The sequence below is a fragment of the Meles meles genome, chromosome 5 (assembly GCF_922984935.1).
Source record: "Meles meles chromosome 5, mMelMel3.1 paternal haplotype, whole genome shotgun sequence".
Lineage (NCBI taxonomy): Eukaryota > Metazoa > Chordata > Mammalia > Carnivora > Mustelidae > Meles > Meles meles.
Window position 1 is genome coordinate 86,361,738 of NC_060070.1, and position 1,021,654 is coordinate 87,383,391.

Sequence of the window (1,021,654 nt, forward strand, 5' to 3'; positions counted from 1 at the left end):
TGAAAAGAGGAGAGATCTTCCCCCTCCCTCCAGGTCCTCCCCTGGCTGCAGAAGACAGCCCACCAGCTTCCCACTGGGTGGGGAGGGGGAAGGGTGATTGTCCACACACTCACCTTAGCTGGAGGGAGGCCCCCTTAAAATTGTGAGAGGGAGGGCAACAGCAGCACTGCACAGGGTTGCTGGTGACACAGGTGTCCCAAAGAGAGCATGCACAGACACACACATGGTCAAGCCCCCACGCAGGGGACAGGCGTCGCTCACATGTGCATCAGGGTCAGGGGTCGGCCATATTTCTTTCCAACGCTAGTATTTGTGGCCGGGTTATTCTCCCTGGGCTCTTTTTTCTTCACAGTTTGGCTTTCCAGCTCCACCTCTTCATCCTTGGTCAACACAAACCAATTGTTCTCCTTCTCCCAATTGTCCGAGTATTTTTATTTGAATAAATCAGCAGGCAGAGATTTCAAGGCCTAAGTTCAAAGCCCTTTCCCCATCTCTGTGATATATGGTTGTACAAATAAGGCCAAGAACAGAAAATGACCTTTATTTCTAATCCATAGTCCTTGATGGGCTTCTGGCTTTTCTTTTCTCAAGAAAATATTTTTTTCCTAGTTATTAAAAATCATACATGTTCATGCAAAAACAATCAGACAAGTCTAAATCAGAAAAGTCTACAAATGTGAGTCAAGAACATGTGCAATTTCATCACTCAGGTAACTACAGATAATCTACTGACCATTCTTCTGGTCTCAAATGTGCGCACTTATACACGCAGATATTTTTGTATAAAGAAGTGAAATGGTGCCAGGCATCCTTTTTTTCTTATCTGCTCTTCTGTCTCAGCAATATATTACGGACCTCTCTAAATGGCAGCAGAGACACCCACTGCGTGGACATTTGGCACTCTCGGCCTCTCTGACTCATGTTTCACTCTACTTCTCACTGCCTCGCAGAAGAGAGTTGATTGGTGGGTGGTTCTGGGGGGTGGGGGCCCCTCCCGAGAGCAGGATGCTTCTTAGGGCAGCGTGTGGAGATGGAATGAGGCCTTGCAAAGTGCTGAGTCCACTCGGCTGAGCTTTGGCTGGTCTCATGGGGCCTGAGGGAAATGAAAGGCTAAAGACCAAAACGGCTAAAGAGACAGGGTGATGGATTCAGTGGTAGGATTTGCATTTGGGGGGCCTGCCAAGCTGACCTCAGAGCAGGGAGACACGCTGGGTGCTGACAGGACCGCATACCCGGGAGAGATGAATTTAGGAGCAGCAGGATTGGGAAGCAAAATGGAGAGGCTTCCACTCGGGGTTGGGGTGACTTCAAGGAGAAGAGTTTCGACTTTTTTCTTGAATTTATTTATACCCAACCAACCTCTTTCTAAAAAGGTGTTATAGTAGCTTTCCACAAAGGACATATGCAAAAAGGTCAGGCAGCTAGAAATAGAAAATCGGGACCAGGAACAATTTCCATCTGAAGTGGAGGGCTGCATGGAAAGGGCCCCGCTTCTCCCAGCCCCTGGGGATGAGCTGGTGAGAAAAGCAGAATGGCCCCAAAGGGGAGGAAGGAGAGGAGGGGATCTGGTTGACGTAAATGGGCAGAGTCTTGATTCATCTCCAGGTTCTTCTCCTTCCTAATTTTAGGAACTTGAGTAATCACAGCACCTTTCTGGGCCTCAGCTTCCTTGTCTATAAACGTGAAAATAAGTCTGCATGATCCTGAGTTTAATACGAGACACTGTTCTGTAAGTTAGCCGACCTACCTGTATAGTTTACACTGGGACTTGCCCTTGGTTAGGGGTCCCGTTCATGGTGTAAACACTGCACAGCTTGCCCCCTGGGAACAGATGGTCATTAGAGGAGGGATGAAGGAGGGGGGGAACGAAGGAGATACATTCAAGGTGCCTGCCAACCGCTGCCCCTCCAAAGTGGGCCCACTCACAGACTTTTGAGAAGCAGCAGGCCATGTTTTCTATGCCTGACCCCATCCTCCTCCCCAGCTGGATCAGAGTGATCCCTGACCCAACGGTGGCCTGTCAACAGAATTGTCCAATGACGTGTATATGATTGGGCCCAAAATGGCGGGCCAGTCCAAAGGGCCCTTTCTCTAGAGAGGCTGAGTCAGTGAATGGGAGTGAATGGGAGCCGCCATTGGATGGTCATGAGGGAGAGTTAGAGCCAGGAAAGGAGCAGACACCATGAGTCAGGAGAGGAACTGTGTGGGCGAAGAGAGACGTGAAAAAGGGAAAGTGGCTGAATCACTCCAGGGGCTTACCTACTGTTGTTGTAGCAAACTATCCCCAACCTCAGGGGCTTTAAATAATAATTATTTTATTATATCCCTTGATTTTGTGAGTAAGGAATTTGGGCAAAGCTTGACTGGGCGATTCTGCTATTCCATGTGGCATTTGGCAAAGGTATTGAGTCAGTAGATGGCTGATCTGGATGGCCCAAGGCAGCTCTACTCCCATATCTAGCGCTTTGGGGAAGGGGTTGGAAGTCTGAGCTCAGCTGGGGCAGTCCACTGGAACCCTTCCCACGGCCTATCCAGAATGACAGGCTCAGGGGAGTTGGACATCCTACACAGCCGTTCAGGGCTCCCAGAGAGAATGTCCCAAGGGACCTTAGCTGAAGCTTCAAGGCATTTTCATGTCAGAGTGTCATCTTCTACTGGCCAAATAAGTCACTAAGGTTAATCTAGATACAGGGAGAAAGGAATTAGACTTCTTCTCTATAGGTAGGATAACAAAGAATTTGCAACAATTGTTACATGTGAGGCATAATCTCCTAGAGCTACCTTAAATCCAAAATGCCATCTGGCTGGAGAATCCCATCCCTGTTACACCTCTCGTGTTGGGGTTTCTGAGAGTGGCTGTCCCCTCACTACAACATCCTTGTGATGATGCTCCTGTACTTGAATGAGTGAGCTTGAGTGGATCTCTCTTCCTTGTACACAATGAGCCAACCTAGAGAAGTGGTGATCCTAAGCTCTTGGAAGAAGAATCCCAAGTATGGTAGCAAAAAGTTACCCAAGCTGTGAACTGATTAAGCTGAGGGCGGGAACCCCTAGTCTTGTCGCCTTTTAGAGCCTCAGCTTATCCATTGGGACCATGAGAATGAAATTATCTGCTGAACTTAATCTGAGTCATTGTAACCAAGTAATGTGAGACTCTTCTTGTCACTTGTTTGATCTCATCCTAGTTCATATTATGAAACCCATGCCTTTGGTCTGGGGTCATGGAACAAATGTGCACAGGGGAGTGAGTTTTCCCCATTACTGCCTGCCTCCGTGACCTTGGCAAGCTATTTCTCCTAAGGAATACAGTAGTAGATGGATGAAATAGGTGATGTTTAAGAACCTTGCAGCTCTGAAATTCTAGGACTCTGGGAGGGTCTGGGAAAAAGGAAAATGGTACAAAAAGATTTGGGGGCACGAGGGCAGCTCATTGGTGGTGAATGATGGAGGCAGCTCAAAGTTGGGGTGCATAGTGCAGTTTATGGGGCCAGGAAGGAACCCAGACCCTGTGAGGGGAGTCAGGGGAGTGGAGGTGGCATGGGGGACTAGGGGGCTGAGAATGGAAAGCCAAGTTGGTATAGTGGTTGACCAGCCTTATTCCTCCTTCTTCATCTTTCTCTCTTTTCCTTGAGCCTTCTGTGGTTTTTCATCTCTCTGGGCTTTTTAATGTTCTATTCTGTCTTGGAAGACTCCCTCTGCCCTAGTAGGCTAACCCCAATCAGTCTTTAGGTCTTTCCTAAATGCTGCTTCTTTATTATGTTAAGTTAGCCACCATATAGTATATCATTAGTTTTTGATGTAGTGTTCAATGATTCATTAGTTGCATATAACACCCAGCGCTCATCACAACATGTGCCCTCCTTAATACCCATCACCTACCTGCCCTATCCCCCCATGCCCCTCCCTTCTGAAACCCTCAGTTTGTTTCCTCGATTCCAGAGTCTTTTATGGTTTTTCTCCATTTCTGATTTCTACCCTTTCTCCCCTTCAGTTTTCCCTTCCTTCCCCTTTTATCCTCTGTGCTATTCTTTATGTTTCACATCTGAGTGAAACCATATGATAATTGTCTTTCTCTGCTTGACTTATTTCACTCAGCATAATTCCCTCCAGTTCCATCCATGTCAATGCAAATGATGGATATTCATCCTTTCTGATGGCTGTGTAATATTCCATTGTATATATGGACCACATCTTCTTTATCCATTCAACTGTTGAAGGACATCTCAGCTCCTTCCACAGTTTGGCTATTGTGGACATTGCTGCTATGAACTCTGGGGAGCACATGCCTCTTCTTTTCATATCGTAGTAGTAGTAGTATAATTGCTGGGTCATAGGGTATAGCTCTATTCTTAACATCTTGAGAACCTCCATATTGTCTTCCAGAGTGGCTGTACCAGCTTGCATTCCCACCAACAGTGTAAGAGGGTTCCCCTTTCTCCACATCCTCACCAACACTGTTGTTTCCTGCCTTATTAATTTTTGCCATTCTAACTGGTATATGGTGGTATCTCAGTATGGTTTTGATTTGTATTTCCCTGATGGCTAGTGATGTTGAACATTTTTTCATGTGTCTGTTAGCCATTTGTATGTCTTCTTTGGAGAAGTGTCTGTTCATGTCTTCTGCCCATTTTTTGACTTGATTATTTGCAATATTTGTTTTTTGGGTGCTGATTTTGAAAACTTCTTTATAGATCTTGGATGCAAGCCCTTTATCCATAATGTCTTTTGAAATATCTTTTCCCATTCTGTAGGTTGTCTCTTAGTTTTGTTGACTATTTCCTTTGCTGTGCAGAAGCTTTTGATCTTGATGAAGTTCCAAAAGTTCATTTTTGCTTTTCTTTCCTTTGCCTTTGGAGACATGTCTTTTTTTTTTTTTTAAAGATTTATTTATTTATTTATTTGACAGAGATCACAAGTAGAGAGAGAGGCAGGCAGAGAGAGAGAGAGAGGGAAGCAGGCTCGCTGCTGAGCAGAGAGCCCGACGCGGGACTCGATCCCAGGACCCTGAGATCATGACCTGAGCCTAAGGCAGCGGCTTAACCCACTGAGCCACCCAGGCGCCCTGGAGACATGTCTTGAAAGAAGTTTCTGTGGCCGATGTCGAAGAGGTTACTGCCTATGTTCTCTAGAATTTTGATGGATTCCTGCCTCACACTGTGGTCTTTCTTCCTAAATGCCTCTTCCTTGGAGAAGTTATCCCTGAATCTCTAACCCAGATAAGAACCTGCTCTTACAGTCCAAATTGTATTCATAATGATGTGTTTCCTGATATAATTATGAACTTTGTGTCCATCTCCCTCACTAAGGCAGGAGCTTCCACAAAGGCAGAATTTGGCTAGTATTTCTTGAAGGAATAAATGAAGACACTGGGTTCATTGGGCTGGAGACCAGAATGTAGGTCCTCACTGTCCAGGGGGCAGAGCCAGGACCCATGATGACAGGTGCCAAAGAGAAGGGCTCCCCCCAGAGGTCTGAAAAGAGCCCCCCGGCTGTTCACTGGTCCGCCTCCTGGCCCATCTCTCACCCACACACACAGCCGAACCCCGAGCACTAGAACACTGCAGCTTTATTGATTGAAACAACCGCGTCCGCAACTAGAGGTTACATTTGGGGGGTCTGGGGATGAAAGAGGGACAAAAGAGGACAGAGGCTGGGGTGGAGACAGAGAGCAAGGCAAAGGGGTGAGGATGGGGTCGTGTAACTAAAACAACCCCAATACCTTTCACCCATAAATGAGGGTCTCCTGTTGTGCTTTTACCTTGGTGGTGGGGTGGACCTGGGCATGGAGGGGTTGGCTTTTCTCTCAAGTCTGGGAGGCCTCAGGGCTGAAGCAGTCCTCTCCTTCCCCTGCCCCTTCTCCTGGGTTGGGGAGAGCAGCCTTGGTGAGCTCCCATCTGGGGCAGGAATGATGCTTGGAGACCGCTGGGGCAGAGGGACCAGCAGAGTTGAGCTGCGAAGGTGATTATGGAGGCAGCCAGGAGGGGGTAGGGAGGTGCAGGGAGGGAGGGCACTTCTAGTGGGGCCTCTGGGAAATGGATGCAGGTGACAGGAGGGAGGGGTGATGGTGGGCAAGTGACATGTCTCTGACCTCAGCTTTCTCACCTGTACCATGGGGGCACTGGATTAGATGGTCTCTAAGGTTCCTTCCAGCTCTCGGGGTCAAGGGCTCCCTAGGAAGGAGTGGTCCTTCTACCCCAGTATACACCCTCACACATATGCATAACACACACACACACACACACACACACACACACACACACCTCACCCTCACAGACACACACTCTCACACAGCACTGATTAACAGAGAAGGTCATGCTATCTTGCCTTTGGAAGTACAGAGGGCTCCCCAGAGCCCAGAACCTCAACCCGTGGACCTACAGGGACTCCCTGGAGAAGGTTCAGCCTTGGAAGCCAAGCCAGACCTTGGAAATGCCATCAAGCCCCCTGAGTCCAGGAAGAGGAAAACACAAGACTTTGTACCTTCTCACCCCAGCCCTCATGGTCCGTAGGGGGAAGCCTACAGGATGAGGACACCAGGACATCAGAGTCCAGGCTCATGTGAAGACAGAGGGCTGGGGAGGGGAAACAGTCTATCTGGGAACCTAGGCAGTCGCTAAAGCCAGTGGAGGCACAGGGAGGCAGAGTCCACATGGCACTCAGGTCCGATCTGGGGTGGGAGAAGTGGCCTAGGCTGAGAGGCCAGAAAGGGCTCCTAGAGCGGCTGCCCAGCAACATCTGTAACGTCTGTACTTGTGCCCAGAGACAGGGCAGCTGGGCCAAACTTCCCTGGTGCCAGACTGGAGGCACTGGCCCACGGTGTGACCGCCCCAGGGTGGGAGCACCTGGCTTGCAAAGCTGGCTCCACCCTAAGGGGCTGTGTGTGATCTTGGGCCAACCCCCGCCCCTGCACCTTTCTCATTTACACAAGGAGGGGTTTGGCCTCAGGCAGTGAGAGCCTGAGCCCCCGGCTTCTGCCAAGCACTGGGAGAAAGAAGAATGAATGGAAAGAGAGTGCGGAGTATCCCAGAGAAGGCCCAGAGAAGGCTAGGTGGGAGGAGCATCCCGAGAAGTGGGGGCGTGGTCTGAAGGCTTAGCTGGGCACCCCAGGCGCCTGCCTGTGGTCCCAGGAGCAGCAAAGCCCAGCTGAGACTCCCCCACTTCTGCCTGTACAGCACCTGCCCCACGGGTCTCCCCAGACATCAAACAGGGGGCAACAGGGGTGAATAAACCCTAACACCTTGAGAGCTGACCCTGGACTCCCTGTTTTAAGGCCACAAAATGCCTCAGCCACCCTGACCCTGAGGGCAGGACTGCCTCGGGGGAGATGTGCTGGATCCAGCCAGCCTGGTCTCCCCTGGGCTGGGGGTCTTCACGGGCCACCTACAGGCACACGCACACAGATGCCACCACCCACGGCACAGCCGACACTGACACAGAGGTGCTGACTCACAGGCAGACACAGACACACCAACGGTGGGACACGCCACTGTCAGAGAGAGAGAGAAGACTCTCTTCCTTGCAGACCCCATCCTCCCACACACAGACCGGCACATCCCAGGAGTTCCCATCGCACACTGGTAGTGTTAGTACACACACAGACACCCACAGTCCCTTCAGACCTGTGCGCACACACACACAAACACAAACAGGCACCAACCTCGCTGGTCCACACACGAGGACCAAGGACCTTGGTGCCCCAAGGAGGAGGTCCCTGGTGCCATCCCTCTCTGGATCTCCATACCCACCCCAGCAAGGGCACAGAGGAAGCCCCTGGCAGGTGATGGGCCAGTGGTTCACATTCCTGGCTTCTTCCGAGGAGCTTTTAAACATTTCTGATACCACGCTGCATACCAGTCCAATTAAATTAAAACCGCTGGGGGTAGGACCAAGCATCCGTGCTTTCTAAAAGACCCTCTGGAGGTTTGATTCTACAGGTAGGGCTGGAAATCACTGATTTATAGAATCCATTCCGCTGGACAAAGCCCGCTCTGATTTCCCTAACAGGCCCGCTTGTGCTGGGCATGAGGTTGGGATGGGCTGGGCGAGAAGGTTGGAAGGCTCAGAGGAGGAGCTCACAGTCTAGTTGGGGCAACAGACCCTGCACAGATGGGACAATTAAGGAACAATACTCAGCAGACGGGATGCAAGTGTGTTCTGGGAACCTGGAGCCACTCATTTTGGAGAGCGGCCTCAGATGGGCCAGCAAGACAGCCAGGTTGGTCTGGGATCAGAAGGCCCCGCTCCAGGCCTGGCCCAGCCACCCCCCCAGCTGTTGGTGGTGATGATAGCACAGGCCTGGCAGGGCAATGAGATGGGCAGCCTTTGCGCTGGTTCCCTGCCTGCTTCTTGGCACTGCCCGGCTCTCTCTGCTTGGCAGCTGTCCCCTCCGAAGGCTCCAGGCGAAGCCCTGTAACACGGGCCACCAAAGGTGCTTGCATTTCAGTAGGGTCGTCTGTAAGCTCTTTGTCATCCTTAGGGGATGAAAGGTAGAAATTGGGGCAGTGGCAGGCAGCTTGAGGCTACAGAGTAGGCTACTCCTACTCTGCAGTAGGCTACAGAGTGCTATAGCACTCACAGGCATGCGTGTCACTCGTGAAGGGGGCCATGCATGCTGACATCCACAGGCACGCACCGAGCCAGGGGTTATGCCCAGCCTCACAAACAGATATGTGTAATTGCACGTGCAGACTCACATTGGCACCCACTCCTGCCCAGAGATGTACCCACAGTGCTACACAGACAGGCACACTCACGCGCGCACACACATGCACGCACACAGCCCCATGGACACATGCATAAAGACTCATCCTGGAAGGGGCTGGGCCTCCTTTCTCCCATGGATGGCGGGGTGGGATCTCAGGGGTGACATTGAGAAGGAGAGGGCTAGATTCCACTGTGCCCATCTAGGCTCCCAACCCAGAACCCGCGGACTGAGAGCCTTTTCACAGTTCTGGGCATGAGCTTATCTCCAGGCAGCACGGAGGCCAGCCACTGCCCTGCTCCCTGCCCCAGTTCTCCAAACCCCTCCTTCACTGCCCCTGGGGGGGAAGGGCCAGTGCCTTGCAGTGGAGGAGGAAAAGGGTACCTCCTTTACACACATCCTCCTATCCAGCATACCCCTTCATGCCAAGTATAGAAGAAATGAAGGCTCCACTCTACTCCCAAATGCCATGAGAGCACAAACTTGCAAAAACAGGCCTTCTTCTCTACTCCTCTCAAAGTGAAGCCTCACCTGGGGAATGGCTGGCCACCACCGCCCCCCACCCCCACCTCTTTGAGAGGCAGGTGGGTGCTAAGGTTAGGCCTGCTGACCAAGGTGGGGATTGTGCTCTCAGGAATCCACCTCCTTATGGGTGGGGTGGGGTTAGATGGGGCAGGAGGAAGGTGTCAGTCTTCAGACTGCCCAGGCCCAAGACCCTGTGCTGGGTCCCTTCAAAGGGGTGCAGTGCGGGGAGGATATGACATCCAAGAACAGGTCAAGGGATAAAGGTGACCTGGGGTCTCCACCTTCCAGCTCTTGCCCTGAAAACAGAGGGCATGCAGCAGGTGTCTGGCCTCCCTTGCACTGCCCGCAGGGGGACATTCACGGAGCTCACCAGGTACTCCCTGGCCTCCTGTGACCCTGGCATCTCCCATCCCGGGAGTCCCAGAGTCCAGCCAAGGGTGGGCTCCTGAGTTGGCTCCCCTTCTGGCTCCCTTCTGGTAAAGCCAATGGTCTGAGGAACGAGGGAAGGTCAGAAACACACCACAGGTGCAGCCAGGACAAGGCCCACGTGGCGCCGAGGTCCCTGGGGGTGGTGGACGCCATTCTGGCGAGTCCCTTGTCTCTGCAGAAAAGAAGGTGCTGGCAGGTCAGATAGAAACTTGTGCTTTAATAGATCTCTGTGTGTGTGTGTGTGAGTGAGTGTGTGTGTGTGTCGAACGACTGTCTCCAGGGCCTCAGAGCTGGGCCTCTGTCCTTGTTCTCTGCTCATCCTCGCAGCCAGTGCAGGCCCCCTCCCTGGCAGGCCGGCCCTGCCCCTGGGCACCCCGGCTGGCGGGGGTCAGTCTTTGGTACGATGTGGACACTTTGGTGTGCCGGGGGCGGGGTAGGGGGGCCACGCAGCTCTCATCATCTCTGCAATGCCAAGAGGAAGATGACCATGGGCCCCCAGAGCTGTGGGTGGGGCTGGCGGGGGGCTCCACTGCCCGGCATCACCACCACTGTGACAAGAGAAAGAAGGGACATAGGACAGGGCTCCGGTCAGCTCGGCAGGCCAGGGACTAGCAAGCTGCCCCCCCTTTCTGGGAGACCTAAAGGGGGACACTGCCCTCACTGCACACAGACACGTTCGTAAGCACAGATGTGAGGTTGGGTGGTGTGGGGGTTAACTTAAACCTTCCAGGACCTAAATCCTAGCTCTTCAGCTCACTAAGTCACGGAGCAATTCGCCTGACCTCCGTGGGCCTGTTTCCTCCTCTATAAAATGAGTCTAACCATCAGTGCCACTCCAGGGGCTCTTGTCCTCATCACCTGAGATTACACATATATGGGGTTTTGCACCCTGCCTGGTGCATGGTAATCACTCAATAAATTCCAGCTGTTATGACGGCAAACACCTGGCACTGGGGGGTGGGGCACACGTTTACATCTGGACACCCCCGCCCCCACGCACACATACACAGACATACCCCGACGCAGGCACAGGAGGCATCTAGGTACTATGATAACTTGGTAAGTTCACAGGAAGGCACAGTTTAGTCTTCTCATTGCCCTACAAATGCCCTGTAACCTGAGCCAAATGTCCCACCCAAACACACCAGCATCTGTTCAGGCAGTCACGGACACATGCGTCCCATCACCCAGTAGCTCTGAACCCCCATTCAGCCTTGACACGGACAGGTGCCTACCCACAGAGCCCGCCCTCCCAGACTTGGCTCTTCCCTCCCTCCCCATCTCGCACCTTTATTGGGATCCATCTGCTTCCGGGGACACTCTCCCTTCTTCAGTGTGACATCATCTATGGCGATATCCCCCAGGTAGCCAGAGCCTCGAACCCCCTCAAAAATAATCTGGGGTGGGGTCAGAGAGCAGAGAGCAGGGATTAGGGGGTTCTGCCAGAGAGAACCCCCAACCCCTTCCCCATAGTCCACTGGAAGCCCCCATACCCCCTGAGTTTCTCGCCAGCTCCTGGGAGGAAGCCCGAGTCTTCCTCAGTGTTCCCTGGCCAGAGCACCGGCCTGAGGGCTGGGAGAGCCTCACCTGGAAGGGCCCACTGGGGTTGATGGGCACGTGCGCCTGCTGCCACACGTTGCCCTTATTGCCACTGAGAGACCAGGCGTGTGTGTCCAGGGCCCCTTTGTTCCGGGACCGCACCAAGAGGTTGAGGGAGCCTGTGGTGGAGATGAAGAGAAGGGAAGAGTGAGGATCTGGATGAGGCCCCCCTCCCCCGCCACTGCTCGCAACACTAGCCCAGAATGGTTCACATCCCATTAAGCCACGGCTCACAACACAGGACAGAGAGGATGGCAGAGGGCTTCAATTCATCAGGACGCCTTGCAAATTTTCCTTCATTCCTTCCTTTCCTTTCTATTCAGCTAATCCCCCCACCCCAAACACACACACACACACACACACACACACACACACACACACACACACACACACACAATCCTTCTTCCTCTGGAGTGGAGCTGTCCCACACAGTGGGGCCCACTACTGAGCACAGAGCAGGATTCCCAAAGCACACAAGGCACACCCCAGGCATGGGATGATTTTTTTCTAGAGGCACAGGAATGGAGTTTAAAAATTTTGATACTTAGAGGTATGTTTTGAGAAATGAATAAAGCAAGTCCTTCAAACTCATGATTTCTTTAATATTCACGCTTTGGACAAAGCCAAGAAAACGAGAGGGAGTTGCTTTTAAAGAGAGATGTTTTTATCTGTGCTACGCAGCCACAGTAAAAACAGAGGAAGTGAAACATTGAGGGCATTTGCCTGTGGGTGCTGAGCTCGTGTGCCCACAGCCACAGGGGCCTGGAATTCTGGAGGTGCTGGGGACCTTGGAAAAGGGGGAGGGGATCGTGACTTGGCAAAGAGCACCCAGGCAATGTCATGCCCCTTCCCAGCATTTCCAGCCTACCTCTAGTCCCCAGTGATGGGAAGGATCTGGCTCAGAGGGAAGGGGAATCAATCTTAGCGCCCGGTGGCTGGCATTTCCATGGCACTGCCCGGAGACAAAGCCACACCATCTGTGACACCAGATAGACAGACCCCCGCTAGGGAAGAGCCACCAAATGTTACCTGCCTGAGATGAAAGGAGTTGGCCAGAAAGACACAAGGTCTGGGGACAGCTGGTGCTGTCCAGCTGCCAGGTGGGCTAGGAGGGGAGGGAGGAGGAGGGAACGGGACAACAAGGAACGCAGAATTTCCCAGAGGCAGAGTAGGCCTGGGTGGGGTCCCTCGCCAGCAGATGGGCCCATCAGAGGACTGCAGCCAGCCAGAGTGGGCCAGGAGGTACCACACAGACTTCAACAGGCCCAAGCCCCAATACCTTTCAGGCTCCTCACCGAAAGACCCTTCTCTCTTCCCCCTCCTGGAGCTCTTCCCCTTTCCTATCCCCCTCAATTCCCATATCTTTTCTGCCTCCTCCACCATCCTGCCCCAAGGCCACTAACGGGGAACCTCTCATTTCACTGCTTGAACAGAAATTGAATTCCCTGGGGCGCCTGGGTGGCTCAGTGGGTTAAGCCTCTGCCTTCAGCTCAGGTCATGATCTCAGGGTCCTGGGATCGAGCCCCGCATGGGGCTCTCTGCTCAGCTTAGTGGGGAGCCTGCTTCCTCCTCCTCTCTCTCTCTCTCTCCTGTCTGCCTCTCTGCCTACTTGTGATCTCTCTGTCAAATAAATAAATTTTTTTAAAAATCTAAAAAAAAAATTTTGAATTCCCACCCCCTTTCCTGAGGAGTCCATCAGCTTTAGGGTCTCCTCCGTTCAGGGGATTCCTGACCACCTTTCACAGCGTCAGCCAGGGCCCAAGACATGCAGCCTCCCTTAAGGGTGGGTGTGCTCACTACTGTCTTCCCTACCTCCCTTGCCATCTGCAAAGCCAGAGGAAACTCCATGCTGGAGTCTGGACAGATAGACTGTAGCTCTCCCACCTCTGGGCTTTTGCTCAGCCTCTTCCCACTGCTGGAGACTCCCTCCCCTACCACATTGCCCTGGCCAAATCCTTCCTGTGACTCGAGGCCTCTCTGAAATGCCACCCCCCCACCCCAAGAAGTCTTCCTAGGCTTGAGTTGGGAGTCCTCTGTGCTTCCCTGGGAAACCTGAGTCCTTCTACTTGTGCTCCAGGCCCAGACCACTGTCTGCTCTGTGTGACAGAGGCATCCACATCTTCTCCTCCCATTGGGCTCTTTGAGGGAAGGTCTGCAGGAAATTGCTACAGGTTCTCAATAATTAAATGCTGAATAAAGAATTGTTTATGATGGTCCTCACAACTGAAAGAGGACTTTCAGAGAACCTCATGGTTAGAACCTTAGACCTCCCTATCATTCATTTGTTCAACTAGCTGAGCCCCACTATGTGCCAGGCACTGTTCTAGACATAAGAGATATGTCAGTGAATAAGGCGAGGACCCCTGCCCTGCTGGAGCTTACCTTCTACTGGTGATAAGCATTATAAAGCCAATAATGCAGGGAAAGGAATAAAGAGGTATTGAGGTGGGGAGGTCAAGGGACTTTAGAGAGGACCCTTGAATGAGGGGAGGGGAAGAATGTTCCAGGCCAAGGAACATTATGAGCAAATTCCTCTTTGGCAGGAACCCGCCTCAAGTATTTCAAGGAAAGCAAGGAGACCAGTGTTCTCATGAGCTGAGTGGGAGCCAAGGGAAAGGTGGCAGAAGATGAGGCCAGAGGAGGAGGAAGGGGCCAGATCAGATCTTGGAGGCCTAGAGGAGATGGTGATGAAAGGGGCAGAGCAGAGGAGTCACATGACATGGGACAGGGGCCCCCTCCACAGCATCCCTACTAGAAAGCCCTCCTATCCAGATCTGATGCTTATGGGGTCTTCCTTGGGTTGAATTCAAATCTTCCGCTGGCTTCTATATACATAAAAAGTTTCTGGAATCCTGTCCCCAAATCTAGTGCATTGGTGGCCTTTAGAGAAGGGCTCTTGGTAGCAGGAGGACTGGGATGGGAAGGGGACTCTCATTATAAGCCCTTTGGACATTTTAACCCATACAGAATACATGGCCTCTCCCGTAAAGAAGTAAACAAACAAATAAATGAAAATTTTAAAAGCTTGTCACTTCCTCAGCAGAGTTGTCCATAACCAAGCCTCCAGCGTTGGTCTCTGTTACCAGCTGTTTGGCCCCTGTCCTGCTGTGGGCATGTGTCACAATGGCCACTCAGTCTTATCTGGTTTAATTAGACATCTGTCTCCCACTTGACCATAGGTGCCAGGAGCACGGGAAAGTCCTCTCCCTGTTTGTTGCCATCACCTGATGCCTGGCATAGAACAGGAGCTCAAGAAGGGACAGCTGAATGATGACTTCATTGATTAACGTGACTTCCCAGAGGGCAAATGCCCACCCAGCCTTAGGAAGAGGGACTGGCCCTCACCGATTACAGAGTGGCACCCTCCCAACCTTGAGCTTAGGGCTCGGGGGAGTCAGACAACTCGGGTTGCTGTGTGATCCCGGGGAAAATGCTGAACCTCTCTGATTTACATAGTAACACCTCCCTCACCTGGTGTTTGTGAGAGGTAATGGGACTACAGATGCAGAGCCCCCAGGATATCACCGGGCACCTGACAGGTGCTCAATACCAGCACCATATTAGTTGTTTTTGCCCACTCCTCCAAGGCTTCCATCTTGTCCTGCTGGAACCATTTTGTTTGCAGACTCAGGAAAACCTCGAATGAGTGGCCTCTGACTTCCTCCCTTGCCCGGATTCTGCCTATACCACCTCCAAGGATTTGTGATTCAGCCATGCTGAGGAAGCCCAGGCCTCATATGGGCCAGTGCCAGCCTCCCGTGGATTCCGTCTCTCCTTCCCGCCCCAGCAACCCTTGGGCAGACAACCTGATCCCCCGACTCACCGATGTGCTTCCCGTACATGTGGTAGAAAAAGGAGACGCAGTAGAACTTAGCACTGGCATTGTACAAGGGACTCACCAAACGGGCTCGGTCCCCCAGCTCCCGGGGCCTTGATGTCTCGATGAACATGTAGTAGCCTGTTGGGGAGGGGGGGATGCACCAACAGCCTCCTCCTCACCCCACATAGCCGCTTCCCATCTGATCCCTTCACTGCCTGAACTTCCTCTGACCCCAGGTGCCTCACCCATCCACCATGTCCTCCCTGCCTCACCGCACAGCATAGGAGTCTAGGCCAGGAGTTCCGAACCCTATTGCAGTTTCTCTTCTTCTGGGTCCCCATGAAGACAGAGTTGTGTCTCCCCATCAAATTAAGCTCTCTAAGAGCAGGGCTGTGGCTCCCTTCAGACTGGGGCTCTCTGAGGGCAGGGCTGTGTCTCCTCCCTCAGACTGGGGCTTCCTGAGGCAGGGTTGTGTCTTCCCGCTCAGAATGGGGCTCCCTGAGGGCAAGGCTATGTCTCCCCCTCAGACTGGGGCTCCCTGAGGACAGGGTTGTGTCCCCGCCTTTGGACTGGGATTCTCTGGTGCTACACACATACACACACCCCCAAAAACTGTCCTACAGCAGTTCATGTTCTCACCCTCAGGGGTGCCACTGATGTCAGTGGGGGGGCCAGTGTTGGGGGAGCGCTTGGGATTCTGGGTGAGGGCATTCTGCCGTGTCCAGTCAAAGTTGTCTGTCAGGTCCTGGGTGTAGCCACAGATCTTCTCATCTTCAAAGTGGCAGGTGTTGTCTGCATTGGGCCAAGGGTGGGGAGGAGACAAAGAAGGTCAGGCTCCTCAGGCCACCTGGCCCAGCTTCACCCTCCCTGGCCACCCTGAGGCAGGTGTTGTGCACCCAAGCCATAGGCCTAGGATCTCAGGGCTTGAGAAACCAGGCAATGGGGTCCCTGACAAATTTGTTCCCAGACAGGACTTCCTAACCTTTGTATACCACAGACCTCTGCTATCTAGTGATGTATAAGGATTCCATCTCAGAATAATAATTTTAGATGCACACAATGAAACACAGAGGGTCACAAAGGAAATCACTTATATTGAGATACAGCTGTCAAAATATTTTAAAAAACACATTTGTGATATGATAATAAGTGGGCTTCTTTTTTATCTAATTAAGTAACAAGATCTAGCATTAGCTCTAATAACTGCGGTGGTTTCAAAGTCCTGATGGATGTAAATGATATTCATAAACGGCCACAACAACTTTAAGGTGCCGTGCAAACCTCGGCTTTGTCCTGATGACAGGGTCAAGGTAGTGATTACACTACCCTGGTTTGTTGTCCGCATTCATCACTAAAGATGTTAAACTTCTGCCAGAAGTTAAGGGAAGATAAAGAAGTAACTATATGCCCTTCCACGTTCCAGGTTCATGGACGCCCTGAGTTCTATACACAGATCCTGTGGGTGGGGTGGGGGGCTTCATGGATCTGGGATTGAGGACCCCTGCTGCAGAGAACAGGGGATAGGATTAGTCTGGTCTCTCTGTTTTCCTTCTAGGGACAGTGATCCTAGGGATAGGATCAGGATGCTGATTGAGGAAGAGAGACCCTGAGTTACAGATGTCCCCCACCTCTGCCCCCCACCTTTAAGCCCCAGAATGAATCCTGGATGCACTTGTCTCCAAGCCCAGCCCCGTTCCCTTTGGCTTCTCCTTCCAGCTGCTGGCCTCCACCCCCCATTTTCTCTCTGGGTATCTGCCAGGGTCCTCTCCACCCACCAAGGGAGTCTTTGTGCCCCCAAAGGGAAGGGGAAGTGGGAGGGAGGTGTCTCACCTGACAGGTTGGGAGAGTTGATGGCTGGGAAAGCAAGCAGGAAAACCAAGTCAGAACTGAGATATGGGACTGTATAGAGGGTGCCCAGGCTTGGGACCAGGGGACAGGGTTCCCGAAATCAGGACTGGAGGCCAGAGGGGCCTACCCTGCCGTGACAAAGTAAGACACTGCACATTGGGGAGCTCCAAAGCTCTGGAAGCATGTGCGGAGGCTGGAAGGGGTTCCCCTGGGGAGGAGAGGAGCCCACCCTTCCCACCCCACCCCCACCCCCACCACCTACGCTCTGTGTAGTGAATGATGCGGGAGGCCATGTCCCCAGCCCCGAAGGTGGTATAGGGCGTGAGGCGGACCTCGTAGCTGTGGGGCACACGGAGGTCAGTCAGGATGTACTCCAGCAGCTGCCCCTTCTCCACGCGCCGTACTGGGATGGCCTTCACCATGGCGTTGTGCTGATTCAGCTGCAGATACAGGGTGTTTCCAGATGCCCAGATGGCCACACCCTCCACCAGAGCACCGGCCCAGGCCCTGGTGTGACTTGGAGGGTGGGGTGGGGGGCAGGGGCAGGGAGCATAAAGAATAAAGGACGAGGAAACCAGACCCTCAGTTTCCCCCGGCGGTGAGAGAGAGCAATCACTCCTACCGCGCCTCCCTCAGCCCATCTGAATAACACGGGATAGCAACTCGTATTGAACAATAAATGCATGCTGGGCGCTGTTCAAGGTGATTTGCCACTAGTAACCCACTTAATCCTCAAAATTCCAGTCTTCTGAGGCAGAACGTTATAATGACTCCCATTTTACAGATAAAGAAACTGAGGTCAAACAGATGTGGTTTGCCCTAGCTCACACGGAGCTGGATTCTAGCCTAGGCTGTCCGCCCCAGAGCCACACTTTTACCCACAACACCTACTGCCCCTTGGGCGGAAGAACCCATGGAATTAAACCTGACACAAGAACAGCATAGCCCCGGCCTTGCATTCCAGAGACCCTGTGAATGAAACTGCCTCCCTCCCCCACCCTAAGCTCCTGACTCACCAGTAGATTCTGTGTTTTGTGAGCAGAGCTAGCTCTGCCCTCTTTCTCCTGTACGAACCCAGCAGACCCAGCCCAGTTTTCAAGGTAGGGCCCAGAGCATGGGGCCAGAGAGGGTCCCTAAAACCTTCCAGCTTCTGCTGCTGTGTCCAGAAAACTTTCTCTCTGGCTCTGAAGTGTGGTCTGTAAGGGGGTCAGATGTGTCCAAGCACCGCCTCCAACCGCTTCTCATGGCTTGATGGACATTCCCAGGGTCAGCCTGCCCCTCCTCACTCCCCCCGCCCCAGCCCTGTCCCCCTTGGCCCACCTGGCGGACACTGAGTCTGTAGTTGAGCAGGGGGTCCACAGCATCGGGCTCCCTCTGGGTCCACTGCAGCACATAGGAGTAGTTCTTGGACAGCTTGTGGCTGCGGGTGGGGTTGGGGGTGTCGAAGTAAAACTCCGGGCTGTAGGCTTTGGCTGAGAGGGCGGGGAGGGGGGCATGGGGCCGTGAAGGGTGGGGGATGGGGAGAGACACAGAGAGAGGAGGCATGGGAGAGGGAGACAAGAGGAAGATGGCAAGAAACAGGGACAAGGGTATATGGAGACAAAGAGAAAGGGAACATAGTGAAGAGAGGAGATGGTGGGAGAGAAGGATATTGGGGGAGCGAGGGTGGAGTAGGAGGGAAGGTGGGAAGTGGAGAAAAAGGGGATTGGGAATTCCAAGATGTGGTATTGGTGAGAACAGAGAGGAAAGGCCAAGGAAAAACCAGAGAAAAGAGAAATTTGGGAAGACACAGAGGAGGGATATTAGGGAGGGAAAGAGGATGGGGGAAAAGACGCAAAGAAGGGTCAAGGATATTGAGGTGGAAGGAAGAGAGGAGAAGGACAAAGAGAGGAAAAAGATGGGGAGACAGGGCAAGTGTGGGAGAACAGGGGAGAGGGGAAGGAGGTGGGAAATGTCATAGGGGCCTCTGGCTGGCAGGGCTGGGGGGGAGTGAGAGGGGCTGGGGAATGACCTGTGGTCCTGGCCCCCTGTTTTTGACTGAAGAGATCCAAACAAGACCTAAAGGGGCACCCGGTTAGTTGGGGGCTGCTGGGAGAGCTGGGGATGCAGAAGGGGACAGGCACACCTGGGGTTCTCCTCCAGGGGCGCTGCCACCAGCTCTGAGAAGGAACCAGCTCTCCCTCAATGAAGAGAAAGGGGGTCAGAAACTCCTTTGGCCTCTATGCGTTCCCCTCAGCCCTCACCATGACCTCTGACACTTTCTGACTCACCTATGCCTGCCTGCAGCCCCAAACAGCCCACCCAGGAATGACTTGAGATATGGGCTGAGAGGGATTTCTGGGCACCAAGGAGCCTGAACTTCGGGGGTGACAGCTCAGGAAATGTGTGCTGGCTGGCCCAGAAGCACCCACGACGTCCCAGAGAAGCTGTTGAGTCGTCTTCTCTCCTCTGAGCTACAACTCAGGCCCCTCACATTGGGCCTGCAGTTAGGAAAAAAGGGGGTCCTCCATCCGCAGCCTCTGCGGCCAAGGACTAAGGAGGAAGGGCTTGAAATGTGAGGTCTGGGATGGGGCGATGCCGGGCTTGAGTGGGCAGGTTTTTAAACCTGGTGTGGGCGGGGCTGGACCGCACCTGCCCCCAAGAAAGAAGGAAACGGAAAGCTGGGGTTGGACGAGGCTCGAAAGGAGCCTATGCCTCGCAGCTTGGGCCCAGGCCCGGCGGGGATGGGTCTTTAAAGGGAAGGGCCCAGACCTGGTGCTCGCGGGTCTAGAGGAGCGAAGCCTAACCCGGGGGGAAGTAGGGGTTTGAAAGAGGCAGGGCCGTCCGAGGCCAAGGGGAAGGAGGCTGAGCTAAAACGGGCGGGGTTTAGGGCATGTATAAGTGGCCCTTGAGAAGAAGTGGTCCTATACCTGGAGGGGCTGTTAGTGAATTGCTTAGCCTGTCTAGAGGGGACCTAAAACACGTCAGTTTGGTGCGGGCGGCATGGGCGGGTTTAGACCTGGCGTGGGCGGGTCTTGGAAAGGCAGAGGTATAAACCCCGAGAAGGCAGGCTGGAAAGGGGCGGGGCCCAGGCCGGGCGTGGGCGGGCTGTAGTTGGGGCGGAGCCTAGCGCCAGGTGGGCGCCATTGGGTGGGGCGGGACCCACGGGACGCTCACCCGAGACCTGAAAGAGGCAGGTAGCAGAGCCCACGTCGTTCGAGATGCTGCATTCGTAGCTGCCGCTGCTGTCGCGGGTGACGGCGTCGAGGCGCAGCTCAGAGTGGTCGGGGGCCTCGGCGGCGACGGGGACAGCGGGCGGCGGAGGCAGCAGCTGCCCTTTGAAGCGCCACACGGCCGAGGCGATACGCTGGGGGCTGCCCCGCAGCAGCGAGCAGCGCAGCAGCACCGGCCGGCCCAGCGCTTGGCGCACATCCTGGGAGCTGGGCTCCACCTCCGGCGGGACTGGGGGCGGGGGCTGCGGTCAGCCGAGCCGGGTGGGACTTGAGGAGCGGCCCGATCGGAGGCAACGCACTGGACCCTGCTCCCGCACCCCCCCAGCCTGGAGGGATCTCAGAGCGATACACATTCGTAACATAGACAGTAGCCGTGCTCCTACCTCCCTGACCTGCCCATACCCACCCGCTCCCCGCCAGTTCCTCCAACCATGCTTCCCAGACTGGGCCTCTAGTCTTGCCTCAAATCGTTCCCTCACACTCCTCTCCCCGCCCCTCCCCCTCGTAGTGAAAAGCTGCATAACGTCAGGGTTTAGAGCAAGATCCCCGGAGCCAGATAGTTGCCTTAGGTTCAAATCCCAGCCCAACTTCAAACTAGCTGGTAGGGCCTTAGGCAAATTACTTATCCTGTGACTCGGTTTCTCTATTTGTAAAAATAAGGGAACAAGTCTACTTATAGGGCTGTGACGGGTTAAATGAGTTTATGCTCTTAAAATGCTCTTAGAACAGTGCTTGGCAAGAGCTGAATGAGGTTTGTTAACTCTCATCCTTACACTATCAGACACAATGTGCTCCCTTGAAGGTCTTTCAAACTCCCATTTCTACCTGTCAAAATCAGTTACTTCTTTGCCCACTGGGTCCCTAGGAACGAAGATGGGGGCGGGGCATTTGAAAGTGGAAACGTGACAAGGGCCACAGACCTCCCATATTAGAACACGGGGTGGGGGGGGGGGCGGCGGCAGGGTTTTAGGCATATCAGCAGTATGTGAAGGGGATTGGTTGGACTGGAGGGTATAAAGGGGTGAAGAAGGGGCAGGTCAGGCCGTGAACCGGGAGGGACAGCTCAGAAAGTAGTCCAGGTGGGGCAATGAGACTCACACTGCACGTTCAGCTGCACCTGGGCCTCGCGGGGGCGCACGTTGAAGCCATTATACCGAGCCGTCTGGCAGCGGTAGGTCCCACTCATGTCGCGGCTCACATGCTCCAGCCGCAGCTTCCCGTCCGGGGTCTCCTCCAGGGGCAGCCCCGAGGGCAGCAGCGCAGCCTCCTTGTCCACGCGGGACCAGAGCACCGGTGGCCGCGGCTTGCCTCGAACCTCGCACTGCAGCTCAGCGGGCGAGCCCTCCCGCACTGTGACCACGGCCCGGCCCTTGGGCACGCTGATGGTGGGAGGCACTGCGGTGGGGAGGCCGGCAGGAGCAGGGTTAGAGCTCCCGCTAGCCTCTGCTTTGGGGCTTCTGCTTTCCTCCCCCTAGGTCTGAGCCTCCCTTCCCCATCCCAGATGTCCCAAAGATCCCTCAGTATCTCCAAAACACAACTCACCGCCCCCAGTTCTCTCCACCTCAGGTTCTTCCAACTCGGAAAGAGATTCTGAAGCCTATTCCTTCTTTCCCTTTAGCCCAACAAAAGGGGGTTCCACCTTTTAAACAGTTTTACCCATTGACCTCTTCCTTCAACCCCCTCTCCTGCCCACTGGCCCCGATCTAGTTAGAGCTTCCATTTGTCTTCTGGCGTGTTATCACAGATGCCTAGTCTGTCCCCCAACATGCTTACCCTTTCTTCCAAAGTGAGAGAATATCTGCAGTTTGGCAGGAGGCCCAGCCAGAATAACCATTAACCTCCCAGCCTGTCTTAGGTCTAGCTGTGGCCACATGACTAAATTCTGGCCAATGGGATGTGACAGAAAATAAGGGTCCTTAAAAGGACAGGCTGTGCCCCTCTTCTCCTCCTGCCTAGGGGCTGGAATGCAGATTGATGGCTGCGGCTGGACCTGCCATTGTGGACAAGGGGGCCCACACTAGGGATAAGGGAATAGTGAGACAAGATGGAGCCTGGGGCCCTGAGGACTCCGAGCAGCCGAGCCATTATTCCAGCCTGGACTGCTCACTTTTATGAGAAAACGAAATACATATCCAGTTCATTTAAGCCACTAGTAGTATTTCGGGATTTTCTGCTACACACAGCCAAACCCAATCCAACCCAACACATTGCCCAACTGGAGGGTCTTTTAAAGACTTCCATGGGTCCCATCCTACATCCCATCAAACAAAATGTCCTACACCAAATATAAATTGTAAATAACTCTGCAAGGCAAGCTGAGGTCCGGCTCTCTAGTTAGGATCATTCATACTCTTGTAAACATTTATACGTGTATTGACTTTAATTGTACAGTTTTCTCTTTGTATTTTAGAGACAATTAATTTGTTTTTCCAGGTCTAAATTATTTCCACAGGCCCTTAAATAGCTTCCATGCTCCAGGCATCAGGCTAATGAACCAAATGGAGGAAATGGCCCTGCACCCATGGATTTCCCTTTTTCTAAAACGTCCCAGCTCCCAACCCTTCTGTGCCCCCATAGGCTAAAGGGCTGTCTCCTTCCTTTGAGGCTGCACTGCCCTCAGCTTAAAGCTCCAGATCCTTGGCTCTATAAACAAGACCCTTGTGCGCCAGCCTCTGCCGCTCCCCAGCCTCAACTTCCCCCTCCCATCCTGTATCCCAGCTATGGGATCCACTGGTAAGGGACACACTCCCTGGATGTGAGGTCTTTTCCCTGTGCAAGAGTCAGGATGGAAGGGGTCTCCGAGGCCATCAGGTTCACTATCTCACAGAGGGGAAACTGAGGCCCAGAGAGTTAAAGAGGCTTAGCCAAAATCAGCCAGCATCTTGGTGTAAAGGGCTAGGGACTGGAGATGAGATTCTAGAGACTCTCTCCAAAATCATCTGCTCCAAACTCCTGTCATTCTGTAAACCATTCAGGGGTGGCTCTAAAGTCAAACTGTCTGGATTCGAATCCCAGCTCCACTACTTATTGTTTGTTAACTTAGATGAGTTTCTTAAACTCCCTGAGCCTCTAAAAAACTAAAAACTGATGATGAACTACCCCCATAAGGTAAACCATGAAGGTGAATGAGATAAATATGAAATCATCAGAACACAGAGTAAACACTCAATAAATATTAGTCATTATTTCATTGTTGTTATTTATTATTTTTGGAATAAAGACCCAAATCCCTGCATTATGTGGTACCTGCTGACCCGTCCACTCTCTTCCATTTCATGCCATTCTCCCAGCTGCACTTTCCTCCCTTCAAAAGTGCTCCAAATGGTCCCCACACTTACCTCCCTCAGGGCCTTTGCACATGCTGCTTCTGTGGCCTCCCTTTTTCTTTCACCCTCCCTTGTTCTCTTTTGCCTAGCAAAGTCCTACCCCTCCCTCAGATCTTGGATCAAACATTCTATCTTAGGAAACTCTTTCCTGACTTGTGTATCACACAATATAATATATCATTATTTATTCAATATATATTTATTCAATATATATTTATTTATTCAATATATATTATTATATATAATATAACATTTTTCCATATTTATTTGTGAGGCTGTTGGAAAAATGTTTGCCTTCCTGCTTCATTCAATGCCAACAGAGCTCATTTTGCCCACCAGTCTACCCCAGAGCCTAGGACAATGCCTGGCATACAACAGGTGCTTAATAAATGTGTGCAGAACACAGAGTCAACACAATCATGTTCCCCTCACTCTGATCTCCTTTCTCCAAACTACTGTGCCCACCTTCCCTCTGTGGGCCTCTCCAGCTCCCTCTCTCCCCCCTCCCACACACACCCATGCCGTCTCTGCTGCCCACCTGTCTCAGAGGAGATGTTGACCTCGACGCTGAGGTCAGGCACGGGTGCCCCTGGGAAGGAAGCCACGCACAGGTAGGTGCCATAGTCGCTGAAGTGCAGGTCAATGAGCTCTAGGCTGCTCGTGACTGCAGGCAACTCGGGGTCATTTCGGGTCACCAGCAGCCTCTTGGACATGCGTGCCGGCTTGCCGTTCTTGAACCACTGGTAGGTCACCTTCTCCTGGGGTACCGCATCCACGTGGCATGACAGCTTCAGGTCCTGGCCCAGCTGTATGTTCTCACTCTCTTTGATCACATCTGGGGTGATCTGGAATGTAGCGTTCTTCATGGCTATGGGCAGAAGAGGAAGGAGAGGTGGCTGGGGCTGGCCCAGAGCCAAGGGTCTATGTCCCACCCCCAGGTCTGAATGACCTGGCTTCTCTCCGTGAACTGCCAGAGTTTGGAGGCTCCAACCCCACACCACCACCAACACCACCCCCAAGAGAAATCACCGCTTTGCTTGGAAATGGTCCTGCTTGCTCAGATGCATTTTTAAAAATTCAAAACAGCTGGCTGTAGAAAAGTGGTTTTATTAATTGTCATAGTTGCTCTTGACTGAACATGAGAGGCACTGTTCCAAGCCCTTGACATGGGTTTACTCATCTCACCCATCCCACAGTCTTGCGGTGAGGCACTTTGCTGTCCCCATTTTACGAAGGAGAGAACTGAGACTCAGAATTAAGTCACTTGCCCAAAGAAATAGCCAACCTTGAATTCGGACTCGGCCCGCGCTCTTAAAAGCTGCACTGCTTTATTTTTATTCTTGTTTTAAACCTTGAATATGCAAAGTACAAATTTTGGAAAGAGGTACCAGAATGTAATAGCATTTCTATCTAGAGAGTGGGGCTGAGGGGAAATTTTAATTTGCACATTTTATCCTTTTGTACTGTTTGCTTCTGCAGCAACAAGTGTGTGCAATTTTTATAATAAAAGCCTAGTACAATCACTTTACATGAAATTACATAAAACACAGAGTTTAGGGGAAAAGGGTCTAGTCTCTTTGAAAAATCTAAATACCGTCTGACGTAGCCAAGAGTTAGAATTCTTCTCCTTCTTTTTAAGTAGGCTCCACATCCAACGTTGAGTCCAAAGCAGGGCTTGAACTCATGACCCTGAGATTAAGACCTGAGCTGAGATCAAGAGTTGGACACTTAATTGACTGAGCCTCCCCAGCCGGCTCTAGACAGAATTCTCAGTAGTGGGTGCTAATTCAACAGGTCCCAACAGGTACAATAGCCATGAACTAGGACTGGGCTGGGCAAAGAAGGCTGTGTGTCATCCTAAGAGGGGACCAAAGTATGTGATATAAACTGCAATCTCCAGGTTTTAAAGGCCAAATGGAATTAGGTGGTAAAGAATATCTGACCGGAAAAGAAGGATCAAAGAAAAAAGTAGCTATCAGCAACAATCTGTCTACTGTCTTTCTTGCTCTGATTAAGTAAAAAGCCACCCAGAGCTAGCTTCTTCTTGTGAGAAGAGTCAGAAAAGAGAATAGATGGAGGGGGAAGAACAAAAAGGAGAGACCATTTCAGCAGAAGACTCTCCACTGGATTTGACAGAAGCTATACTTTATTTGTCAAGGGTTAAAGAGCGGCAAACAAGCCCGGATCTTTAAAATTTTCAAATAAATAAGCAACAAACAACAACCTAACGTTACTTCAAAGTCAGAAAAATTTAAAGTTTTCTCTTTAGGGGCCCCTGACTGGCTCAGTCAGTACAGTATGTGACTCTTCGTCTCAGGGTTGTGAGTTTGAGCCCCATGTTGGGTGCAAAGATTAAATAAATAAAACTTTAAAAAAAAATAAAAAAACTTTAAAAAAAAACTTAAAAAAAAAAAAAAGCTTTCTCCTTCAAGCCCAGTAGCAAAATCAAGATCATACTGAGAAGCAAATGAGGCTGAGGTTTAATAAGGAGGGTGTTTATACTTTTTTAATTGTGCCCCCAAGTTTTGTATCATTTTTACATTTAGTAATTACCTTCAGACTCACTGACACGCTTTGCCAATAAAGATTTGCATATGGTGTACGTGCAAATTATGTTATTTTCATTTTAATTCTGTGTAAAATGTAGAGACCATTGTATGGGAAGAGTCAGGAAATTTCTCTTAAAGACTGGAATGTCCACATTTAGCTTTTGGCAGCCTCTGTTTCCCAATCTAAGAAAAATGTAGGCAATCAGGATGCCTGGGTGGCTCAGTCAGTTAAGCATCTGCCTTTGGCTCAGGTCATGATCCCAGGGTCCTGGGATCAAGTCCTGCACTGGGCTCCCTGCTGCGTGGGGAGCCTGCTTCTTCTTCCTCTGCCTCTCTCTCTCTCTCTCATGAATAAATAAAAGTCTTTTTTAAAAAAATGTAAATAATCATGGGGCACCTGGGTGGCTCAGTGGGTTAAACCTCTGCCTTCGGCTCAGATCATGATCCCAGGGTCCTGGGATCGAGCCCCGCATTGGGCTCTCTGCTCAGCAGGGAGCCTGCTTCCTCCTCTCTCTCTCTGCCTGCCTCTCTCCCTACTTGTGATCTCTATCTGTCAAATAAATAAATAAAATCTTTAAAAAAAATGTAAATAATCAATGCCAGACCTTCCCACTTCTTCCATTGTTGAGATGACATTTGGAAATGTACATCCCAAATAAAACTTTATACAAATTGTAGTTCCGCTGCCAGCAGACAGACATCAGAATTGCAGGGAAATCAAAGTGCCTGGAACATGGCCCCTCAGCAAATCTCATCTACCAAAAGGAAGCAGACAAGCCCCTTTCCCAGTTCCCCAGTGGTTTCTGGAGGGCAGCCCCCCACCCCCATCTGCCTCCCGAGTCCCCTCCCGCCCCTCCAGACCCACGTACATCGCACCAGCAGGTTGACCGTCTTCTTGGCAGGGTTGCCCACATTGTTGGTGGCTGTGCAGTTGTAGTAGCCAGAGTCCCGGGCCTGCACTGAAGGGATGCTGAGGGTGCCACTCTGGGCCAGAGCGCCCAGGGGCAGCGGGCCCGGCCCATGGGACCACTGCAGCTGGGGTAAGGGATCACCGCCTGTCAGCAGACACTGTACGGTCACATTCTCCCCCGGGTTTACCACCAGAGTTTCATTCACAGACAGCTTCAGGGCTGGTGGTGCTATGAGGACAAGGAGGTGGGGTCTTAGGGGACTGTGAGGCAGCGCTGAGGGAGCTGAGGGGGAGGAGAAGCCATGGGCTTGGGGAAGGCCTGAAGGAAGACTGGGGAGGAGCAGGGAGCAGGCAGAGGGGAGGAATGGAGGTGCTCATGGTGTGGTGCCTAGAGTCCTGTGTGGGGCGGGGCACCGTGTCCTAGCTGGGGAGTCAGCCTGGGTGGGCGAGGGGGTCGGGCAGGGAAGTCCTGTACCCGTGGTGTTGGTGAGCCGGAAGGTGATGGCCTTGTCCGGGATGCCACACACATTGCGTACAGACACCTGGCAGGTGTAGCTGGCGTAGTCCTGGGGCCGCAGGTTCTTCAGCTTCAGGACCTTGGTCTCCCCCTAGGTAGCAGCAGTGCACTGGGGTGAGGGGCCTGCTTGGGTGCCAGGGATCCCATACACATTCACCCAGCACCATAGGCGGAAGCAAATTCCTCCTTTAATTCCCATCTTTCCAACCTCCACAGTTTATCCTTGGGGAGCCGCAGCCTGGGGTGGATGCTGCCCTCTCCGCACCTTGAGCTTCTCTGCATCTGATGCTGTCCTGGGACACACCAGCCAGGACCAAGGCCTCAGTTTTCCCTCTCTAGGAAATGGGGGGTAAGGAAGGACTCCTGTTCTGTCTTACAAACTATGCAAACATGGGGCTGGCCCCTAGGCCATGTCCACACATAGAGCCTTGCCACCTGGGATAGCCGCCTCAGAAAGCCTCCCCTGGTAGGACAGCTTCCTCACCACCTCCCAGGACTGTAGGGGTCCCGTGGGAAGTGCAGTCTTCTCTCTGCCCCCCGCTACCACTGCACCTGCCCGAGTTCCCAATACTTTGCCAGCCAGAAGACTGAGGTATCACGTGCCTGCTCCTGGGGCAGGGGGTCCTTTCCTAACTAGCCATGACCCTGGAGGACATGTTGCCTGGGGGACTCTCCCGTCCTCCCTGACCTTTCTGCCCTGATTCATTTGGCTCAGGATGTCTGAAGCCCAATCAGAATGCATGCCTCTGACATCAGAACAGAATAACTGGAGTCAGGGCAGTCCCTGGAACTCAGGATCATGAGACCTCGGTCTTCGTGTCCCCCTCCCCTGTGGGGTGCAGAAGGAAGAGTGTGGGGAGAGCCATGAGGAGACCAGGCCGGCTGCTATCTGACCTGGGTGTAGAGGGGCTCATAGATGTCGACCCCATTGTCCTGGCTGTGAGACAGGGTGTCAGAGCCCCGCTTCCAGATGAAGCGGGCAGGCGGGTTGGAGTTGACAGTACAGCGCAGGAACACCGTCTTCTCCTGGTAGAAGTTGCCTCGAACATCGCTCACCGTCTGGTGCACCGTCAGCACGGGCTCATCCAGGTCTGCAAAGATACCACCCCGGGGAGAGTCAGGGATGGCTGACCCCAAGGTGGGGGGCTGGGTTTTCTGACAGCCCCCGAGGAAAACTAAGCTACTCTCAAGGGAAGCTTCCAGAGAGCCAGATGGTCTCCCAGCCTGCAAGACAGACCAACCCATTAGAGGCAGGGGAATAGACTTAACAGCTTCCCAGCTGTCCCTGCCCCCGGCCCTGCATGGGGGTGTCTTTCTTCACCTTCCCGTCATGGGATAGAGGAAGCAGCTGCAGACTGGAAATAGGACACTGGTTCAGATCCCGGGTTAGCTGCGAATTTGCAGTGTGACCTGCCTAAGTCCCTTCTCTCTCTGGGCTTGTTTCCTCACCGGTAAATTGGACTAGGTTGTGGTTCTCACTTTTGTTTGCATGATAGAATCACATGGATACTTTTCTTTTCAATACCACTGCCTGGCATAGCTCACTGATGGTGTCAGAAGTCAGAAGAATGATTGCCTCTAAGGAGATTATTGACTGGGAGGGAGCATGAGGGAATTTTCTGGGGTCCTGGAAGTGCTCTTGAACTGGATGGTGTTTACACATGCATAGACATAAAAACTCATTGAACTGTACATTTAAGGTTAGTGTACTCTATTGGATGTAGGTTAATCCTCAATTTTAAAAAAAGAGTTTAAGGAAAGATCCCAATGTCTGGGACCCACACCCAATTACATCAGAATCTCTGGAAGTAAAAAAAAAAAAAAAAAGAATCTCTGGAAGTGGAACCAAGGCATCAGTAGTTTCTTATAAAGACCCCAGACATTCTAATGGACAGCCAGCATTGTGAACCAAAGCTACCCACATTACACAGCCTAACGTCCTATGACAAGTGTCCCATCATTCTGTCCTCACACAGCCCACTTGGACAGAAGTCATAACAAAGGCCAGGGGTGGAGGTAGGGCACTGATGACATCCAGGCCATGCCTGCCAGCCCCTTCCAGCACCAATAAATTAAGAAATGACCCTTACTCTTACAAACCCTGGGAGTTTGGCCGGACTTTGCATGACTGATGGGAGACAGAAGGATCCAAGATTCCATTGCTCACCACTTGGGGGATCTCACTTTGGAGGGGAGGGGCACAGGGCATATCTAATGGGTAGGTTCATTGTAGACATTAAGATAGCACAAGACAGGTCCCTTCGCTTGCCCCTGGGGCTTCTGGGTAACTAGCGTCAGCCTGGGCCAGCACAGAGGCAGGTGGCAAGCAGTGAAATAGCCTCTTGGGGTTAAGGGGGTATCTCTATGGCAGGCAAGTAGGGACTAGGGGCTTCCCTTTCAACCAGCAGTCAGGACTAAGGGGTGCTTGGTCCTGTAAGTGGTGGCGGTAGGGAAGTTTCAGAGCTGCCCCTGGGGCCAAAGCAGAGACATGAGGTGCTGTGGGAAGAGCACCAGAGCAGAGTCAAGAGAACCTTTGCGGGTCAACACGTCACAACTCCCTCCCCCACAATAACCTCAATTTCATCTGTGAAAGTCATCTAATCCAATCTGTCCCACCCTCCCTGAACACTTGAGAGGGCTGCTGCAGGGTTCGTATGGATTATGGGGGGACGCGTGTTAAGGGTATAGGGTGAGACACACCTTAGGAACAGCAGGTAATGCCCCTTTAGGCCGGGAGAGATGAAGTCTCTACTGTGCTCTTCCACGAGGGATCACTTCGCCAGCCTCGTTTCCACCCCCCTCCTCCGGCCCAGCCTGAGCACCCTGGGGGCGCCGCCGGCCCCAACTCACACTGCACATCCACACGGATAGATTTGATGGCAGGCACGCCCACGCCATTCTCCGCCTTGCAGTAGTAGCGGCCGCCCTGCGTGCGCGCGATGCGCTCGATGCGCAGCGTCTCATTGAACACCGATGTCTCCTGGAACTTGTCCGAGGCACTGCCAGCCGTCTTGGTCCAGCGCACCTGGGTCCACGGGGAAGGGCAGATTAGCCACGGCAGTGTGGGATTGGGCATTGTTTTTCCTGAGTACCCATGGGGCACCCCACCCACAGATGGGGTAGGATGCCTTGAGAAAGAATCTGGGGAATCTGGGGTCAGAGGGAGGGGGCTTTAAAGAAGGAAGTATAGCGCAGTGGTTAAGAGGCAAGTTGGATCCGCCAAGTTACCCCCCTTTCCTGCCTTCCTTTCCTCATTGGAAAAATGGAGAATATTACTCCCACCTAGGGTTCCTGAAAGGATTAAGTGTGCCTTATTGTCTGTAAGACTAAGAATTTTCTAAAATTTCTAGTGGCCCTGGGTAGGTTACTCTTCTCTCGACTTAAGATTTTTCATCTGCAGGAGAGGCCTATGGGGTAGCCAGCCTCCAAGATGGTGGCCAGTGATCCCGGTCTCTAGTTCTTTTTTCTGGGGTGCTCTCCCACTTTGTACCAGGGATGGGCTGTGTGACCCATATAACACAGTTGGCCTGGTGGTATGTCACTGCCAAGATCAGGTTATGAAGGACTGTGATTTCCATCTTGAGGGAAGCCATCTGGCTTGTCCTGAGCAGCCCTCTGGAGGGAGGGGTCCACCGGGGAAGAAGGGAAACATCAGGTCAACAGCCACAAGAAGTAGACTACAAGTGGGTCCTCTCACCCCAGTCAGTTCTCAAATGGCTGCAACTTCCTCAGAGACCATGAGCCAGAACCAGCCAGCTAAGCTGCTCCTGGATTCTGGTCCCATAGGAATGGTGAAACAACAAGCATTTGTTGTTCTGAGTCCCTGAGTTTGAGAGCATTTGTTACACAGCAGTAGATAACTATAACTATTACATAGCATAATTTACACTTTGCAGAGGTTTAGAAACAAGCATAAAGCACCTAAGTGTAGCCCCCGGTATATATTTGTCACTCAATGAATTTCCCTTATTATCAACATTGCTGTAGATTGTGGGGAACTAGCAAGGATCACACAAGACACTGGAGCAACTACTCAGAGTAGCAGGGGTTTAAGAAAAATTGATCAATTCCAGGTCATTCAATCTTAAGAATTGGAGAGTAGTATAAGGAAGCTTCCAACTTAAAGTTGGGGAGGATTTCTTATTACTGAGACAGGGCAAATCCCCTGATCGCAGTGAGGAGGGCAGGCCATAGGCCATAAAAACAATAAGGCTGGGGAGAAGCAGGTGAAGGGCAACTTTCTCATGCAGGATATGGCCACTGCAGGGTTTATACTTTTCTTCAATTCTACAAAATTCTCAGCCTTTATCTCTTTAGATGTTGCCTTCTCACAGTTTTCTCTAGTCTGTCCTAAGTTTATGTTGTACCTTGTCATTCTAGCCTCTGTGTCTCCCAGCTTCCTTTTCACATTTTCCTTCTCTTTGTCTTCTCCAGACAGCACTGTAGTTGATTTCCTCAGATTTACTCATCCAATTCACTAATTTTCTCTTTAGCTGTCTCTATGGTATTGAGGCCAAATTTTTCAAAATACCATATTATTTTTATTTCTAGGATTTCTACTTGGTTTTCCCCCTCATATCTAACTAATCAGGTTGTATAATCTTTCATTATCTCTTTAAATACTTTAAACATGTTTATTTTCAAGATCCTTTCAGATGGCTCTGTTTTGTCTGTTTCCTCAGATGTGAATTGTTCAATTCTTTGAGTCTCTGGACTGGCCCTGCTGGCGCTGTATTTCTAAATAATTGTTTTAAAATTTTACTCCACAGGCTTGTCTTCCATGGGAGTTTTCTTCCACAGAAGTTCCATGTGGGCCCTCACAGGCCTGTGTGTGGTGTTGCTTTATGGTTGCCTATGCCCAAGACCCATGGGTTCACAGGTTCCAACTAGTTTTTATATTAGTTTCTTAGCTTTGGTGTCCTCACCACTTGGACAGTGGACACAGACAGCCCAAGGGGTGTGCTCCTGTACGGACAACATTTTGTACACAGGCCCAGAAGCATACTCTGCTCTCTTCTGTGACTCTGGGCTGTGGGACAGAGAACTTCTGGGCCCCATTCACAGGGGGTGCCCTTGTCAAGCTTCCTGCTTTAGGTAGAGAGTCTATGTGTAGCTTCCAACCACAGATGAACCTGTGGCCTCATCTCATACTGCCTGTGCATCTATTCATGCTACTATCCCTGAGGTTGATATGTAGTTCAAGCCCCTCCAAGGACATATTCTTCACGTTCTGCTCACTGCCATTGCTACAGATTCTTTCTTCATTTTGGCCCTCAAGATCCCTACTCTCTTGTTATTTGTTTGGAGTGGGGAATTCCATATCCACTCCTTCCCCCAGCCTGACCTCAGAGTGGGCTATGAGATGCTCCTTCCCTGTTCCCCTGCTAGATTGGATGCTCCATGACAACGGGAACTGTAACTGCATCTTCAGGGCCTATCACAGCACTGGGCACATAGCAGGTGCTCAGTAAATACGTCTTTAATGAAATGAGGAAACAAGGAGGTAGACAGCACTTCAGGAGAGGTGAACAGCAGTGGCTAATGCAGGAATGAACAGGGTTTGCTTGGGCAAGTGTGACTGGAGCACAGTATGAGTATGAGGAGGATGGCAGTGGGGCCAAATTGTGTGTGTGTGGAGGGGGTTCCTTCACTTCCATCCCTAGGAGCCTGAACTGGGTCTGGTAGGTAATAGGTAAACTATGGAAGGTCTCTGAGCAGAGGAGTAATATTCCATCTTATTACAGCAGGTTTGAGGATGACAATTCTGGCAGCAGGGTACAGAAGTGAATTGGAGGGGAAGATGTGGGAACATGGCGGCGGGGGGAGGGGCAGTTTGCCTACTGCAATTGTCCAAGGGCTAGGATTGCAGGTCTGACCTTCAGAGGTAATGAGGAATAGAAACAGAAGGCCCATGCAAGAGACATAAAAACAGAAGCCTCAGAGGCTGGCTAGATGTGGGGAATGAGATGGCACACAGTCATATTGTAGCCTAAGCGTTTGAGCCTAGGTAGCAGGAAGAAGAATGACATCGTGGATGGAAGTAGAAAAAAGAATGTGTGGGCACACACACTGAGCCCCAGCCACAAACCACTCACAAAGGTAATGCACAAGGGAACACACACAGGTGGCCAGTGCAGCTTTAGGGAGAGATGGCCCAGTGGCCTCCCCGGTGTTCAGGGGGACCATACTGACATCGCGCCTGACGCAAACAGCAACTGAAGAACGGCAGCATCACTATCACTTCAAAACAAAACTTAGAGAAGAAGCTAGAGGTGTTGATGGTTTCAGGTTGAGTCCTTCGCAGTTTCCTTGTCCTTTTATTAGTCTCCAGGCCAAACCTATCAAAGTCATCCCTGTGCCCCCAAATTATCAAAAAAATGCTTCTGCATTTCATTGTCCTCTCCAGGACCCAATGAAGAATCTTCTGCTGCTCTTAAATATCACGGCCCTTCACCAGCAAATTCCAACCATCCCTCCAGCCCACCTCCTGCCTCTTCCCATCAGCTTTAGTGATAACTGGCCAACCGTTCTGACTAAACCACATACTTGGTCTGAGACAAAATATACCTGGCATTTCCAGATACTTCTCTTCCATTGCTTTCTATTGCTTTCAGTCTTTTAAGCTCAGAGTGTGGGGCTTGCCTACCTGAAGCTTCCCAAAGAGAAGAGTGCATCCTATGTGGTTGGTAACATCCAGAGCCCCCAACCCAAAGATGGACACGCTGTGGGGAAGTGTGCTAAGCTACAGAGAACACGGGTTCTGGATTCAGGTTCTGCTTCCACCCTTCCTTCCAGGAGCTGTGTGATCTTGGGAGTTCACTCAGCCTCCCCAGGCTTTGATTTCCTCAGCTGTGTAACAGAAGCCCTCATGTCTCCCCCACAGCCAGATCGTGAGGCGCCGAAGAGAAGACATTGGGGAAGCTCCTAGTACAGTGTCAGCACATGAGGGCTGCCCTCACATGGAGGCAGAATATGCCTCTGAGGAAGTGTCTGCCCCACAGATACAACAGGAATGAAGTGGAATTGAACAACTGCCATTTAATTTTTCCCCTCAGTCGTCAATGTTTTCAGGTGAATAAGCTCAAGGCCTCCAGCCCTTCCCCACGGGGTTCATTTTCTAGCTCTTTCCCAGACCAAGTCTTTTGTCTTGTGTTGGCTTGCCAACTTCGTCTGCCTCTTGTCCCCAGCTCCCACCACCTCTTCTGTGGCTCTGATCACAGGGTGGACCGGGGACTGAGGAGGCGAGGCCAGGGGGGGCGCTTACCTGGGGCCGAGGGTGCCCGGTGACAAGGCACTGCAGCACGAGGGTGTCCCCCTCCCGGATGGTGTAGACACGCTCACTGATGTTGTCCTCCTTCACCACACACGCCTGGCCTGCGTGGACAATTTGAGCCTGGGCAGGAGCTGGAGGTGGGGAAAGGGGACAGGTTTAGGCAAGAGGCACCAAGGCCAGAGGGGGGTCTAAGGCTCCTCCTCCAAGTATGTTAGCGGGACAGGGCAGTCCTGACTTCCCCAGGCCATTCCTCAGAGGCCTGACTTGTTGAGCTCTAGAAAGGACACTCCCAAGGCCCCAGGCTAGAACCAGAAAGGTCAAGGACTCAGGAAGAGGCCAGTTCCTCCTCAGCCCTCTCTCCTTGCAAGAGATCTGGGCTGTCAGTGAGCTGATGAGTATGAGGGGCTCAGTATCTGTATAAAATTGGTTGTCACTCGATGAGCATCGACGTCTTAGCAGCCCGTCATAGAAGATGCTGGCGCTCCCCACACCTGGTGGGGGCGTCCACGCCCCAGCTTCTGGAAGTATTAGGTGCATGGAGCTCACCTTCCCCTGGGAATTGTCCTTCACCAGAAATGCCCAGGAGATCACCCCCTTCCCAAATACACACACACAGCGTCCAAGGACTGATAGCTTCCCCACCGTCTGCTGTCTGCCGGTGGGATGACTATGTGCCACTTACACTCCACAGTCCCCTGGGAACGGGCTGAGGCTAAAACAACTGAACCACATTCTTTCCTGGCTGCTCCCCCTTCCAGTGTCTGCTGAGAGCACTTTCTCAGTAAATCACGTGCCTGACCTGCACCCCCTCAACCATCCCAGGCTTTACTTTTAGAGAGCTTGATCAAGATATCTCCCGGTCCCACAGACTGCCCATTCCCCTTACCCAAAGGCCTGTTACTCTTCCCTCATTGCTCCCTGAGCCTGGGCCAACCTCCTCAAGGGATGGAAGCTCTCTGGGGGCCTGGAAGCTCTCGAAAGAGTGAATCCTCCCTGGCCTTTCTCACAGGGACCAGGGCCAGGGGACCACAGCTAGGATGTGGTTACAACACCCAAAAGGAAGATGACTGACTGGGAGAAGTACACAGCCCCTCCCTAAGTGTCCAGCCCCCGCCCAGCAATGTTTAGGCTCTGAAAAGGAGGGCAAGGCCCCCGAATTCATACATGTCTGCTCACAGCTGTGGGATGAAGAAAGTGGAGGTGGGCACCAGGGGCACAAAGGGGTGAAAACAGAGTCCTTGCCCTAAAGAGGGGCACAAAGGTGAGGTAAAGCCTGTACATAAAATGTGTAACTTCCTCCAGGAAGCCTCCCCTGACTGACCGGTGCCCACCCTCCTTCTGTACCCATCACTCTCCCAGTGTGACAAAAGAGCATCGATCTGCCTGTCTGCCAGATCCAGGGTTCTACCCTTTCCATCTACCAAACCATGAGTTCGACCATATTATTCCCACCACAAGGCCTTGAATATAGGGGGCACTCAGTGAACGCTGAATGGGTGAATTTACAAGAATATCCCATGGTGATGTTGCTAAGCATCATAAAAGAGGCACAGAAGGCCTTTGGAGGTCAGAGGAGAGAGAGAAAGAGAGAGAGAGAGAGAGAGCTCTGTCTGTTAGAGGAAGAATCCAAAAGGCTCTGGGAGGAAGCAACTTTCTCACCAGGTCTCAGAGAAGCTTTGTGCTGGCTGACAGGGCAGAGTCCTATATAATATATACTACCTGGAGTAAACCATGAGTGATCTCTGGACCTTTATTTTCTCATCTCTAAAACAGAGAGAATGTTGCCAGCCCTGACAACTCATGAGGGTGGGTATGACGAGACGTGCTTAATAAACCCTGATGTGTCCTGTAGTTACCCCAAGTAGCACCTTACCAGAGTCTGTCCAACCAACACGGATGGGACAGTCATGAACTATTACAGAGGTGGGTACACACCTCTCTGTAATGTGGGTCGGTCAAAAAGCTTGTGGGGTAGCAACTGGGGGCAACACAGGCCATGTTGAACCATTAGAGTCTCTGCAAACAGTAGCAGGTTCTGCAAACAGTAGCAGCTGCCGGCAGCCAAGAGCCTGAGCATCCAGACCACTGTCCTGCCTGCCTGGCTGCCACAGAGGAAGAAATCAAGGCTAGTTGTCAGGAGACAAGCTCTGCAACCTTGGGCCAGCCAGAACTCAAGGGCCTCAGTTTCCTCTCCTATGGCAGAGGAGCAGATTAGATGACCTCTGAGATCCTTCTCAACTCACACTTTCTATAAATTTTGTAATCGGTGCATAGTCCATATATAAGATGCACCCTGAAATCCAGGGAATGGGTCTGAAACTGTCACCCTTTGTGACGAAAATGCATGAACATCACCATTCCGTGGAAGAGAGGGCCATCTCTGGCCAAGGTCCCCAGGAAATCTCATCAGGAAACAACCCCCCCATACATGATGTGCATGCCAGTTGCTGATAAGACCAGAAGGTTGTGTGGATGTCTACAAGAGGCCTGGGGTGCCTCTCCACAAGCAAGACATTGATTTAACAGGTTCCAGTGGAAGATAAGCTATAATCTTGGACACTGTGGCTTGCCGGTAGCCAAGCAGTGTTGTAACAACAGAAGGTTCGGTGACTGATAAGGAATACTGAAAAGGAGCTGGAGAGCCGGACTTTCTCAGGGTCTGGCCAGCACAAGGTCCTGTCAGCAGACACAAGGCCTCTGGCCACCGGCCACGTTTCCTCACTGGAGAAGGGGCATCATGGATCATTACTAAGATGACCTAACTCCCTTTGATGACATTAACTCTTAAGAGGATCAAACTCTAAAATGATAGAACCACTGTGCAAGAGATTTTGGCAGTACCTCCACGAGCTAGACAAGGGTACCCATGACACAGCAACTCCATTCCTGGGTAGTGCCCAGTGCAAATGAGTGCTTACAACAACCAAACAATAGGTCCAAGAATATCCATAGCAGCTGTATTCATTAGAGCTAAAAATGAGAAACCACCCATAGGTCCATCAAGACTAGCATGGGTAAATACATTCTGGTACAATCATACACTGGAATATTACACAAAAATAAAATTTAAAAAATAAAATAAAATAAAACAAAACAAAATAACGCCTGATAGACACAATGGCACTGTTGAATCTCACCTGGACAATCTGGGTAGAAGAACTCAGACACAAAGGAGTAAATGTATATGACTTCATGTGTCTGAAATCCAAAACTGGAAAACCAATTTTAAAGTAACAGTGGTTGCCCTTGGGTGAGGATAGGGGTTATTTGCTGGGAAGGGCACACCAGAAGTTTCCAGGGAGAAAGTGGGATCCCATTGGGTCTGATGGAGATGTCTACATCTGAATTTGAGTGGTGGTTATGTGAGCGGATGTACATGTAAAAATGCATCAGGTTATTTGCTTAAGATTTGGCTGTTCCGGGGCACCTGGGTGGCTCAGTCGTTGGGCGTCTGCCTTCAGCTCGGGTCACGATCCCAGGGTCCTGGGATCGAGCCCCACATCGGGCTCCCTGCCCAGCAGTAGTCCTGCTTCTCCCTCTCCCACTCCCCCTGCTTGTGTTCCCTCTCTGGCTGTATCTCTCTCTGTCAAATAAATAAATAAATCTTAAAAAAAAAAAAAAAGATTTGGCTGTTCCTAAGTACACTTCAATTTTTAAAAATTGCCAGTTGAGGTTATCTGGCTTCCTTGGTTGACACCAACCATCACAACTACCCACTCCCTTTACTCTGATTCCTATTTGATGAGCTGCTTCCCATGGCTGACTTGTTCAGGTGTAGATCTTCCCTCTGGAGCAAGGGGTGCCCAGGCGCCCCTGGCCTTGGCATTTCAATTTGCCCATGGCCTCCCACTGAGCTTTGTTAACATGAACCAGTCTCCCCCACTCTGCTTACCCCTGGAATGGCTAGAACTGTGTTTTGGACACCGAACCAACAGAGTTCCCACCAAGTCCCAGGCCCCCAAAGGCTCTGCCCCACTTAACCTCAGCCTCCTGCTCCACACGCCCTAGGAAGGCAATGCTAGTGGCAGCAGCTTCTATTCCAAAGGCAACCAGGCCAGGACCTGTGTCAAGAGGCACCATGACATCATAATCCCTTCATTCAGTCTATCAAACAACAAATGCTTCCAGCCGGCCGCTGCTGGCTGCGTGGGTGCCGGAGAAACTATCAGGAAAAGCAAACAGTGACGGAGCAGTGTTGGGCAGATGGATAGCAAACAAGGGAACAGAAATGAACAGAATGGCTTCAGAGTTCTGTAAGTGCTAGGACTACTCTCAAGCAGGGGATGCGTCGAGAAACAGCGAGCAGAGGAGAGAGATCCTTTAGAGAAATGGGAAAAGCAGACAATCTGGGACTAATGCCTGTCTCTGCTACCCACCCACTGGGTGACGTTAGGCAAGTTACTTAACCTCTCTGAGCCTAAGCCTCTCCCTTCGTAAAATGGGAACAATAATACCTTCTTCCAGGGCTGGCGTGAGGGTTTAAGGCAAGATCTGTAAAACATCTGGCCAAACAGTTATGTGCTCTCTCAATAAATGACGGTTCCTGAGATGACGAAGTAGGAGCAAGAGATTGGGGCAGGAGAGCGCCCTCTGGAGGCAGGAGGGCAAACCCTCAAAATCCCAGAGTAGAGACGCCCAAAGCGGTCATGAAGCCAGTAGAGAGAATTCACCGATATGTTAAAAATCATGTTGAGGGTGGTGCAAGGCCTCGGAGGAGCTGGGAACAGGGCGGAGGGATGAGGCCCCTTCTGAGCACCCCTCTCAGCTTCCCAACACACTCAGCTCTCAGCAAGTTACTTCGTGACTTCAGCAAGTTACTTAAGCTTTCATTTTCTCACTTGTAAAACGGGCTTGTTATGAGGGATACATAAGTAAACTCACATCAAGGGCCGAAAACAGGGCTTGGTACAGTAAGCCATCTAAACATAGTAGCTAGCATCATTATTCTAGAAATGATCCCGCACTCCTCTCAAGAACCCACCTCCCCCGGGGGTGGGGGAGGGGGGCTGCAAGCCCTTTCCATGAAAGGACCCGCCTTAATGTTACAGACAGTGACAAGTGATACCTTCCTGGGGTCTGCTGTATATATTTCCAAGCTCCTCGCCTCGTTCTAAGAGGCAGAAAGAGTAAGTTTTATTTAGCCTCTTTTGGCAGAGAAGACAGCAGAGGTCCAGAAAAGGAAATGCCCTCTCCTCATCACTCACAGACACAGGACAGGAGCAGAGTGGGGACATGAACCCAGGTCTTTCACCTGCTAGCTTGGAACTCCGTTCACTGTCCCGTCCTCCACAGACTCCCCTACCCCTCCTGTGTCACTGGGGAGCCTGCTGCCATGCCGACTCCAAGGCCGTCAGAGTTTGTATTTGTAACAAGCTCGTTGGGAATTTTGGAGGCTGGATTTGATCATCTCTGCTTGACACCACATTGGTGGATAGAAGATAGGACAGGAGTTTAGAACCACGTATGTTTCCCTGACTCTGGTCTATGAGACCTTTCCGATTTCACTCTCCTGAGATGTCTCAACGAAGCCCCACGGAAAAGGAAAATGGGATCTCCCAACCCATGTGCCATAAAGTGTTCATTGATAGTCCCCTGCCAAACCAGCATGCTGATGCTGCGCCTTCTCTCTCCTCCCAGAGCATCTCTGCACCCAAGTGTAGATTTTTAAAGGCTCTGAAAAGTCCCTCAGTAAACATACCTATGTAACTTAGTTTAAGCCAGTGCTTTCCAAATGTATTTGATCCTTCTTCACAGAGGATCTCCTAGCATCTTGAGAGAGAGAAGTGCTGTGGAAAACGAGTGGAGAAACGCTGATCCCAAGCTCAATATAAAACGAATGTCTGTCAAGTCAAGTCAAGTACGATGGCCCTCCCCCCAAACCCTGTGGCTGGGCATGACCAAACAGCATGAGAGATGTCACGCACAGGGCAGCATAGTAAGGAGGACAGCTGAGGCAGAAGTAGTGGGTCCCTAGTAGAAGGCTTCTGGCCTATTGGCTCACTCCTTTTTCCTCCAGAAAGCATACACCCCAAATTATAGGTGGGGGTCAGGACAGCGAGCACCCAGCACCCCAGTGAGGAAGCCCCAAACTCTCAAGGATTCATGTTTAAGACAAGTTCAACTTGCCCACTGGGCTTCGGAAGAGAATTCTCACTGGAGCCTGGAGGGGAAATTTCCTCAGAGACCCCCATCCCTCATGAGAGAATCTCCTCCCTGGCACTAGTCAAGGTGTGGGAGGTGCTGTTAACCATGCAAGGAGCTGCCAGTAAGATGTAGAGCCAAAGAAGGCAGGCGGGCAGTGAAATGAATGGAAACCCTTCATTTAAAGCTCCAGCAGCTTTCCTTCACGTCTCCTCCCCACGCAGCACTTCAAAAGGTTAATCATCGTCAGATGGGGGCTGTGGTCCTGCTTCCTGCTCCTGACTCTTTCTGGAAAGGTGTGTGTGGCTGCAGGCCCTGGAAACTTTCAGAGGAGGCGGGTTTGGGGGAGGAGAAGAGAAGGGAGCTGCAGACTTTCCCACCTGGCATCGGTTCTTTCTGCCCCATTAGCAGATGGCAGGGCGAGGGCCACCATCCTCACAGCCTCCCCTAAGCATCCCTGAGTGTTCTGGGCCAGGCAGTACGGAATCAGGATCTGCGTTCCGGTCCTGACTCCACCAGTCAGCACATCCTTATGAGCATGAGGGGCTGAGCTTGGTGCTGGGGAGAGTCCAGGGAAGTGTGCAGTCCTGGAAAAGCTGGGATAAAGACAATGCCTATAAAGGCCTGCTGAGCAGCAGAAAGGAGGCAGGGAGGGATCAGCTGTGAGCTGGAGTTAAGGCTCCAGTGTCCCCCAACCCAGCCCCCTAACTTAACAATAATGTCACGATATATACACACAAATAGCAAGTTACTCTGTGCAGAGTAATGTGCAGCCTTGTCACAAGTGTTTCATGTCATTATCTCATGCATTACTCATAACAAGCCTTTTGTTCCCATTTGTCAGATCAGGAAGCTGAGGCTCAGCAAGGTTAAGTACATTGTCCAAGGACGCCCTGCTGATTTAGTCTGACTCTCTGACTTTTATGCTAAGCCCTGTGCGTTTCCAGCTCCTGAGGGCCTGGCACAGTGCTGGGGGCTCAGGATGCAGGACGTAGTCTCCAAGTCGCTAGTTTAGTCCCAGGCAGCATCCTTAGAAGCCATCTTTCTGTGCTCCTCCCAGCTCCTGGTTTGCACATGTTTATCGATCCTTTTATGCACGTAATGCAAATGGACACTTAATAATTTAGCAGAGTTAACAGTGCTGAAATATTAACAGGCTTTTCTCTTTTAATTAGCTGCTCAGAGAATGGCAGCCAGGGTCTGGGAGGAAGCTCGTGGGGCAGGCCCCTGACCAACTCCGCCTGGGCACCTTTCTTCCAGGGATGATGTTAGGGCATACCTCTCCAACAAACCACAGGACATCAAACGTGGACCTCTTGGGAAAATTAACCCTTCTGTGCTCTCCGCAGCAGGGCTTTGCTCTGCTTCCCCCTTGCCCTGGCTGTCTGTGGCGCTGGCTAACACCTGTCCTCTGTTCACCACCCAGGATGGACCAGGGGACTTCTCCAAACCTAGGGGAGGCTCCAATTCAATACTGGGAAAAAACAGTCTGAAACAGTCTCCCTCAAACCACGCCATCTCCTCTGACCTCACCTTAATGCTGGTCATCTTGAGGGACACCTGGCCTGGCTTGGTCAGTTGAAGCATCCAACTCTTGGTTTTGGTTCAGGTCGTGATCTCAGGGTGGCAGGATGGAGCCCTGCACTGGGCTCTGCTCAGCAGGGAATCTGTTTGGGATTCTCTGTCTATTCTCTGTCTACCCCCCCCCCCCCCGCCCCTTGCACTCTCGCTCTCTGTCATTCTCTCTCAAATAAATATATCTTAAAAAAAAAAAAATGCCAGTCATCTTGAAGGGAAGCCCCATCACACTCTGCCCTACACTGCTCTGGACATTCTCTTAGGTCATTAGACCTCAGTGCACACTGATTCCCTCTCCATCCTCCCTCTCGCTCCTGGCCTCCCAGCCTTTCAAAGGACACACACAATTGCCTGTTTATTTGCCACTGAGTCATCGATTTGTTCTGCAGTATTTCCTAAGCACCTGTTGTGTGACCTGTCCTGCCCTCAGCACTGGGACGCATGACAAAATAACGCAGAGCCACCCTCGGTGAAGAACCTCTGTCCTCACTTTGCTGCGGATCCCACTAGTGTTTGCTCTCTACCCCGGAGTCCTTTTCTTGTTCATCACAACCAAAGCTGTAGTCAGCCAATCTCCTCTTTGGCCACAGAAATCTCCCCAACCCCAGCACGGATATCTCTGACCTCCAAGTACAAGGTGCTATCCCTGAATATGAGAGCAGCCACAGCAGAAGGGTTGAGTGTTCGGGCTGCCACCCTATCACCACGACTGAACATAAAAGCAGGCAGGGCCTGCTACTGGCTGCAGAGCCTGCTCCTATTTGCAGGAGCAGATACTGTTTTCAAAGCCTAGTACTGTTTGCAGAGCCTAGTACAGTTTGCAGAGCCCAACATTTTGGGCAGAGCCTGACCCTCTTGACAAGCTTTCTCTGCCAGCAGTAGTGGCCAGTCCATTGCCCCAGGCCCAGGGAATGCCCAGCACCCTCGCACCTACATCTGACCTCATCGGAAGGCACACAGTGTTTGAGAGTGCCAGGTGATATTCACAGACTCTTCCTTGTCTATGGATTAGTAGAAATCTAATGGGCATCCCACTAATGGAACGCTGGATGTTGGGATAGACCACCAGGAAAGTCCCCTACATGGGGACTCTGAGGTGCCCTGGGAGAAGCTATAAAGGGCTTTCTCCCTCGATCACAGAAGACCAGGATCAAAACTCTCAACGGTGAGGGCAGCTCTAACTAGTGCAGGCGGGACACTCAGGGAAGACCGAGGAGAGGCACACACCCTAAATCCGGCACTGCTTGACCCGAAGCTGTATGTGAAAGCCTGACGGGCAGCCCAGATGGTGTGGGACGAGGCGCAGGGAATAGGACTCTACTGCTCATTTCCCTACTCTTGGGCTAGTCATTCAGCCTCCTGAAGCCTCAGTTTCCTCAATCGGCAAATGGAGAAAAGACATCTCGGGCAGTAGTGGAAATAAATTGTGGGTTATGAGAATTAAATGAGATAGCTCACATCAGGTACATAACACAAGGACTGGTATCTCAGTAGGTACTTGGTAAATTCGAGTCCCTTTTCCATTTGATAATATAGCCCGGGACCCTGTGGGAACCTGTTCAAAGAGCCTGCAAGAAGAAAATGTAACACTGGATGCGGAGGTCTACTTTGGGGGGGGAACGCCACGAGCCGTAATCTTGAGAGACCAGAACAGAAGGTGGGCTATAGGATAATCGCAGGAAGGAAAGGTCTTCCCAAGGGAACATACAGGATGATGGTGGGAGAGAGAGAGGCTATCCCCATCATGGCAGAGAATGGCTTCTAGAAGGCAGGACCTGAGCCTGCCTGGCTAAGGGATATGAGGCCCACGGATATGGGGTCGCTCATGTAGATTTTCCTGCTTGGGTCCCAGCTACCCAGCCCTGCCAAGCTCTACCGGTCCTGGGGACCCCATCACTGCCATTCCCTTGGCCTTGAACCCTAGCAGCAGCCCCAGACACTGATATGATCAAACCTGCCCACACTAAAGCGTAACTATGGACCCAAAGCCATGGGAGGCGTGGGTCTGGTGTAGACACAGCCTGGGCCTGGGGTTCTCATGCAGGAAGTTGCAGCAATTGCTCTGTGGCCTGGGGCAAGTCTTTTAACTCTCTGGGTCTAGAGCCTCAGTTTCCTGACTATAAAATGGGCATAAATGCGCTTCCTATTTTGAGAGTTAAACATAGAATCCACCAAACACAAGTGCCCACTGCCTAGGAGATAGTATGGTTCAAAGGGAGCAGAATAAAACCAGCTAGGTCTAGGCCCCCCAGAATGTAGAGCTTGGGCCAGTCCTAGGCCAGGGAATGGAAAGCATCATGGCTTTGCTGAAGCAAAGAGCCCCCAAAGCCCCACCTGACCCCCCAAACCCAGTGGCTTCCTCCAAGCCCTATACAGATGAGACCCAACCTGGAAGCAGAGGCCACTGGCGGGGACCAGGCCACTGGCGGGGACCTGGCCCCAGCTGGCTGTGGGTGCTGAGGAGAGATGACAGGACTAAGGACACTGAACTGGGGCTCAGGTGGGGCTTTGGGGGTTCTTTGTGGGTCCTTCTGTGGGGACCCTGGGCCCACAGACAGAATGGGACAGTGGCAGGTGGGCGGGAATCCTTTCTAACCAAACCCGTAAGAACTGGTTGGAGGCCTCACTTCAGCACTTAACATGACCAAACTCCCATTCTGCCATATAAAATAGAGGCCAATGATATGACGCTCAGAGTGCCTCACTGAGAGGACATATCAGAAAGCTCCACATAAAACTGTAAAGTTCTGCCCAGATCAGGTGCTTATTAGGCACCAAGAGACTCAAATGTGGTTTCAGGAGGCAAACACTAGAATTTAAGAAACAAGCCATAACACACCTATTAAACCCAGGGAAATAAATTCAGAGGATAAAATCCACTGTGGCTGGGCTATGTGCAAAGCCAGCTCCAACTTTTTGTAACACGACCCGGCAGGCAGAAATGAGACCATAAAACTGTTTCTATCCTATGACCTATTAGGCAATCTCACTTTGGGGAATAGGCCCCAAGGAAATAATTTAAAAGGAAAAAGGAATTCACATAAGGATATTCACAGTCGAGCTATTTAGAAGCTGGAGAAACTGGCATCTGCCCAGACTGTCCACATCAGAGAAATGGTGACCAAACCCCAGTGGGTCGACGCAGGGGGTGCCCTGCAGCCATTTAAGTGACAGGGCTGAGGGCTCAGTCAATACCTCGAGACGTGTGCAGGAGATAAAGTCAGCGGACAGCGTAGAACTGACGACTGTTTACCGCTATGTAAAAATGTATTGACAGGTATGAGCAGGGAATTTAGAATGAACAGTTAATGTTTGATGCTCATTGGGTTCCTTTTTTTTTCTTATGAGGTTGTTTAAGTGGGTAATAGTAACAACCCTGAAAGCAAAATCAATCCTGTGGCTTGACAGCGGGTGGGGCATTAGACCCCCGGACTGAAGAGTGGGGAGGGGAGGACAGAGTTTCTAGAGAGCCCCCCTAGGGCCCCACCCCCAAGGCGGGTGTGGGTTTTGGGGCCTCATCCCACCCAGCTGTGGGGTGGAATTAGAGGTACCACAACCTGACTGCATGAAATACCTCGAAGCTACCTCCCCACAGTTCCCCCAGACCGGCTTTCACCCCCACTCAGCTCAGGAGGCAACAGGAGGATGAGCTCTGAGGTTTAAAAAAATCAGGGAGCTGAGGGCCTGATTCGCTCTACACCTCTCTCCACATCCAGTGACCTCAGGAGGACAGCAGTCACCACACCATCACCCCCCGCAGCACCCCACGGTCCAAGAGCCATTCCTCACCCCACCTTCATTAGTGAAGACACGCTATCCCCTGCCGTCAGCCGGGAACAGCCCTCTCTGGCTTCTCTCCTTCTCCCACACCCCACACCCAAGCCACCAGCAAGCCCTCTCAGCTGCCTTCAAAACCAATCCCCAATCCGACCCCTGTAATACAACCCCACTTTTAGCCATCACCATCTTCTGCCTGGATTTCTACAGCAGCCTCCTGGGAGGACCACCCTGCTTCCTCCCTTGCCCAGTACAGTCTTTTCTCCACCAGAAACCAGATAAATCCCTTTACAACACTTAATCAGGCCCTGCCCTTCCTCTGCTCAAAACCCTACTGTGTCTCCCATCTCAAGTAGAATCAAAGCCAATACTTTTTTTTTTTTAAGATTTTATTTATTTATTTGATAGGCAGAGATCACAAGTAGGCAGAGAGGCAGGCAGAGAGAGAGAGGAGGAAGCAGGCTGTCCGCAGAGCAGAGAGCCCAATGCGGGGCTCGATCCCAGGACCCTGGGATCATGACCTGAGCCGAAGGCAGAGGCTTTAACCCACTGAGCCACCCAGGCGCCCCAAAGCCAATACTTTTTTAATAGGCTGTCACACCCCCTGTCATTTGCTCCCATTCTCACCTTATGTTCTGTTCTACTGTCCCCAGCACTGTGGTCACACTGCTCTCTCTGTTGTTCTTCAAGCAGGCCAAGCCCACTCCTACCTCAGGGCCTTTGCACTTGCAGCCCCTGCTGCCGCATTATTCTGCCCCAGATTTCCAGAACTCACTCCCTTCAGCTGCGTTTTGGGGGAGGCCTTCCCGGACCACCCTATTTCAGACAGCACGCCTGCCCCACTTCCACCACTTTCAATCCTTCCCCTGCTTTGTGGGTTCTTCATAACACTCATCAACACCCTGCCTATTAAATAGTCACTTATTCATTCTTTTTCTGTGTCCCTTTCAAAAGGCAAACACCTCTGGGAGGGAAAGCATGTTAAATCCCTGAAAAAGATGGACAGTCTTTTCTTTCCAAGAGTCAGTGCAGGAAGCATCAAGCCGGGGAACATCTTTTCTTTAGCACTGGGTACATTTATAAATCAAGAAATGCAATACCTGCCCTCCTGTTAAGTATCCTCATTATTTTTTTTTCCCTCTATCACTGAAGGGTTTCACTCCTTTTTTTGGCTAAAACTTTGGAAATCACATAAGCAGCATGCACTGGGGGACCTGATTATAAGCTGAACCTCCCCCGAACAACTTGTAAATGATTTGGAATCCAGTAGGTCAAGGAGAAAGGTGAAGGACTTGGGGAGGGAGGAAGCCAATAGGACCAGAGTTCAATCACAGCCAGAGACAGAAAAGTCATTGCCCTTAGGAAGCTCCTGGGGGCTGAGGAGGTGTGGGTGGGGGGCTGCCTCTTAGGAGGAAAATGAGGTCTGGGAGAGGCAGTGGTACAGCAAAGGCCTGTGCAAAACACACCTGTCTCCCGACCAGCAAAGTGGCTCACAGGGAATGTTCTGGCTATAAATTTCCCCAGGAGGAAGATGGCAGGAGGGCTGGGATTCTGCCACCCTTTCTCCTGGGCCAGGGTCTTGGTCTTACTCCCTCTTTCCCCTAATAAGGTGTCACATGCCCAAGTGCTGCTTCCTTGGTGGCAGCCTGTGACTCACTAGCTCCCCCTGCCAGGCCCAAGCCCAGGTATCACTCACTTAGCTGGGCGGCCTCTGAACACTGACTCCCCGTGTGCCAGGCCCCGGGCTAAGAATGGCTTTCCACGCACTCCCACTGCCTCTTCACCACAGCCCCCTCAGGAAGACGCTGAGACCGCCATCTTGTGCCCGGAGGGGAAGCTTGTGGTGAGGCAGGTAGCCTAACCTGCCCGTGATCACACAGCCAGGGAGTGGCTAAGGCAGAACCTGAACCCAGATCTGTGTCAGAAGCCTCTGCTCCTTCACGCCATATACTCCCACCTGGGAGAGATGATTATTCATCCACTTTGATATATTTAGTTGCTGGCTTCTGAAATTAGACCTTGGTGGTGTCATGGAGCCCGGCAAATCATATGCAACAGCTGACCTCAGAGCTGCTAGTCACTGACACCTGGGTGTGAAGAGCATCTCTGGTTACTCCCCTCCCTGCGGGCACCAGTGCAAAAAAGAAGGAAACGGGAGTGGGGGTGGGTCGCTGTAGGACCATCTGGCTGACCCTTCCCAGAATCCTCCTCTCCCGTTGCCATGGAGTCACCTCTGCAGAGGCCTGCACTCTGGAGGTGAGGGTGAGGTGGGGCCAAAGGAAGCTACCTGGGAAAAAGGGAGCTAGCCTGTTCACGGGGTCCCTCTGGAAAAGATGCAGAGGCGTCAGTCCTGAGACCCTCTGTCACCAGGGCCACCCTCAGGTGGAAGGGAGAAGTGATTCTCAGGAGGAAGTGAGAAAGATAGAGCAGAGCGGGGCGAGGGAGGTGGCAGAAGGATCTGGAGGTGTGGGGAAACCGAGGCACCCAAGGAAGCCTGGACCCTGCAAGGACTGGATCCTTTATAGCACGAGCCCAGTGCCCAGCAAATAATAAGTCCTTAATGAAGGTCAGTCAGGGCTGTTATTATTGTAAGTGCTCAGAGAGTTCGGAGCATGGTAGGTCAGAGAATGGTTGAGTCCCCCGTTTGCTCAGACCAGGAACGGAGCCTGAGCACAGTACCAGGAAGATGCACTTGGGGCTCCTGGGATGAGGGGCTCGTCAACCCGGCACAGCAGCTTTTCCAAAGTGTCAGCTCCCCTGAGCCTGAGCAGCTCTCCTTCTGCAAGGCCGGCTGGGGAGGGCTTCAGGGGAAGAATAGACCCTCCTGCCACTCAGCCCAGCTGGGGCCACTGTCCGTGGGCCCAGCCCAGCCCAGCCCCCATCCTGGCACGGGCGCAGTGGGTGAGCGCACGCCTGGCACAGGCCCCAGTGCCCGGGGAGAGGCTCCGAGCAGACGGCTTTGTATTTTGTGAAAACCAAATCCACAACTGAGCTCTCTAGCCAAGCCGGGCCTGCTGGGAAGGCTGGCGGGCCTCTCTTCCCGTCCCCCTGCTGGGGCCCACCCCCCCCTCCTCAGCCCCCACCCCAGGAACCATGGGGAGCACCAGCTGCCACCCCGGCTGGCATGGGGGGCCAAGGGAGACGGGCCTGGGCCCAACTCTGGTGAGCCAGGGTTCACCCCCCCCCACCCTGACCCCCTTCCTGCCTAGAATAAATTGGAATACAAATCAGAGAGAAACGCTTTCCTCTGTTTGAACAAATTGCTATGGATTCCTCCCTGTCTCAGGTCAGGGCTCGCAATGGGGGATATTTTCACTCGCCGACTGCTAATAGACTCAGGAGAAGCTGCTGGATCGATGGAGGCCGGGGAAAATTAGCCAGGAGCTCCAGGCCAGCCTCAGCCTGCCCCTGGCCCCCACTTCAGGTCTCCTAGAAGTGGGGGTTGGGGGACGCAGCCATAACCCAGGCTGGACATAAGCACTGGGCTGACGGCCCAGGGTGCTGGATACCCATTTCTGTCCCCCGCCTGGGAACCAAGGGCTGCCCGGAGTGGAAGGGGGATAAAGGTGGACCCAGAGAAGGTCCCCCAAAGAGGTCTGCAGTCTCCCCACAGGTAACACACTTGGCTCCCTGTGCAGACGAGGGCACGTTCTTGGATACATAACCATGCATTCACACAACTTCAGCATGGGTAAACCCTCATATATTTATGGGTATGCAAAAAAATACAAATGGAGTACATATGCACAGGATAGAGAGAATGGGGAGTATGTGTTCCAGCTCCTATCGAGGTACCCAAAGGGAGCAGCTTATCACATTGTCAATGGTCCTACACACACACACACACTCTGATCACCAGAACTCCCACCCCATCACCTCCTTTTGCCTCTCAGTCTGACTCTCTAGAGCCACACCTGACACCTGCCCCGGCTCCCCCAGAAGGAGGGGGAGGAGACTGGGAGGGAAGCAGCCCACCCAGGCCCTGGACAGCCTCCCAGCCCCTGCTCCTTCAGCCCCTGAGAAAGTAAGGAAGTGAGTCAGACAGGAGTGTGGAAGTTTTAGACACACTCAGCACAGAACCCTCCTGGAACCCAAGGCCACTGTGACAGCGGGCAATGCCAGGGGGCCATGTCTGTCTGGGGTAACTAGGCAAGAGGGGAGGGGAGAGCCCATTCAGCCTCTGAATGCCCCCAGAAGGAGGTGGGATGGCTTGATCACGAGAAAGCCACTCATGTCTCCGGCTGGCTGCCCTAGCCCACATGAAGCCAGCCAGCCAGCCAGCCAGCCAGACAGACAGACACACACACACACACACACACACACACACACACACACACACACGTGCCCACACTCCCCTCAGTAAATCAGAGCCCAGATCTTCCTTGGGAGAGACGTAGGAAAGAAGGATGCATTCACTGGCAAACAAGAGTAATGCTAGTAGCTTGGTGTGTCCCTGCTTCTGGCCACTGGTTTCTGCCTCTGAAAACTGACCAGTTAGGGACAGTTGACCTCTTAGCTCATTATCTCTGACCTTCCATGATTCTAAGCAGGGCTCCCTATTTGCCGTGTGGCCTGAGGACTTCTCTTGCCCCTTCTCGGCCTCAGGTTTCTCTCCCAACAAATGATTAGATCTGCCCTAAGATGCCTGCTTGCTGGCTCTGACTCTAGGAGCCGGTAATTCTAGATCATCTCTTTGTCTCACTCTCTGCTGTATCCTCAGCACCTAGAACAGCGTCTGGCACATAGGAAGCACTCAATAAATATTTGATGGATTAATTCATCTCAGGTGGATAATGAACCGACACAAAATTTCACAACAGACTGAGGTGCTTTGATGTGGATCTATATGGCCCAGGGACATTCAAGGGTGCAGGCTAGCCTGGTCATTGCCCATGGGAGGAGGTTTGGTTCCTGGAGAAGGAAGTGAGCAGAATGCCATCAACCCCATTACAACCACGTGGAATTCTGCCTGTAGAGAGCTAGTCTCAGATGTTGTCCCCATCTCTTTCTTAGCTTTGAATTCAGCAGGTGGGGAGCTAAAGATCAGGTCTGTCATAGCAATGCCTGAAAGACCCATAGACTCTGAGTCTGTCCTCAGTGATGCCCCAACCCTGCCCTTCCCAAGGCTGAGGCCCCCTCCATCCTTCAGGGAGAGCGTGGGTTCTATCGGGAAGGTCTTGGGGAAGTTGATGTGCTGGGGTTCCAGTCACAGAATCCAAAGAAGTAAATGAGCAGTACACAGATCTGATGGCCGCAGGGAGACTTTGCAGCCTGGAGTCAGGGCTTATACAGAAGACAAGACCTTAGAACAAAGAGCTCAGCCAAACAGGCTGGATCTGGAAAAGCAAGGCGGATGGCTTAGGCAGGATGTAGCCCAAGCTGTCGGTGGTGCCTGCCACCCCCGTGTCCCCCCACCCCCAACCACTTGATTGCACACTGGCCAGAAGCTGCTTCTCTCTGCGTGAGGCTATCTTCAGCCACTAGAGCTTATACGGCATGTAGACTAGGCTGTAAGTACCAGGAAATTAATACCCCCAGAATAGCCCTCAGCGGACGATAGGAGCTGACGTATATATGCCCCAGCTCCCTCACCACAGTGGGAGAACTCCAGGGTGTTTATGGTGTCCCAGGTGTCCACAATGGGACATGGTGGTGACTGGCTTGACCACGCACCTTTTCAGGGTTCCCTTTGCTTCCCTGTCTTACATCTCCATTTCCCCACCAGAGTTTTCCAGGCTCACCTGTCAAATAAACTGCCTTACTGGGCTTCTCATCCCAAGGTCTGCTTCTGAGGAACCCAAACAAAGACTGTGAGTCCAAGCCCGTTCTGATCATCATGATGTCCACTATTAGACTCTCACATGGCCATGATCCAGAGCCCTCATGCTGCTTAACAATCACACCTACAAACATCCCATAACTGACCATGGCCCCCAGCCACAACCCGTTACTTCCTTGGAAACGTCCTTGCCTGAGTAACAACACTTTGAGATCCAACTCATCTCATCAACCGACCTAGGCCACTGGCAAAAGGCCTGAGGGCTGCCAGGTATTCCCAGAGTGACCTTCTGGTAACAGTGTCCATGTTTCTGCTGGCTCACTCGTTAATAACTCTAAGGTGGGCCTTGGGCAGTATGACAGAGATGTGGGACCTGGTGGGTCCAACAGTTCACACTGCCAGCTCACACTTCCAGTTCACACTGCCAAGCCAGCTGCCTCCTCTACCCACAAGGGGGGGCCTCCTTGAGATTTCCATTTAGGGCTTCCAACATCTAAGCGGGAGTCCTGAGCCCAGCTCAAGCCCTGGATCCTATGGTTCAGATACAAAAAGGCCTGGGAATAGACATAGGATTCAGAGGGGAGTGGGGGGGGCGGGATTATAAAGGTGTGGCTATCGAAGAGCTTATAAATGCCATGTGGACATGTCCTGGCTTCTCCTGAACCTAGAAAGGTGATACTAAAGAATGAGCAAGACCTAGCTATGGAGGGGCACCTGGGTGGCTCAGTGGGTTAAAGCCTCTGCCTTCAGCTCAGGTCATGATCTCAGGGTCCTGGGATCGAGCCCCACATCGGGCTCTCTGCTCAGCGGGGAGCCTGCTTCCTCCTCTCTCTCTGCCTACTTGTGATCTCTGTCTGTCAAATAAATAAATAAAATCCTAAAAAAAAAAAAAGATCTAACTATAGAATCCCTTGGCATGGCTTTTAACTTCAGCCTTGGCACCTAATTGCTGTGTGACCTCAACAAGCCCCTTACCCTCACTGGTCTCAGTTTCTTCCTGCACTGAATCTCAAAGATATGCTTCTGGGTCACTTAAGGCCACTGGCTAGAAGCGGAGCTCACACCTTGCTGTGTACCCATCTCATGGCCTTCCCTCTGTCTACCCTGTGGCCTTATTCCAGAAAGGACAGGGAAGTCAGGCCTTGCCACCTCCAGCATGCCTTGTGAGCCTATGTGTTTTACTGGGAATTAAACTGACTTCCCCAAGGTATCCCCACATTTCACTGAAACCCTAGAACCAAACACAGGTACATGAGGCCACCAGAATCCAGCTCCCTACCTCTACCCTCCTGATGTCTTAAGAATCACATACGGGAAAAATCTCAGAGCCAAACAGATGTTCAAGATCAGCTCAGAGGCCTCAGCTCCTGAATCTTTCTGTTAGAGATTATGTTATGGTAAGTTGAAACAAGGTCAGACAATGAGAAGTTCCCAGAAACAAGGACCAGGAGACACTGAGCAAACAGCAGTGTGTAGACTGGTCTCCGGTGGGTGTGGGTCTGACAGGAAGATGAGCTAGATTGTCGTTTCTATAGTACAGTCCCCAGCTTCCAGTATGGACCCTCAGTTTCAGGTCTAAAAATCAGAAAGATCCTCAGAGCTCTTCCGTGGCTATGACTCAAAGAAGCCACCTGCTAGTGGAAAGGGGTACCAAGCAACAGAAATGAACAACCTCGGGCAAGCCAGAGTGGTGGGGGGAGGGGGAGGGAACAAGTGCAGATGGGAAGCGGGACCCCTCATGAATGTCTGTCTCTTTCCTGTGCCTCTCGGTCTTCTCTGAGGATCTTTCTGGGCAACCTCAGAGCAGCCAGAGCCGCCCACCCCACCCGAGCTAGGCTGGCAGGGAGGGGTGAGAGCAGCGTTCACATCCGTCTAAATCCTTTCTCATTTCAAGAAATGCCAACTGGCCCTGAGGTGGGGATTTGTGGTAAAGACTATTCATTACCTACCCAATATCCATTCTCCCCTTCTAACCAAACCTCATGTTTTCTTAGGCGAGAATGTGCCCTTCTAAAAGACTACATTTCTCAGCCTCCCTTGCAGCTGAGACTATCCAATGAGATGTATGCAGAAGTCATTGGGAGGGGGCTCCTGGAAAAGTTATTTAACAAAAGCTGACTCACCAGGTAGGTCCACCCTTTTAAATATTTCTCCCTTCCTCCTGCCTGGAATGTGTCATGATGGCTAAGCCCCAGCAGCCATTTGGCAATAATGAGGCAAAAAACGCTCTATGGCTGGAGTCCTTTTGGCTCAGTGGGTTAAAGCCTCTGCCTTCGGCTCAGGTCATGATCCCAGGGTTCTGGGATCGAGCCCCGCATCGGGCTCTATGCTCTGTGGACAGCCTGCTTCCTCCTCTCTCTCTCTGCCTGCCTCTCTGCCTACTTGTGATCTCTGTCTGTCGGATAAATAAATAAAATCTTTAAAAAAAAATACATTTATATGCTGATGCCTGGTTCTCACTCCCAGACATTCTGATTTAATTGGTATGAGGTATGACATAGGCATTGGGATTTTTAAACACTCACCGGATAATTCTAACATGTGGCAGAGTTTGAGAAGTACGACTCTTAAGAAGGAGAGCAGAGGAATAAGATGGGAGGAGTCTGGATCTCTAGTGACCAAGGAGTCACCATAGCAGTCATGGAGAGCCTACCTCTTGACTTAAGAAGGTCAACTTTCATTTGTTGGAGGCTCTGTAGTTGGATCTTGTTTCTGGCAACAGAACGTGATGTTTATCTGATATAGGACCGAAGGTCCTCATGCTGTTCCCATCAGCCAACCCATCTTCCACAACACAGACTAGGGAACAAAAAAATGACCAGATACTGCCCTCAGGAACCTCACATGTGGGAAAGCAGGATGACACTAGGCTTGGCATGAGGCAGGCTTGAGTTCAAATCCTTACTCCACTACCTACTAACTGTATGGCCTTGGGCAAGTCACTCAAGCTTCTGCACCTAGAAAATGAGGGCTTTGGAAAAGACTACATTCTCCCGTCTCCCTGTGAGCTCCTTGGAGGCAGGTGCCCTTCACCTCTGCAGCCTCAGCACCCACCTCCCGTCCAGACACCTAGCAGATACTCTAATATTAAATATTTGCTTGGTTTACACTGAATGGCCGTGATGTGGTCCAGCTTTGAAATTTTCATTTTCTCTAAACCAAAAAGAGAACAGGATAAACAACAGGGCAACATTTCAAAATGGTAACAGAATTTACCTACTGAAAATCAATGAAAACAGTTTCTGGGGCAGTATCTTTCTGCCTCTCGAGGCTCAGGACTGGAAATCCCCCAGTTTTAAGCAGGGGGAGGGGCCAGTCTCCCAAGCCCCTGACCTGAACTTGCCAGTTAGAACTATTAAACTAGAAAGCTTCCCTACTCATCATTTACAAAGTAACAAGCACGGATGGTGGTGATTGCTTTTGTTGTTGTTTTTAAAGACCCCATGGTCCAGATGAGCTTGGCTAAAACAAAGCTTGGGCGGTGACCTGAAGAACCCAGAAATGCCCTCAGAAAGCCCAAGGGAAGACGACATCTGTTTGGGCCTGACACATTCGGATGCCTGGTCTACACCAGCTGTGCCCAAGAATCAAACGGAGAGCTCTTTACAAGCGCAGCTGCCTTGATGCCACCTGCAGAGTCTCTGATTCTGGAGGTCTGGGGGTGGAGCCAGGCATCTGTCGTTGGAAAAGCTCTCCAGGTGGTTCTGACATGCCCCTGGGGTTGAGAACCACCTCTCTACACAACTTTCAACCCTCCAGATAATCAACGTCTATTTCAGCTGACTTTCTGGTGCTGGAAAGGAACCAACAAGAGCCTGGGGTGGAATTTGCAAAGCTGGCCAAGCAGCACCCTTCTGCTTGCCCAAGTCGCTGCCCACCGATGGGACTCACCGGCCCCTGCAGCCCCAGCTTCCCACAGGCAGAAGGCCAGGTCTGGGGAGCAGGCACTGCTGTGCAGGCCCTCCCTAGCCTGCCACGTTTCTCAAAAGCGCAGCCTGCACCTCCCGTTTCCACACGCCACCCACTCCTGGGGCTCCCCTACCATCTGCCTGCCACCCACTCTGCTCTCGGGAAACAGAGTCCCAGAGTTCGCCTGAGAGCTAACAGAAGGTTATTACTGTCGGGCTACTCTGTAATCCCAAGAGGTGGGCATGCCCGAACCAGCCTTCCAGAGAGGGAAACTGAGGCTCAGAGGCGAAGCTCCTGGGCCAGAGCCCCATCCAGACAGCATGTTACCTACTTGGCCCTCCAACCCAAGCCATTTGAGTCCAGAGTCTCTCCTGGGTGCCTTTGGTATTCAAAGAGCAACGTGGACCAGTGGCGTGGGCAGCATGCAGGAGCTGGTTAGACACACAGACTCTCCGCCTAGCCCCGGACTCACTGAATCAGCATCTGCGTTTTCATAAAGTCCCCAGAGGAGTCCTGCTGGATCTCAGGGGGCCCTGCTCACGGCCGCAGCTGCCTAGCTGCCAAACCCCTAGTCCCCAGACGGCCCTTGCTCTCTCTCCTCCTCCACCTCGGGTCCCATCGACGCCACCCCCTCTCACTTTCCTGTCCCTGACCCCTCTTGGGTCTCCTCCTACCTCCCTGATGCTACCCACTCTGTTTCTTCTCAGGCCTGCCACACCCCAGGGTGCTGGGCTCAGCCCAGTGCCCCTCACTCTGCTCTCTCCTCCCTGGCGGTTTCAGTCCATTCACGATTTCAGCCCACATGGTTCTGTGCACAGAAAACCAGACGTGCAAACCTCCCTCTCACCTGAGCATGAACACTGAGGTCTATTTACCCCGCCAGCATCTCTCCCAGACATCCCACACCGGGATCCCATGAAGTTCAAACCGCACTGGCACTGTCGTTAAAAGAAAACGATGCACTGGGTCTGGCTGAGAGCCGAGCACGGCTCTCGGGGCCTCCCAGGCTGTCTCACTGCCTGCTTGTCACAAACCCACGCAGTGGGTTCAGCTGTCTCTATCCGACAAGCAGAAAAGCCATGCCTTAGACATCTGAGGTAACTTCTCGGGCTCTCGAGGCCGGTGCAGGGCAGAGCTGGGGTTCCCACCTGGTTTCTTACCCAGAAGCCCCAGCTCTTAACTACGTCACCCCATTGCCACAGACTCGCCTGACTCCCACGGCCTTTGCTGTACCTCACCGCCACGGTGTGAGGCCATCTTCAGCCCCAGATCTTGCCTACGCTCTTCCAGAAGCACTTGTGGAAGTTAATTGTATCAATTCATTTCTTGCCTTTTTCAACAATCTCTAAGTGGATCCCTTCCCCCACGGCCAACCCCCTACATCTATCTCTCCAGGGCAGCCAAAGGGATTCTAAAATGTGTCAGTTCATATCCCTCTCCTGCTCAAAACCCTCCCATGGCTCCCCTCATCTCTCAGAACATCCTTGCATAGCCTTCAAGACTGCCGACAATCTGGCCCCACTATCCCCCTAACTCTGTCCTTCTGGTCTCCCCATCGCTCACTGGGCTCCAGCCATACAGGACGCCTCCTTGCTGCTAAACAGGCCAGGCATGCTTCTACTCCACAGTCTTCGCCCTGACTCTTCCCCTCCTGGAATATACGTCCTGCAGACACCCACTGGGCCTCCTCCTTCCCCAGCATCTTCAGGTGTCTGTTCAGGAGGCCTCCCAGCCACTGTATTTCAACTTAAACCGCAGTTGACCACTTCTTGTCCCCTTGACTCCTTTACCCTTTTCCACCCAGCCCATCACTACACGATGCATTATAGACTTATTCCTTGTTTACTGCCTGTCTCTCCTCGGTTTGAATGCAAACACTCAGAGACTAAGAGCTTGCTTCTCCCGCCGTACATCTCAAATGTTCCTTCCAGAGCCTTCAATCACATGATTGTTGAATGACCACAGTCCTTGTACCCACTCCCTCCTGCCCATCCTCCCAGCCATCACCCGGGATCAAGTTCTCCCTATGGCTTTCCCGGACAACTGCAGAACCTCCTGCCCAGTTGCCCTCCTCCTGGTCATATCCTCTTTAAAACACACACAGCTAGCTGCACCACGGCCTGAGGGATGGCTCACGTCAGCCCATTTCTCTGCTCAAGACCTTCCTGGCAGCTTCTCCCACACACCCAGGATCCCAGCCTACTCCACCCAAGCACAGGCTCTGAATTCAGCTCTGGGTTTGAGCCCAGCTCTGTCACTTGGACCAGCGGCTTCATCTTCCTGAGTCCTCAGTTTACTTTTTGGTAAAAGGGGCTGACGATGACTCACTCACGGGGCGGTGGTGAGGATTAAAGACAATACACATTTGTGATCTCAGCCTGGGCAGGAAACATGAGCGGTTGTTATTATCATTCCTTCGCTGTTCCAGCTCTAACTGCCCATTCCTTTTCAGTCTCTGCTCTCCAGCCCGAAGGAGTGACTCACTACTCCCCACACACACCAGGGTCTTTATCCTCCATATGCCTTTGCCACAACGAGCCCTCCGCCTGCAGTGCCCTTCTCAGCCCTTACTTCTGTTTGCCAAGCCAGTTCAAATGCCCCCTTCATGAGGCCTTGCGAGCAACTTCCTTCCCCTTTGAACTCCCAGTTCTTTATCTGCCCTTAGCCAAGATCATCAGGAACCATCTTGTATGTAACTCCCTCCCCTTCTCCTTGAGGGCAGAACCTCCCTTCTTCCTATCACCAAATCAGAGGGTCCCCTGGGATGGAGTCTCAGAGCCACTTCTTACCAGCTGGCTAACCTTGAGCAGGTCACTTAAAGTCTTGGAGCCTCCATTTCCTCTTCTCTTAAATGGGAACAAGAGGACCTGCTGTGCAGACCTCTCAGAACTTTACGGAAATCAAAGGAGGCAGCGGCATGGAAACAGTGAGGAAGCCAGACGGCATTTACATGCCTATAAGGGACTGATTGTTGTTAAAACCTAGTCTCGAGCCTTTGCACAAAAGGCTGCCTGGAAGAACCATCACCAAATGCACAGCGGGGCTTCGAGTTTTACTTACTTCCTTATAATTGTATATATTCTCTGATTGTTACGTGTTACTCTTTGACTTGGGGAAAAGAGATTTCATTGTTTAAAAAGGATTCCTCTGTGTTAAGCATTGCTCTCGCCTCCCGTATCAGCAATGAAATGCGATCGGGCCCTTCATACCCAGCTCCCGCCACGGGCAGATGTGTGTCTGCAAAGCAGAGTCTTCAGCGAAGGGGAGGAAGACGAAGAACACGGGCCACACCCCAGGTTCACAAAGAGGCAGCTCTGCAGGGACAACGGTCCCTGCTCAGCACAAAGCCCCACCTGGGCAGGGTCCCACCGAGCTGAGCCCCTCCACAGAGCTCTCCTGTGGCAGAGGGTGCAGAAAGTGTGGCTTTGGCCACAGCCAAGTGCCGTGAGACACTGGGTGGAGGTGGAGGTGTAGGGGGTCCAGAGCTTCAGAAGGCCCTAGGGACCCCCCATGGACCCCAAGCTGAGGAATCCGGACTCTCATCCCACTGGGAGGCTTGAGGCCCAGGGAGCCCCAGAAAGGCAATGTGGTGGCCAAGCCCTCCCCCTGCTGGCCACATCTGGAGTGGCAGTGCCAGCCGCAGAGGGCAGCGTCCCCAGGCTGCTGCACAAACTCCCCGGGGCGAGTCAGGCTCAGATGCCCAGGGGACGGTAGGGGGCAGGGCAAGGTTCTGCCGGGACTGAGAGACCTGAGGTCTTATCTCCCAGGCCCTCTGTGTTGCAGGGGCATCTACTGACCCTCTACTGGAGATGCAAGGCGGGTGGTGGGTGGGCTGGGGTGGGGGGTGGTGTGGGATGTAGAGTAGTCATGAGTGGGGGGGGGCAGGGAGATAGTCAAGAGGGGTCCTCCACACTTCAACCTGTCCCACTCCTCCCAGGCCCACCCATGCCTCCCGGGCAGCTGGAGAAGCCGGGGCTGCTACCACTGCCCGGATTTCCACTCCCACCCCCAGATATTGATTTCCTGCATCATTCATTTGCTGGGCCTTGGCGGCTGTGATTAGCTCCCTCCATTCTCCCTCCGGAGCACCCCCTCACCCCACCCCGCCTGTTCCTCCCTGTTCTAGCAAAGCAGAGCTCATACCAGGCTCCAAATGAGGCTTTCCCACCCTGCCCCAGCAACTCACAGCCAAGCCTGGCCAATTACAGGTGGGCCCTTGGCATGGCCCCAGCATACCCTCTCAGGGGTGGTTTCCTGGGTAATAACGTCCTCTCTAACCACCTCCTCACCAGAGCGCCCACCACACCAGGAAACACAGGTTCCCAGCCTGCAGGGTGGAATGGGACACCATGCCGATCTTGACCTGAAGTGGGGCCCTCCAGCCTGCTCCTGGGGAGCCCTCAGGCTGGCTCAGCAGGCAGCATCGACTTCAGCGGGGGAGGGGGGAGGTGGGGGGGGGGCAGGGAGACAGTGCTAGCAAGGCAAACAAACCAGCCCCCTTTGCGGGCACAAGGCCCCCGTCTCTCCCTCATGCAATTTCTATAACTGGGAAGGAAGAAGGAACAGAGGTGTGAACCTTCTTGAGGACATTTAGAAAACTCCAAGCTTTCTGTTAGCCCTAACAGAATCTTCCAATGCCATGCCTTCTCCAGGGGGAGAGTTAGATACGGACAGACAGTCTCAAGGCACGTGGCAGAAACTCTAGTAAAAAAAATCCCGAGTGCCCACACCCAGATCAACACCCAAAAGACGGCACTGGGAGACCCACTTCCTGAAATTCCTTCTGTGCACCCCTCAGAAGAGGGGGAAAAACCTGACTTGGTGATAATTCTGTAAGCTATGTTGCTCTTGTCAAATTATTCAACATCTGTCTTCATGTTCCCACAAAAATTAGCATAGGATAGTAGTTTCTGATGACACCTTTGGTGAAATATTTTGACTTCCACCAGTAAGTTGCAAACAACCTGTCTTAAGGATAATGTCAATTCCTACTCCTGAATATTAAATAATCCAGGGGTTTGTTGTGTTTCTGTAAGGGAAAGGAATCCCACCGACCTGCCCTGGTTGGAAGTCCGGCAGCTAGATGAGGAAAGGAAGCCGGGATGGAGGAGAGGGTGATTTCTGATGCTATCCACATGCAGGGGACTCCTCCTCCATCACCTGGTGACTGACTCTGCCCCAGAAGTAGGCCTCTGGGGCCAGCCCACCCCCCTCACGAGCCAGAAAACAAATTACAGGATCCACCATGGAGCCAGGAGATTGGGAGGCAGGGAGGGAAGAGGGGATCAGCTCCAAATGGACCATCTGGTCCAGTACGTGGCTGCTAGAGCATCTGCGCCCCAAAGAAGAAGGGAAGCCACCTGGCCAGACTAAGCACACCTCCCCAGCCCAACAACAGAGCTCAGGGCCAGCAAGAGGACCCTCAGCAGGAAGCAGAGTATAGGGCTCTGGGTACTGGCCTCCTGCCAGCCTCAACAGAGACCCACAGCCCAGGCTAGATCCTGCCGGCTTTGCCCTGGACATCCTCCTGTTCTTCCTCCTGCTCCTCAGTTTAGCTGTTCAGCTTCCCTGTTAATCTGGCCCTCCTTCAGCCACACGGGTCCTCCCCAGGACACACTGCATTCTTTTGTGCCTTTTCTTTTGCTCCCAGCTATCAGCTTCTTTTCTCTTCTCCCTGAGGCCCCCTGGGCTGCCAGCCTAGGGCTCTGGGACTCTTCCTAAGCAGAGACCCCTCAGAATGTGTCCCACTACCCTGCTGGAAAACATCCTAGACTGACTTCTTGGGGGGAAAGAATTTCAAAAAGCATTTCCTCAACCTCCCCCAAACCACGGCCCTTCATTCCTGCAGCAAATGTTTACCCAGCTTCTCCGTGTGCCCGGTGCCATGCTGGATGCCAGGATACAATGATGGACACAAGTGATCACTCCTCCCTCCAACACTCTACTCTTCCTCGAGTTGCTTCATCTGCTTTGGACAGAGAGGGAAATTGGGGGGCAGAAGAACTACAGGCCTACAATATTTCCCCCTTCTGCGGAGTCTGGCCAAAGCTTCTAGCATCGCAAAGAACTCAGCAGCCTCTTGCCAGCTTCCTTCTCACACTAGATCCTCACCTCTCTCCATCGACCTCAACGAAGACAGAGCTCGGCTCTACAATTCCCCTGAGACCCCAGGCTTCTCCGGAGCCAACGCCCTAAAGGTGCTGTCACCCCAGGGCCCAGGGCTGGCCCCAGTACACCCAGCTCACCTTGATTTGTTCCGAGTGGACAGCAACTAAAAGGGAGACTCAGGCACATGAGGGAGGAGAAACTACAGAAAATAGGGGGCAGATAAACCAAAGGCTAAATCCTCACCCCAGGGCCTCTGAAATCAGGGCCCGCAGACACCACTAACCCTATGCCTCCCATCCCTTCCCCCTCCCCGCCCTCATTGCTAGGGTTTCCAGGCTAGGCTCACAGGAGCTTCCTCAACACTGGCCTTGTGCAGCCCTGGAGAAGGCTGGACTCTGAGGGCATGGAGGAGAGGGATGGTCAGGAGATAGGTTGGCCGGATCGCCCAAGGGCACTTGGAAGGAGGAGCAGGGTAGAGGATAAAAAGCAGGGAATAGTGGTCTCTGTCACTCTCAGAGCCCCCGGGGTGTGGGGAGCAGGAGGCAAAGGCCTCAGTGACATCTCTCCTTAGGCCAACTCTTGAGGCAATGAGGCTATGAGGAACCCTTGGGGAAAAAGAAGATAGAGGACTCCTGCCCACCCCCCAAGCCCCAGATGTCTTCCTCTGCCTTGGGGAGGCCTCTGGCGCCAGCTCAGTGGCCTCCTCCCTATAATCACCCCTCCCAGTCCCCACTACACTCCTCCTCCCCCTTCCCTCTTCTGGCCTCTGTAAAGGGCCAGGCAGTAAGAGACACACAAACTAATTAAGAAGCAGAATTTGGCCAGATGCCTGGGCCTGCCTCCCCAGGGAATTAAGCCCAAGCCAGCTAACTGTGTAGGGCAGGAAGCATGTCACCTCCCAGTCACCCCTCAGGACACCCCTGCCTCTCGGGAGGCACAGGGTTTCGGCCAGGCACCCCCAGAAGGGAGCATTTAGCATCCGCCTCTGAGGCTGGCATCTGTGTGCCGGTCCCCATGGTGGGGGTCAGCTGGGGGGGGGGACAATGCCTCTGCCTCCACGCCCACAGAACAGGTCAAACTCTCCCCTGATCTAAAGATGAACAATCGGGCCCTGGGGAAAGAGGAACAGGGACCTCTCCCCACCCCCGCTACACAGGATTACAAAGTGATCCACATGGACACCCTGCAGTCAGGAGAAGGCAAAGTAAGGGCCACTGAGTCCCGAGGCGGACTTTTTTTGTGTATAAGATCAAGGTACTGAAGTCTGCTAGAACTCAGAGGGAAGGGTCCCTGAGTGGGGAGAGCTCTGGGCCATCATGAACAGATGATGCCCGCTCTCGGGACCTTTCCCCAGGGAACACTCTCTGGAGAGACAGGAGAAGGGACACCCAGCCGGAGTCCCCTAAGCGCCGGACAACAGGGGCGTAGGGACGCAGGAGCAGAGCTGCGTGGCAGGAGGCAGAGTTTGAACACGTAGCCGGATCGGTGCGTGCCGTGTTTGCGTTTCCCGGGGACGGTGGCTGAATGTGTCCGTGTGTGCGCTTGGGAGAAGGAAGGTGGGGCTGGGGTTTTGTAGCTGGGAACCGGGGACGGGAAGAACTGGCTCAGGCTAGATTTGAAAACGGATGCCGGGGTTTTAGGCGCCCAATCCAGGGGATGCTGGCATCCGCTCCCGCCGTCAAGAAGGGAGTGAAAAGAAGCGAAGCCTCAGCGAGAGCGGGGAAGGCTAGCCCGCCGCCCGGCCGCGGTGCCGGCAGCCGTTCACACGCCAGCCGCGCACAACTCCGGATCGTGCATCGCTTGGCTTCTACTCCGGAGGCCGAGCCAGGGTAGGACTAGGATTTCCGTGCAAGTCGCTGCCCCAGGCCCGGGTTTGGGGTCTGTTGGGATCTCCCGAGCCGATTGGGTGCTCTCAAGGGTTTCAAGTCACTCCTACCCCTGGCAAGGTTTGGGGAAGTGGCCACCTCCCCCTGGCATCCCCGGCTTCACGCCAGACCCAACGACCCGTCTCCGTGCTCCGAAACAGCTAGCTCGATCTCACGCCCAGAGAAGGGCGGGGACCCGGGCATCCACTCCAGAGTCCGAGCCGGGGTCCCCACCAAACCCCGGCAGCGCGCACTTTGCGCCTCTTGCAAAGTTTCCGCGCGGTGCTAAGCCAGCTTAGAGCGGGACGCGAGCTCTTACCGTAGACTCCTTGTCCCCGGCAGTGGAAGGGGATCAGCGCCAGAAGTAGAAGGCAGGTCACCTCCATCTTCACGGCCGGTGCTTCATCCCCGCGAGGCGGCGCAGCCCGAGAGGTGGCGGGGGGCGCATCCGCCGGGGCCCCGCGATGCCCCCTGCGTCCCCCCTTCCCCCGAGAGGCGACGGAGGGGGCGGCGGCGGCGACGACGGAGACCAGGAGACTGAGGAGGCGGCGGTGGCGGCGGCGGCGACCCGGGTTTCTCCTCTGGCGGGGCCGCTGCCCGCGTGGGGACGCAGGGGGCGCTGGCCCGGCCCCGGGTGCCTTGGCGCGCCCGGCTCAGCAGCCAGCGCCCCGGCCAGAGGAGCCCGGCGGCCGATCCGCCCCGGGTCCCCAGGGCTGTCTTCTCCGTGTGCTGGGCGCCAGGAACCCCTCTGCGGCGGCGAGGACTCTTCGATCCAACAGGCCACCGACGACTGACAAACTTGTCGTTTCCCCGCCCAGGGGACGCCCCTCCGCGGAGCGGGGACGGGAAGGCCCGGGCTTTGCTCGGGGTTAATCCGCTGGCTCCAGTCCTGCGGCGGGTGCTGGGGTCTCAGAAGCCCGACCTAGGGGGGCCAGGTTGGGCGCCCTCCCGGAGGCGAAGGAGCCCCGGCCCCGGCCCTCCTGAGCGGGGGAGCAGCGCTGGCTGGGTTCTGCCGAGGGGCGAGAGCCACGGGTCCCCAGGTCCGGGAAGTTAACCGAGCCACCGAGGAAGCCCGGGGAGGAATCGCACCTCCGCGCCCCGCGGGAATCAGGAGAGCAATTCCAGCCAAGAGAGACCCCAGAAAGCGGGGAAAGGAGGAAAGTTTGAGTCGTTTGAAAAATATTCGCGCTCTCCGCGAGGCCGGGGCTGCGGCGCGGGCGCAGCTCGCCGCCTCCGCTCGCCGCGCTTAGCTCCCGCGGTCTGGCCGCGGCCGTGGCGCTCCCGGGCTCGATGCTCTCCGGAGAGCGGGGCTGCGCCGCGCCCCAAGTTGGTAGTCCCCGCCCCCGCCCGGCGGCCTCGGCCAGCGGGGGCCCCGAGCGGGCGGGGCCGGGCCGGGCTCCCGGGCGCCGCGGCCGCTGGGCTCCGGGCCGCGGGAGCGCTCCTTTCGCTCGGCAACTTAGGCTTCGCTGTGCTGCTTTTTCCCCCCTCCGAGCTTTTCATTCCGCGCTCCCCCCGCCTCCCTCCCTCCCTCCTCCCTCCTCCTCGCGTCTCCTCGTTCGGTCTCTCGCTCTCCCACCCTTTGTCGCTCGCTCTCCTGTTTGATTCCCCTCCAGTTAAAAAAGGGAGCCAATTAAAGGCAGCCCAGCTCGCCGGGCCCAGCCTCTGTCCAATTTCCTCGCCTCCCCCAGGACCAATTAGAGAAAACAAAACAGGGCTGGGGGAAGCAGACTGCCTGCTTGCTTCTTTCTCCCTCTCTCTCTCTCTCTGCCCCTCCCCCTTCTCTCCCTCTCTCCGGCCCCCCCCCCGGCAGGAAAATGTCAGAAAGCAGAAATGGATCCATCTATCCCGAGGACAGTGGTGGAGGGACGTGGGTTTCGGCGCGGGCTCTGCAGACGCGCGCTCGCACGCTCGCTCTTCGCCCGCCCTTGCACACCCAGATTGGCTGCTGAGCCGGGTGCACGGATTCCAGTATGCTCGCGGGGCAAGCACGGCCGTTCGCCCCGGGGACCGAAGCCTGCGGGGCACTGCACACTTTGTAAATGTTTTGCACTTTTGGTGGTCGGAACTGAAGCGGGGATCGGAGGGAAAGGCCACGGGCCCGCGTCTTCTGGGGTCCTGCAGGCGCGTGAGCCGGCCGCCTGCTGTCGGTCTGCAGGGCTGTCTGCGCGGCCCCGGAGTCCCTCCGCCGCCGGCCGAGCCCCCGCCCCTTTCCAGGCAGCCTCAGCCTCTCCCAGCGTAGGGCGTGGGGGCCACCCGCACAGCAGCTGGCGGAGCCGGGGGCGGAGAGCCTGAGCTTACAGCGCCTGCCCTTGCCTCGGCCCACAGGTTGCAAACAGGTTTGTCCTCAGGACCCCGCTGCCGGATCTCCCCCCTAGGCCATCCACATTCTCCCCGGCTCGCCCCTCTCTCTGCCCCCCGATCCTGCCTGTCCTTAGGACCTCAGGCGCCCCCAAGCGCCCCAGGGGCTCACTCTCTTCCAGCAGCCAAGCCCGCGGCGGGTTCCAGCAGTAAGGGTCAGGCGCTCCGGAACTCCGCTACCTCACCCCGGCTCCCGGAGCAGGTTTGGGAGGGCGCTCCTCCCAAAGGCCAGCGGGGAGGGGGCGTAGGCTGGGAAGCCAGGCGGGCGGCCTCCCCTGCGCCTCCGATCGTGTCCCCCCACCCCGGTCCTGCTAATCTCACCTGCTCCACCTGTCGCTGTTATTTATCTCGGCTTGTGCGCAAGGACTGTATTAGGGCGGCCCGTGGGATCGCGGGCAACCGCTGCGGCTAACAAGCGAGGAGATTATTAACCATCCTTCCCCCACTCCCCCGGAACTGTTCAGTATCTGGGCTGTGATGGTGGTTCCACGACTCTATGCGTTTGCCAAAACTCAAAGAACTTACACCAAAAAATATTTCATTTTCAACATGTAAATTAAAAGAAATTTTAAAAAAATAATAAACCCACCCCATCCCAGGCCCATTTCCTGCTCGGTGCCTCCTCCCAGGCAGCAGTGGGAGGTGTTGGGAGAAATGCCAGGCCTTCGTGGTGGGGGGGGGGTGCCATCCGTTGATACCTTCTCGGTTCCCTTTCTGTCCATCCTGGGAAGTCCGAAAACAGCTGAAGAATCTTATTCACCAGCCCACCTCCAACTGATTGCTCCTTCTTCATCCCCTCCCCCCCTTTTCTCCTTCCTTTCCTGTGGATTCAAGGCTGAATCTGATTTAGTGCCGGGCACCCAACAGATGCTAGTTGGAGATTTGTTAAATAAATGGATGAATGATGCCCATCATAGGCCAGATACCACAGACCCAGGATACCCTCAGTGCAGCCAGCCTTTCTACTCCCCACCCCACAACCATTACCTCGAGGAGAAAAATCCATTTTCTGCTCCACCGGGCTACAGAGCTTTAAGGCCACTTCCCACCTACCTCCCCCACCCATTCTAAAAAGGAAATGGCACCAATGGAGGGTATGGTGATGACTATTTTCTTTTATTGTTATCTTCTTCCCACAGTTCAAAAATTCCTAGAAACCGTCACCACCTCCAGGAAGCTCTCAGGGAGTGATCACAATGATTCCTGCTCTCCTTGGCTTTGCCCATTCTGAACTGAAGGAGCAAGAGGTCCAAGCCAGAGGACACTCTCTTCCTGTTTTCCAGTCAGCTGGTCCAGCCCCCCAAACAGCAGTTAATCACTCCTCTTTGGCTTTGGGTTGTTTTACTGAGGGACAGGGAACCCCACTGACTCAGCTGATATACTCTGGAGTTTGAACACATACACTGGCTTGAAGGAGAGAGAAGGCTCATGGTCAGGGAGAGAACAGGAGGAGGGGGGAGCCAGGCTGCGATTGAACATTTGCTGTAGAAAATTCACTTGTGACTACTCTGCAGCTAACTGTATGCAATTTAAGTACCTTGACAGCCTGTTTGTGTTGCCTGTAAATTCAGCCATCTCCTACCCCAAGTGTGCCCGGCCTGTTGCCTCTGACACAGCCCTGGGTCTGACAAGGAGAGGCAACCAGGGAGAAAGAAAAAAGCACTAGACTTGGAAGCCATCAGTGCTATGTTCCACTCGTAATCTTTCTAGGCCTGTTTCCCCAGCTGTAAAGTGAGTAGGATCCCTATCCCACAGAGTGGTTGTGAGACGTGAGTAATAATAACAGCTGATCCCACAGGCCAGGTACTGTTCTAAGCCCTTCGTGTGAATAACTTATCCTCATAACAACTATGGGAGATGGGACTGTTATTCTCATAGGATAACATAGAAGAATTTAGTGACTTACATAGTTCCTAAGTGGCTTTGACCTAGGTAGCTTGTCTCCTTGACCTTGTTTTTTCCCACTATTTTATCCTGAGGAAACGTAAGGACCTGGGTGCCTGTAAATGTTTTCACAAGGAGTGTTTCCTATTCTTTTCACACACAGAGAACAATTCACTGACACTCAAACTGAGCTGTTTTGGGGGGGGGGTGACACATGAGCTCTAGACCCCTAAACCTGAAGCTGACTGAGGCTGGGCTGCCTGGAGACTCGGTGATCAGCAGCTGATTGCCAGCTCCTGGCTTCCACCCAAGATACTCTTGGGCTCCAGGAAGTTTCAGGAACTAATTGCTGGGGGGGGGCGGGGGTTGTGATACGCCAGGGAACCAGGAGCCCCAGACCTTGGCTAGGCAGGGCAGCTGAGGGCTTTTGTTGTGAGAGCTCCTTATAAGAAAGCTTCCCCCATCTCCTGCCTGAGGGAGAAGAGAAGAGAGGGAGAGAGAGGGAGAGTAAGTAAGTCTGCGGGAGTGGTATCGTGGCTTGCTAGGGAAATTATCTCTGAAAAATCGTACAGTGGCAGGTATCGATTCAATTCTGGTCAGGTGGGGTGAAGGCTGACTGGGGTAGGAGGGGATGAAGGCCCAGGAAAGTTATGACCCCGCCGAAAGACTAGTTTATTAATTCAGGCTCTAACAAATAGCCAATTAATGGTTCCAGCTGCTAGTTAGTGAGCAGTTAACTCCTGTTAAAAAACGTCTTCTCAGGACTGGCGACAATGCAATCCTGCAGTGACAGCCTTGGAGAGGAGGGATCCCGGAGACTTGTGACCCCCAGATTCTGTAGCTGCCCCCACTCTGGCAGACCCTCTGCTCTGGAATGCAGGCTTCCTGAGAACAGGAACCCTGTCTGTTCACCATTTGTTCACGTAACAAGTATCTCCTACTATGTGCCAGCCGCTACTCCTGGCACTGCAGATTCCCTGAACAAAACTGACCAGAACCTCTGCCCTCAGGGAGCTTATGTTCTAGTGAAGGGACAGACAAGAGACTACGAAAGTAAGGAAAACAGATCGTATTTAGACAGTAAGTACTGTAGCTACCGTAGCTACAGCTAGAAGAGAAGTAGGAGTGACAGGGCATCTGGACAAGATTCCACTGACACAGAGTCATGACCTATAGAAGAGAGGGCTCCACCTGTGCCAATCTCTGCAGCGAAGAGGGGCAGCAAGTGCAAAGACCCCGGGGTGGTGAGCAGGATTTGGTGCAGCTGAACAGGTGACGGGAGAGCAGTAGGAGCTGAGATCGAAGAGGGTAAGAAGACAGGTCCTTTGGGCCTTGAGGTCACTACAGGAGGTCAGGTTTCCCCAAGTAAATGGGAGCTATGGCAGGGTTTTGATCAGAAGAGGGAGAGGATCTGACTTTAACTTAGCAGGCTCACTCTGGCTCTGTATAAGGAACCAATTGAAGGGGGTGCCACGGTATCTCTAGCCAGGCACTTAGGGGGTGCCCGATAAATGCTGATGGTATGAATTGGTACCTAAAAATTGATGGGACAGGGAAACATGATCACTTTTGAAAGTCCAATTTAAATGGGTCCTCTTGTAAATTATTTTACAACCACCAAGGGTACCCTCACATTTGACCTCCCCAAGGAATTCCACACCTGCAACCCTACTTGGTCCTTCAAATGTCCCTGTGAGTTAAGACAACTTCTCCATTTTACAGTTGTGAAGAGTGAGCCAAAGAGACATTCGCTGACTGGCTTAACAATTCGTTTTAGAAAATACCAGTCCCAGACGATGGCGATGGGGATTCAAAAGAGACAAGAGTCCCTCCCGTCTGGCCACCTTTCCACTAATGTGCCAGGTCTCTCTGGGTGATCTTTCCTCTCCGGGCTCCAGATTCTGATTTTTCACAATAAGCCGATGTGCCTAGCCTGACTCTGAGATGGTTTCCTGCTCAGATTCCAAAGGCTTATGAGCTGTGTCTATGGCCTGTTATCTGCATGCCACCATTTCTCCAGCGAGGGTCACCTCAGCTGTCCCAAGCTCCCTTTGTCCACACTATGTTGGAACAGGGGAGGTTTTGTTTAACTTTTTTGAGCTGATGGTTCATTGGATCAAAAGTAGTTTGGTTTTAACACCAGCTTGGAAAACACATGGTCTTCCCACTCTGAGTGGGTGTAAAGAGCCCTGATTTACCCAGCTCTACTTCCCCACTGGGAGGGTCTGGGAAGGGGATGAATGGGCTGAAAAAGTCGGGTTCTTCCGGCTATTTATTAATTCAACAAATATTTACTGAGCCGGGCATTGTGCCATCATCCTACTGGGTTTTCTGCTAAAGACTTCCAACAAGTAAAGACAACACCGTGCCCTCAGGGAACCCCAGTCTGAGGGGTGAAACACAGTCCTGCCCTCAGGGAGCCCCAGTCTGAGGGGGGAGAAACAGCCCTGTCTCAGGGAGCCCCAGTGTAAGGGGAAGGCTCAGCCTGCCCTCAGGAACCCCAGTCCGAGGGGGGAGAAACAGCCCTCCCCTCAGGGAGCCCCAGTCTTAGGGGAGGACCAGCCCTGCCCTCAGGGAGCCCCAGTCTGAGGAGAGACACCCCTGCCACCAGGGAGGCCCAGTCTGAAGGAGGAGACTATTACCATACAGTTATAGATCCTGGTATAAAAATGGAGTCAGGCTAGAGACCTAGGAGCAGACACACTGTAACAGTGATAAAGTGATCATTATGAGGGTAAGCACTAAGGAGATGGGGAACAAGGAAGACATCCTCTGGTTACTCTGACTTCCTGGCTCTTACTGCAAGATCGTTTCCTACTTTAACCCTGGTTGCCTGCAGCCTTCCAAATTTCAACCAAGCCAAAGGGAAGCAGTCTGGTGTTTTATTTGGGTATTTTCTCCTAATGCAAATGTCTCTCTGGGCTCCTGGGAACCAGGCCTGTTTGAAGGCAAGACTGTGAGGCTGGCATGTAGCAGTCAGCACCGGGAGGGAAGAAAACCCACTCTCTCTGGGGGCCAGGCCCCAGCCCAGCAACAAACTCTATCCCCACCGCAGTCCACTAGCCTCCCTAGGGACACACCTGGCCGAGGGGATTGCAGAACCCATGGAGATCAGCAACTCTCCCAGGGCTCCAGCCGGTCTTGTGGATGTCACCCCCGCCCCCAGGTTGAGAGTTGTATCTGTGCAGTGTGCTCTGTTCCCATTGGTGCTGTGAGCCCTAGGACAGGTGGCTGTCACCTGCCGGGTCACTCACAGCTCTCAGCATGGGGCTGAGCCCATGGCACCACTTGATGTCTACTCATTCAAATGAACTGATTTGGACCACGCAAACTCACACAAAAACAGGCTCGAGGCAAGACCTGAATCACCAGGATAAGGGAAGCCCAAATTAGCCAGACAATATGTAGATGAGGGACAGATATAAATAATAAATATATAAGAAGAAATATTTGTGTTCAGTATAAGTTGCGAGAAAGCAAATTCACAGGGGAGGGAAGTAGGCAAGCGATATCCCACAAGGTTTTAGGAAAGGCTGTGTAAACAAGGGACTGGGGAAGTGACCCGCCCCCCCCACTTCTGCCTCATTCTGAGATGCTTCCTAAGAGGTGGGGGGGGTGCCTCTGCCAGGCTGAAGGGGGCTCTGTCCTCTGGCCCCTGCCCCCCAGGGCCCCAGCAGCCCCAAAGGAAGGTATCAAGTTTTGCTGAGCTGATCTTTCTCCCCTTCTCCAGGGCAGTTTCTGGGAGGCAAGATCAAATGTTCTTCAGCTTGAAGAGTGAGGCTGGGATCTGTGGGGAAAGGAGAAAAGGGCAGGAGGGAGGTACAGTTAAAATCACAGGAGGGGACGGGACCAGGGCTGAGCTCAGGGACAAGGCAGGTGTTCCTTCTTGTTTCCTTTCTGCTTAACTCCCCCAGCAAATGCTTGTTCCTTTTGTTATCACCTCTTTTTGGTCCATGTAAAGGGGTGAGAGGCAGGAAATTTGGAGTGGGATAATCATACACACACACACACACACACACACACACACACACACACACACAGAGGGACAGGACAGCTGCAAGCCATACACTCCAGGGGGCGCCATTTACATAGAATACAACAGGAATGGCGCCCACCTCCCTCCCCAGTGTGCAAAGGGGCGGCCTTGCCACAGCTCCCTCTCCTCAGAGCCAACCCCAGGACAAGCTGGTGTCATCCCACCCTGTACCTCATCCCCCCCTTTACTTCCCAACCCACCCCCCAACACACACCCCCCCAACACACCCCCTCTGGCCCCTCATCCTGAAGGTCACATCAGGCCTAAATGTCCCACCCCCACAGGACCCTGTGGGGGAAGAAGAGGTCCCCAGGCCACTTGGCAGCCTCATTGTTCCTCACACACAACAAGCCCTGGAGACTCGCTGCCTTTTTGATGAACTCTGCTCGTTATCTGGCTCTCCCTGCTCTCCCCAGGGATGTGCCAAGTCCACCATCTGGGGCTTTTGGGAGCCACATCTGGCCCCAGGCAAGATGTCCCTCAGGCCCTTGGGCCCCCCCTCTTAGTGCTATGAGGACAGTCTAGCTCCCCTTCTCACGATTTCACTCCTCTAACCCAGGGCTTATCTGCAGGAGTAGAGTACCATCAAATAACCGTAAAATGCCCTCGCGACCATCAGAGGAGGTAGGAAGCTTTATCGTCTTCCTTTTAGAGATGGAGGAAACTGAGGAACAGAGAGGTTCAGTCACTCCCTCAAGGTCACACAGCTAAGAAGTGGCAAAACTGATTATCAAACCGGATAATCTGGCTCCAGAGACTGCAGAGTCCATACCCTTCACTTCTGACCTGGAAGAGGGGCCTACAGTGGATACCCTAGAGTTATGCTGGCTGACACCCAGCCACGAGCTACCAGGGGCTGTTTGAGTTTAAATAAAGCAAAATTTCAAAGTCAGTCGCGCTGGCCACTTTTCAAGTGCTTGATAGTCACAGATGACCAAGCAGTGCTCAGGAGTCTGTCATTTTAAGCCCAGCTCTGCTGCTTACTAGCTGAGCAACTGTGGGCCAATTGTTTAACTTCTCTGTGTCCGTTTCGTTGTGGGTGAAAGGGTGGTAAGAATAGTGCTGATCCCACTGAGCCAGGAGGGGAATGAAATGAGAAAATGCATACGAAGGGCTTAGTCCAGTGCCTGGTACATAGTAAGTGTTCTAAAAATTCTCAGTTTTCCTTTTAGGAGGCATAGTCTGGTCCTTCTTTTAACTAAGCTGGGTAGCTAAGACCAAAGAAAGTAAGGGACTGGCTCAAAGCCACATGGTTCATAAGCTGGAGCTCTGAATTCCTTTGACTCCCCCCACATGGCCTAGTGATACCACCACAGGTGATGAAGGTCTTTCACATTTGACCCTCTCCAAGATGCAGGGAAGCAGTTAAATGGGGTTTTATCAACCCTCCATTTTAAAGATTAGGAAACTGAGACAGAGAAGGGTCATGGTGCCATTGAGTAGCAGGAGAGGGACACGTTAGTGATGTTCACTGTTCTTTCCCCTGCTCTCCACTGTCTGTGAAAATTAAGGGCGCCTGGGTGGCTCAGTGGGTTAAGCCGCTGCCTTCGGCTCAGGTCATGATCTCGGGGTCCTGGGATCGAGTCCCGCATCGGGCTCTCTGCTCAGCGGGGAGCCTGCTTCCCTCTCTCTCTCTCTGCCTGCCTCTCTGTCTACTTGTGATCTCTCTCTGTCAAATAAATAAATAAAATCTAAAAAAAAAAAAAAAAGAAAATTAACACGTGGCTATTTGTGGGGGAGGGTTTTGGTGCATGTTTTTCATTTCTTCACTGTGCAGAGTTCAGGGACCTGCTGTCCAGTATAGATGGAATATAAATTATATACATAATATTAATAAGGTCTCAATTATGTAGAAAGCTGTATACAGAATAAAGATGAGACGATAGATAATGCCATTTTAATGATTATCGTGGGCGATGGGATTATGGGTGATTTGCCTTTCTGTCTTCATGTGTTTCTATTTTTTCCCCAATTTCCTACAAGCAGTATGTATTATTTTTACAAGCAGAAATAAACAAATGTGATTTTCAAATACTTTTTTTTTTTTTAAATTAAATTCCTCCGGTGTTTCCCCTGTGATCTCCTCACCCCCTTAAACACTCAGGAGGCCTGCTGGGGGTTTGGCTTTGCCTGGCCAGGCCTGCCCCCACACAGGAGGTCTGTGTGTGCCTCTCATCCAGAGGCCCTCAGGTCCCTTTGCACTGAAGTGGGTTTGAATTTACTCAGCAACATCCACATGCAATAAATGTCATACTGTTTTATTTTTTCAAGTCAAATAAATTCTGATCCCAAGTCTCCAATTGCCAGAGTGCTGAGAAATCAGCCTTAGTTATGTTTAGGGAGGGAAGTCTCGGGTCACAGAAGAATCTGGAACCCAGGAGAAGGGGCCTGAGGCCTATGGTTGCCATGTTAATTGGCTCCTGTCACCTTGGCTCCTGAACCCTGGGCCAGGCCTCTCTCAGGCTCAGACGCCCTGGACAGGCTCTGAGGTCTCCACAGTAGCCCTCTCAGTGACCACAAGTGGGACCTGGAGCCCCTTTGGGCCTCAGCACTTATCACTCAGCCTCCATCTGGCACCACAGGCCAGAGAGACACAAGGCCCCAAACAAAAGCCCCCAAATCTCTGTCCTTCCCGAGCTGAGAGGTCAGTCTCCCTTCTGCCTCCTAGTTGGACCACTTTCCTCATTCCTTCTCCAGTTCTCTCAGGAGACCTTCACTCTCCAAATCTAACTGAGGGAGAGAGGGGGCAGGAATCCCTGCTGCTTTGACAACAAAACCCAAAGCTCTTTGAGGCAAAAAAGCCTGGCCTTAGACACTGACATTGGTTCCTTTCTTGGGATGGAGGAGGGGAAAATGTCTGTCACTATTCCAAACGAAGTGGGAAAAACACCAAATAACATCTCAGTATAGATCGTGGCTACACAACTCATGCCTTGAGTGATGGCTTCTCAAACTTCTCCTTGTGAGGCTAGACTGAGGCCCTGGAGCATTTGTGCTCCAAGGAATATGAAATGGAGTCACCAAAGTCCCACCTCCCTCTTCCTAGGACCCAGGCAGGGGAAGGGAATTCCTAAGGGGAAGCCCAGAAGTTGGAGTCAGAGAGACAGAAGTGTTGGGCCCAAAACAGATGTTCAGTAATACTTCTGTCATGCATGAGTCTAATTCTGGGTTCAGTCCTTCACATCTTTGAGCCTCACCATCTTTATCCATTCATTCGACAGCTACGTTATGATTTCCACACACTGTTTCAGGCACAGAGGATATACCAGGGAACATGACAAAGTCTCTCTCTTTAAGTTAATGGTTGAGACAGACAATAACATGGTCATATCATCTCAGGTCTAGTAGATGCTGTCTGTGGTGCTCAGCCCACATCTTCCCAGAATAACTAACCCTCTGGCTGACTTCTAATTGCTAGCACCCCATTAGAGGGTGCCTTTGCTTGGGCCTTCTTTGCCGACAATTGTAGCAGCCAGAGGTGCCAGGGTCTCCCAGCTCCCTGGGCACAGCCCTCAGCCAGTGACTCACAGAGCTGGTGCATAAATACCCCGGTTCCCTCGCTCCCCAGGCAGGATGTCTCTGAGGCGCGTGTCCCATACTAGCTCCCAGAGTTCCCCAGCAGAACTGGGCTCCAGTTCCCCACAGTAACTGGGTAAAAAAGATGCTTGTCATTGGCTGCCTTCCCTTCCCTGTATGACTTCCCCCTTCTCCTGTAGGTGTTTCCTGGAGTCACCAAATATTACTTGCCCTCGAATATTTGTCTTGGGTTCGCTCTTGGGAAATCCAACCCAAGACATGAGACTGTTTATTTGGTGCTATGGGAACAAAATTAAAATAGGACAAGGGGGTGGAGATCGAGGCATGGTGTCACTTTAGACAGGGTTGTTGGGGAAGTCCCTATGAGGAGACGTTCAGTTCAATCAAGCACCTGAGTGAAGTCAGGAAGGGAGACAAGGAGATACCTGGTGGCAAGGGGGTTCCAGGCAGAGGCCCTGAGGTGGAAAGAGCTGAGAGCCACGGGATGATACAGGAATGCTATTCCCCCCAGGAATGACACCAGCCCAACCAGCTGGTGAGAAGGATTGCTTGAGGTAGTCTCTGGGAACTGGAAAGCCCTGGACACATAGGAGCTATTAGGGCTTTTTAAATGCTATCTCTAGAGCACGCAGGCGGTCCTGGGGAATGGCTCCACTTCCTGCCCTGCCTGGGCTGCGGGGCTCTGCGCCTCCCCCTCTCTGCTCACCCACCTCTCTGGCCTGGAGCACGGCTTGGTTTTTCCAATAACTCATTAGTGCAGCTTTTGTCATGATTGAAGAAACAAAAGACCCAACAAGAAAACTGCATTCAGCGGCATTATAGGTTATTTATGAGAAAATGCAAAGCAGCCTCAGCACCCGAGGAATCCCCAGCGGGGAGGCAGGAAGGTCCTCTGGGCGGGGGACTGGGATTCCTTGGATAGGCCTGATGCTGGCGGCCCATGCTCCTGCCCGGCCCAGACGCACCGCTTCTCTCTCCCCCAACCCCTGCCAAAGTCAGCCATGAGTCACCACGGCTGCAGTCACTTGATTTAATTTCACCCACTCATCCATGCCTTCAGCCATTCTTTCACTTATGTATTCACTGATTCATTTATCCCTTCAGACAGGTAGCGAGGGCCTACTATGTGCCAGGCACTAGCCGATGTCAACATTTAGGGAGCATAGACACAAATCAGCAATGGTATCCTAGAACCAGCTCACAGCAGCCCACAGAGCTGATGGGACATGCTTCTTTTTTTTTTTTTTTTAAGATTTTATTTATTTATTTGACAGAAAGAGAACACAAGTAGACAGAGAGGCAGGCAGAGAGAGAGAGAGGGAAGCAGGCTCCCTGCTGAGCAGAGAGCCCGATTCGGCGCTCGATCCCAGGACCCCGGGATCATGACCTGAGCCGAAGACAGCGGCTTAACCCACTGAGCCACCCAGGCGCCCCTGGGACATGCTTCTTCCCAAACCCCCCCTGCAGCAGTGTGATGTAGGGAGCTTTAACATGCTGGCAGTATTCATACCATAGAATGCAAGTGGTCCAAATCAGGGCCTTTTCCCCAGAGATCTAGCCGTGAAACAAGACACCACGGTACCAGGCCTTGGTGTCTCTGGCCACACAGACCTGAACCCCAAGAACTATGGTCTAAATCAGAACAGGACATTGACCACGTTTTTGTTTTGTTTTGTTTTGTTTTGTTTCTAAGGATTTATTTGAGAGAGGGAGCAGAGGGAGGAGCAGAGGGAAAGGAAGAGAGAATCAAAGGAGCCCCAACTCCCCACCGAACGAACACGGAGTCGGAGCCGGAAGCAGAACCATCTCACAGCCCTGAGATCATGACCCCAGCCGTAATCAAGTGGGATGCTTAACCAACTGAGCCACCCAGGTGCCCGGACACTGACCAGGTTGGTTTTTTTTTCTTTTTAGGATTTTATTTATTTATTTGAGAGACAGAGGACGCATGACAGAGAGAGAGAGAGAGCACGTGTGGACAGGGGGTGTCGGGGAGGGTAGAGGGAGAGGGAGAAGCAGACTCCCCACTGAGCCAGAAGTGGGTCTCAATTCCAGGACCCTGGAATCTTGACCTGAGCGGATGTTGAGCTGACCTCAGCTGACCTGAGCAGACTTTAACCAACTGAGCCACCCAGGCGCCCCGACCAAGCTTGTAATTAATGTAACAAAACTATTAGAAACTACTATATAGCTGTCTTTGTAACCATGAGTTCCAAGGACAGAGCATTTAATTCTCCTGTGTGAAACTTAGGAAGGCCTGATTAACAGGGTGCATTTCAGCTGAGCCTTTAGGGGTCCGTGAGATGTCAGTCTGAACGGAGGGCATTCTGGGAAGGGGAACAGTTTGAGCAAACCTCTAGAGGACATCCGGGAGGAGTGCGTTCACTCCACCCAGATCAAAATGCCGCAGCAGGAGGTCGCTCCTACCCATTACCTTCCCAATCACACAGCAAAAATGCACTGCTTTCTGGAGGGAAGAATTGTTATTGGAAGAGCTGGATTGTCCAGGAGAGACTGCTGCTTGGACAGTGGGTCCTGAGAGGTAAGGATGCATCTCCTCTCTTCCCCTCCTCCCAACTTTCTTCTCATCACTCTTCTCAAGGAAAGGCCTGACATACAGGGAAAATGTCTACAGGCAAGAGGCCACCATCAACCCACCCTCTGCACCACCAACATTGTTACCCCCCAGCGGGAGCCAGAGGCAGCCCACGCCTGGCCCACATCCTCACAGCTGCCTGCCAACCTCACCCCCCTGTGTCTGACAGGAACAGAGAGCTGACCACCAGTCCAAGGCAGCCTCCTGGCTCACTTCCGCCAGATTGTCACCAGTCACCACTAGGGCGGGGAGATAGAGCATGACAGTGCACTGCATGTGTAGGACACTTCTCAGTCCTCAAAACACAGACCTGGGCGCCCTCACTCCATCCTGGGATCCCTGTGGGGTGGGGTTAGTGTCGCCAGTCTGCAGATGAGGAAACAGGCTCTAAGGGCAGCTAGAACCAGAACCAAGGTGCTCTGATCCAGACCTCTATTCCACAGCTCTTCATTACATCCTAGATGCTGGGCCAAACCCCAGAGGGTCAACCCGGAGCACCAATAGCAATGACGCTAAGTGTCAATAATAATAATGACTCCGCTTTATGGAGGACATGCGCAACATATCTCGACCTTCGCCACAAGCCCCCAAGAGGTACCACATTTATCCCCACCTTTCAGCCCAGGACACGCAGCATCCCACCTGTGCTGAAAGAGTTCACTGTGAGCTAAGGGTCTCTCTCAAGGTTGGCCCAGGACCTCGACTTTTCCAGAACGACTGAAGCAGAGGTTCTTGGGTGGGTGACAGGAATATAATGGGAACATACTGTTTAGAAAACACTGCAGGGGTGAGCAGTGCGTACATTAGCGCACAGGCGCTGGCGGGGACTGGAGACAGTCGGCTGAAGGTCTTTGGAGACAGCTTTATCAGTTTTCCCCGGGCCTCAGTTCTCAGCCCCTGCTTTTGTCCTTTTCATGGCCTCCTTGGGTGAGCTCCTCTGCGCCACAGCTCTGATCACCATCCACAGGCTCTGAGCACCATCCACACTCTGTGACCCGCAGATGGCAAGGTGTGAGGTCGAGGGCACTGGCCTAGAGTCAGACAGATGCTTCTCGCCTATGTGACCTGGGCAAGCTACCTCCCCTCTCTTGTAGGGCCCCATCTCTTTGTAAATCAATGCTAGTCACAGTGCTGATAACAGCAAATTCTTCCAGGGTGCTCATTTTGAGAGGCACTGTTCTTAACACCTTACATGTATTAACTCATTTCATCTTTTCCACATCCCTGTGAGGCTGGCTTTCCGGGCAGGGCCTCATGCGCTGTATGTGCTTAGTAATTGCTAGCTGTTATTAGGAGCCTCGTTGGCCCCGGGCTCCCTGAGGCTGCCCACTTCTGTGCTTAAAATTTCAAAGCTCCTTCTTCCTCCTGTGTTTATCTTCGTGGATGATTCGCCAATTCCCCCATGACCCAAGCAGCCACCTGGGACTGAATCCTGAGCTCTAACCCTCCTCTTAGAATCCATGTGCCCAACCATTCTGTCTGTTTCTGCTCATTTCCCACCTGGATTATGCAAAGGCCTCCTAGAGCTCCCTGCCTCCAGCCCACACACCCTGCAAACCATCTTCCTGCTGTGCCAGAGATTTCTGAATCACAAATCCACTGCAAATCCCTTTGTTGCTCTCCATATAGCTTCCAGGATCAAGTTCAGATTCTTCAGCTTAGCACCTGGCACTCTGAGGGATTTGGGCCCCGACTTCCTTCCCCTCACTCCCCTCCACACACAGAAATATGGCCACTGCCGTCATGCCAGTTCATTCCTCTGGGCCTTTGCACATGCGGTTCCCAGTCTGGAGTGCCCTGCCCATCCCTCTTTTATCAGGCCAGTTCCCTGCATCCCTCAGGATTCGGCTCAGGCTAGATCTTTTCCCAGGAGTCTTCCTGGATCTCCACTAATTGCTTTTCCTCCTCGATCCTGGAGTCATACCCTGAACATGTTGAGATTATAACGACATCATCTGTGTGTTTTCCCACCAAACACCGATGTCACCTGGAGGCAGGTGGTTAAAAGCACAGTCACTGCAGTCAGACGGCACCGGGTCCACCATTTACTCATGAATTTCAGCTCTGCCATTTATTAGCTGTGTCACCTTGGACAAGTTACTTAATCTCTCTGAGTCTGTTTCCTTTGAGGCTACTTAGAGTACCAACCACATGAAATACTTGTAAGGATTGAGATGGAGCAGGAAGAGTGCTTAGCACAGTGTCTAGCGCAATCCAAGAGCTCAAAAAATGGTTGCTATGAAGTTAGATACCTGGGGCAAGGCATCATCCTTCCCAGCATTTCTCAGAAATTCTCTTTCTCGAATTCAAAATCCCAAGAAGAGTTAGTCCAGAAAACTGAAAAATGGGGAAAAAAAAGTATTATAATTCCCCTGCAAGTATCAAAGGTTCATAATCAACATAGAGATGTCATTGGTTTGTAGGGTCAACTGATGTCAAGTTGAAACCAAAGCTAGAAGCAGCCCTTGTCCGTGGAGCTGAAGGTTAATGTCAACATCTCTGGGAACTGGAGCAGGAGCTCATAGGTGAGAAGCAGTCTTGCCTGTAGCTATTGCCACTATATCAATGTGTGTGGCCCTCTGTGCTGTCATGGAAAGATAGTCTTACAAATAAAATAAATATTAAGAGGTTTATATGCATATTATACTTTATATTAATTCTATTAGCAATATTCCAAGAAGCAAAATAAGCCCTTAAATTGTCAATTTTAATATGTGACATGCTGTTAACCTTGCTAGGATCTGAATATTACAATCTTCAAATGCAGTCCAGGCATGGTTACTGGCATTTGCCAGGGCTTAGGTATTTACTATGGAAGAAAGATAAAGAGAAGAAAATGGGAACGTTGTGGAATTCTCAGACATGAAATCAGAAACTGGTCTAAAATCTGAACTAGCAAAAACAATATCGATTTCAACAGCAAAAAAAAAAAAAATCAAGGCAAGCACACAAAGAATTTTCATTGTTTAAAAAAAAGGGGGGGTGCCTGGGTGGTGCCGTTGGTTAAGCGACCCACTTGGCTTCAGCTCAGATGGTGATCTCAGGGTCATGAGATCGAGCTCCACTTCAGGCTCTGTGCTCATGCAGAATCTGCTTAAGATTCTCTCTCTCCCTCTGTCCCCTTCCCCACTACTCTCTCTCTCTCTAAAATAAATAAATAAATCTTTAAAAAAAAAAAGAGGGCTTATATGAGCCACATGTGCTCTAACACACAAACTGAAGACACTTTTGAACATTTGCTTGATGATTCAAACAATGTCAACACAAAAGGGTTTTTTTTTCCTGTATCTGGAATATTTGTTGTAAAACAAAGATTGAGATTGTCAGATCAATTAATGTTTTGTGTGTTTTAAAATTTTCATGTAATATTTAATGAAAACATTTTAATAGTAAATATTTCTATTATCTTTCAACTTTTAGTGATTTTTATTTTTCATTAATTTTGTGTCCATGTTTCTTTATTTGACATTTTTTCTTATCAAATGTCTATTTCAAGTAGGGAGCAATTTTACATGTTATCGAAATGTATAATCTTGTCAAACATATTGGTTCATAGCAATAATAAACCACACATTTAACATTATATCTTTTTTTAAACAAAAGGCCCCTAAAACTTTTAGCATAATGCTGTTACAGAAAAATGATTCACTGTTATTTACTGTCATTCATTTAAAACCTGTAAATACAGTGTTATGGAAAATACAGAATAACTTATGATTTCAGAAATTTCCAAGAATTCTCAGGATTCCAATTTCTCATTCCCAAATACCTGCAAATTCATAGCTGTCAGAAATTTGGAAACACTATGCAGACCTGTGGTATCGCCCCTGGTCAGAATCCCTGGGTTTATCTAGCTGCAGGGTTGCTGGAAATAGGATGGAGAGGGCAATTTTGCCCCCACACCAGTCCCAAGTAACTTCCATTATATTACAGGCTTTCGGTGAATTCTTTCTTAACTCTCTTCGTCCTTCCTCTTCACGTTAATTCGTGTCGCTCTCCACCATACTCCCAGGTTTGACAACACTCATTTAATAAGAATCCATTTCTTTCTTTCCTTCCTTTTTTTTTTATTTGAGAGCAAGAGAGCACACTTGAGAGAGAGAGAGAGCAGAAGGGGCAGCAAAAAGGGAGAGGGAGAAGCAGATTCCTCGCGGAGCAGAGAGCCCGACCCCAGGACCCTGACATTAGGGCCTGAACCAAAGGTAGACACCCAACCGACTGAGTCACCCAGGTGCCCCATAATTTCTTTGGTTCCCCAAAACTCTTAAGCTCCATAGTACCATCTAACAACTATAATACTACTGCCCTTCTGGAGAGGAGGCGTCTCCCTGCTGGAGCCATAGGATCTAAGGCTGACACACTTAGCCTCCCTGCCCCAATCTCAAAACCTTCATCTTGATTACCTCCTCAGGCTGGAAAGGGGTGATATTAGCAAATGCCTGCTCCAATCCTCTGGCACCTCTGGGCACAACGTCATGATAGCTGTGATCAGTGTTGCTGTCCCTGATGGTCTGTTGCTTCGGCGGCCCCCCAGGAATAATTACACCCCTATGCACCATGGCCTTGGGCACCCCCTCCGCAACTGATTCTGCACTCACCTGAGACGTGCCTTAACCGATGGAATACGGCAGGAGGGAGGTTGGCTCAGTTCCTGGTTAAAATTCCTTAAGAAAGCCTGTAGTCCTGGTTTGGGAAGCTTACAAGAGCCGATTGTTAAATTTTTTTTTTTTTAAGATTTTATTTATTTGACAGATAGAGATCATAAGTAGGGAGAGATGCAAGCAGAGAGAGAGAGAGAGGAGGAAGCAGGCTCCCTGCCAAGCAGAGAGCCCGACGTGGGGCTCGATCCCAGGACCCTGGGATCATGACCTGAGCGAAAGGCAGAGGCTTTAACCCACTGAGCCACCCAGGCACCCCTGATTGTTAAATTTTAAGGAGTTTTCTGAGTTGATCAACATCAAGTTGGTAGCTTGAAATTAGTCTTGGTGAAAGTAGGTATACCACAGAAATTGGCAAATACTACAGATCAAGGACCTTCCCTCCTTCCTTTCCCCTCTTCCTTCTTTTTTCTGTTTTTCTTCCTTTTTTTTTTTTTTTCCTGTAAAGCCAGTTACCAGTACACCACTGCTTAACAGCTTCCACTTTTGAACTCTGTGAGCCCTGAGCCACACATAAGTTCAGCCACCTTTCCAGAAAGACTACCAGGTGGAAAAGCGCCAAGGGGAGGGAGAGACCCTAAGACTCCATGGAAGAGAGCCAAGGAAGTCAGATAAATGAGACTGTCAAGCTCTTCCAACCAGCCCCCAAATTTTCGAGCCCTCCTAGCAGAGGTGTCCCCCCTGTGGATGAAGAAGCCATAGACATTCAGCCCAAGGAGACATGACACAGATCGGGGATGCACAGCCCCAGGCATAAGCTATTGGAATTTCTGACCCACAGAACTGTGATCAAATAAAAGGTTTAAACCATTAAGTTTTGGGGTACTCTAGGATGAATCCATAGAAAGAACCACCATCAATCCTGAGGCAAAGGGCCAGATGGACCTGTGTCCCCTGCCCCTGTCTCTTCATTAGTTGGCTTCTTATTGTCTTCCACATTTCCCAGCTCCAGGAAGCCCCCCAGCTATCTACACCCCGATGGAGAGGGGCCTCATTTGCTGCTAAGTCACTCCATCCTCCAGGGATCCCAGAGGACATCCCCACTCACAGCCCTCCCCCATCCCCCTTAAGGAGACACACGACATGGAGAGAGATGTTCTAGGGAGACCTCTATGGAGCTGAGAGAGGAACGGAGACCCCTCCCTTCCCTGTTGACATTTGAAAAGGACAAAATTAGGAGGAAGGTAAATGTTACTCTTCTTTTCTCCCAGGACCAGGGAAGAGGGAGGCCGACCCAGGTCTCTGACTGTTTCAAGTTTGGCGAGGGTGCTGGCTGGACGTGAGGTCACTTTAGGATGGGGAGGGGGCATTGCTGGTGTGCTTAGCGTCCTGCTCTATCCATAACAGCACAGCCATGGAGCCCTTGCCACATGCCAGGGACCCGGATAAGACATTTACATATGCACCTTGTCTCATTTAACCCTACAGTCCCTGCAGAGATGTTCACGGTAACCCCTGGTTTCCCCATGAAGAGACGGGCTCAGAGAAGTCACTTGGTATGTTAAGTCTGCTCAGACTGCTGTGGCCTAGACAGCAGACATTTGTGTTCTCTGAGTCCTGGAGTCTGGAAGTCCAGACTCGAGGTGCAAGTGGGGTTGGTTCCGTGGGATCTCTCTCCTTGGTTTATATCACACCTTCTGTGTCTTCACCCGACCTTTCCTCTGTGTGCACATGGAGAGAGAGAGAAAGAATGAGGAGAGAGACCTGGGGTCTCTTCCTATTCTTATAAGGACACCAGTCCTATCAGATTAGGACCCCCTTTAACCTTAATTTTAACCTTAATCACCTCCTTAAATGTCGTGTCTCCGAAGAATCCGTGGCACCAAGTTAAGAAGTGTGTTCAAAAGCGCGTAAGAGGGGCGCCTGGGTGGCTCAGTGGGTTAAAGCCTCTGCCTTTGGCTCAGGTCATGATCCCAGAGTCCTGGGATCAAGCCCCGCATCGGGCTCTCTGCTCCGCGGGGAGCCTGCTTCTCCCTCTCTCTCTGCCCGCCTCTCTGCCCACTTGTGATCTCTGTCTGTCAAATAAAAAAAAAAAAAAAAAATCTTCAAAAGGGCGTAAGAAGCCATGTTCAGCAGGCCAGGGTGATCTAGACAAGGCAATACTGGCAGAGAGAAGGCCCAGGACCAGTGTCAATGACATCTGGGGGACAGATGGTGACACGGGGACCTATTTCTTGTCCTCAAGGCTGGTGTTGCGCCCCCCCACCCCCACCCCCATACTCCAGATCCACATCAAGGACCGGGAAGCTGACCCGGACAAAGGATTTTGCCCCATCGGCACCCGTGAGGAAGTGGGAAGGACTGATTCCCAAGGCGAGCCAGTGTACCCTGAATCCCTCTGACTGCGGTCTTGGCCTTCAGGCTGCCTCTCCACCCCACTTTCCCCGCCACGTGTGGGCAGGCTGGGCATCGTCGGGAGCCAGGTGCCTGCTGCACCGAGAGGCAATTTATGAACTGTGGGTATTTTGTCTGTTTACTTGAAAGCACAAAAATTTGTCACTTGTGTGGGTAATTTGCTGCTAATTACGAGCTTACAATCTGCGGATAGGAAAATCAGGGCCAACGTGTGCTTCTTGAGGAAGAGGAAAATTACCCCAAGTACTGTGTAATTATACACTTAGCGGGCACAACTCTCCCAGCCCTCACCCTTCTCACGGAGGGCTGACAGTGCAGGGGGAGTTTGCACACATACACACTGAGACTCCCCCCGCACCCGCCCGAGGGACAGGGGAGCCTGCCTGCCGCCAAAGAAGCCCTTGGCCTCATCCCTTCCCTCCTCTGCTGAACCAAGAGCAAAGGTGAGGAAAAAGTCTGGGGTCCCTCCCTCAGGGGGCATCCGGTCTGTTGGAGAAGACACAGTTTCTGTCCAGAGAGGCCCCACACTGACTGGGGGTACAGGACGCCAGCCCTCCAGGAACCCCTGATCTGACATTGGGACAGATATCAGCATGCCCACGCTGTGGGGAAGCCCCGGGTCTGTCATAGAGGCACAGGCTCTGCCCTCAAGCGCCCCCAAGTCCGATGGGGAGGGAGTGCTCGTGCCTTCAGGGAGCTCTCTGATGAGAATGGCACGGCCCCTTGGGAGACCCCAGTTTTATGGGGCAAGACACAGCCTCTGCCTCCAAGGGCTTCTTCTTCTTCTTTTTTTTTTTTTTTTTTAAGTAGGCTCCATGCCCAGTGTGGAGCCCAAAGAGGAGCTAGAACTCACAACCCTGAGATCAAGGCCTGAGCCAAGATCAGGAGTCAGATAACCAACCAACTGAGCCACCCCAGGCACCACACAAGGGCTCCACTTCTGAGGGAGGAGAAACATCTGCCGCCCTCAGGAAGTGCTTGGTCTGATGGGAGAGGCAAGCTCTTGCCTTCAGGAGTCCCTGGTGGAGACAAGTGCCCACACTCAGAGTATAGTTTGATGGGCGAGATAGAGACCCTGATTTATAGTTGTCTCTGAGCTTCTTTCAGTCCATCTCCATGAAAAAGGATCAGCGTGACCGTGAGACTCAGGTTAGCATGTTAATCAGCCCACCCTGCTTGACCCCCAAAGCCTCGCTATAGGTACGCCTAGCACCCTCCCCACCAAGACCCCCACACCCTTCGGATCCCTTCCAGCTGTCCCTGGACGATGAGGTAGGGACCCTAGAAAATCCCTTTCCCTTCTTCTCTTCTTGGTCCCTTTTATTTGCTGAACTAAATCATTCATGATTTTCAATAAAGACCTCCATGGTCCCCTCCCCACCCCACGCAGAAAATATTATTTAACAGAAAGGTGACAGTTATGTAATTTAGTCTCGGTCTCCATTATTGATGAACTTGACCATGAAATATTTAGGCTCCTCCATGTTCTGCCTTTCAGGGTGTGATAGTAACAGTGTCACATTCCAGTTTATCCTCATGGAGAGTGTGTCAATCAGGAACGCCCTGCCTCACTCATTGGAAGCTACAGCCCCCTGCTCAGCACAAACCCCAGCTCCCCCACCTTCAGGGCTCCACCCGAGGGGCCCTTACAGATAGTCAGGGTTATTTTGTCCCCCAGAGATCCAGTCTTACTTCCCCACTAGCAAAGTGGCCAGAGCCCATGGAGGAGCCTGTGGATTCAAGACAGTATAAGATAGTAGAGGAAGAGGGGGCAGGTGGGAGGAAGGCATCATGTCTTCAGTATCTGTAAGTGCTGGCACGGGTTTAACTCGTTTAATTATCCTACCAGCTCCATTAGTAGGTATTATAATCTATTATGGGGCAAGACACAGGCTCTGTGTCTCTCTGATTTCTATCAGAGAAGTTGAGACATTTTCCTAGGCCACCCAGCTAGCCTGTGGTAGAGCTGAAATGGGACAGTGATCGAGCTTGCAAGCCTCTGTTGTTTCTACACCATGGTCTGAACGGATTCTGCCAGATGACACAGCTTGGTCAACATAACGCACTCATCCAGGAACTCCCAGTCCAGTGCTCTTTCTGTTCTGGATCACAGCTCTTCGCCAGGAATTCCAGGGGCAGTGAGAAGGAGACAGGAGAGGAAAGAGAAGACAGGGTACTTGTTCTCAAAGAGAATAAGGGTTTCCAGCCTGCTGGAGGAGACAGTATCTTTTGGCAGTTGACGTTACTGTTGGCCCAACTGGTGATAGAGCTGCTGCTGGCGATACTGAGTCCAGATCATCACCCTGCCCTGGATGCTGGAGGGAAGGACTTTGGGACTCTTAAAACAGCACAACCCTTCCAGCTGCTCTGTAACCCCTAGTTGGTACTGTGCTCCTGAAAGTCACCGAGAAGATCTCCTTCCTCCTAGCTCTGCCAGTCCACCGTCTGTCTGTCTGTCCCTGGCTGCAGATGACTGATAAGCAGCTGGGGTGTCATGTTAAAATATACATTAGGCTAATTGCATGCTAATTAAACAGACGAGGCCATTACAGCCGCTCAGGGGCCCATCTGTGCTCTGGGCCTCCCAGGGTGGCAGGCTGGGCTGGGGGTTCAAGATACCAAGGACCCAGGCTGACTGGGGGATGGGCAAGGTGACCCTCAGAGGGAGCTGAAATGTTGTTAGGCTGAAGGGAACTACCAAATGGAGTTTGCAGGCATTTGAAGACGTCAAAGAGCTTTCTAGCTATGAGTCACCAGCTGTTGAATGAGGGTAATGAGCTCCCCATTGCTGGAGCTAAGCAAGCAGATAAATGAGGATCCTTTCAGCATTTTGTGGAGCAAAGGGTGAATGAGTTATGTGATTGCTTCCCTCGCCAAGACTATGGGTTCCTATGATAGAGGACTAGCCGCTCTCAGTTCCCCTGCTGCCCCCCTCAGTCATCTCCTGTCCACACAGGGAACAGGGAGGAGTCCGGAGATCTGCTTTTCCCCACCAAACAAGGACATGGACATGGATGGGATGCGCCCTGTGGGCCCCAGAGAGCTAGGAGGAGAGATGGGAACCCATGAAGATGCCCCTGCTTCTTAGCCCCCTTCTTGTCCCCACAGGAGAGAGGTTTCTACCAGGGTCTGGGGACGGGCTCGTTTCATTTCACCGTCTGGCGCCTTGTGTGTAAATATTTCATATCCCCATTGAATATTTTGGGATGATTATGAATTCTTGATGTGATAAGAACCTTGGTATGTATGAGATGCAGTCAGCTGCCAGGAGGGGAGGCGCAGGGGAGGGCAAATCAGATCAATCATTACACACCGTAAGCACAGAGCCAACCAACCAGCACCCACACACCTCACACCTTGGTCACCGCGGACATGCCAGCCGCATGTGCCCCCCCATCTCCCACCCACACATCACAGACACGCCAGCCACACACCAGCATTCAGCTAACGACATGTCGCCACACCCCAGCCACGCACCAACCGCATGTCTGCTTCGTGTCGCCCCTGCTCCAAGCACACAAGCCGTGCGCTGACCCTCTGGTCCCAGCAGTCATCACTGCTGTCATCGCTGCTGGCCATCCACGTGGTGTGCGATCCGGCCCAGAGGACCCCCAGGCCAGAAGGACAGGAGCAAGGTCACAGCAGTCCAGAGTGGGAAACCACTATCCCCAGGCCACACAGAACCCCAACAATTCTTAGGCAGGAAGTTTGCACTTGCTTGTGTCACAAAAGCAAATTAGCGTTTGACAATTAAAATGCCAAGTCCATGAAGGGGAAGGGAAGAGAGCAGGAGTGTGAATGAGACCAGCCTGGCTGTGTGTGGGTAATACCAAAGCTGAGCAAGGGTGCATGGGAGCCCATCAGAGTGTTCTCCTTACTTGGCGGTGTGTTTGACATTATCCACAACAAAGCTTGCGTGTTTGTTTAAGTCTGGTCGAGGCTCGGGGCAGGAAAGGTCTTCCTTGCCTGATTCGGTCATGTGCTCTAGTAAGTACACGTGTCCCAGGGCTTGACATGTGTGCAGAGCTGTGTCTTCCTCTGCTGGGAACCCACTGCTGGGCTTCCTCACCTGTCCTCGTTCCCTGACAGGGCGGTGGCACTCTCCAGCTGTCATTTCATCTGTCCCCTCTTCTGGGGCATCTGTCATTCCACCCCTTGGAAAACAATGTAAGGCAATCCCAGTTGGACCCCCGAGGCTCCATGGGAAATTCTCAGCATCTTCAGCCCCTACAAACACTGACCATCTACCATCAAAGCAGATAGACAGGTGCAGCCCCTGATCCTTCATGTTTCCCAGGCACAGTTCCTAAACCCAGTCACCATATCCCACCCTCCACATATGGGAGATGAGGCTCAGTTCTCCAATAGCTCGTCCCTCCTAACCACCGACACTCTCAGCCTCCCCACCTCTCAGATGGCCTGGAGGTGAACAGTCAGCAGTGAGCCAGCTCTTGGCCGCCTCCTTTGTAGGTCCTGCTGGGGTGGACTTGCATAATTTGGAAGTGAGCTAGTTGACACCTAGTAACTTGGGGTCTCAACTGAGACAGAAACTTTGCCACTTAACTCGGTATTTCCCTACGATTACTGAGCAGAAAGGGACTCATAACATTGGACAGAGACAAGAATCTCTCTAAGAGATCAAAGGAGGGAGATGGGTCTTCCCTACTTCCCTACTTGAAGTGTGAGTCGTGCTTTGATGGGTGTGGATGAGGGAAGCAGTGAAGGGAGGCCCAGGAGGAAGAAGAGCATGGGAAAGGCTCAGAGGTGGGAAACAGGAACATATGCGTGGCTCAGTATGCAGTTCGGGGATCTGCTATGCTTTGCATCAGCATAGCACAAGGGAAGGGGGAAGAGGGGTCAAGGTGGAAACATGGGTGCTCTGGGTCTAATCATGGAGGGCCTTGAATGCCAGGTGAAGGAGTGTGGATTTTACTAAGGAATGCCATTGCTCTACCAAGGCTCATCTTAGGTGGGCCCCCTGAGAGCAGAGCCTGGGAGAGGTACTCCATGATGTGATCACTGAGGGAAAACTCTCAGGAAAAGGCAAGGAACTGGTTGGGCAGGGAAAGGGGCTAAGCAAGGATATGGTCTCTACCCAGCGTCTGGCTTTAGCCTGATCCCTCCAAAAGCTCTGGAGAATGGATTGATTACACCACAGACTTAACTCTGCTTTGAGGCAAAGGGATTGGCCTTTTGTACCCACGAATCAGTCAGTCAATGGCTGTGGGCTGCCCTTGGTAGGGAGGATGTAACCTCCTAGAAAAGACGGCACGCGTTGGCCCAGGGCAATTCTCCAAAGAAGGAGCGATTGTGAGTTATTACGAGCCAAGGCTTACAGCAGCTGGAGGACAAACGCATATGCCAAATAAAGGGGATTTGCTGGGCCTTCAGCAGGGTCCCCTACAAAGGAGGTTTGTTTGGGTTTCTGGCTGGCGGGGGGTGTCACATGATAGCTGTACGATGGAGTAGTAATCATCCAATCCTGTGTGAGGTGGCTTGGAGGCAGGGGACATGAGATCCAGAATGAGGTCTAAACTAAGAAGGTGGGGAGGGGCACCTGGGTGGCTCAGTCGGTTGATCGTCAGACTCTTGATTTCGGCTCAGGTCATGATATCGGGGTTGTGGGATCGAGCCCTGTGTCGGGCTCTGTGCTCAGCGTGAGTCTGCTTGTCCTTCTCCCTCTGCTTCTCCCCCTCCCTCCCTCTCTAATAAATAAACAAAATCTTTAAAAAATTAAGACGGTTGTGGGTGAGAGGGAGGGGAGGGACAGAGGAGCAGGGCAAGAAACTAGACGTTGGTACCGATTTGCCATGGAATGGATGCGAATGGAGCTCAGACTTGAAGCCTGGGTGAAGGGCACCTCAAGCCAGGGGCACAGGTTTGAGAAAGAAGGTGATCGTCTCTGCAATGTGTTGAGTCTGAGGTACGGGCAGACCATTGGATCGGTTTCCTGGGGCCACTGTAACAAATTAACAGGAGCGTGGATGACCAAAACAGCAGAAACATATTCTCTCACAGTTCTGGAGGCTAGAAGTCCAAAATCAAGGTGTAGCAGGGCCGTGTTCCCTCCGTAGGCTCTGAGAAAGAAACCCCCCTTGCCTCTTCCTAAATTCTCATGTATCCCAGCCATCTGTGGTGTTCCTTGACTTGTCGACCGATCACTCCAACCTCTGCCATTTTTGACGCATGGCATTCTTCCTGCGTCTGTGGCCAAATTTCTCTTCCTAGAAGGACACATCTGTCATTGGATTTAGGGCCTCTCTTAATCTAGTACTGATTATACCTGCCTAAGATGTGATTTCCAAACAAGATTATATTCATAGGTACCCTCAATATATCTTTTTAGATGACACAGTTCAACCCATAATGACCATCCAGGAGGAGATGCTTAGTGAGCCTTTGAGAATATGGGCTTGGGGCTTGAAAACAACATCTTCAGAGGCACCTGGGTGACTCAGTCTGTTAAGCAGCCAACTCTTGGTTTTGGCTCTGGTCATGATTATGAATTCGAGTCCTGCATCAGGCTCCCCACTCAGTGGGGTGTCTGCTTAAGATTCTCTCTCTTCCTCTGCCCCCTCCCACCCTATACTCTCTCTCTAAATAAATAAATCTTTAAAAAAGAAAGAAAAGAAAGGAACATCTTCAGATTAAACAGCTCTGAGGCTAATTCCAGGTTGGGGCCAAAAGATAGGGAGGGTCTAACACCCTCCCTCTGGCCTTTTAATCTCCCACATGGGGCTCCACAGGATATTTTGAAGGGGGAATGAAAGGGAAGGGAGAGATTCTGAGAAAGCCATCCAACTGGAGAAATTCCTTTTTTTTTTTATTAGACTTTTAAAAATTTATTTATTTGAGAGAGAGAAAGAAAGCATGATGGGAGGAGGGTCAGAGGGAGAAACAGATTCCCCGCTGAGCAGAGATCCCAATGTGGGGGCTTGATCCCAGGACCCCGAGATCATGACCGGAACCGAAGGCAGACACTTAACTGACTGAGCCACCCAGATGCCCCAACAATACACATTCCTTACCTCATAGTTTCTGTGGACCCAGAGTCCAGGCATGGCTTCTCTCTGTCCTCTACTCACAGTCCCACGAGGCTATATCAGGGCATCATTCTTGGCAGAGGCTTGACTGGAGAAAGATCTTCCAAACCCTGTCAAACTGCATTAATTTCCATGTAGAGGTGGGACTCCAGGTGACTTGCTTCTTTGGGTCCAGCAGAAAAGTCTCTGACTTCAAGAAGTTTCCTAGTCCCTTTTTTAGGGGCTTTAACCTGATTAAACCTAGAATAATCTCCTTTTTTTCCTTTTTAACTCCAAATCAATTGACTGGGGAGGGACTGTGAAACCCTGTAGCCCCTGACATAGTCTATTGATTAGAAACAAATCAAAAATCCCACCCACACTCAAGGGATGTAACTCAGGGAGAAGTCATCCTAGGGTGTGTCTGCCACAGTGAGCATTAAAAGAGTTACAAGGGTGATGGTTGTTACAAAAGGAAAGGTGCCAGGTGCTATGAGATGTAGAACTCAGTCTGAGTGGGGTAGGGACAGCCTCATGAGGCAGTCAGGTTTGCGCTGAGATGTGAAGGTCAAACAGGAATTAGATAGGCCATAGGTGGAGGAAAAATGCACCAGGAAGATAAAATGGCTTGTGCAAAGGTCTTGGGGCCAGAGAAAGCTGGGTGAGTTAAAAGAACTTAAAGACTAGTGGGCGGGTGGTACCTGGGTGGCTCAGTGGGTTAAAGTCTCTGCCTTCAGCTCAGGTCATGATCTCAGGGTCCTGGGATCAAGCCCTGCATTGGGCTCTCTGCTCAGCGGGAAGCCTGATTCCTCCTCTCTTTCTGCCTGCTTGTGATCTCTGTCAAATAAATAAATAAAATCTTAAAAAAAAAAAAAAAGTCTAGTGGGATAAGCACTTACAGAGATGGGAGAAGACTTGGAGCAGAGACACAAGTGTTTCCCAACCCTGGCTCCTACTTTCTTTACAACCACCAAGCAGCCAGGGTTTGCTGAAGTTAATATAAGCATCAGTAAAACCATAGCCACCCAAGTAACCTGAACAGCAGTTACCTCTGCAAGGTCTACAACTAGGGAGGAGCACAATGGTGACTTCAGAGGTGCTAGAAATGTTCTATTTCTTGCTCTGAGTGGTGGTTACATGAGCGTACACATTTGACAGAAGTCACTGATTTAGCCTTAAGATTAGGGCACTTGAAGGTTTATCAATTATATCTCAGCAAAGGGCCATTATGTAAAAGGAAACAAACCTTTGTGGGAAACAAACCCACAGGGTAGGTCCACCGGGGCACCAGCTCCAGGCGGTGATCCTGACAATGACGCACCTCTGAAACCAGGCCATTGGTCCCCAGGGCGGGGGGACCGAGATGCTGGAGGGCTCCCTCTGCTCAACACGCACTCCCCAACATGCACTCCCTTCTCTGCTGCAGAAGACACTTTCCCTGCCTCTAGGGGCTCACAGTCTAAGAGGGGAGACCAACTCCAGAACGGACAGCAATAGACAGCAGAGAGAATTTGTGGTAACTACTGTAGGCAAAGGCTCAGGATGAAGTGGTTCATTCCATCTGGGGGCTCTGAGAAAGCACTTGAAGGGAGAAGCATTTAAATGGGTCTCTGTCTGGGGTCCCTGGGTGGCCCAGTCAGTTAAGTGTCTGACTCTTGATCTCGGTTCCAGTCATGATCTCAGGGTTGTGAGATTAAGCCCTATATTGGGCTCTGTGCTGGACATGGAGTTGGCTTAAGATTCTCTCTCGCCCCCCACCTCCCACTTTCTCTCTCTCTCTCTTTCTCTAAAAATAGATAAATAAATGGGTTGCTGTCAGATGTTTCAGATACTTCTAAATGTTCCCCAATATCCTCTCTCTCTGTGTCAAATAAATAAAACATTTAAAAAAGAAAGAAAAACAATGTGGTACCTCTGGTAGCCTTCCTTTAAAGCAGCCACACGTGCCCTTTGCAGAGGCCACTTTTAGGCGACAGGTTTGAGCAATGGAAACCTGAGTAAGGAAGAAAGTCCACAGCAACCACTGACCACCGAGCTGAATCCAAACAGGTTAATGAAGCGACCCACCTTGAAAGCCATAGGCCCTAAACTGACCAATGGGCTATTTACAACCAGGCACAGTTACCAAAAAAGGACAAATTCCATATGGGCCCCATAGTCCCTCCCTCCACCTGTAACTGGGCCCCCCACCACCACCACCGCCCAGAGCAGGCAGTCTCTCCGTTGCAGTCCTACCCACTGCTCCCCTGTGGAGTATTCAATAAACTTCTCTTTTGTTCTGCATTGGGTGAAATTATTTCACCACCTGTGCTGCTGACCCCCACCCAATCAGGTCCCTCCACACCCTTTGCCCAGTTTGCAGCATCACAGAGTTGATGGCTGGACCTCTAGCTGTTGTCTTGGATCATGAGGTTGGGAACCCCACTCTAGGAATGACAAACCAGTAAATCACAAAGAATCTGGGTCCCTGAGGACTTTATGAAGCAGAGCTCCACCCTGATTTCTACATAAAAGATAAATAACATATATCTTTCATCACTATCATTTGGGGTCTCTGTGATTTACAGCTGGACCTGATGCTAACTAATAAAATGAGTAGGAATGGGATAGGTAGAAATTGGGGATAGGACAAGGAAGGGTGAAGGACAAAAATATGCAAGTGCCTGATGTGCTCTGGGAAAATTGCCACAGCAAGGATGCCTGGGCAGAGGGTTCAGGGTGAGAGAAATGAATGCAGGACTCAGTGGAAGGAGTTGGTTGGGACCAATCACAGGGAGCTCACAGATGCCTCCCTGATTTAGGGTGTGAAGGTTGGATGGGAGACAGAACAAAATGAGAGGCAAAGAGTCCCTGTGAGAGGGCCAGGGGTGGCCGGTGGGAATGGCAAGAAGGAGGGAGAAAGAAGAGAGATTCAGGATGGAAGCCCTTGGACCCACACGGTTATAGTGGGGGCTGGATGTGACTCCCTAGTTTCGGGATAAAAGGACTGAAAGGGCGGTGGTGCCAGTTGAAGGTTTAGGGATTACAGGAGGCTAATCTGATTTGTAGAAGAAGATTATGACAAATTGATAAAGACAAATTGAATTTGAGGTTCCGGCAGGAGAGCCTAGTTGAACTGTTCAATACACACAAGGGGAACTGCCGGCTGGCGTCCTTGGAGAAAGATCAGGACCAGGAGCAGGGATTTATTTGGGAGTCTTGCTTGGTGGCAATTCAGGAGTTGAAGACAAGAGAATCAAAGAGATCACACAAGGGGGGCAGGTGGTGCCAAAATTGAACTCTGCTGGGGATGGAGTCTCAGAGGGGCTGCCTGCATGTAAGGGGAAGGACACAGGGAAGAGTGAGTGAAGGAGAAGGAGGAGCCACCAAAGATTTAGAAGTGAGAGAGTTCAGTATCAGCAAAATGGAGGGAGTGAGAGTTTCAAGAAGGAAGGCAATGGATACAAAACATCAAAGTCCTGCAAAGGCAGGAGGTGGAGCCTGCTCTGAGGTAGGGCAGGGGAAAGGGCCACAGCCTCCCCTTCAGAAATACAGGCACCCGCTCCCATGCCTTACCCATGAAGCTAATTCACCTGCATTCTCCACGAACTGGCCATTGGCAGTAGTCCAAGCATGGCAAACGGCTTGATTCTGTAAACACGAAGTCCATTTAAAAAAACTTTTGTGGAGTTGTTGGTTTTTTTTTTTCCTCCAATGCAGCTAGTCACACGGTCTCACCTACTTGACAGCGTAACGTTTCTGTATTCACTTATTTCTCACCCTGACGGAACCTTTTCGGTGACAGGTGTTTCTTAACAATGTCACGCACACGCGCATGCACGCACATGCGTGGACTTCCTTGACAGTGTGTGCACGGGACGGTGCATTTGCAAGTCAGGAGTGCGAGTCCGAGCGTGCGCACACGCATGCACGCACGTGACCTTCCACACGTTCAGCATCAGTGCCCCCTGCGGGCCAGGCCTGGGCACCGATCAGGACAGTCACACCCCACCCTGTGATAGTTGTGTGTCCCGCAGATTATTGCTTATCTCAGTGTGTTCCAACAGGTCGTGGCCTTCCACCACCTCTTCCCCGAATCCCTCATGACCCAGTGGTGCACCTGGGAGCAAATGGAACAACACAGCACCCCCAATCCTCCGGCAGGTAGAGATACTCAAGGGACTGCCCCGATTTCTCCAGATTGGATGCCATGATACCTTCTTCTGAGACAATGAGGACCAGTCCTCCAGTGCCTCTCACTGCGCACCTGCCCCTTTCCCTCAGCTCTGCAAACTGCTAGTGGAGACCTGGAGAGAGGGGCTTGCACCTCGTGGTGCCAAAGGGACCCCAGGGACCATCGTTCAGCTGCAAGACCACAGCATCCCCTGTGATCACTAGCTTGGTTGCCATTTGCAGCGCCATAGGTGACTCAAGTGCACAGGAAATGTTGGCAACAATCACGCCAGCCTCTCCTGCCCCAAACCCCAAAACCTGTCTAAGTAACCCCTGCACAGGCCATGGAAACTCTCACACCCCTGGCCCTGTCTGTTGCTTCTCCTCTAGACCTTACAGATTTAGATAAGATTTTAACACTCTCGCTTCTACATAATAATAACCAATATCTGTGGGGTGCATATGTGTCCTGAGCCCTGCACCTGCCTGATCTCATTAAATCCTTCAACAACCTTGTGAGGACTATGCTCTTCCTACCTGCATCTCATTTTACAGGTGAAATGATGTGTCTCTGCACTGGCTTTAAAATATTCAAACAAGTACAAGAATGGAGGGTGGGAGAGATGAGATGAGATTAGAAAAACATTAATAAATTGTAGAAACTGGGTGATGAGTACATAGGAGTTCATTATGACAATTGTCTCTGTGTATACTTGAAATTGTCCATAATTAAAAATGAAACTACAAAAAGAAAGCAGCAGCACTGGCACATAGTGTGTCCTCATTAAGTGTTTATTATTCGCTCATGAGGTTTAAATGAGATAATATGTCTGTGAAGAACGTAGTACAATTCCCGTACTCCATAAAAGGTCGGGTAGTTGCCCTTCATTACCGTTGTTCTTATTGTTGTTGTTATTATTATTACTACCACGCAGAGCAGGGCCCTCCTGCCCTCCGCCCTGCTCCTTTGTCAAAGGTCTCCCTCCTCTCCCACCAGCCTCTGGTACTGGGCTCCACCAGTGAGCTCCCTCCCAGAAGGCGCCGCAGCCCCTCCTACCCTACCCGCCCCGCCCGCCCTTGAGATGACCGTGTGGCTGCAAGGTGTGAGTGAGTACGGATGCCCTGTCTCGCCCCGTTCTCCGAAGCCCCATGCAGCAGGCGTGTCGGGGCCGGGTGGAGCATCTCTCCTCCATTCTGAAAACATTTTTGCAGCCAGAAGCCGTGGGAACCTTGGTTCTCGCCAGCTCCGGAGGGCGGGCGTCCCTACCCCCCACCCTGCGCTGCCTGGGATGCTGCTGAACCCAGTGCTAACTGGAGACTGGGAGCCTGGAAAGCAGCCAGGAGGACCTTGACCTCTCAGGGCCGGGGGAGTCCAGAGACTGATGGTGGGACTGTCCACCCGGGTGTGCTTGCCCCGCTCTCCCCCAGACCACAGGCAACCACAGGCAGACCACAGGCAGTGGGATGGGGGCTCCCCTGCCCGGCCCCTCCCAACGTCCCAGACGCCCACAGCAGAGTGCGGCCTCCCCAGACTCTAATTTTAACCCCAAGGAAGGTGCCAATCGTTCATTTTCAAAGCTGTTTCAAAGTGACTCTGATAAGCAAATTGCTGGCAGCCCTGGCGGGTGATTATTCCTGCATTAATCAGGAGGAAATTATGCCAGTTACTGATTAACTAATTACAGCAATCAGATCGGCTGGGAGAACAGGGCAGGAGGAGGAGGCCGAGGTAAACACAACCTGGGAAAGGTGAAGGAGGCAATTTGGGGTGGGGACAGAGGGCAGAGACAGGAGGTCTCTTCCTGGCTCTTCGTTCCCAGACCACCCACCCCAGCTGGGTGCCCTGGAGGCCAGAGCTGGATGCCCAGGCTGATGGCGGGAGGCAAGGTCTTCCCTCTGGAGTTACTACCTGCTGCGTTGGGAGGACTCATCCTCTATCTGCAGGAGGGAACAGGCTCTGGCCTTCAGGAGCTCCCTTTCTGGTAAAGGAGGCTGAGGTTTCTACACCTACCCCACCACCACCTGGCTGAGGGAAGGTCAGGACACGGCCATTAAGACACAGTCTCAGAAAGGGAAAGCAAGTGACAAAGGAGGGTGAGGCCTGGCAGCCCAGGCTTCAGAACAGAGAACCCAGAAGTCACCTGGTCAGCCTGGTAAAAGGTCATCTGCCTCTGGCCACTGGCTCATCTCCTCCACCCAGAGAGGAGAATGAACCTCAGATTGCCCTCCCAGCACTCACCTACAGAGCCCACTGTCCCCCTGGGGAAGGGGGCTTGTGGCAGATCCTTCTAGAATCCTCTGTGCCCACTACCTGACCTCCTGCCTCCCAAATGCTTCTACTCATGTTTGTGCGTGTGTGACCAAAGTTAGGGCCAGGAAGGAAGATTTCTCCCAGGAGATGACTTTTGAGGGCAAAGTGGTAAGGATGAAACAAGGAGCAGGAAGGGCATTTTAGGAAGAGAAACCAGAATATACAAAGTCACACAGGTGGGGCATTCACAGGAAAAGGTGGATGGTTCACAGCAAAAACGTGTGGTCATAGCAAGGTTCACAGGAAAGGGAAGAAGTGCAGAATGTGGCCCAGGCCAATTTGAGAGGGCTTTGAATGCCATGCTAAAAGATTTAGTGTTTATACTAGAATAAACAGAGTGATCAGAGCGTTTTTTTAAATTAACATATAATGTATTATTTGTTTCAGGGGTACAGGTCTGTGATTCATCAGTCTTACACAATTCACAGCACTCACCATAGCACATACCCTCCCCAATGTCCATCCCCCAGCCACCCCATCCCTCCCACCCCTCTACCTCTCCACCCCTCCAGCAACCCTCAGTTTGTTTCCTGAGATTAAGAATCTCTTATGATTTGTCTCCCTCTCTGGTTTCATTTTTTTCATTTTTCTCTCCCTTCCCCTATGATCCTCTGTCTTGTTTCTCAGATTTGTCATATCAGTGAAATCATATGATGATTGTCTTTCTCTGACTTATTTCGCTTAGCAAAATACCCTCTAGTTCCCATGTTGTTGCAAATGGCAAGATTTCAGGTTTTTGATGGCTGCATAATATTCCATTATATATATAGATGTATATATGCCACATCTTCTTTATCCATTCATCTGTCAATGGACATCTGGGTTCTTTCCATAGTTTGGCTATTGTAGACATTGCTGCTATAAACATTGGAGTGCAGGTGCCCCTTTGGATCACTACATTTGTATCTGTGGGGTAAACACCCAGTAATGTAATTGCTGGGTCATAGGATAGCTCTATTTTCAACTTTTTGAGGAAACTCCATACTGCTTTCCAGAGTGGCTGCACCAGCTTGCATTCCCACCAACAGTATAGGAGGGTTCCCCTTTCTCCACATCCTTGCCAACGCCTGTTGTTTCTGACTGGTTAATTGTAGCCATGATCAGTGGGGTTTTTAAGAAATATGTTATTGGAGGGGTGTCTGGGTGGCTCCGTGGGTTAAGCTTCTGCTTTCAGCTCAGGTCATGATCCCAGGGTCCTGGGATCGAGCCCCACATCGGGCTCTGTGCTCGGCGGGGAGCCTGCTTCCTCCTCTCTCTCTCTCTGTGATCTCTGTCAAATAAATAAACTTTAAAAATATTTTTTAAATAAAGAAATATGTTATTGGGTTTTTATTACAAAAGTAGCAAAGTAATATATTTTTTAAAGATTTTATTTATTTTAGAGAGAAAGAGAGAGCATGAGGAGGAGTAGAGAGAGAGGGACAAGATCTGCGCTGAGCACAGAGCCCAACATGGGGCTCGCTCTCACAACCCTAAGCTCATGACCTGAGCCAAAATTAGGAGTCAGACACGTAACCAACTGAACCACCCAGGTGCCCCAATAAATTTTAAATGATAATTCAGAAAGGTCAGTATAGGCTATTAAAAAATTAATATTTGACTAGTTTCCATGTCCCTCCCCAAACCTGTTCCTTAAAGTGATTAATATGAAGTATCCTTCTCCTGGACAAAGGCAACTAGTTGTCGCCTATATCTATACTCTTTTTCCTAAAAGACTTTCAGCGGGGCAGAGAGCCACTGGGGATGAAGGCTACATTTCCCAGCCTCCACTGTAACTAGTTATGGCTCTGGGACTAGGTTCTGGTGAATGAGATGTAACCAAAATTAGTATTTGTGACTCTGAAGAAGTGACTTTTTTTTTTTAAGATTTTATTTATTTATTTGACATAGAGAGATCACAAGTAGGCAGAGAGGCAGGCAGAGAGAGAGAGAGAGAGAAGCAGGCTCCCTGCCAAGCAGAGAGCCCGACGCGGGACTCGATCCCAGGACCCTGAGATCATGACCCGAGCCGAAGGCAGTGGCTTAACCCACTGAGCCACCCAGGCGCCCAAGAAGTGACTTTTTAAGCGAAGAAGCCTTGCTACTCTTAATGCCTTCCTTCTTGTTGTTGATTAGAATGTTGAAGTGATGGCTGGAGCTAAAGTAAACATATTGGGCCATGAGATGACTTTCGAAATGGAAGCCACTCATAGAAGATACATGGAAGTAGATAGAAGATACCTGGAGGACTTCATGGAGTAGAATTACCACACCAGGCCTGAACCACTTACTTCCAGAACTTTCAGTGAGAGAGAAGTAAACTTTATCCTTAAAAAAAAAAAGGGGAAAACGCGATTATTATTTTGTGGCCCTTTTTTCTGTTTTTCATAGCTGAACCTGATCCTAATCTGACCCCTCCAAGTGCTTTTACTACCTAAGCCCCAAATACAAACGTAAACAAAATTTTTAAAATGAAATCCAAAGACACATTTTATCCTTCAACTTGATTTTCTCACATGTGACTTTCCAATTAGGTCTCCCTGCTTTTTAATAGTTGCATGATACTCCAAAACTGGACCATGATTTAGTCAACCATTCTATTAATTCCAGAAAAATTTCATTTTTCCAGTTTTGTTTTGTTTTGTTTTTGTTTTTGTTTTGCTATCACCAGCAACAATAGATATCATATATGAGAGTCTTATGAGCTCTGTTTTTTCTGTTGGATAAATTCTGCAACAGTAGGCTGGGTGTGCCAAAAGCAGACCTGCTCTGGGTCCTGAGCCTCAAAAGCAGAATAGGAGCCCTTATTTGGGAACACTCACAGTCTAGGAAGGATCTCTTCTCCAACCCCCCCACCCCCCGTTCCTCCTGCTCTTCCTCCTCTCCCCTGGATGTTCTCCTCTGATCAAGATACAAGTGACTATAGCCCACGGGCAGAGAGAAGACTTGACCAGGAGATAGCCACTCAGAAGCACTGAGAGTCAGAAGCTCCTGGGAGCAGGTCACTTGCCCAGAGCAAATCCTGAGATTGAAGGGGCCCTGGGGGCAAAGAAGCCTCAAGACATATGACAAGGATTTCAGAAAGGGATACTCAGGGATCCACAGATAAAACCTTGTGCAGAACCCCAGAAGACCAAAGCTCAAGGTTCCCAGAGCCTCCCATCATAACATGCTGTGCAGTCTCAGGCTAGCCTTCCTCTTCTCTCAGCCTCTGTGTCCTCAGCTGCAAATGCGGAGAGCTTTTGCTGGATCTTTTGCTCCGGGAGGGCCTGGTACAGGTCTTCCTAAAGCAAGGATCTCTCCCATGCCACCCCCAGCTCCCCCCCACCCCCGACCTTGTTCTCCTACTGTCTCCTCTTTCACATGGCCCAGAAGAGGGGGAGTGGTGCCCCCAGCCTCAGTTTCCCCAAATTCAGGTTTGAGGGGTCACCTTTGTTCCCTGGGCAGGTGGCAGAGATACCCGGCTCCTCCAGAAAAATAGCTGTGTGTACAGTGGAAGGAGCCCCCGGTAGAGCTTCAGTGCGCTGTCAGGGGGCAATTTAGGACGATTGCTTTCTGCCCCGTACATTGTTTCACTGCAGCAAATATTTCCTCAGTGTTGCTACAAGACGTCCATTTGGCAAACCACAGCGGGCCTGCAGGCCCAGCTCTCGGCCCGTAAAGAGGCGGGCAGGCACTGCTGATGACCGGAGTAAATCTGAGCTCACAATTAAAATCTCTTTAGAGATTGCAGCCAAGTGACTGATGGATAGGACCCCAGGTCCCATCCGTCCCCCTCTGCGCTCCTCCGCCAAGACAGATATCGACAGGGCATCATAAATAGCTTTGAATATCCAGGGCCTCAGAGGCTGGCAGGAAGCTTGGCAGAACAACTCAAGGAAAGGGCGGAATTGGGCTCTGTTCTGCGGGGTCCGAGGTGGGGAGTTGGTGCAAATCATCTTGGATGGGTAGGGAAGATATTTTTGTTCCCCTCTATAAATGAGGACACTGAGGTCCAGGCCACACCAGGCCAGACTTTTCTGGCATTAACTCTTATTCACAATGACCTCCCAACTAGTGTGCCCTTCCCCTCCCCCAACTCCTATAGCAGCAGATAACCTTGGTGCCCCACATGGGCCACTGTCCTCATCGCTTCACAACAGCCTGACCCCTGACTCCCAGAACCTGCCTCCTTTCCTGGAAGGCTCTCTCTGACCACCAGAGCCCAGTTTGCTGCTGTTCAACAGGCCAGGAGTGTGGAGGAAATCATACTTCCCAGGGCGGCCCTCACCGGTGACTCTTGGGAGGTGACGGGAGTATAAATACTCCAGCTCCCTCGCCACTCAGTTGAGCTCACGCTGAGACGTGCTCTACACGGTCTCCCAGAATGGGAGACCACAGTGGTAACCGGTTCACTGAGGGCCCCTGTATCGACTCCTCCCTTCCTTCCAGGTCTCTCTTCCTCACTCCCCTACCCACACAGCCTGGTAACCTCCCCAATTAACTACCTTTCCTCTTTCCTTTGTCTTTGGGTCTGCTTCTGGGAGAGCCCAAATCAAGACATCTGCTCCTCTTTGAATTCTCAGCCCACATCCAATGCTCTATCACACTGACATGGCACCCCTCACATTTTCTGGCACATGTCACTGTCCAAGCAAGTTTCCCCAGCTAGAGAGGAGGCCCATGTGGGCAAGAACACGGCTTTGTATTACCTGGATGGCCCTAGGTCCCTCCCTCGGAGCTCGGTACACAGATGGGGCTCAATAGCTGTTTAATGAGTAATTAACTGAATGAATAAGCCGGTGAGTGAATTAAGTGTTCTTGTCAATTAAGGGAATGGGGATGAGGAAGCTTTTCTTCCTGCGAAGAAAGAAATAAGCAAGGAAGAGTCACATGAACAAAGAGGAACTTAACTTAGTTCTGTTTTGTTTTAAGCAAGGACCATAAAGCATTTTATCGATCTGCCTTTTAAATTAAGAACAGGAAACATACAGCCATTCAATAAATAAAACATAATAAAAACACTTCAGTTCCAAAGTAGGGCTAATTAAGGGAGACAAATGGAGAGAACAAAGAGGGACCGAGAAGGAGAAATGAAAGACAGGCCCCAGAGGCCAGGACGGGGTCAGAGACAGTGAGACAGAAACAACGAGACAGTGCAAAATTGCCATGAGGGTGAGTCCCAGCCATGTGGTAAGGAGCCTGCAGCTGGAGGTCTGTCCGCAGCTGGGACCACTCCGGAGGCTGGACTGCAGGGGAGAAGCAGGGGCAGAAGAAGGACAATTCTCTGCGACGTTTGGGGCCATGAGCAAAGGGCTGCAGCAAAGAGATGCCCCCATTCAGACCTGGAAGGACAGTGCTCTCTCATTTGAGCCCTTGAAAGAAGAACTGTTAGGGCTGGTCAACACCAACCGGGATGTGAGAGTCTTCATGGTTAGAGATGAGGCCAAGCTGGAAAGCAAAAAGTGAGTCATGGGGGGCTGGACAGTTCATGAGTTACTATAATAACTAAGGCAGATTAAGCACCTTCTGCCTGCCAGGCTACATGGGCTAAGTGCTTTATGTGCCTAAGTGTATTTAAACACTGTAACAACGCTTATGGAACAGATACTATTATTATCCCCATTTCACGGATTGGAAAACTGAGGCTCAGAGATGTTAAATAACTTGCCCAACACATCAGATGTTGACGTGGAGACGAAGTGATAGAGCAGCCAGACTCTAACGCCATGTCATCTGACTCCAGAACCTGTGCCTGAACCCCTCACATTGGGGGAGGGGCAGGCACCACAGGGTAGGGGGACAGCAGTTGTAGAGGGCACATGAAGGGCGAGAGCTCTTACATATCTCGGAGACATCCAGCCCTGCCTCCACTTCTTTCTCTATGCCCACTCTGTATTTTTTTTCTAACCTGTAATAAGTATAATTTGCATCCTGGGCCATAGAAGATGTAAAAAGTCAAGACCAGTGAGGGAGGGGAGGTTTACATTTGGCTCTAAAGCTTGACACTGCCAGTTTGAGGCCTTTGGGAGGAATGTGGGCAGGGATTCTAGAAAAATAGGGCAGCATCCTCTACGGGGGCCGTGATTCTGTGTCATTCCCTGCCAATTCATCCATAGGATCAGGATGCTTATACCTGCCTGGGACAAAGTCAACGAGAGCCCCCCAGAGCCTTGGACTTGCTTTTTAGGAGCTCATGCTCTCCCCCAGCATCACTCACCCACATATGACTATTCTCAACTCTTCAGATCCTGCTCTGGGTCCTTTGGGGTGTACAGGCTGGAGTATCCCCATCTCCTCTCCTTCTCCTTCTTCTGTCCAACCCAGAACTAGTTGGTCTCATGCTTAGGAGATCAGGGCCCGGGGCAGAAGGCCAAGAGCTCAAGACACTGCTGTTCTCTCAGAAAGGGAGTCTGGGGGAGGGAGGGGCACCTCGGTGGCTCAGTAAGATGAGCATCTGCCTTCAGCTCAGGTCCTGATCCCAGGGTCATAGGATCAAGTCCTGCATCGGCCTCCTTGCTCACCAGGGAACCTGCTTCTCCCTCTGCCTGTGTCTCCCCATGCTTGTGCTCGCTCTCTCTCCCTCTGACAAATAAATAAAATCTTTAAAAAAAAAAAAAAAGAAGAGGAGGAATTTGGGGAGGGAAGGACCATCCTATATCTAGCGACACCCCCCCACCATGGACCTCATATATTCCAATCTAAAAAGAACACTTCTGAGTTGAGGAGGGGAATTCAAGAAGTTGGAAAAGATTTTGTGATTATGCATCTTAATTCCCAACCCCAAACGGACATCAGCCAGAACTGCAAAACCCCTTACCAGTGCCTGCTTTGGCCCACCCCACCTCACATGTGTTCCAACCTCAGCCTTCACCCAAGCTTGGTCCTACTGCTCATGCCTGGCCCAGACCAAGCCAAGCTTCTGTCACACCCAGGAACCTCCCTGACTTCCCCAGTGAATTTTAATTGCCTGACAAAAGTAATACCAATATTTATAAGGAAACAAACACAGATACCATAAATAAATACATTACTGACTCATTGAATTAATTAGTGTTTAATTACTTGAAATTACCATCAGTTACTACCAATTACTTGAACAACAAATGCATTCTTCCTTCATTACAGATGGCAGTTCCTGGGGTGAAGCCCAGGGATCTCAGGCCCCATTTGATCTCACCTGCCCCCCCACCCCACGGCCTCCCTCTTTCTCATGCACTCCCTTCTTCATCACATATTTATTGAACCTTTACAATATGCCAGGCTCTGTTCTAGGCATTGGGGATACACCAGAGGGGAAAAACAGACAAAAATCCCTGTCCTCGTGGAACTTACAATCTAACGGGAAAGACAAACAAAAATTACACGGTGTTTTAGAAGGTGAGAAATGCAATACAGAAAAAAGAAGAGGGCAGAGGGACAGAGTGTGGGAAGTGACACTGAAGTAGCACAGTCTTGAGTGATGACCGGACCATCTTCCCTTTGCCTCTCCAGACTCACTCGTTACCCTGCTCTACCTTCCAGCCTGTTCTGTGCCCAAGGAGCCTGACCCCCCACGTGGACTGTATCACCCTGCTGTCTGGCTTCTAGTAAGTGTGGCCAGTGGGGAGCCTCACAGGAGATCAGAAGGAAAGGGGAGAGTTCATAGGCTGGCTGTATCCCTCCAACTCAAATGCCCCAACCGGTCATCTGGCCTTGGGATGGTCGCAGCTCCTCACTGTGAACAGCCTAGGGCCCCGCACCATCCCTGTGGTTTCCAGACCCACTGCCCACATCTCTGTAAACCCTGCTCAAAGGATCTGAATTTGAGCATGCCATCTGTTTTCTGCAGGGACCTGACAGATAGAGATGGCTTCACTGATGAGGTGACATTTGAGCAGAGGTCTGAAGGAGATGACGGAACAAGCCATGGGGATGTCTGGGAGGAAGTTTTCCCAGGCACAGCAAGCGTGAAAGCTGGAGACAGGACTGGGCTTGGCGTCTTTGTGGCTGGAGCAGAACAAGTGAGGGGAGAATAATAGGGACAAGGTTAGAAAGAAGGCAGGAAGTCAGGCCAGCTAGGAGAGGCACCTAAGACTGACTTTTACTCTGAGTGAAACGGGGACCCACTGCAGCTTTCTGAGCGGGGAAATGAGTTGGTCAGCTACACATTTAGAAGGGTTGCTTTGGTGGCTGTGTTGAGAATAGAGTATAGAGGAAGGGGACGCCCACAGGGGACTATGACAGTCAGCTAGGCAAGAGACCGTGGTGGCTTGGACCAGAGCTGGGAGTAGAAGAAATGGTGAGAACAACGACATTCTCAACATATTTTGAGTAGAGCTACCAAGATTCACTAATGGATTGGAGTGGGTTTCTGGCCTGAGCAACTGGAGGGGTTTACAGGGATGGAGAAGGCATGGGGAGAAGTGGGTTTGTGGGGGAAGATCCAGAGCTCAAGCTGGGACATGTTCAGGAAGAGCTCAGCCTAGAATGTGGGAACACAGAGTCCCAAGTGCTGGGAAGCAGCTTGCCACCCCCGACCCCAAACACAGGCAGCTCCTCTCTCAGTCCCGGGGCTGGCCAAAAACATCCCCATGTCCCCTATCCTGTCCCCTCCTCCCCCTTCCCTGTTGCAGGGTTTCCTTTCCTTCTGACTGACATTCCAAAGCTGTCCGGACTCCCTTCTCTCCCTGGCCCAGCCCCTCCTGCTCTCCATTCAGTGGTAGAGTGCCCAGGCGTGGCTTGCATTCTGGAGCTGAGACAGAACGAATGAGGGAACCCAGGAGAAGATTACTGCCTGGTACAGAGGAGGAGGGAGGGAGCTTGTTTTCCTCTCCCCGCACCTTAGGAAGCTTATGCCAAAAAATAAATGTGGATTGAGAGTAACCCCAATCTCAGTTGGGTCAGAGCAATCAAAATGTAATTGGGTTTGTGAATAACTAATGTTTACACTGATGTTGTCCTAATAGGACGATGAGACCTGGAGATGTGACTGCTGTCTCTGCTCAGTGAGAACCTTGGGTTTTCACAAAAACTGGGTCAGGCAGGGGGAGGTGGAGAGGGAAGCCACTGTCCTGCGCTGGGTGGCCATGATGGGGAGGTCCAGGAGATGCTCTGGGCAGACACAAGGGGCCCGCCATTTGGGGAACTGGGTGGCTGGGAGAGCAGTTTCACCCTGGAATAATAATTTTGATAACCATTTCATGCACTGTCTCAGGAGCACCTACAGCGGAGAGAACAGCCACTTTGTTATCCCTACAGTATCTCTGCAGTTCTCCCCTCCAGTGAGGTGAATTTCACTGCCCCCTCTTTGCACATAAGGTTACTGAGGCACTGGAAAGCATCTTGCTGGCTCTGGGCCTCTCAGTTGGTCAGCGACACTGACGAGTTCAAGGTCAAGTCGGTCTAGAGCTAAGCTCCTTTCATGACCCCACCTGTCATGGGAAGCCAGACAAGGACTAATTCTTCCAGGAACCACAGAGGTCCCTGATGGCAGCCAAAGTCAGGAGCCGAGGTAGAAAGAGCCATAGGAGTTCTGATTACCTTGTTTCTCAGTTCTAAGCTTAAGTGGGTAATGAAGCCAGGCTGGTAATTCCCTTCCTGCTGGTGATGATGGCGGCAACGGTGGCACTAGTGATACTGTCTGTGGCAGGATGAGGATGAGGTCACCAGAGATGATGTTGGCCTTTCCTTACAGTGGAAAGGAAATGCAGTGCCCGGGGCAGTGGGAGGGGTGATACCATGAGTGGGTGTCGGGGTGCTCAGTGATCCTGTGCATGCCGGCTTAGCTGTGGCAGAGCAAGTGCTGTCCATCATTGTGGTCTTGGAGCTGCGGCTGGAGCCCTCCCCGGAAGTTGGACTCAGGTTGGCATTGTTGCTAGCATCTTGCCCCACCCCCCACCAGGACAGCCCCGCAGCCCTCTCCCGCCCTCAATGAAGGGGACAGGGCTCAGGGCCTCCTGTAGATCTAGCTTTATTGCATTCCCTGTTCTGGACAGTGTAAGCAATGTCCCTGCCTCTCCAGAGGGACAAATGTGATAAATAACCAGGGAGGACAAGTGGGAGGAGGCGGCCCAGCCACCAGAAGTCATAAGTCTCTGTCCAGCCATGTGGCAGGCTCATTACAGAAAGCTCTGGGGCTATCCCCACTGCCTGGCCTGGGGCTCAGAAAAGCCCCCATTGCGGACTCCCAGCCCTCATGGCTCTGCAGCAGAGTGCTCCTGAACTCAACAACCTCCCCCTCTCCGCCCCTCCCTGCACACCAGGCCTTGCACGATCAATCCACGCTATGACCACATCCAGAGACTCAGACCCCTATTTCCCCAACCCCAAAAATCCAGGGAGGCATTTGACAAGGGTTTTCTAAATGTCTTTGGGAATAAGATGGACAAGTACAAGCTGGGTGGCAGTCGAGTTAGATGCATTGGATTGCAACATTCCCGTAAACGCCTGGGTTCAAATCCCGGAGCTGGTACTTACAGGGCATGTGACTTTGGTAATTCACTTAACCTCTCCTCATCTGGGACTTAACTCTCCTCATCTATAAAACAGCGATGATAATGCACACCTGGCTTTTATAGGATGAAAACACAGGAAGACATATGTAAACTCCTGCTTATAATAGTAATAACTAATATTTATGAGCCTTCTTTGAGCCTCGTACCAGTCTTTACCTAAATCATATCATTTAACTAACACATTGATGCTATGTGGCTAGGTACTACCCCATCCCTCTTTTATAAATAAGGAAACTAAAGCACAAAGATGCTAATTAACTTGTGTACTGGCACATTGCCAGTGAGTGGTGGAACCGCCATTTGAACCCAAGTAGTCTGATGTCAGCACCTTTTTGCCACCAGTTTGCCAACTTGGTATACATCAGGCACTCAACAACGCATATTTATTGAGCAGCTCCTATATTGAGCCAGACTCATGGGGTCCTCCCAACTCCAAGATGTACATGACATTTGCATGTAATATTACGTTTGACTGTATGCAAGTCATACAGTCTTTCTGTATTTCTCTCTTTCTATTAAAGAGAATCATCAGCCCCTCCTTGGTGGTGTGGCTTCTTGGGTTGCCTAAAGGCACGAGCGTTCCCTCCCAGTTGTCTCCGAGGATCAAATATACTCATTTGCAAAACTAATTGGCTGAAGTTAAGAGCAGAGTCAGTGCACATCCAGAATATAAAAAAGAAACTACTACGAATCAATCAAGAAAAAGGCAGACAACCCAATAGGAAAATGAGCAAAATATTTATAGAGACACTTCACCAAAGAGGCCATCCAAATGGCCAATAAGCACAAGAGAAAGTGTTCCACACCATCAGGCATCGGGGAAATGCAAATTTGGTGAGATATCCCATCACTCCCACAGAGGGGATAAAATTAAAAAGATTGACAAACCAAATGTTGGTGAGGATGTTCATATATTTCTGGTGGGAGTATGAAATGATACAACCACTTTCCCAAACTGTTTGGCAAAATCTATAAAATGCATACATCATGACCCAGAGATTCCACGCCTAGAGATAGACTCAAACTACGAGCGCATATGTGCACTAAATTATAAATAACAGGATGTTCATTGCCGTGCTTTTCAGAATCGCCTCAACCGGAAGCCAGTCTAACCATCAGCAGTAGGACAGAGAAGTAAATGGTGCTGACTTTGTGAGAGGGAACATGACGCATCTGTGAGAAGGAGCATCTACAACTACATACAGTATGGGCGAGTCTGACGGGCAACAGCGGGCAAAAGAAACCAGACACAGACGCGTACATCCTGTCTAATTCATTTACACAAAGTTCACAATGGGAGAAGCTAATCTGAGATGTGAGAAGTTACGAGAGGGTTACTCCTGGCAGGGGACAGTTGCTAGGAGAAATGAGGGGGCTTCAAGGGGCCAGCGTTGTTCTGCGTCTTCAACTGGGTGTTGTCCATTTATGACTTGGGGCCATTCTGAATGCATGCTTCAGTAAAAAGTTTGTTGTTGTTTTGTTTTGTTTTTTTAAAGTGTGCTATCTGTGGCTGGAGGACAGAATCCACTCTTCTTTTCTTGACAGGGTTGCAAGACTGACAGAAAAGAAACTGTGTCAGACGTTGCGTCTGGACTTCACTGAGGAATGTGACAAGATGTCTTCTGATGTCCTTGTGAACAAGATGGACAAATACGGCTGGGTGATCGTGTAATTAGGTGAATTGAACCACTGTCCCCAAAGGGTGCTGATTAAGGAGTATGTGTCCACCTGGAGGGAAACTTCTCTTGCCTCTGGGCTCTGTCCTTGTCTCAGGCAGTTGAACGCCGTTATCCCGGACTGCAATGAAGACATAACAGACAGGCTTATCACATTTGTGGACGACCCAAAGCCAGGAGGGAGAGAGGACAGGGCATGACAGAAGCAAGATCCAAAATGATTTTGGCAGAATGGCCAAGTGAAGCAAATCTAATAAGATGAAATTGAGTAAAAAAAAAAAAAAGAAAGATGGGGCGCCTGGGTGGTTCAGTGGGTTAAAGCCTCTGCCTTCGGCTCAGGTCATGGTCCCAGGGTCCTGGGATCGAGCCCCACATCGGGCTCTCTGCTCAGCAGGGAGCCTGCTTCCTCCTCTCTCTCTGCCTGCCTCTCTGCCTACTTGTGATCTCTCTCTGTCAAATAGATAAATAAAATCTTTAAAAAAAAAAAAAGAAGGAGAAGAAGAAGAAATTGAGTCAAGGATCTGCAGAAGGCCCTGTGACCGGGGCTAAAAGCTCACTCCATGGGAACAAGATGGGGTGGGAGTTGTCACTTTACAGCACAGCTCTGTGATTTGAGGGTGTAAACGCCCCTAGAACAGGGACCTCCTCTTGTGTCTCTGGATCCCCAGGCCCACCTCGGGGCCTGGCACAGACACAGCACTCAGAAATAGTTGCTAAAGAAATACTTCACTGGAGGATGGAGCAGGGCCCGGTTGGGACACCCTGGCCCCAAGGCATTGTGAGGGAACCATTGGGGGTACAGACCTGGATACCCCACTCTGGCAGGTGACATCAGCAGCCTGCCTCTCAGTTCTGGATCCTTCTAAAGGGATGGGGACAAACTGACACCAGGTCAGAGAAGAACCTGGGACCCATCTTTGAGGAACCATGGAAGGCACTGGCCATATTGAACCAGCAAAAGTGAAGCCTAGATGTGGCAAGAAGTGGGAAGGTTGGTCAGGGTCCTCAAAATCCTGCCAGCTCTGGGGAGCTCACGAACACAGATGGATTCACCATGGAGCTAATACAGCTTCTGTTCCAGGGCCCTCACTGAAATAGGCCCTTCGAGGATTCTCAGAGGGGAGCTGGCAAAAAATGTTCCCACAGTCATACAGCTTTGTAAAACCAGCAAACATAGACCTTTTAATCCAGTCAAGATCCCTTCTCTTTCTACTGTGACTTTCCCTTCATCACACTCTCTCTGGGCACCAGCTCAGGGGAAACTAGATGAGGGAACCATTTGGGTTATGTTTAGCGGATATGTTTATCTGATTCACAGTCACTCCTATGCTATAGCTGCAGGTGTGTTTGTTTTGTTTCGCTTTGTTCAGATTTTATTTACTTCTTAGAGAAAGAGCGCACAAGCAGGGGGAGCAACAGAGGGGGAAGGAGAAGCAGACTCCCCGCTGAGCAGGGAAACCCCCTCCCCAATACAGGGCTCAATCCCAGGATTCCGGGATTATGACCTGAGCCACTCAGGTGCCCTATTGCTGCATTATTGCCAGCTACTCTGGTGCAGGAATGACATTCAGGATTACTCCTTCCATCCATTCAGCAATGGGACAAAACGGGGCAGAGTCAGAGGGCCAGAGTCCATGTGAGGGTGCGCTCTACACCTGCCATTGGAAATATGTGGGTAGTGGGGAAGAAATCAAGTATGACGTGCATGGAACCAAAACTGAAACATGAAACAAAGGGTTGTCCTGTGCAAGATGTCACTCATTCTCCATGGCCCTAAAGCCTAGAACAGGAACCAAAGGACAGGGATGTGGGCCGCATACAACTAGACAGTTTCTACGCAAGGAAGAACACACCTTCTACTCTGTGCACGTCCATATCTTCTTGGGATCCAGCATTATGTGGCACGACCGTGGGTGGAGTGAGCGCCTTGTCACCAGAGATGTTTAGGCACTGGCTGGAAATCCAGGATGTTGTCAGAGAGAGTTCAAGAACCGGATGGGAAGGTTTGCCTTCTCTGACCTCAAGCATCCAAAGCTCTAGCCAGTTCGTTCAGGGGGCTAGTCCCTGATTGGTACTTTCAAAGGACAAGCACGGACCGTGCACGGCCTCCTCCTGCCACGGAACACCTCAAAGCAAAATTTTGAGAGATTTATTTTTTAATCTTTTTTCAATTGTGGTAAAACACACATAACAGAAAACTGACCATCTTAACCCCTTTTAAGTGTACAGTTCAAGAGTGTTAGGTATATTCACATTATTGCGCAAACAACCTCTAGAACTTCGTCTCGCATAATGGAAACTCAACAACACCCCCCCTTCCCTCTGCCAACCACTGTTTACTTTCTGTCGCTAGGAGTTTGACCACTCCTGATATCTCATGTAAGTGAGGTCATATAGTATTTTCATTTTTTTAGTGACTGTTGAGGGCTTTTGTTTTTACATAATTTAAAGTGAGGTATAATGTACAAACTGTAAACTGCATAAATCTTAAGCGTAAAGCTCAGGGACTTTTTACCTAGGTATACATAGGTGTTACCACCACCCAAATCAAGATATGGCCCTTCCAGTGCCACAGAAGACCCCCTGGGTACCCCCTCCCACCTCTGCTCAAGGCAACCATTCTTCTGATTTCTGCCAATGTTGTTTATAACAGAATCCACGTTCAGCTTGGAACAGAGATGTCAACGTTCTCACCCTTTGATTAACAAGTTATTCTGAACCATGGTTCCCTCAGCTGTAAAATGGGGATGCTAATATCTACAACACAGGATGCTATAGGAAGGGATCAAATAAAATAGCTTATGAGAGCGAGCCCAGAAGAGACTCGGTATGTGCTGGTTGACTACGAGTGGCCTCTCCTTATAGTAGCCCCATGGTGGGAAGGTGCAGGAAGGGCACTGTTCCTTGGGCATAATGAGGGGGGATCCTTGGTCATAGAGGACTCTGAGGCCAAAGGTCTAAGGGGGAAGGTGGGGAGTAGCACCACAGCCAGGAAGCTGGTCAAACCAGCTGAGCCACCAGCCACAGATCTGGGCCTACAAAACCACAAACAGACTCACATGTGCCCGGCTGGTCTACATGCTGGACTCTGTCTCATGAACAATGGGATAGTGACGGCATTGCTCACCACGGACCCCATAGTTCAGTAGCAAAGTAAGCAGGCATCAGATTTACCAAGAGGCTGATGGAAACAGAGCCTGCTGGGCTCCATCCCCAGAGTTTCTGATTTAGGGTCTCTAGAATCAGGCTTGACGATGTTGGTGCTGACACTGTTGGTCTAGAGACCACACTGTGAGAACCACTGATATGGTAGACTCTGCAGATTCCTTGCCCAGATCCCCTGCCCTAAGGCAGGCACACGGTCTCTCAGTGGCTGGGATGTTGGCTGCTAAGGACTCTCGGCTGCCCCTTTGTTGGAGTATCTCCCTCTGCTGATGGAAAGCACCTTGTCCTGGAGGTCAACTGTCCCCTATAGTCGGTCATCAATCCACGGCCAGTGACGAATTGACAGAGGGGCAGTAAAAGGGCTGGCCCTCCTCTCAAAAAGGGAGACAACTCTGTGGCGCCATCTGTGCCCCAGAGCCTCCTGCAGATCAGGCCAAGATAAGACATTAGCAGAGACCACATCCTTGCTCAGCTCCTTCTACAGACTAAATATCTGTGTGCGCTCTCCCCAAATTCTTATGTTGAAGCCCTAATTCCCAATGTGATGGTATTTGGAAGTGGAACTTTGGAGAGATAACTAGGTTTGAATTTGTTCATGAGAATGGGACCTTCATGATAGGATTTGTGCCTTTATAAGAAGAGGAAGAGAGACATTTCTCTCTCTAGGAGCATGCACAGAAGCAAGACCATGTAAATACACAGTGAGAAGGCGGACATCTGCAAGCCAAGAAGACGGTTCCAATCAGATACCAAATCAGTCAACATCTTCGTCTTGGACTTCTCAGCCTCCAGAAGTCTGTGAAATAAACGTCTGCTGTTTCAGCCACCCAGGCTTGTGGTATTCTGTTAGAGCAGCTGGAGCAGACTAAGACAGCTCCTTCCTCTACAAGGGGTTCCTGAAAAGCAAGCACCCTTTAATGAACCACGTATGTCTGAATCCTTGGCTCAGGCTCTGCTTTCAAACCTGAGACACAGAGCAGGCGCTTAACAGTGTTGGTTGAATCAGTGAACAAGTATGAGACACACCAGCTCTCCAACATGACCCCCACCCCTGTCCCTCTCCGACTGCAGCCATCCAGGGTCCATGTGGCTGAGGTTGGCATGGCCTCCCAGGCTTTAGCCCAGTTGGAGTTGCTGCAGTCTCTGCCTGGGAGATACTGCCGACACCTGCCTTGGGCTTCTGGATGGATTAATTAATTACCGCCTGCACCAGCTAGAGAAAGCAGCCTGCCTGACAGCTCTGGGCTGCTGGTAGGGCCTGCGGGGTCCCTCCCAGCCCCGCTTGGCAGGTGAGGTCTTCATTTCCCAGTACTTGGCAGAGTGAGGCCAGGGAATGGATAGGACTGAACGAGATGAGGGGTGTAGTCAGGAGAGAGAGGCTGTAAGAGGAAACAAAGGCCTGGGGCGTGGGCACGGTCTAGAAAGACACAGAGATTTGCCTAGGGTCACAGGAGCTGGGGGGGAGGCCCTCTGCCTCCCAACCTGATTTTGGGCCAGCTTTGGAGTATGCATGGTAAGGGAGGGAGGCAGGATTTCTGGTAACTTCTCTCCCTTTTCTCCTCCCTGCTATAAACCTTCTTTATCAGCAGGTGCCTTCCCAGCCTGAGAAAGACCAGGAAAAGGAGAGTTGCAAGTCCTGAGGAGTCTCCTGTGTATAACCCAGGAAGGGCCCAGAATGCTAAGGTGCCCCATGTCCGGCTCTGAGTTTCTCTGCGGCTTCCCACCCTCCATCCCATCATCCCCTTCCCTGTGGCCGAGATCCAAGCTAGTGGTTGTGGGGCTGAGAGGAACGACAGCTGCGACGTAATCAACCCTTATCACTGCTCAGGGAGGAGAGGGGAACAGGGAGAGGGGGGCAGGGAGAGCCGAACTGGGGGGGTGGGGGCATTACTCTTCAGCTAAGTGGGAGGGCCTGGGAGGACCCTCACAGCCAGCTCTAGGTGGGATGTTTCCAGGGTGGGCCTCCCCTTCTGGGGATTGCTTCGTTGCCCTGCACACAGCTCTGCTATGGTAACAAGCCTGGCATTGGTGTTCATAAGGCAACTGGTGGGGCTGTCCCCACCCTGAAGGGGAAGGGAAATTTCCCCTCTCTGTGTCTCAGTTTTCCCATCTCTAAATTGGGAACAGCGAGGACTCTGCCCTCAGCCATGGCTGGGATGGCCTAGTGTGCTACCACACGCCGAGCAGTTAGAACAGTGCTTGACAACATAGGAAGTACTGTAAGTGTCGCTATTACCAGATTTCCTCAGATCTAAGCTGTCATGGTTTGGAGGCACTGTGACTTCATGTACCACTAAGAAAAATAAAACACTGCTGAAAATAACTAAAATTCACTGCTTGAAAGACTTATCCTGATTTCAGAAATGTTAAAATCGTGGGGAAAATGTTTCTCAGAAAGACAAAGTAGGGCATTATAGTCGTTCTTATTACTCCCTAACCAAAGCACTTAGCCCCCCACCAGCTGCACGACAGGTGCTGAAGAAACATCTGTTGAGTAGATGAGTGACAGGTCAGGAGCACAAGTGTGAGGAAGGCAAGGGCGCCCAGCGCCTCTCTCAGAAAGCCCCACTCCCCATCTTTTCCCCCCACTGGCTCCCAACCCTTTCTGCTATGGCGTCGGCCAGGCCCAAGGCCCTTTCAGTCCCTGCTTGTCCCCCTTTGTCCAAATCAGATGACCAAATGCCTTGGTCTGGCATGGCTCCCAACAAGTTAATTGGCTAGATTGGCTAAGTGTCCCTCACCTGACACCCAACCAGCCGTGGGTGACAGATGTGCTCTGCTGCCCCGGCCCAAATAAAGCACACCTCTCTGGGGGACCCTCAAGGGTGACCATTCCCAGGACAGGGCAAGGATTAGAAGGATTTCCTCCTCCTGAGTCACAGTCAGACTGCAGAGAAATGCAGGGGAGAGGAGTGGGGTAGGGGGAACGGATGGAGGAATAGGGAGCAGTGTACGTGTATCTCTCTCCCCCTTTTCTCTTCCCCAACCCTCTAAAAGAAAACTCAAATCCCAGCTGGCATTAGCCACATGACCTTGGTCATGTTACTGAACTGCTCCAAGGCTCAGTTTTCCTATCTGTAAAATGGGGGATAACAGTAGTAATTCCTCGCTACACTTGGTGAGAAGGCCAAAGAAAACAATGCATGGGGTGTCTACCCAAGTGCCCCCTTCCCTTTTTCTTCACTTCTCCCCTACTCCTTGACTCCCTCACCTGCTCCTTTCTCTCTCCTCTTACCCCACTCTAGCCCTGCCCTAAGACCAACTCAGTGCCAAGACTGAGTAGTTTTCCTTCAGCCCCTAAGATGCACTTTAAATCCCGCGGGGGGGTGGGGCAGGGCTGGTGGAAGCCCAGGGCTGGGGGCAGCCCTAGCAGGGAGGGGGCGTCCTCACACTGGGAATCTGCACTCTGCCTATTCCCACAAAGATTTAATTTGTGTCTTAATGGGCCGCAGCCTCCTCATAAAAGCCCTAAAGTGCCTTTTTATTTAAGAAAAAAATAGAAGTTGCTGATTGTGTCTGGTGCTTCCTGGGGCATGGCAAGGGAAAGGCAGGAGCAGAGGAGAGGGGAAGAGAAGAGAAGAGGTGGCCAGCATTTGGGGCTGCCAGATTTTGCTTTTCCCCTTGGCTCCCCTTGCCCAGGACGAACATCATGGTCCTGGTGGGTGGTGAGGATGTGGCTGCCTCTGGCGTGCTGGAGAGAGCACTTATGGCCTGAAATACTGTACCCCATTTCCCCGGATTCAATGGTCCTGAGAAGACAGACATGGTTGGGACCCTGTCGTTCAATTCAATCCAACCAACGGCCCCCACTGATCAGAACTCCTCCACTGTGTCCCCTGGGGCTTTAGGGAGCAGGAGAGGGATGGGAGGAGGAGAAGAGGCTGAACACTGGGGTGCCTGGGTGGCTCAGTGGGTTAAGCCGCTGCCTTCGGCTCAGGTCATGATCTCAGGGTCCTGGGATCGAGTCCCGCATCGGGCTCTCTGCTCAGCAGGGAGCCTGCTTCCCTCTCACTCTTTCTGCCTGCCTCTCTGCCTACTTGTGATCTCTCTCTGTCAAAAAATAAATAAATAAATAAAATCTTTAAAAAAAAAAAAAAGAAGAGGCTGAACAGTTCACCAATGCTTAGTCGAGAGCGTTACTGGAGAACTGCAGGCCCTTCCGCTTCCTGCTCCCCTCCCCCAACATGGCACCTGCTCAGCATACCCTTCAAAGCGCACCACAGAGCCCTGAACTAAGAAATTGGCCTCAACCACCACTGCATCTCTAGCTACTCCCAGAATTCCTCTTCCTGCTCTTTGTGTCCTCCTGGCCGAAAGATCCCTACAGCCCTCCATACTGATGAGGGAACTGCTGAGGAACACAGTGTAGGTTGTTTTGGTCTCTCAGCTGAGAAACACCAATCTCCAGGACTCACAGACTGTGACTTAGTATCAAGAGCTCTCCCTCCTTCCAACAGACAATATTCTGGGGCCAAGGTGGCCCAGGTGGGGAGAGCAATCTCTTCAATGAAGATCAAGAGAACTTGTCACACTACAAATTAGCAAAGTTCCCAGTTCTCCTTCTGTTGAAGGTTTTTATGTCTTATTTCCCCATGCCAACCTGACTCCACAGGGTATAGATGACTTGGACTATTGGGCAAATGGGGAAACTGAGGTAGGGGCTATAAAACAGAAACCAGTAAGTTATACACCCCGGGAATTAGATATTCAACCAAGCCAAGGTGAGCCATCCTTAAGTTCCTCCTCACCCCAACCTTCTAAGTATAATTTTTTTTTATGTCTCCAGTCCAATTTTAGGATCTTTTAAGTAGGGGGAATTAGAAATTGTCTTGCTAAATATCCATCCCCCCTCCTTCACTGTGGTTCTCTGGAGGTATACTTGAACCAATGATAACAAACGTAGATGTCTACAGGGGGAAGCCAGGTGGGAAACATAAGTGTGCAAATCAGACCAGGTGTACTACTGTAGGGAGTAGTGAGGCCTGCAGCAAACTAGAGAGCACGTGGCCTTCCTTCTAGCAGTCAAACACAAATAATTAAAATAAAGAATATGAATCTTCTGATGAAACAAAGTAATTGAGTGTACGCATTTATCTCTGCTGCTTTCTGAAATGTTGCTAAATGAAAGTTCAGAATCTTCTTTTAAAAAAGATTCATTTATGTATTTATTTTACAGGAAGAGAGAGTGCAAGCAGGGGGAGGGGCAAAGGGAGAGGGAGAGAATCTCAAGCAGCTTCCCCACTGAGCATAGAGCCCCGCTCAGGTAGATCCCATGACCCTGAGATCATGACTGAGATGAAATCAAGAGTCAGATTCTAAACCGACTGAGCCACCCTGGCCCCCTTAAAGATCTCTTTAAAGGAAAAAAAAAAATCACAAAAAGAAGGTGGAAGAAGAATTGATAGCAGAGGAGAGGTATCACTGAAATTTTGGGAAGTCGGAAAGCTGATGACTGGGTGACGATAGATTTTTACTGTGAAAAGCAGCATTAATACCTACATGCATGCATTTTTACTATAAGAATCTCCACAAGCTGGAGGGACTATGCCAACAAGAGGCCAGACAATTCACATCACCGGAGGCTTGAGCACCGAGTGCTACTGAAGCAGGGAGTGAAGGGTGAAAACTGGAAGGCTCTCATCTAGAAGCCTCCAGTAGGAACAGTTAGGCCCTTGGGTCTCCTCTCAGACCTATCAGTTACCCTGTCCCCAGCTCAGCAGAAGCCTGGAGGTTTATTCCCAGGAGAGGTTGAACGAAAGGGCCCCTCATCTCAGAGATAACAGGCCAACTGGAAGCAAGGTGCTGTGTAAGTTTCCTAGGGCTGCCATACCAAATTATTACAAATGGGTGGCTTGAAGTCTTCTAGAGGTCTGAAGCATGAAATCCAGGTGTCAGCAGGGCTGTGCTCCCTCCAGATGCTCAAGGGCAGAACCTTCTTGGCCCTTCCTAACTTCGAGTGGCTCCAGGTGTTCCTTGTGACTACGTAACCCCAAACTCTGCTTCTGTCTTCACATGGGTGTCTCCTCTTCTTTGTGCGTCTTTTCTCTGCATCTTACTTACAGGACACCTGTCCTTGGAGGTAGAGCCCACCTTGATACTCCAGGATGACCTCCTCTCAAGATCCTTAGCTTAATGACATCTACAAAGAGCCTCTTTCCAAGTAAGTTCACATGGACAGGTTCAAGGAATGACAACATGGACACCATTTAGGGGGCCAAACAATGCACTGTAGGGGTTTTACTGGGAGAGATGATAAGTGAAAGTCTGCACCCTGAATAGTAGGACTTCAGCTCTGTTCCCTTACTCAGTCCTAAGCCTCTGCTTGAGATTCTTTCCCTCTGCCCCTCCCCCTGCTCATGTGTTCTCCCTCTTGTTCTCTCAAGCTCTAAAAATAAATAAATCTTTAAAAATATATATTTTCAGGGCTCCTGGGTGGCTCAGTCGGTTAAGCGTCTGCCTTCGACTCAGGTCATGATCCCAGGGTCTTGGGATAGAGCCCCACATCGGGCTCCCAGCTCAGGAGGAAGTCTGTTTCTCCCTCTCCCACTCCCCCTGCTTGTGTTCCCTCTCTCGCTGGGTCTCTCTCTGTCAAATAAATAAATGCAATCTTTAAAAAAATAAAAATAAAAAATAAATAAAATATCCATATCTGGTTCTTTATTGAATTAGTTTCTTTTTTTTTTAAGATTTTATTTATTTGGCAGACAAAGATCACAAGTAGGCAGAAAGGCAGGCAGAGAGAGAGGGCTCGATCCCAGGACCCTGAGATCATGACCTGAGCCGAAGGCAGAGGCTTAAACCACTGAGCCACCCAGGCACCCCTTGAATTAGTTTCCTATTGGTGTATCAAATTACAGCAAACATGGTGGTTCAAGACAATACGAACTTATTCTTTTTTTTTTAATCTTTTTTTTTTTAATATTTTATTTATTTGACAGAGAGAAATCACAACTAGGCAGAGAGGCAGGCAGAGAGAGAGAGGAGGAAGCAGGCTCCCTGAGGAGCAGAGAGCCCGATGCGGGGCTCGATCCCAGGACCCGGGATCATGACCTGAGTCGAAGGCAGAGGCTTAAACCACTGAGCCACCCAGGCGCCCCTTGAATTAGTTTCCTATTGGTGTATCAAATTACAGCAAACATGGTGGTTCAAGACAATACGAACTTATTCTTTTCCATTTCTGTAAGGACAGAGTCTGACATCGATCTCACCGAGTAAAAACCCAGGTATCAGCAGGACTTCCTTCACTTCTGGAAGCACAAGGAGAAATCAACATTCTTGTTTTTCCCAGCTTTTACAGGCTGCCTGCATTCCGTGGCTCATAGCCCTGTTCCATCATCAAAGCCAGCAGAGTCATCATCATTTCACAACACGTCACTCTGACTCTGCTCCTGTCACTGTATTCTCTTCCCTGATTCAGGCTCTTCTGCTTTTTTCTTCCACTTTTGAGGACCCTTGGGATGACAGTGGTCCCACCTGGACACCCCACGCTCATCTCCCTAACTTAAGGTCAGCTAATTCATAGCAAGAATTCCATCTGCAGCCCTAATTCCTCTTTGCCATATAACTTAACATATTCACAGGTTATGGGGGATTAGGACACAGACTTTGGGGGTGGGGTGCATTCTTCTTGCAACAATCATGGATTTTGTTTTGCATTCATTTTAATTTTTTTAAAATATTTTATTTATTCATTTGACAGAGAGAGACCACAAGTAGGCAGAGCAACAGACAGAGAGGAGAGAGAGGGGGAAGCAGGCTCTCCGCCGAGCAGAGAGCCTGATGCAGGGCTCGATCCCAGGACCCCGGGATCATGACCCGAGCCGAAGGCTTTAACCCACTGAGCCACCCAGGCACCCCTCATTTTAATTTTTCTAAATAGTGCATGAAAATATTATCCCTCTTGATTACTGGAGTTTTTCTGTTTGGGTTTGGGTTTTCTGGGTTTTTTTGTTTGTTTGTTTTTGGGTTTTGTTTTTTTTTTGTTTGTTTGTTTTGTTTTGTTTTGGGGGTTTTGTTTTGCTGGGGTTTTTTTGTTTGTTTGTTTTTGGTGCTCCTTAAATTTGATCCCTAGTTGAGTGTCCTAACCCAGGCTCTATCTATTTTTCCTTCTTTGCCCAGTCCTTCCAGCCTCAGGCCCAGCCCAAGGAAGCATCCTGGGCCTCAGGCTGCCCAGAATCCAGATACATTTCTCTACTCCAGATACATTTCTCTGCTCCAGTTTGTGAGATGGGGGCTCAGGTTGCCAAGTTGGAGAAGGGCAAAGAAGCTGTTCAATTCCTCTCAGGCCCCAGGGAAGAGCCAGGCCCCCACTTCAACACACCCGATCCCCCCTCGGGGCTGCAGAGAGAGCCAGCCTTACAGCCTGGTAGCAAGCAGGGCAGCTGGAGGTAGGGGGAGTTCCTAGGAGAGATGAAAGAGGATCCTGACACTGCCTGAAGGTCAGGAGCACTGCAGGGGTGTGGGGGGTGGAAGGGGCGGGAGGGTGTTGGAAAACTGATGCTGCTCATACACTGGAGAGGCCCCTAGGAGACAGGGGTCTGATCTCAACCATCCTAGCAATGTCACAAAGGACATGGCTGGGTGGGGGTTTGGACTGGGAGGGGAGGAAAAGACTGGGAAATGGGGGTCTCCATCCCAGAGATTGTGGGGAAGGGGAGTGGTCACCAGTGAAGACAGGTGTAAGAGTTCTCAGAATGCAGAGTCTAGGGTTAGAAGGTGAGGATTAACAAGCACACTGTGATTTCTCCATTTCCATGAGTCTGCAAAGCAATCTTCATGAGAGGCTATGCACTTAAGACCTCAGCTTTGTATAGCTTTTTAAAGTCCCCAGAGCCTGTAAACCTTCCCATCTGGTTCTCAGCGCAACCCAGGAGGCAAGCAGAAAAATTCCCGTTTTGCAGATGAGAGAACTCCAGGTGGGAACTCTGAACTGTCCTCCAGGCTCCGAGCCCCAGACCTCCCAGTTCCCACCTCTTTATCTCCTCGGTTTCCAGGATGGGAAGGGAGAGTGATGAAGGAGACTGGGAGAAGGCAGGGGTCAGGGGCTAGAGAAAGGACAAACACCACCACAGCCACCCCCAACCCCATGTCTGGCTCCAAGTGTTCCCATGTAGGACAACGCCAAGCTCAGTTTCCCTTCCTGGAGTCTGCCCCACAAAGGAACAGGAGGAGGAGCAGAGAGGTGGAGCCAGCATGGGGATGTTGGCAGGTCCACTCCCTGCTATCTGCTCTCCTTTGTTACCCACATCCACCACCACAGAGGGTCAGACCTTGGGGTCAATTGTCAGGGGTCTTAGGCCCCACACCCCCTCTCCCGGAGTGAAGGTGGAGCTGGTTGCCTCCTCTCCCCATCCTGCTCCAGGACCTCTCACCTTCCCAGAGACAGGTTCATAGGTGAAGCTCCCTAATTCCAGGAAGAATTTTCCCCCTCAAATAGGCACTGGGGGCAGGCTGGGGTGTTCAGAAAGCCATGCCACCTTTCTGGGTCCTGCCAACATGAAAAGGCCTCTCTGTATGTCCAACACGGCCTGGGGAGGCAGGGAGAGGGACAAGGTGCCCTCTTGGGGTGTCCCCCATGCTGCACTCAGAGGCCGGTATGACTGGCAGCAGTGGGTTTTCTAGATGGAGCGTGATGATGGAGCAGGTCCTAGTCCCCATCCAACCACCACCACCAGGGCTGGCTGGGCCCTCTGAACCCACCATATGAGAACTCAGTGCAAACTGAGGGGCTGAGTCACGAGTATTGAAGTTGGTAAGTTTTCCACCAAAGAACACTGAGGGAAGGTCACGGATAAGGGCAGGTAGAGGGCGGCAGGCAGGAGGTAGGGATAGCCAGGGGATAAGGCAGAGAAAGGAGACAGAGACTGAAGGGCTGGAGGGGCAAGGGCAGGGTGTGGGAGGGAGGAAGGGGAATTCACACCCTATGAAAGTGGGGGGAGGGGTAGTCAGAGCCTGGGTGGCCCCCTAGGCTAGGGACTGCCCTGGGCTCTGGAGTGGGTAGAGAGGTTTACAACTTGAACAGGGATTTCTCTGAGCCTCTGGCTGCCTGAACCCCTTGCTTTGGGGGCGGGAGTGGTGGAGGGAAGGGGGGGCCGGCTGGGAGGGTGCCAGGAGGGCTGGCAGGCTGAGGGGTCAAAAGTCCTGGTCTGGGCCACCAGAGGTCACAATGCCTGAGCCTCCCCTGGGCCTAATCAGAGGCTTTGAGCACAGAACTGTCAACTTATTACTCAAATGACCCAAGCTGTTGACCCACAGCTAATCACTAATGGTCTGCATATTTTGCATATCATTTGCATTCTTCTGGGGGTCTCTCCAAACCTCTCCGATGGCTCCCTAGAGGCCCCTGCCCCTGTTATACAGGTCTCCATCCCCCATTCCTCTGTTCCCCCCAAGTCCCCGAGGCCCATTTCCCCACTCGGCTGCCTCATCTGAGATCAGAAAGGGCAGGTCATGGGTGGGGGCATCGCTAAACGATGCGGGCACAGCGGGGGGCCACGGGGCCAGCTGAGAGCAGTTGGGGCACCTTGAAAGGGGGTGACCAAGACCTGCCTGGTGATTAATCCTCCCGCTAATGGAGGCTTCACTGCCACTGGGCTTTTAAGGAAACTCAGGGAAGCCCTTCAGCGCCATCAGAGCTGTCTCTGAGGTCCTCAGCAGGCTCATTAGCGACCCTCCACCTTGCAATTAGCAGCCCCTGCTCTGAACGGCTGCGCTGCGGGAGGGAAGAAGGCTTCTTGGGCCTTTAAGGCCCAAGGCCCTGAGCCGAGGGGCAGCAACCTCCCCACCCCACTCCCCACCGGGGCACCTAAGTCCCGGAAATGGAGCCAAGCTGCCCCTACCTTGCTTCCAAAGCATACCTTGCCGCTGGGAAGAATTTGTGTTCATCCAGACCTGTCCTAGACAAGGAAAGCAGGGGCCAGAGAGGCCACCAGAGGCCACTTAGGCAGAGGGGGAAGCCGCATCAGAATCAGGTATCCCAGCACAGTCCCCACTGCATTCCCAGCCTCCTGTCTCCTCGGCTTCCTCCCCCAGCAGTTTGGGAAGGTGGTCCCTTTTCTAAGGGCTTTAGAGGACAGGCAGGCCACTGAGCTGGTTAGGACCTATCCCGGGCCAGAGGCAAGATGTGACAATCCCTGGGAGTCTCCTATCAGCCTGGGATGTTGGGGTCCTCCCATAGTTGAGGCAAGAGCAAATGAGGTGACCCAGTTCAATTTCAGAAGTGTCCGTAAAGCTCCCCATTGCTTGTTGCATGCGGTAGCAAGGGAGGCCTCTCTAGGAGGACAATCATGTGCAGAGAGTAACAGTCAGAATTCCCTTATAAAGGCTGCCCGGAAGGAAGGATTGGCACAGGAGAGACTTTGTTTTCTATTTATTCCACAAATAGGAGCCTCCACCCTGAGCCAGACCCTCTGCTGGATACGAGAAGGCACAGAAGTAAAAGAGACATATCTGGACTCGCAGGCCAAATGAATGAATAATTTGGGGCAAAACTTTTAAGTTGTTCCGACTCAGTTTCCCCAGCTGTAAAACGAAAGTCATTGCTGATGCTCTAGGAAGCCTGAAAGGCCACAGAGAGCTGGGTCTTAGGGAGCAGTTATAAATGAATTTTTTAAAAAATATTTTATTTATTTGACAGAGAGAAATCACAACCAGGCGGAGAGGCAGGAAGAGAGAGAGGAGGAAGCAGGCTCCCTGCTGAGCAGAGAGCCAGACGTGGGGCTCGATCCCAAGACCTTGGGATCATGACCTGAGGCGAAGGTAGAGGCTTTAACCTACTGAGCCACCCAGGCGCCCCTCAGGGAGCAGTTATAGATGACGGTAGAAATGACAGCAAAATTCTAGAGCATTGCCTCGACCACGTGAGTGTTCAGTAAACGGTCATCGATGTTGTTATGATTATTTTGTTGTGGTGGTGGTTGCTATTGCGATAGCTTTCTGACCTAGTAATCCTGGCTGGACATTATATACTGCAACCCTCTTTCCCAGCTCCCAACAGATTACAGATAGAGGAAATGGCATTTATTAAGCACTTACTGTATATCAGGTGCGGTGCTGGTCACTTTGTGTGTGTTACCGCATTTAATCTTCATGATCACCGAACAGGACAGTCAACATTTGACATCTCTCTCTCTCATTTCAGAGATGAGGAAACTGGGGCTCAGAGAAGCTGGGTACCTTGCTAAAAGATTCTGTACCCACAATTCTAGTGTATGGGTAGAATGGTGGTGGGTTCCTTACACACCACCAAGCTGTTCTCCATAACACCAGCTGAGTATCCTATAATTCAACTCAATTCTGACACTGTCTACCTACCCAAAGTGTCGAGATTCTGTCCCACAAGACTGCCCCCCACCCCCACCAACCCCCCAATCAGATGCCAATCACAAGCCAAGGTTATTACCTGTGCTTTTAGCCAGTTGGCTACAGACTGGAGGTTTCCACAACCCCCTCTTTGTGTTTGATTAATTTGGTAGAGTGGCTCACAGTATTCAGGAAACCTGCTTAAATCTCTCAATTACCTGTTTATTACAAAGAATATTAAAGGATACAAATTAACAGTCTGATGAAGAGATACATAGGAACGAAGGAACTTCTGTCCTTGTGGAGTTTGGGGCCCAGCATGGTGGCATGCGGAAGGTCTCTGGACCCCTCTTTTTCAGTTTATATGGAGGCTCCATTATATAGGCACTATTGATTAAATCATTGGTCATTGACTACTGGTTCAGCTTCTAGCCCTTCTCCCCGCTTCCCTAGGGAAATCAGGGGGTGGAACTGAAAGTTTAGACCTTCTAGTCAAGGTTGGCCTCCCTGACAACCAGTCCCCATCCTTAGAAGATTTCCAAAAGTCACCCCATTAAAACCAACACAGATGTGGTAGAAAGGGTCTTGTTATGAATAACAAGACACCCACATCACCTTTATGGCTCTGAAGCCATTTTAGAAACCAAGGACAAGAGACTAATATTATGATAAAAGATGTTCCTAATTCTCTTATTACTCAAGGAAGTCCAGTGTTGTGGGAGCTGTGAGACAAAAACCATGAGCAAGAACCAAACATATTTCTTATAAACCACAATATCTCGCTGGCCTGAGGTTACACTGCTTTTAATGTGCAGAGCACAACAGGTACAAGAATGTTCATGGAGCTTTATTCATAATAGCCAAAAACTGAAACTACCCATTTATCTATCAAGAGAAGAATGGCTGACAGGTGGCTGGTAGCACAGTCAGTTAAGCATCTGACCCTTGGTTTTGGCTCAGGTCGTGATCTCGGGGTCGTGAGTTTGAGCCCCACAGTCTCCCTCCTCTCAGCGGGGAGTCTCCTTAAGATTCTCTCTCTCCCGGGGTACCTGGGTGGCTCAGTGGGTTAAGCCTCTGCCTTCGGCTCAAGTCATGATCTCAGGGTCCTGGGATCGAGCCCCACATCGGGCTCTCTGCTCGGCAAGGAGCCTGCTTCCTCCTCTCTCTCTCTGCCTGCCTCTGGGCCTACTTGTGATCTCTGCCTGTCAAATAAATAAATAAAATCTTTAAAAAAAAATTCTCTCTCTCCCTCTTCCCTTTCCACTTGTGTTGTCTCTCTCTCTAAAATAAATAAATAAATCTTAAAAAAAGAGAGAGAGAGAAGGATGATTGAATGAACTATTGTACAATGGAGTGCTAGATAGCAATGAAAAAGAGAGAGTTAACTGCTACAAACAGTAACAGAGACAAATCTCACAGATAGATCGCTGAGCAAAAGAAGCCAGATACAAGTGTATGTACTGCATGGTTTTATTTATACAAAGTTCACTAACAAGCAAACCTAATCTGTGGTGACAGAGATCAGAGCAATAGTTATCTCGAGGTGGCAGGGGTTGAGGTGGGCATAGACCGGGACTGTGGCACAAAGGGGTCTCTGAGGTGTTGGGACTGTTTTTTATTTTTTATTTTTTATTTTTTTAAGATTTTACTTAATTGAGAGAGAGGGAGCAAGAGGACAAGCCGGGGGAAGGGGCAAGGGCAGAGAGAGCGGGAAAAGCAGACTCCCCACTGAGAGTGGAGCGTGATGCGGGACACGATCTCAGGACCCCAGGATCATGACCTGAGCTGAAGGCAGATGCTTAACCAACTGAGCCACCCCGGCGCCGCTGGAACTGTCTTCTATGGAGATCTAAGTGACTGAAGGTTACTAGGGTACAAGTATTCGTATATTAAACTCTTCGAGGGGCGCCTGGGTGGCTCAGTGGGTTAAGCCGCTGCCTTCAGCTCAGGTCATGATCTCAGGGTCCTGGGATCGAGTCCCACATCGGGCTCTCTGCTCAGCGGAGAGCCTGCTTCCCTTCCTCTCTGCCTGCCTCTCTTGTGATTTCTCTCTGTCAAATAAATAAATAAAATCTTTAAAAAATAATAATAATAAAATAAACTCTTCGAGCTCCACCCTAAAGGTTTTTCTCCACACACACAAAAAAAGGCAGGAAATGAATAAATAAGTAAAGAAATGTGTAATATGTATCATTTTAAAAGAGGCAGGGCTAAAATTGGATAAACCAGAAAAACTCTGGCTTTGCATCCTAGCAAGAAGTGGGGATGGAGAGGCAGACCCTGACCCACTGTCCCTGACTTTGGAGGGAGAGGTCCTGAGTCTCCATAGAGAGGGAGGGGTGTTAGCACCCTGCCTCCCCAACACCTCCCCCAGGGGAAGGCGCTTACCAGGCCAGTTCCCCCTCCATCCCACAGGGGAGGGGGAAGTGAGAGGGAAGAAGAAAGGGGAAGGAAGAAGAACAGGGAGGGGATTGGGGCACAGGAGGGGCGGATAGGGGCACATGTCCTCAAAGCCTCCAGCTGTTCTGACGTGGGTGGGATAAGCTCAGAGATAGTCTCTCAGGGAGGAGGCATGGTGCTGGCAGGAGCCTGGGAGGCTGGGGAAGACAGAGACATTTCTGTACATTCTGATAGGTCATGAAAGAGCATTCACCCTGAGTGCTAGATGATATGCCACAGCATGTCCCAGATGGGGAGGACAGGGAGGCTGGCTCCCAGGCAGATCTCCTGGAGGAGCCCCACGGTCCCCACAGATGCAGGGAGCAGAGGGAGCGCCCACACCCCAGCCTCTGGGCTGGCCCTCAAGCCTGGAGCCCAGCACAGCCTGCTTTCCCTCTGGCTTCTTTCCATCCAACCACTGGCTTCTTTGTTTCTGACCTCCTGTATATACCTCTCTTCCTGCTTCCCTGTTCCTGTCTCTCCATCTCCATCTCCCACCTCTCCCCGCAGCACCCTTCTTTCTCCCCCCCCAATTCCCCAAGCGTGTGGCTCCTCTCTAGCCCAATATAAATAATAGAAATTAATTTGTCAGCCAGCACACGCAGCCCAGCTGGCGCAGCAGCGAGCTGAGAAAGAAAGCTGGTTGAAATAATTATTCTTGACTTAAGAAATCGTTCTTTTTATTCCTGAAGGCTAATGGAGTGAAAGCAGTGCCTGGCCAGGCTATGCTAATGGTGGACAGCGTGGGCCCAGGGAAAGGGAGCAGCCTCTCCAGCCCCCCTGTAATGAGCTGATCCCACACACACCCCAGCCTGCTCTTTGGAAGGCAAAGCATTGAGAGGCACTCTCAAAAGCTAACTGAGTCACTCCTGTGGTTTGGGGACAGAATTTTGATCAGGAGCTCTCCCTTCAGCCCCTGATTCTCTCCTGGGCCCAGACATCCCTCAAAGGGAATGCTCTGCCCCAGGTCGGGAGTAAGCAGGTTTGGAGAGGAAACCACTGCCTGCGGGGAAAGAACCTAACATTCACCAAAATTTTACAGTACACCAGGCACTCTGCTGGACATGACTCTTGGGCACACGCTGAAACTTCACAGCCATCCTAGAAATGAAGTCTGATGATTATTCTCATTTGTCCAGAAACCTGAGAGCATAAGCAGCTTGTCCAGTTTCCAAGAGAAGAATGGCTGGTGCCCAAGGGCAGACATGCAAACTTCCTCACCCCAGCAGGAGGATGGAGGGACATGATGGGTGGGGGAGCTTGGGGAGGGCACCCATCAGTCCTGGCAGGAAACACGGGGTATACTCAAAGGTTTAACTGAAGGCATAAATGAAGGAACAATTTACAGAGGTCTGGGCAGCTCTAAAGAAATGAGTAAGAGATGATGAAGCACCCAGGGCTGAGGGAGGAAAGGGAGGGGGGACGGGAAGGAGCAGGGGAGGGGCCTGGCAGGAGCTGTAGCTGTGGGAGCCGACAGACAGCCCACCCAACAGAAGCTGCAGCCTAGCAAAGGGAGGGTGTAGGGCCCTAAGCACCCTGGCCTTTCTCTCCTGCTGCTCTCAGATCGACCGTTTGCGCCTCCTCCGTCCTGCCAGTGCACCCAGACCCAGAGAGAAGAGACCAAAAGATGAGGTCAGCTTCCTGGGGTACAAAGCAAAGTGGAGAAGGGCAGAAAGTGGATCTGGAAGGAAGCAAATAATGAGTCCATGGGAAGTCCTGGGGGGGTGGGGGTCACTTGCTGAGAATGGACCAACTGGATCCATAGAGAATAAGGGTTCTAGAGAGGAGAGGAAGGGAGCACCCCCAAATGAGAGGAGGTACTAAGTTGGGGCAAACTTGGCCTTAGACATCCATCAGGGAACCAGAGAAACCCGCATAGAACAGGGACCCCAAGAAATGGCTGACTAACCGGCCAAGAGAGAGTGAGTGGTTCCCTGGAGAATAGGAGTCTGCCCGCAAATATGGAGGAGGGAGAGGGAGTAGAAGCTGCTGAGCCATTTCCAGGCTCCAAGCACTGACATGCTTGCCAAAGGATGAGGGATGGCAGAGTTGGGGGACTGAAAGGGCACCTGGTCCTGCATCAAAGTATCCAGGTAGGAAAAGGTGTGGAGAGGGGAGGAGGGTGTCCTCTAAGCCACTGGCCATCCCTGCCTTCTAGAGGTGAGGGAATGTGGCCGCAAAAGGCTGTGACTGTCCCAATCCACATGGTGCTGGGGTGGGGGCGGCTCGTGCTGAGACAGTGAGCATGTGAGACCTCAGACTTGGAAGATGGAGTACCCAGCTGGCCTCCCTGCAGCTCCTGCGGTCCCACGTGCCATTCAGCCTCCCTCCACACCACAGCCACCGGGATCTTTCCAAAACGCTGAAGCGATCACGTCAGTCCCGCCTGAATCCCTTCCATGCTCCCTACAGCAGAGGTCAAAACCAAAGTCCTTTTTTCTTTTTCTTTTAAGATCCTACTTATTTATTTGCGCGCACGCAAGAGAGAGAAAGAGAGAGAGAGAGAACACAAGTCCACAGGTCGGGTGAGGGGCAGAGAGAGAAGCAAGCTTCCCACCAAGCAGGGAGCCTGATGTGGGGCTCAAGCCCAAGACTCTGGGATCATGACCTGAGCTGAAGGCAGACACTTAACTGACTGAGCCACCCAGGTGCCCCCAGGTCCAAAGTCCTTTGTTCCTCCATGGCTGACAAGGCAAGCCCCCTCTCTGACTTCACCAGTGTCTTTCCCAGCCCACCCCCAAATGGAATCACGAAGTGCCCAGAATGTCTTCCCCCATACACACATTGTCCCCTCAGCTTAAAATTGTCTTCGTTCCCTACTTGATCCCATCTGGCTATTGCCCACTTTAACTTACTATGGACATGGCTTCCTTCTGCAGCCTTTTCTGCCATGCCCTTGGCTTTCTATTTCAAAACACAGTCCCCCACCACCCCCTTTACAAAACTTCTTACACAACAAGGTACTTGCCTATGTCCTTATCTTCAACTTAACTGTAAACCCCATGAGGGCAGGAAACTTTTGATTGACTTACTCACTATTAGAAGGCACCGCCTAGGGGTTCCTGGGTGGCTCAGTTGGTTAAGCATCTACCTTCCAATCAGATCATGATCTCAGGGTCCTGGGATTGAGCCCCGCATCGGGCTCTCTGCTCAGCAGAGAGTCTACTTCTCCCTCTTACTCAGATCCTCCTCCCCACTTGTGCTTGTTCTCTCTCTGTCTCAAATTAAAAAAGAAGAAGAAGGGGCGCCTGGGTGGCTCAGTGGATTAAGCCGCTGCCTTCGGCTTGGGTCATGATCTCAGGATCCTGGGATCGAGCCCCGCGTCAGGCTCTCTGCTCCGCGGGGAGCCTGCTTCCTCCTCTCTCTCTGCCTGCCTCTCTGCCTACTTATGATCTCTCTCTCTGTCAAATAAATAAATAAAATCTTTAAAAAAAAAAAAAAAGAAGAAGAAGAAGAAGAAGAAATAGAAGGAGAAGAAGAACAGGAAGAAGAAGGTGGTACTGTCTAGTGTGGTACCCAGTGCTAAGTGGGTGTTTTGGATACATGTTATAATTTGTACAAGGGAATACTATGCAGCTGTATAAACATGAGGAAAATGTGATAGGTATTCATGTGGAAACACCTCCACGGTACTGTTATAAGCTCAAGACAGTGTATGTTTGTGTAAAGCATAGGAAAAGAGACCATATGTGTATTTATGGGTCTATATATATCTTAGAAGGTAACTCCAGAAACAGATGAAGTGGTTTGTCTCTGAGAACTAAGTGGTGGGGGTTAGGAGTGGAACGTGTTTGTGGCTTTGGGACTTGGGGACCTAGTCATTAAAAATAAGATTAAAACTAACTGGGAAATACGCGATAATTAAATGGATGGCCCAGAAGCCCTGGAGTGTGGGATGTGTGGGTTTGGTGGCAGCAACTTGCCACTGCCAGCAATGCCTCCTGGGATGCCTGGACCCAGGGCCTGCATCTCAGTCATCTGGGGCCATCTCAGACCCAGAGGGGTTGAAGCGGAGAGCTAGCAGGTGGGTCTTCCCTAGGCAAGGGAGGGTCTAGGAGAAATTTCCAGGAGCTCAGGGAGCAGGCAAGGAGGTGGGGTTTGGAGGGAGTGTCTCTTTGCTCCCTGACTTCCTCTGGGCTCTCCATTTCCTCTGAAGATAGAAGGAAAGGGTGGAGAATAAACTCTAATAGGAAGGATAGAAGTTAGACAGGAGAGAACTTTCTAGAAGGAAAGGCTGAGCTGTTTTTCTGTCCTTCTGGGCTGGCTGGAGGGCAGGTTTTGTGTCTATTCACCCTTTTCCCCATGCAGCAGATGAACCATAGGTGTTGTTTCTCCATGAATGGGATCAGCCAGCCACCACTTCCTGGCACAACAGCCAAAGGTGTGAGCAGCCCCACCCTCCCAGGCCCTCTTCTCTGCACAGGGCTGCCTCCAGGCCTGGTCTCTCTTGCCCTAGCTTCCAATCTCAGCCCTCTCAACAGGCAAATGCTCTGAAAGCAAAAACTGTATCACAAATTGAAGTGAAAGGGTTCAGAACTAGCAGTGGTAGCAGGCAGAGGCCTAGGAGGACGGCTGCAGGGAAGGGGAAGGGGGAGTCACCAACACAGAAAAGCAGGAAAGCTTCCAGCTCTTTTCTCCCTTGCGGTGGGCTGAAAGGAAAGTCAGAGCTGTCCAAGGACTCCTCCACACCAGCCCAGTCACCACACACTCCTCCTTCTCACATACAGTTCCCTCGATGAAGGGTCATGCCCACCTTGCCCCGAGAGACCCCCTGGAGCAAGTCCTACTTGCTGGAGCATCCTACTCTGGCCATTGGGCATCCTACTGGCACGGAAGATGCTGGGCTTTGAGCCAACTCCCTGCTAACTCAACAGAAGACCTTCCACAAGCTGCTTGATTCTCGGGGCTTCTTCCCTTAGCAGTAGAATCCAATAAACCCTGGAGATTTGGACAAGGTAAAGCGCCTGCGAGGGCTTTTCTTTCTCTTCTTAAACAGAATATGGCTGATCTTTATTGGAATCTGCCAACTGTTGATGCTGTTTGCTTTGCACAGAGCGTCAGGAAAGAGCCCCAGGGTACAATCCCAATGTTATTCCTTGGAGGGATAACATTCCTCCAAGGTGCTTTAGGGGGATGGCTAAGGGAAGGAGGCACCCACCCGCTCCTAGAGCAACAGACAGGAAACTGAGAACTGTCGGGGCCTGTCCTACCCTCTCCTCTGGGAGAGCCCTGGATTCTTGCCACCTGCTTAGGCACCCCCCTCTGTCTAACCAACCCTCTGTTAGGCAAAGCTTCCATGTATCCATTCTGCTTCAGGTGGCCTTCAGGAGCGGCGCGTGCAGAGGCAATTTGGTGGAGTGATGGGTAAACATTAAAATTATTGTTTTATTTATTTTTTTAAAGATTTTATTTATTTATTTGACAGACAGAGATCACAAGTAGGCAGAGAGGCAGGCAGAGAGAGAGAGAAGGGGAAGCAGGCTCCCTGCTGAGCAGAGAGCCTGATGTGGGGCTCGATCCCAGAACTCTGGGATCATGACCTGAGCCGAAGGCAGAGGCTTTAACCCACTGAGCCACCCAGGCGCCCTTAAAATTATTGTTTTAAATTGAGATATAACATATACGCAGCAAAGGGCATGAATCTTAAGCACATAGCTTGATGAATCTTTACATACATCTACACTCATGTAACCACCACCTACATCAGAACACAGACTATTCCCACATTTCCAGCCCCTCAAGGAGTGTATGCCCCCTCCCAGACAACACCCCTCCAAATGTAACCGCTACTGTAATTCCCACTGCCATAAGTTAATTTTGCCTCTTATTGAACTTTATATAAGTTGAATCACACAGTATGTGATGCTTTTGCTGCCTGGCTTCTCGCACTCAACATTGTGCCTGTGAGATACATCCCTGTTGTTGCATGTGGCTATAGGAATTCTTTTTCAGTCCTGAGTAGTATTTTGTTATATACACGAAAATATACATAAGATAAATGTAATCATGATTTATTCAACTTCACACTGGTGGATATTTATGTTGTTTTCAGTCGTGGGCTATTATGAATGAAGCTGCTTCCAACACTCTTGTGCTTGTCTGTTGATGAATCCATTAACGTGATTTTGAGACACACACTTGACTTTTAAAATAAGCAACAACATACCACTTTCCACTTCTTCCCACTGAGCTGTGCCCGGCCGGGATGAGATTATTGGAGCTCGGCACTGTGGATGTGTCTGAGGAGAGGGCAGCCTCAGGACCCCCTGGGCAGACCCCATAAGCCCCTAGCTATAGCCGTGAGTCTTCATGCCGTCCCTGGCACAGCGGAGACCCTGGCCGAGGTCTGTACCCATTACCTAGCGGCAAGAAAAGCAGAAAAGATTCTTAAAACCTGCTTGGGTATGTCTCGCATAGATTTTTTTTGGCACAGATGCTATTTCACAGATGAGGAGACAGAGATCTGGGGAGGCTAAGTGACCTGGGTTCAAAAGTCGACTCTGCTAACAGCTAACTGTGTGGTCTTAGACAACTTTATTTAAGTTCTCTGAGCCTCCATTTTCTTGCCTGGAAAAATAGAAATAATAATATTTATCTCAGAGGCTTGTCAGGTGAATTAAATAACAGATGTAAATCACCTAGCATAGTACTTGGCATTTATAATAATGATTTTTTTTTCTTGTTTACCTTCTGCTCAAGGTCACACAGCTTGTAAGCAGAAAAAAAAATTAGAATCAGAGCTCTTAAAGGGAAGGGAGAAGAGTGGAAAGGAACATTTTTGTGAATGCCAAATTAGGGACCTTGGGTCATGATTTATGTCTCTGTATTCTCAGGATCCAGCATAATACCTAGCATACTCTTGGCACTCAATAAATGCTTATAGAATGACTGAATGGAGGAGCAAACAAATAGGCCCAGGCACTTACATGAAAATTGCTTTTAAGCCTTGTTTTAGACTAGCTGCCAGTGGGATTTATTGGAATGGAGAAACTGGCTGGGTAGGACCACGAGGTTGGTGGGTGTCCCTGGCAGGCTCTCCCCTTAGCCAGGAAGAAGTTCTTGGCCCAGCAGATAATAAGGTTGGGTTAGAGAGTACATGTCAGGAAGCCTGAAGAAGGGGGCTATGGAGAAGAGGAAAAGGCATTGGGATCAGGGGAACCAACCATATGGGCAATGGATGGAGCTCTCACAGAGACATGTTAAATATGGGGGGTTGGGGGGGCTTGGCATACAGTTAGCTGGGTCAAGAGGTCAGCTGGGGGCACCTGGGAGATAAAACTGCCAGCTCTGTCCCTCTATAACCCCGGGTCCCTGCACGAAAATTTGCCAAGAATGTGCAGCAAGGCAGGGAAGCCAGTCAGGGATTCCTGCCCCCACGTCGGGGAGGTGGGGAATGTTCTCTTGCTCATTCATCCTTTGGGATGACTCAGGGCTGAGCTGTCAGGAGCGCAGAGGGTTCTAGGGAGGAGGGCTGCTGCCTCGCCCATCTGTGCTCAGGCAGTCTTGGCAGCCTCGCAACAAGAGTGTTCCCAGGCTGGCCACAGGGGGGCGAGGGGGAGCCAGGCATGAGGATCTGGCCATCTGGGCGATTCCAGCGCCAGCACGAGCACTGGACTGGGAGTCAGGGGCCTGGGTGCTAGTCTTTACCGGGCCTCCTACATACTGGCCACCCTGGGCAAGTGACTTCCTCCCTCTGTGCCTTAGCTAACTCCCCAATGGACAGGATGGTATCCCTCCTGCCTAAAACCAGGATGTCTCATTTGTTACAAGGGTTTATGCCTCAGGTTGCGTAAGTCAGGGAAGTCTTCCTTGTTGATTTATGTAGTTAATCATAGTCCCAGTCTTGATCCCCAGAAGGACTCTGGGAAACTGCGTTCCTTGAGGTTATGTCTCACGGATCCATTGGGGTGCACATAGGGAATGAGAGAACATGATAGTGCCGGGCAGAATGTGCGAAATGCTTTGCTCTTAGCGTCTTTGTGAATCCTCACAACTATCCTGTAGGCTACACTTGAGGACGAAGGACATCTTTTCTGATCCTTTACTTTTTCTTTTCTCTGATCCTTTACTTTTATTTATTTATTTGTTTTTTTAAAGATTTTATTTATTTGACAGAGAGAGATCACAAGTAGATAGGGAGGCAGGCAGAGAGAGAGAGAGGGAAGCAGGCTCCCTGCTGAGCAGAGAGCCGGATGCGGGACTCGATCCCAGGACCCCGAGATCATGACCTGAGCCGAAGGCAGCAGCTTAACCCACTGCTCCACCCAGGTGCCCTGATCCTTTACTTTTATACTGAGCTACCGCTTATATGCAATAAAGTGCCGTAACCTTAAGTGCACAAACAGCCTGATGAATCTCTAAGTCTTCTCCTGTGTAACCACCCAGATCGAGATACAGAGCATTCTTCTCGTGCTCCAGAAGGCTCCCTCATGCTCCATCCCTGTCAATACGCACCGTAGATAACCTTTATTCTGACCTCAAAATACTATTTTTGTCCATTACACAGATGAGGATACTGAGGCTCAGCAGTATGAAGTGACTTGCCCTAGCTATTCATGGCTAAAATAGTACTATCAGTGTTTTTGGAGGAATAGGGTGTTCAGAGAACTTGAACGAGGTCGCAATTTCTGAAGCCCAGTGGCACCATCCAGCGGCTCTCCAGCGAGCTCCCACTCTCCCCATGGCTGCCTGTGTAGGCAGGGAACACCCTGGCTTCCACTGGCTGAAGCCCTGTCCTCCCCCCACCCCTCCTGCTCATCCCTGCTGGTGCTCCAGGGCCTCACCTTCCCTGGAGGGTCCCCCCTGGGAGAACAGAACAAAATCCAATCCCAGAGGGCTTTAGCCTGCAAACCTTTACTAAGTAAGGGAAGTGATTCAGACTTCAAAGTAGGAGTGAAATCCAGCAATTTCCTATCAGTAGCCGGTACTCTCTCTCCATGACCCAGCACTAGGCCACCTGGAGCTGCTTAAGACTGTTGTGAGGACGGGGCGCCTGGGTGGCTCAGTGGGTTAAGCCTCTGCCTTCGGTTCAGGTCATGATCTCAGGGTCCTGGGATCGAGTCCCGCATTGGGCTCTCTGCTCAGCCAGGAGCCTGCTTCCCTCTCTCTCTCTCTCTCTCTCTGCCTGCCTCTCTGCCTACTTGTGATCTCTGTCTGTCAAATAAATAAATAAAATCTTAAAAAAAAAAGACTGTTGTGAGGAAATCTTGCCTCTCCTGGGTCCTCCCTGGCACCCAGACTGGGCTCTGGCTAGAAGACTCTGGCCCTTGGAACTATCACTAGGGAAGTAACACCTCCCCACCCCGCCCGCCACAGTCTTTTCAGGAACCTTGGCTCAACCTCCTTCTCTGAGAGGTCACTCTGGCCAGTGGCATCACAGGTATTTGCCAGCCCCTCCATAGAGGTTGTCCATCCCTGGGAGGATGACCCAGAATTATGTTTTTTGTTTTTTGTTTTTTTAAGATTTTATTTATTATTTGACAGAAGGAGAGAGATCACAAGTAGGCAGAGAGAGGGTGGGGGAAGCAGGCTCCCCCCACTGAGCAGAGAGACCGACGTGGGGCTCAATCCCAGGACCCTGAGATCATGACCTGAGCTGAAGGCAGAGGCCTAACCCACTGAGCCACCAAGGCACCCCAAGAATTGTGTTTTAATGCACATTTGTATTGATATTGACCTCAGAATTCTTTTTTATAATATTATTTATTCATTTGTCAGAGAGAGAGAGAGTGTATACACAAGCAGGGGAGCAGCAGACAGAGGCAGAAGGAGAAGCAGACTCCCACTGAGCAAGAAGCCTGATGTGGGACTTGATCCCGGGACCGTGGGATCATGACCTGACGTGAAGGCAGACGCTTAACCAACTGAGCCATCCAGCATCCCAGATCGCAGAACTCGGCTTATCACCACCAACTCCTACCATGCTTCATTCCTCTAAAATTTTGCAAACACCTTGCCCTGTGCTCCTGGTTATAGGAAACAGCATGACCTTCCAAGGGGAATACTGGCTCCGGTGTTTATGGAGATGAGCTCGAATTTCAGCTCTGGCAGTTTCTTTACTGTGCAACATTGGGTGGAGTACTTAACCTTCCTGCTTCAAAGACTGCTAGTGCTGCCTCTCTTCTCCTGCAGTAATAGAACCTCCAAATTCTAGCTCAGCACATGGCCACCCAGAAGACATTTCCCAGTCTCCCTTTTACCTAAATGGCCATGTGACCACGTTCTTCTAGATATAAGCAGAAATGTCATGTGGCAGCCTGGGGAAGTTTCCTTCAAAATCAAGCATCCTTTGCCCTCTTCTTCATTCTCCTTTCATCCATCTTCTACCTGAAACAAAGATGTGATGGCTAGAGCTCTATCCACCATCTTGGGCCATGACAACAAGGGCTACACTCCAGGAAAGGCAGAGCAGTAAGCCCTGAGGATGTGATGCAGCAGAGCTGCCCTACCAGCCTGGACAGCTCACTTCTGGACTTCCTTGTAAGTAAGAAGTAAACCCTCCTAAGGGTCTTTCTTACTCACAATAGAGCATATTCCTAACTAATATACCCTCTAAGCCTCAGTTCCCTCATCTGTAAAATGGACATAATGATGCATGCCTTGAAGGCTGCTCTGAGAAAAATTAAGGAGGGTGACATACAAAAAGAGCCTAGCATGCATAGTAAACACTCATAGAATCTGCCCACATACCCCACCCCAAAGTCTACATTCAGGCCAGTCCTGAGCATCCCCTTCACTTAGCCCTGGCAATTTAGAAATAGAAGAAGCAGTCACTATCCTCAAGGACTCTCCCAGTCCATGGAAGTCAGAAAGGTAAACAGACACGGTTGCCAGCGCTCACTTGGTGGAATTATCATCAAAGCACGGAAGAGGAGTGCCAGATAGAAGAGGAGGCAGCGTGCAGACTGGTGGAAGGGATAGGACCAGGGGAGGCTTTGTGGAGGAAACGGTGCTGGAGCTGAATCTCAAAATGGAGGAGAAGTCAGGCAGAAGGGAAGGCATCCTGCTAGAGGACACCAAATGTGTAAAAGGCATGGGGGCATGGTTGCGTGAGCTGTATTTATGGAACTTCCGGAAGCCATTAGGACTGGAGCTCAAATGGGAGGAAGCAGCTGCAAGAGATGAAGGCCTTGCCTGCCATAAGCTGTCTCTTTTTTGGCCACAGGGGCCAGAGTACCTGCCTGACCTTGATCAGTGCCGGGTGACTGAAAGGGGAGAGTGTATGTGGGGGGAGGGCAACATATACACAGTACTCCCACACACAGAGAATAAGACTATATACATATGTAAGACTGTGTTTGTAGTACTCTGGTTGCAAGCAACAAAAACTAATCTAAGGGAGAAAAGAGTGTCTTGTGAAATCTGAGGTACCATCACAGCTGGGCCCCCACATGCAAGGTCTGTGCCCCAAATGAGCTTAGATCATAGGGCCGGCCTCAAGTCAGGTCTGACTCAGAGGCTCTGGAACTCTCTCTCCCCTAATTTCTTTTCTTTTCCTTTTTTTTTTTCCTTCTTTTTTTAAGGATTTATTTATTAGAGAGAGAAAGAGAAAGAATGTGTGTGTGTATGCACAAGCCAGTGCTAGAACAGGGGTGGGGGGGGGCAGAATTCCTGAGAGAGGGGTGCTGGGGTGGCTCAGTCGGTCAAGCAGCTCTCTTGGGCTCAGGTCATGATCCCAGGGTCCTGGGATGGAGCAGCGAATCCAGCGACTTGCTCAGCAGGGAGCCTGCTTCTCCCCTGCCTGCTGCTCCCCCTGCTTGTGCTTGCTCTCTCCCTCTTTTTCTCTTTGTGTCAAATTAAAAATCTTAGAAGGAAAGAAAAGAAAGCAAGCCTGAGAGAGAATCCCCAAGCTGACTCCCCACTGAGTGGGAGCCAGGGGCTCCATCCCAGGACCCTGAGATCATGACCTGAGCTGAAATCTCGAATCAGCTGCTTAATGGGCTGAGCCACCCAGGTGTCCTCTCTCAGAGTCCAAGAGGTGATCAAGGTGCCCACTGAATTCTCAATTCAGTGTCTTGTAACTAAAAATAATGGTGTGATACTACTAAAAATAAGCAAATAATAATGCTATAATATGAATCATGTCATACCGAGGACTTATTCTATATTTGGGTACTATTCTAAACATTTTAAGTGTAGAAACTCTTTTATGTATGTATGTATTTATATTTTTTGGGAGTGAGAGCTCGCACATGGGTGAGCAGGGGGTGGGGGACAGGGGGATGCAGAGGAAGAGAGAATCTTAAGCAGACTCTACATCCAGCACGGAGTCCGTTGTGGGGTTGCATTTCACGGCCCTGAGATCATGATCTGAGCGAAAACCAAGTGTCAGAAGTTCAACTGACTGAGCCACCCAGGTGCCCCTTAACTCATTTATTCTTCAAAACAGCCCCAGGGTAGGGATGATCATCACACCCACTTTGCAGATGAGGACACTGAGGCTCATAGTGCTTTATTCACTCAGTCAGTTACACTCAGTTACAAATCCGGAAGCCAGGAGTTGAATCCAGGCAGCACTGGGTCAGATTATGCCTTTGTAACCGTGGGCCTTTATCTTCTCACCCCGACAATGCTATGGAGATTCTACTCTGTGTCTGGCCTTGTGCATTTGACCCTTGGCGCACATGCTTATGCACACACGCCCACACACACAGCATGACTTGGGTGTGTACGATTCTGTTTGGCTCCCAGCCCAGGCTCAATTACAGAAAAGAGTCTGGCCTGACTGCTGGGAGTCTGTATCAGTTCTCAAATCAGCGCCCATTGTCCCTAGGCCAAATTGTCCCAAACCTTTATGCCTTCTCTTTTCTTCTCTGCTATCAAACCTGAATTATTTGAAACTCATCTTCATGAACATGCAAATGATGGAAAAGAACTTAAGATTCTACCTTGTCCTTCACAGTCCTTTAAAAGCCAATCCCATGCTCTTTCTCTAACTTCATCCATGGTTCCCCATTTGTTTCAGAACGTAACTCTAGCCTAGCATTCAAGTCCCTCCAGCACTGAATCTGAACCATCTGTTCAGCCTTATCTCCTACTTCATACAATCGATGTTGTATAAAACATCCAGGCTCCATTCTAAGCACTTAGGTATATTCTTTCGCTGGATCCTCACAATAACACCATAAGGTAGCCATACTATTATTGCTCCCATTTTATGGATGATGAAACTAAAGCACAGGGCTCCACTGGATCAACTCATGGTTTCTGTTGGCCCCATTTTGATTCTCCTCCCCTTCCAACTCCTCTTTGTCTTTGTTTCTTGGTCAACTTTTCTTATTTGGGCCTCCCCTTCCGCCTCCTGGTCCTGACCTGTATTTCTGCATCTGCCTGCCTTCCCCCCCCACCCCCCATCTACTTAGTACACACCCTCGTGCACACACACTTCTCACTCCAATCGCGCATCATCTATCAAAGTCGAGAAGGGGAACTGGCATTGTGAACCAAGTGTTGTGCCATCGGGAAAGGGCTAATGCCTCCTTCTGGAGGCAGCTGTTGGAGAGGAGGCTGGGGGACCTGGACGCCTGGGGTTGGAGGAGACAGGGTCCAGGGCAGTGTTCTGGTGGGCAGAATCTCCCTTAATCCTCTGAGTACTGAATGGGCTTTGGAGGGAAAAGAGGCATGGATTTAGCCTCAGATCTCCAGGAAGGATCTAGAAAGTGATCTGGATTCCTTGCAGTCCACCTCTATTTCCAGCCACGTCTTAGAACTTGATAGAAAGACACAGGTGAGGTTCCCAAGTATGCCAGTCCCAGCCCCTGGTCCCCAGAGATGAGGCTCTATCCAGAGCTGGGATTCAGGGACAGCCCAAGGAGGCTGTAGCCAGAAGGAGCACATAGTCAGAGGCCCAAGGGAGCCATGAGTCTGATCCAAAGAGGAACTCCATAGGGGAGCTGGAGGAGCCAGAATGTCCCTAGTCCTTCTCACTGCACTGTAAACCCATCACTTTCTACCTGTCCTCAAGAGGACGGTGCCCAGTATCTACCAGGATGGAGAGATCGAGGTGGCTCTTCTGTGCACCTAGAGAGGCCAGAGCCTATATATGGAAGTTACTGCCATGCTGATGGACCAGTGCAAAGACGAACGAGGGGCTCACCCTCTGTCTGGTCAATGGATTCTTTATCCTCAGCATTAGGGTCTCCTCACATGGCAGAATTAGCAGGAAAAAAAAATCAAATAAACCCAAAGACTTAGCACAAATGCATTTGGGTCCAGATCAGCACATTTTGATAACTTAGTGACCTAACAGCCTCAAGTCAAATAAACATCCTATGAACATAAAGCTGGATGATGGACATTCTCCAGATTACGAATGCACTTTAGGACTATAGAAATCAGAAATAAATTCAGCCAGGAACAGACTTTGGCAAGAGATAGAGATACAGCAGGCTCATGTACAGAAATCAGATTATGATGAAATCCAAGGATGGGAGGTGGGATCTCAATTCTTTTTATGATAATGAATCTAGTAGGGAAGCGGGGAGCTTCTCAGGCTCTTGGACTTCTGGGCTCAGTCTTTGTCCTGCGATTATAAATTATTTTCTCTGTTTTTTTTTTTTTTTTTTTTTTTTTTTTTTTTCTGTGTAAGCTGGAATGCTCTGGCGAGATCTTCTTCAGGACCACAGAAAAGCTTTAAGAGATTTATGAGTAGAGTTAAAATCCCAGATTGTTTCCCCACAGTTTGGTTCTGTGAATTGAAATAGCTTAAGGGAGGGGTGGAAGGCGGGATTGGAGGGGGGAACTGCCCCCTCTCCCAGAGCAAATTCATTACTATTGCCTCTGCTATCAGAACTTCCGAATGCTCAGAGATAAAGCTCACCTCCTTTGTGCGCTTTCTCTTGACTCCAGCCCAGGGGACAGTGCCCTGGGAGGGCCCTGACCCAGTCCCCACCCTACCTGGGGGCTATGGCCATTGAGTACTAGGAAGATAATAAAGAATTCCGATAGCCCACTCTGTAAAAAGTGCTGGGGGCCTAGTTCTATTGGAAAATTACCATTTATTTGGAATTTCCATCTTTGGGGAATCTTTTCTAGGCAAGAAACTTGTTGCTCCTAAGAGAATCCCAATCTATTGCCCACGCCTTCACTTGGGGGCATCTCTACAAAAAGAGAAATCCTTAAGGAAAACCTCTTTATTGGTTTCTGGCTGGGCTGGGTAAACTGGGGGACTGGAGTGGGAGAGGGTGGAGGGAGACTTACAGATAAAAGAGGTAAGGGTTCCTGGTGTTTAATGCAAATGTTGGATGGTTATTCATTATTCATGTTAGAACAATGTTAATATGTTTTAAGAAACTATATTGGGGTGGGGGCACCTGGGTGGCCTAGTTGGGTAAGGGGCTGCCTTCAGCTCTGGTCGTGATCCCAGGGTCCTGCTCAGCGGGGAGCCTGCTTCTCCCACTCCTTCCTCCATTCCCCCTGCTTGTGCTCTCTTGCTCTCCCTCTCTCACAAATAAATAAATAAAATCTTAAAAAAAAAAAAAAGACACTATATTGGGAAGTAGAGTAGGTGAGATTGGCAGAGACTGACAGACACATGTGTCAGGGGACTTAGCAGTCCACTCCTCCCTCAGACTTCCCCCTTTCTCTGGTCGCCCACTCCCCTCCTCTGGAGCAGAGCTTCCCAACTGCAGGTGATCTCCCTCTAACTGGGAACATTTGAGGACATCTGGTGACATTCCTGGTTAACACAACTGGGGTCGTGGATGCTACTACCATCTGGTGGGGGACACTGGGTTTGCCATTAAACACCCTACAGGGGCACCTGGGTGACTCAGTCATTAAGTGTCTGCCTTTGGCTGGGGTCATGATCCCAGGGTCCTGGGATCGAGCCCCGCATGGAGCTCCCTGCTCAGCGGGAAGCCTGCTTCTCCCTCCCCCACAACCCCCCTACTTGTATTCCCTCTCTTGCTCTGTCTCTCTCTATCAAATAAATAAATAAAATATTTTTAAAAATTATTATTCCAAATAAGAGGCAATTTTCCAATAGAACTAGTCCCCCACAATAAAGAATTATCCGGCCCAGAATGATAATAATGTTGAGGTTGAGAAATCCTGCTCTGGGACAATGGAGTCCTTTCTGTGGAAGAGTGAGTGGACCCAGGGATCGAGTCCTAGTGAGGGAGCCATTTGTGGCCCTTGACTTGGTGAGCAAAGAAAAAGCCATTCTGCCCTGTTCTGCAGCTCCCAAAATTTGAGAGTGATGGGGGCAGTAGAAATGGGGCCTTCTATGGACAGCAATTAGGTGGTCCAGGTTGGCTTGGTCTGAGGTGGAAGAATAAAGAGTAGAAGTGACATCCATGATTCTCCACCCCACCCCATGTAGATGAAATCTGGACAGTGCAGCCTGTCCTTCCAGAGCAGGAGATGGGGGGCGCGGGGGAGGGGGGGCCCAAGGCTGGCCATTCTGCTATTGTCTGGGCTTCTCTCTCTACAACTGATCTCAAGGGCAGGATTACTGCAGCCCATTATGGCCCTAACCAGAGACAAATACAGTAGCATTAATTTAATTTTATTTACATTTCAGAGTCATTGAGAGGGAATAAATTGAACCAAAGTTGATTGAAAGTGTCCTCCAGTATAGGCCCTGAGCTTCCTCAGACTACCAGGCCTTGATGAATGATGGCAGTGGCTTTTGCCTAGGAGCACCAGTCTCCCTGGAAGGCTGGGCAGGAAGCAAGAAGCCGCCGAGACACGGGAAGCCTTGAGGGGGCAGCTCACTCCTGGAAGCAGGGAAGCAAGGGGAGGGGCCCCAGCCGCTTCTGACTTCACTGCTCTCCACCAACTCCTTTAAACAATTTGTCCTTTCTAGGCATGTGGGTGGCTCAGCTGTTAAGCGTCAGCCTTCCACTCAGGTCAGGATCCTGGTGTCCTGGGATCGAGCCTTGGCGTCAGGCTCCCAGCTCAGCAGGAATCCTCCTACTCCCTCGCCCACTCGCCCTGCTTGTGTTCCCTCTCTAGCCGTGTCTCTCTCTAATACATAAATACAATCTTAAAAAAAAAGAAAAGAAGAATTTGTCTTTTCTCCTCTCCAGTTTCTCTCACAGGCCTAGGATGCCTTCCTTCTGCAAACCCCTCCTTTAATTCAACTCAACTACAGCATGCATTAACTGAGCCCCAATGGTTTCCAAGTTCTGGGGATATGGAAATGGACAAGCCAGCTTCGTGGACTTTGGAGTCTGGGTCGACGTCCAGTTTCACTCCTTAAGCCTTGTTTTTGTTTTTGTTTTTAAAAGATTTTATTTATTTGGGCGCCTGGGTGGCTCAGTGGGTTAAGCCGCTGCCTTCGGCTCAGGTCATGATCTCAGGGTCCTGGGATCGAGTCCCACATCGGGCTCTCTGCTCAGCGGTGAGCCTGCTTCCCTCTCTCTCTCTCTGCCTGCCTCTCTGTCTACTTGTGATCTCTCTCTGTCAAATGAATAAATAAAATCTTTAAAAAAAAAAAGATTTTATTTATTTTTTTTGACAGACAGAGATCACCCGCTTTACCATGTATGTGACTTCCCGGTCCCAGGGAGGGTTTGGGGCTTGGGATCTTTTCTGGGAACAGGGGGGCAGGCAGTCTCATGGTGGACGGGGACCCAGGAAGGAACTACCCGATGCCCGAGAATGGTCAGTATCAATTCCAGAGCTTGTGATGCCCTCCCAAAGAGCTTTAGGTTATTTTCTGCCCCGAGTTGTCATGACTCTGAACTGACTCACAATCTTCCGTAAAAATCAACACTGTCATGGTATGTTAGCGGCACTTGGAGGGGGATGAAGAAACAGGGGTGGTATCTGAGTGGGGTGGAGGGTTGAAATAAGACTGTGAGGGCAGGGGCGCCTGGGTGGCTCAGCGGGTTAAAGCCTCTGCCTTCAGCTCAGGTCATGATCCCAGGGTCCTGGGATCCAGCCCCGCATCAGGCTCTCTGCTTGGCTGGGAGCCTGCTTCCTCCTCTCTCTCTCTCTGCCTGCCTCTCTGCCTACTTGTGATCTCTGTCTGTCAAATAAATCTTAAAAAAAAAAAAAAAAAAAAAGACTGTGAGGGCAAACAGTAAGAGCCCGGTGAGGACAGAAAATGGTGTGAGACCCCCCACCAAGGGCCTGCTCTACACTAAGGACCCGTTTCGTTGCTCAGTGATAGAAGTCAGAATGGTGGCCACTTTTGTGGGGCACTGGTTAGGAAGGGCCTTCCGGGGTGCCAGAGATGTTCTCGATCTTGATCTGAGTGGTGCTGACGCAGGTGTGTGTGTGTGTGCGTGTGTTAATTAGACTGTACAGGTGAGGTCTACACACTTTCTTTGGGTGTATGTAATAGCTCTGTAAAAACACACAAAAGGTAGGGAACAACAGGAGTAACACAATAAAGTTACAGAACAGTATGACCCTCACCACAAGCTCTGTGCCCACCCACCCTTAGTCTCATCCTGCCCCCACCCCCCGCAACCATGACTCTGCTTTCTGCCTCTATGGATTATTTTTCTTCTATGAATGTAGTCATAGAATGTATGGACTTTTGCATCTTTCACTGGGCATGATGTTTTTGAAGTTCATTCATGTTGGAGCAGGTAAACAGTGTTTCTTTCCTCTTATGGATGAATAGAATTCTCATGTGTGGGTATACAGTTCGTTAGTTAATGAATATTTGGGATGTTTCCACTTTTGGGCTATTACGAATAATGTTGCTGTGAGCATTTTTCTACAAGTCTCTCTGCAGACATACAAATATTTTCATTTCTCGTGGTGGGTAGAACACCTAGATGTGGAATTGCTGGGTTGTACAGTAAACTTGCTCTGAGTCTAAATCACTTTCCACTTGTAATCTCTGTCTGTCAAATAATCAAATAAATAAATAAATTCTTTAAAAATAATAATAATAAATAAATAAATCACTTTCCAGAGTGGCATCGCCATTTTACATTCCTGCCAGCCATGCGTATGGGGCTGGTTTTCCCACATCCTCACCGAGACCTTTATTGTCTGTCTTTTTGGTGATAGTCTTTGTGTATATGAAGTGGTGTCTTATTGTGGTTTTGATTTACATTTCCCTAATGATGATTCAGATATCTTCTTTGGTGTAATGTGTATTTCAAATCTTTTGTCCATTTTCAAACTGCAGGTTGTTTGTCTTTTTGCTATTTTTTATTCTTTTTTATTTTTTTAAAGATTTTGTTTATTTGACACAGAGAGAGAGAGCACAAGTGGGCAGAGCGGCAGGCAGAGGCAGAGGGAGAAGCAGGCTCCGTTCTGAGCAGAGAGCGCTGATGTGGGGCTGGATCCCAGAATCCTGGGATCACAACCTGAGCAGAAGGCAAACACTTAACTGACTGAGCCACCCAGGAGCCCCTGTCTTTTTATTATTGCATTTCAGGAGTTATTCCTATATTTGGGATACTAATCCTTTGTTAAATGCATGATTTGCAAATATTTTCAATCAGTCTGTGGCTTGTCTTTTCACTTCTTTCTTTCCTTTTTTTTTTTTTTAAAGATTTTACTTATTTATTTGACAAACAGAGATCACAAGTAGGCAGAGAGGCAGGCAGAGAGAGAAAGGAGGAAGCAGGCTCCCTGCTGAGCAGAGAGCCTGATGTGGGGCTGGATCCCAGAGTCCTGAGCCAAAGGCAGAGGCTTTAACCCACTGAGCCACCCAGGCGCCCCACATTTCTTTTTTTTTTTATTTTAAAGATTTTATTTATTTATTCGAGAGAGAGCACAAGCAGTGGGGAGGGGCGGAGGGAAAGGGAGAAGCAGACTCCCCAGTCAGCAGGGAGCCCCACAAGGGACTTAATCCCAGGATCCCGGTATCATGACCTGAGCCAAAGGCTGACGCTTAACTGACTGAGCCACCCAGGTGCCCCTTGTCTTTTCATTTCTTTTTTAAGATTTTTTTTTTAATTTATTTATTTGATAGACAGAGATCACAAGTAGGCAGAGAGGCAGACAGAGAGAGAGAAGGGAAAGCAGGCTCCCCGCCGAGCAAGGAGCCCGATGCGGGACTCCATCCAAGGACCCGTGATCATGACCTGAGCCAAAGGCAGAGGCTGAACCCACTGAGCCACCCAGGCACCCCCTCATTGTTTTGATGGTACCCTTTGAAGCACACATTTTTATGGACTTCTATTAAATGGAACTGAAATAAACTGCTATTGTGGTTAGGCCACCGTCATTTGGATTTTAGGTTACAAACAGAAAAATAACTGATACAAGGCTCTTTCCCTTCTCCAGGCAGGATGTCCCATGGGCCATGCATGCTACAGGAGCATGAAAGGGAAAGTACAGAATTCTCAGTGGGACACTGGGGAAATAAGCTTCTTGGAGTAGTCAGCAGTCAAATTGGGAGACAGACAGTTCTTCCTTTGGAATCTCATCTGTCAGCTGTGTCTTTAGAGGGCTGATGCTCTCTCAGTCTGGCCAAACTTGGTCCCTTCACCGGTTTTTAGGACAAAATCTATCAGTCTCTGTTTTTTGGGCAAAAACGTCAGGGGTACACTCCAAATGTTTTCCTAGGGGAAGAACTCCCACTCATAGCACTCAGCTTCATGAGTCCTCCGTTGAATAGACTATTGTCCCCAAAAGTTGCTCTCTGGCTGGGCTGCTGACCTGGAAACCTCTCCCTGCTGCCCTAAAGCCTGGCTCCTTTTTTTGGTGGGGGAGCCCTTTCTGGGATCTCTCCCACTGGGGCTTTGATTGCTGAGCCCACAGTCAGCCCCAGGTGCCAGCACTGACTACTCCTTCCCACCCATTATGTCCAGGTCTTACTGCGTGGATAATAAAGCACTTTGTTCTGGCCACAGATACCCAGAATGAGTGTGAGGCATTTTCCACCTGCCAGCCCTTCTGATATTTGAAGGAGATTCTCGGATTCCTGAGTATCTTTTCTTCTACCTTCCAAAGAGACAGACCTTTACTGAATGCCGACCATGTATCATACCCTGGGCCAACTCCATCAGGCCATTTAATCCTCATAGTAGTCTTTGATATCAGTGGGATGGAGAGGGGAGGGATCCAAGACTCTGAGAGGATAAATAGCTGTTTAGGTCCCACAGGTGGCCGAGAATGAAGCCAGGTCAACTCAGGTCTGTCAGGCTTCAAAGGTCACCATCTTCTCTTGGCCACTGTAAGGACCTATTTAGCCAGAGCGACTCCATCTTGGGTAAATAGCCATTTTGTTGTTTGTGCAGTAAACTTAAATTAACTCCCCCCGGCCCCCGAGAGAAACTTACTTAGAAGCAAGTCCAGAAAACCAGTGAAATGTAGTGGACTAGTTCCTGATAACAGAGCCCCGAATACAAGGACAAGTCAGGCCAGATGGAGACATCTAATCAGTACCAAGTACTGTTTGAAACAGTGAGAAGGTCTTGCCCAAACCAAAATGACTCCAACTTGGGAAGGACGACAATCTTATTATTTACACTAAATACGTTAACTGACTAAGCCTTCCCCAAAAGTACTGTTTGTAACAGTTCCTGGTATGGGGTAATCTTAAATAACAAGTCACCAGACCAGATAGAACTAGCCAATCAGCAAGAGACACACAAACCCAGTGGGTTGAGATACCAAGATATGGGTTGCCGTTTTACCCAATAAAAGGTAGCCTGTAAGATTGGGAGGGGTCGCTTTCTTCGGAGAAGGCCCTGGCCGGTCAGTCTGACTTCTTTTTTTTTTTTTTTTTTAAGATTTTATTTATTTATTTGAGAGACAAAGATCACAAGTAGGCAGAGAGGCAGGCAGAGAGAGAGGAGGAAACAGGCTCCCTGCCAAGCAGAGAGCCCGATGTGGGGCTCGATCCCAGGACCCCGGGATCATGATCCGAGTCGAAGGCAGAGGCCTTAACCCACTGAGCCACCCAGGCACCCCATGGTCAGTCTGACTTCTAATGCTTGGCATAGAATAGAGCTTTGCATAACTTTAACTTTGTTTCAGTCTCATTCCCCTGGCTGATCAGTCTGATTTCTAATACTTGGCATAAAATAAAGCTTTAAATAACTTTCACTTTGTCTCAGTCTCATTTCGTTTAATAATGGACCTAACAGCCACTACCCATTGACCACCTCTGGAGGATTCTCTCTTGTCTTGGTCTTGAGACTCAGTCCCATTGGTAACTCCCCCAGGCTCCTAGCACTCCTCTTTGCCAGCCCCCCCTGGAGCATTTAGCTTGAAGTCCACTGACTACTCCTTCCCACCCATTATGTCCAGGTCTTACTGCGTAGATAATAAAGCACTTTGTTCTGGCCACAGATACCCAGAATGAGTGTGAGGCATTTTCCACCTGCCAGCCCTTCTGATATTTGAAGGAGATTCTCGGATTCCTGAGTATCTTTTCTTCTACCTTCCAAAGAGACAGACCTTTACTGAATGCCGACCATGTATCATACCCTGGGCCAACTCCATCAGGCCATTTAATCCTCATAGTAGTCTTTGATATCAGTGGGATGGAGAGGGGAGGGATCCAAGACTCTGAGAGGATAAATAGCTGTTTATATATAGCTCAGTACTATTCCATAGCCTGGAAGCTTCCTGAGACTGAGACTGAGACACTGTCCCTTGATTAGAACAGGACACCACCCCCCACCCCGACCACCGACCACAGCCAAAGGGAAGTTTTGTGATGCTTCCTTCCTCTGAATGCCTCACAACCCCTGACAAACTTTTTTTGAACTTCTTTTTTGAGGTGAAACATTCATGTGGAGAAGGACACAAATTGCACATTTGCAGTTAATAAATTCACACAAACCGAATGCATCTGTATAGCCAGCACCAAAATCAAGAAATAGTACTGGGACACCTGGGTGGTTCAGTCGGTTAGGTGTCTGCCTTTGGCTCAGGTCATGATCCCAGGATCCTGGGATCGAGCCCTGCATCTGGCTCCCTGCTCATGGGGAAGCCTGGTTCTCCCTCACCCGCCCTCCCACTGCTTGTGTTCTCTCTCTCGCTGTCGTCTCTGTCAAATAAGTAAAAATCTTAAAAAAGAAAGAAAGAAAGAATATAGTACCTTTCACTGTTCCCCAGGGAGTCCCTCCAGGGAACCCTTCCAGTCACTCCCTCTGCCCTGCGACGGTAACCTCTCTCCTCTCAACAGCAGAGGTTAGTTATGTCTATTTCTGAATTTGATATAAATGGACTCACATAGTGGTATCTGTGTCTGACTTCTTTTGCTCAATATTAGTTTTATGTGAATCATTCCTATTGTTGAGTGTAGGAGTAGCTGGTTCAGTCTCATTCTGAGAAAACTTGGGAGGAGATGGAAATTAAATATCATGCACTTTGGAATTAGAGACATGGTCTTGAATCCTTGACTCTACGACTTAAAAATAAGTCCTTGGGCAGCTCATTTAGCTGTGAGAGCTTTGGTTTCTTCCTCTGCAGGATGAGGAATATATTTCTTTTTTTTTTTTAATATTTTATTTATTTATTTGACAGAGAGAGATCACAAGTAGATAGAGAGGCAGGCAGAGAGAGAGAGAGGGAAGCAGGCTCCCCGCTGAGCAGAGAGCCCAATGCGGGACTCGATCCCAGGACCCTGAGATCATGACCTGAGCCGAAGGCAGCGGCTTAACCCACTGAGCCACCCAGGCGCCCGAGGAATATATTTCTCTTGCATGGTAGCTGTTAGATTTATATTAACTACAATAACCAAGGTGTCTAAAGCACCTACCACAGCTACTGGCATATGGAAGGTACTCGAGAACAGTAGCATCGTTATTTTTTAATGGCTTACGTGCTAAATGATCTCTGAGAAGGGAATAGAACCACGGTAGTTTCGAACTCCCAGTGTTCACACCCACCCCCCGGCGTGCACGTGGTGTGCACATACAGAGTTCCACACCTGTGTGTACGTTCTTGGACCTGTGTGTATGTGCAGATACTCCCACCGGCATGAGCAGTGTGCAGATTTTTCCTTCCAGCAGCTTTTCCAAGAAAGACACACCAGATGGGACTGGGTCTGCTACATGACTGAGCAAGCCTCCACATCGGAAAGTCCTAATCACTGAATCCATCATGTGGCACAGCCCTGGCGAGGGCATGGCTCCTCGTCCTGCCCAATGGGCCATGGAGGAATGCGTCCTCTTCCAGAGCAGGGAACAGACATGGGACGGCAGTTACCAAGCAGTGGAGCCAAGAGAACAGATGGCAGCTGCACAGCCTCCTCCTAGCCCCGCTCCCTGGCTGCTGGGGAAGAAGCCCAGGTGGCCAGGATCCTGTGGATACCTCCGTCCCTCCCCCAGGCTAGCCTGAGCTCTGCCTCTTAATGGGCTCTGCAATAACAGACCAGGCTTCGGGGCGCTTGGGTGGCTCAGTGGGTTAAAGCCTCTGCCTTCTGCTCTGGTCATGATCCCACGGTCCTGGGATCGAGCCCCACATCGGGCTCTCTGCTCCGCAGGGAGTCTGCTTCCTCCTCTCTCTCTGCCTACTTGTGATCTCTGTCAAATAAATAAATAAAATCTTTAAAAAAACAAAATAAACAAACAAAAAAACAGACCAAGCTTCAGTCCTGTCCCCTGCTTACTACCTATTTGCTGTGTAACATCAGGCAGGATGAGTAGCCTCTCTGAGCGCCCTGAACAGAACCGTCACCTTTTCTTCTTTTTTTTAAAAGATTATTTATTTATTTATTTAACAGAGAGATTACAAGTAGGCAGAGAGGCAGGCAGAGAGAGGAAGAGAAGCAGGATCCCCACCGAGCAGAGAGCCCGATGTAGGGCTGGATCCCAGGACCCTGAGATCATGACCTGAGCCGAAGGCAGAGGCTTAACCTACTGAGCCACCCAGGCATCCCAGAACCCTCACCTTCTAATCCCAATTGTAACCTTCTCTCTGCTCCCTAGTTCCTAATCAGAAAGCATCTAGCCTTCCTTGATTAATCACAGCCTTCAGAAGAAATCTCTGCATCATTTTACCAAATATCCTATCATATACCCCACCCAAACCATCCCTAGCTATGGCAGACTCTGTAGGCGTCTCCTCTGTATCCCCTGGGCCTTAATACTTCAGAGTGATCGCACTAATTTCCAAGGGTCAGTCCGTGCACCTCTTTGCCTGTGGGCTTTCTCAGAAACCGGGGAAGGCTGCTCTGCCAGAAAAATGCAGGGTGAAGTGCAGTGAGCAGCCATCAGCTATGAACAGAAGTGGGTATATAAATACTCAGTCCCCTGAGCCCTCAGCTGGGAGAACTTAAGGTGTGATTTTGCACAGTACTCCTAGGAGCTCTAGTCATTCCCAGCCAGAGCTGGCATGACGACACACCCTTTATTAGCCACTTTGTCATCCCTAGAAGTATTCTCTGCCTCCTGATCTCTGTCTCAGGGTCAGCTTTTGGAGAAGGCTCCAGACTAAGACACCAGCCTTAGCCTTTCAGCTCCATCCCGGACAGCTATGTCTCTTTCCCCAATCCTACGTCTTTTTCCCTGAGCCACCAATTCTGCTTCCTCTGACTCCCTAGCCCCATTCCTCCAACTCTGTCTCCCTCCCCAATGTCATCCTAAATAGGAATTCTAATCCTTTTTTCCTAACCACTCGCCCTTCCTCAAATATCCTGGGTTTTCTCACTTGGTCAGTTCTCAGAGCCCAGTCTGCCCCTGTGCAGTAACATTCACTCCTGGAAATTACCTCTGCAAACTTGCACAAGTGACTTGATGAGAAGTTCAGGCCAGTCCCTGGGGGCTGACAGAACTACAGGGCCACAGCGTCTGGCTGCTTTTCTACCTCTAGACAGAAAATCGGGAAGGCTGAGACATATGTCCTGGATGATTCATCCCAGGGAGCTCAGGGCTGGCTCAGGGGCCAGCATCATGGCTGAGCCTACCTGAGATGAGGTGGGGATGGGGTTCTCACTGCTTGCCCCCCATCTTCTGTGATTTCCTGTCGTTTCCACTTTAATTCTTTCTTTACCTTCTTCTTTTTTTAACCTGTGAGTAGCAACTAGAGGCTTTAAGAAAAAAGTGCCAGGGGCGCCTGGGTGGCTCAGTGGTTTAAGCCTCTGCCTTCGGCTCAGGTCATGATCTCCGGATCCTGGGATCGAGCCCCTCATTGGGCTCTCTGCTTAGCAGGCAGCCTGCTTCCCTTCCTCTCTCTGCCTGCCTCTCTGCCTACTTGTGATCTCTGTCTGTCAAATAAATAAATAAAATCTTAAAAAAAAATAAATAGAAAATAAAAAATTATTTGAGACCCTGAAAGGATAAACAAGCAAATGCTGACTGTAAAGTTTTTAATAAATGTGGGGGGATCCTGGATGGCTCAGTCAGTTAAGCGTCTGCCCTTGGCTCAGGTTATGATCTCAATGATCTCAGGGTCCTGGGATCAGCACCGCACCCCCCTCACGCCCCCCACAGTTGGGCTCCCTGCCCAGCAAGGAGTCTGCTTTTCCCTCTCCTTCTGCCCTTCCCTAATCCCCCGTGAGCCCTCTCTCTCTCAAATAAATAAATAAATAATCTTTAAAAATTTTATTAAAAAACGTGGAAAGCTGGCCATTACTGTCCTTTAAGACAGTCAGAAGAACTTTTAAAAAATTATTTATTTGAGAGAGAGAGAGAGAGAAAGAGTGTGCAAGCAAGGGGAGGAGCAGAGGTAGGGAGACAAGCAGACTTCACGTGGGGCTCAATCTCATGACCCTGAGATCATGACCAGAGCTGAAACCAAGAGTCAGAGGCCCCCGAGGACTGAGCCAGCCAGGTACCCCTCAGAAAAACTTTTTAATTGCTTGCCTCCACCACTAGAGGATAAGCACCACTAGAGAACGGAATCTTATGTCTCACTCACCACTATATCCTCACTCACTAGACTAAATTATGTCTAACATAGTATGTGCTCAAAAAATATCTGCGGAATAGGGGCGCCTGGGTGGCTCAGTGGGTTAAAGCCTCTGCCTTCGGCTCAGGTCATGATCTCAGGGTCTTGGGATCGAGCCCACATGGGGCTCTCTGCTCAGCAGGGAGCCTGCTTCCCCCTCTCTCTCTGCATGCTTCTCTGCATACTTGTGATCTCTCTCTCTGTCAAATAAATAAATAAAAATCTTAAAAAAAAATCTGCGGAATGAATAAATGAATGAATGATAGGGTAGATGAATCAAAAGGAGATACACTAAAAGGTTTATCCATACGGTAGAGTAGTCACCAGCCATTAAAATAAATGAGTGATAGTAACAGTGAATGTTTATTGAGTTTGCACTATATGCTACATACTGTGTTAAAATTTTCTTCGTGGATTATATAATTTAACCCTCACAGTAAACTTATGACAGAGGTAGACACTACTATGCAAAGTCTGGACTTTTCTCGCTGAACCATACTGAAACTTAACCCAAATTAGCTTAGGCCAAAAAAAAAAGGGGAGGGGGGATTTATTGGTCCATGTAATTGAAAAGCCCGGACAGTTGTTCGGCTTCAGTCTTGGATTCAAGGACTCAAATAAAGTCCTGATAACTTAGTCTTTCTTTCCCATCTCTCTTCTTTCTTTCTACTCTGTTGGCTTGATTCTCAGCCTGGCTCCACATGGCCACATGGTGAGTCCCTCAGTAGTTTTGGGCTTACATATTCCTAAGGGCATTTGATCTCAGAAGGCGAAGCTGGAGAGTCAATTCACGTAGGGCTCTGGCTCTCCCAAAGCCAATCAGAATTCCTATGGCCAGAAGGATAGGGCTCTCTGACTAAACCTATTATGTGTACATCTCTGAGAAGGCCTGGGAGCAGAAGTAGAACCACCAAAGAGAAACTGGGCAGATGAAAAGCATAGACTGTTACAGATGACTCCTGTAATAGGTGAGAAAACTGAGGCATTGGCAGGCTAAGTAACTTCCCTACAGTCTCAGAGCAGGTAGGTGGTAGAAGCCAGATTCAAACACAGGCATCTTGACTTTGGAGCCCATGATTTTATTTTATTTTATTTTTTTAAAGATTTCATTTATTTATCTGGCACAGAGAGATCACAAGTAGGCAGAGAGGCAGGCAGAGAGAGAGAGGAGGAAGCAGGGTCCCCGCGGAGCAGAGAGCCCGATGCGGGGCTCGATCCCAGGACCCCGAGATCACGACCTGAGCCGAAGGCAGCGGCCTAATCCACTGAGCCACCCAGGCGCCCCGGAGCCCATGATTTTAGTGTGATGGGTTAATATTCTGTGTCAACTTGAGTGGGCCATGGAGTGCCCAGCTATGCAATTAAACATCTAGGTGTGTCTGTGAGTTTTTTTCTGGATGAAATTAACATTTGAATCGGTGGCCTAAGTAAAGCAGATTTCCCTCCCCAGTGTGGGCTGGCTCCATCCAACTTGTTAAATGCCAGAGTAGATCAAAAGGCTGAGGAAGAAAAGAATTTGCTCTCTGCCTGATGGTTTTTAGCTGAACCTCAGTCTTCTCTTATCTTCAGACTCAGACTGGAACTACTACCATTGACTCTCCTGCTTCTCCGGCCTCTACACTGGATCTTGGGACTTCTCAGCCATAATTGCATGAGCCAATTCCTTAAAATAACTCTCATATATACGTGTGTGTGTGTGTCTGTATACATACACACACATATATATGTGTGTATATATGTACATATATATAAGGTTGTTTTTTTTTTTTTTTTTAAGATTTATTTATTTATTTTGACAGACAGAGATTACAAGTAGGCAGAGAGGCAGGCAGAGAGGGAGAAAGGAGGAAGCAGGCTCTCTGCCGAGCAGAAAGCCCGATGCGGGGCTCGATCCCAGGACCCTGAGATCATGACCTGAGCCGAAGGCAGAGGCTTTAACCCACTGAGCCACCCAGGCGCCCCTATATGTACATATATATAAAAGAATAATATAAATAAATGAAAATAAACTTCATATGTACGTTTATGCAGTTGTCCCTTGAACAATGCAGGGGCATTTATGAATGCTGACCCCTCCCTACTGAATCAAAAATTTGCATATAACTTTTGACTCCCCTGAAACTTAACTACTCGTAGCTTACTATTGATTTACCAATAACATAAACAGTTGATTAACACATATTTTTTGTGTTATATGTATTATGCGCTGTATTCTTACAATAAAGTAAGCTAGAGGGACACCTGAGTGGTTCAGTCAGTTAAGTGCCTTCGGCTCAGGTTATGATCCCAGGGTTCTGGGATGGAGTCTGCAAGGGCTCCTTGCTCAGCAGGGAGTCTGCTTCTCCCTCTGCCTGCTGCTGCCCCTGCTTATCTGCTCTCTCTCTCTGACAAAGAAATAACATCTTAAAAAAAAAAGTAAGCTAGAGAAAAAAAATGCTGTTAAGAAAATCAGAAAGAGAAAATACATTTACAGTATAGTACTATATTAAAAAAAGTCTTCATATAAATGGACCCACATAGTTCAAACCTGTGTCAACTGTACTTTATAAAATATATATATTTATATAATATAAATGTTTATATAATATATAAATTATATAATAAATAATATATAATAAATATAAATATATTACATATAAATATTTATATCATATATAAAATTTAATATATAATATAAATATATATTTATACATTTATATTATATATAAATATTTATATATAAGATATGAAATATGAAACCAGGTGCCCCTAGTTTCATATACATCTTTTTAAAAATTAATTAATGAATTAATTTAAAAAATTAACATATATTTGGGGCACCTGGGTTGCTCAGTTGGTTGAGCGACTGCCTTCATCTTCGGTCATGATCCTGGGGTCCTGGAATCGAGCCACGCGTTGGCTCCCGCCGAGCAGGGAGCCGCTTCTCCCTCTCCCATTCGCCTGCTTGTGTTCCCTCTCGCTCTCTCTGTCAAAAAATAAATAAAATCTTAAAAAAAATTAACATATATTATTGGTTTCAGAAGTATAGGTCTGTGATTCATCAGTCTTATACAATACCCAGTGCTCTTTACATCACATGTCCTCCTTAATGTCCATCACCGAGTTACCCTCTCCCTCCACCCCCTCCCATCCAGCAATCCTCAGTTTGTATTTTTTTTTTTTAAATGTAGGCTCCATACCCAGTATGGAGCCCAACACAGGGCTTGAACTCACGACCCTGAGATCAAAACCTGAGCTGAGATCAAGAGCCAGACACTTAACAAACTGAGTCCAATAGAATACATATTTATCCTATATATCTCCAGAGAACCCTAATAATTTAGCTATGGACACTATTGCAAAGCTACATGCATGGATGTGGAAGATGTCCATGACATATTTCTCACTTAAAAATAATCAGTGAGAGTATACTCTGTGTTCCATGACCCCATTTATCTAACAGCATAAAAACGAAAAGCCTAGAAGGCTATACAACAAACTGTTAACAAAGAGTCTCTATAGAGAGTGGTATTAAGGAAGACTTTTGCTTTCTCATTATTTGAAATTTTTCCCCCACAAAGGTCAAGTATTTCTGGGAAAAACAGTATTTCCATTCTTGAAAAGAAATTTAAAAGTCAGTAAAATCAAATTTCACACCAAGATGGGTGTGAGCAGCAGGGAAATCAGCAATTGCTTCGTGAACATGGGAAAACGAAACGTGAAATGGCAGCATTCTCTCCTCCCTGCCCCTCTCTTTTCCATTGAACTCTTCATTTTATTTAATTTATTTTTAGTTTCCTGAGAAGGGCTGGAGATGGTATGCTTGGTTGCTCTTCTTTTCCCTTGGCTCTGAGAGTTTATCCATGCCAAGTAGACCGTAAGTGACTAAAAAAAATCAACTGCACATCAGAAAACTCAAGGGCCAGAAGGAAGCTTAGGGACAGTCTAGTTCAGTGACTTTAAAAAAAAAAAAAGTTTTTTTCCCCCTTTGAAAAACCAAACTCAACCGTGGGAGGAGAGCAGAAACCAGAATTCTTGCTCTCTGAGACCGTGGTTTGAAAGATACTCATCTAATCAAACCCTATCATTTTGCAGAAAGGTCTCAGACTTTCTGCTCTTGGCCAGCTATATCACACATTCCTAAGCCTACACAGGTGACTTGGATTGCATCTTTTCTGGACTTTCAGAGGCTGAGCACTTCCTGAATTAGGCAAACAGTACAAGTTGCAACTGGGGAAGGTCGCTGCCTCCTATGCAGGTGAGAGATGCCACATTTTCTGTTTCCTAGCAGCCCAAGGCCCTTTTCTTTTTTAGGATTATTAAAACTGGCCCCCCATTCTCCCTAGGGTCCAGAGTGTTATAGGAGTCTCTGCTCCCAGGAGTGGGTCTGGGACAAGGAACATAAATAAGAAAGAGGAAGTGAGGAAAAGAACTCAATGGCAAGGCAAGGAGCCTTTGTTAAACTCACAGAATTAGGGCTGGGATTAGGTCTGAAATCTAGGATTAACTTTTACAGATAATGTTAAGATTAGAATGAAGATGGGGGCTAGATTTTGGATTGGGCATTGGGACTAATACCAGGGTAGAGTGAATTATAATGTAGAAGGGTATGAACTGGGAGTTAGAGCTGTGGGTTAAGAATTAGAATCTGAGTTGGAAGACCATCTGCTCCCTCTCAAGTCTCTACAGGTGTTTCCATTTTGGCCATCTCTTGCAGGGATAGGGTCTTTGAACATTTTTTTTTTAAAGATTTTATTTATTTATTTGACAGACAGAGATCACAAGTAGGAAGAGAGGTAGGCAGAGAGAGAGGAAGGGAAGCTGGCTCCCCGTTGAGCAGAGAGCCCGATGTGGGGCTCGATGCGGGGCTCAATGTGGGGTTCGATGCGGGGCTCGATGTGGGGTTCGATGCGGGGCTTGATCCCAGGACCCTGGGATCATGACCTGAGCCGAAGGCAGAGGCTGTAACCTAGTGAGCCACCCAGGCGCCCCAAGGGTCTTCGGACTCAGTAGTACCAAGAAAGCAGCCCTTGTGAGCCCCTGCCCTTGAGTCACACCTGGCTATTTTCCACACAACCTCAGTTGCTACTTCAAGAGCTCTGGCTGCCGAAGCATTAATATTATCCTTTATTAGACCCTATTGAGCACGTAGATGGTTACTTTTAGGCCAACGGTGATTGCAAACTACCCCCAAGAGTCACATCACAGGTTCATCTGGAACATAATCTACACTAGGAAATCATCAAGACAATTATGACAAAAGCACTTCTGCCAATTACCCCCACACTTTGGTCCCCTAATTTGATGATGCCCTGAAATTTTATGTCCTCTCTGAGCTTTCAGCCAACTAAGTGGGTATGTTATAGGACCTGGTTCATTGGCTCTTCTGGTAGAAATCTTGGGAACAAAGAGTGAAAAGTTTGTTGGCTAGGAACATCCTAAGAGAAAGCAGATGAACACTGGGCTCATTTGGTACAGCTCAGTGAAAAGGCTCACAGTGAGTTTCAGTGTCTTCTAGGGAAGGTGAGTGTGATAGACTATTCCCCAGGATACTCTCAATAGTGTGCCAATTCATATATGGGAAATTATTTTCATTTAACAAATATTTATTGTTTACCAAATGTGTCCTGGGCATTATATGTGGGCATTGTTTGTGGTGAGCAAAACAGATGTGATCTTTGGAGAGAAAACACACAAATAAGTATTTAATTATAAACTGTGATAGGTTCTACAAAGGAAGATAAAACGGGGCAACATAATATTAATTGGGCCTAGGGATCACTGAAAGCTTTTTTGAGGGAATGCCATTTAATTTTAGGTGTGAAATAGTTTAAGTAGGAATTAGTTTGTTGGAAAATTCTTGAACATTTCCACTGTTCTTTATGCTTTTTGATTTTTAGGTTGCAATTGATTTCTTCATTGGTCTCTGGTAGATACCTTTTGGAATCTTTGCCAAGAACATTCCTGACCTTCTTTGAGAGCCACAGGCTACAAGGATGGTCCTCTGGCAGTCCTGTATGTATTACAAAACAAAGAACCTTCACAGGCTCAAAGCAACTTTATGAATAGGCAACCTGACATAAATTTGACCAGGCAGGTTCTTTCCCCTGAAAACTGGGATTCATAGATAGCTGATTAAATTCTGCTGGTTCTTGAAGTGAGGCAAGGCAAGTGTGGACAGTCATGTTCCACTGTGTTCTCAGAGAAGCAGTGAAAGCAGGTCTGCAGAGTAAGATGGAAGAACATGGGACCAGAGAGAAAGAGATAATGAGGGACTAGCTACTTGGTTTCTGTTAGTCTTGTAGACCCCTCTTCCAGTCTTTCATGAGATTTTTTTGCTCTCTGTGTCCTTGGGTTCTTTAAGATTATTTTCTTCCATAAATTATTAATTAATTCATTAATTTTGGTGTGAAGTTTCAGTGGTTTCTGTTTCTTGCAGGTGAAAGAGGCTTGACTCAGAGGGCTTCTTATCAGATGAGCTCTTCCATGCAGCAAACATGGATTGAGTTAGCTTCAGTCTCAGAGACTGGTGGATCCCACAGGTACACAGATAATGAAAAAATATAGTGGCATATATGGAAATAAAATAGCATTCGGTAATAAAATTAATCTAGGTACTACCCTCTGAAGGGTCTTATATTCCCACTGGGTCAAGGGTATTCAGCAGCTCTTTCTAAGAGCCAAACCTTTTGGAGCTAGGTTTTGTGACAAGAGACAAGCATGTATATTTCTTGGTCTATAATGGAGATTATGTGGGCGAAGGAAGGAAGGAAGGAAGGAAGGAAGGAAGGACCAATTCTGCCTTGTCAGAGTATGGAAGGCACTGAAGAGATACCATATGCCTGAACGGGCAGTAGGAGTGTCCTAGGCAAGAGAGCAGTGGGAAAGAGGGGAATAGGAGGGACATGGTCTTAGAAAATTTTGTGCACATACTGGGTACTTGGTAAACTCTTGTTAAAAATGAATAACTGGGAAACAGACAGGTAGGCAAGCAGTTTGTAAGATGACAAACAGTCACAGTTTATCCTAAATTTTCCTTTTGGTTTTAGGGTTTCCTTTTCCATATATAAAAGATCATCAAGACGCCAATAGAGAGAGTCCCACTTAATCTTGGTCTGTTACACTCAAAGACTGTAAGTCTTTCATGAATGTGACAATTTCATGTCCGCTGAAGTGAAGATTTAAAGGGCAATGTGAGTCCAGTGAAAGCTAGGTGTGCTGTATGGTCTCATCTATTCTATGGACTTTTGACAGAAATATTTATTGAAGGCTTTGAAAGTCCACAAAGTTGAAACTCAGTAGTACGAAAACCAGCACTCTCATTTGGGAGTGCGTTAGTTGTAAATGACTTGACTTTTGCAATCACTGTTTTTATGAACAGCATCTTTAAGAGGATGCTAAGCAAAATGTGCTCTTTGCTCTTTAGAAGCCAAAAGAATGTCATAAATGTTAACAAATCCACCGATCAAGCACAAATATAATGGTGGATACAGAAATAAAACAGTAACATTTGGTAATAATATTAATCTAGGTAATACCCTCTGAAGGTCTCATATTCCCACCAAGCTGAGGGTACACAGCAGCTTTTTCTAAGGGCCAGGGTCTTCCTGCAAGTAGCAGGGACCTAGAATTTCGCCCACAGGGTCTCAGCTGTGGGTCACCTCTTCAGAAGATACAGTGCAAGTTTCCTCCGCTGTGACATTTGTCACCAACAATCGCACTCCGCTCACGACTGGCTGGAACTCAGAATGAGTTCAAGATAAAAAACATGGAGTGTTAAAGGCTTATTTAGTGGCTCAAACTTCTTTGGTTACATCAATTTTCATCACTGATTCGGCCATAGCTCCCTTTCAAAAACCAAACATGTCCACTCTAGAAAAACAGAGGTTTTCCTAGCCGAGTAATAGGGAGCGCACTTGCGTCTGAGGCTGGGGGCACCTATGAGGGAGGAGGGGCGTGGAACTTGACTGAGACACTACCCTCCCTCCCTTCCCGGTGCGGGGGTGGAGAGGGAAATTTCCCATAAGTTCGTTTCTGCCAAGGGGAGAGCTGTTCTCCGGGTGGAACTTGAAGGCTGGGTCGGGTGTGGGGGGACTGGGAAGAGATAGTTCACGGGGATTGGCAGTTAGTGGAGAAATGGCCTCGGGCATCGCCCAGAACCCGCAGCAGCCGGTTCCAGAACCTCCCCGCAGACGAAAACCCCCCTCAGCCCCGGGTAAAGCGAGACCCACTTCCGGGTTTGGAAGCACTCCCTCCTGGCCCCTCCCAGTACCCGGTTACGGGGTCTCCGGGCGCATGCGCAGCACTCATCCGCCGCTCTGGGACTGGCCCGACTTACCCTAAACAACTATTCTGCTCCTCCCCCTCCCACTTGGGGCGTACCATTCGCGTTTGGGGGGAGGTAACGCGCCCCAGAGGACTCAGAAGCCTGCTCCCCTTCTTCAGACGGCGGAAGGTAAGTTTGCCTCAGATTTCAAAAGTTCCAAGAATACGACAGCCTCAGAGGCCTGTCGCTGAGTGATAACCCAACGCTCTCGGCTCTGCCCACTGTCCAGTACTCTTCCTTTGAGGCGCTGAACAAAGTGGCACGCCCGGATCCCAGCTGATCAGCTGCTGGGCTTTGGCGGCGGCTCCCCCGGGCGAGACCATTGTGACTGCTCAGAAGGGGTGTCTGAGGAGGGGAGGGGGCGGAGCGGCCATTGTCCGGTCAGCTCAGCCTCCGGGGGAGGGGAGAGTGACGGAGCAAGCAGAGCCCGGGGCTTCACAGCGGCTGCTGCTACGCCGGAGCAGGCGGGGGCCTCAGGTCCGTCCCAGCGCCGCCGCACGGGACATCGCTCTGGCTGCGAGCGGCGGTGAGAGCTCCCGAGGGCTCCGGGTCTTCCCTCCTCCCCCGCGGTCCTCGGTTCACCCGTACGCCCCTCCTCCTCAGCTCCCCTCCCTCTCCTCTCCGCGCCTCCCCCGGCCCCCCCGTCTCTGCAGGCTGAGTGGTGCGGCCCGCCTCCAGCTGACCGGCCTGGAATCCCGGCTCCGAGCCCCGGACTCGCGCCCGCCCGCGCTCCCGCTCCCTCCCCCTCCCCCCGCCCCGAGCCCCCCGACGCCGCCGTCGTCGCCGCCGCCGCCTCCTTCGAGCGGGGCCCAGGCCCAGCCGCCGCCACCGCAGACGCCGCGGAGCTCCGCCGCCGCCGAGCACCATGGGAGACGCCGGGAGTGAGCGCAGCAAAGCGCCCAGCCTGCCGCCTCGCTGTCCCTGCGGCTTCTGGGGGTAAGTGTCCGGCCGGGTGGGGGCGGGGGCGGGGGCCCGGGGCGCGGGCGCGGGGTCGCCCGGACAGGCCTCGGGGCCGCGGGAGGCCGGAACCCTGGGGGCTGGGCCCTAGCCGGGCCTACTGGGAGCGGGCAGGGGCCGCGTCTCGGGGAGGGGCGCTGGGTGGGAAGCTGGAGGTGGGCAGAGAAGGCCCTGCCCGGGGTGCACTGCCACCCTCTGGGACTCTCCTGCCTGAGGTTTGGGCCAACAGGGACCAACCTGGCTACGGGTGAGGGGGGCAGGGCAGCAGGGAGGGATGAGGGGGTGGTGTTGGCACCCCCGGGTGGAGCTGGGGTGTCCCTTTCCCTTGGCAGTGGAGGCCAGCCAGCCCTCCCTGGCTTGGTATGAGTTGGTGCCCAGGCACTAGAAGGGTATTTCCTCTGACTTTTTAACCCCCCCCCCCCCCAACCCCGTCCCCCAGAGACTTGCATCATCACTTCCTAAATTATATCCCAGTGCCCTATTTGCTTTTAGGAAGCTGTTCACACGTCACCCATTTTTAAAATCCAGCCCGAATCCAGGCTGGGGTAAAGTTATAAGACTGTGGAGGTCTCACCTTTACTTAAAACACGTTTCAGAAGATCTGTAACATTTTTTTGACTAAAAAAAAGATAAAACTCAAGTCAGCCTGGCTTGGGAACGTGAGGGCCAGTTTGCTCAATTGGTTCAAATTCCTTTCTCTCCCCCCTCCTTTTTTTAAATGATAAAAATATTCACATTGGCCAGCCTGCATTATTATTTGGCCATCCTGTATATTATTTGGCCATCCTGTGTTAGAGTAAAAAAATATGAGGTGGGAAATCAACTTTTCCACATATACTTAGATTTTAAATTCTCCTTGTAACGCTCCGAGTTTGGTGAATTACCACCCCTCTTACCTAACAGGTGCCTCCGTCCTACCTTATGATTCGAATTGTATTTTAAGGAAACTGGAGACTGAAGGATTTTTGTGATTGAGCCCTTTTTTCTTTTCCTAGGATCTAGTGTATTTCAAGGTGTATAGAGGCAGTAAGGAAATGTTTATATTTCTGGTGAGAACGTCTTGGGAAGATGTATTTAAGTTAATTTTTCTACCTCCCAGATGTTAGGAATGGTTGAGGTACAGATTACTTCTGATTTTGGGGAGTGCAGAGAAAGATTAGAAAGTGGATCTTAATGTAGTTTTCTTTGGAATTTGTCAGATTCAAAGTTTGCAACAGAGATTCTCATCTTTGCCTTTTCTTAAAAAATTCCTGGTTGAAAGATGTTAGTCAAAGATAAGTTATATTACCAAAAGTTCTGAAGATGTGAAAATATTTTAGGTTTTATAGTCTTCCAAATAATTGGATTGTCTGCTAAGGGCTTTCATAGGCCATCTAATTCCCAGAAATCTTAGGAGGTAGAGCCATTATCTCTTTATAGATGCGGAAGTTGAGACTTAAGAGGGTGGATAACTTGCCCCTTGCTTATAGGGAGTTTAGGGTGGAGCTGGAGAGCTCTTGAGAATGCTTACTACCATCACCTTTATGACATCAGTCTGCTGCCTTGGAAAAATCTGGTGTCACAAGTCTCTGATTGTAACTCATAAGACATTGGCTCAAAGAAAGTAGCTGCCAATGGCAACTAATGCCCAGGATGTATCAGAGGCTTGTTTCCTGGCAACATGTTTATGTCCTTGGTACCATTATCATGAGTGGAACCCTTATTGAAAGACTCAAAGCAAGATGTAGAAACTAAGGAAATGGAATATCCTTTTACTTTTAGCCAGCAGAGTTCTGAATAATGCCAAGAAAGTTTGATAGTTGCAGGGAGGAATGGTTCAACTGATACCATATCTGACCTATAAGCAATCAGGCCTGCTTTTTTGATACTTTCAGTTTGGCCTTTTTTATGAACTGCAGTTTGCCTAACAGCAGTTGTGAGCACAAAACTAATATTTTTATGTTGAAAAGCGTTCTTTTTTAATGTGTAATGAATGTTTTAAACCTTTCTGAAGGAGTTTGTAGGTTGCTGTGTAGTTACATTTGATACCAAAGTGTAATGATATTGGTGCCTAGTTTCATCACAACTGGCTTTGAACAAACATGTGTCCTTTGTTGTATGGGTCACATTCATACTATGTTCATTAAACCTGATTACATTCAACAGATAATTGAGTATCTCTGATGTAATGGTGGACAAGGGGGCACTGGGGGCAGAGGGCATACTGAAGTAAAGGGGGATAGAATAAAGTATGTTAGGATTGGTATAGGTGGCGATGGGAGGGGTACTTACCCTTCTTTTTTTTTTTTTTTTTTTTTTTTAAGATTTTATTTATTTATTTGACAGAGAGAGAGATCACAAGTAGGCAGAGAGGCAGGCAGAGAGAGAGGAGGAAGCAGGCTCCCTGCAGAGCAGAGAGCCTGATGCGGGGCTCGATCCCAGGACCCTGAGATCATGACCTGAGCCAAAGGCAGCGGCTTAATCCACTGAGCCACCCAGGCGCCCCGGTACTTACCCTTCTTAAGGTGGAGATAGTGGAAGGTAGCCTGAAGGGAGTGACACCGCCTAGGCCTGTAGGAAAGGGTAAGAGCAGGGAGATAGAGGAGTTTATTTCAGGTGCAGGGAATAGCATGGGAGAAGGCCTGGATGTGAGGGAGAACACTCCACATTTGAGGAACCGAAAGTTCATTGGGGTTGATTGGTAGATTGTGAGGGGGGATCCACTAGAGATGGTGAGAGTAATTGGTGATACAGGACTGTATAGATAATGCCTAGGTCTTTGGACTTTTATCTTGAGTTCATTAAGGAACTGTGGAAGAACCTTGAGTGACATGATTTTCTTTAATGTGAAAGATTGGATGATGTTGAGAGTGGCCTGGGTGTGTGGGTATGATTGTGTGTATGAATGTGATGTATTTTTGTTTGCGGGATGTTGCCAGAGGTACAGAAGTCTTGGCAGGAGGAGTAACCCAGAGTAGGCATGATTGTGTGTGGTAGCCAGGGAGAATGGAGAGAAGTAGGTAGCTGCGGAAGCCATTCAGGAGGTATCTTTTGCCTTTTCCTTTGATGAAAATGAAGGTGAGTGTGTTATCTGCATAGTTCAGTCAGCATTGCATTCTGTGGAAGCCATAGGTTTATGAAGTCAGCTAGCTATGGCCCTCACCCAGTTCTTTGCAGAGGAGCCTCTCAGAATGTTCCAGTGCCAGTAGACTACAGGCAGTTCCTTAGGATTGCTCTTCTCTCTCTCTCTCTTTTTTTTTAAAGATTTTATTTATTTACTTGACAGACAGAGATCACAAGTAGGCAGAGAAGCAGGCAGAGAGAGAGGGGGAAGCAGGCTCCCTGTGGAGTAGAGAGCCCGATGCGGGGCTTGATCCCAGAACCCTGGATCATGACCTGAGCTGAAGGCAGAGTCTTTAACCCACTGAGCCATCTAGGCGCCCCAGGATTGCTCTTTTCTGTAGTGAACTAGGCGGCTGGACTTAACTGTTCAGTTGGGGCACCAGTCAGTAGGGCTTGTTTAGATGGGAGAACTGTGAGGTCTTACTTATGGGAATGCAATTAGAAAGTGGAATGACAGGGGCACCTGGGTGGCTCAGTGGGTTAAAGCCTCTGCCTTCGGCTCAGGTCGTGATCCCAGGGTGCTGGGATAGAGCCCCACATTGGGCTCTCTGCTCAGCAGGGAGACTGCTCCCCCTCCGCCACCCCCGCCCTTGCGCCCCACCCCCTTGCCTCCCTGCCTGCCTCTCTGCCTATTTGTGATCTTTGCATGTCAAATAAATAAATAAAATCTTAAAAAAAAAAAAGTGGAATGACAGGCAAGTGTGTTGAGTGCTTGAACAAGTAAAGTTTCTACTTTTCCTCCTCTTGGTTTATATTGTGTAATTGTGTGCAGGTAATTCGGTTATTTTTTTTTTTTTAAAGATTTTACTTATTAATTTGACAGAGAGATCATAAGTAGGCACAGAGAGAGAGGGGAAAGCAGGCTCCCTGCTGAGCAGAGAGCCCGATGCGGGGCTCTATCCCACGACCCTGAGATCATGACCTGAGCCGAAGGCAGAGGCTTAAACCACTGAGCCACCCAGGCGCCCCAGTAATTTAGTATTTTATAGAGACCATCTCTCCACTGGGAGAGGTTTCCAAGCTGCCTTGGAAATTGTTGAAGATTTACCTCTTTATAAAAGTTGGAAGGTGGGGGCGCCTGGGTGGCTCAGTGGGTTAAGCTGCTGCCTTCAGCTCAGGTCATGATCTCAGGGTCCTGGGATCGAGTCCCGCATCTGGCTCTCTGCTCAGCGGAGAGCCTGCTTCCCTTCCTCTCTCTCTGCCTGCTTCTCTTGTGATTTCTCTCTGTCAAATAAATAAATAAAATCTTTAAAAAAAAAAAAGTTGGAAGGTGTTTGCATGGTGTATACAGTGCTTTTAGAGTTAATGATCGTAGTTTTTTCTCTGAGATATGTACTTAAAACTTTTAGTGAAATGTGAGTATGTTCTTGACTCATTTTTAGGCATTTTGTAGTCATGCAAAAAACATGTTTGTATTTAGTCAACTCTGAAGTGAAATATATATATATTTTTAGTTGGAATGTACTCATACACAAAAGCGCTGTGAAACTATACAGATATAAGTGTTACTAGTGGAAGCTACATTTTAAATTGTTTAGACTTTTAAAATGTACTGACACATGTAAATTCATAGGTTATTTTCAAAAGTTGTTAAAAGAGCAGACAATATTCTAAAAAAGAGGAAGAAGATTAAGACACTAATATATTAAGTATATTGCAGGGTAATAAAAAAGGATAATAAGGACAGGGAAGGATGGACTTTTTTCCCCCCTATTTTTTACATATTAAGTATAAAAATCCAGTTGTTGATATTTTGCTTTTACAATTGGAGACAATGTATTCTAATGTAATATGGAAAATTTGGGGAGTACTATGTCTTTCATAAATAATTTTGAAGTACAGTATACATAAATGTTCAGTCTCATTTAGGGAATAATGGAGTATTTAAGTATGGAACTTATTTGGTAAACCACTCATTGTGGTTTTCCCCCATTCATTGTTTTTGATAAAAAATAAGCTCTTGGGGCGCCTGGGTGGCTCAGTGGGTTAAGGCCTCTGCCTTCGGCTCAAGTCATGATCCCAGAGTCCTGGGATCAAGCCCCGCATCGGGCTCTCTGCTCTGCAGGGAGCCTGCTTCCTCCTCTCTCTCTGCCTGCCTCTCTGCCTGCTTGTGATCTTTGTCTGTCAAATAAATAAAATAATTAAAAAAAAAATAAGCTCTTAATCTTGTCATAAAATAAATATTAGATGGATACATTTTCTTTAGGGAAATATCAGTGTTTTTTGTGATCTATTCTGTTGATGTGGTTTATTCACCAGATCTGCTAGATAATGTATTTTAAATAAAATGGGGTTATGCAGAGATCAAGAGTTATCTCACAAACTGTATTCCATTCCTGAAGAGGTTACTAAGAGACAGTTGATTGAAAATATAAGATGATTTGTTTAATTCCATTTTACTTTTGGGAATCACAAGGTATTAACTAGTTAGCTTGGGGCGCCTGGGTGGCTCAGTGGGTTAAGGCCTCTGCTTTCAGCTTCGGTCATGATCTCGGGGTCCTGGAATCGAGCCCCGCATTGGCCTCTGCTCAGTGGGGAGCCTGCTTCTTACTCTCTCTCTCTCTGCCTGCCTTTCTGCCTGCTGGTGATTTCTGTCAAATAAATTAATAAAATAAAAAAAAACCAACAATTATTTAACTAGTTAGCTTATATAGAATCTCTGTTTTTTTTCCCCCCCTTCATTTTTCTTCCTCTGAGCCCATGCCTTGGGAGTTGATATAGAATTCTGTTTCTGTCACTCTGTGAGTCATCTGGCTAGTGTGTGTTTAGCTCAGAACAATGTGTGGCCCTGGATTCTTCAGTCTCAGCCTCCCAATTAGAACATGTTGCCACACTTCAGCCAGCTTAACCTGGGCTTTCAAGTTCAAGTGAACACAGCATGAATTACTAGTTAATCAGTAGAATGTTTATTTCTGTGATGTCACTAATTATCCCTTCATTATAAAGTCCCCTTAAACATTCTCTTAAAAAGAAAACAGCTCATTTGTGCAGTTTTACTTTGCATCCTTGAGTATTGTACACACCTGAAGATGTGACATGATGTAATGAAGTATTCACGGTTGGCAGGTTTATCTACTTACCCTGTTTTCCGATTACATTTGATTTTATGAAAACAAAATTCGTCCCTTTGATGTGATGGAACACAGATAATTTTTTTTTTTAAATTTTAAAGAAAACATGGCCTCTGTTTACACTGTTTTGAGGCAACAGCTGTTTAGAGTTAGATCCTGTTAACTCAGGACATAGAGGTCTTTTAGTATTATCCTTTCCTCCCATATACTGTCGTCCTTTCTAAAAAAGAGAACTCAGTACTTTAAGTCATACTGAAAAGTTTTGGCTAAAAATCTCTTTTTAATCCTTAATGGTATTAGAGTTAACAATAGTTCTCATAGACTAACCTTTTTCTAGGTGGAAAAATCAGAGGATTAAGAACATTTTTTTAAAAAGATATATTTAGGAAGAGAGAGAGAGCATGCTAGAGTGAGTACATGCGTGCTGGGGTGAGCACATGCACAAGAGCTGGAGCAGAAGCATGAGTGGGAGGGTAGAGGGAGAGGGAGAAAATTTCAAGCAGACTATGCTCAGAGTGGAGTCTGACACAGGGCCCGGTCTCCTGACTCTGACATCCTAGACTGGAGCTGAAACCAAGAGTAGGACACTTGCTTAATTGACTGCAATACCTAGGTGCTCCAGGCTAAGAATCTTTTTTTTTTTTTTTTAAATATTTTATTTATTTGACAGAAATCACAACTAGGCAGAGAGGCAGGCAGAGAGAGAGGAGGAAGCAGGCTCCCTGCAGAGCAGAGAGCCCGATGCGGGGCTCCATCCCAGGACCCTGAGATCATGACCTGAGCGGAAGGCAGAGGCTTTAACCCACTGAGCCACCCAGGTGCCCTCAGGCTAAGAATCTTTTGAAATGAATAAAATCCTTAAAAAAAGAACCCAGCATGTTAAATATTATTTACTGATAACAGAGTACTAAGACTGTGAGAACTAATAATTTGGATTTTTATTAGATCATAAAGAGGTTGTGTATTTGCAGACTGATAAAAAATTTCGGAATTCGGTGTGCCTGGGTGGCTCAGTGGGTTAAAGCCTCTGCCTTCTGCTCAGGTCATGATCCCAGAGTCCTAGGATCGAGCCCTACATCGGGTTCTCTGCTCCGCAGGGAGCCTGCTTCGCCCTCTCTCTGCATGTCTCTCTGCCTAGTTGTGATCTCTGTCAAATAAATAAATAAAATCTTGAAAAAAAAATTTTCAGAATCCTATAATCATCATAAAGATTGAGGTTAAAAATTCTTTTTTTTCTTTTTGAAGAAATCTCAACAAAGCCATATAGGAAGTGACTGGTCACAACCCAGCACTTGTATAATTTTAATAAGCCACTTGAAAAATCGTCCAGATTCAGGCTTGTTGGGTGTGTGGAACTTGTATTAGAGGAGTTTGTAAAAGAGGGACTTCATTCCATTTGGATGGATGACACAGTTGTTACTCAGTTCTGCTAGGGGCTTTGAGAAACAGGCTGATCCTGCTCTGGACTAGGGCCCTATATCACCAGATTAGGTTGCTGAATGACGTATTTCGGACATAGAAAAGAAATTTACTGTATGTGTTAAATGCAGAAGAGAGTTTAAGCAACTTTGTTTCAAAAACCAGAATCTAAGAACATATTCTAGAATTGTTCTAGGCATTATGGTAGCCTCTAGCTACATATAGCAACTTCAAATTCATAGTAATTAAAGTTAAGTAAAATACAAAATTCAGTTCTTCAGTTATACTAGCTGTATTTAAAGTATTCACTAGCTCAGTAGCTACTCTGTTGGGGAACACTGGTATAGAAGACTTCATCCTTCCAGAAAGTTCTTTTGGACAGTGCTGTTCTAGAACATTGACCTGATAGACAACCAGGATTTACAAGCCTTTTTTTTTTTCTCTCTTCAGTTTTGTTGAGATGTAATTGACATGCAAGCCTATTTTTTTGTGAGTTCTTCAGACCCCCATTTTCTTGTCTTTTGAAAATGAGGGACTTGCTAATTTAGCTCTAAGTTTCTTTCCAGTTCTAACATTTTATTTCCATTGGGGGAAGAAATGCTACTGTTAATTCAGATTACTGGTAAGTGTTCCTTTAATCAGTTTTGGGAATTAAAATGTTAGTACAAGTTTGTCCATAATTTGAACCTTTTTTTTTTTCTTGTTAGCTCTTAAGTCAATCATCTTTGCTCTTTTCTTAGTGCTCTTAAGCTGGCAACCTTAGAGGCCTATACAGGGAGGTATTGGACTAACTTTCTTTAGAGTGAGAGAATTTTTGAAGGTTTTCACCTTTGGACTTTGACTTTTATGGAGGAATAATACTTGTTTTTACAGTTGTAAATCTGATATCCTAGCTTTTGATACGTGATTGGAGTAAGTGCATCGGATTTTCTGGTAAATTCAAATTCCCAGGTACAGTAGAAGGTGGAATGTCTTGAAATATCCAGTGGGCAGAAGCACTGTGATGCTTCTGGATGCTGAGGGAATGATACAAGTTGTATGAAAATGTCATGTCATCCTTGAGGCCAGGGGACATAGCTGCAAACAGTGCTGGACATCTGGAGTTGTGGTTGCAGCTGTTGACCAGAGGATGGAAGACTGCAGTAGGAAGAAGGTGCAGTACTAGTCTATTGCATCTGTTCATTCAGCTGTACCAGATGTCCTGTATTGTAGGCAGGTGTGATTAGAGCAGAAGAATGTCCTGGCAGCTTGCTATCACCCTGGCTGTGGATGGTTGGAGGGTGAGATGGGAGCAGACCACACTACAGCATTTGGTGTTTCTGATTTGCAGACAGGCTCTATTTAGCCTCAGTGCTGTCACATTAATGACCTGGCAAAGACTGAGGGTAGTGATGTACTTGGAACCTTTTGGGGAGTGCCTTTTCTCATTTCTTTCTGCTGAAGTGGAATGGTGTGGAGTAACAGCTGTTGATGTCTTATCTGTTTCTTGGACTTTTATGCAGTGGTAAGTTGAAGTGCATTTATATAAAATAATCTGATTCTCAGCTACACTTCTGGGAGGAGAAGTATTCTGACCATTCAAAAGTATCACAGATAGGCTTCCCACAGTCAGTTTCTTGTGCCAGGCATTTTATTTTCTCTTGCATCCTTATGTTGGTAGAATTTCTGAACACAGTGTGAGGTTCTATAATTATGGTACCTAGCTGGAAGAGTGGGTGCAGGAATTTGGAGAACGTAGATTGGGTGGAGGGCTTTTCTGAGCATGTCTGTGCTTTCAAAGTCTGCCTGTTTCAGGTCATTGTTTTTCAATTTTCAACCTTTTCTAGGGTGCTGTATGTGAGTAGATGTGGTGGCAAGTTACTGCCAGGAAAGAATTTTTTTTAATGTAATGAATGAGATACAAAATAGATTAATAAAATGATTTTGAAACTGTCCAGAAGTATATTAATCAGCAAAATATAATAAAAAATAATTAATATTAAGTATATTAATCAGCAAAATATAAAAAAATAAACTGGAGGTGGGAGAAGGTATGATATATTTCAGTGTGAGTTGTTCTAGATTTGTGATTTCTAGGTTTTTGTGCTTGGGGATACATGGATGGTATTGTTTTCTTTTTCAGTTGCCAATGAAATCCAGAAAACCAGGTTTTTCAAGTCTCTGTGTGTTTGCATATGAAACTTTGCATGTGTACATAAAATCTTCACAGTATATGACTTTAGATGGTTTTATGTAGTTTGTCTTTCTCTTAATATAACATTGCTGTGCTACTCACCTTTAAAAATAAAGGAGTGTTCTTGGGGCGCCTGGGTGGCTCAGTGGGTTAAAGCCTCTGCCTTTGACTCAGGTCATGATCCCAGGGTCCTAGGATCGAGCCCCGCATAGGGCTCTCTGCTCGGCGGGGAGCCTGCTTCCTTCTCTCTCTCTTACTGCCTCTCTGCCTACTTGTGATCTATCTGTCAGATAAATAAATAAAAAATATTTAAAAAAAAATAAAGGAGTGTTCTTGATGTTGATCTATAGAAATGTTTGCTTAGGGGAACTTTTGTTTCATTTGTTGCTTGGGGGCTCTCTCCCTGTCATCCATGTCACACTCCCACTCCCCCCACTGCCAGTGAGAGGTCCTCAAACTATGCATTTTATTTGTAAGGCTAATCTTTCAGTGCATATTGGGTACAATCTAATCAAGGAACAGTTGCTGTGACTTAAATAATAAAAGATAAATCTTGAGTAAAAGTATGGAGATTGTATGGTGTATACTTGGGTGTCTCTACAGGTTTTATAATCTCAGTATCAGTGTGGATTAGTTTAGAACATGTTAGCCACTGTAAAACCTGTTCTGTGGAAGTGTATGTCCCTAAACACTCCATTTTGTTACCCTTGGTTTTAAACTGTCTAGTGACTAGGTAGGTATTGTGATTTCTTAGTTGAAAGCACCCTGGGTTTACCTGAATAGTTTTCACAACTTATATTTGATTGGAGTTAGGGACTAGGAAGAATGGGCTGTGTTGGTTTTGTGTTTAAATGTGGGATGCAATCAAAGTCACGGGACAGGTCTGTATCACCTAGATCTGAGGGTGAGTTGGAAGAGGAAGGGCACAGAAGGTGGTCAAGGAGAAGACTGGGTTGTGCGAGGGATGAAGATAGGAAAATGTGGATTGAAGTGGAGCCGTGGTAATTAGGAATGAAGATGCTTTGTGGTCACCGCTTTCTAATCAAAATATGAGAGGTGGCTACATTTGTAAGGGCTAGCGAAACTAATGTGAACAGGTGGTGGGTGGGATTAAAGAAAACATGCTGTCTTCCCTTGAAGTGCAGGGTGTGAGCCCCCTGGGGTCTTGCAGGGAAGTGCTAAAGATCATAGAATAGGAGCTGTGGTGCACATTCCAAGCTAAAGTTTAGTGGAAATGCAGCAGCTTTCAGCAAATTAGTGTCCTATCTGTTACAACCCTATGGGTTCTTTCTTTTTCTAAGCTCAAAAACACCTTTTCAGCCAGGTAAAGGATGGTGCTTCATGGTGTCTCTTTGTAGCAGGCTGTGGATGGAGACTTATCTATCTTCTTTCTTTTATTGGTATTGCCACAACCAACTCCATTCTGTGAGATGGATTTTTCTTTTTCCTTTTCAGTCCCTGAGTCTGGTGGGGAGTTCAGCGAAATTTCACCCATTTTTACTTGCTGTTCACTAGCTTTACTTGCTGTTCTTGGAAAGACAACTCTCATAAGCCTTTCTCTCTTTTTTTTTTTTAATTTTTTTTTTTTAAGATTTTACTTATTTATTTGACAGAGAGAAATCACAAGAGAGGCAGGCAGAGAGAGAGGAAGGGAAGCAGGCTCTCCGCTGAGCAGAGAGCCCGATGTGGGACTCGATCCCAGGATCCTGAGATCATGACCTGAGCTGAAGGCAGCGGCTTAACCCATTGAGCCACCCAGGCGCCCAGCCTTTCTCTTTTGAAAGAATTTGCAACTAGTACAGGGGAGGTTACATTAAATGTTAAAGAATTTAACAGTCGTGCTGCTTGGGGAATACGCCCTTTCTCATTTGCTGAGGGGCTAATGAAAAGTCCCCTTTCATCCAATCCAGGCTCTTCCCAAGGGCGTGCTGACCTCTTAGCCACAGAAAACCAGCTGAGTTCAGTGTCTAGGCATGGGCTTTGGAATTGGAATCCTGAGTTTAAAAACTTACTTTGAAACTTTGTGCTTGACTTTGGGTAGTTTACCTCTCTGCATCTTTATCTTTAAAATAATAAAATAGAATATCTTAGAATTCCTTTGAGGTTTAGTGACCTCTAATGCCTGTCAAGCCTTTGGTTCAGTGCCTGACCATGGTAGTTACATTTATTTATTTTTTATTTTTTATTTAAAAAATTTTTTTTTAAATTTTTTAAATTTTTAAAAAATTTTTTTTAGGTAGTTACATTTATTAAAGGCCAACTTACCAGCCTTGAATAAGGAACATTGGTTGTAGATTAATAGATGCAGAACTGTCTTACCTCAGCTGGGCAATTTGCACTAATGGTAGTCTCCAGATCAGTGCAACCTGGTTAGTTGACAAGGTTTCTGACCAGCCTTTGTCCAGTTTGGCTTTTTCCAAAGACAGTATCTTGTTCAATAAGCATTTGTTAAGTACTCTCTTGTGGTCTTGAGCTCTGCTAGGCATGATATACCCTGGCTTCTGCCTTAGGAAAGCTTACAGTCTAGAAGGGGAGGCAGACCAGTAAACTGACCAAACACCAGGAGGAAAGTGCTTTGGGGGGGATCATCACAGAATATGTCAGCACAGACAGACATCCTACTGAGAGATTGGGAGTGGAGGATGGCCAAGAAGGCTTCTCTGAGGAGACAGTGCTCTTGAGCTTGTGCAGAGGCAGAGAGGAGTGAGAAGGCATGGCGAATTTGGAGAATTGCAGATACAGCTCAGTGTATTAGCAGCAGTGTAGGGGCAAGATGAAGCTGAGGAGATGAGCAGGGTCAGTTATAAACAACTTGATAGCCATGCTGTTGGGTTTAGATTTTATCCTGGAAGCATTTGGGACCATTTAAGGATTTTAAAGATGGATGACAGATGGTATATGTTTCAAAAAATAACTGGCAGCAGTGTGGAGGAGAATTGCTGAGTTATAAGCATGGAAGCAGAGTCCGGTTAGATCATTTAAACCTTTTCAAGCCATGGATCCGTGTGACAGTTTGAAGACCATGGACCACTTCTCAGGAATAATGCATAAAATAAAACAATGATTATGAAGGAAACCATTTATATACTTCTGCCTGTAGACTGTGGGGTTTTTGGACTCAAGGTGAAGAAACTGAGTGAATGCTCTAGTAGGAAAGCTAAGAATGAATATAGGCTGAAATCTGGGTATTCTAGTCCATTTAGGCTGTTATAACAAAATACCACAGATTGGGTGGCTTATAAACAGCAAAAATTTCTTTTTTTTTTTTATAAAGATTTTACTTATTTATTTGACAGAGAGAGACACAGTGAGAGAGGGAACACAAGTGGGGAGGGGGGTGGGAGACAGAGAAGCAGGCTTCCTGCAGAGCAGGGAGCCCGATGCGGGGCTCGATCCCAGAACCCTGGGATGATGACCTGAGCTGAAGGCAGACGCTTCAGTGACTGAGCTGCCCAGGCACCCCAAAAATTTATCCTAGATAAAGGCACTGGCGGAATCCGTGAGTCTGGTGAGAGTCTGCTTCCTCAGTGATGATGCTATGTTCTCACTGTAACCTCACGTGGTGGAAGGGATATGGGATCTCTCCAGCCTCTTTTAGAAGGGCACTAATCCCATTGATGAGGGCAGTGCCCTCATCGTCTAATCACTTCCCAAAGGTCTCAACTCCAAACACTATTACATTGGGCATTAAGATTCAGCATGTGAATTTTGGGGGGACACAAACATTTCAGTCCTTTGATAGCACTGAGTCAGTGAGGTCTGAAGAGGGCTTGACTGTAAGAGCAGAGACAGATTGGATGAGGGATGGGGGATGGGAAGGTGGGAAGGAGAAGAGAGGCAGCAAGATTTCTGACATGTGCCAACTGGGTGAAAGATGGTGTCAGTCATATATGGTGGCTATAGAAGTTCTACTTAGAATCTGGCTAGGATTTGAAAGGTGGTTTGTGAATACATTTATTCCTAAATTGAAAGTGAAAGAGTAGATGCAATGATTAATGCCATTTGTCAGTGATGTGCAGAGTTTTATTTGTTATGAAAAAGTTTATACTTTGGAATTTCATAAGTTGAAGTGATTCTGTCTGGAAGATGAGTGACTTGTGGGGAAGAGATTATTTTTATTTATTTTTATTTTTTAAAGATCTTACTTATTTTGACAGACAGAGATCACAAGTAGGCCCAGAGGTAGACAAAGGGGGGGGGGAAGCAGGCTCCCTGCTGAGCAGAGAGCCTGATGTGGGGCTCGATCCCAGGACCCACTGAGCCACCCAGGCGCCCCGAGAAGATTAGTTTTAGAACATATTTTTTGGTGAATCAGATGGCATGTCAATGTACTTTTATTATACCTTTTTTATTTTTTTTAATTTATTTTTATTTTTTTATTTTATTTATTTAAAAAAATTTTTTTTAAATATTTTATTTATTTATTTGACAGACAGAGATTTCAAGTAGGCAGAGAGGCAGGCAGAGAGAGAGAGGAGGAAGCAGGCTCCCTGCTGAGCAGAGAGCCCGATGTGGGGCTCGATCCCAGGACCCTGGGATCATGACCTGAGCTGAAGGCAGAGGCTTTAACCCACTGAGCCACCCAGGCGCCCCTATTTTTATTTTTTTTAAATATTTTATTTATTTATTTGAAAGACAGAGATCACAAGTATGCAGAGAGGCAGGCAGAGAGATAGGAAGGGAAGCAGGCTCCCTGCTGAGCAGAGAGCCCGATGTGGGGCTCGATCCCAGGATCCCGGGATCATGACCTGAGCTGAAGGCAGCGACTTAACCCACTGAGCCACCCAGGCGCCCCTATTATACCCTTTTTAAATGTAAACTTTTAATTCAAGTATAATATGTATAGTGAAAATGCATACATCTAAAGTATATGGTGAAATGAATTTTCACAAAGTGAATAAACCTACAGGTAACCAGCACCTATATCAAGAAATAGCATTCTTATCCCCCAAGAGGCTCCCCTTGTATCTTCTCCAGTCACTGGCTCCTTCTGCTCAAGGGTAATCGCTATCCTGACTTCTAATGCCACAGATTACCTTAAATTTTCTTCTTTTTCCTCTTCTTTAAAAAAAAAAAATTATTTATTTATTTGTCAGAGAGCATGCACAAGTAGGGGGAGCAGCAGGCATAGGGAGAGCGAGAAGCAAGGTGGGATCCCTGCTGAGCAGGGAGCCAGATGAGGGGCTTGATCCCAGGACTCTGGGATCATGGCCTGAGCCGAAGGTATCTCATATTTTTTTCTTCTGAAATCTTTTTGTTTTTTTATTGAATCAGTTTAGTTTATTGCACTCAAGTGTGTACTTTGATGAGTTAAAAATACTTCTTAGAGCAATTTTAGATTCAGAGCAAAAGTGAACAGGAGGTACAGAGAGTTCCCCTAAATCCTGTCACCCCCCCTTTGTCCCCCTTACTGTCAGCATCCCCCATGAGAAAGGTACTTTGAATTGTCCGTGAACCCTCATTGATACCCAGGAAGTCCATAGTTTACATTAGCGTTCACTCCTGTGCATGTTGTGAGTTTTGACAAATGTATGATGACATATTTATCATTATAGTATCATACAGAATGGTTTCACTGTCCTAAAAATTCTCTGTGCTGTGCCTATTCATATCCCCACCCCTGAGCAATCACCGATATTTTTACTGTCTTCATAGTTTTGCCTTTTCCAGAATGTCATATGGTTGGAGTCCTACAGTATGTAGCCTTTTCAGATTGGCTTCTTTCACTTAGTAATGTACATTTCAGTTTACTCCATGACTTCATGGCATGATAGTTCACTTCTTTATAGCAACAAATAATATTCCATTATTTGGCTGTGCCACAGTTTGTTTATTCATTCACCTACTGAAGGTTATCTTGATTGCTTCCAAAATTTGGCAATCACGAATAAAGCTTCTCTTAACTTTGTATTCAGGTATTTGTGTGGACGTGGTTTTCAGCTTGGTAAATACCAAGGAATGTGATTGCTAGATTAATGATGAGAGTGTGTTTAGTTTTGTAAGAAACCGCTGAAGTGTTTTCCAAAGTGATTGTACCATTTTGTGTTCCCACCAGCAACAGTGAATGAGTGTTTCTGTTCTTCCAAATGCATACCAGCCTTTGGTGTCATCAATGTTTTGAATTTTGGCCATTCTAATATATATGTAGTGGTATTTCATTTTAATTTGCAATTCCTTAGTGATACATGGTGTTGAGCATCTTTTCAGATGATTATCTGCCATCTGTACATCTTTGGTGAGGTGTCTGTACAGGTCTTTTGGCTGTTTTTTTTTTTTTAAGATTTTATTTATTTATTTGACAGAGAGAGATATCAAGTAGGCAGAGAGGCAGGCAGAGAGAGAGGGGGGGAAGCAGGCTCCCCGCTGAGCAGAGATCCGGATGCAGGGCTGGATCCTAGGACCCTGAGATCATGACCTGAGCAGAAGGCAGAGGCTTAACCCACTGAGCCACACAGGCGCCCCCTTTTGGCTGTTTTTTTTTTATTTTTAAGATTTTTTTTTTTTTTTAAGATTTTATTTATTTATTTGACAGAGAGAGATCACAAGTAAGCAGAGAGGCAGGCAGAGAGAGTGAGAGGGAAGCAGGCTCCCTGCCGAGCAGAGAGCCCGACACGGGACTCGATCCCAGGACCCTGAGATCATGACCTGAGCCGAAGGCAGCGGCTTAAACCACTGAGCCACCCAGGCGCCCCTTTATTTTTAAGATTTTTATTTATTTGACAGAGAGAAATCACAAGAGAGGCAGGCAGAAAGAGAGGAAGGGAAGCAGGCTCTCCGCTGGGCAGAGAGCCGGATGCGGGACTCGATCCCAGGACCCTGAGATCATGACCTGAGCCGAAGGCAGCGGCTTAACCCACTGAGCCACCCAGGCGCCCCCTTTTGGCTGTTTTTTAATTGGGTTTGTATTCTTACTGTGTTTTAAGAGTTCTTTATGTATATTGGATAACAGTCTTATCATCAGATATGCCCTTTGGAGAAATGTTCTCCCAGTCTTTGACTTGTATTCCCATTCTCTTATTTTTATGAATTTTGTATTTTGTATTTTTATGAATTTTGTACAATTTTGTGTACAAAATTTTGATGGTTCTTTTCACGTGTATGTAAGTATATAACCACCACCTACCCAGATTGACCAATAGTACGTATCCAGCATCCCAGCAGGAGTCTCCTTATTTCCTATCCCAGGTGATACCCCAACCTTTTCTTTTCCTTATTTAAGATTTTGTTTATTTATTTAACAGACAGAGATCACAAGTAGGCAGAGAGGCAGACAGAGAGAGACGGATGCGGGGCTCTGTCCCAGCACCTGGGATTTTGACCTGAGCGGAAGGCAGAGGCTCAACCCATTGAGCCACCCAGGTGCCCCACCCCCAACCTTTTCTGACCTTTATCACCATACATCAGTTTGCCTGCTTTTTAATTTTATGTAATGGGAATTACAGAGTAGTTCTCTTTTTTTTTTTTTTTTTAAGATTTTATTTATTTATTTGACAGAGAGAGATCACAAGTAGGCAGAGAGGCAGGCAGAGAGAGTGAGAGGGAAGCAGGCTCCCTTCAGAGCAGAGAGCCGGACATGGGACTCGATCCCAGGACCCTGAGATCATGACCCGAGCCGAAGGCAGTGGCTTAAACACACTGAGCCACCCAGGCGCCCCCGGAGTAGTTCTCTTTTATTTATTTTTTATTATTTATTTATTTATTTATTTATTTAATTTATTTTTTTAAAAGATTTTATTTATTTATTTGACAGAGAGAAATCACAAGAGAGGCAGGCAGAGAGAGAGGAAGGGAAGCAGGCTCTCCGCTGAGCAGAGAGCCAGATGCGAGACTCGATCCCAGGACCCTGAGATCATGACCTGAGCTGAAGGCCGTGGCTTAACCCACTGAGCCACCCAGGCGCCCCTATTTTTTTATTTTTTTAAAGATTTTATTTATTTACTTGACAGAAAGAGATCACAAGTAGGCAGAGAGGCAGGCAGAGAGAGGAGGGGAAGCAGGCTCCCCGCCAAGCAGAGAGCCCAACGCGGGACTCGATCCCAGGACCCTGAGATCATGACCCGAGCCAAAGGCAGCAGCTTAGCCACCCAGGCGCCCAGTAGTTCTCTTTTATATGTGACTTTTCCTCCTCAGCATTATGGCTATGAGATTCATCTACATAGGTGAATGTAGATTTCATCTGTATAGAGTGAGATTCTCTACATAGAGAGGTAATAATTTTTCATTGGTCTTTGGTATTCCATTATATGATAGCGTAATTTATCCATTCTACTTTTTGGAGCTTTTTGGTTTGGGGATATTATGAATAATGTGGCTATGAACATTTTTGCATGTGTCTTTTGGTGGACATAAGCACTCAATTTCTCTTTGGGTAGATACCCAGTGGTAGAATTGTTGAGTTACAAAGAGAGTGTGTGTGTGTGTGTGTGTGTAGTATATGTGTTTAGATTTAGTAGTTTTGGCAGTGTCTAGAGTGGTTTTATCAGTTTACGCTCCTACCCAGTATATGAGTTCTGGTTATTCCACATCTTTGTCAGTACTTGATACTGTCTTTCATTTTAGTTGTGTGTGCATTGTGGTTTTAATTTGCATTTCCTTGATGACTAATGAAGTTGAGCAACTTTCTTTGTTGGCAGTTTGGCTAAACTTTGTTGTGAGGTTTTAATTCAAACCTTTTGCTTTTTTTCCTGTTGTCTTTTTTTTTTTTTTTAATTCATTTGTAGGAGTTCTTTATATATTCTGGATACAAGTCCTTTTGCAGATAGCATACGAATTTTCCTGTATAGTTTGCAGTGTCTTTTAATTGTTTTTTTTAAATTACAAAAGGAATATGTTCATATGATGGAAAATCCAAACAACATGGTGAAAGTGCTGTCTCCCTTCTACACCATACCCAGAGTTCATCTGAGTATCATGACTAAGTTTCTTGAGTACACTTCCAGAAGTTTCCTGTGCATATACCGCATTTATTGTTTTTTCTAACACAGTATAGCACATTACACTGTATTTTGTACCTTGGTTTTTTTTTTTAACTTAACTGTATTTTAGAGTTCTTGTCAAGTTAACGTATATATATTTCTACTTTCTATTTTATTTAAATTCAGTTTAATTAACATACAGTGTATTATTAGTTCCAGAGGTAGATTTTAGTGATTCATCAATTGCATATAACACCCAGTGCTCATTCCATCAAGTGCCCTCCTTACTGTTCATCCCCCACTCATCCCATCTCCCGCATCTGCCCTCCAGCATCCCTTAGTTTATTTCCTAGCTTTCCTAAGAGTCTCTTATGGTTTGTTTCCCTCTCAGTTTTCATCTTATTTTTCCTTCTCTTCCTGTGTTCATTCATTTTGGTTCCTAAATTACATGTATGAGTGGAATCATATGATGTTTGCTTTTCTCTGACTTATTTTGCTTAGCATAATACTCTCTAGTTCCATCTGTGTTGTTGCAAATGGCAAGATTTCATTCTTTTTGATGGCCGAGTAATATCCCATTAGTTTATCACATCTTTTTTAAAAAAATTTTATTTATTTGATAAGCAAGAGATCACAAGTAGGCAGAGAGGCTGGCGAAGAGAGAGGAAGCTCCCTGCTTCTCAGAGAGCCCGATGTGGGGCTCGATCCCAGGACCCTGGGACCATGACCTGAGCCGAAGGCAGAAGCTTTAACCCACTGAGCCACCCAGGTGCCCTAATATACTACATCTTTATCCATTCATCTGTTGCTGGACATCTGGGTTCTTTCCATATTTTGGCTATTGTTGCTATAAACATTGGGGTGTGTGTACCCCTTCAAATCACGTGTGTGTATCCTTTGGGTAAATACCTAGTAGTGCAATTGCTGGATTGTAGGGTAGTTTGATTTTTAACTTTTTCTTTTCGATTTTTAACCTTTTAAGGAACCTCCATACTGTCTTCCAGAGTGGCTGCACTCTGTCTTCTTTTTTTAAATGGCAGCACAGTAGTCCAGTATGTACATATACTAAATTCAGTTTTATCAGGTTTTCTAGTCACTTCTTGATAGTTGTGGTTGTTGTTATTACAGTGCTATACAAATGGTGTCAGGTATGTTGAATTGTAGGGCTTATGGATCATCTAACTGTAGAGTAACTTAGGTGTCTGAAGGTTAGCAGGGAGGGTAAACCATAGCTACACCATTTAGGTGTAGGGTGACATAGGTGCATAGATTATAGCTGAAGCCAGTGGAGCAGGTAGGATCTCATAGAAAGTGCGGTTAGACCAGTGGTTCCCTCTGGTGTGGAGATGGAGTTGTCAGAATCACTCTGGTAACCTTTTCTAAAAAACACATCAGTGCTGCTTCCCCCAGCTCCAATTTAGTGTATCCAGGGTGTCATCTGGGCAATTTATTCTTGCTTTTTTTTTCCTTTGTCCCTTGGCTAACTACCCATATGTGTAACTTTCATTTTGAGATCCAGTTGTATGAGTGAGAAGATAGCTGAAGATGGAACCCTGATAAACACAGAATAAGAGGAGTTTGAGATGGAGATGGATGGACAGAGATAAGAGAAATTAGGTAAGGGTAGGGTCACCAAAACCAAGAGGGGGTAGGTTAGTGAGGAAGTCACAAGTAGGGTCATGCTGCAAAGAATGGTCAAGTAAGATAATGATTAGGATTTCTCTGCTGCTTAAAAGTGCTATAAGAATTTATTCATTTGTAAAAGATTTTCTTTATTTATTTGACAGAAAGAGGGAGGGAGAGAACACAAGCGGGAACAGCAGAGGGAGAGGGAGAAGCAGGCTCCTTGCTGAGCAGGGAGCACAACGTGGTGGTTGATTCCAGGATTCTGGGATCATGACCTGAGCCAAAGGCAGACACTTAACCCACTGAGCCACGCAGGTGCCCCAGGAGAATTTAAATAATGCTTTTTTAGACATGTACTTGTCAGCAATGTTCTGGCTCAGCATGGTACTAAAATACCTTTTGTGAAAAATCACCATAATTACATTTCATGAGTATGAGAAATTAACTTCTGTTAATGATCCAAGGATCCAGTAATCAGGAATTCAGAAACTTTTCTTGAATCTATTTATAATTTTGGTTTCTGTTGATTCTTTTCCAGTACTTATTTAAGATTTTGTATTAGACTTAAAACTACCAATTTAAGTTTGAAGAGCTATGTTGTTTTTAGAGTCTGTAGGTTCTGGTGCAGAGGATTCCACTTACCTGATTTGTCTTGGTATTTTACTTAATATTATAAATTTAATCATCTTGTGTAAGCTTTTGTATTTCTATGAAGATAAATCCCTTTATTTAGTCTGGACTTTTCATCCCTGTAAATACTCAGATATCTTTTCCAAAGTTTTTCCAGTTGAGTGTGGTGTTTTTTTGACGTATGTCTGTGTCACTGCAAAGACACTAAATATTCTTCCTCCTTTCCTCCCCTACTCTTTTTTTCAAGGAGATATAGTTTAGGATGGAGTAAAAGGGAAACAGTCAAATGGGAGGTAGTTGGATCATTTGAATTTATAGATGAGCTCTTATTAAAGTACAGTTGTGTACACCATTGTGTTAATGGTAAATATGTTAATGTTGAATATGTGTTAATAAATATATACAAATACACATTTTAAACTTGTTTAAGATATATCAGTACAGTTTAATAGTCCTAAGTATACTGGCAGCTTGATATTGATTCATTTTAGAATATCCCAGACCAAAAGGGTGAGGTTGATGCTGTTTTGACTCCTTGGTGCTTTACAGCATGGAGACCCATAGGAAGGCCCGGGGCTGCAATGTGCACAGTGACTGCATCCGTGAACAAGGACAGCTTGCTGTTTTTTAATCCAGAAAGATTAGAAAGTTGGTACCTGGATTCCTGGCTCAGAATTAGGTGCATTTTTCAGTGGTACTGTTGTTTGTTTAGCTGAAACCTTGGGATTGAAAATTTTTGGATATGGCCTTAACTACAACATTGTTAAATGAAGAAAGTAAGTTTCAGTTGCTTTGTTCCTCAGTTTTTTTTTTTTGTTTGTTTGTTTTTTAAAAAATTGTGACACAGTTCACACACCATAAAATTCATTCTTTTAAAATTTACAGTTTAGTGATTTTTTAGTATACTCAGAAAATTGTGCAACTCTCACTACCATCTAAATCTGCGGTTTCACTTCAAAAAGAAATCTTGTACCCATTAGCAGTCACTTTACATTTCTCTTGCCCCCTGGCAACCACAGATCTACTTTGTTTTTATTGATTTGCCAATTCTGAACATTTCACATGAATAGAATTACCAAATATATGGCCTTTATGTCTTTTCTTTCACTTAGTATAATGTTTTCAAGGTTCATCCATGGTGTTAAATATATTAGTATTTCATTTCTTTTTATGGCTGGATAATATTCCATTGCATGGTTATATCATATTTTGTTTATCCGTTCATCAGTTGATGCACATTTGGGTTGTTTCCACTTTTTGGCTATTATGAATAATACTGAACATATGTGTACAAATTTTTGTTTGCATACATGTTTTCAGTTCTCTTGGGTAGGAGGGGGATTGCTGGGTCATGTGTTTAACTTTTTGAGTAACTACCAGAGCAGCTACACCATTTTACATTTCCACCAGGAATGTTTGAGGGTTCCAGTTTCTTGGCATCCTTGCCCAGCATTTGTTATTACTCATCTTTTTGATTATAGCCATCCTAGTGGGTGTGAAATAGTATCGCATGGTGGTTTTGATTTGCATTTGCTGATATTGATGATGTTGAGCATTTTTTCATGTGCCTGTTGGTCATTTGGCATATTCTTTGGAAGAATGACTATTCAAATCATTTGTCAATTTTAAAGTTAGGTTAAATGTCCTCTTATGGTTGAGTTGTAAAAGTTTTTTGTATGTATGTATTCTGGGTATTTATTAGTCCCTTCTTAGATGATTCTCAAGTACTTTTTCCGATTCCGTAGGTTTTTTTCATGTTTTTTGGAATAGTGTCCTTTGAAGTACAAAAGTTTTTAATTTTTATGAAGTCCACTTTGTTTTGGTTGCTTATGCTTTTTGGTGTCATAGCTAAGAAATTGTTGTCTAATCCAAGATCATGAAGATTTATACCTGTTTTTTTCCTTAATGGCCTTATAGTTTTAGCTCTTAACTTAATATTTAAATTGTTGATTCATTTTGAGTTAATTTTGTATATGGTGTGAGATGGGTTTCCAACTCATTCTTTTGCCTTTGGATATTTAGTTTTCTCCCCACCATTTGTTGAAAAAAACTATTCTTTCCCCCAATGAATTATCTAGGCATCCTTGTTGAAAAATCAGTTAAGCGTAAATATGTTTATTTCTGGACTCCTAAATTTTATTCTGTTGATCTATAATGCCTGTCTTTATGCCATGCATATGAGGACTCATCTTGTAGTAAGTATTGAAATTAGAAAGTGTGAGTCTTCCAATTTAGTTCTTCTTCATCAAGATTGTTTTGGCTATTTTGTGTCCTTTACATTTCAATATGACTTTTAAGGTCAGCTTGTCAGTTTCTGCAAAGAAGCCTGCTAGGAGGTTGATACGGGATTGCATTGCATCTGTAGGTTAATTGTGGAGTGTTGCCCTGTTTAACATTTAGTCTTTTCATCCTTAAACATTGGCATATCTTCCAATTTATCTATGCCTTCAGTTTTTTTCAAAAGTGTGTTACAGTATTCTTGTACAAGTCTGGTACTTGTGTTGTCTACAACTATTTTGTTTCGATGCTATTTTAAGTGTAATTCTTTTTTTATTATTATTATTATTATTATTATTATTATTATTATTATTTTAGGATTTATTTATAAGAGAGCATGCTCCCCTGAGTGAGCATGCACATGCTATATAAGTGGGTGTGGGGAGGTGGGCAGAAAGGGGAGAGGGTCCAGCAGACACATCCCATAACCTGAGATCTCAACCTGAGCCGATACCAAGTCAGATGCCCAACTGACTGAGCCACACAGGTCCGACAAATGTAATTATTTTCTTAATTTCATTTTTGGATTGGTCATTAACAGTGTATAGAAACACGGTTGATTTTTGTATATTGATCTTATATCCTGATCTTACATCCTGAACTTACTAGCTCCAGTAGTTTTTTTTTTTTTTTTAAGATTTTATTTATTTGACAGACAGAGATCACAAGTAGGCAGAGAAGCAGGCAGAGAGAGAGGAGGAAGTAGGCTCCCCGCTGAGCAGAGAGCTTGATGGGGGAGGGGGGGGCCCTCAATCCCAGGATCAGGATCTGAGCTGAAGGCAGAGGCTTTAACCCACTGAGCCACCCCAGGCGCGCAGAGCTCCAGTAGTTTTTCAGTGAATTCCTTAGAATTTTTCTACATACAAGATCATGTTATTTGTAAATAGAGATAGTTTTACTTCTTTTCTACTTTAGATGCCTTTTATTTATTTAGTTTTATTTCTTGCTTAATTTTGATTACTTCTGGAGGCTGGAACCTCCAAGTGAATAGAAATGATAAAAGCAGACATCCTGGTCTTGTTCCAGATCTTAGGGGGAAAGCTTTTCCATTTTTCCTTATTAAGTGATGATGTTAATTGTAGTAATGATGTTAGTTTTTGTAGATATATTTTTAAAAAATAGGATAATCTTTTTTAAAAGATTTTATTTATTTGAGAGCAAGAGAGTGAGAGTGAACACAAGCAGCTGCAGCTGGAGGGGCTTAGTGGGAGGGAGAAACAGACTCACTGCTGAGTAGGGAGCCCAGTGCCGGGCTCCATCCCAGTACCCTGGGATCAGAATCTGAGCCTAAGGTAGAAGCTTAACCCACTTACTGACCCAGGCGCCTCAGTTTTTGTGAATATTTTTATCAGGTTGAGCAAGTTTGTTTCTATTCTTAGGCTGTTGAGTTTTTTGTTTTCATGAAAGAGAGTGTTGGATTTGGTTAAATGCCTTTTCTGTGTTGAGATGATCATGTGGTTTTTGTGTTTTAATTTATCCGTATATGATCTGTTGCTTTGATTTTTCAGATGCTAAACCAATCTTGCATTGGTCTTATATTTTTAAATTTTTATTTATTTTTAAAGATTTTATTTTTATTTATTTGACAGACAGAGATCACAAGTAGGCAGAGAGGCAGGCAGAGAGAGAGGAGGAAGCAGGCTCCCCGCTGAGCAGAGAGCCGGATGCGGGGCTCAATCCCAGGACCCTGAGATCATGACCTGAGCCAAAGGCAGAGGTTTTAACCACTGAGCCACCCAGGCGCCCCATATTTTTAAAGATTTTTAAAATTATTTTTTTTTATTTTTAAAGATTTTATTTATGTATTTATTTGACACAGAGAGAGTGAGCACAAGCAGGGGGAGCGGCAGACAGAGGGAGAAGCAGGCTCCCTGCTGAGCCTGCTGAGCAGGGAGCCCAGTGCAGGGCTCAGTCTCAGTATCCTGGAATTATGACCTGAGCTGAAGGCAGATGCTTAACTGACCCGAGCCACCCAGGCACCCCAGATGCCACTTGGTTTTGGTGTATAATGGTATTTTATTTTATTTTTTTAAAGATTTTATTTATTTGACAGAGATCACAAGTAGGCAGAGAGAGAGGGGAGGCAGGCTCCCTGCTGAGCAGAGAGCCCGATGCAGGGCTCCATCCCAGGATCCTGAGATCATGACCTGAGCGGAAGGCAGAGGCTTTAACCCACTGAGCCACCCAGGCGCCCCATGTTTTTTATTTTTTTTTATTTTAAAGATTTTTATGTATTTATTTGACACAGAGAGATCAAAAGTAGGCAGAGAGGCAGGTAGAGAGAGAGGGGGAAGCGAGGCGCCCTGCTGAGCAGAGAACCCAATGAGGGGACTCGATCCCAGGACCTTGAGATCATGGGCTGAGCAGAAGGCAGAGTATAATGATTTTTGTTTGTTACTGGAGGTTTGCTAGGATTTTATTAAGGATTTTTGTGTAGGAGATCTTGGTCTCTAGTTTTCTTTTGTTGTGATGTCTTTGGTTTTGGTATCATTGTAATACTGACCTTGTAGATTGAGTTAGGATGTGTTCCCTCCATTTTGGAGGAAGAGTTTATGAAGAATTGGAATTAATTCTTTCAGTATTTGATTGTATTCATCAATGAAACCATCTCTATCCGGGCTTTTTTTGTGGAAAGTATTTCAGTTACCAATTTTCTATTTCTCTAATATTTTTCTTTATATCATTGCTTTCTGTTTAAATCTTCTTTCTGTTTGCTTTAGGTTTAGTTTGCAATTTTTCTCATGTTTTAAGGTAGACTGATTTGAGATTTTTTTCTTTCTTAACATAGGCATTTATATGTATAAATTTTCCTCTTAAGCACTGGTTTAACTGGATCCTGTAGGGTTTGGTATGTTTTCATCTCAGAGTATTTTGTGATTTCTCCTTAACCCCCCCCCCCCCCGCTTTTTTTTTAAAGTATTAGCTCAAATATGCACTAGTACTGAAAGCAGTAATAGTTGTTACCATTTACTAGATGCCACTCTTTTAATATGTATTATTTTCCCAAGGCTAGTAGGAGTTGTGTGGTTGGTGAAAGAATGGTTTCCTGTTTCACCGGTGAGAAAACAGGCTTAGTTTTCCAGTGTTTCACAAAGCAAGTCAGTGACTTAACTCGTTTTTTGAACTTGTATTCCTCCTACTATGCTACAGTTTCACTCTAATTGGAAATCATGGTGATTCCTTTAAATAGAAGATTAAATATATTTTCATAATATGCACATAGTAGGAGGGGGCTGGATTTCATTTAATACTTGGCAGTATTCTATTAACTCATGGAATGCCATGCTTTCTTCCATTTAAACATTTGAAATTTAGATTCTCCCCACCCCCAGATGTTACAAGACCTTGGCTGTGCTTGGCTTTTTTTTTTTTTTAAAGATTTTTTTTTTTTTTTTTAATTTATTTGACAGATAGAGATCACAAGTAGGCAGAGAGGCAGGCAGAGAGAGAGGAGGAAGCAGGCTTCCCGCTGAGCAGAGAGCCCTATGTGGGGCTCCATCCCAGGACTCTGGGATCATGACCTGAGCTGAAGGCAGAGGCTTTAACCCACTGAGCCACCCAGGTGCCCCTGTGCTTGGCTTTTAAATGTGTGTTTTGTGGGAGTCCTACAGAATCAAGAAGCAGCTTTAGATGGTGTTTTATATTCAGATTCTGATATGAAAGATAACTGTGTTCACACAAAGTTTAACATATTGTTAAATCTTGTCTGAGATGGGTCATTGCTATGTTGAAGAGCAAGTGTTTTAAATATATTCATGTTTTTTATTTTTCTGTATAATTGAATTGCTTTTGGAACAAAGAAGAGCCTCTGTTGACCCTTTGAAAAATTGGCCAAAGGATTAGCATGCATTTCATACTTCGTACCAGATTCCTGTTAAAGTTTGTACAAAGGATACATTTTTGTTAAAGTTTTGCTGAATCTGTTGAGTAGCTATAGGGATTGAGGAGATAATGTATTTATTTTGAAAACCAGAATGAGTTTTTGATATAAACCCTTAGGTGCTGATGATGGTTTTCGTGGGAATCTAATAAAGGACAAGATAATAAACTTGATGGTAACTGTTTCAATTAGGGTTTTTGAATTGCTTAGTAGTGTTACAAACCATGGGTTTGCAAGAGCTATTTAGTAGTACTCCCACAAGTATGCTACTAAGACATTGTGTTATGCTCAGCAGTGTCTGTCTCCCTTATGTACTCTGTGTACTGGGATATGGATGAGACAAAAAGTCCTTTTGGATAAATTGGGAGTTACAGTACTTTACTCACACAGATGTCCATGTCAGTCAGCACTAATCATTGTGGCTGAGGGGTTTATACTGGAAAGTTCTGTTAAGTGACTTTATAACTTTATGGTAGTAATCCATTTCAGTAATTCTTCCCTTATTTGTCCAGTAACACAGGTGGTTTCAAGAAGTCATTAGTAATGTCGTGGAATCATAATATACTACATTGGTGTAGGACTTTATTTTCTTTCTTTCTCTTTTAGTTTAAATTTTACTTAGTTAACATACAGTGCAGTATTGGTTTCTGGAGTAGAATTCAGTGATTCATCACTTATGTACAATACCCAGTGCTCATCACAACAAGTGCCCTTTTTAATCATCACCCATCTAGCCTGTCCCCCACCCCCACCCTCTATCAACCCTGCTTGTTCTATGTCCTTAAGTTTCTTACGTTTTGTTTCCCTCTCCTCTCTCCACCCCTTCGTATATGTTCATCTGTTTTCTTAAATTTTACACGAGTGAGATCATATTTCTCTGACTGACTTATTTCATTTAATGTAATACATTCGAGCTCTGTCCACATTGTTGCAAATGGCAAGATTTCATTCTTTTTGATGGTTAATATTCTGCTGACATGTGTGCACGCGCGTGCACGTGTGTGTGTGTGTGTGTGTGTGTATGTGTATTATATATATGCCAAATCTTCTTTATCCAGTCATCTGTCATGAACATTTGGGCTCTCTCCATAATTTGGCTATTGTTGTTAATAGGACTTTATATTTAAAATGCTTTTATGTATGTTTATCTCATTTAACCTCACAAGCCTGTTGTGGGTAGGACAGATGTTATTCGAATTTTACAGATGATAAAACCAGCTGGTTGCTTGCTTCAGACATGTCTGCCTTTTCAGGTTTGGTGTTTTTGATGTTGTTTGTTGAGACATTGCTGACCAGAGTATGGTCCTTCGTTTCCAAACCAGAAACTCTTTTATTGAAGATTTCCTCAGATTTTTGGGGAGATGATTATGCCAACCAAAGTCACCATTGATTAGAAAAACCAGAGATAAAAGGAAGAGTAATTATATTAAAAAAGCATAGAACCAATTGATTGAAAACTTTTTAGGTGATACTTTGTGACTGTAATGCTTTTATACATTTGCCTGACTGCACAATATCCCTTTTGCAATTTCAAGATATTTGAGAAACAATCAGAAGTTTGTTGGATGGTAGACGACAATTCAGCACAGAGGAAATTGGATGATCTTGAGTAAATCTTTTATTCCAGTAATGGAAGAGGGTAATGATAGTCCCTATTCTAAAGTGGAGGATCCAGATTAGCCTAATTCTTTGAGTAATAGTTTTGTAGAAAGAGACTATTTCTCTAATATCTAATTTTCTTTTTTTCTCCTAACATTTTGTGATGTTCATTTGTCATGAAAAACAGAAAAAATGGGAAGAGTTATGTGGATTGTATACCATTTACCTCCACCTTTATTCTGCAACATTTTGCTTTGTTTTCTATCCCTCTGTCCATCTATTAATCCATCTTATTTTTTTATTTTCTAAGTAAATTGTAGACATCGGTATATTTTACCTTCAAACACTTTGGTATGCATAGTATTAACTGGAGTTTAATGTTTCTTTTTTGTTTTGAAGTACAGTATACATACAGTGAAAAACACAAATCTTAAGTATACGAATATGAATTTTGACAAATGAATATACCTGTGTAACCCAAACCTGTCAGAATATATACTGTATTATAAGTGTAGTATGTATATGTTACTCAGACTTTAGAAAGTTCTGTTGTGTTTCTTCCCAGTCAGTCTGTTCCCCCAGCTCTTGTTTTCTCTTTCCCTCCCCAGGCAGCCACTGTTCTAATTTTTTCCCCACTGGAGTAGTTTTGCTTGTTTTTCAGGTCACATATGTGGAGTCATATGACATGTGCTGTTTCTGCTAAGGTTTCTTTGACTCAGTGTAGTGTTTTTGGTATTTATCAGTGTTGTATGTGTGCAGTAGTTTATTCCTTTTTATTATTGTGATTCTTTAGTATTCCATTGTGTGATTATGCTACCATTTTGTCCTGTTTATAGACACCTAATTTGCTTTTTAAACGATAATAATACAAAAATCAATTACCTGCGAACATGACATCAGGAAATAGATGAGAGTAGACTAATTTTCTTGGATAACTTTATATTCCAGCCTTGCTTTTTCTAGTTCCCTTGATTTGATTTTAGGTATGGTTTTGGAGCTGTCCCATGAGCACCCCAGTTCCAAACCATCTCATACATTATGTATGGATTTCTACTAGGGGATGATTTTAAAAATCTTAATGCATTTAGGTCACTATGCTCTATTAAGGTTAAAAAAAAAAAAATTTTTTTTTTTTTTTTTTTAGACTAAAGCATTCCTGTTCTTTCTTGTGATCCAGTTTCATAAAATCATGCCCGGGGCGCCTGGGTGGCTCAGTGGGTTAAAGCCTCTGTCTTCGGCTCAGGTCATGATCCCAGGGTTCTGGGATCTAGCCCTGCATTGGGCTCTCCGCTCAGCAGGGAGCCTGCTTCCTCCTCTTTCTCTCTGTGCATGCTTGTGATCTATGTCTGTCAAATAAATAAATAAAATCTTAAAAAAAAAATTGTGCCCTTCTTCCTAAAGCTGAAGGCAGTACTGAGAACTAGTATGAGAGCTTTTTGTTTAGGGAACTTTGTGACCCACTGTATTCCTGTTCAGAGACCAGTGTTAACTTCATGACTTGACGAATGAGCTTATTTAGCCTATTTTTGCAATTAATCAGCATTTTCCTTGTTAAACACCTTTACTGTTGGCATAATCATTGGTAAGTGAGACTTTTACTGTTCTTTCTGAATCAGCCACAGATTCAGTCTTACGTTCCTTTAACATTTCCAAATATCTGATAGTTTTTCTATCATCAGTGTTTTATCCCTCTTCTCTCACTGCAAAAGTGGTTGGAATATACGCTAAAAAAATTTTTTTTTTTTTTTTAAAGATTTTATTTATATATTTGTCAGAGAGAGAGCACAGGCAGGGGGAGAAGCAGGCTCCCTGCTGAGCAAGGGGCCCGATGCCTGCTGGAACTTGTTCCCAGGACTCTGGGATCATGACATGAGCGGAAGGCAGGTGCTTAACTGACTGAACCACCCAGGTGTCCCATGGAACATATACTAAAAGTTAAAAGATATCTTTTAACTAACTCACACTTTATATAATAAGATTATTTCTTAATTTTGTATGTATTATACTCCTTTAAAAAGAATTGCCTCTTCTCCATCTCCAGCTCTTCAAGTTGCTCTCTATTATTGATGTATTCAGCATGCGACACAAAGGGTGATCCTTTGGTCATTTTTCACCAATCTGTTTCATATGTCATTTCTAAATTTACTAATCTGTACTTCTGTTTTTTCTATATCTAGTTTTTGTGGAACTCTTATTTTTACCAGTTCATTTTGTATCTCAGTTTGTATATCTGTATTTTTCTATGAGGGGTGGAAGCTAAATTGGAGTATTAGTGTTTCGTAAAGAGAAAAACTTGAATCTGAGATCATAAGACTCTAGTAAATGATGTTTTGGAATAAACACTAGCTGAACATTTCTGTCCTTTTAGGAAGTTTGTTCATAAACTGAAGGTTGGGAAGGACTCGTGGATGTGCTTGTAGGTAACACTGATTTCTCAACATAAAACCTAAATGGAAACCCTGTGATAATTGCAGAATCTTGTAGCTCTCCTTGTGGTGATTTCCTTTTACAGTTTGACATTTTACTTGATGTTGATTACTAGAAGCAGAATGAAGTATTCTGAATTTCATCTTTTCCTTCTCTGTCTCTTGATGGAATTTCTTAGGAGGAAGGAATTGGTCTAGAGAGAAGAGATCAGAGATATGGATAGTTCATGAAAACTTAAAGATATTCAAGAGAGGAATTCTTTTCTTTCTTTTCTGCCCTTCATCTTTGTAATTTGATTTACTTCCACTCTTTTTTAAAAGATTTTATTTATTTATTTGTCAGAGAGAGTGCCTTTGTGAGCACAAGGTGTGAGGGGATTGGGGAGGGAGAAGCAGCAGTCTCCCCGCTAAGCAAAGAGCCTGATGTGGGACTCGATCCCAGGACCCTGGGGTCATGACCAGAGCTGAAGGCAGACGCTTAACCAACTGAGCCACCCAGGTGCCATACTCCCACTCTTTTTCATATACATCTGATCGTTGTGCTCATTTTCAAAGGCAGAGAGAACAAACACCTTGGGAGATGGTGTGCAAGAAGTTTTGCACAGGATTGCTGGAGGTGTGGGGGGAAGTTCTGAAACTGTTTTCCTCTTACCTTCTACTCTTCAGAGGTTAAAAGAGGGAAGTCAAAGTAATTTCACAGCCCTCCACCCCTTTGGAGGTGTGCTCCACTCCTTTGGCACTGTGCTAACTAGAAGTGCCACCATATGCAGGTGTGAGGCTAGTGGGATGGGAAAGAGATACAAGGTAGAGGGAATGTAGGCCGAACTCATTGTTAGAAATAGGTGCACATTTAGGGGCTGACACTGTCCTTCATTCTCTGAGAGCACAGCTAAGAATGGCATTTGCTTTCATTCTTAATTTATCTAAAAGGCATTTAAAATTATGAATACAGTGGTTTGCGGGGTTTTTCCCCCCCAAAGGAAATATCCTTTTAAAATTTAAAAAATACTACATGCTTATTTTCAGCAGTTCAGAATTGTATAAAGCATAGAATTGTCTGTTCTCTTCCTCCTCCACAAGTACTACTATCAGGATGACTACTACTTGGTAGGTAACCTTCTAGAGCAGAGGGTTTTCTTTGGTGTAAAGAATAAATGCATTATTTTGGTATACTCAAGGGGTTTTCTTCTTACAACGTTTCCTTAAGGAACCTGACTGACATTATGTTTTGGGAATTTGCATCTCTAGGAGGAGTTTGGACGCTGTAGTCTTCTTTTTTATGTTCTGAGAATTGACAGCACATTCTGTGCCCCCAAATTTAACTGCTTTAAGTTTTTATTTCTGTTTACGTTTTGGCTGCGAGTGTGGTTAAAGCCCTAAAAGCTGGAACTGTGATCTGGTGGCTGTTCTGGTTACCTGTTGCTTCTTCTTTTTTTTTTTTTTTTTAAATTTTTTTTTTTTAAAGGTTTTATTTATTTGAGAGAGAGACAGTGAGAGAGAGCATGAGAGGGGAGAAAGTCAGAGGGAGAAGCAGACTCTCCAAGGAGCAGGGAGCCTGATGTGGGACTCGATCCCAGGACTCTGGGATCATGACCTGAGCCGAAGGCAGTCGCCCAACCAACTGAGCCAGCCAGGCGCCCTTCCTGTTGCTTCTTAATGAACCACTCCAGAACCTAGAGTCTTTTTTTTTTTTTAAGATTTTATTTATTTATTTGACAGAGATCACAAGTAGGCAGAGAGACAGAGGGGGAAGCAGGCTCCCTGCTGAGCAGAGACCCTGATGTGGGGCTTGATCCCAGGTTGCTGGGATCATGACCTGAGCTGAAGGCAGAGGCCCCACTGAGCCACCCAGGCGCCCCCAGAACCTAGAGTCTTAAAAAGAGTTTAGTATCATTTTTCACAGTTGATAGGAATGGCTGGAAACTGGCATAGCATATTCTGCCATATTCTATTGGTCACAGCAGTTACAGAACCTGCCCAAATTCAAGGGGAGGGAAATTGGACTCCATCTGTCAATGAGAGGAGAAGCAGTTTGGGGCCATCTTTAATCTTTCCCATGGTGCAGTGGCAATCTTGGGAGGGAAAGGTAACTGAATTACAGAACACCTTTCTTACTTTCTTCTGGGTTAAAACTTTGCCCACGCAAAGTTCCAAGGTAAACATACTTTATTATTTGCAGAGGGGTAAACATGAGTGAAATTTGGGTATGGAAAAGGTTTTTAATGATGTAGACAAAATAAACTCTAGAAGAAGAATAACAGGTTTCCTATTCCCTCTCCTCCCAAGGAAGCATACATAGTTTATTCTTTTAAGAACTGGCTTGTTATATTGCTTTTTTCTTACTGAGGACTGTGATAACTTGCAGATTTAGGGAATTGGTTTTTGGAGTAGGTTGATGAATTGCATGTGTCATCAGGAGGGCTGAGTGTATCAGTGTCTGTTCCTTGAGAGGCTTGCTAGGCCCAGCTTGTCCCTTCCCTGTAATGCAGTTCCCTCTAAATATACCTTTTAGATAATGTCAGTGAAGTGTTTTGGGAAGTGATGAAATGGGTTGAAACCAGCATGGTTTATGATTTTCCCAAATTTTTAGCTTAAAATGGGCCCCTGCTTATCTTTTAAGATGCTTACTTTTCAGAAGTTAAAGATTAGCGGTAAGGTTTTTCTCTCCCTGGTTAGATTTTAAAACTGAAATGCTCCTTTTGGGAATTTGTTTTAGAGCTTGAACTGTCCTGCATTCTGGGTTGTGTGGAGTGTTCTCTCACCTTTCGTAAATCTCTCTCCAATAGGATGTCTCTCATTACATACTCAGACCCTTATTAAATATTACTTCTGAAACTTTTTCTACTTCACAGTTCCTTCATGTTGGTTGTCAGTTGTTTCTCTTTCAGCACTGACCTCATGTGTACATGTTTCAGTTCTTTGTAAGCTGTCTGAGTGCTGAGCCCCTCTCAGTCATCTTCATTTTTTCCACAGTGCCTCACCTTGTGCTTTGCTTCAGTTAAACGGAATATATTCCTAGGTGCACTATCTTCCATTTGGCAGTTACTAAAAAGTGGAAGATGATAACATGAAGAAAACTTATCAAGCACTTAATAATGGCACCTGCTGTTTCCTTAGCCCTGTATTCTCTGTACACTCTTTCACCTGAGCTTGCTTGTATACTTCTGATTATTGTTGAAGGGTTGCACATATTTCCTCTCCTAAACAGGTGGTTAAGAGTCTGGAACTTGCTCAGGCACACTCACCTAGAAAGAGGTAGAGCCGGAGCTCAAATCTGGTATGTGAGTGTCTGAGGCAATCCTGTAATTTATATTTGTGATTTTTATTCTGGTAGGTTTTGCTTTCAAAAGAAACAACATCTGAAGATACAAAATATATTGAAAGATGATAATTGAATTCTTTTTTTTTTAAATATTTATTTATGTGACAGACAGAGATCACAAGTAGGCAGAGAAGCAGGCAGAGAGAGAGAGAGAAAGGAGGAAGCAGGCTCCCCGCTGAGCAGAGAGCCCGACAAGGAGCTCAATCCCAGGACCCTGGGATCATGACCTGAGCCGAAGGCAGAGGCTTTAACCCACTGAGCCACCCAGGCGCCCCAATGATAATTGAATTCTTGACTTTACTGTTTCTGGTGAGATATTAACCAGAGATTTAATTTGAAGCACCTTGATTTGCAACATCTATTGGCAATATATTGGACGTGAAAGTTCCTTTTTATATTTTTTAATATTTAATATTTTTAAATTTCGGAACTTAAAAATAGCTTGTGTAGCTTCTTGTGTAAGTTAACAAGTGCTAATAAAATCTCACCAGTTATCTTCATGCTAGACAGTACTTTGTTAGAGTATTGTAGACACACAAAATGATTTGAGTGACTGTTTTCTCAAGTTTCTGTAGTACAATACGTAATTAGTACCATTCTGGATGCATAAGAGAGAAGTGAGTCTGTTAATACAAGGGGTGCCTTAAGGGAATAGGTCTGCAAACTTGTGCCCAGAACCAGATCTAGCCAAGGAACTTAAGTTTGTTTGTTTTTAAATAAGAACAGTTTTATGTTTTTAAATCATTGAGTAAAGATTATTTCTGTGAAAATGATATGAAATTCAAATTTCAGTGTCCTTAAATAGTTTCATTTCAACACAGCCACTCTGATTCACTTACTTAGCTGTTGACACCTGCTTTGGAGCTCCAGTGACAGAATCAAGAAGTTGTGACAGAGACCACGTGGTCTGAAAAGTCTGGGAAATATTAACAGAAAAGTTTTGCCAACTTCTGCCTTAGGGCATTAGTGTTTAATTCTCTCCCATGGAACCCTGATTGAGAAAGGCTAAAACTTCACAAAAGACATCTGTTAGACCGCCACAGCCGGCATTGTCTGTGTTTTGAGGGGACTGTGTGTATCACAACGGTTTTAAGAATTTGCTCCTTTCTTTCCTCTGGAATGATGTTCTTTGTCACTTGGCTTTGACAGCTGAAGTCAGAATTGGGCACCCAGGTTTTATTTTGTACTAATGTGCTGAGTTTGACTAATCCATGGTATTTGACACTTTGAAAAGTACATTTTTTAATGGCTTACATTGAGATTTGCTTTTGAGAAGCTACTAATTGCCCAAACTGGACAGATTGAGGGCAGGTAAAGCCTGTAGGTTCCTGTCAGGCAGCAGTGAAGTTTAGAATCATTTACTGTCAACACCAGGGAGTTTTATTATCATTTTTATATTTGAATTGATGAAGAATCATTGGATTCCTGGAGCTGCAGCTCTGGAAGGGGAGACTGGATAGTCTGCCTATGTAGAATATTCCCTTTGTCTCTGTGGCCTCATCCTAAATTACTCTCTGCTAACCTCCTTTTGGCTTTCATTAAAAATCCTTTCTATGCTAAGTTTTTAATTAGGAAATGCAGAAATAGAACTTCTTGAGTTGTCATAAAACTAGCCACAGAACTTTTAAACTGGAGAGGGAGCTGTGTAGCTTAGAAAGTACAGTTTGTCCAAGAAGACTTATGTTAGAAAACAGGGGAAGGGTGTGTTTTCTGCCTTAATGCTAATAGTTTTGTGTTATATGAAGCTGAAGACAATTATAGGTAGGAAGAAGAGAACTATTGAGGAGAAAGCTGCCAACTTCCTTTAAATTTGTATTTTGTTTGGAGCTTTATAACTTTGATCTAGTTATGAAACAAATGAGATTCTTCAACATCATGTTTTCCTGTAGAAGTCTGTCTTTATAAAAATCAGCTCCAAGCTTTGACAGAGGTCTTAAGGCATATCAACCAATAGTGTTGTTGTAATTATTCAGATAATTAAAATAAACTGCCTTGGGACACCTGGGTGGCTCAGTCGGTTAAGCATCTGCCTTTGGCTCTGGTCATGATCCCAGGATCCTGGGATCAAGTCGGCATAGGCTCCTTACTCAGCAGGGAGCCTGCTTTGCTTCTCTCTTTGCCTGCCGCTCCCCCTGCTTGTGCTCTCTCTTTCTCTCTGACAAATAAATAGAATCTTTAAAAAAATAAAATAAACTGCCTTCCAAGTTGAGATGAATTAGCTCAGGTTCCAAATTCCTGCTGTCCTTCAGCAGTAGCAGCAGATGGCCAGAAAGTTGTGAAGATAAGAGGAAGGGGGAAGATTGGGGGAAGGTGGACTATATCCTAGAGCCACAGTGCTCGCGTGCGCGCTTGCTCGCGCTCTCTCTCTCTCTCTCTCTCAAGTTTAAGTAATCTCTACGCTCAGCACGGGGCTTGAACTCACAGCCTGGAGATCAAGAGCCTTGTGCTCTTCCAACTGAGCCAGTCAGGTGCCCCCGCAGGGCTGTGCTTTTTAGAGTTGCTTTGCGCTATTTCTTTCTTCTTTTTGTCTTCTACCTCCCCCGAGTCTTTTCTGGGGGAGTGGGGTGATAAGTAATTTATAAAAACCGATTTTCCCAGATGATTTGCCTCATTTAATGGTTTGTGCTTGTGCCATTACTGTTTGGACTTTTGTGTAAAATTTACTGTTTTAGATGAAATAGAGTTGTGATAATAAAAGGAGAATGTCCTGAAGGATAGTTAGGGACTTAAAACTTAATTTTTAAGTGCTTTGTGGGAGGTTTTACAGTGGTCCTGAGTGAGGAAAAGAATGAGTGAGGCTTTGTGGGTTTGCCTCCCCTCTTTCCTCCTTTTCTATACTCTTATCTAGCTGGTCTCTTTCTTGGTCATATCCCTTCCTCCCTGCTCTCTTCTGCTCTTGCTTGGTGCTGCTACTTTTGCTTGCTAAGGTACCTGTAAAATGGCTATGTTGTGTCTAAATCAAGTTTGAGCAGTGGGTCATTACCACATCGCATTCACCCTGGGCACAACTCCAGTTAGGTTTTACTAACTCAGTGGGAGCTTGTTTCTATCCTGTGAGTAATCTATCTAAAAGGGAAGATAGTTAAGAATGAAACAGATGACTGAAACATAAAATCAGTGATAGTTGTACATATAAGTGTTAACAGAAGCAAGATGGTTTTCTTTCAGTTGAAGCTGTTTGGAGCCAGTCAGGAGAGGCTTTTTTGGAAGAGGTGAGGTTTTCAGTCTGGGGAAGGATAGACTGAGATTAATAAAGAGATTATTTTAAACTGGGTTGGGGGGGCGGCCTGGGTGGCTCAGTTGGTTAAGTGTCCGAATCTTGATCTCAGCTCAGGTCTTGATGTCAGGGGTTGTGAGTTCAAGTCCTGTGTTGGGCTCCATGCAGGACATGGAGCCTACTTCAAACAAACAAACAAGCAAGCAAAATATCCTGGGACTGGCTATGGGAGTGGGAGCCAATCAGTCAACAAATACTCTACTGTTTACTTTGTGCCTGACATGGTTCTGGGTACTGGGGATACAATAACCAAGTCCCTGCCCTCATGTAGCCTAGTGAGAGTGACACTTAATGCAGCAGAGGGCATAGTAGGTGGGGGTATAGTGGGAAATAGTCCAAGAAGTGGAATAATGTCCACCTTAAAAAAAAGGCCATGTTGAGTACTTTATGATTTATGAGATCACTGAAGGGCTGCAATATTGTTATTACATTACTTGAAAACGGAGAATCTTTCTGTGACATACAGAGAATTGGAATTAGGAGACTTGACAATAGAGGCAGCCCACCCTCCCAAAGTTTTCATTTGTTATTGTTTTATCCTTCTACCTTTCGGGGAATAAATTTCCTATGTCAATATTCAGTATCAAGGGACAGGGATGACAGTAGAATTCTGCTTTTAAGAGGTCTCTGAACTTCGTCTGGCTGCTCTTAATTTTGAAGGTTTGTCTGCTACAGCAGAGTTGAAAGGCACAAATTATTTCCATGGTGTGATGGAATCTTAAGGTATAAATTACATATAGATAGGTAAATCATTAGGTACATAGACTTACCACTCCTCATTGAGGCACAGAGGTCAGTGTCCTTATTAACTTCTTAGGTCCTTGAGAAAGCATGGTGTTTTTCTGCTTTCGCCTCAGAGCCTGTACAAGGTCAAACCATAGTTCCTTAACACTGCAATTTCCATTACCCTGTTGTTAAATTCTCAGTTTTGCCGCCTGAAATTCCTTCTTCTTTTATTTATTTTTTGAAAAAATTTTAAATTTTAAAAATTAATATATAATGTATTATTTGCCCCAGGGGTACAGGTCTGTGAATCACCAGGTTTACACTTCACAGCACTCACCATAGCACACCCTCCCCAATGTCCGTAACCCAAACACCCTCTCCTCCCTCCCTCCCCCTGGCAACCCTCAGTTTGTTTTGTGAGATTAGGAGTCTCTTAAGGTTTGTCTCTTTCCCAATCCCATCTTGTTTCATTTATTCCTTTCCTATCCCCCAGACCTCCTACATTGCCTCTCAACTTCCTCGTATCATATGATACGATAATTGTCTTTCTCTGATTGACTTATTTCGCTCAGCATAATACCCTTCATGTTCCATCCGTGTCATCGCAAATGGCAAGATTTCATTTCTTTTGATGGCTGCATAGTATACCATTGTATATGTATACCACATCCTCTTTATTCATTTATCTGTTGATGGACATATAGGTTCTTTCCGTAGTTTGGTTATTGTGGACATTGCTGCTATAAACATTTGGGTGCACATGCCCCTTCAGATTACTACATTTGTATCTTTTTTTTTTTTTTTTAAGATTTTACTTATTTATTTAACAGACAGAGATCACAAGTAGGTAGAGAGGCAGGCAGAGAGAGAGGGGAAAGCAGGCTCCCTGCCCAGCAGAGAGCCCGATGCGAGGCTCGATCCCAGGACCCTGGGATCATGACCTGAGCTGAAGGCAGCGGCTTAACCCACTGAGCCACCCAGGCGCCCCACTACGTTTGTATCTTTAGGGTAAATACCCAGTAGCGTGATTGCTGGGTTGTAGGGTAGCTCTATTTTCTTTTTTTAATTTTTTTTAATTTTTTTTTAAAGATTTTATTTATTTATTTGACAGAGAGAGATCACAAGTAGACAGAGAGGTAGGCAGAGAGAGGGAGAGGGAAGGAGGCTCCCTGCTGAGCAGAGAGCCGGATGCGGGACTCGATCCCAGGACCCTGAGATCATGACCTGAGCCGAAGGCAGCGGCTTAACCCACTGAGCCACCCAGGCGCCCCTCTATTTTCAACTTTTTGAGGAACCTCCATGCTGTTTTCGAGAGTGGCCGCACCCACTTGCATGCCCACCAACAGTGTTGGAGGGTTCCCCTTTCTCCCCATCCTCATCAGCATCTGTCATTCCCTGACTTGTTAATTTTAGCCATTCTGACTGGTGTGAGGTGGCAGCTCATTGTGGTTTTGATTTGTATTTCTCTGATGCTGAGTGATGTGGAGCACTTTTTCATGTGTCTGTTGGCCATCTGGATGTTGTCTTTGCAGAAATGTCTGTTCATGTCTTCTGCCCATTTCGTGATTGGATTATTTATTCTTTGGGTGTTGAGTTTGATAAGTTCTTCATAGATCTTGGATACTAGCCCTTTATCTGATATGTTGTTTGCAGATATCTTCTCCCATTCTGTCAGTTGTCTTTTGGTTTTGTTAACTGTTTCCTTTGCTGTACAAAAGCTTTTGATCTTGATGAAATCCCAATAGTTCATTTTTGCCCTTGTTTCCATTGCCTTTGGCGATGTTCCTAGGAAGAAGTTGCTGCCTTTGAGGTGGAAGAGGTTGCTGCCTGTGTTCTCCTGAAGGATTTTGATGGATTCCTTTCTCATATTGAGGTCCTTCATCCATTTTGAGTCTATTTTTGTGTGTGGTGTAAGGAAATGGTCCAGTTTCATTTTTCTGCATGTGGCTGTCCAATTTTCCCAACACCATTTGTTGAAGAGACTGTCTTCTTTCCATGGGACATTCTTTCCTGCTTTGTCAAAGATTAGTTGACCATAGAGTTGAGGGTCTATTTCTGGGCCCTCTGTTCTGTTGCATTGATCTATTTGTCTGTTTTTGTGCCAGTACCATACTGTCTTGATGATGACAGCTTTGTAATAGAGCTTGAAGTCTGGAATTGTGATGCCACTAACTTTTGGCTTTCTTTTTCAAAATTCCTTTGGCTTATCGAGGTCTTTTGTGGTTCCATATAAATTTTAGGATTATTTGTTCCATTTCTTTGAAAAAAGTTGATGGTATTTTGATAGGTATTGCATTAAACGTATAGATTGCTTTAGGTAGTATAGACATTTTCACAATATTTCACAATATTTGTTCTACCAGTCCATGAGTATGGAACATTTTTCCATATCTTTGTGTCTTCCTCAATTTCTTTCATGAGTACTTTATAGTTTTCTGAGTACAGATTCTTTGCCTCTTTGTTTAGGTTTATTCCTAGGTATCTTATGGTTTTGGGTGCAATTGTAAATGGGATTGACTCCTTAATTTCTCTTTCTTCTGTCTTCTTGTTGGTGTATAGAAATGCAACTGATTTCTGTGCATTGATTTTATATCCTCACACTTTACTGAATTCCTGTACAAGTTCTAGCAGATTTGGAGTGGAGTCTTTTGGGTTTTCCACAGAAAGTATATCATCTGCAAAGAGTGATAGTTTGACTACTTCTTTACCAATTTGGATGCCTTTAATTTCTTTTTGTTGTCTGATTGCTGAGGCTAGGACGTCTAGTACTATGTTGAACAGCAGTGGTGATAATGGACATCCCTGCCGTGGAAAAGTTAGCGGAAAAGTTCTCAGTTTTTCTCCATTAAGAATCATATTTGCTGTGGGTTTTTCATAGATGGCTTTGATGATATTAGGGTATGTACCCTCTATCCCTATACTTTGAAGAGTTTTGATCAAGAAAGGATGCTGCACTTTGTCAAATGCCTTTTCAGCATCTATTGAGAGTATCATGTGGTTTTTGTTCTTTCTTTTATTAATGTATTATATCACATTGATTGATTTGTGGATGTTGAACCAGTCTTGCAGCCCTGGAATAAATCCCACTTGGTTGTGGTGAATAATCCTTTTAATATACTATTGAAGCCTATTGGCTAGTATTTTGGTGAGAATTTTCGCATCTGTGTTCATCAAGGATATTGGTCTGTAATTCTCCTTTTTGATGGGATCTTGTCGGGTTTTGGAATCAAGGTAATGCTGGCCTCATAAAATGAGTTTGGAAATTTTCCTTCCATTTCTACTTTTTGGAACAGTTTCAGGAGAATAGGAATTAATTCTTTAAATGTTTGGTAGAATTCCCCTGGGAAGCCATCTGGCCCTGGGCTCTTGTTTGCTGGGAGATTTTTGATGACTTCTTCAATCTCCTTACTGGTTACAGGTCTGTTCAGGTTTTCTGTTTCTTCCTGGTTCAGTTGTGGTCGTTTATATGTCTCTAGGAATGCATCCATTTCTTCCGGATTGTCAAATTTGCTGGTGTATAGTTGCTCATAATATGTTCTTATAATCGTTTGTATTTCTTTGGTGTTGGTTGTGATCTCTCTTCTTTCATTCATGATTTTATTTATTTGGGTCCTTTCTCTTTTCTTTTTGATAAGTCTGGCCAGGAGTTTATCAATCTTATTAATTCTTTCAAAGAACCAGCTCTTTGCTCCTAGTTTCGTTGATTTGTTCTACTGTTTTTCTTTGGTTTCTCTTTCAGTGATTTCTCCTCTGATCTTTATTATTTCTTTCCTCCTGCTGGGTTTAGGCTTTCTCTGTTGTTCCTTCTTCAGCTCCTTTTGGTGTAGAGTTAGGTTGTGTATTTGAGATCTTCCTTGTTTCTTGAGAAAGGCTTGTATCGCTATATGTTTTCCTTTCAGGACTGCCTTTGCTGTGTCCCACAGATTTTGAACCATTGTGTTTTCATTATCATTTGTTTCCGTGAATTTTTTCAATTCTTTTTTAATTTTGTGGTTGACCCATTCATTCTTTATAAGGATGCTCTTCAGCCTCCATGTATTTGGGTTCTTTCCAAATTTCCTCCTGTGATTGAGTTCTAGCTTCAGAGCATTGTGGTCTGAACATATTCAGGGAACGATCCCAAGCTTTTGGTACTGGTCGAGACCTGATTTGTGACCCAGAATGTGATCTATTCTGACGAATGTTGCACGTGCACTAGAGAAGAATGTGTATTCTGTTGCTTTGGGATGGAATGTTCTGAATATATCTGTGATGGCCATCTGGTCCATTGTATCATTTAAGGCCTTTATTTCCTTGTTGATCTTTTGCTTGGATGATCTGTCCATTTCAGTGAGGGGAGTGTTAAAGTCCCCTACTATTATTGTATTATTGTCGATTTCTTTGAAGAAATTGAAGAAATTTCTTCTTTTTTTTTTTTTTTTTTTTAAAGATTTTATTTATTTATTTGACAGAGAGAGATCACAAGTAGGCAGAGAGAGTGAGAGGGAAGCAGGCTCCCTGCCGAGCAGAGAGCCCGATGTGGGACTCGATCCCAGGACCCTGAGATCATGACCTGAGCCGAAGGCAGCGGCTTAAACCACTGAGCCACCCAGGCGCCCAAGAAATTTCTTCTTTTGAAGAAACAAAATTTCTTTGATTTTGTTTTTAATTGATTTGTATAGTTGGCTGCTCCCATGTTAGGGGCATAGATACTTAAAATTGTTAGATCTTCTTGTTGGACAGACCCTTTGAGTATGATACAGTGTCCTTCCTCATCTCTTAGTATAGTCTTTGGCTTAAAATCTAATTAAAATCAATTTATATGATTGCCATCCCAGCTTTCTTTTGATGTCCATTTGCATGGTAAATTGTTTTCCACCCCCTCATTTTAAATCTGGAAGCATCTTTAGGTCTAAGATGAGTTTCTTGTAGACAGCATATTGATGGGTTTTGTTTTTTTATTCCTTCTGATACCCTGTGTCTTTTGATTGGGGCATTTAGCCCATTTACATTCAGGGTAACTATTGAGAGATAGGAATTTAGTGTCATTGTATTGCCTGTAAGGTGAGTGTTACTGTATATTGTCTCTGTACCTTTCTGGTCTACTACCTTTAGTCTCTCTCTTTGCTTAGAGGACCTCTTTCAATATTTCCTGTAGAGCTGGTTTGGTGTTTAGAAATTCTTTTAGTTTTTGTCCTGGAAGCTTTTTATCTCCCCTTCTATTTTCAATGATAGCCTAGCTGGATATAGTATTCTTGGCTGCATGTTTTTCTCATTTAGTACTCTGAATATATCATGCCAGTTCTTTCTGGCCTGCCAGGTCTCTGTGGATAAGTCTGCTGCCAATCTAATATTTTTACCATTGTATGTTAGAGACTTCTTGTCCTGGGCTGCTTTCAGGATTTTCTCTTTGTCACTAAGACTTGTAAGTTTTACTATTAGATGATGGGGTGTGGACCTATTCTTAGTGATTTTGAGGGGGGTTCTCTGCATCTCCTGGATTTTGATGCTTGTTCCTTTTGCCATATAAGTGAAATTCTCTATAATAATTCTCTCCAATATACCTTCTGCTCCCCTCTTTCTTCTTTTGGAATCCCAATTATTCTAATGTTGTTTCATCTTACGGTATCACTTTTGTCTCGAATTCTCCCCTCGTAGTTTAGTAGTTGTGTCTCTTTTGCTCAGCTTTATTCTCTGTCATTTGGTCTTCTGTATCACTAATTCTCTCTTCTGCCTCATTTATCCTAGCAGTAAGAGCCTCCATTCTTGATTGCACCTCATTAATAGCTTTTTTGATGTCAGATTGGTTAGATTTTAATTCTTCATTTCTCCAGAAAGGGCTTCTATTTCTCCAGATAGGGTTTTTCTAATATCTTCCATGTCTTTTTTGAGCCCAGCTAGCACCTTGAGAATCGTCATTCTGAACTCTAGATCTGACATATTACCAGTGTCCGTATTGATTAGGTCTCTAGTCTTCGGAACTGCCTCTTTTTTTTTTTTGTGGTGAGTTTTTATGCCTTGTCATTTTATCCAGATAAGAATATATGAAGAGAGAATAAAATACTAAAAGGGTGGCAAGGACCCCAGAAAAATGTGTGTTAACCAAATCAGAAGAGACCCGAAATCAGTGGGGGAAGAAAGGGGGTAAAAATAAGTTAAAAAAAAAAAATTAAAACAAAATTAAAAAAAAGAGAAAAAGTATATATTAGACTGGTGAATAGAAGAGAGCCACCCACTTAATTTTGGGAGTACTTTGGTCTTTTAGAAGAAACTATCTCCCAAAATTTTAAAGAAAGAAAAACGTATATATTTATATATACAAAAATAAGGGTAAACACGATAAGGGATGGAATGACTGTAAAGATGAAAATTTTTAAAAAAGTCTACAAGAGTTGATAAGTTGGTTGGGAAAAGAAAGAAAAAAAAAGTGGAGAGAATTTGCTCAGGCTGGAGATTAGAACAAAACCCTATGCTAGATTTAGGGAATATTTTGATCTGTAAGAAGAAGTTGTATCCCAGATTTTTTTAGAAGAAAAAATCCTATGTGTATACAAATAATAAAGTTAGATACAATGAAGGATTAAAATATGACTATAATAATGAAGGTTCAAAAAGATTTTTTAATGAAAATATTAAGATAAACTAGTTAAAAAACGTTATAAGAGGAAAGGGTAAAAGTTAAAAAAATTAGAACAAGAAAAAAATAAAATTAAAAAAATTAATTAACTTCGGAAGACTAAAGAATCATGGGGAGAAAGCCATGAATTCCATGCTTTTGCTTTCTCCTCCTCTGGAATTCTGCTGTTCTCCTTGCTAAGTGAGCTTGGTCTGGGCTGGATTTCTTGCTTATCTTCTGGGGGAGGGGCCTATTCTAGTGATTCTCCTGTGTCTTTGCTCCAGGCGGAATTGTACCACCCTTGCCAAGGGCTGGGCTAAGTAATCTCAGTTTTGCTCTCAAGGGCGCTTTTGTTCCCTGAACGCTTTTGGTAGAGTTCTGGAGGACAGGAATGAAAATGGCGGCCTCCTAATCTCGTGGCGGAGGAGCGGAGAGCTCAGGGCCCCACTCCTCAGTGCGCCCTTAAAGAAAGGCGCTCAATCACTCCTGTCTCCCTGGCCTCCAGCCGTGCTCTGAGCTCACTCAGCCTGTGACCAAGGGTTTCTGTCTCTGGTACACATCCCCGCCTGGAGTCTCCAACCCCAGCAGATTACTGCGGCGCTTCCAGGGAGGTCTCCCTGGATCTGCCACTTGTGGGGTCCCTGCTCAAAGAACAGTGGTCTGACTGTGCCACAGCAGTGGTCTGACTGTGCCAACTGAGGATCACAGTTCAAGGTAACCCTGAGTTGAGAGCTCATGCCTCAGCTCTGTCTCTGTAGCCCGCTACCCTGCTCTAATACCTGCAAGCTCTGGGACACTCAGACACCTCCATCCTTCGGTGACCCCGCGGGATCTGAGACCATGCTGTCCCCTTGAGGGCTCCACCCCCGCTTAGCCTATGGAGCTATGTCCCTCAGTGGAGCAGACTTTTAAAAGTTCAGATTTTGTGCTCCGTTGCTGCACCCCTTGCTGGGAGCCGGCCCCTTCCCCCGCTGTCTGTCTTTGCGTTGCTTTGGATTCACTTCTCCTCAGGTCCTACCTTTCAGAAAGTGGTCAATTTTCTGTTTCTAGAATTGCTGCTCTCTTCTCTTTGATACCCTGTTGGATTTGTAGGTGTTTGGAATGGTTTGATAAACTATCTAGCTGATCTCCTGCTACCTGATGTCATTTCAGCCTGCTACTCCTCCACCATCTTGACTCCTCCCCTCCTTTTTTTTTAAAAACAGGGTATATTTCTTACCTGTTTTCCCCAAACAAAGTCCCAGCTCTCTCTTAGGCCCCATGGACTACCTCCAAATGACTCTATCTTGTATGGTCTCCACAAACTCACTAAGATGTCTTTGATTATAAGAAACAGTTCCATTAAAACTAGTAAGGAAGAATTTTTTTTTTTTTTGGAAGAATTTTATTTAATGATTATTTACTCATTCTTTCAGCAGACGTTTATTGTGTTAGGCACTCTGTGTCAGGTGCTATTCTAGGAGTTCAAGAATACAAGGAAATCTCATTAATCCGAGAGCAAGATCCATGGTATATCTAATAAAACCTGTTTTTAGGGGGGTTTCTGAGGACCTTAATAATGGCCAAATGTTTACCCCTTAGTGGTTCTCAAAATTTAGAGTATACTTGGAACTTCAATCACCTGGAAGGCTTCTTAAATGCGGGGCCCCACTCATAGAATAATTTGCACGTCTAACAAGTTCCCCAGTAATTTATTTAATTGATTCACTTTTGAGCTACGTGTGGATGTTTTATAACTTCCTTCTGCCGCCAGGGATGTCCATCAAGGGATGTTTGAGTCCATCTTTTTTTTTTTTTTTTTTAACGATTTCATTTATTTATTTGACAGAGAGAGAGAGATTACAAGTAGAGAGGTAAGCGGAGAGAGAGAGGGGGAAGCAGGCTCATCACTGGGCAGAGAGCCTGAAGCAGGACTCAATCCCAGGACCCTGAGATCATGACCATAGCTGAAGGGAGAGGCTTAACCCACTGAGTCATCCAGGTAACCCTGAGTCCATCTTTCATTTAGAGAACACGTTTTTGGGGCACCTGGGTGGCTGAGTCAGTTAAGCATCTGATCCTTGGTTGCAGCTCAGGTTGTGATCTCATGGGTGTGAGACCCACATCAGGCTCCCTGCTCAGCGGGAATCTGCTTGAAGAGTCTCTCCCTCTGTGCCTCCCCCTACTTGTGTGCACTCTCTCACCACCCCCATCTCAAATAAATAAATCTTAAAAAAAGTAAAGAGCACGTTTTCTGGGGGGCAGTTAGTCTTGAAGGGCATAAAGGTAGATTCAGGCTCTGAAACATGCTCAATAAAACATATAACCAGCATGCCTGGGTGGCTCAGTTGGTTAAAGTGTCTGTCTTGGGCTCAGGTCATGATCCCAGGGTCCTGGATCAAGTCTTTGCATTGGGCTCCTTGCTTAGTGGGGAGCCTGCTTCTGCCTGCCACTCTGCCTACTTGTGGTCTTTGTCTCTGTCAAATAAGTTCAAAGAAAACATAACATGTAACTCACTGTGGTCAGTTGTGTGTTGTAACCATTTATTTTTCTATAGTTTCTCTTCCTTTTTCCCCCCACTCAGGCTTTCTTACTCTTTGTGAAACTCCTGATTTTTTTCTTTTTTTTTTTTTTCTTTTAAATGTTTTATTTATTTATTTGACAGAGAGAGACACAGCGAGAGAGGGACTGCAAGCAGGGGGAATGGAAGAGGGACAAGCAGACTCCCTGCTGAACAGGGACCCCAATGTGGGGCTCCATCCCAGGACCTTGGGATCATGACCTGAACAGAAGGCAGATGCTCAATGACTGAGCCACGTAGGCACCCCTGTGAAACTCCTGAAAACTTCTTTACAAAGTGAAGTTTTGTGAAACTTCTTTATAATGTATGAATGTATTTTGGAAAGGGGGAGGTACTGTGTTCTCACTTTCTTTTTTTTTTTTTTTTTTTAAGGTTATTTATTTATTTATTTGACAGAGATCACAAGTAGGCAGAGAGGCAGAGAGAGAGTGGGAAGCAGGCTCCCTGCTGAGCAGAAAGACCGATGTGGGGCTTGATCCCAGGACCCTGAGATCATGACCTGAGCCGAAGGCAGAGGCTTTAACGCACTGAACACCCAGGCACCCCGTATTCTCACTTTCTACAACTGTTTTCTTGAAGTTTACCCAAAGAATACACATTCACCTCAGCGATTCTCTACTTTAATTTGGATTAGTCAGACCTTTGCAGCCAATAGAATTTTTTTGGTGGAGAAGGAGTAGGATGAATTTTTTATTTTAACCTTGGGGAAAATGTTGGAAGCTGTGAGACTTGAAGTAGTGCACATTTGAAGTGGGGCAGGGTAGTAACAAATAGAATAGATACCATTGAGTAAAAAAAACCTGTAAAGATAAAAAATGTTTTAATGGAAAAAAAACTTTCAGAATTAATTTCCAGTTTTCCTGAAACAGATGTTGTGTAGAATGTCAGGGCAGAGGTAAAACACAGTGGTGAAATAAAAGAAAACAAAATAAAACAGGACAGTAGACCAGAAATGGCCAGGAAGAAGCCATTGGTGGCTTTTGTGTGAATTCTTCAGGGTGATGATTAGAAAGATTTGTGATAAGTAGAGCTACCCAGTGAAGACTGTACTTAGTAGTAGTTTTGCCAGGAATAAATAAAAAAAAAGGAATATTTATTCCTTATTCTGGGCTGGTTCTTTCCAAAGTGCTTTTATTCTCTTAATCTTTGCAAACAAATTGGATAGGTGTTCTTTCTCACCATTTCGCTGAGGATGAAATTTGGTAGACATTTGACTTGATAAGTAAAGCCTAGGTTATTGAGGTCATGAGGCTACGTCTTAAAATCCAAATCTAGTTCCTTATGGTTTTCCTTGGAAATGAGGTTCTCTTACTGTTTTCCAGTATTAGTTTTATTTACCTAGCCAGAAGCCTGTGTCATCTTTGGCTCTGCATCATTGTTTCCTACCTTTTGTTTATCAGATTGGTCTTTTAGCTGTTTTATCAGATTGGTCTTTTAGCTGCTTTCTTGTATTTTCTCTGTCCCTCTTTGCCATCATAGCCACTGTAGTTCAGGCAGCCTCTGCCTCTTGCTTGGCCTGTTACCTGTAAATGGAGTTTATTGCCAGATTCTACCTTTTCCCTCCTCCATTCTGTACATTTGTGATCTTTGGAAAACTGACCTGTTCATGTCATTTACCCACCTGATTCACACTCCTTGGTCTGGCGCCATATATTTCTTCAGATCTTCCACTTTTTCCCCATATATACTCTCCTTGAACCACATAAAACTAAATGTTATTCCCTACTTATAATCTCTGAACATTTCCAAGTATTACAGTACCATTGTGAATGGATTTCCTGATGACCCTGAATCTTAAATTAGAGTTTAAATTGTCTTTGATATTCTTGCTTTAGAGGGCAAAGCAGTAAATTCAAATGCAGTTATCTGTCCAAGAATTAAAATTGGGGAGGGTGTGGAAACTGTTATTTACAAGGACAGATTTTAAGCTATTACAAAGATTGCCTTTATAGAACACTCAAGTGCTCAGAGATCTGACCAGCTAATGTTTTAGTGTAGTTGTACATTTTTTGCTGTGTTCCATTGGTAGCGTAATATATTTTTTATTTTGTTTGGATTTATTTTTGGTTAATGATTGATTCTTTAAAGCAGTACAGAAACAATAGATATTATACAGTATATGCTGCAGGTAAAGTGTCCAGTTTAGGCATCAAAATTAAGTTTGTGACAACTTTAAAGAATCATTAGAAGCCATTCTAAACATAATTTAGGAAGATCAGGAAGCCCAGTGTAACACACTTCTTGTTGGCTTGTATTCTAGCTTTGGGTGAACCAAACCTGGGCTGTGTGACGTTAGCAAGTTATGTGACTCCCCTGGGACTCAGTTTCTTTATCTCATAAAGGGAGTTGGAGTAGATAAGTGGGTGTGGGAAGGTTGAATTTGTTCCCTTGAGAATATATGGCAGTGTCTGGAAATATTTTTAGTTGTCACACTTTATAGAAAGAGGTGCTAATGTCATTAAGTTGGTAGAGGCCAAGGTACTGCTGAACATCCTACAATGGAAAGTACAAGAATTACCTGGCAGAGGCTCATTTTTTTGTCTGCTCAAATCTAAACTGTACCTGTTTATTTGAAGACTTTTCTCTGCTTGGTCCCATATCCTTCTCGATTAAAACCATGCCTCTTGGGGCGCCTGGGTGGCTCAGTGGGTTAGGCCTCTGCCTTCAGCTCGGGTCATGATCTCAGGGTCCTGGGATCGAGCCCCGCATCGGGCTCTCTGCTCAGCGGGAGCCTGCTTCCTCCTCTCTCTCTCTGCCTCTCTGCCTGCTTGTGATCTCTGTCTGTCAAGTGGATAAATAAAATCTTTAAAAAAAAAAACAAACAAACAAAAAAAAAACCATGCCTCTTTTATCCCTGTGTGGTGTCTGTATCCCCTCATGCACATATCTTGCTTTCTCCAGACTCCTTGCCTTCTCTCCATTTCTCTTTTTGGAATGCCTTCTACCTTCCTTCTCATGTAATTATAATGTCTTTTTTTTTTCTTTTTAACATTTTTATTTATTTATTTGTCAGAGGGAGAGAGAGCTCACAAGCTAGGGGCGTGGTAGGCAGAGGGAGAAGCAGGCTCCCTGCTGAACAAAGAGCCTGATGTCACTCCATCCCAGGACCCTTGGGATCATGACCTGAGCCGAAGGCAGATGCTTGCTTAACTGACTGAGCCACCCAGGCACCCCTGTAATGTCTCTTAAGACATAATTTTTGTGTTCCCTGAGCATTTGGTGGTAATTTAAACCAAATAATCATAGTTCTTTAATTTCACAAGTTCTTATGTTTATTTCCTTAACTTTTAAGTTTCTCAGAGGGTGTCTACTTTCTGTAAGCTTTTTCGGTGTAAATATCATTGAGTGTTTTGGTGCTTTTCAAAACCTAGTGCTTAGAAAAGACTTGTGAGAAGCCAGTTGTGATAGGTGCCCTTCTGGGTCAGTAGTATCTATTTTGACATGGCCTGAAGATTTCAGTTTATTTATATGACTTATATTTACTTTTATTTATATGACCAGAAATGTTCCAGGTTAGAATTAAGGGGTTCAGTAAGAGTTGGTTCATTCATTGATTCTGTATTTAATACTTAAATGTGATCAGTTACACTGGTGGGATGGGTGGGAAAAGAGGACTGGGTAAGATTGTTTCATGGGACATCAGATTTGTGTGGGATTTCATAGCAGGTGGAAACAAGGGACAGCCTGAGAGCTCAGGGGCACAAACTAGAGGGCATTCGAAAGATACCAAGGCAGCAGCTTTTTCTACCCATGCGTCCTGTCCCTGTGCTTAGTAAAACCACCTTTGCACCAAACAAAACAAAAAAACCAAGACAAGCTGCATGTTACAGAAAATTTTGCAAAGGTCTGTTCTGAGCTGGGCTTTTCAAACTTCCAAATTTTACTTTTGTATGGCTTGACTCTGGATTTTAGAACCTAGTTCAGTAACTCTCTTATGACTAGAATTCAGTAATAGTATGACTAATCTTTTCGGGTTAATGTAGGAACTTTAACCATGCTTACAACATTAAGGGAAAATGAGGCCCGAGTTCCAAACAGTTTAATTACAAACAGATTGTATTCTAAAAGGGAATTGCTGGTATATAAAATATACTTACATGGTTTAGTAAATTTGTTGTTTCCAAGTCTTAGCTCGTGAGCACTGTAATAGCGGTAAGAATTAAGGAAGAAAATACTGAAACCTTTAAAAAAAAAGTCTATCTAAATATTATAATATAAAATCTAAATAATATAAAAATCTAAAATATGTTATTAGGCATTTGAAAAAAATAAGTAGATTGCGTAAGAATTCCTGACTGCCAAAATAAATTACTGAGCGGAAAGACTAATCTTATAGTATCTGTTGCATTTTCTGAGTACAGAAGTAGCTCCATGGTCAGGACAGAAAACTCAGAACCATAAAATAAGGCTTTTGCCTTATGTTTTAGCAGGCTAGCCCACTGTAAGTCCACCAGGCAGAGAGAAAACAGATAAAATACTTTCCTGAATATGCCGTCTTTAGGCAGGTATGAATTCAGGTAAGAAGCATATTGTTGATTTAATTTCAAAATGTAGGGAAGGGCATATAGGACATGGGTATAAAACCTCAGGTTTCTCTACTTTTTGGAGGTCCTTGGAGGAGGTAATGGAGGTCCCTAGGTTATGATAATGGATTTTCAAGTTTAGAGAAACATTAAAAGTGATTAAAACTTTCACTAAACTTTTTGTGTTTGGTCAGCCCTATTCAAGTGGTATTACATGCCATTGTCTCCTTTCAGCCTTAACAGCTCCATGAGATAGGTTTTATAACATCTATATTTTATATGTGAGGAAACAGTCTCCGATTTAAATTATTTGTCCAAGATCAGACAGTTAAGGTTGTACCAGGTGTGTTTGATTCCAGAACTCTCTGAATTATATATTTTCTTATTAGGGATACACCTGCTTCAAGAGTTAAAATTTGAAGAGAGGAGATTAAAAAAAAAATTTATTTATTTATTTGAGAGAGATCACAAGTAGGCAGAGGGGCAGGCAGAGAGAGAGAGAGAGAGAGAGAGAGAGAGAGAAACGGGGGAAACAGGCTTATGCTGAGCAGAGAGCCGGAAGTGGGACTCAGTCCCAGGACCCTGAGATCATGACCCAAGCCAAAGGCAGAGGTTAACCCAATGAGCCACCCAGGCGCCTGAGAGGAGATTTAGTTAGTCAGATGAAAAGCAACACCTTTTCTTGCACTTTTGGGTGGATGCAGTGACTTAATGTAAAGTTTGAGTTGCATTTCGAGATGAGACAGCATATGTAAATCTTTATGTAATATCAATATACACAGTGAGTATTTTTTGTAATTATTGCTGCCTCACTCTGTGAGGGAGAGGGAGAAGCAGGCTTCCTGTGAAGTAGGGAGCCTGATGTGGGGCTGGATCCCAGAACCCTGGGATCATGACCTGAGCTGAAGGCAGACGCTTACTGACTGAGCACCCAGCGCCCCTGGATAGAAACTTTGTAAAATAATGACATTGTTCATATTCAGGGTTAATACTGCATTTTACTCTTCTGAACTCTTGAAATTGCACACAGGGTGATCCATAACCCTTTGTCTTTTCCTTTCTTCCTCTTTTAGACCTAGTCCTTTCTTGTGTAAAACCTTGGTATTTGTTCCCTTTTCTTTCTTTTTCTTTTTTTTTTCCTGTTTTTTTCCCCTGTTGGCTCCTTTGAATGGCTCCATGTAGACGCATTCTTTTGGATCTATGTTACTTTTCCCTTCTCTGTACCTGATAGTCCATTTCTAGCTATGCTAGATATCTGCTTCTTCAAAATTTAGCATATTTAGTTTAGTTAGTCCACCTGGTCAGTGAAGCAAACACTACTTGCTTTCACTTTCCTTTATCTCTCTGTCCTTTTAGTCAGGGACATCCTTCACTCCCACATGCATATTGTTTGTTCTTAGGTTGTCTGTTCTGAATTTCTTAGGGCACAATCTGATTTTGTTCTTTTGACAGTTGTGCATTATGTTCACTGCCTAATGTCTTTGTACTTTGCCAATAATGAAATAAATATTTTAATTTGTTTATATGTAATAATTTTGTGAGGATATATTTAATATTAATTAATATGGAGAATACTGTATCTAAAATGCAATCCATGGTCCTTTTCATTATGTTTGGACCAACTTTATTAGAAAATCCAGAATAGTGGAGTAATAAAAATAGTCCATTTTAAGTTCCTTCATAATAATTTGACTAAGATAAAATTGTTTATTAACAAAACTGCTCAGCTGGGTTTTGTGAAAACATGTAATAGAATAGTCATGATAAAAACTTTAGTTCTTGTATTGGGGAGACATATAACTTTTACAAGTATATCTAAAGAACACTAGAAATAGTGTAAATAAATATTCAAACCGTGTGGGAATAAAGGTCTTTAGGAAAAAAAATAGCCCAGCAAATTTCAAATAATATTTTTTTTAAAAGATTTTATTTATTTATTTGACAGAGAGAGATCATAAGTAGGCAGAGAGGCAGACAGAGAGAGTGAGAGGGAAGCAGGCTCCCTGCTGAGCAGAGAGCCTGATGTGGGGCTCGATCCCAGGACCCTGAGATCATGACCTGAGCCGAAGGCAGCAGCCTAAACCACTGAGCCACCCAGGCGCCCCAAATTTCAAATAATATTGAGCATGAAGTGAATTCTGTGTTACTATAGGTTGGACTGAATCTCAAAAGTTCGCTGAAATGATGTGTGATTTATAGAACAAACTAAATATATTGAGGGGTCATGGAGTGATTTAATGTCATTTGTATCAGTTCGAGAATCCTCTTGAAGGATAGGGGTGGTCAGACAGCTTAGAAGTATTATAGGTTATTGTGTGAGAGAGAATTTTAGGTAATGGGAAGGGTCTCTCTTCCACCTTACCTGTCCCTGCTACCAGAGGAGTGTAGTGTAGTGTTGGTGGGGCTGTCTAGTGACCAAAAGTCCCTGGGTGTGATGAGTGACTGTGTTGGAGTGTCCAGAGAGTAGATTGATTGTGTTAGATAGACTTTTTTTTTAGGTTCCTGGAGAAAAGAGATAGCTTCAGGCAGGGGACTTTAGTAGAAGACACAGGCGGTTGTACAGGGTATTTTTGCTTAGGGTTCATTAACTTGGGAACTTAGTACACAGGCTAGAGGGAGGATATGAAGTAGTTTTCATGGAGAGCGTAGAATCACTTGGAGTACTGCCTAAGCTCTGGTGGTCCACCCACCTTTGTGCCCTGGTATATATAGGAGGGTCTGTTTGGATAGATTTGTCACCATTCCGTGTGCATTTACCCCTGTCAGGCCAGGTTTGACCCTAGGTGTCTACTTAGTTCATGGCTGCCTTAGGCTGGAACACCCATTCCTGATTTAGCCTCACACAACTGGAATTGCAGGGTCATCTGCACTGATTGACATGGGCAACTTTAAGCTGGAAGAACCTCGTGGGGCACTTTTCCTTGGGGAAAGATGGTAAGTTGTAGATCCTGAGGGCTTCTCTTAGGAGTGCCAGAATGTGATGGGAAGAGTTAGATTTGAAGTGTGCAAAGGTTTGAATAAGATTGGAAACAAAACAAAGCTCCATTTGAACAGATAGTGGAGTGTTACTGCTTTGAAATCTGTTCTTCTGGCTCATGAAAGAGGAGGGTAGTTTTTTCTTAGAAAACTTTAATTTGCAAAAGCCTACGTTTTGGGCACCTGGGTGGCTCAGTGGGTCAAGCCTCTGCCTTTGGCTCAGGTCATGGTCTCAGGGTCCTGGGTTCGAGTCCTGCATGGGGCTCTGCTCAGCGCGGAGCCTACTCCCCCCCCCCCCCCCGCCCTTTGCCTGCCTCTCTGCCTACTTGTGATCTTTCTCTGTCAAATAAATAAATAAAATCTTACTAAAAAAAAAGCCTACATTACCATCTGGATGGCTGAAAAGTGGGGCATTGATTATAAAATACATCCTGTTTTATATTTATATTTGTTGATTTGAACTTTAATGTTATGTATTGCTGTCCAACTTTTCGAACATTGTGCATATTTAATATTTGCTGGGTATGAAACCTCTTTGTTAAACGGGTAAAGAAAAAATACAAAAGGTTAAGCTGTTTTTTTTTTAAATATACAAATTTATTTATTTATTTATTAATATTTTATTTATTTGACAGAGAGAAATCACAAGTAGGCAGAGAGGCAGGCAGAGAGAGAGGAGGAAGCAGGCTCCCTGCGGAGCACAGAGCCCAATGTGGGGCTCGATCCCAGGACCCTGGGATCATGACCTGAGCTGAAGGCAGAGGCTTTAACCCACTGAGCCACCCAGGCGCCTCAAGCTGTTGTTTTATAACAGTCCTTTGTGTAGGTGCTTTGAAGACCAATGTGTTTACTCCTTGAAGAGCTATTAATGCATAATTCACTCTTTTGTATTTATAGTGCTTCACTACAAATATAATTTTCAAGTTTGGCAGTGATTGCACTGTCATTTCTTTGGACTGGAAGAGGTAAAAAGAACAGATGTGCTACCAGGGTCAGCATTGGGCATGTCTCACTGACTTCTACAGTCATGAAGATGTTGTATCTCTTTACCAACCTCTCCCCATGCACCCTCCCCACCAAGCCCCTGGCAACCATTCTCTGCTTCTATGAGTTTTTGTTTTGTTTTTAAGATTCTACGTATAAGTGATACCATGCAGCTTTTGCCATTTTCTGGCTTATTTCACTTAGCAGAATGCCTTTGGGGTCCATCCATGTTGTTGCAAATGACAGAAGTAATTTCCTTTTCTGAAGGCTGAATAATAATCCATTGTACATATATGCCGTATCTTCTTTATCCATTTGCCCACTCGTGGACATTTAGATTGTTTCTGTGTTTTGACTGTTGTGAATAATGCCACAGTGAAGGAGTGCAGGTATAATCCTATTTTCATTTCATTTGGATATATACACTTGATAATCCTGTTTTCATAATCCTTTGATAATCCCATTTTCATTTCATTTGGATATATATCCAAAAATGGGATTGCTGGGTCATAAGGTAGTTTTGTTTTTAGTTTTTTTGAGGAACCACCGTACTACTGTCAATAATGGCTTCACCAATTTACATTCCCTTCAGTAGTGCACAAGGGTTCTGTTTTCTTCACATCCTGGCCAGAACTTTTCATCTTTTGTCTTTTTGGCGATAGTCAGATAGTGCATTCTGCCAGTTGTGAGGTGATATCTTATTGTGGTTTTGATTTGCATTTGGAATGCAAAGTTTGCAATTTTGATTTGCAAATATTTTCAAGTTGTGGGTTGCCTTTTCATTTTGTTGGTTGTTTTCTTTGCTGTGCAGGAGCTTTTGTTTGTTTGATATCCTTCTCTGGTGTCCAACTTGTTGGAATATAATTGTTTTTGTACCTATTGATAAAGAATTTCATGCTTTTGGGAGCAGGTGGGCCACATTTCCAGTGCAAAGAGCTTTTTGACTTTGGAGCCAGAAAGCTCAAGTTAACATCTTGTTCCTATCACTCATTAGCTATGTTACTTTGAGTAAGACAACCTTCTGCATTTGAGTTTCCTTAACTTTGAAATGAGCATGTTACCAGCTTTTCAGAAGGGTTGTTGTAAGGATCAAATATAGTACTGTATACAGAAGTACTTTTTTTTTTTTTTTTTTTAAAGATTTATTAATTTTGACAGAGAGAGATCACAAGTAGGCAGAGAGGCAGGCAGAGAGAGTGAGAGGGAAGCAGGCTCCCTTCAGTGCAGAGAGCCCGACGTGGGACTCGATCCCAGGATCCTGAGATCATGACCTGAGCTGAAGGCAGCGGCTTAAACCACTGAGCCACCCAGGCGCCCCAGAAGTACTTTTTTTTTCTTTTTTTTTAGATTTTATTTATTTATTTGACAGAGATCACAAGCACGCAGAGAGGCAGACTGAGAGAGAGAGAGGAGGAAGCAGGCTCCCCACTGAGCAGAGAGCCCGATGTGGGGCTCGATCCCAGAACCCTAGGACCATGACCCCAGCCGAAGGCAGAGGCCTTACCCACTGAGCCATGCAGGTGCCCCCAGAAGTACTTTTTTTTTTTTTTTTTTAAAGATTTTATTTATTTATTTGACAGAGATCACAAGTAGGCAGAGAGGCAGGCAGAGAGAGAGAGAGGGAAGCAGGCTCCCTGCTGAGCAGAGAGCCTGATGCGGGACTCGATCCCAGGACCCTGAGATCATGACCTGAGCCGAAGGCAGCGGCTTAACCCACTGAGCCACCCAGGTGCCCCCAGAAGTACTTTTTAAGCAGAGCAGAGAAACGTTGGGTATTACATTTCGGTTCTCTCCATTAGTTCCTTTTATTAAAAACTGACAATCATGACTCACTTTTGGTTAGAGTAATTTTATCTGAGTATTCTGTGTTTGGCAATTAGAATTTTCTGTTGCATATCCCCTTGTTATACCCCCCTTCCTTCATACCATTTGTAGCTATGCTTATCTGTAGTTATCAATAGAGAATACTGCTTCTTAAATTGTGCCTCAGAAATGTATATAATTTCCAGGGCCTTAACTACTTTCTGATAAATGTTATGGTTACAGATTAAAAAGAAGGTTTGCTTACTGGGGAGGGTCATGATAGCAATAGCCTAGAGATGAGCAGTTGTGGCTTTGGGATGAACAATAGATGAAGACTGAATTGATGAGTGGGTGCTTGTTACTTGTTACTTGTTTGGGTAACAGTTTACTTCAGTTTTTTTTTTTTTTAATTTTTAAAAAGATTTTTATTTATTTATTTGACAGACAGAGATCACAAGTAGGCAGAGAGGCAGGCGGAGAGAGAGAGGGGGAAGCAGGCTCCCCGCCGAGCAGAGAGCCCGATAAGGGATGTGATCCCAGGATCCTGGGATCATGACCCAAGCCGAAGGCAGAGGCTTTAACCCACTGAGCCACCCAGGCGCTCCTGCTTCAGTTTTGATAACAGTTTGGAAAGCAACAGCTTTTCTCCATTGTCACTTGCATTTTGATCAGTATTGATTTCTTTTCCTCTCTGTAAAAAGGATGTATGTTTAATTTTTTGGAAGGTATATTACAAAAGACCTCAAGTGATAGTTTTATGGAATATTTGTATAATACGGAAATATTATAAATTTACAAATATGATATTCTCTGTAATAGTTTATATTCTCTGTAGATGTAGCTGTCAGAAGAGGTGTCATTTTGAGTAAGGAATTGATTGCATTATGCCTTTCCTTGTTTGTAACTTGTTTGCAGTGGTATTTAAACATTATTCATTTATAAACATTATTATAAAATTTATAAACATATGGGATCCACTAACTTTTTATGGTTAATATTCAGGAGTTTAATTAAAAAAGAAATTGCAGAATTTCAAAATTTTGTTAGCCTTGAATAGTTTGTGATTTAGTGTGAGTTTGAACTCCCCCTGCTGGTTCACTCTTTAGAAATATAGCAAATTAGAGAAAAGAACCCTAATTTTGAGCTGATATTATCTGTCAGTGTTCATATTCTCTGTAGAAGTGGCTAAGGTTGGAGGAGGTGTCATTTTGAATAAGGAATTGATTCTATTGTGCCTTTCCTTGTTTGTAACTTGTTTGCAGTGATATTTAATGCACAGAGGATATTCATTTAGTTTTTGTTTTTGTTTATTAAAGGTAAACTAGATTTTAGTTACATCTTGTGTCATACATTTACTTTTCTGAGTTCTCAGGAGCCACCTCATGAGCTACCTTTTTCACCGAGTCTTTTTCCATACAGAACAGCTTGTTATTTCTGTGCCTTTATTTGATCATTCACTCATATGACATTTATTTACTGAATGTTGTTTTAGTTTCTGTACAGCACGGATAGGTGTTGAAGTAGATACGGAAGGAAGAGATGATACTCAGTGAAGGTTTTGAGCGTCCCCGTTTCTTGATATTGGTACTAAATGCCAGTGCAGTATTAGGTAAACTCAGAGCAATATCTTGCTAAAATAGCATGGTGAATGTTACGGGTAGTGAACAGTTCGATATTAAAGTTACCGAAGTGGGATGCCTGAGTGGCTCAGTCAGTTAAGTGTCTACCTTTGGCTTGGGCGGGGATCCCAGCATCCTGGGATTAAGTCCTGCAGGGGGCTGACTGCTCAGCAGGGAGCCTGCTTCTGAACTCTGCCTGCCTCTTCCCTTACTTGTGCTTGTGTGCATGCTCTCTTTCTGACAAATAAATAAGTAAAATCTTTAAAAAAATTTTATAAAGTTGATGAAGTGTGTTACATATAAGGCAGGAGGCATCAAGAGTGACTTGAAAAAAACTGAAGAATGGAAGTGGTTTCCACAGGCAGAAGGGGAGAGGAGAAGGACAGGTATTCTAGGCAGAGGGGGCATCGTGACAAAAGGCATGAGTGGATATTCTTGTCATTTATTTAGGGTACAGTGAAAAGCACTGTGTCAGGAGCTTCACATACTTATTTGATTTAATCCTTGTGTTAATCTTCTGGTGTGGTGTGACTCTCTACATTTCAGAGATGAAGTAAGTAAGATTTATAGCGGTTAAAACTGTTATTAACATTTCCATTCACAAGTTATGGAAGTTCTAGGATTTTTATCTTGTGTATAAATAAAGGGTGCAGATGAAGTCTGTGCTTCTCTGGCTATAACTAAGGATCTCTTAGTGAGAAGGCCATGGAGCATAGGTATTATACTGTGTGATTTTTAGCCTCCAACGTTTATTTAGAAATATTTCTTAATAGGCATTAGGTATGGGTAACTGGAGCTTTATTTTAGTATTTTTCTGTTTTTTTTTAAAAAAGATTTTATTTAGAGGCACCTGGGTGGCTTAGTGGGTTAAGCCTCTGCCTTTGGCTCAGGTCATGATCCCAGGAGGATTGAGCCCTGCATCAGGCTCTGTGCTCAGCAGGGAGGCTGCTTCTCCCTCTCTCTATCTCTGCCTGCATCTCTGCCTACTTGTGATCTCTGTCTGTCAAATAAATAAAATCTTAAAAAAAAAAAGATTTTATTTATTTACTTGACAGAGAGATCACAAGCAGGCAGAGTATGAGGAAGAAACAGGATCCCCCCTGAGCAGAGAGCCCGAAGCGGGGGCTCGTCAGGACCCTGAGATCATGACCTGAGCTGAAGGCAGAGGCTTAACCCACTGAGCCACCCAGGTGTCCCTGTTTTAGACTTTGTTAAAGCTTTATTGAAATATTGGTAGTAGGGATAGAAAACATACTGTATGTGTTCTGCTTCTGTACACCCCCTCTCCCCACCAGTGTCACTGGTGGAAATGGGAAAATTGATCCATGGCACTATTTCACAGATTTTTCCATCAAGTTTAGCCAAAATTATTTCTCAGACATATTTTCAAATGGTTAAGCAGTCACAGCTTTGATTATAATAACTGCCTAGCTAGTGCTAGGCATTCATCCAACAGTCCATTACATTGAGGACATAAACTAAACTTATTGAGAGCAGGAGATTCTCTAGATTACTGAGGACCAGGAGAGGGTCTTATATTTTCCCAGTTCATTAAAGATAAATGCTTATTAGGTTTATGAAGTTGATGAAGCATACTTTGATCAATTTTAAGATTAGGAACAACTTAAAAGTTCTTTTGAATTTAAATAAAAAAATTATATAGGGTTTTGGTGATTTCTTTTTGCATTTATATATATATATATATAGACATTTGCCCTTAATATTCTTACCAGACAACATTTTCCATAGCAGTACACTTTTCTGGGCATCTAAGATAAGCAGAATGATGGTTTCTTAATATGAGAACTGTTCAGTAGTTACCATAATTCTACATGAGAAGGATTATAGATTTTCTTGCAAGATTCTTCCTTATGGGACATGATGAGGAATGATTAGGAGAGGAGATCTAGTAGATTGTCAAGTATATCATGTCTCTGTTGGAACAGCCCTTTAAAAAATTTAATTGAAATATAATTGACATATAACACTGTATTTGTTTTAGATGTGACATAATGATTTGATAAATGTTTACACTGTGAAATGATTATCACAATAAGTTTACCATTTATCACCACACTTAGTTTTTTTTTCTTGTGATGACATTTTTTTTTTTTTTTTAAAGATTTTATTTATTTATTTGACAGAGAGAGATCACAAGTAGGCAGAGAGGCAGGCAGAGAGAGAGAGGAGGAAGCAGGCTCCCCGCGGAGCAGAGAGCCTGATGCAGGGCTCGATCCCAGGACCCTGGGATCATGACCTGAGCCGAAGGCAGAGGCTTTAACCCACTGAGCCACCCAGGCACCCTTGTGATGACAACTTTTAAGATCTATTTTCTTAGCAGCTTTTCACATACACAATACACTGTTACCTCTAGTTACCATGCTGTACATTACATCCCGGGGACTTAGTGTTCTTAAACTGGAGTTTGTACCTTTTGTTCCCCTTCATCTGTTTTGCCCATCTTCTCTTCCTACCATTTCTGGCAACCACCAGTCTGTTCTCTGTATTTATGAATTGGGTTTCTTTTCTTCTTTAGATTCCACATGTAAGTGAGATCACATATAGTATTGTCTTTCTCTGTGTGGCTTATTTCACTTAGCATACTGCCTTCAGTGTCCATCTGTGTTGTCTCCAATGGCAGGATTTCCCTCTTTCTTATGACTGAATAATAGTAAATGCATATATATAACACATTTTCTGTATCTGTTCATCCAGTGATAGACACTTAGGTCGTTTCCATGTCTTCGCCATTGTAAGTAACGCTGCAGTGAACTTTGGGGTGCTTCTTTCTTTTCAAGATGTGGAGTTGCTGATCATATGGTAGTTTTATTTTTAATGTTCTGAGGAACCTGTGTACTGTTTTTCAGAGTGGCTGCGCTAATTTACATTTCTTCCTACAATGCACAAAGGTTGAACAGCCTTTTTTGTATGAAGACCAAGTCAAAAAAATTATACATACATGTATATATAGATATAAAATAAGGCTCATCAACATTTCACATATTCATAATTTTTCTGTTGAAGTTACGCTTTTTACTTTTTGTTTTCAAATTATTATTTTTTAAAGATTTTATTTATTTGACAGAGAGATCACAAGTAGGCAGAGAGGCAGGCAGAGAGAAGGGGGGAAGCAGGCTCCCCACTGAGCAGACCATGACCTGAGCCAAAGGCAGAGGTTTAACCCACTGAGCCACCCAGGGGCCCCTTCAAATTATTTTTATTATTATTTTTTTTAGGTGGTGGGGGGAGAGCGAGCGAGGGAGAGGGAGAGAATCTTAAGCAGGCTTCACACCTGGTGTGGAGCCCAGTGTAGGCGTGGGGGCCAGTCTCACAACCCTGAGATCATGACCTAAGCGGAAATTAAGAGTCAGACACTTAACGGACGGCAGCCTGAAAGTATGCTTTTTAAACTCAGATAAAACAATACATGTAATTGCAATTAAGCATTCTCTTAGCCTTGTTTTAACCAAAGAATTTCCCCTTTTGCTGAAAATTAGAAACTGCATCTTTCACATGCATTGTAATATTTGTAATGCTATATCTTGAACAGATTTTATGTGAAGTGTGAGTATGGGTTGGGGAGGTGGTTTGAGCAGTTGGAGTGGGGAAAATAAATTGGCCTCAGAGTTCAGCTGCAGCTAGAGACACAAAAGGACAATTTCTTAGGGCTTCATAGTGCTGAGGAAGCAGGAGGAAAGGGTGTTGCCACTGGGAATGCAGAGCTGGTTTGAATAGGACTGGGTCACAGAGAATGTGGTCGGTAGGCAGGTTTGGGATATGAATAGTGGGTGCAGAAGTTTCTTCTTTGCTTGGGTTTTGAAACTGGGGATGAGGCTTTCACCTTTCAGTGTTCCTGAGTCTCTGGCTGATTTACTTAATTTCTGTTCTGTGTGCCTCAGTGTCACATCTCTTGTGGCAACTTCTGTCTGTTTTAAGGTGGCAGCTCCTAACTTTATCCTTGAGATAGCAGCAGTTGTGCCAGCCCCAGGCTGATGATGAGATGGTTGGTTGGAATAATTCAGCTAGAGGCAAGCTTTACCAAAAAGAGTGTGTCAGAAAGTGGTTAAGCTTATATTCTTTGAACATTTAAAAATTCTTCTTGTAATTAGACTTGAGGGTGATGCTGTGAAGTTAGAAATTTTGGTCTGTTGTTCGCTTACCCGTTGTACATGATGTGGTACTTGAGGGAATTCTGAATTACCTTGTTAACTCTCTCCCTTTTTTTGCTTGGGTGATTAATAAGGAAAGAATTAAATTTAAAAAGGACTTTTTATTTTTAAAGATATTCTCTAAACACTTTTGAATTCTTGGAATTAAAGAGAAGTTTGAAGTTTTACACTATTGGCGTATCCATAAAATTCTCAGGAGAAAGCTGTTTATCTGAGATGCAGGTGCACTGTCCTTGGTAGTGTATTATCCAATGAACTTTGAGTTTTCTGTGTCACTTGAAGAAAAGAGGTCCTTATTTTTACTTCAGTCACTGTAAATGTCAGTGAGAGATACCTTTGTGGTCACTGACTTTCAACAGTACTAAGGTCAGATTAAAAAATTCACCAAGCCTTTTAGGAGCATGTGTATAAAGGGCACTGTGTTATCATGAAACATGGGGGTTCCTGTATAAGAACCTGGGATGCTCACACTGAAGACAACTGCATTTATGGAGAAGGCTTACTTTGTCTTAATTGTGTGATGTTTTGTCCTTGATAAATGATGACTCAGAGTCGAATGTTTACCTTTAGGGAACACAAAAACATGAGAGAGGATAGAGATTGGCCTATGGGTAGCCTGTTGGCAAAGTTACTTTAAAGAAAAGTTTGTTTGTTTGTTTTTAAGAGAGTTGGATTTCCCTGTGTGCTTTGAAATGCAGTGCATGGTGTGCAGTTAAGGCAAGTCCAGCCTCATTGTGGAACTTGCTGGCTGCAGGTGTATCACAGATGGAAAAGTGTTAAGACAGCATTCATATTTTCCTGCATGAGCGAGTCATATATGAATCAGAAACTCAGAAATGTCCATGTGACTCTGGTTTCTCTAAATTGCTCAGTTAAGGAAGTGGCAGGTAGTGGATTGAAGATACAAATTTAAATAAGGACTTGAATTATCTGTTTATGTTCTGCATTTTATTTTATTTTTTTTAAAGATTTATTTATTTATTTATTTGACAGAGATCACAAGTAGGCAGAGAGAGAGGCAAAGAGAGGGGCAGAGAAAGGGGAGGAAGCCGGCTCCCTGCCGAGCAGAGCGCCCGATGTGGGGCTAGATCCCAGGACCTCGGGATCATGACCCAAGCCGAAGGCAGAGGCTTTTACCCAGTGAGCCACCCAGGTGCACCTCTCCTGCATTTTAGACCTATAAAGGGAAAGATCACAGACCATTGGTTGTGCTCTGTACTCTGTCACAGCCATTCTGAATAAGGGGGATTTGAGGTTCTTTTTAATGGGAGTTTTAAAGTTATTTATTCCATGTTAGTGTTACTTATCCTGTTTTATTAACTAATGAAATATAATCATTGTTTGAGTATCTTACTATTTGCTATAATTATCTAAAACAGTGGTATTGCTAGAAAACTTAAGAATTGCCAGACCAGGGACTTAACCAAAGTATGGTTTGTGGTAGAGACTAATTGTTTATTGTGAAATAAGGTTGATGATAAGAGACCGCGTACTCTAGTGGAAGAGTACTTTAGGTCAAAGAATAGATTCTAGTACTGGCTTTCTTAATTAGATATATGATTTAATATTTCTGACCCAGAGTTGGTCTTAGATCAATTGGAACAATACAATGATGGCTCCATAATTTTTTTTTTTTTTTTAATAAGGCTGTTGTGAAGACCAGTGAGAGGTAAATAAGCACATACAAATGCTGAATATTGTTACTGAGGTTAATGCTACTTGGAAGTCAAATATGTTAGCTGTAGATTTTTTCTTAGATGACTTTATTAGCTTGAAGAAATTTATTTTAATTCTTAATTTGCTGAGAGTTTTTTTCTTCACAAATGTATATTGACTTTTGACAAATGAGTTTTCTGCATCTGTTGAAATGATGTAAGTGCACCAGTATATCAGATAAATAGCTTTTTTTTATTCTATTCATATGGTAAAAAGATCTGATCCCTGTCCTGTAGGAGTGATAGTTGGAAAGAGAGAAAAACCAAGAAATAATGGTAATATATGTTATATTGAGGGTTACAAACGATGCAGTGGGAATGTAGAGAGAGGAGTAGTAAAATCAACCTGACCAAGTCAGGAAGACTTTCAGAGGAACTCAGCTCAGGTGGAAATTTGGAAATTGTGGAAGGAAGGGAGGGAGGGACGGGCATATCTTAGGCACAGGGTGTAGCCATTGTAGCAGGTTTATGGGTTACATATTGGAAATTGGTAGTCAGAGAAGATTCTTACATGCCATATTAAGGTTTCTGTCTCTTACATAGGTATGGGGAGCCATCAGAGAATTTGAGAAAATGAAGGGCATTATTAGATTTTTGTAATGTAATTTTTGTAATTTTGTAAATTTTGTAATTTTGTAACGAAGAGATCTTTTATGCAGTGATGTAGTTTGGATGATGATGAGTTATTTGTTTAATGTTAAAACAACCTTATATTCCTGGGATAAACCTTGTTTGGTCATGACATATAACATTATGATAACTCATTTGGCATTAGTTACTCATTACGTATATTGAGGGAATTAGCTAGTGAAACCAACCATCTTGGCCTGTAGTTTTCTTTGTGAGAATTAATTTGATGGGGATTTCAATTTTTTTAGTGGAGTTAGGGTTATTAGGATATTTTAGTCTAAGTTATGTGAGTTGTATTTCTCACTGAATTTGTCCCTGTTATCAAGTTGAATTTATTGGCATAAAGTCGTACTTTATATTCATTTAACACATGGAGGGTCTGTAGTGTTTTTGTCTGTTTCTGATATTGCTAATAGGTATTTGTCAGTTTTGTTAATCTTTAAAAAAAAAACAAACAGTTTTTCCTTTATTCATTTTCTCTTTTTCTTACACTGATTATTGTTTCTGTTTTTATTTAAAAAATTTTTTTTTAATTTTTTAAAGATTTATTTATTTATTTATTTGACACACAGAGAGAGATCACAAGTAGGCAGAGAGGCAGGCAGAGGGAGGGGGGAAGCAGGCTTCCTGCTGAACAGAGAGCTTTTTTCAGGGCTGGATTCCAGGACCCTGAGACCTGACCTGAGCTGAAGGCAGAGGCTTAACCACTGAGCCACCCAAGCGCCCCTAAAAAATTTTTTTAAAGTAGTTTCTCTGCCCAACGTGGTGGCTTGAACTTATGACCCTATGATCAAGAGTCACATGTTCCACCTGATTGAACCAGCCAGGTGCCCCTGCTCCTATTTTTATTTCCTTTCTAATCCAGGTTTTGTGGTTTTTTGTTTTTTTTTTTTTTTTAGTTTGTTTTGTTTTTGTTTTTTCTAACTTCTTGGGGTAGACTCTTGGGACATTAGATACTTTCTTTTCAAATATTGTCATTTAGCATACATTTTTCTTTTCAGTACTTCCTTAGCTGTATTCCACAAATTTGGGTATATTGTATTTTTATTTCTCAAAGCCTTTTCTAATCTCATTTGTGATCTTGTAAATCCCAAGAAATCCGCTGATACTATTACAACTAATTCTGCAAGGTCATAGGACAAAATTAACATCAAATAAATGTGCAGTTGATCCTCAGACAACGTGGAGGTAGGATGCAGTCAAAAATCCACATGTGGGGCGTCTGGGTGGCTCAGTGGGTTAGGCCGCTGCCTTCGGCTCAGGTCATGATCTCAGGGTCCTGGGATCGAGTCCCACATCGGGCTCTCTGCTCAGCAGCGAGCCTGCTTCCCTCTCTCTCTCTCTGCCTGCCTCTCTGTCTACTTGTGATCTCTCTCTGTCAAATAAATAAATAAAATCTTAAAAAAAAAAAAACCACATGTGACTTTTGACTTCCAAAAACTTAACTACTAATTGCCTACTGCTGACTGAAAGCCTTACTGATAACACTATAGTCATTTAACATATATTTTGTGTTTGCTTTATATAGTGTACTTTAATATAAATAAAATGATAAACTCACAAGAAAATACATTTATAGTACTATACTGTATTTATTGAAAAAAATCTACATTTAAGTGGACCCATGTATTTCTTTTTTTTTTTTTTAAAGATTTTATTTATTTATTTGACAGAGAGAAATCACAACAAGGCAGAGAGGCAGGCAGAGAGAGAGAGAGAGGGAAGCAGGCTCCCCGCTGAGCAGAGAGCCCGATGCGGGACTCGATCCCAGGACCCTGAGATCATGACCTGAGCCGAAGGCAGTGGCTTAACCCACTGAGCCACCCAGGCGCCCCGGACCCATGTATTTCAAACCCATTTGGTTCAAGGGTCAACTATTTTTCTACACACTAGTAATAAACAAAATGAAATTTGAACATAATTCCATTTATAACATCAGGATAAATGAAACGTTTGAGTATAAATTTAACAAAAGAAGTGCTAAGACTTGTACAGTGAAACTATATAATATCACGAAGAGAAATTATAAAACCAAATTAGTGAAATTGGAAGACAGGATTCCTAAAAAGGCAAAACTCTCCAAACTGTTTTATCTTACCAATATCTGACTGGCTTTTTGAAGAAATTGACAAGCAGGTGCTAAAACTCATTTAAGATTCAGGGGACCCAGACGGCCAAAACAGTCTTGAAAAAAATAATAATAGTAACAAACTGGATGACTCCACACCTCATGATTTCAAAATATTCTATAAAGCTATAATGATTAAGACAGTAGGGTAGTAGCAAATACGTATATCATCAGTGGAATTCAGAATCCAAAACTAAACCGGCTCATTTATGTTCAGTTGTCTTTGACTAGAGTGCCAGGACAATTCAGGGGGAATGAATAGTCAACAAATGGCATGGGTATGATTATTTTGGGCCTACCCAGATAATCTGCTCATCTCAAGATCCTTTATTTATTTATTTTTAAAGATTTTATTTGACACAGAGAAGGAATACAAGCAGCAGGAGTAGAAGAGGAAGAAACAGACTTTCCGCTGAGCAGGGAGCCCTATTTAGGGCTCGATCCCAGGATACTGGAATCGTGAACTGAACCAAAGGTGCCTAACTCAGGCGCCCCTCATCTCAAGATCCTTAATCATATCTGCAAATTTCCTTTTGCCATGTGAAGTAACATGTTAACTGTTTCTGGGGATTATGATTTGAATATTTTTGGGTAATCGTTATTTATTCTCCCACAGTTCCTGACCTGAGGGGTAAAGTATTTAGTATTTTAACACTAAATGTTATGTTAACTCTGGGTTTTTCATAGATGCCCCTTGTCAGATTGAGGAAGTGCCCTTCTGCGTTTTCTTTGTTGAGTTTTTAATCATGAAAGAGTGTTGGATTTTGTTCGAAACTTTTCCTTCGTTGATTTTATATGGTTTTTGTCCTTTAGTCTATTAATATGGTGTATTTAAATGAATTAATTTTTAGGTGTTAAATGTTGCTGTCCTGAGACGAATTCCACAGTGTCATAGTCTAAAATGCTTTTTTGGTGGATTTGATTTGCCAGTATTTCATTGCAGATCTTTGTATTTGTGGTCATAGGGATATTAGCTGTACTTTTCTTTCATTTTGATGTCTTCACTTAGTTTCAGGCTTAGGGTAATATTGTCTTCATAGCATGATTTGGGATGTGTTCCCTTCTCTTCTGTTTTTTTGGGGGGAAAAGCTTATGAAGAACTGGTAAAATTTTTAAAATGTTGGGTAGAATTCACCAGTGAAGCCATTTGGGCCTGGCTTTTCTCTGGGAAAGAATTTGGTCTTTGTACTTACAATCTGTTTTAGATTAAAAAAAAATTATTTATTTTGACAGAGAGAGAGAGATCACAAGTAGGCAGAGAGGCAGGCAGGAAACAGGCTCCCCGCTAAACAGAGAGCCTGATGTGGGGCCCGATCCAAGGACCCGAGATGATTACCTGAGTTGAAGGCAGAGTCTTTAACCCACTGAGCCACCCAGGCGCCCCGAGATTTTTTTTTTCCTTGTGCTGTTTTGGGTAGTTAGTGTCTTTCTAGGAATTGGTCCATTTCATTTAGATGACCTAACTTGTTGGCATAGTTTTTCTAAATTAGTATTTCTTTATAATCCATTTTATTATCTGTAAGGTGGGTAGTGATGTCCCTCTTTCATTCCTGATTTTAGTAATTTGATTATTCTCTCTCCTTTGTCATTTAGCTAAAGGTTTGACATTAAAATATATATATATTTTTTCAAGGAGCCACTTTTTGATTTTTGTTGATTTTCTCTATTGTTTTTCTTTTCTCTACTGCATTGGTTTTACTCTAATCATATTTCCTTCCTTCTCTTTATTTTGGGTTTAGTTTCATTTGTGCTTTTTTGTGTCTTAAGGTGAAATATTAGGTTTTATATATATGATTGGAGATCGTTCCTTTTTTTTTTTTCTTTTTGAACCTTTTCCTTTTTTAGTATAGTCATTTACAGTTATTCTTTTTCCTTTGAGAATTGATCTGGCTGTATCTTAGAACTTCTAGTATGTTAGGTTTTCATTTTCATTCATCTCAAAGTATTTTAAATTTTTTGTGAATTCTTTTTTGACCTATTGGTTGTTAGGAGTATGCTGTTTTAAAAAGTCATGAATGTTTTAAGAAACTAAGAATATGTGAGTAAATATAAAACTTTATATTTTCCTACATACTTAACATTTTCTGTTTTTCATTTTTCATTTTTTTTGTTTTGAAGATCAGCATTTCCATCTTGTATCATTTGCCTTCTGCTAAGTAAACTCCATGTAGTATTTTTGTGTTTTTTTAAACTATTTATTTGAGAGAGAGAGAGAGATAGAACTCTGGTACTTGGGGGGAAGGAGGGACAGAGGGAGAGGGAAAGAGAATCCCAACCAGATTATCCCCTGAGTGGCTTGAGATCATGACCTGAGCGGAAATCGAGAGTCAGATACTCAGCCAACTGAGCCATCCAGGTGTTGTCCCTCCTTTAGTATTTCTTACAGTGTAGGTTTGCTGGTGATGAATTCTCTTAGCTTTTATTTTGCTGAAAATATTTTTAATTTTGTCTTCATTCATAAAGGATATTTTTGCTGAGTGTAGAATTCCGGTTCAAGAGTTTTTTTCTTTTAGCACTTAAAAAATGTCCTCCTGTCTTTCGGATTCCATTATTTTTTCTGAGAAGTCACCAATATTTTTTAATTTTTTTTATTTTTCCTTAATCACTTGAAAATGTAAAAACTATTGGTCTGCTAGGGCTACTGTAAGAAAGTACTACAATCTGAGTGGCTTAAATAACAAATTTATTGCATTACAGTTTTCTAGGCTAGAAGTCAGAAATCAAGGTATTGGCAGGGTTGGTTGCTGCTTAGTAAGAGAAGGATCTGTTCCACCATTTCTTATGGCCATTTTTCTGTCTTTGCATTGTCTTCTCTGGGTACATGTCTGTCTTTGTGTACAGATTTCCTACTCTTACTGGATTAGTGCCCACTGTCACTAACTCATTTTAACTTGATTACCTCTGTAAAGACCCTGTATCCAAATTAGGTCGCATTCCGAGAAATTGTGAGTTAGGAATTCAAACTTCAAAATATTTTTTTGTTTGGAGGCAGGGGGCACAGTTCAATCCATAACATCATTCTTACTTGGATCATTAAAAATCAGGTGGGATAGCCTGGACTGGGCCAGCTGGCTGCATTTTGTTGCATTTGACTTATGTGATTGGCACAGAGATGATGTCTGCAGGTCTTACCAGCTCCCCGAACTTGCTAGGTGTATCTTTAGTTGAGATGGCTGATCTTTTTTTTTTTTTTTTTTTAATTTTTTTAAAATTTATTTGACAGAGATCACAAGTAGGCAAGAGGCAGTGAGAAAGAGAGTGGGAAAAAGGCTCCCCGCTGAGCAGAGAGTCCCACGCGGGGCTCTATCCCAGGGCCCTGAGATCATGACCTGAGCCGAAGGCAGAGGCTTAACCCACTGAGCCACCCAGGCGCCCTGAGATGGCTGATCTTGTGGACTCTCTAGGTTCATTGCAAGAACAGTCATTAGTTTCATCTTTGAATATATGAGGGACAACAGTTTATACTGATTTACCAGATATTTTTATATTTCAGGTTCAAATAACCAATTATTCTGTTTTTAATTTTAGAAAGAATAGGTATCCCTCCCTCTACCCCAGCCTAATTGGAGATGTTCCTGGGAGGTGGGTTAGACTTATAATATTATAATGTAGTAAGAGCTGGCTTAGAATAGTGCTTTGAAATAGTTGCTCTGTGTTGTGTGGGGGTGCTTTTAAGGCTCTCATAAATATTTATTAAAAATTTTATTTTGGGGGTGCCTGGGTGGCTCAGAGGGTTAAGCCTCTGCCTTCGGCTCAGGTCATGATCTCAGGGTCCTGGGATCGAGCCCCGCGTGGGGCTCTCTGCTCAGCGGGGAGCCTTTTTCCCACTCTCTTTCTCACTGCCTCTTGCCTACTTGTGATCTCTCTCTCTGTCAAATAAATAAAATCTTAAAAAAAAAAAAAGAATTTTATTTTGGGGGTTCCTGGGTGGCTCAGTGGCTCAGTTGTTAAGCTTCTTGCCTTCAGCTCAGTTCTTGGGATTGAGCCCCGCATTGGGCTCCCTGCTTCATGGGAATCCTGCTTTTCCCTCTCCCACTCCCCTTGCTTGTGTTCCCTCTCTCACTGTGTCTCTCTCGTCAAATAAATAAATAAAAACTCATAGATTTTTTTTTTTTTCATTTTGGGGTACCTGCGTGACTCAGTTAAATGTTTGCCTTTGGCTTGGGTCATGATCCCAGAGTCCTGGATCAAGCCTCCTGCCCCCTACCAGGCTCCCTGCTCAGTGGGGGAGCCTGCTGCTTCCTCTCCCTCTGTGTCCTCCCCCCCACCCCTATTTGTGCTCTCTCTCTATCTCAAATAAATAAATAATCTTTAAAAAAATTATTTTAGGGGCGCCTGGGTGCCTCAGTGGGTTAAGCCTCTGCCTTTAGCTCTGGTCATGGTCTTAGGGTCCTGGGATCCAGTGCCGCATCGGGCTCTCTGCTCAGCAGGGAGCCTGCTTCCCCCTCTCTGTCTCTGCCTGCCTCTCTGTCTATTTGTGATCTCTGTCAAATAAATAAATAAATCTTTTTAAAAAAAAATTATTTTAGGGGTGCCTGGCTGGCTCATTCAGAGGAACTTAAGACTCTTGATCTCAGGATTGAGAGTTTGAGCCCTACTTTGGATGTAGAGATTATTTAGAAAATCTTTAAAAGAATTTTATTTTAAAAGTAAACTCAGTTTTAATATATTAGCAACTACTAATATGTAGTTGCTATTACCGTAAGTAATTTTTGTGCAGATCTCAAAATTTGTTTTTTTCTTTTTGCCATCGGTTTAAAGAGCATCCCAGAGCTCTGAGGTAACCCGTTTAAGATAAAAGTCAGTTTGTTACTGTTAGCAATGTATATGTGTGAATCAGGATTTTCTTGGATTTCCATCTATATGTCAGTTCCTGTTAGTATAGTATTTACTTTGCATATATGATTCTTATTCATAACCCTTTATTTCAGTATATGTTAATTAAATTAACCTTGTATTTTTGTAGGTGACTTTATAACATGTGTAAGGCTTTACATTTGAACTCTGAAAATATATTTACTGTAGAACACCTTTTTTCAATTTTATATTCATGTTGTCTGTAAGGAAGTTTTTTACTACTTGAAAATTTGGGAAATTGCTCATTTTGCATATGTAACTAATAGGAAAAGGTGAGGAAGGAGATAAAGGATATTGGTTTTTAATTTTTTTATTACTTATTTTTATTAACATAAAATGTATTATTTGCCCCAGAGGTGCAGGTCTATGAATCGTCAGGCTTATACATTTCACAGCGCTCACCATATCACATAACCTCCCCAGTGTCCACAACCCAGCGACCCTCTCCATTCCCCCTCTCCCCCCAGCAAGGATATTGGTTTTTTAAAATTGCGTTAATATACTGATGGGGAATGCATAGCAGAAATGAAATCAGTTCAGGTTACTAATTATCTCAGGTGTTTTTTTTTTTTAATTGTTAACGTTTAGAATCTTACGGGTGCTTTGTTTCTACCTTCAGCTTCAGTAGATATACTATTCAGTAGATATAGATATTCAGTAGATATATTATTTCTTGGTAATGAACTAAATAGAGTTACTAGTAGCTCCTGAATAGGTGAAAGAACTTTTTGTTTGTGTTACTGGTAAGAGAAGGCATCTCTGTCAGCATTATAGGAAAACAATCTAGAAAGTGTTTAAAATAGACACTCTTTGACAGTGCAGATAATGTATAAAAAGGAAGGGTCCTGTCCCTATTGTATATTAAAAGCTGTATTTTTGGGGGGCGCCTGGGTGGCTCAGTGGGTTAAAGCCTCTGCCTTCAGCTCAGGTCATGATCCCAGAGTCCTGGGATCGAGCCCCACATCGGGCCCTCTGCTCTGCAGGGAGCCTGCTTCCTCCTCTCTCTCTGCCTGCCTCTCTGCCTAGTTGTGATTTCTCTCTGTCAAATAAATAAAAAATATTAAAAAAAAAAAAGCTGTATTTTTGGAAAGTATTCTCTGTGCCTCAGTTCTTATGTTTGTTCATGTAGTTGAAATGATCTGTGGTTCTTTTGAGGAGGTAATGAGATAGTTTTAATTCTCGTCAGTCATACCAACCCCCAAACATCCTGTAAAGAACAACGGTACAGCAATCAGTTATGGTGTTTGTCTTAACGTTGTTTAATGTAGAGGCAGAGGGTATTTTGGAGTGTGGTAGAAAGAGCAGTGAGCCTCTTAAGCACATCATGATGTGAGGAGATTATGTGTAGAGCTGTGTGTGCCTTTTGGCTTGGATGGGATGGTCATTACATCTTTTTGTCTTGTTTCTGAGCTTAAAATATCCTACATATAAATTGGCTTATTGAAATTCGTTATTTTAGATGTCTAGTTATTTTTTATGCATATTTATTAAATTCTTTGCTTTGAAAGTATTCCTGCTCCATTGTGGAAACTCTAGAAAAGTATTAATTCTGTGCCTGCAGCAGTCATTTTCTTGAGTGACACATGGATCCTGGGTTTTTTTTTTTTTTTTTAAGATTTTTATTTTTTATTTATTTGACAGAGAGAGATCACAAGTAGAGAGACAGGCAGAGAGAGAGAGAGAGGGAAGCAGGCTCCCTGCTGAGCAGAGAGCCCGATGTGGGACTCGATCCCAGGACCCCGAGATCATGACCTGAGCCGAAGGCAGCGGCTTAACCCACTGAGCCACCCAGGCGCCCCTGGATCCTGGGTTTTAATGTTTGTATATTTATGCAAGCACTTTATGTATGCACATAAAAGAGGAGTGGAGAATTTTGTATAAGTGCTTAATAATATATTTTAAAGACAGTTTTTAAAAAGTTTAATTTTAAATTTAGTAATTTCTATGCCCAACGTGGAGCTTGAACTCACGACCTTGAGTTCGAGTCCCTTGTACTACTACTAGTACTACTACTACTTCTTTTTTTTTTTTTCCTAAGATTTTATTTATTTATTTGGCAGACAGAGATCACAAGTAGGCAGAGAAGCAGGCAGAGAGAGAGGGGGAAGCAGGCTCCCTGCCGAGCAGAGAGCCCAACAAGGGGCTCGATCCCAGGACCCCGGGATCATGACCCGAGGCGAAGGCAGAGGCTTTAACCCACTGAGCTACCCAGGTACCCCGAGTCCTTTGTACTTCTGACTGAGCCAGCCAGGTGCCCCTTAAGACATTCTTGATAATATGTCATTATTTCTTCAGTGGGAATAAAGTGGTGATTTTATTGTTTATGCTGAGGATGGGCAAATCATACCACTTCTCATTTGGAAGCATTATTTCCTTTGGTGTATTCCTTATGTTTGTGAGAGGAAAATTTCTCAGTTTAGCATTCTGCATTGTTGTTCTGCAGATATTTAATACAAATCTCAGATTACCGTGGAAATTCATTATATCCTTGGTACTTGGTTGTGTAGATCTACTTTGAAACTGGAGAAATAAGAGAAAGGAAGCAACTTCAGGCTATTAGGCTGGGAGTTAGTTTACTTTCTGAAAAGCATTTTTACCAATTGATTAGGTTTCTCAGAGTTGCAAGGAAGAAATACTTGATAATCACAGAGATGGAATGAGAGGTATAAAGGGAAATTTGCTTCATGCACTGCACAGGTAATAATCTCCAGTTTTCCTGATGATCTTTTTTTTTTTTTTTAAAGATTTTATTTATTTATTTATTTATTTGACAGAGATCACAAGTAGGCAGAGAGAGAGGGGGGAAGCAGGCTTCCTGCTGAGCAGAGAGCCCGATGCAGGGCTCAATCCCAGAATCCTGAGATCATGACCTGAGCTGAAGCCCCCGGCCCCCATGAAGTCCTTAAATAGCTAGGAAAATGTCTCATTTTTTGCTTCAGGAGCACTAACTGCTCCAGATTACCCTTTCTCAGGTCTTTGAACTAATTCTACAGACACGACTTGATTGATTTAGCATTTTTGCTAAACCAACAGGCCTCCTTGTTGGTTCCAGTTGGCAGTTAGGAACTTCAGAAGGAATCCCATCATGCCCAGCCAATGTGTGGTTGACTTTCAGCCTGAAGAACTTTTCTTCATTCAAACCCCTGTCCCTTTGAGTTCCTAACAAAGTACACCTTGGCAGAATTACAGGGTGGCAGGGGAGGGGGGTTAGGGAGTGGGATAATATGGCAAAGAGAGAATAGGTTGGGGCAAGTTTGCTCAAAATTATCTTTGTGTTGTGTAGGATGTTTCATAGGTCTTTGATGGAGCAGAAACAGGCTTCTGTTCTCCCTCTAATTTTCATTTCAAATACAGAAGAGATTTTTTGGGGGGAGATGCAGGTGGTGGGATTGATTGTAGAAAGCGGGAGGATTGAATGGAACCACCTTTATTATCTTTGGTACCCTCATGGATTTGCATGTTAGGGGTGATGATTTCTTATGGCACTTAAAAGGAATTTTTTTTCTGTGTGTAACTAACAAATATGTAGGTATATCACTGTACCAGAACCCAACTAAATGAATTAACTGCATAAACAACGATACTGAAGTGTGTGGGTCCGAAGCTTTGTTTTGCCTGTTTTTAATGAATGTTTTAAGAGTGTTCAAATAACTAAATGAAGTAGATGAATGAACGTGCTTTTTATCTTAATATGGATGATAGTAAATTCATTATTGGTAGAACACATTTATATAGATATGTATGGATCCTTTAAGAACGTGAGTTTGGGTATGAAAACTAAAGATCACATATAACCAGATATCTTTGATATTTAATTCTTTTCACCTAAAAATTTTATTATTTTTAGGATAGCTAAAAGGTGTCAGTTTAGAACTTTTTGAGAGGATTGTGTAGTAGTCTATGCATGGGGACACACCATTAGTGCTAGCTGCCTGGCTGTATTTTAAGGATTAAAAGTAAAATCTTTGCATGTGATGTTTTGTATATTGGACTTAAAAAAATCCACAAACTTTTAGAAGTTGTGAAGATATGGGTCATTTTTGTTCAGATAAGAGTTAGGTCAATAAAGCATTTACTAACATGAAATGTTTTTCTTTTCCTCTTTCTTGGCATTACAAGAAAGGTGAATGGACGAAATAGCCATTAAAGGATTTAATTTTTAAAAATGTAGCAACAAAAACCACACACTCTGGCTGTCCATGTTACTTTAAGCTTCATATTTCAAAACTATATTCACAGCTTTAGAAATAAACTCTCCAGTAGCTGAATGGTATTAACCAGTGCTTTTCTTCTTTGCTTTATCCTATTGTGTCAGCAGGGATGCTGCAGCAATTCTTTTTGATCTAAAAACTACTTTGTTGTGGAACAGAAAAAGAAAAATGTTCTAATCTCCTGCTAAAATTTTACCTGACAGTGAGGTCAGTCAGACAATGGAATAACTTGCTAAGGGAGTTCAGTGAGATTCTTTTCACTAGAGATGTTCTGGAGTTGACTTGAATAAGTTACTTGGAATTGAAGATCAAGCTGGAAAAATTCTCTAGGATGAGATAGGCTCGTATGAACTAAAAATTTTAAAAGGAATTAAAATGTCTGTATTACAAGTTTTGAGAAAATATTGCCTAAAACAATTGATTCAGAGTTTAGTTTTTCAGGTATGTTTTGTTCTTTATAAACATCTTGCATGAAGTATCTATTTAATGAGTTTTTTTTTTTTAAAGCTGTGTAGTTTTAGATCATAAATTACTGTTCCCTCATATGTGATTTGAAAAGTTCGTTATTAGATACCCCACTGTTGTATGTTAGTGCATCATAGAGGAGTCTGTAAGGGAGGGCTGGGATTATGATGGCTTTTAAATTGAAGAGCTGTGAGTGGTTGGCCAGACTGTCAGGGTCATTGTTAATGTCCTGTAAAGTCATGCCAGAGATCTAGATTTGATTGCCTGTCTACGTTTCTGTTTAGGCCAGGGAGAGGTAGGATTATTGGTAGCAGGAGGCTGTTAGTTCTGGGGCAGGGCTGAATCTTTATCCCTCCACAAGTTCCCCTTTCAATAATTAGGAAAAGAAGACAGCTGTGCTGCTTGGGCTTTGTTGTTTTCAGATCTCCTTAGCTAAAAGGTACCTGCTATACAGGGTTTTGAACATAGGCAATAGACCATTAAGTGGTAAAAACCACTTTAAGTCTCTGGAACCTTATAGAGATTGTTTGTTCCTGGGTGCTTAGGGTGTGAATAAAAGATAGTTGTTGAGAGGGCAAGGACTGCAGGGATGAGGGCTGAGGCAGGAGTGGAGTTGAAGACTGTATTTAGAATTTCAACACATGTGTTTAAAAAAAAACTCATTCCTCTGGGTGATAGTATATGGTTAAAAAGCACAAGAAGTTCAAAAAGATCCCCATATAATACATGAAGACTATAGGTCACTGGGGTACAGGGCTTAGCAAGTGGTCTGCATCAGGACAGTTTTGTTCTTTTTACTTCCTAATAGCCAATTTAATTTCACTGGTGTTGCAGCAGAATGTCCCCAGTGTTGAATTTCCAGTTTCTCTAAAAGCATGGTTGGTGTGGAGGTAGCTGTGACATTGGGGCGCTTTTCAGTGACAGGGCAGTTGTGTGATTAGGGCTCTTGGCTGTGGGGCAGGTGGGAGGGGATTTTACTTTAGGGCCGATGTTAACAAAAATATTATTCTTTGTGTCTGTCATTAAAGTAATCCAGTTGCTTCTGAAATAGGAAGGACCAACAATGTCCTTGGGTTTAATAATGCTGGATTAAGTAAAAATGTTTAAAGTTGTTCAGACTAGCAGTGGTTTCTTGTTTCTTACGGTATAGAGTGGCCTACCTTAGGTTCTTCAGGTTCTGTTGATTGGTGAGGTGGGAGGGGTGGGGGTTGGTGTGCAGTGATCACACCAGAAGCATAATAGCCTTTCCCTTTGCCCAAGGATGGGATACTTAAAAGGTCAGGGCTCTCAGGCCCTGGGTTACTCTGATGCCTGAATGAAACATTGCATTCTAATGTACGTTTTGTAGTCCTTAGGAGTCAGTCCCTGCTGCTATACTTGTCCACGGGAGGAGGAATGCAGAAATTAGTGTAACTCCTATGTAATCCAGAGACCCCTAACCTCACTGGTCTGTGCATCAGTCCCATCCTCATTTGTTTGACATTGAGAGTTTATTTTTACCCTCCTTTTGGACATTAGAAATGAGGGGTAGGACTAGATCAGCACAGTTCTTGGGCTGGACTTTATATAAAGATGAAGATCAGGAGGAGAGCCTGGCAGGCTTAGTTGGTGGAGCATGCAACTTTTTTTTTTTTTTTTTAAGATTTTATTTATTATTTGACAGAGATCACAAGTAGGCAGAGAGGCAGGCAGAGAGAGAGAGAGGAAGAAGCAGTCTCCCCGCTGAGCAGAGAGCCTGATGGTGGGGCTCCATCCCAGGACCCTGGAATCATGACCTGAGCTGAAGGCAGAGGCTTTAACCCACTGAGCTACCCAGGCGCTGGGAGCATGCAACTTTTGATCCTGGGGTTGTGAGCTTGAGCCCCATGTTGGGTGTAGAGATAGTTAAAAATAATAAAATCTTACAAAAAAATAAAAGTATTGTCACTTAAAATAGGAAGAACAAGGAGTGGTTAGTCAGTTCTTTTGGGATTTCTTAGCAGAAATCCCCTGTGTCTTTTTATATTTGTTCATTGTAGGGCTCTGGGAAGTTTATTCCCCCCATAAACATTTACTTCTGTTCAGGACATTTCAGTGGTGTTTTTTTTTTTAATTTAAATTTTATTTTTTAAAAGATTTTATTTATTCGACAGAATGAGAGCACAAACGGGGAGCAGGAGAGGGAGAAGTAGGCTCCCTGCTCATCAGGGAGCCCGATGTAGCGCTTACTCCCAGGACCCAGGGATCATGACCCTAGCTGAAGGCAGACACATAACGAACTGAGCCATCCAAGTGCCTCTTTGTTGTTGTTTTTTTTTTTTTAAGAGATTTTGTTTATTTATTTGACAGACAGAGATCACAAGTAGGCAGAGAGGCAGGCAGAGAGAGAGAGAGGAGGAAGCAGGCTCCCTGCTGAGCAGAGAGCCTAATGTGGGGCTCAATCCCAGGACCCTGAGATCATGACTTGAGCAGAAGGCAGAGGCTTAACCCACTGAGCCACCCAGGCGCCCCTTAAATTGTATTTCTTGGAAGACAGAATCTTATCTGCGGCATATTTCAAGTCTAAGGCAATTTAAATATAAAATTGTTTTTCAGTTTTGCTTCTATTTAGGTTGGAGAACTTTATTTGGTGGAAGATGCAGATTTCATTAAGTATACCATACATACTTTTTTTTTTGCCAAGAAATAGGGTTTGCTTAAGTTGTTAAGTATACTCTAACTATAGCTCTTTTAGCTGCGGATTATAGAATGTGGATTATTCCTGGAGAAAACCAATGTGTATAGCCTTTTGAAAAACAAATGGGCTTTGCAAGCACATTTGTAGAGTCATGCTAATCTCAAGTGCAGTTGGGTTTTTCATTGTGTTGATTTCTAGTTGTATGTTCTCATCTATCGTTTTTGACTGTCCTAAGAAGGCATTCATAGACTCTTTTTCCCTATGCACTTTCCTAATTTACTAAATAGGAAAAAAACCCTTTCAGTTAAGGTCTTTGTTTCTGTTACATCTTCCTGGTAAGTACTTTTCTAAGTCTACAGCTCTAAATTTTTTATATGTCTTTCAGCTTCTTTGTATCAGAGTATGATTCAAGTTACTGGATATTGTGTTTAGAAAAAGTTTTTTTTTTTTTTTTTTAAGATTTTATTTATTTATTTGACAGACAGATTACAAGTAGGCAGAGAGGCAGGCATAGAGAGAGGAGGAAGCAGGCTCTCCATGGAGCAGAGAGCCCGATGCGGGGCTCCATCCCAGGACCCTGGGATCATGATCTGAGCTGAAGGCAGAGGCTTTAACCCACTGAGCCACCCAGGCACCCCTAGAAAAAGTTTTAATAGATGGGCTAAAAAACATTTTTGCATTATGCATTATTTAGCTTTATTTAAAGCCAGCCTGGCAAGTTTGAATGTCATGTAATTCAGTCTGTTACTGTAATGGATCAGCTCAGCTGAGCTCTGAGCTAGTTTAATGAAGTTAGATAATATATTCTAAAGAGAATTAATGTCTGAAATGTAGTTGTATCATTATGGTATCAGTAAGAATGTGTAATGATTGAATCATCTCTGCTTTATTCTTTTGGAGCTTAATTTTTTCATGTCGTTTGGGTTGTATACGCATTGAATTTTCTTATACATCTTCCTTTTTTCCATAGTGTTCTAGGATCCTTAGAAATTGGGAGGGAGACAAACCATAAATGACTCTTAATCTCACAAAACAAACTGGGGGTTGCTGGGGGGAGGTGGGATTGGGAGAGGGGGAGCGGGCTATGGACATTGGGGAGGGGAGGCGAACCATAAGAGACTATGGACTCTGAAAAACAACCTGAGGGTTTTGAAGGGTCAGGGGTGGGAGGTTGGGGGAACAGGTGGTGGGTGATGGGGAGGGCACGTTTTGCATGGAGCACTGGGTGTTGTGCAAAAAGAATGAATACTGTTACGCTGAAAAAATAAATAAAAAGGGAAAAAAAAAAAAAAGAAATCAGTGATTACATGAGAAACCAGAATGTTATTCTTCAAGTGATACTCATGTCTATTTTTGTTTAATTTCACCTGGCATGTTATTTGCAGAAAGGTTACTCTCAAAATGGGTGAGGCTATAAGAGGACTTAAACACACTACCTTCTCTTGAATGTTGCTGAGTCCCTGGATGGTTTTGGCTGCAGGTAACTTAATACCCAACTAAAAGTGACTAGGCAAATGCTTTTTCACAGTGTGGTGAAGGACCAGTTTTTTGTTTTGTTTTTAAGTTTCAATTCATTGCAGAGTTTTATTTTGTAAAATACAGTAAAAAATGTGTGATTATAAAATTGCTGTAAAGTTTTGAAATGCCTGCTCTCAGGTATTACTGTTGTGGACTAATAATACATGTCACAGACTAGCAGCAGTCCATGGGCCACCCTTTGAGTAGCTTGAGCTTAAACTGCACAGACATTTATTATTTCACTTAACAAGTCTGGAATCTCTGGTTCCAGGGTGGGTTTCATAGCTCCTCAGTTCCGTTCCTGATCCTAGAGCACTACGGAAAAAAGGAAGATTTATTTTGGTTATAAAATAGCAACAGCAGCTCCAAGTGTGCCCCTTCATATGAGGACATCTGAAGCAGGGAGGAAGGAGAAGGAGAAAAACGTAACCTCTTTTTCTGCTCTGTCTTCTATATTATTAGGGAATAAAACTTTTCCCGGTAACTCTTCTGCCACCTTGTATCTCTAGAAACCTCCCTTCATATTTCATTTGCCAGAACTGAATCACATGGCCATATTTGTGTTACTTGTTGGCAGAGAGGAACAATGGATCCCATACTGGTAGACCAATCTTGATTTTGCTCCTGGTGCTATGCCCGGGATCACTAAAAGAAAATGGGGATTTTGTGAGTGAAAAGGGCCTGAAGTGAGTAAAGATTGGGTATGTAACCAACAGTATTTGCCACATCAAGAAGAGAGGTCAGTCTGAGAATCTCAGCTCAGGAATTGAACTTAACTTCTTTCTTGTGTTACAGTTAAGAAAGGCCTAGGAAGGTGAGGTGAAAAGAAACGAATGCCTTGGGGTGCCTGGGTGGCTCAGTGGGTTAAGCTGCTGCCTTCGGCTCAGGTCATAATCCCAGAGTCCTGGGATCGAGTCCTGCATCGGGCTCTCTGCTCAGCGGGGAGTCTGCTTCTCCCCCTCCCCCTCTCTCTCTGCCTGCCTTTCTGCCTACTTGTGATCTCTGTCTGTCAAATAAATAAACAAAATCTTTTAAAAAGAAAAAAAGGAAACGAATGCCTTTGAGATCCAGCGTCCTTGATATTGGACTATGGGTTCCCTCTTGGTGAATCTGGAATTTACCACAGGGCATTACTGCTATATAAATAATACTTGGGGCGCCTGGGTGGCTCAGTGGATTAAGCCTCTGCCTTTGGCTCAGGTCATGATCACTGGGTCCTGGGATCAAGCCCGGCAGGCATCGTGCTCTCTGCTTAGGGAGCCTGCTTCCCTTCCTTTCTCTCTGCCTGCCTCTCTGCCTACTTGTGATCTCTCTCTGTCAAATAAATAAATAAAACCTTAAAAAAAAAAACAACAAACACTTGACTGCTGGCCAGAGTATATTTGATTTGAACTATCATTCAATAACCTGCTGGACTTGGAAAAAAATTAAAAAAATGTATTTTTGCTTGTTGATATAACCTTTATTGTATAATATATATATATATATTTACTATTTTCAAACCTGTGCTTCATTTTTAGAAGATTTGCCGTATATTTTAAGCAGTGATTTGGGGTTTTTTTTTTTTTTTCTGGTTACTTTTGGAGCTTTGTTAGAAAAGTGAAATGATTTGGCAGGTTAAGATGTGTTCTGTTCATCATCTTAGGGTACCTCTCATGATACTTCATTTGAACAGCTAAGCCTTGTAGTGTGTTATGTTACTGCTTACATTTGGCACTCACTTCTTAGTTTTAGATAGGATAAAGCAGGAATTTAAAAAGTACATGAAGCTGTGCATAATAGCAAGAATGATTTTAGTTCCTTTTGTATTCAGATCCCAGCTGACAACATATACAAGTACTGCTTTGCTGGAATCAGTATGGAATTAGTAATTTTGAATAAGAATGTACAGTTGGGCATTTATAAATCCTGTCCCTGTTAACAGCTTATGACTATGTGTTTTTGCTTTTTGTTTTAAAATAAACAACACCTCAGTTTGAGTTCCTTACAGTGTTAACTGTTACTGAACTTGAGATATTTAAATGAGTAATCTCTGATTGCTCATGTTTGGCCTTTTGGCATCCATAGAGGAGGGGTGTGGGTTGAATGGAAGAGCATAAGCTTCCATTGGCTCTCTTTCTGACTCTGTTATTGGCTGCTCGTGTTGGTGTAAAGAGGCATGCCCTTCTGAGACTCACTTGCCTTTTTTGTAATACCTATTCTGTCATTCTGTCACATTGGGTTGTTGTATGGAATGAATTAGATTATTAATGCTTTAAAATATTTCACAAATATAGTCGACATGTGTTATTATCATTAATAGTAAGTTTCAGGAAGTACTCTGATAGTGAAAGGTATCTAAAATACAAGTAGTATGGCTAAATTAATACTTTGAGATTAGTTTAATTTTTGCTGATTTACAAGGAGACATTGTTTTATCAGTTTACTTCCTCTTAAGGTAAGTATAGTCCTGGTATTCTGGAGTTCTTGTTGACCTGAGAATTTGAGCATCAACATGTAGAATAGCAGAGGTTTTTCTAAGTTCACTTTTTATTTTGAAACAGCTTAAACTTTATTGATAGTTCCTTCCAGCTTAATATCTTAAAAGTAGACCCAGGAGTGACTTCAGCCTAACTGATGGAGCAGGCAATGCTAAACACTTGTCCCTTCCCAGAAACATTGAAAAACAAGCAAAAAATTGTCAGAATTCTGGAAAACCGTCAGAGTGTTACAGCAACCAAGCAAATGTTTGCATCACCACAAATAGAGCTCTGTATGCTTTAGTTCTCATTCCCTACCAACTCATCTTCTTCCCTCCCCTACAGTCCTCGGCAGCTACAAATCTGCTGTCTTTACAGATTTCTCTCTTCTGGAAATTCATTAAAAAGATTCATAGAAATGAATCATAGTATCTGCTCTTTTTGTGACTGGCATCTTTAACTTGATACACTGTTTATAAAAGGTTCCTCTGTGTTGTAGTGTGCATGATGCTTGCTTCCATTTTATGGCCAGATATTCTTCTGTGTGGAGATACACATTTTGTTTATCCATTCATCAGTTTTTGGTTGTTTCTGTTATTTCCACATAATAGAGTACTAAAATACATGAAGCAAAACTGATGGAAGGAAGGGAGATATAGATAGTTCAACAGTACTAATTGGAAAACTTCAAAACCTCATCTTCAGTGAGGTTTAGAACAACTAGACAGAAGGTAAACCAGGAAATAGAAGGCTTGAACAACACTATACACCAATTAGAGCTACCAGACATCTATAGAATACGTCATCAAATAGCAGAGTATACATTATTCTCAAGTGCACATGGGTTTCTCCAGGATAAACCTTATGCTAGGTGCTAAAACAAACCCTAGTAAGTTTAAGTTTGTATTTCCCTACCATATGGAATGACATTAGAAATCAGTGGCAGGAAGAAATTTGGGAAATACACCAGTATGTGGAAATTAAACAACACATTCCTAAATAACCAGTATGTCAAAGAGGAAATCAAAAGAGAAATTAGAAAGTACTTTGAGATGAATGAAAATGAAGATACAACATACCACAGTGTGTGGGGTGCAGCTGAAGTAGTGCTAAGAGGGAAATTGATAGCTATAAATGTCTGTACTAAGAGAGAACAGAACTCTCAAGTCAGTACTCTAGTCTTCCCACTTGAGACAGTGGAAAAAGAAGGGCAAACTAAACCTAAAGCAAAGGGAAAGAAGGAAACAAGAAAGATTAGATTAGAAATTGGAGCGGGGCGGTGGGGGGGAAGGGTGGGGAGGTGCTCAGTCGGTTAAGCGCCTGCCTTCAACTCAGGTCTTGATCCCATGGTCTTGGGATTGAACCCTGCATTGGCCTCCTTCATCAGTGGGGAATTTGCTTCTTCCTTTACCTCTGTCTGCCCCTCTGCCTAACTTGTGCTAAGTGAATAAAATCTTTATTAAAAAAAAAAAAAAGATTCGAGTAGAAGTTAATGAAATAGATAATAGGAAATCAATGAAACCAAAAGCTGGTTTTTAGAAAGGATCAACAAACTTTCTCAACATTTATCTAAAGAAGAATTAAAGAAAGGTTAAATGATTAATACCAGTTCTTTACAAATCCTTAGGGGGAAAAAAGAAAAGGAAGGAACACTTCCCAATTCTTTTTTGTGAGGCCAGTATTACCTAGATATCAAAACCAAAAATATGCAAGAAAACCAAATAGTTCTATTTCTTTGGATTGTGGATGTAAAAATCAATACGTAAAAAGAACCATATAACATGAAAAAATTATATAACATGATTATGTCAGGAGTGTAATACTGTTTTAACATCCGAAAATAATGTATCAGTAGACTAAACAATCACATGATTGTTACATGACTCAGTAGAGTCAGAAAAAGTGTTTGATAAAATCCAACACCCTTTGATCATAAAAGTGCTCAATAAGTTAGAAGAGGGAGACTTTCTCAACCTGATAAAAGGCAGCCAGGTATAACTTTTAATTGTTATTTTAGTGGTTATTTTAATCTTAAGGTAGTCTGCCTTAAAGTGATAATAGAAAATTCATGTATGGTGTAAGCACCTTCTTTTGTTCATCTCTTGAACTTGAGTTATTGTTACAATGTACTTTTACTTCTTCATATGTTATAAAATCTATAGTATGTTCATTGTGCTTTAAAATTTTTTGAGAGGTATGAATAATTTAAAAAAGTTTATTTAAAGAAAAGTTTATTCACATAGTTGTTGTTCCATGCTCTTTATTCTTTTGTGTAGGTCTGTATTTCCATTTGATGTCATTTTCTTACTCCTTGAAACGCTTACTTTAACTTTTTAAAAAACGTTTATTTGGGTGCAGGTCTTCCAGTATGAAATTCCTGCATTTTTTTGTATGTATGAAAAGGTCTATTTCTCCTTCATTTGGAAATAAATTTTTGTTGAGTATTGAATTCTAGATTGTCAGTTTTTCTTTTAGTACTGTAGAGATACTGCTTCACTGCCTTTTAGCTTGTGTTGTTTCTGTGAGAAATCCGTTTTTATTTTTCTCCTGGGTCTTTTTTTTCTGATTACTTGTAAGATTTGTTTTTTTTTAAGCAGTTTTGCTACTCTGTATCTTGGTGTTCTTTTCTTTATATTTTTTGAGTTTGGTTCTTTGAACTTCTTAGATCAACAGGTTTATAGTTTTAATAAAATTTTATTTTATTTTTTAAAGATTTTATTATCTTATGGAGAGTGAGGGAGAGAGAGACACAGCTGGAGAGGGAACGAAAGCAGGGAGAGTGGGCAGGAGAGCCTGAGCAGGGAGCTTGATGTGGAGCTTGATCCCAGGACCCTGGGATCATGGCCTGAGCTGAAGGCAGACGCTTAATGACTGAGCTTAATGACCTAATAAAATTTTAAAATGTTCCTGCTCTTATTTCCTCAGATATATTTGTTTCCCTCCTATCCTTTCATAGACTCCAGATACACATTTATTAAGCTTTTTGAAATTTTTTACATCTATCTTGTTCTTTTTTCTTTCTTCATTTCCCCCCTCTTTCTTTGTATTTACTTTTGTTAGGTCTTCAGGATTATTCATCTTTTCTTCTGCAGCATCTGCTCTGCTGTAATTTTACCCATGTATTTTTCCGACCCCGAACAGTGTAGTTTATATCACTAGGAGTTCAGTTCAGTTCATCTTTATATATTTTTTTAGTATATGTGCTGCCGAAGCGAGCACTCAGTTCATCTTTTTATTTTCCAAGCCCCTACCTAACTTTTTGAGCAAAACAATACAAGTTGTAATAATTGTTTTAATTTTTTTTTTTTAACATGATGTGGGGTTTGAACTCATGACCAGGATCAAGAGTTGGATGCTCAACTGACTGAGCCACCCAGCTTCCCGTAGAATGCAGTTGTATTGTGTTGTTTTCAGCTGCTGATTCTATCATCTGCATCAATTCTGGATTGGTTTTGAATGTTTTAATTTTTGCTCTTTCTTGACCATATTTTTCTGTTCTTGGCATTTCTGTTCTTTGCTTATTGTAATTTTTGAATATATACCACGCATTATTAATTTTATCTGGTTGGATGATGGATATTTTATATTCTTTTTTTTTTTTTTTTTTTTTTTTTTTAAAGATTTATTTATTTGACAGATAGAGATTACAAGTAGGCAGAGAGGCAGGCAGAGAGAGAGAGAGGAGGAAGCAGGCTCCCAGCCAAGCAGAGAGCCCGATGCGGGGCTCGATCCCAGGACCCTGGGATCATGACCCGAGCTGAAGGCAGAGGCTTTAACCCGCTGAGCCACCCAGGCGCCCCGATATTTTATATTCTTATAAATATTCTTGAGCTTTGCTTTGAGTGCAGTTCAGTTTCTTTGAGTTTGATCATTTCACATCTTTTAAGCTGTTTTTAGGTTATACTAGATCAACATTTAACTTAAGGTTCACTAACACCACCACTGATTCAAAATCTTTCTAAGCACTATCCTATGAATTTTGAGGGTTCCATTCTGACTGCTGGGAGCAGACACTGTTCTAGGCCTGTATGAGCAATAGCTGTTGTTCCCTCTAATTGTTTCTTGATTCTTGTCTCTTCCTCACATAAAGGCACTGATAAGTTCTCAGCTAAATATTCAAAGAGGACCCTCTGCAGATCTTCAGAGTTCTCTGTGTTGCTGTCTCCTTTCTTGTTACTGCTCTGAAAAAATGGAGAAATGAGAAGCTCGTTTTTTTTCTGGTCTTTGTGATCTGGGACCTTCATATTCTGATGTGACTTTTCATTTCTGATGATCTTTATTTTCCTGAGAACCTTTGTTTCATGTGTTTTTGTTTGTTTGTTGTTGTTTGAGGTGGGAGGGTAAATTTGGTTCTTGTAACTCTGTCTTGGTCAAAAGTGAAAGTCTTTTTTTTTTTCTTTTTTTTTGTGAAATTAAATATATATAGCATATATACAGAAAATTGTACACCATTGATGTGTACATGTCAGTGAACTGTCACAAATTGAATTCCTGTGTCACTCCTGCCCAGAACATAAAATAGATCATTGGCTGTATCCCTGAAGCCCATTTTGTACCCTCTCTCAAGTCTGATTTCTTTTAATCAACATTTGAAGATATATCTACATTGTTGGATGTAGTTTGTTTCATTCATTTTCATTCCGTATACTATTCCATTGTAGGAACATGTCAGTGTATTTATCCATCCTAGTGTTGAGGGATATTTGGGTTGTTTAGTATGAACATTTGTGTACATATCTTGTATTGTACCTGAGTGTGTGTTTCTCTTGGGCATATTAACTAGGAGTGCTAAGACCTGTGCCAAGATAGAGGCAAGATATTGTCTGTCCATTTGAATAGATGATGACAAATGACTTTTCAAAATTATACCATATGGGTTCTAGTTGTTTCACATTCTTGTTGACACTTGGTATTTGGTTCTTTTTGATATCATTCTCTTGATAGGGTCATATTATCTTACTATGGTTTTAATTTATATTTCCCTGATTACTGCATTATTTTTCAAAATTAAAAATACTTTTTTGAAGCATAAAAAAAAACTTTAAAAAAAGGCTTTAGCCCCTTTTTCTTTTGGTCTGTCTTTTCCTAATTGATTTTTAGGAGTTCTTATACATTTCTGTATTTTAAGTTATGTGTGCTACAGTTTTTCTTTCTTTCTCTCTTTTTTTTAAATTCAAATCGTCTTTCTTAATCTGTAGTTTGCTTTTTTTACTCTGCTGTGTTTGTCAATGAAGAGATAGTCTTAAGAATGAAAAGATAATTTTAGTGTATTCCACTGTAGTAATTCTTTATGATTAGTGCTTCTGACTTCTGAGAAATCTTTCTCTATTTAGAGGACACGAGGGCATTTTTCTTCTGTTACCCGATTTTTGAGCTCTTTTGTTTTGTCTTTCACAGTTATATCTGTAATGCACCTGGAACTAATTTATTTGTATGATACGAGGTAGGCATCAAGTTTCATTTTATTCCATATAGATATTTAATGGGTCAACCCCATCTATTTATTGGGGAAAAAAAATCCTCTTTCCCTGACTGCTACGCAGTAACACCTTCCTTATAAATCAGATGCCCATGCATGTGGTCTTGTTCTGGATTTTTTGTTTAATATATTAGTTTCTTTGTCTATACTTGTTCTAAAACCCAACTGTTGTTACTGTAGTTTTACAGTTTACAGAGAGTTTTGCTCTCTGATAGAGTAAGTCATCCAGCTTTTTTTTTTTAATTCACGATTGATTGGGCTGTTTTTGGTTATTTGAATTTCCGTATAGATTTTAGAATCAGTTAATTTTCTTATAAAAATTGATTGGAATTTTGGGGGTGCCTGGGTGGCTCATTGGGTTAAGTCTCTGCCTTTATGGATTTCAGGATAGTTTTTTTTTTTTTAAAGATTTTATTTGTTTATTTGAGAGAGAATGAGTGGTGGGGAGGGGCGGGGCAGGGCAGATTCCCTGCTGAGCAGGAACCCAGAGGCCGGGCTAAATCTAGGACCCAGAAGTCATGACCTGAGCTGAAGGCAGATGCTTAACCTACTGAACCACCCAGGTGCCCCTCAGAATAGTTTCTAGCACATATTTTCTACTTATATAATCATTTACTCTGTGAATTAGTTTCTTTCTGTCTTTTAAATTCTTGTACCTTCTACTTGTTTCACTTTTTTAATTGTACTGACTGGGCTATCTTGTATATACTTGAACAGATTTATGAATGTTGTAATAACAGTTTTACTTGTTTTATTTTGTTCTCAAACAGAAAGCTTTCAGTTTTTCACCATTGTTTGATGTTCCCTGTTGGCTCTATCTGAAGAATTTTCTTTATAGTACCCTGTTTCTGATTAATGAAGTTCACTTATGTTCTTTTTTTTTTTTTTTAAGATTTTATTTATTTATTTGACAGAGAGAGATCACAGGTAGATAGAGAGGCAGGCAGAGAGAGAGAGAGGGAAGCAGGCTCCCTGCCGAGCAGAGAGCCCGATGCGGGACTCGATCCCATGACCTGAGCCGAAGGCAGCAGCTTAACCCACTGAGCCACCCAGGCGCCCGAAGTTCACTTATGTTCTTAAATGAATTTTGAAAAATCATGGATACAGGGGTTCCTGGGTGGCTTAGTTGGTTAAACGTCTGTCTTCAGGTCATGATCCCAGGGTCCTGGGATGGAGCCCGCTACTGGCTCCCTGCTGGGTGGGAAACCTGCTTCTCCCTCTCCCACTCCCCCTGCTTGTGTTCCCTCTCTCCCTGTGTCTCTATCAAATAAATAAAATCTTTAAAAAAAGATCATGGATACATGTAAATTTTTATCTAATTTTTTCCATTTGTTGAGATGTTTTTCGGTTTTTCTCCTTTATTTTCTTTCTTTCTTTTTTTTAAAGATTTTATTTATTTGTCAGAGAGAGAGAGAGCATGCACAAGCAGGCAGAGCGGCAGGCAGAGGCAGAGAAAGAAGCAGGCTCCCCACTGAGCAAGGAGCCGGATGTGGGACTTGATCCCAGGGCCCTAGGATTACAACCCGAGCCGAAGGCAGACGCTTAAACCAACCGAGCCATCCAGGTGTCCCCCTCCTTTATTTTCTTAATGTGGTATTTTATATTGATGTTTGGGAATTAAACCAGCCTGAGATTCCCAGAATAAACCCACTTTATTGTGCTGTGGTGTTCTTTTGTTGCTTATTTTGGTTTGCTAAATTTTGCTTATATTTACTGCATCTATGTTCATGAATGCAGCTGGTCTCTATAAATTTTATTTCTATTTTTGTTTTATTTACTTACTTACTGATTGATTGATTGCTGGTAATGTATTTGTTGGGTTTTGGCATTAAGGTTATGGTAGCATCATCAAACAGAGAAGTGTATTTCTCTCTCCATTCTCTGCTGAGTGTTTATTACTGACTTTTTCTTAATTCGGCATAGGTTGCCAGTAAGGCCATCTTGTGTGAAGCTTTCTTTATTGGAAAAATTTAAATTATGGATTTATCTTCTTTATTAGTTATAGGATTTGGTTACATTTTCTAGTTATTCTCAGTTTTGGTAAGTTTTTCCCCTAGAAATTTATCTCCATTTCATATTTATTGCCATAATACTGTTTGTAATATATCCTCTTTTAAAATTTAGGTATAACTTATCTGTAGTAAGGTATGTGATATTAAATTTATAACTCAGTGAATTTTCACAGCTCTATATTTGTATCTGTATCTGAAATCACCATCTAGATTCATTCAGATAACATTTCTAGGGCCTCTGTAAGCTCCTCCTTGCAAACGTGCTTCTATAGGTAACCACTATTTTAATTTCTATCACCAACTGAGTTTTACCTGTTTCATATATCATGTAAGTAGAATAGTTTCTTTTTTGTGTATAGTTTCTTTTCCTCAGAATTATGTCTGAAAGTTCTGACTTTGTGGTTGCTTATGGTAGCAGTTCTCATTCCATTCTGTGAATATAGAAGTCTATGTATTTGTTCTCCTGTGGGTGGAGTCTTTGTTATGAATTATGCTGTTACGAACATTGCTTCACATGTCTCTTGTTAGATTCCAGCTTAATTCTCATGGGTATATACACAGAAAGGAATTGGTAAATCATAGGTTATGTGTGCTTAGCTCTTTCCATGGTGACTATACCAGTTTACCAGCAACAGTATTAGAATTCCAGTGTTCTACACCTGTGTGAACATTTGGATATTCTCAGGCATTTTTTTTTTTTTTCAAAAAAATATTTATTTCTTTATTTAGGACATTCTCAGTCTTTTTGATTTTAGCCTTTCTCTTGGTATTACATTGTGATTTTATTTTATTTTATTTTTTATTTGACAGAGAGAGATCACAAGTAGTCAGAGAGGCAGGCACAGAGAGAGGGGGAAGCAGGCTTCTGGCTGAGCAGAGAGCATGATGTGGGGCTCCATCCCCAGGACCCTGGGATCATGGCTCTGACTGAAGGCAGAGGCTTAACCCACTGCCACCCAGGCACCCTATATTGTGATTTTAATTTGCATTCTCTGTTGTCTAACGTTGAGCAGTTCTACATTTGCTTATTGACCACATAGGTATCTACATTTTTAAAGTGTCTGTTCAGGTGTTTTGTCCATTTTAAACTTGGAAGTCAGTTGTCTTACTGATTTATAGGAATTCTTTATATATAGGATAGTATATATCATGTGCATACATGTGGACATACACACCACTTAAATAGATGAACTACAGCTATCTTCTCCCAGTCTCTGGTTTGCTTTTCATTCTCTTAGTGTTTCAGTGGACAGAAGTTCTAATTTTAATGAATTATTGTTCTTTGTGATCAGTGCTATTGTGTTTTAAGAAATTTTTGCCTACTCCAGTTTCTGTGTTTTCGGATGTCTGGCTGGCTCAGTTGGAAGAGCTTGGGACTCTTGATCTCCAAGTTTTGAGTTTGAGTCCCACACTGCATGTAGAGATTACTAAAAAAAATAAATAAATTACTAAAAATAGTTTATGAAAATAAAGATACTCTGTTTTGTCTTTCTTGCTTTATTCTTTTACATTTCACATTTGAGTCTCCTGTGCACATTTCGATATGATGTGAGGTAAAGGTCAAAGCTCATTTTTCCCATATGGATATCAAGTTGACCTAACACTACTTATTGAAAAGATGATTTCCCTCCAGTAGTTTGTTCTGGTATCTTTTTGTGTTAAATCAGGTGACCAAGTATGTGTAGGTCTGTTTCTGGATTCTTTTGCTCTTTCTCAGCACCAATGACACACTGTCTTTATTGCTGTAACTTTTGGATAAGTCTCAGTATTTGGTAGTATTTATTTATTTGAGAGGGAGAGAATGAGAGAGAGCGAGCGAGAGAGTGAGTGAGCATGAGACGGGGGAGGCTCAGAGGGAGAAGCAGACTCCCTGCTCAGCAGGGAACCCGATGTGGGACTCAATCCTGGGACTCCAGGATCATGACCTGAGTCAAAGGCAGTCACTTAACTAACTGAGCCACCCAGGCGCCCCAAACTTTGTTGTTTTATAAGACTGTCTTAGCTGTTCTGCATTCTTTGCAATTCCATATAAATTTTAGAATATAAATGTTAGATTTAAAAAGTCTGCTGGGGTTTTGAATGAAATTCTTTTGACTCTATAGATAAGTTCGGGGAGAGATGTCACTTTGTCATATTGAGCCTTCCAAACATGAGCATAGTGTATACCTCCATTTATGTAAATCTTCTTTAATTTCTCTTACTAGTGTTTTATAATCTTTAGCGTAGCGGCCCTGTACATCTTTTAGATTTTTCTTTTTTTTTGGTGGTGGTGGTGGTGTTTTTTTTTTTGTTTTTTTTGACAGAGAGAGATACAAGTAGGCAGAGAGGCAGGCAGAGAGAGAGAGAGGGAAGCAGGCTCCCTGCCGAGCAGAGAGCCCGATGCGGGACTCGATCCCAGGACCCTGAGATCATGACCTGAGCCGAAGGCAGCGGCTTAAACCACTGAGCCACCCAGGCGCCCATGGTGGTGGTTTTTATTTTTTTGGTGCTATAGTAAATACTCCTGATTTAACTTTTTTTTTTTTTTAAGATTTTGTTTATTTAGTTGACAGAGATCACAAGTAGGCAGAGAGGCAGGCAGAGAGAGAGGAGGAAGCAGACTCTCCACAGAGCAGAGAGCCGGATGCGGGCTCAATCCCAGGACCCTGGAATCATGACCTGAGCCAAAGGCAGAGGCTTTAACCCACTGAGCCACCCAGGCGCCCAATTTTTTTTCTTTTTTAAAGATTTTATTTACTTATTTGACAGACAGATATTACAAGTAGGCAGAGAGGCAGGCAAAGAGAGTGGAAGGGAAGCCGGCTCCCTGCTCAGCAGAGAGCCCGATGTGGGGCTCGATCCCAGGGTGCTGGGATCATGACCTGAGCTGAAGGCAGAGGCCTCAATCCACGGAGCCACCTAGGCGCCCCTTAACATTTTAAAAAAAGATTTTATTTAAATTTATTTTTGTGAGAGAGAGAGCTTGCATATGCATGAGCACGAGTCAGGGGAGGGGCAGATGGAGAAGCCAACTCCCCGCTGAGCAGGGAGTCTGATGCAGGACCCTGGGATCGTGACCTGAGCTGAAGACAGCCACTTAACCTACTGAGGCACCCAGACACACCTCCTGATTTAAATTTTATTATTTGCCTGATTGTTGCTTCAGATATAGAAATAAAGTTTTAGAATTTGATCTTATAGTCAGAGACCTTGCCAGATTCACTTGCTGATGTTAATATTTATAGATACCTTTGGATGTTTTTAATGTATCCAGTCAAGTCATGTATAAATAATGACAGATTTATTTTTTTTATTTCTAATCTCTAGAACTTTTATTTTGCTTTTCTTGCTTAATTTCATTTGTTAGAATTTCCAGTATAATGCTGAGTAGGTGTGAATAGTATATATCCTTGCCTTTTTCCTGACTTGGGGAAAATACGTACAATACTTCACCATTAAGGTGATGTTAGCTTGTAATTGTTGTTTTAATGAAGGTTAGAAAATATGTCACTGTGTTGCTCTTTATTTTGGTGATTTTTCTGAGGTGGCATGAATCCTTTCATTATCCAAAAGTATTTATTTCATCTGTCCAATTTAGATGTATATTTGAATTTAAATTGTATATGTAAGTTAATAGTTGAAATAAGAGATTTATGATATTGATCTAACTTTGGCCCTTATGCCTAACAGAGATCAGAAATGCCCATTATCTTGCCATATTTCAAGTAAAATTTCTTCTCAAATTTATTCTGTAATTTCCCCCTCTATTTTGAAAAAATAATAATCATATGGTAAAAATTCAAGCAGTTCCAAATGATTTACAGTGGAAAGTAAATCTTCTTACATGGTGCTATTACCCTGCAGCAGTCTCTTAGCAGACTGCTGTTTTTTGGGGGGGGGGTATCCTTCCATATTATATTGTTCTTAACAGTTAATCTTTCTTTCGTTCATCAGTCAATCAATCAATCAGTCTCCACACCCAGGTAGGGCTCAAACATAGAATCCTGAGATTGAGAGTCTGATGTTTGGGGCACCTGGGTGGCTCAGTCCTTAGGCATCTGCGGCATCTGCTTTCAGTTCAGGTCATGATCCCAGGGTCCTGGGATGGAGCCTTATATCTGGCTCCCTGCTCAACGGGAAGCCTGCTTCTCCCTCTCCCATTCCCCCTGCTTGTACTCCCTCTCTTGCCATCTCTCTCTCTGTCAAAGAAATAGATAAAATCTTTTAAAAAATGGACACAAGCTTTGGGATTTGTTACTATTAAAAAAAAAGTCTCATGCTCTCACCCAGCCAGCCAGGCACTCCAAATTTTAATTTTTTAATTGAGTTATAGTTGACACACAATGTTACATTAGTTTTGGGTATACAGCTAGTGATTTGACGACTCTATACTTTATGCTCTAAACACTGTTAAGTGTAGCTACCAGCTGTCACCATACAATGCTGTTATAGTACCATAGAGTATATTCCCTATGCTATACCTTTCATCTCTGTGATTTAGTCATTCCATAAACAGATACTTAAATAATACACATTTGGTTATGTATTATACATACTGTTCAGCTTCTTGTGATCTGTATCTTCTAGATTGTTCCATAATAGCATGTTTAGAATTATATCATTCTTTTGGATAGCTTAATATTGTAGTTGATATAACGTATTTTGTAGTCTTTAAGATGGATATTCATGTTTTTGCCAATCTTGTTTTAACTATTATTTAGTTTTTTAACTATTTGAAACAGTGTTGTACAAAAACTATAATACATGTCTTTCTGCATATATGTCAAGATTTCTACCCATATTTTTTCCTTTTTTTAAAGATTTTATTTTAGAGAGCCCATGGGAGCATGTGAGCATGTGCACACATAACGGTAATGGGGGGAGGAGTAGAGAGGGAGGAAGCTGAAGAGAGAAAGACTCTCAAGCCTACTCCTGCCTGAGCAGAGCCCATAATGGGGTTCAGTTTCACAACCCTGAGATCATGACCTGAGCCAAAACCTGGAGTCTGACGCCCAACCAACCTAGCCACCCAGGTGCCTCTCTTCCCATACTTACTCTTTTTTTTTTTTTTTTTTTTTAAAGATTTTATTTATCTATTCAACAGAGAGAGAGAGAGATCACAAGTAGGCAGAGAGAGGGGGAAGCAGGCTCCCCGCCGAGCAGAGAGCCCAATGCGGGGCTTGATCCCAGGATCCTGAGATCATGACCTGAGCTGAAGGCAGAGGCTTAACCTTAACACTGAGCCACCCAGGTGCCCCCCCCCCATACTTATTCTTAATGGTTTTATTTATGATGATAATATTTGTACTTTATTTTGAAAAAATTATGTAACTACCTTTTCAGTGTTCAGTATTCCTGAAAATTGCACATTACCATTTAAAATTTTACTCCCTTAGATTCACCGAAGATATCTTTGACATCTTTCAAAAAGATCTCAAGGGAAGGTAATTGTAAAAGTGGTGTTTAAGTAGACTTCCTTTTATGTAGAAAGCCAGTGTAAAATTTATGATCATAAATAATGGGCATTATTGAGTGATTGCAATTTTATTTATTTTTATTTTTTTTATTATTTATTTATTTATTTATTTTTTTGGTGATTGCAATTTTAGATACTCCTAAGCTGACTTAGCTCCCTAAGCAGAGTGCACTGTTTCTGTAATTTTTTTTTTTGGAAAACCATCAGTATATATATTTTTAAAGATTTTATTTATTTATTTGACAGATAGAGATCACAAGTAGGCAAAGAGGTAGGCAGAGAGAGGAGGAAGCAGGCTCCCCGCTGAACAGTGAGCCCGATGTGGGGCTCAATCCTGGGACCCTGGGGTCACGACCCAAGCTGAAGGCAGAGGTTTCAACCCACTGAGCCACCCAGGCGCCCCAGCATCAGTATTTTTTAAAGAACAGATAACTTCTTGTGACTAGTTTTGGAATGATGAGTTTATTAACTCATTCAACAAATACTTATCACTGTTCCATTATATTCCACCCATTCATTGTTCAATGCTCTAGGAATATAGCTTTTATTCTTGTTGTAGGGTAAGAGTGGGGCAAGAATAAAGTAAGTATATAATAGTAAATAATAATGTTAGAAAAATAAAGCATGTAGTCAGGCTAAGGAGTGCTGAGGTTTGGAGGATGATAGGAGATGTATTTTAAAATCAGATGTATCTCAGGAAAGAATCTACAAGACCCTGGTAATAGTGGCTGCTTCAGATAGGGGAATCTGGGCATCTGGCAGGCAGGGGTGGAATTGAGACATACTTTCACTAAGACTATTTATTTAGTGCCTTTTGAATTTTCTACCGTGTGATACATTTTAAGAATAAATTGTATTGAAAGAGGTTGCAATGTTATTAGAGATGAGGGAGTAGGGAGCTACCCTACTTTCTGTAGTCCATTCTGTTCCTTTATCTGTGGTCAGGGGCTTTGTATTAAAAAGTGATATATGGTTCTTTAATTGTAATTCCTACTAATTGGATATTAAGGAAAAGGACTTCCTGAGAAAGCAAGGGAGTTTTGAGTGGAAAATGGGTAGGAGATGAAAGATTATTATCAAATTTGGTAAAACTCATTGCTGTTATTTTTCTTATTTATACTTATTTTACTTTATATTTATTTATAATTACAGGTGTACAGCATAGTGATTTGACATTTGTATGTTGTGAAATGTTCACCACAATAAGTCTAGTACCATCTCTCACCTTAAAAAGTTAATGTAATCTTATTTTCTATATCCCTTAGGTACATTACATTCTCTTGACTTATTTATTTTATACCTGGAAGTTTGTGCTTCTTAAGTTTCTTCCTTCATTTCATTACCCACTTCCTTCATTTCAACTACTAATTTGTTCTCTGTATCTATGAATCTGGGCTCTGTTTTGTTTTGATTTTGTTTTTTTAGATTCCACAAATAAATGAAGTCATGCCATTTTTGTCTTTCTCTGTTTGACTTAATTCATTTAGCATAATACCCTAAAGGTCCATTTATTTGTGTTGTCACAAATGCTAAGATTTCTTTTTTTCCCTTTCCTCCCTTCCTTTCTTCCTCCCTTCCTAGTATTCCATTGTACATATATACATATTCTTTCTCCATTCGTCCATCAGTGGATGTTTATGTTCTTTCCATGTCTTGGCTATTGTTAGTTATGCTGTATTGAACATAAGGGGTGCATTTATCTTTTTAGATTTGTCTTTTTGTTTTGTTTGGATGGATACCCAGTAGTGGAATTGCTGGATTGTATGGTAGTTCCATTTTTGAATTTTTGAGGAACCTCCATACAGTGTTTTCCATAGTTGCTCTGCCAGTTTACAGTTCTGCCATCAGTGTACAGGGGTTTCCTTTCCTCCACATCCTCACCAACACTTGTGATCTTTTGTCTTTTTTTTTTTTTAAAGATTTTATTTATTTATTTGACAGAGATCACAAGTAGGCAGAGAGGCAGGCAGAGAGAGAGAGAGAGAGAGGGAAGCAGGCTCCCTGCTGAGCAGAGAGCCCGATGCGGGACTCGATCCCAGGACCCTGAGATCATGACCTGAGCCTAAGGCAGCGGCTTAACCCACTGAGCCACCCAGGTGCCCCGATCTTTTGTCTTTTTGATAATATCCATTGTGACAGGTGTGAGGTGATATCTTGTGATTTTTTTTTTTAAGATTTTATTTATTTATTTCACAGAGAGATAGATCTCAAGTAGGCAGAGAGGCAGGCAGAGAGAGGTGGGGGAAGCAGGCTCCCCGCTGAGCAGAGAGCCTGACGTGGAGCTCGATTCCAGGACCCTGAGATCATAACCTGAGCTGAAGGCAGAGGCTTAACCCACTGAGCCACCCAGGTGCACCAATATCTTTTGATCTTGATTTGTATTTCCCTGATTATTAGTGATATTGAGTATCTTTTCATCTGCCTCTTGGCCATCTGTATGTTTCCTTTGAAAAAATGTTTATTCAGATTCTTTTAAAAATTGGACTGTTTTTTGTCATTGTATGAGATATTTATATATTTTATATATTATCCCCTTTTCAAAGATATGATTTGGAAATATTTCCCCCCAGTCAGTAGGTTGTCTTTTCGTTTTGTTGATGATTTGCTTTGCTGTGTGAAGCTTTAGTTTAATGTAATCATCTTTGTTTATTTTTGCTTTTGTTTCCCTTACTTTTGGAATCAGATTAAAAAAAAATGCTGGTACTGGGGCGCCTGGGTGGCTCAGTGGGTTAAAGCCTCTGCCTTCGGCTCAGGTCATGATCCCAGGGTCCTGGGATCGAGCCGCACATCGGGCTCTCTGCTCCGCGGGGAGCCTGCTTCCTCCTCTCTCTCTGCCTGCCTCTCTGCCTAGTTGTGATCTCTCTCTGTCAAATAAATAAAATATTAAAAAAAAAATGCTGGTACTGATGTCATGGAGCTTATGGTCATTTTAAATTTACAGCAAAGAAGGCAAGAATAAACAATGGGGAAAGAATAGTCCCTTCAATATATGGTATTGGGAGAAGTGAACATCTGCATGTAAAAGAATGAACTAAACCACTGTCTTAGACTATATAAAAATTTACTCAAAATGGATTAAAGACTTTTGAATGTAAGACCTAAAACCATAAAACTCCTAGAGAGAATGTAAGTGATCAAGCTCCTTTGCTATTCTTTAAAATCCTGCTTAATAAGGCTATGTTTATCTTTTTTTTTTTTTTTTTTTTTTTTTTTTTTTAGATTTTATTTGACACACGGGAGAGAGAAATCACAAGTAGGTAGAGAGGCAGGCAGAGAGGGGGGGGGATGCAGGCTCTGACAAGCAGAGAGCCCGATCCGGGACTCCATCCCAGAACCCTGGGATGATGACCTGAGCTGAAGGCAGAGGCCTTAACCCACTGAGCCACCCAGGCAGAAATAAAACCATCAACTAACTGCTGGTGTTTCAGTTAAGCCTTTTAGAGAGCTTCAGCTCCTGAATAAAAGCAGTGAGGCTGGGTGAAGAAGGTGTGATGACTAGCACCATATGCTGGGTTGCTGCCTCTGCATTACTACATCTGAATCACCACTGCAGGCTTTCTTGAGGTCGCTCTTAAAAAACCCAAAAGAATTCTCAGGGCCTTGGGTTAAGTACTGGAAGGACCTTATAACTGGGGCCACTAACAATATGGCAAAAGATAGAAGTAACTTGGTTTTTTACCTAGGTGTTGGATTCCATATGCCAATCCAGTTAACTTGTAACACTGTTGCTATTGGGGGTTAATCTTCAGTATTCTGCTGTTTTGTTCTTGGTAAATAACTTTTTTTTTTGGCTTTAGCTTTTGACAAATATGACTAATATGATTAATGCCTGGCAGAAGTAGAGGTAGGATCAGTTTGGATTCTGCATATGACATGTTATGAAAAGAATAAAACATCAGTAAAAATCATGAAACAAAATTTTGTATCTTTTTTGGGAAGACTTTATTTATTTGTTTGACACAAACACAGCGAGAGAGGGAACATGAGCAGGGGAAGTGGGAGAGGGAAAGGCAGGCTTCCCGTGGAGCAGGGAGCCCAATATTCCAGGATCCTGGAATCATGATCTGAGCCGAAGGCAGACGCTTGATGGCTGAGCCACCCAGGCGCCCCTGTCTGTGTCTTTTAATGTTTTTTAGACCCTTCTAGTATGGGTCTGATGCATTCATGTCCATATTTTCATTAACTGTAATCATGAATTGGATCTCGTTTATGTGCCATTTTACAAACATTATTTTGTGTGGAAATGGTTTCATAGATGGTTTTAAATATTAATAATTTGAGATTATGGTTTTCTTCAGAGTAATAGAAAGTTGGAAAGTTGGCAAAATATATTAAGCTGTATCAGTAATATAGAATGAATCTTTACACTTAAAAGTATTCATTTTTAAAAGGTTGTTTTGATCACTGATCTCCAGTGTTTTACAGGTTTTTTTTTTTTGTACGTAATAAGAATTTTTAAGCTTGTATCTCCTTTATTCATTGGGTAGAGTTGTGTCAGAATTATAATTAGCCGTATAATTGAAAGCCCTTGTAATTTAAAGTGTAAATAATGAGCTTTCAAGTTAGATTCAATAATAGGAAACCAAAATACTGAAATAGTTGATACCTTCTTTGTTTGAAACATGAAATATTCTGGCAAGCTTTTAGACTAATAGAACAGGTTCCAGAGAGTGAATAAAATTGTATATCACTAATGTACCAATCTTCTAGATTACCACAGTTCTTTTCTCTGTACTTTGCTATTCAGGGGCTGATCATCATTTTCTGAATTTTCTAAATTACCTTCAAAGTTTCTCTGTCTACTGTATAAACCTTTCCTGCTGTATAGCTTTTACTTAACAGCACTTACTCCCTTTAACTAGTAGGGCAAGAGGGGATTGAGAGTATGTAAAATTCGCATTAGGTCACTAGTAGCTCTGGTTCTTGGAACTATAAAAGGAGGTTTAACAATAGATCGGAATTTTAAAGTCATTCATTGATTTTAGTATCAATGGTAATATACTCTGATAGTGTGAGTAATTTAAGTAGGTAGAACTGATGAAAAAGTTTTTAAACTTGCAATTTGTTCATCAAAAATATGCTTGCTTTTTAAAAATGTTTTCCATAAATAAGTTGGAATCTGTGTGCTTTGTACCTTCAAGTTGCTAGCTGCTATTACCAAACAATAGTCCCTTTGTGAGGTGTGAGGTTTTTGTTCTGTGGATATTCCCAAAGGGCTATATGAGGAAATTCTGAAATAAAGGGATAGATTAACTTTAAAAAAACAAACTGCTTGGCCTACTTGGAATAAACAACTACGGGCTACAGTTTTTGCTTCTCTGGAATGCCAAATTTCAGCTCAGAGCAAATTCTTCAGCAGAGCAATAAACCTTTGAAAATTGCTTTATAATGGAAATGCTGACAGACCATTAACTATAGTGGTGCAAATGCACTGCTCTGACATACATAAGGTTTTCCCAAGTTGCTAAATACAATAAACCATGTTGGGCAGTGTACATCCTGTAGAAGCCCATATGAGTGTATACAGTTTGTCGTGTTATACCACCTAATTATAAATGGAGAAGTTCAAAGGTAACACCTTTTGACATGCAGGAAAAGTACCATTTTAGAACGAAAGAGTGGTTTAGGCTCTGCTGATGCTGATAGCTCATTTTGTGTTTGCCACACTGGAAAAGGCCCAGGGTAAATTTAACATGATGCATTTAATCACCATTCCAATTACAGTGCTACTGAAGCAGATCAATGTTTTCTTACTACCAATTCATTGGAACTTCTAGGTCATAAAGTATCATTATTAGGCATATTGGAAAGTCTCAGCCCAATGGAAATGGGGATTCTGGGATTTTTCCAATTGCTTTGAAATAGTAACGGAGGCTGCTTGGATGTACATTTTCCCCATGTAAAATGAAAATTGGAATTTAAAGGGATTGATATGACAAAGTGAGAATCCTATAATGCCCCAGGGAAGGATGAAGCAGAATGTTCATATCTAAAAGTAAAATGAGGAAAATGATGAAAAGGGGTGGATACTTCCATAGCAGCATGCTTGATGACCAGTATCCCTGCTAATAATAAGTGTTGTGAGAGTATGTCTTGTCCCTGGCTTGTTCACAGACCTAGCACAGTGCCTGGCACATAATGTGGATGTCAGTTTTATTTGAATTTATTTGTGCTTATGTATTTGAAAACGTTTTGAGGCTGGATTGTCAGATGCCATGCTAAATGTTGTGTAAGCTTACTAATAAAATATGTGTGTTTGTGTGTGTATGTGTATAGACATATATAATAATACATGTATGTACATAGGCAGCATTTATAAAAGATTTTTAAAGGCTTTATTAGGTGTAATTTGATATGTTGAATATCATGAGTTAATGCGAAGATTCTAATGTATTTTGGGTAGAATCATGTTCTTTGAAATGAAAATACATAGTGAAAAGATCTGGCATCATTACTAGATCGTAATAAGTCTGTTAACCCTATACTCTAAAATATAAAATCAATACTAAGTGAACCAGGCTTATCTGTTCTGTTTGACTAAAAAGAAATTTCTTTTCCCACTTGACTATGGCAACCTAAACTTTTCTGTTCACCTGAACTTTTAAGAAAACATAAAGAATTCCTGGGCATTAGCCAAGATTTGATTGATTAAGTCTAGGGTGGAGACTGGGAGTCTATTTATTTTTTTAAAATTTCCTTTCCTTGGGTGTTTATGTACAGACACTCCCCCTGCCCCACTTCATTAAGTAATGTCTTGGAAGGAAAGAGATGACTAGCATATGTCATATTGAAGATGTTTTAGGACTAGTGTTGACCTTCTATCCTTATTTCACCAGAAGTCCACTGTCAGGAAAGTTTGAGGAAAGATACGACTTTCTTTCTTTTTTTTTTTTTTTCTCCTCCCCTGTGGCATATTCACAGAGTTGTATTATTGGAAGGTGCCTTAGAAATTATTTGGTTTATTCCCTTCCTCTTATATTTGAGTTAATCTTAAAAATGTTTGTGTTTGAATCCTGGTTTTACCTCTTACTTGTTGCTGCCTCATTTCTCTGAGCCTTGTTTTCCTATACATAAATTGGGGACAGGGGCACCTGCGTAGCTGAGTTGGTTGAGCACCTCTTTTTGGCTCAGGTCATGATCCCAGCACCCTGGGATCAAGCCCTGTGTCAGGCTCCCCCTCTGTTGTTCCTCCTGCTTGTGCTCTCGCTCTGTAAAATAAATAAATAAAACCCTTGGGGGGAAAATCTACTGTAAAATAGTATATAAAATCTATCTACTATACAGGTTTTGAAGGATTAAAGTGCACAAAAAAATGCCTAGCATATATCTTGCATGTAGTATGTTCTCAATAATGTTAGATTTTAAGGCATATCTGTTACACGAACTATTGTATACATAAAAGCCAAAAGAAGTAGGAAAATTATAATAAATTCAACTTAAATATCCTGTGTGTATACCCACAGGCAGTTTTTGTAAATTATGGTAAAATACATATAACATAAAACCCACCATTTTAACAATTTTGAATGTACAGTTCATTTAGTACATTCACATTGTTGTGCAGTCATTATTGTCTAGTTTCAGAACATTTTCATCACCCCCCCCCCAAAAAACCTGTACCCATTAAACAGTCCCTATTCTCTCTACCCCTTCCCAGACCGTGGCAATCACTGATACTTCTGCCTTTGCGAATATGCGTGTTTTGTGTACGTGTGAATGGAATCATACAACCCTCTGTGTCAGGTTTCTTTCACTTTGTATGTTTTAAAGGTCTCTCTGTGGTCTAGCATGTGTCAGTACTTCATTCCTTTTTATGGCTGGATAGTATCCATTGTATGGATATACACTGTAATTTGTTTATGCATTTATCAGTTGATGAACATTTGAGTTCTTTCCACCCTTTGGCTATTGTGAATAGTGCTGCCACCAACGGGTATGTACAGATTTTTGTTGGAACACTCATTTTCAGTTCTTTGATTTATATAGTAATTCTGTATTTAACGTATTGAGGGAACCACCATAGTGTTTTCCATGGTGAATGTGCCATCTTAATCTCATCAGCAATGTATAAGGGTTCTCATTTTTCCGCATCCTGGCCAACACTTTTTTTTCCTATTATAGTTATCTAATTAGGTGAGAAGTATATCTCATTATGGTTTTGGGTTGCATTTTGCAAATAACTAAGACATTAGGCATCTTTTCAGTGGACTCATTGGCCATTTGTGTATCTTCTTTGGAGAAATGTCTTTTTAAGTCCTTTGCCCATTTTTCTATTTTTTTTTTTTTTTGTCTTTTGTTGAAGGCAGAATCTTTTAATTATAAAATTACTTGATGCATCATCTTTAGGGGGCTTGTTTGGGAATATAAAATATATTTGGGACTATAACAGTAAAGGATTGGAGTTCTTTACTTTTGAAATAACATTGGACTGAATGTTTTATTTTTATTATTTTTTATAGAAATGTAACTACCTTTAATTATATAGTTTAGTCTTATGTCTTATTCTCTGCCTCCAGTCTGCACTAGCAGATAGCTACATTTATTCCTTCTGGATTATCATTGTTTTACATTGATATTTTTTTCAGTTCATAAAATGTTCTTTCTCAACTTTTTTAACTTTCTTGAAGTATAATTTATATACCATAAAATTTCACTCATTTGTAACTGTACAGTTTGATGATTTTTAGTAAATTTACGGCGTTTTGCCACCATTACCAAATTCAGTTTTAGAACATTTATAGCACCTTGAAGTTTCCATAGCACTGTTGGTGGTAAATTTCTGTGTCCACCTCCAGGTAACCACTGAAATGCTTTCTGTTTCTTTCTTTCTTTTCTTTCCTTTTTTTTACCCCCCCCCCCAAGATTTTATTTATTTATTTGAAAGACAGAGATCACAAGCAGGCAGAGAGACAGGCAGAGGGAGAGGAAGGGAAGCAGGCTCCCTGCTGAGCAGAGAGCCTGATGCTGGGCTCGATCCCAGGATCCTGGGACCATGACCTGAGCCAGAGGCAGAGGCTTTAACCCAGTGAGCCACCCTGGCACCCCTTCTTTCTGTTTCCATTCTATAGATTTGTCTTTTCTTGATATTCTTTACATAAATGTAATCATAATATGTAGAAAGAATATGTTTTCAAGGTTCATCATCCTCGTTGTAGCATGTATCCATAGTGTGTTCCTTTTTATTGCTTACTGTATGGATTATATCACATTTTACGTAACCATTCACCAGCTGATGGGCATTTGAATTGTTTCTAGTTTTTGGCTATTGTGAATAATGAATGTTCATGTACAAGTCTTTGTGTGTCCATTCTTCCACAGCTTTTTTTTTTTTTTAATTTTAAAAGATTTTAGTTATTTATTTGATAGCACAAGCAAGGGGGAGCAGCAGGCAGAGGGAGAGAGAGAAGCAGGCTCCCTGCTCAGCAGGGAGCCTGAGGTGAGACTCAGTGCCAGGGCTCTGGGATCATGACCTGAGCCAAAGGCAGTTTCTTAATCAGACTGAGCCACCCAGGTGCCCCTATCTTTTTACTTTGAGAAAAGTTTTAAGTCTACAGAAAGGTTGAGATAATATAGTGTGTGTGTGTGTTTATGTATACATATATGTAAAATGAACGTCTGTATATGCCTCACCTAGATTAACTGATTGTTAACATGTGCTACCCATGCTTTACCTCTTTTCATGAATACACCTTTTGCAGAGTTGTTTACAGATTATCATGATAGTTTATTAAGTATTCCACTATGAATCTTTAAGCAGACATACATTGTCATACAGATCAACAGTATCATAATCAGACTTAAAACTTAGCAATAATTTCATATCAGCTATTCGTATACATAATGAAATTTCCCCAGTTCCAAAAGTTTCTTCTAGAAACCTTTCTTCTAATCCAGGATCCAAAAATGATTTATAGTTTCCATTTAGTTATTTCTCTTAGTCTCTCTTTTTTTAAAGATTTGGTTTATTTGATAAAGAGGGAGGGTGAGCTAGAGAGCACAAGCAGGAGTGGCAGAGAGAGAGGGAGAAGCACGCCCCCTGCTGAGCAGGATCCTAGGATCATGACCTTAGCCAGAGAGAAGTTTAATGGACTGAGCCACTCAGGTGCCCCTCTCTTAATCTGCCTCTTTTGTTTTTACTGTCACTGAGGTTTAAGAGTATAACGGACTCTGAAAAACAACCTGAGGGTTTTGAAGGGTCAGGGGTGGGAGGTTGGGGGAACAGGTGGTGGGTAATGGGGAGGGCACGTTTTGCATGGAGCACTGGGTGTTGTGCAAAAAGAATGAATACTGTTACGCTGAAAAAATAAATAAAATGGATAAAATGGAAAAAAAAAAGAGTATAACGGCACTTAATCCCAAATTTTAGATTTGTCTCTTTGCTCTCTCATGATGTAAATTTAACATTTTGACAAGGATATGTTAAGCGTGTGTCCTTTTTTTCATAAAACAGTGATTAAATGAAAAAAGTGAGTTAAAGTGTGGAATCGTAAAAAATACCTTAAATAATTTAAAACATTGAATTAGCACACACGGAATGTTTCCTTACTTGTGTAGCTGAATGGTATCACTTAGTTAAGGTATTGATTGCCCAGTTGTAAAGGTATGACTTTTTATATTTAGCAGGTAATTTGTAGGAGGAAGCTTTGAGATCATATGCTGTCTTGTTTTTAGTAACCTTTTAACTAATGGCTTTAGTATCATTGTTTGGAGTGGTTACTACACCGAGGGGGTGTATGGAATTAGTTGTGCAGTTGAAAAGGCATTTTGTATTATCTTCCTTACGTTTCTGTGCTTGAATAAATATGTTCTAAATGTCTCCTTGGCTTATTATATTGTACTTAGAGTATCAGAGAGAAATTTATTAGTAGCATGTAAGGTGTGGAGGTAGATTTTACATTTTTAGAAGTTGCTTTTTTTTTTTTTAAGATTTTATTTATTTATTTGACTGACGAGGTCCCAAGTAGGCCCAGAAGCAGGCAGAGAGAGGAGGAAGCAGGCTCCCTGCTGAGCAGAGAGCCTGATGTGGCCTCGATCCTAGAGCCCTGACATGACCTGAGCCAAAGGCAGAGGCTTTAACCCACTGAGCCACCCCCCTAGAAGTTGCTTTTGATATTTGATTGCAGTTTCTTAGTCAGCTGAGCAAGATAGTAGAGAAATTAATGGGATCTTGTAAGAAGCAACACTTTCTGTGTAGTAAGTAAACATATATCAACTACTTTGGGAAAAAACCCCAGATTTGTTTTTGAATGTTAAGAGTTTCATACATATTTTACTTTTTCTCTGCATTTTTGTTTTTTAAACCTTTTGGTAGAGTGGCTAGTATTGTCCTCTTGCATTCTGAATTTGCTTACTTATGATGCTGATTAATCATGGGTAGATTCTCAGAATGTTACAGTTAAACCTGTGAATAGTTTTCTTTCTTTTCCTGGGCAAAGAGAATATGGTATGTTAATAATCTCTGTAATATTAATGTGGTTTGTGACCGGCTTGCTCCACAAAATGGGACATGTATATTGGATGTCTCTTACTCTCGTAAGACTGATAGGTAAGTGAAGAATATGTGTTAAAGCATGGAATGCTAAAAAAATAATTCAGATGCTTTAGGTTAATTTAAATCACAAATGTATATAAACTGTAAGGCTTAAGACCTTATCTTTGCATATTAATCAACAGTGATTTGAGAGGCATCCAAATGGGATGTATAAGCCACATAAATAATATATCATTTGTGATGGTTAAGCATATTAGGAGTATGATTTCTGGGACTAGGCTCTCTGGGCTAGAACCCTCATCTGCCTCTTACTAAAATGTGAACTTAGGCAAGTTACTTACAGTTTCTGTGTACCTCAGTTTTCCTATGTGCAAAATGCTGATAATTGCTGTGTGTTAGGAATTGTAAAGCAGATGCTAGCTTAAAGTGGTTAACTCATTTAATCTTGCTGGTAACTGGCACATAAGTGCCTAAGTAAGTGTTTGTTAATGTCCGGATTTGTTCTCATTAAGTGGAGTGAGACTATAAAGATATTTGCAAAAACCTGAGGGCACTTTAGGTTTTTATGATTTGTTCCTTAATATTTAAAGTTGTCTTGCCCATGCTTAATATGACAGCATTCTTTTTAACATAGCAACATGACTTTTAGCTATTCAAAAGATTCAATGTAGATTTCATAGAAATAATGCTCTCTTTTTGCACTTACAGGTTTAGGTAGTCAACTGTGGATCAGAGCAACAAGTAAACTATTCAGAGTTATTAGGCATAGACAGATTTGGGAACAAAAAACAACTACTTAACTGACAGGAGTGGAAATAAGCCTCTGTATTGAGAAAAAGCTCTGCTGGGTGGGAGAGCACCTGACAAGCTGTGGGCATGTCATTCTGTTTTATGGAGAGTCTCGAGCACAAGTTAATATAGACAGCTGAGTGAAATCTTGAAAGGAAACTACTGCTTACTCTTTTGAAGAAGATGCTGTTGCAGACTTAACCATCTTAAGGTGCCTAGTATAGTTATCTGTTTTGGGTCTGTCTGCTGCTAGATTATATCCTTTTATCCTGTTCTTGTAATGGTTAAGGTACCTTATGTTTGTGAAAAGGAGCAAGTTCTATGGCCCAGAAGGTAGATGGATCCATGATTAGTAGGCACTTCTTAGAACTGTTTGCCAGGACCCAGACCGGTCCTCAGCCCTAGAGAGGGGAGCATACACTTTCAGTTGAATTCTGAGAGATGGGTCCTGAGCTTTTTAAGATTTCCACCAGAATCTTAGATGGTGGCACATAGAATATGGTCATTAAGTTTGTGAATGACATCAAGTTTGGGTGGGATAGATGATTCAGTAGGCAACTGGATTAAAATTCAAAATACCTGAGGTTTAGAAAAGTTGGTGGATATATATATATATATATATATATATATATATATATATATATATATATAGCAAGTATATGCATGTATTCAGCAGGGTCAAGGCAAGATAATTTTCTTTTCTTTTCTTTTTTTTTAAAGATTTTATTTATTTATTTATTTATTTGACAGAGAGAGAGAGAGAGAGAGAGAGAGAGATCACAAGTAGACAGAGAGGCAGGCAGAGAGAGAGAGAGGGAAGCAGGCTCCATGCTGAGCAGAGAGCCCGATGTGGGACTCGATCCCAGGACCCTGAGATCATGACCTGAGCCAAAGGCAGCGGCTTAACCCACTGAGCCACCCAGGCACCCTCTTTTTTTTTTTTTTTTTTTTTTAAAGATTTTATTTATTTATTTGACAGAGAGAGAGAGAGATCACAAGTAGGCATAGCAGCAGGCAGAGAGAGAGAGGGGGAAGCAGGCTCACCGCTGAGCAGAGAGCCTGATGCAGGGCTCCATCGATCCCAGGACCCTGAGATCATGACCTGAGCCCAAGGCAGAGGCTTAACCCACTGAGCCACCCAGGTGCCTCGGCAAGATAATTTTCTTAAGGAAAGTAACTGTAGAAATTTAGTATAGGCGTAGGATTGGGTTGGTACCAGTGGTAGTACAAAGAATTCCAAGGTGATAAGAAAACCAGTTAAATAGGAGTCTGTGATGCTTTTTGCATTTGAAACCATTGATAATAAGTCCTGTAATTGGAGTGATGCTAAAGAAATCGCATCCCTTTACGATACTTATTAGACTTTCACAGGGTATGCATTCAATGAAGATTTCAGGAAAATGTTTCAGAGTGAGTAAACTAGAAAGTTAGGAAATAGTGTCTCTCAGAAGGCTTTAGTAGGTAGTTAACCTAGAAATAATGGAGAGTTTAGTAGTTCTCTTAGTAGATCATGTTTAATTATATTATTGTATGGTCATAGACTCACAGAATGTCACTGGTCAAAGTAACCCACCCACTTTATTTTAACAGGTACATATATAACATTTTCTTACCCTTTGTAAGTAATGTGTAAGTAATGTAAAGTAAGAAAATGTGAGGTTAGAGACTTAAAAAAAGATTTTATTTATTTTTTTGACAGAAATTACAAGTAGGCAGAGTGGCAGGCAGAGAAGAGAGGGGGAGGCAGGCTCCCCGCTGAGCAGAGAGCCGATGTGGGACTCGATCCCAGGACCCTGAGATCATGATCTGAGCTGAAGGCAGAGGCTTTAACCCACTGAGCCACCCAGGTGTCCTATTATTTTATTTTTAAAGATTGGATTTATTTGTGAGGGAGAGTGAGATAGAGCATGAGCGGGAAATGAGCAGGCCTCTCCTTGCAAGCCTGAATTATCTTAGTAATAAGAGTAGATAAATGCACACTTCACCAGAATGAAGCAGAAGTATTTGTCACTTGATAGAACAGGTACATATATAATTCCTCAGTTTTTATGTAATGATAGTTGCAACTATGAAGGAAAATGCAAAGCTCAGTATCTTGCCTTAGAAGAAGTGTTTCTTGAGTTTAATTATTAACCCACTGCAGAAGTTTCATAGCCATTTAATTATGTTGACCACTGTTCAGTAGAAAACACTCTGACCTCCATAAATGTAGTGTCCCCTTCCCCTACCCATTTAGGGCAGCAGAGTGGCTAGCCAGGAGAAAAATAAGGGCAGGGAATACCTCAGTGTATCTCTCTTTGGTTTTTTGCTCTAGTTTAGTTCTCAGATTTTTGCTTCTATACTAAATGGTTGAGAAATAAGATCTCACTGTACTGTTTTCAGAGCAACATGAAGAATGCCTTTTATAATGGACTAGTAGTAGTACCTGATGTAGTATAGAATTAAAAAAAATTTTTTTGTACGAATAATACTTTATTGAGCTATGATTTATATATAGTAAAGTGCACAGTCTTAAATGTATTACATAATTTTGTCAAATGTATACCATGTATACATGTAGTCATCTGTCAGATAAAATTTTCATCACTCAGGAAGTGCCTTCCATTTCTACAGAATTTTAAAAAACTATTTTTACTAAGTGGATAGGAGTAGTTTAAGTGAGAAATGGAATAATCAGTGTGTATATAATTTCTTTTGGTAGCTGGAGAACAGTGAACTTATCTAAAAAATTTTTTTTAATAGTCTTTTTTTAAAAAATATTTTATTTATTTGACAGAAATCACAACTAGGCAGAGAGGCAGGCAGAGAGAGAGGAGGAAGCAGGCTCCCTGCGGAGCAGAGAGCCTGATGTGGGCTCGATCCCAGGACCCTGGGATGATGACCTGAGCCGAAGGCAGAGGCTTTAACCCACTGAGCCACCCAGGCGCCCCATAGTCTTTTTTTTTTTTAAGATTTTATTTGGGGTGCCTGGGTGGCTCAGTTGGTTAAGCATCTGTCTTTGGCTCAGGTGGTGATCCCAGGGTCCTGGGATCAAGCCCCATATCTGGTTCCCTGATCAGAAAGGAGTCTGCTTTTCCTCCCCCCTCTGCCGCTCCTCCTGCTTATGCTCGTGTGTGTATGCATGCGCGCACGCGCGCTCTCTCTCTCTCTCTCTGTGTCAAATAAATTCTTTAAAAATTTTTTTCATTTTTTTATTTGTCAGGGAAAGAGAGAGAGAGAGAGAGAAAGAGAAGGAGAAGTAGAGCAAGTACAAGCAGGGGGAGTGGCAGGCAACCTGAGCAGGGAGCCTGAAGTGGGGCTCCATCCCAGGAACCTGAGATCACGACCTGAGCCAAAGGCAGACACTTGACCAGCTGAGCCACCTGGGCATCCCTTAGTCTTTTTACTTTTTAAGACTTTTTTCTCTACCATAAAAGTGAATTTAGCTAAGCATTAGTTTTGTTCTAAAACAGAATTTGAATTTCTTAAAATATACATTTGGAAATGAAGAGACTGGGATAGAAGGCAGTCCTCTATTTTCTAAGTAAGAAAAAGAAGTGTTTGGTCAATGTGAATGCAAACTTTAGAGTGTAAGTGAAATAATTAAATGTCTAATTAAAGTGCTAATTATACATATATATTTTAAAACTCTTTATCTTTTTATTTTGAGATAATTGTTTTATATGCAGTTTAAAAAATAACATAAAGGGGCGCCTGGGTGGCTCAGTGGGTTAAGCCGCTGCCTTCGGCTCAGGTCATGATCTCGGGGTCCTGGGATCGAGTCCCTCATCAGGCTCTCTGCTCAGCAGGGAGCCTGCTTCCCTCTCTCTCTCTGCCTGCCTCTCTATCTACTTGTGATCTCTCTCTGTCAAATAAATAAGTAAAATCTTTTAAAAAAAATAACATAAAGAGATCATCTATATTTATTCATTCTACTCCTATGGTAACTTCACATGCATGTTTAAGATCACAGGTTATATAAAATAATGCATTTGTATATGTTCCTAATAAAAATTTTAAAGTACTAGTTTTCCACCCTCTTTTTTTTTTTTTTTAAATATTTTATTTATTTGACAGAGAAATCACAAATAGGCAGAGAGGCAGGCAGAGAGAGAGGAGGAAGCAGGCTCCCCGCGGAGCAGAGAGCCTGAGGTGTGGAGCTCAATCCCAGGACCCTGGGATCATGACCTGAGCTGAAGGCAGAGGCTTTAACCCACTGAGCCATCCAGGCGCCCCTTTCCACCCTCTTTATGAAAGCAATTTACTCGAACTTTCCACATCTTCACAGATATCAGTGTCTTTAATGTTTACTAAAATCATACCAGTTTTTCAGTTATGCACTTCCTTAGCAAGTTATTTGAGATAGAGCACTTTAAAAATCTGTAAATGTTACAATTGGAAATTTTATCCGAAGCCACAAGAATCCACTCCTATTTCACTAGGAAAAATGCCATCATTTTAATGCTATTTGTGATCTTCCTAACATTCGAAGGGTTTTATTGAATTGCTTTATAAGTGCTCTTCAAAAGCCTTTTTCAGTGGCAGCTACCTCTTGTAATTCTGAGATCACACTTAATACTTAAGTATTAAAAACTGTATCGGGGCACCTGGGTGGCTCAGTGGGTTAAAGCCTCTGCCTTCGGCGCAGGTCATGATCCCAGGGTCCTGGGATCGAGCCCCCACATCGGGTTCTCTGCTCCGCGGGGAACCTGCTTCCTCCTCTCTCTCTGCCTGCCTCTCTGCCTAGTTGTGATTTCTCTCTGTCAAATAAATAAAATATTAAAAAAAAAAATAACTGTATCTTACTCCCTTTAAAATTTGTTTGTTGTAATAACCTTGACAAAGCATCCAACACTAATGTTGCCTCACATCCTTCCAAACTTAAGTGTTTCTGCCTGGTGATGAGAACTTCACTCTCTTTCCCCTTTCATAGACTCTGACTGGCTAGATGCCCCTGGAAGTTTAATTCCATTGATATGGCCTTCCTCTTTTGAAATCCCACATGCCCTTACTCTGGGCATGATGGCATGCTTGAGTTTTTCACTTTGAGGTTTCTTGGGGAGCTTTTTCCTTTTCTTCCTGTTGGTATTTAGTCTAAAATTATTGGTGCCAGCCTCAGAAGTAAGGATTTAATTGTAAAGCAATTCCTTTTTTTTGGGGGGGGGACAGATAATTTTAAGGAGGAAATCCTTGTATTTGGGTATATATGCCAAGACAGCTGCAGCCACTGTTTACCATTGTGTGTGAGAGTTGGTAGTGTCATTAGTTCTCTTATTTGGGTAATTTTTTGGTATTTTTATTTAGTTCTTTGTATTTTGTTCCCTCCTTTCCTGTAGAGCTTTTACGTGTTTTAATTTTTGTCTTCCTTTTTTACTAGTTTACTGGTGACCATGGCTCGTCTTGTTTTAATTGTTAGATAGTGCTAGACTAAGCTCTTAGTAATGTGTACAGGACCACTGATGATAAAGTGACTTGTTTAACATCTGTATATCTTTTAGTGTAGGAATTTGAAACACATAAAACTAGATGTGTATGTTGTGTCCTTGCTGTCCTTGAATTTTGTATAAAATGTTAAGACCCTGTTCATTACAGTACCTCAACTGGAATCTTAAGTTGTTAAATTGAAATTGTCTTTTAAAATAGTTTGACCCATATTGCTACATTCTAGAAACTAATTTCCCTTATTAACAACTCCGTCTTTTCCTTTGTAATATTCCCTTAGAAAGAAAACTTTGCAGACATTGTCTGAATGATTTAGAGTGATGTATAACAGTTCAGACAGGCGGGATGCACAGTTGAAAGCCTCCTTTGTCATTGCCAGCTAGGATGTCATCTGTTTGAACTGGCCTTTTTCTTGTTTGCCTGGGGTGAGCAAAGAGTGATGATTTAGCAGATTTAGTAGAGTTGTTTCTTGTTACCTAGCTGTTGTAGGAAGTTAGACTTTCTGGCTATAAGTGTACAAGGTGGCATACAGATTGTTACTGGTTTTTAATCATCTAATCTTCTAGGCAACTGGAATGATTTTTAGAGTGGAGGAGGCATTGTAATTTTTTAAATTAACATATAATGTATTATTTGCTTCAGGGGTACAGGTCTGTGAATCATCAGTCTTAGATAGTCTCAGTGGATTAAGCTGCTGCCTTCGGCTCAGGTCATGATCTCAGGGTCCTGGGATCGAGCCCCGCATCGGGCTCTCTGCTCCGCAGGGAGCCTGCTTCCTCCTCTCTCTCTGCCTGCCTCTCTGCCTACTTGTGATCTCTCTCTGTCAAATAAGTAAATAAATGAAAAAAAACTTAAAAAAAAAAAAAGATTTTAGATAGTTCACAGCACTCACCATAGCACATACCCTCCCCAGTGTCCATCACCCAGTCACCCCATCGCTCCCCCACCCCCCAGCAACCCTCAGTTTGTTTCCTGAGGTTAAGAGTCTCTTATGGTGTGTCTCCCTCCTGATCCCATCTTGTTTCATTTTTTCCCCTCCCTGCCCCCCACAACCCCCCACGCTGCCTCTCAAATTCCTCATATCAGAGAGATCATATGATAATTGTCTTTCTCTGATTGACTTACTTTGCTTAACATAATACCCTTTAGTTCCATCCATGTCGTTGCAAATGGCAAGATTTTGTTTGTTTTTTTTTTGATGGCTGCATAGTATTCCATTGTATATATACCACGTCTTCTTTATCCATTCATCTATTGATAGACATCTAGGTTCTTTCCATAGTTTGGCTATTGTGGACATTGCTGCTATAAATATTTGGGTGTATGTGAGATGTTGTGATTGGATTTTTCCTTCTCTTCCTTCTCCTTCCCTTGCCCCTCAACCTCTCCCCATCTCTACCTTCTTCCCTTTCCCTCTACTTCTCGCCTTCCTTTAGATTATTAAAGAAGATTGAGTTAGGATAAGAGATAGTAGTGTTTATGGGTGTAAAGAAAATATTTTAAGTAAAATGTTTCTAGAATTTTCAGAAATCAGAAATATTATTTTAATTCCCCAAGATGAGTTACTTGGAAGTTAATTTATCCTTCATTAGAAAATTAATATCCTTCAAAATTGGGAAATTTTTGATTTCAGAAGTCAACAAATGATTAAAGTAACATAACCATTTCTCGCATCAAGCAAAGATTTGAAAGTAATAATACTTAATGTTGGTAAGAATTTATTGAAAAAAGTATTTTCAGATCCTTTTGATGACAGTGTAAATTCATAGAACTTATCTGATAAGTAATTTGGCCATACTTACCCAAATCATAGTTTTTCATCTAGTAATTCTCCTCAGAGTCAGTTTTAATGAAACTTTATTCAAAGATTTATGACCAGAGATTTATGTCTTCAAATGCTCATTATAGAAATATTTATAATAGAAAAAAATCTGGGACAGAGATTGAACATCCAACAGTAAGCAAGGGACTAAATAAATTATAGTATGTACTAGACTATTACAGAGCTAGAAATGGATTTTGAAGAATACTTAATGGCATGGGAAATATTAACTAAATCTAAAATGAAAATGAAATTTACATATTTTTATTACATTTTAAAAAATGAAATACGTGATCCGTGCAAAAGAAAATATGTATATATGTCATAAAGCATAATAAAATGCAAACTTGTGAACATACTACACAACTTTACCAATACTGTTAAATATAATAAATTCTTAATTATGTGTATTTATTCATAGGATAAGAAGGAATTATTTCAGAGTATTAACTGTTTTCATTTTGGGGGTTTGGATTATCAGTGATCTTTGGTTTTCACTTAAATGCTATGTTTTCTAAATTCTGTACAAGGGTCATGTGTTCTCAGAACTAGAAAATAGCATTAAACATTCATTGAAAGGAGAGAAAAATTTAAGGTGGTTTCTTTCCAACTCCATTTCATTGGAAAGAAACTTCTGAAAGTGTCTGCCACCTGTTATCTCCTGAGTGACAAATCATGACTGGATACACAGGGTGGCATTATCTACTAGTTGTAGGTACTATAGTATGATAGTGCTCCTGACAGGCTGGCAGTTACAGGAATTGTGGATGCCCTTTATTCCAGATGGTGTTTGAATGACCTTTACAAAACACACTTTTGAAATCTACTTAGGTTTTTATGTTTCATGCCTTTAGGAAAAGGGGATTCATTTCTTCATTTAACAAATATTGGGTTCCTATTAAGTACCAAAAAAGAGTAACCAGGAGGGTAATTTGCTAAAAGAAAACAGGAAGAGGGATTGATTTAAATTGGGTGGTCAGGTGACCCAGGTTAGGGGGTTTCAGCCAGGACTTGAGTGATAAGAAAGAGCTATTCTACTGTGATTTAAGGGTAGAGGAAACAGCATGGGCAAGAGCTCTATAGCACAGTCTAGGAAAAGAAAAAAGGCCAGTGTGGTTGGAATGTGGTAAATGAGGGGAGAAAAACTGTAAGAAATAAAGAGAGGAGGTAGGGGAAAGTAGGCAGAGTGAGACCATGAGGGAACATTGTGGTTTTGGAAAGATGTTTGAATTTTATATTAAATGCCATAGGAAATTGTTGAATGGCATTAAGCAAGAAATAAAAATAATTTTTCTTTTCTTCCTTTTTTTTTTTTTTTAAAGACAGAGTGAGAGAGAGTGTGAGCATGAGCAGGGGGAAAGGGCAGCAAGAGAGGGAGAAGCAGGGTCCCCTGAGCAGGGAACCCGGCTGGGCAGGGAACCCAGATGCAGGGTTTGATCTCAGGATCATGACCCAAGCAGAAGGCGCAGATGCTTAACTGACTGAGCCACCCAGTCCCCCAGCATGATTTAATTTAGTTTTAAAAGATTCCTCATTGCTTTGTGGAAAATCATTTTAAGTGGTTAAGAGTGGGAATGGGGAGACCAATTAAAAAGTCATTTTCAGTGGCCCAGGTGTGAGGTAATGATGGCCAGAGTGGAAGCATTGAGAAAGGAGAGAAGTATAGTTTTGAGGTCTATTTGGAGATTGACACAATGGATTTTGCTGAGTACTGTGTATGAGAGACTATAGGAGAGAGGGAAATCAAAGCTGGTTTCTAGGATTTTGACTTGAGCAACTGGAAAGAAGATGTTGGCATTTACAAAGGTGGACAAAATGCATCAGGCAAGTTTGGGAGTATTGGAAGTTCTAGTTTGAAATGTTGACTTTGAACTGCATGTTGAGATGTCAAATAGGCAGTTAAATATATGAGTTTGGAGCAAGTTGAAGAGGTTTGGGATGATGGTGAATACTTCTGAGTCTTTAGTGTATAGATACAATATTTAAAGCCATGGGAGAAGTGGAGGTAATGAGGACTGAGCCCTGGGATTTCCAGGTAAAGATCTTGACTGTGGAGGAGGAGCCAGCAAAGGTGACCATAAGAGAGCAGTTAGGTGAGGAAAACTAGGGTTGGGTAGTGAATTTGATCTAGAATCTGAACAAGAAGCTGAAAGTAAAGGGAATTTTGAGAGGGGTACATCTGGATGAATGGTATTGAGTGAGGGAGGGAGTGAGAGGAGATTGCAGACCTAATTGTGTATTTGTTTTGTGAGGCTGCTGTAACAAATTACTACAAATTGGATGACTTAAAACAACAGAGATTTATTCTCTTAAAGTTCTGGAGGCTGAAAGGCCAAAATCTGGCAGGGTTACCTTCTCTCTGTGAGGTTCTAGGGGAGAATCCATTCCTTGCCTCTTCCTGCTTCAGCTAGCTGTCCCAGCATTCCTGGGTTTGTGACCATACTCCTACGATCCCTGCCTCCATCTTGATATCTCCTTCTCTCCTGTGCATCTCTCCAAACTCCCTTTGCCCTTTCTCAGAAACACTTGTGGTATCATTTAGGCTCCACTTGGATAATACAGAGTAAACTCAGAATCTTTAATTCGTTTGCAAAAACCTTTTTTTTTTTTCCCAGATAAATTAATTCCAGGGATTAGGATTTAATCTCTTTGGGTGGCCAGTATTCAAGCTACTAATCCTTGGTTTTAGAAGCATGGTAGCCTTTGGAGATCTCTATAAGAGGAGTTTCTTTGGAGCAGTGGGACATAAGAGAATCCTATTTACCTTTCATGTTTGCTGTTCTTTCATGTTTGCTGTCACATAGAGAACTCTGTTGTCTGTTTCAAGATGGCAGGTTGATCACATTGCCTTTCTATGGGCCATCAGTAGTTGTATGCCTGTGGTTAACTTCAAGTTTTACATGTTGAATATGAGAAAGGAGAAAAGGTCTCAGAAGCCTCTGGCAATTCTTTCAAGTTCTGTGTTGCTGAACTATGTGATCCAAGTTGGCATTACTAGTGGCCATTATTTCTATATCCAAAGGCTGGCTTATTTTAAATTTCATATATCTCTGTTTTGGTTAATAATATCAGTAGCTGTATTATTTCTTTCATAACCTGATTGATAAGAACGTTGCTGGGAAATTCCCATTCAGAAAGTGGAATGGATGTCACTTAGTCAGATTTAGGTATAGTGGATATTTTAAATAAATTCTCTGAAGGGAGGGAAGGATGGTGGCCCGGTTGGTTGAGTGTCTGCCTTTGGCCCAGGTCATGATCCCAGAGTCCTGGGATCCAGCCCCACATTGGTCTCCTTGCTCAGCAGGGGGTCTGCTTCTCTCCTCCCTCTGCCACTCCCCCTTCTTATGCTCTCTTCTCTCCCAAATAAATAAATAAAATCTTAAAAAAAAAATTCTCTGGGGCACTTGGGTGGCTCAGTCATTGGGCGTCTGCTTTCTGCTTGGGTTGTGGTCCCGGAGTCCTGGGATTGAGCCTCACATCGGGCTCCCTGCCTGTTGGGAAGCCTGCTTCTCCCTTCCCACCCCCCACCCCCCCACTCCTGCCGCCTGTCCCACCCCCTCCCTGCCTGTGTTCCCTCTCTCTCTGCCAAACAAATAAAATCTTTAAAAAAATAAAAAAAAATTCTCTGAAGGGAGAGAAGGGCATGCAGAGAAAAATGCAATTTTGCCCTTTTTTTTTTTTTCCTTACCAGCTTTGTGAAACAGATGATAAAACTGTTGTTGTGCTGAGCTGCCCTCATTGGTTCTCTGCACACTTTCCATGATTCCTATAGGATAATGGGAAACATCAGAAGTGCTAAACAAGTTATCTCTTGCTCTCTGTGCTACTGCATGGACAAAAGATAGGGACTACATCTGGAAGAGGCTTGCTTTCCTGGGATTTCTAGTAAACAAAGAAATTCCTTCATCCTCAGGTTTCTTTCAGTTGGAACTGAAATAATTGGCAGTCTAAGGTTGCTTCCTTATGTATGTGTATATTTGGAGGAGAGGGCAGGGATTGAGCTTCCTCCTGATGAGAGCCTTTGCTTTCTCAGGGAGCTTACTTGATCAGTGTACATTAAATCTTTGCTTGTGGGACCATATTCCTAAATTACCACAGTGCTGACTCAGGATTTATGTGTACCCTTCAGCTTCTGTATTGGGGGCAGAGGCCCTAGTTTGTCATGGTGAAAAGAAGACAGGCTTTGGAGTTGACAGACTAGGTTCATCCACATACTTTTTCTGTAATCTTTGGCAAATTATATACCCTCTGGAAGCCTCTTTTTCCTCATTTGTTAAAATGGAGTTGAAGGTATCTGGTGTGCTTACCACATAGTAGCCATGTAATAAAGAAATTTTTACCAATATAATAACATCTTTTCATCTTAATACTCAGAATTTCCTTATTGCCTTTGTATTAAGCAGAGTCCTAAAGAAAGATTCACTTGTTAACATAGCATCTCTTTTGGGGAAGGAGAAACAGTGGACCCCCACCCCCTACCCACCTCCCCAATTTTGTCTCTGTGACAATTACTTGCCATTAGGTCTTGGATTCCAGCACATTAGAAAACCACCATAGCCATCAGGGAATACTTTTTTTTTTTTTAAATTTTATTCATTTGACACAGAGAGAGGCAGGCAGAGAGAGAGCGGGAAGCAGACTCACTGCTGAGCAGAGAGCCCGATGCGGGGCTCGATCCCAGGACCCTGAGATCGAGCCCGATGCGGGGCTCGATCCCAGGACCCTGAGATCGAGCCCGATGCGGGGCTCGATCCCAGGACCCTGAGATCGAGCCCGATGCGGGGCTCGATCCCAGGACCCTGAGATCGAGCCCGATGCGGGGCTCGATCCCAGGACCCTGAGATCGAGCCCGATGCGGGGCTCGATCCCAGGACCCTGAGATCATGACGTGAGCCGAAGGCAGAGGCTTAACCCACTGAGCCACCCAAGCGCCCCTCAGGGAATACTTTTGAGGGAGGCTTTCATTAATTGTAGAATTTACTAGGGAGGGCAGAAGAAAGTTGGCTTACTGTGTATAGGAGCATCTCTGGGCAAAGACCGAGATACTGGGAAGGGAGTTGCTGAGGAATGAAGCTGTAACTAGGTCAGTTTATCCAATATAGAGTATTCTAGGTTTGGGGAAGAAAACTGTAGGAATATGTCCACTTGGATCAGGATCAAGAAGGGAAACAGCAACGAGAAGAACTAATAGACAAGTTATTGATTGCCCACCGTGTTGTGCCTGTGCTGCTTTGTAGTGCCAGGTGCTGTGTTATGCTATGAACAAAGGATGGCGTTTGGCCAAGGTCATGTATTTCCTCTGTAGTTCCCCAGCTCTGTGATCTTGGGCAAGCTGCTTGCCTGTCAAATGGAGATAAGACTGTCCTCTGTTTCCTGAGATCCCTCAATTTAATAACACCTGGGAGGAGGTGGTAGGAACATTTACTCATTAATTTAGTCATCACTTGTAACCAATCATATGATGTTTCCTGGTTGTAGAAATTTTAATGTGATTTTTTAAAAAAGTGCATTTATTTATTTATTTATTTTTAAAAGATTTAATTTATTTAGTTGACAGACGGAGATCACAAGTAGGCAGAGAGAGAGGGGGAAGCAGGCTCCCCGCTGAGCAGAGAGCCCAATGTGATCCCAGGACCTCGAGATCATGACCCGAGCCGAAGGCAGAGGCCTAACCCACTGAGCCACCCAGGCACCCTAAAAAGTGCATTTTAGAAGCAAAGCAGTATCGTAATACCCATCTCATGGATGGCAGAAAGATTAATAAGATAATGTACGTTAAGTGCCTATCAGAGTTAGTATTCAGTGAATTGTAGCTATTATGAACAGATCAAAGGACAAGAAAAATAATTTGATTGGGAACCTCTGAAGAAAGAATTTTAAACAACAGGGTCAAAATGTGACCAGGATCTGAAATAGGACTAGAATGAAGGGAAAGAAGATGAGATAAAAATTCAAATAATGTTAGGGACATAAATGAGGGTGTATCTGAGTAGAAAGTTTTACTCCTTTACAGACAAAATATTCCTTGTTTGTAGTGATCACTTCACTTGTGGTATATGTTCATTGTGAACAGAGGGAATGTGGTAATCTTGTGGGACAAAATGACTCCTGTGTCATCTGGGCATGTTAGAGTAATTCTGATCTCGATGCTATGCAATTTCTGAATTTTGCTCATCACAAAAAATAAAGCATTGTTTGATGCACTGATAACAAAGTGTGTGTTAGTTTTTGTTGTTCTGTTTGTTTTCCTTTTCTTGTGGGAGTGGGTGGCTGGTTAGGGACTTAATTAGCATTAGTTTTTAGCTAATCCCCTGACCAGGAGATTTCTTGCTTAATTTCAGACATCTTTATGTTTTCATTAGAGTAATACTGAATTTTTAGCTCTTCTTTCTTTTTTTTCTTTTTTTTTTGCCCCAGGTCCAGCAAGACTATGAATCTCTGTTCCAAATGCTTTGCTGGTAAGTGCAGAAAAAGGGTTTTTTATTTGTTTTAGTTTTTCTTTTAATTGTTTTTAAGACGATCTAAATTATTTGGCCTTCCTTTGTGTTTATGCATGGGGTTTTGTTTTCTTTGTATATATGTGAAAGTAGTTCTCTTTACCAAGATACTTCATATATTTCCCTAGGACAGTTGAAACAGCGTTCCCTGAGTGAAATAAAATTGTCTGTGTACTTGCACCCAACAGACTTTAATAATGTACAGTGGTGGGCATATAGTGAAACTATAAAATGTGTTGTAGTAGGATAACAACATGTTCATCTCTGATCTTGACTTGAAATATTAGTAGTGAATATTGCTTTTACCAATGAGAATACAAGAGAGGATATTTTCATGTTGGAGTCTGGAAGAGAATCATGTTGAATCCAGTCCCTTGTTGAAATCACGTTGGGTAAATCACTTAATCTTTTTGGACCTTAGAGTCATCATTTGTAACATGAAGGGTTTTTTGGGCTTGATGTTTGTCAAGAGCCTTTTCCACCCCCCAAATGTTGATTGGTCGACTCCCTAAACTATGACTCCTTCATGAACTTAACTTCATTTTTTTTTTTTAACCTTCATTTTTTAAAAAGAATTTTATATCTAATGATCTCATATGTCTTTAATGAGATATGTTTAATCTTCCTTTTCTAGTCATTTTGTCAAAGATAAAGCTGGACGCAGGACAGATTTTGATCAGGAATGTATAGCAAAGGGACAGAGTTCAATTTGAACTGAACACAACTTGTTTGTGCAGAGGTACCTGGGCATTTTAAATGGAGAATGAGGGAGGAGGCTAGCTAGTTGCTAGCTTGGCTCAGTAGAGTCAGGGAAATAAAGAATTATAAAGGGTTTGTCAGTGTAAGTGATGACTAGGTTGGTTGTGTCTACTAGCTGATGTCCTGGAAATTTAGATTCTATGCTACTGAGACTGAGAGACTGAGCCCTACCATTCTTTATTTTTTTTTTAAATAATTTTTTTTTTATAAACATAGGCCCTACCATTCTTGATGGTGAGATTTTAAAGGAATGGCTTTCATGTCCTTGAGACAGGGATTCCTGAGATTTAGGAGTTGCATGTGCATCTCAAAGGGACAGAGGAAGGATTCACAGTTGCAAGTAGTAAATGGTCTAAGATAGTGTGGTCAGAGGCTTGTGGACAGGTGTTACAGCTGGAAAAACCTTAATTCTTTGGTAGCCTTGAGCTTTCTCAGGCAGGCACTTTAAGAGGGGCTAAGGTCATTCTGGGGATGTGGCCTTGAGTTGTTAGAAAATGTGTTGGTGTTTGTTTAAATATTTAATGTTTGGGGGAGGCCTAGATGAAACCATTTGTGTTGAGTCTGTAGTTTTTATAGTTTTTATAGGTCAAGGTTGAGTCCTAGTTGAGAAGAGGGCTCAGAAGAGCTTATAGCTAGAGATTGGTTAAGGAGAGACTCTTTGTTAGATTTCACCTTCTTTTCATTATGCTATTTGGGCAAGAAAATAATCATAGTTAGGCTTTAGTCCTTTACATTTATGCTTAAATTAGGAGATAGTTGGGAGGGAATTGGGGGAGTTAGGAAAGGTGGCAGTTTGTATCTGTTAAAAGTTTGGAATTTGTTAAACACTTTGGGTCTTTAGAAGGAAAAAAATATTGGTAAGTTTGGTTTTTATCCAACTTTAACAGTATGTCTGCCATTAAGTGAGCATATTTTACTTTTTGACTCTGCATGTCTACAATTACATATATATGAAGAAATGCTTCCTTACAGGTTAGAGTTTAAGTTTTATAGTAAAGATGAAAATAGCAATGAGACAAAATGTGTATTAGATTGATGACTATCTCCATAGAGAGCTAGCTTCCCCTTATAATTCAGTGAAGTGTGGCTTTGGGACAACGCCAGGCACCTTAGAGTAAAGGGGCTCACATCAAATACTCAAAGAACCATCTTGTGTCTCTGACTAAATACAAAATTTTAAAAATTACCAGTGAAGGCAGTTCAGCTATGTTCTTTGCATTTCGTTGTACTTGTAGTTTGATTTTTTATAGTAATAATTATTTATTGTTTCTGTGGTGATTTTTGTCCATTTACTCTTTATATAGCTTTGTCATTTTTGCTTTTGCTTTCAAAAATATTAAGAGGGTATTTTCAAGCTTGTAAAGAAAATACTTCTTTTTCCCCCTCTTTATCTTCATCCCCATATTCTTTTTTTTTTTAAGATTTTAAGATTTTACTTATTTATTTGACAGATCACAAGTAGGCAGAGAGGCAGGCAGAGAGAGCTAGATGGGGAAGCAAGCTCTGTGCCGAGCAGAGAGCCTGATGCAGGGCTTGATCCCAGCAGCCTGGGCTCAATTCCAGGACCCTTGGGATCATGACCTGAGCTGAAGACAGAGGCGCTTTAACCCACTGAGCCAGCCAGGCGCCCCCATCCCCATATTCTTAATTTCCTTAGCATCATTTGAAAGGAATGACTGGTAACATTTTGCTTGTGGAAGTAGCATTTAGTGTTCTTTTTTGAAGTACAGAAGAAAAGTCATGGAACTAACGTTACAGATATATTTGTGGATTTTGTTCCTGTTTGGAAATAGAGCACAGAAATACATTACTGCAGCATAGATATTAGATGTGTAGGACAACATCAAGATTTTTTTAGGCCAAAGCCACTGTGATTTTAAATACTCTTTTTTAAAATTTACCGTAAAGGGTACAGTGTGCTTTTAAAAGATGGAAAAATCACTTTAGAAACAGCTGCTGTTTCCCATTAGGTTAGTTATTTTTCAAGATTGTTTTTCAGAATAAATCTTTGTGGTGAAAAAGTGAGTTTGTTGTAACTTGTCTGCATAAAATTGAAATGAGTAATAAAAAACATGTTTAAAATCTTTGAGATAGTAGAGTACTAGGTGAGGAACTGTAGGTCCTAGTTTATAGCTAACTTTGATAACTGTTTGCCTCTGATGAAATATTTTGTCAAATTGTGAGCATATGCCCCAATACCTACTGTCACTTCAGATTATATTTCCTTTTCTTTATAAAAGATTCCTGGGGTATTTGAAGTTAGAAACAGGGAATAAGAAGGGAATGGGAAATGAAAGTTACAGAAAAAAACCATTGAATCGTTAATTTTGCCAGTAAATTGTATATCAAATAATAGTGTTTCTCCATATTGTTACAATAAGAAATGTCTGTATCAGCCATTTGTATGTATGTATAAGAGTACCAGTTGGATTTGCTGTTCCTAATAGCTTGCAGCTTAACCAGAATTTCTCTCATTGAAATGGGGGAGGATATTGTATCCATTTTTATTTTTTGGCATCTTGAATCCTGGTTTGGCCTGGCTGAAATCATTTTAGGCCATTTGGAGGTGTCCCCCTCCCCCCCCAACCCCCCCCATGCAGTATGCTACTTTTTAACCTTTAAGTGCCTTTGACCTAAAGACCCTTAACATCCAAGATTTTCTTGTGCCAGAATCACAAGGATGGACACCTCCCCCCCCCAACCCCCCCCCATGCAGTATGCTACTTTTTAACCTTTAAGTGCCTTTGACCTAAAGACCCTTAACATCCAAGATTTTCTTGTGCCAGAATCACAAGGATGTTTAAAGGAGGTATTCTCATAATGTTGAATTTAAGAAACAAAACAGAGGATCAAAGGGAAGAGAGAAAAAAATAAAACAAGATGAAATCACAGAGGGAGAAAAATCATAAGAGGCTCTTAATCATAGGAAACAAACTGAGGGAGGGTTGCTGGTGGGGAAGGGAGATGGGGTAACTGGGTAATGATGGACATTAAGGAGGGCACGTGATATAATGAGCACTGGGTATTATATAAAACTGATGAATCACTGACCTCTCTACTTCTGAAACTGATAATACATTATGTGTTAATTGAATTTAAATTAAAAAAGTCAAAAAAAAATTAAAGCGAGTATTCTGGGAAGCCACCAAGAAAAGATTGATTCTAATGTTATGAATTGAGGTGCAATGGGTTGAAAATGGTCTTCTGAATTCTCTTTATCTGAGGTTATTATGTAGTCTTAAAAAAACTAGGAAAGTTATTTTTATTATAGTATATATTTTTTTTACATTCTCATAAGTGTTTGCTTTTTTCCTACTTAATTGTCAATGCCCCTTATGCATGTTTACTATTTTCTTTCCTCAGATCACAATTTTCTAGGAAACATTGGTATAGTTTTCTTAAGACTGAGACTATCTGTGAGCAGAAGCCAGAAGTACTTGCAGTCTGGATAAGGAATTCTCCCACCTTTGAGTTGATATATTATCCTTCCCAATTGAGAGTGTTAACTATTTTTATATTACCTCTAAAGAAAGGATAAAAAGTTACTTAGCAGATTTGCAATTTATTTGAGGTTATGCAAAGAATGTCTAAAGTATTGAAAAGGATGATATTTAAGCATCCTTGAAAGTAAGTTATCAATTCATCTTGCCACAAATCTTTCTAGTTCTTAAAGCTATTTGGTCATCATTTTTGGTTCACTTTTAGCTTTCCTCCCCCTTGATAGTATTCTAAAATAATATTCTTTCATGCTTTTTCTTTTATTAAATATTTTTATATTGTTTGTGTAAGAATCAGTAAATGTCTATACTAGAAAGCCTCAAAATTTCACAACACGGTATTTATAGTTATGGTAAATAAACTTATTTTGGGGGGCATCTTTTTAAAAGGTTTTTTTCTTTTCAAATAGAGTTTTTTTCTTTTTTTTAAATGATGGTGGGGAAGGGCAGAGGGAGTGAGTCCTAAACAGTCTCGCCAGTGAGTGTAGAGCCAGGCATGAGGCCTGATTTTACGACCTGTGAGATCATGAACTGAGCCGAAACCAAGAGTCAGATGCTCAACCCACTGAGCCACCCAGGTGCCCCGAACCAGTACTTTTTTTTTTTAAATTTTATTTATTTGACAGACAGAGATCACAAGTAGGCAGAGAGGCAGACAGAGAGAAAGGAAGGGAAGCAGGCTGGGATCATGACCTGAGCCGAAGGCAGAGGCTTTAACCCACTGAGCCACCCAGGCGCCCCTGAACCAGTACTTTTTTTTTTTTCCTTTTTTTAATTAATTTATTTTTTTCAGTGTAACAGTATTCATTGTTTTTGAACCAGTACTTTTTTTTTTTAAATTTTTTTTTTTTTTAAGATTTTATTTATTCATTTGACAGACAAAGATCACAAGTAGGCAGAGAGACAGGCAGAGAGACAGGCAGAGAGAGAGGAGGAGGAATCAGGCTCCCTGACAAGCAGAGAGCCCGATGCGGGGCTCGATCCCAGGACCCTGAGATCATGACCTGAGCTGAAGGCAGAGGCTTTAACCCACTGAGCCACCCAGGTGCCCCAGAACCAGTACTTTTTAATGAAGTTCTTAAAATTGGATGTTGTGGTCCATTAGTGGTTAAAGAAATCAATCTAATGGGTCACAATTGCATTTAATTAATCAATTAAGATAGATTTACTTATTTTAGTGGGAAGGGGCAGAGCGAGAGAATCTTTAAGCAGACTCCCCGCTGAGTGCCAAGCCAAACCTGGGGCTCTGTCTCATGACACATGAGATCACGACCTCTGATGAAACCAAGAGACAGATGCTCAACGGTCTGAGGTACCCAGATGCACCATGATTGCATTTTAAAAAACTGAGTGGGGGGGCGCCTGGGTGGCTCAGCGGTTTAGGCCTCTGCCTTCGGCTCAGGTCATGATCTCAGGGTCCTGGGATCGAGCCCCGCATCGGGCTCTCTGCTCAGTGGGGAGCCTGTTTCTCCCTCTCTCTCTGCCTGCCTCTCTGCCTGCTTGTGATCTCTCTCTCTGTCAAATAAATAAAATATTAAAAAAAAAAAAACTGAGTGGGATAGAAAATAATCAGTGCACTGCAGACATTAAGGGCAAATACTGTTTTTGTGAAACCTGTGTTTGAGTTACATGCATAAATGAAAAGAACTTATTACGGGGTTTATAATTTAAAACCACTGTGATTTGAAAACTGCAGAATTGCAGAAATTTACTGGGAAGTCATTGAGTTTTTTGGGATCCCATTTTCTTTGGAAAATAGACATATTTCTTTTCTGTCTTTAGGCAAAGGATTAACCAGTTGATTTTTTGTGACTTGTCTATTCTGAACTCTTGAATAGTTTGAATTATATGATTTTCTGTATGAAAGCATGAATTAATAAACCTGATTGCTGCAGTGTTAAAATATATACGAAAAGTCAAGCATAGCCTCTAGTCTTACCTCTTACAAAGGTAGCAGTGATACTGGCTATTTTCTGTTTGAGTGCAAACCCAATTTAGATACTAACTATTAGTCTTTGATATTTTGGGACATTTAGTCCCTCATTCACAAAGCCCTCTTGTATTACCATATTAGCAGTGTTTTTCACAGAATGGTTTTGCTAAATAAAAGTATGGTTGAGAGAAACACCAAATGGGATGGTCACAAGTGGGGAAAGCAGAAGTTTTTTTTTTTTTTTCTACTATTTTATTTATTTGAGAGAGAGAAATCACAACTAGGCAGAGAGGCAGGCAGAGAGAGAGGAGGAAGCAGGCTCTCCGCGGAGCAGAGAGCCCGATGCGGGGTTCGATCCCAGCACCCTGGGATCATGACCTGCGCCGAAGGCAGAAGCTTTAACCCACTGAGCCACCTGGGCGCCCCGGGAAAGCAGAAGTTTTTAAAGAACTGACAGGAGTAACTCCTTTAGTAATGTGGCATTATCTCTACCACCCTTGGAGGACATGCTTACTGTAGGGGAGTGTGGTGACTGGGAAGTTGTTATTATGTATATGCTGTTTTCTACTTTATAAGGGAGTGAGTCTGAAGATCTGTCCCAGGGCAGAAGGTTCTCTGAGTAGCACTGATGATAGATGCTTATCAAAAGACAAACTTAGAATGTGCTCAGTGTAAAAAGAACCAGTTGATCCTGTATGTATTTAATGTGTAAATAATTTTCAGTATGTTCCTTTAAAAACTGACACTAAAATGTTTATTATTTATAGACTGACAAAAGTGTTCATTGAGAAATCAAAGTAAGCAATTTATTTATACTGTAGACATGAACTGAATATATTGTTCCATTTAAGATATATGCTAGTTTATGATTCATACAAGATGGGATAAATATGGAGAGATAATTACTTGCAGTACAAGAAGCTTTTTTTTTTTTAAAAGCATTACAGACTAGTTCTCTTAAAAGGGAGTACTTTTAATAAAAAGCAGAAACAGGGCGCCTGGGTGGCTCACTGGGTTAAGCCGCTGCCTTTGGCTCAGATCATGATCTCGGGGTCCTGGGATCGAGTCCCACATCGGGCTCTCTGCTCAGCGGGGAGCCTGCTCCCCTCCCTCTCTATCTGCTTGTGATCTCTCTCTGTCAAATAAATAAATAAAATCCTTTAAAAAAATAAAAAATAAAAAGCAGAAACATACTGGGGCTCCTGGGTGGCTCAGTGGGTTAAACCTCTGCCTTCGGCTCAGGTCATGATCTCAGGGTCCTGGGATCGAGCCCCGCATCGGGCTCTCTGCTCAGCAGGGAGCCTGCTTCCCCCTCTCTCTCTCTGCCTGCCTCTCTGCCTGCTTGTGATCTCTCTCTGCAAATAAATAAATAAAATCTTTAAAAAAAAAAAAAAGCAGAAACATACAATTACAGAGAACAAACTGGTGGTTGCTCGAGGGGAGGCAGTAAGGTTACAGGCAAAATGGGTAAAGGGGAGTGGGAGGTACAGGCTTCCACGTATGAAATGAGTAACTCGTGAGGATGAAAGGTACTGCATAGGGAATGTAGTCAGTGATACTGTAATAGCATTGTATGGTGATGGTAGCTACACTTGTGGTGAGCGCAGTATAACATACAGACTTGACTAATTCCTTTGTTTTACACCTGAAACTAATGTAACATTGTGTGTCCACTAGACTTCAGTTAAAAAAAAAAAGGAATACTTTTTTTTTTTAATATTTATTTACCTATTTTTGAGAGACTGTGAAGTGGGGAGGGAGGGGCAGAGGGAGAGAGAGAGAGAATCTTTTTTTTTTTTTAAGATTTTATTTATTTATTTGATACAGAGAGATCACAAGTAGGCAGAGAGGCAGGCAGAGAGGAGGGAAGCAGGCTCCCTGCTGAGCAGAGAGCCCGATGCGGGGCTCGATCCCAGGACCCTGAGACCATGACCTGAGCCGAAGGCAGAGGCTTAACCCACTGAGCCACCCAGGCGCCCCAGGAATACATCAATATACAGAAAGGGACAAAAATAGAGGAACTAAAGTATAAGAGATCTCTTGTCAGTTGAAGGTTAATTAAAAATACAGATAAACATTTCTTAAATTATAAGCTACTGGCGTAGTTATTTAATTTTCTGAAAATTATTATTATTATTTTTTAAAGAGTATTTATTTGAGAGAGTAAATGAGCAAGCGAGCGAGAGAGAGAACACAACAGCAGGGGGAGCAGCAGAGGCAGAGGGAGAAGCAGGCTCCGGGCTGAGCAGGGAGCCCAGTGTGGACCCAGGGCTGGTCCTGGGATTATGGCCTGAGCAGAAGGCACCTCTGAAAATTATTTGAATGTAACTTTTAAAATATATGTATTTGTTGGAAGATAGTTAAGTTTATTTTTGTTACGTGGTTACTTGTGCTTGTGTATCATTATTGATAAAGAATATTACAATAAATAAAATGATACATGTCACATAAACACATTCTAACATGACTGAAGAGCTCGGTGATACTTAGTTTTGTAAGATTTTCAAAAGAGTCAATTTAGATGCTGGTTTCTGATACTTTGGAGAGAAAATAAAACTTTTTTTTTTTTTTTTTTTAAGATTTTATTTATTTGGCAGAGAGACAGATGGAGAGAGGGAACACAAGGAGGGGGAGTGGGAGAGGGAGAAGCAGGCTTCCCGCTGAGCAGGGAGCCCAGTGCAGGGCTCAATCCCAGAACCCTGGGATCATGACCAGAGCTGAAGGCAGAGGCTTAACCCTCTGAGCCACCCAGGCGTCCCTCATGTTTACTTCTGTTATTTCTCAGTATTGTCATATATTTATTGTTTTTAGTTCAAAATGAACTTTGGAGAGGCTTTAAGTGTTTGAAATGGCCAGTAGTCAAGGAGGATTTCATTTTCCTTATTGCTGTGTACTTTGTATCCAGTTTGAAAATTATCAGTCCTGTTCATTGCGGCCAAATTTTCTACCTAAATCAGAAATTATTACTGAATAATAGAGTTTCCTAATTTATGCTCTTAACATGCCATTAGTTTGTTTGGGATCTTTGTTTTCCCTTTCAAAAATAATATAAGGATATCAGCTAAATGCTGATTGACAAGATTACAGAGCAGTATGTGTGGTATCTTGTTTTTAATTAGACTATACATAATTTATTTTTATTTTTGTTGAAGTATAGTTGACACACAATGTTACATTAGTTTCAGGTGTGCAGCAGAGTAATTCGACAAGTCTGTATGTTATACTGTGCTCATAAGTATAACTGTCATCTGTCACCATACAGTATCTTTGTCAATATTACAGTATCATTGACTGCATTCCCTCTGCAGTACCTTCCATCTCTGACTTATTTCATACCTGGAAGCCTATATGTCCCACTTTCCTTTAATTAGTTTGCTCATACATCTCTCTTTCCTCTGGTAACCACTAGTGTGTTCTGTGTGTTTATGGCTCTGTTTCTGCTTTTCTGTTTTTTTTTTTTTTTTTGCTTTTTAGATTCCACATAATAAGTGAAATCATTCAGTACTTTTTTAAAGAACATGTACAAAGTTATATATTTATATAAAATAATATGGCATATCTATGTACATGGCTGGCACAGTTGAGGAAACTATACAAGGATGTTCCACATTTCCTTCTTCCCACATGGACTTTAGATTAAGGAAGACAGCATGAGGAAATGGAGCAAGAAACAGAAAAATTATATGCAAGTGACAGTGAAGGAATCTGGGGGCCAGGGAATCCAGGAATTCTGCTGTTTGCATTCCTTCCTCACCAACTTTTCTTCCATCCAATCTGAGTGATAGCCTGACAAGTGAATGACCAATCAGGAAAAAAAGGACAGACACCTGCCGTCACCCTACATATGCATCAGCAAGTTCATGGTCGTTCTCATTTGGCCAAATGTTTGGCGTATCAGAATTTGTGAGATGAGAGAGCAAAAGAGGATTACAGAATCTTGCCCTTGGCCTGTTCTACTCTGGTCCTCTTCTGTCCTAATTAGTGGTGGGATTCAGGCCAAGCTAATGATAAGTACACTGAAGGTGCTGGCCACCAACACTCCTTTCCTCCACCTGCTCACAGATTTATTATTGCTGCTTCTCCTCCTCATCTCATTGGACTGGCGTTACTGAGCTGTAGGAAAGCAGAGATTTCTTAATGCTCTTTTCTCTCTCCCTGACCACTTCTCTACCCCCACCAAAGGTGAATCATTGCCTAAGAAAGAAACTTTTACTTCAGCCCTGCCTTAGTACCAAGGCCTGGAGGTTGGCTCTGTTTGTCCTTTTACTTCTGGTCTCCTTAACAATATATCTGGCATCTGGTTATATCTGAGATGTGGGATTTTACTACATGAGTGTGACAGGCGCACAGCTTTTTAGCAGCAAAGGCCAGGAAAGTAGGTGGGGGCAAGATGTTTCCATAGAAGCTAGCTTCTGAAGCTTTTTTCTTGACCCTTAAGACCTGATACTTGTGAGGCCCTCTTGCCTGAGTTTATAACCCCCAAATCTCAGCTTCATTTCGCTCCATGTATTTGTAAAATGGTTCCCATCTGTAGGCTCACCCATTGGCCTTCCTTCTTAGTTTTACAATGAATACCAGAGATTTTTTTTTCCAGCTGGCAGTTATATGATTATTAAATTAGAATCAGTCTTACCTATATGCAGCTCTTTTACAGATGAGGAAATAGCCATAGAGGTTAAAAAGGCTTGACCAAGGTTACACGTCAGTTCTACTGAGATAGAGTGCAACCAGAACCCAGATATCTTGACTCCAAATCCAGTGCTCTTTCCACTATCCCGTGATACTTGGAAAAGCAACACGCTGGAAGAGAAAGAGAAAGTGTCCGTTTTGTGTAAATAATGTTCTCCAGTCTTTATGTTATTTAAGAGCCAGGGTAACTTGTCAAGAGATACTCACTGAGGAAGGGAGGTTAAGTGGGCATTTAGTTTTAGGCAAGCAAATCAGTTTTTCTTTTTGAGGATTTTCTAAACCTGCCATAATGGAAACACGAAGCAATAGCAGCCTAAGGGAGAAAAACACTTAGAAGCACAGAAATCAGATCTCATTCGATCTGTTTGCCTTATCCCAAGTATGTCAGGTTAGCCTCCAGATGTAAATCTACCATATTATTCCCAAGGTTTAGCTTAACCAGTTTTGGGATACTCTCCTCCAAAAGGAGAAATCACATCTATCCTTTTGCAAACAAAAGAATGTTTGCAACATTATCCAATCATAGTCTCTTATTTCTGACCCTTACCTGGGCTATAGTGAGGGTGTAGAAGTCTCAGTTTAACCAAAGAAATGAACTCAGCCTTTTTTCAACGCACATCCCTTTTCAGCAGCAAACAGCAGAATTGCAGTCATTTCTGGCTAGCAAGGTGAGAAGATCTAATGAGACATTCATTTCATCCTTCCCTTTGATAAATAAAAGTCCAGTGGGTGAGGAAAACGAGAGAAGGGGGGCCCAGCTTACCCCACAGTTTGCTGGTGACAGATTCTGTGGGATGGGGATGTGATCACCAGTTACCAGCTTCTTGTCTGGTCCTGTACTTGGGATCGCTTATTCTTCATCTTGTCTTTGGCCGTGTTGTAGCCTCTTGAGTCAAAGTATGTTTGCCTTTTCTGGAATCTGCATGAGGAAGTCAGAACCTCCAGGCTTTTGTCTTAGGCTTGGATATTTGGCCTTTAGCTTTGCCTCCTTGGCTCTCTCAGTAAGAATAGCTTCTTTCTCCTCTGTGTCCTGCATCTCTTCACCAGCCTCCTCTGCAGGATTCTCCTCTTCTTGTTTCTGGGACTTCGTGGGACCAGGCCTGTGGAGGTAGGAGGCTTGGGAAGTCAACCAGAGAAGGGAATTCGGAAACGGGGACAACCACAGCTTTGGCTGTTGTCACTAGGGTTGCTCAGTCAAAATGGTGGCCCTTGCCTCACTTCTTTCTTCCTTCCTTCCTTAAAATTTAATTTAATTAATTAATTTATTTATTTGAGAGCCGGGGAGAGAGAGAAAAGCAGGCTCCCCACTGATCAGGGATCCTGCCCTGGGCGGAAGGCAGATACTTAACTGACTGAGCCACCCAGGCACTCTGCCTCTGACTTAATTTCACTTAGCACAATATCCTTTAGGTCTGCCCATATTGTTGCAGATGGATCTTGTTCTTTTTCTATGGCTGAGTAATAGTCCATTGTGTATGTATACCACATCTTATTTATCCATTCATCTATTGCCAGACACTTAGGTTGCTACCATATCTTGACATTGTAAATAATGCTGCAGTAAAGATAGGGGTGCATATATCTTTTTGAATTAGTATTTTAGTTTTGTTTGTGTAAGTAACCATTACTAACATATATAACATGATTTATATATATATATATATATATATGGTTGTATGGGATAAAGCTGAAAGAGAAGGTACATGAAAAATTTAATTTTGGCGGTTGGGGAGATTGGGGGGATTTTTAATTAATTTTGTTTATATCTGTGTTAAACTTTTATTAATGTAATTGTAAATAATAATATAGATATTTTAAAAGATAAGTATGTTCTTATGTCAGACAGCTTCCATAAGTTGTTAATTTCTTTTTGAAATGAGCAAACGAGAATTGGCCATATGTTACAGCATTGGGAATCTAAATGTGGACATCCAAGTTCAGTGATAAAACAATGCAGGGTATGGGGTGGAATGGTAGATAAACCAAGATGCAAACCTTTCTCTTCATGGCGACTTGTTTTTCACGGTAATTTCCAGAACAGGGTAACAAATTCCTGTTTCATAGGAAATAAATTAAAACATTTCCTTATGAACCTATAGCTCTTACTGTTTGGAGTTGCATTCTGATCTCTTTTCTGCTTCCATTCCATATTAGAAGTTCAGAGTATAAATGGCCTGATATACCAGTCCCTTTTTGAAGTGAATAAGAGTTGTAGGGTACAGCTGAGTTTTGAGGTTCTGCAGTAAGAGGAACAGAGTGAATCTGAAAATTTTAAGACTTCTTGTTATGCATGTTTTCTTCTAGAAGTTGTGGGAACTCTGTACCCATCACTAAAACAGTATAAAACAAACTACCGTCTCTAGTGTTTCATTTTATAACATGGTGAGGTTGGGGCAAGATACTAGAATTTATATGCTTGTCTTAACCTTGATTTTTCAAATTACCTTTTCCAGAAGAAAGGTGGCTGCTGATCTTAAAATGAAGCATGTGAATAGGGTGTTTCTGTCTTTGTAATTTTGTTGACTTGCTTACTGTCCTATATGCTGATTTCTTAAAAACAAAATCTAAAAAAGATTTCTCAAGTATAACATATACATTGATCCTGCATTGGTTAATAAGAGGCAGTTCAGCTTATTGAATTCTCTCAGCCAGTGTGTGTCCATTGGTGGGTATCTGGTGTGGGTGTCTGAAATTCAGGATGTTACAGAAAATAATATAAACATCCACAAGCCAAACCAGAATTGACAAATACTAACATTTTTTGTTCTTTTTGTTTTTTTTTGTTTTTTTTATAACATTTTATCTATCTATTTATTTAAATTTTATCTAGTTATTTGAGAGAGAGACAGTGAGAATATGAGCAAGGAGAAGGTCAGGGGATGAAGCAGACTCCCTGTGGAACTGGGAGCCTGATGTGGGACTCGATCCCTGGACTCTGGGATCATGAACCATGCTGAAGGCAGCTGCTTAACCAACTGAGCCACCCAGGTGACCCTATTTTCTAAAAAATGTTATTTATTTATTTGTCAGAGAGAGAGAGAAATAGGACAAATGGGGAGCAGCAGGCAGAGGGAGAGGGAGAAGCGGGCTCCCTGTGGAGTAAGGAGCCTGATTTGAGACTCATGACCTGAGCCGAAGGCAGATGCTTAACCAACTGAGCCACCCAGGTGTCCCCATATTTTATTATTTTTTTAAAGATTTATTTATTTTTAGAGAGAGTGTGTATGAGTCGGGGGAGGGCATATGGGGAGAGAGAATCTCAAGCAGACTCCCTGTTGAGTGGGGAGCCTGATGTGGGGCTCCATCTCACAACCTTGAATTCATGACCTGAGCCAAACCAAGAGTTGGATGCTGAACCCACTGAGCCACCTAAGTGCCCTATTTTATAACATATTTTAAAAGGGAACTAAATCTCTTAGTTTTCTTCTACCCCAGTTATTTTTTCCAACTCACAAAGAATCACTCTTTTTAGTTTTGCATTTATACTTTTTAATATGAATGAGTGTTTATATAAACAGTATATGATTCTGTTTTAAAAAATGTATGTCGTATGTTCCCCTAGTCATGCTACAACTTTTTTTTTAAAACATATTTTATTTATTTATTTGACAGACAGAGATCACAAGTAGGCAGAGAGGCAGGCAGAGAGAGAGAGAGAGAGAGAGAGAGAGAGAGAGGGAAGCAGGCTCCCTGCTGAGCAGAGAGCCCAATATGGGGCTTGATGCCAGGACCCTGGGATCATGACCTGAGCTGAAGGCAGAGGCTTTAACCCAGACGCCCCTAACTTGTATTTTTTTTTTTTTTAATATTTTATTTATTTGACAGAGAGAGAGATCACAAGTAGAGCAGCAGGCAGAGAGAGAGGGGGAAGCAGGCTCCCCGCAGAGCAGAGAGCCGGATGTGGGGCTCGATCCCAGGACCCTGAGACCATGACCTGAGCCGAAGGCAGAGGCTTAACCCACTGAGCCACCCAGGCGCCCCTAACTTGTATTTTTTTAATAATGCTTTTAGAAACCTGTCATGTTGATGTATCGTTCATTTATAATATTCTCTTAAAATCAGTATCCCGATTTACCCTGAATGGTCTCAGTTTAGAGTGTGTATGAGAGTGAAACTAATAACACCTCTTTGTATCCTTCAAAATGTTTGGTTGATAAATTACTTGGTTTATCAGGGCGCCTGGGTGGCTCAGTGGTTTAAGCCGCTGCCTTCGGCTCAGGTCATGATCTCAGGGTCCTGGGATCGAGTCCCGCATCGGGCTCTCTGCTCGGCAGGGAGCCTGCTTCCCTCTCACTCTCTCTGCCTGCCTCTCTGCCTACTTGTATCTCTCTCTGTCGGATAAATAAATAAAATCTTTAAAAAAAAAATTATTTGGTTTATCAACCAGAACATTTGGTTGATAAATTATTGGTCACCTTCATTATACCATGCTCCAGTTGATCTAGTCCCCTCTTGATGGACATAGAAGTTTCTTTCAATCATTTTTTTTTTTTTAAATTTTATTTGATAGATATTTGACAGAAAGAGACACAGCAAGAGAGGGAACAGAAGCAGAGGAGTGGGAGAGGGAGAAGCAGGCTTCCTGCTGAGCTGGGGCGCCCAATTCGGGGCTTAATCCCAGGACCCCGGAATCATGACCTGAGCCAAAGGCAGACGCTTAAGGACTGAGCCACCCAGGCACCCCTCAATCATTCTTTTTATACCACAGTTGCAATCCCAAGTTTTCTCTCTTTTTTTTTTAAACTTGTTTGAATATGTTAAGACTGTTTCTTTGTTAGCAACCCTATTCTCCGTGGTTTGGCTTCCTTGCTCTCAAATGAAAGCAAGACAAAGGGCAGCAGGTCCTAAACTGATTAGCAAAGCTGAACTCTGGCAGCCATTTCTGACCTCTTAAGTCTATAGCAGTTTGCTGTCTCGCTAATAAGCATTCTTAAATTGTGTGGTTAATTATTATGCAAGTCAAGATAAATGAAGCAGCGTGTTAAAGATGATGTCATGGAAATTATGTCAAAAATTGTAGAATTTGTGATGGAACACACAATGCTCAGTGCTCTAAGTAGCAGACAGGTAGCTTCTTAGGCCTTGAGTCGAACAATTGTCACTGTGTGTCAGTATTTTAGGAGAAATGGAAGAATTTAATAGTTATTGGGTTTTTTGGCTTTTTTTTTTTTTTTAAAGATTTTATTTATTTATTTGACAGAGAATACAAGCACGGGGAACAGCAGAGGGAGAGAGAGAAGCAGACTCCCCACCAAGCAGGAAGCCCACTTTGGGGCTCCATCCCAAGACCCTGGGATCATAACCTGAGCCAAAAGCAGATGGTTAACTGATTGAGCCACCCAGGTGCCCCAGTTAATTGGATTTTTAAGATAGTTTGGCTCTGTCATTTGACTTTATTTCTGTCCATGTCCTGGTCTAAAGCTGTGCTCTTCATATGGTGCATAGGATTATCCATTGCATAGAGAGAATATATTAGGATTTCTGCCTATATACTTGTATCGTCCTATATATATATTTGTGATTTTTGTAATGTATATATAATCTTGTTGGTGTTAGGTTCCTAGGGCTGCCATTAACAAATTACCCCAGACTGGGTGGGTTAAGACAACAGAAGTTTATTCTCACACTTCTGAAGGGCAGAAGTTTGGAATCAAGGTGTCAGCAGTCAGGCTTGGTTTCTTTTGGAGGCTTTATGAAGAAATCCTTTCTGTGCTTTTTGCTTCTGGTTCCTGCCAGCAATTCTTGGCATTTCTTGGCTTGTACACACATTACTCCAGTGTCTGCATTCATCTCCACATGGCTTTCTCTCCCATATATCCGTCTTTTGGATTTAGTGCCCCCACTTTTGAAGGATGATTTTATTTTGAAACTCATAATTGCATTTGCAGAGGTGTTCTTAACAAATAAGATTACATTCACAGGTTTTAGAGAGCTACATAATATATATATATATTTTTGGTGAGGCATCTGGGGAGGGGCCACACCATCCAGTCTGCTGCAGGAATATGTAACTATTTTTAAAACAAATAGACATGTAAGAGATGTGTGCTCAGATTTTTTTTTTTTATTATTCAGGGTTTTTTTTTTTTTTAAGATTTTTATTCATTTATTTGACAGACAGAGACTAGTAGGCAGAGAGGCAGAGAGAGAGGGGGAAGCAGGCTCCCTGCTGAGCAGAGAGCCCGATGCGGGGCTCGATCTCAGGACCCTGAGATCATGACCTGAGCCGAAGGCAGAGGCTTAACCCACTGAGCCACCCAGGTGCCCCGTGTGCTCAGATTTTATACTGATGGTATACCTCTATCAAAAGAAGCTTGGAGAGACTCCTGGTTCTGATATCTGCTTGGGTTAGATGTGCTTGACCCCTTCATGTACTAAGACAGTAAGCCTTGATGATATACAAAGCTTCATAAGAGTTCACTGTTCATATTGGTAGACTATGCAAATGAGATGATGGGTGGGTTTATGGACTTCTTTTAGGTTTGGCAGGAACATTGATGACTATCAGATAGACTCAGGAAAGCAACATAAGACTGTTTTTGTGCTTCACTGATCTTGATTCCACTATGCTACAGATACAGTAATTCTTAATCTGACTCTTCGAGTGAGAGGGTTATGGTGAGGCTGATTTTTGATACTTTCTGGTTATAACCTCCATGCCCTTAAACTTAGTCCACAGTAGCAGTGGTGGTAAAATGATATAGGGCATTATTTGCAGGCCATTAATGTATACCTAAAGTATGATTTTTTAAAATAAGATTTTATTTATTTGGCAGAGAGAGAGAGAGAACAAGAGCACACAAGGAAGGGAAGCTGCAGGTAGAGGGAACGGGCCAAGCCTGCTGAGCAGGGAGCCCGGCCCAGGACTTCATCCCAGGACCCTGGGATCATGACCTGAGCCAAAGGCATATGCTTAACCAACTGAGCCACCCAGGTGCACTACATAAAATATGGTTTTTAACAATACAAAATACTATATCATTTAGAAGCCCCACTGCTCAGCTGGTTCTTAGTGTGTGAAGTAGAACTTACTGTGTGTTAACAATTTTAATATTACCAAAGGTTTGTTTTAAATTTCTTAAATTTACTCTTAGACTAAGTACTGGGTAGAGTGAAGAAAAAGATACTTTAACTCAGTGCTTCTGGTTTGAAGAAAAATAACAAGGGTACATATTAAAAGGGGAATGCTTAAAAAAAAAGGAAACTTAGAATAGCACAAGGATTACTGCTGGTGAAATAGGATGGTGAAAGGGCACAGACAATTATATTTATGTTTTTAAAAAGGCAATAAAATCTTGAGATGAAGTAATTGCAATAGTAAGATTTCTGTATTCCTTTTATCTAATAAAGCCATTTTGCACAATATTATGTGATTTGATCCTCACAACTTTGGTGATTTTGTATCTCCATATTACAAATAAGGAAACTGCTGTTCAAATGGATTAAATAATTTTCCCAAGTGGTTTTTTTTTTTTTAAAGATTTTATTTATTTATTTGACAGAGATCACAAGTAGGCAGAGAGGCAGGCAGAGAGAGAGGAGGAAGCAGGCTCCCTGCGGAACAGAGAGCCCGATGCGGGGCTCGATCCCAAGACCCTGAGATCATGACCTGAGCGGAAGGCAGCGGCCCAATCCACTGAGCCACCCAGGCGCCCCTTTAAAGATTATATTTATTTTTTTGAGAGAGAGAGCACGAGCCAAGGGCAGAGGGTGAGGGAGAAGCGGACTCCCTGCTAAGCAGCGCAGGCATGGTCACAGGACCCGGGATCATGACCTGAGCCGAAGGCTGACATTTAACCAACTGAGCGACCCGGCGCCCCACCGAGATTAAATAAATCTTAAAGCAAGGAACTGAGATTGGATTTATGTATTTAGATGCTCATTTTAATCTTTGCTGGCTGTTAAATTTTGTTAGGAGTGGAGGTAGGACGTTTAGATGGGATCCTACTGTAAATGACCCTGTGAGGAGGTAGCAGCAGTATTTTTTGCATTTGTGTGTAGGTTAAGGGCATAGACTTTTCCTGTTCTCTTCTAGTTCAGTTGTAGTCTGTCTCTAGATCTCTGGGGAAAATCAGAGAAACAGTGCTGGAAGCTTCACAGAGTATCTAATTTGGGAAAAGGTGTGCATGTGTGGTGGGAAAGGAGGGGTTGTCTAATGCATTCTCTATTTTGGTGGTGAGATCTTCATTTGTAACATCTTACTTGGTCTTGTTCATATAACTTAGCTCATTAACCTTGCTCTCTGTGCTGCATAGTGAAGCACCATTTCTAATTTAGTCTCCTGTGTTTAGCTTCTCAGAAGATTTTAAAAAAAAATGTTTGGAGGTGTAATTTAATTGCAAGGGCTGTTACCACATTGTCAGTGTGAAAGCAAAGATGAGTTTCATATTTAGATAGTGCAGCCTGCAGGTTTCATTTTTTAAACCTTCTTGGTAATCCCATTCTCTCATACATGTGTGCATAATAGTGTTGAAAAAAAGTCTGGTTTTGTTGTATCCATACTTAGCAATTTGGTTGAGTTATGGAAAAGCCTGTCCTCTGCCTTGTGTATTTGCTCATTTGGAAACCTTGTTTAGTTTATAGAGACACTAGTGATTTGTTCCCCAGCCTCCCTATGGGTTTTGTTCCATATTACAATGTAATTCCACCTCCCTGTCCCATACTCCTGGGCTGTTAATTTGTACATTTCAATGCAGTTTGTTTCATCCTGTGTTTTTGTAATCCAAACTGAATGTAACGAGCTGTGTGCTTTAGGGACCTGGCTTTGCCTTGCCAATTAGAAGAAAGTGGTTACTGAGAAAGAGTATGTTTTAAATAAAACATGGCACCTCTGAGTAGGACTGACACTCATTTGGGAGTAAAAGAGATGGTTTTAACTCTTTGACTAACAAAGAAGACTCATCACTAAAGATCAGCACTTTTTGGGGAAAGAAGGGTAAAGATTTACCTCCATAAAATAATGGTTCTGGACATTTCCTCATAGACCAAATAAAATTTAAAAGTTTGTCATTTCATATCCACTTTTTTCTTCATGATCAAGACATGTGTTAGTAAAATTCTCTGAATTCCTGAATTTTGAACTGTTCATGTTTAGGAAGGTGAAGGTGTGTAAAACTGTAACTATGTTAGCCTATTTATTTTTCTAATATGTGAAACCAAGTTTTCAGTGTAGTAGAGAGCTCCGAAACAATACTTGAAAATGATGAGGAAAAGTATAATATTTTCCCAAAGTGTGTGAATGTTATTTTTTCTGATGACAGTAGAATTTTGAGTCATCGATGACTTAAAACTGTTTTGAATTTTAGTAGCACTTTCATCCAGATTTAAAGGACAGATCCATTTGTATAGATCTTCATAAGCTATTTACTTGTTTACTCCATAGGGAGACATCCTTCCTAAGAGGGTTCTAGTATTATCTTTGTATCTGTACTATAGATAACAGACTTCTGTTTTTAGCTGATACATCTAATAAACTCTAGAACTGAACACTGATACAAGGAAATCATGAAGTTGCTTATGTTTTCTTGTTTTCTGTAAGACTTATTTTGAAGGAGAAAATAGGACTTTTTCAAAAGCTTTGAAATAAAGACACCAAGAAGAAAGTTATATAAAGACTTGGTAATGGCTTTAGAAACATTATAACATTTATTAACCTATGTAAGCAAGAGAGAACACATTTCTATGAAACAATTAAAAAGTATGTAGATGTGTCCTGTTGCAGAAAAGCTGTTCTGTAGAGAGAAATGAGCTCTGTACTAGAGGAAGCTAGTTTAATTAGACAAGTTAAACTTAACCTAACACTTTTCTGTCACTGTCCTATAAAAGTCTTGCAAGCTGTATCTATGGTTTGAAGAGATGGTCATAACAATATTATTAGATGTCCCATGCCTCATTTTTGAAGACTAACACCCATACTGATAATATTTGAAGCTCAAAACAATTTTCTGAGTAAAGATAATTAAGGCTTAGATTTGCTGCTACCTTCTCCTTAACAGTAATGTGACCTGTTGCTAAACAGGCCAAGACAAATAACTTTGAAAATACTCAACATCTTCAGAAATCATTGAATTTGCCAGCTTGCCATAAAATTGACTCCTATGGCTTAAGATCCAGTAGCTATTAATTTCCATACTTGAATCAAAAATTAATATCAGGAAGACTCTTTCAAAAAATTTTTAAACACAAGCCTTAGACTTCTAATGGCAGTCAAAAGCTAAATTAGATTGTGCATTTCTTCTGTGTTCATTCAGTTACTCAGTGTACATCATAAATCTTATATAACATTGTTTTTAGAAAGTGTTGAAATGTTAAATTCCATTAATCATGTGATACTAAAAAATATGACCGTTGAATACCTGATTGGAAGGAATTTTAGACCCCTTTTAAAAAAAAGATTATTTATGAGAGAGAGAGAGAGAGCGAGAAAGAGAGAGAGAGAGCGCGAGCACATGAGAGGGGCAGATCAGAGGGAGAAACAAACTCCCCACTGAGCAGGGAGCCAGATGTGGGACTTGATCCTGGGACTCCAGGATCATGACTTGAACCAAGGACGGTTGCCTAAACAACTGAGCCATCCAGGCGCCCTAGAGCCTTTTTTATCCAAAACACTGGTGCTTATTCCAAATGTCTGCAGGATTAGTGAGTTTTAAAATAAAGTAATGCGGTTGGGGTAAAGTGGCTTGTTTTTTCACTTTTTACTATCTTTCAACTTCAGTTCCCTTTCTCCTTCTAGTGTAACTGTGCTGTTTTAGTAATCTTAAAGATGGGACTAGAAAAGCAATCTATAACAACATGGCAGTAGTGCTTTTATTTGTGGGTACTTCTAAGACATTATATATGTTTTTATGTTACTATCTGTTAATTCATTTGCTGATTAAATTTTGCAAAGTTAAGTTTATTCATTGTTCAGTAGAGTTGACAACCTTGTGCACACATTTCTTTTTAGATGTATTGATTATAAACTTTTATTCTAAAAATTTTCTCAAATAAGAGGCTTGGATAATAATGAGATTTTATTCCTATATAGCAATTAAAGGAACACTAAATGTCTTTTTTTCCCCTTAAGATTTTATTAATTTATTTGACAGAGAGACAGCGAGAGCAGGAACACCATTAGGGGTAGTAGGAGAGGGAAAGCAGCCTCCCCCCCCCCCAAGCAGGGAGCCGGATGCCTGGCTTGATCCCAGGATGCTGGGATGGAGCCGGATGCCTGGCTTGATCCCAGGATGCTGGGATCATGACCTGAACCAAAGGCAGATGCTTAATGACTGGGCTACCCAGGCACCCCTAAATGTCTTAAAATGTTTTTGTTTTTGTTTTTTTAAAAGATTTTATTTATTTATTTGACAGAGAGAGAGATCACAAGGAGGCAGAGAGGCAGGCAGAGAGAGGAAGGGAAGCAGGCTCCCTGCTGAGCAGAGAGCCCTATGGGGGACTCCATTGCAGGACCCTGAGGTCATGACCTGAGCCGAAGGCAGCGGCTTAACCCATTGAGCCACCCAGGTGCCCTTAAAATGTTTTTTACATCATTGGTGTCTTACCGAAATCCCCTTAATGTGACAAAAAGTCTATTGTAGCCTTTTTTTGGTAAACCCAAGATAAAGTGTTTCATTTACCAAGATAAATTCTATTTGGAAATGGACCTTTTTTATGGTGTCCTTCTAACGAGTAGTCTGGTTGTATAAGATACCACAACCCAGACAAAATTCTCTCAAAATCCTTGAAAGGCCTTGAGGGAGGAGGGACCTAAAAAAGAGGAGAGAAGAAACTTTGTATGCTTCCCTCAGGTCAGAATTTGTCTTTACTGAGGGGAAAGTCAAAAGCGATAAATTCATTTTTTAAAAAAGATTTTATTTATTTATATGTCAGAGAGAATGAGAGCACAAGCAGGCAGAGTGGCAGGCAGAGGGAGAAGCAGGCTCCTTGTTGAGCAGGGAGCCAGATGCGGGAGTTGATCCCAGGACTCTGGGATCACGACCTGAGCCAAAGGCAGATGCTTAACCAACTGAGCCACCCAGGTGTCCCTAAATTCAGTTTTCTTTGGGGGGATGACTGAGGTCTTACATTTTGACCTAGATGATGCCACTTATAGCTTATGTAGCATTTTAAAAACTTAGGTAATGGTAGTACTAGATACTTAATATTTTTGTCTATTGAGAGGCTTCATGAAACCACATAGCATCTAGAAAAATAGTGAAACATAATTTTGGACAGTGGGAAATTTTGCGTTGAAATATTGACATACTCTTATTAGCAGTGGTAATCACTTACTCTTGGACATTGCAAACGGTATAATCTTTATAAAACAAAAATGTCTTGCCTAAAATACTTCTTTTAAAATTTTATTTATTTATTTATTTATTTATTTTTAAAAATATTTTATGTGACAGAGAGAGACAGTGAGAGAGGGAACACAAGCAGAGTAGTGAGAGAGAGAGAAGCAGGTTCCCCACTGAGCTGGGAGCCCAATGCGGGGCTCGATCCCAGAACCGTGCGATCATGACCTAAGCCGAAGGCAGCCGCTTAACCGACTGAGCCACCCAGGCGCCCCTAAAACACTTCTTTTTTTCTAATACAGTTTTCACATGAAATACCTAACTTTGTTTTAAGCAGCCTTTTTTCCTTTTTCAGTGTTAATATTCTGAGCCTATGAAAAGCACAGCTCTTGGTTAAGTACTTTCTGGCACCTGGACACTTGAGGCACTACTGGTTATCAGCCCTTATTAAAATGTTGTGGGTGACTGTAGTTGGATCATAAATCAGAATTCAGATGACCAGCTTTACCCTATCAGAATGATATTTTGGTATCTCAAAGGTCTGGTTTGCTCTGTCCGTTTAGTGACTCCATTGAAAGACGGGGGCCTTTGTATAAGTTTTAGATGGAAATAAATGCAGGTGCTCAGGGCAGAAATTCAGGGTGAGAGAATGGAGGGGAGTATAAAGGTACACAACAAGCTTGTTTTTAAAAACTGCAACCAAGAGAACCTTTTCAAAGTATATTGTAAAGGTCAAGTTTCATGTATTTCCTATTGGAGCTCCGTGTGACTGAATGGAGGCTATTTTGCTTCTGATTTATAAGATATTTACCATGACTCAGTATTTTGTGAATACCTAACATTGTTAGTGCTTTTGTCTTTGTATGACCCTGCCCTTAAGACAAAGAAAACAAAGACCCAGTCTGTGTTTACAGAAGCCTTTTCTTGTAGACCTGTGCTGTACAACACAAAAGATCACCAACCTTAGAGGAAAAGTAATTGGATTTTTCAAAACCAAAACTAGGGTTTTTTTCCTCCTTTTCCCCTTCCTTTGTGTACATTTACACATTCCATGGTGTGCATTATAAAGTACTAAGATATCCTTTTTCAAATAGTTTAAAATGTGACTTAATTATTTTTTGTGCCCTGAACATGGTTAAGGGAGAGTGAGACAATTTTTCTTAAATAGTATCTCTTAAGTTCACTAGTGCTTTAATTTCTCACAACATTATAATGGAATTAGTTTTCACTGCTTTTGGAAATGAGTTTTAAAAAGTTTTGCTACAACATGGATGCACTTTGAGGACTGTAGCATAATTGCGAAATGAAATAAGCCAGTAACAAAAGGGGAATTAACTATTGTACCACCTATTTGGAGGCCCTAGGATGGTCAGATTCATAAAGACCAAAAGTAGAATGGTGGTTACCTGGTGCTGGTGGGAAACGAGAGTGGGAAGTTCTAGAAATGGATGGTGGTAATATTTGCACGAAGGTGTGAATATATATAATGCCACTGAACTGTTACTTTAAAATGGTTGAGATGGTAAATGTGTATTTTACCACAATGAAAAGTAATGATTAAGAGTACAGGTTTTTTTTTTTTTTTTTAAGATTTTATTTATTTATTGACCAAGATAGACACAGTGATAGAGGGAACACAAGCAAGAGAAGTGAGAGAAGAAGAAGCAGGCTTCCCACAGAGCAGGGACCCTGATGCGGAGCTTGATCCCTGGACCCTGGGATCATGACCCAAGCCAAAGGCAGACACTTAATGACTGAGCCACCCAGCATGCCTCAAGAGTACAGGTCTTAAAGAAGTGTTTAATCTTGGATTTTGAACAGTTTTGTCTTCCACATTTGCCAAGAATCAGCCTCTGTTCAGATTTCTTTAAAAAATCTGTTACTAACAGAAGGCTAAGTGTGAATATTTCTTCTTGTTCTGTGCAGCCTACTCATTTTCAGTAGAGGAGAATAAAAACTAAAAAATATGTATAGAAATAAATAAAAATGAGAACTGAAAATAATTTGTTCTTTTTCCTTTTGTTTATTCTTTGTTTAAATGGTGGCATGACAAGTATTGTATATATAATTATCAAAGAAGGTTGTAGTGGTTTTGACTTTGAGCAAGCTGTGTAACCTGGAATATCAGTTAACTAACTCATCTGTCTAATGGGAGTCATTATACCTCCCTCACTAGAGTCAAATGAGATGATACAGAAGAAATGATTTTTAAAAGTTTTTCTTTATCCAAGTGTGCTATGTATATATAGTTTAGACAATATATTACCAAAATGGTCCACTTCTCCTTACTCCCTCCAATTTTCCCCAGAAGTAGCTACTTTGAATTCTTTCTGTGGTTTCTTCTAAATTTATACTCTCCATATTTATACTCCTTTTTGATTTGTCATTTTTATGCATTTTTAAACTTTTTCTTATGACATATAAAATGTTTGCTTTCTTATACTATCCTTACTGTCCTCCTCCCCAAATATATTTATAGTGTAATTTTCAGTTAAATAATTCTTGAACATTTACATTATTATGAGTATATAAATATTATGACCCGTGAGGCATCTTAGTATACAAATGTATTTCATATTTCCTTTTCTTTTTCCCTTTGGGTATTTTCCAGAGATATTTCTGTTATTTCTACTTTAATTTTATTGTATCGAGACATAATATTTTGTATGATTTCAGTCCTTTTTACTTAATGAGACTTGTTTTGTGGCCCAAAATATTATCTGTCTTTGTAAATGTTTTGTTTGCACCTGAAAAGAATGTGCATTGACTGCTGATGCCTGGTGTGTTCTGTAAATGTCAATTAGGTCAAGTTGGTTGATAGTGTTGTTCAAGTTTATGTCTTTGCTCATTTTGGGTCTATTTGTTCTATTGGTTACTGAGAGAAGGTTATTGAAATATCTCACTATAAATGCAGATTTTTCTGTTGTTTTTCTTACAGTTTTGTCATGTTTTGCTTTATGGATTTTGAAGCTCTGTTACTTAAATGTAACATTTATAAATGTTTAGGATTTTTCATATTTATGAATTGATCCTTTATTATTATGAAATGACTATTTGTATTCTAGGTATAGTATTTGTTCTGAAATCTATGATACTAATTTAACCACTTTCTTTAGGTTAGTGTTAACATGGTATATCTTTTTCCATTTGTTACTTTTAACCTATTTGTCTTTTTATATTTTAAACACTTTCTTTGTAGGAAATATATAGTTGGGTTTGTCTTTTTAAAAAAAAAATCAATTCACACAGTCTCTACCTTTTAATTTGGAGTGTTTAGACCATTTATATTTAATGTGATTATTTGTATGTTAAGGTTTAAATCTATCATATTTAATCTAAGAATTAAATATTTTGATAAATGTTTCCTATTTATCCCATCTGTTCTTCTTTTCCTGCATTCTTTTGGATTAATTGAACATTTTTATGATACCATTATATCTTTTTTGTTGACTTATTTTTTGTTATTTTAGTGCATATCTTAGTGTGTGTCATACACTTTTTTTTTTAAAAAAAGATTTTAGTTATTTGAGAGAGAGAAACAGAAAGGCAGTTTCCCCACTGAGCAGAGAGCCCCATATGGGACTCCATCCCAGGACCCTGAGGTCATGACCAGAGCCAAAGGCAGACACGTAACTGACGAAGTCACCCTGGCAGCCCTATCATACACATTTTAACTTCTCACAGTTTCTGTTCATGTGGTAGAGTACATTGCTTAGTGTGTATTATAAAAACCTTGTCAGAGTGGGCTTTCATTTTGTACTTCCCTATCTTTGTGCTATTGTCATACGCTTTACTTTTGCATGTTTTTATAGTATTTTCACTGCATTATTACTGTTTTTACTTCAGTAGTCAGTTGTTTTTTAAACATTTAATTAAGAAAAGTCTTACATGTTTACCAGTGTGATAACTTAACCACTTGTTACCTTTGACATTGTTTTATATGGGTCCATGTTTCTAAATCTTTTTTTTTTTTTTAAGGTTTTATTTAAATATTTGACAGAGAGGGAGGGAGATCACAAGTAGGTAGAGAAGCAGGCAGAGGGGTATGGGGAAGCTGGCTCCCTGCTGAGCAGAGAGCAGACATGGGGTTCGATCCTGGGACCCTGAGATCATGAACTGAACCAAAGGCAGAGGCTTAACCCACTGAGCCACCCAGGCGCCCTGGTCCATATTTCTGTATGGTATCATTTTCGTTCTGTCCAAAGGAGGTACTTTAACATTTCTTACTGTGATGAATTTTTTTTTTTTTTTCAGTTTTTGGAACATTGAAAAGGTCTTTATTTAGTCTTTGCTCTAAAAATATTTTTACTGAGTATATAATTCTAAGTTGGTTTTTTTTAAAGTTTTTATTCTACTATTTTGTTACTTGAATTGTTTATGATAAAAAACCTGTGTTGACCCTTGAACATATTTGAACCGCATGTCGACTTTTTACAGTGTAGTGTGGTAAATGTATTTTCTCTTCCTTATGATATTTTTTAACATTTTCTTTTCTCTAGCTTACCTCATTGTAAGAATATAGTATATAGTACAAATAATGGACAAAATGTGTTAGTATACTTTATGCTGTGTTAAGTTTTCTGGTTAACAGTAAGCTATTAGTAAGGTTTTTGAGTAAAGAATTAGGCATGGATTTTTGACTGTGTGTGGGGTCAGTGTTCCTAACACCCATGTTGTTAAGGGTCAACTGTATAGCTTATAAGTGAGAATTTAAATTCTAGGGGGAAGTTACCAGTTAGACATGTGCAGCGAGTATGGTAAAATCCCAGATCTCAGTGGTACCATGGGAATAGAGAGCAAGGGATAAATTCTGAATTATGTTGTGATAAAAGAATGTATGAGTTCTTATTGAGATACATATGTAGAAAAAAAGGATGAAATAAATGTGAATATATAAATGCACTGAACAGAATAGGAAAATTTTGTGTTTTGTAAGTGTATATGGAGGGAGGAGTGTTGATGAATTTGGTTTTGGACTAAATTGAGGTAATGCATGGAGACTGCATATGTTCTGTGAGCAACTCAGAAATTGGGAACGTGTGAAAGATTTAAAATCAGTTCTGAGAAGCTGTCATATTAAGATGAAGTTTTGTTTTGTTTTGTTTTAGATTTTATTTATTCAGTTGAGAGAGAGCAACAGAGAGAGCACAAACACGAGACAGGCAGAGGGAGAGGGAGAGGGAGAGGCAGACTCCTGGCTAAGCTGGGAGCCCAACATGGGGCTGGATCTCAGGACCTGGAGATCATGGCCTGAGCCGAAGGCAGATACTTAACCATCTGAGCCACCCAGGCGCCCTTAAGATGAAGTTCTTGTATATAGTTAATGCTCACTAAATATTTGAAAGACAAAATAATAGAATTGGAAGGTTAATGTGTTTTGAGCATGCACTTGGAGGGGACTTCATTGACTTGGAGGGAGTCATTTGCATATCTGACAAATTACCAGGTTTTGTCATTGTTCCTATTGGTGTGGAGGTAACACTTTGACAACCAGTAATTTAGGGGAGTGAATATAGAAAGCACAAAGGAGAGCTTTCATTCTTAGGGGAGGAAGATGAAAAGGAGATGAATCACAGAGGTCACAGCAGTAGTGACCACCAGGCAGTCGCTAGATGACACTAGTGATATAGATTATAGAAAGGAAAGATGTATTTTAGGATGTTAGATTTGGATGATAAGTGGCATTATTGAGGTAGAGAGAGAAAAATGAATAACTGAGTAATAACTATCAAATGGAATGAATAGTGTTGCTATTTGTGACCTCAGAGAGCCTATGTTTATTCTTTTGGAATCACAAACATTTAGAAAATGTGATGGAAACTGTGGATTCTTCTCTCAGACAAAGGTATGTCTGCATGTATGTTTGCAACATTTTTTAGCAGGTTCATAAATTTTAATTGAGACAACCAACATCGAAGTGAAGAATTCATATTTAGAGTAGTCTCATTAAGAGTGATAAGTGTGGAAGCCAGATTTTAAGACTGGAAGAGTAGGGAGGTAGGAGGTAGTTATTGTGGATACAGGCAGTCCTTTATGATTGTGAACATTGTTGGGAGTGGACTGATGATTGTGGAACTTCCCTTCATAGAAGTCCTTAAAATAAACCTGTGGCAGTTTGCACAACTTTCTGAGTTTTAGGGATACTATGAAAGAAAATGTAATAATTTCAAGAAGATGAAATGGCCCGTGGTTTTCATGACTTCCTTTCCTGGCCACTTGTTCCTTTGCTGCTTTTCTACTTTGGAGGGGTTGGAACAATTGACTGTGTTTGGGATGATTCAGTTGTAACAGTCTTTCTGTCACATATTAAGCAAGTTTCCCCTCTTTTAGGGAAAATGCAAATTACGTTTTTTCCCCTGAAAGAATATGAATTTTCCTATCAATTAACAGTTCTAGTAGAAACAGTTCATTGTTCTTATATCCTTGATCAGATGCTCTGAACTTGGGGCTCCTGGGTGTCTCAGTTGATTAAGAATCTGCCTTTGGCTTGGGTCAAGGTCCCAGAGTCCTTGGCAGGGAGTTTGCTTCTCCCTCTCCCTTTGCCTATTGCTCCCCCTCCCTCTGCCTGCTGCTCTTCCTGCCTGTGCTTGTGTTTTCCTGTGCACTCGAGTATGCACGCTTGTGCTTGTGCGCTCGCGCTCTCTCTGTCAAGTGACTAAAATCCTTAAAAAAAAAAAAAAAAAAAGATCTGGACTTGGCATCAAATGCTTTTTCATTGAGAAATGCCTGGCTGGCTGATTTGGTTAAGCATCTAACTCTTGATTTGGCTCAGGTCATAATCTCCAGATTGTGAGATTTGTGAGATCAAGCCCTGCATGGGCTCTGTGCTGGGCATGGGCCCTGTTTGAGATTCTCCTTCCCTCCCTCCCTCTCTTTCTTTCTTTCTTTTTAAAAGATTTTATTTGTTTATTTGACAGACAGAGGTCACAAGTAGGGAGCAAGGCAGGCGGCAGGGGTGGGGAGCAGGCTCCCTGCTGAGCAGAGAGCCTGATGCGGGGCTCCTTCGAGCCCAGGACCCTGAGATCATGACCTGAGCCGAAGGCAGAGGCTTAACCCACTGAGCCACCCAGGCGCCTTGAGATTCTCCCTTTCTATCCACACTGCGGCCACCAACCCCCGCCCCGCCATGCACCCATTCACATTCTCCCTCAAAAAAAAGTTTTTTCATTGATTTCTAACTCCTAACTTAAAAATGAACAGTTTTGTTCATTGTGTGACCTTGAACAAATGACTTCAATTTCTTTGAGTTTCACTTTGGCTCCTTTGTTTGGTGAGGATGGTGATAACCTGCCTTACAGGGATTTTTAAGGATCAAATAAATTTGCAGGGTACTTAGTAAACTGTAAACCTTTATACATGTAACTTTGTTATTGGACACAGTAATAATAAAACATTGATAAGGAACGCTATGTGGTTTGGATTTGTTTTTATTCAAGCAGAAAATGTGACTTAAGTATCTTTTTTTTGTGACTTAAGTATCTTGAAACAAGGTGGTATGAAGAATTGTTGCATAGATTTAAAATAAATAAGAATCAACTGTAAGACATTGATAAAAGAAGTAGAAGACATGTAACTGAATACTTTCATTAATTGGAAGAATTAATTTGTAAAATGCTCATATTCTCCAAGGTAGTCTACAGACTCAGTGCAATCCCTATCAAAATTCGAATGGCATTTTTCATGTTAAAAAAAAAAATCTGTATGGACTTATATAAAATATGTATGGAACCTCAAAAGACCCCAAGTAACCAAAGCAATCTTGAGAAAGAACAAAGCTGGAGGCACAATACTTCCTGATTTCACACTGCATTACAAAGCTCTAATAATCAAAACAGTATTGTATTAGCATAAAAATAGCCTCATAGACTAATGGAAATGAATAGTGTACCTAGAAATAAGCTCATGCATGTACAGTCAACTAATCTTTGCAGACGTGCCAAGAATATACAATGAGGAATGGATGGTCTCTTCAGTAAATGGTGGTGTGAAAATTGGAGAGGGGCACCTGGGTGACTTAGTTGGTTAAGCATCTGCCTTTGGCTAAGGTTATCATCCCAGATCCTGGGATCAAGCCCCATGTCAGACTGTTCTCCCTTTCCCTGCCACTTCTCCTGCTTGTACCCTCTGTCAAAAAAAAAAAAAAAGTAAAGTAAAAGAAATCAAATAAATAATAATAATAAATAATAATAATAAAATAAATAAGATAAAATTGGAGAGCTACACGAAAATTTTATACCATTCACAATAATTAACTCAAAATAGATCATAGACTTAACTGTAAGACCTGAAACTTTAAAACTCCTGGAAGAAAACATAGGGAGCAAGTTTCTTTTCTTTTTTAAAAGATTTTATTTATTTATTTGACAGACAGAGATCACAAGTAGGCAGAGAGAGAGAGGAGGAAGCAGGCTCCCTGCTGAGCAGAGAGCCCGATACGGGGCTGGATCCCAGGACCCTGAGATCATGACCTGAGCCAAAGGCAGAGGCTTAACCCACTGAGCCACCCAGGTGCCCCGGGAGCAAGTTTCTTGATGCTGGTCTTGGCAGTGGATTTTTGGACATGACACCAAAAGCACAGGCAAAGAAAACAAAAATAAACAAGTTGGGACTATGTTAAACTAAAATGCTCTGCATATTGAAAGAAACCAGTAAAATGGCAGTCTATAGAATGGAAGAAAATATTTGCAAATCATGTTATCTATAAGGTGCCAATGTCCAAAATATGTAAGGAACTCTTATAACTCAGTAGTAAAAAAATCCAGATTTAAAAATGGGCAAACATTTTTCCAAAGAAAATATACAAATGACCAACAGATATATGAAAAGGTACTCAGTATCACTAATAATCAGGTCAGTGCTAATCAAAATCAAAATCACAATGAGATACCACTTTGTATCTGTCAGATTGGCTATTATCAAAAAGACAAAATATAGCAAGTGTTGGCGAAGATGTGGAGGAAAGGGAACCCTTGTACCATATTGTTGGGAATGTAAATTTGTACAGTCATGATGGAAAGTATTCAAAAAGTTCCTTAAAAGATTTGAAGTAGAACTACCACATGATCTAGCAGTTCCACTACTGTGCATGTATCCAAAGGACATAAATCAGTATCTGAGGTGCCTGCATTCCCATGTTCATCATAGTATTATTCATTGTGGCTAAGATATGGAAGCAACCTAAGGGTCTGTCAATGGATGAACAGACAAGGAAAATCTCTGTCTCTGTCTCTCTCTCTCTCTCTCACACACACAGAATATTGCTCAGTCATAAAAAAGGAGACTTGCCATTTGTGACAACATGGAGAATCTGAAGGACATTATGCTAAGTTAAATAAGCCAGACAGAGAAATGCAGATACTGCATGATCTCACTTACTTGTAGAGTATAAAAAGACAAACATACAGAAGGGGTTTTGGGAGGTGGGGGAGATAGGAGGTATAGGTCAAACGGTACAAACTTTCAGTTATAAGAAGAAGAAATTCTGGGGTTCTAGTGTACAACGTGGTGTCTACAGTTAATACTGTATTGTAGGGGCGCCTGGGTGGCTCAGTGGATTAAGCCGCTGCCTTTGGCTCAGGTCATGATCTCGGGGTCCTGGGATCGAGCCCCGCATCGGGCTCTCTGCTCCGCAGGGAGCCTGCTTCCTCCTCTCTCTCTGCCTGCCTCTCTGTCTACTTGTGATCTTTCTCTCTGTCAAATAAATAAATAAAATCTTTAAAAAAAATACTGTATTGTATACTTGAAATTTGTTAAGAGAGATCTTTTTTTTTTAAAAGATTTTATTTATTTATTTGACAGAGATCACAAGTAGGCAGAGAGGCAGGCCGAGAGAGATGGGGGGAAGCAGGCTCCCCACGGAGCAGAGAGCCCGATGTGGGGCTCGATCCCAGGACTCTGGGATCATGACCTGAGCTGAAGACAGAGGCTTTAACCCACTGAGCTACCCAGGCGCCCCAAGAGAGTAGATCTTAAATGCTCTTAGCACATACAATAATGGCAACTATGTGAGGTGATGTGTTGTTAATTAGTTTGATTGTGGTAATCATTTCACAGTGTATGCATATATCAGACCATCACATTATAACATCCTATGTACATTTTTTGTCAATTAGACTTTAATAAAGTTGAAAAAAGAAAATAAATATAATGAAAAAAGAGTTGTTGTTTCTGCCTTAAGTAATATGGTAGAATTCTACCTTTAGTTGTTGTCAAGGAAATCTGATTTATTGAAGGAAACTTGTTTTTGCTCTTATATGTTAGCTGTATTGCAGCCCTACACTGAAATTATGAGAAAAGGCAGCACAAGTTCTGGTAAATATTCCTAGCGGAATAATTTATTTGAATGCCTTTGGAGAAAACTCACACATGCTATATATGTGACGTATAAGGTGTTTACAGTCTACAGTTTACTTCACTTTATTTGGTCCAGAAATCTTGTACATAAATCAAGTTAGGGAGATTGGACTAGATCAGTATGATAGAAAGCAGAATTAAATTTTGATTTTTTTTTCCCCCTGGAGGGAAGAATTTATAATATTCCTGTGGACAGAAAATTAGCCATAAAATACTATTTTGTTGTCTTTATTCTTTGTTTATACCTCTTTGGATCTGTACATTTTAGGGATAAAAATAAGATTAAAAAAATAGCTTTAGATCTGCTCTAAGTCATTATATGTAAATGAGATTATTTTTATAATGCTATACCACTGTCTTCACTCTAATCCTGGAAGCTAATTAAGTACTTGATCCAAGATACTGAACACTTGATTTGATATTTGTTTATTTATTTAAAAACACAATTATTTTAGAGAGAGAGAGAATGCACTTGAGTGGTTGAGGGGAGGGTGGGTCAGAGGGAGAGACTGTATATGCAGACTCCCCAGTGAGTATGGAGCCCAACTTGGGGCTCATCTAAAGGACCCTGAAATCACAACCTGAGTCAAAACCAAGAGTTGGATGCTTAACCAACTGAGCCACCCAAGTGCTTCAGATTTTTATTTAGGAAAAAATATGACATGGTTCTAACAATAAAATTTTGGATAAATGTACATCAGTTCTTTTTCCACAGACTTTTGAAAAGCCTTGCCTTGCTTTTCAAGGTGGCCCCCGGTAGGCAAATGTATCTTACATTTATATTGCTTATATTTTGCAAAGATAAGTTTCAGCAGAGGTAGTTATGAATTAGGCTAAAATTTCTCTCCTGTTTGCTTCATGTCTTTTTCAAGCTTTAAGGTGATTAGCTTTTATTAATTTTATATGCAAAGTGAGGCCTGCGTCTTAGCTTAACTTATAAAAATGGTTAAAGGGCTAAAAGAGTCCAGACCTGCTACAGGTTTTAGCACTGGTTGTCTTCAGGTTCAGTATGCATGTGTAGTATTGAACATATTACTTGCCGAAGAACTTAAGAGCTAAGTCTATGGTGATAGAAATGGGATAGTTAGTGCTGAGGTGTGATGTTCTTGGCAGCCCATTTCACTTTTGGAATTCTCCTGGATGCAGGGCTTTGCTTCATGCTGCAGTTTTAACCAAAATAATGCAACATATAACCTTAACACAGTTTAGTGATCCATAAATCAGGTTTCAGTCTACCTATGTGGCATTAATGTGCAGCAACAGAAAATGTTTCAAAGTTATTAGTGTAGTTTCTCCACAGTAGTGATGGTTTCCTACAAATGCATATAGCTTGACTTCATCAAGATGAAAATGTTAAGATCGAAATGCAACAGATGGCTTCAGATCTGAATTTGGCCCTGCTGTGGTTATGTGCACAATGTTAAAAACAGGTTTTTTGGTTTTTTTTTTTTAAATAGGTTTTAAGCAGTTAACAGAACGTGTATTTCCTGTTGGTTGTGGTGGTATTTCATCTGTGTTGTTTTACCATGTCTGTTTCAGTAATATGGATGCACATTATATATAGAAATGGCAGTGATTTCACAGAAATTGTGAAATATGTAAATAGTTGAATATGTAAAAATTTTTTTTTAATAAAGATTTTATTTATTTATTTGACAGAGAGAGATCACAAGTAGACAGAGAGGCAGGCAGAGAGAGAGAGGGAAGCAGGCTCGCTGCTGAGCAGAGAGCCTGATGCGGGACTCGATCCCAGGACCCTGAGATCATGACCTGAGCCGAAGGCAGCGGCTTAACCCACTGAGCCACCCAGGCACCCGAATATGTAAGAATTTGATGTGAATGCTCTTGGACCCTACCAAAAAGACCATATCCTTGTGGTTCTTGCTTTATATAAATGAGCATTTTCTGGAACTGCTTCCTGGTTTTATCTGTAGTTTGAAAATCTTTCTACTAAATTGGGATAAATTTTACTTTGCAGACCCAGAATTAAATTGAGATCAAATATAGAGGTAAGTTCTTTAGGCTTCTAATTTAAACTGCCTCCTTCTAAGGAGGAATTGTTAAACTTTGTCCTTCTGAGAACACTTAAAACCTGGACCTCTTGAAACTTGAAAAGAAGTGCTATATGGAAATAAATTACATTTATTCACAAGATAATTTTCTTGAGTCTCTGCTGTGTTTATGGCTTTGTATTAAGCATTGTAGGGAGGAATATATATGTAGTCCTGACTCTCAAAAGTCTATCGGGGAGATCAGGCATAAATGTTGAAATAGTAGAATAGTAGACTCTTGAAGCTTGTGGGAGATAATGTTCTGAAACTTTCATGATACCAGTGTAGCATATCTTTTTCTTAGCTATAGAATGTGGGTGATAATTCCCTACCTTCCCAAATTGTGAGGATTATTTGAGACCCTGTGTTAAATATTGTTAAACCACACTGAACTGATCTGCTTGGGCTTACTGATTAACCAAGTAGCTCATGCCTGCATAGCTGTCCTGCAGCACAGTTCAAATTCATACTTAGCAAAATAATTGGTAACATGTAGTGAATCTTGAAACCCCAAGTGTTACATCCTTGCATGCCAGATGTTTAGTGTGACAAACATTTCAGGTCTCTGTTGACAGTATGCATTCATTTATGCTCTCCACTCTCAGTAGAGTGATGGGAAGGGCCATCGGGACATTTGCCTGAGCATCGCAGTTATGTCCTCTGTGTGTACCACACTGCTGATACTCAGACAACCATCCCAGAACATTGTAGCTACCTTCTGATATGTGTACGTTCTCAGTATTAAGAAGTTTAGAAAAAGGCTGCCATGTTCACTTACTTGTTGATTCATTTTAGCTGCAGAGACTACTCTTAACTGAAATTTATACTGATTTCTATGTTAAATGACCATTATCTGTCCTGAGAGCCCCCTCCCCCTCTCTTTATAAAAATTAAGGTCATGGCTGCTTTCTAGTTTTTAGGTTTCCTACCTGTTTCACCAGCAATAACAAAAGCCTCTTCTGTGAAGGTTTCTAGTCTGGTACTGAGTGTTCTTTTTTTGACTTTCTGTTTATTTCCCTCTGAACCCAGAACTTAATGTTCTATTAATTTAGAGGTCAAACCTTTCTATCCAGGATTTCTTTGTTGGTTATAGTACTCTTATCATACTGCAGTAGGATTACCCAGTTACTGTAAGGTACATCAGGTGGATACATATGTGCATATGTATCTGTACATATGCTGTACAGCTATTCCTGTACTGTTTTTAGGATCTCAATTATGAAGTCTGTTATCTTACCAATTCTGCTTTTGTTGAAGAACTGTTAACTATTTTTTTTAAAGATTTTATTTATTTGTGAAAGAGAGCACAAGCAGGGGTTCAGCAGGCAGAGGGAGAAGGGGGAGAAGTGGGGAGCCCGATATGCGGGACTCCATCCCAGGACCGTGGGATCATAAACTGAGCCAAAGGCAGATGGCTTAACCGACTGAGCCACCTAGTCTCCCTACATCTTACTTTTTTCTGTTGTAATTCTGTTTTTTCCTTCTGTTTGGTTCTCCCTCCCCTTTAAAATTTTTTTTTTTACTTATTTATTTGACAGAGAAATAGAGATCACAAGTAGGTAGAGAGGCAGGCAGAGGGAGGAGGAGAAGCAGGCTCCCTGTTGAGCATGGAGCCCGGTGGATGGCGGGCTTGATCCTGATGTGGGGCTTGATCCTGATGCGGGGCTTGATCCTGATGCGGGGCTTGATGGGATCATGACCTGAGCCAAAGGCAGCCGCTCAACTGACTGAGCCACCCAGGCACCCCTTCTTTTTCTTTTTTAGCAGCTTTTAGAAAATCCTTTTCTCTCTAATCTTGCAAAATGAAGCAATCCCTGTGTCCAAATCTTTCCTCAGATCTTATAGACTGTTACCATCTTTTCAAAGATCAGGTAATAGATACAGTAGAAGAAATAATGGACTTCATAGTTGTATCTTCACCCTTAGCTATTTTAAATGGATTCGCCCAGGTTCTGTGCCCTTTGACCTCCAGGTGGAGCTGCTGGACTGGAAGGGGTGCCTGATTCATGAGGTAGCCAGTCCTTAGCCACCTCTGACCTGTGTGACTCACGGGAGAAAGGTGAACTTCTGGGAAATTTTTTTTAAAGATTTTATTTATTTGATGGAGAGAGACAAAGAGAGAGGGAATACAAGCAGGAGGAGTGGGAGAGGGAGAAGTAGGCCCTCCTGCTGAGCATGGAGCCCTGTGGGCAGGGCCTAATCCTAGAACCCTGGGATCATGACCTGAGCCGAAGGCAGACGCGTAAAGACTGAGCCACCCACGTGCCCCTGCAAAGGGAAATTTTAAGCTGGAGATGGTCAGGTAAATTTGGATTGGATCATCATCTTTGGTTGTGTGCAGGTTGAAGCAGAGTAGATTCTGACAGAAGAAAGCGGAAGCATGTATAATATCAGTGACTTTACAGCCCCTGAGAGAGATAGTATCCAGCTTTCATTTCTGACAGTGACTCATATCTTTCTGTTGATTCCCTGTTTTATGTGTGTGTGCTTGCGGCCACCCACTGTGTTTACTTGGGGCAGGTAAAGTGCGTTACTTTCTCTCTTACACATAATGGAGTCCAAGCCAAAGTACTTAATGGCTTAGGAGTTAAAAACTTAAGTTCAGAAGGTAGACATAAGTACTCTGGTATTTTAGCAAATTGTACCAAGTTGTACTCAGCATTTTAATTTTCTCTTCTGGAAAATGAGAGTAACAGTAGAACTTAGCTTCCAGTGAGGATTTAGTAAAGTTTTGTGTGTAAGGGAAATAGTACCTGCTATATAGGAGGTAAATGTATATAAACTTAGGATATAAAAATCTCAGTGGAGGGGCGCCTGGGTGGCTCAGTGGATTAAGCCGCTGCCTTCGGCTCAGGTCATGATCTCAGGGTCCTGGGATCGAGCCCCGCATCGGGTTCTCTGCTCCGCGGGGAGCCTGCTTCCTCCTCTCTCTCTGCCTGCCTCTCTGCCTACTTGTGATCTCTCTCTCTGTCAAATAAATAAATAAAAAAAATCTTTAAAAAAAAAAAAAAAATCTCAGTGGATATAAAAATCCAGACTGCCTGTGGTGAGAAACCCGTTATTTTCCTCAACCTGTCACAATCCAGTATTTTTGTAAAATACAATAAAAATGAATTACTAGATTAGAAAAATCGTAAAGATTTTTTTACGTAATCGTAAAGACTTATTTTAAAATAAGTCTTATTTTTTAAAAAAGGTTTATTTTTTATTGAGGGAGAGGGGCGAAGGGAAAAGGAGAGAGAAAATCTGAAGCAGACTCCATGCTGAGTGCAGAGCTTCCATATCACAACCCTGAGATTATGACCTGAGTCGAAATCAGGAGTTGGATGCTTAACCGACTAAGCCACCCAGCTGTCCCTAAAATGTTCTTAATTCTAACCCTTAATATTCCTGTTGCTCTCATTGTAGGCCATTAATACTTTGCAGGGGGTCACTATTCCATGGACTGTACTTTGCGTAGCACTCTTAGTGTGTATAGACAGTCTCATAGAAAGCAGAATATGTGTGCACAAGGTATAGGTGGGGAACAAAATAAAACCATTCTTATAACATTTAGTAGCTAGCAGTTCATACCCATTTCTTGACCTGGACAGTGTATAAGGGATGTCTGAAGCCTCTGGAATGCCTTCCTTATCTGATTGTTATCCCACCCTTTCCCAGGTGTTAGAGTTGTTGCTCTTTTCCCTTCAGCTATGGAGTTTTCTAGTTGTTAACCTTAGAAGTAAGAGAACTTTGTTCTTAGAAAGCCAGATAAGCATGCACTGTCTTGGACAAATCAGCGCTGCTAAGTGGGTAAGAGTACGATGCTGAGTAATACTACCTTATTGGCTGAGGTGGAACCGTCACTGGCAGTGACCTAAGGATCCCTTAAAGTACAGCCTTAAACGAGATTGTGTGCTTGTGCACGAATGGGGAACCATACATAGAGGAGCTTGTCATTTGTGTTTCCCTTCTATGAAAAAGCAGTGACAGATCCTGTATTTGTGATACAGAATTGCAAACAGTAGGTTTTACAAATAGCAACTGTGGGGGTGCCTGGGTGGCTCAGTGGGTTAAAGCCTCTGCCTTCGGCTTGGGGGCGCCTGGGTGGCTCAGTGGGTTAAAGCCTCTGCCTTCGGCTTGGGTCGTGATCCCAGGGTCCTGGGCTCGAGCCCCGCATCAGGCTCTCCGCTCCGCGGGGAGCCTGCTTCCTCCCCTCTCCCTACCTGCCTCTCTGCCTAGTTGTAATTTCTCTTTGTCAAATAAATAAAATATTTAAAAAACAACAACAAAAAACAAATAGCAACTGTGGTTGATAACCAAAATTCTGCAAAATGTTAGATGCAGCCAGGATTGGGAGTCTCTTCCAAGTATTGTATTGTATTGTATTTTAATTTTTTAAAAAGATTTTATTCATTTATTTGACAGACAGAGATCACAAGTAGGCGAGAGGCAGGCATAGAGAAAGAGGGGCTCCCTGCTGAGTAGAGAGAGAGCTCGATGCGGGACTGGATCCCAGGACCCTGAGATCTTGACCTGAGCTGAAGGCAGAGACTTAGCCCACTGAGCTACCCAGGCGCCCCTCTTCCAAGTATTTTAGGGGGAACCAAGCATTATCAGATTTTGTCTTCCAAGAAAGTATAAATTGTCAGTGAGCACATGCTAAGTGCCAGGCATTATGCTCAGGTGGTTTTTTTTTTTTTTTTTTAAGATTTTTATTTTTTTATTTGACAGAGATCACAAGTAGGCAGAGAGGCAGGCAGAGAGAGAGGAAGGGAAGCAGACTCCCTACTGAGTAGAGAGCCCGATTCGGGGCTTGATCCCAGGACCCTGGGATCATGACCTGAGCTGAAGGCAGAGGCTTTAACCCACTGAGCCACCCAGGCACCCCTATGCTCAGGTTTTTTATAAACATATCTCACTTAATTCTTACCACAGATTATGAGATTGATCTCCATTTATTAAATGAGTAGACAAGGTTTACAGAGGGCAAGCAACTTGTATAAAGCCATTTAGTTTGCAAGTGGCTGAACCTGATTTTGAAACTGGATTTGGCAGACTCCTAAGTAAGTCTTTCTTTTTTCCCCTTAGGAGAAAATTTCAAAACTTTTTTTTTTTTTCCCTAGAAACATCTGAGGCTAAACTGCTAACTTGAGGCTCCATCACATCCAAATATTTTAGTATTTGTTTTCTAAAAACAAGAACATTTTCATAACATTGCTGTTATCTAGTCCTCAGACCACATTTAAGTTTGGCAGTTATCCCAATGATGGCTTGTGTAGCATATATCCTTATAATTCTGTTTATTTTGTTGTGGAACAGTTCCTCAGTCTTCTTTGGACTTTTGTGAACTTGGTACTTTTTGGAGATTATAAGGCAATTGTTTTGTATAATGTCTATTGATTTGGTTTTATCTATTATTTCCTCTTGATTTAGGTTATGTACTTCTTCTGGAGGAATATCACAGAAGTGTGTTCTTCTCATTGGACCCTGTCACATGTTATACAGTTTCAGTTTGACCCATTATTAATGATGACCATTTTGACTGCTTTATTGAGGTGTTGTCTCTTGGGCTTCATTACTATAAAGTACTCTTCTCACTTTTGTAATTAATAAATGGTTTGTGGAAAGGTGTGTTACAACTATGGAAATATTTCATCTCTGTGGCACTGTTTATTTACTTATTCATTAAATTTGTACTCGTATGGGCATATAGTTCCTACTTTACTCACTTGGTTATAATCTGTTATTACCTTTGCATATTTTGATGTCCAGATTGTCTCAGATTTGGCCAGTGAGAGCCCCTTCAGTTGATTTCTGTGTCTTAATGACACATCCCTTGACAAAATACCCTTGAGATTTTTCTTGCTTTCTGGTATGAGGTCTTCCACAGTCATTTTGCACCTTCCTGGCTCCAGTCTTGGAATTAGTCATTTCTTCAAGGGATTTTCATTCTTTTTAGGGCGAAATGAATAGTATGCAGAAGACAAGATCTGGGTCATTAGTGTACATATTTCTGTTGGAATGTTCTTTTGCCTAGGTTGTCTTAGTGGGTACATACACATTTATCTCTACATTTATTTATATCTTTACGTTGAAAATCATGAATTCATATAACTTCAGTTCCAATCTAATGTGAAAAGGGATCATTCTAGGGGTGCCTCGGTGGCTCAGTGGGTTAAGCCTCTGCCTTCAGCTCAGGTCATGATCTCAGGGTCCTGGGATCGAGCCCCGCAGCCGGGAGCCTGCTCTCCCCTCTCTCTCTGTCTGTCTCTCTGCCTACTCGTGATCTCTCTCGCTGTGTCAAATAAAATCTTAAAAAAAAAAAAAAGAAAGGAGTCATTCTAATTTTCTAATCTCCTTCTCTTAGTATGAGAAACCTGGCTTCCGTTGTTCTTAATACATAATACATAAATATTAACTGACCAACTGTCTGTATCTTACCAGTCTTCCATCTCTGTCAGTACATTGACACATGAATGGATGCCCTGCTTTTCCTTCTTGGGCTCTGACTCCCCGTTCCAGACAGTTCCCCATTTTCCCTTTCCCAGTGTAGGATACTGTTCTTCAATTTGGGCTCCCAAGTGAATTTTCTTTTTTTTTTTTTTTTTTTTTTTATATTTTATTTATTTGACAGAGAGAAATCACAACTAGGCAGAGAGGCAGGCAGAGAGAGAGGAGGAAGCAGGCTCCCCGCGGTGCAGAGAGCCCGATGTGGGGCTCGATCCCAGGACCCTGAGATCATGACCTGAGCCGAAGGCAGAGGCTTTAACCCACTGAGCCACCCAGGCGCCCCCCAAGTGAATTTTCTTAATGACCATATTATACTCTCTCAATCCTCTTATTTTGGTGGTTTTGCTACTATATATAAACTACAGCATTAATTCTCATAAACAGTTGTCCTATCGGCAGGAGAACACCAACTAAAGTATCTGAGTGGGAGAAACTGAACATTAGAGCTGAAAAATAACTTTTCCTGTTGTCAGCCTGGGTTAGTAATTTGTATTCTGCAAATTATCACAGAACTAGAATTGTTCCCTTGACGAAAAGTTGGGGCTTAATGGGGCTGTCTCTAGAATTCTCATTAGAGGTTAAAAAGAAAAACAAATTTTACTATTATGCAAGGGATATAGAATGAGGTAGGTTTCTGGGTGGGCAAGAGGGTTTAGAAAGGATGGAAGAAAAAAGTTCTTTGAGGGGGTTAATTGGACTAGGCCTAACCATTGGCAGGATAGTCTGTATTCACCAAGCCAGACAGAATGGGGTGGGACAGGCTAGATGCAGAGACTCCTCCTTTGGAAGGGTGAAGGCAGACTGTCTGGCTGAGGATCAGTAGGAGCACGAAGCTAGGCATTAATGTGGGCATGGGGTAACAGTTACATTTGGTCTGTGCTGTTCCATGGGAATAGTAAGCAGGAAGGACAGCTAACGGTTACTGAGAGGGAGGTTTTAAATCTTTTAACAGTGAGTGAGCAACATGGCATACTACCCTGGAGTACTCTCATTCCCAGTACTGTGTATTGTCGTATATTTTCTTATCAGATTAAAGTGATGAGAAAATTTATTCTAGCCCTGTTTTTGAAACACACCAGAGAGTATCTGGTAATTTGGGGGATATTGTGAAATCCTGCCCCTAAAATTCTTAAAGATGTATTTCAGTGCAGTTAAACAAACTGTATGGTATTTGGAGTTTTGTTTTTTTGTTTTTGTTTTTTAAAGCAAGAGAAAGGTATATTAGTGAATCAAATATAGTGTAGTCAGAGTAATGACTAATGTGCTCAGAATAACTTAAGATGTGGGGGAAAATTAGTTTAGTAGTTACTGAAATTTGCTCTAATTCGTAAATTTTTTTTTTTGTCTCTTTCATACTTGAATTCAGTGATTTGGAAGTTACTCCCTGAATATCTGAGGAAAACTGTTTGTTTGTTGAGAACCTTGCTTAGTAAGTTCCTGCTCAGTGTTTACCTTTAGGAAGCAAATTCCCTTGTGATTATTGAATTGATATAGTATGATTAAAGTGAGAGAATTCCATTTCCAGAAGGAAAAAACATATAGGTCAGAATTTTTTTTAAAAACTGTGTCAAATTTTCCATGTTAAGGAAATATGAACATTTATGGATCTGAGTAAAATGTATGTGTCAGTTCCTTATGCCATTCTTACAGTTTTTGAAAGTTTGAAATTATGTTAAATTTAAAAGTCACAAAAACCTTTTTTTTCTGCCAAGGTTCCAGCCAGTTTCTTCTGGTGTACGGAAAGGCCAGAGGAGCCCATGCCAGTGTTTAGTATTGAAAGAATTTGGTTTTGTGGCGAGTATTACCTAGTACCCCAGCACTGAGGACGAATGATGTAGGCAGGCCATGTTTGAGGACACAGAAGGGGTCCCACAGAGCCAGCCAAGAGGGTCCCTGGCTCTGCACAGGATGGAAATCAAATGTGTGAGAGCAGAGTGTAGGAAATAGGGAGCAGATACAGACGGAGTGTTTAGGTAACTCAGAAAGGAAATGGAAGATGAATCTCCTCTTTGCTTGGGGTCTGGGGTTTTTATTGAGGACAGGTGGTTTGCTGTATGTGTTCCCTCATGCATCTAGGATTTGGTCAAAACAAAGGTGAGTGCTCAGGTGTCTGCCAGAAGCCACTTACGCCCTGGAGCCAGGGGTCTTGACACAAGGTGTCTTGAGTCAGTGGTCTTGAAAAACGTTCATGATGACCTTACATGGGCCATTCCTTACATGTTATCTGTTATGCTGGAAGACTCCAAAGAAATCATTAGCTCCTTGACCTTTACAAGTTGGACATACATTAAGGCATATGTAAAGTGGAGGTGCAGGTCCTAGTAAGAATAGAAGCAGGGAAAGAAGCAAAGGGAAAAAGGAGCTTTTTCTTCTATGGGGTCCCTTCAGTTTCCCTTGTCTCATAGGACCCAGAAGGTTCAGGATCTTGATTCAAATAACAGCATATTTGGAATGGAAATGTCCAGAGAGTTAAAAAAACAAAACCAAACCACTAAATATGCTTTGGTCTAGGACTCTTATTCATTCCTCCTCAGTCTTTCTCTGATAATCTGCATTGAAAATTTGGATTGGTGATGTGGTTTGTGATTTTGATAAAGGTGTTTTGTTAACAGAGATCTGAGTGGTAATGCCTAGCCTGCATCAGGAATGTCTTTCAGCTTTCGTTTGAGTATAATAACTTTTAGTCTCTACTCCTCTCACTATCAAATACTTTACATAAAACAGTACTTTTGGCGGTCTTCGTTAGTTGAATCCATGATGTAGGCCTTAGGTTATGTGACTTTTTCTAAGCCTAGCCCGTAGTCATTGTAGTTTATCTACAGCCCCCTGTTGTATATGCTCAAGTACATTTGTAAATGAATGAGGTGCTGTTCCGTGTATCTGTGTGAGGGAATGAGTTCTGGGTTGGCCAAGTGTCACACTAATTGAATTGAAATTAAATTTTTGCTTTTGATACTTGTATATTTGGCTGCCTTCTGAGTAACATTATAAACATATTCTAAATTTGTTGCTGATGGCTGGGTGAAAAGTTTTTGGGAAGACTTCCTCATGTTGCCAAGCTCTTCTAAAATGGCTAAATCTTCTGATTTCATTCTATCTAGTCAGCAGCCTAACACTTATTTCTAAGATTTACTTAAGGTTTCCTCCTTAACGAACATTTGCTTTCCATATTTCTATTATTTTTCCTTCTTACATAATAGCAGAAATGAGGGGTTTGTATTGCATTTCTATCAGATTCCTCTAGCTGATATTTCTTATCCTTATTAAATAGTGGCTTTCCCAAATAATTTTTTGGTGCATGGTGGGGAAAGGAGAAAATGAAGACCGAAGTTTTGTCAGTTCAGTTTTTCTTATGCTTGTTTCCTCTAGGTTAAACAACTTCTCTTTAGTTTCTTAACCTGTTAGCAATTTGCTAGGTTTGATAGTAGCTCTGTTAAACCTCCCTCAGTGTAGCACCGCTTTCTTTTCTCTTCTCTTCTCTTTCCTTCCCTTCCCTTCCCTTCCTTTTTTTTTTTTTTAATAGTACTGAGGAAGCACATAAAGCCCACTCTTAGAGCTTCATCAGACCAATCTTTCGTCAGCCAGAGTCTATACTTGCCTCTGTAAGTCTTCAGAAATAATCGATGATTTTTCTGCTAATGAAAATTTACATCCCTAGGTGTTTGATGCACATTAAGTATGTTGTTGGAATAACAAATGTGGCTGCCTACAGTTTTTTGGACCCTTGCAGGTATATGGATGGAATCATGAGGATGTTAATTTCAAAGATCCATAAAGCGTCAGGACTTAGGAAATATGATTTGAAGCATCAGGGAATAACTGTTAGTGTCACAGTAGCTGTTACTTTATTTGAATGGGATGACAGTATTAGTGGATGGGTGGTTGGTGCTGTCCTTTATGCCATTCCTTCACATTGTAAGATTTTTGGCTTTGTTAAATTATATATGATTTTTGGGCAAGATTTTATTTTGGCGGATGGGACTTAAGTAAAAGAGGTAAGTGGGTGATAGGTGATATTCATCTGCACTGACTGGGATTAGAGTAGTTTTGTAGCATTCAGCTGGAAGACAGGTGCTGTGAAGTCAATAATGTATGGTTTCACTGATGATTCCACCTAAATAAAAATGGACCTGAATTATTCATGAAATTTACAAGTATTAATATCTGTTAATCTGTTTTGCAAAAAAACTTTGCACTTACTGAGTTTTGTTGGCACCTCACTCCCCTGAGTTCATCTGTCAAAGTCATTAGGTCTTCTATCACTGTATACATGGCTTTTAATTGTTTTGACTACTTTTTCTCAGTTCCTAAGTTGCTGATTTGGTAAAGCTGTCATGATTTTCTTCCCTGTTGGCCTTCAAATGTTCCAAAGGAGGCAGAACAACTCTTGAATGCTATGGATTATTGATGGCACTTTGCAAATGGTTAAATATACCCAAGGTAAAGGAAACTATAGGATTAAAAAAAAAATCTGTGCTCCATTTTAGGTGAATGGTGTCTAAAACTAATTTCACTCTTTGGGTGGCTTTAATATCTGGACTTAAAAAACTGCAGAGTCATAAAATTGTATTTTTTTAGTGAAAATACCATTTTTGTAAAAATGAACCTCATTTATTAGTAAAGGACTAAAGAACTTAAGAAAGAGAGCCATCACCTTATTCTAAATTTGGTCACTCTGGAGTAGCACACTGTTCAATAAAAATTTTTGTGATGGTCGAAATGTTCATTACCTGTGTTGCCCAGTGTGAAAGCCACTTGTGGTTATTGAGCACTTGAAATGTACGTAGTGTGACCCAAAACTGCATTTTCCGTTTTATTAAATTTAAGTAGCCACATGTGACAGCACAGTTATTTGCTGATATACCTTGTGTTAGCACAGTTCTGGAACATTATATAGGGTGCCTAAGCAGAGGTTCTGAAAGAAAGTGATCCCATGGGGATTTTCTTGAAGCTGAAGAACTGAATACTGCCTGAAGTCACTCTTCTTGATTTTTCCATGACATAAATTAAGAATTGCCTTCACTATTCCCAACTTTTACATTGGGGACGCTCTGAAATGTTCTTTCTCATCCACTTAATAAAGTATTTACTATAATCTTAAATGAGTAGTGCTGGAGTCAGTTTATTTATTTTTTTAAAAGATTTTATTTACTTATTTGACAGATCACAAATGGGCAGAGAGGCAGGCAGATAGAGAGTGAGCGGGAAGCAGGTTCCCTGCTGAGCAGAGAGCCCGATGCAGGGCTCGATCCCAGGGCCCGATCCCAGGGCCCTGAGATCATGACCTGAGCTGAAGGCAGAAGCTTAACCCACTGAACCACCCAGGTGCCCCCAGGAGTCAGTTTATTATGTTATAGGTTAGATGAGTTTTCTATCTCAAGAGACAGTTGTAGTTTAGTAAACCGAGAGTTTATTACCTACTATCTGTAGGAAAATAATCAACTTTGGTTTTACGCAAAACTGCTGGACTTAGAATTAGCAGCTTTTGCCTTTTCATAACAAATAATTTTTCTTTTGTCTGCTTCTCATATCTTCACCTTTACCTTTGTTACCTTTTTTTTTTTTTTGAAAAATTTTCCACCTGCAAGTATTCTTTGCTTTAAAAATGATTATATGTAGGTAAACCTGGGAGTGGGTGAGTACATTACATAAGTATTCTTGCTTTTCAAGGTAGTCTTTATAGGTTCATCTAAGTAGCCCCTCTCAAGTTTATCATTTGACCTTAAGTTATTCAGGTCATCAGTTGAAGGTCAGTTGTAAGTAAAACTATGTTACTCAATGGGAAAATAGATTAAGTGTATAAAAAATTAGTAATTTTTGATTATTTGTTAGATGAAATAAAGCATACTTGCCTCAGGAACCTAGCCAGTTAGCCATGAACTGGTGACTTATCTCCTCACATTTCCATCTACTTCGTTATAAGCTGCCTCAGTTTCCCTGCTTGTACTATAGCAACATGTAATCTATTTTTGTGAATATTAAATAATGGGAAGAAGTAACTGCTTCTCTGGGTGTTGTATGTAAGTGGTGAACCATTAAATTCTACACCTGAAACTAGTATTATGCTGTATGTTAACTAACTGGAATTTAAAATAAAAACTTGAAAAAAAAAAAAAAAAGGTTTCTCTGAAGTTCTCTCTCTCTCAGTCAGAAAAGTGGTTCTTCACAAGCACTGGGAAGGCTAATTTGGCCTTTTCATAAATAGAGTTTCACCAAAAGCAGCCTTACTCTAAGCATACCCCACGTGAATCCACTGCTGATAAATAGGCTGTAGGAAGAGGAGACTGCTGGAAGGACTCACTAAAAACATTTCATTAACTCTAAAAGCACTCCTACTTGTAATGCAGAAAGTAGAAGGAAATTTTGAGGGACATTATTCTAGTTTGAGAAGTGCTTTTGCTAGTAGTATGATAAATGCTGAAATAAAAAAAGAAAGTGTGATTAGTGGAGAGAGAATAGTGGTCTGAATTAGCTTATGTAGCTTATATTTGTTTATTGTGCATTTAAAAACAAGTTTATTGTGCATTTAAAAAAACTAGATTGAGCTATGTTTGACATATGTATATACCTGTGAAACATCACCACAATTTAGATAGTGAACATACTTTGTCACCCACAAGTAAGTTCTCTCTTGCCCGTTTAGGAATCTCTTCCTCTCATCCCTACCTCATCTCAGGCAACCACTGATCTGCTTTCTGTCACAATCGATTAGTTTGCATAAATGGAATTACATGATATATACTCTTGGGGAGGGAGTCTGGCTTCTTTCAGCATAATTATTTTGAGATTTATCTGTAGTGTTGCCTGTATCAATGGTTCTTTCCTTCCAGATTGCTGAATAGTATTTTATTGTATGGATATGTTATAAGTTACTTATCCATTTATCTGTTGATGGGCATTTTGGTTTTTAGGTTTGACTATTACAAATGAAGCTGCTGTAAACAGTCAGTACAAGTCTTTATAGGGACATTTATTCCATATATGCCTTTTCTTTTGGGCAAATTCCTAGGAGTGGGTTGGATCGATCATATATAGGTATATGTTTAACTTTCTAAGAAACTGCCAGTCTTTTCAAGTGGGATTGTACCATTTAATACTGTCAGCAGCAGCATGGGGGTACTAGTTCTTTTATATGCTCCTCACTACTTAATATGGTCCATCTTTAGTATTAACCATTCTAATAGGTGTATTTTGGTATCTCATTGTGGTTATAATTTCCATTGCTCTCGTGACATTGCATATCTTTTCATATGTTTATTTGCTACCCATGTATCTTCTTTGGTGAACTAAAATTTTTGCCTGTTTTATGATTGGATTGTTCAGGGATGCCTGGGTGGCTCAGTTAGTTAGGCATCTGCCCCTTCAGCTTAGGGTATGATCCCAGGGTCCCTGCTCCCACGGAGTCTGCTTCTCCCTTTGTCTCTGTCTGCCACTCTGCCTGCTTGTGCTCTCTCTCTCTGACAAATAAATCTTAAAAAAAAAGTTTAATAAAACATTTTTAAAAAGTTTAAATTGTATTCATTTTATTGTTAGTTTTGGGAATACTTTATATATTCTGGATAAAATGCCTTTTTCTGTCTGCTTTGTAAAGATTTTCTCCTGTGTGGTTTGTATTTTCATTTTTTTTTTTTTTTGTATTTTCATTCTTTTAAGGTGACTTTTGAAGAGCAAAAGTTGGGAATTTCAGTTTAGTTCTGTTATAGATGGTGCTTTTAAAGATTTTTTTCTGTATTCAGGAAGTTCTATAGCTTTAGGTTTTATATTTAGATCTATGATTTATTTTGTATTAATACTTAACATGTGGTATGAGATACAGATCCAAATTTTTCTCTGTGTGCCCCCCCTCCCCCCTTTACTAATACTTGGAAAGCTTTCCTTTTTCTACTGCATTGCCTTTGGGCCTTTGTCAAAAATCAGTTGTTTATTAATATATGTGGAGCATATGTTTTTGTTTGTTTTTGAACTCTGTATTCTGTTGCACTGATCTATCTTTATGCCAGTACCACTCTTGGGAAGAATTGACACTAACATCTTTAGTCTTTTTATTCATATTTAGTCTTTTTATTTATCATCAAGCTGTCCCTCTCATTCATTGAAGTCTTTAATTTCTTTTAGTAATACAGTTCTTACTGTATAGTTCTTCCACATCTCTTATCAGCTTTATCCTTAAGCAGTTATATTTTTTATTTTTTATTTTTTCTTAAAGATTTAAAAAAAATATTTATTTGAGAGAGAGACAGTGAGAGAGAGTATGAGCGAGGAGAAGGTCAGAGAGAGAAGCAGACTCCCCATGAAGCTGGGAGCCCGATGCGGGACTCGATCCCAGGACTCCAGAATCATGACCCGAGCCGAAGGCAGTCGCTTAACCAACTGAGCCACCCAGGTGCCATATTTTTTATATTACTACAAATAGTATTTGAAGATTTTCTATTTCTTTTTTTTTTAATTTTTTTAATGTTTTATTTATTTGACAGAGAGAAATCACAACTAGGCAGAGAGAGAGGAGGAAGCAGGCTCCCCGCGGAGCAGAGAGCCCGATGCGGGGCTTGATCCCAGGACCCTGGGATCATGACCTGAGCCGAAGGCAGAGGCTTTAACCCACTGAGCCACCCAGGCGCCCCAAGATTTTCTATTTCTGATTGTACATTGATTTTGTATCCTCTCAGCCTCATAAACTATTTAACATATTAGTTCTAGTAGCTTTATTGTTGATTGCATTGTGTTTTCTACATAAACTTAATCATGTTTTCTGTGAATAAGGGGAGTTTACTTTTTCTCCATTCTGTATGCCTTTCATTTCTTTTTCATGCCTGATTGCACTGGCTAGACTTCCCAGTACAATGTTGAAGTGGCAGGAGCAGATCTGAGCTAAGAGGAAGAGTCCTCAGTCTTTTACCATTTATGTATGAGGTTAGCTGTAGGGTTTGTTTGTTTTAAGTTTTCAATTTTTTTTATTTGCAGGGTTTTTTTAAATGTATTTTTTTTTAAAATATTTTATTTATTTGACAGAGAGAAATCACAACTAGGCAGAGATGCAGGCAGAGAGAGAGGAGAAAGCAGGCTCCCCGCGGAGCAGAGAGCCCCATGCGGGGCTCGATCCCAGGACCCTGGGACCATGACCCGAGCCGAAGGCAGAGGCTTTAACCCACTGAGCCACCCAGGCGCCCCTAAAATGTATTTTTTAAAATTTTATTTATTCATTTGAGGGAGGGAGGGAGAGCACGAGAACAAGCATGAGCAGGGAGAAGCATACTCCCCACTGAGCCAGGACCGGCCAGACATGGGACTCTAGGACCCTGACCTGAGCCAAAGGCTGATGCTGAACTGACTGAGCCACCCAGGTGCCCCAGCTGTAGGTTTTTAATAGATGCTCTTGATTAGGTTGAGCAACCTCCCCCGTCCCACCCCAACCCCTTGGTTTTTAGTTTGCTGAGAGTTTTTGTCAAGAATGAATGTTGGGGAAAAAAAAAAAAAAAAAAAGGAATGAATGTTGAATTTTGTGAAATGACTTTTCTGTGTCTTTTGAGATGATCATATGGTTTTTCAGTTTAGTTTTATATGGGGTTAATCTAGTGAATTAATTACACAGTTTGGTTTTGAAATCTAGTCCTGCATTTTTGAGATAAGTCCTGCTTCATGATGTATTATCCTTTTAGTGTATAATGTGGATTCATTTTGATAAAATCTTACTTCAGATTTTTACATCTGTATTCATTATGGGTATCGTCTGTAGTTTTCCTATCTTGTAATGCCCTTGTTTGGTTTTGTTATTAGAGCAAATTCTGATCTCAAAGGCTGAGTTGGAAAATATCCCTTTCACTTCTGTTGTCTCTAAGTTTGTTTAGAATTGGTATTATTTCTTTCTTAAATGTTTGGTATTCATCATTGGAGCCACCTATGCCCAGAATGATCTCCGTGTGAGGGTTTTTAACTACAAATACAGTTACTTTTAATAAAGATACAGGGCTATTCATATTATCTATTTCTACTTGAGTGAACTCATAGGTTTTTCTTTCAGTGGTTTTTGTCCATTGTATGCAACTTACATTCATGGTATAAAGTTGTTTATCATATTCTGTTGTATTTTTAGTATCTGTATGATTGACGATGCTTCTCATTTTTGATACTGCTTATTGGTGTCTTCTCTCTCTCCTAGTCAGTTTCTGGTTAGAGGTTTATCAGTTTATTGATTGTCTCCAAAGACCAGATTTTGGTTTCATTTGTGTTCTCTCTTGTTTTCTGTTTTCTATTTTATTTTTACTTTTATCTTTATTATTTCCTTTTTTCTGCATACTGAGTTTAATTTTCTTCTTCATTTTCTAGTGTTATAAGATAGAAGCTGAGTTTATTGATTTAAGAACTTCGTTTCTAATAGATTTTTCAGTGCTATAAATTTTCACCTAATTATTGCTTCAGCAGCAGCAATAATACAGACTCTGCTCTGTTTTAATGTTCTTACCTACTAATTTTAAACATCTGTGTTGGTTTTGGTTGGTTGATGGCTGAGTCCATTCAGGCTGCTGTAACAAAATACCACAGACTGGGGTGATTTATAAATGAGAGAGATTTATTCCTCACAGTTCTGAAGGCTGGAAGTCTAAGGTCAGGGTGCCAGTTTGGGCAAATGAGGGCTCTCTTCTGGATCGGAAATATCTCATTGTACCCTCACGTGATGGAAGGGGCTAGTTAGCTCTGTGGTCATCTCTTATAAGAGCACTATTCTCATTCATTAGAGTCCTGCTTCATGACATCATTGCCTCCCAAAGGCCTTTCCTACTAATACCATCACCTTTTGGGGTTCGGATTTCAGCCTGTGCATGATTGTTCTTTTCTTTTTTATGGGTGATGTTTTCCTGCTTCTTTGTGTACCTGGTAATCCTCAGATGTCAGATACTCTGCATTTTACTGTGTTGGATGCTGTACATTTTTGTCTACCTATAAATCTTCTTGAGCTTTGTTCTGGGATGCAGTTAACTTACTTGGAAATAATTTGATCTTTTGAAGTTGAGCTTTTTGTTTTTGTTTTTGTTTTTTTTGTATGGATCTGAGGTGGTGCTCACTCTAGGGTTAATTGTTCTCCACTTGCAAGGCAAGATCTTGAGTACTTTACCCATTGCCCTACATTACAAGTTTTCTTGGTCTGACCTTTCGGAACGGGCACTGTTACTGGCCTTGTGTGTGTGACAGATACTATTCCTCCTAATCCTTTTGGATGAACCTTTCCCTGGTCTTGGTTAGTGTTTTTAAATATACATGTACTGATCTGTATGCCGTTATTCTGTTCTATGAACTTTAGCTTCATTGGTCTCTGCTGACTCTTCAGCTAATTTGCTCAGTTCAGAATTGCTGCCGGACAGGACCAGCTATACAATTTTCAGGCCCAGTGTAAAATGAAAATGTGGGCTCTTGGTTCAGGAATTTTTTTCAATTTCAAAATGGCAGCAGCAGGGCATAAAACCACATATAGGTCCTTCTGAGCTGCAAGTGCACAGGTTGCAAAACTCTTGAAGCTAGTGCTACTGAGGGGTTTCATCTCACTTTCCTGTCCCTGTCCGTGGCCTGGAAACTCGTCAGAAGCAGCAGGCTGAAGCAGTCATAGGGCTTTTCTACTTTGTTTCCTATCCCTCAGGAATCATTGTTGTCCTTTTTTGTTAGATGTTTAATTTTGGAAACTGTTGTCTCATGTGTTTTTCTGTTTTTGGGGTTTTTTGTTGTTGTTGTTGTTGTTTCAGGGAAGAGGATAAGTTCATTTCCTGTTAGTCCATTTTGGCTCTGCAAGTGGAAGTTATATTTGGTGTAAAGATCTCATTGCTGACTTTTGTTTGTTTGCTAATTCATTTAAGGACCTGGTAGCTTATTTTTTTGTTACACTAGGTTTCCCATATTTGGTCTGTTGGCTTGGCATCTTGTTTAGATAGCTGTTTTGGGTAAAATCCATCTTGTGTGATTTGCTGATCTTTTTTCCACTCTTTAATTCCTTGGCTAGAGGGTCTTGAAGTGGAAGCAAATTTCCTGGTAACCATCAAATCATTTTCTGAATTGTACCAGTTGATTTCAAGCAAATATTAGCTTCCTGCTTGAAATCACTCTGTCCTTAGTTTTTTTCTATGTTGTATTTAAATGCAAGCTGCAAATGGGTGAGGATAGTTCTCTTTTCTCCCCTCTCCCACAGAACTCATCCCCTTGCAGTGCAATGTGATCGGCATTTGTGCAGTAAGGTATTAACAACCTTTCAGATATGCCCTGCCCTATTAGCAAGAATATACAGTGATACAAAAATGAATTTGTCAAGAGTTTTATGGCTCCATGATCTATCGTACAATATTAATCCTGCTGCAGTGTTATTAAGTCATTTTTCATCTCCCCTCAAATTAATGTTGACGTTCTATTACTGGATTTGTTCTTGTCCCAGATTAAAACATAAAGGAAAAAAATCTTCCCTGCTACAATATTAAAATTAATTGTAGGGTAAGCAGTATCTTGCTTGGTGAAGTAGAATCCTTCTGGAAAAATTATAACATGAATTTATTTCTGTGCTTTCTACTTGTTCTTGTACACAAAACTCAATTGGAATATACTTTTAAGGGTAGAAGGAGAACACAGGAAGGGAAGAGGGTAAATTTAAAGTACATGAGGTTTTCCAAAAAGAAAAATAACAGAAACAAGGGGTGAGTCTGGGGGAACCACATCTAGAGAGTGCTTACATCCTAGAAGCTGGTAGAAACACTGGTGGTATTACATGTGAAGTAGAAAAATTTGGGCTGACTTAGAATCCTTTTGTATTATGTTCATAGGAATAACAGGTTTCTTCTATTCTGAGAAATTAGGGGTACTTAAAAATCATATGATGGTATCAACACTTACAAAGGGTAGTGCTATAATCAGCAGTTAGGAATAAGAAGGGAGCTGTTATTACTTAAAAATTAAAACTAAATGATGTTTTCTTGCGAGTGTGTGTGTGTGTGTGTGTGTGTGTTTAAATCATTCTTGTCCGTAGGGGAGCAAATGTAAGTCTCATGTCTCTGATCTCTGTAATGAGACCTCAAGGTATTTTGGTGACTTGTGGTTATGGTTAGGTAGGTGATTTGGAATGCTCATTGTTACAGGAGGAATCCACTTAAATCAAGGGGTAAACTTTAATTTACCTTAAGGTGCTTATTTATATTTTTGAATGAAAGAAGCAAACTGAAATACAGTTACAGTATTTTAGTTTTGTGAAATAAGTATATATTTATATATAAGACATATATAACATATACAGTATAAGTTATATATAGCATATATTTAAATACAATACACACTAACATGAATAATTTTTTTCTTTGTAGAAAGTCTACATGAGTTATATAATAAAGATTTAGCCAGTTATACATTTCTGTATTTATAAATGATGTAAGCAGTATAGCAACCTTTAAGAGAGTGAGTACAGGGAGTACGAAGAGGAAATTTGTTACTGAATCTCTGTTAGGTTTGAAAAATAATCACTTTATCATTTGGGTATAGTGAATATTCATATTTTTATATTAAATGACTTGTGAAAAAATATAAGAAAAAGTGAAAAGCTTTTAGGAATTTTATTTAGAATTTAAATGTTGCATACTTCTTTGTATCTAGTAAACTTAGCCAGGTAAACATCCTAAAAGATGAAAGAATACGGTCAGATGTACTTTTAGCAGAATGGGGTGGTCTGTATTCTTGTTGCAAAATAGCCATGTGACAAAGTCTTTCCTAATAAGTGACTAACTAGATGGGAATACCATATTTACTTTTTAGCATTAGAAATACATTCTTAGAGCCTAGAGTGTCTAGATGTTTGCATTCATCTGACTTGTCTAATAATTTGGAACCATCTTCCTCTGTTAATTTTCTTGGCCCTTGTGGACAAAAAATGAAAAATTCTGATTTCTTAGCTATATTCATTAGAAGGTAAAAGCAGGCTACAATGATGGTGTCTCCAAGTCTTATTTTTTTTATTTTTAATTTTTTTCCAAGTCTTTTATTTATTTATTTTTTTTAAAAGATTTTATTTATTTATTTGACAGAGAGAGATCACAAGTAGGCAGAGAGGCAGGCAGAGAGAGAGAGGAGGAAGTAGGCTCTCTGCTTAGCGGGGATTAATTAGCTTAATGCTAATTAATTAATTAATTAATTAGCTTAATTAATTAGCTTGATGCGTGGCTCGATCACAGGACCCTGGGACCATGACCTGAGCCGAAGGCAGAGGCTTTAACCCACTGAGCCAGCCAGGCACCCCTCAAGTCTTTTATTCTTGAAAGAGGATGCAAATACTTGTACAGTGCAGTGTAAAAATGGAAGGAAATGATTTAAAGAATAGAGGTCAGTAAATACCAGTCCTTACAATTAGTTAGAACTATTGAAAAGAGACTGGAAACTAAATTGGATCTGATGAGCTGAGTATTGTATTATAAGGGAAAACTCAATATAGAGATTGTCTGTGGATATGTTCAGTTTGGCCTTCAGTGTTTTAAAACTAGGGGAGCTTTTTTTCCTTTTTAAAAAGATTTTATTTATTTATTTGATAGCACAAGCAGAAGGAGAAAGAGAAGCAGGCTCCCCACTGAGCAGAAAGCCTGACCTAGGGCTTGATCCTAGGACCCTGGGATCATGACCTGAGCCACCTAGGTGCCCCAAAACTAGAGGAGCTTTTACATAAATTTTGAATATTTGACTTCTCTTTACAAAGTGTATTTTTCTTTTCTCTCTTTAATTTCTGTGTGGCTGCAGTCTTCTTGAGTTGAGTAGATGTTGCCCCTTTAGACTGATGGCCATTCCTAAGTTTACAGTTTCCTATTGTTCTGCACCTAGCTGACTTTACTCATTTATGTTACCTGCCCAGTTGCTGTAGACATTTGAGTTTGTAACCTGTGCCCTTAAATGACAGAACTTTGATGGGATTCATCATCTGTTACTATGAGGATGTAAACACATTTGAGGGTGGTGGCATTGGTTGAATGTCATTATAGGATAGACACCAAAATATGCTTAGTAAGTTGCTGCTAGTACCACCTGTGCATAAGAAGTGCCTTCTTTGGGAGGAAGTGAAGAGATAACTACCAATTTCTTTAAATGACATATAATGGCTAGCCTTCTGTTGCAGGTATTTTAACCTTAGTTTAGTGGATAAAAATGCGTGTTTTGAGTTAGTGAAAACCCCTGAGTGTTCTGTCCAACTTTACATTGTCCCAACTTTTTTTTTTTTTAAAGTGTTTTGGCAAGCCATTTATTTTTATGTTTTTAAATTATTATTTTTAAAGACAGGCTAGTCATTATAGCAACTGATGAGTCTTTTTGAAGAAAGCAGAAATGTTATATTTAATCATCAATACTTCCCTAGAAAGGAGGATATTTTCCCCTTATTTATTTCTTTATTATATGGTTAAAGACAAACTTTATTTCATACTCACCATGTTATTAAGAAGTCTAAGTCATAGCTTTGTCAGTAAAAAAAAGTTTTCAGAATGTTTACTAAATGTTCCAAGCATGGGGAATATAAAGATAATCTCATTCAGATAGGCTCTGACTTACCAGTTTTGAAACTTACTCCTGAATGTAGGCCAGTGATTTATCTTGGAGATCAGTGACCTTGGAAAAACTTCGGAAACATAGGAATTTACTTTGAATCAGATTATGGTACCTGCTGACAATGTTTGAAATTTAACCCCAGTTCTGGGAGATAATGTAAATACTCAAAACACAGATGGGGAGTCGAAATGAGGTAGGCAGCATATTTTCAAGTGTGAGAGGAATTAATTTCTGTGATATGAGGTGCTAGAGGTTACAGATGATGAGGTCCAGTGAGATTAGTTTCTAGGTTTTGAGAAAATGGTTTAGAGTTTTGAATTTGTTCTAGAAGTCCTCCCAGTAACTGTTTCTAGCATTCTTTTAATTGGTAACACTATTGCCAAGAAGTTTACAATCAAATAGGAAATTAGGAGGAAAACCAGAATGCACTTGTATATAGATTTAAAATATTCTGAAATACCTTATTCTGAGAAAAATGAGGATATTTGTATTTGTGTGTGGTATTGGGACTACAAAGCTAAACCTATAAAAACCTAAAAAAATTTTAAGCATTCTCAGTGCAGTAATTGTTTGCTCTCAACTGGTAATTCAGTCACCTGCATGATTTTTGTAAACTCTAAATACCTTGGGCCTGCCTCAGACTAACTGAATCAGCTCAACCCCTGCATAAACACTACTGTCCTAATGCTGAACTTCTGAAACCATTTGTTTGTACTTTGTTAAATCAGGGTTGGGTTAGCAGAGGAGAGAGAAGCAAGATCCAGATAGGTTAGGTGACCTGATTTCACCTCTTCTCCCTGGAAACTGGTATGGATCTAGTGACCCTTGGTTATGATTTATTTCCTTGGTCTTAACTGCTATTTATTTCAAAGGAAGTATTACTACTGATGGACATGCTTCAAAATGAAACTTCCTCTTTAATATCTTTTAATAGATTTAGTATTTTCTGCGAAGAAATGCTGAGTTTCTCAGGCAGGTCTTAGAACTGTTCTGATGACTTGCATATTCTTGCCCTTACAGGACATGTTTTGAAAACTATTAATTGTTAGGGTTATTGGAGACAATACTGTATAAGTTAAATTTTTTTTTTTGGTAGCATTTTTAATGCTGCATTAGAGGTAAAATGCTAATTTTGCCAATAAGTTGGAGAAAAAGAAGTGAAGTTCCCATAGTAACGTTATCTTTACCCTCACACAGCTGTCTTACTACCCCATTGGACTGTGTGATTAATGCTTTTTCTTGATAACTCTAGAAGCATGTAGGATTCTTGCTGTATCACTGTGTTGTATGAACTTTAATGCTGCTTTCCCAGTAAGCTGTGTAAATATGTGTTCTCAATATGTATCTCCAGTTTGACCTTTATACTTTGTATTCCTGCCAAACTTTGTCCTTGCAGTGGTATCTTGCCACATCTGTTGCAAACTCTTTCCCATTCCCACCCGCTACCGGAAATGTCACTGCTCTGAAATTTGTTTATTTTGTCGTCTTGTCTCTCTATTCCTGATATTCTGTATTATTTGCTCCAGTGTAATTGAAGATGTTGATACTATCTCAGTACAGTGTCTCACTGTAAGCTTACTGGGTTTTTTTTGTTTTGTTTTGTTTTATAAAAGTAAAATACACTATTTCTTAAAATGCTTAGCTTCATGTCTCCATTGAAGCCAGCTGTTATTTGGGTAAAGCAAGTTTTGACATTGATTTGTTTTCATATTTCTTCTAACAACCTCTCTTGTTCTTCTTGCTCATTTAAGGATGTGGCCTTAATGTACATTGTTAGTTAGCTCTTCCTTCCTCCCCTTGCTTGCTTCAGCATTTACTGAGTATGCTCTGTGTCAAGGACTTTCTCAGGCTCCAGAAATAGATCAATGAGAAACTTTTAAAGTGTCTAGCTTTTATTTGTTCCAAAGTATTTAACTGAACACTTAATGTGTACTTAACCTAGCCCTGGAACGTACCAGAAAGTGAAACTGGCAAAGTCTCTACATTCAGGGACCTTATATTCTTGTGGGAAGGGAAACAAATACATATGTAGTATTTCAGATGGTGATGAGTGCTGTGGAAATAAAGAATAATTAAGGACAGGGTGGATAGTAGGGCAAGGTATACAAGAATGTATATATTTCCATTTTCTGTAGGGGAATTAAATAATTAAGGACAAAATTGTGTGGTTATCTGGGCATGGGTTATCCAGGCAGTGGTGGTGCCAGCAGATACAAAGCCTCTGAGGCTGGAATGTTCAAGATGTGTTCTAGGAGCAGCACAATGCCACTGTTGGCTGGTGCAGAGTGAAAGACTAAGAGACTGGTAAAAGAGGGATCAGAAGTAATAAAGAGACTTGAGTCATCGAGACATTGAGGACCCCCCCGCCCCCCCCGCCATAGGCTTTAGTAAGAACGTTAACTCTAACTCTGGATGAGATGGGAAGCCAGTGCAGTGTAGGTAGAGTAGGGTTTGATCAAATCCAAGCAATGATGTGATCGGACAGTGTTCCTTAGGTTAACTTATGGGGGTAGAGGAGAATACAGAAAGTTCTCTTAGGAGATTTTTACATAGCTCAGGTTTGAGTTCCTGTTGGGTGTGGACCAGGACTGTGAGTCAGAAGGAACTGTTAGCATTTTGGATATACTTTGAAGGTAGATCTGACAGGATTTTTTGATAGTCAAAGATGACTCTTAAGATATTTGGTCTAAGCAACTGAAACAGTGGAATTACTTTTTACTGAGATGAGGTAGGCAGAGAAGCAATTTTAATGGGAAAATGAGTTGGGTTTTGGGCATACTAAGTTTGAAATGCTTTTAGACTGGAAAAAGGCACTTAAATTATATTGATAATCATGGTTCTTTGGATCTAGGTACATGCTTGGTTAAAAAACAAGTAAATAAGGTAAATAAAAATAAAGATACATTTAGACGTAACCATGAGCTTAACTCAGTTGTGTGCTTACAGTTCTTTATTCTATTTCATATCTTCCTACTGTTGATGATCACCTTTTTTTGCTGGAGAACATGCTTTGTTCTCAGAAGTATCAGAAGTATCTATGTGACAAATGTGTCACATTTGTGATAGTGTCATAGATACTATGTGATATTGTTACCAGAAGTATCTATGTGACAAATTTGAGAGCCATGTTGGAAAATGTTAGTGTTTTGCTCTTTTGGTGTGAATACTGTATGCATGGGTAGAAAGGCCTAAATTCAGTGGTTTTTCCCTCAGAAACTTTGTCTAACAGGAGTTCCAGAAAGAAAAAAAAGGAAAAATGGGAGGAGAATCCAAATAGTAATGAAAGTTTCCAGTGTTAAAGACTAAAATCTTCAAGATCAATGGACCTACACCAAATAGTAGCAAGATCACAACCTGATAAGATTTTATAACTCAACAGATTAAAAAATAATGCTTCTAAAAAAAACTTCATACCACATTCCCTACTTAAGGAGAATCCGATTGCCAGACTTTATTAGCACCATTGGATGTTACGAATCAAAGAAGGATTGCCTTCAAAGCAGTATGTGAGATAATCAGGATTGGAGAGTCAAATTTTAGATACAGTGATTAGAGAATGTCTCCGTAAAAAATCTGAAGGATATGAGGGAGCTAGTCATGTAGACACTCAGAAGATGAGCATCCCAGGCAAAGGAACACACAAGTGCAGAGATTCAGAGGCAGAAGTTTGCTTAATGTTTAAGAACAGCAGGAGAACCAGTATGACTGCAGCAGAGAAAACAAAGGGTGAGTAGTAGGAGATAAAGTTAAGAGGTCAGGGGCTCAGATCATGTAAGGGCTTGTGTTTCATGGTAAACACTTTAGCTTCTACTGATTGAGATGAAAATCCATTGGAGGGTTTTGAGCAGAGTGATGATATAATCTGATGTGCTTTTAGTAGCTAGAGCTATTCTTTTGTGTTAAGAAATGACCGGGGGACAAGAGCAAGGGCAGTTAAGAGGTTACTATAATAATCCAGGAGGAGTTCACAATATTTTGGATCAGTGATGACAGGAAGGGTGATGAAAAATAGTTGAATTTGTAATCTTTGTTGAAGGTGGAGTTGGCGGAACTACTGGCAGGTCAGATGTGGGGGCAGGAGGAAAGAGGGAGAAAGAAGAGACAGCAGTCAAATCAAGTGTGATATTAAGATTTTTGACCTGAGAAATTCCTGAATGGAACCATACACTGATTATCAAAAGGTATGGGGAGGGGGAAGCAAGACTATCAGAAGTTTACCTTCAGACATGTTTTCAGACCCTTTGATCTTTGCCAGTCTGGAAAATGAAAAAAAAAAAAAAAAAAAAGTCACATTTTAATTTGTATTTCTCTTATTTTGAGTGAACTGGATCATTTGCATTTCCTTTATTGTGACCCATTTATTTTAATTAGTTAATTTGGAGAGGCATTTTCCTCTTGGGTGGTTCTTTTTCTTTTTATGTGTAGGGATCCTTTTTATAAATTAATAATTAGCTCTTTGTGATATTTTTTTTTTTTTTTAAAGATTTTATTTATTTATTTGACAGAGAGATCACAAGTAGGCAGAGAGGCAGGCAGAGAGAGAGGGAAGCAGTCTCCCTGCCGAGCAGAGAGCCCGATGCGGGACTCGATCCCAGGACCCTGAGATCATGACCTGAGCCAAAGGCAGCGGCTTAACCCACTGAGCCACCCAGGCACCCTCTTTGTGATATTTGTTGTAAAAATCACCCTGGCTCAGTTGTTGTTGTTTTTTAAGTTCTTTTTATTTTTAAACCTGTTGGTGGTGTTTTTTGTACAATTCAGGATCTTTTAAATATTACTGGATCCATCAGTTTTTTATTTTTATTTTTTTAACACTGTCAGGGTTTGATTCATACTTAAGTCTTTACCCTAACATTATTAAAAAAACTGTATTTTTTGCAAGTACTTTTGTGATTTAATTTGTGTTTTAATCTTAAATCCATCTAGATCTCAAATGAAATGCTGCCCTAGAGGATGGTCTTGTTGAAGGGATGCTTTGGAAAGTCAGGATGCAGTTGCAGAGCCTCAGTGCTTACCAGATAGAGCAGGTGAAGGGCTCCACCAAAGTTCCTAATAATAGGAACTAGCTTTTCCTCAGACTTCTTAAGTTACACACTTCTGAGAGGATTTGATTGGCTCTTACCTATATAACTCAGGGAAATGGTTCTCTGAATTTTTGGCTGAATCAGTTCAGCATCATCTGGAGGACTTGTTAAAATACAAAGTGTTAAACCCTGCCTCCATAGTTTGATTCTGTGGTTATGGCGTGTAGTCTGAGAATATCTACTTGTAGCAAGTTCTCAGGTAATGATGATAGTCTTGGGACCACACTTTGAGAACTATTTACCTGGGATCTGGGGCTTAAACTCTGGATCAGAAGGTGTTGAGTTCATATCCCTTTTCTGGTATTTATTAGCTCTGTGATTTGGTGCAGACTTTTTCTTTGTTGGTTTGTTTCTTGTTTCTCCTCCCACCCCCTCAAACTGTGTTTTCCCTTTCCTGAACCATGGTTTATATTTCTTAAAGCTGTTGTAAGGAATAAAAGAAATACTGTATTCAGAATAGCACATACCAGAATAGGCTCAGTGGGTTAAAACATCTGCCTTCAGCTCAGGTCATGATCACAGGGTCCTGGGATCGAGCCCCACCTCGGGCTCTCTGCTCAGCAGGAGGCCTGCTTCCTCCTCTCTCTCTGCCTGCCTCTCTGCCTGCTTTTGATCTCTGTCTGTCAAATAAATAAATAAATGTTAAAAAAAAATAAAAAAAGAATAGCACATACTTGAAACATGAAAACACCCTTAATTTTTTTTTTAAAGATTTTATTTATTTATTTGATAGAGGAGAAAGCAGGCTCCCTGCTGAGCAGAGAGCCTGATGCGGGGCTCAATCCCAGGACACTGAGATCATGACCTGCACCAAAGGCAGAGGCTTTAACCCACTGAGCCACCCAGGTGCCCCGGAAACACCCTTAATAAATAAGTTGCTGCTTCGTTTAACAAGCTCTTTTTATTCATAGTGTCAGTGCTGTTTAAAAAGACTAAATGAGGGGCACCTAGGTGGCTCAGTCATTAAGCATCTGTCATCGGTTCAGGTCATGATCCCAGGGTCCTGGTATCGAGCCCTGCATTCAGGTTCCCTGCTTGTCAGGAAGCCTGTTTCTTCCTCTCCTACTCCCTCTGCTTGAGTTCCCTCTCTTGCTGTATCTCTGTGTGTCAAATAAATAAATAAAATCTGTTAAAAAAAAAAAACCAAAACATTGAAAGTCTAAATGAGCAGCATCTAATTTAAAAATTTCTACTAGCCACATTAAAAAAATAAAGGAAACAGAATTAGAAAGGTGATTAACTTCAACCAATTTTTAACCCAAATAAATGAAATGCTATTTTAATATATAATCAATATAAAATTATTATAAGGTATTTGACATTCTTTTTTTCATAATAAGTTTTTAAAATTTGGCATGTATTTTATATTTAACATACCTTAATTCAGACTAATCAGATTTCAAGTGAGTAATAACTTCATGCAACCAGTGACAACTGTTTTAGACAGTACCAGTCTAAGCTCTTCACCCTACCTTTTTGGTCACTTCTGTTATGTCTAGCTTTGCTTCAGGTACTGATAACGTGGTCTAGTTAGTTATGGAAATGTAAGTGAAAATTTTTTACTTATGCAGAAAGAATGACCATGGGCATAGCAGGTATCCTTGAGCTGCATAATAAGCTTTTCTGTCTCTTAAGAGATCAGTCAGGGACAAGGAGTTGGTATTCCTAGTAGTCAGTTTCTACCAAGAATATGGTGCCATGTTGGAACCCCATGTCATCTGAAAGGTCTCTAAAGTTCTGCAGGCTTGAGTATTTCTCTTGGAAGAGTGGCTCTGGAAACCTCCTGAAGTTTTAAACAATAGCTCTGATTCTTAAAAACATGTATTCTTGGTTTCTAGAACTTTAGCCTCTTGACTCATGGGAGAGGGACTTAAGTTCTGTGTGTCTGTGGAGGAAGGAAGATCCCCTTAGGACTTGTGATAGTTTTTCATAGAAAAAAGTGCCACTGTATTTTTTTTTTTTTTTGGATAAGTGTATACTATATATATCCGATAATTGCAATGCCACAATCTTAATTAGGGAAAATTTTTTTCACATGCCCCTGTTTTGCTGGATGGTAGCATATTTTAAAGGCATTTGATCTTTTGTCTTCTCTAAGTATTCATTGAGCAAATATTTGCATACCCACTGTGTGTGGGGCAGTTTTCTTATTCATTACAGATCCTCTTATGGAGTTTCATACTGTTCAGAGTTTGTTCACAGTCTGTTCACTTTTACATATAGTGAGCAATGTACTGAAATCCTGCTAGGAAAAAAGATTTCTGGTTATTAAACTTTTCATATTTGTTCAGCATTCTTTTCACACTTAACCCATTTGAAGATAAACAGATGAAATGTTAAGATTTTCTTGCCCATGATGATAAATCATGTTTGATAAAACCTTTAAATTTATAAATGGGCTATATGATTTGCATTTTTAAAAAATATTTTACTACTCCTGCTGACTAGCTTTCCTTAAATTGGGGCTTTTCTTTTACCTTATGTAATAGGGTTTGGGAACTGTGTTGTTTCCTAGACGAGACTTTTTTAAATTCATTGACCCTTGAAGGGCTCTCTTCTGGATTTGTTTTTCTAGGCAGCTTTTACTGTGCTTGGAAAAAGAAAGAATTTTATATCTGTGCTGCCCATCATGCAGGAACATTTAATTTATCATCTTTTGCTGCTGAGAGAAAAGTAGTGATGATTTGGGCATTGTTGGGAGATAAAGACAAAAAGCATAGTACTGAAGGTTTATGAAAACATTGATGCCTTCACACCCATTCTTCCCCACTGCCAACTTTATAGTTCAAAAATGTTCAGAACTACAGGAGAGTTAAATAACTAGAACAATGAGTAGCTGTGTATCCTTCACTTAGACTAAGCAGTTATTAATATTTTTTAATATTTGTTTTCCTTTTCTCCTTTCCCACTATTTCTTTGCTGCTTTGCTGCCTGTAGGCTGCAGACATCCTGACATTTCACCCCTAAATTCTTTAGCATGCATTTCCTAAGAATAAGAATATTCTTCTATATTACCACAATATCATTATCATTCCTAAGAAAAATCCAGCAATTCCATAATAATTCCACTTAATACACAGCTCCTGTTCACATTTCCCGAATTGTCCCCAAAATGGTTTTTTATAGCAGTTACTAAAATTTTGTCTTTAATTCAGGACCCTGTCAATATTTAAGCATTTGATTATGTCTATTTTATTTTAATATATAGTAGTTTCTATATCATTTTTTGTTTTCTTGTCTTTCCTGGCTTTTTTTTTTTTTAAAGAACTGAAGCCTTGCTCAAAGTTTTTGTTTGTTTGTTTTAAGATTTATTTATATTTATTTGTCAGAGAGAGAGAGAGAGAGAGCACGCAGGGGGAGCATCAGGCAGAGGGAGAAATAGACTCCCCACTGAGCAAGGAGCCCAATGTGGGACTTGATCCCAGGACCCTGAGATTGTGACCTAAGCTGGAGGCAGATGCTTAACCAACTGAGCCATCTAGGCAGTCCCATAGTTTTAAAGTTTATACCATGTCCAACACTCCAAATTTATCTCATTGGTCTCCTCATGATTAAATTAAGCTTACACATTTGGGAGGGGGCAAGAGTGCTTTATAGATGATATGATGTACTTATTACATACATATTAGTTCCAAGGAGTACTAGTAATAGTACTGTTGGTACTAGTAGCTGCCAAGTTTGATCACTTGGTGACTACTGGATTGCTTTATTATATATATGTGTGTTTCACTCCCTAATTAATAAGTTATCTGTAGAATCCAAACTCACTTTTGGAGTAATTACTATATGGGCAAGAAATGTCCCCCCCCCCAAACAAAAACCAATAAAAAACCAACCCCAAAACCTGAATACTTACTAGCCCAAGACACACTTTGTTTGGTCTCATTTATGTAATTCTAAGCATAATTGAAATCATACAAATACAGCCTTTGCTAATTTCTGTTAGTCTTTTAAAAATGATTATATTTTTAAGGAGACTTTGTTTATCTGAATTATTGGTAACATGACCTGTTTATTGTTACTAGTTACAATGAAGTGTCAATGTAGATCTATCCATTTTCTTTAAAATTTCAGGAATTTTAAATTAAAAGTTTTCTGGGGACACCTGGGTGGCTCAGTGGGTTAAAGCCTCTGCCTTTGGCTCAGGTCATGATCTCAGGGTCCTGGGATTGAGCCCCACATTGGGCTCTCTCCTCAGCGGGGAACCTGCCCCCCTCCCCGCCCCCGCCGCCTGTCTCTCTGCCTACTTGTGATCTCTGCCTGTCAAATAAATAAATATAATCTAAAAAAAAAAAAAAAAAAAAAGTTTTCTGAAATATTCAATAGCTTACTTTCAAACCTAACCAAATTAAAATGGTCATGCAGTAATGATTAGTTTAGCCATGTTTATATTAAAGAGCACAATATAATAGTGTTCTGTTTTATTTACCGTGTAATTCTGAACTCTTTTGGGGTCAATTGTGATATTTTCATTTTTTACAAAGGTATGGAAATCCTCTTTTAAAGAATTAATGTCACCAGTAAAGATAAGCCATTATTGAACTATCACTTAAACAGGGTATGCTACAGAACCAGTGAGAGGATTTGATTGCAACTTTTTTGCACTTGTACATATACTTATTACAGTTGTGTATTTTGTGCCTGGGTGGCTTAGTCATTTGAGCATCAGGCATCTTGATTTCGACACAGGTCCTGATCTCCCAGAGTCTTGGCATCAGGCTCAGCAGGGAGTGTGTTTGGGATTCTCTCTCTCCCTCTCTGCTTTCCCTTGCTCACGTGTCTCTCTAAATAAATAAATAGACCCTAAAAAAAAAATGTGTGTGTGTTTGTAGTTCAAAGAACAAGTATATAGGGTTGGGCGTGTGTGTTGGCTTCTGTTAGAAAAAAATGAAAATTATGTAACAGTTATAATGTTATGATCCTAAAGGTGGAGCAAAGAGGTCATTAACATAAGTGGGAGGAAATATCCTAATGTATCCTTAGAGGACAGGCAGCTTATTTCCTGTAGTGGACCAGGGAAATGGGAAAACACTTATTCTTTCTTTTATTTATTTTTCTTACATTGCCTTCTACTTAGAGTCAGTTAGATTAGGTAGACCACCTGGTGTCTGTCTCTGAGTGAGTGGGAATATTTATGAGAAGGCTGAAGCAGTTCTTAAGTGTCCACTACTTCGATAGGGAGACTGCTTATTCCAAGCTCAGACATTACTTTTCTCACAGAAATTGCTTGCCATCACCTCCCTAGCAGTAGAATGACTAATTATGAGCTGGAGTCTTAACATTCATTGTTTTGACATTGTGTGCTTGGCAGGGTGTAAGGTACTTCTTCTTGGTGTCTATATTTATCAAATACAATGTAGATGTCTTTATAATATTAAATATGTGATTTGTAACTCTTACCTTCCAATTTCCATCAGTAAGGCATAGCTGCTTAGTTACAAATCAGGCTGGATTAAACAGTTGGTTATACCTTGTGGTTTACTAGGGTGATTTGAAACAAAGATTTACCAAGAGTGTAGGGCCAAATTTTTGCAGGTGCTTTTCCATGCCTTGTTAGCTTTCATTTTTAGTGGCCACACTTTCGGCAGATTCCCCAAGTAGAGTGGTATATAGTAGTGGCCAGCCCTGAAGTTTCCTATCTCAGGAAGTAGTGGGATGATGATCCTAATGAATAGTGTTCTAGATTGCTGTATCTGGCTGATCCAGAGGTTCTGTCTTTGCTGCTGGCAGTGGTATAGCAGTTGAAAAACTCCTTTGAATGTGACAGTAAATGAATGAGAGAGTAAAAGGCAAGGGTAGAAATGGAACAGTAATGTAATACTGGAGACATCCCATGGATATTAGTTCTAGTGATGTAGTGTGCTGTGTCAAGGACAGAAAGGTAGCTGTTGACTCCTGGCAGATCTTATTAACCATATTTTTTCCTCCTTTTTCAGGGATTTATTAAAATTGATTTCTCTCAGCTTTCTAAAGGCAAGGTAAACTTACATCTTGGGTGTCAGTCTCTTGGCAATCATAGGGGCAAGCATTTTAGAACTTACTATCTCCAAGCATTGAATTCTCATTCTGAATTGCCTTAAGCAACCCAAGGTATGTACTAATGCAGTGAATGCTAAATAGCCACATTCTGTTGGTTTCCTGTTCACATTATTTCTGGGTTTCTTTTAATGGGTAAAGTTCTAGCATAAAATAGGAATTCCCACTTTAAAAAATTGCATTAGGAATGCACAATGATAACTGTTTCTTAGCCAGATTGTTGCATAATTTAATTATGCAGTGGTGAAAAAAATTTTTTAAAGAATTCAGTTACTGAGTGTTGATTATATATGTTGTGTATTCTACCTGGTGCTGGGGAAATACAAAGATGAATAAAGCAGAGTCTTCTTCTTGAATCAAAATTTATTTGTTAAGGGGCACCCTGGTGGCTCAGTCAGTTACGTTAAGGGTCCACCTTTTGATTTTGGCTTAGGTCATCATCTCAGGGTCATGGGATCAAGGCAACCCCCGCCCCCAGGGCTCTGTGCTTAGCACTGAGTCGGCTTGGGATTCTCTCTCTCGCCCTCTCCACCTATCCCCACTCATGCATGTACTTTCTGTCTCTCAAATAAATAAATAAAATCTAAAAAAAAATTACTTGTTAAAAAAACCTTGTAATGAGTACAAAAAGTAAAACAAATAAGTAAAATGAGTAAAAATGTGTTTGAAATATCAGTAAGTCAGTAGGTAATTTTTAAAAGAAGATACCATCAAATTATTCTAAGTAAAAAAAAAATTTAAGCAGTAGGACTTTTACAGAAAAAAAAATTTTTTTTTTAAAGATTTTATTTATTTATTTGACAGAGAGATCACAAGTAGGCAGAGAGGCAGGCAGAGAGAGAGGAGGAAGAAGGCTCCCTGTAGAGCAGAGAGCCGGATGCGGGGCTCGATCCCAGGACCCTGAGATCATGACCTGAGCCGAAGGCAGCGGCCTAATCCACTGAGCCACTCAGGTGCCCAAATTTTAAGAGATTTTCAGAAGTTGCAGTCTCACCAACACCAGATAATCAACACAGAATATGTACTTCTTTAAGATAATATTGATAGTTTTCACAGTATTTCTCTTCAACACTGTTATCTGATCAACACATATATGAATGGAATATTAAACACATATTTATCATATACTTGTTATATACTTACTATTCTCTTTCTCTCCCTCCCTCCCTTCCTTGTCCTTTCATCACATAACGTCATGATTCAATTTTATAAGGGGACTTTTTGAGATTAGTAACTGCCCCACAGTTACGGAGTTAATGGCTGGCAGAGCCTGGATTTAAATCCGGCAGTCAGATGTTTTAGCTCCTTTTATTTCTTGGGCTTAATTAATCCCCTTACCTCCCACCCCCCCTCCCCCCTTTTTAGTTTGATTTGGAAGAACCTGCAAAACCCAATGTAAACTAGGGAAATGCACTAAAGTTTTTCTTCAAACTTATATTGTAAAAAATTTTAAGGGAAAGTGTGGCTCATTTCATCAAATCATTTTCTATATATTTTCTGTCAGTTTCTCCATATAGACATATTTTTTGCAATGTGTAAATATATTTATGATGTTATATTTTGCTATTTGTCACTCTCTTGGACATTTCACATACGTCTGTTTTTTTCCAGATTATTTTGAATTTGTTACATCTTACGCCATTGACCTAATTTATTCACATTTTGTTCTGGTTTTCCGGTTTTTATTATCATACCTGATGTAGTAATGAACACTTTTCTGCATAGAATATTTTTCTTCCATTGAATTATTTTTGTAGGATAAATTCTCAGAAGTGGGTCAGATACACTCTTGAACCTCTTATGTTAGTGTGTGCCTAATGATATCTTTATGATGTTAATTAGGGAGGGATAGATTTGCAGATCAAATGTATTATATTATTTATAAAGTCATTTTGCATTATCCAGTCACTGCATATAAGTAATAGAAAGAAGTTGAGTTATTTATATTATTTTTTTCCATTGGGAAACGTAAGAATTGCAGAGCTATAGACAGTATTAAATTAGAAGTGTTAAAGCCATTTCAGTTTTATCATTCCTGGCATGGTCTTTTCATTTTTACCTTTTCAGGAATGTAACTGATACATAATTCCAAGCTCTGTCAGGAAAATAGGGATGGGGAGAAAAATGGTAATGCATTGTTGGAAGAAGGTTTAGGAATGCCTGTTGACTATGGTGACACTGAGTTTATGTCATACCTTCAAGACAGCTAGGAATTTAGCCAGCTTAGATGCACAGTTGCAGAAGAGAAGAGGCTCAAATTAAAATATGCAGGCAGTTCATATACCTAGAGGGCCCCAAGGTAGCTCCTGTTTGAGGTTGAGACAGCTACTGTGGGGAGAGGTAGCTGCTGGGGCAAGCTTGGGTGCCATATGAAGCATTTGTGGTGTTTCATGCTCTAGGTGAAATGCTTTACTTCTCTCATTGAGGGCCAAGAACACTGTTTCATCCTTCAAATTTTAGGAAGTGCCTGGCACATGGTAGGCCCTTAGTGAAGGTATACTCAACTGAATTAAATTCATGGGTGAGCTTTGAAAAGAGTGGCTAGCAGATAAGAAGTGAAAATTTTACTAGATAACTTCATACTGTTTGGGCAGGTGCACCAAGTTGGTAGGAAGAGATTTTGGTGGATAGGTAACAGAATTGGAAGATTACTTAGGAAGAAGAGTTGATGTTAACTTCTATAGCTTCTTCTGTTGTTGTTTTAATTTAATTTTTTCTTTTTATCTTTTGACCCCCTTCACCTATTTCTCCTAAGCCCTACCAGCTCTGTCTCTGGCAGTTATCCAGTCTGTTCTTTGTATCTGTGAGCTTGCTTTGTGTTTGTTTTTAGTTTGCATATGTAAGAGAGATATACAATGTTGTCTTCCTCTGTCTCACTTATTTCACATAGCATAATGCCCTCAGGGTCTATCCATGCTGTCACAAATGGCAAGATTTCATTTCTTTTTTATGGCTGAATAATACTCCATCGCGTGTGTGTGTGTACACACACACACCCCACCCACCCATATCTTCTTTAACCATTCATCTATTGATGGACACAGTTGTTTCCGTATCTTGGCTATTATATACAAATATATAATGCTGCAGTGAACATGGGGGGATAGTTAATCTTTTCAAGTTAATGTTTTCATTTTCTTCAGATAAATACCCAGAAGTGGAATTGTTGGTTCATATGGTAGTTTTATTTTTAATATTTTGAGGAGCCTCCATGCTGATTTCCACAGTGGCTGCAGCTTATTACATTCCCACTAACAGTACAAAAGGCTTCCTTTTTTTCACGTACTTGCCAGCACTTACTTTTTCTTGATTTTTTAATGATAGTCATTTTAACAAATATGAGGTAATAATCTCACTGTGGTTTTGATTTTGCATTTTCCTGGTGATTAGTGATACTGAGCATCTTTTCATGTTCCCGTTGGCCATCTATATGTCTTATTTGAAAAAATGTCTATTCAGATCTTCTACCCATTTTTTAATCAGGTTTTTTTTTTTTGCCTTTGAGTGATAGGAATTCTTCATTATTTTGGATGTTAGGCCTTACCTGATAGATGTATCATTTGCAGTTATTCTCTTCCATTCAGGTAGGTTGCTTTTCATTTTGTTGATGGTTTCCTTTGCTATGCAAAAGCTTTTAATTTTTATTTTATTTTTTAAAATATTTTTTATTTGTCAGAGGGAGAGAGTGAGAGCAAGTACAAGTAGGGGGAACAGCAGCAGAGGAAGAAGCAGGCTCCCTCTTGAGCAAGAAGCCCAGCGTGGGCCTTGATCCCAGGGCCCTTGGATCACGAATTGAGCCAAAGGCAGACACTTAACCAACTGAGCCACCCAGGCACCCCTTTGCAGAAGCCTTTTAGTGTGATGTAGTCTTACTTGTTTATTTTTACTTCTGTTGTTTTCCCCTTTTGTTGTTGTGACTATCACATTTGGTGTCAGACTTAGAAATCATCGCCAAGACCTCTGTGTTCTAGTAGTTTTATGTCTTTAGGTCTTAGGTTTTTAAGTCTTTAATCCATTTTGAGTTAAGTTGTTGCAGCATGGTGTAAGATGTCAAGATTCATTTTGCATATGGCTCTCCAGTTTTCTCTGTACTGTTTGTTGAAGAGACATTCCTGTCCCTCTTGTTTATTTTTTATTCTTTTATAATTAATTGAGCATTTATGTTCGGGTTTATTTCTGGGCTCTGTTTTATTCTGTTGATATATGTGTCTGCCTTTTATGCCAATACCATATGCTGTTTTGATTACTACAACTTTGTAATGTAGTTTAAAGATTTTCATTTATTTATTTGACAGACAGAGATCACAGGTAGGCAGAGAGCCCGATATGGGGCTCGATCCCAGGTCCCTGGGATCATGACCTGAGCCGAAGGCATAGGCTTTAACCCACTGAGCCACCCAGGCGCCCCACAACTTTGTAATGTAGTTTGAAATCAGTGAGTGTGATACCTCCAGCTTTTTTCCTTCTCAAGACTGAATTTCCTTCTCAGGGTTTTTGTGGTTTTATGCAAATTTTAGAATTATATCTTTTATAACTTTGAAAAATGCCATTGGTGTTTAGATTGCTTTGGGTAGTAAGGACATTTTAACAATAATGATGCTTCCAGTCCATGAACACAGAATATATTTCCATTGATTTGTGCCATCTTAAACTCCTTTCATTAATATCTTGTAGTTGTCACCTACAAGGAGGTCATTTGGCTCTTTGTTTAAATTTATTCATAGAAATTGTATTTGTTTTGATGAAATTGTTAATTGTATTTTCTTCATTTCTCCTTGTGATGGTTTGTTATTAGAGTATAGAAATGCAGTTGATTTTTTGTGCATTGATTTTATATCCTGCAACTTAACTGAATTTATTTATTTTAATGGTTTTTGGTTCTTCAGGGTTTTCTATATAAAATGTCATGTCATCTATAGATAGTGACAGTTTTATTTCTTCCATCCCAGTTAGGCTGATTTTGTTTCTTTTTCTTGCCTGATTGCCCTGAGCAGGAATTCCAGTACTGTTTTGAACAACAGTGATGAATATGGGCCTGCTTGTCTAATTCCTGATCTTAGAGAAAGGGCTTTTTACCATTGAGTATAGTATTAGCTATGGCTTGTCATAAATGGCCTTTATCGTGTTGAGGTATGTTTCCTCAATGCCCACTTTGTTGAGAATTTCTGTCATCAAAAAACCTTGGAAAACTTAAAACCATACAAAACCCTGCATATGAATGTTAATAGCAGCTTTATCATAATCTTCAAACACTGGAATTAGCCAAGATATTTTTCAATAGATGAATGAAAAGATAATCCATGGTACATTTATACAGTGGAATATTACTCAGTGATAAAGAAGAAATTAGCTCTCAAACCATAAGAAAACATGGGTAAATCTTAAATGCCTCTTGCTCAAAGAACTGTTTCTGAAAAGGCTGCACTTTGTTGTGGAAAATGGAAAATGAGAGTGGGGGTACAGAGGTTGGTAGTTGCTGGGGTTTGGGAAGAGAGGAGGAGGATTGACTCAGTGAAGCATATGGGAAGTTCAGGGCAGTGAAGTTATTCTGTATGATACCAGAATGGTGGGTGCATGGCCTGTGCATTTGTCCAAACACACAGAACTTTATGGCACAGAGAGTAAACTTTAATATATGCAAATTTAGAAAATCATTTAGGGAGTTGGGAGAACCCAGAGTGGAAGATAAATGTAAGAAACAATTTCATTGAAGAGGGTAGGAGAGAAAGGTGCTGACTTAAGTAATTCTGGAATTAAGTGGAGCCTGTAAGACCAAAAGCAGAAGATGTTCACATCAGTACTACACTCCAGTTGATAAAGTTTTTTTCCCATGGGGTACAGGTTAACAATTCTGATAACTGTCCTATACACATATACTGAAATTGAACAATAAAATAAATGGGTGGGTACTGGTTGAAGCCAGATTTCTTCTCACTGTTGGAGTTTGCAGATCTGTGAGGTGGTGGTGGTGGTGGTTAGAATGATCTGTGTGCTGATGGATTAGATTTGGAGACAGCTCGTATAGCTTATTATAGGCGGTTACATATAGAAATGTTATATATATGTGTACACACAGGTTCACATACACACTTAACATTTCTTGCTCTGTCAGCTGAGAGGTCCTTAGAAGTAATGACGTGCCAGTAGTGACAAGCATACGTAGCTCCCAGATCTTGGTTTTTAATAGCATTCCCCAGTAAGGGCTTTTGGAGAAACAGGAGTTCCAGAACAGGGCAGGAAACATGCAAGATGAGCATGGAGTGTATTGTAATGCCAGAAAGTAAAGGAAGTACTTAAAAAATAACCTCCCAAACCCAGAGCGATGGGACCCTATCAAAGGAATGGAGGAGCTGACTGAAAGAGCTCCCAGTAGCTAAAGCTGGAGCTATTTGAGCAACAGAATTAGTAAGTAGTAATGGATTATAATGCAAAGTATAAAACTCCATTAGTCTATACTGATACAGTTAGTAGTTGATTAAATAAAGTGGCAAAAGAGAAGTTCATTGTACATAAGAATTCAAAATTATTTATGGGAGATCTTACTCCTTCAAGGAAGGTGAGCCTAAGTCTCCACCCCGTAAGTGCAGGCTGTGAGTAATGACTTCCAAACAGTACAATATGTAAAGAGGGTAGGGGAGTAGCTTTAAAATGGAGAAACTTTATAAATATACCCTCAGCCAGGTGATCAAGATTAACATTAACAGTGATAATTGATACTGATCGCATGTACCCTTGATATGATGTAATGACAATGACGGCTTACATCTATGGTCTTTGGCCCCTAAGCCCATAATCCCAGTTTGACTGAGAAAAACATCATACAAACCCAAACTGATGGACTTACTCCAAAATACCTGATAAGTACTCTTCTATCAAGGTTATAAAAAACAACTTTCATTCTTAAGAGGACCCTAAGGAGACATGACAACTAAATATAATGTGATTAAATGTAATATGGTGTCCTGGATGGGATCCTAGAACAGAAAAAGAAATTAGTAAGAGTTAAGGAAATACGTGAGTGAAGTGTGGACTTAAATTAATCCTGTATCAACACTGGTTCACTAATTTTAACAGATAACCAAATTAGCGTTAAGATGTTAATGATAGGTGAAATTCAGTTCCAAGTGTATAGGAACTCTCTATATGTCTTAACTTTTCTATAAATCCAGAAATGTTCTAAAAATCCTATTAAAAAGTACTTGAGTGGCACACAGCTAGAATTGCTTAGACTTATCCCCTGATGGAATTTAAAATTTTTATTAAAAACAAAAGCAAATTCAGATAACAAACCAACCAAAAAGTTCCTGTGATGATCCTAGAGGTTCCAGTATGAGAAATGCCTTGATTCTCATATTTATTGCTTATAATACCCAAGCAGCTTCTTTTAATTAATTATAAATTCCTTTAATCTAATTCTGAAATTGATAAGTAGAAACTGGTTTTCATAGACCCTGACTCTAGTTCTTGTTCTGCTACATTGTACTTAATAATTCTTTATTTTTATATATCAGTGGAGTGCTCATAAATGAAAAATTGTAGACACCGAATCTTCCTTTGATACACTGAATAAAGCTCAAAGTTTGCTCTAATTACACTTGAAATAGAACATGAAGAACGCAGGGTAATTTAGAAATGCAAGAATGCATGTATATCTTTTGGCAAGGGAGAATTTTTAATCTCCAAAATAAACTCTGAGCCTTTGTGTGGAAAGCATTCTGATGCATCTTTATTCATTCTGCTTAAATATATCATACTCTCTTGACTTAGAGAGGATGGTGCCAACTTCCAGTTTGAATATTCTCCTTAATCCTCTAGAATCAAAGCTCAGCTACTTCTGAAAGTAGTTCAGCTGTTTCCCTCTTCACAAGTCCCATTTCTATAACTTCTGACCTTGTAGAAGGTAGCGTGCCCCCTGAAACTGTAGCTAGGTCTGAGAACTAAAAAGGTTGATGCAAATGCATCTGGTGAGACAGTCTGTTGTTATAAATGATCTCCATCCTGGTGTTCTTTCTCGCTCAGTTTATTTTGTGTTTCTGAGAGCTTTCCACAGAGCAGAGCAACATAAGCTATATTGGAATCTTATCTTTTAGTGGGCTTTTGGCCCTTTGTGCTGAACTCAAGATTATAGAGAGTATATAAAGTTACTTCCTATGCCATAAAGTTACATGCTTGATACTGGCACTTTTTTTTTTTTTAGCCATTAATTCATCCCATGGTCATAGGTAAATATCCTAAAATTTTATGATGTAATACAGTTGGTGTAGTGAGATATCTGATTTGTCTGGTTCTGGAAAACCTTTTTTTTTGAGCATGGATAAACATGTATTTGTACATTTCCATAGCTCCCAATAATCTCTGCAGAGGAAGAGGAATAAAAGTAGAAGGTAATGGGGTACCTGGGTGGCACAATTAGTTAAGTGTCCAACTCTTGGTTTTGGCTCAGGTTGTGATCATGGTTGTGAGAGCGAACCCTGCATCAGGCTCCTCACTTGGCATGGAGTCTTCTTGAGGTTTTCTCTCCCTTTCCCTCTGCTACTCTCTTACCCTTTCCTTTTCTTTCTCTCTCTTTAAAATAAATAAACAATTTTTTAAAAAAAGTGAAAGTAACTTATTTGTCCCTGGGAATAAAAATTAGTTGCACACAAAAGAAATGAATAGTGGCTATTGGCTTGAGTTCTTCTCATCCCTTTTCTTTTAGTCTGAATATTGGTATAGCATATGAATGTAGAGTTTAACAATCATGTGCTACTTTCATGCTTGATTCTTTGGGTATTGTTTATGGTTCCCAAACTCACTGAAACTTTAGAGCTTTAAGATTTTCGATTTGATTTAAAGTGGCTTAAATTCTACTGGGCTTTTGATATTTCTGTTTCTCTTGTGAAATAGTTGTTTACTGGGCCTGGGTAGCTCAGTGGTTTAAGGCCTCTGCCTTAGGCTTAGGTCATGATCCCAGCGTCCTGGGATCAAGCCCGGCATCCGGCTCCCAGTGGAGCTTCCTCCTCTCTCTCTATGACTGCCTCTTTGCCTACTTGTGATCTCTGTCAAATAAGTTTAAAAATAAATAAATAAATATAAATATTTAATAAATAAATAGTTGACATACTAAAGGGAAGACAAGACAAGACTAATTCAGATCAAATTGCTCAATGATAGTTTGGTTATTTTTGACATTAGCTAGATTTTAATATCCTCGAGGGTAACAGGTTGTAATATCTGACCAAATGCTTAACAAGTAATATAGTGGTTTTTCAGGAAAATGTACCCTTTCCTCTCTTATGACCAAGACCTTTGCTCTCTTAGAGCGAAAATTTAGCCAGTTTATTGTATTACCCAGTGGGTGTCATGCAGAATCTGGACATTTCTGTTTATATCTCTTTTCCTTCTGCCTTCAGGATCATCCCTCAGTCACTCTTTATTACTGTGGTTCTCTGTAACCCAGCCATCATCTTCTGTATTCTGAATGAAAACACTCTTAATTTAGTTTTCCTTTGGGACTCTAATATTAAGTGCCACCTAACTTTCTCTTTCTCTGAGTTTTCCTTTAAATTTGTTATATTAGACCATAGAATGACTAAGGCTCATCATTCAGCTTTCCAGGGGCAGGTTTTATAGTGGTCCCTTGGAGGAATTTTTTAGTATTATATTTTTTAAAAAGAGGGTAACATGTTGGGTGTAGAATATGGAAGGAAGCTATGGCAGAAGCTTCAAATTAATATCCTAGAACTTGAATAATACTCAGTTTGGGATCTTGTGGTTATGTAAAGCTTGTGTATTATGAAGTTGATTACTGATAGCAGATATTTGGTAGAATCTTAGCAAAGGAAGAATCTAATTTCCAACATATCAGCTCGTAATAGCTTTAGAGATGTGATCTATGTTCTTTCTCTGGGATTTCTTTTTCCTTTCCTTTCTCTTTCCTTTTATTTGTTTGTTTGTTTTGGGCATTATTTGTTGGGTTGTTTTAGGATAGCAGCAGTATCCTGATAATATCAAGGTAACATACTATTGTAGATCCAAGTCTTCATCTGTTTTTGACAATAGGAGCTGCTCATTCAGATGGAAGTGAACAATATTAAATATAACAAATTTCTCATTTGTAATTTTGATCCTTTAATTTTGAAATTTTGAATATTTGAATGTGCACATACAAATTCATAACATATAAGGTTGGCTTTTTAGCCCAACACATGATGTTACTATAGTATAGGAATGGTATGGAAAAAGAAGATCCAAGGATAATTCCCAGTCTTTGCTTTTAACCATTTAAAGTTAAAACTTTGGTCCCTTCCATTAAACGTGTAGCTGTAAAATGGTTTAACATTATGTGGTATGCCAGATTGGAATACACAGTGACAGTTCTTTGGGTGGCTCAGTCGATAATCAGGTAGGGCTTACCTACTAAAGTCTGTAAAGTACAGGTCTCAAACTAGAAAATCACTGTAATCCCTTCTAACTCTGAAAGTTGGCTATTTTCCTGGCGTCACAAATTAGTGGCAGTATATGTGGATAGTGAAATGCTCAGCTTTTCACAAGAAGAAGTGGATAATCTTCACCAAGGTAACCAACTTTTGGAAGAGCATTGGCTTTCAAGTTTTTATATGAGCAAGATTGGAAATGAGAGTCTGCTCAGCAGATTTCTTTAGTGGCATTTGAAACCCCAGGAGCTCCACATAGGATAGTTTTATTTGGGGTTCTGTTATGGGTATTCTATGTATCTACTCTCACTGGATAGATCTGTCTAAGCATTTTTTTTGAAAAAGTACTGCAGTCTTAAAGATGGTGTTTAATATCTTTACCAAAAGATGGCAGACATTGACAGATGGTTTCTAAGGATAATTCCTTGCAATCAAACTTTAATTTCTTTATAGTGCCAGTATATAAAGTAAGTATAGGTATGTATTATTACATTGCCAATAAGGAGTAACAGTTGACTGCCAAAAATAGACTTAAAAAGCACCCAACTTTTCTAGATCAGAATCCTGTAGCGTAATAGAAGGAGTTCTTAAACAAGATTGACAGGTCTCCATCCTTCTCTCAGTTTTAAGCTCTTGGACAATTCATTTAACTGCTCTGAGAGACAGTTTACTTTTTTGTATGTATGTATGTATGTATGTATGTATGTAGGTAGTATGATAATACTACCTATTCTGTTTATCATAGAATTGTTGTGAGAATAAAATATAATAGATATTAAAACACTTTGAAAATAGTATTTAAAGTATTTAAAGAATTCATGGTCATGACACTGTTAACAAGCCTATATTATGATTGGGAAGGGGAAGAAAATCCAGTAGTTTAAAATTATTTATGAAATCAGTTTCTGCACTCTTTTATTTTAGAATTAAGGAAACTGGGATCTGGCTCACATAGCTCGTAAGTTGCCAGTTCCCAGGACTATAACTTAATGTCTGCCAAACAATTCAGTTTTTTTCTATACACCATATTCTTTTTCTTTTTCTTTCCCTTTAGACTCAAAATTAGACTTGTGCTTCTTACTGTATTTCTCTTAGAGAGAGAGAAATGGAAAGGAAGGGTTAAAAACTGATTTTGCATCCTTATATTCTTTTTAAACAAAAGCATTTGATTTAAGATAGATTCTGGAAGGATAATTGTTACTAAGTTGCTGAAGTCAAAGGTGTATTCTAGATTTTAATAGGCAAGTACCAATATGATTAAATCCGATCCCCTTTGGAACCCTGCTTGCTGATGATGTATGTTTCTTAAAGGCCAGGATCATTTTAGGGACCAGTATAGAATCTAGTAAGAACTATGTGATATTTTTACTTGGTTTTAAGTAAGCCATGATCATGTGTATTTTTTTAGTACATGTGGTAGAATCATTTATTGTAAGAAATAGAAAACACTGGTGACAGAATCTACCTTTCTCAAAACACCATTGAAATCAGAGTAATTCTGTTTCCTTTGCCAGTTAGACAAATAGCTTTCCATTTATAGAATGTCATACAAGAATCTAAACACATTAAATCAAATAATCACTTTGCTTATAATGATGGATTTTTAAAAATCTTTTTAATTATTACACAGTTATTATATTCTACATTGTTAATAATGTGTGATTTGCCAAGAAGAGAATATTACAGCTGAAAAAGTCTTAATATAATCAGGTCTTTACAACACTAAAAAAATAGGATTCAAAATATTACTGTGGTTTTATAGTTCTTTGCTATGTATGAGGTAGACACCTTGAGTGTTATGAAGCTGCACGAAACTGAACATACATTTCGGGGGACATGAATTCATACATGAACATTTGGCACATGTATTAAAGTCCATAATTCTGGTCCTTTGAAATCCCTTTAAAAAGTTACTAATTAGGGACACCTGGGTGGCTCAGTGGGCTGAGTCTCTGCCTTCGGCTTGGGTCATGATGCCAGTGTCCTGGGATCAAGCCCCGCGTCAGGCGCTCTGCTCAGTAGGGTCCTTCTTCCCCCCTCTCTCTGCCTGCCTCTCTGCCTACTTGTGATATCTCTCTCTCTGTCAAATAAATAAATATTTTTTTAAAAAGTTATTAATTAGGTAATCACAGATCATTGAACCAGTAAAGTCTTCTCAGTGGTGTGCTAAATGAACTGAGATGAAGGCAGAGCCAGCTAGCTTCAGAAGCTCTCCCTGCTGGTGTAGCTCTGTGGCTCACATTGAGGATATCTGGTACAGGTTACTGTTACTCAGTTTCCTGTAGTGTCAGCTTCAGAATGCATCAGATGCCCAGTGTGACACACAGTATATAGTTTTTATATCTGTATAGTCTTTTGTGGGGGAAATAGTTGGGAGAGAAAGTGAGTTTAATGATCTTGAGGTAATGTTTAATACACAGAAAATGTAAGTTAAGTTGACCAGCTGTTTTGTGTCTCTACATTTAATGTAAAAGAATGTGGGATGGTGAGAAATTTCACACCAATTTTATTTCACACTAAATAATTCTAATTGTTTCTTTTTTATACAGAACATGTGAAATTTGCCTAATTACGAGGCGGTCTTTTCTAAATTAAATATAAATTAGGCTTTCTTCATAAACTATGCTGCTCTGAGTGCTTTGTTCTCATTCAGTGTTATTAATGCAAAATAGTCTGCTTGCACCTAGCTAAAACATAGCTTCTTTGCTTTATGAATAGCACAGAACTCATCCACATACTTGTCTTCAGGAGAAAACAAAACTTTTGCATAATACTGACATATGCTCAGCCTACAGAGCAGAAGATGAGATTTTTTTTTACTGATTTTTTTTTTAAAGATTTTATTTATTTATGTTAGAGAGAGAACGTGACCAGGTGGGAGGGACAGAGGGAGAGGGAGAAACAAATTCCCTACTAAGCAGAGAGCCTGATGAGGGGCTTGATCCCAAGACTCTGGATCATGACCTGAGCTGAAGGCAGACATTCAACTGACTGAGCCACCCAGGTGCCCCAGGGGAGCATTTTTTAAGCAGTAAGAAATTTATGTCACAATTTTTGGACTATATCATAATAAGCAGTGGAATTTTGAAATAAATATGAAAACAAAGTTGGACACAGCCGTAGAAGTTATCTATTCCACTTACTACCCCTCCAGCCCCACCAGTTTAGGACTCTGTTCACAGTGAGCATTGTGAACATGAGGATTCCTCTCTGTTTGGACATGAGTAGCAATGGGGAGATCCTCCCTCCATTCCATGCCCCCATCCCCACTCTCCCTCTACTCTACTCCCATCCCAGATAGTTAGCTTAAGTTTAAGCTTCTTGAGGGCAGTACTGAACTTCTTGAGGACTTTGTTTAGTGTTACTTCTAACACAGGGACTGCTATTCACTTGTGAAGGCTAGTTGAAGGGCATAGGATTTTAGATCTGCTGAGTGTGATGTGATCTGTAAGAATTACACCGTGGAATTTTTTGTAGTAGATATTTAAATATATAACCATCCCTTTTATGCTTGTATGTGGGGTTCAGAGTTTTTAGTATCCTGTAATTAAGAATTCATTTGAGGATGCTTACCTGCAAACATATTATTCAAAGATGGGCTGTCTTACTCCTGCACTAGAATTGGTTAAGCAGTTAAGTACCTGAATTGCCTTCTGTGGAGGAACTGAATGATTAAAGAACCTGAGCAGAGGGAGTCTTCATTGTGTATCTTCTTGTTTTCTTTTTGAATTTTAAGCCTTATGAATATATTAATCAAATAAATAGTTAAATAACATTTAAATTTTTAAAGAAAAAAATTTCTTCTTTTTTGGTACTTTAAAAAATTATTTTTAATAACATATAATGTATTATTTGCCCCAGGGGTACAGGTCTGTGAATCGTCAGGCTTACACACTTCACAGTACTCACCATAGCACATACCCTCCCCAATGTCCATAACTCAGCCACCCTCTCCATACCTCTCCTCCCCCTGGCAGTCCTCAGTTTGTTTTGTGAGATTGAGTCTCTTATGATTTATCTCCCTCCCGATCCCATCTTGTTTCATTTTTTCCTTCACTACCCGCCAAACACCCACCCTGCCTTTCACATTCCTCTTATCAGGGAGATCATACGATAATTGTCTTTAAAGAAAAAAAATTTCTAAACTTCACTAAGATTGTGTGATTTCTGAAGCTAGCCACTTTTTTTCTGGAAGGGGAGAAAATACAAGGTTTGGATGCATCTTGACATGGATAAATGCTTTTGCCTGCCTTCCCACTAACACCCTACACTTCTGGTGGTGGATTTCTTCTTTTTCTCCCACAGTGGCAAGTAACTTCCAAAACACTGCTGGATATCAGGTTATCAGAGAGCCAGTGTTTTTTTCCCACCCTGCAGTCTTCAGTGTAAATATCCCAGAATGGTTATACTGGGAGAGACAAGGCCATCTTCCAAATCTCTCTTATAACATCTGTTAGTCTGCAAGAGCCTGCCAGAACTGTGTTCAGAACTCTGTAGGACCCTGCCATAACCTATATAATATATAGCCACCATCCAGATTTTGTTTTGGAAAAGGGTTGGTTTAGTTACCTTTGGAAGGGTTTTTCCAAGAAATTCCTGGGCCAGTTTAGGTCTCCTCTTTCCAATTGTATTACACACCTCTCTTTGCTTTATTTGGACACATTTTAAAGGAGCAGATACTATGATGTAGCTACCCCCCCCTTTTTAAAAGATTTAATTTATCTATTTAACAGAGAGATCACAAGTAGGCAGAGAGGCAGGCAGAGAGAGAGAGAGAGGGGGAAGCAGGCTCCCTGCTGAGCAGAAAGCCTGATGCGGGGCTAGATCCCAGGACCCTGAGATCATGACCTGAGCCGAAGGCAGAGGCTTATCCTACTGAGCCACCCAGGTACCCCTAGTTATCCCTTTTTTAAGTTATACGGGGTGTGTGTAATCAGTCACCAGAATAAGTTACAGTTACATTACCGTCTGGGAAATGTAACTTTGTATCTTCAATCTTAAATTTTCTGGTCTTCTGATGAAATTAGAATTTTGGTTGGGGTGGGGGTGTGTGTGGAGAAAAAGTGTTTACTTTGTTCTGTTTCTGTCAGATAACTGACCAGAAGAAAGGATACAGGCTGTTTTGGAGCCCAAAGCTTCGGCACAGGACTTTAACTGGATTTTGAAAGTTTATATATAATAGCATCATTTTGATTAGATTAATTCAGGTTCAGTGGTATGCCTTTTACTTTCATCTGCAGCTGTTAGTCTTTTCATGCCTTTGTTAGAGCTTCAGTGGGAAGGGAGTAATGACAGATTGTGAAAAGCTCTAAGTTTTCTGTTTTAGTTGTTAATTTAGCTGAACTTTTTTCTAAATACTTTGTATGCAGAATATGAAAGATAGTTGGCGAATGCTTAATTGCAAGGTCGCATTTGAAGATAGATATGTTCCCATAGGGCTATGCCTTCAATATCTAATAGTTTGTGATTGTCTCAGCACCCTGAAGAGAATATGAACATACAATTTATTGCTGTATTCTCGTAAAATCTGCAACTTGATGGGGAAGCCTTCTTTTACCAATTGAATTGAGAGTAAGTTATAACCCGAGTGTATTGGGTATGCCTGTGATTGTATTTGGCTATTTTATGGTTCTTTTGGGGTGGATTAAAAAACATTTTCTATACGTTTAAGGGATTTTATACATATGTACATGATTACACGATTTTAAGAAATAACACCCTTTGTAAAATTCTAAGATAGGTAATGTATGATAGTATGTAAAATCACTACTGGATTAGAAATCTTTTCTAGTCGTTACTCCATTTTTAGCTGATAACCTTGGGCAAACCACTTTTTCTGTGCATTAATTTTCTCTTCTGTAAAAGTAGGCATGTAGCAATATGTTACTTAAGGTCTCTTAATATTCTGTGATTACTCATCTATTTATATAGTTCAGGGAAGTTTTATAGATGAAGTAAATTGGCTAAGATGATTTAGTGTGTGATTAAAAAAAACAAAACACCAAAGCAGATAATCATGAGGGCTGAAAAGAGGAGAAGAAAAATAACAACACTAATGTTAGTAATAATTTGTAGAAAAGCAACAGATTTATATTAAGGACAATAGATGTTTGGGACCAGCCCTGGAGAGCCTGAAGTTTCCTTCCCCAGGCTCAGTGTCCTGACCCTGAGCCAGTGCTTGCTTTCTCCTTTCTGCTCTTCCATGTTCCTCTCCCAGTAGTCACTCTGACACCTGTCTTTTTCCCATGCATTAACTCATGCCTACATGCTGCATTAAAAATTTTGTGATTCCAGTGTTGAGTTCTAAACTAACATGATTAAACTATGTTGATTTTTTTTTTAAAAGCAGCTTTATTGAGATGTAATTCACATTCCATAAACTTTACCCATTTAAAGTTTACAATTCAGTAGTTTTTAGTATATTCACACAGTTGTGTAGTCATTACCACAATCTGATTTTGGAGTATTTTCATCTTCCTGAAAAGAAATTTTGTACCCATAGATTACATTCATTTGATTCTACTTAATGTGGATGTGGATTTCTTTTTTTTTTTTTTTTAAGATTTTATTTATTTATATGACAGAGAGATCACAAGTAGGCAGAGAGACAGGCAGAGAGAGGGGGAAGCAAGCTCCCCGCTGAGCAGAGAGCCCAACGTGGGCTCGATCCCAGGACCCTGAGATCATGACCTGAGCCGAAGGCAGAGGCTTAACCCACTAAGCCACCCAGGCACCCCTTAATGTGGATTTCTTTTTTTTTTTTAAATATTTATTTGACAGAGAGAAATCACAACTAGGCAGAGAGGCAGGCACCCCCCTTACTGTGGATTTCTTAACCACCCAGGCGCCCCCCCTTAATGTGGATTTCTTAACCACATATTTTGTACTATGGTTGTGGACCTCCTAGACACTGTTTTATAACTGAGAGAGTGACTCCAGTGGCAGAAGTTTTAGACACAGTGATAAGGATGTATGAAACAGGTTGTTTTGGTGCTTGCCTTGCTTTGCTTCTCTGCCTAGTAATTAGGGCAGGACCTAGAGGTGGAATGAATGGATTATGTCACTCATATTTTGTTAAGGATTAGGGTGCAGATTATTTGAGAAAGTTGGGCTTATTTCTTGAAGTTCTGTGGCAGGCCACAGAACCAGTGTTATTGGTGTTCGTGGTGTGTGTAAAATAATCACCCCCTGTACATATGCATGTTTTTCATATATAGATCTCTACATGTAGGAACCTGTTCTTTAAAAATCCAAAGGAGAATTATTTCTCTATATGAATGTCTTCATTTTGGCCATCTCCTTTCATTTTTCTTTTGATTCTTTTCTTTTGATTTAAAATCTTGACCTACTGTTAAGTGTTAGAATCAGTTTATTTTGTTGAGCAGGGGAGGGGCAAAGAAGGAGGGAGGGAGAATCTCAAGCAGACTCCATGCTCAGCATGGAGCTGGTTGTAGGGCTTGATCTCATCGCCCTGAGATTATGACCTGAGCTGAAATCCAGAGTCAGACACTCAACCAAGTCACCCAGTCACCTAGAAAACCCCTGTTTTCTAGGGTTTTAAATGAAAATTTAAATCATGTTTTCTGCATGGATTCTGCAGAATAAAACCTAATGTAAATCTTCAAAATCTTTTCTCCACAGTTAATGAAAGGCTGTATACAATTGTATTTCAGAAATCTTTTTTGTGTGTGTGTGTGTGAAACTATAGTATGAAAAATTTAAATATAAAAGATACACTTAAATCTTGACATTTGGTAGTTAGGATATATATATGTGTATATATATATATATAAATAAAAGCACTATATATGATATAAATCATGTTTTTGAGATACATTTTTTAAGTAAAATTCATTGATTTGAGTTTTGATATTTTATATTTACATTTATATTTATATTTATGTAACTATATGTAACTATAACCCCACAATCATGATATGTGGAGCATTTCCATCACCCCAGAGTTTCCTCATACCTTTTTAAAGTCATCTTCCTTTACCCCTGATCCCTGACAATCACGGGTCTGCCTTCTGTAACTATCATTTTGTTTTTTCATAAAAATTGGTATTAGTAGATGTGTATTTAGTCTTTTGTGTCTGCCTTCTTTCACTTAGTGCAGTGCCTTTGGGACTCATTTATGTTGTTGCTTATTTTAGTAGTTTGTTCCTTTTCATTGCTTTCGATTTGTTGAGTTGATGGACATTTAGGTTGCTTCCAGTTTTGGACTCTTCTGAGTTAAATTTCTATGAGCATTTGAATATAGGTCTTTGTATTGACATAGGCTTTTATTTGCATGATTTTACAAAAAGTGGCATTTCTGGATTTTATGTATGATAAAGTATAGCAAGTGTATGTGTATCTGTATAAGGAACTGCCAAGTTGATTTCCAAGTTGGCTATACTGTTTTGCATTCCCACCAGTAATGTGAGAGTTCTAGTTGCTCCATGTTCTTGTCAACACTTGATATTGTCGATCTTTTCTGATTGTAGCCATTTCAGTGAGTGGGTAGTGATACCTCATTATGGTTTTAATTTGCATTTCCTTAAGGTTTGTTTTTAATGGATGTGAATGTGTGCTTTGTTTTGTGGGGTGGTTTTTTTCCCCCTCAAATTCTGTTACTATTCTGCTTAGTAAACTTCATATTCTGAGGACATAAATTTGATTATCTACAATTAGTGGCAAATTAATTTATATTAATTGGCTTTCTCGTTGTCTAGAAATCAGTTATACTTAAAATGTGATCATTCAAGTAAATATATTCTGTGTTTCCATATTGTAAATGATTGTCATTAGGGTAATTCTTTGTGATCGTACCTTATCAGTTAGGATTCTGCAGAATAAAACCTAATGTAAATCTTCTAAATCTTTTCTCCACAGTTAATGAAAGGCTGTATACAATTGTATTTCAGAAATCTTTTTTTTTTGTGTGTGTGTGAAACTATAGTATGAAAAATTTAAATATAAAAGATACACTTAAATCTTGACATTTGGTAGTTAGGATATATATATATATGTGTATATATATATAATATAAATAAAAGCACTATATATGGATATAGTACGTCAAGGCAAATTCTATAGAAGTATTCAGAATTGAGAATTTTAGTGTAATATGCTTCAGTACATCAGATGGTGGGGGTTTGGGGAGGTAGGAAATGTAACTCTGCTGCATGCTGTATAATGTAAATATCCCCAACCATGTTGGAGAACTTGCATCTTGTTCCCAAGAAGTATAGACAGAGACATTTGATAAAAATACCTGAGCAACCAAATTTGGTATCCTGTTAACACTTAATTGCCCTGAACGAGTCTCTCTTTTCTGTTTGAGACAAGTTTTTAATCTGTATGTAACAACTGTTAGGTCCAGAAATCTTAGATTGAATGTCAGTTAAGGGCCTTTGAGAAAGTATGGAAGTTGATGGATACATCAGACTTGGCCACCCTCTAGTGGTTGCTGTGGTCCTACTGCAGCTTTAACTGATTCTCTTTTAGTGTACATCAGGAAGGACAGTGGCTGAGGGGCTTGTTGTTTCTATAAAATTCTTCTTTGTATTACATGGGAAAGTATCTGGACTGACAACTTTAATAAGGAGTTATTTAAAATAATCAACACTGGTTATCTGGGTAGTATGATTGTGGATGACTTAATTTTTATAATTATACTTTCTTGTATTTTCTGAATTTTATTCACGTAATTTTTTTGTTTAAATGAATAAACAAAATAAAGGAGACTCAGAGACAAGGAAGTTTCCCTTACTGATTACCTCTGTGTGCCATATGCTCTTAAATACATCATCCCAAATTATTAACATACAGATTTGGTTTACCTTGATTCCTGTATGCTAGGTTTGTATACTGTGGCCTATATTTCACTCAACCCCGTTTGGGGTTTTAATGGAACAGGGATCATTCTCTAACATTTTTGTGAAAATGTTCTTATTGATGCTGTTTCTCAAAATGTTTGTTCACTCTACTTCAGTCTTGCTGAGTAAAGCTCTATTCATCCTTTAATGGCTATCTCAAGTGTAACTTTTCTTTCTGTATCACTCACCATTCCTGTGAGCCATCCAAGTAAATAATATTCTGTGTTCCTAGTAGTCTTAAGAAATTTTAAATATAGTACTTATTACTTCCTGCTGTAGTTATGTGTGTTACCTACTTCCTGTCTTTGCCTTTTTATATCCTACAGTGTCCCAGAAAAGCACATAGAAAGCACACCATGAGTAGTTGCCTAAAAAAACCTTATGTTGAGAGCTTCTGCCTGCCTCAGTTTGCACTTTGATTGTATTTACTTGTTTATTGTGAGCAGTTGCTTTGGACTATATTTTCCTAGAACCAGTCTTCCAAATGGTGTGTAGGTACCTAGTCCCTAAGAGTGCCTTCAAAACTTGGGGGGGCACATTTTAGAACTCTTGGGAGTTTTAAAAATCCCGGTGCCTATGGGGTGCCTGGGTGGCTCAGTGGGTTAAAGCCTCTGCCTTCCGCTCAAGTCATGATCCCAGCATCCTGGGATCAAGCCCCAAATTGGGCTCTCTGCTCAGCGGGGAGCCTGCTTCCTCCTCTCTGTCTGTCTCTCTGCCTACTTGTGATCTCTATCTGTCAGATTAATTAAAAAAAAAAAAAAATCTTTAACAAAAAAATCCCAGTTCCTAGATCACACCTAATACCAGTTAAAGTATTTGGGATGGGATCTAGGCATCAAAAGATTCCCACATGATATTAACCTTAAGTAAAGTTTATGATCCACTGCCCTATTTAATCTATATAATACATAGGTGCTAAAGATAAAATTCTTGCCATTTTAAAACTTTGCTTTTTAATGGGAAAATATATTTCCCAAGTCAGGTGAAAAGGTTTTTGATGGTTTAAGACCTATAAATAACATGTGTAATATCCAGATATCTACTGCAAAAGGAGGTATTCAGTTTATTCTCAAGTGTCTCCAAAAAATATTCAGGGAAAATGAATGATAAAGCAAAATAAATTGGACAAAGGTAAATAATTGATGAATCTTGTAAAGGATATAAGGGAGTTCCTTGTATTAGTCTTGTAACTTTTCTGTAAAAGTTTATAAAACTTTATAAAACTAAGCCCTGTAAAAAACAGATGTTTTTCTCAGATCACTAATTGGTAAAATATTTAGGGAGAATTTTGTTTTTCATTTTAAAAAACACTGGGACAGACATAGTGCATCTGGCTTCAGTTATTTCTTTCATTCATGTTGTCATTTATCTGAAATTTTCTTCTTCCTGGGGCCTTATTTTCTAAAGGGAAAAGGCATTTCCTTTTATTCTCTAGGATATGGAGAAGATGGCATCTAGTTAAGCATCAACCCACTTCTCTTTCTGTTTCTTTTTTCTGTTTCATAGGCACAAAATTCTGTTTCTCTAAGGTGCCTAAGGACGATGCAGGTGCAATTCTGAAAGTTCAGGAAGTAATTATCAGGGTAAACCCAAACATTTGTTGGTTACTGTGTGTGTCTTTGATTCATTCATTCGTCTGTCCATTCATTTATTCATACATGAGATTGTATGATTTTCACACAATAGGGTTTGACTGAATTTTAAATTACATTTTTATTTGGAAGAGACTTTTTATTGTTTAACCTGCTTTTTGCCAGTAAAGGACTAGACTGATAGTTGAAAACTATACTTTTATTTAAGACTCTGCCTGCCACTCTATCCCTCTCTCCTTCTCTCTCTCTCTCTGACAAATAAAAAATAAAATCTTAAAAAAAAAAAAAAGACCTCAGGGGGAGAGGAGTATATATTTTACTTTTTCCTCTTATTATCTAGAACCCAACTTTGAATATTTACCTTTAGGAAAAACTTTTATATCCATCTTATATTACATTTGTACCCTCTTGGAACTTGAGTATTTGTGCAATTGTCCTTTCTTTAAAAAAATGTGGCTAGTAATTATGCAAACATGCTCAATCTCATTACTAATCAGGGAAATACAAATTAAAACAAAACGAAAATAATTTCACACCCATGATATTGGTAAAAATGTAAGTGTCTGGCAAATACCAAGTGTTGGTGAGGATGTGTGGGTTCTGCTTTTGGTAGGAGTATGAACTGATTACTACTTTCATGAGCAACTTGGCAATATTTAGTAAAGGTAGCATTCCTCTTAGCCTGGCATTTCTACTTCTATGTCTTTCCCTAGGAAATGCTGTAATGCTTGTGCAAAGGAGACAGGTACAGTAAGTGTTTGTATTAGTGGATAAAAGAAAAACAAGAACTGTCCAGCATTAGGTGAATAGATTGCAGTTTGTTCATACACTAGACCACTATTCATCTGTCTGTATGGAATATACCAAAAACATGATTGAGGAGAAAAACAGGTTTCTAAATGGTGCTTATGTATGACACCATTACATAGAGCTTGAAAATGAAATTTCCAGAGTTGAAAAAGCATGCCTTTTATGGATCCTTGTTTGTAGAAATAGTATAAAAACAAGGCTTGGAATGCAAAACTTAAATTTAGGATAGTGGTTATGGTTATCTCTGAGAAAGAGAAGGGAATGAGAGTGATTGGGGAAGGAGTACACAGAGACCTTCAACCTGACCTGCAATGTTTAGTTCCTTTTTTCAGACTGTAGAGCAAATATAGTGAAATGTTAAGATTAGACGAAACTAGATAGTTCATCATGTTATTTTCTATAACTTTCTGTATATTTATAAGATCTGTGATTAGATACATTCGGGGCAGTAGTAGTTCAGTCATCAGTAGTAACGTAGAGCAGTAGACCACCCCTTGCAGGTAATCGTGAGCTGGTTAAAAGCAGTAGTCCAGAATTTAGGTTTTGGAGTCAAGTATATCTGGGTTAGTCCCAGTTTACCACTTAGCTATTTCACTTTGGGCGTTAGTATGATCATCTGTGAAGTATAACAACGAAATTTCCCTCCTTTGGAGGGATTGTGAGATTGAAAATAGAAAAAAATACATATATTGGAAGTGTAGTAACCATTACTCAGTATCTGATAGTTACAAATTAGCCTTTAGCCACCTGCATTAAACAAATCTAATTTCAAGGAGCCATCCTTCCATACAGAGTCATGGTGATGTGGGGAAAATATGTTACATACACAGCATTGCTTGTTTTCTGTATGACTGGTGTTAATTAAAAGCTTCTAGAGGCTCCTGGGTGGATCAGTTGGTTAGGTGTCTTCCTTCAGCTCAGGTCATGATCCCAGGGTCCTGGGTCCCATATCAGGCTCTGTGCTCGGTTGGAAGTCTGCTTCTCCCACCCCTCTGTCCCTCAGTGCCCCACCCCCCATGCTCATATGTGCACTCTTTTTCCAATAAATAAATAAAACTTAAAAACATTAAACGTTTCTAGAGTGCAAAATTCATGCCAAAACCTGGAAACCACATTAGAGTTCTGTATCTGTCCTGAGTTCCACCTACAAACTTAATTATGATTATTGAGGTTAACTTTATTACTGTGCTTTCCTCTTGGGGTAACCTTGCTTTTTAAAAGGAGAAAGTTCCTTAAAAATAGGTCAGTTACTTGTAATTTTTCAACAACTGAAATTTCCATCCTTAATGAATTTGTTTAGTGAAAATTACGAATACAAAAAAACTAGGCATGATTATATTAAGAACAGATATAGGTACAACAGGTACAATATGTATTTAATGGATTGAAAAAAGTCCTTTTTGTGAAGATGATATTGTTGGTGTTTAAAAATAGAAATTTAGGGGCGCCTGAGTGGTGTAGTCAGTTAAGTGTCTAACTCTTGGTTTTGGCTCAGGTTAAGAGAGCAAGCCCTGCATCCGGCTCTGCACTCAGCATAGAGTCTGTTCTCTCTGTCCCTCCTGCTCGTGCTCTCTCTTTCAAATAAATAAATAGATAAGTCTTAATTTAAAAACAAAAATACAGGATTACTGTTATCATTTTTTAAAATGGTCTTTTGAGAACTAGCTTTAGGGATCTTTACAAACATTGTATTCATAAGCCCACTCAGATATCTAGTGGGAAGGGGGTGGGACATTCTTCACTGTGTGTAGAAGAGAGAAGGTGGTAAACCTGGAACCTGGATTTTTGTTTTGAACTGTCCGAAACTTTGCTAACCTGGTGTTGCTTGCCTTCAAATTTGTCAAATTGAGAGGCAGGTGGGGGGCACATTGATCACTGAGATTTCATTTTTAAAAGACCGTCCAGTGCCAGGATTATAGGCATTACGGAGTTGCAGGTGTATGGCAGATGCCAAAAGCCAAGGGGAACAGGAGGAATGGCTTTTTGAGCCCAACCATATGGTGGAAATGGGTCAATTTCCTTACCCAGCTTCTCCCAGTGGGTTGATTACTTCTAGAAACATTTTCCCGAAAGGTAACTCATAATTCAGAGAGAGGCAGGAAGCTTTAGGGTAAGCACCTAAGAATCCCTATGGGGAGCTGTGGATAGGGACTGCTTGGCATTCAGTTAGAAGCACTGTGTTTGCATTCCACAGTGACTTCAGCTGGATTTGAAGTTAGTTATTAGTGTGTCCAGTGAGCCGTAGATTCCTGAGGTAGCTCAGTGTTTCTGAAATAAAGTCTGAAAGCTTGATCTGCTTAGTTACACTAAAGTACTGTTCATATTTTTTCAGAAGGCGCTTTAGCAGAGCCTTACTAAACTGCAAAGTAAATGATGCTGGCAAAGTGTATATACGTTTTAGAATTTCTGTATTTGATACTTGAAAAGTTGGGGGGGGAACCATGGTATTATTTGTGCCTCACCGAAGAGGGATACCCTTATACTCATAAAATGAAACCATACGTTTCTAGATGTATGTTTCTGTCTGACTTCCAAGGAACTTCCTTCATCTTTTACTTTTCTAGCCAAAGATATGATGGGCCTGTTCCCCCCGCCCCCAATCTATGCTGTTTCTCCATGGAAATAGGTGTTAACTGAGTATATTTCCTTAAATGACAGAAAGTAACATTCATGTCATCATTCTTGGGTCCCTCATTTTGAGTTTTGTTGTCCCCCTTACTCCTTGTCTCTATCCCTTTGTTCTCAAAAGTGTGTTTTCCCTTGTTTCCTAGAAAACTATTTATAATTACTTATCTTCACTACCCATCCCCATCTTTCATAGAATTTTTTTTTTTTTAAATTCTTGGTGTGAACTATCATACCTGAAGAGCCAGTTATGTGGCTTTCAAAATAAGATAGCTTAGGTAATGTCATTTATATCCTAATTAATTAAAGAGTAATGTGTAAGGTGGTTCTTAGCCTTGTCATCTGTAATCTTCATTGTAAAAGACATCATGTAGTCCTTTAATATCTCCTCCTGAGTAAATGAAGAAAATATTTTAGTTGTTTGCATTTTGAAATACAATACGAAAATTTTAAGATGTTACATCTTGCTAAGTGAAATAAAAGATGTAGGGGGCACCTGGGTGGCTCAGTGGGTTAAAGCCTCTGCCTTCAGCTCAGGTCATGATCCCAAGGTCCTGGGATTGAGCCCCACTTCGGGCTCTCTGCTCTGCAGGGAGCCTGTTTCCACCTCTCTCTCTGCCTATTTGTGATCTCTGTCAAATAAGTAAATAAAATCTTAAAAAAGAAAAAAGATCTAGTGTATGATATCACTTGTATGTGGACTCTATTAAAAACCAGACTCAGAGACACAGAATAGGGTGGTGGTTACTAGAAACTAGAAAGTGTGGGGAAATAGGGAGATAACTGGTCAAAGTGTACAAACTTCTACTTGTAAGATTAACAAGTGCTGGAGGTCTGATATACAGCATGATGATTAAGTCTCATAATACTATGTTATATACTTAAATGTTACTAAGAAGAACCTCTTAAAAATTTTTGCCACAGAAAGGAAATGTTAATTATGTGACAAGTTGCAGATGTTAGCTAATGCTTTGGTGGTAATCATTTTGCAGTACATAAGTGTATCAAACAAGTAAGTTGGACATCTTAAACTTACACAGTGTTATATGTCAGTTATATCTCAGTAAAGCTGGAAATAAAATACTGCATATTGTAGCATATCATACATTAAGTTGTCTCAAGTAATTTATTTTAACTTTTTCACTATATTTTCAAAGTATATGCTTATTTTTTAAATGTGAACACTGATTTATTTTTTGAACAGGAAGTATAGACATGTTCTGCAAAAATTTCAAAAGGTACAAAGGGGTATATCACAAAAGAAAATCTTCTCTGGTCCCCATCCACAGTTTGCCTCCCCTTTGTGTATACTTATTTTGGTTTTCATATTTACACATTCTGCTGAACCTTGTTCTTTCCATTCATTATGTTCTAGAAGTCATTTCAAATCAGTACAAATAGAGTTGAAGTTGACTCATTTTTTTTTTACAGTAGCATAGTTTTATATTATACTATAATTTATTTAACCAGTTTCTTACTGTTGGATACTTAACCCCCCCCCCCCCAGCCCCCGGCGCTTTTACTAAAACAATATTGCAGTTACTATCAGTGTACATTGGGCACTTTGTACATGCGAGATTATCGCTGTAAAATGAACTCCTAGTAGAATTGGTTGTTCCAAGGGTATGTGCACTTTTAATTTTGATATTGCCAAATTGCTCTCCATAGAAGTACTGCCACCAGCAGTGTTTGAGTATCATTTGGTCCATTCTTCTGGCAGCAGAGAATAAACTTTCTGATCTTTGCCAATCTAAGAGTTTTTTTTTAAATGGTGACTTTAATTTTAGTTCATGTTTTCTGAGGTTGAACATTTTCTGTATGTTTGAAGAGTGATTCAGATTTCTTTTCTGTAAATTACGTATTTATATCCTTTTCCATTTTTCTTTTAGGTTGTCATTTTCTTTTTTATTTGTGGAATCCTCTTAAGGAAAAGAGTCCTTTTTCTGTACTGTGTGCAGTTTTTTTTTGGGGGGGAGTCATTTGGTCATTTATGGCATTTGTTGAAATTACAGAAAGTTTTTATCCTATGTAGTCAAATTTCATCAATTTTTACTTTTATGGCGTCTGAGTTTTGTGTTAGACTGAAAGGCTGTCTCTTCTCTGAAATTAAGGATAAAATTATTGTTTTCTTTTAATATTTTCATGGTTTGGCTTTTTATGTTTAAATACAAGGCTTATTCTTGTCAGTAAAAGATGTCTTAAACATTAATACTGAAATAACTGTCTTTGGTTTTCTCATCATAGCTTTTGCTGTTTAATTGTAGGAGGGCCTATATGGCATAGACTATATAGATCCAGAGAGACTTATGGTCAGATCGTAGCTCCATTACCAAACTGTTCTTTGAAGTGAGCAGATCAATGTATCTAAGTCTCTGTGTTCTCATATATAAAATAAGGATAATTGTATCTACCTCTGGGGTAATTATGAAAACTGGAAGATAATGTATAATATCCTTAGAGCAGGGTGCCACAATTTATAATCTGACATGGCTAGATTTCTTCCCATTTTGACCTGAATGTCATAGTGCTGGGGGAAAAATTTAAAAGGTGAAATCCGTTGATGATGGATAACATCCTCAGATTATCTCATAAAATACTGTGCTTAGTAACACTTTGATATTAACAAACAAATCTCTGATCTGTTCTGTACATTGCATCATTTATAATTAGTAGCATTTCCTTTCCAGAAAGGGAGTAATTTCAGGCTTATATGTTAAAGTGAGAAAGCAACAAAGTAGCATGTGAAAAAAAATTTTTTTATGCTTCTTTCATAAGAAGAGTTCAGAAAACACATCCTCTTCCTTTACCCGTTTCCCCATTACACAGTCTGATACTGTTCAGATTGCTGTGGGTCTTCTCACCAAATGAGTTTTGTATCTCTAAGTTAATTTTCTGCCAGAATCACTTCAGGCTGATAACTGTGGTGTTTGTGTATCCATTAAGCACACTGCCAGGATACGTCCACTACTTTCCACCTCTCCCATTAAACAGCTGTCAGCGAGTTTACAGAGCTACTCCCTTGTTCTGCATTAATTGTAGGGAGCTACAGGGTGCTATGTAGAAGGGTCCACAAAGGAGTTACATAGAGCTGCCTGAAGTATCACAGAACTTACACACAGATCATCGGTTTGGTCCAATTTATTAGTGTTTAATACTTAATGAACAAAAAAGATTAGAAAATGAGTTTTAGTTTTTAAATTCTGTTTCTTGGTTAACCTTTCCCTTGCTTCATTCAACAACCTATACCATAAAATTCAACAGTTCTGAACAAGCACATATTGGAGGAATCTTGGGTAAGAAGCTCTCATTAAAGTTGTATATAGCACCCCACTGAGCTTTACAATTGGTTTTGAAATGAAAATCTGTTAGATTAGAGCAAACATTATCCTAGCTGTGGTGGTGAGTAATGTGGAGAAGATTAATGATCTGTCTGTGAAAATCAGTGGGCATTAAGTCAGCTTCTGTGCCCTTATTTAAAAGGTGGAGGTGAGAGAAGTGACAGGGAAGAGGGAGGGACCATGCTTTTTATAGTTATTATGCATGTTTATCTTTATATGAATTGGTGGTTCCCTAGCTCTTTCTCCCTTGGTAAAACCGAGGAAGCTTTAAACTTCAAGTGCAGCCACAAGGACTAGAATTTTTCATTGACTGCAGAAAGTAAGGTAGAACCTAGAAAAAGGATGAGTTAGAAGAAACACTTTTCCTTATATAAATTGTAAGTTCTCACTTGGGTCTTGCTATTGGTGATGCAGTTTTCCCTGGATAAGTCGTGGTGTTGTGAATTCTCTTGGGGGCAGAGGTCTAAAGGTGAGTAGGTGAAAAATGGGTGGTGGTAGAGGTGTAATACCTTTCCTCTTTACCCATGCATGCATCATTAAAAGTAAAATTGAGTTACAACTTTAGATTCTGTTCTTCCTTCAGTGGCAGTTGCCTCTGTTTTCTGAGATGTTCAGTGTGAGGCGGAGAGAGTGGTACCAGGATCATTTTGAGTAGTATGTACCCTGGCAGAGAAAGACTGGCTTAGATGAGTGTTCAAGAAACTATCAGTACTTGACTACTAGTACAGATCTATAGATCATAGCAAACATATACTGGTGTCAACACCATTTAGTCTTGTGATTTAAATCTGTACCAAAGTTAGGTTTGCTGTTGTTGTTTTTTGAATGTGGTATCCTGTAAACCCTTGGTATTCAAAGTATGATCTCCAGACTAGTAGCTTCCTCATTATCTAGAAGCTTACTAGAATGTAGAATATCAGGCCCTGCCCTGGACCTACCACACACTGAATCAGAATCGGCCTTTTAACAAAGATCTCCAAGTTATTTGAATGTTTATTAACCTTTGAGAAGCTCTGCTATAAACCGCAGCCTGTTTTTCTAAAACCAGCATCTACTATGCTTTTCCATTTGTTCATAGTAGGCAAGAAGGTTTGAAAAGAGAAAGAAAGAAATGCCTTTTACTTTATCAGCAGTCATTGTGGTGCCATGTTGTTTGGTGCTGTTTCTGCATTTTCCTGGAGATGCTATTTATGAGTGGAGTTATTTCCACCTGATCTCTAGGAATAAGTCAGCTCTTTGTTTTGCAGCTCTTTTAGTAACAACAGCAACCATTTATTAAGAGTTTGCTGTGTTCTAGGCACTATACTAAGTTTATGAAGTTCTCTGACAATCTTTACAATAAAACATACTCCCTTTCTTTTTTAATTTTTTTTTAAAGATTTTATTTATTTATTTGACAGAGAGAGAGATCACAAGTAGGCAGAGAGGCAGGCAGAGAGAGAGGAGGAAGCAGGCTCCCTGCGGAGCAGAGAGCCCGACGCGGGGCTTGATTCCAGGACCCCGAGATATGACCTGAGCCGAAGGCAGCGGCTTAATCCACTGAGCCACCCAGGCGCGCCCCGCTTTTTTAATTTTTTAAATGAGGGTATGAGCCCAGAGAATTCTAATGTGTCTTGGTCAGGTCACACATTTCTTAAATATGAAGACTGAGGTTCAGAGCGAAATTTGTCAGAGCCCTTAGCCACTTAGCCAGTGTGCTTTTCTGTCCCTCTGCCATTTAGTTAGAAATTATCTAAGAACAAATAGGTGAATTGTATAATTTTTACTGATTCAGAATATTTGGCGAGGGGCATCATTCTTTTGATCTTACAAGGCACAATACAAGTTATGTTGGAACAGCCAAAGACTGGAATTCAGGAGATCAGGATTCTAGTATACTCCTGCCACTAAATAAATCAGTGACTCTTTGTTGGCCTTGTTTATTTCCTTGTAAACTTAGGGAGCAGATATATGTGGAGGGGGCTAGCTTTAAAGACAAAGAATCCGCATATCCCTTGAAAGTAAGTAAAATGAAATTTGCTGCGAATGTATTATACTTCTTCAGTTTTTCAATTTGTAATTTACTAGGGGAAAAAGTGTTTGGGTAATACCTTTCTAACAAGTCTATAAGGCTAGAAGGGTTTTTTCAGAGGTGAGCTAGCCAAATAGATTGAATTGAGGAAGATTTCATCTTTCTGATAGTTTGTATTCAGAAAACCTCTCCAGAGAAGGAGCTAAACATGTGTGCGTAAAATGTGTTTTAAGGTAGACAGTATCCTTTTCATTAACATTAGTTTGTATGATTGAGGTATTATTGCTAACAATTAAAACATTTTTAATAATAATGGGGTGGAAGTTTTTGTATGGGCGCCTGGGTGGCTCAGTGGATTGGGCCGCTGCCTTCGGCTCGGGTCATGATCTCGGGGTCCTGGGATCGAGTCCCGCATCGGGCTCTCTGTTTGGCGGGGGGCCTGCTTCCCTCTCTCTCTCTCTGCCTGCCTCTCTATCTACTTGTGATCTCTCTGTCAAATAAATAAATAAAATATTAAAAAAAAAATCAAAAGTTAACTGTTCTGAAAAAGACTCCAGAGTGTTCTGTCTCTAAGCCGCCTAGAATCTGACTTTTTGGCATAGGCAAGGAGGAAGCATTTCATTTTGGCAAGAGGAAAATATCCAAATGTAAGAGCAGTTTCATATACCCATAAGAAAAATGTCATTACTTGTCTGGAAAAATCAGAAATGATTCAAGGAAAGAACAGCTTTTAAAAAAAAATTTCAAGTAATTTAAGTGGTATTTCTACTTGCTTATTCAGTTTGGTCTCTAATACTTTCTATCAGCGTTTAAAGTGTAAAAAAACAATGCAGCCATTATTAGGAAATAATCAGATTATGATATTGGCCAATCTCAGTTGGCCAGTTGAGAATTGCTAGCAATTCTACTACTAGCTATATACACCCCAGAGACTGAAAACAGGTATTCAGACAAGTACACATACATTTCATCTTCATAGCAGCACTATTCACAATAGGCAAAAGGTAGAAACTGCCCACTTTTTTTACCGTTAGATGAGTGGATAAACTGTGGTACATCCATACAGTGACTCAGATTGGTGGTTACCAGGGAAGGTGGGGAGGGCAATTAGGGGGCAACAACTTCATAGGACATGATGAAAATGGTTTGTAACTGAGTAGAGGTGGTAGTCACACAACATAATATACTACATGCTACTGAATTGTTCACTTTAAAATGGTTTTATGTCAGTTTCACCTCACTAAAAAAATTACATGTATTATTCACTATTTCCTCTTTGGTTTAATGTATCAGGTGTTTGTTCACGTGTCACAGAATTGAGAGATCCTCTTCTCAGATTTCAAAATTTAGTACATTTTAATATCAGATCCACATACTACATTCTTTTGCTATAAAAATAAATTTCATTTTCTAACTCAGGGGTGTTAATTAAGTTGCCAGAAACATGACTCTTAAAAAACGTTTTTCCCTCCCCAAAATTTATAAATCACATACCTTTAGGAGTAGACATTACTAAGGAGAAGTAGAGGTCTTCCTTTGGTCATATCAATGCATTTTTCATTATTTAGGATGCTTTCACTTCATAATTAGAAGTGGTGATTTATTTTCATTCCCTTTTTAGTAGGCAAAATGTCCAAGTCAAAGAAGAAAAAGGGCATTTCATGTACATCAAATGAGGGAGAGAACTTCTCTGAGTATTTTAAAAATTTTAAACTTTAATATTGCAGTCAGATTATTAAAAGATTTATATGCAAATACCATTGTATCATTATTGTGTACCCATAGTTTTTTGTCTATTTTGTTCTTACAAAATATTTAATTATGCTGAATTTGTGATATTCATGAGTATACAACATTAGCCTTGAAAGAGAAGAGGAGTCTGATGGGTACCTGGGTGGCTCAGTCAGTTAAGTGTCTGACTCTTAATTTCAGTTCAGGTCATGAGCTCTCAGGGTCATGTGATCAAGCCCCACATTGAGCTCAAGGCTGGACTTGGAGCCTACATAAGATTCTCTTTCTCCCTCTCCCCCTTGCCCCCAATTTGTGCATGCACGTGTGCTGTCTCTCTCTCTCTCTCTCTCTCTCTCTCATAGAAAGAGAGGCGTCTGACAAGTTGCTTATTCATCTTTTAGCCAGTCTCACCCCTACAAAGAATATTTATTCAGCTGTAAAAAGAGGCGCCTGGGTGGCTCGGTGGATTGAGCTGCTGCCTTCGGCTCAGGTCATGATCTCGGGGCCCTGGGATCGAGCCCCGCGTCGGGTTCTCTGCTCCGCGGGGAGCCTGCTTCCTCCTCTCTCTCTGCCTGCCTCTCTGCCTACTTGTGATCTCTCTCTCTGTCAAATAAATAAATAAAATCTTTAAAAAAAAAAAAATGAAGTCCAGATTCACGCTATGATGTTAATGAACTTTGAAAACATGATGGTTCATGAAAGACGTTAGTCACAGTAGACCATATATTATATGATTCCATTTTTCTTTAATGTCTAGAATAGGCAAATCTACAGAAATATAAAAGAGATCGGTGGTTTCCCAGAAAGGTTGGAGAGAAATGGCGGGGGGTGGGGGGTGCTACTGCTAATTGGCACACAGTTTCTTTTTGGGGCGAAAATGTTTGAAATTGATGTGATGGTTGCATGTCTGTGAATATACTTTGAGCCATTGAATTGTATACTTTAATAAATTGTGTAGTATGTGAATTTTATCTCAGTAAAGCTATTACAGAAGAAACAAACTGTTATTTAAATTATAAGTTATTGTCAAATCCTTTTCTAGATCCCCACTTCAAAATCTTAAGGAAATTTCTTCCCCTTAAACATTTATATATCCAATTTATAGTGGATCATTTAATACACGATACATTGTTTTATTTTTTTATTTTTATTTTTTTTTAAGATTTATTTATTTATTTGACATCACAAGTAGGCAGAGAGGCAGGCAGAGAGAGGAAGGGAAGTAGACTCCCCGCTGAGCAGAGAGCCAGATGTGGGGCTTGATTCCAGAAACCTGGGATCACGACCTGAGCTGAAGGCAAAGGCTTTAACCCACTGAGCCACCGAGGTGCCCCGATACATTGTTTTAATAACTTTTCTTTATGAATCCTACTTCTCCAGTCCCATATCGTATAATAGGTTCTTTTGCACCCTGTTTTAACCCTGTGATCAGGGCTTTGTTACCCACAGGTGGCATTAGGAAATGCTTCATGACAATATATGGACTCAGAGTGCTTCCTCAGCTATGAAGTTCTGCACCACATTTTGAATTGTGTAAGCATTTATTGTTTGCATGATTTTTAGCATCTCTTTAGATGAGCTTAAAGTGCTTTTAAAATCTGACAGTGAACATCTTTCTACCATGTGTCGTAGATATTATGGCTTTTTATAATTTCATAAAATCTCATTATTTAGATAAATTGTGTGTGTGTAGTATAAAATGAGATACTGCTTTCAAGGTGTAGGTGTTGTATTTGGAAAGCAACTTTAGTTTGTTTTGCTTGCATAATAGCCAGTTTTCTCTCTTCTGGATGAAATTCCAGGTCCAGGTTTTTGTATTGATTAATGTTTACTAAATAAGGAATTGATTTAGCAACTTCCTACCTTTGCAACTGAGTGAATTCCTATCCCATTGTCTACATACTTCGTTTAGTCCCCAGTCCAAGAAGAGAGACCTTTAAGAGCCTACAGAGCTCTGAGGACATGGCACTAGTTATGAGTAATGAATAGTAAGTGCAATCAAAATGGTGTTATGTGGATATAAACATTTGTTAATTTCTCAAAATAAGTGATGGTTAAGAGAGTTGATTATAGTGATGTTCTTCCATGGACTTTTACCTCCTGCTTTTAAAGTATTTCTCCTAAATATAAATTCAGCAAGCCTTTTAAATGCTTCATTGTTTACAAATAGTCTGTGCTTCTTCAGTCCTTATTCAGAAACCTCATGCTGAATTTTCATGGAATCTTTAAGGTTCTTTTCAAAAGAACCAAGGAGCTTTGAATAGCAGTAGAGATACCTTTTTTCAAGGTTAACTTTTCCTTTTATAAGTATATTTTAGGCAGTAGCTTGCCCTTCTAAAGGCACCTCTTTTTTAATAGAGAATTTTTAATAGAATATATTGTTTAGCTGCCTTGGAATTAAGTCTATAAAATATTAATGAATGTACTAAGGCTTGAAAAACCCAACGGTGTGTGTGTGTGTAATTTTATCTAGCTTTCAGTAGCTCAGAGAGAGTAGTAAGGAATCAAAGCAGAATTTTGAAGAAAAACTGTTCTTCACGGCTGGCTACCTTGGTAGATATGAAATATTAATATCTGTACAAAAGGCTGATATTCTTAGCAGAGACTTTGAAACCAATCTGGCTATCTTAGGAGGGTAGAAGATGTAGGGTGAGTAGGGGACTGACTCAGCAGAACATCTCAGGGAGCCTAGTCCTCAGCCATAGGCCCGGATAGGAGGAGCTGATATTTTCAGTGCTGTGCTGGCCAGTGGAGCCCTGCTTTTGTTTTCTTCGTAATTCATGCAGGCCTCTCCTTGTAGGGATTGGGAAATGCTCTTCGGACTTAAAGGTAGTTAAGGAACATTCCCCAGGTCATTGTTTGCTTTCCCTAAGTTGTCACACCATTTAGGAGGGCACATTTGCTACCTGAGTGGAAATTGTCTTAAGGTCCTTATTTTGTAGAGGTCTGTAAAGGCTCCTTTTAGCCACTGTCCTAGATATACCATTAAGCCCAGGAACAGGCTGAATCTTTCTTTCCTTTTCTCTGTTCTGTAGTTTGTGCCTCTTAGTAAATATTATCAAATAATATTTAGCATACTTTAGCCTTATAACAATATGTGTGAATAAGAAAACGTAGGTCTGTAGCCTCCATAATAAATTTTGGATAGAGTTTGTAGAATTTGAATGTCTGGTATAGTATTAAGAGAGCTTTAGGTAAATATTATACCAGATTTTCTGTACTTTTTAGAATTTTTTAAAAAATCCTTTCTTCTACTTTATGTTAAAAAAAAAACAAACAAACCACCTCATCTCTGGGTAGCCTTAATAAAGTACAATTTGAATGTACAGTGGTCTGTATACCATGCTTGCATTTATTGTCTGGTCAAGATGTCCTTTTTCCAAATTAATTTCTTCCCACAACTGCAGATCTGCTTGATGAAGTTTAGAAGTTGATGTCCCATTGCAGGTAAAGCTTGTCTGACCTAAGGTGCTATGGTAATGAAGAATCCACTTACCTCTCCTCAACAGTATGGCAGCAAAATAAAAATAAGGTCAAAGTTAATGTACTGGTGAGTAAATTCCAAGTTGTAGCTTTTTACCTTGCCTTAGAGTGATGCTGTGGGATCTTGGCCCAACGTCTTGGTTTATCATGGATAGACTTATACAACATAACTAGGTGACTTGGCTTTTTCCTTTTCTCTATGAAGAAAGGATGAACCCTAAATCAAGCTTCTGTTTTCTGCTAGTAAGAAATTGTTTTAATGACCTTTGATTAGGTGTGTTTTCGGTGAGGTTGACCTTTACTCTCATCACAGACACATCTATTACTCTTGACCATCTTGATGATGAAGCCTTACTTAATAGCCAGTGGAGGAATTGGGAGGTTAGTAGGATCCAGATCTTCCATCTTGGGCCTGCCTAGCTGTTTCAGTTTTATCTTAATTCCTTCCTTAAGAAAATTAGGGTTTATAAAAGAAGCCAGTAAGGTTCTATTAGGCCTTTTTAACTCATCTTCTTTAAACAGTACAGGTTTGTTTGTTTTTGTTTGTTTGTTTGTTTGTTTTTTTAAGATTTATTTGAGAGAGAAAGAGTGTGTGAATGGAGGGGGGGGGCGGATCTCAAATAGACCCTCCACTGAGTGTAGAGCTTGATGAAGGGGTCAGTTTCAGGACCCTGAGATCATGACCTGAGCCAAAATCAAGAGTTGGATGCTTAACTGTGATGCTTAACTATGAGCCACCCAGGTGCTCATAAGCAGTACAGTTTTTAAAACTATTTTTTTGTAATGTTTCCATGAAGATATATCCATAAACTATTGCGGGTGGATGGCCCTCTTTATGACTCCTGACCTAAGGTTTTCTAGCCTGACAACCATCCTGTAAACAGTACAGATTTTAAGCCTCTGGATCTCAGGAAAGGTAGGACTTCTGACTTTACCACTTGCTTTTATTTCTACTTTAACCAGTTTCTTTGTTACTAAATATCAACAAGTAAAACACTTTAAATATGGGACTGTAGTAAAATGTCTTCCTTGTGATTCTTACCTTATTTTTAAAGTACTCATTTGAGTCTAATACCTCTGAAATAGCACAGCACTGTGTTATTGTTGGTAGTAATCTTTCCAGCAGTGACTAAAGTATGGACTCATATCTTTCCGTAAAGAATATCCACATACTACTTGGGGTGCCTGAGTTGGTCATTTGGTTAAGCATCTGACTTTGGTCAGGTCATGATCTTGGGGTCCTGTGATCAAGCCCCATGTTGGGCTCTGTGCTCAGCCCACTCTGCTTGTCCCTCAGCTCCTCCCCCAGCTCATGCTTGCACGCACGTGCTCTCTCTCTCTCTCTCTCTCTCAAATAAATAAAATCTTAACCACCCCCCGCCCCCAGAATACAACCTTGTAGGTAAAGAGGCAAAACCCTGGGCACTTTACAAAAGGGGATGTTCAATTAATAAACATATATGAAACATAATTTCAAATCACCAAGGAAGTATGAAGAAAGTGTGAAGTGTTGGTGAGGGTATAGAGCTGACAGGAATCTACACATTTCCAGTAGAGGATGAATTACCGTATCTTTTACTTGTACATAGGCTATAAAGACATAATACTTTGCTACTGTTTTTGCTTTAAGCAGTCACCTATCTATTAGAAAAAAATATAAATAAGGAAAATATTAAGATTGTATTTACCTTAAAATCTGTATTTAGTGTTCATCATTCCTATGGGTAGATTCAAGTTTCTAGCTGGTATCAAATTCTTTCTGCCTTCAGAGCTTGCTTTAACATTTCTTGTCATAAGGTCTACTGACAGTAAGTCTCTCACTGTGTGTGTGTGTGTGTGTGTGTGTATGAGAAGGTCTTTGTTCATTCTTAAATTTTAAAATATATTTAAATACTTTGAATTATATGTATTTTATTTATTTATTTAAAAAAGATTTTTATTTATCCATTTGACAGACAGAGATCACAAGTATGCAGAGAGAGAGAGAGAGAGAAAGAGGGGAAGCAGGCTCCTCGCCGAGCAGAGAGCCCGATGCGGGGCTCGATCCCAGGACTCTGAGATCATGACCTGAGCCGAAGGCAGAGGCTTTAACCCACTGAGCCACCCAGGCGCCCCGAATTATATGTATTTTAAAAATATATTTTACATATAAGATATCTGTACCCCCATGTTTATTGCAGCATTTTTTCTTTTTTTAAAGATTTTATTTATTTATTTGACAGACAGAGATCACAAGTAGGCAGAGAGGCAGGCAGAGAGAGAGGAGAAAGCAGGCTCCCTGAGGAGCAGAGAGCCCGACGTAGGGCTCGATCCCAGGACTCTGGGATCATGACCAGGGCTGAAGGCAGAGGCTTTAACCCACTGAGCTAACCAGGTGCCCCTATTGCAGCATTTTTTTTTTAAAAAAGATAATACTTATTTGACAGAGAGAGAGGGAACACAAGCAGGGGGAGTGAGAGAGGGAGAAGCAGGCTCCCTGCTCAGCAGGGAGCCCTTTGTGGAACTCACTCCCAAGGACCCTGGGATCATGACCTGAACTGAAGGCTGACTCTTAATGACTGAGCCACCCAGGCATCCCTGTTGCAGCATTACTTAGAATATCCAAGATAAGGAAACAACCTAAGTGTTCATCAGTAGATGAAGAAAATGTGGTTTATGTGTATATATAGTGAAATAGTCTATACAATGGGATATTATTCAGCTATAGAAAAGAATGAATGTCTCCATTTGTGACAACATAAATGGACCTTGATGGTGTTATGCTAACTGAAATAAGTCAGATAGAGAAGGTCAAGTATCATATGATCTTAAATGTAGAATCTTTAAAACAAACAAGACAAGGCCACAGATACAGTAAACAGATTGGTGGTTGTCAGAGGCAGGGGTGAGGGTTAGATGAAATGAGTGAACAAGGTCAAAAGAGGTGCAGACTCCAGTTATAAATAAGTTACAGGGATATAATATATAGCATGATGACAGTAGTTAATACTGTATTGCATATTTGAAAGTTGCTAAGAGAGTAGGTCTTAGAAATCCTCATCACAAGGAAATAATTTTTTTGTAACTATGTATGGTGACATGTTAATTGGACTTATTCTGGTGATCATTTCACAATATGTACACATATTGAGTCTTTATGTTGTACAACTGAAACTAATATAATGTTGTAAGTCAGTTTATACCTCATTTTTTTAAAAGAGGAAAATGTAAGGAACTAATTTTCTAACCTTCCATAAGAAAAACTTCTAAATTCAATACCAAAAAAAGAAACTAATACTGAAGAATTTGACAGCATAAACTTTTGGGAATGCTTGAAGAGAAACTCATACCATAAAAATATTTGAAGAGTTGGGGCGCCTGGGTGGCTCAGTAGGTTAAAGCCTCTGCCTTCGGCTCAGGTCATGATCCCAGGGTCCTGGGATTGAGCCCCACATCAGGCTCTCTGCTCTGCAGGGAGCCTGCTTCCTCTTCTCTCTCTGCCTGCCTCTCTGCCTAGTTGTGATTTCTCTCTGTCAAATAAATAAAATATTTAAAAAAAAAGAAAAAAAATATTCGAAGAGTAAATGTTTTATTGGAAATATTAGCAACATATGTGTAAGGGTTTACTCTTGTTAATATATAATTAGCTTTCTGTAATTAAAATAAGTTGAAAGTTCAACAGAAAACCTGGGTAGAACTATAAATACAAAACTTAAAAAATGTGCAATTTACATAATATAAGAAAAAAATGCAGTATCCCTAATAAAGAAATTAGGTAACATTAATCACTGTTAAATTGGTAGGTTTGATTTTGTAATGATGTAGTATTTATAAGAATTTGTGCTTCTATATCACCCTTGAAAGTATAACATTCTTTCTAAGAAGTGATGGTTATCAAAATCATTAAAAAATATAGCTGTTTACCTAGTAATTCCTTCTAAGTAATATACTGTGAAAAAGTAATCAGATTTTTATACAGATTTTAATTTAAGGTCATTCATTATAGCTTTATATATAAAATTGGGGTGGGGGAAGCCAAAATATTTTTCCTGTGGGTATAAAATTCTGGGTTGACCATTTGTTTTCTCTCTTTAGCACTTTTTGTTGCTCTGTTTTCTCCTGGCTTTCAAAATTTCAGATGTGAAGGTCTGCTGTGATTCTTATCTCACACTTCAGCAGGTCTTTTTTCCTTTAACTGTCTTTAAGATTTTATCTTTATTCTAGGTTTTCAGCACCTGGAATAGGGTATGTTGTCATAGTGGTGATAGTGGATTATCTTCATATTTTCAGAGGTTCTTCTACTGGAATTTGATGTTAGTCATTTTGGAAAATTTTTAACCATGAGTTTTTCAAATATTTTTGCCTCATTTTCTCTCTCTTATTCTTCTAGTATTAGAATTATACATAGACTGTTTATTCAACTGCCTTGGGTACTCTGTTCTTTATTTTTTGTGCTTTGTTTTCAGTTGTATTCCAATTTTTATAATTTCTGTTTAGCTCTATTGTGGATACATTGAATACAGAGACACCACCAGTGCCTATCATAGTAAAACTGATTTTGTGCAGCATGGAGATTGGGTGACAAACGCAGTAAAACTGCTAAAAACCAAAGTATTCAGGGAAAAGGACACATTTCATTAAAATTTTTGAAGCAATATGAAGACCAACAGAAATAATGAAGTTTAGAAAGCAATGGGATGGAATTTTTAAAGAGTTTGTAAGAAAATAGTTGTCAAGTTATAATTCAAACACAGGGAAAATATCCTTCAAAAATAAAAATGAGAACACATTTTTGTGAAAACCAAAAACAAACCAAGGGATTCTTGTCACCCACATACCTGCATTAAAAGAAATATTTAGAGAAAAGAGTAAAGAAAACCTTCAGGCAAGAGGGGGGACAACACAGGATGTGAATAGCAGGGGATGAAATAAAGTTGATTTAATTTAAATGAATAGTGACTGTGAAAACAATTTCAGTGTCATCTGTAGTTTAAAATAGATGTTGAAGTAAAATGGATAACTAACAAGATAAAGGAAGAAGGGCAATAAATGGGATAAAAAACTTGCTGAGGTTCTTATAGTATCTGAGATAAAGTAAAAATAATAATTCGAATAACAGTGCGATCGATTAAGAATACAACCAAAGAAGAAAGCTGTCTCCCTTAAGGATATACAGCCAGGCTAGAACCCAGGCCTTTCTGTATCCAAGTTGCTGGTTTTTTCTCTATGTAATGTTCTTGTTTCTTCTCGGATCTTGGTGCTACCACCTGTTCGATTACTTGTTTGTGCCCTGTCTTTTCCCTTAATATGACACACAGTTACTCTGTAATCCTATACTTGGACTTTACTGCAACTTTTATTCACTGCCTGACTGGCTACCTCAGTACTTCCTAGTTTTAGGTTCATCTTCCTTAAGTACTATTCTTCTGCTCGTCCGTGGATCTGTGTTTTATGCCTCAAACCTAATTAATATTTAGTGTTCCCACTATGCTCAGCCCTACCTTTTCTTACTTTCCTTTCTGGAAATGACAGGCTCCTCTTAGCATGTTCAGTGCTGTTCTTATTTCAAGGGTTAATTGCAGACCTTCCTCAGTTCTGACATTTTTCCTTGGTGTATAGAGGAAGTGCTCAGATTTTGGAGTCTGATAGACATGATGAGTACTTGTACCTCAACTTTGCCACTTTCTAGCTCTGTCACTGAGCACATTTTCTAACCTCTATGAGCCTTGGTTTCTCTAACTGTAAATGAAGCTGATTTTAACTACCCCAAAAAGTTGTTGGTTAATTCATCTAACAGTTAATTGCCCAACAGTTTCTCCCTAGACATTTTAATATATTCTAATGTATCTTCTCTGTTACATAATTTTTTTTTTTTTTACAAAACTGGAATTCTCTTTATTTTTGTATAGTGCATTTTTAGTAATGACCTATCATGAGCATTTATCCATGTTAATATGATAATGTTAGTAATTCTGCTGTGGATCATACTATAATTTATTCAACATATTATGGTATATCAATATGAAAAGAAAATAATCTTCGGAAATGTTCTTGATGGTGGTCTAATAATACAGGCTATATGGACATGCTATACTTTAATCATTTTTTTCAGTGAGTGTATTAACTATTTGAGAGTTTCACCAGTGGAAATAACCTTGTAGAGAACATGTTTGCCAAAATCATTTGAGACAGTTAATGTCATTTGGGACTATGCTCCATGGTCACAGAGGTATGATACGAAGGGCCGTAAGTGACAGAGAAAGTTATAGGGAGACATGGACCTCAAAAGAGAACAAAACTCTGAGCATCCATCTTCTTTAACCCACTGAGCCACCCAGGCGCCCCGAGCATCTGTCGTCTTTAAAATGTACTGAGAAATTACTGGGGAAGGCAGAAGTCTGGATTGTCTTCAGAAGGTGTTTGATAAATACCCTGAATCTTTTTTAAAAGCTGGAATTAAAGGTGACTGAAGAGAACTTATCTAATAACTCTTGAGGAGAATGGTGATGAGGAGGACTTTCTTCAGCTCAAGTGTACTTGCAAAGTGGGAGCTATGTTTTATCTTACTTAGAGCCTTGCAAACTTTGTTGCTTATAACCAGCATTTGATTTGTGTGTGAAGGTGTGTTCTGAATTGTTTTATTATTATTTATTCAAATCTGGGAACTAGAAAGATCAGATCTGGTTTTGAGACTAAATTTACTACTCAGATGTCATGTTATTACTCTATGTGAGACCCAGGCCTTGGTTGTCTTCTCAAAATGGGAATACAAAACCTGTTTGTAGTTACTTTGTTGGCAAAAACATATATCCTTTTGGTATAAAGCTAATGAGAAACTTCTTGAAAAGACCTGGAAACCTGCTACCTGAAAACTTTAAACAAAGTTAGCCTTAACCAAAATGGCTGCAAGTAAACCCTTATCCAAGTTTGAAACAACTTACTTAGTTCTAATATGAGAAGTTAGGTAAGGACCTAACTTGGCTTTAGTTTACTCTTTATAGAAACTATAGTTCATATAGTACACACTCTCTGGTGAGAAAAGGGACATAGTTCAGGTCAGAAAATACCAATCCAGGGTGCACCTTGGCACAGTTGGTGAAGCATCTAACTCTTGATTTTGGCCCACATCCTGATCTCAGGGTCCTGAGATAGAGCCCTTTATCAAGCTCTGTGTTCAGGGCCTAGTCTTCTTGAGATTCTCGCTCTCCTTTTGCCCCTCGCCCCCATGCTCGAGTGTGCGTTCTCTCTCCTTCTCAAATAAATGATAAATCTTTTTTTTTTTTTTTTTAAGAGAAGGAAACATCAGTCCAACCTTGCCAGTCTTCATATTGCATGTTTTTTTAAGGTGGAAACTTTGCCTTTTTGAGTGTAAATCAAGTTGAAATGTTTTTCTAGCTGGAGCTGATGTCATTGCACCAGCTGCTTGTTTGATCTAGTTAATGGAACTTGTATTTATTGCAGTGTTCCCCTCCTTACCTCATTGTGAGACTAAGCTTGTCATTTGTAGGAGGCTCAGGGGAATGGTATGCAGGCTGCTTTAACCCGGTAATTAGAACAGCATGTGGGTGACAGCCAGTAGTTTAAAGCAGTAATTCAACTCTGTCTGGAAGGATTATTTACCGCTACATTTACTCACGTTTCTCTGCTTGTACTGAATTTTACATGCCAATCCACAGTTTTCTGTGATAATGTACTATACTTATTACACAATTAGCAACTGTGCCTTGAGTTGCAAGTGCTTTCATCTTGTGTTTTAGAGATAGTCAAGAAGCAGGTAAATTTTCATGTTATCCCTAGAAGCCTTTTCAGGATCTCTCAGTCCATAGGGCATCTCTGTAACCGTTCTCATGACATTGATCTAATGATACTTGGCAAAACAATTAAAATGAATAGCCTTAGATATTTTAGCAGGCAGAGTTAAAAGCTTTTGTTTAAACACCTTACTTGTACATACTATTTAAAAATAAATTTTATTTCACAAATGACTGGAAACTCTAGGAATTAAATAATAAAACCTAATGGAAGAATATTTTCTAGACAGTGCATTGGTTTTCTTTTTTTTTTTTTAATATATATTTATTTTTATTTGTTTATTTACAGCATAACAGTGTTCATTGTTTTGGCATCACACCCAGTGCTCCATGCAGTACGTGCCCTCCCTATTACCCACCACCTGGTTCCTCAACCTCCCACCCCCCCCACCCCCCTGCTGCCTCTTCATAACCCTCTGGTTGTTTTTCAGAGTCCATAGTCTCTCATGGTTCATCTCCCCTTCCAGTTTCCCTCAACTCCCTCTCCTCTCCATCTCCCCATGTCCTCCATGTTATTTGTTATGCTCCACAAATAAGTGAGACCATATGATACTTGACTCTCTCTGCTTGACTTATTTCGCTCAGCATAATTTCTTCCAGTCCCGTCCATGTTGCTACAAAAGTTGGGTATTCGTCCTTTCTGATGGAGGCATAATACTCCATTGTGTATATGGACCACATCTTCCTTATCCATTCATCCGTTGAAGGGCATCTTGGTTCTTTCCACAGTTTGGCGACCGTAGCCATGTGCATTGGTTTTCTAACCTTCATCCGCTTTGGGATCTGAGAAAGCATTAATACAATATTGTTCTTTTTACTGAAACTGGTTTCCTCAGCTTTTTAAAATAGATTTGAGTTTACTGGTTACATTTTACATTTATTTTCAGCTTTGTGTGAACTCAGATGTGCCAAACTGCATGCTGCAATGTGTTCGTTTTTTTGTTTTTTGTTTTTTCTTGAGTGTGTATGAAGTAAACTAGTCCCTCCCCCATCTCCTTATATGAAGTTTTACCTTCCCCACCTCTACACCAGCCGTTGTGGGAAATAAAGATGTTAAAATATAAGAAAATAATCCAGATTAAAGAAGGGGAAAGTCCATTGAGATTGGCACAGACTTTGCTAAATCTACTTTGATGAAAGGCCACCCCATACCTTGTAATGGGATATGCCACCCTTTTCTAGTTATTTTATTAGAAAAAAAGTATTTTGCATTTCTACTTCAAGAAGCCAGCAGAGGGAGCATATCCTGTGTCTGCTGAGTTACTTTGAAAAAACATGCAGTGTCTATTTGAAGATCATTGACCAAAATGATTAAAAATAAACAAGATCATCTTTTCAGTGTGGGGTCATAATTCACATTATTTAATTCATGTTAAATAAAACCAGAAGGAAAAGCTTAAGAGATTCTCTGTTAAAAGCTGATAATGGGTTTTCTCTCCAGAGACTTAAGGTAAATGGAAAACTATCAGTTCTAAAGAATGGTTCTCAAAATAGGATAAAATTAATAAGTACTTAAAAAAGACAGCCTTTAAAAAGAAGAATTAAATTGAATAACCAATGATAAATGTCCTTTGTTTACTGAGTGATATTTATTTTATTGATAAAACATGTAATTTTATAAATACAGTTGTTTTAATACTACTCCCTAAAAAGAATTTTTTTAAAAATATGCTATAAGGAACTGTGTTGACCTTGTGGGTTTAATATTCAAACAGTATCAAGTGTAAAGATCAAATTAACAAGGCTGATTATAATTTAAAATCTTGGATTCCTCAAGGAAAATAACTGCAGGAGTAAAACTTCATATTTATTTCTAGACTGACTTAAAATCAAGTCTTGTATGTTAAGCATGCCAGGGACTGATAGGTTTACTTCTCTTCACCAGTATTTTTTTTTTTTTAAGATTTTGTTTATTTATTTGACAAACAGAGATCACAAGTAGGCAGAGAGGCAGGCAGAGCAGGGCAGGGGACACAGGCTCCCTGCTGGGCAGAGAGCCCGATGTGGGGCTTGATGTGGGGCTCAATCCCAGGACCCTGGGGTCATGACCTGAGCCGAAGGCAGAGGCTTTAACCCACGGAGCCACCCAGGCACCCCTTCTCTTCACCAGTATTAGTTACCAAGCCAGTTTTTCACATAAGGAATTTTACCTCGTTGGGGACCATATGAATGCTTTAAGGAAATCACTTTACAATATTATATTTTCTGGATGTGTGTCCTGTTTGTTTCTACCCCATATTAGCTGTATGACTGAAGACAAGTTACTTAATCTCTATGAGCCTCAGTTCCTCATCTCTGTGAGCCCCTACTCTCTTAAAACAGGGTAAAGTCACTAGCCACAGTGTCTGACCCCCAATAAGCAATTGCTTGTCAACAGGTCATGGTTTTGAGTTGTTAATCCTTGTAGTGTAGGCATTACTTCCTCTGATGCTGTTGTTACTGTGTGTACCTCTTCTTGAGCTTAAATCAAGCAAAAATGTGTATCTTGAGAATCTTTTTCTTTTTTTTTTAAACCTCTGGACCATATTTTTTAGAGAAGTTTTAGTTTCACAGGAATATTGAATGGAAAGTACAGAGATTTCCCATATATCCTTTGCCCCTGCGCATGCTCAGCCTCCCCTTAACAATATTCACCAGCAGAGTGGTATATTTGTTTCACTTGCCAAACCTACATTGATAAATTATCCTTACCTAAAGTCTGCAAGGTTCACTCTTAGTACTGTATAGTCTCTGGACTTTGACAAATGTATAGTAATACATACCCAGCAGAATCATAGCTCTGCTGTCCTAAAAGTCCACTGTGCTCTGCCTATTCATTCCTTCCTCCCTGTAACCGCTGGCTACCACTGATCTTTTTTTATAGTCACCATAGTTTGGCCTTTGGCAGAATGCCATATAGTTGAAATCATACAGTGTGTAGCCTTTTCAAAAATTTTTTTAACTTAGTATTATACATTTCAGTTTACTCCATGTCTTACCATGGTTTGACAGTGCTCTCTCTCTTCTAAGCACTGAATAATATTCCATTGATTGTCTGGATATACCACAGTTTATCCGTCCACTTATTGCCAGACATTTTGGTTGTTTTGTCAGTTACGAATAAAGCTCCTATACAATTTATACATCTGTGTACAGGTTTTTGTGTGGACATAAGTTTTCGGCTCCTTTGAGTTAAGTACCTGTTGGGAGCATGATTTCTGAATCATGTGGTAAGAGTATGTTTAGTTTTTGTAAGAAACCACCAAACTGTCTCCCAAAGTGGCTGTACTATTGAGTAAGTGTTCGTGTTGCTCTGTATCTTCACCAGCATTTGACATTTTCAGGGTTGTGAATTTGGCCATTCTAATAGGTGTGTAATGGTATCTTATTTTTAATTTACATTTCTCTGATGACATATGATGTGGAACATCTTTTCATAAGCTTGTCATCTGTATATCTTATTTTGTGAGATGTCTCGTAAAGCCTTGGTCTTTTTTTTTTTTTTTTTTTAAATTGGATTGTGTTCTTACTATTGAGTTTTCAGAGTTGAGAGTACAAAGGGTTCTTTGTATATTCTGGATGACAGTCCTTTATAAGATGAGTCTTGGAAATATTTCCTCCCAGTCTGCAGCTTGTCTTCTCATTCTCTTCACAGTGTCTTTGCAGAGCATAGATTTTTAATTTTAATGATGTTCAATTTATCAGTCCTTCATGGGTTGTACTTTTGCTGTTAACATCTACAAAGGCATTGGAAAATCTGAAGTCATCTAGATTATCTGTTTTGAGAATCTTGAATGAGAAAGGGAAAAGAGCCAATGTTTATGGGGTTAAAGGTGAAAAGAGCTTTTTTGTTTGGTTTTTAATTTTATTTTTAAAAAAGATTTTATTTATTTTAGAGAGCATGCATGTCTGTGAATGGGAAGGAGCTGAGGTAGAGGAAGAGAATATCAAGCATACTCTGAGCTGAGCATGGAGCCTGATGCAGGGCTTGATCTAATGACCCTGAGATCATGACTTGAGCTGAAACCAAGAGTTAGGTGCTTAACTGACTGAATCATCCAGGCACCCATATTTGTTTCCCATTTATTTGCTGATGGTTCGGAACTAGCGCACAGGAGGAGTTGGGTGGGGAGGAGGCTGGATGGCTCAAAGTAGCCCTAGTCTACCCAATTGCATAAATCTTTATAGCAGAATTTGGCAGTCTAGATTAGGAGCAGATTGTGGGACTGATTCAGGGTTGGGGGCTTGTTTGCGGGGCCTGTAGAACACATGACAGGGTTTCAAGGGAGTTAAGGATTGGTGACAGGAGTCCAAATAATGGGCCTAAGAAATTTGGGTTGGGTTGGGTTGGGTAAGGATGTAAGTTTGTCAAGAAACTGATCATTTAGGGGCACCTGGGTGGCTCAGTCGGTTAAGCATCTGCCTTTGGCTCAGGTCATGATCTCAGGGTCCTGGGATCGAGCCCCACATCAGGCTCTCTGTTTAGCAAGGAGCCTGCTTTCCTCTCTCTCTCTCTCTCTCTCTCTCTCACTCTCTGCCTGGTGCTCTGCCTACTTGTGATCTCTCTCTTAGTCAAATAAATAAATAAAATCTTAAAAAAAAAAGAAACATCATTTAAAACTGGGAAGAACAGTAGGAATAAAGGAAAGGAGTACAGACTGTGGAAGGAAAGGAGATCGTGGTGAGAGTATGTGATGGCAAGTTTTAGATTTTCTGAAATGGGCCATTTGGGGTCATGAGGGTTGGTCTACTGCCTTGGGAATGGTTAACTGAAGTCGAATGGTGGAGATAAATGTCATTAGAAATGGGGTGAAGGCCCTTGGTCCTCTGTTGGGGAGTTTGTAGGATAAGGATTGAGGATAGCAGTTTCTATTTATTGGGATTATAAAGTACTGTTCTGTGTGCCTGACATGTATTAACAAAGTCAGATTGGAGCCTAAATAAAACTTCTCTAGCCCTAGAATTAGACTGAATAGGAAATAGTCCATTTCTCAGGAATTTCATACTGTTCATCTTGTGTTTTAAGAAATCATGAAGAACTAGTAAATGAAAATCAGGTTGTATGCAGACAAGAAGTCTACAATTCACCTCTGCTGACTTTTGATCTCTGTACAGCTAGGAAAATGAGCACCATTTGCAAATTGTGTAAGTCAGCCGAGATTGGTAGTTCACAAATGAACCATAAAAGTCCGTAAGAGAGACTCTGCCCAAGAATTACAGAAATTTATATGATGTTTCATATTGGTTTCTAGAGTAATTTTCCTATCCACTATAAGAAATGTGCATTATTGGCAACTTTAAAAACTTTCAAAAGTCCTTCCAAAAACAATAGACTAGAATAGAACATTCTTTGCTTGCCTGAGAAATTATTGCTTTAGCCACGTGCCCTTTCAATTCATTATATTTTTATTTATTTATTTATATTTTATTATGCTTTGTTTCAGAGGAAGTTGAGTATGAAAATTCAGACACGTGTATCTTCTGAGAGGCTAATGATTTAGAGTGAATACTAACAATTAGAATTTAAATTCATTAAAGATCACTTTTTGTTTATATATAGCCAAATTAAAAATTGTGATGGATATTTCATAGATAATATAAAGCAGAACCAATCTAAGTAAATGTTTCCTATATGTGATCAGAAGCACTACATTCTTTGCAGGTTTTCTTTTGTCGTTTTAATATCGTCAAATTTTTAATTGCCTGTTAAATGCATAGGAGTTGTTGATGAGTTGCCTTACATCTGATTCATGCTATTCAATAGCCAGAATTGAGTGGAAATTAAATTTTTACACCTCCTGAGCCTGGTGTAAAGTTGATTTCACATTGACCTTTGGGGTTCATAAATATAGGTCAGTTTTTCTTTCTTGGTGGTTTTTTGACACTTTGATGCATGGGGTTATGGAAATTTTGTACATGCATTAAAACTATTCTTTTTCCTTGGTGAAGTACAACTGAGTTGGAAGTATGTAACTCAAGAGTAGTAAGAACTAAGGTGCTTTGGAGAAGACATTTTACATGCAACATCCTAAAACTCCCATTATGTTTGTTTACCTTGCAGTTTCATTTTCAGAATACATAAACATAGCCAAAGCGTTTTCCCTGAACCTCTTTTTAAAACAAAGGGTTCTTTCTCTCTGCTGTTCTAATTTTGTTTGTTCAGTTTGTGCCTCATGGTTTCTAAGCAACCAAGATGATACATGGCTGGGCATATATGTCCACATTTAAGTGATGGTGTATTTTATCTTTGAAACCCTTAAATATAAGCCTCAAAAAGGGGGAAGGTGGTACATTCCTGATGTACCCACATTCTGAGTTTTCAATAATATTTATAATTAGGCACAGACAGAATAAACTTACATTGTTTAATTAATATATGAAAGTTCCTCATTAACATAATTCTAACTATAAAGATTTCGCATTTTCCTTTTCTGTAATATAAACTGTTATATATAAACAGTGTTGAATTATTCAGGAACAGAACAGATATCACTAACTTAGGAAAGGTGAAGATTCTGTCATCTCCTCTCCATATTTTAATTTCCTAGAAATAGTTTAGGCTGGAAATTTCTGGAATGGCTGTATAAGAATGTTGGTGGACAGTCTCCCCAGTGTAACAGTCATCTAGCGAAAATTATTTTTTTTTTAATTAATTTTCTGAAAGTTGTCCTAAGGGTGCACGGTAAATGGAGAAACACTCAACAGTCAGCTAAATCTTAATAAGAATAGCAAAAGCCTGTGGCATCTGAGTCCAGCCTGCTTCTGTCCACTATACCTTTCATAGCTCCCTGTTACAGAAGTGGATCTACTCCAGGCAGGTATGGCCAAGGAAGGTACAGAGTCTTTCTTTCTCCAACTGCAAGTCTAGAGATACAGTTTTGCTCTGAGGGATAGACAGCTAGCATCTTTTATGTGCTTCCAGCCTTATATCGCAGAAGCAGTGTTGTGGGCAAGGGTGGCTAAGAGGACTGGGGCTTCCTTCTCTAACCTTGGTCCTATTCACAGGGCAAGGACTCTGCCTCAGATGTAACAAGACAGAGCTGCTGGACCTCTGATTGTTCTTGCCCCACCTTACTTACAGGGCAGAGTTTCTATACTAAGGGTTAGTCAAGATGAACCACCGTGTCACTTTGGGAAAAGTGAACTTCTCAGCCTCAGCATCTGTGTAGTGGTAGAGGTTCTGTATATGGGAGGTGGGTGGCGGCAGTTACTGACTTTGGCACAAAGCCTAGGAAAGTTCATATCTGAGGGCATGGTTGGAAACAATGGCATAATTAAGAGGGTAAAGGTAACTGTGATACTATTAGCAATGAACAAAAAGGCAAACCAGCCAGAAATTTAACAGGAGCAAGGAAGAAGGCAAAAGAGCCCTCCTAGGATCTCATCCATTTCTTGGGTTCTGAAAGGCTGTGCACATACACTAGGCTGTTTCCACTTAGGAGCAATTTGAGCAGGGTGTGGGATGGACCTGAAAGCATTCCCCAAGTCATACATAGATCCATCAGTGAAATGTGGAGTCTTCCTGGTTTAGGGGGAGTTAAGCATAATCTGTGAACAAACTTTGACTGAACAATAACTTAATCTGATCCAGAGGGGATGCCTAGAAAGCCACTTAAAAACGGAACCAATATTCCACATGTAGAAGGCTGGACATGCCTCAAGTGCCCAGCCTAAAGGCACCCCCTTAGTGGTGACCAGAGAAAGGAACCCCCACCCCCCAAGCTACTAGTCCCTGGCAGAATGTAGGACAAAATCATAAATTCCTTGAAAAGTGAAAGCATTCTCAAGGTCACACATATATTCAACAATAAAGGGTGAAAAACTAACTGGCTAAGGAGGCATCAGCATGTTTTCACCAGTAAGGGATATCTATGGGCACCCAGGGGTGATCCCTAGGAATGTAGGCTAAAAGATATAAATGAGGGAAAGTCTGAACAGGGTCATGGAGAATATACCCTGCAGGGTAAATGGATTTCACAGATTTAGTCCACCTAGACCACTAAACAAATAGCAACCCAACCAAACAATAAGCCCTTCAAAAATGGGGGGAGTAAGTAACCAGAGTTGGTACAATATATAATTTAAAACACCCAGTTAAAAGAAATTTCCTTTTATTAAAAAAGTCAACTTTTTGGCAAGAAGTTTATAAAACATGCAGAGAAGGGGAGTGCCTGGGTGGCTCAGTTGGTTAAGAGTCTAACTCTTGGGTTAAAGCCTCTGCCTCCGGCTCAGGTCGTGATCCCAGGGTCCTGGGATCGAGCCCCGTATCGGGCTCTCTGCTTGGTGGAGAGCCTGCTTCCCTTCCTCTCTCTGCCTGCCTCTCTGCCTGCTTGTTATCTCTGTCAAAAAAATAAATAAAAAATCTTAAAAAAAAAAAAAAAGTCCAACTCTTGTTTTTTTTCTCAGATCATGATCTTAGGGTTGTGAGGTCAAGCCGCAGGTTGGGCTCCTTGCTGGATGTGGAGCCTGCTTGAGATTCTCTCCCTCCCTCCGCACCCTACCGTTCAAACCTCACTCAACCCCATTCACACACATTCCCTCTTTTAAAAAAAAAAAAAATGTAGAGAAAATGGGAGGTGTGACATTATACAAGAAAAAGAAGCAGACAATAGAAACTGCCTTTCATGGAGGCCCAGATGTTGGACTCAAAACAAAGACTTCAAGTTATATTTTTAAGTTACGTAATTATAAATATGTTTAAAGGAAGGTGTAATTACAGTGATTCATCATATTGAGAACAGATCAAAATTATAAAAGTGAACCAAATAGAAATAAAGACTTCAGAAGCTAAGTTGCTAAGCAAACTTTAATGGGTAATAATAAATTTATGAGTGTCTTAAAAGGTAAACTCTCTGATGGGATTTCCAGAAACTATAAAATCAGAGTTCATTTTCTATATAATGTGTACTTTTCTCACTTAAACAATTTTTTCATTAAATTCTACTTGTTTCATAACATACTAAGTTGCTTCAGAATTTGTCTAGAACACAGTGTAGTTTTTGCCTAAGGAGTAGGATCTCAATTCTAGTCATATGATATCCTGCTAACCTATGCTTTTCCTTTGAGCTACTCAGTCTTTTAGGGAACAGAGAAGAGATAGCTATCTACCGATGGCCATTTCTAGCTTAGAACCTCTTAAAGGGTTGCAGAATGTAGTGGGGTAAGCACACGTAACATAAAATGTCAAGAAATGAGTAGAAAATGTTTTTAGTGTTATCTGAATTATACCTAAGCCTTGGTGTGGTCTTCCTGATCTTGGACACAGTGGGTCATCTCCGGTTCAGCAGAATAGAATTTCTTCTCTTTTCTTCTTTCTTTCTTTCTTTTTAAGATTTTATTTACTTGTTTGACAGAGATCACAAGTAGGCAGAGAGGCAGGCAGAGAGAGAGGGCGTGGGGGAAGCAGGCTCCCTGCTGAGCAGAGAGTCTGATGCAGTGCTGGATCCTAGGACCCTAAGATCATGACTTGAGCTGAAGGCAGAGACTTAACCCACTGAGCCACCCAGGTGCCCCCCAACAGAATAGAATTTCTGTCATGGGTAGCTGAGTGGACTTCACTATCAGGATATCAGTAAATACTGTTTCTAGCTATATTCTCATCTCAGATTTTTCAAATAATGAAATATAAACTGCTCAGGATAGGCATGATTGGAGTACTCTGGCTAGGCATATCCATAATGCAGGAATTTGTTGTAAGTAAGAGTTGAAAATCTTTTCCCCCCTCTGTGTCCTGGTGTGTCAGACATTAAATAAATATAATAACTTACATTTTCCAATAAGCTGACCCAGTATTCACTTATCTCCAAGAACAACTTAGATTATATCATGCTTCAAACTTTGTTATCAGAGAAGAGTGATAGTGCTTGTTTAACAAGCATTGTAACTGCCAACTGATCACCATCTTAGAGGTAAATGCTTCAATAACACTAATAAAAAGTTTTCTACCATCCAGGTTGCCTGTGCACTTAGTTGATGATGACAATATAATTAATTGAAAGGTATATGCTTTAATGTAGACAAAAGAAACAACCTATTCACACTCAGAGATAGGGGATCAGTAGCACTTATCTTGGGGAGGAGCCACGCAAGGGCCCCAGTCACTGTCACTGTTCCTTAATCAGAAGGAAGACTCTATAGGTCCCTCAAGCTCACCTCCTTCTCCTGAGGGGTGGGTGTAAAGGTTGTGCTCTCTTGTCCCCTCCTGTCTATTCTGGAAACCAGCCAAGTTTCTTCCTGTTGACCAAATATAAGTAATTGATAACAAAACCAGCGTATTCCTGATTGTGTACTGCGAAATTGGGTGAATCAAAGATTAATTTCCCAGACTGCACATTCTTAATCTTTTCTTGTAGGGAGTGACTTTCCTTCACGTGATCTTAATACACAGGGGTGTTGTGCGGAAGGGTGAGCTAATTAATATAAGTGCCAAAGAACAGAGGGAGATAGAGTTAAAAAGCAGAGTGAAGGGCCGTACTCTGCTCCTTTTGGTATTCTACATTTGGAGAAGGGGGCTTTCTATGGCTGCTCTGTAGCCTAGCCAAACAGGCTTCCAAGGATTAATCAGTGGGTTGAAAGTCTCTGGTTGCCTTTTTCTCTGCCATTGCTGCATTGAGGACCCTAAGCGTAGAAGTAGCTCTGCTAACAAAACTTTTAGTCTTTGGCCTGTTGATAAAACATTTTACTTTCTCCTGTATGGGAAAATGTAGGAGTGATACTTGTACTATAGCTCTTCACTTGTAATCAAAATCGGAGGTTCTGCTTAGCATGTTGGTCTGTTAGCTCTTCATGAAAGGGCTCATGACTTTTTATTTCATACAGGTATTTTTAAATGTGTGAACTTAAAATGAATCTTACCAACTAAAACTCAAGCAAATGTAGCATTTTAATTGGATTTGGGAAGGATGTACAGGAGAAATTATTTATAAAATGGGTATATTAAAAATGGCAAGGTTCATCCTAGGCCTCCAGGAAGCATTCTGAGGCAGAGTCTCCAAAGGTGTTTATATAGGAAAAGTCAGCTGAAGATCATTTCTTCCTACCTGTACTTCAGGTTTTTTATAAGAGGGGAAATAAAGTGTTTCTGGTGTAGTATAGAAGATTCAGAATTGTCATCTGTACCTTTTCAGTGTCAGTAGACCTTAACAATCATTTATCTTTGCAAAATAACATTAGTCTCAGATGTTTAGATGTCATTCAAGAAGCAGGGGTTTGAAAGCGAGGCACACCAGAAAGGAGCTGAATCTATACCATATAATCAGCTTTTGGGGCATCACTGTCTCTCAAAACTGTTGGCTTATACCCTGAAATGTGCTTGGTTTGAAGCTCCTGCTAACTGGGATCTGGTTGTTTTGGGGTTTTGAGGTAAAATAAATGAACAGGTTTGGGGTTTTTGTTTTACTTTTAACAAAAAATTGAAGATAAAAACCTAGATCAGATTTTTTTAGTCTGGGATCAATAGTCTGTATTGTCTATGTTCCAAAATTTCATAAGTTTGAGAAACCCTTCCCTAAAGGAGTTTACTAGTTGTCTCTTTGTCCAAGAGTTTTCTTGCATTTTGTTAGTAAAATTAAAAAGGTGTGGGGTCTTGTTTCTACAAGTTAGTAACTTATCCTCAAAATTTTCTTCCTTACCCAAAGAGAATCAATTTTCTAAGACTCGAGATTATTTGGGAAGAATGAGAAGATCTAAAGGTATAGAGAATCTCAGAGTTTTGCCTCTAAAGTCAATGATTTAGCAACTTGAAGGTTAAAATTGTCCATAATTAGCTTTCAAACATATATGGAAGAGCCTGATTGTCCACTGTTCCCTCTTTAACCTTTTCCATATATGTTTTCATTCTAGCTTTGTTAAGGATTTGTAGAGTTTTCTGAGGACTTGTTTCAGAAGTGGTGAGGAGGAGAGTATATTCATAAGATGGAGTAGTATTCAGAAGTTAAAATGAAAAACTTAGATACATATGTGTCATCATGGATATATGCCGAACTAACATTGAGGAAGAGCTAGTGATAGTATGAAACATGCAGTATGATACCATTTATGTAAATTTACTTTTCCCTTTTTTTAGAGGGGCAGGTAGGGGCATAGGGAAAGGAGAGAGAGAATCTCAAGCAGGCTCCACGCTCAGTGCAGAGTCTGATATGGGGCTTGATCTCATGACCGTGAGATCATGACCTGAGCTGAAACCAAGAATCAGACAATTAACCGACTGAGCCACCCAGGGACCCCACTATTTATGTAAATTTTTAAAACCAATACTATATACTGCTTGGATAATGTAAGTAAATACATGATTTAAAAGGAGGCCTTCCAAATCCATGGTAATGGTTGGAGCTGAACAGCACTAGGATAGGGAACACTTTACCAGTAATACTTTTTAAAAAAGTATACACACACACGGCAAATACAACAAAGATTAAAATTACTTAATTCTAGGTGGTGAGAATGTAGATATTTGTCATGTTTTCTGTTTTAAATATTTTCAAAATATTTTAATATTTTTCAAAATACTAAATATTTTTAATATTTTTAAAAAATAATGTAGTTACTTTTAAATTTTAAGAAGCCAGTTATGGGACGCCTGGGTGGCTCAGTCGGTTAAGCCGCTGCCTCCAGCTCTGGTCGTAATTCCAGGATCCTGTAATGGAGTCCCGCATTGGGCTCCTTGCTCAGTGGGGAGCCTGTTTCTCACTCTGCCTCTGCTTGCCGCTCTGCCTGCTTGTGCTTGCTCTCTCTGACCAAATAAATAAATAAATAAATAACTTAAAAAAAAAAAACTTTTTAAAAAAGCCAATTATAACATAATTATAGAAAATAATATCTCCTCAATTCTACCACTTGGATATTACTACTGCTAAACTTACGGTGCATCTCTATTTGACTTCTTGGGGATAAATGGATAAAAGAGCTAAAAAAAGAATTACAAATTTTAATTATTACATACAGATAGTATATTAAACATACTGTTTTATAAACTCAGATTTTTCACCCCCCACCCTTTGTCTATAAGATACAGATCTGCCTCATCTCTTCTTAAAGGACATCTTGGTGGTTAACACTGTTGGCAGAGAAGACTGTAGTGACTATTATATACATCTCTTTTTTTTTTTTTTTTTAAAGATTTTATTTATTTATTTGACAGAGAGATCACAAGCAGACAGAGAGGCAGGCAGAGAGAGAGAGAGGGAAGCAGGCTCGCTGCCGAGCAGAGAGCCCGATGTGGAACTCGATCCCAGGACCCTGAGATCATGACCTGAGCCGAAGGCAGCGGCTTAACCCACTGAGCCACCCAGGCACCCCGATATACATCTCTTTAAAAATCCATTACTTTTAGAATTTTTACATTGTAACATTCATATACCATAAAACTTCATTTTAACCATTTTTAAGTTTACAGTTCAGTAATGTTAAGTATATTCATACTGTTGTTGTGCAACCAATCTCCAGAACTCTCTTCACCTTGCAAAATGGAAATTCGATACTTATCAACTAACAGCTGCCCATTTCCTCCTCCAACCACCATTCTACCATCTGTCTCTGAGTTTGACTATTCTACATACCTCATATACATGGAATCCTACAGTATTTTTCTTTTCCTGACTGGCTGGTTTCACTTAACATAATGTCAGAGTTCATCCACGTTGAATATGACAGAATTCCCTTCCTTCTTAATGCTGAATAATATTCTACCATATGTGTATACCACATTTCGCTTATCCATTCACTCATCAGTCACACTTGGGCTGTTTCCTGTTACACACCTTTTAAAAACTTTTAATTTTGATACAATTTCATATTTCCTTTGTGTAGAGTTATTATTTGTTTACATTCTCCATTTATTTTATCATTCTGTATAAGTATGTATTGGGACACACACATGCACACAGCTTTTTTGAACCATCTGAGGATAAACTGGAGAGACATTGTGCCTTTTTATCCTTAACATCAATGTGTATTTCCTTAGGAACAATGATATACTCTTATATAACCATCATTATCAAAATCAGGAAATCTAATATTGATACTGTTTTATCATGTCATCCATAGCCTATATTCGTATTTCATCAGTTTCAGTAATACTTTTTAATCGATAGTCTATAGTCACATTTCATCAGTTGTTTCGGTAATACACTTCATAGAAAATTTTTCCCCTGGATCAGAGTCTAATTCATTGAATTTAGTTGTCATGTCTCTTCTTGCCTCCTTTAGTCTGGAATTGCCTCTCAGCCTATTTTTGTTTGTTCTTCTTGACTTTGAAATTAGTGAGGAAGACAAGTCAGTTATTTTGTAGAATGTCCCTCCGTTTGTATTTTTCTGATCCTTTTTCATGATTAGAGTAGAATTATGCATTTTTGATAGAGATCTCCCAGAAGTGATTGCTGTATCTTCATTGCATCCTGTCCTGAGGTATGTGATTAAGGTGGTGTCCCCAGATCTCTCTACTATAAAATTACTATTTCCTTTCTAATTAATAAGGAATTTGTGGGGAGATGCTTTGAGACTGTATAAATATCCTGTTCCTCCAAAATTTCACCTACTAGTTTCACCCATTGATTTTTATTAACCATATTATTTCTTCTATATTTATTAGTTTTCTTCCTTCTATAACAAAGAGCTTTCCCTTGTCCATTTTTAATTACATCAACAGGAACCCATGAATTTCAATTTTATTCAGTAAGATAAAATTCATTACTATCCTCTTTTATTTTTAATGCTCAAATTGTCCCAGTTTGGCCACTGTGAATACCTCCAGGTTGATTTTTGTGTTCTTTTTGTTATGTCACCGTTATTTCCTTAATACATACATATTTTTTGCTCTTGTTTTTGTTTTCCTTAAAACAATTTTCTTACAGTGGAATTGCTGGATTGAAAAGTATGCACATTTCAAATAATAAATGGACTGAGGATATTATACTTATGGCCAGTTTGAGGTTGGGGAAAGTACACTCATTTAAACCTTTGGTATGTTTTTTGAGCTGCTTTTTTAGAAACGTAAGGAGTACTTGGGGGAAAAAAAGTGTAAGAAGTTTTTGTCGTTACTGTTTTCAGCTAAAAAAAATATCTGCAGGAAAGGGAGAGACAAGAGTTTATCTTTCAGTGCCAATCAGGACAACTTTCTGAATGGCTGAACCAGAGTTTTAGGGTGTTCAGTTTTAGGCTGAACCAGAGTTTTGGAGTAGATGATTGACAATATATAACTTACAGCAAGTGACAAAGCCTACATGGGAAAGTTACGGATTAGCGTCCACAGTGGCAGGTGCATTTCTCCCAGAACACTATGATTTCTTCTCTGTGCCTCAGTTTCCTCATATATAAAATGAAGGTCTATAAAATGAAGATCATTGGTTTTGTAACTGTTTTTACTGTATCTTACAATAAAAAGTACATTTTATGTTGTGATCCAGTATACACATATGGACATGTATAATACATATACGTGTGTGTGTGTATGTGTAAGTCAAAAGTTTTATAAAGTGGGACGCCTGGGTGCCTCAGTCGGTTAAGTGTCTGTCTGCCTTTGACTCAGGTCATGATCTCCTGGTACTGGGATCAAGCCCTGAATTGGGCTCTCCTCTCCACTCGGTGGGGAGTCTGCTTCTCCCTCTCCCTTTGCCCCTCCCTACTATTTGTGCTCTGTCTCACTCTCTCTCTCACTCAAATAAATAAATAAAATCTTACAAGTTTTATAAAGCAAAATTTAACGTTACTATCTGCAGTGCACACTATTTCTCTTGTTTCTTTAAAATGCTGGTGGTACCTTTGAAATTGTTTTTAGATTGAAAACCTTGTAGTAGATTATTTCTAAAAGCTCTTCAGCTCCAAAATCACATGAGTATATTCTGTGAAATTATTTTAAAGTGACAAGGTGAAAAATACAGATTTTTTTCGGGGCAAAGTCTGTCATGAGAGTAGTCACAAGGAACGGTTTCTCTTGTATAGATAGTTGTAGTCGATTCAACAAAAACCAGTCCAATAGAAATCTAATCCAGAGTCTTTACTCTGTCTCTCCAGTTATAATCACTGCAAGTATAAGCCAGTTTTGCTCCCCGACTTCCCACATTAAACTGAGCCTCTTCTACCCTTTTCTTTACTTTTGCATCCATAGCAATATACTACCAATAACCTTTGAACAGTGTGAGTATTGGGATGCCATCCCCCCCACAGTCAGAATTCTGCATGTAATTTTTGATTCCCCCTATTATTGACTGAAGTCTTACCAGTAACATAAATGGTTGATTAACACATATTTTGTCATTTGTGTTATATAGTGTATTCTTATGATAAAGTAAACAAAGGAATAGAAAATGTTATTAAAATAATAAGGAAGGGGCACCTGGGTGGCTCAGTGGGTTAAGCCTCTGCCTTCAGCTCAGGTCATGATCTCAGGGTCCTGGGATCGAGCCCCACATCGGGCTCTCTGCTCCGTGGGGAGCCTGCTTCCTCCTCTCTCTCTGCCTGCCTCTCTGCTTACTCGTGATCTCTCTTTGTCAAATAAATAAATCTTTTAAAAAAAATCATAAGGAAGAGAAAATACATTGACTATACTGTCCTATATTTATGGAAAACCATCTTTGTGTATGTGGGCCTGTGCAGTTGAAACTCATGTTATTCAAGGGTCAGCTGTAGTTACGGCCAGTGTTGCATTTATTTCTTCCCGGGACTTAAATGTTTAATGGAAGAGATTAAAAAATAACAACAACAAACTTATTGCTGGATTTGCATTTGATTGAAAGTAAGGCCAGTGCTCTTAGTTTTTAAAAGATTTGTGGATAAACATTGTTATCTATGCAAATAAGTTGATAACTGTAATGTTTTCCCCATCTGAGATAAATAAAGTGGAAACAGAGTCTCATCCTTTAGCTGTCTTACAGAAGAATTTGAACTCCTGAACTGGAGTCACAGTTTACTCTTTGAGTAGGCATGCCAGCATCTCTGAAGCCTTAGCAAGAACTTGGCTATAGAGAATGTAATTTTCCTTGTCACTCTCCGTTTTAGTTTTTAGGAAAAGAGATGAATGGAGTTTAACATCGATCAAATTGATAAGCACGATATTAAAAGAGAAATTGGGAGTGTGCTGCAGTCTTCCTTGACAGGCTAGCCTTTCCCCTTGAGTTTGCTCTACAGTGTTACTTACACAGAGAGCCAAGTGAAATGGTAAATCACTCTCATGAAATGGGAGCTTTGGGGCTGGTTGTGGTGGGGAAATGCTTTTGCTCTTGATAAAGTACATTTGAAGATGCAAAAGTAATTATTCTTTTCAGAGCATATCTTTTTAGGTTTGTATGATTTGTACTGAGACAATTGAAGTGTAAACTGCAAGGGAAATTGTTGTACTGCTTTGGCAATGTTGTACCTGGCCTCCTAAACATCCTTTGTTCATTTTTGTTAGTCCAGTACTTTTCAGCATCTTGCAGTCTTAGATCTATTACTTAGACTTGGCATGGCTTGCCTTAAAACCTGTTCAGTTCTATTTAGTTCATATTCCTCTGCATGCATTCTTTGCCCTGAACGGTAAAATGGACCAAAAAAAAAAAAAAAAAAAACTAAAACTGTGGTCTACTCCTAATAGAAATTCTAATGTAATTCCTGTAGAATTTTATTCCCAATACTCACATATTTTCTAGTAAACTTCTTCTCTTTTAGCTTTATTAGTAGCCTGCACTTAAATATACAGACAAAAATATGTATTATTTATAAGTGGTTATCTTTATGAAATACCCACATAAAATGAGATTGTGAGATTTAGTTTTATTATACAGCTGCTGCTTTTTAAAAAAATGATAGTTTAGTAAAAAATACAGAGTACAGTAAGCTTTTCTTTTTTAATGAAGGAATCAGAACAAAGGGAGTATTTACATTGATTAGTAAGATGAAGACAAGAGGAATTTGTACACAGATTCATACCATTAACATCCATACAACTGTTAAAGACAGAATGCAGATTGAGATCTGAGCTTCCTGGGAGTCAGAGCAGAAATGGAAATGTATACAGTTCAAAGGTCACCATCCTATGAGCTCTAAAGCGGATCATGAGAACAGTAGTGAACATTGTTCTGAATAGCAGCCCTTCAAAAAATAATGTGTTTTACACAATTCTTTCTTATAGCATCCCTCGTAAGAAGCCAAGGGTATTATCTCTGAAAGGGGAGTACCAGCAGTGACAGTTAAAATATATCTTGTTTTCCTTTTTCTCATTGGTCAGAATTAATGGTAAACACAGTCTTTCACAGTAATGGAAGATCTAAGCCCAGTTCATTGCCTCAGAAGAACTTACAAAAGGTTTGATTTTCAAGGACTCTTGGGGTACCTATAAGAATAAGGAACAGTTAGAGTCCTATCTGTATAGAGGATCATCACTTAATTTGTTTAGTAGTAATAAAATCTTAAAAGAAAGACCTTGCCTATATTAATGCTGTTAAATGTCTGAAAAATAATTTTAGAATAAGCTGTTCCTCTTCCTCATCCCATTCAAAACACATTTCCCCACACTTGCAAGTGAAATAAAAAAAAACCTATTCCCAAATGAAAAATATATTTTTAAATGAGTTAGTTATACCAAACTTCACTTATCTTTTTGTTTTTTGTTTTTTTTTTTAAATAAGATTTATTTATTTATTTGACAGAAAGATACAGAACACAAGTAGGCAGAGCAGAGGGAGAGGGAGAAGCAGGCTCTCCATCGAGCAGGGAGCCCGATGTGGGGCCCAACCCCAAGACCCTGGGATCATGACCTGAGCCAAAGGTAGCCGCTCAACCAACTGAGGCACCCAGGCACCCCTCACCTATCTTTTTAGAAAAAAAAAAAAAAAAAAAAAAAAAAAAAAAAAAAATTTTTTTTTTTACTTATTTATTTGAGAGAGAAAGCACACGGGTGGGGTGAGGGGCAGAGAGAGAAGCAGATTAACTCCCCACCGAGCAGGGAGCCTGATGTGGGGCTCAATTCCAAAACTCCCATACCATGTCCTGAGTTGAAGGCAAGATACCCAACCAACTGAGCCACCCAGGGACCTCCATATTTCACCTGTCTTAAGTGAATTTTGGAGAAAATCAGACTGGATTATTTGGTTAGTGTAAGGCAGTTGGTTCCTAAGAAAGACTTTCTAATAATTTGCTTTTTCTGTTTGATAGGGAGCTGTAAATATTTCAGTTCACTGACTTAGTAGCCTTTGCCCCTTTGAAAGTCAGGAAGTGAACCTGAGTTGGAAAAAATACAATAAACATAGCATGAACTTGTTAACTCAAAACACACAAAATTTTGAATTAGGCCCCCACTGTCTTGTATTTCATAAGGGGTTTTAATTTGCCTGGAAATCACAGTTTTTTCAGGTAAGACTTTATTTTCAGTAAACCAGTATCAGTGTGTTACAGTTTTACTGTGATTCATAATCTCAGATTTTCGTTAGGCAATACTAGAATTTAATACTGCCTGGGAGAAAGTTTACATTATTTCCCTAGCACACACTGTCCAGTAGCCAGCAGTGGAGAAAATCAGAGTTAGGACTAGTATACTGATCTATTATAAAATCAGTAGTAATGGTTATTATGTTTCAGACCTGACTTTTCAAACCCAGTCTTGATTTATTTTAGGCCATTTTGGCTTGTACTTTTCAGAACATAGTATGTATGCTCCGTTTGCTGAGGGCAATAATGGGTCTGTATGCATACACAATAATGCATATAATTTCAGAAGATTAACCCAGAGTTAAATGCAAAATTTTCTGGGCACACATATTGTAAACTCTGTATTATCATTTCTTTGTATTTACTGCTCCTTCTGGTAGGAGGATTGTACTTCCCTGTCCTCATCATCAAGCTTGGCCATGTGATAAAGGGGCGCCTGGGTGGCTCAGTGGATTGGGCCGCTGCCTTCGGCTCGGGTCATGATCTCGGGGTCCTGGGATCGAGCCCCGCGTCGGGCTCTCTGCTCCGCGGGGAGCCTGCTTCCTCCTCTCTCTCTGTCTGCCTCTCTGCCTACTTGTGATCTCTCTCTCTGTCAAATAAATAAATAAAATCTTTAAAAAAAAAAAAAAAAAGTTCATATGCCTCTTGTGAACAGAAATTTGTCAGGTTGTAGTTGCATCTCTCTCTTCTCTCTGCCAGAAGACCAGAACTGTTCCAGTTAGAGCCACTCTTTCATTCTGGATTCCTGGAACGATGACACAATTGAACAAAACCAACAAGCTATTTTTGATGTAAAGCCTCTAGATTTTAGGGTCATTTGTTACCACAGCCTAAATTAGCCTAAACTGACTCACCATAAAAAAACCCCATGTTAAGAATTTCTACTGTAGGTGAATGTTTTTACATTCGTTTGTTACTCATTTAAAAATTTATTCAGCACCTGTTTAATGAAGGATCAGATGAGGAAATAAGTATGAACTTTCTTACGGACACAGCTTCTAAGTAGCTTAGCCAGAGTTCAAACACAGGTCTGTCAGATTCTGTTATATCTGTTGTATCTCTTGTACTTTCCTATTTGTCTTTGTATCGATTTAGCGTGTATTGAATGAATCATTTCTTTATATGTGGAATGAATAATGCAGCTTATAAAAGCGTTATATAATAAATATTTATCTCTGTTTAAAGCAGGAGTCTTAAACTGTTGTCTTGCAGGGCACAGATATGTTGTATTTGAAGGTTTTTATTTTTGTTTTTACGTTTGAAATCACATGCCCTTAGGTGAGGCTTATATTTGCCAATTAGCCACAGTAACCACACCACTCCATATTGGTTTAGGCCAGTTGACTTTGTACATTTATAACTAATGGGTCCCTGAAAACTTCTTTGTAACCTCTAAGATTGATGTATTTTAGTGTACATTGTCAATGAAACTGACTTAGGTATAATTCCTCCTGGTCACTTATTGGCATCAGAGAAGTTATTTTTCATCGCCGGTCTCATACTGGCAAGTTCCTAAATTGTGTGCATGGGGCAGAAAGGAATAATAAAAATTATAGTTAATTTGAGACTTCAGATGTGCCAGGCATTGATTAAAGACTTTAACATGTATTTTCTAACATAATCTACATAGTAACCTTATGAAGTAGACACAGTTACTATTTTCATTTTATAGAAGAAAACTGAAGCAAGAGAACTTAAGTGCCTTGCCCGAGGTCACAGGGCAATTAAGAGGCTGAGCCAGAAGGCACCTGGGTGGATCAGTCAGTTGAGTGTTCCACTCATGATTTTGGTTCAGGTCATGATCTCATGAGATGGGGCCCTAATCATGTTGGGCTCTGCAGTCAATGGGGAGTTTGCTTGGGGTTCTCTCCCTTCCTCTCTCTGTCCCCCAACTTGTGCACGTCCCAGTGTGCATTCTTTCAAATAAATACATCTTAAAAAAAGAGGCTGAGCCAGGATTTGAGCTGTCTGATTCCACACTCCTAAACACCATACTGTGAAGGGGGATATAGATAACTTCATGAGCACTTTTCTTATGAGTGGAGAAATCTCTCAGATCTTTTGCTGATAGCTTTTATGTAAAGGACAAGATTTTTCTTATATTCTGCAGCTTTTTCACAACCAGCCATAGTGTTCTTCAGAAAGAACTTTTATTCTTTCTGCTAGTAGACAGATGACTCTGAATCATACAAACATCATCCATTGTTTTGCTACCTTGGGTTGGGTTCATTGGATAAAAATTAGTCAGTTAGCCCTGATCTTTGGATCATGTGAAAATCATGATCTTTTCTGAGCATCCCCTGATACGTTTTAACAGGTGTAGTGAGAAAATATTTAGTAATCCTATCACTTCATCCTTTAAAAAGTGTTGTGGTTTTGTTTTGTTGTTGTTGTTTTTGTTTTGGGGTGTTTTTTTTTTAGCAGTTTAAAAAGTGTGTAGTCTGTTTCTCTTTGAGAAAGAGATTGACATTCTTAAAATACACCATAGTGCATTGTTTGAAAAATAATTATTCATACTGAACATTCTGCATATTTTATCTTAAGGGAAAGTGTTTCTCAAAAGTTACCACCACCACCTTGGTTGAATTTCCTGAAGCAAATGAAGTGGTCAGGTTGGTACTAGGATTAAAGTGCAGGAGGTTGGTGGTATTGGACCTGGTATGAGATGGTGAGCCTGGGGACTGAGTGGAAATGAAGTATCAGGGTAGGACTAGCTCACTAAAGGTAACAGCTGCTCTCCTGGGTGGAGGGAGGCAAGGACTAGAGGACCAAGTTCTAGAGGTATCAGTGGCTCAAGCATGAACACTGTTCCCCTCCCACTTTGCAAAAAGGAGCATGCCATGGGAAGTGTTTTGTCTTTCCTCCTATTCTGCATGGTGAAATGAAGGGTTGATATTATGAAAACTGTGGGTAAAATTATAAAAGCAGTCAGGAATCTTTTAAAAGGGGGGTAACCTGACTTTTTTGGTAATTTATTCCCAAATGCTCTTAAATTTTTTTTTATTTATTTGAAAGAGATAGAGATGAGCGAGCACAAGCTGGGGAGGGGAGTGTGGACAGAGCCAGAGGGAGAAACACACTGCCCTGAGCAGGGAGCCTGTTGTAGAACTGAGATCATGACCTGAGCTGAAGGCAGACACTTAACTGACTGAGCCACCCAAGTGTGTCTCCCCAACCCCCAAAATGCTTTTCTAATTTGTCTCAGTATTGTTGAGTCTTACGGACATTTTAAACCTTAGGTCTGAGCTGAGAAAAAATCTGGACTCCACCGTCTCCAGCAGTTATGCTCATTCCACTATTGCTCTCGGAGTGATTCATGAAGGACAGTAGGAACTACTGGCCTGAGGAGAGGTCTTTAACTGGGATCAAAGATCGCTATAAACAGATAGGTCACAGGTTTTTGTTTTGTTTTTAGGTTCTAATTTGCCAATTTTATTTTGTCAGCTTTTCTTAATATTTCCACGATTTGCCCAGCCCTATCAGTACTTTTGATGGTTGAGATGTATGTGTAGGATGCATATATATGCACACATATCGTCCAGTGCTCATTTTGTTGAAAGTAGATTAATGTCACAATGTTTAGAAAACTTCTCCCAGTGTTTTCGGTTTTTTAAAAAAATTGACACATTTTGTGGTTAGACCGAAATGAAATAAATATGTCTCTGGTGCATGTTACTGAAGTACTAATGGATTTTTAGATATTTTCTGTAATGTTAACATGTTAATTTATGCCCTGTAAATGAATAGGAGACACTATTACTGGGAAAACTGTAGAGTCTGTACGATAAATGCTGTATAAGAAGCAACCTTCTTCCAAATGACTTTTTTGCTAGTTCACACTTCTGAGCAGTAGGCTCTATAGGTGTGAAGAATATAGGGACTGTATAATTTGTGATAAACCAGATTATAAAATAAGCTTAATTACTGATAAGAGTTTTGTTTGTGAGCTTTGTTAACTTCATGTATTCTCTTGTTGACTATTTTTGCAAGAAGCATTTGAAGACATACTTTTGGGAGCCAGTGCAATGTTATTTCTGTACTCAAATAAAGGCTTAAAGCTCTGTGGTCTTGGTCTAAGCAAATACGACTTGAGAGACCTTGATGAGTCCAATCAGAACTAGTTACCTGTGGTGAGTAGTAAGGAGGAGAATTTTATATATGTAGTGTTAATTTCTAAAATTTAAATATCTGCTTACTGAAAGGGTATTTAATATTTTTGCTGTATATAGAAATGTTCACTTTCTATAAATATATTTTATAGCAATTTGAAGTCCATTAAGGTCTGGGAGAACTAATATTTTTAAACTTTGTATGTTCGCCAGATCAAATAAGTTAATACTCAACAAATCCGTCTTGGGTATTATGTGGCAGACATAATATTTTTTTGCTAGGAGCTAGGGTATACAGTGAATAAGACATGCATTATTTTTCACCCAAGAAATGAGTATTGAGTGCCTCTGTGGATATACTCTTAAGGGCTTCCCTGAGGAAATAGTGCTTATGGTAAGGTTCAGGGGTGAGTGGGAGTTACCAAGCAGATAGCAAGATGAAGAAAAATAGTCACATCCCATGAGTAGGATACTCCAGGTTAAGAAAAAGCATGGGGATGGTTGAAAAACAAAAAGGACCCCAGAATGGTTGAAGTAGGAGGAGGGAGAGGAGAAGCAGTGACTTAAGATGAGACTGAAGAGATAGCCAGAAGCCAGTTCTTAAAGAGACTTCTAACTTCAAAACCGTGTTTATGGGCGCCTGGGTGGCTCAGTGGTTTAAGCCTCTGCCTTCGGCTCAGGTCAAGATCCCAGGGTCCTGGGATCGAGCCCTACATCAGCTCTCTGCTCGGCAGGGAGCCTGCTTCCCCCTCTCTCTCTGCCTGCCTCTCTGCCTACTTATGATCTCTGTCTGTCAAATAAATAAAATCTTTAAAAAAGAAAAACCGTGTTTATGATTTTGGATCTGATTATAAAGGCAGTGTGAGGCCATTCAAGAGTTTAGGGAGGAAAATGACCTTACCAGAATCTAGTGTTTACAACATCACTCTGATTCACTCAGATTGCTTTGTGGTGAATGTGTTAAGAGTGGACCAAGAGCAGATAGGATGCGAAGAAATCAGATACTGTTGAAGGAAACTGACAGATGATGATGACTGAAGATTAGTGTGGTAGGGTTCCAGAGGTATTTGGAGTCATAAATAACTAAATGTGGTGATGTTTTGAGATACAAAATTAAGATCAGGAGAATGTAGAGTCTGAGATGATTCCCAGGCTTCCACTTCCAGGAGAAGTCCTGGCTTCAGCTTTCAGGAGAATGTCGGTGCCATCCCCTGAGATGGGGGAAAGGCCAGAATACAGGGTCTACTTTAATTTCTGAGATGTACCTCAAAGTGGAGAGAGTCATAGGGCACACAGGATTGGGGTCATTTACCATCAATAGGATATATGTGGTGGGTGGGGATGTATAATGTATATATTTTAAACTTGTCTGAAAATACCAATTATCATCAAAGCAATATCAGTCAGTCTTTCTGAGATTAGTGAAGACAGTCTTGAGTTTTTAAGAGAAGGAATCATTATGAGAATGTAGGTGAGAATATGGAAAAGTTTTTTGTTATTTTCTAAGAAGTTAAAGAGATTACTCATGAAGTTTAAGACTTTTTTTTTTTTTAAATTTTATTTATTTGACAGAGAGAGAGAGAGGGAAGCAGGCTCCCCGCCGAGCAGAGAACCCGATGCGGGACTCGATCCCAGGACCCTGAGATCATGACCTGAGCCGAAGGCAGCGGCCCAACCCACTGAGCCACCCAGGCGCCCCAAGACTTTTTTTTTAAGACTTTTTTTTTTTTTAAAGGTTTTACTTAGTCATTTGACAGAGAGAGATCACAAGTAAGCAGAGAGGCAGGCAGAGAGAGAGGAGGAAGCAGGCGCTCTGCTGAGCAGAGAGCCTGACACGAGGCTCGATCCCACCATCCTGAGATCATGACCTGAGTCGAAGACAGAGGCTTTAATCCACTGAGCCACCCAGGCGCCCCATGAAAGGAAGTTTAAATGAACCTAGCCACATTGAGTAGATCACAATTTTCCCTGTAAGACAGGCTCCAAAGAGAGAGCATTTTAAGGTTTTTTAAAAATTGTAATCAGCCCTTGGTTCGTGGTAATTTTTGTTCAGACCAGTTTGTTTTTGCTGAGGCTTTTAACCCAGGTTAACATCCAACTAGTAGAATTTTTATTAATATTTTAATCAGAAAGCTAAAACTGGTCTGTAAATTGGCTGACTACTGCTAATGGCTTTGTAGCTTTTAAAAAATAAGGTATCTAAGGTTTATGATTGGGGAGGGGGTAGGAACGTGCAGCTTTGAAAACCTGGAAATGTATTTGTTAATGGAGGCTCTAGCCTATTTAGGACATCACTTGGGGGAAGGGATGAAGAGGAGGAAAAAGAAACCCTGTTCTTTAAAGGAGGCCTTCATACAATGCCTTACATGAACTCAACTTATAATCAGATCGAGTTTTTATTTGCAGCATTTCCATTTTACTTTAATTGGCTGCTTGAGACACAGCATTTAATGGTGTGAAATGCTAAAATAAAACTTCCATTGGGACATGGCATTGTAATCTGTGATGTAGAGTCAGGTCGAATTGGTGACTGGAATGGGAATGTGGGAACTGGAAAAGTAACCCCTACAGCCTGCAAGTTGTTGCATTTTGATAAGCTAAGCAGTGCTTGCTTCAGTGATGCATGCTGTAGTGGGCAGAGTGTGGACATCAGAGTTATGCAAGCCTGGGTCTCAAAACCCTAGCTCCAGCACTTGTTGCCATGCTCCACTGTCTGCTGAAGTGTGGGGTTGGCATCTGCTGCCGACTTTGTTTTGAGGATTAAATGAGAAAATGATCATAACGCCTCCGGCAGAGTGCCTTGCTCATAGTAGGCACTTAAATCTTAGTTCTTCTTTCACCTCCAGTTTTATTTTCTTTATACCCAGCTTTAGTGTCTATAATAATGATGTAGAAGCCTTATTAGTGGCCATATAAACTTAGTGAGTTAGAACAAATACAGTTCACTTTCTCATTTCTACTAATTAATTATGAAAATAGAAATTCACAGGTATTGAGCACTTCATCTTTTGGAAATGCTAATGCAGGTGATGCTAAGTGTGTCCTTGAAGGCACACAAGATAGTTTGAGAAAGGTTTAAAATGACAGTGGGTAAATAATTTTAAACATAATCCAGTGATGGGCTTTCTACAGGAAAACGTTTGGCCACTTATTCATTCAGTTAACATTTATTGAGCAACGTTTTTATATTGTGGGAGACTTGACAAGTGGTTAGTTGATTCTTACATGCCATAGTTGTTGTGCTGTGGAAAAATCACAGGGTATTGTGCCAAGAGAATAAGACAGTATGACCAAATGCTTTAAAAATGTGCATTGGTGACACCTGGGTGGCTCAGTTAAGCGTCTGCCTTCGGCTCAGGTCCTGATCCCAGGGTCCTGGGATTGAGTTGCGCATTGGGCTCCTTGCTCAGTGGGGAGCTTGCTTCTCCCTCTGCCTGCCACTGTCCCTGCTTGTGTGCTGTCCCTCCCTGCTGAGCAGGGAGCCTGATGCGGGACTTGATCCCAGGACCCTGGGATCATGACCTGAGCCGAAGGCAAGATGCTCAACCAGCTGAGCCACCCAGGTGTGCCTGAAGAGGGTTTTGGAAAAGGAATTTATTTTCAAAGAAGGTAAGTTTAGTGAAACCCTTTCCAAATCAAGTTTTGTGTATTCTCTGCCTTGAAGAAATCATTACCAAAAACATAGTTATTGTCACATTCTAGAAGTGGGATGGGAGTTAAATGAGCTAAGCATCTTGCCAAACCTGTGTAGTACATCTGAGAGATAGAAGTTGGTATATACAAACCAAAGGTAAGTTTTGAGTAATGACTACCTAAGGGATAGTCCCAGTGAGACTGCTCAGGTCAATGGGCTTGTCAGCAGAGCAGGACGAGGTGGTTTTTCAATGCTTTCAGTGTTTTTGAGGTACACTTTATAGTAAGATTGACTTGTGAGAAAAACCATTCTGAAAACAATGGAGAAAAATATGTCTGGTGAGTTGAGTGTGTGGGCAGCTAGCCGCAGGGACTTCACGGTCATTTTGGCTCAGCTGGTACCATTAGGTCATTTTCTCTGTCTTGTGGAAATATCCCATTTCTAGATACTTAAGGTTCCAAGAATACCTTTTGTTGAGAAACTGTTTTTCCCCATAGTTGATAATGAGTTAAACTGCCAAGATGGCTTTTCTTAACTTTTGCACAGAGATCCCATTAATATAATTCAAAGGTTTTTACGCAGGTTTTACAAATAACTGTTTTGGAAGACTTACTTACATTTACCAGGTGTACACCTTTAGATAAACAATTAGCTCTCCCAATTTACAGTAATAAATAATTCCTATTTTTTTCTTATAAAGGTTGATAAGCTTGGAGATTTCTAATTTTCGCATTTATATGAGAACTATACAGCAAGTGGAACAAGACTTTACTGTGGCTGCATCAAATGAAGTGACTATTTCTGCCCCTTTCCCTTACTGCTTTCCAAAGGAGAGTGATGAGAGGCATTCTCTCTACCTTTTTCGTTGTTCACTTTTTTTTTTAAGATTTTATTTATTTATTTGACAGAGATCACAAGTAGGCAGAGAGAGAGAGAGAGAGGAGGAGGAAGCAGGCTCCCTGCTGAGCAGAGAGCCCGATGTGGGGCTCGATCCCAGGACTCTGGGACCATGACCCGAGCCGAAGGCAGAGGCTTTAACCCACTGAGCCACCCAGGCGCCTCCGTTGTTCACTTTTTTACATGTGATGTAAATCTGCTCCCCCGACCTTGGAAAACTTCTGGGACTTTGTGTTTTTTTCTTCTTTTTTCTTTTTCTTTTCCTTTCTTTTCATTTTTTTTTCCCCTCCCTTGTTTCTTTTCTTTTTCTTTTTCTTTTTTTCTTTCTTTTTCTTGAATTGTCAGCAGTTGAATACCAAATGATTCAGAAAGTGAGGAGCAAGAGAGTAGGAATTATGATGCAAATATCAGGGCAAAAATGAAGAGATAATTCGTGGCCCTTTCTGTTAACTAGGAAAATACCTTTTATTTTTAATGGCTATCATTTGTTGAGTACCCATGTGCCGAATAAGTACATTATCTTATTTAATTCACATTATTGTGAGAGGTAGAAATAATTCCCTCCTTTTGTTTTACAGGCAAGGCCCCAAAAGATTAAATAGTCTGCTTTTAGCCCTATGTCTAGTAAATAGCAAAGTTAGGGTTTAAATTCAGGTCCAACTTTGAAGCTCTTTGTAGTGTATAGGTTACTTATGTTGGCCTAAGAGTTCAAAAAAAAAAAAAAAAAAAAAAACCACAACAAACTATATTAGGATTAACTCCATGAATTTCTGGTGACTTGCATTAACTTTCTTGTCTCTTGTTTTCTTTATCTGTATGATGAGAGGATTGCGCTGGATCTTTAAAATTAGTTCTGACTAAAAGTTCTGTGCTTTTTATTGAATTCATGCAGAAGAAAACATACAGAGCTTCTAGTTTTTGTGCGTGCAGCCAGTTTGGTTTGTAATGAATACTGTTTGATGATTAGTTTGATGATTTTTTTTTCACTTGTTCATCCTGTGGAGGTGCAGAAAAGTAATCATGGGAGAATAGGTTAAAAGAAGGTATGTTGTGGGCGCCTGGGTGGCTCAGTGGGTTAAGCCGCTGCCTTTGGCTCAGGTCATGATCCCAGGGTGCTGGGATCGAGTCCCACATCGGGCTCTCTGCTCAGCAGGGAGCCTGCTTCCTTCTCTCTCTCTCTCTCTCTCTCTCTCTCTCTCTGCCTGCCTCTCTATCTACTTGTGATCTCTGTCAAATAAATAAATAAAATCTTTAAAAAAAAAAAAAGAAGGTATGTTCTTCCAACTGAAGATTCACAAGAGAAAACAACTAAAAATACTTCAGCATGAAGGAGCATGGCAGGCATGGGCTGGAGATTGGGTGGGTGGGACCTTGTTATTGTCTGTAGACATCAATGTCATTTGTAGACATCAATGTCATTTACCCATAAGTATTATTGTGCCTGATCAAGTGAGTTTGTGTATCTGTCTCTAGGCATTGGGGATTGTGCTAGATGGTATCACGATGACTCAGTTGTAGTTCTTTTAGGGTCTTGTAACATTTCCAGTTAAATGGTGGAGATGGTTATAGGAGGGATACGATGATATTGACCTAAGAGCTAATGAGGTGACATGATATAAAACAGAAGTGTCATTTTTACATTATTATAGTACTTTTATTCCATTTATGTAGTACCATTTTCTCTAAAGTTGCTGCACAAATAACATCGAGATAATAAGCCATTTTAAAAATGTCAAAACACCAAAGAATGAGAAAGCTATGAGTAGTAAATACACCGAAAAGAAGCAGTAGATGCTTTAGATCGCTGATCAGCACGAAAGTTACTGATTCTTTGGCTAAATCCATTGCACTTACCATTTGTTCTGTAAATTAGTGGGAGCTTGACATGGAGGCCTTTTCCTTGAGCCAAATTAGTGCTCACCATTTTACATCCTGTGGTTCTGATTGAAGATCATGGATTTTGGTGTCAGATGGACTTGCATTTAAATACTGATCTTGCTACGTACTAACTAGCTGTTAACTTGGAACAAATTACCTAAACTTTCTCAGCCTCAGTTTCTTCATCAGTGAAGTGGTATATGACTGCGTAATTACACTTCCCTCATTAGGATTGTCTTGAGGATTGAAGTGAATGAGTATTACACATAAAACATTCAGTTCAGTGCCTGGCACATGGTAGGTGAAACATAAATAATAACTCAGTATTTGTTAAAACAGTGATTCTGGGGGCACCTGGGTGGCTCCATCAGTCAAGCATCTGCCTTCAGCTCAGTTCATGATCTCAGGGTCATGAGATAGAGCCCTCCTTTAGGTTCCCTGCTGAGCAGGGAGTCTGATTCTCCCTCTCCCTCTGCCTCTCCCCTACTTGTGGTCTCTGTCTCGCTCTCAAATAAATAAATAAATCTTAAAAGAAAAAAAAAACCCACAGACAGTGATTCTGATTAGGCGATAGAGCATAACACTTTCTCTGATTTAGAAGGTAAGGCAATGTGGAGTTGTCAGATTCTCCTTTGAATTGAAACAGTATAATCTGTGCTTTATAGACTAGCATTAGACTTTTATATGAACAGAGACTATACCTAATAATTTTAAGTTATATACCCACTGCCACCTTTAAGAAATGAAAAAATATAATTGAAGATCTCTGTTCTCCCTGTCTTTCCCCCCAGTATAACCATTGTCCTCAATTTGGTGTATCATTTCCACATGTCATTATATTATAATTAAAGTATATGTATATATCTTTCCATAGCTTTTCTCACTCAACATTGCATTTAAGATGTTTCTGTTGTATATGTAGCATTCATTAATTTTAACTGCTATAGAGCATTCCCTTACATGAATGAATTTTAATTTATTTTAATCTATCTTGTCAATGGACATTACCTATAATTTTTAATATTCCTGTGTACCTCTTACCTTCATATCCCCCTCTTCAACCTAAGAGGCAACCACTATCCTGAATTATGTTAATTATTTTTTAATAGTTTAAACATACATATTCCTAAGTAGTATATTGAGTTTTGCCTCTTTTTAAGGTTTATGTAAATACAATCTTACTATGTTTTATAGTGACTTTTTCAGTGTTATTATTTTGAGATTCATTCATAGCAATTTCACAGTTTCATTTTCACAGTATACATTATTCCATTATATGAATATAGTGCGATTTATGGACCTTGAGGTTGTTTCTGACTTTTTTTATTTTTATTTTTACTTTTAAAAAAGATTTTATTTATTTATTCGACAGAGAGAGAGATAGAGAGTGAGCTCGTGCGCACGCGCACACAAGTAGGTAGAGAGGCAGGCAAAGAGGGGGAAGCAGGCTCCCCACTGAGCAGAGAGCCTGATGGGGGCTTAATCCCAGGATCCTGAGATCATGACCTGAGCCAAAGGCAGAGGCTTAACGTACTGAGCCACCCAGGCGCCCGTTTCTGACTTTTTAGTATTGCAAACAATGTATAATTAACGTTTTTGTCATGTGTGTTGAGATTCAGCTATATACCTATGTGAAATGACTGAGGTGTAGATAATGTTACTTGCATCTTCATCTTTACTGGACATTGATAAGTAGTAATTCATTATCATTTATTTATTTTCTAATTTCTGATTTGACCCATGAACTTAAATTTTTTAAATTTTTAAAATACTTTTTAAGTTTCCAAAATTATATAGAATTTTTTGTTATCAATATTTAATTTACTTGCTCTGTGGTGAGCTAATACTGTTTTTGTCTACTAATTATTTGGCATCTGTTAAGACTTTTGCTTTTTTATCCATCGTTTTGTCAGTTTTTATAAACATTCCTCATGTTTGAAAATAATTTACTAACTTACTGTTGGGTATATGAGTGTAAACTTACTAATCTTATCTAATTTTACTAATTATTTTGGCTGAGACAGGTGTAGTAAAATCTTCCCACTATGATAGTAAATTCGTCAGTTTCCTGTAAATCTTTTTTGCTTTTTATATTTTGAGGCATTGTTATTAGGTACATACAAGTTTAAAATTGTTTTATCCTCCTGGTAAAGTCTTTGTTTTCAGGTAGGGCTGTGTGTGTGTGTGTGTGTGATTTTTTTTTTTTTCTTACTATAATATAATGATTCTCTTTTTTTCCTCGAATAGTGCCTTTTGCCTCAGTCTCCATCTCCTCATGCTACTGTAGCTATTACTGGCTTTTTTCCCCCTAAGATTTAATTATTTGGGAGGGAGGGAGAGAGATATGGGGAGCAGGGGCAGAGGGAGAGAAGGATTCTCAAGCAGCCTCCCTGCTGAGCATGGAGCCTAAAGTGGGGCTCAGTCCCACAATCCTGAGATTGTAACTTGAGCTGAAATCAGGAGTCAGACACTTAACTGACTAAGCCAACCAGATGCCTCACTGTTACTGGCTTTTTTTTTTTTTTGTAATATTTTATTTATTTGACAGAGAGAAATCACAAATAGGCAGAGAGGCAGGCAGAGAGAGAGGAGGAAGCAGGCTCCCCGTGGAGCAGAGAGCCTGACGCGGGGCTCGATCCCAGGAGCCCAGGATCATGACCTGAGCCGAAGGCAGAGGCTTTAACTCACTGAGCCACCCAGGTGCCCCTGTTACTGGCTTTTAATCGTGCATCTTTGCTGGTACTTTATAAAAATATACTTTAAAATTTTCTTTATCCTAATGTTCATGTTTTTAGTATGTTGCTTGTAAACTTATAAAATAGGGCCTAATTTATTCAATTTGAACATTCTCTTTTAATTACTGTTTAGTCAGTTTACAATTATTACCATTATTAACATATTTGTACTTATTTCTACAGTCTTATTATGTGTTTTCCATTTATCCTGCTTTTTTCTGTGCTCTTTTTTTTCTTTCCTCTGTTGGTTTGAATAACTTCTTTATTCTTTTTTCCTTCTGCTGACTACCCCTAACATTTTACTTGTATTTGGCTTTGTAAAATCTTACGTTAAACTGGTATATCTAAACATAGTGATTCCAAGGGACACATGCACCCCAATCTTCATTAGCAGTAGGGTCCACAATATCCAAAGTACGGAAAGGGCGCAGATATCCATTGACAGATGAATGGATAAAGAAGATGTGCTGTATATATACAATGGAATATTACTCAGCCATCCAAAAGAATGAAATCTTGCCATTTGTAAAAACATGGATAGAACTAGAGGGTATTATGCTAAGTGAAATAAGTCAGTCAGAGAAAGGCAAATATATGATTTCACTCTTATGTGTAATTTAAGAAACAAAACAGATGAACATGGAGAATGGAAGGAAAATAAGATGAAAACATAGAGGGAGACAAACCGTAAGAGACCCTTAACTCTAGGAAACAAACAGGATTGCTCAGGGGGGTGGGTCAGTAAGGGGATGGGCTAACAGTGATGGGCATTAAGGAAGGCACTTGATATAATGAGCACTGGGTGTTCTGTGCAGCTAATGGCTTACTAAATTTTACCTCTGAAACTAATAATATATGTTAATTAAATTGAATTTAAATAAAAAATTGGTATGTCTGCCATATTTCTGAACAATATAGGGACCATGGAAAGCTTTTATTTCAATTACGCTCCACCAATGGAAAGTATGTATGGTATATGTTTTAACCAGTATTTTACTCCTTTTTTCATTCAGAGTAGTCTTTATTATTGCTCCTATTACATTGAATTTTTATTTTTGTACTTTTTTTGTTTTCTAATTCCCAAGGAAATTATGAATTCCTTCTTTAAACTGGTTATTATCACTCTTTCTCTTCAGATTTTCAAAAGAAACAACCAGACGATGATTCCGCTCCAAGTACAAGTGACAGCCAATCAGATTTGTTTTCTGAAGAGACCACCAGTGACAACAACAATACCTCTATAACCACGCCAACTCTTAGTCCCAGCCAGCAGCCGCTTCCGACAGAATTGAATGTAACTTCACCAAGTAAAGAGGAGTGTAAGTGCCCACATCTTTGCAGTGTTAGACAAAGCAGCCCAAGAGTCGTATCATGAGCTTCTTAGTAATGCTTTGTCTCAGAAAAAAGGATAGCAGTTCTTCTAAATCAAGATTAAGTGTTGATGTTTAGGTCCAAGTCAGTCAGTTAGGGAATAAATTTTAGCTATTCCTTAGAGCTTAAGTTCCTTTTAAAAGATAGCTTTTTTTTGTTAACTGTCAAGGTGTGAGGTTTTGAACCAGTTTAGGGCAGCGGTTCTCAGTACTGGCTGCAAAATAGAAGATTTTTTTTTAAAAAACAATTACAGTCTTTGGCTCCATTCTCTCAGTCTAATTTTATTGACCTGCAGGGAGGTCCAGGGATTTTTCTTTTTAACTGTAGAGGATCCTAATCTGCGCTAATTGATGAGAACCACTGGTCTAGAGAACTTACTCCTAATTTAGGAACCTTGGATTGAAACCTTACTTCTGTTGCTCTTTGGACCTTGTATGTTTTTAGGCAATTAATGGAGATAATAACACTGTGTACTTCATAGAACATTGGGTATTTGCAGAGAGGAGAAAATTGTTTTTCTTATTCTTCTGTAGGTTCTCAGTGATAGAATGTTACTGTTATATATGTGATATGGAAGTCCATTGTCCACCTAACTTTTTTGCTGGTGTAGCCAACTTCTTTACTGCACGACTATAACTAACAGTGTCTCTTGAAAATTTTAGGCACGTTTCGACATACCAGTTTTTGCCTTTTAAAAAGCTTTAAATTAACAGGTTGAAATTTGATGTTTCAGATTTTATGAACATCTAGAAATCCTTGGAATATGGTAGGTTGGAATGTTCTGCCTACTAACTTTGGAACGATTACCAGAGGACAAATTATTTATCATAAATTTGTGCACTGGGTGATGCTGAAGAAGGCCAAAGTCCATGTCCTCAAAGAATTTACTTGTTATCAGGGGACATTAAATATATTTGTTACAGTATGTCAGTAGTTCTCAACCAGGAGTGATTTTTGTCCCCCACCCCCATGCTCTAAACTTCTACACTGCGTAGGATAGGCCTCCACAACAAGGAATTATCCAGCCTAAAATGTCAGTAGTGCCAAGGTTGCAAAACCCTGATACATGGTTATATGAGCTCATTTTAATGATTCTTAAATAATAAAGACTGTGATTGTTGAGGAAGGGTGTTGGTTTACTGGAGAAAATTGTGCTGAAGACAGATACGAGGTGGTGAAAAGACATTCTAGAAGACAGAGTAGAATGAGCTTTGAGGAAAGCTACATGGAGTTCTGCAGTGGCAAATGACCCCTTTAGGGCCTTTTATAGAGGACAAGGCTGGAAGGGCAGACAATAATCAAGTCAGAGAGGTTTAAATGCTCAGCTAAGATATTTAGGTGTTAGACAATAGTCATGTTTTTGAGCAAAGAAAGTAATATTATTACAGTTTGGAGAAGTAACCTGGCAGTAATGAAAATGGGAAGGATTATACTAGAATAACATTGTAGAGGAAGGATTTTTAAAATACTGTAACCTCTTGAATAGAGGCTCAGAAGAAGGTATAGAACTCCTTTAAGAGGAGGGAAGAAGAAAAGATTAAAATGGTAGTAATATGGGGCACCTGGGTGGCTCAGTCATTAAGTGTCTGCCTTCAGCTCAGGTCATGATCCCAGAGTCCTGGGATCAAGGCCTGCGTCGTAGGTCTGCCTGCTCAGCAGGAAGTCTGCTTCTCCCTTTCCCACTCCCCCTGCTTGTGTTCCCTCTCTTGCTTTCTCTCTCTCTGTCAAATCAATAAGTAAATAAGTCTTAACCAAAAAGAAATTGGTAGTGATAATGTTGGGGTAATGGGTTTTGTTTTGTTTTGTTTTAAAAAATCTATTTGGGATCATGTACTCATTGAGAAACAGATAAAAGATGGCCCCTTGGGGCACCTGGGTGGCTCAGCGGGTTAAAGCCTCTGCCTTCGGCTCAGGTCATGATCCCAGGGTCCTGGGATCGAGCCCCGCATCGGGCTCTCTGCTTGGCTGGGAGCCTGCTTCCTCCTCTCTCTCTCTCTGCCTGCCTTTCTGCCTACTTGCCTACTTGTAATCTCTATCTGTCAAATAAATAAATCTTAAAAAAAAAAAAAAAAAAAAGATGGCCCCTTGTCTCAGAAAAACACACACTATCCATTTATACCCAGTTTTGAATAAAATGTTTTTAAGTTCACTTTGGCCTTTAGGTGAAGGACTCCTTGTTTAAGGGAAAGTTTGGACTGGTCAGGACCTCATCTGATTGGATTCATATATACCAGGTTCAGGCCACAGCAAACCAACCTGAATAGCCTAGTTGTGTGTGAGACTGAGATAACAATAGCTATCATTTATTGAGCACGGTGTTTGTAAGACATTGTTCTGTATGTTTTGGACATTTTCTCTTAGATGTCTCAAGATAACCCAGTGCAGCAGATATTATCATTTATCCCCATTTTAGAACTCAGGAAACAGGCACAAAGAGATCAAGTAATGTGTCTGTGGTCACAAACAACTGGGTACCAGAACCAGGATTCAAATTCAGGCATTTGACTTCAGAAACTCTCCTTTTAATCTGTTAATTCACCATGGGAAATTTAATTGTCACAGAGAATAGAAATTTTCACATTGCCAAAATCAACACTTCCTCTCTGTAATTAAGGTATGTGGACACTCAAATCATAACCAGAAGTTAATTTTATTAATTCATCATGAAAAATCCTGTAACAGGGATTGGAAATAAAAGTTTATACGTAGAACTAAAACATTTTTCTGGAGACAGACCTTTCTGGGAAGCCAACCCATACAAGCATTTATATAGCAAATGGTAAAGTGTGGACTCACCAAGTGAAATTAGAATGAAGTGAATTTTTAATTGAGTCAGGCTGATTATGAGGTGTACCCTAAGTCCATATAACGAAGGTCTTGCGTTCAATGCAAGATTCCATCTTCATGCCCTTTTCTCCCTCCTCTGCCTGGTCTTAGACCTGCTCTGAGCTTTGGGGCCTCTGGAACACAATACTTCCTGTATTTCCGTAACTTGCCAATCTAGGCCATTGTACACTGCCATGTTTTTTCTCTTGATAAATAAATACCTTCAGTTTGAGTAAAGATGTCTGCTAGTTCTAGTAGCTTCAGATGTATTCTCTCTGATGACATCACTGCTTTAAACCGTTGTGTGTTTATGTTAAGTTAAATTTACTGAAACTAATCTTATTTCCTAATGCTTGTAAGGCTCATTGTAATCCTCAGGTTTTCATAGATCTGAGGAATTGAGGAGATTCGCTAATCTGAGATATAATGATGACTTTCATGTTTAAGTGGGCGGGTTGAGTTGGAGCCTAGAAGAGGGAAGTCACAGTTAGCTTCATGCAGTTGGGAGATGATCATTGAAACCTTACTGGTTAAATGAGATTGTAAGGATGAAAGCAAGAAAAAGCAGTGAGAACAGAACCTTGAGAGTGAAATCAAAAAAGAGAAGGCAACTGAAGAAGTTGAGGAGGAGAATGATAATGGGCAAGTTCACAGAGGCCAGGGAACAAATTGCAGCTTATGGTGTGCTCTTTCATAGTAATAATGAAGATGTAAGCTCACATTTATGAAGTGTTTGCTATTTTCTTAGCACTTTCCTAATCTCTTTACATGTACTAACATTTAATTTTCACAGGGTCTTATAAGGTAGGTGCTTTTATTATCCTCTTTTATAGATGAGGAAGATAAAGGATAGGCAGGTTCATGACTTCAGTCCAAAATTCCAGAGCTTCTCCTTCTCAGTATAGTTCATGTTCAGCCCACTAATTTGGCTCCAAAGTCTGTGCTTGCAGCCACTATAGAATATTACCTCATCGTTAAAATGCTGCTGCTGTAAACAGATGAGAGATTTGGATTTGATGATCATGAGACTGATTACCTAGATGTAAGCTATTTAATAATCCATTGCGGATTTTTTGGTATGTTCATTTAGGGTCTTTGCTGAGAGCCTCCTAGTTAGGCACTAGTTTAAGCTCTGGGTACAGAAATGAGTAACATTAGTTCTCTACCCCCAAGGAGGTCACCTTTTCAAATATATATGCCTCTCCCTGAAATTCTGGCTTGTTCTCCGACATGGGTACAGAGGAATTTGGGGGTATAATGGAGGAGGCAGCAGGAGCAGTGGTCAGTCAGCATGTCATTTGCAAAAGCTTTCTCACTGAGGTTGAAACTGTGTGCCTCATTTGTGGGTAGGGTATATAGGGATGAGGTACATCACCTGTGATGTATCTTGTAGAAGCATCGTGGAGGAAGTGGAGGCAGGAGATTACTTACACAGATCTTTAGTGTCCTTGGGACTGGAATTTCATCTGTTGGTCCTTCATACCTTTCCTTGTATAGAGGTGTGGAGATATAGGAAATGGGTTTTGGGATTGCAGATCCAAGTACCACATAATTTGTTAACTATACAGTAGTTATGAATCTGTTGTTAGTATTGTAGGACTGGAGTGCTGTGAATTCTTTAGGACTTGTGAAAAGGTTTTACATTTTCTCTAATAAGAGAATGAGTATTGTTTATATCTGGTCTTCTCACTGTCAAATCAATATACAAAAAGAAAAGTGGTGACATTAATGCTGTTTAGAAAAGATTGCAGGTAGAGTTCATAACTACAACAAGAGTGTATAAAGCAAAGAAACAGTACAGATTTTTATTCAAAAGCATTTCTTAAAACACCTGATTGAAGGCCAAATAAAACAGATACCAAAAGCTCTAAATAACATATTTTTTGTCCACCCCCCCCCCCCACATACACACTTTTTCCTCTACATTGTGTATGTATACAGAAAGTCTGTGGAAGTTTAGTCATTAGAAACTTTAAAAAAAGAAAAAAACAGTCAGTGTAAACAAAACTCAAATAGTGATCAAAGGACTTGTCATAGCATTTAAATGCTTTAATAAGGGTAACAGTTAACACTAGAGTACTCATCAAGTACCAGGTACTATTCGAAATACTTTATCTGTATTGACCTACTTTATTGTCACAATTACCCTTGTATGGTGGGCACTGTAGCCATATCTGTTTCACAGATGTGGAGATGGAGATACAGATGATTCATTGTCTTGCCGCAAGCTCACAGAGCAGCCTGAACTTCTGGCATCACACCAGAGCTTCCTATCTCTGTAGTGATTTATAGTGTAAAGGACATTGCATGCAAATGTAAGCTATGGAGGAAGAACAACAAAATAACAACAACAACAACAACAAAAACCTAACTTTTTTTCTCCTTTTGCTGTTACTCATTGTTCTCCCAATTTCCAGGGCTTTCATAGAGGTGATAAACTGTGATCTGTATCATGACCCAACTTTTAAAGAGAGAAAGGATAATGTTAGATTGTAGCTAGAACACTGGAAATAGTTGTTTTATTGTTAAATTAGTGACATGCTGACTAGTCACCTTAAGTCAGAGTCTTATCAGATTGGACCTAAAGGTGAAGAAAATGCCCTCTCTCCTGTAAATCAGCTTTCTTGTCACCCTGGGTGTCTCTGCTTATGACATATTTCGGAGATTTCTGATGTGCATTCCTACGTAGGTTTTGAGTTTTGTTTTTTTCCTAGTCCCACTACATATTGGATAGAAATTGAGGTGTTGCGGGAGAGTTGGCTGGTCTGTTTATTTCTAGGCAGGAGAGGAAGAGAACTAATAGCCAGACAGAGTTGATATCCATACCTGATACAGGGGAAGAGTAATGGCAAGAAATGGGCTTGTATTCAAGTATTCTGACATTCTAATCTAGTAGTTAGAGAGGGCCCACCTCATACACAGTACTTTGCTAGCTCTGTCGAGGCACATAGTAAGAAATAAACAGTAGCCAACACATTTATAAAACTATAGTTTACAAGAGGAATTGGCAAAATACAGCCCATGGGCCGCATCCAGACCATCAGTTGTTTTTGTGTGGTCTGAGAGCTAAAAAATGATTTTAAATGGTTGAAAAAAAGCCAAACAATGTTTTGTGACTTTTAAAAATTACATGAAATTTAAATTTCAGTGTTCATAAAGTTTTACTGGAACACAGCCAAGCTCATTATTTATGTATGGTGTCTGTGGCTGCTTCTGCAGTACAACAGCAGAATTGGGTAGTTACTACAGAGACCCAGTGGTTCTTTACAGAAAAGGTGTGCTAACCACTATTTAACAAAGCACTTTAACAGACATTTTCCTGGGATCATCCTGACAGTGTGCAACATAGGCATGCGTACTCTCCTTCCTGTTCCACAAATGAGAAAACAGTTTGCATGGTACTTTCCTTTGAGTCACATGTCAGGACTGGCACTCACCTCTGGGCCTTTTTCATCCATAATACTCAAGATTTTTCATACTCTTCTCTACTGCATCTATCCAGGAGATGCTTTTGTTATAGCCAAAAGAAAACATACAGAAAAGGTGAGAACCATACTAACAGGCATGTTAATGAAGATTGTTAATGATGAAAGCTTCATTTCTAAGTGCTGGCCGGATTTTCTTTTAAATATGACAGTGATTCCCAAAATAGAAATTTGAGAACATTCTTTATCTGTGGTTAAATTAATTTGGTTGAATAGGGAGATTTCCATGTTTCCTTGGAAACTGGTTCTTGGTGGTACCCCAGCTCCCTCAGGCATTTAGAAAGTAAAATAAAATAGTACTGCATTTTAACAGATGTCCTTGCCAGACTGCCCTTGGGTCTTTTTTGCACATGCATTGGGTGGGCTTCACTGGCTACTAGTCTTCAGTCCTGTCTGATAATCCCTTGTCTGTCCCCTGGAAAATTAACATCACAGCCACCAAGTAGGTAGACTGTTTGTTTTTACCAATTAAGTTTCTAATAATCTTTCAGTGAAACTAGTTTTCCCTTTTTTGGACCATGCTGACTTCAGAAGACCAGATAGATATTGGGCATAACAGGCTAGCTTATTCTAGGAAAATATTTAGAAAATATTACCTATTAAAAAAATACTTTATGACTTCCTAGTGGGCTGGTTTTAAATGAAATATGGTTGGGAGATTTATTTACAGTTCTCTCTGTATGTGTCTTTCTTTTCCCTTTTCTCTAATGAAGCTTGAAGCATCAGGCCGTTTATCAGAGATAATTATACAACAGATGGAGCTTTTCTGATATATAATAGTCTCAAAGTGGAAGATTTCTTTCCCATAATGAAGAATGCCCAAACTTTAAATGTCTCTCTTGATTTTAATTTAAAGGTTTTGTTTTTTTTTTCAGTGCATTTATTTATCCTGGAGCTGATTTTATAAAGCGTGCTGCTTTTATTATAGCTGTCTACTAAAAAGATTGATACTTTGCAGTACAGTATGATAACATATAGTTACATGCTGTATTGAATCATATGGCTGTAATTTACCAGGAATCAATGTATGGGATCATTAAATCAATCCCTGTCAAAAAGAAGAAGGACTTGAGCAGTTTAGCAGTATTTTTTAATCAAAATTATTTCTGTTCCGTAATGTTAGCTGGGTTGAAACTTGTTGAGGCACTTAAACTATCGTCCGACCTTCAACTTGTAGTCAAAATAAAGGCCAAATTAAAATAGAACCATGAGTTTTAAATTACTCATTTGCTGGCTTTTTGTTCCTTGAGAGTATTAATTGTATTTTTAAAGTATACAAGTAAAACAGAGACATACAGGTTTATATAGAATAGAAGGTGAAAATACTCTTTTCACACCTCTGTCCCCAGTCTGCCACTAAATTCCCATTCTTTCCAAAGATAATCACTGTTTATTCATTTTGGGTTACATATTCTTTTTTAGTGCAGCTATATATACGTTTGCATACATAAAGATTTTCTTCATTTTTATACAGATGAGAACATACTGTATATTGTGGTTTGCTTTTTTAATTTAACAGTATATATTTTTTAATGATTTATTTATCTTAGAGAAGAGAGCTTGAGCTTGAGTGCACAGAGGGGAGGGGCAAAGTCGAGAGAGAGAGAATTTCAAGTGGACTCCATGCTCCGTGTGGAGCTAAATGAGCCTGGCTTGATTTCACAACCCTGAAATCGCAACCTGAGCTGAAACTGAGTCAGATGCTTAACTAACTGACCCCCCAGGTTCCCCAATGGCATATTTTAGAGATCTTTCCAGATTAACTATAAAGGTTTGTGTAATTCTTTTTAAATTGCTTCAAAGTATTTAGTATTTTTATTATTATTTTCTCTTTTCAGGCATTTCTAATATTCCTCTACTATAAACCATGTGAAGTAGACATTTTTGTACATGACTAATAGTGCATGTGTCATTTTTTCATGATAAATACATGGAGGAGGAAACAGGAAGTCAGAGAATATGTATATTTTAACTTTTGATATACATGGGCAAATTCATTTCCAAAATGACATTACTGTTTTATAGTATGTGTTTTAAGAATAGTGTTTGAGAGTGGTTCCCATGCTTTTACCAGTGTTAGGTGTTCTAGGGGGAGGGAGGCAGTACATAAAAGAATAGTTTATTGCATTCCCCTGACATCTCCTGGTAGTGAGATTGAGCACTGCTGCATATGTTTCTTGACTGTTTATGTCTCCAGTGATCTGCCTATCTGTATTCTTACTTATTTTTTAATTAACTGTCTTTTTCTTACTCATTTGTAGGAACTCGTAAGTCTTTGTCGCTTATCTTGCAAATGTTTTCTTCTGGTGTGTCACTTGTCTCTTAATTTAATTTGGGTGTCTTGTGTTTCATTAGAAAATTTACAGATGTTTTTCAAAGTCAAGTCTTTGGTCTTTTGTCTTCTACATTTGTGTCTTTTTTAAAAAAATGTACATGTAGTGTATTGTTTGTTTCAGGGGTATAGGTCTGTGATATATCAGTCTTACACAATTCACAGAGCTCACCATACCATGTACCCTTCCCCCAGCCATCCCATCCTTCCCATCCCCCTCCCCTCCCCTTCAGCAACCCTCTGTTTCCTGAGATTAAGAGTCTCTTACAGTTTGTCTCCCTCTCTGGTTTCATTTTTCCCTCCCTTCCCCTATGATCCTCTGTCTTGTTTCTCAGATTCCTCATATCAGTGAGATCATATGGTAATTGTCTTTCTCTGATTAACTTATTTCACTTAGCATAATAACCTCTAGTTCCATCCAAGTTGTTGCAAATGACAAGATTTTGGTTTTTTGATGGCTGCATAATATTCCATTTTATATATGTACCACATCTTCTTTATCCGTTCATCTGTTGATGGGCATCTAGGTTCTTTCCGTAGTTTGGCTACTGGGGACATTGCTGCTATAAATACTGTACTGCACATGCCCCTTCAGATCACTAACTTTCTGTCTTTAGGGTAAATACCCAGTAGTGCGATTGCTGGGTTGTAGGGTAGCTCTATTTTCAACTTTTTGAGGAACTTCCATACTGTTCTCCATAGTGGCTACACCAGCTTGCTTTCCCCCAATAGTGTAGGAAGGTTCCCCTTTCTCCGCATCCTCGCCAGCACCTGTCGTTTCCTGACTGGTTAATCAGCCATTCTGACTGGTGTGAGGTGGTATCTCACTGTGGTTTTGATTTGTATTTCCCTGATGCTGAGTGATGTTTCATGTGTCTGTTGGCCATTTGGATGTTGTCTTTGCAGAAATGTCTGTCCATGTTTTCTGCCCATTTCCTGATTGGATTATTTGTTCTTTGGGTGTTGAGTTTGTTAAGTCCTTTATAGATTTTGGCTACTATGCCTTTATCTGATACATCATTTGCAAATATCTTCTCCCATTCTGTCCATTGTCTTTTGGTTTTACTGTTTCCTTCTTTGTGCAAAAGCTTTTGATCTTGATGAAGTCCCAAGAGTTCATTTTCACGCTTGCTTCCATTGCCTTTGGCAATGTGTCTTGGAAGAAGTTGCTGCTGCTGAGGTCAGAGAGGTTGCTGTCTGTGTTCTCTTCAAGGATTTTGATGAATTCCTGTCTTACATTGAGGTCTTTCATCCATTTTAAGTCTGTTTTTATGTGTGCTGCAAGGAAATGGTCCAGTTTCATTCTTCTGCATGTGGCTGTCCAATTTTCCCAACATGATTTGTTGAAGAAATTATCTTTTTTCCATTGGACATTCTTTCCTGCTTTGTTGAAGATTAGTTGACCATAGAGTTTAGGTCCATTTTTTTGGGCTCTCTCTTCTGTTGCATTAATCTATGTGTCTGTTTTTGTGTCAGTACCATACTGTCTTGATGATTATAGCTTTGTAATAGAGTTTGAAGTCTGGAATTTTGATGCCGCCAACTTTGGTTTTCTTTTTCTATATTTTTTAGCTATTTGGGCTCTTTTGTGGTTCCATATAAATTTTAGGATTATTTTGTTCCATTTCTTTGAAAAAAGTTGATGGTGTTTTGATAGGAATTGCATTAAATGTATAAGTTGCTCTAGGTAGCATAGACATTTCAACACTATTTATTCTTCCAATCCATGAGCACAGAATGTTTTTCCATTTCTTTGTGTCTTCTTCAGTTTCTTTCATGAGTACTTTATAGTTTTCTGAGTATAGATATTTTGCCTCTTTGGTTAGGTTTATTCCTAGGTATCATATGGTTTTGAGTGCAGTTGTAAATGGGATAGACTCCTTAATTTCTCTTTCTTCTGTCTTGCTGTTGGTGTATAGAAATGCATTTGATTTCTGTGCATTCATTTTATATCCTGACACTTTACTGAATTCCTGTATGAGTTCTAGCAGTTTGGGAGTGGAGTCTTTTGGGTTTTCCACAGAGTATCATGTCATCTGCAGAGAGTGATAGTTTGACTTCTTCTTTGCTGATTCAGATGCCTTTAATTTCTTTTTTTTGTCTGATTGCTGGGGCTGGACTTCTAGTACTGTGTTGAATAGCAGCAGTCGTAGTGGACAACCCTGCTGTGTTTCTGACCTTTGGGGAAAAGTTCTCACTTTTTCCCCATTGAGAATATTCGCTGTGGGATTTTCATAGATGGCTCTTATGACATTGAGATATGTACCCTCTATCGCTACATTGTGAAGAGTTTTGATCAAGAAAGGATGCTGTACTTTATCAAATGTTTCTTCTGCATCTATTGTGAGAGTATCATATGATTCTTACTCTTTCTCTTGTTAATGTATTGTATCACCAGATTGATTTGCAAAGGTCGAATGAGCCTTGCAGCCCAGGAATAAATCCCATTTGGTCGTGGTGAATCATCCTTTTAATGTACTGTTGGATGTTATTGGCTGGTATTTTGGCGAGAATTTTTGCACCCGTGTTCATCAAGGATATTGGTCTGTAATTCCCCTTTTTGATGGGGTCTTTGTCTGGTTTTGGGATCAAGGTAATGCTGTCTTCATAAAATGAATTTGGAAGTCTTCCTTCCATTTCTATTTTTTGGAACAGTTTCAGGAGAATAGGTATTAATTCTTCTTTAAATGTTTGGTAGAATTCCCCTGGGAAGTCACCTGGCTCTGGGCTCTTGTTTGTTCGGAGATTTTTGATGACTGCTTCAATCTCCTTACTGGTTATGGGTCTCTTCAGGTTTTCTATTTCTTCCTGGATTAGTTTTGGTAGTTCATGTCTCTCTAGGAGTGCATCTATTTCTTCCAGATTGTCTAATTTGCTGGCGTCTAGTTGCTCATAATATGTTCTTATGATTGTTTTTATTTCTTTGGTGTTGGTTGTTATCTCTCCTCTTTCATTCATGATTTTATTAATTGGGGTCCTTCTCTTTTCTTTTTGATTAGTCTGGCTAGGGGTTTCTCAATCTTAATAATTCTTTCAAAGAATCCGCTCCTAGTTTCGTTGATTTGTTCTACTGTTTTTTTGGTTTCTAGTTCATTGATTTCTGCTCTGATCTTTATTACTTCTCTTCTCTTGCTTTAGGCTTCTGCTTCTGCGTTTAGGGTTTCTTTGCTGTTCTTTCTCCAGCCCCTTTAGGTGTAGGGTTAGGTTGTGTTCTTGAGACTGTTCTTGTTTCTTGAGAAAGGCTTGGATTGCTATATTCTTTCCTCTTAGGACCACCTTTGCTGTGTCCCCAAGATTTTGGACAGTTGTATTGTTTTTGTTTTGTTTTTTTTTTTAAGATTTTATTTCTTTATTTGAGAGAGGGACAATGAGAGAGAGCATGAGAGGGAAGAAGGTTAGAACGAGAAGCAGACTTCCCATGGAGCTGGGAGCCTGAATGCAGAACTTCATCCCGGGACTCTGGAATCATGACTTGAGCTGAGCTTAATCAACTGAGCCACCCGGGTGCCTGACAGTTGTGTTTTCATTTTCATTTGTTTCCATGAATTTTTTAAATTCTCCTTTAATTTCCTGGTTGACACATTCTTTCTTTAGTAGGATGCTCTTTGGCCTCCATGTATTTGAGTTCTTTCCAACTTTCCTCTGTTGATTGAATTCTGGTTTCAAATGCTTTGTGGTCTGATAATATGCAGGGAATGATCTCAATCTTTGGTACCAGTTGAGACCTGATTTGTGACCCAGGATGTACCTATTCTGATGAATGTTGCACATGCACTAGAGAAGAATGTGTATTCTCTTGCTTTGGGATGGAGTGTTTTGAATATATCTGTGATGTCCATCTGGTCCAGTATGTCTTTTAAAGCCTTTATTTCCTTGTTGATCTTCTGCTTAGATGATCTGTCCATTTCAGCGAGGGAGGTATTAAAGTCCCCTACTGTTATTGTATTATTGTCCATGTGTTTCTTTGATTTTGTTATTAAGTGGTTTATATAATTTGCTGCTCCCATGTTGGCATAGATATTTAAAATTGTTAGATCTTCAAGTTGTAGAGACCCTTTAAGTATGACATACTATCCTTCCTCATCTCTTATTATAGTTTTTTCTTAAAATATAATTTATCCGATATAAGGATTGCCACCCCAGCTTTCTTCTGATGTCCATTGGCATGGTAAATTGTTTTCAACCCCCTCACTTTAAATATGGAGGTGTCTTTGGGTCTGAAATGAGCTTCTTGCAGACAGTATATTGATGGGTTTTGTTTTTTTTAATCCATTCTTATATGCTGTGTCTTCTGATTGGGGCATTTAGCCCATTTATATTCAGGGTAACTATGAAAGATACGAATTTAGTCCCATTGTATTGCCTGTGAGGTGACTGTTACTATATATTGGCTCCTTTCCCTTCTGGTCTATCTTACTCTTTTAGGCACTCTTTTGCTTGGAGGACCCCTTTTAATATTTCCTGTTGGGCTTGTTTGATGTTTGCAAATTCTTTTAGTTTTCGTTTTTCCTGGAAGCTTTTTATCTGTCCTCCTATTTTCAATGACAGCCTTGCTGGATATAGTGTTTTTGGCTGCATGTTTGTCTTGTTTAGTGCTCTGAATATATCATGCCAGTCCTTTCTGGCCTGCCAAGTCTCCATGGATAGGTCTGCTGCCAATATACTATTTCTACCGTTGTAGGTTACAAACCTCTTGTCCCAAGCTGCTATCAGGACTTTTTTTCTTTGTCTCTGAGACTTGTAAGTTTTACTATTAGATGTTGGGGTGTTGACCCTTTTTTATTGATTTTGAGGGTGGTTTTCTGTGCCTCCTGGATTTTGATGTTTGTTTCCTTCCCCAAATTAGGTAAGTTCTCTGCTATAATTTGCTCAGTATACCTTCTGCCTCTCTCTCTCCTCTTCTGGGATTCCAATTGCTATACTGTTTCATCTGTGGTATCATTTATCTCTCAAATTCTCCCCTTATGATCAGTCATTGTTTATCTCTCATTTCCTCAGCTTTTTTCTTCTTCATTGTTTGGTCTTCTCTATCACTAATTCTATCTTCTGCCTCATTTATCCTAGCAGTAAGAGCCTCCATTTTTTTTATTGTACCTCATTAATAGCTTTTTTGGTTTCAACTTGGTTAGATTTTAATTGTTTTATTTCTCCAGGAAGGGATTCTCTTGTATCTTCTGTGGTTTTTTTTTTTTTTTTCAAGCGCAGCTAGTATCTTTGTAATCATCATTCTGAACTCTGGTTCCAGCATTTTACTAATGTCTATATTGATTAGGTCCTTTGCAGTCAGTACTGCCTCTTGTTCTTTTTTTGAGGTGAGTTTTTCTGCTTTGTCGTTTTGTCCAGAGAAGAATAGATGAATGAGAGAACAAAATGCTGAAAAAGTAACAGTGACCCCAGAAAAATATACACTAAAATCAGAAGAGACCCAAAACTAGGGGGGAAAGAAGGGGGGAGACAAAAATGATCAGGCTGGTGAATAGAACAGAGCCAGACACTTGATTTTGGGTGTATTTTGGTCTGTTAGAAGAAACTGCCTCCGAAAATTTTAAAGAAAGAAAAACTTACATATATACAAATAAGGGTAAATTTGGTGAAGGGATGGAATATAATTGTAAAGATGAAAATTTAAAAAGATTTTAAAAAAGTAATTGATAAGTTGGTTGAAAAAACAAAGAAAAATATTAAAAAAGAAAAGGAGAGAATGTGTTCAGGCGGGAGAATAGAACAAAGCCATACACTAAATTTAGGGTATATTTTGGTCTGTTAGAACAACTGTGTTCCAAAATTTTAAAGAAAGAAAAAGCTTAAATTTATACAAAATGTAAGGTTAAGTACAATGAAGGGATAGAGAGAGAATATGTCTGTAAAAATGAAAGTTAAAAAGGATTTTAAGAAAGGTATTGATAAGATATTGGTTAAAATAGGAAAGAGGAGAATTTTTTAAAAATTAGAAAAAGAAAGAAAATTTTTAAAATTTGACTTTGAAAGACTAACGAATCATGGAAAAAAAGCCAAGAAATCTGTGTGTTGTATTCCCCTAGTGCTGGAGTTTTGCAGTTCTCATTGATTGGTAAACTTGGTCTTGCCTGGATGTTCTTGCTGATCTTGTGGGGGAGGGGACTATTCCAGTAATTCTCAAAAGTCTTGCTCTTTTGTATGCTACATTTATTACTTTCTTAGAAGGCTTTCTGTACCATCAGTTAAAAAAATGTTCTTTATGTATTTTGATACTTTCATAGTTCATCTTTTTCTATATTTAGCTCTTGAATACATCTGGATTTATTTTGCATATGATATGAGGTATAGCAGTTTACCTTTATAATTTTTGCTAATGGAGAATCAGTTATCTCAAAACCATTTTTTTAAAAAGATTTTATTTATTTGACAGCGAGAGAGAGCGATCACAAGTAGGCAGAGAGGCAGGCAGAGAGAGAGAGAGAGGAGGAAGCAGGCTCCCTGCCGAGCAGAGAGCCTGATATGGGACTCGATCCCAGGACCCTGAGATCCTGACCCGAGCCAAAGGCAGCGGCTTATCCCACTGAGCCACCCAGGCGCCCTTAAAACCATTTTTAAAGAGACCTGGCTTGAGGGATGCCCGGGTGGCGCAGTTGGTTAAGCATCAGACTCTTGGTTTTGGTTCAGGTCATCATCTCAAGGTTATGAGATCAAGCCCTACATTGGGCTCCGCTTTGAACTTGGAGTCTGCTTGAGATTCTTTACCTCTCCCTCTTCCTCCCCTTCTGTTCTTCCCTTTGCTCTCATGCATTGTCTCTAAATAAATAAAGTTTTTAAATAGGCCTGATTTGAAATGCCATTATCGTTATATAAACATATGTGTGTTTTGGGGATCTTTCATTTTGTTCTGTTGGTCTACTTGTTTATTCCTAAGACTGGAATATAGCTTTGTGGTGTGTATTGCTATCTGATAGAGTCAGTCCCCTTAGATTACTTTTTTCTAAATTTTGTTGGCTATTCTTTTGTATTTTCTCTTCTTGATGAATTTATACTTTGTTTATCAAGCTGTATTAACAGTACAGTGTGATTTTGATTGGGATTATATTGAATCCATAGATGGATTTCGGAATAATTGACATTTTAATAGACTCTAGGGTCTTCTCATATAGGAATCTTATTTGTTTTCATTTATTCAAACCTTGTTTTTTTTAGCTTTATTTATTCTTTTTTTCATTTCTAAGTAATAGGACTACTTCTAGTAGTATTTCACCAATATAGTATTTGCTGTAGGGTTTTCTTTTGTAGATCTTACTAGTTTAAGGAAATTCTTCTGTTTATGGTTTGTTAACTTTTTTTTAATCTGAAAAGAGTGTCGAATTTTCTAAAGTGTTGAATTTTCTTTTTAGCATCTGTGGAGTTGATCATTTGGAGTTCTCCTTATTAATGTAATCTCTTAATTTAATGGACTTCCAGGGTTAAACCATTTTTGCATTCCTTGAATTAAACCCTACTAGTTCTTTTAGTGTACTGCTGGCTTCAGATGCTAATTTTATTTTAAGTTTTACACGTTTCTAATAAATGAGTTAATTTTGTATATGGTGGACATGCTATGCCTGTCTAGTTTTGGTATCAGTTACTTTAATCTTACAGAAGGCTTTTCACCTTTTCCTGTTCTGTAACAGAAATTTTTGTCCTATGTTCTCATTTTATATAGTGTATCTATTATTTGAAGACTTGAAGAACTTACTCATAAAACTGATAGGCCTGATACCTGATATTGGACTCTAGTCATAGTTTGTTCCTCATTTGAAGTCAATTTTGATAATACTATTAATAAAAATGTCAGTTTCATCTAGATATCTAAATTTATTGGAATACATAACTTTCATTTATTAACTCTAAAGTATACCAAGTCCATAAACTAAATGTTTTTCTTACTCTGATATTGGTTCTGTTTCCTAAGTTGTCTTTGTTATGATCCTCTAGTTAACTCAGTGGAGAAATATTAAAGGTCGGGAAGTTATCACTGTCACCATTGTGTTTTGTAGCATTACAGCCATATCTTGCTTCTAATCTTGTCCTAGTCCAGATGAGTTTCCTATTGATAACATATTAAACAAGAAGGGAAATTGTTCAATTGATTTATCATCATCTGTCTGGTCATTCAGATTCAAGCATTCCCCCCTGGATTCTGGACCCTCATTGTATCTGATCTGTCTACCCATTTCAGCAGTGATGCTCAGCTCTGAGCCAAGGTAGTCCCTTTTGTCCTCAGAAGACATCCTGGCACTTGTCTTAGCATTTTTATTCATGCTATTAGAAGCCATCTCAAAACCATTTTACCCACACTATTTGCTTCCTTCAAGGAATTCCTGTATTTTTTACCTGTAACATCTAATCCCATATTATTTTGGTTGCTCTTAGGCCTGATAATGTCATCTCCTTGTACCAGCTTATAGGGTAAACCCAGAATTATCAGAGACTTCATTGTATGTTGCTTTGCTCTTTCCCAGCACCCAGCACAGTGCTTGACAAGGTAATGCTCAGTAAATGGTTAATGATTTAAACACTTTAAAAAGTTTTCTAAATCTTCTTACTTTACAAAACCTACTTCATGTGTTTTGGTACATTAAAGAGAGGTTTGTTATTGCCTGAACCTGATTTGGAACAACTTACTTAATATTCTTTTATTATTTTCTGTGACTGTGCTATTCAGTATCCCCAAGATGAAGCAACTCAGAAAGGCAGTTTCCCTTCCAAAGTTTGAAATTTGGTTGCCATGTTGTGGTTCATCTCTTTTAACCCCCAGAGCTTTTGGAGTAATAGAAGACTGTCTTTTTGTCTCTTCTTCCTCCCTCCTTCCCTTCCTTCCTTTCTTCCTTCCTTCTTTCATTGTACAAATAGCTACTTGCTTGTTGTGACGTAACAGTTTTTGCTTGTAGTATTTCTTTTGCCACCTGAACTACCCCTTCAGGAATCCCCTTTGCCAGACAGAAGACTGGCAGACTTTAAACACTCATGTTTAAGGGTCCCTTAAGAAGTCTGCAAATCTGAAAGACTAGTTTCCCATAAAGATTTCATTAGGCGGGGCGCCTGGGTGGCTCAGTGGATTAAGCCGCTGCCTTCGGCTCAGGTCATGATCTCAGGGTCCTGGGATCGAGCCCCGCATCGGGCTCTCTGCTCCGCAGGGAGCCTGCTTCCTCCTCTCTCTCTGTCTGCCTCTCTGCCTACTTGTAATCTCTCTCTCTGTCAAATAAATAAATAAAATCTTACAAAAAAAAAAAAAAAGATTTCATTAGGCACCTAGGAGATTATACAGTTACTGATACTCAGATTAGGTTTTGAAGCAACATTATCACTGCCCCCCTCTCTGCAAATGCAGATTTTTGTTTTATGTTTTTATTAAATGAAGTGCTCTGTACTTTGCTATGAAAGTAAAGGTCACTGTGAACAGCTACATTTCACACAGCTTTAGCCCTTTGTGGTTGTCATATTTTTCTTTCGTGTAGGTGCAGGTAGTGGGTGAAACTGTGCTGAATCTAAACTAAATGTAAGCTTTATTATGACAGAAGTGTTTGGGTGAAAAAACTCATTATAATAGGGGCATCTTTTGGGTGTGTTAGAAGTAGTTATTTTAACCTTATATTTTAATTGTGTTTGTGAACTTATAAAATTCTTAGCTGCCAATGCCAAAAATGACTACATATAACTTCATTTTCTGTTCACATGCTGTATGATTTCATTAACGATTTCACTTTTTGATCTATCAAAAGGACATTTTTTTAGATTTAATAAAAGCAATAGATGCCATCTTTGTAAGGACATTTTTAAATTCCAAAATATGAACAGTATGAACTCAGTATAAACACTTTTCTACATACATACAACTTTTCTACACTACATAAACCGTATAAACACTTCTCTACATGATTCAAATCATGGCATTTTCAACTATTATTTTTGCAAAGGGAGGTCCCTTTAGCAAGACCTGTTAGCAGTCATTTCTGTAAAACAAGAAGGTTGGATACAAGGACCCTCCATTCAGTGTCACTGTGGGCGCTTTGCCTGCCATGGTATGGTGACCCATAGGGGAGACTCAGCCAAGGTCCAAGGAGAAGGGCCCTGTATTCAAAATTCTTTTTAAATGTCATAGGGCAATACCTGTGGGATAAATAGAAGTCTTTTTTCATTTTCTCTGAAGCTTCTTTTGAAGAATATGTACAAGTCACCTCCCTTTCCGAGGAAGGCATTGCAGCCTTGCAGTTGCTGATGTGGGCCAAGATTATGAGAATGTTCTTGGTAGCTGAACTATGTCAAAAATAAAAGTTCTTCTATTGCTGAGTGGTTTCTCCATTAATGTTGTTATGAGATTCATGCTCATGTTAATGGTAAAATGCAAATACAGAAATCTGTTTTGGGTGTTAGTTATACCTGTAAATAGTCAGAACTGAAGCCTAAATTGAAGAAGTGACAGCTCCTGATTCCATATCCATATTAAATATGCTTTATCACAGAGAGAAACAAGTATCTAAAAGTAGAATATTAGCCAGGTGATATTTTTGACTTCGCAAAAAAGGGTTCTAGTTTTGATCCCTAAGATGGTGGTGTCTTAGAGTTTCAGTGTTAATTGCTATTGGACTTTATCACATTTTGGAATTTTGATATCAGGTGGTTTCAGTTATATATTGGAAGCTCTGTTTTAGTTATAAACGTTCTGGGTGGGAGATCACATCTGAAAAGCTGAAATCAAACATTTTAATGGCTCAGAATTTTTTTAATTCCTTGAATCATGTTTTTACTCTGTATATAAGTAGTAGAAATGGAATATCCTGGGTTGATATTATGACTGTAGAGTTTTCCACTACCTGTTGCCTTTGTTTCCTCAAATAGTTAACATTTTGTTGAGAAGAGGCTAGACATTTTACTGTTATTAATGCTGGTGCATCCAGTTGGTTTCTCTAAGACCAGAATAAACCAATTGGCATGTGAGGAAAGTATGGAGAAAGTGGACAATGTATTAAACTTTAGGTTCATTGTTTTGTTCTATATCAGTGGTTCCCAAAGGGGACTTGTAGAGGTCCCTAAGACCCATTCAGGAGTCCATTGGGTCCTTCCTTTTCCAACTACGTATCTGTGGAAGGGTGGATTTTCTTGATAGCCCTAATTTAAAATTGAATGCACAAGTGGATGTGAAAAGTCAGATGTCTTACTTTAAGATGGGCAGCTCTCACAATTTTCTTAAAAATTGTATAATTTCTTTTTATAACAGTATGTTTTTATGTTGACATGTTATTTTTGTGAATTTTAAATGAAGTTATATTACTAAAATTTTTTCAGTTTTAATTTCAGATCAGGTACATATCAATAGGTATAGCCTACATAAACAGAAACTTGCTAGTATCTTTAATTATTTTTAAGTATAAAAACATCGCAAGGGGACACCTCAGCGGTTCAGTTGATTGAGCATTTGACTCTTGATTTTGGCTAAGGTCATGATCTCAGGTTTCCGTAATTGAGCCCCACATGTAGCTCTGCACTGAACACAGAGTCTGCTTGTCCCTGTTCCTCTGCTTCTCCCCTAGTTCTGTGCTCTCTCCCTCCCTCTCTCTCTTGTCTCTCTAGAAAAAATTAAATTTTTTTTTTGTTGGGGGAAAGGTCCCAAGACCAAAATGTTTGAGAACTGCTGTGCTAGATCAACATGTAACTGTGGTGATAATCAACTACATATATATAACAGTTCCATTTTCCTTTTGAATAGTTTTGTATGTTCAGTAATTGCTTTTGGCCTGGATCATTTTCATTCAGCAGTGAAAAATATATTTTTGAGCACTTAACGTGCTAGGTTACAAAAATGAATAAGACTTTGCTCTTGCCCTTGAGGCTCATTCCATTTAAGGTCATTGCTGGGTCAAAAGAGAATATTTCTTCCAAAGCACATCCCCTGGCCCCTTCAGGAATGTCCACTTTAACTCCTCTAAAAGAGTCCCATCAGTACTAGGCAAGTAGAAAGCATTCCTGATTTCATTTTTTTTTTTTTTTTAAGTGCTCTTCCCTGGGGGGAAAGTGGTGTGGGAGAGTTTTTAATTTTATTTCTTTTGAGAAATAGGTTAATAAGCATACTCACACACAAACATACGCTAACATTTGCAGAGCTGCCCAGCACTATAATTTGTTTAGGGTGGCAGGGGTAGAATGGTAATGAAATTTTGTTGAGAAGCCCTTTATGAGCAAAACAGATAGCTACCAGTAGCAACTTCTGACCCACTTTGAAAATCTCCTTCTCATGAGTCCCTAATTTAGATCTAAATGGTATGAGAGATCATGCAATAAGTCAGGATTAGAACTTCTAACTGAGAAAGTAACACTGGGATTCTGTAGCAAGCTTTGTAAATGGTTTAATTTGGTAGTTTCATTTGGAGAAATGGGAGGGCTATTATCTGTGCTGAAGATTTTCTGTAAACTTAGATTCCCACTCATTATATCTTTATGTATTCTTGTTTTTAATCGATGGTACTTTTCAAACTCAATTATGTAGAAAGATTAGGTGTGTTCTTTCTTATTAAAACAGTTCATGAATTGCACATTTAAGATGAGGTTGGAGGATCACCTTTTCTTTTCTGAAGGTGATAACTTATTTTCTTGTGCATTTTGATCTGTTCCTGATACTCATTTCTTACTGTTTATTACCATTTACTATTTTATGTCTCCATGTATGTATTGAAGGCTTTTAAAGAAGGAATCTTTTGCTACTGAAGAAATACAGATTTTTTTTTAAAGATTTTATTGATTTACTTGAGAGAGAGTGAACAAGAGAGAAAGTACACAAGCTCTGTGGGGGAGGTAGAGGGAGAAGCAAACTCCCAGCTAAGTGGGGAGCATGACGCAGGGCTCCATTTCAGGACCCTGGAATCATGACCTGAGCCAAAGGCAAATGCCTAACTAACTGAGCCACCTAGGTGCCCTGAAATACAGGTTCTTCGAATATTTTTAAAAGATTTATGGTGCCTGGGTGGCTCAATCATTAAACATCTGCCTTCAGCTCAAGTCATGATCCCAGGGTCCTGTGATTGAGCCCCACCTCAGGCTCCCCACTCAGTGGAAAGCCTGCTTCTCCCTCTCCCACTCCCCCTGCTTGTGTTTACTCTATCACTATCTCTGTCTCTGTCAAATAAATAAATAAAACCTTAAAAAAAAAAAGATAGCTTTACATTCTTAATATAGCCATATCAGGAGACAGTGTAGAGTTTATTTTACTGTCTCTGTCACATAGGGTTTTTTTTTTGTTGTTGTTGTTGTTTTTGTTTGTTTGTTTTGTTTTTTTTTTTTTGGCTTGGGTTTCTGTTGTTGTTTACTTTTTTTTTTTTTTTAAGATTTTATTTATTTATTTGGCAGAGAGAGAGGGAGAAGCTGGCTCCCCGCTGAGCAGAGAGCCTGATGAGGGCACAATCCCAGGACCCTGAGATCATGACCTGAGCCGAAGGCAGAGGTTTAACCCACTGAGCCACGCAGGCACCCCTATTTTGTTTTGGTTTTAAGTTGCTTCATCAAAAAACTCTTGATAAGATTTTGTAAATCTCTTGAGAGGGAGGAGAATTTTATCTCTTGAATCTTGTGTCAGAAAACACCTTTTGAACACTGAGCCTAGAGAAGTGAGATGCTGCGTGGTAAACAGTGTGCAGATTATGAGAGAGTGGAATTGAAGCTGGTTAAAAAGGATGATGCATTTCTAATTAGCCCATAGTGCCTTTAGTTGGAAATTAATTAGATACTGTTATGTAAATGTCATGTTAATTAAGCAAGAATAGTGAAGTGTTATAAATCTGCAAAGGAATGGCTATTTTTGTGTATTAATGTTTTCCAGTTACCATGAAAGAGCTGATAGTAGAATATTTGTTTGATTATTGAGCTTCTGGCAGTTTTTAGCTGACTGACTCCTTGACAGTCCATTTTTCCTAATTGCTATGCTTTAACACGTGGTATAACTGCAGCCAATGAAAGCTATGGATCTAGGAACCAAAAATAACCAGTCATCACAGCTGTTTTAAGAAAACCTTTCTGGGTAGATTGTTGATCTCTATTATTTTCAAGGTTAAGGAGAAATACTGTTTTTCTGTATTTACTTAGCCTTAGATTTGGAGTGCCTAAGATGATTGCCATCCTAAACACAGCTGCTTCCAGGACTGTGTTCTCTGCTTCTTCCTTGAGTCGTAGTCTTCAGTCTGTGGGACTGACTACTACATGGGTAGGCTCCGAGGTTTTTTTGACCAGTAACTCCATAAGAGGCTGACAGAAAATTTGAGAATTCTGCCACTTCAGCTTGAAATATGAGCATTCGGTAGTTAATGGATACCTTTATTCAGTCCTTCTGGATTTGCAGGTTATAGTGAAGTTAGTATGCAGATTTGACCCCTGTCTTCAACTGTACAGGCCTGAAATTCGTACTGTTTCTTCAAGAAAATCCACTACGCTTTTAGAAATGCTATAAAGATTTGTTGTTGGGAATACAGCTGAAGAATTATATTTCATGCCTCTCATGTGGAATTGCAAATGCAATCCATAGTGCTACATTATGTATGACACCTTTAATACAAGAATAGAAACATCCCTAGAAGACAGAATAGCGTATTGTGACTTCTGGTCACAAACCACAAACTACCACAGACATTATTTACTTGAAAATTTCAGACTCTAAATTGTTGAAACTAGGGAAAAAGTCCTTGAATATAACATCAAATGCAAAATGATAATCTGTCATTAAATATCTGTCGATAATGAAGAAATTTGAAAAAAAGATATTTAATATACTATAGCAAAAGAAAACAAAGAGAACTCATAGTAATTGCATAAAAAAGTTAGTTTTGTTTGGTTAATCTTAATATCATTTGGTTCAGAATCCCCAGAGAGCCTTTCATTAAACAAGGAATTTTAATTGTGGGTGTTTTTTTTTTTTTAATACTTAAAAACCCAGAACTTATTTTCCAAACTCACTTGCCACTACCATACACTACAGGGTAATGGTGTAAGTAATTCTGTGCTTAGAAATCTATTTCTTTTCTGAACTGTGATCACACTGAACACATAAAACACATGCACATACACATTCATCACATTCATTTATAGAATGCAGTTATGAAGAGGCTTCCTCACCTTGCTTTTCAGCTATTAGCTCTGTCTACCCTCCTGTTTGCAAAGAGGAAGAAGGGCCAAAATTAGAGCAGGGTTTACAATGACTTATTGGACCATTTGCTACCCTCAGGCATTAGAAAGCTCAGGAAAGAAAAGCCAAGTCCATTCCTTGATAGAGCAAGTGCCCTGACTTTGACTCTTATATTAACTCTCAAAATTATTTTGTTTGCTATACCCACATGGCACCCATGTTGTATTTTTATTGTTGTAGACAAAAACTTGAAAAGTTTCCCCTTGAGTGGTCCTTAATTTTCTGTTTTCATTTTAACAGAATTGATTTGGAATTATAGATGATCCCTGACCTAACAGTGGTTCATTTTAAGATTTTTAGACTTTAGGATGGTGTGAAAGCCATATGCATTCAGTAGAAACCATATTTGAACTTTGAATTTGGATCTTTTCTTGGGCGAACTTTGGATTTGGATCTTTCCCCAGGCTTACGGGAACAGCTCCCAGTTAGCTTCACCTTCACAAGGGTGAACAGCCATACACTTAGAACCATTCTGTACCCACACAACCATTCTGTTTTTCACCTTCAATACATTATTCAATAAATAACATGAGGTATTCAAGACTTTAGGCTTTGTGTTAGATGATTTTGCCCAACTGTAGGTTAATGGAGGTGTTCTGAGCACACTTAAGATAAGCTATGCTAACTATAATATTTAGTAGGTTAGGTGTATTAAATGCATTTCCACCTTACAATTTTCAACTTATGATGGCTTTATTGGGACATAACCCCATTGTAAGTTGAGAAAGATCTATAATTGTGTAGAAGTAGATATAATCTCCTGTGATGACTATTTTTATTTGGGAGCATAGGAATTTCATATGACAGCACAATTAGTGTAGAATATATGTGTAGTGCTCCTATGCATCCGTTCTGGATTTTAAAGAGTTTCATAGGTTGTAGTCTTCCAGACCAAACTTAATTCCAAGCTTTCTGTTTATAATATTGTCTGGTTATCAAAGCTAGGATATATTATCACTGCTAGTTACTCATGCTGTCAATTTGTTGTGGCTCAACTGTGGTTCCATTTGTACTTTTCTATAATGTTGTGAATACATTGGATTGGGTTGTTAGTTTAACAAGCTCTCTGGAGAACACTTTCATGATGATGCATGTTGAGATGTGCAAGGTAGCCTTAAAGTTATTTGCGTATTTGCCAAAACTTACAGAAATTCATTCATTAGGAATTTTAAAAACGATCAACTCTGAAGCCACAGATTGAGGTAAAGATTACATTTGTAAATACGGTAGTGTTAATTCATGAGTCCCAGCTAAATTTCTTTAGGGGCTTTGATTTGACCAGTTTGTCCCTCCTTTCATAATTTTACTGGATGAATTATTTTAAGTCTTTCTAAAAATGTATTCTGATAGTTATGGAATCTTGTGCTCCTTGCAGCTGACAATGTTGTGGGTACTCAGTGATCTTGGCCAGATACTGAGCTTGGAGTTAAAGAAAATGTTATCAGAAATTGGAACTGATTGGGCTGTTAATATTTACATTGTGTTCAGATGTTTTTAAAATGTGCGCTAATAAAATCAGTTCTTTGCCCACCCCCACCTATTGCATCAAAATTTCCAGAGTCTGGGTCTGGGAATCTCTAGTTTGAAACGTCCCTTTGACCTTTCTAGATTCTGGAGATGTTCTAATATTTTTATCTGATGGTTGTTACACAAATACATATACGTTAAAACCCTTCACTGTATCTGTTTAAGATTTGTGCACTTCATTGTAGTATTTCATGCTTTCTGTAATACCTCTTGAACTTTTTTTTTTAAATCAACTCATGAACCCAAGATCAAGAGTTACATGCTCTACCAACTGAGCCAGCCAGGCACCCCTTGTAATACCTCAATTTAAAAAAATGATTTTTTTAAAAAGACACATTACTCTCCTGATTTCATCAAGCAGCTTGTAGTGGTTACTAAATAAACACTATTAATTACCCACTGTTCACATAGTCATAACCCAAGAATAGATGACAAGGTGGGTCTTGGCTCCTGGGAACATAAAATCTGGTGATAAAGTGTTACATAATATAAAGATTTATACTTGAGGAAGTCTTTCTGTACAGATGATCTCATCAACACTGTGGCTTATAGGCAATTTACTATCCCTACTATTTTGTTAAACTTACCCGGATTACTCAGCAAGTAGGAGGTAGTTGCACGACTTTAACTTAAGTCTTTGTAACAGCCTGTAATTCCCCAGAAATAAGAATGCCTCAGTTAACAACAACAAAAACCCAAATCACAAACCTCACATGGAAGCAAAAGCCAAAGTGTTTTTATGTAGCTGTAGAAGCCATTATCCAGAGAGTTCTTTTTTTTTTTTTTTTTTTTAGAGAGTTCTTAATAGATATGGAATTTGTGTCAGATTTTCCTACAGTTCATTGTCACTTCATGTTGCCTATTTTTAATGTCACATTTGTCCATTTAGACTCTGGAATTTCAGTATGTTAAGCTTTCTCTAGTGACTGTGATGTTTGTGGAAAAATTTTTCAACTGAAACACCTTTCTCTCTGTGGCCTTCCTAACTTTCCGTTTATTCTTGCCTCAAGAAAATTCTTGCCTCATTTTCAAATTTTTGAGAAGTATTTCCAGGAGATGCTGGACAACATTGAATATTGTTCTTCCTGATTACATTTAGCATTTATTGTGTGTTCCATATTCTTTTGCACTTAGTCATTTCACATCTAACTCTTTATTACTGTCATGTATTGTTCTTTATTTATGTACACAAATCTTGCCTTCCTAAAAGGATTTTAAGCTCCCTGAGCATGAGACTATCCCATGTGTTGGCACACGGTAGGATTTTCTAAGTACTTTTTGACAGTAACAATACACTTGCTTGGTTTTTCCTTTTTCCCTTCTGTGTCTTAAACTCACTAAAGTTAGCTGCTGTTAGAGCCTTGGTATAGGATAAAGTGGACTAATGATGAACTTCTTAGGTGGGATCTCCCAAAATCCATGGATGTTGATGGCATAAACTCTAAGAATAAGGCTCAGAGCTCTCCTTTTTTCTTTTTAATGGGTAACTTCTGTGATAAGAAGTCTTGTCAGAGTTGGCATACAAGTATGCCAAGAAATCGTGTTTCCCTTTGCCAGTCATCATCACCTGAGGAACCTTTTCAAAATACTATAACATTTGCTTGTGTGTTTTATTCCTTTATGATCATCATCACTGGCCCTCATAGGGCATGTTGAGAAACACTGGTATTCATGTTTATACAGTAACTTCCTATTTCAGAAGGTAGGGCATGGTCCCCAACATGGGACTATTGGACTATATATCAGTATCAACTTAAGAATTTGTTGGTGGTCCTGATTCTGGAGACTGCTTTTCAAGCCCTCACCCAGTAACTTGACTATATCTCTTGCACACTCTTTTTTTTTTTTTTTTTTAAGTGTAATGTGTTTTTTTTTTATTTGTTTATTTACAGCATAACAGTGTTCATTGTTTTGGCATCACACCCAGTGCTCCATGCAGTACGGGCCCTCCCTGTTATCCACCACCTGGTTCCTCAACCTCCCACCCCCCCCGCCCCTTCAAAACCCTCTGGTTGTTTTTCAGAGTCCGTAGTCTCTCATGGTTCATCTCCCCTTCCAGTTTCCCTCAACTCCCTCTCCTCTCCATCTCCCCATGTCCTCCATGTTATTTGTTATGCTCCACAAATAAGTGAGACCATATGATACTTGACTCTCTCTGCTTGACTTATTTCGCTCAGCATAATCTCTTCCAGTCCCATCCATGTTGCTACAAAAGTTGGGTATTCATCCTTTCTGATGGAGGCATACAGCAATTCAGTAACATGGCAGGATACAAAGTCAATGTACAGAAATCAGTGGCTTTCTTATACACTAACAATGAAAATACAGAAAGGGAAATTAGAGAATCGATTCCATTTACTATAGCACCAAGAACCATAAGATACCTGGGAATAAACCTAACCAAAGAGGTAAAGGACCTGTACTCAAGGAACTACAGAACACTCATGAAAGAAATTGAAGAAGACACAAAAAGATTGAAGACTGTTCCATGCTCTTGGATTGGAAGAATAAACATTGTTAAAATGTCTATACTGCCTAGAGCAATCTATACTTTTAATGCCATTCCGATCAAAATTCCACCGGTATTTTTCAAAGAGCTGGAGCAAATAATCCTAAAATTTGTATGGAATTAGAAGAGGCCCCGAATTGCTAAGGAAATGTTGAAAAACAAAAACAAAACTGACGGCATCACGTTACCCGATTTCAAGCTTTACTACAAAGCTGTGATCACCAAGACAGCGTGGTACTGGCATAAAAACAGACACATAGACCAGTGGAACAGAGTGGAGAGCCCAGATATGGACCCTCAACTCTATGGTCAAATAATCTTCGACAAAACAGGAAAAAATATTCAATGGAAGAAAGACAGTTTCTTCAATAAATGGTGCTGGGAAAACTGGACAGCGATATGTAGAAGAATGAAACTCGACCATTCTCTTACACCGTACACAAAGATAATCTCTTGCATACTCTTGATTTATGCTTATCTACCAGATATCTGGGCTCACAAAGATTCCATAAAAGGCCCCTCTTCCTATCATATTCTTATAATTAAGCTAGATATTCTTCCTTGTTCAGTAATTCTCTTTATATTTAAAATGATCCTTAGTTTTTTATAAAACAGTGTTTTGTTCCTTAGGGAGTTTCCCCTCTTTAAATAAGGCTAGTTTTGCAATAAATTCAAAGGTGGGATGACCACTGAGATCAACTTCAGAGGGAGTGCTCCTGCTTTTGCTCTGTGGAAAAACTCATCTCCCCAAACTTACTTGGTAGTTTCCTCTCATGTGGATTGGAATTCTAATTAAAATTTTATCCTCAACTTCTGAACATTATGAAACTCCATTGTTTTTTATGAAAAGCATGTTATGATATAGAAAGAATATGGACCTATGGTCTAAATAGCTGAACTAAAATAGGGTCCTTAGAATTAACCTTCCACTACCACCACCACCAGCCACCTCCATCTTTCCCACTGCTCCTCTTCATTCATATTTTCAGGTTGATCCCTGCTTGTGGTTTTCAGTTTCTCTTTATCCAAGATAGCAACTTTGGACATGTAGAAGATATGTCCTGACTGACGTGCCTGCCTTTCTGTTTCTAGGTGGGCCATGCACAGACACAGCTCATGTCTCGTTAATCACACCAACCAAAAGATCCTGTGGTACAGGTACGTACATCATTCTTATCTGGATTCATTCTTATCTGGATTCCTCATAGAAATTAACTACTGGTTTTAACAGGTGTCTTTGCCAGGATACTCTAATTTCTTCCATCAGTTGTCAAGTGGTGTATTACGTGCTAAGTATTGGGAGTGAGGTGGAGTGAACAGGGGTCAGAGTTGTGCTCTTGAGGTCAAGTTGAGTTAATGCTGGCAGCTAGAACCAAGAAGATGGACGTTAAAATTTATCTACTTCTTAATGTTTGAAGAATATTGTTAAGACATGAAACATACAGATAATTGCCTAGTTTCTGGCCTGTGTGTAATTTGTCTAAGTCTTGGACCTACTACAAAAACATTATTTAAATAGTGGAGCTGGAGGGTGAAAAATTTTATAGTACAGATACTGTTTTAACTTGACAATTATAGTATCCTAATAGTTTTAGAAAATTATTTTCTCCCATTCATCTTAAAGCTGTGGGGTATGCTGAAATCATTCTTTTTAGGCGCATGGAATCCCAAACACACCTCTGTGCATCTGTGATATTTTTATTAAACATGAAGTCATGAATATTGTAGCTTTCTAAAGAGCAGTTGTAATGCCCATTGCTCCCTTAGTCTCTAGCTTAATTTATTTTAAACACTATTTGCCTTTTCTAGTAATGCTGCCTGCTATTTAAAATATCTTAAAAATTTTATTTGGAAGAGTCAAAGTAATTATGTTGTTTTTGTCAGAGGTCACAGTTAGAGTCTTTTCCATAACTTAAAAAGTCCTTTTAGTTCCCCAGCAGAAATAACACAAACTGTTTCTGTGTACGAAGTTAAATTGAAGCCTCAGTCCCTTTAAATGCTCCTAGTTTTTATGTTAAACCTGAAACAGGGCCTATCCTTGCATGGTTTCAGAGTAACGTCCAGGCATTGAACTCTAAGGAATTTAATTTTACTCTTCTCTACCAATTTTGAGGCAGGGCGGGGAATATGTGAGATTGTACTAGTATGCTCTCATCCTTCCTGTGCCCAGTACCTGAGCTCTCCTGGGTAGTTCTGGTTGAGATAGAAGAAAGCTGTGCCCTTGGGTAAGGCCATCCTGACTGATCAGTGGGAAGGTAGAGAGCCAGCTTCCTGCACCCACTCCAGCCAGAAGCTTGAAAACACTCAGAGCCCTTTGATTTCAGGCCCAACACTTGACATGCACCAGTGTACTTTAGTCTTTCTTCATTCTTTTCTTCCAGTCTTGGTTCTCAGAGTAGAGTTTACCATTGGCACTACTAACATGTTGAGGTAGTCAAGGAATGGGCCTCAAGTACATTGGGTCATCAGAGAGATTTAGAAAGGAGACTCATGTGCTCAGCATAGACATTGATATTAGTAGGAACCCTTCCTGAATATCATGTGCTTTTTTCCTTCATTTTCTAGGCAGATCTCTTTCCTCTCTCTGATCCCATACAATTTTGTTTATCTAAAAATAATTAACAGCATTTACTGCATGCTTACTAAATTACCAGGCACCATTCAGTATGTTTTATATACATGTTCCCTTAATCTTCAGAACGGTTCTGCAAGATAATTATTCCTCTTTTATAGATGACAGAAATGGGCACTCAAAAAGTTAAGTATAGTGCTCGCTTCGGCAGCACATATACTAAAAAAAAAAAGTTAAGTATATTTTTCTCGGTGGTAATATTGCTAGTAAGTAATAGTCAGGACTTGAACACTGATCTTATATTCTTTTATTAAGTTTCTAAATTTAGTTTCCAGTATAGCTAACATACAGTGTTATATTTGTTTCAGGTGCACAGTATAGCAATTCAGCATTTCTCTGCATTACTCAGTGCTCATCCTGCTAAGTATTATCTTAATCCTCATCACCTATTTCACCCATACCACCACCCACCTTCCCTCTGGTCACCATCACTTTGTTGGACACAGATCTCTCAGATGCTAAAGCCTGTGTTGTTTCCCACCACATAACGGACACAGATCTCTCAGATGCTAAAGCCTGTGTTGTTTCCCACCACATTTTACTGTAATTATACTCCCAGCTAGACAGTGGAAAAACATATCATTGGTGCAATATGGAGAAAGAGAAACAGGATTTTGAAGCACTGCATATTGTAAAGTAGTTCTAAAAATGTTGAGTTCTAGAAACAGATCTGATGTCAGATCCTAGCCTAGCCACTTAATAAAATGTGATTTTGGGTAAGTAAGTTAACATCTCAAAATGTGTTCTTCATCTGAAAAATGGGATGAAAACTCTTTCTCATAGGTTTGATTTGAGAAATAATAGACAATAAAGCTCACATAATCTTCAATAATGGGAGCTGCTGCCATACTATAATCACTAAAGATTCTGTGTGGTGTTGATGGTGTTGGTATCACATTAATATGTATTTTAGGCAGAAAGAAGAGTAGAATAGAAGTTACTTTTAACAGAATGGATTGCCGTATCTAGTTTCATTAATTGACACTGTTGATCACATTTTTTGTTGCATGTCAGTACTATATCAGGAACTGAGGGTAGAATGCACTTGATGAGGGAGGCATTGAGTTCTCAATCACACATTCCCAGACCTCCTTTTAGGTGAATATAATACCTCTTTTTTTTTTTTTAATTTCTTTTCAGCGTAACAGTGTTCATTGTTTTTGCACCACACCCAGTGCTCCATGCAATACGTGCCCTCCCTATTACCCACCACCTTGTTCCCCCAACCTCCATCCCCTGCCCCTTCAAGACCCTCAGGTTGTTTTTCAGAGTCCATAGTCTCTCATGGTTCATCTCCCCTTTCAATTTCCCTCAACTCCCTTCTCCTCTCCATCTCCCCATGTCCTCCATGTTATTTGTTAAGCTCCACAAATAAGTGAAACCATATGATAATATAATACCTCTTAACTAAAAAGAGATTGAGACTTTCTGGCTTGGAAGGAAATTAATGCACTGTGCAGGTCACTCCCAAAAAGCCTGAAGGAAAGTTGAGATTTCCTAGTGTGGTACTTCTTTTCGAAAGCTTGCCTGTGTCCCCTCAGGCTTGTTAAACTAACCAAATGGCTTCTGCCTTACACAGAAGTGTCCTGACTTCAGAGGACAGAACTTCATCACTTTCAGAGATAAATTAAGTGATTTGCTTTGAGAATCACAGGTTGACTGTCTTTGTTTCCATCTTTCTGTCCTGGAATGAGAAGGTTGCCCATTGTGGGAATTCTGGGCATTTTTTTGGTGGGTGGGGGGGAATCACCACCAGTTACTTATTGTTGTGTTTGTGGAGTATCTTATATTCTTTTCTTTATGTCTAGTCTTCAAGAGTAGGACGCAATGCCTCTAACACATGCCCTGTGGTGCTTCTGCCATAGTGGGTACCGCAACTAAAGAATATCTTTAGTTCTCCTAAAGATCTCTCAGACACGGGCTTGAGGCGTAGGTGATCAGTAAATAATTGCCTTACAAGCACATGTTATTTCTTATGAGCTGTAGAGTGAGACCCTCTTTATTAGACTATACCAACTCTTCCCAGCCAATCTATCCATGCAAGTTTGGACCTAAAGCAGCTCCTAGTAGGGTCACCTGGGTGATGGTTCAGTTGGTTAAGTGTCTGATTCTTGATTTTGGTTATGATCCCAGGGTGGTGAGATCAAGGCCCATGTTGGGCTCCATGCTGGATGTGAAGCCTGCTTAAGAGTCACTCTCTCCCTTTCCCACTCCTCTGCTCCCCCTATGACCTCCATCTCTAAAGATAATAATAATGATGATGATGATGTTATATTAGAAAAGGGATACTTGGGCTAGAATCAAGTGGTTGTTTTTTTAAGATTTTTATTTATTTATTTGACAGATAGAGATCACAAGTAGGCAGAGAATCAGGCAGAGAGAGAGAGAGAAAGAAGCAGGCTCCCCGCTGAACAGAGAGCCAAATGCGGAACTCAATCTCAGGACCTTGGGACCATGACCCGAGCCGAAGGCAGAGGCTTCTTTAACCCACTGAGCCACCCAGGTGCCCCTCAAGTGGTTCTTAAATGAGTGATCTCTGAAGAGGGCATATAATATATAGTCTCTGAGGTATGGGGAGAAAATAATAAAAGCTCTTCATCTCAACCAGCAAGTACACAGAGAATTATATATAATACTAAAGGTATGTAGTCAAGTATTTTAGAAATGCATGTACACTCAGAAAATTGACCTCGAATGGTCATTTCTTTGTACTTTAGTACAAAGTACTTAGTACTTTGACAATTAGATATGAAGATTAGCATTAGACACATTATTACATGGCCATTACACAGTAAGGCCTGAATGGTTGATTATGTCTCTATTTATTTTTCAAGCCACTACTTTTTGATTAGAGGGTGTTATAATTTAGAGAGGTGGACAGCGCTTTAGAGTAGTTGGTCTATAACCATCAAAATGAGAGTGGGAACTCTTTTTAAGAAACTGCTTTGTGAGAACTTTGAGTCTAATAAGCAGATTGCAGAAAGGAGCAGTAATGGCAAATGAAAGATCAGTTTGTATTTGTGAGCCAGGTGAGAAAGGCTTTTCTTTAGATGCTGGCTTTTAGCCACATAGCACTATTAACATTTAAACTCTTTGTAATCTTTAGATGGGGGGGGGGGGGAGAAAAAAAAAGAACACACTGTGATCATTGTGGTATTTAAGCAGAGAAAAATGAAGTGAAGCTGTGTGTGGCTTTGTTGAGCTTCAAGTTATCTACCGTCAACATAGAGTTGAGAAGTGCTGCCAAGTCTCAGGTTGCTTTTGGTTAGAATGTGAGAGTTAAAGCATTTCATACCTTCAGATTACTAGAGAGAGGTTAGGTTTCTTCCAAAAGCTCAGAATGTTTTGTACATGTTCCCTTGTTAACTCTCCCAACATTCCTGCCAAGAATGAGTATATTGGGAAAGAGTTCACTTTCCTTGGCAACAGACCACCAGAAGATTCCCTTTTGTCCTTCATCTTTTTTATCAAGTTACTCCTTAAGCCAGAATGTAGTCCGAGCTATGGTCATCTCCATCAGATAACTGTATTTTGAAGATATTTGGATGTTTAGGTGAATATATAAGGTCCTATTTTTGTGTTTAAAGTGGCTTGTGGGACAGGAAGGAAGTTTGTTCCATTTTCATAGGATTTCTTGTTTAAAGACCTAACTTTTTCTTCATAAGACTTTTTTTTTTTTTTTTACAGAGAGTTACAGCAAAAGAAATAAGTTGTTTTGTGTTTCATTTGTTGGCACTTGCTGTTGATGAACCTTAAATTGTAAGCTGTAATTGACAGAACCATGTCTTGTCTGAAATGTTTTTGGAGAAAGATCTGTTTCCACTAGGATCCTTGAACAGTGACTAACTCAAGGACCCTACTTCTTCAAAGAGGAGCTTTAAACAATTCTTTGCTCTAGGCCCTACCTTGAATATATGAAGACTTTTTAGCATAGTAAAAAAGGAAATTGTGCCTTTCCTAGTTCATCACTCTTATGTGCCTTTATTTTTTTTTCATTTTAATAGTCCCTTTAAAAAAAAGATTGTATTTATTTATTTGCGAGAGAACACAGGCAGGGGAAGAGGGAGAAGCAGACTCCCTGATGAGTAGGGAGCCTGATTCATGGCTCCATTCCAGAACCTAGGAATCACGACCTGAGCCGGTCACTGCTGAACCAGCTAAACCACCCAGGCACTCCTGTAGTTAGTCCCTTTATTTCAGAAGTTAAAATAAGGAAAAAGACATAAGCAAGTTTATAGACTTGATGATACTGTCAATAACCTTTTGGTTTACCATATCTATATCTACTTTTACTCTTTTTCCAGCAAGTATGTTGTGTAAATAATATTTTCTCTGATATGATTGAAAAATTATGGTTTTAAAATGCTGTGTGTATGTTAAAAATAGTGATTATAATTAGTAAAATGCAAGTAAAATAACCATTTGTGGGGCCATAAGGGAGCTGTAGTATTGCCTGAGATGAAAGCAGATGGGACTAGAAACTGTCCCATTAAACATCAAGCAGGTTTTTCCAGAAAGCATTATCAGTTCCACTCTAAGAAGGATGTTAATTCCTTTTAACTGTATATCCCTTGCTTCAAAAACTTAGTCTTTTTATATTTTTTTCCCTTTCTATTCTTTTTCCTTTTCTTTTTCTTTCAAAAACTCATATTAATCCTTTGGAGTTATCTGTTTTTCTTTTAGTATGATGAATATTGGCATGAACTAGATACATTTGTATTGTTCATTGTCGCCCCCCCCCCACCCCGCCCCGCCAACATTTTCTTGACTCTCTTCTTTCAGACAAGCTGCTTATGTTATTGGCTGTTCTTACAAAGACAAGGGAAGAAACCCCCTTTCACCTGGGAGTTAGGAGAAGATTGATGTACTGAACACTTTCCAAATCCATGTTCAGAAGCCAGTTAAAGGGAAATGTTTCATGGTTGCTTATATTATCAGGAGGTTTATATAAGATCTTTTAAATTGATTCAGAAGCAAAAGGGTGGTAGTGTTAAATCAGAGGTGGCCCTGTACATCTGAGAAATACTTACAGTTGTGTGTTTTATCTCCTGGTAGAGTCAATCAACATTCATGGAAACTTCTCAACCAGCTGTATGGGTCAATATTGCATACTGTTACATGACCCTTCTGTAAGGGATGCTTTGGTGCTTTAAAGAGACAACTTTGGGTATGAGTTCAAGTGTAATTCAGTTCTCTGTTTCATTCTTTCTCCTTGGTCCTTCAGGTATAGCTTTTCCCTCAGGTCTGCAGTATCAGCATTTAAGACAGAAAATTAGAAATTTGACCTACTTATGTAATATGCAAGTTCCCATCAAGAGACTATTAGGGAAGATATAAACCTTTCATTTTTTATTAGCATTTAATGTAACCATTGAAGAAAGATCAAAACAGTAAATCTGTCATGGTGAAGAAAAAAGGATTAAAAAAATGTTTTACCTCGTGCACTCATCTTGGGTCCTAAAAGAAGTCATTGGATTCCTGGGGCAGGGGACAAAATGGATAACAAATATTTGGCAAGATTGCAAACATTTCTATAATCTAAATGGTCTGCCTTCCTGTGTTTTACTGTAGAAAACAAGCCACAGGTTACCATGGTATGCCTTTAATGGCTGTTTACTGATACTGTATGGTTTTTGGCAAGTAGGTGGGCGACTGGAGAAAGGAAATAATCTGCTAAATGCTTTTTCTTGTGTTGGCTTTTATTTCTGTAAAGACGTTCACCTGCCTGTCTTGTTGCTTATATTAAGGAATAGAATGAGGTAATGAGGCACTGTATAAATAGATGCTTTGATGTGATTTGATAGCCAATATGTAGATAATAGATGATTTTCAGAAGCACCTCACATGATGTCTAGATTTCAGAAAGGATTGGGGAGAGCTTACCTGCAAATGAGAGTTTGGTCCCATTGCCACCAATTGATGTGTTTGCAATATAGGCCAGCTAGACATGTAATGTGTATGTTTGCTGGACTTGAAGCCAGAGGCTTGTTTTAGAGGATTTGTTTGAGTCTTGTTCATAAGAAGCAGTATCTCCTCTGAAAAAAAGGCTGATCTAAGTGACGATCAAGCCAGGGTGCCAGTCTTGTCAGGAGGCATTTTTGCACTCGATGGATAAAAATACTCTCCAGTATTAAAAGGAAAAGGAAGTGTGATGAGGCCCGCTGCTGTTTTGGATGTGCATACATGAGGAGGATAGGTTTTGATGCTGAGCCGCTCGTTGTGCACATGCTTTGTGCAGACTTAGTTTGCTTACATCCTTGAATGCAGTTATAGGTAGTGTGTGTGTTGGGGGGCAGGTTGTGGGTTGGTTTGTTTTTGCATTTGTGGTCATTTATTTTATTTTATCATAGCTTGTGCTCTTACCAAGGAGAAAAACCTTGAACTTATATTAGCTGTTCTCTTGCTCCACTGGGGCAAAATGCCTGAGCCAACACTATTTGAAAAGGATATTGAGGGAATTTAATTACCCCTCTCCATCTTTAGAACTTCTGGATTTGGGGGTGTTTCAGGTGCTGCTCCATAGCACATAGGTAGGTGCCTGTCAGAGGGCAGCATGTTAGAAACATAGCTTTCCTGAAGCAGTCTTACCAGAAGGAGCGTGATAGAGCAGCCACAGAGCTGCATTATAAATCAGCCGAGCCTTGCAATGATACTGCCCATTAAGGAGACTTTTTTTTGCCCTACTCAGTTCCTGGCTGTACTAATAGAACAGCGCATCAAGCAAGGCTGTAAATAAAAGTTATTACCTAATAGGTGGGTACCGAAGTGGAACGGACGGAGCTGAGGCATGGAGGCCTTATTACTGCTCATCAGCAATTATAAACAGGATAAAGTGTCTGGGACTTGCGCTGATGCAGCGAGGCTAATAGAGGCTGGGAATGACACTAGCCATGATAGGATGATGTATGCTGATGGGTTTTTACTGCCTCATAGTGCTGCTTGCTTCCAAGACAAGTCATGTTATCCGTTTTCCTGCTTGGTCATCTATCTAAAGAGACAGTCTCCTATTGCCTGTTCTGCCACCAGGTGGGCTGGCATTTATTCCTTATATCTGTGTCTGCTTCTGAGGCACTCCCCGTGTGCAGAGTCTTAAATATTTCATAATCATGGCCGATTAAAGCTGGAATCTTACTGTATTGCCTGCTGTCATGGATATAGATCACACCTTCAGAAGTGGTTGCTTATGTGTAATATAGGACCAGCTGAGAAACTAGTCAGTCAGCCAGGCCGGTACTTTATTAAAAGACCACTGTGACATAGTCCTGTAGTAAATTCTGTAGGAACATGCTAAAGAACTGATAAGCATGTGTCTCGCCCCTGGCAGCTCATGGCATAAGAAGTCCAGAAACATAAATATAACTAATTCTATAATATTCTAAAATATTACTAAAGCTTTAGAGAGCAAGAAACATAGCTAATGTTTATTTTTTTAAGTGAAGACAGGGAGGATAAATTATGCTAATTATTTTTTAAAAGATTTTATTATTTATTTGACAGATCACAAGTAGGCAGAGAGGCAGCTCCCCGCTGAGCAGAGAGCCTGATGTGGGGCTTGATCCCAGGACCCTGAGATCATGACCTGAGCTGAAGGCAGAGGTTTAACCCACTGAGTCACTCAGGTGCCCCAACTCTGTAAAATGTCTTGTCATTGTGTTAAAATGGGTATGTTTTTCTTTTTGCATGTAAAGTAGTGATTTGACTTACCAATTCCTGCTTATCCCTTTTTTTCAGAGAGAAAGTTTTGTGTGTAGTGGCCAGTGGAATGGAGGAAGCGAGATAAATCGGAGAAAAATGTTTTAAAATAATAGTAGGATTTAATAGTTGATTAGAGTTGGCTGAAGAAAGAATGCAAAGTTGAAAAACTGGGGAACTGAGGGAAGAAAGGTATGGCTGATGACAAGAAAAGAGTGGGAAGAAAAACTGAAACTATTTTCAGTTTCTGATGAGCTAAATTTTAGGTTTATTATAGATAGTCCTATAGAAAATTATAAATCGGTCTAGTTTGGAATCATTAATCTAGAAGCGGTGATGAAGGGCCTGAAAGTGGATAAGGGAATGAACACAGAAGAACTAGGGGTTGCTAAGGGCTGTAATTGGGGTTGTGGGAAAGAGAAGAAGAATCCAGTGAGTTAAGAAACTTAAAGAAAGGAGAAAGCTGCATACAGGGTCTGAAAGAGGTAAGGGAATAGGAGCCAGGAGGTATGAGATGAGGACTGAGGAAATTGTTGCCTATGGCTATCAGAACATCATCAGGAAACCTGGAAGAAGTTAGTGTGCCATGGTGTGAAACCAAAGTCTATGGCAGGTCATTAAAGAGGGACTTAACAACCAGGAAACAAGGGCAAGAGACAGAAGTCATTCAGGTAAGGATTTAGGGGAGACATTAAAAACCAGTAAGTAGTGGTGATTAGAAGAGAAATGGAGTTAGGAATTTCTTGACATGGAGTTGTTTAAGATACCCAGGAGGGAGACAAATGATAAGAAACTCTTAATCTCAGGAAACAAACTGAGGGTTGCTGGAGGGGGTGGGGGGTTGCAGGGATAGGGTAACTGGGTGATTGGACATTGGGGAGGGTATGTGCTATCGTGAGTGCTGTGTATTGTATAGGACTGATGATTCACAGACCTGTGCCCCTGAAGCAAATAATATATGTCAATTTAAAAAAAATAGGGAAATATTTTGCCCTTGTTAAAATACAAAGGAAAGGATGACCCAGGTGTTGCACCACTGGTTATTTACCCAAAGAATGCAAGGACACTAATTCAAAGGGATACATGCATCCCTATGTTTATTGCAGCATTATTTACAGTAGGCAGATTATGGAACCAACCAGTGTGCCCATTGATTGATGAATGGATAAAGAATGTGGTGTGTGTGTGTATATATACACATATATAATGAAATATTATTCAGCCATAAAAAAGAATGAAATCTTGCCATTTGCAATGACATGAGTGGAGCTAGAAAGTATAATGCTAACATCAGTCTAAGAGAATCACATACCATATGATTTCATTTGTACGTCGAGTTTAAGAAACAAAATGACCAAGCAAAGAGGAAAAAATGAGAGAAAGAGAGAGACAAAAGACAAATCAAGAAACAGACTCAACTCTAGAGAACAAACTGAAGGTTACGTGAAGGGAGAGTGCCATGATTGGGATTAAGGAGTGTATTTGTTGTGGTGAACCCAGGGTGGTGTATGGAACCGTTAAATCACTGTATTTTACACCTGAAACTAATATTACACTGTGTGTTAACTCACTGGAATTAAATAAAAACTTTAAAAAAATGTACGAATGAAAGGTACATGGACAGAGAAATAAATAGAAACTATTACCAGAGAAATAGAAGAGATACACAAGCAAGATTACTTAGAGGCAAAAACCCAGGGGTATTAGTTGTCTCCAAGAGTATAAGGAAAGAGATACAGATATAGATAAAGCGATTTTATTTTTTAATGTATAGATAGCTTGGGTATACTCTCATCCTGTGGATTTCCTAAGAACCACGTCTTTCTATTTGAAGCTACCCTTTCCTTTTGTATTCCACTGGTGACTAAATCATAAATCATAGTCCTGACTTAGTTTCAGATAACTTGTAGTTTGAGAGGACTAAACATTTTTCCTTTTGACCCCTTCCCAGACCCAACTGAAATAAAAGCACAAAAATAATCTGGAGACTGAACCACATAATAAATAAAATTGTGTGTTTAACATAATCAGCACTATATATAAATTATAACAATATTATAATACTATTGTATGTGTTTAACATAATCAACAAAGGATTTCTAAAAATGTTTTCAACAAAAGATTTTTAATTTCTAGACATTGTAGTGGGAATGGGTTGAGGCTGAAACTTGATGACTGCAGTGGTGGCAGCCACTGCATGCAAAGGAAGTGAGAAACAGAGCAGAAAATGGGGGTCCACTGAAGGTAGAACAAGGAAAGAAGGATAGAGATTGGTGGTTGAGAATGGTGGGCTCTGGAGGCAAACTGTATGGGTTCCCCTTCCAGTTTCCCAACCATGAAAGAGGAAAAACTGTTGGGCCTCTCTGAGAGCCTTGATTTTCTCTTCTGTAAAATGACAGATCTAACTGAAAAGTTGTTTTGAGAGAAATGAGATCCTGCATTTAAAGCACCTGACATAGTGCCTGATATATGTTCAGTAGGTACTAGAGATGTGAACAGAAGGTATCTGATGATGAAGGAGTGTAGAGGAAAGTGAGAAAGAACTCCAAGCTCCAATAGTCTGGTTAGAAAAAGTCTGGGAATCAGAATCAGAAACTGTGGTGATGAGGCCCCCAAGGCCAAGCAGATTACAGAGTGGAGATCAGGTAAGTCGAGGCAAATGGGGAGAGCTATTAGCAGTCCTTGTTTGATACATCAGGGTAGTGAAAGACAGGAAGCCCAGAACTCTTAAGAAAACTGGACATCATAACTGGGAAAATCAAACTTCTTTTTTGTTCTGTTTTGTTTCTGGGACCAGTTTTCTTTCTTTCTTTTTTAAAGTTTATTTATTTATTTATTTGACAGACAGAGATCACAAGTAAGCAGAGAGGCAGTCAGAGAGAGAGGAGGGGAAGCAGGACTCCCTACTGAGCAGAGAGCTCGATGTGGGGCTTGATCCCAGGACCCTGAGCCGAAGGCAGAGGCTTTAATCCACTGAGCCACCCAGGCACCCCTGGGACTAGTTTTCAAAGTAAAAATTTTACTTGTGTATTGGTAGAGAGAGATTTCACAAGCTTGACTTCTTAAAAAAACAAAACAAAAGCAAAATACAACAAACCTTATATCGTGAACTCTTCTCTAAGCTTCTATTATAACTGAGAACTTTTCTTTCTGGGGCAGTTCATTGGAATTGGAACCATTGAAGGTTGATAGTTTTCTTGTGGTTAAAATTTTGATAAAAAGTCTGGCTATTACGTTCAAACCAACAACATGAAAGAACTTTAACCAATAAATTCAGTTCTTTATGATTAAAAAACAGACAGTTTAACCTTGGAAACATTTTTGTCACAGGGGCCTTCATGTTGTGATTAGTTATCTGAACAACCAAGAGCTTCTGTGGGCTCAGTTAACTAGCCTCCCACTACGTATGTATAGTTATTTTTAGTGCATACATACACTGCTGTAAAAGCTTATTTGGCCTTATGCTCCCAGCTGTTCTGAATTCTCTGTTTCATTACTAGTATCCACCCACAGAGCTTCGGAAAGCCATTCCCAAATAGCAGAACCACAACTCGGAATTTTAAATAAACCACATCTCTATTAGCCCAGTGGACAGGGGAATTAGTTACATGCTATGCATTGCCCACATCCATCCACCCCATCAAATCTTATTAAAAATGTATACATATATAAGCAAGAAAATGGGACATTTAATTCAGACTGTGTTAATTTTTCTGTTACTTTAGCAAGGAGTAAAGAAAGAATACAGCAGACAGCCTTTTAAGATTTTTACCTTGAATGTGGGCCAGTATTTACTTGAAAAAAATATATTGGGCACTGTTTTTTTGTTTTTTTGGGTTTTTTTTTGTAAGAGAATGTTGAACAACTCTTTTCTGAAGATGTTGTTATTATTACAGCTTGAAGTATATGTACAAATATGTAGGGTGGCTTTTAAAAGAAAGCTGGGCTGGGGAGGGAATTTGAGTAGTACTGATTTGAATGGGAGGGGTATTAGCTGCTACACAGTGTTTTCCAGCTTGGCATTAACTGATAGTTCCTGTAACTGACAAGGATTCGGATCTACTTTTTCTTTGGGCTCCTGTTGATAAATCCATTTCTAGAAGATTAAGATCACATCTTGAGGTCTTGGTCGTCATCCTTCCTGGAACAGCAGTTGCAGTAATTGATGCAATTAAAAATGGGTCCTTACTGGGATTGGAAGAAGTATAGACTAAGAGAGTGACATGTAAAAAGGTCTCTGACTAATCATTAAAGTGTACTTACAGGTAAGTGTTGACTTCCATACAAACCTGGAGAAAGCATGAGCATTGACCTTACTGTTGATTACTTGCTACCACCATCTTGTCATGCACTTTCCCATCCGACTTAAGTAATATCAGCATTTCTGGGAAAGAATTCAACAGGCACTCTGGCTAGTTATCTGCAAGTACCACTACCCTGGAATATAATTTTTTAGACATAATTTAGATTTACAGAAAAGTTGCAAGAAAATTACATCAAATTCTCACTTTTACCCCACCCACCCACCTTTTACTCCCCCCCCCAACATTGACCTTGTGTGTATTTGTATGTGTTTGTTGAATCCAGATCCCTATTTCAGTAAGTTGCCTTTGTTATACTAAAAATTTCAGTATGTAATTCTTAAAATCAAGCCACAGTACAGTTTGCAAGGTTGCGAAGTAGACATTGGTATTATAATATATACATGATTTCCTGGTATGGTGGTGCACAGCATGGATGTTATCATAAATACTAATTCTTTTAATGAATAGTGCTGGTGAGCAAAGCCATTGAGTTGAGGTTAAAATGTTAGACACTTGCTCCTCTCATGTCTCAAATATGGGCTAAAGAGAGTTTTCATAATAACTTTATGTAGAATTCTTTGCCTTTAATTTTCCAGCTTGTTTTACAAATGGGATTATTTCTCTTAACTTTGCAAGCCATTTTCTTCAAGGCAGCCCTCTTCAGCTCTCTGTATACTTGGTAGTACCTGCATCAGCCCTGAATAAGGAATACCTAATGTATTCATTCAGGAAAATCAATAAATAGGTATAAAGACAGACAAAGCTTTCTCTGGGCAAGCTTTATCATCATATGTTAAGTTCTAACTTTAGGTCCATTTAGCCTCGCTTGAGGAAGAGTAACAATGCGGCACAGAAGTCTTTATTCATAAACTGGAGGATTTACCCTAGGAATAATGAGTCAAAAGACTAGATCTTGGGTGGAAGAAACGAAGCAATAGGTAGAGACAGGAGCTGAATTAAGCTGATGCTAAATTAGAAAAAAAAAAAAAAAGATTAAAAACAAATCAGCTATTTAATTTTAGCATCTACTTAGTTATGCATTCAAGCAGATTTTTTAAAATAGCAAAATATGAATGTTCAGACATTTTTTTCCTTACATTAAACTTGGACCACAGCCCACAAGATGACAGTCTCTCATTGCAAGATCACCATCATTAAGGACTTATTCCCTGTGACAGAGATGATACTTCTTGTTGTTGAGCACCAGTGGAGTACTAAATACAGTACATTTTGCCCCTGCCCCTGGAGGCTTGTGTTATTAGCCAGACAGGCAGAACAGTTGAATGGTAAGAACACTCACAGGGAGAGTAGTTAAGCTTTATAGGAGTGAGATGATGGACATAGGAATATTTGACTTTTTGTATTCATGTTTTTAACAAAAAGCCAAAAAATTGAATTAGTGTCTCGCTGTCCTTTACCCATTTTCCCACCTTACCCCCATACTCAGTGTTCTCCCATAAAGAACAGGTATTTTCATTGGGAGGGAGATACACCATAAGAGACTCAATCTTACAAAACAAACTGAGGGTTGCTACGTAGGGATGGAGAGGGTAGTTGGGTTATGGACATTGGGGAGGGTATGTACTATGGTGAGTGCTGTGAAGTGTATAAGCCTGATGATTCACAGACCTGTACCCCTGGGGGAAATAATACATTATATGTTAATAAAAATAATTAATAAAATAAGTGATGATGTCATCTTAAAAAAAAGCAAACAGGTATTTTCAGTCTTCCTTGCAAGAGCCTCCTGACCAGGTTTAACCCTTAGGGAAGTCCTACATGCTTTGGAGACCCAAGTTTGGGGTTGGGGGTGTCCCATTATTATTTGAAGACTTGGGACTGTTCCTTCTTCCAGGCCTTTTCAGATATTACAAATGGTAGAATGATTATAGTCACATGTAATGTTCGGTTGCTCAGGACAGTTGTATACAGTTGAACCTTAAAAAACATGGGTCAGGGGCACTACCCTACCCCCAGGTGAAAATCTGAATGTAACTTTTGAATTCCCCAAAACTTTACTAATAGCCTGTGTTGACCAGAAGAAGCCTTAATGATAAGATAAACGTTTGACTGATAACATATTTTGTATGTTGCATGTATTATACATAATTCTTATAATAAAGCAAGCCAGAGAGAAAAAAATTCTTTCTGAGAAAAATCATAAGGCAGAAAAAGTACATTAAGTACATTAACAGTGCTGTGTATCTGCCCCCCCCCCCCCCCAAAATCTGTGTATTAGTAAACCCTCTTTAAAGCAGTTTAAACTTGTGTTAAGGGTCAACTGTAGTTTTATAAGGTATGATTTGAAAATCTCTGGGCTTCATTTAACTGCAGAGTAGGTAGAAGACTTAATCCATATTTTTAGGCAGTTTAATTTCTTAATGAGTGTTCTAAGAAATGAATGAAAACAGTATGCCTGTCTTACACATAATTATAGACAAATATAGATCATTCATGGATTCTTTTAAATTTCCCCCTCTTTGGATAAATGAAAATGAACTGTGGCTAATCTTAGTTTTTTTGGAAATACTGGAAAAGATAGACGTTCAAGACCAGTCTTAGCACTCTGAGAGTCTTAAAACCCTCGTGCTCATGGACTGAAGTTTGTGGTCAAGAAACAGAAATTAGAGGGCTTGGGCATGTGACTTTGAGAAGTATTCTCTTTCTCTTGGTTTTCTTAATCTTGCTTCTCTCTCTTTCTCACCTTAATAGTGTTACCTTATTCTATACTGATGTTATAAATGTAATATTTTAAAAAAAATCAATGCATTATAATGTTATTAAACTCTAAAATACCCAAACAGGTTATAAAAATGAAAGATTATCTTTTGAGGGTAATTTGTCAGTTACAATGAGTAACTGAAATATCTGTGGGGAGACGTAATGTGGTTTAATTGGGTAGGCAAGAGAGGTCTCGCTGATGGAGAAACTAAAATAAGGAAGTGGTACCAGGCAATGACCAGCTACAAAAGAAGACTGCTGTGTTGTTGGTGTGGCAGGTTTTGTTGACCAAGTGGCACCTCTGTAGGATGGAGCTCCTGGTGATACTCTTTAACTAAATAGTGCAGTAGGAAAGGCATTAAATGAGGATAGGGCTGCAATTTTTCAGATGAACGAGTGGTTTATGGACTATCCACCTTCATCTGCCTTTTCTTAAAAATTAAATTAAAAAAAATTTTTATAAACATATAATGTATTTTTATCCCCAAGGGTACAGGTCTATGAATCACCAGGTTTACACACTTCACAGCACTCACCATAGCACATACTCTCCCCAATGTCCATAACCCCACCACCCTCTCCGGACCCCCCCTCCCCCCAGCAACCCTCAGTTTGTTTTGTGAAATTAAGAGTCTTTTTTTTTTTTTAAATAAACATATAATGTATTTTTATCCCCAGGGGTACAGGTCTGTGAATCACCAGGTTTACACACTTCACAGCACTCGCGATAGCACATACCCTCCCCAATGTCCATAACTCCCTCCCCCTCTCCCAACCCCACCTCCCCCCAGCAGCCCCCAGTTTGTTTTGTGAGATTAAGAGTCATTTATGGTTTGTCTCCCTCCCAATCCCATCTTGTTTCATTTATTCTTTTCCTCCCCCCAAGCCCCCCACATTTCATTTCCTCCTCCTCATATCAGGGAGATCATATGATAGTTGTCTTTCTCCACTTGACTTATTTCGCTAAGCATGATACCCTCTAATTCCATCCACGTCGTCACAAATGGCAAGATTTCATTTCTTTTGATGGCTGCATAGTATTCCATTGTATATATATATATATATATATATATATATATATACCACATCTTCTTTATCCATTCATCTGTTGATGGACATCTAGATTCTTTCCATAGTTTGGCTATTGTGGACATTGCTGCCATAAACATTTGGGTGCACGTGCCCCTTCGGATCACTACGTTTGTATCTTTAGGGTAAATACCCAGTAGTGCAGTTGCTGGGTCATAGGGTAGCTCTATTTTCAACTTTTTGAGGAACCTCCATGCTGTTTTCCAGAGTGGCTACCCCAGCTTGCATTCCCACCACCAGTGTAGGAGGGTTCTCCTTTCCCCACATCCTTGCCAGCATCTGTCATTTCCTGACTTGTTAATTTTAGCCATTCTGACTGGTGTGAGGTGGTATCTCATTGTGGGTTTCATCTGCCTTTTTAAAGAGACCTGATATATTACCTGTAGGGAGCATCAAGGTACTTGAAAAGAGAAAGCTTTGACTTTTCTGTATGGTTCATAAAAAGGCAAGAATGCATGTTTTACCATTTTCTGACCATTAAATACAATTTCAAATGAAAATAACTGCCTTTCCTTTTGCTAGTAGGGGGAAAATACTTTTTTACGTCATCCTGTAGTAGCAAAGGAACTTTTTGACAGATTTCTAAAAATAACAAAATTAAAAATAAAGTTGATTTTTATAAATTAAATACTATGAGTACAGTCCACAGAAATTCAGAGTTTGCACGAATGGGAAGAAAATGGTAGAAGGGTAAGTCTTTCATATTCTAAGAGCAGAGGACAAGTAGGATGATTATCAAAAGAGATATATCTAGAGAAATTGCACCACTTTATTTAGATAAGATCTGCTCGTGTTCCTCCACCCCTCTCTCTCCCCAAGGCAGCTGGGTCTTTGTGTACATAGGAGGTATTAGAAATTAGTCTTAGTGGTTAGGTACTTCCATGGAAGGACACAAGCAGAGTGTTGAAGTGTAATAACCACTGGAGATAGGATAGCAAAGTGGTTTAGAACAAGGACTCTAGGCCGTATACCCTGGGTTCACAAGAGTAACTCTTATTAGTTTTGTGTGATCTTTGGCAGTTCACTTAACCTGTGCCTCAGGTTCCTCATCTGAAAAGATGGGTAATAATAGTACCCACCTCATACCCTTGTTACAAAAGCTGAAAGAGTTAATATATGTACAGTAGTCTGCCCGTGGCCACCTTTCCACTGGTTCCCTTTCCACAGTTTCGGTTACTGGTAGTTAGCTGCGATCCAGAAGCAGATGATTCTATTTCTGATGGATCAGTGGAAAGTTAGTAGTAGCCTGAATCTACATCTTAACGCCTACATCATTCATTTCACTTCATCTCATTATGTAGGCATTTTCCATGTATAATTTTGAGAGAGCGAAGCCACATTCACATAACGTCTCATATTATAATTGTCCTATTATTGTTGTTGTTAATCTCTTATTTGTACCTAATTTATAAATTGAACTTTATCATAGGTATGTATATATAGGGAAAAATATCATATATATAGGGTTTGGTACTATCTGGTTTCAGGCATTCCCTGGGGGTCTTAGAGTGTGTCCCCTGCAGATAAGAAGGAACTACCATAAAAGCGTTTAGAAGATGCTGGTACAAAGTAGGTGCTTTATGTTAGTACTTATTATTGAAGTTATAGCTGAAGCTTAACTTAAGGAATCTCTTTTATCATGTGCACCTCCTGTGATGGTTGCCTTAAAAATGAACTTGGACAAAAGGTTACTATGTAATTCTATTTGTCCATATATATGACATTCTTGAGGTGACAAAATTGTAGAAATGGACAGCAGATTAGTGTTTGCCTAGGGTTGCCAGGGAGCAAGGGGGGAAAGAGGGTGGTAGCTCTGGCTATAAAAGGGCACCTTGAGGGGCCCTTGTGGTGATGGATATAGTTGACTGTATCCATATGCTATATATAGCTTGGCTGTATCAATATCAGTGTCCTGCTGGTGACAGTGTACTAGAGTTTTACAGGATGTTACCATTGGAGAAAACTGGGTGAAAGATACATGAGATTTATTTGCATTAATTTTATAACTACACGTGAACCTATAATTAATTATCTCAAAATAAAACAATTAATGATAAAAGGAAAATAGGCTTGAAGGATTCCTGATAGAGAAAAGTTGGCAGTTAAAGTCATGTATGTGTATGAGCAGACAGAGACCAGTACTAAGGTTAATAAACATGATGGAAGGAAAAATTGGAACCAGTGGGATCGAAGAGAGGGTAAAGATAAACAACAGTTTTATTTTCCTAAAAACCCACCACTGATGTTCTTCAAGTACCTTTGCTCCTGAGACTGTGAGAGGGTCTACTGGTTGATATGAGTTTTAGTGAAGAGAAGAAGGTAGACAAGTTAAATGCAAAAGGTATTGTGAAAAAGAGGCTCCACGGAAAAGAATTTGAAGATGACAGAAGTAAGCAAATACCATCTGTCTACATATATACAATATGGCTAAGTTCAAGAAATAATTTTCTGACCTTTCTCTCCCCTGTTTCTTAATCACCCACCCAACAGAATTTTTCACTTCCACATTTTGTGTTCATAGCATTCTGTTCATATATTAATATGCCACTTAATCTGCTATAGATTTATTTGCATTTATGTCTTTCCGTTTGGATTGTGGCTTCCTCAAGGGAAGAGATCTATTTGCATATGCAGATTTCATTTGCCAGTTCAAAGCCCAGTGCCTGGCACACACACTGGGCACTAGAGAAATAATTAATTAAGTATTGGCTGTTTTCATGGCTCTGAACAGAGTGGTCATTAATCTTAAGGCCTAAATAGAGGAGATCGGATAAACTGTGAAAATATTATTGTACTTAATGAGATTGTGAATGTTTTTGTAAATGAATTTTCCTGGACTTTTGTTTGATGGTTTTTAGTCTGGTGAAATTTTTCCTTATGTGTAAAATAAGGAAGAGTTTTAATAAGTTGAGTGATTTAGCAGTGAAGAGATGTCTTGTAGTAGTAATTAGCAACAGTATAGTCAGTTAGGAAAAGAAGGGCAATCAGAAAAAGGCCAAGAAGCTGTTGGAAAGAAAATAATTGGAGGAATGACTTGTGACCTCTCGTCCCAACTTTAGTCACAAGGAATGCCCTCTGACCATAAGAAATCGTTGGCTAAAACACTTGGAGCTAGCTCATCTCCTAATGTTTGCCTAACAGCCATTCCTTGCCCTGGCATAGATGAACTATGTTCTGATGTCCAGTATGTGGCAGGGGTGCTGTAGGAAAAGAGGAAGAGCATACCTCCCCTCTCTGCCAAAGTGCAGTACAAACTGGGCTGATTAATTACACAGTACTTGCCCCTTTTTTTTAACCTGCCCTCATTTGTGCCAACCCTGTAGCCATTTGGATCTGTCAGATGCCTGCTGGAAGTTTTTAATTTCTGGTCCTGAATATGTAAGAGAGGAGATACACAATGAAAAAAAATCTCCTTTCTTCTAAGTTAAATTATACCATTCAAAACAGATAAATGGATAAAGAATCTAGAATATGGTATATTCCACAGGAAAACTAACCAGGACTGTTCAAAAGTCTAGGACATTTGAAGGCAGGAAGGAGCAGTGAAAGAAAACACACACTTTGAAGGGCATACTGTCTTAAATTAAAAGGGACTTAGGCATAAGATCCAAATGTAACACATGATACTTGATTGGACATGCCTTTGAGAACAATGGAGATAATTTGGATATGGATTGAATATTAGATGACATTGGGGAATTATTATTGATTTTCTTAAGTGTGATATTTTGGTCATGGCAGGAAATGTCCTTATATTAGATGTATGTATTAAGTATTTTGATATGTGCAAATTATTTTCAGATGGTTTTGTGGGGAGCATAAATATGGAGAGGAGAGAGAAAACAGTGTGGATGGGTTATTAACAGTTGTTGAACCTGAATGGAATGTGCACAGGTGTTTACTGTACCTTTTGAATTTTTCTGTGTGTTTGAAATTTTTCAAAATGAAAAGCTGTGAGCTGAATATTTTCCTCCTGAAGTTGGAAACAAGGCAAGCATGTCCTTTTCAACACTCCTATTTAGCATTATGCTAGAAAGCCTAGCCAGCACAATAGGCAAGAAAAAGAAATAAAAGGCATACAGAGTAGAAAGAACAGTTGAGGGAGAACTGCTTCCTTTGGAACTGTTGGTCTCTGGTGCCATGGTTTTATTTGATTGATTTATGTACTGGAGAGCTGCTCTCCTCACAGTGCATTAGCTTTTTCTAGTTGATCCATTTATGATCCATAATCACTTTTTTCTGGTATCAAGATGAGCCACCAAAATCAGCTTCCAGCTTCCTGTCCAGCGGGAATCAGGTGAAGATGGGCTTTGGGGAAGTGAGAAAACTGATTCCCGTCTTTAAAACATGCCTTTGGAACTTGTGGGTAATCCTCTCCCACATGGGTACAAATTATCATGACTTATGACTTCGATGTGTTTTGCTGCTCTTTAAGCTATCTTCTAACCAAAAAGTCCCTGCAGAAGCAGCTTTTGCATTGCTGTCATGACAACCGAAATCAGACCATTAGATGATAGTTACCGTCAAGAAGCTTTCTGATGCCATGTATCTATTAGCAGATTGAGGACAGAGAACCCAAAAGTCCAGGTGCACTCCCACCATAGTGTCAGCTCTACCCATCAGCTACCTCAGGTCTCCCCTTCTTGTGTTCCCAGCAGGGAGGAAGAGTCAGAGGTCGGTTTCCTGTCTTGAGGTTGTGATGGTGAGGGAGACCAACCTCAGGTATCTCTAATAGCAAAAGAGAGAGCCAGAGAAAATAACAGGGGGATGGGAGTGGAGCTGAATGGAGAATAGAGGGATTAATGCTTAAGAATAGTACTTCCTGGCAGTCTGAGAACAACTGACCTTTAAAATGGTCATGATAGAAGGCAGCATTGCTGGTGTATTTCAAGCTGCATTCATCTCCATGTCATGTATCAAGTATGTATGAAGGCATTCCCCACAAAAGTTTAATCATCAACCCTTTCTGAACACTTGAACTTCTTTTTGGCCATGTTTTAATGTTCGTGTATTTAAAGATTTTATTTATTTTTATTTGAGAGAGAGAGAGTGAGAACATGAGAGAAGGTCAGAGGGAGGAGCAGCCCAATGCGGGACTCAATCCTGGGACTCATGATCTGAGCCAAAAGCAGTGCCTTAACCAACTGAGCCACCCACGTGCCCCGATGTCCATGTATTTTTAACAGATGTGTCATTCCAGAATTGTTTTACGGCCATTAGAAAAATAAGAAAGAAGGGAGAAATGCCAGTTGAACAAAGTGGGGAAACAGTGTATAGTGGGTAATGATGAGTTGTTTTTTTTTTTCCTCCTGAAGTCTCAGGAGAGGATGAATTTAATCCCTGCACACACTGAAAACAAAGCATGAGAAACAGAAAGTACCTATAAAACAGATTTTTTTGGTCTCTATTATCAATTTTTCCAGTGAGAGGGTGGTGTTTTTCATGGACAGAGGTTTTAGCAGCTTGAGCTCCTTTTTTTTTTTTTTTTTTTTTTTTTTAAGATTTTATTTATTTATTTGACAGAGAGAGATCACAAGTAGGCAGAGAGGCAGGCAGAGAGAGGGGAAGGAAGCAGGCTCCTTGCTGAGCAGAGAGCCGGATATGGGGCTCGATCCCAGGACCCTGGGATCATGACCTGAGCCGAAGGCAGAGGCTTTAGCCCACTGAGCCACCCAGGCGCCCCTTGAGCTCCTTTTAAATGGTCAAAGGAGAGGCAGCAGTGTGATGTGTGAGGGTTCATTAATTATTGCTCTTACTGATGTTTGCACAGACTGTTGGGATCATAAATGTCAATCTGTCAAGAGACTGTGATAGGTTCTAAAAAAACTGATTGAGTGCCTCAAAAGCTGTCATACAGCCTGAGATTAAACAGATTCATCTTTCTTTTGTACAGGTGAGGGAAGGTGTGGGGGAAGCGAATGAGAAAGGCTTCCCTCTCTTTGTTGCCACTTTGCTTCTCCCATTCTCCTATTCTAAATTGTGAGTGTGGGGTTGTCCAGAAGGCTGAGAACCTACCTGAGATGTCAGAAGGCCACAGTCATGGTTAGCAGCCCTGCGTGTGTGCCTCCTGCCAGCTGCACAGTGATGGGAGATTAAGAGAGATTGGGATTCAACTCTGACAGGCCTGACACAATTTATTTCGAAATTTTCAGGAAAGAACATGAGTAATAAAGACAAGAACAGTGACAGTAAGGAACAAATGTGAATTTCTGTCAGAGACAAAACAGAATTTTAAAAGAAGTAGCTCTGTTTGTTGTCTCCAGTCAAGCTTTCCAGTTAAACTGTGTTCCTAAATTGAGAGTCTTACCACTGCTTTTTGCGATTGGCTAGCAAAGTACAATTAGAAGAGTTTCCCTCCTCAGAAGATGGGTGTTTTTAAAATCTCTGTACTTGTTTCTCTGTCACAAATTAAGCAGTGGTTACCTTGAAACCTAAGGAGCTAGTAGGTAAAGTACCTTATCTTAAGATTTTCCTTTCTCGTGATCACATTATGATTCTTGATCAAACTTTTCTTAGACTTAGAAGATCTTTGATGTGATATCTCTCTCATTCTATTAAACATAGGCAGAGGAAATGGGCAGCTGGTGAGTACCAAGAACTATGAACCCAGCATGGGAGTGTGGCAGCTCTTGTGTGGGTATATGCAGACTAGATTTATGCCCTCAAGAAAGAGCATACTGGGAAAAAATGCTTTGTTGGCCGTTTATGAAGGACCTTAATTAGAAGTCACTGTTAACTCCTGGGGTGGAAACAGTTTCTAGCTTGCCACTCCAGCTCCTCCTGCTGCTAATGAGCATGCTCCTTGCAAGGACGGGTTTCTTCTGACAGTTGAAGCTGCATGTAAGAGTTATTTCTGTTCACCTTTCTCTCCGTGTTTAACCCTTACTGCCCAAGTGCAGATTAAGCAAGTAGACTGTTGGGGGTTTTCCATCATTATTGAGGAAGTTGACAATGCATCACGGTGACAGGAGTGACGTTTGTGGGCAAAAAGTGAATAATCAAAGTTTAATTTATTCAATTATGGACAGTAAATGAGGATTCCTTTAGTGTTGACCATGTTTGGATCTTTTCTTTGTGGTAGTCTTTTTTTTTTTTTAATTCACATAGAATTTATAATTGAATAGTTGAATTATTTAGTTCATTATTAAGCAATTAGAATCCCTGCCCTGGACATCTGTTTCTCTTATTTAGGGAGCTCACCACATGGCATAAAGTTGCATTAGGTAATTAGCACAGGAGATGTAAATTTCTTATGCAGACATGATGGTGATCCTGTAGACCACTATTTATTTCATTAGCTACTAATTAAAACACTAAGTTGACTTGTGAAAAAATGTCAAGAACGGTTTGCTTCTCCAAGAAGTTATATATAACACAGTCATCTTCCTGGATAGTAGCATGTGGAGGGTGGTGAACAGTTTAGGGAGCTTCCCCCCCACACACAAGAAAAATGTGGGAGGGAGCATTAGAAGGCACAGGGATTCCTTTCGATTTAATAGACCATTGACTGAGTGAAGATGAAGTGGGCATATTCCAGAATGTAAAAGTCATAGCTCTCTTAATGTCTAGGAACAATTCCTTGATTCTAAAAAAATAACACATTCTGATACACTTTTCATCTGTTTTGGTTTAGAATCATTGAGGACTGCTTCTCATGGTTCAGTCTTTCTATACATGGATGCCTTTGGTCTTAGACTTGTCCAGATGCCTAGACATTGACTCTTAGAGAACTGGCTAGGGCTCAGTGGTCTTTTAGGATGACCAAGGCAGTGCACCCAGAAGCTGTTAGCAGCAACAGAAAACACCCTTAGGACCCATAACTTCTGGAATGTCATATACCTCCTGACTACCAGAAGAAATAACTCAAGAGTCTTTATATAAAATGTGGGATGAGGAAAGGGAAATTTCAGCACGAGATTAGAGTAGGAAATTAGAAATGGAAAACACAGGCCCTCTCTAACATTTGGGTTTCCCATCAGGTGGCTTGTTTGATAATGACCATTGATGATTACAATTAATGACGAGTGATATTTATGATTACATAAATACGAATTCTGTTTCCCAATCTTAGGAATCCTACGTTAAACAATATTTTCTTACATATCCCTCCAATGCTCATTTGAAAATAATTAGCTCTGGATAGTATTGCCATGCTAAAAGGAACATGTTCTCCTTAGCAAAAGTTTGCTTTAAAAATGGGGATAGATAGCGCGTTTGACAGTTCGGGACAGAGTCATATGGAAAACAGCTTTGAATGTGAACTCTCTATTTCCAGACACATGCTCTGTTCTATCAGATCGTGTTGTGAATGAAAGGGTTAGGATCTGAGTGGTCCTCTTTTACATTAGAGGCATGCTGGCATCATGTCAAAAGCCGTGTGGATTTTAACAGTATTAATAATGCAGCAGTTTCAACAGCCTCCCCTTCTTGTGTGGACTCCTCTCTCTCTCTCTTCCCCCACCCCATGCCCCAGGGTTGGGAGATAATTTCTCTTACGGATGCTCCACATTTAGGACCTTGTCTCATAACAGAGACTATTTTTTTTTGTTATGGCTCTTACTCTAGAATTTTCTCTTCTTTTTTTTTTTTTTAAGTGTGTCTAAATAGAGTTATTAATACAAATTATGCTGTTGCTGGTTTGTGAAAAAAGACCTCCCCCAGAGAGCACTGTGGCTCATACAAGCTGAATTCCTTTGGCTGGCTGTTTTGTAATGATTTACATTTAGATTGTTGCTTGTTGCTGTTGTAAGGGAAGGGGCCCTGTCTGTGGCTGCCTCAGTCATCACACCGATTGGGTTTGGACAGCTTCGCTCAGCAGAGCTGGGAAATAGGCTGAACTTGCTTTCAGTTGTTTTCATCAAAGGCCTTGTTTAGTTGGTACGTATTGGGGGAAAATGTCATGTAGGACTGGAAGAACTAAATGAGATGAAAAATGAAGTTTACAATTGGTAAGAATGGTGTGTGCCTTCCGTAAGTCAGTGCACAGTGTGCTGGGCTGAGGGGGGCAGGGCTGTTTGTATCTTCACTGTCAGGGCAGTGAGTGCTTCCTAGTGACCTGCAGCGTCTTCACACGGTGGGGGCTGGGGAAGAGGTACAAAGCCTCCACTGAAATACATCCAAAAGTGTGCTGCTTCTCACGAGGGCCACTTTAAATAGAAAAATCAGAACTGCCTAGGAGAAGATTCATTTATCTGAGAAATATTTATTGAGTTGTAGGCATTGTAGGCAGATTATGAACAAAGCAGGTGAAACTTCCTGCCCTGCAGGATTTTATATCCTCCTTGAGGATAATGTTAAAAGGTATAGTGCTGTGGAGGAATAAAAGGCAGGAGTTGGGAGGAGGGTACGTGCTAGGGGAAGGGAACATGAATAGTCTAGATAGGGTGAGCAGAGAAAAGGATGTTGAAAATGTGACTTCAGAAGACTTAAAAAAGATAAGATCCATGTAGACCTGGGTAACAAGTCCTAGACAATTGGAACAGAAGGTGCAAAGGCCCTGAGGTAGGAGACAATCAGGAGGCTAGTGTGAATGAAGTAGAGGGAAAGAACAGCAGGAGAGGTAAGGGAGCAGAGAGGAGGGCAAATCATGCAGGGCCTTGTGAGTGCTATAGGAGATATTTGAACTTTTACTCTGGAAAGGAGAGCTATAAAAGGGTTTTGAACAGGGAAGTGAGGTGATTCTAACTTGATTTTTAACAGGATCACTTGGTTCATCAGTTAAAAGGCTATTATATTAGGCTGGATGTGAGATGGTGATAACTTGGACCAGGATGGTAGTGGTGGAGGGATGAAAGGTGGTGGGATCTGGATCTATCCGTTTTGAAAAAATCATTTAGGAGACTCCCTTCCAGAGAGGGTTTAGCACAAACCCCTTTGGAACCTTGGCAAGAGGTACATCTCAAGTTTACCACAGTGGCAGCAAGTCCAAGAATACGGAGTACCCTGTGCCGTTCTTCTTCTTTTTTACCCCCTTGACGGCAGGAGTTATTTACAGCCTGGCTATGTCAGGAATTTTATTGCGTTTTAGTTACTTTATTAAGGTTCTACACAACACAAGTTGTCACATGTTACCCCTCCCTCTACATGCCAATTTGGCACCAGCCAGGGTGGTTGTGCAGAGCGCTGCTTCTGCAGCATCCCACAGTGGAGGCCACGGGACGGACAGCTTACTTGTGAATAAGCAAGGATGCTCCTTTGCTCTGAATAAAATTGAAATAATTTGCAACACCAGAACCTGATTTCTTAGGTGTTGTTTTGTTACATTTAAGAGTAGAAACATGAGTATTTTTACTAGAAAAGATTTTAGGTCACCCGTCAAATACTGCATTGGGTACAGAATTGTGCTAATAAGCATGGCGATGAAAAGAAATATTAGGCTTAATCCCTCTTCTAAACAATTACAGTCTACTTGAGGACAAGCAGATCTCTAAGAAGCAGTAAATAACCAATGCAAGCAGTAAGCTGCCAGGGCCCGAAAAAGGAATACAGGCAAGAAGAGGATCCCAGTTCCAGCTTGAATGGTCTCCTCAAAGAAACAGCTGTTTTTAAAAACAACAGCATAGTACTGATTTTTGTTGAGTCAGCCCACCTTCTCTCTAGCTCAGACCTCGCTTGTTAGAAGTCTGCCCTACCGGTATGTGCTTGTCACAGTTTGTGCAGCATAAACCAGGCCAGGCAGGACTGGCTGTTGCTCACACAAGTCCAGTTCCTGGAAGAGGACAGTAGAGTGGCTTGCAGTATATTATTAATTAGCTGTACTTGCCAGGCCAACCACTAACCCTGACCCCCAAATGTGTTGTTTTGGTTAGATTCACAGTCTGAGAATGAGGCTTCACCAGTGAAACGGGCACGACTACTGGAGAATACCGAACGACCTGAGGAAACCAGCCGATCTAAACAGAAGAGTCGACGTCGGTGCTTCCAGTGCCAAACCAAACTGGAGCTGGTGCAGCAGGAATTGGGATCCTGCCGCTGCGGTAAGCATCGCCTCCGGTGGTGTGACAGGGATTTGTGTCCTTGACACCCTGCTCTAGCTGTGGAAATTCTTCTCAAGAGGCTGAAGTCCTTCATTCTTCTGAGTGCCTCCCTCAAGCCATGGGGCTGGAGCTTACAAAAGCAGGAGTGAGGGAGTCTTCCTTCTAAATGCCCTTTATTTCCTCTCACACCCACCAAAAAAAAAAAAAAGCCAAAAACATTCCCACTTCTCTTACACTTACTACTTTAGAGTGGCACGTCACTGGTTACTGCTTTCAGCTTCTCCCTACCGTGTATTACTCTGGTTCCTGCTCATTGATGACTTATTTAGAAATTAACAAAACCAGTGAAATTCTCAGATACGTACCATAAAATTCAGATACTAAATTTATTTTGAATGAGCATCTTAGTATGTAGAATAAATGGAAACTCTTTCCCCCTGATACCTTTTTAAGTGAAAGTTTGATTGGAAAATTATTTCTTTGAACCATAATTCATTGTCATTTAACCCCTTGAAATAGCTTTAAAGTAACACTCCTTCTGTGTTATCCAGTGTAATACTGGCTCTCAGAATTGCTGCCCAGGGATGTGTTTTAAAACTTTATGCCTGCGCACAGCAGAACAAAACTTAGTCCAGATCTTTCTCTCCCTTTGAACACATACATCATGTCCCATAGAAGCAAAATTGTGTAGCTGCATTATTTAGGCTGACTTAGTTTTCCTGTTTTTATTCCCTGATTTAACGCTTAGTATTATAAAATTGTTCTGTGGGACAGAGCTGTCATCAGGCAGATCTGGAGACCTGGCTCTCACACTGAGAATCTTATGTCATTTGTCTTTAGGAGTAAGATTTAGAAGCCTCCTTTTTCCCCTAGGACAGCCATAGACACCCTGCAGGTATTGATGCTGACAGGCAGGACTGGATGGCTCTCTCAGCAGCTGGAAAATCAGTAACTCAAAATCTCTCATCTCCTGAAGAGGCGGCCATTGCTTCTCCCGTGCCTCAGTTATTTACCCTGTTGGAAATGAGAAGGAAAGGAGGATGTCCCAGCTTCTCAGGGAAGCAAAGTTGGAACCCCTGTTTCTGTCAAGACAGCAATCTGTTTGTTGTAGCACGCGAAGTCCCCTGGACCAGTTTTTACTGTTTTAGCTTGGCATTTAGTTATCTTGTTAATTGCTTGTGTGGAAGTGTAAAGGAGAGAAGTAGGATAAAAGGTGGGAGGAGAGGCTCTCAGCAGCTTTGGTTGTGTTCATGGATGTGGCATGGCCCAAGAGAGCCCAGAACCTTATTCTTCAACTACATCCTGATCAACCCTGCCAGATAATCTTAAATACTCGGTGAGATAGGGAAGGAATGCTGTGGTCAGCTGAGCAAACTCTGGGGCATGGTGGCTAACCAGCTTTGCCCATATTAAAGGGTTTGTCTCATCTATTATAGTCTGCAAGTTCTTGCACAAACCATTGGAGGGGGCTGGTTTCAGTGGTCAGTCTGTTATCAGTGTTGTAAAGCCCACCTGACCATTTTGCTGGTCGCTTTTATAATACATGCCCTTGGTTGTTCCCAAATTAGAATCATGGGATTTTCCTGTACTTTACATTCTTGTTTCATTCTTGAAAGCAATGGAATCCTGGGTATTACACAGGATTTGCCCTAGTGGATCAAGCAGTTGATCCATTAAGTGTGTCGTTTGCCTCTGGCAGTGGCTGATGCCCTCCTGTCCTTGTCAGGCATGGAGTGAGGACTCACAGTTTAGCACTGAGAGATGCAGGCGTGGTGTAACTGGGTGTGCCAGTTTACACTTCAGCTTTGATGCAAACTGCCAAAGTGCCTATGGTCTTAAGCACCCAGCGGAAAAAAACCTAGAAATACATGTTAGAAATATGATTTCACGTGCTCCTAAGTGAAACCCAGTTGACTGTCGCTGGTAAATTCAGATTATTCTACTGTGTTCTTCACCTCTTGGGCAGGAGGCTGGATTTCTAAAGTATCTGTTGGGTTTATCACAGACATGCATTTTTTTAAATGATCTAACACATAATCCCTTGGCTTACGCCCAATTCTTAGGGTCTACTTACAGAGAGATTTGATTCTAATGCTCTTCCCAGCATTAAAATCAAATCTCTCTGTAAGTAGACCCTAAGAAAGCCCTGAGCTTTCTGCAGTCCCTCCAGATGTAGCCTTCCTAGAGAGAGCTGGGAGTTCAGTTTGGCCCACCGAGAGTGTTACACTTATGTGCCCAGAAAAATGACAGAGTCTGGTGCCACATTTTAAAAGATGAAGGACAGCAATGGGAACTTACACCTCTGGGACTGTCTTTGACAAATAGCTCTTATGTTCCTCCTGCCTGTCTGCTCGGATCTCTCTAGGAAATGGGGAGTTGTGTCATTATTTCCTTGAGGATGCATGGAGTGTTGAAGAGACGTTGAACTGCCCTAAACGATTTGGGACTGGGGTGGGGGGTGTGGTAGAGGAGCATGGTAACTACAGGAAGTAAAGACTCAGGAAGGTAGTTTGAACTCAGAACACTTCTCCACTGCAGAAAATCTTTTTCTTAATATATATTCACAATCTTTTTTCCATTCCCCTTCCAGTCTGTACAGGTTATTAACTGCTGACAAGAAATTCACATCTCATAAATAATGCTTAAGAGCCATTGCTATATAAATTGAATGTGTTATGAATTGTGATGGGCCTTTTTGTAGCATTCGATGCCTAGAGCAGGAAGAACAGAGGATGTCATTTTCATTAATTTCTAATGAGGTGCCAATTAAAGACAGGGAAGATGCACCAAAGGGAAGAGTGGCCAAGCTCCCCTGAATCCTCCGCCCCAGGGCTGTCATCCAAACACTGCTAGCAAGCCTTCTCTAAAAATTCCATTAAATTACAGTCTCATCGAGAGCACACACAGACACATTCAGCTTGCCTTTGATCTTCAAAAGAGCAATTTGTAAGGCGAGTTTGAGCCTTCTCACATAGGGAACAGCTAGAGGTGATAGGAATTGTTAATTGCCAAGATACTCCATGGGCTTTCAATAAGGAGGTGAATTTTGAAGATGAATTCTCCTCTGCCTTGCTGTGACTAGATAACCTTTAAATCAACAATACCAAAGTAACACCCTTTTCCTGTGAAATCTTTCAGGGTGCCAATTAGAAAAGGCGTGTGGTGAGGCTGGGCTGATAGCCTGCATCGCAGAGTATCTTCAACAGTTTAACTTCTCAGGATAGAAAACAGTTGCATAAAAATGGATTTATTTGTTTCATTTTCTACTCAGTAGGCAAATTGATCAGCTCATTCTCATTACAGGAGTCTTATCTCTGAAAATGCCACCTAGAGGATGTTCTGAAATCTGGCCATCCCCATCAGATCTGGGCTGCATTACAGCCATGTGAATGCTGTGTTCTCCAGGCCGATTTTGCATGAAACACGCAGCATGGCTTCATAATCGCTGTGCCGTGCTATCCAGAACCACAGAATTAATTTTTAAATACCAGTCTAAGAGCTTGCATAAGTTACCACCTGTTTTTAGTTGACTGTGTCTTAAACTGTAAGCTGATATGCTCCCTTTTGGGACAGCAGTGCTTTTACTAACAACCTAAGTAATCTGGCTTCCTTTTCGTGCTTTCAAAATAAATTTTATGTTCACTTTAGAAACTCAGGAGAGATGCTTTCGCCCTTCCGAGTAGTTTCTCATCTCCAGGTGCCTTGGTGGTCATTTTTTGCATTCTCATTCATTGTTGAACTGAATTCTTCAAGCATTTATTGAGATGGGACTATGCATGAAGCATTTTGCTAGGTTTTGTGGGGAATGTAGGATCTAGAAATATAGAATGTAGGAACTCATAGTCTAGGTCAATGGTTTCAAATTGGAGTGGGCATCAGAACCGTATGGAAGGTGTGGCAAAACAGATTTCTGCCCACCTGCCTCCCAGTAGGCCAGTGCATGTTTAACAAGTTTCTGAGTGGTGCTGATGCTGCTAGTGTGAGGAACCACACTTTGAGAACCGCTGGTCTGGACAGTTCTCCATCCTGCAAAGCTTTTAAAAACAGAATGCCCAGGCCTCAGAAAAGGTCACCAGCTATTGTTTTAGCTTTTTATTTGGAAATTTAAAGTGTTTTCTCAGACCATTTGAAAGTAAGTTGCAAACATCACATCTCTTTTCTATGACTTAAGGATATTATTTTATAACCGTAGCACAGTTATCAACTTTAGTAAATTGATACTGATTCAGTACTTTTACTAAAAGTCTGCCACCCATATTCCAGTTTGTCAGTTCATCTAAAAAATGTCTTTTATAAAAGCATTTTCCCCTTCCAGGACAGAATCCAGTCCTGGAATAGGTGGTGGTGTTCAGTTGTCATGTCCCTTTAGACTCTTTGAACCTGAAACATTTTTATGGCCTTGTTTTTTTTTTTTTTTTTTTTAATTTTTTTTAAAGATTTTTATTTATTTATTTGACAGAGAGAGAGATCACAAGTAGGCAGAGAGGCAGGCAGAGAGAGAGGAGGAGGAGCAGAGAGCCTGATGCGGGGCTCGATCCCGGGACCCTGAGATCATGACCTGAGCCGAAGGCAGCGGCTTAATCCACTGAGCCACCCAGGCGCCCCTATGGCCTTGTTTTTATTGATGATGACATTTTTTAAGACTACGCCCACTACACCCTTTTAAAAATAGAATGCTCCTTATTTTGTGTTTGTGTTTGTCTGGTGTTTCTTCATGATTAGATTCAGATTATTTATCCCCAGCCAGACTACTACAAAGTGATGTGCCCTTCTCAGGGCATCCCCTCATTGTAGATGTTAATTCTGATTCACTCACCCAAATCAGAGTGTTGTCCATTTTCTCCATTCTGTAGTTACTGTTTTGATCGTGTAGCTAGTGAGCATTCTTTGGGAAAACAGTTTATGACCACGTCACAATCCTGCTCATCATCAAACATGTCTCCTAGATTTAGGATCCATTGATGATTCTTGCCAGAACCAGTCTTTACTCTGATGACTGCAGAATGATGATCTTTCTAACTCCAGCCCTCTTACTACATTTCTCGTTTGGCACTCAGTGTTCTTTTGTGAGGACCCTTCTCCCCCATTTATTTATTATTATTATGGGCTCATGGGCTTTTTATATTTTCAGTGGTTTGTAATTCATTACTGTACTTAATTATTTTGGTAGTCAAATTGTTCCCAGAGTGTATAATAAGATATGTTATGGGGGCACCTGGGTGGCACAGTCAGTTAAGCATCTGACTCTTGGTTTTGGCTTAGGTTATGATCTCTGAGGGTCCTGAGACTGAGCCCCGAGTCGGGCTCTATGCTCAGTGCAGAGTCTGCTTAAGACTCTGTTTCCCTCTGCCCCTCCCTCCCCCTCTGTTTCTCTCTCTCTCTCTCTCCCCCTCTCTCTCAAAAAACTCAGTCTTTTAAAAAAAAAAAAATGTGTTCTGAATACATCTGGTACTTAACCTATGGCCAGGCCTGCAATCAGCCATTTTTCTAGGGATCTCTGAGGTGACTTTAATATGCATTCCAAGAGGGATTTGCTGGGCCTATGAAGAAGGTATATACATGGCATGAAACAGCTGGCATTCAGGGCAGCCTACCATAAGAGTTTTAACTGAGGTATAAGCCATGTGTTATAGGCCTACGGGGAGCAAGAAATTAATTTCAACTATAGAAGACTCTGGGTAGGCTGCAGTAATTGGGGCTTTAAAGGAAGAGTGGGATTTAGATGTGTGGAAAGAGGGACTACCTGTGCAAAGATGGTTTTCTGAAGGTAACCCCTGTGCAGCTGGATTAGGGTTGAGTGAAGAGAGACTACTAACAAGGGACGGTAAGAATTCAGACTCCAGGCTGTAGGGTTTGGATGTTGGTTTGCAGTGAGGAGCTGTCAGTGGTTTTGAATATGGTCAACAGGATCTAATATGACTTTTTTTTTTCCTTCCTTAATTAAGCACAGAGAAAGCCCAGGAGGCTAATGAATCTTTTTTAGAGGAATGGTCTAGGACAAATGTGAACTAAGTAAGTGAAAAGGAAATGGGCCTGTTCCACAGCCATCCCTGCCACTACAGAGGACTGCACAGTGAGTGAATAGTGATACCCTAAGGTTCCAGAGTGGGGCAAGGGGCAAGTGAGGTGTGTTGGTGACAAGAAATTACCAGGCTGGTCCATTTCACCAGCACCAGAGATCACCTGAGATTAGTCCATGTGTCTGTGCCTTTGCTTAAACTCTCATCCACATGTGGCTTGAACCTGTCAGAAGATTTGGCATTCTACCCTTTGTCTCTAAAAGAATATTTGGCGGTGTTTTTTTAAAGGCTTTATTCCATTACCGAGTTCTAGCCTGGATCCATCAGGAAACCTTGCTATCCAGGGAAACACTTGAGATCCTTTATCATAACCAGATTGGTTTGGTTGGTTCATTATTATCATTACTGCCATTGAGTGGTGAGTCCATGCTCTGCCATGTGTTATAGAGAGAGTGTGTGGTTACCAAGACCCCAGCCCTTGAGGATCCTGTTCTGTGCTGAATCTGGCAATGAAAAGCTAAAGTTTTTCCATTACTTGTAAGACTGCAACAGAGTATGTGTTATCTATGGCTTAAGAGAAGGAGGTGTCCTGTCCATTTTCCCAATAGCAAACAACAACAACAATAACAAAAAACCTTTGATGGGAATTATTGTATATGTGAGAGCTAAGGATAGTTGGAAATCTTGGGAAATATTCTGAGAAAATTTTCTACCTTCCCTACTCTCTTACTTTTCATTCTCCTATACTTTTACCTAAATAAGAGTATGCTATCTGTATTCCCCCATTTAATCTTTAATGTATAAAAGTTCTAGTCTAAAACCAAACAGATTAGTCCCTCTGCTGCTCCTCTATAAATTGCACATTGAGATGTTAGAGCAAAACAAATCAAGCCTTTTACTGAACACTGACTCCATGTATTTAGCCCATTAGTTCAGCACCGTCTCAGAGATCCAGCTTACCATATGTCCGTTGACAAGGCTATGGAGAGAAGTCAGAAACGTGAAGAGCTCCCCTCCCCAGCAAAGAAGCATCAAAGACTTAGCTTTTAAAAGACAAAATATGCAGAGCATATCTGCTGAAGCCTGTGTCACATTCTTATCCTACTGGAAGGTGAGCCAGGAGACCCTTGTCCCACAGAGTGAAATATTTTCTGTCTGGATAGCAAATTTCCAGCTATCTGTCTGTAGTCTAATCTTAGCAGCAGTTAACAGCACAATAATTTTATCAAAGCTGTTTGGATAAGTTACCCTGCTAAAATACTTCTTTATGGGGGAAAAAAAAAGGATCATCGTGAAAGGAAATGAATTATTGATGTCTTTTGTTTTAGTTCCAGGAATAAATAGTTTTAGTTAATTCTTCGTCCAGTAAAGTGTGCATGGTGTTTTTTTTTAAACAGATTTTTTGGGATAGAATTTGTATATCATATTTACCTGTTTTAGAGTTCAGTGAGTTTTGGTAAATTTAAATTATACAGCCCTCACTAAAATCAGAGTTTAGAATGTTTTAAATCACCTCTAAATCTTCCCTTGTGTTCCTTTCTAGTCAGTCCCTACAGTCCCCTTACCCAGCCTCAAGGCAACCACTGACTGATCTGCTGTTGGTATAATTTTGCCTTTTCTAGAATTTTAATATTATGGATTCATACAGTACACACACACACACACACACACACACACACACACACACACGGTCTTGTCTGTATACATAGCATGTTGTTTCTGAGATTGATCCACATTGTTACATATTAGTAGTTCATTCCTCTTTAATGTTGGGTAGTATTTCATTGTGTGGGTAATATCATATTAGTTTATCCATTTGCCAGTGGACATACATTTAGATTGTTGCCATTTGGGGGATATTTTGAATAAAGCTGCTGTAAATATTCATACCCAGGTTTTTGTGTGGATATATGTTGTAATTCCTCTTAAGTAGATATAGAAGTGAAACTGCCAGGTTGAATGACCAGTGTACATTCTGCATTTTAAGAAAATTCTATTAGCAGTATATTAGGGTTCTAGTTTACCCATAATTTGTCAGTATTTAATATTGTCATTTATTTTAACTTTATCTATTGTAGTGGGTATGTGGTGTCACCTCACTGTGGTGTATTAATTTCCCATCAAGGCATTTCCCAGATGACTGGTGATGTTAAGTGTCTTTTTCATAAGTTTTTTTAGTCATTCATATCTTACTTCATCAAGAGTCCATACTTAAATATTCATTGTTTGTTAAATTTATTCCCAAGTATTTTAATTTTTTGATGCTGTTGTGAACAGAAGTTTTTATATTTACTTGCAAATTGTTCTTTTCTATCTCTTCAAAACACAGTTTTTGCGTATGATTTTTTTATTCTGCAACTTTGCTAATTAACTTATTAGCTCTAGGTTCCTTAGGATTATCTACATCCATGATCATGTCATTGCATATAAAGACAATTTAGTGCCTTTTCAGTCTTTTTGCCTATCATTTCTTTATCTTGAATCATTGCACTGGCTACGACCTCTACCATAACGTTGAATAGAAGTGTTGAGAATGGATCTCCTTGCCTCTTTCCTGATCTTAGGTAAAATTTCATCTTTTACAACTAAGTATGATTTAGCTGTATGTTTTTAAAGTTTTATTTCTTTGTTTTTGGTAATCTCTACACCCAGTGTGGGGCTCAGACTGAGAGAATTGCATGTTCTTCCACCTAAGCCATCCAGGCATCCCATCTGCTCTAGTTTTTTTTGTTTTTGTTTTTAAGAGCTGTTTCCCACCTCTGCCCCTTAACCTTGACAAATCTTAATGGTTGTGGCTATTGAGTGCATTCTGGGAAAACAGTAAATGTTCAAATACATTCCCTCAAAACAGATGATATAGCCCAGAGTGAGCTACATATGGCCTAAAAAAGATCAGCAAAACTATGTTTTAAAAGTTTTACCATCTCTTGAATTCATTTCTGTTTACAGTTGAAGCATATTCCCTTTGCTCACGGTTCTCTGTAACATGTCTGTCCATCTTTAATGGGGAAAGCCTGCGACCTGAGAGTATTTTTCTTTTCATTAAGCTGATGTCGTAACAGACACCCAAGATGCTATAGGTTACTCTCACCTGAGGTAGTAAAAGCAAACCACTCTTGAGAGATGCTTGGAAATGCTTTGCTTGAATTAAATGTTTTTACCAACAAGGCACAGTCACAAAAATTTGTGTGTAAGTAGATACTGGCAGCACATACCACCAGGATTAAGAGCCTTAGCAGTAATTTCATCCAACCCCACTTTTTTTCAATAAATGAGGAAATGGAGATCAGAAAGGTTGCCACTGGCCTCACATTATACCTGTGATAATGCAAACATTATACCTGTTTGCAAAATCCTGGTATTTCAGGATTGCAGCATTTGATAGAAAGCTCCCGTCACGAGGTCTTGGGCCTTCCTAACTACAGCTTTTCATCACGCATCCTGGATGTCTGCTTGTCCCCACTGAATCTCACTTATGCCTTCTGAAGTACCCAGAAGATTTCTTGGTCTTTCTGAGTTAATACCCCTGACTGTTTTGCTTTCTCTTAGTTTGGCCTCCAAAATCTTGCTCAGGACTCAGGACTCTAAAGCGGAATGTCACCAAATTAGACTATTGGTGTAGTAGAGATAAATAAAGTAGTACTTATTTATTTTTAAAGATTTTATTTATTTGAGAAAGAGAGAGAGCATGTGCACAAATGAGCAGGGTGGGAGGAGCCCAGGGAGAAGGAGAAGCAGATTCCCAGCTGAGCAGGGAGCCCCATGCAGGGTTCAAGCCCAGGACCTTGGAATCATGAGCTGAGCTGAAGGCAGATGCTTAACCGACTGAGCCACCCAGGTGCCCTTGAAGTAGTATTTAGTCAAAATAAGAGGATTTAAAATGTTTTTCCTTCAGATCAATGACAAATTGTTCACAAAGTTTTGCCAAAGAAATGCCCTTTCCAAGGCCTTTAATGTACATAGTTAAACTCATTTGTGTTCAGTACATTGTATGCAGATATATACTCGTAGACGCCTCCTGTCTTCTGAGTAGATTCTTACTAAGATTCCCTCATGAGCAGGGCTTCTTGATAAATGTGGGCCTCAGACCAGCATTTCTCAATCCCTGGATAGAAGGGGATGCTTCTTTAGAAAGTAGAAGTGCAGTTGCTCAGGTAACTGTAATATACCCCAGTGTTTGATACACTGTCTGTATACCTAATAGCTCATTTTCCTCCCATAGGAAATGGAAAGGTAATTTAAGACCAAATATAATTACTGTACATATCAAGTAAGGTGATCCACATCATAGAGTCTTTATATCATATCTAGTTAGCTCCATGCTCTTTTTCTTTCTTTCACATGCCTTCCTCCAGTGATCTCCTTTCTCCTGCTAGATTCTAAAATCCTCAAAGGTTGGGACTATGTGTTATTCTGTAGTTTCCCACTGTCCTTAATAGAGTGTGTGGCCTATGGTGGTGCCCAGACAGTGCTAACTAATAATACACAAGAAAAAGTGGAAGTCACAGAAATGTGCTCTGGTGAGCCTACTGGTTATCTTTAGGGTAAAGCCCTTTTGTAGTAGTATTTGAAGGCAGGCCCAAGTGGGTGAATGGGAGAATGCCTGGGCCAGTCTCCATGTATATTTGTAAAGCCAGGGTACATGTGCAACCTGAGGATTTCCCAATGGGATACTTGGCCGAAGGAATAAGTTGTAGGTAGGAAACCTTAGCATTATTTATTGTTATATACTTTTATCTGCCTTGAATTTTTATTGATATGGGGTGGAAAGCAGACAAGACATATATACTATCAGATAGGGTAGTGTTGCCTACTTGGTCTAATTAAAAATATTTGATAAGCATATGGTTTAATTAAATACTCAACTTTGGGGATGAATGTGTTTGTATGAATAAAACCTGTGCTTCATCTTGCACATGAATGAGATAAGCCCTTTGGAGGTCACAGAGATACAGACGCCCTGTAGAGAACTACACCAGTGTCTCATTCCTGCCTAACCTGTCACTCTGGCATAGAATCCAAGTACTTAAGTGACTTAGAAGTTATCCATCTGGTGGCACTCCAGCCCCCACCCCCCAAACTGACACAGACACAGACACCACATAGGCAGGTAATCCAGCTGCCACGCACATCTTCAGCCCAGAGGGAGTGTGGTGTGTCTTACTGCCAGGCAGCTTCGATTGCCTAGCGCTTCATCTGCTGACCTAAAACCAGCCTCCTCATAGAACATGCCTTATTCCTCCTCACTCTGCCCTTCAGAGTCATGTGTCACAAATCATCTTTGAGAAAGCCTGCTCTTCAGATACTTGAATTACGGGGTGTTGGCTTTCCAGCACCCTGTTCCTCCAGTAGCAAGTCTGTCCATAGGGACTAAAGAACTACTGTGGGACATTGGGGATTAGAGAGGGTATAGGAATACCAGAGTGGGCTCAGGGTCTCCACGGTCTGCCTTATGGGAGCCCTCACAAAATCTGGGTATCTTTTTAAACAAAAACCTTTCTTTACCTATTGATCTTCCAAGACTGCTAAAAAGTCTCTCTTATGAAGTCCATGGTTGACCTCTGATGTTGTACTTTGCAGAACATGCTGAAACTGTCTGTCCTTCTAGACCATAAGTACTGGAAGACAGGGGCCATATAGTGTTTGGTGGCTCCTACCATAGTAGAAGTGCAGTCATGTCTAGTAAACGTTTGAGTTGAATGAGTGAACTCTGCAGTTGTGATCCACTGGGTGAAGGGACAAGAAGAGCTTTTTCTTTTTCAAAAAAGATGTGAGAGAAGGTGAGCACGAGGCGGGGAGAGGTGTGCAGAGGCAGAGGGAGAAGACTGTCCACTGAGCAGGGAACCTGACATGAGGCTCCATCCCAGGACCCTGAGATCATGACCTGAGCTAAAGGCAGATACTTAACTGACTGAGCCACCCAGACACCCCAGAAAAAGGACAGCTTTATTGAGTACCTGCTATATACTGAATGCCTGCTCCTATGTTAAATCAGTTGACCCTGATAAAAGCTTTGTTGTAAAATGGTACTACATTTTTACAGCAAGAGAAAACAAGCTTTGAGGTTGAGTAACTCAGAAATACTAAGGGAGCACCTGGCATGCAAGCCCAGATTTGTTGACCTCCCAGAATCCTGAACTGTTCGTGTCCCCCTGCTGGCCCGGGTGTTCCTGAGCAGTGAGGAAGTAGCAGCCTGAGTTACCTTTATTTTCAGCCATACAGATCTTAGCCCATCTGTTAAGCACTCCCCCAATTCAGAGATGAACAATGGGGATGGTACAAACGTAGGCAGCCTACTATGTGAGAACCTCTTGAGATGGTGTTAATGAGTCATCCCAGTGCACTGTTTTTCAGTGGTGTTCCATGGACTACTTGTCCCTCCGTCTAGATAAGATGCTTCTGGAGGACAGGGTCCATAGTGTTGCCACCTTTTTGTCTCCCACTGTGCCTGCGTAATTATGAGACACGGTGGCACTTAATTCTTATTGATGTGGATGTTCCATTTTCTCCTGAGTGCTAATTCATGTCCTCATTTTCTTTGAAAACTTCCCTCCTCCAGGATACCTTATGCAGTTGACCTCTCCTCAGTGCCCCCGATTTATTGCACATAGCTGGGTTGTATTGATTTTATTTGCAGTTGATTTCTTGCTTTGCTTCTTGTGTCCTTCAGCTGTTTTCCTCTCTGTGCATCTCCAGCTATCTTTCAAGGCAGGAACTTGTGACTTCCTCCTTTTCTTTTTCCTCCACCCAGCCCCTAGAATAGAGCTCTGTAAACAGTGCACAAATGGCCAATAAATACTTTTGACTCCTTGAGTCTGATAGCTTCTTTTCCTTGCTGGATTGACAGCCTAACACTAGAGCCTGAATCCTTTATTTATTAGATGAAATTTCTATAGCACCTTTCCTCTGAAGAGATCAATATCAGTGAAGTTTGTTTCTGCTTCTGGAAAGTGCTTTTACCTAAGCAGACCAAGGCTTTGATAAGATAGTCCTTATTCCTCAGTTTGTAGGCCCTGGAGATAGAGACTCTAAGAAAAGCCTTACTACTTCAAGTTTTGCTATCGTGTTGCCGGCAATGTGAATAAGACTGACAAATAGCCACACAAGCTCTGTGGCATTGGTTGATACTGTAGCCACTGTTCTCAAAAGAAAGTCTGCATTTGGGGGGCATTATCATCAACTGAAAGGCAGATACGGAGAAGGCCACCTTAGCACTCAGTGCATCTGCCCACTAACCAGAGTCCCATCACAGTGTTTGTGGGTTGTAAGCTCTCAGACAGTGCGTGGTGTCACCAGAACTGTTCGGTCTCTGAAACTCAGTGCCATGAGGGAGAGTGTCCCTGGGACAGGGCCCATGAAGTGCATGAGACCCAGAGACTCCATACACACAAGTGCTAGATAGGCAGAGAGTAAGTGCTGAGAGAAGGCGCTGTCAAGCTGATGGGAAGAAGAGCTATCACACTGCAGATGGGAGTAGTCTAGACTCACTGTGAAGTGTTGGAACAGAGTTCAGTGACCAGAGACTGAAAAGGGTGGATGAGTCAGCCCTATAATTCATTGGAGAAGTGCCTAAAATAATTGGGTCAGCTGGCTCTCCAGGAAATAGCTAACCTTTCCACAGACATTATTCCCATCCCTGTACAGAGTTAGGCAGAATCGAGTAGGAGATGAAGTCCTCTCCCGCGTGCTTTGCAGACTGATGAGAGGCGCGCATGTGGAAGCTGCTCGGTGTGGATACTCACCACCATCACCAAGCGTGGCCTGCCTTTAAGCCTGCAGGCTAGAAAACACCTTCTGCTGTCAGAGTAGGTGTTAGGGCAGCCACAGCTACTGAGGCACCCCGAGAAACAGAAGAGCTGGGGAAAGGTGTTGGAGAGAGAGTGGAAGGAAACAAAGTAGAAAAGGACTAGAGGGCAGAAATCGAGGTGTGATGGGTGCAGGAAGTCGGCCGGCATTTACTCAAGGGGTAGTGTGAGCTTGGGAGGGTGCCCCTGCTTCCTTCTTTCTTCCTGAGATTTGAAGGATGTTCTCCTTCTGTGTTGTCACCTGTGGAGTTGAGAGATAGAGCCACCCGTCTGTCTAGTTGATTCTCAGCCCACAACACAGTGCCTGGAACATTGTTGGAAGGAGGAGATGACAAGGAGTGTCCCTCTTTGCTCTGGGTAACTCCTAGTCCATGATCATGGGGCCTCACCAGCTCTTGTACCTGCTAAAATATGCAGCTGGCACTGGCCTGTGTGGCTCTCTTATGAGGCATACTGCCAGGCCTGTGGGTAATGGCGGCCTTGTCTTCTGGCAGCCTGCTTGTGCCTTGAGGCACTGAGCAGGTCTCTTCCCCACGGGATTATGCTGTCTAGCAGCAGGCCACTCCACACACTCACATGCTCCTCTTCTTGAGCCATGTTTGCCCCAAGGCCGCTGGGAGATGGGAGCTCTGCGTTAGCACACCACAGGGTCTGTGCATCCTTGGATTAAGACATGGGATGATGTGTGCTCTCTAGAGCGGCACACTGCAGTGTTACAGGTGTGCCTGGGAAGGGAAGGTTTCCAGATTTACAGATTAAAGGGCCAGGTTTGTGTTAATGCTCTTGTATCAGTTAAACTGCTCTTCCTTTGAACTGGATTATTAGCTCAGGATTAATTTTCCACGGAATCTGGAGTAGTTGACCAAAATGCCAGGGTGGAGTAGGAAATGAATATCAGTGGGAATTTGGAAGATGATGTTCAGTTCTTCATTATCTGTACTCAGCTCATTTGTGCTTATGAGTTACAGCAAAGTTTTAACTCCAGGAGAGCGTCTCATGGCATCTTGGACATTTCTGGGTTGCCTCTCACAGTGAGCTCAGGGAGTATAGGCTGATATTAATAATGGCAAAAAAAAAAAAAAAGCATAATTAGGAAAGTAAACCTGTTACTGCAGAACAACAGAATATCCAAAGCCAGACAATAATAGTTTCAGATTGTGCTCACTGTGCTTCTGTTCACCCGAGTAATTGGAGACAGAATGTGTGGTGGTGTTCCTCTCCAGGAGTGGTAGGGAGGGGCAAAGTTACCAGCATTAACATTCTTTTATTGCTAGAAGCAATTTTCTTCTGTTTTTAATGAGTCAGATGTTGACTCAAATTATTTATTTAATTCAGTTTACTTACATGAGTTCTAGAGGAAAAGCAGGGAATAAAACTGACAAAGCCCCTGACCTCATGGTGCTTTTATTCTTTGGGGGAGAGTTGCAGTAAACAAGGGACCAGATAAATGAGATACTTCCTGATGGTAGTAAATGCTCTGGTGTAACAGGATGGCAGAATGAGAAGGGCAAGTGCGGGGGTTGGGAGGCTGGCATCTGGAGGAGGTGAAAGCTGAGGTGATATGGAAAAACGCTAGGAGAACTATTCAGAGAACTAGGAGGAAAGTGCCCCAGATCAAGAGAAAAACAGCAAAATGGTCTGAGGCAGGAACAACTGGGCAGATTGGGACCAGAAAGGTGGCCCCTGTGGTTGAAGCACAGTGCGTGAGGAGAAGCAGTCAGGACTAGAAGGGGGGACAAGTAGACCTTTGTAAGGACTTAGAATTTTACTTTAAAAGTAGTGGGAAGGCATTGAAGGGTTTTAGGCAAAGGAGTGGTGTGATCTGATTTACATTTTATATTACATTTCTGTCCCTCTGGGAGATAAACATAATGCTTCTGCATAGACTATCAAGAATACATAAGAACTGGTAGTAGTGGTAGCTTTGCCTCTGGGGAGGGTAACTAAGAGAATGGGATGGAGACTAACTTTTTGCTGAATATTATTTCATGCAAATTGAATTTCTGTTATATTCATGTATTACCTATTCAAACAGGAATTAATTAACAAATATTAAAAAAGTACATCTCAAGTCAGTTACCAAGAAAGAAAAGAAATCCCTTTAACTGCTCTGAAAGAGAAGGCTTGGAGGGCAGCAAAGAAAGAAGAGGGCAGCTCGTTGTGGGCTCTTGCTAACCATGGTAGAGGCTTGGTCTCACTCCATCCCAGCCCTGCTGGCCTTTGTTCTCTTCCGTCAGCATGCTGTACTCATTCTTCCCACAGGACCTTTGCCGTGAGCTGATGGAGAAAAGCAGAGCAGATTCAGAACATCATTTAGAGATAAATCCAACGAGACTACTAGAAGTTGGTGTGAGGAGTAAGGGAATGAGGAATCAAGGAGTCCTGATAGAGTAGCTGTGTGGATATGGCATCATTCACAGATGCAGGGAAGATTAGGAGATCAGCCAATAACGGAGTCAAGAGAATTAAAAGTTTTGTTTTGAACATGTTGATATTCCTGTTAACCAGTCTAGTTGAGTATGTTTTTCAAGGAGTACGTTGGATATAGGAGTTTAGAGGAAGAATTTGTGGATGAAATCTAAGTTCCAGATGTGTCAGTATTTAGACTGTACTTGAAGATTTGGATCTGGATGAGATTTACTTAAAAGGAGGAATATAGGGGTGCCTGGGTGGCTCAGTGGGTTAAAACCTCTGCCTTCAGCTCAGGTCATGATCCCGGGGTCCTGGGATTGAGCCCCGCATCAGGCTCTCTGTTCCGTGGGGAGCCTGCTTCCTCCTCTCTCTCTGCCTGCCTCTCTGCCTAGTTGTGATTTCCCTCTCTGTCAAATAAATAAAATATTTTTTAAAAAAGGAGGAATATATGAAAGCATAAGTGTACTACTTTCTCTGGTGGTTTCAGAAGGGAGGCCAGTAAAGGATTCCAGGGAGCTGCAACCGGCAAGGTGGAAGGAAGATCAGGAATATCCCAGAATACTGCAGAAGCTGAGGGGAAGATCCTGTAAGAGAGGGAGAGGAGACACATGCTATTGAGAGGTGAGGGTGAGCAGATGGGATTTGGCCACTTGACCTCTTGACAGACTTTTACTTATCCCCAGAGGTACCGAAAACAGCCTGTCTGAAACTAACCTCTCCTTCATCATTCAGTCGAAATATTCTGAGTGAACCACCCACTGTTCAAGGCATTAAATTATAGAAGTATGGTCCTTGCTTTCATGAATCCTAGACAGGAAAATAAGTTAAATGGAAATTACACACAAATGATACCTACAATTATAGTTATGACCAGTGCTTCAAGGAAAAGTCCAGGATGCCATGAACAGCGGATAATAGGGCCCTAGACTAGTCTGAAGGTCTAGGGTGGTCTTCCTGAGGAAAAGCCATTGAAGCTGAAGAAGCCAGAATTTGGTTAGGGCAGTATATCTAGAACATAGAGTACAGGGGGCAGGGCTGAAAGGCATGAGAGTGAGTGAAGGTGGTGAAATTGATTTTCCTTCTTGGGAAACCATTAAAGGGTTTAAATAAGTGTGATTATCAGAGACGGGGTGTGTGGAATCACTGTGGCTCCTGTGAGCAGGATGGATTTGAGGTCGTCAGCCACCCAGAGAAGGCTATTATAGTAGCCCTGGTGAGGGATACTGGTGGCTTTGACGGGGTGGCAGTGATAGAGATGGAAGGAAGAGAAGGAATTTGATTTTTGGAAATAGGATCCACAGGACTTGGTAGTTGAAGAATGAGGAAGATATCAGTGATGACCTAGGCTTCTGTCATGAATGACTGGCAGCAGGGTGAGCCCATTCTTTTATTAGAGTGGGGGACACTGAAAGAGAAGCAAATTGCTGAAGAAGTAGCAAATTTGGATGCCTTAAGTCTAAGGTATCCAAGGTATCCAGTAGATAAGGGGATCCAGAGGCATAGAGCTCCAAAGAGAGAGGTCTGGAGCAGAGAGAAAAATTTCAAAGTTGTTGGCATGTATGGTTAGGGCTTTAAACCCTGGGGCAAGTATGGGGGAGACAAAAAGAGAGTCCAGCACTGAGTAATTCTAACACTAGTGCGTGCAGGAGATCAAAAACAGGGAAGTAGCCTGTGCCCATGGGAGTAGTCACAGAGTCCTCGGGAATAGTTAACTGTTTCAGACACTATCAAGGAGAACTGAAAAGGGCCCATTGGATTTAGCAATGAGCAGGCTTCATTCATGGAGCTTGTTACATAGTCAGACTGTAACCTTATCTGAGCCCCCTCCCAACCCACTCTCCAAGTGAAAGGGAATTGGGCTGTGAGGTCAGCTTCTGCCACCCAGCCATGTAAGAAGTCTCTAGAATCCTGGGGTGGGCTGTCCATTCATTGGGGGTTTAACTGTATGTAGTCTATAGTCTGTTTTCAAGCCTGAACTCCTGTCTACAGCTGAAACATTCTTCTGCCACTGAATAAGCCTCTTGCCTCCAGGAGAGGCTGTGTTCAAACTAACTAACCTTAAAAATGGAGAATCAAGAAATCAGCTTCTCTGCCCTCCCTTCTGCACATGCTTTGAACAGCAGATGTCTGTTGTGGGACTTGTGACTTTAAGGCTTACATTTTGTGAAAATAGAAAAGAGCATGCTTATACTCTTGAGCTCCTCAGAATGACCTGTTTGAGTTAATGTGAAAATAAGAGGTATGTAGAGAGACTTCTCATTCTTAAAAGAAGTACAAAACAAGTGCACGGGACACTGGCGCAGTTTGGATAAAAGCATAATTGTTCTCTGAGTGTCTAGAGTCTGTTCCTTTCTCTCATTCCTCCTTTCACTGCAGCTCCCGGCCCACCAGCCTCAGGGAGATAGACACGGCCTCTTCAGCGCACAGTCAGTACATGATCAAACTGGGAAACACACATGCGCTGCCTCTGATTGTGACAGGGGCTTGCAGAATTCGCGTCCATAGCTGTGGAGAAGCCCCCACAGGAGCAGAGGAGCTGCTTTCCACTGTTCTTGGAAAGTTTCCAGGTCCCTTTCATGGTGTCCCTAACCAGTGAGTGCTTTCTCGGCTGCCCTGTGTAGTTTTCATATATTTAAATCAAGTTTCTCTAACATTTGCATATCTTCAACAGAAGGCTTTACTGAGCTTGTCACTTAACTGTGCCTGTGTAGTCGGTACAGAGATGTTTGTGCAGGGGGCAGAGGAGACTGCATCGCATGTCCAGAGGAAGATTTCATGTTCATTCTCCTATGTCAGTAGCAGCTTTGCTTAGGAGAAGGAAACCAGGGAGCAGACTGAGAGGTGAAGGGGAGGAGGAGGAGGAGGAAGGAATAGGCCAAGGGGCTCCCAGCCTTGTAGTCCCAGTGTGTTAGTTTTATTGTGTAAGGTGAGGGGGTAACAAAAGTCGGAAGAGCCATCCCAGTAGTAGCCAACCTGCCTTGCACTGGCTGCTTTCATGTCTGTAACCCCATTTTATGAGAGACACAACTGAGGCTCTAAAAGATTGAATATCAGAGCTATGCAGCTAGAACTTGAGTCCAGTACTTTGGCTCCAAAGCACAAGCTTCTCACTGGGTTATCCAGAAAGAGACCTTGAGATTACCCTGTTTGTGGGACTTGCCCTAGCAGCAAGGGTGGGACTAAGCCATTGATCTCTCCCAACTCCAATCTGTCATCTTTGTACTCTCCCATGACCTCACCACATGAAGTGGAAGACCAACAGAAAAATGGGAGAAGTATTCCTTTCTTTTCCAAGTGTTATTCTGGAGAGACACACATAGCATTTATAGTCCGAGCACCACTGATATTCTGTGACTTGCCTGGGTAGTCTTCAGCGCTGGCTACACAGGCCACAGTTCTCTGGCAGGCCTGGTAGCAGAGTTGCTCCTGTGCGCCCAGACCGTGCCCTCAGTGGCTCTTGGGTGGGATGCGCGGGCCCCTTTTCTTTTCTCCATCGCAGCTTTGGAGCCAGTTTTCTAGGAGAGTGCTCAATTTAAGAAGGCAATCTTTTAAAGGACAAGGTAATGCTGAAAGAGAAAGGCAAACAAATTTCAAGTCTGCTGAGAGGAGGATAAGGTCACCTGAGAAATAGAAGTTTCCTGTCAGTATGTTACTATTCTCATGAGGCCCTGAGAGGCTGGTGGTATGGGGGGAGGGAATGGAGAGGAGGCCAGAGTAGCGGTACCTCCTAGGGTTTTCCGGATCCTTAAAACTGCCCAAGGTACCAAGAGGCTAATATTGCCTGCTCTCGGCTACTGAAATGTAATGGTGTTTGAAAGAGCAAGTCGTTATTTCTGTGGCAAAAACCATCTAGAGCCATTTTCTCTTAGTTTTTAAATATATGTTCGTCTGTAGGTAAAACAGCCTAGCAGCCAGCCTCCTTCTCTTGGTGAGCTGAGGTGTTATAGGGCTTGCTTGGAGGGGGGTTTGCACAAGTCAGAGTTGATGGCCCAGGATCCTTTTTGGTGCAGGTGCCCTGCCCCCACTTCCCACCCCCGGTGCTAAAAATAGGACTAGGTTTTCCTGGGTGGGGGAGACATGAACCAAGGGGGCAGGACTTGTTCTCTGATGGTCAAGCAAAGGGAGGCCTCCTGAGCTGGGTGACAGGAGACATTACTGGGACAGGGCACACATTCCCCCCAGAGGAGAGGAAAGAGATCATTCAAGTTTTTGCAAGAATGGAGCCGTCTAGAGAGCAATAAAGGATACCCAGAGTGGTGAATTTTTTATACTTTTAAAATAACGTGTGTGCAGACTGCATCGGGAGCTTCATCACGCTGGACCAGGACATTTTTCTCTCCGCTGCTGCTAACTGTTCTTTCAGAGCCATAGACTGAGTGTGCATAGCCGCCTGAGGAGCTCGTTGCACAGAGGCCCGTCTTCTGCCTTCTGTCACACTGCCTCTTATGCTAGCATTTAGCTTGTGTCTAACAGGTATTTTAATTGGTTTGGGGGAAAACAGATGATCGTTTCTGTTTTAGAATTGTTTTGGTATGTTTTAGTATGTTTTAGTGGTTTTTGTTAAATTGTCGAGTAGAATAGTCTCTTCGAAATTGCAAATTCTCCTTACCTCTGAAGAACAGACAGACTGATGCCCATCCACCCGTTCTCTCCCCAAGTCCAGCTAAGCACTGTGCCTGCCAGCTTCTGAGCCAGGATATCCAGGGCTGCTTCTTGGAGTCTGATGCTTTTCCCTCCACCATGCAGAGCCAGAGGTGGAGGAGAATGTAAAGCGGACCCTATTCCATTCCTGAAACACCTGCAGCTGCTTTGCCCGTACCATGGGTCTGATGAAATAAAATGCATTAAGATCCTTTAATACATTTCTGTGCTGCAAATTCTGCCTTGGGCGTTGGGTCAGTGGATGTGGTATAATCCAGGGTTGCTGCTGGTGGGAGTATAAATGGCTAATGCTTTCCAGCAAGCTTTCCTGTAGCTGCCTGCTGCTCCCAGCACACACTTACAATGAACTATGAGGTCAGCTTGCTGTCCTGAGCTTTAAGAAACTTCTACCTTGCTGGAAAAAAATGTGATTCTTTTTTCTAACGAGCTTGCCTGGTCATTTCAGACACATGGATCAGGAATATTTGTCACCTGTTCTTTAAATAGGCACGTGGATCGCAGGTGGTTTCTGTTGATGCGTTGGGAGTGTCCATTACCAGGTTTCTCAGGAAGCTCTGGGAGGTCTCTGGTAGGTTCTGTTTGCTGGAGCCCATGGTCCTGTGTAGGAGCGGTCTCTGATTTTCTTCCTGCCTGGGCCTCATGACCACTCCGCGGCCAGCACAGCCTCCAGAGCTGGTGGGCAGGCACGCTGCGACGGATGTGTGCGCGCAGATGGCTGCGCACCAGTGGGTCATGTCATAGACCTCCAACCCCAAGGCTTGTCAGTAGTTTTAGTTTCTTCTTGAACCTTTGGCAATTTGAAATTCAAATGAGCAAGAAAGTGTAAAATATTTCTTGTAAGTGACGTAAAAAGTGAGCTGAGGCTTGCTTGCCCTGGTCTCTGGCTTTACTAAAACTGCCACTGTGGGTGAGCCTTCAAGGTGGGGGTGTGGGATCTGCAAGAAAACAAATGTTTAACTGAAGTCCAGGAGTATCCAGGGCTGCCCAGTTTTGCCAACTTTAAATAGTGCTGCTTGGGGGTGCCTAGCTGGCCCAGTGGGTGAAGTGTCTGCCTTCAGCTCAGGTCATGATTCCAGAGTCCCCAGGATCCAGCCCTGTTTCAGGCTCCCTGCTCAGTGGGGAGTTTGTTTCTCCCTTTTGACTCTGCCCCTCCTCACCGCTTGTGCTTTCTCTCTTCTCTCTCATAAATAAAATCTTTTTTAAAAAAAATAAAATAAATAGTCCAAGATAAAACCGATAAGCAGCATTTCTGTCTGACAGGGATTGAATAAAAATATGAAGGACTCAGACTTTGAATGTGGATTTTAGCATTGCTTTATCTCCCTTTGGAAATTCCATGAAAAAAGTTTCAACCCCTGCTTAATTCTTAGTTTGGAGGGAAGTGCTTGGCGGCGGGGGTGGGGCTGGGGGGTGTTGGTGAGACACGGCCTCAGCCAAGGGTGGGCACTGCTTGCAGGATATAAGGTTGTCTCCCTCCCTCTGCCCCCAGCTCCTGCACCCACCTTCCCCACTCCCCAGTACTTGGCTATTTCCCTGGGCTTGTGGGTGGGGGGCCGTGGAAGGGCAGAGCTGGCCACTGAGGCGGTTGTTATCTGGTTCAGCTGCCCTCAGGGCCCTGCCTACCGCAGTAGTGAGAGGTAAAGGACAGAGGGTCTGGGACAAGCTTTCCCAGTGTTTCTCTTGGGTAGTGATTGTTGTGGATTTTTGTAAACAAGTCAGTAAACAGGAACCAGTGTTATAGCTTTCATAGCACTTAGAGCAAGGTGTTGGCTGTCATCTTCAATGACGGCATTTGTGCAAATTGTTCTGGGTCCTGTATGTTGAGTCTCAAGATACCCAAACCCCTCTCTGTGTAAGCAGATGTGAGGTTTTAACTGTGGATGAGGACACCAAGATGAACAGTATGACTTCTAGATGTTAGCTTTAAAAGCTGAAGGGTCAGGTCAAGTTTGGTTCCCACCGAATGAAAGCTGCCCTTCAGATCTTTGTGAGTCTTGGAGAAATGAACCTCAGTTCTGTTTTGCGTTGAATGTGTTTTCAGGGCCATTGGGTGCTTGGCATCTTCAGGCTGATGTGGCATATGGCTCTTGGCTGCCACAGGCCCCAGGTCCACATCAGGAGCGCTTTGTATTTTTCATGCCGTGTGAGGGATAAACCCTTTCTGGACAGAGGGTTAGATAGCCCTCAAATTATGTTTTCTTGCTGTCTGCTATAATCCTGTGCCTGTGATAGTGACAGAGGGAAGTTTCTGGTATCCTCCCATCTCTCGCTGTCCACAGCCAGAGTTGGGCAGCCCGGGATAAGCCCAGGTAGGTCAGCCTCTGGGGCCATCTAGGCAGGCAGCCTCTTCTCTCCTGATGCTGGCTGCTTATTTCAAGAAGATTTTTTCAGACTGAGGGCCTAGCTGCTGGAGACCTTCCAGCTCAGCTGCTAGGGAGGGGCTGACTGGTATCACCTGTAGTTGGCCTGCTGTCCCTCCTTCTACATACAGGATGGCCTGTCAGAAGCCAGGGAGTGGCCATGGGAGGAAGGTGGGCTATAGAACAAAATGCTCAGAGAGCCCTCTTCACCCTCCCTTTTTAATTAAGGGATCGTCCCAAATTGTTCTTCAGTGCCAGCAAACAAAGAAAACGCCCACACAGATTCTTGAGTGTTTTGTGCAGGTTTATTGAAAACAACTCTGGTGGCCTTACAGGAGCTCTGCAGCTGCCTCCCAGGCCAGTATGCCATGGAAAACCAGTAATCTGTGACTGTAAGGAGCAGGGCAGCCAGGCGCATGAGATGCAAGGAAAGGGCTGAAGTTAAAGCACATTTAGCAGGCAGATCATATTTTCAAAAGCTTTGCCTTGGGTGTTTTCCTTCTGTTTTGGGGATCAGTGTCCTTTTAATCATATTCTCCACCCCCTGATCCCTCCTCATCCCTCTAAAGTACTATGTGGTATATAGTTATTGTAGGGAAAAGTATATTGAAATTATTTTTCAAACCACGTGTCACTGAACTTTGGGGCCATAAGGAGGATATGAATTGTTACATATGCACACGAGTGAGTGATTTCAATTTAGATACATAGTTTTTTAAATCAGGGAAAAAAGAACTGTATGGTATCCTGGGAGATGATACCAAACCCATATTGCATCTCAGCTGACCAGTTCACTGTCCTCTGTGCTTTCATCCCTTCAGACACTGCCTTGGTTGACCCTCTCTGGAAAGGCCCCAATTGGTTGCTAATGAACAAACAGTGTAGAGAATCATCTGGTGCAGATAGAGGCTGTAAATCCCCTTGTGCTTTAAAATGGTGTTCTTCATTGAAATGAAGAACAGTCACCTTCCCCAGCAGCCTGAAATCATTTCTCCATATCCAGCTTGGTCTAAAGAATCCAATCAGAGAGTAACTGAGAGTTCGTGACACTTGCAGAGGTTTCTGGTAACAGACTTGTGGGTACCAAGAAAAGGACAGAGATTCGTCCCACCCACCAGTCATTCCTGCCCTCCCCTGTATCCAGAGCGGCCCACTCCCCAGCACTGACATAGACATGTGTTTAGCCATGCGTTTAGCCGACTGGCTGCTGTTAATGGATAATGTCCACTCAGCATTTGGGACAAGTTCCAGCATGTAACTTCCCTTTTGGAGAATGACCCTGACAGAAGAGGGGATTGAGCTTAATTTATGTCAGCTAATAACCTCAGTGCAGCAACTTGGACAGCTAGCCTTCCGGAATTTCCCAAGACTTTTCCGTAGTGAATGACAGTGCCATATATTCTAATTGTTACCCATGCCACTCCCAGGTATAGCTGCTGTGTAGTGGTTTTCACCTTGTAGAAATCAAAGCCAGGTGTCAAGTTGTGTCTAACAGAGGTACACAGAACTCGAATGGAGAAATGAGATGTTTCTGGCTGGCTGGAGAATCCTCACGCTGGAAGAGAGTGTATCAGGCAGCTGCTGTGGTTGTCACGGCCTGCTTCCTTTTCCAGATGGAGCCTGGGGTTCTCTGATCCCCTGAGGTGGCAGCTCTCTAGCCAGCGGAAGGCAAGCGCTAAGCAAGGTTGTGGGGGTGCGTGGTAAGCCTCTCCCCTCCACCCCAGTCTGCCTTTGACTAATGAGGTGTTAGGCTGAGCCAGGGCTGAGTTAATTTCAGAAGTAATCCATTTCCTGCTACTTTGATTCAGCCAGCACCGTTTGTCAGAAGTAGAGAAGAGCACCTGGGACCTTCTCCTGCATCATCCCAGTATCTTCAAAAAAAAAAAAAGGGGAAGGGGCAGCAGGGGTTCTCCCACCCCTTATTGTAGGTGCTGAGGTTATAGAAGTGTGTCAGGACTTGGTAACGCAACTGTCCTCACACACATCATGCCACCATACTGTGGTACCCCGCCCTAGGCCCCAACCTTTGCAGCAGGTTCTCCCCCGCCAGATGGGCTTTGCTCCCAAAAGACAGTTGGGCTTGTTAGATGGAGGATGCGTATTGAGGCCATCTGTGCTTAGGTTGGGAAGTCCTTTAGGACAAAGACAACTGCTATCCAATATCTACGAGTAATGAACTTATTAGTAAATATAACACATGAGCTCATTAATCTTAACTTTGCTTTTGGACCAAGAGGGAGCTTAGCTTGGCTTCTCGGGAGACAAAAATTTCATCTGTGTTCTTTCTTTTCCTTAAACCCAGTCCGAATTTAGAGCCAAACATATTGCCCTGCTGTCCCTGGGAAGCAGTTAATAATGCGTTTTTTTTCTCACAGTGGATGGTTCAGGCTCAGCCTGGTCACTCAGGCCCCCGGGCCATGTGCATGTGTTCTGTACACAGTGTGAGCTCAAGGCATCTGAGCAGGGTTCTATCAGCTGAAGAATGTTCTCTAGAGGAAGTGAATCTTAACAGCTGTTGCCTGTCCTGGCCACTCGTCTTTGCTTCAACTAATGCTGTTCTTCTAAAATCACTGCCTCCACCCTTCAGCTCTGAAAAGGAAAGAAATTGAGGATGTAGACATGGAGATGCACCGTGCTTTACAAGGGGTGGCTGCTCATTCACTCTGGGCAGTGAGATCTAGGCATAAAAGAAGTCTCGGGGGGGGAAAAAAAGTCGTCCCTGGGAAGAGATGTTGTTTGTGAAGAGAGCATTGGCCTGGAAGGGCTGCTATGGGATGCCTGCCCAGGTGCCCAGGGAGAGGCAGTTTAGGGAGGGATCACCTACAGGTCGGTCCTGTGGACCTGGTGTAGGTGTGTGGGGCCTGGAAGTGTGGCCACATAGGACTGACGGGGTGAGAGGGACGGGGGGGGGGGGGGGGGCAGCCAGCCCAGGCAGGTGTCTTCCCAGCCTGGATCTCCCCCTCCCTGAGAGAGGGGGCCAGACAGACATAGGTGACATCAGCTGTCTGTCTCCCCACCCCCACCCCCCAAACACACATCCATACACCCATCAGCAGTTTGAAATTGAGCAGAATGGAAAGGGAAAGGGCCAGACCCTTGGCAGCTCTGTGTTGCCTTTGTCCTCTGAGCTTCCCGCTGACTCCCTGAGGGCCTCGTCTTGCTCTTTCCTCCCAGAGAGACTTCACCTGTACCATTTCCTTTCTCTGTGGGCCTCTCCTGGGTCCTTTGTTCTGCTCATCTCATCAGTGTCTCCCTTGACTTCTCCGCTCCAGAAAGAGGAGCAGCCCTGCAGCCTCCTGACCTACCAGGTGGAGTTAGAAGCATCAGGTTCTTTTGAGGTGGCTGGCGGTTAGAGGGCAACATTTCTGTTCTTCCCCCTATTTATACGTATACCTTTTCCAGCGCTTGAAATAATCCATTTTCTTCTGAGAGCCTCCACTCCCTTGTAGGCTATGGTTTGATCATACCCACCATCTCCCTAAGCCCTCACTATACAGGAGGTAGAATGTAGTTTAAGCCATAATCATTTCTGCTCCCTCCCTGCCTCCTAGAAGTGGTGGGTGTCCTGTGGTGAATGTTACAGTTTGCCCAATCTGGGAAAGTGCTGAGCTGGTCACTCTCTGCTTTCTCGCCTGTTTGGTAGGGAAGGAGGGGGCTCAGAACCCACTCATCTCCTGGGGAAGGGGGTGTGTCTCACTGTAGCAGTCATCTTTGGGGTTCCACTTTCAGGATTCAGGCAGGAGCAGTGTTGAATGCAGAGTCAGTGTCTGAGCAGCCATGCTTGGACATCGAGAGGCTCCCGGACTGACTGGAGGAGGAGCTGGGAGACGGGAAGGAGCAGGCCCCTTTCCTTACTGGTGGCGGCTGCCCTCCCGCCCTCCAGCCCAGAATGAGCCCTGGGCTTTGTGCTTTCTGAGGCAACCCTAACTGTGTGTCTTTTCTGCTTCTCCCACTGTTGCAGGTTATGTGTTCTGTATGTTACATCGCCTCCCCGAGCAGCATGACTGTACGTTCGACCACATGGGCCGCGGCCGAGAGGAAGCCATCATGAAAATGGTGAAACTGGACCGGAAAGTGGGGCGCTCCTGCCAGCGCATTGGGGAGGGGTGCTCCTGAAGGCCAGGCACGGCCGCCACATGACGCTGTTCTTAGTTCACTAATGTTAGCCTTATTTAGGACAAAGTCAGCCAGACACCTTGTACTGGGCACGCGTCAGACTACAGCCAGTCCGTTTCCTTTCTTTAGCCAGCCGTCCTGGTACTGTAGTTTAGGGGTTGATGGTGGTTGAAATTGATTTCTGGCTGGTTACTAAGGTGCCTGCTAGCCATTGTATAAAATTAAAACATGAAGAATATTTTTTTTTGAGCATGGCTAGTGGATTTAAAACAACACATACCTGTCACTGCTGGAGTCAAACTTATAAAAAGCCTTAAGCGGAAAGTGTTCCAGATGGAGACTCTGAGTTAATAGAGGAGTAGAAGCTGGTGTTAAAGTTCCCATGACGCACATGGCTTTGCCAGAAACTCTGGTTAATGTTCGGCCTTTCACCTCTTCACTTATCCTTAGTCCCAGTAGCCAGGATACCTGATGGCCACGCGTGCCTTGGCCACAGGAGGCTGTTGAGACTGGCCACGTGGCTGGGCTGGGTGGTGGCTTCGCTCTCCCACAGAGCTGGAAATGGGGGTGGGGGGGTAGGTTCTTAGGAAATTTTTTTACCTGACTTGCTATGAAAAAAACTCTCTCAGCACACGAGAAGAGAAACAATAACCTCACTTTGAAAATTAGCTCCACTCAAGACTAGTCCATATACGAGACCCATCTTTTCTATACAGGACCCACGGTCATGAGAAGCTCCAGGGGCGCACCCTGACTGGCTCTGGTTTGCCATTTGCCAAGTGCAGGGATCTGGCAATTGATCAAATAAGGCTAATTACAGCACAGCAGCTGCGGCTAGGATCTACGGACTGGCCTCTGCAGCTAGATTTCTATATTGGGAGTTTTTACAAAGACATTTCATAGCCAACGGGAATCAGTAGAAGGGCTGGGGAGCATGTGGGATGCTGCCACCCACAGCCTCTGCCCCCTCCAGTGGCCGCCTGCCCAGCCCTCTCTGGGCCAAGAAGACGATGCCATGACCCAGCCCCTTGCGTCTGTGCAGCTCCGTAGTCCAGGGGACGACCTCTACCACATAGCAAGTTTAGGAAGGGGAGGCAGCCTGCATGACAGGGGCAGCGGAGTGATCTGTCTAGAACAGTGGTTCGTGGCCATGGCCCAGCTCTGAGTGAGACATTTGCTCCGCACTGGGGGTGGGAGGCCATGTTTCTCAGCCCGTGCCTCTTCCTGTGGGCAGAGAGGAGTTGATAGCTGTGGTAGCTCAGGCCAGGTGGGGAGGGTGGATATGGGCCTGTTTGCCCGAGTTAGGGAATCATCACCGATCGGTGGGGGCGGGGAGGGGAGACAGGATTAAGATTCTCTGGAAGGCCTGAACAGGGTTGAATGGGCTAGAGACCCTGTCTGGTCCAGGCTGGTAAGAGTCCCAGGCTCCTGCAGAGGTGGCTTGGATCTGCCTGCACACAGGCTCCTGGAATAGCTTAACCCAGCAAACTTTCCCTCTTATACCACGACCAACAACAGTTCGACTCTGCAGTTCACAGCCAAACACTTGAAACTACAAATGTTTTTTGATCCGGAATACTGAAATAGGAAATCATGCTCTTCCCAACCTCTTCCTCCCATCCCACCCCCACCAGAGTGGAATCCGCAGCAAAATCTCCAGCCTTATTCTTGCTTCAGGACCCAGACCGGTATCTTGCTCTAGGGCAGCCCAGGGCAGAGGGGCCGGGTCTGCCTGCGTTTACCACTGTTGTTAAGCCACGGCCCTCTGGCCAGTACATGGCCCTCCTCAGTGAGGCGGCCCGCCTAGGCCCCCGCCAAGCTCTGATCCCGAAGAGCCCCCCCCCAACCCCCCGCGCCCTTCCGGCCCTCCTCAGGCCCCACCGCTGCTGCTTCGAGGCAGGGATGGGAGCAGGCTCTCCAGGGAGCCCAGTGGCACACAGGGCTTGCAGCCCATGTTCACTTCCTGATGGTAGAGCTGGGGGTGGGGGGAGGGCTTGTTCCCCTGCAGTATCTGTTCTGTGAAGTTTGTTAAATGTAAGGAAAGCTTAAATTCTTGTATCTTTAAAAGAGAAGATCTTATTTAACCCTTTTGTGTTTTAGATTTACTTACACACATAGCCTAGAGCTCAGTTTTAGTTTTAACATTGTGAAAATATTAAAAGAATCTTGTAACTTTATTCTTTTTTCTCCTGCTGAAAAAAAAAAATTAAACCAATCGTATGAAAGTTTGGATTTCTCTGTTTTGCCAGTTCTCCTAAGTGCTACCTGTATAGCTAGAAAAATGGTGACATGTCTCTCTGGCTAGAGCATGGATGAGGTGTGGCGGGGAAGCAGGTGGCTCTTGTGTGCAGAGAGCGCCTCTCCATTGTCTGGGCTCCCCTCCAGGCTCCACAGCAGCTCCCCTTGTTTCTGGGAGTGCTTGTGCCTTCGGAGGCCACAGGGCCTGCGGGGTGGTGTGTCTGCTGGGCCAGGCCTTTGCTGGCAGCAGGGCGGTTACATAGGTGGGGGAGATGAGAAGAAACGGGCACCAGCCCTGACGGCCCCTCTGTGGTGTGTGGGTTGGGCGTGCTTGGGGCCTGGGAGGGGCAGAGTCCTGGGACCCCGACCCCTCGCAAGGGAGGAGCAGCATGGTGTATGTGCTGTGTGAGCACTGGTGTAGAGAAGGCACTTGCTATATTCATCGTAAGGAGTCTAAAAACGGGGGGGTGGGGTGTGGCGGGGAAGCGGTAGCATCCCTTCTCACCGCCTTGAAGGCAGAGTATTGACCGCACACTTGTCATTGGAGACGATGAGCAATTCTCGAACTCAGGAGTGCGTGTGGAGGCGAACAGGTAGATGGGGAGAGCACAGGAGTCTGGTGGCCTTGGAAAACGCTACGCATAGCAGTGCAACCCCTTGTCCCTGCTGCTGATCTGGGAGGCTTTGTTCATGCCAGCAGGAGCCTATGGCAAGAAGACCCGTGGTGGAGGAAAGCGGCAGTGAGGAACAGGAAGCCCACTGTGAGGAGGGGGTGTGGGAGGAGCTGGTCGAGGCAAACCGAGAACCTGCTTGCTCCAAAGGGGCTTACCGAGAGAGAGCACCCCAAGCAGGTGGCAGAGTGAGAGAGCCCCCAGGAGAAGTCTGCAGTGGCCTCAAAATCCCCCTCCTTTGCACCCATTCTCAAAGCTGCCCGAAGGAGGGCTCCAGGAAAAGAGGAATAAGCAGAGACAAATGTGGAGGCTGGGAGACACTGGAGAGTGCTGGGAAATGACTGCACTGGGCAGCTAGGGATGAGGTCTGCCTGCTGGAAGGCACCACACTTGATCCAAGCTTCTGTCCCAGGGATCGGGCAGGAGTCCGACAGAGAAAGTTAAGCAAGTAAAAATACACCGTTTATTAATGCCACAGAAATACTAAGGAAGAGGAACCATAGGCCTTACATGACTCTGCTGTGATTACATAGGAATAATGAACATAAAGATGATGCATGTTGTCTGGCAAAAACTGACAACAGAACTCTCCTAAGGGGACCGGGAACGTATGTGCAGAGCATGGTGGGGCGAAGTTCTCGTTGTCCATAGTAGGAAGCTAGCAGATAATGCGTAAAACTGAAAATTCAAGAGCTCAGTAGAAGCACATTACCTAGAAATGTGGAGGGAAATGCAGAGGACAAAGCTGAGTTCAGTGGTTTTCTCTGGGGATGGAGGACGGGAATGTGGTGAGCCGTGTATTTACCACTCCTACAACTACATGCATGTGTAGCGATTTTTTTAAGTTTTAAACATGATGAAAAGGGACCAGCTCTCCAGACTGTCAGGACTTCGAGAGGCTCAGGAGCCCTGGTGATGCACAGTGGAGTATGGGTTTCTTGGCCAGAGACGCTGTGGAAGATGCAGGTGCTGGTGCATTGTGGCATGTGACATAGGGCCTTTTTTTTTTTTTTTTTTTTAACCACGGGGCCTTTTCATCACCACCACACCCTGGCATATGTTACCCCACTTCATTGAGCACCTCCTGTGTGCTGGGCACTTGAGGAAAACTCGGGGAGTAATTCTGGCCAGGCCAGCCGGGAGCTTCTGGTGTGGACCTCTCTCATGTGCCGTCCCAGTGATGCGTAACCCAGAACACCCAGCAGATTCATTTCCCTTGACCTGTATCCTGTTCCTGGGTTTACCTATAAAGGTGTTCCCGATCAGTGACTGGATTGCAAGCCAGGAGCAAAGGGGGTGGGGACACGGGTGGGCTTTACCAAACGGGACAAAATAAAACTGATAGCTTTCCGCAGGACATGCAGGACAGGGCTAGGCTGGAAAGGGGCACGTGGCACCTGGGCTTACATGTGGCCTCTGGGCTATGGGGGGCTGGCCCCACGGGTTTGAGCGATTAAACTGTTTGCAAGTGAGAGGCTCCCCAGGACTCGGAGTTTCACTCACGTGGGTAGTGGGTTCATGCGTGACACCTTGTTGGGTCCACAGACTTGGGAGGCCAAGCTGGGCCTTTTGTTCCTAGCGCTCCTTTCCCACCCCAGCTTCGTCAGGTAGCCCTGTACTGTTCTCCTCCCTGGGCTAGTAAGAGCCTGAGCTGTTGCAGGGAGGAGTGTGGGTTTGATGGGCCAGGGCTGTGTAAGGCTTTGGGAGCAGGGAGGTCACAGGGTCAGATGTGCAAATGAACTGACCCCCATGGTAGGGGGAACTGTGGTCTTTGGAGTCCACAGGCCCAGGCCTACTGGACAGCAGGAAGAGGTGAGGGGCAGGGGATCTATATGGGGATCTATTCTGTGTGACACATTGCCCAAAGGAAAGGGCAAGTCACCATGACACGGTTCCCAAAGGCAGAAGCTCTTGGTGCACACCTTATATGTCGGGGGCCCTTCCAGCCCAGAGCCCTGGCTGTGGGGGCTCTCACTGAACAGCTGGAACATGCTTGGCCGCCAATCCATGTGCTAGGGATACAGTCAGGACCAAAAATACTGTCTGTTGTGGTGGGCGAGGGGACGAAAGCAGGGAATAAATGTGTGATACAAAATGGGTGAGGGAGGTGGTTAAGTAGTGCAGGGCCTGGGCGCTTTTATCTGAGATGGGGACCATCCAGGACTGAAGGTGTGGGTTGTAAAGGAGAACAGCCTGCAAGGGAGGCGGCAGGAGGCCCAGGAGGCTACTTGATAATCCAGGCGGTAGATGATGGTGGCGCAGAGCGCTCAGGGCACCAGACGGGCCGAGAAGTCAGATTCTGGACTCGGGCTGAAGGTAGCGACCCTAGGAGTTGCTGACAGATGGGCTGTGGGTGAGCTAGAGGGGCTGTAGGTGACTTCATTGCTTTGGCCTGACAGAAGCATGGTGGTGCCATCCATGCTGGACGAGGGTGGGAACACGCTGTGGGGCGCAGGGCGGTTGTTGGTCACACAACAGACTAAGCTGAGGTGTGGACTACACACTGTCCTCCGCGCTGATCACCCTGTGTTCTGACTTGAATGATGGGAGTCACAGAGGAGAGACAAGATTTGAAACATGTGGAGCCAGAAGCTAGTGTGCAGAATATTCTTCCAGTTGTTGGATGTATAAACTCAAAACAGGAAGATACGCTTCTCACCCATGCCTGCTCAAGGTGGAAGTTTGCTCCTGTTGGAGGAATACACTGGGCCAGGCAGCCATGTCCAGCTATAAATGCGCTGTTCCTTGTTTGCAGAAGCAGGTTAAAGATTAGTCTGGGAATTCTTGACATGTCCTGGAATCCTATAGCTCACACAGCTGCTCAGGAAACCCAATCACGGTTGCCCCACATTTGACAACAGTTCTGAAAACTTAACGTCTGTGCTCGCGTGAGCTGTGAGCATGTGAAGATGAAAGAAACTCTTCTAAAGTATCAGTAATTCCAAGTTTGGTCAACCACGCTGGAGAAAAGATTGAGGAGTCATTCTGTTCTTACACAGGGTCAGGAGCTTGTTCTCCTGCGAAGGGCGATCAGGGAGTGCACAACCCAACAGCGCAGGGCCAGGCGTCACAGACGCATGCCACGGTCGCTGAACAGCTGTGTTGGTTTTCCAGCATTTTTGATGTCTGGGTATGTATCAGCTTTGAGATTTGCTGTGATTTCTAATTCTTTATCCTTGAGCCTAATTTTGTAGTCCTGTTTTTACTTTTTCCTTGGTGAGAGTTGAAACTGGGCAGGAAACAGTAACCCAGCATGACCCGGAGGCTTACAGGCCCTTCCCTTTGTCACGGGCTGAGATGGGCTGGAGTCTGCATGTGAGTTGGCTCCGCAGCAGGCCCCACTTGGCTCCACCCGTAGACTCTCTCGATGATGGAGCGGCGTGCTGGTCTGTGTTCCTGGGGCCTCTGAGTGAGAAAATCATGAAGATCTTGTGACTTAAAACTGGCCCCTAAATTCTTTGACACTCCTCCCATTAAAGACTGGAGGCCTTTCCCTCAAAAGGTGTGGGCTTTGGCCGCTGGCTCTTCCAACGATGAGCACACGGCAGGCGCGATGGTTCGGCTCCAAGCTAGATCTGAAAGGCACAAGAGAAGAGCTCTGGCGGCTCGCTCCCACCGTGTACCTCGGGAGCCCAGGGCTGACATGTGATGATCCAAAACTGGAAAGTAAGTGTTGGCAAGCATATGGAAACCATTTGGACCTCCGTGCATCGCTCGGGGGAATGTGCAGTGATGTGTCCAGTGTAGAAAGCAGTTTGGGGCCCCCCAAAAGGTTACCTGGAGTTACCATACGCTGGCAGTTCCACTGCTTGGAATCCACCCAAAGACTTGAAAGCAGCCACTCGTGTGTGCACACATGTTCACAGCCGCTCCGTTCACAGCAGCCCAAAGGTGGGAGCTGCCCAGGCATCCACCAGGGGATGGAACCATAAACAAAATGGGGTGTAGCCCTAGAATTCGGCCACGAAAAGAAATCAAATACACATGCTGCAGTATAGACAAACCTCAAAAACATGAGGCTGAGTCCAACAAGCCAGTCACAGGTCACACAGGATAGCATTCCATTGAAGGGAAATGTCAGAATGGGCAGAGCCACAGAGACGGAAAGCAGATGGGTGATCACGAGGGGTAATGGGAAGAGGACAGTGGGGACTCACTGCTTCTTGGGTGTGGGTTTCCTTTTTGGGTGACAAAAATGTTCTAGATGCAGACAGAGGTGCTCTTTGCACATCGCCGATGTCCTAAACGCCACTGAGTGTTCGTTTAAGATGGTGGATTTTATGTTCTCATTTCAATTAAAAAAAAAAAAAAAGTCTGGCTACCCAGAAGCCTCACATTGGCGAGACCATGTGGAGAGTCCAGAATGAGAGAAGCCCAGCAGCCCAGCTGCCTGGGTCCGCAAGGTACTCACCAAGCCCACTGGGAGTGAGTGAGTCTTCAGGTGGCCTGGCCTGACCTCCTGGCTGACCTGGACAACACCAAGTAGAGCAGAGATGGACAGTCTCCACAGAGCCCTGACTAAACTATGGAGCTGTGAACAAAATAACTTGTTTTAGGCCAGTAGGTCCAGGGACGGTGGGCCTGCAATGATGTGATGCGAACAGGTGACATCTGGCAGGGAGCACTCAGCCCCCCTGGGCATCGTGACTGCAAGTGGGTTGAGCCATCCAGGTTCTGGGAGGGTGCGAGTTCCCAGAAGTCGCCATGCCAGGCAAGGACAGTAGAGGACAGTGGGCAGGCAGCAGTTGGGGGGGGGTAGGTTGGGGGTAACGGCACCCACCCTGACGGACTCAGGCAGGTGCTGATGAAGCAGGGGATTCCGGCACCTTCGCTGAGATCCTCAGCAGTGACCTGACCCGGTCCTTCTGGCACCCTCCACCTCGTCAGCCCCAGCAGCAGGGGATGGCAGCCCTGGCCTGGAGGCAGGACACCATTCTTGTCCAGCTGGGCCTCTCCCAAGTGTGTCTCTGCCAAGGGACCTACTCACTGGCCTGGGCCTTCGCTGAGGAAGGTGGAAAATTTTACCATCGCAAACACTCACCCAGTGGCTCTCAGGCTTTCAGGTGTTGGCTAGCAGCCCCTAGCTGGGGTGGGCCCTTTGATGGAAACAGAAGAACACATCTGAATCAGTAATGCTCCAGCTGTCAACCCGGCCCTGGAGACAGCACTTCCTGGTCATGTGCCCCAGAGCCTGTGGCGTGGGGATGACAGAGACTTGGGAGGGACGTGGTGGCATGGCCACTCCTGACTGCTGGGCTTATGAGAGCCAGGTGACATACGTGGTGAGGTGTCGACTTATTTCTGCTGCTCCTGAGGATACCTCAAGGCCACTGGCACAGACCCCAGTCACCCCGGCCTCGCTCCTGGGCAGCAGGTCACTGCTGTGGATGGAGATGCGGGATGTAGGACAAGGGTTGCCCTTCCGGGGGCGGGGGGGGGGGGAGGGTCTGACCAGGTGGAAGATCCAAATGTGGAGGAACCAGGGCCTCGGGACAGAGAAACTTGCCATCTTAGAGCCCGTTGTGGTCAGGACAGTTCTGGCTGGTGGGCATTCACCAAGGATTAGAGCCAACCAGCATTCAAAAAAGGGAGAGAAGAGTGACTCCAGGGCCAGGGAGTATTACTGGGTAAAGAGGTTACCAAGGATGGGACATCACATTCTGTAGGAACTGATTAAGGAGAGAAGAGCCAAGGCCTCTGCAGATCCGTGCTGTCTCCAGGTCTGGAGCTGCCGAGTGTCTCCTGTTGCCACTCCAGGGTCCACCTGGCTAGGGCCTGTTCCCCAGTCCCCGAAACCCTGTTGTCCCCATTGGGTGCACCTGCTGGGGTTTCCCCACAGCTGCACAAGGTCAGCGATTTGCCCCAGGGCTTGCCCATCCCCCAAAGCACCACACCCCTGAATTGGATGTGCTCACGGGCGGCAGCTTGAGATGCTCTGAAGAGCTCACGTGTCCAAAGGGCACTGAGGGGCATCGCAGGGAGGCCAAGGAGGCCGTGGACAGAGGAGCCGGGGCCCAGGGGAAAGTGCTGAGGGTGACATAGGGCTTAGGACACTTCCTGGAGCAAGGGAAGTGCAGACAGAAAGGGCCCCTGCTTTAGGCCAGTGGAATCACACGCCTACCACGTGCCCACTGCTGTCCCAAGAGCCTTGTGGCCCACGGGCTTGTTTCATCCTCGTCCTCTGGAGGGGCACCATCTGCTGTTCTGGGTGCTGGGTGCGCCCCAAATAAGGCCCCCGAAGAGCGCCCCCCCTCGCCTCTGCTACGTATAGGATGCACCAGCAGAGACGCAACCACCTTACGAACTGGCATGTGGGTGCTCCATCTGCCCTGCGCCATGTTCTTTGTGTCAGTGTCAAAGCAAGCTCTCTGTGGTTGGAGGCAGTCCCTCTGTTGCTTATCTTTCACCATTTCCTGAGTTTCTGGCATCACCACCTTATTTTTCCACTCTGGTCATTTTTATTTGCAAACTCTCCCTCTTTTTGGTCATTGCTTATGATTTAGAGAGAGGGAGAGGAAGGCAGTGTTTGCTCATTTTGTCTTACTGGACGTGTTACATTTCAGTCAAGGTACCTCCAAACTAGCTATGCGCTATCTTGAATTTAGAGTCCAAGGTTTTCAAAATTTAAATAGGTGAAACAAGTTGAATATACTGGAAATTTGGTAGTCCCAGACAGACATGTGAAGGGACTGAAAATGTGTAGCCACTTTGGAAGGGTTGATCCTTCCAAGTCCTGGGCAAGTGTATCCTGGGTACAGGTATTATAAGATAACCATTGGTTGCTGGTGGAAAATATCTTGCCAACGGAAGAAAAGCTAAGACCCTCAGAGGCAGGCAAATGCTGTCCTTGAAGTCTGGTAAAATGGAAGTAGTGTGTGTTAGGAGGATTGGAAACACTGAGAAAGGAAAGTGGGGATCCCAGGTGCCCACACGAGTTCACAGCCAGCCTCAGGTACTGCCTCAGAGGTGGTCAATTCCAGAAAACCAGATTCACCCGAATCAGGCACCCCCTAAGTCCCATGTGTCCTCAGCCTTCTTCTCTTCTTGAACCATTGGGGCATGGGCCCCACTGATCTGCCCTCCTTGTAGGTTGTGCCCACCAGGTGTTCAGGCACAGGGTCTCCTGGTCCCTCAGCCACTTTGCGCTCACGTCCCCAGGCTCTGCCTGCTGGGGCTCTGGGGCTCAGCCCAGCACCAGTCTCTGCCCTGCTGGTGATTGTGTCCCAGCTACATAACACTGTGGGGACCTTGGACTCTAGGCAGCCCTCAGCCCCGGGCTGGGGTCCCAGCTGCTCGCACCTCTAGGTCCGTGTTCCTGCAGGCCCGGGTGCGTTGTCAGGGCCAAAGCTGTGGGGCGCCTGATAATGCAGATCCCTGGGCCATCCCGGCGGGAGTCAGGATCTGTGGGCGCGGGTGGAGGCCTGGCATTCCATCACGTTCCAGGGGATTGTTACACACTGTGGTCTGTGGACTGCTTCCAGGACCCCTCTCAAACTCGTAGAAGAAAAACCTGGTACAACCATGACAGACTTTCCACACCACGCTCAGAAAAAGAACCCAGAAACCCAGGCAGTTTTTCCCCTGAGCTAAGCTGAAATGAACATGGCTGTCCTGACGTGTCCTGGTTCCCATAATAATACAATCCTGAGTATTCCCTGCAAACCAATACTCCTTGCGGTAAAGCAGTTCAACCCCTAACTTTTGCTGAGCTGTTGTACCAGAATAAGTCATCACCTTTAGGGCTAGGATAAGTGAGAGATAGCTGCTTCTCTATCACAGACTGACCAGTAGGAACTGGGCCACCTTGTACACTCTATATTGTTTCTCTTAAGAACTTGTTAGGGTTTGTGTTTGTGTTCGTCGAGCTTCCTTGCCTTCTCTCTGGACCAATACCGTGTGTCCCCAGCTGCCTGCCCCATCCCTAGTTCTGGGAAGGCGACCCCGTTTGGAGTTGACCTTGACCCTGCCACTTCTCTCATGGCACCGACCCCCACATCCTGAGGGCCGTGCAGGCAGCTCGTCTGGTCCGGGCAGCACCACCTCTCCCCGGATTTCTGCAACAGCCCTCGCCCCTCCTGCTCTCACCCCTTCTCCCAGCAAGAAATCCCCAGTCAGGGCGGCCGGGGAGCCCAACAGTGTGAGAATCCTGGGATTCTCCCCTGCCCCCCAGGCCCGTCACCCTGGGCCTTGCTCCCTCCCCTGCCCCACCAGGCTACACCACACCAGCCCCCAGCAAAGGCAGGGCCCTCCTTTCCGCTCTCCCTGCTCCTGGAAAGGTCTCCCAAGAGGGCCTCAGTCTCTCTCTTATCCCTAGGGCTTTGCCCGGCTAGCCCCTTCCTGGTTTCAGTCTGAGCGTCCGCTTCTAGTCCTCTCCTTCCCATGAGCACATGGGCATGAGCCACACACAGACTCATGGATATTGTCTGTCGTCCGTCGTCCTCAGCCAGTTAAAGGCCATGAAGGCAGGACACGGGCCTGTTCTGTGCTCGTTGGTCATTGCTACGTCCCCAGTGTGGAGAAAAGGGCCCGGGCTGGGTGGTGGTCACAGACTGAGGGGACTCAGGAGCAGCTGCGTGGTGAAGCCCAGCCTCTCTGGATTTAGTTTTTGTCTTGTTCAGCACATCCAGGAATCATTGGAAATGCAGTCTGTTCTAGAGGAGCAAAACTAGGAGGGTTCACTCACACGACCGTGCCTAAATCCAGTTTCAAAACAGCCTTGACAGCGCTCCGCTACCACCACCAGATGGACATCCACAAAGAGAAATGCCGAGTCCTGAGTGCAGGTTCAGAAAAGAAAACATGCCTACCCACCCCAGGCTGTTCTAGGCAACGAGCTCAGTGTGAGGCCAAGGTCTGAGGTGGCCAAATGCAGTCACGTGTGGTCGTGGCCTGGGGTTCACATGCACTCGCCAGCGTCATGCCATGTGGGGCCCCCGGCAAAGACAGGGCACTGAGAGCGAGAGAACAGCACAGCCCAGAAACCCTGGAGGCTGGTGTTCTCTGGTAAATTCAGGGTACACACAAGTTTGGCAAGAGTGGCTCGTGGGTCAAGGCACACAGCAACCCTGAGGCACTCCTGTTACACTCTCCACAAAACCCTCTGGAGGCTGAGCCTGAGGCCCACCTCCCCTCCAGCTTTTCCAGGAGCTGGGGTTGGGGTGGCCTCAGGACCTTAGTTATTAACAGGGAGATTTCTGGGTGTTCTTCAGAGTGGCCGCTGCCTCTCAGAAGGGAGCTCTGAGGACTGAGCTGTCCTGTGGGGGGGACAAGGCAGGGAGAGGCTGGGCCCCAAGGACCTTGGGTACTCGGCCCAGTGCTTGTTCCTCCAGGCCACAGCAGGCCTGGCCCAGGGCCCCTGCTCATCTCGCCTGCCAGCTTCTCCCAATTGACTGGAGGTGCCTGGCCCTGTGGATGGCGAAACCCCACAGCCTGGGGCAGGTCTTAGAGGGAACAACTGTTACAAAAGCTGGGACCGGGGCCCTGGGGGACGGAGATGTGGGTGAGGAGTGACCTGGAACATGGGGGCTGGAAGCAGCCATGGGAGGAACAGCCGGCCCCCGCACCCGTCTTGGGCCACAAACCCTGGGGCTCACGTGACAGGATGTGAATATTTGGTGACGGATGGGTGGACGGAAGTAGTGACACTCGTGTTCCCGGGGCACCCACAGAAACCCAAGCCCCAGAACCCAGATCCCCTCCCTAGAAGTCTCTCAGACCCTCGCCCATCTTTCCTCTGCTCAGAGTAGCGCTAGCTGTTCTGTGCAGAGCTGGTGCCTCTCAGCTCTAGGCGTGATGGAGCCCCCTGCGCTGGCTCTTGGAGGTGGCATTCCTCAGCTGTCCCAGCTGCAAGGACAGCCGAGCAGAAGACAGTGGTGGAGGCAGGTGGAGGCCTTCTCCTCCTCCTCCCACCGCTCCCGGCTCAGGGCTATAAATACTCAGGATGCAAATGGTAAATGCTCGAGACACTTACCATAAATTATAGGTGAATGATTGTGAATCTTCAGGCCATGAGGCCCCTTGGGTAATATTTCAGTTCTTTAAAAAAAAAAAAAACTAACCTGATGGGGTGGGAGGGCCCCTTTCACAGTCTGGCTTTTGTCTGGGAGGGGCCGGGTGCTGGGAAGGAGGACTGAGGGGCAGGGGGGTAAGGGGGCACTATCACCCCTCGCAAGGAGTCGATCACAGAGGAAATGACCTGGCCCAGGTCAAGGCTGACTCAGAGCCAGATGAGAATGAGGGCATCTTTGTCTCTTCTGCTAGGTTGGAATACTACCCCAAGAGCATTACTACTTTACTATATTTTCTAACAAGTAATTTAAGAGACCGGGATATTCAAAGTGTGTGTGGGAAGCTGGTCTGTGCACCTGCTCCACACCACACCCCTGCGATGGAGGTAGGTCCCAGGCCACATTCCAGCGGGAAGTCCTGCCTGAAGGGACCTGGGTGGGGGTGGGGGTCCCATGGAGGAGCTCGCAGTCGTCTGCGCAGCTCCCACGTCTGCAGAGGGAGGAGGCACACGGCCCCCCCAGCCCGTCTGATGGAAATCAGCAGAGTCACCACATCCAGTTTCCTCCCCACGACACTGCACAGGGCTAGCCAGGGCTGAGGCAAATGGGAAGTGGGTCCATCCTCCAACCAAACCCTTCTCACCACCCTGCCCACGCATTCTCTCATCCCGTTCTGTAATTAGGCTGGCTGGTCCACTCCGAGGAGGAGAAACAGAGCGTCCTAGTTGCCCTCCATGCCGTCTAAACCATTCCCTTCCCCTTTTTCAGAAACTCCTGAGCAAACACCAGGCACTCAGATGACTTCTAATTTAATATCATAATAAAAACCATAGTGGTACAGTACCATGAGCCGCATTTTAAATTCCTCGGGCCACTAATGAGCACTGAACTCCTGCTGGAGCCCTTGTCAGGACAAACACACAGAATCGATGGCTGGAGCGGCGGAAACAGGGAGCCTGGCCCTCGCCCGCTGCGCCCGCACGGACAGTGGCCGCCCGGCCCGGCGCCTCCCGGCCCTCGGCCTCCCGAGGACCCGGTCACCTGCGCAGGAGGCGGGGTTGACACGGGCACACCAAAGAGCCAGCGCAAATGAGGATAAACTCCTGGAAGGAGACACATTTCATTTTCTTTCCCTCTTTTGGCACCATTCTAACTGGTCCAAAGGAAGGTTCTTAATGGAAGCCCACAATGGGGTTCGCTCCCTCTTTTTTCCCAAGTGGCCCTCGGCACACAGGATGCTCTGCTTCCTGTTGCAGATTATACCTTCTTTTTCTTCTGAGTCTCTAGAAATAATAAGTGATTACAATTTTGTTATCTTCTAAAAAAAAAAAGGTGAAGTTGCCAGGGTGGGAGCCATCTGCACAGCAATTTGACAACTGGGGCAGCAGCGCAACTACTGAGCAATTTTGCACAATTCAAAAAAGATTTTTGGGCCAAGGAATCAGTCTAACAAACACATCCCACTCTTGCTGAAAATAATTTCTTTTCCTAACTCTTCTAGGAATAAAACACTTTTAATGTATTTGTCAGGAATCGACACTTCATTTAATAAGATTAAAAAAGTGACAATTTAAAGAGCAGTTGAGAAGAGTCCCACATCCATCACAGGCTCGTGGTTCTAATGAAAGTCGGAAGTGAAACAGGAAAAAGCACTGAGAATATGGGAAAACAAGTGTGTGCGTGTGGGCGCGCCTGTCATACTATTACCCTGCTTCAGATCGGCGGTGCTAGATCTGACGAGCCGGCCGCCAGCCCCGTGGGCACACGGACAGTGGACGCAGGCCCCACCTGCGGTGCCCAGTGTCACTCCAGCCGGCCCTCCCAGCAGCTTCCAGGAGGCGAAGGCTATCCCCCAAAGCCCCAATGCAGTGGATTCTTACTCTCCCCAATATCATGGCCTAAAGGCAAGGGCAGGGGGGGTCTGGCCGTGTTCTGTTTCCTGACCTGTACGGTGGTTGCGAGGGTGTTGTTTCACAGTAACTGAGAAGCATTACAGTAATGGGCCAGAGGTCACCAGCACCCAGCTATCGCTCCCCACGGAGGGCCAGGCTTCGCCTGACCTCTCCTCAGACCATGCAGTCTGCACCCACATAGGGCAGGAGCCCTCATGTGCCCCAGCCCCGCGAGACTCGGCTGTGACTCCTTCCTCGCACCTCACAGGGGAACAGCATCCACCCTCCGCCGGGTCAAGGACCCTGCAGGCATCTGGGATCCCTCCCGGCTGTGGGCCAGCCTGTCTTACCTGCACTCTGTTGGTCTCTTCAAGTGTGGGGGCCATTTTGGTCTAGCTGGCAGCAGGGAGGAGTCCTCCACAGGACCAGCCAGGGTTCTGGAAAGCCGTGTCTGTCTGGGGCCCCACAGCTTGACCGGGGTCTGCAGAAAGAGGCCCCCACCTCCCCTGCTTCCCAAATCAAAAGGCCCATCACGGAAGGCAGAGCCCACTGGCCTGGTAACAGGAGGTAGACCAGAGCAGCTTCTCGGAGCTTCCTTGGTGTCTGCCTGGGATCTAGAGCGGGCCTCCATGCAAGCGAGGTTTCCCGCCAGGCCCAGGAGATGCGAGTGCGGGGACCTGATGGCCACAGCTGCGGGGGTGGGAAGGTGGCCTTGTCCCTGTCCTCCCTGCTGCCGCAGGTCAGTGCCACCACCTCATCTTCCCCTTCCTTTCCTTATCTGACAAACTCCCATCTCCTGAGACAGCCCTCAGGGCGAGTATGTGCAAGGAGGGCCGAGGAAAGGGATCCGCAGGGGAGAGGAAGAGACGGGTCTGGTGCAGAAGCTTCTCCGCCTGTAGGCCTCTTCGATGTGACACGGAGCTGCTAGACCTGGCCTGGTGGCGTGTGCGGTGGGCCTGTGGCACCAACGGTCTGGAGGTAGAGGCCTGGAACTTTCCAGATCCTCACCAGCCCACTCACCTCTTCCCAGGTCAGCGGTGCCAGCCAAGCCCAGGGACTCATCTCCGGACAGGTGACCTCAAAGTTTAAAAAGAAACCCTTGAATGGAGACTTTCCAGACGTCTGAACTCTGCGCTCGCTGGCTTCTCGGCTCCTTCTGTTCCCTGCCGGGTAATGACTGCGCTGTGTAAGGAGGTGCCGAGTGGACAGGAATTCTTCCTGCTAATTGGTGACCGCGTCCTGGATGTGGACAACGGCAGTGGCCAAGTCATGCAGCGCGGCCACCCACGGCGAGCAAGCGGCACTGCAATCTGTCATGGGAGCCTCCCGTCTCCTGTGAGATGCCTGCCACCCCTCAGGGGTTCCAATTGCCCCACACAGTGGGGAAGGAGTCAGACGAGTGAGCTGAGCTGATGGGCTCCTCTCCCCACACCTCCCTCCCCCACTGTCTCCTTCTGCTCCTGTTCAAACAGAAAGCCCACCTTCAGGCTTAATCCTATGGTTTGATGCCCTGCTGCTGTTCCCATAGTGAGAGATCACTCAAGACCAAGCTACACTGGGGAGAGCATTTACTTGGTGGGCCCAGGGGCTCTGTGTCCACCTGTAACCAGTGTGACTAAGACCCCAAAAGGAACCCCCTGTAAGCCCACCCTCCTCCAAGTGGCGGTCACAAGGTGTGCCGAGGACCTGGGCCTGTGTCTTGGGGGCCAGGGGACCGCGGTGCTCAGCCTGACCGGGCTCCGGAGGTGAGCGAACCCCAGACAGCAGGCTGAGCACGTTACAAAGGGTAGTTAGCGCCGGGCTGGAAAGCACTAAGGAAGGAGAGGGAGCGCAGCCACATCAGGCCGGGGCAGTCAGAGATCGGCTCGATGAGGATGAGGAGAAAAGCTTCTTAGAACTTTTTCTTCTCAACCCTGGCTGAGTAGTCGGGTCTGGGGATGAAACACAGCGAAGACCGAACCACCATGACCACCCTGCACAGCCCCAGGAGTGTGCTGCTGACACTCGCCGGCACAAGGGACCACCATCCCCACCGCCCGGCTAACCGGTGGTGATTCGGAGCAGGCTCAGCCCTACAGGAAGCTGCTGCGGACTTACAGATACATTTACAGACTCAGGAACAGGAAATTAGCAGGTGGCAAAAATAACCATTTCCTTGTCAGCCTCCCAAGCTTAAAGGCTGGGTACGGTTCAGGAATGACAGGTTAATAACTCAGGAATTCGAGTGATTATTAACTCCAGTGTCCTCGGATTGATTCGCTCATTGTGTATTTTTTTGAACTTCCTCAGAGGATTTTCCTTGTCAGCCCCGGTGCCGTGACGAGCTGCATCTGTGCCTCATTCAGGAGCTGCGCACAGCCTTTCTCCACTCCACCCCCGGCCTAACCGTTCAAAACTAAGGAAGGAAAATTACAGCGTCAAAAGGGAATAAAACAAGTGATTTGCTGTTTGAGCATTTCAAACAGATCTGGAACACCTATGATTCAGCAAATGGACAATAGCTAAAAGAAAAAAATCATTTAGTTGCCAGGGCAATGTGTTCCAGAAAAGTAAACACTCTACGGAAACCCACTTCCTAAAGGGTGCCTGGAGGTGATAAAGGCCTGATGGGTCCCCCGAGCTCGGTGCCGTCGCAGCATTCCGACGCCGGCCCGTCCACCGCGGCCTCTTTGCCCGGGTTAGATTAGAGAGGTAGGGTGTTAATGGTGGACTTGATGAAGATTGAAGACCCATTTTCTCCCCCTGGAGACCAGCCTGATTTGAACAAATTGAGAGGAGAACAAAGTGGCCCCTTTCTGTCCTTGAGAGAAAGCCTGTCCTGTGTCCATTTTGCCAGCGCCGTCTGCTCCTCCCAGGAGGGGAGAGGGGCTGTCGACAGCGATCCCTCCCAGGAGGATGCCAGTCCTGGCCCCTGCCCTCGGGGCCCACCGCATGCCTCCATGTCCGCGCCCCCTTTACTGGTGCTGCCGGTTGGGCGAGCGGGAGGCAGAGCCAGGGCTGGAAGGCAGGGAGCTGCCCCCAGGGGCCTGCAGGGCGTGGGGGTCGAGCTGCGGACCCGCCAGGCTGGGCTCCCCAGGCCCTGACTCCTCGTTGCTTTCCTCCTTCTGGCTGCTCTGCTGCTCCGGACACTCAAAGTGGACGCAGTGGAACACCTGGCAGGAGAGAGCAAAGGCCTATCGTGAGCACGGGGGGTGTCGCACCCAGGAGGCGTCCATGGGGAGCAACGAGGAGGTGGGACACTGCTCTCGGTCGGTTGGGACAGAAGTAAAAGGCTGATGGGCTATAGTCACAGGCAGTATGGCATGGCTTCCCGTACAGTGTCCTCACTGGTGGGGAAGCCTGGGGGCTCAGTCGGTGAAGCGTCTGACTTTGGCTCAGGTCACGATCCCAGAGTCCTGGGATCGAGCCCCCCTCTGCCTGCCGCTTTGCCTACTTGTGCACGCTCTCCGTCAAGTAAATAAATAAAATCTTTTTTTAAAATGTTCTCACTGGATGATTCCATTCCGGGCTACTCTCGTCCCACAAGCTCTTCCTTTTGAATGAGTGGATGAAGCCTGCTTTTGGCAGCTGGGTTGACAGCCAACAGGGTGGCCACGGGGCGGCGGCACAGCTCCGCCGAAACCCTGCGCCGCCCTCCCCGTGGGTGAGCCGCGCGGTACGTGACTGACGGGTCAATAAAGCTGGTATTAAAAAATAAGCAGCCAGCACGGCGTCACCCCAGGGGAGGACCAGGCTTGTCTCCAAGGGTCCAGGTGGGTCCCTCCCTCTCTGCCCCAACGGGGCCCTCGGGAAGGGAACGCCGCACCCTGACGTGTGCGGGGCGGGTCGGGGACACACCGCTGGCGCGGGACAGCCAGCCGCCCGCCGGAGCCGTGGCCGCGGGTCCCTGGGCCACCCCCTGGGCTCGTCGCTCAGGGCTGGGCGGGCGCCGGTGTGGCGGGGCACAGCTTGGCCGCTAGGGCAGGCACCATGTGAGTGTGTGTGGGTGTCAGCCTGACACGCCCGGCGGTGTGCAGGTCTCCACTGGCGTCAAGGGACAGCCAGACGCTCGGCCAGAGCTGGGCCTTTAGGGAAGTGGGCCTGCCCTCCCGGGCACACAGGGAATTCCTTTCTCCACCAACACCCAGACCCTTCTGGGGGTGCAGCTCCGCAGGGCCTGCCCCGACCCTCCTCGGCAGCGGTAGTCTTTGGTGCGGGTCTGGCCAAGCCACTGTCTGAGGAGCACAGTGGCAGTTTTAGGGGAATCCATTTCCAGATCCTCAGGGCGGGCACGTGCTCAGACTGCCTGAGAACGTGACTGAATTCACAACCGCCTGCTGCCCTCACTGGAGGGAAGCTGGGCCCTGAGCTGCCTCAGCATCGGGCCCCGTGAGGGCGCAGCTCTGCCCAGGGAGATGTTCCGAATTCAGAAGGAGGTATACTCATGACTCATGTGATTTTTTAAACATAATTGAGATTTTTTCCAGAATTAAAACATCTTCAAGATACGCTGGCTAAAACCCATGAGTGAAGGTTTTGCATGATGACTTTCAGATTTGGTATGCCTTATTCAATAAGTGGGTTAAAATCTATTTTAGTGAATCATGTCATCAAATATTTATTCCTAATAATTTGTTCCTCATCTTCCATCTTATAAAAATGTGTATTTTTACCTCATATTTATAAAAATAATTGTATTTCAACTTCATATTTTATTTTTCAACCTTAAATATTCAGTGGTTACTTATACTTTTCTTCCCAAGTTCTTCCAGGGGAGAAGCAAACAAAATGTTTGAAGGCCATGGCTGCTGCCCTTGGGAGACTCTGAGCCCTCAAGGGAGTGCTTTTTAAAGTTAATAGGCATGGCTTGGAGGAAAAGAGGGGCATTTTCGGGTTAGAAGTGTTCCAGGCAAGGGGAGTAACTCGGATGAAGACTTTACGAGGAAAGGGCCAGTGGTGTCTGAGGGAAAGATCCGACTCCACGGGGCTGGCGAGGTCTCTGCTGAGGAACATCCCAGAACCTGCTCATCACGCGAACACAGACTGGGCACTTCCCACGGGGCTGGGCCTATACGTCAGCTCCAATAACAAAGACTCTGGCCTCAAAAGTGCACATGCCGCTGACGGGTTATGGGATGTGTGATTCATGCGGGCAGGGAGGCCCCCAGATGGAGGGCGGTGTGGTCAGCTCCAGGCCAACCGTACTGTCCTCAACGATGGGGGAGAGCTTTGGGCAGGAGATCACAGAGGCCAAGGGGAGGAGCTATAGTCCATGGGGTGACTCAGGAGAAACATATATCAACCTTGACTACTTGTTAGAGGTGAAGTTCAGCAAAGTGGGACAACTCTGGGATGAGCTGGCCCAAGAGCTGGAGCCCAGGTAGCTGAGGGGAGGGGGTTGGGGTGCAGGAAGGGCCGCACAGACTCACTGGGAAAGTGAGGGCTGTGAGGAGGGGCCTAGCAGTGGTGGATCCCAGCAAGAGGCAGGGGCAGTGATCGGGAGGCTGGAAGCCTCAGCTGGAAGGGGGTTTAGGGGTGAATTGCACTTCCCAAGGGGCCTGATGGTGCCAGAGAGTCTTAAACGAACTGGTGTGCTGGGCTGCTGATGGGACAGTGGCGGGGGGACCGTCGGGGCAGAAACGGACAGCTGATAGGGCGCTGGCTCTCCGAACGGCACTACCTGATCCCAGGCTTTCTCCCTTTTGTCTCCAGGCTTCTGCTAAACAAGTGAGACGGGGAAAGTGGTAGCGCTCTCTGTGAACTTGGTTTGTAGTGGTATCTGCAGAGGCTGGTGGGTCCCTGGAGCCTGCACGTACAGGCCATGTGGCCTAGGGGCATGGCACCTTCTGGCCGGTGAGGGTGGGACACACCAGCTAGGGGCGCCCAGCACTTCCAGGAAAACGGCCACCCCCTGCCTGGCTCCCTTATTCTGGGGGCCTGCTGTCCGGTCAGCTTTGGATCTGCCCGCGTGCGGTGAGTCTGCTCCTGGCTAAGGGCCTGTCTGTAGCGCAAAAGGCCCTGGTAGCCCGGGAGTGGGCAGAACGCAGGGCAGGGCTGGTGGGCACCTGCTCCTCTCCCTGAGGGAGGCGGCGCAGCTGGAGCAGGGGTCGGGGTGGGGGGCACAAAGAATTGTCCCCCCTTCGTCCCAGGGGCTCTGTGGCCTCCGCAGCTCGAGCATGCGCACCACGCCCCCCCCACGTGTGCGCACACACACAACCTTCTACTGTAGAATCACGCTCACAGAGAAGACAAGTGTGATGGCAGCTGTGAGACTGTAGTTAAAATACAAAGTCTGTGCTTACCTTCCCACATCACTATTTCCCCCCATTCCTACTTCATTTTTCTACCGCTGTTTCAAATGGCACATCTCAAACTCTAATATGAAGACTAACGGAGGCCATGGGTCCTCAGGTCTGTCCTGTGCATTTTGGCAGAGCCGGGTTCTTTTAGAGGGAGCGGATTTCTCTCCTTGAAGCTTAGGCCAGCCCTGTCCTCGCCACAGTGCTTCCTGGGGTCCTCAAGGTGCCAAGTCACCCCCGTCCTCCTTCCTTTTCCTTTCTTCCCCTCCTCTCTGTTGGAGCACATCTCCCGTTTGGGCCCGTCTGCAAGTGCTCACCTGGCAAGAGCCCGATGAGAGGGCCTTTTGTGATTCTGAACTGTCCAGACCATCAGCTGTGACCTGTGCCACGAAGGGCAAACCTGACCATCTTCTGAGTGGCAGCTATTAACCTCTTCTTCTCCAAGTTTAACATTCTTTGAGCTTTTCAAGTGACAAGAGCATCCTTTGGCAGGTTAGTGATGATCTCTTTTGCCTTAGGAGCACTCCTCTAAGTGTGGGCGGGGCACACTGGGCCCCCCCTCCAGAACACACCTCCACTGCCTGGCATCCCACCCACACGTTCTCTCAAGCCTCTCCCTGGAGCTTCTCCTACATAAGCCAACTGACATCCTGTTCTCTCTCAGTCCAGTCCGGGCACACTCTGTCCCCAGAGCCCACGTCTCACCTTCTGGAAGGGAAATGTGTGCACGCTACACTTCCTGCATCTTCCCCCTTTCTGACCCTGAGTCCTTACCCTGCACCGTCACGCCCTCTAACCTGTAGCCCGCGCTCTTGGCCCAAAGCTCTCCAGAGGCTATTCCTCACGCCTGATGCTGATCCATGCACTGACTGATGACCTTCCTCCGCATGGAAGGGGTTTTCCCTCCCTGTGTGCCTGCGAGCTTTTCAGTGCCCTGAATTTCCGGGCAAGATCTTGCCTCACAGGCCCTGTGAGGCTTCAGGCCTTCCGCCCCAGAGCCTGGCCCGCTCCTGCCTCTGTCCTTCCATCTCGGCAACCCTGGGGCTCAAGGACCAAGGCATGGTTGTCCTTTCTCCCACACAGGCCTTGCACAGGAATAAACACATCCGTGTTTCAATTCTAGATTGAAAAATGAACTTAGCCTCTCTGTGGGGCCACACACTATTGTCTGGCCACTCAGAGTATGCCTCTCATCTTAGAAAGGGTCCCATCAGCGTCCCTGGCCTGAGGGACAGGGGCTCTTCTCCACATGGTCCTGGGAGAGCCCACGGGCACCTAAGAAATGCTCGCTGGTCTGCCTCCTGCTGCCCTCCTGCTGCTGCCATTTCTACTTCCAGCCTGCACATCTCTCTTCTCTAACTTGGGTGATGTGAACTGCACAACCATCTTTAGCCCATTTAACCAACCGGTTTTCTAAAGTAATAGTGCAAATGGCTATTATCCCCCACATGCCTAGTAACAGTGACAGCAATTTCCACGGGCCATTTTCATGTTCTGCCATGGCTATTCCTTCTCCAGAGACCCTAGCCACTGCTCCCCTGCCACCAGTGGCCGGCCCTTCCAACCAAGTTAGGGCAGACAGGAGGCCATGGACGTCCAGCTGCCGGCTGCCTGGCCACGTCCCCCTGCAGCCCCGGGATGGGTGTGCATGGGACCAGACTGGAAGGACAGGGTCACCTCCATGCTAAGCTTCACTCTGGGACCCAAGGGTGCCCCTGAAGGACCAATGAACTTCAGTGTGGGTTCCCTAAGCATCTCCAAGAGCCAAGCAGGCTCTGCCAGATTCAAAGGCAACATGCCCGAAACAGTTAATTTTAGTAAGTCACAAACTGTGTGCTGACGGTTCTAAGAGAAAAAGGGTGTGTTACAAATGGGAAGACGGGTCAGGGCTGGAGTCAACGAAGAGGTCAAATGTGCAGTGGGAGTTAGAATGAGCAGGCAGAGGGCAGGCGGAAGTCGGGATAAGAGGGGTGCCTCTGGGTACCAGGCACAGAGGGCAAAGCGGGTCCTACATGTATGGTAGGAGTGGCTGAAGGAAGCGGGTGACTGGGGTGTGGAGGTTAGGAGGTCTGAGCACATTCATGCATTCACTCCACAACATGTACGAGGCACCTCCTGCATGCCCACCACATGGCTCCTGGTTCCTCAGAGGGGCACCATCCAGTAGGGACAGCAGAGACATTGTGGATGAGCAAGGGGCTCTGGGCCTATAAGGAGCCCTGAGGGCACAGAGGAGTGCCCAGCCAGCTGGGGGTGTGTAGTGGGGGGGGGGAGGTTGGGAATGAATGCTTCCTGGGGGAGGAGATGCCTGAGCTGAGTAGGGAAGCTTGAGGCAGCCAAGCAGGAAAGGCCAGAGGAGGGAGCCCTAGACGCAGCAGGAGAGGGGGAGGCCCTTGGAGCTCTCCAGCTGAGGGTGATGAGGGAGAGAGCAGGAGGGTATGAGTGGGGGGCATGGCTCGGGGCAGCACTCTGAGGGGCTGGCAAGACCTGGGCAGGGGGCTAGAGGCTCCAGACAGAGGCAGCTCTTTAAAAACGACTCAATTAAAACTATTACAAAAGGAATACAAACAATAAAAACTGCTTAAAAGGGGGGAAAGTGTCTAAAAGAAGAAGATAGGGACAAGAAACCCTGAATCCTAAAACCCCCTGAGGTAGACTTCAGAGATTTGGGATAAACAGGAAAGAGTCATTTTTAAAGGGAGAATAACCCAACTTGAGAAGAAACATGGTGAGACGGACACAGGAGAGAAAAGGGTCAGAAGTGACTGGAAAGATTCTCTGGAAGGACAGATGGCAGCCAGCCATGCTACAGAAGGGGGCAGCCTCTGAGGGCCTGTCCCTGCCTTCAGATCCTTTCCCTGGTTTTTGTTTTTTAAACTTCAAGCGCCCCACAGAGCAGAAACAGTGACCAGGCACTGAGCAGGGGAGATGGGGCGCACGGGCGCCCCTGCTGGTATGAGTTTACTTCTCTGCAGAGGAGGCAAGGGCAGTGTGCCCAAGGTCCCGGGAGTGAGCGGTGGGATTCAACTTCAAGGGCCGAGCAGCTCCTAAGCCTGCTCCCCTTTCTGGAGGACAGTGTGCTGGCCCTGAACCCAACACAGCACAAGGCCAACGGCCAGCCAGGCCCCGGGCCTGGATGCCTCACCACCACCACCTCGCACAGGCCTGGGAACCTGGGCACCCAGAGAGGGGCCCGACTCTTCTTGGGAGCAGGGGTGGAGAGTGAGCCTGTTGTGGGGAAACTGGCTTCTTCTCTGGTGCGGCCTCGCACCCTCTGCTGAAGTGCCCAAGGCAAGAGAGGCTGCAGGGCCTCTGCTCTGTTCACAGGGACACCAGGGGAGACTGGGGAGACCAGGGAAGACTGGGGGAGACTGGGGGTCCGGGCTGCCCTCCGGAGTGGACCCCCTGCAGGCCGCGCCCTCTAGCTCCTCTGCCTCCCTCTAGGGGGAACAGCCAGGTCCTGGGTTTCTCTTTGCTCAGAAGCTCCTGTCATTCCATTGCTTTCCCAAGAACCTTCCCAAGATTGCAAGACCCCTGGGAAAGGATGTGACCAAAAGTGAACGAGGCATACAGGGCAGAGTCGCACTACTGATTTATGCAAAACCATTACCGCGGCCACCACATCATTTTCCCGGCCCCTTTTCGGCAATCATGTATCCCATTAGCCTGTTTGATTGCCGCTGCTCACAAAGGGGCACCTTCGCTGAACCAGCTTCAACGGCCGCTGGATCTATCCCCCGAGAGGAGCTGGCTAATTTGGAAGGTAGTCGTGTGTCTGAGTCCGACCCAGCCTGAGTCACTATCCGGGTGTCCTTTTTTGTAGCTGCTGTTTATTATCACTTTGCCTTTCCTCTCCGGGAGCCATAATTCTCGACACGTTTGAGAGAGTCTGGGGCATTCTTGTCTCCGGGAGCCACCTGGAAAGGATGCACACAGACGCGCAGGCCTCGGCTCGGGGCTCGGGCTAGCGGCTCAGCCGGCTACAGGCCATGCCTTCTTTCATTACTGGGCCTCCCCAGGCACGGTGTGCGCCACAGAGCTTCGAGGCCCTCAGACGCACAGAAGCCCCGGCTCGTTTTCCCAGGCTGTGCCGAGTCCACCGTGAACTGTAGCAAAAATGGGGAAAATTTAATAAATGTTGATCCATGGCTCTACCTTGCTTTTCTGGTTTCTCCTGAGTAATTTTCCCCGACTGCTTTCATGCCAGCCGATACAAATAGGATTCCTGACCCAAGCTTTCGACTTAGATTTCCAAGGTGACATATCTTGGTAAAATAGATAACCACCTCTCAGGGATATCGGCCAGTAATTCAGGCTCAAAGACGAGGCTTCTGGGCGATACCACTCCGGAGCCCGCCCGCTTCCTGGTGTCTGTGGCGGCGGCACCTGCACCCACGCCACAGTCAGCAAGTGCTCACAGATCCCGATGCCGGTGACAATGAACATCTTTCTTACACCCACCGCGGGAGCACTGCATAGACGTCTCTCTTGCAGGGACGTTTCACTTTTTGTTCCTCTGAAACTGAAGTCCAAGTTTCTCCAACAAAACACCCCTTTTTATAAGCAAAAGCTCTATGTTCATCTGAACAGCCCAAAACCCGGTTTTCACTTAAGAAAACTTTTGTTAATGGGAGACATTTCCAGATTGTGAACAATACCTTTTCAGTATTGCTTAGGGGTGATACGATGCCCAAACTGTTTTGCACAACTATCTAATCCTAAAAGGTACAGGAATATGATTCCTGGTGACATTGCTTAGGTATGGCAAGTTCTTAAACTTTCCAATTCTACTTTCCCATATTCGCATAGGCCAGGGCTCCCAAAGATCCCTGGAAATTTATGGCTTGGAAGGTTCTAGAAAAAGAGCCTTTCTAATACATTATCGTTCCAGGTAGCCCTGAAATCCCTGGTTACCATATTTTTCTGTGTGCACACTCCAGAGTTCCAGGGAGAACAATTGACTCTCTCATCATCATTATTCTGGCCCTGCCGTGTTAGAGGTAACTTTTTTATTTTTGGGGGTGGGGAGACTCAGAAACAAAAAAGGGAAAATGTTCCAGTTCCCAGGCATAACCTGGTAGGTGTGGCCTTGCCAAGGACCCCTTCCTGCTGGATGGGGCATCAAGGAGCCTGCTTGTGCCCCCTCAGGTTGGAAGGCCAGCACATGGAGCCCCAGCTGCCCATGCCCCAGACTTGCCCACAGCTATGGGCCGGCCGTTCTCCAGCGTCATGGGGACTACAGCCTGGTGCAATCTTCCACTCTCCCGCATTCCTCAGATGCAGGTTGTCATAGGGGGTTCCTGAGAACTTATTTCCCTCAGAACCCTGCACTAAAGCTCTGGCCCTTGGTCTGATTTATGGAAGGGCTACGTTGTGGGGGACAGGGCTGGGTGCAGGGACACGAAGATACCAGGACACCATCTCCATCCTCAAGAAGTGCCATGTAGTGAGGGACCTGGGCAAAGGCTCCGCAAACTCATAGGTGCCAGCCAGGCTGACCTGTCCGTGCCAACGCCCTACTGTTCCTGTGCTTGTCTTGTCTCTGGCCCACACCCAATCCTGCCCTCTGCCTTGCATACACCCCACAGGGCATCGGGGTGTCGTCGGAAGCCTGGTTTGCACTGGTTAATTTCTCCTCTGAGCACGTTTGATTTCGGAACCTCCCCTCCCCATCACTGCTATGTGACATCCCCTGGAGGGCCAGGGTCCCCCTCCCTGGCAGAAGTGGCAGCTTGAGGTCAGGAGCTCTCTGAGGGAGAGCTCACCGGCCCATTTGCTGTCATCTCTTGGACTCTCTGCCTCTGGATGTTTCCTTCAGGCCTGGTGCTGACTGCGCACGAATTCGGGCCTGGAGAGCCAGCCTATGGCTGCGTTGGGGGCCCCCTGCCTTTGGGGGCTTAGAGCACAGCCTCTAGAGGATGCTGCAAGGGGAAGACCCCGGGGCAGCCAGGGAGGGTGCGATCAGACCTGGTGGGGGTGTCTGGAAAATACTTACCACCAGGCCAGGAAGGAGTTCTTTTTTTGTTTAAAACAACAACAAAAAGAGTCCTTTTCCTTGTTTTTGTGTTTTTTTCCTTCACTTGAGCCACATGTTGCTATGGGAACGAGGATGGCACTGGGACCCACAGCCACTCACTGGCCTGACAGATGCCTGTAAATAAATTCTGCCTCACTCTGGGTTCTGCGCTGAGTGGTCCTGGAGGGCAGCTCAAGCAGCCACTTGCAGACTCTCTGTCCTGCTGCTGCAGGCTTGTGCAGACCCTCCGGTGGCCAGCCCACGCACCGCACGTCCCCTGCACGGGTGCGGAGGAGCCTGCCGCCGCCCCCCATCTCGTCCATGTCTCTCCAGTCCCAAGGGTCAGGCTCCTGTGATCCATTTTATAGATGAGGAAGCCTTCTCCTAAGGCCCGGCCCCTGCATTGGTCTGCATCCACTGGGCTGTTGGGCTCTAGTTTGGATGGCTTGCTCTTCACCTGGCTGACGACCACTGGCCCTAAGCCGGGCCCTGCCTTCGTTTTTCTCCCAGATCTGGCGTGGGCTGGTGCCTGAAGTGTGCCCACAGGAGCCATGTGCTTACTATGTCTGACTGTGCTGAGCAGAGCTGGGCTCATTTCTGGGGCTTTACTATTACTTAGTGTGTCCTTTTGGGAGACAGTGCAGTCTGGATATTTTCAGAGTCCGACTGCCGGGATTCAAATCCTGACTGGCACTCGCCAGCAGGGTGACCTTGGGCAAAATACTTAACATCACTCAGCTCTAGCTTCCTCATCAAATTTTCCTTTTTGCTTAGGACATTTTTACTGGGGAAACCATGCCCTAAAGAATGCAAGAAATGTAAATGCGCAGCTTGCTGAATAATCACAGGGTGAACGCCAGGTAGACTCCACCAGAGGCAACAACCCAGGAACACTGCCGGTGTCCCTCGCTCCCTCCACGAGGACGGCCCTTCCTGACCCGAGCCTCCCCACCCCGAGGAAACCACAGTTCTGGCTTTAATAATAATTATTCCTTCGCTTTTTTTTTTTTTTAAAGAAAAGTTTCACCACCCGTGTCCACATCCTTGTGTATGACAGCTTACTTTCGCCTGTTTTTGACGTTATATGAATATAATCCTATATATATATAATATAATCTCTGCATTCTTCTGTGCCTGGCTTCTTTGCTTCGACATGCTGATTGGATGACAGCGTGGATGACGGCTCGGCAATGCCTGGCTTATCCGTTCTCTCCGGACAGATGACTGGGAGTGTCCTGCTTGGGTCTTGTAGGAACAGTGCTGCTGGGAGCATCTTCACTCTTGTACCCCAGAGCACGTGTGAGAGCTTCTTTAGAGAATACCCAAAGGTGTCAGATGCTTCGTCTTAGGGTAGGCACGCACATGTCTGACCTTAGATCTTACCAAACTCCTCTCTTCAGCGACAACTGCAGTTTATACTGCCGTGGTGCTAGAGGCGAAGGGCTGTCCATCATCCTTAAAAAGTGGATGAAAGTAGATTCTCCTTCACATCTGCCGAGTGGACAGTGTAATTAGCCTCAGTACTGAGCACAGTAACTGCTCGGTAAATACGAGCTGCCACTATAATTTGCAGTAAGAACAGTCGTCACAATGAGGGTCTTCAACTGGAACCTGCGGAGGCATGTGGCATATGTGTCCTTCCACTTGCGAAAGTGTCTGCTTTTAGCAGCTCTTCAGGGTGGCTGCAGGACGTCTACCTCTGGAGTGACACAGGCTCTTGACGGGGAAAAGCGGGAGCACTAAGTCCTTGCCTTTGGTGGCTGAGGATGCACGAGCGAGGGATAGACAGACTGAACGGTTCCTTCACTCCCTCCCTGACAGGCTCTCCATGCATATGCACACGGGGCCCACACAAGGTGTGTGGACACACAGTTAATACGATACAGCTTCTGTCCTTGGCTACACACACCCAGTAAGTAGAAAGGAACCCTGAGAGCAGCCCAGACAGCCTGGCCATTCCCTCTACAGCTTTGCTTACTGACTTGGCAGAGGCTCTCACGTTCCGCAGTCCCCGGCTCTTGCGAACGGGACCCCAGTCTTTCTAGATTGTAGATAGCTCGTTTTCCCATAGTCCTTTTGTTCCCTCCAGGGGCTGTATGTGTCCCTGAGCTCTGCCTACTGAAAATTCATTCCAGAACTTGCTCTCAAACCCAGGCATCCAGGAAAGCCATTAAAAAACAACAACAACAACAAAACAGGTGTAACTTCTGTTCCTTTAATGCACGGACTGCTTTTCAGAGGTCCCTGGACGGATCCTGTTTGGACCCATCTGATCTCCGGGGATGGCGGTGTGAGGCTCTGCTATTATCATTACTGAAATGGAAACAAAGGGGCCTGTTCGGGGTGCGCATCCCAGCTGGCACGGCAGCTTCGGGTTGGTCAAGACGTGTGAGGCACTGTCCATGGGCCCTGGTTCTACCCTTTGTCAGACAAGAGAGGCTTGGAGAGAGGAGCACCGTCTGCCTCCGGGGCACTCAGAGCTGATGAGCAGTTGAGGCCGATGGGCTACCGCACTGGCATGAGCACGCCATCGCCAGCCTGGCATGAGCACGCCATCGCTAGCCTGGCACCGGAACCAGCGTAATGTGCCCAAGGAAGCAGCCGAGGAGGGCCTTGCTGGCTGCCGGCCCCGGGGACAGTCGGACAATTGGAAGCGACAAAGGGGAGCAGGACGAGAGGGCGGCTGTGCTGAAAGACACGTGTCTGCCATCTAGTGCTAAGCGTGACAGGGAGACAAAGGAGACCCTGCGAGTGCACAGAAGACATGCAAGAGAGGCGTCCGAGGGTAAAGGAGAGGAGCCCGAGCCGCGTGAGAAGCACGCCTGGCACAGGGGAGACTGCAGAGCGGAGGATGACAAAGCACACGCTGTGGGGAACGAAAGGAAAATGTTCTCGGGAGCGGAGATAAATGGCAAGGGTGATGCCAAGTACACAAGGGCAGGAGGTCACTGAAGGAAGTGGAGGAGGCTGTGAGGTAAGCATTAGGGAAATTTATTGACAGGAGTCGTAAATGTAGCTAAAAAATTAAATGAATTCCTCGCTGCGGCGCTCACAAAGGAAGATGAGAGACAGATGCCAGCAGCAGACAGACACTTCCCAGAGGACAGGGATGAAATGCTGCAGGAAATCAGAAGCGTGCCCAAACAGGTGATCAAGAAATCTGAAACTCCACAGTGGCTGACGCTGCTGTCACCCGAGAGCCCCACGGCAGGGAGGCCTGGAGACCAGCACGTGGCTGACCGCAGGTGGGCCTCGCACGCAGGAAGGCCTGGCCGCAGGGGCAGGACACACACGTCTACACTGGGCAAGGAATCCCGGGCTGGTTTAGCTTGGGGGGAGTTGGGGTTCTGCTAGTCCAGCAGCAGGAGGGATGTGGATGTGGGGGCGGTTTCCAGCCCCATAGCCGCACAGCAGCCGGAAGGCCCCCTCCCAGGGACACACTACGCTGGCACTTTCCATGCTCTGCCCAAACGGCCCAACCACCACCCCCTGGAATGCTCCTCACGTCACAGGCACCTCTGAGCGACGCTCCCCCTGCCATCCCCTGCCTGACTTCCTCTCTGGAAGGGGCAGCAGCTGCAGAAAACAATCTTCTGGGGGGGGGGGTGGGGCAAAGGTATTCACCCACATTTCTCTTTCCACTATCCACACATGCTAAAAACCAGTCCCAGCTGCCCTTCTTGACATTTCTGAAAGCCTCTGGTAACACTCAGTCTCTAAAGGTCCTGGCTCTGACTAAAGGGAGGCCATGGACATCACTTGGCAAACAAGCAGTGACAGGCTGAGGAAACCCCGCCTCTCCCTCTACCACCCTCACCTGTGAGAAAGCAGCACCCTAACTCTAATATTCTGATTGACGGCGGGGTTCTGGCTTCTGTGGGACTAGGGATGGGGCTTGTCCGGACCCCCGGCCATTTTCATTTCCTGCCTGTGCCCCCAGCCTCCTTTCCCTGACTGTCTGGGCCATCTGAGCTCTCCCCTGGGGATGCCTTCCCCAGGAGTCTTGCTGGACCAACCTCAGTCACCCCTCTTCCCCTAGTGCAGCCTGCTCTCTCTCACCTCTGAACGTCACCACACTGACGTACACACATTCCCACTGTTCTCTAAGACGGGTGATACTGTGTCCGAAACAATGCCCCAGAAAGTGGCACACCGGAGAAGAGAATGCTGTCTTTGAGAGTCTGCTGCACTTTTGTGCCTTCTTATGTGCTCTGAGAAAGACAGTATGTGGGTCCTGCCTTTTGATACCGTTTATTTTATGACTTAAGAGGTTCCCCAGTTGGCAATACCACACTGAGGATCATGAGCCAAATGCAACAGATCACCGATTAATTAGCAGCCTACTAGTCAACCCATTCAAACGGGCTGGTCAGTGGGGTTGGAGCTCCCCACACAGACAGTTCAGGAAACTCATCTGGGGAGAGACGATCCTGTACTCTAACTTCAGGGTTCTGTAATGGAAAACTGCTCTTTATACGGTCACTGAGGGGATACGGTTGGGGCTAAACTCTGGGAGACACTCATCAGACTCACCCCACTCACTCCTTGGTCTTCTCTGACCTAGAATTCCTTCTGCTGGAATACCTAACTGCAGAATCCCACAGAGGAATTAAAGACAGAACTGCTTGGTTTTTTTGGATGTATTACATAAGAAATAAGTGACTGCAAATGAAAAATATTCAATTTTACGTTGATTTAGTATTATGGAAGGATAAATTGTTTTCCGATTGGTACATAATAAGCATGTTAACTTAATATAAGTTTAAGTGGTAAGAAAAATTGGGATTTCTAGGCAAAATTTTAAAAATACGCTGAGTAACGTATGGAATTGTTGAATCACTATTTTATACCCCTAAAACTAATATAAAACTTTATGTTAACTATATGGGAATTAAACCTTTTTAAAAAGAAAAAAATATTTAAAAATATGATGATATTTGGTTTGGGGCTCAAATATATATTAAAATACAGATCCAAATATACTTTTATTGCCTCATCAAAGAAAAGGGTGCTTTTTATGACCTGATGTACAGAGTTCTTTAATTTTGTGCTTTAAGAAAAATCTCAATTTGTTTACTCTTTTAATTTTCAGATTTGTGAAATGAAGAGGTAAGAGAGAAAGTTTCAGGCTTCTGTTTATCAGCTCTTCTCTACAAGAAACACATTGTAGCATGTATCATTTTTGTTCTAAACAAATAAAAAGGCAAAATGAATACAAATTATCACAATATTTTCACTTCTTAAAATGCGTTCTTAAGTACCAGAAACACCTTGACGTGCTCTGGAGAATTCTGATTTGACAAACACAACCGGGCCAGCTATGTGATATGCAGGGCTCAGCACAAAGTGAGAATGTAGAGCCTCTTATTCAAAAAGCAGGAAAAAAGCTTTTTCTTTCCTCCCACAGTTTCTCTCCTGACCTGACAGAGGCTTTTCCTTTGTTACTTCCTGTTGCAATCCCTCGGCCAGGGGAACTCCTGAGGCCAGGGCAGACCCTCACAGGCGTCCGGGGCCCTATCCTATGATGCAGGTGAGATTCACACCAGACGTGGACCCTCCCTGCAAACGTGCTCGGCCCCCACGGAGAGTGGAGGGTGGGTGGCTGAGAACCTGTCCTGGGAAGGCCAGAGGGGCCTGTGTGTGAGCAGAGGCTCCCAGCCCCAGGTGAATGCTCCATCGTCCCATGCAGCTGCCCTTACAAAACAAAGTGATAGGTCAAATTGTGAAGCACTCGAGATGGTACTGGTGAGCATTCAACCCCAAGCACAGAGCCCTCTTCTGGGTGTGGAGCCCCATGCAACCGCTCTGGTCCCACGCCCAGGAAGCCAGCCCCGGACAGATCTGAGAAAGAGTAGCTTAAGGGGAAGCTGCAGAGCGGTTACCATTTTGTTGCCTTTCATTTCCCATTTCAGGCTTACGGTTCCTTATGATTCCTGTCTTTAACCAGCAGTCCTTCAGAGGTTCACACTAAACACACACGAGCATAAAAAGCAAAGGCGTGATAAGCAGATGAAGTCAACACCGTGGACATACACTAGACACCACCGTCCAGCGTCCAGTGCTCATTCAACACCCACTCAAAGCACAGAAAAGGTAAGCATTGACCTTACTGTGTTGACTAACACTGGTCTCACCTTAAATGGTGTGCATGAATGCCCAGGTGCCTCCGTGAGCACACCGGGAGCCACGCTGTAGAGGGGAGGGCAGTCCAGGTGCGTCTGGCTCAGTCCTGGTTTACACTGGCTGTCCTGGTATAATTGGTCATAGAGGCCTCCATCACACTCAGGTGTCCTGGTTTCTCTATTCACCAAGGGCACTGTCTTCTCCTTTCTTTTTTTTCCTTCATTTATTTTTTATATTTTAAAAAGACTTTATTTATTTATTTATTTATTAGAGAGAGAGCACGTGTGAGTGTAAGCAGGGAGAGGGGCTGAGGGAGAGGGAGAGAGAGAATCTCAAGCAGGCTCTACGCCCAGTGTGCAGCCTCACATGGGGCTCAATCCCACAACCCTGAGATCATGACCAGAGCTGAAATCAAGAGTCAGATGCTTCAACTGAACCACCCAGGCAGCCCCTGTCCTCTGTTTTCTGATCCAGAGGAACCCAGTGCACTTCTCTGGGGCATTTACATTCCAGAGAAAACAGCATGGCAATGTTTGAGGCTCAGGCCTTTAACTTGACTGCTACCCCGACTGTGGGTGCTCAAAACAGGAGAAAACAACCAGCCACTCTTCCCTCATGAAATCCCAAAGTGAAGGAACACCTACAAACGGCATGGTCCCCTGGGACAATCTGAGCCTGGGTGCCAGGGGAGGAACAGGCCCGTTTCTGTGCAGCCTGGCATAGGACAGAACAGACAGAAAGCCAGCAACTGTCTGCCATGGTGGCCCCTGTGGGGCTGAGGTTCCTTAAACACCATGTTCAGAGGGCCAAGGGACCTCTGGAATAGCTGTCGTCTGGGAAAACAGACAACTCTGAGGACAGGGCGTGTGACCTCTCAAGGTCTCTGTGGTGGCCGATTCCACAAGGAGGCTGGTGGGAGTAAGCAAAGCCACAGGAGTTGGCTTTCATTTCCTAGTGAAGAGACATCTAGAAATGATAATGATATCCCCACTGTGCAAGAGCAGGACTTTCTTTTGTACCAGGCTCTTGAACAACAGCCCATTAGCGGGGAGAACAAACAGTTCTACGTAGCTAGGGATGTAGCATTTACCTGTACGTCAGGAAACAGCACAGCGTCGCTCATGAACGGAGACCCTTACCTCATTTGCTGTGTTGTGTGTTCCCACGATTCGGATGAAGGAGGCGGGCTGTCTCTCAAAAGTTACAGACTGCCAGGACCTGTGAGAGGAAGCACAACCGTGTGCCTGGTTAGACAGTACCGTTAACCCGGCCAACACTGCCAGTGGGGGGGGTTAGATGCTGAGGGCTCCTGCCCTCCATCCTCAGGAGGCCTGCAACGTAGGACAGTTGGGGGAATGGAACGGGGTGCCACCTCATGTGTGTCTGAGAGAGGCAGTCAGTACCTAGCATCCCCACTCAGAGCATTCCTACCTTCTGTGAAGGCAACTGGGATTCCCACAAAGCTTGCCATCAACAGGCACAGAGTACAGTCCAAGTCCACACTAAGACATGAATGTGGCCAAAGAGAAAAGTGATCAAAGTCGGTGGGGTTCATCCAATACATTCCCTCATCTGTGAAATGGGCCCACATCAGGGGCCGTTGGCTGAGAGCACGCGCCTCTAAGAGGTGTGGGGGGTTCTGGGAGGAGTTTTGAATCAGGGCAGGAAGTGGACGGGGCAGGGCAGGAAAGGGGAGGGAGAAGTAGGGGTACTCAGTGCTGTGTGAAACCCAAGGCTTTTCTGTCTGAACACTGCCCCATGCAGATGATGGCACCTGGGGAAGAAGAGGCTGTTTCTCCACAGGCCTCCCTCACCTCCCCTTTGCTGCTTCCAAATGTACCCTCCCCCACCCCTCACCCCCACCCAGACTGGGTGGGCTCAAAAACCAGCTCATTTAAAGCCCGGTAAGCAGGCCTTAAAGAGCCTCGGAGAGGAGGAGCTCTGCTCTTGGTTTAATGCTCACAGCTCATCAGAATGCACTGGAGGAGAGCACGGCACCCACGACTGTAAACTCCAATAATATTTTCTGTAATAAATGTGAGGAGTTCACAGTTGTTGCCATCCCTCCTCCGCTCACACAGTGGAAATGCCAGCTGCTGGGAAGCTGTTTCCTGTAATTGTCTAATTACCAAGTACCGCTACCAAAGAAAATATATGTATTTGTGGTTTGTTTTTTCCCCCTTTGGTTTCAGGTGTTCCATCTTCTCTCTCACTATGAGCCTCCCACTGAGATTGATTCACTGCTGCCTGGACACCCAGGCCCCTTAAGGTCATTAAAAAGTCATTACTGTCCTGTGTGCAAAGTCTGTGCCTCTGAAAGCAGTTTTCTGGAAACAGCACAAGAAAAATCACTCTCTTTGTAAAAATGCTATTATTCATACATGAAGGTGATGCCTTCTGACCAGCCCCAGAGCCTGCACTCTTGGCCCATTTTCTCGGTGGGGGATTGTCTTGCTCCCAGGACCACACAGCTCCTTGGGGCATATAGCAGGGTGGGTTGCAGCCTGTGGGTGGGGCCAGGCCTACAAGGGCTGCCCTGTGGTGCCTCAGCCCTGGGCCTTTGCTCCCATAGGCCTGTCACTTCTGAGCCAAGCTGTGTGGCTGACAGACGGGCATCCTTCCTCTGGCAGGTCAAAGGAAGTGAGGGGTCCACGCTGCGTGGGGCAGCAGACACCCATCCCCACTCCTACGGGAAGTGACGGCACACACCAGGGCTGGGCCACCGCCTGCATCTCGGACCAGCCCTCTAGGAAAGGGAGGCATAGCCAGGACAAGTGACAGCAGCTCCCGACAACTATCATGGTCAAGTCAGCTTCACAAAAAGGACTGGGGTGCAGAGGGGCTGGGCGCGGAAGAGGTAAAGACTGTGTTCTTAAGATTTCTAGATGCATGCCTGTCCAGAAAATCTTCAACTGCTTCTGGATGTGGAGGTAGAACTTGGCACTTGTAAGCTCATGATCCTCAACAACATGCTCCTGGCTCTGAGAGCGCAGGCAGATCCAAATTACGCCTCCTGAGGTCCAGCCCCTGCTCCCCCTACACCACGGTGGGAAACCCAAGGCAATGAAGGAAGAGAGGTCTGGCCGGGAGTGGCCTTGGGCAGAGCCAGGCTCCCGCTGCGGGCTCGGGGATCGAGCACCTCAGCCCCTCGCCTGGGCCCGGGGAAGGGGGCTGGCAGGGCAGCAGCCTGAGCAGGAGGGAGCGTTTGTGGAGTAATAGGATCAGAAGGCCTCAATTTAATACCAATCCTCCATTACACGGCATTAATATCTAATCACATTAGAGTTCATTTTCACTAACACAGCCTGAGAGTTGAAAGATGATTTCATTTTCAGCAAAACCGGATACCAACCCTAAAACAAAGTATCAGTAGGAAGGGACATTGGTTAGGATGAGGTAATGGGCATCTCTCCCTCCCCAAATATCAGATCCCATTTGCCCTCAACTTCTTCCAAACAACTTTAAAGTGCTGCTCAACGGGGAAATGATGAGGTGGCACTCAAGTCCACGTTGGGGCCACAGACGCAATCACTGTGTGACTCGAAGCTCTCAGGGCGCCAGGAAACCACTGCCACTGTTTGGTCTCCGTGAGGCTCCAATGACATTTTTATTGCGTTTTCCTGAGAACTGCATCCCTCCTTGCCAAGTACCCTGAGTCCCTTCCTTAGTAGGTAACAAGCCCAGGAAGACAAAGGAGCCTCAAGGGTCACACCAACCTGGCTCACGGCCAAGACTGGGTGATGCGAGGAAGGAACAGGAGCAACGGGTGTCAACAATGCGTGTGGCCTCTGCTTTGAGCACTTGGGACAAAAGAGAAAGGCCCACCCTGGACTGAAGTCCCAAGGCTGGCCCTGGAGGCTGGGCTCACCTCTCCTGAGCTCCAGTCTCTTCCGTCCAATGCTGGTCACCAAAGAGCAGCTTGAGGGAGGTCCCATGTGTGGGAGATTGTAAATATGTATCTGTACACAGATGTGTTCAGAGAGGGTTATCTATAGGCATGTTTGCCAAGATATTGATCAAGACTTTAGCTTGGGATGAAAGAATTTCCAGAGCTGTCTACTGGACTTTTGTACCTTTCTGTGCTGTCTGCATTTGGTAGAATGTATATGTAAGCATTTTTAAAAAGCACCTATCTTGCCTACTGCTCAAGGCTTTAATATAGATCACGAATGTGTTTGGCACATTGGTTGATACCACAGGCTCTGGGTTAGAATCTCCATTTTGCCCCTTTCCCAGCTCTGTGACCTTAGGCAAGCTGTTTAACCTCTCTGGGCTTCAGTCTCCTCATCTGTAAAATGAAGATAATAAAAATATCTAACTCTTTTTTTTGGCGACAATTAGATACGTGAACAAATATAAAACATCTAGAACAAGGTGCTAAGTTGTTCATTGATGGTATTGTTATTACAAGTACCATTAAGCCAAATGAGTCTGGATAAGACACACTGCTTCCCGGGCCTCATCTGTGCGGCAAGTTTGCTAGTATGTGATTTACTGACTACAGTAGGGGTTCCCAGGGGCGCCCAAGACACTCCCATCAGCACCCATTTCTTGGAGGCAGACAAGGCAGCTGGGCTTTGGAGGAATTAAGCAAGCATTTATTCAATATACTCCTGGGCCTGGCACGCCGGTGTTATGGGGAATCCGTGTAGGACACAGTGCTTGCCCTTTAAGGCTCACAGTCCCTCTGGGGAGAACAGCTATCCGTCCACGATCTGAGTACAGAACAGTGTCAACAGTACCTTGCTTGTGTTCCAAAGCTTCCCTGTGACTGGTTGGTTGAAACTTGGAAGCAATTTTTCTGGAGAAAAAAGTTATAAATTTTGATTGGGTTGCCACTCATAAAACTCAATTTAACCCATAATGAGGCTGAAACACTACACACACACACACACACACACACACACACCCCACACACACACACATAAACTTTATATATATATAAAGTTTAAAAAAAAAGGAAATGATGTTGTTGCCATAGCGGTAATTAAACAAGCCAGGAAAACAAGAGCTTACTTACGAACAATCTCTCTAAAGGGGCTGCTGCAGGAATGAGGATTAAGTACTGTCATGCGCACAAAATCGGGGGCTTGTGCCTGGAATAGGGTAGGTGGTCTGTTAAGGAGTGAAAAAGTGGGCTGGGAGCCCTCCTAACAGCGTCTTCCATCTGCAGACCACTGTGGGGCTTACAAAGTGCTTCCCAGTCATGATCTATCAGGCTAGGTTCCCAGCAATCTGTCAGGTAGCTGGGCAGCCTGCTGAAATCCCATTTCTGAGGGGAGACATTGAGGCAGAAAGAGAAACCATCTGCCCACATTCCAGCACTGCCCAGTGTCAAGATTTCATGACTGTTGGTGTTCTTTGCACCCAAGGGCACAGGGAGGACTTTCCGATGGACAGGCTGGGACACCCCGCCTGGGTCCCAGGGTTTTACACCACCTCACTTCCATGCTGGCATCATGACACCGGGCAGGAGTGACACACATGAGCGGATCACAAGCTGACCCCTGGCACACCAGCCCCTGCAGCCTCAGGTCCCTGTGTGCAAGGGGGTTGAAGTGGTTGTGGGGATTCAATGAGCAAACCGTGCTTGCTGTGGGGTAAACTGCACGCTGGCTATAGTTCTGTCTTTACAGTCACATGTATGCAAAAGTGGAGAAGAGGCTCAGCAGGTGTTCCCTCTCTCCAAACACGCAGCTTAGAGAGATGGAAAACACATAAGGTTGTATTAAAAAAGCAAATTAGGGGGCGCCTGGGTGGCTCGGTGGGTTAAAGCCTCTGCCTTCAGCTCAGGTCATGATCCCAGAGTCCTGGGATCGAGCCCCACGTCGGGCCCTCTGCTCAGCAGGGAGCCGTTTCCTCCTCTCTCTCTGCCTGCCTCTCTGCCTACTTGTGATCTCTGCCTGTCAAATAAATAAATAAAATCTTTAAAAAAAAAAAGCAAATTAGGGGACAACACGTGCAATGTGGAGACACACACCCACACCCACACACACACAGCCACACGTTACTCATGAAAACACGCATGCTCACAAAATGTGTTTAAATATTCTGGAAGATGTGCTGAACTCATGACAGTGGTTGTCTCTGAGGAGAGGGTGAGGAATGGGTTTGCTGATGGAGAACAAAGGAGGCTTCAACATTAACCGGAATGTTTTATTTCTTTGATTAAAAAAAAAAGACAAAGTGTACGTGGAAAATATTAACTACAGTCAATTCTGGGGATGAGTATGTGAGTGAATGTTAGAACACATCTTATTCTTTCCTGCATTTTAAACAGATCTTGACATAAATTAAAAAAGAGGGAGAAGAAAGGCATTAAAACGGTGTCCGTGTTTATGTGAGAAAGAATGTGCCAGGGGTGGAATTAACCAAACCGCCCATGTGGAAGTTAGGGGGCTAGGTGGAGTCAGCCCCTCGATGGGCACGTGGATTTGCCAGGTGGCACCGCCAGCTCGGGACCAGTGCATCTCTGAAGAAGCGAGCAGAGGACAGGGGACCTGCTGGCTGGGGAGGGGTGCAGCCACCCCTCTGCAGGGCTTGGGTAGAGTGGCCCTGGTGACAAGGAGTCCCGGAGGAAGGCAGGCAGCGGGGCTCGGCTGAGATTGGCTTTCCCTCCTAAGCTTCGTCCTGCCTTCTCTGGGGATCCTGTAGATCCTGCACCAATAGTGCCCAAGCTTTTTGGTTCTGGAAAATCATGGGACTCTGCTGCTGATGTTATACAGAGAATGCCAGTGTCAGAGTTTTTCTGGAGCAAACCTAGTGAACACTGGGGAGATGGCCAAAGCCAGACTGGCAGTTAAATGGGGCAAACTGAACGCATGGGTTAAATCTTTGCTCCTTCCACTAAAAGGAAATCTAATATATGCTTCATATCAAATATATGTGTTCTAATACACACACAGACACACACCCCAAGCAGATTCACACCATGCGACCCTCGAAAGGCTCATAACCTTCAGTCACCAGTCACCTTTGAAGGTCAGGGTGTACGAGGGCTGAACTATGAGGACTGGTTGAAAGCAGGTGAAAAGAGCAGATGAACCCCCCACATATCTCCTCTCTTTCTTCCAACACATTGGGAATAAGCTCTCTCCTATCTCAACAGGAGACAGGGATTTCACTTGGGAATCCTGGAACAGAGAGGGTCTACTCTGGGGGCACCAGGCACAGCAGAGGGTGGGAACATGTTGGGGCTGAGAGCATAGAATTATACAGAAGTGAGTATCACGGATGGTGAGATTTCCAGTTCCTAGCCCTCCCTTGGCTTTCAGGCCACTGTGATCCAGGCTTAATCCCCAGGCAGAAGACTGGATGATCCCTCTGAGGACTCTGACCAGCCTACCAGGAAAGACCTGATCCACCTTCTTGCTCTTTGTCCCTCCAGTCTGGGTTCCATAAATATTTATCCAGTGCTTACTGTGGAGTGCGCCCTGCTTTAGGCTCTGCCCTCAAGCAGCTTACATTCCAGTGGGAGAGAGGGACAAAAAATATAGGGCTAAGTAGAAAAACACGGCAGTGTAAGGAGATTGAGACAGGCACACTGCTTCTAGATACCACATTTCAGGAAGCTCTCCCTCAACTGAGCTAAAATCGGCATCAATGGAGGAAATGGCCATGCCGATCTAGAAGAATGTTCCAGGAAAAGAAACCAAAGGCAGCTAGTGTGCTGGGTCTTAATGAGCAGGCAGAGGTCTCCCAGTTAAATGCCCAAATCCCAGTCTGAAACCTTGAAGGAAGCCCATAAACCCACCCTCCTACACAAAGCTTCCAACCAGCTTTCTCAGAGCCTAACATTTGAAGGTGAACAGCCAGTCAAGGGACACCAAGGACCCAGACATAAAAAATGGAGACCAAAAGCAAATAGAAAAGAAAAATAATTCAGAGGGTGGAGTTATAATTCAGCAGAAAGAATAAAACCTCAGGAAAAAAACCCTTATACTACTGTCAGAAAGATGAAAGAATTATTACACCCTTGAAATAAGAATAAAATGATATGAAAAAGGGATATTCAGAACAAGAAATTGCTCTTGTCAATTAAAACTATGAATTGAAATCAATAATTCAACACAATAGAAGCTTAAGTTGAGGAAATTTTGTAGAACATCAAACAATATGGCAAAGGTAGAAAATACAAGAAAAAGGATAAGAAAATGAGAGGCCTGAACTAAGACATCCACTACCCAATTAGTAGATGTCCCAGGAAAAAAGAGCAGAGAAGGTATGAGCTATAAAACTAAGTAAAAAGATACTTTCCCAGATATGAAGGACTTAAGTTCCTAAATTATAGAGGCTGAGTGGCCACTATGGTAAGTAAGACAACAAAACATATTATTATTGAGAAACTTTAGAAGATCTAAATGTTTCTGGATGGGGCAAAAGCAAGTCAACATAAAGACGAGGGAACCGAAACTGCTTGAGATTTTTCAAGTACGACACTGGGAGTTAGGAGATAAAAGAGCCCTCCTTTCTAAATGCTGAGGGAAAAGTTGGTCCCAGCCAGACGACTATTCCCAGCCCAGTCGATACTGGATAGAATAAAAAAAACTTCAGGCACAGATCTGAAGAAATTTATCTTCAGTGCATTCACTAGAAACTTCCAGAAAATATGCTCCACCAATTACAAAGGAATAAACTACTGCAAAGAAAGTTATGGGATCCAGAAAAGAGAGCATCTGACAGGAAGAGATGTTGAGGGGAATTTCCAGGAGGATGGGCAGGGAGAGTGGAGGACGGGAGCCAAGTGAAGCCCAGGACAAGCAGCCCTGCTCTGGAGAGAAGGCAAGGCTCCAAGGGGAAAAACAAAGGATTTCCCAGAGGTCTTAGACCAGCCTGCGGGGATTTGTGTGGGTCTGACAAAAATAGGTGATATGTGTCTAGAAAATTAATGAATGACATATATGGAAAAGTAAGTAATGTTTAACTCCAGGAAAAACAAATGATACTAAAAGGAATGGTGATCTTATTAGCAAACTACATGCTTAGCTCTGAACAACAGTTATGCAGTCATGCTAATGGTAACAATAAGTGATAAAACTGTGCTTGAACTAGAGGGTGGGGAGAGACGTACACTCACCGGAGGGGGAAGGGTCACCAAGCTAAATCCTTATCTTTCGAAGTAGGGAGTAGATAATTTCCCTAACAGGACTAAAAGACAGAGTAATAAGCTATCATTTAGAAATCTGAAGGCACTGACCAAAAGAAAGGTCTATAAGGCAGGAACGTTTACCTTAAAATCTAAAAGTCTGATCATGTGTTATGTTAGACAGTGGGGAGACACGGGCTTTCACACACGGCTGGAGGAAGTGTAAACTGACTAGCCAACTACCAATATTTTAAGTGTACACACCCGGAGCCTAGAGCTAGCAATTCCTCTCACATCAGGGGAGCTCGTGACACACTCACAGCAGGGACAAGCACCCTGTGAAGACCAAGAGAAGCTGGACAACCTAAGGGACTGGTTAAGTAAACATGATTCATCTCAAGCCCTGTGAGGAAGGACTATGCAGCTGGAGAGAGCTAGGGAGAGGGACAGAGGGAGGGAGAAGTTCTAGAGATCTCCAAGGTATAGAGAAATCAGTATTAAGAGAATGGGGAGAAACCACATACTCATTTCATGTATAAGCTTATCTCTGGAGGAAGAGATGGTGGGTGAGAGACATTTCCCTGTCCTTAGTTTTTAATTTTTAAACCATATTAAACGTATTTCCTCCAAACATTCTAACTTCTGCAAATACTACAAAATTGTTAAAGAGAAGGAGGGAAGCAGTTGCCTCTGGGGAGTGGGCCTTGGGGGAGGGAAGAAAGAAGTAGGGAGTCCTGCTTTTTATTAATGACCCCTGTGGTTCTACTTGGCTTTTAAAACGATGTCCATGTATAACTTTGATGACAACTGAAAAATTCAGAAGGTGAAAAATAAAAGCAGAGCCAGAGGAGGAGATAGGCCACTGGTGACGAGAAATGGAAAGGCTATGTTGGGGGAGCAGATTTATTATAACCTTGGGGAGCAGGGCTGGGAGGCAGGCAGACAGGAGTCTTTGGAAAAGATTCTTGCAGAGGATGGGAATGTTAAAGGCGATCCTCTACCAACTGCACTCTTGTGGTTACAGCGGCACCCTCTCGCAGCTGTGTGGCGTGGAGACGTGACAGGTACTAGAGGCCTGGAGTGAGCCTCCAGATTCGCCTGAAGATCCCTCTGACAGTTCTTTATGAGCGTGACCCCACAACGGCCCACCCACCGTCCCTCTGAGAGCGCTGTCCTGTCTGCCTCGCAGCTGTGCCGGGCCAAGGATCCCACAGTCACCTGTTTCATCCTAACACTTAGCCCCAGGTGGGCTGTGTGGGCCAGGGCATTGCCCAGGGCACTGGGTCAGGCGGGAATTCCAGAGTTGTAGTAGGCGCTAAATGGGGCCCTGAATGTCCTTCCCCAGCTGATCCCAACCTGGCACACCCTGGGCCTATCTCCCTTGTCCCAGGGACAGAGTGTCCTACACAGCAGAGAGGCGGGGTCAGCCCAGATCCTAAGTCCTTCCAAAGAGATCCCTGGTCCCCAGATCTCTGACCCTGGGCTGAAGGAAAGGCCCAGTGAGGGGCAGGTCGAATCTGGCACACTGGGAGGAAGTTCTTTTGTCTTGCAGGACACTTAACTGGATTTTGTAGCTGTCTCGCTGCCCCAACTTACAGGAAATTCTGGGCTCGCTCCATTTATCCTGCCTCTCTCTCTATCCAACGACTATTTACAGACAGCCCTCTACATGCCAGGCTGAGGAAAAACACTACCAAGTTAGTGGGACCTGACTGTGGGTCCTACTGAGGTGGCTAGAGAACAGACTGTGAGGAGCCCCTGGGAGTTAGTGACCATTTAGTCACATGCGGCTCAGCCAAATGCTTCCTGAGATCAAAGGTCACACAGAGGAGGCTCAGAAGACATATTTTTGCTAGTTTACTGAGTAATTTTAAAAATTTGAGTTAGATCCTACTTAAAAAAATCAGGAGATTTCACATGAAAAGACAAACAGGTTTGTACAAATTAGGTTTCTCTTACAAACTTGAAGGTCTGGGATCCTTGAGTCCTTTTCTATAGAGACAGCACTGTCTACAGCTGAGGTGAATGAAACAGACCCAGACCATCAAGCTTCTGGTGGTCTGCATCTCCCTGGAGCCTACCCTGGCCTGCTTTGCTCGCTCACACCACCCTCCTGACTCAAGGAGTTGTCCAGGTTTCTTTCCCAGCCTTAGGCAGTGCTAAATGGAACAAATGAACTCTTGTACAGGAATCATACCACCTCAAAATTCTTTGGGAACCTAGAATAGGTCACACAAATATAGAAAACATAGAATTATGGAATATTTCTATAAAATATATATTAATATATATAAATAATATATAATATATTAACATATAGAAAATAGAGAAAAAATAGAATAGGATACACAAATTATGTTTCTCTAACAACAACAACAAAAATCTCGGGTGCCTGCCTGGCTCAAGTTGGTGGAGCTTGCAACTCCTGATCTTGGGGTTTGAGTTGGAGCCTCAGCTTGGGTACAGAGATTACTTAGAAATAAAATCTTAAAAAAAAAAAAGTAATTTGCTTGCCCTCCCCTTGGCTGCAGTTGGTAGAAGGTTATTCTGTGGAGCTTCTAAACATTTCCACTCCCAGGCCATGCCCCAGGCCAATTAAACTCAGAATCTCTGGGGGCTGGGTCTTGCATGTGTCCCATTTAAACTCCACAAGGGATTTCAGTGTGCAGCAGCAGGGGAGCCCTTCCCCTGGCTCAGGGTGGTGGGGGTGGGGGGTTGCCTGCTGGGACAGACATTTCAGGTCAACAGTCCCCTAGGTTCCTCCTGCCTCAGATTTCTGGACCTATGTGGGCATGTTCCGCTTTCTGGGTCATGCTGGTGAACGCACTTGCATTTGCTGCTCTAACATGAGCTGGGCTTGGTTCTACCTTCCTGCTCATAGCATAATTTTCCCCTTTAGAGGACTTTCCTCTCAAAGGGAAGGTCAGGACCCTCCTGCCAGCTCCTCGTAAGAGCTGAGCTGAAAGCTTCCAACCCTGTGGCAGCCACGGGAAAGTTCGTTCCTGGGGACATTCTAGAGCGTTCAGATGAGTCTGTGCGGGAGCAGAGGGGAGAGGGGCAGCTTTAATACCCTGAATCCTCACTCAGCTCCCCATCCCCAAGTCCCCCGCTCCCACTCTGGTGCCATCCACCCCCTGCCACTGAGCACTCCTTGATTCCCCAAGGGGATGCAGTAATTGATGATTAGCATTCCAAAGCTTGGCTTACATCCTGCTAGCCCCGTCATATTTAATTACATTTTAACTATATTCGTCTTCGATAATAGCACGAACATAATTTAGATAATTATCTCTCTCTCTCTCATTCTCTGACTCTGTCTGTCTCACTTAGAGCTCCTTGCAACAAAAATCGCTTTCTCGGCTCAAACACATAAACAGACTCTGGGGCCAAGTGCTTTTCTCTCTTGCAGCAGCTGTGCTAGAAACCCAATGAATTTGAGTATCATGCAGGAAAAAAAAAAAGAGAAAATTCATGTTTCTTCCTGCCTCTGTATTTATGTTTGTACACAACTGGTGGTGGGTGTTGGGGTACATGTGTGCGTGTGTGCATGCGCTCACACGTTTGCATCTGGGCAAGAGCTTTCGTGTGGTATAGCAACAGGGGAGGCCTGGTCAATCAAATTAGTGTCTATAAAGCACCCTCTTGGTCTGGCATTTCTTTCTTCCGAGGTTTAATGGTTTCCCTCGCAAATTTAAACTTGGTTGAAACAGTTCTAAATGTCTGGGAAGTCTTTTGAAGAGATGTGTTCTTTCTAATAGGGTTTCTGTCACACTTGGATCTTACAATTAACGACCTTCTACCCTTGCCCATTATCTGCTTCCTCCAAGAGCCCATCAGGTAGGAGAGGGAAATGTGGGGCTCCTCCAAGGGAAACTGTGTCTCAAGCCTCCTGCGGCAGTGTCTGGAGTCTCTACACCATACACCAGCTGGGTCACTTGCCACCCAAATCCCTGCCTCCAAAACTCTCCTCCCCTCCCCACTGGTAGCACAACATATTCTTCGGGACCTTTGTTAGTTCTTCTGAAGATATAGCTGAGCATTTTACGTAAGGAAGATTTTATGTTACAAAGTTCACACCACGAAGATTTCTGAACACAAGGGAATAAGAGATGGGTTCAGAAATAGCTACTATCCGAGATAATCCTGCTCAAAGTTGAGAGATCCAGAGCCTGCAAGAACTTCAACAAACCAATTCCCAAGACACAGCATGGAGATGGGAAGTCCTTAACGTGCAAGCACTCCAGGTTCTGTCCATGTCCTTGGAATTCTCAAAGGCTCCGATAAATATAAGATTTTGTATAAAAAATTCACCTTGTTTGATAGCGAAGGATTAGCCATTAGCTGAAGGTTGGTTATTCACCATCTTTGGATAAATTCAGTATTCGTATGGTTTTAGGTCCACATCAGAAACAAAAATCTGTTTTTCCCCTTTGAAGAATAAATACCAAGTAGTCCCCGCACTGGTGAGGGGCAGGCAGGAAGAGGCTGAACAGAGGAGTGCTTGTGTAGTTAACACATAGAAGGACTCTTGCAGCCACCTGTTTGGGAGACCAAAATTCCTAGTTCACTCTGGAAGTAAAGACTCAGACCAGACATCAGGAACCCGGCAGAGTGGTCTAGACCAACACTTCGCTATCACGGTGCTGAGTCCACCCAGTGACCCTTCTGATGTGACTGGGCCCATTACTGGTCCACGTGCAGAAGGGCTCTCAGCAACAAGCTGATTCTGGCAACTGAATAGTAACTCTTGGCCCTCCAGAGAAACCAGAAACATCGACGTGGTGACTCAGAGAGGCTGCGGGGTCCTGTCCTGGGTGACGTTACAGAGGAGGACGAAAGTGGTCCTCCCTCAGAGGTGAGGAGGGTGGACAGGCTCTCCATCTGTGGCTTAGGTTCTGGGCCATTCACCTCTCTCAGTTAGGGCAGCTGGGGAGAACGATCTGCCTGGGGCTGAGGTTTCCTGTGCTGTGAAGATCCTGTCCAGAACAGACTGGACTACTTTAGGCCAAGCCTGCGGTGGGAGTAAAGGGACACACTTCTTCTCCCTCACAGCCCTGCACGGGCTCCAAATACCCTGACAGGCTCCATATTGTTCGTCAGGGATGTTCCTACTTGATTGCTTGGTGCCCAGCTCAGGTGCCGGGGACTCTGCTGAAATGTGCCTGGAGCACAACCACCACCTGGTCTAGGCCTCCGCTGGATGGCTGGAGGGGCGGGGCTCGGCCACACGCTCTGCCGGCAGGCAGCTCTAGAGGCTGGTGGGGGCCAGGACACATTCAGTTTGCTCCTCCCTAGAGGATTCCCTGTCCCCGGCAAGTACAATGCGCCACAGAATTATTGATTTAGTGACGCGAGTGGCTCCTTTCAGCCTGTAAGGAGAGCAGGCCTGCTCTGAAAAGGCCATTGCCTCTGAGGAGAACGCTGCTCCTCCTTGGCGCTACGTGACTCTCCGGTGCCTGTCACCTCGTCTCTCCCTCTGGAGCACACTCCCTCTGAGACACGAGCTGGAAATGCGAGGACCACGCCTGGGCAGGAGCCAATTTTCAAATGCTAAGAATTTGGCAATGTCATTTCCTAGTGTCTAAAATACGGAAAGGATTTCGAACACAATGAGGACAAAATGGCCCTGAATTTCAGGTTTTAAAAAGGCTTTTATGGAAATTCGCACCAAATGCCTGTGCAGAATATAACTCCCTCCCCTACCTCAGAAACCCACCACAGTACACACACCTAAGCAAGCCCGTGGCCCTCTGGAAGGGCTGCCAGACGTTCTCTGAATCAAATCTGACCAATTTCATAACTAAAAATTACACTAAGCTCCTGCGGGTATTCCAGATCTGATGACATGCCAAATTCGTTCAGCACCTAACACAGGGGAGATATTCAGTGAAGACTTAAAAATAGACTCTCCCTTTCCAGCCATTAAGGGCCTGATATTCGCAGCTGAACAGGTAAGAAATTGGGGGCACTGGGGAGAGCTTTAAGAATCTCCAGAGTACGAAAAAATGTTTCTCTGTGATGAAAACAATTGCTCTTTGCATGGAGCCGCCAAGATTAGCCTCGAGCCACTGAACAGGCAGGAACTTCTGATAGGAGTTCTACAATAAAAAGGTGACAAGTGTCTCTGGCAGGCCCCATAAAGACCCCTTCTCAAATTTGCATAAATTGCCGCATTCAACACAATTAAAGCTGATGTAAGGCAGCCTGGTACACGTAACAATCTTTCTTCTGGGACATTTTCTGTTAATAAAAAAGTAGAACTTCAAAAACCTAATTTCTCTGTCTTTTCCAACACTTTCTTGATTAAAAAGTCACAACCCCCCACCTGCAACTTGGGGTCAACGAATTTCTGGGTGCGTGCTCTGTTGCAGGCAGGCCCTTGGCTCTCCTGGTTCTAAGTCACTGTCTGATGGCATCCCCGGGCTCATGTCCATGTGCTGGCTGGCGAGAACTCCCCTGGGTGACCCTGCTCTGCTCGTCTCGGTGCCTGCAGCCCGGCCGCCAGCGGGCCGCTCCCTCTGAGCTCACAAAGCACGGTGGCCAACCCAACAGGACAGCAGACACCAGGGCATGTGTTAAGTACATAATTAGGTTAGATAATTTAGATAATATATGACACAAAATTCAGATGCCACGATGGGTAGGGGAATTTAGCTGGGCAAACAGAGCACTTGGAGGTCTGGCAGGCCAGGAGGTCTGGTCAGATCATTTTAATTCGCCGCAGGAGCCAAGTCAGGATCAAAATGATAGGAGCAAAACGCATGGGAGGCATCTCGTTCCCTGTGATGAATCCAGATTTCCCTCAGGCCAGCAGCCTCGGAGACTCCCTCCCCGTGTTTTGTAAACCTAGGCTTCGCCTGTACACAGGTGTATGTGTGCGTGTGTGCACCCGTTCCCAAGATGTGAAGCAGTGCATTTCCTAACACCTGCTTTGAATTTTATTCATGCCCCAAGGCTAAGACATCAAACAATGACTTCTTTACTACTTCGTAGTAAACAAGAAGCCATGAGACATGCACAAAAATATGGCTTCCTTTCAGGTTGTGTTTCAATCTACCCCTAGTTACTCGCTGTGCTAGTCCCCTGCCCTGAGGGCTTTGCAGAGTTGAAGAAAGACGCCAAGAAGTCAGATTGCATTCAACAAGGTTAAAAGTTATCCTTGGCACATGGAAATCTCCTACAATAAAATACTGTAAGACTGTTGCTAAAGCTAAATCAGCTTATTTTTCTGCATTATTTCTTGGGGAGGAAGGCTGCTGGGTGAAGGGGATGGGTGAGAAAACTGACCAGTAACTCTTTCTGATTCCATTGTCAGCCTTTAAGATCAGATAGATCAGCTATTAATCTCAGAAAGCCAGCAGTGAATGTGTGCAATAAATTTGTCATCATTTTATGAATAAGCTCTCGGTCATGAGGGCTTACGGTCTGGCAATTCACCTTTTCCATGATACTTTCTATCAGCTGTATTTTGGAGCAGCTGAGAAAGAATATTATTTGTGTTCCTGGAGATCGGAACATAAAACACCCTCGGCGTGATGGAGACATACAGGCGGGCTTCATGTCTGCCCCCGGGCTCACTAAGCAAACAGTTTACCGAGGCTTGAGTGAACACCACTAGGGGACAGGAATCACTCTTCTGGGTCCAGGAGAGCACTCATCTCCTCAACAGCCACTAATGAAAGCCTTGTTAGCACGAGATGACATTGCACGTGCCCACTGGCTTTCTGTCAACGACTGTCAAATAGAGCTGTTGGTAATCACAGCTGGCAAGTTGTTTAGTCAATATTTTTGAAAAGTTCAACCAAGTGTATGAAAGCACAAAGTACATTTTCCTAAAGTTATGAGATGCTTTACACATCTCCCTGTGCGATGATGGTTCTGTCCCCTTTGGGATCACACTGGTGTCCTGCTGGACAGTCCTGAAGGGCTGTGGGCTGGGAGGTACAGAAATGGATGAAATTTCAGTTGTTCTGTCATTCAGCTGTTTTTTTCCATCAAGTCAGTGCAACTCTAAACCTGGGACTCGGTACTGAGGAGACATTACGCTGGAGATGAACACGACAACAACAAAATCCTAATACCACGGCCACTAGGAATGATTCCAGCCCTAGCTTAGAAAATGCCCCAGAGAGGAGGGCCCTCAACGTCAGTTGTAAAGCTGTGGGGAGGATATCAGTATTTCTGCCCTTCCCTCCTTATGAAGGATCGTTGCTCTATTCTATGATTAAAGATGGCAAGTGTCCTTTTGGAGCCATCTCTCCTGGATATGACAACACATCATGGAAGGGAACCACACAAAATTAAGAATGCATCTCCGACACCATGCAGTTTGAGGACTCAGAGCACATGACTGGACAATAGCTGGACCTCAGGGATATCCATCTTTATTTTTACGATTTTCATTTTCTTCATTTTTTATAATCTTTCTGGGAATGATCATGACTTCCAGCTTTGAGTCAAAATGTCCTGTTAGCAAGTAGACGGGGGGACCAGTGCTCTGGTAGAACACTTCTGAGAGTTCTAGTCTCAGCCTTCTTTTTATGGCGACTGACTCCAGTTAGATGCCCTACAATGCATTCCACAGAAATGAAGCATTTGGGAAACACAGATTTTCTCTGAAGACCCTCGATGTTGGCACTCCCAAGTCAGGGTCCCTGCATGTACGGTAGCTGGCTCAGGCCCCATCTTCTTCAACTTCTCCCCCCAGCACAGGGATGCTTAGCAGCTGGTGACGGCATCTGAAGAGTTTGCCGTGGCAGTGAAATTCTCACTGGTTCTCAAGACAGAACCAACGTACAATGACCTGTATGACAGCTGCCACTAACAGCTTCAGTCAGTGTAGAACACGACAACCACCTTCTGGAGAGAACATGGACATGCCCTAGTGCAGGGCTTCCCACAGGGAGGGAGGAGGTATGGTCCATGAGTGATTCTGACACAGTGTTGCAGGGGGTCTCAAATTCAACAGCAGTCCCCGGAGGGTGTGTGGAACCAGACCGCCAGTCCCCATTCCTAGAGTTTCTGATTCAGTAGGTCTGGGGTGGGGCCTGAGAATTTGCATTTCTTAATGGTTCCAGGTGATGCTGATGGACTGGCGCTCACACTTTCGCAGCCACTGTTCTATTTTGCAATAAAGAGGACAAGGCTGTGTTACACCAAGTAGAAGGCAGCAAGCTGGAAAAAATCATAGGCAGTTTTAGAATAAGAGGACCAGGAAGACCTAAGAGGACAATTTTAGTGGTAGTGAGGATGGGGGTCTGGTAGGGAGGGGATGCTGTGGGTAGGAAGGTTTCAAATCCAGCTTTCCAAGCACTCCACAGGTATCCTGGTCAGGTGAAGAGGTTTGCTGGCCAAGGATCACTGTTCAGGGACAGGAGCTGTGTCGGAGCGGAAGTCCACCAGCCAGAAGTCACAATATCGAGGTTTAGGCCCAGGTTCTGCCACTCACTAGCTTTATGGCCCTGCGTAAATCACCAGATCTCTGGAGTCTTTGCTGTCACACCTAGAAGATGCCTATCCCGCAGGTAGTGCTGGGAGAGACTCTGTAAACTGTCACTATAAAGGTCAGGAGTCCCTCTTCTGCCAGACTCCCTGTGCTGCTGGCCTCGGGACACACCTGACTCTCCCTTCCCTGCAGCCCCTCCCAGAGCCCAGCTCCATCCTACCCCCAGCCAGAGGGGATGCAGGAAATTAGCAGTAAGGTGAGCCCTGCTCTTGATCCTCTTCTCAAGTACTTGGGTCCTGGGAACTGGCTCTCACCTCATTCCCCATCATTCAACAAGCACGTCACACCATGGTTCCACCAATTATTCTGTACTTAAGTCCAGCCTACCCCCAGGGTCAGCAAACTTCTACTCTAAATGGCCAGACACTAAGTATTTTAGGCCACAGAGCTCCTGTCATATATTCTTATTATTTTTTTTAAACAACCCTTTAAAAATATAAAAACTGTTCTCAGGGGGCGCCTGGGTGGCTCAGTGGATTAAGCCGCTGCCTTCGGCTCGGGTCATGATCTCAGGGTCCTGGGATCGAGCCCCGCATCGGGCTCTCTGCTCCGCGGGGAGCCTGCTTCCTCCTCTCTCTCTGCCTGACTCTCTGCCTACTTGTGATCTCTCTCTCTGTCAAATAAATAAATAAAATCTTTAAAAAAAAACAAAAAAAAACTGTTCTCAGTTTACAGGCTGTATAAAAACAGGCTATGGGCCAAATAAGGCCCTGACCCTGCTGAATTCCCTTCATTCCCTAAAGTCCTAAGGTCCTTCTGTAACCCTTCCAGCCCAACAGTCTACTTCTGAATCCCAACATCCAAGGCTGTGACACGCCCACAGTGCTTCTAGGCTGTGCTATTTCTAGAACAAGCCCCTGGACCTGCCAGACTTCCCCTGTGGTTGCTTATCTTGACTTTTACCCTTTTCTATTGCAGAGATGTTCCCAAATTTTCTCTTCTACCCCAGGAGGAGGTTGAGCCCATGACCAGGTTCTGACTTTCCTGATCTGGAATGTCTACCACCGATTGCCTGGGTTTTAACCTGTAGGCTGAGTGTGAGTGGGGCACAGACAGAAACTTATAAAGAGAGCCATATGAAGCCATGACAGGGCCACCGCACAAAGGAAACACTGGTTGTCTTAATTTTCTTAGTCTCCAATCCCAATAATCAACAGATTGTATATTTCTTGGGCACAGAGATTGAATGATTAGTTATATATGACATTTAATTTCTATACATATGAAATTTAATTTCTAGCAATGCATGACATTTTATCTGATAGGGGAGAAACAATCCAACTCCAAACAATATATGGAGTGTGTGACTTTCTAGATAGATCCCTCTCTCCCGTACTGGTTTTGTGAGTGCCCGCCCAGAGTGTGCACCAGGCTCGTTAATGCTCCCAATGACCGACCAGCTCTTTGTGCAGGGCTTAGTTTCGCTGAGCGGAAGCCATGCACACTCCAGTGCCGCTCAGTCTGTTCCTTTGGAAGGAACATGAGGACTTTATCACGTACTTCCTTAAACTAAATAGTCTCTCCTTACTAAATTAGGCACCTAAGTCCAGCTTCTCAGCTTTCATCTTTCTGATTAATTCTCTGACTTGAAGAAATGGCTCCAGTTTTGTCCGTCCGTCTAGGAGAGTGTCCAGCATCTCACACGCGGCCTGACTGTGGAACAACACAGCTGACAAGTAAGGCCAGGTGGTCGTGAGATGGGTGTGTGTTCTTACAGTTAAACGAACTCAGCAGTCACTAGAAGATGAAAAAGCAGATAATGTTGGCCGTTTTTGCCACATGAGCTACCAATGGACATTGGTTTCACCTCTCCACAGACACGGTGACCTAAAATATACACGCAAATAATTTCAAACACTGCGGAAGACATTTGGCCACCCCTGTCACCTCACAGCGGTGACAATCAGACCCTCTTTGGAAATTTATCTTAATTATGGTAGATCGTTGGTATTTAATATGGTAGTATGGTGCATCAGATTGGTGATTCCTGAGTTGACCTGGCTGTCTGTGGTTAAAACACTCAACGTGGAGTGAGCGTGTTTAACATCGCGATAAAGGAAAAGCAGTCCACTTCTTCGGCTGCAGTGTTTGCCTGGCTGGGCTGCTGAAGGCGGAGGTGGGGTGAGCGAGCACGAGCCCAGAGTGGGTCATGGGTGGTGCGTATGGTGAGGACGGTGCCCTCGTGTGAGCATGTGCCTTCAGGGCAGGCTCCACCGGCCTCAGCGCTGCGGTTCTGGGTTACTGACCTTTACCAGCCCCACCGAAGAGCAAGCTGTGTTCTCACGGCGCCAAGCTGAGGAGAAAGATCCTTTGAATGGGAATTTACTCTTGGCTTTCTTTGAATAAGCTTCTTTGGCAGTGAGAAAAGCTTCTTACCTCCCCAAAGTAGCTTGTACTTGAAATATACTGCTTCTGAGAAAGGGGTGTAACCCTATCAGTGTTTTCACTGGGATTTGAAGCTATCCTTTCTGCACGGTTTGACAATATACACTTGTACTGGCCAACAAGGGATCTTTTACTCAACTCCCATAAAGTTTTACAGTGTATGATTCATTTCAGAAATGAGACCTGATAATGCAGATTTATCACAACGAGAAGCCTGCCTTTAAAATGTGATTTAATGATGCCTATACTTATTCACTGACATCTTTATAAAACTGTTAGCGTGGAAATATATTTGTCTTTTTGAAAATAAGTCTTCCTTTTACAAGTATCGTGCAATACGAGAGCCATACATTAAAAACGCAGCAGCAAGAGTAGCAGTGGTCTCATTTGCGAAGGCAACACTGCACTGAGCGCCTCCTTCTCTCGATTCTGACTACCCCAGCAGTCATGGAGAGCATCTCCTTCCTTCCAGCAACCTCTACTCATGCGTGTGAGTCCCTAGCTCAGGGCTGCTACTGTAACTAGAGGGCAGAGAGAGGCTCTCCAAGGTCACCCAGATGCAATAATGCTGTAAATAAACAAGCTACTGATTATGATTTAATGCTGCTTTTCTTCCTACCTTAACTTGGTTTATGAGCAGATCTTGATGATTTAACCTTTCAGCCAATTAGAACAGAAGGTTTGATTGACAGCAAATGAATAAATAACATTTTAGTGCAGGAGATAGAATCATTCTCCCCTATTAATCAGTCCCTCTGCCCGTGTGCAGGTAACACGATATTTATCACGCCACGCTGTTACAGTCCCTTGGGGTGTCATTTCATGGCCTACCAGTAAAAACTTCACATTTACAGCAACTGCCCCTCTATTACTGTCGATAACATCTAATTGATATGTCAAACCTCCAAGGAGTGCAGTAAATTGAAACACTGCCTCCCCCAAAGAAAATAAACTGGCAAACAGGTAAATCAGCACCTGCCTTCTTATAATCACCCAGACGCTTCCCAATCAAAATCCACCCCCCCACGAACCCACTGCCACCCTCTTCACTTCGGGCTTAGACAGCCAACACCCCACTGTAGCACGGACACACAGGCTAAGAGCCCACCACCGAATTTCTGTCCACTGAATGTCAGGGAACCCTGAGCACCGCTCACGACAAACCACTGCATTCAAATCACTTTGCCAGCAGAAGCCCAGCTAGACTGTGGGCGCCACAAGCATTATGTGGTGTGCGGTTTGGAAGACAGCAGTTACCAGCCCAATAACGATACTGCAGATTTCCCCTAAAGACCAGGCAAGGCTGTCGGAGATGTGATATCATTTACCTACAGCATGGAGGAGGAGCTGGAATAATTATTCATTGTTCAGAAGAAATAAAACCGAGAGGAACAAGAGACTGGTCTAAGCGCTTATCATGAATTGGACACATTTGACACCAAAATAGAAGATTTATCTTAGGGTACCTGCGTGGCTCAGTTGGTAAAGTGTCTGACTTCGGCTCAGGTAATGATCCCAGGGTTCTGAGATCAAGTCCCTGTTGGGCTCGCTGCTCTGCAAGGAGTCTGCTTCTCCCTCTGCCCCTCCTCCCACTCGTTCTCTCAATCTCTCTCTTTCAAACAAATAAATCTAAAAAAAAAAAAAAAAGATTTGTCTTAAAAAACTGGGCTTGTAGCCTCTCAAATATAGCATTTAATTAATAAAAGTGCTTAAAAACACACTGATGAAGAGAGAAAGGACTAACTTGGCGTTGATAATTCAATCATTTTATTTACTTAACAAAAAAACCTTGACTTTAATAATGGACAAAATGAGATTCAGAATATAATCCCATGAAGGCACCATGAACTGAAAAGGTTCTAGCTGAAGAATATATAAAACTCATACCTGTCTCTCAAAAATAGGAACACCCACATATATCAAAAGTAAATCATCAATCAGAGAAAGACAACTATCATATGATCTCACTCGTATGTGGAATTTAAGAAACAAACAAACAAACAACAACAACAACAAAAGAAACAAAACAGAGGTTTATAGGGGAAGAGAAGAAAAAATAAAACGAGATGAAATCAGAGAGCGAGACAAACCATAAGGGACTCTTTTTTCTTTTTTTTTTTAAGATTTTATTTGTTCATTTGAGAGAGAGAGAGAGCACAAGCAGGGGGAGAGGCAGAGGGAGAAGCAGACACCCCCCTGAGCCCAGAGCCTCATGCGGGGCTCAATCCCTGGACCTGGGGATCATGACTGGAGCCAAAGACAGACATTCAATCATCTCAGGCACGCAGGCACCCCAGGGACTCTTTATTATAGGAAACAAACTGAGGGTTGTTGGAGGGGAGGGGGTAGGGGCATGGGGTAACAGAATGATGTAATAAGCACTGGGTATTATATTCGACTGATGAATCACTGACCTGTACCTCTGAAACCAATAATACATTACATGTTAATTAATTGAGTTTAAATTAAAATAACAACAGTAAGTTAGACATACATATACAATACTGACTTATTACTAGATGTGTGACACACAGGTAAACAGGGGTGTGGCCACATGTGTTCTTTCTGGCTACCCATTCTAGTTCTTCCCACTCCTTTCTTTACTGATTCTGTATCTTCAAAAAATATTTTAAAAATAGATCTGATGTGAGGCAAACCAGCAGAAATGAAGTTATGATTCTGAGTTTGGGGGAACATTTGTAGATTATCACAATAAATAATTTAAAAAGAATTCTATTAAAAAGAATTCTAACAGCTGATCCCACTGAACTACAGTTCCGAATAGCCAGTCTTCCAAATACAGGAAGTTTTCCCTGCACAGGAATTTGGAATTTAGATATTCAGTTAGCTTTCTTCCTACCCAGTTCCTCACCCACCTGCAGGTCTGCCCTGACCCTGTCCGCGGCTCCTCCCCAATGGGGTCATTTTAGCCAAACCTTTTATTTCTTTTTTGTTCTGTTCCTTTCCTTTTTTTTAATGGGCTCTCCCCCCCAACCACACCACCCCCAATCTTCCCCAAACGTTCCCAATTTCTCATCTTGCTTTGGAATCCCTGTCTTGGTCTTACTTCTTCCTATGGTCTTTCGGAGTGGCTGGGAATTCTTCATAATTCTGAAGTATGGATAATTCAGTAGTAAGATATATTTGAGTCTTTTGTCCTGCACAACCTCTTTTTCTATGTTGTCATTCCTCTTCTTGGATTTATCTGTCTGCCTGGCTCAGTTGGTAAGCCCCTGGCCTTCTGAGCAATATTCCTAATGTTGGCTAAGGTCTTGAGCATACTTCTGGGTAAGGGCCATCTCATAATGATGAGAGAGAAAAGGATGTCGAAATCTAGTGTCACTGTTTAGGGGAGGATGATCCGTGGGGCAAAACCAATGTTGGATGAAAAATACTCAAAAACCTTGCACAAACGCTTCTAGAGATTACCAGCCAAAGTACACACAATGTACAAAGAGCAGAAATGGAGAGGCTCTGTCTGCTGGAAGGGCTGAACATGGGTAAAGACATGCCATGAAAGAAAGGTAAAAATGTAAGAAAAAATGCTTGGGTAAGAGCAAGATCTGCAGGAGAAAGAATGATCCATTACTGAGCCAAACACTGGTATGTAGCTAATCCAAATAAAGAGCTTTCTTCCCATTTCTAATTTTCATGATTTATATGTTTAATCAGAGTTATCCAAATATCACCCATTATAAACTCAGCTTAATGTGGGGCTTGTTTCAGAGTATGTATGTCAGGTAGCACTCACACTGCTTATAAGACTTGGCCATTCAGAATGGAAGTATAATTTCAAGGTAATAATGAAGTGTAGTGCAGCAATTCCATAATCTAATTTGGGTAAACCCAAAAATGTGACTCAGAAAGGCATGTGTAGCTGAAGGTAAGTAACTTCAGATGGAATTCTTGCTGGTAGATGGTGAATGCATGTCTCAAGGAGCTCCCTGTGAGATGGGGACATAGAGTTAACATGGACAGGAAGATACGAAAGAGTATGCTTTACCCATGGGTGCTCCCCAGGGCAGCCTCTGCATCTGTCTCTGCAAGCTTCATCAAAAGTCCACCCACCCACCTCTGTGCCTCTGGAGCCTCAAAGCCATCCATCCCTTCATTGCCCACAACACCGTGGACAAACAGAAGAACAAAGGCGTTAAGGAAGTAGCCTCCTCTTGCCCAATGATGTGCCCTAGAGGCTTTGAGATCCACTTGAATCAAGCCACTAGCAGTCAACTTCAGAGGTCATGGGAAGAGGCAGGATGCTCCAGGGTACATGAGGAAGGTAGTCCAGCAAAACTGGTGAAGGTCAAGGACCTCCCTAGATGGTGAGATCTAGGAGAACAGAGACATTCTCTGCTCTGAAGTTGTTAATGTCCTTCTGGGAAACCCCTCCTTTAGTAACTCAAAAATATTCATGTGTGCCAGGCATTATATGGGTATTGGGAATGTAGATATGAACAATGAAAGGGGAAAGGGTCCCTACTTTCCTGGAACTTAAAATCTATTGCCATGACAGAAATTAGCAAGCAAATTAAAAAATAACATAAAATCATAAATCGTGACAGGTGTTTTCGAGGAGAAGAACACAGAACTATGGGAGACACTAACAGAGGAGGTCAACTCCATTTTGGCTGGAAATGGTCATTTAACCAGCTTATCTCAATGGTCATTTGGGTAGCCAGGCAAAGAGCAGAGATTAAGGACTACCTATGAAAATGCAAAGAAGTGTCAGAAGTAACCCTGGACTTAAAGAAGTTATGACCTAACTGAAGAGATCTAGTGATGTCTTCCTTTTGCATAGGGTTTTATCACTTAGAGATTACTTCCATGTACACTGAATCATTTGAGGCAGGTATGACACACACATCCAAAGAGACTAACAATACTTGTTCTCAATGAGTGAGCACAGTCCCTTTGCTAGGATGGAACATAAGGTTCCAGGCCAGAGGCAGACTGGCTTCTTAGTCCCCAGGCATCCCAAATCCTAGAGCACATCAGCCTGCTTTGCCTGGAGGTACTAACCTATCCCAGTCCCTGCCTGTTCTCTAACCTGCCGTAACCTTCTCCACCCACAGGAATGTTAATTAGTCTCATTCAGGTTCCTAGAAATAGGTCACCTCAGGTTTTAGAAGGGATCGGAGTGTGAAACCCTCTCTTTTGGAAAACCAGTAAGACACAGAACCCTACCAAGGCAGCTGGATTGCGTAATTCAAAGTGTAGTGATTTAGGGAAGCCACTGTCTCCCGGATGAATGAGGCCATTGCAATGGGGGAAGGTGGGTGTTTGTCCTCCTACAGATACCGGGGACAGGAAGTCAAAATGGAAGCTACCCTCCAAGAAGACGACAGGCACCCTAGAGACCGAACACCGTCCCTCCTGCAACCACGAGAAGTTTTGTGAGGAGAAAATAGACTGTGTCTGCAACACCAGAGTCATCTCCTATACCATGTGCCTAGAGAAGTCCCACACCGGTCCCGTACCTGTGCGAACCGGTGGATGTGTACAGTGATTGGACAGACAGACGTCCATGAGGGAGCCAATCAGTGACAAGGCAGAGGACTGACCCTCTGGGCAGTCCCACCAGCTATGGAGCCCACCGGCCCCCTTCCAGCCCTCTGTATGGAGCGGGTATGGGTGTGGTTGGGGTGTGTGTGGCCATGCAGGTGTGCTTGGGGGCATGGCATGGACTTGAAGAGGGGTTGCCGGGACCCCAGGGGCCCACACCACTTCACTTGGTTCTGAAAGTCTTTGACCTGCTGGCCCCTTCGCCCTGGTGTCCTGTCATCCAGAGCAAGAGCTCTCCGGGACTCTCCAGGCTCCTCCTCATGGGCTTCACCAGCACTCTGCCCACTAGAACTGGACTGCCTGCCTGTTCCCTCCTTTCCTGCCTTCCAAGGCATGTGGCCTGAGGTAAGAGCCACAGTCCATAGGCCCTTCGCTGGGCCCTGGCAGAAGAGCCCCTCTGCATATTAAGTCATGCTTTTGTAGAGGAGGAAGGGGCTGGGTGGGGGGCAGCTGTCAGGCATGAGCCCTTAAATGAAGCAGCCAGGAAAATAGACAAAACACAGCAAGCCAGAGTGATAGACAGGCACTTGGAAGCTTTCACAGATTTGGGGAGGGGGAGCCCTCGTGATCATTGCACCCCTGTGAGAGGAAAGTCCATAAATGCGGACCCGATGGCACAGGGCAGCCAGCAAGATGGGCAGAGTTCATAGCGGATCTGGGGGTGTGGGTGAGCCATGACCAGGATGAGCCTGGCTGGACAGCTCCAACAGGCCCAAGAACCGCACACACAACAAGAGAGTCCGAGAGAAGAAAGGCTAAGATCTAGGGGTGAGGTCAAGATTTCTGACCTGGGGAAAACAAGTATTAAAACTCTCAAAGCTGAGATGTGGGTCAAGAACACGTAAATCTCATGGTGCTTGTTCAGGTGTGAGGTCACGTGTATACACACGCAGGCATGCACACGCACAATCACAGAGTTCCCTCCCCTGACATAAGGGTCTTCTGAAGCCATTTGTGGTACCGCAGGGATCCAATTAACCACCATCTCTCACAAACATTAAAACACTAGTTAGACATGAAAAACACTGCTGTGGCCCATCAAAGGCAAGCTACAGCTGACAGAACAGCCCTGAATAAAACAAAGACCTAAAGACGGCAGGGCTGCTCTGGAAGCAATCGACTTTATAACCACAATTTGACCCAGGATTTTACGGCTGAGATGAGCAGAGGTTTGGGCAGTGTGAGGCTGACAACTTAACAAGTGTGTCCTGGAGTGGCTTTCTTGTCCAGCGTGTACCTCAAGTGTCCCCTGTGCCAAGTCACTTAACAGGAAACCAAACGCTCTACTGCAAGGAGACGCAGAACACGGCCCTGAGAGGCGGGTCAGGGAGTCCCTTTCTTCACGTTCTCAAAGAAGGCTGGCATTCTGATTTCTCTCCAAAGGAGACCTCTTTGGGGGTCTGTGCTTTGAAGTCCTGGCTAGAGGCACGAGCGCTGCCGCTTACTGTTGTTTTAAGGGCACGTATTTATTACATAGTTCCCAGCTTCTGTTCTTCCACTCCCGGCTTCAAATTCCTCAGATTTCTAATCCAGAGGTTCTCCAAGGACTTAACAATGAGCCTCTCGAAAATGGCTGGAGAACAAAGGGCCCTGTGGTATGCTCCAGAGCCCTAGACACACACGTCAGCGACTGTCCTCGTCCCTGCTGGGGCAGGAGGAAAGGAAGGGGATGGACGTCATGAGGTGGACGAGAGAGCAGGGCTGGCTGGCCACAGTGGCAGCCGGACTTAGCTGGCTGAGGAACTGGTTCAAGAGTGCTTCAGAAGAGACCAGAAAGTCCTCTGCCGAAGGTCACAAGTCCCTGTCTAGGAAGCAAACAGGGGACAGGGGACCACTTTCCTCCGTACCTGCAGCTCCTGCTGACAGAGGAGAGCGTCCTCAGAGTGTCCTGCTCTGCGAGGGAGGGCGTGATAGAGAGGGCTGGCAGGCTTTCCATGCCGAGAACCCAGGCACCTTGAGACTGATTAGTGGACAGACTTGAGAAAGTGTTTCTGTTGCAATTTGGCACTTCTGGAACCATATGTATGTGGTACTTTGCTCAGAAGGAGCCCTTCTGCCTTGACTGTTGGGCCCGTGGCTGTCCAGCTTGCTGCCCCAGGGCACTAGAGCATAGAGTTAGAGTTTCTCTTGCCCTCCCTAAAGCCCCCCGCTGCTCCCCCACCTCAGCTTCTCACCTGATATACGGCTATCGCTCCCGGGTAGACTCTCGTTAACCCTCATCTCTAACTGCTGCTTTTCTTGTCTCCAGTCTCTCTTACTGCTAATTCATGGTCGGTCTGTCCTAGGTACAATCGCCCCAAAAGGCACACCCTTAGCAGCCTTCTCTTCTGCCTGAGAAGAGAATAAGGTTAAACTCCCCAGCATGGCGTCCAGGGTCTTCCACAATCTGGTCCCAGTTTGTCCCTCCAGCCCTCTTTCCAGCTCGTTCCTGTGGACATGTCATACTTCAGGGGCAGCCCAGGGCACACTATTGGACAAATCCTCCTCATTCCTGAAGCAAGAATGGGCAGTCCTGGGCCTCCCAGCCCACAATTCGGTTAGGCCAAACCAGGTCTAGTTATCTGAATGCGCCAAGCTGTGTCACATCTCACATATTTGCACATGCTGCTCCTTTTGCCTCTTGTGCCTCCCAGTGCCCTTGTCCACCCCAGACGATGCCCCAGCTGGCATCCGGTTATCTTTCAGGATTCAGTGTCAGTGGTATTTCCCCCAGGAGAACTTTCTCAACCGTTCTCAGGTGGCATGACCCTGCCTCCACTGTGTCCCCACTGTACTTGATGAGTACCTCCACGTGGCATCTGCAATATTGCACTTACTGACTTCTGTATCTGTCTCTGGACCAAAATGAGCACCGTACACTTAGGAGCTTAAAAGTGGCACAGAGTAGATGCTCACTAAATGTGTGTTAAAGGTATGAACAGAACATGTGAATACCAACCTCTGGGGTTCACAGAATTAGAGTCTCTTTTCCATAAGACAGCTTTGCATACATTTAAAGATCATCAGGGGCACCTGGTTGGCTGGCTCAGTTGGTAGAGGATGCGACTCTTGATCTGGGGGTCATGAGTTCAAGCCCCATGTTGGGCACAGAGTTTACTTAAAAAAAATTAAATAAAGATCATTATCATCACCTCACAACTCTCTTGGTCTCGTCTTACCTGGGCCTTGTTTTATCCCAGGTTCCTTCAATGGACCACCCCTCACACCACCTTCCCTGACTCTCATCACCTGGTCATTTGCAACGTCCTTCTTTAAGCACGAACACATGTGTCCTGCCCAACACAGCACAACAGGAAGGTCGCATGGGCATATAGACATGGGGCAGCCAGTGCAGACTAGGACTGCCCAAAGTTTAGAGCAGCCTCCTCCTAACTATTAGCTAGTATTGAGTTTGTGGCCAACTAAAACCACAGCTTTTTTTCCACATAAACATCTCTCAAGCTTGTCTGCCCCCCTACTGTACTTGTACAATTGATTTTCTGAACCTAAATGGAGGGCATCACATTTATTCCCATTAACTCCCATCCTGTTGGTTTGGTCCCACATTAGAGGCTGGAGAGGTCATTTTGAATGTCATGTCTGCCCTCTGTCTTCTGTCAAGGCATTGATTAAAACAGTGAAATGTATAAATGCCCAGGACTGAGGACAGAGTCAGAAGGTACATATCAAGAGCTCTATCTCTCCTCTCTCCTGTCCCCACATGGGCTCCCAGTCCAGTCCGTCAGCAATCTGTTTTACACAGCCAACCACTCCCCACCAATCCCCCCGTCACCACTCTAGTCCAAGACCCTGTCTTCTCTGGGTTATAGCAACAGCCTCCTTATTCATCTCTCAGTTCCATATTTATCTCCCTCCAATTCATGTCCCACACAGCCACGAGAGTGATCTTTAAAAAGCAGAAATCAGCTCACAGCACTCTCTTGCCTAAGACCCTACATAACTCCCCTCTGCTCTTAGAATGAAACCCACACTCCTTATCAAGACCTGAGGGTCATATACAATCTGAGAGGCACTGGCCTCTCCATCCCACCTTACACTGTCCGAGTTCTTCCCCAGGCTTCAGCAGCACACACACCAAGTTCATTTCTCCTTGATGGTCTTAAAGTTCTCGGATACTCTCTTTCCCCAAGCCTTTGTAAGGCTGTCTTCTATATCACTAAGCTCAAATGTCACTTTGTCAGAGTGGCCTTTATCTGAGCTCAAGTAGCTGCTTTTTGCCTACAAGAGTCCCATTACTATCTATTTATTCTCCTGTTTGATTTTCTTCATAGCATTTATCAGTAGTTGAAAGTTCCTTATTTATCTGGTATTGCCCATTTCCTCCCTGCGAAGATGTAACCTTGATGAAAGTAGGTATCTTGTCTGCCTTGTTCAGTGCCTATCACTCAGTGGATGCTCAGTTTATTGGTTAAGTGGATGAATAATAGTCAGAATTATGAAACCAGGAGAAATATGAAATACATTTGTTATATGTATTAATAAAAATCGTGCTTGGCTCCATTCTTACTACTGTTATTATCAACTTTGGTTTGTTATCAATATTTTATGATGCTGTCAAAGAATCAAATAGAATTACCAGCACGGAGTTAGGCCAGACAATAATTGGTAATAAAAATGCATTATGTGGGATAACACAGGCATGCTACTTTAAAACCATGCACTCTGAGAGACCTCTAAGATGCTGGTGCAGAATTAACATGTCACATGTAGCTCTGTGGTTACTGGATTAGATTGTTTTTATATCAGAAGGGCCATTTTTGAGGGCCATTGCTCAATCAGGTCAAATTCATGTAAATACCTCTAATCCCTGCATTTATATATACTTATTCTAGTGTAACATTAGGGGCAAGGATCATTCTGATTTCAAAATCTGAATTTTATTGACTTAGAATCCCATTCACAATGGCGGTGTAAGACTCATACTGTTGACCTAGTAGCCAGCACGTTGAGTGGGCTATCAGTGGGGCTGGAAGGACTTATCAGGAGCCTAGCAGCTCACCCACCCCAGTGCCATTAAGCCAACTCTCCTGAAGGCTCCACCCGCCCCCAGGGGTAAGCTATGGCCCAGCCACAGGTGAGGAAAATAGGACCATTCTTTTTACTGTGTCAGCAAGACCTTCCTCTCACCCCAAAGGCCCAGAATGGATTCATACTCGTAAATTAAAAATGTATTAGGGGCACCTGGGTGGTTCAGTCAGTTAAGCGTCAGACTCCTGATTTCGGCTCAGGTCAGGCTTGCTCCTCTAGCACTCTCCTCAGCCTGGACAGAGAGACTGCCTTCGCCTCTGGTGTTGAATTGGTGCTGATGGCTCCGAGACTGTTTTCTGAATGCTTCTAGCTGAAGCTATTTATATACCACTAATCATCGGAAGGTATAAAAGGGGCTCCTCTCAACAAATATTTGAGCATGAGGGGATATGCACTCCACATGGAACAGACCTCTTGCCTAAGCTGAATCCCTTTAGCAGAAAAGGAAGGTGTGGAAACTAGAGGAGACTGGCCCAGACAAGTTTTTACCACATCCCCTCAGAAACCTGAGATAAATAAAGATTCTTAAACAGAAAGAGATAAAAGATACAAGAGAGATGTAATGTAGCATAGAGCTATTCCCAGAAGGTCCCCCTTCCCGCTCTGTCACTGGGCTTTGAGCTGCAGTTCATTTAAGGAGGCCTTTTTCAATGAGTCTCTCTGGATCACGGATATTACTATCACATAAAGAGGTCAGGCTTCCTCCTAACGCTGAGCCTGAGTCCCGCCCACTCCAGCAGGCTCTTCCCAGCGGATGGCTGGCTCACTCCAGGGAAGCATGAATCCACCCACTGAGGAGCCCCGCCAAAGGGGTTCTTAATTCAAAATCTAGGCAGGGTGGTCACACTTCCTTGGATGGGAGACCTCTTCTCTCCAGACCTGTAGGAGGGCTCAAGTTTTTGGTCTTCAAGATAGCAAGAATTTGGTTTGGATTAGTTGAAATCTCATTTTCTACTCTTCCCTAGTGATAACCTGTATCTAATTCACTGTAAGTCTGAAAAATCCACGTTTGTTCCGTTCAAGAAAACTGCCCCCAAAATATAACCACTCATTCATTCATTCATAGGTTCATTCATTCATTTGCTCATGAATCATTTCTAGGCTTCTCCCACATGTCAGCCTCTGTGCTGAGTTTTGATGATTCAAAAATAGATAAGGCACAGTCCCTGACCCTTGAGCGGTAATCCAACAGACCTGTAAATATATCACAGACGGTCTTTGGGGTAGAGAATTAATAGCTATAACCAAAGCCTCAACACCAGGAGTGGGGTATTCCGAGAAAAGCATGGAACCCCCTTAACCCCATTCTGTGACATCTGCCACAGGGCTATGCAGAGACCAAGGGCTCAATTAAAAGTGTCCTACAGTTTAAACACGGCTACCGTGCCATTCACGTGGCTTCACTGTGTCTGCCCTGTACCTGCCAAAGCCTTTCAATTCTTACCTTTTGGCAGACAGAGCCTAACACGAAGCAACGGCCCTGCTCCTAAATGACAGAAGAGCACACTCGGAGGGTGGATGACCTTTGTATTCACTTAAACAACTCAACCTTTCTCAACCAGAACAGTCATCCGCCTCCACTTGCTTGCGAACCTGAATTCGCCTGCCATATTTGCATGCATAATGTGCCGAGAAGTCTTCTTTATAATGTTTACTTCTATGTTTCTTCCCAATGAAATCACTGAAGGGCAAATTTGATTTTCAAATCAGTTTTAAAACATCTGCCTTTGAAAAAAAGTGAGAGTGAAGAGATAAGGCTTTTAGATTACAGGCAAGGGCTAATTATTTTAACTGATACCCCTGTGTCTGGGCTAAAAATACAAATGTTAAAATATTTTTAATGCATAGTCACCATCTAATGGATGTTAATATTTCATTAGGGAAAGGCTTCCAGTCAGGAGGTGTGTACTCAGTGATTGCTGAAGAAAAGGCCTAACTCCTGACCCTTCTTTCAACACGAATTCATCCAACCTTGTGCTTGAGCACTTCTGTTCGTTGTCTTGCATGAGTACGTTTCTTTCAAATATAACTTAAGTATATATCTTACGACTTTCAAGATCTTTAGGAAGCTCAAGGTATTTAGTATATTTCAGGGTTCTTATGTATTTTTTTTTTCACTTCCAAACAAGGATATCTGAGCTTGCAAGCTTATCTCTAGATGAGGCGCTCTTTGCTGTTTGGCCCAGGTACGCCACAATTAATGATGCTTTCCAGGGGCTGGTACTTGACAATGACAGCTTCCAGGGGCTGGGGAGATGAGAGAGAAGCACCTGTGGGGTTTGGTTCTACCTCCTATGGAAGAGTTTATTAAAGTGTCCATATGTATCTTATATGTGTAGCATATATGTCTGTCACTGTCTGTGTATCTGTCCAGCCGACACATAATCTTAGGACTTTAGAACTGTGGTATGTCAACTTCAGAAGGAGCCTTAGAGAGAAATCCATTGTATCTTATCTTTTACATAAGTACTTCACATTTTTGTTGGTAAGATAACAATACACTGGACTATTTTAATAACTAGAGCTCTCAGATCCTGTAAATAAGCCCTGTTTTAGGGATGGTGTTTTATAGATGTGGACACAGAGGTGCAGGCGGAGTAAGGACTTGGCCAAGAATACTGGGTCCATTATTGGCAGAACTCGGGCTGAGAGTCAGACCTCCTCATTTCTAGTCCAGGTCTTTTTATTTTGTATTTTCCTTCGTTCGTGTGCAGTTAATGTTGCCATACTACCCACTTTTCTTTCTGGTGGCAAGGTCAGGGTGAATACTTCAAGAAAAAAACCGCTAGTGTAAAGGCTGAGATTAAAGTTACTTTATATTAAGCACAATTCCAACATAGATTTTCACTTCTATCTGTCTGCACGTTATTTCATCCCCTAGCCTGTACCTTCCTTGGGGGCCAGGCTCCGACCTCTCCCCCACCCCAGGGCCTGGGATGCAGCTGAGGAACAGGAAACTGCTCCCCCACAGGCTGCCTGCACTTTGCGCTTTTGGTTGTCCTCTGGGGCAGCCAAAATGCAAGCATTCAGCTCGCTCCCTCCAGCCCCTGACTTTTGTGGTCAGGCGGATTCCTGCCTGGCATAGTTCCCACCTCCCAGTAGGCACTTCAGAAAAATGGGCTGCATGAATTGATAAAGGTCTGCACGAGCTTCCTATTCAAAACAAGCGAGTCCTGAAAGAGGGCGGCGGGCAGGCCTGAAGCGTGAGAAGAACATTCCCTAATGTGAAGCCAAGGGCTGGCTACTCTTCCCCAGCCCTAATCTTTTAGGAAAAAACCTTCAGGCCTGACGCACAAATGCAGCTGCAAAGGCAGAAATGATTCTGAAATCTGAGCGGCGGAGCACTCCGTTTCGGCGTGAACTTCATTTGGCTCTCAGCACTCCTGGCTGAAGCCTAACAGCTGAGGTCACTGATCTCAAGGTTTAAGATAGAGACACGCAGGGGCGCCTGGGTGGCTCAGTGGGTTAAAGCCTCTGCCTTTAGCTCAGGTCATGATCCCAGAGTCCTGGGATTGACCCCTGCATCAGGCTCTCTGCTCAGCAGGGATCCTGCTTTCCCCTCCCTCTCTGCCTGCCTCTCTGCCTACTTGTGATCTCTGTCTTTCAAACAAATAAATCTAAAAAAAAAAAAGAGACGCCCAGCAAGTGGTCCCAGACCTAAGGTGCATGCCAGATGGAAAGGTCCCTGGAGAACAACTGGAGAGCAGGTAAAAAAATAACATGATAACCAAGATGTCTGTAACCAACACTTGCTATTTGTATGGAAATGTCTGCTTTCTCTAAAGGTTTACATATGTGAGTATTCCGTTGACCCTTAGATCTTCCCCTTTTGTGCCATGGCTCTCTCTGGCAGTCTGGTGAGGCCTCTGAACCTCTTCCCAGAATGTTTTCAAATGCATAAAACCAAACGTGCAGGGAAACCAACGGTACAGAAATACGATGCTGTCCACAGACCCTTTGGGCAAAATGACATGGAAAGGCCCCTGGCTGGAGGCAAAAAGGACTGTCTCCTCACTAGCCATAATTGTGTGACACAGCACAAGACTTCAGAACCTGGATGGAGCCTGAGACTCTACCAGGATCCTCATTTCTCAAGAAAACCTAAGTTAGATGTTCTTACTGAAAAGAAAGGAAAGTGTCATTTAAGAAATAATGATGACAACGGGTTTTATATTGCTTCCCTATGTCCTCACCCCCAGACCCCCCTTTGGGATTTGCTTTTCCTCCTCAGCCCTCCTTTCTAAACCAAATGGGTACCAGGGATTGGCAACACTGGTACAAATTTTAGGTCCTCTCTTTGAAAATACAACTTTGATTTTTCCATAGCCCCTCCCCTTTACTTTTCAGTGTAGTAAAATTAACAAGTCATCTGACCTTTTTAAAAGATTTTATTTACTTATGAGAGAGAGAGCAAGAGCAAGAACACGAGCAAGGGGAAGGACAGAGGGAGCAGGAGAAGCAGACTCCCCCTGAGAAGGGAACCCGACGTGGGACTTGTTCCCAGGACCCTGCATGATCTGAGCCAAAGGCAGACACTTATCTGACTGAGTCACCCAGGTGTCCCTGACCTATACATTTCTAAAGGAGAACACTTGGTTTGTAACATCGTTTCAAACAACTTCGAAAGCCACCCTCAACCTGAAATCTAAATATCCATCATCCTCAAGGCAGCTAAGCAGTAACATTCAAGTCAAATGTAGGGCAAACCACTTCAGCTCTGAAGGAAAGACCTTCACTTCCGTCATGTCTGCCAACATACGATGTTCCGTCTGTAGGGGGGTTCTCCATGCAGACTTCCTACGTAAGAGGATGACTGGAACTATAAATCCTAATTTAATTAAATCAATCTTAGTAAACCCCAAAGACAAATGCTAGGCTAGAAATCAAATCCCGGTAAACAACTAGAAAATGGGCACCAAATAATATTAGGACTCCAGAGATTTTGGCAGAAAATGGGTTATTCTATTGGTTCTTGATTAAAACTCTGCTTCCACCTGGGTCAGTGCATTTCATGGGCACACTCAATTCAGTTCCACATGGAGAGAGTCAATGGGAGGCCCTGTGGGAGGAAGCAAACAACAGTTCCCCAGACCCCACAGTCACTGCAGTGAGTGTATCTGGATTCAGATCAGAGAAACAAAGAGCTACGAGAGTATGGCCCTGCGAAACGGATCAGAAGCACTTTCTCTGAACACAACTCTAAACACCGGGGTCTGCAGGAGGCCTGGTCTCTGCCCAAGCACACACTTCTCCCAACACCCCACTGATCAGCAGTCTAACTCTGTAAACGTGCGACTTGCTTGCTTTTTAGTGCTAATAAATTGTCTTTATAAGCCACACGCTAGCTCTTCTGTGATTTGGATGAATTTTCAAGCAGACACAAGAAGCAGACAATCGTCTGACTTCAGATTGGGGCCGAGGGCACACTTGGAAAGAGTCAGCTGATAGGAGAGTCTCTTTTGACGTGCATGTTGTTTTTGAGGCAGACGCCCGGCAAGGGGTCTATCTTCTTTCTTCTTCAGCACCCCACACGGTGCTCTGTGCACTGAGGATCAATCTATCATTCTGATGAGAAAATGCAACTTTCTGTGCCAAAAACCAATCATCTTTTAAATGGGAGGTCAGCTCAGGCAACTTCTGCATCTTAGTCGCCACGGTTTACCGATATCCTGGTGCTAGCAGGTCAGACACACTGAAGTGCCAGGCAAGAAATGGAAGGCCAGCTCTGTGACAGATAAATGGCAGTGCCCAACGATCATGGAAGTACCAAGGAGCCCATCAACATGATTCATAAGACTTCCCCTATAGCAAAGAGTCAACAGCTGCTGGTCTTGCTTAAGCCATCTGATGGGGCTAAGTGGTTACCAAGAGGCCTACAGAAATGGACGAATGAATACATAACGTAAGCAGTACCTCAGAAGGGGAGAAGCCTGTCTAACGAAAATGCAATCTTAATTTATTATAGGAAAACACTGAATTTTATGGTGTTCTGAGCATCTAGGGAAAGTCAGGAGATGACTTTCAATAGAGGTTGGGAGGACTTCATTGCAAAGCTCGAGTCCATGGCTCTTCCCAGTGTTTCCCAGTGATTAAAAAAAAAAAAAATCATGGCCAGAACGCCATCCAATCTTGACAGCATGTGGCTCGAAAGGAAAGTACACGGCATAATAGCCCTCTTCCTCTTTCAGGGAGGAGCACCGAGTCATCTAGGATGAATTCAGTTTATACCTAAGATGTAATCTCTTATAGGAAATTTAAAACAATAACTTGAGACTTGGCAGTTTTATCATCTAAGCTATTGGGCTAAGCTTCAAGCTACTAATCCCCCGAGGAAAAGCATAGCCAGGAGACAGCTAAAATGAGCTTAGGAATGTATATAGTCATTTTATTATAAATGACTACTTCAGAATCATTCTGTGTTTGATTTTGACTCGTTCAAGGCAAGATTAGCCAATATACATTTCGGACACACTTGGAAAACAACCTGTCAATCTTTCTGTGAGAAGAAAGATGCCTCTGAAAATTCATCATATTGGTGAGGGAAGAAAAGGAAATCACCCACATTTTGGCTATTGCTAAAAGCCGAGCAGAAACCTCCTGTTATCAAGGATAAGTGGTAAATTACTGCTTATTATAGGGTATTACACAGTTTACAGAAACTGCAAGTGCTCATTACAAACGGCACATCACACTTATCTTATCGTCAGAGAGGGCGGCCAGAGCATGGGCACAGGCGTGCGACAAAACACGCTCCGTTTGCCAAGACTCCCTGTGGTTGAGGTTATTGTTGCCGATACAAAGGTGACAAAGAAGTGGACGGGCTGAGTGTACAGGCCATCTTCCTGCCGCCTCCGGGAAGATCTGTGCTCAGAGGTGCACTTGAACTTCCTTCCGACAGGCTGAAGGAAGAAGGGGTGACTTTTATTTATCCACCAAGGCCAAGTCCACTCCCTTCTACGGAGAAGGTGGGTCCAGATTTAGCATGCGGCTTTGCTCCCATAAATGTTATCCCTCCTGATTCACTCAGAGAAGATTTGGTCTAGCTGAGTGGGTCAGAGTCCACACATGCCTCTGTTTACATTTGGATCAAGGCCTTTCCGGGACTATGGTCCTGAGCTGATTGAAAAAGCTTAATTAAGGAGCCCATGGGAGGAAGAAAGTGCCCACCCAGCGCCCCGCCTGACCTAGAGCAGCGGCTCAAAGTATGTCCGCTAAGCAAATGCACTGATAAACAGCAAAGGTGGAGTGAACACAGGCCCTCGCCCCCCAGACTGGGGGCTTTAGCAGGGCAGTGATTCAGCACTAGCGAAAGATAATCTTCGTTAAGGAAGTGACAAAAGGAGAAAACAGTGTATCTGAGAGTATCAGTTCTTCCATCCACAAATATGAATGGTTTGGAAGACTGTGTGCCCTACGTTCTCCCTTCTCATCTCCTCAGAAATTTATAAAGTTAATTAATATTAATGTAAGAATATGATATTAATGCACCGTGAAGGTATAAATTGAGGACAGACTAGAAATCCAAAACCAAACGTATCTGTAACTGTAGATGACAGCACATCCCACGTCTTCCTAAACACTGATTACTACTTAACATTACTGGGGCTCTCTGTCCCCGCAGGGCACGATAACCCCATCTCTGTGCATTGGAGGCCTTCCCTTGAAACAGGCCGCGGCTGTGATAGGAGGGTCTCGACGGGGCTATGAGAACACCAACTTTAGAATTGTATCCTCTTGTTAGTTTGAGCCTGTGATCCAGCATTACATTGCAGTAGGTCTGGATTTTTATTTGAGTTAAGAAAAATGAATCGAGAAGATTCGGAAATGCCACACAAACAAACAAGCTTCCATGAGCCCCTCCTTCCCCCGCCCCTAGCAGACCCCAGGGAAAAGACTATACATTTCAAAGCTCCAGCAGTCAGAATTTCTATTAAGCCTATATATCCACTGCCAAGTCCTATAGAGAATTCAGCGACTCCCTGGAGAATTAGGAAGGAAAGAAGAACAACAGAAACAAGTTACTTTCCTCTAATATCAGTGGCACTAAAGCCAGCTGCCCTCCTTTGCCGGAGCATCACCCCCACGGAAAACACTTACATTAAAGGTTCTGAGAAGCACAGATAGGGAAGGAAGGGGTATTATCCAGATTTTTTCACCAAAGGAAAATCACTACTTCTCTGGTACAAGTTTAATGTGCAACAGCCTGGAGAGAGAAGGACCAATAAGATGATGACTTCACTCACCCGTCCCATGTCAAGTCCGCGAAGCTACGTCACTAGGAGTGCAAACACTCTTTTGCTCTGTTTCGCTTTACTACAAGTTCTGGGTACTGCTGTATAAATTTGGATAAAGAGGTGGAAAGTGTATGAGCGGGAAGCACTCAGTAACTCCCCCCAAAGCAGCTGGTAAATGTGTGCAATTCCAGATGATCACCACTCTGAAACTACACTTTAAAACTTTGTAAGAAATGTTTATTACTGATACTCAGTACAGAATTTACAGCACCATGGTGAAATTCTCTTCCATTCCATTTCAAGGGCTTGTGAAAAGAAAATGTCAACTGTGGGGGAAATATGCTTTATGGATCTTGGCTTAAAACCGAGGAAAAACACACATGCAAGTCTCTTTTGGTAGAAGAAAATAGTCTAATAAATGGCCTAATGAACAGTGTAATGTTTTTTTTTTTAAGTAGGCAATAGGAAGGAAAAGGGAAGAAAAACAGAAGCTAGTAGACTCCAAACCTAGATAACGAAGCCCTAGGTGATTTGATATGGAGACTATGCTTTAAAACCAGTTTTTAAAACATGAATTATGATATAGCTAATGGGCTGGATAAATTACTATTCTGTGGAAGAAGCTACAGTGAGAGCAAAATAGAAGATCATATGAAAATGTAAGTGGATTTATAATCTATAGTCTTCATCATGCCTTCTGAAAGGTGAATTGACTTCTGACTTGTACCTTTGTGTGATTTTTAAGTCTGAAGTTCATAGCTTCCTTTGGTCAGGAAGTCTCCAGTGCTTGCAGTCACAATGCGGGCCAGCAGTAAGCTGGGATCCAAAAGCTAGGATCCAAATGCATCTTTTCAGAAACACGTCCCTAATTTCATACTATATTCTGATTATGTCTACACTCTCATAGCCCTTACAGGACTGCTTCTCACTACGGTCTCATAGGCCATGCAACATTCTGGGAACAAGGGATTCAGAACCAGGATATCTGGATTGGAATCTGGACCTTTCCATTAGACGAGAACTTGCGGAGGCATCTGTCCTCTCTACCTGTCTCAGAGTCTCGTCCGTAAAATGATAGGCTTAGACTATAACTTCCAGGGTACTTTCAGCTAAACCGATTTTATGACTACAGGATCCTCTTTTGTATTTTATACTTTGTGTGTGTGTGTGTGTGTTGATGGTGTCTGAATGTTCAGAAGTTGCAGACAACCTGTAAGTTCCTTTGGAGAACTATCTTTCTGCCTCCTACTATTCTCTCTCACAATGCAGCCTTTACCTACTCGGGTCACTCAATAAATATTAGACTAAATCACAGTGGGCTGGGCTATGCATTTTATTATAGACCTAGTAACTAGAGGCTACTCTGAGAAAATCTGGCCTCTACTTCTAAGCGGTAGATCCCAGTGCATGTTGAAAAATGGCCAGCTTTTTAAGAAGCAAACTTCCTCCCAGCCTAGTCCCTTATTTCCTCCCTCCTCTGAGACAGACCCAAGAAAAAGGGAATGCTGTCAGGCTACATGGAAACAAAATACAGTGGGACATTCAGCAAATGAAGCAGTTGTCGGTATTTGGGAAGAGAAAGATCAAGAACTCGCAGGGCATTTCTGGCTGGGTCTTGGAGGGAACAGGGATGGGTTAGAGATCTGAAGACCATCCAGTGGAAATAAAGATAATTAGCTCATCTAAAGCATGGACTCATTTGACAACAGCAATTGGGCCAGACTGAAAGGGAAGAATGATACCAATAAGGAGAGAGTTAAAGAAATAAAGGTAAGAAAGTTAGGTGAGAGTCAGATAAGTATGGTAGTTAAATATTTGAAATCTGAACGTGAAGTCTAACAGTAGGGCAGGCTATTTGAAAATGAGATGTTTGGGAAAAGCTGGTCGTGTAGACAGAGAAGGCAACTTGGGCAAAGATGTGAGATTTTTCTCAGTCGGCCACTGAGGCACCTGTTCAGGGAAGCAAGGCCAGATCAATCCTATCTGGCAACACTATACCAGATTCCAAAACAGCAAAGATGCAGACAGAGTACAGATTGAGGGAAATCACTATAATAGTCTAACGGAGAGGCACAAAGGTCTCAGCTAAGATGGAGGCAACAGGAACAGAATAAAGGAAGAAAGAGTATAAAAGAAAAGACATCGTTCCTGACTGATTGTGAAGGGACAGGGAGGAGGCAAGAGTCAAAGGGGTGAGGTATGCCCAGGAGGAGGGGCTTACCACCAACATAAGCAGGACCTTCGAAGGAGAGGAGCTGCTTTATGGGGAAAGAGGACAATGAGCTTAGTTTTGGACAAGGTGAGTCTGTGAAGCCATTGCAGAAGGCCAACATTTAATGAAAAATATGAATGAAAGAGACAGCTGAAGCCAAGAGAATAAATCAGATAGTCAAAGACGAGTGCCCTTTTAGCTCTAAAAATTGGTTCTATGAAATCCTGGATCCCTGAATTCACAGGAACACAGTTTTTCCTTTTCCTCCCCCCTCCCTTTTTAAAAAAATTAACAGATAATGTATATTTGCTTCAGGGGTACAGGTCTGTGAATCATCAGTCTTACACAAATCACAGCAGTCACCGTAGCACATACCCTCCCCAATGTCTGTCACCTAGCTGCCCTGTCCCTCCCTCCTCATCCCCCAGCAACCCTCAGTTTGTTTCCTGAGATTAAGAGATTCTTAGGTTTGTCTCCCTGTCAGATCCCATCTTGTTTCATTTTTCCTTTTCCTTTTTTAAAAAAGATTTTAATTAATTTATTGATTTAGATCACGAGTCGGGGGGCAGAGGGAGAAGGGAAGAAGAGGGAGAGCGAGTCCCAAGAGATTCCACGCCAAGCTCACAGCCTGATGCGGATCTCAATCCCAGGACCCCAAGATCATGACCTGAGGCAAAATCAAGAATCAGATGCCTAACTGACTGAGCCACCCAGGGGCCCCTTTTTCTTTTTTTAACCCAGGAAAAAAAAATCTGAGACCCTTAGCACTCTGGGATAGAGGTGAGTTAGCACTAATCATGGTGAGATTACCAAGATAGCTCTCCTCACTTGGACCCAGAGACAAACTGATGCAGGCCACTTTAAGAAGATATGATCAAAACTATGTTGACTTTCCTTCCTGCTGCTTTTGTTTACTAATAGATGGGCTCTGCTTTCCTTGTTTTGCAGTTGGGCATGCTGACTATTCATTTTTATAAACGGATTTCTCTGATGACTGTTATTCCAGTGTCTGTGTGTCGACTTGCTTGTCTTCATTTAGGGTTATGTGATTCTGACCTTATGGGCCCATTAAGGGGCTACCTGCATTGCTTTCTTGGCAATGCTTCTCCCAGGGAAGGGGTTAATCAAGGCTTGGTCAGGGTAAGAGGTGCCTCTGAGGCGTCACTCTGGACAGTGCTGGGACAGGACCCTCTGCAGCCATCCGGAAACCACGGGAGAAATCCAGAGCTTCAAGACTCCAGACTTAGGTCTGTTCTGCTGGACAAACTCTACCCACCCTGCTGCGAGAGATGCCTGTACTACCTGGGTAAGTGGTTTAGAGTTCCTCTCCAGAGAAGGAGGCCAGTTTTGTTCTATTTTGTTTTTTAACCTTTTACTCTAAAAATCCAGAGAAGCAATTGAGACAAATTAATCTGACAAACTGGGGATTTTGAATCAAATCGATTTCTGAAGTGAAAGGGGCACAGCTGGCAAACAGGTTTAAAGCACTTGGCCCCTCCATAAAGGAAAACTTCACTCTTTTGAAGAGTGGTTAAAAATAAAGGTAATGGACTTCCAGCCAGTAAGCAATCTCAAGTGATAAACTGTTACCAGGGGATCCAAGTCATTAACTTGAGGGGCAAGGGTAGATGTGGAGCCCAGAGAAGATGGGGCCTCTGGCGATGACTGAAATTGTGGAGGAAGGCTGTGAATGAATCAGCGAAGACAGATCAATAATGGATTAATAAAGAGAAGTTGGGGAGACACATTCCTGGGCTATAAGGACTACATTATCAGGGTCAACGAGCAACTTTTATGCTCTCCCTCAAACTCTTTCTTGCTCCACGGGATAGCCTCTGAACAGGGATGGACAGACTTCCTGAGTGAGCCCTGTGAAGACAACAGCTCTGGACAGCAGCAGGACACATGGAACCGACATATACCATGACTGGGGACAGAGTGGTAGCACCTGCCTGTCCATTCACTCAGACAATAGTACAAGAGCTAAGTCCTTGCTAGGCTACCATGGGTAAGAATAAAATGGACCACATCCCTGCTCTGATGGAACTTACTTACCTTCTAACAGGGAAGAACAGCAGTAATCCAATACTATGCTAAGAAGTGGGCCATTGCAAAATGCACTATCAGCTGTGAAGGACAACAGCTCAGTACTGAGAGAGAGAATAACAAAGCGCTCTGATTGAGATGAGTGATCAGGGCGGACTTCCCTGAGAATGTGGCCCTCCAGCTGAGGATCATGGGAGTTAACCAGTCAAAGCACAGAGCGTGGGCTCCAGACAGAGGCCATGGCAGGTGCAAAGGCCCTGTGGGAAGGCAGAGCATGATGCACGGTGGATCATGAGAGGAACCAGGCTGACATGAACACAGACAGCACAGAAAATGTCTGCAGAGGCAGGAGGAGGCCAGACTGTGCAGGCACTCTAGGCCATGTGAAGATTTGGGTCTTTATTGAGAGAGCAATAGGAAGCCAGCTGAGGGTTCAAGCAGGTATAAAGTCAGAACTGTCCTTAAAATGTGCCACTCTGGCTATAGTTAGTAAACTTCAGGGAGGGTACTGAGAGAACATGGTGGGAGCAATTAGCAGAGTGGAGGAGACAAAAGGGATGATGGTAGTCAGACTGGTGTGATCCTTATTGATTTTTGTCGTTTGGAATGTAATAGTAGTAGGAAAGTTATTCCATAATAAAAGAAAAATCTTTCTGACCATGCACATTTTAAGTGTGTTCACACAGCTCACTGAGAAAGTTTTACTGTAAGTCTGTTCATTTTTTTAATAACAGGCATGGAAAAAAATGATCTTCACAGACTAGGGAAAAGAGCTCTCAGCTTCTCCCTTCTCATCATTTGCTATCTGAGGGGACCACATGTCCTTCCTGCTCCTTCACCTGTCAAATGTTGTGGGTGGGGAGAGGTCTCCCCACTGGTGGTCCACAGAACCTGTTGAGAGCTCTAAATTTAGAACTTGGTTCACCTACTTAGCATCAAAATCTACTTCCCACAACATATGGGTAAAGTATTGAATAAAATTTTTCTGTAGAACAAAAGATAAATGCCTTCTCTGGATGGGTAAGTATGAGTCACTGACTCCTTATTGATGTTTTCTACTCCAAAATATTCATCTATTTCTGGTACTTCATAACCGCATATTTGATTAACACATGTCTCCAAGTCTGTTTTAACAGACAGAAGTCTTCTACAGGGCAGGCTTTGATATATTGGTCTTATTAGCCTGGGGTCTGCCTAGTATCAGACCTGTCCTCCGTGTGTGTATGCGTTTTATCTAAATTCTGTTACTTTTTATTTTTCTTTTCTCCCCCCCCCCCTTTTTTTTGCCTTTCCTCCTACAGGTACATGTTTCTTTATCATTTAAGTTCTAAAATTCGTGACAAAATTAACACCAATGGTTTTGCCCTTTAAAAAAAAAAACACAGGAAAAGAACATGACTGGCTTTTTTCATTACTGTCAAAAGCTGTGTAGAAAAATGGAATTAAGTCTAAAAAGAGGAAAATAAAATCTCCAGCGAGCATTTTTACAGTGACAATAACACAACCAGAGCCCATTAATTGGCTCTCTCTTTCAGAAGGAGCAAGCAAGCACACTCTTCCAGCCTCGCAGGGACAGGCGTCTGGGCGTGTAAGGGTAACTGGCTGTTAGCACAGCAGAGACTTGCAAGAAATAGTAATATTTCAATACAGGACCTCTGCCAGAGCCAAGAGCTACAATGCCAGCCTGGAGACTAAAAGTTGGCACTTTGTATGAACCTCTTCTTTCATTGGCCTCGAAGGTGGCGACATTCCCTTCTCTAAAACCCACTTTTGTTCTATTGCATCACATTAACAGGGCAAGTCATCCATGCACAAACCCTAGGTCACCTGTTTAGCAGTGACCTCCTGGAACCAGCCCAAGATTTTTGTTTTGTTAAGCGTCAGGCTAAGAAGCAAAGCTGGCAGAAAGCAGGCTTTCTCAACTTTAGCACTAACAATGGCCCAGAAGATGCACAAAATCACAGGCAAGGTAAATGGTCCAGGTTCAAACGTCTCATTTTTCAATCTCGCTACATTTGGGAAGAGTTTTCTGAAGCTATAACTCTCCACCTTTAATTTATCCCGTTGTCCTCAACCACTGCAGCACTTAGAAAAAGAAACATGACTCCCTTTCTGAGATTCCTGGTGAATAAATAGCATCAGCTACAGAAACCAACCCCAGAACAGAAGGCTGCCCTTCCCCAGGACTAAACGGCAGTATATTCAGCAAGGGGGATACAGATATTCTGTGATATTAATATCAACACTGAAGACCTGGGAGGAGGCGAGCTGACCCCACAGAGGCCTTTCCAGGTGACACAGAAGCTGCCAAATGCTTTCAAAATGCTTCTCAGGGAAGGCACAGGGGAGAAACGTTCTCAAGTAAGATGCTGTGGAAACATCTGACCCACAGGGGCGCTCCAAGGTCAAGAAGGCTGGGCCCCTCTGAGAGGGCAAACCCCGGGTGGAAATGGACTTTTGCAGCCTTGGGGAAAGGGAAAAGGAGGCAGTACTCTCAGAGAATGGGGCCTTAAGAGGCCCAAGGGGAGGAGCAGCATAAGGAGAATATGGCTCAGGCGTCCTTTTCAGGGAAGCACAACTTGTGCTTGGAGTAAGTGGCTTCAAGGTTCCGAAAAGCTACTAGGATATTGCTATGGACAGCAGTTATTTAATTTCTTTAATTTATTGCTAGCAGTGAATAAACCATGCCACTCTGCCAACACATGCTGCTCAAATAACAGCAAGGACAAACATCTACAAAACCATTTATGACTGCAGCAAGAAAAAACATCTTTTTCAAATAAAGTCGTCTTTTTGATTATAAAAGAAATATATGTAAATTGATCAAAAGTACAGAAAACTAGAAATAATTTACATAATCCCAGTCCACAGAGGCAGCCATTAACAACATTTTGGCCTATTTCCATCTGGCTTTCTCCTTCCATATTTTTTTTTTCCTACTTGTGATAATATTTCTACACTTCTGCATTCTGCTTTAAAAATATCTTATTATATATATATTTTTCTTCAGTTATTAAAAACTCTTGACAACATTTTTAATAAACACTGAGGCTGGAGAAGAAAACTTATTTAGGAGGGAATCCAGATAGTATATCTGGCAGGTAGATAGCTTGTGAAAAAATTTGGCTAAAAACTAGAAATCCTAGGTAGTTCTAGATGATCGCTATAGAATTCTTCAGTGGAAAAAGAAAATTTTCAGTAGTATCAGTGATCAATTCTTTATAGCTAGTAATTTATATTTGCCAAAGTGTGTGCCAAGGGCATAGTCTTGGACAGATGATGGCTGAGATGATTAGCACTTCTATGAACAAAATTATCAGTCAATGAGACCATGACAACAGGAAGAACTGGTTAAAAAATGAACATGAATGAAGTCAGTATGTTAAGGTATATCTGCTGGCATGAAACACGACAGCTGTGCGACATGAGAAAGGGACAGCCAGGCACAAGGAAGGAAAGGAAAAGGATTGGGGTCATGGGAAGCATCAACGGCCCATGTAGTAGAGCTTTTAGGGATTCGGGCTGAAGATGGATGACACCCACTGACCTTTCTCCCTTCCTGGAAATGAATGAGGTGAACTCGAAGAAAACAAATGGAATACACTCATAAAGGTATTGCAAACTGGAGGGAAAGATATAAGCAAATCAAGATTCTTCTGAATTTCCAGAAAACAGCAGGTGGATGCAATATTATTTATACATCTGAGGGGAGCAGGGTAGGTTTCCATACTGAAGCAAAGTGAGCAGATAAATCAAAATGGTCCACATCCAGCCATATCACTGTGATATTTAACACTTCCAATAATAGGAAGATCCTAAGGCTTCTGCAGGAGAAAATACATCACTACAAATAATAAGAATCAGATCCTATGAGATTTCTCATCAGTAACATTAGATGCTATTTGGCAATAAATCCAAGCTTTCAAAATTCTGAAGGAACTGACTTCTATACCCAGTCAAACTAGGATTCGGGCATGCAAGAATTCTGAAAATTTGCCTTTCACATACCCTTTTTTTCTGAAAACAATTCTGGATACATTTACTCTGTGCAATGCCTATGAGAGATCTTGAGTGAAACCCAACAAAGTCCTATTTGGCTTTGGATTCACCCAGGAGAGAGAACAGAGAACACTATGCCAGTGGAGTAGCAGCAGGCATTTCTGTTAGTGGGAGTCCCCGCAGTGGTCTATATCACTGAACAGGAGCTATTCCCGCTGACATGCAACATGACAGCTCAGGTGAGAGTGGGCAGGTGTGGAGCCACTCTGGCTCAGAAGCCTCATATTCCAGACTGAAACTATTATTTCTTGTAATAGCTCCATAAACAAAGATCCCAGAATTTTCACAAGGGACGTGCCTAGTCACAAAAGTCATCACACTCAGGAAACCCAAAGCTATGGCTTCCAACCAGATATTTACAGTCCTCCCAAGCCAGATGCAATTTATTAATCAGGGGTAATTTTCCTCATAAGCAATGTGGCCTCATAGCTGACATTCCACTTCCATCAGGTTTTTAGGGGAACAGATCGGAAGAGGTAACTGGGCCCCAGGTCAGTATCTCACTGCAAAGGAAACAGGGTTTTGTTAACCATTTACCCACATTCTACAAGAAGAAAAATAAATCCAAGAGTGAAACCAAACTAGATAGGAAAGAAAAAGAAATTTGAGTTATGTGGTAGGCTTAGGAAGCAGTCTGTTCAAAATTAACCAAAGAACAATCAGTATGTCTCAGAAACTTCTGTAAATAGGAAAAAGGCAATTAGAAACTTCAAAAAACCCAAAAAGCTAGCTAATATTAAGCTATTTATTTATTATATGGGAAATAATTCTGAGCACTTGTAAGAAAATCAAATCCATTTGATCTGAACACAGTACAATTCTTCTAAGAGGGATATAAGTTTAGTGACACAGAATAATATTTCCCTCACTATACATCCAATGAATTATAGATCTGTAGTAAACAGCGTTTACATAATCATAATATCATAATGAGTTTTTAGTAGTTTTCCCTTTTCAAGACCAATTTACAGTTAACACATGGAAGGTTTAACTGTAAGTTACAGAATAGAAAGTAAGTGTCATAAATCTTTACAAGGCCAATGTGGTGGGACAGTTAACAGAAGATGGGGAGAGAGAAAGGGAAATGTAGGGTGGTAATTTCTTCATACATAGTAGGGACTCAAGGAATACTATCTACAAATGACGGTTCAAAATATAGAGGTATATCATTTAATTTTAAAAGGTAAGTAGTTGGTGGAACTAAAAAAGAAAAATGTTACCAAAAATGAGAAGTAGTTAAGTGAGCTAAATTTCTCATTTTTTACAGCAAGGAGTTAGTAAAGCTGATAAATTAATAAACACAGACATAAAAATATTATTTATAGTTGAGATGTGATAAAAACAAAAAAAATAGTCAAAAGCAGTTACTTCTGAGGAACGGAGCACAAGATGGGGAGGTAAAATTGTACTTTCACATTTATCTTTCTGTATTGCTTAAATTACTTTTCCATGCATGTTTTACATTTATAATAAAAAGCTGATGTTGGTGTCTTACTGTATCAACACAGATTTAGAGTTCAACAATTTAGAAGACAGTAGAGAAAAGGAATCAAAGATTGGAAGGTGAAGTCTTTTGGAAGAAGGCTAAAGGGCACAGGATTAGATGATGTGAAAAAAGAAGGGGAAAAAGTAATTTTATGGGCGCCTGGGTGGCTCAGTGGGTTAAAGCCTCTGCCTTCGGCTCAGGTCATGATTCCAGAGTGCTGGGATCGAGCCCCGCATCCCCCCCTCTCTCTGCCTGCCTCTCTGACTGCTTGTGATTTCTGTCTGTCAAATAAATAAATAAAATCTTAAAAAAAATAATTTTATAAAATCAGTTAATACATTTGCAATAATGTGGATAAACATTGAGAGCATTACGCTAAGTGAAAAAGTCACACAGAGAAAGACAAATAGTGTATGATCTTACTTAAATGTGTAATCTTAAAAAAACAAACTTATGGAAACAAGAGAACAGATTGGTGGTTGTCAGGGGGTTGAGGGGAGGATGGGTGAGGGGATCAAAAAGCACTAACTTCCAGTTACAAGATCAATGAGATCTGGGGATGGAATGTACAGCAATGGTGACTACAGTAAACACAGTTTTGTAGTAAACATAGTTTTTTTTGCTAAGAGAGCAGATTTTAAAAGTTCTCATTGCAAGAAAAAAAATCGTGAAGTTACTGAACTTGTGGCAGTCACTTTGTTCTACGTATCATTATACTGTATACCCTAAACTCACACAATGTTATGTATCAATTATATTTGAGTAAGCCGGAAAAAAAACACAACAAATCAAATACACGCCTATACAAAAACATGCTTATCTGTGATAGAAAATGGGCCTTTATCCTGAGAGTAAAACAAGTGAGCTCCATCTGTAGCAGAAAGGACTTAGGATAGCAATACAGGAAAATATCCTGCTCCAGGAGCAGAGAATCTTACACGGAGACACTGGGGAATCTCATTCCCTAGTTATTTTTCAGAGGACAGCAAAAATCTGTCCTTTGATTTCTTGACTAGGTAGAATGCTATCAAGAAGCACAGCTGTGATCTATAAAGATCCTATAGCATTTCATTTATAACATGATTCACATACTTTATTTCAAAAAAAAAAGGAGGTTATAACTTTTGAAGCTAACAGAATCCTCTCTTGAGGACTGCTCTGGAGTATATTAGTTAAAAAGGAAAGGCTTTCCTCTTTTATCATCTGCATATCTTCTATTATATTTCTTAACATCTAACTCAAAGATGAAAGGCACAATAGATTCAGGTTATGCCTCTAAACATAAAGTCATAACCTTCTGTTTCATTGATTCTTAGGGGTTAAAAGGCACTTGACTTCTTGCTACTACTCTTGTTTTTACATTATTTATCTGTTAATCTATTAAAACATGTATTGCTGTAGCATATAAGTGCTAATGTAGAAGGTTAAAAAGATATAAATTATTTAATCCAACAATTAATGGAAACAAAATACCAAAAAAGGGGGGAAAAAGACATTGATGACTTAATAGAAAGCTCCTGGTAGGAGGGGTTCCTGGGTGGCTCAGTCGGTTAAGCATCTGCCTTTGGCTCAGGTCAGGATCTGAGGGTCCTGGGATTGAGCCCTGTGTCAGGCTCCCTGCTTAGCAGGGAGTCCACTCCTCCCTCTGCCTCTGCTCCTCCCCTGCTTGACCTCTCTCTCAAATAAATAGATAAATCTTTAAAAAAAAAAAAAAAGGCTACTGGGAGGGGTCTAATGAGGGAATGCGTTTATGAATCAAGAAAAAACCATTTAATAACTATGAAACCATTATGATATATACCTGGGTCAGCAGTCAGTCAACCAGTTCTTGTCAAAAACCCATACTGTAACACACCTTCAGCAGGGGAACGTAAAGAGATGAAGCATCTAATTTATAACACATAAAACAACAGACAAGATGGGTGATGGTAACCAGTGAGATGTGGAAAAGATGAAGAAGCAGAGGGTCTGGCCTATGAGCTGTATACTCAGGGAGCAATAGCTCTGAAAAGATAAATGGTCAGTTCTTCATGGGCCTGGAAGTCCTTCCTGTTGTATAAAAAGGGCACTTGGAAACAAGTTAGTCATTTCATTTCCCTGTTTCTGCCATCTAGCTGGGCTTAGCCCTCTTTAGTAAGGCTTTGTGGTACAACAGAAAGAGCCCTCCACTTTCTCTTTTATAAAATGAGAACAATATCCCACATGGTGTTTTATGTTCAGGACAAAGTGAGACAAAATATAGGAAAGTCATAGAATACTAGTTACTCAATAATTGTTAGTTTTCTTATTTGATGGCAGAGATGGCTACAAGATGTGTGCTCTGCTGAGAAGTGGCTGCCCAGCTGGAACTATGGTTTCCAGCCCTACCAGCACCTAGTGTGGTAAATGACTACTTCTCCTCAATCGCACGCAACTGGAAGGGATGGCCACTATACCCAGGCCAAGGCTGTGCAGAAGGACCAGATATAGCTTTTCTCTGGTCTTTCCCCATTTGGCAACAAGATGCAGATGATGCTGATGAAGCCCCAGAGGATGGCAAGGCACAAGAAGGAAGATGCCTGGGTTCCTCAGTCACCTGTGGAGAAGAGCCACCTGACAACCAGGACTGTCCATACTGCCTGCTACGTGACTGAGAAATAAACTATTGCATTAAGACTCTGGAATGTTGAAGCCACTTTCCATTATAGCAGCAAGTGTTACCTTAACCAAGGGAATCATTAAATGCGCTCTATGATAATTACGACCGTGACGATGGTAAGGGTGTCAGACGTTGCATCAAACAAGCCATCATTAATGCTGTTATGAAATCTTGGCCAAGAAAGTACACGAAAAGATGTTCAACGTCATTCGTCGTGAGGAAAATGCAAACTGAAACCACCACTTCATTCCCACTAGGATGGCTGTGAACAAGGAGCTAGACAGTAGTAAGTATTGGCGAGAATGGGAAGAAATCAGAACCCTCCTCCATTGCTGGTGGGGATGCAAAATGCTGCAGCTGCTGTGGAGAAGTTTGGCAATTCCCCAAAAACTTAAACACAGAGTTACCATAAGACCCAGCAATTTTATGCCCAGGTATATACTCAAGAGGACTGAAAACATATGTTCATAAAAAGACTCACACAGGAAGGTTCACAGCAGAAATACTCATTTTAGCCAAAACGTGCAAACAATTCCAATGTTCATCCGCTGATGAATGGAGAAACAAAATGTGACATGTATATTTCCACAGGACAGAACATTATCCAGCGATAAAAAGGAATTAAGTGCTGACACCTGCTGCAACATGAATGAAGCTTGACAGAAGTCTATGTCAAATGCAGAAAAGCCAGAAGAAAAGATCACATCCTATATGATTCTGTGTACAGGAAATGTCCAGAATATGCAAATCCACAGAAACAGAAGGGGACAACTGGGGGTGAGGGGCTGTGGGAACTGGAAGGAAATGTAAAGACTGTTAACGGGTAGGAGGTTTCCTTTTGGGGGGTGATGAAAAAGTTTGAAACATTAGATAGTAGGGATGACTGCCCAACTCTGTGAATACACTAAAAACTCCAGACCGTACATTTAAAAGGGTAAATTGTGTGGTACATGAATCATATTTCAATTGTAAAAAAGAGAAATCTTCATGTGCCCAGGTGGCTAGTTGGATAAGCGTCTGCCTTCAGCTCAGGTCTTGCAGGGTCCTGGGGTTGAGCCCTGCATCAGGCTCCCTGCTCAGTGGGAAGTCTGCTTCTCCCTCTCCCGCGGTCTCTCTGCCACCCTCTGCCCTGCTTGTGTTCGCTCTCTCTCTCTAATAAATAAAATCTTTAAAAAAAAAAAGGAAAGAAAAGAAAAGAAATCTCAGGTATTTTGCGTTACCTTGCCTCCCAGAGAATCTGGTTCTACCCAAAAAGGCACTGAGCTCTTTTTAGATAATAACTGGGGAAAGGTATGATTCTAGGATGCTGGGAATGTGCTAATTTTTATCTGAGTGAGTTATACAGGTATATACACATGTTCAGACTCATTCCAGTCATGAGCTCAGGCCTGTCAGAACCCACAGTATCCTTCCTCCTAGCTTCCCCCACAACAATGTAAATGCAAACGGAGGCCCAAAGCCATATGCATTAAATGACTAGAGACCTACAATACCAAACTTTCTTTCTGAGATAAACATTTAAAAGTAACCCTGGGAATGATATGAAGATAGGGAATGGAGTCCTGGTATAAATACTAAAGTCTGTATTGTATTGGCAAAATTCTGTAAGGAAGAAAAAAGTTCTAAAGGGGTAGTGTGTGGTATCAGGGGTGGGCACCCAAGAGAGGATTACATATTGAAATCCTTTTCCCTGCTCAGGTACATGTCATTTTTTTTAAGATATTATTTATTTATTTGGCAGACAGAGATCACAAGTAGGCAGAGAAGCAGGCAGAGAGAGGAGGCAGGCTCCCCGCGGAGCAGAGAGCCTGATGCGGGGCTCCATCCCAGGACCCTGGGATCAAGACCTGAGCCGAAGGCAGAGGCTTTAACCCACTGAACCACCCAGGCGCCCCAGTACATGTCATTTTTAAGAGTCAAGTTCAAACCACCAACTAAGAAAAGCTTGTTTGATCACATTAAAAAAAAAACTTCTCATCAAAGTACTTAATAGTCAAAACTGAAGTAAATGATGTTTTCAACCTGTAACTAAGAATAATTTGGTGATTCCACGAGTCTTCATGAGAACCTTCTGTACCCATCGGGAAGACTGTCTTTTAAATTGTAATAAATTCTGTGAGAAGACATAACTTACTTGCAGGAGACTTTAGTTCTGTCGGCCACCATGGTCCACTGTTGCTGGTTGGTGGAGACCTCCACGTAGTAGCTGTAGCTTCGATCATCACAGTCCCAAAGTAGCAACCTGAACAAAGGAAAATACATAAGAATGCTGTGAACGCTCTAACTGGCTGTGTCCTGTTGGCATTAAGGAAATCCATGTCTACTTTACCTCTCCTTCCTGCCTCCTTTGTCCCTAACCCACCCCATTTCCAGGGCTGGAGAAAGGACATGAATCTCCGGCAAAACTCTGGTGACAGGAGGTGGAGTCAGTCTGCAGTGAGAGCCATGTCTCTTTAGGAACTTACCTCAGGCAGCCTTTGCTCCCTGACTGGCTATGCTCTTCGGGTTGGCTTATCTATGAGAAGATATCCCCAAATCCTCCTTCCTGATTCATCTCCACTTGGCTGGGCTGACCAAAGGTAACAACATCTTTGAAACTAGCGTTCATGGGAGAATCTGTGCTTTCTAACTGATAATAACTAGTATGCCCCCAATGGCCTCAATTACCATGTTTTAGATTCCCTCTCATTCGTAGCGGAATTTTGCACAGCTGTGGTACAATGATCTGATTTGGAGATACAAGCAAACATATATTCGTTAGTAAAACTTTTTTATTATTTAGAGATTGATTATTTGGGTTCTATTCCTCATATCTCCTTTTTAGCTCAGATAAGAACCTGAGCATTGACTCTGTGATTCCATTTACATGAAGCTCAAAAGAGACAAAATTCATCATTGGTGACAGGAAATCAGAACAGTGGTTACCTCTGGAAGAGGTAATGCTTGTGAAAGGGAATGAGGTAACCTTCTAGGATGCTTGGAAGTGTGCTGATTCTGGCCGAGTGGTAGTTCATGGGTAACAGTAAATACCCAGTTGAGTTATACATGAAAGATTTGTGCCCTGTATGTGTGGTTACTCCTATATTAAAAAAATAAGAGAAAAGAATCTAAGTATTGTAATACAGGATTAGACAACAGTCCAGCATTTTGCTTTGGATGGTGCCACAGTGGCAGGAGATGAGACACCATTGTTTTCTGTGATTTTAACCTCAAAAAAAAAAAAAAAAAAAAGAATTATGATTTCAGCCTCAAAAGTCCTTCTCATACAAGATACCTATCTATTGTTTTACATTTGGTCATGCATATTTTCTTCCTCCAATGGCCAGAACAGAGAGTGAGCTCCCTGAAGACAGTGCCTATGTCTTTTTTTTTTTTTTCCATTTTATTTATTTTTTCAGCGTAACAGTATTCATTCTTTTTGCACAACACCCAGTGCTCCATGCAAAACGTGCCCTCCCCATTACCCACCACCTGTTCCCCCAACCTCCCACCCCTGACCCTTCAAAACCCTCAGGTTGTTTTTCAGAGTCCATAGTCTCTTATGGTTCGCCTCCCCTCCCCAATGTCCATAGCCCGCTCCCCCTCTCCCAATCCCACCTCCCCCCAGCAACCCCCAGTTTGTTTTGTGAGATTAAGAGTCATTTATGGTTTGTCTCCCTCCCAATCCCATCTTGTTTCATTTATTCTTCTCCTATCCCCCTACCCCCCCATGTTGCTTCTCCATGTCCTCATATCAGGGAGATCATATGATAGTTGTCTTTCTCCGATTGACTTATTTCACTAAGCATGATACGCTCTAGTTCTATCCACGTCGTCGCAAATGGAAATGGAAGGAAAACTTCCAAACTCATTCTATGAGGCCAGCATCACCTTGATCCCAAAACCAGACAAGGATCCCACCAAAAAAGAGAACTACAGACCAATATCCTTGATGAACACAGACGCAAAAATTCTCGCCAAAATACTAGCCAATAGGATTCAACAGTACATTAAAAGGATTATTCACCACGATCAAGTGGGATTTATTCCAGGGCTGCAGGGTTGGTTCAACATCCGCAAATCAATCAATGTGATAGAACACATTAATAAAAGAAAGAACAAGAACCATATGATACTCTCAATAGATGCTGAAAAAGCATTTGACAAAGTACAGCATCCCTTCCTGATCAAAACTCTTCAAAGTGTAGGGATAGAGGGCACATACCTCAATATTATCAAAGCCATCTATGAAAAACCCACCGCAAATATCATTCTCAATGGAGAAAAACTGAAAGCTTTTCCATTAAGGTCAGGAACACGGCAGGGATGTCCATTATCACCACTGCTATTCAACATAGTATTAGAAGTCCTAGCCTCAGCAATCAGACAACAAAAAGAAATTAAAGGCATCCAAATTGGTAAAGAAGAAGTCAAACTATCACTCTTCGCAGATGATATGATACTATATGTGGAAAACCCAAAAGACTCCACTCCAAAACTGCTAGAACTTGTACAGGAATTCAGTAAAGTGTCAGGATATAAAATCAATGCACAGAAATCAGTTGCATTTCTGTACACCAACAACAAGACTGAAGAAAGAGAAATTAAGGAGTCAATCCCATTCACAATTGTACCCAAAACTATAAGATACCTAGGAATAAACCTAACCAAAGAGACTAAGAATCTATACACAGAAAATTATAAAGTACTCATGAAAGAAATTGAGGAAGACACAAAAAAATGGAAAAATGTTCCATGCTCCTGGATTGGAAGAATAAATATTGTGAAAATGTCTATGCTACCTAAAGCAATCTACACATTTAATGCAATCCCTATCAAAATACCATCCATTTTTTTCAAAGAAATGGAACAAATAATCCTAAAATTTATATGGAACCAGAAAAGACCTCGAATAGCCAAAGGAATATTGAAGAACAAAGCCAAAGTTGGTGGCATCACAATTCCGGACTTCAAGCTCTATTACAAAGCTGTCATCATCAAGACAGCATGGTATTACTGATCCTTCTATACCCAGGTACTCAGCATGGTGTCTCCCTGAGCCTACGCTCAACGAATATTTATTTGTAACAACAGTGATAATGATGATTATTAATGTCATACTGGCCAACATTTCTCTAATGCTTATACTGTGTACCAGGCCCTATGTTAAGTGCTCTATATAATTTATCTTATTAAATGGTTCCAAAATCCCCTTAGCAAGCATTAGTATTCTCATCAAATTACAGATGGTGAAAGTAAGGCTTACCACTGTTAAGTAACGTGTCTATGCTCAAACAGTTAGTGTTGGCAGATAACAGGGTTCAAACCTGGTGTCCTGGCCAAAGCCCATTTTTATCATCCCCCTGTCAAGTGCTTCCTTTACTCCCACTTTATGAATCCTGGTCCCGATTTACAACCTACAACCTCTCACTCTACAAAAGTAGTTCATATTATTGCCCTTGATCTTGCAATGATAATCAATATAAACTTTTTGCACAAGCTCGGTTTCGTGTTGTCTATAAAGCTATTATTGGGGATTAGAAATGACACTGTGTTCCCTTTACCTTTTATTTGTTTCCAAGTCTAATTTTGTTTGCTATTAATGACTAAACCTATACTACCTAATATTTTAGAATTCATCTTTTAAGTAAAGCAGAAACAGATTCCACCTTAATTCACCCGAGTATTCCCCTTAATTTGCCTGAGTATTTAATCTCTCCAAGCACTCTGAATGAATTAGACAGGATCCCACCCTATTGTTTTTGCATCTAATAATTCCGCTCTCAGATTATACCAGCTTGGCTAATAAGAAAGTGAATCATTTCCCTCATTAGTCATTTCCTCGAACATTATTCTAGTTTCTTACCACTTTAATGCAGTTTAGCCTGTTAATTTATGTTTATGTTGAATAACCTTTAAAAGTAAAAGTTGTTTTTTTTTTTTAAAGATTTTATTTATTTGACAGACAGTTTGACAAGTAGGCAGAGAGGCACACAGAGGGAGAGAAAGAAGCAGGCTCCCCACTAAGCAGAGAGCCCGATGAAGGGCTCAATTCCAGCACCCTGGGATCATGACCTGAGCCAAAGGCAGAGGCTTAACCCACTGAGCCACTCAGGTGCCCCTCAAAGTATAATTTTTGTTTCTATGTTTGTCTGGCTCTTATAAAAATTATAGAAAGACTGTTGATCTTCTCACTTAAAAAAAATCCTACTTCAAACATGGATTCTGTTCAAAGTGTATGTTCCATACATGTTCTGGGCTGAAATAGCTCATAACTCTGCCAGAGTAGATTAAAAACAAGAAACAAAGTCTTCAGACTAATTACTCATTCTCTTTACTTAGCAACTCTGATAACAAACAGGCTTTTTGGGAGACAACGTTGAGGCTATTTCTCAATGGGATTTTAGATTATTTGTGGAGAGCCAGATTTATCATAATCCGTATCCTTCTGGATAATCATGAATTAGTGTTTCTACTAGTGTATCCAAATGAAAATAATCAGGCCTTTTTGGGATTGAATCTAACTGGATCTCAAAATATTTCATGGAAAAAGACTGCCTTGAGGAGATGGGATATGAAGAAGATAAAAAGAAAGACCAATTTTAAGTATCACAAATGCTCTAGTAGAAATTCCTGGTGTGACAGGATAGTAAAAGAATTTTAAAAGTAGTGTATATTTTATCCCTTAGCAGTTTTTCCTATGAAGTCCTCTAACTAGTTTCGAGACGGATTTTTATTTTATTTTATTTTTTTAAAGATTTTATTTATTTATTTGACAGAAAGAGATCACAAGTAGACAGAGAGGCAGGCAGAGAGAGAGAGAGGGAAGCAGGCTCGCTGCTGAACAGAGAGCTCGATGCAGGACTCGATCCCAGGACCCTGAGATCATGACCTGAGCCGAAGGCAGCGGCTTAACCCACTGAACCACTCAGGCGCCCCGAGACAGATTTTTATTTTAAAAGGAAGATCACCTGTAATTCCAGTAATTTTGTAAACACATACACATGGTCCAAATTATTTGTAACTTGCTTCTTTCGCTTAGTGGTTGATTACAAATACCTTTCTTTTGTAGTTATGAAATTTGCTTTCTCATTGTATGTACTGGCTTCACAGAATTCCACCTTATGGATGTCCCACAATTTATTTAATCAGTTTCTTATTATTGGACAGTTAGGTAGTGTAATATTACATTGCTAGGAAAACTCTGTGATGAATATTCTTAAGCTAAATCTACAACTCCTGCCCATGAAAGTTTCTGTAAGTGAAACTCCTGGGGCAGAGTAGGTAAGGCCTTGATATGTATCACAAAAAAACACACTTCCCCCCTTCCCCCAAACAAAAGTCAGTACTCGTTTCTACTCACATTTACCAGCAGTGTATGACAAATGTCTGTTTCTCTGCATCATTGCTGATATTGTGTATTATGTTTAAAAATACTGCCAATTTGATAGATGAAATCTATGTCATTAACTTGCAGGTTTTTATTTATTCATTGAACTTGAACACTTTACCCATTTTCTACTTATATTTATCCTTTTGTTAATGACTTACAAGATGCCCTCTATACTTGAAGGATAATCTACTGCCTATCATAGTTTGCATGCTGAAGATATTAATTTTTATTAGCTCAGTCTATCGATCTTTACTTCAATAATTTCTCCTGGCCTAAATTCTTTTTTCTGAACAGCAGCCAAATGCACACACTGGTTGAGACATCTCCTTTCTATTCCTCTACTAAGAGTCCCTGGGGGCTGGAAATGTGGGGTCATGGTGACTCCTGGGTGGAAAAGGGACATTGATGGACCCCACATTATCAAACTACCTACATGTTGGAGTTTTTAAGAGAGATTCTAATTCATGTGCCCAGATGAATATTTGCTTGGAATTTAGGCTTAGCCAGGAATGAAAATCCCTTTGTTGATTCAACTGGGAAAAAAACAAAACAAAACAAAAAACCTCCCCTCTTCCCTTGGCAGCAGTCTGCCCCCATGTCTGTGCACCTGCAATAACAGAGGTACTTCTGATTTGTAATCTGCAGAGGAATGTTTGCTCAGGGAGCTTGCCCAGGACAGACACACTCCCTCTGACCTTATCGGAGAGGTGCTCCTTAAACTTATCCCCCTATATCTCACACACCTCCACCTGGACATCAGAAGCCATTTCCAGAGGGGCTGGATAAAGGAAGCCACTGGCCAGGATCTACTGATGCAGATCAGGTCTGTACTTAGCTGTTGCCACAAGTCCCTCTCCCTAATGAGCACCGCCTGAAACGCCTGGTGATATTAAACCTTGTCTCCTCCATCTTCTTTCTGTCTCATTGCGGAGTTTCCCCTAAAAGCAGTGAAGTGCTGGGCTTTTTTTAATTGATTAGCAGATGTGATTTTGCTTACATCTTCCATAAATGCTCTGGCTGGCTGCATACCATTGATTACCGGGGTTCAGTTTACAGCAACTAATTGCTCTCCTTGCTGGTGTTTTGATACAAAATTCAATAGTGAATATGTTTTCAAAACTCTTGTCTTTGCGGCTTGAGTCAGAAGTGACTTGAGGCAAACCCAGTGGACTGAGTTTTCCCTTCTTTAAAATAATTGCTCTCTCATCAGTCTGTGAAGGAAGTTTCCAAATTGTAGCATTCTAATTGGAAAGTCTGCATTATGCATGCGATGACAAACTATGTTGTGCTGAGTGGCATTTTTTTCATCCCTTTCTTAAGGGATTAATTCTGTGCCAGACTGGAAACAGTGCTGAGGTTTAAACAGTTGAGATCAACAGCTTCTCCACTGAATTGGTGTCTTTTAGGTCAGCAGCAAAGGTCTGTTCTGCCTGTTTCTAACTGTCCGTCCTGGGAGATGCCACTGGAAGACCCGTGACCACGCTGGCTGCCGCTGCCATGTTCCTCACTCGCGCAAAAAACAGCGACGAAGAGGGGACAACTGCCGGGATATTAGTAATACACTAATGTGTTATCAAATCCATTTCCAATCTCTCGACCAAAACCAAAGATACTCTGACCTCAAAGGTTTGGAGTCTTATTCTTTGTTCAAGATCTCCAGAAATTAAGTTCTTTAGAAATAATCTTCTTCCATTCAACAAATATTTACCAAGTATTGACTAAGTGACATTAGGCAAGTTACTTCACTTACTTGTACTTCAGCTTCATTCCTTGTGAAATTAAAGATCTAGGTTTGATGGTTTCTAAGGGCTCCTCCAGTTCTAACATTTTATAATTTCCTGCGACAGCAGTAGAGGTGTTGAGGGGGGTGGTGGCTAGAGATTTTTTCTTTGCATTGCGGTCCATTATACAGTGACTCCTCTCTGGGAGAACTGAGGTGGACATGGGTGGTTCCTGAGCTTGGTTTGTGGACCTGAGTGTATTCTGGGAAAATACATGACCCCTGATGCACCAACTGGATTTCGTTTCTCAAGAATTGAGAAATATGTGAGATTCCAGCTTATTTGGCCCTGTTCACTTAAAACGACATAATGAAAATGTGGGCCTCCTGGGGTGACCCTCTTTCATCAGAGGCACAAAGAGGCAAAGAAAGTCATCTGCAATGAGAAGCAAAGAAAACAGATGATGTGGCCCAGGGAGGGGTTATCTTGGCTCCTGGGAGGATTCTAATAGCTGATTTAGCTCCCTATGAGGCTCACCAGAGTTTCTACCCTAGTAGTCAATGAGAAATATCCCCATCATTTTAATAAACCTGCCATTTATCGCTTAAGCCATCTTTATGTGGTTTCTACAGCTTGGAACCAAAGAGCCTAAGATAAGATCCCAGCACAGTGCCCAAGATGGAAAGGCCACTCAACAAAGAGGAGAGGTTCAGATGAGATTGAGGGTGACAATGACGACGTGAGGGCTCCAGGACCAGAGAGACAGGAGGTGAGGAATAGGGATGGTGAGGAAGTTTGGTTTGGATGGAGATCTTCATTCAGGTATGAAAGAAGATTCTTGGGGGGTGTCTGAGTGGCTCAGTAGATTAAGCCTCCAACTCTTGATTTCTGCTTATGTCATGATGGAGCCCCACATCGGGCTCCCCACTGTGCAGGGAGTCTGGGATTCTCTCTCTCAAATAAATAATACAATCTCTCTCTCTCTCTCTTTTAATGAAGGTTCTCAATGGAAGCTGAGAGTGGCAGGGTGGCACTGTGGGGTGGAAAGGCAACCGGACTTTGGAATAGGTTCTGCAGGGTCCACTGAGCTGCAGGGAGGGAGCCCAGCAGACGGGACACTCCGTGTAGTTGAGAACTCTCTTCAGCAGTGGCCTGGGGGAGCCAGAGAGAGGAAAGCAGGGCCGCCAGGGACAAGGAAGATGCAGGGTAGGGTCAGGGAAGAGAAGGACCAGAGTATCAGCCAGTTCTAGGCTGCTGAGGGGTTAACTGGGGCCAAGTAGGGGACTGACTAACTTTCAGAATCAAGAGTGACTAGAAGTTATGAAGCAAGGGACGAGATGTGGCAGACACGGAGGTAAGGGAGAAGGGGAAGGAGCTGTGGTCACAGAGGGATTCTTCAGTGCTTTGGCACCTCATTCACAAGAGCCCAGTTCCCACTCTTCTGGGTGAGGAGCAGGAAGAACATTACGTGAGAGGCTCCATTCTCATCTCTGCTACTGAGAGGCGGGGGGAGGTGGGGAGAGAGGGGCGGGAGCCTGTAACAGCTGCCAGAAGGAGTGATACAGCTTTGGAGGAACAACTTTCCAGGGCAGAAACTGGGATTTTCCCACAGATGAGAGGGGCCCTCACTGTCAGCTGTCACAGGGTTCAGGGGTGCAGGCAGCTTCCTCCTCAGGTGGAGAGGAAGGTCAGTCTTAGATGAGCTGCTGGAGGACCACGAGCCCAAAATGAGATTCTCAGCAGGAGACCAGAGCCAAATAACAGCGTTGTGATCGGAAGTGTGTGAGACAGAGCAGGTGTCTGCCCTGCAGATTCCAGACACGGGAACCCCCGAGGAGCTGCCGCCATGGGGGCCCTGCCTCTAAGTGGAACACAACCTTTCAGGGCAGAGGGGACACCCGCCTTCTTCTGACAGCAGGAGGAGGGAGACACAGGCTGCTCGCCAGATGGAGTGGGAGCTGGGGAGCTACGTTAGTCACAGGACATCGGAGAGCCTACACACTGTCTGATCCTGTATAATCTCTCATGTCTTGGACACAGAGGGCGATTCCTCCAAGAGAGGGAGAAATAATGGCATTGGCTGACAATATTCTCTTGCAGCTGGCGAGAGAAAAGACAGGTGCGAGTGCTCGGTCATCTGGCACATGTAGTTTCTGTGTTTAGTCACCGAAGCCCCGGGATAAAGAAAAAGTGAGGAGACGGGGCACAGCATACGCTTGGGCTTCACAGTGTAGGCTGGCTTACTGAAAAAGGAGGGAAGAAGAGGATGGGCTTTCTCTCCTATCGAACCTTACATTCCATACAGTATAATCCAGGTAAATTCTATGAAGGTAGAGAGATGCCAACAGAGAACATGCCTGCAGGATAGGGCAATAAGGACAGTTGGATGGGACAAGGCTCTCTGAAATTTTGATAGTACACAACTACCGACTTTTAATAGCTTATTGAGACCATCACTTCACGCTCTGGAAGGATTAAGTTTTTAATTTCAAGTTTTAGGTGATAACATCAAGGGTAACACCATGCCACCAAACAGCGTAACTGCCCCTGTGATATTCAGTGAACACTGAGTGTGGAACGAACAGTGAACGACTCATCGTAATCCCACCTCACATTCACACAGACCTTGCTGGTTTCAAAATGTTTTTGCATACATTATCACATTTGGGGGAAAAAAAAGACAATTTATAATCAGCACATTTCCTGCTTTCAATGCAAATCTATTTTTCTAAGTTCCTTGGTTAATTTTCTTACAGGGGCTATCCACCACCCAAGCAATCTTCCACAGATTACACAATCATTTGGCAAACCCTTTATTAATAAATAAGTTAGGCCTATGCTCATGATCTAGATTTCATACTATACAGTACAATTTGATGAAAATTCTTTCATTTTATGCTTTCAATGTGGACATATGAGAAAATTTTGTCCGGGCCAAACAGTGCTTGCAAAGAAAAGCAGTTTTCTTCTACTTTCCAAGGTGACTCTTTCCAAATACTGTCCCTTCCTTAAGCAAGACGCCGGCCTCAATACTACTGGGAACCATTTCAAATGGTCTTGTTAGATTTTAAAAGGTGAAGTCTCATTATGTTACAGGCCTTGTCAGCTGTGACACGCTAAGCGGGCGTGCAGCTTTCACAGATCTTTCTTTGTGTTTAAATTTGGCATTGTCAATGTCCCTCTCGGCAGTGAAGCTGTCTTCCTTGATCTCAGCAGCTTCCTCATCAGGACGCGCACGCAGGACGCACACACCACCAGTGACATCAGCCCAATTTGGCTCATCACGAGGATCGCAAATGGACGTGCAAGGGGTGGAAACAGAGAGACCCAGCCCAGACCACAAGATCTGTGAAAGCTGCACGCCCGCTTAGCGTGTCACAGCTGACAAGGCCTGGGCTTGGCATCCTAGGTGTCAAGCCCAGCTCACTCTCTGCTGCATTTGCTAGGAAGCATTGTCAGGGCTATTGGGATTTCAAAAGGCCAGAACTGGTTAATGGCTGAGGGCAATATGCACTTGGGTGAGGGTTTCTGCTCCCTGTCCCCAGTTCTGTGAAATTATTCGCAGGGTGAGAGGAAGGCACAGGCATGTTTAAGAACTCAGAGCTCCCTGACTGACCTACCAGCTGTGTGTTAGGGATCTTGCGCCCTGGATTTGTACTCACATTTATGATTCCTATAAGATAAAATGGCCCCAGTGTGAGTCCTTACCCAACAGGTAGGGGAGTAAAGTGTCACCTGGCTCCAGGTTCCTTGTGTAACACCATCCAAACGCCCCTCCTTCGGCTTCCAGGACCAAGTCTGCTCAAGAGGAACCACCCGGACCATGCTTCTCGAGTACAGGGGCCATGCATGGCTAATACCTTAGTATTCTTCAGGGTCCCCAGCACACCACACTACTGAACTGAACCAAAGGAGATATGGGGAATGGGGTAGGGGAGGATGATGGAAAGAGAAGAGGGAACTAGAGATAAATCACCCTCTCACAAAATCCAGGTAGGTCCACGCTGGTACAGCATCTTTTAATTCTCTCTTACATTATATTTCCATCTGAAACACCCCCCAGCCAGCCCTCCACCCCCACACTATTTTGGAGAATCTCACTTAAGGAGGTAATTTGGGAAATATGTCGACTCTGACTGCTATTTCGTCTCCTGACCTTATTCTCCTGCCCCTCCTCTGACCACATGCTAATACGTGTCCACATGCGCCGCCTACAAAGCACCAAGAAGCAGAGCCAAAGAGAAATTTAATAAGCTCCACGGCTCCTTTCTATTCCCTTAGGTCAAGTTTTCATAGGAATCTGGGACTGTGGGAGAACTCACAATTTAACTACAGGTAGAGCTTTGTATTCTCTCAACCTGGTGTTAAAGGGAGAGAATGGACAGGCAAAACAATGGTGGGGAGGCTCGACTCTGAATATTACAGGCAAGAGAACATTCCAGCAGGGCTGAGCTACAAGGCAAAAAAATCTTCCTATTCAGGTATATAATCTCTTTATTTTTGCTCTCACCAAATCTTTCCACTGGTCTCTCTTAACACAGCCAGTACTATTTTCCCATATCCCTCTTTCTTACCAGCCTAGACCTTCTCACCCAAATCTGATATGAGTTTCAACCTTTGCTCCAGCTTTGAATCATCTTCTTTCCCCCACAGGGCACAATCTATAAAGTCTATAAAGTCCTGAGCTCTTGCTGAAAATGATTTGAAAGCACTTGCCCATCCAATCAGGGCTCTCATCCTCCTTCAACTGTACCACCTGTGCCTGCCATTGCTTGTTCCTCTTTCATGTCCTCTCTCTGCAAAGTTACTGTCCCCCACCCTGCCCCCCTGGACATGGTCCCAAATCTCCTAGACATTCTGTTAGGTCCTGCACGATGGAACGCCCGTCTGCCCTCTTTCCCATCCTAGCCTGGTCTGCATTTCCTCCCTTTCAGTCCCTTTGCTAATGAATTGCCTTTACAAAATTGTTGTGGAGGCTTTCACCTGAAAAGAACTACATTCCAAAACAGGAAAATAAAACTGTAATAATTACAAGCTACAGAATTAAAACACTTAAAGTAGACTATTCTATTTGAAGTCTGAGGTGCCTGACAAATCATAATCCTCCGTGCGGTACATGACTTGCCACTAAAATAAAGACCACATTAGTGAGACTAATAATAGTAACGACTTAACCAATACATAAAAGTGAGAATTCTAACTATGATAAGTTCGTATAAAAAAAAGATAATTAATCAATTTAATATGTAACTATGTGATAAGTCTTCTGAAGCATGGCAAGAAGCAAGAAAAAGAAAGCAAGATTTTATGTAATTTTTGGTAACGGCTAGAGGGGAAAAATGGCTAATTATGTTTTTCAGTGGACTTCTTTTGATCACTGGCCACTCGGTACAGTTTTCTTGATCCAGGTCTTCAAAGCTGGGATAAGTTTTAATTCAAACATTCTCAGCTGAACATTAACAACTCAAACTTTTCTAGCTGCTAAACAGCTGTAATCAGATCAAACTCATGTAGGTTACAGGACCAAAGGCTAAACACTTATACCTTTTTTGGGGGGGGGGTCCTGGAATCGCCTATCCTGTCTCGCCTAGAGCGGGAGGCTCCGGCAAAGGCTCTGAACGCAGAGGGGGCATCGTTTTCCCCCCTGCTGCAGAAGATGTAAGAATGCAGTTTTCTGTCTCATAAATACTCTCCAGAATTACAGAGCAGCTTCCCCCTCCCTCCCACACTTGTTTGGTTGAAGGATCATCAGACAGGAAAAACACTCTCTCTTTAGAATGTATTCTGTAAGAGCTGCCTTTTTAGAAATAACCCTCCCAGGTGCCGACATGAATATTCACCAGAGTGTACCGAGCATAGGAGCCCGTCTCCACGCCACGTACACTAACCCTTCAGAATGTATCCCGGGCAAGTTACTAGGGTAAACCCTGTATGAAAGCTGGGCTTTCTGGTGATGGATACTGGATGGCTGAAAGGAGAAAATCTGAGTGTAGGAGGCGGAGATGAATAAATCACTCCTATCTATCCAAAGCCCAGCTGCAGCTAGACCTTGCCATTCGGACTCAAGCTCAGCATGAGGCTGCATTAGAATACTGCACTCTGTGAGTTAAGTGGTTTCTTTTGTTCATCGCAGCGTATCCTTTCTCATCAAGAAGAACAAACATTTATCTCCCTTCTGCCCCATAACCCTATCTGCTGACCCCCTTTATTACTTCCTTCGTATTTTGGCTCATAGGTGGGTGCATGGACATCTGGAGAGCACAGTCCTGCTACCACGCAGGCACCCGAAGTGTGTATGCATGTGTACTGGTGAATGAACACACACACACACACACACACACACACACACACACACACCACTGCTCTATATCACTACCCTGACTTACATTCAGAAAGGTACAGACAGAAAAGATTAAAAACTCTCACAAGCCAAGGAAGGAATCACACCCAAGGTAGTGAGATCTCAGATTTTCCAGGATCCTCCCACTCTAGCACCAGATCCTAAAAGTCAACATTGATATTCAAGCCAGAGGCAAAAGGGGACGTGGCTAAGGCAGCCTGTCTGAGTCACACAGGAGACTGCCATAAACAGGGCTCTTCACATAACCAGTGTTCGGGTGTCAGAGGCTGGGAGACGTCCCCGTGGCAACCTTCAATCGCTGGTGCTGGAATTACTCCAGCTTTCAGCAGTTCGCACCCTGATTAGCTGGGGCAATCGGGTACTTGGGGGCTCCTGGTAGCTCAAAGGAAGAAGGAGCATGAGCAGGAAAGAAGAAAACAGTATGTCTTCAGGGACATTCTGGGTCAAACGATCTCCTCAGCCTAGTGGAGCTCTAAAAGCTCCACTGACCCTCCCACAGCCTCTGATGGCCACAAGGACATTGCTGGGCAATATGGCATATCTAGTAGTGGCAGCAGACAGGAGACGTAAGTCTCAACTCTGCCTCTGTCTTAGAACCCTGTACTCTCGGATTTAAAATCTGTTTTGTGGGGTGCAGGCAGGGGAAGAAAGGGAGATGAAGTTTAACGTAGGCGATTTGTGGTTCCTCTTATTTTAATGTTTTGTTTTTTAAATTACAAAGTAACACATGACAAATCCTTTGGTACTTCTTATAAATTATCCACTCCAAAAAGGCATTATACTAAATGTTAAAAATGTAAACCAATATTTTCAATAATGTTCTTCAGTAGCAGAACCCCTTCACAAACAACATCTTAGAAGAACCTCAATCTCCCTAACAGAGAAAAGTGGAAGTGCTCTACTAAGGTCAGAGATGAGGCTCAAGTCTCCTCTGCCAGGCTTCCTCCCAGCCTCTCCTTGGTCAGCCCGGAAGGCTCTCCTCCTACAAACACAGCAGGAAAAACCACCAGGTCATGGTGTACATCTTGTCCCCAAACTAAACACTAATATTAATATTCATAGCTTTTAATAGTAGGCTTATAAGTATTATTACTAACATACTGTGACACTGTAAAAGGCAAATAGACTTCCCTAAATCTTTGCTTTCACCTATGGACCAGAGCTGTTAGGAAAGGAGCTGGATAGATTAAGCATTAGTAAACTGTGCCCATAGCTGCCTATTTTTGTGAATAAAGTTTTATCAGAACACAGCCATGCCCACTCAGCAGAGTTGAGCAATTGTAACAGAAACTATGGCTTACAAAGTCTAAAATATCCACTCCCCAGCCCTTTCCAGAAAAAGCTTGCTGGTACCAGGAATAGACAGAAAACTAAAGCTGTTCCTTATTGAGCAGTAAAGAGTTATGGTACCAAGGCAGGAAATAAAGGTATAGTTTAAACTAAGGCTGAGCTTAGCCTAGAAATGTCTAAAATCTTTCTTCTGTTGAAAGTGTTTCCAAAGATTTTCATGTAGCAAATTCCACGTGGAGTTTTTGGATTCTGCAATAGTCCTAATCCTATTTTTGTTACCATGACAACTGTCCTCACAATTTTTGGCTTTCCTTTCACCCCAAATTTCTGGTATTTCTCCTAAGGGTAAAAGAACAAGAAGGGAATGAGACTTGGGAAAAAAAAGTTCCAATTAAAAATAAAACCCTGAAAACTATTCTCAAACCCTCTCTCCTCCCTGAACTGATGAAATGCCCAGGAGCCACATTCTCAAATTAAGGACGTGTGCACACAGGACAGTCAACACCAGGACAGTCACTGATCACCACCCTCCAGATGGCATACGAATAGCAGGATAGGATGAAGATGTTACAGGGATGTTTAAAGTCAATAAACAATACGCACACACACACACACAAGTTATATAGTCACTGATAAGGTAGTTAATATGACAGGAGTAAAATAATGTATCATTTATAGAGGAAGAAGACACCATGGGCTAAAGCACACTAATCAGGCAGACAGTGCTGAGTTGTTTATTGGTCACCAGGAGAAGACAGATTTGTATGGATCTATCCCCTTGTTATCTCTCCAGCTCTTTCTACTGTGAATATAAAAAGCATCTTACAAGATAGCTGACCAGGGCTGTCTATGACTACAGAACAATAAAAACCTTAAAGTGCTTGGCCTGTTAACGGAACTATTCATTTGGAATCTTTAATGAAACCAATTTTAAATGGATGACTCTATTTAACATGTTCTTCCCAAATAGTCACAACTAATCTCCATGACTTTTCTACTTTTCTTTGAGTCGAAAATATACAGCTGAAATCTCACTACAGTGAACACAATCATGACAAAGCCATTTACCTGTTCTACCAAGAAGCCTGTTATCAAGATATTATTTATCTGGTTTGCCACCAATTCTCAAACAATTCCCTATAGAAAATGCCTTATGTCTTTCCAATAGGGCTACAATAAGCTTCCTAATAAAGATACTATTTGATTATAGATGTTATTTATTTATTTAAAGTAAAAAAAAAAAATTGGCATGGAGTCCAATGCGGGGCTTGAACTCACAACCCCAAGATCAAGACCTGAGATGATATCAAAAGTTGGATGCTTAACTGACTGAGTCACCCAAGTGTCCTATTTTATTATTATTTTTTAACCTCCAGGAAGAAAGGGATGCATTAGGCATGAGAGTACAATTAAATGGTATATACCTAAGGGACTTAGGAATAAAATCTATTACACTAGACCACAACTACCCTTTCCCACAAAGTTCTTGAGTTATGTATATCTTGGGAGAGTCCCAGCAAGTCAGAAGCAAAAGGACTTAATTGCTAGTAGAATTTTTAGCTCAAACCTCTTACGCAAAAGTTGTAAGACACAGAGCACTCCCTATTCCCAAGTTGGTTATGCCTCAACAGTTTCAATCAAAGCAAGCTTGGTGGCCTGCCCTGTGCCTTCTTCAATACTCAAGACTTATTCTTGGTTCTTACCACTATAATTTAAGGAAGGATCAACCCAAATAGTACCACTGGATCAGAGTAGGAAGGAGATCACTGGCTCCTGCTGTCAGGCACTGAGCTGGCCCTGAGATGAGGCAGTAACCTTAACCCTGGCTGTGCTAAAAGATTAAAGAGGAAGTAAGAGTGCCCAAAGAGGGGCATCTGGGTGGCTCAGTTGGTTAAGCACCCGCCTTTGGCTCAGAGCATGATCTTGGGGTTCTGGGATCAAGTCCTGCATGTGGTGGTGGGGAGGGGTTCCCTACTCAGTCTGCTTCTCCCTCTCCTGTGTTCTCTTACTCTCTCTCAAATTAATAATTTTTTTTAAAAAAAGAAAAGAACCCCTCATATTTATTAAAAAAAAAAAGAGAGAGAGAGACAGAACAAACAGAAATGATCAGTAATTCTGCTTGTTTTGGATCAGAACTACCCAGTGAGCAGACACAGGCTTTTTATTTACAGAACGTTTTTGAATCTGAGAATAATATAAAATGTAATTATTATATTTACTGTTTTGGAGACATCCAGAAGCTATAAGCTTAAAGGGCATCTTTAAAAAATAAATGAAAAAAAAAAACTCTGCTGAATTGTATACTTTAAATGGTAAATTGTATGATATATGACTTATATCTCAATAAGGCTGCTTTAAAAAAAAAAGAGAGAGAGACCACATGAAATATGGGGATTTATACAACTTCCAAGGTAGATAAGAAATGTCAAGCAGGGGCGCCTGGGTGGCTCAGTGGTTTAAGCCGCTGCCTTCGGCTCAGGTCATGATCTCAGGGTCCTGGGATCGAGTCCCGCATCGGGCTCTCTGCTCGGCAGGGAGCCTGCTTCCCTCTCACTCTCTCTGCCTGCGTCTCTGCCTACTTGTATCTCTCTGTCAAATAAATAAATAAAATCTTAAAAAAAAAAAAAAAAAAAAGAAATGTCAAGCAGGAGGTAGTGTTGTATGGCAGAACTGCCCACTGGATGGGCCAAGGCCTTACAGTGACCCTCAACTTCTCCAACCTTGCTAAGGCTGAGCATATGACCCAGTTCCACCTCCTGACTCAGTGGAAGTCAGCTAGGTGGAGTTCCAAATAAAGGTTGGGCTTTTCTAGTAAAAAGGTACAGAAGTGGCTGGCAGGACTCTTTACTCTTTGCCCTCTCCCTCTTCCTGCCTAAATGCAGACAAAGTAGTTAAAGCCTTCGCAGAGGTCATTTTACCCTGGGGCAAAAATGCATGTGAAAAAGACCAAGAAAGACTGAAGGGCTTGCTGATTTGCAGAACTAATGCCAGCCACATCCACCTGCCGACATTTTGTTATGTGAGACCCAAACAAACAAGTGAAAACAAAACAAACACACACATTTAAAAAGTCAGTCTTAATCTGGTTCTGTTATTTGTGGCTAAATGCTGCCCAAACGTAAGCTCCTTTGGAGCAAACGAAGGCTAGTAATAAAAACAAATGTTGTCAAGGCCTAGCCACAACATTTAATGAAAGTGTCTATAATTTACACCCTTAGGAAAGAGGATGGGTTGAACCAGAAGGTGTGATGCCTTCTCTCGTTTTCTTTTTAAGGCCATAGGAGGCTCTGTAAAGACCGTGCAACATGCTGGAATCTTCCCAGCTAGACTTTTAGCACCAGCTGCATGTCGCGCTCATGGTGGAGAGAAAAAGAGAAAGGAACTCAATTATACTTTGGTTTCTTCACCTCTTACATGGAGACGATGAAGCAGCTAGAGCTTCCCAGCTACTGTTAAGACGTGGCAAGGAAAAGGACCATTAGCTATTTCTCAACATTAAACCATATGGAAAATCTGAACAGTCTAGACTAGGGTATCATTTACAGTAAAAGAATAACGTGGCAAAGCTGGTAATGTCCTAATCATTGAGGGACACGGTTTCGGATATCATAAGGCAAAAGGAAGAAAGAGGATCCTATTGTTAGGTCTTAAGGGAGGGGAAGGAAAGAAAATCCAGGGAGAAGTAAAAGCATACTCTGCATTTATCTAGGTAACCAATACCCCTTCTGCTGAATCTAATACATTGCTAAAAGAGGCAATGCAGCAGAAAGACAAAAAGGATGCCTCAGCTGGACCTCAGCCCCTGAGTGGCCAGGAAAGTTGCACAAAGGAGTCCCTAAGGGACACCAAGCAGCCTGTCATCATAATCGTTTTTCCTTGGAGAAGGACACAAAATGGAGGTAGACAGATGGGAGAGGAAAGAACGGGACGTGGAAGGATTTTTCTTGATCTCAATGCTTCTGCTGGTTCAGAATGTTTCAATCGAGTGTCCGTGGGGTGACCAGTTTACAAAGGGCTAAGTAAGCTTAAAAAAGAGAGAGAGATTGCATCAGGTGCTACCACGAGGCACCAAAAGCAATTTAACAAGGTGACAAAATTGGGTTCCTGGAGGCAGGAGTGGGGGGGGATTCTCTGATTTAAGGGTACCTGAGGAATGGAGGTTTTCAAAGGTAGACTGCTGCACTGTATTAATTCAAGGGTTAATCTTAAGTTGCGGTGACCCTTCACCAGTTTTCAGAACAGCTTTATTCACCTCATACTCAAAAGATATACTTAAGCAATCTGATGTATTAAATGTGTAAAAATTCGGGGCAATTTGCTGAAAGCCCTATGCTTCCGAAAGCTCTCAGGAGAACAGCCACATTTCTATGACCCTCTACGGGCTATGGGGGTGGGGGACTGGGGAGCAGTGTGGAAAGCATCTGCCGGAGTGAAACCACAGAAAGGGTAGGTTGATGCTTTCCTTTTATTTGCTCTTCCAAGGTGAATGATCCTGGTGTTAAAAATGATTGTTTAGAGAACTACTGGTGAAGCAGTATTTGTTTGAGAAGGTCTTACTTTTTTTTAAGTTTTTATTTTAATTCCAGTTACCTTGGGAAAAAAAAAATAATTCCAGTTACTTAATAAACAATGGCACATTAGTTTCAGTTGTACGATATCATGATTCAACACATCCATGTATCACTGCTCTGTGCTCATCATGATAAGTGTGCTCCTCAATCTCCATCCCCTGTTTCCCCTATCCCCCTGCCCCCTCCCCTCTGGGAACCATCAGTTTGTTCAGAGTCTGTTCCTTGGTTTGTTTCTCTCTCTCTCTTTCCCATTGCTTGTTTGTTTGTTCCTTAAAGTCCACATATGAGTGATTTCATATGGTATTTGTCTTTCTCGGACTTGTTTTGCTTAGCATTGTATTCTCTAGCTCCATCCATGTCACTGCAAATGGCAAGATGAAGTTCTTTCACATTCCACTGTATACATACACCACATCTTCTTTATCCATTCATCAGTCGATGGTCACCTGGGCTGCATCCATATCTTGGCTATCGTAAATAGTGCTGCTATGAACATCAGGGCGCATGTATCCCTTTGATTTAGTGTTTTTGCATTCTTTGGATAAACACCCAGTAGTGCAACTGCTGGATCCTAGGGTAGTTCCATTTTTAACTTTTTGAGGAACCACCATACCATTTTCCAGAGTGGCTGTGGCAGTTTGCTTTCCCACCCACAATGCACCAGTGTTCCTTTTTCTCCACATCCTCACCAACAGTTGTCTCTTGTGTTGTTGATTTTAGCCATTCTGACAGATGGGAGGTGATATCTCATTGTAGTTTTGATTTGCATTTCCTTCATGGTAAGTGATGATGAACATCTTTTCATGTGTCTGTTGGCCATCTGTGTGTCTTCTTTGGAGAAATGTCTATTCACGTATTCTGTCCATTTTTATTTTGGGGGGGTGTTGAGTTTTATAACTCAATACTGTATTTTTGCTTTTGTTTCCCTTGCCTCAGGAGACAATATCTAGAAAAATGTTGCCATGGCCAATGTCAGAGAAATTACTGCTGCGCTCTCTTCTAGGATTTTTATAGTTTCAGGTCTCACAGTTAGGTCTTTGATCCATTTTGAATTTATTTTTGTGTATGGTATAAGAAAGTGATTCAGTTTCTTTATTTTGCATGTTGCTCTCCACTCTTTCCAATATCATTTGAAGAGACTGTCCTTTTCCCATTGCATATTCTTTCCTGCTTTGTTGAAGATAAACTGGCCATATAATTGTGGGTTTATTATTAGGTTTTCTATTCTGTTCTATTGATCTATGTGTCTATGTTTGTGCCAGTACCATACTGTTTTGATGACTACAGCTTTGTAATATAACTTGAAGTCCAAAACTGTGATGCCTCCAGCTTTGCTTTTCTTTTTCAAGATTGCTTTGGCTATTCAGGGTCTTTTGTGGTTTCATACAAATTTCAGGATTGTTTGTTCTAGTTCTGTGAAAAATGATGTTGGTATTTTGTTAGGGACCACATTAAATAAATAGTTTTGGGTAGTACAGACATTTTAAAAATATTTGCTCTTCCAACCCATGAGCATGGAACGTGTTTCCATTTCTTTGTGTCATCTTAAATTTCTCTCATCACTGTTTTAGTTTCCAGAGTACAGGTCTTTCACCTCTTTGGTTAGGTTTATTTTATTTCTAGGTATCTTAATATTTTGAGTGCAACTATAAATGGGACTGATTCCTGGGGCACCTGGGTGGCTCAGTGGGTTAAAGCCTCTGCCTTCGGCTCAGGTCAGGATCCCAGAGTCCTGGGATCAAGCCCCGCAAAGGGCTTTCTGCTCAGCGGGGAGCCTGCTTCCCTCTCTCTCTGCCTGCCTCTCCGCCTACTTGAGATCTCTGTCAAATAAATGAATAAAATCTTAAAAAAAAAAAAAAAAAGATTCTCCCTCCCTCTGTCTCTCCACAATCCCCCACCCCCCTCTCTCAAATACATCATTAAAAAATAATCATAAATAAAATTTTAAAAAATGGGACTGATTCCCTTAATATCTCTTTCTGCTGCTTCATTACTGGTGTATAGAAATGTAACAGATTTCTTTCTTTCTTTCTTTTTTTTAAGATTTTGTTTTTTTGACAGAGAGAGAGCACAAGTAAGCAGAGAGGCAGGCAGGGGTGGGGGGAAGCAGGCTCCCCGCTGAGCAGAGAGCCTGACGCAGGATTCGATCCCAGGATCCTGAGACCACGACCCGAGTCAAAGGCAGAGGCCCAACCCACTGAGCCACCCAGGCACCCCTAGAAATGCAACAGATTTCTATACATTGATTTTGTTTCCTGAGACTTTATTGAATTGGTTTATCAGTTCTATTAGTTTTTTGGTGGAGTCTTTTGGGTTATCTATATATAATATCATGTCATCTGCAAATAATGATAGTTTTACTTCTTCCTTAACGATCTGGATGCCCTTTCTTTCTTTTTGTTGTCTGACTGCTGTGGCTAGGACTTTCTAGTACTATGTTGAACAAAAGTGGTGAGAATGGACATCCTTGACTTATTCCTGACCTTAGAGGAAAAGCTCTCAGTTTTTCCCTATTGAGGATGATGTAAGCTGTGGGTTTTTGATAGATGGCTTTTATTACGTTGAGATGTGTTCCTTCTAAACCTGCTTTGTTGAAGGATTTTATCATGAATGGATGTTGTACTTTGTCAAATGCTTTTTCTGAATCTAGCGAAATGATCATATGGTTCTTATCCTTTATCTTGATGATGTGATGTATCATGTTGATTGATTTGTGAATATGGAACCATCCCTGCAACCCAGGAATAAATCCCACTTGATTGTGGTAAATGATTTTTTTAAATGTATCGTTGGGTTCAATTTGCTAATATTTTACTGAGGATTTTTGCATTTATGTTTATCAGAGATACTGGCCTACAGTTCTCTCTCTTTTTTTTTTCTTGTGGTGTCTTTATCCAGTTCTGGTATTAGGATAATGCTGGTCTCGTAGAATGAATTTGGAAGTGTTCCTTCCTTTTCTTTTTTTGGAATAGCTTGTGAAGAACAGGTCTTCACCTTCCTTAAATATTTGGTAAACTTCGCCTCTCAAGCCATATAGTCCTGGGTTTTTGTTTGTTGGAAGTTTTTTTGATACTGATTCAATTTCTTTGCTGGTTATCAGGCTGTTCAAATTTCCTATTTCTTCCTGTTTCAGTTTTGGCAGTTTAGACATTTCTAGGAATTTGTCCATTTCTTCTAGGTTGTCCAATTTGTTGGCATGTAATTTCTCATAACATTCTTTTCTGTCTTTCTGTGGTGTTATTTTTCCTCTCTCATTTGTGGTTTTATTTATTTTGAGTCCTCTCTTTTTTTTCCTGACACATCTACCTGGAGGTTTATCAATTTTATCGATATTTTCAAAGAACCAGTTCCTGGTTTCATTGATGAGTTCTGTTTTTTTTTTTTTGTTTGTTTGTTTTTGTTTTTAGTTTCTATGTCATTTATTTCTGCTCTAATCTTTATTATTTCCTTTCCTCTGCTGGTTTTAAGCTTTGCTTTTTGTCCTTTTCCTAGCTCCTGCAGGTGTAAGGTTAGGTTGTTTATTTGAGATTTTTCTTGCTTCTTGAGGTAGGTCTGTATCGCTATGAACTTCCCTCTTATAATCGCTTTTGCTGCATCCAAGTTGGACAGTCACGTTTTCATTTTCATTTGCTTCCATGTTCTTTTAAATTTCCTGGTTGACCCATTCATTGTTTAGGAGCATATTATTAACCTCCATGTATTTGTGGTCATTCCAGATATTTTCCTGTGGTTGAGTTCTAATTTCAAAGTGTTTTGGTTGGAAAAGATGCCCGATATGTTTCGATCATTTTGAATTTGTTGAGACCTGGTTTGTGACCTAGTATGTGATCTATTCTAGAGAATGTCCCAGTGCACCTGAAAAGAATGTGTATTCTGCTGTTTTAGGATGGAATGACCTGACTATATCTGTTAAATTTTTCTGGTCCACTGTGTCATTCAGAGCCATCGCTTCCTTGCTGATTTTGTTTAGATGATCTGTCCATCGATATAAATGGGGTGTTAAAGTCCCCTACTATTATATTATCGATTAGTTCCTTCACACTTATTACTAACCGTATTATATATTTGTGTGCTCCTATGTTGGGTACATAAATATCTACAACTGTTGTATCTTCTTGTTGGGTTGTTCCCTTTATTATTATGTATTGTCCCTCTTCTTTTTTTAGAGTCTTTGTTTTAAAATCTATTTTGTCTCATATAAGTAATTGCTACTCTGGTTTTCTTTTGACATCCATTTGCATCATAGATGTTTCTCCATGACCTTATCTTTAATCTGTAGATGTCTTTAGGTCTAAAATGAGTCTCCTGTATGTATGTATAAATAAATAAACAAACAAACAAAATGAGTCTCTCGTAGGCATCATATAAGTGGGTCTTGTTATTGTAATCCATTCTGCCACCCTATGTCTTTTGATTGTAGCATTTAGTTCATTTACATTCAAAGTAATTATTGATAGTTAGGTATTTATTGCCATTTTATTACTTGTTTTGTGATTGTTTCTGAAGATTTTTCTTACAAGTGTCTGATGTAAAAAATCTGGATAATTACTAAACCTATGTTTGTGAAATATTGAGTCAAATACGGTTGATATCCTGTGTAAAAATGTCTTCTTGATGGTTTAATCTTTGAAAACCAGAAAAATTTTTCTTTTTATGTACTCAGCTATATTTTATGATGACTAGTTGTCAAGTTCTCTAATCACTCAAGAGAGATAAATGGCTGACATGTGAGGTAAATCAAACACACACACACACACACACACACACACACACAGACAGAATTTTTTTGGCATTTAACCTTTCTTGCTTTTCCAAAGAATATCTGAATTCTGGTGCCCCTCCTGTATTTTTAACATGCAACTTAGTTGCCATAGCAATATTTTCTGGTCTCGAAAAAGCTCTAGGAGGAAACTGACTGAGACATATTTACCAAGCCCCCAAACTCTGCTATCCGTTTCCAGGCTCCAGGATTTCTGGTCTCCTAAGTATTCACCCAGCCCAGACTCCAGTGTCTACTGGGAACCACAGATACAATTTTTTATTCAACGATTTTTCTGGGAACCAGAGTTCTGAGGTCTGAGAGTGATAAGAGAAGACTTTAGTGCGAGGCAGACCGGCTGAGAGAGAAACAACACTTGGTAAATAAATCATGGATCAGGGAGACAAGGAAGAATTCTTTGGTTCAGGGCTGTGACAGATGATGCTCAACATGACTGATAAGAAGCAAATTTTGTAAAATATATTTCCAATTTTGACTAGAATTATAGGCAATCTTAATCCAAGCCAGAGAAGTCATATACTTAGTGTTTGTTGTATTCTTTAAACTATAAAAAAGGAAATTTCTCACTCTCTAGGTTGCAAAGAAGGCTCTCGTGATGTAAATGGATGGACTGCTTGCCTGTGCAGCACTCAGACAGAACGAAATGGAAGCGGCGTGAAGTGCATGAGGTGGGCGCCCTTCCCTGTGCTAATATGAGCGCCGAACTCCACAGCTTAATCTCAGTCATTTGCTGGAGATGCCAGATCGTTAGCAGTTTCCTCACATACACTTAGATCAGACACACTGAGCAAATATGATGTCCAATTTAGTTGATAGATAGAACTCCCTTTAGTTGCACTAACATACTATGTTGTCAGTTCAGTCAATGAGTGTTTATTGAGTGCTCACGGCACACAGTACTGTCCTGGGCACCTGGAAGTCACCGCAAAGACCCACGTCCATCTCCGTACTACAAAAGCACTGTCTTCAACCAGAGATTATCTGCGGTCCTTTGAGAGACTGAAGGCAGCACAGATACAGAGAATACTCAAACAATTACCAAACGTCCTTTGTGTCATTAGCTTCGGTTCCTCTCCCCACCCTTACTGACCAAGCCTTCATTTGGAGCTATTAAATGGGAAACAAAATGGGATGGTTTGTGATTCCTCTCCTCCTTCTTTTCTGCGCTTATCCTTTGGGAGGAAAGTGGGTGAGCAATAGCCTGGCAGGGCGATAAACAGTGGGAAGAAGGAAAAATAGCAGTCCGAAAGAGGTCCCCGTCATTTACAAACTGAGAAGATAATCTGGCGTTGGTTGTAGCCACGCAACAGTGAAAGGGCAGCTGAACCGGGCACGAGCTTGACAGCTCCCTGAGAAAGAAAAATACCCTGGGATGAAAACGGACCACAGTGGCACACCTGCTTTTTTTCTTTTCTTTTCTTTCTTTCTTTTTTTTTTCAAGATAAACTAGCTATTGCTTCATTTTCTCTATGTTTAAAAACGGCAAGACATAGGGGTGCCTGGGTGGCTCAGTGGGTTAAAGCCTCTGCCTTAGGCTCAGGTCATGATCCCAAGGTCCTGGGATCGAGCCCCGCACTGGGCTCTGCTCAGCTGGGAGCCTGCTTCCTCCTCTCTCTCTCTGCCTGCTTGTGATCTCTCTCTCTCTCTGTCAAATAAATGAATAAAATCTTAAAAAAAAACAAAACTGCAAGACATAAACTGATTTGTGCTTCGGACATTCTGTGCCAGATTAACTTTTCTAAGTGGCAAAACTGGTTTCTTCCTACTACAAAATAAAAAGGCTCAGCCGCACAGATTAAAGAGATTATGAAAGCCCACCAAGAACATACTTTGGGCTGAACCCATCCCATTTTGTCCGAACATATTATGTTCACGTAACACTTTTCGACTGAGAAACTCTGTTTTTCTGTCCATAACTCCTTAGTCCTCATAGCACCCGGAGAGACTGTGGGTTTATTTAATTGCATCTACGTGCGTGGTTTCATCTCCAGACAGCCTACTTACTTGCAATTAAGGTTTGTAGTTAAAGTAGTAGGGAAGTTTTACTTACAGTATTGTGCATATCAATTACAAAACAATCATTTTCAGGCTAATGTAAAAATTGTTAATTCAATTGACTATTGTATAATTAGGGTTTTCGCAAAGTGCTGTCACTGATTAGCTGAAAAGGCCTGGGTGACAGGCCTGCGTAATACACAGCATGTGTGATTCTCATATCAGCCTGAAAACACTGATAAAGATACCATGATTAGCAAGTAGAAAGATAATAAGTCTTAAACTAAGGTGACAGAGGGACTATAAACTAAGACATCAGGTAGATTGGTTAGTTATTATGACTTTACCCTGGTCTTTTTATGTGGTCAGGTCTCTGAAGATTTCTTGTTATTTAAATCTTAATGTTTTAAAGTGGCACAAAGGCGCACCTGGGTGGCTCAGCGGGCTAAAGCCCTGCCTTCATGATCCCAGGGTCCTGGGATAGAGCCCCGCATCAGGCTCCCTGCTCAGCGGGGAGCATGCTTCCCCACTCCCACCCCACCCTCTCTTTGCCTGCCTCTCTGCCTGCTTGTGATCTCTGTCTGTCAAATAAATAAATATAATCTTTAAAGTGAGCTGAACCTTCCATATTAAAAAAAAAAGTGGCACAAAAATGATACAATTACAACTTAGTTACCTACTTGTAAGGTATATTCCAGACCATGTCTCTCTTTTTTTCTCATATACAGTGAATAACTGGCTGTGCCTGTAAATCTAGCAACAACAAAGCCACTCTTCTTTATTTTTCAGTCACATGGCCTGCTCTAGCTCTTGGGAGAGAGAAAGAAAAGAAAGAGCTGGGGAGCAAGTTTCCTGTTAAGCTGCAAGGACTGGACGCCTCTGCAGTTTCTCTTCCAGGAGCTGGTAGGATAAAGGCAGGTCAGGAGCAACGAAGGCGTTTCTGAAGGCATGGCGGCCTCCCCTGCCCTGCCCCTCTTCTCCTTAGCCAAGAACACTGTCCTCTTGTGGTGCTAATGAAACGCCAGGATGGATGTGTGGTGGTGGGCAGGATGATTCTGGAAGTTGGTGACTGAATACAGAAACAGCAACAAATCTCAGGGCTGTCGACTCTCCAAGTCACCTCCCTCGCCTTGCTTCTTGCTCTCTGCCTCTCACCCAGCTCTAGCCACAGTGGCCTCTCGCTGCTCCTGCCACCTGCCAGACATGCTCGCCCTTGAGGCCTCAGTACTCTGCCTCTGATGCTCATCCCCTAGGTCCCCAGATGGCTTGCTCTTCCCCTCCTTCAGGCTCTGCACTGGCTTCCCTGACCACTGCCTCTAAAACTGCACTGTCTATGCCCTAGTCCCCCTCCTGGTTGGTACCACAGCCCTTTGAAGAATCTGACATGTTACAAACAGTGTTGTTTACTGTTTATCTCCCCCTGACAAGAACGTCAGCTTTGGGACAGCACCAATGTTTGCTTTATTCAGTGCTCTATCCCTAGTACTTAGAACAGTGCCTGGCACAGTAGAAGGCTCAAGAAATGTTTACTAATTGAATGCAAGCAAATGAGGGGGGAGGAGGGATGGTCAGGGGTCATGTTTCAAGGTCAACCCCTCCAGGACACCATATGGGGACGGGTACTGGGCACCCACGGCCTGTGGTTAGGCACAAGCATCGTCTATCAAGGAAGAAGTTTCTGCTTGCCTACTCGGCTACAGGTAAAGGCTCAGGAAAGGAAGAAATTATTTCTTTGAATGAAAACAAACACACAAAAGATATCTTTACCCACAAAACAATTATATTCTCCCTTAAGAAATTAGACTGCCGTGATCAAGACAATTCCCCCCTGAGTCCTTTGCCTTCGTAGTCATCATCTACAAAGAAATCTGAATTTTTAAAGCCAGTGTACCATGTGATTGGGCTTTCCCAGAGGAAGAGTTTCCAGGATTGCCAGATCTCCTGCTTCTTAGATGGGGAAAGTGTTAGTCATTCAGCTCTGTAGCATTCTCCCTCTGGGTGTCAATTTAAAATCACTGAGCTTTTTCAGATACAGTGACTAGGAAAGCAAGTCAGTCATCACAAGCAATAGAAGCTGAGGGTCAAATGTCACCAACTAATCATCCTGTCATTGGTCAATTACCCATCCCCATGAAGAGGTGCCACTGATCTAGTTTCCTATCAATAAATGTCTGTCTGGGCACATCAGCAGCTGCTAACCATGGCCTGCCAGGGTATCCAGCATGTCCACAGGCACCAATGGTTAAGAAATCCCTCTCTCTTTCTTCTTAATAATGTCACAGAAGAGGCAAATGCAGATCCTGACAACATAATGTTAGTTTCACAGAGACGTGTCTCTTTCAGTGCTCAGCCAGTTACACAGGACTTCAATTGCATGGATTTTCTCACTGCAAAAACAATAGCTGGGCTTAAGGAAGTCTGGTGGCTGAGATATACAATTCTGCCTTTGGTTGTGCTCATGCTGATTACTGCCACTCCGAGTCCCGGAAAGAAAAAATAGTTTGGGGGAACCATTTTCATTCATAATTAAAGAAAGCCACATGGGCGCTGTTCTCTCTTGCTTTAAGCCTCAATACCACCTGGAGTTAGATCGATTATCTCTGATTGTTTGGGTAGAGCTAGAGGTCAAGGTGGCCTTGCCACACAAACAGCCTGTTTGTCCCACTTGGAGCTGTCACCCTGGTGGAGACCTCATGTGTTCCTGCTGAATCTAAAATTCTAGATCTCCTACTGTACCTGCTATAATTTCCCCTCTATCCTTGACAGACTACCTCATCTACACATTTGATCTGTCAAGGGATGCTTATTCTGAGTTGCCACAGGCTTTATATGTCAGGGGGGCTGGGAAGAGACAGCACGTAAACGATTATAATCCAAATATGACAAATGCTCCAGTAGAACGTACATACAGAATGTATGGGGATCGCTGAAGAGGGAGGTCTGAATCAGCCCAGGAAATGATGGGAGGTTAGGGAAGCATTCCTGGAGGAGCGGAGTCTTGAAGTGGGAGGAAGAGCAGGTAAAAAAGAGGTGATGGGGATGTCGTGAGAGACACCAGCCACGAGAACAGTATGTTCCGAGAGTTGAAGGCACAGAGGTGAGAGAGGGATGGCACGTGCAAAACTGCGAGCAGCTGGACAGGACGAGACTGGCACGTATGGGGGTGGACAGAGAAGTGGGAGACAAGGCTGTGTCGACAGAAGCACGTCAGATTGTTCTCAAATGCCTTCATCTGAATTTTCTCCTGAAGGGGCATAACCACGTCAGATCTGGGGCGGGGAGACGGTTGCAGGTGGGGAAGGAAGGGCCAGATGGAAGTCCGGCAGACCAGGGGGAGAAGAAAAACCACAAAGGTACAACTGTGGTAACGGTAGTGGAGATGGGAAGAGCGGAAGACTTTGTGAGATATTCAGGAGCCAGGACTGACGACTGGCTGAGAAGGGGAGGTGAGAGAGAGGAGTAAATTCGGGAAGACCGCCATGTTTTTGGCTTAGTCTACAGACAGATGGATGGTGCCACTGAATGTGAGGAGGGAAATCTCGAGGTGAGTGGGGCAAGGGGGGATAATGGGTTCCATGTCCGACACATTGGTGTGAGATGCACATGTAACAGTGCTGGGGGTGGGGCTGGAGTGCCAGGTGAGCAGACAGAATACAGGCAACATTGGAAGAGAGTGGGAAGAGCCACTAAGCTGCTGCTTTGCTTCTGTCTTCAATGACGAGAAGACTGGTCTTCAAATTAGAAATGGCAGAACAAACATAATAAAGACAGAACTGAAGCCCCAAATACGTGAAGTGAAAGAGAGTATCCAGTCAATTTTAATGATTCCAACTCTCCTGGCTCCGGTGAGTTACACCCCACACCCGCAGAAAGAAATTGCAGATGTAATCTCAGAGACACAACTGGTAATCTTAAAGTAACTGTGAAGACTGTAAGGAGTGCCAGTGACAGGAGAAGGACAATGGTTCCCCAGATTTTTACAGTGAAGAGGGATAGACTATAATGGGAAACATTAGGTAAGTTTCCCACCATCAATGCCAAAAATTCTAGAACGGCTTACTAAATAGATAGCCTACGACTGCCTTAGTTAATGCCCACAGCTGAGATAAAAGGAAGGATGGAGTCTTGTTTGCCATCTGATGGAGGTTTATTTGCACTGGTAGCTTGTCCAGACTGACTGTGGCTTCTCCTTCTCCTTTCTTAAACACCAAGAGGGTTTGTCTAGTCCACAGCATGAGGCCAAGGCTTCTCTGTGTGTGTGATAGTTGCCTACGTTACTCAACCTGTATGTGGCCCTTTATGAAAAGGAGTTGACAATTTAAATGAAGAAATCCACAGTCTGAATTCTTCCACAAATCCAACATCATTCATCGGAGTGGCCCCGGGGACCAGCAGGTTGCAAAAACCTCTGTGGTCATTAGCCTAAACATCAATACACGTTTGCCGGTTAAAATCCTACTACCTTACTTTTTGTGCTTTTTCTCTCTTTCTACACAAAGACTTGAACATGAGAATAGGAAACAACAGAGCAAATGTGGTAGAACATGATGGTGGGGTTAGGCAGTCACACCCCACCGAGATCTCCACCCCTGGCAGGCTCAGATATCATGTAACACACCTTACCTACTGTTAAACATAAATGTATATACATTAGTCTTTCAGAGACCTCCTTGGAACATTCAGAAAAAAAGCAAGAAAAGGGCAGCCTATTCAATACATTCCACATGGCCCTCTTGAACTAAAAATATATCCTCTGGGGGGTGTCACCAGTATCGCATTTTAAAATTATATGATCCTATAAATCAAGCAATGCTGGGTTAAAGTTCCTTTCTGAAAACAAAGTAAAACAAAATGAAAACAACCATCCAAAACCCAGATTTTCATTAAGAAGATTTTTTTTTCTTAGTACCAGGCCTCATATTCACATGTTTGGTTCAGATGTAAATTTATTGGTGTTGAAAATTAGTTTTTAATCTATATAGCCTCTCCTGACATTATCCTCTAAGTCCTTAACCAACACAAATTGAGACTTAAGAAGGAGGTGGGCGGAGCACCTCGGTGGCTCAGTGGGTTAAAGCCTCTGCCTTCAGCTCAGGTCATGATCTCAGGGTCCTGGGACCGAGTCCCACATCGGGCTCTCTGCTCAGCAGGGAGCCTGCCTTCCCCCTCTCTCTCTGCCTTCCTCTCTGCCTACTTGTGATTTCTGTCTGTCAAATAAATTTAAAAGAATTTAAAAAAAAAAAAAAAAAAAAAGAAGGAGGTGGGCCGTACCCAGGAGAGGCCTCTAATCTACTGTCACTGCAGGCCTAATTTTGGTGTATTCCCCAACTGGAGCTCCAAACAAGCCCCCTGTTTCTCCATGTTACCCCGCTTCTATACTTAGAGCAAACAACAGGAATGTATCTTCATTGAAGTTATTAGGGTCATCATTGTTCTGAAACAGAATCTGCACATGTGTCTTCCGTTTTAAAAGTAATGAACAAAAAGGACCCTTCTTACCGTATTGACCCGATCATGTACGGCTGTGCCAGCTGAACCACAATCGCACCACTTCCAAGCTGGTGACACGTATAGCCGGAATCCCAGTCGTAATTCTTGGTGTCGCCATTCAGCAAGGCATTTCGGCTCCGACTGACTCCTTCAATCACACTGGCGCAATCCGCAATTGTTGCAACGTTCTCCATGGGAACTGTGAGCCCAACACAAGATTCAGCATCAGGATAAGAGAAGCTAAACATATCTTGGTAGGCTGCTGTGAACAAAATGAATTATTATCTCACATCAATGATAAAGGGGAAATTAGAACTCCTCGGTTATTGCAAGACATGAGCACATTTTCCATGCCAAATTGCCTTAAGAAAAAAAGTTGAATCTAAGATCGGAACAAAGCAAACCACATGTAGTAATTAACCCTGAAGCATTTTACTATGAGGAACCATGATACCCCATAAAACACAGAATGGATAAATACATTTCAAATATGACTACAATGGGAAACTATACATTAATTGACCTTAGTGAACTATGGTTATGTACAAATAGATAAGCTGAAAACCATAATGTTCTTTTCCAAAAAAAAAAAAAAAAGCCTTGACTTCTGAAACACCAAAAACCAAAAGAACAAGAAAAACATATAATGTTGAGTGAAAAAAGCAAGGCACAGAAAAACACAGATTATGAATGCATTTATACAAAGTTTTTAAAAAGACAAAACCAGAAACGTGCTTTGTTTAGGGATGCATATATAAAAATAAAACTAAAAAGGAAATCCAGGGAATTATTATATTAAATTCTGGATAATGTGTCTGGGAAGAGGAGAACGAAATCTTGCAGGGACTCCCACCAATGGGTCCAAATATTAATTGATTACATTTCCAAGATGAAATCTTAGGGGAGCTTCAGAAGTACTGGCTTTGATTTCTAAGCCAGGTGGTGGGTATATAGACACTTGTTTTATTACTAGTCTCTAAACTGTATATACTTGTTACATTCAGTAAATATCAATTTGTTTAGAGAAATATGATATACACATAGATTCAGTGTTTTAGAATTCATAAAGCAGGAAGATGATCTAGGAAATCGTACCAATCCCTTTTCAGAATACACTATTGCCCTCAGCCATGACTTGTTTACCTTTTCTGTTTGTTTGTTTACTATTCTGGGCATTTCAACACATAATGCTCTTCTCTTTGTTCATGAACTGCTATATTCTGAAACACCAGCTCTGTTTTGATTTTGAGTCTCTCTCTCTACTTCAAATCCGTATCAACCTGTTCATTTATAAAAGCCAAGGGCTTCCACAAAATGATAGCTATCTAAAAATGATGTAGAATCTCTAACCATGGAGAAGAGAGCAATAAAAGGTAAGGGCCTACTTTGGAGAACAGTGTGGAGATTCCTCAAGAAATTAAAAATAGCTCTATTTTTTTTTTATTTTTTATTTTATTTATTTATTTATTTATTTATTTTATTATTTTTTATTTAATTGCAGGGTCCCTATGACCCTGCAATTGCACTGCTGGGTATTTACCCCAAAGATACAGATGTAGTGAAAAGAAGGGCCATATGTACCCCAATGTTTATAGCAGCAATGACCACGGTCGCCAAACTGTGGAAAGAACCAAGATGCCCTTCAACGGACGACTGGATAAGGAAGATGTGGTCCATATACATGATGGAGTATTATGCCTCCATCAGAAAGGATGAATACCCAACTTTTGTAGCAACATGGATCGGACTGGAAGAGATTATGCTGAGTGAAATAAGTCAAGCAGAGAGAGTCAAGTATCATATGGTCTCCCTTATTTGTGGAGCATAACAAAGAACACAGAGGACATGGGGAGATGGAGAGGAGAGGGAGTTGAGGGAAACTGGAAGGGGAGATGAACCATGAGAGACTATGGACTCTGAAAAACAACCTGAGGGTTTTGAAGGGGCGGGGGGTGGGAGGTTGGGGGAACCTGGTGGTGGGTAATAGGGAGGGCACGTATTGCATGGAGCACTGGGTGTGGTGCAAAAACAATGAATACTGTTACGCTGAAAAGAAATAAAAAAAAAAAAAGGTAAGGGCCTTTTAAGTCCCCTGGGACCTTTTCTGTGCATTTTCTAGTGTTGGGGTTTTAATTTAATTTATTATTCAACCCAAATCTACACTTAAGCACAGCTACTTGCCTTCAAGATTTGAATCTTACTTTATATAATTTTAAAATAGGTTGGAAAAAAAAGAGACAATTTCTCATTAGATATATACTGTAGTTTTCAGGGTAATATTATATACTCTCTGAAGAGAGAGAGGGTGAGCAGTACTACCGTCACGCCAAAACATTTCCACCTTGATAATGACGTGGAGTACGTAATCTTACATGTATCTTCTACACCACGATGTATTTACTTTCCAAAGCTGGGCATGCCTGACTTGAGCCCTCATCTTCTACAGCTTCACTGCTTTGCTCTCTGTGGATGAGGAAGTCATCCACAGATAAAAAAGGGAGAAGGGGAAGGAGAAAGGAAGAGAGGATGGATTTCTTGAATCCCTTGACCGTCAAGCTTAACTCTAAACAACAAGCAAACACACTGGTGAAATAGCCTCGAAGAACAGTTTCCTCGCAGAGAAGGAAGGGGCTCAAAAAGCAGTTCCCCCTGACTTGGAAAGACAAGGAAGGACTATATTTGAAGGCTAAGTCATGATACCTCTATCTCATGGATAAGGGGAAGTATTGGGTGATTTGGAAGGTGGAACTTAAGAAAGTGGCACAAGGTGTATGGTAAAGTGAACTGAGACATAAAATAATACTGTAGACAGGAGCTTAGGCTGCAGGAACAGCCCCCATTCTCCCTTTCCACAATGCACATTTATTTATGTATTTATTTTTTTGTGCACCCTATGTGTTCAGTGACAATCAGAAAAGTGGTTTTGCTCATTGTATCAGCCAAGGGCCCAAGTGACAGAGGCTTTGTATCTATATGAATTTCCTCGGTTATAGCAGCAATGAGAAGAAAGAAAGACGGATCCTGATTCTTAAGACTCATCCCCCAAAGTAACACACATCACCTCTCTCACATTCTGGGGCTCAAGGCAAGTCCCAGGGCCTTGCCTAACTTCAAAAGGGGTGGGAGAGTGGGACCCTGCTGTGTTCCCAGAAGAACGGGGAATGCTTGGTGAATAATATTAACATTTACCACAAACATTAAACTACGATGAAGGAACATTCAATAGAAAGATAAATCTAGTCCATTCATGTGAGGTCTATAAAATATTTCAACACATAAACATGTCAAAATTTATTTATCTAATCTCTTGCTAAGGGATGTTTTGATTGTTATCACTGTTTTCTTTGCGATTACAAACAAAGGAGTCCTGTGTACGTGGTAAGGGTTTCTTAAAGGAATACATTAGATATTATACATATATATATGCGTGAATTACACTCATGGCTATGAGTTACCTTCAATTTTCCTGGCTATTGCCAAATTATTCACCAAAGTGGTTGTAAAAAATGTACATTCTCAACTCATTGCTTCACGTCCTTACCAACTCTTGGTAATGACAGATAGATGAGTGTGTTATCTCAATGTGGTTTCAGTTTTTCATTTTTCTGTTTGAAGACGTTGTACAGTCCCCCGCCCCCCAAGAATCATTCTCCATCTTTCTTTTGTAAACTACCTATCTTTATCTTTTGTCTATTTTTTTTTACTGTCTTTCTAATTGATTTGTAGGATGCCAATCTTTTGTTGGTTAATGTTTTGAGGTGAAACATTCATTTTTTAAGATTGGTGCCTTTCCCTTTTCTTGTTTATAAATTCTTTCCTACCCTCAATCCATAAAGATACTGTCCTGTATTTTATTCTAAAAGTTCTTAAACTTTGCCTTTCACATGTGGTTCTTTAATCTATTTAGGATTAATTTTTGGTATACCGTGCGTGACACAGAAAATCTACTTTCATCTTTTATTCTTAAGGTAAGCCAATTTTGCCACCACCATTTAATGAACTCTTGCCCTCACTAATTTATGTTATTTTAGCCACACACAGTTATCATAGATATTCAAGTCTCTTTTTAAGAATTGTGTTATGCTTTATTGATTTGCCTAGCCTTGTGCCTTTACTGTGCTGCTTTACTATAATTTTATAGTAATCTTAAAATCCGATACAGTGAATACCTTTGTTCCCTCACCTTCCCCTTCTTTTCCTTTTTTCTTCCAAATTGTTTCTGATACTCTTGGGCCTTCCAGGAAAAATTTTCATTTTATCTACCCTTTCAAATATACTGGCATAAAAAAATTTTCATAGTATGTCCTCTTTTTCATCCCAAATATTTGTAATTGTACTTTTTCTTTCTTTTTTCATCAGTCCTACATAGCCTGTCTCATTTATTAGTGTTTTCAAAGGACCAACTTTTAGTTTTGTTGATTTCTTTATTTCCTACTTCACTAAATTCTGCTCTTGTTTTTATTTTTTAATTAATAATTTTGAGGGTGGGGAGGGGAGAGAGCATGTGCATACATGAGTTGGGGGGGAAGGGGCACAGGGAGAAGGAGAATAAACTCTGAAGCAGGTTTTACTGCCCAGCACGGAGCCAAACATTAGGTTAAATCCCACGACCTTGGGATAAAGACCTGAGCCGAAATCAAGAGTCTGCCATGGTTATAACCGACTGAGCCACCCAGGTATCCCTCCTCCTCTTTTTATTATTTCTTCCTTCAATTCCTTTTAAATTACTGTTTTGTTTTCTAACTATGTTTGTTTTTTTTTTATTAAAGATTTTATTTATTTATTTCACAGACAGAGATCACAAGTAGGCAGAGAGGCAGGCAGAGAGAGGAGGAAGCAGGCTCCCCATTGAGCAGAGAGCCCGATGCAGGACTCCATCCTAGGACCCTGAGATCATGACCTGAGCCGAAGGCAGAGGCTTAACCCACTGAGCCACCCAGGCGCCCCTGTTTTCTAACTATTTGAAATGAAATTCATTAACTCATTAATATTTCTTCTTTTCATACAGTCAAAACTTCGTTATTCACACTTAACCAATTTATTCACCATTACTGTTTTTTATATCCTCCTTTCTTCTTAGTTCAACTTCCTTCTCTCTAAGATACATCCATTAGTACTCAGCAAAGTCTCTGTTTGAAAGTGCATTTTGCCACCACTCTTGAAAAATAGGTTAACTGATAAGAAACTCCTGGTTAAAAGCTGTTTTTCCTCAGCACTCTGATGATATTATTCCATAGTCTCCTGGTTCTACTGTTAACTATGCTAAAGTCTCCTATCCCTCTAACTTGTAATTGTTTTTTGCCTACAGTTAATTTTAAGGCTTTTTTTCTTTTGTTTTTCATGGGTTTTGTTGTTGTTGTTATTTTGGTTTTGGTGTTTCTCAATTTTACTCAGTTGTACCTAGAGGCAGACTGAATTTATCCTTCTCAGGACTGAATATGAGCATTTGTGGCTTTTATCAAGTCTGGAAAATTTTGGTCATTATTTCTCTGAATACTGATTCTCCTTCCTTTTCTTTTCTTTTTTTTTCCTTCTAGAATTCCTACCGGACCTCTGTTGAACTTTTCATTCTGTCTTCCACATTTCTTAAACTTCCTTTCATTTTTCTCTCTGTTCCTCTTTTTGAAGTATTCTAGGCAATTTCTTTTTTTTTTTTAGATCATTTGTTTACAAACAGAGATAGAAAACGTATTTATAGCACATTAAGTGCATACAAAAATGATTTACTTGAGGTTCACATTTAATAGCCAAAAGTCTAAAACTATAAGCCTTGTCTTACATGGTCAAACCAGTACCTGGCTCTAATAACACTTTGATTTGTATCATTATCTTCTATGATTTCATTTTCCACATTATGGTATTTTTGTTAGATGTGACTTTGAGTAGACTCTCCCTCAGACTCTATATTTTACTTTTCAATGATAATTAAATTTACCTGGGCAATTTCTTAATTCAAATTATTATTTATGTTCAGTCCTCTTTAAGCGTGAATCTGTCCACTGAGTCACTGAAATTTCACTGTTAAATAAAAACTACACGGTATTGAAAGACAAAGGAACTAGAGCTCTGTGTGTCAACCAGGGTCGGTCCACAAAGAAAATTGGTTAAGAAGAGAGGAAGTGAGGAGAAAACACACTTCTGTCATTTAGTGACATATGCTTGTGTGGTGTGATCAGAAAGGAAACCTGGGGAATGGTGAACACTGAAAATCAGTGGTGGGGGGGGGGTTTGGGGGAGGGGCGCACACAGAGCTGTAGGTTTGGTAGTATTTTCTTCAGCAAAGCGGTCAGCATGCCAGTGCTCCTACTCTCCAAACTTCACATATATGTCCTTTATGTTCTTTTGCATGTATGGAATTTTGTGGGGTTTTTTTTTTTTTTCAAGTTTCACACATTTTAACACAGGTTTTATGAAAAACAGAATGATGGAAATCCTCCAAAAGGGTAAAACCTTTTATGATTATTTTGAACACTGATATCTTTTGTAGCATCTGCTAGGTTTTTATCAGTTGTCTTTGAGGAGTTTTCCTGATTTTGTCAACCTCCACCTATGCAACCTTACTGCTTCACAATTTTATGCCTAGATATCTGATTTTTGACTAGTGGTCGATTAGTGTAGCAGCATTGGAGATGATCACAAAATCATTACTGGTATGGTTTCAAGTTCTCTGGAAAACAAGGCTGGGATAAGTGCTAAGAATTCCTTTTCTAGAGACACATTTATAAATGGGTTTATTCAAGAAGATTCAGTCTCTAAAATTTTCTCTAAGTAAAACTGTCCTAGAAATATTACCCTCTGATTCTCTGGAAACTTGAGGTGGTCTAACACATACATTACATTAAAGAATCATGCCTTCTTAACAAAGAATCCGGTTATCTATGGGCTAGAGGATAAAATATCACTTTGATCTTGACATAATTATTCATTAGTGTTTATTAGTCAAAGTCTGGATCTACAAAGTGTGCCCAGCACAGACACACACTGACACATCTTAACATAAACAGAGGGATGCCTGTATCAGTAAAATCGACCCCAAGTCCCAAATTTCCTTTTGAGAAATAGTTTTGCTTGAACTCTACTGGCAACTTGATAAGCAACTGTATCTACCTAATAAGGTACAAAATCAAAAGATTACCACTTTCGTTAATTCTCATTCCAATTTTCTGATAATGAGTCAAATTAATAGTATAATGACCAAATCATACCAACTATCATAAAGAAGAACAGGGACCTAGACACAAAACCACTGGGTAATGAATGACCTCTTATAAACAACCAAGATGACTCCAACACTCCAGCACTGTGCCAATTCTTAATATCCAGACCAGTATGTCCATCTGATCTAACATGATCACTGGAGATTTAGAATGTGAGTTTCGTAAGGGCAGGAGCTTTCCTTTTTTTCACTGCTCTAGTCCCAACTGCCCAGAGTCAATGTTTAGCATATAGTAGGTGTTAGCTAAATATCTGCTGAATGAATGAATCAGAGTGAGAAAAAAGGATGCTTCTGTAGGCTGTGGCACTTTCACCTCAACATAGTTCCTTCCCAGAAGCTAGAACACCTAAAAATTACTGAATAAGGCAGGAAAAAGAAAATGCTTTCTCAGTGAAAGTTTTCTTAGAAAAGTAAAGTATGATCAATGTCTGGGTCTTGACCTAAACCTTAAAAAGGAAACAAATATGCCCAGTGCAGAAGAGCGGCTGTGTGAGTATCACATGTACCCTGGGCCCTCTCAGCTTCTCCTTCCCTAAAAGTGTATCCCATAATCACAAAGCTTGGTCATTCATGGTAGACAAAACATTTTCTGATGGAGAAACCGTTTTGGGGAGGGGAGGAATATCTGTAACAGTGTGGCTTTTAAAGAACTGAAAAGCTCTTTTTATGCCTGCGGGGAGAGCTCTCTGCCTTAGTTACACTACAGGAGTCCTTCCACAAGAGGTTTGGCCTAAAAGTCACTGCTGGGCTTACTAACACATATAGACCATTTTTCCCATCTCAGCAGGAAAGAATTCTCTTATTAACTCCTCTTCCTAGAAACGCAAACCTCAGCCTGCCTAGCTGAATTGTCTAATAATTACACAATGGTTTGAATAAGTTTTGTGGTTTCTTTTACTGGAAAAATTTAGGGAGTGATTGTGACTGCGAAGCACGGAAGGTGCCATTACTGTTTTTCTTCTTTGTAGGGGCCAAGCCACTCCCCAACTGAATGTTCATTACAGTCTTTCAAATGCGTCTGATAAATTTATTAAAAACGCCATCTGGAAGGGACTTGGCTTTGTGCTGTATTTCCAGTCTTCCAGCTTCCTCTCTTGTCCCCATGGAATTTCTGCCCCAATTTGTGTCACTTTGTTTACAAAACCATACTGCCAAAATCCAGCATCTTGTGTCTGTCTCTTTCTGGTTTCCCTTCGCTGTCCTTCAGCTACACACCTATTACAATAGCCTGTGCTATAAGCAAAAGGCAAAGGGGAACAGCCTGGGCAGAAATTACTTTTCCCCCTCCGTGCACATGGCAATTCTGCTCAGACAAATTTAATTTGCTGCCTCTGAATGCAAAAGTTGCATGTTGACAAAGTGTCTACATTCTGTGAGTGGATGTGTGTTGGGATGATTCAGGCTGTGGGGAACTGCAGAAAAAGTGATCTGAAAACAATTTTACTGTCCTCTGTTTACACGTTGCACCAGGGTTGGCCAACAGCTTGCCAGTAAATTTAATTCGGGAGTAATAAATTTTTTAAAAGGCAGTATTACTTCACTAGGACATGACCTGAGGGCCACCTGTACCAGCTCTATTTAAAGATAAGACTGACATGTTATTCAACTGTCTCCAGAGATCACCTTTGAGAGGTGGCGGGGGGGAGAACCTACTTGAAGCAGATTTTTAAAAATGAAATAACACTTAGCACTTGCTGAGGACCATCATCTTCATAAACCGTACCGGTGTTAGGCTTCATTCACTGTTTCCCTGGCTGTTCCTTTTCTCAGAGTACACTGTTTCATGCAGCAGACCCGTACTCAATGGCCTTGGTGTAGATTCTTCTCTATGCCAAGATGTTCACAAAGAACTGCTTTCAAAAAGCCTCCGAAGGTTGTTAAAGGCTATTAGCTTAAGATCACACCTAGATATTCCCTTACATAATTAGACCTTTTTTTTTTTTTTTTTAAGAGAGAGTGCATGGAGCAAGCAGGGGGCGGGGAGGGGGAGAGGGAGAGGAAGAGAGAGACTCCTAAGCAGGCTCCATGCCCAGAGTGAAGCCTGATCTCAGGATGCTGAGATCATGACCTGAGCCACCCAGGCACCCCTGAGCTATAATTTTTTTTTTTTTTTTTAAAGGGGACTCACCTTAGGCGCCTATCCCTAGGCCTATACAGGAACTTACTGCTGACCATGCAAACTTCCAACCGAACCACAATCCAACCTTCGGTCAAATTATTCAGGAAAAAAATACCCACAGCTGTTATGTCTTAACAGCTGTAAAAGAACAATAGCTAATTAGAGCGCAAGCCCATCATTCTTGGAAGCTATCAGAAAGCTACCAAAATGTATTCTACAACACTGGAGCTAAGAAACATTAATTCCTAGTTTTATCTATCGGGTTAAAAAAAAAAATCACTCTTCAATCATATTTACATCACCATTGATTATGGTGAAGAAAAACCATTGATTATGTAGGATGTGCAACTTTTAAACTCCTTCCCCAAATTTCCCCCAGTTCCCACCTCCATGAGGGCGGCTTCCTAATATAATTCCGAGTGGTTCAGATGCGAGTACCTCTCTGCACCCACAGGGGGAGCCTGTGGGAAGAAAGCAGATCTTGCCACTTGAATGCTGTTGTCCCCCTCCGCCCTCCCAGCCCCCACTCCCCTCATCCCAACTCCTCTGTGCCTCCTTTCCTTTTCTCTTTGCTTTTCACTCTCATCTGTTTTAGGAAGTATGGATCTCCACGCTCTCGTCATTCCTGTTCTAGCTCCACTTTTGAGACTATCAAGGCTGCCCAAATCATGTCATCTCCTGAGACTGTATAGGCTTTGACAGTTCTGCTGGGCTCCATTTAGCCAGTGAAAGGAGGTAACACTTTCCCAAACTTCAAATGTGCCACCCCCCTGGCCCCTTCCCAAACATATGCAAACTTTATAAGGCCGGTTCCAAACACTTTAGAGGGAACAGCAGTTTTCCAGAAGATGAAGGTTAGAAATCAGAGGTGGTTATCCCGGGGCCAAGGTGAGGTGGGTGGGGCCAGTGGCTCTCAAAGGCACAAGTTCACTAGGATCAGTGCATTCTCTCCTCACACTGGAGCCTTTTAAGGATAGCCTGGTCCAGAACTAACTGTTTAAGAGGTTTACTCTCTTATGTGTGGCTTGAATGCTGGAGGTTTTTAGCTGTGAAAATCTTCAATTCCAAAAGACCTAAAAGAATCAAGCATCAGATGTTTAACAGCAGTAACCACTACAGTGTATCAAAGAGGGATTCACTCTGTAGGTGAGGCCTTGAAATTTAGGACAAAGGCATTTCCAGGTATAAGAAAAAAGATATCCCAAAACATCCAACTATGTGTTTGAACTAATTGGCAATATCTCTTTGGGTGATTTTTTTTTCTTTTCTCTGGACATAATCTATCATAGAAAGAGACTACATCTGCCCCCTACATCAGGACAAGTTATTCAAGCTGATATGAGGGATTGGGGGGGGGGGGGGATGAGGGATGGGGGTTTGAGGGTGGGTGGGTTGGTGGTGGGATTCCTAATATAAAAAGAGTCACTGAAATGAGTTTTGTGATTTTTGGAAACTCTCAAAAATTTTACAAAGTTATAACATAAAAGGCATTTTTTCGTTCTATGGGTAGTGTAAGTTTTACATGGATTTTTCCTCATATCCTAAAAGATGCTGAAATCAACAGAATTAATTTTGTTCCATGCTACTGATTGAAAGTTCTTATCAAGTCATGAGGAGTCTGTGACTCCAGAGCAGAGATGTTACAGCAGACTGGGGGAGTGTTCCTCATTCACGTGGGCACAGAACAAAGAATATGCAAACAGTTGTTTTAAAGCCCCACAAAAGAAGGAGCGGTTTGCTCGATGCTTTTTTGTAAGAAAGTTTTTTGGGTTTTTTTTGTTTTTTTAACTATTCCTTTAATAAAGCAGTAGCTTTCCTTTTTATTATAAGCTGAAGAATGCATCTGGTTCGAACTTTAACAGTATACTGTCGGAATAATGATATTTCTTTAAAATGCATTAAAAACTATACAATTTGAGTTTTTACTAAACGTAGTATTGGTAGTGAGGTGTCCCAAACCGTATATGGAGCCCTGTACATTGTACAGAAAATGTCCTGATCGGATCTGTGACATGTATGCAATTCTGCTTTGGCAGAATTTTCCTGCCACACCTTTTGGAGGCAGAGAGAAAAAAATTGGAGAGAAGGCCAAATTCTCACTTGTTTTCGCTCCTACAAACCTTCCTGGAATGAGTTGTGTGAGAAGAATCTGCGAGAATCTCAAGGGAGCAAGACTGGAATTTAGAAGAAACAGATGGGTAAAGGTGAGTCTCAACTTCTGAATACTGGGCTCTCAGAACCGAGCCTCTGTAATCAAACTACAAGGATGCCTGAGGGGAAATCTTGCCTCCTGGGCACTCTCCCAGTTTTAGCCTGAGGGACCAGCCCAGCGCTGTGAGGAGGCTGAGCAGTCCCCATGGGGCGGGGGTTGGGGGGGTGGGGGGAGTGAAGGTGATGTCTTCTGAGGGCTGAACTTGGGGTCTCTGAAAGAATCTGGCTACCAGGCTTCAAAGAATGACAATCAGAGTCTTCCAGGTGACCTGGGACAACTCTATTCATACCTCTAAGTAAAGTAGTTATCACACAAAAAAGCCTCAGCAAAACATACAAGGTACACCACCTTCTGGAGGTCAAAGTTAATCTAGACTGAGAAAACAGAATCATGTTATATTTTCCAGTAGACTTACAGTGTGTGATGAAAAAAATTCTTGTCTAAAATACAATAGAAGTAATTTAAGAGGAGTCTTTTGCTAGGATTTTCGATTATTCTTTTAATGGTTTACACTTAGTGCTTTGGGAAATGAAAAATGGGGGAAAGTATTTTTAAATAAACTTTATTAGGCATATTGTCAAACCTGCCTGTTAAGCAGCATCTGACGTCTGAGCTCTAGCTCTCTTCAAACCATATCTACACACTTGAATTCTGAATGGGGAAATGGCTCCCCGCCTCTGCCACCTTCTGCTCTGGCATCCGCGGGCCAGGCTGTGCACTGCAACACAGGCACCCAGAGAACTACCCCTCAGTTCTGTAAAAATGGCTTCTGAGGCGATCTCGCAGAAGGTCTGTAACTGCCCTGGGATGTGGTTGCTTTACTTAGAACGAGAATAATCCCTTCTTCTCTCTACCTTATGGGTATTGACCGAATAAATTAGATGGTTACAAAAGCACCTTAAGATTTTTGGAGATACACAAGGCCCTGGATTGGTACTTCCTTAACCATGAAAGAGCCAGGTTTCTGCCCATGTGGAAGGGGTCAATGGGACCAGTGTTTTAGAAATCTGGGTATCACACAAGAGGGGAGACTTTTATTCCCATGAGCCACTCTATAATTGTAAAAGAACAGGGGGCAAGGGAAGGAAGAACAATAGCAATTCTACTGACCTACAAAAACTATTAGCACCTGCTAGTGTAATATGCAGCTGGCAGCTTCAGAATAACCAAGAAAGCAGTTCCGTCCGGTCGATATTTGCTGGGGACAGCAATTTCCGACCTACTGAATCGGATCAAGATCATCTGAGTCATTAGACCAAAGAAGCCTCTGTGTGCTAAATGTACGGTGGCTAGGGGGTCTCTTGTCATTAAACGAAGGGGCTGCCTACAGCCTGCCTTCTAGGAGGGTCACTGCTTGGAGGTTTCATGAGCTATCACAATGGAGTGAGCAAATCAAAACACATTAAAAATACCACAGACACAAATGGGCTTATAATTTGTCAGCGAGGCGGATGGTGGTAAATGCCACGTGGTTGCCGCACTCTTCTTGGGGGAAGGCAGGAGTGGAACGAGGAGAGAGGGAAGAAAGAGGGAGAGGAAAGCTTCCCTACAGTATATAGATGGTCTTCAAATGTTCATAATTTCCTTAGGGTGTGCTCGTTGCCAGGTTGACAGATGTTGCTGGAAAAACCTGCACTATTCTGAAGAAAGGCTAACCTTTCAAGAGTGGGAGCGGGGGAGGAAGGCAGCCCACGCCTTCGGTGAAGAGATGACATTAAACCGGACAGCGAGCTACCCTGAGCATGCTGGATCTTTGAAAGGCTGTGTGATAACACTGCCAACGAGAACTGTCCTGGGAGAAATCTCATTTCACCATAGCTTTCCCTGCCATGAGTTTAAATTAGTTTTTAAAACTAAATATTAGAATGCCCTAGACAAGTAACTGATTATTAATTATTGCTTTTTTAAACTGCCATGACTCTGAGCGGTAACATTCCCCTAAGAGAAGTCATGGATCCGCCATCTTACACTGTCTCCTAAGCGTCTGTCCACTTTCTTTTTCATTCTTTCTTCCTGGCTATACTTTATGCATGAAGAGAAATGGGTTCTTCAAAGCAAACTGCCAATGATCTTAACACAGACTTCCCAATGGGTACAAACTTACATGCCTCTTCTGTTTGCTTGGCTCTTGACATTTCCTAAAGAGAGCCGCTCAACAGAAGATCAAGTCTGCTGAGCATCAATTTATGGGACAAAATGGTACTTTTGCAAAGCCCTAATCCTTGGCCACCAGATAAGAGGAAGAAAGCACGTGAGGGCTTGCCTGCTTAAGATCCTGAGTCCACCATTCAGCACAGTGGAATCAGCATCTGAAATGGGAAAAGCTGGGCCTGGGATGGAGAGGGGAAAGGAAAGCCCAGCAGGGTAAGACCTCCCTTTTCAACACACACTGCCTGTGTCCTCTTCCTGAGGAGGGTTGCAGCTCCTTTTTATCTCTAACAGGGTTTTCTTGCATTCCCAACTCTGAACCTCCCGCTCAAAAATCCACATGGTCTTGCTCATCAATGTGGCCATTAGTCATTTCTTCCTGTGCCCTGGCTACACCCAATGTTTTTTTCTCAGCTCTGATTAAGGAGCAAGTCACCTAATGTCTTCTCATGGAAGGCAGATTAACCAACCTATCCATTTAAAGATTAACAGTAATGTGCCATAAGGAAAATTATACCTCTAGCATGAAAATCTGCAATTGGGGAACCATTTTACAGGACCACATTCATTTATATCAATTATCTTGTTTATCAAAGACAATGAAAACCAAACTGGTAGTAAAAAGGTACAGAGTGCACAGTGAGGAATAATTAGGTCTTACCCTCCCGGAGGCCGACAGCTACTTACCACTTCACTTTGGGAGGTGATGTTTACAGTGTCTGTTTTCTAACTCTCTTCACATTAACTTTCAAATGTCAAAAGCAGGCAGTTAATTGTTTATTATACAAAATGTCACAAATGTAAAATACTGGGGCATAAAATTATTATAACCAATCTACCATAAGAAATCCTGCCTTTTAGATTTTATAGCTTGTTTGTCAGTCTCTGGATCTCAGTTTAACTGCCATTATATGGACTGCATGTGCCAGGTAGCTGCTGCCTGACAAATAATGTTCTCTGCATGCCCTGTGTCCTCAGCCAAATGAGAAATAAACATAACATGATATGAGAATTACTCTTAAGGTTTAAAGTGATATGTGCTAGGAAGAATGGCGGATGTCGGGATGGTGAGGTCACATGTTCTGACTTCATTCTGGCTGAGAATAAGATTCAGAGAATCGAGATACAGTTATCGAAGTGGCTTGAGCTCACAGGAGTGAGTGTGCAACTGCCCACGTTCTCTAAAGCCACTGAACACAGACACTAATATTCTGTGTCTGCCCCAGAAGCTCTCCATCACAGAATATGCACTAGCATGAGAATTTCTTCTGTATTGCCTGCTAAATTTGCAGAGACTGAATCCCCTCCCTCTGCTACCCACAATTCCAATCTTGCCAAAACCACCCCTTCTGGTAATCTCTTCGTCTTTAGGCTCAAAGAACCCGTTTTTTTTCCTCTAGAGCCATAAGAATCAGGCAGTTGGAAAGGAGAAGACGAAAGAAGGGAGGAAGAAGGAATAAAATAAAGCAGTGTATTTCTATGGAGAAGGAAAAGAGAGTCCAGTAAATCAGCTGGGATTAGGATGGAAGACCAATAGTCTCCTTTATAATCTATTAGGTACAATTTATACAAAAAGATTTTTGTGGCTAAGATTTAGTAAAATGGATGAATGTATGATAATAGTTACTAGCTGACCATGGAACTCCTGTTTATAGCCATCCATGCATATGAAAGAAAACACATCACTTTGCATACATAGTAGATTAAACCTGTCTGGTATCACTGAGGTCGTGAATACCTATGAATTTGGCTAATCCACACAACCAGTGAAATACTGGTAAGAAACCCATAGCTCATCAAATCACCAAAGTCATACTTAGAAAAGAACCTTGAGAACCACTCAGTTCAAAGAATAAATAATTTATATTTTATTACATATTGATCCAGGAAACAGAAGAAGAGGCAAAGCTACTCAAGTCATTTTGATATAACTTTGGTTGTAAAATGACTTAGAGATGGGTCAAGGAAAGAAACTGATAGGGCCATTTTATTTAAAAAATTAGGTGTAGGGGCACCTGGCTCACTCAGTTGGAAGAGCATGTGACTCTTGATCCCAGGGTCAGGAGTCTGAGTCCCATGTTGGGTGCAGAGATTAAACAAACCAACTAAAATTAAAAAAAAAAAAAAAAAAGAAAATAGGTGTAAAGATTTTTAAATAAGTATTAGTCAACACCAAATCCAATAATTAGTTAGAAGATACATCATGTCCAAGCAGCAGTTATCTTAAGAATGCAAGTATGGGACATCATCAGAGCATCTACAAGTTCAGTGGATTAAAGAAAAAACCCTCTGAGGGATTATGAGCAAAGGGGTGTTCCAAAAGGATTACTTTGGCTGAAGTGTGAGAGCAAAGAGAAGGTCAAGAGAAGATGCTGGCAGAGCCACAAGCAGACAGATTACACAACAGTCAGGGAGATGGTGATGGCTCACCAGCAATGAGAGAAATGCAAATTGAAACAATAGGAGACTACCTCATGGCTATCAGAAGGGCAAAGAGTAGAAGAGCCACCTTGCCCAGGAGTACAGGCATGTGGAGGCAAGGTGCTCTCGTGCACTCCTGGTGGTGGGAACGTGAACTGGCAGCAGCTGAGCAGGAAGGCAATCTGCACTATGGAGCAAAATGGAAGTGTGCTTTAGTCCTCCAGGATCATATTTCTGAGGACAGGTCCCAGAGAAATCCTCATGCGGATGCAAAGGGGGATAGATACAAGAACATTCATCACGGCAGCATTGTTTTTGAGAGCAGGAATCTGGAGGCATCTATGTGAATGAAACAGGTGAGATAGTAACAGTACCTGCCCTACAAGACTGTGGTGACAGAGGATTTTATAACAGTTTGGAATAGCATCTGGCAAGCAGTAAGGACTATATAAATTGGTTAATACGTTTATAATTATGATGATGGAATACTAAGTCACACTGAGAAGCAATGATGTATAGGTCTCAAAAACATAATATTGCTTGAGAAAAGTATGAAAAAGAGTAAGATTTATAGCATAAAGGCATTTTTGAAAATTAAAACATACAAAACCTGCCAACATTATAGATTTTAAAAATATATGTGCATATTAAGGATATAACCAAACACACTAGAGATGATATCATGGAGGAGAACAGAAGCAGGGTTCAAAGCAAAGAGGAAACATACATAAAAAAGAAGGCCTTGCTTGGATCACTGAGGCTTATGTATTAATGACCTGAGATATATGATTAACACAATTACCTACACCCAAAGGATGCTTATTTAGAAACAAAACAAAGCAAAAAACAACAGATCATTAGACTAGTTTTTTTCATTTTATAGTTGAGAACTCTGAGCCTCAGAAAAATGGTGTCTTATTTATTATATAGCAAATCAGCAGCAAAGTGGGAACCAGAATCTGGGCTAATCTTCTGGTCGTCAGAATGCAACATATCATTCTGTCCATCCATCCATTCAGTGAACAGTTACTTAGTATTGGGATTCCAGGTTCTGGGAACACAGCTGTGAACAAATCAGACACAGTCCCTTCTATCATCAAACAAAGTGAATGAAATGTATAGTTACAAATGAAACTATGAACTTTCAAAGGGGGAAAAAATCCTGATCTATTAGCATCATAGAAAGAAACTTAACCTAAACTGGGGGTAGGGGTCTGACAAAATTTTTCTTCAGAAGTGACACTGAAGCTGAAATTTAAAGGATCAATAGGAGGTTCCCTAGATAAAGGGGGTGGGCTGTAATGAGGTGAGGGTAAGGGACATTCCAGAGAGAATGGCGTACAAGGTCCCTGGGTCAGGGAATGCACTGGGCCTCCTGGGAATGGAAGGAAGGCTTGTGGCCTGAATAGCAGAAGATGCAATGGGAACTGGTATCAGGCCAAGCGGTACGCAGGCAGCAGATTACGCGGGCGTTTGCAAGCCAATTTTCTCTTAAGAGCCATGGAAAGGGTCTGAGTAGCACAGGAGTATGGAGAACAATGGGAAGGGCTAGGAAGGATGTGGGGCCCGCTGAGCAGACAGGCAACCAACAGGGCAGGAGAGAAGCTGGGGGCTTGCACGAGGACAGCAGCAGGGGCAAGAAGGGAATACATGTGACGTGGAATCCAGTATCACTGTAAGTTATTTCTCTCATATAAAGATACCTCTGATGATATATATTTTAGTGTGCTTCCACAGCTCACTGAGGTTTTATTGGGGTGTGCTTCCAATTTTTTATAACCAGCAACTATGGAACATTCATCAAAGGATCACTGGAAACAAGGATGGTAATGCTCCCAGGGCAACCGGCTCCTCGGTTTTGAACAAGAAGGAAGGAAATGGGGCTGTAAGCCCTTTCCTATCATTTGCCGCCAAAGACCATTTCTCTGTCATCCCGCTTCTGTGGCCGGGAGTAGGATGGCAGCTGCCGGGTCAGGATGGGGGGGCGCGGGGACCACGTCCCATAGCCACGAAAGCTGCCTGCGGTGCCCATGGTGCCCCACTCAGAACCCCATCAATTCATATTTAATATCTTACAGAATCATCTCCCGAAGACTCTAACTGGAACATCTAACCCCTTCTGCACTTTCACATCTCACTTGAGTCCCTCGCTTTTACACTCCAGTTTATTGCCATTTTAGTTGATTTCATCACAGCTTCATGGAAAACAACTTCACCAACGACCATTTCCTGTCATTAGGAGGGCAAAATTGAAGTAATCCCCTGCTTCAGTGCTAGGTGGTTTTTATGATAATTTTACCACAGGTAATGTTGTGATTTTAAGTACATTTCTCTCCTGTAGCACAGTACCAGTTCCTGACTTTTAAAAGGTAAGTATCACGTGCAGCTATAAAAGAAACATACCCATCTTCACAATATTAACGAGCCAATAAATTCAAAAGGATTGCTGCGTCCTGGACTGGCTCACCTACCAGGCACCCGCTATCATACAATCTCTTAATTTTACTCGAAGCAGTGACACACCCAAGCCCTGTTACACTGAATTATGAGGCAGGAAAAAGGCCGTCAGGTTTAGAGGCCTCCTCCCAAAAGTCTTACACAGCCTCCCGCTCCTCAGCCTCCAGATCCCAATGATCTCATTTGATTCACAAAGGCACAGCCCTCGGGGGGCTATTTTAATGAGTAAGGAATACTGTAGGGCCACAAAGGCTATTGGAATCTTTCCTTCCAGTCCCCTCTTCTCATTTTCAGACATCTTCTTTGAGATATAATTGACACACAATACATTTCGCATATTTGAAATGTATAATTTGATGAGTTGAACATATGTGAACACACACATGAAACTTAGCATTATCGGGATAACAAACCTTTCCAACATCCTCAAAAATTTCCTCACGCCCTTCTGTAATTTCTCCCCTAGCCCCAGAGAACTGTGAATCTGCTCTCTGTTACTATGGGACTTTGCTTGATCCAGAATTTGTTTACAAACGGAATCACACAGTACACGCTTTTTTGTCTGGTTATCTTTCATCGCAAGGACTCTTGATTTACTCAACAGAATCATCAGGTGAATCCCTATATTTCACCATAAAATTCCCCTACCTAACCCAGAAATAAGATTTACCTTAATTTCGTGGGCGCTCTTTGGGAGCATGTAGGGTGCTGCAGTGCCTAGAAGGCATGGGTGCTGGCCCTGCCCACTCTGCCTTGTCTCTCCCTCAGAACAGGCAAAGTGGAAATAGCTTTCTTTGAAAAAAAAAAAAAAATTAATTCTTCTTCTGATTATAAAAGTAACACATATTCACTGAAGAAAATATGTAAATGCAAAAAATTAAAAAAATTTAAAATTACGTACAATCTCACCATTCAGAAAACCTCTGTTAACATTCTGATGTTCTTCCCTACTTTTAATGAACTGTTAGAGACTGAATTGTGTGTCCCCCCTCCACGGTCATACGTTGAAGTGGTAATCCCCAATAACTTAGAATGCGACTTAATTTGGAGATAGGGCCTTTATAGAGATAATTAAGTTTAAATGAGGTCATAAGGATAGGCACCTTAATCCAATAGGATCAATGTCCTTATAAGAAGGGGAGGAGACACCCAGGATGCCAATGCATGTTGAAAAAGCCACTTGAGAACACAATGAGAAGACAGTTACCTGCAGGCCAAGAAGAGAGGCCTCAGGGGATACCTAACTTGCCAGACACCCTATCTTGGACTTCTAACCTCTACAACTGTGAGAAAATAAATTTCTGTTGTCTAAGATTCTCACTCTGTTTTTTTTTTTTTTTAATGGCAGCCCTAGAAAATTAATACATACACATACAAAAATACATATATATCTTTAATCTTAAAATGCTGGCACCAATCTAGCTATAAAAATGGTATCTTCCTTCTATTTTACATTATATTATGAGCAATTCTCTATGTTATAAATGGTTACATAGAAATGCTGATGTGTGAATGTGCCAGAATTTATTTCACTATGCCCCTACTGTTGGACTTTCATAGTCCTTACCCTTTTTTGGTTATCATAAATAACACTGCATTGTACATTCACGTAAAAGAAATGCTCTACCTGAATATTTCCTTAGGATAAATTACTAAAGGTAGAAGTAGTAGATCAACGGGTATTTTTAAGACACTTCATTTATTGCCAAATTGCCTTCTAGAAAACCTATACATTCTCAGCAATATGTGACACTGCCCATTTTGTGACAGCCTCACCCATACTAAGTATTTTCATTTAAAACATCTTTGCCAATAGGAATTTAAAATGAAACTTGACAAGCTGATTTTCAAGTTCAATGGAAAAGAAAATCTGAAAGAATAGCCTAGAAAATTTAGAAAAAGAAAAGCTGTGAACGCAGATTTGCAATAGTAGGCAGCAAAATAGATTATAAAGTTGTAGTTATTTTTTTTTAAAGTTGTAGTTCTTTAAATGATTTGTCATAGAATCTGGAATAGATAGGGAGATCCATGGTATCTGCTATTTTAAAATCAATGAGGGAAAGGATGAAATAATCAATAAAGGATTTTACAACAATTGGTGACATATGTTAGAAATAAAATATCTGGTCCCTCAGACCAAATAGGATAAAATTTAAGTGGATTAAAGAGTTAAATACTAAAAACACACACAAACACAACAGTAAGAAAACAATAACCAACTACTGACAACTACAGAGAGGCATATTTTTATATTTTGGGCTGAGGAAGGAGTTTTGAAGCAAGTTACGAAATCCAGAAGCAAGAAAAGAAGTGACTGAAAGGTATGACTTAATCAAAATAGGGGGCGCCTAGGTGGCTCAGGAGTTAAGCCACTGCCTTTGGCTCAGGTCATGATCTCAGGGTCCTGGGATCCAGCCCCACGTTGGGCACCCCGTACTTCAGGGACTGTACTTCTCCCTCTCCCTCTGCCTGCCCCTCCCCCTGCTTGTGTTCTTTCTGTCGAATAAACAAAATCTCTAAAAAAAAAAAAAATCAAAATAAAAACCTACAGAAGAACATCATAAAGTTATAAAGTAACAGGATGGGAGAAGATATTTGCAACATGTATACAAGACAAAGGATGAATATCCATAATCTACAAACTAATAATAAAAAAACACAAGCAATCAAAAAAGCTAAAAAAGAATATGAAGATGTAATTCATAAAATAAGTAGAAATGGCCAATAAACACAGAAAGATACTCAAGTTTTGCAATAACTAGGCTAATGCATGTTTAAAATGGAAATATTTTATTTCACCATATATTTCTGTTTGTTTTTTGCTGAGAAATGATTGTTGCATTGCTCATGTAAATGAAAAATTTTAAATAAAAAAATCTGCCAATAAAAGAGGCCAAAAAATGGTATCTTACTTTAATTTGCATTTTTTTGATTATTAGTAAGGCCTTACTCTTTCAAGTTTATTGACAACTATGTTTTTTTCCTTCATTTTTTAATAAATTGCTGTTTGTGCACATTACCTGTTGGGAATTCATGTTTTTTCTTACTTAATGAAAGCACTTCCTACAATATTAGAGACAATTACTCATCATCATGAATGTTGCAATTATTTTTTCCCAGTTTGTCAAACACCTTTGAACTCTATTTATGGTTTCCGCCTTTGCTTTTACCCTGAGGAAGTAGCTCCTCACCTTAAGCTCAGATGAATACTTATTAACAGCTCTCTACAGTTCTTTTGGAGTAATATTGTAAAATCTAACTCTGACTAGGAAACTATTTTGGTATACAGTATGCGGAAAAAATCTCGGGTAAGTATTTCCAATTGCCAACTGTTGCAGCATTTGCTATATTACCTTCTTTCTCAACTGATGAGAAATGGCATTTTTATCCTGCACAACAGTCTTACACACGCTAAGATCTAATTCAGAGTTTGCTTAATTTATCTACCAGTTTACTCTTATATTTAATGCCATGCTACTTCAATAGGTAGTACTAATTTTAATACCTGGTAATACTAGACTTATCATTTCATTTTCCCACCCATCTTTGGCAGGGCAGAAGGGATTTCCATTTATTTATTCTCTTGGAATTTTTTTTTTTTTTAACTCAAAGTTGTCTTTTTTTAAAAGCACAACTGGGATTCTGAGTAGTCCTGCGTTCAACTGATAGATTAAGATGGAAAGAACTAACATCTTTACTACATTAAAGTCTTCCACCCAGAAATAATGTCTTTTCAGTGTCTCTTAAAGACTGATAGTTTCTTTGATTAGAGGCTGTGTATTTATTAACTTTATTCCGTGGTAGGTATTTATTGTTTGTGAGGAGGGAAAAAAGTTTTCAATTCTGGCAGATCTCCCTGGCATGCTCACCTTATAATCCACACTACTTATGAGCACACATCATCTTTCTGCCTCCCACCTTTGTTCCTGAGCCTTATCCCATCTCTAATGGCATAAGAAGGGGTCAGAAATGGGTGATCCTTGGTCAAATGGCTAGGGATGGACTAACATAAGGGAGAAGTATGGCTCACGGACTGTTACTCAGGCGTTTGGCAGTTTTTACAATTATGAATGGAATTTCCCTCCATTATACTTTCTAACTGGTTATTGGGTTTTTTGAGAACACTTGATTTGTATCTATTACTATATCTGACTACATTTCTCATAGTTATTACTTCTAGTAATTTTTTAGTTCACTTCCTTGGGTATCTTATATTACATCTGCAAATAATATTTGGTTCCTTTTCCTCAATATTTTTCACACCTATTTCTTGTCCACTCTGCCCCTCACCAGAGCTTCCAAAGCAATGCAACATAGCAGTGGTAATCAGGGGGATTTCCGTCATGGGAATGCAACCTGTGCTTTCAGGCACGTCCTAAACTCAAAAGGGACCCACACTTAGTTTAAATGTTCCACTGCCTCAGTCTTAAAATTCTTAATAATCTTATTCTGAACTTATTTTTTTTAACTTTTAAAAAAATATTTAATTTATTTATTTGAGAGGGAGAGTGAGTGAGAGGGAGAGCACGAGTGGGAAGAGGGGCAGAGGGAGAGGGAGAAGCAGACTCTCCACTGAGCAGGGAGCCTGACATGGGGCTTGATCCCAGGACCCCAGGGCCGTGATTTGAGCCTAAGGGAGGCACTTAACTAGCTGAGCCACCCACGCACCCCTGAACTTACGTATCCCCTCCAAACGCAGGAGATATGCAATGAGTGTGTCCAAAATTCCCTGCTGCCCCATGGGTGTGGAATTCCAGGGGACCCACATGGATAGTTGCTGAAAAAGACTCAAAGCAAGGACAAGGCAAAGGTGCCACGAATTTAACTGAGTAAGCAAGGCTGCTGACTGCCTGGAGAGGCCACACTTCCCCTTCCAGCCAGAATTTGCCTCCAATGTAGAAAGAAGGTAAGAGTGTTCCAAGACGTACTAACGACTAAGGAACTCTATGGATGTTTTTTCACTCTCATTTCCTTATTATAGCCAGGTATTTAAGCTGACAATAATAACATAAAAAGAAAGGCAAAAATGAAGCAACCTGTAGCTCCTTTCCGCCTCAGTCCTTCCTTATTGAGGAAGCTTACAGAGTAAGCCAAGGGTAGAGAGTTTTTGTGGACTATGTGTGAATTAAGAACTGAAATAAAAATAACTTAGTTTTGTGCAGAATTTCCACTGTTCTGGTAAGAACTAAATCCATATAGATGTATGAGCTCCCACATGTGAACTGTGTAATTTTCGTGATTTTACATATAAGGTAAATGCTTTTTTTTTTTTTTAAGATTTTATTTATTTATTTGACAGACAGAGAGATCACAAGTAGGCAGAGAGGCAGGCAGAGAAAGAGGAGGAAGCAGGCTCCCTGCAGAGCAGAGAGCCCGATGCGGGACTCGATCCCAGAACCCTGAGATCATGACCTGAGCCGAAGGCAGCGGCTTAATCCACTGAGCCACCCAGGCGCCCCTAAGGTAAATGCTCTTATATCTGCATTTAAAACCACCATTATTCAGCATAAAACTGAATGATAAAATTCGTGCTACTAATTTAAAAGTTTATTTTTCTTTACTTAAAATGACATTAAACAGCAAATAATAACACCATGTGACCTTAGATGCATCATGGCTTAGGTAGCCACGGTGGCCCCCCACTGGGTGGGAGCGACACAGTCCCTTCCCCCTGCTGTGGTTAGCTTCCCCCTGGCTCCTTGGTCACCCTGGGCCATGGGAAGGCTATGATCCTGAAAGGCCTTAGTCCCAAATGTGTTGGATAGATGCAACAGGACTCAGTGGAGACTGTGACTCGGGCATTGGAGAAATTTAACATAGAGAATGACAGAGGCCCATGTGAAGAAGGAGTGTGAGAAGTACAACCCTGGGCACAGTCAGCTGGGCGTGAGACTCTTGGTTTTGGCTCAGGTCACGATCTCAGGGCCTGGGATCAATAGGGCTCTGTGCTTGGTGTGGAATCTGCTTGGGATTCTCTCTCTCTCTCGCCCCCTTCCTCTATCCCACTCATGCTCCCTCTCTCCCAAATAAATAAATAAAATCTAAAAAAAAAAAAAAAAAAAAAAAAAAAGAAGTACTATCCCACCAGGCACTGCATGGCGGGGAGGAACCTGGGTAGTTCTGTGACACAGGAAACCAAATGGTTCAGCTATTCCTGCTCAAGCCACAAAAAGAATGAGATCTTGCCATCTGCAACTACACGGATGGACCCAGAGGATATAAGGCTAATCAAATAAGATGGAGGAAGACAAATACCATATGATTTCACTCATATGTGGAATTTAAGAAACAAAACGAATGAACCAAAGAAAAAAAGGGAGACAGTAAATAGACTTATACAGAGAACTGGTGGTTGCCAGAGGGGAGGAGGATAGAGGGATGAATGAAATAAGTAAAGGAGATTGAGAGTACACTTAACATTATGAACAATGAGAAATGTATAGAAAGAGAAAAGAAAAAAAAGTACCTTTAATGGCATTCTGCCTGTTCTTTGAACAAGGTGTTCCATGTTTTCATTTTGCATGCTGCCCCGCAAATTATATAGCTGGCTCTGGGAATTATAGTGGGTATTTTTTGTTTTTTGTTTGTTTTAGGCTCTATTGGAATCACCTCTGATTAAATCTCACTATGTATATACAGGTCATTATAGAATTGTTATTGATAGTAAAAAATTGGAAACACCTAATGTCCGTCAAAGGGCACTGTTTAAATAAATGACAGCACCTTTATTCAATGGGATACTGCACAAATGTAAAAATAAAAAGCATGAGAAAGCTCTACGTGTACTGGTAAGGGAAGATCACTCAGAAACACCAGTTGAAAAAAATGTGTGAATATGTGCTATGATTTTTAATAAAAAGGGTGGAAATAAGAATATATATTTGTATTTTCTATTTAAAATACTAAAATAAAAAAATCACCTACCAGGTTTTGGTGTGCAGGCTTGGGGTACTAAGCTAGGGACTAGAGAAAAAAAATAGACTTTATATCCCCTTAACCACCAGAACATCCCTCATAGTCAGTGCCAGAGAAACATCTTGCCTGCTTACAACGTGGCTATTCATAATGCCAGGCTGAGGCAGAACCATGGTTTGTTAGCTATTGTTGTGTAATACTGGATATATGCTCCATGATGTCCTGTTTAAAAACAAGTTGTTGTGCAAATTTCCATCTACCTGGACCCACCCACCCACACACACACACACACACACACACACAACCCCCCTACATCACTGTTATAACAAAGGGATATATAAGTAGGATCCAAAAAAATCAATCCTGTAAAATGTAGACGCAAATTCTATAAAATTGGAGCAATAAAATATTTTTAGGGTGTTTTTATTCTCAAACAAAACAACCAGAACAAAAATAACACCAGCAGAAAAAAAACAAAAACAAACAGATATAAAGGAAAATGAAATGTAAATGTACACAAAAGACCACATATAGACTGAGAATCCTAAATCATGATAAGCAGGTTGCTTGCTCATGATCCCTGCATTGCTTCTTGGCCTTTTGGCTAAGATCAAGTCTAATCATCCTGCCCCCAACATAAGAACTGGAGCCCATTCCTGTCAGTGAACACAGGCCCCCTAGAGTAGGAGGTAAACAAACTATCTAATAGTCTGTGTTACTGTGGGGCATTTACTTTATCTGAATTTTTAAAAAAACTTTAAGATTCGCTAAGAAGATAGGGCTTAACCTTCTCCTTGGGAAGAGAGAGAGACCACAGCTAACTTCACTCTTACTCCAACTCTCCCTACCCCCCTCACCAGATGCAAGGTAGTCCACTGGAATGGGCACTATTTTTCTGGAGTAGGTCAGAGATAAACAGGCCTTTGCACACGCTGCCCATTTGCTATGATTCTCCCCTGACCCTCCACCTTCTGCCTTTGCTCAGGGACTGGCCCATTCATCGCCTCCACTGGGGGTCTTTCCTGACACGGTCCTGAACTCAGGTTAGGTGCCTCTGTTCCAGTGTTCCTACAGCATCTGCTCCAACCTCCCAACAGATGACCTATTTTACTGTGTTGTCACCTTCTATTTAAGTGTCTTTCTCCTCCATTAGCTCATACGATCCTCCAAGGCAGAAACTACACCTCTGTATCTTTCAATCCCTAGTGCCTAAGATACACTTGGCAGCCTCTTAATAAATGTCTGCTTGATGCCAAGTAATTTACAGTAGATAAAGAAGTTAAGCTTCACTGACAATTAGAACCAGCCTTAATATCCGGTTAGAGAAAAAGGCTGGGAAAAGCATAGCCTCTTGGTCTAGACTAGTCCAGACTCAAAAGTGTCATTTTAGGAAACCATCTGCATTAAGGTCTTTAGGACTCCTCTGCCACTCCAGCAAGTTTATTTCTCCGCCACATTCTAACACCTTCATCCCCTAGTGAACCGCCCCTCCCACCCCCAAATCTCTGTTTTTGCTCTAGAGGAGCAAAATTTTGCTCTAATTTTTTAAACACAGCTGCAAAGCACAGAAGTCATATCCTTAGTTCAGGAGATGCCAAAAGCCCTTTGCAGCACAGATTTCTGTTTATTTCCCCGGGAACTTTACCGAATTCTAAACACACTGTTACAACTTCAAAAAACTTGTAGAAATGACAGTAGCAACTACAGACCATGGATTTCCATTTCCTGCTTCCAGCTCTTCTGAGGGGATGAAGTATTGGCCATTTTTGTTGCCATGTAAATTGCCACTTTTGTAATGCTCTGTATAGTTTACTGAATTCTTCAAGGCCCAGCTCAAAATACCATTCTTCACTAAGCCTTATCTGACTAGGCAAGAAATATGTTCATTCCTTCAAAGCCCAACTAAATATTTCCCCTCTCTCCTCTCTGTTGTGCCTTTGGTCTACTGTTCTCCACTCCACGTATTTCTAAGTCTGGCCAATGTGCTTCCCCAGAGACTCTGAGCCAGAGGGTAAGTTCCCTGCCCTCTGAAGCCCCTTTTGTAACTTTCTGTCTTTGCATCAGTCTGTGTGTTTGCTTTCAGCTCTGTTCCCTCCTTCGTTCTGCACTGTATCTCTGAGGCTAAAGTTCCCAACATCACACCTCCCAAGCTTGCCAGCTTAGTTTTTGGTGAAGATCTGCCAGTAGAAGAAAGTCATGAGAGACTGGAAGATGGGAAGAAGAAAGGAAACACTTCTTTTCTATCTGCCTCTGGTGGCAGATGAACCCAGGCTCCGTCGTTTCCTTCAGACAGCACAATTCCATGGGCGCGGCCACCGCGAGTGTTCCCAGAGCATTGGCAGCAGAATTCCTATGCTCATGCTGCCTGTTTTGGTTGCCCTGCATCAATTACTAACAAGAAACTAGACCAAAAAAGCCACAAGTCTTTGTGGATCCTACCAGCCAGACACAGAGGTAACCCTTAAAGGCAAAAAGCCACTAATGGAAGCTTCTTGGTTTTTAAAAGGGTTAAGGAGCCTTGAATTTTGAGCCCAGAGCTCCATGCTCTAGCTTACTATCTCTTAAGCTGCAGTAGAGTCAAGAACAAGGCTAGAGAGGGGCTTATGAGAGCTTATGTTTTCTGGAAGAACCAGGAGACCTTAAGAAGGGAAACCAGACTCATGTAATGCTAAATACCACACTCTAATATCAATGTAAAGTGTTTACTGCTCCCCCAAGTCTTACTAAAAGCATCTTCTCTATTCATCTACAAGACTCATAAGAAGAGAAGAGCTATTTAAAAAAGAAAAAAATGGAAATGGCCCTTAAACATATGAAAAGATGCTCAATTTTTCTCATAAGAGAAATGCAGTTAAAACTGCACTGAGATACGATTTCTCACCTATCAAACTAGCAAAAATCCAGAAGTTTGACAAGATGCTCCACTGGCAAGACTGTGGGGAAAGTCATTATCCTATATTGCCAGTGAAAATTTCAAAATGGTATAATCCCTGTGGAGGTGAATTTGGCAACATCTTGCAAAATCACACATACATTTACCTTCTGACCATGTAATCCGCTTTCTAAGAATCTATCCCAAAGAGATAGTAGGAAAAATAGGAAAAGCCTTATGTACAAGGCAATAGCACAATTTATAGGAGCAGAAGACCGAAAACAACCCAAATGGTCCATCAAGACAGAAGTAGTTGAATAAATAAACTATAGTACATCTATTCTAATGAGTACCATGCGGCTAGGAAAAGGAAAGCATAATATCCTTCTAGATAGCTAGTTTTAGGAGAAGTGTTAAGTACTAAAAGGCAAGGTGAAGAAAGAAAATATTTATAAGCAAAGAGTATGCTACCAATTATTCAAGAATATTGAGGAGGTTACAAAATAGAAATTATATATAATATAACATAACATAACACAATATGTATTTATTTATTTTTCATTATTTAAAATAGAAGCCTAATCCAAAAAACTAAAGGGGAAAGAGGTCACCTATAGGAGTAGAAGGGACAGGAATAGAAGGGGGATTTCTCTAAATAAAGCTCTTCTGTAGATTTGATTTTGGAATCATGTCTATATTTTACATAGTTATAAAACAAAAAAAAATCTTTAAAGGTAATCTCCAAACATTGAAAGCAAAATGGAGTAAATGAATCCAACTATATACTGACAAACTGGCATGACCACACAGAGAAATTATTTTAGATGACTTTAGAACACAGTAATTTTAATATATATCTCTAGCAGGATATGCCCTAAGGGCCCCCAAAATAACTGCAGAAATCTTAAACTATTTTCAGTAACCATATGGTAGCACTGACACTGTAATTCTGAGACTATATTGTATGTACTGGGGACAAAGCAAATGAATTATTGTGTTGTATCACTGGTCACCAAGATTTTTAGTATAGGAAAAAGGACCTGCCAGATCAAAGGCTAAACAAAAACTCTGTGTACTGAATTTTAATTAGAAGTATCAGCATGTACTCATGATATATTTTACCTGTTAAATATATGATAAGTAAATAAATACATAAATGTGCACATATTTCTTAGTTTCGTCTGCCAGAAAGGCCCACAAATAGTGACCAACCCAGCAGCAAGTGCTTCCACTGAGGTTTCCAAATATCATTTCCCACTGAAAGGAACCAGGGCTTTTTGAAGAAATGGCTGATCGCAGATCGGGGCAGGAAAAGTACAAAATGAACCTGGAATGTCGTGTCATGCTAGAAATCAAGAGTGTTAACGACTATGTAGGTCATGTCAGAAGGACTCAAGAACCAGTATGAAGAGGGGGACAATGTCAATAATAATAACTGCAAGTGATCAAAACGTGTCCAATTTGTCTAGTCCCATAAACTGAAAGTGATAAATGTTCCTCTTCCCTCCTTTCCAAACAGTCCCCCCAAACAAAAATCTCACTGGTCACCTGCAGAGGATGCTGAGTAACCACCTCTTTATTTGAAGACGGTAAATATCCTTCTATTCCCTGGCAAACTGGACCTCAGGATTATCAAGTGAGTGTTGAGGAGATTTTTCTAGTTACTAAGTAAAGAATGATATAATTCGAAAATAATGATTTTGCCATTTCAAATTATGAAATAATGAATCTAGGAAATAGTCTGAATGAATACGAATAGCCAAAAGAGAAAGATAACCAAAGATTTTCTGTGTTTCTTAATAAATATATGTTCTACCACCTATGGAGCATTTTCACAAAAAACAAAAATGAGACAAAACAAAAAAACCCCTAGATCTTGAATCGGATTGAATTAGAATCCATCTACCAAGTTACAAAAAACTACAACAGAGAAACATGTTAAATGTTACCAGGGGGATTTTAATCTTCCACATTTAGACTGTCAAAAACTCTAGAGCACAAAGACCAAATAGTTTCTTCAACAAATAATAGAGAGAAGGGAAAAAAAGAGAAAGAGACAGAGATAGACATGTGGAAGGGAACCTACAGATTTAAAGAGATTTAAGAGCCATAATGACTGTTTATCAACAATATGGACCTTATCTGAATTCTGGTTTTAAGCAACCTGTAGAAACACATAAACTGGGGTGCCTGGGTGGCTCAGATGGTTGGGGGTCTGCCCTCAGGTTATGATCTCCAGGTCTTTGGATGGAGCCCCACATCGGGCTCCCAGTTCAGCGGGGAGTCTGCTTCTCCCTCTCCCTCTGCCTCTCCCTCTGGCTTGTGTGCTCTGTCTAAAGAATAAATAAAATCTTAAAAAAAAAAATCCACGTAAACTCACTCCAGACTTTGATCCAATTAGGGACATCTGAACACTGATTGGATGTTTAATTTATTTAATATTTAATTTTAATTTATTTATTTGAGAGAGAGAGAGAAGGTTTGTGTGAGAGAACACAACCAGCAGGGGGAGGCAGAAGGAGAAGCAGGTTCCCAAGGCGGGGCTCCATCCCAGGATGGATGGTGAGATAATGACCTGAGCTGAAGGCAGAGGCTTAAAGGACTGAGCCACTCAGGCGCCCCTGACTGGATATTTAATATCCATAAAAAATTATAGTTCAATTTTGGGGTATTATAATGATATTGTCATTATGGTTATAAAAGGGAGTCTTACTTTTAGAGATACATACTGAAACATTTATGGAAAAGATGATAAAATTATCATCGGGGATTGGTGTCAAAATAACTTGATAGGGGGCGCCTGGGTGGCTCAGTGGGTTGGGCCGCTGCCTTCGGCTCAGGTCATGATCTCAGAGTCCTGGGATCGAGTCCCGCATCGGGCTCTCTGCTCGGCAGGGAGCCTGCTTCTCTCTCTCTCTCTCTGCCTGCCTCTCTGCCTAGTTGTGATTTCTCTCTGTCAAATAAATAAATAAAATCTTTAAAAAAAAAAAATAACCTGATAGGAAAGAAGTAGGTAGCATAGAGATAAAACAGGTAGTCTGTGAGTTAACAATTCTTTAAGCTGAAGGGTGGGTACTATTCCGTCTACCTGAATAATAGGGTGTTCAAAGAAGTAAATTTAAATACAAGATTACATGAAGAGACGATTGTCAATTATTCTGAAAAACTGCAAGGACCTGGCAATGTCATGTGTATAACACAAGCTGGGGTGTCAAGGCAAAGCAAATGCGTTCTGTGGGAGACTGAAAGTTTATAAAACGTGGTCATTCTCTATTCTAAGTACTCCTTCCATGCCTCACTGGTAAGACAGGTTAGGGATTCCTATAACTGCCTCCCAACAACAAGGAGACGGTCAGCACAGGCTGGCTCTCCCAGGTGAGAACACACCCCAACATGATCCACAAGCAGCTGCCCAAGAGAAAGGGCTGTGGTGGCAGCCGCAGATGAGGTGAGAGAAGCGCTGTGGGGAGAGCCTTACCCAGATCTGGTCAGTGTGGTCATGGGTCGGGGGTGGGGAGCCTGTCCCCATGGACAGATGAACCGACAGGGTTCCAAGGCTCCCCCACAAACCTGTACAAGTGAAGATGCGTGAAGAATGACATGCTGTCGACAGAAGTGGGAAAGAAACCCTTTGGTGGGAAACAAGACTAAAATCTTACAAAGTCTATTTTTTTCCTGGCATCATTATATGTTGTCAGTAATAACATACCTGTTATTTTAAATAACAATTAAAATCTCATTAAAAAACAAAACAAAAACAAAAACAAACCAGGGAGCCTGGGTGGCTCAGTTGGTTAAGCAACTGCCTTCGGCTCAGGTCATGATCCCAGGGTCCTGGGATCGAGTCCACATCGGGCTCCCAGCTCCACTGGGAGTCTGCTTCTCTCTCTGACCTTCTCTTCTCTCATGCTCTCTCTCTCTCTCAAATAAATAAATAAAATCTTAAAAAAAAAAAAAAACCAACGCAAATATAAGGCCTATAAGAAGAGTACTGCTCTAATGAGAGTAGCCTGAACTCTGAACAAAGAGCTGTGAGAGATGTTCTGAATCTTAAAATGTAAAGTAGGATTGATACCTTACTAGTTACTCATGATGACATTATTTTACTTTTTGTCCCCCTGAAGACCTGAAGTGTCTATCAATGCTTCTCAAGGAAGGAGTGCATATTTCACAAGATGCAGGAAGGAGTTAAGTGCTCCAATTTAAAGGTGATTTCAGCTGATTCTGATGTACATGGTGCCCCCAATTAGAGGACCATTCCCTTCTTGGAGGTCCCTGTAGGGTAGCTGGCTGAGGCCTGTGTGCAGCCAAAATGCATCTGAGACCATCAATATGGAAAGCTGGCCACTCCTTTTTCAAATACCCCTTGAAAATAAGCAGAGCTGCCATGTCAGACAGAGGATAATGAAATCCCCGTGTTCCTCCATGACTCACGCCACCTCCCTGTCTGCCCAGCGTGGGGACAGCTTTGAGCTGCAAAGATGGTAGGAGGAGGGCCAGAGGGGATCCCACTGCAGGCCATCTACCAACAAGTGCACATTCATGCCTGCCAGCCTGCCCTACTGCTCCCATTCAGTTGAGGGACGATGACAGGTAGATGATTGCAGTGCTCTTTGCAGTCAAACTTGGGAGCATCCTAGAACAGGGCTCGAAGAAAAGTGTTTGATCAGAAACCAAACATGCTCCTGCAGCTCTGCAATCTTCTTTCATCCCCTGACATGACTGAGACCATTATGGCTTCTGATAATGCTGACGAGTTCACTTTGGACAAAAAAATGCAGATCAGTAACAGCATCCCTCACTATGACCATCCTGAGTTTCACCCTGTAATGGCTTCTCGGGCCAAACATACCCGTTTCTCGGATAATTACAGCGTCCACAAACCTGGAGACACTGACTGAAGTAGATGGTGCCTGCCGTGCGGCAGGTTCCAGAACAGAGTGCACTGGGCTGACGTGAGTCGCCAAACAGCACCCGGGCTGTGACTGAGGGTGGCTGGGCTCCTAACAGCCTCCTCAGTAAGGATGCCCCTAACTACACAATCAAGTATGCTGGAGGGCCAGAGTCTGTAACAGAGCACAGGTAGCTGGTGAAAGGAGGTATCCTTCCCGCAACCATCTATCGCCACAATTCCACACAGCCCATGGAATTAAAAGCCTTGATAATATCAGGTAATGCTTCAGCAGTGCTAACTTTCAAATTACTTTGAAGTCACAACGATGAGTAACATTTATATTTGATGGTAAAAGTTATATCTACAACAAAGGTAAAACCCAATTATTTATTTTAGCTGAGCTCTAACATTTCTCTATTTGTTAGAATAATGGCTACTCCTGCCAGTTGACTAACATTCCTCTTCTAAATTTCCCTAAATAAAGGATTACATTTAGGACACAGCAGGTCTTAGGGACATTTAGACTTATGACCGTCCCAAGAATTAGTAAACGTCTGCAAGTTACACTCATCTTTCCCATTCTAGTCATCACTGTGTTTTAAGGACATGTGTCAACATGCTATGTGTCCCAGCATGGAGGGGACCTCGGAAGGAGAGGGGATGCGGAGCCCTTCGCAAGGGCAAAGAATTCTGTCTTAGGTACCAAGGCAAGGGCACCTGAACATGCAGAATCCCTTTCCAAAGAAGCTGCAGTAAAGACAGATTTGAGGATCTAGTCAGTCAAACTAGGATCTTTGCAGGAGGTGTAAAAACTGTGGGCAGAGCCGGGTGGGAAAAGCCACTCACGCTATCTACAATGTCAAGACCTAGGCTGGACTGTGCACATTGCCAGACTAAATATTACCTAAAAGAAGAACATAACACAACAGAAAACAACCAAATGACAACCAAGCCAAAATTAAAAATACTCTTCTGAAATATCAGTCAGACAGTGTTTCCCACAAGATAACTTGACTTTGACAATGACAATTCGTTATTCTGGTCTTGTTTAAATTACAGACAAACTTGGCTAAACAGTGCAAATATGGACTGATTTACCCATGAAAAGGAGACAGTCTCATGGAGAGCACACCGTTCATATCCAATTAAAGGCCAAAATACCTCCGTAGCCTTGGAAAGCATGACCATTGGATCAATATTCTACAGACTTCTTCCCTGATCTTACCTACCATTAAATATAGAAAAGCCTTTGATATAAAAGGCTTTGCTGGACTATCATAAGCATTCCACACATGGCAAATCTGAATGTATCACTAGGACATTTTCAATTCTTAACTCCTAGTGTAATCTTTATAGTCTTCTCTTTTATGTTTACTAGAATTATTATTTGGACTATTTCTAAAAATAGAAGACTTCCCCTATGTCATTCAGCCATAAAGCATTCAAATCAACCAGTTCTTAGTCAAAGGTGATTAAGAGGTGGGTTAGGATAAGTTAATGAGCTAGCAAAATATATGAAGACAAAATATCTTAGCACATATAAAAATATATAATTGCAATACTTACCTATCAGCCCCTTCTCAAGAGTGAAGGTTTTGTTTGTAAACATACATTCAAAAGCCACAATGTGAAAAATCTTGTTCACTGTGTTGTGAGTCCCAACTATTCGAATATACCTGGGGGTAAAAAGAAAATTTGTTGAAGAAAACGAGGTTCCATCACAACCAATCCAAAGACAACAGAATGAGATACATGGTGCAAGTATACAGTGTTCCAGGGCAGGGACTAAAGAAGACTTTGAACCTGACTTCAGATCCTCTATTTGCTCCTTAGGGCTAGCTCCAACTGAGCTTAGAAGCAGGATGGCAAAATTAGGGAGATACCACTTTCCGGAGAATTAAGCAGAACTTAGATTTGATTTACCTAGAAAATCAAACCAGGTACTGTGGAAGCTCAAGCCCTGAATGTCAGTATAATTACATGCCCATGAGACATTCACACTGGAGAAGCACAGCTTCTGTCTGCTCCTTGTGGTTAGGAATGGTGCATGGACACTCGCCAACTCAAGGAAAGATTTCACCCATTGGAGACAAATGCATAAAATCAATGCTGCCATCCTGTTTAACAGAAAAATCCACAGAAACTACTAAAAATCACTCACAGTTTTTTCTGTTTCAACACTGCTCCTAAATCCTTGTAGAAAGTGCCTGCTATATACGTACACCAGCCCCCCGCCTCCCCTCCCCACTTCAACTTGACTGCTGGGAGGCCTTCTCCTGACCAGAGGAAGTGATCTGCAGAGGTGACCCAGCCAGCTCTGCAGCCCCCCTCCCGGCCACACGGCTCTGGCGTCTGCATACAGTGCAGAGTTTCACCGGGCAGGTCTTGAGCAGCCCGGCCTGTTCACCCTCTGTGTCTCCCTAGAGGCTTCACCTCTGACAAACAAGCATTAACCTTGGAGTGACTTGTTCCTGTCCCTCTCCAGAGGGACCTGACAGTTCACAGGTTAATGAACAGACAAACTCATTCTTCTGAGTGTCACACAAATCGCTGGAGAATGTGCCGCACACTGTCTTACTGGGATTCAAAAGAAGAACCAGGGAAAATAACTAGATTAAGTGGTAACACTCTCCCAAATTATGAGCTATGCGCTCTGAAGGATGGGGCATATTAAATGAACACATTTCAATTAGGAGATGACAGACCGGGCAAGGTTTTAGTAATATCCTTCCTCTGCTGTGTAAAACAACCTTCGACTTCAATGATATAATTTTACTTCTGAGTTAATCGCTGTTCACTAATTCGGTAATTCCCTTACATTTCTCATCACTCCAAGTTAATTGTGTAATGTAAATGCCAATCTAAAAAAAATTCACATTAAGGAGACTATATTTGGGGCTTTTATGTCATGAGCTATTTTCCCTCCTGTTCCTTCAAGCATGAATCTCACGGCATTCCCGGTGCACCTCATTTAGCCATCTGCTCCTTGACACGAGCTGGTCACTCATCTTCATAACCAATCTAAATGCTGTCTCCTGGGCTGGCTGTTCAGTGTGCCCATGTCCACTGCAGGGAGACACCATTCTTCCTGTATGGAGAGTCAGGGCAACAGCTGCGCTCATCAGAGTCCTCTGGTTAAGCAGGAGGTTGGCCCTGAGCTGTCCTCTCAAGTCCTCAAGGCAGACCGAAGGTACTGATGCTACTGCCTTTGGATGGGTAGGTGGGGTTCGAGCAAAATAAGTTCTAAAATGGTTTGTGTGAAAAAATAAAATAAAATAAAATAAAATGGTTTGTGGAACGGGAATTGTGCTGTTCTTTACCGTTGGCGGTGACAGTCTCTATAGACTTTCTGGAAAGGAAGGGGTGTGTTAAGCCTGGTACACTGGCCTGAATCTAATTTCGTCCATTTCCTTAAACCCACAGGAACTCAACCGGCATTGCATTTTCAACTGCTCATGGTCGTGACAGTGAGTACTGCTGTCTGTAACCTTGGAGGGAATTGAGGGAATGTGGTTTGGGGAATTTGATCAGATCATTTTCCTGTTCCCTAGGTCACGTCTCCACCAAAGGAGAGGCAGCTCTCCTAATACTGTGCAAGGTACAGGAGCCAGGAAGTGACTGATAGGGCCCTTCCCCATTGGCAGTTCTTAAGATTAACAGTCTAGCCTGACTTAAGGGGATGTGGTCATGTCCTCTCCCTCCCTTTCTTCCTTTTTATAAAAAAAATTGTATGGAACCAGGTTCTCCAACTTTAGATAATAATCATTTCCCAAATTTAACCGTGGTGCACAGATCAAAAATAGGAGAAAATATGCAACCTTTGCCTCCTTCATCCCCCAATTATAAGAAACCGAAAACAGAAAATTATATAGGAATACATTTTACAGCCCTAATGATAGTGCTTGTGATAACAAACAAGATAATATATATGGTTGGAAAGGCACTGAGAGATGCCTCCAGATTAAAAGTTCTCTCTAAATGAAGATAATGTTATCTCTGCTGCATAATCCTGAGGTCAAATTAACAATTCGCCACTGTACATCACACTTCTTGATTAGCCCGTTACACGTAAATGCTCAAAACAAGTTTAATTATTCTGGTTCTACAATACTTTCTAAGTCTCCACAAAATTGTAGCATAATTTACAAAAATGGCATGAAGTCCTTACTCAAATACACATTCGAAAAAAATGGTAACAAAGTCACAAGAAAGACACCATGTTTCTCTTTCCCAGTGAGGAGTGGTTTAACACAGGACTCTGTCCTTCACTAAAGATCTAGCCTTCAAGTAGAAAATAGGCTGCCACGAATCCCCCAGCTTCAGTGACCAGAAGGGGAAGCTGGAGCTCTACACTGAGAACTCAGAGGCCCAGACCCGGGAGCAGGGGCTGGAGGGAGGGGGGCGAGCACAGACTCCAGCCCTGATGAAGAGCCGGGTTCCGTCAGAGAGCTCACGATGGAGCATCCCTGAGGCAGAAGAGCAGTTTTTATCACCCGAGCTACTGAAAATCCAAGATGATGGGGATGGGATCAGAGGAGGGTCCTTCCTCCCTCTCTTTTTCACTTATTTTTTTTGTGAAAAAGCCAAACTCCCTTCTGGGTCATAACACCTAAACAGGAGTAGATTTCACATTTTCTCTGCCACCAAAGATTTTGAATAAGGGGGAGAGTTTGAGATGAATTTTTTTTTTCTCCGTTCAGCATCACCTCTCCAAAGCAGAGTCAGACTCTGATTTAACCTGATAATAAGGGCAGTGGCAGCTAGTGACTTCATCAGTGTGCAGAGAGGGGCACTGCTGAAGAAGAGAGCAGCTACCCTTTGTTCTCTCTGATCCTCAACAGCAGCTCAGACAGTTGGAAGATAATTAAAACTTAAACAGCGCTGAGGAAGGCAGCTACGCAACAGATTGGCCATTTCTGAGGAGGATGAATGCTGTCCACATGAGCCCTTGCGGAACCGTCTGTTCCTAATATTCTTTTCCCTTCCCTGTGTTGCTTGTCTTCTCGTCACTGACGGAGACCGGATCCCGCACACAGTTCACAACAGGATGTTTCAAGGCAGAAGTTTCCAGGAGCTGTAATATTGTGGGTGAAAAGAGATTCTGTCTTCTTTAATGAAATGAAACCTAAAACCTCTAAGGATAGCACTCTCAAATTGAAAGGCACGACGTTGTTTTGAAGAGCGTGCTTTAGGGGCTAAGGCGCTAAGAGAACCAGGTTTGTGGCCCAGCCCCGTCACTTAATTAGCTCTGCCACTTTGGACCAAAGATTAAAAAAAAAGAGAGAGAGAGAGAAAGAAGAAAAAGAAAAAGCCTTAAACCTTTTGAACCTCAGTTTTTCTCTTTACAAAATGAGGTCAATAACACAAACCTTATGAGATATTTAGATGAGATCAGAATTTAAAGTGTTTAATACAGTGCTTGGTGGAGGACAATATGATTAAACAGAAATTTGAGGAGTAGGTCACGGGATACAAAATTTCTTGGGTCAGACTTCGAGAACGCCGGTTGTCTGGAAGAGTGTTCCTAACTATAGATTTTAATAAGGTGCCTCCAAGAGGAGGCAGCACCCCCCCACCTACCCCCCGCCACAGGAGCAGACTTCAAGAACATAGGAAGGGGCCTGTCCTTCCTCTTCAGGCACCACAGTAGTGTCCCTATGCTCACAGAAGGAGACTCCATTCTAACTGCTGATTTACCCGGCTCTGTGGTATTAATTATTTCCTTCTTTAAGCTTCTAGTCTCTAGAAAAGTCTATTCAAAATGTTCTCGACCTGACTCACCTATACATGAAGCAGCAAGAAACGAATCTTTTGCCCATGTTTGGTCTAGATAACCATACCCAAAGAAGAGTTTCTTTTCTGTGCAAACCCTAGTTCGTAGTTTTAATTCCTTAAGAAAAATACATTAGCATTTCCTAAAAGAGAGACATCATAATACTGTGACTTAGAGGAATTTTGCTTTGAAGATGTCATTAGCATTCCCCACCTGTTCTGGGAAAAGTACAGATTCCTATTCTTAACCTATCTTTCTGTCATTTGTCAGGATGCTATCCGATTTGATTTCCAAGTCACATACGATACATTCTTAACATACTAAGGGAAGTACAGAAAAAGGAGAAAGTACAGAGAAATAGCAACATGTGTGTTCCTGCTTTAAATCCTGCCATATTCTCTAGTCTTCAGTTCTGGTGGACCACAGACTACTTGAGTTTAGAGTTAACCCTTAACCTTTGCCTCTAGTTACAGGCTCACCCATGTCTGTACTGAGTGGATTCTACTCCAAGATAAAATTGAATTCAGTAAGAAATATTTAAATGAGCTCTCAAGGGATCAATTGAAGTCTAAATCCATCAAAATTCTATTCTTTGGTAAACAAGTTTTATTCTCTAAGTGAACTTCATATTCTTGGGTTAAACAGAGACTCTTGAGGAAGCTAGATTTAGCCTGAGACTATGTGCAGGAAGGGTTCCTTAACATTTTGGCTCTTTCTCTGAGGTAGTCAGAGAACTCTGCTGTGGCCAGATGTGGTCCTCTAGCGATAACCTTAGCTCCAGGATTTGTTAGGGACTTGGCAACCGTGTAAGGTCTGTATTCGCTTCCAAGACTTCCTATTTGACTCTTGCTATCAAGAAGATGCTAAGAAGGTACATAAATAATTCTCTGACCCAAGAAGCAGGTAATGTCTGCAGGTCTTGCCAGTATGGTATTTTCTTCCAGTTCTATGTATACAGTGTTAGTACTCTTATAATCAAACCGCAGACTGGAGGGGAAAGTGACTTCAGGTCTTGTTGCTAAGGCAGCAAGTGGAAAACAGTTTACTGCCAGAATGACAAAAAGCTTCTAGAAAAAGCAGGTTGCAACAGAAAAGATTTGTTACTCTTACAAAACCTTCCCTCTGGCTGATCTGTGGAGCTATAGATTCTCCTCTACTGACTTCAGCAAAGGGCCCCAGCAGCATTTGCTTATTTGGGAGAGGAAGAATTATTGAAAGGTTACGCAGTTTGTGTCCAGAGTTAGCCCAAGCAGAGGCTACTGCCTCGGAGAGCAACCCGGATGCTGTCTGATGGTTAGCCCTGCAGAGGGAGCAGTTGTGTTCCAGCATCTCTGCTATTCAAGGGCAAATGAAACAAGTCATCTTGGTTTTCAGAAAAAATTGATGCTCTAGTGAATCAAGTATGCAGAGGGGAATAAGATGAGTAAATAATTACTAACACATCATAGCCCAGTGCTACCAAAATAGCACTTTTCAACATTAGAGATAAATATTTAAGTGTTGCTTTTTATTTGGAGGAATTATGAATTTTTGAAAGAGTAGGCCTTTTTTCCATCTTCAAATATGTAGAACCTATCCTGCCATACTTACATGCCTTCAGCTTATGGAATTATATCTGGAATTAATATAGCAAAAAGAACTTAATTATAATATTTACATAAATCATATGAAAATGATATAATCTGTAACGTTTAATTTCCTGATTGCACATTTCATTTATGAGTCAATAGCCCTTGCAGGTATACTGGGTAAATCTGCTATTAATCAAGATTTAATAAATACCAACCAGGTGCCAGAAATTGTGCTAAGCACTGTGACGAATGCACCCAAAAGACAGGATATATACGTGCATCTAAAGAAGGTTCTAGTACAGTTTAGAAGGCAAGACTAAAACATATTAGCAGTAGTGGTGAAGAGAAAAACGTAACAGCTTCTTATCTATTCACACATGGTGAAGAGGTTAGCCTACTCTTAAAACACTGAATTCTGCAATATGAACTTTAAAAGTCCTCCCTGTGAATTATTCTTGCTTCAAAGACCAAAACAAAAACAAACATGGCTAAAAGAAAAATAATCCTCAATCCCTCTTTCTCTCATGCACAGAGACACACACACACACGCGCGCCCACATACACACAAATATTAACTCAGTATTTGTGTGTGCTAGCTACTGCTGCTTGGTGCTGGGACATGAGGTTGAATAACACACATCAAATCTCTTCCCCATGGAATTTATATTTCAGGGTCGGGGACAGACAACAAATTAAAAAATCGAATAATATCAAATAATTACTCACTGGTTGGTTAGGTAGATCTATTTAATACTGAACTTTATAGACAAACTTGCTAAAGTGGAAGGATAGACAGTTACAAAACCTCTCCCTGCGGGAATAAAAGGGTCCAATAGGAAGGGGAAACACTCAGCCTGAGGACACGGAGACAGCGTGAATGAGTCTGAGGTGTAGACACAGTTCACCTATCATAGCTATTTAGCAGGATATAGGCAAAAATCTAATTAAGTAGGCTTTTTAGGATCTGGAAAGAGGAACTGATTTGATTTTCATGGGAAGAAATGTCTTATTTATTTCGTGGTTTAGTTTTCTTTTTACCTTTGCCATTTTTTTCAGATTGTAATTTCAAGAGATTATAAAGAGACAAAACGGGAAGTAGAGGGTATAAAATGAAAAATGAGTGAGAGAGAGGGAGAGAGGGAAGGAGAGAAAAGAGGAATAAAGGGAGGGATGGAGGAAGGAGGAAGAGGGGGAGGGGGAGGGGGGAGAGCATGAATATGAATAAACCAATCCCTTCTTCTGTCTCTGTTATGTGCTAATGTGAACAAATCCCCATGTGGGAATACTGTGAACCAATTTTATTACTCAATAAAACATTGAAACCAACACAAAGTATATTTTAAGAAATAGAACTAAATTACCAAAAGTTCAACATTTGCATTTTTTCATTAACTTTTCTCCTAGCCCAAGATGCTGGGGGCTGGGGACAGGATTTCACTACTTTTATCTTTTAAATGGCTGCATTATCTTTTTCAGTTTAGCCAATAGGCTGTGCATTCCTGCGAATGTAGACAAATGAGACTAATGGAATTGTGCACTAGAGAAAAAGCAGGAGAAAATTAAATTTGTTAGTTTCCCTATGAATCTGTAAAAACTCATTTGGTGACTATGACCTGTAGCAAGCCTGTTTTAGGATCATGGTGGGTGAGGAAAGGTTCTCTTTTTTTAAACCTAAGACTATGGTAGGTATATGCAATTTATTATAACTTAAAATTTTAAGAGCTGGAGGAACTTCCCCCTCCCTTGTCTTTTAGAGTAAAAGATTAAGTAGAGAAGCATGAGAGGTAAACAGAAGGAAAAGGAATTTGCCTCTCCCCAAAGAAAAATTTAAGCATCCTTCTAAGAATGTAAATATCTGACATACTGAGAAATAAGACCGGAACTGCTCAAGACCTTCAGAATAACAGAAGTGAAAACTGAGTCAAAGTCAAGAGAATAATAAAGAGACCATAGGGGTAAGGAAATCACAGATCTTTACTCTAGACCCTTGAGAAACTAGCACTGGAATTATATTAAAAGCCACCAACTTCTGAACACATCCCATGTGATACCCTTTGCGTGCATTATTTCCTTTAATGGGAAACCCACACCCCACACACTCATACAATCATGCTGGAGATTTCAAAGCTTGACACAAGATTCGTCTCTCAAAGCCTCTGAATTCTTTACAAGCTATGCAAAGAAACCTATTTCATACAAAATAGCTCCTCAGAGAACTAAGTGAAATGTATGTGAGGAAAACGAACCCAACCCATAAAAGTCCCACACTTGCCACATACCACCCACAGCTGTTTCAATGCTCACAGATAATTTTAGGGACCCTCCTCTGCCCTTTGAGAAATTCTGGACCTTTACCTAGAGACTATAGATTAGGGGGTAGGGGTCGGAGGTGGGGGAGGGGAGGGAGGAAAGGACGGGAGATTTCCTTAGCACATTCATTTGAGTACCAGTAGAACTATGTACAAACCTACCAACTAGGCACAGAGTAATCAAATCAAATCAAAGTAATACTACAGAAAACTTGGGAAGAATGCTCACTACCAACAATACATATGCAAATGATAACAGAAGAGAGAAAAAGAAAAGCAAGTATTTTTGTCCTGGGTGCAAAAGCTGGTATGGATATGTATAATGTACTATCTCAGGGTGTGTTAACTCAGAGTGTATGACTGATTACACTGTACTCCAGGTTCTAAACAGCATGAAGGATTATTAATTTCAGCACTTACTGCTTTAAGAGATTTTGCAGCTAAAATCTGTCAGTGTGGTAGAACTATACCACAAGCAGCAGAGAAAACAGCAAGAGACTCCACCTGGCACTATTTGGTGGTCTACACGATCTGCAGCTTCTAGCAGGAGCTGAGAAGGCATGGGCCAGGTCCAAGTCTAACAGTCTGCCCAGTCATTTTAAGACATTTCCCCATGCACCTTTTGTGTTAAGAACCCTATGCACTGTTAAGGTTCAATTTTGAAGCCTGTCCCCAATCTATATTTCTGCTGGATTAGCAAACAGGTTGGGAGGTGGAGTAGTTTGGCAAGGATTTTTTCCCCCTCCCCAAAGCTTCTTGAGAGTTCAACCATTCGTGACTTAGACTTTACTGGTACAGCATTAGTGCTAAGCCAGTGATCAGGAAGAAAATGTCAATCCTTACACTTGTTTCAGAAATTCAAGGAAAGAAAAAACCCAGGAGAGGAATTCACATAAAGTAAAAGGCGTACTTGGTAAGAGAGAAATTTTTTAATAAACAAGAAGATTCTATTATATTACTAAGAGTCACGTTACTGCTGTGGTATTTAGACTACTCATTAAAATAAAACAAAACAAAACTGACTTGATTATTTCTTTTTCTTTGTTCACATTTTTAAGATAAAGTTTTGGGTTGTTGTTGTTTTTTTTAAAGATACTAATTTTAGGTAATCTCCACACAAAACATGGGGCCCAAACTCACAACTCCAAGATCAAGAGTCATAAACTCAACCTACTGAGGCAGCCAAATGCTCCTAAAATAAAGTTTTAAACATACATAGTTTAAAACATCAAAAAGCCTATAAGTTTACCATTTCCTCCCCTCTCTGGAGACAACCGTTTTTTACCCATTTTAGTGGATTACTTTAGGATTTATCTCACAACCATTATTATCATGCTTTAAAAAATATATATTTTTTAATTTATTTTTTTATTTGAGAGAGAGAGAGAGAGAGCACAGGAGCAGGGGAAGGGGCAGAGAGAGAAGGACAGGCAGAGAATTTCAAGCCAGACTCCACACCCAGGGTGAAGCTGTATATGGAGCTTGATCCCATCACCTTGAAATCATGACATCAGCCGATACCCAGTGGGACACTTAACTGATTGAGCCATCCAGGCGCCTCTATAATTATCATGCTTTGGATGCTACCTCTTGATTTTTTTTAAAGATTATATTTATTTATTTGACAGAGAGATGACAAGCAGGCAGGAAGAGAGAGGGGAAGCAGGCTCCCCGCTGAGCAGAGAGCCCGATGTGGGGCTTGATCCCAGGACCCTGCGATCATGACCTGAGCCGAAGGCAGATGCTTAACCCACTGAGCCACCCAGGCACCCCTACTTCTTAATTTTTTGGTTTTAGGCTTTTATCTACCAATCTCCTTCTATGGAGGACAATTATCTAGCTCTCCCCTGTCTACATGCACCCTTTCCCATCCCCCCAGTTTAGATTATATTGTAACTCTGGTTGAATCAATATTCAGGGTTTACATTACGAGTATGTAAACATTCCTCATAACTAATATATGGAAGTACTTTCCTTTCCTGCATGTTTTTTTCCCTACAAAGGTAAAAATAAGTTTTGGTTTTTGTTTTGCTTAGTTTTGTATGTGCTTAACACTAACTCACCTCCACTCTCCCAATTGTCCCTTACTCGAACTAAAGTTCCTCTCAAAATATCCCAACATATCAAGGATTTCTAGTAATTTCTTTTTCTTGAAGAAGTTTGCCCAGGCCTTCTGGCTACTTTCAGTCAAGCCTGGGTGCCCTCTGATCTGATGCAAGGTGTTATTCTGAGATCTGTCTTCCCCATCATTCCAGGGACTCCTTTCATCTCTTTTCTGTGCTGAACTGTCCCTGTCGTGTATATTATGCTTTTGGTCTACTCTCTCATTTTGGTGGAGAGCATCTCCCAGTATCCAGAGGGTAAAAAACCACTTTTTTTTTTTTTTGAGAGAAAGAGAGAGCACTTGTGCATGCGCTCATGCGCGCGCGCGCACACACACACACACACACGGGTACACACATGGGGGAGGGGCAGAGGGAGAAGGAGAGAGAGAATCTTAAGCAGGTTCCACACCCAGCACGAGGCCTGATGCAGGGCTGGATCTCACAACCCTGAGATCATCACCCGAGCGGAAATCAAGAGTCGGATGCTCACCTGACTGAGCTCCCCAGGCGTCCCTGGAAGCTAAAAATTTTAAGGCTTTGTTTGTCTGAACATATCTTCAGTCTACCTTAATATCTGATTGGTAGTTTGACTGCGCATAGAATTTTAAGTTTGAAGCAGTTTTCCTTCAGAACTTTGAGGGTATTATTCTACTGCCTGTCAAACTTTCAGTTTTGCCATTGAGAAGTCATGGTGATACCCGACCTCGTTTCTCTTATTCCTCTTCTTTAGAGAAACTATGTCCTGCTCTGGAAGCATGTAGATTTTCTCTACCTCTTTAGTATTCTGAAATTTCATTATCATGTGCCTTGGAGTGGGTCTAATTTCTTCCACTAGTTTGAGCACTCAGAAGGCGCCTGCTATCCGGAAACCCATGTATTTCAGTTTTGGTAAATTTTCTTGAATTATTGGTATTGATGTCTTCCTCTGAATTATCAAAAATCATTATGAAACTCTTTGTTTTGGACAATAGAGTGCCTTATCTTCTGCACTGCTGTACTTTCTTTATTTGCCATCTTGGTCATTTTGTTCTATTCTCTGAAACAGTTCTTCAGCTTTATCATCTGTGCTAGCTACCAAGTTTTTCATTTCTGCTTTAATATTTTAAATATCCAACTGTTCTTATTATTCTCCAAATGTTTCTTTTTTTATGTATCTTCTTGGCATAAGATTGCCGTATTTACTCAATCTCTCTGAAGAAAGCAATGATTTAAAAAAAAAAATCTTTTTTAAATCTTCACCTCCCTGTATAGTTTTTTCCGTTTGTTTCAGTCTTTATGTTTCATATTAGTTTCCTCAGATGTCTGGTTGTCCAGAAGGTTGTTAGAAACAAATGTCCAGAGATACTATAGGAAACTCTGAGAACACAGTTGCTTGAATGGGTCAAGTATTAGGAAAACCCCACTTACAGATTCTTTAACTCTTCCCTCTTAGGCTGGTCAAATTATGCAGGAAGATGTTTCTAATCCTCTGCATGGAAGATATGGGTCTGGCTGCCAGAGTTCTAGAAACTAAGTGTGGAAAGATGGCAAGGGGTATTTGTCCATGTATATGTGTGTGGGGGTGGGTATTACTGAGAGGTAGGGTCTCTCAGGCACATGACCACTTAATCTTCCTACAGCAAGGCCTTCCTCAATGTGCATGGTATCTTTCCTGGTTTAGAGACACTGTTTTTCTTGTTTGTTTGTTTGTTTGTTTGTTTTTACCACCATCAAAGAATAAATTTCCAAAGTCAGACAGAGAAAGATAAATACTACATGATCTCACATGTGGAATCTAAAAAAGCCTACCTTGGGGTGCCTGGGTGGCTTCGTTGGTTAAGCGGCCAGCTCTTGATTTTGGCTTGGGTCATGATCTCATGAGTTGTGGGATCGAGCCCAGTCTCAGGCCCTGCACTTGACACAGTCTGCTTGAGATTCTCTGTCTCTTCCCCACCCCCTGCTCGTGCGTGAGCGTATACATGCTCTCTCTCTCAAATAAATAAAATCTTTAAAAATTAAAAAAAAAAAAATCTAACTCAGAGAAACAGTAAAATGATGGTTGCCAGAGGGAGTGGATGCGGCAGGAGACAAACAGAGAGATGTTAGTCCATGGGTACAAACTTCCAGTTATAAGATGAATAAACTCTGGAGATCTAATGTACAGCATGGTGGTTACAGTCAACAAAACTGCATTATATACTTGAATTTTTTTTAAAGATTTTATTTATTTATTTATTTGACAGACAGAGATCATAAGTAGGCAGAGAGGCAGGCAGAGAGAGAAGGAAGCAAGCTCCCTGCTGAGCAGAGAGCCCGACGCAGGGCTTGATTTCAGGACCCTGGGATCAAGATCTGAGCCTAAGGCAGAGGCTTTAACCCACTGAGCCACCCAGGTGCCCCTATACTTGAAATTTTCTAACAGAGTAGATTTTAAATGTTCTCACCACAAAAGAAAAGGTATTAGTGTGAGGTAATGAACGTGTTAGCTAATAACCCTACTGTGTTAGCTAATAACCCTACTGTGGTCATCACTTCATAATGTACAACTGTATCAAATGATCAAGTTAAAGTTACACAATGTCAGATATCAATTGTATCTCCATTAAGTTAGAAAAAGAAAAGAATAAATTTCTACTTTCCCAACAGATGGTAAAGAAGCAAAGTTCTGTGAAGTGGGGAAGAGACTCCAGAGCTCTTAATTGTCTTAACTGCTGTCAATCAATCCTTATTTTAGCCCTTTCCTACCAGCTTTAGGCCTTAGTCCTAGTGGCTTCAAAGGTGCCTGGTTCCTCTAATTCCTAAGCCTTTGAGAATTCAGCGGTTTAGGAATGAGTTCTCGTGAGCCTATCGAATCATTTACCACTTGTTTCTCTGCTTTACAGCTCCCTCTTGTTTCATGTTTTTACCTCCTCTTCCCATTTAACTTATCCTTGTAGGTTAATACCTTTAAAAAAATCCCTTTACCATTACTTTAGAGGGGTTTTGTTCGAAGGGCGTGCTAATCGATGTGTGTTCCGTCTGCCATCATTACCTGAAACCTTAACTATTTCTCAGAGTATGTCCGTGCCTGTGGTTATTCCTGTAAGGAGACAAGTTCCGTCAAGGATCTCTGCTGGACTTACTAAGTCTGAGACCTTGGGTCTTCCAAGCTGCTATGGCCACAGGGTACAACCTCTAAAACTGCCTGGCAGTGAGGACAATAATACAAGAGATAATAACCATTCTTCCTCATTTCCTTCCCTGTCCTCGGCCTGAGGGCCACAGCTCCGTTCCTTCTTGTCTTAAAATAACATTTTCACCTTGCTGCTGCTCTTCTGCCTCCTTTCCTTGCCCGCAGTCCTTCCGCCAGGTCTTCAAATGGTCGTCTCAGATTATTTAGCTATTTTATTTATTGGACTGGTTTTTCACTAATTAAATGTCCAAACAGGGATATGTCCAGACAGTCCCCCAAATTATCACCATTCTGCAGAAAGATTCAAAGCACTGAGTGATTTTGTTAGTCACAGACTCCCTGTCTCTAAAAGAAAGTCGGGGGGGGGGGGTGTTAATTCCCACTGAGTAAAAATAAAATAATTCCGCTCATCCTCACACTCAAACAGCTGCACAGACAGCACTGGCTGCTCTGTTTATCTTGATAACTGTGGAAAAACACCATCTCCTCCCCTTCCCACTCTCCCCAGAACAATCACCATGCTCCACATGCAGACGGGGCGATTGAGACTCTCTGGGGCTGAGACAGGCTTGTCTGGGGTTCTTCCTGCACATTTGCACAGCACCATTCCTTTGCTGCTGTCGGCACGACCCAGTTGGTTCAGGTAACAGCTGCTGCAGGGGACTTGACGGATTCAGCTGTGGGTCGCCTGGAGGCTTCCTAATGCCCCAGCTCAGCCAGCTGCATCTAAGCAGAGCCATGGGAAGCCAGTGCCAAAGTCGGGGAAAGTACATACTGTACTTCCTCTTTAATCCTTGGAGTTACTGCAGCAGCAGCAAAAGGAGACGGGGAGGAAGAACAAAGAAATACCTCGGATGCGTGGGGAGCAGGGCGGCCAAGGGTTCTAAATCAGACAAGGGGAGAGCAAGATGCAGGTAGAGTGGGGAGAAAGCTCTCGACAAGGGTCCATTCAATGTTACTGCTGACGCCAGGGCGTCCAAAGAAATTCTCAAGCTTTTTGTTTGTTCTCATTCAATCACTCCAGGCAGGATTTAAAGACAATAGGAAATGATTTCCAACTGACTGTGAATTTTTAAGGTAAGGACAGAACTTGAGTACACAAGGCAAAGACGAACCATCCACATTTGCCCGGGACTGGGCTGGTCTTGGTCCTCAAAGTCTCGTGGCCCAGGAAACCACTCAGTCTCTGGCAAAGCAGGATAAATGTTCACTCTATGCCACCGATAGCTAGTTCGCCTTCCAGGGCTCGGGCGAAGCTGGCTACATTCATATTCCACTCAGCACCTTCCTTATCTTCTAGGGCCGCTCCTGCCACACACACGCTTCTCAGCCTGTATCATGCACAGTCTAACCGACAAGGGCATTAAAAGGCCATCCTGTGCTTGCCTCTCAGTGGAAAAGGGAACTGTGTCATTCAGAGCTCTCCTGCTTCCTTTCTGGAGTCCCTGTCAGAAGCACAAGCCGTGCAGTGCCCACGGCTGAATCAAACTGATGGTGGCACACACCGAAAACGTGGTTTGGCTCAGGACCTGGAAACAGCGCGTCCCGTAAGAACTTTAAAATGCCGAACTCTGAAAAGATGGAAGCCAAAGAAAACTCAATTATGCAGAGGCTGATAATTCAGTGTGGGGATTATTCAGGCTTCTTCTCTGCTCTCCCCTCCCTCTGGCACCCTGCTCATTAGGCCATTTCACTGCTCATTAACAGGGAGGAGGAGGAAGCCAAGGAGGGGCAAGTAGAACTGGCCAATTTTTCTTTTTATGAGGTTTCCTAAAGAGGGCCTTGTTGAAACTATTGGCTCCAGAGGTTCTTCCATGAGGAGAGAGGACTGAGAATGGTGGGGGGAGGAGTGTGGGAGGAGGTGTTTGTGACACTACCTGTCCATTTTAATCATTTGGTTTCTCTTAATTCCCTAATAGGATGAATTGCTGGTCTTCTGTTTTCATGGAAGGGCTAGCAAAAGTATAAATATTAGACAAAAGATATAAAAAACTACTGGGGCGCCTGGGTGGCTCAGTGGGTTAAGCCTCTGCCTTCGGCTCAGGTCATGATCCCAGGGTTCTGGGATCGAGCCCCGCATCGGGCTCTCTGCTCAGCAGGGAGCTTGCTTCCCTCTCTCTCTCTCTCTGCCTGCCTCTCTGCCTACTTGTGATCTCTGTCTGTCAAATAAATAAATAAAATCTTAAAAAATATATATATAAAAAACTACTAGTTAAACCACAATCTTTTTAAAAAGAGTGTTTTTTAAAAAAAAAATCTTTAAAAAAAAGGTCATTTGACAGATTGGTAATGCTGCCAATTTACAAATAAGTATAATTGGGTGATTACAGATTTTGCTTTAAAAATTTACAGTCTAGATTAGAGAAGTTCTGGTCAGCTCAGATTAAATGGGAAATAGTAATGTGAGAAATTTCCCAGAAAGAGCAATTCAGTTCTGGTTTATCACTTAACTTCTCAAAGCCTCAGTTTCCTCATCTGTAAAGAGAAAGATAACAGTGCCTAACTTGGAGGTAAAATAATACAGGTATTAAGATTAAAAGTACATGTGCCTAAAATAAATACATACTTACATACATACATACATGTGCCTAGCAGTCAGTACCTGACCAGGCACATAACAAGTAACTGGTAGCTAGCAAGAATGAAGTAGTTAAGAATTTAAAGGAGAGGGCCAGTCTGGCTCAGACAGTAGAGCATGTGACTCTTGATCTCAGTGTCATGAATTCAAGCCCTGCATTAGATGTAGAACTTACTTAAAAAAATAAAAAATATATAAAAAAATATATACATAAGAGGGTAAATTTTTTAAAAAGCTAAATGAATATATTTAACATAATTCAGCATTTAAAAAATATTTTATTTATTTATTTGACAGAGAAAGAGAGATCACAAGTAGGGAGACAGGCAGGCAGAGAGAGAGAGAAGGGAAGCAGGCTCCCGGCTGAGCAGAGAGCCCGATGTGGGGCTCGATCCCAGGATCCTGAGATCATGACCTGAGCCGAAGGCAGAGGCTTTAACCCACTGGGCCACTCAGGTGCCCCAATTCAGCATTTTTTTTTAATTGAAGAAAACTACTCTATACTCAGCACTGTTATGCCCAAGATATAAAAACAAATATGAGTAAGTCAAAAAGTGGACTCAAAAGTCCACTGTTTAATGTAGACAGGTAATTACAATGGATACTAATGAACGTTATACAAATTCTCCACAAAATAGCATGGTGGCACCAAGGACTGGCACCTAATCTAGACTGGGAAGATCAGAGGTCACTTTTCTGATTTGACTGCTGAATACTGAAAGATGAGTGGGTAAACCAGGGAAAAAAGATGCACAGGTAAGGAAAATCCAGGGAGAAGAGCAGTGTGCGAAGTCTAGGAATGTGGTACCTGGAAGGCTGGCAAGACCAGGCAGTGTAATGGAACTGGAGTCCAGACTGGACTGGACCAGAGCAGAAATAGAATGGGAAGCACAGTATAGTCCTTCCCTTTATAGTCCTGCTATAAAGGGAAGAGCAGGACAATGGCTAGAGGGAGAGTGTAGAGTCAGGAGAGGGGTCTGTTTTGCTAGGTAGTACGTGGAAGTGATCTCGGAAGGTTCAAATGCTGCAGGGGAAAGAGATGTGAGCAGAGAGGTAGAGGTTGCCGTTTCCCAGCCGTCGACGTGGGGAGTGGGTTCTGACTCAAGGTTACCCCTTTCTAGCTTTAATGAATTAGAGACCCGTACAGTGCCTCCATGAACCTCTTCAAGTGTCGGGGGGGTCTGGGTCAGTGGTTCTCCACCCTGAATGCCCATCAGAATCACTGGCAGGGTGGAGAGGGGGTTGCTTAAAAATATATAGATGTCACCCTTAGACATTCTAATTTAACTGGAATGAGGTAGAGACTGTAATGTACAGCTAGGGGTGGGAACCATTAGTCTAAATCCTAATAAACACCTACAGTCATACATAAATAAAGACACACGTTTCAAAAGCAAAGACAGATTACTTTGGGATTAATGCTTTCCTGGATCACTGGGCTGTGGCTTCACTTTTTCAGTGGACCTCCACTTATTTTTCTGGTTCCATTACTAGCTCCCTCCATCATATGCCCTCTGCTCGAATCACGGAGCATTCCTTAAGGGCTTCAGGTGTCTGTGCCTTCCTTGTGTGGTTTGTTTCTGGGTGTACCCCTCCCTCCGTACTTCCTTTGGGAACCCTTACACCTCCTGTAGAGCCCAGCTCACACAGTATATAGTCTCCCATGATACTGATTTATCCCAAGAAGCATTAATTTTTCCCTGATTAGTGCTCACCTACCTTCTTTTAGAGCATGTCTCACACTGTATGAGTTAGGTGTCCACTTTTCAGCCTCCCGCCATGGGACTCTGATCTTTCTGAAAACACAGAACTTTTCTTGCTCATCTTCCTTTTTCAAAGCACCCAGACAGTAGCCAGTGGAGTGCAATGAATGTCCTCAAATGTTTGCTAAATGAATGAATGAATGTGGATAAACAAAAGGTCATCATTATAAGAATTGCATTTAAGGATGTAAGAATTTTTAAAGATTATTAAAATTCATCAAAGCAAATAATATTTATGTGAAAATACTTCTTAAGAGGAGTATAAATTATTCCTAAAGAGCAATAGACAAAGAATTTTCCAGAGGTGTTATACAGAGTATGGAAGTAGATGCTTATGCCTTGGTATATATAAGTCTCAATTAGACAGTATTTCATTTTCCAAAACCTCTCTTTTTATAAAGTAGCTATATTCTGATGGGACAGTGCACAGTTGCAGGAATGAGGTGGCAGGATTTGATGAGTATAGCAGAAGAAAGGAAAAACACCAGTAAGGATTCTAAATGACAACTGTCAGCAGGTTAGAGAATTGCTTATAAATACAATAGAATTAAATAACCACGGTATGATAGTAGAGTTGCTCAAATATCATCACAGAGGAGAGATAAAAATTCCTCTCTAGAAAGAGGATGATATTGAAATCCGGCTTTCACTCATGGGAGTGTCAGTAATAGGAAAGAGTGGCCCGGAAATGACAGAACTGAATGATTTAGGAAAAGAAGATGAAGGTAAAAGTAAAAACAAAAACAAAAACAAAACCCCCTCAAAACTACCCTGATTATTGCTCTGAGAAGGTGCATGTTGCCTACTTCTATGGGATTCATCAACATCTACTTTTTAAGATGTTAACTCTAACTCTGAAAAGCCTGCAGGCAAAGCCCTCCAAGTCTAGTGGCAGGATTATGCCTTACCTTGATTACTCTGGGCATACATAACTGGGAGAAACAGAAAGGGAGGAGATAAAATTATTTATGTCATCAGAGAAGTACAAAGAGAATATAAAATGGCTTGAGAGGTATATTACTAGGAGTAATGGGAAGAAATTAAGAAAATGGTGAAATTAGGTTGCATATCAGACATTCTCTCAGCATGATTTTTACTGCAGTGTGAAAGCATCTTCTGGAATAATAATGCTAATTTTAAATGCCCTCTTAATAAAATGCTCAGGTTGCTATAGCCTATTAGGCAGCAATTAAAACCTTTGAGCTCTGCCACCCTGTTCTCGGGCCTGCTGCAGCCCGGCTGTCACAGGCAAAAAGGCCTGGTGAATCCTGGGCACTGCGGGGTTACGCCGGCCAGGTAAAAGATGGAAGGCCCATCAGTCAAGTCATTTAAAATTGGACACAACATTAGAGAAAATGCAATGGAGCTGAGTGGGATGAACTAGAGAACCTAATGTAGCATTAAAAAAAAAATCACAATCATTGGTGCCAAGGGACATTTGGAGGACACTGTGTTTAAATTTTGGACTCATTCTGCAAGAGTAAGTATCAATAGTCCTTGATCTTGCAGCTGACTCTTCACACAGGCACTCCCTCCTAAAAGTATTAAGCAAAGCACTGACGACCTGAGAGGGAACAGTTTAAATCTTCAGCTCATGAAATAATTTCCTTTTCTCCCTTCTTTGGTTTAGTGATGATGATGTCAGCATGCATCTGTGGTTTGTTATTTTTATATGGACACAAAAGCAGACAGAAAATACATTAAAGTGATGTGTAATTTTCCATGCAAACGGTTTCAGACTAACAAGAGTTGTGCTTATGATTAAGTGGAAATTGGTTATTTGCTTTAAATATTTATGATAAAATGTTTAGAATTAACATTTAAGTGATTCATTCCATGAGATCTAAAACTCTGGAATATTCCTTGGCTGACCTTGGCAATGAATGTGACACGGCACATTATGTTAACTTAGCTGGGTAAAGATTTCATGTTAATTAACCACCTTCCACAAACAGCAGTCAAAATGGTCCTGGGCCTAGTTCTGCTACCAAACCCAGGCAATCTAGAGCAAATCCTCTCACCTTACTCTCTTTCAGCCCTTCTAACAGGACATGATGAAAATACCGACATATCAGAGACTGGAAAAAAACTAAGCCAAAACCAGTGATGAGTGAGACAAGGTCCTGTGGCTCTTGAGGACTGATGTATTCTTCTAGCTCTAAGACCTCTCCCAGAGATGCCTCAGAAGCACTGAGTAAGGTACCAGCATCATGTAAATGTATCAAGCCCTAGGAACACTGAATCCTATGACAACAGGAATTCTAAAACATTTGAGGGAGGCCAAGCAATCCAGTCTCCCAAGGCTGTTTTCAGGGTGGTGCTAAACTGTAACACTTACAACGATCAAGGCTAATGTTAAATGGTTCTGAATGCTAACAGCATAAGCATTAGGGCAATGAAAAAATAAGTCAAAACACTGGGCACTGAATCTACACCAGGCACTATACTATTAAGTACCTTAAGCATGTTATCTCATCGAATCCTCATAATTCATGAGGTAGGCACGGCTACTACCCCCATTTTAAAAAGATTAGTAAATTGAGGCATAATCCTCAACACTAAACATAGTGTTTAATGAACTTGCTCAAACTCACAAGCTGAGAAGTGAAGAGCTATGCTTTGAGCCAGGCTGTACATCAAAGTTACATTTTAGTTCATTACAACTGCCTGGGCAGCATACAACAGCTACAGGTCCCTTTTTTTAAGAAAACTTAAACTTGCATCTGTCCATAAGTCCGAGGCCATGAATCTGGGGGCTAATCTCCCGAGCTAAATCAGGAAGTAAAAACCTGACACACTAACAATTAGTAAGGATAACAAGCTACTATAGCTGGTGATACAATCCCCTCAAGTCCAAGTCAACCCCTAAGTAACACTTCTGTGTGTCCTTAACAGTGTGGAGATAAATTATTTAAAAAAGAATTTCCGCTTTTATAAAAAAATGGAAGGGAGGGTTGCCCACAAATTTGACAACCTCTGGTTTCCAGAAACAAGGTGCGGCAGAAATAACAGAAAACAGAGACTTCCGTTTCCATGTTAACTGGATACCTTTCACGTGAAAGGAGCAGATTACATGGATCTCATCTCTGCTTCCTTATCTGGCTCTTCAGTGCTTACGGGTGAGAAAATGCCAGCTGTACTTCTTCAGAATCAGAAGGAGAATATGACCTGCTTCATAAGTGGGTAGGCTTGATTTACCAAAATGTAAAGAACTTACAAATTAAATATTTTTTTAAAACCCACCAAATCTGATTTTCACTTGTCAAGCAAAGAGGCTCACGGTTTTAATTTGCAAAGTAAGCAACCCCTTCCCTTGCCTCCATCGTGACAATTAAATGCATCCTTAGAATGATGTGCGGGCATTGCTCGACAGTTTCCTCTAGCTTCTTTTCAAGGAAAATCTTTTCGCGTCTACAGATTAATTCTGACAGCTATCTGGAGTCACCAAGGAACCACTCCATTTCCCTAGCTCTGCGGTGCCAGTCAGCTGACACAAAAGCAGGGTCTGAAAAGGAAAGCTGTCCCCAAAGCGTGTCATATAAAGCAAGCAGATACTGGAGACTTCATTACAGGGCACAACCATAGAGTATATGAAAAACAGAGGGCTGGTCTTCCCTTAACAAAACAGTGTTACTGGCTTTAGAATTAAAACCAAAAGATGTATTTAGAATCAAATATTTTGGAAGTTGCTACACATTGAAATGCTCCTAAATAGTTTTAGGCACACAACTGTGATTGATCCCATGAAAGAAAGTGGAAAAGAATGATAAATGTAATGGTGATCTATCTTATGGGGCCTTTTGGAAGAATTAAAAAAAAAAAAAAAGGCTTTCAGCTTTATGACCATTCACTGGCAATGGAAAGAAGAATGATCCTTCTAATGATACATGTTCGGTCTCTTCTAGCATTTCCAATTTGTTGCTATTGCATTTGGTCCTTGGGTAGGGAAGGTGAGCACATACAGTGTGCTCTTAATGTCCTGAATGGGGAGGCCTGAAAATAGCTCTATTTTCAGTAATAAGGCTTCAAGAGGAGTACAGGTTAAAAGGGCCGAGCTGTTTTCTTGAAGTGCAGTTACCCTATGAAACCCTCACCCACGTATGTTTAAAAATGTGAACGCTTTAGAACAAGAGTTAATGCAGATAAATGATTTCTGGCTTAATGAACCAGTGGTCAGAAACCTGCTGATCTTGCTTTCTCCCCTCCCAAAACTTGCTGCTCTCAGCTTTGACCCCAAGGGTGACCAATAATTTACATCAAAATAAAAGAATGGAAAGATTAGTGAAATCTGGTTACTTTGACCACCTTTTTTTCATAAGCAACCACTAAAAGAATTAAGATTAGAAATGTACATAATACATTACACAGAGAAGGGGCAGCCTCTTGATCCTTTGAAGGGACTTAGAGAACAAGGGACTAAGAGCCTGATCTTTGACCCTGCAGCATGGTCTGCCTCTGGAAAGAACTGCTGCTTTTACTTCTGAGGGCAAGAGAGGCTTCTCAAAGAGCTTACTGGGTCCTCTTTGAATTCTGTGAAGCTACTCAACATTTAGATCTGGTGTCATGTGCAGTAAGGGCTCAACAGATACTCGGCAGAGGAAGTTATTAGCTACAAAAGAGAAGGTAGAGAAAAGGCCCAAGGGAGTACAATTCTTGGAAGCTTCTAGCAAGCTCAGACCACAAACGGTGCTTTCTTTCTCACTTAGCAGACAGGGTAAGTAGACATCTCTATTAATGGGGAAGATTGGTTTTAAAATATGCTCCTAACTCTAGATATTCAAAACAGTTATTATGGGCATCATCTTGAAAGAGTGTTGTACCAGAAATGGCAATGCCAAAACAAAACAAAACAAAAACCCATCCTGGAAAATGCAATGTTTATTCCTTGTACTCTTGGTAAATGCAGCTGCCTACACTACAACTTTTCAGAAGGTATATACTGGATATGTGTGTCACAGTGGTGACAGTGATGGGGTAACAGATGGGAGGAAGAGGTGGGCTGCCAGCTATAAACCCAACCACAGATTCTTTTGTTCTCTTTTAGACACGAGAGTAAAACAGATGAGAACCCACTGCTCCTCTTACTCCATACCAATGTCTTTTTTTTTTTTAAGATTTTATTTATTTATTTGACAGACAGAGATCACAAGTAGGCAGAGAGGCAGGCAGAGAGAGGAGGAAGCCGGCTCCCTGCTGAGCAGAGAGCCCGACCTGGAGCTCAAATCCAGGACCTTGGAATCATGACCTGAGCCGAAGGCAGAGGCTTTAACCCACTGAGCCACCCAGGTGCCCCTCCATACCAATGTCTTGCACCCTCTCCTCATTATCACTCCACTAAGGAGCCTTTTAAGACATTTTCTTCTTAATCGCTCCAATGACATTTTAATACCACAGATACACTGCATATCTGTTTATGTGCTCTATGTATATCTGTACTTTATACAACAGAAAGAATAAGTGTTTTGGGGTTTTTTGCTCCTAAGAACAACTTTTGTCCCCTTTCCCAGAGCTCCATAACAATTTTCTGACTCACAGACCCTTTAGAGAATTTGATGAAAGCTATAGGCCCTTTTCTCACTGCCCTAACCTCGCTCCTAACACATCTGTACAAAATTTTACACACAATCAGAGCATTTATTAGAACCTCGGTGCCTTGGGGTGCCTGGGTGGCTCAGTTGGTTAAGCCTCTGACTCAATTTTGGCTTAGGTCATGATCTTGGGGTCGTGGGATCAAGCCCAGCAGTGGGGATTCTGCTTAAGATCCTCTCCCTCTCCCTCTGCCTCTCCCACTTGCGTACTTTCTCACTAATCAATCAATCTTAAAAAAAAAAAAAAAAGAAAAATCTTTAAAAAAAAAAAAAAAAAAGAACTTCTGGGGCCTTTCCATGGGCCCTAAGCTAAGCTCTGCTCTGCATGCTCTCGTGGGATGATCATATCGTCATCCTTCTAACTACTACTTGAGTACTCTGGAATCCCAATTCATATCTTGAGGCCTGATCCCCACATTTTAGACTCAGATGCTTAGGCTGATAGGAATATCTATCTAGATGTCCCACAGATACTTCAAATTCACTCGTCCAAAGCGAGCTCACTGTCTTCCACTCAAACCTACTTCTGGATTCCAACTCAGTTCCAACCACCCTATCTCCCAGTTTGAAATTTTGATTAACTGATTCCTTTCTCCTCCTTCACAGCCATTCCATCAACACATCTCCTCATTGAGCTTCCTTCATTTTTCTCAAATTTGTCCCTCCCTTCCAGTGCTCTGCTAGCACAGGCCTTTATCTCCCACGCAAGACTCTCAAATGACATCTCTGCTTCTACTCTTGCTCTTCGTCAGCCAATCCGTCCTTCAAACATCTGCCTAAGTAACCTTCTGAGCACAATCTGTCAGTTTCTACTTAAAATCCTTCAGTGACTACCTTCCTGGAGGAAAAAATACCCAGATAAACCAACACACACATGGCCTTCCAGATGAAGTCCAGAAGCCTAGCAGAGCTTCCACATCACTTGCTCCATTCTCATTTTCATGCCATTCCCACCCAGTACTGGGTGCTTGGCGGTTACCAACTGCATGTGGTTCACTCCTCAGCACATTATGGAGTTTCCCATTCCTGCTGTTTCCTCTGCCCAAAACGTCTTCAGTAGCTTTTTCCCGCTCCAATGCCTTGTGAAGTAATTGCTCTAAAAATGTCTGTAATGCTCACAGAAGAAGACAGGTAGGAAAGGGAGAAGGACTGACAGGAAGTATCTTAGGCAAAAACTGGAACTTTGGCCCTCATGTCCATCTGGTGCTGGACTACCCTGTCCTCTTGGACACAGCTCTTTGGCTACCTGACCCCACTGGGCTAATTCTTTTCTTTTTTCTTTTTTTTTTTTTAAGATTTTATTTATTTATTTGACAGACAGAAATCACAAACAGACAAAGGAAGCAGAGAGAGAGAGGGGGAAGCAGGCTCCCGGCCGAGCAGAGAGCCCGATGCGGGACTCAATCCCAGGACGCCAAGATCATGACCCGAGCGGAAGGCAGAGGCTTAACCCGCTGAGCCACCCAGGCGCCCCTGGGCTAATTATTTTCTATTCAAGGAATCTGGAATTAGGAATCAGGGTTAGCTGGCTAGCTGGCATTTTTTGAATCGAGAAATAATATACACCTGAAAGGAAGGCAACGGTAGTTGGCCGCATAGTCTCACTGAAGAAGAACATCTGTCTGCCCGTGGAAGCAGTGGGGAGAGCCGGGAGCTGGTACAGCCCTAGAAGGCCAACAGAAGTAACACCAGCTCATGACTACTTTCTAATACCTATTCTGGTCCCCACTGAGGCCTGACCGCATCTCCTTCCTGGTTCCATCAGCTATCCCTGTATCCTGACTGTGAATTCCCAGTTGGTTTCAGCCAGTCTGAGTAGATTTCTGTTCCCTGCAATATGAGGGACTTGATTATGTCAGCGTCAGTCCAGAGCGACATCCAGTGTGGGATCCAGATCTCCTTCTTTTGTTTCACAGCCAGTGCTACTCACTCATCCTGCCTCTTTGAACATAATATATTACCTTCTGTGTAAATGGGAGGGCAATCATATTAAAAGTCATAAATGTACCTCATTTAAATAAACTATCCAAGCTTCGATGCTCCAAAAAACATAAAACAGAATTGAAAACAAATGAATCTTTGCTTTGGGCTTTAAGGCTTATGAATTAAATCAGCTATTAATCAGACTTGGAAAAACACTGGCTTCTTTCCCATAGTCATTACTATAGAATTATTTTAAAGAATCGATAGAACTCACTAACCTACATGACTTTCTGATACTTTCACTCTCTAGTTTACTCCAGACCTTATTGCTAATTACTGTAGGTCTAAGAGAATACACACACAAGTGACAAAAGATATAAATTATTTACAGGGCTATTCATCTGCAATGGACATCCCATCAGATTCAACCTTGTAAGTGTCATAGGACCAGTTATTTTTAAATCAGATTGTATTTTATAGGAAATAATAAAGATGCTATAGCAGCACAATAAATTCACACTAACAGCAGATCTGCATTTCATTGCAACAAATGTCTCTACTCTATTAAGCAAGTACTGAAGTTTGCCCTTAGCATGCCATAGAGTCCAGGGTTCTCCTCGAGTTCCCCCTTCTGCAGACTTGCAGGTGTCTGAGGCTAAGGGCCCAGTGTGGCACATTTTAAAAATGTCCCCCACCCCTGCACCCCTACCCAGTTTCCATATGGGAAATGAGACTCTCTTGGATCTGAAGGGACTTGCTCTAATCTAAAAGGACCTTGCTCCTGGCATTTATTTTTCTCATCTGAAACATTTTTCCTTCTCTGCTGTGATCCATTTTGTCTCTGCAACAGAAGCATGTTTATCATCCAGGACTTATCGCATTGCTCTTGCTGACTGACTGAGTGGTCAGCAAAAAAACAAGTTGATGAGTCTAGGATGTGAGTACTTGGCAGCCCCCCACTGCTTTAATGGATCTCAGCAGTATCAGTTTACTGAAAGGCGATCCAGTCCGCCTGGGACAATTTACCATTCCGTGTATTGTGCACAGATGAGACCTTTTATTTTGCTAAAGTTTAACTTTGGCTTTCTCTCCAAAAGACAGAGAAATTTAAACTCTGAAAGTGTTCCAATAATCAAGGAGCAATGAATAAAATCAGCCCAGTGTGACTGTGATGGATACAAAGGCCACTCAGGATTTCCAGATGATCCCTGGCCAGGGCGACTTGGGGAAGACTGCAGGCCCTCCTCCTCAGAATCTCATCCAGCACACGACGGACAGGCCTGTGCTGCCCAGGGGGTGTTTGTGAGATACAGACCTGTGCAGAAGCATGGGGTGATTGAAATGGATGACGTCTCAAGGTCACTGCCATCACCATGATTCATTAATGTCGGACAGACTGCTGCTCTGGGCTGTGTGTTTTCCTAAAGCAATAGACTCTACTGTCCACCTTCTGTAAATAATAAATCTCTCAGGTTCCCAATCTTTCTGTAATCTGCACACCAGCACATTGAAAATAATGTAAACAAGGTTAGCTCACAAAATAAGGCATGAGCCACAGTGAATCCAGTAAGCATGACATGGTTGATGATCTTTCATTTCTCTGAACTGTATCTAACCTGTGCATACAACTGCGAAAATTAACAAAATTTTTAAATTACTGCACCTTTTATGGCCTCACTGTCTGTATCAAATTTTTATAAAATCGAAGGAAAGATCAGTATATAGTTTTAGACAACTCAAATAAAACAAAAGAAGACAATTTTATCCACAGGCTGACACCTCAACGTAACAACAAATCACAACACCTCAATGTAAAACAAGTAGGTTCCATTAGCTCCCTCCCCCCCACCCCCCAAGAATCCCATGGGAAAATGCAGTACACACAATCTGCCATCTCCTGGGCCACAGTCACACATGTCAATGAGGAGACATGCATCTCTGGGCCTTCAGTGACAGAATCTTAACCATGTCTTTGGCTCACATATAACCCAAAATCTAAAGTGATTAAAATTTAAATATCACCCAAATCCCTGGGAAATTGTGTCTTTGTAAAAACTGCCAGTTTATTCTCTTCTCACATGGAGTCACACTCATTATTAAAAGATGCTAAGCCTAATCACGGTATGATGAGGTACACTAATTTGTCACTTCCTCAGGCTATTTCTGCAGCGGTGAGCTGGGGTTTTAGTGAGTTGGTATGGACTGACATAACCCATTTTCTAAAAATCAAACACAGTGCTACAGTAGCTCGAAGAAAATCCTGCTCCATCAATCTACAGAACCTTCAAGAAAAAAAAAAAAACACTTTAAAGTATGAAGCAGAACAGGATAAAACCCTTCTCATCCATATTTTCAGGAAAAACAAATTTATCATTTTCTGTGTTATTTTCCCTTTTTAGGGGATATATTCTAGGCACTTTCAGCATTGAGGCCATATCCCACCCATGTGGCACTAGAAAGTCCTAGAAGAGCTGTTCAGACTCCCTGGCTTTCCCCCCGTACCTTATACTCAGAACACATGAGCCTCTTTTCAGTCTTCCTTCCAACAGCTTCCCCAAACCTGACATGATTTCTACCACTTTCTACCTATGATACATCCAAATGCCTTCCCTTCTAGCCAAAAGCATCTTACATTTGCTATAGAACAAGCACAGCAAAGGTCTATCAGATTCTGTGAGAACTCTAAGCTGGACTGCTTTTTCCACACCTTTCTCTACTATCCCCCCTCCTCCAGGTTTTTCTGTATGCCTTGCATGCGTCTAGGTGCACATTTCTTTACCTTTCAGGGAGGGTTAGAATTAGGTCCTCCCATTAGCTTTTTGCAGTCTAAGGGGTGCTAGCTATCTGTGTGATGACCAGAACCAAGAACTTAGAAACCACATTTGACAAAAACCATGGTGTTGGACCTTACTGGCCACCATCCTCAGAGGGACATAGCCTTAAGGGATCAAGAGTAAAATGTGTCATTCTGCAGTTTCCCAGGATTCCCTAGACACCACTGAAAATAATCTAGAATTCAGAAAAATTCCTGATTAAGATTTGGACCTTCCTTAATAGGTTTTAAGTTGACTGAATATAAGAATCATGATTAAGTCATCTTTATATTTCCTATGTTATTAGTACATTACTTAAATACTCAATTTGTGTTGAAGGAAACTTACTGTGATAGTTTCTTTTTTAATGAGACCATAAAATATGCACTTTAGGGAAGCATACCGCTATACTTATTGTTCGGAGGTACATACAAACTTGTTAATACTGTTTAAACACTTAGGTTTAAAAGTTAGTATCAAAAATCAAAACTGGAAAAGGAATATCAAGGTCAAGATTTAACTCTGCTTCAATGCCTAGCATCCTTCTGAAATATAAGCTTTTAAAATGGGAACATTCTCCTACATACTGGCCAGAAGAGATAGCACAGAGATTATAGCCTATAAACTTCAGAGCTAAATTTATGAAATGTCTGTATTATTACAAATAGCATTATTTGAAAATCTTAATTATTTTAACTTATTGTATCCTAATAAAAGTACTACCTCCCTGAGACTTCTCATTTTCAGCATAATCACCAGCATGAACAAACTATCTCATGAAAGTTTCCATTTAAAACAAATTATAGTGAAAAAAAATGTACACATGCATTCATACTACCCCCAACACACATACAACCCCCCCACACACACACCACACACACAAGTCCTACAGAGAGAACTAACCCTGCATAGAAATCAGCAGGAAATCAATACCTTTTATGTGGCTTTGAAAGCACTGATAGACCTATGGATACACCTACTGTGTCTTAGAAAAGTATCACTGGCTTTTTTCCCCGGCTCTAGTAACAAGGAAAGGGTTTCAGAGTCAGCAGCGACATTTGAGTGATCTTTGGAACACAATGTCCAAAAAACACAAGGCAGTGTCCAGCAGCAGCTGAGATGCGATAGCCATCACTCTGGAGACCTGAGGAGGGAAAAAGAGGCTTACAATTGTCTTTCAGATGTTCTTGCCCTTAAGGCAGGACTACGGACTGAATCGCTCTCAATATTCCTTCCATCTATGGAATTTGAAGTCCCTTGATAAAACCAGCATTGAAGGAGAAGTCAGGAGGCGAGATGTGCTAGGACTACATAAGTACCAGGAAAGTTAGGAGAAGAAATGCTGCTGAACTGTCCATATGAGCTCTGTCTCTGAATGTAAAGTGACTAACAACCAATATAATAATGAAACATAAATTCGGTTAAAATCACATTCAACAGGAACTGTGGAAAGGTTTATTTGGACAACTGAATTGTTTGTATCCTGCTTTTTATTAGTATCAAATATTTACCGAGCAATCATAAGATGCACAGTACTGTGCTAGCAGCTGGCATTAAGGCGTTTTTGTGTAAGTTAGAAAGTCTGTGCTCTGAAAGTGCTTACAGTCTTCAAGGCAAGTTCAAGCAGTACCAAACACTAATCACCACATCCAGTAACTACAGAGGATGGGAAATCAGCAGGCATCTAAACTCAGAGAGCTGAGGCAGGGAACAATGTCCTCTAGATTGTTGTCTAGCCCTGCTAACCACAGCGTGAAGGGTTACCAGATATTTGAACTCTGGCAACAATATCAGACCTTTTCTTGCTCAGAGGAATTTAACCATTTGAATTATTGAACAACGTTCTTCAAGAAGACAAGGTCTGTGGGAAAGGGCAAGCTGGAAAATTCAGCCGTGCTTGAGTCGCCAGGGATGGACACACAGACACACACACACACACACACACACACAGAGTACGCTGAACAATTCTAGGTCTGTTAAGATAGAGGCAGTATGTTTTGAACATCAGTTTATTACTAAACTAAAAATTGGAATCTAGACTTAGTGAAAACTTACCTAAAGCAATTAATCTTGAGCCAACTGAAAAAATCATGCAGGGGTCACAACAATAACAAAAAATAAAGCCATGTCTGCATCTCATATGTCTCATCCAATACAACCCGAAAGCATACCCAAGATCTGTGGACAAAAAAGCAAACTCCAAATTATCCCTTGCTGCTTAAGGAGCATGGGAAGTCACAAAGGAAAAGTTCCTTTAAAAAAAAAAAAGAGTTAAGATGTTACACAAAGTGAAGAAACTTTAAGGAAAGCAATGCATGTGAAAAAAGGGATGGGGGTACTTGGGTCACTCAGTTGGCTAAGTATCCAACTCTTGATTTTGGCTCAGGGTTGTGAGATCGAGCCCTGTGTGGGGCTCAGCTCTGGACATGGAGCCTGCTTGGGATTCTTTCTCCCTCACCCTTCTTATACTCTCTCTCTCTCTCTCTTTCTCTCTCAAAAAAAAGGGGGGGGCAATTCAAGCAGGAAGACTATAAGAGATAACACATACCATTTAGCTCAGGGCCGACTAAGTAATATTGGAGAGTAGTCCAAGGATGAAGAATTTTTTTGGTAATATTTGTTAGTGTGCTAGGAAACAAGGAATTGAGGAGAAACAGGAATGAAATTAAGGGAAAGAAAAGTTATCCTCAATTCCAGAACTTTCCCACAATCTATGTAATATAAACACCATGTATGGAGCTTAATGTATAAAATACACACATCTCAAATCATGCAGGTGTGCACGCAGATAGACATTTAAGTTAAACAGAATGAAGACTGTAACAAAATTATTCTAAACCCAGAAACAAGAGCTGTGTTAACTCTCTGATAAAAGGGAAATCATTATGTAAATCATTAACCACTAAGAAACCTCCTAACACCCTGCAATGTACATCAAATTTTATTGCAATTGTGTACAAAGGAAATTGGAGACAAGCTGATGTATTCTAATATCATTCATTTTACCTAACCTATGCAGCCTCGGTACTCAATAGCTCTGTATGCTTATTACCTTATATTTGTCCTTCTTGGAGTGGTTATAATCATAAAAAGCTCCAGTACCTTGAATGGACTGGATAATTAGAATTACAATGACTGCCATCTGAATATACTGTGTGTCATAATTTCCTCTAAGTGCATTATCCTGCTCATGACACCTATCCTCCCAGCCTGTCTTGTACTAAAGGCTGCTTTCCAAGGCACAGAGATAAGTTTCTTGAGCAAAGTTGGGCTTATCTGAACTACTTTCTTGAGTTGATGGATGAGTTCTCTAATATTTCATCAGGTTCACTTACTTGAACCTACTATATTTCTTTATAACCATCTTTTTTGGTTCAGAAAGTATATAAATTTTTGGTTGAACTTGTTATAAGTGTATTTTGATATGTAGATAAATGAAAAGTAAACACTCTCATGATGATTTCTTACTTCTTTGTAGAAGATGCATTTTAGTACGTAACTATATGCTGCTGCCTAATATATTCTTCTCAGAAGAAACCATGTCAGGCACAGCAAGGAAGCTACTCTGGGGCTAGGACTAGTATTTCCGTTGGAAACAATTACTCATAACAGAATGAAATCATCTTCTCTATTTAGGGGTGGAGGGACAAACATTATTTATTATGGCACCTTTTAAGAATATTAGAAACCAATGAGAGTATAAAACTTACAGCTGAGGCCAAAGCAATGCTACCATTTAAAGATGAGGAACAAGATTTAACCTCTACTTTGGATTTTTGCTTCTCAGTTCACTGTGTATTTCATTCTTGGATTCATAAAGACTGAGAACATGCACATGTACACACACACACTACTTTTAGATTTACCTCTCACTTTAATAATTCTGGACTCTCCTGGGAATTTCCAGTTACAATCTTTGAGAACGTTAATTGTTAAGATGGTCCTCTCTCGCTCCCTCTTTTTTTTTTTTATAATCATGTTTACCTAAAACATTAATTTTCTATGTAGAACTTTTTTCATTGTTAGAATTAATAATTTTTCTAACCTGGGAAATGTTGTATAACCAACAGAGAGGTATAGGGAAGAAACATAGTACGGGCTTCCTAAGAAAGAAGTCTTTAGATTCCTTCTTGGGAAAGACCTTCTAAAAGACATAGGTAGGGCTTCCATTTCCAGCAACACAGCTGACTATATGTGCAGAGAAACCCCTCCTCAAGAAGAATATCTAAAAATAATGGATAAAACATATTTTTTTAAATTGTTTTAAACATATGGTAAAGTTGGCAGTAAAGCACAGGAAATACTGGAGGCAAGAATCTTTGAAAAAGGACCTTTGACAGGAATGAGGAAGTCATAGAGCTGGTGTTTGCCCTGTGGTAGGGTGGCCATATAATTTATTGTGCAAACCAGGATATTTCTGAGTACAAGTAATTAAGCTGTAATAAACTCATACTTTTCCAGGCATATCAAGATATACTGCCACCCTACCTTGAAGTCCTTTGCTGATCTTTGGTAGCAGTCTAGATCTGAACAGACCACATGTATTCAGGGGTAAGGTGACAAAGCCTGGGCTCTGAACAGGGTGGAGATGCCCAAAGACTCCTGAAAAAAGCCCTGACTCACAAAGTGTGACACTTTTAGTGGTTTCATCTTAAGAAAAGAAAAGAATTAAAGAAAGAAATCTGTCTTGCAAAAGAAGACAGCCATATTTAACTGGAATGTGACTATTTTTCATATATATGAAAAGAAAAAAAAAATCAAAAGAATTCCCTTAAAAATTCCTAATCACAAATTCACTCTCATTTAGGTTTCAGGCCAGAATCCATACTAAGGCCTTCACTCTCTAGCATAAAAAAACCTGAAATTAAAGATTAACTTTTAACCAAATAATCTTTGTTTGTTAGTCTGCCTTTAGGGGCCAGAGAGAGGCTAACCAAGTCATCCATGGAGGGACACATTTACATGCAGATCTCAAATAATTCCCATATAAAAATTCCAAGGAATATGAACAAACAATAAAACAATCACTAAAAACATGTGGAAAGAAGCCTCAATGAATTAAGAGTCAACAGAAATAATAAATGTCATAATCAGACTGCTATAAACTACAGATACTAGAATTATCAGCTACAGAATATAAATGAACATGCTTAATATATTTAAAGAGGTGACAAAGTATGATAACGCAACACAAGATTATCAAAGTTGACAAAGCATATATAAGGAAAACCACACAGTACTTAAAGAAATTTTAAAATATGTAAATTAAATTGATATCTAATGAATAAGTTAACCAGGAAATCAATGACGGTTGGAGGAAATAAAATACAGGATACAGCTAAAGGGATTACACATAATGCTGTATAGAGACAAAAAGAAATGGAAGAATATAGAAGGAAGATTTAAGAAATATGAAGGATAGAGTGAGGAAGCCTAATATACATCTGGTTTAATCAAAATTCTAGAAAGAATATGAATACTAAGAGAGAGATAATATTCAATGAAGTATTGGATGAGCATTTTGTACTGAAAAATATTAATACTCAGATAAAGAAATCCTCAAAAACGCCAAACTGGATAAAGAAAAATCCATACCTAAACACTAGTGAAACTGAAGAACAGTAAAACTAAAATGTAGATCTGAAAAGCAGGCGGAAAAAAAAAAATATGACAGAGAGAGAGAGATTATGTGTATAGGCTTATTAGACCATGAGACTAACATCTGACTTCTGAACAGCAAAAATGGAAGAGAATGTAACAACATCAAAGCGTTATGGAGAAAGTAAGCATTGACCAAAAGTTCAATCCTAAAATCCCTTAAACCTTCAATAAAAAGATTTTTTAAAAAGTCAAAGCCAAAGGACAGGAAGAAAAGGAGAAAAGATAAGAACAAAATTGTGGAGGCTGGGAACTAGCTTAGCAGGCCAGTTCTCAGTTGATTCCTAGTTAGTAGTAAGGGAAGGTAACAATCAGACTGTGTTATGTTATAGAATCCTGGAAAGTCTCAGAAACGTGCAGTCCTTAATATTCCTGGAACTAGTGGTAAAGGATAGGTGAGAATGGGGGGTGAAAGCTATTAACCATAAAACAGTCAAGAGTCTAGAGACCCCTCACCACTTCCATGCCAATTAGTAAGCCCTTCTCCTGGCAAAAAAAAAATTGTTGGTTTATCCTTCAGAGGATAAAAGGGTCTTTGGACTAGAAGTTGGCCTACGAAGTTGAACACATAGGTATTTCACTGAAATTAGGTGACTAAGTGACAATACTTATTGACTGAGTTATGCTGAGAAAACCAACTTTCTTTTCCTGCTCGGCCACTAGAACAATGTCAGCTGGGACTTCACTCTAAGCAGATGTTTCTTCTCTGAGGAATCTGACTAGCATACGGAGTGGGAGGGGGAATCCTAAAATATTGGCACCTGGTAGTCCATAACAAATGGCTTACCAATGGTTCTCAAAATTGGTTGCTTATTGGCATCATCTTGGAAGTGTTGAAAAAAGAGTGTCGTCACCTGGGTTCCACTCTCAAGAGTGTCTGACTTAACCAGTCTTGGGAAAGGGAAGAGATGGGTAGATGGCTAAGAGTAGAGATTTAAAAAAAAAGTCTTCCTAGGTGATTCTAAGGTTCAGCCATGGTTAAGAACCACTACCCTATAATGAAGTTCAAAGACCTATTCAGAACTTCCAATCAGTTTTTTACTCTTCTGCTGTTAGTAATAAGAGGGAAATCAAGGGTTACTTAAGAGGACATATGAGAGGGGCGCCTGAGTGGCTCAGCGGGTTAAAGCCTCTGCCTTCAGCTCGGGTCATGATCCCAGGGTCCTGGGATCGAGCCCCGCGTCGGGCTCTCTGCTTGACTGGGATCCTGCTTCCTCCTCTCTCTCTCTCTGCCTGCCTCTCTGCCTACCTGTGATCTCTATCTGTCAAATAAATAAATCTTAAAAAAAAAAAAAAAAGAGGACATATGAGAAAACCCTCTAAAACAGAAGAGAGAGGCAAATACAAATGGGGGAAAAATAATTTGGAGGAAATGGAAACTCTAAAAAAAAAAACCTCAATAATGTAAGAACAAAACTGAGCTCTTGAAAATTAAAAACAGGATAGCAGAAATTTAAAAAATCAAAATAAAAGTCAGAAAAGATGTGGAAATATCTCAGAATATGCAGTTGAAAGACAAAACCGAAAACAAACTAAAAGAAGGTGAACAGGAGAGAAAAAGAGAAGAAAATTGGAAGACCAATCCAGGAAGGCCAACATTCAAATAATAGAATTTTCAGAAAGAGACATCAAAAAAATGGACAGGAGAAAATCAAGGATGTAAGCTTTCATATTTAAAGGGCTAAGAACAATGATCAAAATGAGGTTGCCTAAGCACAATCCTGAAACTTTGGAACATTAGACATAGAGAAAGGCTTAGAAACTTCCAGAGAGAGAAAAACAAACAAAAAAACTAGGTCTCATATAGAGGATCAGGTATTAGAACAGATTTCTCAAGAACACTGAAGCTAGAAAGCAATAGGAAAATGCCTTTAAATTTCGAAGGAAAGGGGCACCTGGGGGCTCAATCCGTTAAGCAACTGCCTTCAGCTTAGGTCATGGTCCCAGGGTCTTGAGATCAAGCTCAGCAACAGCTCCCTGCTCAGTGGAGAGCCTGCTTCTCCCTTTCCCTCTGCTGGTCCCCCTGCTTGTGGGCTCTCTCTCTCTCTCTGTCAAATAAATAAAAAATCTTAAAAAAAAAAAATTCTGAAGTAAAATAATGTCCAACCAAGAGTTATAGGAAACAGAAGAGCTACCAAAGAAAAGAATCAAAGAGAATCTCCAGGATGAAGGGGAAGGGAAATGACCACTGTGCCCCAATCACAGTGGGAAAGCAACAGTGGAAAGCAACCAATCTGAATGATGGGAGCAGTGTAACTCAAAAGGCAGAATACTGCAGGCTCTTATCACCACATCTGTGTCCACTGAGCCCTTTGCAATCTGATGAAACTTCTAGAGTAAAGTAAGGTAGTGAACAAGAAATGAAAGGAAATCAGAGAAATAAGAGAATCCAACTCAGGAGAAAGGCAGAGAATTCCAAGGACAACAGCAAGGGGAGATCCCTGGAATCAGAGCTGTGTAGAAGGCTGAGAGAGCAATCAGAAGAGAACACGGGTCTCCGGGAAGGATGTCTATAAAGGACAAAAATGGAATTGGTAGAGTGCTCAAAGAAAATTTTATCTACAGGCTATTAGGACATGTGAAAAAAAAAATCACCAGTTGCTGCTAAAAACTAACTTTAGGGAAAAAAATAAGTAGGGAAACAATATTATATATGCTCTAGCATGAATAATATTTGCAAGACAACAGCAAAAAATGCTTTAATTACAAACTGTACTACAACTACACTGGGAGGATGCGGAATGAAAGCACAGGAGACGGCGGTGTAAGGGAGCCAAATGTTCATCTATAATCATAATAGGAAGTTAGTAGAAAATGACTACGATTGATTAATCAGAATTACACATCACATAGAAAAGTCACAGGTATGTGTAAATGCCTTCGGGAAAAGCTGGAGTCATTACTTCTAGAGACGGGATCTGTACTGAATAAGCAGGGCTGAGTGTGGGGGCGGCTGCATTCATTATATATGTGTTGTAGGGCGATTTGATTTTTTAATCCATGTGTATACATTACTTTGATAAAAAAATTGCATACATATAACAAATTAACATATTTTCAAGAATAAGGGTGAAAGAAAGGCAGGATTTTTCAGAATTTCAAAACGAAGAATTTTCAGACAAAGGGAAAATGACAAGAATTAATTACGAACAGGTTCTTACTTAAATTTTTAATGACATATTTCAGAAAGAAGGAAAATGATCCTGGAGGAAAGATTTGAGATGCAAGAGTCATGAGCCAAGAATGCGAAATATTTGTGGATAATGCTAAAAACATATAAACCAGGTAAAACAATAACAATATGTCATATCTGTGACAAGGTATACACAAAATTCTGGGGGAAAATGTGGTCAGATAAGGGATTATGGGAAATGTTTTCTTAAGTCCTTACAGAATCTAAACAGAGGGTACAAACATAGATTTATTTTCTAATATCTAGTATACCCACTAAAATGGAAACAGAATATGTACCTTCAAAACTATTAGAAGGGGGTAAAAACCAAAATGAAGAAAAATAACAATAACAAAAAAAATCAACAGAAAAGAAGGTAAGAAAGGATAAAAGAAGACTTTTTAAAGATTATTTGAGAGAGGGCGGGAGGGAGAAGCAGAGAGAGAGGGAGAAAGAGAATCTCCAGCAGACATCCTGCTGAGCTCAGAGCCCACCATGGTCATGTGATCATGACCTGAGCTGAAATCAAGAGTCGGACACTTAACCAACTGAGTCACCCAGGCACCACAGATAAAACAAATCTTTTTTTTTTTTTTAATAAAATAAGAAATTAAAGAAAAATTGGGAAAAATAGTAAAATATGACATAGCAGAAACAGACTGAAAATACCGTTGACCCTTGAATAATGTGGAGATTAGGAGCACTGACGCTTCCCCTTCATGCATTCAGAAATCTGCATATAACTTTTGATTCCCCAAAAACTTAATTACTAATAGTCTACTGTTGACCAGAAGCTTTAGAGATAACATTGTCAGTTAACACATATGTTGTGTGTTCTATGTCTTCTATACTGTATTCTTACAATAGGTTAAGCTAGAGAAAAGAAAATGTTATTAAGAAAATCATAAAGGAGGAGGAGCAAGAGGGCAGAGGCATAGGACCTATATATATAGAGAGAGAGACCTAAATATCATTATCAAATCATTATCAAACCAAATATAATTATCAAACCATTCTGAACATCTACAAACTCAACAGGAGATAGAGCGGAGAAGAGCAACAATTCTAGGAACAGAAAAGCAACCACTTTCTGGAATGCAGGACCTGGGGAGAAGTGAATCCGAGGTGATATACGGTAAGATAGACCGTAAGGGGAGGGGCCGGCTCCCAGCAAGCGGTAGAGCAGCAGAGCACAAAATCGGAACTTTTAGAAGTCTGCTGCACTGAGGGACGTGGCTCCAGAGTCTAAGTGCAGGGTGGAGCGCTCGCGGTGACAGTGTGGTCTCAGGACCTGCGGGATCACAGAAAGACCAGGGGTGTCTGAGGGTGGCAGAGCTCCCAGGTATTGGAGTGCAGAAGCAGTCTACTCAGAAGAGGGGCTCTCAGCTCGGGATTACTTTAAACCATGATCTGAGGCACATTCGAGCCACTGTTCTTCGAGCAGGGACCTCACAAGTGACCAATCTGGGGAGACTCACCTTCCTCCTCAGGAGTGGCACAGGAGTGCGCTGCAGGAATCAGCTGTGTTAGAAGACTCCAAACGGGGTGGAGCACCAGAAATAGAAATGCTCACTCACAGGCCAGGTGAGCTCAGAGTGTGGCCAGACACCAGGGAGATGGGAGGGATGGACTACTTTTCGCTGAAGGAGCACTGAGGGGTGGGGCCCCAAGCTCTCGGCTCCTATGGGGCCGGAGATTGGGAGGCTGCCATCTTCATTCCCATCCTCCAAAGCTCAACGGAAAGAGCTCAGGGAACAAAAGTTCCCAGAGGGAACCCGAGCAGATTGCTTTGCCTGGCCCCTGGCAAGGGTGGTGCAATTCTGCCTCATGCAAAGACATTCGTGAATCACAGCAACAGGCACCTCACCCAGAAGATCAGCAAGAACACACAGCTAAGACCAAGTTCACCAATCAATGAGAACTGCGGAACTGCAAAGCTAGGGGAATGCAACATACAGAATTCATGGCTTTTTCCCCATGATTCTTTAGTCTATCCAAGTTAAAGTTCTTAAATTTTATCTTTTTATTTTATTTAAAAAAATATTTCCTCTTTCCTATTTTAACCTTTTCTAACTACTTTATCTTCTCAATACCTTTTTTAAAAATCTTTTTAAATTTTCATTATTATAGTCATATTCTATCCCTTCATTGTATTTAACCTGATTTTTTGTATACATATAGGTTTTTTGTTCTTTGAAATTTTGAGATAGTTTCTTCTAACAGATCAAAATATACCCTAAATCTAGTGCACGTCTTTGTTATAGTCTGCAGCATGATCACATTCTTTCCTCTTTTTCTTCTTTTTCAACCAACTTATCAATACCTTCATTAGAATCTTTTAAATTTTCATGTTTACAGCCATATTCCATCCCTTCATCATGTTTACCCTTATTTTTGTATATATATGTTTTTCTTTTTTTAAAATTTTGAGAGGCAGTTTTTTCTAACAGATCAAACTACACCCAAAATCAAGTGTGTGGCTCTGTTCTATTCACCAGTCTAATATGTGTGAGTGTGTGTGTATTTTTTCCCCCTTCCTTTCTTCTTTCCCTGGTTTCAGGACTACTCTGACTTGGTTAGTGTATATTTTTCTGGGGTTGTTGCTACCCTTTAGTATTTTGTTCTCTCATTCATCTATTTTTTTTAACGATCTAATTTATTTATTTGACAGACAGAGATTACAAGTAGGCAGAGAGGCAGGCAGAGAGAGAGAGGAGGAAGCAGGCTCCTTGCTGAGCAAAGAGCCCGATGCGGGGCTTGATCCCAGGACCCTGGGATCATGACCTGAGCTGAAGGCAGAGGCTTTAACCCACTGAACCACCCAGGCACCCCTCATTCATCTATTCTTATCTGGATAAAATGACAAGGCAGAAAAGCTCACCTCAAAAAAAAAGAACAAGAGGACGTACCAAAAGGGACCTAAACAGTACAGGCATTAGTAAGATTTCAGAACTAGAGTTCAGAATGACGATTATCAAGGTGCTAGCTGGGCTCGAAAAAGCATGGAAGATACTAGAAAATCCCTGTCTGAAGAAATAAAAATCTCTTTCTGGAGAAATGAAAGAACTAAAGTCTAACCAAGTTGAAATAAAAAAAAGCTATTAATGAGGTGCAATAAAAAATGGAGGCTCTTACCACTAGGATAAATGAGGCAAAAGAGAGAATTAGTCATAGAAGACCAAATAATGGAGAATAAAGAAGCTAAGAAAAAGAGAGATAAACTACTGAACCATAAGGGGAGAATTCCAGAGATAAATGATACCATAAGATGAAACAGTAGTAGAATAATTGGGATCCCAGAAGAAGAAAGAGAGAGGGGGCAGAGGGTATACTGGAGCAAGTTATAGCAGAGAATTTCCCTAATTTGGTGACGGGAATAAGCATCAAAATCCAGGTGGCACAGAGAACCCCTCCTCAAAGTCAATAAAAATAGGTCCACACCCCATCATCTTAAAACTTACAAGTCTCAGTGACAAAGAGAAAATCCTGAAAGCAACTCAGGAAAATATGTCTGTGACATACAATGGTAGGATTATTAGATTGGCAGCACACCCATCCACAGAGACGTGGCAGGCCAGAAAGGACTGGCATGATATATTCAGAGCACTAAATGAGAAAAACATGCAGCCGAGAATACTATATCCAGTTAGGGTGTCACTGAAAATAGGAGAGAGAAAAAGCTTCCAGGACAAACAAAAATTAAAAGAATTGGCAAACACAAAACCACCCCTACAGGAAATACTGAAAGGGGTCCTCTAAGCAAAGAGAGAGCCTAAAAGTAACAGACCAGAAAAGAACAAAGACAATACACAGTAACAGTCACCTTACCAGCAATACAATGGCACTAAATTCATATCTTTCAATAGTTACCCTGAATGTAAATGGGCTAAATGCCCGAATCGAAAGACAAGGGTATCTGAATGGATTAAAAAACAAGACCCATTGGGCACCTGTGTGGCTCAGTGGGTTAAGCCTCTGCCTTTGGCTCAGGTCATGATCCCAGGGTCCTGGGATTGAGTCCCACATTGGGCCGCTCTGCTCAGCAGGGGGCCTGCTTCCCTCTCTCTCTCTGCCTGCCTCTCTGCCTACTTGTGATCTCTCTCTGTCAAATAAATAAAATCTTAAAAAATTAACAAAAAACCAAGACCCATCAATATGCTATCTACAAGAAACTCATTTTAGACCCAAAGACACCTCCAGAATTAAAGTGAGGGGGTGGAAAAAAATTTACCATGCCAATGGGACATCAAAAGAATGCTGGGCTGGCAATCCTTCTATCAGTTAAATTAGATTTTAAGCCAAAAACTATAAGAAGACATAAGGAAGGACACTATGTCATACTTAAAAAGTCTGTCAAACAAGAAGATCTAACAATTTTATTTATTTATTTTTTTTAAAGGAAATACTTGAGCCGAGATTTGAAGGAGCTAAGTTTTTTTTTTTTTTTTAAGATTTTATTTATTTATTTGACAGACAGAGATCACAAGTAGGCAGAGAGGCAGGCACAGAGAGAGGCAGGCACAGAGAGAGGGGGAAGCAGGCTTCCTGCCAAGCAGAGAGCCTGATGTGGGACTCGATCCCAGGACCCTGAGATCATGACCTGAGCCGAAGGCAGTGACTTAACCCACTGAGCCACACAGGCGCCCCAGATCTAACAATTTTAAATATCTATGCCCCTAACATGGGAGCAAAATTATATAAACCAATTAATAACAAAATGAAAGAAATACATCAGCAATAATATAATAACAGTAGGGAAATTTAACACCCCCTTCAATGAAATGGACAGATCATCCAACCAAAAGACCAACGAGGAAATAAAGGCTTTAAATGACACACTGGGCCAGATGGACATCACAGATATATTCAGAACATTCCATCCCAAAGCAACAGAATACCCATTCTTCTTTATTCTAGAACATTCTCCAGAATAGATCACATCCTGGGTCACAAATCAGGTCTCAACCAGTACCAAAAGATTGGGATTATTCCCTGCATATTTTCAGACCACAATGCTTTGAAACTAGAACTCAGCCACAAAGAGGAAAGTTGGAAAGAACACAAATGAACATGAAGGCTAAAGAGCATCCTACTGAAGTTGAATGGGTCAACCAGGAAATTAAAGAAGAATTAAAAAATTCATGGAAAAAAATGAAAATGAAAACACAACTGTCCAAAATCTTTGTGCCATGGCAAAGGCGGTCCTAAGAGGAAAGTATATAGCAATACAAGCCTTTCTCAAGAAACAAGAAAGATTGTGTATTTCTCAAATATACAACCTAACCCTACACGTAAAGGACCTGGAGAAAGAACAACAAATAAAGCCTAAACCCAGTAGGAGAAGAGAAATAATAAAGAGCAGAAATCAATGAAATAGAAACCAAAAGAACAGTAGAACAGATTGACAAAACCAGGAGCTGTTTGTTTGAGTTAGGAAGGTTGATAAACCCTTGGCCAGACTTATCAAATAAAAAGAGAAAGGACAAAAAGTAATAAAATCATGAATGAAAGAGGAGAGATCACAACCAACACCAAAGAAATACAATTATAAGAACATATTAGGAGCAACTATATGCCAGCAAATTTGACACACTGGAGGAAATGGATGCATTCCTAGAGACCTATAAACTACCAAAAGTGAACCAGGAAGAAATAGAAAACCTGAACAGATCCATAACCAGCAGTTATCAAAAATCTCCTAACAAACAAAAGCCCAGGGCCTTCCCAGGGGAATTCTACCAAACATTTAAAGAAGAATTAATACCTATTCTCCCGAAACTGTTCCAAAAAATAGAAGTGAAAAGAAAACTTCCAAACTTATGAGGCCAGCATTACCTTGATCCCAAAACCAGACAAAGACCCCATCAAAAAGGAGAATTACAGACCAATATCCCTGATGAACACGGATGCAAAAATTCTCACCAATATACTAGCCAATAGGATCCAATAGTACATTAAAAGGATTATTCGCCACGACCAAGTGGGATTTATCCCTGCACTGCAAAGCTGGTTCAACACCCACAAATCAATCAGTGTGATACAATACATTAATAAAAGAAAGAACAAGAACCATATGATACTCTCAATAGATGCTGAAAAAAGCATTTGACAAAGTACAGCTACAGCATCCTTTCTTGATCAGAATTCTTCACAATGTAGGGACAGAGGGTACATACCTCAATATCATAAAAGCCATCTGTGAAAAACCCACAGCAAATATCATTTTGAAAGGGGAAAAACTGAGAGCTTTTCCGTTAAGATCAGGAAGACAGCAGGGATGTCCACTGTCACCACTGCTATTCAATGTAGTACTATATGTTCTAGCCTCAGCAATCAGACAACAAAAAGAAATAAAAGGTGGGATGCCTGGGTGGCTCAGTCAGTTGGGCGTCTGCCTTTGGCTCGGGTCATGGTCCCGGGGTCCTGGGATCGAGTCTCGCATCGGGCTCCCTGCTCGGTGGGGAGCCTGCTTCTCCCTCTGCCTGCTGCTCCCTTGCTTATGCCCGCTCACTCTCACTCTCTGACAAATAAATTTAAAAAAGAAAGAAAGAAAGAAAGACAGCATCAGAATTGAAGTCAAACTCTCACTCTTTGCAGATGATATGATACTTTATGTGGACTCCACTCTAAACTGCTAGAAATCTCATACAGAATTTCAGTAAAGTGTCAGGATATAAAATCAATGCACAGAAATCAGTTGCATTTCTATACACCAACGGCAAGACAAAAGAAAGAGAAGTTAAGGAGTCGATCCCATTTACAATTGCACCCAGAACCATAACATACCTAGGAATAAACCTAACCAAAGAGGCAAATTATCTGTACTCAGAAAATTATAAAGTACTCATGAAAGAAACTGAGGAAGACACAAAGAAATAGAGAAGTGTTCCATGCTATCAACTTTTTTCAAAGAAATGGAACAAATAATCCTAAAATTCATATGGAACCAGAAAAGACTCCAAATAGCCAGAGGAATATTGAAAAATAAAATCAAAGTTGGCGGCATTGGGGCGCCTGGGTGGCTCAGTGGGTTAAGCCACTGCCTTCGGCTCAGGTCATGATCCCAGGGTCCTGGGATCGAGTCCTGCATCGGGCTCTCTGCTCAGCCGGGAGCCTGCTTCCCTCTCTCTCTCTCTCTCTGCCTGCCTCTCTATCTACTTGTGATCTCTCTCTGTCAAATAAATTAAAAAAAAAAATCTTTAAAAAAAAAAGTTGGCGGCATTACTATTCTAGACTTCAAGCTCTATTATAAAGCTGTAATCATCAAGACTGTATGATACTGGCACAAAAAGACACATAGATCAATGCAACAGAATAGAGAGTCTAGAAATGGACCTCAACTCTATGGTCAACTAATCTTCGACAAAGCAAGAAAGAATGTCTAATGGAAAAAAGACAGTCTCTTCAACAAATGGTGTTGGGATAATTGGACAGCCATATGCAGAAGAATGAAATTGGACCACTTCCTTACACCACACACGAAAATAGACTCAAAATGGATGAAGGACCTCAATGTGAGAAAGGAATTATCAAAATCCTTGAAGAGAACACAGGCACTAACCTCTTCAACCTGAGCCGCAGCAACTTCTTCCTAGAAACATCGCCAAAGGCAAGGTAAGCAAGGGCAAAAGTGAACTATTGGGACTTCATCAAGATCAAAATCTTTGCACAGCAAAGGAAATAGTCAACAAAACCAAAAGACAATGGACAGAATGGGAGAAGATATTTCCAAATGACATATCAGATAAAGGGCTAGTAGCCAAAATCTATAAAGGACTTACCAAACTCAATAGCCAGAGAACAAATAATCCAATCAAGAAATGGGCAGAAGACATGAACAGACATTTCTGCAAAGACGACATTCAAATGGCCAACAGACACATGAAATCACTCGGCATCAGGGAAATACAAATCAAAACCACAGTGAGATACCTTCTCACATCAGTCAGAATGGCTACAATTAACCAGTCAAGAAACAACCGATATTGGAGAGGATGCAGAAAAAGGGGAACCTTCCTACACGGTTGGCGGGAATGAATGCTGGTGCAGCTACTCTGGAAAACAGTATGGAGGTTCCTCAAAAAGTTGAAAATAGAGCTACCCTACAACCCGGCAATCGCACTACTGGGTTTTTACCCTAGAGATACAAATGTAGAGCTTCGAATGGGCACATGCACCCGAATATTTATAGCATCAATATCCACAATAGCTGAACTATGGAAAGAACCTAGATGTCCATCAACAGATGAATGGTTAAAGAAGATGTGGTATGTATAGATATAATGGAATACTATGCAGCCATCAAAGAACCCAAAATCTTGCCATCTGCAATGACATGGATGGAAATAGAGTATATTATGCCATGCAAAATAAGTCAATCAGAGAGAGACAATTATCATATGATCTCTCTGATATGAAGAACGTGAGAGGCAGGCCAGGGGATTGTGGGGGGTAGGGAAGGAAAAAATGAAACAAGATGAAACTAGAGAGGGAGACAAACTCTTAATCTCAGGAAACAAACTGAAGGTAGCTGGTGGGTGGGAGGGTGAGGGATAGGGTGGCTGCTTATGGAAACTGGGGAGGGTATGTGCTATGATCAGTGCTGTGGATTGTGTAAGACTGATGAGTCACAGACCTGTACCCCTGAAGCAAATAATACATTATATGTTAATAAATTTAAAAAGAAAAAAAAATCATAATGAAGAAAAAAAAATACATTGTATTATACTGTTATTTATTTTTTAAAAATCCATGTATAAATTCCAAAAAATCTGTGTATAGTTCAAACCCATGTTGTTCAAGGATTGACTGTATTAGGAATCACAATCACCTGAACTAAATTCTGTAGTTTGAAAGACAAGATAGTCAAACTCAAGGAAAAAATCCAATGATACACTGTTTACAAGAAATAGAAAACAAAGGAAGACTGAAATTAAAGGTATGGAAAAAGATATAGCAGGTATATAGGCAAAGGTTAAAATAAATGTTCAAAGTTAAAAATTTAAAAAGTTAAAAATGTTCAAAGGAAACATTTAAGTGAAAAACATTACTAAAGAGAATAATTACACCCTGATAAAATGTTGCATTTCACGAGGAATATGTAACAATTCTAAATGTGTATACATCTAATAACTTAGCTTCAAAATACATGAAGCAAAAGGTGACAAACTTATGAGAAACTGACAAACCCACGATCATTGGAAGATTTTAACATGTTTCTTTCAGCATTTGACAGACTGACCAGACAATAAGTCAGAAAAGATATAGACTATTTCAGCAATACAATTAAAATAACATGGGCATAAAAACAGTAGTGATCCCAATAACAGGAACATGCATGTTCTTCTCAGCACTCAAAAGACATTTATGTAAATAAATGAAAAATATGAGATTAAAAAAAATAAGACTACATTTGTCTTTATTGGCTGACCATTTGTCTATAAATTTTAAAGACTCATGATCACATAGATCATGTTCTCTGACCACAGTCAATTAACTGAAAAATTAGCACACAAAGACAAACTTAAAAATAACTTTAAAGAGGGGCGCCTGGGTGGCTCCGTGGGTTAAAGTCTCTGCCTTCAACTCAGGTCATGGTCCCTCGGGGTCCTGGGATCAAGCCCCACATCGGGCTCTCTGCTCAGCAGGGAGCCTGCTTCTCTCTCTCTCTCTCTCTCTCTCTCTCTCTCTGCCTGCCTCTCTGCCTACTTGTGATTTCTGTCTGTCAAATAAATAAATAAAATCTTTAAAAAAAATAACTTTAAAGATACCATATGTCGGGCGCCTGGGTGGCTCAGTGGGTTAGGCCGCTGCCTTCGGCTCAGGTCATGATCTCGGGGTCCTGGGATCAAGTCCCACATAGGGCTCTCTGCTCAGAAGGGAGCCTGCTTCTCTCTCTCTCTCTCTCTGCCTGCCTCTCTATCTACTTGTGATCTGTCTCTGTCAAATAAATGTTTAAAAAAAAAAAGAAGATACCATATGTCTATAAGCTCAATGTATTTGTGAATAACGCTTGGGTCAGAGAAGAAATCAGTAATAGAAATGAGAAGATACTTAGATACGAACAATAGTGAAAACACCACTTACTACAACTTCTGGGGTGGTGTCACTGAAAATGGTGGCATAAGAAACTGCAGGGTTCCAGTGCCTTAAAGATCAACCCACAGGCTGGCAGAAACTGTCAGAAGCAACTTCTGCAGGACTCCGGCATCTAGTCAAGAACTTTGGCATCTAGTCAAGAACTTCGAACAACCAGAGGAAGGCTAGGTGAAGAAAAGCAGCTGTTTGCAGGAGGAAGAGTGCTGTGACAATGAACCCGCCCAAAAGCTGTCCCTCGCACCTCACCCCTCGTGGCAGTGATTGTGAAGACAGCAGCCTGTACTCCCTGTGCAGGTCTCCAGTGCTGGGGGAACAACAGGGACCTTATTTCCAAAGAACTGTGGCTTTGGATTTCAGTCTCTCTGGTCATGCCCTTAAGGACTGGTGCAGGTTACCTTTCTTTTGTCTAATGGGTAACATTCCCAAGGCTCAGCTCCCTTCCTGAGTGGCTGTTTACCAAAAGCGTTTAAAGGCACAGCTATTGGCTGACCAGCCTGGGGCAACGGACAACACCTGGGATAAACGAGAGACTGAGAAGCCTGAGAAAGAAGAGTTTAGAAAAAGACACAGGTGGGGGATTTAAATGTTCCTGCATGTACAAGGGAACAGAGAAGTCCACAGGCATTCAAAGGGTCTGGTGCATGCTCAAAAGGCCTGTGAAGCCCTTAAGCTTTCACTTCTGGCTGGCAAGCGGCTTTGTGCAAGCAGGAAGTCAAGGCTAATGCAGAGTTATAAACAGCTTGGTTAAGTGTTGAAGCAGTTCCTCAACACAGAACCAATCTGGGAGGGGGTGGGTTTCTTTTCTTTTTTTGGCTCCAAGTGTTTAAGGAAACTGTCAAAACACTAGATGACCACTAACCAAATAGAACATAGACTTCAATGGCACATATAGCAAAAAACACAATTTTTTAAAAGTAGTTAGAAAAAGTCATTAACCAGCAAATAACAGCAACCCAGAACAAGCAGCAACAGCAAATCCTGGGAAGGGAGGAGAAAATGGTTTTCAGAGCTGTTACATCATTATAATATTTAGAATGTTCAATTTTCAAGAAAAAAAATTACAAGGCATGCCAAAAAAACAGTAAAGTATGGCCTATTCACAGGAAAGAACAAAATTAATAGGAACTGTCCAAGAAGAAGCCATGAAGAAGGTACTAGACTTACTAGACAAAGACTTTAAAACCCGTATATCTACATTATAAATAATGTACACCATGGTGGAAAATCTAGAGTTTAAAATGTTTATGTTACAAAATAAGAAAGACTGAAAATTGGGGCACCTGGGTGGCTCAGTTGGTTTAATTTCCAACTTTTGATTTAGGCTCAGGTCATGATCTCAGAGTCGTGAGTTTGAGCCCCATGTCAGGCTCCATGCTGGGCGTGGAGCATGCTTAAGATTCTCTCCCTCTCCCTCTGGCCCTACCTATTTGTGTATGCTCTTTCTCTCAAAAAAAAAAAAAAAAAAAAAGACTGAAAATTACTGAATTAGATATTCAATCAATTTGTTATTATCATTAAAGTTGTTAGAAAAGCAAAAGCAATAGAAAATAAAAGAAATATTAAGGATAAGAACAGAAAACACTGAAACAGAAAATAATAATATAATACAGAGAATCAGAAAAACCACAACATCAGTTCTTCAAAAACATTAATTGATAAAAAACTAACAAGATGGACCAGGAATTACAGTAAAAAGAGATGAGTAAATAATACTAGCCATAAGAAAGAGAACATAATTACAAATAATACAGAGATTAAAATTATAAGAAATTATGAGTAAGTCAATCAATTTGAAAACCTAGTTGAAATGGATACATTTCTAGAAAAATATGAATTAGTAAAACTGGCTCAATAAAGAAATAAAAGAGTGGCTCTTTAAGATAATTAATAGCCAATAATCTTCCCACAAGGCTCTGAAGGTTTAACAGGAAAGTTCTGCCAGCATTCAAGAAACAGACAAATTTAGGGGCGCCTGGGTGGCTCAGATGGTTAAGCCTCTGCCTTCAGTTCAGGTCATAACCCCAGGGTCCTGGGATCAAGCCCCATGTCAGGCTCCCAGCTCGGCAGTGAGTCTGCTTCTCCCTCTGACTCTGCCTCTCTTTCCTGTTTATGCTCTGTGTCTGTCTGTCTGTCTCTCTCCAATGAACAAATAAAATCTTTTTTAAAAAAGGACAAATTTAATATTTTTAAAAGATTTTTAGAGAAAAAAAAAAAGCAAAACTCCACAACACATTTTATGAGTCTGATAAAACTTGATAACAAAATCAGACAAGAGAAGCACAAGAAAATTCCAGTTGGCCTGACTTGTGAATGCAAATGCAAAGCTAAGTAATACTGGGCAAAACAAATCCAATGATGTATGTAAAGGTAATCCATCATGACCAAATTAGGTTTATGCCAGGAAATCTAATGTTAGAAAATCTTACAATATAATTCACTTCATTAACTTGCAGTGAGAAAAACCATATGATCATTTCAGTATTTTCAGAAAAGCATTTAATATAATTCAACCACTATTCAAAAAATTTTTAAAACTCTTAAAAAACCAGAAATACATGCAATTTCCTTAACCCGATTAAGAGTACATATCAAAACCCTGTTGGGATGCTGGGTGGCTCAGTCGGTTAAGCCGCTGCCTTCAGCTCAGGTCATGATCCCAGGGTCCTGGGATAGAGTCCCGCACTGGGCTCCTTGCTTAGCAGGGAGCCTGCTTCTCTCTCTGTCTCTGCCTGCCACTCTGCTGGCTTATGCTCTCTCTCTTTCTCTGACAAATAAACAAATAAATAAAATCTTAAACAAACACAAAACCCTGTTAGCAACTGTGTCTTTCAATGGTAAAATACAAGCATTTTTTTTAAAAATTTACAAACAAAAAATAAAATTTAAAAACAAATATGAGAAAGATGACTACCATTGTCATTCTGATTGCCTACAATCAGAGTAAAAGAAATAAAGGGAAAATAAAAACAAAAACCAAATGAAATTATTATCCATGTAAAAAACCCCAGAGAGTCTATAAATAATTATGATAAATAACGGTTTAGCAAGGTGGCCAGATCCAAGCTCAAAATCCAAAGTTAGCTGCATTTTGTAATAAATGTGTAGACCATATTAAAGATACTATATATATTAGCAACAAAAATATGTTGCAACTAGGAATAATCTAACAAAAGATATGCAAAATATAGAGAAAATTATAAAATTTTATTGAAAGACAGTAAAAGACCAAAATAAACGGAGACACACATCACATTCATGGATAGGAAGACCCAACATTGTAAAGATGCCAAAAGTACTGGTAATGTTTGATCTCTTAAACTTAGTGATGAGTAACGGGTCTGCACTTTCTTATAACTCACTATTTAAACTGTACCTAAACATTATATGCCTACTTCTGTATGTATGGTCTACTTCACAAAAATTTTATGGTCCAAGTAATAACGTTTTAAGAAAATTTTAAAGGGATAGGCTTATTTTATTTTATTTTTTTTTTAAAGATTTTACTTATTTATTCGACAGAGAGAGATCACAAGTAGATAGAGAGGCAGGCAGAGAGAGAGAGAGAGAGAGAAGCAGGCTCCCTGCTGAGCAGAGAGCCCGATGTGGGACTCGATCCCAGGACCCCGAGATCATGACCTGAGCTGAAGGCAGCGGCTTAACCCACTGAGCCACCCAGGTGCCCCGGGATAGGCTTATTTTAAAGAAGTTAAAAAAATTCCTGAAAAAGTCAGTAAGTGTATCAAATTTTTAAAAAAATATTTTATTTATTTATTGGAGAGAGAAAGACAAAGACAGACATACTGAGAGAGAGCATGAGCAGGGAGGAAAGGGAGAAGCAGGCTCCCCACTGAGCAGTGAGCCGGATGAGGGGCTCGATCCTAGGACTCTAGGATCATGACCTGAGCAGAAGGCAGACACTTAACCTACAAGCCACCCAGGCACCCCAGTGTCTCAAATGTTAAGCCAAGAAAAAAAATTCACACACACATGCATATATATATATATATATATATATATATATATATATATATATGCACACACAACACTCAATGATAGAAGGGACTGGAATCAAATCAGAAGGAACAACGGAGACAGTAACAAATATGCTGGTGTCTAACTTTTGAAAGCCTGGGTTGATAACTGAGAAGAGGGCATGGACTTTGGGTGGAACTTTGCCCAAATCCCAGGATGACCGAGTAGGCTGTAGCAGAGAGCCTTTTGTATTAGACAACTGGCGAGCTGCACAACAGGGACTCTTCCTCAATCATACAACAGTCCCCTTTGGCAGGCTGACATTCTAGGGCTCAGGGGTGCGCGGGGATCCTTAAGTCTAATTTTCACAGCAACACATAAAGTGCAGTAACTCTGACTCAGTTGCACCATAAGTATAAAATTAGAGTACATTCTATCCTTCCATCTCACCTAAAAAGTTTTCTTTTTCTTTTAAGCTTGCAATTGATTCTGTCTGTAAAGTGCCTTGTGATACTGTGAATTAGGCTATATAAAAATAAAGCACACTGCATTATATAAAGTTTTACTGCTTCTCTGCTATAACATCAAATGTGCTTGATTCTCCAGCCTAATTTGTATATCTTTAGACTCACTGAGTAGTTTTCACCTTATGAAGAATTCAATAAAATGGTATTAAAAGAGACAAAGATTGCTGTCAGATATAAATTCCTTTTTATCTTTCCTTTGAGCCTAGGCCTTTAGCAAATGGTTCTTTTGGATTTGCAAAATGCATCTCACCAGCAAAGGTCTGCTTAGTTCATACAGAAGCTAGATCAGTTAGCATTCACAAACTAGAATAACCCATCTCTAAAAGATACATACATAGTAGAAGGTCTTCCCAACTAGTGTTTCCTAATAGTCGCATAATTGATAAGGAAAATCACAGTGTTTTCAGGCCCCAGGAGTCTGGAAAACAGTTTGGCTTGTAAATGACTTCAAATGTGGTAAGAAGACAATGCTTGAATATGTTGGCCATTTCAAAAGAAAGAAAAAAAAAGGATAAAAGGCCTCCAGGCCTCATGGGGCATTTTCTCTCATCTTGCTTGGAATATACTGACAAAAATACACTTGCTCCATATCAAACCGAAATGTTCAGGATTCTTTTAGTTTTTGACCTCCATTATCCACTGTTTGGTTTTAACCTTAGCCTTTGGAAGGGTGTTAAAAGCCCATAGTCTAGTGCAGTTTCATTTCTAGCATCTGAATGTAGTCATGATCAATGATCATGTGATATGTAGGTTCCTATAAAATCTAATTCACATAACAACCCAAGTAATATGAAAAAGGTCTGCCATTTGGACTTAGAGTTAGTATTTATTCATTTACTTTCAAATACAGTTAATCAAGCTAGATGCAACCTGGCACGAAAAGCCCTTCCTGTAGTTTTGTTATTGAAATCTTAATCAGCTGAAGTTTGAATCTGTGTTCATTACTGTGGGATTAAATTGCTATAGTAATTAAAGTATGAAAATTACAAAATTATTAATATGTATAAAATTATAAAAATCAGAATGGTCACATAAGTAGGGAGATAGATTAATATTGCAAATATTAAGAAACAGATTGCTAGTTATCTTTGGGAAAAACATTATATACTTTTTGAATCAAAATATGCCTATAAAATTTAAAAAATACATGAGGCCAACTATTAGAGATTAATACCATATTCTAATCTTTATAATATTATTTGGTAAACTATTATTCATAACTATAAGCAAAACCCCTCTAATTATTTAAATTTACTTTGTTCTACATAGGATATGAGTTTTAGGAAACAATTAGGCATGCCTGGTGGCTCAGTCAGTTAAACATTGGACTCTTGCTTTTGGCTCTGGTCATGATATCAGGGTGGTGAGATTCAACCCCACATCAGGATCCGTGCTCAGCAGGGAGCCTGCTAGAGATTTTCTCTTTCCCTCTTCCTCTGCCCTCCCTCCACTTCTTGTGCGCCCCCCTCACCACCCGCATGCTCTCCAAAAAAAGAAAGAAAGGGGAGAGAAGAAAAGAGAAAAGAGAAGAGAAGAAACAATCTTATTTCAGAAATCATCATGCCATGTAAGGATAAATTTAAGGTAGATGTCAACTTTGCTACCTCAAAATTTCGTAAGTGAAAAGACTTTGAGCGAACATAAATAACAACCATGATAATTACCTTCAATTTAAATAAAATAAATTTCAACAGAAGAAAACCACAATTACAGAAAAAAAAGTTGCCCCCAAATATATTGCTCTTCATCGGATTTCAGTTCAAGTGTCTATTGACATGCAATAGAGTGTTCATAAGATCAATTTAACCGGTGATACTGTGGAGGATGCTGGTTCCTACAATAGTGGGTCACATTTTGGGCGCCTGGGTGGCTCAGTGGGTTAAAGCCTCTGCCTTCGGCTAGGGTCATGATCTCGGGGTCCTGGGATCGAGCCCTGCATCGGGCTCTCTGCTCCGCAGGGAGCCTGCTTCCTCCTCTCTCTCTGCCTGCCTCTCTGCCTGGTTGTGATTTCTCTCTGTCAAATAAATAAAATATTAAAAAAAAAAAAGTGGGTCACATTTAAAAATTCTGATTACTGAAAATGTAATGATTTTTATATTTGGGATACATTTTCAGATTTATTCCTTGCCAGAAGTCCCCTCTACCTTAGTGATATTTTTGGTCTCGATTTTACATTTTGCCCAACTATGTATATGTACCTCTCAAGTGGCATTCTATATTGTGTTGCAAGAAAGAGTAATGTAAGGTAGAATGAACCATGAAATATTTAAGAATTTCTTCGTGGACATTCACCTTATTAGGAACTTCAAGGTAATAATCAAGGCACATTTCTTTCTCAACTACCTTTGTTCTGAATGAAAATCTTTATGTATTTGTTTGCTGTTGGAGATGCTATACTAAATCTAGAACTTCAGATAAAAAGCATATGAAGGGATCATCTATCTAATGGGCTTCATTCAGTGGTTGCTGTCTGGTCAGGGTGGCAGAGATCATGGGTGATGGACGCAAAACTGGCCATCCCGATGTGGGAGACACCTTCTAAACCTGTATTATTCACTTTGTTCCATCTGTGCCCAGAGGAGAAATCAGCCAAACGGATAAGCTATTTCTACTAAATTCTTGGGGAAAGAACTTGCCCAGATGCCAAATACATTTATGCGGAATCATAAAGGGAAAGAGCGAATTCACAGTGTATGAGACGTTTGTGGCGAAGAGGCCTGAAAACCAAGAGAGAAAAATAATGGGCGTCATTAGCATTCCCTGTTCTTGGAACTAGGTAACGTCACTTAGGTAACGCCACTTTGATTTAAAATGTACGTGCTCCCCTCACACTGATAGGATGGACCAATTCTATTCACAGGTCACAGGGCTATCGTCTAAAATGAAATGGAATCTCCATGTGAAAAATACAAAACGACGGCAAAAAGTATTTTCCTCACTTAAGTGAAATCTGGCTTTACGGTGCTCTTGCTCAAGAGACATCTGTTAGCGTATGTGGATTTAAATGTTCAGATGTGTACTCTGTGCCAAGAAAATGCTTCCAGTAAGACTGCCCCGACGAAAAGTCTGCATTAGTCAGACAGCTTTAAGGTTCACAGTTTAATTGGCTGGAGCCAGACGGCTTTGTTGTAACCAGGGCCCCTCCCACTTGACGTGCACAGTGACAGCGGCTTCAGCTCTGCAGTATTAGGGCAACATTAGGTAGGGGCCGTTCTCCTCTGCTTTGTAAGAAGAGAAGAAAAGGAAGTTGGCATAACTTAGCACCTACATTAGCTGTTAGGATCACAGTCTACTTAGGCTTTCATAATGATTTGTTTTACAGATTTCTGTTTTTCACCGAGGAAAAGGGAGCCAAGATGCTCTGGAATAGAAAGCTATTTGTGTATTTTCTGCACAGGGGGCATTAGCTTTCTCCTATCTCCTCACTGTATTACCAGAGTTCTTACTGACGGAAAGTGAATATACCAGCTGAATTTAGTGTGTTTAGAGATTTGATATGGTCCTTTTCAAATGAAGTGTGTTGAAAATGGCAGTCCCCACCAATTCCTCGGCCAGCAGTTTTTTTGTATATGTATAAAAACACCTATGCTGTTTCTAAACTTTAACCTTGAAATGACCCTGTCTCTAATAAATACTAATACCCCAAATCCGAGAATCATATAAACTGGAACTTAAAGTTAAACCTTCATGACTTCTGAAATATTAAAATGTCATCATAAAAAGTACATTTAAAGGGGTTGAATAAATTGTACTTTATGATGCATAGTCTTATTCTTTCTCAAGAATGAAATCTGAGTTGTGTTAGACCACAGGTTTCATACTAGCAAAAAAGATTTTTAAACAAAAGGGGGAAAATGACAATAGTACAATAATAATTTATTTTTAGGACTATGTAATATACCAACCTCTCTACTTGATCTTTTAACTGTCGTTAACTGGCAGGAAATCTGTGATAATTTATAGTATAGAGATTAATTAATAGAGGTGAGGATTTAAAAAAAAATCTTTCTAACTTATTTTTACCACATTTTAAAGACGTATATTATATCTAGAGCCAAATTTCTTTCTGCTTATCCCTGCTGGGAAAGTTTCATTTCCTTTAACTCAATACATAAAACCTGTACCTTTGTCTCCCAGAGAAATATGCTCAAGACGTGGTCTGTTTCATGGCTTGATACACCACAATAAATTGTTAATGATACATTACTGCACCAAAAAACAAGCAAATGCAATACCATGTTCCTTGTACATTTCAAACACAGCCAGGAAATTTGAAAATACTCTCCTTTTAACCCTTCAACATCAATATCACTGCCAATAAATATGTATTAAACACTTGGACTACACTTACAGACCCATGCTAAATGCTGCTGGGTGTTCACAGTTGTTCCCAACTGATTGTGCTTTAGAGTGACTAAAGACAAAGATTTCATGAAAAATACGCAATTATTCACCATCCTTCTCATGAACCCATCAGTCAACTACAGAAATATCCAAACTGATTGTTATTGGCTGATATGATAAGGAAATTACATAAAGGATCAAGAAGACTAGCTCACCTGAAAAAATAAAATATAGAATAAAAAAATTAGACGCTTTAATTTAGTATGTGATAGCTTTAAAATCCTGGGTACTATGAGTATTAAAATATAGCAGAATGGCACATTTTGCAGGTTATATTTTTCTCTTTGGCTTCTCATGCCTCAAGCTTCATGTTGGTGATTTATGATTTATATTGTCAGTCAAAGCTCTTAATAAAAATACAGCTTTATGTCATTCAGTTGGGAATAGGATTTCTTCCTTCTCTCTCCATGGAGTCCCACATACATATTGAATATATTCTAGTAGTAATTATAAAATATAAGGTTATAAGGGCCATCCCTGATTGTTATCATATGCCACTCAAACTTCTTTCTGACGGCACAGTAAAACGATTAGAAATTACCTTTTTGCTCATGCCATCACACAGAGGCCAGGCTCTACGTGTGCTAGGCTCTAAGAACTGAGCGGACTCCTTGGACTTGCAAGACCTAGCCCTCCTTTACAGGCTTGTCTCATATACATTCATCTCTATCATGTGGTCAAAAAGAGTGCTTTCCAAAGTGGGGTGCATGCACTCTAGGGGCTTGTAAAATTCTGATTCGTTAGTTACAAAAAGAAAACACCAGAATTTATATTACCACCACATTTATTGTACGTTTTAAAAATGTCTATGTTTTTGTGTTGTATAATGTACATAATGGTACAAGAATACATGTATGTAATTTATAAATGAATAAATATACTTATATTGGGGTATCTACTTGAAAATCTTTTCTGTAAAAGCTTCAGTAACAAAAAATTCACATACTTCATAATTCACCTACTTAAAGTAGACAGTTCAGTGGTTACAGTATATTCACAGAGGTGTATCAACCATTGCCAAATCTATTTTTAGCACATTTCATCACTTCAGAAAATAACCCTGTCTCTATTCAGTTATCAACCTTTCTACTTCCCCATTTCCCTAGCCTTAAGCAACCACTAATCTATTTTCTGCCCTTGTAGATTTGTCTATTCTGGACATTTCCTATAAATGGAGTCACAAAATGTGTGGTCTTTTATGACTGGCTTCTTTCACTTAGCATTTTATTTTCAAGGTTCATCTATGTTGTAGCATGTGTTGGTAACTTACCCCTTCTAATGGCTGAATAATAATCCACTGCACAATTATAACACATTTTCTGTATCCATTCATCAGTTGAGGACACTTGGGTATTTTCCACATGTGGCTACTGTGAATAATGCTGCTCTAAACATTCATGTTCAAGTTTTCATGTGGCTCCGTATTTTCATTTCTCCTGGGTATATACCTAGTAAGTGGAATTGCTAGGTTAAATGGTAACTCTGTATGTTACTTTTTGGGGAACTGTCAGACTGCTTTCTGAAGGGACTGTGAGGGTTCCAAGTTTCTACATCCTTGCTAACACTTGCTGGTATCAGGGACTTTTTTTAATACCACGTTTTTCCCTTTTACTTGGGTATAGTTGATACACAACATTGCATGAGTTTCCGGTGTATGGCTTGGTGATTTGACAAGTTTCTACAACATGCTGCTGTGTTCACCAAAGTGTAGCTACCATCTGTCCCATTACACTGCTATTGCAGTATCATTGACTACATTCCTTATGCTGTGACTTTTATTCTTGTGACGTATTCATTCCATAGCTGGAAACCTTTATCTCCCACTCCCCTTCATCCCTTTTGCCTAACTGTCCCCACCCCCATCCCCTCTGGAAACCAGCAGTTTGGTTCTAGCTATCCCAGTGGCCATGAAGTGGTGTTTCACTGTAGTTTTGATCTACACTTCCTCGATGACTCATAATGTTGATTATCTTCTTCACGTGCAAATAATTTTTTTTAAACTAATGGTGTGCATGATCAAAAAGTTACGAGACCACCAGTATACGGTTCTCTGGCAATTTCAGGGCAGTTATCCAATGAAAACTCCAAAGAACATTCTGAAGCAAAGACAGTAAGACATTCATCTCTTCTTGGAGAAGAGAAAAGACACTTCCATAGATGACATATAAATCAAGCCAAAAAGCATGGGAAACCAGTGGGGAAATCAAAGACCCACCAGATGTAGATGTCTAGATGCTACCTTCAAATCAAGGACAATATACCAGGGATGCCTGGGTGGCTCCATTTGTTAAGCGGCTGCCTTTGGCTCAGGTCGTGGTCCCAGGGTCCTGGATCGAGTCCCACAACCCGCCACCAGGCTCCTGGCTCAGCAGGGATCCTGCTTCTCCCTTCCACTCTGCCTGCTGCTCTCCCTCCTTGTACTCTCCCTCTGTTAAATGAATAAATAAAATCTTTTTTAAAAAAAAAGGACAGTGTACCACTCTGAGGAATATGCAGGCCATCACCTTCACCACCACTGCTGTGGCTCCACTCTAATCGCAAAGAGGTGCTGGCAGCCATCTTCAGTTACTTCCTGGCCACCGCATCAGGCAGCTCATGAAAGGCAACCTGGTGACAACTCTGAGGGAGGTATTCTACAAGGACCAAGATGTTAGAGGCCACTGCCCATGTCTGTGTAAACAGCTCTCCTTAGTATAGAACAGAAAGAAACTACAGAGATTTTCAAAGATAGAGCAAAATATGAGCAATTTAAGCAACTGCCCTTTTGTAGCCAAAATTATATCCATTCTATATTTTGATATTATGGGACAAGACAGCCAGTCAACATTTCTACTTAGCAAAATTACTTTTGGAAATTACACAGGCTGCTGAAATCTCAGTCTGAGAATTCCTGCTTTACTAGATGCTTTCCATTCTAAAAAGGACCTACGGTCTCCCTAACCTACTCTACCCATTCTTGTTTTTATGTGCTTGTTCCTGTTCTTTCCTTAACTCTGGAACACCACATTTTCAAATTCTACCCATTTTTAAAGCCCCAACCTCTTATTCTTTCCATCAGTCAATTTGTCTGTGAGTTTACTCAAATATTTACTGAGCATCTAAATGGAAGGCACCATGCTTGGCTGGGAGAATTAGAAGGAGGACTGGGTGTGTGCCAAGATGATTAGCTCACGAACCCTACTCTCAAGGGTTTTTATATGCTGTGTTCTCCAGCAAGTCTTCAGTGATAGACTGATTAACAATTTCTGAATCACATCATCTGTTAACAGAATGATGAGGGGCCAGACTATTTAAATCGGAGCTGCGTTGGAAAATCTAACACATGTAGGTCACAGCACCTACTACCTGCTGCAGTCTTACAGAAGAGGCTTTTTGGATGAATCACAGCTTTAAATAGGAAAGAGAGCAATAATAAAGGCCTGTACCTTAAGTCAGATCAGCGAAGTGAGCTTCCTATCTCCCTAAATCTAAGAACTAATGTCAACAAATCTTCTGATGATTTTACCAAGAAAGAGAATGCTCTAATGATTAATTCTTTTTTAACTAATCCTTTTTATACCTCTAACACCAGAGTGGTTGTTTCTGAATAAAAAGCCTCTTGTTTCTCTTTTTTCACAGCCTTCCTCTCTAATCCTCACCCTGCTGAATTTAATTGCCTTGGCAATGCCAAAACAATGTCTGATCCTAATAGGTCAGCATTGATCGCTCTAAACCAATTGGTTCCTTCATTAGCAAGAAAATGAAGTAAAGAGAAAAGGCAGGTGGCTCCCTGAACAGGCAGCTGGGCTTCTGCTCCTCTTATAGTGCCTCTCTCTCATTAAACAGTAGCTGATCGATTGGCAACTTGCTCAAAATCCACAAAAACTATCCATCACTTTTGACACAAACCTGTTTTAACAGGCCACTCAACTCCTAGATCTGGATACCCAGACAGCTTGTGGGACCCATCGCATTCTTCCCAGACAGATCTCTCTGAAGATAATATGAGCGGAAAAGGAGGACACATTACCCAAACAACCACTTCCTGGCAGGGTACCAAGCAAACCCCAGCTATGAGTGGTAGGAGCAAAGGCTTCCCAGGAGGAGAGTCTTGGTTCTGTGTCATGGCAAAGGTGGTGGGGGGTGGGGGTGGCAGGAGGAACAAGTCTTGGAGATACCACAAAATGGAAGGAAGTAGGGATCTGAAAATATCAGTCATCATCAAAGGGAAGGAGAAGAAAACAAGGTCAAAGAGGGAAAGGGAATGCAAAAAAGGAGAGAAAAGAAAACATACACAGGAGGAGCACAAATACTCTCTGATGGTCCCACTTTGGTTGGTTGAAAAATAAACCAAGGAAGAGAGGAGACTAGGAGTTTAGTCAGATAGATGGTCTAGTGAACCACCTCTCTGCTGGAATAAATGTGTCACTTATTCCTGGGGACATGGGACTCAGAACACCATGACAGCCTGTTAAGCACTGCTTCGAGCTAGGCAGAACAGCCTAAGGAAGGGGTATTATCCAATCTTGACTGAGCATCTACATGTACCGAACACCACACTAGGCACATCACAGATGACACCTTATTGAGCCTGATGACGATCTTATGGAGGGGTCATCTCTATCCTCCTCTTACATGCTAAGAAAATAAGATACAGAGATATAAAGTAACAGTCCAATGACTCAAAGCCAGAAAGAAGTAGCAGTCAAAATTTGAATACAGTTCTGCTCAGTTCCAAAGCCCACCACCTTTTAATGACTTGCTAGAGGGAATTTGAAAATGCAAATGCAAAAAAAAAAAAAAAATACGGAATTAACTTGTAAAACATAAAAATAAATAAAAACATAAAATAAGACAATAATTTTTAAAGGTTTATTTACTTGAGAGCGTGTGCACATGTGCGAGTGGGAGGGGGAGGAGAAGAGGGAGGGAGAGAGAGAATTTCAAGCCAACTCCCCCCTGAACACCGAGCCTGACAACCGGAGCTTCATCTCATGACCCTGAGATCATGACCTAAGCCAAAACCAAGAGTCGAATGTTTAACTGACTGAGCCACCCAGGCGCCTCAAAATAAGACAAGAATTTTTAAAGAAAATGAAAAGAGTAAAAGGAACACAGAGCCACATTTTATTTTCCAGGTTATTGCTTTCATCCTGCTGGGTTCTTGGTAATTGACCCCTGGTTCTATACAGTCTAAGGGAGGAGGCAGGGCTGGCATTGCTGATAATAAACCTCCTTTTCACTGGCTGCCCTTAAGTAGCTAGCGGGGTAGCTGAAGAGAACTGGCATTAAAAACAATCAAATGCCATAGTAGTAGGTCAATTTTCTTCTAAATTTCAAATCCAGAGGCAAAACCAATTTGCTTCAACTTACATGTCAGTAATTCCTTGTGTTAACAGAATCAAGATCGAAGAACTGTTCATACAAACTAAAGCTTCACCAGTCACTCAGTAAAAAGCACTTATCAATATGTTGGGTTTATTCACCACTCGCAAAACAGCTTTCATGTTCAAGGTATCCACTTAAGCTTGAATAAACACTGCTACAGTTATTAAACACAAATACAAATTATCGGAAATCTTATTACAGTGTTCACTTACAGGGGAATATCCGCAATAATTGAAATAAGAAATCATCGAGAGGTGAATTTTTATAAATAATCAGATTTACCACTAATGACAGATCCATAGAGATGCTGAGGGTATCGAAATCTTTATTCCATCAAGAAGAACAGGGGGGTGAAGAGAAAAAGAGAAAGGGATATTTAGCAGGCATCTGTTATCTGCTAAGCTCTACGTTATACCCTGGAAAAGAGAAATGAAAACACTGGGGCACCGTTCAGAGCCTAGTAGAAAAGACTGGTAAATCATTCGTCCGTATATTCACACATCCTTTTCTTCATCTTTCCAACCAAACTGCAGCGTGTTGCCAAGTGTTGTGCTGGGCACTGGGGATACAACAATGAACTAGAAAGAAACAGTCTCTACCCTTGTGAACTCAGAGTCTAATGGGGGAAACATGCCAGCAAACAGGCAACTGTGACAAAACGTGAGAAGAGCCACGATAGGAAAAAGACAGTGTACTTAGACAGCAAGGAATAAAGAAGCCATTGGTGAAGGATAAACAGGAAATAGAGAGGCAAACAAAGAGAAGAGAAACAAGAGAACTCTTTTGTTATCGATAAGCAAGAACAATATGTGGAAGGGCTCAGAGATAAATCAGGTCACTTTAGAAGGACCTGAAGAAATTCTGTAGATGCATCATCCAGTAGTAGCCAGTCTCCCAAATGGCCCCCAATGGTTTTCTTCTGTTATCTGTGCCCCTACAAAAGGCGGACCTTTGTAAGCAACAGGATATTAATGGAAATGGCCAGGTGTGACTGACCTGTGACTTCCAAGGCTAGGTGAAACAAAACAAAATAAAACAAAAAAACAAAAGCACTGTAACTTCTGCTTCTCTCTCTTAGATCACTTGCTTTCTCCGGGTGGGGGGGGGGCGGCGCGTGGCGGGGATGGGGGGGAACAGCCACCATGCTATGAGGATTCTCCAAAAGCCCCCTAGCGGAGAGGAACGAAGGCGTGCAGAGAACTGGCTACCTTTCAAAGTAAACCCCTCAAACCTTCAGATGACCACAACCCTGGCTGACGACCTGACCATAGTCCCAAAACAGACCGGGAGCTGGAACCACCCAGCTAAGTTGGTCTCAAACTTTTAACCCATAGAAAGTAGGATATAATAAAGGTTCATTGTAGTTTCAAATCATTGTGTTTGGGGTAATTTGTTACCCAGGAACTGGTAAGTTATACACACAGCATTTAAGATGGGAGGGAGGTGGTTGAGACCAGAAGCTAGAAATGTAGGCAGGGCCAGACCACATTAAAACTCTGAACAAAACGTGTGTTGGGGAGTCATTAGAGTTTTGAAGCCGGGAAATGATAGAGTCAGGTTTACATTTAGCAAGAGTACCTGACTACCTGACTCAGTGTGGAAAACGTGTTGGAGAGTGACAGACCAGAGTCAAAAGCCTCAGTCACTGTACCGGATGCAAAGCTCATGGGGACTGTGGTTCTCTCAGCCTCCCCCAGCATTCTCTTGAACCCACACTGAGGTACCCTTCCATGTGTGGCTGCAGGTAAAATATAGTACTGCTTTCAGTACAGTTGTCAAGGGGTTGGAGGAGGTACAGAGAAGTTAGCTTCCCATGGGGTGAACCTTGATCAATGGGTAACAGAAGATGAGAGAGAATTACGTCCATTGAACAACCTGCTCTGTGTCTTTGCCGTGGTTGTGAGGTGGTGACCACCCTGGTAATTCCCTGCATCACATTTTTCCTTATCTGACCTCTACCCTCACCACTCTGGGCTGGGACCTTCCAAAGACAATGTGAAGCACTTTAATCCTTGCTCCAGGCTCTGTATTTTATAGCTGCCACCGTGCATTCAGTTCACTACTGTTGCCTGTTCAGAGGAAGAAATGCGACTAATCCAAATTGAAATGTGCTGTAAATGTAAATACACACTGATTTTTGAAGACTTAGTATTAAAAAAAGAGAATTTAAAATATCTCATTAATAATTTTTTATATTGGGGATGCATGGGTGGCTCAGTCAGTTAAGTGCCTGCCTTCAGCTCTGGTCATGATTTCAGGATCCTAGGATCAAGTCCCAAGTCAGGCTCCACACTCAGTGGGGAGTCTGCTTCTCCCTCTCTCCCAAATAAATAAATAAAAATAAATTTTTATATTGGAAAATATGGCATAAATAAAGGAATATTACTCAGCTTTTTTTTTTTTTAAAGATTTTATTTATTTGACAGAGAAAGATCACAAGTAGGCAGAGAGGCAGGCAGAGGGAGAGAGAAGCAGGCTCCCTGCTGAGCAAAGAGCCCCATGCGGGGCTTGATCCCAGGACCCTGAGATCATGACCCAAGCGGAAGGCAATGGCTTAACCCACTCAGCCATCCAGGTGCCCCTATTCAGCCTTTAAAAAGGAATAAAACCAGGGTGCCTGGGTGGCTCGTTGCTAAGTGTCTGCTTTCAGCTCAGGTCATGATCCCAGAGTCCTGGGATTGAGACTCACATCGGTCTCCCTGCTTGGTGGGAAGCCTGCTTCTCCCTCTCCTACTTACCTTGCTTGTTTCCTCTCTCACTGTGTCTCTCTCTGTCAAATAAATAAATAAATATAATCCTTTAAAAAAAGGGGGGGGGCAGAAAACCTGCCACTTGTGACAACATGGTTGAACCTAGGGAGATAAGAACTTTATGAAATCAACCAGACACAAAAGGACAAATGCTACATAACATCACTCATGTGAGGCATCTAAAATAGTCAAATTCATACAAGCAAAGAGTAGAATGGTAGTTGCCAGGGGCTGGGGGCAGGCACCAGTCAAGGGTACAAAGTCTCAGTTATGCAAGATAAGAAAGATCTAAAGATCTATTGCACAGCGTACGCTATAGTTAACAATAATGTCTTTGTTTCTCTAGAGAAAGAGAGCACATGTACAAGTGGAGGGAGAGGTAGGAGCAGAGAAAGAGAGAATCTCAAGTAGGCTCCATGCTCAGCACAGAGCCCCATGCAGGGTTCCCTGAGATCATTACCTGAGCCAAAATCAAGAGTCATATGCTTAACCAACTGAGCACCCAGGCTCCCCAATAATATATTGTTATACTTAAATATTTGTTAAGGAGGTAAGACATATGTTAAGTATTCTTATCATCATCATCATATATAAAAGAGGGCAGCAGGAAACTTTAGGAGGTGAAGGAAATATTGTTGATGGCATACATTGGTTTAACGGGTATACACATACCCTCAAATACATCAAGTTGTATACATTAAGTGTGTAGCTTCTTCTTACATCATACCTAAATAAAGTGGTTCAAAACATATAATAAATAATTTTAAATACTGATTATATGTTGATCTGATTATATTTTGGATATACTGGTTTAAATAAAATAATTATTGAAGTTAATGTCACTTGTTTCTTTTTACCTTTTTATTTTATTTTATTTTTTAAAGATTTTATTTATTTATTTGACAGACAGAGATCACAAGTAGGCAGAGACGCAGGCAGAGAGAGAGGAAGGGAAGCAGGCTCCCCGCCGAGCAGAGAGCCCGATGCGGGGCTCGATCCTAGGACCCTGGGATCATGACCTGAGCCAAAGGCAGAGGCTTTAACCCACTGAGCCACCCAGGCGCCCCTCTTTTTAACCTTTTTAATGTAAAAGTTTATAATAACATGTATTTCTGTTGGACAGCAATGTTCTAGAGGACCTGGAATAATACAGTAAGTAATTCAGGCAAGAAAAGGACAGCTAGTTGTTACAATGCAGATGTAGAAAAGAGGATGAATGGGAAGGAATTTCAGGAGAAAGGTTCATGAAGACTGCTAAGACAGGCTGTAGAAGGAGGAAGAAGGGAAGAACAAAAGATGATGGCCAGCTCTCTGGCTGGGGCAAGTGGGTGTCTTTCACTGAGATGAGAACACAGGAAGATGAATGTGTCAGAATGTGGACAGGTTAGGTGGAGGCATTCAGTTGAGAATTTGAGGTGATATGTATTCACTCTAAGGAAGTGACACAGTGGCCATTTCACTCCCCTGAAAGCACAAGGGAGAGATCTAGGCAGGGGATGAAGATCTTTACTGACTGGTGCCACATGAGCCCATGAGATTGCTTGGGGAGAGTATGAAGAGTGAGAAGAGTAGAGAACACAAACAAATACATGAAGAATATTCCGGATTGCAATGGGTGTTATACTAGAAATAGAGCAGGATCAAAGGACAGTGAGTAATGGGATAAGGCTGGGTGGCTCTTTAAGTCTGGGAGTAAGGGAGATGGGAGCACGGAAGAATGCTGCACAGAGAAGGAAGGAACATTCTATGTAGAAGAAATACCAAGTGCAAATGCGGAGTTGTGAAATGGCCTGGCAGGTTCAGGAAACCACAGGAATCTGGTCCTACGGAATATAAAGTGTGAACCATGGAACGGGAGAAAGCACAAGGGCACAGAAGGAGTGGAGAGTGAAAGGCTTTGTGTTTTAAGCTAAGAACCTTCGATTTCATTTTGCAGGCAAAGAGGAGTCAAGGGAATTTTAGGTAGAGGAGTGACACGACCTCATTTGATCTTTATACCATTCTTTAAGGTACGTGTTTCCTAACCACAAGGAGCCCCCATCTACTTGGCCGTGACATACACTGGGTTCCACGGAACACCAGTCACTGAGCTAGATGACTTCCCAAGGCCTTAACATCGACAGAGTCTATGGTTAAGGCTTGTGAGAAGAACATAAAATTGTGCTTGTGCCTGTTTCACACATCTCTCCTTCTCCCCTTCTCCATCTTCCCTCCTACCCTCATACTCAGGTAATAATATGTGGTGTGAGCCTGAACGTTAGGAGTATGAGGGCACACCAATGAACAATGTTCACTTTGAAGCGAATAGCACATAATCAGGCAAAAATACTCAGGACAAAGGAAGTTAATACCCTCTCGAGGGCTGTCATCGAACAACTTGAACTAAAAAGAGACAATGGAAGTCCAGGCTGTTTATCCAGCAGGGACCTCATCTAGGCCCATTCACCATCCTCCACCCACATGCTCTTTGGTTCTTAATGACTTCATTGCACACTTACCACCGCCCCTCCCCCCCCCATAAGCAAGGTCAGGAAAACAAGGAAACCTCCAAATAAATGAATTATGACAATGATGGGGAAGTAAGCTAGTAGCTGAAAGACAGTTTAACATTATTTGTTTACCGCAAATGTGTAAGTCTAAGCACTTAACATTTTCTCCCTGGTTTCTCATACCCATTTTTTAAAATTACTTTATTTTATGGCTAGGAGAAGGGACTCGCCCAGAATCACATACTCCCTGTTCCTCAGTTCAGAGCCTTTGTAATCACACCACTTTTCATTCCATTGTGGGTTTTCTATGATGAAATACATTTCACAACACTAAGATAGAGAAACATTTGTTTTCACAAAGAAAAGTTTTGTTTTTAAAATAAATGGTATTCAGGAATAGCCTTCACCAGTGGTCCTTATGATATAATAGCAAGTCCTATAGTGGGAAGAATTTGCAAACATTTTGCAAAACACTGAGAAATGACTGTGTCTCAAAAGCCAAATGAGTTTCTGAACAAAAACTAAATTAAATCCATTATAAAAAGCTTTTCAATGGACCACATCTAAATCCCACTGACTTCTTAATCTCCCTAGACTTTAATATAATGCATATAATACTACCTAGATTCAAAATATTTAGACATCTGGAAGTAAAGCTCTAAATCTTAAAATTGTCAATTAAACTACAAATTCTATATGCATATAATCACATGAAAACCAACAGTACAATAGAAAGGATGCTGGATCTGGGAGTATGAAGACCTCAATTTCTGCTATGTTCCCCATTCATCATATGAACTGTGGTCACTTAACTTTCCTAAGCGTCAATTTACTTGTCAGTAAAATGAAGTGATTGATGAGCTAGTAAATAATTTTAATTCTCCACACATGCTTACCAACTAGCCTAGATGGGTCTGGTTATCTATGGCAGAGATGTGAACAGCCTACCCCAGAGTTTATTCTCCTCCTCTTCTTTAAACCACCTCAATTTTTTTTTTTTTTTAAGATGAGCACACAGCTGCCTGAAATAAAATCTACATTCCCCAAATTTCCTTTCTGCTAGCTAGGAGTAGCCATTTGACTATATTCTGACCAAAGAGATATAAGTAGGAAAGTTGTGCAAAACACCTTAAAAGTTCTTTAAAGTGCTCAACTGGGAAATGCACTCTTCTGCACTTCCTTGAGCTGTTTCTTATTCTGTCTTGATAGCTGGGGTTCTGCAGCCATTTTGGACGAAGTAGTCTTGAGAAAAGAAGCTAGTACTCGTCATGGCAGAACAGAGAGATAAAAGGAATCTGGTTCTTCACATTCTCATGGAATCATCATGTCAGTCCCAGAATGCCCACATTCAACCTTTTTTTACATGAAGATGTACTCTTGTGTGCTTAAGTTATCGTTATTTTGGGGTTTTGGTCACATGCAACTGAACCTAATACTAGTTGATATAGTACTCTGCCTATGTGGCCTCATAAAATCATATATTTCCTTCATTTTATTTTATTTTATTTTATTTTTTTAAAAGATTTTATTTATTTATTTGACAGACAGAGATCACAAGTAGGCAGAGAGGCAGGCAGAGAGAGAGGGGGAAGCAGGCTCCCTGTTGAGCAGAGATCCTGATGTGGGGCTCGATCCCAGGACCTTGGGATCATGACCTGAGCCGAAGGCAGAGGCTTTAACCCACTGAGCCACCCAGGCACCCCTATTTCCTTCATTTTAATACTAAACACACTTGCAGTGTAATTACTTGTTTACCTGCATGCATCTCCAACTAGGCTTTGATTTCAATGAGGGCAGCACTGTGTCTATGTAATTTGTTTTTGAATCCACAGTGCTTGGCATACAGTAGATAATAAATATATGTACAACAACTGACTACTTTCTCTGTAAGAAAAAGGAGAAACAGGGGCACCTGGGTGGCTCAGTCGGTTAAGCGTTGGACTCTTGATTTTGGCTCAGGGTCTTGGGATCTGGTCCTGCGTCAGGCTCTGCACTGGGCATGGAGCCTGCTTAGGATTCTCTCTCTCCCCCTGTCCCTTCTCCCTCTCAAGCTCACACATATTCTCTCAGTCCCTCTTAAAAAAGAGAGAGAGAAAGAAGGAAAGACAAATGAAGGTGCGATGATCAGTGTATCTAGGCATCTTTATCATATGGTTACCAGGGGTCAGAATAAGTCACCATGTGTAAAAGCATTATGTAAATTATAAAGTGTATATTATATAAATGTGTATTAATACCATGTTAGTGAGAAAAAAACACATCATACCTCCCAGTTATACCAAATTTTGCAAGGCCAACAGAATTCAGCAATTCTTTTTTCCTGTAGGCCTCTCTTTCTTATTGAGACCATTATACAACTTCACCTCTCTCCCAGAGGACTCTACCCGACCTCTGCCCCCTATTTCATGGAGAAAATGGAGGCCATCCATATGGTGTCTTCCAACTCTCCATCTTTTCACTATTTTCCCCCTTTTCAGTTGACCTTTTCTAACACACACTTCTCCACTGTGTTCCTACCCTGCAATATCTTGCCTCCTTTGTTAATTCCTTCCTCCGTCTGCCCATCAGTATCTTCCACAGCTCACTCTCCACCAGCCACTTCTTCTCAGACCAGATCCTTAAACGACATGCCTGTTTGCTTCCTATTTATCCTATGAAATCCCCTTTTTTATCACACTGCTTGAACTCAGTTACTTCATACACAACACTCTTTTCGTTTCTGCAGCTCTGACTTAGCTTCTCAGTCTACCTTCTGTTTTCCTGGCTCTACTGAAAATGATCCTACAGATCAACCAGCATCCACTTAAAGGCCAACCTCAAGACTTCTTTGCAGTCTCTGTCCTACTTGACAGTCTTCAGAGCATCTAGCATGGTTACCCATCCTTTCTTCTCTGAGTCTTCCCTCCCTCCACCTTTTGTGACACTCTCGCTACTTCCTCTTTCCTATCTCACCTTTTCTTTCCAGGCTCTTCTGCACCTACATCTTCATTGATTTACCCCAGTGGTCAATCCCTAAGATACTATCCCAGATATTCTCTGGTTTCACCAAATACACTCTCCAAAACTAATTCAGTCTCTCCCAGAGCTTCAGTGATTTTTAAACAAAGTTTACCTGGCTTTCTGATTATGAAAGTATTCATGCTAACTGTAACCACCTTAAAAAATGGGTATTTATTTATTTATTTATTTATCTTATAGAGAAAGCATAAGCTGGGGGAGGCAGAGGGAGAGGGAAAAGCAGGCTCTTTGCTGAGCAGGGAGCCTGATGTGGGACTCAATCCCAGGACCCTGGGATCATGACCTGAGCTGAAGGCAGGCGCTTAATGGTCTGAGCCACCCAGACACCCAAATGGGTTTTTGTTTGTTTGTTTGTTTTGGTTTTAATGCATATACTTTGTGTCAGGCTTGGGCAGTCTCGTGTACATTATTTATTTAATCCTCACCAGATTATTGTTAGATAGATACCTATTATTCCTTTTGCCTAGAAGGCTTCTTTCCCACTCTAAGCCAAGCTAATTCCTACCATACTTCAGGAAGCTCACAGCTCTAGTCTAGAGTCACTTCCTTCCCCTACCCCCTTTCTAAATCAGAACCTCTTATTACTCTCTCACAGCATCTTATTCCTTTCCTCCAGGGTATGTATCATAATTGCTCTTCATGTACTTTGTGTTTTACTATGTCTGACTCGTTCCATAAACTCTAAGTCCTGTGAAGATAGGGACCATGCCTGTTTTATTTACCAATACACAGCTACATATCTGTTAAACAACAAATTAAATCATGTGTAGTTAAGTGATGAACTAGAATATGAATCAGGTCATCTTTCTACTCTACTATCCTCTAAGATTATTACAACGTTTACATCACCAACTTCCCTCTACTGCCCCAATGAACCCCCATCCTCTCCTTTCTAAATAACCCACCTTCCAACCAATGTCATCATCATTTACTTGGTCACTGAAACTAACAGTCCCAATCACCTTTCATTCCTTTCTCTTTTTCATTCCCATATATAATTGGTTTCTTGATTCTACTTTCAAAATGTCTCTCAAAGGCATAACCTTATCTCATGTTCTCTACTATTACTTAATCAACTCCTGCCTGTTGAGAGAACCTCCTGCCTCCAAGCTCTATAGCGGTTCAAATGTTCTTGCTAAAGTAACTCTCTGTAATTAAAATCTCTTCAAAGAGGGAGAGAATCACCATTGTACAAAAAGAAAATTATCAACTCTGATAAGAAGCAAAAATTAGAGGATGGGAAAATATTTCCATGTTACTTAATCTACTGCCTGCCTTTCAGGGTAGAACTACTATGCATTTTCCAATAAGACAGTATGGCCAAGTGGTTAAGAAGCTAGGTTTTGTGGTGAGAGATCTGAGTTCAAGTCTCAACCCTGCTACTTAATTATTAACAGTAGGATTATGGGCAAGGATTTCTCACTGTAAAATAGAGATAGAGGTAAGCATTAAGTGAAAATAATTCAATGTAACATACTAACTTAGGACATGACACGTCAGTGCTTAATAAATGTTACCTATACATATTCTCATCTTAAAAGAACTGCAAAAGAAGACTATCACTGGCTTTATCTACTAGTTCCAATATATTTAGAATTATAATAAGTATCTATTCTTTAAAGTGATGAATATAATCAATAAAAATCAGTTGTATTTCTATACATGAAAAACACAAACATGAAATTAAGAACACAATTCCATTTATAATAGCATCAAAAGAATAAAATGGTTATGTATAGATTTAACAAAAGTGAAAGATATATACACTGAAAACTACAAAAATATGTTTAAAGGAATAAAAGAAGCCCTAAATAGATGGGAAGACATTTTGTGTTCATGGATTGGAAGATTTAATATTGTTAAGATGGCAATATTCCCCTAAAGCAATCTACAGATTCCATGTAATCCTTTTCAAAATCCCAGCTGGCTTTTCTTGTAAAAATTGACAACCCAATCCTAAAATTCATATGGAAAGAACACAAAATAGCCAAAACAATCTTGGAGGGGAAAAAAGTAGGAAGGTTCACATTTCCTGCTTTCAAAAACTTACTACCAAACCAAAGTAATCAAGATAGCATTGTACTGGGGCACCTGAGTGGCTCAGTCGGTTAAGCATCTGCCTTTGGCTCATGTCATAATTCCAGGATTCTGGGATCAAACCTGGCATCAGGCTCCTTGCTCAACAGGGAATCTGCTTCTCCTTCTTGTCTACAGTTCCCCCTGCTTGTGCTCTCTCTGTCAAATAAATGAATAAAAATCTTAAAAAAAAAAAAAAAAAAAGATAGCATGGTCTGGGCATAATGACAAACATATGTAATAAACAATGAGAACTGAGAGTCCAGAAATAAATCTGTTCATCTATGGCCAACTGATTGTTGACAAGGGTGACAAGCCAATTCAATGGGGGGAAAGAAGAATCTTTAGGCAGATGGTGCTGAGACAACTGGATATCCACAAGCAAAAGAATGAATTTACACTCTTGGCATATACCATATATAAAAGCTCACTCAAAATGGATCTAAGACCCAAGCATAGGGGCTGTGACTATAAAACTCTTAGAAGAAAATGTAGGTATATCTTCATGACCTTGGATTAGGCAAAATGATTTCTTAGATATGAAACCAAAGGCACAAGCAATCAAAGAAAAGATAAATTGGATTTCATCAAAATTAAAACTTCTTGTACTTCAAAGGATAGTATCAAGAAACTAAAAAAGCAACCTACAGACTAGGAGAAAAATATTCCCAGAACATAAACCTGATAAGGATCTATAATACAGAATATATAAAGAACTCTTAAACTCAGTAATAAAAAGACAACCCAATTAAATAATGGACAAATAAAGAATAACTCAATTAAAAAGTGGGTAAAAGATCTGAGTAAGATATTTCTCCAGAGAAAATATACAAATACCCAATAAGAACATGAAACAGAGGCTCAACATCATCCCTGATCAGGTAAATGCAAACCAGACCACAATATGGTATTATTTTATATCCACAAAGGTGTCTCTGAACAAAAACTTTAATAATACAAGTATTGGTCAGGATGTTGAAAATTAAGAACCATCACACACTGAGGGTGGGAATATATAATGGTGCAACCATCAATAATAGTCTTAAAGTTCCTGAAAAAGTTAAACAGAGTTGGCACATGACCCAGCAATTCTACTAAGCATATACTCAAGAGAACTGAAAACGTTGTCTACACAAAGAGTTGTACATGAATGTTCATAGCAGCATTATTTATAATAGCTAAAAGATGAAAGCAACCCAAATATCTAAAAACTGATGAGTGGATAAATAAAATATTATATATCCACATAATGGGACATTATCCTACCATAAAGAAGAATGAAGTATTGACTGACACTACCACACAGATGAGCCCTGAAACCATTATGGTAAGTAAAAGTGGGCAGATACAAAAGGTCACAATATTGTATGATTCCATTTATAGGAAATATCCAGAAGGGACAAATGCATAGAGACAGCGTAGATTAGTGGTTGCCAAGGGTTGGGAGGGGGAAGGCTAATGGGGAGTGACTGCTATGGGTATGGGGTTTGTTTTGGGGGTGATGGAAACGTGGCTTTAGACAGTGGTGATGGTGGCACAACCTTCTGAATGTACTAAAACCCACTTAACTGTACATTGCAAAAGAGTCACTTTTATGACATGATAATTAAATCTCAATAAAAAGATAAATCTCAAAAGAAGTAGCTAATACAGTCCCATTCCTTTAGAGCACTAGCCTATTTTCTCCCCTCGGCAGACTCAGAGAATAAGGTACTCTTCTTTTACCACAGAACAGTTTTGTGAGTCTTGACTATTTTTTTAAAAATTTTGTTTAAAGATTTTATTTATTTATTTGACAGAGAGAGAGAGAGCAGGAGAGCACAGGCAGGGGGAGTGAGAAAGGGAGAAACAGGCCCCCTGCTGAGCAGGGAACCCAATGTGGGGCTTGATTCCAGGACTCTGAGATCACGACCTGAGCCCAAGGCAGCTGCTTAACTGACAGAAACATGCAGGTGCCCCTAAAAAAAAAAAAAAAAGTTTTTTTTAAAAGATTTTATTTATTTATTTGACAGAGACATAGTGAGAGAGGGAATACAAGTAAGGGGAGTGAGCGAGGGAGATGCAGGCCTCCTGCCAAGCAGGGAATTCGATGCAGGGGCTCCAGCCCAGGACCCTGGGATCATGACCTGAGCCGAAGGCAGATGCTTAACTGACTGAGCCACCCAGGTGCCCATAAAATTTTTTTAAAAATAAACTCTACCCTCACTGTGGGGCTGGAACTCACAACCCTGAGATCAAGAGCCACACATGCTCTACTGACTGAGCCAGCCAGGGACCCCTTGTCTTGAGTATTTTAAAACAGTAGTAAGCCCTGTTGGGTAAACTCACTAGGTAAAGGAACAGGAGAGACAAATTTGCATCTTACCCAGCACAGTTCCAAAATAGAGGATGCATTTATTACTAACGGCACAGCTAGGACAAAGGGAGAAGAGTCAGACGTTCAAAAACTGAAAGCTTCAGCCCAAAGCGAGTCAATAAAAAAAGAAAACAAAACCCCCCACACGTTACTAAATACACATCCCTGGGTCCACCTGGCATGCACTGGATATGATTCTGCCAAAAACCAAATTCAGAACAAATACCAAGATTCTGGGGAGGGCAAAGCTCAAACAAGCAAAAGCATTTCTAGTTGTTACGAGCAGATAAGGGAAAATAAGCAGATGTGTTTCATTCTGGGCTTGTTATTATCAAATTGGCCTGGCAGCAAGGCAGGGGATGAAAGTGGGGCTGTTTCAACACAGGGGGAAAGCGAGGGCTTGGCTCCGAGTGGCCCTCACCTGACACACATTCTACCTCAATTAATTCTCTCGGGAAAGAGGCAAACTCAGAATTCTCTTCCGAGTAGAGCTCTGGCCCTTTCTTTTCAGTATTTTACAATTCATACTGGGAAGCAGCTGAGGCAGGAAATATTAGTATTACCACTGAAGCTTTTTTTTTTTTTAAAGATTTTATTTATTTATTTGACAGACAGAGATCACAACTAGGCAGGGAGACAGTCAGAGAGAGAGGAGGAAGCAGGCTCTCCGCGGAGCAGAGAGCCCGATGCGGGGCTCTATCCCAGGACCCTGGGATCATGACCTGAGCCGAAAGCAGAGGCTTTAACCCACTGAGCCACCCAGGCGCCCCACCACTGAAGCTTTTAATGCATAATTATTGTCAATTGTTACAAAGCGATCCCTGTCAGAGTCATACCTCTAAACAATCAGAAGGAGTCAAAGTCACAAGGTGCGAGCCTCAGGAACAAATACAAAATTGCCTGATGGTTGTGGCTTTGGCTTGGCACAATTCTAGGAAGGCACTGTGGTCCCTGACTTCTGTCCAGAGCACTAAATAGAAAGTCTTTGTCTGAGGAAAGGCCTGTCCCCTCACAACTGACCTGGGCAGGGCTGTCACTACGTGTGTATCACTAGCTTTGAACCTTTTTAAGAAAACAGATGCCCTCTAACTGAAGATAATTTGGAAATTGGCACAATAGTTAAAAAAAAATAAATCCAATTGGACAGTTGTTGTAGGGCTCCTGCCAACTTCTGGTTTCTTGCCATAGAGAGTAATGATTCCTGTCAGTCACTTAGAAAAAGAATAGCTTCTAGAAAAGCCAAATCACTATGACCTAAAAACAGCAACCCTGCATCAGCACATAAAAACTTACAGGAAGTTGGAAGTCTGAAAAATCAGATTCAAATTCAGAAACTTAATCTCTGCTCCAATATTGAAGCTATGATGAGAAACAAGTCCCGCAAAAATACAAATTAAGCATTTTATTGGTTTTGTTGTAAAAAGGAAGGAAGGAAGGAAGGAAGGGGGGGAGAGAAGTGGGGGCTAATGTTGCATTCCCAGTGCAAATGATATATTGTTTTGCGACTGCATCTTCAAATTGTTTTATCCAGATTTGTTCTCTGATTTCTAAAAACCAAGTATCTTCAAATAAGTAGAAATCAGTGCAATCAGGAAAAGGAGCCATACAGCCCATTTGAATTTCTATACTAATCATAAATATTTTAGTATTACTGTAATAAACAATTCAGCATTTAGATTAATCTATAAGTCACGTGTGTGCAACAGTTACAAATTAAATTGTTGAAAAGCCTCTGGAGGATTAGTTGGTGAAGCTTGGAGATGCTGGGGAATAGTGGTGAAATAGGGATGCTTCAGAGCTCAGTACAGTGGTTAAGAATGTCAAAGGGCAATGAGGCCAGCAGAAAGATGTATTAGTAAGCTACCCTTCAAGTGGTCTAAATTTTACGCCTCTTAACCCAGAATCTGAGCTTTTATCCAACAGGCATTCATAGGTCCTTAGGTAAAGGACAGAGGAAGATAAGGAACAAAAATTCTTTGCAGTTCTGTGGGAGCGGAACCTAGCACCTTCTTACAAATCTTTGGCACCAACACAGCTCTAACATTTTCGAGTCCCCAAAAAAGAGACTATAAAGAGTATCAACACATGCCAAAGGCAAAATTCTTTGCCAAGTTGTAAGTACTGTTGAAATGTTGATCAACAGTCTGAGAATTGATTTAAAAAAAAAAAAAAAAACAACCAAAAAACCACACCTCCAAATTCTACTATCAGCAAGTTTAAGCTAGTCCTACATCACACCGTATAGGAATATACATACATTATCATCCCATTAAATTTCTTATCAGAATTGGCATTGGAAAGGAATCTTAGATTAGGAAATTAAATTTTATTACAGTAAGGATTTGGCATTCCTAATTCCAGAGAGTTTGGTAGTAGCAGAAAAGACTGGGAAAGTCGTTTTCTGATACCCTTACCCTCAAAGACGGCATCAAAAGCTGAAAGGACTGATCCTGGGTGTGTGATCTCATTAAGAGGAATGACACTGGGGTAAATTAAGCTTTCTTAATGCATCACATCATCTGAAGTCAATAACTGCCCTGCTGAGGGAGGTGGGACTGGTCCTTCCATCACCTTGCTCAAGAAACCTCAGTGACCAGTCCGAGAAGGTGTCACAGCTAGGAAGTGGCACAGCCAGGTCCAGAAATGAAGTCGTCAGAGTCCAAATTCCTTGGTTTGTTCCTCCTACCTGACAGTCTTTCATAAATAAACACACAAACATAACCAGGGGCGCAGAGATGGGAGTGAGCAAGAAGAGAACAGAATAAAAATCTGTGTTACACCTGAGAGTACTTCTTAAACAGATCTTAATTTTATTTTCCTCCAAGTCTGGAAAATTATTTGATGACCACACTTGAACTGTTTAAACTTTTATTTTCATTTTGAATCCGACTTACAACACATCTGCTGATCACATAAAGAAACAAAATTGCCACTCTGGTTTCTCTTCAGATCGTATAAATCTTTCCCCTTTTACTAAAGAAACAAAATTGCCAGAGATTAAGCAATGAGTTGTTTTCAGTAAATTTCAACATTTGTTCCCAGTCCAATTCAAATGGTAGCTTTCAGAATGAGCCCAACCTGAAAGATCATTTCTGAGCAAAAGGGAAGCTCTTTTAATGGGAGGTCAATTTTGAAGTCCTGTTCTCTGAAATTTTATGTTTAAGACCAATTATTTACCAGGTACGTTTACCCTTTCTCATGTCTGTGTACAAGCCTGGCTATGTGAACGCAGACAAGGAGTTGATCATCTACAGTCATTCTGCCTGCAATCTGCAGTACCCCCTTGAGTTGTCTGCTGGGGGGTTTTGAAGAATTCCAGTCATCCATTTAAAGTCATTTTCTCAATGTGCTAGACTTCGGTTCTAGTTTAGAAAAGGGAGATAGGTTGGGTTGGTCAATGTCAGTAAGTATGCAGGATAAAATCAGTTATGGGATTGTTTTCAGTAAAAAGCAAAATAATATTTCATTTTTCCACAGGATTTTCACAGTGTTTTCCTATGGTCATGGCTACAAGGATAATCAATAGGAAACCCTGAAAGAACTACGCAAATGATGATCAAAACTGGATTCAATCAGAAGACGAACAAAATCCATGATGCTTGCCTACCCGTCCAGATTGATTCAAGAATCCTTGCATTCAAAGACCTGAATGGGCCCCCTCTGATGGATGATCAGATGTATGATCCAAGGAAAGCTGCTTCTGCTTTCTTTTTGGAGATAGCTGATTTTCTTTTTTCTCCAGAAAAGGAGTATGGATGAAACAGTTAATATATAACCTAAAAAATCAGTTTTTTTACTTACTCATACCCGAAGGCCAAGATTTAAAATCACGGCATCTAAGTAGTTAGTGAACATGATTCTCTGTGGTGGCCCTATAGACAGGAGTAGCAGCCACCTGCGGTCACTGACACCTCTGAATCTCTGAAAAGGCTGCCTCTGCCATGCACTGTTTCATTTAGGTCATAATGTATGAGCCAGAGCACAACATCCTATCCATTTTCCAACTTCTTAAAAGATGTTCTCACATCTCTTATTCTGTCTGCTCACTTATTCCAATGCCCAAAGGTTAAATGCATTGAAGATTTAATAATTCAAAGCTTTGTAATGCAGATAGGGAGATAAGCCTACCAAAGTATGTTTTTCTTCTGCTTGGGTTGAAACTTTATTTATTTTTTTTTAAAGTAGGCTCCAGCCCAATGCAGGGCTTGGACTCAGGACCCTAAGACCAAGACCTGAGCTGAGATCAAGAGTTGGCCCCTTAACTGAATGAGACACCCAAGCACCCCCAGGGTTGAAACAATTCCAGATTAATACATTCAAACCTTAGCCCTACATCAAGAGATACAGTCCAAGGACCATTATGTCTGCATATTAGCTTAATAAGAAAAATTGCTGAAAAATCATTTAACATACAAACTAGAAATACTCCAAAGAAAATAGTTTTCAAGTATCCATAAAGAAAAGAGAGGTCTATACAAATAAAAGGCAACATTTTTTATTATTTCCTAAGTCTTACTACTGCCAATAGGACTTCCAAATTACTTTCGTCTGTACCCCTCTTTCTCTGCAGCTAAGGCTAAAAGGTAGGCATTTCTTCCATTTTGCCTTCAGTCCATTATCAGCACACACAGGTCTCAAAGCAAGAATCAAGAGAGAAAAAGATAGGAAATTCATTGCTTTAGGTACTACTGCAGGTACTGATGCGAAGGAAAACTAGATACCTAGACAACTGTCCATAAGAAAAATAGCTGGTGGCCTATAATGCAAAGTGAATCACCTTAATTCCTTAAGCAAATTTAATTTACAACACAATGGCATTCCTTTCCTAAGACTGTCTATACAGGTTTAATAGGTATTAATTAGTTTTGAAATGAAAGATAATGCATAAGATAGAGAGTAGCCGGCAGCTGTCTTTTTAATTTTTATTTTTAAACTATAAAAATATTTCTAAAATACAGAAAAACAGATGCTCATGACTCTGGCTTAAGTTTCTCCTTAAGAATTTCTTTAAAAGGCTATCTCTAAAATGTGTGTGCATGTGTGTGTGTCTGTGTGATTTTCTGAGTATAAAACTAAAGGAATGCATAACTCAAACTAATTCACCTAGTCATCTCCTTATAGTGAACCCAACCCCATAATTACTACGTTTTGAAGCTAAACTATTACATTTTCTGGGCTACAGCGCATCACTGAGTTTTTATTTTAAAACATTGTCATTTTCTTTGCTCTAGGAAATTGATGACTTAAAAACTACTGATGGTTTTTATTTGAATATTTCTGTATAGCTGATAATGACTAAAACATCTATCTTTCTATCTCGGAATTAGAAAAAAATTTAGTCAATGAAACAGTCTCAAAAACTTAACTTTTTAAAAATTTCGCAAAATTGAAAAACCATGCTTTACGGGATTTGAAAACAGTTCTAACACATTCCTGTCGATGGAAAAGTATTACCTGGTCCTGTACTGACTATAAAATAAATGTCTTCAATGAGGTAGATCTTCAGAAAATGTTATTGAGTAACTAACCTAAAGATGCAACCATATGCAACAGTTAAAATATCATTTCGTGAAATCATACATGATGAATGAAAGTGGTCCCCGACATACACTTCCAGCTCCACCTCTTTCTCTTGAGACTGCCTACCTACATTCTAACTGTTGGCGGACTAAGCTCTTCAATTGTGGCCTGGCCCAAACCGGGAGGGGAGCAGGGGGGACACATGTATATGTAAGAATATGGGGTTAGGGGCGCCTGGGTGGCTCAGTGGGTTAAAGCCTCTGCCTTCGGCTCGGGTCATGGTCCCAGGGTCCTGGGATCGAGCCCCACATCAGGCTCTCTGCTCCACAGGGAGCCTGCTTCCTCCTCTCTCTCTGCCTGCCTCTCTGCCTACTTGTGGTTTCTCTCTGTCAAATAAATAAAATATTAAAAAAAAAAAAGAAGAAAAAAAGAATATGGGGTTAAAGTAGACCTGAATAGATGTTAAGACATTTTATGTTCTTCGAGAGGAAAGCTCAAAATCACAGGATATTCTTATTCCTTAATTCTTAACTTATAACTTATATATCCCACAAAACTATCATCAGTCTCCCTACTCCTGGAATTTGACAAGTTAATTAAAAGGCTAATTTGGAAGAGCAATCAAGCAAGAACAGCCAGGAAAAAACTTTGAAAAAGAAGAGCGGATATTATAACATAATGTAAATAAAATATGAGGTATTGGCATATGCATAAACAGGTCAGTTGAATGGAGTAGAAATTCAAGATACAGAACCAAACTGTATGTGAAGATATATGCATATCATACAATGGAGTTAACATCTCAGATCAGGGTTTGGAAAAGACTGACATTTTGGGTGAACATTCTTCGCATGATACATTAGGATAAATTCCTAATAAGTAAGATTTAAATATAAAAAATGAAAAATATTAAGTACTTAAAGAAAAAGGCAGGGGGAGTTAAATCCCTCCACATTCTTGGAGTGGAGAAATATTTCCCAAGTGACTCAAAGTCCAGAAGCAGAAAGAAAGATTAGTGAATTTGACTATATAAAAACAAACAAAATCTCACCGAGTAAAAAAACAAAAAACACAAAACTTCCATAAACAAAACAAAAAGTACAAAGAACAAATTGAGAAAAAAATCTGTAACTCATATCACATACAAAGGTTAATATTCCCAATATATAAAGAACTCCTAAAATTAAAGAAGGACTAGAACTTGTGTAGAAAACTGGGAGAGAGGGGCACCTAGGTAGCTCAGTCGGCTGGGTGACTGACTCTTGGTCTCAGCTCAGGTCATGATCTCAGGATAGTGAGATGGAACTCCCTATCAGGCTCTGCCCTCAGCGGGGAGTCTGCTGGAGATTCACTTCCTACCTCTCCCTTTGCCCCTCCCCCCTTCACAGGCATGTACTCTTGTGCTCTCTCTCTCCAAAATAAATAAATCTTTAAAAAGAGAAAAGAAGAGAGAACTGAGCAGAGTTCCCAGAAAGAATTGCCAAGCATCCCCCAAACATGAAATTATGCTCAACTTCCCTCCTGACAGGAGAAACGTAGATCTCTCATCAACTAGATTTCCAAAAGTTTGAAAAACATACTCTGTTGGCAGCATTGTGGTGAAATAGGCCTCTCATACACTGTAGATAGGATCTGCACTGAAGGGGACATTTGAGGAGGGGATGACATCCTGCTACTGTATGGCAGAGTACTATGGAACCAGCAGCCATTTGGATTACATAAAAAAATCTACGGTTGGCAATTTTGTAAACTGCCTTAGAAATTCTCAATCTAGCCTACTGCAATATAGCTGCACGAGATGGGTGTGTATGACACCAAAGGCTGACTTTCCTATAGGTTATATAAAGTGGTGCCCACGGGAGTTCCACGGAGTCCTGACACCAACTGCCTAACCCTTACGAAATCATTGCTTCCCTTGATTCAAATTAAGTTTCTTCCTTTCCTCCTCATCCTCCCTTCCCTCTCCTTCCTTCATTCTTTTCTTTTCGTAACAACTCCATCAAGGAGGAAAATAACATCCCTCTTTTAAAAGCATTCTTTAGGGTGCCTGGGTGGCTCAGTTGCTTAGGCGGCTGCCTTCAGGTCAGGTCATGATCTCAGGGTCATGAGATCCAGCCCAGTGTGGAGCTCTGTGCTCAGCACGGAGTCAGCTTGAGATTCTCTCTTCCTTTCCCTCTGCCCTTCTTGCTTTTGCTGTCTCTCTCTCGAAAATAAATAAATAAAATCTTTTTTTTAAAAAAGCATTCTTTGTCAAAGTTAGACTCCTCTCTGACCATATGGTTTAAACAAGGAACGGCAAACTGTAATGTCCTTGTGGGTGGCAGGGGTGGAAGGCAAGGCCACACTGGAGAATATAACACTTACATTCAGTGTTATCAAGAGGGATTATGAATCTGGTGTTGACAATGTTTTCCATTTTTCAAGAGCAGCTAGTGATCTGCATTTGTTATGGGAAATTCCTCAATTTTTAAGAGCTAACATCCAATTCAGATTTCTTTACACTGTTCAGGTCAAGCAAAAATGCCACTGTTTATACCTCCAGTTTGTAAGCTCTATTTTAGATCTTTTTCCAGAGGGCTTATTATTTAGCCGGTTCATCATCTGGGTTGCTCTTCTCTAGACCAGCCAGTTAGTCATCACTTGTCTAAATACAGAGATCAGAAAGGGACATAATTTTCTACAAGTGTGATATGATTGGTGCACAGTGTGGCATCTTTAGTTTTACGTGTCATTTTCCTGTATAAGCATTCTAGGATTCTCATTCTTTAAAAATAAGAAAAGAAGTATTGCACCATCCTATATTGGGACTTGTTTTCTAAAAATCAGAGTTTGGATTAGAACCAAGCTCCTTTGAGGCCTGATGCAGCCCTTCTGTCTCACTGCCTTACCAGTGACTTTTGAGAAGATCCCCATCCTTGAAATGGGAATAACAGAGTATCTACTTATGGGGGCTGTTGTGAAGACTGAATGACTTGATGTGTGTCAAATATTCTGCACGGTGTCTGGCACTTGGATAAATTTATCAGACAAAGCGACTAGTAGTGTCTTTGTAGCTACTATGTCAACTCTGTGCACATTTAATAATTATACAATACAAGAATTTCCCCAAAAGTTTCACCAAAGTTCAGGTGTTACATTTATTATCTTCTTGTTTGTGGCCCGTCTATCCCTGAAGGAGACTTAACAACTAACAAAATTTGCCATTTGCAAAAACATAGTCATTGCTATTCAGTGCCTAGTGTTTGTCAAGGTGCTTATTTTAAGTGGATTGTTTGATGATACGTTGTAATAACTTCCTTGCTATCTGGGATAGGAAGACATCTGTAATTACCAGGTCATCCAGAAGGTATTCTCCAGTTTTTTACAACTGTCTTTTGTGCTCTGTGGCATCTCAAAAATAGTAGCTAATAGTGGCTCTACCAATACATTTTACTAATTCTCTGAATAACACAGGATGCAAGTCACAGGGCCTGATATCATGAATTCATCAGTCTCCCCTAACCATTTATTATTTTTAAAAAAACAAAAAACACAACAAAACTTTTCTCAGACCTGTATCCTCCCTCTAGCTACTGCCCTTTCTCTCTTCCTCGCTTCCCATCAATCTCTGCTTCCCCTCTTCCCATTCATTCCTCAGTGTGCTGCCACTGCTCTCCTGCCCCCCACCATTCCACTGCACCTGTGCCGAGAGTGGGCAGTCTGCTGACTACTGTGCATTCTTCTGGACACCATTCCTTATAGTCTTCCTGCCTCTCCCTACATTCTTTGTCAGTATCTTGCTCTTTTCCTTTACTTGGCCCCTTAAACACAAAGTGTTATCCAGTGTTTCACCTGACCTTCTCTTGTTTTTACTCTGTATACCTATCCTATCCAATCTCATCCACACACCCAAATTAATCATTTCTACGCTCCAGACCCACACGTACAACTGCCTACTGGATATTTCCCCTGGAAGGCTCCAGGGGGGACTTTAGCCCCAAATATCTAAGAGAGAAATCTTCAACTCAGTGGTCCCACAACACAAACTTTTTCCTTTTCCAACACAGCAATGGCACCACTACCTACAAAAGCATTTATGGTAGGCACAAGAGGTAGGTAGCCCTCTTCCCAAAGATGTCCATGTCCTAATCCCCAAAACAGTCTACTGGCAAAGAGGAATTAAGGTCACTAATCAATTAACCTCGAGATGGGGATATTACTCTGCATTATCTGGGTGGGACAAATATAATCAGCAAGGTCTTTAAATGTGGAAGAGAAAGGCGGAGATGCAAAGTCAGAGGGATGTGATATGAGAATCAATCAGCTGTTTCCGGCTTTGAAGATGGAAGGAGACCATGAATCAAGGAATATGGGTGGGCAGGGCAGTCTTAAGAATCTGGAAACACACACACAAGGCTTCTTCCCTAGAGGCTCCAGAAGGAAACAGCACTGGTAACACCATCATTTTATCCCAGTGAGATCCATTTCAGTTCTGACTTCCAGAACTGTAAGACAATAAATCTGTGCTATTTTTGCGACACTAAGTTTGTGGTATTTTGTTGTAGCAACAACAGGACACTAATCCAGCACCCAAGGCAGAAGCTGGAGAGTTACCCTCTATTTCCAGTCAATTATTCTCTAAGTACTATTATCATCTAAATTCCCTTCAGATCCAATTCCTCTTCTTCATCTCCATTACCACAATCTCATCCAATTTTGTCAGATTATAATCATAATTTCCCACTGCTTTTCTTTTTTTAGTTTGGTACCCTTACCCCAATTCATTCTAATCCAGTGATACTTGCTGCCTGCTAAAGGAGTTCTCAAAAAAAATAAGCATCCCTTTCTTGATCATATTTCTTCAAATAGTTCTTCAATGACTTCAGGACCAAGTTCAAATATCCCAGCAGAGCCTATGAAGCCCTGTCAGAACAGAGACTGGCAATATGCATTATAGCATTAAAACACTGGTGAGGGCTAAACATTGCTAGAACCATAAAAACATGGAGGAAAATGACACGTAACAGAACTCCAAAGTACCCAGCACTGTTTGAGGTTGGAAGAGAACACTAGGATGTGGGGAGAGTGGGGACGGGTGAAAGGCCCCAGGGATGTTCTTGAGTGGCACAAAGAGATGTTGAATTGCCATCTGCGAAGGGCCCACCCCTTTAACTACTATTGGAAAGGCTCTGCAATCTGGGACCCAATCACCAGAGGGCTAGCTCAAACCTCTTCCTCTGCAGCCCTCAGCATCTCTAAAGTACTATTAAACAATACTTCCAGAAAGGGCACAACACAACTCCTCTGCCCCAGACTTGGGAGCTATGTTCTCTCATCCCCTGTGGCTCTGTCTGTGACACCCAGATTCTGCTCAGGCACCTTATCTATCTGTAAGGGCAGCTCCTAGAAGGTAGAGCTTGAGTTAGTCCCACCTGCCTGAGTTAGATGTCCCATAAACTCTTACACCGCCTGGGACAATCTCTATGGTAGCATGTCTCTCGCTGAGATGTAAAGGTTGACTGCTTTCCATCCATTTCCTCTAACTAGACTGTAACCTCCTTGAGGGTGAGACTTTGTCTTCACCTCTGTGTCAGTACCTAATAAACTATTGACAAATAAGCAGTATTAAAAGATTAGCTGAATAAACAAATAAGTATATGAATATTAGTGACTTAATAAAATGACTTTTCCATTCTCCCACAGTATTAGTAACATTTGTTTTTGGTAACCGAGCATCATAGCTTACTTTTTTCCCAAAGGGAAGGTGGAAAAAAACATGGAAAACCTTTTAGAAGTCATTTATTAGCTTTCTACCATGGGAAAAGAAAGCAGCTGATCAATGTACCCTAGAACTCTTGCCTGTTATAATTGAAGAATTTTTTTTCTATTATCATTTATGTCTTTGCTTATGGCCCATAAAGAGTCAGATTTAACTGCATTGAAATTTTAAGGGAAAAATATAAAGGATCCTGATGAAACAAACGTGTTGGTATGAGATGAGTCTTCCAAGGGAAATAAATTATCAAAAATCACTCTTTCTGACTCTAAGTATAGTGAGAAATATGTTTAGGGTTGCACAACTATCATGTAAATGTGTTATGGTCCAGATGTAGAAATTGGCCTAATTGTATATAAGACTGTCCATTTACAGATCGGTCTTGACTGATCTACCCAAGTGTATTCTGGTCCTTTCCCCCTCTCCAGCTCTACCACTCCCAACATCTCCTATCCCACCCATAAAATGAGGCAGGGGGTGGGGGCAGAGTGAGGTAGAAGGAAAAGAGAGTATGTGTTTATGAGTGCAGTAAGTGAGCTCAAGTTTCATGGCTGCTACATGAAAATCTCAGGAAAATCCCCAAATGGAGCCTGAAATTTCCCAGGTGCCTCTAGAATAATGATTTTCTTCCTTTTGGCAGTATTTCTAATGATATATTTCATCACCATCCTTCCTAAGGAGCTTTTTTAGATTTTTTTTCTAATTACTCTCACTCCCAATGAAATTTTAGTAGCATAACTATCTATTTATTTATGTACTCTGTATGTGTGTATGTATATGTATGTGTGCGTATGTGTCTATATATATATATATATATATATATATATATATATATATATATATCTGTGCTTTATACATAAAGGAATGAGATCTTTTTGACCCTGAGAACCAATTTTCACTTCTGTGGGCAATATCCTCTCTTGATGAGAATATGTGGACTAGAGGATATGAACATGGTAAGTAAGTACTGTTCTTAAGCAAGGTGGGCCAAGGATCACTAAACTCATTCTTATAAAATAGCTATGTGTAACTTGAGGAAAATTAGTGAGATGAATTTCAAGCATGCTGTTTACATTTGGGAATACTGCTAGTTTACCCTTAGTATATGTTTCATAATCTTCTTAGGAGGCAATCCTATCCCTTTACTTAATACCTGGCTGAGTTCCAATGTGTTAGAGCCCCGATTTCTCTCCTCTCCCTCCCACCATCCTGATGGCCCATAGCGGAATTCTGGTTATGGACCTTAGGAGTAGATTTAATTTTTGCTTACAATTTCTACTCCCAAGAAGATCTACAGAAAAGGGTCAGGACATCCTCTTCATTTGCTGATTATTCTTTTTTTTTTTTTTTGGAGGTTGGTTATGGGCAAACTTCCCTTATCCATTCCTATACCAAGTAAGCCCCATTAGTTCTAGGATCGGGGATTTCAAGTTCTTAAAGAATTCTACTTTCCAATGATGAATGCCTAAACAAAATGGGCACAGCTATACAATGGAGTATCTTTTGGTCATAAGAACATATAAAGTACTTATCAGTACACGCATCATGCTACAACATGGATGAACCTTGAACACTTCAGGCTAGGCGAAAAAAGTCAGTCACAAAATACCACATATTTTATGATTCCATTTACATGAACTATTCAGAGTAGCAAATCTACAGGGACAGAAAGATTAGTGATTGCCTGAGGCTGGGGTGAGGTGGGGGTGGGAGGGGGAAAAGGGAGAATGACATCTACAGGGCATGGAGTTCCTTCTGAGGGCAATGAAAACGTTATTAAAACTGAATTGTGGTGATAGTTGCACAGCTCTGTAAATATACTTAAAACACAGAATTCTTGGGGCGCCTGGGAGGCTCAGTGGGTTAAAGCCTCTGCCTTTGGCTCAGGTCATGATCTCAGGGTCCTGGGATGGATGGAGCCCTGCATTGGGTTCTCTACTCCGCAGGGAGCCTGCTTCCCCCCACCCCACCCGACTGCCTCTCTGCCTACTTGTGATCTCTGTCTGTCAAATAAATAAATAAATAAATCTTAAAAACAAAACAAAACACAGAATTGTTCACTTTATTCTTTTTTTTTTTTTTTTGGAATTGTTCACTTTAAATGGTGAATTGAATGGTATGTGAATTATATCTCAATAAAGCTGTTAACCAAAAAGAAGTACTGTTGTACTTTAGAAATGCTTGGACATGATATTGATGAGACTCTCTAATCAGTCCTTTTTTTCCTCACCTGAAATTTCAAATTCATGGTAATTAAGAGAGTCAGAGTCTGATCTAGTCCAGAAAAAAGAGAAAATGCTCATTTTGGAAGACTCTAAAAGGCTGGTTTAGAAGTACTGAGCACTTTCTATGGTGCTCAAAACGATCCTTCTGGCTCTACAAACTAGATGTCCAACAATGGAATAGAAATAAATTGCACTAGACCTGAAATAGTCAAAACTGACTTAGCCTAAGGTCCTTCTTAATCTACCAATTCTGCAAAACTCCTGACAGCATCTCTCTTCCCTGACAAATAAGTAAAACTGAAAAAAAAAAATTTTTAACCCTTTTAAGCTTTTAATTATTCTATGAATAGATGACTAGAACTTTTTATAAGACAATAGGTTGTAACATTAAATCAACACTATTCTGAATCGTTACTATGGTGTCAGTATCTAAGAACTTATATGAGGCTGCGAGGGTATTCTTCTTTAATCACTCTATAAGAGTTAGCGCGCACACAAGGACCAGGAGAAAACAACACAGAGGTACCAGAACACTCTGCCGGGCAGGGGACTCTGCTCACCACTACATGAGAAACTCATCTGCCACCTGTGAGACAACACCAGCAGTGACCCAAACTTGTGCTTCAGTAAAATCCCTGGTTTGGGTGAGGGGGGGACCTTTGTGATTGCTTCTGATCACCAAGATGCCTACGGTGGGGTTTTATCAAAAAGATAAAATCCCACACAACCATTAAAATTGGTACCTGTGATGGCTACATGCAAAATGTTTAAAAGATAATGTTAGAAAAGCACAAAATTTTTTACAAAGATCTTTTAACTGTTGAATATGGGAAAAGAGTGAAAATGTTACATTGACAGGACTGGATGAAATTTTCAAGATTCTTATTCCCTTTTATGATGTCTTAAAGCGTATTTAATAATAGAAGAGTTTTAGAAAACATTTATAGTTTTAGAGGGCAAGATTATTTAGTTGACAAGATTCTTTTCTTTGTTTCTGAACATGTTCTGGTTTAAAAATTTGTTCTTATCTTTTAACAATTTCCTTTGTATTTATACATGTCCTAGGCTGCCTTATAGATGGGACAGTTCAGAGATGTTCTGCTTCTATATGTCAGCCTCAAGATAAGGCACATGGAGCAAAGGATTTAAGTGGTTCATGGTAACATGGCCAGCTTTAAGAATGCCGTATGTTTAACATTTGCAACCATGACCAGAAAAATGCATGAGAAATAGATTCCACTGAATTTCAAGATGACACCAAATAGAGTCATTAGCCAGACACAAGAAGTTTTGACTAAAGCTAAATTGTCAGTGGAATAAATAATAAGTTCATAATGACAAGTACAGGGTACATTAATAAAGCAAAAGAAAACAAAGGAGAAAGGAATGGAAATAGCGACCACAAATATTCAAATACAGAAAGCTTGACCCAAAATACACGTCTGCCTCCAGAAATAATGATCACTTGCTCTCAGTTTCCACTAAGGATCAGAATGCAGCATGAGGTAAGACTTAGAATAACTAATTAAGAGACAATTCTTCAGCTGGTTAAATAAAAAAACCAGTGCCATCAAATACAATTGTAAAACCACCCTATCAAGTTAATTTTCTCAATCAGAGGTTTTCCGTGGGGGTGGTGTCACTCCAGGAGGCATTCTGGAAATCTGTGGGAGCACTTTTACCTTCCGGGAGAATCCCTTTCTTTCATTTCTTCTTTATGCCACAGATGGAGCATAATACTGATTTATTCCAATCTCCTTTTCATTGTGATATAACCAACACATAGAAAAATGGACAAAGTATAACAGTACAACTTAGCAAACAGTTGTAGAATAAACCCCTACCAGTCCCTCAGGAGCCCCACATGCGGCCCCTCTTGGTAAGTCTTGATAGGTAGGTGGTAAAGCTAGTCTTCCCACCCTGTTCTTCTCCTTCATAGGTGATGTGCTTATTTTTGACCCTTTATATATCTTTATACATTTTAGAATCAGTCGTTAAATTCCACTAAAAAAAACACACAGTTGGGGTTATGTTGAGTTTTTAAAACATTTACTTTTGTGGGTAGGCTACATTTTCTAAAATTTTATTCCAGGATGGTAAGGGCCATTACATATTTTTTTGTAAAAAAGGGAAAGTAGGCCTCATAGAGATAAGAACCAATGTTCTAAACGAAATAAGGATGTGGTACTCTCCCCTATTGAACAGGGATTTAATATTGGAAGACTAGATCTTTGAAAAATAAAATTTACTCAAGATGATAATTGAAAATATCCTCATTTGAAAACCCCATTTCTCAGACGTCATGACTTGCCCATTTAATTATTTTACCCAGCATTTTCCAGGCTTAAGTATGCCTGATATCCTTTAAGAGTTTAAGTGATTTTTATCAAAATCCATTAACTCCTTAATAAATTATCGTAAGAGGACCAGAGGACACATGCACCAATGCCAAATAGGTCATTATAAATAAACTCCTTATTTTTTATTTGGGCAATTAAAGTCAAAGTGGTTAACAAACTGGAAATCCATCGGTCAAAGGATAAAAGTTAGTACTGGGATTCTGTAGTTAAATCATATAATCAAAAGAATGATAAATCAGATAACAGAATGGGTTAAAGGAATGTTTTTGGAATCTCAAAAACTTAAACCAGACCTGTTGGCTATTCATCCAAGATGAATAAATGATTATATTTTTAACTAGTTCAGAACAGGGGCCATGCCATGTTCAGCACTTTCACTTACTGATTGCAGAAACTTGGACAAGTTAATTGAATGTTCAGAAATTTGGGCTTCCTTATTTGTAAAATGGAAATAATACTGACATTCAATTTTTTTGTATGACTTATTGGAGATGAGTATGCAAAGCATCCAGGAGCTAGGTACCTGAGAGGAACTAAATAAGTGACGGCCATTAGTATTATTTTTATACATTACTGATTGATTTGTGAATGACTGAATGAGTTTCAATGGGTTATGTCTCCAAGGCATTTGCATCTTAAGGCTTTTACTTCTAATTGTGGAATGAAAATCTTTTTCTCCTTTAAAGGAACTTCAGGCATCAGCAGGCAGATGGCATTGTACATTCAAAATTCATCCCACAAGGTCATACTGTCCATTCAGTTTATAAGGAAGAAATTCTGAAGCAGTTGAGAAATTCTCTGTGATACAGAAAAAAGTAATATTATCCAACAATTGGCTCAATGATAATGCTCCAGTTCATTGTAAATTTTCTGTCAATTATGGACCACAAATATTAGGTAAATTTCCCATCCTACTAGGCTTAAATCTGAATGAGTTACAAAAGTTTCCAAAAGTTAATCTATCTTCAAAATATAGAGACATTCTCTACTGGAAATATTCAGGAGAATATACTAGAGGACAGTATGATGTACAGAAAAGGCAATGAACTTGTGGCCAAGAGAACTGGGTTTTCATTTTAGTTTTAATACTTATAACATTAGTGTGACATTAGGCAGTAAATGTAATTTCTATAGGTTTCAATGTCTCATCTAAAAATGAGAAGGATGACTTATCATTCTTCAAGCTCTGAGATTCTAACTGAAAGTTATATCCAAGGCAGGGAATGGGAGAGGGAGTTCCAGGAGGCCCCTTGCAATCACACTGTATTTAATGGCAAACCCAGTCATATTAGGGTCTTTATAAAAAGGAGGATTAGGATGGACCTCCAAGAGGAGACGTGGAGCTGTCTAGAGCTGCTACCAGCCTTTTCCTAGGGGTTCCAAGAAATAGTGAAGAATGTCTGATGTGGTACAATGTGTGGCCTAGGAGGCAGAACCATTCAGCCTTCCACACTCCCTTAAGTCCCTGAAATGAAGCTTCAATTCCTGGTCTCCTCAGATTCCCAAGTGAAGTCTCTCTATGCTCTGCGCCTTACAATCCAGCCTGGCATGTCCTCTCTGCTGTCTGCAGTAGCACCATGATGCTTCACTGACCCTCCTGGGACACCCCAAGAAACCACTGTTCCTCCATCCTTTTCAGTGTAATTAATGAATGCTCAGCCCTAGTTGCATATTAAAATTACCTGACGTGCTTAAAAAAAATACTGATGGTGGACCTACCCCAGACCAACTGTGTCAAACTTCGGAGAGGGGGGTATCTACGCATCGTGGTTTTATAAGAACTCCCCGAATGAGTCCAGTGTACAGCTGGAGTCGAGAAAAGCCAACGAGGGGAGGAAGAGCAGCCATTACTGCATGAGTTAACCAAGTGCAGAAAAGACACCTCCCCAGAAGGGAGAAGAGGGAATCCCAGCAGCTAGAAGGACTAGAGTTTTATTTTTCTAACCCGTGGGTCAGTGTATTTGTGTATGTGTTTATGAGTTCACAAAAATGATTAGATTATACTGCTCTCAAGAAAAACTGTCATCAGCAAAGATAATTATAGGTAACGGAGAACTAACAAAAGGAAGAGAAAACAGCACATAAATCTACTTTCATGTATAAAAGAAATGCTAATCGTATTCTCCTAGGTCAACCACTCTCTACTTGACTAATTACAATGCAGCACAATAACGATAAGGTACATTATTACGTGTTTTGCGTTAACTAGAGTAAGTTTTATTTGATTACAAGATTAAACTGTTCCTGTACACTTAACCTTCATAGTTTGTTACTCCAGAACAGTGTAATGTTTGAGGGAACATTGCTCCTGGGCACTAGGAAGTGTTAATGTTCAACATTTGCATAAGTGAAGGTACTTTTCTGTATTTGCATAAAAAGAGGTAAGTAGGTCCTTTCAAAGGTATGGGGAACAAAGACCAGCTACTCTCAAGGTTACAGGTTTTGGGAGGGTTGCTTTGTCAGGCTGGTGGGAGTGAGGGTGGGGAACAGGAGATGGGACCAGCAAAGATTAATGAGATACATCCCTGACATTTAAACATCAAGAGGTACTGCACAGAGGATTTTTGCAAAAGGTTCAGGGAGCCTGAAGTGGTGACTCTTGGGCAGAGGTTGGGCACCTCAAGAAAAAGCATCTCAGCACGGGGCACCACCCAGCTGAACTGACCACTCCCCTCCTTACGCCCTAAAAGACCTTTGTACCCTCCTCTAGGTTGAAAATTGCTCTATTAATGCATTCTTTTAGCATACTATATGGCCCTTGAAGGCAGGGACCATGACTCATTGCTCTTTGTTTTCCCCCATATTGCCAACACCAAGAATGGTATTTGATACAAAGATCTCAATAAATATCAATAAATGAACTAATGAATGGCTCCTGGATGACTGTTAAATAACACAGCTTCTCCAGTCATTGAGATGATTTATTCATTTGGCTATGTCATCTACTGCCTTAGTTCTCTCCATGTGCCCATTATATTTTCATCTAGATTTCTGAAGACCACTGGTTAAGACAGAGCCAGGAACGGACTCTTGTGATACTCCACTACGGGGGTGACAGATTTAAGAACTAACATTCTATATAACTTCACCATTCTACCAAGTGCCTTGCACATAAAGATATTTAAATGTTAACTTGTCCTTATTTTTTAAAATGTCATGAGAAACCACATCAAACACTTTGCTAAAATCAAGATACACTGTGTCTATAGCATTGCCCTGGTTTTCCAATAAAATTCTGAAAGAAAAGTCCATTTATTTGGGAATGACTTCTTTTTAGACAACTCAAATTGATTACTAGAACTAAGCATTTTTTCCTTAAAAGCTTATGAATCATCAGGCTAATCATTAGTTCTAAAATTTTACCAAGGATTTATAAAAATCAGGCCTATTGCTATTTGTATATAGAATCTCTCTTTTTGGGGGGGAAAAATTGCCTGTCCTATTAGTCTCCTGTCTAGAAATCGTGGTGAATGAAAAATCCAAAATCAGATCTGAAGTTCTTGGAGTCTCCTGGAATGTAATTTAGCACAGTCTAAAGACTAGAACAATCCAAAGCTGCAAATACTCCTTTACTCTTCCTTTGACTCTCCTACCCACACTGGGCTTCAATTTCTTCTTTACCCTTTCCTTTTTGAAGGCCAAACTCTCTACTGAAGAAAATGGAAGTAACTAACGAGTTTAATACTCCTGTTTTATCAGGGGTAATACATGTTAACAGATCACCTTTGTTAGATGAGGACTATCCCTTCTTTATTATTTCCTATTATTCAGAATGTAGCTTTGAATTTTTTTTTAAACCAATTTTTGGGGGCACCTGGGTGGCTCAGTCATTAAGCGCCTGCCTTCAGCTCAGTTCAAGATCCCAGCATCCTGGGATCGAGCCCCATATCGGGCTCCCTGCTTCTCCATCTCTAGCTCCCCTGTGCTGTGTTCCCTCTCTCTCGCTATCTCTGTCATAAATAAAATCTTTAAAAAAATAAACAAACACAATTTTTGTTTCCTATAGCATCTGTCCAGATCCTCAACTCATTGTGAATACTTCAAGGTTTTTTTCCTGCCCCATTTCTGACCTCCCCAGTGTCTCCAGCCCCTCCAGTAGAGATTAAATTCCCACCACTCCACTGAAATGGCTCTTGTCAAGGTTGCCATCAGTTTACCCTTTGACAAATCTAAGGATCAAGTATGTCCTCCTTTTTAACTCTTACTTTATTTTTAGCATCATTTGATACAGTCAACTTTTGCCTTTTAAAGCTTCCTCTACTTTGCTTCCATGGTGCCATCCATTCCCTTTGGGTTTCTCTCATGTCTCCTGACAGCATCTTCTTAGTTCTTTGCTGACTCTGCCACCTCTCCTGACCTCTAAATGCTGGCGGCCCCCCATTCCCCAGTCCTCACCCACAGACAATCTCATCTACTCTTGTGGTTTTAAATATCTACCTATGTACTGATAACTATCAAAGTTCATCTCCAGTCCTTACTTCCATCCTGAGCTCCAGACTTACATATCCTATTGCCTAATGAACATCTCCCTTGAATATATTCCATTTCGATCATAATAATATGAACAACAGTAGCAGCAGCAACAGTTAACATTTACTGAGAACTTAGGGGTGTCCAATGCTGTTTTAAGTGTTTCAGGGATATTAATTCATTTAATTTTCACATCAGCCATATAGGGTACATACAATTACTAACCCCCCTTTTTAAAGAATAGGGCGCTGGAACAATTTGCTCACTATCCACAGCCAGTACATGTCAGAAGCATGTGTATGTGAAGATTAACAGGACCAGAACAAAAGTCTTGATTTCTGTCCCTTATACCTGCTCTTCCCATGGTCCTCCTCACCATCCTGCATCTACTTGCTTAAACCAAAAATTTTTCTCCTCCCCAGACTCTATTTACCCCAATGGCAAATTCTGGAAATACCCTGAATCTGATCATAGCTCTCTTTTCCCACCAGTTAACACCGAAGGCCCAGGTCCCATCACTTCTTCTCGGGGCCATTTTAACTTCTTACTGGTCCCTCTGCTTGTATTTTTCTCTGCCTATATCACCATTGCAACAAGAGTAAAACTTCTTTTAAAAGTTTTTTTAACAGTTGCTTAAAATGGCATCCCATCTCACTTGGAATGAAACTCAAACTCCCTGATAGAGCCTACAGGGCCCTGCCTGATTAGGATTCTAGCCACAGCTCTAGCTTCACACACTACTACCATCCCTCTGGCCACATGGGCCTTCCTCCTGGTTCTCTTAGACACAGAGCTTGTCCCGTCCTCGCAGCTTTGCCAGAGTCCTCCTGCCTGGAATGCATCCCCCTGAGGTTTTAACTTACTTGATTCCTTCCTGCCATTTAAGCTGCAGGTCAGATCTTATCTTCTCTGATCGTGCCATTTGAACCCTCCCAATCCCTAAACCATGTTTTATTTTCTTCTAGCATTCATCACATCTGCAACTGTCACATGTATTTCTTTCTTCCAACATAAAATATAAGCCTCTCAACAAGAGGGACCATGTCTGTTGGGCTCTCTGTTCTATCCTCAGTGAATACAACAGTGAGTACCTGGCACTCGACCAATATTTATTCAGTGACTTTTCTCTTTTGCTCTCTCTCTAGTACTGGTCCGCATTCAAAAAGCCTGTGATCACACATTAAATTTCCTTTCAGTTGTTTCATGTGTGTATGTGTATATAGAAATACATACAGTAGAGGTCTACATGTAGATATGTATAGAATGTTTACTTAACATCTACAAATAAGTACATCTACATAGACACATAGATAAGGGTATTAGAGAGATTATCTGTATCTCTCCATGCCAAAACTTTTAGAGAATAGAAAAATATGCTGTTGTTTCTACCTCATCCCCAAAGTTCTAGAACATACACAATGCTTACTACAGGTTTGACTTGTTTTACCACAGTTAAGGATTTATATTCCTTTGGTTCACTGTTAGCCTGGAGAAATGCTACTATTTCACATTGTGTTTTCCACCCAGACTTTCACAAGCATGAGAACAGAAAACTATTACATTTGACCCTAGAGAAACAATAATTAAAAATTTGCTTAAAAAACAAATAATCTAGAACATACTAAAAAACAAAACATCCAAACTGTAGAACAGAAGTACCCCATAGCTCTCTCTCTTTCTAATAATACATTAAGGTATGAGAATATTCTGGTATAACCACAGATCTAAGGGAATGTTCGATATTAACACTCTGAATATAAAGTTAACAATTTGGAGCAAAATTACTAAATGTCATAAATCTCTTAAGTATCTTGAACCTGAATATTATACAAAATCTCTGCTTTGTACTAATAAGCAGATAAATAGAAAGCACCATTTTCTTAAAGGTAAAAAAAAAAAAATCAGACTAAGAGTTACAGATTCCTGCCCACAACTAATAGACGAGAGGGATATCCAAAAAGACACATTCTAATTTTCTAATTTCTCTCTTAAATTCAAATCTCCCACTCACACCCACCCCCATACTTTATTGTCTGGCACTCAAGGAAAGGCTACAGAATCTTCTATAAATGAAACTAATGAAGCACCAGCCACCCCAATTCTAATCTGGATAGATGTATGTTAACATCAGCATTCTCATTCATGAAGGTTTCATTTAAAAAAAGGGAGCAGGACAGGTTTGGATGCCTCACTCTCTAGCTCTGTGCTTTTCCCTCAGCAAGAATCAGAATCTCTGTTTGAGTCCGCTGTTGGGATTATTCAAGTCACACGGTGGAGGCCTCGCAGTATCTGTAAACAGGAAGTGCTATAAATTACAAGTATTATGATGATAGTTGTATCACGGGAATATGTATGGATGCCCCCTCTTTGAGCGACTAGCTTTCCCTCCGGCTTTCCGTGATACCTACAGCAAGCCAGTTTCTCCTATCCTCCTAAAGACGCAGAATCAAACATGGTATCATGAAAAGCTGGATCGAGAATAATGTATACCACACTGATGTATTAATTAATACAAATTATAGTAAATCCAGGGCTTAAGGAGTATGAATACGTAAATGGAGAGTCAACTATGATGAGCTGTGTTTTCGGACTGAGCGGTCAACGTGACACAAAGATGGAGGGAGAACAGGGACATTAATGACAAAACACCCCTGGGCGCGTGCTCCTCTCCAAGGGTCGACATGGAAGGGTGACAGCAACTAGGAACTCCTTATAAGAGGGAAGAAGGTCTATTCAGTATCTTGCCCCTAGCCCCATGGCTCTGAGGTTTGCCAGCTCAGCTTGCAACAGCTTGAGGACAAAGAGATAGAGGAAGATATAAATACCTCATTTAGATTCACGCTCTTTTCCCATTATTATTAATTTTTACTTCTAGTCACTGAAAAGAAGAAGTGTGAAAATGATATATGTCTTTTTCTGGGATTCTTGTTATTTCTCTGAAAAAGAATGGCATCTGGAGAGGGACTGTGAGAGCGGTAATACCCTTTCCACATGTTTTCTGATGTAGTCATCTTTAATCTTATATCCAAGACATATCTGTCTTACTTTGCAATGCTTGTAAGGTGCAGATTCGAGGCTCTCTCAGTACACAGTCATGTAGTGAAGGTGGCTTCATTAATAACAATTAAGGGGTAAAGATCATACTGAAATGTGCAGGATTATCTCAGAATATAATTTTAAAGCATGGGTCAATGTCCACATGGAAATCTCTGGAGTTAAGGTTTGAAAACCCAGCAATCAATCTCTTCTCTGGGTAGAGGACAGGGAGAGAGAAGGGACAAGGGAGTAGAAAAGGCAAAGGGAAGCAACCTGTGCTGTAGGGTGACATTTCAGACCCAGTCTCAGATTTTAAGAAATCTTTTCAAGGTCACAGAGCTGGGTGTCAGAGCTGGAATTCTAATCAAAACAAAACCCATGAGCTCCAAAGCCCCGTAATCTCTGGGGACAGAGCAGGAGGACACTTTCACCTCCATGGAGAGCACAGACTTTGAAGTTCTGAATAATCTGGAGCAGAGACTGGCTTTGCAGTGCTACTATTGTCTTATTGCTCCATGTGAGACATCAAAGATTGCTTTCACACACCCTGGACTTTCAATATAAGCTTGGGTAGCAGATAAACTGGCAAAGTGGGGAGATGAGAATCACTATGTGAGATACAGACTAGGAGTTAACAGTCTTTCAAGACTAAGACGGCAAGTGGGTAACTCCAATTCTTCTGGCAAGGCTATAGGAGTGATGGTTAGGACACAAGTTCAGAGGGAATAAGTAAATAGAACTACTCAAACATCGCCCATGTACTACCAATAAGGCCGTGTTTTTAAATACAAACAACAGGTAATAAATTTTTGGTCATTCAGGCCTCAATTAAATGAACAGGTTTCTCTGAAAACTACCAAGGAAGAGCACGAGTTCGTTCTTTTCATCTTTCAAGTATGTTTATTGAGCACCTACTATGTGTCATGTACAGCTCTAGATCCTGGGGGATCTAGGAGGGCTTTTAGTGGGGAAGAGACAGATAGTAAACAAATTAAATAAGATGAAATAAATTAGCAAAATACCTATGGGTATGTGGTGATCAATGCCTTGGAGAAAAATAAAACAGTAATAGGCATTTGGCAATTTTCAAAGTAGGGTAGTTGGGAAAGGTATTACTGAGAAAATGACATCCACCTGAAGATGTAAAGGAGGTTAAGCAATGAGTCACACTGATATCTGGGGGGAAAAGCTTCCAGTTGAGGGGACTGCAAATTCAAAGGCAAAAGTATGTCTTGTTATGTTGAAGGAGCATCAAGGAGGTCATTGTGGCTGGAGCGGAGGAAATCGGGCAAAAGTAGTAAAAAAGAAAGTTTATGTGGTAACGTGGTACCAGATAATGTGGGGTTTTGTAGGCTCCTGTAAACAGTATGACTTTTAATTGGGGTGGGATGGGAAATCACTGTAGATGAAAAGATGGAGGCTAAGAGTGTTACAAGCAGCAAAAGGATCAGCTTGGCTGCAGGGTTGAGAAAAGACACTGTGGGAGCAAGGGTCCAAGCAGGAGATAGGGGGCAGGTGCTGAACAGGGGTAGGAGCAGCTGAGGCCGTGAAAAAAGATCATGTTCTTGAAATATCCTTAAGGAAGAAGTAACAGGGCTTACTGACAGAGTAGAGGGTGCCCAGGTTTTTGGCTTGAGCCAAACGATGGAGTTGCTATTTGCCAAAGTATGGAAGACCACAGGGGGAGGGGGATTTTAGGAGTTAGTTCAGGAGTATGACTCTGTTTATGTTATATTTCAGATGTCTATTAGCCATTCAAGTAAAGATGTCAGGTAAGCAGCTGAATTTATGAGCCTGGAGCTCAAGGGAGAAGTCGGGGCTGGACATATAAATTTGGGAGTCTTCAGCCTAGAAATGGTTTAAAGCCCTGGAGCCCAGATGAGATCACCAGGAGTCCAAGCATGAGTATAAAGGCAGAAGAGAGGGCCACGGCCTGAGCCCAGGGAACTTCAATTTTAGAGGTCAGGGAGATGAGGAGACAGCAGGGACACACAGAGAAGGAGCAGCCGGTGAGGCAGGAGGAAGATCAGGGAAAGTGGTGTCCTGGAGTCAAATAGGTGAAGTATTTCAAGGAGCAGGGTGGGATCCACCCGATCAAATGCTGCTGGTAGGTCAAAAAGGCACAGAACCCCACAGACCACTGGGCTTAGCACTGTGGAAATAATGGTGACCACGCAGAGGGCAGGGTGAGGGTGCATACAGCATCTCTAGGCCTCTCCTACTATCCGTAAAACGAGCGTCAGACTAGATCATTGGAAATCCTCTGCCACCTTAAAATCATATGACTTCTAGCAACCTTAAGGGCTTAAAGATGTCTCACTTGATACATCTTTGCTTTTCTAATTTCACATTGGCCCGATCTAGAATGTGTTTGATACTGAGGTCTAAGTTACAGAAGTAATTTACACTTGTATTTTTCCTATAGATAACTATAACTCATTTTTATTGTATGATTCCCAGAAACAGCCCATGGAGGGGTAGAGAAGCGGGCTGACTACCTATGAAGGCAATAAAGGGAGTTACAACTCTGAGAGTAAAAAACCCACTGCTCTACAGAACTGAGTGCTAACACACTAAGGTAAAAGAGAAAGCTCCCGAGGAGCAAGGAATGCTGGCTGATCCACTCCCAGCCCGTGTGGTGCTGCTAACAGCTCAAAGGGGGCCAGTTTTGAGGCTGGTTTTCATTTCTCTTAGGTGCTAGTGGTTCCTTTGGATATACTGAGCCCCACTCCACTTCTTTACTCTCTCCCACAACTTTTTAGAGGGAAAAGAAGAGGTTGGTTGCAGGAGGTTTCTTAATAAAGAATCCTTTCTCAGATGCTACAGAGTGTCAGAGAGAGGAAAAACCCATCACTTCCGACTGGAGGGGGGTGTGGGGGTTAGGGAATAGGGAAGGCAACCATAGCTAGCATGTATTGAGCTTTTATTATGTACCAGATCCTATTTTAAACGCTTTACATATGGTACATCATTATTCCTGACAACAATCTATGAAGTAGATGTCACCAACAGTCCCATCTTATCTATGGTACAAATGAAGTCATACAGTCCTACTGCCCAGAGTTACACAGAGCCAGGAGATAACCTAGGCATTCTGGTTCCAGTCACTCACTCAAGCACGAAGCTTCCTTCCCCGGATCTCTGAGAGACAGAGCAAAAGGCCCTACTCCAAGGGCCCATGCAACACCATGGCAAGACAGAATGGCTCCCTGTACCAGAATGTACAGAATGACAACAACATCGCACTACCTTTGTATTGCTGGTGTAGGGGAGCAGGGTTTTTGTTCGATTCACCTATTATTTTGCAGGGACAAGATTTAGTTGGCAATAGCCTGAATTCAGATAATAACAGAATCTTGCTGTAGCTCTGTATAATAAAAAGAAAAGTAATGAGTATCTACAGAGTAAGAAGACGCCCATGCTAGTAACGACACCACCAGAAACTCTGGTCAGCGTCTGGTCTGCTCTGGTCAGCCTCAGATGCCCCGCTCCTACGAGGAAGGAAAGCTGAAGAGAGTAATTAGGAAAGTCTTCCTGGTGCTACTGAACGCAGAAGTAGCAAAATTAAAACAAAACAAAAAAACATCGTAAGGAGCTGAAATGGGACAGAATCATCTAGATTTCTGCTTTTGAATGTCCAGCAAATATTTACCTAGCACACAAATGGACTTTGGTGATAGGACCTTGTGACACAAAGGGCCAGGCAAACAATTTCCCAAACAAGAGTGCATAATACTTCTACCTGACTTATTCAAAGAAAACTAGATTTAGACCTCTGTGAGATACTAACAAAGACAGAATCCTGATACTAACAGAAGTTCTCTCTGAACAGAAAAGAAAACCTATTTAGACTAGTCAAGATTGGTCTTGAGTCCATATGAAGGAAGGCAAATGTGCCTTTCCGTGGTGGAATCTTCCTTTGCCTCAATACCTAGAGATGTGCCACAGCCTAGCTGTTCACTTTTGTTCCTGGCATGTTGTTTTCATGTTCATTTCACGATGCATTCTCCATCCCTGTCTCACTCTCGCCTTATGTTGGCATTTTTACTCCTATTTCCCATTACATGAGTACACAATGCTACTCCCTCATGTCTTCCCTTTCAAAGGCTTTTCCCCCATTTTCTCTCTCCTTGTAGGGAACAGAAAGCACTCAGCTTTCAAGCCAGAAATCAGGAAACTGGCCTTAATCTCTCTCTCTGTCCTCTCCTCTCTCTCCTTTCCCTCCCTCTTTTTTTCTCCCTCCTCTCATTCTCACTTGCTCTGTCTCTTTCTCCTCCTACCCCTCTTTCTTTTTTTCCCCCAAAGTATTTTTTGTTGTTGTTAAGATTTTATTTATTTATTTGACAGAGAGAAACACAGTGTGAGGGAACACAAGCAGGGAGAGTGGGAGAGGGAGAAGGAGGCTTCCTGCTGAACAGGGAGCCTGACGGGGAGCTCAGTCCCAGGGGAAGCTCAATCCCAGGACCCTGGGATCAGGACCTGAGTCAAAGGAGATGCTTAATGACTGAGCCACCCAGGCGCCACCACCCCCCCTTTCTGCTCCCTCCCTCTCATACCACTTCTAACTCCCATACACACACATCCGGTTAATCAGCCCAGCTAAAGACACAGCACATTCAGTCAATGTAAACCACCACAAGGGACAGACCACAGAAAAGCAGCCTCTTTAAATAGACCCTGTATTTTGCCTGTGCTGCGTAAGGTAATAAAAATTAAACAACTACAGGCACACCTCAGAGATATTTTGAGTTTGCTTCCAGACCACTAGAATAAAGCAAAATCACAATAAAGCAAATCAAATGAATTTTTTGGTTTCCTAGTGCATATAAAAGTTATGTTTACACTATACTATACTGCAATAATAGCACTGTCTAAAAATCACTGTACATACCTTAATTAAAACCTACATTATTGTTAAAATATGCTAACCATCACCTGGGCTTTCAGTGAGTTGTAATCTTTTGGCTGGGGGGGGTCCTACCTTCATTTTGAAGGCTACTCACTGATCAGGGTGGTGGCTGCTGAAGGCTGGGGTGGCTGTGGCAATTTCTTAAACAACAATGGGGCGCCTGGGGGGCTCAGTTGGTTAAGCGTCCAACTCTTGATTGCAGCTCAGGTCATGATCTCAGTGTGAAATTGAGCACTGCTCTGGACTCTGTTTAAGATTCTCTCTCTTCCTCTCCTACCCCCCTCTCACCCCCACTTACATTCACTCCATCTGTCTTTCAAAAAAAAAAAAAATATATATATATATATGTGTGTGTGTGTGTGTATATACATATATATATATACGGTTTGCCCTATTGACTCTTCCTTTCCTGAACAATTTTTTCTGTGTAGCATATGATGCAATTTGATAGCATTTTACCTACAGAACTTCTTTCAAAAGTTGAGTCAATCCTCTCAAACCCTGCTGCTGTCTTATCAACTATGTTTATGGAATATTCTAAATCCTCTGGTGTCATTTCAACAAACTTCACAGAATCTTCACCAGGGGTAGATTCCATTTCTTGAATGGAATTCCATTTCTTTGCTCATCCCTAAGAGACAACTCCTCATTGGTTCACGTTTGATCATGAGACAGCAGCAACTTGGTCCCATCTTTAGGCTCCACTTCGGATTCTAGTTCTCTAGCTGTTTCCACCACATCTGCTGGTACTTCCTCCACCCAAGTCTTGAACCCCCTCAAATTCCTCCACAAGAGCTGGAATCCGGGCGCCTGGGTGGCTCAGTGGGTTAAGCCACTGCCTTCGGCTCAGGTCATGATCTCAGGGTCCTGGGATGGAGTCCCGCATCAGGCTCTCTGCTTGGCAGGGAGCCTGCTTCTCTCACTCTATCTGCCTGCCTCTCTGCCTACTTGTGATCTCTCTCTGTCAAATAAATAAATAAAATCTTAAAAAAAAAAAAAGAGCTGGAATCCACTCCTTCCAAACTCCTGTCAATATTGTTGATATTCTGACTTCTTACTATTCATCAAAAATGTTTTTAATGGCATCTAGAATGGTGAATTCTTTTCAGAAGGTTTTCAATTTACTTTGTCCAGACCTATCAGAGGAACTGCTATCAATGGCAGCAATAGCCTTAAGAATGTATTTCTTAAATACATTTTGAAAGTTGAAATGACTCTTTGACCCATAAAATGGATGCAGAATGGATGCTGTGTAAATAGGCATGAAAACAACATTAATCTTGTTGTCCATCTCCATCATAGCTCTTGGGTGACCAGGTACATTGTCAGAGAGTAGTAATATCTTGAAAGGAATATATATATTTTTTTTCTGAGCAGTAGATCTCAACAGTAGGTTTAAAATATTCAGTAAACCATGTTGTAAACAGATGCGCTGTCATCCAGACTTTGTTGTTCCATTTATAGAGCACAGGTAAAGTATAGTTAGCATAATTCTTTAGGGCCCTAGGATTTTCAGAATGCTAAATGAGTATTCGCTGCATTAAGGCCTAACCAGAGAGTTAGACTGTCCTTTGAAGCTCTGAAGCCAGGCACTGACTTCTTTTCTCTAGATCAGAGAGTCCTAGGTTAGCATCTTCTTCTGATAGAAGGCTGTTTTGTCTACACTGAAAATCTGCAGCCCCCATCATGTATGATCTGAGCTAGATCTCCTGGAGAACTCACCACAGCTTCTCCACCAGCACCTGCTGCTTCCCTTTGCAATTTTGTGTTACTGAGACGGCTTCTTTCCTTAACCCTTGTGAACCCACCTCTGCTAGCTTCAGACTTATCTCCTGCAGCTTTTCTACCTCTTTCGGTCTTCACAGAATTGAAAAGAGTTAGGGCCTTGCTCTGGATCAGGTTTTGACTCAAGAGAATGGTATAGCCGACTTCTAACTAGACCACTAAAATCTCCGTATCAGCAATAAGGCTGTAGCAGTTTCTTGTCATTTGTGTGTTCACTGGAGTAGAACTTTTAATTGCCTTCAAAAGCTTTGCCTTTACATTCACAACTTGGCTAACTGTTTGGCACAAGAGTTCTACCTTTTGGCCTCTCTTGGCTTTTGACCTGTCTTCCTCACTAAGCTTAAGCATTTCCAGCTTATGATTTAGAGCAAGAGACATGCGACTCAATTCTTCCTTCCACTTGAACACTTAGAGGCCATTGTCGGATAATTAACTGGCTTAATTTCAATATAGTGTCTTAAGGAATAGGGAGGCCCAAATAGAAGGAGAGAGACAAGAGAATGGCTGGTTGGTAGAGTGCTCAGAACACATACCACATTTATTAAGTGTGCTGTCCTATGTGGGTGTGGTTCATGGCACCCCCAAAGCAATTACAACTGTAACATCAAAGATCACTGATTACATATCACCACAACAAATATAATAACAATGAAAAATTTGAAATATTATGAGAATTATCAAAATGTGACACAGAGACATGAAACAGGCAAATGCTGTTGGGAAAATGGCGCTGATAGACTTGGTCCGCACAGGGGTGACACAAACCTTCAGTTTATAAAAATCGCAATGATCTCCAAAGTACAATAAAGCAAAGCACAATAAAACAAGGTATGCTTGTACTCTCATAAGGATTTGTTCACTGCCTATCTCCACCTGCAGACAGTGAGGTGGACCCTGTTCATGGACCACTCTTGTTCACCACCAATACCTGCCATTTATTGAGTGTTAACTCTATGTCAGGCACTGTGTGCAGCTCTGCATTTATGATTTCACTGGACTCTATGAGGTAGGATCTGGTATTAGCCATATTTGGTAAATAAGGAAATTGAGGCTTAGATGAGTAGCTTACCCAAGGTCATACAGTTGAACTTGAACCCAGGTCTGATATCAAAGCAAATTCTTACTACGCTACACTAAATGACTAGGCAAGGTGGAACCCATTTTTCTTTTCTTTCGTTTTTTGTTTTTTGGGGGTTTTTTGGTAAAGATTTTATTTATGTGAGATAGATCAAGAGATAGCAACCATGAGCTGGGGTGGGAGAGGGCAGAGGCAGAAGGAGAAGCAGACTCTGCTGAACAGGGAGCCTGATGTAAGGCTTGATCCCAGGACCCTGGATCATGACCTGAGCTGAAGGCAGACGCTTAACCCACTGAACCACCCAGGCACCCTTGGAATCAATTTTTTAACACATACCGCAAAGTCCTAAGTCAAATCGTGCACACAGATCTAGACAAATTAAATCAGAGCAGGCAAAATTCCTGTGTACTTGGCTAACTAGAAAGCCTAAAATTATCCTTAAAAAAAATCAACAATAACTCTTCCCCATGTAATTCATATTTTTCTTCTTTATTGGTGGCAATTTTACAACTCATCAGAAGAACTGTCACTGGTCGGATTTTTGTTAAGAGTATTTAACTGCAGTTATTTTTTTAAATAAATAAAAATATAGCAAGCTCTATAAAAGCTCACCACTACTGAGACAAAATGCTGCAGGAGAGTGGAGATTCAGAAAAATCCTCCTGCTTTGTTAACACTCATGGAAGTATGGACGAACCATCAATTAGAGATAGAGAATTTGGGTCAGTGTATATAGCAATTTGTTACAATTCAGCTGTCAATTTTGGGATCAGAAAGAGAGGGAGAGATGCAAGGGACTTTTCAATCACCTGGTATAACAAGCAACAGACAAAAGATGTTGCAAATAATTCAGCAAAGTCAAAAAGAACCTAAAATGATAGTAATATTTGGAAACTGTGATTGAGTTCATGTATAGCCCACTGGCATCCTTATTCAAGAAGAAAAATATCAGCAGGAGAAGAAATAAAAGCTTCAACAGTCATCCACCAATTTAGTATGTTGCTAAAGGGCAAGAAAGTGGAAAATTCAAGGATGCTAGAGTACAGACTTTGTCCAGTCATACTGAACTAACGCAAAAGAGCTAATTAATAGACATCTTTTCTTAATAATTAAGATTACAAGACAGGATAAATTATTATAGGGCTTCCTCAAGAAAAGGAAAAAACACTGTATCTCTCCCTCCTTTTTTCCCTCCCCAACCAGCCTCCTTATTAGAAGGCTGTATGATATATAGTTTACCATATTGGAAAAACACTCCATCTTGAAACAACTGATATTTAAGCTTTTTTGAGGGAAAAGTCGGAGACATTACAGTGATGCAAAAATAGGAGTTAAAACTGCACCCATAGGAGAATGAAGTCTGTAGGAAGATACACGAACATTCTTTGGTCTTGGTTCAACAGCTGTAAAACAGATGTAGAAGTGTACATTTACATAACCCTCCAAAATTTACTTTGCCCTCCAAAAGGCAAATTAATGCTTTGGATTCAGCTTGTTCAGCTGCAGCTCTGGTTAGCTTAACCCTGAGCCCTAGCCTAAGAACTTACTATAGCCATCGGGGTGTGTGAAGTGCCGCCCAGAAGGAAGAAGGGGCTGGACATGGATCTGAAAGCCCTCTCATGCCACCCAAATTCTCCATTTGCCCTACTTGAAGGTACCTACCTCCAATGAGATGAAAGTTCAGATGATCTCTCTAACCTGACACATGCAAAATTCTTAACACATAAGGAAAGGAGAAAAGGGCAGGGAAGGGGAGAGAACAAAGTGTTAAGAATACCACATGATTTCACTCACGGGTGGAATTTAAGAAACAAAACAAATGAACAAAGAAAAAAGAGAGAAACCTCAAAACAGACTTGTAACTATAGAGAACAAACTGGTGGTTACCAGAAGGGAGGAGGGATGGGAGAAACAGGTGAAGGGGATTAAGAGCACACTTATCTTGAGGAGCACTGAATCATGTATAGAACTGGTAAAATCACTATATCATACACTGAAAACTAATATAACATGGTATGTTAACTGTACAGAAATCAAAATTTTAAAAAATTTTAATTAAAAAAATTAAGAACAAAAGAGTTACAGTGGAAGGAGGTAAGAGATGCATATTTTTGTAAGTCACGCTTAGAGTAAAATTAACCACGGGGAAAAAGGAGGCAAGAATAGTGTTCTTTCTCATTCTATTACATTCCAAAATCTAGTAGCTGACAACTACCAAGCACACAAGCTGGTTCGAGTCTCTTTCTTTTTCTCAGTGGCATAAAATCTCTTAATAAAGGTTATTCCAATCAACCCTTTGTCCCCATGTTTCCATTACAATATTTATGAGGACCATATGAGGAAATAATTGATAAAACCACATGGCCCATCTGGGTACCATTCACTCACAATCCAGAGACCACGCAGTAATAATGTTTAGTTCTGGGTGCTACCCTTTACAAAGGTCACAGAAAAACTGGAACACATTCAGAGGCAAGCATCCAGGACACGGAAAGGACTCAAAACCAAACCAATGAGGGCCTGGATGTGCTCAGCCTACAAAAGAGAGACCTTCTAATACTCGAAGGGCTCTCACATGGAAAAAGGCCTATTATTGTTTTCTGTGGCCTCAAGGTGGGAGAGTGAAAATCAACGCATAGAGCACATAGAGAAATTTCAGCTCGATAAAAAGAGAAACTTTCTTAGCAGGACTATTCAAAGACAGAATAGGCTGCCTCAGAAAACAGGGTCCCAGTTCATGCAAAGGGTAGACAACCACTTAGAGGCTTAGAAAGGAGGTTAAAAGCACTGGTTGAAAGTTTGGGACCAGGCCAGCATTTCTGTAGGTGTAAAACAAGGGCAAACTGAATTGGAACCACCTAATGTGCTTATTGAACAGAAATAATAGGAATTCGGAAAATAATGCAAGCTCCTGGACCTCTCTCTAGGTGTCATGATTCAGAACAGGGGAGTGCCTGGGACTGTGCATTTTCGCAAGCCCTTGAGGTGATTCTTACGTAAGCTCAAGAATGAGAACCAGGCTAGGTGACCTCTGAAGCATCCTCTATCACTTATCTTCTACTGTCACCCGGGCTGTCTAAATAGTTTCCCTGCTCTGATCATTTATTTTTGTTGTGACCTCTGTCAGGAAACATCCTCACTCAAGTTTCATTAACTCCTTCTCTTTATTGAAAGCCTACCAACCCCCTCAGTATCCAGCATGGACAAATGATGAATGATTTTTTTTTTTGCTGATTTTCTAACCACACGCGACCCCTGATTACACCAAACCACAGCACTCTTTTGTGCTGCACCAACGGAACCCGTCACTACGCAGTGGCGTCAACAGCACACACTCTGAGGTAAAGGTCTGGGTCTCATACCAATTCCATCCTCATTAGTTGCATAGAGTTTGGGACACACTGTGTCACAAACATAAATTTAACATGTCTGTGCTGAAGGGATAGCTGACATCGTGGGTATTTTGTGCTTCCTTCAGAGTAAGCTCTGAGTGCTCACACTCAGGTGCGTGCTCATCCTTAGTCCCTGGGGTCCTAGCGCTGTGCTGAAGTGGACCAGAAAGTATCCTAACCTTGAATCAAACTAACTGATGAGTAACAGCCTCTTTGCCCCCTGGGTTTTAGGTCAGAAGACATTTTTACAAAACACAGTTATCTCACCTAGTGTCTGCCACTGGCCTTAAATACATACTTCAAACATGTCTACAAATGATCAAGAGTCGCAGAAGAGAGGCAAAGGAGTAGCAGTCTCCATTTCTTCTGTGGTACAAGGATGGTGAGCCCTTGCTTCCACACTAATGCACAATACTGGTTCCTTTCTGTCTTCGAAATGTTTTACATCACCTATGTCATAAGCCTCCCTCTACCTCTGCTGCCTTAGCACCACTGCTAAGCCCTATTGTATTCCTTCTTTTCTCCCTAAACTTACTGGATAAAAGGTTTACCACTCTGTGTCTCTGCTTTTCTACCACAATTTACTCCTGGCATGTGAAGTCCTCTTGATTCAACTTTGAGAATTTCTCTTACGTCTGTCCCTCTCTCATTCCCGTCTGGCACTTATTGTCCTATAGGAGGCTACAATGCGGAATATCAGCATTAATTTCCTAATTGAAACCAGTGGCCTTTGATCCATGGGTTTGCAAAGAAGTCTTGATGTTTCTGAAAAATCACTTCCTGTAGTCTATTTAAGGAGAGGAAACCTAGATATACAAAAAATGCAAAACTGTAAGAGGAACAAATGTTTTACTGTCTTCATTCTTTCAGAAGCACCTGCCTGTATAGAAGGGCTCTTTTGCCTATGCTTCCTAATCTCAGTTTCCTTCCTCCATTTTGTCCTAAAGATAATGCAATAGCAACAATATTCTACTGACAAGCACTAATATTAATTGAGCCCGCTAAGTGAGGTACTTGACATATTGTGGTTACTCCCTCTAACAGCTATATTATTCTATTTTCAGCTGAAGAACTTGAGGCCCCAAAGGGTCATGTAACTCAGTGCCTAAGGTCATGCCATTACTAAGGGATTAATCTCAGATTCCAGCCCATGTCTATTTGGCTCCAAAGCCAATATACCATATACCATGCCGTCCCTTCATAACACTAATAGCTTCCACTGCTTTTGCAATCACTTCCAAACTTTCAAATTGGTGAGGGTAAGAAAAGCCATGTTTTAGTGAGATAAATCTAGTGGTAATATGCAGGATGGATCGGAAGGGAATTAACTTGAGGTTGGGAAACCAATTAAAGATGTAATAATTTAGGCATGAGTCCATAATGGCCTGCACTAAGATGCTGGCAACGCGAATGGAAAAAAGAGACGGATATGAGAGAAATTATGAAAGATGAATCAAAAGAACTTGGCGGCTGCTGAAACATACGAAGTGAGAGAAAAAGAATCAAAACTGACTTAACTTACAAGTCTGTGTGACCAAAAGACGTGACTGAAGCAGGAAAGACAAGGACAAGATCAGGCTTTGTGGGAGAGGAAATGATAAATTCCTTGCTTTAATTATGAAAAGTAAAACAGTGATGTGATCAAGATATAGGAAGATACACCTATCTTTAGAGTAAATATGCCTTTCTGCTTTTCCTTAGTGTGACCCCAAAAGTAATGAAAAGGACTTCAAATCATATATTCACAGAAGGACACTGACCTCTGATTGGAGTAAACACCTTTGTGTCCCTTGCATGCAATCTCTTTCTTTTCCAAACTTGTAAAAAGTGTCATGCCTACAAATTCCAACACCATTCATTCAAAGGAGATGGTTAATAGATCTCATCTGTTTAGCTGGAAAGCATATAACAGGTCCTTCGTAAGAAGACCACAGACAATCGTTTGAGTGAAAATTTATGCAAAGTAACAGATTAGTAATAGTTTTACACCAGCAGGGCTTCATGTCTCATTATTTTATACTGACTACTAATAGAGTTTAGTATTAGAATTTGAAAAGGAACAGAAAATGGAATGCTCTCCCTGCAGAATTTATTGTACTCTTTCAGCTATTATGGGTTTCATTACAGATTTCTACTCCAAGGCGTTATTCTTTGTTTTATTTTCAAAATGGGGCTCATACTTTAAAAATGGCTTTCTGGGAAACCTCTACATTTGCATGCATTCAAATGAAACTCTGTTCTCTGTCTGCTCTCATCATTCTGTTCAGCAGCTTGTTACATATTTTATAGGGTTAGGACGTGATTAACAATGGACTCCTCCATAGCATTCCATAAAACAACAAAACCGACAGTAAGGCTCAGCAAAGTAAACATCTCGAGTACTTTTAAATATTTGGTTTTATAGTTTTGAAATGACAAGTTTTAAAAGAAATGCTATGATGTAAGCTGGGAATGCAGCTCTGGTACCACCCCGTGACTGAGGACAGCCTGGTAACAGGGGAGGTTCTGTATGAAGAATGCTCTCCCTCCTTAGCTGTTCAGCATTCTCTTAGGCTAGCCACTGGAACAGCAAATGTCCCCCTACCCTGCAGATCAACCCAAATGGAGAGAGAAGATGATAGAGGCAACTGAAATGCTAAAACAGCAGTAACTGTTACATAAACAAATCAAGCTGCTTCTTGGAAAGAGGAGAGACATCAGAACGTGGGATAACTTTCTCATGGTGCAGGAATGTTGAGGGCACATTCCAAACCCAACCCTGTATCCGACAGACTCGTGAAACAGAGCTATACACACCAGGTCATGCATCAGCAGCTCAAAAAGTGGTTTCCTTTTATTGAGGGAGAGAATAGAAAAATAAATGCTGGGAAGTTTTTCAAAGGAGATCAAAAGGTACAATGAATAATGACTCTGATGTACTTCAAAATGGAAATTCTTCAGGCAAGTAGGTCTGAGTTTCAAGTAATTAACCTAACATTTGCACAATGGATTGCGACAAAATATAATGAAGTTAGCGTACAAAACACTGTCTGATAAGTGTTAACTCAATGTTCATATCCTCATAGGTAGACACAGCTGCTTTACTGGAGATGAGCACAAAGTATTAAAAATTGGGGGAAACACTGTATTATGCACCTTCTAAGTCTAATTATTTTTGAGGTTAAAGTTCTCGTATGGAACACTGGGTCATAAAGCACTGCAAATCATCCCATTCTTGGGAAAATGCAAGTTTAAAAAATATCTTTCCACAAGTTGTTTTAAAAAGCAACATTACTATAAAATTAAATACTGGAAATAATAATGCAAGTTCAAGATAAGAAATACAAACCTCATTCATTTAACAAGAGCTAATAAAAAATGGGAAGAATCAATACAGTATTATCAGCTTAAAGAATGTCATTGTCGTGTGGACTGCCTGAGAGAAACCAGCACTTCCTGCAACTAGATACTTCTTTTCGGGAAAGAAGATAAAAACTGAATTTTGCTAGCCTGGCAGTGCAACAACCAGCATAATAAAACAAAGAAACAAAGTCAAGGTTTACAGAACAGTGCCCATGATCATTTTGGTTTTAAGTTTAATTGAAACTAACAGTTAAAATTATTCTCTTTGGTGTACTATTCTGTGTAAAAACCACCATGGCTACGTGAGAGAACAATTTCATCAACCCAAAACACGCCCCTGTATTCTCTGCAGGGAAACCTCCCCCGGCCCCTATCCGTAGCAACCACTTGCCATAGTCTTGCTTTTTAAAGAATGACACATGATGGATGTAGTATCTTGCTTCTTTCACTTAGCAGAATACATATGGGATTCACCCATGCTTCCATGTCTCTGAGCAACCAGTTCCCTTTCACTGCTGAGTAGTAGTCCGTAACACAGATATGCCACAAATTGCCTACTCATTCACCAACTGAAGAGGTATTTGTGTTATATCCAGCTTTTACAAATTAGTAACAATGTTATTATATTATTGCATAATAAATAAAATGTAATAAAACACTTTTATTCCAGTTTTTGTGTGGAATGGCTGGGTGAGATGTATGTTTAACTTTCCAAGAAATTGCTGAACTGTTTTCCAGAATGTCTCTACCATTTTTCATTCCTACCAGTAACAAGTGAGAATTTCAGATGCTCTCCATCCTTGCCAGGACTTGGTACTGTTTTTTTGTTTGTTTTTTTGGGGGGGTGGTTATTTTTAAAAAGTAATCATAAGAGGCAAATAGTGGTTTCTTATTGTGGTTTTTGTTATCTCACTGTGGTTTTAATCTGCATTTTCTTAATGATTAATAGTGTTGAGCATCTTTTCATGGGCTTATTTGTCATCAAGATATCTTCTTTGATGAAGTACCTGTTACAATCTTTCGTCTTTTAAAAAAAATTATGTTGTCTGTTTTCTTACTGTTGAGTTTTGAGAGTTCCTTACGTATTCTGGATACAAGTTCTATGCCATATGTGAAATTGCAAATACTTTCTCCCCCTTGTAGTCTTCTTAACGTATCTTCTCAAATATCATCTGTTTTATTTATCATTCCTTGGCTCCATTTGTCAGACTTTCACTGAATTATCTGGCATGGCATTATAATAATCACTTCGAAATAAAATGATATGATGAAGAAGGGTTATCAGAAAAGACTCTCTGAGAAGGTGGTACTTGAGCCAAGATCCACGCCAAAGAGAAGAACATAAAGGCAGAGAGAAGAGCAAGGCTAACACCCTTTGGTGGGAAAGAGTTTGGCAAGTTCAAAGAAGACAAGTAGGTCATCATGGCTGGAGCTCCCCGAGGGAAGCAGAATGAGGCATGAGATGAAGATGCAGTAGAGGCAGGGAATCTTAGAGGCCTTCATGGAATTTGAAGGTGAGAAACCACTGAAGGGTTTCAAACAAAGAAAGTCATTCAATCTTCCTTAACTTCAAAGATTTGTCTGGCTACATAAAGAATTAATTGGAGGGGCAAGCAAGGAAACCAGTTAGGATACCACTACAGTGCAGGTAAGAAATGATGCTGGAGGGCGCCTGGATGGCTCAGTGGTTTAAGCCACTGCCTTCGGCTCAGGTCATGATCTCATGGTCTTAGGATCGAGTCCCGCATCAGGCTCTCTGCTCGCCAGGGAGCCTGCTTCCCTCTCATTCTCTCTGCCTGCCTCTCTGCCTACTTGTGATCTCTCTCTGTCAAATAAGTAAATAAAATCTTTAAAAAAAAAAGAAAAGAAATGATGCTGGAATCAGATGGAGAGAGAGCAGCACAAAATGACTGCAGTCGATGGATCTGAGATTTATTTTAGAGTTAAAACCAACAGGACTCTCCTGTTGGGTTAAAATGTGAAGAATAAGAAAAATGGAGGACTCAAGGATGGCTCCTAGGTTTGCAGACCAAGAAAATGGGGTGGATAATAATGACATTCACTGGGATAGAGAACTGCCTAAGGAGTGAAAATCAAAGGTCCATTTTGGATATATTAAGTTCGAGATGTCTAAGGGACACCCAAGTAATGCTGGAACACAGTAGAGAAGCTTGGACCAGAGGGATAAATCTGAGAGCCAGAAGCACAAACATGTATGAGAGAGGAGCATGTAGGTAGAGAAAAGAGAATAGTTCAGGATAAAGCCCACAGCACTAAACAGTAGGCTAAAATATGTTTACCTGTCTCTCTCCCCTAACTGGCTTTTTAGTTCTTCAAGTACACAGATCATCTCTTTTTCATATATATTTAACAAGTCTTGGTGCCTGATACTCAACAAGTGCTTACAAGTGGTTGTGAAACTCTCACAGGCGTAATACATGAGGGATGAGAACATCAGGATGTCCAAAGTGGACTGAAGTGGTAAAAAGGAGCAGCTCCAGGAGAAACTGGAGTCCCAGAATGGAGTCCCAGAATGGAAACTTCAAGTGCCAGATTTTGCAGTGCCCATAATGGGCAATTAGTGTCTCAAGCAAAAGGGGGCTCTTCAAAACAGCAGTTAATATATCTGTCTGCAAATAAAGGAAGTTGGTTTTCAACTGGAACTTTTGTGAGCAATCCCTTTTCTCCTACTTTTTGTTTCCAACCTGCAAAATAATGAGTTCTTTCCCTTCATTAGAGTTTACAAGCTAATAGCTCAAATGGCTGGGTTAAATTGGGACTGAGTATCTGTGGATTTGATGGTCTGAATATAAGTAATTTCCCTGGTGTTCTTAAGAATGCAAAGGGACTCTACTAGCCCTGCCATTGCTATCCTAGATTCATGTCACATTTGTCTCCATAAAGACTTAGGAAATAGCCTAAATAAAACCTCAAGATAATGCTTTCATGATAGAAGATTCTCCTCAATGGCTTTTGATTTATTTATTTTTTGGAGGGAATTTTTTTTTTTGAGGATTTATTTATTTATTGGAGGGAAAAGCAACATAGTAACTCAGTCAAAATTGGGATTAAAAGATTCCTAGTAGGGGAAATTCCCAACTAAACATGCTTAACATCACTCAAGCTGTTTTCAAACTCTATTTCGAATTTTCATTTTAGCCACATATTTTTAAAGAAGATTTACTGACTTATTTGAGAGGGGGGAGGGGAAGAGAGAGAGAGAGAATCCTTAGACTCCACACTGATGACGGACCTTGACTCAGGGGTTGATCCCAGGAACCTGAGATCGTGCCCTGAGCTGAAATCAAGAGTTGGCTGCTCAACCACCCAAGCCACCCAGGCACCCCTGTAGCCACATTTCTATACACACACACATAACCCCTCAATTTGTGGTTGAAGGTCGTTTTGATTATCTGGAAAACAGAAACTGGCAATATATTATTTACATGAACAATAGTAAACTGAAGAATATATTGATTGCCTTCTCCTCTTCCCCTCCTTATTACCAAATGAGAATACACAAAAAAAGTTAAGTATGACATAAAAAGGCCATTTTATAAACATCTTTAGCAGTCGGACACTTTAATTATTTAACATTAAACTTTCTATTAAAGGTATTATTTTAAAGATGCCAGGCAAAGCAGAATTCATGTTATGTAATAATCTGCCCATCCTTCTTCGGCAGAGACATTTATTTATCACTGAACATGCATGGGCGCCCCCACAACTCTCTGTTACTTTAGGTGAGCCATATTACTGGTTTTGGCCAATGGACTGTCAGTGAAAGAACATGTCACTTTCATGCTGAAAAAGGCTGATGAGTGCCTCTCCAACTCTTCCCCTACTGCAGTGACCTGGGAGGCTGCATGTTCCAGAAGGTACAGCTATGAGACAGTGGAGCTTCAATCAGCCTCAGTCCCTGAGAGACTCTGTGGAATGGAATCTCTAACCTATGGGGATGTGTACTGTCAACAAGAAGCAGACTTTTGTTAAGCTACGTTACTGAGATTGATTCTGCTGTTGTCGCTGTTCCCTTAGTCTATCCTTATTAATACACCATCCCAGTTGAAAGTCATATTTGTAACTATGGATAATCCAGGGGAGATTAGTTCAGAGACTAACTGTGGTCAAAGAACCCATCTCACATGCACAGATGTATATTTTATTTGCAAGTATAATAATCTGCAGAGACGAATTCTTTTAAAGTGGAGGCCAGCATGTTATCCTCTTTTTGTTTCCTATCATTGCCTCCTGAATTGATCTATCATGGTTTGCCACATTCCATCAACAAAATCAGGTCTATGCTGTCGCATTTGTTTCATCATCTATAGGGGATCACCTCCAGCTAACTTATGAGAGAGGTATCAACTAAAAATCCCACATGAATAGCCTATTTAATAGTGTTGGGGTCTATCATTACTTCAGAGATAATCACTGCTTACACATTAATTCATAAGTTAACAGACGTCTTTTTACAATACTAAACTTCCAAGGGTCTGCAATCTAAATTTTATACAGTAAAAAAATATATATATGCAAATGATCTTATTTCCACATGAGTTTCTCTATGTATTTAAGTTTTGTGGGGTTTTTTTTCCTTTCCAACTTAGTAATATCACAGCAATCATCAAACAGTTGGATCTGAGAAATGATAAAACCAGTCTGCCCCTTATGTCATTTCTACCCGGGAAGCTGACAACACATTGCTATTTGTTTTTTGGTTGGTAACAACATTAGTCTGAACATCATTATGCATACTGCAGTTGTGTATTTATTTCTCCTTCCAAGAGAGAAGAAAAAAAGAATTTACTAGTGCAATATAAGAACAATGGGACACTTTAAACTAATAGCTGGTGAATTTATAATAAACAAAAGGAAATGTTTCTTCATATACCATACAGACACTCAGCCAACCCTTGGAATTTGTTACTAATTATTTCACAGTCAGGGCTTTCTTTTTTTTAAAAGCTGGATAGTTTAATAATTGATGAAATCTTTAATTTTTGTCACCTAACTACAGAAGTAATTAAATTTTGTGCTTTAGGAAATCACCACCCTAATCCTGACTAGGACTTTCATTCTCTGTTTGTCCTCCCGGGTAGAGGGAAGGACACAGTAAATTTACAGCCACATACCTCCACGTTTCCATTAGGAATACCTCGGGCAAGCTGGACCCATTCAAGTCCTAAAAAGTCCCTTCCAGGTTGGCAAAAACTCTGAGCTTCATAATTCCATCCCGCTCTTAAAAGAAAGTGGCTTCGTCTGCCTTGTCTGATTTATTGAGATTTAATGGAATGAAACAAACGGCGTATATTTGAAGTATACAAGTTGATCATTTTTGACATGTGAAACCATCACTATAATCAAGATAATGAACATATACATCACCCCCAAAGTTTCCTTGGGTCCCTCTCTCTCTCCCTGCTCTCCGCCCGTTTCCAGTCTGTAGTGCTTTCTGGCACTAGAGATAACGGCATTTTCTATAATTTTCTATAAATGGGATCAAACAGTATCTACTCTTTTTTGGTTTGGCTTATTTCTCTTGGTTAAGTGATCAAACAAGGAAGTCATTAGACTGAGGTGGCTCTAATGTCTTGGTAGCCTATATAAGCAAAATGAAATCGAAGCCACAATTAATTCCTATAAATGCCTCAAGGATAAAAAGAACAACCAATTACAAATAGCCAACAAGACTTGCAAATAAGGCAACCACTTAAGTTATAGCCAATCAAAGAATTTCCTTGCTTTGCTTCCACTGCTCCTCCACAAAATTCCAATCCTCAATGTAACTATTTTCAGGTTCACCCATGTTGTTGCATGGATCAATACTTCACCCTTTTTTATTGTTAAGGAGTGTTCCCTTGCAGGGATGCATCACAATTTCTCTTTCCACTTATCGAATGGACATTCTGGCTGTCTCCAGTCTTCATGTTACAAATGAAGCTGCTGTGAACATTCCTGTGTCTAAGTCTTTGTGTGGCTATATGCTTTCATTCTTCTTGGGTAAAAATCCAGTTGTGGAATGGCTGAATCATAAGGAAGATACGTGCTCAACCTTGAAGAACTTGCCAACGTAAGCACTGCCAAACTATTTTCCAGGGTGGCTATGCCATTTTACATTTTCACCAGCAGAGATCAGAGGATGAAAGTTACCAGCTCCCTGACATCTTCACCAACACTTGGTATGGCTGGTCTTTTTAATTTGAGCCAATCTAGTAGGGGCATCTCATTTAGTTTTGCACTTCCCTAATGTCTAAGAAGAGTGAGCATTTTTTCATGTGCTTATTTGCCATTCATGTATCCTCTCAGATGAACTATCTGTTGAAACCTCTTGCCCTTTTATTCTTGGGTGTTTAGGGTTTTTAAATTATTGAGTTATAAGCACACTTCATGTATTCTGAATCCAAGTTCTTTATCAGATATATGATTTGCAAATATTTCCCCCTAATTGGTGGCTCATCTTTTCATTGTCTTAACAGTATCTTTAGAGGAGCTAAAGTTTCTGTATTTGATATAGTCTAATTCATTAATCTCATTTTTTTAATGATCATGTTTTTGATGCTGTATCTTAAAAACCTTTGCTTAAGCCAAGGTCACAAAGGTTTTCTCTTACACACATACAGCATCCAGTAAACTTCAGTCAATAAATCAGGGAACACTTACATTAGAATGTGCTAATGAGAGAGCTGATTAAACCAAAATGCAAATGACAGCTTTTCCTCTTTGTGGTCTTGAATTTAAGGAAAGAAAAAAAAGGACTACAGAATTAGAAAAAGGCAATAAGACTGTTTCCCAAACCCACAGAGAGGCAGCTATGGACAAGGATCTCATCCTTTCTTTGTCCTTTTCAGCTTTGGTTTCCAGAACCTGTCAGGCCCTTCATTTTCCTCAATGTTTGTCCCCCTAGACATAGGGAAGAGGTGCCTGTTGTTTTCACAAGAACAAACATAAAGCTATTTTTCTGTTTCTGAACTTATGCAGCTCTAATTAGCATCACTACAGACAAATACCCCAGTTATAAATCCAGAATAGAAATCACAGAAATCATGTCCCCCCTACTAACAGAATAGCAGACTACAGTGCCAACTTAGATATTAATCAAGAGTATTAGGAATAATTTTACTTAGGAATCAGAAAAATAGGCTTTATAGAACGTGATAGACAATTTCTTCGATCTATATCCAAAGCTTCAACTCATGCAGAGTCAACTGAAAACCTGACCTACCCCTATGAAACCTCACTCCACATTTCCACCTGCCTGCTGGACAAAACCACTTCCATAGCCTGGTGGCACTTCAGCTTCCCCACATCCAAAAGATTCATCAGCTCATCAAAAACTCATCTCCTCCCTCCTCTTCACCTCTCTGTTCTGGCTGCACAACTTTCCTAGACTACCCAAGCTTATGGTCTGACCCTATCTGACTCCTATGTCTTCACTCCCTATCTTCTTGCATTTAAAGAGTTATGGTGGCAGGGTGGGGTGTGAGAACATATTTAGGAAAGGGCGAGTGCATTGCAGGGATAATCAGGGAAGGCTTCCTAAAAAATATTTATATTAGGTCTTGAAAGATGGCCCACGTTTTTCAGACATTAGGGCCTCCTATAAATATTTTTTAGGAAGCTTTTCCTGATTATCTCTGCATATACTGGTTTCCTTCCACTAGACTCCTAGCGCATTTTGCACTTTTTTATCTCACTTAACACATACTACTTTTATTAGAGTTCTTATACAACTATCAAATTGTAAGCCACTTAAAGGCAGGGATCATGTTTTATTTTCCTCTAGAACTCTCTAGATTCCCTAAAATAGCATTTTATAATTCGAATCAAAATTGAAACTTCTACCATGTTACTATGAGCAGTATACCTTACAGTTCCAGAGAAGATCCTTGAACATGAGCAGAACGACTAATGAATGAATAGCACAGTCTCAGTATGTAAAACTTTAGTAAAAGAACATTTAAAGGTAGAAATGCAGTTTCTATATTCTGCCTCAAAGGTTTACTTCTTCTCTCTGAGCAAAACTTCTAGCCTTCTTTCCCTAATAATCATCCAAAAATACTGAACTAAGTGTGACTATGTAGGGGAAATCCCAAGGATGGATTTGGGACTCAGAAGATTATCAAATCACTAAAAATAAAAACAAAAAGAATAACAATATAAAGAAAAGAAAGTAATTCCATTCCTTAATAAGGAAATAAAATATCAAATTTTCAGGCCTGTTATTCTCATTTGTATGTTTGTAGAAATCTGAAGTTGCATTAAAAAGGAAAAAAAAAAAAGCCTATTCAGAAATCCTGGATGAGTGGCCAACAAGTAAATATCCTGAATGAGGCAAAAGCAGCAGATGGACCCACTCGGCATATTCCACGGGGAATTCCATGGTACTTCAGGTGCCTCAGCTCCAAATGAGTCTCTGATACCTGCCAGGCCGTCTCTTCTGAAGAGTATGGAAAAGGGGGCTCAGGAGTGTTCGCAAGGCCCACTTGTGAAACACCCTGCCTCGTTGGTGGCACTGTAACCTCTTCATCTTTTAGGTCAGGCTTTGATAAAAGACCATTACAAAGGCAATGTGATCATTTCATCTGTGTGATTTTAATTTGGAGTCCACAAACGATCACTCCATGTTCACCTTGAAATATATCACCTGTATTCCATAGCCACATCTTTGGCCTTTCAATAAACTCTCCCACCCACCTACATTCATTACATGGGATATACTTTCTCAGATTTCAGACATTTGCAAGTCGTAGAGAGTAATTTAATGTTTAATTCAAAACTGCCCATGTATGCCAGAATTTAGAATTACCTCAAAATTTTATTATTGGCAGAAAACACTATAAAGTATTTCCTCAGAAATCAAAAGACATTAATGTAATATCCTGTAGACCAAATTGTTTCACCCAACACCAAGGATTTCCAGAGAGAAAGAACAGAGAGTGAAAATTTATCTAGTGAGTAGTAAATTTCAAATCCTTATTAAAGACATAAATATATTTTGTTGCCAGTAATCTTTAAGGCCTCTGCAGACTGTGTGCTTTGCAGTTGTTAAATGGGCTTTGTTTTCCTTTTTTATAAGAACAGAAGAAATAACCAGGGGAGGAGAGAAAATGACAAAGTGAAGAGCCTGGCCGCAAAACACAGTCCAATTTTCACATTTATCATCCTGCCCAGCACCGGCCTAAGCTTGAGGGGGAGGCCAAGTTTAGAGGGGAGGGCGACCATGGTTCTGCCCACAGAGTCTCCACGTCGCTGCAGTGTGTCTTGGTCTTGAAAATGAAAGCACAGGCCAAAGATAGGGTGGAGGACAGCTCAGGAACTTGCTGGAAATGCCTTGTCTGTGGATACAAATGTTGGTTGGGGAACGTTCATTTTATTGCAAACTCGGGGAAAAAGGCCCTTTTTGGAAAACGTTTATGACTCAGATTCTATCCCACTTTTTCTTAATAATCTGGTGGTCAAGCTTTCGGAGAATGCTTTGTCATTTTACTGTGAATGTTTCTGAAGTTTCAGAGTAAAACAGAACAGGCAAGAGGAGAGCTGGTGGAGTCATGCAGAAGCAGAACGAGGTGAAGGTAGCAGGAGCCATTTGAAGGCACCCTGGGCGGCGAGCACACTGACCAGAAAGCACCCTTCACTCAGGCTCTGCCTGCAGACGAGATCAGTTTCGGAAGACCTCCTGCCTCAGGGCAACAAACCAAGCAAAACATCAGTGGGGAACAATCGGAAAGTGCCACCTGAAAGGCCTTAATAAATCACATTTAATTATGGGATTCACCGCTTCTTTAAGACGCATCCAATGAAGTAGTAAAATAAAAAGAGAGCTGTTTTCCAAGATTCATTTGCTACATGAAAACTCTTTGGGAGTTGTTTGTGAAAAATCTTCATCACAGATGATGGCTTCTAGTGCTCTGGGGAACCATGTAAACACAGGATGATAAACTTCTTACCACAGCATCACTGTTTAGGGTAGAACCAATGGCCTTAATTTTCTGCAAATGTATTTTAAATAAGTTCTAAGATTTTCCATTTAAGAACCTGCCTATCAAATCTCAATGTGCCTTTAAAACGTGATAAAAGTGCAGCGCTGGTGGTTTAATTGACCACTTAAATCAGTCTGTTTTTGAGACACAACATCTTTGCAACTAGTCACCAAATACCTACCAGCTTTGCATTCACCAGATTATGCTCAGTAGCTATGGGCCTGAGGACGGTGTGGTCAGCCCCAGGGCCATCTCACCCAGGGAATCAGACCCAAAACAACATCAGGAATGAAACAACTCTGTAACTGGGATTTCATCATAATGAATCGGCTTTCTTTCCCTCGTTTTTCACTAGTGAAGGACAGGATGAGAGCTCAGAACAGAATACTTTCAGTTAACCAGTCTAAATAACCTGTAGTACCTGAAGGTTATTCAAAATGATCCAAAGAAACTCTTCTGAACCCTTAAACCTTCCTCCATTACCTGAATCATGTGTTCCAGCTCAAGGGCACTTACAGAAAGAAAACAGAAAGGCGTTCCCTGAAATCGTGTCTCTTTGCTACTAGAAAGGAACTACAACTTACATTATCTCTGGTCCGCTTAATAAATGTGTTTTAAACATAAAAACATGGTCATTACAGCAATAATGACTGCCTCTTTTAAGGTGAACAGATTTGCAGTTTCAATCCTCTATAAACCACTTAGAAAGATGGAGAATACATGAAATAACAGACCTTCCCAGAACACTCTGCGAGATTCTCCATTGCCTTTGGAGAAAAAATGTAGATACTGTATGTAGATTTTCTGCAAAGCACACTGAAAATTCCATAAATCCCATCCTGCAGGGATTTCACTTTTCTGTAGACTTTCCACCCTACTTGAGTTCCTAGCCCCTCTAAATATATGCTGCGATACGACATTTCCATAGACCAAGCACTGCACACTAATAAAACACAACACTGTTTACATACAGTGCAAATATATAACATATTTTTAGCGTAGGTTATGAGCAATATTTTTAGATGGATGGAGCCTGCAGTGATATTAGTAACAAACTTCTACTGTAAATTAGTGGCCTAAATAGAAATTTATGTTCCATAAAACCCAGCATGAAACAATAAGTTAGAAATATTTAAATAACATTTTACAGAGCGTTAAGCAGCAAGTACAACTGTGTCAGGCTGAGGCGGTTACTGAGAAAGAGAGCTGGGCACTGTCACAGCAAGGTGCCCAAGCAGCAAAAGACAACGCCTTGGACTTTTAAGTAACTTTTAAAAAATTTTGTATGACCTACGGATTGTGCCTGACTAGTATCTCAAAGGCAGTCTTCATCTTGCAAACAAGTAAAAGAGAACCAACCAGTTAGGGATATATTTTAGAACTTCTAGAGACACAAGGCCAAAGGCATCTATGTGAGATGGGGTTTTGGTTTATATTTTCATTCATTTTTAAAAATATGCTCGTCTATAATGTGAACAGATGAGCTCCTATCTGGGTTTGGCTTTCTAAGATCCATAATCCTGCTCAAGTCATAATCAAGTCCATTCTTGCATTACTCACATTTCACAGAGCAAAGAATATTTCTATTTCTTCTTGGAGAAAATCAGCTTCCGATTTAAATTTATGTTTGCAGTTCTGCAAAATATCAGACTTTAAACACTACATTCAAAATTTAACATTATAAGCCTGATACTATGATTAGATCCCAGTAAGGATATGAAAACACTATGGAAGCTCCCCACATTTGTAATTTAGATATTTTTTCCGAAATAATTGAAGTAGGAGTTGATGGTGGTGGCTGGGGTAGGGAAGGAGGAAGAAAGTTCCAACTTGTTTTTCTCCTCCACACAGAATAGGAAGGTGTCAGGGCTTCTGTAATTGAGATGGCAGAATGCCATGTCTTCAAGGGAGACGAAAATGATGGCTTTATTCTTTCTATTTCTTCACCTGCCATTTAGAAGGATAAATGTAATATTCTTAAAAAAAAAAGCAAGCTGTAGGGCTTCAATTGAAAAAAAAAAAAAAAGTTCTCTGATTCATGTATAACATTCCCAAATAAGAAATGAACAAAAAGTTTGGGCTGACATTTTGGTTCATTAAGGCAAGAGATTGGTATTGAAATGCTGGATTTTTCCAATGGATTATCCCACTTATCCCACATTAATCCTTAAATTTGATGTGTAAAAAATTAGATTCATTATCCCTCTCCTAATTTGACTTAGCCTAACCATTTCTCCATTTCTGTCAGTGACATCTGTATCCTACCAACTATCTAAATCCTAGCCCTCATTCATCATTTCTGATTCCTCCTCTTCTCTTACTTTCAGAGACAATATTGAAGCTCAATAAGATTATAAACTCTAAGAAGAGTGGGCCTGTGTCTGTTCTATTCACCCTTCGTTTAGGCTTTCACCTCTACCATGTGACAAGGACAGGGACAGATGCTGGGCAAAAGTAAAGAAGACAGTCATGGTCTCTGCCCTCATGGAGCTTATGGTCTAGCACAGGAATCACACATTAAATGCATAAAGGCATCACTACAAATTGTGATAAGTGCTTTAAAGAAGAAGACGTGAGTTCTAAAAGACTTAGTTAGGATAAGGGTGGAGGTAGTCAACAAGATTCTCTCAGTCAGTGCAAATTGAGCTAAGACTAAAGGGTAAGCAATGAGGTAGTCAGATGAAGACTGGAAGTATTCCAGGAAGAGAGGCAACATGCGCAAGACCTTCGGGTAGGAAAAGAGCCTAGCGCATTTTAGAAAATGCAGCAAAAGGCCAGTAAGGCTGGAGGTAGTAAGTGGGCAGTACAGTGGCCACACTTAAGCTATTGGGTTTTAACCTGGGTAAAATGGGAAGTCAAAGGGTTTTGGGCATGACCTGATTTAGGTCTTAAGAAGCACACTGAAGCTTCTAGGCAAAAAATGGAGTGAAGCAAGTGTGTACAGGGAAACTAGTTAAGAGACGACTACAGAAGTTCAAGAGTGAGCCGACAGTGATGTGAACAAATCCAAGCCATCCTCATTGCCAGGGTCTGACACAGTTCCTGGTTCCCATAAATGAATGAGTCTATAAACAGACACCAGCATCGGTTCTTAGAGTCTACTTTCATGGTACTCCTGCCTGGCCCAGGATAGAGGCATCCTCCAGCCTCTTTCAGAGATACAATTACATTTATTTTCTAGAGTCAAATTTGTGGTCAAGATCATGATTTAAAAAAAATTTAGATTGTATCTAATGTCTACAGTTTAAAGTTTGAACTCCTCAAATGCCACATTAAATTCTATATAAAAGTATAACTTTTTGAAATCTCAAATCATGGAATTCATATATAAAATAAGCAAAAATTGGGGCACCTGGGTGGCTCAATGGGTTAAAGCCTCTGCCTTCGGCTCGGGCTGTGATCCCGGGGTCCTGGGATCAAGCCCTGCGTCGGACTCTCTGCTTGGCATTGAGCCTGCTTCCTCCTCTCTCTCTCTGCCTGCCTCTCTGCCTACTTGTGATCTCTCTCTCTCTGTCAAATAAATAAATAAAATATTTAAAAAAAGATAAGCAAAAATTTATATATAACAATATCCATCACAGCATTATTTACAATATCAAAACAAATTATATGTGCTTCAATATAGGAAAAATCAAATTATGGTACCTCTACATAATGAAATAATATACGGTCCTGAAAAAGGTTTTCAAGTAGTATTTAATAATGTGGGGAAAGTAATAAAACATTAAGTAAGAAAAAAAAGGACGGAAAACATATATAACATGATTTGAAGTTCATTTGTAAAATACACACACAGATATGTGACCAAAGAGAAATAAATCAAAGATTAAAATTGTGATCTACAGATGATGATGCGATGGGTGATCTTTACTTTTTTTCTTAGTATCCAAATTTTCCATAAGAGTAATACCTTTATTCTCAGAAAGATCTCCCAGTAATGGTTATATGTAAAAGGAAAAAACTTCAGCCTAACTCCCAGGCTGCCCTCCCAGTCTGCCCAAAAGTCTGTGATCCTGTTTGCCATGGACATGCTTCTACCCTTGCCGGCATAGGGCCTGCTCCCACTCCACAGCCTCGAGTCTCTGAGGGATCCCTTAGGATCTCAATTCTTGCTCATAACCTTTACTAAATGCATAGCATTTGTGCCTTGATGCATGAATTTCTTTTCTGTGCTTTTAGCACTCATGTCTCAGTCCAATCAACTATGTTTTTGCTCCCTCATCCTGCCCCACAGCACCAAGCACAGCCCCTTCTATGAAAGCCATTAGTATCTGTTGCTTGCTCAGAAGTTACTCACCTGCCCCACCAAGGGCAGTGTCTGGCTCTTGGAAGTCTAGCCAGGCCATCATCTCCTGGGTTCCCCTGCTGCTTCTTGCCCCAAAGCTGCTGACATTCTCACTGCTTTAAATCAGCGCAAGGCAGCAAAGAGGCCTGAGATAGGGTCTGGCTCAACCACTGAAATTAGTGACAGAGAAAAGTAGAGAGAGACTCAGGTCAGGTCCTTGGGAGAGCCGAAGGCAGAGCCAGGACTAGAAACACAATGGTCTTACCCCAGTCCATTCCAGGGCAGGAATTCCAGAAGCCTCTCTTTCTAGCTCTTCAGAGAATGTAAAATGGCAAGCAAGTTTGGAAACATCCATTCTATAACCCAAATGTCCATTTGAGAGGCTGCAGAAAATTAATTGGGGATTGCCATCGTGTTTTTTACTCTCTTTAATTGTTTGAATATCAGAGACTCACTGAAAGTTAATGAAACTAGTTTTTAAGCTTAACCATTAAGGCAGTTCAGAAATTGTTTTTAAGACTGCACAGTACAAAGGCCAGAATAATCTGATCACAAATTCCTCCCAGGAATATAAAATGAAAAGCATAATTCAGTGTACCCATGAGGCTATACTTTCCCTCCTTCTATCCCTACAATACATGAACATGAGCTTGAGGAAAGCCAGGGTGTGTGATACGTGCTTACCAACCAGCATGGAAAGGATGCTTTTAGCCACTCCAGGAAGATACATTAAAGTCATTGATGAATAATTATTCTGATAAAGCACCAAGATCCTATGAGGTTAGGCTATGATTTGAGTTGACAGCTTTGCCTATAAACACTGGTTCTAAAAATAACCAATTAACGACTCATTTGAATCCTGCTCTGCTCTGATACTGTCCAAATCCTGGCATTTCATGTCATGCCATCATCTTTTACCATATAAACTTCAGTTTTATCAAGGCAAAGAGAGTAAAATATACTTTCAAGTGAAAATAATACAAATAACAAAGGATCTATTTTACTGTTGCGAACTCTGACAATTTCCTCTTTGCATTAAAAAAGATAATAAGTGTCAAACCAGTTATTACAACACACGACAGCTTCAGAATAGAGACAGCATATCCAGCTCTATATTATTCAATATGGACACATGGGAAAAGAGCAAACAGTTTTTCTAACAGATTTCACTGCCTCAATGCCAATATGGCAAATAATCATATGAAAATGTTATTACTCTACCTAATTTTCCCTTGGAGCTTTTAAATAGAAACTTTTGTTAACTGATTTTTAAATACACCCAGGGAGGGGACAGCAGCCCTGGGGGGAGAGTCCTACCAATGCCTTGCTGGTGTAAATTAGATGACACCTGGGATGGGTGGGGTTTGAAGATGATTAATAAGGGCTATGGGGGGGGGGGGGGGGAATACATGACAAAGACAGATGTCTTTCCTAACCTAAAATGGAAATGAGGCAGAAGTTGGAGAACGGAGAAGAGAAACCTTAATCTGTGCTTTCTTTCTTTAATCAATGGGGATGGCAGTCAAAATGAGAGCAGAGTACAGCCATTCAGAGGTAAAGGAACAGAAGTAAGTTGATGTCCTGGAAAGACAGCAACATTTTATTAGAGACTGATTTCCGATTCATTTCAGCTAGCCAGTCTTAGCTCCCCAGTTGTAACAAAATATCTTAGACTGGGTAGCTTCAATAAAAGAGGTTTATTTCTCATAGTCCTGGCGGCTGGAGAGCCCAAGATCAAGGTGCTGGCTGATCTGGTTCCTGGTAAGAGCTCTCCTCCTGATTGCCAAGGGCCACCCACCTTCTTGCTGGTGAGAGATCGATCGATCTCTGGTCTCTCGTTCCTTCTCTCCTTCTTCCCCCTTTCTTTCTCTCTCTCTTTTCTTTTCTTTCTCCTTCCTTCCTTCCTTCCTCCAATAAGAACATTCATCCCATCATAGGGGCCTCACCCTCACAACCTTATCTAAACCTAATTATCTCCAAAGGTCCCACCTCCAAATACCATCACATTTGGGGTTATGACTTCAATGTATGAATTTTAGGAAGATGAACATTCAGTCCATAACACAACCTTTCCCTAGTACCTACTATATGCTAGATCTAAAGTCTGAATGAAACTGAATACACAGAGCTTCTTTTAAAAGCACTAGCACTCATCTACAGGACATGCCAGGGGCAGAAACATGCTTATAACAAGGTGCTCAGAAGCAAGATTGTATTTTCTTTACACCTTAAAAAAAACCTTGTTTAGCAAAGTTATCTTTATGTGAAATGCTTTTAAAGCCTGTGCTTTGTATTTATGTTCATACTTTTTAGATAAGACCTGCTTTAACTGTTGCCAATTCTTACACTTTACTGATCTACTAGGCACTATCTGTATTTGATTTTATTTTCTGTCACCCTAATGTTATCATAACTTAATGCTATCAGGGAATAAGAAAGAATCAATGCTGATTACAGTTAAGAAAGTGAGGCTGAAAGCAATACGAACTGGGGATATTTGTTTTTTATAAAGCCTCCACAGGAGGTCCTCTTATCCCGGAGTCATTTAAGAATCACTCGCTTGACTCAAAGGTTAGAGCAAAGACGTTACAAAGACATAGGTGTCTGAAGACGCCTGTAGTTTTCTGGTGAGGCAGCATGGTGTACTAGAAAAAGAATCCACTTGAGGTCACTGAGTCAGGCAGACCTGGTTTTGAAATCTGGTGCCATTTTTTTTTTCCTTTTCAAAAAATGGTTTGACTTCTCTGAACTCCAGTTTCTTCCTTGGTAAACACAGCAGGAGCCCTGTGCTGTGCCGGGATGCTGGGCAGCATGAGGGGAGACAAAAGCATGCACAGGTGCCTCGGAGCCCACAGCCCGCCGTCAGTATGCCGCTTCCTCTCTGCCCCCTCCAATGCCTTCTACCAGGAAGGGAGCAGAAGCTCAAAATGCCTACTGTCAGTCTCTGCTTGGGTGTGTATGAACTCAAGAGAGGGGGCTGTACGCAGAGGAAGGTCATGCATTTGTGAGTACTGTGCTTCCATGAGCCTTACCATCCTTGAAATATTTTGTTTTTACTTTATTGATTTGAGTACCATATTAATTTACCCACATGTATCATGTGACACTTCCATTTACTGGTCTTTCTGGCACCCCTGGGCATGTGGATATTGATAAATGGTCTATTAGTATGATTTGACTGTCTATATCCTGTCTCCCATTTTTTTTTTTTTTTTTAGAGAATTATATGTCTGGCGGTGAGGATGGGGCCAAATCTCACCATTCCTGTACAACCACTCTCTCCTCTTTCTCCATCACTGACTGACTCCGTCATTACCGAGAGGAAAGGTGGATAGGACAAAGGGAAGAAACGGGGGTTCTTGGTTCCTGGATGGGCCAGGACTTCACGTACTTCACTCACCTTCAAACTCTGTGTGACTCTATTACAGCCCTTGTAGGGAAGGGCTGAGGAATTCTGGTTTCCTTGAAGAAGGGAATGAACAATCACTAGACCAAATACCCGAGGAGACTTTGGAAATTACAAGAGAGTCTGTTACTGGATAATGACTAACTTGCCTTAGTATGTCTTGTGGGCTCAAATTCCATTTCGTTTTCATCACACACACAACCAGAATTACAGCTCCAGGAAGAGCTACAAGTTGCATTCCCTTTGGTCTATCTAAACATCCCAAATAAACATTCTACCTGAAGTTGTGCCCCCGAAATAGACTGACAAAGCTTCAATTATCTTGGCTGCAGGTGAAGACAAAATAAGAGTCTCGGGAGTTCTCGCTCCAAAAGTTCTCTCTAAACTACACTGTTATCAGATGGAAACCACAAGAACACAATCAAAACTGCAAGAGTAGAGATTTCCCTGAGCATTGGTCTGCCTGAGATAGTTTCCAAATATGCCGTGAAGGGTAAGTAGAAAACAAGAGGGCTCCAATGTGGAACATACATCAAAGTGACCGGAATTCAGACACACAACCCATTCAGTCCCTATCCCCATTCCACCCAGCGTCCCATTCACCGAGTTCCTTAAACTCTGGTTAACCCGGTATTGACCTTCCTATTTAGGTTTATCTGATAACCCACAGTGTAGAGGGGAAAAGCAGAAAGAGAAAGGAGAAAGCACAAAAAGAATACTGTCCTTTGGCCTTGGTGTTAGTGAAAACACAAATTGGCTATGCGACAAATTCAAGGCAGTGATTAAGTTAACAGCACCATGGCAAAATTCTTATTTGGAGGGGGAAAAGAAATCTCATTTCTGGGGCACCTGGGTGGCTCAGAGGGTTAAAGCCTCTGCCTTTGGCTCGGGTCATGATCTCAGGGTTCTGGGATCAAGCCCTGAGTCGGGCTCTCTGCTCCGGGGGGGAGCCTGCTTCCTCCTCTCTCTCTCTCTGCCTGCCTACGTACCTGTGATCTCTGTCTGTCCAATAAATAAATAAAATCTTTAAAAAATTTAAAAAAATAAAACATTATAATAAAAAAAAGAAATCTCATTTCTTCAAAATCTTCCAACATTTAGAAATCCAGATCCAGGCTTGAATCCCTGCTGTACAAGGTAACACTCCCTCTCTGAACCACAGCTGTGTGACTGGGGCCACCAATGAGGCCAGAACGAGCATCTTGATTTCCAAATCCAAGCTTACTCCAAATCCTCCTGGGGAAGTAAGCTAACACCTGGCACCTTCAGCAGAGTCAAAATTATCTTCTTTTATGGCAGTAGCCCTATGTTTAGAAAATGCAAGTTGATGCACTTGCATCAACTTCTCTCAGGTAAAAAGGGAAAGAAAGAAAGAAGCCATGGGACCCTTGAGTAAAATCCCATTGTGTGGGGAGAGCGAAACAGGAAGATTTAGCTCTAAGTTGAGCGGACCCCACGATGATGTGAAAGACAAAATGAGAAAAGAGGAACGGCAGGTAATCTGGAAGATTCGAGTACATTCACAGATACTTTCCCAAGGTGTGCAAGAATCTAGCTTTCTTTAAGGAGACAACAACAGCCTCATGTAATGCAAATTAACTCCTTTCTGGCTGAGAGCTGAGTAACAAAGACAGAGCCGGCAAGATGGCACAGCGCAGAGAGGGCAGAATTGTATTCCCAACGGAAACCCGGTGAGATGTTAGGTTGTCAGTTTAATGTAGAATAAAACGAGGCCACACATTGGAAAGTGTTTTGAAAAGTAAAAATCTAGCGGAAAGATGAAGATGGCATTTTCATTAGTCTGAAGGAAATGAGCTCTGTGGGGTGGGCAGCTCTGACTGTGACCTTTCTTCAGCTGGTGCCCCACAGGCCTCTGGGAAGTGGAGAGACGTGATGGGGAGGCCAGCGTCTGCATCTTTCGGCCACAATGGGGATGGCAGCATCATTTGCTAGCATCTGGCAGCCAAAAAGAAAAAGAAAGCTTGGTGTGGAGACCTCCTACCCATTAAAGGCAAGAGAGTGAAAAGTGGGAGAGGAAGCTCCCAGTATCAACAGCAGTGACCTGGGGTCATGCAGTAAGGAGTTATAAAGGCATGAAAGCTTCTTTATTCAGATGGTTCCTTTCAGGGCAACTCATTTCATGATACTTAATGCAGCTGGTTTAAAGAACAGCTGGGTTGTATATAACTTACAGTACATCACACAAATCTGGAGTGCCCATGGAACATTAATTTCAGGGCACGCATTGGATTATGCTCTTACAACCAGCGTCTTTGCCAGGGGCAGCTTGTAACTCAGAAAGTCATGTTTCATCCAGGATGTGCTGTATAATGTTGAAGGGGAAAGTTAACTATTTTGTTTTGTTGTGGTTTTTTCTCCCCATCCAAGCAGAAAGTATTCGGGAAAGAGTTTTGCCTGCTAACCTGAAACTTACTTTTTTTTTTTTGGAAGATTTTATTAATTTACTTGAGAGAGGGAGAGAGAGAGCGTGTGCGCAAGCGAGCAGGGGGAGCCACAGAGGCAGAGGGAGAAGAAGCAGGGCCCTGGGGTTGAGTCCTGTGGTGAGTTCCCCGCTGCTTCTTCTCCCTCTACCTCTGAGCCAAAAGCAAATGCTTAACCAACTGACTCATCCAGGCGCCCCAAAATGAAACCAGTTTCTATAAAGTTGTTCTCGCTCATTTCGGCACAAATCTGCTTGGACCATTTCTCTCTAACATTTAATGTTGTTCTTAACACACAACCTCCCTGCTCCTCTGAGATCCCCTTAAACAACTCATCATACTTGGATTTGCTTTTCCCCATAGACGTCTGTGTCTCACTTTCTCCTGAACCTACGTTTTCCACCAGTGTTTTCCAATATAGCATACCAGACACTAACTCATCCCTACTCAGAGAGGCTATTAAAATTCCACCTCCTCCCAGGCCGTAATGAGGTGTTTCCTTCTTTGACCCTTAGCTACTCCCCAATTCTGGTAATCAGTGACAATTCATTCAACTTAAGAAAAAGATCTATTAATTCTTCCAGGTAATAGAAACACTGAATTTTATTCATGCTCTTGAATTACTTTCCTTTCTACTGCATGTTTTTGTAGTTGCTACATGAGGCCTTTGTACTGATGTAGCTGTCATTCCTTCAACGGAGTTCTTGCCAAACAGTGAGCTGTGTCTGGAGATACAAAGATAACCACTCTTGTTGAAGAGATGCCAGTTTAGTGGGAGAAACAGACATAGAAACAGATCTGTATGTAAGATACATGGCCTGCAGAAGGAGAAAAAATATATTGCACAAATAAATCAGCATAACAGCATCAAAAAAAAAAAAAAAAATCTAGAGGGCCATAACATACCACAAAGGCCCAGCAAAACACAAGGATTGTGAACATGAAGGAAATTCTTCCATTTTGCCACTTTCAATCTAGCCTTGTGTATCTATTCTACACGTATACCATCTCTCCTTCTGTTACAAGGGAGGACGGAACCTCATCCCCTCCACTTGAGTGTGAGGTCCCAGCCCTTCTCTGACTTGGCCCCTACAAAGATCCACTCTCCTGCATTAGCAAATCCTCCCTTCCTGCTGAATCATTCTGATAAACATAGAAATACTTTAATATCATCTTCCCTTGCCCTTGAGTCTCCCCCCCAGCCTCTTTGCCACTTCTCTGCTTCTCTTCCCAGGGGTACCTAATGCTTTCATCTTCTGGGCGTATGGCTATCCCTATAACCCCTGCCCCCTTCTCTCCTCCCATGACTAGCAAGGTCACCAACGAACTCCATTTTGCTAGATCCATTAATCACTTTTCTGTTCTTACCTATCCAGTGTAGCATCTACTGCCCATTCCCATCTGTCCTTACTGAAGACTGTCTTCTTCAGGTTTCCATGAACATTTTCTCCTTTTTTTCTTTCTGCCTCACCAGCAGCCCCTTCCCAGTTCTCACTGTCTGCTTTTTCTTGCCTGTCCCCTTCATAGTCCATTCTCACTGTAGCTAGTGATCTTTCAAAAATATATACCAAGTGACACTGGGGAGGGTATGTGCTATGGTGAGTGCTGTGAAGTGTGTAAACCTGACAATTCACAGACCTATACCTCTGGGGCAAATAATACATTATATGTTAATAAAAATAATTAATTAAAAAAAATAAAACAAAAAATATGTATATAAAAATATATATTATATATAATATATATTATATACATAGTTTTGTGAAATAAAATGAAATAACATACATATTGTGAAATGAAATAACTTGATATATATGTATACATATGTATACATTGATATAAATGTATACATATGTATACATATATATATACATATATATAACATATATATCAATACATTGATATACATATATATCAATACATTGATATAAATGTATACATATGTATACATTGATATATATGTATACATATGTATCAAGTTATTTCATTCTCTGGCTGAAACCCTTCAATGGCTTTTCAGAATAAATTCCATACTACCAAGGCCTGTGTTTCCCAGCTCCTGCCTTCCTCTCTGCCCTCATTTCAAGCCATACCTTCTCCTAACACCCTGTAGACTATCACCAGATTTCAGACATACATGGCTTTTTTTTTTCCTGCTCCTCAAACACCCCAAGCTGTTCCCACTTCATGACCTTTACCATAGCTATTCCCTAGCCTGGAACACTCTTCTTTCAGCTCTCTGCATGGTCAATTTCTGATCATCCAAGTCTCAGCTCCAATGACTTCAATAGAGGGGCCTTCCCTGATCATCCCACTCAAGTGTCCCTTCCCTGGACTCAGTCACCTGCTAGCTTCTTACCCCATTCCAATTTCTTCAAAACATGACAGCAAGTGTCATACTTACTTCTTGAAATCTCATTTGTCTACCTCTCCTACTCGAAGGTAAGGTGCACCCGGCAGAGACTTGGTCTTATTCACTGCTGTATGGCCAACTCCAGGCATAGGGGTCAGTGCATGGCAAGCGTTCTGTAAATATTTACTGAATGGATGAATGAAATGATAACGAAATCTTTGTTTAGGATACTGTGCCCAGCTCTTTGCTCTTCAACTGCAGAAGGGCACAGGAAGGGTAAAGATGAAACAGAAATAACTAGTACATAAGGGAAATCAGACTTATGGCAAAGGTTAACAGAACTAGAATTAATGAGGATATATTTTATTTTCATTCTTCAGAAGGTCATTACTGGCTGTTTTCACTTATTTTTTTTATGTCTAGTGAGGACTAAATAGAAAGAAATGGATGGCAGGTTCAGTAGACTAGGACTATGAGTTCTGGAGTGGATGAGATATGGGTTAGAATAATGGAAACACTTCCTGCGATTGACCGCTATTTGAAATTGTAATTAGTTCCGGAGGTAGAACACTGAACATCCTTCTAAAACAAAAAGGGAATATTGATATCCAAAATATAAAAACTTATACAATACAATCCCCCAAAACAAATAATCTAAATAAAAATGGCAGAAGACATGAAGAGACATTTTTCCAAAGAAGACACACAGTTGGCCAACAGACACATGAAAAGATACTCAACATCACTCAGCATCAGAGAAGTGCAAATCAAAACCACAATGAGATATCACCTCATACCTTTCAGAATGGCTAAAGTCAGAAAGTAATGTAAAAAACCGCAAGTGTTGGCAAGGATGTGGAGAAAAAGGAACTCTGGTGCACTGTTCATGGGAATTCAAACTGGTGCAGGCACTGTAGAAAACACTGTGAGGGAAGTTTCCTCAAAAAATTTTTAAAAATAGAGTTACTATATGGTCTCCTGGGTATTTATCCAAAGAATACAAAAACACTAATTGGAAAAGATATATCCACTCCTGTGTTTACTGCAACATTATTTATGATAGCTAAATTATGGAAGCATCCTAAGTATCCATTGATACATGAATGGATAAAGAAGATGTGGTGTATACACAATGGACTATTATTCAGTCATAAAAAAGAATGAAATCTTGACAATTACAATGACATGGATGGACCTAGGGAGTACATTGCTAAGTGAAATAACTCAGTCAAAGAAAGATAGATACCATGATTTCACTCATATGTGGAATTTAATGAACAAAACAAATGCACAACAATAAAGAGACAAACCAAAGGAGACTCAACTATAGAGAATAAACTGATGGTTACCAGAGATGGGTGAAATAGATGAAAGGGATTAGAGTACACTTATCATGATGAGCACTGAGTAATGCACAGAATTGTTGAACCACTGTATATCATACACCTGAAACTAATATAACACTGTTAATTATACTGGAATTTACAAAATAATTAAAAAATTTAAAAACAAAGGGACAATAATAATCCCATACCAACTGAGGAACCCCCAAGAGAGCCAAGAGCTGTACCAAGACTGCATTATAAGCCTGATTTCCTTGGGTATTTGCAGATTATCACCCTCATTCTAGAGATGAGGATGCTGAGGCCGAGGCTCAGCATGGCTAACTAACCAGAAAGACCACAGGGGATGAATGATCAAGTTGGGACAACACCCACGTCTGTTTGATTATAAAATCTGTGCTCTTAACTACTATATTTAGAAGGGAGAGTTTGGAAGCACTCAGTGTAGCCTGGCTTAAAGCATAGGGTCAGCTTTTTGAGTCTTCACCCAAATCTAGGATTTTAAGGTATTTTCAGGGATAGCATAAAGTACATAATATAAAAAACTTAAAACAGTTCTCTAATGCAGATTCCATCTCTGAGCTTTTACTTAAATAGGCATTCGATGAACTGGACAAAATAGTGCGTTTTTGGTTACCCATTAATATAAATTCTCTTCTGTCATCCTGAAGGATTACTTTATTGATAGTCTGACAACCTGTCTTAGAAATATGGGAAAAGTGAAACAAGTTTGCAAGCAGCACCAGGTACAAGAAAAGAATTTCTTCTTTCTTTACAGTAATGAACACAGGTCAGCAAATTATGGCCTACTCAGGGGCTCCGAACTAAGAATGCATTTTACAACTTTTAAAAGCATTGTTTAGAAAAAGAAAGACAAACACGTTGCAGAGACTTCTGTGTGGCCCACAAAGCCTCACATATTTACTATAGGCCCTTTATCAGAAAAGTTTGCTGGCCCCTAAGTTGGTCTAGAACTTAAAAACGGGTACAAAAATATTAAATAGCTGTAACAGAGAATAAAATACTGCTCAGCAAAAGCAACTGCTGGAAGACTTTAGGAAGTATCTCTGGAGGTCTTGGTTTTTTGTTTTTTTAGAATACCACGGACTACAAAACTTCCCAGAGTCAGATTTTAAGGTGGGTCTGGCCTTCCATACTAGGATCAAAGAGATGATATAGGGGGACACAAAAAGGAAAGGAGATTGCTGAAGAGCTTGGGAAAAATCAGGATGATCCAAATTTAGAGCTGTAAGGGGCATTACAGACTGGGAACCAAGCCCTTCACTTTGTAAATGAAGATACCGCCGGGGGTGGGGCAATGAGTTTTTCAGGCCAAATGTGCACACACAGCCCTGTGGTCCATCTTGGCTCCTCATTCTATTCTATTCTATACTATTCTATTCTATTCTATTCTATTCTATTCTATTCTATTCTATTCTATTCTATTCTATTCTATCATTCTATTCCCACTCTGTCGGGCAGCCTTTACCTTACTACAGAGCCACGCTCTGCAAACCAAAGAGCGGGAGGCAGCTTTTAAAAAAGGTCAGACAAGAATCAGCAGATTTGCAGAGAATGTGTGATCCAAAGGTGAGGTCTCAACTCCTCTTACAAAAAATCTTTCATTTGTTTCTTTCTTTAATTTCAAAAGTATTACACATTCATCACAGAAAATGTGAAAAAATTTAAAGGGGAGAGAGAGTAATCCTTCATAATCCCTCCATTCAATGATAAGTACTTAACATTTGGTGTATTTCCTTACAAGTTTTAAAAAAGTACATATACACATATGTCATTTAAAAAATTAGAATACCGCTTATTTTAGTATCTTTTTCCCCCGCTTGTTACAAGTCAACTCATGAACATTCCTGTGTCATATAAAATGCTCCTCAGACGGGATGTCCGTTGAGCAGCAGCTGCCTTTGGCTCAGGTCATGATCCCAGGGTCCTGGGATCAAGTCCCACATCAGGCTCCTTGCTCAGTGGGGAGTCTGCTTCTCTCTCTGCCTCTGCCTGCCATTCTGCCTGCTTGTGCTGTTTTGCTCTGACAAATAAATAAATCTTAAAAAAAAAAAAATCTCCTAAGACAGTTGTAATGGTCGGACAATTCCCTTGTATTTATGTATCATAATCCCTTCAGCTAATCCGTTCGGGATAGTTATGGACCGCAGAATGTTTGACCCCACCCATCAGCAGAACTATAAACGTGATTCGGAATATTTTCCCATTTGATAGGCACAAAATGGTTTCTCTTGGCTTCACAAGGAGGCTGGTCTTTTCTTCATGTGAACGTTTATTTACACACAGTTTTTTGTGAACCATCTACTACCAGTGTCACATGTCCTGCTCCCATTTTTCTTCTGGATTGTTCATCTTATTGTTTTTAGGGAGCCAAAGAGTTAAAGATTTTAACCTTTTCCTTTTGGTCAGAAATTTTGTATTTTTCCTACTTTGCCATTTACCTCTTAAATCTGCCTCTTTAATTTGTTGTTTTTTCATTTCAGAAATGTAGCCATCAGATGGAATCTTCTACCTCTGTTCTGTATGATTTTGATAGAGGTCGGGATAGCCCAATGTCAATGTGTGGCCATACCTACTGGAGCTGACCAACAATCTATAGGAGTTTAGTTCCCCAAATCTGCACAGCCCACACAAGGTCTGCTCAGTTGTGGCCAGATGGCAGGAATGTGTAGAGGACGCACGACTGGATGGCTCCAGAGCCAGGGGGATAGGATGCTAGTCCTGGGTTTGCTGCTCACTTGCTGTATGTCCTCAGGCAAATCCCACATTCTCTCTGGGCACCATATTCCTCCCCTATATAATGAGAGGCATGGACACTACAATCTCAAAAGACATGTCCCGTTCCAAGGCTCATTCTTATTGACACATGAAAGAAGGGAGCTCAGTACTCGATGTTGCAGACTAGTTAGAATCCACACCCCAGAGAGACCTGTCAATGAGAAGAGTGGGGAAGGTGAGAGATGGCAAAAGGGAGTCTAACAGGAGAGACCTTAGAGTCCTTTTGATATGTAGGTTACATAAATTCATTTCAAGCTAGTCAGCATGATCTGCAGGGTCAAAGGCAGACAGAACCAAAGCTGGGAAAGGGCTTAACACTATGAGCAGACTTTTCCAGAGAAGGCACCAGGGGAACCTCACTGTGGTTTCCTCTGAGTCGGGTGGGGGACTGTAAATGTTGGTTATTGGCATATGAGCCAGACTAACAAAGCCCCCAAAGGGATCTGGAGGAGAGACAGTGGTAAACGTTTTGAGGTGAAAGGGAAAAGGTGTCATGAGGTGTGAGGCTAGTGTTGAGAGGAGCGTCTTCAAGGGTAGGCCTGAGTTAAATCGGAGGCATGAAGCATAGAGAAAAGATGGTCTCAAGAAGAGGCTGGCGGAGTTGTGACAGAGACAGAAGTGACGTCTCTGGTCCCTGTGAAGTAACCACAAAATACTGTACTGTGATGAAACGATTCGTGCTCTACAGCGCCATGGCGCCGGCAAGACAGGCAAGGCATTGGTGAACGGAGAGTTGCATGTGCAGCGGGTGCCAGCAACGAAGTCCCGCGTCCAGGTTACACCAGGTCACAAGAAATCACATCAGTGAGCTAAAGCCCTTCTTAGCTTTATTTGGTAACTAACTAGTATTTAGTTACATGTACTTAACAATAATTATTTTTTTCTTACATAATATTAAGTGGTAACGCTGGTTCGTTTTCTTTACTGCTACTGTAGCAGTTATTTATCTTTTTCATCTTAGCACTGACTAAAACATAAAATGTCTTTAGGAAATGTTATGTCTTAATTTATGGTTTAATTTAATCTTCACAGTCAAACACCGATAACATTGCATCTATTAAAGAAATCAGCCTATCTATTATCACACACCAATAAATACTTTAAAAAAAGGAGGGGGGGCTTATTTTCAAGTGAGAGGAAAATACAAAGCTAAGAAGCAACGAAGGAAGAAAATCAAATCCTGAGTCCTCCACCTGGCCCAACGAGGTTTATTAGGAATAATTAGAGTTACTTCCTTGCATTTCAGTGATGGAGAATGCCTCATCCATCTGTTTAGTTCCAGGACTCTCCTTTTCAAGCTTGTTTATTTATCTTTCATGTAAAGAAGATGAAAAGAGCCACTTGCCCCTTCCAAAAACACAGGAGGTTAAAAAAAAAATACCTACATCATAAGCAGATTTATTAAATTCTTAATAAATCACCATTCCATTATTATTTATAACGTCTTGGATAAAACTGGAAAGAGACTAACTAGATTCCATTTTAGAGATGAGAAAACAGACACACAAAAGCAGCCTAAGCAAGTTTAGAACACACAGGGAAACAAAGGCCAGACTTCCCCCCCAGAGGGGCTCTTCTGGGATCTCGGTTCACAGCTCAATTCAGGGTCCACAGCAGCCTTTGTAGGAGAGGATAGGGTGGTGGAGGAAAGCAGGAAACGGAGCTCAGCCCCAACTTTATACCACAGTACTGCTGGGATCTTAGGAAAGTAACATTGAACAACATTCTGATAGCTCCATGTCCTTGACTACAAAAATTACATAGACTCCCTAGCATAGTGTTTATAAAGATCAAATGGAAGGAAGGCCTCTTTATAAAGCACTGGGCATTCTTATCATTTACAGACTTGAGAGAGAAGAATACTACAACTAAAATAATGACTTTCAAAATTGTATCACTCTGTCATTCACGGATTTCATAAACATATCTCCTGAAAGAGCCATCTGGCAGATATTTAAGAATAAGCATAACTTTTTGTTTCAACTATTTTGTTTTACCCAACTGAGACAACTACTATGTGCATGTAAATTGTTAAAAAAGAGACAACATGCCCCTAATGGACTCACCTCTGCTAGGCCCACATTACCAAACCAAACCTTATTACCTAACCTCACTACAGTTTCAATCTACCCCAGGAATGGAATCTTGACAAGTCGGGCTGGAATTCCTTGGTCAGCAGTAGTGAAGTGATCCATGTCATAGAACCCTTCCACTGCCCAAAGAAAGCCCCTTTTTCCTTGTCCCTGTCCCCTTCTGCCAACAAAACTCTTCCATTTTGTACAGCTCCTCTGAGCCCCTTTCTATTTGCTAGATGAGAAGCTGCTAGATGAGATGCTGCTAGATTCATCGATTGCTGAATAAAGCCTATGAGATTTTCAAATTGATTCAGCTGAATTTTGTTTTTTAACAGATTTGGCGGCAGTAGTGGGACCTTAAACAAAATCCTGATGATATTTGGGGACAACAAGAAACCCAGGCATGGTACCCTGTGAACCACCAGGAAGTTCCTCCAGGTTGAGCTCTGGTCTCCTTGTGTCATGCTACTAATCTAACTGGCTGCAATTTCCCTTTTGTTGGGGAACCCAGTCTCATCTCCAGTTCTCATCTGGGGGTCTGCTGGGTTCATTCCTTTCCCCAGTCCCAGCTGCACACAGGCCCTTCTCTTGGCCAGTCTATAGTAACATCTCTTAGTTACTACTGATGGGTTAAGGTACATGTATTTGTCTCATTGTGCAAAGCCCATTGTTAATAGGGATTTCTAAAGCCAAAAAGCTATAAAAATTGGTGGACCCAAGCCAAACATTTAAAAACTGTTAGAACGTTCACCACCAGACTCAAAGACTCCCATATTAGGATAAGTTAGTTAGCGAATGGGTTAGATTGATACTAGATCACCCACCAACCCCAAGAAAATTTCTGCGTAATGCAGCTGTAAACTACCACCACACAATCCCCAACCCCCCGGTACCTCACTTTTAGGTATCAATTTTGCTCTGAGACCCAAAAGCTTAGATAAATAGGTAAATAAATAAAGAGACAGATAGGATCCTTTAATTTCAACATGTCACCTTCTGGCCCACCTGTTTATTCTATGTCTAAGAACTATGGTCTCAGAAGCTATAGGCATATACAAAAGTAGCACAATCTTATTGTGTCCTGAGAGCTTGACTTGGTAACCATTATGTTGGGGGCCTCAAAATATGCCAAAGCGAAATATGGGTTACACCCCATCTGCAGCTAGATCCGGTAGCCAGAAAATGGGTTAAACTCCATCTCTGGCTAGGATCCTACCGAACTGCTACTGGCTCTGTGGGGAATTACGGGCAAGAACTAGAGGGGCCATTATGAGAAATGCTCCAATTAGTGAAGATCAGTGAAGAAGTGCATTGAAAAGCAAGGGCCTGCAAATTAAACAGAGTATGATGCCTATTTTAACTGGTATGAGAAGCTTCCAAAAGGCTTCAAAAATCCAAAACAGCTTCAATGAAAAATTTTGTTGCAAAAGGCTAAAAAAATAATAATAATAAAAATAAAAATTAAAGATATAAGAGGAACATAAACAAAAGACAGCAAGAATGACTTAACTCTTACTGCCCTTGACCTCCTTTATTGGTACTCATTCTAGTGATCCTCTGAACTGCCTTTCAGCTCTGAAGAGACTATTAAATGGTTACCTTTTAAAATAAGACCACCCAAGGCTATAGGGATCCTCTTCAGGTATCTCATTCCTAGGTCAAAGGCTGATCCAAAGCCATCGTCAAAGAATTTCCCAAACCCAGGGAGGATCCTCAAAAGTTTTTAAAATGGGTTACCTCCTGAGATTAGTGGATTGATAAAAAGGCAGAAAATAGAATGGAAGGCAATTGTTGTGACTGAACTCCCAACCGCAGCTGAGCACCTTGAAAGGGCTTTGAAACAAGACTGTAAAGAAAGTCCGTCAAGTTAGTGGCCTTACAGATGCTCTCATATCTATTTCCAAAGAAGGGCCCCACATGGGCTCCTCGTGAAGCTGACGAGATTCCGAGGGATTTTCTAGTATACTGATACTATTCCCTTAAACAGCAAAAGGAAACTAAAATTTAATGAAAAAATTGCTGAATTCTGGGAGACATTGGAGCTATCTTTCGAAACCCCTCTCTGAGCCTGCAGAGGGGATCCTGGGCAGAAGCCAGCCAGCTAAGGGTGAGAGCTCTTAGCAAAGTCATCTCTCCCAGATTTCTATCTGAAATCTGCACTCACACACAAACTTCCTCCTCCTCCCTGTAGTGAGAGGAAAAGAAAATATCTTTTGTACCCTCTCTGGGCACCTCTCCTACATCTTAGGGGGCTTACTTAATACTGTCAGAAATGCTTGCTATTTGTACTGGCGGAAAACTGACTATATAATTAAACGAATTTTCAAGTTTCTCTCTGGTTATATGTTCAGAATCTGGTAAGAACTTTTCTTTCAGGCCTCATCCCTTAAGCTAAAGGTACCCAGAGGCAAAGAAAAACCTAAAGCCCCTGTAAAGGATTTATGGGTGGATCAGCTTATGGTAGCATTTAAATTACAATCCCACTTTCCTTGAAGAATTAAAATCAACTGTCCTTACTTTACAAATCTTTACAAAAGCAGAAAAACAACTTAGATCCAACTTCTTTTATAACCAGTGAGTTTTGTACCTGATTCATGGCAGTAATTTTAAAACACAAACTGTAAGGTCTCTGTTGAGGGTGTCTATACGTAGGTGTGCTGTGGATTTACGGCATTTTCCTACCTCTGTATGATATCGCCAAGGATAATTTGTGAGAGAGCTCCATTTTATTGGCATTAAGAAAATGAAGGGTTTACATAAAGGAAACTCTCAGAAATATAACAGGAGCTAACCCAAATGAATTTCAGGTTCACATGATCTAGGAAAATATTTGGTATTGAAACTAATTTAAAGTTTGTTGGTTTAATTAACATAGACATGTCCTCAGTTACCCAAATTAAAAATAATGCAGACATACAACTTTTATTCTCCCTCTGCTTACTAAAGGTCGAAAGAGTTCATGTTATCTCTTACAAAACGTGTCAGCAAGAAAAACTGCTTGGGATGATGGCTGACTTTGTCTAATGTCTCATGAAGTTTTTGTAGGTAATCTAAACATAATTGTCAAGAGCAAGTGAATTAGATAGATATAAGCAGGATAAAAAGTTTTGTTAAGTTAAAGGTTGAATTAAGTTGAATTCATTGAATATCCAGATGATTTCCAAATAAGATAAATTATGAAAACATTAATTACTAGATAGAGGAATTCTGTACTTTTTACTTCTCTTTACAGGGGAATTAAAGATAGCTGGGTCTATTACTAAACATGTTTTGTGCCATGCTGACAAATATACCATGAAAAAGCATGTTTCTAAAATTATAAGAAGTATTTATAAATTTGCCAAGCTATACAATGGTCACATTGTTTACCTCTTTATTTTCACTATAAATTAGGCTTTTAAAGATTAATAACTCTAACATGTCTATCTAAAACTACTAGATATACCAAGGGAGAGACACCTCCATATGCAAGGAAAGTAGGATGTGTGTTTTCAGTAAAAGAAGGTATAAGGAATGGAAAGCTTTTTTGTTGAGGGAAAGGAAAGTAGTTTTATCCTAAAGAGAGCTGGTAATTTCAAAATGGGAAAGAGGACAAACAGGACAAAACTGTAGAAAGTTTGTGAGGAAGAAAATTTAATAAAGGAATTCTATGTGTGTTAAAGCTGGACAAGACCGAATTTGTTACAAAGGTTTTCAAAATAATATCAACAAAAACAATTTTCTTTCATTGGCTAAAAAGACAAGTTTTCCTGGTTTACTGGTCTACTCTTAATAAGAAATTGTACAGGGCGCCTGGGTGGCTCAGTCGGTTAAGTGTCTGCCTTTGGTTCAGATCATGATCTCAGGTTCCTGGTATCCAGCCCCACATTGGGCTCCCTGCTCCGAGCGGAGTCTGCTTTTCCCTCTCTCTCTGCTCCTCCCCGTTTGTGCAAGCTCTCTCACATGCTCTCACGCTCTCTCTCAAATAAACAGAATCTTTAAAAAGAAGAAATTATACAACTACTTAATTTTCTGTATTTGCCTGCAAAGTCTTTGTCACCATGGTTAAACAGATAACTCAGTATTGTTTCACACTGACCTATGGTCCTATTTAACCAAGTATTTTAAAACTTTTGGTATGTTTTATAAGCTTTCCAAAATCAAAATCTAAATGAAACCTTTTTGATCTTGAACTAATTTTGAGATTTTTAAGAGGGTCCCTGAAACTTCTAAGACTTGTTTTCTCTCCTTACCAAATGGAAGATGTTAAGCAAAGTAGACGTATTTGTCATATGAATTTACATGGGAAGCACTGTCAAAATAAGCGATGCTAAACCCTCTTTATGAATATCCTTGTGTGCATGTTACTAACATAAGTGTTCCAGAAATTATATAAAATACCTAAAAATCTGACATTTAGTGTTTGTCAGTCATATTTCCAGTAATTCTGTTGAAATGTTGCGTGTCACAGAAATAACCAAATTTGTCAATTCCATTATAATGAACTCTTCATCAGATCTTTAACAATGGGCTTTTTCTTTTTTAAGCTCTATGCCCAAGGTAGGGCTTGAAATGACCTGGAGATCAAGCGTCCCCTGCTCTACTGATACCAGCCAGGTGTCCCTAACAATGGGAATTTTTAAGTCTTCTGTCATTTACAGGCAGTTATTGTTTTACCGTGATGCTTTCTTTGAAAAAATATTCTTATAAAGGTACTTCATCAGGGGCGCCTGGGTGGCTCAGTGGGATAAAGGTACTTCATCTTCAAGGAAATTCAAGAAAAGGACTTCTGACAAGTACAGGTTTCTGACAACTTTAAGATCATAAAACTGAACTAGGAAAGAATTTAAGAAGTTTGGCAAGAGGGGCGCCTAGGTGGCTCAGTGGATTAAGTCACTGCCTTCGGCTCAGGTCATGATCTCAGGGTCCTGGGATCGAGCCCCGCATCGAGCCCCGCATCGAGCCCCGCATCGGGCTCTCTGCTCCGCGGGGAGCCTGCTTCCTCCTCTCTCTCTGCCTGCCTCTCTGCCTACTTGTGATCTCTCTCTCTGTCAAATAAATAAATAAAATCTTTTTTTTTAAAAAAAAAAGAAGCTTGGCAAGTAAGATGTTTGGCAGCGAAACTTCAGAAACTTGAAACTTGAATATACATCTTACTGTTGAAAAAGGCTCCACCTGGCATCTGGTCCTATGCCAATGCTGGAGACCTCCAATCCAAGCGATTAGGAAGAGAAGTAGCTGACATTGAGGTGGACTGCCTCTTCCCCCAAGATGCCAGATCAAGGCTTCATACTTTAACTAAACATGAAGCCCTCCCTTTCTTTCCTTGACTTTGGCATTGGCCTACATCCCCAGCTCCCAAGCCACTGCTAACGGGGATCATCTTTCGGAGTGCTGTACTTGTCAAGAACTTCAGTCCCTCCATTATGCTGGAGACACCCTGTTCTACTTCCCTGCCTCTGATTAACAACCGGAAACACTGGGAAATGTGTGACCAGGTTCTATGCAAAGAGAGGGACACAAGGGACAACCAGAATAAAACCACCTGTGTAGTCTACAGACCCTTAAAATTTTCCTGACCTCCATGGCTGTCACCTTTCTAGTCTTGAGTCACAGATTCAAACGGGAATTACCAGGAAACATTCGTGACTCAGGATTTGCTTCCTTTGGCAGGGCTCTACTTCCCTGGTTAGGAGTGAGTACAAACGAGGCTCTGGTCAGGAACTTTTCTTAACTCTTGAAAGTACTACAGAATCTGCTGCTAACACAACAGCTGCCCAGTGAACATCCTTAGACTCTGGCCAAAGTTGTGCCTGATGAGAGGAGAGCCCTTGATGAACTTTTAGCTGAGCAAGGAGGTGGCTGGGGAAGTTTAAACACAATTAAGTAGGATCACTGTACAAACCACTTGGTTTTAAAAAGGTGGCTCCATTAGTGGGGTCTTTCTTTGACTTATTTGATTTTGATTGGTTGGAGTCTTGGGGAAGACAGTTCCAGAGTGCAATCCAGACATTGGGAATTATCCTGCTTATAATAATCATAGTAATCTCCCTCGTGTGCCATGTTCTCTCAAAGGCCTTAAATGCATGTTCACAGTCATTAGCTACCAAGCAAATGATCTCCTTCAGACAGGAATATTAGAAAAGGAGCAGGGAGAATGACTAACTCAAGAATCATGAACCTGAAGCTGTGACCTTTGAGTACCACAGACATTCACCAAGAAATGGCATGGCCTGAGTGGCAGCTGCAAGTGGCACTTAAATTTTGGTCACATCTCTCAGTTAAGCTGAGAGTCTGCTCAAAAGAGGGTAAAAGAAGACACAAGAGGCCCAAAATGGAGTCACTTATGTTAGGCTCACATCCCCAAACCGAAACTTAATACAAACCTAACTGCAATTTCAAGCACCCCAGGAATGGAATCTTAATGGACTGGTCTGGAATTCCCTGGTCAGAGGTAGAGGTAATCTGCCTGATACATCCCTTCCATCTCCCAAACAAAGATGAGACAGTCCTCTTTTTCCTTGTCCCTGCCCCCTTCTGCTGACAAAAGCCTTCCATTTCGTATAGCTCCTCTGAGTTCCTTTCTATTTGCTAGATGGGATGTTGCTTGACTCATGAATCATTGAATAAAGCCTATTAGATCTTCAAATTGATTTGGCTGAATTTTGTTTTCTAATAGTATACACACACACACAAAATGTTGAAAAATTTTCTTAATATATGTATATTAATAAACTATATAGATATGTTTAAAATTATGATAAAGAAAATTATGTTGTGACACAAATGTCATATAAATTCTTTAAAAAAATTGTTGGTAAACAAATAAACCAGAACCAATATGCACTTTGCTCATTAAATTAAACTAGATTGCCTTTTGCTCATGAAATTAAATTAAAATTCTCAACTGAAGATTCTATTCACAAAATAAAACAGTATCACTGCATATAAAGGATTACATGATGATATAAAATACTGTTCATGAGTTGACAAATTTCATTTATAGGTATTTTTTTTTTAAGATTTTATTTATTTACTTGACAGAAAGAGATCACAAGTAGGCAGAGAGGCAGGCAGAGAGAGAGGGGGAAGCAGGTCCCCCGCTGAGCAGAGAGCCCGATGCGGGACTCGATCCCAGGAACCTGAGATCATGACCTGAGCGGAAGGCAGCGGCTTAACCCACTGAGCCACCCAGGCGCCCTCATTTATAGGTATTTTTTAAACTAAGACAATTCTAATCTAGAATTTAATCTAAAAATGAGATACTTCTGCATTTTAACCCTTAAAAATGTGTCCGGTTTGTAGATAAAACTTCTAGAGTTTAAAATAACAAAACATGCTATGACCTAACAATTACTATGAATAAAGGGTATTTATCAACAATTCCAATGAGTGAAATATTCTTTTCTCTGGCATGCGGGAGGAGCCATGTTTAAGGAGGAAGAATTATTTATGCCTACAAACAGAGAACTGTAATGGGCCGTTCCAATATAACACATCTCAGTTGTATAAGCAAGCTGCCAGAAAGGTGTTACCTGATTTTGACTTATTCTCCTCTGACTTCCAAGACCATACCAAAGCTCTGAAAACAGCAGGGGCTTTTGGTTTGGTTTTTCATTATTATTGAGAGTCAATGGCAACAAGAGCAGTGTTCATGGGGGTCTTCTGGTGGGAATACTGAAGTTCTAGCTTTGTCTGCCGAAAATGAGTTCTCACCGACTGCCAAGACTAGTGATGTCAACAAGTACTTCCATCTTTTCTCTCTCCTGTTACATGCTTATAGTAATTCAGTGATTTTAATCATTTCTACGTTTATTTTGGAATAACAAAATAATGTTTGGAAGCTCCTGTCATAATCCATTGCAAAGACCAGTTTTCAGAGGGAAAACGATCTACAGTTAATCAGTTTTGCTACCAACCATAGCTGTCAGTATACTGAAAGCAAATTAACTACAGAAATAGCAGGGAGAGGGTGAAGTGTGTGGGGAGCAGAGAGCAGGGTTGAGGGGAAATGAGCACTGAACCAAGACCAGCCCCGGCCGGAGGGAAACCTCTTTGCAGTCTGATCATGCAACATAACATGGAAATTGGTTTTAGTGTTTTTAACTTCAATTAGTCGCATTAATTAATGCTAAAAACAATGTTAACAGTATATTATTTTCATCTAGTTAAATAAAGGATTATACACATTTGAGTAAATTACACAGCATTAAACATTTAAATAACTTGAAATGAAGCCATTACTGTCATTCAAACAAGTTTCTACAGCTAAAGGCTGAATGTTAAGTATGAACTGATTTGGCATTACAAGAATATAAATCCTTTATCTTTTTAGTGAGAAGAACAAATGAAGAGATTTGAGGACTTCTGCCTTGAATGAGTGGTTTGCAGTAGAACAGCGCCCTCCAGTGGTCAGAGACTCAAAATGCAATTTCCACGGGCCTAGGTTCAGCAGCAAATCTTTGGGTCTTGAATGGTGATGATAAAACGTTTGCTCCTTTTATTATTATTTTTTAATACAGTGGCTTATTCCAGCACATATTTCAATATCATACTATCTTTCCATTGCTAATTTCCCTCACTGAATTTAAAGTTTTTTATTCGAATCTAAATTGCTCCAAAGAAATATTCTGGAGAGGGGTGCCTGGGTGGCTCAGTTGGCTGACCATCCGATTCTTGATTTCAGCTCAGGTCATGATCTCAAGGTCATGGGATCCAGCCCTGTGTGGAGCTCTGTGCTCAGTGGGGACTCTGCTTTAGATTCTCTCTCTCCATCGCCCCCAACCCCCTGCCCCACTAACGTGCACTCTCTCTCTAAAATGAAATAAATCTTAAGGAAGGAAGGAAGGGAGGGAGGGAGAAAGAAATGGTTTGGAGAGAAAAAAAAAAATCTAAGTAAAATAAAACCAAACCTTACACAGACAGACACACTTGTGACAATGAATTATTTTCTTTAAGCCTAGCAAAACAGCTGGGATATCAATACTAGAGTGGGATTTATTATTTTTTATATGTTAAAATCAAAACTAGAGTGAAATTATAAAAGTCATGGAACTCTTCTATAATATAGTGCATACAAAGAGAACTTAAAAATTATAGAAATGTCTTTAACTCATTTTTTCTACATATAAATACTTGTTTTTAAATAACAATATAAAAGATGCATTGTATGTACATTATTTTTTCATTATCACAACTCCTACTAAAATGGATCCAAAGTTAGAGCTCCAAATATTATTCTGAAGAAGTGGGGAAAGATATTTACCCTTAAAGGTTATCAAAAAAGCCCCCTTAGGCCAACATATAATACTTCTATTCTTGAAAATATATTGATTCCTCATATAAAAAGGGATCATAATTCTAATTAAAATAACAAGTGAAAATAGAGTTAAGTCATTTTAATATTCTTGGTGTTGTACTCTACAAACTGTAAGGTATGAAAAGATTTGCCTCAGACCCTATAGCAAATAGTTACTAGGCAGAGTAAAATAATTATTTTCCAAAGAATAATAATGATCGATTACTTTTGTCTTTTTCTTCCTACCCCAAACCCAGAAAAGTTTAGACATGTTTTTGAAAGGATCATTCATTTCACTGAAACCAACAAAGCAACTCTGTAGTGTAAAGAGAAATGCCTTTGAGTTTGGATTTTGACTCTACCACTATAGAGCAACTTAGGCAAATAACATCTCTGTGCCTCAGTTTCCGTATCTGTGAAATGGAGATGATTATTCTCATGTCACAGGAACATTGTGAGGATTCTATGTACTGATACAAGTAAAATACTCAGCCCAGTGCCTGCACTCACACAGGAGATCCTCAAATAATGCTGGTTTCCTTATAACCATCCTTACCACCAAAAGAATGCAAAAGACCTACTCTCCCCACAAGGAGGAGGGGAACCAGAGTAAGAAGAAATGGAGGCACATGGATAAATCTATAAAATCCACTTAGAACTGCATCCATGAAAATTCTGTCTTCTTCCACTGTCACCCATGAGAAGACCCGAAGATGATTCTGGAAACTAAAACACCGAATTCTGGGAGGGGGTGGGAGGGGTTAGGAGAGGGGAGAGAAGGTGAGGGAACAGAGCCACTGTGTGTTCTGTCTGTCACATGCTATCATTGCACCAAGTGTTTCTGTATGTTGTCTTCCATTTAAGGCACTGTGAGTGCCTATCCAGTGATGGGACTCAGCGGTGCTGGGTGACTCTCGTTCAAGTAAGACTGCAGGGCTGCGCCCAACTGCCTGACAGCTAGAGCTGGGGGTGGCAGGGACAGCAAAGAGGAGGGGCAATAACAAAGACCTGTGGGGATGGTGGCTGAGAGACAGGGATGTGCTCATGAATAAGAATGACTTACTTATCCCATCTTAATTACTTTCATCTGTTTTGCTCTTTATAGTTAAGTATTTAAAGCAGTGAGGTGGTGGGAAATGGCATGGGAGTCATATCAAAATCTTTTCTTGGGAAGATGGGCACATGTGTAGTCTGGACGTGCACTTTCGGAATTATAATAACATAGACTATATTTGCAAAGCAGGCTCTCCGCCCTGGGTGACCATGAAAACAAAGCAGTCGCACAGGTTGATGTGAAAGTTATCTATGCTGTGCTCTGTCACTAGGAAGAGGAAAAATGCTTGTGGCAAGCAAGCAGACCCCACTTTCACACTAATCTCACGTGGCTGAAGTAAAAAAAAGGCATCGTTCTAAGACTGTCATTGCCTTGGTTTTTTTTGTTGCAATTCTTATCTTTTTTTTTTTTAAGATTTTATTTATTTATTTGACAGAGAGAACACAAGCTAGGGAAGCGGCAGGTAAAGAAAGGAAAAGCAGGTTCTCCGCTGAGCAGGGAGCCCCATGTGGGACTTGATCCCAGGATCGTGAGATGCTGACCTAAGCCCAAGGCAGATGATTAACTGACTGAGCCACCCAGGTGCTCTGCAATTCTTACTTTTTAATGGATATTTTAAATAACATCAAAGGAAGTGTAAGATTTCTGGGGTGCCTGGGTGGCGCGGTCGGTTGGGCCTCCGACTCTTGATTTTGGCTCAGGTCATGATCTCAGGGCTGTGAGACTGAGCCCCACATCGGGCTCCATCAGGCTCTGGACTCAGCATGGAGTCTGCTTAAGCTTCTCTCTCCCTCTGCCTCCCTACCCCCTCACCCTGTACTTTCTCTCAAAAATAAATAAATAAATCTTTAAAAAAAATTAAGGAGGCATAAGACTTCTATACTTATCAAAAAGGGTATGAGTTTTAAAATGTGGAGAAACTTTTTTTTTTTAAGAAGATGCTAATCAGCTTCAGGAAAATGAGAGGGTAAAAAGGAGAAAGGGCTCAAGGGACAACTTTCAAAATTCGGGCTTTAGGCTAATGGTCACACCAATTAAAATGCAAATGGTGAGGTTTCTAGCTTTTACTGGCTTGCCAAGTACCCTGATGACTTACTAGCAGCAAAGACCATTATGCCTTCTCTTGCTGTGTCCATGTGCTACACAGGACCCTAAAAGCAAGAGAGAGCTGACGCTAGATCCCAAAGACACACACACACAACAGACACAAACTAAGATCCACCTTGAGGGCTGAAACTTTCCACCAGGGCAGCAAAGGTACCACATCCCCCCTGATCCCCATCCACATGGGAAATACCTTTTTCTCAAAAGGGAAAGCTCACAATGCAGAGCTAGGACCATCTAGTGAGCACATGACAGATGGGTCTGGATGCATAAGGTAAAGGATGGAATTGGTTTTGGTAACTCTCTGAATATTCATGGAATCTATAAAAGCCCAATCCTTTTAAGATGCAGTCTGTTAGAAATGAATATGCAACTGTACCAAATAAAAACATTGTACTTCTCAAAACGTACACATGGAGAGAGCTTCTCCCAACTTCCCATTGCTGTCACATATAATTTCTGGATGAAGAAGTATTATCTGAACCTTATATTGATCTGCGATTTATATTCTCTAATGCATGTCCAAGAATATGCTTTCCTTTTTTTTCTTCTTCAATTTACATTCCCTCTTTTATCATTTCACTCATCACCAAAGATGCCATATTCAGTAAGATGTCTCCTAAATATAGCGTCATAACTGGCTAGCTCTTCCAAATGAGCAGGATTCCTGGACCCCACATATGGCAGCAGAGTGGGGTCCCATTCTTCAAGTTTCCCAGTTCATTATATGGGAAGAAAGAGGGAGAGAAGGCGGCAGTTGGGGGGTGAGTAGAGGAGAGGAGAGCAAAAGAATCAAGTATTCAGTAAGGAAGAACTTTCATTGAAACGGATGACTACTCCTTACAACTAGACCTCTTACAATGAAAATCATCATGTACTAGAGGATTTCTAAACCTTGTTGCTACAAAACTCCCGCCAACGAGCTGAGCAGCCATTACAGCAAGCAAAGGCTTCTGGTCTGCCTATTCTCTCAAAGCCCAGGCAGGGCTAAAGGTATTTTTTTCAAGACTTAATTAAACAAGCTTGGCCAGAGCCAAACTGCAAGCAAACAACCACGGTGGCAACAGCCAGTTTTATAGAAAGAGGCATTCAATAAGAATCACGTGGGTCGGGTATGCTGAAAACAAGTGGATTTAAGGCTGAAGCGTCCCCTGGTCTTAACACTGCTATGACTGAGTTTTGTTAGCTTTACAGAAACACTTAACTTTCATATTAATAAATCTTTAGTGAGCTCAACATTTGAGTGATTCCCAGCAAAGCATCAGAGACGGAAATCTGATTATTGATAAAAGTGGTTTGCTGAATGGATTTGGCTGCCTAAGGCACCTGTCTATAATATCTAAAACCAGATTCCACTTATCCCAGTGTTTTCCACGGTGAGGGTTTCCCAGGGCTCGTACGTGGTTATCAAGGACCACATTCACCATACCAGAACTAGTCTGTCCTCCACATTCCATATTCATGGAGAAGAGAATGTTATCATGCAGGCTCCTAAACAGCAGACTGTGCTAAACAGATATATGTTAACATAAACCTCATTACTTAGAGGTGCACATATATTTCAAAATGTGTATGGTTCTATTTTGTTCTGTGATCTCATACTGAAGAAAAAAAAAAAAAAAACAGAGCCGAAAAGTAAACCTGAAAGGGTTGGAAGTGGCATGCTGGCTTTTAAACACTTGGGCTGTGAAGTGCCATACATCCCTTCTGCATGGAGCCCACTGGCCTGAGCTAGTCACACAGCCCGAGCCTGACCGTGACCGAAGCCAGGTCACATAAGGGACAAGGGAAAGAGTTGATGGGCACTACAGCTTCTGCGTGCCACCCAGCTTTTAAATTCTTTGATTCGAAAAATCAAGAGTCTCCCCCTGCCCCAATTCCTCTTGCAAGCTTCACTCGCTGTTAAGAAGGATCCACGTGCATCATTTCCTTTGGTAATTTCCCCCTATTATTGATATTGGGCCAGTCCTCAGTTCCATGTTGATTTTCTCACAAAATTACATCAGAAATGGATGGGGCCCTAAGGATGTAAATTCCACACAACAAGAACCTGTACAATCACGTTAAATTCCCACACGTTTCTCTCCATCCCAATTATGTACCATATTTTTAAGAAAAAAATGCAGAAAGCACATTAATGAATGATCCAGCACGTCTGGAATCTTAAACAATGCCTGTCAGCAACAGCTAGAGGTTCAGCTTCTACGCTTGGCCTTAAGCCGAGCCTGTTTTCTGCCGGCTTTCTTATTTTCTTTTTAATTTTGCTAAGTGAATGCTATTTTGACAAGGGGTTAAGCAATACACAAAAGCAGAGAAAAAATATTAACCAATGAAGCCCTTTGGTTTCATCCTCCTCGGAACACTGTGCCAAGTCCTGCCCAAGCCCCACCTCGGGCTCTGAGAGCGCTCCCCCCGGGGACAGCCCGCTCTGAGCACAGCCCACAAATCACTTTGACTGTGATCACACGCATTTATCTTTATTTTTAAAACCTCCTCATTGTTGCCAATGGCACTTGAACATTATTATTACTAACCCAGCTACTCCTAATAATAGTGTTTAAGTAACTTGTCATCTTGGGAACTTTATAGACAATAGCTAATTAATTGTCAAGCATTTAATATAACAGGATTCTAATCTCCAACCTCTGAAGCAGGGTATTTATTTGTTATAATGGTAAAACTTTTGTTTGAATTGCTTATTTATGCAATATATATTCTCTATCACCTCAATTCTAATTTTTATACCCACTTTGTAAGTAAAATAAAGAATCACATGCTGCAAGACAGAGACAGTACACTTCACAAACAGTAATGAATCTCTTGTGACTTCTTTTATTCACACTACAATAGATTCTATATTACCATGCAGAGAAAAACAAAACAAAACACCATAGATTATTTCCCTTGTTTGCAAGATAGGCTCACAGTATTCGGCAATGAACAAGAACTTGAAGGTGCAGCACGCTATGTCTTAAGAGTATGAGTAAATGCAATATTCTGTTGACATCTTGTTCCTGCTTTCAAGCCAGGTATGTTACATATGAACTGTCGGAACAGCTAAATAAGTTTCCTGTCTAAATGTGCCCACATTCTTTCCAGAGACCTCATCTTAAGCTGAGGCTCCCTATCTTAGCTGAACACTGGCAACCATTTCTTAACTTGCAACAGTCATTTCAGATCAGTTTTTTAAAGGTATAAATACCACCGCCTTTATCTGGTAACCTTCCCCTCGCACACACTATACATACTTTCCATGTGACAATGCAAATGGTCTGAATCCTGCAAAAAAACAGAAAGGTGTCAAAGAAAGAGAGACAGAATCCCTTTCTCAGGCCCTTAATGAGGTCTCCAGAGCCAAAGGCAAACCAATAACAAATTGTACTTTCCACATATTGGGAAAAAAAAAAAAGGAAAAAGGCAAAGGAGGGGGTGGGCTTGTCATCTGAAATTAATTGAACTTAGCCATGCCAAGAAAACACTGGTAATAAACCCTCCCCATCTAAATTAAGGGTTTTATACCATGAAAAAAAAAATAAAAATTTATGGCAGTAATTTCATCTGGGTTTTTCAAGAAGTGCTTGCTGATTTTCTTGTGCTCAGTAAAAAATCCCCAAGGAGCAATGCAGACTGCAATAAGGCAGACTTCTAAAAAGATACCATTTAATTTCTCACTCCTCCCCTTGCACTATTACCACACTTCTACTTTTCTCTAACTCAATATTAACTCTCTCCATACAATTCTCTTCCACAAGCTCTCAGAGATATCTCATAGGACAAGGGAGCCACGCTCACTCTGCTCATGCCCATCTACTGCTCCAGGCAAGGGAAGTGCAAGCCAAGGAACCTGCGGCCCCACAACGACACACGTGTTATCTATCTTCGGCTTGGCTTCATGACAGCCAGCCATCTTCAGGGAAGGCACCAGAAGTCATAATGGCTCCCAAACAACGCCAGAACAACTCTATCACTCAACACCTTTAAGGCTGGTGACAACTGATGAACAACTTCCGGGTGGGGGTGGGGGTGGGGGAGCTGGAGGGGGAGAAAACTGCTCACTGAGCCATGGTTCTCAGCCTATGGATACCAGAGCCAGAGGCAGGCGCAGTTGTGTGCAAGGGCTTGGCAAATCTCTGTGGACCCCAAGCACTGCCTGTAAACCAGCCATATTGTGTATAAAGACAGAGACACGGCATTCATTTTCTCATGTCCACAGACACTGCTGGGATGCTTACAACATAACTACAGGGGCGCCCGGGTGGCTCAGTCATTAGGTGTCTGCCTTCGGCTCTGATCACGATCCCAGGGTCCTGGGATGGAGCCCTGCATCGGGTTCCCTGCTCAGCAGGAAGCCTGCTTCTCCCTCTCCCACTCCCCCTGCTTGTGTTCCTTCTCTTACTGTGTCTCTCTCTCTCTCTGTCAAATAAGTTAAAAAATTCTTCTTAAAAGAGTATAAAAAATAAAAATAAATAAAAATAAAACGTAACTACATTCATAGTACCTTTCTGTCATTTTCTCAATGAATGGATGCTGTAGGTAAAATAGCTAATTTACAATCCTAAAATATTTTTCCCATCGATGAGGACAAGGAATGGACAATGTAAGTGTTCGAATTTTCAGAGCTTCACATTCAGGCACATGGTAGGCATTCAATATTTGTTCAGGTGTGAGCACATGGCCCATCTCCCCTCTTGTGTCTGTGTTTTCTCTGGTTCCGGCACCCGACCATCCACTTCATCAATCATTCCATCTGCTGGTGTTTGCATGACAGTACCAGTTTGCAAGTTATGGTTTGGCGACTTCCACAGGTCTCAGAACCTTTGAAGAGGCTTGTGAAGTCAAACCTTCTTAATCCTAAGAAGCGATTTACCTACCCCTGTATGTTGAGCTTTTCCACAGGTTACATGATCTGTGAAATCATGACAGACTGAATGAGAAACAGCTATGAGGATACAGAAGTCTTCTACTTATTGTAACAGATATGAAGGAGGTTTTCAAGGCCACTCTCCTCACTAAATTTATTTTGTTTTGGAAAATATATAGTTATTTTGCATTAAAAATATTATTTATGTCAACATATAATCAGTTTATTATCACTGCATTTTAAAATTAATTAATAAATATTGATAGATATACCTCACATACCGAAAGCTCTCTGAGGTCCTTAATAATTTAATAATTTTGAAGAGTACGAGCGGCGTTCCAGTGGCAGCACAGAGCATGGTTTCTGTTCTCAAGCAAACTGCCGATCCTTAGAGGTACACAAGCAGATGCTGGGCCCTCCTTGAGGGCATGCTGAAGAGGGGATTCAGGTGTTGCACTGGAGAGCTGGGCCAGCTGCTCTCTCCATGGTCCCTTCTCCTAGGACATTCTAGAATTCTAAATCTTAGAGGGAACTTAAGGAAGCTTCCTTCCAATGTCACGGCTACTGACATGGAATATGAATAATACTTAATGTACCTTCATTTTCCTACCCACAAAACAATATGAGCATGTTAATGGGCAAATTAATATTTTTCCATGGTTGTATGGTCTTCATGTCAGTACAATATTTCCAATGTTTTAGAAGCAAGGTGACTTTTTTATTTTGCTTATTGAGTTCTTTTTATATAAAAATCTCTCTCTTCCATGTTCAGCCTCCCATAGCTTTTCAAATCACACAGCACAGTACCACTCATTCAGAAGAATATGGACATTCACTAAATTCCAAAAAATGTCCTTATGGTCAGAGTAAGGTCAACAGCAAGGCAAACAAAGATTCTGTTGACAGAAATACTGCAGACAAATAAATTCATGCCAAGCCTGTGGAGCCGAGTGGGATACCTTCATCTTCTGCACTGGTCTTGCTCTTGCATGGCAGGAACATAGAAAGGCTCACCCTTAATGAGCACACTGTGGCCACAGAAACCAGTAAGTTGTTTAGAATATATGCTGTCAGATCAATGAAGGAAAAGAACTGTTAGAAAATAAAATGACTATACTTGTGTAATTCAATTAGATTCCATAAACACTAACTGAGCGCCTGCTATGTTCCCTCATTATTCTAGGTGATCATGGAGAGAAGATAAATGAGACATAAGCTCCACTATTGAGGAGCTCACACAGGAAAAGGGAAAACAGGTAAATCACTGTAACACAGTGTGATGAGTGATATAAAAGTAGGCGTTTAACACTATGGAAACACAGGTGAGAAGGTAATTCATTCAGCCTGGTGGGAATGGAGTAAAATAGACATTACGTATGTAAAGGAAAGGGTGAGAAGAAGAAGTTCATGCCTAACTCATATCTCCAACCTCAGCGGAGCGCTCATCATCTCCTGATGATGCTTCCAAGTCTCACTTCCATTCCTCCATTCAGCTGCCATTTCAAACCTCCCCCATTCCTCTCAGACTCCTATGCAATCCCCCACAGGCCTACCCTCAGCCTGCTCTTGCCACCTTCTGCAGAGATGAGAGAGAGACATCAGCTTCTGGCTATCCAAGCCACACCCAGGCCTGCTGCCCCTCTACAAGGAAGCCAAAGCCAATCTCTCCCTGAAGACTACAGCTCAACTAATCTCCCTTCTGAGGAGCCTCTGCTCTCTACCCTGCCCCTCCACATCCTCGCCTCACTGCTGATGCCTTATCACCAGCATGGAAACATGCTTCCCCTGCAGCCCTCTCAAGAGATGACTCTTTGTTTCTTTCAATGGCCCATGAGTCCCGGAGCCAGGAGGGAGGCGGGGGGACAACTATCCCTGTTACCCATCACTCCCCTATACCCTCCTATTCCCCTTCTGCCTGCAAATCTCCCTGCTCTTTCAAAGCTCAAGGCTACCCACCCGCCCCAGGCTGCTACAGTTATCTGCCAAGCTCATACTCACTCCACCAAATGGAAAGCTCTACTCCTGGTTCACTGCCCCTCCATTCCCACTCCTATCATCACCTGTCAACAGAATGGACACTGTGCAAATGGCATCTCAGCCCATCATGTCCTCAGTATCCTCCTTTAGGGATCCCTCTACTGCTATTCCTCAGTGACCCAAATTCACGGGCAACTTCTTGACTTTATCAACAGAAATTGTACCTGCGCCAAATTCTAAATTCAAACACCCCATGTTCCAACACCTCTTCCCATCCTTCTTGTTCACGGGCTTTAGCATCTTCACTGCTAAAAATTCTCTCTAATGCATGGACACTGTCACAATCTCACAACCCCTTTCTGCCCCCCTTCTGTTCCCTTCCTTGTTGAATTGAGACTGTACGGTCTATGAGTAATGATTCCCTTGCAGCATGCCCCTACTTCCCTTGTCCCTCTCCCTTCACCAGACTTGCCTGACAAACTCCAGCACTAGAACACCCCGAATATCCACTTCCTCTAAGCACAAACGCAAGTGACAGTACACAGCTAGAGAGAAAACACACGGTCAAACTTCCTTTTAATTCAACATGGCCCAGCAATCTTACTTTACATCATTCTCAACTTTCTAGTAACAATTTCGTATTTTGAGCCTTCCAGATTCCTCCTTTTCAATGATGATTCCGTATCTTATTTCACTGAGATTACAAAACTTTCTCATGTTACTACCACCAAAACTGTACAACTATGGACATCTCAAACCTTCTTTCTCCCCCATTATAATGGACAAGGCATCCTTTTCCTACCAAAGCCCAGTCCCTTCACACATGCTTGATAACCCATCTCCTCTTACCTATTCAAGAACTCTGCACCTTCACGTTAGCTCTCCTTTCCCCTATATCATCAAGTGCTTATAAACTGCTGGTGAAATGTGAATTTGTCCAGCTTTTTAGGAAAGTAAAGAACAATACCAGCTAAAATTACATAAAATGCATATATATCCTTCAACCCAGTAATCCCTTCCCTAGAATCTATTCAAATAAATTCACCAGTGTGTAAGGATATACAAACACACACACACACACACACACACACACACACACACACGGCAAGAGGTGAGGTGAGTGGAGGGAAGAATGTTTATGATAGCCTTATTTTCAATTGCAAAAATGAAAATAAAGCAAATGCTTGCTGATAATAAAAGGCTGGGTAAGTTACAGTAGAACCACACTATGGACCTTCATATAGCCCTTGAAAGAATGATTAGATCCTAATAGATGTAGTGTGATTGGTGTAACTCTACTTCCTTACTTGCTTTCTTTCACTCATCTTTTGTCCCCACCATATGATGGAATATGCTTTTGCCATGGTAACCATTCATCTACGTGAGGCCAAATGCATTGTCCCCTTTCTGACCATATTAGAAGAACCATTCAAGAGTCGTGTATTCCCTTCATTCCTGAAACACCCTTCTCTCAGCTTCCACTGTACCATGGAGTTTCCTCCTACTGCATTAGCTGCTTTCTCAATCGTCTTTGCAAGCTCTGTCTCCTCTGATTTCTGAATGCTAGCATTCCTCAGAGCTTGGTCCTGCATCCTCTTCTCAAGTGATCCTGTCCATTCTCATGGCTCAAAACACATTTATGTGTCAACAAACTTTAAATCTCTAGCCATAGACCAAACCTCTCCTCTAATCTCCACACATCTACATTTGAGTGCTGAGCTAAAATCTCTTATGTAATTGAATTTTAGCATATATAAAATAGGAACTCTTAATTCTGCATGTTCTCCCATCCCCAACCTACACTGGAAATCTGGCCCCCTCTCAGCTCCTTCCCCCTCAGTAAACAGTGTCACCATTTATACACCCGTGAGCCGGACACCTCCCTGTCCCTTAACCCCTCAGACAAGCATCAGCTAAATCCTGCCAATTCTATCTTCACAACATATTTCGCTAGTCATCCTCTTTTCTCTATCTCCACGTTAATGCAACTAACGACTAAGTGATCTCCCTGCTTCTATTCTTGCCCTGCCTCCATTTGTAAGACATTCTCCACACAACAGCCATTGTGACTTTTTTAGAACTTACATCAGATTGTGTCATTCTAGTTCTTCCAATGGCTTCCCACCGCTCTGGAATAAAACATAAACTAATATATGCATACATGACCTAACTCACACTACTCTCCTCAGCTCACCTCACTGTGGCCATGGAAACCTTCTGCTTCTGCTGGTTTCTAGAATACACCAAGCTCCTTCCCAACCTTGGACCAATGCACTTAACACTCTCCCTGAATGAAAAACTTGTGCCTAGGCTCCTTACACCTGTCTCCTTTGCATCCTTAGATTTCAGTTCAAAGGGACACTTCCCCTAACAGGCCTTTCCTGATCATACTGTCTTAAGTTGTTCTTCTCACTCTTAGCCACGGCATCCTTCAGAGTGCTTCTGATTATTTTTGTTATTCAGTTACCAAGAAATTATTTTACTAGAATTAAGATCCACGAGAACCAGGATCTCATCTCCACATAGAACACAGATTCTGATTCACAGAGGGTCTTCAATGATCCATCACCCCAGGGGACGGGAGGGTGGGAACCAACAGAATAATCAAATTTCTCCTATCTCGACAATTCTCCTTCAACCCTTCTATCTTCAGTTACTACCATGCATCCTATCTCTGCTGTCCCAAACCTCTTGAAATTGTCTCATGATTATTTTTCCCATTTTATTGAGATATAATTAACATGCAACACTGTCTTATTTACATGATGGGTTTGATATTACTCATGATTATTTTACCTTAGACCATTCAACCCACTTCTCTCTACGCTATAACAACTGCTCTTCCTTCTGACAGAACATTCCTCTTGTTAAATCAAATGGGATTTTTTTCTTTCTTTTTTTTTTAAACTAACGTTTTTATGACATTTAATCCTGTTGGTCATGCCTTCATTCTGAAAAAGTCTTCTTGCCTTGCATGACAACTCACCCTCTTGATGTCCCTCCTACCTTTACCATTCCTTCTCAGTATCTTTTTCTAAGGCTTCCCCTTTTCTCCTCCTTTCCTAAAATGTTGGTGCTCCTAAGCGTTTTAAATCATGAGAACTCTCTCTATATATATACCCTGAATCAATCATCTCATGCACCCCTGTAGCTTCAGTTCCTACTGACATGCAAATGTCTCCCAAATCTTTATCTTTAGCTCAGATCCTGTTCCCATGCTTCAGACCACTTGCCTAAATACCCATTTGGCACCTCTACTTAGATGTCCAGCTGGCATCTCAAATTCAGTATGTTTAAACTGAACTCACCACTTCTGTTCATCACATCTGCCCTTTCTCTTGTGTTCTTTATCTTAGTGAATGGCATCCATCCCATGAGTCCAAGCCAAGATCCTAGTCTTTGATACACTGATATCTCTCACTCCCACCTCCAACAACACATTTAAAATTAACCAAGGGGGGCGCCTGGATGGCTCAGTGGGTTAAGCCTCTGTCTTCGGCTCAGGTCATGATCTCAGGGTCCTGGGATCGAGTCCCACATCGAGCTCTCTGCTTGGCGGGGAGCCTGCTTCTTCCTCTCTCTCTACCTGCCTCTCTTGTGATCTCTCTCTGGCAAATAAATGAATAAAATCTTTAAAAAATTAAAAAAATTAAATTAACCAAGGTCTGTATATTCTATTAACTAAACACTTTTTTTTGTAGGTGATTTACTTTTTTTCTTAACAAATATTTCTCTAAATTGTCCACTGCTCTATATCTCCACTATTTAAGTTCAAGCCACTGCCATTTCTTGCCTAGATATCCGCAAAGGTCTACCAATTTTCTTCCAATCTCCCTCTCTTTTTCAACTGTCTTCAGGACAAAAGTCAAACTTCTTATCCTGACTGACGAAGCCCTGAATTACCTGGACTCTGTTTGCTTCTTCAGTCTCATCTCTCACTACTCCTTGCCTCCTCCTCTTTTCTGCTCCAACCACAATAAACTACCCATTTCCCATGCCCGCTCTTCTTGCAGTCCCCACGTGTTATTCCTGAAAGCCCAAGAAAGGCTTTTTCCCTTCTATCCTGCACCCCTACACCAACCCAATCTTCCAAGACCAGGCTAGGTGACCGTCCTTTGAACTCACGAACTATCCTGCAGCCCCACTTCAGAGAACGGTAATTGCCTATTAAGTCATCAGTGATCCTAACCTACCCACCTCAGAACCACTGAATGAGACTCTCCAGGGCAGGGACCCCAGCATCTCTGCTTTTTAGAAGCTCATGTGTACAGCTAACACATAGCCAGGGTTGAGAGTAACTGCTGGACCCTCCTGGAGGCCAAGGAGCGTGGTGGCTATGGTTGTAACCCAACACCAGCAGAGAGCTGCCGCCTTCAAGGTATTGGATAAATATGTGGCAAAGGAAAGAAGGGAACAGTGGGTGGATGAAAGGGAAGGGAAGGGAGGGGAAGAGGAAGGTAAGGAAGGGAAAGAGGGATAGGGAATGGATGAATTTAACATAATCCTCAAGAACAGGCTTGAATGTTCTCTCACACATGCATAATAGGACATATTACCAGGAATCCGATCTTTAAGAATAAAATTTCTCTTCTGCTTTTAGTGTTATTCCGTTTTTCTTTGCTACGGCTAAACCATATTCTCTCTTTGCATCAACTGTAAGTAAAGAATGGCAGCTAAGATATGTTAGGCCTAAAAGGTTCAGTACAAATCAGCTTTCACATCTATAATCCTGCATGCTCCGCCTTCCTGACCTTATAAATGCTGGCTAGAAAGGCACAATACACAGAAAAAATGCCAACCATTTGAGCCCCTGTATTCTCCTCAAAATGCAGAGTGAGAACTCCTGAAATAAAGCAGTAGAGTGGGTTAAATGGTTCTGAACCTTTCTGAGAGAGCAGTAATATACAGTGCTTTAGTAGCAAGCATGCATAAAACATAATAAAATGGCACAGAATTAACACTTCTCAAAAGAAAAATCTAATAAAACCCTGTGTTTGGGGAGAGGCATTGCACAAACAGGGCAGGAACATCTTTATATCTCCCTTGTTGCTCTGAGCGCCACAGCCTCGGTGTATATTTGTTGAATGAACGCCTGAAGAATGATGAATGAGTATGGTTCTTAAAGCATTACTCACATTTTCCTCCCAATCAAAGAGCCAGGCTACTCTTAGCCTCATGTTTCATTAAAAAAAAAAAAAAAAAATTATCAAGTGCCTAAAGCAGCTGGTAACATGCCAGTATGCAGCATTCTAAAAGAACTGCATGCACTTGGCTTTTGCATTTCAGGGCTGATCATACAAATATTGTTAGTGCCATTGTCTCCCAGCACCAGCCCCTCCAGCTGAACGTGCACGGCATGCAGTCCAGTCCGACCCCCAGAAGGCCACATTCTTTCAGGATGCCGTGACTTTTCGTAGATACTCCTCCCTCTGCCCAAAATCACCTTCCCACCTGGGAAACTCCAACTCTTCCTTGAAGACCTAGGTAAGCATTATTTTCGTTACGACACATTTTCTGAATTCCCCAGAAATAATTAATCACTTCCGCCTGTGTTCTTCATCCACAGTATTTTGTAAATACCGTCAGTGTATTTGAATCCCATTTGAATTATGATGATTAACTACATATTCATTATGCACAATTCAAAGCATGAAGGGAAGCCATCAACTTTTCTCACATAGATCTGGAAAATTTTTACATGGAAGAGTAAAAGATTTGCCTAAATAGATGACTGGAAGGACACTTGGCACAACTCTGGGAAAGACTGAACCTCAGATACGTGCAAGTAGAGGAAAAGCAAATGAAATGGTGTGAGGCTCTCTTCAAAGCTCGGAGTGGGGATACTGAGCTCCACCCACAGAGCAATGAAAAAACTACCACTAAGTTTAAACTCAAGGAAAGGGACGGTATGGTTCACATCACCCGCCTAATCACACAGCGCCCGTGGAATGTGTGCACACCAAACACCATATGGTGACTATCAGTTAGGTGCCATCACCTGAGATGACCCACATAAAACTCACTCTTCCAGTAAACCGTGAGCTGCTTAAGAATAGGGATGTGAGCTCACTGTCTCTGTCTCTCCAGTGCCAAGCAAAAGGTGGGAGTTCGCCTACTAAACTGAAATGAATTCTTCTTCAGCAACTTTACATAACACGATCTGCAAAATTGTTACCAGCTTCTGTAATAGAGCAGATGTGTTGCTGGGATGTAAACTATTTAGCCTGACCCTTTCAAACAAAACAAAACAAAACAATCCTTTTAGAGGCAGTAATCAACAGTTCAATAAATTTCAGGAAATATCTTCATTACCCTTAAGAAGTGAGCTTTAAACTACAAAGGGGTCAATTTTAAAAATGAACCCAGTTCATTACAAACTATTCTTTTTTTTAAATTAACATGTAATGTTTTATTTGTTTCAGGCATACAGGTCTGTGATTCATCAGTCTTACACAATTCACAGCACTCACCACAGCACATACCCTCCCCAATGTCCATCACCAGCCACCCCATGCCTCTCATACCTCTCCCCTCCAGCAACCTTCAGTCAAGTTATTCTTTAAATAAATACAATACTGATAGAATTTAAACTGATAGAATTTAAACTGATCACTATACTATATACACATATTTAACTATTACAGTGATATACTATATCAGTTGAGATTTAAGTATTTCCACGTAGCCTAATGCTAAAGTTTATGATACATGTAATGTGAAGATAACAAGGTTCTAAAATATGTCTAATCTAAAAACACCAGAATGGTCAAAGATTAAACAAGGATCCAGTCAAAAAGCAGTGTTGTTGTTTTTTTTTTTTGACTGGGTTGGGCCATACACTCCAAGTATAAATCCTGAGGAATTCATGGAGCCCTACTCTTAACCCAATGCCTAACTCTGACTTTATAAAGCCCAGGGAACTTTGGGGTTTATCTGGCTTATACAATTTTTCTTATGAGTTTGATTTAATAAAAACATGTTTTAAGAAGTAATCCCATTAAAAAAAAAAAAAAAGAAGTGCTCCCATTGTGCTTTAAAAGTCTCATGATGCTTTCAACTATCCTGATTGTAAATGAAAGAGAAAAAATGCTCCGTGGGCTGATATTAAAATCAAATTAAGAATACTGCTCATGAAAACGAACCAAAGGAACAATTCTGCTCAGAGAGGAGAGACTTATATGAAGACACACACACACACACACGTCTGTTCACGGCCATTCTCACAGATGACTATTGACTATAAAACTGTCAGGAGAGGTGGGGTAGATAAGCAGAAGTACCCTGCCGCCGATGAGACAAAGTCAGGTAGCAGTTTTGGTTTTGCGGGGAAGAGGCAGGGGGAGAGCTGTCTGCTTACTCACGGGCAGCGCTCATTCAGATGATACTTTTATTTCTGAGGGCTTAGTAACATATCCCAGGTTCTGAAATGCAGTTTATGAACCTTGACTGTAGAAACAAACTGTCAGCTGTCTCATAAAGGACACCTCATTTAGTAAAAGGCAAATGCCAGCACTGAACAAAAGTAAATAAAAATGGCTGCATATGCTCTAGTTTCCAAGCTGGAAAGTGACAGCGGTTAGAGAGGCAGAGAGGGAAACAATGAAACACCAGAAGAACTGCTGCACCAAGAAAGGCCTATCAGACCATTCAAGCAGTTTAGCAATACAATGCAGCAATTGTGCGCTTGAAATCGCTGGTGTGAAGATTTAGATCCAGAGATTTTAAGGTTAAAGAAACTATGGGATCCAACCGCTTCACACTCTGCTGCCTATCACACAAGGCCACACAAAACTCTGCAAACTGAGGTACCCTAGAGAAGCACCTGGTAGCGCTCTTGCTCCTAATACGGGTCTATTCTCCTTTTTGTTGTAAATCAAAAGTGCCATTTCCTTCTGCAATTTTTCATTTCTGATACACAGAGTTGTAGCTGTTAATATGATTACCATTCTATATTTTATTTCCTCGAGAACCTTCAAAGGGCATGTGCTCCCCAAACGGACTTTCCTGCAGGTCTTAAGCATGAATGGAATACATGGTTTCTATGAACATGAAGCATGAACATGATCAGGGACATCTAATTTTCCAATGTCATGTATACCTAACCAAAGTCTCACATGTCCTGGGAGCCCCCATATCTTCACAGAACCAGCCACTCATTAAAGGCTAGGGCAGAAAGGGGAAAGGGAACGGCTGGCCTTTCGTGACAAAGGAGGGCTCGTTGATGTGCTTTCAGTGAGTGGAATAAAAAAGAAAGTCTTAAAAGGGTCAAAGGGAGAGCATGAAGAGAAGCTTAAATGTCTGATTTCACCACCCACCTTAAAAAGACTACTTCATCCAACTAAACTAAAATAGACCACCACTAGTTATTAGAGAACCATCTAACAAAGAAAGACTTTCTACAAGTGACCTCTGGTTACCCTTCAACAACGCAGCCATTCCCAACAAACTGGCACCAGAGCAAACGTAGCCAAGAGGAACCTCACATTTATATTTTATGATTTTATTTCAATTTTTTTGAATAATTTTTAGTAGATCTACTTATGTGGATGTAATTTAATTCTAAAGTATTTGGGAAATACATTTCGTCCAGTTGTGCCTGAAAAAAGGAAAGAAAAAGTAATTTTCTAGTTTTACAGATGCTTCCAGAATTCTATCTGAAGATGGATTAATCTACAGTTACTCAGCTGCAGAATATTACTTCTATTCCACAGACTTTGTATATGAACTATTAAATCCATTAGATCGATAGCAATTCCTCCCACCTACTCTTAAAGAGCTGATTTAATGAGAACATCATTTTCTTACTCAAGGGTTTCTTTCTTAAGGGAACACAGTCCTAAGTGAACAGAGTCAACACTTCCTCTTACATCATGACAACTTCATATAAACAGAGCCTGTGGCAGGGCAATGAGGCGAAAATGTTGGGTGGTAAATGAGTGAATCTGCTTACAAGACACCATTATGGAATCTGAGCTTAAAACTGGACTTAACTTACAAAGATTAAGATACAAGAACACCAACATTATTTTCTTTCTCAAAAACCTCTCAAATGACACAGCACTAAGCGGCATCACAAAACAGAAAAAGGAAGTGTTATTTTCATACTACTAAGCATAGAACTGTTTACCACTGTTTCAATATTCTCTCTTCATTCCATTTCTACAACTAAAAGATAAGAGTAGAAAGAAATTTACCCTTTTGTTCTCTCTGGACCTGCATATTAATAGAGATGACAGGAATATTATGTCCGTTGTTCTTGGTTTGGATAATATAAGCAGTGGGGACCTCAAGATATAGTCATCAGCTGCTAAGCTCTCTCCCCTTTCAGCCTTTATACATGAAAAGCATAGAATAAATCATAAAGTACTACTTAATGCACCAAAAATTAAAAATGGAGACAGAGGGTGGATCAATGTGCATTGTCTCACAAATATAGTTTCAAAGATAATTGGTAATGTTCTCTTTTTCCCAAGAAGTGAGGGTTAAATATAGTCACTCTGCACAGAGACTGATGATCTTCAGGATGTGTAAATTATACATTACAGTTACATAACAGACTAAATCACAGTCATCAACAAAAGAACATTTGGCACAATTCTTGAATTTTTATGATTCTAGCTCATAAGTAGAGCCTCAAAAAGGAGAAAATATCTCACCTAAAACAGCCCTTCAAGTAGCCTCATGCTTCATGGCTGGTAACAAGTGTCCAAGGTGAACAGAACAGAAAGGCAAACATCTTTACTGGACTAGAAAACAGAGCGAGGGGGGCACTTTTAATTTTCAAGATTATCTTAAATCAAGTAAGTAACAGTTATTCCATGAATTTTTTAAAATAGGAAGAGGGTCCACTCTCCAGATACACATAGAACTGTGTTTTAACACTAAGACACCTAATGTGACTTAATATCCCTAGGGGAAGTCTAGACATAAAGGCTGGTGAAAACAACACAAATCCTTTCAGAACACTTTCCAAAATCTGGATAGCACAGACCAAAGGCTGGCGAACGATTCTCACACTTTCAATGCGGCGTCCAATGCGGCCTCCCAGTGTCCTGCCAGGGCCACCACCCACTGTAGGCAGAAGGGGTCAAGAGCACTCGGCTAGAGACATGCTGTGAATGTCCAACTGCCCTGCCTTAGTTCCTATGACGACACAGAAGCAGGAAGTCTCCTCAGGCTTATTAGATGTACCCAATTAACATTCATCTCTGACAAGCTCATCCTTTAATCTCCCACACAAAAACAGCTACCATCACTCTGTAATACCTATTAAGCAGACACAGTGATCTGAGTAAAGTACACTAATGGGGGAAAAAAAAATAGAGATCTTTGCCCAAGAAAATGGAAGAAACATATAAAAAATACAAAAACCAAACCAACTCAGAAAAGACATTCCTTCTTTTATTCCATCAGATTGTGCCTCTTCTGTCACCAATTCAATACAATACCTCGCTGCTCTCTGAATAAAAAGTAAAAATTGCTCTCTGAAAAGAAGGTGGCCTTGTAAGAACTTTCAGAATTCAAAGCCAATACTTAGAGGATTTCCAAGTGTCTAGAGTTCCAAAGAGCCCATCAATCTTGATAAACTTGGAAAGACTAGACAATCTCAGGGTGCCCAGAGCCACTCTGTTCAATCTCAGTCATATTTTAGGATGACTATGAAGAAGTCTATGTTGACCTAGATCCACAATAACCAACATGATTTGTGAGCTCTGGAACACTGCCAACACTTCTTAAAGAAATTCCCAGACCAGAGACAAGTAAAACATTTCATAAGGTAATTATCTTAAACTTTATAGCCTGGGATAGCAAAAGCACTTTCTGGCTCACTTTTTGAAACTACTATGTTTCCAAGTAATTAAAAACCAAAGTATAGCCATCCCCCCTTATCGTGGAAGATACAATGCAAGACCCCAGTGGATGCCACAAACCACAGATAGAATTGGACCCTATATATTGTTTTTTTCTATATATACATATACATGATATCTATAATAAAGTTTAATTTATAAATTAGGCAGTAAGAGATTAACAACAATAGCTTATCACAAAATAGATTATAACAATATACTATTATGGAAGTTATGTGAATGTGGTCCCTCTCTCTCAAAACGTCTTATTGTACTGTACCCACCACTCTTCCTGTGAAGATGTGGGATGATAAAATGTCCGTGTGATGAGACGAAGTGAGAGGAATGACATGGGCACTGTGACATAGCTTTAGACTACTACTGGCCTTCTGATGATGGTATGTCAGAGGATGATCTGCTTCCAGGCTGCTGACTACAGGTAACTGAAACTGTGGAAAGTGAAACCACAGATAAAGTTGGGGGAAGGGCTGCTGCTATAATGCAATGCTATAGCAAGTTAAGTTCAACTTCAGTCTTCTGAGAAATACTGGGACACAAACCTGCATACCTTCTCAGATACCTGCAACCACCACCCTCTCCCTCCAGCTATGTCCCCACTCAGCTGGGGTCTCCTCCACCTCACTTTTGGACCTGGATGAAATATCACACTGCAGGGCATGGGATCTATCAACCTGAGTAGCCACAAAGGGCCTGGATGATACAACTTGGGAGCGCAGAGGAGTCAGCTGCCTAGTGGATAAACCTCCCAACACCTAGGAACAGGAAACAGGAGGAAACCAGATAGGTAAATTTCCCCCTTTACCTTTTCCAAGGACTACTCCATGTATAATTCCGCCTTGCTACCCTTTCAGAAAAATCCTGTTGGCAAGTGAACATGGCTCCTCAGTGACCTGCTGTGTGTCTTTATGGCTTCTTGTGAAGCAAGAGCTAGCGTGACAATATATCAAATCCATTTCTTTGCATCTTTCCTTGCTTCTCTTCCTTTTGCTCTTACCCTTGTAAACCTGGATCTATACCTCTCGGAAAAAAAAGCATCAACACTTTAATCCTCGCCTCAGGCTCTGTTTTCCTAACACCCAGGCTCAGACATTAAGCTTACAGAATTTAATTTCAGGTGAAATTAAGATGAAACAATCAAAATGCATTATTTCCAAATCAGTCAAACACTGATAAATCCTAGGAAAAAAAAAATATTAAGCACCTAAAACCTAAAAGGCCAAGGCCAATACAATATCAAATGTCCCTAAGGAAGTATTCAGATATCAGTAAGAGTCAAATAAATAATTCTGTCCATGTGCTCCCCCACCATCAACTTCAGAGGACAAGATCAGACATTTTCATTAAGGAATAATGCCATCAAATTGCACTATATTTGTTGCCTATTCAACACTCCTTCCTTCCTTCTTTCTAGCAGAGTCCTGACCCTATCAGTGTCCATGACCCCCTCAGGTGAAAAGGGGTGGGATGCACTATCCAGGGGTATATCTTGATCAGATATCACCCTGTTTCCATTATCTTCACCAGCGACTGATCTGGGGTTGATGTTTTCAACGAGTTCTAGCCAATGACATGTGAAGGTCTGTTAGTGGGCTTCTGGAAAAGGTTTTCTTAGCTCTTTTGAGGGACAAGAAGAAAGAGATACTATTGCACCCGGATGTGATGCCTGGACTGTTAAAAGTCATCTTATGACCATGAAAGGCTGCCATCTGAGGACAAAGCTGACAGAGCAATGATGGCCTAAAGCAATGAGAGCCAAAAGACAGAAAATCTTAGGTCCCTGACAACATTGTTAAGTCACAAATTAGCCACCCTGAAGCTGGCCGATCTCTGTACTTCTGTATGAGGAAGTGTACTTCCTTGTTTTTTAATCCTCTTTGGATCAGGGTTTCCTATTACATGCAGTTAAAAGCATCTTCACTAATGCATAAAGGATCTGGCTGGTTGGAGAAGAATTTGGAATTTGAGTACCTACCATCACATGCCATTATACAATGGGTAAGGTTAGATTTGAAAAATAACTGGTCTCTGCCCTCAAGAACTCATGATCTATTTTTAAAGACATATTAAATACATGCTATATCAATTAAAGAAAAATGATGAAGCGCAGATACACAGAATAAAGAAATCATTACTCTGGGGCATTAGAGGCAGCTTTCTAAAGGAAAAGAAACCAATATACATGCTTTTACATAGTATGAAGGCATGCTGTCTAAATTCGTTTAATTCAACTTCCAGAAAACTCTCTCCTGCAGATATCTATAGTCCTATCTGTTCTGCATCCTTTGCATGTGGGAAATGCTGCCTCCTTCATTCTATGTGAGTTCAGGAAGGGGTACCAGACCCAAAATAAGCTAGTCGGAGCAATTTCCTGGGATTTTTTAATCTTAAGATCATAAAAAGTGAGAACAATAAGGGTGTGGGTTACACAGGTGTATTGATTTGTCAAAAGACAGCAAATTTAATTTAAAATCTGTGTATTTCTTTATATTCAAGTTTTACATCAGAAGAAAAAATATAGGGGCACCTGGGTGGCTCAGTCAGTTAAGTGTCTGCCTTCATCTCGGGTCATGATCCCAGAGTCCTGGGATGGAGCCCCACGTTAGGCTCCCTGCTTAGCAGGGAGTCTGCTTCTCCCTCTTCCACTCCCCCTGCTTGTGTTCCCTCTCTCACTATGTCTCTGTCAAATAAACAAATAAAATCTTTAAAAAAAAAAAAAGAAAGAAAGAAAGAAAAGGGGTACCTGGGTGGCTCAGTGGGTTAAGCCTCTGCCTTCAGCTTGGTTCATGATCTCAGTGTCCTGGGATTGAGCCCCACATCGGGCTCTCTGCTCAGCGGGGAGCCTGCTTCTCCCCCTCTCTGTGCCTGCCTCTCTGACTACTTGTGATCTCTCTCTCTCTGTCAAATAAATAAATAACATTTAAAAAAATATATATATATATAAATGTTGAACTCAAAGTTAATGATAGGATCTTGAAGTACTTAGAAGGAAGCATACCGATGTGTGTAACTGACTTTGAAATGTATTTTTAAAAGACGTATTCCTGGATAATGGGATTGATAGATATGTGATAAAGCAAATATAGAAACATACTTGTACAGTAAAGCTTTTCATTTGAAAAATTTTGTAATACAATTATTTGGGGGAAAGCAAGCTGTGGTCCCACTCAGTGGCCAATGCTGTGAGCTATGGCCCAAGGAGCTATCTGTGGTCTTGTTTCCTAAGGTACGGAGGGGAAATTGTTTCAGAAAGCAAACATGTAGAGAGAACCAGGAACGAACAGAGAGAGCTTTGAGGAGTCTGATTTGCCCCTGGCTCCAGCTACCCCTGAGGCCCAGCTGCATCCCTGATAGTTCAGCAGTTATATCCAAGCCAAAAATTTGGTTTCCACCTAAGCTAGTTCAAGTTGGCTTCCTACAACCTACAAACCAAGCAGTCCTGACTAACACGCTAGCCTAAAGGTAATAATAAGAACTCTAGACAAAGAAAGATGGTCACTGTAACATTATTTATACAAACAAAATACAGCAATGACCCAATGTTTCAACAAAAGAAAAATGGTGAAATGTTGATGGTATATCTGATGAGATGAAATAATATTCCTGATAAAATTTTAAATGAAAACCCCACAATATATACAAATTTTGTATATATAATTTTATAAGAAAAAATATAATTTTATATATCATTTAATTTTATAATTTTTATAAGAAGTTTTATAAGAAGAAAATATATAATTTTATAAGAAGAAAAAATAAACTTAGAAAAAAGATTCACAAAAATACATAAAACTGTCATGATAGGTTATCTGTGGGTTTAGGATTATTTGCCTTAAATGTCTATTTTTCTTTATTTTCTTAATTTCTAACTTCTAACAGAAATTTCTAAATTTCTAAATTTTCTTCAAGAAGCATATACTACTTTCAGAATAACCAAAAAAAAAAGTTATTTTTAAAAAATCCACTGCTGGGACAACTGGATCAGATGGTTAAGCGTCTGCCTTCGGCTCAGGTCATGATCCCAGGGTCCTGGGATCAAGTCCCACATCAGGCTCCCTGCTCAGCAGGAAGTCTGCTTCTCCCTCTCCCTGCTGCTCCCCCTGCTTGGACTCTCTGTTAAAAATAAATAAATAAAATATTTAAAATAAGTAAATAAATATTCACTGCTATTAAAGATTGTAAAAAATATATCTTGCATTTTGCTTCCTAGCCACCATTCCCACCAAGAATGTTCACAAATATTCCAAATTAGTTACCATGCAGGTCTGAGAAATAAATGAGATAGCATTTGCAAAACACTTAGAATGGTGCTCTACACAAAGTAGATGCTAACCATCATTGTTAACATCCTCATGAATATCTTGTCTGATGATCTTATTTCTTACCTTAATAACAGAATTTATTATATCAGGTGTTTTTTTAAAGATTTTATTTATTTATTTGACAGAGATCACAAGCAAGCAGAAAGGCAGGCAGAGATAGAGAGAGGGGTAAGCAGGCTCCCTGCTGAGCAGAGCCCGATGAGGGACTCATCCCAGGACCTTGAGATCATAACCTGAACTGAAGGCAAAGGCTTAACCCACTGAGCCACCCAGGCGCCCTGACATCAGGCATTATTAACTCACTTGTTTTCACCTCCTTTCTATGTTAGAGTATCTGGTTTTACAACTAGCCTGCCTTCCTCCTTTTATATGCTGTTTCCAAATGCCTCTGGGTGATAAGCCCTGTCTGAGGCCCAAGATCCCCTGCTACTGCCCAAGAGTGTGGGCCTCCTCCTCTGTGGGGCTAAGCCCATAGGCTCCACTCTGTCCTTCCCATCTACTCCAGGTCCTTGCCGGTTTACTGCCTTCCCCCAAATCTTTAACCTCTCCTTTTCCAGTGGCTTCTCTCTCTCTGCCTGAAAATAGACACATCTACAATCTTTTGAAAAAAAGAATCTTAACTTGAACCTATCAGAACCACCTTATATTTCGTCTTCCTTTCACACCCACACTTCTCAGACAAAAGTCCCCAAATCTGGCTTCTTGTACTCTCCCGAAACTTCACTTAGCAGGATTACAAACGGTCTCCTTATTGCTGGATTCAGTAACAACTTTGGGTCTCATCCTGTTTGTTCTGCAGCCTCTGACTGTGCACTCTGTTTGCAAACTCTTCTTTCATGTAAATCCTTCACACGATTTTGGTCTTCTCTCAAGTCTTTGGCTGCTTTGTCCCATTCCCTTAAACCAGATGTTCCTCAAGGAGTTGGCCTAGCTTTTCCTGTTTTCTCTCTCGAAGACCTTGCCGCTTCCCGTGGCTTTAAATACTAGTCTCAGGGAGATGACTGCCATATTTCTACCTCCAGCCTTGACTTCTCTCCTGAGTTTCAGTCCTTCATTTCCAACTGCCTGTCAGACATTTCCAACTTTCAATCTAAGCATGTCCAAAAAAATCTGATATTCCCTTCCACAGACTGCTTCTTATTCTGACTTTCCCCCTGTAGTTAAAAATATCAAGTGAGGGGAGAACACATACCAGGTAGGAGGAAACTGCTCAAAAACTAAAGGCAGGAGAAGCCTTTCAATTGTCCATGACGATGCCTCTTGCAGACATCTCTTCCTCTCCATTTCTACTGAGCCCACTCCAGGTCAAGTCTGTGCAATGGCTATAATGTCACCAGGTACCATGCTCTCCTCCTGTCTCCACCAATCCAGCACAGTACTTCATCTCAAAATTAAAATAGGCCTGTACACTACCCACTACAAGGGTTAAATCCAAACTCCTGATAATACACTGCAAGTCTCAGAGTTGGCTGTAAGTCTGCCTTTCTGCCTGGGACTCAAATCCTCATGTTGCAGACAACTCAACTCCATCCCAACTAAACCAGTCCAGTCAGTGCCCTCTCTACATGGTGCTGTCATCCTGCCTTGCTGGCAAAGGGCTCTCCCCTACTCCCCTACTCCCCTACTCCCCTACTCTGTCTGTCCTTCAAATCTTTAGCTTAATCCTCCACAAAATCTTCCAAAAGCAATTTGGTCTACAATATTTTTTACTCCTGTTATTATTACTACACGTTATGCTTAATGTTTATCAGGCACGGTCTTAACACTTTCTATATATATTTCTACTGAAAGTAGAAAAATGGACTGTTATTAGAATGGTGAACATACAGCAAGATTTAAATCAATGTTCATTTAATAAATGGATGAGCTACCTTGACCACAAAATTATTTAAGTTGTTTTTCCTGTAGAATATAATTTTTACGCAGAACTGCATTCCATGGATGCCTGGGTGTCTCACTTGGTTAAGCATCTGCCTTCTGCTTCTAGGGTCCTAGGGTCCTAGGATCAAGTCCCATATGGGGATCCCTGTTCAGCAGGGAGCCTGTTTATCCCTCTGCCTGCTGCTCCCCTGCTTGCGCTTTCACTCGCTCACTCGCTTGCTCGCTCTCTCTGGCAAATAAATAAAATCTTAAAAAAAAAAAACAAAAAACCAACTGCATTCCAGTAAGTCCAACATTATGATTGAGTCTTCTGGAAAATGTACACACTGACTATATAATATGGGGTTACACAGTTCTATCTATTCAGAAACTAGTTCTAGTTTTGGCTCCACTGATACTCATTTTGGCGGCATTTAGACAAAAAACTCAATTCCTTCTTAAAGCCACTCTTACTTGATCAACATTATATAATAAAACCACAAAGGTAGTCTCTGTCCTCCACCTAAATTCCTCACAAATCATTAGATGATGTGAGTTAACAAAGATCAGAATAAGTCATTTCCTCCTTGAGGAGGATGGGGGTATCAAACAAGGGAAAGTCAGCTCAATCTGGCTATCTTGTCAGTATCTGGATGATGAAGCCCTTAGAAATGGACTCACCCTTAGTAAAATTCACTTAAGAGTGACATAGGCACTAGAATGATTTATCCATTTACAATAAAAAATATCTTGTAACATGAGTGAAAGAATACTTTCTGGCATGATCAGCATTCCACTGGCATGACATTCCATTCCTGGAGTTACACCACTTCGATATTAGTCAAAATGATAACCAGAGATTAATTTCTGGGGGAAGGAGAAAATAGATTGCTATGATTTCCAACCACTACTTTTTGATCATGAGAAGTCACTACCCTAACAATCAGAAACATTCAAGGATTGCATGATCAATGTACTTTCTCTGTGTAGAGAGAATGGCATGGGGATGAGGAAGATGCATGAGGAAGTCTGTACTACTCCTAAAAAGTAAGTTAGGATTCAAATGAACAAAGGCATCAGACCAACAGCCTTACTTTTGGGACGAGAAACAATTACTCCCCTATAAAGTGCTTGGATATACTCTACTGGAATTTACCTCAGTGAACTTCCTTTCCCTATCCTTTCACAAGTGGCCAGCAGTCATTCTGGCTAACTTTTTTTTGGGGGGGGGGGGGCTATGTAAACACATACAGATTATCAAAGACTCCTACAGGGCCAAGAGCACTTCTATCCATTTCTGCTGATCTTGCAGATCTAATGTATCAGACAAATCTTCCATTTTAATACAAGGGCGAGCATATCTCTTACATTTTTATTTCTTTTTGAGATGTGGAGATGAGGGAGAGTTAGGGAAAGTGCTTCACTTTAACTTCCATGCACTGGCAATATGACACTGAATTTTATGTTATGAACAAAGAAAATATTAGATATAAGATGGAGCGGCAGGTCTTTAAAACTTGTTCTCATGCTTAGCAAATTTTAGCGGGCACCTGGCTAACCAACTGAGACTCCGTTTCCCAGTTTTCTTTGCCAACAGGTGTGACCAGTAACACCAACAGAATGTGAGTGGAAATGATGACTAACATTTCCAAGCCTTGGTCTTGAAACACTGGGCATGCATACTCCTGTTATCATGAGTCCACAGAGGAACCATGGAAGTCACATTTTCAGATGGCAGGGCCACCTTGGCAGCCTGACTCCCCGGAGGTTATGGGAGAGAGCCTGTCTATCAGCTTTAGACTCTTAAATGAAATTTTTATCGGTTATTGAGTCTCTTTGACAGAACACCTTAATTGTACCCTTACTGATATAGATATTGGTACAATTAAACATCAGAATTGCCAGTTAGAACCCAACCAGTCTTCCCAAATTCGTAGTAATAAAGTACCAATTTGGCAGGGAAAGTCACCTACAGTGAATCTATTCCTACACTTGATACCTAAGAATTCATTGGTTTCTTAAGATAAAAAGGTAATGGTTGAGTCCACGGTATTAAACCCAAAAGATGAGAAAATTACACATTACTTTGGGGAAATTAACGGGTTCCTTAGTAGCACATGCACTGTCAACACTAACAATAAGAAGCAAATGGGAGTGGGAGGAGTGGGAGAAATGGTAAAAGTATTCATTCTGATTTTAACGCTGAAATCCGAATGCATTTTAGGAGTGACAGGTGTTATCTACACAACATTTTTTCAAGCAAGAGTAATTTCAATACCCCCAAATTATTATCTACATCAGTTTTTTCATCAAAATTAGTTACTAAGTCTACAGCCCTTTGTTTACCAAATTTTTAATCACTTGCACCACATCTAACTAATATCAACAGTATCAACAACTAATGTAACATTAACTTTTTGTAAAATTCAGTTCAAACAAATATTACCAGGTTGAGCCTTATTTAAATGTATTTACTCCTCTAATAGGATTAAAACTCATTTCTAAGATTGGTAGAAGTAAAAAAAGAATCTGAGACTCTGGTGTCTGAATTCCTTTAGGACAGATGGCCAGTCTTGAAAGTATTTATTACCAGATAACCACTGCTCTGTTCAAAAATTACACTGTGCCACGGCCAACTTTTGATTATTTATGTTAACTGAAGGCAGAAGCACAGATGATCAAAACCAATCTGCAAATCACTTCTAGTTGGCTTTGAAATGTCTATTAATTTTTAAAAGAGATTTATTTGATTATCTTTTTCTCGGGATAATATGAAAAATGACTGTGCTTCCTGGGTACAAGCCAAACGATGGGAGTATAACTGAAAACTGGACCAATTCAGTGTGGGCATAACAATTCACCACAAATAAAATGGAAAGCATTGTAATTCTAAGAGATAAATGAGATTTGACTATAGGTGTTAAAAATAAAATATTTTAAAGCACAATTCCGTATTAAGTGCTACATGGTATCAGACTCCTAGAGATGCTACTAAAGAAAAATTCTGTGCTATATTAGAGTACACAAGCTAAGAGAAATAAATATATCTACAGACCCCTTGGTGGCTGCATTGCCAGTCTTAAAGGTTTCTTTCAGACTGAAGGGCAGGGATGTGGAGGGTATTAGTGCTTTCCTCTTAAAAGTTAAGGTTCTTTATTAATACCTATGATGAACAGGGCACATGAATCATAAGCAGATTTTAAATGGGATTGAAACTGTTTAGGAATCAACAGTATGGTAGGGCATAATAGGGCAAAATAGGAGGACCGTAGACAAGCAGACCTCCCCTTCCCTCTACCTTGCTCCTGTGTCATTGTGCCAAAGAGCTTTTTGTTCCATCCTTTGATTTGGTACAACACCTAAGAAATTTGGGGCATTTAATAAGTGCTAAGTAATAATACTACACATAGTGGAGATATAATAAATTAATTTGGAAAGCTCAAAAGTGGGGCCCTTTTTGTGGATTAGGCTATTAGTCCATTACCATATTTTTGATAAATTGGCTTGTATTACAATAAACCTTATTGTATTACAACAGACTCACTGACCTACAGCATGGTACACACTTGCAAACCCCCAAACTATAAGGCATTTATTTTTTATTTAAGATTTATAAACTCATGTCCATCTTAAGATGCCTCTGGGCGTTCACATAGTATATAAGCAGACACAAAATTATAACGAAAAGAAAAGCCAGGCTCTGTTCAGAATCACCTTTTGTTCTCCTTTTTTTTTTTTTAAAGCACTAAACAAAAGCAGTATGTCTTATATCTGAAGGTCAGCCTAAAGGGCCAACTTTATAGAAATTTATAAAATAAAAAGTCTAACCCAAGAAAACACTGCAATCTCTGAACACCAAAGCTTGGGCCAATGAGCAGGACAGCTCTGGGGTGCTTCACTGGAAGTGAATGTTGAGATATCTAAAGGTTTAAGCATAAGTTTTTAAAAAATAAAATTACTACTCTGAATTTAACTCCAAAGCTGAACAGAGCTGTGATCTCTTTCTCCTGCTGTGTTCTAAGCTGCCTAACGTTCAAGTGGCAATACTCTGCACACTGCATCACCCTCACATGGTCTGTACTGAGCGGGGCCCTTTTCTTTCACATACATTCACAGCTTGATCAGAAGGACAGCAAGCCAGGAAAACACAATAGCTGTCTTAATGCTGCACACAGGTGAAATGGTAAATTATAGAAACTTAATGACTAGGTTTCTGGTAGTCTCAAGCGAAAGACTCCGAAAGTGAAATGTGTATCATTCCTATGTATTCTGATTTTTATTTTTAGGCCTCCCACGCTACCCCCTCCCATATAAAAAGCATGAAAATTTTTAAAAAAACGAGTGTCAGTGTATTGCATGGAACACTGGGTGTGGTGCACAAATAATGAATCTTGGAACACTGCAAAAAATAAAATAAAGATGTTCAAAAAATGAGTGTCGAGATAATAGAATATTTAAACATATATTACTGATAACAGATAACAAGCTTCATGTTTTCCTTTGTTTTTTGTTTCAACTATTATAGTATGTATCTTATATAATGCTTTGGATGTAGTAGGTGCTCAAATATTTGAGGAAGGTGGGAGGAAGGACAGGAAGGAGGGAAGAATTCAAATAGGATGGAGTTTTATAAACTGAAGCATGAACACAGAGGGCAACTATAAAATTTTCATTCTGGGATTGACCCGCATCCTGAAATCTCTACTGAGGATTAGTAAAAATGCTGCTTTTTTTCTCTGCTTCTAGCAAGTTTAATATAAAACCAGCCATTTCTTCTCCTTGTATAAGAGTAACTCTTCCTCGTGAATTTGAATTTCTAAGGCTCCTACTAAAAAGATAAAAGCAATATTTATTTTCTTAAGTAGTAAATATATAAATTTAAATACCTGTTTAACCCATAAGTTTATATGGAGAAGAGTATAGAAAGCAGAGATCATTATCAAAGTAACAGTTATGACTCTCAGGCTAGACAAACTCTCTACTCTCAACCCTTCCCCCTAGCTGAGCTCATTTATTCCCATAGCTTCAACTCAACTATGTGTCAGTAACTCCCAATTTGTACCTTCAATCAAGATCTGTTTTCCATGTGCCAGTCCTTTACATCCAACTCTCTCTGGAAATCTCCATTTGGAGGACTCACTGGCATCTCAAACCCTAAAGCTTTCAATACCAAATGTGTGGTGTTCCTGCATTCACAATGTGCCTTTCCCCAGGTAGCCTGATCTCAGTAAATGGACCACTTATCACCCAACTGTTCATGCAGAAATCCAGTGTCAAAGGTGAGGCTGCCCTCTCCCCTGCTTCCCCTGTATCTTCACATCCACTGTGTCACCATGTTTGTCATTCCCACTTTCAAAGTATACCTCAAACCCATCTGTTTCCCTACATCTCCATTGCTATCACCCTAATCCAGAGATTGCAAACTGTCACTTCGGGAACCTTTTCCTACCTACAAGGCTGTTCTGTTTTGCCCACAGTATTTTTATTTTTATTTTTTTAAGATTTTATTTATTTATTTGAGAGAGAGACAGTGAGAGAGAGCATGAGCGAGGAGGTCAGAGGGAGAAGCAGACTCCCCGTGGAGCTGGGAGCCCAATGCGGGACTCGATCCAAGGACTCCAGGATCATGACCTGAGCCGAAGGCAGTCGTCCAACCAACTGAGCCACCCAGGCATCCCGCCCACAGTATTTTTTTTTTTTAAAGATTTTATTTATTTACCCGATAGAAAGAGATCACAAGCAGGCAGAGAGGCAGGCAGAGAGAGAGGAGGAAGCAGGCTCCCTGCTCAGCAGAAAGCCCGATGCGGGACTCGATCCCAGGACCCCGAGATCATGACCGGAGCCGAAGGCAGAGGGTTAACCTACTGAGCTACCCAGGCACCCACAGTATTTTTAAAAACCACTTACATTAGTTTCTAATACTTACAAACTGAAAAGTTCAACAAAATAATTCGGATTTCTGGCTTCTCTTTGAAAATTAAAATACCTCGCAACACTGCCATATAATTCCACTTGGCTTCAACTTGGTGGGGCTCAGAAGAGGCTATATCTGTTGACATAGGACCTAGGACCTCCTGGTTTGTTTGCCAGCCACCTCTCCATTGTCTCCTAACACTTAGGCCAAAGGGGAATTGCCATCTATCAATGCAGTTTGCAACATCATTTTGTTTACATAAGTCTGCTACATTCTTTTACACTCCATGACCAATGAAAGCAAATAAGTAAGTGAATCCATTCCACTCCAAATTCACATTTAAACTGTGAATCAGATCATACCACTTCCATGAGCAGAAAGAGAAATTAAGAAAACAATTCTATTTAGAATTGCACCAATAAGAATGAAATACCTACAAATAAGTTTAACTAAGGAGGTAAAAAACCTACCCTGAAGACTATAAAACACTGATTAAATAACCTGAAGATGACACAGAAAAATGGAAAGATATTCCGTATTCATGGACTGGAAAAATTAATATTGCTAAAGTGTCCACACTACCCAAAGGAATCTAGAGATCCAGGATAATCCCTATGACAGCAGCTTCTGTCACAGAATTAGAACAAATGACACCAAAATTCACACAGAACCCCAAAGACCCCAAATAGCCAAAACAATCCTGAGCAAGAAAAACAAAGCTGGAGATATCACAATTCCAGATTTCAAGATATATTACAAAGCTGTAGTAATCAAAACAGTATTGTACTGGCACAACAACAGGCACAGAGATCAATGGAGCAGAATAGAGAGCCCAGAAATAAACCCATGAGTATATGATCAATTAATTTATGACAAAGGAGGTAAGAATGTACAATGGGGAAAAGACAGTCTTTTCAATAAACAATGCTGGGGAAACTGGACAGCTACATGCAAAAGAATGAAACTGGACAACTCTCTAATACCACACACAAAAATAAATTCAAAATGAATTAAAGACCTAAATGTGATACCTGAAACCATAAAGACTGTAGAACACAACACAAGCAGTAATTTCTTTGACAATGGCTGTAGCAACATTTTTCTACATATGTCTGTTAAGGCGAGGGAACCATAAGCAAAAATAAACTGCTGGGACTATGTCAAAATAAAAGGCTTTTGCACAACAAAGAAAACCATCACCAACACAAAAAGGCAACCTACTGAATGAAAGAAGATATTTACAAACAATATATCTGATAAGGGACTAATATCCAAAATAAAGAACTTATATAAGTCAATACCAAAAAAACAATCTCACTAAAAAAATGGGCAGAGGACCTGAATAGACATTTTTCCTGAATAGATATTTTTCCAAGAAGACATACTCTGGATACATGAAAGGATGTTCAACATCACTAATCATAAGGGAAATGCAAATTAAACCATAATGAGATATGACCTCATACCTGTCAGAATGGCTAGATTAAAAAAGATAAGAAATAATAAGTGTTGAAGAAGATGTGGAAAAAAAGGAACCTTCAAACCCTACTGGTGGACCTTTAAATTGGTACAGCTACTGTGGGAAATAGCATGAAGATTCTTTAAAAAATTAAAAATGGAAATATCCCATGGCCCAATAATTCCTCTACTGGGTATCTACCCAGTGAAGACACCAGGTCAAAAAAAAGATATATGTATCCCTATGTTTATTATTTACATAGCCAAAATATGGAAGCAACCTAAATGTCCACTGATAGATGAATGGATAAAGAAAACACACACACACACACACGAATATTATGCAGCCATAAAAAAAGGATGGGATCTTGCCATTTGCAACATAGATGGACCTAGTAGGTATTATGCTGAGTGAAATAAGTCAGACTAAAAAAGACAAATACCATATGATTTCACTTACATATGGAATCTGAAAAACAAAAACAAATGAATAAAAAAACAAAAAGCAGAACCAGACCTATAAATACAGAGAAGTGATGGTTGCCAGAAAAAGAGAGGGTGGGGAATTGTCAAATCAGTGAAAGGGAGTGGGAGATACAGGCTTCCAGTTATAGAATGAATAAGGCACAGAAATAAAAGGCACAGCAAAGGGAATATAGTCAATGATACTGCAATAGTGTTGTATGGTGACAGATGGTAGCTACACTTGTAGTGAGCACAGCATAAGGTAGAAAGAAGTTGAATCACTGTGTTGTACACTTGAAACTAATGTAACATTGCATGTCAACTATGTTCAAATAAAAAAATTTTAACAGAAAAAATATATATCCACACACACACACAAAATCTTGTGCACGAATGTTTATGGCAGCATTATTCATAGTAGACAGAAAATAGGGACAACCAAAATGACCATTAACAAAAATAATATATACATACACACTCTTACCATGGCTTAAAAGGCCCTGCATGAGGTAACCTGTCCAGTTTCATCTCCTGCAACTCTCCTTATTCACTATGCTTTATCTGTACCATTGTCCTTTCTCTTCCTTGTTATCAAGTTTGGAAGCATTCTCTCAAAGATATCCACATGGCTGGTTCCTCCTTGTCATACAGGTTTTACCTTCAGTGTGACCTTTTAGAAAGGTCTTCTCTGACCACAGACAATAAAGCAGTGTCCCCATAACCCACCTTCATTTTCTATTGCCTTATTTTCTTCATAGTAATTACGGCTACTTAACATAGCTTCCTTATTCATCTGTTTTACATATATATATATCATCCCTCTAGAATGTAAACTCCACTCCAGCGGAACCACAAATGTCTTATTTGCCTTCATAATTTGACTACTTAGCACTTAGTAATACATATTTGTCAAATAAATAATGTACTACCATAACAGCTCTTGCAACTTTAAGTGGGCTCAGTCAACGCCCATTCCCATCTCCTTTTCTCCTTTCTACTAATCTAGAAGCTAGTCTCTGTTGCCCATTGGGGTGCCATATAACACATATCAGTCACTCAACAAATACATATTACAATTAATTGCTCAAGATGCTGGGATCAAACAGTCAAACAACCTTGCCCTTGGGAGTTTATCATTTAGTAGGGACAGACGATAAGCAAAATAAGTTGGCAATTTATACACGTATGGGAAGGTGACGAAGACTAAAGAGAAAATACAGTGTGAAAGGGATAGAAGGAGAATGGCAAATGTGTGTTGGAGAGTGTGAGTGTGTGTGTGGCTATGTGTATGTGTGTGTGTGTACATGGAAGGGGCTGCAATTTTTTTGTTAAGATTTTATTTATTTATTTGACAGACAGAGATCACAAGTAGGCAGGAGGCAGGCAGAGAGAGAAGGGGAAGCAGGCTCCCTGCTGAGCAGAAATTCCCAATGTGGGGCTTGATCCCAGGACCCTGGAATCATGACCTGAGCCAAAGGCAGAGGCTTTAACCCGCTGAGCCACCCAGGCGCCCCAAGGGACTGCAATTTTAAAATGGGCAGTCAGGAAAGGGCCTATTGAAAGGGTGACATCAGGAAAAACTGCAAGATGGTAAGGGAGGAGGCATTCCAGGCAGAGGGAAGAGCAGGTCCTGAAGGAGGAGAATGTCTGGCATGAAACGGCAAGAAGCCTGTGCCACTGAAGCAGTGATGAGGGGAGACTGACGGAGATGAGGGCTGGGAGGTGAGGGGCAGCCAGATCACTCAGGCTTTGCAAATGGCTCAAGAATCATGCTTTCACCCCGAATGACCTGAGGCATTCCTGGAAGGCTTTAAGATTTTGACTTACGTTTAAAAAAGAACACCCTCTGGGCTTCTATTGTGGTAATGATTGCACAACCCTGTGAAAAGACTAAAATCACTGAGTTGTACAGTTCTAAAAGGGCGAATTTTATGGTATGTGAATTATGTCTTAATAAAAAACAAAACAAAACAAAAAACCAGCCCAGAGATTGAGAATGGACTATAGGCACGCCAGAGTGGGCGCAGGGAGAGGAAACACTGGCCATTATAATAACCTCGGAGACGCCGGTGGCTTGGACCAGCATAGCTGAAGCACACACGGTGAAAAATGGTGCCACTTCTGGATGTATTTTGAAAGTAGGGCCAACAGGATTTGCTGTTGAAATGTGTGCGGTGTATGAGAAAAAGAAATGCAGAATAACACAAAGATTCCAGCCAATGAGCTTTTTCTTTCTGGACACAGGTGCTGCTCCTTCTTGCTAGTTCTCCTTCTTTTTCCCGGCTGGAATACTGATAAGGACTTGGAGGTGGGCCTGGAGGTAGAACAGGCATTTGGTGACCTACAGAGACAAGCATGAGGACAATAACATACTAAGGATATCCGAATGGAAAGGCAGAAATTGCCTGGGCTCCTGAAGGTGTTGTTGAACTGCATACCAGATAGCCGACCTCCAGTCTTCTTACAGAAGAAAAATAAGCACCTTAATTATTTAAGCCATGATTAAGAGCGTTTCTTGTGATTTGTACTAAAATGCATTCCTGATATGCATGGTAGTATTTTTTAAAAAATATGCTCTTTTATTTTAACAAAACATTTTAACAGTTTTTAAGTATACAACTCAGCGGCATTAAGTATATTCTCCATGTCATACAACTGTTACCACTAACCATTTCCGGAACTTCCTCATTATCCCAGATAGAAATCTACCCATTAAATAATGACTTTCCATGCACTAACACCTTGAGGCCCTGGTAAACTCTATTCTACTTTCTGCCTCCATTCATACGCCTATTCTAAATACCTCATTTAAGTAGAAGAGTACAATACTTTCCTGTTGTGTCTGGTTCATTTCACCTACCATGTTTTCAAAAGCTTAGCCATATGGTAGCATGTATCAGAATCGTATTCATTTTTAAATCTTATGTTAAATTCCATTGTATGGATAGACCACATTTTGTTTATCCATTCACTAGCTGATGGATGCTTGGGTTGCTTCCACCTCTTAGCAACTGTGAGTAATGCTGCTGTGAATGTCAGTATCCAAGTGTCTAAGTCTCTGTTTTTTCTTTTCTCTTTTTTTAAAAAAGATTTATTTATTTGAGAGAGAGAGAGCATGAACAGAGGGAGGGGCAGAGGCAGAGAGAGGGGGGAAACAGACTTCCCACTGAGTGCGGTGCCTGACGTGGAGCTCGTAGCTCAATCAAACGACCCTGAGATCGTGACCTGAGTGGAAACTAAGCGTCAGACACTTCACCGACTGAGCCACCCAGGTGCCCCTCAAATCTTTTCTGTGTATACTTAGGGATAGATTTGCTGGATGGATCATAGCATTAACTTTATTATTTATATGTTTAACTATACATATTTTGTAACAACAGTTTTTAAATAAAAACGTTTACAAGGACTGCCGAGCTGTTTCCCACAGCAGCTGCCTATTTTCCATTCCCATCAGCAATGCACCAGGGTTCCAATTTCTCTACATCCTTGTCAACACTCACTCTTCTCCATTTCTGTTTATTCTTGGTAACAGCCATCCTATTGGTTGTGAAGTGTTATCTCACTGTAGTTTTGATTTGCGTTTCCCTAACGGCTAATGAAGTTGAGCATCTCTACATTTATTGGCCATTTGCATATATTCTTTGGAAAGATGTCTACTCAGGTCCTTTGCCCAAGACAATCTTCTAAAAATGCAAACCTGCTAAAAATACTTTAATAGCTTCTCCTTACTCTTGGAATAAGGTTCAAAATCCACAACATGACCTCCAAGGCACTATCAGACCCGTCCCAAGCTAACGACTCCAGCTTCATTTTGTGCCTCTCCGCCCTCGTTCAGTTGATCCATCCACACTGTCCGGCTCCGCTTTTCTCAGTTCTTTGAACTCCTTGCCCCTGCTGATTACTTTTTAGTTATCCCCTCACCATTCCTCAGGTCTCAGCTTACACATCATTGCCTCACGGAGGGCCTCTTTTCCTTTACAGCCTTTACAGTGTGATAAGTGAAATGATACATTATCTACGTGATTGTTTAGTATCTGTCTCCTCCTCTAGAATATAAGCTCCTTAATGGCAGGAGCCAGCCAAATTTATTTCATGTTTTATTAATAATATAACCTAGCACACAGTAGGCTTTCAAAAATATTTGTTAAATGAATACATACAGGAAATTTCTTTCCCATTGTGAAAAGTTGTTACATTCTAAAGAGTTTTTTTTTTAAATCGTTTCTAGTCACCAAATATTTCAAATTTTTAAATTTTGCAGTGTAAATTATATAACACACTATTATACCCTTATTTTTGATATTTAGTTACATCTCATTATTATGCATCCTGTAGCAAATCTTCAAGTACAGTATTCTCTAGAAACATACCACAACATTCACATGTTTTATTTTCAGTAAGGAATGATAGAATTATTTCAATTTCACTCATTTTCACTCCACCAAAATGGTACAGATTTGCCAGGCTGAAACAATTCACTTCCCTTCATTTACACACTTATCTGTGAAGGCAGCATGAAGTATGCCATAGGAATCATCCCTCTTCAAAGCCTATTACATATGCTTTGTAATTTACTGGAAATTGAAATCATCAGTAATCATTTCTTCCTGTTCCCTTGTCAGGCTAGAGTCCTTTTTTTAGAGCTTTCTTTTCAGGTTTTGCCAACACATTTTTAAAAGTCATTTTCCCTCTTCTTTTAAAGTGAAAATGTGTCTACAAAGTTCAAAATTTTAAAATAGTACGTTCCTAGATTGCACCTGAAAAAAAAAAAAAGAATGGAGCAATTTCAAAGCAAAATTTCTTTTTTGTCCCATCCAGGTATTTATCCTTCTCTAGAGAAATGTAAATGAGTAAAGATGCAAGGACCATACATAAAAATAAAACAGTATACTAAGACGTTTATCAGAAAACCACCCTATAATTCAAATATAAAGGGTCATTGTCAACATGTTTAGGCCAGGAGCACAATCTACCTTTAAATTGTTGGAACCTGATGGAAGGGATAAAAGTTTGACACAGTACTCCTCTAAAGAGAACTGGGTAAAAAGATGAGCAATAAATCCATAAGGAAGTACATATAGCCAGGCAGACATTACAGAAAAGGCACCAGGAAAAATCAATAACTGCAGAAAGGGACAACACAACCCTGGGGTCAAAGGGACTTGTAAATTCTAAGGATTTAAGATCTTTTGGAAGATTTTCATTGAACTGAGGTGTTTTTCCCCAAATCCAGCTTCTCAGTTTGGGAAAAAAAAAAAAAAAATGAAGGTTATCTTCTTAACCAGAAGTTCTTAATATTTTTAAAAAGCAACCCACAGTATAACTCCTTTTAATGCCTCCATGCCCAGTTCCATAAATGTGCCTGGCAATTCAAAGTCATTCATAAAACATCCATAGGCATTCCAATGAGCTATCAAAGTTTGTAAGATAAAACACAATGCTAAGAGGGTTGTCACAAATCCTGGTTATTTACCTGTAAGCTCTTTTTTTATGAAGCTCTATCACCCCAAGTAGCTATTATGGTTAAATGGATAATGATGTAAAACACCTAGAATGTGCTGGCACAGAGGAAGCACTCAGTAAATATTAGCTCTCCTTCTTTATGCGCACAGCATTTTCCCAAGTCTTAGAAATGCCATGTCTTCAAACCGACACTCCTGTTAAACTGATTGGGAGGACAGTCTCTTTGTTCCCAAGCAGGGGCTGGCTCAGTATCTTTGTGTCCTGTTTGAGGATCAGAAAGCAAGCAAGATCGCAGTAGGTCCTAACTTAGGCATTATCAAAGTAAAGGAAAGAAGCAACCTGAAATGACAGCTGTCAGGAGAGGGGAAAAAATCTTAATGGTAATAACTAGGTTTCTGCAAAAATAACTTTTCCCAGACAACGGACTGCAGAAGTGACTATGTAAGCTAAGCTTCCACAAAGTAGGGAACAACTGCCCTACTTCTTTCTTTTCTTTCATAGTTAAACTTCTCAAAAACATGATCTTATCCACATGGTTCCTAGTCCCCTCTTCTCTTCTGAACCTACTCCAATCAGGCTTCCATCCCACCACTCACCTAAAACTACTCCACAAGGGCACAGGACCTGTGTTGCCAAATGCAGTCATCAAGTGTCAGTCTCCTCCTTACGTGACCTCCCAGCAGCATAACACAGTTCGTCACTCTGTCCCTAGCCTGCCAAGGCTCTGTTCTCACCTGACTCTGCTCTGGTGGGCTAGATCTTTCTTCTGTCCTCAACCTCATAACACTGATCCAGTCTTGCAGATGTAGGACACATCTTATGCTGATAATTCCTAAATTTATAGATCTAGCCCTCATTCCCTTGGACTTCAGATATAATTCAAGTACCTCTTCAACATCTCCACCTGGACATTTAAAAGGCATCTTAAATCTAAAATGCTCAGCCTGAGTTACTCTAAAATCAAAGCCTCACAGTCCCCTTTATCTCAATCGACCACAATTCCATCTTTCTGGTTGTTCAGACCAAAAGCCTTGGTGTCACCCAGATTCTTTTCTCTTTCTTTCTTATCCCAAAATTCTACTGGCCAATGTCATTTGCTCTACCTTCAGAATATATTATAACCTGAAGTATTTTTCTCTATTGCTTCTACCCACATTCAAGTCACCACCATCTTTTGGCGAAATGATTCTTGCCCCCTCTGCCCCTCTCCAGCCTATCATCACCCAGCAGTTAGAATGATCAGATCACATGATTCATCTGCTCAATACCCTCCACTGGCTCTCTATCTCACTCAGCTAAGCCCCATAAATCTGGCCCCTTTTCCTCCGACACCATCTTGTGCTACTTTCTCTTCTGCTCCAGCTCTTGTGGCCTCCTAACCATTCAGAGAGAACAGCAGTTTTATTCCCAGGTGAAGGTCAGGGGCTGTTCCTTCAACTTGGAACACTCTTCACCCACATTGGCTCGTTCGCTAATCTTCTTGGGGTCATTACCCAGATGTCACCTTTAAAATGAGGCCTTGCCTATTTGAAGTTGCTAATCCTCCCCCTGCCCCGCCATAAACATCCTAGCCCCTCTTCCCTGCTTTACTTATTTTATTTACTTCTCTCCCCATTAGAACATAATCTCCACAAAGACAGGCATTTTTGTGTATGTCGTACTTCGCTGAATCCTCAATGCCTACAGTACGCAGGTTGTTCGGATTAGCTCAGGATAGTTTCACAGGGAAGGCAACGCTCAGTCATCAGGTGGGGTGAGTTCATTTCAGGCAAAGGCAGATCATGTTACATACAGAATACAAGATACAGAGGGGCACCTGGGTGGCTCGGTGGGTTAAAGCCTCTGCCTTTGGCTCAGGTCATGATCCCGGGGTCCTGGGATTGAGCCCCACTCTGGCTCTCTGCTCCTCAGAGAACCTGCTTCCTCCTCTCTCTGTCTGCCTCCCTGCCTACCTATGATCTCTCTCTCTCTCTGTCAAATAAATAAATAAAATCTTAAAAAAAAATACAGGATACAGAATACTGAACTAGTATAGTGTACATCTGAAATCCATAAACAGTTTGGTTTGGTTGGCTTAAGGTTTCAACAGGACTTGAGGCTAGAAAACAACACAGAGGTCTAATAGTTATTAAGCATGTACTATGTGCCAGGCATTGCTTTAATTCCTTTATACTGTTTTTAAGCAATTCAACCAATAGAGCAATCCTTCTCGTACAAAGAGGCCACTACTGTTCCCTGCATTTTTAGGTGTACAAACTGAGGACAAAGAAATGAACTGGCTGGCCAAAGCCACTCAGCTAATAACTGAAAGGCAAGCTTAAAGCCAGTTAGAGATATTCTAGAATTGTACTCCTAACCATCACACTGTATTGCCTCTGTGCTGAGGATCTTGGATTTCATGGTATAGACGAGGGAAAATGACTGAAAGGTTTTACACTGGGGAATAACAAGATTAGTTTGTACTGTAGAAAGATGACTGATTACAAGGTGGAGAACAGATTAGAGAAGGTCAAAGAGAATGGTTGTTAGCTAGGAAATGTCTAAGCTAAAGATGGGGAGGAGGAGAGAGAAGGGAGGGCAGGTTTTAGAAATACCCAGAAGGCAGAAATTATTAGGAGTTTTGATAGTATTATGGCTGAGGACACAGGAATTCCTGCTCTGCCATTCACCATTCTCTCCGTATATATTTACATTAAAAAAAATCAAAAGCTAAAAGAAAAAGTATCACTTTATCATTAGTTAGTTCAACATTCAAGTTCAACTACAAAGGGGGAATCTAGTGAGGCTGGTTTAGAGCATTTGGCTTAGGATCAAGATGCAACGAAGGGCCTCTACATTTCCGTAAGTCTAATTCTGTATCTTGGGATCTTCCCATCTTTAGGCCAACCACAAGTGCAAGAACCTGAGGCGGTGTCCATCATACTCAGACTTATGTGCAGAGGGAATGAGAAAGAGACGATCATGAGATGAATGCCCGGTTACTTGAAGTGCTTTGGTTCAATTTACTACACATTGATGATATGAAAGGAGGAAGTTTAAAAGTAGTCTGGAAAGAGAACCACCTCATGGAGGCAAGAACATGATGGCAAAGCCATCCCAACCACAGAGATTAGGGAAATGAAAGGCAGAAGACTGGGGTTCATTTCCAGGAACCTTACCACTAGTCAATACAGCCAATGTTCTGGACTCTGACCCCTTCAATTACCATATTGTTAATACACTAGGGGAGGGGGAAAGCCACCAGACACTAAGTGTGATTAAAATGAAGGGGGCAAAAGACACACAGGGTCACCACACCATAGGTCTGTCAATCTCAAAGTAAAATTAATTCCAAGACAGTGGTGGGGGGACTATAATTTCCATTCAGTATTGAATAGAATGGAGGGAGCAGGATGGTCACTGAAAGGGATCCAAGAAAAAAGTTGCTGCCTCTGCCAGTGTTAGCTCAATTCTAGCAGCTTTAGGGCTAACATTTTGAGGGTTGGAAAAGAAAAAACTGGACAGACCTTATACCTCAGTTCCTAATATTAATAGAGGAGCGGGAAACATGGCCTCTCCAGAAGATCACGAACAAAAAGTCTTTTTTTAAAGTTGTTTTTTTTTTTTTAATTTATTTATTTGACAGACAGAGATTACAAGTAGGCAGAGGCAGGCAGAAAGAGAGAGAGAGAGAGGAGGAAGCAGGCTCCCCGGTTAAGCAGACAGCCCGACTCAGGGCTCAATCCCAGGACCCTGCGATCATGACCTGAACCAAATGCAGAGGCTTTAACCCACTGAGCCACCCAGGCACCCCACGAGCAAGAAGTCTTTTAAAAAGATTTTAGGTCATGTAGGATTCTGTCTGATGCAAGAACAAAGAGATAATTATCTTTCTATCCCTGAAAAAACAGAGATGGCAAGACTTCCCATTAGTAATCTTGCAGAAAGATCCAACAAAAAGGATCTAAAACTGATTACTAAGCTATAGGGAAGAGGAAGTTCCGCGTCCAGTAGTTTTCTAGACTGCTCTTAATACTGGGTACATGTAAAACATTCAACAAAATACACTGTTTACTGGTTTAGTCTTCTAAGTGTCAATTTTTCTGCTATAGGGGTTTACCCCTCTCCACTACTCATACCAAATGATCCCTCTGGGAAAGCTCATTAGGCTTACCAAAGAAGTATGCCTTTCAGTTAAAGGAAGTTAATAATTTTAATACAGCCTACCTGTCTTTAAAAATATATAATACCAAACAAAATGAGAATTTACTAACGTATATACTCACAGAAAACAGGAATATAAAAAACTCCCCCAATTATTCAAAAATCACCCACATGCCTGACATTATTTCCTTTAGGACTCAATTGGGCAAAAATGATGGAACTATACAACAGGCAAGTCTACTTTAAAATAATTACATTTGTACATAAATAAATTTTAAAAGACTTACATCGTACGTAATTTGGTGATTTGATAGTATGAAAGATTAAGACATATACAACTTTCAAAATTACACATTTTATTTAGGTTGAAAGGCACAGCTTTTCAGTTTCATTCTGATGCATCCCTGATATGGATAAGAACTGCTTCCTATGTCACAAAAGAATATTTTTGCTTCTCTTAAGCCCAACTGTCTTGTAAGGAGGTTTACCTGAGTGCTCCCCGCACTGGACTGTGACCTCCCTGAGGGCCACATCTCTGGCCCCTCGAAGGCAAACTGCAGAGAACAAGTGTGCAATAAATACTGGTTGACTAAGTGAATGAAAAAAATGAATGAATGATGTTGCCAATGTGTGTGAAACAGTTCCCTTGATCTACGGGTGAAACCTTGGCAGGGACATGGAGTGTTTTATAAAAAGAGACCTGAACACAGCAGAACTGCTCTAACAGAGAAAGAAGACCTTGGAAGTTCTGAGGGAAAATCCTGGAGGAGAAGGCAGCCAACAAGATTGGGCACTGAGAGACAAAAGCGCCCAAGGAGAAAATGCAGATAATAGGATGTGAGAAAGAGACTCCATTCCTCCATCCCCATGCCTTCCTTGGCCAAGTAATTCCTTTAATCTTCACTCACCCCATCTCCACTAAATGCCCTCAAGTACTGTGTCCTTCTTTTGCACTGCACTTACCACTGTTAGAATTTTACATTCATCTATGTGCTTGGTGACCTAGCTCCCTTGCTGGTCTAGAAGCTCCTTGAAAGTAGGGACTTGCTTACTTGTAGGGCATCCCTGACTACGAAGTGCCCAGCACAGTGCCTCAGTCATTACATATTTCTCAATGAGTAAATGAAAACTAATGTCTAATTTGGATTTCTTAAGGCATTAATAATGGGATGAATGATGTTAAACCTTTCCTTATCTCTCCCAGGGAAAGCCTCAGAACAGTCTTCATGGGTCACAAATGCTTCTGTTGAAAAGGGCTTTTCTGGAGGAACTGGAAACTGCTGAGTTTCACATCTGAGCAACTTGATACAGCACAAATTTAGCACATAAGGAGAAAGGAGACCAAGGCAGAGAAGATATAAAGAAGTTAAGTCCTGGGATTTTTCAGATATCTTAGGGGAAAGTTTTGGACTTTCCAAGACCAAGGAGTTGGGGGTTTAGGGCACTCTTACCCAGACTGCATGGAGTCTAAGTGACTCCTGGGTTATGCATTTATTAAACTGGACCCTTAAAAGCTCATTTAAAAACATGGAGATCTAGGCAGCAAGAATATTACCTATCAGCTTCAATGGAAATAATGACAACAAAAAAACTCAAAATTCGATAGAGGTTTAGATAGTAAATATAAGAAAAAAAGAAATTATGTTTTTGAGACTATTTCATGCTCTTATAAATACTGCAAACTTACTACAAAGGGAATTTTATTAGCAAATTCTGTTCTTACAAGATTATTAAAATACAGTATCATAATAAAAGTTATACAATTCTTCTTATACCTCATCTAGTCGTCAGACTAAATTACCCCAAGAATCTACGAATCAATCAATTAGTTTATTAGCTAAGTCAAGAAGCAGTCCTTGAATGCCAACTATGGGCCAAGCACTGCATCAGTAACAAGAAACCATCAGTTCTTCAGTCAGCCAAATGTAATTCCAACCTGATAACATATTTCTGTAGTTTTATAACGGAAAATAACATAGTGAAGTGAAGTGAAGATCACTTCACTACAATTTCTAAAATTTTAATATGTACATAACATAATGCAAGGTATGTGTGGGACAAAAGGATGGCTGAAACCTTCTCTGAAGAAGCTCTCCCTTCAATACACACCTTTTTAAATTTTCTAAAATAGTTTCTAAATAATCCAAGAGATTTATACTGTTCAGCTAATTGGATGGAGGTTAAAAGGAAAAAAGTCAAGTAGACATATCAGTGAATTTACCTGTATTCTTCTTAAAACAAACAGATGGTATACTTTGATGAAAATACATTCTTAATCATACTAATAAAAAGAAACCATATGGTATTGAACCTTTTCAGCTCTAAGAAGGTGAATCTCAGAGTAAAATCCTTGGACAAATATAAATTAAGATTTATGGTTAACATGATATATGAGCTACATGATTTGCCAGTCACACATGTCATACTTTTCAGTGAAAAGCAATCTCACAACTATTAAGAGATTCATGACATGTCCCTCACATAGGTACCATAGAGAACTCCACAAATCCTGCAAATGTTTTGTCCCCAGATCAAGGGACTTATCTAAACCACACAATGACTAATTCAACCCCTCTCAAAGGGATGAACTTTTCCAATAAAGAAAAATAAATTGAAATGCCAGCTACTTTAAATCAAACACTTAACTAACGTGCTGCTACTTAAATTGCACAGATAAATATTCTGGCCTAAGTTCAAAGGAAGCATGAATGTAAATGGGGGTCATTATGAATGAGCTCTACTTGAATGGCTTTAAGGTATACATTACTTTGCAGGACTCAAAAAAAATCTTCTGGTTGCTTAGAACAGGGCTTGTATGTTGTTGGAAGTTACTGGAAAATCAACTATGCAGTCTACTTTCAACTGATACATGTTCTTTGCACAAAATTCAAAACCCAGAAAATACTGAATTCACTGCCATGGCCACTACCTTGGGGTATTCCACAGCCTCCAAGACTTAAAAAAAAAAAAAAATCCTAAAAGGAACGTTATTTCCAGAAATAATGGGCAGCCAGACCCTTGGCTGTAGTGAAAACAGCCAACAGGGTACATTCAGCTCCATTCTTGCCGTTTCCTCGGAGCCTGCCAAGTCTATCAATGGGCCAAATTAAGGCTGGTGAAGTTATAGACACGTTTTTCTTTTCAAATGGAATAGGAAGTTCCAAGATGTATTCATGTCCGCATCTGAGTAACGTTAAAGCTATGGGCGATGGTACTGGAGAGAAACAAAGACTTAAAAACAATACTAAGGATTCCCCTCAATCACCCACACACTGGAAATCTTTATTTAGGTAATGCCTTTTGATTTAATGAGCAACCTGAAGCCCTTTCTCCAGCACAGAAGTGGAATCTGGTGGTTAGCCATTCTTCTAGAAGAGACTGTTGCTCATCAGGCTTCTGTTTCTTTGTCTCACTGGTTACAAGACAATTTGACTCAAGACGAATCACCCCTATCTCTAACTCACTACACCAGTGTTTGTTGTGGCTGTTCATTACCAGCATTACTGGAGAGGAAGAGCATACAGAAACATAAAGATAAGTATATAACCCATTACGGGAGCTTCTCATGATTTGAGGTCAACAGTTACAAGAAAAAAGACATTTAAAAGTCAATTCACTTAAAACAGGGACCAAAATTTCACAGTGAGTGTGGGGGAAAAAAAGGAGTTTCATTAAGTTAAAAATATGTGAGGTCAAATATAAGCGTATTTTATCTTCTATTTAAGAAAATTTAAATAATAAATGCAACTCTGTGCTGACCCAAATAGTAGTAGTAATAAACAGTTGTTTAATACCATTAGGTACAGTTCTTCTAACATTTCCTCACTAACTCTCCCAGCACAATTATAATGACAGATTCTTCAAAAAATACAGACATCACCAAATCTTTAATTTTTTCATAGTCAGATCCTTCTCTTAAAATGCCTACCATATCATTATTTTGGATTTTTCTCTTCATCGGTAACTCGCTGGTCTAACACTGCCGGATACCATTTGCCAATGCCTTTGCATGCAAATCTGGTGGTTCTTCAACATTATTTCTCTTAATTTCATTAAATCTTTATTTCCTGCATTTTTGGCAAAATCTGCCATTTGACTCGGCAATTGCGGACAATGGTTTTACATCTTCCCAACAATCAGTGAAATGCTGTAACTAACAGGGTGGGCAGGGATAGTATTCATCAGCGATGACTGTTTGAGTGGGAATTAATTTTACATGTGGACAGTTCATCAGTGCACATTTTTATATTATGATGACTTCTGTATCCCTAAGCAACCTTTGTGACTGCAAGGCATGGGATAATGTATTCAGATAACAAGGGGAGCCAGATATGAAAGGCCACAGTCAGCATAGAAATGCTTTTGTCTTTGGGAACCAGAAAACTTTCTCAGAAGACTACAAGTAAAGCCGAGAAACATCCCCTCACATTTAACATTTTAATACTACCTGTCTGCATGCCCTATCATCATAGTATAAATAGACTGAATAAAATGATACCTAGCATCCTACTCTTTGATAATGGAAATGATTTTATTCTGGCATCGTTTGCTAATCACAGCAGCAAAATTAAAACCTTGACTTATTAATTTAGGCATCCAAATGTATATCTGGCAGCTGTAAGAATCTGGAACTACTGAGGCTACTAAGTGCTTTAAAAAGATTAAAAAAAAAGATTAAAAAATATGTAGCATATGGATATTATCCTTGTTCTGTAGAGTGAGTGTGTGAGTGGGTGTGGGTGTGTGCGTGTGTTGATCGCCCTGCAGGAAAAGCTATTACTTCAGAATCCTTAAGTCCAAAATAATACAAAATTTTTTATCTTTGAAGCCTCACAAGAAAAGAAAGACAATGCCACAAGATGATAAACAGAGATGGGAAACAGAGATGGGAAAGACAGCACTGTGTGTTAAAAATGACCTTTAGAGTCAGACAGACCTGGTCCTCAATCCCAGATGTTGTGTTCCAGCTGTGTGATGGTAAACTCATTGTGATCTCCAAGTCCCACTTTCCCCATGTGTGAAATGCAAGGGTTGCTCAGCTCCCAGCCAAGACCAAATGAAAAAAGTGTCTAGAAAACTGTGGGCAATACCTGTGCTAGAAGTCATGGTTTAGCTGGATAAATACCTCCTTCTTCCAGGCATATGGCAACATATAAACCTCCAGAAGTCTCTGATGAGGTTCTACCTACATATAAAAACAAGGTGCTCTGCTATCATTATGTGGAATTTGTCAGAACTCCTTGATAAAGCCAGTCTTATAAAATAAAGTTCCTCCCTCCCAAAAATGAGGTGCCAGACCCAAGCACATATCTGCTAAGCCTTACAAATAAGAAGTTATTTAGATAAGTGAATGGATTCTCTCTCAGTGACATTGTACAACACCTCACTTAGATCTTTCTGGCTATGAGACCCTAGGCAAGGCTGAGCCTTTCTGAGGGTTTCTAAAATGAAAATAACCAAATCTATCTTCAAGAATTATTTTAAGAATTGAAAAAAGTAATTTGTATAAAAGCACAGAGTACTCAGAAGACATCCATTCCTATAACACACCACATATAATGTCATTTTTAAAATAAAATATCAACAATTTATATTTAAAAAAAAAAAAAACCCCAAACCTCTAGAGATCAATATGTGAGTTAGAGTCCTTTGGACCCACGTTCCATAAGGTATATTTTAAAACACATCATGACAGCAATAAAACCCATTCCTAAGGTCTGTTCCAAAGATGTCATATCTATTGGTCATGTCTTCTCTAAGATGACAACATAAATAAAAAACTGATAAAACCAGGGGCTAATGGTCAAATAATGAGTACTGTTCAAAGACAATGTTCACAATAATCTCTCAGTTGGCCAAGCAATGGAAAAGTTTGCAAACACTGCCGTGCCCTTCTAGGCCATGGCGACAAGTACCATCAAGGCCATATTTTCAGTTTCAATTAAACCTACACTTTTTCTTAGTTTGTTTTCTTTCCAGGATCGGGTTGCACACACAGGTTTACCTAAGTTTTATATTTGAAGATAAGCTCCAGGATCTGTTTTCAAGAGCTCTAAGAAAGCCAGGAAACAAGCTAACATCTTCTTCAAAGTTAAAAGGTCAAAAAAGAGTGGTTCTCTACAAGCACTGAAAAATGACAGTACTGGTCAAGGCGGGGGTGGGGGGGGGGTCCACATAAAACAAAAATGAAGTAGAAAAAATACCTGCAAGTGAGCAATTATCATCCCTGTCCCAACAGCAATAATCTCTAGACTTTTCTTCCTGAGTCTCTGCAAATCCCTGCTACTTTCCTGCCCCACCACCAGCTATCATACTGGACTAGCGAACTCCCTACCCATGCCCCAACCACCTATTTTTCTGAACATGAAACTGACCAACAGAATGTCACCAAAGACAACCACATAAGGCAGGTGCAATCATTACTGGCAGATCTTACAGGCACTATTTACCAGTCTCAAAGAAACAGTCAAATAGACTCAAACAGAGTCAGTCGCCCAGGGTCTGCAACAACTATGCATATCCTGCCTCTTTCCACTCTACTTGAACCTCCAACGCCCCTTTCACCTCACAGCTGGTGTAGGTTCCATAGGTACTAAAGGAACCTGGTACTTGCAGCCAGGGACTGGATTTGTCCTCTCTTTCCTTCCTCCTATCATGCAAAATGAAGGTGTCTCTCAATGCACTGGCTTCTCTCTCCATCCTCAATCTCTCTCTCCTGGATCCTTTCATTCAGCATTTAATGTGCCTTAGTACCTCTCATCCTTAAAGCACATCCATCTCCACCTTCCATCCTGTCTCTTTATACACCTTCAGAGCCAAGTTTCTCAAAAGAGTTATCCATTCTTTCTTTCTCCATCTGCTCGCATCCCAGAGCTTTTTAAGTTCAAATCTTTTTAACTGAAAAAATGATGTTACAGCAAGCATAACAAAAAGTAAATAAATAAAGTAAATAAAAATTGAACACTATCTACTTTCCTTACCCCATCTTTAGTTTCCTTAAGTAATCAATATTGAAGTTCAATGTGTACCTTCCACACCATTCTCTATGCTCCTATAAATCCATACAGACATTTATATACACATTTAAGATAGTTTGCTTGTTGATAAAAGAAGCATCATAATTAACACAGGATCTGCATCGTGTGCTTTTCATCTAACAATTTTTATGGAAATCCTTCTAGGTCAATTCATGTAGATACAATTAATTCTTTTTAATTTACATGAATTCCCTTCTTGATGGGCTTTTTGGCACTTTATGGTTTTTTGCTGCCTACAAATAGTGCTGCAATCAGCATCCTTACATACACATTTTCTTTGAATGGGTTTCACCAAGAGGAGAACCTGCCCCCTCAATGAGTATATGCACTTTACATCTCATGATCCATCATAAATTTATTTCTTTAACCAACTCTAACCTGGCTTCCACACCCACCACGTCAGCTATGTGGTGCAGGACGGCAAGGGGGTGTGCAGTGTACTCCATGTTGTTAAGGCCAAGGGATCCTCTTCCTTCCTCATCTACTTGATCTCTCAGGGACATCTGGCATCTTGACCTGTCCCTCCTTCCTGAAGCCACACTTTCCTGCGTGTACTTCTCCTGTTAGCTACTCCTTCCCCATTTCCTTTGCTGGCGTCTCCTCTCCCATTTGATCAAGTTCTGGAGCACTCAGACTCAGTTCTAGGTCCTCTTTTCACCTCCTGCACTAGAGCACATTCTGTCTCTTCTGAAGCTAATAAACTCCCATGGCTTCAAATACCATGCTCTAAGACAACAACTCTTAAATTTCTTACTTCCAACCTGTACCTCCTTTTTCAGCTCCTACCCTGTATATGGAACAACACTTATTGGAAGTCTCACAATCTAAAGAACACATCTCAAATCCATCTGCTTCTTCCTATCTTCCCTGCCACCTTCCTTACATAAGCAACCACCACACCTCTCCTCAACTATAGTAAAGGCCTCCCAACTCATCTCCCACCAAGTCAACCTACTTCCCACAAAGCACGTCTTCAAAAAACTTCAAACAACAGATCACGTCACATCCTTGCTTAATCCCCTCCCCTGGGACTACACATTCACTAGACCACAAACTCCTTACCATGGCTCTGCCAGTCCCAAACAACCTGGCCACCACCGACCTCTTCCTCTCTACCTCACCACCACTCTCCAGCCACAATGACTTATTTTCATGCCCTTAAACAGGTCATCTCTTCTCCCTCAAAGCTTTCCTGTCCTTGCTCCAAACGCTTTCCCAATTCCCTGGCTTTTGCTTTGCCTACTTTACTGCTAATCATCAGGAAGGTTTCTACTTAAAAAACACTTTCCTTAAAGGACCTCCCCTGACTCACCCAGCTGAAACTGTGTTCCTCTGCTATACCTCCAATGCTTACTTATGTTTTCCTTCTTTGCCTTTATCACAGCTCCCTTTACTTGTAATTATTTTGTTTAATATCTGACTCTCCTGCTAAGCTGTAAACTCCACAAGGGCAGGGATGTGTGTTTAAGGCTCTCCACTGGAGCTCTACTACCTAGCACGGTGCCTGTCATGTAGCAGGCACTTAATAACTATCTGTTGAATAAATGAGGAAAATATACTTTTATTTCATTTGGGGAGATTAGGGAAGATTTCCTAGAGGAAATGGCACTTCAGCTTACTACATAAATGGACCAGATTTCAGTTGCTAGAGATGAAAGAAGAACATTTCCAAAAGAGGAAACTGCTTGAGATCAAATGTTTGATACTAGTTAGAGATTTTGTAATCCAAAACCCAACACAATCCTGGCACCACACATAAAATAAAAAACTCACTACATAAAAGCAGAGCAGATGAAATAGCAAGAGTGTCACCATTTGTTTCCTAACTACTAATTCTACAACTAGCTCACACTGGCTCCCTCACAATTTCTGTCCACCAATGTCCACCTCCTGGCCACCTAGGTTCCAAACTTTGAAGCTCTCTTTGCCTCAACTTTTTGTCATTATTATTCCATATTCAACCAGTCATTGGCTTTGACTGGTTTTTCCTTTGAATGTCTTTCAGAGCTATGCTCTTTCTCCATTTAAACAAAGACATCTTATTCAAGCCCTCTTCATGTGTGGAATTACCACAAACTTTTCCAATCAGGGCTTCTCATCCGTGGCACTGTTGACATTTTGAGTTGGATAATGCTTTGTCATAGGAGGATGTGCTGTACACTGTAGGATATTTAGAAGCACCCCTCTTACCCATAGATGCCAGTAGCACCCTGCCCCTCAATTATGACTACCAAAGATGTCCCTGGACGTTGCCAAATGTCCCCTGGGGCCGGGGGGGCGGGGATGGGACAAAATTGCCCCCAGTTGAGGATCACTTTCCTAGAAGACATCACAGAAAAAGCCCTCCAATCAAAACTCAACCCATTCTTTTAGGCTGACTCAAATTTCATCTTTTCGATAAAATACGGATGCTTATCAACAAACAGATGCACGGTTGTTTAACAAATGATAAAAAATCTGCACAATAAAACAAATGAGAGACCACAGTTTGCTTATCAGCTTGACAAAAGATTAGAAACAATGATAATGCTCATTGTTGCTAAGTACAGGGAGAAATAGGTACTATCACATACTCCTGGTAGGAATAAACTGGTATAATGCTTTTGGATAGCATTTACCAATAGTTTAGCATTTTACAATGATCATATCCTTTAACTCTGCCCAGGTGAAGAGATAATCAGATAAGTATGCAAAGACTGTAGTGTTCTATAATAGTAAAACTAAAAACATCCTAAATCCCTCAGTAGGGCACTGTTAGGTAAACAACAGTACCTTCAGAATATTGTGCTATTCAACAGGATAAAGCAAATGTTTACCGACTGACATGGAACAATAGTCACAGAGAATATAAGTATATATGTGCAAGGTTTCAAAATAGTGTATACTCCATAATACCACTTTTATAAATAAAATGCTTATGTATGATTAAACATGGAAGAAAGACTAAATGTATATTTGTCAAAATATTAACAAAATGTGTATCCTCAAATCATATTTTAAATGTATTAGAGGCACTATTAGATCTTTAAAAATCTCTTGGAAATGTCTAGTTTAGGGAATCTGTGCTTTAAATTCTTCAGTTTACTTAAAGCAGACTTACACATTTGTTTACCACCTTTATTTCAGGCAAATAACCTGAGTTGGAATATTCTGTTCTGAGCGACATTTTTGCCCTAGAGAAATCAATGGTAAAAAGGAAGTTTACAGAGAAAAATATATTTTTGTGCATGACAGCTTACCGGTGTGATGCATCCATGAATCATATTGAAAATACGTCCCTTGAAATCAAAGAAAACAATATGTTTATACAAAGAATGTGCCCCAAAGTTCACCAATAAAGGAAAGTGTTTAATCAAAATATTTGTTGACAGCTGGTTAGTGCTGATTCTAAAGTAGAAAAGAAAATCAGTGTCATTGTAGTCTTTATTTTGTGTACAAGAGCCGAATATGCAAATTAGCCCAAAATGGAGACTCATTATCTGTTTTATACTTTAAGTGTGATTTTAAGCACTGTAGGTATACACACACACACACACACACACACACATCCAGAATACACATAGATCTCAACAAACCATGCACATCATCTGTTCAGGACTGAGAAACGCATGCATGCTTCTACAACATTAAATGGAAGGCAGATGGCAGGCACTGATCAACAGAAATAAAATAAAATCCTTCTAAATCCTACTCCCTCTCACATTCCTTCTAATTTTTTTCCTTAGAAAAATATCAACCAGTTCTTCATTACTGTTGATTTGCAACTTCAAAATTACAATAGGCAATGCAAAAGAGGATTTCAAAGAGGGAAAATGTCTTTTGGCACAGATTCTCTTTCATAGTCTTAGGCAAGAGATAACGCTAACTTTGAAACTCATAGCACACTGTAGTTTTATCAGTATCTAATGTGTAAATTAGATCTTTCTGTAACTGGAGCTTTAGCTTTCAAAATACATAATTACTGATCATTTTAGTCTGCATCACATTTCTTTTGCAGGGTGAAAGAAGTAAAACAGCTGTTACATCCTAATAGCTTCATAATACGCAGAGAATTTCTAGGACTATTAGAAATTAAACCTATAGCTTCCTATCAGGCAGAACATATTCATGTGTATATATGACCCACATTATTTGGAAGAACAATTATGAACTTATGAAATTATAATTTGAGACATAATGAAGTAAGACTGCTAAAGAAAATATTACAGCTCTTAAATGGGGTCAAAGCTGCCAGGCCACCCCGATCGGTTCCCCCCACCTTTCCTCACATCCATCAAGTCCTCTGGGCTGAAGGAAGTCCAAGTGTTCATGCTACCACCATTCCTTTCAGGGATCGAGCCCTCCATTTTCATATTGGGAGATGAATTTTTAGAAGGTGAACCAAGTTTGGCATGCTGCCCAGAATTTCTGGCAGCAGACAAGCAATCTGGTTTCACTTCTGGTCCGTTCTCCCCTGAGCCAACCTTGTATCCACAGAAAGCACCCAGATCTAGGGAACTTGTATCGTTTATTAGGATCACTGAGAAAGCTCTGATGGTTTTATTAACTAGGGGACTTGTACATACAGTCCTCTATGAGCATATTTTCCATGAAAAGAAATATTACAAAATCTATTTCCTAGTGTCTCCTTCTAACACTGGGGGAAAAAATAGCAATGTTAAAAGGATTTTTCCAGAAAAACAATTATTCAGGCACCTTCACTCAGGAATGTCAGGGGGCTAGAGGGAGTCAACAACATATCTGATGAGCAAATATATAGTAATATACAGTAAGGTCTAGGGATGACAAAATAATGAGAGGCATACAAGATATATTATGTAATTAATGGCTAAATTGGGTGATTTAAGCTATAACGCTAAGTCAGAGCAATCACTGCCAGGCCGTGTGGGGTGAAATGTTAATATACACAGGCCTAACTCTCCATGGAGACAATTATTAACTACTTCACCAATATCTTCTTTAGATTACCATTTCCAAAGTAAACAGGATCAGAAATGACTACGTTTTACAAATCTGTGTCTAACTTCTTTTTTCTGACCTCCAAGATCTGAGATCTAACTGTCCTTCCCTCTTCTTGATCTTTCAAAAACCAAAGTCAATGAAGCTTTACTTCACTGATAGCATTTTCTGATTCAATCTGGAAGCTGTGTAGGAAGTCCTGGAAACTCTGTCCCACCATTTCCAGTCGCAGTTCCATAGCTCACCTATGCCGGAGGCCCCTCGCTCATATAAAGGAGCCCAGAATCCCAGATGGCTCTGTATTCTATTCCTCCCTTGTTTTCTACTTGACAGACCCACAGTCCCATGCCCAGTAGTTCAAACTCTGGCTTCCTGGTTCAGGATTTCCTAAGTTCCTAAGTAAATGTTCGGAGAACTACAGTACAAAAACAGGTTCCAAAAGGAGATATCAAATAGGAAAATTGATACACTAAGGTCAATTTCCTTACCAGTGGCATGTACTCAATGATGAAGTACCTATGGAAATGCATTATTTTTCTAAGCAAAAGATACACTGACTCAAATCCTGGCTCCAAAACAGGAACTTTTTCTCTGCTTCTTGCAAATTTTTACTATTCTCTGAATATTATTTGTGAAAACTAACCTAATTTACAGTTCTCCCCATGGAGTCTTCTAATCTTGTTGAAAGAAGTTTAAAAAAAAAAAAAACTTTAAATAAAACCAAGTCCCAGATACCTGAAATAGTTCTACAAGGTCATATAAAGAAGAGGATTGTCATTCATGTACATGTCTCAGAGCTTAGGGAGGTATGGGAAGATAAGTGGTAAATGGACGATTTCAACTGGTGAGACAAAATAAGGTATTCTTTTTTTTTTAAGATTTTATCTATTTATTCGACAGAGAGAGATCACAAGTAGGCAGAGAGGCAGGCAGAGAGAGAGAGAGAGGAGGAAGCAGGCTCCCCACCAAGGAGAGAGCCCGATGCGGGGCTCGATCCCAGCACCCTGGGATCATGACCTGAACCGAAGGCAGAGGCTTTAACCCTCTGAGCCACCCAGGTGCCCCTAAAATAAGGTATTTTTAATAAAAGCCAAAGATGAAGTTAGGGAAGAAGAAGGAACCAATGATGGGAGAGTTTTGAGAAAATAGTTCAGGTTTGGCCAAGTCCAGTGCAGATACTGCCCAGGGCAGGTGCATACGTAGGACATCCTTTCTCCTTTTGTTTGCCTGCTCAATCCCTTGGTCCTTTATTACTCACTTCAAATCTTCTCTTCTGTAGGAACCCCCACAGCCATGGTCCTGCATTACCTATGTATTCCCTTATTATTGCATCAATGATATTTTACTTTATCAGTCCCTAGAAGGGGAGCAGAGTGTGTCCTGTTCATCCTTTTATGCCTGACACCTAACCTAAGTGCCTGCAATATAGCAGGTCTTCAGTCCATGTTTGTTGAATCAATGTCCACAGGACAAAATGCTGTAAATAACAGAGTAGCACTGAGGAGAGTAAAAGCATAAGAAAAAGGATTCTGATGCTCACCCAGAGAGGTGCTGTCTGAACTTGATCCTGGACCTAACTGCTTGGGAAGCAACTATTAGCAGCACCAAATACAGTGCTTGCCCTTCCAGAATGAAAAACAGACAACGGCTGTTTGTGGCAATAATAACAGGTCGTCAGTGTTATTAACATCATCTCATACAATAGGCTTATTAAAAGACACTAATTTATATTCTAAAATTATAAAATAAAATGCGAAGGAAAAGGACAACCCTGTTCTGTTTTCTCATATTCCAACTCCTCCACTGCACACACAAAAGTTCAACGTGTTATTACCCTTTAAACAAAATGAAACAAAAAGCCTGGATGCAATTGAATAACTTAAGCACAAACAGCCGAGTCTCAAAGGTCTTACTGAATATAAAACACAGCAGGTTTTTGGTTGGTTTTTTTTTTTTTTGGCCTAATAAGAGGATTGTAGGTGAAATAATACATAGAAAATTTCTAAACTTAAAAAAAAGGAAAAACAGCAATTCAGGATGTGAAGAGAGCTCATGAAGAGAGACTCCATAATATATAAAGTATGTTTCTAAATATAGTGGAAGCAAAACAAATCAGGAGTTAAGAACATCAGGCTCACTATGTAATAATAAAGTCCAAAATGATCTTATTAGGAACTAAAGGGCCGGAAAATTCAAAGCTCTATTGACAAACTGACAAAACACACCTAGATAAAGGATTGCTATACTCCCTTTGGAGCATTTTAAAAGTGCAAACTTCCCCAATTGCTCCTCGTCCTCACCCTCCCCATCCACATGGCCAGCAGCCTGGTGTTGGGGAGGCTGTGCCCAGCGCCAGCAGAGCAGGCTGCGGCCACTCTGCTTGGGGCATCTCTGCCGGGATTCCGGGAAACTGCTGCGGCCCAAGGGGCAGCAAGGGCTTCTTCAGGGCGGCAAGTCTCCTCCGGCACGACCCCAGAGCTGATGCTTTATCTCACATCCTGAAGAAGCAATGCAGGATTGGGATGCTAACTGTGTGCTCTGAGGGACCTGCACGTTTAGCTTCTTTAAGGCTCAATTTCCTTGTTTGTAAAATTAGGTGGTTAGTGGCATTTCCCTCACAGAGCTATTGTGAGGATCACAATCACACAAGGTAATGATGTGTCTGATGGGAGACAATGCTCAATGAATGTTAGACTGTCCCCTTCCCATCTCTCCTGAGCTCCTGTAATCCTGTCTTTTCCTCATCTTCCTTTCTTCTGTTCCCTGATTCCTTATAAATACTTAGTGGCTCAACCCCTTTGAGTTCCTCTTCCATTTGGTTCAAAATTCCAAAGGAAGATTTAAATCAAAAAGGAAAAAAAAAAACCCTTATTTGTATGAACCTGCCTAATTGTACTACAGAGGCCCACATATGTGCTACACTTTGTAGATGAGGAGTCAGGAGCTGGCTAGTACCTGCATGTACATCTCCAGGCTTCGGACGTAACTAATGCTTCCCAGGAGCTGAAAGGCTTAAATGGTACAAATAGTTTCACGTGTTATTTCACAAATCACAGACTTCAGAACAATTGATATATAAATACGGTTTGATTAAAAAAAAAAAAAAGGCAATTTCAATCTCTCTTTGGCCTCAAATAAAATTGTTATGATTTAGTGACACCATGTGGCTACATTTTGCTTTGCATTCTTGGAAGAAAATGTTCCTACGAATGCAGAGTTGCTCTATGCTAGTTCAATCATGACATCAAAGTTGTAGGCAGAGGTACAATTCAAACTAAGTATGAACGAAAATGATTACTTTTTTAACGTGAAACTATTCCTTTTTCCTTTACATCTGAATAAGGCATTTCTTGAATTCTTAAGACACCAATCACATAAAGAAAGTAAAGGCTCAGCATAATTCTAGGTACAATTCTAAAGCATCCTGGTGAGCCAATGAATAATGTAGAAGCGCCTTCCTTTGAAAGTAAATAAATATATCAATGCCCAGTTATGGGGGCAGGGGAGAACAAGAGAGAAAAGAAAGGAGACACATAGCTATTGTACAATGTGAATAAGGTTGGCAAAGAATGCTTCCATAAATAGCAATGTTTATTTTCTCAGTTGTTTTATGTCCTGTAGATCTATGGCACTGTGTAGGTACTATAATCTAATGAAGATGGGTAAAAAAAAAAAAAAAAATTATACTGCTCTAATGATGGCAGGGATGAGGAGGGACCTGGAATGTATGATAGCAATAAAAGAGATGAAAGTGCCCTATACCAAAACACAGTACAGTTTTAGTACTCATCTAATGAGGCCTCCTAAAGGAGACCCATTACTCCCAAGTAACAGTCACTGTAGACCAAAGAAATGCTAAATATCTAAAACAATGACCAGGAAATAGCACTCCTTTCACTCAGTCAAAAACACCATCTCCCCTCTCGTGCCTTCCCAGACCACCTATTGAAAATATCCACCACTGCCCCCCAACCCTGACTGGACCCACGCATGGCCCCCATCAGTCCCTATCATAGCACCATATTCACAACACTTGAAAGGACTTGATGCATTCTTCTTACTTGTTGAGATTGGTTCCTCCCAGTATCCATGACAGCAGAAACTGTGTTAATCTTCTTCAGGTGTTGTGGCCTAGGTATCAAGTACAATGTGTAGCACAGAGTAGGAGCTTATTTTGGATGAGTGAGTGATGAATGAATGAACAACAGATGAATACATGAAGAAAAATCGATTTCCTTAGCTGGTGAAGCATGCCTAAATTTCTTGTCGTACGTGAGAGTAGAACCATGCTAGTGAGATATTTATCATCATTTAGGGCCTCTAATGTGACCACTGAGACCAGAAGACAGGCTAGCAGATGCTTTATAACACCCTTTCTTTTCTCCATGATGCATTTGGCATATTATATATCTCATTCTAAGAAAAGAAAAAAAAAGGAGGGAAGGGAAACTACAATAATTAACACTTTCAACTATAGGCAAAGAAATCAGTGAAACAGAGTAGAGTATATGCTAGAATTTAGCATATATATGATAAATATGATTGTTCACATTCGTGTGGTAAGGAACATTACTAAATAAATAGTCTTCATCAACTGAGTATCCTTACCTGAAAACACACACACAAAATGTTCTGGCTGAATCACACATCTAGATATAAAGACAAAAATAACAAACAGTAGAAAAAACACAACATGCTGCAGTGCGAAATACCTTTCTAAACACTATTGCAAATGACCAGAGATAAAAAAAAAAAAAAAGATGAAGAGATTGGACTACATTTTTTAAAAAGTAAAATTCCATATGGCAAAAAGTACCAGTAAAACACTAAAAACTAAAAACAAATTGCACAACACATGACAGGCAAACCGATGGCATATCTATATCTATCTCAGTGTGTATATATCAATATATCAAAATAAAGCTCTGATAAGATAGAAAAAGATCATTGCCTCAGGAGAAAAATACGCAGAAGGCTAAAACGCGCTTTTCATAAATGAGAAAGAACATACGGTCATTATTAAACAATACTATACCTCATTGATGATAAATCTAAATTAAAATAAGGGTTTTGTGTGTGTGTGTGTTTTACCACATCATAGCTCACATTGGCAGTGTTGACAAGCCTGCATTGGTTAGGGGCTCAGAGAAAGAGCATTTTCATGTGCTATTGGTAGGAACTGGATACAATCTTACCAGAGAACAAGCTTTACCGAGATTTAAAAACGTCCCACATTATAATTTGATAATAAAAATGTCAAGAACAAGACATTTCCATGATGGTAGTTAAAAACAAAAGGAAAGGCAGAAGCCTAGTCTTGTGTGAACAGTGGCCATCCCTCCCGTCCCTTGTCTTCAGTGACTGTTCTCCTGTCTCTGCCCAGTCCCTACAGTAAAGGTGTCTGCTATCTACTCTTTCCTTCCTCTCTCAACAGGAACACCCTGAGGGCTGCGCTTTCAGGTGGGATTCCTTTCCTCAACTCCCGGGTTTTGCCCCACAATTACTTTTCTGATTCCAGCTACTGGCCACCTGTAGGCTCGGAAATCCACCTCCACCACTCACACCCATGTTTTCAAGTCTCCTATTTCGGCAACATTATATGGCTGCCAAATTACCAGCACCCTGTTGAGAAGCAGCCAGATAGTGTTTTAAAACACCCCCAGGGCACTCCATATTTGCCACTCCTTACTAGTATTTTTTGTTCAGCTTTGGGCTCCAGCATCCAGGAAAGCCATGGAAGGCAGTGGAAGGGCTTGAAGAGAGATTCCTAGATACACAAGACAATAAAGGTGAAGCAGAAATGGCCTTTTCCTAAGAAAGAGAAAGCTGCTAAGACATAACATGATTCTGAGTGCTTAAGAAAGATTATACTAACACGGACAAGTCCATTTTCTTCATCCCTAGGAGGGGGCTGAGCAGGGTGTGTTATTAGTCTAGGCTTTTGGCTACATAGAACAGTCCTCAATTAACCTCCGATGCATTCCTAAACCAGACCCAGGAAGACAGAGCAGATCATTTCTGTCCATTCACTATTACAGCTGGAGCAATCACTCTCACTTTGAAGCCTGACGTTATCCTATCTATTGCCACTGGATAATGTCCACTACCTTAATGAGGTGAAGTGCGGACTGAATTACATTCTACAGATACATAAATGGCTAATTGTACACCATGTATATTTTGCTACAATAAAAAAAATGCTTACCAAATTACAACTGTTGGGAACACATCACTAGGCAGGTTATGAAGATGGAGTGTACTGTTTAAGGCATGTTTCAGACTGCTGTGTATTGAATGGCAATCTGGAAACATGTCGGGGAGACTAGGCTCCTGAGGTCAGGAACAGTTTCCTCACAATGAGCACCACCATGGCCAAAGACGATAGCAAGAATGACTCTTTCTCTGAAGGTCAAATGCCAGTGGAGAGTCTCAAAATTTAGAAAATAATAATAATAATAATAATAATAATACCAACAATTTTAAAATAATAAAAACAAAAAACAATAAAAATAAAAACCACTAGTGACTGAACCTCTACTTTGGGCCAGGCACTGTACTCAACATTTGTACACACGCTCTGCCATCTAAACCTTCCACGGCAGACTCCTAAACGGTGTTATTTCTGTTTTTCCTGGTGTAGAAACAAGAGCTTGGAGAGGCACACCTTCACTAAGATCACCAGGCCAGGATTCAATGAAACCAGAGAGTGAGAAGAGCTCTAACTCCATAGACCATGGGGTTTTCTTTTGTTTGTTTTTTGTTTTTTCACGACACAGTGCTGATGTACATGCAATCCAGCCAAGACTCAATAGAGAGAGAGCTAGGTAATTTCACACTCCCCAACTCACAATGTTGCTCTTCTCTTGTGAATATATTTGATATAATCTTTCCTCAATACATGATACATCCTTCAGGATTAACCTCAATATTCAGCTTCCTCATGAAAATATAGGAAATTACCTTTGCAAACGATGTAACTGAGACCTTTCTAGCACGGATACACATTTTAACAAATACACAGATCAAAAGTACCAATGAATATATACACATATTAATGCTGAATCGATCTCTCCTCATTATACAGTCAGTGCCTTGACCCCAGGAAGCCTGTACTAACATTTATAGAGCACCTACTACATACTAGATCATAGCCCGAGAACCACGCAAGAATACTAAAGAATACTAAAAGATCACAATCTCTACTCCTTATTTCCAAGAAGTTGTAATTTTAGTATCAGAGGCAAGACAAATACTCAAAGGATACTGAAAAACAAAGGTGACATACAAATGTACAAATTAACTAAATAAGGCAAAGAGAAAGAATGTATATATGCCCAGTGAAGTTCCTGGAAAATGTGTACTTAGAACATTGTTTAGACAGGCAATAAATGATTGTGAAGATAAAAAACACCAAGCATAGAGGAGCCTGGGTGGTCAGCTGGGTGACCAACTCTTGGTTTTGGCTCAAGTCATGATCTCAGGGTCATGAGATCAAGCTCTGTGTTGGGGTTTACACTCAGCATGGAGTCTGCTTGAGATTCTCCCTCTCCCTCTGCCCCTCCCCCTGCTCATGCTCTCAAATAAATAAATAAATAAATAAATAAATAATCTTTTAAAAAAAGAAAAGAAACACCAAGTATAGGACATCCTTGGAAAATCAACTGTGACTTATTTTACTCTTAGGATCATTTTAAATACTACCAAAATCCCAACCGTTTACAAAAGGCAGAGTTTATAAAGGAATGTAGTAATATACGTTAAAGTGGTTATAAATCTCTTTAATTTTATTTCTTAATGTGGCTATCAAGACTCTTTCCTTTTCTTGTTGTCGCTATCTCTAACATCACCTTTGCTCTATTTTTCTCCACCAGGGTTGGGAACTGGCTGTGCCAAAACCAAAATGAGCATTTTTAATACACCTACCTCTATAAGACATAAAAGTTACATCAACAAAAACAAGGCCACAAGGTAGAGACAAAATAACAAAAGGGAAGTATAAATACTGCCCATTAATAAATAAGGGGACGTATAGTTTGTAAAAGCCAGAGATCATAACTGAGGGCACACATCCCCCTCCATATGGTAGCGGTTTTTGAGTGGGTAAAGCTCACAGACTCTGTCGTGGCTAATATTCATGGTGATTTATTCTGGGAGCCATGTTCCTCTTGTTTCAAATTGCAAACACCCAGTCCTTCAGTCCACATCAGATGCTTTGGTTGCTATGCTGCTTATTTTCTAATCCAATACAATCATAGTAACGTGAGTCAATGCAGGCTCAATCTCCTCCTCCAAGATGGGGCCCCTGCATTACTCTCAAAATATCCCTAGGCAGCTCTGAGATACAAAATCTTCACTCAATTTCTTGTCCCTCTCATTTTAATCCATTCAAAACTCCGCTGATAAAAGAGCCACTGCCAGACCTGCAACACTTAAGTCTTTCTTTGGGGAAATGAAATTGATTTTCTTCATTTTCACACACGAGGATCCCTGGGTAACAATATTGTGTCCAGCCATACCCATAATAAAAAAAATGTAGGCAACATTTTTTACTGTACCAGAACACTGAAAGGTTTTGTGGAGTTCCTTTGATGGAGGTAAGAATTCAGCCTGATGCTGTTAGAGCGTAAATTTACTAAGTATAAGGGTGTCTTCTGACCAAGAGACTAAGTGCCGTGGGGCATCCCCATCTGCTCCAAATCAGCCACAGTGGGAGGTCAGCTGGGGTCATAGATGAGGGTGGGGACAGGAGGGGGTAAAGAGGCCAGACCCATACTGTCCCTGGTTTACACCCACCATACACCTTTTCTTCTCCTCTTGCCACATGGGTCTAGATGAACCAATCATTCTCTGCCTTTGCTCTTTTGACTTTAAGATAAGGAACACCTGAGGGCAATTTCCAAGGGGAAAATTAAAACAGGAAAAACAAAACAGAAACAAAAAAGAAAACAGCAAAATTTCAGGCCCCTCTATCTTTCCCCTCCCAAATTCATTAATTGTATAGGTTTTATAGAATTTCAGAAAGTTTAAAAGATGGTTTAAACCTTCTGAAATTCTATAAAACCTATATAATTATAGGTATATATATACACACACACACACACACACACACACACACACAGAACAGTAGCTCACAAACAATTTTTAAGAACAACCTTCCATGGGGCCACGATGCTAACAACAATAAAAGCTAAGGTGCTCTGGTTAAAGGGAGGCTGCGAGCCTGGAGCCCCAGCAGCTCAACCTCCTCTGTCCCAAACCCAACCCACTAGACACACTTGTTCTGTCAAGCTCTGCTGATAAGCACTGACCTAGAAAAAGAACACAGATATTCAGAATGTGCACACTAACATCCAAGAATCTCCTCCTGGCCCTGAGGACTACCAGGGAAGCCTCCAGAAATACCTCCCATGGCTTTTGTGGGAAGAACGAAGCCCCTAACAATCACTCTGCTTTCAGTGTCTAGCATGGAGCTTATAAAGAGCATCTCCACTTCTCCTGTGCTCTCTGTCCCTACTTGTTCACGGCAGGTCTCCAGCATACGTATGGCACAAAACACTGGATAAACAGTTCCACAGTATACTCTAGAATTAAGATGATTTGTTTTCATATTTTCGCTAAGTTTTTTAGTTGGGATGCATTTGGTAGCTGATAACCCGAAAAAGTCTTCTTCTTTGAGACAAAAAAATATATAGCTCATTTCTCAAGGTTCACATTTCCTTAAATAAGACATCACAATCATTAATTAGCCATGAGAACTAACCTGCAGACACGGGCTGGAAAATACAACTTTTGCCAAGAACGACATAGATACTGCGAATGGTCAATCACTCTGATCCAATCAAGTTCATCCATTGACACTTCAATGAAGTATGAGTAAGACCTGTGAATCAAAAGGAAAAACGCAGAAAAAAGTACCATATTAAAATAACAAAACCAAGTCATACTTTAATAAAACGTTAAAAGATACAAAAAAATACACAGTTTGCTAATTGCATTTTCTGCATAACAATCAAATTATTATCAGAACTTCCTTTATAAAAATCAAATCCTGATAATAATAAAATCTGTATAGACCCACTATTGTAGCATACACCACAACGCACTAAACTTATCTCTCCGCACGCTTGTATGCCTTATTGGATTGCAAGCTGCTTAAGAACAAGGAGCATACCATATTTATCTTCATCTGTTCAGGGCCTAGCACCCTGTTTGGCACACATCCAGCATGCAAGATAATTGTTCCTTTCCAAACAGATCCAGGATGCCTTGCTCCTGCTGTATTAGCAGATTCATAAAGCCATGACAGAGAGAGGACACAAAATCAAGGAGTTGGAGGTGTGCCTTCTCCTTGTACCTTCCCTAGTCTGGAAGTCCAGCCCTATTCCCTCAGGATAGCCAACTCAGAATGGTCCCCCAGGAAGGCCTGCTTATCTCCTGCTCCCTCTCAGTCTCCCACCATCCCACACAAATACGTGGCCTGAAGAAAAATAAATGACATGGGTGTAGAGATAATATGTGTTTCTTTTGGGTACAACATAGAATTTGGCAGCTAATAATCTGGCAGTAATGAAAATAGCCTATCATCCTCCTCTAGTCCACTACGCTGGACCATTAGATGCTGGTCCCATACTGCACAAATCTATATTCCCCTGTCATAAGCCAAATTTAAATTTGAGATGCAGTTATTACTTGTAGTGTAATATCAACAGGAACAATCTCAGAAGATTTAGGTGACCATAAATGTCAGCCTGCAACCAACAGTTGTGACCAGAAAAGGTCAGCTTATTTTGTGTCATCCCCTCATTTTCTGCTGTCCCCTCACTCCCATTCATTTTATGGCTCAGTCTCAAACTGGTTATAACCTTTTATTGAACCTCTCTGGGTTATCAGTAATGCAGGATATAATTTTACAACACATGTCAGAATCTTTTGGGCTTAAGATTCTGAATTTTTCACCTTTGCTTAGAATGATAACTTCTGTGAAGAAAGAACTGCTACATGGTTAAGTCCCCTGTGAATGTAATGCACGCATTAAAACAAAGTGGCCTATAAATATTTAACATCATGGAAACGATAACTACTTTCAGTCTGAAACATACTAACCTTTTCTTTTGTTATCTTTATACTAATTTCACTTTAATTAAATGAGTGAATATATGTAAAACTTTGAGAACAGTACCTACCACATAAAAGTAATGAAAGTACTATATAATTATTGTTATACCGTTATTATTAACCCAGACTCTTGGAAATGATATGTGAATTAGCTCCATTTTGCCAATTAAGCATTATATTATATCCAATAAGATACATATCAGAAAATATATATATATATATATTAAGATTTTATTTATTTATTTGAGAGACAGACAGTTAGAGAGAGCATGAGAGGGGAGAAGGTCAGAGAGATAAGCAGACTCCCCGTGGAGCTGGGAGCCCGAGGCGGGACTCAATCCCATAACTCCGGGACCATGACCCGAACCGAAGGCAGTTGCTTAACCAACTGAGCCACCCAGGTGCCCATCAGGAAATATATTCTTAATAAAGAGAAACAGATAAAAATAACCTGGGGACCTTGAATACCTGTGCCTTTGAGAAATGCTGACTCTCACTTCATGAAGATTCCCTTGTATTTGGTTCAAAGGGCCTAAAAGGCCCAAGTGGTGGCCAGCAGTGCTAAGAAAAATGAATTACCATGCAAGGGTATCATCACCATTACTACTAAGTCCTCCATGCCAGACTCAAAGAGGCATGAGTAGGGCCTAAAAGACTATAACAGTTTCTGGGTATGTAGGGTTTAGGTTAACGATGGGCAGTGATGAGAGAAACAGTTCTTGGCCACCCAACTGCTCTAGTACTTCTTAGCATCACAGATGAGCCCTAGAAACTACAGTGGGTGAAAAATGTCAGAGATGCCACAAGAAAGGCTGAATCTTGAAGCACTACAAAGTGGGTGGGTTCCGAGGCTGGAGCCCACCAAATATTTTTCACAAACTTCCTTTATTCTGAGAATGATTATTTATCCACCCACTAAAAGACAATTTTTTTCTTCATCCATAGGATAAAATGCATTCAAAAAGTCATAATATTCGAAAGTAAACAATCAAGTAAATAAAAGATGCTAACCCAGAAGACAGAATACCAAACAACCAAAACAATAGTATTTTAGAGGAATATTTGTTTTTTTTAGATTTTTACTTATTTACTTGAGAGAGAGAGAGAGAGAGAGAGAGAGCACGAGAGGGGGGAGGGTCAGAGGGACACGCAAACTCCCCGCTGAGCAGGGAGTCCGATGTGGGACTGGATCTTGGGACTCCAGGATCATGACCTGAGCAGAAGGCAATCACTTAACCAACTGAGCCACAAAGGTGCCCCTAGAGGAATATTTAAAGAGCAGAATGTTCACAATGTATGAATTACAAAGTGAAGTTAGCCTTTACACATTTCATCTTTATTTTGTAAAACTATGTGTGGTTTCTGTTTTGTGTATGTGTATGTGTGTGTGACTAGTCAAATATACACAAAGTTAGATAGATAAATACTAGTTAGACATATACTTGTTAGATATATACAAAGATTACTAATGGCCGGTGAGATTACTAACAATTTCTATTTTCTCCTTTGTGCTTTCCTATATTTTCTACGCTTTCCATGATAAACACTATTCATTACTTTTATAAGCAGAAAAAAGGCAAAAAACATTTTTTTAAAAGGAGTATAACCTTTAACTCTTCCCTCAGAACTAAACTTCAAGAGAAATAGCAAAACGATCCGAAGGAAATAAACCACCAAATCTGTAAAAACAAAATTAGGTCAAGTCAATCAAACATAATGTCATTTTCTGTCTATGTCATACTAATCACTCACCGGCTATCTCGATCCCACAGGAGTATCCGTATGTGATTGATGATAGATGGCTGACCTAGCTTAATCTCAATGCCAGAACGGCAGTCATCATCAATTGGGTGCCTAGAAAATCCATGATCCAAATCGTAGTTTTGAGTATCGCCGTCTAATAAGGCAGACTTCAGCTCCCCTTTTACAACCTGGGCTCCATACTTCATGGTTGCAATATTTTCTTCTGGGACTACAGTTAAAAACAGAAAAAGCAAGGTCAATGGTTACTTGGTAAATTATTCTATACTGTGAGAAAAAGGACAAAATTCTAGCATTCTAGTTGATTCTACTACATGTATTTCATTTAAAAATGGCAGAGACTTGTCTCTGATAGAGGATATGGAATGTCTGTGAGGATTAAGATACCATCCACAGTTTAAACTTAATGACACCACCAAAGCCACAGAGTGCCTGAGAGCAATGTTACTAAGAAAAAGTTGGTAATACTAAGGGGAAAATAAAAAAGCCATGTATTAGGACAAACAAATCAGCTCTGAGTTCACTCTATTAGTAGCTTTATTTTTTTTTAAGATTTTATTTATTTATTTGACAGAGAGAGAGAGCACAAGTAAGCAGAGCGGCAGACAGAGGGAGAGAAAGAAGCAGCTCTCCACTGAGCAGGGAGCCTGATGTGGAGCTCGATCCCAGGACCTGGGGGTCATGACCCGAGCCAAAGGCAGTCGCTTAACCGACTAAGCCACCGAGGCATCCCGATTAGTAGCTTTAATTTAACATCTATTGGACAAAACTGACATATAAGATGACCTGAACCCGCAATTTGGACTGACTGCAACATTTAAAAGCAAAGCAGACAGACCAGATATCTGACTAAACAACAGAAGACACATTCCAATATAGCAGAGCTGTTGGACATGGACTATACACGGACATGCTGAAGTAATTAATCTAGCGAAAAAACAATAATATATGTAAAAGAAGGTGTATTTTTACTTCACTTGAGCATTTTAAAAATGAAAATTCAGGGGCACCTAGGTGGCTCAATCGTTAAGCGTCTGCCTTTGACCCAGGTCATGATCCCAGAGTCCTGGATTGAGCTCCACGTCGGGTTCCCTGCTCAGCGGGAAGCCTGCTTCTCCCTCTCCTACTCTCCCTGCTTGTGTTCCCTCTCTCACTGACTCTCTGTCAAATAAATAAATAAAATCTTAAAAAAAAAAAAAAAAGAAAAAAGAAAATTCAGCCAGTCATCAAAATTAGTATTATATAATTAATATATATACAATATAATTAAATATAATAATTATATATAAACATATATAAGTAAAATATAATACATTTATAATATATTTATTATAAATATAATATATAAATATTTTACACATTATATAATCATAATTATGTATTTCTTATAAATATTTTATTTCTATATTATAATATTTATAATACACAATAATCATATATTATATATAAATAATAATTAATAATATATGATATAATACTTATATAAATAATGAAATAAATAAATAATAAAAATAAATAATAATAATAATAATAGACATATATATAATATAATAATTATATAATTAACCCCTTCCGCTCTTCCACACTATAAGTGTTAGTTGTTTCTGGAACTCTGAAGTTCTCTATGCAAACTAGGTGCCAACGTTCTAAGTGACACTCTCCATGGAGAGACAGGAGGCAGCAAAAACCAGCTGTGAAGAACTTGAGCTTCAGATCAGAGTTCAAACAGTGGTCATGCCTCTAACCAGGCCAACCACTTTGGGGAAGTTATCCTCTCTGAACTCAGTCTCTTAAGAGGCAGTACCTAGCCCGGGGTGTTTTTGTTTATTTGTTGGAAGGATTAAATGAGATGATGTTCGCAAAGCACACAGTAAGCTCTAAAAAAATTATCAGAATTATTATGAAGCATATACTAAACAATACACAATAAGAGAACTAAGCAAGTTTACAGATTATAAATAAATGCTGAATTCTCATAGCACATATACATCTTGGCTATGTGATTTAAACAGGGGAAGTGTGAGCTATAATGAGGCTCTTAGGGAAAGGGGGTAAGTAATTCATCACTGCGTATTTCTTCAAATATGTGGGGTTTTTTTTGTTTGTTTGTTTGTTTTTTATGTGGGTTTTTCCAAATGTGGCTCAGTCATTAAGTGTCTGACTCTTGCTTTTAGCTCAGGTCATGATCTCAGGGTCATGAGATTGAGCCCCATGTCAGGCTCCTCGTTGGGCATGGAGCCTGCTTAGGATTCTCTCTCTCCCTCTCCCCCTTCTGCCCCCCAATCACGCACACTCTCTGTCTCTTACAAAAGAAAAAATTAATTGAAAACATTTTTTGGATGTAGCCAGGTAAAGGGAATGATTCCAGAAGATGACAATAAATGCAGCTGACAAATAGGGGCTGGAGTAGGTCTATTTAACTCACAAAAGGGTAAGGCAACTCAGAAAAAAAAAACCGAAATGAAACCTAGTCATGTTCAACCTCTTTTGTGCTTACGTGATACAGGTTTATAACTTCCTGAGTTCTATTAGTTCATGGTACTCATACATATTCTTCACTATTCATTTCTTATTTATTTAACAAACCTTATTAATTCATTTGATTCACTCCTCACAACCCTTTGAGTGAAATACTATTACATGTCCATTTCACAGATGGGGAAGTAGGTGCAGAGAAAGGATGGATGGACTTTGGTGCCTAAGGTCACATAGCCAGCCAGTAACAGAGCTGTACTTAGAACCCAGCAGTCTGCCTCCAAGGAGCCCCGTCTGCCACCTCCATCATAAGGATTTCTGAGGAGAAGACCATATTTACTCCTCTCCCTCTAATCCCCTCCCCTAAAAGGTCGCCTGAGACTTAGAGGGAAAAAACAGAGTCTGATACAGTGTAAAAACAAAGAGAGTTGTATTTAAAGTGAGAAGACCTAAGTCTGAGACTCCAGCTTTACCACACATTGCCTCTGCCTGAGGCCACTCGGTCTCTGAATCTGCATCTGTTTTCTCATCTACAAATAATACTGTGTCCAACCCACCTTCTGTGTTACTGTAAAGATCAGACTACAGAAAATATATGCTACAATGTCCTGGAAATATAAAGCATTCAGTCAAAAACACAGAAGATTCAATCTGTACCAGGTACCACGGGAATACCTCAGAGAATGAGACATATGGGCCCTGCCCTCCTGATGTCTCCAATCTAGAGATGAAGCACTTCATAAAGCAAGCAAACAGAAACTCCCAACTGACACTTTTTAGTGTGAGTAATGTGTAACCCTCGGTAAAAAGAGATCTCTGTTCCCTTGCTGCTCGGTATAAAATGTTAGGGTCTGAAGTCTGTCACTGCTGACCACTGGAACCATCTCCAGCAGTTCTGACACCACCAGTCAAGACCACACCAAAAAAGGGGGAACTCAAGCTTTCAGACTTAGAAAGTGCTGCTAACCTTTGATTTTCTCTAAACATAAGCTTTTTCATCTCTAAAATTTAGCAGGCTTGGAATAACACACAGGCACAAGGGTTTCAAGAGAGTGTAACTGAAAGTCTAAAATGGAAATGAAATTGCTACCACAAGTCTAAAGTCTTCTTTTGAAGTTTATTTCAAGGGCACTTGAGAACTTCTCTAACTATTCTTGATACAGATTCCCCCCAAAAGTATCTTTTACTTTAAAATGGGAAACACTCACACAAGTGGAAATTCTCTCATGGTGATTATAGTCTGAGTATCTCATAGGATAAAAATACAACTCCAAGTGTGTGTGTGTGTGTGTGTGCGCACGTGCCGTGTGCACACACATGCATGTACAAAACCGATAGTTAAATTTAAGAAGAATTTAAAAAAAAAAGTGATCATGAGAAAATTCAAGTCATAATAAAATAACTCAAACCATAAATATTCTTACTACCTGTATTGGGGCTCAGAGAAAAAGAGCTCAGAGAAAAGAGCTCTCAAAAAATGCAGGTGTTAGGGATTAAACAACCAAGTAGATAACAATACTTTTCTTTGCATTTGTAATTTTGGATGCATTTTAGAAATATGAAAAAAAAAATTAAGCTCTAACGTTCCATAGTTAGGCAGAAACAAGCCATTACTCGAAAGGAAAGCTATGGAGAAATGGAGTAGGACTGGCCGCTAGCTACACAGTGCCAAAATCTGGTGCCAGGTTAGTTATCTTGTGTTTTCCTTTGATTGCATTATGTTTTTAATCATCCTTTGTTGAACTTTCTATTACATCTAGGCTGAGACACTTGTCCACTCTTGATGGGTCATCTGGAGCCACACTGGTTCTCTGCCCACTGCCATCTCTTTACCTACTTCTGTACCCCAAATCACCCTGTACTCCCCAACCTGACTTCCCTGGAAGATGTGTGGCTCTGCCCTTCCAACAAGTGTGGCATGACAAAGGGCTTTCTTGACATCCCCTGTCTTCCCTAACTCTCCCCATTATCTCCACTCTCTGCAGGCCTCCTTTCCACATTTGACAGTACTCATGATCAAACATGCCAAACACAAACACCAACAGAAAATAACCCAGGCAGGAGAGTCTGTTGGAGAGCAATGGCCTTGTGAGTCAGATCAGCACTCTGGTTCCAGCTCAGGCTTCGATTTCACTCAGTAACTTTAGACGAGTTACTTATAAAGATCACAGAATGAAAGCTTCTAAGAGCTGAATGGGACCTTCATCCTATATATTTAAAGAAAAAAAAAATTTCTAAGCTGCCTTCTGTGTGCCGGACTATGCTGGACTCACCCTCCAGCAGCCATCATCTCATACAGACAAGTGCATATCAAACATAAAAATGCCTCCACAGAGAATGCTCAGGAGGGATTCTTTGTGAACCCCCTAGTTTACCGACAAAGATACTATCAACTATAGCTGGGAAGATAAATAACATGTATGTCAAAGAGTTTTAAAAATATTAAAGTTTCAGGGGTGCCTGTGTGGCTCAGTTGGTTGAGCAGCTGACTCTTGGTTTCAGATCAGGTCCTGAGATCAGTCCTACATCAGGCTCCATGCTCAGTGGGGAGTCCACTTGAGACTCTCTCTCCCTCTGCTCCTCCCCCTGCTTGTACTCTCTCTCTATCTCTCTGTCTCAAATAAATAAATGACATCTTAAAAAAAAGAAACCTTGAGAATGGAAGCTGTGATATGCTCCCTGCTATAAACATGAAGAAACAATATTGTCCTCTTTTCCAGAGTCTAAAATCTGAGACACACAAAACAAGTATAACTCAGCCTGAACAAAAAAAGCACTAACTTTCACGGCAGAAATACCTCCATAGTTAAGATAAAACTAAGCATTAAGGGAACAGCAAGTTGTTCAAATACCTACGGAAAAAAAATAATTTTCATCAAAGTTAATTCCTTTCACCATGTGTGTGTAAAAAACTACTCAAAATCACCTTCCCAGAAAGACTAACCATCTCTGGTAAGTTAAAACATCCTTTGGATCCTCTTTTTTTTTTTTTAAGGAGGAAAAAAATTGTAATTTGGTCAAAATCCTCAGGATATGCAGCTCTAAGAGTTGAACCTTCCAGTAACCAACACTAATAAACTCAAAGAAAAAGCATTAGTATCTGTGGTGTCCCTAATCCAGAATAGAACCTCTCCACAGTTCACAAAAAGTCCCAACGACAAAGAAGCTACACACAGGGGAGAACAAAGAAACAAAACAAATTTGGTCAACAGTTTCAAAATAAACATAACTACCTTTCCCAGAACAATCCAGGAAGACTTCTGAAATTTCAGACCAAGTATTCCTAACAGAGAAGAAATGTGATAAAAGAAAATAATGGTATGTCTGGATAACATTTACTTAGAGAATAACTAATGTATCTTTTTAGGAGCTGACAGGAAAGTGCTATGCATCCTTAGTTGATATTATGGATTTCACTACCCACATAGTTAAAAAGTCAGAAAACCAGCCTGTTATTTAATCATTTCTCAAATTCAGAAGTGAGATAAAAGATTCTCAGACATTTATATAATCTCTTCCTTGAGATCCCAATGGATTATGCCAAGATGAATAATTTAACATTTATGAGTAATAAATACAGTAAATACGTCATTCCAGAACTGAGTGTGCCTCAGCTGGTTGAGTACTCCCTTTCATGGTAATCTCCTGGCTTTATTATAACCCAGGTCTGACACCTCCAGTGACCAGCTGGTCAATTCTAAGCTACCATTAACTAAATGAAGTTTCCAAAGCACCTCCTCACTCCTGAAAAAATGTCCCAAGCTTATTCCTATAATGAATCCATTGTAGGGCCCTATCAACACCTCATATCAAAGACAGGGCAAGAAGGGAGAAAAAGAAACTTATATGAACAGATCTGACAATGAGGATTCAGAAATTCCAAAATTCTATTACTCATCTTGTTACCTCCCCCACTTCCATCCTCCCATCTAGGACCTCTCTAGCACCTCCAATCTCTTCCCAGATCTATCTTGAGCTATTCCCTCTAGCTGCCATACTACTTCTCTACTGCCTTTCACACCAATTCACACTGGATGGTCAACATATTATATTCACTATCATTTCAAACCCATGCCTAATCCCCATTTAGCCAAGCTTCTGTTCAGACTACTCACCAACCGACTATAACTTACATCCCAAAGTTTTCTCTCAATCCTCATTCTTCTGACTTCCCAGCACCACTAAATGCCAGCGACTACCCTCTCTGTATAAAAGTTCTCTCCTCTGCTGGCTTCTATAACCCTACCCCATTTTTTCTCTACCTCTCTAATTCTTCTTTCTCTACCTTCAGGACCCTGTCTACAGATTTTCTCCAAATCTCAGACTCTGAGCTTTATTTCCTTCTTTACACTCTAGTCCAGGACTCAACTCTTTCTTCACCAGCTCCGACTGCTTCCTAAATGCCAGTAACATGCTTCCACTGCTACTCCTATGTGTTCACTCACCAAATGTCTGCTATATGCTATATGCCATCTTAATGTCTGCTATATGCTATATGCCATCTTATCCTTAAATGTTGAGGATACAAAGATCAACAAACCTTAGAAAGATCATCTCTGCCTTCAAATATCAAAGATAAGTTAACAAAAATGTTTAAAACAATGTAATCAATGTGGTAATTCCTACACAGACATACAGAGAGGAGGAAGAACACAAATAATGATAATATAACAATGGTTTCCTAGATTGAATTTCCAGACATAATTTGCAGAAATTATTTCAACTAATTCTCATAACAATACTAGGAAATGCAGGACTAACAGTAAAATTCCTATGTAACTTAATGCCAGGTCATACAATTAATAAGTAATTCATTTGGGATTTGAAGTAAAACTTTTCTGGCTCCAAAACCAATACCTTTTCTTCTGGGCCCAATGAAAAGAAACCTAAATCTGATGAGTCAGGAGAGAAATCCAGACTAAGGACACCTATTTAAGATGAATCAGTACTGAAGACAATGTAAGAACATGGTCAAGGAAAAGATCACTCAGGGAAATGACTAACATGGGACAGAACTTGGTACTTAGATGTTCCAGAAATCCCCAAACTCGATAAGTGTAAAATCAAGCTCAGCATCTTCAAAGAACTACTAAATTTCTTTAGTTCTAAGACACATATTTTTTCAAATTTTAACATTTCCTGGAATTGGGATATAGATATGACAGTGTGTCATGGTTTTGGTTTTTTTTTTAAGATTTTATTTATCTGACAGAGAGAGAGATCACAAGTAGGCAGGGAGGCAGGCAGAGAGAGGAGGAAGCAGGATTTCCACAGAGCAGAGAGCCCGATGCAGAGCTCGATCTCAGGACCCTGGGATCATGACCTGAGCCGAAGGCAGAGGCTTTAACCCATTGAGCCACCCAGGTGCCCCTGTGTCATGGATTAACTGGTAGTACTCTTTTTTTTCTTAGTGGTACACAAACAATGGCACCTTAGAACTTCTGGTTTCTTAGATTTGATAAAATAAGGTAACTTCCTCCTAAACTTAATCCTCAAATTAATATCTCTTAAGTCACCAAGATCTAATTTTTTTTTTTAAAGATTTTATTTATTTATTTGACAGAGAGAGATCACAAGTAGGCAGAGAGGCAGACAGAGAGAGAGGGAAGCAGGCTCCCCGCGGAGCAGAGAGCCCGATGCGGGGCTCGATCCCAGGACCCTGAGATCATGACCCGAGCCGAAGGCAGCGGCTTAATCCACTGAGCCACCCAGGGGCCCCAAGATCTAATTTTTTAGAATAATATCTCCTTTATACATACTTACTTTCTCTCTTTCTTACAGCCACTTCAGTTTACAGTTGTATCAACCTTGTGCAGGTCAAATACCCTCCTTGCTGGTCTCCCTGAACCAATTCTCTATTCCAGATGAGCAAGTACAGCACCATGGATCAAACTTTTAAAACCATCATCATACTCATGCATCTCTCCCTCTCGAAAATTCGCTGCTCGTCAGGCATAAGCAAAAATCCCAAGCTAGTTTGACAGACTTCCATGATTTTGGTGGAGCTGACCTTTACAGACATTGTTGTTAATCGATGCGAGCCTTCTGCTCTAGTCCACCTCTTCTATTCCCGGTCTCTCAAATGCTCTACTTTGTCTGTCAAACGTAACCACTCCTCCCCTCGGAACACACTCCACCCCGATGCCACTCACAATATCCAAGGTCAGGATTCACCTCAGGCTTCAAAATCTCCATGAAATCTCCTTTAATCCTTCTACGCCATATCCTCTTCCGACATTCACAACATGTACTCACTTTCAACATTGTTGTACTTAACTTTTCATGGGAGTATATGTCTTATATCCACAAGGATATTAAAAGGATCAAAGGTGGAGATTATATTTTGCAGTTACACAGCATAACGTAGCGTTTCATTACACAGCCTAACTACACAGGTCTGCCTCTCTGCTCTGCATCTTTCTTTGTGACATTGGGCAAGTTACTTAACCTCTCTGTGCAATGGAGACGATAATGGTACCTACTTCAACAAGCTGTTGTAAGAATTAAATGACCATGTAGAACTGTTATTGATAATACAAGCACTTTATAAGCACTTCATAATTGCTATTATTTTCTTAATAAGAACAATCACATAAGTGTTGAAAATAGCTATTACTACTACTTAGAATCTCTGTGTTCACAGTACCTCAAAAAATTATAAGTACAGAGCACATACGCAGTGCTGATTTGAGGAAGGCAGGCAGGAAAGGTCTTAGCATGAGAAGAAGCTTTTCAGGAAAGTGTCTATTTCTGATATTCTAGGGAACAGCTGAAGAAATTTGTCCAGGAATGGCAAGAAATACCTATTTTGGAGTCTACAAAGGCTCCACAATCTCTGGGGGAATTAAGAGGAGAACAAGAGAAAGCAAAGCTCTATGTTCTTAGACCCACACGTACACCCGCAACTAGAGTTTTGTAACTCATTTTATAGCTGAGACTGTCAGACAAGGGAGAAAACATCTGCAGGAGATGAGGATAAACAGGTACTCACTGAGCATGCCTCTGTAATTGAGGTCCATATCCCGGCTCTCTGATCGAACTTTAATAGCATCCAGAATGGCATCAGGAGACAACAGTCCTGAAGGCCTCACAACGTTCAGAAGTTCAGTGAGGCTCATCAGAGGCAAACGCACAGCTTGCATGATTTCAGCATGATTCTCCTTTGAATTGTGTTTACACCAATTTAACAAGGCTAGGAAAATATCTTTCTCGGGAGCTGCAAATGAATCTCTTAATACGATGTTTAAAAGTGCTGTCTGAAAAGGATAAAAAAAAAAATTCCAGTCATATGGAGTTCAGCCCTATGTATGATCAATCAGCAAAACCTCACAGAACTGCAAGGATCACTTCTATCTCAACAACTCTCTTCGACCATCTTCTTTCTTTAATCTTTGTCCATGTGCTCTCTTGCCCATCACGGCTCCATGAATAGCCATGGGCATCTTGTACCACTACATCAAATGTCTAGTCTTTCCCACACATCTGCACCTATCTTCAATAAAACAAGAAGAAAAATGGCAACATGAGGAGCTGTCATTCCATGCAGGCTCTCCAGGAGAGCTCACATTTAAAGGCCAGTAAGATAGATCTGGCATTTAAAATTCTAAATCTTGTGTTCCACAGTATTACTGTACTCCCGTAGTTCTAGTTTTCAGATTTCCAGACTCACCTCCAGCAACACTGGGGCAACCCTCAAAGACCCTTGGCTCCAAAAAATTAAGTAGGATAGTAAAAAACATATGGGCCAAATACGTAGCTTTTCAAATATGTTTTCCCATTTGAAATATTCAGGTCCTTGGAGGAACATAAAAAGGGAAGGGAGAGACCAGGGTTCAGAGACAGATTTGAGCAAAACAGTCTATTTTTTTGAGCCAGCAAAAAAACCCCAAAAACAAACAAACAAAAAAAACAGTGGACTTAAAACATCCAAGGATACCTCAAATCTCCTTTATGAACTTTCCCTCTCACAATAAGGAATTATTAGTTGCAACTCTCTATTGGAGAGATACAAAACCAAAAAATAGTAGGCAACACCACAAAGGAACCTATCTGACAGGCATCACTTGGAAAACACCCACCCTGCATAGAACCTACCAGAAGAATCTTAAAAAAGGAAAAATAGGAATTTGCCTCTCTCTTATATGATCTACATAGAGTCTCAGTAGCCGGAGGCGGGCGGCTAGACAGACGACCTCTTCCAGACCGACAGTTCCTAATCTTTTATTCTTAGTCTGTGGCTCTCTTCCGGCTGCACAGATCTAAATAACGCGATGCATGCCTGCAGAGTACTTGCAGACGACGACACACCTTAGAAAGGGAGAGGAAGCCTTCACTGGAGAGCACCTCCTGAGCATTTCTGTCCATAAACATGCAGCACATGCAAGTTAACTTGGGAAGTGAGTAGAGGCTGGCAACATCAAAAGTCATGCAGACATTCTGAATGTTAAGTATGGTGCAGAGATACTCAGAGGTAGAATCCTCCAGCTCTGGAAATCCATATTTATGAGCCAGGCTCAGAAAGTCCAGCAACACCTCCTCCTTCTCATCTGTCAGCGTTGCCCGCCCAGTGTAGATGTATTTAAGCAGCATGGTGAATGCTTCTGCGGTGGTGTCTTGGAGAGGGATTTCTGCTTCAGGCTGAGATTCTCGCATCCCACCATACAGTAATGCTCTGCATGTCAGAGAACAAATACATGAGGAAGACCTCAGATAAGATTTGCTACAATATTATGAAATCACGGTTATCAGCATTATGCAAACATAAATTTGTTTAATGACACAAAGATTCAGCTGAAGAAATGCATAGTAATCATTTTAAATAGTTCTCTAAAGAAAGAGAAATTATTTATAAACTATTTTGGATTAATTCTATAAACAAATGGACTAATGAAATATCCTGAGACCTCAAATATGTAAGAAACATTCATTAAGTAGAGAGATGAAAGCGCTCTTTTGAAAGGAACAGCAAAATCCATATAAACAGATTAAAGGTCAATAAACTCTTTAAAAAGTAAAACTCTGTAGGAAAAGATATAATCAGATAAAAACAATTATACCCAATCAGGTGCCATTCTCCCCTGTTAGACTGGCAGAAATTAAAAATCCTGTTAACTATGCAGTACTACAAAAGCAATGGAATAACAGGTTTTCTCATGCACTGCTTTGAGCCTATAAATAGGCACCCCTTTGGGGAAAGTAATTTAAGTAATTCCTATTCAAATCTAAAATGGGCATACCCTTCAACTCAGTAATCTGTTAGGACTCAATTCTAGAGGAAATAATATAGCAAAGTAAAGATACATGTATAAGAATATATAGTGAAACAATGGAGGGATGCCTGGGTGGCTCAGTGGGTTAAGTGTCTGCCTTTGGCTCAGGTCATGATCCAAGGGTGCTGGGACTCAGTCCCAGCTGAGCTCCTTGCTCAGCAGGGAGCCTGTTTCTCCCTCTGCCTTCTGCTCCCCCTGCTTGTCCACACGTTCTATCTCTGACAAGTAAATAAAAACTTAAAAAAAAAAAAAAAAAAAAAAGAGGGGCGCCTGGGTGGCTCAGTGGGTTAAGCCTCTGCCTTCAGCTCAGGTCCTGGTCCCAGGGTCCTGGGATCAAGCCCCGCATCAGGCTCTCTGCTCAGCAGGGAGACTGCTTCCCCCTCTCTCTCTGCCTACTTGTGATCTCTCTCTGTCAAATAAATAAATAAAAAAATCTTTAAAAAAAAAAGAAAAGAAAAGAAACAATGGAAACACTGAAAAAATCTTAAATGTCTATCAACAGAAACAGAATTTTAAAAACTGATACATACTTCTGTGCAGCTATTACAGAGATAAACGAGATCGATGTATATAGTCTTCAAAAGATATCCAGGATATAGTACGTAAGTCAAGCTGCAGACCCAGATGTGTTGATGGGAAAAAATATATACCACATATTTATGTGTGTATGCACATAGATATATAGGTGTATCTAATTACATTGAGAAAAACTGGGGGAAATTCATCTTACACTGTTAACAGAGGTTGTCTCTGGGGAATGGGATTAGATGGCTGGGAGGGAAGAACTTCCATTTGTTAGTTCATAAATTAAAAATAAAATTGGGAATGGGATTATGGGTGATTTGACTTCTTTCTTCCTGCCTTTCAGTATTTTTCAGATTTTAAAAAAATCCTATTATTGCTTATCTGCTCATCTAAAAACTGAAAACCAGATAGCCCCGTCAGGTAATGAATTTGAATTTCTATCTCTATTACTATAGGAGAAATAATATGAACCAATTAAACCTCAAATCCATCAGGAAAGAAAGGAGGACAAAGGAGCAGTACAGAAAAAGAAGAGTTGAAGTGAGAAAGAAAATATGCAAAAGTGAAAACAAGAGAAAAAGGGGGCAAAAAGAGGCTCCCCTTGCCCCTAAAATTCTCACAGTAGGACTAGCATTTCAAGGGTTCCCTCCATGTCTGTTGGAATTCCGCCCACCCTCCTCCAAGTCTTGGCATTCTTGATGGCCTCAGGGAAATAGCTGAAACTCCAGGCAAAGATTCACAAATATTCTGAACATATTTCTTTACTGGGTTATACTATGCCTAAAAATACCCTTGAAGGTTTTCATTAATCCAGAGAGTATCCTACCACGGCCTTAAAATTACTGGACTAAAGAATACTTTCCTAGGGAGATCTCACCAAGGCTTACTCCCACTGCAGTATGAGCCATGGTATTCGCCTAAATTCTCAATGTTTTAAAAGTGGTTTTGATGAGGTTTCTTTGGAACACTAAATATGAACTCTCAACCTGTGAAAAATTCCCTTGTGGACAGTCAGTCTGTCCTCATCTGCGAATTGATAGGCTCTATGACAACAATTAGGGAGGCTTCTCCTAACATTCCTTTGCATATGAATGTGTCAGCAGTGAGAATATAAAATAGCATTACCAATGACTCTGAGTTAAGCCTAGTGAGCCATGATATACTATAAATGTTCAATATTCACAAAGAGACACCAAGAACAAGTTCAGTAAGCAAGTATATTCCATTCACTTAATATGATCTTCAAATTTCTAAAAACATGTGAGTTTCTTTTGAGAATATACTGATCATCTGAAAGATATCCACACACGTTGTCTTGAATTCTTTTGGAAGAGGGAAGGTATATAATGTTAACAAATACTAAACATAAAGCTGAAATGTTCTGACTAAAACACTTTAACAATAAAGAGTGGACCAGTAAGAAAAGAGAAACACAAAAAGAAACGTGTGCAGAGGACAAAGACCAGTTACTAATAATATGACCAGACCAATGCAGGCTGTCTGGTTGGAGCTGACCACTAGCAGGAGTGTAGGAGAGAGTCAGCGAGAACTCTAAAAGATGGTCCTGGCTTCATCTACTGTGGCATTTTATATGTGCAAGATGGGAGGTTCTAAAAATGTTTAAAACGTACTCAAAGAGTTCGAATTGTAAATATTTCCAAGAGCCTCACCTGTGTGCCTCCAGATGCTGTTTTGTTGACTTAATTCTGGTTGTGAAAGTCTGACTGTAGTTTTCACTAGAAGGTAAGTGCAATTTTCTCTAAGCCACTGGCATCTCAGGTTTTAGGTATGAGTCTCCCAAGTCAATCCATGATTTTTAGATATGGACGCTCTGGATTTACCAAAGATAATTTATCACTCAGTCAATAATTCAGTAATGATTCCCTTTTAACAAATATTAGGTAGGGGCACCTGGGTGGCTCAGTGGGTTAAAGCCTCTGTCTTAGGCTCAGGTCATGATCCCAGAATCCTGGGATCGAGCCCCGCATTGGGCTCTCTGCTCCGCAGGGAGCCTGCTTCCTCCTCTCTCTCTGCCTGCCTCTCTGCCTACTTGTGATTTCTCTGTCAAAAAAAAAAAAAAAAAAAAAAAAAGATACATTCAAATATGAGGTAAAATGTAGAGTAATTAAAGCTTAGCTTAACATTCATAACTCTGGAAGTTAGAGGTCTGAGTGACAAAAAAAGGGCTACATATAAACAGGATTTTTTTTTTTTTACATTAGCACATAAAGACTGCTTAGTTTTAGTTATATATTTACTTAGTTTTAAAACTAAATTTCAAAAAAATAATAAATAAATAAAACTAAATCTCAGTAAATACTTAAATTCCCTTTAATTTGGGGTTGCTATCACTCCTCGGCCTTTTGGCTAAGATCAAGCGTAATATGGGGTTGCCAAACTGCCTATTTCAGAGATAGATCTGTTCAGAGACAGGTCCTGGGCCTCGGTGGTCTGAAACTAAGAGGTATACATGTTCATTAGCAAGTCCAGAGGTCGGTCCACTTATACAGTAAGAAGCTGAATTGCCAGTAAATCAGCTTAAGTTCCATTAGTCATGAGCTGTGAGGAAAAGGTGAGGGCCGCAAAGACTCAGCCTGAGAAATATTCCTGACATCCTGAAAACAATGGTTGATGTGGAACATTCAAGCGTGGGAAGGCTTCTCACCCTCTAATTCTCAGGTGGCTCCTGAAGGAAAAGGCAATTAAAAAAAAACAAAAAAACAAAAAATTCTGTAAAGAGAGAATTCCTATAGAGGTTGAACTCAAAGATTTAAATTGTTATGCTTTGTTACATATTTTTCATAGAGGAGAAAAATACCAGTGTTTTCCACAAGTGACTTGAATCTTCAAAAAATAATATACACTTACCGAAAATATTGGCACCTCGCTGCTAAAATTACCCTGTGGGCAGGAAAACGTTTCTTTTCCACAACGAATGTGACGTCACCATATTCTTCCCCAATCAGCAAGGCACCAATATGTTCAGACAAAATGTGCACGTGATCAATTTCCCCCACTGCAGTAAAGGGGCGAAGAGGGTGGCTGTTACTCATCTTGTAGAACAGGTGATAGTCGTTGATCTAGGATATAAAGAAGGGGTAAGAATTAGTGGAAGGAGGGAAGTACATTTAGAAAATCACATACCATAAACAGAGCTAAGTAGGAATTTGAAGGACTTTAAAACAAATAGCATGAGAGAGATTGCATCATGACTCCCATCTTTATCAACCAATTTATTCTCAGAAGTAATTCAGCCTGACTCCATGAACTCCAGTCCCTTCAGTGTCTTATCATACTAAGAAAACAAAAATGCCAGCTCTTCTAACACAAACAGCACTTGGAGCCATTATAGTCTAGAAAACCGTGCCAGTTACCAGTCCCGTATTTCTTGGTACCTCAGGAAAAGAAAAACCAACAACTGGAACTCCTCTGTAGCACAGATCTACTTAATGAGGCTGGGTATAACTATACTCAGGAGGAGAGTCATCCGGGCATTGATCTAGACCTAAGTCATAAGCAGAATAAACTAAGTCATCAGATTCCAAATACCTTCAGAGGTTTTCGTCTGAAAATACCTTAAATATTTTCTAAAAAATAATCTTTGAGAGTCACAAAAATAGCCTGACATTTATTAATGAAATCTTTACCCCCCTGAAAATAAAGAATAACCCCGATACTTTTCTTTAAACTGTAACTTCTAATTCAAACTCACAGCTCTGCCTGTGTTTACCACTACATCATTACATTTAATCTCATTTACAGGCATTTCTTTGCTTTTGTATGCAATACTTTTCTACAGATTTAACTAAAAATCGAAACATGATTAACAGTTATGTCCCTTAAAAGCTAAATGTTTATATTCTTCAATCTCTCCAGTATTTGCAGGTTCTGTTTTTTCAGGGGAAGTAACCCAGCAAGCCGGTAAGATTCTTCACCGGCATTCAAGTGCCCCAGGTAAAGACAAAGCTGACCGCTCAGAGGGGTGCCAGCTACCCCTCTACTGCTAACTGTCTACTGCACCAGAGACCAGGGGAATTGAGACAGATGTGCCTTCTTCATTAGACCTCCACACCTTCTTGAACTGTTCACTTGGACCAGGATTAAAGGTTAAACCACTCTTAATCTGTAAACGTCCATATCTAGATCCATTATTAGCAAGGTGTACAAAACATTTCTTTATCCCCAAAAACTGCAGTGAAAAATCCTTGCAGTACAGGTTCCCCAAATCCTTGCTACTCCATGTCCACCCCCTACAGAGAGAGCAACAGCAAGGACTGTGACACGGAGATGGAGCATGGGTTAAGTAAAATGACACCCACTCCAGGTAAGTAGACAAGCTCCCGGCCCCCTAGATTAGGAGCATCAAAGGGATAGCAGCATACTCCCTTAACAGCCAAGATAAATCCCTCTTCAACTACAATTTTCACTTGAAAGCCTTAAAAAAACGAGTCATCTCTAGTCACCTATATATGAAAGATCAAACTCAGCTTAAGAGGATCTACTTAGGAGTGTCAACAAATAATGCATGATTAAAATTATTTAATGCATGATGCAAGAGTCCAATACAGAAGAAGTTGGCAAACTTTCTGCAAGGGGTCAGATAAATATTTTAGGCTTTACAGGCTATATGGTCTCTGTTTAGACCAGTGGAGCCAAAAACAGCCATTGACAATAAGTAAATTAATGAGCATGGCTATATTCCAATAAAACTATTTGCTGAAAAGGGATGGATTTAACCCTCAAGACCATAGTTTGCCAAACCCCACTCTAATATATGATCAAAGATTGGCTATACTCTAGATAAAGGATCAGACTGTTTCTGGTTTTTGTTTTGGTTTCTGGCTGGATTACCCAACTGATATCCAAAATAATATGGTCATTTCCTGTGTCAGCCATGAAATTCTGAAATCTACTGGTGCCTGACTTCAAAACCTCAGTACTCTTCAATGAACTGTCATGTTACTATCCCATATTTCAGTGATGGTGCATGGCTCTAAACAAAACAGACTCTTTCCCTGCCTGAACAAATGCATTACACATACTCAGTGAATATATTCTCTGGTATAATAATCACTTATACTTTAACCCAGGTCATAAGTGAGATGAAATGACTCTTGATGAGAAAAGATTGATTTTTGGTTAACGAGCTGGAAGGTAAATTTATGATTCTTCAAATGATACATAATAAACATCAATAGTATATATATAAATATCTACCTTAATAAGTTCTCCAGATCTGTACTTCTTAATACAACTTCATTTTGCTAAATTGAAAGTGTGATTTTAATCACACTTTTCCAACTGAAGATATAAAGTGAATATTGCCAGGTATAGGAAACAGCTACTTACTATGGAATAAATATAATTTTATTGGCATATAGTAATAATTTTAATTAGAGCAGTGACTGTCAATGAGCTACACACATTGGAATCACATGGGGAGCTTTAAAAAGGGGGCAGAAAAAGATGCTTGCACCGCATATCAGAAATTGTGACTTAGTTGGCCTAGAATATGGAATCACTCTTCTGAAGCGATTCTAACAAGCAGGCTAAAAAGGAGCCACTGATTTAGACTCTGCTGTTGTAGTCACGTACCTTACTCAGGTGCACAAATACACACACAAAAAAATCCACTGAGAAAATTCATTGAGGATTTGATTCCATTTTGAATCTTATTGCAAAGAGGCAAATGGTGCCACAAAACTGCCAAGGCCACAGATCATAAGCAGAAAATATTTGAAAATATTTTTGTCCGATGCCATAGCTTAATTACAAATAGTTTGGGTCCACCCGCCTGTATTTTAAAAAGCATGTTTTAATTCAATTTTAAAATTAAATTAAATTAAGATGTTAAAAAAAAGAAAAAGAAAAAGCATGTTTTAGAAACACATATCAATAAAGTTAATTTTTTAAAGCTCTAACTTTAATTTGATAAATAAAATTGGAAAAAATGTTAAAGTTCATGGTGTACAACTGTTTATTGACTTGTTTCTTAAGCTCTAAAACTCATTCTGCCACTGTCAAACATGTGATCTCTGACAAATTTTCTAACTTCCATGAGATTGTTTCCACACCTGTAATGACCAAGTTATTGACTTTTTTAAAATTCATATAACTCTGCCACTGCCTTTTAATATCACTGTTTTGGCCTGACCTATGAAATGAACTCTCGTGACTCAGCATATGATTGTACTCATGAGTGCGATTTATTACAGCCAAAGAATACAAAACAAAATTCGTAAAGGTTTTGAAAAAACACATGAGGCAAAATCTGAGAACCTGACATAAGCTGCCAAGGGTCCTCTCCCAGTGGAATTACATGTGATGTGCTTCATTCCCCCATCAACAACTTGTGACAAAACATGTTAAATGTTACCAAGCAGGAAGCTTGTTGGAGACTCAAAGCCCTGGCTATTTATAATGGATGCTGTTCCAATAGGTAGCCCCTATCTGGCATGTATCCAAATTCTAGACTCCCAAAAGGAAAGTTGTGTTCAACATAAACCATAGTGTTTGCACAAACTGCTTAAGGAGCCTCTCTTATCAGCTGATGGCAGGAACACTTCTAAACTCTTAAGTTTCCATCTAGACACCAGTCAAGGGCCAACCTTGAAAGCAGAGCTTCCTAGAGATAGCAGTTCAGTCCTGCTATGTTAGCCATTTTCTGTATGGTTCCAGAAACCATCAGAGGCCTAACAATGTCAGCAAAAGCACTGCAAATAAGGAATCTAAAAGCCTATCTGATGGGGCGCCTGGGTGGCTCAGGTGGTTAAGCAACTGCCTTCAGCTCAGGTCACGATCCCGGAGTTCCGGGATCGAATCCCACATGGGGCTTCCATCTCCGCTGGGAGTCTGATTCTCCCTCTGATCTTCTCGCCTCTCATGTTGTCTCCCACTGTCTCTCTCTCTCAAATAAAAAAATAAAATCTTTAAAAAAAAAAAAAAGCCTATCTGATATACTTATTTAATCTCTGGTTTGGAGTGTAGAGAGGTATACTAAGAAACTAGCCTACTCTACCCATCCAAAAGTATTCATGACCCCTGACCTCCCATTATGCCCGATCCAAATAGTTTTCGGGACGGGTTTCTTCAAAATTTCAACGATAGATAATTCCAATGTTATTTATACAATTCCTGTGCATATGGGAAGTAGTTTTCTGCTACTTCTTATAAAGCCAATTTAACCCCAACAGGAAGATGCCCACACCCACACACTCAAAAACAAGCATAAATAACAAAAATCCTAAGTAAAATATTGGAAAACAGAATTAAGCAGAAGGATTCATGGCAAAGTGGGTCAATTCAAGAAGAACAGATGAATATTAGGAAAAATAAGTCATTGAATTAAAACATCAAAGTGGAACAAATCATAAAATCATAATATAATTAGCTCAATAAAAGCTAAAATATCCTTTTTTCAATATTTTTAAAGATTTTATTTATCTGAGAGAGAGAGTGTGTAAGATAGAGCATGAGCAGGGCTCTGAGAGGGCCAGAGGGAAAAAGAAGCGGACTCCCCACTGAGCAGGGAGCAGGAAGCAGGGCTTGATCCCAGGATCCTGGCAGCACCACGTGAGCAAAGGCAGTCACTTAACCAACTGAGCCACCCAGGCGCTGCACTAAAATATCTTTTTAAACAATCACTACTAAGTTTATTTTTAAAAAGTTCTGACTGTATAGGAATAAAAGGATACTGATTTTTATTAGGATACTAATACTTCCTTAACTTGATACATACATATACATATAAACATAGCCTAACTGTAACAGATATAAGCATTTGGTTAGTAATAAAAAACTAGAAACAGTCCCAGAAAAGTTCAGAAATAAGACAAGGAGGTCTACTCTTATCACTATTAGCATTTCTCAGAAACAAAAGACGATGCAATTAATTGAACCAAGTTAAAAGTAAATGGATTAGAAAACGAAGAGGCAAAATAATTATTTGCAGATAATCTGACTGTCCATATGAAAAATTCATGAGAACCAACTGAAAAAAATCAGAGAGAAAATAAAGGAAGTTCAGTAAGGTGATCTCATAAAATTATTATATGAAAATATACAGTATCCTCTCATGCCAAATACCACAAGCTGGAAAATATGAAGAAAAAGACCTGCAATTTATAATTGCAAAATACATCTAATACTTAGGAATAAACTCATAAACTCATGGAATAAAACCAACGTCCATTGAAGAATTTAAGAGAAATACATTAAGAGACATACATTGCAAAAAAAAAGAGAGAGAGAGAGAGAGAGAGAGAGAGAGAGACATACATTGCTTGGACACAGAAAAATCCACTGTTTAAAGAGATCAGCCATCCCTCAATCACCATACAAAAAAAGCATATTTGATATTTTATTGTACTTTAAATGTTCTGAAGCTTCAAAATTCAAGAAAATATTCTTGATAGGGATAACAGTTAAAAAATAATAATTTGACAAATGGGCACACATAAAAAAACTGAGAACAAGAGGTGATTTAAGTTGAGAAACACAGTTCTATTTAATATGGGAATTAAAAGTAATCCTGATCACAATCACAACAGAGTTTTTTTTTTTTTTAAAGATTTTATTTATTTATTTGACAGCGAGAGAGAGAGAGATCACAAGTAGGCAGAGAGGCAGGCAGAGAGAGAGAGAGGGAAGCAGGCTCCCTGCCGAGCAGAGAGCCCGATGCAGGACTTGATCCCAGGACCCTGAGATCATGACCTGAGCCGAAGGCAGCGGCTTAACCCACTGAACCACCCAGGCACCCCCACAACAGAGTTTTTTTTGTTTTTTTTTTTTACATTTTTAAAGAAGATTTTATTTATTTATTTGACACACACAGAGAGAGATCACAAGCAGGCACCCTGCTGAGACGAGAGCCCAATGTGGGGTTTGATCCCAGGACCCTGAGATCATGACCTGAGCCGAAGGCAGAAGCTTAACCCACTGAGCTACCCAGGCACCCCTGCTTTAAATTTTTTAAAACCATTTCTATTCTGGTAAATATACATAACATAAAACTGATCATTATAGCCATTTTTTAAATATATAGTTCAGTAGCATTAAGTACATTTACATTATTGTACAACCATCACCACCATCCATCTTAAGAACTTCGATTATCATCCAAACTGAAACACTGTACCCATTCAATGATAATTTCCCATTTCCCCCTTCCCCGTCCCTTGCAATCACCATTTTACTTTCTGTTTCTATGAACTTGACTACTTTGGTATCTCATCTAAATGGAATCATATAGCATTTGTCCTCTTGTGACTAGCTTATCTCATCATCATAATGTCTTTAAGTTTTGCTCGTATTGTTGTATGTGGCACAATTTTATTCCTTTTAAAAAGGATTTAAATTTTTTAAAGGCATTTCTTTTCTTTTTTTTGGGAAGAGATTGAGGAAGACTGGTGTTCATCCTTAAGGATGAATAATATTCCATTCTGTGAATATACTACATTTTGCTAATCCATTTACCTGCTTATGGACATTGGGATTGCTTCTACGTTCCAGCTATTGTGACTAACACTCTTTGAACATGGGTGTATATACATCTGTTCATGTCCTGCTTTCACTTCTTCTGGGTATACACCCAGAGTGAAATTGCCAGACCTCATATAATTTCTATGTTTAATTGTTTGAAGAATCACCATAGTGTTTTCCACAGTAGCTGTACAATTTTAACACTTCCTCCAGCAATGCATAAGAAGTCCAGTTTTTTGTGGAGGACACGGGGAGATAGAGAGGAGAAGGGAGTTGAGGGAAATTGGAGGGGGAGATGAACCATGAGAGACTATGGACTCTGAAAAACAATCTGAGGGCTTTGAAAAGGTCAGTGGTGGGAAGTTGGGTGAGCCTGGTGGTGGGTATTATGGAGGCCAGGCATTGCATGGAGCACTGGGTGTGGTGCACAAACAATGAATTCTGTTACACTGAAAAAAAATTTTAAAAAGTAAATATTAAAAAAAAAAGAAGGGGCGCCTGGGTGGTTGCGTGGATTAAAGCCTCTGCCTTTGGCTCAGGTCATGATCTCAGGGTCCTGGGATCGAAACCCGCATCGGCGGGTTCTCTGCTCAGTGGAGAGCCTGCTTCCCTTCCTCTCTCTCTCTGCCTGCCTCTCTGCCTACTTGTGATCTCTATCAAATAAATAAATAAATAATCTTAAAAAAAAAGTCCACTTATTCTACATCCTCACCATTGCTTCTTATTTTCTGTTTCTTTCATTATAGCCATTTTTTTTCTTCCATTTTATTTATTTTTTCAGCGTAACAGCTTTCACTCTTTCTGCACAACACCCAGTGCTCCATGCAAAACGTGCCCTCCCCATTACCCACCACCTGTTCCCCCAACCTCCCACCCCTGACCCTTCAAAACCCCCAGGTTGTTCCTCAGAGTCCATAGTCTCCCATAAGACGAAACAACATTAGAATAATTGGGATTCCAGAAGAAGAAGAAACAGAGAGGGGAGCAGAAGGTCTATTGGAGAGAATCATTGGAGAGAATTTCCCTAATATGGCAAAGGGAACAAGCATCAAAATCCAGGAGATGCAGAGAACCCCCCTCAAAGTCAACAAGAATAGGTCCACACCCCGTCACCTAATAGTAAAATTTACAAGTCTTAGTGACAAAGAGAAAATCCTGAAAGCAGCCCGAGAAAAGAAGTCTGTAACATACAATGGTAAAAATATTAGACTGGCGGCAGACTTATCCACAGAGACCTGGCAGGCCAGAAAGAGCTGGCATGATATATTCAGAGCACTAAACGAGAAAAACATGCAGCCAAGAATACTCTATCCAGCTAGGCTATCATTGAAAATAGAAGGAGAGATAAAAAGCACAACAGAGTTTTTAAATTAAATTGGGATAAGACAGTTCATCTGGAAGAATAGATATATAATTTGGTATATATTCTGGAAAAAAAAAAACAACAATGGGGGACCAACTTAGTGGATGAGAAAGCAATTCACAAATTAGAGCAATTAGAACAATGTCATATTAGAGAGACAGATCGTTGAAACATATTAGTCCAGGAAAAAAACCCAAGTACTATACACAGGAATTCACTATATATACACAAACACATACATATATATGTATAAAAATACAGTATTTCAATTCAGTGGGGGCAATACAGAATTTTTTTCAATAAAAGACATTGTTAGCTAGTCATTTCTTAAAAAGTGGATATTCACACAAGAACACAGAATTAAATACATAAGGATGGCACTTTCTGTAACAATAAAAAATTGAAAAAAAACAAAAGCCCATTTAAAGGTAATTGGATAAACAAATAATGGTAAATCTATATAGTAGAATAATACACAATTTTAAAGGAATAAACTTAGATACTATTAACATTGAAAAAATCTAAAATATATGGAAAAAATGTATTACATGGAAAAACTACAAAACTGCATTATAGTAAAATGTTATCTTGTTAAATAAATTTTTAAAAAACAAACATCAAATTGTTAACTTAACCCAAAGGATTAGGGTTGTGGGAAAATTTTATGTAGTGCACTATATATTTTTATGTTTAAATTTTTATAAGCATGTTTTATTTATAATAAAACTTTATACAAATATTTTAATAACTTTGGCCACTAAAATTACAAAATAAATTAGTTTGTGTATGAGACAGCAAGTGTTTTAATTTGCCACAACCAGTAGTACCTGATTTGGTGACTAAGAACAGTAAGCAGAGGGACTATATATTATCTCCACAGATGAAAATTAATTAACAACTTGAAGACAAGGACAAAAGGTTCACTACACAAAGACAGACATTACACGAAGGCAGGAATGAATGAATACCAGCTACTTGAGTAGCGTGGCCTACTAGGACACCTTATCTGATACACCCTGACTAAAGAGCTTCACCTTTGAGATTTTCAGTAGGACTTTTTCTAGACTTAAGGCGCATTTTTTTTTTTTTTTTTAGATGCAAACACAGTGTTCTGAGATTTGCTCCTGTTGACAACCCAAGTCTAAATTTGCTGACGTTCCCGGGATAGGACAAGGGTAATCTATTCACTCAAGCTGTTCCTTCAAGGTGGGAGGAAGGAGAACAGGAAGGCAGAGGGAACAAGGCCCTACTGGGATAGAGCGCAAGAACACCACCACCAGGAAATGGCGCCATTCATGATAGCATATGGTATCATTAGTTGAGGGTTCTGGGACTTCATACGGATTTATTTACCAGGGATGGTGGTATAGAAACTATACTCTTTCATGGTTGGGTAACTTACATGGGTTCAAATGCATTAAAAAAAAAAAAAAAAAAGACTAAAGCAGCCATACTAAGATTCTCAGGGTTATTGACTACTTCCTATGCAATAACAAACTGACACCCATTTGCTCTAACCAAAATAATGAACAATGTCCATAAATAAAGTGAGAGCACCATACGTACTTTATACTGCTGTAATGTTGTAATTACTTCTTAAGGAGTCTGAAAAAACCAAGTCAACCTAAATACCAATTTCTTTACTTAAAGCTCACTTCTGGCAGCATTATTTACAAACTTTTCTTTCAGAAAGGGCTCTCCACATTTTTTTGAAGTTTATTCTCCAGAGTGTAATCAGGAAACAGACAAAGAGCAAAGTTCCACCAGGTGGAGATGCCAATGAGTCCTTGAAAGCTTTATAAATCTCCCCTGGGAAGCCCTCTCTGCCCCGCCTATTTCCTGACTGAAAAGCCTTTATGGGTAAAAAGACCTTCTGCTCTTTAATTGCAAAATATAAATGATCTTTCTCTTGAGGAAAGTGATGGCATTTACAAGCATATGGTTTAGCAATTTCTTCCTGCTCTTGGTACCCTTGTGGTGTGTAGTTTGAAGTAGTATTCCTTAAACTTTAAATTAATATTGCCTGGGGAGATAAAGGATATCCTGTCTGCATCTTAAGCACTCTCAAAAAATCACATTCTACTTTCTCATGGGAAGGACACCTCACTTCTTTTGATATATACTCTACCCTTGTCATCCAAAAGTCTGAATAAACAGGTGTATGCCGACCATACTGGTTGGTGTAACCTTGATTCTGATACTCTGCAAGCAAATCTACTTCTAAACCTTGCAGAGGTCTCCTGTCACAGGGGCAGTAAGGGGCCCCAAGTGAGAAACATGACTGTGGTTTACAGGCATTCTCTGGCTTCAGGATCCCCCAAATATCTTTCCCTGGGAAAGATGAAATGATCTCTAACATCCAGTACTACTCCAAATTCTTTTTTTTTTTTTAATATTTTAATTATTTATTTGACAGAGAGAGAGGTCACAAGTAGGCAGAGAGGCAGGCAGAGAGAGAGGGAGAAACAGGCTCCTCACTGAGCAGAGAGCCTGATGCGGGGCTCGATCCCAGGACTCTGAGATCATGACCTGAGCCGAAGGCAGAGGCTTAAACCACTGAGCCACCCAGGCGCCCCTACTCCAAATTCTTGTCACTCTCATGATTTTATATGTTTGTGAATAAATGTTTATAGATATGCACAGCTTGGAACACTTTTAAAGAACTGTAGTCATAACAAAAACATTTGACAAGATTATTATATTGAGAATCTATATAACTCCATTTACCAATTACCACACTGATTCTCCACTTCTTTGTCATGGGACAAACTAGTTTCTGAATCTGTAGGTAACTCATCCGATAAAAGATTTATTGAGGGGGAAAAAAAGGATTTATTGAGCTCTCTTCTCTGATACAGGTCCAGTGCCAGGTGATAGAAACTCAAGGACTAATAAAAGATAAAGTTGCCAGCTCTGAAGTACTCACTGTCTACTGAAAAAGCTAGGCCTAGATGACAAATAATGTCAATTCTAGAGTTAGCAAGCCATAATTTTATGATCAAGCCATAATTTTATGATTTTTTAGAAAGTAAAATAAGTTATCTTCTGTTAAGTACCACACTAAAACAACCACAACTATGTTGAACAGATTACTAAATGAACAGGAACTCAGAAAATTATGTTATATTCTTATATCAAAATAAAATATTCAAACAACTGACTGCTTGTTCTCCAAAATGGGGTTGTTCACATCCCAAAGTGAGTACGATACAAACCACAGGAATTTGGTAAGAAAACCTTAACACTTCCAGTGACATATATTTTTTTTAATTTTATTTTTTATTTGACAGAGAGAGAGAGAGAAAGAGCACAAGCAGGGGGCGCAGCAGGCAGAGACAGAGGGAGAAGCAGGGCCCCGCAAAGCAAGGAGCCTAATGAGGGGTTCAATCCCAGGATGCTGGGATCATGACATAAGCCGAAGGCAGACACTTAACCAACTGAGCCACTCAGGCGTCCCGACATGTATTTCTAACCTAGAAAAAGAAAAAATTAAGCTTCAGCAATATTTAATATGTAGGTGTCCCTAGCCTCCTCTCATGATCTGCATGTCAAAAACAGTCACTTGTCTCATAAGACAGATAAGTGTCGAGGGAATTCCACAAAGGCAGGACTCAAGGAAGTGTTCTCATTTGTTCAAGGACATATTAGGTTTACCTGCACCTGCTTATGTGAATTTTCTAAATGTTATCTGGCTTTATTTCAATTATTGCTCACAAGATGACAAGTGGACTAAAAAAGTTCCTGCAAGGAAACCACTGATTGTAGATAATGTAACACTGCCAAAATAAGAAAACAAGTAAATGGCCATTATGATAACTCTACCCCTAGTAATCAGATTTTATAAGAAGGTGACCCCTGCCAATAAGTCCTAGAGACTTAATGCATACTACAGTGAATATAGACAAAAATATTGTATTATAATCATCAAACCTGCTAAAAGATTATAATTTAATTATTGCAACAACTAAAAAGAAATGCTAATTATTAACACGATAAAGGTTGTAATTATGGCCACAAGAGCAATCATATCTTAATATATAAATATATTAAATTAACATGTTATACACTTCATATTTTTTTAAAGATTTTATTTATTTATTTGAGAGACAGAGAGAGAGAGAGGAAAGTGAGTGAGAGAACGTGAGGGAGGGGGCAGAAGAAGAGGGAGAAGCTGGCTCCCCACTCAGCAGGGAGCCAGATGTAGGGCTCCATTCCGGGACCCTGGGATCATGACCTGAGCCAGAGGCAGATGATTAACTGACTGAGCCACCCAGGGTCCCCACATGTTTTACACTTTAATTCTATTTGTTGTTGTTGTTGTTTTTTAAGATTTTATTTATTTATTTGACAGAGAGAGATCACAAGCAGGCAGAGAGGCAGGCAGAGAGAGAGAGAGAGAGAGGAAGCAGGCTCCCTGCTGAGCAGATAGCCCCATGTGAAACTCGATCCCAGGACTCCGAGATCATGACCTGAGCCGAAGGCAAAGGTCCAACCCACTGAGCCACCCAGGCGTCCTAAATCTATTTGTTATATGTCAAATATATTTAAGTAAAAAAAGACCCCCAAATTCGAAATAAGATTTGAAATATATACTATTATTAACAATGAACCTCCATATAAAAGGCATTAAAACATGGGCTGAATAAATCAATATTGGTTGAATGTTCTAACCCAAAAAGCAGCTTAAGACAAAAATTACAATCTAGTAGCAAATTAACCATTTTACAGGATACAAAGTACCTTTCACCTAATAATAATGGCTACTACCCACAGAGGACTTATTATTGCCAGGCAGAGTCCTAAGCATTTTATACACACCATCTTATCTAATATTCAAAGAACTGGCTTGGGAAGGTACTGTTTTTTATCCTACTTTACAGATAGGAAATTGAGACACAGACAAGAGTAGGCAATCGTCCAAGGACACAGACAATAAATAGCAGATTCAAACCAAGGTCTATCAAAGTCCTGAACTTAGAAGAGCTATGTCACAGTGACACAGGAGAAATAAGAAATGATTCTCACTGACTCCTGCTAACTAGCTCCTCTGACCAGCAGCTTGCAAACATTTTTAAGACACCCTATTCAGACTAGGTAAAATATGCCATGGGTGATAAGAATGACGTGTCCTTTTTCAAGTCAACTTTTAGAGATCACATATAAATTAGCTTTATTAATATAGAGAGAATAACTCAGACTCAGCTGCAATGTAGTCAAATTCTAGTTATTGAAAAATTACAGACCAAGAATACCATTAAAACAAATATCCATCCATATACACTATAGGGTTAAGTGAAAATCTATAAAAAACTAAACTGATAATGACACAACTGAACAGTAATCTATAATTTTAAAAAACAAGAATGGAAACAACTGTGAAAAGAGCAACCAACTCAACTGATAATATATATCTTTCTTAAAATGTAAAATAATTCTAACTTACACATGTTCATATATGGAACAGGAGCTTTGCAATGTTACTAGAGACTACATAGTAGCCAGAATTATTAGTAGAACACCAAATTATACACCTGAAAATAATAAAACACTGTTTGTTAATTATACTTGAATTAAAAAAAATTTTTTTTAGGGGCATCTGGGTGGCTCAGTCAGTTAAACATCGGACTTCAGCTTAGGACATGATCTCAGGGTGCTGGGATTGAGCCTTGTGTTGGGCTCCCTGCTCAGCCAGGAGACTGCTTGTCCCTCTGCTCCACCCGTCATGCACTCTCTCTCTCTCTAATAAATAAAATACTTTAAAAAATAATAAATATATTTTTAAAGGTAGTAACAGCACCTACATGTCATTTATCCAGGTACATATTAAAATAGTGCTAGGGGCGCCTGGGTGGCTCAGTGGGTTAAAGCCTCTGCCTTCAGCTCAGGTCATGATCCCAGGGTCCTGGGATCGAGCCCCACATCAGACTCTCTGCTCTGCGGGGAGCCTGCTTCCTCCTCTCTCTCTCTCTGCCTGCCTCTCTGCCTAGTTGTGATTTCTCTCTGTCAAATAAATAAAATCTTTAAAAAAAAAATAAATTCTAAAATAGTGTTAAATTTTTTTTTAATTAGAATCCTTTATAAACTCTAGTATTATACTACTATGGATTTCTGAATGCCACATTTTGCATACCCCTAATGCTTCACTTGATTGGTTTTTAATAAGTTGCTGAAGGATATATATAAATGAAAGACTATGAGATCAACTGACACTTGCCAGTGTTTTTTGATCAGGGCTAACCAGTGGCCTTGGGCCATCTTTTGAGAAGTGTTCTCCTAGACTAGGCAATGTTCCTGGCTCAGTTTGGCAATGATATTTAATTTTGTGGTGGTTGGGAGAAGCTATTTTATTATTCAATCACAAAGTATCTTAAACTCCCAAGGCAAAGCAGCCCAATATATAATTTGCAATATTAATTTTATATTCTATTCAATTCAAGCTGTCTTCAGTTTCCCTGGATCCAATCTCCAAAACAATCTTTCCCAAATACCTGCAAATGAACAAAAGCACTTAAATCAGGTGTCTTAGAAGAACAACAAAAAAAGTATTAAATGACCCAAGTGGGGTTCCACTGTTATGTTTTAAAGTTTCCCCAAATACTGAAGCTTGCTTCTTCTTTCTTCCCTACAAAAGACCTTCTTGAGCTTATACTTCAGAAATGCATTAAGGTGCAGAAACATCAGATTTTATTAACCTAAATTCTGATTGCTTACCCAAAGACCTGCATTATCCAGTTATGAACCTTCCCAAGCCTTCCCTCAGCTCTTGTTTGTTCCATTATTTAGCTCCCTATAAGGCAACCTCTACACGATGGGATATCTTTTGGGAATGACAAGTCACAGACTGCAATTCTAAGAAGTAACTATCACTTACAGTTCTCAGAGCTTATGTAACTATCCTTTCTCAGGTTCTCAGCTTTATTGGTCCCAAGTCCATTGAAAACTGCATGAACTGTATGCTGGGAGCCAAAAGAAAATATATGCACCCAGAGCCAAAAAGCAATGAAAAAGTCATGATGAGTGCAGAGGTTATTAGTTGTAATAATATTTGAAAATACAGGACAAGCCATTTCTGTTTAATTTCTTCAGTGGCGACTTATGGGTCTGTAATATTCTTGCCCAGACTTAAATTATATGATACTTTCCTAATTAATAAGCATCATTATAGCATGAGCTCCCATTAAAGCAGTGGAATAATCAATTGCAACAATTTAATTTCTTTGTAGCAAAGCTACTGTGAACATTTGCATTATTGTCTATGTAAAGGAAATTGGCTTTTCATTCGTAGATGTTATAAAAATGTTCTACTGTGCACACTTTGATGCAGTTTGTTAAACCCCAATATCCAGGCTATTTTCTGTGAATTGTGAATTTTTAAAAAAGATCAAGTCTGAGAAGTAAGCTCACCTAAAATCTTGGATTTATAAGCTTTTTGTTGCCATTCTAGGACATAATCTAAAGCAATATTCACGAATTATACTAATCTTCCTTTTGTTTTTTTTCCCCCTTCTTTCCTTTAGTTTTATTGGCATTGTCTTTATTCCTTCAACATAACATTCTCTACTGCAATGAAAAAAAAAGGAATAAAAACCAGAAATAATTATCATCATGTAGACTAGGAGTTACTGTCCAAAACGATAGCCACTGTTCTAAATCTGTAACCAAAGTCAAATCTACAGCCAAATCCAAAGCTATGGTGTGTATGCAAGAATAGGGAATGGATAGCACATGTCAAGCAACTATCTTTCGTGTTAGCAACAGAAAAACTTAAGAAAAAGTTCAAGAAGTCCATGCCTCATTAAGATTAGTAAAATGGACTTTTCCTTTAAAGCTCTCACTCTGTCATGTTCCAAACTTAATCTTACCCAAATCTTCTACAAACCCCTGTGGATAAGCAAATATGTGGCCTGCCTTTCCCCCTCCTCTGGTGCATGTATAAACCTCACTTACACTGTGGGAGAATAAAATCCATAAAACGAGAGAATTATGTATGTTTTTTTCATTCTGTTTTAGAACAAAAACTCTAAAGGGTGGTGTATGGGTCTTCTATATTCTGTGCAATAATGCCCCCAAGATGCTACTGAATAATTGATGAGCTTATGATTAGACTGTTATCCTTGGTTTTGAACAACATTCATGGGCCAAATTTCATTCACATCTAATATTGAATTCTATCTATTTTATCGTGATCGAAATATGCATCAAGGTTGATCCCTGTTCCTTAGAATTTCATCAGCTGATTCTTTACCTAAGTCATAATCTTGATATGTGACCAGCTCAGCTCCAGCACCAACTTGGGATGTCACTGACACAAATTCTCACAGCCCATCAAGAAAAGATACTAGGACCATGCCTTTTATAAGGGAAACTAGCCTACAGTGCACGCATCTTAGGAATAAATATATTGACACAAGATGAGGAGAATCTATTTATACTTTATAAGCAGAATATTTCTAAAGGTCATTTTTCAGAGAAAAAATAAATTGTGATTATAATATTAAGTTGGATTTCATTTAATTGAAATGGCATTACATTTTTTGACAAACATAAAATGACTGAATGTAGCAGAAATGGTGTAAGTTTATACAGAAAAAAAAGCAGCTTATGTTTTATTTGGCCCACCGGCTGGGGTTTAGCTGCTGATAAGGAAACAACAAGATTCTTAAAACACTGCTGTACTATGAGTATATCTAGAGTAACCCATACACTCTATAGATAAGGTAGGTTTTAAATAATGGGAAAAGGTAGCTTTTTAAGGATATTAAGTAAAAGATGTTCCATACAGACAAGATGGCAAGGGCAGGAGTCGTAGGGCAGTGTCCGAAAATGTGGGACTGAAAAGGAAGTAACAACGGAGAAGAGATAGAAAGAGATACATAATATGCTAGAGCCTTACAAAATAAAACCTATCTAAAACTAAGATGCCTCCAAGGGAACACAGAGCTGAGACTTGGAAGTACTCATAAGTTCTGCTGGGTAAGATCTAGACAAATCATTTCAAGTCCTGAGACTCAGTTTCTACCTTAGAAAGGGGGTGGGAGTGGGGGTTAGGCAACATTCTGTGGTAACTTCAAGTTGTAAAACTCTATTGCTAATCATATTGTGTAGGAAACAATGTTCTTATATAGTGGTGGAAGAAAAAACTGGTTCAGCTTTTTGGAGGTCAACCTGCAGAAATCACAAAATTCCTAAATATCCATTTCCTATAACCCCACAACTGTACTTCCAGGAATAAATAAGGTTATAATTAAGCATTGCTTCTAACAGCAAAAAGCTGGGGGACTAAACATCCGTCAGTACCACAAGCAGAAAATAACAGCAACAATCTTCAGGGAGGGAAGTGACTCTGAGGAGCCCATAAGGGGATGAGTGGGAAGTATTACACTTAAACTCAATGTACTTCGAAGTGTTTTCTTCCTTTAAAGGGGGACCTGGGTTGCTCAGTTAAATGTCTGCCTTCCACTTAGGTCCTGATCCCAGTAGCCTGTGATCCAGTCCCGCATCAGACTCCTTGCTCAGCAGGGAGTCTGTTTCTCCCTCTCCCTGCCACTCCCCTTGCTTGTACTCTCTGTGCCAAATAAATAAATAAAATCTTTAAAACACACACACACACACACACACACACACACACACACACAAACACACACACAAGAACTGATTTATCTTTTACAAAAATGGCATTTCAAGGAACTTTAGAAAGTGTTAACTTTAAAAAGGTGATGAGACATTTATGTTTACCAAAAGAAGCTTTTTTTCTCCTTTAAAGTAAAGGATGAAAACCCCAGATCTGATTTGTTGCACTTTACTGAGAAGCAATTATGAGAAGAAATGACCAAATGCTGATGCAGAGAGAAATTTAGTAAATAACGGAATTTTAAGAGTTAGCTGAAAATGAGTCAAGACACAAATTCCTGGAGAACAGGGGCTAGGCAATGCTCCCTGGTGTCCCACAAGGACAACAGTCAATCAATAAATATTACACTGAAACAATCCAAGCATAGGGTATAAACACAAATGTACAATGCTCTGTCATTCTCAGGGATTGATTATAAAGATATATGTGCTCATCTTAAAAACACCTCTCAACTATTTATAATCAATTGTTTTCATTAACAAGTTTTCCCTACCCCAAATATTCAGCAGGTATTTGATTTCTTAATTTCCACTTAACTAACCAAGGTTATATTTCTGTATCACACTTTGCATAATGTTTATCTTATTTCTCCATTTCTTCAAATATTATTAAACTTACACAACCACTTCGTTATACAGCACTTTTCTCGGTGTTCTTGAAGTCTCTAGTGATGTACGGTTTTTTCAACTGTAAATCCCGTAAGTACTTCAATGGAGCATAAACAAACATTAACAACTGTCTAATACTGAGATCAACATTCCCTTAGGATCTCTGAAATAGGGCCTGGGTGGCTCAGTAGGTTAAGTGTCTGCCTTCGGCTCAGGTCATGATCCCAGGATCCTGAGATCGAGCCCTGCAGAGGGCTCCCTGCTTAGCGGGGAGTCTGCTTCTCCCCTTCCCTCTGTCTGCTGCTCCCCCTGCTTGTGCTCTCTCTGTCGAATAAATATAGAATCTAAAAAATAAATAAATAAATAAAAATAAAAAATAAAAACTCTGAAATAGCATGATTCTATTTTTCCATTCACAAAAATATAAAAATCCTGTTAAAGTGCTTTTAGACAATGCAAAGCTTTGCATTTTCAGAACAAAGGAAAACCATTCTTTCTACACTTCTGTTACTTAGTTTGTTAGGATAAGCCTGTGTTGCTTAATTAGCTTAATTTTAATTGCTTAATTAAAAGAGAAGGACCTGCCACAACCAAGTGTCAAAGAATGGAAGTCTGTGAAGGAAATGATTCAAATAGTTCTAGAGATACTTGCTTCTCAGCTGACATTCAACTCAACAATTGGTGAAGGCTTACTATGAAGGCTTACCAGGTACAGCGGGAAGGAATAACAGGTGATGAACATTACCCATAAGAAGGAACTAAGAAAGTTCATTACTCTCTGTGCTGTAACAGCTGTAACTTAAAGATCAGAAAGCAAATGATCTCTATAATTTCTTCTGCAACCTTACCCACTCCACAACTTACACAAGATGACATTCCAAAAACAAGTTATTTATTTATTTATTTTTAAAGATTTTATTTATTTGACAGACAGAGATCACAAGTAGGCAGAGAGGCAGGCAGAGAGAGAAGGGGAGGCAGGCTCCCCGCAAAGCAGAGAGCCCGATGCGGAGCTTGATCCCAGGACCCTGGGATCATGACCTGAGCCGAAGGCAGAGGCTTTAACCTACTAAGCCACCCAGGCGCCCCCCAAAACAAGTTATTTAGAAGACTTAGAATGCTTAAGTCTTTTCCACAGAAACAACGTTGCAATATCCGAAGGCCAGCCACAAATGCCTGTTGATTCCCAAAGTACCTTAAGGAATGGACCACTAGGGAAACGAACCACAATGAGTAACAATATGGAAAATGCTGAGTCTCAATTTAGAAAGAAAAAAATATGCCTTACTAGTTTCAGAAGAAAAAAGGGAGGAAACTCTTCTCCACTTGCTCCCGTTCACTGGGTCAGACCCAGGAATTACTTCTCTGCCTTCTTTTGGTTCCCTCGTGCTAATTTTCAGCATGTTTTTTTCTCTCTCTGGCTGACTAAGCAGTAGAAGGGGCTCAGAACTTTCACCCAGCTCTGGAGCTGCATTAGCCAAAATAGTTATCACCGGCTACCACATGTGTCTACCGAGCGCTTAAAATGCTGACTAGTCCAAATTGAGACATACTGTAAGTATAAAATACATACTGTATTTCAAAGACTTAGTAAAATATTTCATTTACTTTTTAATGTTGAGTTGATTTTGAAATGATAATATTTTAGATATATCAGGCTTAATAAAATATTTTTAAATTAATTTTACCTGTTTTTTTTCTTCAGCATGCCTACGAGAAAATTTTGAATCACAAATGTGGTTTGCATTTGTAGTTTACATTATATTTCTAATAGACAGCACTACTAAACAAATAATCATAAATAAGACAGTAAACAGTATCCCAAGTCACATCACTTAAGTTCAACTCTTGACACCACAATTTACTACTGGGTAATCTTTGACACATTACTGAACCTCTTCCTAAGCTTCTCTTTTCTTTTCTGTAAAATGTGGTAATAATAAAATGCTATCTCAGGGGCCTGTTGGTAGAATTAAATGAGGTAAAGAAAAACAAATACTATGGTACCTATCACATAATAAATTCTCAGTAAATATTTACCACTCCTATCATTACCACAACAACTACTACTATTATCATTATTCACTACCAGTACATGATGAAGAAAAGGACAAAGATTCAAGTGGGTAGAAAGAGAGATGGAGAGAGGGTACAAATACAGACTGTTCAGAGAGAATTCTCTGTTCAAATTTAAAGAGATAAATCCATTTAGGAACAGATCCACTTTTTTTTTTTTTTAAGATTTTATTTATTTATTTGACAGAGATCACAAGTAGGCAGAGAGGCAGGCAGAGAGAGAGGAAAAAGCAGGCTCCCCGTGGAGAAGAGAGCCCAATGCGGGACTCCATCCCAGGACCCTGGGATCATGACCCGAGCCGAAGGTAGAGGCTTTAACCCACTGAGCCACCCAGGCACCCCAGATGTTAAAATCTTTAAATGTTATGACCAGCTAGAGGTGAGAGAGTGAGATGTTAAAGGTGTGTATGGCTTGAAAACTGGTGATTATGAGGACATTAAATTAGAAAACACAGGAGGAAGAACAGATATGCAATGGAGAGAGGAAATGATGGCATGTTAATTAGCAGGTCCCTGTGGGTCCCCTTTCAAATAACTGAACCCCACTGACAAACATAAGAGATAGAGGTATCGGGTGCTTGGGTGGCTCAGTCAGTTAAGCATCTGCCTTCAGCTTGGGTCATGGTCCCGGGGTCCTGCGATCAAGTCCCACGTTGGGCTCCCTGCTCAGCGGGAAGTCTGCTTCTCTCTCTACCCCTCTCCCCTGCTTGTGATCTCGCTCTCAAATAAATAAATAAAATCTTTAAATTAGAAAAAAATTTTGAAAGGAGAGTTACCAAGAGTTGATACTAATTAAATTAGTAGGTTAAATTCTAAGATAGCCCCCCATGATTTCCACCCCCTGGTATATACATCCTGTATAAATCAGTCCCCTTCCCTTGAGTTTGGCCAGTACCTGTGAATATGGGATAGTCGTCCATATCATTAGGTTGCCTTCTATATAGGGGTGTGTGTGTGTGTGTGTGTGTGTGTGTGTGTGTACACACACACGTACACGACTCTTTTATAGCAGACTGGAAGGATTCTCCTGCTGGCTCTGAAGAAGTTGCCAGGCTGTGAGCAGGTCACATGTTTAGGGGCTGAGAGTGACCCCCAGCTTACAGCCAGCAAGAAAATGAGGACCCTCAGTTACGTAAACACAAGGAATTGAGTTCTGTCTACCACCACTGAGCCAGGGTAGAGGACCCTTAGTCTCAGATGAGATCGTAGCCTCTGCAGACACTGTGGCTTCTGCCTAGGGAGACCGTGAGCAAACAATACAGCTGTACTATGCCTGGACTTCTGACCTACAAAAACTGTGAGCTAAAAAATGGCTGGTGATTTGTGGTACACTGTTATGCATCAACAGAAAACTAACGCAATGGCCATCAAGCCCACCAGACCCAAAGCTTACTTTTCATAACAAATACCTTGTTAACACACACCCCCAAAACACACTGAGATTTAGAACCTACTAAGTACTTAAAAAAATACACTGGCTAAAATAGAAGGGAAAAATCAAAATCAAAATAAAATATGTATCTCAACCATATTATAAAATAAAAACGTCCTGGGGCGCCTGGGTGGCTCAGTTGGTTAAGTGTCTGCCATCGGCTCAGGTCATGATCCTGGGGTCCTGGGATTGAGCCCCACTGGACTCCCTGCTGGAGGAGGGGAGCTGGCTTTTCCTCTACCTCTGCCACTCCTCCTGCTTGTGCTCTCTGTCAAAATAAACAAAATCTTAAAAAAAAAAAAGTCCCTATAAATTTTCAAGATGCCTTCTGAGGGGAGATTCTATATCCACTGAAAACCTCTGCTTGCCAAGATCAAGGTATCTGAAACACACTGGCTTCAAACGGAGAATATTTACTCTCAAAATGCCTAGTATTTGTTAATTTTGCTTCTTCTGTATTACTGTTGTAGACCATGTCTTTGAAAGTCACATTAGCATTATATTTTATCCTAACCTTTTTTCAAAATGGACTTAAGAAGGTGCAAAAGCCTCACAATTCCCTTTTTTCCCTCCTCCTCCTCAATTATTAAGTACTCACTGAGCACATGATACTGTTCCTCAAAATTAATTTTCACAATTAAATAGCCCTTTAAAGCCTCTAATTCATTTCCCAACTCTCATCTTTCAGATGTGAACAGAGAATCACCATCATCTAGTGGCTCATTATACATGCTATAAAATATTTCACCCCAGCTGTGAAGCTGGCCATAGTAAATACGTTTTGTTGCCTTAATCAAGATTTATGATAATATAATAATGTAATTTTTAAAGGCCACATGCCAAAGTACTTCCTAAATTAATAAAAAGACTTAGCACTTAACCTATAACACACTTTCAAATCATCACACAATCTTGCAGGTAGCTATTTGCCCATGTGCCCAGGGCTAGTTACAATTGATGGAGAGCCTGTCACCAAGCCTATTTACTTGATTTATTTTACAGTGGCCTTCTAAGGCCACATACATAATGGGTACTCACTTTGTGATGGGAAAATAAATTATTTAGTCTAAACAATATGACAGTGTTACTATTAGGTTATTAATTCACTGAAAGGGGGAAATTCCTGAATAGTCTTTTTTTTTCATGTCCAAATAGCAACACTATTAATAAATATTCAGATTCCTTGGGGCGCCTGGGTGGGCACCTGCTTCCCCCCTCTCTCTGCCTGCCTCTCTGCCTACTTGTGACCTTTGTCTGTCAAATAAATAAATAAAATCTTTAAAAAATAAAAAAATTAAAAAAATAAATATTCAGATTCCAAGATATGTGCTATGGTGAGTGCTGTGAAGTATGTAAAACTGGTGATTCACAGACCTGTACCCCTGGGGCTAATAATACATTATATGTTAATAAAAAATTAAAAAAAAAAGAAAATAAATATTCAGATTCCTAGAACCCTAGAACTGGAAAGGACTTCAGGATCAAAACCTACAACTTTTTATAGATGAGGAAACTGAGAAACTTCTCCAAGGTCACAATCATCAGTGGCAGAACCTGGGATAAGATAAGGAGAGACAGGGCTATAGGATCTCAATTCCTCACATTGAGAAAATGGGGATAACCCCAACCCCAATATGGTGGCTATGAGGATGCAATAAAATAATATAAAATAAAACACATGAAGGATATAGTATAATGGTCGACACACTTTCCTTTCCAGGATTTTCTCCACTAATCTCTCCCATCATTTTATTTTATTTTTTTGCCAAACCATCATTTAGAATGAAGCACATTGGCGATGACTTTCTGACATACATATTGCATTGACAACAAACTGGAGTAAACTGTCGTCCATTGGAGAATAGAAGGACTACTAGGAGGCTACAAAGGAAGCAGCTGACCCCGACTATCAGGATTTGAGTCTACACTCTCCAAAGGTTTCAAGAACTTTCAACTTGCTGGACTGAGCCCAAACCAGCTTCCCCAAGGTTGGGAGCATGAAGACTTTAGAGCTAGTTGTTCAGCCTTGCACTTCACACATACTTGATCATCTCTTTTTCAGTTTTATTCAAACTCTTCCAGTTGTATCCACACTTGTAGCCTCCTCTTTCTAACCTCCAATTCACTCCTGAATCCACTAACACCTCACTATTACCCCACCACCTGCTGAAACCACTCTTACTACAGACATCAATGACTTCCTAGTTGGCATATCCAAAATTCGCTTTTCTTTTCTTACCTTTCTGGATCTCTCTGCAGCATGTGACACTCTTGAAAATACTCTTTTTGTAACTCTACTCTGTTAGCCTCTGTGACACTCTCTTCTCCTGGTTCTCCTTTTACCTCTGTGTCTCTTCTTTCACTACCAAGTCCTAAAGAGTTATATTCCTCAGGGCTTCCTTGTGAGTTTAGCATTCCTTCTGGTGTCAACTACTACCTGTTAACTTCTGAATCTTGATCTCTAGGCCAGACATATCTGAATTTCTGATTCGTATGTACAGATTCATATGCCTACAATATTATTCCACCACATGTCCCCACTGGCACTTCAAATCAGCATACTCAATACCAAATTAATCTTCTCTTAATGCATGTCTTCCTCCAGTGTCCTTTATCTTAATAGGGAGCATACCACGCCAAGTAACCTATGCTAAAAACCTGTACTTTTCCCTTGACTTCTTCCTTTCCCTGGCCCCACCTTGTCTTATCAATTAATTAGATTTTTTTTTGAGATTTACTTACTTGAGAGAAAAAGAGAGTGTGTGTAAGTAGGGGAAAGGGCAGAGATAGAGACGGAGAGAGTTCTCAAGAAGACTATACACTGAGCATGGATCCCAATGTGGGGTTTGATCCCACGACCCTGAGATCATGATGTGAGCAGAAACCAAGAGTCAGATGCTTAACAAACTGAGCCACCCAGGAGCCCCAAGATCTTCTAATTTTATCTCCTAAAAATTACTCCTCTAATTCATCCCTCCTATGACTGTCTAACTTCCACCCCAGTTCAGGTTTCAATCCTCTCTTACCTGCACTACTCTGACAGGTTCCAGACTATCTCTCCACCTTCCATTTTGTCCCCCTCAATTCCACCTCTACTGGGTTTGCACAATAACCAATCTAAAATTAAGATATAATCAAGCTACTCCCTGGTTTAACACTTTTTAAATTCTCCAATTAAAAGGCTCTGCTGTCAAACCTCTATACTTTGGAATTCCCTCTCCGAACTCGTTGCAAGGTCAAGACGTGAACTTGAACTAGTTACTCAACTTCTCTGCACCTCCATATTTTCACTTATGAATGTCCCAGAGGATTAAACGTGATAATTATTTTATTAATATATGATTACTTAATAAGATCTGATAGAGTTCAAACAAATGTCGAGTCTTTTTTTATGTTTGAATGCCATATTATTTTTGTATATATTTTAGTATCACTTTTTTTTAATTTTTTATCTTTTTATTAACATATAATGTATTATTAGCCCCAGAGGTACAGGTCTGTGTATCACCAGGTTTACATACTTCACAGCTAAATGTGATAATTATAAAACACTTACTATAGTTCCTGGCATATAGTAAGTGCTTAACAGGTGGTGGTTATTAGTGATTATATTATTAATACAATTATAATAATCAGATTATGGTCACTGGAATGGTATACAAGCTCGCAGACAGGGCATCCATGGCCCTTCTCCGAAATGACCCTTGCTTACCACTCTAGCCTCCATTCTGCCTTTCACTTTATGTTTTAGCAACACCACTTACCCTGACACACTCTGCCATCTCTCTGACAAAAATATATGTTTCCTTGACCCCCTGCATAAGTAAGGCCTTATTCTTTAGGCTCAATTAAGTGTCACCATCACCAGGAAGACTTCTCTGAACATCAACGCTTATTAAGATGTCTTAATTAAGATGTTTCCTCAGAAGTATGGATAGACTAAGTATTCATAGCATATAAATTCTAAGCTAATAGTCTGGATATCTTGTTCTCACAGCACTTACCACTTTATATCACAAACATCTACCTTTAAATTTACCACCCCCACTAGATTACAAGTTCTTTGTGGTCAGGAAACATAAATTACTCTCTTTTGTATCCAGAGTACTTAATATAACCTAGCAGGAGGTCAACAAATGTCTGCATGGATGAGAGGGAAGCTGCCTGGGAATAACCTCTCCACTTCTACCTGAATTAGGTCAATTCTTACCATAAAGGCATCACATCATACTCAAATTTAACTTACATGAATTCAATTATTTATATAGAAGGCGTCCTCAAAATAGAGGGAGCTGGGGCGCCTGGGTGGCTCAGTGGGTTAAGCCTCTGCCTTTGGCTCAGGTCATGATCTCAGGGTCCTGGGATCAAGCACCTCAGCGGGGAGCCTGCTTCCCTCTCACTCTCTGCCTACTTGTGATCTGTCAAATAAATAAATAAACTCTTAAAAAAAAAAAATAGAGGGAACTACTCAAGGACTGCACTCAATGTTCCTTGCTGTACCCAAGCCTGAAACAAGGTCTGAGGGATTTTAGAAACTTCTCAATCACTGACAAGTAAGTGGAGGCAGCAAAAAATTAATGGAAGGCCCAAGAGAAACTGACAACAGAGAGGAAGAGAGGCAGAAGAACAGTTATCCTGCCTTAGGAAAATTAACTCTTCCTTTAAAAACTTTCAGAGGGTGATTTCTTCACCTCAAAAGAATTTAATAGAGTTTACTGAAATTAATGGTACACAATTCCTTAGTAGTTACATATGTAAATGTTTGGGTAATTAAACCTGTAATGGAGGGGTGACAACAGTAGGGAGAGCAAGGAAATCAATGAAAACTATGCAACTGCACCCAAGATTACTACTAACAGAGTAAGAAATTTAAGGATCTGAGAGAACTTTTATCAAGCACCAGGTACAGAACTGCAAAGTCAGTTTCATAGTGGTGCTTTAGAGGCACGCCAGGAAATAGTGAGTAATAGTGAGGTGCTGATAAGCCAAATTAGGGGTGTCAAACAAAACTTCTAGTAAAATTAAATTCTCATAATTCAAATTAGCTTATTTTAGGACATTCCTGTATTAAGAGAATGATGATACGGTATTTTGGAGGCATTAAAGGGTCTTCCAAAGAAAATTTTCACACTACCTGATTCTTACATTTTTGTCCTGACTTTAGAATATAACCACTAACCCACTCCCACCCCAACTATGCGACAGCTCCCCTATATTCTCTTGCTAATGCCATCATCTATGGGAATAAACAAACCACTATGCTGGTAACTAGAGCCCTGGGACTCCACTTGAGTCCCCAAGACTTGACTAGCTCCATAGCCAGCATAAAAACAAATACCTCCGCAAACACAGACCAGGGGCCTGTGAGAATAAGCATGCTGGGAAGAAAGCAAGACCATGCAGTTCTTTCCCCCTCTTAGGGGAACCTCATCTTAGCTATCTCTTGGTAGACTACCCAATATCCATGCTACGCTTCATCTGATATCATTCTTACTCCTCCTCCACTACACTACAAACTTCTTGAGGGCAGGGACTAGATCATAATGCTTGAGGAAAGAATTACCAGAACACTCACATCCATTAATCTCCTTGTCAAAGCATCATGAAACATTGCTTCATGATAGCACAGATTTTCCTACTCATTACAACCATCTAAAACTGTATGAACTACTTTATAAAGAAATGAAACGTCCATCAAAAAGGGAGTTATGATGTATCTGTTAAAAGATAATTTTTTAAAAGGTAAAATCACGACACGTATAAATCACGATATAGATATAAAATATATCAAAGATTTTATTTAAATCACTAATTAGTGAAGCATTCAGTAAGATATTATAAAGAGTTCAAAATAGAAGTCAAAGAACACACACACACACACAGGTACGCATGCTATCCGGAATGCTAACACTGCTTTACATATAGATGCAAAACCAGTAAATATCCCCAGGGCAACATTCAATTGCATTCCACTGGACAAAATCCACTTGTGTTTCTATGAACAAGAATCATCTGCATTACTGTCAGATTTCCACAATTTATAGTTATAAAATAGCTCAAAGACAATGAAAGGCACAGAAAGCCCAGAAGAGTGCACTAGATAGGACAGTCAGTGATTTTTTTTTCTTAATGCCCATTTCAGTCTTCCACAATTCTTTTTTTTCCTGACAACAACCATACAATGAATGGAACATTGTAAGGGCTGCTAAAGAGAATGAGGCAGGCTTTCATATACTGACATGGAACAGCCTCCAAGATACAATGAGGAAAAAGCCAGATGCAGTAATGTAGCATGTGACATTTATGTTTAAGAATAAACATAAGAATGTGCCATTTACGAACAGATTATTTCTGAAAAGGTATACAGGAATCTTTACTACTTTTATTCACCCCCAAAAGAATGAGAACATATCTTTGCCTGCTTTGTTCATCCCTCTATCTCCAAATGCTAGAACAATTTCTGGTATTTACGTGGCACTTGATAAAAATTTGTTGACCAAATCAATGTATCAGTGGTAGTAGTGACTGCTTCCAGAAGGAAGAACTGGATATCTGTTGGGTAAGGATGAAGGGAAGACCGACTTTCTGTTGTATACCCCTTTGTATTTTTAAATTTTGTACCATGTCCATATATTACCTCCTTAAAACTGATTTTTTTTTTTAAAGATAATGAGTTGATTTGTTACAAAGGGGATTTCCTCATTAAGCTATCTTCTCCATCTCTAGGACTTCAGGAAGGTACTGAAAACTACAGAGTGAGTATTAGCTGACTTGATATAAGTGAGCCTCATACTGAAAATACAAAGCTCAAAAACAAATAGAAATATTTAAATGGTTTAAACACTTTAGAAAAGTCTGCTTTTATCTACTGATATTGAAGATCTGCACACCATATAACTCAGTAATACTACTCTGTTATACACTAAGGTAAAATATGTTCATGAGCATGTATAAGAATATCCTAGCTAAAACACAAAAGGCCCTAGAGACAACCAAAATGTCCATCAAAAATGGAAAGGATAAATTGTACAGTCCTGAAATAGAACACTATGCAGCAGTGAAAATGAAAAATCAGCTGTATGCAACGAGATGAATAAATCTCAATGTAGTATTAAACAATCCCAACATAAAGAATACACACATATGATTTTATATAAGGTTCCAAAATAGGATAAGTAACCTCTAAGTATTTAATGGGTATACTTAGGGGATAAAACATTAAAAAAAAAAAGAGTAAGGAAGTAATATTATAAAAGTAAGGACAGTGTTTACTTTTAGGAGAGGGGCTGATATTGGAAAGGGGCCTAGGGACCTGCAGGGTTTTATTTCTTAACCAAGTGGAAATATACTGGTTGTTACTTTAATTTATTAAGTTCAGCATTTGTGTTCCATGTACTTTTCTGTATGTGTGTCGTTGGACTCCAGAAACAAAAGTTTTTAAAGATATAGACATTTTCTATGCAAGCTGGAACCCAGGCAAGGAAAGCATCAGAGTGAGTTCTAGAATCCTGTGCCAAAGACTATGTGTCCTATGGGACAAAAAAGGAAAGCGAGGGGGGAAACAAACAAGCTTTCCTTCTCTTTTTTTTTTTTTTTGGAGGTTCCTTGTGCCTTTGTCAGCTCAGTTTAAGTGTTCCCATTTTTCACAGCTTGTTCACTTCTTTCTCCATTTTTGGTATGTACTAATGTCTTTAAAAGTTCCTCATATGGGGCACCTGGGTAGCTCAGTCGGCTGGCTGCCTTAGGCTACCTGCCTTAGGTTCAGGTCATGATCCCGAATCCTGGGATCGAGCCCCACATCAGGCTCCCTGCTCAGTGGAGAGTCTGCTTCTCCTTCTCTCTCTCTCTGCTCCTCCCCGCCTCATGCTCTCTCTCTTTGCTCACTCTCTCTCTCAAATAAATAAAAATTTTTAAAAAAATCTCCTGCAATTTTGCTAACACTCTGTCCATGGTCCCCAAAGTTTAGTTCTATCAGAACCACCTAGAGGAAATGGTAAAACACAGACTGCCAAGTCCCATCCCCAGAGTTTCTGGTTCAGAAAGTCTAAAGTGAGGTCCTCAGATTTCCATTTTGAACAAACTACCAGGTGACTTTAAAGCATTGTGAACCACTGCTCTATAGCTAAGGATTCCAATGCAATAATGTAGGCAAGAAATTAAGGACTTCAATGAAGGTAAAAGCAGTAAGAATGGAAGGAGAAAATGGGTATGAGGGATTATGAACAAGACAGAATATGAGGGTATAAGAGAGAAGGAGTTCAGAACACTCAGGTTTTCAGCTTAGATGAACAATGTAGCATTCATCAGGACAAGGAATTGAGGGGGAAGAAAAGCAAGTTCAATCTGGTAAGAAATTAATCTATGGCTAGGAAGTGTGACTAAGGAAGCCCAAGAAAGGAACCTAACTTAAATGGGAAAGGTAGAGGGAAGCATGAATGGAATGAGGCAACAAGAGGAAAGCACTCTAGAAGTACTAGGTAAATATGAGAAACCCCATAGAAGCAAGCAGGTGACCTTCTCACAAAGGAATTTTATGCAGTTGTAAAAAAAGAACAAGAAAGGTTCTAGGAACTTATGTGGAGTGGTTTCTAGGATACAATGTTAAGTGTAAAAAGTAAAATGCAAAAGAATGTCTATAGCACCTTTTGTGTAAGAAAAAAAAAACGGGGGGATAAGAAAATACACACGTATGTGGTCATTTGTGCAAAAGGAAGCATAGTAAGGATAGAGCAGAGAAAATGAATAGATTGTAGACAGTGGTTAGAAAAAGGGTGGAAAGGATGGAAGAAATGGGGATGCCACTTTTCTGAGAATGCCTTCTTGACTTTTGCAACCAAGTTCATGTTTCACATGCTGAAAAAGGACAGTAAATGAAAACAACAAAGATGGGGAGGCAAGAGGGTGACCTAAAATACAGAGGATCAAAAGAACCAAGCTCTATTTCAAATGAGTAACATATTCACACTAAAGGGACTACCTAACTATTTAACTTTTGAGCAAAGTGGCTGTACGATATGCCTTCAGGCTAAAGGTTAAGAAACAAATACTGAATTTTCAAAAAGGCACAGGTTAGCAATTCTGAACCTACTTTCTAGGTACATGAATGTACAGATAAGTAAATATAAGGTCAAAAGGGGGGACCAGGTTTCACTGTAGGAGAAGGGAGTAACAAACATGAAAAGAGGAACAGTTAGAAGAAAGCCTGCAAGAAATCCTGTGGTATAGGACGGGAACCGGAAGGGTCAGTGTGAACTCCTGGATTTAATACAGGTAGAAGATATACAAAACTAGATAAAGAGGTGTTTGGGGGCAAACACACACACACAGCCCTGAGAGGGTCTAGAAGCAAAGACATTCCGATAGCTGTGAGCACACCTAGCACTGGGATTTTAAATTTTCATTCCACTGTACTTAACATATAGTTGTATCAGTTCCAGGTGTACAGTTTAATGATTCAACAGTTCCATATATTATTCAGTGCTCATCAAGCTAAGTTTATCTTAATCCCCTTTACCTGTTTCACCCACGTTCCCCCCTCCTCCTATCTCCTCCGGTAACTATCAATTTGTTCTCCGTAATGAAGAGTCTGGTATTTTGTCTCTTTTCTTTTTCATTGTTCATTTCTTTTTTTCTCTTAAATTCCATATGTGAGTGAAATCACATGGTATTTGTCTTCCTCTGATTGACTTATTTCATCTAGCACTGTATCTTCTAGATCCCTCCATGTTGACACAAATGGCAAGATTTCAATCTTTTTATGGCTGAATAATATTCCATTGAATACATACCACATCTTTATCCATTCACCTATTGATGGGCACCCGGGCTGCCTCCATAGTTTAGCTATATAAGGCTCTGCAGCTTACTCTTCAACTGTGTGTGTGTGTGTGTGTGTGTGTGTGTGTGTGTGTGTGTGTGTGTAAGAAGGAGAGAGAGAGACAGACAGAGAAGGGATAAAACAGACATGGTAAAATGCTAACATTTGGGGGAATGTTGTAAAGGTTATAGGAGAATTCTTTTCTGTCTAAAATTCGGTCAAAATAAAAAGAAAAAAGTAAGGTAACTGATACCTATTAGGGTAGGGACAGTAAAATCTAGATCTGGTTAACATCTAAAGAAACAGGGGTACCTGGGTGGCACTTACAGGGGTAAGTCTCTGACCCTTGGTTTTGGCTCAGGTCATGATCTCAGGGTCGTGAGACTGAGCCCCAAGTCAGGCTCCATGCTCGGTGCAGAGTCTGCTTGATATTCTCTCTCTCCCTCTCCCTCTGCTCCATCCCTGCTCATGCTCTCTCTCAAATAAATAAAAATCTTAAAAAAAAAAAATCTAGGGACGCCTGGTGGCTCAGTTGGTTAAGCAGCTGCCTTCGGCTCAGGTCATGATCCCAGCTTCTTGGGATCGAGTCCCACATCAGGCTCCTTGCTCGGCGGGGAGCCTGCTTCTCCCTCTGACTCTGCCTGCCACGCTGTCTGCCTGTGATCCCTCTCTCCCTCTCTCTCTCTGACAAATAAAAAATAAAATCTTTAAAAAAAAAAATCTAAATAAATAAAGTGCCAAAATATGACCTAACTGTGATGTTCCAAAAAGGTTCTCTGCCTAAACCAACTATATTCTATATACACTTTCAAAAGAATGAGATTCGGAATCTAATGGAGCTACTTTAAGAACCCTACTCAAGAAGAATTTCTCAAGTACCCAAAGGACTTGAACAAAGTTAAAAGCCTCATCCAAGCCATGAAACCCAAAGTCACTGTGCCCTGTGGAAGCTGAAATGCCTGCCTTCCACCACGGGTTAAGCAAGCATTTTTCTTCTAAAAGTTTGGAAGGTATGGGGCACCTGGGTGGCTCAGTAGGTTAAGCCTCTGCCTTCAGCTCAGGTCATGATCTCAGGGTCCTGGGGCCGAGCCCCACATCAGGCTCTCTGCTCGGTTGGGGGCCTGCTTCCCCCTCTCTCTCTGCCTGCCTCTCTGCCCACTTGTGATCTCTCTCTGTGTCAAATAAACAAATAAATAAATAAAATATTTTAAAAGTTTGGAAGGTAAATCAATTTGCCTTGAAATGTTTGGTTCTACTTAAGATTAATCATGAAAATTGTTAAATAGTGTAAATGAAATGATAGAAAAATAAATTTATAAAATAGGATAAAAATGAAACTTTCCAGCAGTATTAGAACTGCAGCTAATGAAACAGATACAAAACTTCAAGAAATCACAACAAATCTATAATCTGTGAAGACTTGCTTTAGATTTTAAAAACACTACCTTGACTTCAGAACATTTCCAGAACATACTGTTAATACACAAGTGAGAAAAATTACTACATTACTACATGGTGACAATAGAGACAATCAAGGGCACTTGGGTGGCTCAATCAGTAAAGCATCTGCCTTTGTCGCAGATCATGTTATCAGGGTACTGGGTTGAAGCCACACATGGGGGGGGGGGTAGCTGCTCAGCAGGGAGTCTGCTTCTCCCTCTCCTTCTGCCCCTCACTCCACTCTTGCACACTCTCTCGCTCTCTGTCAAATAAATAAATAAATAAATAAAATCTTTAAAAAAAAACAGAGACAATTTCAGCTGGGGAAATAGCTTCATATGACAAAGGATCTACGGTGTTTTAAAATATACCTACAAATTCTTTGACCCGCCCCCTCCCCCCAAAAAAGTGGAGCCTAATTTCCTTCCTTTGAGTGTGGGCTGGTTTTAATGACTTGTTTGTAAAAAATGGAACAGAGCAGAAGGGGCAGTGTGTGTTTTCAAAACAGGCCATATAAGGCATGTGGTATCCTCTTTCCTCTTGCATCACTTGCTCTGGGTGAAGCCAGCTGACATGTTGTGAGGATACTCAAACAGTCCAATAAAAGACCTAAGGCTTACGCCAATAGCCATGGCATTGAGCCAGGCCCAACAAGCCTATAGAGGACTATGGCAGTCCTGGTCAACAGAGGAGGGCAATTCATCAGATACTCTGAGCCAAAACCATCCAACTAAGCTGCAAATGAATTCCCAACCCATAGAAATCATTAGATAAGAAATTTTGAGGGGCTCCTGGGTTTCTCAGTTAGTTGGGCCTCCAGCTCTTGATTTCAGTTCAGGTCATGATCTCAGGGTTGTGAAATAGAACTCCCCGTCCGGCTTTGAGCTGGGTACAGACCTGCTTAAAATTCTCTTGCTCCCTCTGTCCCTTCCCTCTCTACCTTCTCTCTCTCTTTCTTTAAAAAAAAAAAAAAAGTTTGCTGTTTTAGGCTGCTAATTTGGAGAGGGGGTAATTTGTTACATAGCAATAGATAATACTGGGTTTAGTATTTATCCATTTGTATAAATATATTTTATAAAAGTATTAATTGTGGAAATTAGCCAGAATTCAGTCTGCTTTACAAAGATGCTTACAGTTGTAATTTCAGGACTATTAAAAACTAGGACCCAAAAGGGTCAAATAAAATATACAGATAACTATTTAACCTGCAAATAGATTAAAAAACGAACACGTGGGTGGGTAGAAGGAATAAGTGGTGTAGAGAGGAGGGAGAGAAATATACACTGTTTAGGATGATGAGCAAGATATTTTTCACTAAGTGATAAAAAGGAGTTCTGAATTTACTTTAAATGTCATTAGCTTGGAAAAGTACAGTTCTTCCTATTGAAGACTTTTGCACCTATATATAGAAAAGTAGAAAATCTGATGTTTATGTAAAATCTCTTGTCAGTCAGCTAAAAAATAAATAAATGGTCAAATGGTCTTCACAAAAGATGGCATTAGGTCTTTTAGATAACTCCTTTTCCCCTCTAACCCAAAAATATTATTAAATTGTCTTCAGTCACTCAGGCAATTATTAAAATTCTAACTTCCTCCAATGAAGTTCCCCAAATCAGCAGAAACAAGATGGGATTTCTCCATCTGGACATTTGCATGCTAGGGCCCCATGCTGACACCAGTAGGTGACACAAAGAGCACTGGCTCTAGAGTCCAGGCCTGGGGCTGAAGCCTTGTCCCATTATACTAGCCACAAACGGCAGGCAAACTTTTCTCCCCATTTTGTGTCTCAGTTGCTTTATTAGTAAAATGGAGATAACACTCAACTTACAAAACTGTTATTATAAGGATTAAATGACCTATAGAAAGAGCCTAGCATAATACGGTGACTTGACAAACAATAGCTAGTTGTTAATAACCTTTCAGCTTTCATGTACTATAAGTACACTTCCCAAACCAAAAAAAACAAGGACACAGACTGCCAGATATTTTTTGGTATCCCATAAAGATGCAAAAGGCAGCGCAAGAAATTAATATGGATTTGTGACATTATAATTTCTGGAACATTCATGTATGAACTGATATCGAAACTTAACACTCAAGCACTCAACAAGCACTGGAGAATCTACTCTGTGACCAATCTTTATATAGCATTTATCGTATTCTATGTAGTACTATAAATACATTTTTCTCTCTTCTACCAAAGTATATATTCTTTGATTGCTTAAAACTTCTTGTTTATTGGGGTGCCTGGATAGCACAGTCGGTTAACAACCCACTCTTGGTTTTGGCTCAGGTCGTGATCTCAGGGTCCTGGGATAGGGCTCCATGCCAGGCTCCGTACTCAGCAGTCTGCTTGAGTTTCTCTCTCTCTTTCTCTCTCTTTTTCGCTCTCTCTCTCTCCTTCTGGCCCTCCTGCTCATGCTCTCTTTTGCTCTCTCAAATAAATAAATCTTCAAACATTTTTATTTTAATATTTTTTTCATGGTTCCTTGCATACATAAGGCTGAATGAATTTAAGTTCAAGTCCTTGAGGTCTGCTCATATCAATATATTTTTAAGATTATAAAATGCAGGTATCAGATCTTCCCCTGACAACATGTATGCACACTGATTCACACTCATTTACACAACTAAAGCCAGGGTTAGATAGATGCTCAGAGCAATTAGTTCTCTGTGGCCAGAACTTTACAGTTTCTGGCACATGGTAATTACTTAACAAATGTTGACTATTATAAATGAGAGAGACCAAGAGCCCAGAAAGCCTGGTGAATAGCTAACTAGCTCATCATTAAACTACAACTTACCTCCTGAAATCTCTTTAATATGTGCTTGTACTATTGCTTTTACTATTTGCACAACTAGTGTTTGATTTTCTTATACCATGGAACTCTCTTACGAATTCCTGTCAGGGACGAGAATTAACATTTGCTCCATATGCCAAAAGTCCTCAGTATGTGAGACATATAAGATCCAAAATTTATCAGCAAACAAAATATGAATCTTCATATTCAAGTTCCTCTTGATCCACATTTCTGTGATCATATCTACTCCTGCTCCTTTCTTTTGACCAACCTATCGTAAACTTCCAAGGTACAGGGAGTATACTATTTCCTTATCATATAAACCCGCAAAGTGCCTCATAAAAGACACAGACTGTAATCTTGACACTTGTTATTGACAGGTATTTTGCAAACTGGACTGTGACATTAAAAATGACGGGGGTGGGGTTAGAACATCTAACACGAAATCACAGCACCTAGCTAATGCATCAGTATTTGAAAGAAATTTTCTGTAATTTCGTGTGTGTGTGTGTGTGTGTGTGTGTGTGTGTAAAATTAGAAATGGTATCTTCTCTATGACTCAGCATAGATATAAGAGGATGAATGAAATCTGTGTGTGAAGTATGTGTGCTCACATACTTGGGGCTTCCAAGGTTCATTCGAGCAATGCTATGTGCCAAGCATTGTGCCAAATTCTGGGGAAGACAGAAATAAGAATGTGATGAGGCCTATGGAACTGGAAAGAACACTGGTGGATCTACAGAGTCTTCAGACTGCTACCTCCCTAACCTTCTCTGAACTCTCTCCTGATTCTCCATTCACCTCAATCTCTTTGTTAGTCTCAATGCTGATTTCTCTCCTTTCATCAGTCTTCAAGTCAGTTGTTCTCAAAGTGCGGTCGTGGGAATACCAGCATCAGGATTACCTGAGAATGTGTTAAAAATGCAAATTCTCCACCCCACTCAGATCTACTCAATCAGGAACTATGGGCGTGGGGTCCAGTAATCTGTGTTTTATCAAGGCCTCATGTATTTCTCACACAAGCTGAAGTCTGAGGACCAATCGAAGTTTGATCTAAGTGTTGATGTCCAGAAGTTCCATTCCTTGTACTTTAAGTTCTCATTCTCTAATTTTTGGGTGGTTATATCTTCTTCTACTACCTCTGCAATGCTAACTATAACTACCACTACTAATAGCAACAGCTATCATTTATTAAGCATTTATAAGGTAGGTACTGTGCCAATCATTGTGCATATACTATCTTATTTAATCTCCACAATGATTCTTTAAAGTATTATTAATCCCACTTTTTGGAAGAAATTAAGGCTTAGAGATGTTAAATAACCTGCCCACAGTTGCCCAATCCAACCAATAAGTGAAACAGATCTGACCTCAGGTTTTCTGGACTCCAAAGTCCACAGAGTTAACTACTATACTCACTCCTAGAAAAGTACTATTTCCTCAGCCTTGGAGATTGTCACAATTATTCCTAAACTGTCTCATCAACTCTGGAGTAGAAATCCCAATCACTACTGGCTCTCTAAACTCTACACAGGGACCTGCTAATTAACATGCCATCATTTCCTCTCTCCATTGCATATCTGTTCTTCCTCCCGTGTTTTCTAATTTAACGTCCTAATAATCACCAGTTTTCAAGCCATACACACCTTTAACATCTCACTCTCTCACATCTAGCTGGTCATAACATTTAAAGATTTTAACATCTGGGGTGCCTGGGTGGCTCAGTGGGTTAAAGCCTCTGCCTTCAGCTCAGGTCATGATGTCAGGGTCCTGGGATCAAGCCCCGCATGGGGCTCTCTGCTCAGCAGGGAGCCTTCTTCCTCCAATCTCTCTCTCTGCCTGCCTCTCTGCCTACTTGTGATCTCTGTCTGTCAAATAAATAAGTAAATAAATAAATCTTTAAAAAAATAAAAAATAAAAAAATAAAGATTTTAACATCAAGGGGTGCCTGGGTGGCTCAGTGGGTTAAAGCCTCTGCCTTCAGCTCAGGTCATGATCTCAGGGTCCTGGGATGGAGCCCCGCATCAGGCTCTCTGTTCAGCGGCGAGCCTGCTTCCTCCTCTCTCCCTCTCTGCCTGCCTCTCTGCCTACTTGTGATCACTGTTTTGTCAAATAAATAAATAAAATCGTTAAAAAAAAAAAAAGATTTTAACGTCTAAGATACCTCTTTAGTCCACCCATTCCCACTCTCCCTCTTCATGCTCCCAGCATCTTTTATCTACATTCTAACTGGTCTCCCTGGCTCTCCAAACTAATGCAATTCTGCACAGGAACTGCAAGTTAACTTTGTAATCTGATTAGTCCATTTTCCAAGGCCCTCCATCACCAACATGGCGGTGACATTGGAGGGAAGAAAGTCTAGGCTTTTTAGAATGGAATGGAAAACCCCTTCATAATTTGGCTCCAAATATACCTTTCTTGTCTCATCAAGAAACAACTCAAGGTTTTCTGAAAATCCTATTATTTTTAATCTTTGGCAACTTTGCTTATGCTCTCCCCTCTGTTTGGAATGCCTGTTTTCTTTTTTACGTGTGAAAATTTCTACTTAACTTGCAGGGCTAATAAGTTCTATCCTCTTCTCTTTAAAGCTTTCCCTGATTCTATCAATTTTTCCCCAGCCAAAGTCATCAATACCCTCAGCATTTTACTTATTCCAAAGTGATTAACTATTATAACACACCACATTTAGGGGTTAGTTTAGTCTGACGAACACTTAGTATCTCAGAGGGTAGACTGTGTCTTGTTGTTTGTGTTCCCAGCACCCACCACAGTATCTAGCCATAGCCAGCACCCAATAAATATTTGCTGAGTTGTTAAATAATGCAACATTTGGTGCTGCAACTTTACACAGGGTAGGTTAGCAATTCAACTTCAGGTTTATGCACCATTCAAAAGAATTTCCACATAACAACAAAAGATATTATAAAGACTAAAGGTTCAACATTCAGCAGCAACATTTTTAATTTTCTCAAATCTTTCTGTCAATATTTTTTAGCATCCCTCTTCAAATAGACTCCTTTCCCAGCAAACATTCTTTGTATATATTACAGGATCAGCAGTAACTACAATCCTCACAGACCACTGTAAGAGATAATCCCAAGCAAAACTGTGTCACTGAGAGTGGCTGGATAATTGTTTTGGGTACATCATTTCAGATTTCCAATGGAGAGGCCCAAGCACATCAGGCAAATTTTAGAAATGGGGACATGCACTGCTGGCTAAAAACATAAGATACATTCACATTAGCGAGGCATTTATTCAAATTAGTAACTGCAATCAGAAGTATACAACAACCTGATCCTGGTTTAACCATAACATTTCCTAAGTTTAAGTAAGGATAACACATATTTTTGTCTAAGACTCTATTTTAACACAACTCCCATGCCATCCAAAAAGCTGGCCTTATCCCCGTTATCAGTGGGATCCTGATAAGCCTGCCTTCCTCTTAACACTTTCCCTTCCCAGCCTACTAAACCTCCTCTCTCCAGTATCTTCCTATCAGAGGTCTCCTACCCCATTCACCGGACAGGACCTGAAGGTCTGTCTCCTCTATATATCCCCCATCAATCGCAGTCACAAGATCTTCTCAACAAGTGATTTCTTTCCTCTCATTCAAATTTTATAGCTCTTTCAAAGACTGGATCAAATCTTACCTCTTCCAAAGAGTTCGCTAACTCAGCCCACCACAGGTCTTAACTTTTCTAAATTTCTCCTGCACTTAAAGTATAGCTCCTCCCACAGCACTTGGTTACATACTGCCTCATTTGGTTTCATGATTTGACATACATATGCTTTGTTTTCCCAGCCAGATTGCTCTTCAAAACAAAAAAAAACCAAAAAACAGGTCTTCTACATCATTTATATCTACAACCCTCCTCCCACATGTTACATGGTATAGGGTAGGGGGGGCACATGTATTAGCTACTTGATGAACTAAATTAAATGTTTGCTGTACATTAATAAACACAATGCAATATATTAAAAAATACCTATTGTGTGCCTACACTGCGGCAAACTTCTGTAGATGCTTAAGAGATAGCCATGAATAAAAATGACATGATACCTGTCCTAAAAACGGGTACTGTCCAGAGAACAAGAGACACTGAATTTCCAGTACTCTATGTGCTACAGAGCAAGATTATTGGTTCCAACATGTAAGCACCTCAGGCAGCATACTTTACAGATCCTCTTTTAGGAAACGGAACCACAAAATTTTAGAGCTGAACGAAAACTCACAAGTTAATTTCTTCAATTTTCTTGCACAGATCACGATTAAATTTCAGCATAGTCTCAGTACCAGTTCTAGGCATTGCCTTAATCAAAAGTCGGGAAATATTGACTTCTTCTGTACCTCCAATACTCTTTTTTTCCCAAGGACGGTAACTACAGCCGCCACACACTGACTCACAAGGATCCATTGCACAGAGAGTACTGGTCCCCGTTGATTTGCTGCACCTTACCCTCAGGCTTGCCCTACCACCACCATTTTCTAGCCCGCACGTTGAACAGAATCTGTATTTTCTGCCTAGTAACTAGCAAGTCTGTACTACTTTTAAGGAAGACAAAAAACAGTGCCTCCCTGCTTCCTTGGCCTTCATGATGACAGAAAAACAACAGGGGTCTGAGAAATGAAACAGCTGATTTGAGTCTACGAGGAAGTGAGATCTTAGGATGGATATCCGCCCCCGGCCTCAAAATCCTTAGCGGCAATGTGACAGAATGCCTAGGGCAAAGTTGTATGCGTGCGTTAGGCACGTGCACCTACATGAGAAGTTGGAAACTCGAGGCAACAGGTTGGCCGCCCCCTATGAGTACTGACAGATCGCCTTCCCCGGGTCGTGGGTGTGTCTGACGCCGCATGCCGGCACTGATTCACAACTCTCTCCATAACAACCGGCTCCTCCTCGGAGCCCAGCCAGGGCAGGGGCGAGGAAGGCCCCAGCATGCCAAACTTTCCGAACCCCAGTCCCGAGTCCCCAGCTCCGCCTCCTCTCGGTCGCTCGGTCAACCCTGTCTCAGGCAGGCTGCGAGACTGCTCTGGGAACCTGGGCTTCTCCAGATTCCGACTCCTCTGTCTGGGAGCCCGGCAAAGCCACCCAAGACACCCCCAGACACCTACTTCCCACTACACCTTCCGGAACTACACTGTCTTCACCGGCCCCTCGCTGCCGCTTCCCGGAGCGCCCGCGCCCAGAAACTGACCCTCGCCAGCCCCCGTCCCCGCTCCTTCCCCGCCCCCGGAAAAAGCGGCACAGGGGCGTGGAGTGGCACGCGCGTGTACAGTGGGGGCGCGCGTTCCCGCGCCCCGGGCCCACGCAGCAGGTGCGGCCAGGCCCCACCTCCCCTCCGAGGCCCCGGCTACTCACCCCAATGATGATCCTCTGCGACCTAGCCGCCCGTAAGGACGCCTCTTCCGCCTGCTCCGCACGCCCCTCGTAGCCACCGCCCCCTCTGCCGCCGTCGTCGCCGCCGTCCTCGCCGCCGCCGCCGCCGCCGCCGCCGCCGCCGCCGCCGCGGCGCGCGTCCGCCCTCACGCACACCGCCGTGGCCGCGCACGCGCCTCTGCGCGCTGGCGTCACTTAGCAACCGGTGGGCGGTGGAGCGGCGGGATCTGAGGGTTTAGGGTCGGAGGTGCCCTCTGGCGGGTTTTGCGGCGTTTCCCCACCCGCCCGACCCGTCGCCCTCCTTAGTTGGGGGCCCCAGGGTGTGGCTGCCCTGCCGGCTCCTGGCTCCGGGTAAGTCACGTCACCATACGTCAATGTATGGCGTCACCGATCGCGTCACTGCAGATGGGAAGGTCCCTGCCGCGAGGTTCCAGGGCTCCTGTGGTTGCGCGACCTGTGGCCTGGTCCAGACCGAAGTGGATCCCGTCGGTATTTCTGCGAAGTGCGGGAAGGTTTGACAGGGAGTGGAACCAGAAGGGGATGAGGGCGCGGTTGACGTGGAATACTGCTGAGTGACCCTCGTTAACCGAGCAGCAGGGTGGGATGGACCGATCCTTGAATTCCCGTTAACTTATTTTATAAATGGGGCTGACAGTACCCATCCTGCCTGCCGGCAGAATTGTGAGGCTAAGAGGAAATAATGTATGCATACTTACTTTGTAGGGTATAAAGCTCATTAGACTTTAAAATATTCTTATTATAGGAGAAGTTGGCCAAGCAAGAGCAGAAGAGAGCAGGGATTTTGGAGTCAGAGAAATCTAGGTTCAAGTCTGATCCTGGCTGATGCTGGATAGGCAATTTTGCTTGATGTTTGGACAGACTGGGGTACCAGGGTGTGGGGGGGTTGGAGACTAACTAAAAAGGACATAATTCTAGGCGAAGGATGTTTCATGAGCAAAGGTATGGAAGTGAAAATGAACAGGAAGAGTAAGACTTGAGACCAGGACACCAGGCGATTGCTATACTCCAGTTAGGAAGTGATAAGAACCTTAACAAAGGCATTGGCAAAGGAAATGTAGGAGAAAGAATAAATGTGAGCGCCGTTAAGGTGGTAGAATTGACAGAACTGAGTGGGGAATAAGTGAGTAGGACAAGTTTCCAGTATGGGTGCTGAAATAGATGGTGGAACCATTTAGCAAGATGGGAAGAAAGATGAGTCTGGGTTATCCACCAGTTTCTGTACCAAGTTACAAGATAGTGGTGGTGAGAGTCTTGGAGGATGATCAGATTTGTGGAATGAGATGGTGATGAGTTCAAATATAAATCTGCTTATTGGGGAAACAATCTCTACTGGGGCCGGTGCTGGGAGAGGCAAGGAGTATTATATCAATGGCTGTCACTCAAAATGGAATCTGGAGTCCATTCGGACTCTGCGCATGATGTTTCTTTCCATTTGGAGTGATAGCCATTAATATAATACTCCTGGCCTCTCACTGCACCTGCCCCAGCTCACTACTCCCTGAAGCAGGGACTTCCTGATTGGTGAATTTAAAAGGAGAAACTGGACATATATAGCCCATCCCATTCTTTTCTCTTAAAAGAAAATTGCCTTCACGGAGTTGCCTTGGTGGTACTCTCTCCTTCTTCAGAAACAGGGTGCCTGGTCCAGGACCACAAAGTTAGTAAACCTATTTAATTTCATAATTTGGTATTAGGACTCTCTCTGCCCACAGGTAACATCCATACAGAGTAATGGTCCCCCAAGGATGTTCATGGCCTAATCTACAGAATCTCATGAATGCGTTCCCTCCCTTACATGGCAAAAGGGACTTTGCAGATGGGATTAAGTTAAGGATTTTAAAATGAAGAGATTATTTTAGGTTATTTGGCTGGGCTTAGAAGTAGTATGGTCTGAATCAGGGAAAACAAAACTCAGAGAGACAGAGAGATTTGAAGAATCTGCACTGCTGGCCTTGAAGATGGAACAGAGGAATGCAGACACCTGGAAGCTGGAAAAGGCAAGGAAATGGAGTCTTCCTTAAAGTCACCAGAGATAATGCAGCTCTGCCAATACCCTGATTTTAGGATTTCTAGTCTCCAGGATTGTGAGGTAATAAATTTGTGTTGTTTACTAAGTTTGTGATATTTGTTATAAAATAGCAGTAGGAAACTGATACAGTCAATAGTAAAGATGATAGCTGGCCTTCTGCCACCTTCTCCTTTATTTGAAAGAGAAGCATGCAGGTAGGTTCTCAGGCTCTCTCAAAGACTGAGCATTGTGACTGTGACTTGATGGAGGGAACCTCCATATCCAGAGGGAAATATCCAATAAGCAGTTGAATTACACAGATCTATGAATGAGGAGAGTAGTTGAGTCAAAATAAAATAGATTTAGAGGACATTAACTTTTAATTAGTAATTTAAGTACTACGTATGGATAAGATCAATCAGGGAGAAAATATAGAAGAAATAAGAAGATCAAGGATAGTGTCCCAGGAAGCCCTAGCTCTAAAAGGCAGCGGCAGATGAACAGGAGCCCACAAAAAAGTCTGAGGATCTTGCATAATACCTCAGGGCCATAATGCCTCAAAAGCCAAGGTTGGAAAGAATTCTAAGATGGAGACGGGGTTCAGCAGAGTCAGAGATCACAAGTAGGCCAAGTATATCAAGGGCTGAAAAGCACTGACTGAATTTAAGAACACAAAAGTGATTGGTGATCAATAATAATGGCTTTAGTGAGGTAGTGGATGTAGGCATCCAATTAGTGGGGTCTGAAAGGCAGGTCAATATAGTGGATTGGACTCTGGAATGGTTGATGGAGGTTTGAAACTCTAGTCTTGGTTCTGGCAATTAACTAGCTAGGTAACTTTGGGAAAATCACTTTAACTCTTCCAGGCTTTGGTTTTTCTCATGTACCCAAGGAGAGATCAGGCTGAATCTATGATTTGCACATAAATTCCTAGGTAATCCCAACTTTCTATTAGGCTCATTTGCTTATAACAGCACACTTCAAATCCTACTCAGGTTATTTCACCAAACATTGAGAGTTAGTATATTATATGCCAGCTTCTGTCCACATACTGTGGATCTGACATATTTATCTGAGAAGCTCACAATTTAGGAAGGGAGATAAACACATAAGCATGTAACTCATTGCCATAGTTCTTTTTTAAGCAAAGCAAGGTACAAATAGAATGAACTATTAACTGTAATACAGTATACTACATGCTATAGTAGAAATTTGTATGAAGTGAAATAAGGGATGTATAAAGTGATACAGATAAGGGAGCAATCAATCTTGTCCAATGGAAACCAAGATATTTACCTACTCTCTCAGGTAGGCACAATGTGCTTCAAAAATGGACATAACTATACCAATGACATTTCCCCCTGATAATTTAAAAATGAGAGTTGTACTAAGTGCCAATCATTTAACATTCCTTCTAGGTAGTTTTGTTGTGATCTGGAAGATTATTTATGTAGATCTACTTCTAAACTAAGTACACTGTTGAACTGGGGAAAATGGACATATGTACAAATTGGATGCAAGAGGAATTTATTTATTCTACCAGCTCCAAGAGGAAACATCTATTTGTTATACATACCACATTCCATTACATTTGCTCATCTAATTCTCAGATATTATCTCATTTAATTTTGCAGACATCAGCTTATTGTATCAACAGCTGACATTTAATCTCCGTTTTAGCAGGTGAGAACACAAAGTTGAAGTAATCTGGTCAAGGTCATACTAACAACAGTTAAGTAATAGACTTAAGATTTGGACCCGGCTCAGACATCCTCCTTTCCTTGGGCCCTTAAAGTGCCCTTGCTCTGTACTATTTTATCATGTGCACATCTTCATTTTTAACATTTACTATAATAATGATGATGTTTACTATGTGTCAGGTCCTGTTTCAGGTACATAATAGGCAGTAACTCATTTAAGCCTCATAACAACCCTTTGAGGTATGGTTTAATCTCAATACTTTTATAAATCAGGCATAGAAAGTTTAAGTACTTTACCCAAGGTCACACAATAACTGCTGGGGCCAGGGTTCAACCATACCAGGCACCTTCTGCTAACATTGAGGGATTCTAGATGACCATGGTTTCCAGAACTTATCAGTGCACTTACAGTAGGGCTGTTGTGTGTGATACTGCTTCATAGTCCTTATTAAATGAACACAAGAGAATTTTTTCTCAGGCCAAATGTCATGAAACACTTGGCTACTGTTGAGTAACTGATATGTTTTCTCCTTATAGGCAATGTGAATTATATAACTGGCAGTTTTTTCCTTTCACTCTGACTGCCAAGGAGCTCCACGTAAAATGTGGCTCAGAATTAGTAACTGGCCGCACCGTTGGCCTGCATATCTGTATTTTGTTGGTTTGAAATTTTTCAAAATAAAAAGTTGGGGCAAAAATAATCTAAATTCTTCTTTGTTTTCCGAATTTTGACAATATACATTTATAATTAGAAAAAGCAAATAAAAGAATGTTTGCAGCTTCCAGTGATTTCTCAGGCTTTACTCTGTGGACAAGAACTAGTTTCCAATTAAATTCCATGAGTTCAATATAGATTCCTAGTTCTTAGAAAACCAGGACTTCTGTATTTCTTGAGAGCCTGGATCACTAGAATTTGTGTCCAGACAGATCAGAATGTATTTCAAGTAGCATAAAAGAAGCAAGTTGTGGCCCTCTTTGTTTTTAATCTGTATCTAAATTACTTGAAACCACTTTTGGATTATTTTGACATATGCTAGCTTGCTTTAGAGATAAAAAGTCGATAATCTTCTTTAATGCTGATATTTTATTATAATGAAGTTTAATGTGCAGTTCTTTCTGTGTTTTATCATTGGCTGAAAGAGTGGATAAAGATCACCTGTTCTAAAATTAAAATAATTATTTCTTTCTCAAGTTTAATTGGCTTAAATCCAATAACTAAATACCAGATTCATTTCTTTATTTAAAGGTATGTTTTGGGGCGCCTGGGTGGCTCAGTGGGTTAAAGCCTATGCCTTCGGCTCAGGTCATGATCCCAGGGTCTTGGGATCAAGCCCCACTTCAGGCTCTCTGCTCAGTGAGGAGCCTGCGTCCTCCTCTCTCTGCCTGTCTCTCTGTCTACTTGTGGTCTCTCTGTCAAATAAATAAAATCTTAAAAAAAAAAATCCCTGAACCTTTAAAAAAAATAAAGGTATGTTTTGGCATACCTGGGTGGCTCAGTGGTTAAGCATCTGCCTTCAGCTCAGGTCAGGATCCCAGAGTCCTGGGATCAAGCCTGGCATCAGGCTCCCTGCTCAGTGAGAAGCCTGCATATCCCTCTGCCACTCCCTCTGCTTGTATTCCCTCTCTCATTCTTTCTCTCTCTGTCAAAAAAAATAAATAAATAAAATCTTAAAAAAAAAAAGATATGTTTTGCAAGTAATTCTTTCAGGCAGATTTACTGGCCAGTCACTTTGCTAAAAGCCATACATTTCATGGGAGCGTTATGCAGACTTTTTCTATAGCCAAAGTGAACAACTGATAATTCCTTCTTTGAAAACTTTTTAGTGAACAACTGATATTTCTTCTGTGAAAATTTTTTAGTTCAAATCTTCATTTTCCAACAGGGCATTCAAACACCTAAATGCTCTATACACATCCCAGCAGATTGTTGCCAAGTGGTGGGACCAGCATCCAGGGTTGTCAGATTTGAAATCTATTGATCTCTACATATTGGTAACTAACATGTTAGTTAATGTATTAGTTACCTAGTTAACTTTGTAAAAATAAAACAAAGAAAACACAAAAAAACCAGACTTGTATGTGAGTTTGCAGACCTTCTGCTCTGTCAGATAGAACTTTATGGACTTGAACACTTACTCATTTTCTTATCTTTTTTTAAAAGATTTTATTTATTTATTTGTCAGAGAAAGAGGAGCGAGAGCGAGCACAGGCAGACAGAGTGGCAGGCAGAGGCAGAGGGAGAAGCAGCCTCCCTGCCAAGCAAGGAGCCCGATGTGGGCTTGATCCCAGGACGCTGGGATCATGACCTGAGCCGAAGGCAACTGCTTAACCAACTGAGCCACCCAGGCATCCCCATTTTCTTATTTTTTTTAATTTATTTCTTTGAGAGAGAGAGAGCAAGGAGGAGCAGAGAGATAGGGACAAGCAGACTCCCTGCTGAGTGAGGAGCCCCACGCAGGGCTCAATCTCACGATCCTGAGATCATGACCTGACCTGAAATCAAGAGTGAGACACTTAACTGACTAAACCACCCAGGTGCCCCTAATTTTTCTTATTTTTGAAGAGTTGTTTTTATTTTTTATTTTTATTTTTATTTTTTTTTAAGATTTTATTTACTTGACAGAAAGAGATCACAAGTAGGCAGAGAGGCAGGCAGAGAGAGAGAGAAGGAAGCAGGCCCTGTTGAGCAGAGAGCCCGATGCGGGACTCGATCCCAGGACCCTGAGATCATGACCTGAGCCGAAGGCAGCAGCTTAACCCACTGAGCCACCCAGGCGCCCCTTTTTTTATTTTTTTTTAAGATATTATTTATTTATTTGACAGACAGATCACAAGTAGGCAGAGAAGCAGGCAGAGAGAGAGGAGGAAGCAGGCTCCCTGCTGAGCAGAGCCGGATGTGGGGCTCGATCCCAGGACCCCGAGATCATGACCTAAGCCGAAGGCAGAGGCTTAACCCACTGAGCCACCCAGGTGCCCCTGAAGAGTTGTTTTTAAAGGAAAATTCTGGATTCCCTCCAGGTTCTCCCTCTGTTCACCACGGTGTAGAGAGAAATGTTTCTATCTAGGTGAGAATCTCGATGGCATGACTCATTCTTCACAAAGGGCTGTTAGCCACCTACCATCTGCTAATTGGATTACTGAATTCTAAACAGTATGAATTTGCCATTACTCAACCACAGAATATTACCTGGTCCCTCAGAAAACTATATACCTGATCATATTATCCTAAGCTCATACACACAGAGCCCTTTCTCGCCCTCTTGCAGGAGTAGTTTACTGACTTGTCTTTTGAATATTGTGTCTTTGGCATACATTAGGGGATTCTAGAAGAGACTGCTCCACAGAACCCACTAGTGCATTTACTGTAGAGCTACTGTGCATTTGGTCATTTTATGTTTCCCGTGGAAAATCCCATGAGAGAATTTTCTTTTAGAGCCAAGTGTCATGAAATGCTTAGCTACCCTTGAATAACTGAATATGTCTTCCATACAGACAAGTAGATTATGTAACTGAATGTGTTTCCCTTTACACTTTGGCCATCAATCAGGAAGCTATGATTCAAGCTTTAGTGCCTGAATAGGAACCTTTGGTCTGCATATTTGCATTCTAATTTGTTCCCTGACCCTAACCTACTTAAATCTGGGTTTTTCTTTTGCTTGGACTTATTTGGAATTTTCTGCATTCTGTGTACAATTGCACTGGCCACCCACCTCAGTTGATTGTGGAAAAAGCTAGGGAAATGAATGATAACCATATAATGATGACTGCCTTATGCGTAGCCACTTACCCTTACTTCAAGCAGGAGTTGAAACTTCACATTTCTTCCATGCTGATTAGAAGGTGTTGTTGGGAATCCAAGTTGGTGCAGCCATTTTGGAAAACAGTGTGGAGATTCCTTAAATTAAAAATAGAGCTACCCTATGACCCTGCAATTGCACTACTGGGTATTACCCCAAAGATACAGATGTAGTGGAAAGAAGGGCCATATGTACACTAGTGTTCACAGCAGCAATGGCCACTGTGCTGTCCAATATGCTCCTGTGACTATTTAAATTCAATTAAATTAGAAATTCAGTTCTTCAGGGGCACCTGGGTGGCTCAGTGGATTAAGCCGCTGCCTTCGGCTCAGGTCATGATCTCAGGGTCCTGGGATCGAGCCCCGCATCGGGCTCTCTGCTCTGCAGGGAGCCTGCTTCCTCCTCTCTCTCTGCCTGCCTCTCTGCCTACTTGTGATCTCTCTGTCAAATAAATAAACTCTTTAAAAAAAAAAAAAGAAATTCAGTTCTTCAATCACACAAGTCACATTTTAAAAGCTCAGTAACCACATGTGGCCCGTGACTACATAGTACATGTGTAAAACACTTCTATCATTGCAGAAAATTCTATCAGAGAATGTTGGTCTAGCAGTCATGTGGAAATTTCAGACTAAGAAGTGTTAAGTGTGCACAAGAATGCACTGGGGCATGCTGAACCCCTCTTCCAGAGATTCTGATTGATGGATACCATCAGTCAGATGGGAGTCTGTTTTTCACAATAACTCCAGATGACTGTGATACAGAAAGTACACATACTTCATCAAAGAAAATAAATTTAGGGTCAGTGGGAATAGCCCAAGAGAGTGATTCTGAATTTCTGACCTAAATGGCATCTGGGTGTTTGAGCCAACTCAAATTTGATTTGGAGAGATAGGAGTGTTGGCACTATATGTGTACCTTGAGACTTACAGAGCGCTCTTTAACCATTATGTGTCTAAAGATGTATCAGAGAGCATTATAAATACCTTTAATTTTCCTGTTCTCTCCAGAGTCGTTAGAGAAAAATCTATTCCTTGTCTTTTCCAGCTTCTGGTGGCTGCCAGTATTCCTTGGCTTGTGGCCACATCCCTTCCATCTCTACTGGCATTGTCAGATTGCCTTTTCCTCTTCTGTGTCAGATGTCCCACCATCTCTTTCTTGCAGGGACACTTAAGTTTGTATTTAGGACCCACCCAGTTAATCCAGGATAACCTCTTCATCTCAAAATCCCCAAGTTAACCACATATACAAGGACTATTTTTTCATAGAAGGTAACATTCACTGGCTTCAGAAATTAGGACCTGGATATTTTGGGAGCCATTATTCAGCCTACCATAACATAGTAATACTTACTTATAAACTTAGAGAATGGTGTTGAAGGATAGGTATACACCACATTTTTTTTAAAGATTTTATTTATTTATTTATTTGTCAGGGAGAGAGCGAGCACAGGCAGACAGAGTGGCAGGCAAAGGCAGAGGGAGAAGCAGGCTCCCTGCTGAGCAAGGAACCTGATATGGGACTGGATCCCAGGACACTGGGATCATGACCTGAGCCGAAGGCAGCCGCTTAACCAACTGAGCCACCCAGGCGTCCCGGTATACACCACATTTTTAACGTAAATTTCTTCAAGGTAGCTGTTATTGGAGAGAGGGAAACTATTCACTATTTTCTATGTACGTTGATTGACTAGCTTAAGATAATAAGGTAGAGGGCGCCTGGGTGGCTCAGTTGGTTAAGCGACTGTCTTCGGCTCAGGTCATGATCCTGGAGTCCCTGGATTGAGTCCCACATCAGGCTCCCAGCTCCATGGGGAGTCTGCTTCTCCCTCTGCCCTTCTACCCTCTCATGCTCTCTCTCTCTCAAATAAACAAATAAATAAGGTCAAAAAAAATTATTTTTTAAAATTTTATTTATTTATTTGAGAGAGGGAGAGAACTGAGGGAGAGTAAGAGGGAGAAGCAGACTCCCCACTGAGCAGAGAGCCTGATGTGGGACTCAGGACTCAATCCTAGGACCCCGAGATCATAATCTGAGCCAAAGGCAGATGCTTAACCAACTGAGCTACCCAAACTCCCCCAAGCAGAAAAAATTTTAAAGGAGAAAGAAGAAGAGCAAAAATTTCAACTAGACGCAAACAAAATGAAAGCAGAGGTGGCAATATTAATGTCATGTATAATGGAATTTAAGATCAACAATATTATACACAGAAAAAGAAAGGGTATTCTGTATGATAAAAGCCCAAGAAATGAAGATCTGTTTTAAACCTTTATGTATCAAACACTATAGTAGCAAACTATGGAAGGAGAAAACTTTTCAAAAATAAAGAGATTTTTGTAAAGCTACAATTTTCTTAAGGGATTTTAATAAATGTTTCTTAGAATTCAATGCACCAAGTAGACAAACAAGAAGAGGAAGATGGGGAAGGGGAAAAAGAAAAAGAGGAAGGAGAAGAGGGAGGGGGAGGGGATAGCACTGGTTGTGGAGGATTTGAATTAAATTCTCAGCTTGACCTATAGCAGTTGTAAGTAGAACTTAGTAAATACCCGAACAGATGATACATACTGTTTTTGTCCAAGGAACAGCAGCAAGGATCAAGCCTATGCTTGTTCACAAAGAAAATTATAGTAAACTTCCTGAGGAAGAAGTGATACAGTTCTCATTCACTAGCCACAATGCGGTAAACTACAATTAGCATCAAAAGGATAGCAAAATAAGGTTGATCTTCTAGAGTTTAAGAGGAAATCAACATTGAAATTTCAAAAAATATGTATATAAGAATAACAGTGAGTATGTACATAGTAAAAGCTGTGCTGTGTGACTACAACAGTTCTGAGGAAACGCTAGTATTTTTATTTTTTAAATTTATTTTTCATTTTAACTTAATTACCTCTTTATTTTTATTTAATTCCAGTTAACATATGGTGTTATATTAGCTTCATGTGTACAATGCAGTGATTGAACACCTCTGTACATTACTCAGTGCTCATATAAGTGTACTCTAATGCCCTTCATCTGTTTCACCCATCTCCCGCCCATCTCCCCTCTGGTAACCATCTGTTTGTTCTCTATGGTTAAGAGTTTGTTTTCTGGTTTTTCTCTTCTTTGTTCATTTGCTTTTTAAATTCCACATATGAGTGAAATCATATGGTATTTGTCTTTGTCTGACCAATTTCACTTAGCATTATACCCTCTAGCTCTATCCATGTTGTTGCAAATGGCAAGATTTCATTCTTTTTATAGCTTGCATTGTGTATACATACCATGTCTTCTTTATCTGTTCATCTATCAATGGACACTTGGGCTGCTTCTATAATTTGGCTATTGTAAATAATGCTGCAGTAAACAAGGGGTGCATACATCTTTCCATACAAATTAGTGTTTTCATATACTTTTGGTAAATACCCAGTAGTGCAATTACTGGACCATAAAGTAATTCTATTTTTAACTTTTTGAGGAACCTCCATACTGTCTTCCACAGTGGCTGCGCCAGTTTGCATTGCCACCAACAGTGCAAGAGGGTTCGTTCCCCTTTCTCCACATCCTCACTAACACCTGTTGTTTGTGTTGTTGATTTTAACAATTCTGACAGGTGTGGGGTGATACTTTTTTTTTTAAGATTTTATTTATTTATTTGGCAGAGATCACAAGTAAGCAGAGAAGCAGGCAGAGAGAGAGGAGGAAGCGGGCTCCTTGCTGAGCAGAGAGCCCGATGTGGGGCTTGATCCCAAGACCCTGGGATCATGACCTGAGCCAAAGGCAGAAGTTTTAACCCACTCAGCCACCCAGGAGCCCCGTGAGGTGATATCTTACTGTGGTTTTGATTTGCATTTCCCTGATGATTAGTGGTGCTGAGCATCTTTTCATGTGGTTGTTGGCCATCTGTATGTCTTTGGGAAAATGTCCATTCATGTCTTCTCCCCATTTTAAAATTGGATTATTTTGTTTTATGTGTGTTGATTTGTATCCATTCTTTATATATTTTGGATACTAACCCTTTATCAGATATGTCATTTACAAGTATCTTCTCTCATACAGTGGGTTATCTTTTATTTTTGTTGACTGTTTCCTTTGCTGTGCAGAAGTTTTTATTTTGATGTAGTTCCAATAGTTTATTTTTGCTTTTGTTTCCTTGCGTCAGGAGACTATCTAGAAAAATATTGCTATGACCAACATTGGAGAAATTACTGCCTGTGCTTTCTTCTAGGATGTTTATGGTTTCAGGTCTCATGCTTAGGTCCTTAATTCATTTTGGGTTTATTTTTGTGTATGGTGTAAGAAAGTGGTACAGTTTCATTCTTCTGCATTTAGCTGTCCAGTTTCCCCAACACCTTTATTTATTTTTTATTTTTTTCCTAGCACCTTTATTGAAGAGACTTTTTCCCATTGCATATTTTTCCTCCTTTGTCACAGATTAATTGACCATATAATCATGGGTTTATTTCTGGATTCTTTATTCTCTTCTATAGGTCTATGTGTCTGTTGTTGTACCAGTACCACGCTGTGGTATAACTTGAAATCTGGGATTATAATACCTTAAGTTTTGTCCTTTTTCAAGATTGCTTTGACTATTTAGAGTCTTTTGTGGTTCCATACACATTTTAGGATTATTTATTCCAGTTCTGGGTAAAATCTGTTGGTATTTTGATAGAGATTCCATTAAATCTACGAATTGTTTTGGGTAGCATGGACATTTTAACAATATTTGCATATCTAATCCATGAACATGGAATATCTTTTCATTTGTTTGTATTGTCAGGAAAACCTAATTTTTAAATGCACTTTTGAGGTTTAAAAATAGTATTAATAAGTAATTATTCCACTTAAGAAGTTAGAAAAAAGAACAAGATAAACTAAGAAATTTTGGAGGTAAAGATATAAATGTGTGCCAATCAGTTATTGCCACAAAAATGCTACATAACAAACAGCCACAAAATCTCAGTAGCCTACAATAAGCACTTATTTCTTGCTCATGCAGATCAGCTAAGGTCACTCTGTTTCAGGCTATGAGACACCTGGGATGACCCTGCTCCATGTGTCACATGATTGGATCTAGGCTAGAAGGGCAATGGCTGCCTGGAGCATGTTTTTCCCATGGTGATGGCAACCGAAGGGTCCATTTTACAGCAAAGGAGGTGTGGTAGTGGCCACAGGGCAGGGAACCTGCTAGACCTGTCACATGCTGCACCACCAATAGAGTGATGTTGAACTTCCTACATAAATGGCATGTGAGTGCTTGAGCCAGTTTAAATTTGATATGGAGAGATGAGAAGCGTGGGAGTATGATGAGATGCTCTTCTGAAGGGATAGCTGAGGTGTCAGCTTGGAGATATAACCCTGTAATGACATGATGCCATCTGCCAGGGCACACACCTAAATCAAGCATCATGGGTTTAGGAACCAAGGGATGGAAATGTGAGCAGCCCCTACCTACCATCATTGCTTAGTTATTCACTTGGGGACATCTTTGCCTCCTATTCCCACAACTCTAGTCCTGACTTGCCTAGAGGTCCTTGTTCCCAAAAGGGAAACACTGATTTAAAGGTGTTATAACTTGCCACTAAAAGCCCCACATAGAGTAGTTATTATTGCCTTTAAACCAATTTAACTCTTGATATTTTGCTTTGCTGTTGTGCTGTTTTGTGCAGTTTGTCTCCACATATTATAATATTCTGAGTACAGGATCCCTGTCTCATACTTCCAGCCTCTGGTTCAATGGGAACACTTAATATCATTGATTGTGTGCCCCCAGTCATATTGAGCACACTACAATAATATAATAATGGGATAGAAATCCTTATAGGATTTATAAATCCTATATACAAATTTGAAGGATACATATCCTATTATTCATGTGGCATGATATTTTAAAATACTAACTTTTCTCCCTACGTTTCTGTGACCCATGGTCCTTCTCTATTCAGACATCTAGAACACAGGCCTAAGGGATGTTATAAAAGAAAAGGGCCTTTGAGTTTCAAAAATCTAGAACCTTTGTGCTTTGAGTTGTGAGGAGGGAGAGCTCTGAGACGTGGTGAATCCCCATGAAGAGGCCCCACCTTCTGAATGGAAAGGGGCCCTGTATTTGGTTTCCCCGGTAGAAACCCTGGAAGTCAGGAAGATCCCTGAAGAAATGACTGTGACGGATGTCTAATAGGTGGGACTGTATATAAACCTCTGGACTTAGTTTCCCATGGTCTCATGTGATGTTAAGAGCTGCAGAATGATCAGTGTTCCCTGGGTAAACATTATAGAGGAGAACTCTTAGGCCCAAAGAGTTCCTTGACATAACATGGAAATAGCAGAATGGAAACAGCTGACATGGCATGGAAATAGCAGAATGAAGTAGCAAGGGAGGTGACAGACCAGAATGAAGGATGGTCTAACAGCAAGCCCCATAGATCTGTAACAAAGGACCAAATAGGAGACTTGGCATTTCAGCAAAGGCCAATAGAATGGTTCTCCTGTGGAAGATCAGATGCTCACATTCCTCCAACCTTCTAGACATTACAGGAACTTAATATTTTACCTCAGAGAAAGGCAGCAGGAGAGATCCTGAATTTATTGAGATTTATTTTCTACCTACCCCCTTAGAAAATGGGGCTTTTAAATTAGTGCAGTTAGAATAAAAACTCCATTTCTTTTTTTTTTAAGTTTTTTTTTTTTTAAGATTTTATTTATTTATTTGACAGACAGAAATTACAAGTAGGCAGAGAGGCAGGCAGAGAGAGAGAGGAGGAAGCAGGCTCCCTGCTGAGCAGAGAGCCCGATGCGGGGCTCGATCCCAGGACCCTGGGATCATGACCTGAGCCGAAGGCAGAGGCTTTAACCCACTGAGCCACCCAGGCGCCCCAAAAACTTCATTTCTTATACCTCTGAGTTTGTAGATACATATTCCTTACATTCATTGCTACAAATAATGAGTGTTTTACTATATTTATAATAGTGGGAGGGGCGCCTGGGTGGCTCATTGGGTTAAAGCCTCTGCCTTGGGCTAGGGTCATGATCCCAGGGTCCTGGGATCGAGCCCCGCATCCGGCTCTCTGCTCCACAGGGAGCCTGCTTCCTCCTCTCTCTGTGCCTGCCTCTCTGCCTAGTTGTGATTTCTCTCTGTCAAATAAATAAAATGTTAAAAAAAATAGTGGGAGAAAATAATTCATATTTTGGGAATATAATTCTCTGATGTTAGTGGCTTTAGAAAGGAGTCTGTACAATAGTGCTTCTCATATATTCTATATACTAATTGCTTGGAGATCCTTTGAAAATAAGGCTTCTCATTCAGGTCTCAGGTGAAGCCGAAGATCTTAATTTTTAACTAGCTGTCCAGTGATGCTGATGCTTCAGGTCCCAGGGACCACCCTTGGGAGAAGTGAGGGTGTTCAGTATACTGGTGAGATGATTACACTATATTGGTTCCATAATGTATTGACTAGCACTTTCTCAAATAAACACAGGGTGGCGCTGGTGCTCCCGTGTACCATAGATGTGTGGTCCAATTTTGGACTTCAGTTTAAAATACAGGGGCTGGGGCCCCTGGGTGGCTCAGCAGGTTAAGCCTCTGCCTTCAGCTCAGGTCATGATCTCAGGGTCCTGGGATCGAGTTCCGTATTGGGCTCTCTACTCAGCGGGAAGCCTGCTCCCCACCCCCCTTCCCCTGCCTGCCTCTCTGCCTGCTTGTGATCTCTGTCAATTTATTAATTAAAAACAAACAAACAAACAAAAAAATACAGGGGCATCTGGGTGGCTCAGTAGGTTAAGCGACCGACTCTTTTTTTTTTTTTTTTATAAGGCAAGCAATTTTCTTTTTTTTTTTTTTTTTTAAGATTTTATTTATTTATTTGACAGAGAGAGATCACAAGTAGGCAGAGAGGCAGGCAGAGAGAGTGAGAGGGAAGCAGGCTCCCTTCAGAGCAGAGAGCCGGACATGGGACTCGATCCCAGGACCCTGAGATCATGACCCGAGCCGAAGGCAGCAGCTTAAACCACTGAGCCACCCAGGAGCCCCAAAGCGACCGACTCTTGATTTCAGCTCAGGTCATCTCTGGGATCAAGCCCCACATGCGGCTCTGCACTCAGCACAGAGTCTGCATGAGATTCTTTCTCTTCCTCTCTGCCCCTCCCCCTTCTCTCTCTGAAATAAATCAATTTTAAATAAAATAATTTCTATTTATTTTTATTATTTTATTATTAAATAAATTAAAATAATTTATTTTAAATAAAATAAAATAATTTTAAAATACAAAATGAATATAAGCAACAAAGTTTATATAAAAGGAAAGTTGAATGTTCTAAAGAACTCAAAGACAAATAGCTAAAATAAATTGCACCTGAATTAGAGGCAAAAAAAAATGTAAACAAGGAGGAAACCATGAAACTGGATTCTGAATTTAGATTGCTTTGCAAATGCTTTAAGTTCACACTCCACTTTAAAAAAACTAGGATTTGAGATCTTAGACCAGTGGTTTTCTATAGGGCATTACTGACCCCTAGGGGTAGTTTTGGAAACTCATAGGGGCATTTTTGGCTGGGCTTCACAGCTGGTCCTTAGTGGACCAGGGACAGGGTTTTAAGACATCCTGTCAGGGCCTGCACAACTTTGGAAAGTCTGAATATTCTTATAGGTAAAAGCTTGCTTTTCCCCTCAAAAAGGTGAGCTTCACATAACTGACTTCTCTCAGAGCACAGTGTGGAAAGGGGGTGGTGGAGATTAACTTCATAATAGGTGGGACTGTATATAAACCTCTGGACTTAGTTTCCCATGGTCTCATGTGATGTAAGAGCTGCAGAATGATCAGTATTCATTAGTGGAGAAAAAACAAGTCACCTCAGCCACGTAATCAAGATTCCCATCATCAGTGGTACATCGTGTTGCTAATGTGCACTTTGATCAGATGTGATGAGAAGGTCACTTTACCTCTATAGGCTTTCCCCTAAAAAACCATAATCCCAGTTTCATCATGATAAAAAAAAATTCATATTAATAAAATCCCAACTGAGAAACACTGACTAGTTAGCACTCCTCAAAACAATCAAAGAACAAGGAAAACAAGGAAAGTCTAAAAAAGATCACATTCTACAGGAGTCTAAGAACTGATAACTAAATAGAATATGGTATCCTGGATGGGATCCTGTAACAGACAAAGGAAAGTGGCTTAAAACTAAGAAAATCTGAATAAAGTGTAGACTTTGGTTAATAATAATGCATCAATGTAGTTTCATTAGTGGTAACAAATACAGCATACTAATATAAGATTTTAAAAATAAAGGAAACTAGGTCTGAGCTATATGGAAAATTAGCATTTCTATAAACTATCTTAAAATTTTTAAAAATGTAAACTATAACTTTCAACTAGTAGGTAAGTCCTGGATATCTAATGCACAGGATAGTGATTACAGGCAACAATATTGTATTATAAACTTCAGAGCCACTGAGAGACTAGATCTTAATTGTTCCCACAAAAAAAATTTTTTTTTAGGATTATGAGAGAGAGAGAGAGAACATGTACACATGCACATGCACGGGGAGGGCGGAGGGAGAGGAAGATCATCTTAAGTAGACTCCCCGCTGAACATAGTGCCAGGCACAGGGCTCGATCTCACCCTAAGCTCACAACCCAAGCTGAAACCAAGTCAAATGCTTAGCCAACTGAGCCACCCAGGTACCCCAAAAGAAATGGTATTTATGAAACATGATAGAGGTGTTAGCTAACTCTAGTAATCATATTTCAATATACAAACATATCAAATGTACAAATTAAATTTATACAATGTCAATATTACTTCAATTAAAAATATCATAAAGCCACCTTTTTATTATCTGAGCCTAGAACACCTATTCTGTTACTTATATAATTTTAATATTTACTAGGGACAAACTGTCCTGCTAACAGAAGGAATACTGTTCTTTTATTCAAAATGTCAGCAAGAATTTGATTGCCATTTTGGAAAAGGACATTTTCAACAGTAAATGCTATTCATGTTTTTTGAGTGGCCAGTAAAACATACCTGTTACCAGTACGTACTATATGTAACCTTATAGCTCTTCATGAAACATGAATTCAGTCTTTAAAATATCCAGCAGCAGGGCGCCTGGGTGGCTCAGTGGGTTAAGCCTCTGCCTTCGGCTCAGGTCATGATCTCGGAGTCCTGGGATCGAGCCCCACGTCGGGCTCTCTGGTCAGTGGGTAGCCGGCTTCCCCCCCCCCCCCCCCGCTCTGCCTACCTCTCTGCCTACTTGTGATCTCTGCCTGTCAAATAAATAAAATCTTAAAAAAAAAATAAAATAAAATATCCAGCGGCATTAACAGTACTTGACTGAGCAGTTTTACTTCTGTATTTAAGAGCAAGCACCTACTTCATTGTTTTCTAGTGTAGTAGTATCCGGGCATTTATATATTAAAATGCATGTTTTATTACAAATTGATTTCATTTCTACTCTGCATTACAGTAAAGGCACTGGACTGACCCTTTCTGAAATTGTGTATATGGGTGAGTTATGTATGAATTTCATTTTAGGATAGTGGGTATGACCGAGGTTACAAATATTCCCATTTTGTAGTAAAAAGGGTCTGCTAAGCCTGATAGGTTAAGAACCCCAATATTTGACCAAGCTCTTCAAGGGCAGAAAATGTCTGGTTTCTTACAGGTTCTCAACATTTCATTTCACCTTGTTGCAGTCTGTTTATGCCTGCTCAGAAGCCCTTGTTTGCTCCTCCATTTTGGCAGTCTCAGTTCTGATCCAGTGCCCACGCTCAGGCAGGCAACTAGAGTAAATATGACCCCTTTAAGCCACAGTGGTCTCATTCCCTGTGCCAGTGATTAGACATGGGCAAGTAAGCCAATGTCGCCAAGACACAAGGGGAATTCTGCTGAGGAGCTTTGGGAAGGCTTTTATAGTCCCTAAAAGCATAGGAGGAACAAATGTTCTTTTCTTTCACTGGACATTGTTGGATTGTTCATGACACCTGGAAATCATGGTAGGCATCTCTGATCATAAGCATTAGCCCAGAAAGAAAATGCTGAGAATGACAGGATGGGAAGGAAGGAAACCAAGGTTCTTGAGATCTCTGAACCCTCTATGAACTTGTAGAATTGGGTCTTTTCTCATGACCAGCAGCAAGCATCCTAATATAACCCTTTTCACAAGCAGTTGTGTTGCTGAGTACATGTACACACTGTATGCAGTCCTGCTCAGACTGCGACATAAGGAAGCCACAGTAATTCTCTCAGCCATCAGTGCCTCATTGAAACCACCGTATTGTATCTGAGTCCCAGGCTTAGCTGTGAAGGGCTCATGGGAGATTGATTTTTTGTTTTTTAAAGATTTTTTATTTATTTGACAGACAGAAATCACAAGCAGGCAGAGAGGAGAAAGCAGGATTCCTGCGGAGCAGAGAGCCCGATGTGGGTGGGGCTCGATCCCAGGACCCTGGGATCATGACCTGAGCTGAAGGCAGAGGCTTTAACCCACTGAGCCACCCAGGTGCCCCATGGGAGACTGATTTTACATTGACAGGAAGCTCCACAGTCTTGTGGTCCAGTCCTGGAAAACGAGAAAACCTTGTGCTCTCCTGCTCTCTTTCATATCACTACTTCTGGCTAAGTTAATTGGGAAATAAGTGATTTGTCCCAGTCCCGCACCTGGCGATAGAATATACATCCTTTTAATGCACACAGAGATGAATTTAAGGAATAAGCAAGGCCTGTCTTTTGACACATTCTCTAAGTAGAGAAAGCTTTTTTCCCACAGAAATAAGGTTTAAAAGATTTATGAATTTAATCACCGTCCCATTTGATAATTCTAGTACCTAGTATGTGAAATTGGTCTTCACTGGTTCCCACAACTCACCTTTTGATATTTGGTCTTTCTTCTTTGTACCTTTTCTACCCTATTCCTTTATCCTTATTTACTCTTCCCACCTTTTCCACACTTGCTTATCCATAGCTTATCCATAGAAACTATCTGCTTTGCAGGACAGACAGAGTAACAGTTTCCCAGCTCAGATGAGCCTGCAAGCCCTTTCAAATCATTGCAGTCTTTTTTTCTTTTTCTTTCTCAAGATTTATCTATTCTAGAGAGCGAGCAAGCACATGTGCATATGAGGAGGGGGAGGGGCAGAGGGAAAGAATCTTCAAGCAGACGCCCCACTGAGTGCGGAGATCACTTGGGGCTCAATCCCAGGGCCCATGAGCTCAGGACCTGAGCTGAAACCAAGAGTCGGATGCCCAACCAACCGAACCACCCAGATGCCCCACTGCCGGCCTTTTTAAAAAGGCTGGTCAGTTCACAAATTAAACACAGTCTTATCTGAAATTTTATTTCAGTCTGTAAGTACTGCTCTTTGTTTGAATTGCTCACATAATCCATTCCACCCAAAAAGGAAATGTCAAGTGCAAGTCTAGCAGTGGAAACAGCAGTCAGCATAGCCTATCCAAAGGTCTTCCACTAGAGTCTACAGAAAATCTAAATGTTAGGTAAACCACCAACCAGATGTTTTTGCTTCTCTGGGCCATGGGATTGTCAAAATCGGTTTGATTTTTTAAAAAACCCATCAAATATCAATCATGGCAAGGAAGACCACTGAACTAATTCCTAATAACTAAGTAATGTTTTTGCTGAACATCATTTATCCTAAATGATTACTGGCATCAGAAAGACCTTGGGGTAGGGACTCTTCGAGCAATGAAGTAACATGGGCATGGCTTGCCCAGGTATAAGCAGGTGTCACCAGAACCGCCGTGTACTACAGACTTCCTCCGCCGCTCCTTCCCTCATCCTGGTGCTCAGGCCCCAGTGCTGAGAGGACAACATTCAAACTCACTGACGGTTTTCACAGCAAAGGTGAGTGGAGGAGGTCTTGTGAGGTACAAATTTTTGAAGTACAATCTTAATACAAAAATTAGAATCAGGTCTCAAGTACTTGAGCCTATTTATAATACTGCCTTAATTCATTAAAGTTATTTTCCATGTCTAGCCTGCCTTCTTTCTCACAGGATAGAGGATAGCTGGGAAGATTAAATGAGATACAGTGACAGCCTAGCCCAGTCTCTGCACACCAGTAAATATTCTTCCCATCTACCGCCCCATCCCCAAATAAAGAGGTTAGTCCTTGAGCTTAGAAAGTACTTTGTAAGTAAGAAGAAATTAGCTTTTCTATCCTTGTCAGTCTGATTCTGACTTGCTCCCAAGACTACCTTCTCTTTTGTGAAATAAACACTTTATACTATTTGAAGTAGACATGAAGTTTCATTTTTGTTCAGTGTTCTTTACTTTTCGTTGTGAAAAGGTATTTCTGAGGAACTGAAACCCCAGAAGGTAACCCAACATGAACTTGTTAATTTTTTTTTTTTTTGAGAATGATAATTCAAAGGCAGACTTGTTGAGAAATCATATATAGGAGAAAGAAGGCAAATGCAGCCTCTGAAGGGAACTGTTCTAATTATTATGTAAAAAAGTAAAGTTATTTAACTACATTCAAGGACGTAAGACAAAGCACTACTTTAAAACCACAATGACTGAATATTAGGTGAAAAACGTAGGCTGAAATAGAAAAGGGGAATGGACTTCAGAATAATCTGAATTGGGACAATGATTCTTCAGTCCTAGATGTTTCTGTTGTCTATCTTGAATCACACCATTTCCTTTTTTACCTCCCACAAGCTATTCACTGAAATTGCAAAGCAGTATTCTCACAGAACTAAATAATAGTTGTCATTTTGTTAGGATTCAAAATTTCAATCCAGTAGCCATCGGGATCTTGAATAAATGCCAGGCCTTTCATTTTACCTGTAAGATGAAATGAATTTAATTATAAAAGAGACTTTTTAAAAATTTAAAATTAAGAACATTTATTAATCCAAATTTTAATTGCATTTTAACAAAGTACATTATTTTTTTTATAGTTTTAATTTTTGACAATTCTATTGTCAGCATTGCCCAAATGCATGCATTTCAGGATGACTAACATAGTTACCTTCTACACACAGCTGGAAACCACCTCTCCTGAAATAAACTCTGTAACTGGCTGCAGTTTTAGGCACCAGATTTTTACTTCATCTTCATGATACAGTTCATGCTACCCATTGAGTAGTCATAGAGATTGTCTTATTTTATTAAGATTTTATTTATTATTTGAGGGGTACCTGGGTGGCTCAGTTGGTTAAGCAACTGCCTTTGATTCAGGTCATGATCCCAGGGTGCTGGGATCGAGCCCTGCGTCAGGATCCTTACTCAGCAGGAAGCCTGCTTCTGCCTCTCCCTCTGCCTGCTACTCTGCCTGCTTGTGTTCTCTCTCTGTCAAATACGTAAATTAAATAAAATAAAAGATTTTATTATTAGAGAGAATGCGTAAGCAGGGGAGGGGCAGTGGGAGAGGGAGAACTTAAGCAGACTCCTTGCTGACTGAGCACAGAGCCCAATGTGGGGCTCAATCCGGACTCTGAGATTATGACCTGAGCCCAAACCAAGAGTCAGAAGCTTAACTGAATGAGCCACCCAGGCACCCCAAGACTGTTTTACTTTAAAGAGGAAAAGAAAATAAGTGTTTGAGCAGGTAGCATGGCATACCCACACAGCCAAAAGACCCAAAGGCTTGGGTCATAATGACTTCTTTAAACACTATTCAAGGTCACTCAAGCTCTGTCAGTCTTTCTCCTAGGAATTCATAACTGGGATTGAGAGGCTAGTTGGCCTAATAGTAGAGTTGTTTGCTTAAATGGAAAAATGTGACCTCAGCAACTATTTTGGGACCAAGATGCTAAATTAGTCTGACTCCTATCTCTCTCTGGCTCTTTCCCCCAAGATCAACCCCAGAGGAACATATATGGAAAATGGGGGGGGGGGAGTGAGAACTAGGGTGATGACTGGGGAGAGGAAGAAGTTGGTTGGGGTAACTGTTTTAACCTGGTCCATGTGGAAATGGATAGTTTTGGCCTGGACCAGAAGGCAGTCCATCATGGCTGTGGGAGAATAAACAGAAGGGGTTTTGTTAGTTTGGCTTTTGCTCCTCCCAGTGTCTTGGGCACCAGCTCCTGCCCCCACATTAGGGGAGGTTCAAACATCCCAGTTCAGATGCCCTCAGGAGTAAATAAGGGTAGGACAGAAGTTTTATGCCCTTGAGAAATGACAGAAACAGGTGAAAACCAACTGATCTCCCCAGCCTTCACTTTCCACACAATCACAGTTAGGGAATGACCACCTCAGAAGAAGGGTCTCCTGCTTCCTCTCTGAGGGACAGAGTGGAAGAAGATGTGACTGAAGAGCTGTTGTGCAGAATCCAAGGTGTTTAATTCTTGTCAGGTGCCTAGGGATTTCTGCGGGGCCCATCTTCCTGAGAGCATGGGGGCTGTTAAAGACAGGGGTCTAGCCTCCCCCCATTCACACTGCCTGATGCACTGGGATAGTAATCGTTGCAATGACAACAACTTCTCAGATATTAAAGTGACAAGAATTTGAGGAACATAACCATAAAACAAACAGTGGATGACAGATTCAAATAGAAAAACAAATATTAAACCAACGGCCCAAGAGCTATTAAAACATGTAAAAGTGATGAATGGTATGAACTATTACCAATATGAAACAAGAACAAGAAAATGTTTAAGGAACTGAGCAAAAACTAGGGATCAAAATCATAATAGCTGAAATTCAGAATACAATAGATGAGAATACAAAAGACGACTATCAGAACAGATAGGAAAAAGAGGGAAGATTAGCTAACTGGTATGCTAGTGTGAGGAAATCTCCTAGAAAAAGAACAAAGAAATAACAAATATAACAAAAGCTTCCAGAGCGAACAGAAGATAACCTGAATCAGCCGATTTTTCAATAGCAACACTGGATAGAAAAATAAGACCATGGAGTTGTATTTTCAAGATCAAAGGAAAATAAACCTAAGATTTTATATTCAATAAAACTGTCATTCAGATACAAAGATATGGGTCTGAGGCTTACAAAGCTTCAAAAGTTTTGCCTCACAAAAAACCCTCTGAAAACAGTTTTGGTTGAGATATTTAATAGAGGGATAGAAAAACCCAAAAGATGCTGCAAGAGCTACATAGAGAAAAGACTTTGATATCTATATTAAAGGGAAGAAAAAAAAAAAAAAGCCAAGGCCAGGGGGTACCTGGCTGGCTCAGTTGGTACAGCATGCAACTCTTCATCTCAGGATTTTAAGTCTGAGCCCCAGGCTGGGTGCAAAGATAACTTAAAAATACAAAATAAATAAATAAAAGCCAAGGCCAAAGAGAAAGGAAAAATAAATCAGTAATATCCTGGTCTGGGAGAGTATCTGGATATCAAATCTCTCTTTTTTTTTTCAAGATTTTATCTATCTATTTGACAGAGAGAGACACAGCAAGAGAGGAAACACAAGCAGGGGGAGTGGGAGAGGGAGAAGCAGGCTTCCCGCAGAGCAGGGAGCCCGATGCGGGGCTCGATCCCAGCACCCTGGGATCATGTTCCGAGCCGAAGGCAGACAGTGAATGACTGAGCCACCCAGGTGCCCCTGGATATCAGATCTCTTAATTGAAAAAAAGAAAAGGATTAAAATGAAATGTGAAATGTTTCAAATAAAAATTGAATTAATATGCTGGCAGAAACAGATCTAAGTAGAATAGTTACAATACATATAAATCCAACAAAATCTAGATATGTACACTATTTCTAGACAGATACCTAAAACATAAGGACATGCAATGGTTATAGAAGAATAAAAATGAAAGCCCAGCCATTTACTAAGGAGATGTGGTGTAGTTATATTAAAATCAGATTAACATAGGCTTTAAGGAACTTATTTTGGGTGGCTAGGTACACCCTGAAATAGTGAAAATCAGTGGCCAGTGAGAAAATATGGTAAGGTCAAAGGGTGGGGAGAGAGCCCAGGTTTCTGACAGCTCTCCAGACTCTGTGTCTAGTCCCCTATGAAGCCACCCTACTTGCTGTTTTAATTCCCTAAGATACCCAGGTATTTTTCCAAGAATTCTTTTGTTTTCCTTAAGCTGGCTGAAGTAGACTTCCTCAAAGCTACTTGCAAGCAGAGGGATCTACTACAACAGTACTCTCTGTGGTTGCTGCTTGTACGTTAGTTAACTGAGGAGAGGCTGGGAGAAAGCAAGCAGCAGACTTACCATCGTCGGGTCTCTTCACAAATTTGACTCCCAGTTCTTCAAATCTTTTACAAGCACCATGTACGTCAGGAACAGCAATTCCAATGTGACCTGCGGTGGCCACCCCCAAACAAGGTGGAGAGAAGGAAGAAATAATTACTGCAGGGTATCCAAGGGCCACAACTAGCTTGCAAAACGAGTTTGTTTCAAAACATAAGGCACCTGAAAACTGACTGAATCAAATAAGTTCAAAACTTGTATTAAAAAACAAGACTCTAAGTCTAACTGGCTGCGTGTAATAAGCTAATTAGTAGCCCGGAGTTATACATTATCTCAAGTAAGCCCAATATTGGGCTCATGTATAGTTCAATCTGTTAAGAATAACTATGGAGAAAGAGTAGTCACTTACTCATACTTAATAGATTTGCTGGGGCCACTGACTATATAGCAGCCAATTTATCCTGTTATCTTGACTGAGAGATTCTAGATCAGGGCAGAAGTGTACGCTAACAGAAAGGGGGATTATTAGCAACCTTGGTTTTAGTTTTTTAAATTAAAAAGTCTACTGGAAATATACTCCTGAGACTGAGAAGTGAAATCATTGTGAGAGAGTAAATGTAGGGTTCAGATGGAGACTATGAAATTAACTCCTAAATAAAATTTTTATGGAAAATTAAAACAACCATACTCCAAATAAGTTGATTCTTTTTTCCAAAAACACATATGTACCCTTATGTTTATTGCAAAATTACTTACAACAGCCAAATTATAGAAGTAACCCAAGTGTCCATCAATATTAATACATATACATACAATGGAAAAGTGAAATTTTGCCATTTGCAACAACATGGACAGATCTACAAGCACAATGCCATGCGAAACAAGTCAGTCACAGAAAGACAATACCACAAAGAAGCTGATTATTCTTAATAAGTGCCTAATGCACAAATCACACAAATCCATGTATACAACACAGGAACAGGCCAACATACCAAATCCTCGAGGGTCTGAGTTGCCACTGTGGTAACTCTGGGTCTCGTCATCTTCTGTGCCCCAGTTGCTACAAAAGGAGGGAAAACAGAATTACAAGTGACCTGTAGAACAGATATTCTGCTGCAATAATCTCTTTGAAATCTTAGCATGTATGTATGCAATTTCATATGCTTGGTTTCATCTTTGCTACTGTAAATATTAAGGTTTCAACTATAGAAAAGGCAAATGGGAAAATATGATTTTAATTAGACTAAGGAGACAATAAAACCAGGCATCTGGGTAACAATAATGGTAACAGTAGCAACTGTCATTTATTATACTTTATAGAGGCCATTTAATTTGATTTCATCTATTTGATCAAATAGATCTATTGACTCTATTTGATCTATTTATTTATTTGATCTCATTAAAATATCTTCTGAACAGCTCCATGGGCTAAGAGTTGAGTGTCCAGTTCATGAATGAGACTGCCAGCAGAGGAGGAGACAGCGTGTTCAGGGTCACAGAGCTATCTCATCAGAGCCAACACTCATGTCTAGGTCTGTCTGATTCCAGAGCTGTTTTCAATCAGGGACACACTAAATCAAAAATCCTGAAATAGGGGCACCTGGGTGGCTCAGTGCGTTAAGCCGCTGCCTTCGGCTCAGGTCATGATCTCAGGGTCCTGGGATCGAGTCCCGCATCGGGCTCTCTGCTCAGCGGGGAGCCTGCTTCCCTCTCTCTCTCTCTCTCTGCCTGCCTCTCTGCCTACTTGTGATCTCTCTCCGTCAAATAAATAAATAAAATCTTAAAAAAAAAAAAATCCTGAAATAAATGCTCTTTTGTTAGTTGTTCCAAAAGACACAGAAACAACATAAAGAATAAAACAACATTACTAAAATGCCGGAATTACGAAGACCTTCAAGACTCAAGCTGCTACAAATACAAAGTGATTAGGCAGACCTGGTTTGAATTAAGCTTGTAAGTAAGGAAAAAAGGTTTATAAAAATGCAGACTATACAGAAAGATAAAAACGGATACTCACTGTGTCAGTTCAAGTGTAGCTTTCCTGGAGAATACCCATGCTATTTTTTCATCTTTATCTTTTGGGATGTCATTCTTTTCCTCATAAGCCAAGAAATAGAGTGAGAATTTCATAGTGGGAAAATCTAATTTTTGGAGTAGCCTGAAATTAAACAACAAGCCAAAATCAATTAACAACAGGAAAGGCTGACTCATATTAAAATCAACATGACAATATTCAAGTTTCACTAAGAATAATATGAACCCATTTAATAGGAAGAGCAGGAAATCAATGAAAATACCTTATTAAAAAATTCATCTGTAAATATCAGTGAAATAAAGTTTTCACAAAACAAACTTTTATAATTCTTCAAACATAATGAAATTTAGCTGGAATTATGGTACTTGTTTAAGTGGCAAAGGTATCTTCAAAGAAAATTTCGTCCATTTTTGGTAAAAAATACGATGCATTTCCTTATTGTTCTTTCAGATATATGACATTCAGTTAAGTCAAATATCTTACTATGCCAAAACTCCTAGGAAAAGGAAGTGAGGATGGGTGGTAAGAGAGAAGGAAGGACAGATGAATGTCACAAAAGATGTGAATGTCAACGATATAGTGGTTAACCATATGAAATATTGCAGAAAGGCCACACAACATCGAGACTGTAAAGAGGTGATCAGACATGGAGAGGTCCTGAGGGCAGTTTCAGCAGCATGGGGCAGCAGAAGCCAGATGGCCCTGACGGAGACCAGGGGAGGTGAGCAAGGACAGTTGACCTATACAGATGATGGGTGATGATAGGAAAGAGAGCAAGAGAGCAGAGGGAAAGAATTATGCTAGAATAAAAATTTCGGCTTGTTTGTAGGCTGAGGGAAAAGGGCCAGTAGAAAGGAAGAGACTGAGAAGAAACAAAGAATGAATGAACTACCATCCTAAAGTTTTCAAAAAGATGGTTGAAGAGGTGCCTGGGTAGCTCAGTCGGCTAAGCATCTGACTTTTGATTTCAGCTCAGGTCATGATCTCAGGGTCAGAAGATCAAACCCTGCACTGGGCTCCACACTGGGCATGGAGCCTGCTTAAGATTGTCTCTCTCTCTTCCTCGCCCTCAGCCCCTCCCCTGCCAAAAAGATAGTTCAAGTCATGGCCTATAAATAAATTTAAAGAGTATACCATTATTCTGCAAGGAGTAGGGTAGAATGAGGATGGACACAATACAATTTCATTTAGATTATTGAGGACTAAATGCTCAAAGATAACCTTATTTGTAATCAATAAGAGAGAATGGTTGAAGCCTACCTAGCAAATGGAAAGTTTCTAAGCTCTTTTAATTATCACTGCTATGTAATACACCTTGGCCCACTGAGCCCCAGCACTGACTTCCCACAAGTAAGATTTACTCTAACATTTATAATAAGGTCGTGAAAACTATCTCTGCACCTACTAAAGCAGACTGCACAAGCCTTGCACACCAATCAGGTGGGAACTAGAGCAAATGAACCTGTTGTAACCCGCTTTTCTCAGCGAGCATATCTTTCAGTATAATGTCAAGTTGCACCCCATTTGGGGGCTCTTGAAAAACAAGGTCAACACTGGAGTCAATCAGATCTGGATTTGAATTTCCCCTCCGCCATGTGCCCATTGTGGCATTTGGGGCCAGTAACTTAATGTCTTTAAACTCTGGTTTCTTCCTTCATCTGTAAAATGGGGAATAAAAAGTTTTGTGAGCTACTGTGGAGACTGAATGAAAAGCATGTAAAGTGTCTGGCAAATACTGAGTGTTCAATGTATTTGTTTTACTCTGTCATTTACATATGCTGTAAACATTTGCTGAACTACTTTTTCTGGAAAGAACTATAACAAACTGCTAACAGCAGTTATCGTTGAGGACAAGGACTGGGAAAGGGAGGCGACTGCTTTTTATTTTATATTTTTCTGAACCGGTCAGATTTTCTAAACAAACATATACTGTATGACTTGAATTTTTCTCTCAATGTCAATGGAGGCTATCCAGGCAGTCAATTCAGAATCATTTTATTCTTTATGTATCTATATTGTCAGAAACAAAAACCCCTCATGTTATTCAGGGAAACAAATCAAGAAAAATAAACAAATATGCTTTGAGGACTGCAAGATCAGTGGATACTACCTATTCAGGAAAAGAGAATACATCCCATAAAAATGAGACAGGTGACCAATTTTAGGCAAACTCATTCATTTTCTAAGTAATGCATTTTTATATCTCTATCTTTTCCAAAGTAAATAAGAGGCTGTAACATTAAAAGGATCGGAACACATTAAGGATCAAACAACTCTCAGAGAGAAAGGAGGAAGTAACACCCAAGTACTTGGCCAGTGAGCCCAGTCCAGACACCTGGCCAAAAGGACTTCTGTGATTTTTGAAGAAAAGCTTAATCCATTTTTTAAACGGATCTGGAAACAATTCCAGTATTTGCAGAGTTATGCATTTAAACATTACAGGCATCAGTAAATACTTTACTTACGTCATTCCAAGAATTCTAGTGTAAAAATCCAATGACTTCTTAGGATCCTTAATTCGTAGCATGGTCTGCTGCAACAGAAAATCCTAAGAAGAAAGAGCACATATTAAACAGGTGTGATGTCTGGCACTTGTTACCAACGTTAATCAAGCTTTCCACTGGAGGATACAGTCTGCCTCTGTAACACAATGTTTCAGAAGAAAGCAAATTTGTCCCCTCAGCCTTGCCTGGTCCCCACACCTACCACTTACACTGCCTACAGCTCTCTGCCCAAGGATGCTTTGGAGCAGGCCCAAAGGGCCAGGGAGGTGGTTCACACCCTCCAAATAACCGACAGTGGATAAAAAACCTGGCTCCCCTGGCCCTTAGTGGGACAATTCTACAGCATGTTCCACCCAGTCATGCAGCGACGTCCCTGCGGGATGACAGCCCAGTCGCCCTCAGGGGTAATCCACTTCTACATACTTTTTATTGCATTCTCTGACTGCCTGCCAAATAAACTACTTACAACCAAATACGTCCAGTCTGCTTCTGGACAACCCAAAATGAGAAACTGATGTTACAAATAAAGAATTTAATTACTGTAAAATGTGCTAAATCAATGCATAAAATGCCTTTCCAAAATTATTAGTAACCATAGCAAAAAGTTACTCACAAGATCCTAGACTACTAAAGTAACTGAAAGCTTAAAAAGTTACTGTCTCGGGACCTGGGTGGCTCAGTTGTTAAGTGTCTGCCTTCAGTTCAGGTCATGATCTCAGAGTTCCGCCAGCAAGCCCCACATCAGGCTCCCTGCTCAGCAGGAAACCTGCTTCTCCCTCTCCCACTCTCCTGTTTGTGTTCCCTCTCTCGTTGTCTCACTCTCTGTCAAATAAATAAATAAAATCTCTAAAAAAAAAAGTTACTGTCTCTAACACCACTGTGAAATTGTCCAATTTACAAATCAGGAAACAAAAGGCTTACATCACGGGAAGAAGGTATTTTAATTCACGGAATTAAGATTATTAATGGCATTAATAATACTTTGCCATCATTTGGTACAGAAACTATGAAGCACTATTATTTATAGGTATTAGTATCCCCATTTTATAGATGAGAAATACACCTGAGGTGATTAAATTGCCTTCTAAGTTCAGGTCTCTTTCTACCATAGATGCCTTCCAAACTATGAGTCCATTCACTACATTTGTGCTTCCTAACAGATTTTTTCCTGTTATACCCACAGCTTGACAAACAGGCCCGAAAATTCTGAACTCTCCCTTTGCAGACATATAGACATCCCTGCCGTGTAACTCACATCATATAAAGACAAATGTATTTTATTCATTCAGCATCATTAGAAAGTATTTTTCTATCTTGTTAAATTTTTTTTAAAGATTTTATTTATTTGACACAGAGAGAGAGATCACAAGTAGGCAGAGAGGCAAGGCAGGCAGAGAGAGAGGGGGAAGCAGGCTCCCTGCTGAGCAGAGAGCCCAATGTGGGGCTCAATTCCAGGACCCTGAGACCTTGACCCGAGCTGAAGGCAGAGGCTTAACCCTCTGAGCCACCCAGGCACCCCTCTATTTTGTTAAATTTTTAAGTGACCAAAATGTACTCTTATTTTAAGCATTAAAATTTAAAACAAAACTAGCCTAAAAACTACTTTATCTTAATAAGTAGATCTCAATGAATATAATAATTTCATTCTTCATTCACAGCTTATAATCACATATAAGGCAGTTGGCTCAGAAATTACATGTTTCTAGAATACTTGGCTTGCTTTTCTCAGCCAGGAACTGTACTCCTGAAGGTCTTAGTCTCAGCAAGAGCTAAAAAAAGGAAAAAGAGCTCCTGACATCCAGGTCACAATGAGGTCTTGGTTTTCCCCATTGAACAAAAACACAAAAGCACCCACTAAGTCATGCTGTAATTGCAGTGAAGGGAGATCAAAATGCAGCAAATACAATTCAACTTCATATTCTTGGTTAAAGATTAAAACAAGGCACTGTTTGAACTTTGGTAAGCGGGATCTATACACAAGTGATTAAAACTACCCGAAAAATATTAGTTACTATTGCATACACAAAACCTCAGCTATCTACTTATTTGCTTCAAAAATGTGTGGAATTTCCTTATTTTCATGATTCAGGGACATTTCTATAAACATGAATTATTATCTTACAATGTAATATAGGAACTCCTGGTACATTCACTACTACTTTCCCTATATTGAGATGGTCCCTGGAACTCCTGTCTTTATTTTACTCTTTTAATGAGTTTTTTGTCCCCTCACATACCATTAAGCTATTAGTTGTCAATTCTATCAGCAAAACTGTCCTTTTATGGACATAAAGCTAGTGCTCGCTTAGGCAGCACATACTAAAATTGGACATAAAGCTAATTTCCCTAAATTCTTTGATTCTACACTTCTCACTACGCGTTAGCACCCTGATCCCATCAACCCCTCCTCCCACCCAGACTTGCTGGTACTTTTCTCTCTCACCTTGTCCCCTAAAATCTATTCTTGAGGAAATTTTTAAAGTTAATCCAGTTCACTTTTCCACAAAACCCCTGAGAAGCCTCCCCATTTCACTCAGAGTTAAAGCCAAAGTCCCTACAAGAGCCCTCGATGGTTGGCCTTAGTGGCCTCACTCACCCCTTCTCCTGCCCACTCACTCAACTCCACTGCTGTCTCAACTCCACCTAGGCCTCTGCTGGAAGGCTCTTTGCCTGGAGCCACTCCTCTTCTCTGTTTTTAAAAATCTTTATTCATAAGTAGGCTCCACACCCAATGTGAGGCTTGAACTCCTGACCCTGAAATCAAGAGTTGCAGGCTCTACCAACTGAGCCAGCCAGGTGCCCCTCCCCAGAGCCACTTCCAATCTTTTTAACTCTGCTCAAATGTCATCTTCCCAATGAGGCCTTCAACTGACTACTGTAACTCTCCACTTACCCCCTTTTTACATTTTCTTTTTCCATAGTACTTGTCACCATGCAATATGCTATTTACTACATTTATCTTTTATTGTTTTTCTTTCCCTATTAGAATATAAACTCCATAAGGACAAGAGCGTTTGTTTTGTTTACTGATTGACCTCAGAACAGAATCTGGCACAGAGTGATTCCCAATAAATATTTGTTGAATGAGTAAATGAACTTTCACTATAATGTTTCTTTACAATCAAGCTGCATCCAACATTACCGAAAAAAAAAAATATCATTACACTTAACATAGTAACTGCGTGCCAGACACTGTTCTAAGTGATTTACAGAAATCAACTCATAATCTTCACAACAACCCTATGAAATATGTATTATTACCACGCCCACTCTCTCTCCTGAGAGAGTAAGTGTCAAAGAAAAAGCAGTCTGGTTCCAAAGACCTTGCTTTCAACAGCCTTGGCTAAACTGCCTCTAACAACCAAGAAACAGACAAATAATGACACAACATAACAGAATATTGTGAATCCATTTAAAATGCTGCTCTAGAGGTATATTAAACGGCAGGGAGCATTCACATGGTATATTAAGTTTAAAAAGATACATACATGTATGGTTTATTTAATAGGCTATTCAGATTAATTACATCTTAAAAGTAATACTAAGCCTCTAATGTTATTAAACATAAATTCTCTTAACATGGCTATGTACTAAAACTATCTAAATACATACATATAAATGAATATTAAAATGAACTTTTTAAGAAGTCTATACATCGTGGGGCGCCTGGATGGCTCAGGTGGTTAAGCATCTGACTTCGTCTCAGATCATGATCCCAGGATTCTGGGATCGAGTCCCGCATCATGCTCCCTGCTCAGTGGGGAGTCTGTTTGTTCCTCTCCCTCTGCTGCTCCCCCTGCTTGTGCTCTCCCTCTGTCAAATAAATAAATAACATCTTTAAAAAAAAGTCTGTACATAGTTAACAATACTGTATTGTATGTATACTTTAGAGCTGTAGGAGAGCAGATCCTAAAAGCTGTCAGCACATACACATAAAAAAACTATGTGAGATGATCAAACTAACCTTACTGTAGTAGCTGTTTTGCAGTATATCAAATCAACACGTTGCATACCCTAAGCTTATACATTGTTATATATTGATTATATCTCAATAAAGCTGAAAAAGTAGTTTTCAAAAAAAGAGAAAATGGAAAAATACAGCATTGTTCCAACTGAGAAGAATCATAGAATAAATTATTTCCAAGTAAATGTGTAGATGAAATACACACTCTAGAGGCGCCTGGGTGGCTCCGTTGGTGAAATGTCTCCCTTTGGCTCAGGTCATGATCCCAGGGTCCTGAGATAGAGCCTCCCATCAGCTCCCCCTCTGCCACACTCCCTGCTTCTGCATGCTTGCATGCACACTCTTTCTCTCTCTGTGCCAAATACACAGAATCTTTAAAAATATATACATATACTCTAATGCCATTTTTAACCTTAAAAGAAGTCTATACATGGCAAAAAAATTAAAGGTATATTCAATATTAGTGGACTTATTAATGAAAAACAGGCTTATGAATCCTTTGCTACAAAAATGTTATTTGGAGGATATAAAAAGCAAGCAGAGCTTGCTTTTTATAAAAGGCTCAAGTTATTCTATGCTAATAGTTTGCTTTTTATCACCAGCATATTCTGTCGGCTCTGTACTTTGGTAAACACCTAGATGATCCTTCCTCAAAAAGTCCCTAAAAATGAGTGCTTGTTGCTATGGTTCTAAAACATTATTTAAAATAAACATATTTTGTGTTTAAAAAAGTAGGACTTACATTCATGTCCTGCCTCATCAGACAACTCTTAACTTTGTCTTTCCTTTTCATGCTCTAAATTTGGACAATGAAAGTCGCCTTTTATATCTAAACTATCTTTGGGTTTTCTGGGATGGGTACTAGGTGATAACAAAGATTTGCTCCTTTGCCTTATAAAAGAGTAATAAAAATAATCAGGCTTTGGGAGAGCATTGTCCAAATTTAATTAGCTCAAAAAAAATTTAATTAGCTCAAAACTACTTTGAAAAAATTAACAGTACAATCAAGGATGTTTCTAGTGCACATCTTATGTGTCTGCCCTATCATCCTAACAAAATTGTAAAGGGGGGACATGGATGTGAAACTTGGGTAAATCTTCATTTTTTTAACCTATGGATGTTCAATTGCTCCAGCACAATTTGTTGAAAAGCCTATCCTTTCTCCACTGAACTGCATTCACACCTTCACTGAAAATCTGTATTTAGTGTGGATCTATTTCTGGGTTCTCTATTCTGTCCCACTACTCTGTGTCTTCTCTGCCAATATCACTAAGTAGTTATTACGTAGCTACATAGAAGTCTCAAGATCTGTCCAAAAACAATGAATACTGTTATGCTGAAAAAAATAAATAAATAAAAAGGCAAAAAAAAAAAAAACAGCACACAGACAACATTTGAGCAGAGAAGACATTTTGTAAAAAATAAAATTTAATAAAGCAAAAAAAAAAAAAAGTCGTCTCAAGATCAGATAGACTGATTCCTTCCACTCATTCTTTTCAAAATTTAGTTATTCTAGCTTATGTGTCTTTCACAGAAGTTTTAGAATAATGTTACCTACCAAAAAGAGAAAAAAAAGATTTGTGTTAAATATGTGTATCAATCTGTAGAGGATTGACATCTTTACTATGCTGAGTCTTCCAACGATGAACACAGTATGTCTCTCCACTTATTTCATCTTTATCAGTACTGTGTAATTTTCATCATATAAGTCCTGTACAGGGTGGATGTATACCTAAGAAATTTTTTTGAGTAATTATATTTTTAATCTGGTGCTCATGTGTTTTCTGCTAATATGCAGAAATAGAATTGGTTTTTATATGTTTATCTTTTCCTGTTCTGTGACGTCGATGAGCTCACTTATTAGTCCTGGAAGAGGTTTTAATAGATTCCTTAGGATTTCCTGTGTACAATTATGTCCAAACAGGGACAGTTTCATTTCTTCCTTCCAATCTGTATGACTGTTACCTCCTTTTTTTACCTTACTGCACTGGCTAGAACTTCCAGTAGTAGACTGAATAAGTGTGGTAAGAACAAACATCCTTGTCATGTTCCCCTAAATTAGGGGAAAAGCACCACCATTAAGTACAATGTATATTTTTCATAGATGATCTTTACCAAGTTGAGTAAGTTCCTCTCCATTCCTATTTTTTCTGAAAAAAAAAAAAAAAAATTTTTTTTTTAACATGCATGGTGTTGAATTTTGTCAAATCTATTTTTTTCTTCTTTAGCCTCTAATATAATGATTACTTTGAATGATTTTTGAATACCGAACTGGATACTGGAATAAACCCACTTGGTCATGGTAATTTTTTTTTTATTTATTGCTAGATTATATTTGCTAATATTTTTTTTTTTTAAGATTTTATTATTTGACAGAGAGAGAGAAAGATCACAAGTAGGCAGAGAGGCAGGCAGAGAGAGAGGGGGAAGCAGTCTCCCCACTGAGCAGAAAGCCCAATGTGGGGCTCGATCCCAGGACCCTGAGATCATGACCTGAGCCAAAGGCAGAGGCTTAACCCACTGAGCTACCCAGGCATCCTATTTGCTAATATTTCATCAAGGATTTTTACCTCTATAGTCACAAGGAATATCAGTAATTTTCTTTTTTTGTACAGCCTTCATCTGGTTTTTGGTATTAGAGTAACTTTATAAAATGAATCAGGTAGAAAACAAACAGAGCTGATGGAAGGTGGTGTGTGGGCGAATGGGCTAAATGGGTGACGGGTATTAAGGAGGGCACTTGCGATGATGAGTATTGGGTGTTGTATGCAAGTGATGAATCACTAAATTCTACTCCTGAAAACAGTATTACACTATGTTAACTAACTAGAATTTAAGTAAAAATTTGAAAAAGTACAAACATTTAAAAAAAAATCAAGAAGTGTTCCTCCTCTTCAATTTTTAAAGGGACTGTATAGAATTGATGTTCGTTTTTCTTTAATGTTTGGGAGAATTCGCCAGTGAAATCATCTGGGCCTTGAGATATCTTGTTTGGAAAATTCTTAATAACGAATTCAATTTCCTTATGTTATAGAGTTATTCACATTATTTATTTCACACGGGTAACTAACAGTGGTTTGTGTTTTTCGAGGAATTGGTCCACTTCATGTAAATTGCCAAATTTACATGTACAGAGTTGTTTTTAAAATTCCCTTATTATCTTTCTGATGTCTGCAGTCTGTAGTGGTATCCCCTGTTTCATTCCTAATATTGGTAATTTGTGTCTTCTCTTTTGTCAGTGTTGCTGCAAGTTTATCAATTCCATTGTTTTTTTTTCCTCAAAGAACCAGCTTTGTTTCACTGATTTTCTCTATTTTCTGTTTTTAATTTCAATGATTTCTGCCTTTTATTTCCTTCCTTTTGCTTCCTTTGGGTTATTTTGCTCTTCTTCCAGGTTCTTGAGGAGGGAACTCCAATTACTGATTTGAGACTTCTCTTTTCTAATGTATGCTGTTTAGTAATATAAATTTCCCTCTTAGCACTGTCTTAGCTAAGATTCCTTTCTCATTTTCATTCAATCTTTTTTTTTTTTTAAATTTCCCTTGAGACCTCCTCTTGATCCACGAATTTAGAAAAGTGTTATTTAGCTTCCAAGTGTTGGGAGATTTTCCTGTTATGCTTCTGCTGCTAATTTCTAGTTTGATTCTGTTGTGGTCGAAGAATATACTCTGTCTTATTTCAGTAATATTAAATTGTCGAAGTTGGTTTTGGGGGCCCATGACATGGTATGTCTTGATATACATTCTAACGGGCACGTGGAAACAAAAGTGTATTCTGTTGGTTTTGGGTGGTGTTCTTTACCGGCTGATCACTTGTTTACTGATGGTGTTGTAGAGTTTGTCTACGTTCTTGCTAATTTTCTGTCTAGTACTATCAGTTGTTGAGAGAGGAGTATTGAAATCTTTAACTACAAATGGGAACTTTTTTCTATTTCTCCTTTCCATTAAATCAGTTTTTGCTTCTTATTTTCTTGCAGCTGTGTTTTAGTGCGCATTTAGGATTGCTACATCTTCTTGATCAACTGATCCTTTTATCATTATATAAATATACTTCTTTAACTATGATAACTTTCTTTGCTCTGGAGTCTACTTTATTTGGTATGAAGACAGCCATTCCTGCTTTCTTTGGATTAGTGTTTCCATAATAATCTTATTCCATCCTCTTATTGCCTCTTATTATATTTGAAGTGAGTTTCATGCAAACAGTATATATTTACAGCATGTTTTCATTTTCTTTTATTTCGGTTATATTGAGATACAACAGACATATAGTACTGTGTAAGTTTAAAGTAGAGAGCCTAATGACTTGACTCACGTATGCTGTGAGATGATTACCACAGTAAGTTTAGATAATTATCTCATATATCTCATATAAGTTAGGGTATTTTTTTTTTTAAAGATTTTATTTATTTGACAGAGATCACAAGTAGGCAGAGAGAAAGGAAGGGAAGCAGGCTCCCCGCTGAGCAGAGAGCCCGATGCAGGGCTCGATCCCAGGACCCTGAGATCACGACCCGAGCCGAAGGCAGAGGCTTCAACCCACTGAGCCACCCAGACGCCCCAGTTAGGGCATGTTTTTAAATCCACTCTGCTAATCTCTAATTGGTGTATTTATACCTAATGTAATTACTGAAATACTAGGGCTTAAGTTGGTTATTTTATTTACTTTTGCTTTCTGTCAATTTTTTCTTTGCCTTCCTGTGGGTTACTAGAACATTTTTTATAATTTAATTTGGACTTATCTGTAGTGTTCCCTCATGTACCCTTTGTATATAGCTTTCTCTAGGCATTCGCTAGGTTGTTCTAGGCTTTCAAATATATATATAAGTTATCACATTCACTTGGTGTCATTGTCTTTTCAATTTGAGTGAAGTACAGAAACCTCACCTCTCTTTACATCCCTTTACTCTCTCCCATTTATAATTGTCTTTAAATATTTCCATTGCTGGGGTGGGGCAGAATTTCAGGTTCCCCATGTTTCTCCATTAATACATCAAGTGGCAAAAGCTTTTTATTGTCTTGGTGAGACAAAAGTCATGGCCTCCTATTCAACCTTCTCTGATCCCACCCTGGCAGGGGGAGAATGGACACCTCATTGCTACCTGTTCGGCAAAGACTAGGCTCCCTGTCCAGCCTTTGCTGGCACAAACAGGGATGAAGCCACAGTTTTTTCTGTGGTGTTTGGTTGTAGTAGAGCCATTATTGTCTAAAAGTTTTCTGCCTTATCAGGAAACACTGCCTATTTCCTGGTCCTGTGAATGGAAAGCAGGTTTTCATGGGGTTTGGTTTGGTTTTGTCTGCACCCACTGACATTTCTATAGCTCCAAGTTTGGGCTAAATGAGGCAAAAATAAAACTTGGGGAAGCTAGCCACCATGTTGCTCCTAGAGTCTCAAAGCCCCTAGTCTGCCTTCTTCTCTCCACCTTTCAGTTGTTTTCCTATGTTTATGTTATATAAAATGCCCAGAGTGTTTAGCTGTCCCTAACAGGAGGAACAGGAAAAAGTATGTGTACTCCATGTTCCCAGAAAGTGTCCAAATTGATTTTATACAATTGCCCCAACAGTGAGGTACGTTTGGTCACCATATGCCTTTTCTAATGATGAAGACACTCATCTCTCCAGAACCGCTGCCAAGGGGCTCTGTATGATATTCCATCTTACTCAAAATCGAGATCAGGATCTCCACTGCCTCCACCTTCAGTCTTCAGACAAGAAAAAGTTCAAACTTGCATTAGCTATATTTTCAGAAATGTTAAGGTTTCTTTGGCCTAAAGTGTGTGTTTTGGCCTTAGAAACAGTGAGACCAACTCCCTTTGCAGCCCATCAACTCTCTTTCCCAATGAATTTTCAAAAGCATTGCATTACCCTCAGCAGAGTCTTCAACTCAACATTCAGACTCACAGGACAACCACAGGGTAAAAGGGTTTCTGCCAGAAAAAACACAGCTTGCAACACAGCAGGGCTAGGTGTCCCCTTTCAGCAGGAGTACTTACAGAAGTCTGTACAGCTCAGGGGCAGGGAGTAGATCTGCACTGGGTAGGAGGAGCAACCACCCTGGTGTAGAAGCCCTATGACCACAGGAACCAGGATCTCTAGTAGCAACCCCACGGGCACAGCTTCCAGAATCTCCACAAGGGACAGTTTTAAAAGCCACTACATTCAGGGAAGCCCAAAGCTATAACTTCCTATGGGTATCGATAATTCTCCCTCTCCAGATGCAATGTACCTATCAAGTTATTTTTTATATTGCTAAGCAACAAACACCATTTCTGTTTCTTGGAAAACAGCTAGAGTTAACCAAATTGTCAAATTCTCATCAAAAGGTTCAGGGCTTAACTCTTCACCCCTAGGTATCCCATCTCCTGTAAAACAAAAAATGGATCAAGTTTTGTTTTTTCCTGACTTTTTAAGGTCACAAGTGCCTTTTTGGAAAGACCCTTTTGAAAATATAAGCATATCTGAGGGGAACAAAATTGTTTTCTGTGTAACAGCTGGAGTACACGGTTGATGTACAAGATGGTTTGATGTATTTTTTTCTTCACTATCTTCTTCTTTCCAGTGTTATTTGCCTGACTCAACCTATGCCAGAATGTGATAAATTGTTCCTGAAAATAATTCAGCCACTCCCTTTACATTTATTCTATCTTATCTAAATTGGTCTCATGTGGTTCTTTCCTTCCACTCTGTAACTCAACAGCCAAAGCTGTACTTCAAGGATACTCACCCTACAGATAAGGGAGGCAGAAACAGCTAGGAGACACAAAGGATTTTTAAAAATTTTAAAATTACCTGTGATATTAGGAAACATAACTGCCAGACTGCTCTTACAATAGATAACAGAAACAGGAAAATCTCAGAAGCCCTCAGGATCACAAGGCCTTTAAAAATCTCGTACAAAGGGAAGGAAAACACATGAGTGTGAGAGAAATAATTCTTCAGAAGCAATATGGTTCAAATACTGGCTCTACCACCATTACCTTAAGTAAATCATTACTTTTCTTGAACCTTAGTTTTCATATCTTTAGAATGGGGATAATTATAGTTCTCAGCTTGTAGGGTTGAGTTGGAAAGTATACGGGATAATGCATGAAAGTACTTAGCATAGTGTCGCTAGAATCTCTTGTCAGCCCAAATCAGACACCTGGAGTCTTCCTAGATTTCTCCCTCCCCACTTCTCTCTAATCCAGCCCAAGTGTCCTACCAACTTGACTCCTTAAATCCCTTTGGGCTCTTGCTCTGTGTCTTTCTAATGAGCGCTATCTTCCTCAAGTGCTCTTGAGCTACTATTTCCTCCCTGGATAACTGTCCTAGTCTCCCTGGTCTCTGCTTCTTGCAGGTTTACCTAGATGCAATCCACTGACCTCCCCATAAAGTACCACAGTCATCTTCCTATAGTGAAACCCAACTGTGTCATTTCTGGATTAAAAATCATTACTTCAAAAAAAAAAATTACTTCAGGGGTACCCGGGTACCTCAGTAGGTTAAGCATCCAACTCTTGGTTTTGGCTCAGGTCATGATCTCAGGGTTGTGAGATCGAGCCCTGCATCGGACTCCATGCTCAGGGTGATTCTGCTTGGGATTCTCTCCCTCTCCTGTCCCTCTGCCCCTCCTCCCCCAACACCCTGCATACTCTCTCTCTCTCAAATAAATAAAATGAAAATCATTCCTTTAGTGGTACTTCACAGCTTTTAAAGGAAAGTCCCAAAAGCAAGCACATGTGGTTACTGCATACTTCTCTAACTTCATCACTTGTTAGTACTCCCCTAAACTGTTCATTTTTTATGTTTTTGGTACACTTTTATCAGTTTAAAAAGAGAGCGTGCACCTCCTATAAATCTGTATTTAAATTATATACACATACAAATATACTAATAAAACATATATATTATAACATATATTTACCAAATAGAAATCCTTACAAGGTGAGAAAAACAAGTATAATGGGGTGGGGGGATGCTCATATTTTCTTTGAGCAACCCAATGATAGTCTTGCATACCTTCCCCTCAACTTCCACTGCTTACAACTTCAGTCTTGTGTCATCTGTAGATTGCTGCATCAGTTCTCTGAGGTCTTGTACTTTTTATATTTACTATGATTCTCTCTGCCTAGAACAGTCATTCATCCATCTGGCCATTACCCTTCCTTCCTCGTTTCCATTCTCTCTTCCACCTACCCCTGCACCCAATTTTACCTAGCTACTTCCTCTGTATTTGGTAAAACTCAGCTTAAGTGTCACCAACACTCAAAGTTTTCCCTGACCCTATCACCCACCACTCAGATGGGATAAGACTTCAAATTATTACATTAAAGGACACTGATAGAGACTGTTAAAAAAAATTTTTTTTTTTCAGTAGATTATCACTTGGGAAAAGAAGTATTTGGCCTCATGAAGACAGCTGGCTAATAAGACTACCCAGGAAGTGGTATGACTGTACACTCCTTGGCCAAGGACAGGCCAAGGAATGTCCTTCATGACAAAGATGCAGACAATCAATAGGAAAGTTGATTTTCTACCACCACTACCCTCTCCTTTCCAAACCAGGCCCTCACCACTTATTTCATCTTCTGGAAGAACCTTCCAGGTCGCCTCATCACCTCTAGGCCTGGATTCCTTCAAAGTACTCTATAAAATGCTTTCAGATCCTGAATGATTCCCTATTACTTATTTAAATCCAGCTTCCTTAGATGTGACATTCAGAGCTCTCTCCATGAAAGGGAGGCTCCAACCTCCCATTTCTAGCCTTTTCCACCACAACTCTACTGTTTAGATAACCTGAACTTCAACCAGATACATGTAACTCACCTCTCCAGAACACACCTGCACTGAATCTTTCTGTATCTCACCATATTTGTGAGATCTTTCTTCCACCTAGAATGTCCCCTCCCACGTAACTCAGTCTCTTAGATGATTCTGGAACCCTACTCATCTTTCAAGACCTAGGCCCACCACCACCTTCTAGCTGATGTATTCCCTGATCTTCAGAGTTGAACTGTATCACTTTTCATAGTTTAGAGATAAATAATACACTTAATCCTCCTTGCAGCTCTCTTTATACTGCTTTTACAAACTCAGCCCCAGTGCCCTGCTAAGATCACTACAGCCAATGGCAGATCTGGGGATTTGAATGTAGGTCTCCAAACATCAAATACCTCAGGTACATAACATACCACAGAGGCTACCTCCCAAAATTTCTTGCACTCCCAGGATACTTTATAATTTAACAGCACATTAATCCCAGTTCCGTCTTATGTTAGAGGTGGTGTCCTTTTGGTGAAGAGACCTCTATCTTGTTCATCCTAGTACCCCCCCAAACATACCATGTTCTTTATAGCAGGTGATTGGCCATCAGGCTCAATTTAATTCACTGAGGTTTTTACTTTACTTAATGTCAAGTTCCAAACAGAATAAGGGTGGAAGTTGAGAGTGCAGGTGCCTCTCTGGACAAGTTACTCGATATTTCTATGCTGGAGTCTCCTTATTTGTAAATTAGAGATAATAATTATGCCTTCTTCATAGGGTTGTCCTGCGGACTAAATTAAGTAATGTACTTCAAACAACAACGCAGGACCTGGCACACTCGAGGTATACATTATGCTGGTACCTGGCACTACATATCAATTTTATGTCCCCCACATGGTATTTCAGGACCAAAAATTATTAATTTCAAGAAGTAATTACCCCATATAACCAAGAGAAATTTCAATGATGTGTAGTTTAAGTTAAGAATGCAAGAAAATGTATTTAACAAATTTTCTAAAGGTATCTCTGAAATCTTTTTAAATAGCCCCATACACAAAATCCCCAGTTATCTAGGACACTAATTTATACTGAATGGCTCAGTTCATATTATGTGAAATAACTAGGTACTTATATTACATAATAATAATACATTAGAGGGTATACAAGGGAAATGAGTGTAGGAGGAAATGTATTTCGTTCTTTCTTTCTTCCCCCTGAACTTTGCAGTGACTACTATTTTTCCTGAGTTCCACGTGCCAGTCAAAGGCTTTAACAATCAGAGGTGTCTGACTCTTCACCCCGAAGACAAAGAGCAAGCAGGGTGCAAACTCATCGACACATACTCAGTCCTCAAGGAATTCAGAAATTCCCCCATCGAATGAAAAAAAAAAAAAATACAAAGGCGTTTACTGACACGGACACAGCAATAAACCCCCAAGCGGCTGCTGTGTCAGTCAAATCTTGCCAGCGTGGAGGCACCACACCTGAGTGAGTTACACTGACTCAGTGCAGACATGTTAAGCAAGCCGGAGGGATGCAACAGGTCATTCCTCTTACTGGGTCTCAGCTGCGATGAGAGGGTCGGTGAAGGAATCTCCAAGATTCCCCTTGGATCTAAGCTTCACGATTACTGTCACTTCTCCTGGGCCACCAAGCACAGGGAGGACAGAATTGTGGCCGTGAGCAACCATAAAAACCAAGCAAAGGCGAACTATGGGGCGCGGTTAAACTCGGCGGGATCCACGATTAGTTTGTAGGAGTTAAGCCCGCAGCCAGAATAGGCTGGGAGGGGCCAGCATGAATTAGAGACCTTCGAACCTGGACTGCGAGTTCTGAAGCTGCTCTCACCCGCCATAGCTATTGACCCGAGGAACACGCACACCACAGTCAAGGGATCTGATTCGGGGTTGGACGTGGCTTCTAGTTACCGTCCCAAAATAAACAAGTTAATGCAAGGAGGGTCGCAGTCTCTGGGGAAATGGATCCTCTCACGATCCCCTACTGGATACCCCTAGCCCTAGCCCTTCACCCGACCCATTCTGGTCCGCCCAAGCGGCAGGAGCTGCAGCCGCGACCCGACCGCGTTCGAACCCAGCCCGAGCTGGGCCTAGCTGAGCCAGGGGATGAGTTTCTCACGCCTCCCCCAACACCGCGCTCCGCCCCGCCCCGGCCCGGGGCCGCTACTCAGGAGAAGTAGGTTCTGCGCCCACCTTGGTGCTGGGATCCGGGTCAGAGCAGCAACCGAGGGCAGCCTCGTCGGTGAGGCCGCTGGATGCAGGCTGCGGTTCTGCCATGGCCGCAATGCTGTTTCACCGACTACGCTCCCGAGAACAGGACAGCCACCCACACTCCTCCCGGGCCGGGGCTGCCTTTAACTCGCGACGCCCGGAGGGCGCCGCCGGGAGGGCGGTCGCTGATTTCCAGCCAATCGTTGCGCGGAGAGCAAGTTGGCTTTCTGCTGATTGGGTCCCAGTGAACCAGCCCCGCCGGCCACAGGACTCTGCCCCAAGACTACAACTCCCAAGGTGCCTTGCTCTTGAGGGGGCGGAGGAGATACAAAAAAATCTTGCCAAGTGGAAAGCGTGATTTCTCAGTATTGCTTGTTGGCCTTGTTTGCGTTTAATTGTTAAAGTTCGGGAAACACCCATACCTCCCTGTTGCAACTTGGTAGGAAATTGGAACCTGATGGAAAGAGAACTGGGAGCTATCCTTTTTAAAGTATACGGATTCAAAAGTATTTTCTCAGTTTAAGCCGTACAGGATAATTAAAACAACTCTGATTTGGTAAAAAATCCTGGTTCGAGTTTTGGTTCCACTATTTATACGCTATAGAAGCATGGAGTAATTACTGGCCCCTCTCTGAGCTTCCTTGCAGGGTTTTGGTCGGGTTCGAATGAGATTTAAGTCACGGTTTCACTACTTATGTTCTACATTAATTTTTCTAAGGCAAATATTTTGTGTTCCTTGGAAGACTTAGTTATCACTGTTCTTTGATGACTGATACATAGTACATGGTCCATACATATTTCCTGTTGTTAGAAGACTAAATGATCATAATTAGTATAAACATAATTTAGAAAAGGGCTTTATGTTAATAAATTAATGTAGAATGAGATTTGACAAAGGGTTTTTAAGTGAATGGCAACGTCTATGTAAATTAGCAAGAAGATAGATGCATGTCAGGAATTTTGTTTGCGAGAAGTTGGGCAAAATGCAAGTTTATTTGGCTTGCCTAATCAAACTGAAGCAGGACAGGGATGCTTCTGGGGCCAAACCTCTAGCACCCGGCACTTGGCCAACACCAAGACGTCTCTGCATATCTCATCTAAGCTTCTTTCTTCATCTCAACTTCATTTTGTCACACTTATTTATTTCTCCAGTCTAGAAACTTGGATCTTTCAGCCTCTCAGCCTTTCACCTGAGAGAGAGGGACCACCTCCTTGAATTCCAGTTTGATAAAATCCAAGGAGGAGCTATGATTGGCCTAGACTAGGACCTGTGCTTATTCTTGTGCTCAGGGTACTGTGATTGGCAGCCAGGGTTAGAACCACCTGGTGGAAGTGGGAGAAGCAGCAGCTCCCCAAAAGGAGCTGTTCTTATAAGAAGAGAGTAGGCAGTGTACTGGACCCACAGAACTTCAACATGGAAATAGACCTTAAAACTGCTAACCCAGGAACTGAGGCAACACAAACCCTCCATACACTGTGTGTTACCACTGAATTTTTCCATAGGGAGCCCAGACAGAAGAAATTTGTCTGAGATATTTTACTGAAAAGACATCCTACACTGTTTTTTTCCTCTAACCCTCTCATGAACATCCCACAACATATGAGAGATAAACCATATAAGTGGATGGGAAGACTCCAGATCATAAAATATTGATTTGCAAATGAATCTATTAATGTGATAGAATTTAAAAAATGTTGATGGCTTTTTCATTGAACCGAATAAGCTGGTTCTAGATTCTATGTTTATTTATTTATTTTTTAAAAGATTTTATTTATTTATCTGAGAGAGAGAGCACACACAAGCAGGGGGTAGTGGCAGAGGGAGAAGCAGGCTCCCCACTGAGCAGGGAGCCTGATTCAGGGCTTGATCCCAGGACCCCCGGATTATGACCTGAGCTAAAGGAAGACGCTTAACTGACTGAGCCACCCAGGCATCCTTAGATTCTATTTTTAGATCCCCAACTAGGCAAGACACATTCAAAGAATCAATAAGTAGGGGAACCTACCCTTCTAGATAATAAGATTTATTATAAAGCTGCAATTTATTATAAAGCTGCAATAAGTGTGATAATGACACAGGTAGGTATAAACCAATAAAAACGGAAACTGTGGTAGGCAGCTCTAGATGACACCAATAATCCCCACCTCCAGGCATTCACGATCTTACATTATCTCCTCCCCCAAGTATGGATTTAGTGACTCACTTCTAAAGAACAGAATATGGCAGAAGTGATGAGATACCACTTCTGAGATTAGATTATATAGTGAGTCTTGTCTTGGGAGCTCTTTCTCACTTTCTTTTCCTCCAGTCTCTCACTCAGAGGGTAAGCAAGCTGCCACATTGTGAGCAACACTGTAGAGAGACTCATGTGGCAAGGAACTGTTTGAGGTCTCTTGTCAACAGCCAGTGAGGACCTGAAGCCGACCAACAGCCACATGTGTAAGCTCAGAAGCAGGTCCTGTCCCAGTACAGCCTTGAGGTAACTGCTGCCCTGGTTAACCCCTTAATTTTGACCTTGTGAGAGTCCTTGAGGCAGAACAATCCATCTAGATCATTCTCAGATTCCTAACCCACAGAAACTATCAGATAACAAATTTTTGTTGTTTTTAGCTGCAAAGTTTTGGGGTAATTTGTTGGTGTGGCAATACACAACTAAAATACACACACATAAAAAACTTGACGTAGAGCGGTGAGGGAAAGAGCACTTTCTCAATGAATGGTGCTAGAACACCGTAGTTTATCCATGGAAAAAAAAAAAAAAAGAAAAGAGTTCTTTATTTCATGCCATAAAGTAAAACAGAAGTCCAAGTGTATTAAAAATATAAACGTGAAAAAGCAAAACTTAAAAACATAAAGAACAAAATATCAGAGAACATGATTTGCTCATCAGACTTTGTGCTCAGCAAGGAATCTTCTTGAGGATTCTCCCACTCCCTCCCCCTGTGTCCCTCCCACCCCTCTCTAAAATAAATAAATAATTTTTTTTTAAAGATTTTATTTATTTATTTGACAGAGAGAGATCACAAGCAGGCAGAGAGGCAGGCAGAGAGAGAGGAAGGGAAGCAGGCTCCCTGCTGAGCAGAGAGCCCGATGTGGGGCTCGATCCCAGGACCCTGAGATCATGACCCGAGCTGAAGGCAGAGGCTTTAACCCACTGAGCCACCCAGGCGCCCCAAAATAAATAAATAAATATTTAAAAAAAAAAAAACACGAGGTTCCTTTCATGCCTTTCAGATTGACAAAAATTTAAAAACTAAAAGTGTGTTGATGTGAATATAGGGCAATTAAAATTCATACACATTTGCTGGTGTAAACCTAAATTATTATAAACACTTTAAAATAGTATGACAGTATCTAGTGAAGTTGCAGATAATACATCCTAGGACCCATGAATAAACATATATCCTAGAGGATTATTGTGCCTTCACTCTTAAGTATAAGCTACATGGTGTGGGGGCGCCTGGGTGGCTCCGTGGGTTGAGGCCTCTGCCTTTGGCTCAGGTCATGGTCTCGGGGTCCTGGGATTGAGTCCCACGATGGGCTCTTTGCTTGGTGGGGAGCCTGCTTCCCCCCTCTCTCTGCCTGCCTCTCTGCCTACTTGTGATCTCTCTCTCTGTGTCAGATAAATAAATAAAATCTTTAAGAAAAATACCTTTTAAAAAAAAGAGACATGGTTTTAATAGAAAAAATTAATAAAACCTAAAATTGTCCAAAACCAAGAAAACGACTTTATTTTCATGCAGCAGAATGGTATACATAAGTGAAAATGAATGAATCAGAGGAACATATTCCAACATGGATAAATCTCACAAACAAATGAAATAATTGAAATTTGCCAAAGAATCCATATGGCATGACACCATTTTTGCAGTTTTAAATTGTGCAACAATATAATGCATTGGTTGGGGCTAAACACACTTCTAGTAAGGGGATCACGAGGTGCCTGGGAATAAACCCACATTCAGGAACATGATTTCCCCTAAGAGATGATGGAGAAAAGGGGAGCGATATACTGAGGATTCACATATTTTGACATTGTTTCATAACTATAGCCAATGTTGGACAAAAGGATAGTTGTATTATTCTTTATGTTTCTCTGTATATCTTAAATATTGTATAACATACTTTCAAAAACTGAAAGGGAATAAGCACCACATATAGAAATAAAAGGAAAGATAGCCAGGCTCTCTCCTCAGCGGGGAGCCTGCTTCCTCCTCTCTCTGCCTGCCTCTCTGCCTACTTGTGATCTCTGTCTGTCAAATAAATAAAATCTTTAAAAAAAAAAAAAAAGGAAAGATAGCAATAACGGGGAAGGAGTAGGGTAGGATGGTCACTATTTGAGAAGACACAATTCCAAATAGAGTTTAGCAGTATTTCCTTTTTTGGTAAAGGGTTGTTAGTTTCCTACAGTTGACATAACACGTTATCAAAACCATGGTGGCTTAAAACAACAGAAATTCAGGGGCACCTGGCTGGCTTAACTGATAGTGCATGTGAATCTTGATCTCGGAGTCGTGAGTTCAAGCCCCGCATTGGGTGTAGAGTTTACTTAAAATAAATAAATAAATAAGTAAAATTAAAAACAAAAACAAAACCAGAAATGTATCCTCTCACTAGAGGCTAGAAGTATGAGATGGTGTCAGCCTAGCTATACCTGCTACAAAGTTTCTGGGAGAGAATCCTTTGGCTCTTTCAGCTTTTGGTGGCTCCCAGTGTTCCTTGATTTATGGCAGCATAACTCCAGTCTCTGACTGTGTTTTCATGTGGCCTTTTCCCTGAGTCTGAAATCTCTCTCCCCTTTCTCTTCTAAGGACACCAGTCATAGGATTAAGGATCTGTAACAGCAGCCCTACCGGCCTTTAGGGTTAACTTGCTTCAAATTTATGCACTCCTTGCTTATTGACCTAAGTCCTTTGATCTATAGTAGAACTAACTTACTTTCCTTTCAATTTGCAGACTACTGGTCTTGAGGAGTGAAAGACCCAACTTTCCCAGAAGTTAAGATCTGACCATATTCATAAACAGTAGCTACTGATGCCAGCAAGTCTGTAAGGGTCATGTAGGCAAAAAACTAACGGTCTGGGAACCTGCTTCTTCTGCACAAAGCCCCCTCCTTTTTCTGTTCCTCTCTCTTGAAAACCCTCCAGCTTCCCCTGGATGAAGAAGATGGTCTTCGAGACTTTAACCCACTCTGTACCCAGGTTACCACCTTCCTAAATAAAGCAACTATTCTTTCCCCACCATCACTTGTCTCTTGGGTATTGATTTTCAAGGATTGAGCAGCCAAACCTGAGTTGGGAACCTGTTCTCAGTCCTGTAACAATATCGCTATTAGTGTATGGAGTAAAGAAAAAAAACATTGAACTGGTAATCAGAAGCCCTGAATTTTAGTCTTGGGACTGTGCTGGCTAATAACTCAACACATTAATTCTGAAACTCAGATTGTGAAACTGGTCTAGTCCTGGGTGTCCTTATTTGTAAAATGAAATTCAGGAAATAAGATGATCTTTAAGTTCCCTCTCTGTTCCAAAAATCTATAACTTCACAATGAGTCTGGTTTTCAAGCCTCATTGATGGGTGGAAAGATCACACTATTGGCAGAAATAAAAATATTGAGACAATCAACTGAAAACGTTTGATGATGTGGAGAATATGCAATTACTGTACATGGATTATCAATATTTGTTGTGTTATGATTGTCTAAACATGACCACAATTCAAGTAGCCAACCATTCAAATAAAATACATATAAATATTGAATAACTATCTACAGTTTATCCTTTCGAGCTTATCCTTCCAGGATTATTGGCTTATGGTTAAAACAGCACATTTATACTTGTTGAGTTGTCCGCTCCATTTGGTGAAGAAAAATAGAAAGAAATAAAAGAAAAAAGACTGTCAATGCAGAAATATAAAACACAAAAGGCAATAGGAACCTAGGCAACTAATAAATAATGTTCATTAGGGAAAATTAACCATAAAAAGTGTTTTAAACATACTCTGAATAGATTTCCTAATCTTAATTTTAGATAACAAAAAGAAAAAAATATGTACAGGACTTATTGCAGTGAAATGAATTGTGTCCCCCTAAAAATATGTCCAAATTTTAACTCCTGATACCTGTGAATGTGACCTTATTTGAAAATAGGGTCTTTGCAGATGTAGTTAAGGATCTCAAGGTGAGATCATCGTGCATCTACAGGGGATCTATTTCCAGACAAAGAACTAGTTCCCTCATTATATTTTCAGGGTCTTGGGCAGTCTAACCATTTACTGTTTTATATATGCTACGTAGTGTTTTCTTTCTATTAAGCCTCAGGAAAACTCTCTGGATGGTGTGCTTTTCCATATCTCAGGCATCCTCAGGAGTGTTATCATTTGGTAGTGTTCCATGAGCCTAGTTTTCTGCCAGAGGTAATGAAATTATTACACAGACCACAGTGCTACAAACCAAATACTGCAGTGCATATCTTTATTTTAAAAAATTTTTAGATTTATTTATTTATTTTAGAGAGAGAGAGCACCATCCCTTGCGTGAGCTGGGAGAGGGGCAGAGGGAGAGGGTGAGAGAGAATCCTCAAGCAGAGTCTCTGTTGAACCTGGAGCCTGATGCAGGGCTTGATCCCAGGACCCTGAGATCTTGACCTGAGCTGAAATCCAGAGCCGGCTGCTCAACCCATTGAGCCACCCAATGCAATGTACATCTTTATAGCAAAAGCTCTGTCCATATCTAGCACAGTATTCTTTCCTTTTTTCCTTCCTTCTTTTTCTCCTCCTTCCCTACCCCTTCCCTCCTTCTTCCTTCCTTCCTTTCCTCTCTCTCTTTTTTCCATTCTTTCTTTTCTTTCCATTCTTTTCTTACTTTCTTTCTTTCTTTCACAGTATTCTTTCCTTTCTTCCTTCCTTCTTTTTCTCCTCCTTCTCTACCCCTTCCCTCCTTCCTCCCTTCCTTCCTTTCTCCCTCCCTTCCTTTCCTCTCTCTCTCTTTCTTTCCATTCTTTCTTTTCTTTCCATTCTTTTCTTTCTTTCTTTCACAGTATTCTTTCCTTACTTCCTTCCTTCTTTTTCTCCTCCTTCCCTATCCCTTCCCTCCTTCCTCCTTCCTTCCTTTCGTCTCTCACTCTTTCTTTCCACTCCTTTTCCTTTATTTCTTTCTTTCTCTTTCCTTCTTTATTTCTTAAATGGGGTTTGAACTCACGACCCTGAGATCAAGACCTGAGCTGATATCAAGAGTCAAACACTCAACTGACTGAGTCAGACAGCCCAGCACAGTATTAGTTCTTAAGAATATATTTTCAAAATGTGACTTTGTAGGTTAAGGCTCATGGACATATTTAAGGCTCTTTAAAGGATATAATATCCTGTAATTTGTTTCTTACTATATAAGAATATATAGATATACCTCTTACTGGGAAGATGGCAAGGATTAAAACATAAGTGCCAAAAATAGATGATGAGACAAAAAAAAAAAAAAAAGAAGAAAAAGAAAAACAAATGGGCCAGAGAGAAAGACCCTTTATTACTCACAGTCCAACAAACAGCAGGAGTACCAATGTAGAAGCCAGTTCTGGCTCCAGGTACCACCTACCACCAGACAACACCATGGGCCCACGTGCGGGCAGTGGACTGGGAGGGAGCTAAGGAATCCAAGGCTAAGGGTTTATCATTTTTGTAGCAAGCAGTATATAAGCCTGGGCCCCTCCCCCTGGGAAGTGAGCAGGTGCTCCTTAGTCCTACTGTGATTGCTGTCTCCTATTTAATTGCCTGTGCACTAGCTAAAGAAACAGCTCAGAGTGAGAGGACAGTTAAGTCCTGCGGTCTGGCATACTTGGGAAGGTGTGCAGGGGTGCTGAGGGTCCCATAACTTCACACTGCATAATTGCTGCATGGTATTTCTTAACATAGGTAGACGTTCAATTAAACTTTGTGATTTTTATAATTATTGTTGGGTTTCAGGTTTGGTTTTTTTTTTTAATCATTTGGCAGATCTTCCAGCCCTCATTTTAGATTGACCTGCTCTATATTCAAAGATTGGCTTTAACTCCTAATTAAAGCAGACATCAGGCACACCATGTCAGGGAGTTAGAAGAAAAACAGAAATGTACTGGAAAGAGAAGGGAGGGTGGGCTTTGAAAACAAATCTGTTTTCTTCAGAGTTCTGTTCTCTGTATTATCAGTCGTAGGTTTCTGAGCAAGCAAATTCAACAGAAAAGATTTAATATTCTCAAGTGAAACACTAAGCAACTTCAGAAAGTGTAATGGTCACAGGGGCGCTGGACAGACTCAGTCGCTGGAGGGGAGCTGGGGACTCTTGATCTCAGTGCTGTGAGTTGGAGCCCACCCACCTTCAGTATAGGCTCTACTAAAAAGTAAAAAAAAAAAAAAATCTTGGGGTGCCTCAGTGTTGGCACCCCAAGTCGGTTAAGTGTCTGCTGCAGTCAGGTCATGACCCTGGGGTCCTGGGATTCAGCCAGCATTGGGCGCCCTGCTCAGCGGGGAGCCTGCTGCTCCCACTGCTTGTGCACTCTCCCTCTTAAATAAATAAAATCTTTTAAAAAATTTAAAAACTCTTTTGAAAAAAAAAAAGTACAAACGTCCTTGAAAAATTACTCATTTCCCTCTCCATCCTCTCTCAAAGCACACCTTGGAATCCTCCCCCGGCCCCGCCCTCCTCCATTTTCCCCTCCAGGCAGTTGCCCTTTAGTGACCCCGGCCTCTCCGCGGTGTTTCACTTCTCTTGCGGAGGGGGTACGGTAGGGTACGGGCCCCTCGGAACTGCGCGCGCGGGGGTCGCGGATCCCCTCACCCGCAGCCCCACACCCTGGACCCCGCAGGGAGCAGCGCCCCCCTGACCCCGCGCGGGGCGCCCCACCGAGAACCGGTGTGGACTCCCAACGGCTGAGCCTCGGCGGCCGGCAAGCCAGACGCAGCTTTCCGGGCGCAGCGCGGTCCCCGGGCCCGCCTGGGTGACTGGCGGGTGGCGGCGGCGAGTCGCGGCAGGTGAGTGCGGCACCGGCTCCTGCCCGGTGCCCGGCCCGCTCTCCTCCCTGGGTGGGGACTGGAGTCGGTGCTAGAATTCAGTGTCTCGCCTCCCCGCTAGTCCTCCTGACCAGCCCAGTCAACCCCCTGCTGCAGAACCGCTGCTCAGTCACCTCCGTTTGCGAATCCCAGTGTGTTCCCTGGATGTCTGACCTCACCCATTTCCCCCTTTTAAGAAGTCAAAAGTAAGACAGACAAAATATCTCTCCCTCCAGGTTTGTGTTTTCAACCTCTCTCTTCCTCACTCCTCTGCACCCCAAAAGTCTCATCACCGTACTTAGCACTTTTCCCAAGGAAGCGCTGCCTTTTCCTGCTTTCTGGCATCTACACTCTGCTGTCTCCCACTTCTGGCCTAGAACAGTCCCTCTTCCATGTTCTCACGACAACTCTCCAGACCTAACTCAAGTTTCATTTTCTCTGTGAGGGTTTTCCTGAAGTTTCTTTTTCTGCCAGTCTCTCTCAGCCCTTTGCTAATTCACCTTTTCTCGACCTTGACCATGGTGTGTGTGTTTAATGGTCTGTCCTCCCAGTTTGTGCGTTTTGCTTCTGGGGGGAGCCTCTTCGTTTTATGCGTCGCTACAGCGGCTGAGCACACAGAAGCCCCTCCATAGTCACGAATGAGCTAATGCCTGAAGGGATAGAGTTACAGAAATGGGTACAATAAAAGGAGTGTGGTTGAAGTGCCGAACGCTGAGCACACCAGTGTGCCAACCTGCTTGCTTCAATACTCCTATGGGTGGAGAAGACCCACTGTCCTATGGCTCCTGAAAATGAGCAGCGATGACTTTGTGGACATGCAATTAACGTTCAAATTGAACTTAAGGAGAAGGGTGGAATTTTAGAATGATTGCCTGTGGCATCAACTTGTCTGTGAGGGAGGTGGGGGAGGGGAAAGAGATGAACTGGCGATTATCCTGAATTCATTCTGCACTAACTGATGGCCAGCCAAGTATGAACACCGAGAGCCAGGACCTGCCTCTTTTTTTAGCAAGTAATCTTGCTACCTTGGAAAATTCACGGGGAATTTAAGGTTCTAAATATTAATGTTGGAGGAGAAAATTTAAACACATATTGTATGTTGTATATAATACATACACATATGAGTAAAATATATAATGTGTAAAATATATAAAATCATTATTTTATGATCTTCTAAAAGTTATAGAATTGAAAAGCACAACTCTTCCCCTAGTTTCCCCCTCTGTCTTTCTCTTTCAAGGTGATCATTGTTGATAAATTATTGTGTATCTTCCGTAGAAAACTTTTAATGTGTTTTATCAAACCTAAGCTATTACCGATTATAATTTTATGCAATTACACAAATGCAAATTATATATATGTGACTTCATGAAGGAAAAAAATGTGAGGAAAGAAAAAAGTGTTGCCAATTAAGACTTTTAAAAATGTGCATCTTAGTACAGATGTAGTAAAAAGTAGGGCCACATGCACCCCAATGTTCATAGCAGCAATGTCCACAATAGCCAAACTGTGGAAAGAGCCAAAATGCCCTTCAACAGATGAATGGATAAAGAAGTGGTCCATACACAGACCTGTACCCCTGGGGCTAATAATACATTATATGTTTATTAAAAAAATTAAAAAATTAAAAAAAAGAAGTGGTCCATATATACAATGGAATATTACTCAGCCATTAGGATGAATACACAACTTTTTCATCAACATGGATGGAACTGGAGGAGGTTATGCTAAGTGAAATAAGTCAAGCAGATAGAGTCAATTATCATATGGTTTCACTTATTTGTGGATCATAAGGACTTTAGGAGAAGGAAGGGAAAAATGAAGGGGGGAATCAGAGGGGGAGAAGAACCATAAGAGACTATGGACTCTGGGAAACAAACTGAGGATTTTAGAGGGGAGGAGGATGGGAGAATGGGGGAGCTCGGTGATGGGTATTAAGGAGGGCACATATTGCATGGACCGCTGGGTTTATACAAAAACAATGAATCATCGAACACGACATCAAAAACTAATGATGTACTGTATGGTGACTAACATAACATAATAACAAAAATGTGCATCTTAGAAAAGACAAAATATCATATATATAGTGTTTAAAATGAATACAGTTGGTATTCTGCAGTGTACCGTGCCTTCCTGTTTTCTTTCATGAAAAATGTGTTAGAGATCTTTCTATATCTGTATATATAACTCTACCTCATTCTTTTTTACTGCTAGGGTCTGTATTAAAACTCTATTGAACAGGATACTGTTACCAAACTCAAACTTGACTGTGCACCCAAAGAGCAGTAAGCCAATGGCTAACACACCAGTTTTGAAGCTTTATTATCAGAAGGGCAGCCCAACAGGAAGGCAGGGGTCATTCCCAAAGCTACTTTTCCCTGAATCGAATTCAGACATACAATGGGTCCTTTATTAAGGGATATTTTGTTTATTTCCAGGAAATGTGTTTCTTCTTGTGCTTATTTTTGCTATTATAAACATGTTGGAGTAAATAATTAACCTTCTCTGTATACATACATACAAATGGATATAATGTGTATAATGTAGTAAGCTAATTTATCTTTACAAAGATTGTTCCATTTCAACTATGTACTCTTCAAAATTTTGCTACAATTTTTAGGAATTCTATATAAAGTAGTTGTATATATTTCCAACTTAAAATGAAATAGTTGCATTGCTCTTTGGAAGTGGTAAGCTGATATTTTATATTTACAGTTCATTGCATGCCAAGTACAACTTGACATTTGAAAACCATGTAGAAAATGCATCTCAGATAATTTTGTTAGAGGAAGAATTCTATACTTCCCCTAAGCAAAATCCCCCCAAATGGGCAGTGGTTGTTTATTTATTTATTTAGAGTGTCTCAGATATATGATTTACTTAAAAATGTTAAACCATAACAAACTATTTGGAATTTATTTCTCAGTCACAATAGTAATTAATACCTAGTTATCAGTTTCCTTACATTCAATGTTTGTTCCCAGACTACTAACCATAAAGACTCTTTAATGTTCAGAAAATAAGAGCTTATCCTGTCCTTTGCTTGAAATATTGGGGCACCTGGCTGGCTCAGGGGTTAGAGCATGTGACTCTTGATCTCAAGGTTGTGGGTTTGAGCCCCATGTTGGGTGGAGAGATTACTCAAAAATAAAATCTTTTTTTTAAATATTTTATTTATTTGACAGAGAGAAATCACAACTAGGCAGAGAGGCAGGCAGAGAGAGAGGAGGAAGCAGGCTCCCTGCGGAGCAGAGAGCCCGATGTGGGGCTCCATCCCAGGACTCTGGGATCATGACCTGAGCTGAAGGCAGAGGCTTTAACCCACTGAGCCACCCAGGCGCCCCTCAAAAATAAAATCTTTAACAGAAAAAGAAATAGATGTGTCAGCCCTCAGTAGAGCACAGGTTAAACTCTTCACTCAGAACATATATCTGGGAGTATTCTAATGTTTCAGAGATTAAATGCTTTTTATTTTTCCTTAAATAATTTCACGTAAATTTTAAGAAAATTAAGAGGACACACATAGAGGTGGAAAGAGTATACAGGCTATACTGAAATATGGTTACCTGAGCCGAAGCTATAGATTATGTTTATTAGATTACCATAGAAGCAGAGTAACTGACAATGACCTCTTCCTGTGTATTTTATGATAAATTTGACATATTCTTTTTTTTTAAGATTTTATTTATTTATTCGATAGAGATCACAGGTAGGCAGAGAGGCAGGCAGAGAGAGAGAGAGGGAGAAGCAGGCTCCCTGCAGAGCAGAGAGCCCAATGCGGGACTCGATCCCAGGACCCTGAGATCATGACCCGAGCCGAAGGCAAAGGCTTAACCCACTGAGTCACCCAGGCGCCCCTGACATATTCTTTTAAAAAAAGATTTATTTATTTTGGAGGTGGGGGCAGGTAGGAGCAGAGGGAGAGAGAAAGAATCCTGAAGCAGACTCCCCAATGAGCATGGAGTCTGAACCCGGCTCTGTCCCAGGACCCCGAGATCCTGACCTGAGCCAAAATCAAGTGTCAGTGGCTCAACCAACTGAGCCACCAGGCACCCCTGGACAAATTCTTCATTAGGATATTTTCAGAACTACTCACGGGTGCTAGAAAAAAAGCACTGGTAGAACTGTGCCAATTTCCTAACATGTTAACAGTAAGATCTGTGCTTTATAAAAACTACATTTTATTATTCATGATTTATTTATTTTAACTGATTCTGAATCTTTGCTGTTTGTAGTCTTTTGGAAGAACAAATAAAATATAGCATAATTCTAAGCTTTATTTTTTTTTCCCAGACAGCTTCTGCCCTTTTTGATCTCTTCATAGCTTTTCATGCCTTTACCTCTTTTCTTTTCTCACTACATTTCTTCCCTCTCTTCTTATTGAATCCTACCTATTCTTCAAGGGCAGCTTATGTCCAAATCCTCTGTGGAATCCTCTTTGTCTATTTTGTCTTTACTAATTTTTTTTCCTCTAAATTTTCTAGTAGAGCTCCACAATTTTATTTTATTTATTTTTTTTAAAGATTTTATTTTATTTATTTGACAGAGAGAGAGAGAGAGATCACAAGTAGGTAGAGAGGCAGGCAGAGAGAGAGGAGGAAGCAGGCTCCCTGCTGAGCAGAGAACCCGATGCGGGGCTCCATCCCAGGACCCTGAGATCATGACCTGAGCCGAAGGCAGCGGCTTAATCCACTGAGCCACCCAGGCGCCCCACAATTTTATTTTTTATATTTAAAAAGATTTTATTTATTTGTCTGGGGAGAGAATGAGCAGTGGAGAGGCAAAGTGGGGGGGCGGGGGGTGGAGAGAGAAAAGCAGACACCTTACTGAACAGGAAGCCCAAAGCTTCTAGCAGCTAGATGCTAGGATCCAGAGATCATGACCTGAGTCCAAGGAAGACGATTAACTCATGGAGCCACCCAGGCCCCCTGAGCTTCATAATTTTACCATTGATTGATTTGCAAAGATTACTTTTTCTCTCCAATAGCATTGTGAATCCTGTCTTGTTTTCTGCCTCCCAGAGTGAGTAACATAGCCATGGGCATATATACCCACTTTGCATGGGGGCTGGGGCTTGGGCACAGGAAAGAGGGAGAAACTTCCATTTTTCCCTTCCTTTTCTATACTTGTTTTCAGTGCGATTTCCTTCTCTAAGTCTATGACCCTAATTCCAGGTCATATTAAGCCTGATCTTAATAACCATAAATACTGTTTAATCCAACTGATGATATTCAGGACTAAATTAAACATTTTCAGCTCTAATATTCTTCCTTTGCAAGATCACAAAGGGGGAGAGACTGGTGTCTACAGATGGGTAAGAGTGCCTTAACTAATTCTATCTTTTTTTAACTTTCTTAATTTCAAAATGCTTTTTTTTTTTAATTTCCTGGTGAGTTTAAGAGGAAGTTTTCCAAACTAAAACCTCCTGACAGATGGTCAATAAATTGGTCATTTCCTTTTTTAAAAAAATCTTTCTATTATTTTTAATTTTTTAAAAAAGATTTTATTTATTTATTTATTTGACACACAGAGATCACAGGTAGGCAGAGAGGCAGGCAGAGAGAGAGAGAGGAAGAAGCAGGCTCCCCGCTGAGCAGAGCCCGATGTGGGGCTCGATCCCAGGACCCTGGGATCATGACCCGAGCTGAAGGCAGAGGCTTTAACCCACTGAGCCACCCAGGCGCCCCTATTATTTTTAATTTTATTACAATTTTTCTTAGGTAATCTCTCCACGCAGTGTGGGGCTCAAACTCATGACCCCAAGATCAAGAGTTGCATGTTCTACTGACTTGCCAGGAGCTCCAATTGTATTTCCTTAATGTGGTTGATCATATTTTCTTTTCTTTTTTAAAAAAAATAGCATTTTAAAATTGAGTTATATAATTACTTCACTAAGGCATACCCTTCAATGGTTTTTATTATATGCACTGTTATACAACCACAGATAATCACTATCTAATCCCAGAACATTTCCATTACCTCAAAAAAGAAACCCAGGCCTATTAGCAGGTAGGCCCAATTCTTCCTTCCCCATCCTCTGACTTCCACTGATTTATTTTCTATCTCTTTGGATTTGCCTTTTCTGGACATTTCATATAAATGGACTCATATCATATGTAGCCTTTTGTGTCTGTCTTCTTTCACTTAGTGTAATGTTTTCAAGGTCCATCCATGTTGTAACATGGGACGGTCCTTTATTCCTTCTTACGACAGAATGATATTCCAAGGGTAAAGATATGCCACATTTATTTATCCCTTTGTCACCTAACTGGGTGTTTGGGTTGTTTCCAATTTGAGCTCAATATGAATAGTGCTTCCATGAACATTTGTATACAGATTTTTGTGTAAACAGATATTACCAGTTCTCTTGGGTAGAATTGCTAGAATTCCAGCTAGGCTTGGAGGGACTGGCTTATTTGCTAATTCTATGTTTGGCTTTCTGAGGTACTGCCAAACTGTTTTCCTCAGAGGCGGCACAATTTTACATTCCCACCAGCTATGTATGAAGATTTGAATTTCTCTACGACGTTCTCGGCACTTTTTAATGTCTTTTAAGAAAAAATTTAGAGCCATCCTCCTGGGTGTAAAGTGCCATCTCATGGTGGTTTTGATTTGCATTTTCCTAGTGGCTAGTGGTGTTGAGTGTCTTTCCATGCACTCGTTGGTCATGTGCTATAAATAAATATATATATTTATATATATTATATATACATTTATATATTATATATTTATATATATTATATATATTTATTAATTAAGCATAGTTATATATGTCACCAAGCATAGAACTTGGCATTTAGTTGTTGACAATTAATATTACTTCCCCAGTCTTCTCCATGGGACGCATATGATCCTACTAAGACCTACCTTAAATGACAGCTTCTCCTTAGAGAGTTCCTTCTTGAGTTTTCTCCACTGATGCTACAGATTCTTGTCCACTCCTTGGCTGGAGTGGACATTTATATATACATTTATATATTATATATTTATATATATTATATATATTTATTAATTAAGCATAGTTATATATGTCACCAAGCATAGAACTTGGCATTTAGTTGTTGACAATATTACTTCCCCAGTCTTCTCCATGGGACGCATATGATCCTACTAAGACCTACCTTAAATGACAGCTTCTCCTTAGAGAGTTCCTTCTTGAGTTTTCTCCACTGATGCTACAGATTCTTGTCCACTCCTTGGCTGGTTCTGTGGAAACCGTGAAGTGTTCATTGGTATGTTTGGCCTCCCTCATTAGGCTGTGAGCTCCTTGCCAAGGACTAGAGACTAGGGGTGAGAGAACAGTGCTGGTTTCAGGAATAGCCAGAGCTGCTGTGACCTCAGGCAGCACGTAGGGCAAAGGCAATGGAAGAAACTGGAGAGAGAGCTTGGAACCAAGTCAGGAAGGCCTTGGAGGACCCAAGAATTTGTATTTGGCACCTAGCGGAGGACTTTAAGCAGGGCAGTGATATGATATGATTGGACTGGAAGTTCAGAAAGATCATTTTTGTCCGTGCAATTGGGTAAGACCTGTACCTTCTCTGGATCTTAGTTTCATTAGCAATAAAGAGGGAGAACTGAACTAGGTAATTTCTCAGGTTTTGTTTTGTTTTGTTTTTTTTCCTAGTTCTCAAATGATGTGCCACGAATCTCAACTATCTGGACTCCTCAGGGAATGAACTGTGTTGGATAATAACATTTTATGAAAATTTAATCTGTGCCAACACTTAAAAAATAGTAGCCAATTTTAGATGAAAAATGCATGAAGATTAATTGCATACCTCCCTGACTTCTTAAATATAATATCATGATTCCATTTTCATCTTTCCTTGATGGCTTAAATAATAGTGACTCTACAGTGGCTTAAATAACTCTGTGGCTTTAGAAAGAGCACTGGTTGCCTGCAGAGAAGCTCTTCAGTCCTAATGAGCTCAGTTAGTATATGTGTTTTACCATTACATTGATATTAGTGTAAATTTTGCTTTGGTTTCAGAAACCAGACAACTATGCCTGTCAACATCCTTTGAGAGCAGGCACGATTCTCTGACTGAGTAAAGTGAACTGTTTTGCAGAATTCAGAAGTGCAGATTGGAGCAGAGTGACAGGCAGTTGCTATGACTTCACTAATATGTATCACTATACTTGTTCTTGATATACTATAGGTAGGAGGATAGGCTCTGGGCCAATTTCAAGGGTAAACATGTAATGCGCACACAACTCCTGGGTATTGTAGATCACCCTGTCCAATAGTAACTCAGAGATGTTTACTTGTTACTTTCCAAGAAAATGTACTCACGTGTAAAGATTGTGGTCAAGGAACAAAGACAAAAACTGGGATTTATAAAAGAGAGGAAAGAGGAATAAGAAGAAAAAAATCTGCGAACAATTTGGGAACAATTGTTCTGGTTTGCGGATCTTGGGCAGTTTGGATATTTTCACTCTGAAGTAGGCCAATTTAGTGTATCAAGGGAAATAATTTCTTCTGTTGATGGGATCTTCGTAAAAGCTGGAGGGGGCAGCTGTGGGGTGCAGGTTACAGGCTGTCTCTGTGTCTTATGGAGGGCTGCTCCTGTCCTTCCATGAGAAATACCATCTATCTTGGGCTAGGTGTACACAAGTGTCCTCAGAACTTTTCATTAGCAAGGCTCTTTCGCTGTCTTCTTTTGAACTCCCTGCTTTGGAATTTTTGTTGTTATTCAAGTGTTTACTATAATCCTGACTTCTGGATTTTAGCCATACCCTGAAAATTTATTTCATTGGAGGTTTGATGACTGCCCTATAATGTGATTTTCTGTAAGTGACATTTTCTCCTGTTCCACTGGTGTCCCCTGATTTTCCTGGTTATGTGCTCATGAGAACTTCTACACTCGTGTGTAGAGCTTTTCTGATTGGGTAGGTCAGATTTATACTTGACATGATATCATTGCTTCCGTAAGTAATCGCCACCACATTTTAGCAGCACATTGGGAAGGCTGTTACAAACAAGAAGTCTATGCAAGTAAGCTGGGATCTGAAAGTACAGTCGTTTTTCATTGGCTAAGTTGTGACCGTCTCTCATTGGCTGGGCTGTTGCTGGGCGAGAGGAAAAGTCTTAGTCCCACTGGGATAGGAAAGTAGTATCTGGATTCTACGTGGGGCTCTTCCTGTTTGGTCTGCAGTTCACAACCAGTGGTAGGGTTGGTAGGCTGAGAGCTTTTCCCTGCTGGCATTCTGAATACATTCTAAATGAAGTTTCCTTTTACTAGTTTTCTATTTGACTATTTTTCTATTTTACTATTTGACACTGCCAAGAGGATGTTTTATGTTTTAGGGGCATTCTTGGATATGCACATGTAGATGATATGACTTGACAGTTGAGTCTCTGATTGGTGAATTATATCATAGCATTCCTGGATGGAAGAAATATTTCGGTCCATGTAGTTCTTCAACTTGTCTGTTGGACAGGTCAGTATCTCAGCTGTAACACACAGGTCTCAATCTTTTTTCAGCCCTTACATACCTGAAGACAAATACCTTTCCATCAGTTGCAGTAATTACTGTGACAGGGATGGGATGTGTGTGGGGTAGCAGCACCTTAGGGTCAAATCATAGTCAGGAGGAGCACTTAGAGCTTCAGAAAGCCCCTAGGTGTATGTGTGTTGTCACTCCTAAAACAAAAACAAAAACAATTATAATTTCACCAGTCCTGTGAGCTGAGCTTCATTAGTTAATATAGCAAGGAAGAAATAGATGATTTTGCTACCTGTCTAGGTTCAAAGGGAGGAATAAATTAACAGAGAACATTCAACTTATTGTACAGTTTTAAAAGAAAAAATTTTATCATTCTAGGTTCTAAAGTTTAAGGTGCTCTACGGGAGGAAAAGCTGATAACATGAGCGCGGAAGAAGGGGGTTCGCCCCCTCCAGAAGAACCAGCTCCTCCCTCTTCAGGAGAGGCTGCACCCCCTGGGTCAGAAGGGACTGGCCCTCGGGATCCAGGAGAAGAGGATCCTCCTCCTTCAGATGAAGGCCCTCTGCATCCTGCCACAGAGGCAGCCTCAGCTCTAGATGTCGGCTCTCATTCCGAAATAGGTCCTGTTCTTTCTCCAAGTGATTATCTGAATCTCATTCCTTCTGATGAAAGGATAATTCTTCCAGAGGACGAGGAGTTGGATGCACACAGAGTTCGAGCTAAGCCTACACTCCGACTGGGTCAATCCATACTTTCTGACATGCTTTCTCAGTCTTCCCATAGATCGTCTCGATACCACCGAAGCATGAGTGGCATTCCAAACCTACAAGAAACATTAAAAGAGAGACAGGTTTTTCTTATAATAAGATTCTTCTTGTGTGTCACTTATATGTCAAATTAAACATTTTTGGTGGTTTTTCTTCATAATGACAATATTTACCCATGTTTTTCATTCTTTAGGCAAGATTTAGAGATGCAAGGGAAAACCGAAAAATGAAAATTGACCCTTCATACAAATATATATTTGAAATTCTAGCAGAAAAGCTTGGCCTGGACTTAGTAACCGTTGAAGAATTAATTTTGGATTGTCCATCTGTAAGTTTAAATCTTATTATTATTTTTTTAATTGCTCTTTGAGAACTGATTGCTTTAAGAAGCTAGAATCATTGTCATGAACAACAAAACACTTAGAAAGGGAAAGTAGTAATTTTACACATTAAGGAAGTTTTATAGATCTATACCCAGATGAATCATATTTCTCGTTCGGTCTACTATTGAAGAGGAAGGGGAGAGTTAGCTACAAGAATTTGGCTAAAATTGTAACTGAAAATGCCTTTAGAGGTTAGAGGGATAGTCAAGCACAGGTGGAGTTAAATATTCTAAAAGTACAGGTTATATGAACTACACATGCAAATCATTCGGGAAGATAAACAAACTGCATACATGTGAGCTAGGGAACAATGATTTTTGCATGAGCATAGCAGAAAACAACAAGGTGATTACCATGTGTCTCAGCATGTCAGGGACAGTCCTAGATTATGCCCACTTTCCTGGTATATTTTTTTTAAGATTTTATTTATTTATTTGACAGACAGGTATCACAAGTAGGCAGAGAGGTAGGCAGAGAGAGAGGAAAAGCAGGCACCCTGCCGAGCAGAGAGTCCAATGTGGGGCTCAATCCCAGGACTCTGGGATCATGACCTGAGCCGAAGGCAGAGGCTTTAACCCACTCAGCCACCCAGGTGCCCCCTGGCATAATTATTAACAGCCCCTCCTTTCACTCCTAAAATGTCCCAGTTTGGGCTGATGAATTTCTATGGTCACCCTCATTAGAATAATATATGATAAACTGTGGCTTTCATGGAAGATGCCAGAAGCGGTATCACAGCTTCCTATCTGATAGCTTAGCTTCTAAATTAACTCTCAAAAAAAGTACTATAGTTTGCTTGAATTTTTACCAGTCCTAGTTGTGGACTGGCCTGGAGCCCCAGCAAGACCGGTGAACAGGTGCGTACTGGTGGTGAGCTGATCATCCCACTGAATGCACTGGTGAGAGCGTAGGGTAGGGGGCCGTGTTGTGGCAAGGTTGTCATCATTGGGGTTCATACCCCCTGCTTTTACAGGGACCAGTGGACTTGGGCAAAACTCTTTTAGTTGGTTGTAGGAGTCAAGATCCTGTGGGTTGGTTTCTAAAGGAGTCTCTTGCTCCCTGCCATGTGTTGCCAAGTTCTGGAAAGTTGTCTGCCTTTTCTGTCAGGACCCTTGTAAAAGTTGAGAACGGGCTGTCCTCTGACAGCCTGAGTGGGATCGTTTGTTTTCCTGTTCCCTTAGTGTGTTATGGTGATCTGGGATTGTGAGTGATGCAAAGAGATCAATAACTCTAAGCTATTTTAGTGGTGAAAGATAGGAAAATGCATGAATTGTGCACATAAAACAAGACGCACTACAGCAAGCATCTGGAAATAGAGCACAATTTCTCAGGCCACAATTCCCTGCGGGAATGTACAGGTGTAGTCAAGGTGGCTGCCTGGGCACATGAACTGTGTCATCAGACAGACCCTTGTGCTGAAAGGCCCTGCACTTGGTTTAATGGTTTCCTGTCACCACCTGGAAATTCTTTAAAAAAGTACATTTTTTTTTAAGTTTTATAGTTCCAGTATAGTTAACATAGAGTTTTATATTAGTTTCAGGTGAACAAAACAGTGATTCAACAGTTCTGTACATCACCTGGTGCTCATTGTGATAAGTGTAGTCTTTAATCCCCATCACCTATTTCACCCATCCCCCCACCCACCTACCCTCTGGAAACCACCAGTTTGTTCTCTATGGTAAGTGTCTGTTTCTTGGTTTGTCTGTCTGTCTGCCTCCTTTTATTCTTTTGCTTGTTTTATTTCTACATATGAGTGATATCATGTGGTGTTTGTCCTTCTCTGACTGGCTTATTCTGCTTAGCATTTTACCCTTTAGCTCCATCCATGTTCTTGCAAATGACAAGATTTCATTCTTTTTTATAGCTGAGTAATATTCCATTGTTTATATATACCATAGCTTTTTTTTGTTTGTTTTAAAGATTTTATTTATTTATTTGACAGAGATCACAAGTAGCCAGAGAGGCAGGCAGAGAGAGAGGAAGGGAAGCAGGCTCCCTGCTGAGCAGAGAGCCCGATTCGGGGCTTGATCCAAGGAACCTGAGATCACGACCTGAGCAGAAGGCAGAGGTTTTAACCCACTGAGCCACCCAGGAACCCTATACCATAGCTTTTTTACCCATTCATCTATCGACAGACAAGTGGGCTGCCTCCATAACACTATTGTAAATAATGCTGCAATAAACACAGAGGTGCATGTATCCCTTTGAATTAATGTTCTTGGGTAAATACCCAGTAGTGTGATTACTGAATCATATGGTAGTTCTATTTTTACTATTTTAACTTTTTGAGGAACCGCCATACTGTTTTCTACATGGCTGTTTCCACCAACAGTGAGTCAGGGTTTCTTCCTTTCCACATCCTTACCAGCACTTGTTGTTTCTTATGTTTTTAGTTTTAGCCATTCTGACATTTGTGAGGTGATATCTCATTATAGTTTTGATTTGTATTTCTCTGGTGATGACTGATGCTGAGCATCTTTTCATGTGTCTGTCGGCCTCCTGTATGTTGTCTTTGGAGAAATGTCTGTTCATGTCTTCTGCCCATTTTTAAATTGGACTATTTTATTTGTTTGTTTGTTTTTTTGTTTTTTGGATGTTGAGTTGTAGAAGTTCCTTATATATATTGGATACTAACCTTTTATCAGATATATCATTTGTGAATATCTTCTCCCATTGAGGAAGTTGCCTTTTTGTTTTGTTGACTATTTCCTTTGCCATTCAGAAGCTTTTTATTCTGACATAGTCCCAATAGTGTTTTTTTGCTTTTATTTCCCCTGCCTCAGGAGACATATCTAGAAAAATGTTGCTATGGCTAATGTCAGAGAAATTACTGCCTATGCTCTCTTCTAGGGTTTTTATGGTTTCAAGACTCATGTTTAGGTCTTTAATCTATTTTGAGTTTATTTTTGTGTATGGTGTAAGAAAGTGGTCCAGTTTCATTCTTTTGCATGCAGCTGTCCAGTTTTCTCAGCACTATTTGTTAGAGACCTTCTTTTTCCCATTGCATTTTCTTGCCTCTTTTGTTGAAGATGAATTGACCATATACACCTTGAAATTATTTTTTTTAAAGATTTTATTTTAATTCCAGTTAGTTAATGTATAGGGTAATATTAGATTCTGGTGTACAATATGGTGATTCAGCATCTCCATACTACCTCTAGTGCTCATCCCAAGTACACTCTTAATCCCCATCACCTGTGTAACTCATCCCCCTCAACCAGCTCCCCTCTGGTAACTATCAGTGTGTACTCTATAGTGAAGTTTCTTGATTTGTCTCTCTTTTTCGTTTTGTTTCTTTTCCTTCCTTCCTTCCTTCCTTCCTTCCTTCCTTCCTTCCCCATTTGCTCTTTTTGATTCTTAAATTCCACATATGAGTGAAATCATAGGACATTTGTCTTTCTCTGAGTGATTTATTTTGCTTAGAATAATACTTTCTAACATCCATCCATTTGAATGGCAAGATTTCACTCTTTTTTATGGCTGAGTAATTTTCCATTGTATATATACACCAGATCTTCCCCCCCACCCTCACATCTAGGGTTGGGGTTTGGTTTAGGCCAGAATAAGAGTTAGGGTTAGGGCCCGTGTGATTGTATGTATCTCTTGTCATGCAATTTAGAGACCACTCTGGAGGGATAAGTTTAGGGTTAGATTAAGTTAGTTTTAGGGTTAGGAATTAGGGTGTGTGTTTGTATTAGGATAAGGTTTTTGCTTAGAATAATGTTTTCTACCTCCATCCACATCTTTTAAGTGGCAAGATTTCATTATTTTTTATGGCTGGGGAATAGTCCATTGTATGTGTATGGGTTATGGTTTTTGTTAGGGGGAGGGGTTAGTAGTGGTTATGGTAGTGGTTAGTGGTTAGTGTTAAGGGTTCGATGCGGGCCTCGATCCCAGGACCCTGAGATCATGACCTAAGCCGAAGGCAGAGGCCTAACCCACTGAGCCACCCAGGCACTCTAAAAACCCATTTTTGGGACTTCTTTTCTTGCCAGAACCCTGACCAATACAGAAGTTTCTACCGCATCGGTGTCCATGGTTTGCTGCTGTCTTCATTCAGCGCTGCTCAGGATAATTGCAGACTATCTTGCTTTCCTGGCTTACATGACAGTATTTTCCAAAGTCAAGGCAATAGCAGTGTGGTTCTGTGGATGGAGCACAGCCCTGGAGGCCCAAGGCTGGCCTCTGGTTCTAGGCTCTCAACTTGTGGTTGTGTGTCTTTGGGTCTTTTACTCAAATTCTTTTTAGCTTTACTTATTTCTTCTGTAAGAGGGGCATAATAATGCCACCCTATATAGTGCAAGGCAGTGGTAAAGTGCAGATGAGGTATTTGTAAAATGTATAAGTGAATTTTTAATTTATAATCATGATTTTAACCCATGAGAATATTCACTCTCTGAATATTCACTCTCTCAGGAGTACATTGTGTCCAGAGAATAATAATTTATTGCATTTGATATTGTGATGTCTTTTTATCATGGGTGTGTGCTCTGTTTTTGATAATTTGGATACTATCAAATCTAATGGGTCATATGATCAGACACAGCAAGAAGGTATTTATGGAACTGAGCAGGAATCGCTGTGCTGACAGTTTTTGTATCTTTCAGATTGTAATTATGTAAGAGTCAAGTTTATGTGTGAGATGGAAGAGTAGAAAATGAAGGGCTTCAATTTGGTTTGTGTTTTTTTCTGTTTCATTTCCTGGGATGGCGGTTCCCAAATGGGATCCCAGAACCAGAAGCATCATATCACCTGGAACTTTTTACACTTGATCTTAGCCACGAACTTTTTAGAGATTTATTTATTTTAGAGAGAAAGAGAGAGAGAGAGAATGAGAGAGAGGGAGGTATCATGAGCAGGGGGAGGACCCAAGGGGGAAGGAGAGGGAGAATCTCAAGCAGACTTCCTGCTGGGCTCAGAGACCCATGTGGGGCTCAATCTCACGACCCTAAGATCATGACCTGAGCTGAAATCAAAAGTCAGAGGCTCAACCGACTGAGTCACCCACACCCCTCACCTGGAACTTTTTAGAAATACAAGTCCTCAGGGCCAGAATTCTGTTTTATTTTTAAAGCCCTAGGTGCTTCTCTAAGTTTTCTGTTCTCCAAGTCATCTTTTAAGAATAGTTTGTTTTAGCAATAATTCTTTATATTTACCTCCAGTTGGACTCATTCATTTACTCCCATAAGGTTCTGTGAGGCAGGGTTAGGTAAATGCCTGCCTAATTATATATGCAGATCATCAGGATAGGTTCAGAAATAGAATTTACCATCTATTTCATGGTAATTTGGGGGTTAAAGTAGTTCAAATTCTAATCCTGTTTCTGATGTCCTGTCACTCTGTATCTCAAATAAAGTCTTTGAGCCTGCTTAGCCCAGGGCATGGTTCAATTTATTGTAGCTAATGTAATTAGTCATTTTACTGATCATCATTTTCTCTTTTATTTAACAGCTGGAAGCATTTACTCATTTTTTTATGAAAGATGGTTGTAAGACACTGAAATTTTTGTACCAGGAAGGAGATGTCCCTGGCCTTGGTAAGGATATTTTATGAAAGCAATGTGCTGGCTATTAGTTAATGAATATTAAAATGCAGTGTATCTTTCCTCTTCTAAGTAGATATATATTTATAAAGATTATATATTTATACAGAAAATTAATCAGAAGCTTATATGTGGAAAAGAGAATGCCTTTTTTAAAAGATTTATTTATTTGAGAGAGAGATTGTTCATGCACAAGCTGGGAGGGACTGGGGGAAGGGAGAGAGAATCTCAAGCAGATTCTTTGCTGAGCATGGAGTCCCATATACAGGTCAACCTCATGATCCTAAGATCATGACCTGAGCCGAAATCAAGATATGGAGGTCCATCTGAGTGAGCCACCCAGGTGTCCCCCCCAAAAAAAATACATTTTGGGGACATCTGGGTGGCACAGTCAGTTAAGCGTCTGTCTTTGGCTCAGGTCATGATCCCAGGGTCCTGGGATCAAGCCCCACATCAGGGTTCCTACTCAGCAAGGAGCCTGCTTCTCCCTCTCCCTGCCCTCCCCTCCCCCAACTCATGTTTTCTCTGCTCACTCCGCTATCTCTTGCTCTCTCTTAAATAAATAAATTTAAAAACGTGAAAATTACACGTTCAGCCCTAATATATATTTCAGGGGCCACTATCATATAAGGAGAAAACATACTTACAGAAATCACTGATATCTCTTAGTGGATACATGTTTTCACTAGAATTTAATTCCATTTTCCCTGAAACAGGGGAGCCATTTTGCACACAGGGTTTCAGGTGACTGGTAACAGTCAGGAAACCATGTGAGGGCCCAGCAGCTGGCCCTGTGGTCCTGGGTCAGCATCTTGTGTCTGCTGCTGCTGTCAGGTGGAATATCTGGGCTCCTTACTATTGGCAGGATTCCTAAAATAATTAACACTTAACTAGGATGTGAAACTTTTGTCTTAATAACCAGATGAATGGACTATCCTTTTGGTCTTAGACTATTTCTCTTAGAAGTCCTGTGGATTGTCCCTCCTGTTGGTTCTTTCTCATTTTTCTCCTCTGCTGCCTTTAGGTGAGGTTCATCTCTCATCCTTGCTCTAGTGTTCCAGAATGAAGACCTGTAGCTCTGAAACCAGATTCCCTCCCTGAAGTTCACACTGCTTATTCCTTTTTCTTTTTAAATTTATTTATCTATTTTCAGTGTAACAGTATTCATTGTTTTTGCACCACACCCAGTGCTCCATGCAATATGTGCCCTCTCTATTACCCACCACCTGGTTCCCCAAGCTCCCACCCCCCGCCCCTTTAAAACCCTCAGGTTGTTTTTCAGAGTCCATAGTCTCTCATGGTTCATCTCCCCTTCCTTTTCCCCTCAATTTATGCTTATTGCTTATTCCTTTATAAGGAAATCTTTTATTCTGTTTTATATATCTACCACATCTTCTTTATCCATTCATCTATGGAAGGACACTTAGGTTGCAGCCATAACAAAGAATGCCATCTTGGGGCACCTAGGTGACTCAGTTGGTTAAGGATCTGCCCTTGGCTTAGGTCCTGGGATTGAATCCTGTGTCAGGTTCCCTCCTTGATGGGGAGTCTTCTTCTCCCTGTCCCTCACCTGCCACTCCCCTTGCTAGTGATTTCTTTCTCTCTCTCAAATAAATAAATAAAATCTTAAAAAAAAATGAAATCTTGCCATTTGCAACAATATGGGTGGATCTAGGAGGTATTGTACTAAGTGAAGTAAATCAGAGAAAGACAAATACCATAGGATTTCAACTTATTTATGGAATTTAAGAAACAAAGGAACCAAGAAAAAAAGAGGCAGACAAGCAAACAAAAAAGTAGTCTCTTAAAGTACAGAGAACAAACTGGTGGTTTCTAGAGAGGAGGCGGGTGGAGGAATCATTACATTGTACACCTGAAACTATCTAACACTGTGTTATCCTTCAGCAAAAATGCTAAAAAGTAAACCTTTATTGTGCTGCTAGTTATTGGATTGGGTCCAAACCCCTCGTTTCTCTGCCCATCATAACCTGGACACACAGTGTTTATTTAGCCTGCTCTCCTATTCTTGCAGACATGAATTTGTTGCTCCCTTTAAGCCAGTCTCTTCCTTGTTTTCTGGACATTCCAGGTCATTTCTGTGCCCTTTGCTCGGTTCTCCTGACTCTTGCAGAATGCCTTTCTCCTCTATACCCAGCCAAATCCTACCCCTTCTCCAGATTACCTCTGACATTCTTTTTCCTACAGAGCCTGCCCAGGGCGTTCCAGACTTATCCACCACTTTTCTCCAAACTTCTCCTATCTTGTTAAAGTTTGCATTGTGAAATACAGAACTTGATTATGTTCTATTTTCATCTAATGCTTTAATATAAGAAAATACCTACAATGAGAAGAAAAATGAAAACCACCCACATTCTCAGCCATTTGGAATAAGCACTGTTAGTTCCTTGACGACTATTCCTCTGTAACTTCTTTGCCCCCCTCTTTTATTCAGAGAAAGGATGGGAGTGAAAGAGAGAAAGTTAAGTGTGTGTGTGTATGTGTGTATATATATGTAGAGTTGGATCTCCTTTTACAATATGTCGAAAATATGTATATATAAAAATATGTATATATGTTACAAAAATGGGATCCAACTCTACCTGTTATTGTATGGTGGCTTTTAAAATTTGATAATATTCCCTTCTTCGTGTCACATTTTTTACAAGTTAATTTTAAACAGCTTCATTATATTTCATTAGGCTAATATTACTATTATTTTAAAACCTTATCTCTTATTATTAGAGCTCAGGTTGTTTACAACTTTTTGGTCTTTTAAACAATGCCTCAGTGAATATCACTGAAGTTAATGTGGATTAGGAAGACTTTAGGAATAATTTTCAGGAGGGCAATTGTCAGTAGAAAAGATATGTATGGGGCACCTGGGGGGCTCAGTTAAGTGTCTGCCTTCGGCTCAGGTCATGATCCCAGGGTCCTGGGATTGAGCCCCGCATCGGGCTCTCTGCTCAGTGGGGAGCCTGCTTCCTCTTCTCTCTGCCTGCCTCTCTGCCTACTTGTGACCCCTCTCTCTCTGTCAAATAAATAAATAAAATCTTTAAAAAAAAAAGAATATATATGTATATATGTGTGTGTATATATATATAAAATAAATAATATATAAAATATATATTACATAAATATATAAAAATATATAAAATAAATAAAATATATATATATATATATTTATTTTTTGAGAATGAGAGAGAGCGCATGAGGGAAGGGGAGAAGGAGAGGGAGAGAGAATCCCAAATGGGTTCCACAGTCAGCACAGAGCCCAACACAGGGCTCAGTCTCATAGCCCTGAGATCATGACCTGAGCTGAAATCAAGAGTTGGAGGCTTACCTTCCTGAGTCACTCAGGTGCCCCAAGATAGCTATGTTTTTAATGATTATTTTGCTACCAGGAAAGTAATACATTTATTAGCTAGGCAAATATTCCTCTACATGTATTTCTCAGATGCGTCTACTAATACATAAATGCTTATTATCATTTAAAAATGTGATCATATAATACATTTTTTTCTTGATTTGAGTTTTGCATTTGACAGTATAGCCTGGACATTTTCTATGTTGTTATATATAGATTTATGTCATTTAAAAAATACTGTACAGGGGCGCCTGACTGTTGGTTGAACATCTGACTTTTGATTTTGGCTTAGGTCATGATCTTGGGGTCCTGGGATAGAGCCCAACATCAGGCTCCCTACTCAGTGGGGAGTCTGCTTGACCCTTTCCTCTGCCCTGCCTCTGTTTGTGTTCTCTCTCTCAAATAAATACATAAAATCTTTTTAATAAAAGCTTTAAAAATGCTGTGCAGTATTCCATAGTATAGTTGCATTGTGATTTTTAGAAACCATTCCCCTGCTGATGGGTGTACAGAATATGTAGTTATATACAGAATATGTTTCGCTGTAGGTAATGAAAGTCCTAATAGTGTCTTAAACAAACAGGGGCTCTATTTTTCTCTCATAAGAAAGTGGGTAGTGGCTGGCAATGGTTCAAATACTCAGCACTGCCATTAGAAAGCCAGATTCTTTTTTTCTTCCTATTCTGTCATTTTTAACATGTTTGCTTTTGTGTTCATATTTGCTCCATATAAGATGAAGCTCTAACCATCACATCCAAATCTCAGGTGCTTGTGGGAAAGGGCCTCACCTCTCCCTGTTATTGGGAAAGCGTGAGATTATCAGCCAGAACTGTGTCACGTGGCTACCACAGGGGTCAGAGGGGCTGAGAAAGCTGTTGTCTCTTTGGGGATGTACATATTGCCTGATGGGTAAGAAAACCCATTGCCGGATAGGTTTTCTTATCAAGGAAAAAGGGGAGGGAGGTTATTAAGGTTAGAAGCACCTCTCTGTGCCAACCTCCATGAATGAGCATATGAGCTCTTACATACTGTGTATCAAGGCTCTTTGGTTGTAGGCAACCTCAGTAAACAGTAAACTCTGGTTTACATTAGCCAAAATAAAAAAAAAAAATTAAAAAAAAAAGTCTGGGCTGTTCACAAAATTGAGAACTAGTGGAACCACTAGGCCTTGGGAAGGCAGTTTCCTTAGGACTCACCACCAGATTGACATCTCTCCAGTCTCCTTTTACCTTTGTGTGACTCCAGTCTGGACTGACCTCCTTGCAGAGAGTCTGATCAGTCTCGTTTGCACACGCCCACCACGGCAGGGCTCTGAGGCTGGTGTCCTCCAGAATCACAGGACAGGAGGAGCCCCCCATACCCAGAAGAGAGAAGGCTGGGAAGACAAAATATTATCATGGTTTCGGGATTGGGATTTTAAAATTTATTTTATCATATTTTAAATTATTGTGACTAGGAAAACTGATAAATTTTGTTTATTAGTAGTACAACCAGCCATCTAACAAAATTCTCATCTTTTACTAGTTTTTAAAATTAAATGATTAGTTTTCGCTGAGATCAGTTTGAGGAAGAATGTAATATACTATGTTTTCCTATATATCCATAAAGTTTAGTTTCTAAATTCAGTCCAGTAAGATTAACAATAATAATAAA

At 42.0% G+C, this 1,021,654-nt stretch overlaps 4 protein-coding genes and 1 non-coding gene across 8 annotated transcripts; 2 read left to right on the forward strand and 3 right to left on the reverse strand.

Annotated features, from left to right (window-relative positions):
• Positions 1-5,549: 5,549 nt before the first annotated feature.
• MDGA1 (MAM domain containing glycosylphosphatidylinositol anchor 1) lies at positions 5,550-65,341 on the reverse strand. 2 transcript variants are annotated; one of them, XM_046006374.1, is made up of 17 exons: positions 64,186-65,341; positions 34,701-34,840; positions 30,287-30,461; positions 28,331-28,527; positions 27,395-27,527; positions 26,879-27,064; positions 23,999-24,328; positions 21,233-21,529; positions 20,079-20,363; positions 18,243-18,394; positions 17,185-17,362; positions 16,905-16,928; positions 15,714-15,866; positions 15,078-15,212; positions 11,243-11,373; positions 10,944-11,052; positions 5,550-10,203 (listed from the first exon to the last, which is right to left on the reverse strand). In XM_046006374.1, the coding sequence occupies exons 1-17, from the start codon at positions 64,250-64,252 to the stop codon at positions 10,112-10,114; spliced, it is 2,784 nt and encodes a 927-aa protein (XP_045862330.1). In that variant the 5' UTR covers positions 64,253-65,341; the 3' UTR covers positions 5,550-10,111. The 2 variants fall into 2 exon arrangements, with proteins under 2 accessions (XP_045862330.1, XP_045862329.1); XM_046006373.1 differs by having other exon boundaries at positions 26,879-27,148.
• Positions 65,342-164,188: 98,847 nt separating this feature from the next.
• ZFAND3 (zinc finger AN1-type containing 3) lies at positions 164,189-521,296 on the forward strand. Its single transcript, XM_046005671.1, has 6 exons — positions 164,189-164,810; positions 288,029-288,069; positions 434,245-434,427; positions 463,423-463,488; positions 491,577-491,744; positions 518,965-521,296. Exons 1-6 carry the CDS (start codon positions 164,740-164,742, stop codon positions 519,117-519,119), a joined length of 684 nt encoding a protein of 227 aa, XP_045861627.1. The 5' UTR covers positions 164,189-164,739; the 3' UTR covers positions 519,120-521,296.
• A 3,501-nt stretch (positions 521,297-524,797) lies between these two features.
• Positions 524,798-947,624, reverse strand: BTBD9 (BTB domain containing 9). Of its 3 annotated transcripts, none has more exons than XR_006818290.1 (12): positions 947,358-947,624; positions 906,212-906,423; positions 901,857-902,220; positions 900,541-900,805; positions 891,066-891,285; positions 887,959-888,078; positions 672,985-673,094; positions 638,174-638,363; positions 606,719-606,826; positions 553,484-553,562; positions 526,440-537,079; positions 524,798-525,978 (listed from the first exon to the last, which is right to left on the reverse strand). XR_006818290.1 is itself a non-coding variant. In XM_046004605.1 (11 exons), the coding sequence occupies exons 2-11, from the start codon at positions 906,394-906,396 to the stop codon at positions 536,882-536,884; spliced, it is 1,839 nt and encodes a 612-aa protein (XP_045860561.1). In that variant the 5' UTR covers positions 906,397-906,423; positions 947,358-947,624; the 3' UTR covers positions 524,798-536,881. The 3 variants fall into 3 exon arrangements, 1 of the variants encoding a protein (XP_045860561.1); XR_006818291.1 differs by having other exon boundaries at positions 524,798-525,433; positions 525,806-537,079; XM_046004605.1 differs by having other exon boundaries at positions 524,798-537,079.
• A 19,570-nt stretch (positions 947,625-967,194) lies between these two features.
• Positions 967,195-991,618, reverse strand: GLO1 (glyoxalase I). Its single transcript, XM_046005493.1, has 6 exons — positions 991,459-991,618; positions 976,505-976,587; positions 974,022-974,162; positions 972,997-973,064; positions 972,026-972,115; positions 967,195-968,684 (listed from the first exon to the last, which is right to left on the reverse strand). The coding sequence occupies exons 1-6, from the start codon at positions 991,540-991,542 to the stop codon at positions 968,596-968,598; spliced, it is 555 nt and encodes a 184-aa protein (XP_045861449.1). The 5' UTR covers positions 991,543-991,618; the 3' UTR covers positions 967,195-968,595.
• An 11,938-nt stretch (positions 991,619-1,003,556) lies between these two features.
• Positions 1,003,557-1,003,629, forward strand: TRNAK-CUU. The gene has a single exon. It is a non-coding gene; the product is annotated as a tRNA-Lys (tRNA).
• The last annotated feature ends 18,025 nt before the right edge of the window (positions 1,003,630-1,021,654 follow it).

Excerpts from the sequence above, each read along its gene's own strand:
- MDGA1 (XM_046006373.1), bottom strand. The coding sequence starts at position 64,252 with ATGGAGGTGACCTGCCTTCTACTTCTGGCGCTGATCCCCTTCCACTGC. Across the intron at positions 15,867-16,904 it reads CAACTCTCCCAACCTGTCAG|ACAACACCTGCCACTTTGAA; the intron begins GTGAGACACCTC and ends GGCCCAATGCAG. Across the intron at positions 11,374-15,077 it reads CATGTACGGGAAGCACATCG|GCTCCCTCAACCTCTTGGTG; the intron begins GTGAGTCGGGGG and ends TCTCCACCACAG.
- ZFAND3 (XM_046005671.1), top strand. The coding sequence starts at position 164,740 with ATGGGAGACGCCGGGAGTGAGCGCAGCAAAGCGCCCAGCCTGCCGCCT. Across the intron at positions 164,811-288,028 it reads TGTCCCTGCGGCTTCTGGGG|GTCCAGCAAGACTATGAATC; the intron begins GTAAGTGTCCGG and ends TTTTTGCCCCAG. Across the intron at positions 434,428-463,422 it reads TTCACCAAGTAAAGAGGAGT|GTGGGCCATGCACAGACACA; the intron begins GTAAGTGCCCAC and ends TTCTGTTTCTAG.
- GLO1 (XM_046005493.1), bottom strand. The coding sequence starts at position 991,542 with ATGGCAGAACCGCAGCCTGCATCCAGCGGCCTCACCGACGAGGCTGCC. Across the intron at positions 974,163-976,504 it reads ACTAGAATTCTTGGAATGAC|GCTACTCCAAAAATTAGATT; the intron begins GTAAGTAAAGTA and ends GTTTAATTTCAG. Across the intron at positions 968,685-972,025 it reads TGTGAAGAGACCCGACGATG|GTAAAATGAAAGGCCTGGCA; the intron begins GTAAGTCTGCTG and ends TTCATCTTACAG.
- BTBD9 (XM_046004605.1), bottom strand. The coding sequence starts at position 906,396 with ATGAGTAACAGCCACCCTCTTCGCCCCTTTACTGCAGTGGGGGAAATT. Across the intron at positions 900,806-901,856 it reads GCTTCCTCTCCCTTTCTAAG|ACAGCACTTTTAAACATCGT; the intron begins GTGTGTCGTCGT and ends TATCCTTTTCAG. Across the intron at positions 638,364-672,984 it reads TCTTGAGAAGGGGCTGATAG|TTCCCATGGAGAACGTTGCA; the intron begins GTAAGTATTGCA and ends TTGGGCTCACAG.